The sequence below is a fragment of the Delphinapterus leucas genome, chromosome 9 (assembly GCF_059928025.1).
Source record: "Delphinapterus leucas isolate spDelLeu-1000000601 "Yukka" chromosome 9, BTC_Dleu_Yukka2, whole genome shotgun sequence".
Taxonomy (NCBI): domain Eukaryota; kingdom Metazoa; phylum Chordata; class Mammalia; order Artiodactyla; family Monodontidae; genus Delphinapterus; species Delphinapterus leucas.
In genome coordinates this window covers 57734074-58822151 of record NC_143137.1, presented here as the reverse complement: position 1 = coordinate 58822151, position 1088078 = coordinate 57734074, and the positions used below count along the sequence as shown (strand labels likewise).

Sequence of the window (1088078 nt, the reverse complement as noted above, 5' to 3'; positions counted from 1 at the left end):
GGTAGGGGATTAAGAGGTACAAACTATCATGTATAAAATAAGCTGCAAGGATATATTGTACAACACAGGGAATATAGCCAATATTTTATAACTGTAAATGGAGTATACCTTTAAAAATTGTGAATCACTATATTGCACACCTGTAACATACTATTGTGTAACCAAGCAGAACCGAATGGGGCCTTCCCAGGGACAGACCCCTCCCCCATATCCTCTGTTTTAGCTCCTCTGTGAAGTGCCTAGGTAACAGTATCAGATGCACATTTCCTGAGTTGTTTTACAGATGCTAAAACCCCCAGGTGGAAGACATTAACTAGTTAACTACTCAATGACCAAGAGCACGCAGCCCCCAGGCCTATTGGCGCCTAAGGACAACCTCAAAACCTAAGGTTAACCCCTGTGACACCGCCCTGTTACCTCACCATTAACCAATCAGAGAATTGTGCACGAGCTGATCAGGTACCCTGGGGCTCCCCTCCCTCACCTTGCCTTTAAAAATACTTTGCTGAAACCCATTGGGGATTTCCAGACTCCTCCTATTGTGCCTTATAATAAACGCTGACCTTTCTTTCCTTCACCACAACCGGCTGTCAGTAGGTTGGCTTTACTCTGCGCGGGCAAGCAGACCCAAGTTTGGTTCAGTAACGACTGTATACCAACTATACTTCAATTTTTTTAAAAAACACATATGAAAAAGAAAAAAAATTTTAATAAAAATCTGGGTAACCATTCTTGGACTCCCCCAAAGCTGCCATAACAGCCGAGTTTTAAGGCCCAGAAATGGATTGGGGGATTCTAATTGATGCAGGTTTGGCACCATTTTTAGGTAAGCTTTTCATCATGTTTCTTAGATATCTGTGGGGTCATTGTACACATTAGAATGAAAGTAGAGAGCAAGGACTATATCTCATTCACTGTAGTATCCCCAATATCTACAACAGTGTTTGATGCATAAACGGGTGCTCAATAATATTCATGAATTTATTTAATTGACAAGTACTACAGTATTTTCAAAATAAATATAGATCTGATTGTGAATACAATATCATACCTATCTATAAAATGGCCTTCCTTGTTCCAATTTTGCCTTGCTGACAAATTATTGCGAGCATAAGTATGGCTAAAAAAAGAGCGTTAAAATGTCTTTAGTTAGAAGGAATTCAAACTATTCCAGAAGAAAAATTCTATGAAACAAATACTTGCCACTGCCATGTATTAGATACTTAACATATGTCAAACTCTACAGATATTTTCCTTTAAAATTTTTCAGTAACACTATGTAACAGATACAGTGCCGTGCCCATAGAAAATGAATCTGAACCTCAAAGAAGTTAACTACCTTGCTTGAATTCCACAGCTACTGAGTGATTCACCTGAGATCAGAATCCGTGTCCACCTGACTTCACAGCTTATACATTCCCACTTGGTAATACTGTCTCTCCACTATGAGGGTTGACAAATGTCCACTACCTGCAAAGCATTGTGTTATCTTAGGAGTTTCAGATGGTCCAAAATTGAGGAGAATATAATCCCTTTTCACAAGTAAGGTTAAAATCCAGTTGAAGGTGGAAAAAGAGATAAAGACAACATATAATTAAAGACAAACCATAAGGAAATGGTCAAAGCCGTACAATGTGTTAAGAGTACTCAAATAAGAGCCCATCTGGTATGAGTGGGGGAGATTAGAATTATGAATATGGATAATATTTGAAATGGGTAGGTAAGGTTTTTAACAGTAGAAATGAAGAAGGGAGAACATTTTCAGGCATAAACAAAGCTCCAAAGAAGAGAAAGCACTATGTATACTTAGTAAATGTTGAGTGAGCCAGCTTTTTGGAGCATAACAGACTCATAGGGGAGCAGATTTGGGCCTTAAGGGATGCTGAAGAGCAGACAATCGAGTACCACAATTACAGATATTTGAGCAGGAAATGACGCTTGAGGAGAGTCATCTGAGGGTATCTAAGTATAGGGGACTGGAACAAGCAAAGGCTGAAGAGACCAATTGGAAGTTCATTGTAAAAATCCAGGCCAGGATTAAGAAGGTCTAAATTTGTAAATCGTATTCATCACGAACAGCTTGAAATACATGCCTGGCACAAATTAAACCCTCAGTAAAAAGCAGTTGTAATTATTTTTATTATGTACTCAGGCATAGTACAGATATTGGGTGTGGGACTGGAAATGAATAAGAAATAAATGGTCTCTATATTCCAGAGACTCAAAATCTAAACAAAAGACACCACTGGCTTTAATACCAAGCAGACTAAGAAAAGCAGAACAATTAAAAACATTTGCCATGAGAGATCGAGAAGGAGAAAATGCATTCCACTTGGGAATTTTTGTTATCTGGAAGGTCTTGTTGAAGAGGTTCTGGGTGTTTGTGTTTAGTTAGATGCAAATTTTGACATATGGTGATATGCACTTGAGAATGAGGTTAGAAAACAGGCACAAAAAGAGGTATAGACCTTCTGTTTATTGATCTTAATGTTTTAGAGCATTCTAGGTTTACAAAAAAATTGTGCAGAAAGTACAGAGAGTTCCCACATACCCCCGACAAATTATATACTGGTCATTGCAACTAACCTGTTTCACCTCTTAATCTAGCTATTGCTTCAAAGTTTGAAAGAAGGTCTTCAAGAACAGATTAAATGGCTACCAAAGAACATAATGGGCAAATTCCTAACTTGCTATAGCCATTAGGAGGTTGCTTTAGTGCCTCCAGAGAGACAGTGGTGTGGCTAAGCTCCCCAGTTCTGCAATTAGACTGTCTGGGTGTGAACTTGTCTACCACTTACTGCTTTTATATATTTGTACACGTTACTAGACTCCTCGAAGACCCACGTCTCCTAGAAGGAGAAAAGGGGCAATGAGTTAATCCATGTGAAGCACTTGACACAGTCCCTAGCATGTAATTATAAATGCTCAATAAATCTTAGCTATAGTTTGCCATAATTAATCTAGCCTGCATGAAAAGTACAAAAAGTAGAGCTTTGTACCCTCTAAATTCAGTGTCCAATCTTGGCATAACCAGACTTGAGGTCAGACCTTAGAGTCACTACTAGCCTTCAAGACAGATTCCTTTGCCTTTGTGCACCTGTCATTCATTAGTGCTGAATACAGGCACGGTCCCTCAGCTGGCTCCTTTGTCTGACTTACTCTCCTAGGGCCCCACTTCACACAGGTTCCAACAGAACTTTTGTACACCAGATGCCCTCACTTGTGCCAGAGAATCTCCTCTGGAAGTTATTCCTCAGTTAATTATATCTTGGTTGCAGGAGATAAACTGAAAATCCACCTCAGTGGTCCAAAGGCTCTAAAAACACAGAAAAGAAATGTGAGCCATCCGAATCAGCTATTAAAAATGAAGGGGTCCCAAAGAAGAAATAATGCTTGAAAATGTTCTCTAGTTAGGATAACATGTGCTCTACATCATGTTCAAAATAAAAACCTGTGAGGAAACTAAAGCACTGCCCAATGTCATACACAGTTTTGTATGGGATATATACCAGGTAGGATATATTTTATGTATTTTTCTATTATATGACTGAAGTTGGTCTGTTTGTGCCAAATCAAAACAATAATAGATGTCCCGAAACAGGTGCATTATTAGTGTTTGAAGATTTATTAGAAACTAAAGAGTGACTTATGGGGAAGTCAGTGATGCCAGTGTCTAAAGCAACTCCTGCTTTTTTGTCTTCTGGACACTTTTCATCAAGGGACATTGCTTATGTTTTTATATAGTAGGTGCAAAAACCCTGCAATAAATAAATACACACACAAAATTTGCCTTCAGTTTTGGAAGAATGAATTCAGAGGTGTCTGCTGTATAGCTTTAGATTTCTCTAAATGCTTTTTGAATAACTTCCAAGTACAACACCAATTCTACTATAATTACCTATATTTGTAATATAATTGTATTATAATCACCCATACTTCCACCACCTCCACTTTTGCCACCATGTGTCTTTGCCCCTCCCCTTCCTCCTTACATTTCCTTCCATCAGCTTTTCTTTTGAGGACGATGCTAAGCCAAAATGCATATGTTTTTAACAATCAATCATTAAATACAACCATGAAAATGTCTATACAGAAAAAATAGAAATCTTTGGATCTTAAAAAAATTGTTTTAAGCACTTATATGTATGGAGGAAAATCCAATGATTATAAAACATAAATTATTTATGTCATTTTAAATTCACATTCCATCAGTGTCTAAATATAAATCTTTATTTTTTCCAGCTGTGAAATCAGTATCTACATTCTTCATTGTGTTCTACCTCGTTACATGTTATTTCAAATTTCTATTTCTAGGAATCAAATAACCTACCTTGCCAAAAGAAATTAAACCACAATTTTGGTAAATTACATCTCTAGATTATTTCCTAGAAACATATTTTCATAGTTCTTGTAATTGCTCCTTGGAAAGATTGATCCTAATAGCTCTCCCAACGCTTTAAAAAAGTCATCTGTGTTTTTTAAAATAAATAATTACATATGTATAATAATTACAATGTATCAATATACATTGATACTATGTGCCTTTAACCAGAAAGTCTGAGCATTTTTTACGGTGCTTCATTATTTGTTATTTCTCATGTGCTAACTCTGAATATCAGGACCATTTGAGAAGTGAAATCTAAATATTTTATGTATTTTAGAATACAAATTTTGTATATTACGTTTCTCACTCCTCTTCCTTCATATGCTTACTTCATTATAGAGTTATACTTTAAGAGGGATTATAAAACACGCCTTATAAAATACAATTTTCTAGTATTAAAGGCATGTATAAATCAGATTACATTGAAGTCAAGAACATAGGCTCTGGAGTCAGGCATACCTGGGTTAAAACTAGTGCCTATGATTCACTAGCTGTGTGATTCTGTGCAAATTGCTTAAACCCTTTAAGCCTCAACGTCTTTACCTGTAAAACGGGCATAATAGGGCCCATCTCTTAAGATTTTAATAAGAACTGAATGAGATGATGCTTATAAAGAACTTGGTATAGTGATCAGCACCAAGTAAACACTAAATTAATGTTAGACATTGTTATTATTATGTGGATGCGCATAGAAAAAAGACTGAATGGTTACACAAAAAAATGTTAACAGTGGCTATTTTAGATGATAAGATTATGGACTTTTTTTCTTTGGAATTTATCCTTACTTTCTTAAATACTCTATAATGAATATGCATTATGTGTTCCAACAAGCCTGTTAGATACCAGGGATAGGCCAGTAACAGCATTAAGTCACTTAAAAGAATAGAGGTTCATATTATAACCTTCTTCCTTTTGAAATTCCCTAAAGGTACTTGAAATCTTATCATCTGGCAGTGGGTATGATATACAATTTAGACATTAGAAACAATAAGCTGTGGATACATGAAGTGCTAAAAAACGAGTCAGGATAAGGATGGAGCGAGGATGGATAGAGATGATTGTGCCCTCTCACTTCCTGGATAAATACCTACTATCACACACTTCTCTTCCTGCACACCACTTCTGGCACATACCACTTAGGTGGTTATTGTGACGCTCTGGTTCCATTGAGATGCAATGAGCCATGAAAGAATCCTTCCCAAGGGATCTTACAATGATATGCTACAGTCTTCTCTGGAACTGAAAATGTACACTGCCCTTGTCTATCCTCCAGGGAGGTATCCCACATGGTAGGGATGACAGGATAGAGCCATGTGGCCAGTGGGTGCCCTTGTGACCTCCAGATCCTTGCTCTCCTACATTTGCTAAGTATTCAGATTAAATTCTTTGTAGAGGGTATGTTGGAGGAGGTCATTGAGAGGACATGACTGCCTGTTGACACAAGAGCTGAAGCGAGGGAATCAGGCAATGGTAGGTTCCTCACCCCGTCCCTTGTCGTTGGAATGCATATTCTGCTCACTGTTCCCACAGTGGGAGCCATTTCAAGGACACAGCCTTGAGAGAGCAATGTATTGTTGAGGCCATCTGGACTGAATATGTGACTGAATCCAGTTAAGGGCTCTATATCAGCTTTTAAGATTCTGCCTGGTAGATGTGGAGATCTACTCATCTTGTGGCCGCCAGGACAAATGCCATATGTAAGTTCCCTTGCTTATTAAAACTGCCACCTGCCAATCTGGAGTGCCCTCTGTCTTCAGTCTCTCCTTGCGCTCTGTGTTTGAGGACTAGTTTGGAAACAAAAGGATAATACAATTCACATTATTGGCCAGACTATTTCTAAAAATATGGCCTAACTGTAAAATATGGGAAGGTAGTGAAAGAGATCATCTTCCACTTAATAAGTTTTTAGCATGAAAACCAATTAACACATTAGAAAACCCTTAATGTTTTAATATTCTCCTATAAGAACAAGATCTTAAGGTTCACTTGGAGCATTTCTTTGCCTCTTGGTTGTATCTACCATATTTTGAAAGATTTTCAAATTGATAGTTTGAAGCAAACTCGTTATTGTTGCAAATACACATGTATGTGTATTCAAATACTGAATAACAGTCTGAGGTTGATAAAGGATGATTCATAAATATTTTAAAAAGTTAGCTGTATGTCCATTTGTCATTGAGCCTTGGGGTCATCTTTTTGCTTTGCTTTTCTTACTTTGCATGAAACTATTTAACAACAGTAATGAATACATTTTTTCATAGTATTTTGAAAATTAGACTTCAACTTTTAATCTTTTGTTAGTGAAATTATATTTAACCGTCTCTTTTTAAAATATCTTTTCTTGTTAAGGTTTTCTTACCATATTGACTAAAAGTGATAGAAGATAAAATATCATAAACTGCCTAAAGCTATAGTATGTCTTTCATTACTTTGACATTCTTAATATTATATCATCATTTTTAAGTCAAACTTTCCCCCTCACCAAAGGCTCAGGTTGATGGAGATAAATTGCTGAACTGTTCAAATAGTTTCATAACATTCTAACTTGTCAAATAGGAGTAAGGCCATACAAGAGCATGCTAAATGGGATGATTAGCCATTGTTAATAAGAGTCTGAAAATCTTTCTATTTTTCTTTACAGTCAAAGAACTACAAATATAGATAAATATGTGTATTTTGAGAAAACTCTTTTGAAACATTTCAGGTCAACAAATAGGCATCCAAGTAATTTTCAACAAAGCCAACAAGTAAGATATTTCATGTTTCATTTCTATAGTGGAGTGTAAAAAAAGAGAGACAGAAGATTTCCCAGAAAAGTTGGAAATTTGACAGAGGTTCTAAAGTATCATAAATAAAGAAAACAAAAGAAAAAAAATAGAGACAGGGAGTCAGTAAACTTTGAGATTAGCTCTTGTGTAAGATAAAGTACACCGTCACTTATTATTTCAAACACTTTTGTACATTGGATAGATGTTAATTGGCTTACTAACAGTTTTTAAATGTTCCCATCTCCTTTGGGAAGCTTATGGTTTGCTTTTATTTTCAAACATCAAGATTCATCATTAAACATTTTCCAATGGAATTCCAGGAATTTTACCCATATGTGAAGAAATAACTTGGAGTTGACATATTCACAAAAATAAAAGTGTCCTGTTCAAGAGTTTACTAGATACATAGCCTCAGTGGCCCTTTGAATTTCACAGTTCTTTAGGTTTCCTTATTTTTTTTTTTTTCCTGTGTGAAATCCTACATAGACGTCTCATACCACAATGCCTAAGGTCAGAATCAGAACCAACATTTTGAGCCATTTTCTCCAAATCAGATATAGATTTTTTTTCTACAAATATTCTATCAGGCATCATTTATGGATGAACATTATTTAAGGCAGGAAAAAAATTGGGGAAATCAGTATTTTAACCACTATTCATAAATTGCCACCTATTCTTTAAACCTTTGGCTATCCTGTAAATGAGCATGCTACTTGTGGCAGAAGAAGGGAGAAAGGGAGACCATTTTTATTGGTTGAAACATAATCATCAAAGCAATATCAGTGTATTTTATGCTTTAGGGATATGATACATTCATAAACCTCAAGTGTTGGAGAAATGAGGCGGTTTTGAAAGAGCAAAAAGGCAGTCAGGCTTGGCTTTAATAAATCACAATTTTGCTCCTCTTGTCACTATGTGCTGTTCTATTATGGCAACTGACATTCAACAAATATTTTCCAAGCACCTACTATGCGCTAGGTTCTTTCCCATGTGTTAGATTTCATCATCATCATTCCCAGACTCAGTGAGGTTAAGTAACTTGTTCAAGCTCTCACAGCACGTAAAGAGTAAAGCCCGGACCCTAAATCGGGATGTTTGATATAAGAACCCAAGTGCTTCACTTGCAATATAGCCTCCGTGTATCTTACTTTGGGGTTTTATCAGGACTGCTATGACTGGATTTTGCACGCAGACTCCTTAAAATTAGAATTTGGGCCAGGGTGCCTAATCATATAAATATTCACTTGACCTTGGACAAGTTACTTACGTTCTCTGTGCCTCAGTTTCTTCGTTTGTCAAATAAGGATATTAACAGTACCTACTTCACTGGGCAGCCCTGAGAATTAAATGAGTTAGCATGTATGAAGCATTAGAAAAATGTCGCATACATAGTGAGCTTTATTATTAAATCTTCTGAACTATTTATGATTTCTAATTATGTTCTTAGAATTGTGTTCTTATAGAGTTTCATGTCTACATGGATATTTGGTTTTTGTCTTGTCTTGCTTCGTTTTAATTCTCTTTTTCTGATGTTGGGAGATGGTGAATAAGACAAAACAGTAGCAGCTGTTGAGCTGTTAGTGTTAAAGGAAGAAAGCTGCACAAAAAGGTGATGGGAAAACATAATTACTTCAAGAGATACCAAAAGGAAGGGGAAAAAAAAAGAATATCCCATGTCAGAAGGAGAGTGCCTAAAAACTACCCTAGAGTAACACACACATGCATGCACGTCCTCATAACTGTCTCTATAGAAATCAAAACTTGGGGAGTTGGTGGTACAAATCACATTAAATCCAAGACAATAAATATGAGGGGTCGCGTAGAATGAGCAGAATATGATAATACACTCGCATCCTCAGAGGCCTCCCCTGCACTCATTCGCAGCCATTTCCTCCCTGCCACCTGCTCCTGTCCCTGAGGCAGCCTGTTAGGGGCGGTGCTTAGCTGGGTCTCTGACCTCCCACTACCACATCTATATGCCGCCTGCAGTCACCCTCCCTCACCCGTCTAACTCCACCCCTTGCTGCACACTGGCCCTTTGAAGGTTTTAATCAGGCACCGATGCTGAAGTTTGTTATTCTTACCAATAGTGGTGATCAAAATCATGGGACGTACTCTGAATCCTAAACATGGTCAGCTTTGCAAACAATGTTTATGGACTCTTTTGTAGCACTGAGTGTTAAGGAAGAAAAACATACCAATCCTATTTGCAAATTGCATGAGACTGGTTATGAATGATTAACCACTGCAAAGACAATGGAGAACGTGCTCAGACTCTCTAGAGGCAGTGGAAATTAACCATTAAAAACGGCCTCTTAGCAGAGGGCTACTTTTAACTTCACTCTACGTTTATTTTTTCAGTTTTTATTTTTTCATTTGTGTGATGAGCTTTGACCTTTTTATGGAAAGTTTTGATCATTCTCTTTAAATTCCTAACTATGGGGGCCTTTCCTTTCCACGTGAGAGTGTGTGTGTTTGTGTGCACCTCCCCCACATGTACATGCCCTTGGTAGGGGCAGGTAGAAAGATAATGACACTCTGATACATATTATTGAGCAAATTTTTGAGATCTTGGTTAGGTCACTTCCTCACTGAAGGCAGTATATTTCTTTTTATCACTTTCAGAGCCAGTTTATATAATTTTAAAAAATATGAAGTATAGTTGATTTACAATGTTGTGTTAGTTTCTGGCACATAGCAAAGTGATTCAGATATATATATATATATTCTTTTCCACCATAGGTTATTACAAGATATTGAATACAGCCCCCTGTACTATACAGTAGGACCTTGTTGTTTCTCTATTTTATATATAGTAATGTGTATCTGTTAATCCCAAGCTTCTAATTTAATCCTGCCCAGGTTATATAATTTGATGGTTCTATGATCTGATAAGAGCTGTTCTCAAGATTCATAGAGGTGCTAAGCACCTCTACTCAGTTTCTGACTATAAAAAAATTTCAAGGTCTTTGTTAAACTGAAAAAAATACATAGTCAATCATTTAGGTTACTAATTTACAAAATAAAAAATCAGAGGAAAGTAAAATTCCCACCTGCCAAGTCACTCTACTTGGTGACTGTGTTATAAGCTTGGTCAAAGGCTGAGGCAGTAGAACCAAATGGTTCCAAAATACTGTGGTTTAAAGACAATGGAGGTATATTAATCTCACATTATATCTGTAGAGTGAGCACTCCAGGCTGGGGGGCTCTAGGTAGCTCTGGTCAAGATGCTTACTCAGAGACTTGAGTTCCTTGCACCCTGTTGCTTTGTCAGAGCAGGTCTTCATCAGCAGAGTGGAAGCTGAGTCACAGGTGAGGGGCCTATAGCTTGCAGGAAGTGAGAAAGTGACGTGCAAGCCCACTGTCTTAGGCTCAGATGTTGAAACAGCACAGGTCACATCTATACACACTTCACTGGCAAGAATTCAGTCACATGACCTCACCTAGCTAAAAGAGCAGCTAGAAAAAGTAGTCTCTAGTAGGGCCCACGGGAGGCCAGCCACAACTCTATTGTATAGAAAAGAGAGATTAGAGTTTGGGGGACAATCAGCTGTCTATGTCACATCCCCTTAGTTTCTAAAGCTAGAGTTTGGTAAATTTCTAGATATTATGAACCATATTTTTAAATATTCAAAAATAGAATCAAATAACTGTTTTGGAAAAAATAATAATACCAAGTGTAAGATGTAGTATGACAGGAGCTGTATAAACAGACAATCTCATATACTCTGAAGGGTAACAGCATGTTTTGTATCTTCTGTTGGATATCTGGCAATTATTCCAATACAACTTCCCTAATAGTGGAAGTAGAAGTGACACAGTCAGTTATTAAACAGCTGTGCTGCTTGGTTGTCAAACACACTCATAGGCTGAAAAGAAATGTTCTGTATTTCAGATTAAAGCTGTATCTTCCAACACCATATGAATCCAGAGGAGTACAGGAATTTGGAAGTGGCTCCTTTACTCTCTTCTATTTGTCCTCACAGCTACTTAGTATATTTATGATCTTTTACCTAGGCTGACAGGGCTATCCCATATGCCCGAGCCTTAATAATCCTTGGGGAAAACATCTCTCTTTCTATCCTCCTTCAGTCAGTGATTTGTAATTTTTACCTTTTTGACCCCTTTTCCCAGAATCTGGTTCCTTTAGCAAAGCAGACTGTCAATCATTCAGGTTCATCCAGATCCACTCTGGATGAGGTGAGGCTGAGTGAAGTACTGCAAATGGAGTACATGTGAAAAATCAATCAGTTTATACTGCCATATTGACCTCATCTTAGCGTAACTCTTTTTTTTTTAAATTAAATTAATTTTATTTTAGCGTAGCTCTTGTTCATGGTTTTGCTTTTTAAAAAGTTTCCTTCTCTTCCTCTGCGTTAGGCCTGACTCAAGGTTTAGAAATAGGTGAAGGAAGAGGGTGCAGAGTGACCTCCAGAGGCATACCCGGCTTATCCTAGGTCAGATTAGGTCTCGCTAGATTTCTTTCTACCCCTTACAGGGAGCTGTCCTTTGTCCTCTGCTTCAGAATCTGAACCACCAACCCATCTCCAACAGTGCCCCACCTTTTTCTTTGTGCTTTTCTCCATCACACTGATTAGGTCCAACAAGTCTAAATTTCAGCAGCTTGAAATTTAGATCCATGGAAGAGGCCTGGCCTCCTCTCCTCGCTGGGGTGATGGTTATATCATCCTTACCCAAGGTTGAGCGTTCATGGTCCCCACATCACTCTCACCTTGCTCCTTGATACCATTCCTCTTCTAACTTCTCCTCACAGAGGTGAGAGGGGCTCCTCTTTGGCCTCACCGAGAGCGTATCAATTCTGTTATGGATGTTGGTGTCAGCGTCCTGAAGCCAGGTATTTTCCCTCTCTATCAACACCCGCAGGGGTAAGAAGCATCTACATAACAGACTGCACTTCAACCTTTACTTGTTAACGTGGATTCTAATTAGTTTACTATTAGGGCTCTCTCCTAGCAGTCAGGTATGCCCACCTGAAATCTTGGCACTTTTCCTGGATGACCAGGTATTTGATTTTCAGTGTTATATAGTCCTATAGCAACCTCTTAGCCTCTTGGGGTTTTCTCTTAATTTAGTTATATACGAGAGTGAAATTATTATTTTGTTCCCTTGTCATAAACAGAGTTTAAAGGAAAGATGGTGCAACTTTAAGAAATTGAAAGGAAACTAGAGAAATAGCTGCTTAGTAGCATTGTTTTCATGAACTAGGAAATATATTTATGAGCTTGTCTTTTTTTTTTTCTGGATGAAGAGTTACTGTAGTTTTTTGGTCTTTGAGACTCTTTGGATGATGAAGGCTAAGCTTGACCCCGGGGTACAACCTTGGATATGTTGTCTGCTTTCCAGTGTTGCTGGAAGCCTGCTCATGATCTGAGCCAAGGTCCTTAACTTTCCTGTCAAATCTGTGAGCTACATAACAGAATTGTAATGTATATATTCCTTTTTTCTTCAGTTTAGCCAGAGTTCAGAGGTACAATCACCATGCATTTCCTAAGCACCCTGAGGTGATACTACTGAGAAAGTACCAGTGCTTTCCACAGCCCATTCACAAGGCATTCCAATACCTTCTAAAAACCCTCATTAGTGTTAATTTCTGCCATTCCCAGAGTAGGCTTCTGGCCTTTAGAGAAGATTTACCGTTTCCCCACTTGAAGACTCCACGACTTTCTGTCACCTTGAATCTTTTTGCTGGGCTCTTGGCCAGACTTCCCGTCTCATTTGGGATGACTGTCAAAGTTTTAGGTTACTGAGTTCACGGCAGCTGATAGATACTACAGTCTTCAGGATGCAAGTCTTTCCCATCCCAAATGGCAATAGAGAGAGTATCAGAGATTTGAGCCCAGCAGTGGAATGGAGCATCTACATTTCTGTTTTTCAACTTTGACCAATCATAAGACCAAAAAGTTCAGTTTCTTGAGCTGCTATCCATTGCTGTCTATTCATGCCCAATTTAGCACTCATAAGGACATTCACAGTGGTTTGATATACATCTATACTATAAAAGGTATCGCAATTCATATAAATCTTAAAAGTTGACTGCCGTATACTTCTTCACATCTAAGAATTTTAATTTATGAGGAGGTAGCAGATATAATTGTCAGGCTGGATCAACCTAGCTAATTCTTTGTTTTTTTCTATTTGAAGGTACTGCTGTTATAAGACCACTTCAAGACTTCTAAATTGGCATTGATGTGAAATATTGTTAGGGTTGAGAAAATTCAATATGTAATACAAATGCTCAGAATGGCTGCTCTCAGACCTCTTCCCACCTCTCTTGCTAAAGGATCCAGAGGCTCTCAATATTCTGAACTCAGAAATCTTCCCTGGCTCTGGGCTTGTCCCCAGCTGAGAAACAGTGGGTTCCTCATATGTCACAAAGTTGCAGCAGCAACTTTATCAAGATCAGTTCCAACCCTGCTCCTCCAAAGTCCTTCTGAGGACATCAGAAGTTTCACATAGTTTCTATCCCCTCCTTCTGATGAAAGGTTGCTGGGCCTTGGAAATACCTGAGTCACTCTCAAGACTGGAAAATTCTACCAGACATGATATCTCTCTTCTCATTATTCTCTGAATTCATGAGTATCTGACAATAAACTTATATAAAACCAAAGATCCCAGCCAGCCAGTCTGTTAAATAAAGTACAGTTTATTGGTTAAGCTTTTGTTCAGTTCACGATATCTACCAAATCCTAATTTCTCCAGAGTTCGTGCAAACCGTGATGATTAACACTAAAGATTTCAAGACGTGATTTTTCTATCTTTAATTAAGAATTTAAAGATACGATATCTTAAATCATCTATCTCAGGACGATTTTTCTAAGACGAATTTCCTATTGTGTTGCCCTGTTTTAAATTCCTATACTGTACATTTTCTCTTAGAGTGCAGGTTTAACTTTAATAATTTCCTGTATTCTTTGGGCCCCAAGGAATTACCAAGGACAAAAACATCTAAACTAATGTCTGAAGGTCCTTTACAGATTCCCCGCCTCTACGTACCTTCTATTTGACTATAAGCACTAGTACACAGAACAGGTTCTGAGATTATGCTAACAACCAAAATAGGCTAACACTGAATGACATGTGTCCCAGCCTGGCTTTACTAGAAGGCAGAGCCTGAGAAAAAGGCTTATATGCCAATACCTTATTGGAGAGTATGCCCCAGGGGGCAAGAATGAGAGACAATGGTAATAAAGCAGGAAGAACCAGAAAAAGAGATGCATCAGTGAGTTGGCTCTCCCCTATGTGTGACTGGTTGCTCAATCCCGTGGGATCACCTAAAATATTAAATGATAAATTTATTTTAATCTGATTCAATTTAAATGTTAAATTACTAGAGAATTTATCCTCTAGCCACAATGATACTAAATTAAAAATTAAAACAAAAACTGGAAACAACTCAGATATCCTTCAATGGGTGAATGGTGAACAAACTATAGTACACCCATGCATTGAACTACTACTTAGCAATGAAAAGAAACAAACCAGGGACTTCCCTGGTGGTGCAGTGGTTAAAGAATCTGCCTGCCAATGCAGGGGACACAGGTTTGATCCCTGGTCCGGGAAGATCCCACATGCCGTGGAGCAACTAAGCCTGTGCACCACAGCTACTGAGCCCACGCTCTAGAGTCTGCGAGCCACAACTACTGAGCCTGTGTGACACAACTACTGAAGCCCGCGTGCCTAGAGCCCATGCTCTGCAACAAGAAAAGCCACCTCAATGAGAAGCCCATGCACCGCAACGAAGAGTAGCACCTACTCACAGCAACTAGAGAAAGCCCGCATGCAGCAACGAAGGCCCCATGCAGCCAAAAATAAATTAATTAAATTTTAAAAAAGAAACAAACCATTGACACACAATGACTTGGATAAATCACTAGATAATTATGCTAAGTGAAAAAACAATTCCAAATTTTACAGACTGTATGATTCCATTGATATAACATTCTTGAAAAGACAAAATTGTAGAAATGGAGAACAGATTAGTGGCTGCCAGGAGATAAGGAGTCTGTGGGTGAGAGAGGGAAGTGGGTATGGCTGTAAGAGAGCAACATGAGGTATCCTTGTGGCAATGGAAATGTTCTGAGATTTGACTGTGACAATGTCAATATTTTGGCTCTTTTATAAGATATTACTATTGAGGGATAAAGTGTACATTGGATTTCTCTGTGTTTCTTACAACTTCATATGAATCTACATTGATCTCAAAATTAAAAACTCAATTTAAAGACATGACAAAAAAAAAGGCCTCTCCACAATTCATATGATTATCATTATTCCACTACCATTCAAGTGCTAAAACCAAAGTATCATCCCCCAAATCTTACTTTCCACCTGTAACTAACTCCATTAAATCACAGATGAGAACCTTAGTAATTAAAATGCCACTGGCTGCCGGAGGTTATCACCATGCCACATGGTGGCATACTGGTTCCCCAATATACAGAGTCTGAGACAAAGCTTAAATGCCAATACTTACTGGGGAGTGAGATCCAGGAAGCAAAGGTAAGAGATAGCGAGAGCAAAGCAGGTAAAGATAGAGAGCTAACACAAAGATGGATTATCAAGTTAGCCACCACAATGTGTGACTGGTTACATGGCAGTCAGAATTCTAAAGATGTTCCTCTGAACACCCACCCTCTGATTATTCAGCCAAACACTAATCTAGGTACCATTGTGAAAGGACTTTGCAGATGTAATTAAGACCAATCAGTTGCTTTAAAATAGGGAGGTTATATTGGATTATCCAGGTGGGCCCAATCTAATCACACATGCCCATAGGAGCAGAGAACTTTCCCTGGCTGGAGATGGACAGGAAGAGGTTAAAGAGGAGCTGAAAGGTCAAATCAGGGAGATTCCAAGTGTGAGAAGGGTTCAACGTGCTGTTACTGTTTCTGAGATGTAGGGGCCCCTATGCAAAGACTGGAAAGAGGCCACAGGAGGTAAGAGAATCCTTCAGCTGACAGACAGCAAGGAAATGGGAACCTCAGTCCTGCAACCACCAGGAACTGGATTCTTCCAGCAACTTGGATGAGTTTACATTCAGATTCTCTCCAGAACATACAGAAAGGAGTCTAAACTAGCTGATACCTTGATTTTGGTCTTGTGGAGCCCAGAAAAGAGAAACCCACCAAGCCAAACTGGACTTGTGACCTAAAGAACTCTCAAGACAAAAAAGTTGTGTTGTTTTAAGTCATTCAGTTTGTGGCAATTTGTTTCAACAGCAATAGAAAATGAATATAGTTTGCCGCCTAAAACGCAACTCAGGACTATCTGTCTGGGGAAAGAAAGAAACACTTATCCACTGACTCCCATCTCATAATAGTGAAGGTCACTTATGAGTTATACATGCATGAGGGTCCAGCAGTTTCCCACCACCTTCCTGCAGCACAGCATCAATAAAAAGCCCTTGAACAGGAAATGGTTAAGTTTGAGGGGCAGGCCTGAGGCAAGGTGCTGCCACGCTGCGCATGTAAGAAGTGGCCAGTATCAAAGTTGTTCTCATGCTCACTCCATAAAAATGAAGACCGAAGGGGAGAAAGAGGAGCTGCTTTCTTTTTCTGGGTGCCAAGTTTATCATATATCCAGCTGTGATTCTAATATACCCAAAAGCACTATATATGCTAGCAGCAGTCCCTCTTAGGTGGCATAAGGCAGGTTGGTGGGGTCAAGAAGGCAAAGGTTCAAGGTGCTCGAAGGGTCATTGTTATGGACTGAATGTCTGTGTCGCTCCAAAATTCATATGTTGAAATCTTAACCCTCAACATGATGGTATTAGGAGGTGGGGCCTTTGGCAAGTGATTAGGTTATGAGGGTGGAGTCTTCATGAGTGGAAGTAGTGCCCTTCAAAAGAGACCTCAGGAAGCTCTGTCACTCCTTCCACCACGAGAGGACATGGCAAGAAGAAGGCTGTCTGTGAACAAGGAAGCCAGCTCTCACCAGACACCGAATTTGTCGGCACCGTGTTTTTGACTTTTTAGCCTCTAGAACTGTGAGAAATAAATCTTTACTGTTTAAACCACCGGTCTATGATATTTTTGTTTTAGTAGCCTGAACGGACTATGATAGTCATCAAAATAGATACCAGAGTAATTAAGGTAGATAGTGGGACATGGATGAAGAGAAACCTGAGCCAAAGAGCGACACCGTTTGGGCCCTAGCATGGAGTAGAAGACAGGGATGTTGTGAAGGTGGTGTCCTTACTGAGGCTGGCTGCTGGTGCCTGGCGTGCATTGTACAGCAGCATCTATACCCTTTTTGAAGCACTGTGAGGTCAGGCAGACTTCCCTGGGCCCTCTGATGCGTTTTGTTTCTTGTTCTTCCGCTTTGAATCCCAAAAGAAAGGTTCTTACTTGCGCCTCTTCTTTGACACAAATGTGCACATCTATGTCCATACAATGGGCTAGGTCCTGAGACCTGGAAATCCCCAGCCTACAGGAACATCATCTTTGGAAGGTAGATTGTTCTCTCCTGTGTGGTGGTGGGAGCTACTTCATTGCTTCTCCTTTCCAGCCTTACCCTCATTTGTAGACTCAATGGGCTCCAACCCCCAAGTATTATGAACCTCCTTTTTCTTCTACTTACTATCCTAGGTCCATCATTTACTGGCTGGGAAATCATGGGTCAATCATCTGATCTTTCCTTGCTTCTGTTTCTTCATTTATAAAATGATGATAATAAAAACATAATTTATAGGGCTGTGGTTTGGCTTAAATGGGTTAATATAAGTAACGTGTTGAGAACAGTGCCAGACCTAGAGCGTCTGCTATAATGACAACAACAATAACAACAATATTGCTATTATTAGATGGCAAAAGACCAACTCCACCTAAAATATAGAGAATTTATTAAATAAATTATAATAGAGCCATAAAATGGAATATCATGTAGTTTTTTAAAAATTAACAAGATTTATAAGATATATTAATCTGGAGAAGTTACAGAAAAGCTTGTATAATACTGTGTAAAACAATATGGCAAAGTAATATATACTTACATTTGCTTGCATATGTGTAAAATTGCTTGGGGAAGATACACAAGAAGTTAATAGTAGTAGTTTTTTTGTTTGGGTCATAAAACCTTGGCAGACGGGTGACAGTGGTAGAAGAGAGATTTTTCAGTGTACATTTTTATACTTTTCAATTTAAGAACCATGTAAATGTATTATCTAGTCAAAAATACAGGCAATGCCTTAAGAATGAAAATATAAAAGAGAGAACTCAACTAATTCATTGGAGCTGGGGAACTCTAACCTATGTGTGAGAGTCATGATCCTGAAATCTAGGCTGCATAAAGGGCATGATCAGTCTTTTTTCTTCAAGAATTTCTGATCAGTTGCACTACTGAGAGATGAATTCTGAGAGCTCAAAAGACCTATCTGGTGGCAAGGGTGACACCTGCAGGACAGACTGAGAATTTGTCGAATTATTTATCTTTGCTGAGCAGAACATTACACCTGGGGCATGGCTTAAGGCGGCTGATCATGGATTTCTCATCGGAATTGCTAGACAAAGAAGTTTGCATAAGTACCAATGGAAATACTGCAAACAAAAGCATTTTTATATAGGGAATCTAGGAAAGTCACTTCCCACTCACTAGCTGTGTCTTTCAGCAAAGCCATTTAACAGCCTCAGAGATGTGGTTCCTTCAGGTGTAAAATATGGAGAATGAGGCCCATTTTAAAGAGTTGTATGGATTTGAAATAGGTATGTAAAGTTCATTGTTCAGCTCCTGGCACATTCTAAGTGTTCGGTAACTAGTATCTACTGGTATTGTTAATAGCCACTGTCCACTGGACTGATTCCTTCAGCCAAACACCCAGCTTGCTGCAAATCAGCCCCTCCACTACCTTCCAAATGAATCCAGTCACACTAAATACAACAAGAGTTTTGAGGTTATACTGCAGAGCCACAAACCAGATCACCTGGGCAGTGATAAGGATCCCATCCAGGGCCTTTCTCCCTTGTAGCACTTGGCCTCTGGAACTCCTGTGTCCTTGTTCCAAGATTTCCCCTGACACAGCAACTCCCAGTCTTTGCCGCCTTCTCTCCCTTCTTACTTATGCAGATCAATGTATCTCTCCTACTTTACACTTCTGTCAAATAAAAAGCAAATTTGGGGCTTCCCTGGTGGCGCAGTGGTTGAGAGTCCGCCTGCCGATGCAGGGGACACGTGTTCGTGCCCCGGTCCGGGAAGATCCCACATGCCGCAGAGCGGCTGGGCCTGTGAGCCATGGCCGCTGAGCCTGCGTGTCCGGAGCCTGTGCTCCGCAACGGGAGAGGCCACAACAGTGAGAGGCCCGCATACAGCAAAAAGACTACTGCAACAGTGAGAGGGAGACTTTGCAATAGGGAGAACAGAGCTCCTGACCCTAAGATCTATAAGCATCTCAGTGGTCAGGGAGAAAGATGTGTTTGTTTTATGGGGAGGCATAAACAAGGCCAGAAAGGACAGGAACTAAGGGAGTAGCTGAGCAGGTGGCATGATCAGACAGTTAAGCAGGTGATGTCGTTAAGGAGGAATTATTCCACATTCCAGTGCGTAACCACTGGGGCCAAATTTCAGGGCTCTGGGGAAGGACAGAAGCCTAACTAAAGTTTGGTTGAGGTAAGTTAGTGGGCATTTTGTTCAAATTGTTCAGTGGGGACAAACAGTTCAGCAAATCTTTTATGACAAAGAATGGGAATTTCGAGGGTTTGTGCCTGGCTTTGTCCTAAGTAAACAAGGCGGTGGTGGGGGGTCATCTTATTTAAGTCATATGGGGAAGGGTGTTCTTTGCAGTAAGTCTTTTCCCAGAACACGAGAGGATGAGAGGATTTCTTAATTTGCAGTTTTCCGGGAGCACAGAGATCAGGTAAAGTGCAATGTTATCATTTCCAAACTAGCAAGTCACATCTCACCTCCACTGCTGGCAATCTGGGGTCATTTACTCACCATTCTCTGTCTCTGTTTCTTCACCCATCTGTATTTTCTAGGAAAAAAGTAAATTATTAAATATCTATATCTGTACCTCCCTTTCTCTCTCTGACAGCAAGAGAAATTTATCTATAAATCATAGAAAGTCACATACATCATACACATTACCCTGAATACTTCAGGATGCCTTTCCTAAGAAAAACATTCTTCCATATAACCACAATAACACTAGTCCACCTAAAAATTAACATCAATTTTATAATATCTTCTAGTATCCAGTCCATATTCTCATTTTCCTAATTGTCTTCCAAATACTTTTATTACTCCCCCACCCAGACCTCTTGAAACAATATCCAACCTAGGTTCACAGGTAACGTTGGATTTAATGTCATTTTAGTTTCCTTGAACTTTGCTACTCAAAGCGTGATCCATGAGTCAGTATTATCAACATCACCTGGAAAGGAGTTTGAAATGCAAACTATCAGGCCCTGCCCAGACCTAATCAGAAGCAGCTTTTGAACCAGATCCCCAGGTGATTCAAATGTGCCTTAAGAACTGAGGAGCATTGCTCTCGAACAGTGTTTCCACTTTCCCCCCATGATACTGAATTTTTGAAAAGTCTAGATCAGTTGTTTGTTTTTTTCACTACCACTTTTATAGTCACTTATCTGAATATAAATTCACTTACATCCATTCTAGAAGGTTTGGAAAATGGTGGTTTTGTTTTGTTTTCTACTTCGTACTTTTCTGTGTCTGAGTGTGCTTTAGTATCTTAAAAGCATCTTTTTCCTTTTTTCTCCTTTCTTTGGATCATGTAAGCAATAAATGAATGAATTTTATGGTAAAACTTTACATGATTTAGACATCTACAAAGAAAAGTCTACATCCTCCTTTATATTTCCTATCAGTTTTATTCCCCTCCTCAGATGTAGCTACTATCAACTGATTTATATTTATCTGTATCATTCAGGGTTCAGTCATGGGAGCAGAACCATGATGCACATTTTGGAAAGAAGACATTTATTGCAGGAATTAGACCTTACAAAAATGCTGGAAGTGAGGAAGTGAAAGTCTGGAAGGGGAGTCAGAGATCAGGTGCCTGGAGCAGGGATGGGGAAGCCAAGCCCTGGAGCTTGTAAGGAAAGCTGTGAAGCCAGCCAGACATGTCCAACCTGCAGTGTGGGCTCAGGAGGGGACTATGGCAGGCTATTCCCTCTGTGTAACTCCTTCCCTGTGGATCCATAGCCAAGCATCTTCTGAACAGCTCAGAGTTGCTATTAGACATCAGGGCCAGAGATCAGAAATACCAGATGGACAAGGAGCTTTGACCCACAGTTCATCAACACATCTGACCACGGTGACCTTCTCAGAGTAATGGCTGCTGTTTTGCTTTTGCCTCCCAAATCTTATATAAGCTCCCTTATGGACAACTATAACCTGGGTTGGAAAAGAAGGCATAATCCAGCCCAGCATTCTACCCACCCTCTTTAAATAAGTATGTATGCATACTCATTCTTTGTAGAAATGGAATCACATGGTACATATTGTTTGCCACTTTCACTTCAGTCTTTCGAGGTCTGTCAGTACATATTGCACAGTACACCAAACCACTTCTTTTTAGTTTTTGCAACCCCTTGAGGCAGCTTTTTTTAAAACCACTGGTGGCATCGCTTAGTGGTTCATGGAATTAACTAGTGTGTCAAAGCACCATTAAAAAGTATGGGATGGAACAGAAAATATAAAAGTGCATCTCCCTCTGTAAAGATAACTACTGCTTTGTGAAACATTCGTTTCAGTTAAATACGTGTGTGTGCTGTGGGCACAGCCTGAAATATATAGCCTTCTGTGGGTAACAGTGGTTAAAAAAAACATTGCCTTGGGATTTTGCTTTTCTTTCTTTTTTTCCTCTTCCACCACCTCTCCATTTTTTTTTGTTTGATTATTTATTTTGACTAATAACCTTAGTTTGGAAAAAATAGGGTGATATCTGGGGCTAAGGGTTTTTGAAATAGAGGGAGTGAGACAAATTCACCTTAAAAAAAAAACCATGCTATGGTTATAAATAGCATCTTATCTATTCCCAGTACAAAGCTGCTAGCGAGCATTAGAAGAAGATTCCTCTTCAGTAACATGAATGAGAAAAGATTGATATGGTCAGAAAATCAAATGGTGTTGCCTCAAAAGTGCAAAAAACCTTCAGTTTGTGAACTTCCGCAACCAACAGTAAAACATATGCTCATTTGTTTGGTAACAGAGACCTCTAGAGAGCTCATATTAGAACTGCAGCAAACCCTTTTTAAAAAATTATTTATTTTTTATTTTAAGGCTGACTTTGGTTGATATCATAGATTTTTGGAACACAGAAAGAATTTAGAGATCATTTAATTCCATATACTTGGATGCTCCTAAGACTTATTACTTACCTTTTATATGCCAAGCACTTTTATAAATAATATCTAATTCGGTTTTCACAATTCTGTGAGGTAAATATTACCACTTTCAATTTGGTTTTTTAAATTTATCTTTAAGTTTATTTTTAATTTAATTTTTATTTTATTCTTATTGAGGTATGATTGACAAATAAAACTTGTGTATATTTAGATTGTACATTGTGATTTTTTTTTTACAGTGTATTGAAGTATAGTTGCCAAAGTTGTGGCACTTTCATTTCATAAATGAAGAAACAAAAGACTCAGGAAGTAAAGTGACATGTCTAAAAGCAGAAAGCTAGAAAGTGGCAGGGCCAAATCTAAAATTCAGGATTCTGGATTTTCAGGCCAGCAGTTTTTCTAATATACTACAATATCAAAATAGTATATACTTTTTAAGTGAAGAGGATTTAGCATTTAGTTCATTTTCTTCATTTCTAAATGGAATAAAAGAGACACAAAAAGAAGAGCAAATTGTCTGGGGTTACATAGCTAGTAAAGAGCAGAGCCAAGGTTAGTATGAAACAGATGGAGATTGAAGACCAGGAGACAGGCGTGCTAACCTGGTTTTCAATCTCCAGCTGTTTCACTTATACTACATGGACAAAATACATCCTACTTAATAATGTGGAAAGACCCATTTCTAGCAAAATGGCAGAATGGTTTAAAAAAATCACTTCTTAGAAATTATTTAGAGAGGGTAAATATATCCATATGCACTCAAGTGAAATTTTCTATAAATATGATTTTATTCATATGTAAAAGAAAATATATCTCAGAAACTGAAATGACAGAATAAAATAAGTGATTAAAGTGATGATATTGATGTGCATTGTTGATCAGTAATTTATTTGTTAAAATATACAAGTGCTTTGTACAATGTAAATTTGCCATTCAGCTTGAACACATACTATGGGCAAAAGTCAATGTACATGACTGGGAATGAAACTGAGAGAGGTGTGATTTTTGTCTCCCTGGACTTGCAGTCTTTGAGAGATATTTTTTTAAAAGCGCTCAAATAGCATTTAACTAATTGCAATTTTTGTAAATGCTATGAAGTAAAAGTGTAGGATACTATATAGTTCTATTTTTAAAAAATCACTTCTTAGGAAAATACTCTAAAAAATCTAGATAAAACATTAAAAAATAAATATTTAGTTCAGGAGAGTTAATTTCCTGAAGTTGAAAGCTGAAAATTTTTAAGTGAAGGCAGGAAAGTATCAGAAAATTTCAGAGAGCAAAAAGGAGTGGAGTGGGTAATTAATCAAAGAGGTGAGGAATTCAGAGGCTCCAGCCTGCTCAAAGGGCACCTCAGAATTACGGTGACCTCCAGCTTTCTGGCTGGTGGTCTCACAGGACATCAGAGCAGGAAGCAAACCTTCAGGACTCCCGAAGATGGAAATTCAGACAGGACCCCCACTGCATTAAGCTGAGACCCCAATGGGTAAATCCTCAGTTGGAAGGGTGAATTGAAAAATCAAAGTCACTCCACAGATGGAAATAATGAAATAGTTTGCCTTTTTCAAACTTGGGGCTGGGTTGGGGAACGGGAGGAATGCCTCTCAAGGGAATTTTGTGTGTGTACTTTTTTTTGCGGTACGCGGGCCTCTCACTGTTGTGGCCTCTCCCGTTGCGGAGCACAGGCTCCGGACGCGCAGGCTCAGCGGCCATGGCTCACATGACCAGCCGCTCCGCGGCATGTGGGATCTTCCCGGATCGGGGCATGAACTCATGTTCCCTGCATCGGCTGCCGGACTCTCAACCACTGCGCCACCAGGGAAGCCCCTGTGTGTGTACTTTTTTTAAAAGTCAGGTTTTTGGAGGCTTAATTTCTGTGAAGTAAAATTCACTATTTTTAGTATGTAGTTCTATGAACTTTGATAAATGCCTACACTCTTGTAACCACCACCTTAATAAAGATGGAGAACACGTCCATCACCCCCCAAATTCCCTTGTGTCACTTTCTAGTCCAACCTCCTCCCCTACCTCCAGCCTCTGCCACTACTGATTTTTCTGTCCCCACAGTTTTGTCTTTTCATGAATGTCATGTAAATGGAATCATGGAGTATTGTAGTTTTTGAGTTAGCTTCTTTCACTTAGCCTAACGCCTTAGAGGTACATCCACATCATTTTGTCAGGAGTTTGCTCATTTTCATTGCTATACGGCATCCTGCTGCATGGATGTAACATGGTTTGTGCAGTCACAACTGAAGGGTATTTGGGTTGCTTCCAGTTTTGGGTGATTATAAATAAATATTATAAACATTCATGATTAAGTTTTGTGTAAACATAGGGGTAGGACTGTTGGGTTATGTGATAAGGATGTTAAACCTTACAAGAAACCATTAAAATGTTTTCCAGAGTGGTTATGGCATTTTGCATTCTCACGACTAACGATGAGAGTTCAAATTGTTGTGCCTCCTCCTCAACACTTGACACGGTCATTTTTCAAACGTTAGCCATTCCGATATGCATGTAGTGATATCTCATTGTGCTTTTAATGAGTACTTCCCTCATGACTAATGATGTTGAACATCTTTTCATGTACCTTTTTCCCATCTGTGTATCTTTATGGATATGTATGTTCAAATCTTTTTACCATTTTTGATTGGGGAGTTGGTTCAATTATTATTGAGTTTTGAGAGTTATAATTATATATTCCTTTGCAGTTAAACTTTTATTTTGAGGTAATTGTGAATTCACATGCAGCTGTAAAAAGTTATAGAGCTCCTATGTGTCCTTTACTTAATTTCTCCCAATTAGAACATCTTGCAAAATGTTACTATATAATACGGTAGAGTAACCAAGACATTGACACTGATATACTCAAAATACAGAACATTTCCATCAACAAAAGGACCCCTTATATTGCCCTTTTACACCCACACTCACTTCCTCCTGCCTGCACCCCCTCCTTAGCCCCTTTTAACAGCTAATCTCCTCTTCTTTTCTAAAATTTTGTCATTTCAAGAATGTTTATATAAATGGAATTACACATTATGTAAACTTTTGGGATTAGGTTTTTTTCGCTTAGCATAATTCCCGGGAGATTTATCCAAATTGTTTTGTGTATTAGCAGTGCTACTTTTGTTTCATTTTCTCTATTGTTTTTCTGTTTCCAATTTTACTGATTTCTGCTCTTATCTTTATTATTTACCTTTCTCTGCTTCTTTATTTTTCTCTTTATTTCTGAGTTATTGAGGTGAGCTTAAATTTGATTTAAGTTTTTTCTTTTCTGATTTCTAATGTATGCATTTAGTGCTATAAATGAGGTTTGTTTGATGAGCCAGGACATTTGTATGTCTTCCATGTGCATTTAAAAAGAATGTGTATTCTTTTTTTGTTGTTTGGATTGTTCCTTAAACGTCCACTAGATCTTGTTGGTTGATGGTGTTGTTGAGTTCTATATCTTGCTGATTTTCTGTCTAGTTGTTCTATCAATTGTTGAGAGAAGTGTGTAACAGTCTTCAGCTATAATTGTGGGTTTGTCTAGTTCTCTTCTGAGTTCTTTCAGGTTTTGTTTCACATAATTTTCAGCTCTGTTGTTTGGTGCCTACCCATTAGGATTACTATCTCTTTTCGGTGGATTGACCCTTCTATTGTTATATAACCGCCCCTCTCTGTCTCTGGTTATGTTCTTTCAGAGGAAGTCTATCTTATCTGGTATTATAGAGTCATTCCTGTTTTCCTTTAACGTTTGCATAATATATCTTCTGTGTTTATTCTTTCAACCAGTCTGTATCTTTATATTTGAAGTGAGTTTTTTGTAGACAGATGATAGTGGGTTCTGTTTTATAATTCACTCTGTAAATTTTTATCTTTTAATTATATATTTAAACTATTTACTTTCAATGTAATTATTTGTATGTTAAAATTAAAATCAGCAGTTTACTCTTTTTTTCCCCCTTATTTCTGTTTTGTTTCTCTATTTTTTTTCCTGCCTTCTTGTGAATAAATGGAACAAATTTTAGAATTCTACTTTGAATTATTTATCATGTCTTTGAGTGCATCTCTTTTGGTGTACTTTTTAAAATGGTTATTCTAGATATTACATTATATGTATATAACCCATCATGGTCTACTGGCGTCATCGTTTTACCAGTTCAAATGAAATATAGAAACCTTACCTTCTTTTGTTTTCCCTTTTCCTCTCCCATTTATAATGTAATTTAAAAAATATATTTTCTGAACATAGAGGACATATCAGACAGTGTTATAATTTTTGCTTCAACCATCAAACAGTTTAGAAAACTCAGTGGAGAAGAAATACCTATTGTATTTACCCATATATTTGTTTACCATGGTTTTTTGTTGTTGTTGTCCCGCTTTCCTAATATCTGAAAGTTCTTTTTTATCATTTCCTTTCTATTTAGAGAGATTCCTGTAGCCATTCTTTTAGGGTAGGTTTGCGAGCGGCAAATTCTCTTAGTGTTCTTTCACCTGAGAATGTCTTGATTTCCTCACCATTTGAAGGATATTTTCACTTGGTATAAAATTCTGGGTTGGCAATTCTTTTCTTTCAGCACTTGAAATGTGTGGTGCCACCTCATTCTGGCTTCCATGGTTTTTGATGAAAAGTCCACTATCATTTGAATGTTTTCCTCCTGTAGGTATGGTGACATTATTCTCTGACTGCTTTCAACATTTTTTCTTTATCTTTAGTTTTTAGAAATTTATTTATGATGTATATTGGTGTGAATTTCTTTAGGCTTATCTTGTTTGGAGTTCACAGAACTTCATGAATCTACAGATATACGTTTATTGCCAAATTCAGGATTTTTTCAGCTATTGTTTCTTAAAGTACTTTTTCAACTCTACCCTCCTTATCCTCTCTATATATAACTCTGTTGGCACAAATGTTAGCTCTTCTTTTATAGTCCTACAGGTCCCTCTGACTTTACTTTTTAAGTCTATTTTTCTCTGTTGTTCAGTTGGAGTAATCTCAGTTGTTCAATTCACAGATCTTTCCTCTCTCCTCTCCACTCTAGTGTTGAGCTCATCCACTGAATGAATAAAAATCCACTGAATTTTAATTTGTTATTGTATTTTTCAGTTCTAATAATATAATTTGATTATGCTTATCAATTTGTATTTCTTTGCTGAGACTATCCATTTCCTTCCTGAAGCTTTATATGCTTTTAAAATTTACTTTAAGCAGTCTCATGATTGCTTGTTGAAGCATTTTATCATGGCTTTAAAATTTTTTTTTTCAGACAGTTTCAACATTGCTGTCATATTGATATTGACAACTATTTATTGTCTTCTTTACATTCAGTTTGAAGTCTTCCTGATCCTTGTCTGACAAGATTTTCTATTTATTTATTTAATTTAAATTAAAGTATAGTTGATTTACAATATTATGTTTGTTTCAGGTGCACTGCATAGTGATTCAGCATTTTTATAGATTATACACCATTTAAAGTTACTACAAAATAATGGCTGTAATTCTCTGTACTGTACCATATATCCTTGTTGCTTATCTATTTTTTAGATAGTAGTTTGTATTTCCAAATCCCATACCCCCTCTCTCGCCCCTTCCCACTTCCCTCTCCCCACTGGTATCCACTAGTTTGTTTTATATATCTGTAAGTCTGTCTCTATTTTGCTATATAATTTACTCATTTTACTTTTTAAACAACACATAGAAGTGATAACATACAGTATTTGTCCTTCTCTGTCTTACTTATTTCACTAAGCATAAAAAATACCCTTCAGGTTCATCCATGTTGTTGCAAATGACACAATTTCATTCTTTTTTATGGCAGAGTAATATTCCATTGAATACATATACTACATCTTCTTTATTTATTAATCTGTTGATGGACACTTGGGTTGCTTCCAAATCTTGACTAATGTAAATTGTGCTACTATGAACATTGGGGAGCATGATCTTTTCAAATTAGTATTTTTATTTTTTTTTCCAGATATTTACCAGGTGTCAAATTGCTGGGTCAAACTACTTCTATTTTTAGTTTTATGAGGAACCTCCATACTGTTTTCCATATGGATGCACCAATTTACATTCCCATAAACATTGTACAAGGGCTCCCTTTTCTCTACATCCTTGCCAACATTTGTTATTTGTTTTCTTTTTGATGATGGCCATTCTGACAGGTGTGAGGTTATACCTCATTGTGGTTTTGATTTGCATTTCTCTGATGATTAGTTATGTTGAGCATCTTTTCACTGTTGGCCATCTATATGTCTTCTTTGGAAAAATGTCTGTTCAGCTCTTCTCCCTATTTTTAATCAGGTTGTTTGTTTTTCTTTGAAACTGAGTTATATGAGCTATTTATATATTTTGGATATTAACCGCTTGTAGGTCATATCATTTGCAAATATTTCCTCCCATTCAGTAGGTTGTCTTTTCATTTTTTCATGGTTTTCTTTACTGTGCAAAAGCTTTAAGTTTAATTAGGTCCCATTTGTTTACTTTGCCTTTATTTCTTCTGCCTTAAGAGACAGATCAAAAAAAAATATTGCTACAATTTGTGAGTGTTCTGCCTATGTTCTCTTCTAGGAGTTTTATGGTTTCAGGTCTTACACTTAGGTCTTTAAATTATTGTTCATTTATTTTTGTATATGGTGTGAGGAAATATTGTAATCTCATTTGTTTACATGTACCTGTCCAGTTTTCCTAGCACAATTTATTGAAGAGACTGTCCTTTTTAAAATTACATATTCTTGCCTCCTTTGTCATAGATTAATTAACCATAGGTGTGTGGGTTTATTTCTGGACTCCCTATTCTGTTCAATTGATCTATGTGTCTGTTTGGGTGCCAGTACCATGTTATTTTGATTACTGTAACTTTTTAGTACAGTCTAAAGTCCAAGAGCACGATACCTCCAGCTTTGTTCTTTTTTCTCAAGAGTGCTTTGGCATCCCTGTCTTGTTCCTTTAGAGGAGAGGCTTTTAGCTTTTCACTGTTGAGTATGAAGTTAGCTTTGGATTTGTCATAAGTGGCCTTTTTTGTGTTGAGATATATTCCCTCTATACCAACTTTGATGAGTTTTTTTTTTTTATCATGAATGGATGTTGAATTTTGTCAAATGCTTTTTCAGCATTGATTGAGATAATCATGTAATTTTTTTTATCCTTCTTTGTTAATGTGGTGTATCACACTGATTAATTTTCAAATATTGAACCATCCTTGCACCCCTGGAATAATCCCACTTGATTATGGTGTATGAACCTTTTTATAAATTGTTGGATTTGGTTTGCTAATATTTTGTTGAAATTGAGAATTTTTTCATCTATATTCATCAAAGATATTGGCATATAATTTTCTTTCTTTTTTTACTGCCTTTATCAGGTTTTAGTATCAGGATAATGGTGGCCTTATAGAATGAATTTGGGAGTGTTCCCTCCTTTTAATTTTTTTGGAATAGTTTGAGAACAGGTTTAAGTTCTTCTTTTGTGTGTATGGTAGAATTCCTCAGTGAAGCTATCCGTTCCTGGACTTTTGTTTGCTAGGAGTATTTTTACTACAAATTCAGTTTCACTACTAGTGATCAGTTTGTTCAAATTGTCTGTTTATTCCTGATTCTTAGCATGCTGTATGTTTCTAAAAATTTGTCCACTTCTTCTAGTTTATCCAATTTGTTGGCATATGACTGTCGTAGTAGTCTCTTATGATTTTTTTGTATCTCTGTGGTATCAACTGTTATCTTCCTCTTTCATTTCTTATTTTGTTTATGTGTGTCCTCTTCTCTTTTTTTTAAATGATTCTTTTTTTAAACCATTTTTTTAAATTAATTTATTTATTTGGCTGCATTGGGTCTCAGTTGCGGCGTGCGGGCTTAATTGCCCTGTGGCATGTGGGATCTTAGTTCCCCGACCAGGGATCAAACCTGCGTCCCCTGCATTGGAAGGTGGATTCTTAACCACTGGACCACCAGGGAAGTCCCTCTCTTTCTTCCCTTCTTGATGAGCCTGGCTAAAGATTTATCAACTTTGTTTATCTTTTCAAAAAACCAGCTCTTGCTTTCATTGATCTTTCCTTTTTTTGTCTCTATTTTACTTCTTCTTACCTCTGATCTTTACTATTTTTGTAATTCTGCTGCCTTTGGGCTTCATTTGTTCTTCTTTTTCTAATCCCTTTAGATGGTAAGTTGTTTATTTGAGTTTTTCTTATTTCTTGAGGAAGGCCTGTATCACTATAAGCCTCCCTCTGAGAACTGCTTTTGCTGCATCCCATAGATTTTGGAAAGTTGTGTTTCCATTTACATTTGTCTTGAGGTATTTTCTGATTTCCTCTTTGATTTCTTCACTGACCCATTGGTTTTTTAGTAGCATGTTGTTTAGTCCCCATATGTTTGCACTTTTCCCATTTTTCTTTCTGTAATTGATTTCTGGTTTCATACCATTGTGGCTGGAAAAAATGCTTGATATAATTTCTAACCTCTTAAATTTCTTGAGACTTGTGTTGTGGCCTAGCATGTGATCTATCCTGGAGAAGATTTCATGTGCACTTGAAAAGAATGTGTGTTCTCTGCTATTGGTTGGAATATTCTTTATATATCTATTTGGTCAACTTGGTCTAAAGTATAGTTCAAGTCCAGTGTGTTCCTGTTGATTTTCCATCTGGATGATCTATCCATTGTTGAAAGTGGGGCACTGAATCCCTACTATTATTGTATTGTTGTCTCTTTCTCCCCTCAGATCTGTTAGTATTTGCTTAATATATTTAGGTGCTCCAATCTTGCATGTGTATATATTTACAATTGTTATATCTTTTTGATGAGTTGATCACTTTATCATTAAATAATGACCTTCTTTGTCTCTTCTTACCATTTTTAGCTTCAAGTGTAACTTTAAGTATAGCTTATATAGCTTATATAAGTATAGCTACCCACACTTTCTTTTGGTTCACAGTTGCATGGAATATCTTTTTCCATTCCTTCACTTTGAGCCTATATGTGTCCTTAAGGCTGAAGTGAGTATCTTGTAGGCAGCATATAGCTGGGTCTTGTTTTTTAATCCAGCCAGCCACTCTGTGCCTTTTGATTAGATAATTCAATCATTTACATTTAGAGTAATTATTAATATGTAATGACTTACTAATGTCATGTTGTTAATTGCTTTCTGGCCATTTTGTAGTTTCAGTGTTCCTTTTTTCCTCTCTTGCTGTCTACCTTTGTGAATTGGTGATTTTCCATGATAGTACACTCTAATTCTCTTCTCTTTATCTTTTGTGAATCTACTACAGGTTTTTGCTTTGTGGGTATCATGATGCTTACACAAAACATCTTATAGATTAACATTCCAGTTTATTCTGATAGCAACTTAACTTCAATTGTATATTAAAAACCACCCTTTTATTCCCTCCCCTTTTATATTTTTGACATCACAGCTTACCTCTTTTTATATTGTATATTTGTCACAAATTATAGTAGCTATAGTTGTTCTTAATACTCTTTTTCTTTAACCTTTATACTATAGTTAAGTGGTTAACACACCATCATATTACAGAATTAGAGTTTTCTAAGTATGGCTGTATATTTAAGAAAAAGAAGAGCAAATTAAATCTAAAATAAGTAGAAGAAAATAAGTTATTAAAGTTAGAGCAAAAATCAATACAATTGAAAACATAAAATTAATAGAGAAAATAAATTATACCAGAATCTGGCTCTTTCAAATGTTCAATAAAACTGATAGGCCTCTGGCCAGGCTTACTAAGAAAAAAGAAGAAAGGAAAGAAATTACTAATATCAGAAATGAAAGAGGAGACATAACTACAGAGTGTATTGATATTAAAAGAATAATAAAGGAATACTATAAACAACTTTATGCCCACAAATTTGATAACCTACATGAAATGGATAAATTCTTTGGAAGCTTCAATCTGCTAAAACTCACACAAGAATAGACAATACGAATAGGCCTGTTTCTATTTAATCAACAATTGATCACCTTCCAAAAAAGAAAGCACCAGGGACAGATGGGTTCACTGGTGAATTCTTTCAAACATTTAAGGAAGAAATTACACCAATACAATCTCTCTCAGAAGATAACAGCAGAGGGAATACTTCCTAACTCATTTTATGAGGCCAGTATTTCCTAATACCAAAATCAGACAAAGACATTACAAGAAAGGGAAACTACAGACCCATACCTCTCATGAACAGATGCAAAAATCTTCAGTAAACTTGAAGATAGATAAATAAGAATTACACAATCTGAAAAAGAGACAAAAAGGCAATTGAAAAAAACGAACAGAACCTTAGGGACTTACAGGACAATAACATAATGTATAACATTTGTATCATCAGAGTCCTAGTAAAAGGGAGGAAAACATGTTGCGATGAGAAATTTTTTAACCAAAATGGTGAAAAACTTCCCAAATCTGATGAAAGACATAAACTGCAGATTCAAGAAACTGAGTAAACCACAAACAAGATAAACCCAAAGAAGTTCATTTTAATACACATCATGATCAAACTTCTGAAAACTAAAACAAGGAAGAAAAAAATCTTAAAAGATCCAGAGAGAAACTACATATTTTAAATGACAATTCAAGTAACAGAGAAATTCTCATTAGAAACCATAGGGGTCACTGCTAATCCCTAACTCCCATTATAGCAGAGGCAAACTGTTATATATAGGCTGGATAAACAACAAGGTCATACTGCATAGCTCAGGGAACGATATTCAATATTCTGTGACAAACCATAATGGAAAAGAATATATATATAGTTATATATATAACTGAGTCACTTTGCTGTACACGAGAAATTAACATAACATTATAAATCAATTATACTTCAATAAAATTTAAAAATATGTAAATCAACTATACTTCAATAAAAAAAAAACCCCACAGGGGTCAGCAGGAAGTGGCAAAATATATTAAATTGCTAAAAGGAAACAACTATCAATCCCAAATTTTATATCTAGCAAAAATACCTTTCAAGAAAAAAAGGTGAAATAAAGACATTCTCAGACGGAAAAAAATAAAAGAATTTGTTGTCAGCAGACCTGATCTAAAAGAATTGCTGAAAGAAGTTGTTACAACAGAAAGAAAATAGTAATAGAAAAAGCCTGGAACATCAGTAATAAAGCAAGAACAATGAAATGGGTAAATATTACAGAATATCATTCTTCTTATGAGTCTTTAAAATTATTATTAAACAGTTGAAAGAAAAATTATAATGTTTTCTAATATGTAAATATCTACTTAAATAACACAGTAAGAAATTGGATAAAAACTATAACTAACTAAGCTATATGCTATTAACAGGAAATTCATTTTAAATATAATGATATAGTTAGGTTAAAAGTAAAATGATAGAAAAAGTATACCATTCAAATACTAATAAAAAATGGGAGTGGCTATATTAATATTAGATAAAGTAGACCTTTTAGATAAGGTAGACTTCTGAGCAAAGAAGAAAGAAGTGGTACATTACACAATAAGGAGGGTCAATCCACCAAAAAGACATCACAATTCTCAATGTGTTTTCACCAAACAACCAAGTTGCGAAATACACGGAGCAAAAACTGACAGAACTATAAAAGAGAAATAGATAAACTTACAAGTGGAGACTTCAACACTCCTCTCAGTAACTGGTATAACTAGTAGAGTGAAAATCAGCAAGGATATAGGAGAACTGAAAAATGCCATCAATCAATGGGATCTAATTGATATTTATAGAATACTCCACCCAACAACAGCAGAATACAAATTCTTTTCAATTGCACATGGAATATTCACCAAGGCCATACCCTTGGTCTTAAAACAAGTCTCAACAAACTTAAAAGTACTGGAATCATACAAAATATGTTCTGTGGCTATAATGAAATCAAACTAGAAATCTATTAGAAGGAAAAGAGAAATATCTTCAAACCCTTGTAAATTTAACCACATGCTTCAAAATCATCCTTGAGTTAAAGAAGAACTCTAAAGGGAAATAAAAAATTACATTGAACTAAATAAAAATAAAAATATCCAAATGAATGTGTGGAATGCAGCTAAAGAGTGCTGAGAAGGAAATTGTTAGCACTAAATGCTAATATTAAAAAAGAAAACAAAGTCTCAAATAATTTTAGCTTCCACTTCAGGAAGCTAGAACAGAAGAGCAAAATTAAAGCGAGCAGAAGAAAGAAAATAATTAAGACAATGGATATCAGTGGATTGAAAACAGAAAAACAGTAGAGAAAAATCAATCAAATAAAAATCTGGTTGCTTAAAAATATCAATGGAATTGATAAAGCTCTAACAGGACTGACAGAGAAAAAGGAGAGAGAAGACACAAATTACCAATATCAGGCATGAAAAAGGGAATATCACCACAAACCTTGCAGATATTAAAAGGATATTGGCTGTACCATTGGCTGTACACACATAAATTCAGCCATTTAATGAAGGGAATCAATTCCTGGAAAACCACAAGCTACAAGAACTCACCAAAGATGAAACAGACTATTTGAAGAGCCCCATAATTATCAAATAAATTAATTTGGTAATTAAAAATCTCCAGAAAAAAAATCTGCAGGCCAAGATGTTGTCTGTGGGCACTGCTCCCAAACATTTAAACAAGAATTAACACCAATTCTATACAATCTTTTCTAGAAAATAAAAAAAGAGAAATCATCTCCCAACTCATTTTATGAAGCTAGTATTACCCTCATAACAAAATTAGACAGACAGTACAAAACATGAAAACTACAAACACAAAAACCATAAAAAAATATTAGCAAATTATATCTAGTAATATATAAGAATTTTGTATCTTACGTACATAAGATATGTATATAAGCTATTTATAGCTTATGTGTATAAGAATTGTGTATTACAACTAAGTAAGATTCATTCCAGAAAAAAAAGGTTAGTTCAATACTTGAAAGTGAAAGTAATTCAATATATTAATAGGTAAAGAAGAAAACCCACACAATTATATAAACTGGTACAGAAAAGCATTGAAAAAATTTTCAACACCGATTCACAACAAAATTCTCAGAAAACTAGGAATAAAGAGGCATTTCTTCAACCTCATGAAGAGCATCAACAAAACCCTACAGCTAACATCATAGTTAACAGTGAAAAACCAAATGCTTTCCCTCTAAAATTGAGAATGAACAAAGCATGCTCACTCTTACTGCTCTTATTCAACATATTGCTGTAAGTCCTAAGCAGTGTAGCTAGGCAAGAAAAGGATATTAAAGGCATACAGATAATAAAAGAGGAAATAAAATTGTCTCTATTTGCACATTACATGATTGTCTATATCACATCATAACCTTGTCAGCAACCTTTTTCTGAAAGGGACTAGATAGTAAATATTTTCAGCTGTAAATAGGCATAATGGTCTCTGTCACAACTTTTCAACTTTGCTATTGTAGCATGAAAGCAACCATAGGCAAAACATAAACAAATTAGCATGTTTTAATGAAAGTTTATTTACAAAAACAGACAATGGGCTGAATTTGTCACACACGTATAGTCTTTAGAGACCTAGTCTACATTAAAAAACACCCTATAACTAATAAGTGAGTTTAGCAGGTTCAATGGATATAAGGTCAACACCCAAAACTCAATCATACTTCTATATATTAGTAATGAATAAATTGGAGACCAAAATTAAAAAAACAAAACCAATCAAAATCTCTCAAAAAATGAAATACGAGGCACAAGTCTAACAAAAGAGTTACAAGACTATATGCTACAAAGTACATAATGTTGATAATATAAGAGAAGCACCAATAAAATGAAGAGAAACACTATGTTCATAAATTGGAAGCCTCAATGTAGTAAAAATGTCAGTTATTCCTAAATTTATCTATTGATTTGGTGCAATTCACATACAATCTTTTTGTAGACATAGTCCAATCTTAACAAAAAATTCATATGGAATGGCAAATAAACTGGAGTTGGCTAAAATATTTTTGAAAAAGAAGAATAAAGTTAGAGAAATCAGAACACCTTGATTTAAGAGTTACTGTATGGCTGCAGTAATCAAGACAAGGTTTTAGAAGTATAAACACATAGATCGTAGACCAGAATAGAGAACATAGAAATATACCTACACAAGTATGGCCAACAGATTTTTGACGAAGGTGCAAAACCAATGCAATGAAGGAAGGACAGCATTTTTAACACATTGTGCTGGAACAATTGAACCCTCATAGAAAGAAAAATGAAGTTTGATGCAAACCTGTCACCTTATGCAAAAATTAACTCAAAATGGAACATAAGTCTACGTGTAAAAAGTAAAACTATAATATTTTTTAGAGGGAAACTTTCAGAAAAAAAGTCTTTGTGGCCTAAGGCAAGCAAAGAGTTCTTAGATATAATATCAAAAGCACAATCCATAAAAGCAAAATTGATAAAGTGGACTTCACCAAAATTAAAAACTTTTGCTCTGTGAAAAACCCTGTTAAGAGGTTAGAAAGATAAGCCACCGATTGGGAAAACATATTTGCAAATCACATATCTGACAAAGGTCTTGGATCCAAAAGATATAAAGAACTCCGTGAGTTTACCAGTAAAAACACAAACAATGCAGCTAGAAAAACAAAACAAAACCCACCAAATCCAGTTTGAAACAGACACGTAACCAAAGAGGGAATATGGGTGCATATAAGCATATGAAGAGATGTTCAATATCATTAACCATGCTGAGTGAAGAAAAGCCAATATCCAAGGGTTACATACCATATGATCCCATTTATACAATTTTGAAATGACAAAATTATAGAGATGGAGAACAGATCAGTGACTGTCAGAGGTTAGGAAGGGGGTATGATTATAGAAGTGTAGAACAATGGAGGGTCTTTTTGTGATGGAACAGTTCCATATGTTGACTGTGATAGCAGCTACCTGAGTCTATACAAGTGATAAAATTTCATGGAACTGCTGTATAACATTGTAAAGAAATTATACTCCAAAAAAGATGTTAAAAAAAATCTGGTAAAGCAAAAAAAAAAAAAAAACTTCATAGAACTATACCCACACAGAAAAAGATCAGTGCATGTAAAGAGTGATGCAGTCCAAGTAAGTTCTGTATCTAGTCAGTAGTATTGTGCCAATATCAGTTTCCCAGTTTTCACATTGTACAGTGTTACTATTGGGGGAAGTTGGGTGACGGGTATACAGGACCTTTTTGTACTATTTTCGCAACTTCTTGTGAGTTTATAATTTTTTCAAAAACTTATCAAAAAGGAACCACTGAGATGCCATGACTACTGCCACCTCAACAACAAAATTTTATGCCAGTGCATTTGAAAACCTAGATGAAATGGGCAAATTTCTAGAAAAATTTCCCACAATAAAAGCACTGAATAAATTCTACAAAACTTACAAGAATAAACTTTATTCAAGGGAATAAAAATGTGACATTTCACAACTCAATGTGAGTAATGTCATTAGTACCAATTTTGCCTCTCCAATAGAACTACATATACTGCTAAATTGATTTTGTTTTCTCCAATATCTTGTAATTTCTTAATTCTGTCTGTTCCAATGACGCATTCAGAGTTTGGTATTAAGGGATACTTCATGAATTCCAGTAAGGCAACTAGCTGGTGTTAGATCTCATTTTACCAAAACTCCTATTGATGTGGTTCTTCCAAACATTTTAAATCTTATCTTTTTCCTTTATGTATGTACTTGGCCATTTTTCCTGAAACTATTGATACCTGTGGTCACATATCTAGTAATCCTAACGTTTTCATTTTAACAGATTAAATAGAAAAACATTTTCTCTTTTTTTTTTCTTTCTTTTTTTTGCGGTATGCAGGCCTCTCACTGTTGTGGCCTCTCCCGTTGCGGAGCACAGGCTCCGGACGCGCAGGCTCAGCGGCCATGGCTCACGGGCCCAGCCGCTCCGCGGCATGTGGGATCTTCCCGAACCAGAGCACGAACCCGTGTCCCCTGCATCGGCAAGCGGACTCTCAACCACTGCGCCACCAGGGAAGTCTGAAAAACATTTTCTAATATGGGAAGATAAAACAATGCCAATTCTCTAGTTTGGAGCTCTAGGTTTGCTCTTTATCCTTGTTCTAAGCTTTTCCCTGGTCTCTTTGATTGTGATACTTCATTCCTTCTCTCTGGTTGTTGGAATGGCAGAGGCTCTTTGTTTTTGGGCTGCATGACAGCCATTTGTCCTTATGTGGTCTGTTATTCTGTCTCAGGGGTTGCCTGTCCATAAGATAGATATAATGCTTTTCACGTCCGTAATAAAGTCTGCAGTGGGTGTGTGTGGGGGTGTCTTTCTATTCTTTTCTTTTCTTGTTTTTTAATCTTTTCTTGTCTTGTCTTTTCTAATAGATTTCTTATATGCTTTTTTCCTTCTATTTCTCTAAGTCTACTCTGGTACGCAATAATCTCCACATCTTTCAGTAGTCTGTGTCCTAACTGTGCCTATCTCAACTGGGATATCATTACACCCCACCTGTACTTTTAGTTGCTCCCATAATTGTAATTATTTCCTGGGGAGATCCTGCCTTATAAATGTTCTGATCTTCATTTCATCTCTGCTTGTCTGAACAACAATTTATTTTGCATGTACTTTTTATGCCCAGGCTATCCTAGTTTTATCAGTATTGTTTTGCTTTTCTATAATATTTCTGCAGTTTAGCTCTTAAACTGTTGTTTGGGGTCACCTAATTTTCCATCCTGTAAATATCGATTTCAGTAATGACTGTCTCTGTGTAATGACTTTTATGGTGCCTGAATGTCAACCCTCACTTTGTTTTTAACTTCAGTAATATCAAGGAACACGATATCCATATATCCATATATTGCCATGTGGTTTATGATTCTCTAATTTGATGCCTGAATTCTTTAGCAATTTTTATCATTAATATCAATATAATATATTACTACTATATTTGCTGTATTATGTTTTCATTTTTCTGTGGTTGAGCCTCTTTTATGTCCACTACAGCATAGATTTTTCAGTAATCATGACTAGTCACTGTCTGTAATTCCTGTCATCTGGATTGTTGAAATGCCCCTTTAGAGCATCATTTGACCAGCCCAGAACCCCTTGGGTCATTAGCTTCATCACAATATTTATGATATGCAGCACCATCTGCTTGGAAACATGATTCTTTCTACCCTTGTTTTTTCTTAATTCTTTCTGGATCCTGCACTACTTCAATCATAATCATCACATCCTTTACTGTCTAGTTTTCTCTTCTCTAGTTGGTCTAAACATCATGGGAGCAGGGAATTACCCTCCTTCTATTTTAGGCTTAAACATAACTCTATATTTATTTTCTTTAAATAATCATTCCTGCCTAGTTTGTTACCCTAGTAAATATTTCTACTTACTGAATTACAAAACCTTTAAAATATATTCATAGTATAAAATTACTAATGAATTTCTCTCAGCTCTTGATCTCAGATTCTATTTTGCTTCAGCCTTACACACATATGAGAGCATATCACTCTAAAAATGTGGTGCTGTGCATATAGACATAAGGCCAACAGAGATTCCGAAGAACCTTTATACCCTGAAGGTGAGGAAAGGTCAGGCTCAAGTTTAATTATGGTCCCGAAGGAGAAAATGTCATTTTATTATGTGGATAAATACACGTTAGTGTCAGTTAGGTTAAAAAATGTTTGAACATAATTCGTAGTATTTTTCCAGAAAAATGAAACAGACACACCAAGAGTTTAAAAAAATGACCCCAAATCATGAGTGCAGTGAGAAGTGGGGAGATGAGGCCATGCAGGTTTGATATTAAGATTCAAGAAAGCTAAATTGTGCTTGGTGTGATGTGCTTGCTTATGGAAAGTTGAGAAAAGCTGAATATGCATCAAAGTGGGGAGTGCGTTGAAACAGGGTGAGTCTTATAGGGAGGTCAGCCTCGTGAGTGCAATGACAGTGAAGGATACATAAAGTACAAGAATACACTGGCTACTGGCTATGAGAACTATGTGCCGGGCTCCATATCCAGCACATTACATGTATTCTTTCTAATATTACTCTAACTGTGCAAACGGGCCAGGTTTGTGCATATGAAGAAACTAAATATGTGAAGAAACTAATGCTCAGAGAGGCTGCAGTTCATTTACCTAAGGTGACACAGAGAAAATAATAAGCCAAGTGTATGAGGCTCTGCAATCTGTATTTATCTCACTACTCTGCACTTCCTACCTGGTGTGACCTGTGTAAATATGTCTTTGGGATAATTTCGTCAGTCCTTATAAAAACTTTTCTGCTTAGCTCTTCCACTGGGGACTCAACATTCATTCCTTCCAAGCTTTCTCAGAGAAAAACTGAAATTGACAAACCAAAATTCTCAGTTTGTCCTGTAGGTGCCACCATAACCATAGAATCTCTTTCTTGCTCGTCAGCTCTTATTTCTCAGGGCTGCGATAGACCAGGAATTCTAGAAGACAGATGAAGCCAATTTACGTGGCTGATAGTTCATATTGGTAAGCCCACCCATGTGTTTAGAGTTCTGTAGCTCTAATATGCATTTTTCCTTGTTTTAAAAGACTTTTCTAATTTTTTGAAGAGAGAATATTTTACATGATACCAAGATCAGAAAGTATAAAAAGGTACATAATAATCTCCCTCCCACTGCCACCCGCATCTGTCCAGTTCTTATTCATGACCCCTCAAAGCAGGTAACCACAGTTATTAGCCTCCTGTATCATTCCAGAGAGTTTTAACACACACACACACACGCATACACACACATAAATTTATAATCTTGCTTCTTTTTATTACACAAAGGGTAGCATATTACACAGACTATTATATAGACTATTCTGTACTTTGGGTTTTTTTCCCACATAAACACATATATAGGAACTTTCTATAGCAGTGCATAAAGAGCTTCTTTACACTTTTTAAACAACTGTACAAATGTACAATTTAAACACTGTACAAATGTACAATTATTTATTGATGGGCATTTAGGTTGATTCCAGTTTTATTGTTTATTATCTTTTATTAACAATAATAAAAATAGCAATCTGTATTTGCTTTTTGAGGCTGCCATAACAAGTTACCATAAACTTAGTGACTTAACTCCATTTATTATCCACAGTTCTGTAGCTCAGAAGTCCAGGTGAATTTGACGGGGTTCTCTGCTCAAGGACCAACAAGAACAAAGTTAAATTGTTGGCCCAGTGGGGCTTTTACCTGGAGGCTCCGCTTCCAGTCTTACTTGGGTTGTTGGAAGAATTCAGTTTCTAGGGGTTGTGGAACTAAGGTTCTGGTTTCTTCCCGGGCTGTCAGCCAGGAGCCACTCTCCGATCCCACATGTAGCACAATTCCTTTCACATGGCCCCTCATATTCCAACCAGCAGGGGCATGGCATCAAGTCCTTCTCACTCTTGGAATCCCTTTGACTTCCCTTTCTGCTATCAGCAGGAGAAATCGTTCTCCTTTTAAGGAGTCATATGATTGGATCAGATCCACTCAGATAATCTATCTTTTAGAAATTCTTCTTACCACACTATCACTCATCTTGCACTTATAACATTTTTCTATGTGCTTTATTTATATCAGCTCACGTAATCCTCACCACAATCCATTAAGTTCAGTTGTTATTTCCATTATACAGATGAATAATCTGAGACAGAATGGATAAGTACTTGCCTTCGGTCACAAAACTGTGAGTGATGGAATCAGGACCCAAATGCAGGCATTCTGTGACCAAACCTGTCCTCTGCGTACTTCCCCTACTGCCTGTTGCAAATGGAGCCATAATGAATAATTCTTTGTTAGTCCTTGCATCAACCAGAGTCCGGCAGGAAACAGAGGATATGTTCAAAATTAACTACTGAGAGTGTAATGAAGCAATGATTTACAGAGGGACGGGAAAGATTAAGGGAATCTATAAGGGATGGTGAAGATCAGATATAAGCTAAAATCCACAGGAGGTTGTTTTACCATCCCTAAGCTTGACGTGAAAGAGAAGAAAACTGTGTTACTTGATGCTGGCAAGAGCTGGAGCTGGGGAAGGTGGCTCCTTGCCAGGAGCTGTGACCATAGAGGAACATAGGCATTTCCAAAATCACAGCTATGCAGGGAAGGAGTAGGGGAAGGCAAGGATAAGCCCTTCACCTCCCTCTCCTCCTGACTTCCAGTGTCCTTGCATTGGTCAACTCCAAGTGGAAGCCAGAGGGCAAGGAAGCCTTGGTGATGCACTTAAAGCTTAAGTGCCTGGGCTCAGAGTAGGGTATAGAAGAGTACAGAATGGTTATGACTCAGGGGATTGGATAACATAGCGTCTTGGTGTCCTTTGGTCAGAAATTCAGTTTCAACCAGGGACCAGTAGCAAGCCAGGAGTGTTTTTTAAATGGATAATAGATTGTGACCAAAGAGGCTTTCATTCAAAACCCTCCAGATCTGCCCTGTGATGTTAGGTCGTGAAGACCATTCATATAGCATCCCTATCTGTCACTGTCATGTACTAGTGGGTCTGCTGGATGGTAAGTCCCAAGAGCAAGGCAGTTACACCTTAGCCTTGATGTACGGTGTGCTGGATCTAGCTCATACTGGCTGGTGAGAACGAACATGTAAATTTTCAGGAATTTTGTGAGTTAGTTGATGTCACTTTGGTAGCTCAGAATTAGCCGTGATGGGAGTACTTACACCATAAAAGGTAGCAAATGCTACAAATCAGGCTTTTCTGTTTTTCTGGAAGCTGGTTATTAAACACTGACCAGTATGCCACTGGCCTTGGCCTTGACCATCTCTTGCTCTAGGCCCCAATAAAACTGATTGTCTTATGGGTTACCCAAAAAAGGGGTCTGGAGCAATGCAGCCAAACATGGAATATCTTGGCACTAAATTCCAAAGAAGCTCACTATATATATATATATATATTTGTGTGTGTGTGTGTGTGTGTGTGTGTGTGTGTGTGTGTGTCTGGTACGTGGGTCTCTCACTGTTGTGGCCTCTCCCGTTGTGGAGCATAGGCTCCGGACGCGCAGGCTCAGCGGCCATGGCTCACGGGCCCAGCCGTTCCGCGACATGTGGGATCTTCCCAGACCGGGGCATGAACCCATGTCCCCTGCATTGGCAGGCGGACTCTCAACCACTGTGCCACCAGGGAAGCCCAAAGCTCACTATATATTGTCCCTATTCATTTGCAGTGATGTTGCCAAGTGTAACAACTTGTATCTCACACAGATGTCCAGACCAGTTAATGCTGGAAACTTCATCCATAGAGCAGGCTTCTGTGCTTTCACGGGGTTTATCTCCTACTCTATGTTTTACTGTATGGCATCAGGTATCTTCTAAGGTACTTATAGTGCTTGCTACTTCCTGTTTACCAGCTCCAATTAGCCATGATATTTAATGGATCTATGAGTCAAAATATTCTGATTACCACCCAGACCCTGTGACTTATTAAAGCAATCACTCCCATTTAATCTCTGATGGTCAAGCAGAGCCACTTGGCATCTACCATCCCAGAATCTTCTTATTCCCATTGAAATCAGCACCAATTCTATAGATGCATATCTCATCATTATAACATGCCTACTAAATCTAGCTTTTTAAATAGTGCTTTTTGCTTTTGCACAGCAGAGGAAACCAATGAGAAAACAAAAAGACAACCTACTGAATGAAAGAAAATATTTGCAAATGATATGACCAATAAGAGGTTAATATCCAACATATATAAAAAGCTCATACAACTCAACATCAAAAAAATAAACAACCTGATTAAAAAATGGGCAGAAGAATTAAATAGACATTTTTCCAAAGAGGAAATGTAGATGGCCAACAGGCACATGAAAAGATGCTCAACATTGCTAATCATCAGGGAAATGCAAATCAAAACCACAATGAGATATCACCTTTCACCTGTCAGAATGGTTATCATGAAAAAGAACACAAATAACAAATGTTGGTGAGGATGTGGAGAAAAGGGAACCCTTGTACACTGTTGGTGGGAATGTAAATTAGTGCAGCCACTGTGGAAAACAGTATGGATGTTTCTCAAAAAACTAAAAATAGAACTACCATATGACCCAGCACTTTCCTTACTGGGTATATATCCAAAAAAACCACCAAAAATACTAATTCAAAAAAGATACATACGGGGCTTCCCTGGTGGTGCAGTGGTTGAGAGCCCACCTGCCGATGCAGGGGACACGGGTTCGTGCCCCAGTCCGGGAAGATCCCACATGCCGCGGAGCGGCTAGGCCCGTGAGCCATGGCCGCTGAGCCTGTGCGTCTGGAGCCTGTGCTCCACAACGGGAGAGGCCACAACAGTGAGAGGCCCGCATACCTCAAAATAAAAAAAATAAAAAAGATACATGCACCCCAATGTTCATGGCAGCATTATTTACAATTGTCAAGATATGGAAGCAACCTAAGTGTACATCAACAGGTGAATGGATAAAGATGTGGTATATGTACATATCACAAAGGAATAATACTCAGTATAAAAATAATGAAAATTTGCCATTTGCACCACATGGATGGACTTGGAGGGCATTATGCTAAGTGAGATAAGTCAGACTGAGAAAGACAGTATGACATCATATGTGGAATATGAAAATACAACAGTGAATATATAGTGAATATAACAAAAGAAGCAGACTCACAGATATAGAGAACAAACTAGTAGTTACTAGTGGGGAGAAGGAAGGAGGAGGGGCAATACAGGAGATTAAGAGGTACAAACTATTAGCTATAAAATAAGCTACAAGGATATACTGTACAACATGGAGAATATTGCCAATATTTTATAATAACTATAAATGGAGTATACCTTTAAAAATTGTGATCACTATATTGTACACCTGTAACATATAATATTATACAGCAACTATACTTCAATTAAAAAATAAATCAGTGTTGCTTTCTAAGATGCTGATGCTCCCTTCATCAAGGCATTCCTTAATGCTTCAGTAAATAAATGTCTTCTAGTTCTCTTGCTGCTTATTGAGGATGGGAGGTGGCTCTTCTACCTATGTATAAATACAATAGATCCACTTCAACATTCTCATCAACTTAACCTTTGAAGTCTGCCCTGTACATCTTGCTCAAAAATTCCAGCATCACAGCCTCATGGTAGGCGCATTGCCAAGGCTTCAGAGAACCACACTCAGGTGCTTGAGCCAACACACTAAACCACAAATCCTTTGTGAGGATTCATATCAAAACATTTGGCCTGAAACCTTATGTTTCATCTAACACACTCAGAAGCAATACCTGTGTTTGTTTCCTAGATTCCTGCTAATACAAATGGGCAAGTATACTTTATCTCCTCCTGCAGAAGACCTTACTCTTCTCTCTTTGGACTGTGCTGGCATTTAACTCTCACTATGGATCTGGAAGTAAATAAGGGATGGTGAGGATGGGTGGGGGAAGAGCTGGCTCCCCTTGTGAGGTGACTGTCCCAAGTTAAGCCAACAAAGGAAATTTATGAAAGGAAAGCCAAGCTTCCTTGGGAAAGAGCTGGGTTGCTTACTCAGACAAGGAAGATTTAAGGAGATTTCAGTGTTCCAAATTTTCAGCCTCATGTCTAGTTTTCCAAATATTCCTATTCTAGGTCTCAGAATCCCACCCACCCTCATTAACTACTGCCTTGGGATAACTTGAAGAGGCTGAACATTTAAATACTGCTATTTCTCTGTTACACATATGGTTAGTTTTTGGACCTAATTTTTGGTCATGTGTGCCCTGTAGAAAATAATCTTTTTTTTTTTTTTTTGCTGTACGTGGGCCTCTCACTGTTGCGGCCTCTCCCGCTGTGGAGCACAGGCTCCGGACGCACAGGCCCAGCGGCCACGGCCCACGGGCCCAGCCACTCCGCGGCACGCGGGATCCCCCCAGATCGGGGCACAAACCCGCGCCCCCTGCATCGGCAGGCGGACTCCCAACCACCGCGCCACCAGGGAAGCCCGAAAATAATCTTTTTAAGGCCAGCATTGAGGCTTTTTGATTTTCTTCTTGTTCTTCGACTTGAAGGTTCAAGTCTTTAGGCTTGGGACTTCCCTGGTGGCACAGTGGTTAAGAAGCCACCTGCCAATGCAGGAGACACGGGTTCGAGCCCTGGTCCGGGAAGATCCCACATGCTGCAGAGCAACTAAGCCTGTGCGCCACAACTACTGAGCCTGAGCTCTAGAGCCCACGAGCCACAACTACTGAGCCTGCATGCCACAACTACTGAAGCCCGCGTGCCTAGAGCCTGTGTTCCACAAGAGAAGCCAGGGCAATGAGAAGTCCATGCACTGCAACAAAGAGTAGTCCCCCGCTCGCCACAGCTATGGAAAGCCCACGTGGAGCAACAAAAACCCAACTCAGCCAAATAAATAAATAAATTTATGTATTAAAAAAAAGTCTTTAAGCTTAGATTTTTCCTCCTTTTTGTAAGCTCTCCAAGGCAGTCAGGAGCAGCCAGGCCACAAACTATAATCACCATCATTGCCAGAGCAATTAAGAGCCTTAGTCATTTGATCTTGCCTTGCCATCCACTTGTACTGCATCCTACAACAGTGCTATCTTGAGTAATCATGATAATGCTACATATCAGGGATTACTATTATCCTACTTTCCCCTGGGAGAGGATATCTGTGAGCTTATCAAAGATATGGGCAATGGAATCTCAGAATCCCATTTTGAGGGTTTGTTTCCTCGAGCCATTTTTTTAAAATGTATTCTTTTTTTGTTTGTTTGTTTGTTTTTTTGCGGTGCGGGCCTCTCACTGTTGTGGCCTCTCCCGTTGTGGAGCACGGGCTACTGACGCACAGGCTCAGCAGCCATGGCTCACGGGACTAACCGCTCCGTGGCATGTGGGATCTTCCGAGACTGGGGCACGAACCCGTGTCCGCTGCATCGGCAGGCGGACTCTCAACCACTGCGCCACCAGGGAAGCCCGTAAAATGTATTCTTTTTTTTTATTGAACTATAGTTGATGTACAGTATTATATAAGTTACAGGTGTACAAAAGTGATTCACAATGTTTAAAGGTTATACCCCATTTATAGTTATTATAAAATATTAGCTATATTCCCTGTGTTGCACAATATATCCTTCTTGTTTTTTTAAATTCAAGCATTATTCATTGCAGCACTATTTACAATAGCCAGGACATGGAAGCAACCTAAGTGTCCATTGACAGATGAATGGATAAAGAAGATGTGGCACATATATACAATGGAATATTACTCAGCCATAGAAAGAAATGAAATTGAGTTATTTGTAGTAAGGTTGGTGGACCTCTAGTCTGTCATACAGAGTGAAGTAAGTACGAAAGAGAAAAGCAAATACCATACGCTAACACATATATATGGAATCTAAAAAAAAAAAAAACAGGTTCTGAAGAACCTAGGGGCAGGACAGGAATAAAGACACAGATGTAGAGAATGGACTTGAGGACATGGGGAGAGGGAAGGGTAAGCTGGGACAAAGTGAGAGAGTGGCATGGACATATATACACTACCAAATGTAAAATAGCTAGTGGGAAGCAGCCGCATAGCACAGGGAGATCTGCTCGGTGCTTTGTGACCACCTAGAGGGGTGGGATAGGAAGGGTGGGAGGGAGACGCAAGAGGGAGGGGATATGGGGATAAATGTATACGTATAGCTGATTCACTTTGTTATACAGCAGCAACTAACGCAATAGCGTAAAGCAATTATACTCCAATAAAGATGTTAAAAAAAGAAAAGAAAAAAAATTCAAGCATTAAAAAATACAAACATGAATAGCTTAGAAATGTGAAAGTTCCCTCATAATCCAAACCTCTGCTGATAATCACTGACAGCCATTTAGTATTTTTCATCTTTGCTAGTCTAAAAGAGCTAAATAGTATCTTCAGTTTTCTTTAATTATCCTTGAACCATTTTTGATACCAATTACTGTATTAGTCAAGGCCCCCACAGGAAAGAAATAGCATACTTGAGGGGTTTAACTGAAGAGGATTTAATGACGGAGATATTTTAAGAGGGATGATGTATTAGTTAGGGTTCTCCAGAGAAAGAGAAATATATATATATATATATATATATATATATATATATATATATATATATATAAGAGAGAGAGAGAGATTTATTACAAGGAATTGGCTCACATGATTATGAAGCCTGGCAAATCCAAAATCTGTAGACCCAATATCCCAGTTTGAGTCTGAAGGTCAGGAGCTGCTGTAAAATGAGGAAGAGATGATCTTCTAGTTCGAAGACCTTTGGCAGGAGAATTCTCTCTTACCTGGGGTACAGGGTCAGCCTTTTATTCCATTCAGGCCTTCAGCTGGTTGGATAAGGCTCACCCACATTATAGAGGGAATCTGCTTCACTCAGTCTACTGATTAAACATTAATTTCATTCCAAAACACCTTCACAAAAAGAGCCAGTGTAGTGGTTAACCAAATATCTAGCCATTCTGTGGCCCAGTCAAGTTGAAGCACATTAACCATCACAGATGAGTAGAGTTAAGGGAACTGAAAAGAGATGGTGAATACCCAGAGATTAGCTGCAGCAGAAATGTGTTATCAGCATTTGGCCTGCAGGGACGATGAGGAAGAACTGATGTCATCAGACTCTGGTGATGGCCATAGCCATGGAAGAGGCCATTTGATATTAGCTGTGGTGACAGAGGAACAAAAGCTCTTCCAGAATCACTCTTGTCAAAACAGGAGTCAGTGGAATGCATACCTTGACCTCTCTCTTCTTTCCTTTCCAATCTCTTGTGGATAGTCCACCCATACATTAATCCAAGCTAGAAAGAAGTCAGAGGGTAGAAGAACCTGTGTGAAGCATTCAATAGAGGTCAACCTCTATTGAAAAAAAAAAAGAGTGAAAATGGAGATGAGGTGCAGAAGCAAACAAAGAATAACCAGAACATTGGTCTTTCTCTGGTACAAGTGTATGTTTACAATAAATTCATAGAAGTGGACTTACGGGGTCAAAGGGCAGAGGCATTTGTAATTTTTATAGATTTTCTAATCTCCCCACCACTTAGGGATTGTAGTAATTTACATTCCCTCTAGTCCTACATGTGAATGACTTTTATCACACAGCTTGTCCAACCATGTGCTATCAAAAGTTTGGATTTTTGACAATACAGTAGGCGAAAAGTGTTGTCTCTGTGTAGTTGTATTACGTATTTCTTTTCTAAATGAATGAATATATCATCTTTTCATATAAGTTAATAAGAACTCATTCAATTTCGAGTGGTAGAAAACTCAGCTTAATCTGGTTTAAGCAACAGAGAAGAAATGATTCACATAAAAGTCAGTGAGTATATCTACAGACATGCCTTGATCCAAAGACTCAAAGGATGTCATCAAACCTGACCTACCCCTCTCTGTCTCTGTCCCTCTGTATCTTTCTCTCTCAGTCTCTTTGTCTCTGTCTCTCTCTCTCTGCATTTTCCCTTTGCTTGGCTCTATTCTCAGACAGTCTCTCCTCTTGTAGTGGCCCCAGGCAGCACCAGGCTTTCATCCTCAAGCTCCAAACTCAGCACAAAGCCCTAGGTCTGACTTTCACTGAATTCAGTTGTATTATGTACCTGTCCTTGAGCTATCACTGTGGACAGAGGGATGTCCTGCTCCATTTGCCCAGGCCTGAGTCACAGGACCATACACCCTTCTATCCATGCATGCATCTCTAAAGACACCCATATCAAAATAATGCAGCTGGGCTTCCCTGGTGGCGCAGTGGTTGAGAGTCCGCCTGCCGATGCTAGGGGTGCCCCGGTCCGGGAAGATCCCACGTGCCGCGGAGCGGCTGGGCCCGTGAGCCATGGCCGCTGAGCCTGCGCGTCCGGAGCCTGTGCTCCGCAACGGCAGAGGCCACAACAGTGAGAGGCCCGCGTACCGCAGAAACAAAAACAAAATAACGCAGCTCTACTAATCACAGTAGAGACTGTACTCATCTTCATCCCAGAAGGAGGTGAGATAAACAACCTCACACTCATAAATAAACTAGTGATTGCTCTAACCCAGAATCTCTAGGCTATGAGTATTCTTCTCGGTCGGGTCCTAATATGGCTTTTTGTAGTCCAGCAAACTGTGATTAAATGAAAACCATAACTCACCATTATACACTTATAGGGAGAGATAATGACAATCGAAATAAAACCTTCCATTTGAAAAAGAGGAAAGTGGGAAACTGCCCATAGTGGTCTCTGACCTGGAGCACTTTCTAAGACCCCTGACCCTAGAGTGAAGTGAGCTCGTTCGTCATAATGTGGCCACTCCGGAAGGTTCTCTTTTCTCCTTATTTTCCTTGGCCCCATTTGAGGTGGTGACCTTAGGCAAGGATGCCCCTTCTATGGGTTGCATTTGTTTAGCATCTCATTTCCTGAAGGATTAGGTTCGAGGGCCTGGAATGACCTTGGAGACTGAACAATGGCAGGCTACTCTTTGTTGGGTTTAAGGTTTTTCTGGCTGTGAATCTCTCTTAAAACCTTATGAGGCAATAACCCCATAAGGTAAGTATTATTATTCTTATTTCATAAGTGTAAATTCTATTGCTCAGAAATGTGAAGTGGCTTTGCCCAAAGCCATACAGCTGGGGAGTGACAAAGCCAATATTTGTAGCCAGAAGAGTCTACCTTTATCCCTCTATTTCATACTGCTTCCCTGTGTACCTTATATTAAAATAGTTTTGTTTGCAATATCTCTATCATTATTAGCAAAACCTTCATATCTAGAAACTCTAGTGGGAAATTAATTCTCACTGCCCTTCCTCCATGCACTACTAAATTTCTGTCAGTCAGAAGAAAATAATGAAAAACAGAAGAAAAATGGAAAAATTCTCAGTTTGTCCTGTAGATGCCACCCTCATCATAGAACATCTGTTTCCAGCTTTGCAGCACAATTCTCAGAGCTGCAATAGACTCAGACATTCTAGAAGGATTCAAGAAGTTGCATCCAATTTATGCAGTTCAGTGCCAGCATCCATAACCTGTTTTTATTGTTTTGTATGTAGCTCCTGGGTTCTAGTTAGGACTTTTTCAATTTTTAATTCATTTAATTTTTGAACAGGTAATATATTTATAATGGCTCAAAAACAAATAAAAGTGTAAAAAGAATATAGTGGAAAAAACTTCCGTTTCATCAAGTCCATGCCAAAAGTTACCAGTTATTAGTTTATTTTGTACTTCCAGAGTATGTCTTATTCATATACAAGAAAACATATTTTAAAAAAACTACCTTGTTTTATTTTGCATGATAGCACACTATAACATTTTTTCTCCATCTTGATTATTCCATTAATACTATATCTTGGAAATCTTTTATATCAACACATAAAAATTTTTCTCTCTCTCTCTTTTTTTTATAGCTTCAGAGTATTCTCACTGTATGGATGCACCTAAATTTATCCACTCAGGTCTCTAGCGATGAGTATGTAAGTCAATTCTTTTGCCAGTAAAAATAATGCTAAAATAAGTAGCTTTGCATATAGTTCATTTTGCATGTGTGTGAATATATCTGAAAGTACTTGAGGATATATGCATTTGCAATGCTTACTGACTTTTCCAAATTGCCCTCCACAGGGCTCATACCAGTTTATGTACCTGCCAGCCATGTATGAAATTGTCTATTTCCCCACAGCTTGGCCAACACAGTGTGTTTTGGATTTTTGCCAATCAATCTGAGAGTGAAAAAAATGGTATCTCAGTTTTACTTTTTGTTTCTTTTATTATAAGTGAGTTTGAGCCTCTTTTGGTTTAAGAGCAATTTAAATGAGTTAGAATCCTTTTGATTGCAAGTGATAGGAAGCCCAACTTCCATGGCCTCGGCAAGAAGATGTTTGTTTTCTCATGACTAAAAAGTCTGGAGGTAGATGTAGAATTTCCAGTGGGCCTTAATCCAAAGGCATAAATGTTACTGAGGCCTGTGATTTCTCTCTCTCACTCTCTCTTTTTTTCTCTTTCTGTCTTGCTCACTCACTTGCTTCCTTTCCCTCTTCCTCTCCTGCTTCAGTTTCCTTCTGTCTTGACCCTCTCCTCAAACAGGCTCTGATTGCCCCATGCTCACAGACCTGCATTGGACAAGGGATGCAGTGCTCTGACTGGCCAGGCCTGAGTCATGTGACAGAGCCCAAATCCCCCCAAACTAGATGGATTGAGTTAGAGGTGGGAATTCTGGCTGTCCAGTGAAAGGTCAAAGTGGTGTTAGGTGGAGAAGAATCGATAGGCACTGGCTGGTGAACACTGCGGATTTGTGTGGTAATCCACTCCTCTGACAGCTCAACATCCACATACCCTTCTATTCACACACACACACACACACACACACACACACACCTTAAAAAACAGCCATGCTGTAATTGTGACGAAGCCATAATTGCATGCTGTGAAACTTCACTAACCCCCTTCCCAGAGGGAAACCGCACAGCAACTCATGTGGTTATTGCTCCAAGTTCAAGATTTCTGGGTGATGTGCAGTCTTCTTGGTCAGGTCCTGATGTGGCTCCTCCTGGCCCAGCAACCTGTGGTTCCTGTATAACCAAAAGGCACACATGAAAGGACAGAGAAAGAACAGAGTAATAACAACAAAACGCCCATTTAGTAAGGAGGAGAACGGGAAACAGCATAAAGTGGTCTCTGGTCCAGGATGCACAGGACAGGAAGAGCAAGGTGGCCCTGACCTGGAGGTAATGTGAGCTCCTTAGCTAACCTGACTGCTCTGGCCTGTTATCTGGATTCATCACCTTTGTCCTGTATTTCCACAGCCCCTATGAGTTGGAGACTATGGAGGAGGAAGTCCCTTCTGTGGGGTACATCTCATAAGCATCTCTCTCCCTGTTGGAATGGGCTTGGGGTGTTTAGGTTTGCCTTAAAGATTAAATAATCACAGGCTGTTGTTTGCCAGATTTTGAGTTCCTCTAGCAAGATATGTCTCCTAAAACACCGTGAGGCTCCTGGGCATATATTGGGAAAAAACTATAATTCAAAAAGATACATGCACTCCTATGTTCATAGCAACACTGTTTACAATAGCCAAGACATGGAAGCAACCTAAATGTCCATTGACAGATGAATGCATAAAGAAGATGTGGCACATATATACAATGGAATATTACTCAGCCATAAAAAGAATGAAATAATGCTATTTGTAGAAACATGGATGGACCTAGAGATTCTCATACTAAGTGAAGTAAGTCAGGAAGAGAAAGACAAATAACATATGATATCACTTATATGTGGAATCTAAAATAATGGTACAAATGAACTTATCTACAAAACAGAAATAGAGTCACAGATGTAGAGACCAGACTTGTGGTTGCCAAGGGGGAGGGGGGAGGGATGGATTGGGAGTTTGGGATTAGCAGATGCAAACTATTACATATAGAATGGATAAACAACGAGGTCCTACTGTATAGCACAGGGAATGATACACAATATTCTGTAATAAACCATAATGGAAAAGAATATGAAAAAGAATATATATATGTATAATGGAATCACTTTGCTGTGAAAAAATTAACACAATATTGTAAATCAACCGTACTTCAATAAAATAAATTTAAAAAACACCATGAGGCATTAACCTGCGATATATATAGCATATTTCTTGTTTTACAAGACTAAATACTATGGCTCAGAGATGTTAAGTGCTGTTACCAACAGCCATACAGCCGGGGAGGATCAAAGAGTGAGTGACAAACCCACTATCTGTAACCAGCTCTTAAGTCTAAGCTTTTAATATGCTTATATGACAAATTATGCTCACAATAACTAGCAACTCTGATGAGAAAAATCACCATTCCTGCCCTGTGCCCTGTTAAACTATTCTGATATTCTCCCACCCATCCCCTCCTCCTCCCAGAAAGCACAAAGAAACAAACTGAAATATTCTGTTTTTCCTGTAGGTGCCGCTACTAACCACAGGGTACTTCTTTCCAGCCCTGCAGCCTGATCTCTTAAGGCTGGAAAGAATCAGAAATTCTAGAAGATGGAGTCCAGTCTACATACAATTCAGTCTAAGGACCCCCACTCACGAGTTTAGAGTTCTATAGCTCCAACATATAAGTTAGGGTTCCCTTCTCCTGAAATTATATTTAGTTCATTTTTGAATAGCTTATACATTTATAGGTTTCAAAAATTTTAATGTACATAAAAATCTTATTTGAAAAAAATCTCCCTCTATCCCTGTCTCTTATCCACCAATTTCCTCTACATAGCATTTATGATGGTATTCTTTTTTTGTCTATTCTTCTAGAGATATTAATATGTATGCAACTATGAACATAGATTTCTTTCCCCTCCCTTTTTAATGCCACTTATTCACATTCTTCTGTTCCTTTTTTTTTTCTTTTCTTCTACATAGCTATATATTATGGAGAGATTTCCATTATCAATTCCTAAAGAAATTTATTCCTTTTAAGAGAGAGTCCTCCACTGTGTGGATGAAACTGATTCTTCCTTGAGGAACATTTAGTTTGATTCTTATTGTTTGAATTTCCAAACAATGCTGCACTGAATAACCTTGTCCATGCCTCATTTTGCAGGCGAGGATATATATCTGTGGGACAAAGTACACAACAGTGTAATTACTGGGTCAAAGATACATGTATTTGCAGTTTAACAAATAGATTTTTACCTTCTTTAGGGATGATTAAACACATTCTCACTAGTAAAATAAAATATTTCCTCACAGTTCAGCCAACGTAGTATGTGATCAATTTTAATTTAATTTTTGTCAATATAATTGGTGGAAAACGCTATCTCACTTTAAATTCATAGTTTTATTATGAGTGAGGTTGAGCAACTTTTAATATGCAGCATTAGAAATGATTAGGGGTCTTTCAATTACAAGCAAAACAAAAACAAAAACTCCTCAATCTGGCTTTAGAGAAAGGGATTTATTGTCTTTACAACTGAAAAATCAGGGATAAATTGAGAGTTTCCAGTATGCCTGGACACAAGGATTCAAACGGTGCCCTCACTTGCTTTCTCTCTCTTTCTCTCACTCTTCCCCTCTCAATCTCCCTGTCTCCAGTCTCCCTGCCTTTGCTGGCCAGGGAGGCTTGAGGACTGCATTCCCATAGCCTCTTCTGTGGGCTGTATTTATTTAGCATCTAACTTCCTGTTGATGCAGGTTCAGAGGCCTGGGGTTGCCTTAGGCATTGAGCAACCACAGGCCATTTGGAGGGCAGCACTGATATACCTTAGGTGACACAATTCACTTAAAATATTAGTAAGCAACAATATAACAAGGTCACAATCATCCACATTTTGCAAGTGAAGAAACTATGGCTTTTAAAAGATATAAGTGCCTTTGCCTAAAGCTATGCAGACAGTAAATGATAGGGACAGTATTTGTATCCATGTGTATCTGACAGTAAATATACAGTGATTAGCAAACTGCTTTTGTTCAGGAACTCCAAGGGAAGATCAATCACCACCTCCATTCATGCTCGACCACGAACTCTCAGAATAAAAAAAAAGAAAGAAAAAAACAAATGAAAGGTTCCGGATGTGTCCTGTAGGTGCCACCATTACCATGGGATATCTCTTTTCAGCTGTGTAGCACAGGTCTCTTTAAAGCTGAAATTCTAGAAGATGGAAGAAAACCTGCTCTTTCAATTTATGCGACTGACATTTCACGCTGGCACCTCACATATGATTTAGAATTCCGGAACTCTGCTGTGTTGTTATTGTACCTTTCTAAAAAATATGCATTGAAAACATTTGTGAAGAGTTTGTGTAGTTCCAAATTTTTTTTAATACAGTAAAATAAAAGGTATACAGTGATAAAATCTCCCTCCCAATCTTGTCTCCTAAATCCCATGTTCCACTGCCCCTTCCCCATGGATAACTACTCCTCTCAGTATTTTTTCTCTTTCCTGAGACATCCATACACATACAAGCAAATATGAAAAGACATTTCCTTTCTCCCGCCTGTTTATATATATTACACAAATGTCTGCACTTAAAATATTTTTCTTAACATATGTTGAAGATAAGTTTGTATTAGCCCAAAAAGAAATTCCTCATTCTTTTTTTTTTTTTTTTTTTGAAGTACGCAGGCTTCTCAGTGTTGTGGCCTCTCCCGTTGCGGAGCACAGGCTCCAGACGTGCAGGCCCAGCGGCCATGGCTCACGGGCCCAGCCGCTCCACGGCACGTGGGATCCTCCCCGACCGGGGCACGAACCCGTGTCCCCTGCATCGGCAGGCGGACTCTCAACCACTGCGCCACCAGCGAAGCCCCGGTCCAGAACTTTTTGCTAAACTTGGAGCTGTGAGGTTATAAGTATGAAACTGCCAGGGGTCACCACATGAAAGAAGCCTGTCTAAGACAGAGAGGAGCTAGGGCGGGGTAGGGCTGGGGGAGAGGGAGAGAGAGAGAGATCTCGAAATCCTAGAACATCCATGTCCAGTTATGTGAATAACGAATTTCTTCCTTTTGCTTCAGTTTCCATGAGCTGGGATTTCTAACCTTGCAAGTGAAAAACTCTCTACTAAATACACTGGGTCTTCAGTGTATTCAGTGGGAGGCCCGCGTACTGCAAAAAAAAAAAAAAGTTCTGGACAAGATCCACTTATTATTAAGTTGAATTGGATTATATGTTCATATTCTTGGGTGTAAAGATTACAGTGCTCTGATGGTCCAGGTCTGAGTCAATTTTTCTTTTTGAGCCAGAGATAGAGTCAACTTTACTCACACTATGTGGATTGAAGTTTAGGGTTAAGGTTCAGAGATTAGGATTATGCCTATCTTGAGGAAGATTGGAGTTGTACAACAAAAAGGAAAATGAATGAGTACTGAAATGGGTATGCAGCATGTCCATACTTATCCTTCTTCCCATATACACATCTTAAGAAATGCTCATATCTACAGAAAAATCTAAAACCACTCATCCCCCTGCTAGAGGAAGGCAACCTAATTTTCACATCTAGGATATCTAGGTCATATGCATTCTCGGTCGGATCTAGGCTTGGCTCCTCCCAAGAATTATAGTAATTTATAGTGAATAATAAATTATAGTAATTTATAGTGAATAATTATATTTACTGTACATAAAATATTATAGCAATTTATAGTAAATCATAACATCAATCACCCTCAAGAAATACCCAGACTATTCACTGACAGAGAAAGGACAATATAATTATGATTAAAAACTCCATTGTAAATGCAGAAAATGGGAAACACAATAGTGATAACTAGAATATTACCCAAATTATGTCTTAGAGTGCCTTAATGAGATCATCTGGCCATTCTGGTTCTTTATTCTAGAAAGCTTTTCTTTGTTTGATGTGGTCTTTGTTGAGCTCAGTTCCTGTTGGAGTGAGTTTGGGGGACCTGAGATTGTTTTAGGGGTTGGACATCACTGACCTGTAGCAGGTGCGAGCTTTAAAAAGCAACACATTTATAAAGAAGGTAATATTATCTACAAGCGAGGAAACTAAGGCTTGAAGAGGTTAGGGACTTTTGGCATGAGTGACCAGGAGAGCATCAGAATCCAGGTATATTTTCTTCTTCAGCACACTGCCATCTCCATCTGCTCTCTATAAAATGGCTTTGTTTGCAGTGCTTACATCAGTAATTATCAAAATTTTATTTCTAGCAACAGCAAAGAGAAACCCCAAGCATATGTTCTAAACTCTTCTCCCTTTAAAGGGGGAACAAAGTAACAAAAAATTCTCTGTTTGTCCTGTAGAGGCCATCTTAATCAAGGAATATTTCTTTTGGGCACTGCAGCCCTGATCTTTCAGAACTGCAATAGACCAGAAATTCTAGAAAGTGGAAGAAGCCTGATAGGACAATATATATCATCAACAGTTCACTGCCAGAATCTCTACACATATCCTTGTTCCGATGAATTAGTTAGGATGCTATTATTTTCTTTAAAAGGAAGTTACCAAAGTTTTGAATAAGTAATATATTTATATGGCTCCAAAATAAAAAGAATAAAGGAATATTCAGTAAAAAAAATTCTCCCTTCTAACCTTGTCCCCCATATGCTAAATTCCCATGCCTGCTTTTCAAATATGTAATGACTCATTAGCTTCATGCATATCCTTCCCGAGATTTACATATATATGAATATATATTCTTCCTTTTTTACAGAAGTGATAGCATAAAATTAATTGATCGGCAAAACAACATACCTTAGAAATATAACACGTCAAAATAAAAATTCTAGAATTTTTAAAAACATCTTTACAGTGTTCCACCATATGGATGTACCATACTTTAGGGCTGATTCATATTTCTCAAGAGGTTGATTCATATCTCTTATTGTTACAAACAATACTGTAATGAATATCTTCATCATATGATGTTTTTCAGATGTGAAAATATATTAATAGAATAAATGTCTAGAAGTGGACTTCCTGGGGCAAAAGTTCACACATTTTTAATTTTAACAAATAGTCCCACATTGCCCTTTGTAAACATTGCAAACACCTTATACTTCATCAGTAATGTATAAGGGTACCTACTTCCTCACAGCAGGTCCAACACAGCATGCTATCGAATGTCTGGATTTTTTAATCTTATAGTTGAAAAATGGCATGTCTTTCCATTTCAATTTGTTTCTCTTGTTTTGAGCAAGATTGAACAATCTTTTATAAGTTTTAGAGGCAACTGAAAAAGCCCTAGCTTTTTCGATTGAAAGTGTCAGAAAACCAAACCCATTTGGCTAAAAGAAAAAAATGATATTTTTGATAAGTCCACGTAGATATTTCATTTTACCTTTCAGATTTCTGAGGCCTTGCCTCTAGGTAAAGGAGACCTCTGGGAAGCATCTAGGTTCGGTCTACCCCTCAGCCCCTGTGCTAAAGGACAATGATGCCTTCTTGATCTGGGGTTGCTGTTCTCCCAGATATTGATGGTCACCACCAATGGTGTGACTCTGGGGCAAACAGCTTGCATGGAAGTTTGAGAATACATGACTTATTCCACGTAGGGGTGGATTTTTCTACCCTTTCCTCTGCTTCTCCTCAACCTGTAGAGGAAATTCCTTGCAGAGTGAATATACTCAGTCCCAGGCTCCAGTGCAAGATGGTTGCTGTAGTCACCTTGCCACCCCAAGATAAGGTTTTCTCTTTATCCTGAACTGAGCATAAGTAGAATCCACTGAAATTTTTTTATTTCATCTGTTCTCTTCCCCAGAATATGGTCTTCCTTTCTTTCTTTCTTTTTGGTCAACCATTTCTGCACTCATCTCTTCCCTCCATCCACATTGTCTTGCATTTCTTTTCAAAATCACCACAACATACATTTATCATCATGTATATGCTGTTGTATTTATTACACAGAACCATCTCCACTTGTTTGCTTTACTTATCTAGTTCCTATAGCTGCCTGTCCTGGTGACCTATAGTTCATCTTTTGTGTAATTTGAGGAAGCAAAGCACAAGAAAAGCCACACTTTCAAATTCCAAGTCCAAATGGAAAGAGGAGAAAACATTCCTGGAGTGTAAGGCTATGCCCACATTGATGCCAAATTAACTGTTTAAAAAGAAAACTGGTGTCCCTCCAAGAAATTTATTTCTTTTTTACCAAATTGGTTTAATTGACCAACTGTTTTGCTTTTAGATGAACACAACCTCAGAATGCTGTTTTATAAGCAAGTTAGTGGTCACAGACTTATTAGAAAAAACAGGAAATCCATGACAAGCTAGAAAATACTTCAAAGTACTAGAGGGGTTTGCTTTAAATGGCATATTTATTATAGTCTCTTCACAAATCATCTTTGTTTAGAAGTTGTACATGTTAGTGTGGGAAGAGCATGAGATCTGGAGCCAGCAAACCTGGCTCAAACATAGCCTTGGTCACATTTTTTTTTTTTTTCTGTGATGCTTGGTAAATTATCAAACTTCTCCAAGCCCATATATAAAATAATAGTCTTTTTCATCCCATAAATATTAATTGAGTCCACCACAATGTAAGCTCCATGACATTTAGAACATAGAAGGTAGGCAATAATATTTGTTGTAGAGTCAACTATACCCCAGACATTGTGTAAAAGCCTACATAAACAAGTGGCAATACAGACACAGTTCCTTGCATCCAGGGAAGTTTAGGAACTATTTGGTCAATCAGCTAAGAAAGCAGGACGTTTTAGTACAACTGGGGGGTAGGCACAGAATTTAGGAAACTACCAACAATCCCCTATACCTATAGAGTAGCATAAGGGTGGAAAGGAATAATGAGCCGTGAGTTCAGAGAGGTAAGGCAGGGGTATATCATGAAGGATCTGGAGGTCCGGGCAAAGACATTTGGCTTCCATCCCAAAGCAAAGGGATGGAACCCTTAGAACCCCTGAAGGGTTCTAAGCAAAGAGGTGTCATGATTGGGTGTGTGTTTTAAAATGTTCACTCCAGCTGCTTTGCAGAGAAGGATTGGAAGGGGGCAAGACTCCGTAGAGAAACCAGTATAGGCAAGAAATAATAGTAGCTTTAACCAGGAAATGGCAGTGGAGAGGGAAGAAGTGAATGAAGGTGAGAGACGTTAAAATGTAGAAATTAAGTGTTAACAATTGATTATATAGAGTCACTAAGAGAATGAGGGGAAGAGGGGAGGAAGCTGAAATTTCTAACTCATAACTATTCACACAGATAGTAAACACAGGAAGAGGAACAAGAATATTTAGGGGAGGGTGAAGAAATAATTAAAATTGCATACACTAATCATGAGTTGTCAATGGCATATCTATTGGAGCTGTCCAATTGGCTGTAACATATATGGGTCTGAAGTTCAAGAGAGAGGTCTAGAAGATATCAGTTTGAAAGTCATCAGTATGTAGATGCTTACTGAAACTAGGAGCAGATGAGATTGGTCTGGGTGAACGTGCAAAGCAGAAAATAAGAGTTTAGAGTCTACAATGGCCTTAGGCCCAGCAGTACTGAAGGCAGTGTCTGTGAACCATGGCTGCATGCTAGAGTCACTAGGAAGCTTATAAAGAATCGTGATGCCAGGACCCCACGCCACACCAATTAAATCAGAATCTCTGGCCTAGGCACCACATTCTTTCAAAACTTCCCAGGTGATTGCAATATACAGCCATGGTTGAGAGCTATGATTTAAGGAATAAATAGAGGCAGAGGAAAGTTTGGATAAAAACCCAGGTGATATGGTATCACGGAAGTCCAAAGGAGAGAGTGTTTGAAAGAAGAGGAGTGGTCAACAGTGTTATATGCCTCGAGGAGTAGCAAAAAATAATCACTTGAACACCATTAGGAAGGAAGGAGGATTTGCAGATTGCAGTAGAATATTAGTTAGGACTATGATGCTAAAACCCCCCAAGAGCATTGGCTTAAATAAGACAGAAGTATATTTTTCATTCAAGTCTAAGAAGTTGGGGATAGTTCAGTCCAGAATGGCTTCCATTGTTTCAATTCCCCAGAGCATTCTATCTTGTTCTCATGTCATGTATGTTTCCATTCCCAAATTTATCTCATGGTCTATGTCAGCTGCCAGTGTCTCAGCCATTTCATCCACATTCTATCAGCAGGAAGGAAGGGCAGGACAGGAATAAAGACGTAGACGTAGAGAATGGACTTGAGGACACAGGGAGGGGGAAGGATAAGCTGGGACGAACTGAGAGAGTGGCATGGACATATAATACACTACCAAATGTAAAATAGATAGCTAGTGGGAAGCAGCCACATGGCACAGGGAGATCAGCTCAGTGCTTTGTGACCACCTAGAGGGGTGGGATAGGGAGGGTGGGAGGGAGACGCAAGAGGGAGGAGATATGGGGATATATGTATATGTATAGCTGATTCACTTTATTATAAGGAAGAAACTAACACACCATTGTAAAGCAATTATACTCCAATAACGATGTCAAAAAAATCTAAAAAAAAAAATAAGAAAGGCATACTGTCTCTTTAGAACATTTCTCCAAAGATACACATATCACTTCCATTAGCATCCATCATTCAGAACCTAAAGTCATGGACACACAGAACTGCAAGAGAAGCTGGGGAAAATAGTCTTTAGGCAGTCAAGTGCCCAGCTAAATTGTGTAGTATAGAGATAAGTTCTCCCTTACTCTATATAATGCTTTCCAACTTTGCCATGCCTATACCTAATCCAAGGTGCTTGCTACAGACAGATTTTACCTACTTTCAGAGACTCCAGGTCAATAGATTTAAAGGCAAGGTCCATATATTTTTTAAGCATTCTAGATGATTCTGATGCAGTTGGTCCATAGACAACACTGAGAAATAATGTCCATCTAAGCCTGTTTGCAATTGACATCCCTGCTGCCTTTGCTATTCTACTTGGTATACCTGGAATTCCTCTTTTCACCAATCGTTGACTTAAAATCCCAGTTTAATACCAATTTTTCTAAGAATTCTTAGCTATCAAATTTACTCCATAATTAATGTACTTCTTCAGCATTTTGGTAGAGATGCCTACACAATTAAATGCACAGTGGTACCCTGTGCTTCCTCGTTATGTCATGTGAAATTACATTCCCCAGTCTCCCATCACCACTTTAGACTGCAATCTCCCTAAGCATAGGGACACGGACTCTGACCAGAGCACTCTTTGATGCTGGAAGGTGCCTAGTAACTGTATGTTAAATGAATAAACAAATAGATGAACAAATATGAAAATGTACAGAGACTCAAAAAACAGAAAAATTGATGGGGATATGGAAAACAAGCAGTGTAATGGAAAATAAAGATGTGAGAAACAGAATAAAGTAAAGAAAAAAACCAGGTTTAGCAGGAGGAGAATCATTAGAGCCTGGAAGCCATGTGGGTGATTTAATCATAAATAGTTTTAAGAAACATGGGAAAAGGAGTCTACCGGCGACGTGAAATAGACTCTTAAGTACCTGACAAACCTGAGAAAAATAGGTAGTGAGAAAATCAATGCATCGAAACCCAACAAAGTGTCAATGTACCGTCCCTTTTCAATCACTTGGAAGGAAAATTTTGTGTTTAGTACATCCTCTTTCTTCATATTTGGACTTTTAAATAGGGTATTTGGATTCACAGACTGTACTCAGCTCAGATCGTCTCTCCTTCCAGCACACTGCTGTACTTTTTAAATGACACCAGGCTTCCAAGCAAGATTGATTGTAAACCTGAAAAGGTTATATGTGATGTAATGAATACACATGCTACTCCCTCAAGTGCATCTCTGGAACGATACATATCCAGGATACTGTATGTTCTCATAGTGTAGACAAGATTGGGAAGAGATCTTGCAGGCAAGTACCAAAAGAAAATTTCCTATTATGCTCACTTAATATACTGCTCTATCTTAAATTCATTCACTCAATGAATACACAGTAATTAAAAACTGACTATTTTTGGCATTCCATAAATGTCTGTGGATGAATGGGTAGACGAATGGATATAATGTGCCAATCAAAGTTCAAGGTGCTATGAGAATAAAATAACTCAAACATGGGACCTGCTCTTAATAGAGACTGCAGTCGAGTAAGGGAATCAAGACATCAATAACCCCTTTTGAGAAAATGTGGTAAGTGCCACCCCAGAGGTATACATTTTACTATGAGAATACATAATACAAAGGGAGAAGAGATTGTTTCCAAGCGGAGTGCTAGCAAAGAACTTTTGCAAGAAGTTGTGTTTAAGCTGAACCTTGAAAAATCTAGATGTGCAGATTTTGGGAAAAGATATTCGGGGCAAAGAAAGAATATGAGATGGACTGTGTTGATGTGTGGAAGATGGAGAAGAGTTTAGTTTGGACAAGATCTGAAGTTTATGAAGGACAATATTGGGCAACAATGTTGAAAAAGTACATTGAGAGTCTGCATGGAGGTCTTTAAAGTTTTTGATGACTTAGCACAGGATAGTTAATTGCTAGTATTTATTGAATGCTTACTATAGGCCAGGCACATTGTAATTACATAAATTATCTTAATTAAGGTTCACAATTACCTCCTATGTAGGTTCATGAGGTCCTTCTTATCAAAATATAATTGATGCTGGGAAAAACCAGTTAAAAGATCTCAGTTGAAGTGGAATTTATGATTTCATGGCAAATTACAGGGGGGAAATGATTAGCATATTATCTTTAAAAATGATTAACATTATGACAAACGTTTAGCTATCTTTCATCAACAACACATATATATTATAACTAAGTTTGCACTAATTCTTAAAACTAAGAAAGAATAATTCAAATGGGTTTTTTGGGGGAAAGACATATTTTTCCAAGAAAACTACATGATTGCATAATACAATATTCTTCACTTTATATTTATATTTTCAGCATGATCGTAAAGAGGGTTGATTTTGCAAAATTATTTTAGTTTTTCATGAATTTCCCCAGAACTTTGATATCAAAATTATTCTTCTTTGAAATACCTATCATATTATTGTTCTGGTTAATTTTTTTTTCCCCCATGGAGTGTTAACATGTTTTTAACTCTGCCAATTATTTGTCTGTGGCTTTGTGTGTAATTCAAATATTTTTCCACTTTTATTGACATCATGACATCTTGCATCATTTGTACCATTTGCATTTTGATTTTACAGTCATTTGCATTATGATTCCTAATGGTTATTACCATTATCTGAAAGTGCAGACGTTTTGTACACTCAGTGAGGGTCTGACCTACATTGATGGGAAGGGTCAAAGTGCTTGAGTGGGAGGTCAGTTGAAGAGGTAACTCATTAGTCAATACTTTCATATTATGACACATTTTATTTTCCTATAAAATCTTGGATAATAAATACCAGGATGATGAGAGCTTCACATGTTTTATGATTCCTATTTTACAAATGAGAAAACTGAGGCCAATGGAAGTCAGTGTGCCCATAGCCACATAGCTCATAAATGATAGAACCAGAATTTGAAGGCAGTTTAACTTGAGTGTTTAACCATTGAGTAGTGTAGGTATGGGTCAAGTGCCTTTAGTTGTCAATTAGGGGTAAGTCACTACCACACATTTACAAAGAATGGAAAGCTCATCTTTCCTGTGTTGCCTGCTGACTTGTGTTTTTTTCCCTACCTTCTAAAATTATACAGACGGATCTTAATTTTCAGTCTTTTCCCCTTAATATATGCAATTAATGAGTTAAAAGACTGTGTTAGCCCCAACACACAAGTTTTGACATAACAGTCTCTTCATTGACCCATAAATTATTTAGAAGTACGTTTTAAAATTTCTAAACAGAGAAGGATGACTGTCTTTTGGCTATTTGTTTTTCATTTTACTGCACTGAGATTTAAAATATCTGCATGATGTAGAAATCTAGATCCACTGGTGTTTGTTAAGACTTGTTTCGAAACCATTATGTGGTCAATTTTTGTAAATGATGTATAAGTGTTTAAAAAGAATGTGTGTTCTTCTACTCGGCATATACCCAGAGAAAACCATAATTCAAAAAGACACATGCACCCCAATGTTCATTGCAGCACTACTTACAATAGCCAGGTCATGGAAGCAACCTAAATGCCCTTTGACAGACGAATGGATAAAGAAGATGTGGTACATATATACAATGGAATATTACTCAGCCATTAAAAGGAACGAAATTGGGTCATATGTAGAGACGTGGATGAATCTAGAGACTGTCATACAGAGTGAAGTAAGTCAGAAAGAGAAAAACAAATATCATATATTAACGCATATATGTGGAACCTAGAAAAATGGTACAGATGAACTGGTTTGCAGGGCAGAAACTGAGACACAGATGTAGAGGACAAACGTATGGACACCAAGGGGGGAAGTGGTGGGGGGTGGGGGTGGGGGTGTGATGAATTGGGCGATTGGGATTGACGTGTATACACTGATGTGTATAAAATTGATGACTAATAAGAACCTGCTGTATAAATAAAATAAAATTCAAAATTCCAAAAAAAAAAGAATGTGTGTTCTTTAACTGTTGGATATAGAATTCTATATAAGTATATTAGATGGAACTTGTTAAATTTCTTGAAACACATTCTAAATCTTTACAATTTTTTATTTGCTTGATTTATGAATTACAGAAATAATTGCATTAAAGTCTTACAATATGATTATGTATTTGTCAATTTTTTGTTGTAATTTTGTCAATTATTTTTATTATTTTAGGGTTATTTTTAAGTTTAGAATTTTTGTATCTTCTTGGTGTTTTTGTTCCTTATCACTATATAGTGTGCTTTTTCCCCTAATATATACATTTTAAATTTTACTTAAAAACTATTTTGTCAGATATGTTACAGTGATACCAGCTTTCTTTTGGTTAGCATTCTTCTAGAATGACTTTTCCCTTCTAATTTCAGCTTTTTTATGTCATATTTTAACTGCATCTCTTATAAGCAGTGGAGCTGATTTTTTAAAAACCCACTTTTTCTTTTAACAAGTGAATTTAATTTATTTACATTTATTATGATTATGGATATACATGGATTGATTTCTTCCACCATATGCATTCTATTTAGCATATTTTTTTGTTTCTTCTTATCCCTTTCAAGAGTCTACTTAATTGATAGTTTTCTTTTCACTGCCCCTGATTTAAAAGTTATACATTCTATTTCTCATCCTTTAGTGATATCTTTAAACTATTAACATGAATTATTTACATAGCAATATCTAAACTCAGTCAATATTTACTCCCTTCTGAAAATTAAAAGGGTCTTAGAATGCTTTAACTTCAAACTTGGGGGGGGGTTGCATTCTATAGTTTTCTAGTATTTCTGTTTTGCTTTGTTTTTATATCCTTAAATTTGTCACTATTGTCATTGCTGATGCTTAGATATATCCACATGTTTATGAATGTAATTTTCATTACTATATCTTTTATCCCACTCCTTCTGTATGAATTCAATTGATTTCTTTATAAAGTATATAATTTAGTAGTTCTTTTTAGCAAGGTCTTTAAGTGATAAAATTTTCTAGTTCTTTGCTTGAAATAGATTCTCAAATAACAATTTAGCTGAGTATACAAATATAGGTTGATAGTTACTTTCCCTTAACACTTTGAATGTATTATTCCACTGTTTTCTGATCTGTATTTTTGCTATTGACACACTTTTGTTTTTGTGTAATTTTTGTGCCTTTGTTGGTTAAGTGTCTCTTGTTTGTTGCTGCTTTTAAGATTTTAGGTTCTACAGCTACACTGTGATGTATTTAGGTGTAGATTTCTTTTTTATTTATTGTTTTTGGAAATCATGTGGTTCTTGATTCTATGGATTCATGTATTTCTTCATTTCTGGAAAATTCTCACAGCCTTTCAAGGGTGCTTCTTCCCCCTTTTTCCTATTCTGTCCTTCTGGAACTCCTAATAGGTGTATGGGGACCTTCTATTTCTACCTTCCATGTTTCTTAAATCTGAATCTGTTTCCTTTTCCATCTCATAATTTCCCAGTGCTACATTCTATTTGAGATCCTAGTTAGAGCTGCCAGTTCACCAGTCTTCAAACATCTAATCTACTGTTCACTCATCAGTTTTAAATAAAATTATCTATGTTTTTCTTTCTTATCCTTTTATCTAATGTATCTACTATTTTTTCATATTTTCTTGTTCCTTAGAGTTTCAATTCTTTCATGTCTTAATTATTTTAAACATAATTTATATTCTGCTTCAGATTACCATTCTATTATCTCAAGTTTGGGGGTGATAATTCTGCTGTTTTTGCTCACTCTCACTCATAGTGAATGTTTTCCTTGTGTGGCCTGTAATTTTTTTATCATGAGCTCTCTTCTTTAGCATGACTATTTTTTCCTATGAGAACTCCATATGACCTGTATTGTGGGAGTGTTTCTTTAGAGTGTTTGGTTTGGGGCAGGAACTTGGGGTACTTTTGGCCTAGGGCCAGTTTTATATTGATTCCTCAACCTGGGGTGAGAGTTTAACCTTCTTGCGTAGGCTAAGTTCAAACCCTAAATCTATTTGAGGCACAGGTTTGTGGTATTAAATTATCAGAGGTAACGCTTCTGTTTTGGTTTCTCTACCCAGAATCAAAGTGGAAACATATATGAATGTATCTATTGTCTCCCTCTGCTAGGGAACAAATATATTTCTTAGTCCACCCTTTCACTTATGATGCAGTCTTTTCAGGATATCAGCTTTATGTGGGAACTAGTTCCAATTTTCTTTCTTATTTGATCCCTGTATTAGTCTACTCAGGCTGCCATAGACTGGGGGGCTTAAACAGCAGAAATTTACTTTCTCAGAGTTGGGGAGATTGGAAGTACAAGATCAGGGTGTCAGCATGATGAGGTTCTGGTGAGAGTTCCTTTCCTGGCTTACAGATGGCTACCTTCTTGCTGTGTCCTCATATGGCAGAGTAGGAAGAGAGAGAGAGAGAGAGAGAGAGAGAGAGAGAGAGAGAGAGAGAGGCAGTGAGCTAGCTTCCTGATGTCTCTCCTTAAAAGGACACTAATCTGATCAAACTAAGGCCCTACCCTCCTGACCTCATCTAACCATAAATATCTCCAAATACCCCATCTCCAAATACCATCATATTGGGGGATAAGCCTTCAACATATGAATTTCAGGGGGACATAAACATTCAGCCTGAAACAGGCCCAATCCTTTGTCTACTGTCCTCTTGTGTATATTAAAGCCAGACTTCTAGTTTACCAAGAGCAAGGTCCTCACTCACCCCACACCCTGCTGCAGCATCAGCTCACAGCAGCAGCTTAGTGCTCTAGTCTTCTGTTTCCACTACATTTCTGGAACCTAGGGTCTTCATTTCTTTCTTTGAGTCAACTATCCAACATGTCTAGGATCTTTCAGGTCTTCTAGTGTTGTCTTATTGCCAGAAGCAGAAGTCCCTCACACCCAGCTTTTTCCTTTCATTTATGTGATCTAAACAAGTCATCTGAATTTCCATTCCTTTCCTATTAAAAAAGGATGATGTACACAAGCATAATTTTCATTCATCTCATACAGTAATTCTGAGAAAGAGCAATTAGAGATAGCAATATGTTGCCAATTAAAAATGTTAGATATAGCAAAAGCAAATAGAGATTCTCTAATAATGCATTTTAATTATAATGCATTGATATTAAACTTTTTATTTGAGGATATTAAAGTATATTATAACTACATTATAATTCCTTGAAGAGACCATGAATGTTTCCAACTCAGCAATCACAGAACAATGAAGGACCATTTGAGATTTGATTGTAAATTTAGTATCATTGGCTCCCTTTTTAAAGATTATAGGTACAATTTCTAGAATGTTATCCTATTGCTGCAGAGAAGGGCATTTTTATCAGGACATGAGTTGAACAATTATAGTGGTTTATTTCAAAGAGGGCTCCTACAGGGTGAACAGTTCTGGGAAAAGTGAGGAGTTAAATATAAAAATGATCTTGGTGGGAGGCAGTATAAACATTGGGAATCGAGGGCCTTGGAGTCTATTATCTTGCTATATCCCAATGGCTCTGGGACAGATCATATTCTCCTGTGTCTTCATTTTTTCCTCTAGAAATAAAGAAAAACAAGATTCATTGAAAAAATTATTTGTTATTAACCATGAGGTCAAACCGAGCATGGTTAGTACCTGGAGAGGAAGGAGAATGGGGAAACTGAGCTGGCCTTCTTCATGATTTACAAAGGCAGAGTCCGTCTGGGAGTTTAGATCCATGGTTAGGTTAATAAGAACAGGGCTAATATCATGGAATCAAACTGGCTTCTACGGTATCCTCCAGCACAGGAGTTAGTTCAAACGCAAGCCAGACCTTCCTTTGGAAACAAGTAAGGCTCAACATTAAGGACTGGTTCACAAAACTGTCTGGGAAAGGAGCTGATACTAAATAGTAGTTCCAGCTTATGAAATCCCTCAGGCTTTCTCCCTGCTGGTTTTTAAGGGAGAATGCTCCATTCTAAACACCTAGGGATGATATTCAGTCAATTATAAGGCCATATCAGTTGCTAAAGTATAGAGACTTCTACACTAGTTGGTAAAAAGCAACTGTCCTGAGTGTCCAGAGTTCCCTGGTCACTTAGGCCCATTTTAGTTTCCCCGCACCTTGTAACCCACATCTCTCTCTGCAATAGATTTGCTCCTGGCACAGCAGCCCCAGAGTCCTACGCAAGCACTAGAGCCAGAGTCTGCTCTGATAAGATGGTGCTGTATTGTTGATAAAATGTTTTGCCTGTTGTCCTAGCCAAAGCCTGTAGGCCTGAATTGCACCAGAGCCTCCAGGTTCCAACCTTTAGTGCTTCCAATGTACATATCTTAACAATCTGACTTTATGGGCATTCCAGATTTTTGGCTTAACAGGCCTGTTTGACTTCCTATCTTCCTGACCATTACTGTTACATGTTCTCAATACCAGTGGATCCTAGAGTTTTAGATTTGACACGTTAAATAAACAAATATCAATGTTTAAATATTTTGCAGACTGATATAATCTTATCCACTCTTTATTTTGCCAAGTAAAGACCATTAATTTTTTAAAAATCATCTTCTGCTACCATTATGCTGTGTAAGAGCAGAAGGACACAAATTCAGAATAAACCCCCCTAAAGAATTTATCCTATGAAAAACTCATTATATTGTCTTTCTCTTTCTCATGTTACCAAAGACTAGTGATAAATTAACCATGGGCGGGTAGTGATCAGTTATATCTGCAAACCTGCACTGTACTCCCTATACTAATGTTTCCAAGCTTAGCCCTAATGCAACTCACCTGATTCACTTGTTTTACTTGCTCCGGTCTGGTCTGGTGTTCCAGACCCTGGACTGCACCCTGATTCTAAAAACTGAAGTATAAAACGAAGACAGTCTTAGCATTGGTTAAGTCCAATCACTTCTTCCCACACTACTGGGGAAGAACAGGAGCCCTACAATTCTAACATTTAATCTGGTTCTCTGTCCTGAGGCTGGACAGAGTCCAATATTTTATAGCTTGTCCTTTTCTCCTTTCCATATAACACACTGGCATTGTATATTTATTTACATGTGTATTATCCAGTAATATTGGTGCTTTCCTGGCAACATGAATTACTTCATTAACATTATGCAAATTTGTAGTCAGGGCTTGATACCAGGCAAAATAGTCAATAACTATCCTATAGAAAATAGTTCTCTGGCTTTGAATAAAGAGTACCTCTAAGGACCTTTTATCTATATACCCAACAGCATCAAAGAATGAGTGCTTCAAATGCATATTATAAAACTACAGAAAAAGAGTTTTATCTGACACTTGATAATTTTACTAAACTATGTGTGGAGGAAAGAAAAGGCTTCAGTAGCAAAACAGAAAGACATAATTGATTACACTATTAGGAAGCTGTTACAACATGAAACAAACATCATAAGATCGTAAGAAGATTCAGCTAATAATGTATTTCTGACATCAATAAAATTAGTTGTTTTTCATCAGTGTTGTGAAATTTCTGATTTGTTTTAGCCTTGCGTATTATTCTATTATGGCATGATGATTCTCATTATGTTTCTCTAAGCCCTATCAACAGATAGAGTCTAGACTCTATATTTAGTCAAAATAGTCAGGCTTCATCTGTTTTCAGAACAGTTCATGTATTTGGCTTATTACTCTGAAAACACTGAGTACAATTTAGCTCCCTGAAAACGTATCCAGCATTAGCTTATGTAAGAAGCATTAAGGTCCACTGTGTGATGATTTCATTCTTTTCCTACGGCAGTGAGTCAGGAAATAATAGCTATTATTTTTGATCACTTATAATGTACCAGACACCGTGTTCACCTTTTATATGCATTATTCACTTAGTTCTCACAACAAATTATTATTCCCATTGTATACGTTTAGAAGCTCACCTAGAGTCATGCATTTAGGAAGTGGCAGATGCAGGACAGTCTGATTTCAAAGCCTGAAGTCTTAACCACCATATTATAAAAAGTACTTGATTCCATAGACTCAAACTTTATGTCTGATGTTTGTATAGACCACATACAGTTATGTCCTCAAAGAGATGGAACCTAGTGTTTCCAACCCTGACATAAGGCTACCTTGGACATGAAGATGGCATTCATTTTTATTTATTTCTCCAGGAGGGTTATTCCCGTGATCAACATCCTTGAATGAATCTTCACTGATCTTGGATAAAAATGCCAACATCTATGAGTTCCTGGACACTTGGACTCTCCTCCATTCCAGGCTCCTTTACTTACTTGGTTCAACTACTCTGGCCTTCCACGGTCCCTCCAACACTCCACACCATTTCCTTTCTCAGGGCTTTCTCCCATCTTCCCTCTGACTCAGACATTCTCTCTGCTCCTACTCATACCTCCAGCCTTAGTTAAATGTCATTTCCAAAGAAGCCCTTCTGGACTTTACAGCTTACATCAGGTTCTCCTGTACTGTTTTCCCATAAGACCCTTTGTAGTCATCATCACAGGTTATAAATGTATCCTTAATTTTGTGATTATTACTTTTTCATTATTTTTTTGTAGTTTTATTGAGATATAATTGGCACATATCACTGTATAAGTTTAAGGTGTACAACATAATGATGTGTCTTACATACATCATGAAATGATGACCACAATAGGTTTAACGAACATCCATCATCTCATAGCGATACGACATTAAAGAAACAGAAAAATATTTTTTCCTTATGATGAGAACTCTTAGGATTTACTCTCTTAACAGCTTTCACACATAACGTACAACAGTCCTAATTATGTTTATCATGTCGTACATTATATCCCTAGTACTTACTTATCTTATAACTGGAAGTTTGTACCTTTTGACTACCTTCATCTAATTTCCCCCTCTCCCACTAAAATGTAAGATTCAGTAATATCAGGGGCTGTGTTGGTCTTGCTCACCGTCATACAGCCCCTGAATCCTGCCCCCGTACTTGTTGCTAGGGATTATTGATTGAATAAATGAATTAATAAATGAGTGAAAGATTAGTGATGGATTTATGTACTTCCATTGTCTTTTTTTTTTTTTTGCGGTTCGCAGGCCTCTAACTGCGGTGGCCTCTCCCGCTGCGGAGCACAGGCTCCGGACGCGCAGGCCCAGCGGCCATGGCTCACCGGCCCAGCCGTTCCGCGGCATGTGGGATCCCCCCGGACCGGGGCACGAACCCATGTCTCCTGCATCGGCAGGCGGACTCTCAACCACTGCGCCACAAGGGAAGCCCTCCATTGTCTTTTTAAGCAGATACAAGCTAAGGTTAGTCTGTATCCATGGAACTGGGCAAAGCTGTATGATTCCATGTGCTTGAGTCTATGCTTTTTGCTCTGGCACTAGACTGAACATTTTAGTTCATTCCTGGGCCATTTCTCTGAAACTGCTTTGCAAGAAAACAAAAATAAGCAGAGGACTAACTATTCTCAGAAAGTTTCTGTAGTGCTACGAGCATGATGGAAGAGGAAAGAGAGGAGACTCTGCCTTACATTTTTAGAGATGGAAACCAGAAATGTCACATTTCTTCAATACTGATCACAATGGTTAAAGAAAACATATAAAAAGCTAATTGTTAAGATGGCGATGAAGAAGATATGTTTTTAAATTCTGAGACTAATTTCTTCATCATTGCAAATAGCCAAAATAAAATATGTATATGTAGGATTAAATAACTATATATAGGATTATAGAATCAACAGCAGTTTTAGAGAATCTGATAGGAACAAAAGGAAATTGGTGGCTTTGAGGTAATTCATTATTAATGCTGAAATCCATAAGCTTTGAACATTTTCTATGCCTATTAAACACTAACTGTTATTTTATAGGTATAACTGGGTTGAAAAGGGGCAGAACGAAGGGAGAGATGCTCTGTTCAAATCTATTTCATAATGCACACTCCCATCAAAAATTCGCTTTTTTTATTACAAAGATAATTCATCCTCATTATAGAAATTTTAGAAACACTGAAAAATATGAATAAATCATTCAAATCCCAACAATTTCAAGAAAATCTTAGGTAACATATGCTGTATTTCTGTTCAGTCTTTTTGCTGGGTATCTTTGTAACATAGCTGCAATAAATTTGCATCATACAAGATTGATTATAGTTTTTAAAGTTTACCTTTTATGATTTATAACAGGAAATATGCCTGCAATTATAAAATATTTTGGGAAAATAAATTAAAAAGTATTACCGCATATGGCACTACCCATAGACAACTACTAATAATATTTTGGCATATGTTCTTACAATCTTTTTCTAGGGTATTTTCTTAAGTTGTTATATCATATATATTGATTTATAACAGAGTTAACACAGATATTCATAGATCCTAGAATGCTGCAAAATAATTTCTAAGGGCTAATAATTTGCTGCCTATTTCATTTCACCTGAGTCTACTAACATGGCTCAATGAATAAAGCATTCTACGGCACCATGCATTTAATTTTATAACTCTTTTTATTGATTTTTTACTGATTTTATTGATATGAGTGGGCTAATACACAAGATCACGTTGTCAAATCAGACTCACTTGAAGAATGCTTATTCAGTAACAGACTTTACTAATAACTGCAGGATATGGGCAATCAAGAGGCATGGACAAAGCAGACAGAAGGCTGGGACATCAAAGGTGGCTCCGTGGGTCCTTTTACCCCACATCAGATGTGTTCTCTCTGACCCAGAATAATAGATGAAGTTTCAGATAAGGTTTTGCAGGTTTACCTCATACAGCATGAGGACTGCTTAAGTTATGAAATATCTTCATTTTATACTCCAGAGAGTTCTATATGTTATGTGAGATTCTTCAGGGAACCATGCATCCTAGATCTAGATTCTAGGTTTATTTACTAAGTAATCCTTAGCAAGGACATTGTGCTAAGGCTTTCTATGATAAGAACCCTTCCCTTTAGCAAATATTATTAGTGTATTTATCTGGAGTTCCAGTTGACGAAGAGATTAGACTGGATTAACCTGCCTTTTTCTTTCCCCTGGAGTTTCTCTCAACACCCTCAAAGAAAGTGAATGGATCCCTGACCAGATGTTAAAACTCTTTCATTATCATTAAGCAATAGGAAAAGAGAAAAACAGTCTCTACAATTTAGCTCCTCATTTTCCACCCCTAATTCGTGCACAGATGTAATTTTTAGTGGGCGCATAGTCAATGGTTCTATTCCTCCAGTACCTTTTTTCCCCACCTTCGTTTTTGAAAAACTCTTAGCCATTCCCCCCGCACCCCCAAATTGTCTCTAATCTGTTCTCTCTTTCCTATGCCAATTAAACTCCAATAAAAAGGATGTTAGAAACTCCCAGAAGATAACAGAAGAGAAAACCTAGATGACCTTGGGTTTGGTGATGTTCTTTTAGATACAACACCAAAGGTACAATCCATGACAGAGAGAATTGATAAGTTGGACTTCATTAAAATGAATGAAAAAGACACTTTTCTGCAAAAGACAATGTCAAGAAAATGAAAAGGCAATCCACAGTCTGGGAGAAAATATTTGCAAAACACATATCTGACTTATCCAAAATATATAAAGAACACTTAAAATTCAACACTTAGAAAACAACCTGATTTTAAAATGGCAAACAACCTGAACAGAAACTTCACCAAAGAAGATATTCAGATAGCAAATACATATATAAAAAGATGCTCCACAGCCTATGCCATGAGAGAATTGCAAATTAAAACCACAGTGAGATACTACTGCACACCTATTAGAATGGCCAAAATCCAAAACACAAAAAAAAGACCCCAAAATGCTGGCTAGGATGTGGAGCAATAGAAACCTCATTTATTGCTTGTGGGAATTGACAGACACTGGGAAGACAATTTGTCAGTTTCTTACAAAACTAAACATACTCTTACTATACGATCCAGCAATCATGCTTCTTAATATTCACCTAAATGAATTGAAAACTTACGTCCACACAAAAACCTGCACATGAATGTTTATAGCAGATTTATTTGTAATTGCCAAGACATGGAAGCAACTAAGATGTCCTTCAGTAGGTGAATGGATCAATACATGCTGATACATTCAGACAATGGAATATATTCAGCATCAAAAAGAAATGAGTTTTATGCTGTGAAAAGATATGGAAGAAACTTAAATGCATATTACTAAGTGAAAGAAGCCAATCTGTAAAGGCTCTGTACTATATAATTCCGACTATATGACATTCTGGAAAAGAAAAAAAACTATAGAGACAGTGAAAGGATCAGAGGTTACCAGGGGTTAGCAGGGAGGGAGAAATGAATAGGTATAGCACAGAGGAATTTTAGGGCAGTGAAACTACTCTGTATGATTCTATAATGGCGAATACATGTCATTATACATTTGTCAAAATCCATAGTTTACATTAGGGTCCACACCAAAAGTGACCCTAATGTAAACTATGAACTTTGAGTGATTATGTCCATAGTTCATGTTAGGACTCACCCTTCATGTCTTGCAGTTCTGTGAGTTCTGACAAGTGCATAATGTCATGTATTTTCCATTACAGTAGTACAGTAATAGTTTCACTGCCCCCATATCCCCTATGCTCCACCTATTTATCCCTCCTCCTCACTCCCCACCCTTGAGCCCCCGGCAATCACTGATTTTTTTACTGTCTCTACAACTTTGCCTTCTCCTAAATATCATATTTCAGACTTACTTCCTTCACTTTGCAATAAGCATTTAAAATTCTTTCATGTTTTTTCACTACATAAAACCTCATTTCTTTTTAACCTTGAATAATATTCCATTGTATGGAAGTACACATTTTATCTGTTCACCTACTGAAGGACATCTTGTTCACTTCCAAGTTTTGGCAATTATAGATAAAGCTGCTATAAACATTTGCATACAGGTTTTGTGTGGACATAAGTTTTCAACCCATTTAGGGAAATACCTAGGAGTGCAGTTGCTGGACTGTATGGTAAGACTATGTTTAGCTTTGTAAGAAACTGTCAAACTGTCTTCAAAGTGGCTGTATTATGTTGCATTCCCACCAGCAATATATGAGAGTTCCTGTTGTTCCACATCCTAGCCAGCCAGCATTTAGTATTGTTAGATTGGGATTTTGTCCATTCTAATAGGTATATAGTAGTATCTCATTGTTGTTTTAATTTGCAATTCCTTAATAACATATGGTGTTGAGCATCTTTTCATATGTTTATTTAGCACTTGTATATCTTCTTTGGTGAGGTTTCTATTCAGATCTTTTTAATTGTGTTGTTTGTAGTTGAGTTTTAAGAGTTTGTCCATTTAGTCGTTAATAATTGTTATTGCAATTTCTATTTCTAAAAGTTATATTTGATTCTTTTAAAAATCTGCTATGCTAATTATTTTAGTTTCCTATTCCCTGCAGGTATTTGCCAACTTTTCCTTTATTTATTTAAACTTCTACAACATAATTATTGTCAATTATTTCCTAATAATTCTCATTTGCTGTTTTAAGTCTCTGTTTCTGCTATTTTTTTCACTTTTTCTCATGGATAATAACTTGTTTTCTTATATGCTTTGTGATTTTAGACAGTGGGCTGCATATTATCTTTGAAACATTATTTGTGGAGAATCTTTGAGGTCTTGAATGAAGGTACCTTCTTTCAGAAAGCATTTTCATTTATACTTCTGTCAGGATCCCAGAGGCATTACTAGCCTAAGACCAATTTAGATTAAAATTAAACTAAATTCACAGCTTGATATTTTTTGAACTACTTAAATGATGTGAATGCAGACTGCAAATCGGCACAAGGACTACTTTGTAAACATAACTTCAAAGGGAAAGATTTTATTCCCCTCTGGCAGGTAGGTACCACCAATACAGACACTTGGGGTTATTTTGGGTGGTCATGGTACATGAGTTTACCTCTTGTCACCGTTTCTACAATGATCTGGCCCTTTGGAATCTCAGCTTAATGTGGGGAGGGATCCTATTTGATTCTCCCCATTGAGCAAGCCCTGGGACTTGATATCAAAAATCAAAGTTCAAGTTTGCAGAAACTGGCAAAGGCCCTGAAGGTAATGGCACTGAATCTCTGGGCCCCCATTTTCCTCACAGGCCTCATAATTCTTTATTTTATTTATTTTATTCTTTATTTTAAAATTCTTTATTATTTTAATGTCTTTAAGATTTTAAAAGATTATTATTGGATCCAGAATTTTCAGTTGTGGGAGTTCTTTATATTTGATATAGACCACTAGTTCAGTGAGGTATTAGTCCCAACAAATTGATCTGCCTTAGCCCCAGAAATGGAAGTCTCCCTCATGTCTTCTGTATCCTCTAGCTCTCCTTTCACCCTGCAAAGTTGTTATCATCCAGGTTTCCGTCTTTGGCATTCTTTTCTATTTGTATGTTTCCTCCCTTGGTTTGGTGACATCCACTGGTATGGGTTAAATTTTCTTCTCCCATGTTACATTCCTGACTTCCACTCTGAGTTAGACCTTTCCATGTGGATGTATTTGCCTGCACCTCTATCTTTTCTATTCTGAAAAGAAGTCAGAATCTTTTCTCAGGAACCAGGTCCTCCTTCTGCCATGGTCATCTGTGAAACAGCACTATTTTCCCATGCATCATTCTCAATATGCAAGATCACAGTTGATTTTTGTCCATCCTGTGTAATCAGAGCCTGACAGTTCTTTCACAGGATTGACATCTCCCAACTTAGTCGACTCTCATCTGAGCCATTACTACCTTTCTCCTGGACTCCCGCTCTGTGATCTTCCACCTCTGGTCCATTCTGGGCATTGCCTCCATTATTTAATGCCCTTTATAAGAATCCTTCCATGAGTTCACATTTCTCAATAGAAAAAGCCCAGCCTCCTTAACCAGTTGTGTGTAAGCCCCACATGAACTTACTCTAGGCTTTCTTTTCAGGCTTGTATCTCACTCTACACAGGCATCAGGCCAACTCAACAACTTGCCAGTCTCTGACACATTGTATACTTTTCTACTTCTATACTCTTGTACATCCCAGTTATGTTCTGGAACAGAGCCCTTACTGTACCTCTCTTGAAATCTAATAATGCCAAGCCAAATTCTAAATGTCACTATGTCCAAAAAAACTTCCCTCTTCACGCTAGCCATTTTTCCCTAATACTCATGTAATCTCTTATATATCAGATTGAACCATATGAGATTGAGGTTTTTATGGGTCAAAAGTGGTTGTATGTTGGCAATTTCATGTGAGTCAAACAAAAACCTAGTTCAGGGCTTTGCATAAAATTAGCATGTGTCTAATAAATATTCACTTAAATGAGTGAGTGAACATTTTGACAAAAATAAGCAATATAGTCAACAGTGAAAGAAGATAAGTCTAGCTGAGAGTAAGAAGAATTAAAAATTTTATGCTTTTAAATGTATGAAGAATTGTCAGTGTACATGCATACATACACACACACAGAGTAAATGAAATTTGTCAAAGAAATCAGAAGTTACTACAACTAGAATTCAGAGAAGAATAAGGATAATAAAAGTATCAGAGTTACCAATGTTTGCAGCTCATATTCATTTCATGAGGCTGGATGGAAACTGATAACCTAAGTATAACCAAATCCACTTTGAACTAATTGCATGCAAGGGACTCCTTAAGAATAAACTGTTATTATTGCAACTATACTATTGAAATCATCATGTGGTAATTGGAAAATAAAATCAGGAACTGCAATTTACCTTAAAAATTAAAGAAAATTCATTTAAGAGCTCTCTTGGCATTTCACTTCTTGTTGCTAAGAATCTACTTTTAAAAGCCAAATTAACCAGATTGTCCATTAACATTGATCACAGTAGCTAGATAATTGCCAAATCTCCATCTTACTTATGCTGTGTAAATGCAGTATAATGTGAAAGTAAGGACAATGTATCTTGATGCATAAAATACCCTTTCCACATAAACTTCTTTTACAATTTTAAAGCAACCCTCTCTGCCATGTCCCTAGCATTGGCACTGCTTTATATTACATAAGCATGGGGCATAGCCATTAGCAAAGACTTCGCTGACATCATAAAAGCAGTGCCTCTGCTTTGCCCTCTCATGTAAGGAAGGACAGAGTTCACAGATAAATATGAATGGGATTGCCTTAGTAGTACCTATAATAAAGACTCTAAACTGGAAGGCAAAATCCTCCTCCTTTCGCTGAATTGGCTACTTCAGCTGGCAGAACTGTCCTTAGGGCTGAGGTTTTTTTATCACTGGGGAAACGAAGAATGTACTTCGGGCTCAGTGCTAATCTTCTGCAACTCTCCCTCTTAAAATAAAAGGAGTACATTTTGTACCACTTGCAGAACAGGAGTAATTAAACAATAACTGAAACAGATGATAACAACTTTGATACTTTAGTCAATGAACTGATATATATCCAACTAGAAAATCAGGAATTTTACCTTTGACAGAATATTTTTAAAAATAATTATGGTAATGTTTTTATTTTTGTGTGATATTGTGTTTACTTTGCTTTTAATTTGCTCAGGATTGTACCATTGGTGGAGAAAGGCTATTTCAAATCAGAACTCTCTGATGTATAGTTAATGACCATCCAGAATGTTCACAGTGTTGTATAAACTTTTAGAGCATGTCTGCTGGGGAAATATAAAAACAGAAACACAGAATCAAAGGCCTGGGTTTGATTCACCATTACTACTAATGAGGTATATAATCTTGAGCAAGGTTTTTAACCTATTTTTTAAACTTATCTCCCTTTCTGTAAGATTAAAATGAGACCATGCTCTGCCCACTTTATTAAGAGGTGTTAGGGATTAAAGTATATTTCATAAAAAACTCTTTATAGGGTGTTATATAGCTTGCATACATAAAATACATATTACTGCTGTTAATTTCTCTCCTAGAAAGATAAAAATGTAATGAGAACAAAGAATAGCTTGGGAACTATCAGTGTTATGCATCACTTACTAACAGGTTAGTTTTATTTCCCAAATTACTTTCTTCTGTTGTTCTGCTACTACATTATTCAGACCATTAAGGGAAGATGGTACATCCTGTGAACAGAATTATGTATGGCCTATTCTGTAATGCAAGTGGGAGCTCTGTTCTCTGATTGCAGCATTATAATCTCCCATTATAGCAGGCGCTATGAATCATCCTGCAGACAGAAGACAGGGCTGGATCCTCAGGTAATCTGCGAACAGTGACACTCTTTTTAACAAGGTTACACCACTCTGTCCTAGGCATGACGGAGGTAGCTCCAGCATACATGGCACTACGTTTCCACTAGACAGTTAGATATAACGATCAATAAAAGGAGATCTATTTCTATTCCATGGAGCAGCTTTTAAAAGGGGTACAATGATGAAGATACACATTGAACAAAATATCAGACTGAGCACAGATGATACCAATCAAACTAACAATAAAATAATATCCAACACTTGTATGGCACTTTTTGATTAAAAAAAAGAGCCTTCCTGTGAATAATTTTATTTGATTTTCACAACAACCTCATGGGGTAGGTAAGCAAGTTAAATGTCCTGTCATTTTTACAGATATTTAGAGGGGTTAAGTGACTTGCTCAAGCTCACAGAAATTGCCTGATTCCTACTAGAGTTCTCTTTCTAATATTTCTGATTATGCAAAAGGCAGACAAAAAACATTCCACTGATTATGTTGCTTTATTAACATTTTGTGTCACTTTTTCAAATGGAGTTTTGTGACTAGGTGAAGGTAATGAGAAGTGAAAGGACAGACAAAGAAGAAAATGCTAAAATAGTGTTCTTCAAACTGTGTAACATTGTAATGCATTGTGTTCACACATTTGGTTTTGAAGAGTCATCTAAGATCAATGTGTGGTATGGACTGGATATTTTTCCTGTAATTAAAATTAATTTAATTTTGATAATTTTATTGTAACTTTTGTGTAGGCACCTTAAGAGACATTGAAATAAAAATGATCAATTGCTTGTTTTTAATGATTTCTCAATCTGGATACCTACTACCACTTTGCCATATATCTCTCCAGATATCAGATACTCATGCTACTTTCAATGCCACTCCCACCAAATAAATAAATGATAAATACTTGCATGCATGTGTTAAGAATTTACAATTGGTCAGATAATCTTCTAGGTTCTTTCACAAAAATTACCTCTTCCATGGCTTGAGGGAACCTTAGGTTTTTTGACAGAGAAGGGTCTCTTCATTCAGGGCCTGAACATTTTGGGAAACAGTGGTTTGAAAGTGTTGAATGGAGGAAAAGTCGATGAATGAAGATAATAAAATCCATAACTCTGGGACTTCTACAACTAGACTAGGGGGGTAGGTGTATGACAGTTTTTTCCTGAGTCTCTGCTCTCTAGACACCTGGCATGGGATAGGTGCTTGGTAATATTTGCTGAAGTTTGGTTAGATGGATAAATAAATTAAAGATGATACACTCCAGGTGTAAACTTCCAATAGAAACTGTATTTTAAATTTCTCTTGTACTTTTGAGCCCCAAAATGGGCCCTGCCAACCCTTCTTGGGCAAAATGATCAAAAATTAATATTGTTTTTCACTCACCGTTTATTTGCCTTCCTGTCTCTATGACCCACACAAAGCACTAAAGAACAAGTAGCATTTATTAATTTCAGTGCAGTTTTATATAATATCCTTAAGACATATGAAGGGCAGACTTTATAATCAATACCTTTTCAAAGACTTGTAAACTAATGCTCAGAGAAAGTAGTGCAGCCAAGAATTTGGTCCAAGTCATCTGAATACACACCCCGTATCTTTCCTATCAGATACTTCTTTGCTATCTCAGGATCCTAGAATCTGTCAGTTATCTATCAATTAACCCTCTACTAGTTATATGATAACTAACAATAGGTGTCCAGACTTATGCTTCCCAGAGACACTTAAAAATCTGGAAAATGGTAATGTTTTTAAAAATACTTCAGGATCCAAAGGAATGAAATTATAAAGGTCAAAGGACAAATTGGAGAGGTTGATATGTTTAGCCAGGAAATCCTACACAACGCTTTTGTTAAGTCACATTCTCAAAAGTACTTTATGATTAATTTTGTATTTATGCACATAGGGAGGAAGGGCAACAAAAGCAAAACAAAGCAAAATTTTATTTACCTCTTTTTTTTTTCTTTTTTTTTTTGCGGTACGCGGGCCTCTCACCGCCATGGCCTCTCCCGCCGTGGAGCACAGGCTCCGGATGCGCAGGCTCAGCGGCCATGGCTCACGGGCCCAGCTGCTCCGCAGCATGTGGGATCTTCCCGGACCAGGGCACGAACCCGTGTCCCCTGCATCAGCTGGCGGACTCTCAACCACTGAGCCACCAGGGAAGCCCCTATTTACCTCTTAATGTCACTTGCAGCTTCTAATCCTGACCCTACAGAATATCCTTCATAATATTCTCAATAAAACACGTAATTCAGAGGGACCTCATAAAACAAAATTATATTTCTTCAGTTAATCAGCTTGTTTGTAAGCATATTACAATTTGAACTAAGGTTTTGTCTGGAAAACATGATCTATTCCAAATTTCAGCATTTTCTGTGTCTTTTGAGTATTGCTCATAAAGGCCACTGGGAAAAGGTTTGAACTTATTTTTGTTTATTTTGTTTCTTGCCGACTAGCTCCTCCCTGTCATTACATTTTTCTTTACCTCAGTCAAGGCCACCTTGACTTTAAACTTGAATTTGGACTATGAAATCCTCAGGCAGCACTAGGTGTTGTACTAGTTAATAAATAAATATTTATTTAGTGCAGAAGTTGTTTGCATTAAAAAAGGAAAGAGGTAAGAAACTGGCAGATTTGAAAAGTGTGTTTCAACCAGTAATATCAGATACGTTTAGAGATCATTTCCTGGGTTTCCAGTCATCTCTTTTAACGGCTGATGTTGAATTTTTAACTGGGTGACGTAACTAGTTAGTTGACAAAAATGGCGTAACAAATTAGTTGAGAAAACCAAACATCTTAGCGGATATTAATATGTACTAAGTCTTTCCCAGAATCTCAGTTTCACAGAGATCAAGCAAAGCAGCCTGAGTATTTCCTATGGCTGTGCAAACCACTTTGTGAGTATGAACTAAATATCAAAGTTCAATCTAAAACACACACACACATACACAGAGCAATGTAGTGATGAGTTAAGATTTTCTTGAATCTTATTTGTAACAAAATAAATTTCTCTTCCTATTTCTCTTTCTTCTTCAAGGGTCTATGGATGTAAATCAGGGGTCCATGAACTTGGATGGGAAAAAAGCTATATTATTCTTTTCATTAACTTCTAACTGAAATTTAGCATTTTCATCAATTTTGAATGTAGGTAACAAATCTATTTCTTTTTCACCAATAGAAATCGCAGTTATTTTCATATTATATTAACTTTTGGCAGGTATCTTAAAATATTATTTGCATTCTTTTCTACCTCAAAACCACAGAAGTTATTAGAACTGTCACAAGATCTTGCTACTTAAAATACTTATTTAAAAAATACATACATTACTATACTACAAATGTGGTTTTTAATATTTTAATAGCAGTATTTTAATGTAGTTGGCTTTCTTTGTAATCCTATGTATCTTACTCTATGTTTTAAAATATATTTTCCTGATGTAGGAGCCTGTCGCACACTGCCAAAGGGTCCATAGTACAAAGTAGGTTAATAACTCTTGCTCCACATGCTGCAATATTATAGGTCAGACAGAAGATAACAGCTCCAAAACACACGTTTACAGAAATTTAGTAATGTAGACACAAAAGGGCCTCTTTGTTGTGGTGGTGAAATAAATTAATTTAAAGTAGAGGCAGAAGAGGAGATTGGTTCAAGGTGGTGGAATAGAAGGACGTGCGCTCACTCCCTCCTGCAAGAGCACCGGCACAACTAACTGCGGTACGACCATCGACAGGAAGACACTGGAACTCACCAAAAAAGGTGTCCCACATCCAAGGGCAAAGGAGAAACCAAAATGAGATGTATGAGGGGTGCAATCACAATAAAATCGAATCCCATAACTGCTGGGTGGGTGACTCACAAACTGGAGAACACTTACACCACAGAAGTCCACCCACTGGAGTGAAGGTTCTGAGGCCCACGTCAGGCTTCCCAACCTGGGGGTCTGGCAACAGAAGGAGGAATTCCCAGAGAATCAGACTTTGAGGGCTAGTGGGATTTGATTGCAGGACTTCAACAGCACTGGCGGAAGCAGAGACTCTGCTCTTCGAGGGCACACACAAAGTAGTATGCGCATTAGGAACCAGGGGAAGGAGCAGTGACCCCATAAGAGACTGAACCAGACCTACCAGCTAGTGTTGGAGGGTCTCCTGCAGAGGCGGGGGTGGCCATGGCTCACCACGGGGACAAGGACACTGGCAGCAGAAGTTCTGGGAAATACTTCTTGGCGTGAGATCTCCCAGAGCCCACCATTAGCCCCACCAAAGAGCCTGTAGACTGCAGTGTTGGGTTGCCTCAGGCCAAACAACCAACAGGGAGGGAACCCAGCCCCACCCATCAGCAGACAAGCAGATTAAAGTTTTACTGAGCTCTGCCCACCAGAGCAACACCCAGCTCTACCCACCACCAGTCCTTCCCATCAGGAAGCTTGCACAGGCCTCTTAGATAGCCTCATCCACCAGAGGGAAGACAGTACAAGCAAGAACTACCATCCTGCAGCCTGTGGAATGAAAAGATAAGATACACAAGATGAAAAGGCAGAGGGCTATGTACCAGATGAAGAAACAAGATAAAACGCCAGGAAAACAACTGAATGAAGTAGAGATAGGCAACCTTCCAGAAAAAGAATTCAGAATAATGATAGTGAAGATGATCCAGGACCTCAGAAAAAGAATGGAGGCAAATTTCGAAAATATGCAAGAAATGTTTAACAATGGCCTAGAAGAATTAAAGAACAAACACCTAGAAGAATTAAAGAACAAGCAAACAGTGATGAACAATACAATAACTGAAATGAAAAATATACTAGAAGGAATCAATAGCAGAATAACTGAGGCAGAGGAATGGATAAGTGACCTAGAAGACAGAATGGTGGAATTCACTGCCGCAGAACAGAATAAAGAATAAAGAATGAAAAGAAATGAAGACAGCCTAAGAGACCTCTGGGACAAAATTAAATGCACCAACGTTTGCATTATAGGGGTCCCAGAAGGAGAAGAGAGAGAGAAAGGACCTGAGAAAATATTTGAAGAGATGCTAGTTGAAAACTTCCCTAACATGGGAAAGCAAATAGCCAACAAAGTCAAGGAAGTGTAGAGAGTCCCAGGCAGAATAATCCCAAGGAGTAACGTGCTGAACCATGTAGTAATCAAACTGACAAAAATTAAAGAAAAAGAAAAATTATTAAAAGCAACAGGGGAAAAATGACAACATACAAGGGAACTCCCATAAGGTTAACAGCTGATTTCTCGGCAGAAACTCTACAAGCCAGAAGGGAGTGGCATGATATACTTAAAGTGGTGAAAGAGAAGAACCTACAACGAAGATTACTCTACCCTGCAAGGATCTCATTCACATTCGATGGAGAAATCAAAAGCTTTACAGACAAGCAAAAGCTAAGAGAATTCAGCACCACCAAACCAGCTCTACAACAAATGCTAAAGGAACTTCCCTAAGTGGGAAACACAAGAGAAGAAAAGGACCTACAAAAACAAACCCAAAACAATTAAGAAAATGGTAATAGGAACATACATATCAATAATTACCTTAAATGTGAATGGATAAAATGCTCCAACCAAAAGACACAGGCTCACTGAATGGATAGAAACACAAGACCCATATATACCCTGTCTAAAAGAGGCCCACTTCAGACCTAGGGACACATACAGACTGAAAGTGAGGGGATGGAAAAAGATATTCCATGCAAATGGAAATCAAAAGAAAGCTGGAGTAGCAATACTCATATCAGATAAAATAGACTTTAAAATAAAGAATGTTACAAAGAAGGACACTACATAATAATCAAGGGATCAATCCAAGAAGATATAACAGTTACAAATATATATGCACCAACATAGGAGCACCTCAACACATAAGGCAACTGCTAACAGCTATAAAAGAGGAAATCGACAGTAACACAATAATACTGGGGGACTTTAACACCTCACTTACACCAATGGACAGATCATCCAGACAGAAAATTAATAAGGAAACAGAAGCTTTAAATGACACAATAGACCAGATAGATTTAATTGATATTTATAGGACATTCCATCCAAAAACAGCAGATTGCACTTTCTTCTCAAGTGCACATGGAACATTCTCCAGGATAGATCACATCTTGGGTCACAAATCAAGCCTCAGTAAATTTAAGAAAACTGAAATCATATCAAGCATCTTTTCTGACCACAACATTATGAGATTAGAAATCAATTACAAGGAAAAGTATGTGAAACACACAAACACATGGAGGCCAAACAATACATTACTAAATAACCAAGAGATCACTGAAGAAATCAAAAGGGAATCAAAAAATACCTAGAGATAAATGACAACGAAAACATGATGATCCAAAACCTATGGGATGCAGCAAAAGAAGTTCTAAGAGGGAAGTTTATAGCATTACAATCCTACCTCAAGGAACAAGAAAAATATCAAAAAAAAAATCTAACCTTGCACCAAAAGGAACTAGAGAAAGAAGAACAAATAAAACCTAAAGTTAGCGGAAGGAAAAATATCATAAAGATCAGAGCAGAAATAAATGAAATAGAAACAAAGAAAAAAATAGCCAAGATCAGTAAAACTAAAAGCTGGTTGAGAAGATAAACAAAATTGATAAACCTTTAGCCAGACTCATCAGAAAAAGAGGGAGAGGACTCAAATCAATAAAACTAGAAATGAAAAGGGAGAAGTTACAGACACAGCAGAAATACAAAGCATCGTAAGAGATTACTATAAGCAACTCTATGCCAATAAAATGGACAACCTGGAAAAAATGGAGAAATTATTAGAAAGGTATAACCTTCCAAGACTGAACGAGGAAGAAATAGAAAACATGAACAGACCAATCACAAGTAATGAAATTGAAACTGTGATTAAAAATCTTCCAACAAACAAAAGTATAGAACCAGATGGCTTCACAGATGAATTCTATCAAACATTCAGAGAAGAGCTAACACTCATCCTTCTCAAACTCTTCCAAAAAATTGCAGAGGAAGGAACACTCCCAGACTCATTCTATGAGGCCACCATCACCCTGGTACCAAAACCAGACAAAGATACTACAAAAAAAGAAAATTACAGACCAATATCACTGATCAATATAGATGCAAAAATCCTCAACAAAATACTCGGAAAGAGAATCCAACAACATATTAAAAGGATCATACACCATGATCAAGTGGGATTCATCCCAGGGATGCAAGGATTCTTCAGTGTATGCAAATCAATCAATGTGTTACACCATATTAACAAACTGAAGAATAAAAACCATATGATCATCTCAATAGATGCAGAAAAAGCTTTTGAAAAAATTTAACACTGATTTATGAAAAAAACTCTCCAGAAAGTGGGCATAGAGGGAACCTACTTCAACATAAGGAAGGCCATATATGACAAACCCACAGCAAATATCCTTCTGAATGGTGAAAAACTGAAAGCATTTCCTCTAAGATCAGGAACAAGACAAGGATGTCCACTCTTGCCACTATTATTCAATATAGTTTTGGAAGTCCTAGCCAAGGCAATCAGAGAAGAAAAAGAAATAAAAGGAATACAAATTGGAAAAGAAGAAGTAAAATTGTCACTGTTTGCAGATGACGTGATCCTATACATAGAGAATCCTAAAGATGCCACCAGAAAACTACTAGAGCTAATCAATGCATTTGGTAAAGTTGCAGGATACAAAATTAATGCACAGAAATCTCTTGCATTCCTATACACTAATGATGAAAAATCTGAAAGAGAAATTAAGGAATCACTCCCATTTACCATTGCAACAAAAAGAATAAAATACCTAGGAATAAACCTACCTAGGGAGACAAAAGACCTGTATGCAGAAAACTATAAGACACTGATGAAAGAAATTAAAGATGATACAAACAGATGGAGAGATATACCATGTTCTTGGATTGGAAGAATCAACATTGTGAAAATAACTCTACTACCCAAAGCAATCTACAGATTCAATGCAATCCCTATCAAACTACCACTGGCATTTTTTACAGAACTAGAACAAAAAATCTTAAAATTTGTATGGAGACACAAAAGACCCCAAATAGCCAAAGCAATCTTGAGAGAAAAAAATGGAGCTGGAGGAGTCAGGCTCCCCAAATTCAGGCTATACTACAAAGCTACAGTAATCAAGACAATATGGTACTGGCACAAAAACAGAAATATAGATCAATGGAAGAGGATAGAAAGCCCAGAGATAAACCCACGCACCTATGGTCAACTAATCTATGACAAAGGAGGCAAGGATATACAATGGAAAAAGACAGTCTCTTCAATAACTGGTGCTGGGAAAACTGGACAGCTACATGTAAAAGAATGAAATTAGAACACTCCCTAACACCATACACAAAAATAAACTCAAAATGGATTAAACACCTAAATGTAAGACCGGACACTATAAAACTCTTAGAGGAAAACATAGGAAGAACACTCTTTGACATAAATCACAGAAAGATCTTTTTTGACCCACCTCCTAGAGTAATGAAAATGGAAACAAAAAACAAATGGGACCTAATGAAACTTAAAATCTTTTGCACTGCAAAGGAAATTATATACAAGACGAAAAAACAAACCTCAGAATGGGAGAAACTATTTGCAAACGAATCAATGGACAGAGGATTAATATCCAAAATATATAAACATCTCATGCAGCTCAATATTAAAAAAGCAAACAACCAAAAAATGGGAATAAGACCTAAATAGACATTTCTCCAAAGAAGACATACAGATGGCCAACAAACACATAAAAAGCTGCTCAACATCACTAATTATTAGAGAAATGCAAATCAAAACTACAATGAGGTATCACCTCACACTGGTTAGAATGGGCATCATCAGAAAATCTACACGCAACAAATGCTGGAGAGGGTGTGGAGAAAAGGGAACCCTCTTGCACTGTTGGTGGGAATGTAAATTGATACATCCACTATGGAGGACAGTATGGAGGTTCCTTAAAAACCTAAAAATAGAACTACCATATGACCCAGCAATCCCACTACTGGGCATATACCCAGGGAAAACCATAATTCAAAAAGACATATGCAATCCAGTGTTTACTGCAGCACTATTTACAATAGCCAGATCATGGAAGCAACCTAAATGCCCTTTGACAGATAAATGAATAAAGAAGATGTGGTGTATATATATATATATATATATATATATATATATATACACACACACAATGGAATATTACTGAGCCATACAAAGAACAAAATTGGGTCATTTGTAGAAATGTGGATCGACCTAGAGACTGTCATACAGAGTGAATTAAGTCAGAAAGAGAAAAATAAATATCGTGTATTAATGCCTATATGTGGAATCTAGAGAAATGGTACAGATGAACAGGTTTGCAAGGCAGAAATAGAGACACAGATGTAGAAAACAAACGTAAGGACACGAAGTGGGGAAAGCAGGGGTGGGGGTGGGAGTGGGGGTGGGATGAATTGGGAGACTGGGATTGACATATATTCACTAATATGTATAAAATAGATAACTAATAAGGACCTGCTGTATAAAAAAATAAATAATTTAAATTAAAAATATAGATACAGAAGAGATATAATGTATGTAAACTTAGTTTGTAAACTGTAAAAGGGTTATGTAGATAATGGTTCTATTCTTATCACTATTAACAATATTAATATTAAAGTGTGAATAGGGCTTCCCTGGTGGCGCAGTGGTTGAGAGTCCGCCTGCCGATGCAGGGGACATGGGTTCGTGCCCCAGTCTGGGAAGATCCCACATGCCGCGGAGCGGCTGGGCCCATGAGCCATGGCCTCTGAGCCTGCGCGTCCGGAGCCTGTGCTCCACAACGGGAGAGGCCACAGCAGTGAGAGGCCAGCGTACCGCAAAAAAAAAAAAAAGTGTGAATAATATTTACTACCTCTTGAAAATAATTCTTTTTGCCTAGCTTTATGAAGTTTCTAGAATTCCACTCCAGTAAAAAGAACATTTTAAAAGTTTATTTCATCTTCATCCAGAATTAAATTAAAAATTACATATATCCTTCTTTCTTACATAGGGCTTTTATTTCCCCCCAAAAAATAAAGGATTTGCATATATTAAATATGGTAATTTCCCTTTTGCAAATTCTGTGCTCCATATTCAGTCCCTAGGAAAAACTGAACATTAGAAAAATATTATGTAATAATATATCTAATTTAAAATATGAGATTTAAAAAACCATGTATTTCTCTATTCCTACAATTTTCTCCTCTATATAAATGTTTTACACGTTAAAATCACAGAACTTGATTTTTTTCTGCACTCATCCTAAAATATCTCAGGAAAGGGACTTCCCTGATGGTCCAGTGGGTAAGACTCCACGCTCCCGATGCAGGGGGCCTGGGTTTGATCCCTGGTCAGGGAAGTAGATCCTGCATGCTTGCCACAACTGAGTCCAAATGACATAATTAAGAAGTCTGCATGCTGCAACTAAAAAAAAAAAAGATCCTGCCACAACTAAAGATCCCGCATGCCACAACAAAGATCCCATGTGCTGCAACAAAAGACGTGGCACAGCCAAAAAAAAGAAAAAAATAATCTCAGGAAAGAAGACATAGATATCATTCTAGACAAGAATCATTTCATGGAAGAAAGAGCTGAGGGACTCCTTAAATTCATCTACAAATTCAATGCAATTTATAAGAATTCCACCTGGGTTCTTTGCAGAAACTGATAAGCTCATATTAAAATTCATATGAAATTCAAGGAACTTAAAATAGCCCAAACAACAGAAGAAGAAAGTTGGAGAGCTTACAATTCTTGATTTGAAAACTTACTATAAAGCAACAATAATCAACACAGTGTGGCACTGGCATAAGTACAGACATAAAGATCAATGGAATAGAATTAAGAATCCAGGAATAAACTCATTTATCTAGCCAACTGATTTTCCACTAGGATACCATAACCATTCAATGGGGAAAGAATTGTGTTTTCAACAAATGGTGCAGAGACACCTGTGTAGCCCATATGCAAATGAATGAACTTTGACACTTACCTCACACCATATAAAATATTCACTTAAAATGGATCAAAGACATAAGTGTAAGAGCCAAAACTACAAAACTCTTAGAAGAAAGTATAAATGTTAAGTGTGAATCTTTGTGACCTCGGGTTTGGCAATAGGTTCTTAGACATGACACCAAAAGCACAATCAAGAAAAGAAAAATAGCTAGTTGGACTTCAACAAAATTAAAACTTTTGTGCCTGAAAAGACCTCATCAAGAAAATGAAAAAACAACCACAGAATGGGAGAAAATATTTGCAAATCATATATCTGATAAATGACCCATGTCTAGAATATATAAAGAACACTTACAGCTCAGTAATAAACAGATAACCCAAATCAAAAATAAGCCCGGGTGTGGTGGACTGAAAAGAGAAGAACTTGTTGAAGGACTGCACGAGAAACAATTACACCCCCAGATTTGCTTCTGAAGCCTGAATTCCCTTGTCCCCAACCTGAGCAGGAGACCAGACACTTATACTTTGGTGAGAAAGACCAAAAGACTATGAATATGGAACTTCAGGTATAACTGAAGGCAAGAGTAAGGCTCTGAAACTGAAAAGAGGAGTTTTTCAGGGAAAGCTTGCTGGACTCCCAGAATAATGGCAATCATGTTTATACCCCCAAGCTGGAAATTAGATTTCTCCCTAGGAAAACTGACCAGCCCAAGAGAAAATCTGAGGTACTCTCTTAAGATACAGTCAAGTTTTTGCTTCATTGTCCTAAGTGGAGTCCCACTAGTCAGCAAGCTGTTCCCTTCATACAGAACTTCTAATCACCAATCAACTTTATAGTAACTTGTTCCTAAATGTATAAACACAGGATCATCAGATATTTGAGCGAAATCTCTGCTATGAACAATTATACACAAAACCCTTCACACTTACACTTCATACCTACACAATAACCCAACTATAACTGATAAGCTTAAAGATCTAAGAGAAAATATTAATCTATGAAATAAGAACAAGTTGCTATAAAAAGAAACACTAACCAAATAAGAAAGAACCCATGGAAGTTCAAAAAGATGAAGAGAAAAGACAGCTTTAAAAATTCAATAGAAGTCTTGGAGGATAAAGATGAGGAGGTCTCCTAGAAAGTTAAGTTTAAAAGATAAAGAAGTGGAAAATGGAGAGAAAAGAAAACTACAGGATTAGCTCACAAGGTCCAAACTTTAATTACTAGGAATTCTACAGGAGAACAGAGAAAAAGGAAAACAGAAGACACTATCAAAGAAATACTAGGAGAAAATTTCCAAATACTAAGGTCATGATTTAGCAGATTGAAAGGACACATCCTGCACAATGGATGAAAAAAGATATATATTCAGGCAAATCATTGTGAAATTTTAGAACATTGGTTAAAGAGAATAGTCTCCAAACCATCAGAGAGAAAATCAAAAATGAAGAAAACTTGAGACCCAGGAAACAGAATTGCATATGGGAGAAAGGTGAAAGGAAGTTTCAGGACAATAACTGTGCAGATGGCAACTGATCCATGTTGGAAGAGGAAAAGAAGAGCCTTCATTGGGACATCACCAAGAAAATAAAACAAACTTATAGAGCAGCTGACGTGTTTGCCATATTTAGAAGAGTTTTAAAGTTCTATCAGAGAAAATCGGTGGCTGAATTAATAACAGGTACATAGAAAATTAAGCACAATTTTTAAAAACACAATTATTAATCTTAGAGAAATGAAACAGGTCCCAAATGAGGAGGAATTTCATGGTGAATGGACTGATCCAGCTCCCAAGGTTACTGCTTCTCAACCTGAGGCTGCAGACAGTGTTGAAGGTTGCTCAGGAGCCCCCAGTGCCCATCCTGCAGCTCCCTGCTGAGGACCAAATGGGCCTCAGGCCTTTGATGGAGTCAGGGCTACAGCTCCCACTGCTCAGGCCTCTGAACGCTGTGTGGCTGACAGGGTCTTTGTGCTCCAACCGGGTGTCAGGCCCGTGCCTCTGAGGTGGGACAACTGAGTTCAGGACATTGCTTCACCAGAGACCTCCCGGCTCCACATAATATCAAACAGCGAAAGCTCTCCCAGAGATCTCCATCTCAACGCTAAGACCCATCTCCACTCAACGATCAGCAATCTACAATGCTGGACATCCTATGCCAAACATCTAGCAAGACAGGAACACAATCACACTCATTAGTAGAGAGGCTGCCTAAAATCATAATAAGGTCACAGACATCCCAAAACATACCACCGGACGTGGTCCTGCCCACCAAAGACAAGATCCAGCCTCATCCACCAGAACACAGGAACCAGTCCCTCCACCAGGAAGCCTACACAACCCACTGGACCAACCTTAGCCACTGGGGCCAGACACCAAAAACAACGGGAATTACTAACCTGCAGCCTGCAAAAAGGAGACCCCAAACACAGTAAGTTAAGCAAAATGAGAAGACAGAGAAATACGCAGCAGATGAAGGAGCAAGGTAAAAACCCACCAGACCAAACAAATGAAGAGGAAATAGGCAGTCTACCTGAAAAAGAACTCACAGTAATGATAGTAAAGATGATCCAGATTCTTTAAGATAGAGAACAGAGGAAGGAACCGAGATGGCAGAGTAGAAGGACGTGCTCTCACTCCCTCTTGTGAAAACGCCAGAGTCATGGCTAGCTGCTGGATAATCATTGACAGGACACTGGAGCTACCAGAAAGGGTACCCCACATCCAAAGACAAAGGAGAAGCCACAATGAGATGGTAGGAGGGGTACAATCACAGTAAAATCAAATCCCATAACTGCTGGGTGGGTGACTCAGACTGGAGAACACTTATACCACAGAAGTCCACCCACTGGAGTGAAGGTTCTGAGCCCCACGTCAGGCTTCCCAACCTGGGGGTCTGGAAATGGGAGGAGGAATTCCTACCGAATCAGACTTTGACGGCTAGTGGGATTTGCTTGCAGGACTTCGACAGGACTGGGGGAAACAGAGACTCCACTCTTGGAGGGCACACACAAAGTAGTGTGTACATAGGGACCCAGGGGAAGGAGCAATGACCCCAGGGGAGACTGAGCCAGACGAACATGCTAGTGTTGGAGGGTTTCCTGCGGAGGCGGGGGGTGGCTGTGGCTCACCGTGGGGATGAGGACACTGGCGGCGGAAGTTCAGGGGGTTGCTCTTTGTCATGAGCCCTCCCGGAGTCTGTCATTGGCCTCACCAAAGAGCCCAGGTAGGCTCCACTCTTGGGTTGCCTCAGGCCAACCACCAACAGGGAGGGAACCCAGCCCCACCCAACAGCAGTCAGAGGATTAAAGTTTTACTGAGCTCTGCCTGCCAGAGCAACAGTCAGTTCTACCTACCACCAGTCCCTCCCATCAGGAAACTTACACAAGCCTCTTAGATAGCCTCATCCACCAGAGGGCAGACAGCAGAAGCAAGAAGAACTACAATCCTGCAGCCTGTGGAACAAAAACCACATTCACAGAAAGACAGACAAGGCACAGGGCTATGTACCAGATGAAGGAACAAGTTAAAACCCCAGAAAAACAACTAAATGAAATGGAGATAGCCAACCTTCCAGAAAAAGAATTCAGAATAATGATAGTGAAGATGATACAGAACCTTGGGAAAAGAATGGAGGCAAAGATCAAGAAGATGCAAGAAATGTTTAACACAGACCTAGAAGAATTAAGGAACAAACAAAGAGATGAACAATACAATAACTGAAATTAAAACTACACTAGAAGGAATCAATAGCAGAATAACTGAGGCAGGAGAACGGATAAGTGACCTGGAAGACAGAATAGTGGAACTGACTGCTGCGGAACAGAATAAAGAAAAAAGAATGCAAAGAAATGAAGACAGCCTAAGAGACCTCTGGGACAACATTAAACGCAACAACATTGGCATTATAGGGCTACCAGAAGGAGAAGAGAGAGAGAAAGGACCAGAGAAAATATTTGAAGAGATTATAGTTGAAAACTTCCCTAACATGGGAAAGGAAATAGCCACCTAAGCCCAGGAATTTCAGCGAGTGCCATTCAGGATAAACCCAAGGAGAAACACGCTGAGACACATAGTAATCAAACTGGCAAAAATTAAAGACAAACAAAAAAATTATTGAAAGCAGCAAGGGAAAAAGGACAAATAACATACAAGGGAACTCCCATAAGGTTAACAGCTGATTTCTCAGCAGAAACTCTACAAACCAGAAGGGAGCGGCATGATATACTTAAAGTGGTGAAAGGGAAGAACCTACAATGAAGATTACTCTACCCAGCAAGAATCTCATTCAGATTCGATGGAGAAATCAAAAGCTTTACAGACAAGCAAAAGCTAAGAGAATTCAGCACCACCAAACCAGCTCTACAACAAATGCTAAAGGAACTTCTCTAAGTGGGAAACACAAGAGAAGAAAAGGAGCTACAAAAACAAACCCAAAACAATTAAGAAAATGGTCATAGGGACATACATATCGATAATTACCTTAAACGTGAATGGATTAAATGCTCCAACCAAAAGACACACGCTTGATGAATGGATAAAAAACAAGACCCGTATATATGCTGTCTACAACAGACCCACTTCAGACCTAGGGACACACACAGACTGAAAGTGAGGGGATGGAAAAAGATATTCCATGCAAATGGAAATCAAAAGAAAGCTGAAGTAGCTATACTTGTATCAAATAAAATAGACTTTAAAATAAAGAATGTTACAAGAGACAAGGAAGGAGACTATATAATGATCAAGGGATCAATCCAAGAAGAAGATATAACAATTATAAATATATATGCACCAACATAGGAGCACCTCAACACATAAGGCAACTGCTAACAGCTATAAAAGAGGAAATCGACAGTAACACAATAATACTGGGGGATGTTAGCACCACACTTACACCAATGGACAGATCATCCAAAATGAAAATAAATAAGGAAACAGAAGCTTTAAATGACACAATAGACCAGATAGATTTAATTTATATTTATAGGACATTCCATCCAAAAACAGCAGATTGCACTTTCTTCTCAAGTGCGCATGGAACATTTTCCAGGATAGATCACATCTTGGGTCACAAATCAAGCCTCAGTAAATTTAAGAAAATTGAAATCATATCAAGCATCTTTTCTGACCACAACGCTATGAGATTAGAAATGAATCACAGGGAAAAAATGTAAAAAACAAAACCACATGGAGGTTAAACAATACACTAAATAACCAAGAGATCACTGAAGAAGTCAAAGAGGAAATCAAAAAATACCTAGAGATAAATGACAATGAAAACACGACGATCCAAGACCTATGGGATGCAGCAAAAGCAGTTCTAAGAGGGAAGTTGATAGCTATAAAAGCCTACTTCAAGAAACAAGAAATATCTCAAATAAACAATCTAACCTTACACTTAAGGGAACAAGAGAAAGAAGAACAAACAAAACCCAAAGATAGCAGAAGGAAAGAAATCATAATGATCAGAGCAGAAATAAATGAAATAGTTGCAAAGAAAACAATAGCAAAGATCAATAAAACTAAAAGCTGGTTCTTTGAGAAGATAAACAAAATTGATAACCATTAGCTGGACTCATCAACAAAAAGAGGGAGAGGACTCAAATCAATAAAATTAGAAATCAAAACGGAGAAGTTACAACAGACACCGCTGAAATACAAAGCATCCTAAGAGACTATTACAAGCAACACTATGCCAATAAAATGGACAACCTGGAAGAAATGGACAAATTCTTAGAAAGGTATAACCTTCCAAGACAGAACAAGGAAGAAATAGAAAATATGAACAGACCCATCACAAGTAATGAAATTGAAACTGTGATTAAAAATCTTCCAACAAAAAAAAGTCCAGGATCAGACGGCGTCACAGGTGAATTCTGTCAAACATTTAGAGAAGAGCTAACACCCATCCTTCTCAAACTCTTCCAAAAAATTGCAGAGGAAGGAACACTCCCAAACTCATTTTATGAGGCTACCAGTACCGTGATACCAAAACCAGACAAAAATATCACAAAAAAAGAAAACTACAGACCAATATCACTGATGAATATAGATGCAAAAATCCTCAACAAAATACTAGCAAACAGAATCCAACAACACATTAAAAGGATCATACACCATGATCAAGTAGGATTTATCCCAGGGATGCAAGGATTCTTCAGTATACACAAATCAATCCATGTGATACACCATATTAACACATTGAAGAAAAAAACCCATATGATCATCTCAATAGATGCAGAAAAAGCTTTTGAAAAAATTCAACACCCATTTATCATAAAAACTCTCCAGAAAGTGGGCATAGAGGGAACCTACCTCAACATAATAAAGGCCATATACGACAAACCCACAGCAAACATCATTCTCAATAGTGAAAAACTGAAAGCATTTCCCCTAAGATCAGGAATAAGACAAGGATGTCTACTCTCACCATTATTATTCAACATAGTTTTGGAAGTCCTAGCCACAGCAATCAGAGAAGAAAAAGAAATAAAAGGAATACAAATTGGAAAAGAAGTTAAACTGTCACTGTTTGCAGATGACATGATACTATACATAGAGAATCCTAAAAATGCCACCAGAAAACTACTAGAGCTAATCAATGCATTTGGTAAAGTTGCAGGATACAAAATTAATGCACAGAAATTTCTTGCATTCGTATACACTAATGGTGAAAAATCTGAAAGAGAAATTAAGTAAACACTCCCATTTACCACTGCAACAAAAAGAATAAAATACCTAGGAATAAACCTACCCAGGGAGATGAAAGAAATTAAAGATGATACCAACAGATGCAGAGACATACCATGTTCTTGGATTGGAAGAATCAATATTGTGAAAATGACTATACTACCCAAAGAAATCTACAGATTCAATGCAATCCCTATCAAATTACCAATGGCGTTTTTCACAGAACTAGAACAAAAAATTTCACAATTCGTATGGAAACATAAAAGACCCCGAATAGCCAAAGCAATCTTGAGAATGAAAAACAGAGCAGGAGGAATCAGGCTCCCTGACTTCAGACTATACTACAAAGCTACAGTAATCAAGACAGTAGGGTACTGGCACAAAAACAGAAATATAGATCAATGGAACAGGTTAGAAAGCCCAGAGATAAACCCATGCATATATGGACACTTTTTTTTTTGCGGTACGCGGGCCTCTCACTGTTGTGGCCTCTCCCATTGCGGAGCACAGGCTCCGGATGCGCAGGCTCAGTGGTCATGGCTCACGGGCCCAGCCACTCCTCGGCACGTGGGATCTTCCCAGACTGGGGCACGAACCCGTGCCCCCTGCATCGGCAGGCGGACTCTCAACCACTGCGCCACCAGGAAAGCCCTGGACACCTTATTTTTGACAAAGGAGGCAAGAATATACAGTGAAGAAAAGATAGCCTCTTCAATAAGTGATGCTGGGAAAACTAGACAGCTACATGTAAAAGAATGAAATTAGATCCCTTTCTAACACCATACACAAAAATAAACTAAAAATGGATTAAAGACCTAAATGTAAGGCCAGAAACTATCAAACTCTTAGAGGAAAACATAGGTGGAACACTCTATGACATAAATCACAGCAAGATCCTTTTTGACCCACCTCCTAGAGAAATGGAAATAAAAACAAAAATAAACAAATGGGACCTAATGAAACTTAAAAGCTTTTGCACAGCAAAGGAAACCATAAACAAGACCAAAAGACAACCCTCAGAATGGGAGAAAATATTTGCAAGTGAAGCAACTGACAAAGGATTAATCTCCAAAATATACAAGCCGCTCATGCAGCGCAATATCAAAAAAACAAACAACCCAATCAAAAAATGGGCAGAAGACCTAAACAGACATTTCTCCAAAGAAGATATACAGATTGCCAACAAACACATGAAAGAATGCTCAACATCATTAATCATTAGAGAAATGCAAATCAAAACTACAATGAGATATCATCTCACACTGGTCAGAATGGCCATCATCAAGAAATCTAGAAACAATAAATGCTGGAGAGGGTGTGGAGAAAAGGGAACACCCTTGCACTGTTGGTGGGAATGTAAATTGATACAGCCACTATGGAGAACAGTATGGAGGTTCCTTAAAAAACTAAAAATAGAACTACCATATGACCCAGCAATCCCACTACTGGGCATATACCCTGAGAAAACCATAATTCAAAGAGTCATGTACCAAAATGTTCATTGCAGCTCTATTTATAATAGCCAGGACATGGAAGCAACCTAAGTGTCCATCAACAGATGAATGGATAAAGAAGGTGTGGCACATATATACAATGGAATATTACTCAGCCATAAAAAGAAATGAAATTGAGTTATTTGTAGTGAGGTGGATGGACCTAGAGTCTGTCATACAGAGTGAAGTAAGTCAGAAAGAGAAAAACAAATACCGTATGCTAACACATATATATGGAATCTAAGAAAAAAAAAAAAGGTCATGAAGAACCTAGGGGCAAGACGGGAATAAAGACACAGGTCTACTAGAGAATGGACTTGAGGATATGGGGAGGGGGAAGGGTAAGCTGTGACAAAGAGAGTGGCATGGACATATATACACTACCAAATGTAAAATAGATAGCTAGTGGGAAGCAGCTGCGTAGCACAGGGAGATCAGCTCGGTGCTTTGTGACCACCTAGAGGGGGGGATAGGGAGGGTGGGAGGGAGGGAGACGCAAGAGGGAAGAGATATGGGAACATATGTATATGTATAACTGATTCACTTTGTTATAAAGCAGAAACTAACACATCATTGTAAAGCAATTATACTCCAATAAAGATGTTAAAAAAAAAAAGAAAGAAAGAGAAAAAAGTGAGGCCAAGAACAGAAGCAAGTCCTCATCTTCCTTATCAGGAAGTCAATATGTAAGTCTACAACTGAAAAATAGAAAGTAGCAGTATAGGAGTGCTTTTTATAAATAGGCTATTTTGTAAGTGAGTGGAGGAATAAAATTGAGTAGTCATTTACAGAAAGATTTTTCTTTCAGTAAGAGGAATAAAGAATGGCTTCATGGAGGAGATGTTTTTGTTAAATTTCTTTTGGTTGCAAGAAACAGAATCTTGCCTGACTTGCCCAAGTAAAAAAAAAAGGGGTTGGGGCTTTTACTGTACAAGGATACAAGGGCAGTTCTTGGAACTTAAGTGTGGAAAGTACAGCTGAGCCTAATGAGAAACTGGAAGCAAGAATCTGTTGCCAAACAACAAAGGTTACTGTAACTAGCCCATCAGTCAATAAGGTCTACAATCTTTGCTTTTCTCTGTGCATCTATCTTCATTTCTATGTATGGAATGGCTACTCTACTTCTGAGCATGGTTGCTACAGAAAGACATCCTCAACCGTAAAGCCTACACCACCCAGGTCCAAGGCGGACCATTGGAGACTCACTAAAACTTCTGAATCCCAGTTCCAAACTCCAGAAGAGGGGATCTGAGTGTCTCAGCTTTGGTCAGGTGTCAGTCCTGGTCGTATTAGCAATGGTTAAGAGTAGAAGCATCATGTACAACAAGCAAAGCGGCAGGAGCCACTGCTGTGGTCAGAGGATGAAAGGAACTCAAAGAACGAGGGGCATAGGCTAGGCAGAAACCCTAACAGGTGAACATCATATATTTTTAGGATAGATATGTTTTGGGCAAAAGAGATGTGAGAATAAGTAGAGGGGAGGATTGAAGCAGAGCAAACAAGTGCAGGTCCTGTCTGGATACCAATACATGGCTCTGATTAGCCAGCAGGGAGAAAGTGAGGGAATGCAGTGTAAAATAAGTTTGGAAACATAGATTCTCTGACCTTCAGACCTAATGCCACTCCTCATCTTTGACCCCTGTTTGAAGGAGCCAGGGTTCTGTTTGTCCTTTTCTGATGGTTGCTGTGTTTTGTAGATTGCTTAGAGGATTTGAAAACCAACCTGTTCAGACCTGTCTGCAAAAGCTTATGGAGGTAAAGAAGTAAAAGGTTTGTATGAGCACCCAATTTGTCTCCTACTTAAGACTGTACAAGGGGACATTTAATATCCTAAATCCTCAATTAAACTGGTTTCTTAATTCCTTTTCCAAGTGGAGTTCTATCCAAATTTATACTTAAGAAGCATTTAAAGTACTTGTGAGAGAAAAAGTGATTTTTCAAGTGTCCAGTATAATATCAAATCCTGAATGCCATTGCTTGACAGAGGAAATAATTTTATAAGAGACTAGAAAAATTGCCTGGAAAAATATAAGGGTAAAAAATATATCAATATTCTTTAACATAACGAACAAAATGGGCAAAGATATCTGAAGATAAATTTTTGAAAAGGTGAAAAGACACTAATAAACAATATTAGGAATAAAATAATCTATGATCCTTCAAAGATTAAAAAATTAGTAAATAGGCTAAGAGCCTACTCTATGTGATGCATTTAAAAACTCAGATAAAATGGATAGACCTCTAGAAAAATATGACTTACCAAAATTTACTTAGGAAGAAATAGGAAATGTAAACAGTCATAACCACAAAGAAAATTGAATCAGAAGTTAAAAATCTTCCTACATAAAAACGTTGTCTAGTCAGTGGGGCCAGCAATTTCCAGTAAACAGTCAAAGAAGAAATAAGTCTGCAAACATTCAAGGAAAAAAATTTCAATCTCACACAAACTATCTCAGTGTATAGAAAATTGGGGATATCCCTAGCTCACTTTATTAGGTTACTATAACTTTGATACAAAATCCAGTGAAGCATGAGAACAAAATTGCAGCTCATGAGCACAGATACAAAAATCAGAATATTAATAACACAATCCAGAAGTGTGTGTGTGTATGTGTGTGAGTATTAAGACAATGCATGAGTTGGTTAATCCCAGGAGTGCAAGTTTGATTTTACATAAGAAATAAATTAATGTATATCACCATATTAACTAATGAGAGGAGAAATAATATAATCATCTCAATAGAAATCGAAAAAGCAGCTGATACAATTCCACATCCTTTTCTAAATTAAAAGAAAATAAATTAGAAATAAAAGAGAACATCCTTAAACTGACAAATGGTAGCTACAGAAAACCTACAGCTAGCATTGCATTTAATTACGAAATATTTAAAGCATTCCCTTTGAGCTTAAGAAAAAGACAAGGGTATCTGCTAACATTATTTGTATGATATTGTACTGGAGTGCTTAGCCAGTAATCAGACAAGAAAGAGTAATAAAAGGTATGAGAATTGGAAAGAAAGAAATGAAACTGTCATTTTTAATTTGTGGATATAATCTGTGTGTTAGAAACCCAAAAGAAACTACAGATAAATTACTAAAATTAATACGATAATTTAGCACAGTTACAAAATTTAAAACTCAATATGCAAAAATAAATTTCAACAAGCATAAATGAAAAATTTTAAATATATCTACATCAAAATTATAAAATATCTAGTAATAAATATAACAAAATTGTTCAAGAACTTTATGAAGAAAATTATAAAACTCTACTGAAAGACAAAGAAAACCTAAGTAAACATAGATATATACATCGTGTACATGGATGAAAAGACTTGATGCCATAGAAACACTAATTATTCTCAAACTGGTTGGTGATTTTGATGATATTCCTATTAAAATCCCAACAGGCATTTTGCGGTACTTGACAAGTCAATTTTAAAATTTATAGGGAAGAGCAAAGGGCCAAGAAGAAAAAGAAGAAGAAAAGGTACTTATTTTATCACATACTTAGAATTATTATAAAGCCATGATAATTAAGACAGAGGGTCTGATTATGGAACAGTCAAATGAAACAGAATAGAAAGTTTTAAACAGGTCTACTAGTATATGGATCTTTAATATATGACAGAAGGTGTGTAGCAGGTCATTAGAGAAAGAATGTACTTTTCAATAAATTATCTTGGCACACTTGGGTATCCACACGTGGAAAAATAAAATTCTATCCCTCTCGCACACTATATTCAAAAACCAGTTCCATTAAACTAATCTTAGATGAGAAAGGCAAAGCTAACAACAGAGGAGAGTGTTTTTATGACCTCCAAATGGGGAAGGATTTCTTAAAACACACAAACCATAAAGGAAAACTTAAATTCTATTGTTTTATTCAAAAGATATAAAAATAATTAAAAGAAAATACGCAAACTGGGAAAAATGATTCTTTGACACACAAAACCCACAAAAGATGAATCACCAAAATATGTTTTTTTAAAAATGTAAACCAAAAAACCTCTCTTACAAATCAATTAACAAGAAAGAGAACGATTCAAAAAAAAGGGCAACATTTTGAACAAGAACTCACAGATTAATAATCATAAATGGAAATAAACATGCGAAAAGATGCTCAACTTTATTAGAAATGACGAAGTGTAAATTCAAACTACAGTGAGATAAAACATCACACCCACAATGGAAATTAAAGTCTAGCAACATTACGCACTTGTGAGGATGTGGGAAAAAGATGGATTTTGTAGAGCTGATAGAAGTGCCAATAGCTGCTACATCCACTTTTGAACACAATCTATATTCTAATAAAATTGAAAGTGTGCATACCCCATGACCCAGGAATTCCACTCCTGGAAATCCATGCACATACGTGCCAAGAGAAATACCCTAAAATGTACCTGGTAGTACTATTTATTATTTCAACAAACTCTGAGCAACCCAAATGCCTATCAACAATAGAATAGATAAATAAGTTGTGTGTTATTGCAATGAATTACTATGGACTAGAAAGTTAATGGATTTCTGCTACATAAAACAACATGAATTTTTAAAAAATTTGATAAAAAATAAATATTGCATGGTTCCATTCATTTAAAGCCAATCTGTTGTTTAGAAATTCAAGGAAAAGGTAACGCTATTATGAAAAGAAATCAAATTATAAACATAAAATGCTGGGTCATCGTTATTTGAGAAAGGAAATGGGACACAGAAGAGAAAGGAACACACAGAAACTTCAACATTCTTGGTCATGTTCTGTTTCTTGCCTGGACAGTGGATAAGTGGATTTTCACCGTATTTGTTCTTTACACTTTACACATATTCCATAAATATTTTTGTATTTACGGAATATCTCAGTTTTAAAATTCTTAAAAATTGTTTAGTATATCAAGCACAATAACAACTGTTCAACACTCTACAGTAGCACTGTCCAAGAGAGTCAGTGCCCTGGTCCAAGGATTCAACCAGCCCAGGCCAGTGACAGCAAAGTTCCAAATGCAGAAATGGATGCATTGAACCATTGTAGGCTGTCACACCCAGTCACCTCAGCTAATTTCTCTTGTTCCAATTCTTATTTTGTTAATCCATATCCCAATTACAAATTTAATATCCCACATAGATTTGCCCACAGGAGAGAGGGTACTGATCAACAAACATGAGTCACCAGAGAGCTTGATAGCTCCATTCCTCACTGTAACTTAAAGTTGGCATTCTGGCTGATATTTCAAGTTCCGTAAACATCCTCAGGGACAATCTATGCCTGTCGAAAAGATGGAAAAATGAATCATTCCAAGGACAAGTGGAGGGGGAAGCTGAGAAGGAGGCAGAGAAACAGAAGGGAAGAAGGTGGTCATCTAAGCCATGTTTCAGATGCAATAACAAGAGACTTTATTATAGGGGCACTTAAACTGGTTGCAGGCTGAAATTTGAGTGTTTACAAAGCCAGTATATAACTTATAAGGTAGTAAGTGCTATTATGAAAGACAGCATCTTGTAGTGGAAAAAGCAAAGTTTTGAGAGTCAAATGTGACTCACATATTGGATTCCTCACTCATGGTGTGCCTAAGTCTCTATATATTCACCTGTAAACAGAGTTAATAATATTGGTGATGATTAAAGATAATATACTGCTCTTCTCAAAGGAAGGCAGCTTGGTAAAATGGAGGTGCTCTGGTTTTGATCCCAGACCCCACCCAGCCTGATTCCAGCTTCACCACCTTCTGGTTGTATGCTTTCCAAGACTCATTTTTCTCATTGATAAAATAGGGTAATGAGACCTACCTTGGGGATATCGTGAGACCTAGAGATAATAAGCCCAGTATTGACACTTCAGAAGTGTTCAACATAGCTTACATAATATTATTGTTACTGGATGTGGGTTTGCTTTTTTAAAAAGCAAAATCAGAGATGTCTAGAACAGAGAGAGAGCCAGAGGGACTCTGGCCACAAGGAGGAGGTGTAGTTACTACAGTGATAGGCCATTGCCATGAGCTGAGATAGCGACATGGGGCTGGCTATGGTAGCGTAAGGAGGAAGTGGGCATTAGTGACTCAGACATGGAGACTTCTACCCAAGGACAAATGTCGATTCACTGGAAAGAAGGGTGGGAAGAAGCAGTACTGCCAGTCAGTCCCAGAGAAAATTGAGTAGCAGATGGGTAATCAATATAAAAACTCTGATCCAGATGTAGCTGAGAGTCATATAATATGGGGACTTAGATGGTAGCATAAGTCAAAAAACTGTGGCATAAGTCAAAGCATTATTCACATATTCAAAGCTAGAGGCCACAAGATCAGCGTAAGGCTGATAGATGCAGAGCTGGCTTTGGCTTCTTAAATGTTCCAACCAGGCTAAAGTAATCATTTTCTCCTCTGTGAAAGGAATGCTCAGGAGCTCTGGGCTGACGTGGGGTACAATGTCTGGGGAATTCATGCTGGCAAGGGGATGGAGCACTGCTTAACCTGGGGCTACAGTACGTAGAGCAAAGGAAAAAGTTCTGTGTGGCAGCATACTGGACAAAACCTAGATGCTGGCCAGCCACACCATCCAGAATACCAGAACACCATCCAGGCAGAGTCTTAAGCATTAGGATGGAAAGCTGGTTTCAAAAACTGTGCTGGTAAAGGTTTCTACAAATGACATTTTATAGGATGTGGGGGCTTGAGAAACAACATGTGTATGGGAACAATCAAAGTCACAGAATTTGTTTGATGCCACTGTGCAAATGTCTACAAGTCCTAGTTATAAAGATGAAGGGGTTTCATCTGCAAGGAGCCAAGCACACCTCATTTTCGGAATGGCAGGAATTGGCAATAAGGGTCCACAGTGGAACTGAGGCCCATGGCATGCCCCAGTCCCAAACCCACACTCTTTAGCTTTAGTTCTCTGCTAGTTCTTAGGAAAGACAGAGCAAAATGTTATTCACAAAGATGTCCGCCCCTGAGTTCCTGGCTATGCTGGATGCAAGTTTGGTCTTTAAAGAATAAAGATCAATTTCCTGAAAGAACTGTATACAAAAGAGTGTGTCATTTCTAGGTACTGTGAAGAGTTCTATAAGTATTGTTGACTTGGAAAATCATTTTGAAGGGAATATAATTGTATTTCTTGAATGGGAAATTAATCCAATTTCAGAATAACTTTCAAGATCGTTTTTCTTCCCTACTTTCCTCTCACTGAGGACCTTAGAAACGTTCTAACATGGTAACGATTTGCTTTCAGCTGCTTAGGTTTACTCTAGAGCTTTAATTTCAACACATTCATTGTGGTTTGAGTTGCAGTTTACTTATTGGCTTAAACGTGATTCCCTACTCAGGGCACCAAAGAGTGCTTTGATTTTACGTTTGGTAGGACCGGTAGTTCTTTCCTCTACCATTTGTAATCGCTTTACTTAATCATCAGCATCGCCCACACCCCGCCCCCCCAAATATCACCTGGATGCTTTTGAGCATTAATAACAAAGGTCTGCTTTTTCCAAATGCCCTCGAACTTGAAATAAATCCCCTCAAATTCTACCTCCCACACCAGGGGGTTTATTCCATCTCCAGTTAGAGTGGGGTGCAAACTCTTGGGGCAATAACTAGATTTTCTAATCCCAGTGTGAAAAGTTTAATGTCTTAGTGTACAACTCAAGACTTTTAATTAATAATACTGCTTTGTGGTTCTTCTATTCACCCTTTCTTTTACCTGACTAAATATTCAATTCATTCTAAAATGTCTATTTATTTCACCAAATACGACATCTCTAAGCTGCAAGCTTTTTAAAAAATTAATTAATCTATTTATTTATTTATGGCTGCATTGGGTCTTTGTTGCTGCATGAGGGCTTTCTCTAGTTGTGGTGAGCGGTGGCTACTCTTGGTTGTGATGCACAGGCTTCTCATTGTGGTGGCTTCTCTTGTTGTGGAGCATGGGCTCTAAGTGCGTGGGCTTCAGTAGTTGTGGCATGCGGGCTCAGTAGTTGTGGCTCACGGGCTCTAGAGTGCAGGCTCAGTAGTTGTGGTGCACGGGCTTAGTTGCTCCGCAGCATGTGGGATCTTCCCAGACCAGGGCTCGAACCCATGTCCCCTGCACTGGCAGGCGGATTCTTAACCACTGTGCCAGGGAAGCCCCTAAGCCAAAAGATTTGTAAGTAAAGTTATCATAATTGTAAATTCTGGTGTTTGTTTCTCTCTAGTACCTTGGGGGGAAAATTCTTATGTCCTTGCTTTGGTCTGGCTTGGACATAAGTTTAAATATTAAACTTATGTTTTAAAAAACATAAGTTTTTTAAACTTATGTTAAACTTAAACTCTTCCATTAAAAAATCTATCTATAAAAAATAAAAAATCTACCTATCTATAAAAAATCTATCTAAAAAATCTAAGTTTAAACTTAAAGTTTAAACTTAAACTCTTCCATTAAAAAATCTATCTGCACCAGGCTCAGCCTCTGTGGCCATCCAAAGTCCTGACATTTCTCTGGAATACTCCTTGGGTTTCAAACTTAAACTAGCTCCAAGCCGAATTTAAAAAATTGGACTTTTGTTTATATATGAGAAAAACAAAATTGCCTTTTTTAAAAAAATTAAACACACTGGAGCTGTGTTCTGAATGAGTTGCAGGATTTACCGCTTTTATTTGGGAAGACTTGTTTCTGGGTCTTACTGTCATTCTGTTAAAAAACTGCTTGTGGGGCTTCCCTGGTGGCGCAGTGGTTGAGAGTCCGCCTGCCGATGCAGGGGACACGGGTTCGTGCCCCGGTCCGGGAAGATCCCACGTGCCGTGGAGCGGCTGGTCCCGTAAGCCATGGCCGCTGAGCCTGCGCATCCGGAGCCTGTGCTCCGCAACGGGACAGGCCAAAACAGTGAGAGGCCCGCGTACCGCAAAAAACAAACAAACAAACAAAAACTGCTCGTGGGCCACTCTGGAAGAAAGAAACTGAGAAAAAGCAGGAGCTAAACTGTGTTGCATTATAACATTACAGGGATTCTTGACTTGCCCTTGGCAACTAGAGGGGAAGGAAGTATTAGGAGCCCCAGGAAACATGAGGAAGTGGGAAGATGGAAAATTGCAGACCCCAGCAACCTGAGGCATTTGCGGCTAAAGAGAAAATGGCCCTGATAGACTCCCCTGTGTAGGGATTGGCCGAGTTCTTTAGGAAAAGTGAAGTCAGCCATTCAGTTAGCTTCTTCATCTGTGCTGGGATCCTTCTATTATCCCCAAATCTTTATTAAAATCCTGTGATAATAGCAGCTGTGTTGTAGAGCTGCCTTGAGGAATGAAGGAGAAGGTGGCTTATGCACATTTGGAGCAAAGATGAAGAAGGGAGACATCAGGCAGCAAGAGTGGTGACAAAACATGCATGGGTGGCTAAGGCAAGGCCAGAAGAAGGAATTCTGAGGGACAGATGACAACCAGCAGCCAGAAGAATATACACTTCTCCCACCCCAGGAGCCTCACGAGTATTAAAGAAGATGCTGAACTTCCCAAAGCTACATGGCAAGGGTATGTAGCTGAAATAAGACATGTACCCAGAATACTGGAAGACTCAGAGATCTATGAATTATGTATAACACACAAATTTCTTTTTTTCTCTTTTAAAAAGTCAATAGTGGGTTTCCCTGGTGGCGCAGTGGTTGAGAGTCCGCCTGCCGATGCAGGGGACACGGGTTCGTGCCCCGGTCCGGGAAGATCCCACATGCCGCGGAGCAGCTGGGCCCGTGAGCCATGGCCGCTGAGCCTGCGCGTCCGGAGCCTGCGCTCCGCAACGGGAGACGCCACAACAGTGAGAGGCCCGTGTACCGCAAAAAAAAAAAAGAAAAAAACAGGCCGTATCTTCAAATAAGGTCACATTCTGAAGTAATGGAGATGTCAGGACTTCCACAGATGAATTTAGGAGGACATAATTCAACCCGTAACAGTCAGATTCTCAAGTTGGGTAGAAGGAGCTCTTCCTAATTGTACACAGAGCCCTGAAAATTCTGATCTGCTCTTCACATATTTCTTAAAAATGGACACATTTCTTCCCCTGCCTGCCCCAGTCCCTAAGGGAGTATCCTGGCTTGGGAAGTCATGGTTACCAGTGAAAATGTGTGATATCTTTCAGGGGGTATTTGGGCAAAGCAGGAACCACTGGTCTTGGGGAATGTTTTAATAACCTAGACAATAAATATTTAATATGCTATTAAAATAAGATTTTTTTCTGTATATCAACTACATGTAGGTGAAAAGCTGAAAATAATTTTCCTTTTTTTTTTTTTTTTTTTGCGGTACGTGGGCCTCTCACTGCTGTGGCCTCTCCCGTTGCCAGGCTCCGGACGCGCAGGCTCAGCGGCCATGGCTCACGGGCCCAGCCGCTTCGTGGCATGCAGGATCCTCCCAGACCGGGGCACGAACCCGCGTCCCCTGCATCGGCAGGTGGACTCCCAACCACTGCACCACCAGGGAAGCCCTAATTTTCCTTTTATGGCTTCAGAACAAAGTGGAAAATTTACATGCAATGGCCATGGGATGGATTTATTTCCATAAAATGGCATTCTCTGCAGTTTCAATTTCATGCAAAGAATTCTAAGGGTTTAAAATGCTACTCAACAGATCCCTGCTTATTTGATGTGCAGTGAAGGAAACAGTTGTGAATTCTGGCTTAGTTTCCAATCTAAAAGGATTTAAGGAAAAGTGGTGTTTTCAGCTCTAAGGCTTAAAACTTAACCATATTCTAGAATTAGATCAAACAGAAGACAAATTAAGATTTTCTATAGATTATATGGAGCCAGATTCAAAAGTTGATGTTAATTAAGACCATTTCACAGAGATTCTAGTGTACATTTTTAATGATGTGGACATGAGTAATTATCTTATTAAGTAGTATTGGGACCTTTCACAAACAGCTCGGATGTCAGAAGGGGGCCTAAATGCCTGTGTTCATCTATGTTCTTCCCATATCAACCTAGTGGAAACCCAGGTTTGGAATTCAACCCCTTCCCAGATTTCCACAGGAATACCAATGACTTCAAGTATATATTTGGATATTGTACACACATTGAAGATCCAGGGATTACCAGGAGCTCTGAGCACAGCATTCTGCCAGTCCCTTTCCTCCTACTCTCTTTTCTGGCTTTCTCATTTTTATGTTTTCTCCACACACACACACCCCCCCCACCTCGTCCCCAAGCCACACCATCCCTTCATTAACAATGCCAATTCCTCCTCTCAGTTTATGCACAGCATGAATTACAGCATATCAAATTATTACCTCAAGTAAACACAGTGCTTTCCCTAAGAACAAATAGGAGAACAAACTTTTCTCTACTCCATTACACATTGACCATGGGTAACTTACTTAACCTCTCTAAATCTAACGGAATACAGTGAAAATCGCCCCATAAGATGAATTTGGCACATGACTGGCACTGACTTCAATCCTCTGATCAGCCCTTTCTTAATCAGGAAAAGCTAAAGTTTATTTGGGTGGGAAGAAAAAAATGAGTGACACCAGAAGAGGAAATAGTAAACAATCTCAAACCATTTGGGGAAAGCCGGGAAAGGAAAATAGATCTCTGAATCCCAAATATTCTCTTGGCCCAAACTGGCCAGTTAAATAGGAAACTTTAAAACACCAAACTTCAGCAGGCCCTGGGTAGTGTGGATTGCACACTTGGACCCTGGAACTTTCTGCATTTCATTAATCATGTAATAAAATGACTTTATATTTTTTTTTACACAACTGAATTTTTAGACCTCACTTATCATATTATGGTGGGGTTTTATATGAATATGGAATTTTTTTAGGCCTTATATATCTTATTAAACTCTCAAAATAACTACCCCACTTAACAGTAGAAAAGGAAAAAAAAAAAAAACAGACACTTCTGAAGAAAGTAAGGGACTTAATAAATTGGTAACAAGAGTTGGGACTCCTACCAGTTCTTCTGATGGCAACTAGACTAATTCTTCCTGGACAGCATGCTTTGTTCCCCAGGAGACTTCATCAAGACTAGATAACAGAAAATTATTTTTCCTCCAAAACACTCGTTTGGAATGATACTCAGTTAATTATCTCATATTTCACCTGGCCTGTGTCCATATGTTTTAGAAACTTTGTGGGTCCATGCCTTCCTATTGGTGGCATCCAATTGCAAGCTGGGTCTAAAGCAATCTGGCAATATGGTGAAGTCAATCAAACAAGCAGTCATTTCAGTTAAATAAATAGAATGGGTAATTCTATGTCAGAACCACCCCCCCCCAGTGAAATTTTCATTCCGTACTGGTATAAAGAATTTTGCAATAACATCAAAGTTGAAAGTGAGGAAAAACTGGTTCTGTAGTGATTTACAGGCTAAGATGTATAATAGTAATAATAATAGTGAGAAGAATAGCAAGAGATTCCATTTATTGAGTGCTTACTTTATTCCAGGTACTGTGCAAAACACATCGTAATTTAATCTTAATGAGAAACAATTTTATAAATCTATTTTTGTCTTTTTCACTAGACATGAAGAATTTTGCATTGATGATACAATAGCTAACATTTCCAAGAAAACTCTAGGCTTTGATGCCTACTCCCTGATCAAATAGGTAGATGTGAACAATTATGAGTAAAACTTCCAGTATTGCTGTCATATAGAAGAACAAGAACCACAAGAAATGACCATGATATCTGATTTAGTATTTGCTTCTTAAACAGATGCTGCAACATCTGTTTTCTCCATTCATCTACCCTGCAGGTGTAAGTTAATGTTTCTTACGTATTGGGTATTTCTCACATGCAGAAAATACTCATATACTTTATGGAAAAACCTCATTCAAAGCCAGGAGCAAGTTTCACCATGATACTCTAGTGTAATTTGCCTATGTTTATGGCATTGCTTTCTCCCTGCTCTCACAAATAACTTCAACCTGTCTTCTAGACAAGTAGAGATACTGGAGCAGTTTCAGTCTTAAAGTTCCTGTAGCATAATTCTTTAATGAGGACTTCTATATCTAACCCCGAAACCATGTAGTCTGTTGGTATGATCAGAAGAAGGATTTGGAAATCAGAACAAAAATACTGGCCATCAAGTGATAGACTACATGTTGGCATTTTGGTGATAGGCAGACTGGGTTTGAACCTGCCTTCTGCCGTTTATTAACTGTGTGACCTGAGATGTTTTACCTGTCTTCTCTAAGCTTTAATTTTTCATCTTTAAAATGAAGATAAGAACAGTGTCTGTCTCATAGGGTCAGTGTGAAGGTTCAGGGAGTTAAGGCACATAGATGTGTTAACATAGTGCCTGGCACATAATAAGAGCCTAGTAAACATTACTTATTATAATCACTCCTCTCTCTGCCACTTTGTGCAAATTTGGCCAAGTCATTCAACCTCTCTAACCTCTGATGCTATAAGGAAATAGATTAAACTAGATGTCTTCTAAAATCTTTTTCTGCTCTAATTTTCTATGAGTCGAAATCATTCTGCACATTCATAGGAAATATAGTTAGCACTCACCAAATACTCAATATGTTCCTCTACATTTCTCAGCATTGTACTTGAGTTGAGACCTCATAACCAGTTCTGGCCCATGGAAATATGAGCATAAATGATGCCCAAGGCTTCTCTGGGTTCAAGGCAGTTATGAGCATGTGTGAATTCTTGCATTCCTGTTGTTGCAATATGGAAGCAGCTGGATCTCTGAGATACCACTAAAGAAAATTTGCCTGGCCTGCACTTGACTGTGACAAGAGTAAGAAATAATTCTTTGTTGTGTTAAGTAAATGAGATTTTAAAGTTTGACTGTTAAAGCAGCTAGCAGGTACTTGCCCTGACTTATATAGTACTCAAAGGCCTCCACAACCTATATCTTAAAATTGTTATGTAGGTAAAACTTTTTAAAAATAAGGCACACTATTCCTGGGGAGAGGGTGGAGTGGGGGGGAGAAGAAAGGAAATGTAATTAAAGATCAACATGTGGCCTGAGAGACATGCACGAAAAACATAAAGAGGCCAAGAAGCTAACTAAATAGGGCATTGTTTTATGTGTAGCTCCAGGCTTTTTTGGCATTTACTAGATGCCGCCCTTTTTCCAATTAGCTTGGTTTATTTCAATTAGGTGTATTTCACTGTCCGCGTAGGATGGCTCTGACTCTTAAGTTAGAAACTCCTAAGTCTGTTTTTACAACACCTTAACATTTCTCCTGGTTTTCACTGGGCATTGCAAAATTCTTAAAGCATAATTAATTTTACTATAATAACACTAATTATAAGAAGAAAAACATTTCACACCAGAGGTAAAATGGAAAGGCACACAATATCTGGTGTCCCTGCCTCACAAGATTGTTGTGAAGACCAAAGTAGATACCAGAGGTTGAAAATTATTAAGTGTTACACAACAAAGTGAGGTGGGCGGTGTGATGATAGAATGAGAGGTATATTGCAAAGACACTAGAACTTATGAAGGAGGCTGGATATCTGATATGGGAAACCTATATTTTTAAAGAGAAGACACTGGTGAGAGTCAAAATAGGAAGCATGGTTAGAGATCTACACAGGAACTTTAATAAGAAGAGCCTAACTTCATGCTACAGAGTATACCTAATTTCACTAACTATTCTCTTCCTTTAAAGAGAAAGCTACTAAACTTAATATATATTTGAAAAAATAATAACACCTTCTTCAGAATAATCGAAATTATAAGAGCAGTGAGAATGGCCTTTCTGAGCAGCTACATATTTACACATCTCTGGATAGTTTAGGGAAACTGGGATTCTTTCTTAACAAAGAATATAGCATTGGTAGGCACACATCAATGTCATTTTATTAATATTGATTTAAATGTGAATTTCAAAAGTAAATAAATACCAGTGATTCAGCTCTCCATGTCATTTATCAAGATGGATTTATCCAAGCCATTTGTGATTTGGATGGAATGTTGGAACAGGGACCACTGCTCCATAACAAACAAGATAGATGAAAATCTCAGATGACTGTTGACCTAATACAAACAAAATATCTCCTAGTTGCATTGGTTGTTGCCAAGTCCCAGTGGAGTGCTAAGAATAAATACAGCACAAGTGCGGAAAGGGGTCTGCTTGACTTTGTTTGTGATTGTGCAAGTGGATGAGCGATAGGACTGTGTGCTGATCTCTGCCACTGCATGGAAGCCACTGGATCACTGACGTCAGTGCTCAGAACGCGGTGTGCTGTGAAAGCAGTAGTCCCTCACAACATAAAAGGGAAAAGTAAATAATATGACCTGAAGAAGAGAACGAAGCTTGAGGCAATACATCAGGTCATTGAGGCAGGAATAATACTTCACTGTACCATCCAGTGAGGCCCTGCTTGGACTCTGATAGAGTGGGTTTTCCCAAAAGGGAATTGGTGGATGGTCCGAAGAAGCACTTAGCAGCATCACATTCATTTTAGAAGAGCAATGATCCATGTATTCTCCAAGACTTTGAGCTAGGTACATTGTGTAATTTACAGGAGACTTGCTTCTCCAAAGTCTGGCCAACAGTGGCCGGTTCATCTCATATTCAAGCTGTGTATAAAGAGGCAAAAATTCAGGTTGAATCGTTGTCAGTGACTCTAGATTAGATGTAACTAATTGCCAAAATGGTCTCACCACATGGATATACTAAACAGCTTTTTTGCTCCTCACCCAGTGTCTAGCAATCAGTGAAGGGGTCACTGCCAATAAGGATAGAGAACAGGGAATGGGAGTGAGAAGAGTGAAGTGTAAGACCTGGAGAAGGGAGAGAGTGGGTGAAGAACCATGGGGGCAGCTCTGATCCCTGCATTTCAATAATTTGGTCTTCTGTGACCACAAATTCCCTGAGTGGAGACAGGGAAGACTTGTTAGCAAACTGGACATGCGTCTCCCTGAAACACACACACACACACACACACACACACACACACACACCCCTGAGGAACATGTTAAATATATCTCAGTTCCATCTTAAAAAATTCAATCTTTTCAAGCCAGAAAAAAAGATTCTCAATATAGCCTAAGACCCCAAATCTGTTCAATATCAAGTTTGCTCATATTGCCTGATACCTTGATATGAAATATAAGATGGTTGGATGGGGCTTGGTGACATTCTTATTTTATTCAGCACACGTACAATTTTGTTGTTTACTATTGCTTCTTGACTCCATAGATTTCTTCCAGGTTTAATTTCCTTCTTGCTGAATTAGATCAATCAGTAGTTCAAAAGCAAAGAGCTATGTGTAGTAAAAATTACTTTTTAGATGTCTGGGATGTTTCTATTTTGATTCTTCAATGGTAGGCTAAATAGTTAGAGTTTTAGGTAAAAGCTGATTTTTTTCTCAGCACTTGAAAGACGTTTCTTTGCTTTGTGACACCCACTGATACTGAACAGAATTGTTTTGTCAGTCTAAATATCATTCCTTTATAAGCAATATGATTTTTCTGTTGATCAGCGTTTGAGGTTTTCTTTTTGCCTATTCTGCAACTGCTCCTTCTCCATGAGCTCCTTCAGACTCGGGCTTTTGATCTATCTTAAGTCATGGAAACTACTTAGCCATGATCAATCTTTTTTAGTATCTTCTTTTCCTTTATTCTTTATATTCTCTTTCTGGCACTCCACTAAGATATATGACAGAGATTCTCAAACAATGTATCTCTTTCATGTTCTCTGTTTCTGTGTTGCATTCAGAGTGATTTTCTCAGGTCTGTCTTTCAATTCATTAATTTCTTCTTCAATGAGCGTAGTCTACAGTTAGTATATTATTAACTTTTTTTGTAGCAGGTTTATCAAAATATAATTCACATACCACACAATTCACTCATTTAAAGTGTACAATTCAATGGTTTTTAGTATATTCTCAGAGCTGTGTGAACAACAGCACAATAAATTTTAGAACATTTTCATCACTCCAAAAGAAACCATGTTCTCTTTAGGTATCACTTCCCAAACACTCCCAGCCCTAGATAACCACTGATTTACTTCTGTCTGTATGAATTTTTTCTGGACATTTCATATCAATCAAACAATATGTGGTCTTTTGTTTATGGCCTCTTTTGTTTAATATATTTTCAAGATTCATCTCTTTTGTAGCATGTGTCAGTACTTTATTCCTTTTTATTGCCAAATAATATTCCATTGTGTGGCTATACCACTTATTATTTATCCATTCATCAGCTGATGGGCATTTGGGTTATTTCTATTCTTTGGATATTATGAAGAATGCTGCTCTGATCTTTCATGGACAACATTTTTTGGTGGACATATGTTTTCTTGGGTGTAGGAATGGAGTTGCTGGGTCATAGGGTGACTATATGTTTACCTTTTGCGGAATTTCCAGGTTGTTTTCCAAAGCGTACAATTTTACATTCCTAACAGCAGCATATGGGGGTTCTAATTTCTCCATATTCTCTCCAATACTTACTCTTCATAAATTCGTGTCATCCTTGCACAGGGGCAATGCTAATCTTCTCTGTGTCATTCCAACTTTAGTATATGTGCCTCCCAAGCAAGAACTTACCCATATTTTTATTATATATATATATATGAAGTGGTATCCCATTATGTATGGTTTTGATTTACCATTTGTATATCTTTTTTAGAGACATGTCTATTCAGACCCTTTGTGATTTTTAAAATTAGATTATTTGTCTTTTTATTTTTGAGTTGTAAGAGTCCTTTATGTATTCTAGATGCAAGTCCCTTATTAGATTTACGATTTGCAAGTATTTTCTCCCATTCAGTGGGATGTCTTTTCACTTTTTTGATTATGTTTCTTGCAGCACAAAAGTTTTAGTTTTGATAAAGTCCAATTAGTCTATTTTTTCTTTTGTTCCTTGTACTTCTGTTTTTATATTTCAAAAACCATTGCCAAATCCAAGGTTACAGATCTATGCCCACATTTTCTTCTAAGAGTGTTATATTTTTAGCTCTTACATTTAGGTCTATGATGCACTTTTACTTAATTTTTGTATATGATGTGAAGTATAGGTCCAACTTCTTTTTTTTTTTTTTTTGCGTGCAGATATTCAGTTGCCCCAGTATCATTTACTGAAAAGACTATTCTTTCCCCCACTTAATTTTTTTTGGTACCTTTGTCAAAAGTCGATTGACTATAAATGGAGGGTTTATTTCTGGACCCTTAATTCTACTCTATTGATCTATATGTCTGTCCTTATGCCACTGCCACACTGTCTTGATTATTGTAGCTTTACAGTAAGTTTTGAAATTGGGAAGTGTAAGTCCTTCAACTTACAACTTTGTTCTTCTTTTCCAAGATTATTTTGACTCTTCTAGTTTTCTCAAATCTCCATATGAATTTTATGATCAGCTTGTCAATTTTTGCAGAGAAACCAAGTGTAAGTTTGATAAGGATTACATCGAATCTGTAGATCAATTGGGGGAGTACTGCCATTTTACCAACATTGTCTTCTGACACATGCACATAAAATGTCTTTCCATTTATTTTCATGTTCATTAATTATTTTTAACAATGCTTTACAGATAGCAGAGTATAAGTTTTACAGTTCTTTTGTAAAATTTATATTTTATTCTTTTTTAAGCTATTGTAAATAAATTTCTTCATGTCATTTTAAGATTATTCATTGCTTGTGTATAGAATTACAATTAATGCTTTTAAATGAGGTATAGTTGATTTATAATGTTATATTAGTTTCAGGTGTACAACATGGTGATTTAAAATTTTCATAGATTATACTCCATTTAAAGTTATTATAAAATATTGGCTATATTCCCTCTGCTGTACAATATATCTTTATAGTTTGTTTTATACATAGTAGTTTGTACCTATTAATCCCCTACCCCTATCTACAATTGATTTTTGTATATTAATATTATAACCTGTAATCTTTCTGAATTTATCACTTCTAATAGTTTTTAGTGGATTGCTTAGGATTTTCTAAATACAAGATGACGTTATCTGTGAATAGAAACAGTTTTACTTCTTCCTTTCCAATCCTGAAGCCTTTTAATTTCATTTTCTTGGTTAAATGCACTGGCTAGAATCCCCAGCACAATGTATACTAGAGGTGATGAGAGCAGACATCTTTGTCTTGTTCCTGACTTTAGGGGAAAAGTCTTCAGTCTTTCATCAACAAGTGTGATATTAGCTGTGGACTTTTCTCTGAAGCCCTTTATTGGATTGAGAAAGTTCCCTTCTATTTCTAATTTTTAAAGTGCCTTTATCATGAAAGGGTATTGGATTATGTCAAATGGGTTTGCTTCATCTATTAAGATGATCATGTGGTACTTTGTTCTTTATTAATATTACATATTACATTAATTAATTTTCAGATGTAAAAACCAACTTTGCATTAATCCCACTTGGTCAAGGTATATAATCCTTTTAATATGTTGTCAGATTTGGTTTGCTGTATCTTGTTGAGGACTTGCATCTATATTCAAAAGAGATATTAGTCCATAGTTTTCCTTTCTTCTGATGTCTTTTTCTGGATTTGGTATCAGCATAAAAGTGGTCTCATAAAATGAGTTGAACTTGTTCACTCCTCTTCTATTTTTTGGAAGAGTTTATAAAGAATTGGCATTAATTCTTTAAATGTTTGGTTAAATTCACCAGTAAAACTGTCTAGGCCTGGACTTTTCTTTGTGTATAGTTTTTTTGGTTACCAACTAAATTTATTTATTTATTTATCTTTTGTTACAGGTCTATTAAGATTTTGTATTTCTTACTGAGTCAGTTTTGGTAGTTTGTGCCTTTGTAGGAATTGGTCCATTTAATCTAACTTATCTAATTTATTGGCATATAATTGTCCATATTATTTCCTTTTAATCTTTTTTTGTTTCTGTAAAGTTGGTAGTGATGTCCCCACTTTCATTTCTGATTTTAATAAGTTGAGTCCTCTTTTTCCCTTGGTCAATCAAGGCTAATTTTTGACAATTTTGTTAATTTATCAAAGAACCAATTTTTTATTTCATTGATTTTTCTCTATTGTTTTCCCATTCTCTATTTCATTAATTTCTGCTGTAATCTTTATCACCAAATGAGAAGGAAAGCATAAGCTATCTTCCTTTTTTAACTTTTTATTTTATATTGGAGCATAGGTGATTAACAATGTTGTGTTAGTTTCAGGTATACAGCAAAATGATTCAGTTATACATATACATGTATCTATTCTTTTTCAAATTCTTTTCCCATTTAGGTTGTTACATAATATTGAACAGAGTTCCCTGTGCTATACAGTAGGTCCTTGTTGGTTATCCATTTTAGGGAGTTTGCGATTGACATGACAAGCTATCTTTTTTGTAATCCAGTCTTATTAATGAAAATAAGCAAAGCCCCGAACTTGCACTATAGGAAACTAATTATTGCTTCAAACCATCTCTAGACCTTCAAGCACCCGCTGCAGAGGTTGGTTTATGTGTATAGGAGTCTGGAATCCAAAGACTAGGAGGAGGAGAAAAAAAATGTCACCCTTTGACAGTGCTCCTCATCAAAATCGTCACATAATACAATAAGGCAGTCTTCTGCAGAGGTAGGACCTCCACTCTTCCTCTCTCTCTAAAGTAAGTTTGTAAATGCTTCACTAATCAGGCTAAATTTATTTCATCTGCTCCTACCCAGTGTCAGTGGAGTCTTTAAAAGATTTTGTCTACCAAATAAGCTTCATATACATTAAACAATAAACAGTTCTGCCAATATTATTACTATTTTTTGGTCAATGTTAATCCATTTTTCAAATGATTTATTAGCAGTAATATGATAGTATTATAAAATCACAAAAATTACTAAATCAGTGTGACCTGAGAAAGTTTTGTAACCTCTGGATTACCTATTTTCATTTTTCCCCCACAGTCTTATTAAGGATAACCGCATGGGTTTTATTAAACTTTCTGAAATATTAAAAAGAGCTCCAAGAACCTTTCTAACCTCATGAGCCTCAAATTGGTAACTGATTGATGAAGGTGTCTCTAAAATCACACCAATAGAATAAAACTGTATTTTATTGGTAAGTACATGCTCCATGGTGATACCCTTATGGTGATATAATACCTCCTGCTCTTGATCACATTTCCCAAAGATATTTTTCTAGAGGTAGAGAAAGAGCAAAAGGTGCGATTAACTTGTTGTGACACATTTGGGAACACTTCATTTATTCTACAAAAATTGATTGAGCATATACTGTGGCATATACTGTGTGCCAGACATGAGTGAACAAAACAAAGAAACCCTGACTAATATTCTAAAATCTAAATGCTTAATATAATATCAGATAATGGTAAGTGCCGAGAAGAAACATAAAAGAGGGGATTCACGGTGTCAGGGAGTGAGGTATGCTATTTTGAAAAGGATAGTCAGGAAAGGCCTTGGATATGAGAACAATTTAGTAGAGATCTGAATGAAGAGAGAGCCATATAAGTAATTGGAGAGAGTTCCAGGCAGAGGGTTCTAGCAGGTGTAAAGGCGAGAGCATGTATGGCATTCTAGATAGGAGTTTGCATCTTGTAAGTTTTAGTCTTTTGAATTTGACTCTCAGATAACAGTTAATTATAATATTAACTTTGTGAACTTACAAAGCCAAGAGCCACCTTCAGGCATGTGTCAGTGACTTGACCCAGATGCAGACACCCCATTAGGCCTAAGAGAAAAGCCTCCTATTACTTTAAAACAACATTTGTACTATACTAAGTTGCAAGATTGGATCTGAAGGACAGAATCAGATACTCTATTTTGTTAAGGTACTTTGGGAAAAACTTGTGATGTCATACCCGTTAGGAAATTTATAAGACATCATTTTTTTCTGAGTGATGAGGCCAAAAGTGAATTGTACTTTCTTCTTTGCATATATTCTATATTATTTACATTTTATTGAGCATTTTTTTAGTAATCAGGAAAAACATCAAAGTCTTTTTCATATTCATTTAAAAAATGAGTTATATAAATATACTATATGTAGCAAAATCCCACTTTACATAAAAATATAGAACGTGTATAACTGTGTGTTTCTACATTTATAAATGTTTTTTGTAGGTTTTTTTTTGGGGGGGGTGGGAGAAGATTGGCGTCTATGTAGATTTACTTGTATATAAAAAGAAAAAAATAGAAGAGCAGAGACCAAAATGTTAATAGCAGTTATACCTGAGTGGCTGAATTTTGGGTGATTTTTAAAAATCATCTTCAGTATCATATTTGAAACTTTTTATTGAAGCATAACATGCACAAAGAAACAGTGTAAAACAGAAATGTATATCAACTAATTATCACATATAACTACCACTCTAATCATCAACCAGGTAAAGTAATAAAACCTGCTAGCAACCCAAAAACCCCTCATGCCCCCTCATTCCATCCCTTATACCTTGACTTGCCGCATTAAAGTTTAATTTTAACTGGCTTTGATAGTGAGATAAACGGAGTCATATAATATGTACAGCCTGGGGTTTAGCCTCTTTCCCAGTGCCTCTTTTTGTCAATTAGTCTTTTGTGGGTTGATGCCAGCAGAATTGTCACAATTCTTTTCCATAATATTGGCACAAATTACTTTCAAATAACTTTACTTTTTGTCAAGCATTCACATAGATACACATTTCAGTGAATCTAAACAAGTATTCCTGAAACAAGTATTCCTGTCATCATTATCCTCATTTTTTGAGGTGAGAAAATAGAGATGAGGTAAGTTGCCTATAGTCTCACAGCAAATTGTGGGTGGAGATAGAGGCTCCTACCTCTGACTATAAACCCCTTACAACAGCTAGAGAAAAAACAGCCTAATTCTCTAAGGAATACTGTGACACCCAACAAATTCCCCTTTTAATTTAGAAAACATGATTTTCCGACATGGCTAAGGGGGAAAACATCTTGTGAAATCTTCCTTGATCTGTATTGAACAAAGAAGAGAAGAGTTTGGCTAACCTTAGCCTCTGGGTGAGCATGTTCCTAGCCTCTTCCTGCCCAAGGAGTGCAGTACACAGAACATCTCACAATCTCCTACCCTTGCTAACTTCCTGTCCTTCCTTCCTTCCCTCCCTCTCTCCTTTCTTTCTTCTTTCTTCCACCAAATGCTTATTGAAAGTCTACTATACACCATCCTTCTTGGTACTTATGATCCAGCAGGAAATAAAACAGACATGGTCCCAGCTTGCTTGAAATTTACAGACTAGCAAACTAGGGTCATTTGTAAACAAAAAAAATCCCAAGTGTGATAAGTATTAAACACTTGTGCAGTGAACCTGGCCCAAATTAAGAGATAAATATTTGATCAATGAATCAATGCTCGAATGAATGAACAAATGAAGAGATGAATTGACTGACCTTTAAGATGTTATTACTCTGAGATTCTTACTATAGCAGGATAATTATAATTTTTTCTGACTCCGATTTTCTATTCCTATATTGCTACAAGTGAAAAATGTTCAGGAAGAATTAAACTAAATCTGTCAGTCAAAAAACTTCATAACAAAATCAATTAACTAGCTCAAAATCATTTCTGTACTTTCAGAAAAAAAGAAAGCAGCTGCCTGATGATATTTTTAATTGAATTCAAAAGCTATTACCTATGAGAACCTTTAATTTATTCTTACTCAGTCAATCGAAAACAATTTAAGCAAAGCAGAATCTGTTTTCTTCTAAGTTGCAACTGAGCTGAGAGCTGTCATGCCAAGTTTCACCCAGTGTGAATTTCAGGAGCTGAATGATAAACACCAGTAAAAGAAACCCTTCCCTACAATGCCGGCAGGACTGCTTTGCTACTAGGCAACAATCTAAGAAAACCAATATTCTGTTGTAAATTACCCATCTAAAAGGCTAGAGAGGAAATTACAGAAAGAAGCAACCTTCCTAATAATTCTCCCATTACCCCATCCTGAATCATCTCTTACCCATGAAAGGGTGAATATAGTAAGTATTTTCAGAGAATCTCAATTCTCATTAAAGTGAGGATTAGACAGATTGCCCTCCTAAAGAAATGGGCTTAGCAATTCTATGCAAAGGCCTTACCCCCATAGAGTATTTACAAATGTAATGGGTGAAAGTGACAGAGGGAAGGCTCTGGAGGCTGAAGTCGTGGAAGCCACAAAACTCAAGTTGATGTCAATACTGTCAGCCACATTGCAGCCTAGTCTCTACTGGTTCATCCACTCATTCAACACATGTGAACAAGACAGAAAAGCTTAGAGTCTAATGTGGAAGTCAGATGAGAAATAGGCACACAAACAAACAAGATTGCCAAACATAATTGTGCCCTGAAAAATACTTCTAAGGTGATGTGATAGCGAGTAACTTGAGAAGACTTATTTAATAAGGTGGTTAAGAAAGGCCTTTCAGAGCATTCTTCTAAGAGTTTTACATATTACAAATGTTCTCTGTGTTATTTTTAAATAGGGCCTAACCATGCTCCTGTCACATTAGCTGATGTAGACTCCCAAGAACTGGAAGCTTACTGTCTTTTCCAGACAACTCATGATGAGTCTGTGGAAAGAAAGGGAACAGGGGAATGTCTTAACACAATGGCTGGAATTAGCCAATACAAGAATAGAAGGGGAAAACTCAATTCTTCCTTTACGACCATGGGGTAGGCAAAAAATTCCTTAGAATGGCTAAAAAAGCAAGAATATTAAAGAAAAAATTTAAAAGTTGGATTTTTTTCAAAATTTGAAGCTTTTGTTCTTAGAAAGACACCGTTTAAGAAATTAAAAAGCAGGCCACAAACTGGGAGAAAATATCTATCAAAAATATTATGAGTTTGTATATCCAATATATATGTGTATAAACACATTGTGCATGCATATATAAATGTAACATATAGGCCATATGTGTGTATCATGTGTCGTATAGAACATATAATGAACTCTTAAATACCAATAAAAAGACAAAAAACGCAGATTTTAAATGGACAAAAGATTTAAACAGGAACTTTGCAAAAGAGGATATGCAAATGGCCAACAGCACTCGAAAAGATGTTCAACACCATTAGTGATCAGAGAAGTACAAATTAAAACCACAATTAAAGGGACTTCCCTGGTGGTGCAGTGGTTAAGAATCCGCCTGCCAATGCAGGGGACATGGGTTCAATCCCTTGTCCAGGAAGATCCCACATGCCGCAGAGCAACTAAGCCTGTGCACCACAACTACTGAGCCTGTGCTCTAGAGCCCGTGCTCTGCAACAAGAGAAGCCACCGAAATAAGAAGCCTGCCCACCGCTTGCCACAACTAGAGAAAGCCCGCATGCAGCAACAAAGACCCAACGCAGCCAAAAATAAATAAATAAAATAAAACCACAATGTGATACTCCTTCTCACCTACTGGAATAGCTAAGATGAAAAAGAGCAACCATATCAAGTGTTGGTGACGATGTGGAAAAATGAACTCATACACTGCTGGAGTACACACAAACTTGTATACGACGTTCATAAAAGCTTTATTTCAAATAGCTAATAACTAGGGACAGTCCTACTGCCCATCACAGATGAATGGATAAACGAACTGTGTTGCATCCATACAGTGGAATACTACTCAGCAATAGAATGAACTACTAATACATACAATAACATGGATGACTCTGAAAAACATGCTGAGTAAAATAAGTCAGGCAGAGAAGTACACGCTGTATGATACCATTTATATGAGATTCTAGAAAAAAGGAAATTTAAGCTATAGCAATAAAGAGCAGATTAGTTGTTGCCTGGGGCCAGGGGTCAGAGCAGACTGACTGTAAAAGAGCATGAGGGAAATTTTGGGGGTGATGGAAATGCTCTATATCTTAATCGTGGTTGTGGTAAAAACTCTAAGAATGTACCCTTAAAAGGATCACATTTTATTGTATGTGAATAACAATAAAGTTGACTTTGACTCAATAAAGTTGATTTTTAAAATGGGTTCTTTCAAAAAGTGATCTTAGTGTTTGCTCATAGCACTGGTGGAGGCACATCATGCATTATATCAATTCACAAAGTTTGAGGTTGGAAACCTAGGCAGATATGGAGCCAGTATAACAACCATAGCCCCAAAATATCCACTGACATGGTTTTACCAAATTTACCGTAGCAGTCTTTTTTAAAATAAATTTATTTATTTATTTATGGCTGCGTTGGGTCTTCATTGCAGTGTGCGGGCTTCTCATTGCGGTGGCTTCTCTTGTTGCGGAGCATGGACTCTAGGCGCATGGGCTTCAGTAGCTGTGGCACACGGCCTCAGTAGTTGTGGCTCGTGGGCTCTAGAGCGCAGGCTCAGTAGTTGTGGCACACAGGCTTAGTTGCTCCGCAGCATGTGGGATCTTCCCCAACCAGGGATCAAACCCGTGTCCCCCGCATTGGCAGACAGATTCTTAACCACTGTGCCACCAGGGAATTCCTACCTTACCAGTCTTGAAAGATGCTCTGTGAAGAAGTCTCTGTAGTCCAGTAAATTGCAGAAAGGCTGAATATTCTATAGATTCACATTATAACAATACCATAAATATGGTTCTGAAAGTCCTAGAGTAAATAAGTATTTATTTATGCCAGCCCTTCTTATTTTATCAAGGAAGATCTACTGGAACACAGTTTGGGAAATGCTAAATCCATTGATCAATGTCAATCTGGAGGGAAATTTCTTGGAGATTTTAATCATCAATATGTATTTTAAGTCTCAAAAGAGCATTTTAGTATGTAGCATTTTCCACATGTATTTGAGTGTGGTACTCTATTTTCAGCTGCATCTTGCAAAATTGGTATTCTATTTTCTTCCAAAAACAGTTTTCTAGGGTTCTTCCAAAGAGCTTGGTCCTTGCCTCTATCTTCCTTATAAGCAACTTAGCCAAATGGCAAATACAGATTGTCAAATTTTCAGATGACACAAACTAGTTTTCTTTTTAAAGATAGCCAATACTGGGCTTCCCTGGTGGCGCAGTGGTTGAGAGTCCGCCTGCCAATGCAGGGGACGCGGGTTCGTGCCCCCGTCCTGGAGGATCCCACATGCCGCGGAGCGGCTGGGACCGTGACCATGGCCTCTGAGCCTGCATGTCCGGAGCCTGTGCTCCGCAATGGGAGAGGCCACAACAGTGAGAGGCCCGTGTATCGCAAAAAAAAAAAAAAAAAAGATAGTCAATACTACAGAATTTGAATTCACTGAGATCTGGACAGGCAAGATTGATGAAATTTTAAATAAAAACTGTCGAGTTTGAAAAATCAATTAAGTGTATACATGTTTTATGGGGGACAGAGGGAAGCAGACTTTGGAGTTTTAGTTGGCAATAAACTCAACCAAAAGTATAATGTTGTGTCATCAAATGCTAATTCAACCTTAGTCTACACAATTAAGAGAATGGTGTTAAGAATAAGAGAACCATTGTAGGTGAGTACCACTGTCGATCTACAAGATGGTAAAAGAACCAGGAATGTCAAAGAAAGAGTGTCCAAATTCTGGGGAAAAGAAAACACAGGCAGAATGGTATTTGCCTCCAAATACGGGGAGAAATTTCATGGAAAGTCACTCAAGCATCTTGATTGCCAGCTTCTAGACCTATTTTTAAAAGCTCTGATTGTACCTAACCAGGACTGTCTTAATCAGAATGGAAATGTGTCCACAAAATCCACAGGACATGGGAGGATCAGGTTCAGAAAAGATGGAGGGAGCTCTGGGATGGGGCAGCCAGAAGCCCCGCCGGGGTTACACCCAGAAGAAATCCGGTCCTCACACCTGTGCCCCTAGCAGTAATGATGGATGAGCAGGACCTGCCCCTGTGTTCTTGAAGATGCAGCCTCACTCAAGATTCAAAACCCCATTACAGAACATTCAATGAGCCGGACCAAAATCCTGTGCCTAGCCCTGGCTGGATTTATTTTGAGATATTCCAGAGAACAGAACTAGCAGCAATGAGATGGTTGTCGGTCCCAGACAATGTCAGAATGCCTCTGCTTAGAAAAGGAGTTTATACTAATTGAACACTTGCCAAAGATTTTTTTCTCAATGTGGGAAAGGCAGCAATTACTCAGACTCATTCAGTGAGAATTTTAAAAGTGATAATGGGCAAACAAGAGTGCAATGAACATTAGAGGTCATCTACAACAACTCTTGACCTTTACCAACATGGAAACTCATCTAGAGAGATCAAATGATTTTTTTGAGGGGCTCTTGGTGAGTATCAAAAGAAATGAACACAGGATCCCCATGACTTCAACCAACCCTTCTTTGTTATAAAATACTGCCTCCTTTTTCAACTGAACCATCTCAGTCAGTGACAGAATTGTAAAATGTACTGAGATCAAAATATTGTTGTGTCGAAATATCCACTCGTTGTTAACAGAATTAATGTGAACACAGGAAAGTGTGATCATGTGGGGAAGGGAGAGGAGGTTAAGGAGGGAGGTGGGGACAAGATGAAAAATTCATTCAAACCTAACTGAATTTATTTTTCTGATGTGACCTCTAATTTACCAACATGTTCTTGGTTTTGATGCTAACCTTTTCCAGTAATTAAAGTTTGACTGTTTAAGGAAGAACAATGCCTTTGACTACAAACAAGACTTTAGGAAAATGTCACTGTGAAGGCAAGTTACTTTTCATCTGCTTAGTAAACTTTTTGACTGATGAAAAGTCAGTACTTCACCAATTCTTCTTGCAGGTGTTGTTTGTCTGTTGTGTCTCCTATGTCATCTGGAAACAACAGTTTAAACACTACTTTAATGAGAAAAATCGCCCATGGCTGGTCTGGTTCTGCCTTAAATGGATTTGTAGCTGATCAGTGACTGATAAGATGTTTGCTTTAAACATTTTTTGATGGACAAATCCATTATTTGTTGCCAATTTTTCCAAGGTCCACTGAGAAATTAGCTTTAATTATTCCTTTGGTTGCAGGAACATAGCAAATCTTCTTTTCTTAAGAAAGAAGGGTAAACACTACTAGTCATTGGTTTTCAGCAATTCTTTCATAAATCAATATATTGAAACTAGTGAATTAAACCCTTAGGTTTCTCTGAAGGACAGAGTATATTATATTAATTCTTCCTCCCCAATACAGAAGCAGAAGAAAAGAGTTTCCTGAAATATTGTGTCAAAATATCAAGATAAAAAGTGGACACCTCAGTCATTCAGAGATTTCATGTATACATCTAGTAACACTGTGGCCTCCCACTTCCTTTCAAATTGATGTAGGGTATAGATTCTCTAACTGCTACCATCCTGAAACAGTGTCCACTAGCAGACAAGGAAGTAGCATAACCAGAAGCACTCATTTAAAAGAAACTCAAAAGAAAAATCAGAAAGAAGAAAAAAGGACATTAACAGGGAAAGAGGCCCCAAAACTGGAACGAACCCCTCATCACTATTCCTATTTTCTCCATACAATTTCTGGGTTTGCTCTCTAATAGCAACTTAACCGTCCTCTATTGTGTTACTCATCATCTCCAGTGGAGACACCCCTTCCTCTCAGAGTATGAATCCTATGATTTGGCTGATTCTAGACATGGTCAGTGACAGCCTGTGACCACCCCATAATACCACGGGTCAGAAGGACTATCATGGCTGTGTCTTACCCAGATTGGTTTTCTTAGAGTGGAGCTCACACTGGCAAGGTTCCATCCAGACTTGTAAGCAACCAATTTCTTTCTCATTCAAATTTATCATTAATTCACCTTAAGCTCTTGGTCATGACCTCCCTTTACATTTGTAATGTTTCAAGAGTAGATGTTCATACTGAACTAACTCTGGGAACCACGTGGGAGGAACACTGCACAGCGCTTTTCAAAATAATATCATGGCAGGCTTCCCAACTCACAGCCACAATATCCTGTGGAATCAACAAAACTATTTAAAACAACAACTGCTTCGAATCAGAACAATTCTGCGGAGGCTCAAGGCAGCAAAGCTTTTATTCCTAGACTCTAGAATACTGGTCTTCTTATATCATGACCCAGATAGATTGGAAACAAAAGTTTCGTCCCCCCACTATTTCTCTTATCACAAGCATGCTGTTTTTCTTTATTCGATTTCATTTTAATGCTGGTTATGACCCACTAAACTGATTTCACGACCCACTGATTGGTCATGACCCACAATCTAAAAAGCACTGCTCTAGAACGTGGAGAACTTCTCTCCCTATCTGGAGTCATTTCAAATGGCCATGTTTTTAAGATTCTAAAGCGATGCTGCACATTAGATATACTCTATAAAAATTAAGATGGCTGGGTACCCCAGCTAGAGATTCTGATTCAACTGGTACCAAGCATCAGTCATTTGTAAAAGCTCTCCGGGTGATTTTAATGTGTGGCCAGGATCAGGACCCATTGCTCTGGTCTAGAGCAGCTAATAAGAAAACCTGTAAGTTCCTTTATTGCAGTATACTTTTTAAAAGACTCTCTTCTTATAAAGTTATTTTACATAATATGAATTAGCCAGTCAGTAGGCTGTGTATCAGTTTGCCACATTTGGTACAGGATGGTCTTTAAAGCACTTTACAATCTCTATTTTTCCACTTGAGCAGCAGAATTCCTAAAGGCCAGGAGGCCTGAGCACTTGGCCTCTTGCCTTGGACACAGCATCACAGCAGGAGTGGGTTATTACAGAGCCGCCTCTGGTCTGTGTGACCTTTTCCCTACTGAGCTTTATTTCCCTGAACAGAAACTAGATGCCTGAGAATGACGCATGGAAAGTGACTGCAGCTCCACAGCGGTGACCCTTCACCTACTAAACTTCCTTTGTTGATTCCACTGCCAAGCGAGGGCAGCTCAGGCTGTGAGTGTGGGACCGACCTTTCACCCAGTTAGCCTGCCAGCAAGAGGCCCAGCATCGGCTTAGCTTCTCTAGGATGGGCTAGGTGCTTTCCTCCAAACACGATGCTGATGAAAACTGTGCATGGCAGAGTAACTTTATTTTTAAACAAGAAATGAATTTATAATTCATACCCTAGCAAAGGAAAATGATCCCTTTGCTCCAATACACAGTACATTTTGAGGTACCCATCTGTTGAAAGCAGAGGTGGGAGAACCCTACTGTGGAAGGGGTGAAAGAAAGAGCAAAGTGTCCTTTTTGGATTCAGCACTGACTACTGAAACACAGCGAGGCCCTTCATCGACCAAGAACATAACATAACCAGGTTGCTCAAACTCAGCATTGTCAAATTCTCAAGTTTATTTTCAAAAGGGAAGGACTGAAAGGGGAAAGGAGTATGTGTCTGTGTGATTACTGTTAAAGCTAAACATGGTCTAATTTCCTCTCTGGCAAAGTCTAACCTATACCCTACATATAAGAGGACACCAGAAAAAAAATCAGTGTCCTTGAAGAAACAAGCTGTTGAGTTTCCAGCATGTTTGGGGTTTTTTTCCCCCTCAAATTCAGTTTCACACAGTTGTCTGGTTTGGACCAAGAGAGCAAACAGGCATTCTTAGTTCTAAAAGGTCAGAAAGGCTCTTGTGAAAAAAATCTTAAAATTGCCAAGCCCCAGAATAGCATGGCAAAGATTTCCGTTTAAACTGAGATTTAGAAAACTCATATTTCCTACTATCTATGTGACTTAGGTGACTTAATGTCCCCTCTGCCTCAGTTTTTCCTCTGCAAGTGAAAGTGCAGGATTAAACGAATGCTTTTTGTATTTGTCTTTGACAGTCTAACTAAAGGACAGTCCTTCCAAATGGAAAGGGAAGGGTAGAGGCAGGGAGGCTGAAACATGGAGGCCGCTTGGATCCCTAGCCCAGGAATAACAAGGGGTTGTATCTCTCAAACCTGATTCACTGCTTCTCTGATCTCTGGAGTGCTGTGTTGGAAAGAATCCTGAGGCCAAACCAGACCAAATAGGAAAGAATGTTATGATCTATAATTGGTGGTGCCAGCTACAGTTGGAGAGGGAGGGACTAACCACTTGCACAATATGTACTTGCTTAAATTGGCATTTTCAAACAGAAAATTTTAGTATAACATCTGGGTATGTCTTTTTACTGCTAAGCACATAGCATTGCAATGCTATACTAATGCATTGCATATACTAATAGGCCAGTACACATGAATTGATTGAATTAATCAGGTAGTATGGAATTATTGTGTAAATGACAAAATTTTCCCATTTTTAAGTGGATATCCAGTGGGGTGTTTATACAGTGTTGACCATCCCCTACACTGGGATAAGCAAAGAAATGACAAAAGGAAGTGACCTCTAAAATTTGTCTTCCAGATGACCTGATGCCTGACTGTGTCCTTTTATTATCTGGAACACCACTAAAAGGTTGTCTAAGGCAGCCAGGCAGTGCTACACAAACCAAGGCTGGACCTTGGCAAAACTTGGAGTTTTCCAAGTAAGAGATTTCTTTCTATTTGGACTCTGTTAGGGGTAGGGGGAGGGGAAAAGAAATATCCTGTTTGGTGATAATCTCAGGAAATGTAGGCAATGATCAGCAATCAGAGAAAAGGAACAAGTCACAGAACCAGAAGCAAAGTTTCAGCTGACAGTAGCTCGATATCAGTCTACAGGTGACAAAGGGCAGGAAGGATAAGGGAGAGAAAGAGCTGAATTCGGGCTTCTCAGGTGTGGAGTCTCCAAGCCGCTTGGTATGCCCAAGGGGTTAGTAGAAGGCAGGAGAGCGATTAACCCAATTCCCTGTCATGATCCTGCCTTCCAATTTCGTCAAAAACCTATTTTAACAGATCTCTGCCAAATTCTTCTGCCTGTTCTTTTGCTACATATGTTTTTATTTCAACTTTCGAAATAACATAATTAAGAAGTAACACATGTTTCATTGTTTAACATTTGGAAAAGCACAAAAAAAGCAAACATAAATACTAATAATTGTACCACCCAAAAATAACCATTATGGACCTTCTGGGCTATTTTCTTTATACATATGTTTATGTATATGTTTGTGCATATAATATTCAAAATATTAACCATCTACGTTTTCCACCTACATTTCTTATTATCCCATGACCCCCTCCCTCATTTGGACAGCTCAACCATGACTCACAGAAGAAGCCCAAAATACTTAATACAAGTTTGGGAGATCTGAGAAATTGAGATATATGTTTTCTTTTTTCCTAAAAACCTATGTGTGGTTTTTATGATCCATCTACTAACTCCTTCTTAAGGTTCATTTGGGCTGTTGTCAAGTTTCCTTCAACTTTTATTTCCTTCAGTACTCCCCAAACCAGAGAATCTCTTCTAGTTTGAGAGGTAATAGTGGGAAACTTGATGTGATTTATTGCATATTCACTATGCTCTAGATCCCTTCAAGGCCTGGGCCTTTGAAACTCATTTTCTGCACCAAGACCCTAGGAACATAGCAGGAGTAGAAATGGCTGCATGGAATATTAGGCAGCCAGGCAAGAATCAGCCTTCTAGAGTTTCCTGTAGCCCCAAATGGTACAGTCACAACAGAGGGGCACTGAGGTAGATGGGGTATGAGACTAGGGTCCAGTATGTTTCAGGAACAGCAGGATAAAATGTTGCCCATGTAGCCAAGAGCAGAGACAGGCCAGAGAGAGAGAGAGAGAAAGAGAGAGAGAGAAACAGACTCAAATAGGTCTTTTAGATGGGAATGAGGGATGATATTGTAGCAGTTTACATGAACCAACAATCTAGAACCACATATAATGAGAAACATCTCACTGGAAGCTAGCATGGTTAGATGACACCAGGCACTATATCTCCACCTGCTCTGAGACCTCAGCCTATATGAGCTCCTGAGAACATAGATGCAGCCCTGGGGGAAAGAATGGTAAAATCTCCCACTAACCAAACAGACTTATTGATACTATGTATAAAATAGACAACTGATGGGAACACACTGTATAGCACAGGGAACTCTACCTAATGCACTGTGGTAACCTAAATGGGAGCAAAGTCCAAAAGGGAGGGGATATCTGTATGTGTATGGCTGATTCATATTTTGTTGTGCAGTTGAGGCTAACATAACATTGTAAAGCAACCATACCAATAAAAAAAACCAAACCAACCAATAAAAATTAAACCAACCAAACCAACCAAAAACCAAACCAACCAATAAAAATTAAAAACAAAACAAAAAATCCAAACAGCTTTGTAATTGACATTAAGCTGACTTACAGAAAATTTCAACACTTGCACATCTGACGTTTGTGGACTGAAATTTGTACCCACTCTATATATTTTAAATGGCTTAACTGGGGTTGGTTCACCTAGTAAGAGAGAGAGAAGAGTTTTCCCAAGTGCATAATTATGGTGTTGGACCACGGAGTACATATTGGATAAGAGGAGGAGAGATGATGTGAGATGACGTAAGAGGAAGGAAGGAAGGCAAAACTGGAGTCTCAGTGAGTTTGAGGTAATGTACATGAGCAGATGGCTGAGTCAAATACTCTAGGACTATGGGAAGTGGTATACAGGGAGTTTTTGATATTTTACATGTGGTAGTATTACTTGTGAGGATAAGTTCTAGGGTGTATTCATGGGAATGGGTAGCTGAAGTGGGATATAGATAAACACTGACAAGGCAAAGAGACTGATGCATTCAGACTGATGAATACTGAATCCTTTCAGTAAAAGGATAAATGGATCATTCACAGTAGTGTTGAAATCAACAAGAATGATAACAGGAATCATACTGGCAAGGAAGTAGCCATTTACTCCATAAAAGGCAGTGATAAAAAAGTAGTAGGTGGTATTAGCCGATGCCTTATCTTCAAAGGTCCTGTGATTTTAAAGGAGAGTAGAGGAGTAATGTTTTGAATGCAGAGAGGTAACAAACAAGGTGTGGAAAGAGGAGGACACTCATCTCACCTTCAGGTCAATATACTCTGAGTTAAGGAAAAAAGCCACCTACACTTAAGAGGTTGCATAAGACATGATGTCCTCAGGTTGTGGCAAGAATATAAAAATATTTAGAGAAGAAATTGGTGACATAGGAAGTTTGTAGACAAATGCTGAGTTCTAGAAGGCAAAAGGGAAGTATTTGGAAGAAGGGCAAAGAGTGTGACAGACTAGGTCAGACGGGGAGGTACAAAAAAAACAACCTGGAGAAGAAACTAGGCAAAGATGGATGAACTGAGGGGAAGAAATGTCAGGTGGTACCTGAGTTAAATCACGACTTGAGGCATGGCAGAACTGGTGCAGGTAGGCTCTGAGGTACAACAGTACAACACAGAGTCCAGGGAGTCATTTAGCCTAAACCATGTGGAACCAGATGGCCACGGCTCACTCCTGCACTGAGACGTGTTATGACAGGGGGTAGGATATAACCTGGAACACAAGACTTAGGGAAGGCCTGGGGGCTTACTATCTCCTACAGTGCTATGGTGTGGTAGACAGGGGAAAATCTCACAGATAAAATAAAGATGCCTTTTCCTCAGTTAAGAGATAGTAAGACAGAAGCAACAGAAGAACAAGAAAGGGATAAAGGTGAGAATGAATCAAGTAATGATGCAGGGCATCTAGGGTGTATAGGGAAGAAATGGAAAACAGAAGATGAATGACATACTGTTAGCAAAAGGGAAGGTGAAAACCTGAAGATCTTCATGAATGCCATGACATGAATGCCAGGATTAGAGAGAGCAAGGGAATAAGCCAAATGGAAAAAGAGGAGACAGTGGGTTGGGATCAGGGCCATTCATATTTTCAGAGGCAAGGTAGTCCTGACCAAAAATCAGATATATGAAGTGGTCATGGGAATAAGTAACAGAAATAGAGTAGGTGTGAAGGTCACTGGGATTAAAGAATTCAAGGAACTATGAGGACAGAGAGTTAGATAATTCATCCACATGACTTTTGAAGTTGCCTAGGATTATACTGCTTTCCAGAGCCCCAGTTCTACCTTTCAGATCAGTTGCTGTAGACCAATATACTCAGGGCTGGAGCATCACCACCCACTGCACAGCATTTATTTCTATAAATGCTCTCTCCACCTCACCCTCCCAATTTGTTGCACTCAGGCAAAACACAGTCACACAGGACCACTGGAATTGGCAGTAGCATAGTTAGAAATAGCAATGGTCTAGTTCCCAGCTGCTTCAATCCACTGTTGCTTCATCCCCAAATCCCGTAGGAGAAGAAAAATGTAAGGGCTAACAAGTGACAAGGAACAATCTTTCCCAGAGTGGTGTTATTTTATACACTGTTCATTTGGCCAAGAACTATCACTTTAGTGTATAAAGCACAAAGCCATGCATCGTGGAGAACATAATATGGAGTATAAAGGAAGAAGTGAGAGTTTCTCCTTCCACACACCCCCAATACCATGACTGTTTGGTGTTATTCCCTCCCAGACCCTTTACATGCATATAAGAAGCTATATTCAAATATTCAGTTTTTATTATTTTTTCTTTCTTTCTTAAATAAAAATTGGACCATACTATATACATATTAGTCTGAGACATGCTTTTTACAATTAGCCAAATATAGAGGACAATTTTCCAATATATAGACAATGTCAGTATAGGTCCTCTGGGACAAGAGTGCAAGAGGTTTTGGGTTTTTTTGTCTGTTTGTTTTTGTAGAAACAAAAACATACACTCACCAAATCTGTGACTATATAACATGTACCTGGGACCATATTAATCTGCTCTAGAAAAAGTACCACATCCAGCACAGCAGTTTCCATCAGGGATGCTACTCCATTGGTTTATAGTAGTCCATAACCATTCTCAAAGAACCATCCAGTTTCCACAGATGAATTCAGTGGAGATATGATGGAACCACCGCCCTTAAGATACTTATAAGAATGGAAGTAATCTCTGTCAATCCCACCAGGATACCATGTTGTTTCATATTTGTTTCAGAAGCTTATACTTGGCTTTCCCCCACTTTGACAGTTCTAACCCCATAGGCCAAGGACTTACTGTGGAATTTTCCAGATGCCAACTGCCAAGTATGTAAATCCCAGTTATACACTCAAGGACCAGAGAAATTATTCTATCCCTAGGACTCTCCTAATGGGAAATGTTTGCTCCAGCACCCCCAACTGGGCTGGCTGATGGGTAGCCTGTGAAAGGCTAAGGGGGAGGAAGCAGTACTGGGTAGGGAAAGTTTTTAGATTGTGGTGCATATATGGCACTTGTGAAAGAAAAGGGGACATGGGAAGCAGAACTGAGCAGGGACAGACTCAGACCATGATGCAAGTCTGACAAAACCATGGCCAACCCTGAGAGGTCCTCAGAGCAAAGGATTCCCATTAGCAAAGTCCCACATTGAGGAGAAATGGCCAGCCCTAGGTGCTTATCCGTCACAGGGGCTTACAGGGGAAAAGTGTAGCATTGATTCCTATGCTATGTGGATCCCAAAGGTGCTGCAGCTGAATGCTGTCAGCTAACTGCACACCTTGCAACTAATAGCAAGTATTTTAGTTCATGGGTGTTATTTATCCATTCCCCCATGAGTAGACAAGTTGATTTGTTTTCAAATTTTTGTTCTTACAGGTAAACTGCAATGAACAATCTTATACATTAATCTTTATGCTCTCTGTTAGTAAAACTGTAGGATAAGTTTCTAGAAGTGGAATGGCTGAAACAGGTAACTCTCCTTAAAATTTTTATAGATTCTGCCAATTGCCTTCCAAAAAATATTGCCAATTTTACACTTCCACAAATAGCACAGGAGAGCGTTCATTTCCTCAGGACTTGCCAACATCAGCATTTTTTGTTATTTGCCAGCCTGATGGTAGAACAATGATGTCTCATTATCTTATTACTTTTTTTTTTTTTTTTTTTTTGGTACGCGGGCCTCTCGCTGTTGTGGCCTCTCCCGTTGCGGGGCACAGGCTCCGGACGCGCAGGCTCAGCGGCCATGGCTCACGGGCCCAGCCGCTCCGCGGCATGTGGGATCTTCCCGGACCGGGGCGCGAACCCGTGTCCCCTGCATCGGCAGGCGGACTCTCAACCACTGCGCCACCAGGGAAGCCCTATCTTATGATTTTTTATTTTCCTACTCATTCATTAGTCTCAGAATGTTTCCACATGTCTGTTTTTTTTCTTTAGTTAATTTTTTATTTCCTTTGCTCACCTTCTCTTATTTTTTTGTAAATGCAAACATTAAACACAACTGAGAAATTTCTGGGGGGGAAATGAACTCTAAGCCTGTATTTGGAGCTGAGGCAAAATTCTTGTTTTCCAGTGTAAAGTCAAGATGTGTTAGCTTCAGGATTCACTTGCTTTTTTTCTGATAACACTGGAGCTACAGATGGAAAGAAAAAAAAAAGAATAATAAGAACACTTTTGCTTCGGTGTTGCTTTAGTTAAGGGAGGGATTTTGACCTTGATAAGTGTAGGGAGGCCAAGAATGAAACCAAGGGCTGCTCCAGAAGGAAATACTGTGCACAGAAAAAAGTGAGACATGGCTGTAGGCTAATAGTAGAGGGGAGCCCTGTGTAAAGAAAATGGGGAGAGGCTCTTACTCACCTACCTTCACTTCTCTGCAGTGGCTTAATAGCCTTTGAGTTCTCATCTTCCCTTCACCAGTAATTACAGCCGCGCTTGTGGTTTCTCATTAACTCAAAGTGTTCCCAAATTCATCATTTGTGTTCCCCCCTCACCCTTCTGACTTCTTGCTTCTATTGCTGAAATCACCCCCTCCCAGTAGCACAGGCTTAGAACATCAGAGAACGTTTTTTTCATTATTCCTTCTCAGATTTGACAGAGCCTAGAGATTTTACCAACAAATGGCCCTTTTCATTTCCTTTCTCCATTGCCCCAATATCTTTCCTCTTTACCTGTGGACTTCTATTTTACCTTTATAACTCAGATGTGTCACCTCTTCTAGGAAAGTCTTTGCTGACTGCTTGCTCTTCCCCCAACTCCAACACACACTTTATATGCATCAGGCTATTTTTTTCTTTAGATTCAGTAAGTCCCCTACATATGAATCTTCAAGTTGCAAACTTTCAAAGATGCAAATGTGCGTTCGCATGTCCAATCACGTCAGGTGTGAGTGAAACTGCAGCTTGCCCTCCGTCTCCTGTTGCTGACAATCCTTCAGCTCTACCATCTCCCACGTCCTCTCCCTCCTCCAGTCAGTAACTCTTCTTGCTTGTTCACTCGATGCCAGCCCCTGGATGCCAGCTGTTGTACTGCACTACTGTACTTTTCAAGGTACTGTGCTGTAAGATTAAAAATGTTTTCTTTATTTTTGTGTTTGCTTTTTATGTATTATTTGTGTGAAAAGTATTATAAACCTATTACAGTACAGTACTACATAGCCGATTGTGTTAGTTGGGTACCTAGGTAACTTTTTTGGACTTACCAACAGATTGGACTTACGAACATGCTCTTAGAACGGTACTCGTTCGTATGTAGGGGACTTACCGTATTTACATGTCTTTCTCTAATCCTTGAAGAAAGGAACTATGCCATTTTCATTTTTATGTCCCCAGCACCTATCATAGTGCCTGGTACATAATAGGTGGTCAGTGAAGTTTAGTTGCATTGAATTGTTTAGCTGCTAACAAATTTGTGCAGGGAGCTCATTGCTTGTTGCCTAAAAGACTTCAACAGTTCCATGTTGCCTACTCCAGGAATAGCAAAGTCCTCATACCAGCATTTAAGGCTTTCATGATATAACCCAATGTTGCATTTCCTCCCCACTTTGGTAAACTAGTCATTATTTCTCTACTATATCCCTAGCTTGTACATCTGTGCTTATTCTCTGGCTTAGACATCCTTCCACATTGTCTACCAGTAATTTGCCAAAAACTTCCTCATCCTTCTAAGGTTGTCTCAAAAGCCAACCCTCAGAGAAAGCATTCCCTGACCTCCAACATAGCTCTTCCTCCAAACACGCCTGAGCACTGTTAGCATCACCACCAACTTGACACATTGATCAAATCTCTTTTATGAACTGTTTTCTAGTGCATTGATTGTATTTTTTTTGCTTTGGGGATTAAACAGAAGTCCCATAAATTAAAAAAAAATTGACCATTGTTTTCTATCACCCACTATTAGTATGTGATACTTGAGAGAAAATGGTTTTGCACCCACCAATGCATCCAGTCCAACTCCTGATACCTAGTATCCTATAAAAGCACCAGTTATAAGAAACATCAGAGACCAAATACTGATTGAGGCCTTGCTTTCCTCAATCTCTTCACCAACATGCTTTCACCAATATTCCCTTCTCATGCCCCAATGGAAGGCTGCTCCATCGTTTATAATTGTTACTTTCTCAGAGAGACATTCCTTGCCCACAAATCTAAGGTAGTTACAGCCAATTATATTCTTCATATGAATTTTCTTCATAACCCTCATTGTCCATTTGCTTTTGTAATGCCTGTTTCCCCCACAAGTCTAAAACCTCCATGAGGGAACAGATCATGTCTATTTTGTTCTGTGTTGAAATAGCCATTTCTTAAAAAATCATTTGTCTGTTATATACTTTGAAAGTATTTTCTCCAAGTATGCTGTTCATTTTTTTAACTTTAAATATTCTGTAGTCAAATCTGTTCATCTTTCCATCATGGCTTCTGAAGTTCCTGTTATGTGTGTGTGTGTATATATATATGTATGTATATATATATATATATATATATATATATTTTTCTTTTGCAGTACGCGGGCCTCTCACTGCTGTGGCCTCTCCCGTTGCGGAGCACAGGCTCCGGATGCACAGGCTCAGCGGCCATGGCTCACGGGCCCAGCCGCTCCATGGCATGTGGGATCCTCCGGGACCGGGGCACGAACCCGTGTACCCCGCATCAGCAGGCGGACTCTCAACCACTGCGCCACCAGGGAAGCCCCCCGTTATGTATATTTTTAATTGCTTCCTTGGAATATGCTCCTAGAGGTGGAAAAGTTGAATGGGCTTCTCCTTAGGTCTTGATGCATTTTGTTCCATTGGGCATATGCCCAGTCCTTTGGCAAAAGTGTGACTTGCACTCTTGAAGCTCTACCCTTTACTCAAATGAATGTGTAGATCTGTCCATATCCATTGCTCCTAAGTAATTCCCTTTCCTTTACTTTTATAGCAACTGGATCACCTCCAAGTTCTGAGGTCAGCCTGAGAATAGAAATGAAACTCTCTTTCCAGGTCACATTCTAATCACGGTAATACACAGCACCTTAGCCAACTGGGTACACAACCTGATTTGTCTATCCCAGCCCAGTTACCATAACGGTTGCCAGTTCCTGTCATAGACATATGACAGAGAAGAATGTAACGTACTGTGAGAATAACCTGGTAAATATTGTTGGATGGGATGACATGCATACAAAAGTTTGGTGACCTCGGTTCACATTTAGCCCTTAGCCATCTCTATGAACGTCATATGACTTCACCTGATCTTTAATCACCCCACCACACATACGGGAGCACTGCGGGGGGGAAGTCAGGTCAAGTGATCAATGGGGCTTTCCTAAATTAAACCTGCTTATAATGCATCATTTCCATTGCCTTTCCTCTGCAGATTAAAGAGTAGAATTCTTTGTAATATATATTTTTGCCTATTCCAGATCCCACACGCAGGGTAAGAAAAGCAAATGAATGCTTTTCTTTTACTTCTGTTCTTAGGATATATTAAAGAAAAAGGAAGGGATTTTTTTACCTTAAATTGCTTCATCAGAGAGTTTTATTTAGTCTTTTGACTTCTTGAACATTTTTGTTGTTGTTTCATGGAGCTATGCACATATGTAAAAAAGGATTCAGAATACAAAGATATAAATCATAGTGGTATCAAAACCTATCTCCAAGTGGAGATGCAATTTGGAACTTTCCCCATGTTTCCACAACTAAGCTTGAGTAGCAACAAAGCAGAGTAGGAATCAGAAAGATGCATCAGACATGGTCCCAAACCTGATCTCTTTCAGGGGAGAGGTTCAGAAAGGGACAAAACAAGAACATAAATAGCTACAATATAATGTCATAAGTGACAAAATCCATATTTGTAAGAAGGCACAGGGAGAGGCAATCAGGAAAGATATCTTGCAGCACATAGTTTGTGGTGGACATTTACTGGTATAAAATAATGTCTTAAGCAAAGATTTGGATAAAGCACGTTTCATACAGGAGGACAGAGTGAGCAAATTCTCTGGAGAAAAAAAGTCAAACTGACAAATTAATCCCTTTTAAATCTTGTTTTTAATTAAAAGAGTTAAGCCTAATGGAGGGAATATATTACCGGAAGGAGACAAATGGATGGCTTTTTATCGCCACAAGAAAAAGTAAACGTACTTTGGGCTGCTCAAGTCCCCGCAAAAGGAACTTCCAGTTCCCGACTTGCGCTATTCACCGACGGAGAAAACGCTGTAAGAACTCTAGGCTGTTTATTATTTTCGCTGTCCAATGGCAGAGCAGCCCATACTTCTGCACGCAGCTGATTAGCTACTGTAAAAGCCCCGCTCCGAGCACGAACCAATGACATCTCCGAGCCAAGATTCTTGGAAACAGCTTCTGGCTTGGAATGCGTGACATTGAGACAGCCTCTCGCTTGTAAACAAGGTCGAGTCTGGGCTGGCCCCAGCCCACGCTGTCCGGGGTCCTGTCACAAAAGGCTGATCTTGAGCCCACGTACCTTCTGACGGCCGCTTTGGCTTCCTGCTGTCCCCTTACCCCTCACAGCTTCGGGTGCCAGGCCTCCGCGTCCTGGAGGCGGGGCCCAAAGTTCTTTATCTGAGCTGACGGGCGCGGCTCCAAGCTCCGGAAGCTCTCCAAGTTCCAGTGGCTCCTCCCGGTTGGAGCTTCGCGGGGCGGGGGATGCGGGGGGGCGGGGTGCAGGGAAACAAATAAAACCTCGGGAGGCGGCGGGTGGTGACAGGATGCGAACTTGAGTCTCAAGCTACCTACTGCTCCATCGACTCACTACCCAATTCCTCCACCGCGAAGCACCCCCGAACCTCAGCCCAGGCCGGAGAGCACGAGCCCGCCAGCCACCTGCTCTCCCCGTCCGAACGCGCCCCGCCCCTTCTAAGGCCCCAGGTCCTGCTCCCCGCAGCCTTCACGCCACACACCAGCCCCAGCTCGTGCCAGGACGTTGGGCATCAAGATGAAGGCGGCACGCTTCGTGATGCGCAGCGCCGGCTCCCTGGTACCCCGCGAGGTCGAGCATTTCTCGCGCTACAGCCCGTCCCCCCTGTCCATGAAGCAGCTGCTGGACTTCGGTGAGCGGGGACGTAGGGCCCGGGCGGGGACTGGGGAGCTGCCTTAACTTTCAGACCCGGTGTAGGGAGGGCTGGACTCATTACTTAAAACACCTGGGGTCCGCTTTCCTGCTGAACCCTGGAACCTCGAAGCCAGCACACCTTGCCTTTCTTAGATTTGCCTTCTCTCTGACAGTTTGTGCCTGCAGGTCAAGGCCACTTGCAGCCCCGCTGATGCTGGTTGGTTTGAGCTCATCTTTCCTATTCTTTCTGTCCAAAGTTTTCAGTCAAAATAGTTTTTGCTTTCAGTCACCATTTAACAATGAACTGGAAACTTCATCCCCTCCTTCACTGCATAGTACTTCTTGGAGAAGATTCCTAATATTATAAAGTAGCTTTGAATTAACCGAGATTTTATCCTTTAGCCACCCTCCACCCCTCCACAGGGTTCATCTCTCTGTATTCCTAACATTTGCTAACAAAGATTTGTCTCTTTAGCTTTAACGTTATCTATATATTTGCATTACTGCTGAAAATATTTACAAACTTTCTGCACAAATCTTATAAAGAAAATTTCAAGGATTTAAATGTGGTATTATTTATCACTAGTCTAGAAACATTAGGACTCCCACCCCTCCCCTTTTCCCTTCACTACAGTTTCATATCTAGAACTCTGCAAAGGATGTTGTCTCCCTGACATTGTGATTTGACTAAATCCTGCATTCTTTTATGAATACTAAGAGCCTTGGGATATTATGACTTCTTGGAAGTGAATCCTCATCAAAAAGAGAAAACAATAATTCTCATATTTGGTCACTTTTTAAAAAAGAAAGAAAGAAAAAGACAAAAGACAATAAAGAAGATGCTTACTCCTGAATTATCTACAAGCAGTTACCCAACTGAGAGTTAAATATAATTTTGTAATATATATGTGTGTTCAATATTGGAGAGTTAATGCTACTCAAATATATAATTTAGATATACTTTTTTCCAAAAACTAAATAGATGCTCTTTATTACAGGTTCAGAAAACGCATGTGAAAGAACCTCCTTTGTGTTTTTGAGACAAGAGTTGCCTGTGAGGCTAGCCAATATCCTGAAGGAAATTTATATCCTCCCTGATGGATTAGTAAATACCTCTTCAGTGCAACTAGTTAAAAGCTGGTAAGTGGTGAACCATTCTGAAACAATCTCTAGTTTTAAGAGAGTTATCTGAGTATGAATTCTTACAGTATATTAACATCGTAATTGGAAAACAGGTGGTCTGAAGCTTAAATACTTTGAAAGATGTATTTTCTATTAATTTAGGGTAAGTTATCATAAGGGCAGTTATAAAGCTATAAACAGACATTTTTACCCTGTAAGAGTAGATACTTTCACAATATAATTTTAGAAGGCAATATGAAAAATAATTGACAGTTACAATATTAGTTTGTGTTTAAAATAATAAAAGACAGTTTGATATTGCAAAAAGAATCCTGTCCTAGAAATAGATACAAATGACTATTATTTATAGAGGGCCTAATCTTTTTACTTACAAACCAATTAACAAAGCAGGCCCAGGATCAAATCATGCCTTTCTCTTTTCCTAGTTGTGGAATCCTTGCCTAGTGTCTTATCTCTAGGCCTCAATTCCCCCATCTATTATTGAGGAGAATAAAGTATATGTCTCAAAGGGATATCTGAGTGTAATTAAATGAGGTAATCCATTTTAAAAGCACTTAGAACAGTACCAGGCACACAGCCAGCACTCAGTGTCAGTAATTATCTCCTTCTGCAAATAAGGATACTGACTTAGAGAGGGTAGGTAAACCAAAGGAGCAGATTTTCAGAGAACAGAGCCAGGTTATGCACTGAGGCAGATATGCACCAGACCTTCACCCTAACCCACTGACTGTACAACTTTTTGTTTGTTGATTTAAGAAATATATGTATTATGCACCCATTAAACAATTGCAATCTGAAACATATTCAATCCATAGTATTTACTGCTGCTTTCAAGACTTCTATTCACCTATGAATGAATACAGGAGGAAAAAAATATGAAGCCTTTCTGTAAAAGTAATTTCTAAATGCTTTTGCTATAAAAATGAAGGCATTTGACAAACAAAACAGAAAACTGAATAGTGATCTAGGATAGTTAAACAGAAATTTTAAGTTAGCAAGTTGAGGGTTAAATTTGTAGCTTTCTTTTTTTAAGACATATGTTTTCCAAATGTCTTGGAGGAAAGTTTTAATTTTAAACATGATACGTTCTCTCTTCAAATCATTTGGAAAAAGCAATCTGTTTTCAGCCACTTGTAAGTGACTATTCAATTTTAAAACTTAAAGCCCACCTGTCGCTTTACAGGTATATCCAGAGCCTGATGGAGTTGGTGGAATTCCACGAGAAAAGCCCAAAGGACCAGAAAACATTATCAGAGTAAGTTTTATGCATTAGAATAAGTGTCTAAAACCTTGACTATTTCTAAACATCAGATTTTTTTCAGACCTCACTTAAAGGATAATTTATAATAGTACCCTGAATAATAAATAACTACCCCCTTACAAATGACAAGTTTTGGCTTGTTGGTTTTTTTAAAAGCAATAGAGAATTATGGCATTGGAAATGATGCTGAGGATGAAAAGTGTAGAGGACTTTTTAAAAGAAGGAAATCTATTTTTACTCTAAATTTAGTATGATGATTAGATTTGTAGAAGGATTTACTGTTACATAATATCAATGCACGTTGGTGTCATTGTAGAGTACACATTTTCTTTCAGAGTAATTGACAGTCTCTAGCTATAAGAATGAGAAATAAGACTCTTTTCTAAATCTTACAAGAAAGTTGAAGTTTTTTTCACAGTGGCATTCTAGAGCCATCTTAAATAGTACTTATTTTTTAAATTATTTTTTGAAAGAGAAAGCTTAGTGAACAACTGGAGTGAACCTACCACTCACAGAGCTGATATTTTACATGTAAGCTAGAAGCAAAATAAATCTGTTTGTGAAGCTATCTCCTCTACTGTAGTCAAAGAATCTGTAGTCAGAGTCTTCATAAAGCTTCATCCAAACGTTGTATGATTTGATTTGTTTGGATGGGTACTTGAGAAAGGCTTTACCTTCTTTGAAGTAATCTAAGAAATATAAATTAATGAAACTTATTTGAACTTCTACTAACCATAAATGTGTTTTGGCTTAGTTTTGTAGATACTCTCATCGAAGTTCGAAATAGACACCATAATGTAGTTCCTACAATGGCACAGGGAATCCTAGAGTATAAAGATGCCTGTACAGTTGACCCAGCCACCAATCAAAATCTTCAGTATTTCTTGGATCGATTTTACATGAACCGTATTTCTACCCGGATGCTGATGAACCAGCACAGTAAGTTAGTTCATCACGGTCATGATATATAGAGATGGGTGTAGAATACAAGCCATACTCTAAGTAGATATTTCACTACTTGGTGGATCACATTCTTTCTCAGAGGTAGTTCTAATCATTATTATCCTGATTTTTATAACAATATTCTTTGTTTTTATTTTTCAACAGTCCTTATATTTAGTGACTTACAGACAGCAAACCCAAGCCACATTGGAAGCATTGATCCAAACTGTGATGTGGCAGCAGTGGTCCAAGGTAATTTCTAGGTTTCTGCATTTCCCTTATTGAAAATGTACATTATCTGATTGACACATCTACTGTTGAGGTGACTCTGAATGAATTACTATTCAGAGTGCTCCATTTATGTCTTTATAAACTGTAATAAAGGTCCTTTGTTTTTGAGAGTCAAGTGCTTAAATATTCACTTATTATATTATAAAAAATCTAAACATCAATAGCTAATGTGCCATATTCTCATAGATTATATTTGATATCTGAAGTGCATATATTCCTATAGCAACAGCTATAACTTAAGCACTGTGTTCATTTTTTCTTCAATAAAATATTAAAAATTTATTTTTCCATACACATAAACTTGTACTCTAATGAATATTTTGGATTAAGGGTAGTGTATACACTGAAGATCACTTGAAAATTTTACTTGGCATAAATTCACTTAATCATTATGGAAAAAAACCCTTCCATTCCAGATGCCTTTGAGTGTTCCAAGATGCTTTGTAATCAGTATTATTTAACATCTCCAGAATTAAAGCTCACACAAGTGAATGGTAAGCTATAAATTAAATATATTTTTATCTATGTAAAATTCAGTGTTCTCCCAGTATGATTACTTCTTGTAAATACAAAGCAATGTCTGTGTTCCTTTTCTGCCTTCTGAACTTGCCTAGAATTTGTACACATTTTTTTTTTTTGAAGCCAAGGTTCTCTTTATCTCAACTGGAAAGTTCCAATTGAGTATATTCAGTTGCTAATGAAAATTCATAAAGAAGAATGGTTTGAACAGATAATTTAGGATTTAGAGTAGCAGCTAAGTTTCAATATCTTTGATCAAAGAAAGACTGCTTACTACAGAATACAGGAATAAGGAGGTCAGATTTGGAGGAACCACTTGGTAGTGGAGATATGCTCCTAAAGAGGTTACTTATCAGATCTGAAAACAAAAACACTTTAAATTGCACTATAAGAAAGAAGCCAGTCATAGAAGGACAAATACTTGTGATTGCACTTATATGAGGTATCAAAAATAGTCAAGCTCATAGAAGTGGAGAGTAGAATGGTGGTTGCCAGAGGCTGAAGGAAGCAGGGAGATGGGGAGTTGCTATTCAGTGGGTATAAAATTTCAGTTATGCAAGATGAGTAAGTTCTAGAGATCTGCTGTATAACACCATTCCTACAGTTAACAATATTGTACACTTAAATATTTAAGAAGGTAGATGTCATGTTAAATGTTCTTACCAATTTTTTGTTTTTAATTTTCACTATAAGTATATATCACTGTTTTGGAAGCAGAGCATACTTCAATAGCTTCAACTCTAGGGTACCTAAAAGGATAAGGTCTTCCCACACTGAATGAAGTAATTACAGGATGAATGCAAGGCACTATTTTTATCTTATCCCATAGTTGCTTCTCAAAGCAAGACAGTACACTGAAATTGGAATAACTTCCTTTCCACTCAAAGTAAACATCTTTTTCAAGTAATAGTTATACAGGAACAATGTTTGTTGGTGGTGAGAATTAAAATCAAGTTGCTCAAATTAAGAGTAGCTTAACTCATGGATTGGGGATAGGGAAATGTAATGGATTGCTAAACCAGAAGTAGGAGTACAAATAAAGACTGAAAAATATTTTTAAGCATTAGCAGCATTGTTGCATAATACTTGTAGATAAACTGCTTGAACTGTTTGATGAAATAAAGAGGGAACTGTGCCAGACCTTGTTTTCTGATTCAAACTTTGCCAAGGCCTGGAACACCAAAGAATAATACTTTTATTTTTCTTTTCAGAGTATTACGAGGTTTTTGTTTCTATTTTCTTTAGCCTCTTGGTGAAATTTAAGCTTATTTAGCCTATGGGATTTTATGTTTAGTTGATAAAAATCAAGAATAATCAGTAATAATCAAGAATAATCAGTTGTGTTTACTGTTTAAAGGGAAGCTTCTAAGGTAGGACTTTAGAGTGAGGAGGATGGGGAGTATTCCAATTCTGTTTAAATCTAAAATATTAATCAAATAGATATGAAAGTTTATTTTAATGAAATATTTGTTCAGCAGTTCTAAATTAGCTTAATTTTTTCTAGGAAAATTTCCAGGCCAACCAATTCATATTGTGTATGTTTCGTCTCACCTTCATCATATGCTCTTTGAACTATTCAAGGTAAAGACACTTCCCAATAATTGCAATTTTGTTTTTTTAAATGTTAACTGGTTACATTTTTATTCCCTTTATCTTTCCCTACTAAACGGGAGCCTCACTATCTTCTCCCAGGCATGCTTCTGTGTCCTAACAAAAAGAAGCTACAGTTAATGTTTGAAAGGGTACATGCAGTTCCTTGTAGCATCAACATGTATTTGAGAATGCACAATATGAGTCACTATATCTCAATGCTCCCTGTTCCCATTATTTTTTCAGGTGTCCAACAAAGCACTAGTCATTCATGCATTCATTAAGGGAGGTTGTGGGGTGAATGCTTCAGTGACTGAGGCCTTGTTATCTCCATCCCCATAGGCTGGTCCAACTCTAAATCCAGAGGTTCAGGTCCAGAATTACTGGACGTGGCAGGGTCCCAACCTATGACTAGAATATACTCAAAGGACAGTCAGTTCCTTCAGTGATCTACTTTAATGTGCATATGAATCACCTGGGGGTTTTGTTAAAATTCAGATTCTGATTCAATAGGTCTGGAATTGGGCCTGAGATGAGTATCTAATAAGCTAACAGGTGATGCTGCTGATCCATGGTCCACACCTTCCATAGCAAAACAGTAGGGTAGGGCTTCTTAAACGCTAGTGTGCATTAGAATCACCTAGAAAGCTTTTAAAACACAGATTCTTAAGCCTGTCCCAGAGATTTTGATACTCTTGACCTGAGAATCTGCATTTCTAACAAGCTCTTAGAGGATGTGGATGTTACTGGTCTGGTACAGCCAGGTACTAAGAATCAAATCCTGTCCCAGGTTCTAAGCCCAAACTGAAACACTATACCTGCACCAAAAGACAGAAAAACACTTGAAGCTTTGTGATGGTTCCTAAGAGTCCCCTGGACTGGAGAGGAGGAAGTCGTCAAAAAAAGTGAAATCCTCTTCTAATTCTGATGTAACTCTTCCCGGAACCTACTGTTTCCTAACTTATTCTAATGTTAATGCAATGAGGTATTGATTGTACTACAAACGTCTGATCTATTTTATTTCTCTTCAGCTAATGCTTAGAGCTTAACATTATTATATAGAAAGCAGAAAGCAGATAACCTATCAAAAGAAGGGTAGAGAGGAAAATGGGTAAAATAAACCAAAACTTTATCTGTATGAGATTCATCTACTTATCTGAAAACTTGTTTGAGCTTCTTCTCTGTTAAAGGACAAAAGATGCTTTTTTGTTGATTTACTTTTAAATTGAATGGTCCAACTCATACAGTTATTTTGCCATCATTGGTAAAAGTTAAGATGATAATCAAATGCAAATTGAAATTTAATTTAGAATTATTTACTATCCTTTTAAATAGTAACAACCTTTTCCCAGCAAATTTTATAAAAGCCAATAAATTGGTTCAATGATTCACTGTTATTTGTTATGTAATAGTCTTTGGTGCTTAGATGTAGAATGTAATGGAAAGTCAGAAAAGAGAAAGCCAGGAAATGGACTATAAAAAGCAATTTCTACATTTAAATTAAGCTTACAAATAAGAACTTGACAGCTAGCAGAATTGTTTTTCCATTAGACATTACTCCCAGTAGCTATATTACATGGTAAATGAATATTTTTCATTATACCTCCTGCATGACACAATCATAAATGGCTATTTACAGAGCTATTTTACTACTAACTTAAAAAAATAAAATAAGAACTTTGAATTACCCTCTGTGCTGCTTTCATTTTAAACATAAAAAACAGTTATTGTCCCTCATCCTCCTGCCATTGAATTCCTTACGGTTTTGTTTTCTTTAGAATGCAATGAGGGCCACAGTTGAACACCAGGAAAATTGGCCTTCCCTGACACCAATTGAGGTGATTGTTGTCTTGGGAAAAGAAGATCTTACAATTAAGGTAACCATTCTCTGTTTTTCTTTTGAGTCTTTCTTAAGAGAATTTTTTAAAGAGTCAATAATAATAAAGCTCTCTGCTTTGAACAATAGATCAAAGTCATGTACACCAGGTGACTTTTAAATGAAGGAAAGACATTTTTATATAAACAAATGCGTATTGTTTTTAATGTGTAGCTCTGATGACTGGTTTGTTTGTTTAAGATTTCAGATAGAGGAGGTGGTGTTCCCCTGAGGATCATTGACCGGCTCTTTAGTTACACATACTCCACTGCACCAACGCCTGTGATGGATAATTCCCGGAATGCTCCTTTGGTAAGACCAATTATATGGCTAAGTTCACCCCAGCCACCTACTTCTAAATGTAGAGCAAGGATTACAAGGAAGTATTTAGGCAAGTTAATCAATTTAGTTAAATTGGGCATGGGGGTTATGAGAAAGCATTTTGCATTCCTATGATCATGTTCACCACTTTGTCAATAACTGATCTTTCCCTTCTAGGCTGGTTTTGGTTATGGCTTGCCGATTTCTCGTCTCTATGCCAAGTACTTTCAAGGAGATCTAAATCTCTACTCTTTGCCAGGATATGGAACTGATGCTGTCATCTACTTAAAGGTATCCTTTAAATCCAATAAAAAAAAATCATATTTCTGAAAAGACTGCTTCTTTTACAGCCCTGAGTTCTACGGTCCACAGTGAATACCCAAACTGAGTTAGTGCAAATAATGACCACAAGTCATTGTATTTTCTATTTGGTATGTGTAGATATATTATTTAATATTTAATGTGGTAACGTATCAAAAAGGAAGTGGGCCAGGCTGCTTGCCTCAGTGAAGCAAAATTGTTTCCCAAGAAGTGCATTAGTTTCTGAGTGAGGAGATTCTCATTTGAATTTTTTAAGGCAAATCCTATCGGCATCTGTAAGAACAGCTATACTTTTGTTTTACTTGGAGTTGTGGGAAATACATATACGCTAGTAATATTTCAGCCTAGAAAACAACTGATATCAAGATACTCAAGACCTTAAGCTGAACTTGTTAGAAATCCAGGGAGAGGAAAGCTGACTGCTCAGAAGCTATCAGTGGGGTGCCTGGCATTTCCTGTTTATACTTTAAAATTTGGTACATGTTTTTTCCATTTCTGATAAAGCCTCAAATTATTTGTTAAGGTCACTGTCCTGATGCTGTTAATCATTTGCCAACTATTTCAAATGAAAATATATTCACAGTTATTAACAACTAAAACATTAAGCTTCTAGGCTCCCATTTTTGTGCAAGGGAAAATGGGACCATTTGCCACATGGTCTTAGAACACCTGAAATAGTTATTCATTTCTTAAATAGTAAAAATGTCTTCAAAGTATTGGAAAAGGTTAACATATTATAGATTTATAGTATCAGATTTTAATAGATCAATAGTATCAGGTTAGGACTCGCACTTTATCACACATACAAAGGTTTTGCCTGCAAAACCTATTTGCCTGTTGCTATTCAACTCTATGGCATCAGCAATATCCAGACAAGGGACATGTGTAACTATTGAACACAAATACTATTACCTGATTTATAACTGTATATATATTATTTCAGCCCCTATGGGGTGCAGATAATATTCATTTTTCTTTTATACAGTGCCTAGCATACCATGGACTCTGGTGTGCTCTTATTAGTAAATCAATTAAAAGAATGTATTTGAATGTTTGAATACTTACCTCTGAATTTATTTTGAATAATCACTTCACGTACAAATTATGCGATGAATAATTTCTTTGGTTTGATTTTTTCCTCCCCTTTCTTTCAGGCATTATCTTCTGAGTCTGTAGAGACACTCCCAGTCTTTAACAAATCAGCCTTCAAACATTATCAGACGAGCAGCGAGGCTGGTGACTGGTGTATCCCAAGCAAGGAACCAAAGAACCTGGCAAAGGAAAACGTGGCTGTGTGAGGAGGGACCCTCAGGACGCTTTAAGGGATCAAAGTGGGTCTCTGCCAGTGCTGCTTCCTGAATGTTTGCGTGTGAACTCTTGTTTTCTCAAAAACAAACAACAGCAACAAAAACTCCTTGGTCAGAACACTGATGTGAAGAGGAAGAAAGCTCCTTTCTGTGACCCAGGCGAGCACAGTGCAGGACTACAGGAGTTCATGGCTGGCCAGCTCTTTATTCTTTTAACTTAGAATAACGTATGAGTTTATATCAAATCCTGGAGAAGAAATAAGCCTCAGTTTTCCATCTCTTTATCAGCAAGAACGGGAAAGAGAAGTAAAGATGTAGGCTAGCAGTTTCAATGACTGATATTTTAGGCCACTGGTTGATGTTATAAGATACTGGTATTTATGGATTATCAAGTGTCAGTGTACCAGTACTTTCCTGTCACTCAAAGGACTAGGGCTTATTTTATACTATATGATTAGAAATGTATGTAAACATACATTTCATATATATCTATGCACTCTAGAGATGAAAAGCCAGTGACTGAAATAACATTTACTTTGAATGAGGAGGAATGAGCCAACACATTTTATTCTAAGTTGCAGCCAAGGCATGGGCCTATGTAAAAACTCAGAAGAAAGCCCCTTCTGATAAATGCAGTGCCTTTATTATGCTGCTTTTCCTGTTCACACCTCAAATAAGAAGTGAACACTTATTGCCAGGTGCCTTGTCTTGGTTGAATTTTAAAATATGCACTGATTTCAGGACGTTGGCGGTTGGAGGGAGAGAAGAATTACCAAAGTGATAGCAAAATCTCACCTTGCTTTGTTTATAAATGAAACAGAAGTAGATTGGAAAAACCAGTGTTAGGGAAAGAAATCATGCATTCAGAACCTAACTCAGTAGGAAGGGCTGTTCTCTACACTGCAGTGGTGGTAATCCAAAGGCATCTATTTTCTAGGCTTAAAAAGATGTATTTTTTTATATATTTAATTATATTCTCTACACTTCACCATTAACATGTCTGATAAAAATTTGTAATTAACAAATAGCTCAAGAACATTAGAATTTAAATACTTCTTAGAGTATTTTTAACAAATAGCCTGCAAGAGGTTTTCATGCTATCGATGCTGATGCTTTCATTTGTGAATCATTGTGAATGAGAGCTAATGCATGAAAGCTGGAATGCATATGGAACTTTGGGGGAGTTCAAGTATAATATGCAGGTTGATGGGGCAGTCTAGCACATTCCTCTTAGAGAAGAAATGAAAAAACAAAGGAAAGTAGGAAGGAAGGAAGGGAGGGAAGAAAGATGGGAAGGAAGGAGAGAGGGAAGCAGAAGGCAAGCATCTTGCTATATTCCCCACAAATTATTTCAAGAAATGACCCATATTATCATGGATAAATTATTTGCGAGAGAATGAATTGGTGTCTTTCAAAACAGTATGGCTTCTTTAAATGGTTCTCTCACTCTTGCAAGATAATAGGCTTTTATGAGATAATAAACTCTTGTGTGTCAAATTGATGTTTTAAACCGGGATATCGAAAAAAACTAGCACTTCCTGTTTTGTAAAATAATCAGCACTGTCTGTATGTTGAATTTAACATTTGTGTTTAATTTTCTCATGGCCTAGTGGTGTGGTGCTTCTGGTAGTGGCCATAAAAGCCTCAAACTATTTGTTGTGGATTTCAGGTGTTATCATCAGAAGTCCTGGAAGTGACTTTTCTTGATGGTGAGACTCTGGCTCATGCATTTATTGATTACACAGAACTATTTGCAATAGGTTATTTGACTTTTCAAAAATTTAAACACTTTTGCACGTAAATTCTTGTATTTACCAAAGATTAAAGCAGTTGATTAATAGTTAACTCAAACACTGTGAACTACCTTTAAAACACAAGAGAAAAAGAAATGTTGGTATCTCAATAACATCAACTGTGTAAATGGAGTTCTATAAAATAGAAATAGTCCACATTGGTATTTGTGAAATCTGTGGAAGAACTTTAGGATCCTAGTGGATGGAAACTGAATGTTCAGGCCCACTTAAATTATTAATGTATAAATTGTGTTTTTGTGTCTAGGTTATGTACAGAGAAATGTGACAATTTTTATAATAAATATTTTTTATTATAATGGTAGATGTAATCTTTTAAAGTTCTTTTCTCAAATTAATGGAAAGTACTAAGAAGAATTTGAGGTAAAGTTTTTCCTCACTTTACACCAAGTCTAATTTAGCTACATATGGGGTATAGCCTTTAAAAAACAAAACCTTAAAATCTTAATTTTTAAACAAAAGATACTTTATAGCATTCCAGAAATTTCTGGTTCTCCTTTGCTCTCTTGGTTATGCTCCAATAACACATAGTACAATGTGTGTTTATCTACATGAATAAATTCAAGAATTGTTTTTCCAATGCATGCACTCTCTACATTTTTTTTTTGTAAATTTACTTAAGAGTCTCACTTAGTGACTGTATTTACATAGCAAATACAGTGGAGTATCAAAATAATTACCTAGATAATTTAGGTTCCCAAACAATTTCTAGATTAAATATCTGAATAATAATAGGGTAGAAATAGGATAGGAAGTACTAAATTAACTGGTGACATGTTTTATCTTTGCTATCTTCACACTGTCTTTCTTTACTAATTTAATCCTACTTTATCATTAGACAACATTCTCTGCCTACCTCCATAATGCCCTTATTGCAAAGTTTTGCAAAAAAACAAATAAAAAAGGAATGGAGGGAGGAAGGAAGAAAGGAAGGGAAGGAGGGAGGGAGGGAAGAAAGAAAAGCAATTAGAATAAAATAAAATTAGTGGAATAAGTTTGTCATAACTAAATTCTAAAATCTTGTCAGAATAATCATATGTAAATAAAAAATGCCATCAACTATGGCATTAGACTCTAAAGAACCTATACTGAAGCCCTTCAGCCCTTCAGCAATGACATGCTTGTTCACTTGACTACCTTCATTTCTTCTTCTGTCAAGGAAGTACTGCACTGTCTAAAGGAAGCCCAAGAGCACACACATACCTACACACACGGATTAGCTATACAGTTCCCTTGAATTAAGCAATTTGGGAGGTAGGGGGTTAGCATGTGCCCCGGGAGGTAGGGGGTTAGCATGTGCCCCGGGCTCAGAACCTTCATCCCCATTTCCACAAAAACTGCAAGACTTCAAGTCCCACAATTCTCCATTTATGGACATGTACATCTTTTCGACTCAATGTGTATACCCCCAAAGGATACTAATTTTCAAGTTCAATGAAGTTGGCTGAATTTTCATTAAAACTGTCTTTACACCATTTCTCCCAAATTTCAAATTTGGCTCGAAATGGTAAGAGCATTTGATCTTAACTACAGTAACATGTGCAAAAAGATTATTGTGACCTAGTAGTTTAAGCATTGGCCTTATAATTTCTTTATTCTACTACTACGCTTTTAGGTACCGTACTTACACTTAGATGTGTAATAACACTGCAAATGTATATGAAATCTCCAGGTCACTTTGGTCTGTCTTGATCAAAGTATTGAGGAATTTTCATAATTTCACAGGAGCTTATGTAAGAGGTCCCCAACCCTCCACCATGAACACTTAGAGCAGTAGGCTTCTATCTCCATTAACATTCTATCCATACATCTTTTTGGGGATTTTTTCACTTTTTACCTTGCATCACAGTTACTTAGGCACTCAATAAACATCTCCTGGATGGATACATGAATAAACACATAAATAAACCTCTGCCTTTAGAACAGCATCCCTGCGTTTAAAAGCAGATTGGAACTCTGTGTTAAACAAACATACATCAAATTTTATAAGATTTTATGCTTTAAATGGTATTCAAAAAGTTTTACAACATTGCAGAAACTCTGGAATATTTTTCCAAGCCAGAAAAATTGCAACTGATCTTGTTTAAAGTAGCTCTACATTGGTGGCCTTTGGCCATTAAAAATTATCACATATTTCAAAAGAAATTAAATAATGGATAAAAGTTATAACTAACTAATGAAATTTCTTGAGCAGATGGGTTGCTATTTCAGATTTTATTAGTATTATTCCTTCTTGTTCACCTTGGACTCAGATGAAAAAAATATCACCATTCATATTTCATGGCCTCTTAATGGAAATGAGCAACTGTCTTTTAATGAGATTTTTCAGTTCCTACTAAAGTGCAAATAAACATAAAAAGCCACTCAAAATCAACAGAAATGTCAGTAGCCTTGAAAACATGTTGAATCTATTAAATGATGTGAAAATGATGTGAACTGTCTTAGTGATAAATACAGCAATGAAATAATAAAGTTTATCAGCAGATTAAAAGACATCATTCTCATGTTTACTGCTATTATTCAATGTAATGAAAATAACACAAACTGGTTGCTAGGAATTTTTTATGAGCATATTATTTTCCATAAATGTAAAAGGATGCTTTAACATATAAGACAAATAGCCTATTAAATGGCAAAGTCTTGAGTTTATTTTATCAATTCCATTAAAACTATGCCCTTTAATGTGTTTCTAGCCCCCAAAATACACTTCGGCATTTGGCAGAATTGCCCTTAACTCAGTATTTTTGTTTTAAATTCACTTTTAAGAATAACAAAATATGTTTGAAATTATAGCTTTGTGACCTGAAAATGAAATAAAAATTTGAAAACAAAAATGAAAAACTTATACCATATTCTTAGGCAATTCTCTTTACCTATTTGAGTCCCAGTTTTCTCTTCTACCTATGTGAAATAATTAAATGAATTCTAGTGCTTAAGGAAGACACTTTTAATTCTAAATTCTCTGAATCTATTCTCATAACAAGCAAAAACATTATTTCTTTAATTTTACATTTATATGAAATCATGTATGTTTACTAAACTTATTGTGGTAATTATTTCATGATGCATACAGGTCAAATCATTATGTTGTACACCTTAAACTTATGCAGTACTGTATGTCAATTATATCTCAATAAAACTGTAAGGGAAAAAATGAACTCTCACATAACTGAATGAACGAATGAATGAATAAATAAAGTTTTTTAAATACATTAACAGTGATGAACTTTATTTTTTAAATTTTAATTTTATATTGGAGTATAGTTGATTTGCAATGTTGTGTTAGTTTCAGGTGTACAGCAAAGTGATTCAGTTATACATATACATACATCTATTCTTTTTCAGGTTCTTTTCCCATATAGGTTATTACCGAGTATTAAGTAGAGTTCCCTGTGCTATACAGTAGGTCCTTGTTGATTATCTATTTTATATATAGTAGTATGTATATGTTAATCCCAACCTCCTAATTTATCCCTACCCCCTTCCCCTTTGGTAACAATAAGTTTGTTTCCTAAGTCTGTGAGTCTGTTTCTGTTTTGTAAATAAGTTCATTCGTATAATTTTTTAAATTCCACATATAAGTGATACCATATGATATTTGTCTTTGATTTACTTCACTTAGTATGATAATCTCTAGGTCCATCTATGAATGAATGAATGAATGAAGTTTTTGAATCTATATTTTCTAATAATTCTTTACTGAATACCCTGCCTCCAATTTCTCTGCAGTCCAAACTAGGCTTTGCATAGTATCACTGTCAAGCTCAGAATCTTTTGCTGCCTTCCCAGTGCCTAAGAATCTGATATTTATAGTTTTCTACAATCCAACCTACACAACCAACCTTACAACCTATACCTTCTGTTACTGAACTGTTTAGTATATTGTCTTCTAAATATGCAACCAACATTTTCCTTTTGATCATTGTAAATATGCCTGCCTGAAATGCCCTTCTTCTCTTCTCTGCCTTTTTCCTAAAAGCTGCTCAACCTTCTAAACCCAACTCAAATTCCCCCCTCCATGAACTGAGCATCCCAGTCCAAAGTGCCTTCTCTCCCAACTTCTTCCTCTAAGCTCTCACGTGGTCAGGACCATTTTAGTATTTAGCACGTAATTCTTAAGGTTGCTAGTTAAATGTTACAGAGAGGTATAAAATCCAGAAACCCAATTAGATTGTGTTTTCCCTGCAATCCAGGACCATAACCTATATGAAAACCATGATGTTAAGCCTGTCTCATGTATAGTAGACATCAAAAATATTTCTTGATTAATATATTTTTGATGAGTTGGGAAAACAGAGAAAAGCAGTGAAATAATTCCTGATTGAGAAGATTATTCTACTGATCTAAAACCAACGTCACCCATCATAACATCAAGGGCCCTCAGCACTTCTTCTCCGTCTGGGAAGGATCCATGTTTATTTCCAGATGGATCATGCCTATAATATATACATACAAACTAACTTAAACCTTTTATTTCAGGCTTAAAACTGGGTCTGTGTCCCCAAGGAGCTTAGAGTCCTGTTGAAGAGTTAAAGAGACACAAACGTGTGAGAAGTTAAATCATGACCAAAGATTTTACTAACAGTTCAAGTCAACAGTAGAGGAGATGCCATAATTCCTAATATACATAGCCAGGCATATTCACTAACATTAACTGCTATAGAAATTTAAAGAAGGAAAGGTGATTTCAAGCTAAAGTGACTAGGTAGAAAGAGGACAATTTAGGGGAAGTGGGGAAAAGACCATGAAGAAACTATCCAGGGAGAAGGTGGGAAAGGTATATTGGAGCTCAAATAAATATAGGCTAATGTCTAGATGTGGTATCTGGGGCATCAAAGAGCCATTTACTAGGATAGTAAAAGGATCAAAACATTTCTGTGGACTAAAATCTTAAGATCGTATGTCTCACTGCCAGTTTATTTACAAAATACAGTGCAGCAATCAGCACAATCTTCTTAAATGAGAGATTAATTTAGTATTTGAATAATTAAAGAGAGAATCCGTGGTATGTTGGCTGATGAGTGAAAACAGTGGGTTTTCACACAAGTGTCATACTGGTCAGACATGTAGGACTCTGGAGCCAGGCTGCCTATATTTCCATGCCAGTTCTGCCACTTAATAGCCATGGGAAGTTATATAACTTTTCTCTGCTTAAGTTTTCTGATCTGTGAAATGGGGATAATACTATAGCACCTTCCTTATAGGAATGCTGTGAAAATTCAAATGAGTTAATATATGTAAAGCATTTATAACATTCTTTGGCACATAATAAAATTTATATAGATATTTGCTATTTTATCAATAATGTTATTTAAGTATTAGATACTGGATCCTTCTATTAAGGAACTTCTATTAAGTTCCGATACAAATAAGTGGATAGCAATAAAAATAAAGTACTGTTCTTCAGGCATGAGGTCATACAGTGTGAGCATGAAATATCAATGATAGTAACAGATTTGCTCCAATATGCCCTACTGCCCGATTATGACGCTGGGATTAGATTTTTAGGTCAAAGTATGGTCTATTGACCTGAAACTGCTGAGTAAGGCTAAAACCTGTTCAGGAAGGGATCAAATGCAGACCTTGACCTCTTTGGTAATGCTGTCTAACCAGAAACTGGGTGGATGGTGATGCCATGTATTAGCTAATGAGATCCATTAACTCTTTTAGGTCCCTTTGAGAGCACTGCACAAGGCTGCACCTCCCAGAACACAGAGAAGAAGCTAGCTCACTGCACATTATAAACAAACATATAGCACTTTGCCCAAAGCACACTCTCAATAATTGTTTGTCGAATGGATGAAAAGAGACTTAAACCATAAAAATAACAATTAGGCTTCAGTTGTTCCCCAGGCAGCCTCCTTCCCCTTCTAAATATCATATTTCATCTTGTGAAAGCAGAGCTCCAAATGATAACAAAAGCAAGCACAAAACACGATTTTTAAAAAGGCTTTGAAAACAGTTCCCTGGCATATTGGAAAGTAGAATATGTTTTCTTTTTTTTTTTTTTCTTAGAATGTCTGACAATGGTTCTTTGTAACTGAAAATATATCCTGCATTCTGTTTAGAGTCAGATGTGATTCTTATCTTCACCTAGTCCAGGTAGTTCCACGCAGGATTTTACTTACCATGCACTAATTTGGGGGAAATTATTTTAGGGATAAAACTTGCCACTGAACTTGAAGAAACAATTTTTAACCACAGATAAACTATTGGTTATAATATTGACTTGATCTTTTTAAGCTATTATTTCCATTGGCAGAAAATATTTATTTCATGTATTAGAATAGAAATTGGTTTCACTATACTTCTTTCTTCTCTCTCTGACCCCTTTTGAATTGAACATTAAGTAGGCAAAAAAGAAAATTCTACAGAATTTATTATGTGACAGATATTTTTCTAAGGATTTTACATTAATTAATTCATTTTTCCCTCCCAACAACCATTATTAACTCTTTTGCATAAATGGACTTTTATCCTCACAACATCTGTATTATCCTACCCATTTTACAGATAGAAAACTGAGCCACAAAGCAGTCCAGTAAGTTGTCCCTATCAAGGGACAGAGCTGGGATTTGATTCAAGGCACTCTATACTTCAGAGCCTTTGCTCTGAAGAAACAGTCCTTCTTTGAGAAATTCAGGGAGGACAGCAACAAGTCAGAGTGATGCCTGAGGTCATGCAAATGTGTAACCCATAGCTAGTCTACAAGGCAGAGGGACACGGTCACTGACCTCATCACAAGGAGCCTAACCAACCAGTTGCAGGTCCCTGTATTTCTTCAGACAATATTTTCAGAAGTCCCTACCTACTTGCAGAGCCATCAGAAGCTTGGGTTGTTAGACCAGCTCATGCTTTCAACTGAATGACACTTAACCATTCTTCAGGCATTGAGGCAATTCACTTACTTATTCAACAAATCATCAGCAAAGATTTCTTAAGCACCACACGCTGCCACGCACTAGGAATACCATAAAGAATCACAACGATTCCTATGCTCAAGGACATTATAGTCTATTTGTGAACGTAGAAATTAGGTTTCTAAATATTGATATGTGTTAATATCGTGACTTATTCATATTATCCTGAGAGTTAGATACAAGATTTCTGGGACAGGGACAAACTATTTATACTTACTTAGAGTAAAAACTGCATCAGTTCCCCTGGCCCCAATCTCTCCCCCTTCTAAGGTGATTCAGTGAGAGCCAGACGTCACATTACACTTACTGGGGTCTGTACTATAGGTGAAGAACCCCCCCCAAAATATGAGAGTTTATCTGGAAGAGGAACAGCTGTCTCCCACTCCCTCCCTTTGTGAGACAGTGAGAAAAAACTTTGCTCCCTAATGTACACAAATTCTCCTTCAGGAAAGAAGGAGAATACCCTTTGGAATGTAAAGAAATATTTCCGGGGGGCCATATGACAAGTTTTGTCCTGGCAAAGCCCACTAACAATTCCTGGGAAATAAAAATAGAATCTGGATAATAAAATAAAGTCTGACCTTTTTTTCTTTTCCTTTGTGCTTTATCCAGTTTCACTTGTTCACATGGAGCCGCATGCAGAGGCCTTGCACCTGAGGTTGCACACGACACTTCAGTTCAAGATGGCAGGCAAGGGCTGTGTGCAAAGACACTGCACCTGGCACTGCAATGTGGAGCCACGCCCAACCTGCCAGAACTCCACCCCTCCCCCTGCTGTGAAGAACCCTATAACGCAGCTCCTCCTACAACCTGTCCGGGAAAGTGTGTGCTCTAGAGCGAGAGCTTGCACCTCTCTTTTCTTTGATCAAACAATAAAGCTTTCCTCTGCTTACGAACAGAATTCAGCCTTGTTCTATTAGTTCGGATGACACCAGGCAGCAGGACCGTCACTGGGGAAGTTTCTCTGGAAAGAATCCCGCGTAAGGGTCTTATTCCAAGACAACACTTGGAATGTCTCCAGGCTCAGCTTTGGTCAGGTGCCGTTTTCAGAATCAACCCATGTAAACATGGGGGTGAAATGTTCTAAGTGTCCAAGGCTTAATCATGTGCCTACCCACAGGGCTAGAGGAACGGGGTTGTGGTGATAATTGGTCCAATTTAAACCATATAGACTGAGAAGGATAACACAAAATGAGTAGAGATGTTTCCCCGAAGGAAAGGATGGTAGCAAACCAAGAGCATATGTCCGCTACAGCAGGAAAGTATGAGTCAGAGCACAGGTGGGGAGATTTTTACTAGGTAGGGGGAAAAACGTGTCCTCCATTATAATAAGAGGAAATCATGTGAGTTAGATCACGTTTTGGTTGTTAAAGCTTATCTGTAGAGAAGGGAAAGATGAAGTGATCAGAGGTTTGAGGACAGAAAATAGCTTTAAAATAATTGCAGAGAGTAGGAGGATAAGCTATGAGAGAACATATAGTTAGGTACAGTGGGGAGAGGAAAGAGGTTGTTGACTAACCTGCTCAGTTGTGTGATTTCTCCCTTAACCTACTCAAGAGTCTGGATTAGGCGTCAGCAAACTGTTTGTTTTTCCTGTCAAGGGTCAGATAGCAAATATTTTAGGCTTTGTGTACCACATGTTCTCTTTCACATATTTTTCTTGGCCTTTTAACAAATCTTTAGAAATGAAAAAACTTTTCTTAACTCCTTGACTGGGCTGTAGTTTTCTGGTTTCTATGAAGGCAGGGATAACATGGAGGGTTACGTACATCTATGGTTGTGAATTCGTCCAACAGGAAAACGAAAATAAAGAGACAATAAAGTTTAGAGTATTTGTGAACGAGTGAATGAAACTGAGTCCACTAGACATTGAAGTCACCAATCACTCATTATTTATAGATAAATTCAATTAACATTGCTTAGGTGTCTGTCGTGTGCCAGCCACAAAGCTATGTTCTAGGGATACAATGGTAAGCAACACAGGCATGATCTCTACCTTCATGGGGTTTAGAGCCTAGTGGGCAAAGACAGATTCATTTTAAGATAACAAATAAAAATGTATAATTATACCTGGATCAGTGTATAGTACATACAAATTATGCACCATAAAAAATTCAAGAAATATAACATTCTTCTATTCTTCCAAGTCAAATTTGACTTGCTTTGAGTCCCTATACTATGTCATACCCCCATCCCAAATCATTATATGAGTTTCTCTCCCTTCAGGGTTGTACAATGATTCAGGAGTCAATCCAAAACAGTCAACTATGGCCCTTTGGCCTTGGGATTATGCAGATAACTGCTGTTTTATCTGCTTTCCAAGCCTGACTGATGACTGTAAAGGAAAGAGAGGAGATGGAGGAGACCTGTGCCTGCAGTGCAAAGCTTGAACCTGGAGATCTTTACTAGCGATCTCCCGGCAATTTCCTGTGTACAAACGCCTAGGTTACTCAATTGCCACCTGGACTGTATCTGTCCAAGGAGTCAGCTATTTCTACCTCACAAAATTCAGTGTCTTGTTTCCAGCCTCCCCAACTCTTGTACAGTGCCACGTAAGCCCAATGACTAGTCAAATATTTCTTAAATAAAAAAAAAAAGAGGTGGGACAACACATGCCCACAAATTTTATTAGCTTAGATGAAACTGACCAATTCCTTGAAAGACAGAAATTACCAAAACTCAGACAAGGAGGAATAGATATCCATCCCTACATTCATTAAAGAAATTGAATTGCTAATTAATAACCTACCAAAAAAAAATGCACCAGTGTATATGATTTTACTAGTGCATTCCACCAAATGTTTAAGGAGGAAATAACATCAACTGTCAAACAACCTCTTCCAGCAGATAGAAGCAGAGGGAATACTATCTAATTCATTCTATGACAGCAATATTGCCCTATAACCAAAACCAGATAAAGACAGTGTAAAAAAAGAAAACATCAATATCTCTCATGAACATAAGTGTAAAAATTATCAATAAAATATTACCAAATGAATTCTATCATAAATAAAAAGAATTATACACCACAGCCAAGTGAGACACACTCCAGGTATGCAAAGCTGGTATAACATTTGAAAAATCAATCAATATAATCCACCGTACCAATAGGCTAAAGAAGAAATATCATATCATCACATTAATTGATTAAAGAAGAACAAAGTTGAAGGACTTATATTACTGGATTTCAAGACTTTGACGACTCTAAACCTACAATATAAACAATATAGTGTGGTATTGGCAAAAGCATAGACACATGTATCAATGGATCAGACGAGAGAGCCCCCAAAATAGTCCCAAACAAATACAGTTAACTGATTTTTGCAAATGTGCAAAAGCAATTCCATGGAGAAAGGATAGTCTTTTCAACAATTAATGCAGGAACGATTAGAATTCATTCTAATGAAAAAAAAAAGAAAGAAATTAAGACATGTCTTACATCTCGTACAAAAATTAATTCAAAGTGGATCACAGAACTAAATGTAAAACACAAAACTGTAAACCTTCTAAAAGAAAACATAAAAGAAAATCTAGGTGGCCTTGGGTTTGGTAGAGTTTTAAAATATACCAAAGCATAATCCATGAAACAAAAAAAATTGAACTTTGTTAAAATTAAAACCTCAGCTCTGTACAAGATATTGTTAAAAGAATAAAAAGACAAGCCACAGACTGGGAGTTTGCAAAACACATATTTGATAAAGCACTTTTATTCAAAATATACAAGAAACCCTTAAAACTCAATAATTAGAAAATAAACACATTTTAAAATGGGGAAAAAATCTGAATAGACACTTCACCAAAGACAAATGGCAAACAAGCATATGAAAAGACACTCAACATTATTTGTCTTTAGGAGAATGCAATTTAAAACAAGACACCACTGTAAACCTATTAGAATGGCTAAAATCCAGAATACTGACAATACTGTATGCTGGCAAAGATGTAGAGTAATAGGAACACATATGGAATTTGGAAGACAGATGCCAATTTCTTACAATGATAAACAGACTTACCATGTGTCCAGCAGTCGTGCTCCTAGGTAATAAACCAACTGATTTGAAAGCTATGTTTACACACAAACCTGCTTGCAAATGTTTATAGCAGCTTTACTGATGACTGCCAAAAACTGGAAGCAGACAAAATGTCCTTCAACAGGTGAATAGATAAACAAACTCTGGTGCATTCATAAGATGAAATACTATTCAGCCATTAAATGGAATGAGCTCTTAAGACATGAAGGAAAAGACATGGATGACTCAAATACATATCACTAAGTGAAAGAAGTCAGTTTGAAAAGTCAGCGTACTATCTGATTCTATTTATATGACATCTGGAAAAGGCAAAACCTTAGAAACAGTAAACAGATCAATGATTGCCAGGAATTTGGAGGTCGGGGCTGGGAGAGTTGAAAAAGTAAAGCACAGGATTTTTTAGAGCAGTGAAACTTCTTTGTATGAAACTACTTTGTATGTAATGGTGCCTACATGACAGAATGCCTCTGTCAAAGACCACAGAACTTTACAGCACACAGAGTGAATCTTAATGTATGCAAATTTTAAAAAAACATTTAGAAGGTCAGAGGAATTCCAGGATGGAGTGCAGAATATGATGCAGAAATCTAACTGTATTACTAATGTTAGTAATGAAACAACCTCACTGAAGAGGATAGAGGCTAAGGTCTGCTCTAAGTGACTTTGGAAATAGAGTCTGTAAGACTAAAGGCAAAAGGAATAGTACATAAGAACTGCACTCTAGTTGATAAAGGTTTAAATTCTGAAACCACTGTACATGTATCAACAACTGAGTAAAGGGATGACAGATGGTGGGAGGCAGATTTCTCACTGTTGGAGTGAGAAGTTACAGATAAGCAAGGGAAGAAAATTAGGATTAGAGTTAGAGATATAAACATAAACTCCTGATTAGTGTGATACAGAGGGATACATATTGGAAATATTCATATATATATACATGTGAGTATACACACATATATTTCTTTTCTCTGTCTGCTATGAGAGCCTAGAAGTAATGACACCCCAATAGCAATGAGCACACCTAGCACCCAGATCTTAGTTTCTAATTGGCCTTCAGTTAATAATAATGTACCAATATAACAATAATGTATCAATATTGGTTCAGTGGTGACAAATGTGCCATAAAAATGTAGCATATTAATAACTGGGAAACTGAGTGTGGGGTATATGGAGACTATGTACTACCTTCAAAACTTTTCTCCAGACTTAAAACATTCTAAAATAAAATGGTTATTTAAAAAATAAAATATGGGAAATCTCTGTACATTCCTCTTGATTTTGCTGTAAACATAAAACTGCTCTAAAAAAAATAAAGCCTATTTTTTTAACTTTTTATTTTATATTGGAGTATAGTTGATTAACAATGTTGTGTTAGTTTCAGGTGTACAGCAAAGAGATTCAGTTATATATACATACATGTATCTATTCTTTTTAAAATTCTTTTCCTATTTAGGTTGTTACATAATACTGAGCAGAGTTCCCTGTGCTATGCAGTAGGTCCAGTAGCACAGTAGGTCCTTGCTGGTTATCCATTTTAAGTATAGAGTGTGTACATGTAATCCCAAACTCCCTAACTATCCCTTCCCACCACCCTTTCCCCCCAGTAACCATAAATTCCTTCTCTAAGTCTGTGAGTCCATTTCTGTTTTGTAAATAAGTTCATTTGTATCATTTTTATATCATTCTTCTTTTTTAGATTCCTCATACCAAGCAAAGTAAGTCAGAGAAAGTGAAATATCAGATGATATAGCTTATATGTGGAATCTAAAAAATTAAAAAAACAAAAATAAAGCCTATTTTAAAAAATAAAATAAGACAAGAAGAAGCTTAAGTTCTCTAGCCTAGTAGCACTTCTTTTAATTCAGTAACATAAAAGTCCTTGAGCAAAAAAATCCTAAACCTTGACCATATGTTTCGTTGGGACAGGGTGAGAATTCCCTATAGACATAAGAGCACACAAAAATTATTTTTTCAGTATTTTTTTCTGCAAAAAAGGCTATAAAACAAAAAGTATACTTTAATCTTACATAAAAGAGTACCTAATCTGGTCATTGTCAGCTAGGAAAGCCTTCCCTAAGAAAGGATGAACAGAAGTTAACTAAGTAAAGTAGAGACTGGGGAAAGCGTTCCTGATTAAAGGAACAACATACACCTGAGGTAGAATTAAGACGACTCATGGTCCGTCAGTGATGACCAGTGTGGCCAAAATGCAGAGTGGGACAAGATGGAAGCCTGAGAAATTGTAAGCATAGGTCCATCACATGTGGCCCTGTTGACCAAATTAACAGCAACGGTCTTTATCAGAGATGCAGCAGGACTCTACCGATGAGTTTTTAGGAGGGAGAAGGACATGATCAAATTTAAGCTTTGAAGGTAGCTCTCTGGCTGCACCACAAAGAAGGAATCGGAGCTGGGCCAGAGTTGAGGCAGAATAAGCATTAAGAGATTAGCTTATACTGTTCCTGATGATGGAATATAGTGACTTGAAATAGGGTAGTAGTAATAAATATGGAGGAAAATGAAAGATTTAATGGCTATTGAGGAGTTAAAATTGAAAGGACTTAGGTCAGGAGGAAGGCTAGGATTTCTACTCTTACCACTACTATTTAATATTGTGCTGTATGTTCCTAGCCAGTGCAATGAATCACAAAAAGATATAAAGGACATACAAATTGGAAAGGAGGAAATCAAACTGTCTTTATTCACAGATGATACGATCATCAATATAGAAAACCCTATGGAATCTGCAAAACAAAAAATTCTACTAGAATAAGTGAATTTAACAATGTTGCAGGATATAAAATCAACATATAAAAATCAGTAGTATTTCTATATTCTAGAAATGAACAATCAGAAATTAAGATTTTAAAGAATACCATTTCAACAGCATCAAAAAACCACAAACTACTTCAGAATAAATTTGATAAAAGATGTACAGGATCTGCACACTGAAAAACTACAAAACATTGCTGAGATAAAATAAAGATGACCCAAATAAATGGAAATATATATCATGTTTATAGATCAAAAGATTCAGTATTTTAAAAATTTAATTCTCCCCAAATTGATATATACATGTAGATTCAATGCAATCATAACCAAAATCCCAGTAGGCTTTTCAATGAAAATTGACAAGTATAATTCATACAGAAATGCAAGGGTCCTAGCATAGCCAAAACAAATTTGAAAAAGGAGAACACAGTTGAAGGACTAACCAGTATCTGACTTTAAAACTTATTATAAAGCTATAGTAATCAAGACCGTGCGGTTTTGGCATAAAAACAGACAAAGCTGATGAGACAGGGAGTTTAGAAATAAACCCACACATATCTAGACAACTGATTTTTGACAAAAGTGCAAAGGCAATTTAATGGAGGGAGGGTAGTCTTTTAACAAATGAGCTGGTGCGACTGAATATCCATATGCAAAAAGCTAAATTTCAATCACAACATATCCCAAATTAACTCCAAACAGATACTGACTTAAATGTAAACCTAAAACTACAAAATATCTAGGAGAAAAATCCTTGTGTCTTTAGGTTAGAACAGATTTCTTAGAGATGCCACATAAGCATGACTCGTTTTAAAAATGAAAGATTGGACATGATCAAAGTGACAAACTTCTGCTCTTTGAAAGACACTATTGAAAGAATAAAGAGATAAGCCACAAACTGGAAGAAAATATTTGTATATTATATATCTGATGAAGGACTTATATCCAAAATGTATTAAAAGCTTTCAAAGCTCAATAATAACAAAATATATAATCCAGTAAAAAGGGGGGCGATTTTGATCAGACACTTCATCAAAGAACATTTGTGGTAGCAAATATTCTCAGGAAAAGATGCTCAACATCATTAGTCATTAGGAAGTGCAAATTAACAACATAAGACACAGCTATATACATAACAGAATGACTAAAATTGCAGAGTCTAACTATACTACTTGTTGGCAAGAATGGAAAACAACTGGAACTCTGGTGGAAATGCATAAGCATTTAGGAAAATGTTAAACATACATCTACCCCATGTTCCAGCCTTCCCACTCCTATCTATCCAAGAGAAAAAAAGCAATGAATTTATGTAAAGATTGTATGTGAATATTTACAGCAAGTTTTTCTCCCATAATCTCCCCAAACAGCAGTCCTATCCAAACAGAAATGCCAGTCAACTAGTGGATGGAACAAATTTTAGTACATCCATACAATGGAGTGCTACTCAACAACAAAGAGAAATGAAGAAATGATACACACAACGAGAGTAAATCGCAAAATAATTATTCTGAGTGAAGATAGCTCCCCCCCAAAAAAAGAGAAAGTATATATTTTATGATGCCATTAATATAAAACTCTAGAAAATGCAAACTAATCTTTAGTGAGAGAAAGCAGATCAGTGGTTGATGGGATGATGTGGGAGAAGGGGCAGAAGGGAGGAGATGACAGAAGAGTATGAGGGATAGTTGAGGATGATGTTAATATTCAACATCTTGATTGTAATGACAATATATACGTATATTTTACAGATCAAATTGTACACTCTAAATATGTACAACTTATTATATCTCAATTTTTTTTTTTATTTTTTATTTTTTTTGCGGTACGCAGGCCTCTCACTGTTGTGGCCTCTCCCGTTGTGGAGCACAGGCTCCAGACGCGCAGGCTCAGCGGCCATGGCTCACGGGCCCAGCCGCTCCGCGGCATGTGGGAGCTTCCCGGACCGGGGCACGAACCCGTGTCCCCTGCATCGGCAGGCGGACTCTCAACCACTGCGCCACCAGGGAAGCCCTATCTCAATTTTTTAAAGGTGTATGTTCTCCTCCAAAAATTTTTTAAGACGATAATATTAACGGAAAAACCCGAACGCACTTTTTGGCCAGGCCAACAGACTGACTATGCTTGGAGAAGAGAAAGTATCGAGACTGATTCCCAGGCTTCTGGCTTATACACCCAACTGAATGATGGCACTATTTCTGAGATAAGAAGGAACAGAATAGAACCACTGGAAGTTCTAGGAATGGGAATGAAGATTATGAGTCTTGTGTATAGCATGATGTTAGATTTATGGTGGAGAGGAATACAAGGAGCACGTTCCAGTATGACAGGGACAGAGGGAGGTTTCCCAGAGACTGATGGGAGAGAGTAAGATAGGGGGACAGCGGTATATAAGCTGCAAAGTTTTAGGGCTTTTTCATGAAAGCTTGGGGGAGCTGTGCCAAGGGGACATAAGAAAGGCATGAACCATGTACCCCTGCATTCTATCCCCCTTGTACCTGTGTCAGGAGACCTTCAGGAGAAGTGATTTGGAAGAAGTCAAGTTTGTATGAACGTAACAAAGTAAAGAAATGTTCAGTTAGCCAGTGTGTAGGGCTGAGTTCCAGAAGACACAACAAAAGAGTTTGGAAAAGAAATGATATTGTCAAAGGAGGTGAATACTATAAAGGTCAGAACACAGAAGATGATAAATTGAGGGTCTTGCCTCAAAGACTGACAAAGAACAATAGGGATTCTTCTCTTCTTGATCCACAGGGATGGTGATGGCTACAGTGGCTGCCAGTGGGCCGGATTGCCTTCATCTACCCAGGAGAAGGGAGTTGGTGGGCATTTTGCCAGGTAAGATTCCTCATATATGGGTGACCTGCATTGAGTCATTGCAGCTCTCTACAGAGAGATGGAAAGGGAGCTGTTGAAATTGATGTTTATTACGCTCCATCATGTGTCCAGGACTGTGAAAGATGCAAAGGAAGCTTAAAAAATTATAGCAGCCTGTATGTTCATAACAAAAATTAGAAAGCACTATGAAGTGGTATTTAACCAAGCACCAGAGAGCATAAATTTAAATAAGCAGCAGGAATAAGAAAATGGATGGACAATGTAGGTAAAGTTCATCAGAGGAGCTTCCTAGAAGGAAATGAAGCTTTTCAAGAAGTTTAGGATCTAGCTAGGAGGAAAAGATATAAGCAGACAGCAGAAAAGAGGAAAAGTGTAAGTAAAAGTCCCAGGCCAGAATATATACAGAGAGAGTGTGTGTGTGTGTGTGTGTGAGCATTTTGTGCATAAACCCATATGTGTTAGAGTTGACAGAGGGAGAGAAAGCCAATAAAACAAGGGAAATAAATTTTATGATGGGGTAATGTCAAATAAAATTTGGGATAAGTTGGGTACAGATTATCAAGGATCTTGAAAAGTGTACACATGATCTGAAAAACTGTAGGAAGCCATAATCAATTTGACCAAGGAGCTGTATGATCAAAGTAACACTTTATAAAAATTAGCACTGCATTTGTGTACAGGATAGTCTGGAGAGGAGACAGGCAGTTTTATAGTTCTGAAAAAGTGTCTTTTAAAGTCAAAACATTTTAAAATCTTTGTAGAGCTAAATTGAAGAACTCCCCAAAACATAATATTTTCTTTCTTTCTTCTCAAAGGAATGCTGACGTAGCATGCTAAATAGTTTCATCGTGTCTTTGTACTTTCTTTCTAAAAGGAATATTAAAGAATTGCTATACTCTTTTAATCTGAGGAGCTCCATATACAGGGACTTTAACTTCTATCTAGAAATTTTACTATGGGAAGATTTCCTCTCAACATGCACAGTACTTATTTTTACTTGATGCCTTAATAATTCATTTCCAGTTTGGTGATTTTTATGTTAACATGGAGAAATTGATGAGGGCTCCCTGCCTAAAAATTCAAATGACTAAAGGTTGAAAGCTAAAACCTTTAGGGTTAGAGGAACTATGGTTATTTAGCGAAGACTAGGGAATAACTTAAAACTTTTTCCCCCAGTGGACATAGATTTATCTTATTACATAGTTTTTAATCTCTTACTAAAGATAATGCAAGAACAAACACATTTGTTTTGAAATACGTTTTCAAGGAGAGCCCAGAAAGAATTTTCTTACAGTAAGTTATACACTGGAGCAGATAGTAAGGAGTGTTACAGATTTTCCTAGGAGAGTTTTGCTAAGGTTGTGGAGGTCCAATTTGAGTTTAGGCAAGACTCAAATGTGTTAAAGGCAGAAGTGGAAGAGGTCTAGGGAAATTAGGGTTAAAGAAATATTAAAATAAATACCCTTTGACTTTTACCTTTAAAAGAGACTCAAATTTCAGGGAATGACTGGTGGTCTAATGAGGTGGATATCATAAAAACATATTCTGCAGGGTGATATGGCAATAAACCAGTTAAGGAGTAAGGAAACTCAGTAAAAGAAAGATACGATTTTGAAATTTTGAGTATAGGATGTTTTTTGTCACTCATATTTGTTTTCTAGCTCAGTTCCCACCAAATATAGTTTTAAAAGATAAATGTTAAAAAATACTACAAATGCCTTGACTTTAACTTTTTTAAGCATTGGGTTCCATGCTGCACTGCTCTGGGACTCCTCTATCACAATGGTGAAGGTCCTCCCCCACTGTATGAGTTTCCAGGGACGGCTATAAGAAAGTACAGCAATCTGGGTGGCTTAAGCAATAAAAAGTGATTGTCTCACAGACCTGAAAGCTTGAAGTCAAAAATCAAGGTGTCAGAAAAGTTGGTTCTTTCTGAGGGATGCGAGGGGAAATTTGTTCCATGCCTCAATCCTAGCTTCTGGTAGCCTTGGGAGTTCCTTGGCTTGTAGATGGCATGATCTCTGTATCTTCACATTATCTTCCCTCTGTCTCTATGTTCACATTTCCCCTTTGTATAAGGACACAGTCATATTGGATCAAGACCCACCCTAATTACCTTATATTAAATTGATCATTGACAAAGACCTCATTTCCAAATAAGGGGGCACTCACAGATCATGGGGGCTAGGACATCAATATCTTTTGTGGGGACACAATTCAATCCATAACACCCACCATCACTGACCTCACCACTCACCCTAATGCAGCTTTGGCACCAAGAGAGTGCTAGTACTTCTGAGGTGGAACAAATGCCAAGTGTGGGAGAAGTGTAAGGTAGAACAGAAACAGAGGAATTGCTCGTAACAAATACAAATTTTTTAAAACATTAGGTGGATTAAAACCATTTGGTGGCTACCTAGGGACTCTCAAAGCTTATCAGTTTGAAAAGTCAGCAGCAAATTTTACCTAAAATCTACCAGACATAAAATACTTGGAATGCTAATTTGATACTTTTCTTTTAATGTTCCTGTTTTCCTTGCAAGACCTAGATGTGACTTTTTTAAATCCTTTATTTAAAATATATGAGGAAATTGGTCACGATTCACCATAAAATTTTGTTTACCTTGGAAAAGAAGGCTGTTACTTTAAAAGAAAACCTTATTAAAGCTCTACTTTTCTCTTTCATCCCCCAAAGAGAAAGAAAATCACTATATTCATCAAAAATATGCTACTGGGAAGATCCTGTAATTAAGCCTAACTTATGGGAAACAACGAACAACAAGGAAAACATCTGACTCTCTGGAAAGTTTTATGAAAACTCATATACTTACATAAAGAAAAACCTACAGAACCTAACCCATTTTCTTTTTCTTTCCTTTTGTTTTCTCTTTTTTTTTTTTTTGCCAGAAAAGGAAAGCACTGGGAGTTGACACTGACCTTGTAAACAGCAAAGCCAAAGTTTCTGTAAAGCAAGGCTGCAGTTTCTCACAGCTAAGAGGTGTAGAGGCCAATATCAGAATCCAGCTCTTGTAATCCTCTGTGTTGCCTCACTACATAGTGCCATGAGCCATATATTCCAAAACCTTTTGCACTTACAGAGCAATTCCCTGACTATAGTAAGCCCTCCTTATTTGTACCAGTTAGGAATACTTTCAGTAGCAAATAGCAACACAGTAGACTAACAAAATCTTAAGTAGATAGGGTTTGGAGGCAGGAGTGGTTTTTGCTTTGCTTTTTGCTTTGTTTTGTTTTTCCGTAACCCACACTCTGAAGTACAGTCCAGGACATGAGTGTTGATCCAATCTTGTCCTTAGGAATTGGGCTCTTTCTACGCTTCCTTTCCACCGTTCTCAGCAAATTGACTTTTTGTCCTTATTTTTAATCACTTCATGGTTTCAAATGACTCTCACAGCACCAGGCATCCTGTCTTTTAGGTTAAAAGAAGCAACACCAGGGACCAGTGAGCTACATTTTCATTTCTGTTGTTTTTTTAGGGAATAAAGACTTTCCCATAAACCTCCAACTTATCCCTTTTTGGTCAGATCTCAGTCACCCTTAGTTAAAATGAGGATGGGAAATTCAGTACATGGTAAAGGGACATAAGATCATCATGATTTGCTTAGACTAAGGCTAAAAACATCAAGACACTGAACCAAATTATGGTTCTGTAAGCAAGGAAGAACAGAGAAAATGCCTCTGGGTATGCCAAAACAACTTTGGGGGTATTTCAGAAGGCTTTTGAGAATCCTTAAACGATAACCCATCACTGGAGCCTGAAGGAACAACAAAAAAGATGATTAAAACAATTAGCTACAAGAACAAATAAGAAAAAATAGGGACTATTTCTCACTTTGGGAAGCTCAAGAAATACCATTGGATAAAAGCAGAGTTCCTTATGATAACAACAAAAATTGACTAAATTAATAATCCACAAAACAACAGCATCGATAGGGACACAAATAAGTATTTGCTGATCCTTAATGGACATTTGCCATAACATATTTAAATGCTAAATGGAATCATTTCAACAAGTGGCCTTATGAAAAATTTTACAATATCAAGAATGGGGCTTTGAAAACTCTAATGTGCTTACAAATCACATGGGAATATTGTTAAAATGTAGATTCTAATTCAGTAGGTCTGGATAGGGCCAGAGACTGAATTTCTAACAATTTCCCAGATGGTGCTAATGGTTCTGGTCCATAGGCGATACTTTGATTAGTAAGGATCTAGAAAACAATTCATATCTTTTAAATTATTTCAGCAAAGGGGCTTCCCTGGTGGCGTAGTGGTTAAGAATCTGCCAGCCAATGCAAGGGACACCAGTTCGATCCCTGGCCCGGGAAGATCCCACATGCCACAGAGCAACTAAGCCCGTGCGCCACAACTACTGAGCCTGAGCTCTAGAGCCCGCAAGCCACAACTACTGAGCCCACATGCCACAACTACTGAAGCCTGCATGCCTAGAGCCCGTGCTCCGCAACAAGAGAAGCCACGACAATGAGAAGCCTCCACTCACCACAACTAGAGAAAGCCTGCACTCAGCAATGAAGACCCAACACAGCCATAAATAAATAAATTAATTTAAAAAAAGAAATCAAAGAGGTCTAAAATAAATAAATAATTTCAGCATGATATGAAGTTTACCTTTGGTTGAGATTTTTGCAAAAAATCATCATTCTTGCTTAGGGTGAGAATGTTTTTGTGAGGAAAACATTCCCTGGAATGTTAATAAAAACCATTTTGAATAATTAGTTACTACAGAAGTCACTTTTGCTTCTTTCACATAGCTTCACTCTCAATCAAGTACTAGTCACAAGTGATTTTTCCTTTTAATATTATTGGGAAAAAAACCATTTTTTTTTTCCGTCACACCACGTGGCATGTGGGATCTTAGTTCCCCAACCAGGGATCGGACCTGTGCCCCCTGCAGTAAAAGCACAGAGTTTTAACCACTGGACTGCCAGGGAAGTCCCCATTTTTATTATAAACCCAAATGCCTTCTAAGGATAGAGAATCCTTAGAAATGGACTCAGAAACCCCCTTTGTTCTGTGAGCATTTTGATAGGTCTGGCTTCGAGGTTTTAGCCAGAAGCCCTTTAAATGCAGACCAATTATTTAATGCTTCTGGGTTTATTACCTTCAGCACACCTCTTAGATAAAGTATGAAATTAGGGTCAAGGTTTTTACTCATTTGTGTGCAGTTGCTTGAAAATGACCTTTTAGTCCCCGGCTAGGCAGGACCAGGGATGGGGAGAGGAGGTCACAATAAAACAAAGTAAGGGATCGAGGTCTACTAGAAGGACATCAGAGGTTATGCAGAGCACACAGGCTGAGGCAGTGACCTAATGTTTACCCCTCCCGAGTGTGCAGGGAAGACAGGAATTCCTCCTTGCATTACAACTCTACAGACACTGCATCTTTCCTTATCTTTGAACAATAAATTCCTTAACATGGTACACATTTTAAGGTTCTCTTAATGTTTGATGATGCCCAAGAAGTCAAATTCATTTAGGTACATTCAGGGTTCTGTGTGTCTTCGTGGGTATTAGCTATAAGAACATGTGCTAAAAGTGACTATCAGATTTAATGACTGTGGACCCTGAATGGCATTTTATCTAAGAGCCAGAATTGATCTCCCTCGTTTTCTGTCTGTGTGTAATGGATGGAATATTTGTGTCCCCGCTCCCAAATACACATGGTGAAGCTCTAACCATCAATGTGGTGGCATTTGGAGATGGGGCCTTTGAGAGGTAATTAGAGTTAATTGAGGTCATCAGGGTAGAGTCTTCATGATGGGACTAGTGGCCTTATAAGGAGAGGAAAGACTTCTCTGGCAAAGCTTTAAAAAAATATTGTAAGTGTGGCAATGGTCGTTTCCTCAGAATAGTATTCCCTCTAGCTGGTTTAAGCAAAAGAGGTTTTTGTTTTGTTTTAATAGAGCAGTAAAAGGCTTACAGATTAATTGAGAAACAGTCTTGAGGTTGAGAAATTTCCAAAGCCACACCACACAACTGGGCCACCTGGGAGCAGGGCCACGATAGGAAGTCCGATTATGGCTGCTGACTACACACCCAGCACCTGCTGCAACTGCGTCTTATGCCTCCCGCCCCATTTCCTTCAGTCCTGAATTCAAGTTTTTCACGAGTGCGTCTTTTTGGCACAACCTGAATCATAGCCAGAAAGCTGCTTTGGAGTCTGAAAAGTGTTACTTTTAGCTTTCCAGCCTCTGCAGTTTAGGAAGGAGGTTGAAAAGATTATTAAATAGTTAAAACCATAGTATCAGCCATAATAAGCAAAACAAAATGGGCAGAAGTCTCAAACTCACTTAAATCAACTTATGAAATTCTAGCTTTTGGCCCTTCAGGGAATGTCACCCTAATGACACACTAAATTACCCATTTGCCTAGGACCCATTCCCTCTAAACAGGCTTGGTTTTTCACCATCCGTTTTCATCCCTGTACCAGACCTACCTCCTAAGTCTCCTCACATCCTCGTGGCCTCATCTGTTCCCTACCTGAGTGCTGCTTGCCCTGATTCCTGATTAAGAGCAGGCCAGCAATGGCTGACTGGCTCATCCCATTCCAGTAGTTATAAAACCTTGAAGATTCACCATTTAACACTGGTTAACTCAGCCTCCACTGCAAATTCTGGGGAGAAAAGGCCAGGCTCTGATATGGCCTCCATCACTTTTATCATGGCAGAAACCACAGATGCTCCAGTAGCTGGTGGTCCAATTCTACCAGCTGTCCGGAGGGAAGATGGGAAAGTTAACACTGGCAAACCAGAGGTGAGAAAAAGGATACAGAAAGAAGTCTGTAGATAGCCTGTTCACCCTTCTTTCCATGGAGGCCTGTTCTGAGACGCTGGGAATTCATGAGTTCTCTCTGGAGGTGTTCTGTATAACTGAGCAACCATTTGAATGTCCTATAACTAGATCTCCCTAACATGATTTTTAAAATTTATTTCTAGCCTGCCTTTTTGCCTCATTCTTGCTCCCCTAGGACTGCACTCCACAAGAAAACATGTGCTCATGAGATGAACCTCAGACTCTTTTCTCAGGAACCCAGGCTAAGATAACACCTTTGCATATAGCAGTCTCTCAGTATAGAAAGACATTTTCTTTTTCATAACCACATCCAACTTCTTAAAATCTGGCTCAAAATATTCCCCTCTAGAGAAACCCATACTTCACTAATCATTTCATTACTTCCTTTTTTTTTTTTTTTTTTGCCGTACGCGGGCCTCTCACTGTTGTGGCCTCTCCCGTTGAGGAGCACAGGCTCCGGACGCACAGGCTCAGCGCCCATGGCTCACGAGCCCAGCCGCTCCGCGGCATGTGGGATCTTCCCGGACCGGGGCACGAACCCGTGTCCCCTGCATCAGCAGGCGGACTCTCAACCCCTGCGCCACCAGGGAAGCCCCAATTCGTTACTTCTTATCCAACTTCATTTACTCTTAATTTTTTCCTGAATGTTTCCTATGATTATATTAATTTGTGCATATCTTCGCTTCATTTGTATATACGGTCACCGGCAAAGCCCACTGGGGTCCCAGAAAAAAATAAGACAGAATCTCGGTGGTAAAGTCTAACCTCCTCTTTCACGCTTCGTCTAGTTTCACGTACAGAAGCCTCAAACTCGGCGCTTCATACCAGAGTTTCTCACGAGAAATGACCAGCGGACACCTCAGCTCCTGGGTCCTGTGCGGAAGCGCTGTGCAGCGCACTGCAATTTAAGATGGCGGCGGCAGGCCGCGTGCAGAGAAGCTGCGCCCAGCACTTGTGATCTCGCGCAGCGAGCACAGCTGCGCCCACCTCTGAGAACTCCGCCCCCTCCCCCGCTGACAAGATCCCTGTAAAGCAGACCCACCCACCGTGGCCTGTCCCGGGGGGCATGTGTTCTAGGGGCAAGCTTGCACCTCTTCTTTCTTTGATCGAAGAGTAAAAAGCTTTTCTTTGCTCCTGATCCAAATCGGGTCTCGTTCTGTTGGCCCCAATGACACAGAGCAGGAGGACGCCTGTTGGAGGCAGACTTGGGAGGGTCAATAACAGTATTAGGTCTGATTTTCTCTTTTCCTCAAGCTAAGAGCATGGACTGTCACTTTCTTAAGATACATTTTCTCAGTAATGCTTAATACAAGGGCTCTGCCACTAAGTGTGCCCAGTGTAAACGTGGTTTGAGGTTTAGAGTGGAGGTGTCCGTCCACCCTCTGGTGCTTCCCTGCCTGCATCAGCATTTCTTCTAAGCCCACTTTGTCTTCCTAAGGCAGCCCCAAGGCTTTCCAGGGCCAATCTGCTGCACCTCCCCTTGGGTCCGACCCTCCAATAGGAATTATCTTCCTCCTGCATGCAGTTCTCTGTCCACTGCTCAGCCTTGAAAAACAACAGACTTGGTCTGGGTCCCATTCTTGACTACTCGGCTGATTTATGCCAAGTCATTAATGACTAAAGGGAGGACACCTGAGGTGAATTCATGTCTTTAAGGATATACCGTAAACAGCTGCCTTAAATCGATGTGGACTTACTCTAAAAATGAAATTTAGACACTAAAGTAGCTTAATGAAGGAAAATTTTCTGAGCAAGATGATTTAAATTCAGTGATTGCAGTGTTGGATTGCAATATTCTAAAACTCCAGTATATCATGCTATTGATTGTTAAGAACCACTCTTTTAGTCGGTGATACCATTATTTCAGTAGTTAAAAAATCTGAAATCTGAATTATTTATGTCTTGAGAAGTACCTAGAGAGTTAAACCCAGCATTGAAAGGGAGGCTTTACGATTTCTCAAGGTGTCTGGGCTAGTGAGTGAAAAAGATCGGAAGTCTTAACACAGATTTTCCCAGATCAAATTCTTTCTAGTTCTACTTCTTGAAAGAAGCATTTTTAGAAATTATTTTTTAGCATTAACCTGAGTATATAAAGAAGGAGAGTCTCCCTAAAAGAGAATTATAAAGAACAAAGACTCAGTCTTACCCTCAAAATAGCTGCACTTCGAATGGGGTCAGGTTGATAGCAAAAACAGTCAGTGTTCAGTGGTGGAAACTCCTTATCTGTTTGATGGATTTGTTTTGTTTGTTTGAACAAAGGCTGTTTCATAGCAGAAATTAAGAACCAGGCAACTTGCAAATCGACCGCTGGGCCTTAGTAACAAAAACTACAGCTCACTGTCAATAAAAATATTGAAGTCTTCAATAAAAAATAAAAATTTCTAAAATATATTAGCACATAAAGATAAGATTACTTGTAGGTAAAAGATGAGAGAAAGAAATTTGGATTTAGTTTATATTCAATCTCTTAACTATTCCTCCAGCTAGTATAAAATATGAAAAATCATTCCTAGGGGCTAGAAAAATTTGCCCCAAAATAGGCTCACCATCAAAGATGTCACCATTGATACACATGGTTCTTAAGATCAGACCTGCAAAAAAAAATCAAATAATTTAATTCATTTTCAATTTTCAGGATTTATTTTTTCACTTTTTGTAATGTTAGTTTATTTGGTATAAGTACTTTTTTATTGCATTTCCCCTGCTATTAATTCAAATTAGAATGGTAATGTATGTTTAATATTTATATTTTTGAAATTTAAGTTTCATTTAATGTTATATGTTTATACATTTTATAGGTGACATCTGCCAAATATTTAGTTTCAATGATTTTTAAAAAATTTTCTGAATTCTGAACAGTTTTTAAATAAACAACAGGTATTAATACCAGGTTATCAATACATTATGAAAGAGACTTCCCTGGTGGTACAGTGGTGAAGACTTTGTTTGCCAATGCAGGGGCTGCAGGTTTGATCCCTGGTCAGGGAGCTAAGATCCCACATGCCTTGCGGGCAAAAAAAAAACCCAAAACATAAAACAGAAGCAATATTGTAACAAATTCAATAAAAGCTTTAAAAATTGTCCACATCAAAAAAAATCTTAAAAAATACATTATGAAATAAACATGAAATATCAGTATGTCATTCTGCTCCAATAGTGTCATCATGATTTTCTGTGGCTCTTCTTATTAATGCCACTTAAATGACCACCAGTTCTAGTCGGCTGAATGTACAAGTGAATGTTCAGTGTATTTTTTCTGATACTCCTCTCCCCAATGCCTCTCTCTCCTCTGAACAACTCATTATTTCTTCTTCCCAGGGGTGTCTTCTGACCCTGCAAACTCGGAAAGGGGAAAACAGTTATTTCTTGAGCATCAACTCTGTGCCTAGCACTGTGTTCCATGCTTTCCATAATCATCTCATTTAATCATCACAATTACTCAGTGTGTTCCTTGTCAAAATCTCCATTTTATAGCTGAGGAAATGGACGCTAAGTGGTGTTGAATAGCACATGAGCTGTCACATTTCTGAGAAGTTGTCTGGCTCCTCTGTGCTGAGCCCAGTGTCCTCTTCCTTTTGCTTCACTACATCAGGACTCTCGGTCTCCGCTTTGTGTACTAAGTCTGCAGAAATTGCTTTATTGCACACCTACACAAGACACTTTGTTTTTAAAAACTTGAAGTACTTTTTCAATAATTAAATAGTATTTTATCTTCAACTAAGTTGGAGGTGGGAATAGATGGCCTTTGTGGTCTTCTCATTCCCTGAGGGGGCCTATGAAATGACAAAGAAGGCAAATGCCTAAAATAGCAAAAGGAATGTGGTGAAACAATCCAGAAAACATCCTGAGAAAGCCTTCATGAGGAAAACAGAAACTTGAAGACATAATGAACATATTACACTTTCTCCTAAAGCAAAAATACAAATTGAGCATCTTACTTGCTCTTCGATATTGAAACATGTAGAGATTTTCTTCATATTTATTCTCTTTAGGTGATTAGGATTAATGATATCTTCCATTTGTGAAGCACTGACTGTTTGCTAAGCACTTCAAATTTGTCAGCAGTTTACTGAACATTGTGAACTCAGCAGGATTCAAACTCCATAGGGTTTTATTTTTCTTCAATCACTGCTTTAAAACATGCTCCATCCAATCTCCCCTTCCCAAGACTTTATGGCGTCTCCGGCAGATGCCAGTTTTCTGAACTTTTCAGGTTGTAAAAGATATACTCCAGTGCCATCCACTTCCAAGGAGAGGGGGCATCTCTTGATGATCTCCCCCCTTCCCCACCCCACACATCTTCTGAGCCCTTTGCTGTGTTGAAGACAGGGAGACAGAATTCTCAAAGGGAGCGGAAATGTTTTTACTTACCGGTTGCCACTCTGCTCTCTCCCAGGGCAACCATCCGAATCTGTACCTCTTGGGAGACACCTGATGATTCTCTGGAAGGCTCTTCTGCCGCCTCTTCACTGAGTTGCCACCTCTCACGGGAAATTAGCTCCAGTGGACCTTTTCCAATCTCCCCCAGCTCCCATCCCTATAAATCCATTCTACAAGCTTTTGCTGCTGGGGTCTCTTCTTAGTCACACGTTCTGGTGGGGTTCCAGTAATTCAAGATTTCCATGGTATCCGCTTGACCTAGAGAAGTCTCATGCATCTTTTTCCTGCCAGATAATGGAAGTATGCCCTATTCCCCTACTGCTCATTTTCTCTACCCGGAGTTTTTTCCCTAATTCTCTTTCCCGTTGCTTACGTAGGCACAAAGTGCAGTTTAGCAAGTCCATTCATTGCATAAGTAGGTATCCAACTGAAAAATGAGATTCCAGGCTCAACTTCTTGCCAGCACCCCTGTCCCCAATCTCTACAAATCATTCTCCTGGGGAAACCCGTTGGTTTATTTTAGAAGGAGCACCCTCCAAGGGTGGAAGGAAAAGACATGGAACTCTTTCTGAAGCTGGAGATTACAATTCAGTAGTTCCCTCAAGATTAGATTAGTGAGTAGAGAGTGATAACTGAGGCAGCAGAATGAATTTGCCTCTTAATAAATCTCAATCATCTCTTTGTCCTCTAATTATCATCTATTTTCCCCAAGTTTGGAGCCAAGATGCCAGTTCTGAGACAATAAGAAAAGTCCCACTCAGTACCTTATCACAAATGCAATGTATACGAACTCCACACAATTCTGAATGATAGGTATTATTATGACTTAGAGTGAAGCTCAAAAAATAATCAGTGTTATGCTGTGAGGGGAAGAGAATTTCCATCATCTCATACCATGCTTGGCACTAGGGCTCAATAAATACTTATTGAATAAATAAATAATGTGACTGAATAGCCAAGGTCATGCTTAGGAAGTGGAGAAATGACATTCAAACTCAGTTCTTTTTGACTATCAACATCTCCCTAAATAAAGTGTCATCCTCACACCAACACTGATCATAACCACAGTCCAGTGTTATAACATTTCCTTCTGTCTGACTCAGATGTATCTTTCAGAGAAATTATCTCATTTCTCTCCTCTTATTGGAATCTAGCCCCAGGAGGGTTCCATCTACATACATGTGAAACCAATTAGCAGGTCCTAAGAACAGAATGAGTTTATCCAGCCTGAGCTTGGCTTTCTACATTTTGCAGTTGCATATGGTTGGTGAAATCACTCCATGGCAGAATCTTTAACTTTCACACAGATCATTCTCCCCTGAGCTTTTCTGTTTTCAGTTGCTTAATAAGCAATAAGAACACACCATTGTAAAGCAATTATACCCCAATAAAGATGTTTAAAAAAAAAAAGCAATAAGGATCTGTGTGACATTTATCATCTCCTAATTACTGTAGGTTCTCAACTTCAGTGTCTTTATAAGGCTGGTGAGTTACTTATAGGGACTTTAAACTGAAAAAGTATTGGGTGGGTGAATGAGTGAATGGATGGATGGATGGATGAATTGGGTGAATGCCTACATTTCAGGTAGTTGACACCACGTAAATGTATCTGGATTAATCGGCATTCTGTAAACCAAAAAACAGCTGAATCTTAGAAACTTAGAGAACTATGCAAACAAGGAGCTATACCCTATACAAATATAGGAAATATATGAAAAACTCACTTTAAAATACTTACTCAAAAATTGACACTTGCCAATTATAGAGGAAAAAATAGTTTAAAATATTTGGTTATAGAGCTGAACCAAATGGAAACACTGAGGATTTGGCAAGAGTACCTCTGAAAGAAGATAAACGTTTTCTTATCACTTTACCAGCACTGGTTGAATTTCAAGTAATCTTTGTGTTCCTTGCCAAAGCTACAGCAGAGGGCTAGCTTGGGAGGGCAGCAACTCAAACCCTGCCTGTACCTGTATGAAATGGGACAGGTTGGTGGTTATTCTCCTCGGGCACTGCTTCTAAGGTCCAGGGCCCAAGGCTATGAGATGCAAAATGAATGAAAGTACAAGGAATGTATTTGCATTTGGCTTTGAATAGCATGATTACGGTGGCCCAAAGGTATGTAGTGGTCTCTAACAATCATTTAAAAAACAGCAGAAACTAACACAACATTGTAAAGAAATTATACTCCAAAAAAGATGTTAAAAAAGATTTAAAAACCTAACCAAGGTGTTGAGAAGTGCAGGGAAACAGTTTGTAGGCTTGGTTTGGAAGGCTAGAGGATCAGGGAGGGGTGGTGGCCACCCAGCACCACACACAGGATCCCCTTTTGAGAGGGGAGAGAAGCCTTGGTGTCTGTTCTTGGCATTGATCTGACTCTCTCATAAGTTTCTGGCAACCTCCCAGAGAGAACAGCGTGTTCCCTGCTGAGCGTATACAGCGCTTCAAAAACATGTTTGTGTGTGCAGCCCAGTAGGCAGGGCCTGGCTTAGTCACTCCTTGCCAACTACTGCCTCTCTGGACTGTCAGGAGGAAGACTTGGGCTCAGACCTGCTGTGCAAGTCCTGGTGTTTCTGAGATGCCCAAATAATCGTTGCAGAGATCAATTTTTAGGGAACCTGAATGTTCCTGTAGACCATGGTCCAATAAATATTCTGTTGCAAGGAGTAAATATAGACTGAGTTTCAGCTAACATCCTATTATGGTCACAAAGGCCTCCTTTGGATACTTGCACCTGTTTTCCAGGGTTAGATCTTCCCGCTCGGCATGATTACTCACCCTGTGGAGGCTAAGATAATGCAGATTAGCTCCATCCCTGGGTACTGCCAGCCTGAAGGGACTGACTCATTCCCTGCTCCTCACACGGCCTTTTCAGGAGAGTGAAATCTGAGCAGAAGAAGGGATTAGTCAGCCTGACCTAAGGGATCCCTGAGGGGGTGTTTGGGGTTTCCAGTAAACAGAAAAGGGGTTATCAGAATGACATTGGGCTCCTGGGCCCTGTGGGCAGACAACACAGGTCCACTTGTCTTGGACTCTTAACAGCAAACAGCAGCCAAAATATTGTGGAATATCTTAGGGACAAACTATTGCAGATCAAAAGACATCATTATTATAGACCTATTGTTTTGTTTTTTTTTTTCTTTTTGCGGTACGCGGGCCTGTCACTGCTGTGGCCTCTCCCGTTGAGGTGCACAGGCTCCGGACGCGCAGGCTCAGCGGCCATGGTTCACGGGCCCAGCCGTTCCGCGGCATGTAGGATCCTCCCGGACTGGGGCACGAACCCGTGTCCCCTGCATCGGCAGGCGGACTCTCAACCACTGCGCCACCAGGGAAGCCCTATAGACCTATTCTTGTAAACAAGGTAGGTCTATAAAAAAATGGGGGCCACCATAGAACTTTCTGAAATCAACTGCTGGAATTTCTTCATCTTTGAATATAGCCAGCACTTTCTTTAACTACTCCTAACACATCTTTCCTAGTATGGTCTTGCACTGTAGTTTACTGAACATCCAGTCTTACCACACTCCCCTCTCCCCCTTCCCCTGCCCCCACCTCCACCAGGAACTCTCTCCTAAGTGTCATGACTCTATTGGACTTCTCCATCCCGCTGTTTCATTAGCCCCTCAAATTCAACTTGTCCAAAATTATTCTTGTCGTAAGAAACAGTATAGTATAGTGGTTAGGAAGCAAAACAAATCATATAGGTATTGGTATGGGACCAGCTGAACTCAAATCCTACCTCTACCTCTTAATTAGCTATGTGATCTTAGGTAACTGCATAACCGCTCTGTACTGCAGTTTAACTGTCTAAAATAAACACAGCAGTACTTTTGTCACAGGGTTGTAGTGAGAATTAAATAAGTTAAAACAAGTAAAATGATTAGCACCATTAACTTTGCCATATTAGATTTGCCATAAGTAATAGTTAAAAGAATCAATGAAGTAACACATTCAATGGTGAGTCCAATATTTAAATGCTCAAGGTATTAATAACAAAAAAAAGTCAAAAAGTGAAATTACAGAATTTGAGAAGCCCAGAGTGGAGCAGCGATTTTGACAGTTAGTAACCAGGTAATCTTGGTTAAGTCACATAACTTTTCTGATCCCCAATTCCACACATATAAAATAGGGATGGTACTAGCAGCTGACAAATGCTGGCTGCTGACTATGTGTCAGGCATTACTGAAGCACTTTAGAAGCATTATAAATAACTAGACAAAGATTTAATAATCATTTCAGAATAATCACTGATGATAGAGAATGTAACATTCTTCTCTTCATTCATTCAATAGTTATGTTAACTCCTACTAAACGCTAGGAGTTGAGATTCAAAAGGAACAAATTGCAAAATATTGGAACAGGCAGTCCACCAAAGAAGATACACAGCCAGTAAGCACGTGAGAAGCTGTTTAACATGATTAGCTCTCAGAGAAATGCAAATTAAAACTGCAAATACATATCACTGCACACCCATTGAAATAGCTAAAATTAAAAAGGCTGACACCACTAAATGTTGACAAGAATGTGCAGCAACTAGAGCTCTCATATATTGCTGATGGGAGTGAAAAAAATGTCCATCACTTTGGAAAACCGTTTGGCACTTTCTTATAAAGTTAAATATATGCCCACTGACTGACCTTTCGATTCCACTCCTAGATATTTACCCAAGGGAAATGGAAACATGTCCACAAAAAAACTTGAGCAAGAATGTTTATAGTAAGTTTGTCTATTGAGTTAGTCAAGGTTCCCCAGAGACACAGAACCACTAGGCTGTGTGTATATATACAGAGAGAGAAAGATTTATTTTAAGGAATTGGCTCATGTGACTATAGGGACTCTCGAGTCTGAAATCTGCAGGGCAGGCTGGAGACCCAGAGAAGAGTTAATGTTTCAGTCCTGAATCTGAAGGCAGTCTGGAAGCAGGATCCCTTCTTCCTCTGAGGACCTCCGTCTTTTTCTTGTAGGCCTTCAACTGACTGGATGAGGCCCACACATATTATGGAGGGTAATCTGCCTCCATAATATGGAGTAAAATGAGTTTGAGTACACTCAAAGTCTGATTTAAATGTTAACCACTTCTAAAAAACACCTTCACAGCACCATCTAGATTGGTGTTTGACCAAATATCTAGGTACCATAGTCTAACCAAGTTGACGCATATAATTAACCATCATCCATCATTACCCCAAACTGGAAATAACCCAAATGTCTGTCAACAGGAGAATGGATAAACATATGGTGGTACGTTCATACAATGGAATTATTACTAAGCAATAAAGTACTTCTGTACTAATAAAGAGGTACAAACTATTGCTACATGGAAAAACATGGATGAATCTCCAAAATATTATGTTGAGAGAAAGAAGCCAGACCACAAAGAGCATGTACTATATAATTTTATTTCTATGAAGTTCAAAAGCATGTAAATCTAACCTCTGGTGATAGAAACAGCACAGTGTTGCTTTTGGGAGGTGAAGATTTACTGAAAAGAAGCAGAAAGGAACATTCTGGGGTAATACATGTGCTCTTTATCTTGATTAGAGTATTGATTACACAGGTAGATATGTTTATAAAAATTCATCCAGTTATATATTTAAAGATTATGCATTTTGCTATATGTAAATTTTACCTTAATCTTTTGAAAAACTGAAGAGATTACAGTTCTTTCCTTTAAGAAGGTTATAGCCTAGTTGGGGAGACAGTAGGCAGACTGATGGTACAACATGGCATGATGAATGAGGCACTTAACCTAATTAGCTTACTAAGGTTTTCAAAAGAGTCAGTGGGGAGTGAGCACAAGTATTTCTTAAAGTGCCCCATGAGGGCTTCCCTGGCGGCACAGTGGTTAAGAAACCACCTGCCAATGCAGGGGACACGGGTTCGAGCCCTGGTCTAGGAAGACCCCACATGCCGCAGAGCAACTAAGTCCATGCGCAACAACTACTGAGCCTGCGGTCTAGAGCCCACGAGCCACAACTACTGAAGCCCGCGCACCACAACTACTCAGCCTGCACTCTATAGCCTGCACGCCACAACTACTGAAGCCTGCACGCCACAACTACTGAAGCCTGCACGCCTAGAGCCCCACGCTCTGCAACAAGAGAAGCTACCGTGATGAGAACCAGTGCACAGCAATGAAGAGTAGCCTCCGCTCGCCGCAACTAGAGAAAGCCTGCGAGCAGCTACAAAGACCCAACGCAGCCAAAAATAAATAAATAAATAAGTTAAAAAAAAAAAATAATAATTAAAAAATAAAGTGCCCCATGAGGTCTGGGACTTTGACTACCATTATTCACCTTTGAATCTCCAGCACCTGGTACAGGATCCAGCTCAACAAATACTTGTTGAATAAATTCTATACTCACACACACACACACACACAAATACACGCACACACACACAAATACACGCACACAAATGAAAAAAACAAACACCTGTGCCAGTAATTATCACCTGCTTTCTACTTCTTCCAGGTTTTATTTACATAATGTATGACCATGAATCTGTGAGAACCTTGAGAATAGAACCCAGAGGTGACAAAAAGTTTCCCTTTGTCTATAAACTCAAAGCACTTGGCAGTGGCAGTCTACACACCATGTTGAGGAGGATTCAGAGGCTGAGTCTGGGTTAAACAGGAGAGAATAACTTGATTGGTTAGAATTTCCTGCCACAGATGTGAAAAGTGATATGCCACACTTTTGCCATCTCAAGAGAGCTCAGACTTAAGCACCATGTAATATCTAAATAAGAAAGGTAAACTACACATATAGAGGAAGAACATGTTCAGTGAATTAGCCCTGTCCCAAGGCAGAAAAAAAATGTAAGGACTACTGAAAACCAACTCAAATATCAACGCATTGCAAGAGGGCCTATCTTGATTTATTAAGTTGTGTCCTGTGTTTAGAAATGGGCAGATTTCCTCCTGTGGGCTGCAACCCATACTGATGGCATATTCTTGAATAGATATATTCATACATTCTATTCATTTCTGTTTGCTAGATGTGTGTGTGTGTGTGTGTGTGTGTGTGTAAACTTTTCCAGCATGTGTGGGGTCTGCGAGTTACTTATAAACATCTAGATTTCAGCTGGAAAAGGCAAGTAGGGTATGATTATAATAATAATCACCATTTCTTAAAAGTTAACTATGTGGGCTTCCCTGGTGGCACAGTGGTTAAGAATCCGCCTGCCGATGCTGGGGACACGGGTTCGAGCTCTGATGTGGGAAGATCCCACATTCCACGGAGCAACAACTACTGAGCCTGCGCTCTAGAGCCCACGAGCCACAACTACTGAGCCTGCGTGCTGCAACTACTAAAGCCCGCGTGCCTAGAGCCCGTGCTCCACAACAAGGGAAGCCACCGCAATGAGAAGCCTGTGCACTGCAACGAAGAGTAGCCCCCGCTCACTGCAACTAGAGAAAGCCTGCACACAGCAATGAAGACCCAACACAGCCAAAAGAAAAAAAAAAAAAAAAGTTAACCATGTGCCTGGCATTGTACTAAACATGCTCATTTTATTTACTTTCCCATCAACTCTACAATGAGGTAATTACTGCCCCTAGTTGCAAAGAGAGAAATTGTCTCAGAGGGAGTGGGTGGCAGAGAGGAATTCTAATCCAATGTGGATGACTTTGTTTGTTAGTCTGCGTGGCCAGCAATTCGGCTACATGATCTCCAGAAACAACTCCTGTGCTTTTCCAAAAGAGAGTATCTTGAGACCTCACTGGTAGAGTTGTCTGATACTGCAGCAATACGTGGGATGCTAGGAACCCAGATTGGGTGATCAGGCCCCCTCTCTGGCATTGCCAGGGCAGACGGACCAGAATTGTGCAGGTCTTGTTTTAGAAATTTTCTCATTACCTCTCTGGTAGTTTTTGCTTCTAGCTTGACCCTGATCTCTAACCTGTAATGTATTGTTAAAAAGAAAACAAATTCTTCCATAATTGTGGCTTTCAGACTGGGCACAAAAAATCAAAGAATGAGAGAGTGAGAAAGAAGTACAAATTGTCCGTTTCTGGATGACTTATGTGTCACTTTCATGCATCCAAAGCAAAGTTACAGAAGACACTGGTCTCATCAGTGGTTGACAGTCCCTAGGAAGACACTAGCATGGCCTCTGCATGGCTCACACTGAGATCCTGGCCAAGCAGAGGCAAAAAATACACTCAAAAATGAGGAAGACGGCTTCCCTGGTGGCGCAGTGGTTGAGAGTCCGCCTGCCGATGCAGGGGACACGGGTTCGTGCCCCGGTCCGGGAAGATCCCACGTGCCGCGGAGCGGCTGGGCCCGTGAGCCATGGCCGCTGAGCCTGCGCGTCCGGAGCCTGTGCTCCTCAACGGGAGAGGCCACAGCAGTGAGAGGCCCGCGTACCGCAAAAAAGAAAAAAAAAAAAAAAATGAGGAAGAGAGATAAGAAGGGAAGGGAGAAGAAGACAGGAAGGGAGAAAGAGAGAAAGGGAAGTAGGACAGAAAGAAATGAAATCAAATGAATGGAATTACTAATGAAACTGTCCGTTTCCTTGCTACACAGAGAGAAACTGCAATTTTATTTTTCTTCCAGGTTATGTAAACACAGGATAGAATCTGTGGTTCTAAGACCTCTTCCGGATTCCCAGGTCTCTCTCCTATGAAGGGCAGAGTAGGTTTGTTTGAAACTGTAACCAGGAGATTAATGAAAGTTGCCACAGACCTTTTTGTCTTCCTTGAGCTTTCCGGTTTAGTTTTCTTCAGAGCTGCATTTTTTTTAAATTTTACTTTTTTTTAATTGAAGTACAGTTGATTTATAATGTTGTGTTAGTTTCTGGTATAGAGGAAAGTGATTCAGTTATTCATATAAATATATTCTTTTTCAGATTCTTTTACATTATAGTTTATTGCAAGATATTGAATATAGTTCCCTGTGCTATACAGTAGGACCTCGTTGTTTATATATTTTATATATAGTAGTGTGTATCTGCTAATTCCAAACTCCTAATTTATCCCTCCTTACCTTTCCACTTTAGTAACCGTAAGTTCTTTTTCTATGTCTGTGAGTCCATTTCTGTTTTGTAAATATGTTCATTTGTAGCATTTTTTAAGATTCCACATATAAGTGATATCATGTGGTATTTGTCTTTTTCTGTCTGATTTACTTCACTTAGTATGGTAATCTCTAGGTCCATCCATGTTGCTGCAAATGGCATTATTTCATTCTTTTTCATGGCTGAGTAGTATTCCATTGTGTGTGTGTGTGTGTGTGTGTGTGTGTGTGTGTGTGTGTGTATACACCACATCTTCTTTATCCTGTCGACGGACACCTAGGTTGCTTCCATATCTTGGCTACTGTAAATAGTGCTGCTCTGAACATTGGTGTGCATGTATCTTTTCAAAATAGAGTTTTCTCTGGATATATGCCCACGAGTAGGATTGTTGGATAGTATGTTAACTCTATTTTTAGTTTTTTAAGGAAACTCCACACTGTTCTCCATAGTGGCTGCACCAATTTACATTCCCACCAACAGTGTAGGAAGGTTCCCTTTTCTCCACATCCGCTCCAGCATTTATTATTTGTAGTCTTTTTTTTTTTTTTTTTTTTTTTGCGGTACGCGGGCCTCTCACTGTTGCAGAGCACAGGCTCCGGACGCGCAGGCTCAGCCGCTCCGCGGCATGTGGGATCTTCCCGGACCGGGGCACGAACCCGTGTCCCCTGCATCGGCAGGCAGACTCTCAACCACTGCGCCACCAGGGAAGCCCTGTAGTCTTTTTGATGATGGCCATTCTGACTGGTGTGAAGTGATACCTCAACATAGTTTTGATTTGCATTTCTCTAATAATTAGCGACCCTGAGCATCTTTTCATGTGCCTGCTGGCCATCTGTATGTCTTCTTTGGAGAAATGTCTATTTAGGTCTTCTGTCCATTTTTTGATTTTTTTTTTTTTGATATCGAGCTGTTTGTATATTTTGGAAACTAATCCCTTGTTGGTTGCATCATTTATAAATATTTTCTCCCAGTCTGTAGGTTGTCTTTTTGTTTTGTTTATGGTTTCCTTTGCTGTACAAAAGTTTACAAGTTTGATTAGGTCCCATTTGTTTATTTTTGCTTTTATTTCTTTCATTTTGTGAGAGTGACCTAAGAACACATTGCTACAATTTACGTCAGAGAATATTTTGCCTATGTTCTCTCCTAGGAGTTTTATGGTGTCATGTCTTGTATTTAAGTCTTCAAGTCATTTTGAATTTATTTTTAGAATTGAGAGCTGCTGGTAGTTCCACTGCTCTGATTCATGGCAGGGAGAAAATTCTCCTACACTGCCTCCTTCAGGCCAAACTGCCAAGAGCAGAGGACCATTAACGAAGTCAGCCTGGAACAGTTTGCCTCAGAGAGTTGGTACCACAGGAAAAAAACATTGCAGTTAAAATGCAATAAAAAGCCCGTGGTCCGTGCCATGCATGTCTTAGAAACTCTATATGTCCTCAGATGTATTCCACCCAATGTGTCCCACCCAGAAGATGCATGTACCATCTGAGCATTTATTAAGGCTCAGCTATACACAAGACACTTTAGATGCTTTACATGCATCATTTCATTTAGTTCCCAAATCAGGTAGTTAATCACTACTATCCAAATAAAGAAATTGACACGTGGGTTAAGAAACTGGCCCAAGGTCACACAGTTATTAAGTGGCACAATCAAGATTAAAACCCAACTACTGAATTCCAAAATTCAGATTTCCCCCCCCCCGTGTCACACTGTATTGCTAATGCACAGGAGCAAAACTTTGCAGTTTCTTTGTATGTATCTTTATCACAGAACCAGCCAAAGTTACTTAGAAACAACGCTGCTGCCTAAGCTTTTCTCTGATGGATCATCCTAAGAAGAGGCCTTTCATTGTCCCTCTGACTTCAGCAATCCTGGGAGCTCTGGGGCTCCTGAAGGACTGTAATTATGTCAATGCTTCTGTAAACAATTTATCACTTGAACACTGCTGTGGCGAGAATTATAAACGGCGCTCGAACTCCAAATGTTGCCTCTGTCCCTTCATCCTCTTTTGCCCTGGAAGAAAGGTTTCCTCTTTTTTCTTTCATGCAATTAAAAAAATTCTTTAGCTTTTTGATATTAAAAAATGCAAGGCTATCATTCCTTTTTGCTCAAGTAAATTATTCCATTTGATTGGAGTGTTTTACATGGTAAGAAAAGGGATTATTCATCTTTTGTTTAGATTTTTTTCACATCTAAATCTTCAGAATTGTATATATATATTTTGCCATGGAAGGAGAGTTGAGGTTAATGGTAAAGGCAGTTATCTGCATTAAGCCTCATAAGATGCTCTGAAAATCATATCATATAAATGTTATGTAGTTGTATCATAATTATTATTACTATAAAAGTTATAGGGTTGCAAAAGAATAATTATGGTAATAATAATATTCCATTGGTTTCCCATGCTGCTTCCCCATGGCTCAAGATGTTTCATAATTTGATCCCACCCAGTCCTGCCAACCTTATTCTCTACTCTCTACAACAAATGTTCATCTTCTACTTGTGTCCAACTTGTCTACTCGGTGACAGTGAATGCTCATTGTATGTTATAGCGTTAACCCTTCACTGAGGCTACTCACCTTAAACTCCACCCCTTCCGCTGTGCTACTTTTACTCAAATTATTACCCAACCCCACCCTTCTTCAGTTCACAGCTCAAGTCCACCTGCCTGACCACTGGTCCACAGTGACCCCTCTCTTCCCTCAACACTGACAGCACTTACTATGACCACCAACTGAGCTCTCACTGACTTATCACAGTCTTATGTGTGTTTGTGCATTTGTCAAGATCCCTATAGGAAATAAACTGCTTACTCAATAGGGGTGATTGAAGAGAATTTCACCAAGGAATATTTATAGAAATGTAGATAGCAAGGAATGATGAAGCACCTGGGACAGAGGCAACAAGAGGAAGCCTTGACTACCCTAGGTCTGAAGGAAAAAAGTGGAGAACGGTAGCTTAGGAGAAGGGCTCATAACAGGAGCTGTGGCCTTGAGGAAGGAATTCAGCCACCATCAAGAGAAGGCTCAGCAGGGAAGGAGCCTGGAAGTGTCCCCATCTCTGTCTCCTTCTGCTCTTCAGTCTCCGGCTGGTTTTCCCACTGAACCCACCAAGAAGCCAGGGGAAAGGAGTTCGGCTCATGCAGCCCATGAAAGTCGTCCTGCCAGGACCCTGAACAGGGGAGAGAGAGAGTTTGCGTTTTGAAAGGCAGCTATGTGTTTTTGTCTTTCTTCCTGAATTAAATTGATTATAATCTCCATTTGTTCCCGCCTCTTCTCAATTAAACAGGTTCAGATTCCCTGAAATCTGATATGGGGCAGCGAATAAACGTCTTCCCTTGTGACTCTGGGCAATGTCTGGGCTCCTGGACCTTAGGAAGACCCCTGGTACCTAACTTCTACTTCAAAATCACCTTAAACGCCCCACGATGATAGTTCTGTTTTGTCAATTCTTCTGTGCTTGATTAAGCACTAAGAACGAATCCACTGGTGTCTTTAATTTAAAAAGCACAAGGTAGCATCATTATTACATTTCCTTGGCTGGATTAGCATATATTTGCATAGTTGTTATACAATATCATTGAGGCATACCTCTATCTGAGAAAACCAATTATTAAAGAAGAAATTTCAGCACACCTAATCTACTTAGTGTCACTAAAATTTAAAAGAAAGAAAAAGGAAAAAATAAGAAAAGAAAAAATAATCAACTGCCTCTTGAAGGATGTTTTTGCATATTTCATGCATTGATTCTCATCAGTGACAAGTGTGACCAAACATAGGAAGAAGGCAATTTATCAATGAAATATAAATTCTGAAAATCATTTCTAATCAACCATTTTATGGCAGGCTGACAGAAAAATAGCTCAGTTAGATAGCATCTAGTTTTAAAAACCCACTGTATACCTTTTTTTTAACATCTTTTTTGGAGTATGACTGCTTTACAATGTTGTGTTAGTTTCTGCTGTAAAACAAAGTGAATCAGCTATACATATACATATATCCCCATATCCCCTCCCTCTTGTGTCTCCCTACCACCCTCCCTAACCCACCCCTCTAGGTGGTCACAAAGCACCAAACTGATCTCCCTGTGCTATGCAGCTGCTTCCCACTAGCTATCTATTTTACATTTCATAGTGTATATATGTCCATGCCACTCTTTCACTTCGTCCCAGCTTACCCTTCTTCCTCCCTGTGTCCTCAAGTCCATTCTCTATGTCTGTGTCTTTATTCCTGTCTTGCCCCTAGGTTCTTCAGAACCATTTTTTTTTTTTTTTAGATTCCATACATATGTGTTAGCATATGGTATTTGTTTTTCTCTTTCTGACTTACTTCACTCTGTATGACAGACTCTAGGGTCCATCCACCTCACTACAAATAACTCAATTTCGTTTCTTTTTATGGCTGAGTAATATTCCATTGTATATATGTGCCACATCTTCTTTATCCATTCCTCTGTTGATGGACACTTAGGTTGCCTCCATGTCCTGGCTATTGTAAATAGAGCTGCAATGAACATTTTGGTACATGACTCTTTTTGAATTATGGTTTTCTCAGGGTATATGCCCAGTAGTGGGATTGCTGGGTCATATGGTAGTTCTATTTGTAGTTTTTTAAGGAACCTCCATACTGTTCTCCATAGTAGCTGTATAAATTTACATTCCCACCAACAGTGCAAGAGGGTTCCCTTCTCTCCACACCCTATCCAGCATTTATTGTTTCTAGATTTTTTTGATGATGGTCATTCTGACTGGTGTGAGGTGATACCTCATTGTAGTTTTGATTTGCATTTCTCTAATGATTAGTGATGTTGAGCATCCTTTCATGTGTTTGTTGGCAATCTATATATCTTCTTTGGAGAAATGTCTATTTAGCTCTTCTGCCCATTTTTGGGTTGGGTTGTTTGTGTTTTTGATATTGAGCTGCATGAGCTGCTTGTAAATTTTGGAGATTAATCCTTTGTCAGTTGCTTCATTTGCAAATATTTTCTCCCATTCTGAAGGTTGTCTTTTCATCTTGTTTATGGTTTCCTTTGCTGTGCAAAAGCTTTTACGTTTCATTAGGTCCCATTTGTTTATTTTTGTTTTTATTTCCATTTCTCTAGGAGGTGGGTCAAAAAGGATCTTGCTGTAACTTATGTCAAAGAGCGTTCTTCCTGTGTTTTCCACTGTATACCTTTTATTCTTACTACATAGTAAAAAACAAACAAGCGAACAAAAACTTTGAGCTACTGCAAGTGAATCTTGCAGTGAATTGGTACCAACACTCCCCTCTTCCTTCCACATTTTGCACAGAACCACACACATATTAGTACTGAATAAATTCTTGAAAGTGAAAGAATAATTAAATGAAATCCGCCAATCCTCCCTGTTCATTCATTCTGATATGCAGTAACCCTCACTGCTGGGAATCTCATTGCCAATCTATACTCCTCTGGCTACAAAGTTAACCTTCACCTACTCTTCCCTCCATGAAGATGGAAACAGCTGATCAACCCTCTTTATCCACAGGATACATTTTCAAGTGACTCCACAGCCTTCATTAAATAGTAAAAGGAGTGATTGCATCCTTGATAAACCCACTTACAAAAGGGCAAAGTTTCACAAATTAATCAATTTGCCTCTTTGCTAATCCTCCACATCAATGTTATTTCCGTCTCCATCCTCCACCTCAAAAAAGCCCAGGAAGGTCAGGGACCTGGCTTGCCTTGTTCCCCCTTTGATTCCCAGCAGCCAACAAAGCGCCTGGCACATAGAAGAAGCTCAAAAAGTATTTCCCAAAGTGAACAGAAATCTACCACACATCACCTTCAGCTGTAGCTTCACTCTAAGAAAATATTACTCACTGGTAGAAAGTTCTCCTTAAATAATAACGATTATGACAATAACAAAATTAAAACGCTAACTGAATGTCATGCTCTGTTCTGTGTGCTTTAATGTACTAACAATTTAACCCTCTGATGGGGCTCCAGACACACTGTTCCCATAGAAAGCACCTTGGCATAGTGTCTAATTTAAGCTGAAGGAGTTTAAGAAAACAGCAGAAGCAGGAAGATCACTCTGACCATCCCCTCCCCTTCTTCCCTGAAACAAATCATAAAACCCTCCTGTGGGAGGTGCCCTCCCTAAATCTGGAGGAAAGGAGCATCCTTATCTTCTAAGACAAAGGGACACCAAGAGGAATCCTAACGAACAGGTCCCGGTTTCCCCCAGTTTACCACACTGACCTCATCCTCCTTAACCTATCATATTGCTACACAACTGTCCACTCATCATCAAACCTCGCATAAAAATACTCAAGTCTGTTTCTTCAGGGTCTTCATTTCCTTATGAAGGCTCCCATGTCATGTGAAACTTACATTAAGTAAATTTGTATGCTTCCCTCCTGTTAATCTGTCTTTGACCCAGCCAAGGACCCTAAAAGAGTCAGGTTAAACTTTTTCCTCCCCTGCACCTCAAAACAATCATATAAAAGTTTTATGAAGTAGGTACCATTATCATTCCCAAAATGAGGAAATTGAGGCATGCAGCAAGCATGTCATTTTCTCTAGATAATGGGTCAAATAAGGATGAGAGTCAGGATATAAACCCGGATAGACAGGCACCAGAGCCAAAATTCTTAACATCTAACTGTAATGAATCTGTTTATACTCCAAAGGAAGTGACAATGAATTCCTTCCATATATTAGCTATGGTGTCTGTGTTTCAAAGAAAATAAGTGAGTAACTGGATTTTTCAAAAAAGTTTTGAAAGTGTGCCGTTCAAAATTTCAAGAGTTCTTCATAAACAATCAGATGTGTAACAAAAATATAAGGCTCAGCTGATTTTTCCAACATTGATAAGCCACTGCAAATGGTTTGTTACTTTTCTCATCCTTACAATCAGCTTTTTACTGCTGTGTTTTTTATTAGAAGCCGCTGGGTTCAGGATGGAAGGACAAAGTGACAATGTAACACTAGGTGATTAAAAAATAGAACTCAAGTGTGTCTACCTCCTGAAAAGGGAGAAAACTGGACGGGTGGTCTTTCCCTCATATCAAAGATTCTTCTTCCTATGTAATCTACAGTCATTAAGTGACTATTTACAAAAAGTAACAATGGTATCATCGGGATATAATTTCCTCTGTTTCTCCTGCCCATGGTTGCTTGAATGGTGAGAATGAAAAGAAATTAGAAACCCAGGAGGACAGAGATAGTGACAGATGGAAGAGTATGATTCAGTACAATTTATTATTATTAAAATACTCTTGTTCCTATAGCAATAGCCTGTGTTTTATTTGTGTTTACCCTTTACTTTCCTTTGAAAGTATTATTTATTTACAGGCACATTTCCTCATTCTCTTTTTCTTTCCCAATGTTGAATAAAGCAATGGATCATGTAGAGTTCTTCAGTCTAACTGCTGAAAAGTCAGCTAGGAAAACGTCTTATCGGCAAATAACTCACAAAGATGAAAGGAAAGAGAAGAGCTTTATTTAAGTCCTCTAAATGAAAGTTCAAAGATGAGGAGAAATAACTTTAAATCCACAAATAAACCATTCAAAGCAAGTAGTCCTGTATCATATGCTAGATTAACACAGAATGTTTAAGCACAGCAGGCCAACTGAGATATGCTACTTCCCCATGCAAGGAACATCCTCTCCCAGCACCTCTGACTGGCATTCTAGAATGTGTTCTAACACCACTTGCTGTAAGCAAACTGTTTTTTGAAGGATCATATTTTATATGAATTGTTCATACAAATACAGTATTCTATTCCATAATACAGATCTTATTTTAGTATAAAATATTTCTCCCAAAATATCTGAGTAGAACTGATACTTCAGAAAGATTATTGTTTCCACTTATGATTTTTCCTACATGGCACCAGGAATATGCAAATCCCAGTATGCGAAGCAGAGTCTAGGTGTCAGGCTAGTGGAATATTTGACATCATCTCTACTGCAAACTCAAGCATCTAAGGTTAAACAAGATGGAGAACCACAAAAAAACAACAACCACCACAAAAACAACAACAACAACAACCAAAAAAAAAACCCTGCTCATAACTGGCAAATAGATTTGTTTGTGCTTAATTACTTCTGCTGTAACCTCTAAAAGGCAATGCTAAGAGTCAATGAGCTTATCTAAAAGTGATTAGCAAGAACAAAAAGTGAAGCGAAGTTGGCCTCATAAACCATGAGGTCCAGAGGTTAATCATCTACGTTTCTCTTTCTGCAAACTGCTAACAAACCTGATTAACACACTAGTCTTTCCAAGTTTCTCAAACTTTTACCATTTTCAAAGTCTTTCCATGTGCTTTCTGCAGCTGGCCATCGCCAGCAAAGTGCCCCTTATCTTCTAGCTAAAATGCTCTGAAATGTCAGTCTGTTACATAAAAAGACCAAAGTAATCAACCTAAGTCTTTCCCTTCGCACGTTTCCTTGCACACATTTTCCTAAACTTCCTTGTCACACACACATGGGAGCCACTGAGTGTGCAATATTTCCCCCAGGGAGTCTGGGAAAGCACTATGCATGAAATCATCCTAAAATAAAAATAAGTACATGTGCCTGGAAACTTAAAGTGAATCCATTTACATTTACACTCATAGCAGCCGGAGATCTCTCTATTACACACAATCCCTTCACTCTTTATCATCATGCTTCAAAGAAAACCGCACTTCATGTCAGAAACATGACTTTGAAAGGCAAGCATTAAGAATGAATCTGCACCTCTACTCTTGCCTCTGACATTTGACACTGCAGTTCCCTGCTTATATGTCCGGATCCTCTGCTCAATGGTGAGATCCTGGAGGGCAGGAGTCCTCGCTTCGGACTCATCTTTGCATCTCCAGTCTTTGGTTCAATGAGAGTGTTCAAATGTCCATTTTGACTTTCAAGTGGACTGATCTTTGTTTTTCATTTCTAATTTGACTCAAAGATTTCTTTGTTTTGAGTATGCTCGTGCTTTCTTCACTAAAAGTAAGTTGAGGAGCTTAGTATATGGAAAGGAGTTTGCAAAACTAGCCATAGTAATTTCTGCTAAGTGGGAGTGGGTGGAGGACACCAAGATTAAGAGGCCCATCCTAAAGCCTAACATTTTGCCAACTGAACGGTAATGTAAACTTATTACTGATAAGGGAGAGGATGAAATTGGTTGTAAGAAAACCTGGGTCCCATTTCAAATGAGATAACATATGAAAAATCTTATAAAATTATATAAAATTATATAAAATTATAGCAGGCACCAAGTAAGAGCACTATACATATTATTATTGTTATGTCAGGGCCTTCTGGATACGCTCTTGTTTTTGAGACTACCTTAACTTTACCTCTTGTTTATTTCCCCTCACCGTGATACTCTAGGATTAATGACATAGTGTTTGTAAAGTGTTTTTAAATCCCTGAAGTGTTATAATCAACCCAAGTACCATTTTATTTATGCAAACTACTCAGCGAGTCCACTTAAACATCTAGGATTGGGATCTTCTGTCTCATAAGGCTTAATAAATGATTCCCTCTGGCTCTAAAAGCAAGTACTTTTTCAATGACAATGGGAGGGAAAGCAAAGGAATTACTCTGTGACATCTGCTGTGCAACGTTCTTCGAATGGCACATCTTGATAAATGCATGAGAGTCCTTGGAGAGTTACTGCACACAGTGAAGAGAGAGTGGTAAAAATCCCAGTATCTCTGAAAAGGAAGGCAACACATGTTAAAGTCAGAAAAGCCTCAGAGTTTATGTCAATAGAAATCAATAGTGATGTGTTTAGTCCCTACTTTATACATAATGGCAGCTTTCCACGGTCTCTGATGGGGAGGCAAAATTAAACATGAATAATGAAGCTGAGGCAGGTTAAGTAACTTTTTAAAGCTAAGATAGCTAATAAGTAGCAGAATAAGATTGCACCTAAGCCATTAGCCTCTAGGCCCAGTGAGCTTTGTAATCTGTGCCCAACATCTCTCCCGTGCTGGGGACAGCCTGTGACAGCTAAAACCAAGAACATGAGGCTAGGTGGAAGGGCTGGTTCACAAAGGCAGCAAAGTCCACATGCAGCATGAGGACTCAGCTTTGCCAATGGCTTTCTGCATGACTCATCACAAAGTTGTTGATACTCTGTTACCTGCCTATTACAGACTTCAGGTTATTTAAAAGTGAATGAAATAATCTATATAATTAATTAATCTATATAATTATTAATATTAATTAATCTATATAAATAATAATAGAGCAATTTTTTAAAGTGAGTGACATAATCTACACAAACAATTTAAACTTCTGATAAAAATGCTATATGAACAATCCTAAATATTCTTCTTCTTATTATTAAATTCATCTAAATTGATGGGAAGAAAGTAAAACTGTCACCTTTATATAACTGTTCAACTTGCCCTTAGATGGAGAAACTCCCAAGATGCTCCTAAGCACTACCTACTTATTTATTTATTTATTTATTTATTTATTTATTCTCACACCTGCATTTTATAACCCTTTGTCTTGCTGTATTTGTGTAGCATCCTCAAATTCTTAAAAGCATTCTCAAAACCCATTTTTTGAATTAGAATTTCCTGCACTCCCATTGCACTATGGAAGTACTTTAGAGCAAAACCCACAGGAAGTGAATTGATGCTTTACCTCCAAGTCATCATCAGGGATAGCTCTTTTCCACTTTACGTTCCACCTGATATGTTCATAGGCATTGACGACAACTTCGATTGCTTTGGGGCAAGAATGGCAAGCCTGTATCACCTGCAGAGACACCACAGAGTTTCATCTGTTCGATGCACATATATGATTCATCTTTTCCACGCACAGAGACATCAAGACTTCATGGGGCTTCCCTGGTGGCACAGTGGTTGGGAGTCTGCCTGCCAATGCAGGGGACGCGGGTTCGGGCCCTGGTCTGGGAGGATCCCGCGTGCCGCGGAGCGGCTGGGCCCGTGAGCCACGGCTGCTGAGCCTGCGCGTCTGGAGCCTGTGCTCCGCAACAAGAGAGGCCGCGATAGTGAGAGGCCCATGCACCGTGATGAAGAGTGGCCCCCGCTTGCCACAACTGGAGAAAGCCCTCGCGCAGAGACGAGGACCCAACACAGCCATAAATAAATAAATAAATAAAAGCCACAACCAAATTATTAAAAAAAAAAAAAAAAAAGACTTCATGGACCGATAAGCCTCTTTGGAGCCCTGAAATGCTTTTGAGAAGTCTCATGCCTTTAAGTATTCAAACACACTGTCAGCCCCCATTGTGGATGGGAGGATTAATAACATAAGACTAATTTCCTTCATCATCCAGGAGCAAGTGAAAAAGAGGTGCTAACAAAGAGGGTGGGGGCCTGACGAAATGCATCCCCTGCTCGTAAAAGCAATTTTGAGAGAGGCCGGTCCCAAAATACACTTCCAGCTGTCTAGGAAATTCTCCTAGTTCTACAGAAAATTTTATTAGCAAAAAGCTGAATGTTAGTAATCCAAGAACTCAAGCCTACTGGTGACTATGAGGTAAAACAAACTATAGAGTAACATGAAAGTTAACCAAAGCTGTCTTCCCAGTGCAGTGCTTGAAGAGGACTAATGTCACGTACCAAATCACCCTCACTGGTATTTTAGCCTTCATCAGCAATAAAAGATCACATGAAGATTAGTTATTTCATTAGCACACTCTGTTCAACAGTTGACCAACCAAATAAAACTGGAAAGCCGAGTCGAGGTGGCCAGCATTTCCATCAGGAGGCAGAAAGATTTAGCTTTAGGTTTTAGACTAAACTGGATATTTAGCCAACCTTTGATGTTACCATGAAATTTGGACATATCTGATTAATCAATCATGCAGCCTTTATTAAGTGACAATGGAGGAATATATGAGACATATCCCAAAGTAAAACACACTGGTTTCTGGTGAGAGGCTTACTGTAAGAATGAGAAGCAAAAACATGTAAATGAAACAAGAGAAGATCAATGGAGATGTATGGTTGGTTCACATACATAAGTGTTAGATTATAGGGTTTGAAAAAGAGGAATTATAGAAATTCCAAGAGAGAGAGCTGAGTGAGTTGCGCTAACCAGGAATGATTTCTTGGAGGAGATGAGTTCAACTGTAGATCCTAAATGGTAGAAAGGTGCATGCGTGTGTGTGTGTGTGTGTTGTGTGCCTGCCTGCATACACTTACAGGCCTGTCTACATGTGCAGTATCAGCAAATGTAACAGTCGTGTTGAAAGAGAGGTACTTCAAAGGGTAAAACAAAAACACAGCTTCATTATCGCTTTCTCCTGCTCACACAAACCCACTGCCTGGAACCCTTCTCCACTCCTGGCATGATACCTCAGGCAGGACTCACACCTGTTTCTACTTAATTTTTCTTCTTTCTTTTTCTTTTTTTTTTTGCTGTACTCGGGCCTCTCACTGTTGTGGCCTCTCCCATTGCGGAGCACAGGCTCCAGACGCGCAGGCTCAGCGGCCATGGCTCACGGGCCCAGCTGCTCCGCGGCATATGGGATCTTCCCGGACCGGGGCACGAACCCGTGTCCCCTGCATCGGCAGGCAGACTCTCAACCATTGCGCCACCAAGGAAGCCCTCTACTTAATTTTTAATAATAAAAAGTACTCCAGTCACTCTAGATAGGAGAAAAATGTCATTTCAGCAATAAAAATGTCCATTTTAGTTGAATAATTGAAACTCCAAATTTTATTTAAAAGTTTCTCCTCTCCCATAGCCTAGGCTTGTTTCAAGCTGCAGTTGGAAAGGAGGTATTTGTGGGTGTGGTATAATAAGAAATACATGTTTGGTCTTTGCCTCTGGTTCTTGACAAAGAGCTCCTTTCCACCATTTCAATTATGCTAATGAAGTGAGTCTTAATGGGGCTCCTAGAGAGCTTCATTAGGTGGACTGGTTACTGGAAAGACCAATCCTTCATTAGAGGATTGGAACTTTTACGCACCTTGTCTCCTACCTCCAGGGAAAGAGTTTGACTGAACTCAAACTCCAACATCCAGGGTGGTCTAGCATTGCATTTTTCAATGTGAGTGGTAAGTACCCAATGTCTTGGGACTTCAGGCAAAACTGAGACAGAAGGATGAGTATTTTAATACCCAGTTGTGTGTATGTGTGTGTGTGTGTACCAAGGTCACCTCAATGAAGGGCCCATGTCAGGAAAGAACTAAAGTTAAGAGCAGGTAAGATGGAGTCAGCTGACAGTACACCTGGAAGGCCAGTCTGAAGAGCTTGGGATTGACTTAATAGGCAATAGGAAGCTATTATGTATTCTTAATAAGAAAGGGTTATATTCAATCAATTCATTCCATTGGGAAACCTTTATTGAGCACTGTGTTTAGCACTGTGACAGTAATTCTGAGTTTATGCCCTGCTTCTGTCTTCAAGGAATTTACAACCCAGTTGAAGATAAAAGACATAGGTATTTCAGAGTTCAGAGCAATATAATTCAGTAAATAATAAGAGGCTAACTTAAAGATCATCAGTGTCCCTTGAGTACCATGAGCAAAAGCACAAAGGGAAAAACAAGGATATCAAGGGCAGGGAGCCCTGAGGAGGCTGAATGGGAGTGCACCAAACGGCTTCTCAGCTAGCTTCACCATTAGTCACGAGAACTGAAGCTGCGAGAAAGAATAAGTAGGGTTTAATGACTAATCAGATATAGGGAGTAAAGACTGCAACTCTGAAGCCTAAGATCAAGTACAAATAGGGGTACCACCGATGGAAGTGAGGAAATAGGAAGGGCATACTAATTTGAGGATGGTCAGATAATGAGCAGGAGGATATTTCCTATGTTATGTCCTAATGTCAGTTAAAAATGTGCATGATGGATGCTCTAATGAGAAGGTCAAGATGGAGAGGGAGATCTGTGCATCATCAAGGAATGTGCTGGTTAGGTCAATCATACGCTAAATGGATATAAACAGAAAAGGTAGAGAGCCATGGTCTGAAGCTTGATGCATCCTAATAGGCAGGAGAGAGGATGAAGGAAAAAAAGTACAGCTACCATTTTTTGAGGACTTATCATGTGCCAGGGCCTATGTTAAATCTTTGCATGTTTAGCTTGCTAAATCTTCAGACAACCTATGAGGTTAGTCCTATAATTATCTCCACTTTACAGATTTAAAATCAAAGGGTGAGAGAATTTAAACAAGGGTATTTAGCTAGTAAATGACAGAGATAGGATTCAAACTCAGGTCTGTGTGACTCCAAAAGTCAAAAACATGTTGAATAAAAATGGTGAGGGGCTTTCCTGGTGGCGCAGTGGTTAAGAAGCCACCTGCCAATGCAGGGGACACGGGTTCGAGCCCTGGTCCGGGAAGATCCCACATGCCGCGGAGCAACTAAGCCCATGCGCTACAACTACTGAGCCTGTGCTCTAGAGCCCACCAGCCACAACTACTGAAGCCCATGTGCCTAGCGCCCATGCTCCGCAACAAGAGAAGCCACCACAATGAGAAGCCCGCGCACCACAACAAAGAGTAGCCCCCGCTCGCCACAGCTAGAGAAAGCCCGCTCACAGCAACGAAGACCCAACACAGCCAAAAATAAATAAATAAATAAAATAAAATTTTAAAAAATGGTGAGAGTGGGCATCCTTCTCTTGTTCCTGATCTTATAGGAAATGCTTTCAGCTTTTTACTGTTGAGTATGATATTAGCTGTGGGCTTGCTGTATATGGCCTTTATTATGTTGTGGTATGTTCCCACTATGCCCTATTTCTGGAGAGTTTTTACCATAAATGGATGTTGAATTTTATCAAAGGGTTTTCCTGCATCTATTGAGATGATCATATGGCCTGGCCTCAGGAGGCATGGCCTCACCTGAGGACTGTGTCAGCCCCAACAAATAGAGCAACCAGAAGGGGCTCTACCGAATAGAGGTTTGAGTCAATGGTGTACTAGAAAATGTTCAACAACAGGCATTTTGTAAAACAAACAAACAAAAAAAGACTGTATGTATATATGTTTATAAGTTTATTATAAGTTTTGCTAATATAAAGAATGTGAAGCCCTCAATTTACAAATAATAAAATACCCAATATAATTTATTTCCTATTCCATATAGCCAGTTGGTACTCTAAGAATGCTATCACTGATTTTTATATCAATTTTGTATAGATATGAGTTGTACTCATAGCCAACCTGTGTCTGCAATTGAAGCGTGCATGTGGTTCCTATGTTTACATTGGTTGACATTTTTATTACATTAAGGAGTAACTGTTTCACAAATGTGAAACAATGAAGACATATATTGGAAGCTCACTCACTCATCAATGACATAAGCCACTTCTATGTGGAAGCGCTTAATAGTTTTTTGAATATTGGAAGCATATTTCTCAATTTTTTGTACTATTCACAATGTAATAGCTACAGACACCACACACTACAAATTTTTAAGTTTAATCTACATTCGTAACATTCTCTCCATCAATTTCTGAAGTCTAGACATCGACAAAGCAATAAGTTACGGTCTGATTGGTAGCATTTGCTGATTTCTGTGGTGTAAACAGTTGCATCATGGCCTATTTGAGGTCCCTGAATGTATGGTGGGGAAGATATGTATAGTAACATCATTATATAGTGTTTCCACCATATAGATCCAATATAGGCAAATAATATCAGGAGCATAGATATGTAGAGTAAAATAATTGGCAGGTAGTGTGTTTTGAATATTTATTACCTTTGCTTTTAGTATACTTTGTTGTAGGTTTTTTTTTTTTTTTGTGGTACTTGGGCCTCTCACTGTTGTGGCCTCTCCCGTTGCGGAGCACAGGCTCCGGACACACAGGCTCAGCGGCCATGGCTCATGGGCCCAGCCGCTCCACGGCATGTGGGATCTTCCCAGACCAGGGCACGAACCCATGTCCCCTGCATCGGCAGGCGGACTCTCAACCACTGCACCACCAGGGAAGCCCCATGTTGTAGGTTTATATGACTTAATTTTTAAAAATCGTTGCATTTAACAATCAGCTCACAAAATTCCTGATAATTTAACAATCAGCTCTCGTGAGCTACGGTGAGCCAAACTCTAGCACACAACTCTTTTTAATTGTCCCCGAATTTTAAAAGTGCAGTCATAAGCCATTGCAGACTAAATGTGTATATGGAAGCTCCAAACCAGTGAAGGCATCAGAACCATCCTGCCCAGTGGCTAGGCCCAAATGGGCACAACATAAATACTTGTTTAATGAGACGATCCATTCACATACATAGTCTGGGTACAGTGCACAAAGCTGACCTGCTGACAATGGCTTTTTCAGCCAGGTCTACTTAAATAAAGAGTAATCCCTAAGGGGATGAACAGGTGGGCTGGAGTTAGACATCCATTGCTGTGGGACCTCTGAAGAGTTAGAGTCAGCATTTCTGAGTATATGGAAAGTATAACTAGAAGGATTTCTCCATGGGTACAAGATGGTCAAGGTGGGCAGGTAATTTTTCTAGAACCTTGGTCTTGGGAAATTGAGGCAAATGGGGCTGCTCTTTTCTCTGCAGTTGGGATGAGGATGGCAGATATGTAGCTCTATGCAAAAGAGACAGACAAAACCTGAGGCTGACTAATTGCTTTGAACACTAGTTTATAAACTACCATAAGAGCATCATAGACTGTTAGAGTTGCAAAGGACCCTAGGAATTATCTAATCCCCCTAACTTGGAGATGAGGAAATTGAAACCCAAAGAGGCACACAGTAAGAAAAAGCATGGTTTTAGGTCTTCATCTGAGTTTAGTGCTCTTTCAAATATATTCTGATGATCTTATTTTAATCCTTAAGTAAGGACCAGTGAAATGAATGGTTTAAAGACACAGATCCTATTGTACAGGTATTTAGAACAAGAAACACTCTTTACGAAGATATACAGATTGCCAACAAACACATGAAAGAATGCTCAACATCATTAATCATTAGAGAAATGCAAATCAAAACTACATTGAGATATCATCTCACACTGGTCAGAATGGCCATCGTCAAAAAATCTAGAAACAGGGGCTTCCCTGGTGGTGCAGTGGTTGAGAGTCCGCCTGCTGATGCAGGGGACGCAGGTTCGTGCCCCGGTCTGGGAGGATCCCACGTGCCGCAGAGCGGCTGGGCCCGTGAGCCATGGCCGCTGAGCCTGCGCGTCCGGAGCCTGTGCTCCACAACGGGAGAGGCCACAACAGTGAGAGGCCCATGTACCAAAAAAAAAAAAAAAAAAATCTAGAAACAATAAATGCTGGAGAGGGTGTGGAGAAAAGGGAACACTCTTGCACTGTTGGTGGGAATGTAAATTGACACAGCCACTGTGGAGAACAGTATGGAGGTTCCTTAGAAAACTACAAATAGAACTACCATATGACCCAGCAATCCCACTACTGGGCGTATACCCTGAGAAAACCATAATTCAAAAAGAGTCATGTACCAAAATGTTCATTGCAGCACTATTTACAATAGCCAGGACATGGAAGCAACCTAACTGTCCATCAACAGATGAATGGATAAAGAAGATGTGGTACATATATACAATGAAATATTACTCAGCCATAAAAAGAAACGAAATTGAGTTATTTGTAGTGAGGTGGATGGACCTAGAGTCTGTCATACAGAGTGAAGTAAGTCAGAAAGAGAAAAACAAATACCGTATGCTAACACACATATATATGGAATCTAAGAAGAAAAAAAAAAAAGGTCATGAAGAACCTAGGGGTAAGACAGGAATAAAGACTCAGACCTACTAGAGCATGGACTTGAGGATATGGGGAGGGGGAAGGGTAAGCTGTGACAAAGTGAGAGAGTAGCATGGACATATATACACTACCAAACGTAAAATAGATAGCTAGTGGGAAGTAGCCACATAGCACAGGGAGATCAGCTAGGTGGTTTGTGACCACCTAGAGGGGTGTGATAGGGAGGGTGGGAGGGAGACGCAAGAGGGAAGAGATATGGGAACATATGTATATGTATAACTGATTCACTTTGTTATAAAGCAGAAACTAACACACCATTGTAAAGCAATTATACTCCAATAAAGATGTTAAAAAAAACCCACTCTTTACTATTATCATTATAGTAATTATAGGCTGGATTTTGTTGAAAGTTCGAAATAATTTCCTTTCTAATGCAAAGATGTTGCTAATTGTATGAAAATAGCATCCATCAGACCTCTATACACATCCTTCTCTAAGGACCTCCAGATATATTCTTTCTAGAAGGATGAGCCATGTTGAAAAGTATGCTGGAAATCAGATGAGTAATCCAAAATGAAGATTTAAATTTAAGAGTTACCAGGACAGAGATGACAGCTGAAATTAATCCAAGGCCTGAATCAAGAATATACTTGTACTGGAATTTTGAAAACAGAGAGCATGGGGAAGTCAGAAGCTTGTAATGAGGCTCTGCACATGGTTTAAGTGTCCACTCAGAAAACTGACCTGTGCTCTGCATTAATTCCCGGGCTACACTCACTCTTCATGGAAACCACACTGGTTATGTTTAGAGACACATTGCCCACTTACCCAATACAGGTAATCTGTCCCTAGGTATTCCTTACCTCCCCCTTCCTGCCAAAACCTTGTACACAGAGGAGGTGTGGCTAAAAGTTACTCTCCTCCTGTAACACATTATTTACTTCTCAACTAGGGTTTCCAGGTTTAGCAAATAATAATAATGTAGGTTACCAGGTAAATTCGAATTTCAGACAGACAACAAATAATTTTTCGTATAAATATGGCCCCAATATTGCATGGGACATATTTATACTAAAAATTACTTATTAGTGATGCATTTCAAATTTAATAGAGCATCCATATTTTGTTTGGCAACCCTATTCCCAGCCCCTATTCAGAAACAGTTCAAACCAAGTTATGTATACAGGAATATAATTCATTCATAGTTCAGGAGCCCAACTTCACACATCTAGTGCTTCAATTTGCACCTGGCACATTCCCATATATCACCTGGAGATAACCTTTCATTAGGATAAAAAAAATTGAGTAGTTCTTAACCTTCAGCCTTTAGATGCACGAAGTCCAAAGCTCCCACTGCCACATTAGGTTTTGCTGACACTGACTAGCAAATTTTCTGCTGACAGAAGACGGTTCTCACAGCAGGAAAGGCTCCTTTTAGCCTGACGCTCCCAGCTCTCTTAACCGACACGCCTAGCTTCCAGAACGAAGACAGCTGATCATGCCTTCTTCAGGCCTCAGCAATTATTTCACCAGGCAACAACAAAAAGAGACCCTTAAGAGAGAGCAAACTCTAAATAATCTCTCTTAAGAGAGAGCAAACTCTAAATAATCACTCTATGATGACTCCCAGGAACCTTGACCATCAAATGAGGAAGGACTGGTGGACCCAGAAGGCAGAAGCTTCTGCTTCTTCTTTGTAAACCTGGGAAACAGAAAAGGCTCAATGACCTTCGCCTTCTGTGCGTCTCTGGGGTCTCTATTCTTCCTTCCTAGAAGAACAATTGGACAAAAGGTAGTGGTGGCAACTGGAGAGACCTTAAGACCCTTCCCCTCATCATCTGACCCCTAAAAACATAAATTAGAAAACAGATTCAAGATAAATCTCCCTGCCACCCTTCCAGTACAAGTGCCACCTGTAAGCCACTTCACCAGAGAAAATCTAAAGCTACCTCTGCCCTTTTATATTGAGATATTTGTGTGCAGAAAGGTACTTAATGATCAAAGAGACTGCTTATACCTTGGGCTTCATATACAGAACTGTTCAACGGCAGAAATCATCTTTACCTCCCCCAGACTTTCACATACCTTTCCCTCCCCTAGAAAAGTGTCTTTCTTGCCCTACAAGAAAACCCAATCTTGGCTCCCTGGGGTGTCACTTCCTTCTGAATTATGCTGAGAGAAAAAAATAATAAAATGTCCTTTTGTACCTTGGAAAGCAATTGCAGACCCTATAATTCTTTTTTTCCCCTTATGTAATTTATACATCAGCTTTCAGTGAAATACACCCTCTACAAATTTGCTTTGTATTTGGAAGACAGCATCTTCAGCTCTGACTTTGTTCCTTGTAAATAAGGAAACTGAATTCCCCATCCACAAGAGAACAAATCACTTTACCTTCTGGATAAATGAGTCAGTCATTTACTTGTGTAAAGATGACTTTCTCATTGGAAAGTTGGGTTGTGAAGTAGCTGTTCTAAGTCACTTTATAGCATCTGCATAGTAAATTGAATAGTTTTTCTTTAGTTTTCCTTTGGAAGGAGGCCAGTTCTGTTATATAGTCTATTGTGTAGCAACAAAAATGTTTAAAGTACCAACCATCCACCAGTAGCCAACTGAATCTTAAATCTCTTTAGCATACAGCCAACCTAGAGGAGCTCAGAGGAGCAAAACAGAACTGAATAAGAAGATGGCAACTTTGGAGAGCGTGTTCCCTGGAACACGTAATTGTACACTATTCTACAGGAGAGTACAGCCACCAAAGTAAGGCTGGTAGGAAAGACTCCTACAATGGACCAAGAGTACATTTTGGGAGGAGGAGGAAAGGAAATGATTTTGTTGAGCACCTACTAGTCTCAGTGATTTACATGTCTTACTCACTCCTCAGACAATCCTGAAAAGTTGATATTTTTCTCTTCATTTTCTCTTGGATCTGAGAGATTAAGGGACTTCAAAATCACACAGCAAGTAAATGGCCAAGCTAGAATTCAGATCCATGGTTACTAAGCCCCCGTTCCTACCCCTCCTCGCTGTTATCTCTCAGACAACTGCCTTTGTGAACAGGACCTGGGACCTTCCTCACATTTGCAAGACTTCTTGCAGGAGAACAGAAAATCCATTTAAAGGCCTATTGCCCCTAGTCTGGCACTTCTTTAAAAGGCACTAACTTCACTTTCAATGCAGTTTTTCATCATAATTGTCCTACAAACCTCAAGAACTTGCATCTCCAGGGGAGGGGTGTTCTGCTGCCCAGAGCCACAGGGAGGCCAGAATAGCTACCAATCCTTTATGTACAGTAAGCTGCAGGGGTTCACGAAGGCAATGTCTCTAGTTCAGTGCTTTTATGCAGTTACATTCCCCAGCTCCACAGATAACATGGTGATAGGATTTCTTTCTAAAAGTAAAGTTTTCAAATGCTTGTGCTCTCCAATCCCAGAAGGAAGTGCTTTCATTCTATTATACCAGAGGTATAGCCAAGTAAGTTTGGCAAGGAAGTGAAAGAAATCTTTAGGAATCAGGCAGAGGGCATGTCTTTGAAGAAGCAATTGTTTGAGGTTGGGAACTTTAAAGATCCTTCCTGATTGGTGAAGACCACGTTGACTCTAAAATTGACGAGGAAGAAACGATGAACACCCTTGGGAACGTCTTCGGAAGGGGAGGCAGGTGTGCTCCTAGCTTGACCACTGCTGCTCTCCAGGTCAGCAGCCCCATGCGGAGCCTTGTAGGAGCCACTTCCCTTCACCTGTGAGCCAGGAGGAAGCAATCCTCCAGGACCAGGCTTACCCTCCACAGTCCAGAGTCACCTGTGGCTCCACCCCACCAGCACCACGCTCCTGGGGAAGATAGCAGCAGCCCAAACCCTTAAGTGGCTCTTACAGGGGAATGGGGAGAGGGTCTTTTACTTACTTTTGCAGAGACCTGTTTCATCCATAGTCAAGCACCAGGGGGTTTCAGAGTAAAACTCAACATTTAATCTCTGGGCATTCTCACACATTGTCTCTCCTGGTTGGAAAGGCCCCTGTGGGTAAACCAGGCCCAGGAGCACGGATTCTACTGCTCAACAGATATGTAATGATAACAGTTATAGTCATCTTTTGTTTAAAGGTTGCCATGACCAGAAATGATAAACACTTTCTTTTTTTTTTAAAGATTTTTTTGATGTGGACCATTTTTAAAGTCTTTATTGAATTTGTTACAATATTGCTTCTGTTTTATGTTTTGGTTTTTTGGCCGTGAGGCATGTGGGATCTTAGCTCCCCAACCACGGATTGAATCCGCACCCCCTGTATTGGAAGGTGAAGTCTTAACAACTGGACAGCCAGAGAAGTCATGGTAAACACTTCTTAAATATTATCTTGTTTCATTCTCAAAACAACCTTAGGAGAAGTATATTATTATCCATGCCCTCTGTCCGTCTCTATCCTCTTCCCTGGAAGGAAGATAGCCTTACAGCATAAATATACACAAAATTATGCATTATGAAGTGAGCTGTATTAGAAAGAGATCGATTGTTTGTCTCCTAGAAGTCCCACTATGAAGAATGACCCCTCTAGTGAGATGTGGGTAGAGAAAAAAGTGGGAGGTAGTCCAAGGAAGAGATATTTATAGATGCAGGACAAAGGCTGGGGTGAGGAATTGGGGGAGACACTTTGTGAGGACTGACAGTGACTCCAGAAAGAAAGAGTAAGAAAATGTTTGGCACCATCCCCTGGGCTCTGAGTATATTTGTGGTGTGCTATGAGTAATTAATTTCTTTCTAGTGAAGGATCTGGTCTGCATATTATTGCCAAGGCATAAGAGTATATCCATTTCACAGGGAAGGAAATTTAGGCTCAAGAAGCAAGTAATTTATTCAAAATCACACTCTTAGGTGAGTGGCAGGACCCAAATTTGTTTGACATCCCCCTCCAAATTCCATGCTTCTTTATTCTTGACATGCATAGCATGGCAAGTCTAGAATGAATGAGTTATGAGTGATAAAGCAGAGGTAAAATTTTTAAATAGGAACCATTTCATATGTAATTTATTTTTATTTTTTATTATTTTATTTTTTTTGTGGTACGTAGGCCTCTCACTGCCATGGCCTCTCCCGTTGCGGAGCACAGGTTCCGGACGTGCAGGCCCAGTGGCCATGGCTCACGGGCCCAGCCGCTCCACGGCATGTGGGATCCCCCCAGACCAGGGCACGAACCCGCGTCCCCTGCATCGGCAGGCGGACTCCCAACCACTGCACCACCAGGGAAGCCCTTCATATGTAATTTAAAATGCTGGGTTGTATACTCACTCTAGAGATTGTTAATATCTATTGTTTTAGCCAAATCTAGATACCAGTATGTATGATCCAGAAAATGGATGCAAACTAAGCAGTAGATATTCATAGCTAAAAGCTATGGATCACTGTACTTTAAATAAAAGTTGCTTAATTTTTCATAGAATATAACCATTTGATTTTATTTCTAAGGCTGAAATATGTATAACAGTTCAAGTAAGAAAATATTCCTTCGATCCAACCTTAGCATGAAAAAGTATTTTAAAATTCCAAAGCCTACTGATCAATGAGAAAATTGCAAGGAAGGTGAGAATTAACAACTGAGGTCAAACAACTACCTTCAACAGTAGATTTCATGAATATTTTTTCAGGCCATTTAGGTAGCAGTCTTTCCTCAAAATTTATAGAGAAAATATAAGGGTTAAGCGTTGTCCTAATTCTTGACCTTTTCAGGCATACCTTGACCAAGATCCAGAGGCAAAACAAGTAACAGCTAAAAACTTGGGAGAAATATAAAATTTGGTTTGGGAAAAAAGAGAAGCCTTAGGTACAAACTGATACAGAGATTTAAGGATTTAATAGGATGCATATGAGTTATTCCAGGTCAGGAATGAGAAGCAGAGGATTAGTTTCTAATATTTACCGAAAAGAAAAAAAAGTGGGAGGGACTCAGGGGTGGGAGGGGGCGGTGTTCCAAAATCAAAGAGACATCCAAGGAAGGGAGTGCTGTAGAATCTGCCTTCATGGAGATTTACAAATACAAGAGCACTATTTCTGCCTAGAGCCTTGAGAATTAAACAAAATGACCTCTTTAGGTCTTTTCTTGTGTTGTGATCCTTTAGGTTTAAATACATTTCCTGGGCAATGTCATAAAACACAACAGAAACTGCTAAATCTAAGGGCTTAGGTTCAGGAGTCAGACAGACCACATTCTGAATCAAACGTATGACTATTAACTTTTAATGGGCTTGAGCCACCCAGCAATCCTATTACATTTCCCAAGTCCATTTGCTCCCCAAGGTAAACATCTCACACCTTCACCTTTGCCCTTAAGTCTTCAAACCTCTTCTCCAACCACTTCTCATTCTTTACTGAGAAAATAGAAGCAATCATAAGAGTACTTATATAAACTCTTATTAACATATCTACCAACATCCCTGCATCTGGGCACACAGGCGCTGCCTTCCCTCCTGCTATGATGGATGAACTGCCTGTGTTACTAAGACCAACACCTCCATTTGTGCACCAGATCCCATCTTCAAGATGGTGCTCCAATAATTACCTGCAGCAAATTTTCTCCCCTTCCTAGAACACTCCCATCAGCCAACAAACATATCAGTCATCATTCCCTTCTAGCTACTCTTGCATTACAAGAAAATGCCTCAAACCCCTCACTGTTTTCACTTCCTTTTATCCCTTTTTCCTTTGAATCCACTTTAATTAACCTTTTCTCACCAGTGATCCACCAAAATAACTCTTGTTGAGGTCCCCAGTAAAATCCATGTTGTCTAGTCCAATGGCAACTTCTTAGCCCTCATCTTATTTGAAATGCCACCTATATTCAACCCAGCTGATTCCATATCTTCCTTCCTCATGTTCTACCTTGGATTCCAGGAAAACATTCCATCTTGATTCTCCTCCTAGCTCAAGGACTTTCTACAGTTTCCTTCACTGATTCTTTTTCATCTACCCAAACTCTAGTTGGAATGCCCCATAGCCCAGTCCTCTGGTCACTTCTCCTCTCTCTCTAGCCCCATGCTCTGGTTGACCTCATCTGTCCTCATGGGTTTATACATCATATTCACGATGAAGACTCCCAAATTTGTATCTCTGGCCAGGACCTCTCCCTGAACACCAGGGTTATGTATCAAACTGCCTACTTGACATCTCCACCTGGATGACTAATAGGCATCTGAAGCACAGCAGAACCCCTGATCTTCTCTTCAAAAGCAGCTCCACCTGCACAGTTACTTTCTCAAGAAATGGCTCCTGGGCTTCCCTGGTGGCGCAGTGGTTGAGAGTCTGTCTGCCGATGCAGGAGACTCGGGTTCGTGCCCCGGTCTAGGAAGATCCCACATGCCGCGGAGCGGCTGGGCCCGTGAGCCATGGCCGCTGAGCCTGCGCGTCCGGAGCCTGTGCTCCGCAACGGGAGAGGCCACAAAAGTGACAGGCCCGCGCACTGCAAAAAAAAAAAAAAAAAAAAAAAAAAGGCTCCTTTATTCTTTCTATTCCCTGGGCAGAAATCCTCGAAGTTATCCTTGATTCCTCTCTTCTTCTCACAGGTCACAAATAATCCATCAGGAAACCTATGGACTCCCTTTTCAGAGGTTACCCCAAATCTCACCACTTTTCACTACTTTCTCCACTGGGTCTAAGCCACCCTTATCTCTTATCTAGATAACTGTACTACCTTTGCCCCTCTCCCCCGTGGAGTTATTCTCCAAAAGGCGGTCAAAGGGAACTTTTTGGAACATAAATCAGACTTTTTTTCCCTCACTCAAAATCCTTCAGTGACTTACTCTCTCATTCAGAATAAAAAACCAAGGATATCAGCAGAGTCTACAGGGTCATATATATGGTCTGCAAATCACCCGCATGCTTCTCTGACTTCTCCTCCTTTCTCACCCCACTTCAGGCACTCTGGCTTCCTCAGACATGTTTAGTCCTCTCCTACCTCAGGACCTTTGCACCTGGTTTTCCTTATATCTAGAATGCTCCCCCCACCACCACCCCTGCCCACCCCCAGCTATTCACATGAGTTGCTCCTTCACATCCTCGTTTTCTCTAATCAGCCTTTGTAAAACAGCACATACATAAACACCAAAGAAAGCCCACATTCTATTATTATCTTTACCTTGCTTTACTTGTCTCCATAGCACTTAACATAGCAGAGTATATTTATTAGTTTGTTGTTTTGTTTTTTCTCCTGTCTCCCACTAGAAAGTGTCTTCCATGAAGGTCTTTGTTTGGTTCATTGCTCTATCTCCAACTCCTAGAACAGTTCCTGCACAAAGTAGTGCTCAGTGAATACTTGTTAAATAAATGAATGAATGAGCTTGACCACTTACTCTGTGTAACTTTAGGAAAATATCTGAATTCTATCACCTTTTAAATGAGGATAATGCCAGCGCCTACCTCAGAGATTATTATAAAATAAAATTAAATAATATGTATAAGCCTATTTAGAGCTCAACAAAGGACATTATTGTAACATTATTATTTGTTATCCTATTCCTAATCAACATAATCTTTTGAAATTTCCTATAAAATTAAAGTTCCAGGACATTATGAGTACTATATAAAATTTTAAGGAAGAAAATTACTTAATCTTCCATTAAAACACTGACAACCAAGAGAAAATTCCTTACTGAGATCACATAAATCATTGAACTCATCATGTCTACATTGGAACTTTCTGTGGGTTGTCTATCTGGAATTTTCTGAGTGCACTACCCTTAAATTCTTTAGTGGAACTTTTCTTTCAACTAAACTTCACACTGCAGGACTTCAGACAAGTCTCTGACATTTTACCAAGGTAGGAGGTAGAACTTGGCTGTGAATTTAGTAAAACTTCTATCAACTAGCTTTCTGTGACCCTACATTAGTTAGCTGGTTTATACATAAAACTCCTCTACTGCATGTTAATTAATTTTTTTTAAATGAGTGAAATCCTAGGTAAATTATCATTTGATTTCTTTATTTAAGGTGAAATGCATTTTGGTTTCCAAATTCATGACCGTCATCAACCTAATGCAAGGCTCTCTCTCTTCCGTGTGCCTAGAGAACCCTTTATTCCTCTACCTTGTCATTTACCACGGAATATTAAAGTTATCTCTTTATGTGTTTGTCTCTCTCACTAGATCCTAAGCTAATTGAGGATAGTTACCATGTCTTAGTCATGCCAGTATTGGTAATATCTGGTCCCTGCTAGCCCATTAGAGAGTATCATTAAATACTGTGTAAAATAAAGGCTGTGCAGTGTCATACCATAAAGCTAAACACTAGCACCAAATGAACCAAGGTTGAATACTGGCACTGCCTCTGTGTGAGGTCCGACAAATTACTTAACTACTCTCAGTTTCCTCCTCTATAGAATAGGGATGATGATATTATTTACCTTATCAGATTGTTCCAGAATTAAATAAATTAAATTAAGAAGTGTAAAATGCTTATAACAGTGTGCTTAATAAATAGAATTCATTATAATAAATATGACTATTAGTTCTTAATAAATGTTAGCTTTCATTAAACTAGAAAACCGAGTGGCCCTTTCATGTCTACAAACTAATCCCAGAGCAGGCTCAATCATCTTTAGAGCAGACATCCTGCTTAAGAGACGGCAAGAGGGTGCCTGTGTCCACACCATTCACCTCTCCTGCAGACGTAAAGTGGCCTTCTGATCTTTTTCACTCAGTCCCCCAGGAAGCCATTACCAGTTCACTGGTGTTCACACAAGACATGGAAAATTATCTACTATCTTGCTCTCCTTCTTTGCTCTCAGCCCCAGATTTCAAACAAATCTGGACTAGGACGAGATAGCTAGGGTTATATGTGTAAATGGAATGTCAGATTGTGGATCAGAGGCAGCCCAAAGACTCAAGCCTCAAACAAGCTTGAGTTACTTGGAGATTTCAGACCAAGCCACCCTTTGCGTCCCCATTACCCTGCTGACGACCCAGTTCTCCACTTGGCACCCTAGGACACAGCCTCACCTTGTGGAATTGTGGAGGGTATATTCGAGCCGCCCCATGGTTCAACAGCAGCTGGTAGCAGATCTCAGGCTGGGCGGCAGGTCGCACGGAGGTGACTTTCAGCACATACTGGATGGCAGCACAGCCATTGATATCCATGAGATTGGCTTCTGCGCCAGCTTCCAGCATCATGTGCATGAGCACGTGGTCACAGTTCCAGGCTGCCTTGTGGAGCGGAGTTTTAAAGTCGTCATCCCGGGCGTTGACCTCGGCTTTGTAGTCCAACAGCATGCGGCAGATGAGGTGATGCTCCCTGCTGAACTCCTGCTCTTTAAAGCGGAGGGCCCAGTAGGTTGCGATAGCCAGTGGGGTCTCCATGTGGGCGTTCACACTGTCCACTATGGCCCCGTGCTCCACGTAGAAGGCCACCAGCTCCGGGAGGCCGAAGTGGGCAGCCGTGTGCAAAGGCGTCTCCTCATCCTGGTTGTTGGTCTTCATGTTCACGTTCGCCCCTAGAAAGGGAGAATGAGGAAGACAATTATTTAAGCATATTTTATCATTTTCCACAAGGTTCATTAAACAGGCCTTTTCTCGCTGCTTCCCTTTCAACCTCTTCCGCTGTATACCACCCATTTTTCCAAGTTCCATTTCTAGACCCCATGGAAGCCACTGCTTTGAAACAACAGCGCCACCTCCTGGATAACCAGCAAATGTACTGAGGTGATGGGAGAATGGGCCTGAGAGCAAAAGATTTCGGCTGGGAGGCTGGAGCACTGTCAAGAGTTATAGTTCCTACCCCTAGGTGGATTTGGAAATACAAAGTGATTCCGATAACCAAGCAAATATCATTAAAAATGAAGGTTATATCACAATCTTTGAGGTTCATACATGTGGCTTTAAAAGTCTTCAGCCTCTTGATGAGATTTCTTCAAAATCATCTTTTTCTTTTCTTTCAAGGGAACTAAACCTAAATGTTTGGTCCAAGGGAACTTCAGTGGTATGGAAATTGCTCAGCCCTCTGACTGAACACTGACAATATTAAGCTGCCGAAGTCTGTGAGGCTCCTTTGGAATACAACTGGGGCAAAAACAAAAAACACAAAACACTTTGACCACCAAACTAGACTAAGGGTCATATTTTGAAAGGAAAGGGATAGAAGCTAGTAAAATAAAATACTCATTAAAAGAAAGACAATTAAAGACTGTATGTAACATGTCCAATTTATGGTTGACAAATGCTGTTTAGAAATACAGATTATTAGTGCTTGGAAATCTCCTTAGAAATTATTTAATCCAACCCACTTAACTAACAGACCAGGAAACTGAGTGAATTTTATTTTTTGATAGGGAAGTTAAGTACTAGAATGGTCAACTTGAGAAGCTGAAATTTTCCTTCTCAGCCCAGTTTAATTGGGGTGAGCTAAGTGACCCCAGGGGGCCTATTCTGTGATCAATTCTACTGGAAATTTTTATAGTTACTTCAAGTATAAATCTGGAAATACTTTTATTATTATCATTATTATTATTAGGCCAGCAACTAATATTTATTAAGCACTTGCCATGTACAACATTCTGAGCTAAATGCTTTTCACATATTGCCTCATGGAATCTTCCTAGCAACTCTTTGCAGGAGGTGCATTTTTTCCCTAATTTTACAGATGAAGAAATTTGTTTTTAGACTAATAACTATACCAAGCTAAGAAGCAATAGAATAGAGGTTTGAAAGCAGACAGCCTGGCTTCAAAATCTCTCACCACTGTGCTATTCGACGTCATTATTTTCCTAAAAAATTTTTTTCTGTACTTTGCTCTCTTTGGATATCTGAAAACTTGAAAGTAACAGAGAAATAATGTTGCATTTTGTTAATTTAAAAAATCTGTTCTCTGTGTGTTGCTCCTTTATGCCCTTTTTTATGGCACCCTCTGATCATATGGAACACATTTAAGAAAGGCAATACTCCTACAAGCTTACTTGGTGTCATAAAAAAGCCACCCCTCAGTGAGGTTTCTGAAAGCACATTGCTCTGTAAACTCAGAGCCTATCTCTGCTCCTAACTTTCAGAAAGCAGAATTATAAGTAAAAATCATCCCTCACAACAATCTGCCATCTGTGTTCATCAGTATTCCGCCCTGGAGAAGTTCTGGGTCACATCTCCCTTCAGGTCAGCACTTCTTTGCTCTGGAGTGAAATGCGATGAATAAGAATGTCTTCCCAGAAGCTAATGCAGGGTCACTTCAGATGCTGGAGAATTTCCAGTAAGAAAGGGAATCAAAGGGTCAGGATGAAAATTTTATAGGCCAACTTGGAAGTAACCACGTCCTTTACTTTTTAATGTACTTGGACATTTACAATGGATCCCTGACCTCTTGCTACAACTAGATATACTGCGTAGTTTCCTTTTCTGAATAGGAGAGCCTTATTTTTATATTTGAATTGTGGCTTTGAGTGTAACTTTTCCAGGGACTACATAAAGCAGGATGATTTGACTACTTTTCTATTTTAGATTTTGTGATTCATTCAAGAAATTAGAGCGCATAAACATAAGTTCTTGGGAACTTAAAAAAATATTTTTTTTAATGTGAAAATGCAGTGTATTAGTTTCCTAGAGCTGACGTAACAAAGTACTGCAAAGTAGTACCGCAAACAACAGGAATTTGTTCACGGTTCTAGAGATTGGTAGTGAAATTACAGTGTTGATGACAGTGGCTACTTCTGAGGGTTTTAAAGGAGAATCTGTCTCATGCCTGCCTCCTAGCTTCTGGTGATGTCCATCAATCCTTGGTGTTCCTTGGCTTGTAGATGTATCACTCCAAGGACTGCTTCTATCTTCACATGGTTCTCTCTGTGTCTCTGTGTCTTCACATGGCTGCCTTCTTATGACACCAATCATACTGCATTAGGGGCCCATCCTGCTCTACTCATCTTAACTAATTACAGCTGCAACAACCCTATATCCAAACAAGGTCACATGCTGAGTTGCAGGGGATTAGGACTTCAACATATCTTCTTTTGGGGGGAAGGGAGGCAATACAATTCAACCCATAATATATAACATGCATTACATAATATATAAAAATATATATGTGCAGTTTAGAAAATATTGTAAAGCTATCACTGATGTAATCACATCCCAGGTCCAGAAATCAAACACTCCCTGACCCGGAAAAGCCCTCTACTGTCCAATCTATCCTTCCACCTCACAACTCCACCATCCTGCTGGAGGTAATATTATTCTGACTTTTATGATAATCATGTCCTTGAATTTCTTTATAGTTTTACCACCCTTGTATACACCTCTAAACAAGATAGTTTAGTTTCACTTATTTTCCAACTTTATATAAATGTAATAATCAACACATATTCTTTCATGACTTGCTTCTTTCACTCAACACTGTTTGTGAAAATGATCTATGTTGTGATGTCTAGCTCTTGTTTGTTCATTTTATTGTGTTCTATCTCACAGTACAAGTAATACTACTAGTGACAGACATTTACAGTTTCAGACTATTCCAAACACTGCTGCCATGAGTATTCTTGTACATTCTTGTACCCTGGTGCTCATGGGCAGTGTTCACGGGGTTCTATACCTATGAGTGGAATTGCTGGGTCATCGGGTGTGCTTATCTTCAGCGTCATTAGATGGTATCAGATAGGTGTTGTACCAGTCTACACTCCCATAAGCCATGTGTGAGGGTTCTTATCAACATTTGGTATTTTCATTCTATTTAATTTTAGTCAGTCAGATGGGTGCAGAGTGATATCTCATTGTTTGAATATTTATTTCCCTAATTAACAATTAGGTTAGACATATTTTAATATTTTTATTAAACAAATATTGCTTTTTATTTACTATTATAAAGCATTTCCATATTGTTATATTATCATTTAAAATATCATTTAAAAATAATGACATAATATTCCATAGTGAGTTTACCCTCCTGATGGATGTGAAGACTTTTTTCCAAAGTTTTGATCTTATGACTAATGCTACAATTGATACATTTGTGTGTAAATCTTTGGATTATTTCCTTAGCATAAATTCCCCCAAAATAGAGTCATTAAGCTGAAATATCTGAGCTATTTTAAGGGTCTTTATCAATAATTGAGGAAAGTTATATTTATCTATATCTCTATATTTATATACATCTCTCATTGATGCATGAGTGCTATTTTACTCACCAGTATGTAGTTACACAATTTAAAAAATATGTTTGCTATTTGGAAGTAAAAAATGTTCTCTTTTTCTTTTCATTTGAATTGATTTGTTTATTAGAGTTTGAACACTTTGTAATTATTAACTAGTAGCATTTCTTCTTTAGTTATTGTCCAAATTTTTGTCCTTTTATACTCTGAAGCCTTTCTGCTTTGTTTACATTTATATGTGTCATTCATTAAAATAATATTTAAGCCTATGCTCTCATAATTGGTATACATTTTTTATCCAGTTTATTTTGATTTTTCTTTAATACAATAATGTAAACTTTATATGGTCAAATTCTCCCTTTGTTTTTGCTTTTGTTTTTGGTATTAGAATGTCCTACTCCTCTCAGAGGTTTCCTAACTTATCCAGATTGATTATAATTGGATTTTTAATAGATTTTTAAAAATGTTTAACATTTAATTCATGTGGAACTTATTGTGGTGTACTTACCGATTTAGGAAGAATTGATATTCCTATAGCATAGAGAGTCTTTTCATGTAGGAACACGGTCTGTTTCTCTAAAAAGTTTTCTTTACATTTCTGTAAACTATGCCCCCACAAAATTTGTAGCAATTTTCATTTTAGGGAAGATGGGTAAATTATTTCTGGGGTAAAGTAAATTTTAGTGAGAGAAGGCCCTTCATGAACCTTCTAATTTATGCAAGATGGACTCCAGAACTAGTCTGAAATGGTTGCAAATTAGATGGAGAAAAATTTTCATTTTCATTGCCTGATAAAGAACAAGAACTTTTCAGGTTTAATCTGTGGGCAAAGGAGACAGAGATTTGGTTGCACTGAGAATATGATGAAAAGGGGACACAGGATAAGAATTGCACAGAAAGAGTGGATGCTGGCCACAGAAATGGTACTGTGATACTCCTGAAGCCAGGAATATAGGGACACAGTGCCAGTCAACATTCAATTTTTTCTGTTCTTCTGTACTGTATGATAGTATCCATTCATTACCCTCCAACAGAGAGAATCAATTTCATGAATCCTAGTTATGAGACCTCATATTTCCTTACTTCTTTTCCCAAATAAAATTAAACTGCTTCCAAGTGCCCATTTGTTGGCTTGGCTGATCATCTGAGATCAGTCATCATGTGGCTCCCTCTGCTGGGCTTTGCTACTCCCTACAGTCTAAGAGTTGGCCCTCAGAGGCATCCTCTTCAAAGTATCCACATTCCCTCACAGTTCTGTCACCTCAAAAGCTACATGAGAGTGGGGGCAGGTCTCTGTAGAAACTGTCACCTCTCCATCTTCCCAGACTCAGGGAATCCACAACTTTACTTCATCCCTAAGCCCGCCCTGCCTCCCTCCCTGTCCTAATTAACTTGATTTCTCACAGAGCCTGTGTGTAAGTGGGGAGATCAGTGGGGAGATGGAGGACGAGCCCAGACCAGTGCTCTCAACCCTTTCAGGCATGCCTTTCCTATTCCGCAATGAAGTCGAGAAATAATATCATCTACCTTCATACATAATCTTTTAAAAATAAACCCAATGCCTAGCTAACATGTAAAGGCAGAATGAAAGTAGTTTCTAATAATTTTAGCTACATAGTTATGATTGCCACAAATAATATAAATTGCAATGATATAGTGTAAATTTTAATGTGTTATTGACTATACTAGATGACACAATGAAATGCTTATTTGCTTGAATCCATATGTAGACTCCTAGCAGCTACATCACTGAACTGACACAGGTGTTTTGTATTGTAATTCAAATACCACAGATGTCATTGCTGTAATGAATGGTATTCCAAAATGAGAAAATAAATCTTGGTCTGGTTTTGCCTTGATTTGTAGCATAGTTGCATTTCTGGAAATTTCCGTATTTATTTACAATTCAAAAGTATTTTGCGTTTATATGTAAAATGCAGTTAGGTTAGAAATCTACTGTGTTACTACATCTAAATATCTGTTATTACATCAGCACTAAATCTAAGATTTTTTACAAATTATGAAAGAATTAAAAAAATACAGAAAATCTCAGAAAATATAACAGACATCTATATACGAGTACCCATATTTGACAGATATTAATCTTTGACATATTCTCTTTGGTTTTCCAAGATAAAATTTTACAGGAAAAAACCAGCCCATTTCTCTTTTATTCCCTCCCTTTCTTTCTCCTCAGAGATAATTATTATTCTAAAGTTGACTCTGTCATTCCCTTTAAATTTTTGTTCTTTTATTACTCACTTATGCATCCATAAGTAACGTATATACCATTATTTTGTGTTCTTAAAAACCATGTAAGTTGTACTCACTTTTGCAACCTGTTTTTACCAGCCACATTATGTTTTTGAGCAGAGAGCTGATTTTTTCATTTCAACTGCTGAACAGAATTACATTGCATAATTAAACTACAGTTTAGCCATTCCTCTACTAAAGACAGTTAAGTTGTTTTAGCTTTTTCATAATAACAAATACCTTTCAAATCATGCAGGAGTTTCTTTAGAGAGAGAAACCGAATTAGTGGGTAGTAGTATACAAACATTTTCAATTATATTAAATTATACTCATCAGTGGTTGTGTCAATTCAAATGTCAATCGGTACAGTTTAAAGGTTCAGCATCATTTCCAACACTTTGTATTGTCACACTGTTTAATGTTTGCCAATTAGATGGTATGAAGTGATATTTTGATTTAATCTGCATTCCCCTGGTTATCAGTAGTGTTTTCTCATATGTCTATAGGGGCAACAAGATTTCCACTTGTATGAATTGACTATTCATAGCCTCTGCCAATTTTTCATTGAATTGTTTGTGTTTTCCATATTTATTTTTTAGGATATAAACAAGATCTTTATGGAGAAAATGATAAAAACTTTACTGAAGGCAAAGGACTTAAATGGAAAGTTCTGCTATGCTTATGGATAGAAAGATTCAATAGTATAAGGATGGAAATTCTTCCTGAATTAACCTATAAATACAATGTAATTCAAACATTTTTTACATAATTTTCAAAGAGTAAAGAACAAATCAATTTTGTAAAAAAAAAAAAAGTAAAAGAATGAGAAGGAAAGAAGAATGATGAAGAAGGTGTACTTATCTTACCGATATCCAAGCAAACTATAATTAACACCATTGGCGGGAATGTAAATTGGTTCAGACTTTATGGAAAACAGTATGGAGGTTCCTCAAAAAAGTAAAAATAGAACTACCATATGATCCAGTAATTCCACTCCTGGGTATATATCCAAAGAAAATGAAAACACTAATTTGAAAAGATACATGTGCTCCAATATTCATAGCAGCACTATTTACAATAGCCAGGACATGGAAACAACCTAAATGTCCAACAACAGATGAATGGATAAAGACGACGTGGTACATATATACAATGGAATATTACTCAGCCAAAAAAAGGAACAAAATTGGGTCATTTGTAGAGATGTGGATAGACCCAGCATCTGTCATACAGAGTGAAGTAAGCCAGAAAGAGAAAAACAAATATCGTATATTAATGCACATATGTGGAATCTAGAAAAATGGTACAGATGAACCTATTTGCAGGGCAGGAATAGAGATGTAGACGTAGAGAATGGACATATGGACACAGGGAGGGGGAAAGGGAGGGTGGGATGAATTGGGAGATTAGGATTGACATATATACACTACCATGTGTAAAATAGATAGCTAGTGGGAACCTGCTATAAAGCACAGGAAGCTTAGGTTGGTGCTCTGTGACGACCTAGATGGGTGGGATGGGATGGGGGAGGGAGGTCCAAGAGGGAGGGGATACAGGTATACAGACAGCTGATTGACTTCACTGTACAGCAGAAACTAACACAACATTTTAAAGCAATTATACTCCAATAAAAAAAAAAGTTTGAATTATTAGCCCTGAATGTTCAACTTTTGAATTGAGACTGACTTGTGAGACTTAAAGTGACTATGTAACTTTTTTGTACCTAAGAGTTACCAGAGAAGACACAGACCCACCTGAGTTTTCCTCCCACAGTAGGGGAGAAACTAGACCCTCTGAATAATTTAAAAAGACACTGGAAAACAAAAATAACATTGTTTTATGAATACATACCATGACCCAGTTAATAGTCATATGTCTAGTAAATTTTTTAGACAGGGCACGTTTTAGCATATTTTCTAAGAACTCAAATATTGGATACTATTTTTAATTGTCATCACACATTAAAAATAATATTCTTGGGTAATTTTCTCCAAAATATTCCATAAGTCTTTTTCTAATACTGAACATCATGGAGAAATGGGAGCCCACCAAGTTTTCTGTTCCTTTATAAGCAATCTACTTTTTGTTTGTTTTTGTTATAGTGTTAAGTGATAGTGTTAAGTGATAGTGTTAAGTTTCCTTCCTTCCTTTATTTATTGAGGTATAATTGACTTACTATATTAGTTTCAGGTGTACAACTGTGATTCGATATTTCCATAGATTACACACCATACAAAGTTATTATAAAATATTGACTATATTCCCTTTGGTAAACATTACATCTCTGTGACTTATTTATTTTATAACCGCTAGCTTGCACCTCTTAATCCCCTTCACCTATTTCACCCCTTCTCCCCTCCCTCCCCTGTGGTAACCGCAAGCTTGTTCTCTGTATCTGTGAGTCTGTTTCTATTTTGTTATATTTGTTTGTTTTGTTTTTTAGATTCCACATGTAAGTGAAAGCATACAGTATTTGTCCTTCTCTGTCTGACTTATTTCACTAAGCATCTCTCTCTCTCTCTCTCTCTCACACACACACACACACACACAATAGAATACTAGTCTGCCATAAAAATTAATGAAATCTTGCCATTTGTGAAACCATGAATGGACCTGGAGGGTATTATGCTTAGTAAAACAAGCAATCTACTTTATATTTATTCACCTATTTGTATACTTTTACTATTTTTATTGTTGAAAGTTGATGTCTTATTAAAGATATATCTAGGCTCAGTTTTTTTTTATTGATTTTACCAGGAACCAAACCTACCAATTTCATCTCCACATAATTATCTGTTTTCATACAAGAAATTTTTTCTTTATCCTGTTTTTAAGTTTTGGTCATATTCAAAAAGGAAACATTTCTTTATGTATTGAAAGCTATAAAATATTTTTTTGCTTAAAATTTTCATCACCCACTAACTATCAAGTTACAGTCATTGATAAGAAAGCCCCACCTCACAATTTTTTAAACCCCAATCCTCAAATGCATGAGTGAAAAAGTGGTAAATTACTCATGGCATTCTTTTTAACATTGCCTTTAAAAATTACACTTCTCAGGCTTCCCTGGTGGCGCTGTGGTTGGGAGTCCGCCTGTCGATGCAGGGGAACACGGGTTCGTGCCCCGGTCCAGGAAGATCCCACATGTCACGGAGCGACTGGGCCGGTGAGCCATGGCCACTGAGCCTGCGCGTCCGGAGCCTGTGCTCCGCAACGGGAGAGGCCACAGCAGGAAGAGGCCCGCGTACCGCAAAAAAAAAAAAAAAAAAAAAATTACACTTTTCTTAGAAAAAGTGCTAAAAAAGGGTGAACAGTAGTTAGTCTCACTGATTATAGTGGCCTGCAATATGCATGAGAACAGAAGGAAACTTGGAGAAAACATTATCATGGGTTATAATAGTAAGGATTTGAGAAGGAATTTTCTTCAGTTTCTTAACTTCAGGTAGAAATTTAGAATCCTCAGTAGCTACTTGTTTTGTCTGAAATTCCATCATCTCCATCAGCTTGAACTTCACCTGCCTCAGTTCAAAATCATGCTAAGGTTTGCACAGGCTTTTGTGCAGTAAAATCACAGTTGTTCAGTGTTCTTTTATGAAAATATTAATAATGCCTGCTATTTTTCAAGCACTCACTAGGAGTTTTACATATGTCTCACTTATGATTCAGTAAGCATTCTTTAGAAACATCTGTTATTCAAAGATGAGACTTCTTTTTTCATATTCAGGACTTTTTTTTCCTGCAAGTTCTGCAATTGTTTCTCGTCTGCTTCTTTGTCAAGGATGCAATTTTGTGCAGTGTCAAGTTTGTTATTAACTGTCACCAAAGTAGCCTGCTTTGTTCTAGTTTCAATTTTGCCCTTTCAATCTACAATCTTTGGCAAATATATTTTCCTGTATCTTTCACAGTCTTATCTTAAATGAAATCTTAAAGGAAACACCATTTCCCCTAAGGCTCCATCCCTATATACCCACATTCTCCAAGGTCTGGAGTTGAGGACTACCTTGTTCTAGATCAACAGCGGTGCTTCTGAACCATTACTCTCTTAGCCTTGTGTACAACTCCTCATCGGTTAAGGTTTATGTCACCCAATGAAGTTACTCTTTATCCCTTTTCATCTGCGATCTCACAAATTCCCAGTCACTCTTCCATTTTCAACAAAGACATAGGTATCAGTCTTTATCTCTGTCCTGACATCACCCTGCAATACCGTTGCAGATGACGCATTCAACACATTTGCACTCACAATTCCTAAATCTTCTGGGGCAGATTGCATTACCGTTACCAAATATCTTATTGGTCCTTCTTGCAGTGGCTTCCCTGTTGAAGGTTCATACACCTCTACCCTGTTGAACTCAGTTTGAAATACTGGTTCTTGTTGCCCAGTTGCATCTCTACCCTTCCCTTAGTGAAGTTTTTCAACTTTTTCTTGATTGCCAATATATTCTAAATTTTCCTTAGGCTAGGATTTAATCAGGATAGACTAAATTATGGTGTTGTAACAACACAGATCTCAGTGGCTGAACGCAATAAAAGTTTATTTCTCACTCTCACACTGTCTACTGTCGTTCCAGAACCAATGTCCTCTATCTGACCTCTCAGAATCCAAGCTCCCTTGATCTTCTGGCTTCACCATCTCTACCTGAGGTTTCCTCCAGTATCACAACATCATGGGGAGAAACAGGTTTTAAATATGCTATGTGGGCTTTACATTGCCTAAGCCCGGAAGTGGCTCATTTCTTCTGTTCACACTACATTAGGCAGAAAGGATATATGATCCTGCTGAACTGCAAGGGGACTAGACTAGAAAGTCTTCCATGAGCCCGGAGGGGAAGAAAACTAGATATTGATGGGCACTACTTATTTCTACCGCTGCTGAATCGAGTTTCCATGAGTAACAGTAAGACAAACAAACAACAGTTCTGACTGATTCAATAGCGACGTTTACCTTCTCCCTTTCACGTTAGGGAAGAGGGGTCTCTCCTCCAGTATAAGACAAATAACTCCATCTCTGCGACTGATCATCTTCCCAACAGTCAAATGTTGCTCCACAAATAATATCTCTTTACTCCATATCAAACAGCTCTCTCTCCACCAACTTTTTGTCCTCCTCTTATAAGCATACTTAAGTTTCTCCCAATCCTTTTCTCCTGTTTAACTACCTTCCAATTTCTTTTGATCTCTTTTTAGCCAGACTTCTTGAAAGTGTGGTCTCTGCTTCCTGCACCCACTTCCTTACCACCTATGATCCCCTCGGTCCATCACAACCTGCCTTCTGTCCTCACCACTACAGTGCTCTGACAAAGGTCACCAGTGGCTTCCAATTGATCATTCCCATCTACAGTTTTCAATCTTCATCTTACTACACTCCTTTGCTGCATCCAATGGTGCTGACAACTCACTTCTTAAATTCTATTTTTTCAACTTCCCTGGGATGCTTTCTCCTCCCTCTCTGGCTATTCCTTCATTATATTTCTATGATTTCTCTTCTCCTCAATTCCTAAATTGTGTTGTTTCACCTGGGTATCATTCAGTTTCTGCACTTCTTACTGTATGTAACTTCCTTGAGCAGTCATAACTACTCTTTTCACTTTATTTATGAACAGATGGCTCTCAAAATTATATGAACAATCATATATATAACGGAGTTGTATCTGGAATATATAACTTACACCTCAATAGTAAAAAGAGAAATAACCCAATTTAAAAATGGGCAAAGTATATACATAGTCATCTCTACAAAGAAGATATATAAATGGTCAATAACCACATGAAAAGATGCTCAGTGTCATTAGCCATCAGGGAAATGCAAATCAAAACCATAGTTTGGGGGCTTCCCTGGTGGCACAGTGGTTGAGAATCTGCCTGCTAATGCAGGGGACAGGGGTTCGAGCCCTGGTCTGGGAGGATCCCACATACCGCAGAGCAACTAGGCCCATGAGCCACAGCTACTGAGCCTGCGCATCTGGAGCCTGTGCTCTACAATAAGAGAGGCCGCGACAGTGAGAGGCCCGCGCACCGCGATGAAGAGCGGCCCCCGCTTGCCACAACTAGAGAAAGCCCTCGCACAGAAACAAAGACCAAACACAGCCCAAAATAAATAAATAAATTCTAAAATAAATAAATAAATACTCCTGTTCTCTGTTTAAAAAAACAAACAAACAAACAAAAAACCATAGTTTGATACCACCTTATGCCCACCAGGATGGCTATGATCAAAAAAACAGATAGTATAAGGGGGAGGGGCAATATAAGAGTAGGGGAGTAAGAGGTACAAACTATTAGGTGTAAAATAAGCTACGAGGATATACTGTACAGTATAGGGAATATAGCCAATATTTTATAATAACTATAAAAGAAGTATAACTTTAATAAACTGTGAATCACTATATTATACACCTGTAACATATAATATTGTATATCAACTATACATCAATGAAACAAGCAAAAAAGATAGTACCAAGTGTTTGCCAGGATGTGGAGAAATGGGAATTCTCATACACTGATGGTAGGAATGTAAAATGGTACAGCCACTTTGGAAAACAGTATGGCAGTTCCTCGAAAAGTGAAACACAGAGTTACCACATGACACTGCAATTGCATTCCTGGGTATTTACTCAAAGGAAATGAAAACATATGTTCACACAAACATTTGTATGTAACTGTTCATAGCAGCATTATTCATAATGACCAAAATATGGAAACAATCCACATGTCCAGCAACTGCTAAATGGATGAACAAAATGTGGTATATAAATACAATGTAATATCATTCAGCAATAAAAAGAAACAAAGTACTAATACATTGTTTCATTTCATCACTTCAAAAATCATTGAAAACACTACGCTAAGTGAAAGAAGCCAGATATAGAAGACCACATATTGCATGATTCCATTTATATGAAAAGTCTAGAATAGGCAAGTTCATAGAAACAGAAAGTAAATTAGTGGTTGCCTAGGACTGAGGTGGTGGGGAATGCGAGTTGAAGGAAAACGGAGGGTGATTGCTAATGTACAGTTTTCTTGTTGGGTGATGAAATGTTCTAAAACTGTGGTGGTGGTTGCATAATTCTGTGAAAATACTAAAAGCCACTGAATTGCACACTTTAAAATGGATAAATTTTATGTAAGCGAATTATACCACAATAAAGCTGCTAAAAAATATATGACCAGTCTTGGGCTGACCCCTGAGTTTCAGATCTATATCTACAACTGCATTCTGAACAAATTCAGTTGGAAGTCCATTGAGCGCTAAAACTTACCATGTCTTAAACTAAACTCTTTTCCTTCTTATTCCTGTTACTCATATAAGCTATATTTCAATAAATAGCAATGCTATGGCTCCAGCAAATCAAACTGAAAGTCAGAAATTCACCTTCCAACCCTCCTCCTTTCTCACTCCCCTGCCCCTTTTCATCAGTCACCAAGTGTTGACACGATAAATTCCTATCCTATTACTACTGCCTAGTTTGTACATTTGCATTTCCCCCATAGGCAACCACGTGCTCAGATTCATCTTCCATAATTCTGACAGTAATTTATTTATTTATTTTGACAGTAATGTATTTAAAATGCATACCTGACCATATTGCTCTATCTCTTAAAATCCTGTAATGGCTTTCCATTTTCTATATGATACAGTCTAAGCTTTTCGCCATGAGAGATAAAGCCATTCAAAATCCAGCTCCTACCTCTCCAGCCTTCTATCCTGCTGTCCTCTGTCTCACACTTTGCTTTAATTACTGAGCATCCTGTAGTTCTGTGCAAACACCTACGTGCCTTTGCTTATGTTGTTTCCTTGACCTGAAATGACTTGAATTTCTTCTTTGACTAATTAACTTTACTCCTCCTTCAAGGTCCTGTGCCATGTCTTCCAGAAAACCTTCCCTTACCCCCGGGCTGTGCTACTTGTCCCTCCTCTGTAAAAAATTTTATCTAGAGTGCTAAGGAACAACAGGTTTGGGTGTCTTGTTCCTCGATTTAAGATCCTTGAGAACTGATGCAATTTTTATTTGTCTTTGTGTTCCTAGAGCTTGGTACATTAATTCATTCAGCAAATATTTGTTGAGACACTACTATGTACCAGCTTCTGTTAGAGGCTCTGGGAAGGCCATAGTAAATAAGACAGTGTCCCTAACTTCATGTACTTTACATGCTAGCGAAGAAGATAGACAAAAAAGTTAACTCATATATATATATATATATATATATATATATATATGATAAAATTATACGTAGTGATATGTTGTGAAGAAATGTAAAGCTGGGTAAAGTGATGGAGGATGATGAGGGAAGAAGGTGAAGCTTTTCACGGAAAGGCTCTGACTTGCGCGCAGCAAAGAAGTAAGCCACCTGAAGATCATGAAGAAAAGCTTTCCCGGCAAAGGGAAAACAGCAAGGGAAAAGGCTCTGAGGTAGGTAACAACAACCTTGATTTGTTCAGAAAATGCAAAGACAAGCATCAAAAGAGGTGAGTAACAGACGGAGCGGTAGGAACTAGCATTGGTGAGGCAAGCAGGCACAGAAGGTCACAGGAAAGAGTTTAACTTACATTCTAAATGTGGGAGGAAGCACTGGGGGGTGAAATGATCTGATTCACCTTTTGTAAAGATTACTCAAGCAGGCTGTGCGGAGGGGGTAGACTATAAAAAAGGAAAATGTAAAAGCACGAAAATTACTGGAAGTCTGCTATTGTAGCCAAGAAGAAATAATGTGGCTTGGGTTAAGGTACTCCCATCGTGGGTGGTTTGAAGTGGAGACACCACTTCCAGTGGTCAGACCAGAGATACATTTTGATAGCATCAACAGGTCTTCTGGGATGTGAGGTGTGAGGGAAAGTGAGGCAACACAGGTCCCTTCTAGGTTTTTGGCTTGAGCAACTGACAGAACAGAGTTGCCATTTATTAAGACAGAGAGCATTAAGGTGGACTGGAAACACAGTTACAGTCTGGACATGGTCAGCTTGAGATGCTTATTCAATATCCAGTGGAGATGGATTATATATAGTCAGATAGGTGAGCTGACGTTCAGAGGAGCGGGTCAGGCTGGGAGATACAAACCTGGGAGTGAGCACCGTTTGAGGATATTTGAAGTTGTGAGACTAGATAAGATCACCAAGGCGAGTTTTGATGGGAAAAGCGTGTCTGACTGAGCCCTGGGGCCCCCCAGCTTTTTAAACGTGGAAAGGAGAAACAAATCCAGGAAACAAGACTGAAGAAAGGGCAATGAAGGAGTAGAAAAACAGCCTGACTTTATAAATGGTCATTAAACCAAGCTATTTATCACACAGTCTGTTCTCATAACCAGTTTCTTCTTCTTTAACAGCTACCTGTATTTTTTTTAAAACATACTGAAAACAGGAAGCAAATATCACAAACTATTTCCCTCTATCTCCTGAAGCGAATCTTTTTCATATCAAAGCTTATCAGCCAACTCCTCCGATTATTGCTTCTCATCCCTTGGGATGCAGACTTCTTTTCATAGAGCCCATGTTTATTTATTCTTCTGTTTATTTTTAATTTACTCAGCCTTAAGGAAAAGACACCTTTCTAGATGTGAACAATCCACATGCAGGCACTGAGCTCAGTCACCTTATTTTTGTTTTTTATCTTTTTGATTCCAAGAAAAACATTGATTAAAATTTAGCAAAGTAACCATAGATAAGACTGAATAACTCAGACTTTGGAAAACATACTATTATATTATTTTGCTCTCATCTTGTTGTGCTCATGAAATCAGACCATATCTTGTGATTGGGATAGTGTTTTCACCGAAGGAAATGAATGCTGCTATTGTCATTCAACTGACAAAGAGGTTAATCTTGGGGAAGACTGTTGAGCTTTTGCGGGTTTCTTTTTTTTTTTAAAAGGAGAAAGTGAACAATGACTTCTTCCTCTGTCCAAGGACAAAATTCTGTTTGCTCTGGCCTCAGAACAAGGGGAGGCCTGGATCAGCCTCAGGGGTGGAGGTGAATGGCCCTGGCTACATGGAGGCAGGACTGGAATGAGAAAGGGAGATGGTGATGTATTGATGGGAGTGGTACCCCCACTCCCGAGGCAGAATAAGGTTGGCGGGGGGGCAGCAAGTGGTGGGTTAGGTTAGCAGAAACCAACTGCATGAGAAAGAATTAGTCAAGAACAATGGGCCTTCCCTTTGCGGTGGCTGCAGGGCGACAAAGCACTGGTGATGAAGCCCTCTCTGGAGCAGCCAGCATACTGGACCATGAGAGAGGATTCCCTTAGTCCAGAGGGAACACCTTTCTACATCCAGTGGCTTACAGAAAGAACAATTGCTTGAACAGAGGTAAGTCACTGCTGGGGAGTCGTACCAGGAGAGGGTATTCAAGGGAGAGACTTCCTGCTAATACAGTCTCTAATGGATTAGAGTTGTTTTACCCTGGAGTACATATGTGTGATATCGTCTGTATCCAAGCTGGTGAAACTAGAGTTATGACTACATAAAGGTTTGGAACAGCCCCTGGGGTTGATGGATGGGGGAAATTATTGCCCCGAGCTCGCTTTGCATTTCTGTCTTTATCTCTGCTTAGGTTTCTTAGAGGCCATGTCCCCTTCAAACTTTGGATGGAATTAAGCAGAGGGCTTCAATCTTTCTGTTTCTTGCAGGAAAGCAGTTGCAGAATTATCTTTTCCTGAGTTGTCACGGTAACGTTCCTTCCCTGTGGGGCAGTGTATTTTTCAAAGACCCCCAGTTGGACTTCTTGTTACCATCTTCACACTTGAGAGCTCTGTAAGACAGGTAGTGACTAATCATCTGAGAATACAAGATCTTCTCTAATTCCTGGCATGTTACGTGCTGTGAGTTGTATTCTCAATGGACATAGACTGATGAAGAAGTTAAGGGGGGGAGGAATTTGTGAAGCCAGATAGTGAACATTAGAGTCAACTTCTTTCCCTAACTCTTGGGGGGCCACCTATCCTATTTTGTTTAAGAAGGTATACTATGTAGCATCTCCACAAAAATGTATATCCCAATCCAGTCCCTCTGATGATGTAATTAGTAGAAATTTCATTCATTCTTTGGTTTATAGTTTGCTGATATATTTAATTTACATAGCTGTGGCTAAATGGTTTTTTGTTGTTTGTTTGCTTTTCTGATAAAAATCTCGATTTATTTTACAATCATAGCCCATGAAAGGAAGGCAATAGATGTATTTTTCCTAACTCCAAGAGAATCTGAAGAGTCCTTTATACTTGTTGAATTAATTACAATAAGATCAGTTACAGTTTGATGAGTTAATTCAAATTGAACTTCCTGTAACAAACAATGAGGAAATAAAATTTCTCAAAGCAAACAAGTAAAGCAAGCAGCATTGTCTCAAAATTAAGGATAATATAACAATAAACTATTGTAGTTAAAAATCAAGATGTAACCGGTGGGGACTTCTCTGGTGGTCCAGTGGTTAAGACTTCACCTTCCAATGCAGGGGGTATGGGTTTGATCCCTGGTCGGGGAGCTAAGATTCCCACATGGCTCACGGCCAAAAAATCAAGACATTAAAAAAAAAAAAACAGAAGCAATATTGTAACAAATTCAGTAGAGACTTTAAAAATGGTCCACATCAAAAAGAAATCTTTAAAAAAATGATATAACTGGTGAACTTTTTTTTTAAACACCTTTATTGGAGTATAATTGCTTTACAATGGTGTGTTAGTTTCTTCTTTATAACAAAGTGAATCAGCTATACATATACATATGTTCCCATATCTCTTCCCTCTTGCATCTCCCTCCCACCCTCCCTATCCCACCCCTCTAGGTGGTCACAAAGCCCCGAGCTGATTTCCCTGTGCTATGCAGCTGCTTCCCACTAGCTATCTATTTTACATTTGGTAGTGTATATATGTCCATGCCACTCTCTGTTTTTTTTTTTAACTTTATATTTTTGTAGATAGTTACCAGTAAGCAGGGACTAGGTGTATTAGCTCAGGTGTGTGTTATCTCAGAAGAACCCTGCTGTGTCAAAGAAGTAATAACATTGGTGATACAGTAGTACCAGTCATCAACCAGGACGCCCAGGGAGAGGAGGGGAAAAAATGAAGTGAGGAGGGGTTGGGACATCTGGATTGAGAGAGGTGCAAGGACCTGGAGTCACTATGTCAATGAAGATCTGGTAAGGTGTAAGTGAGGGGGTGACGGCTGAAAAGATAGGAAGTGAAAATAATGGAGCAATGTCAAGAGCCAGGATGCAATAATGTGAGTGGATGGCTGAATCGGAATGGGATGAAGGTTGTTAGCGTTGAGGAGGTCCAGGAGCTGTGGCTGAGTTTGGGTTGGTAATCTATGTCAGAATTGGAATCCATCCCTGATGATGGAACTAGGGAAATGCACCAAAACTGCGGGACAGATGACCAAGTCCTCAATAGGAAATGACTAGCATTACAGTTGATGGCAATCCTTATAATGGGTAGAAGGTGAATGTATTAGTTCCTGATTGCTACAGTAACAAATTATCACAAATTTAGTGGCCTAAAACAACACAAATTTATTATCTATGGCTCTGTATGTCAGAAATCTAACATAGGTCTTAGTGGGTATGATGGTTAATTTTATGTGACAACTTGGTTGGGCCACAGTGCTCAGATATTTGATCAAACATTAGTCTGGATGTTTCTGTGAAGGTGTTTTTTGGGTGAGATTAACATGTAGATCAGTAGACTTTGAGTAAAGCAGGTTACTCTCCACAATGTAGGTGGGCCTCATCCAATCAGCAGAAGGCTTAAGAGAAAGGACTGCAATCCCTAAAGAAGGAATTCTGCTCCAGACTGTCTTTGTCTCAAACTGCAACTTTCCTGTACCTCTGCAATCTCATGAGCCAATTCCTTAAAACAAATCTCTCCTCTCCCTCTCTCTCTCTGTTGGTTCAGTTTTTTGGAAAACCAATAAAAGTGTGCAAAGATCAGGAGTCATTGTGATTCTCTGTAGGAGAATCTGTTTTCTTGGGTTTTCCAGCTTCTAGAGCCCACCCATCCTAGCAATGGTGGGTATAATCTTTTTCACATGAAATCTTTCTGACCTTCCTACCATAGTCACATTTCCTCGGACCACAGCCAAAAAAGATTCTCCAGTTTTAAGGAGTTGGGCTGACTCAGACAGTCCAATACCATCTCCCCATTTCAAGGTTTTTAATTTAATCACATCTTCAAAATCCCTTTTGCCATATAAGGTAACATATTCATAGATTCCAGGGATTAGCACGTGGACCTCTTTGGAGGGTCATTATTCTGCCTACTGTAGTGAAATAGAATTTGCCCTCAGATGGGAAACTAGAGGGAAGACTGATGTACACAAGGTTAAGTGCAATGCCTGATGCACCAAATGTGAGCTCCCCTTCTAGCTACAGACCCCAGTCTCATTCTTCTAAGCCATTATTTGCCAAAGCCTGTGCTGTGGCATATTAGTACTGTAATATTCATTAAAAATAAAAGCACTGTAGTTAAATAAATTTGTAAAATTTGTGTCCCTTGGTGTAGTCACAATTCACGTTAGCATATGAAGGATTCAAAAGTCCTATGGTGAGGAAATCTGTCTAATTTAACATGCATTTTCCCAAACTTATTTGACCTAGAATCAGCTTGGATTATTATCAATATCCCCATTTGGTAAATGAGGGCTGAGATTCAAAGAGGTTAAATCTTGCCCTCCCTCGCGTAGGTAGTGAATGGGGAAGGGGGTCAGAATTTGAACCCAGGTGATCTTACGCAAGAACCTACACTCTTAAGACTATACTTGAGTTCATATTTTCATATCAAGTCATATTTGAGCTCCTTGGCTTGAATACCACCTCTGGTCTAATGGGCTGTGGTGGGGAAGGATCCAGTGCTACAGAACTTAACAACTTAAGCCTTCCCTTCATCAGGGGCTGTGAACAAGGCAGTTCTAGAAGGAGCTGAGGAAGCAGCTGGTTTATTGACTGACATGTCCAGCCTACAGCGGAGACAGATTCACAGAACAGGGCAACTGGGCAGTCTCAAGATTAAGTTACATTATTGGCAGGATTCTGAGTAGCAAAGGAGAGGCAGCCCCACCTAGTGGAAAAAGCAGGTGCTCTGCATTGAGGTCAACCTGCATTCAAAACCTGGTCTTACCATTAAGCAACTTGCCTAAAGCTCAGTGCTTTAACCTGAAAATGGAAATAACAGTATTGCTCTCATAGGATAGTTGTGAGGATTAAATGAGAATATGATAAAATGCCAGGCATGCAACAGAAATGCCATATCCAGTTGTTGTTACTATTATTATTAAGCTCAAGCGGACCTTTCCCCAGGGCTCTTATTCAGTCTTTTCCTCCTGTCCCAACCCAGGTTAATTCAACTCTGCTTGCAAGAAGTGGATTTACTTCCTGCCTTTACCACTTGGTTCTTTGCTTGGCATGGCCCTCTTAACTGAAGAGAGTTTCAGAGGGCTGCCGGTACTTCTAAGGCACAAGGAACCAAGGCAAAGTATGCTCTAGGGGCCTCCCCACAAGTATTCAGCCCTCAGTGGCTCTCAGTGGGGGTTGGCTAATACCTCTTCTGACTGCCAGGGAGATGTTTTATCTCAGAAAAGAGGGGATCCACTTTATTCTCTTCCCATTAGCTTTCTAATTAGTAGAAACTTTTTCAGGAAGCTGGCGTATGCTAGAATCTTAGCCTCCAGTTCTGATGCTTTTGCCACTTCCTCTATTTGGGTGTTTTCTTCGTTAATTTAATAGAAAACTGAGATGGAAGCCCCAGGCTCTTGTTTGATTTAACCATTTTACCTCCAAATCGGCCCTGGGAGTCTCCTATTAAAATTGTTTAGATTATCTTCTATAAATTATTACTTATGGAGATTACAAAGAAAACACATTTCTGTTTATAAAGCTGATATCTTTTGCTAAATGGTGTTTAAACTGTTCAGAAGATGATAAGATCCAGCCTCCTCTAAGTAAGAACAAATTAGAGAAGTGATGATAGAAAAAAATAAAGCACTGCAAGCCCAAGGAAATTTCATCCTTCAATTCCTGGTTTCAGATGCTGCTAGTTATAAAACAAAGATAAAATATCCAGATGGAAAACTTACAACTCAGGTCACATATGGCCTTTGATAGGAGAATTTAAAGTAGAGAGAGCCAGTCGGAGAAGGAAACCTATAATACTAATGGGAGAGAGGGCTGGAATTAACACTTTCCTGCTGAAGAAACACTTGGGAATTGTCTGGGGCAGCAGTAAGCAGCCCAAATTTAAGAAAATAGACTTAGGATATTCATATAGTTGAGACCAAAACAATTAGTATTTGAATTAAAAGAAATGGCTAACAGCTAAGTTTAGGGACAGGGATATTCAGCTTGTACCCAGTTGTTTCCATATATTTTAAACCTTGCTATATTAGAAGCAGGAATTAGAAATTGATCAAATTAGAAATTGATCAAATTGCTGTATTAGAAGCAGGAATTAGAAATTTATCTTTTTAATGAAAGAATTTAATTTTAAGGAAAATGAATTAATGGATTTTTAATATATCTTTTTCTATCACTTATCTACACCTTTGTTGGAGCAAAGCCAGAAAACCCAAATAAAGGCATTATACTTAGAAGAAAAATATCAGCTTCTGTGTAAAGGATCTGCTTTGCAACTCTAGACCTTCTTTTTTTAATTTATTTTTTAGCATATATGGAAACATGTATATGTACATGTACCTATACTTGGAAATGGCGAGTTTTCTTCTTCACGTCTTTTTTTTTTTTTTTTTGGTACGCAGGCCTCTCACTGTTGTGGCCTCTCCCGTTGTGGAGCACAGGCTCCGGACGCGCAGGCTCAGCGGCCATGACTCACGGGCCCAGCCGCTCCACGGCATGTGGGATCGTCCCGGACCGGGGCACGAACCCGTGTCCCCTACATCAGCAGGCAGACTCTCAACCACTGCGCCACCAGGGAAGCCCTCTTCACATCTTTCAATTAAACACACGTTTAATATACCCAGCTATCTTCTCGGGGTTTTTCTTCCAAGAAGAGCCTTTAAAATCATCTTATGATGGTGAAATTTTTTAAGCTAATGGAATTCTAATACAGCATTTAAACTGCTCTTTTATATAGGTAGTATCACCTTAGCACAAATTTTTCTCCTAATTTTTCAATTAGCCAAAAGTCCCAGAAGAATAAGCAGTATGCAATTTTCAGCAAGACATTGTAGGACCACCCTGGAGCCCAATTGGTTAGAACGGAGCCTGGTTAAATTCTACCAATTGTGTTAGCTGGGGCCTTATTTAACTACTCTGAGCTTCCAATTCCTCATCTATAAAATGAAGAGAATAATATGAATAATAAGAACAATCTCACATGGTGGTTGTGAGGATTAAATGAGACACTTTATTTTGAAGTACCTGACATTCCACATCACAGACACTTATATGTTTCTTTCCTTTCCATTTTCCCCTTCATATGCATATATACCAGCAACATCAATTTCCTTTATATGTAAAGCCAATGCTGTTAACTTTATTAGGCTAGATTTTCCATTAAGCATTTATCCTTATTCATTAGCTAGGAGGACTGATGCACAAAGATATTAAATTATTTACTCAAGTTTAATGAATGAAATTTAAAACCTTTCTCCCCTGCTTAACATGAATGTGCCCTTTTCAGTATGCAGAGCTTTGTTGCGTTTATTCAGAAGCTATTGCTAAGTGCTTAGTTTGGAACACAGGATTAATGAGCCCAGAGACAGGGCGCTGGTCACCATGGCAACCAAACTAGCTTTGCCCTATTCCTAGCCGAAAGAAGTGATGCGGGATGCTTAACTCTGGCCTGCAGTATATAGCTGGGTATTCTTTTTTATATCTCTGACTCCCCATTGATGCTTCCAATTTTTCCCTAATTCTCTTGAAAAAAAGAAAAAAATAAAAAGAATATCACTGCTTCTTTGGGGCTGTTTTTTCATCGATACCACCTACCTTCCTTCCTGAATACATTTACCTCCCCATCAGTTTCTGAAGACTTCGGCACCTGACTCACATGATCCCTCTCCACACAAATTCTGGGTGGCTTTAACAATCACTCGGATGACCACTTACTGCCCTGTCTCTCAGTTTCTCAATCTCATTCTCTCCTGTGACTTTCTCCTCCTTTCTGATCTGGTGGCTCCCACCTATAGACATACCTGGACTGAGTCATTACCCTGAAACTGATCAGTCTCCAGAAATCACGAATTCCCAAATCCAATTCTCTGACCAAAACTGCCTATCTTTGTACCTTGGTTTCATTAGAACCCCTCTCTCTGATCTCTTTGTCCATTAGACGGTCCTTATACTCCTTCCCTCCCCTTCCTATCCAGCTGAGTTCCATTCTCCATCATTTCAATCACTCTTTTGCCAAAACTTTAAACTACCTCCAACTCTTCATAGCGCCTGCCTAGTGCTATGAATGAACTTAATCCTGAGTGAACCCAATTATCTACTGTCTCAGCACCTGCACCCAAGCAGCTGCGAGCTATATGGCAAAAATCACTACAGATGCAGTGCCACCTGTACAAGACCGGTACCACCATAAAGTCAAACATAAAAACTCCACTGGGTCCTTGAGACTGCTCAGCAAGCCAATGTTTCTCTACTCAACTTATTTCCCCACTCTCCACCATAGTAACTTAAAACCTTTTTAACTTCCTCAATCTTTTAACCCTTTTCCCTCTCTTTTCACTCTCAGATCTCCTCACCTCTACTTTACATAGAAAATACCTTTCAGAGGGAAACTTCCTTAAAGTCTGACTACCCAGTGTCAACTCCCATCCTCTCTCATTTTTTGCCTCCAGCTACAATAGAACAGGTGTTCTTCTCTCTAGAGTCAATCCCTCTGCCTCGTTCTAGATCTCATTTCCCAAACTTCTCAGAATCCTCACACCATAAACTATCTCTCCTCTACACTCTGTCCTCCATATCTGCCTCACTAGTGAATTCTGTCATCAGTTTCTTAAATGCTCAGGTTTCTGTTATCAAGAAGAAAACATTTCTCAGCACCTTTCCCTCTTCATCTGCCTTCTTGCCTCCTCTTCACAAACTCTTTAAAAGTCTTGTTCACACTCAGACTATCTCTTTTTCATTATCAGTCCCCTCTGTTCTGATTTCTGCATCTGCACTCAATTGATTGCTACAGTCTCCTTCCACGTCACTGAATCCAATGGAAAATTTTTAACTCTCAATGTACTAGATTTCTCAGTACTATTTGACACTTCTGACTTCTCCCTCCATCCCAGCTTGCTCTCTTCATATGGGAAAAGAATAACCCAGAGTTATTTTGACAGTAACAGTCATGGAATTGCCCTGGTTCAAGCACACTTGTCCTCCCTAGTTCTAGTACTTGTTCTTTATTGAACATTCAACAATCAACAACCAATATGTATTATGCATGGGCTATGCTGAGCAAAACTCTGTTCTTATGAAACAGAGTTTAGTGAGGGGTGTAGCACTAATAAAAGGATTAAGCAAATAAAATATAGGTGCCACAAAGGAAAATTACAATGTGCTATGAGAATACAGAATAACATAGGGACCTAACTTAGTTTAAGGGAATTCAGGAAGAATGATCTTTGGAACTGATATCTGAACTAAAGCCTTAAGTAGGAGTAGAAGTTAGCTCAGCCAGGCAGAGCATTCTAGAATGCATGTATACCACATTTGCATTCCAAGTCCTCTTCCCCACCTGGGAGCCTAGAATACTGGCAACCAGGCCTTGGCCCTCCAGAAAGAAGACAGGTAGAGATTTCTTTGGAGAATCTGACCAGCCTAAGAAAAAATATCTAAAGATACTATGTCACCAAGTCCTCAAATTACAGGTCCCATTAGATCCCCTAGAGTGAAGTCAACAGTCAACTAACCCCACTCATACACGTAGATTCCAAATCAGTGTTTAGTCACTCAATTTTAAATATCAGCAGACAGCCAAAGATTATAAAACATCTAAGGAAAGCCTTTAAGATGGTAGAGACAACATGAAACTAAGAAAAATAATCGGGAGTAAATCTCCTAGAAAGTAGAGCATTAAGATAAAGCAATGTAAAACAGGAGAGACAATATAAGACAATTAGAAGAACAGTCCAGATGGTACAATAACCAAATAATAGCAACTCAAGGAAGAGAGCATACAGGAAACAAAAGAAAAGAATTCAGGTAAGAAATAATTATGGAAGATTTCTCAAAACTGAGAGACATGCACGTTTTGGGGTTGAAAGAACCCAGTACAACAGGTGAAAATCAACCCATCAAGGCACATCATCATGGAATTTCAGAATGTCAAAAAACAAAAAGAAAATCCTAAACCTCTCAGAGAGGAAGATAAGTCACAAAGAAACCATGAGGAAATAAAATGGCCATGGAGAAATGCCTTCATCATTCTAAAGGAAAATGATTATCAATCTAGAATTCTGTGCCAAGTCAGGGTAAAATAAATGCATGAGCAGTTTCTTGCACCCTTTCTCAGAAATCAACTAACGGAGGCCCAAACAGGCAACAAACCAACACCTAGAAAGACCCAGGATCCAGGAACAGGAAATCTAACATAGGGAGAGGCAAAGGGACTCTCCAGGATGATGAGAGAATGGAGATTTCAGGATGACAGTGGTTGGAATAGATCTGAAGTCTCCAGAAGGGACTTTTTTCAAGAAAATAAAACTGATTAGATACCTGTTGAAATATTTTCAGAAAAGATTAAAACTATTGGCAAAAGTTTTGGGGTTAAGAGAGTGGTGATTCATTAAAAAAATAAGCAAATGAATAAAATAAGACAATTAGCTCCAGGGAACACAAAATGTTGTACAAAGAAGGAATGGTTATCCTAGTTTAGTACAAGCCTCACAGTTATAATGTCATTATATTGTGAGGATGGAGGATAGGAAAGATACTTGTATGGGGAGGGCAGGGAGGAAAAGGAGCCAGATCCTCATCTTCCATTATGATAAATCAATAGATTATCAGAAAACTGTTTATGTTGCTACTTATTCTTTTCAATTTTATGCATAAATAAATGGTATTTATTTAGCAATATGGAGATAAATGTCAAACTAATCAGCTAAAAGAAATGAATGTGGTTGCCTCTGAGGAGCAAGTAATCAAGAAACACATTTTTTGTAATAAACCTTGAATGTGGTATCCTCTTAATGTCTTTTAATCAAGTTTTATATTTCTTCCACCCTTTGCTGAATACATTTTCTAAGTCCCTTAAATTTCTTGTGGTTTGGTAAATACATCTTTTCTTATTATAATTTCTCACTGCTTCTTTCTGGTATATAAAAATACAATTGATTTTTGTATATTGATCTCAAATGCAGTACCTCTTCTGAATTCAGTTATGAATTCTAACCATTTGACCTTAAATTTTGTTTTTTTTTTCAGTCTAGACAAACATATAGTGTGAAATAATGGCTGTTTTGCTTCCTGTTTTCTAATCTTCTTACATCTTATTTATTTTTCTTTTCTCTTTGTGTCAGCTAGGACCTCCAGGACAAAGGTGTGAGATGTGAGAGCAGCAAACTTATTCCACTCCTGATTCTCAAGGGCAGGCTTCTAAAATTCACTACTAAATAGACCATCAACTTTACAAAGCCCTGCTTAAGGCAATGCCTTCCCAAGTGTGCTATGATTTTACATGGGACCTTCTTTACTGGGCTGGAGCACCTGCTGCTTGCCTGGACGTGAGAAATGACCTGCAAACAAATTTCAAGTTCATTCATTCAGAGCAGAGGAATTGAAGATAATGCTTCTAGAAAAAATAGCAACCAAAAGACGAGGATTTTTAAAGTCATTCTCTGCCATTTGAGAAAAGAAGGTCTCTGGGTTGACAGAGGTCAAGAATTTGATTGCCCATTATTTACTGTTACTATTACGTTCTATGTACAGCAAGGGATTTTGGCATATTTTTTATAGTGACAAATTAATTTTTATAGTGATATAGAAGTTCCTTTAAAATTAAATAACTAATGTCAATTTAAAGAAAATATTAAATTCTTATTGTACAGGTGTATGTCCCATACAGCATATGGGACAAAAATCCCCAAGGTTATTTGCAACTGACTAGGAGGGTCAGATTTGTGCTATTACAATATATAACCTAAGAGATGGAAAGACAGAAGGTGATGGACTGGTGGGAGAGGTGTCTGTCAAGCAGGCATATCTATTTCTTGGCTAAAGTGAAGTCCAATGACATCTTGCCTTACTGTGTTCACATCATTGAATAGGGAATTTCCTAACGTGCAGGTAACTCATGCCACTGTCACACCAAGTAGCAGGGGACAGTCTTTTAAAAAGGCACGGTCTCCTTTACATTGCCCTCATGCTACATTCTGCTAGGAAACATTTGAATTTTTATGGCTTTCCTGCAGTAACAAATTTTCCTCCAACTGTCAGGATTTGCTTCATGCAGAGAAAAGCAAGCAGCTTTCATTTTCCTCTTACGAAAGGGAATAGGTAGAAATAACATGCTGCTTTTCAGCCAGCTAAACCTGACCTGACTCTCTTTATTTGTAGGGAAATGCAGGATTCACAGAAAGGACATTTTCACTGAGGTAAATAAGCCTTCTCAACTGATGAACACTATTATACTAATACCAAAGGAAACAAAGGCCAGAAGATGGGGGGCATTAAGTAGAAAGGCAAACAAAAAAATAGCAGACAAAATCCAGCCTGAGGACAAAGCAGGCTCTGCAACATTGAAAAAATAGGGGAAAATCCTTTAAGAGAAAATTGCATGCAATTTTTTGGCCTCAATTAGCCTTTTCCACAAAGAGCACTTTTCCACAAAAAGCCCATTAAATAGCAAATGAAATTACATCGGTTTTCAGTTGCCATGGCATTGGTTTTCCTCTAATGGACTTCTCTGGTCCTGAGTTTAATGTTTAGCCTGACTTATTTTCCTTGTCTGTGTGCTGTCTCAATTCCCTCTGTCCAGCTACAAAGTGATGTATGTGACTTCTCAAAGTGCCTACCACATAATCCTGGAGAGAGAAAATTCATCCTTCAACTATCTCCCTAGAGACTGAGAGAGTAAAACTGACCAACAGCAGCATTTAATTAACTGTGAACATAACAGTTTCCATTTACTAGATGGCAGTAGTTCCCTTCCACGCACTCAAGGCTCCTGGAGCCATTCCCAGATCAGTCAGAGACCATTTATTGAGTACTTCCTATGTGCCAAGCACTGTCCAAGAAACTGAAGACATAAAAATGCAAAAGAAAGGCTGCAAGATGCTGACAGTCTTCTAGAATTTCCAGACTAGAAGATTACCCCCAAGCACTTCTCTTCTCCTTTCCTCCATTCATAAAATGGGTGAAATTTTACCCAATTACCTGATTTACAGTTTTATTTTGTTTTGAAAAATTTTCCAGGTACCACACTTAAAAAAAACATTTATTCTAAGAGTAAGGATCTGACATAACAAATTTGCTTTTTTCTGATATGCATAATCATATATAATTTTTAGAAAAATAAGTTTATGCAGTTCATACACTCCTATGAACTTACTTTTAAATCTTTCTATGTCAATAAACATTCTTTTACAATATCATTTTTAACGTCTGTATGGTATGGAGGTAACAGCTTAAATTTTTCTATTATATATAAAAATATTTTTAAGTATTTCAGTAATATAAATGACTCTCTGAGTGCAAAAAGAAATCAAGCAACATTTTTGAGACTCTAAGGACATTAAAAATTAAAAATGCCAATATATATCTTTTAAAATTGTGGTACATTTTAAATGTATTTCTTAACCAATCAAAGCTTTTATTGCAAAAATATAAAACAAAACACACTATAACTCCACTATTTTGAAGATTCTCATAGAATTAGGAGAAGTCTCAATTTCTAGTGTACTACAGATCACGTGACCAAGCAAAATTCTGTTACATGATAAATGTCTTTCTTTCTCATCAGTTATCTCTGACTCAGTGTATAACCTTGTTTAGAGATATATCCAAAGTCTGAATTTGAGGCCCTACATCAATGAGAACCCTGAGTCAAAAGGTGCTGAATTACTCCCTAATCCTAGAGGCAGAATTTCTGAGTTTAAAAAGGTTTTAAGCTTTTGATATTCCCCTCAATCATATGCATTTTCACTCCATTAAGCCTGTGTGAGAGCACTGCCCCACATGTTTGTCAACATATGTATTATCATCTTTGATATCTTCGTTAATGTAATAAACACAACAAAACATCTAATTCTTATTTTTAATTGACATTTTACTGATTACAATACAAGTGATCATTATGTTACCTTTATTTGTCGTTTATATGCTTGCCTGTTTTTTTTCTGAAATACCTATTCCTGTTCTTGGTCCCTTTGTGCTTTTTTTTTTTTCTCTTAGTTGTTACCCTCCTAACTTTAATTTTTAAAGTTTCTTTACATAGTAAGGATAGGAGCCCTTTGTCATATAGTCACAAATATTTTTCCCAGTTTTATGACTGCTTTTTAATTTTATAATCTGTTTGCCACACAGATGTTGAAACAAACATTTTTGTGTTCTCTAATTTATCTTTCTTGTTATGACTTCAGCCTTTGATGACATGGTGCTAAAGGGTCAGTTATCTTTAACAGACTTCCTTCTGCTCTTCCTCTTGGGTTATCAGTCCAATTCCTTGTGTCAGCCTACAGGGGGCGTTGCTCAGTCTCCTCCTACCTCTTTACTCCTCCCTCTCTAGGTAGGCCTCCCTCTGTTGGCAGGGATAAAGCACATGGGGAATAACTGTGTCCTCTGGGAAAGCTGTGTGGTAACACCTCTGAGGAAAGATGAGGTCGGGAGCTCACTGTTACTCCGTGGTTGATGAAAAGGTAGTGATATAAAAGATCAATAACTAAACAAATATATAATTTAACTTTCCAAAAATTTTGAAGATAAACAGCTTAAAAGTTTAAATTAATTAGTTAAAATGTAGATTAAAAAAACTAAATCTAAAAATAAATGTATAAGTAAATGTGAAAGGTGGTGATGGCCCCATGTGGGAAGGTAAAGTGGATAAGCTCCAATCGATGCCTGTCCTTCTCCAAGCATCTCTGCACTGGGCCCTTCCTCCCAGGGCAGGCAAGAAGGAGAATAAGCTGGGTTGATTTTTTTTCCCCTTTAGTTCTCACAGGTTGAGAAGACCATAGCATCTTCAAGCATGTCCTCCCATTCTTTCCCCATGACCTTTCCATATCTTCCGCTCTCTCATCCAATTTCCAGTCTTTCTGCTCTCATTTTGGCTGATGACTTTGTACCACATAGGGACTCCCTCATCTTACCACAACCAAATCTACAAGTGCTCTGGCATTAAAACCATCTTTTACTTTGGCTCACCTGCTGAAAAGGAGGATGTGTCTCAAGGTCTCTGGATTTCATCCCATCTCAACTTCTCTAAGATTTGGACCTTTCAGTTATCCTGTTTCATGCATCTTCAACTGTTTGCTTTCTATAGATCATTTCCTTCAGCGTACAAACATTTCCTTTTTTTTTTTTTGGTTGCATTGGGTCTTCGTTGCTGCGCAGGGGCCTTCTCTAGTTGCGGCAGGTGGGGGCTACTCTTCGTCGCGGTGCACAGGCTTCTCATTGCGGTGGCTTCTCTTGTTGCAGAGCACAGGCTCTAGGTGCGCGGGCTTCAGTAGTTGTGGCACACGGGCTCAGTAGTTGTGGCTTACGGGCTCTAGAGCGCAGGCTCAGTAGTTGTGGCGCACGGGCTTAGTTGCTTCGCGGCACATGGGATCTTCCTGGACCAGGGCTCGAACCCATGTTCCCTGCATTGGCAGGCGGATTCTTAACCACTGCGCCACCAGGGAAGTCCCCAAACATTTCCTTTTATCTTCAACTGTAGATAATAGTCTCCTGTGACAAACGCCCCTGCCCCAAACCCCCTTCAGCAATCATGCTACTCTTATGCTCACATTTGCAGCCAAATTTCTTTTACCAGTTGTCAGCATATGCCATCTCTAGTTTCTAACCTCCCATTCACATCTTCTGATCTGGCTTCTGCACCTACCATTTCACCAAAACTATTTTTGTCAGTGATAACTCTGTCACTTAATCTAATGAACATCTGATTAAACCTCTCAGTAGCTATCAATACAGCTGACCACTCCCCCATTCTTGAACCTGCCTTTTTCTTAGTTTCTCTGATGCCAAAAATGCTCTTGGATTTTCTCCAACTTCATTTATCAATCCATTTCACTCTTTCTTTTTTTTTTAGTGTGGAATATTTTAACACATTCTTAGAAATAAAGAATTATAGAGGAAAGTGGTTATCACAAGGAAGAGAAATCAAAACCATAGAATAATTTCACTCTCTTTTATTGCCTCCTCTCCATCCTGCTAAACTCGAAACATAAGAATTTGTCAGAGCTTGGTCCTAAGTTCTCTTTTATCTCTCTACACTGTTTATCCAGGTGAGTTCATTGATTTCCTTGGCTTCAAATACAATCTATAGGCCAATGGCTCCTAAACTTACTGCTTTAGTTCAGAGCTCTCTTCTGAAATATATACTTTTATATCAAGTGCATCCTTGACTTATTCACTTTGATGTCCCAAAGAGGTCTGAAACCTCTCATGATTAAAACTAACCTAGAAGGACTCACTCTATGTGCTTTTGAGACTTGATATAAAGCAACCAAGTCAGTGGAGGATTAGCAAAAAATAGATATATAGATCAATGGACCCATACATATTTGGCCAATTGACTTTTTTTTAAAGATTTTTTTTATGTAGACCATTTTAAAAGTATTTATTGAATTTGTTACAATACTGCTTCTGTTTTATGTTTTGGTTATTTGGCTGTGAGGCATGTGGGATCTTAGCTCCCCAACCAGGGATTGAACCTGCACCCTTGGAAGGTGAAGTCTCAACCACTGGACCACCAGGGAAGTCCCAGCCAATTGACTTTTGAGAAAAATATCAAAACAATTCAATGGTGAAAGAATAATCTTTTCAACAAATGATGTTGAAACAATTGGCCATCCATACACAAAAAAGATGGACTTCAACCCATACCTCACACCATATGCAAAAAATAACTCAAAATGAATCAAAGACATAAAAGTAAAACCTGAAATTATAAAACTTCTAGAAGAAAAATGTAGGAGAAAACCTTTGTTACTTGGGTTAATCAAACATTTCTTAGCTAGAACACAGAAAGCACAAACCATAAGAGGTAAAAATTGATAAACTGAATTTATCAAAATTAAATACTCCTGCTCTTTTAAAAACACCATTAGAAAAATGAAAATCCAAAGAATGAATTAAAATATTTGCAAAACACATATTTGACAAAGGGCTAGTATCCAAAATATATTAAGAACTCTCACAGATCAATAACAAGAAAACAAACAACCATTTAAAAACAAAAAAAAAAAGTGGGCTTCTCTGGTGGCACAGTGGTTGAGAGTCTGCCTGCCGATTCAGGGGACACGGGTTCGTGCCCCGGTCCGGGAAGATCCCACATACCGCAGAGCGGCTGGGCCCGTGAGCCATGGCTGCTGAGCCTGCACGTCCGGAGCCTGTGCTCCGCAACGGGAGAGGCCACAACAGTGAGAGGCCTGCGTACCGCAAAAAAAAAAAAAAAGCAGCAAAAGAAATGAACAGATATTTCACCAAAGTGAACACACAGCTGGCAGACAAATACATGAAAACAGACTCAATGTCTTTGGTCATTAGACGAATTCAAATTAAAAGCATAATGAGATGCTATTAATACTTATTATAATGGCTAAAACAATTTTTAAAAATCTGACATTACGAAGTTCTGACAAGGATGGAGGATAACAGGAACTCTTACACACTGCTGGAGGAAATGCAAAAGGGTACAAGCACTTTGGAAAACAGTTTGGCAGTTTCTTATAAACTTACCATACAACCCATCTTCCCACTCCTAGGTGTTTACCCAAGTGAAATGAAACATGTCCATACAAGAACGTGTATGCAAATGTTTATAGCAGCTTTTTTCTAAATTGTCAAAAACTAGAAGCAATCCAAATGCCCCACTACTAGGGAGTGAATAAACTGTGTTACATCTATACACGGAATACTATTCAGCAATAAAAAGGTCTGATTTACTGGTGAGTGCAGTCACATTGATGAATCTCAAATGCATTATGCTACACTGGAGAAACCAGCCTCAAAAGGTTACATATTGTATAATTTAATTAATATGACATTCTGAAAAGATGAAACTAAAGGGACAGAAAACAGATCAACAGTTGCCAGGGGTCGGGGGAGAGTGAGGGAATTAACTACCAAGGGCATCGGGGGATTTTTTGAGATAATTGTGGTGAATGGTTTCACGACTATCTATGACTCAAAAACAGTGAATTTACGGTATATAAATTATACCTCTGTAAACCCAACTTAAAAAAAATGGTATAACGATCTTCCCCACATACATGCTTCTTCCCCAAGTTTTCCCATCTTAAAAAATGGCATCACTATCCAGCCATTTTCTAAAGCCAGAAACCTGGCAATGATTCTTGAAACTTCCTTTTCTGTCACCCAGCCCCACCCCCACCTATATCAAATCCATCTCCAAGTCCCACCAATTCTGCTTCTAAAACATATTGCAAACCCATTTTCTAATTTTCCTATCCAAGCTTTCCCCTTAGTGCAAATCGTCATCCCCCCCACCTACACTATTGCAAGAGTTTCCCTGCTGGTCTCCCTGCTTCCATTCTTGGCCTTCTCCAACCCAGGTTATGAATGACCCCATATTGATGATCTTAAGTGAAAATTAAACCGTGTCATTGCCTTGCTTTAAACTTTTCAGTGGCTCCATTTCTAAACCCCACACTTGGCACCCATCAGGCCATATATGATCTGACACATCCAATGTCATCTGGCAGCACTACCCTCTACCCTCTTATCCCTCCCACCCCCCCCCCCATGATACTCTGGCCATACTGGCCTTCTTCCATGTGTTGGATATTCCAAGTTTTTTGCTCCCCTAGCAACTTTGCACATGCTATTCCCTATCCCTAGACTTTTCTTCTTTGCTCTTGTTTTTAATGGCCAGCTCCTTCTCATTATAAAGTTTCAGCTTAAATATTGTATCTTTAGAGAAGTTTTATACATTTTATAATAGTTTACTCCTGACGTTCTCTTTCATAGCACCTTATTTTGCTCCTTTCCCAATTTACAGTTATGTATTTATAATTTATTTCATCAATATTCATCTCCCCTACTAGAATATAAGCTCCTAGAAGTCAGAAACTATTTTCTCTTTTTACTTTCTTAGCACATTACCTGACATCATAGAAGCTAATAAATATTTGTTAAATAAATGTGTTAATTAACGAGACTCCTACAATTAAAACAGTAATAAGAATTCAATGTGATCATCACTGAATGACTGGGGCCAACATAACTATCTCTCTACATATTTTTAGGGCCCCCTGAATTAGGCTTAATGAATAGAGATATGTACTACATTGCCAGAGGTAAGTAAGGGTCACCAATTTTCAAAACCATGACTGGGCAAGTAGATGACAATGTCAGCCACCCAGAAAGGCTTACCTCTCCAAACCAATTGCTTGGCACAGAGGATGGAGCTTGGAGTTGTACAGAAGTGTAAAGCTGTGTGTCCACTTAAGGAGTAGCAATTGAGCTTTGCTCCACGGTCACAGAGAATCTTAACACAATCCAAGTTGGCCATTTCACAAGCCACATGAAGAGGGGTTTTCCCATTAGGTCTACAGTTGATTGTAGCATTGTGGTCCAATAGCACCAGAAGACATTCCACGTGACCAAACAAGACAGAGAGATGCAGGCCCGTGGCCCAGGAAGACTTTAATTTGTAACTAGGCAACCAATAACCTGAAAAAAGAAAGGGAGAGAAAGTTTAACTTCTTGGCCTAGGATTTCTCCCTGTGAGAATTAGTGAGGATTTTTACAAAGTATTTTACTTTCGTCACATTTATAAAATTGGGGGATGATTTGGAAGTTGTAAACTAGTGGCTGATGAATCCGCAAATGTTTAGCTTAGTAGTGTGTTTGGATTACTTAACTGGGACAGGGGCTTTCTACTACTCCCTATTATCTTGGTCCTTCATTTACTTTACCTTCCTGGCTGTCCAAGGCATTTGTGTTTGAGACCTTTATTTATGTGACTGCATGTTATTTTACGTGATGATTTACATGACATTCTTATTAAAGATGTTTTTTTAACTCCCAATCATTGTCTTGAATGATTCCAAAGCTGTTACTTACAAGCTTATAATTTTCATTCCATCACAGCTCTTTTTCCCTCTAGTTGTTGCTATTGTCAAGCTAAGGTATGAATGTATTTGATGTCTTTAGAAAATTTGTCACACCAAGATTTTATTTGCTTGTCTATCAGTTTATACAACACCTCTTTCCGAAGAAGAATTAAGAAGAATTTATAGCAGCTTGCAAATTTTACACAAGATTTTTATTTTAATGATCTAGAAAATAAGGGCAAAGGAAAAAATAAGGAAGGCAAAATAAGGAAGGAAAATAAAAAGAGGTCCAGGGTCAGATAGGTACCCAAAATATAAACTGTGTTGTATATATGCTAGAACCACACTGTAAATTTGCCTTTGAACTTCCCAGCAGCCAAAATAAACAGGAAAACATGATGTGTTGCACAATTAACTATGCCCACAAGCTATACACAAATTAATTGGTCAGGAGAAGCATAGTTGTTCCTAGAACTGAGATCTTAAATAAAAATTTCCCATTAGCTGTTGGAAATCTCTCTCTCTCTCTCCTCCCACCCTCCCTCCCTCTCACCCTCTCTCTCTCTTTCCTTTTTCCCTCTTACCTCTGACTTCTAAACACTGAACTAGTCCCTTTTTCCCAAGTGTCCAATGATTGCCATTTTGACAAGCTATAAAAAAGATAACTTTATAAATCTTTTTTTCAATGTCAATACCCAGAGCCACGGCATTAAGCTCACTATGAGTGGAGAATGGAAAATAGGTACAGAAAGATGAAATATTTAATGGCAAGATGAAGATGTAGATATAGCTCAACAGCTTAGAAGAGACTCTAGGGTGGAAGCAACAATATAAATTTTAATATGGATAAATCAGAAGTTTGTTTTTACAATAGGTTGTAAAAATTCCACTATGCGAGTACAAAGTAAGCAGATTATGAGTTTCTTTATTTTTCTTAGATTTTTTTGGGAAAGATCGTCTTTATTTATTTATTTAATATTTTGGCTGCACCGCGTGGGATATGGGATCTTCGTTCCCCAACCAGGTATTGAACACACGTCCCCTGCATTGGAAGTGCGGAGTCTTAACCACTGAACCACCGGGGAAGTCCCAGCAGATTATGATTTAATGGTAATTAATTTGAGGAAAAACCTAAGTATTTGAGTTGACAATAATCTAGAAATGAGCCAACAGTAAGATGAAGCCGCCCAAATGCTGATACAATCTTTAGCTACATTAATAGGGTACAGCACCCAGAACAAGAGAAGTACAAGTTGTATTCTTCACTGATTAGATGAGGTCAGAAAAATCTAAAATATTGTGAATACTTCTGGGCAACAAAAATGAGCATCTGGAGGGCACTCAGAGGATGATGACCACGTTAAAGGTGGGCCTGGTGATTAGGTATTAAAAGTCTCTCAATTAAGTGAAAAGAACTACCTATGCACGACTCCTGGGTATTTATCCTACAAGTACACTCACTCATGTGTGAAATGCCATATAAGGGCCACTGTATTACACAACTCCCAGGAACACTACTTGCATTGAACTCTTTATGAAGAGTATGAAGTTCCTGGGAGTTATAAATCCTGGTAACCTGGCCCAGGACAACAACATGCACTACACTACAGCATTGTTCTTAATGGTTAGTGATTGGAAACAACCTCAATCTTCATCAACAGGAGACTGCTTAAATAAAGTATGTACATCCGTACAGTGGAACACTATACAGCCATTACAAAGAAGGGGGCGGTTCTGTGTATACTGGTATGGAAAAAATCTCAAGATATATTATTGAATGAGAGAAGCAGGGAGCCAAAGAGTGTGCATAAAGGCTAACAGGTAAGAAAATATTTATAAACACCTAACACAAGAAACTGGTTGCACTGGTGGGGACTGGGGGACAAGAACATAGATTTACTTATCCTTCAATGGTCCCCTTGAGCTTTTAAATTTAGTACCTTGTGCGTGTATTACTATTTATAAAAATAAATAAAATTAAAATAAACTGTTGTGCTCCTGGCCAGGAGGAAAAATAATTTAGTTTAAAAAGGCCATTTAGGGCTACCCTGGTGGTGCAGTGGTTGAGAATGTGTCTGCCAGTGCAGGGGACACGGGTTCAAGCCCTGGTCCAGGAAGATGCCACATGCTGTGGAGCAACTAAGCCCGTGAGCCACAACTGCTGAACCTGCACTCTAGAGCCCATAAGCCGCAACTACTGAAGCCCACGCGTCTAGAGCCCGTGCTCCGCAACAAGATAAACCACTGCAATGAGAAACCCGTGCACTGCCAACGAAAAGTAGCCCCTGCTCGCCACAATTAGAGAAAGCCCATGCACAGCAATGAAGACCAAACGCAGCGAAAAATAAATAAATTTATATTTTTTAAAAAAGAGGTTATTTATAGGGTTATGCACAATGCTGATTAATCCTGAGGGAATGAATGCTCCCAACCAGAATTTTGTTTTTCTATGGCCCACCCTCCAACCTAGACAGACAGAAAGACAGACAGACAGACACACACACACACACACTTTAGTCTCTTTTCATCTCACTCAGAATTCTAGAGCCATTTTGCTTTCTCGTCCTCCCAACTCTCCCCTTATCCAAAGTTGTTCTTTAAAAAGAAATCCAAAGTTAATTTACACTAAGGTCTAATAGACTGAGGATTGTTTAAAGTGTGACCCTCTTAGGATTATCTGAATTTATGTAGGAATCTGTATTCATACAATAGAATTAAGTTCTAAGATACTAATTCCAGATTTCAAACACTGAAAGGTATTTGGTGATATGGATTTTCCCTGGTAGGGACAAATAGCTTCACAGACAGTCTGGACTGGGGAGGATCAACCCTGTGCCTGTGTGTGTGTGTGTGTGTGTGTAAATAGATATGCACACACAATACATTTGTATATATCCATATATACATTTCCATTTAGCTGTGCACATTGAATCTGTGTTCCAAGCATAGTTTTTAAGCTATATGGTATGCAACCTGCTTTTGATAAGGAAGGAATCACTTAGCACCAATACTTAGTCATCTTAATACTCAAGTTTCCTCTACAAGCAATTTGCAAAGACAGCCTCTTCTAACTCTCTTGCAAAGAAGCTGGTTCCAGATCTGAAAACTGGAGTGTGTTTTGCTTGCCAATTAACGGCAAAGATTAGGCAGCTCTATGCAACAACTGATTGGAAACTCAAGTCTGCTTCTGTAGTGGTAAGAAAAATGATCTCAGAAAGGAAGCAGCAGAGAGCTGATTAAGAAAACACCATTTTGATGTAAAATCAAAGAAACACAGAATGTTAGCGCTGGAGGGAAGATTATCCAGTCCAAACCTTTCATTTTCCAGATGAGAAAACTGCCACTTTTTCAGCCTGCTAGAGCCATAAGTCGTCTGCCTCAGTCCAAGCTAATGGACTCAGAATATCTGCAATGCAGGGTTTCCATCTGTCTTTGTCTTTGTGGAAGTAGAATAGGTTTAGCGCCAAGCCTGCTTCACAAATCATAAGGAAAGAAAGAAGATCCCGAATTCATCTATATGTCACATCTCTGATATGGAGATACATTTGTTGATTTTTTTTTTCTTCCTCCTAAATTCCCAGCAGAACTTAGAGAATCTATCCTGCCTGTTTATTACATGAATCGGTCATCCTTGACCTCTCAATCAGTTTCATCTCCGTGTCCTATAATCATAATCATTAACCAGTAAATTGGGCTCAGAGATGGCCAGGTGCTGGAATTCAGCTAACCTCATAAATGAAATTGTGCCTACAACTCACCTCTCCTAGAAAGGAATGTGGGTGGTAGGAACGTAGATGGGTGGGTGGCAGCAAGACCCCTTAGCTGGTGCCCCTAGGGAGCTGAGTGGAGAGATAGGAAGAGAGTAGATAGTCGGATACAGATCAGGGTCTGTTGCAATGTATCTTGAAGCTACATTGCAGAACTTTGGTGGGGGGTAGTGGGGAGGAGTTTCTGGATAATTCAAGCCCTTGCAAAGCAGGAAAGCCCACTGAAGAGACAGAAGCAGTCCACAGCAAACAGGCCACACACATACAGTCACCACCTTTTTTTTTTTTTTTTTTTTTTTTTGCTGTACGCGGGTCTCTCACTATTGTGGCCTCTCCTGTTGCGGAGCACAGGCTCCAGACACGCAGGCTCAGCGGCCATGGCTCACGGACCCAGCCACTCCGCGGCATGTGGGATCTTCCCGGACCAGGGCACAAACCTGAGTCCCCTGCATCGGCAGGCAGACTCTCAACCACTGCGCCACCAGGAAAGCCCCAGTCACAACCTTTAAATGACGATACGGTCACAGGTCACTGTGTACCAAGTGTGGAAACAAGCAGGAGTGTCGTTTCCACCACACCTACCCTCACTGAGGACCAAACCTGAGGTAATGCCATTGCCAAAAAACCACAGTGATGCAGCACCCATTAACACATTTGTGTCGAGGCTGGTATGTCAAGAGATCAAAATTTGTCCTGCAAAATGTAACCCCCAATGGTCACAGCATGACAGAAATACAGTTAACTAATCAGGCAGATTCATTTTGTACACTCTCCCTTCTTTCCACAGCAATATTGTCCCAGGGCTTCAGAACTCAAAATGTGATTTATTCTTCGCATTTGTCTTTCAAAGGGCCCCCCTCTGCTCACTTCTGCAGAGACCAGGATGCCCTTTGACTGTGTGCTCAGATTGCACAAAGGACTGTGAGGAGGGAGTAAAACCCAGGAACAAAGCCCCTGATGGGGCCAGAGGTGAGGAAGGCACTGCTTCCCCTAATGTAAACTACTTGGTTCTCACCCTGGGTCTGCAGTCTGTGGGCAGTGATGCCTTCTGCTTGAGCTCTGCTTGAGCAATGAGCTTAACTGAGAAGAAAATACAGATTTCCTAGGAAAACATCCCAGAGAGAACTCTCAAATATAGGCCACACCCATGTGGATTTATAGCATCTACCATTACTTTTTACCTTCCCCAGACCACGACACTTAATCTGTTTATATAATTTCCCCTTCGAAACACTGAAGATTATCAGCATGCAGGAGATCTAGAGGGGGTCTTGACAAAGCCTCCACTTTACAAATGAGGATAAATATCTTGTAGAGATTAAGTAGCAGGAAGTGCCCATGTTTGTATACCTAGTCTCCCCCAAATCTGAAAGCTACACGCAGTCCACCTCCAAACCAGTATCAATTCTCGGCAAAGTTCTAAAGGAATTTAGGAGTTATGCCCCTACAAAAATACACAGACCAATCCTTTGTGTGTGTGTGTGTGTGTGTGTGTGTGTGTGTGTGTGTGTTTAATTTAAATCTGAATCCAGAGATATGCCTGAGTCACTGAGTAGAAAACCCCCGGCTCAGGAAATACAGTAAGGAGCGAAGTGTTTGGGCCACCTTTTGGAAGAAGGGTTGATTCTGCTCCAGTGTTTGGGGGGATATACACATCTCTGGTAAATCTTCAGCTAAGCTCGGCTCTGCCACAGTTATCAGCTGTAATGTTATCTGAGTCCAAAGAACCCCCCACACAAGAAGCCTCTGTTATTACAGCCAAAGGTTACACACACTGCTCGTGGCTGGATAAGCAGACATTTGCTCTGCTGTGTCCACGTATTTACACAGTCCTGAAGGATTACAGGCTGGAGCACAATTCTTACCTATTTTTTAATAGCTAATATTTTCAAGATAAATCTCAGAGTTTCCCCAGGAGAGAAAAAAAACATAAGCTTGAAATGTAAAATTTAAAAGAAAAAAATCTGAACATCTAGGAAAGGAAAAGAACACTGGGATGGCAATAGGAAAGTAGGAGAGTGAATTTCTGGCAAAGAGGAAAATCAGGTGATAAGAAGATGACTCATTAAGAGAGTGAAAATAAGAGCTTTCAAGATATTTGGAAGGCAGTTGCTACTTAGTAAAGTAGATAGAGTACCTGCCAGAAAGTTTTCCAGTGAAATCATTCGTTGGTTATTTTAATTAAAAATATGACTATCAACCAAGGAACCTGCGGCTTTGGGCCATAAACGAAGTACTTAAAGTGCATTAAGCTGATTAATAAAAGGACTCTGATTAACCTTGCTGACTAGGGAATTCCATACCAAAGAGATAAGTATGATATTCTGCCTGTAACATTAATGAGCCAAGGCTCATGCATCTGAAGGAGAATCAAATGTGTGGTTGAAAAACCTTTGGAAACAGCTTTATGGATATTCACGTTTCCTGTATGGAGATGGCCTAGCGAGAACCAATATGAATAGCTTTGCGTTTTCTTAGAGACCCACTTTCACTATAAATACTGTGCGCTTGGCTCATAACAAACTTTATATCATTGACATCCCTTGACTATTCAACTGCTAATTGCATTTGGCAGTTAAAAGTTGTTCGTGTATTTAACTTTTCTTCACTTCATTCCCATTTTAAAGTGGTCAGCTGGTAGATGTAATTTTGCTTACTTGTTTTTACTTTTCAGACCCATGTATCTGCCATTCTCTAGGGGATAATGCAAATGCCAACCAGAATGCTTCTTTTTCTTAAAGAATGGCTTTTCTTAAAAATTTTATTTTATTATTATTTGGCTGCGTCGGGTCTTAGTTGCAGCACGTGGGCTTCTCTCTAGTTGTGGCTCGAGGGCTCTATAGTGCGCTGGTTTCGTTCCCCACGGCATGTGGGATCTTAGTTCCCCCACCAGGGACCATACCTGCGTCCCCTGCATTGGAAGGTGGATTCTTAACCACTGGACCACCAGGGAAGTCCCAACCAGAATGTTTTTAATGTTTGCTTTACAAAGTGTGAGAAATATTTTTAATTGATAAAACATAATTTTATCTGAAGATTTGATTATGAAGTTTAAAATAACTTGAAAAAATAGAATGAGATGTCTCAAACTTTAAGAATCATTATTAGGTGCTGGGGCTAGGCAGGGCTCACCATCTGAACCTGGATACTGGCTTCTAAATCTGTTCTCTGTCTCACAGGTGAGAGAAGTTACTCAATGAGACGGGGAAGCAGAAGTGAATTTCCAGACACTTTGTTCTACCTTCCTCACAAAGTCCATATTTTATATTTGCTTAGGAGGTCAACTTTTGATTATTAGTATACCATTTAGATTGTGGATTGGGAGGTGCAAGGTTTAGATTCCAAGCTGATTTCTTCACCAACAGACTTCTGAGTTGCCTTTACAAAAAGTATAAACTTGCATTCATACTGGCTTAAACATACCATAATTAGGGGAGAAAATGTGGTCACTTTTAAAAATCCTATGTCCTAAAAGAAACAAAAATTATTTGGGATTAAATGTACCACTGTTGATCTTCCACAGGACAATCAAATGATGAATACAGATTACATTACTAATTACACAAGCAAATTTAAAGGTACCATAGTATGTTCTAGATTTTACACATTGTCTTGCTTAGTAGGCCCCAAATTACTAAAACCTGAAGATTCCCACACTTTAAAAGTAAATAGGTAGGGCTTCCTTGGTGGCGCAGTGGTTGAGAATCTGCCTGCCAATGCAGGGGACATGGGTTCGAGCCCTGGTCTGGGATAGACCCCACATGCTGCGGAGCAACTGGGCCCTTGAACCACAATTACTGAGCCTGCACGTGCGATGAAGAGTGGCCCCCGCTTGCCACAACTAGAGAAAGCCCTTGCACAGAAACGAAAACCCAACACAGACATAAATAAATAAAAATTAAAAAAAAAAAAAAGTAAATAGGTAATGTTCTATTTCTTCTTCTGGATGCTGGTTGCATATGTTTGTTTATTTTGTGAAAATTAACCAAGCTTCACACTTATGAATTGTGCACTTTTCTGTTGTAGAGATTTTGAAAAGTGCTTAAAAAAATCAAAAACTAATGCATAGCAATTCAACAGCATTCAACATCCAAAAAGTCTGCTGTGATTTAATAAAGTCTCACAAAGTTTAATCTAGTCACATACCCTTCAAGGCCACAAAGCGTCTCATTCCTTAGAATTATTCAGAAAGGAACTAATTCTAACTACAAATGACCAGTGTAGCCTGCTCAGCTCTACACTAGTCCCTGGGAATTCCTCTGTGACTTAGAAACTGATATAACCACTTAGGTCTACTTTGCTTGGCTAGCAACTAAGATTCTATGCATCACTTCCATTCCTGACTAAAATAAAAAGTTTGATAATTAGGCTGGAAGCCATGTGAAAATATCTGAAGAAACTGAAGAAAATGAGGCTTCAATCTGGGATTAAGATTGAAGAGACAGATTATTATATCCATATTCATATTAAACAGAGAGTAAGTGTATTTCTTTCTATACGCACACGTGTATGTGCGCGTGCGCACACACACACACACACACACACACACACACACACACACACACACATGATTTCCTGCATAAACCCTGAAGATATGGCCACAAATCCTAACATTTCTTGCATTCATCCACCTGGCATGCATAAGAATGTTACTGTTCTCTTTTTTTTCCCCCCAAATCCAGAGAGTGTAATTTGCTTTCTCCCTAATTGAAAGTCCCATCCCACAGTCCTATGAAAACACCCATTTGCATGAATGAAAATTTAGCTCTATGAAGACCATAGGGAGTCGGCTCATATTGACAGAAAGATTTTAAAATGCATTTTTTTCTCGTTCAGGGATGATAGCACCATTGGAAGCAAGAGAAACAGCATCCTTCTTCTCCAGAAACTGCCACTAAAACTTCCTTTCTCACAACCTCTGAACCTTCGCATGATCTACGCAATTTGGCATGCTCAGATGAGAAAAGGCAGTCTTCACAGCTCAGGGTCAAATAAATTACCTGCTGACTTGGACATAAGTATTTTAAGCTAGGCACGAATATAAGTTTTAAAAAATACCTTAAAAATGTATTAAGCATTCAGGCAGTCTTTCACTGAACAAATCCATAAGATGAAAGTAATCTGATCATATAGTATACATTCTTTCTTCTTAACAGAATCTCCATCAACCACTTTTTAAAAAACAGACCTCTTCTTTATTTTCCAATCAAGATAGCAATGCCAATTTATAATAAAACCCTCAAGTAAAAATCATAAACACAGTAACTGGCCTCAACTATTCCATCCTTCCTTCAGAACTGATAGTAAATTAATGTAGAAATATATACCATTAAGTATTCATTTCTGAAAATTGATGGTGCTGATGATTTATATACAAATGGAAAGTATTTTAAACATAAGAATAGATCTCTCTTTCTCAATGCTGTACACAAGACCTTATCACCTATTTTGTTTAAACAGAAGTGATGTTGAACATGGTGTTTGTTTGCAGTCCGCTTACCAGATGGCCTCGCTACTCAAATTTCCCATTAACTAGCTGATTTGGGAAATCAGAATCTGCTCACTTCTAATTTATTTCTGACTTATTAAGCATGGGTTCCAGAAAATCCCGTGATAAAAAAAAAATTCAGTTCTAATTTTTGCTATCCTTAGTTCTTCATAAGGCAGATACTCCATGTTAGGTAGATCTACAATTTTGATCTATCACTGTAGTCATGGAAAAAAGTTAACTTTTTGGCTTTTCTGGTTTCAGCTTTTCTGCCTGAACTGAAAACTCATTAAAATGACAAGGATCATAAAGGTGTATCACGGTACAGCCTTACCCATTTATTAACCCTTCAAATAGGGGCAAAAATCCTCTTCTTCCTCCAGGTGGATGTAGAGATGATATATCTTTAAGTAGCCCTGTTAACAGAGGGCTGGCAGCCTGTTCCCAAGCCAGTCATACTGTCTGGATTAGATCTCAGCAATCTGTTTAGCCATAATCTAGAGACGGTTTCTTTATTCTATGTACTTATAAGAAGAAATAAAGTTAGAAATAGAGGAAAATTGCATTACTAAATATGATTATCCAGGATTTCAAATTCTAGGCACAGGATACAGAAAGAAAAGAGAAGGAAAGTAAAGAGAAGAAAAAATATATTTATATATATACCAGCTCATGATTTTGTCTAGTTTAAAAAGAAAGAAATGATTACATTAGAAATATTTTTTAAGTATATATTTAAAGAAATAGTAAGAGCTACCGGTTTAGATTGGGTGACTAATGCTGTGCATTAAAAAAACAAATCCATTTTCTATCGATTTTACAAATACACCTATAATTTTTACCTTGTTTATAAGATGCCAAAACCATATTCTCATCTTCAACTTCAAAAACTGTGTCCACATCTATTTGCCTTTGGATTAAAATGGCCTTCAATTTTCCGAAGTCATTTGACTTTACAGCGTCAAGGAAATTTCTCTTAACTAACTTGGCAGCTGCAGATTTAGTGACAGGGGCAGCCGTGCTGTCCATCCTTCCTCTCTCTCTGGAAGCTGTATTGTGATTTATCAGGAGAGCGGCACCAAGCTAACAGGCACATGCTAGAGAGCCCACAAACTGTCAGCTAATTTTATCCCAAAGTTATGCTGATCCGTTCTATTTATATAGGGACCATTTTAAACTTCAAAATATCCTTCTTGGCTGTCACTGCACTCTCAGGTCTTTTAAACTGGTTCTATACTAACTAATTCATTGAATAACATAGTGTATCAATATGAAGGAAAACCCTCACAATACATTTCAGAGAATGAAATGTCACTATTATTTCTTATACAATCAAAGTAATAATGTAAGATTTAAAAGCTCTTAACTTTTCTTTTTTTTTCCCCTCAGTAAAAACATCTGGTGCTCAACTGGAGATCCAGTGTCTTGCTCTGATTAACCAATAGCCACAAATGAAAATCTGTTACAGTTGCTGATACATGTGCTTCTGAAAACCTATAAAATTCTGTAATAAGAGCCTGCAAAATCAAGCATGGTCATACACATTTGAAAACAAACAGAAGGTTATCAAGTGGCTTAGACTTGAAAAATTTCAACATCATGAAAGAAAGCAGGGTAGGGTGATGGTGGTAGGGGATTATTTTAGGTAAAAAGAGACTAAAGAGACAAAACAGCTAAATGCAATGACTGAGTAAACTTTATTTAATCTTGTATTTTAAAAAATCAGTTAGAAAAGACTATATTGGTACAGTTGTGGAAATATGAATATGGACTAGATATTACTTGATAATATAGAGTTATTGTTAATTTCTTAAGGTGTGGTAAAAGTATTGTGGTTATATAGAATAATATTCTTATTCTTAAGGGGTAAACTGTCATGATGCCTAAAGCTTCTTTTCAAATAATTCAGAAATACAAAAGTAAATGTGTATATATATGTATACATATATACGTGTATAGATATGTGAGTGTGTGTGTATGTAAATAGAGACAGAGAGAGAAAGCAAATGTGCCAAAAAATTAAAAGTTGGCAAATCTAATGAGGGATTTATGGATGACCATGATATTATTTTTTCAGCTTTTCTGTAAGTTTGAAATTTTCCAAGAGAGAAAAATACTCAATTTTTAAATGTACAAATCATTACAAATTAGAAAAATTGTGATAGTAAATGTTAATTTGAACATAAAGAAATTATACTTTATGTATTTTCTGTGGGAGTCAAAACTGGTGCAAACTTTCTGCAGAATAATTAGCAACATGAATTTTAAAAAACTAAAAATGATAATAGTATTCAATTCTTAGAATTTACATAAGCATATAGACACTGATGCAAATTGTAACATAGTATTTTAACTTATTTCATTGATGTGTAACACAAATACAAGAAAGTAGAAAGTGACAAGTCATAAGTATACGGCTTGTCCAATTTTTACAAAGTGAACACACCCCTGTAACCAACCCCCAGGTCAAACCACAGAGTCGTTCAGGTACACTTGAAACTCCCTTTATGTCACTTTTCAATCCAAACACTCACCTGACCCCCAATGACAACGACTATCTTGACTTCTAATATGGTAGATTAACTTTTTTTAATGTTTAAGATTTTTGTTAATATTCTTAATTTTAAATCTTCAAGAAGATAACATTTCAAGCTTAACATAGTGTAAAGTATTTGTCCTGAAATAATGGATGGATAAATGAATAAAAATGTATATATAGATGATTATATTGTTCACAATAGTAAAAAACATGGAAGCAATCTAAGTGACTGACAGTAAAAAATTTGATAAACAAATTATGTCATATCCATGTGATGAAACACCCTTCAGTCATTATGACTAGGTAGATATATACTGATTTTAAAATATCTATGAGATAAGTAATTTATAAAATAGTATATGTAGCATAAATATTCTTTTAAAATATCTATACTTATATAATGTACAAATATATGTATATATTTACATAATTTGTCTCTATCTATATAATGTATAAATATGTGTACTAAATGCACACGTAGGAAGAGAACTCTGTACGCATGCATCAATTCCCAAATATCATCAGCTTTTATCTCCTAATGCTAAGATTACATCTGATTTCTTCTTTATCTCTTTCTTATTTTCTGAAGTCATCTACAATGAGCACAAATTACATTTGTGATAAAAATGTATTTCTGCACTGAACGTATTAATAACGATAACTTGGTAACGCAGCATAAGCACAGAATTGTAGATTCCATAAAGTAAGGAACTAAATCATTCTCCTGCCCTCAGTGCTCAGTATGAACGAATAAATGAATAATGAATGAATAAAGAATTATTGATTATTTACAACGTCCTTAGCACTATGCTTGGTTGAGAATAAGATACTGTTCCTTTTATGTCCACATGCGTGACTCAAGTATAGCAATTATTGATTGATATGTTTTGGTCCTTTTTGACAAACTTAAGAGAAAGAAAAGCATTCCCGGTAGAGGAAACAGAGACATAGAGTTTTACTTTATTGGAGGATAATTAGTCCTGGAAAAGATAACGAAAATTCACACTACCTAAAATTAAGACTGAATTTCACAGTTGGGGGGTGGGGGTGGGGTTCTCTTAATTCATCTTGAAAAAGAAAAGCAAAAATTATAGGGAACATATTTTCATCTAATATTTAACTTGTAGGCTGACAGTTACTTGTATAATTCATAGAACCACAAAATACAATGTTTACTATTTTCGGAGAAAGATATTTAATTCTTCTGATTCAATTTCATAATGACATGAAGCAATATACTTTACCTTTTGAATGGTTTTTGTCAAACTAATATATAAAAAGAATCATATTTACAAACGTACTCAAGAGCTTCAATAGATTTGCCAAGGGCCTTTCTTCATCCTTTGATATTCCAATGACATACAAACTCAATGGCTGGAGTTCCCTCTAAAACACCAATCAAATCCTCACGCTCTCAAACTTTTCTTATGCCATTATTAACAGAAATAACACTGACAAATTGCCATTAGTAAATGGTTTTGTATGTGATTTGGGCAGTTCTCCAACGTTTTCATCAACCTCATGAAATCTTAGCTGATTTACAAAATTTGCAATTTCACTTTGTGATGGACATCAGAAAACCCAAGTGAGATATAGACCCAACAGTCAAGGGTATGTTCTCATATTTGAGTTTGCCACCTTGTGACCCGAGGGACTAAGATAATGGGTGATCAGTTAATAGGCTCCATAATTCTTAACAGTAATAAAGTTTTTAATCTAACCTTACCATTCCAAATTTTACATTTTCTGCTTTCAAGGATAAACAATAAGTTGAGAGGGAGGGAGGCAAATACCAATGAATATTGAAAAGGAAATATCAGATAATACATAATTAAATCTCACATTGTGGTTCACAAAGCAATTCATTCCATTATTGGAAAGTTAAACTCAGAGCTTCTTTGTTATATTGAGTCAATATCTGCCTATTCATAATTTCTTCCCATTAAGTCTAATTATGAACATGCAATTATACATTTACAATTACACTCTTTCTAACATTTGAAAATAGCATTCTCTCTCATTAATCACTTTTTTCCTCAGGTAGTGTCAACTGTTTCTTTTTGGGGTGATTTCCAGAATTCTCTTATCCTGCCTGTTCTCTTCCGGATCCTCTTTAGTTGATTGATAAGTGCCCCTCTTAAATTTTGGTGCCTAACATGGAACATAATATTCCTAGAGGGAGCTGAAAACAAAGGATTCTGATGGATGACACCAGGGACACTCTGTTTTTGTTGAAATTGTATTGGGATTCTTAGAGGGCACTTTGCAAGCTTGCCTCGTGTTACAGTTGTAATTCCTTCAACAAATACCTACTCAGACCTTCAATATGCCAGACACTTATTCAGAGCACTGCAGTGGACAACAACAACAAAAATCCCTGCCCATGTGGAATTAAGCTAATGGGTTTAAGTAGTAATGAAGTCCCCAGATCTTTCCAATCACCTGTACACTAGAAACTGTCACAAAGTTGTAATTCACTGAATTTCATACAGAAATAATACAGTTTGTTTATATGCAATTAATTGATCTGGTCCCCCTTATGGGTTTTCTACATAACTTAGTGGCAAAGGGAAGGACAACTTAATTTTAGTCCAACCGGATATGCTTAGTCTGATCCAAATATTTAGCAGTCTCTTTAGGTAAATCCTCAGTCTCTTTGAATAAAAGTCTCTATCTTTGAGAATTTTGAATTTCCCCCTAATATGGTCATTTCTAATCTGGATTTCCCTCTGAAAATATGGGATATGTATAGGAGCAATACTAATTCAAAATACTAATTCAATATACTAATACTTAGCATCCAGAATCAATTAGAAGAGAATTTAGCCATAAATAACCAGTATGGCTAGACCAGTGTACACCAGGGGTAGGAATGCGGCTTATATGACCTCATGAGAGGAGAGGCAGTCCTAAGACGAACTCATTGTCCTCTAGACCCTCCCTGATCTTCATAGCAGAGTGGCTCCACTAAATTGGTCTTGTCTGGGTGTGTTCAGGTTTCTGGCGTCCACCACTGGAGAACGTGATCCTAGTCATTTGCCTCCAATCTTGATGTCCTCAAATACCACAGCCTCTGGCTATGTTAGTCCAATGTATGCTCTGAAACTCTGTGTCCTCTCTCCAGGCACACTGCCACTCTCTCACACTTCATACAGAGACCATGAAGAACCAGCAGCTTTCTATAGCCACCTTCTTGCCATCTTTTGGGGGCCAGAATGGACATGGACCTAAGCTGAGGGCTGGGGTTCTCCAGGGGGTCTACATTCTCCCTGATGCTGAGCCACTGCTCTCAGCGTCTTCAGACTTCCTCAGGCATATCTTGTTACCAAGTCCCCTCCCCTCTCCATGGCTCTACCAACGTTCAACTCTGAAACAAGTGTGTGACTAGGGATGAGAACGTGGCATCTAACCCCTCAGTCAACCTATATCTCTTCTCATAATCCCTCAAGACTTCCAGGCTTCCTGACTAAAAGGGTCCAGTTTTAGACTTCTTACTTCCTCTTTAACTTTTTCTTTGTCTCCCTAGGTCAGCAAGCTTGTTGACCGCCCTCCATAGGTGGAAGAGCTGTCATTGCATTGTGGAAGAAACTTTGGATCCTGAATCCTTTGAGCATGGTTCTTGATATACTAAAGAAGGAGATACAATGATTTAGAAAAAAATCCTCATTTTCTTAAAGCCTGATTTTCACAACTATTGTATTTCTAAAAGTCAGCATTGAGATTTAAACCTTATCAAAGGCCAATATATCCTAGGGTGTTCTCATACTTTCTTTCCTTGGGTTGATAAACATCAAGACTTGGCCCTGAAGGCTGAGGGCTACAAAGTACACGATTTAAGAATGAAAATTAAAAGCATTGATTTAATGTTTGTAAACAAATTTATAATTTTGACCTAAAGAAAGGACTTTAAGTTTTCCCACAGAAGCTATTTCGGTCCCATCTCATAACTATAAAAATAAATAAATGTAAATTCTCCAGAATATTTTGAGAAAACAAAGCAAATTTCCATGAAGAAATGCAGAAAATTGAGAAAGTCATCTGGATTATTGTGCTAAAAAAATCAATTATTGACCAATTTATCTGAGCGGCAGAGGATAAAACCAAGAGATTATTATTTGCGCTTAGAAAACAAATAGCAGCTTAATTAAAATGCCCCTCAAGGTCATTCTAATATATAGGAAGTAAAGTGACCAATGCTAATAAAACACATTTGAGAGCTTTCCACATTATCCAGACCACTGCTTCAAGCCACCATCTCTCTAGGCCTCAAGAGGCAAAATTACACAGAGACTATATTTCACTCTGTCTGTTCAGGCCCATCAGAAATTCCTGTCTCCTCTGATCTTAAAAATAAAAACTCCCCATCCTGTAAGAAGAGTTTTTTATTAGTGTTTCACAACATGCTCAGGACAGTGTCCTCTCCTCTCGGAGCAAAGTGAAGAACCTTCTAACAAGGTGATGATATTGTGCAAGGGGCCTGGAAGACCCTCTTGTACTCTCTGAGGACCTATAGGGGAGGCAGCAGGCACAGAAGCCCGGCTGCTTGTTTTCTTGATGTCTGTGTACAACATAATCTGACCACTTGGAGTATCTTCTCTGAAACACAAATAGCTCCTTGGTCCCTGAAGGCATTTAAACATGAATTTGATGCTACTAAGCCAGCAACTACCTATCAAAGGCAACCACAGAGAAGAAATCAGAAGCCAAGGCTTCTAAGATATACCTACAGAAACCAAAACTTCTGTGAAAACAGAACCCCTTGGGCCTCCCTGACTTTCCTAGGCAGATGAATTAGGATGTCCTTGCCATCAGCCCACAGAAATTGTTGATAAGGTGGTCTGATATCTTTTTCTTCTTAGCTGCTATACTTAAGTCTACCATGCAGCATCTTACTGATTACATGTCATCTTGTTTTGTTTGTTATTGTGTCATATATGTTAGTGTTAATGTTTTGTATAAAGATTGCTTTTGGTTATAGGTAACACCAACAACTGAAACTGACAAATAATAAAAAAGATTTATCGGTTTACAGAATGGACAATTCCAGTTAAAGCATGGGTTTCAGGAGAGCTCTGATCCAGGGATTTATAAAGTCATCAGGGCACTTTCAGGTTGCTGGTACTGCTGGTGGTGTAATTACAATTGTCATCATTATTTCTAGTTTACAGATTAGGAAAACTAAGAACGCAAAGACTGTAAGTGAATTATACAAGGTTAAATGACAAATAAATGACAGATCCAAGATTCAAGCCTACTCCTTGAGACTCCAAACCAATGTTGCTATTGGAGCAGAGGCTTTTTATAGAGTTTTGTGAGGCATTGTATTATGATCACTAAGTAACCTAGGAAAAAATCTGCTTAATTTACCTCTTCATTCAATAAACATTGATTAGGAACTTACTACGGGCCAGGAACTATATTAGTCATCTTTTGCTACATAACAAGTAACCCCAAAATGCATGACCTTAAAGCAATAATAATCACTTATTATCTCTCATGGTTTCTGTGGGTCAAGAATTCAGACAGGACACTATGGGAAAGGGAAAGGCTTGTCTCTGCTACATGATATTTGAGTCCTCTGCTGAAAGACTCAAAGGCTAGGTGTTAAAAGATCCCCTTTCAAAATGGTTTGGTCACTTAGCTAACAAGTTGGTGCACGCAGTTTGGTTCCTGTCCGTGTACTCCACGGGGCCGCTTCAATGTCCTCACGACATGGCAGCTGGCTTCCTCCAGAATGAAGAACCCGTGAGAGAAAGTTGGAAGCTGCAATGCCTTTTCTTACCTGACTGAGGAAGTTATACACCACCACTTCCACCATATTCTTTTGGCCATACTGAGCTGCCCTGATTTGATGTGAGATGAAGATAAAAGAAAGGCATGGGGGACTTCCCTGGTGGCCTACCGGTTAGGATTCGGGCTTTCACTTCAGGGGCCCAGGTTATATCCCTGGTCAGGGAAGATCCCACAAGCCACACAGTGTGGCCAAAAAAAGTAAAAGAGAAAGAAAAAGAAAGGCATGAATACCAGGAAATGAGAGTCATTGGGGGTTCATCTTAGCCACTGCTGGGGCTCTTCTTAAGCACTGTAAACACATGAAGAAAATCCCTACCTTTATGGAGCCTGTGTACTCGTGAAGGGATCATAGGGGAATCAGACAATTAAAAAAACATAGTTTGTCAGGTGGTAATACATGCCATAGAGAATAATAAACTAGGGAAAGTCTAGGATCCCAGCCAGCTCATAAGTCACCCATGTATAGATCAGAAAAATGTATGTTCCTTTGGGCCAATAAGTGAAAAAAAGCACCCTCCACTTCCAGGCTAGTCCTGGGAAGGTGTTATGGCCTTGGAAAGCACGGCAATTTCAAATATATGATCAGAGAAGTCCTCACTTTCCCTGAGCAAAAACCTGAAAGAAGTGTGAGAGCAAGGCATGCTGATATCTAGGGGAAGAGCTTTCTAGGTCACGGAAGCAGGAGATGCTAGTGCCCTGAGATAAGGAAAAGGAGGTGACCCTAAAAGGCCATCCTGATTCAGATACCTCTACCTCTTTTCAGGTATTTCTGAAGCTCAATAAAGCTTAACAGTGGAACTGATGTATGTCATTTATTTCATTTCTTATACTTCTTGAACCCAAGTCCAATTCTCTAAGTTAAACTTAGAACAGCATTTTTGTATTTGCTGTGTGTCTGGCCTGGTAGTTAAGTTCTCAAAAATGGCTTATCATTGATGATAGTTTTATATGTTCCATAAATAAGCAGAAAAGTACACACTTCATTTTATTTGTGGATATTCAGTATTGAAGTGGAGCAAACACAAAAATTTCTCAAACTATATTAGGGTTTCAATTCCCTGTTCTCCAAGGTCCCTGTATCACCCTTCATGTCGGGGCATGGCAGACGATTTATAACAGAGACCTCGCAAACTAGTACCATTACAGCTATACTTTTGTAACAATGCAGATCAAGTCTGTGTGCTAAGCATACTATTTCATAAGAACAATTTCCATGGTTGAAAGAATCAAACCAAACAATGTATATAAATGTGATTTGTACGTTGTAAAGCATTCCAGAAGCATTACAGGATTACTGTTGCTGCCGTTCATATCAGTGAGAGCTAACAGAACATCACAACTCTCCTGAGAAAGACAACTCTCCTGAGTAGCTCCTGGTGTTACTGTAAAAGAGCACTGGACTGGGAAACCTGGTTGTGTTCCCAGCTCTGGTGATAATTAGCTGTGTGTGTTTCAAATGATTCAAAATACCTCTCAATGACTCAGTTTCCTCTAAATCAAAATGAGACCTACTAGACCCACTCCTCAGCCTTTAGTTTTTCTTTTTATCTCTCATTGAATTCGGGGTCTCCTGGATATTGGCAAAGCTTGACAGTGTTTTACAAGGGCAGGCGTCAGTGCCCCATTCTCTGAATGGGCTGCCCATTGCCCTTGCCCGCAGACAGGGTCAGTTTCTGTCTTCAACCAGTTGGGGGCGCTGGAAGAACTCTTAATACCGTCTCAATTCTAAAGTTCTTGGTGGAATTACAAACTGGAAGCGTGTGTTTAGCATAAAATCTGTTTTTAAAAATCCCACAAATGACTGAAATGATTGCTTTGTAAGCAATAGGGCTCAAAATCCTTCTCAAGCACATCCTCACTTAGAACTCTATTTGTGGCCTGGCATCCTTCTCTTTGGAATGCTGAAGCCATTCTTTAGCCACTACTACACACTTGGAATTAATATCAGCGAACAAACCAGCTGTCTTCCATGTGAGAGTATTTAGACTGAATTTGTAGTGCATCACTCGGAGCTTTTCTAGAGCTTCTTGGTCGCTGGCACCATGTTACATTGTTCTCTTTCATTTGCTCCCTTAATGAGTGGTGGATGACAGAATGGCTGGATTGACACAAGCAATAACCAAGCTCTGGTCCACCTGAAATTTGACAGACTACATTTAATGTCATCGTTGACTGTGAAAGACAAGGTTTCTTGAGATAAAACATCCCTGCGCACACAGGGGGGCACTGACTCTGTGCTCCAGGTCTCCTAGCAACTGGCCTGCATTTACATGCCCTTCCAGCATGGTTCAAATGCCCAGCACAGCTTGTATTTCCATCCCCGACCCCGTTACACACATCACAAAATCAACTCGAGGGAATCATTTACCACAATTTTGTCTCATCAGAACATACACAGCATTTGCATCCGCTTTTTAATTTTGACAAATTTACAAAGCAAGAGGGAAGAAAACTGCCCTTCCCTTTCAGGTGTCAAAGACATCAGACTGTTCTGAGTTGTCTTTTCTAACATTCTGGAACGTCTGTTAAGACGTACAGCTCTGGGCTTCCCTGGTGGCGCAGTGGTTGAGAGTCCGTCTGCCGATACAGGGGACACGGGTTCATACCCCGGTCCGGGAAGATCCCACATGCCGCGGAGCGGCTGGGCCCGTGGGCCACGGCCGCTGAGCCTGTGCGTCCGGAGCCTCTGCTCCGCAACGGGAGAGGCCACAACAGTGAGAGGTCCGCGTACCGCAAAAAAAAAAAAAAACAACCTACAGCTCTCAGAAGCCAGTAAGCTTTTTACCAATTAGAAAGATTCCTCAACTTTATTTTATGTTTGTGGAGATACTAAGCTGTGAATGCCCACAAAATGCATGAAAGCTGTTTGTTCTGGCGCACTGCTGAACATAACACATAATCTCTGGGTTCTTACAGAGAAAATTTTGCATGAGAAAATTTTGCATGATGAGTCATGCAGACAAAGCTTCAGTTACAGGAAAACCATAGGAAAATAATCTACCTAAAGAAAAACAGCATTCTTGCTTTTTCAAGAACTTATTTACTTGTCAAGTAGAATCACAGAATTTTAAAGTAGAAAACAGTTTTGACTTAAGTGTATCAAACCTACTTATTTAAGGAAAAAAAGTACTGAGACCAGGTAGCTTGTGTGACTTACTCAAGATTCCACAGTTATTCAGTGGCAAAGTGGAGGCTCAGACTTAGGGTCAAGCTTCATACTTTAGTTTTTGATGCTGCCTCCCTACAGTTCTCAAAATAGGCAGCCACTTTAGTGCACACGAGAAAGTCATCCTACTCTCTTTAAAGTGGATAAATTTATGAAAACTTTACAAATTTGTAAAACAAGCAGTGTTCAATTATTATTTTATATATGTGATATTCTGTTGTGGTTGCTACGTATTCAGGGGATTCAAAAGCTGACACAGAGTTCATCCTTCGGCAGATATTTAAGAATGCTCTCTTAGAAAGAAATCCACAAATATAGCTTCTAACAACAAAGCACATTTAAAAGCTGCAAACATTTTTCTGGAGAGAATTAAAGCCATGCTGTTAGTTGTCATTTATGTGCTGTCTTTAACACACCAGGCCACATGATGGCAGTGTTCCTCGGTAAATGAACCTGGAAAAACAACTGCAGTATCCCCTGGAAAAAAAAAACCTACACCAATGCAGATAAAACTTGATCCAGATTAAATCATAAATATGGGTTAAAAATTTGGGGGTTTTATCCACTTAAACCATATCTTTTATGATCATATTTTCCTACAATGAATTTCTCTGTTCAGAATTTGCCATGGGTCTATGATGTTACAGAATGAATTTCAAGATGTGAGTGGTTAGCAAATACATAAATATAAGTTAAACGTTGTTTGGAGGGGGAGGGTGGTTGTCAGTCTACCGTTTGTTTTCACTGCGATGGTATTAAGAAGAGCACTTAAAATAATAAACTAAATATGTTTTGTACCGTGTGTCTTTAGATTCTTTCCAGACCGTTATTGTCTTATGAGTCTCTGTCTTTGGGTGTGGGAAAGCAAGGCAAGCTTGCTTCTCATGCTCAGAATTTTCCTCTTAGGCTGAAAATATTCCCTCTAAGACGAGAAGGAGATTTCCTGAGTCTCCTCTAAAAAGGCGTGAAGCCACAGATGGAGGTGAAAGCAGCAGCTACTGTCAGTCAAGGCCTCAGGCAAGACTGTGAAATCAAAGATTTGTTCCCGTTTCCCAGCCCCAGCCCTTTCTAGTGTCTCTTAGGCTGCCCCTTGACAGCGCCAGGGGGTAAAAGAGCTAGGCTTGTCCTCTAGATCTTTATTTCTTGATCCTTCCTAGGTGGATTTTGTATTTGAAACACGGGTTGTGAACTTGCTATAAATCTTACAAGAATGAATGTCAGTTACCTGCAAGGGAATATCTGGGGACAGGCATGCAATGTACACCCAACTCATACAGTGAACAGACTTGGCCGGAAGCTGTCAGAGGACTCTCTGGGCTTGCCTGGCAGTCCTGCCACCGCATACCACAATTCAACAACTATTGACAGAGTTATTATTTATGTGTCTGACACTGGTAGGAGTGGCAGCAGGATGAGTAGCAGGATGCAGCCCCTGATCTCAAGAACTTACAGTAGAATCAAAGAAATGAGAAATACAGACTACACAACAGGGCAGAACAGAATATACTGTGAGAGTATTATGGAAGGAAGAGCTCACACCTTCTGATTGAAGGCTCAAGAAAGATTTCATAGAGGAAATGATATTTTACATAGGATTTTGATAGAAACCGAAAAACATTAGGTGTTTGGTTACACTGTGGCACCGCCTAGGAATGCGCTCTCCCCAATATCACCACTCACTGAAGGCCCTTCCCAGTCTTAACCTATGTCAACTATCCCTCATGGCAGGGAGTGAGGGCATAGGGAGAGAATGGTAATCCAATTTTACTAAAATAAAAAGAATCTCGGGGCTTCCCTGGTGGTGCAATGGTTGAGAATCTGCCTGCCAATGCAAGGGACACGGGTTTGAGCCCTGGTCTGGGAAGATCCCACATGCCGCAGAGCAACTAGGCCCGTGAGCCACAACTACTGAGCCTGCGCGTCTGGAGCCTGTGCTCCACAACAAGAGAGACCAAGATAGTGAGAGGCCCGCGCACCGCGATGAAGAGTAGCCCCCGCTCGCCGCAACTAGAGAAAGCTCTCGCACAGAAACAAAGACCCAACACAGCCAAAAATAAAATAAATAGATAAATTTATAAAAAAAGAATCTCAACCGGAGAAATAGAAGATAACACTGGACACCTGATTTGGGTCTATAACCATAGGAGGCCTTGAATGCAAATAGAGCAGTTCATGTTAAACCCCACCAATAATGGGAATCACTGAGGAATGCCAGTACTCTGGGTTGTAATTTTACGTCCAAATTCTGTATCCAGCTGGGCATAGGGAGAACTATGTAAGTAAAGATAGTCATTAAATATAACTGATGACTTATTCTATTCTATTGGCAGCCTGAATTATGATAAGGGTTCTCAAACTTTAAGGTACTTCAGAATCATCTGGAAAGCTTGTTACATTGCAGACTGCTGGGCTCCAACTCTCAAAGTTCTGATTAAGTTTGGGTGAGACCTGAGAATTTGTTCAGTGCCAATGCTGCTGGTCTGGGGACCACACTTAAAGAACAATTAGTTTATGGGCTCTATAGAATATTTGTCAGGTTAGAGAAAGCTACCTCGTCCTAAGGATCATACCACAAAAAAACCTCCTAAGCCCTTCCCTGATTATGGTTTCTACATTTCAATGATTGGGAACATCAGATAATTTTTATCTTAACCACATGCCTGTTCTGAATTAAAAAAAAAAAATTTGCTGTTGAAAACATGGTATGCATATAATATAAAAATGAGTTTTTAGAATTTGTTTTATTTCCATCACAGACCTCATTGATTTGAAACTGTATGTTAAGTGATCATAATCAGCTATTGGGGGCTACAGTAACTTAGAATGTTGAAAGAAATATACAAAACCAAAGACCCAAGAAAAGAAATTTAAATGATAATGAGTGAGATGACTGACTATCCCATGTGATAACTTTTATTTCTTTAAAATATCAAAACATATAAGATATTATTAAGTGCTATAGTCTATGTATATCCTATTTTTATATTTTGGCCAAAAAAACAGAGAAAAATACAAATGGCCGTTTATATATATAAATGGCTGGGGTAATCATTCAATTGAATAGCCAAGAAAAGCTAATGGGCTACAGTTCAGGACACGTATGCTCTTGGGAGCTAACGTGAGGTCAGGAAACTGTATCAACCTGATCATGTGATGTACAGTCTGGGCCCTATCTGTTATAGGTGTGCCTCTGCTTTTAGCAAATACCACACATAAAAAGCCAGCTTTACAGAAAAGGTCAGGATTCATTGAAAAATCCTAGAAGAGTCTTTGAGATAATTTATGGCTTTATTTTACCGTTGCTGAAGGTGAAGTATAAAGAGGAAATGTGTCCAAAGCCACCCAGTTTCTTCTTTCCATCCCCCATCCCATTTAACCTGATAGTCAGTGAGTAAACACCTTCCCTTCTCTGATTTCCCACACCCTTCGCTTCCACCAGCCCTGAGTCTCTCACTATTGTTCCCCATCTGTTGGCTCTGTCTCTCCAACGATGATTGCAAATGCCTCAAAAACAGGAGCCGCTTCTTCACCCCTCTCCTGAATTCCCTATGGATACATTAAGGGGCTGATTATTCCATTTATTACAAAAAAAAAGAAGAAACCTCCAAATTACAAAAGCATTCACAATAGGATCTGTATTCTATAGGCTCTTTCAGGTTGCGAGAGCAATGGAGACCAATCGTGCTTCCCTCATTAATGGGGGTTTATTGTGAGGACAAACAGGACGCAGACTCAGCAGCTGCACACACAGCCGGCCCCACCAGGAACTCCTCGCTGCCTGTTATTGTCCTGGATGAACCTGTAGCTCCTACGGCCGAGGCCGCGCAGCTGCTCTCCTGACTTAACTGCTTGCCCTCTCTGTGCCTCGGGTCCTTCACCTTCAAAATGCACATCATCATAATACCTACCTCGTTGGCTTGTTGGGAGGATTAACTGGGTTGACATATGTAAAGCTCTTACAAGGGTATCTGGGGCATAGTAAATGCTAGAAGATGTTGGCCATCACTATTAATTCAGCCCCTCCCCAATATCTCTTTGAATATGAGGGTTCTGGCTCCTCTGAAAGATACAGGCACAAAATTCCCTTTTTGTCTTCTGTGAGAAGTTGGCTTCCCCCCCCCCCCCCACATAGTTTCTGCTCACTGGTATCATTACTGCCCTGGTGCAGAGGATCAGCTCACTGCCCTTCACTTCAGAAAAGGCCTCAGGAGCGACTGATTCCATGGAAACTCGCCACTGGTGAGCCATCATTTATTCTAGTGCCAGACTGCTGGAGGGTTGAGAGAGGAAATGGAGGATTTATCAGATTAGCTTCCTTGTACTGAGGCAGTTTGAATTTTCTCTACAAGTTCTGGCAAATCTTGACTTAACTATAGCATGGCTAAATTCTACAAACACTGTGAGGTGGGAAATAGAAATTTCCAGGAGGACCTGAGCTGAAATTGTACAGTTGGACCCGTGTGAGTCTGCAGGAGCACTGCTTGGGGCCGGCTGCAAATCTAGCTGAGGTGTTAATGTTTTATCATTCTGCAAAGAGGCTCTCTTGTAGTTAGCCCCGCTGTTGAATCTGGAGTCTGTCCTGAGCCTTTTTGCTCAAGGCTATGCACGTGGACCTAGGCAGAACATCCTTAAAGCCCCTATTAGTGAGAGCTGACTGCTTTCCCCTGTGAAGACAAGCATTACATTGCAGTAAAATGCAAATCCACTAACAGGCAACTGCAGATTTATAGCACTGCAGTTCCAGAGGAATCACAGGAAATAGAACCTTGTCTCTCCTGGTAAATCGGAGGTACAGACTTCTCCAGATTGCTCAGGACTCCACGCAGGAATGGCTACATAATTTGCAAGGCCCAGTGCAAAGTGAAAATATGGGATCTCCTGTTTAGAAATTACTACGACTTTCAAGATGGTGACAACAGAGGATTAACACAAGTGCTGGATCTTTCAGAGCACAGGGCTCTGGGCAACTGCCCAAGTCACACGCCTATGAAGCTAGATCTGATTCCAGGTGTCACTGAAAAGTGGCACTTACGGTTTCAACACATCATATGGCCTATGGGGAGAGAATATGAGTGCAGGGGTCAACCTTGTTTCCCCACCTCCTGCAGCCCTGGGGACAACCACCCCATCATTTGATTGACGGGGGTAGAATCAAAACGGACCGCATTGCTGAGCCCCGCCTAGTTTTACTACTGATATTGTGTCATGCTCCTACCACCACACACCACACATCACCCTTTGCTGTGAGTCTGAGGACACTCACACTCCCCCTCTGGTCCTTGTGGTTTCTGCTTTGCATTCAGTAAGAGATCGAGTAGCACAGTGCTTGAAAGTACAGACTGTACCATGGCTAGTTGTGCAACCTTGGGCAAGTTATTTAATCTTTCTGTGCCTCAGTTTCTTCATGTATAAAAATGTGGACAACAGTAGTAGCTGTCTAAGAAAGCAAACTATGTTAGCACACATAAAATACTTAGAATTGTCCTGGGTACACAGTAAATGCTCTACGGTATTAGCTGTTATTAACCTGCCACCTTTGTCCCAATTGAAATCTTCTGTTGCTACCATCACTGTCCTCTGGACTCCTGAAGTTCCTGTTGGGGGTTGGGGCATTCCTCCACTGAGGCAAGAGGGTACTGGGCCAGGACTTCAAATTCATTACAGGCCAAAAATTCAGACATTTGTTTATATTTCCAAATGAGGTTAGATACATATGTTTACAGAGATACACTAACAGCATTGGAGGGCCTCTGTTCCTCCTACAAAAGTAATTGCTAAGTGTAAATATTTTAAGTTCAGTACAACCCTACTTTGGCATGTCTTCATTTTTAAGTATACCGGAGGCTGTGGAAATAGAGGGGGCCTCCTCAGCGTGTCAAGGGTCCTTGACACGGCCACTCCTGACCTTCCTCCTCTTTCCAGTAGTTAGAAAAGCAGAAACTGGAATCCACATTGTTCTGCAAAGGAGGAAGCCCACAGGAAAGAGAAGGGAAAATAACATGGGCCCTGAAGCAGGAGCTCTGGGGATCAAAACTGACTCAAACTCCAGCCCCGTTTTCTGTGAGGCCAGCCACGTTCGTTGAAGGGAGCATCTGTTCCTCTGTAGAATGGATTAAATGTACCTTCTTCCCTAAGTCACAGGGCTGCTGGCATTCGGGCAGGATAGATACTTCAGAGAACACAGTAAGAATGGAGCCAAAGGGGAAAGGAAAAAAGGAGACATTTCAAAGAGGTCATCAAGAACCAAGTCACTCTGGTATCAATGATGGCTGAAAGTGGAAATATGGCATAAAATAGGAGTTGAATTTAAAGCTCTAGAAGAAAACAAACAAAAGGTTGAGCTTACTTTGTAAACAGGGTCATATACTATGAGTTATGTGTGAATTTCTTTCTCTTGTTTGGTGATAGATGAGAAAGGAATTTTAAATAAAACATAAATATCTTTCCTAATTGGGGGGGGGGCGGTAGAGAGGGAAGAAAACCCTACCTTTAGTTTCAAATGAATTAATGGATGGGGAAGTGCGAAAATTATCATCAGCCTTTCTTCTTACCGTCAGTCACCACAGCTGCAATGTCTGTCCACACAGCAAACAAGAAATGAGAAAGTAGCTGCTGATGCAGCCTCTGCAAGGCTTTACTGTCCTCCTGGCGGTGCAGGGGTAGACAGGGAATCTTGAGCAAATCTGTGTACTCTCTGCTTGATAGATAAAAAGAAAATTTTATTGCACAAGGTTTATAAATGTGGCCCTTGCTACATGTGTTTGTTCATTTTTTTAAATTTTAATGGAAAAACAGTATTTTATTTGCTTAGATCTATGCATTTTAAGAGTCTTAAAAATAAACGTAAAAGAGCTTTTACTGCAACATAAAGATCAAAGAGAGTCAATTTCCTCCCACAGCTATTTCTTCAGGTGTTTTTTATTCTGAAATGTTATCTTCTTCTTTTCAAAATCGTGCCCAGAATGAAAAAGCGATCTGTATTTAAATACCTGCATTATATTTCCTTCGCTTTTCAAGAAACTGTGTGCCCAGACATTTAATGGTCAGATTACACTTATAACGAAACTAGAACAAAAATTCAGAAATTGTATACCTGTAATTTGGGGGAATGTGTTTAAAATTAAAAACAAAAACCAAAAACTTTTTCCAAGAAGAAGCTCTGTGCACTGTATTAGGATGGGCTACTCTGATTCAGAATCTGTTGCCATGGTGACCAATCTGGGTGCCTTGTGGGCTCTGTAAGACAGGCTAGTGTGGTAATTATATAAGCTGAAGTGCTGCTGAATAACCCCGGGAAGGCAGGACTGCCTCAGTGCAATTTCTAGGAAACCACTATTTTAAAATTCATACATCATAATGCCTTCTCCTTTTATATGGAAATCTACCATTTGTATTTTTTGTATATAAATCTGATAAGACTGATAGAGTAGAAAATAAAATTTACTAACTTCTGAACATCAGAAATATGCCGAATTAACTGTATTTTATACTAATGAATTTATTTCCAACAATCCTATTTTTTTATGACTGGACAATGAACCAGCAATTAAACGGCCTACTGTTTGTCATAATATGCCACGTGTGACTTAGTTTTTTTTTTAAATATGTAATATATAATAATTATAAAAGTATAAGTAGGTAATTGATTAGAACAATAAATCAATGCCATTTTTAACCTAAATAGACAAGTTAAATTAGTTAAGTGTGAAGTGCAATTAATACATAGATTTCAATAATTTCAATGAAAAATATATTTAAGAAGAAGATACATACAGATCTTATCAATCTTTTTCATATTTTACATTCCACATTGTCACACGCGGTCATAGGCCATGCTTGTAAGAGATAGATCATTACTTGGCACACAGGAAATTGGTTTCTGATGATGATGTAATGTTATTCCTTCATTCAGCAAACAGTTACTTAATGAGAAAGCTAGATATTTCACCTTAAACAAGTCTTTTCACCTCCTCGGGTCTTCAGTTTCCTCATCTGTAAAGTAAAAGTTCGTATCCAGGGCCTTTCCAGATCAAAAATTCCACAGTTCTAGAACTCACAAGATAAAATAGTCTTCATTATCAGTTGTCTAGTACTTTTACTTTGAAGAAAACTACTATTTATTCAATACTGACCATATCTTGACACTGTGTTTGACATTTTACTTATATTACCTGTGGTACTATAAGGTAGGTACTGTAATCCCACTTAACAAATGAAGAAACAGGGTATATAATTTGAATCTAACTCAAATTTCATATACTTTGTATTACACCATGCACATTAGTGAAGGATCTTCAGCTATCTCTATGGATGGATGATATTTTTGTGATGATAAAAAAATGTAAAGTACGATTGTATAACATGTCAGAACTCTGAAAGCATTGATTTTTTTAATTATTAAAGAACTGTGAAATCAATGTGACAAAAGATTAAACTGAACTATCATGAAATAGGGACTTGCAGATTCTTCCAAAGGCAATGGGATGTAAGAAGTGGACACTACTTAGTGCAAGAACAATGCTAAAAATGGGACTTAGACATTCTCTTACTGTTTATTAGTACCCATTTTTGTCTAGTCATACTTAGGTGATTAATCATGGATCTAGGTCTGATGAATTGAATTTTATAAAAATTAAATGCTGGTAAAAATAACCATTGTAATGAGCACTTAAAATGACAGATATGACTTTCATTAACCTGAGTGTTTTTTCTACTACTCCTCAGAAAGCACTTTCTCTCCCCCTGTATTTGAAGATGAGGCTGATAATGAAGCGGCTATTCAGGTGTCCACATTTATTTGCAAAATCATCGTGTATTCCACAAACTCCCTCCATTACGTACATGGTCTTCTGTTCAGTAGTTTTACATACTTTTTACTGAATCAATACTGGCCCTTTCCTGTTCTGTCCAAAGAAGAGCCCCCCCCGCCCCAACCAAATGCTTTATAACTCAATGAATGCAGTTCTGGCTCTTTATCTTGGAGACTTTTTTGCCTCAAGTCCCAATGTTATACCCCATCTTGTTTTCTGTTGTGTGAAAGAGGGGTCTGATGACAGATTTCATTTCCCAGAATTTATTACCTATTGTGTATATTGCGGTTCAGTCACAATGACCCCATCTGCATTTAGGTTGAATGGGGGGCCCCCACCCTGACCCAATTTAATAAAAAAATAATGAGGCCACTCAAAGCTCATAGATGTGTCAGCACTATGAAAAGGGTCTATAATCAATGCAAATGTGATGTTTTCCTGCTTTGTGGAGCACAGAGGTTTGACACCCATCTCTTTTACTGGATCAAATCAGACTCCCTCTTTGCTTTGAGAATCTAATGAAAGGTATGGACTTTCTTCTCCCCTCAAAAAAAAAAAAATGCATGTGGCTGGATAATTTATTGAAATGTTAATTGGTGGGTTGTTTCATGCTCTATTTTTTCCTCCCTCCTGTTTCAGGAATGTGGTCAAGCCTCTTGAGATGCGAATTGTCCCCCTGAGGTTGTACAGAGCACAACCTGCCAATCCATTCATGGTAGGCCTCCCGGAAAGTTCAGGAAGCTTTGTATTGTCCAAGGATGGGCTGGAAGAGTATCAGTAATGACTGAGCTCGGATTTCCTGCCATCCAAGGCAGAATGGGGGCTTGAGGTCACGTTTAACTTGATTTAAAGTTTATTGCATAATATGATGTTTTTGCACACTTGTGTGTAGATATAGGTTCCCATCCTCTCTATAATTCTATGTACCCACACATAATTTTACACAATATTTCTGAGGGTTTGTGACCTCCATCCCCCAATTCATCCTACCCCACTCTCTGAGGTCAATAATAAGAATTTTAACGTTTATTAAGCGGTTACTATTGAGTTTTAACACAGAATAATTCATGTATTTTTAATGAAGAGGAGTAAGGGTTAAGAGGTTAAATAACTTTCTTAAGGTCACACAAGCCGTATTGATGGAGGCAGGATTTGAATCCAGACACACATGGGGTAGTAGTAAGCTATACTGTTGCACAAAAGCCATTGCTCTAGGATGCTATCCTCAGGACTGACTTTTATTTCTTTTATCTTCCTTAGTTTCCTAAAGACACCCTTTAGTAATCCACGCCCCTGAACCTGGTCATAATGTAACAAATCCCCATACAGAGATCAGTCACCATTCACACTCTGACATATTAAATGAGGCCCCTGCTATATGCCATTACCTGTTGGACCCAGGTCCCCACTATGCCATCCCCACATCTTAGAAGAACTCTGTGGCTTTGACTGGCTATTTCACCTCTCCAAACTTCAGGTTCCTTATCAACGAAATGGGGATGATAAAAATACCTATGACATGAGATTGTGTGAATTATATCAAAAGCAGGGCACATTAATTACTTGGCATAGGATAGGGCCTAGTACATAAGAGTTCAATAAACTGCAGCTCATTGTTATAATTAAACTGCATTATTCTAATCATGAAGAATTGCCCTCAGTTGATACTTCTTTGAAAGCAGACAAGGCCTGGGATCTGGAAGGTCTTCTGTGACTCCTTCAGGCTTATAAATTATTCCTTTGCACTACCATAGTATTATTAATTTTTTTTTTTTGCAGTACGCGGGCCTCTCACCATTGTGGCCTCTCCCATTGCGGAGCACAGGCTCCGGATGCGCAGGCTCAGCGGCCATGGCTCACGGGCCCAGCCGCTCCGCGGCATGTGGGATCTTCCCGGACCGGGGCACGAACCCGCGTCCCCTGCATCGGCAGGCGGACTCTCAACCACTGTGCCACCAGGGAAGCCCTACCATAGTATTTTGAACATACTTCATTGTTGCTTTTTGGATTCCATAAAAATTATGTTTTCACATATCTGTTTTCCATCACTGGACTGATAGCATCATATTGATTGTTGACATCTCAGTATCTAGCACAGGATCAAGCACTTAGGCTAGGAACTCCAGGAGTCCACCCCAGTTGTGCCTGGCTGTGACCTGGGTATGGCCAGAATAAAATATATCTATAATAATAATGATTTTGTATGTAGGAATACTAGGTATGAAATAATATTTGAAATGGAACAGAAAAGAATGAAGTACTATAGTTTCACATATTTTACCATTAGCATTTTCCCCCAGCTTTATTAGATATATAATTGACACATACATATTACTATTTTTCTTATTCTTCTCAGGGACTGTTTAATTTTTTTACTGTAACAGAAAACATAGAATATAGCAATATTTTAAAGGTAACACACATCCAGCCTTCAAGTGAACTAAAGATTTTGTTAGATGTTCTTTATAGAATTTAAGTTAGAATTTAATATTGGAAAAAATAACTTATCATTGACAATAAATATACAACTTCTTACCTTTCCCTAGTTTGTGTAAATTGAGATCATTTTAAGTCAAGATTGGTAGCATAAAATGTCTTCAAAGCTGGTGCACAGAACTCCTGTACCAGCCATTTAAATGAGTTCTCAAAGAGTTGAAAAGAATGCTGATTTCATTCGATTTACTACTGATGTGTCTCATGGAGAGAAAGGTTGACTATTAACAAAACAGTTAGACTTGAGGAAAGGTTTTGAAGAAAGAAAATGAAAAGCATTTAAAATTTAAAATGTAAATCAAGTTTCTAGCTTTAGAATAGAATATTAATTCAGGCCAGACTAATTTCAAATTTATGATAATTTCATTAGCTGCATTGAAGCTTTCCTTGATCCAATCTGTAAAAGAGTAGTTTGCTAATTAATAATTACAAAATATGGGAGATATTTAAGGCATTGTTTTCAAGCACTATTTGCATTTGTTGTTTTCAAGCACCATTTGCTCACAAGCTACTAATTATAATTTTAATTCATTTATTAACTTAGATCCAACAGAATCTTTGGTAATGTTTTACTATTCATTACTAATATTATTGTAATTACTTAAAAGTTATATAAATGCATTTATGTTCCAATAATATAATTCAGAATTTTTAAAGTAATTAAACTTCATTTTCTGGTATAGGTTACGTGTTAGCTTTTAATTTACTAAAAAAGACTTAATAGACAACCTCTAAATTAATACTTTCAACTATATAGTGAAGGACTGAACTGCTATGGAGAAGTAAATAAATAAAACATTCTTACAAGTATGGTGAAACCTGTCAATGTTTTTTTTTTTTAACTAAGCTACAAACTTTTTATCAATCTGTCTTAAACTCACACTAATCAGATAAAATAATTTGTATAAACTCTTTAATGCAATAGGGCATCTTTCCACTTTAATTAATATCCTTACATGCCTACAACGGTCATAGTTTACCTTTGTTTCTCAAACAGTCCATGTTAATTTCTGTGGTAAAATTGTAAGTAATAGTAATTATTATAATGGATGAGTAAGTTGAAGACAAATATCAATCCATGGTTCTTTTCAAAATGGTACTATTTTTTTTTCCATCTCAGTAGTTATATAGAGCTCACTGATCCTCCAGTCTTCCTCTTAAACCTGTGACAAATCTTTTTAGAAGTCCCCCTGAGACCCTTCTTCTTTCTCTTTTCTCTGGGTTTTACTTGGGATTCTCACCTAAGTTCTTTCTCTTCCCCCTTTGTATTCACCTTTCATCTCAACTGTTGCCATGGAGTCAACCATAGCAACGATTGCCCAATCAATAGCTGTCTGATTTCTCAAAAGCAGCTCAATCCAATTTGTCTCTGTGGTATTTCTTTATATATATAAAGCTAGAAAAAAAATCCCAGTTTTAATCATTTAAATGCTTTATTAATTGATGCATATATTTTTGCTGAAATTAGTATTTCTTTGCATGTAATTTTGTTATTCTCAATAAGCAGGATTTATTAAGAGAGTTTTAAATAATTTAAATTTTATATTTTATAAGCCCTTTACATAAAATAAATTCACAGAAACAAATGTTCTTTATACTCTTGTTCTAGAGGACAAACTGATCCCATGTGGAAGCTCTCCCTTCCATAGTGATTAACTAGAAATAACAGAAAAGATGTGTGATTTTAAAATCCACTACCACAGAGGGAAACATAAATGGGTAACTTCAGGGGAATCCTAGAAAAATTTTTAAAATGGAATTAAATATGAGGAAAAAAACCAAAGGGTGCTGCTCTGGAGACTGCTGGTTCCAGACAAAATGGTGTAAACACATTCCATTTTATTTCTCCCACTAATCACAGCAACAACAACCACAAAAATCTTGGGAAAAAAATGTAAGACACTTATAGAAGACTCTAAAGGGAGGATAAAATAAAGTGGAATGGCTAGGGACCTTGGAACTTGAGGAACAACCTGGCAGTAAATTCTCTGAGTTTTTTCTTGCCTCATAAATACCTCAGCCTGAATGCTAGAGAACCTAGAAACATCAACAGTCACAGACAGAAAACAGCCCCAAGAAAAGTCTGCTTTCTCTAGCCAGAGGACCAGGAAAAGGTGATCCAACAAGACACAAACTCCTTAACCATACCTGCCTGTTCTGGGTGGGGGTGAACATTAGGAAAAGCACCACTCCTCTCCCCTACCACACTGGGCACTGCAGTGGCAGACCAAGGGGGCAGAGCTCTGTTTTCCACTCTGCCCACTGTAGTAACAAGGAGATAACCCTCGCCACATGAGTCAGAGGGTGAAACCCTGTCTTCGAAACTTGCCATGAAACAAAGAGGTGGTACCCTTCCATATACCCAGACAGTGCTGAGAGATTGTGGGATGCAGTACAGTCATCTGCGTAACCGAAGCAGAGCAGATCAGAATAGCATGGCAGAGTCTTGATAAACTAAACTGATATTTGAACTATAGTACACCAAAAGAGTAACAGGATATGCATTCTGAACCTCAATAGGTTGCTAAAGAAGATGACTTAATAGGAACCAAAGTCTCATAACACAATACTCAAAATGTCCAGGGTACAGTACACAATTGTCATACCAAGAACCAGGAAAGTCTAAACCAAATGAGAAAAGACAATCAATAGATGACAACATCTACATAACACAGATGTTGGAATTGTCTGAGCAGGATTTGCAAAAAGCTGTCTAAAATGCTTTAACAAGCAATTGTGAACAATTTTGAAACAAATTTTAAAAAACAGAAAATATTGCAAAGAAATAGAAGATGTAAAGAAAAATTAAATGGAAATTCTAGAACTGAAAAATACAATAATCTAAATAAAAACCTCGCTGGACAGTCTCAATAACAGAATGGAGATACCAGATAAGAATCAGTGAACTTTAAGGTAGTTTAACAGAAATTATTTAATCAAAAATACATAGGGAAAATGTTTTTTGAATAACTGAGCCCTAGGGACCTATAGGATAATAACAAGAGATCTTAGATTCATGTTATCAAAGTCCCAGAAAGAAAGAAAAAAAATGCAGTATTGAAAACAATTCAAAGAAATAATGGCTAAAAACTTCACAACTTTGATGAAAGATATAAACCTACAGATTCAGGAAGCTGAGCAAATCACAAACAGAATAAACTCTCCAAAATCTATACCTAAATACATCACAGTCACAGACAAGAGAAAAACTTTTGAAAGCAGTTAGGTAAAAATCAACACATTACCTACAGAGGAACAATGATTCAAATAACAGCTGGTTACTCATTAAAAATCATGAAGGTCAGAAGAAGTGATACAAAATTTTTCAAGTGCTGAAAGAAAAGAACTGTCAACCCAGAATTATATATCCAGTAAAAATATGCTTCAGGAGTAAGAAGAATTAGAGGATAAAAAAAAATTAAGAGAAATTATCCCCAGCAAAATGAAAGAATAGCTAAAGCAAATTCTTCATACTGAAAGAAAATGATAACAGAAGGAAACAAAGAACATCAAAAATGAAGAAAGAACAACTTAAAGGATAAAATATATGGGCAAGTCCAATAGATTATTTTTCCTTGCAATTTAAAAAAGTCATGTTTAACAGTTATAACAGTGTCTGATATGGTTCTCAGTGTATGTAGAAGTAATATTTTAAGACAACTATATTATAAAGAGGGAGAATAAAGTGACCTAAATAATGGTGATGCATCCACATTACACTTGAAGTGGTAAAATACTGATGATAATAGACTACAATAAGCTGCATATACTTATTGTAACACCTAGAACAACCACTTAAAAAAACTGAATGAAGAGACAGACTCAAGAGATAATACTGTAGATAAATCAAAATGGAATACAAAAAAAAAAAAAATGCTCAAGCAACACCGAGAAAGACAAGAAAGGAAAAATCAGAAGAATGAAAAATAAAGAGAATAAACAAAGCACATAATAAATGGCAGACATGAATTCTGAAATATCAATAATTACCTTAAGTATAAATAGCCTAAAACACATGAAAAAGGGAGCTGCAAAGCACATGAAGCAAAAACTTACAGAAATGAAAGAAGAAATAGAGAAATCCATAATCACAGTTGGGGACTTCAATATCCCTTTGTTAAAAGTTAGTAGAAATAGTAGAAAAAAATGTTAGGAAGGATTTAAGAGAATTAAACAATACCCAGCCAAAGAAATCTAATTGATATTTATAAGAACATTCTACCCAACAGCAGCAGAACACACATTCTTTTTAAGTGTGCTTGGGACATCCACAAAAGACTATTTCTTAGATCATAAAATGAACCTTAAGAAATTAAAAGAATTAAGATCACATAAAGTATGTTCTCTGATCATAATGGAGTCAAACTAGAATTCAATAACAGAAAGAAAGGAAAAAAATCACTAAACACTTAGAAATCAAACAATCTACTTCTATATAATCCATGTGTCAAATAAGTAGTCCCAAGGAAAGACTTTTTAAATCAACTGAATTAAAATGAAAATACAGAACATCAGAACTGTAGAAAACCACAATGAGATATCTATCACTACATATTAACCAGAATGGCTAAAATAAAAAAAATAATAATAATGACAACACCATATCCTGGCGAGGATCTGGAGAAACTGGATTTTTTCATACATTTTTGGTAGGGATGTAAAATAGTACAGCTACTTCAAGAAGCAGTTTGGCAGTTTCTCAAAAAACTAAACATGCAACTATCACGTGACCCAGCAATTGCATTCCTGGGCATTTATCTTAGAGAAATGAAAACTTATGCTCACACAAAGACCTATAGATGAGTGTTCGTGGAAGCTTTTTTGTTATAATCAAAAACCGGAATCAGTCCAGATGTTCTTCAACAGGTGAATGGTTTAACAAACTTTTACACTGTTACAGTTACACTGACCATGGAAAACTACTCAGCAATTAATTTAAAATGAACTATTGATATATACAACAATTTGGATGAATCTCCAGGGAATTGTGCTAAAAAGCCAATCCCCCAAAATTGCATACTGTATGATTCCACTTATGTGACATTTTTGAAATTGCAAAATTTTAGAAAATGAAGACAGAATAGTGGTTGTGAGGAGGTGGGGAAAGGAAGGATGAGAAGGAGAGAGGTATGGCTGTAAAAGGGCAACATAAGGGACCCTTGTGGTGGTGGTAATGGAACTGCTCAGTGGTGGAGGATACATGAACCTACAAAGGTGATAAAATTGTATAGTACTTAATACACACACACATACAAATGAGTACAAGTAAAATTGGGGAAACCTGGATAAAATCAATGGGTTTCATCAATGTCAATAACCTAGTTGTGATATTATACTATAACTTTTCAAAATATTACCATTGAGGGAAACCGGGCAAGGTGTATGAGGGATCTCTCTGTATTATCTCTTACCACTGCATGTGAGTCTATAATTATCTCAATAAAAATTTCAATTAAAAAATCTGTGGTATGTAGCTCAAGCAGTGATACAGGGAAATGTATGGGAATAAAATGCTTAAACTTTAGCCTATGTTGCTAGTAATTTTTGCTCAGAAAGTCCTGATTATGCAGAAAGATGAAAATATTAGTTGCTTCTGGACAAATATATCACAGATTTAAATGTAAAATATAATACTATAAAACTTTTAGAAGAAAACATGAAGAAAATCTTTGTGACCTAGAGTTGGGTAAAGAGTTCTTAGATATGACTCCAAAGGCATGATTCATAAAAGAAATAATCACTGAATTGGAGCTCATCAAAATTTGAAATGCTTGCTCTGCAAAATACCCTATTAAGAATATAAAAACACAAAACAAAAACTGGGAGAAAATATTTGCAAATCATGTATTCAATGAAACATTCATATCCAGAACATGTAAAGAGTATTTTACCTCAACAGTAAAGCAAACAATCCAATTAGAAATGGGCAAAAGATTTGAACATACACTTTACCAAAGGGAATAGAAAATATGTACACTCAAAAATTTTCAATACCATTAATGTGGTAGGCAGAATAATGGCCTCCAAATGGTGTCCACCTTCTAATTTCTGGAACCTGTGAATATATGATCTTACTTGGTGGAAGGGACTTTGCAGATGTGATTAAAGTTAAGGGCCTTGGGACTGCCCTGGCAGTCCAATGGTTAAGACTTTGCCTTCCAGTGAACGGGGTTCAGGTGCAATCCCTGGTCGGGGAGGTAAGATCCCACATGCCTCGGGGCCAAAAAAACTAAAGCATGAAACAGAAGCAACATTGTAACAAACTCAATAAAGACTTTAAAAATTGTCCATGTCAAAAAAAAAAATCTAAAAAAAAAAAAGTTAAGGACCTTGAGATAGGGAGATTATCCTGGGTTATCCAGGTAGGCCCAGTTTTATCATATGAGTCCTTAAAAGGTGAAAATCTTTTCTGGCTATGGTCAGAGATACACAGCAACAGAAGGGTCAAAGATATGTGATATTGCTGGCTTTGAAGATGCAAGGAGGGCCAGGAGCCTCTGGTGGCCTCTAGAAGCTAGAAAAGTCAAGGAAATAAATCTTCCAAAAAGGAATGAAGCCCTGCCTACACCACAATTTTAGCCTCATGGGACCTGTGTCAGACTTATGAACTACAGAACTATAAAACAATAAACTTGTGCTGTTTTAAACTGCTAAAGTGGTGGTAAGTTGTTAGGGCAGCAATAGAAAACTAATACAATCAGTCATTACAGAAACGCAAATTAAAACCATGATGAGATACCAATACATGCCCATTAAAACAGCTAAAATAAAAATTACTGACAGTAGCAAACACTGGAGAGGATGTGGAGAAACTGAATCCTCATTAATTGCTAGTGGGAATGTAAAATGATACAGCTACTCTGGGAAGCAGTTTGGAATTTTCCTTAAAACATAAACATGCAACTATCACATGAGCCAGAAATTGTACTCCTGGACGTTTATCTTAGAGAAATGAAAACTAATGTTTACACAAAAACCTATAAAGTAATGTTCATAGAAGCTTTATTTGTAATAGCCCAAAACAGGAAACAATCCAAACGTCCTTCAATAGATGAATCAATAAACAAACAGTGATATACCCATACTATGAAATAATTCTCAGCAATAAATAGAAACAAACTACAGACACATGCAACAACTTGGATGGATCTCAAGAGTATTATCTGAGTGAAAAAAAAAGTCAGTCTCAAGGAGTTGAATACTGTATGATTCCATTTGCACAACATTCTCAAAGTGACAAACTACAGTGATGGAGAACAGGTCAGTGGTAGCCAGGGGTTAGGGCTGGGGAAAGTGTGTGACTATTAAGAGATAAAATGAAGGACTTTATCTGCAATGATGGAACATTGCTGTATCCTGGTTGTGATGATAGTTATCTGAATCTATGTCATAAAATTTTATAGAACTACCCCCCCAAAAAAACCCCACAGTATACAACAGCATCATTCATAAAACCCAGAGAGTGGAAACAACCCAAATGTCCAACAACTGATGAATGGATACACAAAATGTGGTACATCAATATAATGAAATGGTTTTTGGCAATAAAAAAGAATAAAGTACTGATACATGCTACAAAATGGATGAAAACATTAGGCAAATATACAGAGACAGAAGGTAAATTAGTGATTGCCTAGGACTGGAGGATAGAGAATCAAGAGTGACTGCTAATGGGTATGGGTTTTCTTTTTGGATGTAATGAAAATGTTCTAAAATTAGATTATATTGATGGTTTTACAACTCTGAATTTACGACAAATCAGTGAATTGTACACTTTAAATGGGTGAATTTGTGGTATATGAATTGTATGGCATATGGTATAAGAATCATAATTTCAGTAAAGCTGTTTTTTTAAAAAAAGGAGTGCATGTCAAAACTGATGAAATCTGAATGAGGCCTGCACCTGAGCTAATGGTATTGTGCCAAAATGAGTTTCTTGGCTTTGACAACGTATTACATACATTGTACTGAGTGAAGGGTACATGGGAATCCTCTGTACTATTTGGCAACTTCTTGTGAGTCATAAATTATTTCAAAATTAAAAAATTATTTTTAAGGAAAGTGTGCTGCTTCATGAACTTGGTTGAAAGACCTTTGAAGTAGGAGGGAGCCCTGGGGCAATGGACAGAAAGATGACAGGGTTACTACAGCGGGAGCAGTCAAGTATGTCAAGCACTCCATGGTTCTCCCTGTGTAAAGAAACAAGCAAGAGTGGTGCCACCTTCAGGCAGCAACAACACATGTAGAGGCCTCCACTGGAAAGGAAGGACTAGGATCTTGGAATAATGGTCACAAACAGGAGGAATGAAGAGTGTCCATCCCTCCTGTAGCTATAGGTACACCCCAATCAATAGTCTATTCTGCCTCTCCCACAAGTGACTGCAAGCAGTCTGCCAGTCCACTCCCAGCATCATTTCATGAATCTCCCCCATATGTAGGCTGGAGTAAATTGATGGAGCTTTCCCAGGATGGCCAAACAGGGCAACACAAATACAAAGATACACACACGACCACTTAACAGTTGAGATTAGCCAGCATCGTGAGAAAGAGGTACCATGCATGAAAGAATGCACACGTGAAGAAATAGTTAATAGAGCTGGCAGCACTGGACTTTAGACACCATCACTACTTTATTTAACACATATTTCCCGAGCTTCCCTGTTATGTACCAGGTACTTTAACTTCTGGAGATACCACAGTAAACACAACAGGCAAGGTTGCTACCATCATGGACATTTCAATTTTTACTGGTCGAGACAGACAACAAAAAATATAAACAAAAGAAAATATCAGAGCACAAAACGTGTTTTGGACAAAAATAAAGCAGGGTGGACCTTCCCTGGTGGTGCAGTTGTTAAGAATCTGCCTGCCAATGCAGGGGACATGGGTTCAAGCCCTGTTCCGGGAAGATCCCGCATGCCGCAGAGCAACTAAACCCGTGCACCACAACTACTGAGCCTGTGCTCTAGAGCCCGCGTACCACAACTACTGGGCCCACGTGCCACAACTACTGAAGCCCGCGCACCTAGAGCCCGTGCTCTGCAACAAGAGAAGCCACCGCAATGAGAAGCCTGTGCACTGCACGAAGAGTAGCCCCACTCACTGCAAATAGAGGAAGGCTGCACGCATCAACAAAGACCCAATGCAGCCAAAACTAAATAAATAAATTAATTAATTAAAAAAAAAAAGCAGAGTAAGAAAGGAGTAGGGGGGGAGAGAGAATATGTCTTTGAAGGTATTAGGTGCTGCTTTGGATAAGGTAGTCAGGGATTATCTCTCTGATGGGGAGGTAACCTTTGAGTGGAGATCTGAATAGTGGTGAGAGCAAGTCTTATAACGTCCGGCGGGGTGGAAATAGGGCTAGCAGGGGAGCGGAACAGGTATATGTGTGTGGAGGGTTTGAAATTTTGACAATAGCAGGGAAACCAAAGTGTTTGGAGTAGAATGGGCAAGGGGGGGGGAGAGTTCAGAGAATCCACAGGAGCCTGATCATCTAGGACAATCTAGGCCATTTTAAGGACTTGTAATTTTATTCTAAGCTTAATTGATACAGTATATTCCAAGAGTATTTTAACCAGCAATTCTTTAAAAAGAATCAGCCAGCAATCGTGTAAATTAAAGGCTTCATCTTTGAAATGAATCATTCAATAGATGAGTAGAATAGCAGATGGGACACACAAAAAGAGCAAATTAGTGAGCTGGAGGAAAAACCCAAATATTTTTTTTCCAGAATACAGGACACACACACAATAAAAAGATGTAAAGTAAGAAGAGGAAGACAGAATCTCAAACAATCCATCCAGAAGATCCAAATTTTACCTAATAGAAGTTTTGGAAGATACTATTAGAAAAGTCCTTTTAGGAAAAATGGAGAAGAGACAATGTTCAGAGCAATACAAATATAAATATATGCTTAAATAATACCATTAAGAAGTTTCAATTTATATGAAACAGAGCAAATTCTGCACCTAATAAAGACACAAATATTTATCCAAAATCCATGGATCATTACAAAATATGACCATATACTACACAACAAAAGAAGAAGACAGTTATTTTATAAGACTATTACAATCTCTAAATGTAAACAGGGCAAATCCTGCCCAAGAATAAAATTAGAGGTCAATTTCACTTAAGAACATAGAGGTAGAGTCCTAAATAAATATTAGCAAATCAAATCTGGCAGTGTATTTTTAAAAAATGATGAAGTAGAGTTCACTGTTTTTTAAAAAACTCTATATGTAATTTATTATGTTAACACATTAAAAGTTAAAGCAATATGATTATGTCAAATGACATAAGTAAAACTTTAGGTAGAGTTCAACATTCATTTAAACTTTAATTTTTATTTTTTCAGCTACAAGAGATTTATTAAAGAAAGGCTTCCTAGAGACATTCAGCGAATGGCAGAAGGACAGGGAAAGGGAAGAAGCCAAAAAAGGATGTGATTTCATGTGAAGTCCCAGCCTGATTCCAAGGTGAACTCTGGAGCATAAATTACTCCTTAGACCATGTCCTTCCTTGAAGCAAGGGAAGAGGGCTTGGTATTCTCTGCACTTCCTGCAACTGTGGTTTGGTGTCTGACATTAATTTGGGGTAAATCCTCAGTCATTATTACTTCAAATATTGCTTTTGTTCCTTTCTCTCTTTCTTCTCCTTCTGGTATTCCGATTATGCATGTTAGATCTCTTGTCGATGTCTCACAGTTTCTGGTTATTCTGTTGTTCTCTTCAGTCTTTTTTTTCTTTTTTTTTGCTTTGCTTCTCAGTTTTAGAAGTTTCCATTAAGATATCAAGTTCAGAGATTCTTCCCTGAGCTGTGTCTAGTCTACTAATGAGCCCATCAAAGCCATTCTTCATTTCTGTTATGGTGATTTTGATCACTAGCAATTCTTTTTGATTCTTTCTTAGGATTGCCATCCCTCTGCTTTACATTATCTGTCTGTTCATGCATGTTGTCTAGTTGTTCCATTAGATTCTTTAATATATTAGTCATAGTTGTTTTAAATTTCTGGTCTGATAATTCCAATACTCCTGCCATATCTGACTCTGGTTCTGATGCTTGTTCAGTCTCTTTAAACTGTGTTTTTGCCTTTTAGTATGCCTTCCAGCCTCTCTGGGAACCAGTGAAATGGCAGGAAAATTTGAACTGTAATCATTAAAGACTTGCTAGAGGATTAGTATGGACAAGTATGAAAGTTAAAAACTCCAAGGGGACCCAGTCATGGGGGGCTGTCCCACACTTGTGAATTTTATCACTAGGAGCTCCAATAGGTCCTCACAGTGAATATCAGAGAAAAATCCCTTTGTGCTTCTAGCAGCGAGAGGGGAAAAGTAACCTTTTTGAAATGTGTCATTGCATTCTATTCTTCTTAACAAAGGCTGCCCTTGGAATAAACTATTTTACCAGAGAGTAACCTGGGGAAGGGAAACACTCAACTCCAGACTCCTGTAGCCATCCTCTCCCAGCTAAGAGCGGGGAGTGGGGGGGGTACTTAGAAGCACTGGTGAGGTTCACAGTGCAGAGGCAGAGGCTCACCAAAAGACTGAGACCTAATCACAGGACTATAGAACACCTCCTTTCTTCCCACACCTCACTGCCACATCACTAAAGGCCTACTTACAACTGTTCCTTTTACTCAGTATACCTAAATTAGCGGATAAATACCAAGTTCACGGAGGGTAATATTTGCCATTTTAAAGATGTCAATTCTCCAAAAATGAATCTATAAATTCAGTATATCCCATATCTAAGGTCAATAGGATTTTTCATAAACTTTTACATGCTAACTATAAAATTTATATCTTTATTTTTGCTTTAAAAAGGTAACTGGGCTGGGGCAATAGAATTCATTCAATCTAATATGCAATCGTATTATAAATATATAGTGATTTATTAAATTTTTTTTAAATTAATTAATTTATTTTAGGCTGCATTGGGTCTTTGTTGCTGCACGCAGGCTTTCTCTAGTTGTGGCGAGCAGGGGCTGCTCTTTGTTGCGGTGTGTGGGCTTCTCATTGCGGTGGCTTCTCCTGTTGCAGAGCACAGGCTCTAGGCGCGCAGGCTTCAGTAGTTGTGGCACACGGGCTCAGTAGTTGTGGCTTGTGGGCTCTAGAGCTCAGGCTCAGTAGTTGTGGTGCACGGGCTTAGTTGCTCCGCAGCACGTGGGATCTTCCCGGAACAGGGCTCAAACCCGTGTCCCCTGCATTGGCAGGCGGATTCTTAACCACTGCGCCACCAGGGAAGCCCCTATAGTGATTTAAATAGCATTATTGGCACAATAAGAAAAAGAGATCAATTTTTTAAAGAATAAAAATTCTAGAAACAGACCCATGAATACATAAGAAAGTCAAATTGCAGAAGAATTACAAAGATAAATGAGTATCCAAAAAGATACTTGGTCTCACAAAGATTCAGAAGCATACAAATAAAAAGGAAAATGAAATACTTTTTTTTATGCAACAGTCAGGCAAAAAATAAAATGTCCAATAACATCAATTGATTGGTAAGGATTAGAGGGAAAGCTATTTTCATATTGCTATTGTGTTAACTTAGTATAGCCACTCTGGAGGACAATTAGGCAGTGTAGTAATTGATTAAAACTGAATAGATGCATACTCTAAGACTCAGAAAATCTATTTCTAGGCATTTACCCTATAGAAACACTTATACTTATGCACAAGAAATCACATGCAAGATTATTTATTGCATAATTATTTGTGATAGCAAAAAATCTGAATATCTATCAATTAGAGTCAGTTAAATAAACTAAAGCACATTCGTGCAGAGGAATATTATGTATCAAAGAATAAAGTACTCCTGTGAGAACTAGTAACATGGAAAATATACGTAGGTGACCTCAAGTTCAGAGATATAATTTAAATATTTATAAGAGTTTTATGGGGCCTAATGATAAGCAATATTGATAGACAGCATATGAAAAGAATTCAGGTAGGATTCATGTAAGCTCAAAGATCTTTAGAGTTAAATGGAACTGCATTTACTTATTTTAGCCTTAGGAATGCAAGCTTTAATCAAGTGATGTTGCCCCCTGTGTAGGATTTCACAGTCTAATCTGATTTAAATGATGAGTAATTAAAAGGTTAATTTTGTGTCAATTTGGCTGGCCCACAGTGCCCAAATATTTGGTCAAACATTATTCTGGATGTTTCTGTGAAGGTGCTTTTGTAGTTTTTTTTCTTTTCTTTAGTTAATTTTTATTGGAGTATAGTTGATTTACAATGCGTTAGTTTCTGCTGTACAGCAAAGTGAATCAGTTAAACATATACATATATCCACTCTTTTTTAGATTCTGTTCCCATATAGGTCATTATGGAGTATTGAGTAGAGTTCCCTGTGCTATACAGTAGGTTCTTATTAGTTATCTATTTTATATATAGTAGTATGTATATGTCAATCCCAATTTCTCAATTTATCCCTCGCCACCTTTCCCCCTTGGTAACCGTAAGTTTGTTTTCTACATCTGTGACTCCATTTCTGTTTTGTAAATAGGTTCATTTGTACTAATTTTTTAGATTCCACATATAAGCGATATCATATGATATTTGTCTTTCTCTGTCTGACTTAACTTCACTCAGTATGACAATCTCTAGGTCCAACCATGTCACTGCAAATGGCATTATTTCTGTGAAGGTGTTTTTGAAATGAAACTAACTTGGTGGACTTTGAGTAAAGAAGATTACTCTCCATAATGTAGGTGGGCCTCATCCTATTAGTTTGAGGCCTTAATAAAACAAAGACTGACATCCCCTGAGCAAGAAGGAATTCTGTCTGCAGACTGCCTTTGCACTCAAACTGCCCCTCTTTCCTGGGTCTCCAGCCTGCTGGCCCACTCTGCAGATTTTTGGACTTACCAAGCCTCCACAATCACATGGGCCATTTCCTTAAAATAAATCTCTCTCTATGTAACTATGTATAGCCTATTGGCTCTGTTTCTCTGGAGAACCCTGACTAATCCAGTAATGACAGGACTCAAATCCAGGCATGTAAGCTATGTCTGTGGCCAGCTTACTCTTGAAGTTTTGGAGTCATTGGCTTTACAGTTTTTCATATAAGTAAGGACCAATGCATATCATCATTGCCACAGTGATCCAATTATGCAAGTCTATAACCTCTGTTTGTTGCAAAACTCTATCAAGCAAAGAAAACAACCCCAAAATTATATAATAAAGTAACCCCCAAAAATCATGTGAAATAACATAATTTTTCTTTAGTAGTAAGCATCTTTCAACCCTAAGAAAATTTGAAGGTAAATATATAAATGTCAAGATAAACAAATCTGTGTTTTCAATAATTTAGTGTTCAGAATTTTGCATAATTTTATATTTCATATACCTGTAATATTCAAAATTTGGTCTGATAGAATAATAGCTTATTAGAACAGCAATCTTGTGATTCTAATTTAAAATGTATTATACAATTTATTTAGGCTTGTGATTTTAATTTAATGTCTGTGCTTCATAAATATTAATGGAACATTAAGAGAATTTAAGAATCATCTATTTATAAGTTTAATTTATTTCACATACGAGCTATTTAACTACTCGGGAAAATTTTGTTTGTTAAATCAGACAATGTAGAACTTTAAAAGGAAACAGAATATTAGTTTCATGAATACAGTTTGGATAAAGAAGTTTAAATACCTAACTCTATAAATTGGTCTTAATATTAATCAAAGACCTCTTAAAGGGATTGTTGAAATTTGCTATGAATAGAATAATAAGATTTGTAATCTCTTCTTCAAGCATAAGATATAGGTTTCATAATCTATAACTAATAAATTACCAATTTTTAAAAACAAACATCACCTCTGAAGAGTGTTTTCTGTGCTAAAAAAGTCATCCTCAAGGCACCAGAAAAACTAGTTGACAATATTGCTTCATGAACACACACTCACACAATAATACCATATGTTTCTATAGGTACATATATAAGAAAATAATAGACAAAGAAAAGAATACATATGAAACTAAGAAAAGTATTTTCCCATGGACAAAGGGTAGGGAGATTTTAATTTTATCAATAACATCTGAATATTCTGCAGTGTGAAAGCATACATGTGTTGCTTGTGTAAGAAAAAATAAATTAAAGAAAATCCTTTGTCAGATCATGTATACCCATTCCGGGTTCAATAATCAGGGGTCGATATACTTCTGACTCTCTATGTTGTCTCAAAACGAGTCTGTGTCAGGAGTTAACCTTGCTCCTTCCATACTAACACAAAGCCATTCTCCTAACACTACCATTTCCAACCACCTTCCTATTTGAGGGGCTTTATATAATGGGTAAAACTAAAAAATACATATAAGATTCTGAATGTAATTTTGGTACTAATGTTGAGAGTTTTGTTGGATTTGTCAGTATCACCATGGCAAGAGGTGAAACATAATAGTTTAGGGAATATCAATGAAAGTAGGAGGGCATGCTTGTAAAAAGGCTCTGGGGTGGGGAGCTCCTGACATACAAGACCATATTTTCCAAGTGTAGCCTGGAGAAGAAACTTGTTATTTTCAAAGAACTAAAGGTAGAATTCCTCTTGAGGTGCTAAGACTCTTGTTTATTTGCTAGAAAAGAACCTGCAGCCAGGCTGGATGTGAAATGACAGGCTTTGAGACATGGTCTGGAAGAGAAGGCAGAAGAGAGGGAAAGTGAAAATCCTTGGCATAAAGATTTCATTCTAGAGCAAAACTGGGAGAGCCCTAATATTGAAGTAGAGTGTACTTGGGTGAGTGTCCTTTTAATATTACTATGTATGATCCTTTCTTGAAGAACAAATAGGCAAAATAAAGTGGCATTACTGGAGCTTGTATACAAAGGTTTTTGAAAGATGAGATATTTAATTAAAATTGCTGCTATCCATTAAAAACTTGTTCTTAGAAAAGTTTACTAGGTTGCAAAATTATAGGGTTTTAAATTTTATTTATTATTATTTTTCTTAAGAAATAGGTCAGTAATGCATATTGTCTTTTCTGGCTAAAGCTCTAGTAATATCTGACATGACCATAAAACTCCTTGCTGAAATTATGTGTAAAAATTTGCTCAGCACAGGAGACAGTTCCACCCTGACCTAGAAACCAGAGCCGGGAGCTGAATGATCTGATCCAACCTTCCTTTGCTCCTACATGTTAAGCCTTAGAAGAGGGAAAGTCCCCAGCTATCCAGGTGAGCTGCATGACTCCTGGGCAGAACTCAACTCTGAACTCTGCAGGACCCCCAGGTAAGCAGTGGCTCTCCTCTGCCACCCTGCTGGAGGACAGTGTCTAGGAATGGTGGCAATAAAGATCATTCCTATACCCACATAGTCAGGATGTTAATCATCAAAAGACCAGTTGGGATTATTACAGAAAAACATCCTTCAGTGCTCTCCTGGAACAATAAGAACACAAGGAGAATTCTGGTTTTACCCTTGGAAACCTGAGAGGGAGAGAGATGCTTGAGAAATGGACTGATGGCCCAGCAAAATGGTGAGACAACTGGGTGGAAGGAAGAATGAGGACAAGAAAGAAATGTCCAGTGATGAAGGTGACTGGGAGTTAGAACAAGGAGAGGTAGAATAAGGCTACTTAATAATTACTTTTATACTGTTTATTTGGCTGTACTGTGAAGTGACTCTCCATCCCCCAGCTACCTGAATCTTCAGTGCCAAATGTATTAATTGTCTTAACGGTTCTTTGTAGATCATTAAAGGAAAGGGAAGGTAGCTGCATACTGCAGGGTGGAGGGAAGAGAAGAGACACAGGAAATAAGACACACAGCAAAGGTGGAGAATTTCAAGTAAGCAAGAAAGAAGGGTGATCCAAGCCCCTGAACTTCATGCCAAGGAATCTTTAGGGGGACTTAGAGCAACCCATTACATGAGATGGGGTTTGAGCAAGTTAAAAAACCTATTAAAGAGAAAGATAACTCCAAAGTTTGGAGGTGTGAGGACCACCCAGGAGGCTATCACATGTATTACACATCACTGACACCAGACAGGGAGAAATGAAGAGGTCAAAGACTGGTTCTATGTATTCCAGCGGACTCTGAGATTCATTATCTACTTCTTTGTCCATGCATCTATCCACCCATCTATCTGTCACTGATTTTATCTATCAAGTTGCTCACTCCCAGTTTTCCTCAATATCACTATTTCCTTTAAGCTTTGAATGGTTTCTTCAGTATTGAAGGGAATTTCTTTTCTAGTTAATAACAGGGGTAGAATTAGCAAGCACTAATGCAGTCTGTGGCCCCAACCTAAAATCAACAAAATACAAAGAAAAACACAAAGAAAAAAGTGCTTTTTCTTGCTATTTCCCTCTTTGGTGGCAAGAGGTTGCTTACTAAAGCTTTAGGAGATGGCCTAAGTGAGTTTCTCTGTAGCTCCCTGGGAGTGGAGGTGATGGGGACAACTTCCAGTCCTAGGTCAGCTCCACAGCTGCCCTTGGACTAGAGGAGTTCAGCTGTCAGCACGCATGGATGATCACCAGCCTGGAGTCTAGCACAGGCTGCTGCCCCACAAGCCCACTGTCCTCTTTCATCCCTTCCGCCTGTGTGCTCTTCACTGTTCAATTCTGTCCAATTTCCTCCACCAGGAATTTTCCCTTATTCCAGTGGCCTGGACAAATTCCTGTGATTTCTCATGACCTATGGGCCTCTATGCAGTGCCTCATGTTGCTAGAATTGGCTTCATTTTCCACTTTTAAGATATTCAAGTAACTTCAATTTCTTCTCACTTAGAATAGTCACACGACTTACTTTCTAAATTTTGGAATGTAGGAGAGGTTACTTGAAATGAAATACAAGGTTACAAAGAATACTGAGGACTTAATTTAGCATCCCCCCTCCATCTCTGTAATTTAATCATATTTCATGTAAACAGTCATTATGTTTTCAAGTCATAAAATATTAAGTAAACATGGATGATAACCACTATCTGTGTTTGAAATAAGAAAGAGCCCTGCCCCTAACTCCCACACCAGAAGTGAGCTCATCTTCCCCCAAGGCAGCCAGGCAAATTCAAGCTCCAGAGCTTCTGTGAAATATAAAATAATGAAAAGAAAATGCACAGGCTTAAAAGAAATAATGATAATAATAATAAAACACTGCTTGCAGGAAAAATAAATGAAAGGCAGAAAATGAAATAGGTCTCCAAAAGTAATTCCTTAAGACTCTTATGTCAATTCTCCTAAAATAAAACATATCAAATAAAATCTAAATTCCTCCTGCTTGCCTGTGCTGTACACACATAGTCCATTAGCAAAGGGGATGGGGTCCCTGGAAATGGAAGCATGAACCGAGTGAGCAGTGCCTTGGTCTTTCTAGCGTTGCCTCTAGGGAGAAAGTTCTTGACCTCTCCCACCACCCGTCACTGTCCCTTCTCTGACCCTAGAAATGGGTGCTTTCAACTTCCACTTGTTAAAATGCTGGCCTGTCTTCCCAAGCTGCAGTTAGGTTCATGATGTCCCCTACAATGTCAAGGGCTGGCCCCAGAATCTCAGTATCTGCTAATCTTTACTTCTGTTTCTCAGATGTCTCCTTGAATGGGCTTTGAGTCTCTCGCCTAAAACTGTGATGCTCTTCCTGTTTCCTGTGGCAGGCCCAGTTCTATCACTTGCACCCCTTTTTGTCAGCCTGCATGACAAAGCTGTTCACCAGAACAAAGAATAAATGGCAGGAAAAGGTACTCAAAGGAAGAAATCATGAATTTTTCAGAAAACTTACCAACTTGACGAAATTATCAAAATTGTTTTTCAGTAGTTCTTACTAGATACAAGTATATGGTAGCCCTCAGAACTTAGGAAAAACATATATACTTAGTATATATACATATATACTTATACATATATACTTATATACTTGTAGTCTACTACACTGGATTTATATATAGCTATTTCAGTGAAAAAGCACACTATAAAGAATCAGCACTATGCAAAGTGGAGTGTTTGGGGTGAAAGGCAACCATTTTTAAAAACAGTCAGATATCAAACAAGGTCAAAGAATTTTTCAAAAAGTGGAGTACCAGAAGGAATGAGCTAAAAGATAAAATGAGATCTTAAAAGTAAGATTTTAGAATTGTTGTGATTAGTGGTAATAGCAAAATCTTAAATTATAACCATAGAAGCAGGCAGCGAAGTAGCGTAGAGACAAGGTCACTGGAGGAAAGGCAATTGTGGAACTGAAAATGTAAGTGTGGAAAGGTTACACACAAGGATGTTAAAATCATCGAGCATTTTGGCAGTATAGTATAAAAGGGAGTGATTGTGAGCGGGGGCAGAACCATCAAGGACAGATGGGGAAGTATCCTGGGGTTGAGGGGTCAGTAGATAACACAGAAAGTTGAAAAGAGTATTTAGAGACGATGTTTCAGAACATAGGGGATTTTGTTAATGACTGACTATGGGTTTCAGAGGACACAACAAAAGTGTTTTGGAAGTTGGGGGTGGGGGAGGACAGGGAGATGGGAGAAAGTACCCTGCCATATGGGAAAAGGCTGCAGGATGAAGGCTGACTAGGAAGCCTGGGCTTCTCCACGTGACCACATAACATAGGGATAAAGGGCCTAATGAGATGAAACAGATATTGGAGGTGAGGAGGTGAGTTGTTCCAGGGCTCTCTTGTCACTCTTGTCCATGGAGGTACAGAGGCCAGGAGAGGGGCCGTATTATGCCAAGCATAGATAACTCTGGAGATTTCTTTCCAATCCTCTATCACCTCCACTGTCCACATTGTTCCCAGTCCGTATAAAGGGACAGATAGCAAATAGGTTGCATTCTCTATGGTCAGGGAAGGACTGCCTGGAGCACTGTGGTATAAAGAACTTCAAGGCCACATTCAGATTCAGGAGAAAAGGAAAATGATCACCTCTATGCCAGTATCTGCCTTCCCTAGCTTAAGGTGATCCCTAAAGCTCAGTTCAATGTCTAATTCTCCATCCTACTTCCTACTTTTCAACCTGCCTCCTAGCCACTCAGGACTTTTACATATGTCACTTTGCTTCAGGCTACAACCTCAACCCTTCCTGAAGATCCTCTACACAACTTGCTGTGCTCTCTGCTAACGAACCCCACGTTTCCATGTCCAGACAAGACCTCATTCCTAAGCACTAAAAACTTGTCCTGCAATCTTCTCCTGGGCTCGGAGCACATCAAAGGTGCTCATCAATCTTCCCCCGTCCATGCCACCCCAACCTGTTCCTCTCCCATCCCAGTTAGTGTATCCCCATTTACACATCTGAACAACCCAAGTCACCTTCAATTCCTCCTTCTCCCCCACGTCTTATCAGTCACCTATTTCCGCCCCTTCAATTTCTGAAATTCCTTAAATCTGCTCCTTGTGCTCCCTCCCCACAGCCTCAGCCTTGTTCACATCTTCTCTCAAGGAGACTTAGGAAGGAGACTCTACCCAACTCACCTTCCAACAGCCATCAGAGTGACCTCTGTGAAACACTGTTTCTCCCTTCCTTAAAAGGCTTTTGTAGTGTGCTCCAAAGACAAAGAAGAAGATAAACTCAAAGGGCCAATATTGCCAGAACAAAGAGTTACAGGACTCCTACCACTCTGTCACAATGTGACCACTGCAGTGTCCCAGGGCCCTCGCAAGCAGCATGCCCGGTCCCTTTCCCATCCCATTATAAGGAAAGACATTTGCCCCATTTTTCTCCCTCTCAGCACACTGAATGTATACATACTCTGCCCAGTCAGCTAATGACTTGCACATTCCCTGGCTATAAAAACAGACAAGCAATCCATGCTCATTGTCGACTTTCCCTGGCTACCAGGAAGTCAGCCCGCTATTCTTGCAGCAACCCTTCTCTTTAATAAACTCTGTCTTCCTTACATTCTGCCTTGTGTCTGGAAATTCTTTTCCAACCTGCGCTCCAACCATGACAGCTTTAGTGGCTTTGCAGCATATACAGGATAAAAATCAAAGTTCTTAGCCCTTGACAGATAACATTGTACATGTTTGTTCAGGTGCCTCCTCTCCCACTAGATTATGATCTCCACCAAGGCAGGAAGGTATGCCTCCTTTATTTTGAGTTCCCAGTAACTGCTTAGAGATGCAGAACATACTCAATAAATGTGAAGTGAAGTAGTGCAAGCAGGCAGAGGAAAAGTATAAAAAGTAACCCAATTTTAAAGATGCTCTTTCATGAGAGTTGACACGAGCACATTTTCTATAACTCTCGCTATAGCTAATTCACCTCTGCTTACCATAAATAGCAAAGGAATAAAAATCTTTTAATTTGACAATTAACAAAAAATATAACAGGGTGGAAATGAGGGGGTTTTTTTCTTTTGTGTTTTGGAAATGAGGTGTTTTTTGTTCATTTGTTTTTGTTTAACTTTTTATTTTATATTGGAATATAGCCAATTAACAATGTTGTGACAGCTTCAGATGCACAGCACAGCGACTCAGCCATACATACACACGTATCCATTCTCCTGCAGACTCCCCTCCCATCTAGCCTGCCGCATAACATTGAGCAGAGTTCCCTGTGCTATAAAGCAAGTCCTTGTTGGTTATAATTTTTATTATTGTTTTTATTTTTTAAAACATCTTTATTGGAGTATAACTGCTTTACATTGTTGTGTTAGTTGCTGCTGTATAAAAAAGTGAATCAGCTACACGTATACATATATCTCCGTATCCCCTCCCTCTTGCATATATCCCCGTATCCCCTCCCTCTTGCATCTCCCTCCCAATCTCCCTATCTCACCCCTCTAGGTGGTCACAAAGCACTGAGCTGATCTCCCTGTGCTATGCGGCTGCTTCCCACTAGCTATCTATTTTACATTTGGTAGTGTATATATGTCAATGCCACTCTCTCACTTCGTCTCGGCTTATCATTCCACCCCCGGGGCCCTCAACTCCATTCTCTACGTCTATGTTTTTATTCCTGTCCTGCCCCTAGGTTCTTCAGAAACTTTTTTTTTCTTTTTTTAGATTCCATATATATGTGTTAGCATATGGTATTTGTTTTCCTCTTTCTGACTTACTTCATTCTGTATGACAGACTCTAGGTCCATCCACCTCACTACAAATAACTCAATTTTGCTTCTTTTTATGGTTGAGTAATATTCCATTGTATATATGTGCCACATCTTCTTTATCCATTCATCTGTCGATGGACACTTAGGTTGCTTCCATGTCCTGCCTATTGTAAATAGTGCTGCAAATGAACATCGTGGTACATGACTCTTTTTGAATTATGGTTTACTCAGGGTATATGCCCAATAGTGGGACTGCTCGGTCATAGGGCAGTTCTATTTTTAGTTTTTTAAGGAACCTCCATACTGTTCTCCATAGTGGCTGTATCAATTTACATTCCTACCAACAGTGCAAGAGGGTTCCCTTTTCTCCACACCCTCTCCAGCATTTATTGTTTCTAGATTTTTTGATGATGGCTATTCTGACCGGTATGAGATGATATCTCATTGGAGTTTTGATTTGCATTTCTCTAATGATTAGCGATGTTGAACATCCTTTCATGTGTTTGTTGGCAATCTGTATATCTTCTTTGGAGAAATGTCTATTTAGGTCTTCTGCCCATTTTTGGATTGGGTTATTTGTGTTTTTGATATTGAACTGCATGAGCTGCTTGTATATTTTGGAGATTAATCCTTTGTCAGTAGCTTTGTTTGCAAATATTTTCTCCCATTCTGAGGGTTGTTTTTTCATCTTGTTTATGGTTTCCTTTGCTGTGCAAAAGCTTTTAAGTTTCATTAGGTCCCATTGGTTTACTTTTCTTTTTATTTCCATTTCTCTAGGAGGTTGGTCAAAAAGGATCTTGCTGTGATTTATGTCATAAAGTGTCTGCCTATGTTTTCCTCTAAGAGTTTTATAGTGTCTGGTCTTATATTAAGGTCTTTAATCCACTTTGAGTTTACTTTTGTGTATGGTGTTAGGGAGTGTTCTAATTTCATTCATTTGCATGTAGCTGTCCAGTTTTTCCAGCACCACTTATTGAAGAGGCTGTCTTTTCTCCATTGTATATTCTTGCCTCCTTTATCAAAGATAAGGTGACCATATGTACATGGGTTTATCTCTGGGCTTTCTATCCTGTTCCATTTACCTATATTTCTGTTTTTGTGCCAGTACTATACTGTCTTGATTACTGTAGCTTTGTAGTATAGTCTGAAGTCAGGGAGCCTGATTCCTCCAGCTTCATTTTTGTTTCTCAAGATTCCTTTGACTAAAATCTGGTTCTTTGAGAAGATAAACAAAATTGATAAACCATTAGCCAGATTCATCAAGAAAAAAAGGGAGAAGACTCAAATCAATAGAATTAGAAATGAAAAAGGAGAAGTAACAACTGACACTGCAGAAATACAAAAGATCATGAGAGATTACTACAAGCAACTCTATGCCAAGAAAATGGACAACCGGGAAGAAATGGACAAACTCTTAGAAATGCACAACCTGCCAAGACTGAATCAGGAAGAAATAGAAAATATGAACAGACCAATCACAAGCACTGAAATTGAAACTGTGATTAAAAATCTTCCAATAAACAAAAGCCCAGGACCAGATGGCTTCACAGGCGAATTCTATCAAACATTTAGAGAAGAGCTAATACCTATCCTTCTCAAACTCTTCCAAAATATAGCAGAGGGAGGAACACTCCCAAACTCTTCCTAAAAGGCCACCATCACCCTGATACCAAAACCAGACAAGGATGTCACAAAGAAAGAAAACTACAGGCCAATATCACTGATGAACACAGATGCAACAATCCTCAACAAAATACTAGCAAACAGAATCCAACAGCACATTAAAAGGATCATACACCATGATCAAGTGGGGTTTATTCCAGGAATGCAAGGATTCTTCAATATATGCAAATCAATCAACGTGATACACCATATTAACAAATTGAAGGAGGAAAACCATATGATCATCTCAATAGATGCAGAGAAAGCTTTTGACAAAATTCAACACCCATTTATGATAAAAACCCTGCAGAAAGTAGGCATAGAGGGAACTTTCCTCAACATAATAAAGGCCATATATGACAAACCCACAGCCAACATCGTCCTCAATGGTGACAAACTGACAGCATTTCCACCAAGATCAGGAACAAGACAAGGTTGCCCACTCTCACCACTCTTTTTTTTTTTTTTTTTTTTTCGGTACATAGGCCTCTCACCGTGGTGGCCTCTCCCGCTGCAGAGCACAGGCTCCAGATGCGCAGGCTCAGTGGCCATGTGTCACGGGCCCAGCTGCTCCGCGGCATGTGGGATCCTCCCAGACCGGGGCACGAACCCGTGTCCCCTGCATCAGCAGGCGGACTCTCAACCACCGCACCACGAGGGAAGCCCTCACCACTCTTATTCAACATAGTTTTGGAAGTTTTAGCCACAGCAACCAGAGAAGAAAAGGAAATAAAAGGAATCCAAATCGGAAAAGATGAAGTAAAGCTGTCACTATTTGCAGATGACATGATACTATACATAGAGAATCCTAAAGATGCTACCAGAAAACTACTAGAGCTAATCAATGAATTTGGTAAAGTAGCAGGATACAAAATTAATGCACAGAAATCTCTGGCATTCCTATACACTAATGATGAAAAATCTGAAAGTGAAATCAAGAAAACACTGCCATTTACCACTGCAATAAAAAGAATAAAATATCTAGGAATAAACCTACTTAAGGAGACAAAAGACCTGTATGCAGAAAATTAGAAGACACTGATGAAAGAAATTAAAGATGATACAAATAGATGGAGAGATATACCATGTTCTTGGATTGCAAGAATCAACATTGTGAAAATGACTCTACTACCCAAAGCAATCTACAGATTCAATGCAATCCCTATCAAACTACCACTGGCATTTTTCACAGAACTAGAACAAAAAAATGTCACAATTTGTATGGAAACACAAAATACCCCGAATAGCCAAAGCAATCTTGAGAACGAAAAGCAGAGCTGGAGGAATCAGGCTCCCTGACTTCAGACTACACTACAAAGCTACAGTAATCAAGAGAGTATGGTACTGGCAGAAAAACAGAAAGATAGATCAATGGGACAGGATAGAAAGCCCAGAGATAAACCCACGCACATATGGTCACCTTATCTTTGTTAAAGGAGGCAGGAATGTACAGTGGAGAAAGGACAGCCTCTTCAATAAGTGGTGCTGGGAAAGCTGGACAGGTACATGTAAAAGTATGAGATTAGATCACTCCCTAACACCATACACAAAAATAAGCTCAAAATGGATTGAAGACCTAAATGTAAGGTCAGAAACTATCAAATTCTTAGAGGAAAACATAGGCAGAACACTCTATGACATAAATCACAGTAAGATCCTTTTTGACACACCTCCTAGAGAAATGGAAATAAAAACAAATGGGACCTAATGAAAGTTCAAAGCTTTTGCACAGCAAATGAAACCATAAACAAGACCAAAAGACAACCCTCAGAATGGGAGAAAATATTTGCAAATGAAGCAACTGACAGAGGATTAATCTCCAAAATTTATAAGCAGCTCATGCAGCTCAATAACAAAAAAACAAACAACCCAATCCAGAAATGGACAGAAGACCTAAATAGACATTTCTCCAAAGAAGATATACAGACTGCCAACAAACACATGAAAGAATGCTCAACATCATTAATCATTAGAGAAATGCAAATCAAAACTACAATGACATATCATCTCACACTGGTCAGAATGGCCATCATCAAAAAATCTAGAAACAATAAATGCTGGAGAGGGTGTGGAGAAAAGGGAACACTCTTGCACTGCTGGTGCGAATGTGAATAGGTATAGCCACTATGGAGAACAGTATGGAGGTTCCTTAAAAAACTACACATAGAACTACCATATGACCCAGCAATCCCACTACTGGGCATATACCCTGAGAAAGCCATAATTCAAAAAGAGTCATGTACTAAAATGTTCATTGCAGCTCTATTTACAATAGCTAGAAGATGCAAACAACCTAAGTGTCCATCATCGGATGAATGGATAAAGAAGATGTGGCACATATATACAATGGAATATTACTCAGCCATAAAAAGAAACGAAATTGAGCTATTTGTAATGAGGTGGATGGACCTAGAGTCTGTCATACAGTGAAGTAAGTCAGAAAGAGAAAGACAAATACCGTATGCTAACACACATATATGGAATTTAAGAAAAAAAAATGTCATGAAGAACCTAGGAGTAAGACAGGAATAAAGACACAGACGTACTAGAGAATGGACTTGAGGATATGCGGAAGGGGAAGGGGAAGCTGTGACAAAGCAAGAAAGTGGTATGGACATACATACACTATCAAACGTAAAATAGATAGCTAGTGGGAAGCAGCCACATAGCACAGGGAGATCAGTTCGGTGCTTTGTGACCACCTAGAGGGGTGGGATAGGGAGGGTGGGAGGGAGGGAGATGCAAGAGGGAAGAGATATGGGAACATATGTATATGTATAACTGATTCACTTCGTTATAAAGCAGAAACTAACACACGATTGTAAAGCAATTATACTCCAATAAAGAGGTAAAAAAAAAAAGATTCCTTTGGCTATTCGGGGTCTTTTGTGTTTCCATACAAATTGTGAAATTTTTTGTTCTAGTTCTGTGAAAAATGCCATTGGTAGTTTGATAGGGATTGCATTGAATCTGTAGATTGCTTTGGGGAGTATAGTCATTTTCACAATGTTAATTCTTCCAATCCAAGAACATGGTATATCTCTCCATCTGTTTGTATCATCTTTAATTTCTTCCTCAGGGTCTTACGGTTTTCTGCATACAGGTCTTTTGTCTCCTTAGGTAAGTTTATCCCTAGGTATTTTATCCTTTTTTGCAATGGTAAATGGGAGTGTTCCCTTAATTCCTCTTTCAGATTTTCCATCATTAGCATATAGGAATGCAAGAGATTTCTGTGCATTAACTTTGTATCCTGCTACTTTACCAAATTCATTTATTTGGATGGAATAAATTCCATTTGCATGGAATATCTTTTTCTATCCCCTCACTTTCAGTCTGTATGTGTCCCTAGGTCTGAAGTGGGTCTGTTGTAGACAGCATATATATGGGTCTTGTTTTTGTATCCATTCAGCCAGGCTATGTCTTTTGGTTGGAGCATTTAATCCATTTACATTTAAGGTAATTATAGATATGTATGTTCCTATTACCATTTTCTTAATTGTTTTGGGTTTGTTAATGTAGGTCTTTTCCTTCTCTTGTGTTTCCTGCCTAGAGAAGTTCCTTTAGCGTTTGCTGAAAAGCTGGTTTTGTGGTGCTGAATTTTCTTAGCTTTTGCTTGTCTGTAAAGGTTTTAATTTCTCCATCGAATCTGAATGAGATCGTTGGTTGGTTGTAGGTTTTTCCCTTTCATCACTTTAAATATGTCCTGCCACTCCCTTCTGGCTTGTAGAGTTTCTGCTGAAAGATCTGCTGTTAACCTTATGGGGATTCCCTTGTATGTTATTTTTTGCTTTTCCTTTGCTGCTTTTAATATTTTTTCTTTGTATTTAATTTTTGATAGTTTGAGTTATATGTGTCTTGGCATGTTTCTCCTTGGATTTATCCTCTATGAGACTCTCTGTGCTTCCTGGACTTGACTGACTATTTCCTTTCCCATATTAGGGAAGTTTTCAACTATAATCTCTTCAAATAGTTTTTCAGTCCCTCTCTTTTTCTCTTCTTCTTCTGGGACCCCTATAGTTCGAATGTTGGTGCATTTAATGTCCCAGAGGTCTCTGAGACTGTCCTCAATTCTTTTCATTCTTTTTTCTTTATTCTGCTCTGCAGTAGTTATTTCCTCTATTTTATCTTCCAGGTCACTTATCCATTCTTCTGCTTCAGTTATTCTGCTGTTGATTCCTTCTAGAGAATTTTTAATTTCATTTATTGTGTTGTTCATCATTGTTTGCTTGCTCTTTAGTTCTTCTGGGTCCTTGTTAAACATTTCTTGTATTTTCTCCATTCTATTTCCACAATTTGGGATCATCTTTACTATCATTACTCTGAATTGTTTTTCAGGTGGACTGCCTATTTCCTCTTCATCTGTTTCACCTGGTGGGTTTTTACCTTGTTCCTTCATCTGCTGCGTATTTCTCTGTCTTCTCATTTTGCTTAACTTATTGTGTTTGGGGTCTCCTTTTTGCAGGCTGCAGGTTCGTAGTTCCTGTTTTTTTCTGTCTGCCTCCAGTGGGTAAGGTTGGTTCTGTAGGTTGTGTAGGCTTCCTGGTGGAGTGGACTGGTGCCTGTTTTCTGGTGGATGAGGCTGGATCTTGTCTTTCTGGTGGGCAGGACCGCATCCAGTGGTGTGTTTTAGTGTGTCTGTGAACTTAGTATGATTTTAGGCAGCCTCTCTGCTAATGGGTGGGGTTGTGTTCCTGTCTTGCTAGTTGTTTGGCATAGGATGTCCAACCCTGGAGCTTGCTGGTCGTGGAGTGGAGCTGGGTCTTAGCGTTAAGATGGAGATCTCTGGGAGAGCTCTCAATGATTGATATTATGTGGGGCTGGGAAATCTCTGGCAGACCAATGTCCTGAACTTGGCTCGCCCACCTATGAGACTCAAGCCTGACACACAGCTGGAGCACCAAGACCATTTCAGCCCCACGGTAGTGAATGTGGCAGTCTCCATTATGAAGTCAGATTATGAGGGTCTACAATAGCTGTTCAGCTAGAACAGGCTGACTTGGGAGCAATTTGTCTATGAGGCTGTCTCCAGCAGCTCGTGTCTGAAAGAGTAGGACTCCGCATGTGCTGCGAGAATCTTAAACGTTTATATAGAGGTCTTCATTGGGTTCAGTCTCGGATTCAGTACAGATGGTCTCTGAAGAACACCTTACTCTCTCAAGGTCGTGTGCTTGAAACAGCTCCTAAGCCTCAGGGTCTACAAGCTGCAGGAAGACGAGACTGCCCGGGGTGGCCTGCAAGCCATTCTTGCCACGAGCCCTGCTGCTGCTGTCGTGGAATCCGGCTTCCCCCACCACTCACCCTGTAGTGAGTTTTCAGTGAAGCTTTCTCTCTGTGCTAGTGAGATTCATGCTACTTGAGTTGCACAAAGCCACAGAGCGCGTAAATGTTGGGGTGGGGGTACAAACCCAGCAAATCTGGCCCCAAGGTCTGTGTTATGTCACCCAACGAGAGTGGGGAGGCCACACTCCTAAACACCTCACCCCCATGAGCCAGCTCCTCAAACCCACAACGCCACAGGTGGTTATCCTTTTTAAATATGGCAGCGTGTACATGTCAATCCCAAGCTCCCTAACTATCCCTTCCCTCCACCCTTCCCCCCACCCCGGTAACCATAAGTACATTTTCTAAGTCTATGAGTCCGTTTCTGTTTTGTAAGTACGTTCATTTGTATCATTTCTTTTTAGATTCCACACATAAGCGATATCAAACAATATTTCTCTTTCTCTGACTTACTTCACTCAGTATGACAATCTCTAGGTCCATCCATGTCACTGCAAATGGCATTATTTCTGTGAAGATTACTCTCCATAATGTGGGTGGGCCTCATCCTATTAGTTTGAAGCCCTTAATAAAACGAAGACTGATGTCCCCTGAGAAAGAAGGAATTTTTAATATGTATTTTTTTATATTGGATTCTGGTTCCACCATTTTCTAGGTGTGTAACCCTGGGCAAGATACTTAACCCCTGGCCTCAGTTTCATAACTCACAAATTGGAGATAATAACAGTAACTAATCCAAATGGTTGTTATAGGAATTAAATGAGGTAGTGTATGAAAAGCCTGTTGGAATGGGAAATGTTCAATAAGTAACAGCTGTGGTAGTTACTCTGAAAGAGGTTGCACATATGGTTTATTTATAGATAACTAGAAACATTATTGCTATTAGACAATGGAAAACATGCATGTATTTCCTAGAATGAACAGAACATATCTTAACTTTTTCCATAGAGTTCAGGCCATACTGAGTCAGCCTCTGAAGGAGATTGGGAGTTTTTGTTTCTGGTCTCCCCAGCTTTTCTCTCTCCCAACATTTTCTACCCTCTGACCTCTCCATCTGGGGTCCAACTGCTCCTGGAAGAGAGGCAGCAAATCTGACAGCCCTCTGTAGAAAGAGGCTTGGGTCTAGTGGACCATCTGGTTAACTTTCAACTTTAACTCAAAATTGTTTATTCATCTGTTCTAGAGATACATTGACACAATTGAAAAAACTCATTCTTTTTTTTTTTTTGCTTTTGAACTTACACACTGCTCTTTTCCTTTTAGCATCTTACCTTAAGAAAGTTTAAAGTTATCCAGTATCTCTGCTCTCTTCCCACACATACAAGAACATTAGGATGATTTAACACAGGTTCCACTTCCTCTTTTTTGTTCTTATCCAGAATTTTAAAAACTCATTCATTTTACTGGGCCACTCCTCCTGTAATAAACCAGGCATATTTTTTACAAAATGCATAATTATCTTGTGACTAGCACATAAAATTTTATTTTACGTTTGTGTGTTTTTGACCTCTAGAAACAGCAAGTTCATATTGTTCAACCTAATATTTGAAGAATGTTAATTTCTTGACTATAAATATTTAAAAATATATACAACAATTTTCTGTTTCTGTTATGGCATTTCTTCACTTTTTAGTATATTGGAATTCTCAGAAAATGACTTGGTGGTGGGGAAGTCTCCTTTACCCTCCAAGAAGCCCTAGTGTGAAGCCTCTACAAAGTAAATCTTTCTTTTACTGATAATAATTATCTTTTATAACACCTTTTCCATGTATTTTTGTGTTAAAAGATCTAAAGATATGACTCCTTAAAAAAAAAAAAAAGAGGTAAGGAGAGGAAGGAAAAAAAAAGGATGTGGAGGGACCAACACCCCATCATATATTATATAAAATGACAATAATCACAAGAAACCTATTTCACAAATTGCTGGGAATATTACACGTGATAATACACTGCGAAGAACTTTAAAGAGTTAAAAGTACAATCATGAAAGGCAGTCCACTTATGTGTTTGAAGAAACATTTTTGGTCTGTGAATGCTTTATTTCTGGTCCATGGTGACGTAAGTATGAAAATTTGAGAGTAAGCATTTAGAAAATGTTATACGAATTTGACAAAGTCATTTTACATCTGTTGAATCAATAATAAAAGATTTGGGCTTGTATTTTGTATGCCTGAATTTTTACTTCATTTTCTAGTAATTCACTTTCATTTTACTTTACAAAGGCAAAGAAACCCTGTCCTTCACCACACATAGTTTGAGAAGCATCGATAAAAGCTATTATTATTTCTGAAATTTTGCTTAACAACCATTAATTTCTAATTACAAACTAGTTATATGTCATTATTTGAGAAATACTCTCTCAAACCAAGTGTAAGGAGTTGCCAGCATACAAACAAGTTCCAAAACAAGTTTGTTTTGTATTGGGTAACATGGTTATTTGGGAGTCAGACACCATTTTTCCCATGAAATAACATTAGCCGAGGGTTAGGTTCTTGGTGTAGCCTATCAATCCCAGTTATCTCAAAAGATGGGTAAGCTATACAATAAAGTGTGATCACCCGTATATACTGTAAATTTTTTTTTTTCGCGGTACTTGGGCCTCTCACTGTTGTGGCCTCTCCCGTTGCGGAGCAACAGGCTCCGGACACACAGGCTCAGCGGCCATGGCTCACGGGCCCAGCAGCTCCGCGGCATGTGGGATCTTCACAGACCGGGGCACGAACCCGTGTTCCCTGCATCGGCAGGCGGACTCTCAACCACTGCGCCACCAGGGAAGCCCTATACTATAAAATTTAATGACCAGGCTTCTCCACCCTCTTACGATGAAGAAATTAGGCTACTGATTTCCAAATCAGAAAACATCCCTCTTCCCCACCCAGCCATGAGAAAAGGTGATTCTTAGCTCTGGCAGGGTGGTAGGGATAGGGATAAGGATGGGGTTACTTTTGCAGAAGTTGCTTCAAGAGCAACTCAGAAAGAGGAAGAGTAATGGAGCTATAGTACTCTTCACACAGAGAATGGAGGAATTAGGAGATCAAGTTTGAGGGAACTCACTGGTCGAGTTAATAAAATTAAACTGAGGATTCTCTAAGATTCTCTGAGAATGAGGTTTGGCAGGTTTTGCTGGACTTGAAAGCCTGGTTCTTTACCACAAATGCCTCTATCCTAAACCCCAGGGCATTGTGGTGGCCCAAGACGGTGAGTAGGCTTCATCCTGAATTGAAATCTGTTAGCAGCTACCTCAGAGATTTTAATTTTTCTTCTGTCGTTGTTTGAAAAGATGTGAGGACAAGTCTAGGCTTAGTGAGAAACACTGGTAGAATCAATTAGTGATGTCTGCCACGGGCAAGAAGGGAAAGTAAGCATAAAAGCTGTATTTCGCTACCCTGAGTATACCCTGAAAGAAACAGACCTTTGGCCCTTTAATTTCAGCTGAAACCAGGATGAATTATTAAGCACATGACTTTTTTAAAAGCCTGGGAATAGCAAAAGGGGAACAGCACACAACAAGGTAATCTTATTTACAATTTATGGTTTCCTCATTTTGTGATACATTTGAAAGACACAGGAGCCTAGCTCTTGACCCAGAGTCCAAGAGGAATAGTTTTATATACTAGTCACTAACCAGAAACCTTGGAACAAGACTCTCAGAACTAATACAGAAGCCCTGGCCACAGTCCCAGGCCTTCTTTAGGTCCTCATTCTAAATTCTGATTTCATATATGAGATTCTTCTCTGTCCCCAAAGACTGACATTAAAAACGTCCCTAGAGAAGAGATCCCACCCACACATGTCCAGTCATAGGGTAACTATGGTGAAATTCTTAACCAAAATGGTCCATGGATAGAATCTGGGGGCTTCATGACCTTGAATGAAGGGAAAAAAATCTTGATTTCTAAAGGAATTTAACATTTCCTTCAATTATGAAAGTAGAAAACCAATCAAATCTCAGAAGCATTAGCAATACTTGTGACTTTGTTACTAATGTAAATAAGAGTTATGTTCATTATTTCATTATAGTGCTGCAGACATCTTGAAATAACATTTATGCTCATCGCTATTTGAAAGAATGTTGCTAGATCTTGTTATTTAACGTGTTAATAATGTAGCACACATTACACTATTATATTACTATAGCACAAACTTTTAAAAGACTACTTTGATAATTGCATTTGAATGTAATTGGTCTCCTTTGCAATCTGCACCTTTTAAAAATAATTTTTTTAATTATTTATTTATTTATTTTTGGCTGCATTGGGTCTTCGTTGCTGCATGTGGTCTTTCTCTAGTTGCGGCAAGGGGGAGTTACTCTTTGTTGTGGTGCGTGGGCTTCTCATTGCGGTGGCTTCTCTTGCTGCAGAACGCGGACTCTAGGGCGCGTGGGCTTCAGTAGCTGCGGCTCGCGGGCTCTAGAGTGCAGGCTCAGTAATTGCGGCACAGGGGCTTAGTTGCTCCGCGGCATGTGGGATCTTCCTGGACTAGGGCTCAAACCCGTGTCCCCTGCACTGGCAGGCGGATTCTTAACCACTGCACCACTAGGGAAGCCCCACACCTTTTATTGTATGCATTTATGTTATTCTGCGAAGGTATCTATAATTTCACTACTGCCAGAGGGGTTCATGACTTAAAAAAAGGTAAGCCTCCAGGACTTTCAAAGTACAACTATGTTGCTATCTACCATGCAATATAACCTAATATCCTTTAGGACTGAATCAGAGACATACAGAAACTGAGGGGTCTCTTTTTTTTTCTTGGTGCAGAACAGGTGAGAAACTGGCATTTGCTTTTATTTACTGGTTGTTAATAAAACCGATGTTTGTTTAAAGTTGGCAATTGTGACCATTTCTGCCTACATACTACAGGGTGGCAATTAAGTACTGGCAACCATCAGAAGCTTGTTTCAGCCATACTCACTTATTATAACTGTCTCAATCTTAATGGGGAAGGTTCTCTTTTATACTTTTTTCTTTCTTTATTCACGTTATGATTGTTAAGTTTTAAAATGGGGTTTGTTTTTGGTGGGTTTTTTTTTTCTTGTCTTATTCCCATAAACTGAGTTTGGAGCAAAAATAGTGTCCAGGTGAACTTCCCTGGTGCTCCCAATGCAGGGGGCACGGGTTCAATCCCCGGTCGGGATTCCGCGTGCCGCAGGGCACTGACAAAAAAATAATAATAAAATAAAATAAATAAAATAGTGTCCAGGTTTTGAGGTCTCTAGTCTAGATGAAGCATTACGTAATAGAATGTTTCCTTCCTCCCATCTACATCCTGTTATAAAAAGTAGTGATTCCAACATGACGTATTTACAAGACATGGCCCAGTATCTTTTCCTGTAATTAAAAAATATATATATTTAAAACTGTCCTCCAGAAGTTTCTTACCGGACTAGGACGGAAGGAATGTCTTCGAAGATTAATCGAGAACTGAGAAAGGCCTGCAGCCTGCTTGAGATTCCCGAGGGGTTGTCTGTTAGTGAAGGGAGGTGAAGGAATTCAAAGTGTCACGCCCTTGGCCTAACCAGGGGCGGGATAGGACGGTTCCCACTGCCGGGAAGGTGTCTCAAGAGGCAGGTTTGCGGTGACAAAAGCCAAGGGCCGCGCCGAGGGCGGAGCCGCCGCGGCCTGTGAGCAGGAACCGGGCTCGCCGACCTCGGGGCGGAGCGCGGCCCGCACGCAAGAGCCGGACCGCGGGCACCGCCCACAGTGCTCCCGGGCCCGGCCGAGCTAGGCGGCGCGGCTTCCGCGCCATGGGACGGTTGCTGGCTCTGAGCTTGCTGGGGATAGCGCTGGCGCTCCTGGGCGAGAGGCTCCTGGCGCTCAGGTAGGTGGGGGCCTCTCGGGTCCCCAGGCTCAGGGTGGCAGGGGCTGCGCGCGAGCGGGGACCCCGGAGCCGGCGGCCACGTAGGACCTCTGCATCGCTCTGCTCCTCGGCCGGCGGAGCTCCTCCACCCCAACCCCCAGCCGCCACCAAAACCCGGCACAGTTTGGGCTGAATCGCGAGACTTCATAGCGAGTTTGTAAGCTTTTGCTGCGCACCCAGGTCTTTCTTACCAAAGTTGACAAGCGAGTGCTTTGCGATTTACCCAGGGGCGAGCCTAGTGCTTTAACTTGAAAACAAAACTATTACTCATTCACTGAAACTTTAATTATAAAGATTTATTTCAGGTCATTGGTGCTGTTTCTCTTTGTTGCCCGAACCAGCCTCCGTCTTTAATAAAGTTGTTTTCCGTCCCTTCCCTGCAGAGTTTGAGAACTCTTCCTCTGCTCTCTAATCTTGGCACGGTTGATCAAAGATACTTGAGATATTCAGCTATTGTTCTTACATCACTTCCTTATTTATCTCTTCATCTGGGAACACCGAAGCCAGAATGCCAAACAGGACACGCCTAGTCTATCTCATGTTTTAGTTATAAGGAAAAAACGTGGGTGATCAGACGTCGTAGTCTCTAAATTATCAACTCAAATTATGTTAAGCCTCACGCGAAAGAATTCCAGAAATGTTGAGCACCTTCTCTGTACGCTGTGCACTCTTAGCCTCCTGTAATAGAGTAAGGCACCGTCCTTACCTTTAAAGAGTTTACCCTATTAAAGGGAAGGAGAGAAATAAATCAAATAGATAAATTAGGATGTTCAGGACAGGTACAAACCAACCCCTGCTGGCTTAAGGAGGAGAAGTTACAACGCATGAAGGTGAAGTTCAGGAGGAAGAGACATCTGACACTAGCCTTGAGGGATGGGTGAAACACAAATGGGGATGAAGGAGGCAGTCCCAGATGGAGAGTGCAGCGTGAAGAAAGGGAATGGCGGGGGAAGTTTAGATTTGAGCGGAGCATAAAGTTAAGGGATGAGAACAGTAGGAGTAGGGTTTTGAGATGGTTAAACCTCCGTTGAAAAATTGGGGCCTGCATAGATAGGCCAAGGGGAACTAGCAATGTTTGTTGTATGTGTTTTATTTTTTTAAACAGGAACCTGTTTAAACCATCTAAAGCATAACCAGTTGGGCTGTGTAGAGATGTCCTGGGAGGCTGGATTGGAGTAGAGCAGTGGTTCTCAGTCCTGGCTGAGCCTTAGGGATCTACTGGAGGCCTGCTGTCTGGGCTGCACCCCCAGCAGTTCCAATTCTGTTGCTCTGGGTGGGGCCCAGGCATGAGTATTTTTTATTTTAAAAAATTCTCCTGATAATTCTAACATGCAGTTAGAGTTGACAAGTACCAGAATAGAGAGCAAATAGACCTGGGGAAACTAGTTAAAGTCTTGCAGTAGTTTGGCCCAAACTCTGGAACCCCAGGGATGAGGGGTAAGGCCAAGGTGATACTGTAGTTTCCAGCTCTGCTGTCTTAGCTGCAGCTTCATCTGCTCAAAAGGGATGCCAGGAGGAGGAACAGTGTCTATGCAACAGGAAGCATCAGAGTTGGAGGAGGAACATTTACTGGTAAGAAATGGACATGTTGAGCTTAATTTTCACATTATATAAATGACCATCCTGCTCTGCAGAACGTTATTGAGTTGGGTGATTTTGTATGATCTGTCCAGCTCTTGGTTTCAAAGGCAGGACCACTAAAGTTCTCAAGCTCATTAAATTATCCCTAAACTTCAAACCACCAGTGTTTCCATAAGTTGAAGTTTTCTCAATTAGTCAATTTTTTCTTCTTACTAATCTTAAGGTTTTAAATTTAAATTCCTTTAACTGATAAATGTAGATGCAAACCTAAGAAAAAGTAAATAAAGCTTATTTAATTTACATAGAACGCACCTGCTAGATGATTTAAATTTGAATGTATCTTTTCTTTATAAAGACTTGACTATAATAAACTTTACTGAGCAGTGACTTCATAGGGTTGTAACCTCATTGGACAGTTGAAGCCTTATAGTGGCTGATGTGAGAATGTTGGGGTGAATGATGGGTGGCTAGATCTAGCAAATAAAAATGTAGGACACCCAGTTAAATTTGTATGTCAGATAAACAACAAATCATTTTTTAGTATATGCCTATCCCATGCAATATTTGGGATATAATTAGACTAAAATAGTATTTGTTATTTATCTGAAATTCAAATTTAACTGGGCATCTTGCATTTTATCTGGCAACCCTATGAGTGCAGAACATCAAGTGCCTGCTACTTACAAAGTTCGGTGGAGTGCTTAAATGCATATTTCTCCTTTCAGACCCTTAGAGTATTTTGAAAAGCAGCATGTTCCCACCTCCACATAAAGAAAGGCTCTTCAAAAACAGGTTTTTGGTGCATATTTCTCCTTTCAGACCCTTAGAGTATTTTGAAAAGCAGCATGTTCCCACCTCCACATAAAGAAAGGCTCTTCAAAAACAGGTTTTTGGTTTGTTTTTTTCTCTCGTCTGCTGCCTTCTATTTCATTATTCTATTTTTAGAGATGGCACTTTGGCACTCAGGTTATTTCTCTCCCCCAGGGTGCCCACTTAAATTTCAACTTGGATTTCAGATAAACAGTGAATGATTTTTAGTATAAGTATGTCCTGCATGGATAAATGGAATCAAGGTCGTCTCTTTCCTTCTGAACTATAACTGGCTAAGGTTCCCAGGGGAGGATGGCATGTCATACCCAACTTTTCCAGTCCTCCCTCGAGGAGCAATAAAGGAAAAAGTAGAAATACAAACATGTCCCCAGGCAAGTGCTCCCTGTTGCAAAGCACACACCCTTGAATGAATCATGAGACTTGAGTATATCAGAGACCTATGCCTGAGCAGGAACTCCAAATACAAGCATCTGAACTTTTGCTTGTTGCTTGACACCTTTTATGACAGCTCCACCAAGAAGCTAGCTATCCAGTTAGCTTTTGAACACTTCTGAAGGGGCAGACTTGTTTTCAGCCACCATCCTCCTTATTTATTGTGTGACTACTGTGTGCTGGTCTTTGTATTGAAACTGTCAGCAGTTCATTATATTAAACTAAAACTTATATTTACTGAAATTTGGAAAGAAAGCCCTTTTACCTTCCTGCTTCTTCCAGTTTTCATATATGTCTTCCTTCCTATATTATACATAATATTAACTGAGGCTTGGAGAGGCTGCCTAGTTAGTTCAGAAGTTAGTGCCAAACCTGTGCTCTAAGCCAGGTCTTCTGTTTCCAAATACAGTTTGTCCCAGCTCCACCATGGCCTCCTCTCTTCTCTGCCATTGGAGCAAACTTTCCCCAGCTTTACAAGCCTAAGCACAAATTCTTAAGTAAGAGCATTACAGGGGACCAAGGGGTGAATTTCAAGGGGTTTTACAAGTCTGTTTGTGAAAGATAAAGCCCCAGTTTGTCTGAATATAAGTCTGTACGTAAAAGATAAAGCCCCATCAGTGGTTTGTAAGTTCAAAGGCACTGAGATATGGAACAAACCTGGTAGTAACACTGTGTTCCCAGTTTGCTCAAAGCATATTGGCACACCAAACTGGTGCATCCTTACTGCTACCACATGATGAGGCAAGATAATCAGTAACCGCCCGTGACCCATTCCACTTTGGATGGGTAATGCCTTTTCCTGAGTGAAGGAAATAGAGATTCATTTCATGGTAATGACTGTTGGTTAAGGGTTCATGCTTTGTGGCCAGGTCGCCTGAATTCTCCACTATTTACATGAGACCTTGGCTTTTATTTCACCTTTCTGTGCCTCAGTGTCTTAATCTGTAGGATGGGGATAATAGTACTATATGCTCCATATAGGGGCTGTAAAAAATAAATGAGTTCATTCTTGTAAAGTGCTAGAACAATGTCAGACATGTAGTAAGTGCTCAATAAAGTTACCTATGATGACAATGATGTTGGAGCAGGGGTTCTTAGATTTTTTTGTGCCATAGATCCCTTTGGTAGTTTGGTGAAGCTTTGACTCCTTCTCAGCAAGCATCATGTTTCTAAATGCCTAAAATAAAATACATAGGATTACAAACCAAACTGGAATACTATCTAAGTTACTACTAATTTAAATACTTAAATTCTATTGCCAAACTATTTAAAAGATCTAATGTAGGATATAATAACATGGCCTTCTTTATTAAAGCCTTAAGTAGATCTAGAAGTAGTTGAATACCTAACAGTAGATACTGTGAAGCAGAGATGAGTATAAATGGTATTTTGAGATCTCTACAACAACTAAAATGTGATGAAACAATGTAATTTCTGTTAGTGACAGAGTCACAGGTCCTGCTAGTAGAAAGCTCAGTGCTTTGTTGCCTACACTCATCATCAAAAGAAATACTCAGTTTCAGTCAAAGGTTTAACTAAAGATGTGTTTTTTCCCTCCATCAGAATTCAGAAACCCCTGAATTTTACCCATGGACTCTTTGAGGGTCACTGGACCCCAGATTAAGAATCATGATGTACATGTTTCTGATGGGGGTCATTGGAGGAATGATTACTGGCTCAGTTGAAGGAAGGCAGTATGCATTCTTTCCTGTATTATACCTATCATATACTCGTAACTAAAAGGAAAATAACCAAGTTCTAATGAAAAGGAAAAGGAAAGTGAGAAAAACAAAAGGAACCTAGAACAAAGAAAGCAAATAGCTTTCATCTAGAGTGTCCATTTTAATAGACTAGTAGTGGTGGCCTGGAACATTGTGTCTAAGCTGGAGCTGAGTTAAAGAGAAAGAGTGCTGTAATTGATTAGCAATGTCTGCATGACAACAGAGTGGCAACTGCCACACCATCTCTGATCTAGTACGTTCATAAGCATGCTGTAGACATAAAGTGGTAGGGAGCAAATAGGCTGCTGCAAAAATATGACTTATTTGTGTTTGTATCTCTTATTTATTTATCTGTTTTTGGCATTAATATATGTAGGCTTATTGATCTGCTAGTCCAAAGAGTTTGTATAGCTTTCATTTGTATATTCTCCAAACTTCTTAAATCTGTTATCATTTAGGAGTGCTTTCAGCTGCAAGTAGCATACATCAAATTAATGGTAGCTTATACGTATTGAAGCTTGCTTTTCTCACTTGATACAAACTCTGTGAGTCATTCATCCTAGAGCTTGTCCACTGAGTCAGTGATCACATCAAGAAATTAGGTTCTGATGTTTTTGTTCTTTGATCCTCCACTGTTGGCTTTGTGTCCTCATACTTGTGTTAAGGATGCTGAATGATTGCTGTAGTCCCAAGTACCACATATATGGTCAAATCATGAAGAATGGAGGAGTGTTGCCAGTTAGCTCTCTTCCTATGTCTGCCTTTTCTACCAGTAATAAATTTATCTTTCCCAAAAGCCTGCGTCATATGATTACCCCTAAAGTACAAAGGGGGCTGGAAGCAAATATTTGGCTTGCCTGCTTCTGCAGTGAGAAAGAGCAAGGAAGAAAGGGGTGTGAATGGCTTTAGGTTTGTTAGCTAATAGGATCTGCCACTCTGGAGTACAGAAGTCCACTAATGAGTAGGGAACTGATAGTTCTGCCAGGCAAAAAGCCTAGCAGTTTTCTACTGAAAGTCTTGATGGGCCACAAAGGATGGAAGCAAAATCCTCTCTCTTTAATCATAAAGGAAACACAAGAAAAAATGACTTGATTAACTAGCAACAGTCCTTGTGTTACTCTTCAGTTTTAATAGCGGGCAGTCTGCATATCTAGAGATAATATTGTACAACTAAACTAGCTGATGAAGATCGCCCTGTTAACAAAGTGTGATCATCAGTCATTGATGCAAACCTAAGTTGACTGAAAAATACCCCACACCAAAGTGTCCAAACACATATAAATTTTATTTTATCCATAGAATTTTTTGAGAAAGTTAGATGGTAATCAACATTACCCCATCTTTGTTTAGTCAAACGGGCATAAAAGTAAGTTGTATAAAATTGACACCCAGACCAGCACATGATACAGAAACTTGATGAAACTTCAGCTGTGACCTAATGACTTAAATTTACATCTGTTTCTGGAATCACACAATGTCAATAAACCTTGGAGGTCATTTAGTCTCATCCTTATTTTTATACATAAAGAAGACTAAGGCCTGCAGAGATTAATTGACCTGCCGAAGGTCATGCAGTCTTGCTGTTATGACAGAAACGTGGTCTCTTCTCCCCTTTCTGAGAAAAATACAACAGCAGATTAGAGCCTCTGGGTGGAACTTCCTGGCTGGGTGCTGAACTTCAGGGAAGTCATTTTCCTCATCTCTAAAATAGGGATAATGGTACCTACTTCTTCGGGTTGTTTTAAGAATTAAATGAATTCATTCAGGTAAATCACATAGAACAGTGGTAGGCTCAATACATGTTCTCCCTTCTTAGTATTTATTTCCTTTTACCACCCATGATTATCAGCAGCATCCTCCTCACTAGTATTACTGCCACAACTTATGTTAGACTAAGTGTACTTGTTCTCGCCTTTAAATCACTGCTGGGACTCGCAGACTTGAGATTTTTTTGTATTTTTTTTTTTTACTGCTTTATTTAAATTTTTTATATGTTATTTGCTTTATTTTTTCTATTACATTAATATATTTTATATCTTTTTTTTTTTTTTTTTCGGTACGCGGGCCTCTCTCTGTTGTGGCCTCTCCCATTGCGGAGCACAGGCTCCGGACACGCAGGCTCAGCGGCCATGGCTCACGGGCCCAGCCGCTCCGCGGCACATGGGATCTTCCCGGACCGGGGCACGAACCCGTGTTCCCCTGCATCGGCAGGCGGACTCTCAACCACTGCGCCACCAGGGAAGCCCTATATCTTTATTTTATTCATTTATTTTTATTTTATTGCTTTATTGCTATGTTGTTTCAAGAAGTTTAACAGTATTTGAGTTATATGATTCCAAATACATACTGATTAAAAGTTTAATTGGAAACTTTCATATATATATGGATATATATATATATGAATCGCCAAAATATATAGTTGCCACCACCTGTTGGTAATTCTGGGTTGTCCAGGCCTCGGCTTCTTCCATCTCGCCAAGAAACCAGTAGCCTTCCCCATTTTCGGCGTCTAGAAGTCCAAAGCTGGCAAGGATATGAATAGGAGAGAGACAACTGGCAAATTGTCATGTCTCTTAAACGTGTGGTACCTGTGAACCACTCTGAAACATGTAAGCTACTCTGCAGGCACGCTTGTCATTCTTTGTGGATGTGGAGAACAGAAAGAGAAGGTGAGCCAGTGAGAGGAGGGAAAGCCTTCAAACAATAGAGCCCAGATGTGTTTGCCCACCCTGCTTGGTGGCCCTGTACTCCAGGGTGGGAAGGAGGAGGGAACATGCTTTATTAGAATTCAACATTTTCTCTTTATTCCTTCACTTCCGTTTTTATGAAATTACAACAGCAAGTAGTTTGGCTACAGTAGTTGGTGCTCTCCAACCTCCTCACCCCAATAAACAGTCATGGGGATGGGACTTTCTCCACTTGTTTCTTAATAACTATTTATGAGGTGTCTTCTGTGAGCCAGGCTCTGAACAATGCCATTTTCTCTCGGCCTGCTTTCAGTCACTGTGTCATTTTGCAGAGGGTGTGGGCATTTTATAGCCCCTCTGGGTCCTCAGAAGGAAGACAGGGCTTCTGGTTCTACATCTGAAGCTCTTCCCACAACACAAGAGCTGTGAGAAATGGGACCTGGTGCCGTGTTTACATTTGCATAGGAACTTGCATTCCAAGTTGTATTTGTTGAATTATTGGCTTCCTTTTACGACCCATGTTCACATATAGAACTTTGTGATATGCATTTTTATTTTAACTTCATTTCTGGTGCTATTTTATGTTCCTACCCTTGTTTTCAGTCTTCTCTTTTATCTGCTTTAGATTTATGCTGTGTTTTATGTATTGCTGTAAGCCTCTTTAAACCCTTTCTGCTACAAAGCAGGGAATATGTAAACAGATAGATTTTTTTTTAACAGGAATCGACTTAAAGCCTCCCGAGAAGTAGAATCTGTAGACCTTCCAAACTGCCACCTGATTAAAGGAATCGGTAAGTCTGAGAAAATGCTTGTTACACAGCTTACATTCCTTGGCCCACAACACTAGAAAACTCATTAGCAGTATTTTGGCACATAATTACTGTTTATCAGAGGAAAAGTCACATTAAATCAGCAAAAACCTTTTCAGTCAATCTCTTTTGATCTCATGCACCCTGTATTTCTTCTTCTCTCTTACTCTCACTGTGATTTATTATTTGTACAATCCTATGTTTTAGACTTCTTGCTTGCTTAGTGACTTTGCTGAATTCGTTTTGTCATCTGTGTTCTGTATTTTGTCAAGTCTGTATTTTTGTCAAGTCTGGATTATGTGTGGCCACTGAATTCTGTGTACCATTAGCCCAGGAGTCAGCTGGTGAAGGTAAGTCAGAAGGAAGAGAAGTTATAAAACAGAAAATAAAAATCTCCCAACAGGGCTTCCCTGGTGGCGCAGTGGTTGAGAGTCTGCCTGCCGATGCAGGGGACACAGGTTCGTGCCCCAGTCCAGGAAGATCCCACATGCCGTGGAGCGGCTGGGCCCGTGAGCCATGGCTGCTGAGCCTGCACGTCCAGAGCCTGTGCTCCGCAACGGGAGAGGCCATAACAGTGAGAGGTCCGCGTACCACACACACACACACAAATCTCCCAACATAATCTCCATCCACCACAAATATTACTGAGCCATGAAAAAGAATGAAATAATGCCATTTACAGCAACATAGATGGACCTAGAGATTATCATACTAAGTGAAGTAAGCCGGACAGAGAAAGACAAATATCATATGATATCACTTATATGTGGAATCTAAAAAAATTATACAAGTGAACTTATGTACAAAACAGAAATAGACCCACAGATATAGAAAACAAACTTATGGTTACCAAAGGGGAAAGGGAGGGAGGGATAAATTAGGAGTTTGGGATTAACATATACACACTACTATATATAAAATAGATAGGGGCTTCCCTGGTGGCGCAGTGGTTAAGAATACGCCTGCCAATGCAGGGTACACGGGTTAGAGCCCTGGTCCAGGAAGATCCCACATGCCGCGGAACAACTAAGCCCATGCGTCACAACAGTTGAGCCTGCAAGCCACAACTACTGAAGCCCGCACATCTAGAGCCTGTGCTCTGCAATAAGAGAAGCCATGACAATGAAGAGCCTGCACATCACAATGAAGAGTAGCCCCCACTCGCCACATCTAGAGAAAGCCTGTGCGCAGCAATGAAGACCCAATACAGCCAAAAATAAATTAATTAGTTAAAATAAATTTTTAAAAAATAAACAACAAGGTCCTACTGTATAGCACAGGGAACTATAGTCAATATTTTATAATAACTTATAATGGAAAAGAATCTGGAAAAGAACACATATATAACTGAATCACTATGCTGTACACCTGAAACTAACACAACATTGTCAACTATACTTCAATAAAATATAAATAAATAAATAAATAAAAATCTCTACCTCCCACAAAAATAACCTCAGAGATAGAGTTTCTGTTTTATCCTTTCTGGTATTTCCAGTGCAAATGCAAACAAATATATGCATATACATTTATATCTATTGTTTTCACAAATGGCGTCTTAGTATAAGATTATATTCTGTAACTTGCTTTATTCTGAACACAGTGTGAACAGATTTCCACATCAGCACATGTAGATCTACCTCATTCTTTTTAATATTTGCACGTACCATGATTATTTACCCAGTTCCTTAATGCACATTTGAGTGGGTATAGTTTTTTGCAACTACAAGCAAGTCAGTGAGCTTCATTGTACATATAGCTCTTGCATTTGTTTGTCTGAAGGATAAATCTTTAATAGCAGGATTATTGTTCATTTAGCACATATGTTTAAAGTTTTGATAGTCTTTGCTAAATTGCTCTCGCGTTGGCAACGCTAATAAATTCAGTACCCCATGTTTATAACCACATTCACTCCAGACAGGATTCATAATGCTCTTTTATCAAAAACAAAGTAGTGAGCCTTTTCTGGATCACACAAAGAAGGCTTCCATTTCATGGAAGCTATTTGTTTTCAGAGAAGCCTTTTCTACTTCAGAGCTTCTTTCTGCCCACGGCGCCTCCTGTACACATCTGTTTCCTCTGTGCTCTTGTCCCCTTTTCCCATTGCTACTTCTGTACTTTTTCCCAGTCCTATCTCCCTTCACAAGACTCCTTGACTTCTTTCTCCTGGGGTTTCCCCTCTTTGTTTATTGCCCAAACACTTAGCAGGAGGATACAAACTCAGTGTCAAATACCAGATTGTCCAGATTGGAAAGGTCTGTGCTGGATAATGCAGAGCGTCCTAGAATTAAGGTTGTCTGGAGTCCCCAAAAAACCCAGCAACTGCATCCTGCCTTCTGGCCGCAATCACGAAGAGCCCCCTTGGAACTGGTCACTAAGCAGAAGCCAGATGGCGTCTGGGAGGGACGTTGTACAGGTTGGGAGGCTGAGTCAGTGATCTCGGAGGTTACTTTTGCTACTGAGTTAATAAATGTCAAATTATTAAACAGCCCTTGGCCCTGTGAAGTCCACCTTCTGCGAATTCAAGTCTCAGAGTAGACAATAGGGCACAGCCAGACACATTACTGGACAAACTGCCAAGTGTATTGCTGCTACAACTCACTGGAATGGAGGGCACCTCAGAGAAAAACAAGTCCAACAACATTTGTATTCTGAACAGGCATCTGTCTGTGTTTGTGACCTTTATGTTGTGATGTGTGTGAGCTGCTGTCTGGAATTGGGAAGAATGAGGAAATATGTCACCTATGGCCCCTCTTGTGGAGTGTTTAATGCCTCTGAGGCACTTCAAAAGGCAACAGAGCGAAGACGATGAGTGATTAGAAGCACATTTGGGATACAGTTTTAGATCTCATTAGAACTGTGCTTTTTCTCTCCCCCTTCTTTGCTTTTGCTCTGTGGTTAGCATACACTAACATTCGTTGAATGCTATGTCAGTGATGCATAATGGTTAATAATAGCTTGTGGTTATATGTTTTTAACAACAGTTGCTTATTCAGTGGTCTTTGACTACAAAGGAATAACAGGGCATACTTTCCCATAGGCAAAAGCAGTGTCTCTTGGTAGGCAGCAGGAGTAGAGGGGTTCTATTTTTTAGTTTCCACTTTGGAAACAGTAGCAGCCATGCAGTTGAGGCCAACTAATCCCTCCAAGAGGTAAGGGGACAGGTACATCCCCTGTCCCCCGAGTCCCCATCAATACAAACATATATACACACACACACACACACACACACACACACATAAAATAAGGCTACATTCACCATGACTAGAAATGAACTCTTTGCAATTCTTAGGTGCTTTATAAATATCATATCATCTCATGTCTTTCTGTTTTAATAAGTAATAATCACTACCACATATCATACAGGATGTGTGCCTTCAGGGGGTCAGAAAGTAAGCTCACTATTTATTCTATTTTTTTGTATTCCTTTCCAATGTATCTAACAGAAACTAACATTTGGTATAATATCGACATCTAAATAATAAAAATTATAATTAAAGAGCTATTTAACTCTATTTGAGGCTTAAAAGTTTAAAACATTTTAAAATGTCTTTGAAAATGCTGGCATTCAGAGTCCTGGACTAAAACAAAATTTTGAATGGATTATTTCTCTTGAGTTAATAAATGATTTTATACACTTGGCAGTCAAGATCTTTATAATAACTGCTGCTTGAGAAGTTTTTTTGTAAAAAGCATTAAAGTTTATAGCCCTTGTTGTCAAGTACTTTACAATCTACCTATGAAAAGGAAAACAGAAAAACCCACTATGTGAGATATAGACATATTTTTTCTTTTTATAGCAGATAAGAACCTAAGGCTCAGAGAGGTTAAATAACTTTTGCAATTTTTTTCCCAATGTAGTATTTTCTCCCAGAGTGATTAATACACACATCTGATTAATGAACCAAAAACGTGGAAAATAATAGGCTACATTACATTTTGGATACTCTGTTGGGTATGGCAACGGCTGATTTGCTGTTATAAAGTTACAATAAGTAACTTAGAGAAGAGAGAAATTGGTTCTCTTTTATGTGACAGTCCAAAGATAAGCAAATGACCTAGGGTGATTAGATGATTCTACTCCATGTGGTCATTCTGGAACAAAGGCTGATGAAGCAACACAGCTATCTTCAACATTGCTTCCATCTTGGTACAAGACTAGAGCTCCAGTCGTTGCCATTTCCCAGCAGGAAGGGGTAGAAAGAAAATTTACATGGATATTTTTATTTTATTTTACCCAGTAGTTGCAAGTAGTTTACCTTGTACTCTCATGTCCCATTAACCTGGCCACCTCTATCAGCAAGAAGGGGTAGAAAATGTCTGTAGCTATGTTGCCGTGTACCTGTAGCTGAAAAAAAAGAAGGGGAGTATGGATACCGGGGAGCAGCTGGCCATCTCTGACACAGATAGATAATTGCTAAAGGAATAAGAAGGGATCAAAATCAGATATGCTAAGTTAGAAGACTTTCCAGAGAAAGAGTGTTTGAAAGAAAAGTACAGGATATGAATTGATGAAGATCTTGGTGAAAGGCATGGAAGCAAACATTTTGGGGGAAAAGCCAACATATGTAATTGACCACAGTTGGATTTACAACGTAAAGTATCTTCAGAGAGGAACCAGGGGATGGTTCTGACAGAGAAATTTCATTAAATGCTAGGTTGTATTTTTTCTATGCATTTTTAAGTCAGAACAAAAGACTTGAATCCCAGCTTCCCAGTTTGTGACCTTGAACAATTTACTTAACCTTTCAACGGCTCCATATTCTCTAGTCTAAAATTAGAGATAATAATATTGCTTCTTAGAGTTACAAAAATTATATGAATTAACATATGTAAAGTACTTATAAGGAGCCTGGTTCTTGGTAAACACTTAATATATGTTAGTAGTTATTACTGTTACTACTCACACTACTACTATTTCTATTATTGAATTAGAGGAGGAAAAATTAGGTGTTATGAGATGATAAAAGCCTACTGTCATAACGGCTATAGAAATAAAGATCGGGGAGTAGATCTGGAAAATATTCTAAAGAAAGCTACAGATATGACTTTTTTTCCTTGGAATTAGGCAACGGGATTAAACAGAAAGAAGCAGCAATGTGGTTGACATGAATATATCTTTTAAAAAACATTGTTCTTTTCTTGCTTATTAAAAGAATATGATTATTTGTAGAAATTTTTAAGACAAAGAAAAGTATAAAGAAGAAAATCACTCATAATCCCACCACCCAAAAAAACATTGTTATTTTTTTCTACATATCTTTTCTTTGTCTATGTGTGTAAGCATGCGCACGTTGAAGTTAAATTGTCTTAAATGATTTTTCAGGAACAACAAATTTTAATTAACTGAGCTCCTACTCAATGGATCTAGAAAGCAGAACTTAGACTAGAATTCTGTGTGCAGGTGTGTGTGTGTGTTCGTGTGTTTGTGTATGTATACATGGTGAAGCGTTCCTTGGTCCTTGCTCTTTATCAGTTGAGAAACACCATGGCACTAGAATCTACAGGTTTTTAACTTTTGGGCGGTATCACAGACCCTTTTTTTGAATCTGCTGAAAGCCAAGAACCTTTTTCACAGAAAATGTCTTATCTGTACATACACAAGACATTTTGCATTGCACAGAATTTCAGAGGGCTCATAAACTCTTTGAAACCCATGTGTGGTTACTTAGGGATCCACAGACCTCAGGTTAAGAACTCAAGCATACAATACTTAAACTTTTATCTCTCTTCTTACTGAGAAGCAAGCATATGGGTCATCTTTATGAAGTGAAGTTTTGGGCTATTTTTTTGTTTTGTTTTGCTTTTCTCCACTATGATGGAGCCAGCAACACTGGAGGCGGCCAGCCAAATGCAAACTCAGGAATCAAAGTCCATATAGCTGGATAGATGCTGTTTGTTTTTGACAACCTAGAAATAATCGTGGAGAAATCCTTTGGAGAGGGCTTAAAGTGGAAGGTTGGATTTTGTGGACTCAGAGCATGTGTCATGATTTGGCTTAATCTAAGCCATTTTTATTCCTCTTTTCTTGTGTTTGGGTCTATTATCTGTCTGTGGAATTTACACAGTGAGACCACTGGCAAGGTCTTATGTCTAATTATTTGCTGTGCTGTGTGGAGTGTACTGCAGACAATCGATAAACAATCAATAGTAATTGTAGCCTGTTTCAGAGACACTGTTAGGAGTTTCACCTGGCTTAGGTGCATGGTATTTTTCATTAATCTTCTTTTGCTAGTTTTTTTCCTGTAATTTAAAGCCTAAATTCAAAGATTAAACAGAAAGCTTTCTTCGCTTATGAGAACAAGCAGGCATTGTTTTTTAAAGAGGGACTATATAATCCCAGGTGTTTTATCTCTGTTAATGAGAGAAAGTCTGTGTTTGCTTCCGATTGAGTGAGCCGAGAAAGGGACAAGAATATTTGCATGGTTAAATGAAGATGAGCCCTTCATTCTGAAAGTAATATTCCCCTGATGTCAATTACTTTTGTACAGACATCTGGATGTTTATCATAAGAGTGTACAGATGTCAACTTTTTCGGTATTATAGCTGGAAATGTGGTGATTACTTGACTTTGATTTGAGTAGACATAAAATCTCTAACATTTAAAGTCAGAAGTTCACTGCAGGAAAGGATTTAGACTGACGTTTATTAAAGAGAGTGGTTCCTTGGAAGAAAAAATCGGAACCATTCTGAAAGATACAGATACTGATAAAGTAAACAAAGCTCTACCTAACAAGTCACAGAATTCGAACATGACATTTATCTATTTCTTGAACTTAACAGAAGCCGGCTCTGAAGATATTGACATACTTCCCAATGGTCTGGCTTTCTTTAGCGTGGTAAGTATCTTCCTTCCCCAGTCTCAGTGGAGGAGGTACAAGGGAGTTTGATGAGGCCTTCAGAGCAGTAACTTGTTTTTAAAGTTCCTCAGTTTCAAAAAAAAAAAGACAGGTCAAACAGGATCTTGGAAATTTTCCTCCAGCTCCTCTGAATGTAGGGATGAAAAAGTCTTTGCCAATTGATTTATTGCTCTTTATGCTCCCACTGGCTTGCACTAAAATATTCCAATGCAATCTGTGTTCTAAAAGTTTGTTATTAAAAAGGATATTTGGGGCATTATTGTGGATATTTGATACTACATTATGCTATTTTAAATACAGCGTCTAACTTTCCATTAGATATTCAATTTGAAACTAGTATTCTTGCTGTTATTATTTATTTTCAAACAATATACCAACTTTCCTAGACAAAGGCCAGTGCTTTTGCTTTCTTTCTTTTTCCCCAAATAGCCTAACGTAAGTGGAATGTCATTGACTGAGCTTATTGATACCCTTCACTTTTGCCTTAATTTTTATAAGCTGAAAAATAACAACCTTTTCAGGCATACATTACAAAGACTTTAAAATTGATTGGCCTGAGTGATGCTAGGCTACGCCAATATGCATTCTAATTAGAAAATTGTATATGTGGGCCAAGGAGGAAGTTCTGACCACCTCTCTCTCCTCCCTGGCGTGGGCCAAGGTGAGGGACCTTGGCATCTTCATGGATTCAGTTTTTCTTGAGAAAGAAGTATCCAACTTTGAAGGCAGCCTGTAGTTATTCTGTTCCCTCTCAGCAGCCATTATTTTCAGGCACTGAGACTCAGGAAAGATGTGAAAAACTTGGAGATGCTTCAGAAGAGAGTCACAACACTAATAAAATAGTTGTCAGACTTATGAGAAAGGTGAGAGAACTCAGCTGAGATGAGAATGAGGGTTAGAACACTCTTCAGGTTCCTGATGGTTTTTATATGAAAGGCTGTGAGTGGCTGGTTATTTACCACAGAGGGAGAAAAGAAATACTGTAGACTTTAGCAGAAACATTGATATTTATATGGATTGGCCAAAAAGTTTGATCGAGTTTTCATCTCATCTTACGGGAGAACCCGAACGAACTTTTTGGCCAGCCCAATATTAAAACTATGGCTTTAAAAGTTTTAGTTAAGGGGCTTCCCTGGTGGCACAGTGGTTGAGAGTCCGCCTGCCGATACAGGGGACACGGGTTTGTGCCCCGGTCCGGGACGATCCCACATGCCGCAGAGCATCTGGGCCCGTGAGCAATGGCCGCTGAGCCTGCGCGTCCGGAGCCTGTGCTCCGCAGCGGGAGAGGTCACAGCAGTGAGAGGCCCGTGTAACGCAAAAAAAAAAAAAAAAAGTTTTAGTTAATTACCTACACACAATGAGTAAAATGACATTTCTAGGAGGACTCTGGGTTTGTGTAGGAGCACATGCTTGCACACATATCTTATATTCTTCGGAAAAAACACTGAGACTCCTAGTCAACATTATTCATAACTAAAATGCAAATATCCAGAGTAGAGTAGAAGGCAGTTGCTTTTTTTTTTTTTTTTTTTTTTTGCAAAGAAGCTGTTTTCAGAGATTTGCGTAATCCGGAAGTCACCTATTTCAAGATTTTCTCCCCACAGGAATAAATCTGAATTAGGAGGGGTGAGGTCTCCAAGCACAATACATCTACAGCCATTTTAGCTGAGAGGTTTAATATAGTCACAGTGATCTTGTAGCCAAGTCAACAGAATTTCTTCTGCTTGTTTTTCTCTTATCCTTCCTTGGTTATATGACTTTTCTTTTCTTTTCTTTTTTTCAAATTTAGAAACAATCTCATTTTACTGATTTTTTTTAAATTTACTCAGCATTGTCTCTAATATTTCCCAGAATGCACTCCTTTATAAATGAATAACTCCTACATCATAGCATTTGTTTATTCTTCCAAGCATTGTAGCCAATTAGCCCATCCTATTCCACAGTTACAGGCTTGAGGGGCATCTCAAAACTAACATCACACTGAATGAGGAATTAGATGACATAGAATAGAAAAAAGATTTAAATGACAGTGTGAATGTACTTAACACTACTGAACTGTACACTTAAAAATAGTGAAAATGGTAAATTCTCTTATGTATATTTTACCACAGGTGGAAATAAAATAAAATTTGAAAAAGAGAAAAAAGAGGTTAAAATGATAGGGAGTATTACAATAATTCTGGAGAGTTATTACATCCCTGGTAGAGCTTCCTGAGCATTGAAACCCTATCATTTATGGGACATTAATAAACAATAGAGATTATTAACCACTGAATTGGCACTGCCATGTAGCAATAGCATAATTGCAGTTTATTCTACTTGTTGGGCCTTGAAGTTGTGTAATTTTGATAGATATTTTTTAATTGGAGAAAATTTCTATTAAATACAATTTGTGCATAAAGTGAGATTTTTTGGGTACTCTTTTAAATTTGCATAAAGTATGACTTGAAAGATTTAAAAGAGAAAAGACCTCGATTATTTTAGTGAGGGCTGAAAAAGCATTAAATGAAATTCAACTCTCATTCCTGATTAAAAGCTCCAAAAAAACTAGAAGTAGAAGGAAACCTTCCAGAAACCTACAGCAAATACCATTCTTAGTGGTGCAACATTAACTGCCTTCTCATTAATGTTTAGAAAAGGAAGAAAATGCCCTAAAATACTGTAACCATCAGTAATCTACTAGAGTTCTTAATAACCCAAGAAAACAAGAAAAAGAAATTTGAGGTAGAAAAAAAGACAAAACTGACATTATTTTCAGATAGTGTGATTACCTGTTTTTTAAACAGTCTAAGAGATTCACCTAACATACTCTTAGACCTAATAGGAGAGTTGAGTGATAGGGTTGTATTCAAAATGAACATATAAAACTCAATGGCTTTCCCATGCACTAGGAAAAAACAAATAGAAAATGTAATACTACTACTACTACCAGTAATAATAAGGTTCCATTTGAACAGCAACTTAATTTCCGAAATTTATACAGAAAAATAAATGAGCAGAAATATTTAAGACTCTTTTGGAAAGGTAAAGCAATGTGGTGTGGGATGTGAGGACTTGCCATATATATATACATATTGTATCTTATAAATAAAGCTATAGTAATTAAAAAGTGGCATATTATCACAGGATTTAGACATGAGTCCAAACAGACCAATATGTAAACAGGGATCTAGTACATGATAAAAGCAACATTTGGAATCAGTAGGAAAAGGACAGACTGACTACACGCCAAGCACTGATCCAGGCCTTGGGGTCTAGCAGTGAACAAATGAGACAAAGTCCCACCTCATGTTACAATGGGGAGAGAATGAATGTGTGTCAGATAGTGGCTTATCCCCGCCCTCAACTCTGTGTTATCTCCCAGTCCACCAACCTTCTGGTTACCCTCTGAAGAGACTAAACCCTTAGTCTTCTGCCTCAACTCAGAAATATCAGTTATTGTTCAGCTTTCAGCCTCCCAGCTTCCAATTATTATTTTTTTATATTGTTTCCTCTCTGCTCTCTTTGTGTTTGCAGGTTTATGCCACCACCTTTAGCCAAAGTCTCTATCATTTATTTATAGTTGCCACTTCAGTCTGTAAAAATACTTAAGCCTTTATATTTAACTTTTTCCTCTGTTTTAAAAAGGGTCTAAAATGTCCAGGCCTCCACAGTTTTGCACCAGATAAGCCTGGAGGAATACTAATGATGGATCTAAAAGAAGAAAACCCAAGGGCACTGGAATTAAGAATCAGCCGTGGATTTAATTTGGCTTCATTTAATCCACATGGTATCAGCACTTTCATAGACAATGGTAAGAGCTGATGAGCTACCAACATTAAAAAAACTTACAATGGTTTGCAAATGACTGTGGAAAATATATTTGGATCATATCTGTAGTAAGAGAACAATTAACTCATGAATTACTTCTGTATTCTTCATACAAATAAGTCCATTATTTGCCTCTTCAGCTGGCAGTAAGTTATACTACATTTAGAAATTTCTAACGGTTAACACCTGAAAGAATGTTTAGATTTCATAACCTTTTCAAATATCTACTATCATTACATTGAAAAAGAGCTATATTTGTGAATTAAACTATTAACAGATTATTCATGAATTCTGTATATGGAGTGGGAAACACTCTTTCTTAAAGGTCAGGGGACCAATGATCAGAAATAACACCAGACAGACAGTGATGGGAAAGACGGGGAAGAAGAATGATCTGTTAGGTCGTCTAACAGCTTATACGTTCAACCTTTCCTTGCTCGTGGTATTTAAATGTCAGTGTCTGCCCAGAGGTCCTATGGTTATGTCTTGTAAATTAACTCTGTTCTTTCAATTCTTTAGATAACACAGTTTATCTCTTTGTTGTAAACCACCCAGAATTCAAGAATACAGTAGAAATTTTTAAATTTGAGGAGGAAGAAAATTCTCTTTTGCATCTAAAAACAATCAAACATGAGCTTCTTCCAAGGTAATTAGTCCTTTTGTTCATTCTCTGATTTATCTGTAGCATTTTCAGATATTCCCTATGATGGTCCTTTCACCTTTTGTAAGAGCTGAAATACACATATACACATAAACAAATATATGTATTTATATGTGTATGTGTGTATACATAGTTTCCTTGCAGAGCAGGGAAAGTCGATATCAGTGTTCTATGTGGGCTCCCTTGAGAAATAAGGAAATGCTGGACTACCGAGGATTTGCTCTTCAGGGACATCTTGAGAGTAGAAGACAAACCTCACCATTTTTCCTTCTGTCACCTCCCATTTCAGATGACTCATCATCCAAATAGTAATAACACCTGTCCTGCCAAGGAAGAGTAGTCTGCTTTATATGGAGTTTGTATGCTTAGTATGGGACTGACAAGAACTGTTTTCACAAGGTAGCTGTGGGCCAATGGTCCTGCAGAATTGGAAGTGGGTCACTGCTATTTCAAGAACATAGAGCTAGTTGATAATGTGACTGAAAAAGAATCATGTGCCCCTCCCCGGCTCAGCTGCATCTTTTAAGTTTGAACTTGATGAATATTTTTAATTTCTGTTACTTCCCTATCTAGGACTTAAGTGTGTAACTGCCAACCATTCTTCCAAAAATTCAATTCATAATAAACAGGAGCATAAGTACCATCCAGGCAGCCTTTGCGTTAGGGCGCTGTTTCAGAGAGGGGACCCACCTTCCCTGTAGCTCCGTTTTTCCTTTAACAAAGGAGAAAGCCGCTCTTTCAGACATTTTTGCATAGGGTAATTGGAATTTAAATTTAATAACACCCTTACCTAATTGGTTTTAAAAATGTAATTGTTTTTAGCCTATAAATCTCTCACCTGAAGCATTTCACTATGGCAATTTCATCATTCATCTCTCCGTAAGTGTTTATTGAGCGCCTGTTCGTTCTCGGCAGGTCGGCTTTGTGAGTCAGGTAGAAATTGAACAGTCAACCTTAGTTTGACTAATAACTAAGCAAAGGAACTCAGGAAAATCCAGCAACTGAGAACATGGAAGCTACGTAAATGTTATTGACAGCCCAATCAGCTCACCAGCCAATGAGGCTCCACCGAGCTCTCTCCCTTGGACAGCTCTGTCTTTTCGTATTGTTGTTAAACCCTACATTTCTTGCTGTCAAAAAACACACTCTGTTGGCACCAAGTTCTTTTTCCTTTTATAATAACCTGCCATAATTGCTAAATGACCTGTCTTCAAATTACCTGGTACCATAAAAAATTGTTCTCCAGCAAATGATATTGTAGTAGATTACATATGACTATAGCCATGTGATTTTAGCTGAGTTTTTCCTGGGAAACCTCTCACCAAAAATTTAAAGCACATATTATGTAAACCTTCTGGAGACTTAATCTTTAACACTGAGACCAACTGGCTTTTTATATTCTCTCACATGTTATTTTTCTCTTCCAGTGTGAATGATATCATAGCTGTTGGACCAGCACATTTCTATGCTACCAATGACCACTATTTCTCTGATCCTTTCTTAAAGTATTTGGAAACATATTTGAACTTACACTGGACAAATGTCGTTTACTACAGTCCAGATGAAGTTAAAGTGGTAGCGGAAGGATTTGATTCAGCAAATGGGATCAATATTTCACCTGATAAAAAGTATGGTCTCTTATAGAAGTATTTTCATTTCTTCTCAGTCATGGTGCTGGGCCAAATTCTTTACTTTGCTTTTTTTTTTTCAATGTAGAAATAGCTTACTTGATATTTTTGGTCTATGATAAATATACTATATATAATATTTACAAATATTACTATAATACTACAATATAGAATACATATATGTAATATATTATTAAATAGATAATGTTTTATATAAAATATATACATATATGTACTATATATTTACATGTAATATATAAATATATATTTATATACAGTATATAAATTTGGTATATATCCTTGTAGAGTTTAATTTTATAAATGTAAATTTTTATAAAATGGGTTCATATTTATATATACATATTAAAGTATTAGGTAGGTGTTTTCCTTTTAAATAAATATATCATTGTTTTATTGGCTGCATATTATTCCATTTTCAGGATGATTGTAAACTAATTTAACCAATTCTCTATAAATGGATATGTAGGGGTTTTTTTTTTCTGTATAAAAACCATTTTTTATTTCTCATTTACCACTGAAACTTATCCAAATATTTTTAAGGAAAAACCCCCCAAGGGAGAATTACATACAGCCTAGTGGTTAAATCTTCAGATTTTGGAGTCATATAGACCTAGGTTCAGATGCCCACTGGGCACTGGCTAAATGTGGGGCTATGAGCGCCTCCTCTTTGCACATTTGTGCAAGTGTTTCTGTAGAACAAACCCCTCAAAATAGAACTACTCACTTAAAGGGTGCTCCTTTTAAATGTTAACTTTAATAGATACTGCCAAATTGCCCCCCCAAATTATCTCACTATTTTTATATGTCCAACTGTAACCTATAGGAAGGATATTAAAGTCTTTATTAACTTTCCCTTTTACTACCTTAGCACACTGAACAATTTAAACTACTACAAATATAACATGAAATAAATCTGGCATTCTGTGACAACTAAATGTCTATTTTCATGACAATTTCTTCTTTCTTGTTGATTACAGAAAAATGAATAGAGAATCATTTAATTTAAATTGTCTATAACTGACCCAATCCAACCTCTCCCACCAAATCTGTTTTTCTCCTCAACTCTCATCTTTCAGTTATGACAGTCAAACTTTCCAGTCACCCAAGCTAAAAATAATAACAATAGGGCATCCAGCTTTAACTCCATCTCTCTCACCATTCCTATTCAGCCATTGAGCGGGTCACATTGGTTCTATCTGTGCTTCCGTCCCTGACCCTCACCCCCTCTTCCTTCCCATTGACACCTGCTTGGTTCAGGTTCTCACCCTCTCTGGCTGGAGTATTACACTTTCTTCCCACTTGTTTTCAGTCCACTTCCATTTTTCGCACTGTTGCCAACTTTGTCTTTTATATTCCCCTGCCCTTTCAAGATCTCCAAAAGAGGGACCTCTGTCTGCTTCATCTTTGTATCCTCATACTGAGCACAGCCAATCACAAAGCACATGGTTAGTAATTGTTGAACTGACCATTTGTTATCATGCCACTCTGTTATTCCAGAAATTCAGTGGACCCCAGTTGCTTATCAAATCAAGGCAGGCTAATGGGTTGGACTTTCTTTAATAAGCTAGTTCCAACCTCCCTCTTCTACTGTTTCCACACTTACTACGCTTTAGACAAGAACTCATTATTTTGCAAAACTGCCTCTCTTATTCTTGCCCCTGTGCCTTTGTTCACATGTTTTCTTTTGCCTAAAAGGTGCTTTGTCCTCATATCCTCAAATCCAGTCTCTCTTTCCAAGTCCACTGCAGATGCCCCCTTCCTTTGTAAGCCCTTCTGTTTTTTTAGGAGTTAGAGATTTCTTCAGTTTCTAGACCTGAAATATGTCTTATGGTACCAATCATGCTGTATTATTTGTTTAATATGTCTAAACCATCTGATCACCCCCAACACACTACAAACTCTTCAGGAGAAAAGGCTGTGTCTTCTTCATGTTTATATCTGTCACAACACTGAGTTCATGGCTTTACACACTATAATTGCTCAATAGAACAGTTGCCATGGAACAGGCAATTCAATGAGAAAAATTACCGTGAAGCAGTCCATTAATTCACCCTCCTTAGATACAGACAGACTGTTCTGAATAGATGCTTACTTCTAACTCTTACATTTCTCGATATGTTAATAAATATTTATTAAATATTAAGTATTAATATTCTAATAAAATGTGTTCTGTTTTATACCATATGTTTCTACATGTAAATGATCCCTTGAAATATCAAATTATATTGTAGGATGTAAAAGCTTTTTTTTGGAAACCAAATATTTGTTTTACTGTCCTTTCAGTGGCAAATACCACAGACTTTATATTTTAAATGATATCCTATATTATTTTTCCTTACAAACTTTTTGAAAAATAATTTAACAGTTCCATGATTGTTGTAGTGACACTGAATTGATTTTGAAAGCTTACTTTTTAAATAAAAATTGACCTTTATCAAGCATTCCTTGAGAGCCCATCATTGATTAACTTCTTGGCAGGTTATTAAGACTTATTCGTCATACTGTGTTAATGAAGCTTTATATTAGCCTGGGGCTCTAACCAGTATGTCCTTCCTGCAAAGGTACATCTATGTTGCTGATATATTGGCTCATGAAATTCACGTTTTGGAAAAACACCCTAATATGAATTTAACTCAATTGAAGGTAAAATATTTCTTTCTATATCTAAAGTAGACATTAATCTTGAAATTACATAGTTATACTATAACAATTCCTCACTTAGAACAGAATAGCCAGTGTTGCTATTCTGGGTTTTTCACTGCTTCCTCTCTGTAACTGGCCAAGTCTCTTGTTTCCCCACAATCACAAGAACTGACTGATTACAAGCAGCAGTGTGCTGGGAGGGATATTTGCCTCAGATTTAGAGCCCATTCCATGAAGTACTGACGGCACCTGATGAATTCCAATAAGAATTTTCACAACTGGAAAGACTAATAGATGAATTCTGAAATGAAGATTTATACAAGTTGTCAGTTCTTTCAATAATAAATGAAGGTAGAAATTGGGTTCCACACCATTATTATTTTCTTCCTGCTTGACAACACATATTTTAGATTGATTAAGAATTTCCTATTTTGCTTTGAATGAATTCCTTGAGCTAACTGATCACTGTGCATCTTTTAAGGGGAAAGGAATTCATTTTTTAGAGAGATTGATTATTGCCCCAGCTTTCTTAATTTTAGGAAAAATGAAAAGTGACTCTAAACCAGCGTATTAAATTTATTTTAAGCAATATTGGTGTTAAAGGGTGGGAGCAGGAGATGGGTGAAATTTCCCCATATGCATAGGGGCAAGAAAGTTTAGCCCTAAATTATTTAATCAAATTTCTCATGGCATTTAGATATTGACATTTTTTCATTTGGAAGGTACTCAAGTTGGATACACTGGTGGATAATTTATCTATTGATCCTTCCTCGGGGGACATCTTGGTAGGCTGTCATCCTAATGGCCAGAAGCTCTTCGTTTATGACCCGAACAATCCTCCCTCATCAGAGGTGTTTATATTTTTTAGTTTTTCAACCTTAATTATTCAAGTCCTTTTAAACTAATAATACCATAAACTTATGTGGTGGTTGGTTTTGTAATTGCTTTAAGCCAATAATTGGCAGAATTTCACATTGTTCAAATACTTTTAGAAAGGTAGTCTTTTGATGTATTAAATTATGGTGGAAACTAGTCAAAAGACCTTTTTATAAAGACATGTGCCCTCCTTGTGTGGTATCCTGGCAATTTTTTAAATACCTGGCTTATTGTCAGCTCTCCACATGTCACTACTTTTGTTCGTGCTAAAGCAGTGAGAAAGTAGGCACATTCGTGTGCAAGTATTTCTGTTAATGCTCAGTTACTATAATAACACTCAATCCTGTGTTGGCATGCAATAACTAGATGGTTTAAGAAAGTACTTTCTTTGAAGGTTTAACAAAGTAATTGAAACATTAAAAAAATTGGCAACTGCTATTTTCAACAGCATATCCTCTTAATCATTGGGTCTTTGTGGAAGATTATTGGTGACTGAGTGACTGGGTGGATGGTGGTTCTATATTAATCGTTTGTATCTCCTGAATAGGTTCTCCGCATCCAGAATATTCTATCTGAGAAGCCTACAGTGACTACAGTTTATGCCAACAACGGGTCTGTTCTCCAGGGAAGTTCTGTGGCCTCGGTGTATGATAGGAAGCTGCTTATAGGCACTTTATACCACAGAGCCCTGTATTGTCAACTCTAAATGGTCCTTTTGCTATGCAGGCATGCTATCTTCTCTTAACAATTTTCTATGAATTGCTAATTCTGGGGGAGTTTAACCAGCAACGTTGACCCAGAAATGTATGACATGTATAGTAAATTTATTTCAGTAATGAAAGCCCCCCTTCAGTTCACATAGCACTTTTAACGCAAAAGGAAAGTGAACAGTTTTTAAAATTGCCAAGTAAAGGTGAGAGAAGAGAGCTGCTTTCAGTAAAGTGAATACACTTTGCATAAAATAAGCCTGCTTTCCAACTGCCAGAGCATGAATTCCACTGAAACAGGGTAGATTATATTTCCTTAAAATGTAAGTGACCTCAGCTCCACCAGTGTGACCACTGTGACTCAGAACTACTGATAGGTAACATGTTTTGATGTTTTGTACTTACATCTTTGTTTACTATTAAAGAGTTGGAGTTATATTAAAGACTAACTAAAATCCATGTTTTGTCTGTGCTTAATTCTCAAGGCATATCCTCAGCGGGGGAATGAGAAAGTGGCCACTTCTTTGTGGGGTTACCTTGGGATGTGCAGGCATGGCAATACTAATTTTTCTCAGCTGAAAAACTAAACTATTTGAATAAAATAAAACAAAGAATAACTAAATATGGCAACTGGAATTCTCAATTAATATGGAGTATTCCATCAGCTCTATTTCTTAATGGGAGCCCAACTTGCATACAAAGAGGAGATAACAGGTTGGAGCTGGAAGGTCAATCATGCCACCTCCTTATTGAACACAGCCGTGAACTTCATCAGGTGAGATGAAGTCAACTATCCAGGCCCACATGGTTAATCCCAGCAATGTCAGGATCAGGGTCTGCCTCAAAGAGAAGCGTTCTTTCCACTCACTGTACCTCCTGTAAATTCATCTTAAACCCTGAAGAGAGACTTTCACATGTCTCTTTCCATTGTAACTTATCAAAGCACTTCACTTTTCATACTCTCCCCCATCTTTAGCATCATTATAATCAAAATATTTGTCAGTTACTTATAAAGTGAAAGACAATGCATTAAAAGTGGTACATTCATTATCTCATTTAATCCTAATTACAACCCTGAGGGAGTATGTACTGATATTATATCACTGTTAACATTTCACAGATGTTCCAGGTCACACCTGGTAAGGGGTGGCTCTCAATCTATTTCTGATGTCAGAGGCTGTACCATTATCCGCTGCATGATGCTTCTGCCATGGAACTAATGAGGATCTCGTTATTTACTCTTCTTCCTAATATATAGTTTCTTCTGTTTTTATAGTTATCAGCTTGAGTTCTGCTTTTCGATGGATCATTTAAAGACTTAAATGTAAATTGCATAAGTATTCTTAATCTTGGCCCCTGTCCATTTGGCCTATGTTCTTATTTACATTTTTAAATAGTCTGTTACTAATGTATATTGGATGTATTTCATGCTAAAATAATCATTTTCTCTGTTTGCATTATTCATGGAGAAAACATTAAGTCACAGGTGAATAAAGCAATATTAAATATTATTCATTAGGGATCCAAAACCAAGAAGCATATGTTTCAGATTTTAGACTATGAGCAATGCCGATCTAAAAAGCTACATTCACGAAAAGTACCAGAATACAGTAGGCATAAGATGGACTTTCTTCCATTGTATTTATTAGAAATTTTATTTGGACAAAAGTAAATAAAAGTTAATAGGCACATGTATTATTCATCTTAGAATTTAAAAAAAGTTAAAAAAAAATAAACTCTGGTTTTTGGCCTCTATGGGCCATGAGGGATTCATAAGTATATTGTGCACCTATTTATGGTGATCTTACTGGGATCATACACTGAGTAACAATTTGGTTGGTTATTAAGAGGTCAAATCATTCAAAAGGGCTGAAACTGCAATTGGGATAGGCCACCACTAGGTGGATTTAGGTCTCAGGTGGGGATGTGTGTGTATATTTTAATTCTTTTAAATCTGAGATCCTGTTAAGTGACAATAAGTATCTTTTTTTTTTTTAACAAAACCTCAGCTCTTTTACAACAGCTGAATGTGAACATGGATACCTAATACGGGGAGCAAGGAAAATTAAATATAAGCTATACTATTTCTTTTTCTCATTTTGTGTATGGATTAATTATTATTGACAACTAATCTAAGGCTGATCCTTTTTCTGGACCAGATTTGCTCAGTTTGAATGCTCTCTCGGAGACACAGCTTATCTAGGCTGATGAATATTTACTTGGCAAAACAATGAAGAATTAACAGCACCTACCAGCACACCACCCACATCCTCCTTTCTCTGGCCACCTGTAGTTTTCCTTACTCCCTCGGCTTTTTTTCAGTGCAAGCAAGATATCTTCTGGAATAACCTACATTTTGAATTTATTTCTTCCTGGAGTCCTTAATTCAGTAGCACTTTCCTGTAAATTAGAAGTTACTTGAGGCTTGATTAGATTCAGGTTAAACAATTTTGACAAGAATACGAATAAGTGACATGTACTTCACATTGCATTGCATCAGAATATAAACACAGGTTGTTCCACTCTTTGTGATGCTAAATCTGAGTAACTGATTAAGCTGGTGACCACCAGATCAACAGGGTTAATTTGTCCTTTCTTTTTATAGATCCAATCGAATATTCTGCTCCCTAAAACTTTTCATCTGTTTGGTTTTAGCACCCATTAATGATTCTTGCCCAATTATTATTATATTGGAGTTGCAAATGGTGATTTTACTTCTACTATTTCTAGCATTAATATCGATAGGCAGTATTCTATTTCTTAAAAAATTCTCTGTTATTGAACTCCCCTTCTCCCTCTTCTACATTCTCTCTCTTTTTCTGGAAATTATTTTCAGTTTATAGAGAACCATTCCTTACCTTTTTACAGATTTCTACCTTAATTTCTATCTCCAAAATCAGGATAATATTTATTTTGTAGGAAATTAGTACAATGATCTAATAAAACAGAAAGTCTCTATCCCATTTTCTTTCCCAGTGATTTAAAACTCTACATGGATAAATCCTCCAACTCATACCTTCTTAGTGCCTTGATTCTTCACTCCCAATACCCTTTTCTTCCACTACCTCAGCTATCCACCCCCATGGCCATATTCTGTATCAGAAACTTTCTCACTGTAAAACCTTTATTTCAAGTCTCAGACTCTCCAACAACCACCTCCTGCATTTCCAAGTCATTTGCTCGGGTAGCGCTATTGTTCTAAAATTTTTGAAATTGTTCCAACCTCAAATCCATTGACAACGCCTGCCTCAGAACTTTCTCCCCTTCCAACTGTCCCCACTCTGCATAACATCTCTCCTTGTCCAATCTAGCTCCCATCCTTTAATCACTTCCTTGAATATACTCTCAACTCCTTTGTACTTCTCTTCTAATGCCTTGTGGGGCAAAACTCAAACCATTCCTTTACTTCACATATGCACCTGAGCAGCTATATGTTATTTGGGAAAATCACAAAACAGCTGAATGCTTTCTCTTGCATGAATGTCAAAGCTCATATTCGGTACTCAAAATGTCAAGCAATCCTCAGTTTCTTTAGCAGATTAGCTTTTCTCCTTTTAAGTTAATAATTTTATACCTCCTCCTTTTCCTCAAACTTCCCACCATCCCTCATCTACACTTCGGCTTGAAGGCCTTGCCTTATAATTCACTGAGAAAATGGAAGCAACCAGACATGAGTCCCCTCACATTTCCCCACCAAATCTACACCTCTCTCTATAGCTACATCCATCTCCTCCTATCTCTACTGTTAAAGTGGAGAAGGTGTCCTCCAGCTGTCCTTAGGATTTCATTTTTTCTATTATCCCTTCTCTCTTCTGCTTCATCAAACTCTTTCCCTACTGATTCATCTTCATCTTTCCCTACTGATTTCATCAGCACAAAGACATACTAATTGCATCTCCCACTTTAAAAACAACACTCCCTTGACCCTACATTTCTAACCACCACATCATTTCTCTGAACTCCACTGTGGTGGCTTAAAATATGTCCACAGGGGCTTCCCTGGTGGCGCAGTGGTTGAGAGTCCGCCTGCCGATGCAGGGGACGCGGGTTCGTGCCCCGGTCCGGGAAGATCCCACATGCCGCGGAGCGGCTGGGCCCGTGAGCCATGGCCGCTGAGCCTGCGCATCCAGAGCCTGTGCTCCGCAACGGGAGAGGCCACAACAGTGAGAGGCCCGCGTACCGAAAAAAAAAAATATATATATATATATATTTATCGACAAGTTTGACATTCCTCCCCAAAAGAGGAGCCTAATACACTGCTCCTTAAGAGTAGGTTGGATTTAGTGGCTGACTTCTAATAAACAGAATAAGGCAGAAGTGACATGTGACTCAGTCATAAAAGGCAGAGGTTTCCTCCTTGCTCCCTCACTCAGGTCACTCACTCACTGGGGAAAGCCAGCTGCCTTATTGTGAGGACATTTCTCAGGCAGCCCTGTGGCAAGGTCCACGTGGCAAGGAACTAAATCCTGCCAACAGCCATGCAAGTGAGTCATGTTGGAAATGCCTTCAGATGACTGCAACCTCACGAGTGACCATGAGCCAGAAGCACTTCACTAAGCTGCTTCCAGTTTCTGACCTACAACAAGCTGAGATAATGTATTTTAAGCTACCTTGTTTGGGGATAGTTTAGTGCATCATAACACATAATTAATACAGCCATGATAAGTAAATTATTCGAGATACACACTGTCTCCTCTTACTCATTACCCATTCACTTCTCAACCAACTACAGTCTGGCTTCTGTTCTTGCCACACAGAAACTGCTCTCATCAAGATCATCAGAGATCTTTGTGTTGCCAAATCCAATTACATCTCTCTCCGCTCTCATCTCACTTGAGTTCTTAGCAGCATTTGGCATGTTTTCCTCTTCCTTCCTTCTTGAAACACGCTTCTGCCTTGGCTTTTGCAATACTATTCTCCTCTTTCTTCCCTCATTATCCCTTTTTTGACTCCTTTGCTGTTTCCTGTACCTCATCCAAATAGAAATGTAATGGTTCTTGAGGGCCAAAATTGGGTGCTTTCCTCTTTCCCTTTCATTCCAATGGGTTTACATACCGTCTGTATGTAAAGTAATTTGGATTACTACAAAATGAAGTGTATCTTTCAAATATTTTTATATAAATACAGGCAGATACAAATACATATTCTTGTTTTTCCCCTTTACTTCACAAAAGGTAGCAGACTATACACCGTTCTGCACATTTCTTTTTTTCAAATGTTCTAAAATCCATATTCTCTTTTTTCTGAAACAGCTTTATTGAGATATAACCACATTCTCTTTTGTGATTTGTTGCTCTCTCCCTCTATCACTCCTGGTCAAGATTCGCTAATATGAATGATCTTTTTAAATTAAAAATTGTATGATAATAAACACGATGAAAATACATGGTTTAAAATGTTCAGACATCATAAGCCTTACAAAACAAAAGCAAAGTCTCCTTCCATGATCACTGACCTCCCCAATCTCCATGACCCCAATCTCATGTATCGACTCTTCAGTTTGTGTCATAGACTGTTTCTATGCATATCATACACATGCAAAACATAAAATTCCTCTAATTTTTCCACCATAGGATGATATGTATGTACATTCTGCATCCCCCTGAATGGTACTTTGATTATCCATGATGTTGGATTAACTAGATTTATGTACTGCACTTATTGTTTAGACATACATGCTTCCATTCGGTCCTATTAGCTCTTTGAGGAGCCCCACTGCATACGTAAGAAAGGCCCAGAGGGAATAGGTGATTTCTAAAGACTAAAGAGTCACTTCCACACAGAACTGGGACTTGACCTCAGGACTTTTGAATTCATTTGTCCTGCTCTTTCAATGACAGTAAGTCCCTTTTTATGACACTGATGTACTCAGTGGTCTCTGCACCAAGCCAATTTGGCCTCTGGACAGGGTTTGAGTGACCATTACACTCAAAGATTAGCCTTCAAAGATTAGATATGGATGAGGGGCTACGGGTCCCTTTCCCCACAATCTCACTGCCAGGCAGTATATTTCAATAAACACAAAGCTCAAACTCAAATCTGTCACACACAAATGTTCATTACCAAGGAGGCATGAAAATCATCCTGTGATCCATTGTTCTGTAAAGTCAGTGAAGTCCCAGCTCTGTCCTGTGTATTTTAATAAGCACATGACAGAAAGTTTCAGTCTGAGACTAAGTTCTGAAGGGAGGATTCAGCTCACTTCCGATCAGAAAGCAGAATCTTCCTTGGTCAATAGTGTGGACACAGCATACAAGTGTTCCAGAGCTGGTGCTATGGTCTGAACATTTTGTCCCACCCCAGATTCATATGTTGAAATCCTAACCTCCAAGGTGATGGTATTAGGAGGTGGGACCTTCGGAGGTGATTAGCTTATGAGGGTGGAGCGCTCATGAGCGGCACTAGTGCCTTTTTAAAAAAAAAATTTATTTATTTATTATTTTTGGCTGTGTTGGGTCTTCGTTTCTGTGTGAGGGCTTTCTCTAGTTGCGGCGAGCGGGGGCCACTCTTCATCACGGTGTGCGGGCCTCTCACTATCGCAGCCTCTCCCGTTGCGGAGCACAGGCTCCAGACGTGCAGGCTCAGTAGCTGTGGCTCACGGGCCTAGTTGCTCCGTGGCATGTGGGATCCTCCCAGACAAGGGTTCGAACCCGTGTCCCCTGCATTGACAGGCAGATTCTCAACCACTGCGCCACCAGGGAAGCCCACTAGTGCCCTTTTAAGAGACCCTACAGAACTCCCTTGTTTCTTCCGCTATGTTAAGACACAGCAAAAAGACAGCAGTCTAGGAAGCAGTTTCTCACTTGACACTGAATCTGCCGGCAACTTGATCTTGGACTGCCCAGCCTCCAGAATGTGAGAAATAAATGTTTCTTGTTTCTAAACCACTCAGTTTATAGGTTTTTTGTTATAGCAGCCTGAATGGACTAAGACAGCCAAGAACCCACTTCACTGGTTTGAGTATGCTGGCTTCCTTGTTCTTGTTCTTACTCTAGGCAGAGCTGGAGCTGCTTAGATTGATACAATATGTCTTGCTAATCCACATATTTTGGACAAAACTAGCTTTACCTTGAATAATTATCTCTAATATCTCTTGAGCTAATGAGTGAACTCTCCAGGTGCAGATTTTGATGGTGACACATGATATGGTGATCTCCAAAGTTTGGACTTCTTTAATGCTAACTAACCAGGCTAGGGGTTTGAATCACTGATTATGGTATTCAGATGATAACTATCCACGTTTAAGGTTTAAAGTCAATACACACACACACACACACACACACACACACACACACACACACACACACTCCTCTGCCTAACGTGAAGAAATTTAAAACAAATTATAGATGACACAGCACCTGCAATCAATTGCCCAAGAATATATCTCTTTTCTTACCCTCTTCTTCATGCTATGCTGGGAGCAAGCAAACACAGCGAAATAGGAACAAGTACCCTAGGGTCAGTAGGTCTCAATCCAAATGGAATTTCTGACACTTCTTAGTTATGTAACCTTACGTAAGTTATCACGTAACCTCTCTAAGCCTCACTTTCCTTATCTGTAAAATGAGGATAATAAGAAGTAATATGATAAAGCATGCAAAATGCTTAGTACATAGGAACAATTACTACTATTTCATCATCCTTTCTTTTTATTCTCCCAAGTCCATATCTTGCATCCACCCATCTAATCAATTTTTAGAGGCTAACTATTAAGTGCAAAGTCCTGTGGCTGGCAGTGGAAGACCCAGTGATCAATGCGATGGGGGTCTCTCCCTACAATTAACCTACACTCTCAGGTGGAGGAGGTTCAGATTTAAATGATGGTTAATGCTTATTGGCTTCTTACAATGTACCAAGCACAGTGGTGAGCACTTTGCTCTCATCATAACATTTGATTTTAAGCCACGTATAAGGCAGACATTCTTTTACAAAATACGAATCTGCAGGGCAGGAAAGTTGAGCACCTTATCCAAGCTGGATATAACCCAGGTAGCCTGAGCCTTAAACTCTGGACGCACGCCTGCACCACGCCTCCTGGCCCCTCAGCTTTGGGAGCACTCCTCTCTTCTTCATATCTCTCCTCCTATGTCCTCATGAAAACAGCATTCAATTCCTCCTCTGCTTGAACTCTTTTAAAATTAATCTTAGAAATAACGATCTTACCAATACAACTCCAGATGTTACAGTGTTCCTCTAGTAGCCCTTCTTCCACAGCACAATTAAGGAAGGGCACAGGGTCTGGAGCCAGACTGCCTGACTCTGCCACTCTCCAGCTGTGTGACCTAGGGCAAATTACACAGCTACCCTGTGCCTTGGTTTTCTCACCTATAAAATTGGGATGTTACCTACCTCAGAGAAGTACCGAGAATCAAAAGTAGGCAAAGTTCTAAGCACAATCCAAGGCACATAGTGGGTGCTGCATAAATGGAAGGCTTTATTATCCTACAGTAATTATGTATTCAGACTATATTCATGTACCCCACAGGTCAGAAACCTCCTTTTCTTTCCTTAATATCTCCAGTTCTGTATTCTCTCAAACACGTTTACTCAGTTAAACTCAACAGATCTAGTACTATTTCTTTCTGTTGGTAAATAAGAACAGATCATGCTTGAAGATGCTACTTTGCTCTACCCAAACTCAAGTCTTCCTCACCTTCCGCCCCTCTCCCTCCAACCTGGTCGTCATCCTTCCGTTTATCACTGCTCCCTGTGTCGAGGGATCAATTCGCCGTCTCATATTACTCCTTGCCTTCCACAAACGCAAAGTTTCGAGCTCTGAACTCTAGCTCCCCGCGCTCCCCCGCCCCTCCAGTTTCCACTTCAGGCCACACGAGATGAGGTAGAACTCCGCAGCTTTGGGCAGCAAATCGCCTCCTCTATCGTCCCAGCAACCGGTGGGATCTTGCCGAAGCTGCCAAGAGAACACCAGACCTTAACCCAGGGCTACGGCTCCCGTCTCTGTATTTTGAGCCTTGAAGAATAAAAGAATCCCGCGAGTAAATGTTTCCTTGAACCTCGAGCATAAAGGTAGCTTTGATTCACGCGGATAAAGATGGCCTTGAACCTTTAGGGGCGGCGCGGCGGGGCGGGGCGGGGCGGGGCGGGACAACATGACCTTAGCCCAACGCCCGGGCAGCGCACCAGCCCGGGAGGAAACGACGGGCGGGGTGGGCACCACCAGGGGCGGGGCAGGCGCCAGCCCGCAGCGCCTCCCCAGCGCCTGCGCTCGCGTGTCGCGCCCCAAGACCATGGGGAAGCTGGTGGCGCTTACCCTGCTGGGCGCCGGCCTGGCCCTAATCGGGGAGAGGTTAATGACGCTTAGGTGAGTTAGCATCTTGATGGGAACATCCTCGGCTCCTATTCTCTTCTTCCAAGTTAGGTTAAGGGCTGCCCGGTGCCGCCTTCCTATAGCGGTAAGAATGAGCAGTTTGGGACCCCATTCCTCAATCCCACCTAGCAAACTGTCCCTTGAGAAGCGCACATTGCCTTTCCTAAGATGGTGGGGCAGAAATACCGCCCCGCACCCGCCCCTTTCCCAGGTCGCCCTTAGCATTCAGCTCCTGAACAAACTAACTCTTTTGGAAGCGCTGAACTTGGGGTAGGGAGCCAGGCTATAAGCTGGATGTTTTTTGGCCGACTCAGAGGTTGCCCAAGGCAAGTTCCACACTGAGGAGTACTGGGTTACCAACTCATCCCAGATTAAAAGAGCTAGGCGGACAGCAGGGAAATGAGCCAAAACCTGCAGGGGGAACCTGGCATTTTGTAGGTATCTGACCTTTTGAGGTGGAAGATCTCCTGGTGATAGCCATCCCAGAAATATCTCAGGAAAAGTTAATACTGGGCTGGTAAGAAGAAACGTTAGGTGATGATGTGCATTTCTGAGTGAATCTATTAGCCTCTACTTGCCTTCAATTGTCTTTGGGTTGTTTTTATTTATTTCTCTAAGTAGAAACTGGTCGTCTCCTCAGAGGTTCACGTCTAGAATCTACTGAGGAGCCTAATGCCTTTTTTTTTTCCTCTTAATTTACTTATTTATTTATTTATTTTTGGCTGTGTTGGGTCTTCGCGCTGCTGCGCGGGCTTTGTCTAGTTGCGGAGAGCGGGGACTACTGTTTGTTGCTGTGTGCAGGCTTCTCCTTGCGGTGGCTTCTCTTGTTGCAGAGCAACGGGCTCTAGGCACGCCAGCTTCAGTAGTTATGGCACGCAGCCTCAGTAGTTGTGGCTCACGGGCTCTAGAGCGCAGGCTCAGTAGTTGTGGTGCAGGGGCTTAGTTGCTCTGCGGCGTGTGGGACCTTCCCTGACCAGGGCTTGAACCCATGTGCCCTGCATTGGCAGGCGGATTCTTAACCACTGCGCCACCAGGGAATTCCCGAGCCTAATGCCTTTTGATAATACTTCCTAGTTCAGCTTGAAAGAGTTTATTGTTACATTTGCTCCCAATGCACCCAAGTGAGAGAATCATAAAAAAATAATAATAATTATAAAGCTGATCTAAGGAGTATTTTTCTTAAAGTGACAGTAGGATAAGTCTACGTGTAGAGTCTTCCTGAATACAACTTAATAAAAATGTAAAATTATTCCTGGTATTTAGAAGAATGTTTCACTGTGGAAACAAAAACACTATTCAGAAATAGTTTGGCCAATTGTTTAAATTGTGGTCAGTTTAATGAATTTAAATACTTGCAAAGTAAATTAGCGTAAAAATTTAAAAATAATAAAGTTAAAGCAAAAGTTACAGGGTTTAGCTATTAAAATACCCTGTTGAATTTGGGAAAGCAGTAGGGGGCACAGGGATCAAAAGGCAAAACTATAGGGGGTTAAGGGAACCAAAGTGCAGATTTATAATAGGCAATACTTTAGCGCATTAAATAATATTATTTTGTGCATTTAAATTAATATTTATTTACTATTAAATAAGTAATATAGGCACATTACCCAGATAATGTCCACATTATATAAATAAATAAAAGGAGATGTTTACTTATTTGTGATATCATCCATAAATGATGAGAAAGAGAGTTAATGAATATGAAGGTGATTAAAGACCATGTTTAGACATTGATTTTGGATGTTGTGCATTGACCTCCAGTGTTTTTATCTTCTGCAGAGAAAGAACTAATGCATATCGAGAAGTGGAGCCAGTAGAGCCCCAGAACTGCCACCTTATTGAGGGACTTGGTATGTATGTGACAGTACAATTTCTTGGTACCATCCACCTGACAGAGGCTGCCAGCTAATTTAATTTGCTGCTACTACTTAAACCCTCCTACTGAGCCTTCAGCCTCATCAGCTTTACCCAAGCTACCTCATCCCACATCTCCAAGACGTCTCCTAAATGTCAAAATCTGTGGCTTTTTCTCAGTCCTCTTTCTTACTGACATCTCTCAATCATTTGAAAAATGTTATTGATTACTCTTTGGTTGGTCCCTCGCTGAACTGTGCTCCTGTCCCTTCTGTGAAATTTCACTTCCTTCTCTGTCTTCTTCTGTTGCTTATCTTACTTCTTTTTTTTCTTCTCCCCTCTCCTTGATGATATTCCTAACTTCAAGTGTCACTTCCTTCAAAATTTATCTGCAAGTACTAAGAGGAATATGACTTAGCCCTTATTCTCAAGAACTTCACAACCGACTGAGTTGTTTTTTTTTTTTAATTAATTGAAAATCCATAGCTGGATCCCTAATCACTCAAACTGCAGGCCTTCTTTTCCCGTCTGAAATCTACTTTACCTTTCTGTCATTTCCTCCCTCATACCCCCACCTATAACCAGCTCTTCTTCTAGACTTCTCCTAAGCATGGTACCCGCATTGTCAAAGAGACTCAGTTCAAAATTTAGCAACGATTTGTTGTCCCCTCATCGCTCACTGTTTCACGTGAGATATGTTGGCCTCTCCTGGGCCACCACACAGAGCTGATCTCATTTACTCCTTACTGCCTCAACTGCTTATTCTGGCTCCAAGTCTTTCACTCTCCCTGACAATACTACTAGAAAAACAAAATTCTAGCTAGATTCTGTTCACCGTTCTGGCAATGTGTTCTTTCATTTTCTCACCTTTGCTCATGAAATTACCCCCAATGATTTCTTCATCTCTGCTGGCTGAAATCAGCTGGAAACTCCTCTCGTACCTCTGAACTCTCACAGCACTCTGAAACTCTGATTCACTGTGACACCTACCACATGCTTTATTTTAGAGCCAGCAGTGTTCTTTCTTTCTCTCACAATCAGACTGTAAACCTCCTAGGGTCAGGGACTGTGATTTATTTCAGTATGTGACAGGATGAAAGCATAGTTTATTGTGACATAAGAGATATATATATATTATATATTATATAGCTCTCCAAGATATGTTACTAATATATATATATATGTATATATTTTTTCTGATATACATATATTTCAGAAAAAATAAGAGCCCTTTTGATTTTAGTTTTCTGCCTTTTTTCCCTCTCAACTTCTAAAAAAAGAAGAGAAGTAGCCTGGTCCTTGTGCTCACTGGTCTTAGATGAGGTCTGTGCTGCCAGCTAGAAAGCAGAATGAACTGATGCCAAACTACTTCCTGAGTTTGGTTTTTAAAAACCTGAGCTCCTTCAAGGGATTCTGATGGAGATGGGAGAAGAATATGTGGGTTTTCTGAATAACAGGGACCTTTGCCCCATTCTGGGGGAAGATCAAGACCTAGGAAGGAATGGTTAGAAAGTATCTTTAGGGAGGCTGGATCCTTTATACCGTGTGTCACAGCCCGAGCAAAGGTTATATGCGTACACACGCAGGACGTGGAAGTGGCGAAATTGTCTAAGTTAAAGGGACCACATGGGCTTGGCAGTGAGTAATTCAGTGGTGACTAGCGTAGAATAAAGGCCAGATGGACTTTCCCAAATATTCAGCTTCGTTTTAAAATTCACCACCTATGGTATCTGCACAACCCTGGCAGAGAGACTCAGGTTGAATTTCCCTCCAGTTTAGTGGAACGTGGGCTCAGGGTCAGATTTAATTTGATTTTAAAAATAAGGAAATATAACATTTAATCATTTGTTCACTGTCTTGTGGAGTAATATTCATATTGACTACACATATATCTCTCAAAAGATAAGAGCCCTGCCAAGTAATTTAGAGGGGTAATTAGACTAGATCATTTCTAATATCTAGTCCAACTCTCAGATTGTATGATTCAAACAGACTTGAGAAGTTAAAACTAGAGCAGAAGAAAAAACTGTCATGTCACTTCTCATGTCTGTTGGCATGTGTACATTTTGTATTTGTAGAACTAAACAAGTGAGAATGATCATGGGTCATTTGTCAGTAGGACAATATTGCTATATATCTAAAAATAATAATACTGCCTTATCAAAGGCCTAGTGTCTATGAGCTTTCTGCTGAGTCCTTTGGAAACGTTTACATCATCCTCACAACCACCCTATAAGGTGAGTGCTACCATCTGTCTTTGTAGATTAGGAAACTGACACCCAGAAGAATGAAGTTACTTGCCCAGTGGTCCAGAACTAGAGGGTGACAGGCCTAGATTATGAGCCAGAGCAGTTTTCTTCTATGCCTTTGTACTCTCTGTTGTGTAACACTGCCTTTCTTATCTACTGACAGCACATTTTTATTATGAAGCTTCAGGGAAGTATGATAGCAGCAGAAAACAGAAAATCTGAGGTGCAAAAAGGTGAAATATTAATAAATAGAGCTGACCGAGACAAGGCAGGCTAGATATTGAAATAAAGCTCACTAATAAGATAATACTCGCAAGACCCAACTATTCCAGAGTGAAAAGCTTTATGAAACAATGGAAAACACTCAAGGATTGAAGGCAGGGTGTGGTAGGTAGGCAGTAACAGAGCTGGGGAAAAATTCTGATTTGTGTTTTCTTCAAGACCTAGAGTTTTGTGGTTAATTTTATTGGCGAACAAACTCTTCCTTTTTTTGTTTTCCTTCCCCAGTATTCTTTCTGGGAAGAAAGGTTGAAAGGTGAAATAATTTTAACCTCCAAAAACCATACCTCAAAGATCTTTTTGTGTTAACTTCATCCTTTTTCCAAGGCTTTGAGGCTCAAGGATTGTCTTAACTAGGGAGTCGTTTGGTTAATTAGAGCTGCACTTGAAATATGAATAGCTTTATCAGCTTGCCCTTGGCAGGATTATCAAGTAGACAGACAGCCATTGTATGTGGTGTCTTCCTATCTTCCCCTCCATCTCTTTTCCCTCCTGTAGCTTCCAGCTTCTCCAAGATATGTTTCTACTCCACGGTAGGTTCCATTTGTTTTCTTAGCTGGCTTTCAGAACCTTCTCTCCAAGATGTAAAATGAGGATAATATTACTTGATAGTAATTTGGTGTGACATTCTTTCAGGATGTCTGTAGAGAACTATTGGAGGCCAAAGAAATGAAGTTATGCCAACTAATAGGGTTGACAGATTAAAAAGCAGTAGATGCCTATTTGTAAGCCTTGTTTTAGACTTGGCAGTGGGGTTCTAAGGTTAGTTGTGCACAGGTTAACGAGTATGTGGAGGGGACTCAGGGGTGGGTTCCTGGGGACTCTTACTCCCACAGGTGCCACTGTTTCTGAGATGCATTGGGCCATCATGCAGATGCAGTGTAGGTGGGGGAGGAGGGCAAAGGAGGGTCAGGAGTAAAGTGCAGTCAGCTACTAATTCTTTTCCACATCTGAGTGCAAAGCACCAGCTTCCCTATCCTCTGGGTAGAGCAAGTAAAGACAAGCATAGTCCCTTTGGAAAATGCCCACTCCTATTGCAGGTGAATTACTGAAGTGGTTAATGCTATCATGGGAGATATGCGACATGGTGTATGGAAGATAAAAAGACCAAACCAGAGAGTATACAACTCAGGACATCTTCTACTCAGAAATTAACACACACTTGTCAATAATTTAACCTCAAGACAAGACAAAGTTCAAGAAACTAAAGCAGTGTATCTTTTTTAGTCAGCATACCAGCTTTTACTGAAAGCTTTTACAGTGAAAAGGCAGGTATTATATTGGGTGCAAGCATACCGTACTGAATAAAACCTGGTCCTTGTTTCCAGGAAGCTTACTTTCTAGTAGGACATTAACAAATGCAGGAGGTCGCAGCCCAAGTGTGGAAAATGTCATGGTGGATGCAGTCACAGGTGACTGTATTAGTACATAAAATGGATGCTGAAGCCAAGAGAGGTTGAAAAGGCCGAGAAGGTAGCATACAACTCATCTTTAAGAGCCCGTGATACTCAGCCAAGTGGAGGTGAGGGTGGTGTGGGAAAGGTGTGGGTTGCCAAGAAGCATGAAGCAGCATGTGCTCAGGCATGTAGGTGAATAAGTCTGGCACATTTTAGGAACTGCCGACAGAAGTACTGCAGCACACCTGGAATGGAGAGTGAAGAGTGGGAGCCACAAGAATTGAGACCAGAGCCTCAATTCTGTGGAGAATTTGGGATTTATACTGCCAGCCCTAGTGGACCATTGGTGGGTTTTAAGCAGGGGCATAACAAGGTCAACTTTGCAATTTAAAAAGATGACTGTCAACAGTGCAGAGAATGGTTGTAGGGGAGCAAAGCTGACCCATTTGGAAGCTATTATAGAAATCCAGGAGGGAGTTCTAGAACTTGAAAGACTTGTGATTAGTTAGATTTGGGGAGTAAGGAAAAGGAAAGCATCAAAGATAACTCCAAGGTTCCTACTTTGTGTACTTGGGGGATAGAAGTGTCCTCCACGGAAATTGAAATATAGAAAATGGAGCAGATTCAAGAGGGAAATTTCCAGGTCAGTTTGAGACATGTTGAGTATGAGAAATGAAAAGGCCAAGTAGAAATGTCTAATATACAGGTGAATACAGAGGCCTGGAAATTGGGCTTGATTTAGAGATTGGAGAATCAAGAGCATGTGAGTGGAAGCTGAAGCCATGGGCTAGAGTCAATGATGCAGGTAGGATGAGTACTCTGCCCCTAGAAACAGCCAAGGGCAGGTAGAGCCTGGGGAGTATCCACATCCAGGATGGAGGTGGGAAGGAGCTCGGGCAAAAGGAAACCAAGAAGTGATTGTTTAGAGAAAAAAAAGTGAGAGAAAAAAGTTTGTTCAAAAACTAACCCACCCATATTCAACATGATTTTTAAAATTGCTTTATTCATTTTGCTGGATTCTCCCAAAGTCTATTTTACTCCATGTAGAAAAAGCACTAAATCTTTCAGGCCATCAAAATACCATATATAGGTAAATCTTGATTAACTGGATTGCTTAGAAAATAGAAAGCTCTGATTAATGTAATTATTAGGTTACTGGTTGGGGATTAGTTTCAACCTTCCGCATAATCAATATGATTAAATCTCTGTCCTCCAATTTTCAGTGCCTATTGTTTATTATTCTGTTGATTCAAATTTGCATTTTCTTTGGCTTTGTTCCACTTTTCTTTCCCCTGTTCTCCTCTATCCTCTCTCAATTGCCTTTTGACACACTAATAACCCATTACCTTAGGTAACCATTTTCCCATGTATTCCATTTACTATAGCTGTGCAACAAACTACCCCAAAACTTAGGGACTTGAAAGGACAATAGGACTTCCCTGGTGGCACAGTGGTTAAGAATCTGCTTGCCAATGCAGGGGACATGGGTTCGATCCCTGGTCCGGGAAGATCCCACATGCTGCAGAGCAACTAAGCCTGTGCGCCACAACTACAGATCCTGCTCTCTAGAGCCAGCGTGCCACAACTACTGAGCCCACGTGCTGCAAGTACTGAAGCCCTCGTGCCTAGAGCCCGTGCTCTGCAACAAGAGAAGCCTCTGCAATGAGAAGCCCATGCACCACAACGAAGAGTAGCCCCCGCTAGCTGCAACTAGAGAAAGCCCATGCACAGCGACAAGACCCAACGCAGCCAAAATAAATAAATACCCTGCTTTTTTAAAAAATAAAAAGGCAATAGTTATTTTGCTTATGAGTTTGCAGTTTGGGCAGGGCTTAGTGGAGACAGCTCATCTCTGTTCCATTTGCGTCAGCTACGGTGACTGAAAGGCTGGGAACTGAAGTCATCTGAGACTCCTCCAGACCTCTCTCTGCACTGTGTGGTCTCTCCACAGTCTCTCTTCTGTAGCTTTAAAGTACCAGACTTCTTATTTTTAGGTTCAGGGGTCCCAAAGTACATGCCTTGAGAGAGAGAGAAAGCAGTGGCAGGTTTGGTTATGACTTTACCTTGTATGTCAGGTGGCATCACTTCCTCTTCAGTCTGTTTGTCAAAGCAGTTAGAAAGGTCCACCCAGGTTCAAGCAGAGACGATACAGATGTAGCCTCTTAATGGAAGAGTATGAACATCACATTTTAAGACGAGCATGTGGGGAGTGGTTCAAGATGGCAGAGTAGAAGGACGTGTGCGCACTCCCTCCTGCAAGAGCACTGGAATCACAACTAACTGCTGAGCAATCATCCACAGGAAGACACGGGAACTCACCAAAAAAGATACCCCACATCCAAACACAAAGGAGAAGCCGCAATGAGATGGTTGGAGGGGCGCAATCACAATAAAATCAAATCCCATAACTGATGGGTGGGTGACTCACAAACTGGAGAACACTTATACTACAGAAGTCCACCCACTGGAGTGAAGGTTCTAAGCCCCACATCAGGCTTCCCAACCTGGAGCTCCGGCAATGGGAGGAGGAATTCCCAGAGAATCAGACTTTGAAGGCTAGCAGGATTTGATTGAAGGACTTTGACAGGACTGGGGGAAACAGAGACTCCACTCTTAGAAGGCACACACAAAGCAGTGTGTGCATCAGAACCCAGGGGAAGGAACAGTGACCCCATAGGAGACTGAACCAGACTTACCTGCTAGTGTTGGAGGGTCTCCTACAGAGGTTGGGGTGGCTGTGGCTCACCACGGGGACAAGGACCCTGGCAGCAGAAGTTCTGGGAAGTACTCCTTGGTGTGAGGCCTCCCAGAGTCCACCATTAGCCCCACCAAAGAGCCTGTAGGCTCCACTGCTGGGTCACCTGAGGCCAAACAACCAACAGGGAGGGAACTCAGCCCCACCCATCAGCAGACAAGCAGGTTAAAGTTTTACTGAGCCCTGCCCACCAGAGCAACACCCAGCTCTACCCACCACCAGTCCCTCCCATCAGGAAACTTCCACAAGCCTCTTAGATAGCCTAATCCACCAGAGGGCAGACAGCAGAAGCAAGAACTACAATCCTACAACCTGTGGAACAAAAACCACATTCACAGAAAGAAAAAATGAAAAGGAGAGGACTATGTACCACATGAAGGAACAAGATAAAACCCCAGAAAAACAACTAAATGAAGTGGAGATAGGCAAATTTCCAGAAAAAGAATTCAGAATAATGATAGTGAACATTATCCAGGATCTCGGGGAAAGAATGGAGGCAAAGATCAAAAAGATACAAGAAATGTTTAACAAAGACCTAGAAGAATTAAAGAACAAACAAACAGAGATGAACAATACAATAACTGAAATGAAAAATACCCTAGAAGGAATCAATAGCAGAATAACTGAGGCAGAAGAACGGAGAAGTGACCTGGAAGACAGAATGGTGGAAATCACTGCTGCGAAACAAAGAAAAAAGAATGAAAAGAAAGGAAGACAGCCTAAGAGACCTCTGGAACAGCATTAAATGCACCAACATTCACATTATAGGGGTTCCAAAGGAGAAAGGACCCCAGAAAATATTTGAAGAGATTATAGTCCAAAACGTCCCTAACATGGGAAAGGAAATAGCCACCCAAGTCCAGGAAGTGCAGAGAGTCCCAGGCAGGATAAACCCAAGGAGAAACACACTGAGACACATAGTAATCAAACTGACAAAAATTAAAGACAAAGAAAAATTATTCAAAGCAACAAGGGAAAAATGACAAATAACATACAATGGAACTCCCATAACGTTAACAGCTGATTTCTCAGCAGAAACTTTACAAACCAGAAGGGTGTGGCATGATATATTTAAAGTGATGAAAGGGAAGAACCTGCAACCAAGATTACTCTACCTGGCAAGGATCTCATTCAGATTCAATGGAGAAATCAAAAGCTTTACAGACAAGCAAAAGTTAAGAGAATTCAGCACCACCTAAACCAGCTCTACAGCAGATGCTAAAGGAACTTCTCTAAGTGGGAAACACAAGAGAAGAAAAGGACCTACAAAAACAAACCCAAAACAATTAAGAGAATGGTAACAGGAACATACATATCAATCATTACCTTAAACAGGAATGGATTAAATGCTCCAACCAAAAGGCACAGGCTTGCTGAATGGGTAAAAAAAACAAGACCCATATATATGCTGTCTACAAGAGACCCACTTCAGACCTAGGGACACATACAGACTGAAAGTGAGGGGATGGAAAAAGATATTCCATGCACATGGAAATCAAAAGAAAGCTGGAGTAGCAATTCTCATATCAGAAAAAATAGACTTTAAAATAAAGACTGTTACAGGAGACAAAGAAGGACACTACATAATGATCAAGGGATCAATCCAAGAAGACAATATAACAATTGTAAATATTTATGCACCCAACATAGAAGCACCACAATACATAAGCCAAATGCTAACAGTTATAAAAGAGGAAATCGACAGTAACACAATAATAGTGGGGGACTTTTAACACCTCAGTTACACTAATGGACAGATCATCCAGACACAAAATTAAGGAAACACAAGCTTTAAATGACACAATAGACCAGATAGATTTAATTGATATTTATAGGACATTCCATCTGAAAACAGCAGATTACACTTTCTTCTCAAGTGCACATGGAACATTCTCCAGGATAGATCACATCTTGGGTCACAAATCAAGAGTTGGTAAATTTAAGAAAATGTAAACCATATCAAGCATCTTTTCCAACCACAATGCTTGAAAGATTAGAAATCAATTACAGGGGAAAAAAATGTAAAAAACACAAACACATGGAGGTTAAACACTACATTACTAAATAACCAAGAGATCACTGAAGAAATCAAAGAAGAAATCAAAAAATACCTACAGACAAATGACAATGAAAACACAACAATCCAAACCCTATGGGATGCAGCAAAAGCAGTTCTAAGAGGGAAGTTTATAGCAATACAATCCTACCTCAAGAAACAAGAAAAATCTCAAATAGACAATCTAACCTTACACCTAAAGGAACTAGAGAAAGAAGAACAAGCAAAACCCAAATAGTAGAAGGAAAGAAATCATACAGGTCAGAGCAGAAATAAATGAAATAGAAACAAACAAAACAATAGCAAAGATCAATAAAACTAAAAGCTGGTTCTTTGAGAAGATAAACAAAATTGATAAACCTTTAGCCAGACTCATCAAGAAAAAGAGGGAGAGGACTCAAATCAATAAAATTAGAAATGAAAAAGGAGAAGTTACAATGGACACTGCAGAAATACAAAGCATCATAAAAGACTACTACAAGCAACACTATGCCAATAAAATGAACAACCTGGAAGAAATGGACAAATTCTTAAAAAGGTATAACCTTCCAAGACTGAACCAGGAAGAAAAAGAAAATATGAACAGACCAGTCACAAGTAGTGAAATTGAAACTGTGATTAAAAATCGTCCAACAGGGCTTCCCTGGTGGCACAGTGGTTGAGAGTCCGTCTGCCGATGCAGGGGACACAGGTTCGTGCCCCGGCCTGGGAAGATCCCACATGCCACGGAGTGGCTGGGCCCGTGAGCCATGGCTGCTGAGCCTGCGTGTCCAGAGCCTGTGCTCCGCAACGGGAGAGGCCACAACAGTGAGAGGCCTGTGTACCGCAAAAAAAAAAAAAACCAAAACTTCCAACAAACAAAACTCCAGGACCAGATGTCTTCACAGGTGAATTCTGTCAAACATTTAGAGAATAGCTAATACCCATCTTTCTCAAACTCTTCCAGAAAACTGCAGAGGCAGAAACACTCCCAAACTCATTGTATGAGGCCACAATCACCCTGATACCAAAGTCAGACAAAGATACTACAAAAAAAGAAAATTACAGACCAATATCACTGATGAATATAGATGCAAAAATCCTCAACAAAATACTAGCAAACAGAATCGAACAACACATTAAAATGATCATACACCATGATTAAGTGGGATTTATCCCAGGGATGCAAGGATTCTTCAATATACTCAAATCAACCAGTGTGACACACCATATTAACAAATTAAAGAATAAAAACCATATGATCATCTCAATAGATGCAGAAAAAGCTTTTGAAAAAATTCACCACCTATTTATGATAAAAAACTCTCCAGAAAGTGCACATAGAGGGAACCTACCTTAACATAATCAAGGCCATATATGACAAACCCACAGCAAACATCATTCTCAATGGTGAAAAACTGAAAGCATTTCCTCTAAGATCAGGAACAAGACAAGAATATCCACTCTCACCACTATTATTCAACATAGTTTTGGAAGTCCTAGCCACAGCAAGCAGAGAAGAAAAAGAAATAAAAGGAATACAAATTGGAAAAGATGACACAAACAGATGGAGAGATATACCATGTTCTTGGATTGGAAGAATCAACATTGTGAAAATGACTATACTACACAAAGCAATCTACAGATTCAATGCAATCCCTATCAAATTACCAATGGCATTTTTTACAGAACTAGAACAAAAAATCTTAAAATTTGTATGAAGAAACAAAAGACCCCTAATAGCCAAAGCAATCTTGAGGGAAAAGAATGGAGCTGGAGGAATCAGACTCCCTGACTTCAGACTATACTACAAAGCTAAAGTAATCAAGACAATATGGTACTGGCACAAAAATAGAAATATAGATCAATGGAACAGGATAGAAGCCCAGAGATAAACCCACACACCTATGGTCAACTAATCTATGACAGGTTATACAATGGAGAAAAGACAGTCTCTTCAATAAGCAGTGCTGGGAAAACTGGTCAGCTACATGTAAAAGAATGAAATTAGAACACTCCCTAACACCATACACAAAAATAAACTCAAAATGGATTAAAGACCTAAATATAAGACCAGACACTATAAAACTCTTAGAGGAAAACATAGGAAGAACACTCTTTGACATAAATCACAGCAAGATCTTTTTCGACCCACTTCCTATAGTAATGGAAATAAAAACAAAAACAAACAAATGGGACCTAATGAAACAAAAGCTTTTGCAGAGCAAAGGAAACTATAAACAAGATGGAAAAACAACCCTCAGAATGGGAGAAAATATTTGCAAACGAATCAATGGACAAAGGATTACTCTCCAAAATATATAAACAGCTCATGCAACTCAATATTAAAAAAACAAGCAACCCGATCTAAAAATGGGCAGAAGACCTAAATAGACATTTCACCAAAAAAGACATACAGATGGCCAAGAGGCACATGAAAAGCTGCTCAACATCACTAATTATTAGAGAAATGCAAATCAAAACTACAATGAGGTATCACCTCACACTGGTTAGAATGGGCATCATCAGAAAATCTACAAACAACAAATGCTGAAGAGGGTATGGAGAAAAGGGAACCCTCTTGCACTATTGGTGAGAATGTAAATTGATACAGCCACTATGGAGAACAGTATGGAGCTTCCTTAAAAAACTAAAAATAGAATTACCTTATGACCCAGCAATCCCACTATTGGGCATATACCCAGAGAAAACCATAATTCAAAAAGACACATGCACCCCAATGTTCATTGCAGCACTGTTTACAGTAGCCAGGTCATGGAAGCAACCTAAATGCCCATCGACAGCCGAATGGATAAAGAAGATATGGTACATACGTACAAAGGAATATTACTCAGCCATAAAAAGGAATGAAACTGGGTCACTTGTAGAGACGTGGATGGACCTAGAGACTGTCATACAGAGTGAAGTAAGTCATATATCGTATATTAATGTGTATGTGTGGAATCTAGAAAAATGGTACAGATGAACAGGTTTGCAAGGCAGAAATAGAGACAAAGATGTAGAGAACAAACATTTGGACACCAAGGGGGTAAAGTGGGGTGGGGGGTGGTGGTGGTGGGATGAATTGGGAGGTTGGGATTGACATATATACACTAAGATGTATAAAATAGATATCTAATAAGAACCTGCTGTATAAAAATAAATAAAATAAAATTCAAATTAAAAAAAAAAAGAAGAGCATGTGGCTTTGATACATCCTGTTTCTACCATATTTGTAAATTACAGTTTACCACACTCAATAACCATTGCCTTCATTTCACCCTCAATGCTGCCTGCTTGGGTTCACATTATATGTGGGTCTATCTCTCTACTAGAAGCTACGAGAGCCCCTTTTTCATCCTGTTCTTAGTCATATCTTACTTATCATATGCCTCTTTCCATAGAAAAATGCACATGACCAGCTCTCAGTGAGAAAAAGATCTGACTAAAATCTTTCAAATTCAATTATTTCCAATAGTTCATCCTAAGATCTATTGGTTTTATAACAGAGAACAGTTACTCAGTAATTTCCCAATATGATAGGAGAAGGATAGATTTTTTCAGGCCTCAGCAAGTTGGAGAGGAGAAATACTTGGCAGAAAGGCCTTTAAGAGAGCTTCGCAGTGAGGACTTTCCAAATGTTATCACTTGGTCTGTAGATAAGTATTCTGTGGGGAATAAAGCTGAATCTCTTAGGACATACCCTGAGAGTTTTTATTTAAAGAATAAATCTAGGATATTAATTTATTTTATAGTTATTTGCTTTTTTTCTCCTGAAAATGGACTTCTAAAAAAAAAAAAGAATTTAGTATTTCAAGAGTCTGGCTCAGGTTTTAGTGGAGTGTATCATGCCTGTGGCAGTCCTGAAAGTTAATAGTTTCCCAAGTAAATAGTTTAAAAAGTTAAGGTAGTTTCCAGAAGAAGTTCAAAGTCTTGACTATGTGCATGATTTACTTTTTAAGGCTTTGTACATGCATCTTTCTGATCCTCTGCTTCTTTTGCAGAAAATGGCTCTGAAGATATTGACATACTTCCTAGGGGGCTGGCTTTTATCTCCAGTGTGAGTATTTTCCATGCCCCTCAGATGCTCGTGTCAATAGCTGCATGGACAGTACATTAATGTTGCCGACTACAGCTGCCAGATGGATCCCTACACATTCATCCCGCCCATGGGTAAACTAGTCAACTAAAAAAGCCAAAATGGGATTCCAGTAGGCTAATTAAGATACCACGAAAAAGAAAAAAAAAAAAAAAAAAAGATACCACGGAAATGCCAGGCTTGCCTAACCCTTGGAGGGCAGCTCCTTGTGGGCAGTTATATACCCAGTAGTGTCTCAATAAATGTATATTGAATTCCATTAGATTCCTAGATGAGGCACCAGATCTGCTCAGCTGTTGTTCATCCTCATCATCACCCTATTTGCTGGGCCTCAGCTTCTGGAAGTCATCTTCTCACTAATTAGTATTCCTCTCATCATGCCTTCCTATGTTTGGAGCTCAGTAAATGTTTGTGGATTGAATGTTAACCATGTTACTCAATTCAAAACCCTGAGCACTTTTCATCTTGGATACCTTGCCTTTCAAAGAGAAGCTCTTTCAAAGAAGAGTAGGGAAAAACCTGCATTTTATTCTCAATACCACCTTCACAGGTTTGGGATGATGAGAAAGCTATGTGAAGGACTGAATTTCAATAAATTAAAATGTATATGTTGTGAAGATGTTGAAAATTATCATGTACTTATTAAATCAGTTGCATTTGGAACGGGACCTAGGATTTTGAAAAAAGTAGGTTGACTACATTTCCAATGTGAATTCTGATTGCTGGAATTGCATGCTCTAATATTCCATTTTGGCCAATAAAATATTACCAAATAACATAAATTTTTAAAATCTATATGTTTTTGGCCAGAAACAGGGCACATAAAATATTCCTTAATAGCCCCAATTTCTAAATTCTTAAGTATAGTCAGGGTCTCATTTGGATTTTAAATCGCTGCTGCTGGTGGTACATGTGAGGGTGGAAGGGTGGGTGGGAGGGAATTTATTTCTTTAGTTTTCCTCCAAAACCAAAAATAAAACAAAGCTGTCTAGAAAAGCTTTTTCTTTGTTGACTTAAATTACCTATTGTCAATTTAGATTTTCAATGTTATGCCAAATAGACCTTTAAAAATAGTTACTTTACAGCTAGATTTCTTTGCTATTAGGAAATAATATTTGTAGTTCCTACTGTATGTTTCTTTTCTATTTTCACTAGAACTAAGTGTACTAAATTCTTGCTATTCAGAAAGTAGAGATTTTCATCACAAATAATTCCATGAGAAATGTTAGCTCTTTTTGCAAAATAACAAACAACTCATTCTTATAGGATAAGGATAATGTTCTTTGCTTATTTTTAATCTTTCTGTACTGCAGTAAATTCAAGTCCTTGTTCTTGGTTACCTCCTACTGCCCTTTCTTGCCATCCTAGAGCATGTTTGGAAGATGCTGATTTAGAGAGTAATTCTGTGCGATAGATATCTTTAGTGTATTTAGAGGTGCCAAGCAGGCTGTTGCTTCCTTACCTTGGGACTTGGCATGCTCTTTGCCTGCAAGATTACTCCCTTCTTCAATGTTATTGGCTAACTCCTAGTTCTCTGTGAGGGCTCATCGTGGTGGCACTTTAATTCCTCAGGAAAATCCCTAACACTCTCTTTCTGGGCAAGGTGACTCTTTGATGGTCCTACAGGTTCCTTGTGGTTAGGGTCTTAGATGCCACACCATATCTGATACACTTGCTCGGTGCTGCCTCCCAGGATTTCAATCCTTTTGAGACCAGGACTTTGGAATGTACATTGCCACACTAGCACCTAACATACTACCTGGCATACACAGGTGCTTGACTACTTACTGAATGTATGTACTGATGAATGAGGGCAGTGGAGGAGTTCCATGCCTGTCCACATGTACCTGTAGTCTGTTGGTGGAAATAAGATGCCTGCACATCCAGGTGATTTTCAGTGGTGAATGGTATCAAAAGAATTGCTTGCAATCACTTGCCACAGATTCTTAAACAGAATTTCTGCCTTAAACAGAAAACCAGGCAAGTGTGAAGCCATTTCTTAGAAGAGTTTCATTCATCATGACGCTTAATGTAGGCCACGTTTGTTTGCCATGCTCTACACTTATTCCCCAATCAAATCATTTCCATTTCCAGAGCACCCAGTCGTTCTACTGGCTGTCAGTGCCTTCACATTCCCCCAAGCTCCCACGGTACTTGCTATGGTGTTCCACCTTGAGCTGCCTTCCTGAGCAATATTCTCTACTGTCAAACCTTTCTTTATGGTGTGACAGAAAGAGGCTGTACAACTAATGATCTGAGTGATTTAGGCAATTCACTTCTCTGGGCTTAATTTTCCTTAGGTGAAAAAGGGAAGGATTAGATGTCTCTGACTTTTTTCCCCCAATGTTACTGGACTTAGTGACAAATTGACTATGGAGGGAAGGGGAGACTTGGAGACTCAATTTTCTGGCCTGATGTTGGGGAGAGCAGTGATTCCCTTAACAGAGAAGAAGAGATACAAATGAGATCAAGGATTCTAGGAGAGATGATTCTGGTTTTGACCATTTGATTTTGAGCTGCCTTTAGGAAGAAGTTGGGATGTAAGCTAGGGCTCCAAAGAGGGGTTCCAGGGAAATGTGCATGTTTGAAAATCACTGGTATAGAAGAAATACCTGTAACCTTATAAATAAGAGCTACAAGGGGAGAGTGTAGAATGAGAAGGAAAGACGGATGGATGAGGACAGAGGAGGAAAGGGCAGGAAGAGAATTTAGACTAGCCCTATACAGTATAAGAGCTAGAACAGGGCAAAGGGACTTGGCAAAGAATTTGATAAGGCAGCAGTAAGCAAAGAGAGAGGCTTCCTTAGAAGACGGGCTCTTGACTGATGATGGCAGATTCGAGCTCTGGAAGCAGAAGTTTGTGGCTAGGGACATGCCGATCTCTCCTCTAGGTGTGGTGACTTAAGGAGAGGGAATGATAGAGGGAATAGACCTTCCACTGATGGGCTTCAGTGGCCAGTATTGTCTGGGGAAAGCTAGATTTCCCATAAGATTTAAGCATAGGAGAACTGTTCTAAGAAAAGCTTGAAGATATAGGTGGGGTTGTTTGAAACTGAAGAGTTACTACCCCAGGGGTTGGGGGCGGGGAAGGGAGGGACAGTGGAAGGGCCAAGAATAGTATAACTGTAAGTAAGAGAGTGTGTGTGTGTGTGTAAGAAAGGAAGGGGAGAGGGAGAGCAAGGGAGAAGGTAGAGTAGGAAGAAGGAAGAAGGAGGGAGAGAGAGAAGGAAAGAATTTAAACTGATTATAAGTGGAAATGAGGGTACAAGAAAAGATACAATATTGTTGATGTTGATATACATCAGAGTGATGGGGGAAGGACACAGGGAGGAAGTGGGCTGAGTTTTGTAATTGGTATAGAATAAACCAACCCCAAGTTTTGACACAATGACCTGGGATGCAGCAAAGGCCCAATACATTCAGGATGCCTCTTATTGGTTGATAAACACCTGGTTTTTCCAGGAGAAAGAGCCATTGTTCAAGTTACTGGAATGAACTTTTTACAATATTTGGAGAAAAGGATTCACATCCAAATCTTTGGACATATCTGTAGGAACAAAATAGGTCAGAAATAGTAAACTGTATGAAACTGGTTCCCCTATGTTAATTCTTGGCTGATTATTCTCTTTGTCATTACATAATATAATGGATGTAGGATGGGAGCAGTGCAATAAACCCATACACCCCTCTCTCTGCTTTGAGGAGTGTTCATTATATATAGAATAGGACTAGAAAGAACCTTCACAATTAAATATTTTAATTTCCTCATTTTATAAATGAGAAACCTGTAGTACAGGCAGGTCAAGGGACTCAAACAAAGTAATACAGCTTAGTCTCTTGCATTATGCTTTTTGGTCTAATTCCTTCTCTATATATTAAAAATTGAACATAGGTTCTTCCCATATTCCCATTTGCAGTGGCTTAGATGACATTGGTAATCCCTCAGATCAGATAATGACAATACCTGACAGTGTGAAAAATCCCAGAAATCTAAAAGAAATTTAGAGCTTTGAACATTTTTGTTAGGCCTTGAGATTTTAGCTTCCATGTGAAAACGTTGCTTTGATATGTGTATATGTGCATACTTATTCTCTATATTTTAAAGGGATTAAAATATCCAGGCATGCCAAACTTTGCACCAGATGAGCCAGGACAAATCTTCTTGATGGATTTAAATGAGCAAAACCCAAGGGTCCAGGCACTAAACATCAGTGATGGTTTTGACAAAGCATCATTTAATCCACATGGGATCAGTACTTTCATCGACAAAGGTAAAGCTTGAATGCTTAAGAATAAGGGGAAAATGAAGGAAATACAAACCACTCATCCTCAACTATTCAACATGTATGTGAAAGGAGGGAAGATGCCATTTTACCATGAAGATGTATATTTATAAGATAATAAATATGTATCAAAACATTTTTTAACGTCATGTTAAAGAGGGGGAGACTAGACTGTGGTCACACCCTCTTTCTCCTACCCCCTTTTCTTCTCATCTGACCATCAAAACCATTTGGGATATTGTTCTCAGAAATCTAACATATAAACTAAAGGCCCTTTGAAAATAATCTCGTGACATTTATAAAGCAACATAAAATGAAACAATGGATGAATTAGACATTGTTAAAATTAAAAAATTCAAAAGACACCATCAAGGAAGTGAAAAAACAACCTAAAGCATAAGAGAAAAAGATTTGCAAATCAGATATCTGATGAGGCTTATATCCAGAATATATAATTTTTACATCTCAACAACAAAAAGACAAATACCCAGTTAAAAAATGGACAAAGGATCTCAGTATATCTTTCCAAAGAGATACACAAATGGCCAATAAACACATGAAAAGATACTCAGTATCCTTAGTCATTAGGGAAATGTAAATCAAAACCATAATGAGATACCACTTCACACCCATAGGGTGGCTATAATTAAAAAAAGACAGACAGTAACAAACATTGGCAAGGATGTAGGGAAACTGGCATCCTCACACTTTCTGGTGGGATTGAGGGCAGTCACTTTTGAATGCAGTTTGACAGTTCCCCAAAATGTTAAAGGTAGATCTACCATATGATGCAGAAACTCTACTCCTTGGCACATACCTAAGAGAACTGAAAACATAGGTCTATACAAAAACTTACACACATATATTCATAGCAACATTACTCCTAATACTAAAAAGGTGAAAATAATCGAAATTCCCATGAAATGCTGAATGCATAACCAAAAGGTGGTATGTTTATACAATGGAATATTATTCAGCAATAAAAAGAAATGAAGTATTGATGAATGCTACAACGTGGATGAACCTTGTAAACATTATCCTAAGTGAAAGAATTCAATGACTAAATGCCACATATTGTATGATTCCATTTATATTAAATGTGCAGAATAGGCAAATTTATAGAGACAAAAAGTAGATTAGTGGTTGGCAGGGACCTGGGGGGGGGATTGGGGAGTGACAGCCAATGGATATGGGGTTTCTTTTTAGGGTGATGAAAATATTCTGGAACTAGATAGTGGTTATGGTTGCACAACTCTGTGAGTACACTAAAAACCACTAAACTATACATTTTGAAAGTGTGAGTTTAATGGCAAGTGAATTATATCTCAAAAAAGCTATTGTAGAAAACAAAGCATAGTTATGAATACACTATATATGCTTTAAAACAATAATTTCCAATATTACTTTTTACTTTATAGTTTATAATTCCAGACTAACTTAATTTTTAGATATTTGTGGGTCCACAGATCATGTAGAAGATAAGAAGAATGAAACCTCACTAGTAGTAACTATTAATATGTGAAGGGAAGGCCAAATGGAAATGTTGCAAATCAAAATTTTAAAATAAGTGGTGTTTTAATTCTTCCAAATACATACTGAAGTTACAAGGCATTGTTAATTGTGAAGTTAAATTTGCTAGAGTGATTTAAATGAATAAAAATGACTAATAATTATCTCAATCCACTTATCCAACCAATCAATGTTTCATTCTTTCATCTGCACCAACAGACTTGTTCATTTTTAAACTAATGGGTACCTTTTAAAATGCTTGAATACTATTTTACTAAGTAGGTTAAATATTCCCCTGAAATCTAATATATGATGTTTACTTGCCTAGCAAGCCCTTCTTTAAAAGATAATTGTACCTAACAATTTTATATTGCTTTACAGTTTATAAAGCACTTTATATATATTTTATTCCTCAGAATAAAACCCTGGGCCCAACCTTGACTCTTCCCCTCTCCCTGTCGCATTCAGTCAACTAGTTACAAAGTTCTGTCCAATTTAACCCTCAAATATCTCTCCAAGCTGCTGACCTCTCCCTATCCTCACTGCACCATCCCAGTCCAAGTCTCCAACATGTCTATCCTAGATTCTGCAGTGGTCCCTGATTGCACTTTCCCTCTTATACCAACTCAAGCTGTTTTTATAAGCAAGCATTATATTTTATACAAATCTGATCATGTCACTCCCTTCTGAAAATTCACCATATTGTTCCTGTCACTCTGAAGATAAACCCCAAATCTCCAGAATGGTTTCCAGGCGCTACCCCTACATATTCTGGCAACTAGATGCTCTCTCCAGCCTCAGTGGACACCACTGTCTCCCTGACTCTCTGGGCTAGTCACACTGGATTTCCTTTAGTCCTGCAGAATGCTGCATGCCTCAGGGCCTTTGCATCTGTAATTCCCTCTGCCTGGAATGTCTTTCCATTGATTTCTGGCTTATTCTTTTTCATCATTCAGGCCTCAGCTTAAATGTCACCTTCTCAGGGAAGCCTTCCCATCATCTTATTTCAGCCTGTGAACCTTGCTATATTTCTTCTCAATGAACTTCCTCTTTTAGCACTCATCAAAATGGTAATTAATGCTTTTTATTAATGTTAAAAGATAACAACCTTCTTTCCCTCTCCCACTATTGCTCTATAGTGGCTCCTTCTCTATAGTGGGCTCCTTCTCATCTCTAGATCCAAGCTTAGCTGTCACTTTTCAAGTGGGTGCAACTGTATGAAGAAGGCATATCTCCCCACTCCCATATTCTTTTATTTACTAATTATTTCCTTCCTGTTTTCTTCTCTAGAATGTAACCATCATAAAAGCATATGTGACTTGTTCATTGCTGGATTCCCAGAGTCTAGAAAAGTGTCTGCAGCATGTTAGGTGCTCTGTGAACATGCGTTAAATGAATAAATGAATGAACCCTATGAGTCAGGCAGGGCGCAGATACTGATAGTTTTATAGATGGAGAAATGGAGTTTAGAGACATGCAGTAAAGTGTGACTTCACTTCTGTCATTAGTAAATGGCAATGCCAGAAGTAGAACCCAGATGGTCTTACTTCTAATCCTATGTCCTTAATTCAGGTGAAATTTGGGCTCCTGGCTCTATTTAAATAATTTGAGAGTCATCACTTTTTTGCCTGACACCCAACTAGACATATGATGCTTCATTGGAGAAGGTGTAATGAGTGATCAGATTAGCCTGGGATAGTGTTAGAGGTGGGTTTTTTGTAAGGGGGGGAAGGGGAGGTGAGGGTTGGTTTTGGTTTGTTTTTTCTTTTTTTTTTTTTTTTTAAGATGGGACCAGTTTACAGATTAATCCTCAGGCATATAATCAGGCTTTCAGAAGTTAAGTATGTTGTGATTGACAACTTATTTTGTTAGTGACCTCCCTTAATTATGTATTTAATTCATAAGGCCAAAACATTACACATAAATTGGCATGAATGAGAAGACAGAAAACAAAAGTCTTCTCACCAAGCATCTCTTGTATGAAAAGAGGCCTTAAGAAGGGGGTAAAGCCAGGGCAGCAATGTATTTTCCATGCTGTGTCCAGCAAGAGTGTCTTGTCGAAGGGCCACGTGAGGGCTAAATGCTACTCAGGTTCTGCTTGCCAAGTCCCTGGAACAGAGTTGCCATGCCCTGGAACAGAGTTGGGTCAGACCAAAAGAAAGATTCATCTGCGAGGGAGCACTTTTCCTTAATTCAGGTAAAGGTGCCCATGTGGTTCAGGGGCCCTGAGTATAAGCCCCACATCTCAGGGCTCTGGCTTGCCCCGCTGCATGATTGGAAACCCCATCAAGAAAGGAACTGGGGAGATGAACGCAGATCAAATCCTGAATGGGAGCATGGGCCCAGGCTCTTTCAAACTCCAGAGTGCATCTGACTTAGAACTCCTGATAAGTCAGAAAACAGTACTCTGAGAAGCTAGAGTACTGCCCCCAGTCCTGTTCACAGCAGTTCACATTCCGGTATGAGAACAGATAGGTGAACATTCCTGAGGTTGGTTATACCTAAAATTGGCTAATCTATTTTCTTCTACATTCGTATTTACATTCCACGTCTACTGGGTTCATGAATAACTAAATATCGTTACTGCAACCTCAGGTAGGTGACTTGTGTCAGGAGTTCATTCTCTACCTGGGAAATGTTCATTTTAAAATATTTACACAGGCCTGACACTTCTTGAACGTGTGTTGCAATGTAGGCAGTTCTCACAGAAAAGAATTCTCGGCAAAGCTTTGCTTGCTGTACCCACTTCTCTTGTTGAGGGGCCACCGTGGGAAACCGCATCCGTGTTTATGCACCACTGTAGTTCTTCATCTTCCTGTTAGAGAGGGTGTGCACGTGAGGCTGAAGGGAGCATTGCAGAAACATCTGGGCTTGGCTTTGCCACTGGGTGGTGATGAAATTGCTGACGAGTTATTAACCGTCTGAGTGTCAGTTTCTTCAATAAAATGAGGATTCTGGCATTTGTTTGACTTACCTGTCAGATGGGTTGTGAGGCTCAAATGCAAGATGTATAAGAAAAATCCTTGGACATGACCAAGTTCTACACTAGGTGTAATAATAGTTGCAATAGAAGCAAACTTTTTGGAAATTATGTCTTTTTTCCACTTTAGACCAAATTGTTTATCTTTATGTTGTGAATCATCCCCACATGGAGTCCACTGTGGAGATATTTAAATTTGAGGAACAACAACGTTCTTTGGTACACCTGAAAACTATAAAACATGAACTTCTCAAAAGGTATGGAATTAAAGTATTTAATTTGCGCCTCTGCTGTGTGCTTTGTTTTCTGTAGTTCACAGCCTTTGTTAAACTTTTGTTTTGAAGCTTTTTCTTCTAAAGCTTTCTAAAGGTTCTCATGGTGACACTGCCAAGCACCTCACTAGAAATTGCTGTATTCGGTATTGAATATCTTTATATTCTCCAACTTTTTGAAAGCATTTTAACCCTATAAAGTTGCTCTAATTCCATCCTCCATAACACAACAGCGCAGAACCTGCTATTGGGCTCTTTAAAACACCCACACCCTTTAGTTGTCCTGGTAGGTTGTATTCTGAAAGCCATACCCATTGGGTGTTATAACCAGCCTCCAGAAGGACCATTCCTTTGTTCAATCAAAGTTTTAAAGTAACATTTGAAAAAAGGCCTGTAGGCCTATATAAAAATTCACATTTATTAAGTATTGACTATGTGCCAGGCACTGTGCCAAAATCCCTAATTCCCTTTCACTCTCACAACTGCCTTTAGTAATAGGCATGGGTAAACAGAGACTTAGAGCAGTTTGGGGTAAGTTACTTACCCAAATTACATAATTTGTAAGTGGTAGAACTAGGGTGTAAACCTTGACCCATCTGAATTCAAAGCTGGGCTCTTAATCACTGTGGTGAACAGCTTTGAGAAAAATTGTAAGTTTTTTACTGGCTAGGTTGCCTGTTTCAAGCCTGTAACGAACAATGAAGAATCTTTTATAAAATGGATTCAACGCTGAAAGACTGGTTCTAAAACAGTAGAGGTTAATCTTTCCATGAGGTAGAAGAGTAGGGAAAGAAAAGGAAGGAAGTTCATCTTCTCTCCTTTGCTCTCTTTTTCAACAACACATTTGAATTTCTCCCCATAGAATTTGGGGGCAACAAAAGGAGAGGCAGAAGAAGTAAGAGAACTTGAAGTTGTTGACTTTTCCCATGATGCACTGTGCTGGGTTCTGAGGCTCAGTGGGGACCAGGACTGCCACTGCTGGGTGACTGAGAAACTGTGGACAAGTCACTCAACCTGTGCTTCAGTTTTCCTCAGCAAAATGGGGATTCCCTCAAAGGCCTGACTTACCTACCTGGTGATTGTGAGGGTCAAATGCAATAACATCCCCTTGTGGGAAGAGTGCTTCAGAAAGCACAGCCTGAGGGAAAACTCAAGACACAACTTCTTTGTTAGGGAGTGCCAGCCCAGGATGCAGAAGTCAGAGACCAGCCTGAGGCAGGGAAAGCAGAGTGTTATGGGTTGAATTGTGTCTCCTCAAAATGATAAGTTGAAAATTTAACCCCTGATACCCCAGAACATGACCTTATGTGGAAATAGGATCCTTACAGATGTAATTAGTTAAGATGAGGCTGTATTAGAGCTGAGTGCACCCTTAATCCAATATGATTGATGTCCTTATAAGAAGACAGACAGACACACAGGGAGAATGCGTGTGAAGATGGAAAGTGAGATTGGAGTGATGCATCTACAAGCCAAGGAATGCCTGAGGCTACCAGAAGCTAGAAGAGGCAAGGAAGGATCCACCAGTAGAAACTTCAGAGGGAGTATGGCTCTGTCAACAATTTGATTTCAGACTTCTGGCCTCCAGAACTATGAGACAGTAAATTTGTGTTGTCTTAAGCCACCCAGTTTGTGGTACTTTGTTACAGCAGCACCAGGAAACTCATATGGGAGAGAGTCTATAGCAAATGCATTGTTAAGCTAGCTACTGCTACGTGCAACTGACTGCTTGAAATCATGGGATTGCCCTCCAGCAAGCAACATAAACCTCATTTCAAGACAATCTGGCCAAGATAAGAAAGGAAGAGGAGTTTATCCACCCCCGCCCCCCATCTCTCAGTAGTCAGAGGTTTGCCTCAAGGGGTGTTAATTCCTGCACATACCTTTTTACCCATGTGCAAGGCAAGTCTGGTGATATCCTGTGCTTTGAATTTGACACGGACGCCTGGAAATGGGAGTAAGAGGCCTATAACAGACATGAGGTAAGGCGCTATAAAGGTACACTGTGGAAAGTGTGTCAGATCCTATGCAGAGCTGGTTGAAATAGTGCCAGCTGGAATAGGGCAGGCGTGGCTTTGAGGATCTAAAGAGGACCTTGAGAGGTAGATAAACACATACCCAAGCATTTCAAAGGGTAGAACAAAGTGCTATGGAACAAATTATGAGGGAATTTAACTTAATCTATGGTGATAATACTTTTTGGAAGAAGGACTGCGTAAGCTGAGACCTAAAAGACAAGTAGCCCAATAACATTGGGAGAGTCATTGTACAACAAAACCTCAAAGTATTTCCTGATTCATCCAAATTTTTCTTTCCTAAATTTAATGTAAACTTGTATGGATATAACTGAATCACTTTGCTGTACACCTGTAACTAACACATCATTGTTAACTATACTCTAATATAAAATAAAAATTTTTTTAAATCATAAATGCCACTAGAAAGGGTGGCACATTAACTTTATTGACAATATTGTGCATTTTACAAAGTTGCTGAGTAAAGAAGCTTCACACACACACACACACAGGTTCAATCTTTTATTTTTTTACTTTTTTTTCTAGTCATCATCTCTTTTTTTCTTTTCCAAAATAGAAATGATTTTGTTTTAATTGTTGTGAGAATGAGACTTGGTTCATTTAAAAATTTCAATGGTATTGAAGAACATAAATAAGAAAGAATAACACTCATAATCCCACCTATGCAGAGAAAATATAAAGGTCAGGATGAACTGGGTCTTGCTACAATAATAGAAAAGAAAAACCCTAGCATCTTTAATGGCTCAAACCCACAAAGTTTTGTCTTGTTTTCATACTCATGCTACATATCCAATGTAGGTGATTCAGGGAGTCAGTTTTATGGTGTCCTCATTTAGAACCTTAAGAGAGGACCACACTCTCATTTATCAGAAAAGTTGCTGGTTACTGTGGAAGAGTGAGGGAAGCATGGTGGATCTTGTACTGCCTCTTAAAGTCTCCCATCTCGGAAGCTACATAAATTACTTCATTTTTTTTAAACTCTTTTTTTTTTTAACATCTTTATTGGAGTATAATTGCTTTACAATGGTGTGTTAGTTTCTGCTTTATAACAAAGTGAATCAGCTATACATATACGTATATCCCCATATCTCCTCCCTGTTGCGTCTCCCTCCCACCCCTCTAGGAGGACACAAAGCACCGAGCTGATCTGCCTGACCAGCTCTTTATCGGCAACCTGCTGATGAGGTGGACAGATCAGAGCTTAAAGATTTTTTTCAAAATTAGGGGAATATGGTGGAGCTGCATATTAACAACAGTGGGAAATTACCTAATTTTGGGTTCGTTGTGTTTGATGATTCTGAGCCTGTTCAGAAGGTGCTTAGCAACAGGCCCATCATGTTCAGAGGTGAGGTCCAGCTGAATGTGGAAGAAAAGAAGATTCGAGCCGCCCAGGAAGGGGACCGCCGAGCTAACCACCTGCAGGGACCTGGAGGCCCTCGAGGTGGGCTGGGTGGTGGGATGAGAAGCCCACCCCGCGGAGGCATGGTGCAGAAACCAGGATTTGCAGTGGGAAGGGGCAGTGCTCCAAAGCAGTGAATTGCTCTTCGCCGATCTTCAGGCAGCAGTACAAACCCTAGCTCCCACAAAACGGTAAATTTCTTCAGCCAACCTTTGGTATCTTGGAATCTGATCCTAGTCTATCATAAACTGCTTAAGTTTGTACAATTTTACTTTTTGTGTTAATGGTGTGTGCTCCTTACCCACCCCACCCCCATTTTAGTCCTTCACTTCCAATTTTGTGGAATGATATTTTAGGAAAAATGGATTTTTAAAGAACAAAAAAAAAAAAGACTGCATTTCCCTGCTTTACTTGCATATACAGACTGGATTTTAACAGTTTCCCCAAAGGAATGTTTCTTGCTTATTACTGACATTTGGTATGTTTCATTCATTGGAATATTTCTTACTTATTTTCTACATGTTTCAAAATCCTGGGAGAATTACAGGATTTGATAAACATTTTGAAGGCAGGAAAAACCCAAATTGTCTCTTCTTTGAGAGTCAGGACTACCTTGTGGTGCAGAAAAATTGCCATTGGAAAAATTGACAATTTAGATTCTCTCTGGTATGGTTAAAAACTGAATAAAAGGTGTTAGTGGAGTTTTTCTTTGGATACGCGATCACCAAACAGTTCCAAAACCTACTGCTTTTACCACTGAAATTTAAATTGTGAGATAGATTTTAAGTGTCTAGAATGCAACTGATAAGCTTTTCTTGAACTGTTAGACTTTTTTTTGAAGTAGAGTTTTTTCATGTTTAATTTGTATTTGTAAAAAAAAGAAAACAAAAAAATTTTAAAAATCTGAATAACATAAAACCAGAGCAAAACTGTTGTGCCTTCTATTTATCGTTGATTCCAGTCTTGGCAATTGTTTAAAGAAAAATAATAATAATTAAAAAAAACCTAGATTTGTTCTATCAGGTTCAGAGTGTGTGGGGAATTACAGAATCCCTCTTTCACCTGAAAAAAAAAAAAAAAACAGTCGCAAGTCAACAGATATAGATTTGAGGTTTATTTGTATACTTGTCTGTTTTTGCTGATTTCTGTGGAAGGGAGGAGTGAGAAAATAACAAATGGCTAAAAGAAAATCCATCAGGGCAATGAAAAGTCATGTACTTTCTGTGGAATCCTTTAATCCATACTAGTTCATGTATACTTTTTCAAACTGATGAATTTATTGGTCTTTGAGATTTAGTGATTTTAAATAGCCCATGGTTTTTTTTCTTTTCCTCTCTCTGTCTCTTTCTTTTTTTTTTTTTCTTTTTCATTTTAGTGTGAATGACATTGTGGTTCTCGGAGCAGAACAGTTCTATGCCACCAGAGACCACTATTTTACCAACTTCTTCTTGGTACTATTAGAGATGGTCATGGATCTTCGCTGGACTTACATTCTTTTCTACAGTCCAAGAGAGGTTAAAGTGGTGGCCAAAGGATTTATTTCTGCCAATGGGATCACCATCTCACCAGACAAGAAGTAAGCTCTTTTATAAATTCCAACCCTTTACCCTTGACATTTTCATGGATTCCTTCCCTGAAGAAGTGCTTACTTCCTGAGGCTTAAGTAGTCAATACATGTGTGGAGGGATCCAGCGTGGCCAGGGTTCACAATAAATGTGTGATCTTAAGCCAACCATGCCCTCTTGCACTTTAGGGTCCCCCAACAAAATGAGGGATTTTGACTCAAGGATATGAGGTCCTTGTTCCAGACTCTTATGTGACTAGAAAAGAGTATAAATGCAGGATACCTCTGCCCCTTATGAAGCTAGAAGGTCTTTAATCCCTTATACTAAGTTCAGTTACCCAAAAGTTCTTATTGGAGAGGGAGACCCAACTTAGATTGGGCATTGGGATTGTATAAGTTTCAGACTTACTGTTACACTACAACAGAATTTTCTATGAGAAGACATTATTTTATGCAGCATAAAATTTTATGAGAAACTCTTTTAAAGTGTTTTTAAAATGGAAGGTTATTTAAAAAGAAGAGTACCATGAATATTAAATGTAAAGGTGACATAATAAATAGAGATGATCCCTGTGGAAAACAACACTAAGTATTCTTCCTGTTTTTAAAAATAATTGTGACTGAGTTTCATGATCATCTGCTACTTCTTTTCAAGCACGAGTTTCTGGAAGTATAGGCTCTATTGGACTTACGAGAGGTCCACTTACCTCCATTCAATTTAAAGAATAGAGTGTGATTCGTAACTGATGAGACTGAGCCTATATGTCATCTAGAAACACAATTCCATTACCTTACGGTCATATCTCATATTCAACGCGTACTTAAAGCACTTCAAGAGTATTAAAAATACCAGTCCATTATCTTTTACTGTAGTTTAGAAAGGCACTGTGGTGGCACTTTGAGCTACTGTGAATTTGTATACTTCTCCAAAATAAAAGTCAGTATCATCTCTCATTACTACTTGCTTAAATGTAAATGTTACTTACTTCAAAGGTATATCTATGTAGCTGATGTACTGGATAAGAACATTCATGTAATGAAAAAACATGACAACTGGGATTTAACTCAACTTAAGGTAAAAGTACCCTGTCTTCCCACACAACGTGTTCTATTACATTAGCTCCCAAGCTTGACCTGGGAATGCGCTCCTTGAATGAAGAAAATGAGACTGTTTTAGAAGAATGTTGGTGAGATTATGTTTGCACTTCTAAAATTCAGTAGCAAAAATCTAGTTTCAGGAGCCAGAAGGAGCTGGTGGGAGGGAGGAGGTAGGGAAGAAAGTCAAAACAATGTCTTCACTACTTCCTCTTTGTTGGAAGGTAATCCAGTTGGGCACCTTAGTGGATAACTTAACTGTTGATCCTGACACGGGAGATATTTTGGCAGGATGCCATCCTAATGCCATCAAGCTGCTGATGTATAATACTGAGGATCCTCCAGGGTCAGAAGTAAGTTCTTATACTTCTCTAAGCTCATGGGAAAAGCGGCAAGAACAATCAATTTGTTGAGGTGACTTGGGAGAATTTAGCAGGTCATATGTGATGTTCCAGGATTGAACAAATTCTGCATATGGGAAGAGTAAAGATTTGGGGCAGGTTGGGGAGATACAGCCCATTAACCGCTTCAAGTCACCTGGTGACTGTTTAACATCAGTGCTAAACAGCATATCCCATCCTTGCAAAGGCTGTACTTGCTATTGGGAATCATGGGAAAATATGAGCTTGATTATTCAAATTGACCCAGATTCCCATATCATAGTTCCAATCAGGATGTAGGCTCTGAGCAGGCCCTAAAGTTAGGCAAAGGGAGAGTCATATATGGAAACATCTTTCATACTGCCCAACAGGAAGCTCCCATGAAAGGGTTTAAACGACTGTAGTCTCATAACAAAATTAGATTTTGCCCGCAGGTTCTATTATATATGATAGTGTTGAAGAATGTCTCATTTTATAGATGTTATTTTAAGTCTCTTCTAAAATAATATCATATGCCATTGAATTTTATATGGCATTAGAAACAATAGCATAAAGCATTGCAATTTCTATAGCATTGAGCTTAAGAATAAAAAAATCTCTAGTGAATTTAACTACAGATATAAATTCTTGGCACACATACTAGGAGAGATTTTTTCACAAAAATTTACTGAGCACTTATAATGTACTAGTCTTTGTTCTAATGCTTAGAAAATAATCAGAAAACAAAACATACAAAGATCCCTGCTGTTAGGGAGGGAGAAAGACAATGAACAATAAGTATAAGAAATAAGTAAATTAGATAGTAAGTTTGCAAGTGGTAAGTTCTATGGGAAGAAAAAGCATAACAGTAAAAGGGATCAGGATTACTGTGAACAGAGGGATGGCAGGTCTTATTAAATATGGAGACTAGGCTATGCCTCATTGAGAAGGTAAAGTTTGAACAAAGAGGAGAATGTTTGAATCTAGGTTTGGGGAGTTGGGAAATTGAGACTCAAATCCCACCCTGGTAATTGGCCCAGTGGATAAAGTAGAACATATAGTTATTCTGCTTCCAATATTGCTATTCTTTAGTATAAACAAATATAAAAAAAGATTTGTTTCTTTTATTAACATACTAGTCACAACTTTTTTTGTTTTGTTTTTGGCTCTACCTCATGGCTTATGGGATCTTAGTTCCCTGACCAGGGATTGAACCCGTGCCCTTGCCAGTGAAAGCACGGAGTCCTAACCACTGGACTGCCAGAGAATTCCCTAGTCAACAATTTCTTGACAAAAACCAACAACAACCAAAAAAAAAAACAAAACAAAAAAACACCCCAAAACATCAAAAAATATAAAAAGAAACAAAAGTCCAGCCTGAGACTAGAGCCTGAAGAATTGTTACCCTAAGCTACCCTGGCCTCAGATATATGCCCCCCAAAGTGATACATATAACTTTTCTACAAATGCCCAACAACATCTGCTTTAAGAGAATGAAAATACGATCCATAGAATAAGAAAATTGTTTAGACTCTTTTTCATGTCTCCATTTTCAAGTTTAATCATTTGTTTATTTTAGATAAGACTTCTTTCTTCACAATCACTGACACCCTTTATTTTTGGTGGAGGCTAATGTTTTCTACATGAGCTCCAGCTTGAGTATTTCCATGTAACAAACCTGAGATAAAGTTGTAGGATCTTCCTCAAGATAAAACAAAAACAAAAAAAACTAAATTCTATTTTAATAAGAGATGTTGATATAGACTCATGATTCATGAAATCCTAATCCTCAATTAAATCCTAATTTAATTCACATCATGCCCTACTTGAGTGAACTTCATCCAGGCTATTTGGAAACCTGAGCACTTACGTATTTACTGATTAGCAAACTAAACTGTGTAAATCCTGTGGATCAATAACAGTACTAGGCAGTGATGTGTCAGATTGAATTCCAAAGTATGCATTCTTTATGCTTCCTTGAGGGAGGGGTCCAGCTGTGAAAACTACCATCTACTGTTCTGGGTTGGGTTGGCTGGCTAACTGGTTGTCCCTTCATTATCTTGTCCCGTGTTTCCCTCCTCATCCTGAATGCCCAGTCAAAGGCAAGAACCTTTCCACAGAGGGAGCAACACTGTTCACTGAAGATTAGATAAGAGCATTCACGGTTCTTACCTCTCTCTATAGAGAAGTCTGAACTATCAAAATTGTGTAAACCATCTGCTGAGGAATTTGGCTAATGTGAGATCACTAGTCCACTTGACTGACTAGATATCGTTAGGACACTGATACTTTCATCAGAAGAAGAAAAAGAAAAGATTGAAGATGTATGGATTTTAGCTTATTGATTTCTGAGAAACATATTACTCCTGGAGTATTTGGGAAGGAAAACATCTCTGATGGCTGTTTGTTCATAGTCTACTAATGAATGATCTTCCTTGACAGGTACTTCGCATCCAGAATGCTTTGTCTGAGAAGCCCAGGATAAGCACTGAGTATGCCAACGATGGCTCAGTGCTTCAGGGCAGCTCTGTGGCTTCTGTGTACCAGGAGAAGCTTCTCATAGGCACCGTATTTCACAAAGCTCTGTACTGTGTGCTCTAGAGTCCAGATATTCCAAAAAGTCTACATATTTGGTAAAAGTATACCCTTAATTATATAATGACTGGAACTGTAAGTAAATGACAATAAAAATAACTAAATAATAAATTTTTATTGGACACACCAATAAAAATGTGTCCGGGGGCTTCCCTGGTGGCGCAGTGGTTGAGAGTCCACCTGCCAATGCAGGGGACACGGGTTCATGCCCCGGTCTGGGAAGATCCCACATGCCGCGGAGTGGCTGGGCCCGTGAGCCATGGCCGCTGGGCCTGCGCGTCCGGAGCCTGTGCTTCACAGTGGGAGAGGCCACAGCAGTGGGAGGCCCTCGTACCACAAAAAAAAAAAAAAAAAAAAAAAATGTGTCCGCTTTTTCTCATGGATATAAGTAAAGAAGCAGAGAGATTACATAATATCCACCTAATTGCAAGTCAAGATAGTGACAGTCCAACAAGAAACTAAACCTCTTTTTTTAATCTACCACCCCCAATATTCTTTCTACAATAAGATGAGTGAGCTGTGGTAAGTGAGGTGTCCAGCTCACCTAGGGCTCCTTGGTAACTGTGGCAAAATTAACCCCCTGCAACTGTGATGTTCTGAGCCTCCTGCAGTCCAGACCAGGAGAAAAGCTAATGTTCAAATATTTATAATTCCCCCTCTCTTCCCTCAATTGCACAAGGCACAAACTACCAATCAAGTGCCCAGCCCATGGATAAAAGCAAGAATTGGCATCATGGGACTGCCCAAAGTCCTCCTTGAACTTGCATTCTCCCAATGTAGACACAGGAAATCAGATTCTGGAAAATCTGACAAAGACAGACCACACTGCCTACTTTAAGGCAGGGCAGGGCTAATCTGATCTTTGTAACAGGTCTTTATTTGTAGTGATATCTGTATCTGAAGTGTTGTAATCAGCTGGCTCTGACCCAGGAGATGGTGCCTCAGGACTGTTATCCTCAGCGGCTTTAAACGGTGCTCTTCTGGTTGATTCGATAAACACTTATTAAGCAACATTCCATACACCTGGCCCTAAAGAATCTGAAATAAATAACAGTATTGTATTGAAATCTTGTCTTAAGGACCAACTCAACCTTAGTTTGATGAGAATGAATAGAAGTGTCCCTTTCTTGGTCAAAAACCAGGACAACCTTTAGGAAATCATTAACAGGACTTAGTATACACAAGCACTCCACCCCCTTCCTTTTTTGTGACTTTTGCTGGGGAGTGGTTGGTTAATTTTTTTTTTTCTCTTCTGGGGATGGGGTGTTGGGGTGACCTTTTTATTTCCTAAGTCATTTTGCTCAGTTAGATGTAAGTTTTGTTGAAAAGTTTTGTAGCGGGGTAAATTTTTAGCCCAGGTAACCCTTTCTGATTTAGACAATAGGATTGCAGTTTCCATTGCTTTAGGGGATGAATGACTCAGCAAAATGTTATAGTCAGTTCTCAGATTTTAATTTTGAGAAGCCTGACCATTAGGGGGACACAGAGAAAAATAACTAGGAGCATGTATACAGCCAGTTTTGGAAAACATGTCTTATTTTCTGTCCTTAACCCTTACAACTACAAATTAGATAAAGTTTACCAGACTAGGGGGGACATGGAGATCCAGAGATGAGAAGAATAAGAGTATTTAGATGCTGGTGTGTTCCTAAGAATTTGCCCTGCCTTCTTCCCAGGCCAGTTTAGGAAAGGCTTCATGATAAAACTCCCAGAGAGATTTGGGGGATCTCATTGCCAGGGACCAATATGTCCTTTCACAGCAAGGGCCTAGAAAGTTACAAAGCTCTAGAGTTTCCCTTCTTGTAGGCACTTCCAATCTTTATGTGTTTATCTTGAGCCTCTTCCCTCAGTTGGCTTGGGAGGGAGAGGGATTGCCCCTCACAATAGATGCTGCATTTTGATGATTCCTTGTCTTTTCTTCCCCAGTCTTTCTGTTTAAATTGTCAGAGATGCAGGTAGGGATACTAGGGTGATCAAGAGGAGGTGGTTGAGCTCAGGAAAGAAAATAGTAAAGATAAACGCAAAAACCAATGTGGTAGACAGCTCCAAGATGGCGCCCAATGATCCTTAATTTCTGGTATTCATTCTCTTGCACAGTTCCCTTCTACATCAAATATGGCTGATCTGTGTAAGCAGTAGGATATTCTAGATGTGATGTGTGACTGTCGAGGCTAGGTTATACAAAAACACTTCCATTTCTATTTTGCTTACAAAAAACTGTGCATAGTGATAAAAGTTTCTGATTGTTTTAAGATGCTAATCTCTGGACTAATTTGTAATGATAGTCAAAAATGAAACAGAAAACCACAGATAATGCAGAGATTAAACAAAAGCCAAAAGTTCATTCTTTAAAAAGATTATTAAAAACTAATACACATCTGGTGAGACTTGCGAAGAAAAAGAATGACTCAGTTATCCAATGTCAGAAATGAAAATAACACATGTAGATGCTATAGAGCATACAGAGATAAAAAGAGGGGTGGATGAAACACTTTGTGCCAACAAATGTGAAATTTTTATGAAAAGAACAAACTCCTAAAAAAATATATAACACTCTATTAATTGGGGTGAGGCTGACCTACTGTAACATACAAAACAAAACATACAATGCCTTAAAAAAAAGGATGATCTATTTCTCTTTTATTTTGCAGTTTTCAGGAAAGTGATCGATGAGGCAGCTTCCCTTGACGGGGCCATCCAGAGAGATCACTGATCGGAATTTTGCAGGAAAGAGAAAGCACACTCAAACAGGGCTGTTGAGAGAAGTTCTTTTAGGGGACTATTGACACAATGGTGGGAATGTAGAAAAGAAGCTAACAAGAAAAAGTACAACACTCCATTGTTAGCAATGGAGTGAGAGAGATTGCGGGGTGTGGGGGGGGGTGGGGGCGGGAGTCCAGGGACTCTTTCCAACCCTAGGTTTGAAGGAACAAGGGGTGGAAGCAGTTACTAGAACCAGAAGAGAGTAAATAAAGTGGAGACTCTCCCAATAGATGCTCTGGTCATTGGTAGAAAGAGGCAGCTAACCTATGACAACTCAGCAGAGACAGCAGAGGGAATAAATGTCTTGACGGAACTCCCCTTCCACCCTCCCAACTAGAATCCAGAAGGCAGGGAGCTATTAATGGAGCCCAGAAAGCCTCCAGGACACAAAGCAATGGAGAGTTGCATAGAGAGTGTATCTTGAGCAAAAATAGCTTCATCTTATTGCTGCCCCATTGCCTAGGTTACTATAGTTATCTGCATGGTGGAAGGCAGGTCACCCCCATGTCTGTATTTCATCAAACTGGAAGGAGAAGGAGGTTGGTGGATGTCAGGGAGAAATACCCCATGTCTTAAGGCCTAGAACCAGGAATGGTAGTCATTATTTCTACTCCCTTACCAATGGTAAAAACTAATCACATGGCTGTACCTAACTAACTGCAAAGAAAAATGGATGATGTAATATGACTGGGGAGACATATGTTCAAGGAGGAAAAAAAGAATAAATTCTAGTGAACAATTAGTGGTCTGTGCCACAGTCCACCTTTTAGCCAACAAATATCCATCTGCACCCTTCTCTTACACATTAGTTCCCTCACCAAGAAATATAACCCCAAATTCCATCCAATTTCTGCATCCAGCTCAAAGCACAGGATCTCTGGGTGATGTTTGGACCTCTGCGTTAGGTCCAGATTTGGCTGCATGAGGCAGCCTTGAAAATAAAATGATTGTCTCCACAATACATCCAATTACAATGGTTGAGTATGAGCTGAATAACTATAATAAACACTCCTAGTTAAAAAAAGAAGAAGAGGAGGAGGAGGGGGAGGAGGGGGAGAAGGAGGAGGGGGGGAGGAGGAGGGGGGAGGAGGAGGGGGGGAGGAGGAGGGGGAGGAGGAGGAGGAGAAGAAGTATAGAATATACTCAGTAGTCACTGGTCCATAACAATGATATTATTCCACCAGGGAGGAAATGAGGTGGTTACTTGTCTTGGCAGCGGTGTATTTTCCCATGTCCTCTATGAATCCAAATTTTGCCCTTTCAGAATTCTTTCTGGTACATTATGCTATAAGGCCACATCTAAAGTGAGTCTTGGAAAGACTGTGTAATTTTAATAGCCTCCTTCTTATAGGTGTAGGTTTGAGAATCTGAGGACATTTCCAGGCCAGAGTTTTGGTTGCTTTTGAAATGTAAGTATCTTAGAAATCTGATAAGCTTCTGCATCTGTTTGTTTCCAGTAATTGCCATGTGCCAGCAACAACATTCAGATTTCTTTTTGGAGGTTAGCTTTTTAGCCTAGTTTACTTCCATGTCTACCCACTTCTCTCTCCCTCATTCAAATGCTGTCTCCTTTGAGGCCATCTGAAGGAACAGGTAAAAGGAAGCAATATAATCTCCCACAGGGCTGGCTCCCTTGGCTTTCCTAACTGGGAGGCATTTGGGAAATGCTATGAGCTGTAGCAATTTTACTTCCTGGCGTTGGGGCACAGAACCAAATTTCTAGACCTTCTCTATAGCCTCTGCTTTAGGCCTGCTAGTTCTTACCTGAGCACATAATTTTATTACAGTCCTCTACTAAAAACATTAAAGAACAACCAACCTTTACATATGAACATTCTGGTTGCTCTCTGGGGAAATGGCCAGCCTTTCAAGATACTGCAGGAAATGGTTTTATTAAATATTTTTGTGAGGAACATTACAAGGGTCTCCAGCTTTGTAGCCTGTGATGTTTCTTCAACTCTAACCACATATTTAAGGTTACTTTTAGAACCACTTCTAGGTTCAAATTCCTATATTTTTAAGGTCACGCTAAGCTGTTGTAACAAAGTGACCTCTTATTTAGTGGCTTAAAGAATATAGAATTACTAAAAGATAGTACATCATAGTGGGTGAGAGCACAGATTGCGGAGCCCAATTTTCTGGATTTGAATCCCAGTTCAGTTAACTTAATAACCGTGCAACTCTGGCCTTCTCTGAGTCTCAGTTTTCTCTTCTTCAAAACTGAGGTAGTAAGAGTAACTAACACTTAGGGTCAGTAAGAGGATTAAAATAGTGAGGATATGTAAAATTTAAAACAGTGCTTGTTATACGCCAGTGTTATATACACGCTTCCTAATTTTAAAAAGCATTTATAACCTCTTTCACGTCAGAGATCTCAGATGACTGTTCCTGAGACAGATAAATATGAAAACTCTGATCCTTGTGGTACTCCAGGGGTCTAGTAGTTTTCACGAAGGAGCATGTATTCTGCAGAGCATTAACATGTTCATGATCAATCATCATATTGGATTCCATTATATTGGATTCCATCCCATAGAAAAGGGAAAGAGAGGGTGAGGAGACAGGCCAAACATCTTCAGACCCAACCTGGAAATGGCACTCCTGCTGACATTCTATTAATAACACCATAGTCGTATGCTGACACCTAATTGGAAGGGAAGCTGGGAAATTTAGTTTAGCTGGGGAGCCTTATGCCCAGAGAGGATTTGGGTAGGTAGCCAGTGTCCTCTATCATAGTTCCTTAAACTGACTCAAGAAGAGTTTGTAAATCATTATAATTCTATTACCGTTAAAGAAATTGAATTTGTAATAAAAAATTTTAACACTAAAAGAAACTAAATACTAGAGATAATCAAGTGTTAATAAAGTTGAAACGGATAAACACATTGTAGTAAACTCATACAATGAAATAGTATACAGCAATGTATACCACAACTAGAGCTATTTGCAACAACATGGATGAATTTCACAAATGATGTTGAGCTAAAGAAAATCAAAATTAATACATGTGGGGTGATTTTATTTGGGTTGAATTCCGAAAAAGGCAAAATTAAACAATGTTGTTGGGGTATGCATGCTTAGGTGGTTACATTAGAGAGAAGAGGAAGATGATGGTTATCACAAAAGTTAGCGTAGTGGTTTCCTCTAGGGAAGGCGGGGGTTGTTTATGGTCAGGGTAAGATACATGGGGAAACTTCTGGAGTACTAGCACTGTTACGTTTCCTGACTTGGATGATGGTTTGCATTGATATTTCTTTATAATTATTCTATAACTGTGTATATATTTTTTATACACTCAGGTATATACAATGTATCTCACAATAGATTTTTCATGCATATGGAAAAGCTAAGAACAACTTCAGAAAATAAAAATGAAGGGCAGGGATAGACCTAATAATAAAAACAGTTTAGTATTTGTTCAAGAAAAAACCAAACAGACCAATGGAATAGAACAGAGATCTCAGAAACATATTTCTGTCTAGGGAATTCAAATAAGATAAAATTAGCAGCACCAATTAATAGGGTAAGGATGTTTGTTTAGGAAACGGAAGTGGGAGAACCGACTCGCACTATGGAAGGACATAAAATTATGTCCTACCTGACATCACTAGGTAACTACCAACCAAGGAGCAACTCTATAACCTTTAGAGTTAATAGGAGACAACATAGGAGAGTATCTTTATGACCTAAGGATAGGGAAGGACTTCTGAAACAAAGTTCCAAAAATATAAACCCTAAAACAAGAAAGTTGATTGAATGAATCATCGAAATTAAGGATTTCCATTCAGTGCAGGACACCATTGACAAAGATAATAGATGAATATCAGAATGAGAATTATTTGCAATGTTAAACTGACAAAATATTAATAAGTAGAATATATTAGGAACTCTGAAGAATAACAAAGTGGAGATAGTAACCCCAAGGAATAACAGGCAAATAGTGTGAAGAGGCAATCTGCAGAAGAAGGGAAAAAAATAAAGCACATGAAAAGCTCAGAATCTTTAGTTATCAGAGAAATGCCAATTAAAACAGCACTCTTAAATTACTTTATACCTATTAGGCCAGCAAAATTAAAAGGCTCAATATTGTCAAGTGTGGATGGGAAGTTAAGAATACAGGGTAACTTGTGCATCATAGGTAGGAGTGTAGATAATTTTGGCCACAATAAATAAGACCCAGAGCTCAAGGAATCATAAGAACTGTAGGATCCAGAGTCATGCCTGCAGCCAAACTAGCAGAGCAGATGCTTGCTATACTGCCTCTTTTTTCAAGGTTTCAAATTTACTCTTGCTCAAGCACTTCTGATTTGAGACACAAAATCACCTCCTGTACTATGGCTTCAAGAGTTGTGGAAGTTTAGGTTCTATTTTCCACCTCTTCAGGATAGGAAGGTGTATTAGAAGAGTGGTATCTGACCACTCCCACCCACCACCCACCCCCCACCCCGGCCAAAAACCCGCCCACGCCCCAGGTGAAGTTCAGGAACTGGTATTCTATAAAATCTCCCTACATGATCTATTATGTAGCCAGGATTTTAAAACACTGCACCCAAAGGGTGTTGGAAAAGTGGTGGATGGTGCTGAGTTGGTGTCTCCACCACACCATCACAGAAGACCTAGGTGCACATACAGTATTATTGATGTGCTTGTGTTCATATTGTTTGTCACAATACTGCAGGAAATTGTCTATAGAAAGAAAACAAATCAATTACTTTTTGCCAAAACTCATTTTTCCCATGCAATGTGGTTGTTCAGAAAGCAATTTACTGGAGATGTAAATGACCATAATTAGCACAGTACAGGGCAAGTCATTCAACTGAAAAAATCCAAGAGGAACATGCTTAAGTAGGAACAAAGAATGTAATGGAAACTTTTAACACACAATTTGATACTCTCTGCAACAGACAGAGCAGAAAAAGCTTGGTCCATCAGGGATGACTTTGGGAAATGGTGAAATGATTACTTACCACAAAATTGTGTTCATTGTGTTCAAAGCTCCAGACTTTGCCCACTAGAGGAGCCCTGTGGTTTCTAACAGCTAACTGGTATATCACATAAACCTGTAAAATGTCACTGATTCCATTAAGAAGTAAAACCTAAATGAAGTACTGATGGAGCATTCTGTGGACTGTTAGCAATTTTCACTACAGAAAAAATAGTGGCTTCTGTAGTGAATCTGAAGGCTGCCTGTGGGTAGAATGTAAGTTCAAGATCTTTGGAAAATAGATTATGAGTGGATTCTAGAGAAGCCCACTCGTGTTCAAAATAATCACATCATGTGCTAAAAGTCACACAAACACACATTCACAAACACCCATATACACCCACCCCATATATAATTAATGGAAACAATAAGGTCAGATGTGCCCTACCATTAATAGGTTTAAATATTTTGATCCTTTCCTTTTCTTTATCTTGCTACCCTCACTCCTTTCCAGAATTTTTCCTGATGAGCACTCTCTCAGTAAATCATGTGCTTCTGAAATCCTCTGCTTCTAGGGAACCAGGCACTGACCTTCACTATGATTCCCATTAGCCCAAGAGAAAAGCTAGATACTCACTTTCTCAACCTCTACAGTAGGTTGGATAACTTTTGGCCCAAATATCCTTGTTCTTTTCCATTAGGCAACAACAGAGTATAAATAAATTAACAAGTTGACTTTAGAAACAGTAAGTGATGAAAAAAAATGTGATAATATCAAAAGGTTGCTGGAGGTGGCATGTGCTACTTTTAGCCAGACAGAGCGAAGATAATCTGTTAGAGTCACAGTAAGTGGCTTGAGCTAGGTGTGTACATTTTGGAAACACCAGCATACTGATGGTATGTAAATCCACTGGAATTGATGGGATCACCTTGAGGGAGAATGTAGAAAGAGAAGATAGCTCAGAACTAGTCCTAGGGCTTCATCATTTTGAGGTCAGTGACAGGAGGACCCTGCAAAGAAGACCAAGAAAGTAGGAGAAAGACTGGGAGAGGGTGGAATCATGAATCCAAGAAAGTATTTAAAAAGAAGGAAGTGGTGATCTGTGCCCAATGTGGTTACAAGTTAAGTATGATTAGGGCAGAGAAGTAACCACTAGATTGGCTAACACGGATGTTATGAGTGGTTTAATAAGAGCCAATTCTGCAGCTGAGTCAAAGGAACACAAGCTATATTAGAATGGTTAAGTGGAGAATGAGAGATTAAAGATATTCCCTAAAATTAGTTACTGAACCAAACAATCATTTTCTTATGCTTATAAATGAGAAAAGAATTTGGGCAGGGCTCAGCAGGCATTCATAGAGACAGCACCAACTTCAGGGGAGGGATCTTGTGCCCCACTTTTCAATAGGAAGAGTGTCAAAGAATTTGTTTCCATCATTAATCTGTTACAAGAGGTGGTAAAATGGAAGCAGCAACTGTTGACATGTCTTTCAAAGAGATTTAAGTTTTTTACAGAAGGAGCAGAGAAAGAGAGCAGTAGGTAGTTAGAATGTGGGATCAAAGAGTATTTTCCCCAGAAAACTATGAGTGACCCTAAAGCATGCTGGTATCTAATGGCAATATTCCAGAAAAAAAAAGAAGAGGTGGATGTTGTAGTAGGGAGAAGTTGTAACTGGGACCAAAATCCTTGAGAAGGAAAGAAAAAAAGGGACCCAGAGCAAAGAGAAGAGCTGGCCTTTCATGAACAGGAAACACTTCATTCATGGTAACAGGAGAGAAGGCAGAGACAGGTGTACAGAGGCACCTTCTACTCTGCTTTGCTCAGAAGTCTCCTTGTCAGTGATGCCTCCCCTGACTCCCCTTTCTTAAATGGTACCTCCAGTACGCCCTATACCCTTCCCTGCTTTATTCTTCTCCATAGAATATGTGCATATCCATAGTGCATATTCGCATTATCCATAGCACTGCATATGCAAGAGTGATATATTTTACTGATTTCTGGCCCATAGCAGGGACTCAATAAATGTCAGCCAAGTGCCTGGAATGAATAAACACTGGAGAGATGTACTTGATGAGCTGTAAAGTCAGGAGTGGTGCGGAACGAGATGCTTGATACCCAGATGTCTGAAGGTGACACACGGTGGTAGACAGGTGAGAATAAAATTATATCTTAGGGGTTCCAATCACAGCCCTCCCTTCCTTCTGTACCTTTTCTGGCTGAGTCACGGCGGGTGATCAAGTTACTGAACCTGAGCCACAAAGATGAGGACCTTGTTAACACAAAGTGAGCGCTCCTCAAAGCCTGGCTCTCCTTTCCCACAGCTCTCCATTTCCTCCAGCCTGCTAGTTCTCCCCTTTTTGCCCGGTCTAGGCAGCTAGTTCTCGGTCTCCTCCCTTTAAAGCGCAAGGAGCGTGCAGCTCCAGGCCGCAGGCGCCGGGCCCAGCTCAGGCCGTCGGCGTCGGCGTACGGGGCGGGCCGCGTGAGCTGCGCCGCGGGGAGGGGTGGAGCCAATCCCTGGGCGGCCCGAGGCTGCGGGCTGACGGGCGTCTCCTGCCCGTCTCCTGTCCTTGCGTCCGTGTATCCTTCCGTCGTCTGTCCCAGGCCATGGCAAAGCTGACAGTGCTCACCCTCGAGACTGGGGCTGGCACTCTTCAGGGATCACCGCTCTTCTTATCTGTAAGTTGAGTTGTGCCGAGGGCTGCGGCCCACCCCGCTTCTTGTCCGTCCCACCCCTTGGCCAGGCCCTGGAGGCTCCCGCCACTCCCAAGCAGGTTCCGGGCTCTTAGAAGATCTGCAGGCGAGCGCTGGACGTACGTCCCACAGCGATTGCATCAATATCCAACTTTCCCCGGCCACCTGAAAACGTACCCTTGCTCATGGCCTGGGAGAGAGTTTAAGGAGAGTTGTTGTCGGTGTGAGTGGCCCAGCTGTTGGCACACACAAATTAATTTTTCATGAAAGCGGTGTATCTTGGCTACAGATTCACTTCCCAACTTTGCTTCAAATTAGATAACCAGATTGGAGGGAGGCCCTGATATTGTGTAAATTTAGGGAAGGAGCTCCCGCCTTGGCTGCCCGGCCGTGGCACAAACCTTCCCAGCTTGGAAGAGACAGAAAACTCGCGTGTGGAGCGGAGCAGGTGGGAAGGAATGGGCGCCGTGATGGCCCACCCGCTCCAGTGGGGGATGCGTGGGGCGTCAGGGGAGAGACCCTGGCACTGGCATTTGATGTCCTGGGCTCTTGCTGTGTCCCTTCCATTGTGGGATCTTGGGCAAATCACTTTACATTGCTAACATTAGCTGCTTCAGTAAGCCTCGTATAGGAAGCACTTAACAATGTGCCTGGGATATAGTAAGTATTAAATAAATGTTAGTGCCCTGCTTCCCTTAAAGTATTTTTATAAAGCTTTAAGTACTATACAAGGGGAAAAAGGTTTCTAAGAATGTATCGGTAGTTTTGTTAGTAACTTTTTTTTTTGGCTGCGTTGGGTCTTTGTTGCTGCGCGCGGGCTTTCTCTAGTTGCGGTGAGCGGGGGCTACTCTTCTTTGCGGTGCGCGGGCTTCTCATTGCAGTGGCTTCTCGTTGCGGAGCACGGGCTCTAGGTGCGCAGGCTTCAGTAGTTGCGGCATGTGGGCTCAGTAGTTGTGGCTCGCGGGCTCTAGAGCGCAGGCTCAGTAGTTGTGGCGCACGGGGCTTAGTTGCTCCGCGGCATGTGGGATCTTGCCGCACCAGGGCTTGAACCCGTGTCCCCTGCATTGGTAGGCAGATTCTTAACCACCGCGCCACCAGGGAAGTCCTAGTAACTTTTTAATAGGGGTTCAAAGTCTAAAGATCATCCTAATCCCTAAGGCTTAATCAATAAAATCTCATTATTTACTTTGAAGTACAACATCACTAAAAATCAAATTGAACATTTTGGATTTTTAGAAAAAAATCGTATGACCCTATGGACTGATTAGAAACATACATTCAGAATAGGTTTTTGTAACTATTGGGTTTTTCTTCTACTTGTTGGTTATTTTTGGAATCACAAACTGTTAGAAAAAAGTAAGAAACAGTGATTTGGGGTTTTTAATCATGTAAAAATTATGGTTTGTGGATTTTCATTAATCATGGTACTATTTGTTGCCAAAGGAGAATATATATAGTATGTATTACATTTATATGTTTATAAATACATTATATATGTATATTTGTGCGGTATTACACTGGTGTTACCCATTATGAAAATAAATGAGATGTAAATATCTGACACCCCTTCTAGGCTTTCTCCTTTTGATTCTCCATTTACATCTATCCCTGGGTTTGTTCTGCCCACACTCTTCAAATTGCCCCACACAATTTGAAGATAGGCCCTCACTCCTTCCTGGCAGATCTGTAATCTTCTAAAGGATTACAGATCTGCCAGGAAGGAGTGAGGGTCTATCTTTCTGGTTTACCTTCCTTAATTTACTCTAAGGGTGGAGACTGTAGGCATTTTGTATATGCTTTTGTGTAAAAGTATAGCTTTACCACTACCATCCTAAAAAGTTTCTCTATCAACATGAAGTCTTAGCTTATTTGATCCAACATTAATATTTCCCCAAATTTGTTCACAAGTCACAAGACATGCTCCATAAAAAATACGTTTCTTGGATAAATAAATTTGCGAAGTGTTGTCTACTGTAGACTTTTCCTAGAGATTGACAGTGTATTCTGGCATGTTGAAAGCTTTGAAAAGTCCTTCAGTAACAAAACAAACAAACAGAAAATGATTTTGCTTTGTCATTTCACAGACTTATTTGCCCACATCCTTCACTGCCTTTTTTGGTACCATCTATAAACATCCTGTATAACTCTCTGGGATACAGTTTGAGACAGACTATTGTACACCATTGATTTGCACCAAGACTTAAATTTCAACTGAAAAAGTTGAGGCCTGGCCTTGGGCAGCAGATGGACCTTGGCCTTGGTTTCTGGGCCCCAAGCCTGATTCTGATTTGTCTGAAGGGACCAACGCACACTATGGTCATAGCTGAACCTAATATCAGTCTCTGTGAGTCTCGCTGTTGGCCTTGCCTGTGGTTTCTTTTTGTGGATGGGGTGCCTGCTGGAGCTGCTTTGCCGTGGGGTTGCTGCAGTGGGATGACCTGGTCTAGTTAGAAGTAAGAACTTACTGTTTTACTTTCGGCACCTGGACCCAGCAAGTGGGGAGGGAGCCTCAGTCCTTGAACTTCTGGCTGTAATCAGATGGCTGAGAAGGGAAAAGGAAAGTGGAAGTGGGGTGGACCTCTGGTTGTTGAATAAAAAAGAAGGCTAGAGCAGCCACGGCAGAAGTAGGAGCAGGAATAGGAGCAATGGGCAGCTAGGAGGATGGGTGGTTATGAAGATGGAGGGCGGTTGCAGAGCCTTCGATTAGCCCAGATACGGGAGGAAGGGAAATTGCACTCACTGTTTGAAAAGCTCTAAAGCCTCACTACTCAAAAGGACTGTGGACCAGATGCATGAGCATCATCTGGAGTTCCCAGGACTTGCAGAATCTCGGGCCCCAGCCCACACTATTGAATCAGAATCAGCATTATTTCACAAGCTCCTCAGGGGATGTGTATGCATGTCTCTAAAGTGAGACAGGAGGGAAGGGGGCGGGCATAACCCTTGAAAGAATGACAGAGCCGTTGAGGACACAACAAAAACTGCTTAGCCGCATAGCACAGGGAGATCAGCTCGGTGCTTTGTGATAGCCTGGAGGGGTGGGATAGGGAGGGTGGGAGGGAGGGAGACGCAAGAGGGAAGAGATGTGGGAACATATGTATATATATAACTGATTCATTTTGTTGTAAAGCAGAAACTAACACACCATTGTAAAGCTATTATACTCCAGTAAAGATGTTAAAAAAAAAAAAGCTTAGAACAGATTAGGCCCGAGATGGCAGAAGATTCCACTCGCAGTAGAACTTGAGCCTCATTATGCACTCATTGTAATACATTACCATATGCCAAACGACACACCCACAGGCGCCATGACACTTCCCCGGCCAACCATAGAAGGCCAAAAAGTGGGCGGTGACCCAATTCCTGGAAATCCTCTCCCCTTTCTCGAAATAGCTGGAATAATCCCCCCACTTGTTAGCCTATGAAATTACCCAGCCCATAAAAAGTAACCACTTCTGCACCCCGGGCCTCTTGCCTTCTGAGCCGGCTGGCACTCTGTCTGTGGAGTGTATTTCTCCCAGAGCTGCTCTCCTTCTGAGACGCCCAAGTTCTGTCTCTGGAATGTGTATCTCTGCTTTCCCTTTACTCTGGCTCGCTCTTGAATTCTTTCCTGCCCAGAGCCAAGGACCCTCACTTGGCGGCCTGAGACCTGGGTCATGACCCTCCTCTCATGCTCCATTTTCCTGCAACCTCTTTACAAAGTCTGTTAATAAATCTACTTCTTACCTGTCACTTTGCCTCTCGCTGAAGTCCTTCTGCGCCGAGACATAAAGAACCTGAGCTTCGTTAAGTCCTGAGACTAGATGTGCGGTTGCAATCAGAAGACTGTGGGTTTCAGTCCCCTCTTAAGCCAGACATTGTGGATTCCAGCCCCACACGAGGGTCGTCTGTGTTCGCGTCCCACATGAGGTGTGACTGGATTCGAGTCCTATCTGAGGTGGTATCTGAGGTGCGTGGTTTCAAAAGGACATTCAAATCCTGCGTCACGCATCTGAGAACCAGATCAAGAGCTCCTGGAGGGTCAGTAAATTACCTTTATCCCCATTTGAGAGATAAGACCTCTGAATCTCAGAGAAAATCATTCATCTGCCCAAAGGAGTGAAGGGAAGAGATTATGTCCTGAGACCGGCAGCAGGGTCGAGGTGAATCCGCAGAGGCGATACATCTTTTTTTCCTCAGAGACGCGGTGTATGCGAGTGGGGCAGGTTCATAAGAAGTTATATAGTCCTGGGGCTGGAAGGAACTTGTGGAAGAATACTTGAGGGGTTCCCGGATGCTTCTGAGGTGATAGCAGCACAGAGCAAAGAAAGACGGGAGCTCCCCTGGATCAGTAGTCTTCCCTGCGCTTCTTTGTAGTTGGCTGCTGTGGCCTCGCGCGATGTGCACTGCGCAAGTCTCGGAAATGCCGAGGACTACGATATAAACAGCGCCCCCTGTAGTGTGGAATGTTGCAGCCCCGCGTCTCTGGGGCAACTTCCTCATTCCTAAATTGCCCACTGTAATGCATGAGACCCTTCATTAGAAGGAAACAGCAAAGCTAGCATTAATATTTCTGCCACCCCCATGCCCACTCTAGTGGGAAGCACGCTCTAGTAGGAAGAGGGCAGTGGGGGAATTCCAACAGACTTGGGTTGCATCTCAGTTCTGCAACTTTCAAGTCACTTTGTCACTGACCCAGATTCTTGGACTTTTGTTGTTGTTGTTGTTGTTTTTTTTTTGCGGTACGAGGGCCTCTCACTGTTGTGGCCTCTCCCGTTGCGGAGCACAGGCTCTGGACGCGCAGGCTCAGCGGCCATGGCTCATGGGCCCAGCTGCTCTGCGGCATGTGGGATCTTCCCGGACCTGGGCAAGAACCCGTGTCCCCTGCATCAGCAGGCAGACTCTCAACCACTGTACCACCAGGGAAGCCCTCTTGGACTTTTTTTTTTTTTTTGCGGTACGCGGGCCTCTCACTGTTGTGGCCTCTCCTGTTGTGGAGCACAGGATCCGGACGCGCAGGCTCAGCGGCCATGGCTCACGGGCCTAGCCGCTCCGCGGCATGTGGGATCTTCCCGGACCGGGGCACGAACCCGTGTCCCCTGCATTGGCAGGCAGACTCTCAACCACTGCGCCACCAGGGAAGCCCTCTCTTGGACTTTTTAATCAACAGAAATTGATAACAGGTCAGAAGAGAAATTTAGGCAAGTCTTTTTGGGGATCTGTGCTGCAGCACGGGGAGCGAAAACAAATAACGGGTTCCCTTGCTCGCTCCCTGAGGGAGGGCAATCTGGTCCTTTAAATGGGGTGTGGGTAGGGGCAGATCCAGCAGCTGGGCCAGAGGGGCGGCTTAGGTGGCCTGCCCACCCCCTTGGTGGAGCTGTGTGCAGGGATCATGTGCAGTACTCTGTTTTTGTTCCAGACACCTCATGAATGGCAGTTGGGTCTTTGGTTTTTTTGTATCATATTGTCCATAATTTGTCCCAATTGCACAAGCACGCAGTTATTTTTAGTCCCTTATAGTTTGTATTCTGTTGCTTGAGGAGATGTTTGTCCAAGTGCAAGCATTGTAGCAAAGGGTCCTGGGTCCCAGGTCCCAGCCTGTCTCAACTTTACCATTCTGAGCCTGTTTCTCCACCTAAATATTATGGGCTCATAATACATATCACATTAGGATATATATATATATAAAATCTGGCATATGAAAGATACTCCGTAAATGTTAGCTTTTATTATTGCCATATGCTATCTCAAAAATCTACCTATGAAGGTTGCAGGATACAAAATTAATGCACAGAAATCTCTGGCATTCCTATACACCAACAACAAAAAATCAGAAAGAGAAATTAAGGAAACACTCCCATTTACCATTGCAACAAAAAGAATAAAATACCTAGGAATAAACCTGTCTGAGGAGGCGAAAGACTTGTACTCAGAAAACTATAAAACACTGATGAAAGAAATCAAGGATGACATAAACAGATAGAGAAATAGACCGTGTTCTTGGATTGGAAGAATCAATATTGTGAAAATGACTATACTACACAAAGCAATCTACAAATTCAGTGTAATCCCTATCAAACTACCAATAGCATTCTTCACAGAATTACAACAAAAAATTTTACAATTCATATGGAAACACAAAAGACCCCGAAGAGCCAAAGCAATCTTGAGAAAGATAAGTGGAGTTGGAGGAGTCAGGCTCCCTGACTTCAAACTATACCACCAAGCTAAGTAATCAAGACAGTATGGTACTGGCACAAAACCAGAAAAATAGATCAATGGTACAGGATAGAATGCCCAGAGATAAACCCACGCACATAGGGGTACCTAATTTATGACAAAGGAGGCAAGAACATGCAATGGAGAAAAGACAGCCTCTTCAATAAGTGGTGCTGGGAAAACTGGACAGCTACTTGTAAAAGAATGAAATTAGGACACTCCCTAACACCATACACAAAAATAAACTTCAAATGGATTAAAGACTTAAATATAAGGCCAGACACTATAAAACTCTTAGAGGAAAACATAGGAAAAACACTCTTTGACATAAACCACTGCAAGATCTTTTTTTGACCACCTCCTAGAGTAATGGAAATTAAAAAAAAATAAACAAATGGGACTTAATTAAACTTAAAACCTTTTGCACAACAAAGGAAACCATAAACAAGACAAAAAGACAACCCTCAGAATGGGAGAAAATATTTGCAAATGAAACAACAGACAAAGGATTAATCTCCAAAATATACAAACAGCTCATGGAGCTCAATATCAAAAAAACAAACAATGCAGTTAAAAAATGGGTGGAAGACCTAAAGAGACATTTCACCAAGGAAGACATACAGATGGCCAAGAGGCACATGACTAGATGCTCAACATCACTAATTATTAGAGAAATGCAAATGAAAACTACAATGAGGGATACCTCATGCCAGTTAGAATGGCCATTATCAAAAAATCTAGAAACAATAAATGCTGGAAAGGGTGTGGAGAAAAGGGAACCCTCTTGCACTGTTGGTGGCAATGTAAATTGATACAACCACTATGGAAAACAGTATGGAGGTTCCTTAAAAAACTTAAAATAGAACTACCATATGACCCAGCAATCCCATTACTGGGCATATAGCCTGAGAAAACCGTAATTCAAAAAGAGTCATGTACCACAGTGTTCATTGCAGCACTATTTACAGTAGCCAGGACATGGAAGCAACCTAAGTGTCCATCAACAGATGAATGGATAAAGAAGATGTGGCACATATATACAATGGAATATTACTCAGCCATAAGAAGAAACGAAATTGAGTTATTTGTAGTGAGATTGGTGGACCTAGAGTCTGTCATACAGAGTGAAGTAAGTCAGAAAGAGAAAAACAAATACCGTATGCTAACGCATATATATGGAATCTAAAAAAAAAAAAAAAAGGTACTGGTGAACCTAGTTGCAGGTCAGGAATAAAGAGGTAGACATAGAGAATGGACTTGAGGACACGGGGTGGGAGGGGGAAGCTGGAGTGAAGTGAGAGTAGCATCGACATATACACACTACCAAATGTAAAATAGTTGGCTGGTGGGAAGCAGCGGCATAGCACAGGGAGATCAGCTCCGTGCTTTGCGATGACCTAGAGGGGTGGGATAGGGAGGACGGGAGGGTGGCTCAAGAGGGAGGGGATATGGGGACATGTATATGCATATGGCTGATTCGCTTTGTTGTGCAACAGAAACTAACACAGTATCATGAAGCAATTACACTCCAATAAAGATCTATTAAAAAAAATCTACCTATGAATGATCCACTTAATGAGCGGTACTTGAATATATATTGTGATAATACCTCACTGAGACCATAGGCTAAGGACGAGTAACTCACTGGCCCTCCTCTATCAATGCAACCAACATCATCTCCATCTGATGCACTAGCCTACTAATTCCACAAAACACTTCAGCAGACATCTACCAAGTACCTTCTTTTTTCCTCGAGTGCTGTATTCATGTGGGAAGTCACAGAGATGAATAGGATGCAGTATTCACTCACAGATTTCAGAGTTTACTGTGAGCAATGAGACCACAAACTGATTACTGTAAAACAATATAGTAAGAGCCTCTGTAGATGTATATGTGAAGGTTCATGAGGATAAATGAAGGAGTTACTAATCCTGTCACAGAGTATCAGTAGGAGCTGCAGACATCGTAAGTAAGAATCTTCCAGGTGGATTAGCAGGAAGGACTAGGTGGAGGGAAAACTTGCATAAGAAAGTGATGTAGAGAAAAGGGTCCTTGGTGTCATGGCACCTGATTTCAAATCCCAATTCCATCTTTTTAAGGATAGTAGGACCCAATAAGGAATATTGAATAATGAGGGGTGTGCAGTGGCAGAAGGTAGACCGGGCGAGGATGCATATGGTCCCAAGGAAAGTTCCAGAATGGATTTCTTAATGCATAGCTAAAGATCCTTGCTTTCTTTTGTAAGGAGCAGGCATGTATTTGCAAAGAATAATTCATAGCAGGGAGTATGTGATTTCTGGCCAGAGTTCAGCAGCTTATAAATCAGCGACCCATCTCAAACATTGAACTTTATCCTTTGGACCTGGAACATTTGGACTTAATTAAGCCCTTGACAAGATATTTCCTGATAATTGAAAATAAAATAGAAAAATATGAGCTGGCTTATAGTAACGCAAGCTGAATTGTCTTCTGGTACTTCCTTCAGCTTTTTGGAAGTGGTGATACCGGTAAATTTTGCTGGGCAGAGGACCAAATGTGATCTTTGCATTCATACTTCAGTTCTAATCCCAGCTCAGCCACTTCCTAATTTTGTAGCCTTGAAAAGCCACTTAATCTTAGTCATCTATAAAATAGGGAAAACAATACCTCAGGGAGAGATTTGAGGATTAAAGCAGAGTAATTACAGTACCTGAACTGTACTAGTAATGATTAGTCTGTTGAGATTTGACTTCTTTTGGCCACAAATTTGAACCCAGAGCAACTGAGTGCTCACTTAATGCCTCCTTACCTACTGTGGGCTCCCTTTAACTGTGATTATTCTGCCTTTTCCAGGTTAGAGATCAACTTCCATGAGAGAGAAGCCTAAGTTAGAATACAGGCTGATCAGTTCTGCTTTTCTCTGCCCTCTGTGAACACATCACATTTAATGAACCTTGCAAGCCAGGCTGCATACCTCTTCTTCCTGTATGATTTTGACTCTAAAAAAGCTAATTTGGCTATCCTTGGCATTTTTCCCAAGTCTTGACCCACTCACTGATTGCACGTTACTGACTCTCCCTCTTCTATGTCACTCTTTGTAATGTCCTTGATTATGACCTCCACTCTTAACATCTTGTACCTGTCCTTTGAGTTCCTTGGGGCACTCTGTGTATATTCACGGAGCTTTCTGTAGACCAGTGTTTTTCAAAATGGTGGATCACAAAATCAATTTAGTAAATTATGATCAACACTTACCTATTTATTTATTTTTATTTTATTATTATTATTATTTATTTTTTTTTTTTTGCGGTACGCAGGCCTCTCACTGTTGTGGCCTTTCCCGTTGCGGAGCAGAGGCTCCGAATGCGCAGGCTCAGCAGCCGTGGATCACGGGCCCAGCCGCTCCACGGCATGTGGGATCTTCCTGGACCGGGGCATGAACCTGCGTCCCCTGCATCGGCAGGTGGACTCTCAACCACTGCGCCACCAGGGAAGCCCTATTTTATTATTTTTAAAATTGAATTATAGTTGACTCACAATATATTATTTTCAGGTGTACAACATAGTGATTCAGTATTTTTATAGATTATACTCCATTTATAATTATTATAAAATATTGGCTATATTCTCTGTGCTGTACAATATATCCTTGTACCTTATTTATCTTATGCATAGTAGTTTGTACTTCTTATTCTCCTACCCTTATATTGCCCCTCCCCACTTCTCTCTTCCCATTGGTAACCACTAGTTTGTTCTCTATATCTGTGAGTCTGTTTCTCTTCTGTTATTTTCATTCATTTGTTTATTTCTTAGATCCCACATATAAGTGATAACATACAGTATTTGTCTTTCTATGCCTGACTTATTTCACTAAGCATAATACCTTCCAGGTCCATCCATGTTGTTGAAAATGGCAAATTTCATTATTTTTTGTGGCTGAGTAATATTCCATTGTGTGTGTACATATATATATACACGCACACACACACATCCTCACCAATATTTGTTATTTGTATGACCAGCATCTTTAAATAAATGAAATAGAATTGAGTAGAAAAGTTAAGAATTTATTAAATGTATTAGGGTGAGTATCACTTTGTGAACTTTGTTTCAGGGGTGTGTGTGTGTGTGTGTGTGTGTGTGTGTGATGTGTGTTTCTACCATGTAAAATGCTTTTCCTAACGTGGGTCTTAGTCTGAAAAGTTGGTAAGGCACTGCTCTAAACTTTCCCTTTTATTTCTTTATTGCAAACTTTTTTGATTATAATGTCAGATTTCTATTGTTGAAATATCTTTTTGTTTCTCAGGTCATGGGGGCAGATCCCAAGTTTCCTTTGAAGTCTGCTTTCTAAGTTTGTGTCCATCATTCAGGGACCCACCCTCTCCTTGCAGGCCAGGTCTTCGTCATCTATCCATTCACCTCTGGATCTCTAGCACCCAGGTTCTCTACTCTGTGCCTCAAGGTGAACTGTGGTGCTTTAACAAAGCTGATTACTAGACCCCACTGCTAACCTCTTAGCTCAGACCCTCGTAGAGGGTAGAATTGATAGCGAACGGCATGATAGTAGGAGCATGCTACATTTTTATCTGAATGAAAAGATGAAATAATCAGTCACCTCCAAATTCCTATTATTTTATACCATATTGTTAGAAATTTTATGCAAAGTGTCCAGTCACCCTTAGCCCATCTTCCTCCTTCTATGAGACTAAATTATCAGTAAGGCAAAGTGAAAACTTTCTCTGCCTGTCTGTCTTTAGTCAAATAAGATTTCTAGGAATTGTTGGATAATTGTTGCTGCTCACTCTGACTGTATTGTATCATTAGTTCTCAAAAAATGTTTATTGTTTAGCTCTCTTGGCTGTGCTAATGTTGTGGTCCATTTCTTTCAAATGCTGCGTCAATAGCTCTGTGCTGCGCAGGCAGCCTGCTGGTACTTCCTTCTCACATCTGTTCTTTTTTCCTTTGTCCTTCACTCAAATGTTCCCCGCAATGTTTATGCACTCAGATTTAGTAAGTCACTTTTGGGTGTGTGTATGTGCAATGGCTTTTTATATGTTGGCCTTGGGTATGATTTTCTGAAGTTATAAATCCTTTAAGCCCACCTGCATTTTTCAAGTAACACACCCGAAAGCAGATAGATGTCCAGTCCAGGCTTTGGGGCCACACTGGGCAGATGGGCAGGAGGCCCATCTGTCAGCAGCCCTAAAACATCAATGGAATAAATTGGAACCCTGTTGCTATTTAACCCAAATTTCCACCTAGGACTCCTGACACAGCTGATGAAATAGTTCCTGTTCTGCCAAAGCGCAGAGTCCTCAAGAGGACACTATGTATCTCCTTTGTGTATCTACCCACCTCTGCTAAATAAATACTGAATGTTGTGCCCAGGGACCCATGTGTCTGGCTCAGGTCTGGTCTGGTAGAATTGCTCAAGTTTCAGGGACCACTAACCCTGGGGTTGAAACCCAGGCAAAAAGTACAGTTAAGGAGAACTTTATTGGCTACTTACCTTTGCAACTTAATTATAATTTCTGGACAGTTTTATGCATAGTTGATTCCTTTTTTTCTCTCCCAGAACAAGAAAAAATGCTTCCCAAGAGTAAAATTGGTAGAACTTCCTAACTGTAAATTAGGAAAAGGAATAGGTAAGTATTTGAGAGGAGGCAGTATCTCGCTTGAAGTATTATCTTGCGAGTTATTTGATTAATATACTTGTTAAATTTTGTTCAAAAATAAAACTACGAATCAGGAGAGTATTATTAAGTCAGTAGGTAGTTATGAATACCAAATTACTTGACTTTTGACTTTACCAACCTACTGTCAATGTTTTTGACTGTTTTTTGATCATTTGTTTTTGTTTGGTCTGTTTAGCAAAAACAATAGACAGTGTTTGATTTTATGGTAATATAACCTGAGCAGATGGCAGAGGAGGGACAAAAGAGGAATAAAAAGCAATGAGTAAAGGATAAAATTTTTAAAAGACCTCACACACCTATGCAGTTACCACAGGGCTTCTCCTCATGCATCTCTCTTTTAATATCTGGGAAAACAGTTTTTCCCAGAAACTCTCAGCAGATCTTCCCTTAGATCTCATTAATCAGAGCTAGACAACAGGCTGGTGCCCTAGCTGCAAAGGAAGCTGGGAAGGTAATTATGGGCCTCCTTTGTGGAAGACTGACCCTTCAGCAAAGATAAAAGGGCCAGGGAATAGCAGCTGGTAGGCAACCAACAGGAGTGTTGGAGGACTCAAGTCCCCATCTGGCTTCAACCAACCAGCTTTGTTATTTGAGAACAACTTGTTTGACATTCATGCTTTTGTTATTTTTTTTTTTAATTTTTATTGGAGTATAGTCAATTTACAATTTGTGTTAGTTTTAGGTGTACAGCAAAGTGAATCAGTTATACATATACATATATCCACTTTTTTTAAAGATTCTTTTCCCATATAAGTCTTTACAGAGTATTGAGTAGAGTTCCCTGTGCTGTACAGCAAGTTCTTATTTGTTATCTATTTTATATATAGTAGTGTGTATATGTCAGTCCCAATCTGCTTTTGTTATGTTTTGAGGGGTTTTTTTAGAATTATTTATCTCAGTTGACTGAGGTTGGAAAGGCTAGACCACATGACTTAATGCAGTTAGCATCAGTAAGCTTGGTCAGATATCTTATAGTGTAATCTTTTTTTCTAGAAAACAAACATGATATTGATATTAAATATCACTGGATATTTGAAAAACAAACACCTCCACTAAAATTATTAATACCAAATAAAAAATCCCATATGTCTTGAGATTGATTGAAATCCAAAAAATTTACATGTACTTAAAGCATAACTAATTTGGTGATATTTTATTGATGTTTATATTAATAGTAAAAGCATATTTGGCATATGAAATGTATCCCCATTTTAACCAAAGCATTTGGAATTTGTTTATATTTCCAATAGGGTTTTCAAAGAGTTTATTTGGTTTGGAATTATTAAGTATCAACATATATTGGGAGTTTATGTCTTTCAAAAACAGCAGGCTATTTTCAAATTACTGTACCTTTTGTACATTTAGTGAATTTCCATGTACTTTAAGAGGTTTTGGGCTCTAAGGGAAAAAGTTCTAGCCCATCAATTTAAAACAAATATATTAAGTGTACATTTTAAATATACTTTATTTCAATATATGAATCGCTTTTAATTTTTAGATAATCACAGTAGTCAACTGGAATAAATAAATGAACCTATCAAAGAAGAGCTAAATATGTAGCCCTATTTTCAAGTTAAGAGTGATAAAGAAAAGGACCCTTAGCTTCCTGCAACAGTATGAAACAATCTGTGCTGTCTATTCTCTTTTCTGACAGAAACTGGCTCTGAAGATTTGGAGATACTTCGTAATGGACTGGCTTTCATTAGCTCCGTAAGTGTTTCCTTTCACTTACTGTGCTCTGAATCATTTTCTAGGACTGGCAGCTTGTCTTTTGTTTCAGCCTTTTTTATACCAATGCCCATCTTCAAGTAAAATGAGCAGTGATATGGTTCAAAAAACAAACCGTATATGCATTCATACTGATGTTATGATTTTGATAGTATATGTTCTATGTATATTTGTATTCCTGTGTGTACAGTGAACTCTTATATGCCCCTGTCTTCCATTGTGGCAATTTGTGAGTCCAGTGAGTTCAAGAATGGCTTCCCGTTCATCTGTCTATTCCTTGAAGCACTTAAGTGGTACATTCACATATTTGCTGAATTGAGTGTATATATGTGTGTACGTGTGTGTATATATATCCCCTCCCACATCATTTAGATTTTTATCTTTTTTTATACTTTTCAGAATAAGCCTTTTAATTTAAAATCGTTGATACTTTATTCCACAATTTCCAAACTTTGAAGAGAAAAGCCACCATGCTGTTGAACCTCTCCTGCGTATAGATCATTGCGGTTGGTGATATAGCTCAAAACAAAAGAAGTCAACAACCTAGTCTAGGAAAACAGAGTTGATAGGATACAGTATACAAGTCATCCAGCCATTGAAAACCCTTTGCTTCCTGTCGTAGTTCATTCAATCCAGTTTTCTCCTATGAAGATGGAAGACTAGTCATCCTCTGCAGAAGTGTCTTACAAACTCTTTTTTAAAGGAACAGAACGTATATTTCCAGCAAAATCTTATATGGGACCCAGATATGTAAAACAAATAGATATGTGTCGTTGTTCTACCTTCAGGCTAAGAAAGGAGCTGTTCCCTTTGCTTACTAGACTTCCCCTAAACCTCGTCTCTGAGATGCTTCCAATGAACCTGCTAGGGGACGGTTTAAAAACCATAACCAATGTTCTGTCCGTGTTCCTTGCTTATATTATTGAAGCCCATTCATAAATGTCTCTTTGGTCTGCTCTTCTTTTTTTTTTATCTTTGCCATGGGTTGGTAGCTTGATAGCTGTGATATTCGACACACACAGAAGGGTCTGTGCCTGTTGTGTGGGGTCACCTGGTGGAGCATGTGGCTCCCAGAGACCCCGTGGGCCTATTGCACAAGCCAACTAAGAGGCTTCCCATGTGGCCCTGTGGCCGGAACCAGACAGTGTGAACCCATGAGCCATCTACCACCTCCATCCACATTTGAAGTATTTATAAAGTGCCTGTGTTTTCTCCTCCATTATTCTATAAGGGATTAAAATATCCTGGAATAAAGAGCTTTGAACCCAATAAGCCTGGAAAAATACTTCTGACGGACATGAACAGCGGATCATGTCCACTGTTGAAGAGGATACAACAGTGTTGGAACTGAGGATCACTGGAAGTAACTTTGATTCGTCTTCATTTAACCCTCATGGGATTAGCACGTTCACAAATGAAGGTAACAATGTTTATTTAATGTTTATTAAAAATAAAGCCAAATTTAAAAAAAAACAGAAAAATGTTAATGAAAGAATATTTCTTTTCATCCAACTAAAGTATAATCATGAACAATGTTCTTACTCTGGGTTTTAAACTTACCCTCATGTTAATTAGATATAAAGTTATAACCACGTAAAGGCTTGAGTGCTAAAATATTTGAGATTTGCAAAACACCTAATTTTTAAAAATACCAACATTCACATTATCTCTGTAATTACTACAGTAATGATATTCAGCTCTAATCATTATGGGTTTTTCCAACTTAAAGAATTTTACAGATCCAGGCATTTACAGGCATAGATTTTTTCTAACGTAAGACACTTGCAACCTACAGATCCACTGACGGATGGTCACTTTCAATGCCTCCCTGCCCACTGGTGCCTCTAGTAGTCTTCAAACTGCTTCTCCACATTTTAACATGTTGCCCCATCCCTTATGCCTTCATCCCACTTCTTCCCTTCTTTTTGCAGCCATTTCCTTGGTCTCTACATTAACTCTCAATCCCGGTTGCACACACAAGCACCTGGAGAGCTTTAAAAAGCCTGATGTCCAGGTCCCAGCCCCAAATATTCTGATTCAGTTGGTCTGAGGGACGCTTGGGCGGTAGTGCTTGTTACAAGCTCTCCAGGAGATAAAAATGTGAGACCAGGGTTGAGAATCACCCTGTCGTCCATCTCCTCATCAGACAATCCCTTCTTTGGTCCCTGCAGACTTTTCCCATTTTGGCGGGCTAAAATTGCTGCCTTGAAAGTTATCAGCAAGGTCTCTCTCTCTCTTCCAACTCCCCTCCTCTGCTCCCTCCCTCCCCACTTCGTTCCTCCATATCCCATTTTACACTGATCAATCGCCCCTCCCTGATATTCCAGTACACTTATCTGTCCTCATTCTGATTCTGCTGCAGGTTGTCTCCCCTCTTTATTATTTTGTCCCTCATTCAGCCGTGTCACAGCTGTAGCTGTGCCGGCTCTCTAGGAGAACGCCCCCAAAGTGGACGACGATGATGATTTTAATCAACTCTTCAGTTCCCCCCCTTCAGCTTATTGGATACTTCTCTTTGGGTTCCTCTCCTACAGACACATTAAACTCAAAATGTCGAAAAGTCATTCTTTATCCTCTTACCTTCCATTCTTCATGTTTACCCCATATGACTTCCCTTCTTCCGTATATGTATATATGAAATATGTCCATATATCCATATGTCTGTCCCTTTCAATGACCTCTTCACCCATTTATCAACACTATATTTTATTTTCAAAATATTTTAAGTACAAAGAAATAGGGTGTTGGGTGTGTGCATGCTCTTTTAAATTAAGGTGGGAAAAGTAACCACATACATATTACACAAGTGCTCATATAAATTGCTTTTGTATGAAACACTACATCATGGATTCCTTTCTCTGACAGTGCATTTAGAGCTACTTTACAATGGCTCTTTAGAATTTTGTTGTGTGGGAGTACCATAATATAGTTCATCTGTTGATGGATATTAAACCTGTTCCCACCTTTATGCTCATTGAAAACAATGCCAAAATAAACATTCTTGTAATATGTCTTCTGTGAATACTTCCTTAGGATAAATTCCTAGAGGTGGAATCTGCTGTGCAAAATGTGAATCCGGGTTTTAGTCCTCACTTATGTTTGATTTCCGACTCCCTCATTCCTCAGCTATCACCAGGGACTTTTGATACTTCCTGTCAAATGCCTCTCTTGTCCTTTCTTGTCTTTTCCTATCAGTGCCATCTTCCTGGTCCAGTCCCTTAACTCCACGTGCCTGGATTACTGCCATACGCACAGGTCATGTTACTCCTTGGTTGAAAGCCCCCTATAAGTAAGCCCTGGATCCCTATCCTAAGCCTTGAAGACTGGCCTTGGCTTCTGCTTCTGTGGCTTCAGTATTCCCACTCTTTCACTCCCCCAGCCACAACCTCACCATTAAGTGTTCCAAGGAAACGGGTGCCTCAGGCCCTTTGCACACTCTCTTCCTTCAGCCTGGAGCACTCTTTCCCCAGATATTCACATAGTTCAGTTTCTCATTTCGTTAGATCTCTGCTTTGACATCATCTTCTCAGAACTTCCCTGACTCCTGTGAAGAAGACATCTCATTACTCTCCATCCCTTTATCTGGTTTTGTTTTCCCTTTGTAGCACTTAGCACCAATTAAAATAAACATTTGCTTGTCAAATGGACTAATGGGAAGCTTCATAGCTGGCTTTTGTGTTCAAATTTCTTCAATTCAACCTCCTGAACTTTACACTATTTTCCTTTAAACACCAATTCAGTCACGTCAAAGCTTTCCAAAGACTCACTGCTTCCAAAGGCAAAGACTATGGCCTAACTTCACTTGCTGGTTCTGATCAGACCTTCTTGACCACTTAAACTGGTCTCTTTCATGTCTCAGAGTTGCACTGACTCCCAGAATCTGCTTCCCTTTGATATTATCTCTCGCGTGCTCTTTTTATGGAATTGATCATCTCACACTGTGTAAATTACACCTGAGCACACCTTCTCTTATTGATATTCACATCTTTTATCTCTTTTATCTCAGTGCTGCATCTTGCTGAGACCATTTGCAGTAGAAAGCTTAATAAGCTCTTTGGAGTTTTAGTGTCAAGGGCTGCTCATTCTTAAGTTGAGGATTTTTTTTCCCCTTGTGGAGTCTGGAGTTTTTAGAGACTGTCACTGGGTCTTCCTTTAGCCATTTTTCTTTGGAGCAATCACAAATGCTTCTCTACAAAAGAGATGAAAATATTCCATCTGCCTGATACCCTAAGTACTGGTTGGAGGTGGGTTGAAATTGCTTTCTGGAGACAGGGCTGACAGCTGACAGCTCGATTAATGTTTCCATTTTTGTTTTTAATCTCTTCTCAGATAATACCGTGTACCTGCTGGTGGTGAACCATCCAGATTTTAAATCCACGGTTGAGTTGTTTAAATTTCAAGAAGAAGAAAAGTCACTTTTGCATCTGAAAACCATCAAACACAAACTTCTGCCTAAGTACTGAGATATGTCATATTTCTATTTTCCTTTAACACCAGTGGATGGTTAATCCACTTTTAGTGTTTCTTTTTGGCAGGGAGTGGGGGACGGGGTGGGGGGATAATGGCAACTCCCCTTTCTAATGATCACAAACTCCTCCAAGTGTTCTTCTGCAGAAACTTTTTTTTTAATAAAAATTTATTTATTTTATTTATTTATTTTTGGTTGTGTTGGGTCTTCGTTGCTGCGTGCAGGCTTTCTCTAGTTGCGGCAAGCGGGGGCTACTCTTCGTTGTGGTGCGTGGGCTTCTCATCGCAGTGGCTTCTCTTGTTGTGGAGCGTGGGCTCTAGGCGCACAGGCTCAGTAGTTGTGGCCCGTGAGCTCAGTAGTTGTGGCCCGTGAGCTCAGTAGTTGTGGCCCGTGGGCTCTAGAGCGCGGGCTCTAGAGCGCAGGCTCAGTAGTTGTGATGCATGGGCTTAGTTGCTCCGTGGCATGTGGGATCTTCCCGGACCAGGGATCGAACCCGTGTCCCCTGCATTGGCAGGCGGATTCTTAACCGCTGCGCCACCAGGAAAGTCCTCTGCAGAAACTTTTGAGGACTCAAGCCCCTCAGAGAAGACCCATCCCTCATTTCCGAGGTTGGCTGGATGCTGCTTTATGGCTCCTGGCCTCAGAGAATGTTCCTTTAATCTTTTAGCAAGAAAACACTCTGCTCTTCTCGAAAACCAGACTTAGTATTTCAAACCCAAGCCAGTTCCATAGACAATTTCACATTTTGAGCTTATTTGTTATTTATTTTTATATTAAAAGATGTAATATTACATGTTTCTGAGAACTAGAAATACATACCTAAGAGGAGATCTGAAATCTGGTGCCTCTAAGACCTCCCTGTGCTGCCTCTTCTGCTGTTTGTTTTGCACACGATTTTTGAAATAGCAGCTCTTTGGTGACACTGAGCTCCACCCCAGGCTCCTTGACAGTATGACATACAGAGAAAGAAAACACACATGGATCCCTGATCCCCAACAACCCAACACAGAGTCAACATCCTCGCTTGCCTTAGGGTTTGGTTTATGAGGTAGTGATGGATTTAGGAAAGTAATCTGACGCTATCTTCCCAAACAGTTTTTATCCTCTAATCATTATGATTTTCTAGAATCCTACCCTCTATTTGAATAATTTACCTGCAGAATTCAATTATCTCTGAATTTGTAAATCTAGATTTCTTTTAAACAGTGTGTTATGTACATGCAGGTGCCTAGCAGAGCACCTGGTAAGTGATGTGTGATCAGTGTTACCAGTGCTCCTTCCTCTCCTTTCTTACCTGGTGGATTTGGAGATGGAGGAAACCGAGATCGGCGAGAAATCGAGTTACTGGATGAAAGTCAATCAACCAATTAGTGGCCATTACAGACTACAGCCCAGGTCTTCATCTGCATGAAAGTTCAGACAACAGCTTTTGGTGGGAGAGTTTCTTCATACATTCATTCAACAAATATATTTTGGAAAGAGAATGAGGACACTGAGTGTCTGGAGAATGTGCTAAATCCCAAGATCTAAATTAGAAGAAAGTATGTAGACTAGAGAAGCTGGGCTAATGGTAATAACAATAGTGATAATAACAACTTAATGAGCTTCAACTATAAGTTGGGTGGTGCAATAACCAATTTAACAGATTATTTTATTAACTTTTTACAAATATTTTCTTTTTTTTAATTTTTATTTTTGGCTGTGTTGGGTCATCGTTGCTGTGCTCAGGCTTTCTCTAGTTGCAGCAAGCAGGGGCTACTCTTTGTTGTGGTGCGTGGGCTTCTCATTGTGGTGGCTTCTCTTGTTGCGGAGCACGGGCTCTAGAGCTCAGGCTCAGTAGTTGTGCACGGAGCATGGGCTTAGTTGTTCCGCAGAATGTGGGATCTTCCTGGACCAGCGATTGAACCCGGGTCCCCTGCATTGGCAGGCGGATTCTTAACCGTTGCGCCACCAGGGAAGTCCCACAAATATCTTCTTAATTAGGTTTTATTTCTATACCAGTTTGGATTAAAGAAAATGAGGCCTGGAGTATTTCACTTGCCTCAGGTGACACTGTCAATAAATGGTACAACTGGAAGTTTAACCCTGGTTGCTGGAGTCTGGAGCTTGTGCTCTGAGTCACTATGAAATAGTGAAAACTTATTTTATTTGTTTTACCATTTAATCTTGGAAATCTCAATTTTGTCCAATTTCCCAGGGTTAGAGTATTTTTTTCTGGGCAATTGCAAATATATTGATCTTTGGCAATATAGAACCAAACTATAGTTAGTGCCACAATTAACTAAAATTCTGCTCTCTCAACCCAAGGATAAGCCATGTATATTTTCTGCTTTGTGTTTGATGGTTGTTTATATGGTTGTCTACAACATTAATATTCCAATGACTATTATAATTTGAGCATGTTATTAATAATAATAACAACACAGTGGTCATTACTGGTCATTTACTGTATGCCAGGCATGGTGCTAGTGTCTTTGATTCATTACTTCATTTTATTCTTACCCCAACATTTCAAGGTATGGAGAGGCTCAGAGCTTAGGGACATGCTGTGGCCCCATGGATGATAGCAAGCAACTCCGGAATTCAAATGGAGTTCATCAGATTTCAAAGCTATTACTCTAAACCCTTCTGCTCTGCTCCTTTTTATGAAAAATAGCAAAGGATTATAAAGCAAACTAATTTCAGAAATCTACCTTTAAAAAGGAGAGGAAAAAACCCCAGCTTGCAGGCTTATGCCTGAAGCCTGTACAGACTAATCCTAAATTCCTAGACCCTTTTTCTCATGTAGTAACTGTGGCTACCATTGACGGAGGCTTTGTGATTGGTAGGCTCCCCGCAAAGTGTACAGCAGGCATCATCTCATTGTAATTCCCACTGCAGTGCCACAAATGAAGATTCTGACCCTTAGTCGTATACTAATGAGCTGTATGACTTTGGGAAAATCATTTAACCTCCCTTTACAGATGAGAAAACTGAGGCTCTGTACGCTTATCAAAGTCGCCCAGGAGCCCAGAGCTGCGTCAGAGCTGATGTGCTGGCCATGACGCCCTCCGCAGTGGAGCGGAGATAATTCTCTCCCAGATAATGGCCCCCGGGAACTTCTGTCACCTCAATCAGCGCGGCATGACTCACTTATGTGTTCGCTGTTGTACCTATTAAAGCAGAAAAATAGACTCATATATCTTAGATTTTCAGTAACACAGGGAGAATCAAAATCAGAACAGCACCAAAAAAGCCACAGCATCCTATTTCTGAGCATTCTTGCTCACAGACATTTCACTGCATTTAGAATTATGAAACTTCATGGCTGGATGTGATCCTGTAAGGCTGAAAGATAGACCAGTCCCTCTACTCCTTTTTTATAGATAAGGAAACTGAGGCCCTGGGACGTGAAATGATTGATTTTCCCTAGATCACACAGCTAATAGTAGCAGAGCTTTCACTAGAATGAAAGTCTCAAGATTGCCAGGGTTTTTTGCACTGCCTGATGCTGACTTGGACTGTTCTATATGAGCATCAAGAAATGTGTGGCCCTGATAATAATTCCTGGCCTAATTTAATGTCTGTGGAGTTTAGTCTGTCTAAACATACACACACACACACACACTTTTTTAAAGACACAGTTTATAGGGTTTTTATGTTCCATTGCTATTAATTAATAACCTTTTAGGGTTTCTTAGGGTAATTACTGTCTTTGAGGATTGTATAGGTTGGACTGATTTCACATAATTCTGGGCTGTAACAGCTATTGTGAAGTCTCCATTCCACTTTTTGATTTTATAAGTAGACATTAATGAATGCCAATGCATAATCCTGTAACGTACCATGGCTTCACCTGCATGTGTCATATGTGTGTGTTTGAATTGCAGTTTGAATGGCATTGTCGGTGTGGGACCTGAACACTTCTGTGCCATCAGTGATCACTATTTTGTTGACCCCTACCTGAGATCCTGGGAGTTGTATTTGGGTCTAGCGTGCTCATTTGTTGTTTACTGCAGTCCAAATGAAGTTCGAGTGGTGGCCAGCGGATTTGATTTTGCTGTGGAATCAACATCTCACCTGATGGCAAGTATGTGAACTCTTTAAAATGCCATGCATGTCCCCAGATTCTCCTTAGACATCTTTAGAGCATATTCCTTTTCTAAATGATGGGATGCATTTTAACATGTTATCCCAGTAAGAGGATTAGGGAAAATGTAAAATATCTTAATTTTTCAGGGGGTAACATATATCAAATCAGAATTTTCTGTTTTGTGAAGGCATACTCTTTTTAAATTGCTTTTTTGGGGAAAAAAGTGCATTTCAAGAGGGGGTACTGCAATAAACATTTAGTATTACTAAACAGCTTTGTTTTGAGGGAAGATTTTTGAGCGTATAACGAGATTAACAATTTGTAGGCATGTATATATCAGTAGTGCTGGTTTGTGACACGACAAAAAGCTTGTACCAAAATGTAAATCAAGGCACCACTTCCTTCATAAAGAAAGTGTTACCATGGGAAAAAAGTCAGCCTCACTAAGTAGTGTGCTTAGTGATGTAGCTGATTTACATTATTTTCTGGTGGTGACCGTGAAACAATTCACAGACCAGCCATGGTTTGGGGACCACACTTTGGGTAGCATTGGTGTGTATATAAAATCCTTCTCGTCTTGTATCATGAAGGATTTGTAACATACTTAGAAGGTTAGTAACATATTTAGAGGGTAGTAACATATGTAGAGAAAGCAGCACAGACAGCTTTCAATTATTCATATCATCTCCTGGTCTTCACAGATAGCAGATAATCGCGCAGTCATTTATCTCTTTGTCCTGGGATGCACTGTGCTTAGACTGGCCACAGATCGTTATGATGAATGTGACATTGCACTCAGGGTAGAGGGGAGGAAGTCTCCTCTCAGATACAGGCCAAGCACTTGTCTTCTCTTGTGCTTTCTCTGGCCTAAAACGAGGGGCTAAAATGCAGAACCTGGGGCTTGCCATTATGTTGACAAACCAAGAAAAGCACTGTCATGCTTTTGCTCCCAGATATTTGTGTTAGAGTTAAGTTCCTTCCCTACTAGTCAGTGCCAATTAGCTTCCCACCTTTAGAAATAACTTTTCAGAGATTAAAACTCCTCTGTGCGCTGTCAACTCATTGAGTTCCTTCAGAATTTGGTGTGCTTTGAGACAGGTTCCATTTTCCAGTCTCTAAGCAAAGTTCTTCCCTAGGAAGAGTTATTACAACTTCATGGTAACCTTCTGAATCACATTGCTTCACGAGCTTTGATGTAGCTCTTTCTTCTTTGAAGGTATGTCTATATATCTGAAGTGCTGGCTCATAAGATTCATGTGTATGAAAAGCACACTAATTGGACTTTAACTCCATTGAAGGTAAGATGTATTAATACTATAAGTTTGCAGAGTGATAATTAGATTCTAATTGATTTGTGAAATTAAAAGTGAGGAAAAAAGGATTGTCTAATTGGAGTGGGTGAGGACCAATTTTTCACTATTTTATTGAGTCATCAGCATCATATGGGTTTGTTGTTCACGTTTGCTTAGCTGCAGAGTGGGAAGCAGCAAACCACACACATCACACTGCCCACGGCATATGAAGCGCTGTCCCCAGGCCCCGTGTGACTGTGCCCGTCGGCGCATCTCAGTGACTGTCCTGAGGGGCTTCACTCTGAGAAAATTACCTTGAAGCAACATCAAATGTAACATCATGTTTGACATTAAAATCACTGGCAGGGCTAGTTTGGTATTAAGCTGAAGTAAAATGGAATTACTCATATTGGCTGGGGGAATAAAAACAAATTGTAGTTATAACTATAGGCACTTCTGCAAATTGAAAGTTAAAGGATTTTATAAGAATAAAACCCAATCCAGTATACATTCAACACAGAACCATAAAGGCACTGCTCTTGCCGAGGCAAGATGGAGCGCAAAGCTTATTTCAGGTTTGGCTCCCACTTCCGGCAGCAAATCATGCCTGTCTCCTGACACAACAATTCAGTTGAGACTCCCCCCTTCAAGTGTAATGTTATTCTTTCTTTTGAAGGATCATATTCATGAAGACCAGTTAATTGATACTTGGAGTGCCAAGAAATTTGATAAACTAGCTGGGATTGTTCTTAGAATTTGGGATGAGATGCAGATGGGTTTATGTCCTGTCAAAGTGTGGTATATACATACAATGAAATATTATTCAGCCTTAAAAAGGAATGAAGTACTAAATCATGCTGTAACACCTATGAACTTGAAGACATTATGCGAAGTGAAATAAGCTAGACACAAAAAGACAAATAGTGTATGATTCCAGGAACCTAGAAGAGGCAAATCCATAAACAGAAAGCAGAATAGAGGTTACCAGGGGATGGGAAAGGGAGGAATGGGGAGCTACTGGGTACAGTTTCTGTTTGGGATGAGGAAAGGTTCTGGAAATGGATCGTGGTGATGGATTCACAACATTTCGAATGTACTTGATGCCATTGAATTGTACACTGAAAAATGGTTAAAATGACAAATTTCAGGTTTTACATATTTTACCGCAATAAAAACGATCCCCTCCTCAAAAAAAAAAAAAAAAAATTCCAAGACACAGCCAATGAATAGTCTCACTTCAGTGAGTTCCAACTCTCTAAAAATTGGGATATTTGTTAAGAGGTTCCAGTTTTTCCCAAAGAGAATAATTTACTGTTTCCCTTACCAAGGAATGTAAACATTTCCACTGGACTTTGTGGAAGCATGAAACGTGGTCTGAGTGTGCATCGTGGTGAGTTAGTATTGCTAGGAATTACGGATTTGCAAGGGAAGAGTTCATTGCTGAGCCCAAGCTGGGCTCCCTGCTGGACTGTCAGCTCTTGCTCAGCAGGACCCAGGCCTGCCCCTTGCTCAGCAGGTGTGCAAGGCAGGAGCTCATTAATCATGCAGTGAATGAACGGGACCCCAGGTTTCTGTGTCCTTCTCCCACTCTCAGTCCCCACCCTCATCTTTGCAGCCTTTCATCTGCCATGGAATTCACCAGCTGGCCGTGACCCCTTCCAAAGATAATGGCAGAACGCTGCAACAAACATTTTCCTCACATAAAGAATTTAACGTTATCAGCCTAGAATGTCTGACACTGGGATAGATGGGGTTTGGGGATGGAGGAGACTTGGAGCTGATTTTGGCCAGAGGATGTTTGCTCAGCCGCCTCCTTTGGCCAAACTTGCCGGTTTCCAGGGTAGGAATGAGTGATGGCACTGCATGAAGGTCAAAAGGAGGCTCTGCCTCAATGCTTGAGCCCTCTCGTCCCTTCCCGGCCATGTGGAGAGAGCTCATTTTGAGTAGGAAGCACAGGTCAGCGTGGGCTCACCACAGCTGTCTGTCTGCCCACGCTCTGGCCTGTGCAATGAGTCACCGCCAATTATTACAGGGTCTCTGGGTGCTGAGGTAGGCTGGCCTCTGTTGGAGGTACACGGTAGATATTGTTTCTCCAACTGAGAGTTAGAGGTAAACAAATAGACGCGATTTCTCCCCAGTAGAAGGCAGCCGGGATGATGAATGATGGAATTAAGAATCGTTGGTATTATTTATGATCCCGGTACAAAGCCGTGACAGCAATCTGTGCAGTCATCACATGCTTGCCGCTTATATTTAGAAAATAAGCAGCAGAAGAACAGGGAGTTGAATAACATCAGGAAGCCAAGGAAGAAACTTTTCCTCAACTCCAAGGCACAAATTAGACCCCGGGTGATCATTTCTCCTCTGGCTGCAGAGCCTATGATTAGCCATTAAAGAAGAGCCTACATTTCATTGATGTTCTCATCAGAAATGAATCTACATGTCCTGGTTGTTTTCTGAATGCTTATAAAAATATCATTTGCACATGCCGTTTTAGAAGGAACTGTTTTAGGCTGCACTTAAAACTTTTTTTTTTCTTTCAGTTTTAATTTCATACACAGATGTTAGTCCAAATGCCTTCATCTAACTTTTAACAGTCTTCTTTGGTTTTCTGATCTTCCCCCTCCCTCGTGTGTCCCGGAAACCGGCAAAATACTAGCATAGATGGAAAGCTAGAGGAATTCCCTTGAGTGCTAGTGAAATGGGGCAGAATTGTCGTGTCCCCGGAGCCAGGAGTGTGGTGACCAAGGAAGGACAGAATGATAGTTTTCTCTGATGTATTGCTCCATCACCTCTCAAATTTTTTTCACTTTCTCTCCTTCCTTCTCTCCTTGGTTTTCATCTAGAAGCCTCTGTACTTTAACACACTTATGGATAATGTATCTGAGGATCCTGTGACAGGGGACCTTTGGGTTGGTCGCCACCCCAATGGCATGAAAATCTTCTTCTATGACCCAGAGAATCCTACTGGATCAGAGGTTAGTTTGCAAAATGAATCATGTCAGTGGTTGAAAATATAAATCTCAATTATATGTGCAGATAAAAGGGGGACATGGATAGATGACCCCAGAGATCAGATATAAAAGGGAATGGGACTCCGGGAGGCATTTGAATCAGAGTCCAGGCGGGAGACAGATGGTACGTGTAAACTGGGCGATTTGAGGGGACTTCATGAGGGCACTACGTACAGAGGTGTAGGCACAGGCAGTGAACAGGGATAACGCAGTACCCCAAGGCTAACAAGGAAGGCAGGGATGGTAACCGGAAGCCAGACGAGAAGGGAGCTGTATGTGGAGAAGGTGCTGGGAGGGGAACCTGACCTCTGGTTGAGGGATGTAGCCAACCAGCAAGGGCCTCACGGGGTTGGGGGGCTGAGGTCAGCACCCCACCTCCCTCTCGGCCCTCCCTCTCCCCACCGCTGCTGCTGCTCCTGCTCCTGCTCCGTGGTCAACCTCTACTGGAGGCTGGAGGGCAAGGGAGCCTTGAATGGGCTTCGTACAGGCTGAGCACAGTGGAGGGTGGGCCTGGAGGGCTGGGTTAGGATAGCAAGCACTGACTGGACTGGGGTCCATATCTTTATTTCAATAGTGAGTTTCTCCAACTTGGCAATTCACAAGAGTCTAAAAAAAATATACCATACCACATTGCTATGGTCTAATCATTTGTGTGTTACCTGCCTTCCTGTTCAACCCCCTTTTCCTGTGTGTCAGTACACACACAAGTTTGTGTTATGGACCAGTCCTAAAGCAGGGATGGCCATCCTCTCCAAACCTTCCTGGCAGAATGGAAACCTAAATCCCTTGCTGGAATGATCTGGGCTTAAAAGAACTTCTCTTCCATCTTAGTTTTAGTACCCAAAGACCCTACTGGTGTCCATGGTCTTTTTTTCAGAGGATTGTTTTGGCAGTGCAAACAAGAATTTGAAACTCACTTTGCCAGGGGCATCTGAACGTTTACTATGACTTACCTGGGGTTTTTGACTCGGAGTTTTCAGTAGGTACTAACTGTACTTGTTATTTACGTCAGATACACGGTATACTTTCTGACGTGGTTTACTGCTATGTATTCTTTTTAAAGCTCAGTTTTAAGAATCAGTCTCGGGCTTCCCTGGTGGCGCAGTGGTTGAGAGTCCGCCTGCCGATGCAGGGGACATGGGTTCGTGCCCCGGTCCGGGAAGATCCCACATGCCGCGGAGCAGCTGGGCCCGTGAGCCGTGGCCGCTAAGCCTGCGCTTCCGGAGCCTGTGCTCCGCGGCGGGAGAGGCCACAACAGTGAGAGGCCCGCGTACCGCAAAAAAAAAAAAAAAAAAAAAGCGTCAGTCTCATCCCACCCTCCACCCCTGAAAAAAAAAAATTTTTTTAAAAAGCCTACGTCTCTTGGATAAGAAACAAAAACCAGATACATATTTCCATTTGCCTGTTGGCCCTTCATGCCCTTTATCTCTGGGTTTACAGGACAATTGTGATTATGGTGAACGGCAATCCTCTGTGCCTTCTGTTAGTTCTTAGCTATTACGACTGCTGTATGGTATGCTGAATAGAATTGAAGAAATGTATGCTGTGGCGTGTTCACTGCTCAGAACTGGGCAGAATGTTAGATTCTAATTTGTTCTTGCTTGTTAGCTCATTTGGGGAACTTGGGCCATTTGCTACAGCATGGACTTAGTTTGCTGTTCTGGAAAAAAAATACTTCCTTTCTAATGATGCATCTGGTAAGGTATAGCAAAAAGTAATAACGATCCATTGTCTAATGCAGTGACCCACAGGAGAGTGATTTAGTTTTATTAGAAAGTGGTTTCCTGAAGCCAAGGTGCACCATCCACTATTTCCCAGTAACTAACTACGACATGTGAATGCTACAGCAATTTCCTAAGACATCTGTCGTTGGTCCAGCTGTTTTGGAGAGGTCCTTTTAAATGCTCACGTTGACCCTTTAATAAACAAGCACTAGCCTTCCTATTCTGCCATATTTGGTGTTTTTGTATATCGGTATCTGTTCTTCAAGTCACTGTACTTTATCCTAAAGCCTTCAGAAGAACACGAACTTAAAGTTGAAAGCGAATTTAGAGTTAATATGGTCCCACCCATCTCATTCTACAAATGAGAAACAAACAGTTAAGTGAAAGATCCAAAATACAACCCTGGGCTCCTGCCTTACAGTGTGCTCGGTATAGTAGGTGAATCATATGAAATTACCATTTTATGGGCCAAAATGGTCAAACATCGGCTATCATGTACAGCCATCTTAGATACTATCAATACTATACTGCTGCTAATGATACAATCATATTTCTGCTCAACTAAATGGAGGAAACCAAACTCATGAAATCTTACACATTTAGAGTTGGGACCCTAAGTTCAGAGGAATGATGAATGTGGTGGAGAGGTATGTTCTTTTTTGGGCAATGCTCTTTTTTGTGTTTGTTTTTATTGCCACATTTAAAAACCAGGAATTAAGTGTAAACATCCAAATTCCTAGCTTACCTGAAAATATACAAAAACTGGCCTGAATTCCAGCATGGCAATAATTTGACTATTACTGAGTAATACCCCCTCCTTCCCGCAATTTACCATAGTCCCTACTGCTCCTTTATGTCTCACACCCAGGCTGTACTACTGATTTATAGTTCTTGTCTCTATAGGTCTTTGAGTCTCTATGTCTGTTAAAGATCATCTGATCAGAATCTGTCATTTTGCCAAGGAGGAAACAGGTATGATATAGAGAGTAATTTTGGAACAAAATATGGTTTACCTAAAGGCTGCTTCTTATGGAGAAATGACCCCATATTTAAAGTTATGTCTTGAGTGACTTTAAAAAATATTAATCTAATGTTATTTTTCGATGGGTGCTCCAAATCCAGAAGATTTTAGAAGAACCCAAAGTTACAGTGGTTTAGGCAGAAAATGGTACAGTGTTACGAGGAAGGACGGTTGCCTCTGTATACAAAGGGAAACTGCTGATTGGTGCTGTGTCCGACAAAGCTCTTTATTGTGAGCTCTAACAGGCCGATTTGCACCCATGCCCTGACAACAGGGAGCTCCTCATTTCAACTGCTTGCCACATCTAAGGGGCCACAGTGATCTCATCTGAACAATGAATGCTGACCCTAAATTTGGACATCGCAAGAGATGAAAGTGTGAGTTTAGCTGGGAACAGATGTGATGCATAAGGCTTCTTTGAGAGTACAATATCAAATCAGTCTTGGGATATTTGACAACTTCCATTTACCAGTAAAAATCCTTTAAACGGAATTGCTAAAATCATTACGTCAGTTGTCAGGTCTTAAGTAACTTAACTATATGTGACCCAGAAAGTCCTTTCCCTAAAACACGTTTTCCCTGAGAGCACGTGAGCTTATTGCTGCCTTGCCTTGTCTTGTTCAAAAAGTAGGATGAACGCACATGTCATCAGAGCCCCAGCACCCAGAGCCTCCAGTTCACGTGCTGGACAACCAGACAGGCACTAAGAAGCTGTCCTCAGCTCCAGGCCTACCTCCTTAGCAAAGCCATTAGACATCCTGGCACACTCAGACCCATTCCCATTTCCCTTCTAAATATGGCTTTCCCAGTAAAGAGAAACCTAAATTACCCCACCTCTCCTTTTACTTTTGCTCATTTTTGCATCGCCAAAGGTTTAGTCACAGATAAATTACGGTTTGTGTGTGTGTGAGAGAGAAATTAATATCCCCCATCTGTTAACATTCAGTCTTCTGAACATTTAAGGCTTTAGGAATACAACTGTTGAAAGGATCCCCATACTCTGGGGTGGGCTGACTCTAGGCTTGCCCTATGCTGCGTGAGGCCAACTGCTTAATGGATTTGTCACAGACCTGCTCCTGGCTAATAGGTATCAGAAGCTGTGATGGTGAAGCCATGATGGGGACAGAAAGGTGGACGAGGGAGCATCTAGTGGGAGCTTTGATCTTTTAACTTTATGCCCAGTTCCATAATTGTGCTTTCAAATGTAATTCTAGCTGCCAATTTACACTTTACCAGGGCAATTTACACTTTACCAGGGCTGAAACTTATTTTTAGTGTCATTTTCATGGAAAATGTGCACTTTGCTCTTGATTGATAGATGTATTTTGACAGTTAATACAGGTTTACCCAGTCAAGGCTTGTTTTAGTTGAAAGTGAAAATGGAAGAGGGGGGAAAAAAAAATTACTTTGACAGATCTTGGTATTTCTCTTTTTATTGCATTCGTTGTCTAACAACAATAATACTCATTGGCAAGAAATTTATTTACACTAACAAATTAAATTTAATCAAGGAATTTTTAGATTGGTTAGAAAACAAAGGACCACTGTGATATTTTGCTTTGAATGCCTCTGAAAACCAAAGAGTACGAAATGGCGTTTGAAACAGAACAATCTAGAGAAGTACACATTAACCAAGCACAAGAGAACAATCCAGACGTGGCACTATTGTCTCTTCCATGCAAATGATCAGACACCAAAAGGTACAAATTAAAAGTTTCAGATAACATGCTATCCATACCTACTGAACTCAGAATGATTTCCAAACAACTGTTTTCCTTTAGTGATACATAAAGAAAGATGAAAATAAATCAACTCCTCTACGACGGGATAGAATTCATTCTCTCTCTTTTCTTCGTTTTCAGCCGGCCAGTTTTGTTAGTGATACGCAGCAGATGTACTAGTGGTTTAACTGCAACACCATTAAAAGGTACGAAAGCAGCAGTGATGATCACAAATAAGATTAAGGAAAACATGTACATACATATTTAAGGGTTTTCACTAAGCACTAACTCACTCTGATGTTGTTGGAGGTGTTATCTAGCTGGAGTGCCTCCTAATTTCCACTTATTTTGGCCAATTGTTCTTTCATGGGTGAAAGTTTAAATTCTTAACAGGAAACCTGGGTGTGTGAATAAGACAGCTGAAGGAAATAGAAGTGTACACCTTCCAACAACACACTCGCGCTCCTATCCACTTGTGTTATATTTGGTGATGAGCTAACTGTGGCATCACTCCACAAAAGATGGTGGAGGACCACAAATAAATGGTCCTGTGATAGCAACGCTGCCATCGGAGAGCCAGTAGTTAGTGACTTATGCATCACAGCGACCAAATATGTAATTTCAGAGCGTGAGCGAATGCACAAGAACACAGTGCAATTTTTAGCCAAGGAAACTGCGATCTGCAGCTGAAAATCCCCAAAGCTGTATAAACTTCTGAGCTTCAACTCAGCAATGTGCAATCTTGACATCAAAGCATTAACCAAACGTGTGAGGAAATTTCATCCTGCTAAAATACCAAGTATCTAATAAACCAGTTTTACCAAAATGTATAAACATGTAGAAGGATAAGTGCATTTAATAGAAATACATTAAAAAAATCTCTTAAAATCTCATGAGCCATTCAATGTACACACACAAAAAAAGTGGCAATAAGGCTATGATATGACATTACCAAGTTCCATATACAATATATATTTTGATGCCATGTGATTGCAGTATGTGCATGTATGTATGGTGGGAGATATATTCACACGTATGTAGTTCTGTATGTCTACACAAATGGCATGCACATTCTTGAGACGTTGCCTCTTGTTCTCTTATTCTTTACCTCATTCATTCTCGCGTCCCTAGCGATTTGGGGGGGGGGCTGGGGGGAGGGGCAAGGATTGGAAATCATCATGTTTCTTTCTTTCCCCACTCTGCAGGTCTGGAAGCGGGTCACGCGCCATGCTTGGTCCACCCACTCACACGTGTGAGCCTTCCAGTAACCACCATTCCCTCAGCGCATCCACACAGACACGCACACACAAGCACGTCAGGACCCTCTGTTTTGCATAAGGTAGAGCCTGATGTTTTCATTTTCCAGGGGAAGTTGCTTCTGTAGGCTTTTTCTTTGCCCTTTGATTTCTAGGTCGGGTCTATTCTGTGCCGCTACTTTAAATACTACTGCTGTACTGTCTGGTGTTATTTTTTTCCCCCAGTGTTTTGGACCAAGACTAAGTTTCCTGAGACTTTAAATGCCTAAGACAAATATAAAACAAGATCTGCCTGCATACACGGGCTGTTCTTCAGGAGTGAATTTCTGAAGCACGTTCGTATTTCTTACAACGCTGCTTCTTTTTGAGAACTTACTTCCCACCCCTATCATCATGACGAAAGCAATTCTAGTAGAAAATATGGACATTTTATTTCTGGACTTCTTCCTTAAATGCTTAGCTTCATAAAGTGTGCAGGTAGATCCTTGATTAAAGGTAAATTGGAAAAAGATATTTTAAAAACTGGGCTTTTCTTTTTACCTTTTCATTCAGAAAGCACTAAGGACTTGGCATTAAGCAGGTGACTTGAACCCTAGTGACTGCCGTCCACCAAGTTGAAATGCCCCTCATCTGCAGCTCTATTGGGACAGTAAATTTACTCAAATGGAAGTTGGTAATTCTGAAATATCTCCATGTAATGAAGGGGCTACATCACATCCCAAGCATAGACATTCGATTTAGAATTGCTGGGGTACCTCCTTTTGAAACTTCTTGAATAGTATGGCCAAACACTGGTTCTCCTCTCTTGCAGCTTGGTCTGTATAACCTCTAACACTTACAAATGAGTTAGAATAGCCATATAAATGTGAGTTTTCATTTACCTTTTACAATATAATTTTAAAGCACACATTTCCTATTACACAAAGAACCTAGCCGAGAATTCTTTGTCTTCAGCAGAAACCATAAAGGCTAATTAAAGTGCTAGATCAAACAACCTGGCTTGGGCCTGTAGCTTGGGCCTGGGATATCTCAAGATTTCAGGGTAGCGATGACTACAGGATAAAACAAGGGTTCATTTGGTTCCTCTCTTGGCCTCTTGCCCCTCTGTTTCCAACGACAACAAAGAAGCACAAGGTAGTTTTCCCATTTCACGCCCCGTTTAGAAGCGGAGGCACCCCTATCACACTGCAGTCATGAACTGTTTGGGTTAAAATGCTTACGGGATGTTGAGGGTGGGAAATCCATGTCAACCCCAGCTAAAGGAGGATAGTATAGAGTAGCTTTATTGTCATGAAATTAATGCTGGACTTCAGCAGTGTGTTAGAATGGGCAAAATTAGGTTTCTACCCTAACTTATCACTCTGCAGTAAACTTCTGATTCAGGCAAAGAAAGAAGGAGAAAACTACTACATAACCTGTGAGTTACTTTAAGGGAGACAGTCTTTAAATAAAGTAATCTAAGTCCTTTAGTGGAACACCCTGCCCCAGACACCCAGCTCATACAATGCTCTCTGTCTACCGCTTGGCCTCACCACAATCTCCTGTCCCCCAAAGCATTACCTGCACCCCCAAAACACTTTTGGCTTTTGTTAGAGTCATACTGAGCTGTTGTTTAAGGAATATAATTCCTAGTAACCAGATATTCCCTTTTTGTTCATTTTCTGATAAATAAAAAAACTACAAAGTCTGTAACGTTCATGAAGCAACAATTCTGGGCTAAACTGTAAGGATACTGAAAACCACTAGCGTTAAAGTTAGGATTGTGTAAGACACTGGAACCTCAATTAGGCATCATGCACCAGAGTCAATAAAGGAAATAACAGGAAAACAAAATGTTCACAAGATCTGAGGTCCTTCACTTTGTTTTCATATCCTTTTATCAATATGTTTACGCTTTATCCTTTGTTGGACAATCAAATCAATTTCAGCAGTTTTAATTAGTAATGTTAAAATAACTCATTAAGACCTAAAATTACTATAATTTAACTTAAAAGATCAAAACTGTTATACTACAAACTAAATGATTTGAGGAATAAGAATTTGATTTATAATATTGTCAGTTGGTTGTTGATCTAAACATTGGAAGTGTACAAATAAAGTTAAAATAAAGAACAGTACTTCTAAGACATCTAAAAATGCAATATAATAGATCATAAATTATGTGCAGAGACTGACTTATACACAGTTCCAGTATATACTTCCGTTTTCAAATATTACCAAAGTGTAAACATAACTTAACATAGATCATCCTTCTATTTCCACTCTTAAAATGAATACAGTGAAACTTCCAGTACGATCCAGATCACTTTTTTCCCCCAAAGATAAGCGAAAATGGCAAAAATTTACAATAGCAAGCAGTAGCATTACCGGATTTTGACTAATTTAGTCTTTTAGTATTGAAAAGATTTGCTGAATTTTGTAGTTCATTGATAGTGGTTCCTGGTTTCCCATGATATTAATAAATAGCAAAGCACCACCTATCTCAAAATATTAATAGAGATTCTAGTATGGAGTTTCATTACCATACCCCAAATGACGATAGAAAAAAATAGGTAGTGACTTTGATAATTGTAAAACACAATGTTACTTTATGCCAGTGTTTCTGAGGATCAAATGAATGATCTATACCTAGTGACAAGGGAACTGAAGCTTAACAGACAACACTGCCACTGAAAAGGAAACAAGCCTTAGGGAAGAACAAGATTATAAATTTCTAGTTTAGACAATTTCAGGTTTTGGATATTCAGACAAGCAAAAAAAAAAAAAAAAATCACAATGCTTCAAAACAGGAGATGGAGCTATACGGGAAGAAACCCCTTTACGTTATCTGTTACTTGTAACCTTCAAAAGCCTTCCCCTAAGCTCTGCGTATAGAGCATTTCCAGTGGAAGACAAGGACAGAGACCACCCCCCCCCCGCCCCCAAAAAAACGAAGTAAAGGAAGTAAAATACTTGTCCAAGGATTGGTCTGGCCTCAACTCTTATTTTGAAACTCGTCCTCTGGAAAGTGGATGACCTCATTTTTACAGCCAATGCAGCAAAGAGAACCAGATGCATGAGCATAAAAAGCAAAACAACAACAACAATGACAACAAAAAATCCATCATTTGAAATTTCTCAAGATGAGTTTATTTTCTCCTCCTTCTGCCCCACTCTCCTGCACTTGCATTAGTTTGATGAAACACTGAAATCCTTAATACTGGCTTTAAAATAGTATAACCGCCTGCACTGCCAGCCTGCATCATGTGTACCGTCTTAAATAAACTTTAACTGTAAAGTGGAGATCTCCAAAGAATGAAAGAGAATGGCTCAGAAAAACCATTCAAAACATCTCTAAAATATAACTGACAGCTCTTCTTTATGGGAACATTCTGTGTGCTCAATACAATTGCTTCTCTGGCCGAATGTTAGTCAAATCTAACTTTTCTCTAACTGGTATTTCTATTTTTCTCAAAAGTACATTTCTTAAAAGTCTAACTGAGCCCACTTGGGAAATCTTGAGTAGAAAATATGTGATGAGTTCCTGATTGTGTCATAGTCAGGCTGAAGACCAGCCAGAATGTTCCCCAGGAGAGGAAACCTGAAAATGTTGGTTTCCTTAAAAATCAATTTTCTGTTCAATTTGTTGGGGAGAAAAGGAACCGTGTTGTGTGTGTCGGTGCTGCTGAAATACTGAACACGCAGCAGTAGCAAAGTAAACAACAGATCCCAATATCCCATGGCTGCACTAATGTCTGAATTTTTCTTTGCTTGGCTAAATCTGGAGAATAAATGTTACCGTCAGAACCTCAAGGTAACGCCCACATCCGCATTCTTAAGGCTTTTGCTTCCTTCTGGGGTTAACAAATAAGTGTAATTCTTTTCTCTCTTCCCAGTGCCCAGCAGGCAGCACAGTTTGCTTGCTTTTTGCCACAGTAGGCAAAGAGCACCCACATTTCCACAGCGGGGTTGTCTCAGTGTCCAGGCACAGAAACGAGGGGGAACCCTTCCCACGCAACCGGGATAGATTCTGCAGCCCAGATCTCATGGCAGAGCGGTGTTCTCGGCCATGCAGATATGTGCCGTTGCTCAGTTTCAGGATCGCATATTGAAAATGCATGGCATTCCATGGACAGCGCCACGGTGTGTCATGCTCTTGTTGAGCAGGATCACGCTGGTTCTCCAAGTGACACCACCCACCCAACACAAGGAAGAGAGAAACACTGCTACTTTGCACCTCTCACAAATGAGATCCTTGGTTTGTTACTAAACCAAAGGTGGCTTGGGATGATTTCAGTAGGTTAAGAGCAAGTGTACTCTATTAATGCAGAAAATGCAGTTATTGAACACACAGTTCCCCAGTCTGCCTAGAGCACGTTACCCCTGTCATCAGTTTCTTCTTCATCCTCCGGAGGAGAGCAGGGCAGGAAGAGGTGGAAACTTCTCCGTGTGTGTCACTGCTCACCAGCACCCTCTGTGGCGGCTGCCATCTTCTCTGTCTTTTTAGACTTCCTCTGCATTTGCTCTTGTTCCTTCCTCCTCAGCTTTTCTCTTTGTTTTTCTATTTTCTCTTGGGCCTTCCGAGCCTTCTCTAGAGACACTTTCATTTCTTTGAGTTTTTTTTTGACCACTGCTCGGTCCTGGGATGATGTCATTCCAAGAGCCTAAGAAGGAAACACATAAACAAACTGAATCTGAAAACCAATGACTTCTCTGCTTATGATGAGGTTGATATCACAAGATGTTCAAACTCAAGAACTAACGTAAACATAATCAAAGAGGTAGAAAGAGCTGACTACATTTGCCAAAAATCTACATACTGTGGGGCGGAGCTTTATTTGTTCTTTTATACTTTGAAGTCCCTAGCACAGTACCTCCTAAACCTCAGCAAGTAAATGCTTTCTGAACTGGTAATTAATGGGTCAGTGAATGGAAAAAGGGCACAATTCTGCTTCTCCAACCTTTGGGCTGTAGACATTTACAGCCAAAAGTATTGCTAAACTCACTGATATTTTCAAAAGATAGGAGTGGGCACCTGCTGCCACGGAGGGTTCCAAGAAGGGCAGGAGGAATCGAAGTGGCTTCCTTTCTGCCAATGTATTCATTTACAATGGAGACCAAAAATGTCTCTGGGACCAGAAAGCTCATGTCAGCATGATTAGCCATTCTCTCCCTCTAGGCAGACCTATAAAGGAAGCCTGATCATAAATGAGGCTGCTCGATGAGCTTGGAATTCAGAATAAGGGGAGTTGGTTACGTACTTTAAATGTTTCATGACCTTCAGAATCAACAGCGGGATGCATCTGTCTCCCCAACAGGGACAGCCTTGTCAATGGGCCTTCATATTCACAGGCTACTGACTGATCTCTAACCTTTTCAAGACTGTCAGGAGCTACTCATCTGCCCGTCAGCCCAGCAGGGGCCGAGGTTGGGGGTGGCAGGCTGGCTGTGAGCTCCTTTTGCCCTTTTTCCGCAGGGGTAGGTGCCACCTCAGGCTCTAAAGGAGATGGACTGGACAGGTGAAAATGAGAGTGCCAGGGCAGGGGAGGGAAGACACGGCCTGCACTTGGTGGGGGAAGAAAGTTCTGGGGAGAACACAGTCCCATTTTTTGAGTGGTATGCAGGGAAGAGGGAGGGTGGGGGGAGCAATGAGTTAAAAAAAGGGAAGATTCACGGACCTGGGTTTTAACTCTAACGTTATGGGAGAGTCCACATCGGCCATTATGAAAACTCATACTACATAGGAAGTAAGTAGAGTTAATACATGGACCATGTGTTGCTTGGTGGAAGCAATGGAGTGAGCCTCTAGCTCTCCTGCTCGACAGCCTACTGTTTGATTCAGAACCCGACGACTTTCCGAAACTTCCTTTACCACTCAGAAATCATTCAAGGTCCTTTCTGCTAACTGTTGAGTGAGAAGTACCTCTCAGATACACAGGATGCTCTCATCTAACGGAAACATTTTAGGCGCTATGTGTAATACAAATTATACTTGGTAACCTAACACAAACATATAATTCTTTACCTTAAGTTTATTTCCATCCAACTGCAGGAGTTGCTCTCCAGTGATGTTTTGGGCACTGAATTCAGAGACATACTGCTCCAGATTTAGGCTCATTAGCCAGTGAGAAACCTGCTGCACGCTCCATTCATGAACGGCCCGACTCAGACACTGACTGTGTTTGGGAGACTGTCCGTCATCAAGAATCTGAGGTAGGAATGTTATGCAGGGTTGTTAAAGGACCAAGAAGCTGTAGCTCAGTATGGCATGTGATGCTATCAAAAGCCATTTCTTGCCTACTAGAGCCACACTCGTTTTTAAACCATAGAGTAAACGAATGGTTCTAGCTGTATGTGTAACATACACAAAGTTATTAACTCTACATTTTGTTTAGGTATTTGGAAATTTAAAAATTCCCCCAAACAAAGCATTTTAATGTAGGAAGTTTAAAACTGAAAAATACACTCCAGTGTTGCAAGTTTTTACATTAAAACCCTATGGAAAGATTATCAGATGCAGAAATCGAATACATCATTAATCTCTATATGTAATGCCTCACTGCACTGATCCTCTGCTAAGACATCAGAGATATGTAAAGACACATTTAAAAGTACTGAGGTATATCTTTTACTTAGAAGGAGAGAACATTAAGTCCTCAAACATACTTAGGGGAAATTTCACAGCCATTATTTCACTTGAGCAGCAAGCAAACCTATGAGGAAGGTAGGACAGGTAATTTCCATAACTACTTTTAATAAACGAGGCAAGTGAGGCCCAGAAAGTCTCCAGATCTGTCCAGTATCACACAGCTAGTGAGTGGTGGAGCTCAGCACTTACTGGTTTATTCCAAATCCCAGGCTCTGTCCAATGCAGGACGTTGCTATGAATAGTGCAAAGGGCAGCTGGGTTCCTAGAACCACTAAGCTGAGAGGAGATGAAGGCAATGATAAATCCGGGAGGAGAGACAGGCGTCACCTCAGTGACCATGCAGGGAACGCAGAGGAGGGGATGGGGGAAGCTGAGATGAAGGCAAAGGAGGTGAAACACAATGGGCTGTGTCAGGGTAATGGTGATGGGAGGCACAGCAAGGGAATCTGGAGATCCTCTTGAATGTCTTTTCAACTAAGATATAGACAAGGGCAGAGGGTGAAACTATTTAACACGAGGAAACCCTCCACTACAGAGGAAAGTTTCTTGTCTTGTTTGATTTTAAATCATTTGCAAAGAAAAGAAGTGTCAGACAATACCATGGAAGCCACCACACACAGCCCACTGAGAGCTCACCTCGTCATCTATCATATCCAGGCTCTGAGTGAGAGAGCAGCAAAGGAACCAAAAAGAAAAGTGTTACAGGAACAGGAGACACACATGTACAGTACAAAGTTTTAATACAATTAAAATCACGCCAAGCCTGAAGAATATAGGCAGAAGAATTTAAGGGAAAAAAAAAGTTTTACAAAGCAAAAATCACTTTAGAAAGAAATAACTAAGAGCAAATATTTTGGGTGAATATATCTTTACTTACAGCGCTTCTCCCCAGCCCCACCCCCGCCCCCAGTACTGGTATTTCTTCCTTCTACTTATCTCTTGGAGCACTAAGTCAATCACCAGTGTAATCTGCCCTCCTCTACACATTATATCTCCTGAGAATCCATTGCAATGCACACTTGACCCCGGCTTCTAAGTAAGTGGTTCTCCCCCAGTTTTCCTTCCTTATCGCAAGTGCACCTCTCCCCTGCGGTGATTCTCAATCAGGGGCCACTCCCCACTCAGAGGGAACATCAGGGATGGTGAAAAAGGTGAGGGAGGAGGGGGATGAATCGTCTGTTAACTCCCTCGAGATTTTTTTTTTTTTTTTTTTTTTGGCCGCACCTCGCAGCTTGCAGGATCTTAGTTCCCCAGCCAGGGATCGAACCCGGGCTCCCCTGCAGTGGAAGCACGGAGTCCTAAAGACTGGGCCTCCAGGGAATTCCCTCCCTTGGGATTTCTGGGCCGTTCCCTCTTGCTGCTCTCCAGTGCCCAGCCTCCCATTCCCAACCCTCTGTTGATAGTCATCCCATTTATATCAAAGAAAGGCTGAGGAGGTCCCTGGACAGCTTAAAGGGGCTCAGAAACAGTACTCTGCATCCATGTTGAGACAGAGAGGGAGCGAAATCATGAGGACTGATATGCAAAATCTGCCTAAAAACATTTTCCCCGGAGATAGTTCATCGGTAAAATGTATGATCTGAGAAAGCAGCTCTGTCGTCAGTGCCGTGCATGTACCTCATCTGATGAGAGCACCAAGGACTGAGAGAGCCCAGGTGTTTTGGGTTCTGCTCCCAGGCCGCTCAGGTCTGCTGAACTGGTACTGCTGGGGCTGAAGTCGTCACTGAAGGTAAAATTCTGAAAAAACAAATAAAGCTCACTGTTAAATGAGCATAGTGAGTGAACCAGAGGTAGGTATGTTTGCAAGTTCTGGAAAGGTTCTTTTTAAGTAATCTTAGAAGAGATTCATATTGGGTTTGGTGACCTTCACCCGGCAGTGGTTGAGAACACTGTGCCTTCTGCGCTGGACAGGGAATTCTGGGCGCTTTCTCCATCACATGAAAGGATAGATATCTTAGAGAAATGACTCTTCAGCCTCTCTTCAAGGGTACAGCATTCATTATCCTCTGCAACTGCTCAGAGGGGTAACATTAATAAGCCTATATTCTTTGACCCTAATCGTGATAAGCAACAGTGTAAGTAAAAATACAAGATGGTGTGGTGAGCCTGAGTTACTAGGAACAGATGGCAATCCATATTAGAAAGGTAGCTTGAGCACCCCCTGGGAAGGATCGCTTGCTGTTGGCCGTGATAAATACTGTGAGAGATGGCAGATCCTCTCCTGGATGTAACCTTCAAGATGATGAGTTCTGGGGTAGGTCACAGTCTGCCATTACACTAGTAGTCACATGCTAAAATACAACTCTTGCACAGCACCAACGGAGTACCAAAGAGGCTGCAGCACGGACAGAAACACATTTCCAAATAACCACCTGGGGGTTGGGGAGGTTGAGGGTGTGTATGTAAAACTTCCCCAGAATTTCATTAAAATGTTCAGTGGATATTAAAGTTAAATAAATTCACAATGACTACATAGCTGCATTTGTAAAAACATTTTAAACCAAATCTGGTGTCTCTCCAGTGCAAGATAATGGTAGAATCTATTCAAACAACGTTTAGATTTCTCAGATCCAAGACTGAAAATGTTTCAAGACCAAAGTGGCCTTCTGCTTCCAGAACTTCTTTTGCTAATAATTCTAGAAGGACTGGCTTTCCTGGAACTCTAAGCAGCTGACCAACACCATCTTGTTTCCTATTCCCCTTCCTTAGGAACTGGACTGTTAGTTTTCCATTAGGTTCCCTTGCATTGGGTTTAGCTGGTTGTCAAGAATAAATACCATGCCAGAGGCTAGAGAGTTCAGTACCAAACAAACGCCAAGTTTGCTAAAACTTCAGAAAAGGAGACGAAATCAGAGCACAAGGAGCTAGGCTAGTAAAACATTTAAGCAGGTGAGCATTTAACACAGCACATTACCATTTGACATTGTCATTGGAGATATGACCCCAAATTCTGTCAAAACCTTATGAGCTGTTGACCTCAAGAAAAGAATTAAATTCAAGTTAACATTAATCACAGGTTTCTGTTTGAGAGAGAAAAGTGAACATCGATAAAGGGAGACCAAACAACATGTGAAAGTTAGCCACCGTATGTGTTTCAATAAAATGTTAGGTAAGGTTTGCAGCGTCATGCTGGAAATAACCATCGTGCATTTAAAAACAAATAAGCATATAATTCCTCATTTTGCTAAAGTTAAAAAACTTTGGTGATAGAATTGTAACAGTTTATCAACATGGAAGTTTGATTTAAAAGAAGAAATAAGGGTGCTATGTCAGCATTGGTCTGTTTGAAAGAGTTTCATTTAGATATATTGAACACATATTCAGTCCCAAATTTATTTGTTTTCCAGTAAATCTTGAAGAGCACAGCAAAAATAGTTTTGTAATGTAATTTAAAGTGGAATACTTGGTAAACAGATCTATCATACTGTTCCATGATTCAAATGCATCTTTCCCAGCATGGCTTGACTGTCAAACTGAGATTAACTAGCAGTATGTGAAAAGACAGGCAAATCAAAGATTAACGTACAATCTAGAATGGAACAGTATTAAAGAAGGTGATGGTTAGATGAGGCTTTCTTCCTCCCCCACGCAAGAAATACCATGCATTGTTTACTGCAGTGTTATCACATTGGTTTCTCGGATCCAGAGTATACACACAAGTTGAGAATGCTTTCCAAAGATCGAAGAGGAGGAAGGATTGGGGGTTTTCTTGTTTGCTTTTTAAATCCATGTGTTTTCTACCTTAGACCCCTTTTTATCTGAAATTAGAGTTTCAGGAGAAGGCTGAAGGGGACTTGCAGATGCAGGCAGGTTCCTGAAGGAATAGGATCCTTTCCGGCTTTCGTTAAACCACGAGAAAGGCAGGCCCGCTGATGGCGTGGAGGCCTGAGCAGTGGAGGACAGCTTCGGTTTCCAGTGTTCCAGCCTGCCGCTGAAGATCCTGGGTTATGAAAAGAACGGGTATGTTAGACAAAGAAAAGGCAGATGTAAAACTTATTGAAATGAATTCTGAAGGGACTCTGAATAGAGTTTGAAGTCATAGTTTGAGAAATTATTCTACACAACGGATAGAGTAAAAATGTTGCCCTTTTGACTAGAACGTTAATCTTAATAGTTATCTTTTTTTTGTTAATTTTAATTTTTCTTTTCTTTTGGGCCACACCACGCAGCATGCGGTACTTCCCTGACCAGGGATCGAACCTGCGCCACCTGCAGTGGAAGCGCAGAATCTTAGCCACTAGACCACTAGGGAAGTCCAGTAGTTTATCTTTTTTGCATCTAATTGGATTCTATAACAATGATCAATATTTTGTTATCATTATTGCCACGATGAATTTTATGAAATGTGCCTAATACATGTATGTGGATAAATTAGTATCAGGCATGGTCTTTTAGGAATTGCTATTAAGTTAATCATCACAGCATTCCCTTTATTTGGGTCACATAACAGTGCCTCACACTAGTGACATGAGCTCATAACCAGCATTCTACCCTGGCCTCCTCTGAGCACAGGTTCTCAAGAGCCTGAGACTTTAGAAAATGATATATTTAAATACTTGGAAATTTCTGGGTTCATGATACTTTAAGCAGAACACACACACCTTATTGGTTTTTCATCATCATCTTAGTGCCTTATCACAGGAGGAACATCAGACCCAAGGTCCTAAAACAGTACACATTTCCTGTGTACATGGCCTTGGTCCTTCTCTCAGAGTCTATTTCCTCATCCATAAAAGGTGGATATTTTATATATATCATATGTGGTTGTTAAGAATTAAATTAGATAAGTGTGAAAGTGCTTTGAAAATGTAAAGGTATATAGGTCTATGCTTATTTACTACTTAAAGGACTCAAAGGCATTTGAAAAACACAGTTTGAAAACAGACTTTTGGGACTTCCCTGGTGGTGCAGTGTTTAAGAATCTACCCGCCAATGCAGGGGACACGGGTTTGAGCCCTGGTCCGGGAAGATCCCATGCACCGCAGAGCAACTAAGCCTATGAGCCACAACTACGGAGTCTGCAAGCCACAACTACTGAGCCCGAGTGCCACAATTACTGAAGCCTGTGCGCCTAGAGCCCATGCTCCACAAGAAGAGAAGCCACTGCAATGAGAAGCCTGTGCACCACAAGGAAGAGTAGCCCCACTCGCCGCAACTAGAAAAAGCCCGTGCGCAGCAATGAAGACCCAATGCAGCCAAAAATAAATTAATTAATTTAAAAAAAAAGAAAGAAAGAAACCAGACTTTTTTTTCTTAATGCAGTTACCTGCATATTTATATTTACCTTTTGGTTAAAAAAAATTATCAGGAGCTGAGGCAGGAATGGACAGTAGTTTCTATGCACTTGGAAGAAGTCACCCTCGATATGTCCAAGTGATCTCTGATATAATGTCTATTATTTGTTAGCTGTTGATGTCATGACAACAAAGAGATTCCCCTTCAATTAAAAGTGCCTCAACAGCATGGCTTACGGACAACTTTTGTCCCAGATGTATACTGAATTTCAACCGTCTCACATCTCATTTCTCATTACTTTGAAATATTTCAAATTTATATAGGTAATACAACTCCTAACAATTTCTGTTCCATTTCCAAAGATTATTGTGAGAATCAAATGGGACAATTAATGTAAAGGCATCTTGTAAACTGTAAAGCAATATATGTATAAGGGGATTATGAGAACGATAACTAAAGAGAATGCAGAAGTCAGCGAAGTTTTGGTAGCATACTGAAACCACAGGTTGGGTCAGTTAAAGTGTTTCTCACACTAAAGATTCCAGAAGATCTGATGATTTTAATGGTGTATTTATTTAAAAAAACAAAACAAACCCAAAGGGGTCTTCACAGATAATAAAGAACAACCAGAGATGTGTCAACCTTCAATTTTATCCTGACGTTGAAACTAAAAAAAATTTGTATCCTTAAATCCACTTACTATCAAAAAATGGGGGGATGTGGGTTTACAATAACTGAACTTAAGAAAGCATGCTAGCAGAGGCAGATCGGTCTTCTGTAAGAAGCACTTTTTATTCCTGGGTCTTGGACCAGTGCAGTGGTCCCCAAATAAGTCTGATAAGGATCATCTGAAGTAGCTATTCAAATACAAATTCTTGGGTACCTGGACTTACCAAGTTAGAATTTGGGGGAGAGGGAGGAGTTGACCTGGAATCTATATTTTTTAATAATACATGTCTGATCTCACTCTTAAAGTTTTTAATAACTGTATTTATTAATATTATCCTGAATATAAATGTGAGGTTTCTGGAGCAGCAACAGGTTATTCTTTACTTACAAAAGTTATTGCACTGGTTTCCCATGCCCTAATTTCCTCTTTCCAGGCTGCCACAATGGGAACAAGTTGTCATCGTATACTTGGTCTACATTATAGGTGAGGAATCTAAAAAATATGAATCTGGATGATTATATAGGAGAGGGACAGCTGTCTGCCTTCTTTCCTCTGAGAGAGAGAGAGATGTCTTATCTCCTTAATGTAAACAATTCAACTTGAGAAGGATCTTGGGTTCTTATGCTTTGGAAAGTAATATATGTCAGAGTAATATATGTAAGTAATATATGTCAGACTAGTGTCTCCAGCTTTACAGCCCCGGGAACGTCTCCATAGAGTTGGGTCTCAGCCCCCTCTCCATATCCCCACTTCCTGGAAAATGTAATCACATACCTCTGGGGAGGTAAATCTCTCTGCAGGTAAATCTATCTATCTAGTCATAATTTAACTTCTCAGGCTTATCGTTTAGCTCAGGTCCCACATTCCAGTAAAAGTGCTCACAAAGCTCTGACTGGGCAGAAACATAAAAATATTTCCCCTGTAGCCCCACACTCTTATAATTGGGGATATTTGAGATTAATTGGACCTGATGATTGTTTTCCTCCTCTTTGGTTATAAATTTCTGAATCAATTAATCAAAGTAACATGGGAATTTTTTAAAGAGTTCCATCCATAATTCAAATAAGACATGGTAGTGCTTAAATATATGGATACTGTTTTAAAGGTTATAAACAGGCCATAATGAATGACAGCATGAGTATCTTGTCTTACTCCCAAGTGAACTGCCTTTGTGGCAATGCTTTTAAAACAACCATCACTACCACATTAAAAAAATTTTTTTAAACATCTTTATTGGAGTATAATTGCTTTACATTGTTGTGTTAGTTGCTGCTGTATAACAAAGTGAATCAGCTACACGTACACATATATCCCCGTTATCTCCTTCCTCTTGCGTCTCCCTCCTACCCTCCCTATCGCACCCCTCTAGATGGTCACAAAGCACTGAGCTGATCTCCCTGTGCTATGCGGCTGCTTGCCACTAGCTATCTGTTTTACATTTGGTAGTGTATATATGTCCATGCCACTCTCTCACTTCATCCCAGCTTACCCTTCCCCCCTCCCCGTGTCCTCAAGTCCATTCTCTACATCTGCGTCTTTACTCCTGTCCTGCCCCTAGGTTCTTAGAACCATTAAAAATTTTTTTTTAGATTCCATATATATGTGTTAGCATACAGTATTTGTTTTTCTCTTTCTGACTTACTCTGTATGACAGACTCTAGGTCCATCCACCTCACTACAAATAACTCAATTTCGTTTCTTTTTATGGCTGAGTAATATTCCATTGTATATATGTGCCACATCTTTATCCATTGATCTGTCGATGGACACTTAGGTTGCTTCCATGTGTGGCTATTGTAAATAGAGCTGCAATGAACATTTTGGTATATGACTCTTTTTGAATTATGGTTTTCTCAGGGTATATGCCCAGTAGTGGGATTGCTGGGTCATATGGTAGTTCTATTTTTAGTTTTTTAAGGAACCTCCACACTGTTCTCCATAGTGGCTGTATCAATTTACATTCCCACCAACAGTGCAAGAGGGTTCCCTTTTCTCCACACCCTCTCCAGCATTTGTTGTTTCTAGATTTTTTGATGGTGGCCATTCTGACCAGTGTGAGGTGATACCTCACTGCAGTTTTGATTTGCATTTCTCTAATGATTAGTGATGTTGAGCATCCTTTCGTGTGTTTATTGGCAATCTGTGTATCTTCTTTGGAGAAATGCCTGTTTGGGTCTTCTGCCCATTTATGGATTGGGTTGTTTGTATTTTTGATATTGAGCTGTATGTATATTTTGTAGATTAATCCTTTGTCAGCTGCTTCATTTGCAAATATTTTCTCCCATTCTGAGGGTTGTCTTTTGTTCTTGTTTATGGTTTCCTTTTCTGTGCAAAAAATTTTAAGTTTCATTAGGTCCCATTTGATTTATTTTTGTTTTTATTTCCACTTCTCTAGGAGGTGGGTCAAAAAGGATCTTGCTGTGATCTATGTCATAGGGTGTTCTGCCTATGTTTTCCTCTAAGAGTTTTATAGTGTCTGGCCTTACATTTAGGTCTTTAATCCATTTGGAGTTTATTTTTGTGTATGGTGTTAGGGAGTGTTCTAATTTCATTCTTTTACAAGTAGCTGTCCAGTTTTCCCAGCACCACTTATTGAAGAGGCTGTCTTTTCTCCATTGTATATTCTTGTCTCCTTTATCAAAGATAAGGTGACCATATGTGCATAGATTTATCTCTGGGCTTTCTATCCTGTTCCATTGATCTATGTTTCTGTTTTTGTGCCAGTACCATACTGTGTTGATTACTGCACCTTTGTAGTACAGCCTGAAGTCAGGGAGTCTCATTCCTCCAGCTCCGTTTTTCTTCCTCAAGATGGCTTTGGCTATTCGGGGTCTTTTGTGTTTCCATACAAATTGTGAAATTTTTGATTCTAGTTCTGTGAAAAATGCCGTTGGTAGTTTGATAGGGATTGCATTAAGTCTGTAGATTGCTTTGGGTAGTACAGTCATTTTCATGATGTTGATTCTTCCAATCCAAGAACATGGTATATTTCTCCATCTGTTTGTATCATCTTTAATTTCTTTCCTCAGGGTCTTATAGTTTTCTGTGTACAGGTCTTTTGTCTCCTTAGGTAGGTTTATTCCTAGGTATTTTATTCTTTTTGTTGCAATGGTGAATGGGAGTGTTTCCTTAATCTCTCTTTCAGATTTTTCATCATTAGTGCATAGGAATGCAAGAGATTTCTGTGAATTAATTTTGTATCCTGCTACTTTACCAAATTCATTGATTAGCTCCAGTAGTTTTCTGGTAGCATCTTTAGGATTCTCTATGTATAGTATCATGTCATCCGCAAACAGTGACAGTTTTACTTCTTCTTTTCCGATTTGGATTCCTTTTATTTCTTTTTCATCTCTGACGGCTGTGGCTATAACTTCCAAAACTATGTTGAATAATAGTGGTGAGAGTGGGCAACCTTGTCTTGTTCCTGATCTTAGTGGAAATGGTTTCAGTTTTTCACCACTGAGAACGATGTAGGCTGTGGGTTTGTCATATATGGCCTTTATTATGTTGAGGTAAGTTCCCTCTATGCCTACTTTCTGGAGGGTTTTTAATCATAAATCGGTGTTGAATTTTGTTGAAAGCTTTTTCTGCATTGAGATTATCATATGGTTTTTCTCCTTCACTTTGTTAATATGGTGTATCACATTGATCAATTTGCGTATATTAAACAATCCTTGCGTTTCTGGGATAAACCCCACTTGCTCATGGTGTATGATCCTTTGAATGTGCTGCTGGATTCAGTTTGCTAGTATTCTGTTGAGGATTTTTGCACCGATGTTCATCAGTGATACTGTCCTGTAGTAGTTTTCTTTTTTTGTAACATCGTTGTCTGGTTTTGGTACCAGGCTGATGGTGGCCTCGCAGAATGAGTTTGGGAGTGTTCCTCCCTCTGGTATATTTTGGAAGAGCCTGAGAAGGATAGGTGTTAGCTCTTCTCTAAATGTTTAATAGAATTCACCTGTGAATCCATCTAGTCCTGGGCTTTTGTTTGTTGGAAGATTTTAAATCACAGTTTCAATTTCAGTGCTTGTGACTGGTCTGTTTATATTTTCTATTTCTTCCTGGTTCAGTCTTGGAAGGTCGTGTTTTTCTAAGAATCTGTCCATTTCTTCCAGGTTGTCCATTTTTTGGCATAGAGTTGCTTGTAGTAATCTCTCATGAACCTTTGTATTTCTGCAGGGTCAGCTGTTACTTCTCCTTTTTCATTTCTAATTCTGTTGATTTGAGTCTTTTCCCTTTTTTTCTTGATGAGTCTGGCTAATGGTTTATCATTTTGTTTATCTTCTCAAAGAACCAGCTTTTAGTTTTATTGATCTTTGCTATCGTTTCCTTCATTTCTTTTTCATTTACTTCTGATCTGATCTTTAGGATTTCTTTCCTTCTGCTAACTTTGGGGTATTTTTGTTTTTCTTCCTCTATTTGCTTAGGTGTAAGGTTAGGTTGTTCATTTGAGATTTTTCTTGTTTCTTGAGGTAGGATTGTATTGCTATAAACTTCCCTGTTAGAACTGCTTTTGCTGCATCCCATAGGTTTTGGGCCATTGTGTTTTCATTGTCATTTGTCTCTAGGTATTTTTTGATTTCCTCTTTGATTTCTTCAGTGATATCTTGGTTATTTAGTAGCGTATTGTTTAGCCTCCATGTGTTTGTATTTTTTACAGTTTTTTTTCCTGTAATTGATATCTAGTCTTATAGCATTGTGGTGGGAAAAGATACTTGAAATGATTTCAATTTTCTTAAATTTACCAAGGCTTGATTTGTGACCCAAGATATGATCTATCCTGGAGAATGTTCCATGAGCACTTGAGAAGAAAATGTATTCTGTTGTTTTTGGATGGAATGTCCTATAAATATCAATTAAGCCCATCTTGTTTAATGTATCATTTAAAGCTTGTGTTTCCTTATTTATTTTCATTTTGGTTGATCTGTCCATTGGTGAAAGTGGGGTGTTAAAGTCCCCTACTGTTACACTGTTACTGTCAATTTCCCCTTTTATGGCTGTTAGCATTCGCCTTATGTATTGAGGTGCTCCTATGTTGGGTGCATTAATATTTACAATTGTTATATCTTCTTCTTGGACTGATCCCTTGATCATTATGTAGTGTCCTTCTTTGTCTCTTGTAATAGTCTTTATTTTAAAGTCTACTTTGTCTGATACGAGAATTGCTACTCCAGCTTTCTTTTGATTTCCATTTGCATGGAGTATCTCTTTCCATCTCCTCACTCCTCTTCTGTATGTGCCCCTAGGTCTGAGGTGGGTCTCTTGTAGACAGCATATATATGTGTCTTGTTTTTGTATCCATTCAGCTAGTCTATGTCTTCTGGTTGGAGCATTTAATCTATTTGCGTTTAAGGTAATTATAGATATGTACGTTCCTATTACCATTTTCTTAATTGTTCTGGGTCTGTTACTGTAGGTCTTTTCCTTCTCTTGTGTTTCCTGCCTAGAGAAGTTCCTTTAGCATTTGTTGTCAAGCTGGTTTGGTGGTGCTGAATTCTCTTAGCTTTTGCATGTATGTAAAGGTTTTAATTTCTCCGTCAAATCTGAAAGAGATCCTTGCTGGGTAGAGTAATCTTGGTTGTAGGTTTTCCCTTTCATCACTTTAAATATGTCCTGCCACTCCCTTCTGGCTTGCAGAGTTTCTGCTGAAAGATCAGCTTTTAACCTTGTGGGGATCCCCTTGTATGTTATTTGTTGCTTTTCCCTTGCTGCTTTTAGTATCTTTTCTTTGTACTTAATTTTTGATAGTTTGATTAATATGTGTCTTGGCGTGTTTCTCCTCAGATTTATCCTGTATGGGACTCTCTGTGCTTCCTGGACATGACTGACTACTTCCTTTCCCATATTAGGGAGGTTTTCAACTATAATCTCTTCAAATATTTTCTCAGTCCCTTTCTTTTGCTCTTCTTCTTCTGGGACCCCTGTAATTCGAATGTTGGTTTGTTTAATGTTGTCCCAGAGGTCTCTGCGACTGTCCTCAATTCTTTCCATTCTTTTTTCTTTATTCTGCTCTGCAGTAGTTATTTAATACACTATCTTATCTTCCAGGTCACTTAACTGTTCTTCTGCATCAGTTATTCTGCTATTGATTCCTTCTAAAGAATTTTTAATTTCATTTATAGTGTTGTTTATCATTGTTTGTTTGCTCTTTAGTTCTTCTAGCTCCTTGTTAAACGTTTCTTGTATTTTTTCAATTCTCTTTCCAAGATTTTGGATCATCTTTACTATCATTAGTCTGAATTCTTTTTCAGGTAGACTGCTTATTTCCTCTTCACTTGTTAGGTGTGGTGGGTTTTTACCTTGCTCCTTCATCTGCTGCGTATTTCTCTGTCTTCTCGTTTTCCTTAACTTGCTGTGTTTGGGGTCTCCCTTTCGCCAGCTGCAGGTTCGTAGTTCCCACTGTTTTTGGTGTCTTCCCCCAGTGGGTAAGGTTGGTTCAGTGGGTTGTGTAGGCTTCCTGGCGGAGGGGACTGGTGCCTGTGTTCTGGTGGATGAGGCTGGAGCTTGTCTTTCTGATGGGCAGGACCACATCCAGTGGTTTGGGGTATCTATGAACTTAGTATGATTTTAGGCAGCCTCTCTGCTATTGGGTGGGGTTGTGTTCCTGTCTTGCTAGTTGTTTGGCATGGGGTGTCCAGCACTGGAGCTTGCTGGTCATTGAGTGGAGCTGGGTCTCAGTGTTGAGACAGAGATCTCTGGGAGAGCTCTTGCTGATTGATATTACGTGGGGCCGGGAAGTCTGTGGTGGTCCCATGTCCTGAACTCGGCTCTCCCACCTCAGAGGCTCAGGCCTGACAGCCAGCTGGAGCACCAAGACCCTGTCAGCCACACGGCCAAACTTTAAGCTTGATTTATTTGTTTAATTCGAGTGCCCATCCTTGACTCTGTTCCCATATGGAATGGATCTTGATCTTATATATCCTTTTCTTAATCCTCCTTGGAACCAGGAAAAAGAGAGTAATGTATCACTTCATTTCCAGCATAGAGTTCACTGTCCACTACCACTTTTAATAGGTAAGAAATAAGAATATTGTTGCCAAATTGTTGTCATTCTAATGCCCTATCTGAAAAGGACTTTTGGTAGTTCATATCCTGGCCAGGTAACGTTTCAAAGAAAACCTGCAGACCATGTCTCATTAAACCTTTTCATAAAATTCTCACTGCCAGGGAAATACTCAAGAGTAAAAATTCCATGTGGACTTGTACATCCAGCACTAAAGACAGGTCCAAAGGCCAACGTGATGAATGAGATCATAGAAGCTCAGCCTTGGATAATATCCAGAGGCTTTCTGCTCTAGCTTTCCACACCACGATAACAGAGGAACAAAGGAATAGTCACATAGAAAGCAAAGAAAGCCCGCTTCTAAGGAGACAACCACTGTCCTCACAGCTGCAAACCACTAGATCCTGGGATATTTTGAAGACTATTTTCGAGGTCTGGCTGTGCCCCTGCTGGGGTTGTATCCTGTCCCCCTCACTTCTTTGTGTATCCTTGACTCTAAAACTCCCTGAGCTGATGAAACCTCTGTGTGGTTCCTAGTATCCTTCAAAAAACTGAACAGTGATATGCTTCCATTTGCTTGGACCTAGAGTATAGAATATTCATTTAAAAGAGCAAACTCTTCACTACTTTAAAATTATAGACCTATCAGCTCACCAGCTTTCTAAAATAAATGCCAATTTCCTTTTGGATATACAACTCTCGGGCCTACAAAAGGAGCAGAAAGGGTTTGGTAACAGTTATTCTACTATTGACCACTCTTATAGTCTGTTTCACTTTGTGGAGAAATCTGTTAAGAATAACATAAAATTCTTCCTTCCCTCCTTCCCTCCCTCCCTTCTTAACTTTTTTGACTCTGAGGGCAGGTTATGGGCCAAGGGGCATAAACTCCATACAGATCCTTAGTAATTCCCTTGAAAAATCAAGATTGGTAGAAATGAATACTTAATAGATCTGAAAATAATTTCTAGAGGATCAAAACAGGTATGTGTTCTATACTTGCTTCATTTTCTTTTTTAGCTTATACACTAATGACTTACTATCATTTTTGGAAAAAACAGATTCACAAATCACTGCTATATCCCTGATTGTTTTATTGTTAGGAACTGGGAGAAAGCATGTCTTCAAATTAAGTCTCTATAATCCGAAAATGCCATATGCTGGGGGTGTGAGGTGGGGAGAGTAACTGCCTCCTGGCATTTAAATGGTTTATAATTAACAACTCTATAAACAATTAACTCATTTATATATCTTGAAACCAGTTTACCCTGATGCTAGCACCCCAAAATTAAGTTGCTCAGGTAAACATTCCATGGTGATTTTTTTTTTTTTTGGTTTGTTTTAATTTTGAATACAATTAAGTATTCAGAGTCTAATTGGATGTCATCAAAATATAATTAGGAGTTCAGGAACTTCCAGAACAGAAAAAGTATAAACAGAATATAGAATTCAAGCAGGTAGTTAAAGGAGGTTAATTGAAGAAAGTTAGGTGCAACCAGAGGAAGGATTGCAGACCTCCATTTACTCAAATCAGATGAAGTAATTCTGCAAGGTTGTAACATCCACCAAGGACACGGAGGTTGTAAAGCCAGCCCCTTCTGAAGGGGACTGAGAGACCTGAACAGGTAACAGCTATAACAAGCAGGTATCCATCTGCAGCCAGGCCAACAACCTTGAAATATCCTGCTTCTGGATCCTGAGTTATGGTCTAAATATCTGATCAATAACTAACAGCCCATTTGAGATGGTCAGTGTAGAGTGCTTAACCTATTACGATGGGGTTCAGGACACGCTACCCCCAGATAGGGCACACCTTGGCATAGTGAATATTTTAAGCTATGAATATTTTAAGGAATTTGAGAAATGGCAGGTGCAGGACCTTCCCCATCTCCCCTGAACCAGGTCATAAGACCCTCATGTAAGAGACATGCCCTCCCTATACCCAGAGGAAAGGAGCATCCTTAATTCCATAGATGGACAGACGCCAAGAGGAACCTGAGGAAATGAATGAACAGGCCTGGTTAAGTTTCCCCAGTTTACTACCCTTAGGCTCATACCTTTCTGTCCTATCACACTTCCCCACAACTTTCCATGCTTCATCAAACCTACGATAAAAATTCTCCAGGCTTAACTCCTTCTTTGGGTCTTTATTTCCTAATGAAGGCTCCTGTGTCTCATAAAACTTACATTAAATATATTTGTATGCTTTTCCCTTGTTAATCTGTCTTCTGTCAGTCTAATTTACAGGACTTCAGTTGAAGAACCTAGGAGTGTAGAGGGAAAAATATATTTTTTTCCTCCCGTACACTCACTTGAGATGGAGAAACTGTTCCCTTAATGAGTCTCCCCCATACTGGGAAGATATAAAATGAAACAGCAAGATGATCATGTGACTAAAATCCATATTATCAAAACAAAAATATTAGTTTAGGAATAATAAATATACTGGTTAGTTTTAAAGAAAATTTGTATTATTAGAAACTGAGAAAGAAACTTGTCTATTGAGTCTACCTTAATATATTTAACTGATTTCAGATTTAACTAATTAGGTGTAAAACTACCACACTGATAAAGAGTATTGGGATGTTTAAAGTCACTGTAGTTATTTTAATTTAGTGGATTTTCAAGAGTTTTTTTAAGTAGGGAAAGTGCTGATTTGTTAGGAATGTAAGTTTGTCAGGTTTTAGGCACTGGAAATTACTTAAAAGGAAAACTAAATAGATTAAATTTATAAATGCAGCTAAAAACAGGACAGACAATTATGGGGGAACAGGTCTACTCTCCTGAGGCTAAGCTAATATTGTTCGAAGGTTTTCACGAAAGTGAAACCTTTTTTATTTCATATAAAATTTTACTCGATGTGTAAAACGAAATGACGGGATTTCTAAGTTGAGCTAAACTCAAAAAAAGCTAGGTTTTAAAATTGGAGACTTTAACAAATTACTCTTAATTTATAACCCAAATAATCCTCTTTTTAGGAACAAAGCTACTACCTTTGGGCATTAAAAATATCAAGTGAAGGGGAGAGCCCACGTGAGCTACATGGCCAAGGTTAAGTTCTCCAGTGGTGAGTTTTTGCCATCACTGTTCCTGGCCACTAGTGGCTTGGTAATGTGCACCCTAAAACTTTTCAGGCTCAAATTATTCTGCCATTTTCTAATGGCCATTCTCCACCGGCATTTATAGCTACATTTTTGTTTCTTGTTTTTTAAAATGTTTTTTTGGAAGGAAAAAGCTGGCTCCTCTCTGGGGTGCCTCTGTGGACCGGGTTTAGGCAGAGAAAGGGGTTTCTCTCTCTGTGTACATGTGTTTATCCCACTCCTCAGCTCTTCTGAAAGGGTGTGTTTCAACTCCAGCTCAGGAGCAGAGGCTTGGCCCTTGCTCAGCAACAGGGCAGAACTGCCCTCCAGATACTTGTCATGCAGTATAATCTCAAACTCACTGTAGTACCATGATTTATCTAAAGTTTCTTTGAGAGAAACGGCATCTATGAAGGATTGCCTGAACTATAATCCACATAGTCCATTTATTCGTCAAGATATTACCAAAGTCACCCCTGCATGAATGAGACTGCCAGAAAAATATGTCCAGAAAATATTTAGTTTTATATCCCTGCAATAAGAATTACTTTAAGCGTTAATAGTGATGATAGCCATTTATATTTATTAAGGACTTAAAATGTGCTTAAATGTGATCTCAATCCCCTTAATGACCTGAAGAGGTAAATATATGTTTCCATCTTATTGATGAGAAAACTGAGGTACAGAGAGGTTAAGTAACTTGCTCAAGAGGACAAGTGGCAGAGCTGTGATTTGAACTCGGGCTCTTAATCGCCTTGACATTATGCTCTTGGCTTTTACTGGAGGTCACTGTTATATTTACTATGAAAGTACTGCTGAAGATGTTCTAAGTACCAACCTTACTTTTTGCTTTATCTTGTTTTACCCTATCTGATTTACTTTTAAAATAAATTATACTGTTGTACCATATATATTTTTGTATATAAACAAATAATATTTGGAACAAAGAGAAGTACATACAGATAAAAAAAGAATGAACAAACAAATGAATACATGCTAATTTACAGACCAACAAAATAAAGAGTCAGAAATCAAAAGAGTATGTTTTTCATAGAATCATATAGATCAACACTGTCCAACAGAAATATAATATGAAGCACATAAGTCAACTAAAATTTTCTAGTGGCCACATGGAAAAAAAGAGGTAAAATTAATTTTTATATTTTATCTCACCCAAAATATTCAAAATATTATTTCAACATGTAATCAGTATTATAAAATTATTAAGATACCAAGACACGTCACATTCTATTTTTTTCCATGCGAAGTCTTTGAAATCGAGCATGCTTTTTCTCCTACAACACATCTCGATATAGACAAGCTACATTTCAAGTGCTCAAGGGCCACATCTGACTAGAGATTACCATGCTGGATAGTGCAGGCAGAGATGGATAGGGAGTTACAGACCATGTAGTTTTAGTTGACCACACTTATTTTTTGGTAGGAAACCAAAGTCCAAGGAATTCAGACTTACCTATGGCAAAGTCAGGACGAATAACTGGATTCCAGCTCAGTGTTTTCTCCACTGTTCACACTTCTAAGGTGAAAGCAGATTTGCTTCCACAGAGGAGCGCCATCTCCCTTCCCCATAATTTCCCCATGCGCCACCCTCTAGCCTTGCTTTGAGATACACATATCTGCTCACAGGGCTTTCCATTCAGTGACTAAACTGGGAGCTTCTCCTACAGAGCTCCAAAAATAGACACTCCACTGACACCAGTGGCTCCTTACTCTAAGGAGAGTATTTTATCTTACTCTTTGGTATGTACTTTAAGGGATGAACAAGCTCTGACGATTACAAGTGTTTCCTGCTTTTGTTATCTGCTATGTTATCTGGTTAAATCAGAAAGTTCACTGAGCACGTGTTTGAAAAGGACAGAACCAAACCATATATGTCTGTAGGGTTTACTTCTTCTTATTTTAACCTCATCTACTTGTTTCATGTTGGTCATGTATTTGAATCACTTTGTCTCCACAAGGAATACAGTAAATTCTTTACTCTTTGGGAAGGGAAAAACTAAAACCAAGACCACATTTAGAGAATGTCTGGCCTCTTTCAAGGCCGGTAGCCTTAGGTTATCACTGATTGAATGACCTCATCAGATTTTTACAATCTTATAAGAACTGGATGAAAAGCCTAAAAGATAAGATTATTAACTCAATTTGTGAATCATTCCCTCCTTTTTCTGAGGAAACCTCACAGGAGTGATGAGTTTACCCCCAGTTCTTCTCCACAACTGCAGTGGGACCCTGCAGCTGATGGTGCTTGCCACCCACCTACCTTCAGGGGCCCTGTGAAACCAATTCAACTGCATTATGCTCCTACTGGGCAGTAACTGTACTTCCTGGAATATGTTCTGAATAAGGTTCTGGCCCATTATTCATCTACATAGGAGAATGGAGGCTGTCATCAGATTTGATTACTGTTAACCAATTACTGTGATACCTCAAAAATTTATTTTTTTGAAACTGAAAAAATCCTTCTTCTTCCCTGTCCTACTGTTTCAATTACATGAATTCCTTTCAGTCCTGTCAACCTTCTACTGTAATTACAAATAATTATGAAACTATGATTCTAACTGAAAACTACTTTGTAATGTACACGTGAATTGTTTGTGACTACTGGTGCAGAGAGACTGCAGAGTTAATGTTTTAAAATGTAGCTGACTAGGCAGCCTAGCTGGCTGCTGCTTCAAAAGCTGGTATCGGCTGCGGTTAAGCAGCACGATGATGACCACCCACCCTGGATTATGGTGGTTTTGCCTGGAGTAAGGTGAGTATTTGCCAAGAGAGTCAAGACCTGCTTGACTTTCACCTGCAATTTACACAAGGGCGTGAGAACTCTCTGGCTCCTACGACGAAATTCAGTCAAAGCTTCTCCCCTCCACTCTGTTGGATGCCTGCGCTTATGTCCCATTGAGGGTGGGGCCCCAAAGGTGAGAGGTAGTGGCTGCCTCAGGAGCCCAGGGACCGAAGGGAGCACAGTGTCACTTCAGAAGTGTTCAAGTTTCTCTCCCATGGTGCACTTGGGCATCTCTCTCTCTCCCTTAAACGGTTTCACTATCTGTTGTTGTTTTTTCCCCTGAGCATATTTGATAGTTTTCTATTCTTAATTCTAAGGCATAAAGTAGACTGTTTTATATTTCTCACTCTAAAACCACACAAAGTTAAAAGTGCTCTTGAGTTGCATTATGGCCTTATTTTTCCTGAGATTCCTGTCCTTAATATAAACAGAGCTTTCTTGCCTTTCTCCACTGCACAGCATAAAGGAAACCCAGACTAACAAAAATAATTAATTTTGGAATTCTCTCTTCTCATCCCTCACCCTCTCCCCCATTCTCCTGTAATCCCAGGGAGAAGGTACAATTTCTCACCAAGGTGTATGCCAGAAAAGAGAAAAAAGGAAACAGCTGGGGACAACCTATAAAATGGATAGGTGGTCCCCAAATAATTTTACATTCTTTTATTCTTAGCATTTTGTCTGTTTCTTCCTTAGTCTATACTATTGGGATGATTCCCAAAATTCATAAATAAATGTAAACATCATTAGATGCTTAAGTAACTAGGAGGTGACATGCAGTGTTGGAAAGACATCTGGACAGGAGGCCAAGCCCCAGCTAACTGACATTAATTGCTTGTTGCATAATCATGGGCTAATCAATTAAATTCTATGAAGGTGAAGTTCTTCATCAATAAAGTATGGTATTATTATCTGCCCTCCCAATCTTATTGTAAGGATCAAATGAAATGATAAATATAAAACTTCTTTGTAACTTGCAAATAATAAGAATTATAGCAGATTGCTATCATTATTATTATTATTGAATGCCTCCTATGTGCCAGGTACCATTTTAAATGCTTTACATGAAAACTCATTTAATCCTTACACTAATAGGTAGCTACTCTTATTATCCTCATTTCATATATGAGAAAACAAAGGCACAGAGGCTAAATAACTTGTCGAAGGTTTTAAAGGTAACTGGGAGAGCGCTGATTCAAGCCCAGGCAGTTGGACTTCAGAGAGAGCTCTGTGCTTTACTGTCTCCCTATATAAACCTAAGTTTACAATTATGTAATCTCAGCATAAAGTTGGGAAACCTTGACAATGTGCTATACAAAGCTCACTTCTCTATAGGAAAGTCTCTATTGAACAGTAAGCATAGTTGATGGCGCCAGCAAAAATCAACTTAATAGCTGAGTTCAGTGAGACACTGGTGGGTAAGACATTGGTCTTTCTTACCCACATGTGGACAGAACAGTCTTGAAAGCCAACAATATACTTAAATGCAAAATTACCCTTTCAGACTTATAACCAGAAGACACAAGAATTGTGGGTAGCCAGGCAAAAAAGCTGAAATATGTCTAACTGACACATCACATAGATACATTTATACTGTATTTAGATAAACATTTATTAAAACTCTTCATGTGACCATAATTCTGCAACTAAGCCAATGGATCTACCCGAGGCCAGGTGTAGGCTTCAATCGGAGTAAGACAAATACCAACTGCAATTTGTTTTCATCTCACCTCTAGCTGTATCACTTCAGCACAGAGATAACGACCGACCGCTAATTCCGGTTAACAATGGAAAGGGGCCAGAAAGTTTAGATGCAGAGATACATCTGTTCTTAATCACCCACCCGTACCTGCTACCTGGAGAAAACCTAATGGCTTCTTTCTCTTTTTCTTTCCATTTCTTTCCCTTGTTGGAATTCCTTCGCAAAGGCGCCCTATAATGACAGCACACAGTCAGAAAGGGGGATTTGACATTTTCTCCTTTAATCCTTCTCTTACAGAGGGCTTGCTTTTTAACTTCATGAAGAGCTTACCCCAGATCCACAAACTTCCGCTTAATTTTTCCTCCTCGCACCACCAACAAACTTGATGCCCTCAGTGATCTGGGACCTTTGGCACCATCTAGGATATACACATATGTGAAAAAAGCAATTATTATCATTTTTAAAAAGCTACTGTCAAAAGTCATTGCGTCTCTGAATCTACGGGGTTTGCATCAATTCCTAACAGTAAAAAGAAAATACTGGATGCCTTTATTAACATACAGGAAACATAGCTATGTTGAGGAACATTCAGTCAAACCAGGAGAGGTCCTGTTAGACAGAAGCCCAATACTTATCACAAAGAATTTTAGCTTCAAATAAACTGGAATGAAAAAAAATAAGCAAGAATAAACACTATCAAGTCATTCTTTACATTCAAAGCAGGGACCAAATGACTTTCCTTCTGTTCCTTCTCTGGCTCCAACTCTTTGCTTCAAATGTCTGGGCTCTGTCCTCCATGCCTTTCTTGCCTTTGGGTTTTAGCACCTTCTGACAGGACCCCAGCTCACTTCCCCCATATGTCCCAAGTCCAATAAAGAACGTCATCCCTGAGAGTCTGGGAGATTCGGGAGAAAGTGAGAGTCAAAGCTTTCCCTTCTCATCTGCCCCTTGCTAATGGCTTGTGGCCAGTCTTGGGATAGAGGAGACAGAACATGGGGGAGACTTCTCAAGCAGGAGCTCAGCTATAAAACATTTATATTTTTGAAAGGTCTTTTTTTAGAAGTTGGCTTTAAGCACAACTTGGCTGGCTTCCCATGATGTGGAAGACGCCAAAACCTCCCCAGTGCTTGCAGCTGAATGATCTCTGCCTCTCTCCGAGTTACGCTGGCACTCTAAAGCACAGCAGCTGCTGGGGGATGGGGACCCTTGAAATGATGCCAAAAACCAATCAGAGGAGACGCTTTGCCAATGGAATTCAATGTCAGTTGTAGGAACTAGATTCCACTGGTGGCACTTACTCTACCTTGGACAAGGTAGAAACTCCTAAGGGTCTACTTGGAGCTATTTAGCAAAGAATGCTGTTTGGCATTATATTTCAGCATATCCAGTCATCTGAGATCATTAACAAGGGGTGTCTTTGATGCATATCTGTGTATGAAACTGCTCTTTCCCAATTGTCTGTTGATGTCTTTCTCTTCTTAAAATTAAGAAGAAAATCCAGCAACCTTCTGGCATGGAGTGTAGTTCTCCTAAGAGAGTTTTCAATTAACCTTGCAGTTAATTTTGCTTATGCTTTTTGTCTAGTTCAGGAGAAACTTCTAAACACACATAACTTACAAGCCATGATGTGCACACAGTTCTCATTTAGGAGTCTATTTTCGAAGCTCTGAAGAAGCACAGGATGTTGAAAAATACTCTAAGGATTTTTAGCAAAGAGCTTTTCATAGTTTTAGTTAATGATACACAGATTATAATAATCAATTCCTTGAAATGTACATAATCAAATAGAAGAGTAAGAAATATGTCCATGTCAAAATCCACTTCTAACCTCAAATATTTATTATGGCTCTTTGCATCATTACTCTTTGGGTAACTGAATTAAATAGCCACAGATGTGACACAGGCACATAAAAAAATATACACACATGGCACAAACTCATTCTAAGGTGATTTTCCTAATGGACATTAAAAAAAAAAAAGCAGGATTTCAATTTTCTTAACAGAAGCTGAAGGAAAGAAAGTACCAGATTCTTCCAAATAAATTCTAGAGCAACTCTCAACAGCTAGGAATGTGCAAAGTTAAAAGGAGACTGCCTTATTAATTTCGGAAATAAAGGTGGCTGGGAGATATTTTAACGAGTGGTGCTAAGACCAGATGAAGCAATGTACGTGGCAACCCTCTGTAACCTATTAGTGTGGCAGTTATGTGGACATCTTGGGACTAAAAGCCTGATTCTGCCCATCAGAGACCCTGCTGCTAGGCAACCTCACATCATTATCTCACACATTTGCCAAAGTGTGTTCCAAGGAACACTTCAATGAATTCTTTCAAAAGGCCGAAGAGGCAAGATTAAGTAATAATACACTTTCCCACTTTAAATCAATCAAATCCATCGTTAATGTACCTCAGAACTTCTAGTCCGCATAAAAACCAACATTGGATTGGTATGATTTCAGGAAAAGAAAAAGAATTGTGACATTTTTGTTTGTTATTTAGCTGTATGTGGAATTTCCATTAGGCTTTTTGAAATCTCTCCAATACTACCTTGACGAGCAATTAGAAGTCCAAGTCCTCACGTTGGGTGACCCAGCTTTAATCTTTGGCAACCTGGTCTTCATTTTCAAAGGTAATGATTGATCTCCTGAGCTAAATACTAAGGCCTTTTCTGGGACTGCATTCTTCTTAGTCTCACTGCAACAAGACCCTTGACTACCTCTTCTTTTATTCTGGGGACTCTGAAATGAAATCTACCTCCCAGCCCTGGCTTCTCTCTTTTTTTTTTTTTTTTTTTTGCGGTACGCGGGCCTCTCACTGTTGTGGCCTCTCCCGTTGTGGAGCACAGGCTCAGCAGCCATGGCTCACGGGCCCAGCCACTCCGCGGCATGTGGGATCCTCCCGGACTGGGGCACGAACTCGTGTCCCCTGCATCGGCAGGCAGACTCTCAACCACTGCGCCACCAGGGAAGCCCCTGGCTTCTCTCTCGAGCTCAAGACCTCCTCTACTAAAAATGAGTTAATCACCTTTTCCTCATAATGCTTCTGATTTCCTACTTTCTATCAATGACAAGACCGTGTTTTCTGAGGCTAGAAACCCTGTGATCAGTTTTGACCTCCTCACTCTCTTCCCCCTGATCTCGTCAAGTTACATACATTTCAACAGTTCTCATATCATTCTTCCCTGTCATTGTCTATTGCTCCTCCACCTTTCAGGGTCTCTTAACTCATCTTCCTCATACCTAGTGTCTTTTCCTTTTTATTCCTCTGCTCAAGCATCTTGTGGTTTTCTAGTAATATGATAAGGTATCTAAGGTATTTAAATTCTAGAGCTATAGACCTAACCTACCTGTTCAATTTTACGAGCAATCACTCTAACCTGAATAAACAGACTGCTTCCAGCAGGCTGGGACAGCCCCACTCCTGTCATTTCATCTTACGTGTGCCTGTCTCTATCAATGCCATCTCCCTGCCTTATATGCCTTCCTTACCTATCTTTTCTGTTTTTTCAGTCCTTCAGTAGTTACTCTAATTGTATTTTCTTTGTCATGTCTCGCTTACCAATCTCAGCTAGGGTTAACCTCGCCGTCCTCCGAGCAATGATAAAATTTACTATTTCTATATGTATAAAGGCCTAATGCAACATAATAATAAGTGAATCCTGTAAAGATTTCTACTTGCAAGGACATTAATTCAACAAATATTTCTGAAGACATGTTCTGTGTTAGGCAATGTGCTAACAGCCACATATACACTTAGAATAATGAACAAATCACAAATAGAAAACTGATAGTACTTCATTTACTCAACCTTGTCTGAACAAAGGCCCACTGCTATGTAAGTCCAGAGACTAAAACTTTAGTATTAGGCTACTCAAAGAACAGACGGGGAAAATATTTTCATGCCCTTTATTGCTATATAACTTGCTTAACAAACCTCTAGGAATAATCTTTTACTTTCTCTAATTTTAACTGAAATGGGGTTAGATGTTTATCATTTAGCCAGTTGTAATGGGATTCTTTCTATCCTAGTTTCCACTGAGGTCCCACAAATATGACAACAGAATTATGACTTGTGAATGTGGTACTGGTGCAATTTAGAAAACACCCAACTTCAGTTAGGCGTTCAACTGAAGAACGGAGAATTTGCCCCAGGAATGTAATCAACTACAGCTGTAACTTAATTATTACCTTTGTGGTACCTTGTTAGATCAAAAGTAATGGTATATCACTTTAAAAAATCTTGATAAACAGCAACCAATGACTAAGACATTTTCAGAGTTTATCCAGCAATGTTGAGTGGAAGAAAATGTATGTCTAAACCAGGAGTCAGCAAACTTTCTGTAAAAGGCCAGAGAGTAAACATTTTAGGTTGTGGGCTACTGACTCTGCCACAGCTACTCAACTCTGCTACTGTAGTATGAAAACAGTATGTAACTGTTTGAGTGTGGCTGTGCTCCAATAAAACTTTACTTATAAAAACGGCTGGCAGGGGCTTCCCTGGTGGCACAGTGGATAAGAATCTGCCTGCCAATGCAGGGAACACAGGTTCAAGCCCTGGTCCAGGAAGATGCTGCAGAGCAACTAAACCCGTGCTCCATAACTATTGATCCCACGTGCCACAACTACTGAAGCCCACGTGCCTAGAGTCCGTGCTCTGCAACAAGAGAAGCCACCACAATGAGAAGCCTGCGCACCGCAACGAAGAGTAGCCCCCACTCGCCACAACTAGAGAAAGCCCACGTGAAGCAACGAAGACCCAGTGCAGTCAAAAATAAATAAATAAATAAATAAATAAAATAAATAAAAGCATTTATCTCATCGGAAAAAAAAAGGGGGGTGGCGGGACTTCTCTGGTGGTCCAGTGGTAAAGAATCCACCTTACAATCCTTACAATGCAGGGGACGTGGGTTCGATTCCTGGTCAGGGAACTAAGACCCCACATGCTGCGGGGCAACTAAGCCCATGTACCACAACTACTGAGCTCACGCGCCTCAACTAGAGCCCGCGTGCTGCAAACTACACAGCCCAGACGCCTTGGAGCCTGCGCACCACAACTAGAGAAGAGAAAACCCACACGCCACAACTAGAGAGAAGCCCATGCACCACAACGAAGAGCCCGCACACCGCAACAAAAAATCCCACATGCCTCAATGAAGATCCCGTGTGCTGCAACTAAGACCTGATGCAGCCAAAAACTAAATAAAATAAATAAATAAATAAATAAACCTTAAAAAAAAAACGGGTGGGGGCCAAATTTGGTTTGACGACCTCAGTTCTAGAAGACTTGTACTGATTATCTAGAGAGACATAACTTATTAATTTGTCCAAGAACCTTATTAATATCAATTATATGCATATACTTTACTAGGGGCCATGAATACAAAGATGAATCAGACAAGTGAGAAAACTCTGGCTCACACTTGACAACCTGATCAATTATCACACACAAAGTGACAGAAGCAGAAGTAACTGTGAAAATTTCTGTGGGATCAGAGAGAATAATTCACTTTGCCCGGGAATGGGGAGGGTGTGCAAAGGGTCCACTAAAGGAGGTGAGATTTAAGCTGAGCTTTGAAGAAGGACCAGAATTTCCTGGAGTGGCATGTTACGTATGAAGTTTGTACTTGTGAGTACAAATCCCATTCTAGTTCCTTTATTAAGGAGCCAGTGAATTGTAAGAACCACACACATATAAACACATACACACAGGTAAATCAGGCTAACCACACTTAACCTCTGTTGAGTCCTGCTCTGAATAGTCGATTCGTCTCACATGGCAAAGAACTCAAGGATTTCACAGAATGTAAAGAGTCTTGACTGATAGGTTTCTTTGCTATCTTTCAAGGTGCAACAGAGCCTGAGAGTGGAAGGCAGAAAGTACAGGGGCTTCCTGGTTATTGATGGTGGTGGTTGTGTGGTGTCAGAGAGACAGGGTCTGTCACCAAACAAACAAGCAAGCAATAAATCAAAGAGAGAGAGAGAAACAGAGACAGAGAGACAGACAAACAGACTCTAGTCTGCAAACTCCCTGCAGGAAAGGATGGAATATTATCATTGTATATTCAGCCTTTAGCACAATGCCGGACGCAGAGCAGGTGCACAATAACTATTTGTTGAATAAATACATGAATGAATGGATTAATACTAGTGAACATGGAAGGCACAGGAAGCTCTTCAAGGCTGGAAACTTTTATCAAGGGAAGGAAAGAATGTGAGGCACTGCTTTCATCTGGTCATAGTTAATGTCTAATAATGGTTATCATACTAGTAACTATTTATAAAGTTAATACTTTATAAAAGCTCAATTAATTGCTCCTTTCTAGTTACCCAGAAGCATGATCAATCCAGGAAAATTAAAAAATTAAAAAAAAAAAACTTAAGAGTTTGTCTCTGGAGAAGAAACTACCCACCCCCTATTTCTTGGTCCTGCTTACTACAGCTGGAAGCTTAATCCCAAAGAAGACGCAGTAGCAAGCAAAGGAGGTATTGGAGAAAAGATGGAATTCTCACATTTTAATGCTAATCACTGCTAACCACATTTTGCTCTATATTACTGCTAATGGACTGTGAAGCACAACTCACATCCACGTAATACTTCTCCAATTTGAGATGAAACATTTGCTTTTAGAAGGAAAAGGAAAAGAGAAATAATCTAGACAAGATGTAGCCACTTTAAAAAAATTTTAGTCAGATTTCATGTGTGAGGGATCCACTCTCTGACTATAAAGCACTTTCTTTCAGACAGCTAAGTTATGCCTTATAAACTCTAACAGTGGACTACAAAGTATTAACCTATATTTCCAAAATATATGCTCCTGCTCTTTTGCCTTCTTATGAACCAAGTAAGGTCTATACACATTTTTTTTTTTTTCTTGAGGAGATGACAGAGGGCTTTTCACACAAGTATATTTCTATAAAAGTGCCATTACAATCCACAATTTAGGTTAGTTAATGAGAGTTTCTGAAGCCTTCATTCTTTTGAAAGTAGGTCAAAATCACAGTGTAAGTCCTTCACCAACTTTACAACTGCTTTTGATGAATTAGCAGTCTTGGCATATTTTCTCTTGCCTCCGCTAGTATCTTGTACTCCCTAAGTACTTATTTTTTACCTTAAAACGTCTTCTGGAAGACTTGTGCTTAGGACCAGTCTGTGGAAGATAATTCCAGCAAATCAACAGGCTCAGGGAAGGAAACCAGGGAAAATATCAGGGATAAAGCTATGACACTAAGAGTTACAAAACAAGGTGAGCCTCCACCATCAACTGTATTTCTATGTTCAGGATGTATTTGTAGAAAGACTACAACTTTTGCTCTGGTAGAGATAAGTGCGCATGGACTTTTCAGTGCAGTGATGCACAATCATATCTGTAATGAATGAGTGTGTCCCACATCTTTGCTAGCACTGGTTGGTGGAAGTAATCTGATGGGTATCTAACTCAAATGACTATTTCTCTGGTCATTAATGAGGTTGATCACCTTTTCATATTTTATAAGTAACATGAATTTTCTCTTCAATAAACTGACGATTTATTACCTTAGCCTATGCTTGACTTAAAAAATTCTTCGAAGCTACTTGTATGTTAGACATATAGAGTCTATCAGTTAACTTTGTATATATATTATTGTCTACTGAAATCAAGAGTATTTTATAAAATAATTTTAGAGTTTAAAGGAAAAACAATAAAATAAACACCCATTTCACTTCTCACCCCACTCCCATGAAGTTTATACCTAGGAAGTCCCCAGTATATTCTCTTCCATTTTCGTTCCCTGACACTCCTCCCAAGTAATTAACTTTGTCATTCCATTTGTAACCTCAACATTTTGTTTGTGTCTCTAAATAATCTGCTAGTTTTGTGTGGCTTAAGATTCACTATTCAGTCTGATGTTTTGTCATTGCTCTCTGGTGAATAACTAATCTTATTTAGACGATTTTTTCCTAATACCTTCTTTACTTAACAAGTTTTTATAGGAAATGTCTGAAAAATTATATCAAATTCCTTTCAATGTCTATTAATATTATAACACTTCACTTTTCCTTTGTTGATATGATGATTCATACAGTTAGATTTTCTAATGTTAAACCATCCTTACATTTCCATAATCAACCCTACATGATTATGGAATATAAGTAATTTTCACTCCTGGATTTAATTTACGAGCATCATATTTAAAATGAATCTACATTTAGATTTTATATAAGATTTTCTTATATAATAAGAAATGAGATATATTTCTTAAGGTATAAGATTTTCTTCTTCCACATGATCTTTACTAGCTTTTAAGACTCTAGCTACATAAAATAAATGAAAAACATCTCCTGGAATAATTAACATAAAATAGATGCTCTATTTTATCTTTTCCTATCTATTTTTTTTATAGGTGAGTCAGAATTCAGTTATAAAACCACCTGGGCCCGGTACCTTTCTAAATGGAAGCTATAAAAATATATTTTATATTTCTGTACTTATTGGCTTATTCAGGTTTTCTTTTTCTTAGACCATTTTGAGTACTTTATATTTTGGTAGGAAATCCTCTATTTCCTCTAGATTTTCAAATCTGCCATAGAGTTGGCGTGCTATCTTAAAATTTTTTTTAACCTCTGTATCTCCTTTCTCATTTCAAACGCTGTGGGTGTTTTTGGTTTCTCTATTTTTTTTCTTAACCTGTCCTTCCAGGGGGCTATTCACTTTTACATAGCTTTGCTGCGTTTATTTTGTGGAGGTGTTAAGAGTAGGCTTTGCATGTTAATAAAAATTCATTAAACTCAGCTTTTCTCTTCATTATCCCCTCCTTTTTATTTTCTGTTTTTTGGTTGTTCTTTCCCTTTATTTTGAATATTTATTTTATTTATTTTCAGTATTTATTTTTTACAATAAAAGCATTTAAAGCCATACATTCTCCTCTGAGTACAATATACTCTGACTACCGATTCAACTTTTGGAAATTTATTCTACAGAAATGAAAGCATCAGCATACAAGAATGTAAAGCTTCAGAATGCTTATATCTTTTTCACAGTGGTAAGCAAACAAGCAAATAAACAACAACAACCTACCCCCACCTGGGATACAACTTAAATGTCCATCAATACTACAAGGGTTGCCTCAGTTATATTATCGGCTCACTATAGAAGATTATCTTGTCATTTAAATTTGTGTATATTGCCCCAGAGGGATGTCCATAAAATATTATCATGTGTATAACAAAACTGCAGAATGTCATTTGTAGAATTCACTTTTATAAAAAAAAGTATATAAAACAAAACACACACCACAAATTATTTTTGTTTATATATATATATATATATACACATTTGTTTAAAATATATGTGTATATATATACATACGGACACACATACACACTATATATATCTATGTGCATTTCAGATGTGAAAATAATATAACCAAATCTTCTTGGTTACTTTAAAGGAACACATCAGATGTGGTAGGAAGAGAATGAACCTATTCTTTATATATCTCTGCATCATTTCACTTGTTTAAACAGGAATTTATTACTTCTATAAATTAAAGCACACAATTAAAAGGACAACAATCTGTTGACACTGCTATGAAATTCTGATGCTAATTCTAGGAGCATATTTTCAAATTTATTGACTAATCTCCCTGCATTATCTTTATCATAGCTTTTCTATCACATTCTTTGCAATATAAATTACTGTGAAAATTTCTTCTAAATAAAAACCAATTAATGGGTTAAGACCTATATTGTTTTCACTTTCATATATACATATTTTTTTCTAAATGATTATGTTAGTAGTTATTGAAACTATGGGCTACTATTACACAAAATCTCTCGAAGGCCTCCTGAAGAATTTCCTTCAATAGTAAACTTGAAGAAAGCTGAAGAAGTGAAATACTAATCAGGTAGGAAAGGATTTAAAAAAAGTAAAATAAAGAGAGAAGGGTGTTCTCTTGTCCCATAATATAAAAGGAATGCAGTATTAATTATTAGTTATGAAAAGACACAGGCCTTTGTTTTTGTTGCTTTCTTTTTTTTGAAAAGAGCCATTTTTACATGGCACAAATTGAGGTGTTAGTGAAGTCAGACAAAACAGAAGCTAAACAACAACAAAATTAACGGTACCTTTTTCTTGTAGTATTTTCTTGGTGGTGGCTTGATGGTGGCAAGGAGATTCTTCCATATCATGATCAGATTTTGAAGGAGAGGAGAATGACGTGTCTCCCCCCGTAGAGGAGGAAGGCTCCGTTTCTGGGTGCAGGGGTCCCTCTTGAAATTCAGCTATGTGGTCAGACGAGAAGGGCACACTGCCAGCCACTGGAGTGAGGGATGAAGCACCAGAATCTGATTCTGGAGAAGTTCTCAAACCCTTGGGCAGAAGTGATTTGGTAATGTGCATGTGGTTATAGAAACTGTTTGAAGGCTGTTGGTATAAGAGATTATAAAGGAGGTTATGCCACTGAGCATCAGTCCCATGTGATACTTACTTTGAAATCAGATGGACCTTTTTTTAGTAAATCCCTATGAAAACCCATTTTTGTTGGTTTACAGATAAGGCTACATAGTTCACAACAATTCACCATATTACCTTTGTAGCTACCACAGATACCTAAGACATATAGAAACAATGACTTGTACACTCATTATTTACCATCAGATAAAACCAACAGCTGAATATCAAAAGCACCATCATGAAATATGACAATATGGACAATGCTCTTGGTTATTAGTTCATCAAATGAGTACAGAAAGAATTTGAATTACAACGATATATCGAGGTGAATAAGAATTTAGGAGACAAAGAAGTGAACTATTCCAGCTGTTTCCAACTAGAATACAGAATATGGCTGCAGGAAAATCATTATCTTCAATAAGCTGTAGGAACAAGGATACAGTCCAAACTCACAAGTCAGAAAGCGGTCAGGGGCACTCACCTTTCGCTCCAGACTGTCCTCGCCATCTGTTGAACTGACACTATCATAGAGTCTTGTCCTAGAGGGCCTCTGGCGTCTGTTCTTCACGGAAAGCTGGGCCCGGGTTTTCAGTGCTTTTGAATCCAGGCGTTCTGTCTCTGGGACTGCTTCATTAAAGTCTAAGAAAAGAATATTGCAAAATAATCTGTGAAAACTGTGGAGAGGACTGACAGAGACCACAGGCACTGATAACAAAATCTCAAGGTTATCAGTAATACCAGGCAGGAAACAGGTGACAACCATGGCGGCCTGTCTGGTAACAGGTAACAAAGAAATCAGTGAGATTTAGGAGAAATGTACAAAGCCTAAGGGAAGAAACGAACACTAAAGATGACCAAGTCGTCAACACAAATCTAACATCCAAAGACTATTAAAACCTTTCTACAACATAACTATTAAAAGCACACACTTGTATTTATTTATTTACAAGAATGCATGCTGGAGTGTTGAACAAATATACAAGAAGGTGTATCAAAGTTGGGAGATCTTAGAAATCAAGAAAAAAAACTAAAAAATTCAGGTGCCAGGTCAAGAGCAGATAACAAAAGGTGACCATCGGCATAAATTTTCTACAGCAAAAGTTACCAAGACTGTAACTGTAAGGACTGTACCATTTTGGTCTTAATATGTTTTTTTCCACCCAAAACAGAGTTTCTGAAAATTTAGCTTGTGCTTCTTTGAACTCTCTAGAAAGACCAGCAAAGAACTTACCTCAACAGCAAATTTAAGATAGCTGGGGAAATAAAACAAGGTCGGGCTATCCAAGCAAAACAAAAACAAAAAACAGGTAAACCACCACAAGTACTTAATTTACTAGTATTATGGATGAAGTATAATAAACTGACCATTGATGGATGGATGGATAAAGAAGATGTGGTGTGTGCGTGTGTGTGTGTGTGTACACAACAGACTATTACTCAGCCATAAAAAAAGAATGAAATCTTGCCATTTGTAACAACATGGATGGACCTAGAGGGTATTATGCCAAGTGAAGTAAGTCAGACAGAGAAACACAAATACTGTATGATTTCACTTATGTGTGGAATCTAAAAAAGAAAACAAATGAACAAACATAACAAAACAGAAACAGAGTCTTAGATACAGAGAACAAACAGGTGGTGGCCAGAAAGGAAGGGATATGGAAATGAGTGAAATAGGTGAGGGAGATTAAGCAGTACAAGCTTCCAGTTACAAAATAAATGAATCATGGGCATAAAATAGAGTGGGGAATATAGTCAACAATAGCATAATATCTTTGTATAGTAACAGATGGTAAACAGACTTACTGTGGTGATCACTTTGTAATGTATAAAAATATCGAATTGCTATGTTGTGCAACAGGAACTAACATAGTGTTGTAAGTCAATTATACTTCAAAAAAACCCCCCAACCAACCAACCAAACAAACTCACAGAAAAAAGAGATCAGATTTGTGGTTACCAGAGGTGGGGGTGGGAGAAGGGGGACTTAGATGAAGGTAGTTAAAGGTACAAACTTCAGCTATAAGATAAATAAGTACTAGGGATGTAATGTACAACATGATAGATATAATTAACACTGCTGTATGTTATATATGACAGTTAAGACAGTAAATCCTAAGAGTTCTCATCACAAGGAAAAAATATTTTTTTCTCTTTTTCTTTTACTTTGTATCTATGTGAGATGATGGACATTGACTAAACTTATTGTGATAATCATTTCATGATTTATGTAAGTCAAATTATTATACTGGGGCTTCCCTGGTGGCGCAGTGGTTGAGAGTCCGCCTGCCGATGCAGGGGACACGGGTTCGTGCCCCGGTCCGGGAAGATCCCACATGCCGCGGAGCGGCGGGGCCCGTGAGCCATGGCCACTGAGCCTGCGCGTCCGGAGCCTGTGCTCCGCAGCGAGAGAGGCCATAACAGTGAGAGGCCCGCGTACCGCAAAAAAAAAAAAAAAATTATTATGTTGTATGCCTTAAACGTATACAGTGCTGTGTCAATTATATCTCAATAAACCTGTAAGATAAAGTAAAAGAGCTGAAAAGTTAAAAGAAATACCGTCCCCCAATTTCCTTTTATTAACTTTTAAGTTTATATTCCAAGTTATGTGTATGCGTCTTTGTCTCATTTTGTTTTTCTTGGATATCTTCTCTCCCCACCAGAAACTACACTGATTTTTCAAAGGGAAGTGTTTAAGTCTTTAAATAAAAAGACTCAAAGAAAAAAAGAGTGAAGTGGAACACGCACAAAATGACCTGGTAAAGGCTAGAGGGAGAAACCACTGTAGTTCTCTTTAGTCTGCCTCTCCCCACCCTTAATGTTGCTGCCCAGAGTCGAAGTCAGGACTCAAAAGTTGCAATTCTGAAAGGGAAGAGGGTAGGTTACCCAAGAACACTGGCTGAATAGGCACTGGCTGAGGAAAAGTGTTCCCCTAGTTGAATTTATTTGGAATGCTACTGCTCCTTACATTTGCATATGTAGCCACTCCTTAGAAATAAAATGAAGTTTGGTCATTAACCCTATTTTACCTTTTCAGAGCGGCAGTCATTAAATGAAGTCATAATGTTCAAGAAATTAATGATCAAGTGCTTCTTGGATTTAAATTATTAAGAATAAAGCAAATAACTGAGCTGTAGAAAATATTAATATGTACTGATATTAATAGAGTAAAACAATTTCTCACAGTAGCATTACCCCCAGGAAATTCTTTTCACAGTATTAAATATTATGAAGTATTATGTTCTAAATATATTATATTATAAAAGCAAAACAAGGAAGCACCTCAGGTTGTACCTTTCTTATCTATGGAACTTAGCACTTGGCGTATGGTTCTAACAAATAAAATTAAATATATTTTTCCCTGAGAGATACATCCACTGAATAAAAATATGTACAGGCTTGCCTTTTCATTTCATTTGCCTTTCCTTTCTTGAAAGAAAAGTGGATATTCAGAAAAGTCAGACCATTCAAGTATATTTAAAGACAGCTAAATATTTTCTATCAGTAGTCCCTTTATTTTTTACATGTCAGTGAAGAAAAAATAATCTCCTTGATCACTTTAATTTCCTCTTTTCAATAAAATCTGAACTTGTAGCTGCCCATTAGGAGTTGTGATAATTGGGAGAGAATCAACTTCACCAGCTCTTGTTTACATATAAAAAGTGGAAATACCACATGGAGGAATGCAATAATATAATTAGATATACTGCCATATACACACATCTTACAACTTATCTATCTAATATTTAGACTGTACATTTTATAACACCAAGCACTGTCACATACATCATCTCATTTGTTCCTCACAACAGCCCCAAGAGACAGAGCAGCCAAGTATATTTTTTCCTCTCCTGAAGCTCAGAGAACTTGACTGTCTTGTCCTCATCCACATATCTAGTTTATGAGCTGCCGTGACTACGTATTCTAGTTTTCTGACTCCTAGGCCACTAGTCTGTACACACCAATTTAGCTAGTGTTCAACAAATTATTAGAATAAGATTTTAATGCAATTAGAGTTCAGTGTGTTCAGCTGTCAATTCACAAATGATGTGACTAATCTAGAAAATTCACTTCTCCAACATGTTACTATGAAATGTTATTAATCTTCCACATTCGTGGAAGAGCATAAAAAAGGAAGACGTTGAAAACTATAGAAAAACTATTTCTCGGATGATTTCTTCTTTGGTTTAGTAACAACTTTGGTTACCTGGTGACAAAAAGAACCAAGTAGGAAGCTCATTCTACTTTTGTAAACATGGTTCCTTTTGCAATAGAGACCTAACCCTGGAGGACCTAGCATAGTATATAACATCCAGGATTGCAGTAGCTACCTCATCACTAGGTGCTGAACAAGTAAAGTGAGGGAACGTGAGAACTGCTTATCAGCAGGGTTGAGAGCAGAGAGAATTATTCTGGGGCTTCTGCCCCATTACTGTTCAGTAATTTGCCTGGTCCTGGTGTTGGACAACCCCCAGATGGCAATCTTGTATGTTTGCTTTATCATCAGCTAGCACTGACTGGGTGCCCACCGCTGGAGCGCACACATGTAATGATACCTATTAAACATGAAGTTAGCTGGAGTCTGAGAAGCAGTGGTTTAAATCCATTATCCAAGTGGCCAACAACTCATCGCATCCAATTAACAATTTTTGAGGGCCTGAAAACAAAGATCTCAGGCCTCTTTATAGCAGTGATTAATGGGTTATAAATCAGTAATCTGTATTCCCATCCTGAGGAAAAGCATTTTTTTAAGATTTATAAAACTGGAATGGAGCTAAGGACTTTCACTTCAACAACTCTTATACCGGAAGGAAGTTGGAAGAAATGGCTGTCCAGAGGAAGCAACTACTAAAGACACTGCAAGTAACAACCCCCTCAGGAGTATTAGTGTGAGAGAGGAGGAAAATGTGTACAGGATTATGCTGCTGGGTAACTAGAAGGGTGATCTAATGACCACTAGAAGCTATATTTTTCTATCATGTCATATAAGAATCAGAATACTATAATTCAAACGAACCTTAGGGATTCTGGCCCAGCCTTTTTTCTCAGGTAGGCAAATCAAGGCTCCCAGGTCACTAACTTGTGTACTGACTTTATCACAGTTAATCTGTGGAAGACTGGATAGAGCTCAGTCCTCAGAAGCCTATCCTCTTTCTAGAAGGACACTCTCAAGTCTGAAAGTAAATTTCACAAGTCACCTTCCACCTTCTTCGAAACTTCTTTTTAGTCTTACTCTACGTTCCAAACAAAAATACATGTCAAGGGGTAACTTTGCACATTCCCAGAAGGATATAGCATCGGTAGAAAAAATAAAATGGAGGGATTTTATTTGACTTTGTATTTATCCAAGGAATAAAATTCTGACATAGAAAAATTAGCTGTCACTTTTGTGGATGATGATGTGGCAGGAGAAATCCAACTGGGTCAACATTTCTAAGTTATGAGCTGCTCAATGTAAGGGCTTCGGTGGCCATGTTCTCTCACTGTCATTCATCCTCTACAGAGATCTTAATCGACAGCATAGCATAACACTACTTTCATAAACGCAAGACCCTGGGTTCTTCCTCTACCCCTTGTCTCCAGTGTATCTTGTTCTGCTGTCCATTAGAATTAGAGGAAAACTTCCTTTTCCTCTCTCCTTTCTTCTCTGTTCTTTCTTTCAGACCCTCTAGACTCTGAAATAGCCTATCTCTGACCCAAATGCAGCTAGAAATACAAAAGAAGAGCAGATACAAGTGGATCAATAAATACAGACAGACAAATGCAGAAAAGGTATGAAGTAACTAATGATAATGCAGGTTTGAGTGGGTGGGACTCCACCTCAGTACACCTGCATTTTAAGTCTAGCTTCAATATTGCTTCACATTGGATCCTTTAAAAGAAGTTAATGGATTCGATCACAATTTTAGCAGCTGTTATGAAAAATGTTCTGTGAAATTAGGATGTTATAGATCATATCACACAGAGACCAGTTCTCTACAGTAATGCTCTGAGTCATTCAGTTTTTTCACTAGATTGACGTTATTTTTGACGTAAATGGAATGCTGCTCACAGATCAGACATAGGCTGAGAGGGAAGTAGGGGAATGGTGCAGCATAACAATGGGGTCTGCTCCGCATTCTTATGTTCATTATTCTCCTCAAAAACAGTCCCACACACCTTATACCATCACACTGCCTGGCTTGTGCTATTATCAACCGAAATGCCGAGCATAATGAGGCACTCGGTGGCATCTTTAAACTTGAACAGTATCTGCATATCGTTCAGTCACTGCAAGTTCACAAAAGATGGACCCATGGGGCTTTGGGTTGATACACACCGCATTCAGGGGTAGGCTAATGTACCTCAGAGAGGCGGTGTACAATAGTTGCCGTGCGAGGAGACCTGGAGTTAGTCTTCCTTGAACAGAATCCAAAACGGTGGCTCTGTCACTAAATTGGGCAATTTCTCTAATCTCTCTTTCCCTCAGAATCCTCAGCTGCTAAAATGGGCATGATAATAACAACATAATAATAACTGCATTGTCATGAAGACTAAATGCATTGATATACAAATGCTTGAAAGAGTACATTATAAGCACTCAACAAATGTCTTTATTTACTGACATAAAAAAATTAGCAAGATATTCTTAAGTGACTAAAGCAAGGTGCAGAACGTGTATATTCATCTTAAATATTAAAAAATCCCAGCAACATAAAATACATTTTTCCAACAGTAAATATATGCATATAATTGCATAGCAAGCGAGCTGAAAAGGTATACTTCATACTGATAATGGTGGTTACCTCCAAAGAAGATATTAGATTTGGAGGTGTTGGTCAACAGGTACTTTAGTCTTATTTGTAATGTTAAATTTGTGTTTTGTTTTTTTTTGCATTAGGTATTAAAAAAAGTCTATATATTACTTATGTAGTTAAAATTAATAAAAACGAAAAAACACATATTCAGTAAATTTACTTTTACAGACATCTTAATTCCATTCTAATCTGATAGTTCTAGTGTTCTAGGACTCAGGATTATCAGATGTTGGTATCAGCTCAGGATACTCTGTCAAAATCCCTGTGACTGTCAGCCTGCCCTATGTGAGATGGCTTTTCTTTCATCACATCTATGGAGGCTGTTTGCCTGCCTTGCTATTTCACTGCCAGGTGATTGGGACTAAATAAGGGCCCTATAGTTTAGCTTCCTTCCAGTTACTACTTTGTTTCAGTATTGTATGGGGAGGATGTACTGAATCAGACACGGTAATTTGAGACCAAGTTATACAACTTCAGCTCATCTTATGATAGCACTTTGGTTAGGAACCCATCCATGGGTAACTCTCACTCTGAACTCTATTAATAGTCGAATTCTTTATAACCACCCAAAACCTGATAAATTTTGTATCCCAAGTAGTATTTATGAAATTTTAGGAGGCTGATTTGATTTCTTACCATTTTAGAACCAGCAGAAGATTATTGCTGTTTCTTAATTTTTTAATTAGGTCTGAGTTTATTGTTGTATGAACTATATATTTCATTTGCTAATCTTTGAAAAACATTGAGGAATTCTTTTTTTACCTATTTATGAATAAATGCAATCTCAAAACTATCTGTATGGTTTTGAAACATAATTTGGTAATTTGTTTTAATGTAGTGCTTCTCCAGTGCAGTTTAACTTAGCCTTCTTCAGCTTACGGTCAACCTACACTCCTATTCTCAAAGGGGAGAGAGGTCCAAATTTTGCTGTCTATATCTCTTAAGACTATACTTTCAGGGATCATTTCTACAATTCATATCTCAGGAGTGACTCTTTAGTAATGCCACTAGGCTAGACTACCCATGGAAGAAGTGACTACAAGTCAGAAAAAAACTATATAAAAAACTAAATTCCATCATATATCATTTGAAATACTTGTAAGAGTTGCATGATTCTGAGAATTGAGATTTAGACAACAGGGCATTTAAATATCTTCGGACTCCTTCATTGTAAGCTGTCTTTAGACTCTGATAGAAAAGATTTGCATTACCCAAAATTTGAAGAAATGTAAAATCAAATCAAATGGGCAAACCGGCTGGGAATTGCAGACTTCTGTGAGTAGGACTATGAAGTCATGTCAGAGCTTGGGTCTAGGCAGGTGGTTTATGTGCATATCCTTTTCTTAACACTATAGTGTCTTTGCCATGACAACAATAAACAAGCTTCTGTATTCTCACTCAGGGTTGCTTATAGGAATCTAATCAGTTTTCCTGTCAATAATCTCTGGATATTAGTAATTCCAAGCATGCTAGTTAGGCAAGTCCCCAAATTATATACTGTGACATAACATCTTCCTTGATTAGTATGGGAAGAACTAAGATTTTACGTCTTTGGTAGAAAATAACCTAAGTTACCTGAGGTGATAATTGTTGGCTTCCAAAACTGTGCAATAAAAGATACTTGCACAGTATCTTTTGACTAGAGGAAGACTGAGTTGCATAATACAGCATTAGAAGATTTAAGAAAACTTTAAAGATCACAATACTTGTAAGTTTAATAGAACAGATGTATAAGAGCTTCTTAAGTACTTGCAAAGACTGTCAGTTGCTAACAATAGTACTTAAAAAGGAAATCAAATATAAAAAATTTATAAATGCAACTTTAAATGTTTGTACATGTTCAATTAGCTAAGTCTGTAAATAGGAACTAAATATTATTCAAAGATCACTTAGCAGTGATTTGCAAATCAAGTTTTAAAATGTAAAGAACTAGGTTTTTGATAATATAACTTGAATAAATCAAACATTAAAACCAAAATAAAAATAAGAATGACTTTTTGGTGCCCCAAACCCTTCTGTTTCATCAGAAAACTCACAAGCAACAGAGTTTTCAGTTTCAAATTTTCAAATACGTTCTAATTTTTCCTAACTTTCCTCATAAGTGGAATTTCCTATAGGTCTCAGAAATAATCAGGGCACAGCATTGAAGTAGAACATTACTTCACGTCCACCTAAGAGAATTCAGTTATAACCTGATGTCTGTGCCCCACATTAACAGAAAAAACCTTAAGGATCTCAGTACTATAACTACTGAACAATATGGTTGGCAGACTGTTCAGAACCATGCACACAAGAGAATTTTCTGGTCCTAATTCCAGAAATAGCTGTTCATCGTTCGAGTTTTAATTCTATAGATGCTGTGACCCCATGATTGATTGTGTTTCCCTCTTGGCTGGTAGACATCTTAAGAGAAATCTTAAATAATCTACAGGAACCCACTGCACATACTTCATATACAAACCACCCCGTGCAGCATCTTCTCCTTCCTACTTTTATATCCCTCCACCCTGATTTCCCAGCTAATTCGTTTAGTCAGCTTACCTTAGCATAATCATATGCTGTCTTCCAATCTATAAAATTAGGATCCACGGTGAACCAGAGCATATTTATAAGATATAAGAAACACTTCAAAACACAGCTATCTTGTGACATTTCCTTGAAAAGGAGCTATATTCCACATTTGGGTTAAAATTGTCTTGACTTCCAGAAGATCATAATCTACCTTTACAGTTCAATTGGCTTTTGAATAAAATTTTATTTTAATTGAATTTTATTCAAAAGCCAACATAAAATATGAAGTAGCTTACTTTTCCTAAAATGAACAGAAAATTACTTAGCTTCTGAAAAAATAACTTGCTTTCCATCAAAACAACTTTAGATCTCTTCTAGCACTAATACATATTCTCAGTATGACTGAAGGGTCTGGTGACTTCTGTGAATTTATGAAGATGCAGTGAGAAACATGAACCAAGGAGAGTTGCCGTTTTGCCACTAAATACCTCCTTTTGAATGCCTCATTGATTTGTCAACAAAAGTCTTAACGGCTTACACATAGACAGATGCAAAACTTGCACAAAACTAGACAGGCAATTTAGGTTGCTTTGCTTTTTGAGTAAGAGAACAGATTTTGCCTTTAATGATATGCCAGAAAACAATCAATAAGTATTGATTTCTCATTTATTTGGCTTGTTCATTAAAATTTTCCACAGTGATTTACTGGGAATGTTCAAACTTTAATTAGTGCAATTCAATAGTATTTCATGGTCAAAATTACTTATTGGGGATCAAGAGTTACTGAAGGGACTTCCCTGGTGGTGCAGTGGTTAAGAATCTGCCTGCCAATGCAGGGGACATGGGTTTGAGCCCTGGTCCGGGAAGATCCCACATGTCGCGGAGCAACTAAGTCCGTGCACCACAACTACTGAGCCTGCGCTCTAGAGCCCACGCACCGCTACTGAGTCCACGCGCTGCAACTACTAAAGCCCACACACCTAGAGGCTGTGCTCTGCAACAAGAGAAGTCACGGCAGTGAGAAGCCCGCGCACTGCAACAAAGAGTAGCCCCCGCTCGCCGCAACAGTGAAAACCCAACGCAGCCAAAAATAAACAAATAAATATTTTAAAAAATTACTGAAAATAATCTGTTCAGGAAAAATAAAAATTGTGAAAGTTTACAAAAAAATTATATCTATAGGCATGATAAAGAAAGCTTGAATCTAGTCAAGAATTCTCCCCTGCCCCAATTTAGAACTAAACAACATGACAGCATGGAATAATTACTTCACTGCTCTGTATCTCATTCTCTTGTATAAGACACTCCTGATGATGTAGTGTAAGCATTCACTTTCCTTTTAATAACTTTCCATTTCATGAATTCTGACTTTAATCATGTCTTTAACTTTCTTTTAAAATTCTGGGTTCCAGTGCTAAAAGTGAATGTTTAATGTACTCTCAGACCCTATCAGGAAATAAATCAGATGCGGTGGTAGGAGTCTGGCCTGGCCTCATATCTACAGGTAGCAGAAAAGAGCCACTAACCTTGAGGGCTCAGGGAAACACAAAGATAACACATAGTTACAGCCTCAGCAGAAAATAATTTCTTGGAGGAGTCCAAAGACCTCGTGAACTTCCTTATCAATGTAAATGTCTGGCTGGTGCTGGCTTTTTTTCTTACAAATCTTAAACTAATATTTTAAGCCTAAAAATCTTTTGTGGTTTTTCTCATTCTCATCTTTTAATTATGCTACTTAATTTTTTTTATTTTAAAATATTTTATTTATGCAAAGAAGTATACCATATATGTAAGTCATATAGAAATAGAAGGGGGAAAAAAAGACACCCATGTACCTACTATCAAGCCTAAGAAACAAAATTAGTACTTTTGAAGCCCTCTCTATGTCCCGTTCCTAGTTGTAACCCCTGTTTTTTTCTCCTAGTTATTCCACAAAAGTATCTCTAAAGAATATACTGATTAATTTTGCTTGCTTTTAAACTTTATACACATGGTAATGAACTGTACATAATATTCTTCAAATCATTTTTTTTGTTTGCTCAACATTATGTTGAAAGGTTTGACTAGAATTAATTAACTTTTTACTGTAGCTATTATGAATGATGCTGCTGTGCATTTCTGAACATGTCTCCTGGTACACAACAAGAATTTCTGGAGAGCATATATATACACAGGAGTGAACTTATTGGGCCATAGAATTTGTACATCTTCCATTTTACTAGATAATGTCAAATTGTTTTAACAAAATAGTTGTATGAGTTTTCTCTTTTTCCCCTACATGCTGGCTATCACATATTACTGTGAAACTTTATCTTTGCCAATCATTTTATTTTTATTAGTGAGGTTGAATGTTTATTTATGTTCACCAATCTTTGGGTTTCCTCTTTTGCGAACAGATTGCTTATGTGTTTTGTCCATTTTTCTATTATGTTAGTTGTATTTTCTTATGATTGGGATAAGTTTTAAGTATATTCTGGATAACGATAACAATCTTTTTTCTTAGTTACATGGGCTGTAAATATCTCCTCTCAATTTTTGGCTTCTCTTTCTATGTTTTTATAGTATCTTTTCACGATCAGATTTTCTTAATATTACTGTGGTCAAATTTATCAAACTTTTCTTATGATTTGGATTTTTTTGTGTTAAATAAGAGATCACATAAGCATTCTCCTACATTTTCTTCTAAAAGTTATAAATGTTGCCTTTCATATTTGAGACTACAATCCATATGAAATCTATTTCATGAATGAATTCTATTTCATGAGATCCAATTTCATTTTTTTCCATTTGAATCGTCAATTTTCCCAGACATTTGTTAGTCCATGCTTGCCCCACTAATCTGCAATGTCAGTTTTGTATCATTCTCAAACTAACATGAATGGATCAGTCTGTTTCTGGACTCTATTCTGTTGCACTGGTCTACTTGTCAATTGCTGAGATTATACTACACTGTCTTAATACTATTGCTTTACAATGAATCTCAGCATCTGAAAGAACAAGTTCCCTCACCTTGGTTTTCTTCAGGAGTATCTTGACTATTCTGGGTCAAGTTGTTCTTCCACCTACATTTTAGAAACAACTTGTATGTTCCAAAAAAAAAAAAACAAAAAAAAACCCTGTTCAAATTCTGATGGAAACTGTATGGCATACATAGATTAATTTGGCATAATATCATTTTTACAATATTGAGGCTTCCTATCTCTTTTGATTTATATGGGTCTTCTTGAATGTCTTTTCATGGGTCTTGAGCTTCTTTTGTTAAATTCATACTAGCTACCTTATATTTTTTGTTGCTATCATAAATGGTAGCTTGTAAAAAATTACGTTTTGGGGGACTTCTCTGGTGGTGCAGTGGTTAAGAATCCGCCTGCCAATGCAGGGCATATGGGTTCGAGCCCTGGTCCAGGAAGATCCCACATGCCACGGAGCAACTAAGCCCGTGCGCCAAAACTACTGAGCCTGCACTCTAGAGCCCACAAGCCACAAGTACTGAAGCCCGCGCGCCTAGAGCCTGTGCTCCGCAGCAAGAGAAGCCACTGCAATGAGAAGCCCAAGCACCGCAATGAAGAGTAGCCCCCGCTCACCGCAACTAGAGGAAAGCCCGCACGTAGCAATGAAGACCCAACACAGCCAAAAATAAATAAATTTATATTTTAAAAAGTTACGTTTTTTGTTTGTCAGAGTTGACTGATGTCTTATGATTCTAAGAGCCATCCACGCTGCTAAATTCTTAATTCTCATGACCTGTAGGCTCGAGTTTTTTTATGTATTCAATTTTATTATCTGTGAATAATGATAGTTTTGCCTCTTTTCACTCCTTATATTTTTTTATCTCTTTTGCTTGTCTACTACTTGCTAGGACCTCTAGGATAACATTGAATAGATGTGGTAATAAACATTTAGTGGGGGACTTCCCTGGTGGCACAGTGGTTAAGAATCCGCCTGCCAATGCAGGGGACACAGGTTCGAGCCCTGGTACGGGAACATCCCACATGATACGCAGCAACTAGGCCCGTGACCCACAACTGCTGAGCCTGCACTCTAGAGCCCGTGAGCCACAACTACTGAGCCCACGTGCCACAACTACTGAAGCCTGCGCACCTAGAGCCCGTGCTCCACAACAAGAGGAGCCACCACAATGAGAAGCCCGTGCACCACAACAAACAGTAGCCCCTGCTCACCGCAACTAGAGAAAGCCCGCATGCAGCAACAAAGACCCAATGCAGCCAAGAATAAATAAATAAATAAATTTATTAAAAAAAAATTTAGTGGTGAAATGTTAAAAATATTCTTAATTTTAAAGGAAATTCTTGATTTTAACATTTGACCACTAAATATGATGGTTGATAGAGACTTTTGTTAGCCTCACATAACAAGTTAAGAAAGTTCCTATGTATTTCTAGCTTAATAAACTTTTTACCATGAATAACTGTTCAACTTTATTGTTTGTCTTCATCTAATAAAATGATTATATACATTTTTCCTCTAGTTAATGTGTGAATTATATGAGTTTTAAAATGTTAAACCAACTTTGTGTTTCTTACATAGACACAGTTGGTCATGATAATATATATGTAGACTTTAAAATACATTTCTGGATTCAACATTTACCTTTGTGAACAAGTAGGTTTTTTTTTTTTTAAATAAAGAGAATTCTGGCCAGCCAGTGGGCGTTCACTCCGCTCATCTGAGAGTAGAGGAGTAACTCTATTCCAGAACACAATAATGTTAGTTTAAACCTCAGAAACCTGTATTATCCCCATATCCATCCTAACTGTTAAATATACAGATCTATACTACATTAGCTACACAGAAAACCATACTCAAGGCATTTGCCAGGGAGTATAACCTCTAACATACTGACAATTTATATTTATTAAAAGCTCACAAAGAAGTACAACACTTGTATAAAAAGAATGTTTTCTTGCTTTTTTGTTTTTAAGAAAAAACAAATCCCCAACGCTTTGAGGATTTTTATCAACTCTTTACTCAGTAATGCAGGTCACGCTCCAATTATGGAAGATATTTTTTTATGCTTAGTTGCAGTAAGGACTCATTCCCAAACAAAACAACTCGTGACTTCACATGGAACCAATAAATGGATTCTTTTTAATAAAAGGAAGACTGGCAAAAAAGCTTGCCCATTCAATTTCAAATATTGGTTATAAGGTATAGCCACTGATACTCTTTCATGTTTAGAAATTCTTTGTCATTATTCAAAAAATCTTGTGGTTTTTTTTGCAGTACACGGGCCTCTCACTGTTGTGGCCTCTCCCGTTGCGGAGCACAGGCTCTGGATGCGCAGGCTCAGTGATCATGGCTCACGGGTCCAGCTGCTCTGCGGCATGTGGGATCCTCCTGAACCGGGGCACGAACCCGTGTCCCCTGCATCGGCAGGTGGACTCTCAACCACTGCGCCACCAGGAAAGCCCCCCAAAATGTTTTTAATCATGCTAATAAACTTGTTTACAAACAAACAAACCCCCCACAACAGTTGAATGGGGACATCTTAATGAATAGTCAATCCATCCTCTCCAGCAAATATTCTAAATTTTATCTGTAGGTAACCACACAAAGAATAAAGTTAATATAGGAAAAAATAAATAAGAAAAGAAATCCCCACTTGATTAATCCAAAAGAAGGCAAGAAAGCAGATAAAAAGAACAAAGAAAGATTTTTTGTTAGATTAGAAACAAATAGTAAGATTTAAACTCAATATATCAGTAAATAAATTAAATAGCAATGTTCTAAATGCATCTTAAAAGATTGAGAAAATTTTTTAAAAGCAAGATTGAGACTGTAATAGAAATAAACAACTAGCCATTGCTTATAAAAGATATGGAAAATTTGCAGTAAGAGAATGGAAAAAGATACCACACAAACACTTACTAAAAGAAAGCTGATACAGCTCTTCAAATCTCAAACAAAATCAGTAACAAGGTGAATTACTAGAAATAAAGAGGGACATTTCCTAACGATCAGAGGTCAATCTACCAAGAAGATATAACGATTCTATATTGTATGTATCCATTAACATCACCTCAAACACATAAAGCAAAAACCGACATAACCAAAAGAAGAAACAGATAAATCTACAATTATAGTGTTATTTTTTGACGCATCTCCCTCAGTAACACATTCTAGAAGTTTTGAATATGGTTAACAAATTTGACCTGACATACATGACAGAGCACCTGAGCACCAACTTAGGTCAACAGAGAGCTAAGTACCATCATTTCTTGTACATCCTCTCCTCTCAGTAATTTAAATTGCTTTTACTGAACAGTACATTGTATATTTATGTGATGCCATTAGTCCACACTGAGGTTCACTGTGTGAAAATGCCCTAATACAATCATCAGTGGATCTACTGTGAGGATGTTATCAATATTAATATCACTGCTCCAAATCATGCATTATTGGTACCAATAGTTATACTTCTCTTGAGCAGATGGTTTGTCTTAATCTTATGAACACTGTGTAGAATGTAATGGACCAGGGTTTCCATCTCCTTCTGATGACTAGAAAGTTTACAGCCAAATTAAAGACTTAGCTTCAGAAATAATATAAATATGGTATATACACTTGTAGCATCATATCTGGTTCTACTCTGTCCTCATCCTCATTGTTCTCCTTTATCTTGCCACTTTCAATTCACTCTATCCTGTCATATAAAGGTGTCGCTCCAAGTTATTTCTAGACAGTGCATGATGAATGAAATATAAGAATTTAAAAACACACAGGTGGTGAAAAAGGCAAATACCCTTAATGGCAGTTGTTTACTTCCCCTTGCTCTTCCTGATAAAGACTTTATTTAAATATGAGTAAGTTACAAAAAAACGATTCAATTCAGGAAAATCAGATTCAGTGCAAACCAATAAGCTAACAAATGGGTCACAATAAGCAAATACCATACGATAGGGCCTACTGACCAAAGAATTAGCTGGCCTGAATATCTAAGCAGGCTCAGAGTTCTACTGATACGTCCACAAATCCCAGGTTTGGGACGATGCTTACTGGGTTCAGGATTCGAATGTGGACTACTATCTGAGATCTACTTTTAAGAAATCTGGGGCCTGAGACTTCCCTGGTGGTGCAGTGGTTAAGAATCTGCCTGCCAGTGCAGGTGACACAGGTTCGAGCCCTGGTCCAGGAAGATCCCACATGCCGCGGAGCAACTAGGCCTGTGTGCCACAACTACCGAGTCTGTACTCTAGAGCCCATGAGCCACAACTACTGAGCCGTGTGCCACAACTACTGAAGACCTCGCGCCTAGAGCCGGTGCTCCGCAACAAGAGAAGCCACCGCAATGAGAAGCCCGCACACCACTACGAAGAGTAGCCTCCACTCACCGCACCTAGAGAAAGCCCGTGGGCAGCAATGAAGACCCAATGCAGCCAAAATAAATAAATAAATAAAAATTAAAAAAAAAAAGAAACTGGGGTCTTATTGCAACAGCTGAACCATTCTGTGGAAAAAGAGTAAGGGAAAAGAGAAACAGCAAGAAGATATTATTTTCATTATCATTATGCTCCTTTCTCTAGGATATTCTTAAATTACCTAAAAAGTAGCTAAGAAATATTTTTATTTTTAAAGATACTGGGATTGGGACTTTCCTGGTTGTTCCGTGGTAAAGAATCTGCCTTCCAATGCAGGGGACGTGGGTTCGATCCCTGGTTAGGGAACTAAGATCCCACGTGCCGCGGGGCAACTAAGCCCGTGCGCCACAGCTACTGAGCTTGCGTCTCTCACTAGAGAGCCTGCATGCCACAAACTACAGAACCGAAGCACCCTGGAGCCTGCGCACCACAACTAGAGAAAAGAAAACCCGCACAATGCAACTAGAGAGAAGCCCGCAAGCCACAACGAAAGATCCTGCATGCCGTAACTAAGACCCGATGCAGCCAAACATAAATAAATAAATAAATAAATAACAAATCTTAAAAAAAAAAATATCAGGATTGACTAATTCCAGCCACAATTTATTATGAAAGTCTCGACTTTCCTATAATCCTCTATCTTGCAATTTAAGTCTTTTTTCTTCTTGCACAGTTCTCATTAGAGTTAAGAAATAGTAAGTAACTAAAAGAACTAAGGATAAAATGCTTTACATACCATCTTCCATGTTCATACTTTGGAGAAGATAACTTGCAGTGTTATCTAATCAGTGCCCCACTGGCTGAGTAGATGGGTGTGAAATAAAAGAAGCATTTGGTACTAATGCCAAAATTTCAAAGGGATCCTTGAATTACACTTACAAACCTAGCAGTGACCCAGTTCCTGTTATGCCTCAAAACTATTAACGGTATTGCTTTGGATTTCCTGACTTCCTATGATTTCAGCCTTTCCTGGGGGCAAAGAGTTCCTATCAGTTGTCTAGGAGAAGCAGCAGACTCCAGAAAACCAGTACAGTTCAGTTGAAGAGTTAAGAAAATGGGCTGTGGAGCTGGATGAGTCCAGCTCCTGGTTCTACCTCTTGCTCATTGAGTGACCTTGGACAGATGGTTTAATTTCTCCATCTGAAGTTTCCTGATCTGTAAAATGGGATGACAGCAATACTACTTCTTAGGGTTGTTGTGAGGATTAAATGAATTGCTGTAACTTAAAACACTGCCTGGCCCGTAGAAACACTACATCGGTTCCCAAGAATAATTTTTTTAAGTGAAGTATGGTTGATTTACAATATTGTGTTAAAGTATTGTTTGTTATCACTATTGCTGACTTTGCAAATGTTATCTTTTTCCATTAAAAGAGTTTTTAATTTCTGAGAAAAAACAAAACTGTTAATGGGTCACAATGCTTACAGAATTAAGTATAAGCTCTTCTTCCGGCATCCAAAGACTACTTTTACTCCAAGCACACCCTATGACACACTTTTAACATAAGGTCCCACTTTTAACATAAGGTCTATGAATCAGGAAGAAAATTATTCTAATTTTATTCACTTTTTTCTCTTCTTCAAACTCCCTCTCATCTCTTAAAATGTTTCTATCATCTATTTGTTTCATACCAAACCCTTCACCTGCCTCAGGAAGAGCATGGTATTTGAGTTTTTTAGAGAAGTTAATCAAACTATGACTACAACCCTTTTTCCTACCAAGATCTCTCTAACATGCCTGTTTTCTGCTCTTTTTCTAATCCTGACTTGAATATCTGAGTGGCCACAGACATTTCTAGTCACTTCGGGGCCTTTGGATACAAGGTAGAGAACTCTTATACAGACCAGCATTACTCAGACACTAAGAAATTATAAATATGAAACATGGCAGTGGGACAAAACTGTCATTTTTCACATCCTGGAACACATGTAAACTAATATCTGACCAGCATACTGGTGTAAACTAGAAGGGATTTAGAGTTTGTTTCATCTCTTGGTGAAAAAACATTGTTATAGTTGCTTTATGGATTTTAAGAAAAAAGTATCAGAATGTGTTAAATAATATATTTGTATATATAATCTGCCAACTTTTTTTTTTTTTTTTTTTTTGGCGACCAGGGATTGAACCTGGGGCCCTCAGCAGTGAGAGCGTAGAGTCCTAACCACTGGACCTCCATGGAATTCCCAATCTGTCAACATTTTAATGAGATACTTGAGTAGGCTTAGTTTATAGAAAGAACCATACATATGATGTTTGGATATAAATTTAACTGTGGCAAATTTTTGCATGGTTTGAAAAGTGGCTTTATCACTCTAAAAATGTACAATAATTTAATATCGAGAGTCACATAATTAATCCATCCCCAGTTGGGACTCTCATTCCTAGAAGAAGATGAGTTCTTGTGGAGAAGCAGCCGCTTACATGCTCTTCCTTTCCTCCTCTTACCTTTCTGCCTCCTTCACTCTCTCCTTCCTTTTCTTTCACATTTCATTCTAACATAGATTTTTCACTGACCTATAACTGATAATCCTTTTGCTTCACTGAGCTGCCTCAGACCCAAAAAGATGCTAAACCACTCATCCTATCAATAAAACACTCCAGTGCTTGGAAAACAAATCAGAACTGGACAGGCCACAGGAGGTGGGGAGGTAAAGCACTGCACCTCAAGGGCGCAGACTAGCAGAACTGACTTCAACCGCTGTACCCATCCTGTTGCAAAAAGGTGTGTGTTGGGGGGGAGGGTGATCATTAAATACCAAATGGCTTGCGTTTGGTCCGCTGCTTTACTTCCTTTTCTGAACCTCTAGGACTTCAGCGTTCCCTAGCAACAGAAGCAAAGGATCAATTTAGAAAAGTGCTTTCCAGAGCATTCCTATCTAGCTACTGACCAAGCCATTTTAGTTTATGTGATCAAGCAACTGAAATTCAAGGAGATTTATCACTGACTGTCCTCGGCAGCAAAACTGGAAGAGTACCGCTTGATATGTATGCTACTAATGTCTGAGATGACTGATTCTACCTCTACTGCACAAGCATGGATTGGTCTCAGGAAGAATTAGTAGTCTCTGCATCTCACCGTGAACCGACAGTGTTGCTAGGGAAACTGGTAATTATGTGGCAAAATGGAGGGTGTAGAAGAGAAGAAAAAGGGTTCAGAAGAAATGTAAGGTTTTAATCCAAATCAGCATGTTTATAGTATAGTTTGCTGATATTCTGTAGTCATATAATTTAATAAATACCATTAATTATATGTTTGACAAGATACAGATTTCTGAACTAAAAGAAATGAACAGAAATGAATTAGACTCTGGAAAGCTACTGGTTACTGATCATACTTTGTGTATGGCATAGCAGGAATATATATTTATTATAAACTATGACGAATTTGAAGAATTAAAATATTCAAAAAGGTGAAAAAAACACATTGATTTGATTTCTGACTTTTTTAAGAAAACAATCTTATCGAGTTCCAGATATAAAAATTGTAACTCCATAAAAGCTCTAATAAAATTTCTTTTTTTCACCTCAAACACCCTTTAGGGTGGAGAAGAAAGAAGTGTTGCCATTTTGATATTATACATAGTAAAAAACCAAGCCAGAGAAGTTGAATGACCTTCCTAAAGTCACATACCTCTTCAGTTAGTGGTAATGTTGGTGCTAAATACTCTCCTTTAACGGCCTGGGAGGCATTATTTACAGATTATGTCTTAGTAAGGGAAAACACAGCAAAAGGATATAAACTTAGTGAACAGATGCAAATCTCTAAATACCACTTTACTTTTAAATGAAAATTTCCAATACTTTTCACTTTCAACGGCTAAGAGTTTAGTTCTGAAAGTTAATGATATGATATAAACACTTGTTTATCAGGAAAATCTCATTGGAGACATTTTAATATGTGCGAAAGAGCATCAAAGAATTAAACAGCTCATTAGTGATCACAGTTTTACTGCATGTCAAACCACTGCCTGTGAGTTGTCAGTCCCTTCACGACAATGCTGCCACATGACATTCTTTTATTTTCACTTTTTCTAAGGTCTACTAGGTACCTATTTTAAAAGATGAAATTAAAAGTTTTATGTCCGCCTGTGCATTTATTGTTATAAATTCTTCTACATTCTCTAATTTATAAATACACTATACGTATTAAAACATTCATACACATTCTTATACACACAGTCTATGCACGGGCGCGTGTGAGGGAAGCAAATAAGTGATTTATTTATGGCTGGTGTATGAAAGAAGACAGCCATTCACAATACAAAATGCTTCTCGTGTTCTGGTCTGATTTGGTCTCTGACAGGAAAGAATGAGACATATACACAGGACATCGAGGTAAAAGCAGAAAACTACACAGAACTTCTTAGTGAATTCCAAGTGCTAGAAGTCAGCCTTCTGACGTTATGAAAAAGATCTTTCTAGGGACTTAAAAATCACTCATTTTAAGGCTTACTAATTAATACTTAAGTAGTATAACTCACCCTATATGGGACGAGCTATCAATTTAAGGCAGTTTATTAAGCTTATCAATTTTATGGTGGTTTAAAAATAATATCTGACTTGTCCGATTTGGAATTTTGTTAATTCTTTACATCAAAGATTTATTTTTGATAAGATGAGAGAAAAATTATAACTTCCTAATTTGATAAGCCTGTTTTTCTTTCCCACAGCAGGAAGACTTTTTCAACTTTTAAATCTCTGAGTTAAAAAAAGAAGAATGTAAGGCCAAATTTTACAGTCATTAAAAACATTTTTTATGGTTAGGTTAAACAAACCTTGACTTAGGCCATCTTGACAAGGTGTCTGCTTGACATCCAAGTTCTCCAAGGTATCTCCTTTAGAGACCTCACTAAGAGATGTTCTTCTCTCAAAGATGTTGTTGTTATTGTTAACTTGAGTCCCATTTTGCTTCAGTAGCCTGAACACCTCAGCTTCCAAATCTCTAATCTAAGAGAAAAAAAATATCCATTCATGAAACCCTAAATCAGCACTTCTCTCCAAGCACTAGGCAAAACTACCCTATTCTTTTTTTTAAAATTTTATTAAAATATAGTCGATTTACAACGTTGTGTTTAATTTCTGCTATTTAGCAAAGTGACTCAGTTATACATATATATACCCTTTTCAAATTCTTTTCCATTATGGTTTACCACAGGATACTGAACATAGTTCCCCGTGCTATACAGTAAGACCTTGCTGTTCATCCAACCTATATATAATAGTTTGCTTCTGCTAATCCCAAACCCCCAGTCCTTCCCTCCTCAACCCTCCCGCCTCTTTGGCAACCACAAGTCTATTCTCTATGTCTGTAAGTCTGTTTTTGTTTCATAGATATGTTCATTTGTGTTGTATTTTAGATTCCACATGTAAGTGATATCATATGGTATTTGTCTTTCTCTTTCTGACTTACTTCACTTAGTGTGATCATCTCTATTATTTCATTCTTTTTAATGGCTGAGTAATAGTCCATTGTACATATGTACCACATCTTCTTTATCCATTCATCTGTCAATGGACATTTAGGTTGTTTTCACATCTTGGCTATTGTAAATAGTGCTGCTATGAACATGGGGGTGCATGTATCTTTTCAAATTATACTTTTGTCTGGCTGCCCTATTACTCAGTGGCTTTGAGCATATAACTCACCCGTACTTGCAGGCCTTGAACTTCCACAAGATGAGCTTTTTCCAAATCTTCTATTTTCTTTCTTTCTGCTTCCTGTCTTTTGATGAAATCAAGTTCTCTTAAGAAGAAAATAATAGATCTCATTGCATCAAACACTCAATAAATGAGGAAACGTAAAAATTCTTATCAGAAGCAATGAACTGCACAGTGAAATAAATAACTAGACAGCTGTTTAAATAAACAAAACTCAATCACAGAGAAAAGGTATCTAGTAATGAAAGCAAATAAAATGTCTTAATGGGGGCTTCCCTGGTGGCACAGTGGTTGAGAGTCCGCCTGCCGATGCAGGGGACGCGGGTTCGTGCCCCGGTCCGGGAAGATCCCACATGCCGCGGAGCGGCTGGGCCCGTGAGTCATGGCCGCTGAGCCTGCGTGTCCGGAGCCTGTGCTCCGCAACAGGAGAGGCCACAACAGTGAGAGGCCCGCGTACCGCAAAAAAAAAAAAAAAAAAAAAAATGTTTTAATGGATTACAAAGTAAAGAAAAATGCTTTGATTCTGCTTACTAAGATTTTCATCTGTAGCTCCTGACTCTAGAGCACCCGTTCATATTTAGATAGAAGCTACTGAACTAATGACCCATGTTGGACAATTTAGTGGAGATAATTACATGTCAAGTAGATATAATTCCACATTTATAAAGTCATTTACCTAGTAAACTGATGGAACTGGATGGTAGGAGTTTTAAAAAGATAATTATAATAAGATTGCTTCCTATAAATGGCAGTAGAGGGGCTGTTGGGTCAGAAACACTGAGGGGGAGCTGTCACTACATACCTGAGGATAATATGGGGAGAAGGAGAAATACCTCCATTTGGAGAGTCTGGAATGCAATATGCAAATTTGGTAGAATTTATTATAAAATTATTACATGAAATAGAGTTAGGTATATTTTTGGTAAAAAGAGTTAAAACAGTGATGTACTGAATTCATGGTCATAAGAACAATTCCCCCCTTTCTAATACACTTTTTATAGCAATATCTTTTAAACATTACAAACATTATTTCCATGATAGGAAATAACAGTTAGGGTGACTCTTACATATATGCTTAGCTTTTAAAAATTTTTTTGCCGTACGCGGGCCTCTCACTGTTGTGGCCTCTCCCGTTGCAGAGTACAGGCTCCGGACGCGCAGGCTCAGCGGCCATGGCTCACGGGCCCAGCCGCTCCGCGGCATGTGGGATCTTCCCGGACCGGGGCACGAACCCGTGTCTCCTGCGTCGGCAGGCGGACCCTCAACCACTGCGCCACCAGGGAAGCCCTATGCTTAGCTTTTAAGGCTTGACATAGAAGGCCAGATGAGATACTGGTGCTACTTTCTATTATTCTAGCTAGCCAGAAGTAACTGTTGAAAAAAATCCGTAAAAATCTCCCTGGTCAGTCTCCCTGAAATTACACCAAGATTCAACAGATGGAAGCAAAGCAGCATTAGCTCAGAAATAGCAGTTGAAATTTAAAAGCAGAGTGTGGTGATGGTCTCTTACTGCAGTGAACCAAGGCCCTTTTGATTCTCTCAACAGCTGAAAGAAGGAAACTGGCAGGGCAGGAGGTCTTGCTAGTCAATATTTACACTATCTGTAGTGGGAAAATTCTGAAGTTAACTGATTCTAAGAATAGACATAGAAGCAGCCTCATCAAGGCCCCAGTTGCTGCTTTGTAAGTACTTTATCCAATAGTCATTCTGCATGACTTCAGCTGGGCTTCTTGCCTCTAAATCACAGATGTTTCAAAAAGGATAGAGGTTCAAATGGTTTAACAGTTACTATTAATGATTAACAACAACAACAAAACAGGAGGTTGCCAAAAAATTATAGAAGAAAAACTATAATCGCATATGAAAAATGATGCAAGAGATTTCTAAAACTTAATGTCTATTTATGCATTAACTATGCTCCTTAGGGGCATGACTCTCAGGTCACCTTTTCTTTTCCACTAGATATTATGAAATTACTGGATATAAACCTTCTTTAGATACACACAACTATTCTTTAGTCATTAGAAGCTGCTTACTTTTGTTGAAAATCCTTGATCAGTTTCTTTGCCTTGTTGTACTTCTTTTCCAAGGCTTGATACTGGCTTTGAGTCTCTTTGAGGTGCTCGTTCACCGTGTGGCATAACGTTTGAGCCTCAATCCAGTAGCTCTCCAACTTCAACATTCTTTCTTTATTCTCTTCTATATTCTGCTGGAGTTGGGTTTTTTCTAGTTCCCACCTCACTTTCTCATTTTCTGCTGCTTGTAGCTGGACAAAGCAAATATCAAAGCAAGCATTATCTGGGTACTTCTGTAGCAAAAATCCCTCATATTTTTATAGTGTATTTTAAATTCCATTGTTACATATACTCAAATCATCAAACACACTGAGATGAGAAGAGCAAGTATTATTTTCATTATTACACAGATTATAAAATGGAGGCCTTGAAAAGTGAAAATGTTTGTACAAGGTCACACATCTGATAAATGACAAAACATGGATCTGATTCCAACTCCCATGATCTTTCCATCACACTATGTGGTGTATGAAATTCTCTGAGCAGGAAAAAGTGTTTTAGAGTTTGATTCTATCCAATGAACTTCAACACACTTGCTTTTAGAGTTTTTCTTTTTTTTTTTTTTAACATATAATTATAAATAAAAAGTTAACTAAAAAGGGAGTGGGGAGAGGCAAGCTGGGAGGGAGAGAGGGGCAGAAGCACACAGTATGGCCTAATGGATAAGAGGGGGACCGTGGAGTCATACAGTTTAGATTTGAACTCCAGGCTCTGCCATTATTGGCCTTTAAACCTTGGACAAGTAACTGAAGTCCTCTAAGACTAAATTATGTTATCTTTAATCGGAACTGTGATATAACACATCAGCACGCTTGGAACAGCTCCTTGGGCATAATAATCTGATAAAAGTGATTTTTACTTTGTTTCTATCCCTTTTGATGATATTATCACATCTTTTATTTCAACTGACATGAACATAGCTTGTAGCTCATTATTTTGCTGACACTGTTCTGAGTTTCTAGAGCCTAATAAATCCTGATTTGAATAAAAGTATAAAAGACAGTGTGAGTAAAAATATAAATGATTGCTGAATTAATTTAAATCTCTCTGATGGGACAGAAAGGCAGCTTCTTGTGGTTTCTGCTTTCAGGGAAGCTTAGGAACAGATAACACACTGGTCCAAATCCCTCATTTCTGAAGAAATTCAAGACTGATCTCTCAGGTAAGGGGTCAAAGGTCATTTATTCACAATAACCAGCTAACCTTTAAACGAGTGCTTCATCTACTTCACATGCCTCTGTTAAAGTTCAAAAGGATGCAGAGTCATTATAAACTATCAATTTTCAAAATCTAAAACATTCTAAAACCATTCGGAAAGTGGAAATATATGTTTTTATGTATATTTTAAACTAAACACATTGGCAAAACAGGTTACAAAGTAAAAAGTAGTCAAAAACATTTCAAGATTAGGAATTCTATTATCAACTTGGATATAAAGAGTCATAGTAAAACAAGCTAATCTATGGCTATTATATGCCAATATAATATTGAGAAAAATATAAAATACTAATTTATAGAATTTTCTAGATTAAATATCTAACACATAAGCTTTGTTAAAGCACTTGCAATCCCAGGTGAATCTTTTTCCCTGATTGTACCTAACAACTAAAAAAAAATCTTCTATTCTTCCGTTCTATGACAAGAAACATGGCAATTTAAAACAGGACTGGGTATTTGCTGCATCTTTTATTAAGCAATGTTTCGTGTTTGAGTTGTTTATTTACCAACCACTACTAATTTAAAACTTATTATTCACAGAGCTTGGTTGAAACCATGAATGATGTATAGACATGTTTTGACTAAAGAGCTGCAGAGTTATTAGCTAAAAATACCATTTAACCAAAATAGCCTTGCTAATTCATCTCCATTTAAAACACATGGAAAAACCAAAACAAGTGTATCTAATGTGAACAGGGAAACGGACTGTTAGTAGTGTGAGAGCAATTATGTCTCAATTTTTAAAAGACCATAAAAAATAAAGATTATTGTGTTTTTAAAGTAACTCAAAAGATATTTTTAAATCTCTGAAATTATGTACTTGATAAAACTAAACACTGTTCAAGAAACTTACAAGTACCTTATAATTTACCAATTAAAAATGCCCTTCTGAATTATGTATTATTTCATATATAAACGAAAAACATATACTCCTTTAATCAAGACCTATATTTCCCCACAGATTTAAATAACATGAACTAAACTTGTCTAAAGGTTTCTGGTAGCACCTGGCACCTAAAATAAATTATTCATATATTAATTAAATTTCATAATATTTAATTACTAGAAATTGGAAGTTTTCTCTATGAAAGATAAGTAATGTGCTATGTTAAAATACATTATCTCTGATGAATAAGTTAAAAATAAATAATTAAACATTTAAGATAAGATAAAGAGATATAGTATAACGGCTTGTGCTTAAGGAATTAGTGGTCAAAATGTAATTTGGATTCTTGAACTATTATAAACATTTACTTTTTAATTTAATTTAATTTATTTTTTTAAATAGCAGGTTCTTATTATCCATTTTATACATATTAGCGTATGTATGTCAATCCCAATCTCCCAATTCATCACACCACCACATAAACATTTACTTTTTGAGGAAAGCTCAGAGGGAACGGGCCACATGTGTGCAAATATGTAATTTAAAAATACTGTGCTATTTTCACTGAGGGGTATGGTGGTGCTGACCCCCTAAGAGTATGCAGTGGCAGGATTTTCCGCTAACAGTGGAAATGAATCTCTCACATTTGTATTCTTTCAAATGCACAGAAACAAATTCCTTTAGTCCTCGGGTTGAATTTATTCATAGCATCTGAAGTTTAAAAAGTACAATTCAAACATCATGTATTGGTGCTTACCTTGGTCTTCAATTTTTGAATCTCTGCTTCTGTAACTGCATGTTTGATTTGCAACTGAAAATGGAAAAGGAAGAAAAAATCTGAACTAAGTGTATCTATATTTTTAAAGCTTCAGCAGCTAGCAGAATACCTTATTATATAGCTGAAGGCCTAGAAAAGTGCTGCAATGCAGCAGGTTGTAAATTAAAATGTCTAGTGTGTAAAATGACTCTAGGTGCAAACTAATTAAACATGGGGTTTATGGCTCACACTCCCTAACATCAGATTAGGTTACGAATTTAATTGCTCAGGGACCAAAGAGAAGGAAACACATTTTCTTGCCCTCTTTGCAGCTCTTCCTTTATGATTTGAGGGTCAAGGAATTGTTTCCTTGCAGTCTTGTGGATTGAACAAGCCTCGGCAGGCAAGTCAGCCCGTGGCCGCGGGAAGCTTCAATTCCAAATCTGGAAGAAAGGTGGCGCTCTGGTTCCGTGAGTCGCACGCATTTTAGGCTTAGCAGCTCTTACAGCTCAGGCTGCTGCAAAGCTGGAGAAGAGGATGATGCAGTTCCGCGGCGAAATCTGTAATTTTTTTTTTTTTAATTGCAGGAAAAGTACAGATCTAGTTTTCTGTCCTTTAAAAGATCTACTCCTATTGAGGACCTTAGACCCTCACCCCCAAAGCTTCAGCTACAGTTTATTCTCCTGAGAGCCACCATTTAGACTTGTTTTGCTTCTCCCCTCCCCCCCACTTTTTCTTCATAGGGAAGAAAAACGAAGGAAACGTTCATTCCTTAAGGGATAAATAAGTACACCAAAATTTACGGAAAACTTTTTATGTGTTGAAAATCACTTTTCTAAAATCCTTGGGGCCAGATGGTTTTGGAATTCCGAGTTCTTTCAATTTCAGAAACGCAGTAAAATGCATTTTTCCATAAATTGCTTATTGCCCACAGCAGGGTCTGTGGAGGCAACTCTGTAATCAGACACATGAATATGTTTGCCTCCAAACATGTGAATATTCTCACTAAGGGAGGTATCTAAAGACTGTTAAGACTGTAGCATCCTGTCAGTTTTGGTCAGATTTACTACCCAAGTGAGTGTTCCACAAAATTATTTTAAAAAACTGTCTCAGAGCATTTTGAATTTAGGATTGTACAGAGGGACTGTAAACTTCCCACATTACTGTAATCAAATAAGTCCAAGATTTTCTTATCAGAAAGACGGCTAATGAAAAGACAGAAATGTGAACCTTTGGAGATCACACCGCCTCATAACCCTCAGGTTTCTCTCTGGTTTGTAATCTGTACTTCCTTGGTTTTCACCTGGCCAGCAGGGGCGTATGGGAAGGATGACGAGGGAAAGAAGTTAGAATCAAGGACAGGGTTCATTCAACACCCTTAGATGCTGATGAATAAAAGCCCAGAAACTGAGAGGCCCCACGCTCCCTGCAAAATGCCCCCTCCGGGATGCTTTCAGGTTTCCTGTTGGGCTTAAAGCTCTGCGGGCTCTGCAGCTACAGCTCTGCTCCTGCTGAGGGGTGACCTTGAAACTTTCAGATGTGATTCTGCCCCACTCTCCTGCTTTCAGACCTGGTCACTCTTGCCTCTTCGGCTCTTGCTCCTTTCACCCTCACTGTTCCCAGGGCCTTCTGTGCTCTAACAGTCTCTAGAGAGGAAGTACTCTTTGTTAGCACAGTGTCTAGCATACTAGCATAGAGTAAGTCCTCTATAAAGTTAGCCAAGACTAAGAAAGAATGATTTGAAGAACTCAGATGTGATTACCCTAACTCTACTTCTCAGTTAAAAGTGCTAAATGCTGTAAAACGTTGCACCTGAAATAAAAGCCCTCTGGTTCTAAGCTGAAGAGTAGCAAGAAATCAAAAAGGCAGACTTTTTGATGAACACCGCAACTAGGAGGAACTGCCGTATCTTATTTTCTCGGTGGTTAATTCCCTGTAGGGTAATATATTGCAATACAACTTGCTGGGACTTTGGATTTTCTTTGTTCAAATCGCCATGTTCTCTAGCAAGCTACTTCTCTGGGCCCCGGTTTCCCATATGAAAAATGAGAGGGCTAGGTGGGAAGAACCCCAAGGCCCCTGTAAGTACTCCAGGTGTGACACTTACGAAATGAAGGGCCTGGAGATGGTTGTCAAGGCTGCAGAGTCTAGGAATTCTCGTTCCAAGCCAGCATTTTCATCCCTATGAATGCATACACTAGACTAATCCGCTGGTGTGTGGGACAAACTGACGTGAAACTGCGAAGCAGCCAAGGTGATTTTCAGTTATCCTGCCCCTCCCATCTTAGCGAAACAGATAACAGAAGACAGCTGAACTCGTAAGCGGTGAGGTGAGAACACTGATAAAAGCTTGAAGTGTTACTCAGTATAGCCCAGTCCTTTAGCTACAGGAAAGCAGAATGAGGTCTGTAAATTCAGACATTATTCAGAAGATGGACAAAAGTTTTAGTGTGGGGTTTCCCCCAGTACTCATAAGGCTGAAAATTATAGATATGTGATTATTTTAATCCTGCATGCACATGAAGAGAACTTCTACAAATCCACCACTATTAACAGGAAAAGCAATAAAAATAAACTAATCTAACACTTTCGTTTTATATAGGAAGAAACTGTGTTTCAGTAGTTTAAGCTGCAGAGCTAGTAAGTGTCAAAGCCAGGTTTTACGAATTCCAGTCCACAGTCCTCTCCTCTAATACTAAGTTTCTTACATTCGTAGGACCCTTTTTCCCTTTTTCATCATCTCCTTCCTCACTGCAAATGAATCTGTAAGGGAGGCAGGACAGGCACTGTTAACCTCGCTGTTCAGACAGGGAAAGAGGCTCAGAGAAGTTACATGGCTTCTTCAAGTTCCCAGCAGAAGCAGGTGGCGGAATGGAAATTATCCCAGGTCTGACTCCACCTACCTCTGTTCCTCCCTTCCTTATGCCCCTCATCTGAACCAGCTTTGGAACACATTTTTCATTTGATCATCACAGAAACCCTGAGGCATATGTGATCATTGTGACCTCTCAGATGAGAAACTAGGACTCCACCTGGAAACCACGGATCACTTCTGGTAGGCTGAGTATTCTGGCACTACATACAACATGGTGCTCAGTCAGCTGTTATGAGTCATGGAACTTAGAAAGAAATCTCTCCCTCATTATTCAACCAGCATTTACTGAATGAGACTGTGTGCCAGGTGCTGTGCTAGTTGTTGAGGATACACGAAAGCGACATAGAACCTAACTTCAAAACACTTACTACAGGGAAATTAATATATACCGCCTCCTGAGAGAAGTTCCCAGATGCCTCAGAAAAACTTGGAGAGAAACTTCAGGTGACCTGCGGCTTCGGCCTACGTGTCATATCTCCTACTATGGACCCTGCCTCCCAGGCAAAGTGGGCACGATGGGCCTGGGATACCTCCATTTCATGAGCAAGAGGAAACTGCTGTTCAAAGAGGTGAAGTGACTTGACAAAAGAAGCACAGTGCATACAAAGTTGAGTCTTCTTATTCTAGAGCAGTTCTCCTTTCACGTTTAATAGGCTTTCCAGAGTACAGCTGTAAGAGTTTGCAGACAACCCCCGAGACTGGTCAGGCTGACTGCAGGGGGCAGGGTCTACAGGGCCGGTTAATAGAAACAGAGCCTGAAATACCTGTTGGACCTTTTGGGCTTCAGAGAATCTAGGTTTGGTGAAAAGACTTGGGAAGGGAGGATACAAATAAAAAGAAAAGGTTAAGGACTGCAGGTCAGTGTCTCTCAACTTATAAGATCAATCTCTTTCATCTCTTCTGTCATCTTGAACATGAATGGCATCAATATCCACCACAGGATTACAGCACAAATAAACACACACACTCCTATGGAGAGCAGTAGCTCTCATATAACGTTCTGCAGGTGTACCTGCTGTGTTTATTTTCTGTTTATTTCTTTCAAAGATATGAATACAGCACATGTACTCACATCACTGAATCAATATAATCCAAATATAACTGCACTAGAAATAGAAACATCCTTACGCATAAACATTGTAAAACTGAACTTCTGCACTCTTTACTTACCCTGTGCAAGCATGAAAAACATTTTTCTTTAAAAAGGAAAAATGTTATCTTCGCAGGAAAGATTTTAAGGGCGCTCTAGTACTAGAGATTTTACGGATAAGAGCGACATTCTCTGTTTTCACTTTACAAGGGCAAAATAATAACTGATATTTGCATACAACTTTATGAAGTAGTTTCGGCATTGGAATCAGAATTTTTACAATGATCTCTGTGAAAATTTGACTGCAGTCTGTCTTACCCATGACAGTGTAAGTTCCACAAAAGAAGAAATAAGTGCTGTTTTTGCCTATACTTTGGTGCTGTTAAAATGAAACTATGCCATATTGCTTTATAATTTCTGCTCAAAGGTTTATATATGGTACCTACCTTTATATTAACAAAAGTGTTTTTCTCAGGAAACATTATGCAAAACTAGCTGAAATCAGCTGACTGAATGATATTGTAACCTAATGTGAATGGCAACACTAACTGCCGTATGTGCAGCACAGGGTCACTCTCTAAGGAGGTGCCATAAACTGGTTATTGATGGTGAAGGTGCTGGATGTAGGTGACAGCCTGTAATTACAGCTACTCTTTAAGTATCTCTTTCTTGTTAAGTACATAACATTTTTTACCTTCTCTACATATTAATGGGAAGTTCCATAAAGATTACTATCTAATGCATTAATAACTTCTTCTAGATTACTTTTCATAGATTCTCTATGACTTAAGTAAGCAAAATAACACAATTTTTTACACTCCATATTTTTTCCTCAAGACAAATGCAGAACTGTTTTTACTGGGAGCTGATATCTATGGCTCCCGAGAAGGAATGGTGGAGGGGAAGCACCACACAGTCCACTGAAATGGCACCTGGCCAGCAGTTTCCGATTCAGCCTCTTCCTACTTCCCACTAAATTTCCAGTGAAATCACATGACAAAAGAAAAACTCACAACCAAATTGACACTGAAACTAGAAACAACTGTTACTAGAATATGAAGGAGTCATGAAGTTGAATTAAGAAAAATCCATCCAAGCTTCACTCCCAAGACAGGGAGATGCTTTGTGTCTCTCTCACTGATTGCTTGAGATACCAGGTCTACGCAGTGAGGAAGATGGGCAACCTCTACTGTCCTTCCCAGGAGCTGTCCTCAAACCAGGTTCTCTAACTCTCCACCTTCCATATTCATTCAGAAAGCAACTGCTAGATGAGGAAAAGAATGCAGGAAGGGTGGCTGATAGTGGCACATTGCCTACTTTCACCTGCAGACCCCAAAGTGCAGCAATACGGACAGGGGCAGTCACAGTAAGTGCTTTGATAGCAAGGAATAACTTTTTTTTTTTCCCTTTAACTTCAAGAACTGAGTGGCGAGATTTGGATATCCCACCTTAGTACAGAGAACTGCTTTAGATGATAGGTTGCCAGAAAATAGCCACCAGGCTGGAAACTAGGCACATAGATATGTCCTCCTGATGTAGGTCTGGAAATGGAATTCGTAATTTTTAAAAGTGGCTAATTGCTGCTTGAATACAAAAAAAGGTTTTTGCCTCATTTCAAGATAAATAAATGAGAAAAAGGCAAAACTGAGCCTATTACTAAATACTTCAGATCAAGGAAAAGAGAGTATCAACTTGAAAATTCAAATAAGTAAACCTGTGAAAATTATGTATCCCATAAATAAAAAGACATTTTAAAGTAACTCTATGGAACACCAGGATGAAGAGAAAGGGAAGAAGCATGAGGAATAAGTGGAGAGTAAGGAAACTAAAAATGTAATTAAAAGTCATTTTAGAGGTGCTAAAGAGCATACCTGAACTTGAAGTTGAAAGCATATTTAATGCTACAGAAAACGGAATCATTGACATGAGAGGACACATTTGAGAACAATCTCAGAAATAGAAAAAAAACAGAAAAGAAACATAAAAAAGATAATACTGAAGACAGGGTTTCTAGAAAAGAAACAGAAACTGAAAAAAATTTAAAAATGAAGAAAATATTCATAGACTAAAATGAAAACATAAACACAAACATAAAACAAGGAAACCAGATTGGAAGAAAAAAATTAATGAAAGGAGGCCTACTTCAAGAAACTGTAAAGAAGATGTGGCACATATATACAGTGGAATATTACGAAGCCATAAAAAGAAACGAAATTGAGTTATTTGAGGTGAAGTGGATGGACCTAGAGTCTGTCATACAGAGTGAAGTAAGTCAGAAAGAGAAAAACAAATACCATATGCTAACACATATATATGGAACCTAAAAGAAAAAAAAAAAGGTTCTGAAGAACCTAGGGGCAGGATAGGAATAAAGACACAGACGTAGAGAATGGAGTTGAGGACACGGGGAGCGGGAAGGGTAAGCTGGGACAAAGTGAGAGAGTGGCATGGACATACATACACTACCTAATGTAAAATAGCTAGCTAGTGGGAAGCAGCCGCATAGCACAGGGAGATCAGCTCGGTGCTTTGTGACCACCTAGAGGGGTGGGATAGGGAGGGTGGGAGGGAGACACAAGAGGGAGGGGATATAGGGATATATGTATACATATAGCTGACTCACTTTGTTATACAGCAGAAACTAACAGAACATTGTAAAGCAATTATACTCCAATAAAGTTGTTTAAAAAAAAAAGAAATTGTGATAAAAAATTTAAAGTACAAGGTTAAAGTAATACAAGCATCCAAATATCTGTTGTCATTAGACTTTTCCTTTACAGTATGCAATGCTAGTTCAAAACAATGAAGCTTGCCCTACAACATTTTCAGGGGAAAAGGTTGTGAATCAAAGTATTAAAACCAGCTAATTATCATTCCTGTGTCACGATAATTAGAATGAGAGGAGAGGAGAGGTAGATAAACATATGCTATGGCTATCATTTTGTTAAACGGTAAAGACATAGCTGCTGATCTCCTTTCTATATTGCTGGGAGAAAATATCCTAAGACTGAGTCAAAGTTACTCAAGGGTAATCTCTAGAAGAGTAGAATAAAAATGTATAACTTTTAAGCTGCAGATGAAAATTTGATGTATCTAATGGCAAGTAGGTAAAAAGATCAAAACAAAACAAGAAGCATGGTAACTGTAATATATGAAATAAGGTGGTAGATGTAAGTTCTAATATTAAAATGATTAAATATAAATGGGGTAAACTCACCAATTAACTGACAAAGACTCCTAGAGTAGTATAAAGGATTTAGGAATAGGTTGACTGAAGGAAACACAATTGTGCAAAAGGATACAGAATGGCTGAAAACAAAGAGATGGAAGAAATAGATACTGTGAAGCAGATATGAAGCAAAAGGAAGCCAGTGTTGAATTTTTACTATCAGACAAAATAGAATTTGGAGTAAAATGCCTCATTAGAAACAAGGGAGGTGTTACAATAAATCGAAAAGCTGTAATAATCCTGAACATATAGGCAGCTAACAACAAAGATTTAAAATGTATAAAACTACAGTTGCTAGAATTATAGGAAGAAAGAAACAACTGTAGCTGGCAACTTTAACATATGCTTTTCAGAATTAGTACATCAAGCCAACAAAATCTAAGCCACACAGCAGAGAAGACATGTGTGTCTGTATTATTAATCTTATCTATATAAATTTAACTTATATAAATTTCATACCCAAGCACAGAATATGTGTGCTTTTTACATACATGAGAAATATTTAAATACAACTATTTATGAATTAAGTTACAAAAGATGTCTTGAAAATTAAGTTACAAAAGATGTGTTGAAAATTCTAAATAGCTAGGAATATGTTTTCTGAATAGTGTGATAAAATTAGAACCCAATAACAAAAGGATAGCAAAATAAAGTTGATATGTGTGGAAAGTAAAATATGCCACTACATAATTCTTGTGTTAAAGAGGAAATTGCAAAAGAAATTACATCTAAATGGCAGTGGCATTCTAAATGTAAAAAAAAAACTGTGACATGTAGCTAAAGCAATATTCAGAAAAAAATTACAGCTTTAAATACACTTATCAGACTGTAAGGGTTATCAGAAGTAAATGTACCAAGTGCAACTGATTAATGCCAAAAAATAAAAAAGGAGGAAAAATAAAGATATTGGTAGGAAATAATAAGTATTTTTTAATTTAAAAAGAAATGTAGGGCTTCCCTGGTGGCACAGTGGTTGAGAGTCCGCCTGCTGATGCAGGGGACACGGGTTCGTGCCCCGGTCCGGGAGGATCCCACATGCCGCGAAGTGGCTGGGCCCGTGAGCCATGGCCGCTGAGCCTGCGCGTCTGGAGCCTGTGCTCCGCAACAGGAGAGGCCACAACAGTGAGAGGCCCGCGTACCACAAAAAAAAAAAAAAAAAAAGAAAGAAAGAAAAAAAAAGAAATGTAAAGCTAACATGACAGATAAATTCTAGAAAAAAAACACTGAGAAAAAATTGAAAGTACTCAAATAAAGAAAAGAATAAAAAAAGGAACTAGTTATAGATACTAAAGATTTCAGTATTTTAAAGCTATATTATAAAAATATAAGTTAATAAATATGAATGCCTAGAGGAAATATATGAATTTCTTGAGAAATACAAAATACCAAAATTGGCCCAAGAAAAACTTGAAAACTTGAAAAGACTAATAGCTATTGTAAAAAAGTATTTCAAATCTTCCTCCACAAAGGCACAGATGGTTTTACAGCTGAGTAATAACAAACTTTCAGGGAACAGAAATTGCCATCTTATGCAAGTCATTAAGTGTCTCTTATAAAAGTCATTTCTGAAAATGAAAAATAAGGAAGACTTCTCAACTTATATTGGAGCTAATATAACCTTTGTGGCAGCTTTTGATTAATCCACTCTAGTTAAGATTTTCTTAGGTGACATTTATGTAATAGAGGGGACTATAAAATTTGAGAAAGGGTCAGAAAAAAAAGGCTTGAATTAAACAGATACATTCCATAAACTTGGATTAAAAGAGTCAATGTGATAAAAATGCCAGCTTTCTGCAAGTTAATTTACTATCTTAATGTAATTACAGTACGAAAATGCAAGGAAGTTTTTTCAAGGGAGTTAAAAAACTCCCTTGATTCAAGTGTTTTCTTGAATAAGTTGAAAAGTAATGGAATTTCTGAAGAGAAGAGTTAGATGGATCTGATTTATTCCATCAATGTTTTATATATATTCTAACAGTACGGCACCAAAAATTAATGAGAAAGTGGAACACAATATGAAGACCAAAAGCAGTCCAGAGCGTTAAGGCACAAATACTGTAGATAATAACGCTGGGCCTCCAACCAGAAGGAAATGGGTAAATGAGCATGTAATAAAAGTGCTAGCCCCCTTGTCAGCTATTTGGGAAAATTAAATTAGGGAGCTGTCTTGTTTATACAACAAATTCTAGTATATGCTTGATACCATTCATTCACCAAATATTTAACCACTAACTCTATGCCAAGAACCGTGCAAAGAATGTGGGTACAATATTCAGCAAAAACAGAGGAGCTTAGATCTAGTCTAGCAAGATACATAATGGGCTAAAAGTAGGAATGACTGAGAGAATGTTAGTCTAATTTGCTTTGCCCAAACAGTGTAACATATACTTTTGCTTGAAATAATGTGATTAAGAGAACTCTATGTAATATAAGACTTTCTACAGACTCCAACACAAAATGACTCTCCACCTCCACCCCAGGTTTTGTGTATAATCTTGTGAAAAATATCTAACACTGTACAGTATTTGGGCGTGTATGTTAATCACATAAAGAAATTTCAAACTGTGGTAGTGGCAGCGTACGAGATACAAATCCTGTGACAGAGGGCCACACAGTTGATACTGAGTAGCAATCTCCTGAAGAAATAAATATATTCATATGTTAAATATAAAACAAAAGAGAATAAAAGGATTAGAAGTGAAATGATGTGGTATTTGTCTGTTCTAGAGGTGGTGACAAACCTCCAATTCTTAAAAGCCAAAATTAAAACTACAGATTTGGTTACTCAGGCTAAAACTAAATCAGCCATGCTATATAGAATGGGTCCAGATCATGGAGCAGCCTACACCAACGCCAGCAGCCACTTTCTGTAAAAGTCCAAAGAATTTAGGATTTGGAGGCCATATGGTCTCTGTACAACTACTCAGCTTTACTGTTGTAGAATAAAAGCAACCACAAACAATAAATAAATGCACATCCATGGCTGTGTCTGAATAAAGCTTTATTTACAAAAAAAGGCAGCAGGCCCAATTTGGCCAATGGGCCATAGTTTGCCAGCCCCTGGTCCAGATCATGCAGCTGTCTGCACTATGGAGTCAACTTCAAACAATATTTATGGAGCACTGACTGAGTCCTTGGCTCAATTCAGAAAATGGAGGCTATAACCTTCCATATACTATTTCTGCTTTTTAGGCTCTTTAGCTTCCACTAAAAAAACGTGTACCCTATTTCCAGCTCAATTATCTAACAAAGAGTAGGGGTCATGCTTACCTGGCAACATGCAAGAGCTATATAATAGGTTTTTGCCAGGGTACACAACCTTGTCTTCACTGCCTCAAAGTTGGATTGAGAGTTACAACATTCAAAGAAGTTTTTTTTTTTTTTTTTTTTTAGATTCCACATATAAGTGAAACCACATGGTATTGTTCTTTTCTCTTTTTTTTTGATTGGAACAAGAATTTATTTGAACAGATTTATCAGAGGCTCACCAAAATCACAGCAGCATCAACCACAACTGCAACCACAAACACAAAACAAACAAAAATATAATACTTTAGAAGACCCTTGGAATCCCATGGGCAACTATCAAGGACATCTGTGAATGATCACAGCTCTTTATTCCTCTATTCCTTTCATTAGATGTATGTCAGAAGATGGGAAGGTGAGTGGACAATAACAAAGAGACAGACTAAATTGAGAGTGTTATATTAATTAGTGCAAAATATGTGAGGATTTCCCAAAGTGTAGCAAGAATGAGATGAGGAAAACAATACAAGCTACAATCAGTAAAATCAGGAATATAAGCAAGGCAGGGGCATCTACTGAATATGACTGAGTCCTCTTACATTTCCTAGAAGGTCCTAGGGTCTTTTTTTTTTTTTTTTTTAATACAGCAGGTTCTTATTAGTTACCTATTTTATACATATTAGTGTATACATGTCAATCCCTATCTCCCAGTTCATCCCACCACCACCACCCTCTTTTCCCCCCTGGTGTCCATACATTTGTTCTCTACATCTGCGTCTCTATTTCTGCCTTGAAAACCTATTCATCTGTACCATTTTTCTAGATTCCACATATATGCATTAATATACGATATTTTTCTTTTTCTGACTTACTTCACTCTGTATGACAGTCTCTAGGTCCATCCACATCTCTACAAATGACCCAATTCCATTCCTTTTTATGGCTGAGTAATATTCCATTGTACATATGTACCACATCTTCTTTATCCGTTCGTCTGTCTATGGGCATTTAGGTTGCTTCCATGACCTGGCTATTGTAAATACTGCTGTGATGAACACTGGGGTGCATGTGTCTTTTTAAATTATGGTTTTCTCTGGGTATATGCCCAGTAGTGGGATTGCTGGGTCATATGGTAATTCTATTTTTAGTTTTTTAAGGAACCTCCATACTGTTCTCCATAGTGGCTGTATCAATTTCCATTCCCACCAACAGTGCAAGAGGGTTCCCTTTTCTCCACACCCTCTCCAGCATTTGTTGTTTGTAGATTTTCTGATGATGCCCATTCTAACTGGTGTGAGGTGATACCTCATTGTAGTTTTGATTTGCACTTCTCTAATAATTAGTGATATTGAGCAGCTTTTCATGTGCTTCTTGGCCATCTGTATGTCTTCCTTGGAGAAATGTCTATTTAGGTCTTCTGCCCATTTTTTGATTGGGTTGTTTGTTTTCTTGTTATTGAGCTGTATAAGCTTTTTATATATTTTGGAGGTTAATCCTTTGCCCGTTGATTCGCTTGCAAATATTTTCTCCCATTCTGAGGGTTGTCTTTTCGTCTTGTTTATAGTTTCCTTTGCTGTGCAAAAGCTTTGAAGTTTCATTAGGTCCCATTTGTTTATTTTTGTTTTTATTTCCACTACTCTAGGAGGTGGGTCAAAAAGGATCTTGCTGTGATTTATGTCAAAGAGTGTTCTTCCTATGTTTTCATCTAAGAGTTTTATAGTGTCTGGTCTTACATTTAGGTCTTCAAACCATTTCGAGTTTATTTTTGTGTATGGTGTTAGGGAGTGTTCTAATTTCATTCTTTTACATGTAGCTGTCCAGTTTTCCCAGCAACGCTTATTGAAGAGACTGTCTTTTCTCAAGGAAGATTTCTTAAAGAACAAATAGTTCATCTACTCTTCAGATAATATGTATTATTGGGCCAATTCAGAGCCGAAGAGAAACAGATTATACCACTTCCTCCCACTCAGTCACTTCCTGCAGAAGAACTTTCTTTTTCTGCATTTTTCTTTGGTTTGAAGATATCAGTTAATCTAGAAAGACTTTATAAGAAATAGTCCTAAGATAGGCATTGCTACTTCTACTATAAGAGAATTCTAATCATTATATAATAGTGTACTTCATTGTCACTGAGACGTTTGTATCTGATTTAGAACTAGGAATAGTCATAAATCATCTGAAAAACCCATGTATTTTGCCTCAAGGACTCTGTGAACTATATAAATGGAAATGGTTCAACCTGACTAATAACAATATGTGGAAGAGAAATGGGCACTCGAAACCACTGGGTGACATCAATAAATTTCTATATTACCAAGAAAAGCCATTCTGGTGGCAACTTGGCATTAAGTACAAGTCCCCAGAATATTCATATTCTTTGATCTAATAATTCCGCTGTAAGAAATTATCCTAAGGATAATTTATTGCAATATTTATTGCAACATTACTTTTAATAATCTAAAAAGACCTGGAAACAAAGGATATGTTCCAAAACGAAGAATTAAGTAAATTATATAAGATCCATAAGATGAAACAGTAAATAAGCATCATTTATGGAAAGATATTTGATGACATGGGAAAATCCTAATAATACACTTTTAAGTATCAAGAGCAGGAATTTAACACAGTATACATCCTACAATCCCAAATACCACAACACTGGGATTAGGAATGATTTTTTGGCATTTATACAAATCTGTATTTTCTAAAACTCTATAGTGAACATAAGTTGCTTTATTTAATAAAAACTTACATTTGAAAAGTACATTCACTTTGGCACTGGTCTCACAACTATAAATTTGTCATAGGGAATTAAAACGGTGAGTCAATGTACTCGGTGTATTAGGCAAAACATGAGAACATATAAAATTGACCTGTTTATAATACATCAAAATTAGAAATTATAAATCTGCAATTATAATCCTTGTTTTTCATGAATAGCAGAATATATTTTCCAAGTGGTCAAGTCCCTAAGAGACTTGCAACCGCAAAACAATGGTTTTCAAGTCTCAGTGCTTCAGGGTTATTGTGGGCAGGCTGTAAATAATGACATACTTGTTTCCAACAACGGAGGATGTTCCACAAAGCAATGAAGAATAAAATGCTTGTGGACCCATTCATCACTGTTTCTGTTTTACAAGTTGGGGGTCTGAGAAGTTCATTTGGAAGAAGAGTTTTTGTGGTTATCTGCATTCGCCCCCTCAGGATCCATTCCTGGCCCTTTTCTGACAGCTCCTGCCTCAGGAGGCTAATCTCTTCAGATTTCAAGACTGAATCTCCCAGGCTCCCCTGCCTGGGTTAGGCTGATGGGAGGCATCAACAAGAGGACAGAAGGGTCTTGGTATATTATCACCCTTACCCCCAGGATGTAGTTTTTAGCAGTGGTTGCATCTTACAAAGCTGCAGGTGTTGAATGGCCCTCCTTCAAAAGAAGGTAATCTCTTTCCCTCTCTACCCATTAAGCCAAAAGATGGTAACAACCTCCCCTGTGGCCGGTCCCTCCACACTGCACCATCCCTTGGTAGTTCTGTTAACTCTACTCAAAGTTCATTCATTAAACTTTCTTCAGTTAAACCACTTGGGAATGTCATCTGATCCCTGTTGGAACCTTGTCTATTTAAGGAAAAGAAAAACAAAAACCTTTTTAGAAATCACTGCCTTCGAGGAAAGCCAGGTTCCAAAACTTTCATAAAGCTTTACAAATATAACCTTGACACGAAAACTGCCAATTTAAGCTATAGCTTGAAACTATGGAACAGACAAGTTAAAAACTGTCACTATGACAAATAACAAGCATTTAAATTAATGACGGTGGAATGAGATCTACTTAACTTTTGCCTTGAAATTCAATGAGATTCAGGACAATCTGTTATTGGAAGGCTTTCTTTAAAAAACTGATTATTCTTAATACACTTTTCAAACAAATATATATACTTAATAATGAAATGGACAGCTATAGAAAAATACTTTGCAGATCAGCAACTTACCTCTTTGAACTTGTGACTGAGCTTGCTTGTGTCCAGGTCTGATGGGGAAAACATGTCCTCATTCTCAGGCAGCTCGAAGACTTCAATGGCGATGTCACTGCCAGGAAGAACAGGTCCTACCTCATCCTCCTCTTCATCTGTGGCATATTCTCCTGTCTGAAAGGAAGGGGATTTCAGAAATCCAGCTGTCCTTACCCATGTGGAGGTGGGTTATTTTAAAATATTTTATAAAAGAGAAATAAAATATGTCACCAAATGGTAAAAGTGTAAGTAGGCTTTTGAGTCAAGCATGCCTCATTCAGCCAATGTTACAAACAAATGTTAGTTCAAAGATCCAAAGTGACATGTCTATGCCATTTATAAGTGCATTTCTAAAAATCTAAGAGCATCAGCAGTATCTTTAGTAAAGCAACAAAACCTTTATTTTAAATCAAAGTGTTTGATGTTTTTTACTAAATAAAATTATGTTGCTAAGGGAAATAAGTAATTCCTTTAAATTCCCAACACCTATAATGAATAAGTCACCCAATATTGACAGCAGGGAAGAAGGAAGGGGAGACCAAAAGATTCATCGAGTTGGAAAGGACCTTAATTAAGCCTTACGAAGGTTTAGTAGATTGATTCTCCTAAGTTTTAGAGCTTAATCAGCTCTGTTTCATTTGTTTGTCTAACTAACGTGGTGGTTAACTAGTGACCTAAAGAATTAACCAAAGGTTTCTAACTTACAGCCCACACAGGTGTATTGCTTTGCCTATACAGTACTACTTTAATAAATCTCAGCATTTTGGCAATGTTAAAAACTTTCACCTATTCTAGATTTCCAGTTTTTCTTGAGAAAGCCAAAGATCTGGCAATATAGGCGCCTTACGACATGATAACCACTGGCCAGAGTCAGCAGTCGTTGTCCCTTTACACAGGTACACTTTCTAATACACCATAACTTCCATAATTCATTATTCTAAGCTGTTAGCATCACTCCTTCGTGATACCCATGGGCCCCTGTAGGTATATGAGTTCATGACCCTTGGAATAAATATTCCTCCTCACGACTAAGTTCCTTAACATTATTAGAAAGTAGCTCCTCTCCTGGCAGCATCAGGCTATGAGACTCTAATTCAAAATAATTGTTTGAAATCTATACCGTCTGATATAATTTAAAGATAAATCACTGAGTCACAGTGTTGAAAAACAAAGTTCATTTAATTCACCCCTGTTCCTTCAGGTAGTATTACATTTAATACACAAAACAGCTAGGGATTCATACTGCCTTTAAAAAAAAATTTCATAGTGTACTGAGTGATCTATTCCTTTGATTAAAGAGGCTTAGCATCTTACTGTTATTTTTTCTTTTGGTTCTACACTATATTCTTCTTGCTAAACCTGAAACTGTATTTACTTGACTATGTTTGCACATGAAGGAAATCCAATCCTTAACCTCAACGTAATAATTCCTAATTTCTGGAAGACCATTAATGAATTGCCGTTCTGACTTCTCTCTTTCAAAGTAAAATAATTCTAGTTTCCTCGTAGGTCTCATTCTCTGTAATTGTCTTTGCGCCTGTACTCTGACTTCTCTCCAAGCTCTCGGTATTTTCTCTTAAATTGTGGTGTCCAGAAGTAGATACAATTTCTATTAAGGAATCTGGCGGGCATTGACCACGATGAACAAACAAAGGATGCCTCAGCATCCTCAGACTCTTTTTCCACACACAGAGACTATAAGCATGAAGACTTTGACTTTGGTGGCATTTGTGTATAGAAGTAAGGTTAGGATATTTCATACAGAGCAGTGATTTTGCAAACTGGTTACATGTTAGTTAGGAATCCCCTTCCCCCGCACAGCCCTAATATAATCAGCGATGCTTTGACTGAAAGGGAAAGAGGTGGATGGCCTCCATCTTTTTTTCTTTTAATTTTTTTTATTTTTGGCTGTGTTGCGTCCTTGTTGCTGTGTGCAGGCTTTCTCTAGTTGTGGTGAGTGGGGACTACTCTTCGTTGTGGTGCGCAGGCTTCTCATTGCGCAGGCTTCTCTTGTGGAGCACGGGCTCTAGGCGTGTGGGCTTCAGTAGTTGTGGCACATGGCGCTTCAGTAGTTGTGGCTCAGAGGCTCTAGAGCGCAGGCTCAGTAGTGGCGCACGGGCTTAGTTGCTCCGCATCACGTGGGATCTTCCCGTACCAGGGCTCGAACCCGTGTCCCCTGCATTGGCAGGCAGATTCTCAACCACCAGGAAAGTCCTGGCCTCCATCTTTATGCTATATAGCTCATCAGCACCTGGAACCCTAGGGGTCTGTAGAAACCAATCTGAAGGGAATTCCCTGGTGGAGCAGTGGTTAAGAATCTGCCTGCCAATGTAGGGGACACGGGTTGGATCTCTGGTCCGGGAAGATCCCACATGCCGCGGAGCAACTAAGCCCGTGTGCCACAACTACTGAGCCTGTGCTCTAGAGCCTCTGAGCCACAACTACTGAGCCCATGTGCCACAACTACTGAAGCCCTCACGCTCTAGGGCCCACGTGCTGCAACTACTGAGCCCACGTGCTGCAACTAGACCCAATGCAGCTAAAAATAAATAAAATTTTAAAAAAAGAAAGAAAGAAAGGTCTGAAGTCTTCTGCCAGTGTTCAGTAGGAGGGGCAGGACGGGAATAAAGACGCAGACCTACTAGAGAATGGACTTGAGGACATAGGGAGGGGGAAGGGTAAGCTGGGACGAAGTGAGGGAGTGGCATGGACTTATATGTACTACCAAATGTAAAATCGATAGCTAGTGGGAAGCAGCCGCATAGCACAGGGAGATCAGCTTGGTGCTTTGTGACCACCTAGAGGGGTGGGATAGGGAGGGTGGGAGGGAGGGAGACGCAAGAGGGAAGAGATGAGGATATATGTATATGTATAGCTGATTCACTTTGTTATAAAGCAGAAACTAACACACCATTGTAAAGCAATTATACTCCAATAAAGATGTTAAAAAAATAAATAAAATAATAAAAGAGAAAGAAAGAAACCAGTCTGAAAATGTCTAAACTGGAAATACCATTCTAAGTGTCTTTGGCACTGGCAGGGCAAGGTAGCTGAACAGTGGGGCTGGTTGGTTCCAGATAGCTTCCATTCGTGGTATGATTAGTTCCTATAAACCTTAAAAGGACTCTTAATTCCAGACTTGGTATTTTTTTTGTGTGATATTCTGTAAATTAATTCATCTCCTATTTATACATACTTTTAGAACTAATAGGTACTTTATGAATCCCAGTGATGTTATTAATAGAAAGGTAGCAAGGCTGGCAAAGTGCACAATCTCAAGATAACCTGATGAAAGTTTTGATTTAGAGATATAAAACTCTGTGCTGGTTTTTGACCCTATAGTTACAACTAGCAGCAAAGCCAGGTGTTTATTATGAAGGCCTAAGCCAGGTACATAAAATTCACTTCTATATCAAATCAATTTGATGACTATCATGAATGACTCAATAAAATCTTAAGTTAAATTTAAAGTCTGATGACAATGCAGCACATTTTAAACATAAGAGTTGAAATGAACAATTTGATTTCCCTTTGCCAGCTTGAAAATAGATACTTCTTCACCATATCTAAGGGAATGAACATAAGCATGCCTACGAGGGGGCCTAACCTATAACAGGATCTTAACAAACATTTTTAAAAGAATAAATCCAAGAACGCCAATTCATTTACTTGGTAATATCTATAACCTGCTAAGGAAGTTTTCAATAATATCCAGAAAATGCACTGTAAAGTCATTTGATGAGAAGGCAGCATTCTATCACATTTATTTTTTTAACGCTCCTTTTAGTGAATAACAGGATAAGCGTTGTACAATATATACAATTCTTACCTCTAACTATAATTCTGGCTTTGTTACCCATTTGAGTCATCAAAATTATCTCCATAAATGTAAGTTATTAATAATTCTTTTGATTCTTTTATTTTTTTTTACTCTACCGGTCTCTCTCCTCAACACCCAAATCACCTGCAATCTGCTAAAATTTTTTATCTCTCATTTCATCTTTCCATTTACTAATGTTTTCTGTTTCTAATTAGTCTCATAAGCATCCTGAGAACAAAATGTATATTTTACTGTCTTGATTCTACTTATTACGTACTAGAGACTCTGGATAGGGCGTTTAAAAACGTTATGTTGCCATTCTCTCTCTCGCAGATCATTTACCAGTCCCATCCTAAATAGGCTTTAGAATAAAGGGTGCATTTACTACAGAACCTCATAAACACCTGGAAGTTAAAAAGTTACATTTGGTAGACTTAGAATATGTGTTCTTCTGATTCTTTTATCTTTGTGGAAAATGGACATTATTTTTATGGTAATCTGCAAATAAAATAAATTACATGGAATGATATGTTAGCAGAATTTCATAAACCTCAAAATTAAATTGGACTGAATCTGACATTTACAGAGGAAGACAGACAACGTTGTACCCCCCAAAAGTTGCTACAACAAAGTATTTCCAGTGGTATCCAGGTCCTTCTCTTTATCTCTTTAGTCCGAAAAGATTCAGCATCTTTCAAGTAAACAGAGACTCTTGAAAGTTCTTCGTCCCAACCTGCAAATCCACTTTAAATGAGGCAAGAATAGTTCTTGCCTTTTCATCTTCTTGTCTACCTTCTTGATTAATATCTCATACTCTTTAATGGCTTCCCAAAAAGGGTCAAAAAAAGAATAGTGATTATTTTGTAACTTACTATGTGCCCACCACTGTACCTTCCTTAAAAAACTAACTGATATAGGTATTACTGTACCGTGTTAACTTGAGGAAACTGAGGTTCAGAGACTTTACCCAAGGTCAATTAGTTATGTTGCTGAAGCTACACATCTAACATATTCCAAAGCCCATGCTCTTTCTTCTATGCTATCCTGCTTACAGTCTACAGAACTAAAGCTTTGTAAAAAAAAAAAAGATGGAAATACATTCCTTTCATTTTTCTCCAACCAAAAACCCTGGTGCATAATCCTGTGGTGTTGAAATTCACCCTCCACATCTTTGAACATTATCATTCAGTTCACTTTGAAGACTTGCACCTGCCTGCAATGAGCTCCAAAGTTCCTGTCCTCTTCTTTTCTCTCATAATATGCTCACCCCGGGCAAGCGCATAGAAGTCCCCTTCAAAAGGTTTGGCTCACAGGTATGCTGACTGATGTTTCATGCACTTTTTCTTATATAAACCAGAACCAGAGCATATAATCTATAGAATTAATGCAGTGTCTTAAAATGGATGAAAAAGGGCTTCCCTGGTGGCGCAGTGATTGAGAGTCCGCCTGCCGATGCAAGGGACATGAGTTCGTGCCCCGGTCCGGGAAGATCCCACATGCCGCGGAGCGGCTGGGCCCGTGAGCCATGGCCACTGAGCCTGTGCGTCCGGAGCCTGTGCTCCGCAACGGGAGAGGTCACAACAGTGAGAGGCCCGTGTGCAGAAAAAAAAAAAAAGGATGAAAAAGATTCTTGCAGGGCAAAATGAGTGCTAAGGTCCTCTAGATTTTTATGGTTCTTCTATTTTACGTTTCCTTCTCACATCTAATTTTCTTGAGCTACCAGTCCTCACTGAATCTTTGCAAAGCATTGTATCTGCTTTCACAGACACAATTTCCTTTATACTCATATGCTATTGGGGGATTTAATATTTTACTAAAATACATAATTACAATGTTAAGTACAACTGACAGGTTCTGCCTCTTCTGGTGGTTCTGGTGGGACCAGAAGCATGTAGACATATTAGAGCCTTGAACACTCAGGAGGGCTGTAGATCTCAGTGTAGGTTTTACAGAAGGAACAGACAGTATCTGTTATAGTGGTGAGTTAAGTGGTGACCAATTAAAGCATCTTGGTTTTGAAGTCACGTAGGCCTGGGTTCAAGTCCCGGCTCTTGATATTGGTAAAGTTAGTTTTCAGATCTAAGTTTCAATTTCCTCATCTATAAAACGAGGATAAAAATAGTTCCTTAGTATAACAAGGTTGTCATGACATTAAGTTAGATGGTACCTATAGAGTGTTCAACACAAGGTCAGGAACATGGCAATGCTCAAAATAAGTGAGCACTGCTGCTGCTGCTGCTGCAGTACTTATACTACAACAGCAACAGGCTAAAGCCTTCATCAAATCTTGTAACCAGACATCTGCTAACTTTTGGTCTCATAAATATAATATCCTAGAAGACTTTGCCACATCAATCTTTTAAAAGCAAACTGGTCGGGCTTCCCTGGTGGCGCAGTGGTTGGGGGTCTGCCTGCCGATGCAGGGGACACGGGTTCGTGCCCCAGTCCAGGAGGATCCCGCGTGCTGCGTAGCAGCTGGGCCCGTGAGCCATGGCCGCTGGGCCTGCGCGTCCGGAGCCTGTGTTCTGCAGCGGGAGAGGCCGCGGCGGTGAGGCCCACATACCGCAAAAAAAAAAAAAAAAAAAAATTAAAAAATAAAAAAAGCAAACTGGTCATTTCTGAAGTAAAACTTCTCCTTTCCCTAAACCTGCTCCTCTTCTTGTATTCCCAGTTTTGGAGCAGGTACCAGCTTCTACCCAAGGCCAAGCAAACTTCCAGGCCTCTGTTCTCCTCACTGATCGACTCCCCTCCTGCCCCAGTGGTCCAAGATGAATATCCATCTACTTAGCACATCCCGTGAAGCTGCTGGCATAAGACTCTTCTAACTCACTCCTTTATGTTTCCATGGCATGCCTTCTGTCACTCAGGAAGCTTGGCTGTTTTTATATCTGCCTCCTCCCAACAACTTCTTTCAACTGTAGGTTCCCTGAGAATGCCAGGCATAATCTATCCCTGTGATCCCAGTGTGGCTAGCACACTGCTTGGCATACAGTAGGCACTGAACAAATGTTTGCTGAGTGAATTAATACAGTTTTAGTCACATCTGCACAGCACAGCAGAGCCCGATTTTCCTGTTAACTCTCAGCTTTCAAGTAAGAAATACAGTGAAGCACAGCTGCAGCTGGGGCCTAAATGACCCTTTTGGGGATTTTCTCTTGTTGTTAGGTTCAACCATTAGCAGTAATTTTTGCTGCAGCAATGTTTGTTCTGGTAAATTCAGGGAAACTAAATGGTGCTAATCATAAAAATAGCCTTAATTACGCAGTTTTTGTTGGAATTTGTTTACTGGAATTGAATTTGGTTATATATATTTTCAGACTCAGTTCTGTGGGAGAATAGAAGAGAGTTGCTTTTTCTCTGGAGGAGAAAGACCTCAAACTAACACTTTAATGTTTAAAATTCCTAAGTCTGTGCCAACCATCCAGATGGCTTTCAGCAAAAGCATCCCCTTCTCTGCAAAGGCATCTCTCTTTCCATTTTCTGTCAGTTGACTTCTGTGTGTCCTGATTTTGTAGTGTTGGGCTACTTAGTCTCTTTTCACATCACTGGGAATAACAGCACCTTCTTCATAAGGTGGTTGGGAGAATTTCTAGTAGTGATATATTCAAAGTATTGATCATAGTGCCTAGAATATGCTAAATGACAAGAAGACTTTATGACTACGATTATTTTCACTGTCCCTCGTTTCTCCAGGACAATGCCACAGAACAGTACAACAAAAAAAGAGCATGACTTGGGGGCTGGAGAGACCAGGGCCCCAAAAGAGAAAAAACAATGTCACAGCTGTATGATAGTGGGCAAGTCATTTAGCTTGTCTCTTCCGTGATGTCCTCTTCTATAAAATGGTTCAAAAGATACCAATCTCATAGGTATTGAGAGGATTCAAAGAAATAAAATATGTAAAACATCCAACATGATAGCCCAAGATATATATTCATTTCTCTCATTTATCAAGTCATTCAAAATTTTCTTGTCAGTCTTTGTTCTCAGAATGTTTTCTGACATTGCACTCCATTCTTACTGTCTAGTCGCCAAATCAAGAAACATCTAAAATCTCTATCTTGATTACTCATAAGGCCTCTTGTGTTCCCTGCCTTCAGATGCTCAGCGCCTCAGGTCACTGATAATACTGCTGGCAAATTATTCTTCCTAAAATTCTGACCAAATAGATATAAGATTTGCCTATAAAATCTTCTGTAACAATTCAAATGCACTTTTCCCTTCTTAAAATTGTTACAGCAATTGTGGTAGACCATTCAAAAATCAGAATTAGATGTTACGGAGTTTTAAAGTTTTTTTTTTAGTTTTTTTCTCCCTTCCTTTTCAAAAGTATACTCCTCAAAAGTAGGGACTCTCTTTACCACTCTGGTAGGAAAGCTCTAAAATGACCCCTAATGATCCCTTCTTCCTGGGCAATCATGCTCTTGTATAAACCTTTCCCTTGAATGTGGACTGGATCTACAGACTCACTTCTTTTTTTTAAATTAAATTATTTTTTAGTTTTGGCTGCATTGGATCTTTGTTGCTGCACGTGGGCTTTCTCTAGCTGCGGCGAGCTGGGACTACTCTTCGTTGCGGTGCGTGGTCTTCTCATTGTGGTGGCTTCTCTTGTTGCAGAGCACGGGCTCTAGGTGCATGGGCTTCAGTAGTTGTGGCACATGGGCTCAACAGTTGTGGCTCATGGGCTGTAGAGCGCAGGCTCAGTAGTTGTGGTGCACAGGCTTGGTTGCTCTGTGGCATGTGGGATCTTCCCAGACCAGGGCTTGAACCCGTGTCCCCTGCATTGGCAGGCAGATTCTTAACCACTGCGCCACCAGGGAAGTCCCTACAGACTCACTTCTAACAAGCACAATACAACAAAAGTGATGGGGTGTCACTTCTAAGATTAGTTTACAAAAAACTGTGACTGGCGTCTCTTTTGTCTTCTTGCTCTTCAAAAACAAGCCACCATGTTGTATGTGGCCCCATGGAGAGGTGCACATCACAAGGAACTGATGTTTCTGGCCAACAGCCAGCAAGGACCTGAGGCTTGCCAAAAGGCACATGAGGGAGCTTGGAAGTAGATCTCCTGCACTCTGCCAACATCTGTGAGTGAGCTTGGAAGCAGATCTTCCTCCAGTTGAGCGTGTATATGACTGCAGCTCTGGCTGAAACCTTATTTTTGGCCTTGCAAGAGATCTTGAGTCAGAGGTATCCAGGTAAACTGACCCACAGACACTGTAATATGTGAATACTTCTTATTTTAAGTTGCTGAGTTTTGGTGGTAATTTGTTATAGAGCAATAAAAAGGGGGTACTGCCATAACAAATATAGAAAAACAGGGAAGTCTGCAAACAGGCAGTGAATGAAGGCTGGCAGGAAGAATTTTTTTTTTTTTTTTTTGTGGCACGCGGGCCTCTCACTGCTGTGGCCTCTCCCGTTGCAGAACACAGGCTCCGGACGCGCAGGCCCAGTGGCCATGGCCCACTGGCCCAGCCGCTCCGCGGCATGTGGGATCCTCCCAGACCGGGGCACGAACCCATGTCCCCTGCATCGGCAGGCGGACTCTCAACCACTGCGCCACCAGGGAAGCCCTGGCAGGAAGAATTTTGAAGAGTATGTTAAAGCAGCCTAAATTGCCTTGAAAAGACTGTAAGTGGAGATCTGGAAGGGGGATCCTTGCTGTGTAGTGGCAGAAAGCTTTGCCACATTACCACCTTCTGTAAGGAAAATGTAGGAAATATCCCTACTGAACTGAGTGAGCCAGGGAAGTAGATTTCCAAACAAAGTGCTGAAGGCACTGCCTGATTTCTTCCTGCTGCTTCTACTAAAATATGACAAACAGAGATCAATTGAGAGGACTGTTGAACAGAAAGGAACCAAGACTTAATGGTTCTGAAAGTCTTGATTCTAAAATTAAGAAATGGCTTCCAAACAAAGTTCAAATCCAGGATACTGTCATGGTCTAAAAATGAAGCAGCAGCTGTGACCATAAAACTCTTTTGTTAAGAATTCTGAGCTTAGGAAACTCAAATTTTTTATAATAGGTGGTAAGCAAGTCTGTCACCTACCCTGAAGAGAGATACTATCTCTATTTTCCAAGGTTGTTCATTATACAAATATCATTGAAAAAATAATCTGAAACAAAGGCCAACATGCCTCTGCTCACAAGACATGCAGAGAAGTGAGAGAGCCATGGGGGAATTGTCTCCCAACAATATCCACCCTCATTTCTACACTATCTTGACAACTGGTGAATTTTTCCGTGAGTATGACATTCCCTTGACTACACTGATACGTGTGACCAAGACTGGCTAGGACCAAAACTGTTCAGTCTGTCTCACAGCATATAATTAAAACTACTATTAAAAGAACTCCAAACAGCAGAATGAGCCCAACTTGCAGTACTGAGATCAACCATACTCCCCAGGCTTCCAGACTCTACTGGCTAAACAAATCCCATAAACGATCAGGGGTTACCTTAGAAATCCAGGTAGCTTTCTCCTTAAGCTTCTTCACTGAGTTTTCCACTTGGTCTAAGGTATTAATCCAGGTACAGCAGGAGGTATCAGTGATTGCACAGACTAGGCACTGGACCACAGGAGGAAATCTAGGGTTCAGGGCGATTCTATCACCCACCACTGGCCAGTGAGTTGAGGTCAACCTGAATGCCTTCCAGGATAGAGGTGGTGTCATTGATAACATCACCTAAAGTTTGGAACAAATTTTGAACCACCTTATCTAATTAAATGACTCCAAACCTAAGAATAATTGCATATAAATAAAAAGTCAGCTATCCCCCAGGAAAGCAACCCCGATTAACTAAGAACAGCCTCACTTCGGAGGGATCTCTAATGTCATCTGAGGGCTACATGATCTGATAATTACAGTGTTTCTTTTAATACATGAAGGCCTCTTATGACTACCCCTAAGCTTCATGAAAAGTCTCAAGAGTGTGATCAATTGCCACAATTTGTTTCTATAGTTTGCCATCCTAAACTTTAATCTGTAATTTTCCAAGTGACAGACCAACAGGCTGTTGACAGCAGCTCAAAAACCAGTAAAAATATCACAAGGTTCATCAAGGGGAGTACTGGCCAGAGTTATAAGTATGACCTTGAATTCTGCCCAGTGAGCAAAGTGACCATGTTCATTTTGGGGTCTGCATAGCTAGTGCTGAGGTTGGAAAGCCAAGCAGGTGGAATTGGACAGCTTGGCTGAACCATTGGTGAAACAAGCCCAGGCATGTAAGGAAACCTCTATGAACCAAAGGCCTCATTGAGCTATAGAGGCCTTGTTTCAGGAGGATAGTTGCAGATAGTTCCCCCCAAATAAAAAGCTGCTACTCGTTCATGTAAATCTAAGATGCTGCTTGGCCAGGCTAGCAGCTTTCTTGAATCTATCATTTCCATTTGACAAGCAAAGTCTGTTGGGCCCTTCCAACCTTATTCATCAGTGAGGTCAAGTTGACCCACATCAAACTGAGAATATTAGGCCAGAGAGTGACAATGCCTCCATGGGTCGAGCATTCAGTTTCAGTTTCCATAAGAGCTTAGTAGGAGGTTAATAGCTACCCCATCTCCTCTTTCTTCGGTTGCTGCATCAGGCATGCAGTGTTGTGTTGAGAAATGGCCTGAGTATTCTGGCAGCCATTAAGTGTTTAAAATAAACTGCGATTTACCCTTCTCTTCCTGTGATTCTATATTGTTTCTACTGGACCACCTGGAATAAAACAGGGAGAGTCATCTACATATCCTATCACTTCTCTATATGTGGCAATCCTTGAGTGGGAGAATCACCACTGTCACTAATGGCACAAAAAACTGCAGGCATATAAGAAATCAATTCCATTGCAGATTTAGCAGTGGAAGAATAACAGCTTTACACTGCATCTGCCAAAAGGGTCCCATCCACCCTTTAAAGGCCTCTCCAGCTTTCCTTCTTGCTTTGGACTCTGCCCAAACCACATGAGTTGAATCTGGATATTCTTTCTCACTATGGGATCAGGTGAGATGCTGACTGGTGAGCCAGCAACCACAGAACCATAAAGTTTGAGTGCCTCCCCTCCCAGTTTCCCAGTATATTCAAGGGGTTCATATAGCATTGGATCTCTCTGGAGGACAAAGAGATCTACCTTAGCCTGACCCCTCATCATCTTTCTCCTAAAAGCAGCTGAGGTTAGGGTAGTAAGAGGGGACATCAAGGGGCATGGAGGCAGGGAGAAGCTCTGTGCCTGTAATAAGGTGCCGTAATAATTCATTTCCAATTATTCAGTTGATTTAATCACTCAATTTCATGTAATAAGTAATAGTGCATTTTCAGTTTTGAGCAGTGCAGTGGTTAATATGTTTTAACCAAACTTCCAATGTCTGTGGTCCACCTAAAACACTATGCAGGGTGAGTCATCATTACTGATAGAACCAATTTAGCTTCAGGGAGGTTTTGACTCAGAAGCCTTGCCATTGACTCCTACAACAGGGACTCTGTTATGGAGTCCATCTCAACCTGGAGTCCAGTCATTAAGTGTAGTGTGAACATAAGGGATGGGGACGTTTTTCAAGTGGTAATGCTGACTGCAAGAATTTATCCAGATTGTTTTGAACAAAATAGTGTCTCATTCTCTGGTGAGTTACTTTTATCAGCATTATAGACCAGTTAGGACCCAAATATTCATCCATGGTTTCCCACAGGAGTCTGTCAATTTGAAAGAAATCTCCCCGACAAGGCTAATCTTCCCTTACAGCAGTCAAGACCCACTGCAAAAAGCTTCACGACATTTTACTGTCTGAGTGAATCTAAAGTTGGCATGATAAACTGCAGGAGGGGTTGAGTCAAAAGGCAGCTCAACTGTTGCTATTTCTCCTTAACTAGCATTATGTTCCTTGTCCCATAATCTCCCCAGTGAACCAGCCAAAGTTTTAAGGATTTACCAGGCTTTTGACTATGACAATGACAAATTCCTTCCTTTCATGCTCAGTGTCAGTATGTATCCCTGTAACTGCTGTCTGAACAAGGTCAAGACCTTCTTCTAACCCAGAATGGGTCTTCATACTAGTTGATTTTTGTATCACGATTTTTGTGTTGGTATCTCAAGCCACAATTTCCAAAGAGTGGTAAGAGAGCCAGAGGATTCCTGAACATGCAGCCATGTCAGTAGAGACACCCAGACATGCCTGGTAACCTGCATCTTTCATAACAGGCAGTAAGTATTACTGTCCTTGCTCGAGAGGGAAAGTCTACCTGTATCTTCCAAGACTGTTATCTATATAAACATTTGAACAGATAGTCTAGAACAAAGGGCAGTCAATGCCTCAGAAATGTTAGAGCCTTGGAGAGAATTGTTTCCTGATTTTTTTTTTTTTACTTATCAGAGTCTTCTGGTGTTGACATTTTACCCGCTCAAATGAAGCACAGAAACCTTATTTCCCTTTACCCCAATTATTATTTAATGGAAAAAATGTCTAGAAAGTCAGCTGATTTTTAAAGTCCCTACAATATTATTCAGTTTACCTTTTCAAAGACTTTCCAACCATTATTCCTTTCTATATACTCAGCTCTGCAGGTAAACTGGTCTTTTTATTTCTTGAGCACACCTAATATTGGCCCAGCTTCTTAGTTACAGAAAACAAATAAACAATAACAAAAAACAACTTCTTGCAAATAAAAATTGAAACCACAAATCTCAAATTCATGCTTTTACTTTTGTATGTCCTTTGTTGTGATGATTCTTTTATACTATGGTTATCTGGCCTTTTGACAGATTGCCTTGAAAATGATTTAAATTCTTTACCATATATATTTATTGTTTCCACAGCAAAATAGCAAGCTTCTTGGGAGTATAAACTATATTTTTCTAAGACTCAATATTCCTAATTCAATTCCTCTTAATAAATGATAGCTACTTACTAAGACATGAATGCCATTGTCTTTAAATCTCTGATAAATATATTCTATATGAGGAGGGAACCAGTGATCCCTATTTTTCCCACTGAGATCCAGAACTAAACAGTCAATAGACCAAAGTAGACCTCTGTATTCAAATGTCACATTGCAATTTCAAATTGGCAGCCTTCCTTGAGTTTCATTTTACTTGCCAAGGAAACAATGAAGCACTTATTCTGATGCCAGCAGGACTGTGGGAAGAGACTAAGAGATTTGTATTTCCCTAAATCTTTAATCTGCAGAAGAGAACAACTGCACTGACCAAGTGGCACATGTTATTATTATCTTAATAATTCTTTAATCTTACAACGAACTGAATCTTGGAAAATATGGTGTATTCATATAAAAATTGACTCATATGATTGCAAAAATGCTGATTATCACATAGAACCAGAAGTTACAGCTACAGAATTTATAGTAAACAAAAAAGTAAAACCAACAAAAATATTATTGATGGTATTTCTATGGATTATCTACAGATTAATAATAAATATAATCTCAAACTTATAATTTCCTATGAGGGAGAATAATTTTACTCCTTTCCTCATTATGGCTATCTGGTGGTTTGTGGAAGCAATTTCTTCTTGAGAAGTGTCTGCAATACCAGGACTCAAAAGTCTTTACATCAGTTTTCCTGGCATCTTTAAACTGGACAACTCCAGCTCTGATTGCATCTAACCCTTCCCACAAACTCCCATTACCCTAGGCTATTTACAATGCATATTCTGTTCCAGCAGGTGTGAGGCTGAGTGGAGAAATCTGCAATCTTAAAGAAATACTATGAGAGTCCCACTTTAAGACACAGAGTCTCAAGTCATTTTATAGGTCCTTGGAGAGCAGGAATCATGTCATATTCACTTTATATCCACATAACTATTCAACATAAGCAATTGGACATGCCAGATTTTAGTTTTCTTCATTAAATATTGAGTTGACACAAAGAGTATTTATGAAATATACAAAAAGTATAATGAATAATGATGTAACCACCACCAATTAACTAACAACTTAAGAAAAGGAGCAGTACCACTACATTTCAATTATAATCCTCTCTGTGTGCCTCCCTGATTCTATTTTAGTCGCCTGCCCTTCGGAATAATTCTGCTGAATTTTATTATTCTTGTTGTTCCTTAGTTTTACTATATTTTTTTAATGACTAAACAATGTATCATTAATTTTTACATGATTTTAAACTTCATATAAATGGAATCATGTATTCTTCTGTGCCTTTCTCCTTTTAATGGTATGCTTCTGAAATTCCTCTGACTGTTGTGCACTGCAAAAACAACTTCTGTGTATCGTTCCACCGAATGAATATACTACAGTATATTTACCCATTCTCTTCTTCATAGAAATGTCAGTTGTATCCAATTCTTTTCTATTACAAGAATGATAATTATACATGTCTTACACCTCATGAATTTAAGAATTTTACTAAGGTGTTTAGTAAGAAATATAATTGTTGAGTCAACTTTACTAGATAATGCCAAATTGTTTTTCAAAGTGAATGGGCCTATTTATACTCCTATTGCAGAGAATAAGAGCTCCTTTTACTCCATATCCCCACCAAAACTTAAAATATCCGATTTAAATCAATTTAGTAGGTAGGAAATAGTATTTCATTTTGGTTTTTAACGTTTACATTTTGATTCCTAATATGTTTGGGCATCTTTTCATGTATTCGTTGGCCACTGAGATTTCTTCTGCTACGATATGACTATTCAAGCCAATAGCCCATAAGCAGTCTTTCCCACTGGCTCATGGAGGACTTTTTAGATAATTCTCTTTCAGTTATTTAGTTTTCAAATATTTTCTTCCAGCTTCTGGTATGTCTTTTTGCTTTCACAAAGGCATTCTTTTGATGAATAAAAGTTCTTAATCTTAATGTCAATTTTCTCAATTGTTTCCTTTATGGATTTGCTTTTCTTAAGTGTTCCTTAACGTAATGAACCATTTCTTACACTGAAGTCTTAAAGATATTCTTGTACAGTCTTCTAAATTTTTTAGTTTTGCTCTTCACATTTGAGTAGTTAATCTACCTGGAATGTAGCCCATGGGGCTCTAGCTTTACGATGGAGTTCTTCAATTAGAATTCCACTTTGGGTGGGCCGTGGGCTTTTTCTATTGTAACCCAAAGCAACACCAATTACAGTATAATCATAATATAGAGAACACTTAGGATAAGTATGACATTATGATAGAGATATGAAAGAAGCCAGACATTAAAAAGTATGTACTTTATGATTCCATTCAAATGACATTCTAGGATTGACAAAATTATAGTGTCAGAAAGCAGACTGAATGCTTTTTTGGGGCTGAGAGTGACTGCAAAGTTCTATAAGGGAACTATTTGAGGTGATGAAAATGTTCTGTATATTTATTGTGGTGGTGGTTATTCATCACACTGTTAACCTAAACACATTTGAAATGGGTGCATTTTATTGTATATAAATTATTCTTCATTAATGTTGATTTTAATATGTGAAATATGGATATATAGTAATAAAAATTATCAAATTACACACTTAAGATCTGCACATTTTGTTCTCTGTCAATAAAATAATTTTCAAAAACCCCTTTAAAAACCAGAATTTCAGAAGTCAATTAAGAGTTTTTACCACCACCCTTACTAGCATCAATATCAGTTTAAAGTAAATGGAGCCCTTATCAGACCAGGTAAACCTCCACAGTAAGGCATCTTTAGGACGTCAGTCCTTGGTCAGGTCACCATTTAGTTTTTCCTGCTGATGAAAATGTATTTCTATGATTGAAGCCTATTTCTAAGTTAATACAATGGGCAGGAGAAGATGGTTATCTATGCAGTATTGATCTTGGCATCATTTAGGCCATTTCAACTATTCTATTTCTACTACATGTTTATTCATTTATGACTAAAAAGTCATGTCAATGTGAGTCACCAGGTTGCCATTTCTAAGGTCCTAAAGGTTTTCAAGGAATGAAATAAGCATATTTATTTTTTTGGTTTTACATGCAGAAGATTTTGGTGCAGTGTGACAGAAATAGGGTCTTCTTGTAAATTCATGGTCTCTCAAAACAATTAAAATGTGGTAGCAAAAGCCCACAGAACGTTGCTAAACCCCAAAGTGCCAAAGACAAGTACAGCTTATTCCTTCAGCTCTTTCCCTATCTTCACTCTCTAGTCTAACTAGGTTTGACATTGACATTTCTTTTATCTCTGTATTGTATGCCATTCTTCCTTCACTATTTCATATTATGTTCCTAACTAAATTTCATTCTCCTCATTTAACTCTACTCTCCACTTTTCATCTTAATATCCTTTGGGTGATTCAAGTCAGTTCAATTTCTTGGCTTCCTCTAATCTGCCCAGTGCTGTGCTCACCCCTCTATGTATTAAAAATCAACCAGCTGGGCTTCCCTGGTGGCGCAGTGGTTAAGAGTCCGCCTGCTGATGCAGGGGACACGGGTTCGTGCCCCGGTCCGGGAAGATCCCACATGCTGCGGAGTGGCTGGGCCCGTGAGCCATGGCCGCTGAGCCTGTGCTCCGCAACGGGAGAGGCCATAACAGTGAGAGGCCCGCGTACCGCAAAAAAAAAAAAAAAAAAAATCAACCAGCTATCGAGACCTGTCATTGAAGACATTACAAGCTTATGGGTAAAAAATGATAGAGAGCGATACACAAGGTGCTACTGACTCAATTAAGAAAGGGCCCTCAGCCCAGCTGAGAGAACCCAGGAAAGCTTTTTGGAGGAGACAGATGAAATCTAAACAGAGACCTGAACGGTGAACAGCATTAGTGGGCACAAAAGAGCAACAAAGAGTGTATGGAATGACATTCAAGGTAAAGAAAACAGGAGGAGCAAAGGCATGGGAAACCACAGGATCCTTATGGCCCACTGGAAAGTTAGTCAGTTTCCCAAGCTAATAAGGCCCATCTCTCACTATGCATTTTAGCATTTTAGAGCTTTTTGGTAAAAAATTATATTCAATTTATCAATGCTTTTAAAGTTGGAAAAAATGCTGTCATTTGTGTTTGTTTCTGTGACATTTCTGTAACACTGCAAACTCTGTGGTTCATCACTGAATTGCTCTAGCATGGTTTCTAGAAAGTACAAAGTCTATAATCTCAGAGGAATTTAATGGCTTAGAAGTACTTGATAAAGTGTATCTGATATTTCATATTTGGCTCATGAATTAATATGACAATGTGGTAGTTAGAAAGGAAATAAGAAAACATATTCAAATCACTTGAATTATGATAAACAAAATAAAACTAAAAAAATGAGCTACAAAAAGATGGCATTATTTAGGCAAAGGTTTCTATTCTAACTTCTAATTTCCCTTTACAATGCACATCTTCCTGTCTCTGCTCCATGTTATAAATAATAATATTTCTATACACAAAGAATATTTCTAGAGAGGACCTTTCAAGTAGAGGAAGATGTCCGCCTCCTGGGGATAGTGCATTTATGTGGGTGTATATGTGCATGTGCACACATGCACGTGTACACTGCTTAGGTAAGACCAAGAATGGATACAGTCTTTAACTGAATGTCTTCCAAGCACCTTATGATTCTGGGTTTCAATTACAATGACCACTACTATAGATTTGGGGATCACAAACCAAAGGACATAATTAAATTAAATAATTTTAAAGGTCCAGTCAAACTGGAGTCTGTAAACAAGCTGTTTTTCTTGTTTTGTACTTCTTCTATTCTTCTGGCTCATCTGGCTCACCATAAAGCAATCTCCCTTTTAAATATACCTGACTTTCCATTTCTAAGTTATTCTGTCACTGTTACTGGCAGCTAAAGATAGTGAGAATTAGTTTATGATTTAAAGTGTAAAATCTTTTTACACATTTTAGTATGCCTACCATATAAATTGTGCAAACAAGTACTATTATAATTTAAATATATATACATTTAGTTTTTTGAAAAATTAAGAACTTTGTATCAAACGATCCTTTTCTAAAGAAATAATCACTGGATTTAAAGACAATATAAGTCACTGTGTATGTTATATTTTATGAACATCATACAGCTCTGTTGTTGGATATCTTTTTCTTCCCTTTAATATAAATCACAAAATATTTAAAATGTTAGGAGTTTAAAACGCCCATGGTTAAATATTAGGAAGTGAGCCCAAATTGCAGAAACTGTGCCTAAAATATGTGCTATGTTTCAGAGTTAATTATTTTTCAATTGGTTATTTTCAAACTATTATTCAACATACAAAACACATGGCTCTAGAGAAGTTCTTCCAAGCACAGAGCTAGTTAATAAGACACATAGAATATTTAACTTCACACATGAAAGCAGGAAGGTACAGATAAGCATTATTTTCCACCAAAAAACAAACCTTAAGGAAATAGTTGTTATTGTTATTGCAGTTGCCAGACACTCCTTGCAATTCAGCCACAGTGTTCTAAAATGGTTGACAACAAAAATTAAAAAAGGCTTTTTCCCCCACTAGAGAGAGCAGCCTAATGAGAGAAAAAACGCTGAAGTTCCAGTGCTTGCTGTAACATGAACTTTCAAGAACTAATACCCCTAACGCTTAGTTCCTTAGCCCTATACACACAGCATAAAGCCAGTTCACATTACTAAAAGGCCATCCATAATAACTGCAGTCTCTTGTTCACACGACACCAGCTGCTTCCAGACAGGGACAGCAAACAGCATGAGTCAAGTTTAATGTTATCTCTTTAATGCTTTTCACATAAAAATTACATTGTTGTAAACCTTTAACACATGCAAACCATAGCTTCCATTGTATTTCTGCCTCTAATTATTACATATTAACACAAGCAATAAAAATGCATATCCATGTAGGCAGTTGCTCTAAATGGTATTTAATACTTTAAAAGATTCTAAAAAAAAATGTTGTCATGATACAGTTGTTAATAATTTCTAGTAATAAAAACAAATTATGAAAGAAAGATTAAGTTATATTTTAAGAGAAGGAGGCTTGGTTTCTGGAGTGATGATTAATCTTGCTTTGAACTACAACACAAAGCGGCTTTGAAATGCCATATATACTCTAAGACTTTAAAGTGTAATAAATATTATATTTAAAGAAGCAAGACCAAAATAATCATATAATTTAAAAAGTGTATGTAAAATAATTCATTTTAATGTGAACGACCATTATATACTTTCTAATTTAAAGAAGTGGTACAGTACCAGTTCATACTTCATTTCCAGTCTGAGCCCACAGTGTTTCACATTGCATATTGCTCTTTGATAGAAACAGATACCCAAAATACACATACATGACCTATGCTACACAAAACATATACCAGAATTACGTCACCTCACCATTAAAAGGTAAACATTCGTAACTGTGGCGTATGAATGGAAATTAAACTTGTTATTGAAAATAAAATCTAGTTGAAAAATTTACCATACCCCCAGAATTTCGTGGGATAGTGCTGACTGTCTGAGGGGTTTACTGAAATCCTCCATGGTTACCTTTCAGATTGTTTTAAAAAAAAAAAAAAAAAGGAAAGAAAGAAAGAAAAAGAAATGAACAATAATTCTATAAATCCAGAAGTACAATCACCCAATCACAGATATATTCAGATCTACGTTTAAAATTTTTCAGTGGTTCAGATTTATACCTCCCTCTTCTTTATAGGATCCTCCCTTTTATTTTTCAGCCTTTAGGCAGAGCTATTTTAACTTTTTTAAAAAATCATAATGTTTAACAGAGAATGAACAGAAACAGGAATGCAATTCTAACTGAACTGGGTGTTTGCTTATTTTAAACTCTATTCTAGTTTAAATATTTGAAGGAAAAAAACCCAGAAAATTCAGAAATTTAAATGAAGTTTGGGTATTATCTATATATTTTAAATTCTACTGGAGTATGATTTATAATTTCTTAAAACATTAAAACAGATATATGTAAGCACACACAATACATAGTAAGGTATTCTTAATCCTAAATATGGCTCTGATAAGATGCCCACTGAACTTTTACAATTTCAGGATATATTTCTCACATTGCAATGTTTTCCCTGTAGGCAATTCAAGCAAGCAACTCCCCTCTGTCAATGTGACAGGTTCCAAGTTAGAATCAACCTTGGATTATTTGACCAAAACCAGAGCTATCTATTCTTCAGCAGACAAAGCTGATCTAAGTGCTGGCTCTGGAAATTAGTTGGATGAACATGGTTGTTCTGCATTTAATTACAGGTTTTCCTGGCTGGCCCAGGGAATGTCACAGGGGATATTATCAAATAAAAACGATTCTAACTTTGAAATCATAGGATGATTCTATAAATGATAAGAAAAGCAAGAAACCAAGTGATTGATTACACAACTCAGGGTTAACAAAGATATGTAAATCAATAAATTGTTCAATTACATATAAAATTAAATCAATTATTCAAGGACCATTTACTCACTGGATAACAAATATTGGTTCTTCTCATTTCCATTATGTCTCTTACTTTTCATTAACACAGAGAGAGAATAAATAAAAAATAAGGACATAACACTCAGATCAATCAATTTAACAATATCTGGTTAAATTGTAACCAGATAGTAAAAAATTAGTAAAAAATGAATTTCATCAAGTAAATAAATTAACATGTGTACACAAAAGTAGATTTTTACTATTTGCAGGGTGTTCATCTCTCCGATGCACAGAAAATTAATGGTAGGTTTTAGTTGGGCATGCTTTGGTAAGGCAGTGTGTAACACACAAGAAAGGGAAAAAGGTACATCAGAGAGGAACAGGAGAGAGAAAGAAACAATGGGAAAGGGTTCCTTGACCTTTTCAATAAAGTGAAGGTTACTTGGAGTAGCATAATAGCAAGCACCTGCTTTCTATTTCTACAACTTACAGAAGAAAAAGTTTAACCTAAAGCTAAACTCTGTTTTTTTTTGTAAAATAGTTGTATACTTAGCTATTCTTCCCTTTAAGCCCTATCTTCATAAGCTACTTCTGAATTAAGTATTTACCTATAGTAAAATAATTCTGCAAGTCTTCAATCCCCCTATTATTAGAAATATAGAACAAAGAATTACAGAACCTAAGTATTACAAGAAACTCCATAAGCCAAAACAGGAATCTTCCTTCCAGCATCTCTTGTTCCCCAGTTACTCTGTGTGTGCCTCAAAACAGACAGACCCATCAGTCTACTCCATTCAAAATCAGCAGTGTGTTGCAAAGAGTCCAGGCCTTGGAGCCAGGAAGACCCTGTTCCCATCCTAAATCTGGCAACTACTAGCTATACCACTAGAAAAAGCCTCAATTACTACGTTTTTAGAAAAAAAAAAAAAAAAAGATTCTTCTGCTTGCTTTAAAGATTACATGAAATCATGTAGGAAAGGCACCTGGCCTAGTGCCTGGCACTGAATATTTATTTACCCTCCTTGCCCCTGAGAATATCTGCTCAGGTGACAATCAACTAACTCTGCTTTCCTTATAAAAACAGGCAAACAAACAAACAAAATCCATATGATGTACTCCTAAGTATAAATGTTGAATGATAAATATTCCTTTTGCATTTAGTCAAATTTTTAAATTAGAGAAAATCTGATATTAAAAAAAAGCTTTAGCTGCTTAAGTTGAAAACCTTGGGGGATGAATGTGATCATTTCCTCAAAGTAACTGGAGGAAGTATGTAGTAAATGATCTAAAAATTTCAGTTGGGAAGCCTCAATTAAAGAACTATCTTATTTTCCCTCTGTCCTTGCTACACCTGATGCTTCATTTCACAGGCTCATGGAATATTAGAAACTGGAAGGAATTTAGAGATTTAGCCCAATACCTGTACTTTAAAGCAAAGACAGCTGAGGTCCACAGAGACTGAAAAATTTGGCTTCCTCACCTTCCACCACTTGATGTCACCCGTACTCCCCTGAACCTCAGATCCAAATTCTTTCTAACAGAGTGAGCAGGTAAAAGCCAAACCTGCCGAGAATGATTCTACAATCCTAATTCAGGCTTGAAGCCAAAGCAAATCAGTGTCTCTGATAAAACACAAAACTGAAAACTAGGGAAGATGAAAGTTCAAATATTTGAGGAAATCACTTTTTTAGTTTCGAAATCCCAGATAACATTTTCATATATAATATCTTAGTATAGTGAAAAAACAAAAACAAAAAAAAACTTGCCCTTTAAAGTGAATTCTGAAAGTGAAAAACTAAATCAACTAAATAGAATTCTAAGAAACTAATTCACTCAAGTGAAGAATTTCTAATGTTTACTCTTAGATTAACAATTAACTGAAGCACCATCTTAAAATTTTCTACTATAATAAAGAGAGAATACATCCTCACTATACTACAAACAGATAAAAAATTAAGATACATTTGGGTTAGAACACTCCAGACTAAAAATACATGAAAAATATTTGAATGTCTCTTTATTGGTCTTCACTAGGTCCTGGCTAGAAACCAAGAAAAGTTCTGGAAAAAGAATATATTCAGATGAGTAGAGGTTGAACATATGAAGTTACACTATCCTTATTTATATCAGCTGGTATGAAGAAGAGTATTTGTTTTACCTGAATATTTACTATGTTTATGAGGTATGAAATACTGCAACTAAATTGTTGATGGATCCTTTGACATGCCAATGTGAAACATATGCATGTTTAAACATGTTTATAATAAGGTATGTTGTCCCATTTTATCAATGTACATTTGGCATTTACATTAGAAATAGACCAGCATCTGTATTATATTACAACACACAAGGGTTCCATAGAGAAGTTTTCACTTGGGGGTTAGCTTCTATTCATTTGCTTGATCTCCTGCAGAGAGCAGGACGCAAAATTATTCCAGTATGTATCTACTCTACGGAATATGTGCTGGTGGAAAAGCTTTGTTCTGCATTATGTTAGCACAAATCATAGGGAGCAGATCCAAAGAACTTTCTCTTCCTGGGGGGGGTAAAAAAACCTGAAAACACTCGGCAATTTTCAGTACTTCTCTGTGTATGTTTGTGTATGTATATGTGCCTTTTCACTCAGAATGTTTACCGATTTAGAAAATTTAGAAAAAATTGAAAAAATATAAACCAGAGAGAGAAAATCACCTAATTCCAACAAAAAGATAGCTACTATTCACATTTTGGTATTCTTACTGTTTTTTGTTTCAGTGAATTTATCTTAATACTGTGGTAAAAGAGGACTTATTTGATCCAGAACTCTTCATACTGTAAATATGATACCATTACTTGATTGATAAGCTAATAACAAACGCAAGTAATATTTCCTTTCTGTGAGCTGAATGTTGACACGTCCTCCTTGAGAAACTGCAAAGACCTGTCATACTGTTATACGGTAAAGAGAGGTTTATCAAGTAGGGATGTAGTAAGAAGAAATGAAGGAAAAAGAACGTTTGCAAATGCAACTTACCTCATCATCGTCGGCATCATACTGGGCATAGTGCTGTTCAAGCAGCTCTCTCTGGCGCCTTTCTTGTTCCAGCGTTTGGCTTATCAACTGGGCAACCTCACTCACTTGTCCTGGTTTTTCTCGCCCAATAACAAATCTATACGAAGGTTAAAGAAAACTGATATAGTTAGACTCTCCAGCAAAAAGGAATGCTAAGAAAAGTAACCAAGCTTCATATTTCATCAGGGTACATCAAACCTCAAAAAAATAATACTACCTATATTTTTTGAAAGGTATGCCTGGGTAGAAGAAGAGGTTAGCTGAGCAATTAAAGTGATTTTTTCAGCCACAGCCCAAAGGAGAAGAAATGGGAAAAGTAAGGGATCATAAAAAATTATTACTTTAGGAGAAGACAAAACAGATGTAATCCATTCTACAGTACTTTACACATTTTTGATGCCCTGCAAAATGAAAGCAAGCTCATAATTTACTGTACCATTGAACTTCAGAATCATTTTCATAATTATGTCCTCTTTATAATGCAAAAACTACTTCAAAAATATTTTGAGGTATGGCATACCCTATGTGAGTAAATAAATAAAGAGGTACTGACCTGTTGCTAAGCAATTGTAACTCTGGAGATAAGAAAAAGAAGGGGAAACAAATGTAGTTTTTGTTTTTGTTTTTAAAATGAAAATCTAAAATAAGGAGAGGTGGCAAATTAGTTCATTTCTTTTGGAGAAAGATGCTGTGAGGAAGGATGTGGCCTCAAGAAATAAAGAGTCAAGGGGAAATATCTGTTGATACTAATTCCTATAAGTATAAAGAAAAAAACAGGAAAGCCGTTTACTTATTGCCAGCTAGTCACTTATGATACACCCTCATTGATACTATGGTTCTTCCCCAACAAATTAATATTCACTTTTTAACATCTTTTCACACTAATATATGGTTCTATTTTTCTAAAAATACAAATAATATGTCTCCATGATATAGTTTCCATATATTATTTAACTTCATTATTTTGGATACAACTGTTTAATCTTGCTTCTATGCTTAACTGATGATTTCCTCTGATTATAATATGTTGCTATTTTCAATTACAATTTTAAATGAAATACTCTACCATTCTCTGTACAAATTCACTAAAGGTCAAAATTTTTATACTTGGATGTTAGTAATTAAATGTCTTTTCAGAAATATTTTTATGTAGTTTCAAACAGGACTGTTGAAATTATGCTTGGGTATTCATTTATCATCTGAGTTATTTTCCTTTGGGAAATTACTAATTATTGAGTTGTAATAACTGTTTATATATTCTGGATATATATCCTTATCTATAAATGTTATAGATACATACACATACACAGATACATACATGTACACAAATCATATATGCATATGTTTGATTTATTACCTTCTCTCAATCTGTGGCTTGCTTTTTCATCTTCTTAATTGTGTCTTTCAAGGAAGTCCAATTTATCGCTTTTTAAAAGATTGTGCCTTGTGTTTCCTACCTAAGAAATCTTTTCCTGATTTAATATTGCTGAGATTTTTCTCGTTAAAGTTTTGATTTTTTATTAGGTATGCGAAATCTTTCAAACTAATTTTCATGCATGATGCTTGGTAAGGGGGGAGTTTCATTATTTTCCAAATGAGTAACCAGTTGTTTCCATACCATTTCTTAAAAAGACTATTCATTACCACCACTTGAATTACTCAGGGACATTTGTTGCAAATCAATTGACCATGTACTTGTGTGCTGATATTTGGACTTTCCAATCTGTTCCACTGATGTATTTATCCTTGTACCAATACCACACTGCCTTGATTACTATATAGTAAATCTTGAAACTAGGTGCTATGAGTTATCCAACTATGTATATCTTTTTCAAAATTATTTTGACTATTCTAAGTTATCTAAATTGCTATATAACTTTTACAACCAGCTTGCCAATTTCATTTAAAAAGCCCATTGATGTTTAATTTGGTATTGGTTTGAATCTATAGATTGTGGAGAACTGACATCTTAATAATATGGAATTGTCTGATCCATGAACATGGTATATCTCTGCATTTATTTTTCTTTATTTCTATTGAAATATAGTTGACATACAATATTATGTTAGTTACATGTGTATTCATAATGATTTGACACTTGTACACATTATGAAATGATCACCACAATAAGTCTAGTAACCATCTGTCCCCATATTATTACAATATTACTGACCATATTCCTTATGCTGTAATATTACAACACCTTGACTTACTTATCATACAGCTAGAGATTTGTATCTCTTAAAACTTTCACCTATTTGGCTCAGTCCCCACACACACCCCTCCCTCCAGGCAACAACCCATTTGCTGTCTATATCTGAGTCAGTTTTAATTTAAGTTTTTGTTTTGCTTTTCAGCTTCCAAATTTGAGATCCTGTATTATTTGTCTTTCCTTTCTGACACATTTCACTTAGTATAACACCCTGTAGACACATCTATGTTGTCACAAATGGCAAGATTTCATTTTTTATGGCTAATATTCCATTGTATAAATATCTCACTTTGTCTTTATCCCTTTGCCTAATGTTGGACACTTAAGTTGCTTCTGTTTCTTGGCTATTGTAAATAATGCAGCAATGGACATTTGAGTGCATATATTTTTTCAAATAAGGGTTTTTGTTTTCTTCAAATAAATACCCAGAAGTAAAATTACTAAATTATATTGCAGTTCTGTTTTTAATTTTTTGAGGAACTTCCATACTGCTTTCCATAGTGTCTGCACTGATTTACAATTCCAACAACAACACACAAGGGTTCCCTATTCTCCACATCCTCACCAACACTTATTTGTTGTCCTTTTGATAATAGCCATTCTGACAGGTGTGAGGTGATATCTCATTGTGATTTTGATTTGCATTTCCCTGGTGATTAGTGATATTGAGCATCTTTTCATGTGTCTGTGGCCAAATGTCTTCTTTGGAAAAATGTCTATTCGGGTCCCCTGGCCATTTTTAAATAGGGTTCTTTGCTATTTTGATGTTGAGTTATATGAGTTCTTTGTATATCTTGGATATAAGTCCCTTATCATTTTGCAAATACCTTCTCCTATTCAGTTGGCTGCCTTTTCATTTTGTTGATAGCTTCCTTCACTGTGCAGAGCTTTTCAGTTTAATGTAGTCCTATTTGTTTATTTTTGCTTTTGTTTCCCTTGCCTAAGAAGATGTATCCCAAAAAATTGTATTGCTAGGACTGACATCAAAGAGCATACAGCCTATATTTTTTTCTAGGAGTTTGATGGTTTCAGGTCTTACATTAAAGTCTTTAATCTAGTGTGAAAAAGTAGTCCAGTTTGGTTATTTTGCACGTAGCTGTCCAGTTATTCCAACACCATTTATTGAAAAGACTGTCTTTTCCCCATTTTGTATTCTTGCCTTCTTTGATTGACTATTTAAGTGTCATTTTATTTCTGAGATCTCTATTCTGTTCCATTGATTTATGTGTCTGTTTTTGTGCCAGTACCATACTATTTTGAATACTGTAACTTTGTAGTATAGTTTGAAATCAGAAGCATGATACCCCCAGCTTTGTTCTTTCTCAAGGCTATTTTGGCTATTTGAGGTCTTCTGTGATTCCATACAAATTTTAGAATTATTTGCTCTAGTTGTGTGAAAAATGCTTTTGGTATTTTGATAGGGATTGCACTGAATCTGTAGACTGCCTGAGGAGCATTTTAACAATATTAACTCTTCCAATCCATAAGCATGGAATATATTTCCATTTTTTAATTTCATCTTCAGTACCTTCCATCCATGTCTAATAGTTTTCTGAGTAAAAGTCTTTTACCTCCTTAGTTAGGTTTATTTCTAGATACTTTACTCTTTATGATACAATTGTAAATTGGGTTGTTTTCTTAATTTCTCTTTCTGATATTTTGTTGTCTGTACAGAATTACAGGAAATTTCTGTATATTAATTTTGTAATCTGCTACTTTACTGAATTCATTTATTAGTTCTAAGTTTTTTGGTGGTGTCTTTAGGATTTTCTATATATATAGTATCAGGTCATCTGCAAAGTGACAGTTTTAATTCTTCTTTTCCAATTTGGATTCCTTCTATTTCTTTTTCTTGTCTGATTGCTGTGGCTAGAACTTACAATACCGTATTGAATAAAAGTGGCAAAAATGCGCATCCTTGTCTTGATCCTGATCTTAGAGGAAATGCTTTCAACTTTTCACCATTGAGTATGTTCCCTCTATACCCATGTTGTTGAGAGCTTTTATCATAAATGCATGTTGAATTTTGTTAAAAGCTTTTTCTACATCTATTGAGATAATATAATTTTTATTTTTCAATTTGTTAATGTGGTTATCCCATTGATTTGTGGATACTGAACCATTCTTGCATCACTGGGATATAATCCTTTTAATGTATTGTTGAATTCAGTTTGTTAACATTTTGATGAGAATTTTTGCATCTAGGTTCATCAGTGACATTGGCCTGTGATTTTCTTTTTATGTGTGGTAATTTTGTCTGGTTTTGGTATCAGGATGATGCTGACCTCAGAACAAGTTTGGAAGCATTCCTTTCCCTTCAAATATTTGAAGAAGCTTGAGAGGGACAGATGTCAATTGTTCTTTAAATGTTTGGTAGAATTCATTAGTGAGGCCATTTGGTCCTGGACTTTTATTTTGTGGGGCATTTTAAAATTACTGATTCAATTTCATTACTGGTAATCAGTTTTTCTATTTCTTCCTGAATCAATCTTGGGAGTTGTACATTTCTAGGAATTTATTCATTTCTTCTAGGTTGTCTTCTATTGGTGTAAAACTGTGTAGTAATTTCCTGTGATTCTTTGCATTTCAGTGGTGTCAGTTGTAACTTCTCTTTCACTACTGACTTTATTTATTTGGGCTTTCTTTTTTTCTTGATGAGTCTGGCTAAAGTTTATCAATTTTGTTTATCTTTTCAAAGAACCAGCTCTTAGTTTCATTGATCTTTTCTATTTTTTTTTGTCTCTATTTCATTTACTTCTTCTCTGATCTTTATGATTTCTTTCCTTCTACTAATTTTGAGTTTTGTTTGTCCCTCTTTTTCTAGTTCCTTTAGGTGTAAGGTTAGATTGTTCGTTTGAGATTTTTGCTGTTTCCTGAGGTAATGCTGTATCACCATAAACCTTCCTCTTAGAACAGCTTTTGCTGTGTTCCATAGATTCTGGATCATCATGTTTCCATTTTCATTTGTCTCCAGGTATTTTTTAATTCCCTCTTTGACTTCTTCAGTGATCCACCGGTTGTTTAGTAGCATATTGTTTTGCCTCCATGTGTTTGTGTTTTTTGAAGTTTTTTTGTTTCTAGTAGTTGACTTCTAGTCTATTTAGCATTGTGGTAGGATAAGATACTTGATATGATTCCAGTCTTCTTAAATTTAATGAGACTTGTTTTGTGGCCTAGCTAGTAATCTGTCCTGGAAAATGTTTCATGTGCACTTGAAAAGAATGTATATCTTGCTGCTTTTGGATGGAATGTGTGTGTGTGTGTGTGTGTGTGTGTGTCTATATATATATATATATATATATATATATATATGTATATATATATTCTATGTGGTCTAATCTGTCATTTAAGACCAGTGTTTCCTTAATGATTTTCTGTCTTCATGATCTGCCTATTGATGTAAGTGGGGTGTTAAAGTCCCCTACTATTATTGTATTACTCTCAGTCTCTCCCTTTATGTTTGTTAATATTTGCTGTATGTACTTAGGTGCTCCTATGTTGGGTGTACACATATTTACAACTGTTAAATCTTCTTGTTGGATTGATTCCTTGATCATTATGTGATGTCCTTCTTTGTCTCTTGCTGCAGTCTTTGTTTTAAAGTCTATCTTGTCTGATAGAAGTATTGCTACCCCAGCTTTCTTTTTGTTTCCATTTGCATGGAATACCTCTTTTCATCCCCTTATTTTCAGTCTGTGTGTGTCTTTAGATCTGAAATGAGACTCTCCTGGGCAGCATACATATGGCTCTTGTTTTTTAATCCATTCAGCCTCTCTATGCATTTTGATTGGAGCATTTTAATCCATTTACATTAAAGTAATTATTGATAGGTATGTACTTATTGCCACTGTGTTTACTGTTTTGGGGTTTTGTAGTTTTGTTTTCTTCTTCTTCTTTTGCTCTCTTTCCTTGTGATTTGATGACTGTCTCCAGTGTTAAGTCTGGATTCCTTTCTCTTTTCTTGCATGTATGTATCTATTATAGGTTTTTGGCTAGTTGTTACCATGATGTTTATCTATAACAGCTATATATGTGATTATTATAAGTTGATGATCTCTTAAATTTGACTGCATTCTAACAACCCCACATTTTTACTCCTCCCAACCGCATTTAACTTTTTTGTTATCATATTTTACATCTTTTTGGTTTTTGTAGCCCTTAGTTATTGTGGATACTGATGGTTTTACTTTTGTCTTTTAACCCTCCTACTAGCTTTATAAGTGGCTGATCTACTACCTTTACTATATGTTTGCCTTTACCAACGAGACCTTTTCTTTTGTAATTTAAATGTTTCTAGTTGTGGTCTTCTTTCTTCTGCTTAGAGAAGTCCTTTTAACTTTTCTTGTAAAGCCAATTTAGTGGTTTGAAATCTTTTAGCTTTTACTTACCTATAAAACTCTTTATCTCTCCTTCAAATCTAAATGATAGCCTTGCTGAGTACAGTATTCTTAGTTGTAGATTTTTTTCCTTTCATCACTTTGAATATATGGTGCCACTAGCTTCTGGCCTGCAAAGTTTTTGCTGAAAAGTCAGCTGGAATTCCCTTGTAAGTAACTAGTTGGTTTTCTCTTGCTGCTTTTAAGATTCTGTATCTTTAATTTGTGCCCTTCTAATTATAATGTGTCTTGGTGTGAATCTCTTTGGGTTCATCTTGTTTGGGACCCTCTGTACTTCCTGGATCTGGATGTCTGTTTCCTTTCTCAGGTTATGGATATTTTCAGCTATTATTTCTTCAAATAAATTCTCTGCCTCTTTCTCTCTCTCTTCTCCTTCTGGGGCCCCTAGAATGTGAACATTAGTATGCTTGATGTTGTCCCAGAGGTCTCTTAGGCTAACCTCATTTTTAAAATTCTTTTTTCTGCTCAGCTTGGGTGATTTACACTACTCTGTCTTCCAGTTCACTGATCTCTCTGCATTTATTTGAAAGTTTTACATTGAACTACATATGTCTCTTCATTCAGGCAGCAAATTTGGGTAGCGTTATAGCTTCTAGTTAGACACGCTTTAAAGCCTTGTAATCTGGTATAATTTACAGTACAGATTTGCAATAAAAGTATGTCATCATGGTAAGTGTGGTCCAAAGGGAAAGCACACAGAAGTGGAACTGAACTATTCTCTATGCCTTATTTTCCTCATGTGAAAATTAGTACCTACCGCATATGTCTAAAGGAGTGACAGAAAAATAAAATGTGGTACAGACATGAAAGGACTTTAAGGCACTATTATTAAGATAAGACTAATAAAATCTCCCATTTGGAAAATGTGTAACATTCAAATTACCTGTCTATATATTCTAAATGTTTGGTCCATTTTTAAGCTGTCATTATAAGTGTGTCCTATTGTATGTGTATAATCTAGCATACATAGAAATGAGTGGCAAATATAAAATTTAAAGTAAGGTTATTATTTCAAGTATGGATTCAGAATATGGACATACTGTGATAGTATAATTTAGGAGTTAAAAGTGTATGTAAAAGAGAAAAATGGCTTTGACAGAACAAATCCATTGAAACATAAACATGACTTATTGGCTCTGTGACCTTGAATGTATTAAAATTCCTAATTCTTAGTTTCCAAATTTGTAAAATAAATATAATAACAATAACAAACAAATATATAATCCATATAAAAAGCTTAACTAAGTACCTGGCGCCTACAGAGTATTAGTACATGTTTACTGTTGCCTTTATCTAGAAAATATATTAATATCTACACAGGGTTGAGTGCATTTCAAAGTACTATATGTACACACTGTCCAAATTATTTATTTGCTCTCACTAGTTTTGAAAGAGAGAAGGTTTTTGTGAGTCAACCACGGGAAAAAGATAAAATACTTGCACTGAAATGTGCTCTAAAAAACCTTAATTTCAGTTGCATTTGAAATAGGAAAGTATGGATTATATAATCACTCCACATTGAATTTTAAAGATCATCAAAAATATAACAATTAAAGCCAGCAACAATCAGACCCTCTAAATATATGTGACCAAATTAACTGACATTTATGCACAATTATTATTTATATTTTAGACATTATCCCCAGCTGAAATGACAACACATGTAGTCAAATCATCCTGTTTATAAACTTAAAATTCCTTTAAGAGAAAAATACCTTTCTTGTTACTTTCTCTTTTTTTTCCTTGCTTCAGTAAGGAACAGTGTGATCTTTTGTATTTTAGCTATAAAGAATGAAGTAAAAAAAAAACCCCAAAAACGTAATGTACATTTAAATTAAACTTAGGTATTTTCTAAGCTTACAATTTATAAATAATGGCAATATTAAAAACAAAATCTATAACTAGGGTTTATGTTTTTACAGCATGGCTAGTTTCTAGTGTTTAAAACAATCATGCGTTTCAACATGAATTATTTTACAAAGAACTGTCTCCTCTCCCCCTCAGGCTGAGATAAAATAGGCAAAGGCAGATAAATCAGTTTTTCCTTTTCTTTTCAACGATTATAAGACAAAGCAATGTCCATGTACTGTCCTTTGGAGTTTAGATGACGTGATTATATGGAATTCATTTGATTAGTTTATTGAATTCTCTGGTGAGCTGTCAAACAAAAACAAACAAGTATAAAATCCCATTTACAATTTGCTGAATTGTAGTCATAAAGAATGATGTGAGAGGTTATGTTGAAAAATGATTTATGAGTGTCTGTTTTTCCGATATAAGCTATCCCAATAAAAGTGATACATTAGTCAAAAATGGCACTTATTATGACATCAAAAATTTTTAATTATAAATGTGGGATTAAGCTAATCTAGAAAAGGAAAAGCTAAATCAGGATATAGTTATTAGTTCTTATAAAATCAATTCTTTCATTCAAATATTCTATAAACAAATATTTATCATATGCACACAAAAAACCTTAATAATAAAAAGAAAACTAGATGCACAAGACCTATTATCATTTTACTTCAGCCTTGGATCACAAGATCACATGGTGCTTTTAAACATTTTGGTAAAAACTCATTTTTTTCTATATTCGATGACATCTTACGGTGTGAACTTGACAGCTTTTAAAATATTTAACTTAATTTTACTGAGCAATGGTGGCAAAAGTATATCCATCTCCCTTCACTAAAATTTGTTGATTGTATTCAGAGGCTGAAGTTCTGCACAACCAGGCTTTTCCCTCTTTCTTATACTTGAAGACTCTTACATATTTTTCCTTTCCATATTGGGATCTAGATTAATGTATTATATATTTAGCATTTAAAATTTTTTAAATTCATCTAAAAATGTTTGCTTTTAAAAGACAGATCTGAAATATTTAAACCTAATTGTAAGCCTTAGTTCCCGGAAATGAATTTTGTATCTAACCCAACTCTGATTATAAAGAACTTTTTTCTACACTATAGTTCAATGTAAAAAAAAAAAGTAGTTGAATTATTTAAAAAACACTGCCTAACTTACGCTATGTCAAGGACTATATATTTTCTAAAATGCTACATCCTTTCAAGAAATGACATTTCTCTATTTAATAGTTAGCTCTGATGTCTCAGGTTTAAACGTTTACACACAAAAATACTAAAAAGGATTTTTTGAGAATGTTAATCTGTACATAGTGACACCAGAAAACATCTCATTAAGCCAAAGTCCCCTTTAAGTAGTTTTCTGAAATCTCCACTGTCTTTAATCTTCTTCCTATCACTAGTTGTTGCTGACTATTCTCATATATATGAGAGTAAACTTTTATTATCCATGGTCCCAACTTTAGAGTGGCTGCTCCTCTTATCTGAGGGAAAGGGGATATAGTCTTAGGAGTAATGTAAGTACAAAATCCACAATGACTCATTATTTCCATGAACATGATAATACCCTCACCGCCCTCCATTATGTATGACACTCCATTAAACCCAACCACAAAACCAAGGCTCTGTTAAAAAGTGAAACTCTCAATTTCCCCTTGTGTTGTAATGGTGACAAAAATTCTTATTAAAATGATGTGAATGAAGTGAAAACATTTCAATATTCAATGCATTTCAATAGAGATCTCAAATACACCAATGACATTACATAAAGAAGAATATTTTAAAACTTCCATACTTAGAAATTACATGCCCAGGGGTGAATCCAAAATAAACATGAGCATAGCTATAAAAAAGTCACTTATCATTCACTTATATTTTCTTTTGAATATCATAACCTCTTCCAAAAAGGACAGAGGAATATTTAAGACCCTCACATTAATTTATTTTCTATTGTGTGTAACTATAGTTCCTATAAAATCCTGACCTCCAGAAGTGTTATATGACTTGATGTCAGAAAGTTGTTAAATACATTCATTGGGGATAAAAGCATGAGTGCTTAGTGATTGAGCACAAGTAGCAGGTACTTTTCAGAAAGGATTTAAAGCTTAATGTGAACGGCACTGAAGAGCAAACATAAAATTTATTAGAAATTTCTCATACTGAAGCACAATCTCTTCTATAGCATCACTTTCCTGTAACAGCTGCCTTTCAGTACTAGGAAGGCTGTCTGGAGTTAAAAACAACAACTCATCCTTGTTCCAGAGTTCACTCTTTCAAATGCTTGACAATTGTTACCATGTCTTTTAAAATTTTTCTATATTTTAGGCAAAAGTTTGTATAATCTTTTATGTATAGAAGGAAAAATGTTTAGATCTCTCACCATCCAAAGGTCAGTCTTTCTTAAATAGTCTCAAGGTTTTCAGGGTTCTTAAGATAAGGTAAGCAACGTTAAACATAAATTATATTATGGTATAACATTAATCTGTCTGCCTGTCTATCCATCTGTCCATCCATCCATCCAACTAGTTACTGATCACTACATAATAGGCAGCCTCTAAGATGGATTCAAGTAATCTCTGTATTCTTATATTTATGTCTTGTGTAATTCTCTCCCGTTGAGTGTGGGATGGACTTGTTGACTCACTTTTATCAAATAAAATACAGAACTGATGGAATGTCACTTCGGCTCTATGAAAAGATGGCAGATTGCATCTTGGCTACTCCCTTGCATCGCTCCCTCTGGGGAATCTAGTTTCCATGTTGTGAGGCATCCCTGTAGAGAGGCTCTCATGAGAAAGCGGGGAAGTGGATCACAGAAACTGAGATAAAAAAAGTTGCTGTTTCAAGTCGCTAAATTTGGGAGTAATATGTTATGCAACAATAGGTACACCAATTATGCCAGGCACATAGTAGTAAATAAGATAGGTAAGGTCCCACTTAAAGCTACAGACCCAAAAACATGAGTTCTTAAAAGTCACGTTGCAAGTCTATGTTTGAATAAGGAAAAGGGTCCATACATAATAAAGAATTTTATATAAATATATTTTTTCTGGTTAAAAACTCAGTAACAAAATATTAAAAAAATTAAAGTATACAGCACAATAAAATCTACATACTGTTAATGAAATTGTTTGACTACATCTGCCTTTCTTAAAGAAACATGATACTCCTTCCCAAATCACCATCACCTCAATATAATTAGTTAGCATAGCACTTTTTAAGTTAATTTTAACTATTATCACATATTTAAAGAATCAGTTTTACTGAGGTGAAGTTTATATACAACAAAATTTACCAAATTTAAATTGTATTATATGTTTTGACAAATATATATACAGTTGTATAACAAACACAATAAGCACAATATAGAATATTTTGTCACCCCAAAAATGTTCCCTCTTTCTTCTTTGCAGTTTAAATGGATTCAAGCAGTGTAAAGCCTTTTGTGTCTGGCTTCTTACTCAATATAATAGTTTTGAGAGTCATACATGGTGCTAAATATATTGGCAGCTCATTCCTTTGTATTGCTAAGAAATATTTCATGGTATGGAATATAATACAATTTGTAGATGCATTTATCAGTTAAAGGACATTTGAGTTGTTTCCAGTTTGGAGCTTTTTTGAATAAAGCTCCTATGAATATGCAAGTATGAGACTTTGGGTAGATACATGTTTTTATTGCTCTTGAGTAAATAGCTAAGAGTAGAACTGCTGGCTGGTATGATAAGTGTACGTTTAACTTTATAAGAACCTGTCAAACTGTTCTGCAAAGTGGCTGTGTTATTTTGCATTCCCACCAGCTCTACATCCTTGTCAATGCACAGTAGTATCAGTCTTTTAAATTTCAGCCATTCTAGTGGGTGTGTAGTTGTACCTCACTGTGGATTTAATTTCCATTTCTCCAATGATTAATGGTGTTGAGCAGCATTTCATGAGCTTAACTGTATATCTTCCTGAGTGAAGTCTCTCGTTAATTGATTTGCAGGTTTTCAACAGGGTTATGTACCTTCTTATTGAATTATAAAGAGTTCTTCATATCTTCTAAATAACAGTGCTTTATCAGATAATTGTTTTGCAAATATTAGTCAGTAGCTTGCTTTTTTATTTTAAGGGTATTTTTCAAACAAATGTTTTAAATTTTGATGGTTTAAGTTATCATTTCTTTTTCTTAAATTTCTTGCTTTTGTGTCCTAAAAGATCTTTGATTAACCCAAGATCATAAAATTTTTGCCTGTTTTCTAGAAATTTTATGGTTTCAGCTGTTGCACTAAGGTCTATGATCAATCTTGAGTTAACTTTTGTACACACTGTAGGATGAAGGTCAAGTTTTGTTTTTTTTTTAATGTGGTTTTCCAATTGTTCCACCACCTTTTGTTGAAAAGACTATAATTCCCCCCATTGAATTACCTTGGTGCATTGGTCAAAAATCAGTTGTTTATGTCTGTGCAGGCCTATATTAGAACTGTCTATTCTGTTCCATTAATCTATATTTTTATCCTTATGCTTAAACCAGACTGCTGTAACTAGTGTAGTTTTCGGACAGTGGAAGTCCTTCAACTTTGTTCTTTGTAAAAAAAATGTTACTTTCCCCAAAAAAGCCTGCTGAGATTTTCATTGTGATTGTGCTTTAATCTGCAGATTTGGGGGAAACTGAAATCTCAACACTATGAGAGTCCCGTACCACACAAAGACTTGGGCTTCTTGGTACCACGGCCATGCCCATGGTGGTTTAAAATCTGGAGATCAACAAGTCCTGTGAAACCCAGTGGAGGGATGATAACGAAGACTGTCTGATTCCTCCATGCCCACTCCTTCAATGCTTATCTTTCTCCTGCTGTTGTTGTGATATATCATTTCTGAGTATAAACTATTTGAGTCCTGTAAGTCCTTTCCCTAATCAATTACTTAAAGGAATTAACATGGTTAGCATAGTACTCACCAAGATCTCACTATGATTACTTAGTTTTAAATGATATCAGTAAAATTGAGGAAATAATAATGGTTTTCCAATGCTTTCAGCCAGGCCTGGGCTTCTAATGCCCCAGGAATATAGCCTGGTTTGAGCTGAACCACTTACTCACAGTGGACTAATATGCTTTAACTCATATAAAAGATGTAGGGTTGAAAAACACATATGCCCTTGGAAGTTATCATATTAAAATACTTGTCTTATAATTTCTCTGGTGTGTCAAAAATGGCACACCAAGGAGGTTTTCATTAGTACTATTAGTTCACAAATTCAGGTGTAACAATTCAAAGTTTAATAAAATGAAGCAGACTATGGTCAGATAAAAAGTGATTCTCTGTAAGTGTGGGTGAAGTCAAAAGAACTTCATTGTGTGATTTTGATTTATATCCAAATGCTGGCACCAATTTCATATGCATTTCCAGGAAATAAATTTAAAAATCTATCTCCAGTACTTAAAATATAATCATATCCAAATCTCAGCTTCGATTTCCTTAACACTATTCGTTTCTTATCTTTCCCCTTCCTGGCTCTTTAAAGCCATGAGTTTCATACATTCCTTCCAGATCTGTGCTTAGTAGTTAGAAAAATTCAAACTAAATTTAGTGATTTTTCACATATCCCTTTTAAAAAATAAATTTTAGTAAGCACTAAATGTGATAGCTAGCTCACCAATAAATAAAAAATATAGAACCATACATGTTTTAAACCCTCAGTTTAAAATGATTCATTAAAAATACGGGTCTAGTTTTTGGATCTTGTTTTTTTTTTTTTTTTGCAGTATGCAGGCTTCTCACTGCTGTGGCCTCTCCCGTTGCGGAGCACAGGCTCCGGACGCGCAGGCTCAGCGGCCATGGCTCACGGGCCCTCCGCTTCGCGGCATGTGGGATCCTCCCGGACCGGGGCACGAACCCGTGTCCCCTGCATCGGCAGGCAGACTCTCAACCACTGCGCCACCAGGGGAGCCCTAGGGTCCCATTTTGATATAAAGATTTTTGCAAAGTGAATGAGGAAATTAAATGTATGCCTTTAAAAAATTAAAGTGGAGTGTTCTGTAACCTCAAGGTCAAAAAAGTGGTATGAATGATGAATGTTACCAGGATGAAGAAATCACTAGGGGATAGGGAGATCAAGGAGGATTTCTTGAAGGGCAAAGGAGCTAAAATATGTTCCTCAAGATAAGTAGGTTGTAACCAGAAGACAGTATTTTAAACAGAAAGAATGACAGAAAGGCACAAAAACAATAATTCACAAGTCATGTTTGAAGGATGATGACTACATTAGTAAGACTGTACTAGCGCATGAATATAGGGAGAGGTACGAGATAAGACTGGGGATGAAAGACTTTTAATACCAGGATAAGAACTTAGATTCTGCACAGAATGGAGGGCCACTGAAGGTTTCTAAAGAAGAGAGGGACATAACGAATGCAGAATTATTATTTCCACCCACAGGTCTTAGTTCTACTACTAGAGTTATGTAGAATGAGTCGATTCCTTTTTCCATGATAGCCCTAAAAACTGCTATTATGTTCTTCCATTAGGGATAAGGATGAGAAGGACAGATTAAAGAAAGAGACTGAAATCATGAAACAGTTAAGCCATTCGCCATCTGTACAAGGCTTGAAATGAGCACAAAATTATGAAGAGAAAGAAAGGGATGGCTATGAGTTCATGTAACTACAAACTTTTTTCCAAATGTTCTTATAAGTTGAACATATTTCTTACTTTATTTCACTTTAAAATTCACTGCAGAGTGTAATGAGCAGCTTCAAAACCAAGTTCTTCACTGACACAGAGAAGTGCTGTCTCAAGAACAGACAGCAATTCTGCAGAGACAATCACATTTACTGAGGGGCTCACCCGTGCAGCTCTGAGAGTACATCAGACAGTTTTCCCTGCACTCTTTCCAATTATTTTACATACTTTTCTTAGGATGACGGGTATTCTTGAAGCATTAAAATAGCATCCACAGAAGTCATTTAGGTTGTATTCTTTAAACACTCCTTTCATTGTTAAAGGATGTTTTCCAATTGAAAAAGTCTAAATTATAAAACCTAAACCCATGCTTGTGCAACATAAAATATGCTGCAATAGGGCTTCCCTGGTGGCGCGGTGGTTGAGAGTCTACCTGACGATGCAGGGCACACGGGTTCATGCCCCGGTCCAGGAAGATCCCATGTGCCGTGGAGCGGCTAGGCCCGTGAGCCATGGCCTCTGAACCTGGGCATCCGGAGCCTGTGCTCCGCAAAGGGAGAGGCCACAGCAGTGAGAGGCCTGCGTACCGCAAAAAAAAAAAAAAAAAAAAAAAAAAAAAAAATATATATATATATATATGCTGCAATAAAATCTTAATGTTACTCTCTTTATAGCAATATTAACTAATCGATATTTTCAGAATATTTGGCAGTTTCATTTTGATGATGATAACACTAAAACACTTTCATAACTACACACAGTAAATAATGTCCTCTTATGTGTTCCTTTATAGGATTTATGGAAAAGTATAAGGCATAAGCAATACTATATTAAAAAATAAGTACCCTGTGACCAAATAAAATGGATTTCAAACCTTGACCTTAGTTGGCTCAGGACTACTTTATTTGTTTTCCAAGCTACAAATTTCAGGACCCCAGGGTTGGATATAAATTTAAGGTCCAAAATAATGTACCCTCTGTCCTATTAAGTTGGAAAAGTTATAGTTTACCAAAGATTAGTCCTTCCTGATTCTTTAAAACAATAAAGAGATTTGAAAATGCATTTATTAACCTTTTAAGGTTAATGATTTATCATTCAGCCTGCTTGTCTAGTAACATGTATCATTGGATATATGTATCATCATTTCAATTTCAATTTACTGTATAACTGGTTTTATTGAAAGGATTTGGAGTCTAAATTCATATTTATTGAGAAATTCTATCTTCCTAGAAATTACTGCTATGTTAGCAATAAGACAAACTAACATAGCTTGGTAATTAACCATATTGATTCACACTGTACACTTCATATCTTTGTGTCTTTCTAGAATACTATAATTTTTAGTTTTAAATTACATTTATGAACTAATTACAATAAAGAAGGAAAAATTTTAAACTAAAGGCAAGTTTTTAGTATTTAGATAAAATTCATCCTGTAATTATAGGTACAGTTAGAGAGAAAACTAAAATTCAACAAAATATCAAGTAACCCAATTGTACGTCTCAAGCCACATACCTGACATTGCCCTTGGTGTTTCTGAGAACTGTTGCTGCAAAATTCTGTGTGACACCCACCAAGCTGATTCCATCCACTTCCACAATCTGGTCATTGACTTGTATTCTTTGGGAAGAGGGAAAAAATTACCCACAATTAGTTTTTCTGATAATATATTACCATTCCCAATAAATGAGTTGACAAAATTGATTTTCAAGATACTCTTATTGATTCAAAATTTGTCTCCAAGTTCCAGATCTTAGTCAAAAGCTTAATGTTTTTTAAAAATTATTTTGAAAAACAGAAATAAGCAATAAGTGGAGAGATTCCGTTTATCCAACATCCATACTCCTATCACAAAGAATTGATAACTGCTAATGGATGACATATTTAAACCATATTTTAGCCCATAATAAATCACATAAAACATAACAGAGCCAACTGAAATACCCTTTGGGCCTCATACCTAACCCTCATCCCACCTCTCCTCCCCAAGGAAAAATATCACCAGGAATTGCAGGGAATCCTTCCAATTCAAGTTGTATACTTGAATTATGTAATGCTTGTTAAGTGTATGTGTAAGGCTCATAAGTGTATCTATATAGGTAGATAGATATACACATGTATATAAATGCACATATACACACACACACGCACATACATGAGTGTATGTGCGTGTGTATGTATATTTATTTATGTCTAGGAGCTATATATAGTATTATTGTAGTTTATCATATAATGCCTTTAAAGTTATATACATGTTTTATATATACCATTTTTTATTCCTCAAAATGAAGTATTTCAATCATGGAGAAATGCAGAGGGAATTAGATAATAAACACTCATGTACCCAACACCCAACTTTATCAAATCCCAGCACTGCAATATTTGAGTCAGACTTTTTTCTAAAAACAATATTACAAAAAAGCCAAAGCCCCTTTATTATTTGTCTTCAATTCTATTCCCTTCTCTGCTTCTACAGAAGTAACTATCATTAATTTTGATGCTTAGCCTTTCTACTGATGCTTTGAAATATAAATAATACATACACATGAAGAGGCACAATATGTGTACATCTGCAGTTTTCAAACGTTATGAAATATACCTCTCTTTCTACAATTTAGTTTTCTTCACTCAACATTATATATGAGATTTATCCATGGTTATAAATACAATTCTAGCTAGTTCATTTTATTTTACTTAATTTAATTAAATTAATTAATTTATTTTTTGGATTGGCAGTATTTTTATTCTCTGTTCTGGTAGGTCTAAATAGGAAGCCAACTTAATTCAGAAGTCGATAAGTGATAACCTAGCTAGTTCATTTTAACAAGCATATAGTATTATCTTTCATGAATATTCTAAAATATATTCATCCATTATTTTGCAGATGGGCACTGTATTGTTTTGAATTTTAGCTATTATGAATACTGATGTAATAACTAATTTCATATGTCTCCTTACGTACATGTGTGAGTTTCTCCAGGATATATAGCTAGAAACAGAATTTCTGAGTCAAAGAACACAGGCATTTTCAACTTTGGCAAACGGACACATTTCAGTTCAAAATGCTTATACCAGTGCAAATTCCCAACAGCACTGTAGAGAGGTTCTGAGTCTCTCCACACCCTCACCAATACTTGGTATATTCAGACCCTTTAAATACCACCAAACTTATAATTGTAAAAAGGTATCATGTGATTTTAATTGCATTTCCCCGATTATAGTGCGGTTCAATGTTTTTTCGTAAGTTTATGAGTCATAATGTCCCCTTCTGAAAACTGTTAGAACCTTTTACCAATTTTTGTTGAGTGTTTTTTCTCATAGATTTATATAAGATGTCTTTATCTTGTATACTAACACTTCCTTAATTAAATATGTTGCAAATATCTTTGGCCCAATCTGTAGGTCATCTTTTCACATTTTTGAGGGAAATGGTGGTTTTAAGAAGAACAGTTTTTAAAAATATAATCATATTTTTAATTTTGGCTTTATATTAGGTAGTTTTTGTGTTTTGTTTAAGGAATCCCTTTCTGCCTCAAGGTTATAAAAACATTCTATATTTTCTTTTAAAGGTCTTAGATTTTGCTTTTCTGCATTTTTAGTTATCCACCTGTAAATAATTTTTTATTATGATATGTGTTAACAATCTTCTTATTTTTTCCAAGTATATAAACAATTGGGTTAACAACATTTAATAGTCCACTTTTTACCCACTGAGTTGCAGTACTGCCCCGTCAGGTTTCAAATGTGCATCAATGTAGTTTCTACTTGACTGTCTATTTTTGCACACTTACATTGTTTCATAGGGTAATTCATAGGGTAATTCCCTTTACCTAGTTCATTGTCTTCAAAATTTTCTGAGCTCTTCTTGGGCTTTTTCTTTTCATAGTTTGTTTTGGATTTACTTGCCAAATTCTCTAAAAACATTTTTTGGAGTTTTAATAAAATTATACTGATTTCTAAGATTAGTTTGGGAAAAACTGAATCTTTATCATATTGATTCTTCCCATCAATAAAAATTAATTGCTACTATAATTATCTTGAGCAGATGTTGTATATATCACATGCTGTTGCTATGTATTAAGAAAAGTTATTTAAAGCTTGGAAATAAAAACCAAAGGAGAGGCAGTATGTTGTTTCAATGTCATGTACATACATTATTAAACAGGCCCAACCAAGGATAATTTGGGGGAATGTATTTTAATTGATCTACTGTTTTTAAAATTGATTAAAAGTCTTAGACATACTAAAGTAGAACGTTAATTTGTAGACTTTTGTCCTAAATAAAATCAGATACTTTTCTTCTGTTATTAAAGATAATCCCATAGGTCATGGTTTATTTCCCTGTAGAATATTAACTGGCTTTGTATCTATCTTAGCAATGTTATTCTAACATTACTTTATTAACTTGCATGTAAACACCTACTCCTAAAATGTTCTTTGAACCACACTTACCATCTCACTGGTTCTCTCATTAATTAGTGAGTTGTATAAAGTCTGATACATGTACGTTTTATATTTATGAAAGTCATCTGTTAAACTCTGAATATTAGCCTGTAATAGCTTTGGAGTTTCCATAAGAGGCCAGAGTGGATTCACAAAACTAATTCAATTGTGTTACCACAGAAATGCATTCACGGACTTTTGTTTTGTCCCCAGAGTTAGTCTAAAGCAGCAACAGAACTTTATCTTTGCTATCATGTTTTTTTCTAATTCAGTACTTTTGACTTTTTTTTTCTTGGTTCTTCGCCATGTTGGTTCTGGACCTAGTTTGTACTAGATAACAGCGACATCAACAACAACAACAACAATAAATAATTCCCCATTGGTAGAAGAAATGACTGGGAGTGTAATTTCATAATCTGACCATTTGAGACTTCTAATGGGATTATGGGGATCTGTTATCTCCCATGTAAGAGAAGATAAAGAATTTGAGTTGCTATCCTTTAATTTCTTTGTCTATTTGTGATCTCAAACTATTTCATTAAAAAAAATTCATGAACACTAGAAAGCAAAAAGCCCTTTGAATCTTGACTAGTGAGTTTTTTGTTTCTTGGATTACTTAACCTGTTTCTGAAGTTGCAGAACTGAGGCTACAAATTCTCTGTGCTGCTGTAATTGAGAGAACCCATGATCTCACTGTGTGCGTATGAAGTATGTTCCTAACTTAGAAGGGTATTAATAAACTAAATTATAAAGCCTCTTAAATTAAAGGAGCGATAATCTAATTGGTTCATAGAGAATAATAAGCACTTTCATAAATCTTATATTTTAGTATCTAATGAGAGTTTAAATGTGCTAGACGTTTAAGAAAAAAAATCCTTCTTGGAGATTCTGCTAGAAGCTCAGAAGTATTTTCATATAAGAGACCAAGTTCATGTAATAAAAGTGAGTCTTTGGACAAATAAGACTAACTAAATAATTTTGGTTTAAAATACCTATCTATGTTTTCTCCATGATTTTGTAAAGGTGTGGGTTTGTATTTTTCTGAAGAGACCAATTAATCTGAACTTCCTAAAATTCTGATACAAATACTGATCAGATAAATTAAGTACCCCTACATAAAGTTTAAAAAGCATAAAAAATATAAAATTGTGCTCAACTAAACTGAATCATAATAGTAACAAACTTTTATATCAATGGTAATTATGTTTTATAGAGTGTCAGCTTAAAACATGATTTCCAAGATTCTTAGTTATTTCCAAAACCTTGGTCATAAAGCTTTTAATATATACAACTCTCCTTATGTTAAAATGTTACAAAGTTAATATAACTTTGCATCATGTTAATGCACGTGTTTATTCCTGCACTTTAAGAATATGTAAAAATAGTACACGTGGCTGTAGAAAATTGTATTTGTTAGTCGCTAAATTGTGTATGATAGGTGATTATTATCAACTTCCTATCTATGAGTGAAGGTTGCTTCTAGAAGGTGGTTAGGCAGACTATGAGTTAAATTTAAAATGAGTAATTAAGACTATGCTAACAGCAATGCGATAGAAAAAAAAAATGAGTAGGTAAGGTAATGGAATGAATTTCTGTTTTTCAAGAGAATGAATAGCAATTTAGTCCAAAAGTATCAGCCTGTTTTAGAATATGAAAGAACATAATGAAGATCAAAACTTGAGTGTGCGGAGAAAGCTGAGGAAGGTTTAAAGAAGCGATTTTTATTTACCTTGGTTTATACCATGTGGGGCCAGAAAGATGCTATAAAATGTGCTGCATTTTGACAAACTTTTTTTTTTTTGGCGGTACGTGGGCCTCTCACTGTTGTGGCCTCTCTCGTTGTGGAGCACAGGCTCCGGACGCGCAGGCTCAGTGGCCATGGCTCACGGGCCCAGCCGCTCCGCGGCATGTGGGATCTTCCCGGACTGGGGCACAAACCCGTGTCCCCTGCATCGGCAGGCGGACTCTCAACCACTGCGCCACCAGGGAAGCCCAAAACTTACTGAGTTTTGAAGGACTTACTCAAAATATAATTTAGAAGAAAAGAGTGTAGTTCTTCTACTACCAGAGTTACATAGAACGAGTCAATTCCTTTCTCCATGATAGCCCTTCATATATTTGAGAACTGCTAATATGTTCCTCTATTAGGGGTAAAGGAAGAGAAGGACAGTGAAGAGAGAGACTGAAATCATGAGACAGTTAAGAAGCCATTTGCACAGTTTGAAATGATAACAGCACAAAATTACGAATGAGAGCTCCTTTTACTTCACATTCTCATCAGCGTTCATGTTGATAGCATTTTAGATTTTGGCCATTCTAATAGGTATCTAATGGTATTTATCATGGTTTTAATTTGCAGTAACTCATAGATTGGAAGAAAAATTTTAAGTATCATATATCTTATATGGGGCTGGTATGTAGAATATTATAAAGAACAGTTACAAACCAATAATAAAAAGACAAACAACCCAACTTAAAAATAAGTCAAAGAAAAATATTCAATACCATATGATCTCATTTGCATGTGGAATCTAAAAAACAAAACAAACAAACAAAACAAGAAAACCCACCAGCTCACAGATACAGAGAACAGATTGGTGGTTGCCAGAGAGTAGGGGATAGGGGATGGGCAGACTGGGTGATGGGGGTTAAATGATACAAACTTCCAGCTATAAAATAAATACGTCATGGGGATGTAATGTACAGAATTGTGACTATAGTTAATAATATTGTAGTGCCTATTTGAAAGCTGCCAAGAGAGTAGATCTTAAAAGTCCTCATCACAAGAAAAAAAAAGAAAAAAAATTTTGTAACTACATTTGGTGATGGAATGTTAACTAGACTTATTGTGGTGATCATTTCACAGTGTATACAAATATCAAATCATTATGTTGTACACCTGAAACTAATATAATGTTATATGTCAATTATACCTCAATTTCAAAAAGTGAGCAAAGGATCTGAATAGGTATTTCTCCAAAGAAGTTTCACAAAAGGCAAATAAGCATATGAAGAAGGTGCTCAACATCATTAGCCATCAGGGGAATATAAATCAAAACTAAAATAAGACCCCTCTTCACACCTACTAAGATGGTTATGATCAAAAGAAAGGTAGTACCTGAAACTAAACACAAAATTGTTAATCAACTATACTCCAGGGTAAAATAAAATTTTTTTAAAAAGACAGATTGTAACTTTAAATGGAGCATAACCTATAAAAATATTGATTCACTATGTTGTACACCTGAAATTACTATAATACTGTAAATCAACTATACTTCAATTAAAAAAAAAAGACAGATTACAAGTTTTCATGAGATGTGGAGAAACTGTAACCCACATAAATTACTGGTAGCAATATAACATGACGCAGTTGCTTTGGAAAACCATCCAGCAGTTCTCCAAAAGGTTAAACCTAGCGTTACCATACGACTCAGAAATTCCACTCCTAACTACATACTCAAGAGAAATGAAATCATGGCCACACAACATTTGTACGTGAATGCTCAAAGCAACATTATTCAAGATAGCCAAAAAGTAAAAACAATCCAAATATCCATCAACTGGTACCAGAATAAACAAAATGTGGCATACGCATTCAATGGAATATTATTTGGCAATAAGATGAAATGAAATTTGATAGGTGCTACAACATGAATGAACCTTGAAAATACTAGTGAAAAAAGTCATCACAAAAGATCACATGTTATATGATTACATTTACATTAAATGTCCAGAAGAAGCAAATCTCTACAGACAGAAAGTAGATTAGTGCCTAGGAGGGAGGAGGGCAGAGAGATATTTTTCAAACTTGCACAAAAGTACAGTATGAGCTAGCAGTGGCCATACCATGCTGGATAGGATAGTCTAGGGCACTAGTTCCCAAACTGCCTAACTGCAATGGAAGAATGGAGCAATTTTGAAAATTAAAGATTCCTCAAGTTGCACCTCCTCCAAAATTCTCGTTCAGAAGCTATGGAGTAAAGCACAGGATAGACATTTGTTTTTCAATTTTGTCTATTATGAATAAAGTTACCATTCACATATAAGTCTTTATGTAGGCATACATTTTTGTTTCTCGGAAAATACCAACAAGTAGAATTGCTGGCTTGAAAGGTTAAGTATACGTTAAACTTTAAAAGAACTGCCAAACTGTTTTCCTAAGTGGCTGTAAAATTTTATGTTCCCACAAGCTATGTAGGAGTGTTCCATTTCTCCACATCCTTGCTAACATTTTATATTGTCAGCATTCTTATCTTTAGCCATTCTAGTAGATGTGGTATCTCACTGCAGTTTTAATCTGTATTCTCTACTGACGAATGATGTTGACCATTTTTTCATATGCTATTGACCATTCATATATTTTTCTCTTCAAAATAACCATTCAAATCTTTCATCTGTATTTTTAAAATTGAGTTGTGGTTCTTTTTGTTATTCAGTTGTAAGTGTTTTTCATATTCTTGACACAAGTCCTCACATGAATGTTTAACAAATATTTTGTTCTTGTCTGTATAGCTTCCTTTTATCATTTCATAACTGTGCCTCTCAAAGAACAAAAGTTTTGACTTTAATAATGTTCAGTTTATCAGTTTTTTCTTTGATGGTCCATGCTTTGAGTCCTGTCTCAAAAATCTTTACTTAATGGTAGGACACAAAGATTTTCACCTATGTATTCTCTTAGAGATTTCATGGTTTGAACTCTTATGTCTAGACCTATGATTAATTTTGAGTTAATTTGTATATGGGGTGAGGTAAGGTTTGTAGTTCAGATTTTTTGTTTTTCCATATGGATATCTAATTCTTTTTTAATTTTTATTCTATATTGGAGTATAGTCGATTAACAATGTTGTGTTAGTTTCAGGTGTACAGTGAAGTGATTCAGTTATATACTGAATCTGTATCTATTCTTTTTCAAATTCTTTTCCCATTTAGGTTATTACAGAATATTGGATATCTAATTCTTGTATGACTATTTATTGATTGTACATTTTACCACTGAATTATCATGGCACTTTTTTTTTTTTGCGGTACGTGGGCCTCTCACTGCCGTGGCCTCTCCTGCCGCGGAGCACAGGCTCCAGACACACAGGCCCAGCGGCCATGGCCCACGGGCCCAGCCGCTCCGCGGCACGCGGGATCCTCCCGAACCGGGGCACGAACCCGCGTCCCCCGCATCGGCAGGCGGACTCCCAACCACTGCGCCACCAGGGAAGCCCTATCATGGCACTTTTATTGAAAATCACCTGACTATATCTGTCTCAATCCTTTCCTTACTTTCTATTCTACTTCACTGATCTCTGTTTCTATTTTTATACCAATATCACATGGCCTTGGTTACAGAAGTTTTGTAGTAAGTCTTGAGAAAGGTAAGGTTAGTCCTCTAACTTTATTCTTTTTCGGAATTGTTATTCTAGGTCCTTTGCATTTCCATATGCATTTTGGAACCAGCTAGTCAATTTCTACCAAAAAAAAGAAGTCTCCTGAGATTTTTATTGTATTTCTTTGAACCTACAGATAAATATGGGGACATCTGACTTCTTAACAATGTTAAGCCTTCTATTCTATAAACACTGTTAAGTCTCCCTTTATTTATCTAACCAAATATCACATTACCATCAATCCCTAATATCATCTCAACATTTTTCATATTTTATCCAACAACATCCTCACATAACTAAAAGCTCTAAGATAAGCCGTACCCTGAAAAGACTGTTCACATTTGTGCTTTTGTACCTTTTACAAATTATTTGCCAAAAATCCCTTCTCTACCCTCTCAAAAGCCTTCTCCTAAAGGCCCAGCTCTTCTCTTTGAGGAATTATCTGCTTATCCAAGCCTAACGATTTTTTAAATTCTTGAACCTCTTCTAGATCTTATATTTTACACCCCCACGTAATGTTGATGCTACCAGATATTGTTTGATACTCCTTTTTAAATTTTTTTGCATTTTTAAATTGAACTCTGGTTGATTTACAATACTGTGTTAGTTCCAGGTGTATAGCCAAGTGATTCAGTTATATATGTAGATAGATAGATAGATAGATAGATAGATTTAACAATGAATCCAGGGATACACCATACACATAACATGATGAAAAACAAACACAAATGCATGTGCTACAGTCTATTACATTTAAGGGTACAGAGGCCAAGAGTTCAGCTGGGCTCAACTAATGGCAGTTAAATGGTTTCATTGAGGAACTGGATACTAAGCTTAGCCTTGAAGTAGAAGGTAATAAAATGTTGAGAAAAATATGATTCTGGGTAGGGTGAAGAGGATGAAAGGAAATGTGGCAGTAAGAAAAAAAACGTGAACCTTGGAACGCTCAGATCTAAATTTCAATCCCAAAGCTTTCACTTACTGATAATCTAAAAGAAGTCCCGACTGCTGTTTCCTCATCTCTATGTTGTTAATATTGTTAAATTTGTGTGATGTAGAGAAACACAGAAAGGAATTACTGAAAGATAGAAAAAGAAAAGAAGGAGAAAGTAGATGGCAGACTGGGAGTGAAAGTTTCTGCAAAGGAGCCTTGGAAAGAGAGAAAGAAATCTGAGGTAAAGTAAACCCAGGCCTAGCCTCCTATCTTGCAAGCATAGTGAAAGTTAAGAATGAATAAGAGAGATGGATGGCTTGAGCTATAGAGTCCCAGACCTTGGTAGTAAACAACTCCAAATTTACAAAACCAGAAAAGCAATGAGTATTTGAAGAAAAGATGATGGGTTGGGGAAAAAATTGCCACTTAAAATGCACACCACTACCAATAAGGTAGAACAAACTTACAACCATTTTCCTGATGCTGGATGGGGGTTAGAAAGGGATATCCTATTTAAATGTATGTAGCATGCAAAATATTAAATGTAAATTAAGGATACTATACCTATTACAGCAAAATTTTAAAATGTGTAATTGATAGTCTCTTTCTTTACAATGCATTTTGATTGTTTTATTTCAGCAAAAGTTTATTTATATGCTTTCACTCATTTACCTCACACCACAGTTTTCTATAAAACCTTAATTTTCTTCAACTATGAATTCCTGAAACAATTAATCCTTAGTTTAGAGAAGGTCTACTATAACTACCACGTATGCTGGTTGTAAAGATCAGCAAAAATCATATGTAAGGGCTTCCCTGGTGGCGCAGTGGTCGAGAGTCCGCCTGCCGATGCAGGGGACGCGGGTTCGTGCCCCGGTCCGGGAAGATCCCACATGCCGCGGAGCGGAGGGCCCGTGAGCCGTGTGGCCGCTGAGCCTGCGCGTCCAGAGCCTGTGCTCCGCAATGGGAGAGGCCACAACAGTGAGAGGCCCGCGTACCGCCAAAAAAAAAAAAAAAAAAAAATCGTATGTAAAAGGATTAGTGCAGTAATTGACATATCATACAGCCTTAATATACTGTAGTTTTAGTAGTTATTGTTTTGACTCAGATGTGCAAGGAGGTTGGGGAAGGAAACTAACAAAGACAATAATGTACTTTTCCTGAGTAAAGTAGAGAGTAGGTACTTAAGAAATAACACTGGTATCCAATGTCAACAAGATCCTGGGTTATGACTGGCAAAAAATGTAGATCAACTATATGCTATTATTCAAAAGCGCTGCACAAACAGAGTGACAGTTGCAGAAGAATAATCTTGGGACCAGGATAAGGATAAAATGGGAAAGATCAGCTGAAAGAAGCCCATAGACGCAAGGAATAAGAGAAAGGCCTGGCCCAGAGATGTGGCCCAGAGAATGAACACAAAAGAATCTGAGGGACATTCCAAAGAAAAAAAATATACAATACAATAAAATATTAATGGGTAAAATAAATGAAAGAATAAAAGATGACTAGAAAGTTTACATCTAAAGTGATGAAAAACAAAATCAGCACAGAAAACACAGGTTGTTCATATCAAGGGAAAGAAAAAAGAAAAAGGGGAATTAAATTTCTTTTATGATGAATTTGAGATAAAAATAACATATACGTGAAATAAATGAATAGGTCTACACGCACTGAGACTGGGATACAAATTTGGGAGTAATTTATATAGTCATTTTAAAAAATCAGTTCATTGGCTGAATACAAAAATGAGGTCAAGAAGCTCAGCTTGGAAGAGAAGCATTCTTACAATGCAGGGTGAAAAACAGGAGTATCTATATAGAAGGAGAACCTGGGAAGCCTCTCTTTCTCTCTCGCTCTCTCTCTCTCACAAACATACACACACACATACACCAACAAAAACAAACAAAAAAATCAAGGAAAGGGACATGGATCTCGTTAGAAATAAATGACTATAATGACACTGAGAAGTTTAAGATTAGGTCTAAAAAACGGTTACTTAGATGTCTCAAAAAGTAGGTAAATAATTTTTAAAGCAATAAATGTGACAGAACATTAAGGCTCAAAACTAAATACAGAATTTTACTGTGTTAAGTTTAAAGTTTCACTTTAAATCTGTTTATTGGACTTGATCATTTTTGTTATCAGAGTGGGGGAGTAGAGGAGAAAGTTCCTTACAGTTAAGAAGTAAAGCTAGTTGGTATGGACCACTTATTTGTAAAGATTAGCACTAAAAGAACAAATGATAACACAGTTGTAAAAAAGGCAACAGGAAAAAAGCACACTGAAAATAATTTATAAAAAAAAGGAAGAAATACAAGCATCCAGTAAACATCTTAAAAGATGCAAAAACAAGAAATTATCAAACTATTCAAGATTTTATAACACAATATTCAATTTTGATCTTAAGGGTGCAGTAGATTACTGTTCGACACACTCCTGGGGAGTACAAATTGAACAACCTTTCTGAAGGGCAGTTTAGCAATGTGTTTCTAAAGCATTTAAAGTGTAATGCACTTTGACATAGTAATTCCGCTCCAAGGAAGTACTTTCAAAGAAATAATCAGAGATATTCACAATGATTTTTATATAAAAATGCTAACCTGATCAATACCTTGAAACAACATACTAGTATAACAATATGAACAATAAATGGTTCATATATATAATACTACAGCATAACATATCCTTATATATATTCTATTGTTACAAAAGTATTTAGTAATGTTTTATAGTATAACATATTATTTGAGCATAGGCTCTGGAATAAGATATCCTAAGCTCATAGCCAGGCTCTGCCACTTATTTGCTGTGACTATATAAGAGGAGCCACTGTTCCTTATATCTAAAACAGAAATAACAATAATTTTATGTATTTAGTCAGAGCTATTAGAGGGATTAAATAAGATACAAAATATAAAGAGCACAGCATATTGCCTGACATATAGTAAGCACTCAACAAATATTATCTTGATGAATAAAATGTACAAAACCCCATAAAGCTATATATTCACCGATTTTAATCTTTGTTAAGTAAGTAAACAAAGGCATATGCACAGAAAAAACTCTGGAAGAAAATTCAACAGCAGGATTTTAAGAGTGGTCAATTCTACATGGTGGGATTACATGAGATTTTTATTTTCTTCTTTACATTCTTCTACATTTTCCAAAATTTCAACCATGAACATGTATTACATTTATAACTCTAAAATGTTCTCTAAAATTAGCACATGCTTATTTGACAACTGATGATGGCATTTTACAGTGACTGTGGAAATAATCTAAAAAGTTTTCCTCTGACTGAGGCATTATAGTCCCTTGTTCTTTATTAAAGATGCATATGTGAATAACCATAAAATAACTAGACTAAAGGTTCTGGACTCAAAGATCTATAATTTCTAACCCAAAGCCAAAAAGACATTTTCTCAAAAAAGTAACGGATGGGAGAACTCATACAAATGGTTTTGGGCTTCTGTTTTTCAATAGAAATTTTACAATGCTTATCATTAACTTAAGCAGAAAATAAACAATATTGATATTTATATTATAGCACTTCCTAATTTTCTTAATTCATCTGTGTCAATGTCCTTATGTTCATGCACATCCATGAGCCTAAAATTAGAAAAAAAATCTGGGAAAAGTTCTAAATGGAAAAAAAAACCTGTCAACCTAGAATCCTATACAAAGAGAAAATATATTTTAAAAACTCAAAGGTGAAACAAAGACTTGTTCACATAAACAAAGCTGAAAGAATTCGTCACCAGCAGACCTGGTGATATAAAGGACGTCCCTCAGGGAGAAGAAAAGTGATGCTAGGTGGAAATACGGATTCCACAAAGGAATGAAGAACACTGGTACTGGGCTTCCCTGGTGGCGCAGTGGCTAAGAATCTGCCTGCCAATGCAGGGGACACAGCTTCGAGTCCTGGTACTGGAAGATCCCACATGCCGCGGAGCAACTAAGCCTATGCTCCACAACTTAGGAGCCTGCGCTCTAGAGCCGCAAGCCACAACTACTGAGCCTGCACGCCTAGAGCCAATGCTCTGCAACAAGAGAAGCCACTGCAATGAGAAGCCTACACACCACAATGAAGAGTAGCCCCCGCTCGCCTCATCACCTCAACTAGAGAAAGCCTGCACGCAGCAACAAAGAACCAACACAGCCAAAAAAAAAAAGGAACACTGGTACTGGTCACTGAGAAGACAAGACGATAGTCGAGCTTTAAAGCATTCCATGCAACAGGAAGAGTGGCAACAGACATTTGACTGAATTTGCTCTCTGCATTCAGAGCCCAGTGTAAGAAAGGAGCATCCCACAATTAAATTGCAGGTTTCTGATCCTACATAATTCTTCCTGCCTGCCTTAATACAGCAAGCATTAAGGGGATGAAAAAGAGCTCAATATTATTTGATTATTATTTTCATTAAAAGGGTATTAATTTTTAAAACATTTTTTCTCATTTCAAAGTGATACATTCATTAAAGAACGGATTTGAAAATCTGATACAAAATTAAAACAAGGAAATAAAAGCCACCTTTAAATTAGAAAAGAGGGAGGGAGGGAGGGAGGGAAGTTCTACAGAGTTTGCTATTTTATTTGAAGGGCATTTCAATTTACTTTTTAGAGGTAAGTTGTGTGGTGATTAATGCGGAGACAAACTCAAGAAACTGTAAAAGTGAGCAGAAGAAGGAGGAGACGTAGAAACGATTGGACAGGGGTGATAGGAGTAAATAATATCGGTTACAAAAAAGGGCACCTGTTCAGGGTTACTGCTACCATGGACTGACCCTACAAACCACAAGGTCATGAACCAGCAGGGTACTTACTACATAAGTGGTTATTACGGTAGGGAAAAGTTTTCTGGCATCTGATACCTACTTTGCTTCAATCTCTTACCCTGCGAGAAGGTAACTTTTAGATGCAATCTCACTAGTAGTAGTTGATAATACCTCTCAAATCTTGGTTCATAATCAGAAGCACAGAAAAGACAAAGGATGAGTCCTGGTGGTAAAAATTAAATGGACGGCTCTCTGCATTAGACCACCCCAGAGTAGAAAGAATACAGATAACAGACTTTCCAAACTTTTTCCAGAATAGCAGAGGAAATAGCCTGTTTTCCCCTGGAAACACTGTCTACTGGAATGGAATTTACAGGAAGGCAGCTGGCTAGTTTGTAAAAGGCATCTAGTCCTGGCCATTTCTTCAATGTTTCCATGTGCTCATAAGCACAAGTGTGCAATACAACTGCTTTTCGACCTCAGTCTGATATTTCTGAAATCCCTCAATTCTGAATCTAAAAACCAGAATCAGTGGGGGTAAGGCTAGTAAAAATATCTAAGTTGGAGTACTCTGGAGTTTGTTTAATGTTACTGGGCAGTTATTTATTGACATGATGTATCTGGGATGGGGAAACAGAAACAAAAATCCTACCTCACAGGGCTTATATCAACAAAGCAACCAAGGATGAATGAAAAGGAAACGAGCTGAAGCAACATTAATGAACACTGGACAACATAGAGTTTTCCCCAAAATGCTAGATAGCAAAGTTTTAAATGCATATGAAAATACATATCAGAGCAGTAATATCCCAAAACTCTCTAAGGGGTGAAGATGCTTAATTAGAAGAGTGACAAAAGAGTGTGTGTGCAGAGAGGAAACCATTGACTAAGGAATTAGGATATATGGACACATGAAAACAGAAGTTCCTATTCAGGGCTGTCCCAGGCTTGAGGATACCTCACGGGGACAGACAGGTCCTGCAAGGAGGGAGAGTTTGCTACAGGGTAAGCAGAAGAATAGGATTCTTCATCTGTTTTATATGTTAGTGTTACCAGAAAGATTGTTCAAAATGATTAAAATCATTTAAACCAACACGTGAATGAGGATAAACTACATTGCACCTTAAGTTCAAATTTGATTATCTTTTCCAAAAAACTGAAAAATAAACAGGACAGTGTTCTAAAATGACAGTGTTCTCAAGCAAAAGCTTGAGAAACAAACATAAGGAGCCAGAAACAAAACAGATTTTAAATGCATTTTCAATTTGCCTCTTTAGCCCAGCATTATTAATATCTTTTGTCAGTTACCATCCATATGATTTATTCTACTATCAGCGTTTTCAATTGTGTTATTATAAAATTCATTTTGCTTTATAGATTCATTAAAGACGACTGGAGAAATAATTAGTGTGTTAAAGTGTCCTGTGTACATTCATAAAATTATGGTAGCAAAAACTAATGGTTAATATATTTAGTATTATTTTAATAAAAATTTAGAACTAACACAGAAAGTGTAAATGGCTATCATGCCACTCAGCTAAATTACAAGATAAACTATAAGAGGCAAAGTAGCCCAAAAAAAAAGGAGGAGAAGAAAAGAACAGAAAAATGTTAGGTCCCAGTACTAAATGTCTTGAAAGAGATTAAAGCACAGGTATTCACTCATTCAACAAATATTTATTGAGCACCCCCTACATTTCAGGTGTCATATGAAAAGATACAGACAGATGTGAAGAGACATTTAGAATGTTAAGACATCATATCAAATAATAAGGAAGACTCAAAACTTTTTAACTATACTAGATGACTGGAGATAAATATCCATGGCAAATTTTTAGAAGTACTCAAAATGTGATGAGTTTATGAGACATTTGGAAGGGGTAAAAGCAACACAACAAAAATGGCTTCTTGTATTGTGGGTGGGACAGGCAGAGGAGGGAGAAAAGAATTTCTCTATATACCTGTTTATTTGACATACCTTGAAGGAAGTTTGCCCAAATCTGAGATTAAATTGAAATCATTTTCTTAAGTAGAGTTATTAAGAAGCTAGAAGCAAGCCAGAAAGCTATAATACAGACTCAATCTTTTAAAGCTAAAAGGAACATCTAACCCAGAACTTTAATTCTGTCCACAACTAAGGTCTGAAGAGTAACTTTCCCAAGGCCACATGGTGATAACTTTATTAATTTTAGTTGCAGGTTAAAATATATAAAATATTACATATTCTCTATACAAAATTAAATATTCCATATTAGATGAAATTTAAAAAGAAACACAGACTAGAGCCATTCAACACTTTGGTGTATATTAAATCCAGGTTTTCTGAGAGAGAGAAAGAGAAAAAAGAGAGAGACAGAGAGAGATGGGGGCGAGGTGGGGGGAGTGATGAAAAGAATACAAAACATATCCACATAAGAATGGCATTATACTAATCATACTGTTTTGTAAATTCTTAATACAATATCTTTCTATGTCAGTAAGTATACATAACAAAACTTTAAAAAATTATTGACTGGAGGCAGCAACCATTTGTAGTTTTTTAATACTGATACCTTTTAAATAGCAAACATTAAAATACTGTGCAAATGAGCATACCCATAATGGTCGTAATAATAGTGTAATAATTTATTGGGTTGGCCCAAAAGTTCATTCAGGTTTTTCCATAACATCTTACGGAAAACCCGAATGAACTTTTGGGCCAACCCAATAAAAGATGTGAACACTGCCATAGGTGTAATAATGTGACCACTTATTTTCAAATACACACACACTCAATTTTCATATAAAATGAAAGGTATGGAAAAGATCTCTAAAGTCCCTCTGACCACCAAAATCTTATGATTCTGAACCTATTTCATACATCTTTCTATAGTTTTTCATAAGACTTCCCATAATAACTATTTTTAATAAATTTCAAGCTTATGCCTACTTCAGTCAAGAACAGCTTCATACACAAACAGCACTGTGGAAGGTTTTTTATTTATACATGCTTATTTAATGCATACAAAAATCCTGCAATGTAGAAACCTGAAAATTAAGTAATTTGTTCAATATCCCTTAGCTGGTAAGTAGAGGGTATGAAATTAAGACTCCTGGTCACATGATCCCAAAGATTCTGCTCATTTCATTACATCAAGTTGTCTTCTTTAATATATTCACTGAGGCATTTATTAAGCATCTATTATAACAACAGCAGGATTACTGTACTAGGTAAACATTCATTTAGAAGGATTGAGGAAATGCACACTGGGACTGATAAAGCAAAGTTCTCATATCAGTGTAAATATTATAACTACACGGGAGAACAAATCAGTAAATAGGTTAATAGAAAACAAACCTAATTTAAAAAATGAGTGACAGAAAAACAAATAGTTCTGAGTTTAGAACAATGGGAATTGACTAACTGATGAATAGAAAATTCTCTACTTTTTTGCTTTTTAATCAATTTGTAGTTTGGCTTGGCTTTGTGGCTCATTTACTTGAGAGGTGATTTATAATAATTTAATATGTTTGAATATTAACAGTAAGAATTATTTCCTATCACTTTAGAATGACTTAAGTTCTTCACAAAGCATGAAGAGAAAAGATACAGATTTTACAAACAAATTTTAGCTCACTTGGAAGAAAGGCTCTAAATTAATAATAGGAAATATTTACTACTACCATTATATAATTCATTGAAGGGGCAAAGAGGTTATTTCCTTAACTACTTTGAAAAGGAGGAAGACTTAATAAATTACTTTTAAACACAAAATATTAATATCTCACTTTCTTAAGTGTGATGAACATTCACTCAGCTGAACATTCACTCAAAACATTCATTTCAGACCTTCTCTGTTCAAGTGTTATGGGAATACAAATAAGGCTACTGGCTAAGATGTGGTCCCTAACCACATAGAAAGAGATGGTACTGAAGGTGTGGCTTTCTATTTAAATAAATCAATTTAGTTCCTCTTGGGAAACATCTGTGTATACAAATATGTTTTTAAAATTATGAAACAAATAATACTACTATTGGTCTCATTGGAGGTTCACAAATGATTTTCAACATGGTTTATTATTTCTGGATAAGCTGGTTGAGTGATACATACTTAAAACTTAAAAAAAATCAAAGCCAGTTATTCAATGTTCCTAAAAAAAATAAGATGACATTTCTTTGAATTTGGCACTCATATTTTTGAGTCTACTTTTATTTCTGTTTCAGCCCCAACTTGATGCATCAGGAGCCTAGGGTCAGGATTAATCAAATCTTTAAAGATACTTGTAGCTTGAGATGATGAAAGCTAAGACATAAAACAATGCCCATCTGATGCTCTGGTGTGCATCCAAATTACCCAAGGTGGATGTTTAACCCTCTCCTAGAGATTTTAATTCCAGATTTAGGTGGCACTCAAGGACCTGTGTTTTTAGACAGAACACATTTTGAGAGACACTGATCTCCAGAATTACCATCATTGCAGAATTAGTTCCTATTTTCCCTCCTACCTCTGTCATTTTCAGAAGTGCCAGAACTATTATTATTTGTTTTGATACCTCTGAAGTGAAAACTATATGCTGATCTCCACATTACATATTCTTATATGATACACATCCATGATTCTGCTCACCTTCCACTGGCTAGATAGGTGAATGGATAGATACAAAGGTAGACAGATACAGATAACAGATCCATCTACCTATTTATCTAATATACATTAAAGGAATGTATTCTGCCTGCAAATCAGAAAGTAATTCAAGTGTTTTAACATTTTCCACATCTGAGACACACTCTGAAATTCTGTTCTAAAAAGTCAAAAGAAAGCTACCATTGAAAGAAATTCCCAGAAACATTTCCTAGGAGATTTGAGTTATTAACAACAGTAGTCGGCTTACCTGCCATCTCGCTGAGCAGCACCACCTTCCGTCACTGTCTTGACAAATATTCCCAGCTTTTCAAGTCCAGCATCTGCTCCAACACCCATTCCAATAATACTTATACCAAGTCCATCCTCATCTATGAAAAAGGAAAAAAAAATGAAACAACCTAAGTTTTACACTCGTCCACAATTAGCTGCTGAGATCTATTTGCTGCTTTTAATTTTGTTCTTTGTGAACTATATTGATATGCTTCCTCTGACAGAATTTTTATTCTATGCTGGGGAGCAAGGATGTCAAATTAGACCCCTCAAAAGGCTCATTAGTTTAGTCTCATTTTACTCCTGCCAGTGGCTCTTCCATTGTGATCCCTCAAAAAGGTAATAATTTGGTTACTGAGCAATCAATCTGCCTAACTAAATAATATTTTTAAGCACAGACCATACATCCTCAAACATATATATATATATATATTATTTAAATAAATGTGATCATAATATATCTGGAATTTCCCCTTTATTTATGCGGTCTTCTTTTCTTTTTTACTTGGTCCACATTCCCATTCATGTTAATAAGATGGTATGTGTCTCTCAGTACTTTCCTCTGTCCTACTATACAAGCATATAAACGTATCATCAGATACGATATATACGTTATATGCATATAATTAAATATACATATTATATATGGCTTAATTTTCCTTCTTATTTTCTTTACACAAACAGGATCATATTATACCTACTTCTCTCTGCAGCTTACTTTTCTAATCCAATGATACCACATGGATATCAATTTACATAGCCTTAAATCACTTATAATGCATATTTCATGGTGAGAAGCTGTCGTAACTTATCCAACCATTTCTCTACTAACAGGCATTCACTTTTGTTTCCATTTTACTGGCCCTTTGAACAATACTGACAAACATGTTTTTTAATTCACTTACAAATCCATATTTCCAATTCTCCTCTCTGTGAACACATATTTTAACATTAATTAAATAAAAGATACACTATGTGCATTCCACATTTTTTGGTTAACATTCAAAGTTATTTTCTGATAGTCTCAAAGTCTTTATAGTAATGGTGTATTAGCTGCATAAAAAATAGATGGTATTAGCTAGTCAGCAGTAGTGGAGTGTTAAAGGAAAACGGGCTCATGTGCTCAATAGAATACTTGATGTTTTTAAAAGCCTTTTTAGCAATAACCTTTAATTTGTTAAGTATTCTCAACTAGTAATTTTTTTTTTTTTTTTTTTTTTTTGCGGTATGCAGGCCTCTCACTGTTGTGGCCTCTCCCGTTGCGGAGCACAGGCTCCAGACGCGCAGGCTCAGCCGCCATGGCTCACGGGCCCAGCCGCTCCGCGGCATGTGGGATCTTCCGGGACCGGGGCACGAACCCGTGTCCCCTGCATCGGCAGGCAGGCTCTCGACCACTGCGCCACCAGGGAAGCCCTCAACTAGTAATTTTTTGAATAAGGTTCATCTCATTGATTATTAGTTACTGCCAGCTTCTGCTTTAAGTATTTCTAAGTACAACTCATAATCCTACATCTTTATTCTACATATGTTTAAAAGTATGTCATTTGGCAAAAGTGATGTGTTTGCTCAGCTGTGTGCTAAAGAAAGCTATGTAGAGTGCTCTCCCTGGAGGAAATGTTTGATGTGATCCCCAGCTGAAGGCACGTCCTCATTGATTCTAGGCACAGGTATCTAGTGTGAGAACTGCTGACTAAATGAGTGATCACTGGAGACTTTCCTTCCTTCCTTACATTTAGAATATTTGCACACGTCATTTCCCATATTTATTACATTCTAATCGTTTCCCCAGTATAGATATTCATGTTCATCAAGAGGCATTCCCCTGCTAAAAACTTTCCTACATTCATTACAGTTTTCGAGTTTCTCCCCAGAATGAGTTTTCTTACGCACATGAAGGTTAGATCTGTGCGAAGGCTCTTCCTCATTGGTCACATGCATAAAGTTTCCTCTCTCCCACATGAATTCTCTTATGTATATGAAGGTTAGCTGTATTGCTGAATTATTGCACATATTCATCATATTCATAGGGTTTCTCTAGAGTGTGAATTTGTTCATGTTGATAAAGGGATGAATGATGACCAAAAGCCTTCCCAGTGTTGACATTCAAAGAAGTTTTTTTTTCTTCCTCCAGTGTGTTTGCTCTTGTGTAGTTCAAGAGATGATCTCTGTAGACTTTTCCACATTGAAAAATGTCATAGGGTTTCTCTCCTGTATGAAATCTCTGGTGTGTATTAAGTGTTAGCTGAATTCTTATTCATATTCATTGTATTTATAGGACTTTTTCTTCATTATGAATTATCACATGTCAAGCCAATGTTGAGTTCCCATACTCAGTATATCGAAAGGGCTCCCCTCAAATGTTGATTCTCTATACTATCATGCCATTAAATATAATAGTTACTTCCTGCAAATAACCTGCATGAAAATTATATCTGAGTTTTTAAATCCATTTTCCCTGCCTGGACTCAGGCTTTAGTAAAATTATCTTCTTTCCTTCCATAGCTCCTCTTGATGCTCTAACTGGAAAATTACTCAGATTTGCAAAGCTGAAAACCCAACTGCTGGCAAAACTATTATATCAGCTTGAGCCATCCTCAATTCCATTGCCGACCACGTGAAAGACATGGTGATAACCGAAGGAAAATTAAAGAAAGAGTACAATCAACCCACAGAGACCAGGTGACTAATCTCATCTCTGTACAGCTTCGAGATGTCAAGCATGGGTGAAGTCCAAGCCACAACTTCAAGGCCCTGATTCTTGTGGTTGCACCATCAAGAACCCAGCAGCCATCCTGTCTTCCTCTGTATATACTCTCCTAGGAACAGGCAGAGCACTAAGCATGCAAAGCAGCCAGGACAAGATGGAAACAACTATAAGGCTGTGTTAGGAAGATGTTATCACCACCCTCTGGAGGTCAGGAAAAAAAATCTCATGTTAGTTCAGCATTCCCCTCATTACTAGTGAGATTTGAGCTTGTATTCATATGAACTTGGGCCATTAGATTTCCTCTGAAGTAAAGGGCCAATTTTTCTAATGAGTTTTGCTGACTCTTTTTTCCTCATCATTTCCGAAGACTCTTAGAATATTATAGCTATTAACTCCATGTCATCTATGATGAATATTTCCCCTTTCAAATGTATCACTTATCTCTTGGCTTTGTTTGACAATATTGCCTTTAAGAGTTTAAAATTTTGGATGAGTAAATTGGTCCATCTTTTCTTTTATAATTTCTGATTTTCCATTTTGGTTAAGCCCCTCCTCCCACAAGCCCAGATGATAAATGTAGACATAAATTTTCATCAAATATCTTTGTCATTTTTAATATTTTATTATTTAATTCACGTAGAGTTATTTTTATATATGATATAATGAAAATGATGTTTTCTAACTTAATACTCTTTCAGATAGATGCTTTATGCCAGAACAATTTGTAAAGCACCCTGTCACTTCTAAATTAGAGTATCTTATGTGTCATGTTATTAAATTCTCATGCACACTAACATCTTTCCCTGGACCTTGTATTTTGTTCCACTGATCAACTGCTATATGTATACAATTTGTTCTGATTATAGAGGCTTCACGTTACATTCAGATAGTTGGGAAGTTAAATCCTTTCACATTCTTTTCCATACTTCCTTTAGGTCTGTATTTTTCCATATAAAATTTAGTATTGTATTATGCAAACCCCTCTAACAATGAAACTCTGATGGCAGTTCTACTTGAACCGCATTAAATTTATTTATTCATTTATAGGTATAGAAGACAGAATAAGAGAGACTTTCCTATACTGAGTCTTCTCATCCAAGAATACAGAATATCTATTTGCTCAGATCTTGTATCTTTAATAGCTATAATACAACTTTTACAGCTTTAACAGCTACAAAATGACAATGATATATCACCTCACACTTGTTACAATGACTATCATCAAAAAGATAAGAGATAACAAGTGTTGGGAAGGATGGGGAGGAAAGAGAACTCTTGTGCACTCTTGGTGGGAATGTAAATTGCTGGAGACACTACGTAAGACAGTATGGAGATTCCTCAAAAAATTAAAAATAACTACTTCATTTAGTTCTCTTCTAGTTTAATTTTTCTAGTTTAACTTTTACTATGAAATGTAGCATACAAACAAAAGAGTTTATAAAAACATTTACCTACAAAACATTGCGTAAAACAAAAATAAAGCAAACATTCATGTACTAACAAAGACAGAAAACATTACAAATACTCCAAAAGCCCACTAATGTAAGCCTCCCTGAAATCATAACTCTTCCTTTGGTAACCATTATCCTAAACATGGTGCTACCATTCCTCCCTTTTCTTAATACTACTTTTTAAAGCTACTTATTTGTGTATTTCTAAGGAATATGCTGTTTAATTTTTCCTGGCTTTTAAATTTAAATAAATGGAATTGTACTGAATGGCTTCTTCTGTAATTTGCTTCCCACCCCGCCTCAATTTCATGTTTGTAAGAATCATAACACACTGCTACATGGAACTGTGGCTCCTTCGTTTTTACTGCTGAGTAATATTTTATGGAATAGATATGCTACAATTTATATACCTTTTCCTATCATTGATGATTACTCAGATTGCTCTCATTTTTGCTATTGTAAGCAATACAATGGCCCACAGCCAAATCCAGCTGTCTTTGTATGGGCCATAAGCTAAGGATGGTTTTTACATTTTTAAATGGATGAAAAGTGTAAGCTTCACTCTTACATTCTCTTTAACCTCAAATGAAAGTGTCTTTTATAGGAACAATTATTGGCCAGTGTTGTTTAGTGTAATAATTGGTATTCTTTATATATTTTTCATCCAAGCAATTTTATGCTTAATACTTACATAGTTTTCAACTCTCTTTCCCTAACATTTGCTGTGTTGAACAAGCTGTTCTTTGTTTCTTTTCCTCCTCGCTAATTGAGAATTATGAAGGAGATATGTTCTTTAAGTCCTTACATATAAGCAAATTTCTTTCTTTCATCAGGATAGGTAAATATTCTGGGATGGATAAAGGATTCTTGGATCATTATCCTTTTTCTTCTCAGTGGTGTGTGAAATCATACATACCTCCCCACTGCCAGTGTTACATATAAGAAGTCTGTTGCTAGTCTAATAACTACCTTTTTGCAAGTATCTTTGCTTCTTTGTTTGCTTTGATTTTGGCCTGGTATTTTGTAAGATTTTCACTTTATGTTTGAAGATTAGAATTTTCTCAGGCTGTGCCTGAGTATGGGAATTTTTTTTAAAGTCCTTTCACTTGCAACAAATTGGCTAGGACCTTTAAATTATGAGGTTCAGATATATTTTGAGCTCAGGAAAATTTCTTCTATTTTGTCTAATATGTCTCTTGTCCTGTACTGTCTTTTCCCCTTCTATTACAACTTAATATATTGGGTCTCCTTCATGATTTTTCTTGGATTTTTTGCTCTGTTTGAAAATTTGAAAATTACTTTGGGACATTTCTTATGTTTGACCTTCCAGATAACCAATTTGAGTCTCAACAATAACCTTTTCAATTCCTCTACTGAAATTTTTAATCTTAAAATAAATATTTTTGTTGTTGTTAATTTGCTTAATTAAGAATGTCTTTATATATATATATTTATTTATTTATTTTATTTATTTACTTTCGGCTGTGTTGGGTCTTTGCTGCTGCACGCGGGCTTTTCTCTAGTTGCGGCGAGCAGGGGCCAGTCTTCGTTGTGGTGTGCGGGCTTCTCATGGCAGTGGCTTCTCTTGTTGCTGAGCACGGGCTCTAGGCACGTGGGCTTCAGTAGTTGTGGCTTGCAGGCTCTAGAGAGCAGGTTCAGTAGTTGTGGCGCACGGTCTTAGCTGCTCCGCGGCATGTGGGATCTTCCCGGACCAGGGATCGAACCTGTGTCCCCTGCGTTGGTAGGCGGATTCGCAACCACTGCACCACCAAGAAAGCCCTAAGAATGTCTTTTTAAAGCCACACTTGAACATCTTTATTTGGTTTCTTTGGGTTTTTTTGTTATTCAAGTTGTCATCTGTTTGTTCTGCTTTTTTCCAAAGCTCTCTGAGATGTGTTATTTTTCTATTCATTAGGTCCTAGTTCAGTTCCCAGGTGATGATTTATGATGCTAAACACAGCAGGCTCTGGTCCCATAGGTCCCCAGATACTGTAGCAGGCAGTCTGCGATTCCAGGGAAAAATCAGGAGCAAGCCCCTCTGCTCCTGTCCTCCCTGCTTTCCTTTAGCTTTCTCCCCTCAGAGATGAAGAGGATTCCACTGCCTTCATTCCAAAAATCCACCATTTTCTAAAGGCCCAGCACTCCCCCTATCTACTACATTCAGAATCTAACCATGACCACTCTCCCTCCACCAAAAATCCCCAAAGCAACCACCTGCCCCAAGCTCTCACTTATGGCAGCTCTCTCTGGACTCCTCACCTGCACCAGCGCTTTGCAGGAGTACCAAGAAAACATCAGACCTCAATCACACCTCCCTACTCCTAGTCGCCAACTCAGCCAACTAAAGTAGATGGGTTTCAGTGGAGTGCGTAAGTGAGGAGTCTATACAGATCCACCATCTATACAGAATTCATATAAACTATTTTTGAAATTTAATAAATAAAACCCTCCATGAGAAATAAAGCTTTATCCAATCCTTCGGGGGGGAAAAAGGCTATACTTAGGGAAAATAAAGTCATTTCTACATTATTAACATAGCAATATAATATTATTAACATTGTAGAGCTCATATACCTTTCTCTAGTTCCACTGGGAAAAGTTCCAGCTTTTCTACACGCTTTTCAAGTTCATACTCGGCTGAAGCAGCCACAGGGTCAACTTCATCATTTCTCCTGTCATAGTCTTCATTGGAGTATGTGCTGAAGACCTGTAGTAAGATATCAACAAAAAGATGAAAATCTAGAAAAGACAGTTTTCTTGATTAAAAAAAAAATCTGCTACATATCCAAAGCTACGTAAGTTAAAAATTTTGTACGAAGAATTTCTTCTAAACAACTGTTTTGTCATAAAATCAACTGAGAAGAAAAGGAAAACTGAATCAGAATAAAAATAACTTACTAATTTAAAAAATGTACCACTTTTAATAATTTGAGAGACAACATTAGCCACAGAATACATTATATGGTTAGCAACATTTATCACTTTTTATAGAATCAGAGTATACCATATTAGCTGCAATAAAATTAAGGTAAAGCATCTTCAGGCTTTATTTACCGAAGCAAATACCCACACTGAACCCATTTCAAGCTATGACCTATACAAGCCCTGATGTTGCAGTGTGCTGGTTTTATTAGAATTATATTTCAAACATAGAATCATTGAAACTGACTTCTATTCTGTACTGGGCTGTGTTAAGCTCTCATTTGTCATCTCTCATTTTACTTCCATGTAGATATAAATTAAATCCTCATTGAACCTTTTAATGAAATGACTATCAAAATATTGCTCAAGAGCTGCAGAACAAACAGGATATTGGTAGCTCTTTATTTCTGACCTAAATCATTCAAAAGACTACTAAATGTGGTCTTCAGATGTAGCTGTACATCTTCTTTCTGCTGAAATATTTGTTTTATTTGAAAAGTAACTGGAAATAGGTATACAACCCCTCACTTAATACACTGAAGAATATTTTTTAAAAGAAATGTATAATTCATCAAGCCTAATTAATTTGCATGATAAAAACTGACATTTTCAATTAAATTCAACAATTATGAAGTATCTAGACTGTGCCTGACAAAACTTTGTCATGTCCTCCCAAATCTAGGAGTGAGTAGTTTTTAAAAATATATACTTTAAAAAGTGATAATAAAAACATCAATAGAAAGCAGAACAGAAGGTCAGAGATGAAAGAAATTAAGTCTATTGCCTATAAAGCTGGCCCTGCTAGTCCAGATGTGCTTTACATTCATATTATTGGAAAACTGGCAACTCTTACATGCTGTATATGGTAACCTATAAACCAGAAATATATACTGCGTACAAAGAAACAGATGTAGTGTGGTTCCTAATTCTACATACTTCTCAAAATCGTGTCATTTATAGGTTTTGTACCAGAATGAATAACTGTTTTTCTTCCTGACTTTCAACATGTTTTCATAGCCTTGTACCATTCACTTGGTCTCTACCACATTTCTCCAACACAATAAACATTTCTACATCAAAATGAACACTTCTAAACTATGGGGTTTGTACCTTTTAAATTAATCTTTTCATAAAATATGCTTCCTATGCCCCTTCCATAGAACCTTCCAATATTTTTCTTAAATTGTCAGGTTTATGACTTCCTCTTAGACAGCCTGTTTGATCTTTCACTTCCCTTATATGTTTTGGTAATCACTTATTTATTCATTCATCAAAAATTTACAAAGAATCAACTCTATGCCAGACATTGTGCTAGACACTGAAGAAGGTACAGTTTCAAGTAGCTCACAGCTCAGTAGGGACATAGAAATCAAAATAAACTAAAATATATGTGATAACTGATGTAACAAAGGAATATACCAAGTAATTTTTTTATTGTCATGAATTTCATGGAGGGGAAAATATTTGAGTTGAATCTTAAATAAACAAAGATTCACATATTCAAATGTAGAAGAGGTGGAATGTATATTTCAAATATAAGACACTAGAAAAAATCTATATCTGTATCTTTCGGAAAACATCGACAGTTGAGTGGACCACAGTGCAGCATGCCTAGGGGAACAAACTTTAACAACATACAAAAAAAGTTACTTGGATCTGGAACGTACATGTCCTGGAAACTATCGGCAGAGATGACCGGAAATTATTCCATTGATGTTTGCCACTTGTCTACTTCTGCTAATAGGTTCAAGTATATGATTGCTAAACAAGGATTCAAACGATATTCATACGGGAACATAACTCAATTTTGCTACCAACTTAATGTATGAATTAAAAAATGTGTGTATACATACACATGTATATATGTGTATATGTGTTTGTGTGTATACACACACATCTGCTATCAAATGTCCTTCCCCAATCAGTCTGGTTTATAAAGTCCATTTGGGGATAACCAGAAATTAAATAAAACAAACAGAAAACTAACTATATGACTACATATTGGAAAACAGTACTTTAAATAATGTTTGAGGCATGTAGCAATCAGATGACCATATCACCATTTAATTCTGTAGAGAAGAAATAATGTAATATACTTTTCATCTTCAGCTTGTTCATAGTCTGGTAAATTATGTGGGCACATAGGTAAAACCTATAAATACATGAAACAGAAAAGCCAAAATTCATTATTTGCAAATTAAGCTTTTGTTTACCTGGAGAATCCAAGAGGTTAAACAGAAAAACTGTTAGAATGAACAAGAGTTCAGTGAAAACAGAATTTCAAAACTACCAAAAAAGCCCATAATAGCTTTAGAAAATATAACAGAAAAGATCAGAAATTATAAAATACTCAAGAATTGCTGATTATAAATGTGCAAGGATAGCCTTTATCTATAAAACTTAACTGAAAAATTCAAAAAGCCTTGAATAAGTGTAATGCCATACTATGTTATTGGATTAAAATCCTTAATATTGTAAAAACCTCTATGATCCTAAATTACTGTAAGTGTCTCTTTGCCCCAATTTAATTTATGAATTCAGGGCAATCAAAATTAAAATCCCACTAACATTTTTCATGGAAACTAACAAGCTGCTAGCAAACAAGGAATAAGGATGGAAATAGACCCTATCAGATACCAAAACATACAATAAAACTTCGTTTATTAAGGCAGTGCAGTTTGCCCCAAGACAGATCTATTTTTGTACTCTATTCTGTTTCACTCCTCTACTTTTCTATTCAAATTAGCTTGGGTGGTCTATTCAATAAATAGTAGGGAAAGAACGAGATATCCATATGAAAAAAGATTCCTATTTCATATGATTAACAAAAAGTAAAACTTAACATTGGTTAAGAACAAAAATTATAAACTATTAAACTGCTAAAAGAAAATATGGGACAATGTTTAACAGGCTAGAGAGGACATTCCCAAAAAGCCGTAGATCCTAGAAATCCTAAAGAAAATGAGTAAACTATTTGATTAAAAATTAATGCTAAAAACTTCTAGGTAACAAAATATACCATAATGAAATTACAAAACAAGTCAAATATTAGGAGAATATATTGCCAAATATCAAAATGAAACATGAATATTCATGATATAAAAAGGGTTTTATCAACTTAAACAACTACATCTGTAAGTAGGGGAAAGGAAACTGAGAATTCAACAAAGACATATCAATAAATGATGTAAAGATGCTCAACTTCATTAAAAATTAAGCAAATTCAAGAAGTAAATACTATATATTCACCCATAGGATGATTTTTTTTTAAAAAAAGATTGCAACATCCAGTGTTTGTGAGGATATAGGAAAAAGAATACACTTGGAAAAGCAGGAAAAAGGTCGCAATTTGAGAATAGCTATCAAGATTTTAAATGTAAATGCCCTTGATCCAATAACGCTATACCTAAGTATTTATAGAGATACTTGCAGGTGTGCACAGATACCTGTGCAAGGAAGTTCATTACAGAACTATTTATAATAGCCTAAGATGGAAAATTACCTAAATGTCCAATGATAGAGAAAATGTCTTACTAAATTATAATATATACAAATATGTAATTTCATGCAATGATTTAAAAGATCTATCTCCGCTGACATGAAAGTCTCTGAAATACATATATTATTTAACCAAAAAAGCACATGGCAGATATATCTACTGATACATCCTTTTGTATCTATTTATATATTTCTATATATATATATAGGTATAAATATGTTCTCAATTGGTATGATCCTAACTTTAAATTATATACCTCCTAAATTCTCTAGCTATGTAGCTCTTGCCAAATTGTAAAACCACTCTAACCCTCAGTTTCATTATTCACAAAATGGCTATTATAATAATAATACCTACCACATAAAGTTGCTGTAAGAATGAAATGAGATAGTCCAAATAATTATGCTGGGTTCAATGTCAGGGGAGGGAAAGCTGTCCCAGGGTAATATGAGAGATAACAATATTGCCCCAGATACCTACACTCACCTCATATTCTCATTTATAAATAAGTTTTGAATATTTCATCCACTATGATGCTTAACGCCCTTGGAACAAAAATCTGCAAGACTAATTTAGTGTTATAATGTAGACTGGCCTGCCAAATTCCCTACCCGTGTCCAGAGCAATACAGTATCGTTACACAATGGCTCATCTGCCGCCAGGCTTTGTTTTGCCTTCATCAGGTAGAACCTCAGAGATGAAAGGAAAACTGACCTAGGTAAAGGCTTCCCCTTTCATCAATATGGTCATGACTCTTTCAGTATTCTTATAATAGTTCTATCATTTTTATTTATATTACCATAACTGCTCTACAAATATATATGAATAGTTAATTACACAAATAATAATCAGAGCTCCATCATGATACCACTGCAATGCAAAAATGCAAAAAACTAAAGGCCAATGGCATCCTGGGTCCTAATATTCAACGCCATTCAAGATATAAACATATATATTTAGTTCAGTCACCTTCACATTGTTCCTGCTTTATTTCACTGAGAAAAGCAAACAAAAGGATGTTTAAGTTAAGTTTAAGACTTCTTGTTTCAGAGCCAACGAGTGATATTCTATTCCTTGATCAAAGGAAACAAAACAAGACCATATCCCTTGCTTTGCAGCAGAGGCAGGCTTTTAGGGATAACAAGTTTACAAATACAGTTAGCAATGACATTTCTGACCCAGCAACCCAAGGCTATGGAAAACAAATAAAGTTAAAATTAGCTTATAAGATTTCAACTAGAATCATTCTTTTTCACATTTCTGGTAGTTTGAGCTCCAACACTTTTTCAAAACAACAGCAACATTTTTTTCAACAATAAGGAAAAAAAACCCTTATTTCCTTTACTTCCTTATGACACATCTTCTTTAGTCAATGCAGGTCAAAATGAATTCAGGATCAGTCCATATCTTAAAGTTTTAAAAACAAATCTGGCAATAAATCATCCTCAGAAAGGAGGATCCTGACAGCCTTAAAACTTCAGTTTCCTTTTTGTCCCTCACTGATTTATGATATAAGAATTATAGTTTCTTGACTGCCTACTGTGTGCCAGGGAGTATGTTAGCTTCTTGTTCTAAATTGACATAAGCCAAACTGAAGTGCACAATTATCAGGCATTTGGGGGTAAGCGTTGGCAATCTCCAAAGATTCTAAATAAGTGAGAGCTTTCTGCTGCATATAAACACATTGATCAGCAGGAGGATGGAAGAAAAAGACACACAGCTCTATCTTGCAAGCTCAGTAAAGTCTCAGATTTCTGTCCTTTAGTTACTCTGACAAGTAACCTGCATGGAGGTATACTTAAAGCAACTGTGACAATATTCTACAGTAGGATGTGTCTAATTTTCTAACTGGATCCCTCAATGGAATCCTACATTTCAGAAAACAGGACCAAATGAGAACTAGAGTTAGGTGTTACTCTAAAAGCTTAGCTTGCTTGACTCAAAGTCCATCTACATAAAATATTTCTAAAACCAATCCACATATGTTCAACATTATGCATTTCACCAATTATTTGTAACATCCCCAACACTAGTAAACCTTCCTATTTAAAGTATGCATCGCTGGAATGTAGACTTCTAATTAGGGACTTTCAAATACTAATCCTAGAGTGAAGATTCATGATTGTTATACCTAGAATGCTAACTAAAGGCTCCTAAAACAAAGTTATTACCATAAATATGGTGATATGTGTGCTGAAATAACTGGAAGTAAATTACAGACAATATAAAACATTACACAAGTAATCTTTAACTCTTGTACCAACTGATCCAGTAAGTAAGGCAGAAAAGAGGAAAGATTTGAAGCTCAGAGAACAATATACATGGTATATATGAGGATAACTACTAAAGACAAAGTCTATAAGGACAAAAGGTATATTTCACTAATTGTAAGCCTAGTGTTTTCATGAATAACTAAAGAACAGGAAGTGAAAAAATAAATATACATAATGGGAGGTAGACAGCAAGGCTAGTCAAAAGGAAACACAGGATTGAGGGGAAGATGGCGGAGGAGTAAGACGCGGAGATCACCTTCCTCCCCACAGATAAACCAGAAATACATCTACACGAGGAACAACTCCTACAGAACACCTACTGAACGCTGGCAGAAGACCTCACACACCCCAAAAGGCAAGAAACCCCCCATGTACCTGGGTACGGCAAAAAAAAAATGAATAAACAGAGACGAAAGGATACGGACGGGACCTGCACCAGTGGGAAGGAGCTGTGATGCAGGAAAGTTTTCCACACACTAGGAAGCTCCTTTGCGGGCGGAGACTGCGGGCGGCTGAGGGGGAAAGCTTCGGGGCCGCAGAGGAGAGCGTACCCACAGGCGTGCGGAGGACAAAGCGGAGAGATTCCCGCACAGACGATCGTTGCTGACCGGCACTCACCAGACTGAGAGGCTTGTCCGCTCACCCGCCGGGGCGGGCGGGGCTGGGAGCTGAGGCTTGGGCTTCGGTCGGAGCGCAGGGAGAGGACTGGCGGCGTGAGCACAGCCTGCAGGGGGTTAGTGCGCCACGGCTAGACGGGACGAAGTCCGGGGAAAAGTCTGGACCTGCCGAAGAGGCAAGAGACTTTTTCTTCCCTCTTTGTTTCCTGGTGCGCGAGGAGAGGGGATTAAGACCGCTGCTTAAAGGAGCTCCAGAGACGGGCGCGACCCGCGGCTAAAAGAGCGGACCCCAGACACGGGCATGAGACGCTAAGGCCGCTGCTGCCGCCACCAAGAAGCCTGTGTGCGAGCACAGGTCACTATCCACACCTCCCTTCCGGGGAGCCTGTGCAGCCCGCCGCTGCCAGGTTCCCGGGATCCAGGGACAACTTCCCCGGGAGAACGCACAGCGCGCCTCAGGCTGGTGCAACGTCACGCCGGCCTCTGCCGACGCAGGCCCGCCCCGCACTCCGTGCCCCTCCCTCCCCCCGGCCTGAGTGAGCCAGAGCCCCCGAATCAGCTGCTCCTTTAACCCCGTCCTGTCTGAGTGAAGAACAGGCGCCCTCAGGCGACCTACACGCTGAGGCGGGGCCAGATCCACAGCTGAGCCCCGGGGAGCTGTGCGAACAAAGGGAAAGGGAAATCTCTCCCAGCAGCCTCAGGAGCAGCAGATTAAAGCTCCACAATCAACTTGATATACCCTACATCTGTGCAATACATGAATAGACAACGAATCATCCCAAATTGAGGAGATGGCTTTGAGAGCAAGATTTATGATTTTTTCCCCTTTTCCTCTTTTTGTGAGTGTGTATGTGTATGCTTCTGTGTGAGATTTTGTCTCTATAGCTTTGCTTCCACCATTTGTCCTAGGGTTCTATCTGTCCGTTTTTTAAAATTTTTTTCCTAGTAAGTATTTATTATTTTTAAAATTTTATTATATTTTATTTTACTTTATCTTCTTTTTTTCCTTCCTTTCCTCCTTCCTTCCTTCATTCCTCCCTCCCTCCCTCCTTTCTTTCTTTCTACTTCTACTAATTCTTTCTTTCTTTCTACTTTTTCTCCCTTTTATTCTGAGCCTTGTGGATGAAAGGCTCTTGGTGCTGCAGCCAGGAGTCAGTGCTGTGCCTCTGAGGTGGGAGAGCCAACTTCAGGACACTGGTCCACAAGAGACCTCCCAGCGCCACATAATATCAAACGATGAAAATCTCCCAGAGATCTCCATCTCAACACCAGCATCCAGCTTCACTCAACGACCAGCAAGCTACAGTGCTGGACACCCTATGCCAAACAACTAGCAAGACAGGAACACAACCCCACCCATTAGCAGAGAGGCTGCCTAAAATCATAATAAGTCCACAGACAACCCCAAAACACACCACCAGACGTGGACCTGCCCACCAGAAAGACAAGATCCAGCCTCATCCACCAGAACACAGGCACTAGTCCCCTCCACCAGGAAGCCTTCACAACCCACTGAACCAACCTTAGCCACTGGGGTCAGACACCAAGAACAGCGGGAACTACGAACCTACAGCCTGCAAAGAGGAGACCCCAAACACAGTAAGATAAGCAAAATGAGAAGACAGAAAAACACACAGCAGTTGAAGGAGCAAGATAAAAACCCACCAGACCTAACAAATGAAGAGGCAATAGGCAGTCTACCTGAAAAAGAATTCAGAATAATGATAGTAAAGATGATCCAAAATCTTGGAAATAGAATAGACAAAATGCAAGAAACATTCAACAAGGACCTAGAAGAACTAAAGATGAAACAGGCAACGATGAACAACACAATAAATGAAATTAAAAATACTCTAGAAGGGATCAATAGCAGAATAACTGAGGCAGAAGAACGGATAAGTGACCTGGAAGATAAGATAGTGGAAATAACTACTGCAGAGCAGAATAAAGAAAAAAGAATGAAAGGAACTGAGGACAGTCTCAGAGACCTCTGGGACAACATTAAACGCACCAACATTCGAATTGTAGGAGTTCCAGAAGAAGAAGAGAAAAAGAAAGGGACTGAGAAAATATTTGAAGAGATTACAGTTGAAAACTTCCCTAATATGGGAAAGGAAATAGTTAATCAAGTCCAGGAAGCACAGAGAGTCCCATACTGGATAAACCCAAGGAGAAATACGGGAAGATACATATTAATCCAACTGTCAAAAATTAAATACAAAGAAAAGATACTAAAAGCAGCAAGGGAAAAACAAGAAATAACACACAAGGGAATCCCCATAAGGTTAACGGCTGATCTTTCAGCAGAAACTCTGCAAGCCAGAAGGGACTGGCAGGACATATTTAAAGTGATGAAGGCGAAAAACCTGCAACCAAGATTACTCTACCCAGCAATGATCTCATTCAGATTTGATGGAGAAATTAAAACCTTTACAGACAAGCAAATGCTGAGAGAGTTCAGCACCACCAAACCAGCTTTACAACAAATGCTAAAGGAACTTCTCTAGGCAAGAAACACAAGAGAAGGAAAAGACCTACAATAATGAACCCAAAACAATTAAGAAAATGGGAATAGGAACATACATATCAATAATTACCTTAAATGTAAATGGACTAAATGCTCCCACCAAAAGACACAGACTGGCTGAATGGATACGAAAACAAGACCCATATATATGCTGTCTACAAGAGACCCACTTCAGACCTAGAGACACATACAGTTGAAAGTGAGGGGGTGGAAAAGGATATTCCATGCAAATGGAAACCAAAAGAAAGCTGGAGTAGCAATTCTCATATCAGACAAAATAGACTTTAAAATAAAGACTATTAGAAGAGACAAAGAAGGAGCCTACATAATGATCAAGGGATCGATCCAAGAAGAAGATATAACAATTGTAAATATTTATGCACCCAACATAGGAGCACCTCAATACATAAGGCAAATACTAACAGCCATAAAAGGGGAAATCAACAGTAACACATTCATAGTAGGGGACTTCAACACCCGACTTTCACCAAGGGACAGATCATCCAAAATGAAAATAAATAAGGAAACACAAGCTTTAAATGATACATTAAACAAGATGGACTTAATTGATATTTATAGGACATTCCATCCAAAAACAACAGAATACATTTTTCTCAAGTGCTCATGGAACATTCTCCAGGATAGATCATATCTTGGGTCACAAATCAAGCCTTGCTAAATTTACGAAAATTGAAATCGTATCAAGTATCTTTTCCGACCACAATGCTATGAGACTAGATATCAATAACAGGCAAAGATCTGTAAAAAATACAAACACATGGAGCCTAAAAAATACACGACTTAATAACGAAGTGATCACTGAAGAAATCAAAGAGGAAATCAAAAAATACCTAGAAACAAATGACAATGGAGACACGATGACCCAAAACCTATGCGATGCAGCAAAAGCAGTTCTAACAGGGAAGTTTATAGCAATTCAATCCTACCTTAAGAAACAGGAAACATCTCGAATAAACAACCTAACCTTGCACCTAATGCAATTAGAGAAAGAAGAACAGAAAAACCCCAAAGTTATCAGAAGGAAAGAAATCATAAAGATCAGATCAGAAATAAATGAAAAAGAAATGAAGGAAACGATAGCAAAGATCAACAAAACTAAAAGCTGGTTCTTTGAGAAGATAAACAAAATTGATAAACCACTAGCCAGCCTCATCAAGAAACAAAGGGAGAAGACTCAAATCAATAGAATTAGAAATGAAAAAGGAGAAGTAACAACTGACACTGCAGAAATACAAAAGATCATGAGAGATTACTACCAGCAACTCTATGCCAATAAAATGGACAACCTGGAAGAAATGGACAAATTCTTAGAAATGCACAACCTGCCAAGACTGAATCAGGAAGAAATAGAAAATATGAACAGATTAATCTTAAGCACTGAAATTGAAACTGTGATTAAAAATCTTCCAAGAAACAAAAGCCCAGGACCAGATGGCTTCACAGGCAAATTCTATCAAACACTTAGAGAAGAGCTAATACCTATCCTTCTCCAACTCTTGCAAAATACAGCAGAGGGAGGAACACTCGCAAACTCATTTTACGAGGCCACCATCACCTTGATACCAACACCAGACAAGGATGTCACAAAGAAAGAAAACTACAGGCCAATATCACTGATGAACATAGATGCAAATATCCTCAACAAAATACTAGCAAACAGAATCCAACAGAACATTAAAAGGATCATACACCATGATCAAGTGGGGTTTATTCCAGGAATGCAAGGATTCTTCAATATATGCAAATCAATCAATGTGATAAACCATATTAACAAATTGAAGGAGAAAAACCATATGATCATCTCCATAGATGCAGAGAAAGCTTCCGACAAAATTCAACACCCATTTATCATAAAAACCCTTCAGAAAGTAGGCACAGAAGGAACTTTCCTCAACATAATAAAGGCCATATATGACAAACCCACAGCCAACATCATCCTCAATGGTGAAAAACTGAAAGCATTTCCACTAAGATCAGGAACAAGACAAGGTTGCCCACTCTCCCCACTTTTATTCAACATAGTTTTGGAAGTTTTAGCCATAGCAATCAGAGAAGAAAAGGAAATAAAAGGAATCCAAATCGGAAAAGAAGAAGTAAAGCTGTCACTGTTTGCAGATGACATGATACTATACATAGGGAATCCTAAAGATGCTACCAGAAAACTACTAGAGTTAATCAATGAATTTGGTAAAGTAGCAGGATACAAAATTAATGCACAGAAATCTCTGGCATTCCTATACCCTAAGGATGAAAAATCTGAAAGTGAAATAAAGAAAACATTCCCATTTACCATTGCAATAAAAAGAATAAAATATCTAGGAATAAACCTACCTAAGGAGACAACAGACCTGTATGCAGAAAATTATAAGACAGTGATGAAAGAAATTAAAGATGATACAAATAGATGGAGAGATATACCATGTTCTTGGACTGGAAGATCCAACATTATGAAAATGACTCTACTACCCAAAGCAATCTACAGATTCAATGCAATCCCTATCAAACTACCACTGGCATTTTTCACAGAACTAGAACAAAAAATTCCACAATTTGTATGGAAACACAAAAGACCCCAAATAGCCAAAGCAATCTTGAGAATGAAAAACGGAGCTGGAGGAATCAGGCTCCCTGACTTCAGACTCTACTATAAAGCTACAGTAATCAAGACAGTAATGGTATTGGCACAAAAACAGAAAGATAGATCAATGGAACAGGATAGAAAGCCCAGAGATAAACCCACACACATATGGTCACCTTATCTTTGATAAAGGAGGCAGGAATGTACAGTGGAGAAAGGACAGCCTCTTCAATAAGTGGTGCTGGGAAAACTGGACAGGTACATGTAAAAGTATGAGATTAGATCACTCCCTAACACCATACACAAAAATAAGCTCAAAATGGATTAAAGACCTAAATGTAAGGCCAGAAACTATCAAACTCTTAGAGGAAAACATAGGCAGAACACTCTATGACATAAATCACAGCAAGATCCTTTTTGACCCACCTCCTAGAGAAATGGAAAGAAAAACAAAAATAAACAAATGGGACCTAATGAAACTTCAAAGCTTTTGCACAGCAAAGGAAACCATAAACAAGACCAAAAGACAGCCCTCAGAATGGGAGAAAATATTTGCAAATGAAGCAACTGACAAAGGATTAGTTTCCAAAATTTATAAGCAGCTCATGCAGCTCAATAACAAAAAAACAAACAACCCAATCCAAAAATGGGCAGAAGACCTAAATAGACATTTCTCCAAAGAAGATATACAGACTGCCAACAAACACATGAAAGAATTCTCAACATCATTAATCATTAGAGAAATGCAAATCAAAACTACAATGAGATATCATCTCACACCAGTCAGAATGGCCATCATCAAAAAATCTAGAAACAATAAATGCTGGAGAGGGTGTGGAGAAAAGGGAACACTCTTGCAGTGCTAGTGAGAATGTGAATTGGTACAGCCACTGTGGAGAACAGTATGGAGGTTCCTTAAAAGACTACAAATAGAACTACCATATGACCCAGCAATCCCACTACTGGGCATATACCCTGAGAAAACCATAATTCAAAAAGAGTCATGTACCACAATGTTCATTGCAGCTCTATTTACAATAGCCAGGAGATGGAAACAACCTAAGTGTCCATCATCGGATGAATGGATAAAGAAGATGTGGCACATGTATACAATGGAATATTACTCAGCCATAAAAAGAAACGAAATTGAGCTATTTGTAATGAGGTGGATAGACCTAGAGTGTGTCATACAGAGTGAAGTAAGTCAGAAAGAGAAAGACAAATACCGTATGCTAACACATATAAATGGAATTTAAGAAAAAAAAAATGTCATGAAGAACCTAGGGGTAAGACAGGAATAAAGACACAGACCTACTACAGAATGGACTTGAGGATATGGGGAGGGGGAAGGGTAAGCTGTGACAAAGCGAGAGAGAGGCATGGACATATATACATTACCAAACGTAAAATAGATAGCTAGTGGGAAGCAGCCGCATAGCACAGGGAGATCAGCTCGGTGCTTTGTGACCGTCTGGAGGGGTGGGATAGGGAGGTTGGGAGGGAGGGAGACGCAAAAGGGAAGAGATATGGGAACATATGTGTATGTATAACTGATTCACTTTGTTATGAAGCAGAAACTAACACACCATTGTAAAGCAATTATACTCCAATAAAGATGTAAAAAAAAAAAAAAAAGGCGAAACACAACCAACAGGATGTGTGTGTATAAAATATTTAATACATACTATATTTGCATTTATATTAAACGATTCATTTTAAGGAATTGGCTCACGTGATCATAGAGGCTGACAAGTCCAAAATCTACAGAGTAGCAGGCTGGAGACCCAGGGAACAGTTGCTGTTGGAGTTCAAGTCCAAAGGATTCTCTCTGCTTCAGGGGAGGTCAGTCTTTTACTATTAAGGCCTTCAACTGGTTGGATGAGTCCCACCCACATTACAGAGGGCAATTTGCTTTATACTCAAAGTCTACCAATTTCAATGTTAAACTCACTCAAAAACACCCTCACAAAAACATCTAAAATACTGTGTGACCAAATATCTGGCCACCATTGCCTAGCCAAGTTGACACACAAAATTAACCATCACAAAGGCCTTAAAATAGAATATTCTCTGGCTCCAAAAACTAGTCTTTTGACATCTGATGAAGATAATCATATCTAGATAGTGTCTCTCTTACATCATTGGAGTGTTGTAAATTTTTTTATCCCCAGATATTCATAGAATGTACACAAAACCCATGATAAAATCCAACATACATTTTTGTATTATCAATGGCACCAATCACTTCATACTTGTAGATTATCAACAACCAAATATGAAGGATGCAAACTCTTCAAATTTAGAATAGCTGTGGTTGACTCTGTAGAAAGATAAATGCAAGGAAACTTTTTATGAAAGAACATTTTAAAATAAGTGGCGTTTTATCAAGGTAACATATACAGAAATTATCAATGAAATAAAAAGATGAGAAGGTCCTATATCTCTTCATTTTGACAAAATAGAATTCAATTATAATTAGCACATTTACCCGCAAATATATATAGTTTAAGTACTTGAAAAATCTTAAAATTAAGTTTAATATCTCCTTACAAAATCAGTTTATGTCTTTAACGTAATCAGGAAGAAATTCCGTCATAAATAGATATAAACTTAGCTCATTCGAAACTTGGACAAATTGTCCAAATTAGTGAGTTTTTCCACTAGACAGTTTAACCGAAAACTGGGCAATTCCACTGATGTTCATGTTTTTCACTGTATTTTTCAAATTATAATAAACAATTAAACATATCCATGAGAAACTAGCAATGTTCTCTTTCAGCTCAGCCAAACTTTTAGTTTAAACCAGAGACATATGCTTTACAAAACTGACAGCTGGTGGCCAGTATGAAATAAATTGGTGGCCTTGGTCCTGTTCCCACTGGACAGGTGTCTACATCACAGAAAAAAATGAACTAATTGGCACCTTTTTTGGGGGGACAGGGCAATCTCCTTAGAGGAATACCTGACTTCCCATTCACAGAAGTTAATACTCTTGTACATATACAACAGGATGAGTTATGAAGTCAGGGTCTGTTCTAGCATTTGTTTTAGCAGTTGGTATTCACTTCTTTTACAACCAGAGCCAGCACTGTGTTTCTAAAAGCCCATGGAGGGAGATTATTCTGAACTGTCTAAATAGGAAAACAGATGGGGGAGTACTATAGCATGTGTGGTTGAAGGGAAGAAAGGGGGCCAATGACCAAACCAAAGAGGCTGAGAAGGGAAAGACTTCCCTAGGGTATAGAAGTTGCTCAGGTATAGAAGTTTACACTCCCCCATGCAAAGCTCCCAAGGGTGACTGCGCCTCTGATGGGAGGGCTAAGGGGTATCATGAGGACTAAACTGTAAACTCTGAGGTTTTAGGAACCTTGGGTTTTAGGAACCCCAGGCCCAAAATTTTGCCTGGAAACAGAGTAAAAGAGCCTTGAAGGGAACTTGACCATCTGTTCAAGAATATCATCAGAAGTAACAGTGCAGGTTAAAAGGAGAAGGACTCCTAACATAAGGAATTCTGTAAAACTCTCAAAAATTGTGCACTTACCCAGGGTAATGGGAGAAAATGTGAAAACATGGATGGGACTAAATACCAGCAAACAAGTGGGTAAGGATCTCAAGAAGGTTAACTTTAGTACAGCAGAAGAAAGGAATGTGATGTAATGCATCCTAGTGGTAGGTGAACTAAAATTGATTCCTATCTTTAGATAATAAAATGGGCTGAAGACCAGGCTCCTTACACCTCCTGTGATGGCCTTTTGATATGCCAACTTGACTAGGCTACAGCCCCCAGTTATTTAATCAAACACTAATCTAGGTGTCACTGTAAGGTATTTTGTAGATGTGATTAAAGTCCAAAATCAGTTGACTTTAAGTAAGGGAGATTACCCTAGAAAATCTGGGTGAGCCTCATTCAATCAGTTGAAGGGCCTTAAGAGCAGAGTTGAGGCTTCCCAGAGGAAGTAGAAATTCTGCCTTTGGACAGCAGCTTCAGTCTGTTGCAGAGTTCTACCCTCCCTCTCATCTTGATGGCCTGCCCTACAGATTTCAGCCTTACATACCCAGCCCCTACATTTGTGTAAGCCAACTGCTTGCAATAAATCTCTTAATATGTATCTTCTACTGGTTCATATTCTCTGGTTGAACTCTGACGGATACACCAACACTCCAAGTATAGGACAAAGAACAGTTATTTGGAGCAGTGGTTTCCAAGTTGCTGACTGTGACCTATAAGGGTTGTAAAATCGATCTAGTAGGTCATGAACAGCATTGAGAAAAGTTAAATAGAGAAGAATAGAAAACATCAGTGTTCATTACAATTAGTAAGAGTATGTATTAAAACTTAAAACTTTCAGTTTGATTTAAACACACACATACACACATGCATGTACCATGTCTTGATGTAAAATGGTTATGATGTAGACGCTAAAAAAAAGTATGCTTAAGCAATAATTTTTAAAAAACTCTAACCCACAGAGAATTCCCATTTAATTTACATTCTATTCTAAAAGTCAAAACAGGCAATACAAGCTTCTCAAACTACTGAGCCTATGAATGATGACAGTAGGTACAGAAAAAATTACTCTTCACATTTCTTCTCCTTCCTGAGCCATTGATTCTTACTTCAATTTTTTATTGAGCGCCAGCTCAGTGGTTGGCACTGTGGTCAGTACTGGGAGCACCTAATCATCTCAGACCTATGACTGTAACCAGAATAAGAGCTGTAAAAGAGAGGAGGACAGCGCTATGGGAGCACACGGTGGAGGCATCTAAGCCTGCCCGAGAGAGAGGGAAGGAGAGGTGTAAGCAAGAAAGGATGAGAGATCTTAAAAGCACAGACTTCAGGGCTTCCCAGGTGGCGCAGGGGTTGAGAGTCCGCCTGCCGATGCAGGGGGCACGGGTTCGGGCCCCGGTCCGGGAAGATCCCACATGCCGCGGAGCGGCTGGGCCCGTGAGCCATGGCCTCTGAGCCTGCGCGTCCGGAGCCTGTGCTCCGCAACGGGAGAGGCCACAACAGTGAGAGGCCCGTGTACCGCAAAAAAAAAAGTACAGACTTCAGCCAGCTATGGTTACCATCAGCAAATAATAATAAGTGGGGAAGGGAAGGCATGTGGAAGGCATTCTGGGAGAACGAATAATATGTGCAAGGTAGGAATGAGAGAGAAGAACAGAATTATGGACCAAGAAATCTGGCCAAAGCTGGAGTGGTGAATGAACGGTAAGAGATGGGAAAAAGTATGTAGGGAGAACTTTGTGACACATGGTTTGTTGTGTGAATAAAATTCATATGCTCTAACCTTGAAAGATAATGGGAGTTTATGAAGAGGGTTAGGGGGGACCAGAATTGGAAAGGGAGATGAGCTAGAATCTCTAGGAATCCTATATCTTCACCCCTTTGGGGGGAATAAGTGGGAGCCTAAGTCCTCAAGGTACTAAAAGACTTTCCCCAAAGTGCCCCTGGTGGCGCGGCCAGTCGTTCACATGACAACAAAAGGCAGTCAGGGACATGGGCACGCTGCCCTTGCACAGGGACTGGGAAGCAAAAAGAGCAGAGGCATCATCAGTCTCAGAAGGACCATGAGTAAACCCAGGTACTGGGAGCTGAAGCTCCTCTCCAAGGTCAGCTAAAACAATAGAGGCACATGAGTGACAACAGCAACAAAAGACTATCTTTAATGCATTGTTAGGGTGAAATTATGTAGAAATCATGCAAGATAAAGGCCTATCTAACATCCTGCACTTCAGGAGTGTGCTGGTCTCTAGAAGATAGCATCTATACTTGAGGTTTAACACCTTTTACCAGAATCTATACTTGAAGTTTCACATTATTTTACCAGAGGTCAAATATTAAAAGCAAAGGCTGCACAATTTTCCAAAATCTCCGACAGGTTCAAATGCTGATAGAGCTAAAAAACAAAAACAAAAACAAACCAGTAAAACTGTTTTAGCAAGCATTTCTACCACCAGCTGAGACCTACAGAGCAAACTGAAAATTTTAATTTTTGTAAAGGTCATGAGTAAAATACGCTTAAGTTTTAAATTCTGCAAGCTGAGGCCAGACATCACATGGTGGAAAAAACTGAAAAACAAGGCCGAAGCACAAATAACCAATTGTTAGGGAATGCATATATACATGAGGACACTGATGCTATGTACAAGGCTGAACTTGTAACCTAAGCCTAGATGCGACAGGAACTGTACTACATTCGGCACAGCTGTGATCCAGTGTTAAAACTAATTACGTTACCCTACATAGCAGGAAAGACTGCTTTCTTATAAACAAGCTGTCCCTTCCATTTAGACTTCTCCAAGAACTATAGTCAAATGTAATTGACCGATTCGGGATCATCATTGAAAATGTCAACATAATGCTAAATCTACAAATGGTATCTGTCTCCTTCTTCCCTTATTTATTGGCAAAACCTAAAGGGCAGCCGTGCTTTACGGGAAACAAGACAATGGGCAATCTTTGTCAAAACATGTGGAGACAGTGCTGTCACATTAATTCTTGGTGTGTTTGAGGTGAAAGCTGCCATCACTTCCATTACCATAGGATTAATGGTCAAAGCTGCGGATCACTGACCCTTGAATCACAGTAACTTTGACCTCATATATCTTGTAATAGAAATGATGACTTTGTAAATACTGTGTTAACCACTGTGCTTCTTAAATCAATTGTTTCCACAACCTCAGAAACTGTCCATACAAAAAAAGATGCCAACAAAGCTAAGTGGTAATTTGTTAAAAATAGGTGACTGCTCTGCAAACAGAGAAGAGGGTGCAACAACCACTGCTACCTGGGCCCCTGATTTATGCATAGTCCACACTTCAGGGCCAGTTCAATGCCTTCATGACACCTCAAACTTAAAGGGGCCCAAGGCAAAACTGTAGTGTCTCCCATCCTCTACAACAAACTTGGGAGGCAGGGTTGGGGTGGGGAACAGAAGGAGAGAGAGTGATCTATGAGTGATTTTACATTTCTTCTGCACAGCTTTTCTGTGCCTTCCAATTCTGTATAATGACCAAGTATTACTTTCTTGGGGGTGGAGTGGGAAAGACATTCTAAAAAGCCTCCTAAGGTCCTCCTCTCCCACAGGAATAAAGTTGACATGTTTAGAAGGACATCAGAATTCTCCAAGATCTGACTCCAGCCTACCTTGCCAGCCTTTACCTAGCACTACTTCCTTTCACTCACCCTATGGTGCAAAACTTGTTACTACTTTGTTATATGTCTGCAAAACTTCTTTCACCTCTCTTGGGGTCTCTCCTACAGAATTTACCCCATGCTATATATTGTATTTATCTGTGGTCACATTTTCTATTCAAATAAAATGTCAGCTCCCTGGGGCTGGAGTAGGTCTTATTCATCTTTCTACTACCTGCTGGTTTTGTTTTTGTTTTTTGTTTTCCATCTTTATGGAGGTATGATTAACAAACAGAAATTGTAGCTTTTTAACAACATGATGTTTTGATGTAAGTATACCTTGTGAAATATTTACCACAATCAACATCACCTACTGTTAACAGTAAAATGTCTTAAAAGCAACAGGTCTTTTATCATTGTCAGTGATCTATATATGGATGGTATCTTAAGTCAGAACTGCTTCTGAACAAATGAAAAGTGACCTTCACAAGGCAAAAGGGAGCCTCAATCCTAAAATGCTTCAAGATAAAACTTACAACTTCAAAACAAAGACGTCTTCACATATGCACAGTTTGGGATGATCTTTAGTGGTCATCCATTAGTCAAATAAACCTGTGATAAAACCCAGTTAGCATAAACATTTGCAAGGCTGTATTCTAGAAGAGATGACTTAATAACCTAGTCTTAATGATTATTTGTGTCAGAGATCAAGTATTACCAAAGAATGGATATTTATTATTAAAATTAATTTTAAGTCCTATTGTAGATAATACCAAAAAAGGACCACTGCCCCCCTTTTTAAAAGGCCAGTTAGCTCCTAGTAAGAAATTTTATAATGTTCCCCTTTTGATCAGATTAGTATGACTGACAAGAGAAGTCAATTTGGTAGAACTGATTGTTTTTTAAATGTATTTTGAAATGCTAATATAAAAGTGTATTGGTACGAATAGGGCAGTCAAGGGTAATTAGCTCTCTGAAAGTGTAACATTTGAAGAGCTATAATAATATCTAATATTGGGTTCTCTGCTTGAAATGAAACACTGGCAGGAGGAATTTTAAAGTATTTCACTTGTGTTTAGACAGTGGATTTAAATATATAAATATATAAAAGTGGTTGGCTCCTTTTGTAGCCTTGAGTGCAGCATCACTTCCTAAGTGAGAGGGGTTCAGTTAAGGTCCTAATGTCTCACAACTGTGGCAGATTTGCTAATTAAATCCAGCAGTCACTCTTATAGTTTTGTGTTCTGGTCACGGTGGTCCATCCATGAGAAACTCCATCTGCTGGTACCTATCCTCTCTCAAGCCAAAAATTACAAACAGTGCAGTGCGTAAGAGCTAAGTCTACCAAAACCTGTTCCCATGTCATCTCCACCTGCCATACTGACATCAGGAGGGTAAATGTGTTTGTCATGTGCCTAAATTTGATGTCCTCAAATGCCCATCTGCCTTTTGCTAATCAACCTGACATAGAAGGTTTAGAAGAAAAGTTTAATACAAACGAGAATGTACCTCACCCTTTCACACTGGAAGAAGCAAAAGACACTGTCTGGAAATATAGGACTCAATTCCTTAAATATTTTGAAGCCTCATTTTGATAATATCCTCCAACACTCGATCACTTCCTTCTTTTCCAGAACTCCTTGAGTCCTCTGTCAATCACTTAGTGCTTATATCCTGCCTTTTATTTGTTAATAATATTTTATGTGTTTAAATCTTATTGTTATCTGGCATCTTCAACACAAGATTAAAGTCTTATTCCCCAGTGCATCTCCAACACTTGGCATCATGCTTGACACAAGGTGCCTACTCAACAGATGTCTGTTGACAGAAGTGCCTTATAAGGGAGGCTGTTGGATAAATTCATTTCTTTTGCAAATTCTGTAACTAAACTCTCTTGAATAGGTTCTCCATTCATTCAAATAGTTATTCAAGTTTTCCAGATAAGTTGTCAACATTAGCAAAGGAAATCTTCCTGTCTGGTCTGCCCGGCTAGCTTCCACTACAAGCTCTGGCATTCAGGGCACTGAGATTCTGGCAGCAGCTAAGAGCAGCATAAAAATGCAACACAGGGAGTCAGCCCTTAATAAAAAAGTAGTATCAGAAACGGGACAGAAAAAGCTGGTCCTCTCATAGTTAGGCCAGTCAGCCCTATCATCAGAATTGAGAAGATGATTTCAAGAGTGACCATTTGGTGGACAATGAGGAGAACCCACCCACGCTGTTTACAAGCAAACGTAAACGTGGATAGAGTTTTCCTTCAATTTTGTTTAAGAATATCTAAACAGAGAAATGACAGTAGGTGATCATGAGGAGATGAGGAAGGGGAAGATAACTGTAGCTATCACTGAGAGACTCTTCTGAGATAAGTGTTCCATAATGGTCCTATTTCACAGATCAGTGAATGTCAGGCTCAGAGATGACAGGTAGTTTGCCCCCCAAAGACACATGGAAAATACATGTGACAACTGAAATCTAACCCCAGGTCTGGCTGGATTAAAAGTTCATGCCCTTTCCCCCATGCCATACAGCTTTGGTAAAGGAAGCATGATTAAAAACACCAAAATTTAAAATAAGCACCCCATGTAGAATAAACAACACACACACGCATGCACGCACACACACACACACACACACACACACACACCCTACAACTGCAAAGGACCAATAAAATAAGGGGGGAAAATTCCAACTCACTAGAAACTAAAGAAATGCAAATTACATACGTCATTTTTTATTTACAAAGATTTAAAAACAGGCAAAGGGACAAACTATCACTCTAATACACTATGGATAAAGTAAACTGGTATAAGTTTCTGGAGAGCAATATGTTAAAAATCTTGAAAACTTTAGTATCAGTTGACCTAACAGGTTCTAAGGATTTAATCTAGTGAAATCATAGATTATATTTACCCAGAAATATATGTACACTGACATTAATCACAGTATTATTTACAAAAGGAGAAAAATTCAAAGTTAGCTAAATGTCAAAAAAGGAAGGATTAATAAATAATGGTATATCCATAAGATGGAACACACTGATTCTTACAGGTGTACCATAATCATCATGCTTTGTAAGATTATTTAATAACACAAAAAATGTTAAAATATAGGTATGTGAAAAGATAAGAAAACCACGTGTGTGTACACACACATAGAATATGAATGATCCCAATTATGCATATGCATACAGACATGATAATCCGGGGTACTAAAATTATAAATAACTTTATTTTCTTTATACTTTTCTGGCTTAAAAAAAATAGTGTTGGTAAATAAGTGAAAAATAAAAATGTTATTTTTAAAATACTCATTACCAAATCTTTAATGATCAACAAGCATAAGTCTTTCCATATACTGTAAAAGCAAGTTTATCTGGCTTTATATTAATTTAAAATATATTTTAATAGCACATCCAGCATTAATTTATATCGTGATAACTGATGTTTGCAATGATGAATCTAAGGAACAAAAATCTTCAATGCAGAATAAAATCATGTTTGGGTTTTTTTTAATATAATTTATGTGCCAAGCATTTATGTGCCAAGCAGTTAGAAACTATGCTTTAGAGTTAAGGTACTATTCACGAAAAAAAAAAAAAAAAATTGAGAGTTTTGACCTTAAATACTAAGACACTACAAAAGCCTTGATCCTCAATAACAAAGAAGATCTAGATCCCACTTCCTATGCAAGAGAGCTTAGTTACTGGAACACTCTGGTTTTAATTCTGAGCATATGCTATAGGAAAGTCAGCTGTACATTTTCTTCTTTCAGACATCTGGCTGAGGGTCTGCTCAGTGGAAAATCACTACTCATGCTGAGCAAAAAACTAATACTATGCTTTGGTTGAAGTTTTCTGGGCTGTTTGTGTGTTTATGTGGAATGATTTTTTTCATCATGTGAAAACAGAAGAACTGGTCCCCTGAGTTATATCTATAGATAAAAATGGCAAGCTGATCAGTGTGAAGAATATAACTTTATTTAAAACTCAGGTAAATCAACTATACTCCAATAAAATATAAAAAAATAAAATAAAACTCAGTGAAATTATAAATCGGTTTAATTCAGAAAAAAATTAGCTTCTAACGTATACAGCCACAGAATTTTACAAACAGATGGGATAGTGGCAATGCCTACATGGGGATACAAATAAACACCACCACACATGATACTCCCCCTCATTCTGTGGTGGATTAACCGGGTGAATAATGCTAGCTAAATTAAGCCATCTCCTAGCATCTTCAATGTAGTCCCTGTTAAGTGATCAAGTCGGGGGAAGGACAAAAGAAACAATTTGCCATATTTGGTCTAATCTCTCATTTTAGTTTCAGGGGAAGCCATCCAAGATCACCCAGTTAATCAAACCTGATGTTATAACAGTAATTTCAAGATGTTATAGAGTATTCTTGATACTGCCTTGTATTCCTTCAGAATGGTTCTCTATAAAAAGACAAGTAGCAAAATAAGTCCTTTCATATGAACCAAAATGGGCCCTCCTCAGAAAACGATTCCAATTTGGATGTCGCAGTTATGCTCCACATATAAGTTTTAAGCATTAAAAAGCTTTTGAAAAGAAAACATGTAAAACAAGGATAATAGTTGTTTTAAGGTAGCTGAATTATGAATTTGCTTTATTGTTTTTGTCATTTTCATATTTTTTGTTTTCTGCACAAAAATGGAAATGAAGAAATTCAGTTAATTTTTGGTTGAAAAAGCAATACATTAGCATTCCTCCTTATAAATAGATGTCTGCAGGGTGACTCAGAAGATCTGCTCTTCCACTTGTGTTATCTTAAGAAAGTTGACCTTTTTAGGTCCACATTTTCCTCATCTGTAAAAATGAGAGGAGTGAAGTAAATGGTCTCCAAGATCACTTCCATCTCTGAAATTCCAAAATTGTACCTACAATAATCTGCTATTTGAAAGTAGAATATTATCATTAATGGTTTCCAGTCTTAGCAGTGCCACTGATTGGGAGAAGAGGAACCACTTTTTCCCTGGCTTTATTTTTCATGGGAAGGAACATCAATTAGTATATGCCTCCAGACTCAGGTAAAAATGATCTACTTATCTGTCTGGTCCTTTAGGGATAAGAAACTAGGTCTGTGTGACTCTGCTCTTCTCTTTTGGAAGCAGGTACTCATATTCTGGTCTGCTCCTCAATGTTTTAATTTTTAGGGCTTTCTCTTGGCTGGAGAGACCTGTTATTTTCCATTGCCAGCAGGAACTGAGTGGTAAGTCTAATTTTGGAGTTCAGAATTTAGAAAGACTGACATTCCTACAAACCTAAGGTACACCTTCATACCCACTCTTTAACAGGGGAACTTTGATATCTATAGCTATAACTTTACCAAGTTATCTCACATGTGGTGCAGTTTTATCAGAGAAGAGGAATACTGTCCACTGGGATCCTCAAACTCTAAACCTCCAAAAAGGAAATTTTGTTCAGGAACACAGACCATTATGGGTGTAGTTCATCCTCTTTAATCTTTAAGGTTCTCCAACTGCACAGTGTTTTCTGAGTACTTACAAACTTCAGTAAAACTTCCATGTAATACAGAATGCTATGCTCTTTAAAAGAAAAAAAAAAAAGAAAGAGACTCTTGTAAGGGCACCACCATCCATTTAAGTCTCTTAAAGTAAAAATCAGAGTAATGAGTACAATATACTCCGCCTCCTTAAATAGTCTGAGTTCCTTTCTCTCTTCCACAGTGACAGAAGCTCTTCTCACTGATAAATTACACTGATTATTATACATCAATTCTCAGCTACTACTCAGGTACCACTCTAATCACCGCATATTGTCACTAGAGTACTCTTCTAAAAACCTGAATTTCATTAGGACTCTGCTCTGCTTAGGGAGACAAAAAAATTTTTTTTGGTTTCAAATTTAAAACCTTCAAAGGATTCTTATAAGCTACCAGACAAAGTTCCAACAATATAACAGATCTTACAAGGTTTTAAAATATTCTCACTTCTCATCCTCCCCCAATACACTCTTATCAGTATCTCCAACAATCTCAACATCTCTAACTACATAAAATAACCAGAATTCCCTTTCATGGTCCTGTTACCCATCTTACAAACACCTTAACCTTTAAGATTCCATGTAGACATTACTTCATTACCTTTCTTAACTAACAAAGCTGGAGTTAGGAGCTTCTTCTACTCAAGTTCTATACTCTCCTCTATTACAAACTGGTGACCTTGGTTCAGTTCCAGGAGATATTCATAGGTGTTGCCTTAAAAAGGATTTCCTGGCTACATACACCTGGGAGAAAATCAAACACTACATTCACGATGAGTATTATCCGATTATAGCCACAGAGAAGACCTGGAATTACAAAACAACAATGACGGTAACAACAAAAAAACGACAAAGCCCAGGATTTGCCAAACTTATTTGATCATTTTTTGGCAGCACACTTGTAACCATCCTAAAGAATAGTGTTGCACGGGAAACACAAATCCATTAGATCATCTACCCCTTTACTATATATATTTCATCATGTTTCACTTTTCCCATGAAACTGTGAGTCCTTCAAGCATTATAGATCATGATCTGGTAAAGAGACTGCCCGTATTAGGGATTCAATAGTACTGTGAATAAAGGAAATTTATTTTATTTGTAGTTTCAAATAAAACTAGAGTGAGGAGACAAATTTCTAATGAGCCATAATTAATGTTACATTTCAAAAAGTATTTATCTTTAAATAAACTATTGCGACCATATCTGATTAGAAAAAGAGAAATCCAAAATACATCACCAATTTCTCAATATGATAAAAGTAAACAAATACCTGGTGCTATACATTCACATCTGAATTGTGTTTACTTCTATGTCTTAAAGGGTGAGGAAATGAGAAGGCAGACTCACATTCTCAGCACAACTACAATAAGTGTGTTAGGCTTTACAGAATGGAATGACAATAATTTGATCAGCTTTATGCTTTTGTCCCTCTCGTATTCTAAACTCTTCTTCTGAAGTGAAATAGCATTTTCATGAATTTCAATGACTTCTTGTCTAAAGTATCAACTACTTTATAAGTTATGATCGCTATTTTCCTTGATATTATTTTTACACCTCTTGAGCTGAAGTTCAAATGTATTCTATATCCTTTTTTGAGTCTCCAAAGTTACAGAAGATGAACCTTTGCCCCTAATCCCATAGAAATGGAATAATGCTTGACAGTGAGGAATTGAAAGCAGCTCTTTTGCCCCTTTCCTGTTTGTCCATTTTTGTTCCCCTCTAACCTCAGAAGAACCCAATTAAGCAACCAGTGCATTTTTTCATCTGTAGAAGTTTAATTTGGATCTTTAATAACTTCTATGTCTCTATCTCATACTATTCAATCTTTCCTCTAGCATCTCAAACACACGGAACAGTCTAAAAAACTACTGTGATATACTTGTGTACTAATTCCAACATTTGTGTCATGTCAGCATCAAAAGATTGCTTTTTCTCCTCATTATGCTTTTTTCCCCCTGCTTCTTTATATCTTGGAAAATCCTAATTGAATGCCAGATACTGTGAATTTTACCTTCTTGGATTATGGATATTTTTGTGTTTCTACAAATACTCTTGAGCTTTTTTTCTGGGATATGGTTAAGTTACTTGGAAATGTCTCGCCCATTCAGGTCTTGATTTTAAGCTTTGTTAGGAAGGAATGAAGCCGCATTTAGTCTAGATTTAATTTTTTCACCACTAAGGAGGTGAGACCCTTCTTTGACACTCTAATCAATACCTATAGAATTATGAGGTTTTCTACTCTAGCTGCTGGGAATAAGCCCTCTTTAACACCAGATATGATATATGGGCACTGTTCCCTCTAATCCTTTCTGGTGTTTCATTCCCTGACCATGCGTACTTTTCTCACATGCATGCACGGATCAGTACTCATCTCAGTCTTTAAGAGGGGACCTCTGTAGATGTCTAGAGTGTTCCCTCTGTGCAGCTCTCCTCACTAATCTGCCCATGGACTCTAGCTGTCTTGGCTTCCTCAGACTCCCAACTCTGTCACTACATCTCAGTGATTGTTATGATAATCTCTGTCTGGGTTCTCCTTACTGCACAATGGTCTGGCAACTTCCTTCTGGTGAATCTGAGCAATTGCAGGATCACCATTTTTCCCGTCTCTCAGGGATCACTGTCTTGCACTGCCTGATATCCAATGTCTTCACTGTAATTATTTCATTCAGTTTGTCCATTTTTTTTTTGTTTCAAGGAGGAGGGTAAATCCAATCCTTGTTAGTACATCCTGAATGGAAGCAGAAGTTGAATTTACTCTTGAAATGAACTTGTGTAGACTGACTTTTATTCAACTTTATTATTATTTTAAATTTTTCTGCAGATAATGAACCCTATGTATAGCCTGTGCTTAAAGCACATCACTCCCACTGCCCTGCCCTTGGTGTGCCACTGATGCACATAAAAGCACTGAGAAACATGCATAGACTAATGAAAAATAACTACATTGCACTAACGAGCTTTCTCAGGAAAAATGTGTTTGTGCGTATTTGATAAAAAATACCAGTCAGCCAAGAGATTTATCAAAATGAAGATCTCAAGAATTGGAAATTGATAGTATGAAAAAACTGGTGCTGAACCTCAAATAATTTGTATAGAGCAGAGGTGAACAAAATACAGCTCACAGTCTGCTTTTGTACAGCCCACAATAATGGTTTGTACATTTTTAAAGGGTTGTAGAAAGAAAATAAAAATAATAAAATAAAAATTATATGAAAGAAACCATATGTGTTCCACAAGACCTAAAATATTTGCTCTCTGTCCCTTTAAAGAAAAACTTTCCTAACCCTTAATACACAGAATGAAGGCTAAACAACTCTGGAACTTACATAAATACATAAAATAAATATCATAAACATTTCCTGTGTAAAAGTAAGGTCAATAAAATTGCTTGTGTTCCAACAAAAACTATGCACCTTACATAGCATAACCTTCTGGGTTAAGGAAATCTAGTTCCATTGCTGTCTTTGAGCTACTTTTCAACTTTTGTAAATTATAGTTCACTGATAGATATGTAAATTCTGACCTGCCTGACAGTGTTTTGGCTTCCTACTCTCTGTAGAAAAACCAGTTTTGCTTTCACTTGTAAGCCATCTCAACATTTCTCTACCTCATATCAATCTATGCTGCTCTTTCTCTGAACCTGTTATAACATCTACTTGGTTCCCCCATATCATATGAGTAAATTAAATTCTTTAATGCATGTGCATTATTAAATCTGTATAAAAGACACGATTTTACATTTTTCTGAAAATTATCCTTTACACAGCAAATGAAAATCAAAAAGATGAGAAACAAGTCAAATAAAGGAAATGGACGTTGTAGGAGAGGAAGATTTTTTTCTCTACCCTCTTAGGTTCTGTAAATGGGGACAATAAATTAAACTGAGAAAAGACATATTAACAGGAGAAGGGGCATACAAATTTTACTGTTGTCTTTAAAATCCTAGGGGCTTCACAGAAAAGAAGTGAAAACCCAAAGAAGTGATTACACCTGGGGGCTTATCGACCATTTTACCAAAGGGCAATAATTTGTGAGAAGTGACTAAACAAAGAACAAAGGACTTTGGATTCCTAGAGGTGGTAAATAGCAGAAAGGTAACTAAGAAATGTAAGGTTTAAGCTGTTTAGAAAGGCTTGTTGTACAGACTCAAGTCATCTCCAGTGGTAAGAATCATTGCCCTCTTCTTGGTACAGGAAGGGAGGTGGGAAGGGGGCATGTTTACAAATGGATATTTATTTCACCTTTACAAAGGAAAATTTATGCCCTATTTTTAGGCAGAAAGAAGGCAGGCAAAGAGCTCCTTTTATATCTGCTGTTTCTCACTTGCCTTCAGTTCAAAGTAACTTATGCCAAAATGGCATATTTGGGGGCAGCATATTCTGATCCCCTTCAAAGTATACTAATAATCTTCATATTCAATAACAAGTTGGTAATTGTCTCTACTTGATTAAAAAGAATAAATTATATAACTGGAATTTTTAAAGATCACTACTAATGGTAATAACAAAAATATGAACCATAAAGCAAAAACCAGAAAACAAAGGAAGCACTGGAAACAAAAACTATAACAAAGTAAGTGGCTAAAATTAAGATCAAACATTTTTGTCATAACAATAATTGTTTACTGAGCAGTCAGCTATTTAAATGAATAAGAAATTTGAGACTGGATTAAAAACTAAAAGCCAACTGTATACTTACACAAAAGGCTCATTTAGAATAAACTCCCTCAAAAAAGTTGAAAGTAAAATGGCACTTTGGAAAGAATCATCCAGTGACATGAGAAAAGAAAAAGAAATAAAAAGTATAAACACTGGAATAATGGCATAAATATTGGAAGGGAAAAGACATGACTATAATTTGCAAGCAATATAACTAAAACAAAAAGCAACTGGAAAATATTAGAAACATTATATTGATAATTAAGTAAGGAGTCAGGTTATAAAACTAATATGTATAAACTGAAAGCTTTCTCGTATATATAAAATAATGACAGAAAATCTAATGAAAGAAAATATCTTTATGATTACCTTAGAAATTGTCCCACTGAATATTAAGATATTAAATTCCACTGAACTTATAAACTCAATGGAGTCTCACTTAACCTACAAATTTTGTGGGACTTTTATTTTGAAATATGACAAAGAAGTTTTCGTTCGCCGAAAAAAAAATACACACTGAAGAATGAACTAGAAATTTCGGGATAAAAATAATGTTGGGGAAGGGTAGCTAGAAATAAGAGAAATTTTAAAATATTACAAATAAACAATAATAAAGAATGCTTATTACTAGTATTGATAAAATAGTACACTGACAGGTTGATGAAACAAAATAGAGTACAGAAAGCTCCAACTCAAGTACATGTGTATATATATACACACATATATGTATATAAATATCTGCAACTTAAGTTTATGAGAAGTACAATATTTCAAAATAGTGAAGGGAAGATGGAATATTCAATAAATAGTATTTGTAAAATATTCTAACCATCTAAGAAAAAATATAAAGCTAGATCCTTACTTCATGTCTTATACCAAGGTAAATTGGCAATGGATCAAAGATTTAAAGGTAAAAATAAAATTATAAAAGCACTAAAGAAATAGATAAGTAAATCTTATCTTCTTATATTCATAAAGATGGTGATGATAGTCTGCTGATCTATACTTTCAATGGTTATTACCAAAGTCATGGTAGAATTTAAGAATATTTTTAGTCTCTTTAGCCTTTACCCTCCAAGTTACTGCTCTAATTCACCCTACTAAATAGGGTACTGTTCATATTCTGACACTCAAGTTGAGGAAAAATTTTATGGGAACATATAACTTTAGACTACACTTTAGAGACCTTTTAATCTTGTATTCATTTTTAAATGAAATTTCAACTGTTTCTTGTGCACGAGATACTGTTCAAACATAGAAAATGGCTGATATTAATTTTGAAGAATTCTGTCCTCTTCTTACTGGAAAAAAAACTCAGGTTTTGAAGTAAACCTGCCATTGAAACACACATACTAGAAATGTTCAAAGAAAGTCAAATCCAAATTTAATCCTGTGTTAGATTTTATATGTGCCTCTATCTTTACATGCAGCTATAACTAAAACAATATTAATTCATAATATAAACACTGAAACATCAAAACGATTAACTCTATACAACTCTTTATAACTCTATAACTCTTTTCTTTTTAATAAGACAAAAGTTGTGTGTATTACACAAATATTTTTACTGTAAAATGTAAATAAAAGATCAATATTCCCTAAAAAAAAAACCTAAACGGTGAAAGAGTTAGTGAATACGACATGGTTTTAACATGAATATTCGTATTTCTTTTATAATAAACTTAGTTAATAAAATCAATTTTCTTAAATTGAACATTAACATATGGTTCACCCACATAATGTAATAGTTTGCAGCAATTAAAATTATACTGCAGAATAATATTTAAAGAAATGGACTACTATTTGAAATATATTAAGGTAGGGAAAAGATGTTAAAAAGGTAGATAAAATATGATCCCTTAAAAAAATAAAAGTATTTGTATTCATAGCAAAATAGCCTGAAAATCTACTTTCACACTGTAATAGTAATTAACACTGGGTAACAGAGCTACAAAAAAATTATATTTCCTTCTGGCTTATATTATTTCTGTATTTTTTACAAATAATAGCTTTTAAAAATTTTTTTTAATTTTTAAATTTTTATTTTTTTAATTTTAATTTTTTTTACATCTTTATTGGCATATAATTGCTTATCAATGGTGTCTTAGTTTCTGCTTTATAACAGAGTGAATCAGTTATACATATACATATGTCCCCATATCTCTTCCCTCTTGCGTATCCCTCCCTGCTACCCTCCCTATCCCACCCCTCTAGGTGGTCACAAAGCCCTGAGCTGATCTCCCTGTGCTTTGCGGCTGCTTCCCACTAGCTATCTATTTTACATTTGGTAGTGTATATATGTCCATGACACTCTCTCACTTTGTCACAGCTTACTCTTCCCCCTCCCCATATCCTCAAGTTCATTCTCTAGTAGGTCTGTGCCTTTATTCCTGTCTTACCCCTAGGTTCTTCATGACATTTTGTTTTTCTTAAATTCCATATATATGTGTTAGCATACGGTATTTGTATTTCTCTTTCTTACTTCACTCTGTATGACAGACTCTAGGTCCATCCACCTCATTACAAATAGCTCAGTTTCGTTTCTTTTTATGGCTAATATTCCATTTTATATATGTGCCACATCTTCTTTATCCATTCATCCGATGATGGACACTTAGGTTGTTTCCACCTCCTGGCTATCGTAAATAGAGCTGAAATGAACATTTTGGTACATGACTCTTTTTGAATTATGGTTTTCTCAGGGTATATGCCCAGTAGTGAGATTGCTGGGTCATATGGTAGTTCTATTTGCAGTTTTTTAAGGAACCTCCATACTGTTCTCCATAGTGGCTGTACGAATTCACATTCCCACTAGCAGTGCAAGAGTGTTCCTTTTCTCCACACCCTCTCCAGCATTTATTGTTTCTAGATTTTTTGATGATGGCCATTCTGACTGGAGTGAGATGATATCTCATTGTAGTTTTGACTTGCATTTCTCTAATGATTAATGATGTTGAGAATTCTTTCATGTGTTTGTTGGCAGTCTGTATATCTTCTTTGGAGAAATGTCTATTTAGGTCTTCTGCCCATTACTGGATTGGGTTGTTTGTTTTATTGTTATTGAGCTGCATGAGCTGCTTGTAAATTTTGGAGATTAATCCTTTGTCAGTTGCTTCATTTGCAAATATTTTCTCCCATTCTGAGGGCTGTCTTTTGGTCTTGTTTATGGTTTCCTTTGCTGTGCAAAAGCTTTGAAGTTTCATTAGGTCCCATTTGTTTATTTTTGTTTTTCTTTCCACTTCTCTAGGAGGTGGGTCGGAAAGGATCTTGCTGTGATTTATGTCATAGAGTGTTCTGCCTATGTTTTCCTCTAAGAGTTTGATAGTTTCTGGCCTTACATTTAGGTCTTTAATCCATTTTGAGCTTATTTTTGTGTATGGTGTTAGGGAGCGATCTAATCTCCTACTTTTAAATGTACCTGTCCAGTTTTCCCAGCACCACTTATTGAAGAGGCTGTCCTTTCTCCACTGTACATTCCTGCCTCCTTTATCAAAGATAAGGTGTCCATATGTGCGTGGGTTTATCTCTGGGCTTTCTATCCTGTTCCATTGATCTATCTTTCTGTTTTTGTGCCAGTATCATACTGTCTTGATTACTGTAGCTCTGTAGTATACTCTGAAGTCAGGGAGCCTGATTCCTCCAGCTCCGTTTTTCGTTCTCAAGATTGCTTTGGCTATTCAGGGTCTTTTGTGTTTCCATACAAATTGCGAAATTTTTTGTTCTAGTTCTGTGAAAAATGCCAGTGGTAGTTTGATAGGGATTGCATTGAATCTATAGATTGCTTTGGGTAGTAGAGTCATTTTCAAAATGTTGATTCTTCCAATCCAAGAACATCGTATATCTCTCCATCTATTTATATCATCTTTATTTTTTTCATCAGTGTCATAATTTTCTGCATACAGGTCTTTTGCCTCCTAAGGTAGGTTTATTCCTAGATATTTTATTCTTCTTGTTGCAATGGTAAACGGGAGTGTTTTCTTGATTTCACTTCAGATTTTTCATCATTAGTGTATAGGAATGCCAGAAATTTCTGTGCATTAATTTTGTATCCTGCTACTTTACCAAATTCATTGATTAGCTCTAGTAGTTCTCTGGTAGCATCTTTAGGATTCTCTATGTATAGTATCATGTCATCTGCAAACAGTGACAGCTTTACTTCTTCTTTTCCGATTTGGATTCCTTTTATTTCTTTTTCTTCTCTGATTGCTGTGACTAAAACTTCCAAAAGTATGTTGAATAAGAGTGGTGAGAGTGGGCAACCTTGTCTTGTTCCTAATCTTAGTCGAAATGCTTTCAGTTTTTCACTACTGAGGACGATGTTGGCTGTGGCTTTGTCATATATGGCCTTTCTTATGCTGAGGAAAGCTCCCTCTATGCCTACTTTCTGCAGGGTTTTTATCATAAATGGGTGTTGAATTTTGTCAAAAGCTTTCTCTGCATCTATGGAGATGAGCATATGGTTTTTCTCCTTCAATTTGTTAATATGGTGTATCACATTGATTGATTTGCGTATACTGAAGAATCCCTGCATTCCTGGAATAAACCCCACTTGATCATGGTGTATGATCCTTTTAATGTGCTGTTGGATTCTGTTTGCTAGTATTTTGTTGAGGATTTTTGCATCTATGTTCATCAGTGATATTGGCCTGTAGTTTTCTTTGGGACATCCTGTCTGGTTTTGGTATCAGGGTGATGGTGGCCTCGTAGAATGAGTTTGGGCGTGTTGCTCCCTTTGCTGTATTTTGGAAGAGTTTGAAAGGATAGCTGTTAGCTTTTCTCTAAATGTTTGATAGAAGTTGCCTGTGAAGCCATCTGGTCCTGAGCTTTTGTTTGTTGGAAGATTTTTAATCACAGTTTCAATTTCAGTGCTTAAGATTAATCTGTTCATATTTTCTATTTCTTCCTGATTCAGTCTTGGCAGGTTGTGCATTTCTAAGAATTTGTCCATTTCTTCCAGGTTGTCCACTTTATTGGCATAGAGTTGCTTGTAGTAATCTCTCATGATCTTTTGTATTTCTGCAGTGTCAGTTGTTACTTCTCCTTTTTTATTTCTAATTCTATTGATTTGAGTCTTCTCCCTTTGTTTCTTGACGAGTCTGGCTAATGGTTTATCTATTTTGTTTATCTTCTCAAAGAACCAGCTTTTAGTTTTATTGATCTTTGCTATCGTTTCCTTCATTTCTTTTTCATTTATTTCTAATCTGATCTTTATGATTTCTTTCCTTCTGATAACTTTGGGTTTTTTTGTTCTTCTTTCTCTAATTGCATTAGGTGTAAGGTTAGGTTGTTTATTCGAGATGTTTCCTGTTTCTTAAGGTAGGATTGTATTGCTATAAACTTCCCTGTTAGAACTGCTTTTGCTGCATCGCATAGGTTTTGGGTCATCGTGTCTCCATTGTCATTTGTTTCTAGGTATTTTTTGATTTCCTCTTTGATTTCTTCAGTGATCACTTCGTTATTAAGTAGTGCATTGTTTAGCCTCCATGTGTTTGTATTTTTTACGGATCTCTTCCTGTAATTGATATCTAGTCTCATAGCGTTGTGGTTGGAAAAGATACTTGATACAATTTCAATTTTCTTAAATTTACCAAGGCTTGATTTGTGACCCAAGATATGATCTATCATGGAGAATGTTCATGAGCACTTGAGAAAAATGTGTATTCTGTTGTTTTTGGATGGAGTGTCCTATAAATATCAACTAAGTCCATCTTGTTTAATGTATCATTGAAAGCTTGTGTTTCCTTATTTATTTTCATTTTGGATGATCTGTCCATTGGTGAAAGTGGGGTGTTAAAGTCTCCTACTATGAATGTGTTACTGTCGATTTCCCCTTTTATGGCTGCTAGTATTTGACTTAAGTATTGAGGTGCTCCTATGTTGGGTGCATAAATATTTACAATTGTTATATCTTCTTCTTGGATCGATCCCTTGATCATTATGTAGTCTCCTTCTTTGTCTCTTCTAATAGTCTTTATTTTAAAGTCTATTTTGTATATGAGAATTGCTACTCCAGCTTTCTTTTGCCATTTGCATGGAATATCCTTTTCCACCCCCTCACTTTCAACTGTATGTGTCTCTAGGTCTGAAGTGGGTCTCTTGTAGACAGCATATATACATGTCTTGTTTTTGTATCCATTCAGCCAGTCTGTGTCTTTTGGTGGGAGCATTTAACCCATTTACAGTTAAGGTAATTATCGATATGTATGTTTCTATTCCCATTTTCTTAATTGTTTTGGGTTTGTTATTATAGGTCTTTTCCTTCTCTTGTGTTTCTTGCCTAGAGAAGTTCCTTTAGCATTTGTTGTAAAGCTGGTTTGGTGGTGCTGAACTCTCAGCTTTTGCTTGTCTGTAAAGGTTTTAATTTCTCCATCGAATCTGAATGAGATTCTTGCTGGGTAAAGTAATCTTGGTTGTAGGTTTTTCTCCTTCATCAGTTTAATTATGTCCTGCCAGTCCCTTCTGGCTTGCAGAGTTTCTGCTGAAAGATCAGCTGTTAACCTTATGGGGATTCCCTTGTGTGTAATTTGTTGTTTTTCCCTTACTGCTTTTAATATGTTTTCTTTGTATTTAATTTTTGTCAGTGTGATTAATATGTGTTTGCGTGTGTTTCTCCTTGGATTTATCCTGTATGGGACTCTCTGTGCTTCCTGGACTTGATTAACTATTTCCTTTCCCATATTAGGGAAGTTTTCAACTATAATCTCTTCAAATATTTTCTCAGTCCCTTTCTTTTACTCTTCTTCTTCTGGAACTCCTACAATTCGAATGTTGGTGCGTTTAATGTTGTCCCAGAGGTCTCTGAGACTGTCCTCAGTTCTTTTCAATCTTTTTTCTTTATTCTGCTCTGCAGTAGTTATTTCCACTATCTTATCTTCCAGATCACTTATCCGTTCTTCTGCCTCAGTTATTCTGCTATTGATCCCTTCTAGAGTATTTTTAATTTCATTTATTGTGTTGTTCATCGTTGCCTGTTTCATCTTTAGTTCTTCTAGGTCCTTGTTGAATGTTTCTTGCATTTTGTCTATTCTATTTCCAAGATTTTGGATCATCTTTACTATCATTATTCTGAATTCTTTTTCAGGTAGACTGCCTATTGCCTCTTCATTTGTTAGGTCTGGTGGGTTTTTATCTTGCTCCTTCAACTGCTGTGTGTTTTTCTGTCTTCTCATTTTGCTTATCTTACTGTGTTTGGGGTCTCCTCTTTGCAGGCTGTAGGTTCGTAGTTCCCGCTGTTCTTGGTGTCTGACCCCAGTGGCTAAGGTTGGTTCAGTGGGTTGTGAAGGCTTCCTGGTGGAGGGGACTAGTGCCTGTGTTCTGGTGGATGAGGCTGGATCTTGTCTTTCTGGTGGGCAGGTCCACGTCTGGTGGTGTGTTTTGGGGTTGTCTGTGGACTTATTATGATTTTAGGCAGCCTCTCTGCTAATGGGTGGGGTTGTGTTCCTGTCTTGCTAGTTGTTTGGCATAGGATGTCCAGCACTGTAGCTTGCTGGTCGTTGAGTGAAGCTGGGTGCTGGTGTTGAGATGGATATCTCTGGGAGATTTTTGCCATTTGATATTATGTGGAGCTGGGAGGTCTGTTGTGGACCAGTGTCCTGAAGTTGGCTCTCCCACCTCAGAGGCACAGCACTGACTCCTGGCTGCAGCACCAAGAACCTTTCATCCACATGGCTCAGAATAAAAGGGAGAAAAAGTAGAAAGAAAGAAAGAATGAAAGAAAGAAAAAGAAAGAAAAAGGATTAAAGAAAAGAAAATAAAGTAAGGTAAAATAAAATAAAGTTATTACAATAAAAAAATAATTATTAAGAAAAAAATTTTTTTAATTAAAAATTAAAAAAAGGACGGATAGAACCATAGGACAAATGGTGAAAGTAAAACAATACAGACAAAATCTCACATAGAAGCATACACATACACACTCACAAAAAGAGGAAAGGGGGAAAAATCATAAATCTTGCTCTCAAAGTCCACCTCCTCAATTTGGGATGATTTGTTGTCTATTCATGTATTGCACAGATGCAGGGTACGTCAAGTTGATTGTGGAGATTTAATCTGCTGCTCCTGAGGCTGCTGGGAGAGATTTCCCTTTCTCTTCTTTGTTCGCACAGCTCCCCGGGGTTCAGCTTTGGATTTGGCCCCGCCTCTGCGTGTAGGTCGTCAGAGGCGTCTGTTCTTCGCTCGGACAGGACGGGGTTAAAGGAGCAGCTGCTTCGGGGACTCTGGCTCACTCAGGCTGGGGGGAGGGAGGGACACGATGCGGGGCGAGCCTGCTCCGGCAGATGCCGGCGTGACGTTGCAAGAGCCTGAGGCGCCTCGTGCGTCCTCCCGGGGAAGTTGTCCCTGGACCCCGGGACCCTGGCAGTGGTGGGCTGCACAGGCTCCCCGGAAGGGAGGTGTGGAGAGTGACCAGTGACCTGCTCGCACACAGGCTTCTTGGTGGCGGCAGCAGCAGCCTTAGCGTCTCATGCCCGTCTTTGGGGTCCACGCTGTTAGCCGCGGCTCGTTCCCGTCTCTGGAGCTCCTTTAAGCAGCGCTCTTAATCCCCTCTCCTCGCGCACCAGGAAACAAAGAGGGAAGAAAAAGTCTCTTGCCTCTTCGGCAGGTCCAGACTTTTTCCCGGACTCCCTCCCGGGTAGCCGTGGTGCACTAACCCCTTCAGGCTGTGTTCACGCTGCGAGTCCTCTCTCTGCGCTCCGAACGATGCCCGAGCCTCAGTTCCCAGCCCAACCCGCCCCGGCGGGTGGGCAGACAAGCCACTCGAACTGGTGAGTGGTTGTCGGCACCGACCCTCTGTGCGGGAATCTCTCTGCTTTGCCCTCCGCACCCCTGTTGCTGCGCTCTCCTCCGTGGCTCTGAAGCTTCCCCCCTCCGCCACCCGCAGTCTTCACCCTCGAAGGGGCTTCTAGTGTGTGGAAACCTTTCCTCTTTCATGGCTCCCTCCCACTGGTGCAGGTGTCGTCCCTATTCTTTTGTCTCTGTTTTTTCTTTTGCCCTACCCAGGTACGTGGGGATTTTCTTGGGAGGTCCGTGGTCTTCTGCCAGCGTTCACTAGGTGTTCTGTAGGAGTTGTTCCACGTGTAGATGTATTTCTGATGTATCTGTGGGGAGGAAGGTGATCTCCGCATCTTACTCTTCTGCCATCTTCCCCTAGATCTTCACAAATAATAGCTTTTATAATAAACTATTTTCTTTTAATTTTAAAAATCCTGATCCTCAGCTATTTGAAAATCTTGACTATTGAAAATAATGGTCCTAGATAGCGAACATTTTTGTATGCTCTACACTTTGTGCTCACTTAAAATTAACAAAAGTAGAAGGTGAATTGAGCCAAGCTATTCACAATTCTGGTTTCGCCACACTCTATGAACTGCCACACAAAAGACGTTCAACTAGATGTTGTACCCAGGAAAAATAAAATTTAAAAACTCAAAAATTCTCAAACAAGGATCTGATACTGTTTACCTTTGCAAGGAACCCTGATAATAGATTTATCTGTATAATATGTCCCCAGTCTCACCCTCTTCCTCGTCTGCTAGTTTCTCCCACTATATTACAAATCCTTCTGTGCCATTGCTAACTCACAACAAAGAGGATGGGCTCAGGTAGTTATTCTCTAAATCCTAAAATCTCATCATTTTATAATTTGTTTGAATCACTAATATACTTGGAATTTGCTATAATGAGATATTGCTTGCTAATCCTACCAGATGCTGAGATAGTGTCAAATCATCTCTAAGTATGATCACTTAGTTGTATGAGCACTGGATATAAGTGAATCAAGTGAAAATCTTAATTTATAGTTACAATTGAAGGCAAGATTCCAGTTTGAAATGAATCATAAATAAATGTTCCTAGTACACTAATGAAAAGCTACTTTTTTTCTCTTGACATTCTAAAAAAAGTTTTCTCAAAAGTCTAATCCTTTCTGGGGTTTTTTTGGGTTTTTTTGTTTGTTTTTTGCCAATTACCATTATCCTGATCATCTGAAGACCTCCTCCAATTAAAAGTTTTAAAGTAGAAGCCACTGTTCACTAATATTCTCTCTTTTCATATGGGTAGAATTCAAATGATGATTTTATAACATTCTGAAAAGCACAAAGATATTAAATACCTCTAAGTAGAAATAGGTAATGACTGTAAGAAGAGCGGTGGGGGGGGTAGGGGAAGCATGACCTGACGAAATACTCCAAGGAATCACAGAAAGTATTATTCGTCACGATACCAAACTTATAATTTCTTAAGTACATGAACTCTGACAAAAGAGTCTTATTTCGTAAGCAAAAACAGCATCTTATACTTATCCACCAGAGATGAAAATGATTGAAATTTAAACTTTAGCATCAGCCAAGTGTGGTAATTTTTCTGCTTCTATGAGATACAAAACTGTTACAGTTCATTTCCTCTCTTTGACCACTGGTCTTCAGCAATTCCCTAAATTTGCTTTCACTGAATGGTTTCACAGTAAACTGTTACAAGGTCATGGTGGTCTATGTTTACTCAAGTAAATGCTTCAATATCTCTTCCTTGAGCTTACCTCCATTCAACAATATTATTTTCAAATATAATTAAACCCAAATCATTTCTAATTGACATAAAAAGTCCAGCAACTACATCCTTCCATGACATATAATGAAAGAAATAAGGTTTGCAAGGGTGTGAGGTTGACGTCTATGGTTTTTTACACACTGTGGAGTGATTTCTAGAAAATATCAGGTGCCACTGGAATGTTACATCAAGGTTAACAAAGAGGGCCGAGTAAGCCAATAGCTCAGGAAACCCTAGTGTAAGATGGGCTGGAAAAAGTTTCCTTTTGCAATAACGTAATACTTGCACCCACAAACAGCAGTCATCATATATTAAAAAAAAGGTACCTGAGGACAATAGGAAATGGAAAGGAATTATATGGTTCTAGCCTCAGAGGGTAAGAGACCATTTTATTGTGTGTTAACAACAGCATGTAATGAGATTTTCTGCACTGCCTGTAGAAAGTTGAAGGACCCCAGTGCCTAAGGTAAAAAGTAATGGTTAATTTTACTCTCTTCTCTTTTGGCTGTCTCTTGTCTGTCTGTTCACTCTGTCTCTGACAAGAGGATTTCCAGGGGCAAAAAAACCACAAAAAAACCCATACAAACCAAGGGGTTTCAAAGGCACAGCAGGCACCTAACAAGTATAGCTTTTAAGTGGAGAATCCTGGCTGCTACTATCTACATATGTCAACACTGAAAAGAAAGCAGGCTGACTGTTGAGCATATAATTATGGAACAATAAAAAGGCTGGGGCATATTACTTTTTATATATATATAAACTTTATATACATAACCTATATAATAAAATTGAGCCACCTGATGGAGAGTCTCCAAGGTGCCCTGAGTTTTCCTTTTCCCTCTCTCTCTCTCCCCCCACAAACTACAGTCGGCCTTATGTACGCAGAATCCATGGATACAGAGGGCCAGAGGCCCAGAGGGCTAACTGTAAGGGACTTGAGGATCCTCAGATTTTGGTATCCAAGGGGGACCCTGTAACCAATCCTTTGCAGATACCAAGGAACAACTGTACAGTTGACCCTTGAACAATGAGGGGGTTAGGGGTGCCCAACCCCTACGCACTCGAAAATCCACGTGTAACTTTACAGTCACCCTCCCTATCCGTGGTCCTGCATCCACAGATTCAACCAACTGTGGGTCGTGTAGTACTGTAATAATACACATGAATGGATCCACGCAGTTCAAACCCGCATTGCTCAAGGGATGACTGTACTTTAAAAACCCCATCCTGCAGTGGATGAACTTCCTCCTTCACTTTCTTTCCATTTTAACTGCCCCCCCCTTATGAATGTATTCTCTTAAATCTAAAATGTAGCTCTCCTTCCTTTACTAACATTAATATTTTTGCTAAAAGGATATAAGTATAAAAACTTTAAAGTCAAATAGTACTATTAGGTTTGGTTTATAACAAAGAGTAATCCTCTCCCCACTTCTGCACACTCTTGATTCCTGCCCCCTCCCACCTCCTTTTGGGCAGTCACACACACATCACTCTCCTCATATGTTAGGAAAAGTCAATATTCAGTATTTTCATTATTATTTAAAAGTTGTTTACACATAAGCTACTTTGTGTATATACTTACCTTTTTTTTTTGCAAAACTTTTTGTTAACTCTAAGGTTTATAATTGCCTTTGTTTTTTGGATAACTGTTTTGTGTACTTTTACTAATTCAGTTCAAGACATTCCAAAAGGAAAACAAAACTTCCCTTTACTCCAGTGCAACACCTCAGATAATATATCAGTTTCATGCCTGTTTGTTTGCCTTTCACATCCTCCTGGGGTCTTCTAATCTGGACTGTATCCTCTCTAGGCATTTAACCAACTATTTTCCTAAAACCTCACTATCACTCTGGGAATTCCCTTTATTTCTCTCTGCTGGACCCCACTCCCATATATTCCTTTCTCCATTAATTCCCTTAAGTTGTATGGTATACAACTCCAGTAGCTTCCTGAGAAAGGGTAAAGGAAAAATGTTTTTAAAACATTGCTTTTATTCTATTCACGTACATGATTGACCATCTTGGTGTAGAATTCTATGATGGAAATTATTTTCCCTCAAAATATTTAAGATACTCTCTGTTTCCAGTTTTCTTTGTTATAACTGAGAAATGTTGTGCCATCCAGATTTCCAAACCATTGATGTAACCTCTTTTTCTCCCCTGGAGGTTTTCTTAATTTTATCTCTGGTGCTTTAGAATTTCACAATTGATAGTGAAGTCTTTTTCTTTACTGAACATTTAATAAACCTTTCTATCTCAATAGTTACATGTTTTAATTCTAGGAAAATCTCCTTATATGATTTATTTGGTAATTTCTCCTTCCCTTTTCCTCTCTTCTCTAGTTTTCTGGACTCCTGTTAGTTGAACGTTGGACCTCTTTGGTTGATTATCTTCTACTATCTAATTTTTCTCTTCTATCTTCCATATCTACCTCATTGGGAGGTTTCCTCATCCCTATCTTCAAAACCATGTTGAATTTTTAAATGTCCACTACTCTTATTTTTAATGTCCAAAAGCTCCTTTTTGTCCTCTGAACATCAACTTCTTAGGACACCCAATATTTGTTTCATAGATGTACTTACTATCTTCTCTTACGTTACTTATAGTATTTTAAACTAAATTGCTTTCTTCTTCCTGCATTATCTCCACTCTCTTTAACTCCCATTTTTTGTTTGTTTGTTCGTTTGTCCATCCTTGATATTTGGCTCTGTGTACTTAATTACGAGCACATGTATTAGTTTGTTAAGGCTGCCATAACAAAGCGCTACAGACTAGGTGGCTTAAACAACAGAAATATATTTTCTCAAAGTTCTGGAGGCTGGAAATCCAAGGTGTTGGCAAGTTTGGTTTCTTCTAAGGCCTCTCTCCTTGACTTGCAGGTGGCCACCTTCTGGCTACATCCTCACTTGGTCTGTTCAAACAAATCTGTTTGATTTTCAAACAAATCTCCTGATCTTCTTCCTATTGCACATTCCAATTTTTAGAGGTACCTGGAGTGTCAACTTTTGATATTCTCAATGGTTCTTCATTTCTTTATGTGGGTCCAAGTTTCTGTCTGGTATCATATTCCTTGTGTTTGAAGAACTTCCTTTAACATTTCGTGTAGCACAGTTCTGCTGCTAATGAATTCTCTCCATTTTTTAGTTTTCTAAAAAAAGTGAGTTTTTTCACCTTTATTTTTGAAAGATATTTTTACTGAGTATAGAATTTTGGGTTGACAGGCTTTATTTTTCCCAGTACTTAAAAAAAATTCACTCCACTGTCTTATATTTTGAAAAGTTTCTGAAAAGAGTTCAGCTAAAACCCTTATCTTCATTGCTATGTCTGTCATTTATCTTTTTTTCCTGTCTTCAAGATTTTCATTTACTCTTTCATTTTGGACAATTTTAATATTAATGTGCCTAGGTGAGTTTTCTTAATACTTATCCTACTTGAGAATCTCTGAATTCCTCTAAACCATAATTTAATGTACTTTGTTAACTTTGGAAAATCTGGCTATTATCTCTTCAAATATTTCTTCTACTACATACTCTCTTCTTCTTCTACATTCCCATCACACAAACATTAGACTATTTAGTATTGTTCAAGAAATCTTTGAAACTTTACTCTCTATTTTCCTCACTCTCTTTTTCTCTTTATTTTTTGGTTTGGGTAGTTTTTATTGATCTACACTCAAGTTCACCGATTCTTTCCTCAACTGAGTCAAGTCTCCAAATTAGCCCATTGAAGGCATTCTTCATCTCTGTTACTGTACTTTTAAAAACATTTCTGGCATTGGTCATGAGTTAATGTTAATGAATCAACAATATTACATAAAGTGTCTTTAAACAGAAACACACAATATAAAACAAGTTTTATATATATATATATATTTTTTTTTTTTTCTTGTTGTTGTTGTTGTTGTGTTGGGTCTTCGTTGCTGCACATGGGCTTTCTCTAGTTGCAGCGAGTGGGTTATACACTGATTGGTTGATGAAAATGTTGTGACCAGAGGCTCACAGGAATCTAACACTATATTTTCCCTAGGAGCAAAGATTCAATATGCACTAATACAGTGTTTGCAGCAACTTTACAGAACATAACTACTGCAAATAATAGTAACAGACTGTACTTTAAAAGATAAAAGGAAAAATATTCTGCTGAATGTATACAGTTAAACAATTTAAGGTCCAAGTTAACTATTACCAAGATAAGTAGATCTCAAAGTCCTCCTTTTTATAATAAATTTTGTAATGCCCTCTTTACTGGGTTGAAATGAACTCACATGATAAAAACTACCCCACACATAATGACAAAATAATAAGTATTATGACCTAATTAAAATATGAAGGAAAATAATAATAATAATATGATAAACTAATATGCATGTCATTATAATTATAACTCAGACTCAACTAAACTAAAAGACAAATCTCCATAAATTTCCACAACTCTCGAAAATCACCATCCATTTATTCATTTGGCTCTACTGCAGTTTTAAGAAAACTGTGATTGTAGGGTACAGTGCAGGCCAAAGTAACATCTAATATGCAAACTCACCACATACAAAGTCTTATGCACACGTAAGGATCTGTGATACAGGTAAATGTACTTTTAACTGAGTAAGACACATATTACAGAGTGGTACAAGATTAGTTTGTGGAATGAAACCTTCTTAAAGTAAGTAATTGAATTGCTTTCTCTTTCATCAAAATACTCTATCAGTGACAGTTTTTCCAATCATCCCCTAGAGGCGTCTTAGGGTCACAGCTCACCAATTCTCTGCCAAGAAACCACATCCACACTGCTCAGCATAAAAGTTTCCATGGCTCAGATAAATGCTTTCGCTCTTTTTCAGATTAGACTTTCAACTCTGCTTCATCACAACGACACTCTATTTGACCAGTCAATTTGCAATGGAAGTTTATTTTAACAATATTTGCAAGACTGCAGCTGCAGCCCTGCCATCCCCCATCTGCCATCAAACACCCACAGCCACTCCCGCTACCAAGCAACACTCCCCCTTTCATAAAGGAGAAACACAGATATAAGTGCTCTCTGACAGCAAAGCCTGTTGTGGATAGTTTTCTTTAAAACATTTAGTGGCTCTGCTGGAAGTAAAAAGAAGGGTAAAGATATAGTTTTATAATCGTACTATGACAATCATAGCTGAACGGGAGAAAAATCACTCATCTATGAGCTGAGCTGCTTCCATCTGTAGGAGCAAGAAGGACGTGCAAAGAACATTTTCGGTTCTCTTTCACACCAACACATAGGGGCCTGGGGAAGCTGGGGTTTGCAATTCCCTTCTTATGCCCTCTCAAATGTTAATTGTCATGTGCTTTTCATAAAAACAAGGGTGAGAATTTGAATCTGAAGACACTGGTTTCTGAGTCTGTACAATAACAGACGAAGTGTGAGGCGGATTGCTCCACTCACCCTGAAAGGTCACCTAATTCATTCCCCTGACTCCAGGCACCTGTCAGCTGTGCAAAGGAGGATCTCTTCTATCTTCAAGATATACACAATTGCTCTTGTCAAAGAAAAATGAGAACCAAAACAATTTCCAGAGGATACAAGCTAATGAGACTCTCTTCAATTAAACTGCCTTGATGGTTTAATTTAAAAAGAATTTGGGCCCCTAGTATAGCATCTTCTCATGGTAATCCAGGTTTGTTCAAATCACTAAAGTATGTTAAGAAAATTCTGTATTCACTATCCTAGTATATCACTGTTTTTATTTTAAGAACACTAATTTACAAGCCATTTTCAGGTACAGTGCTCTGTATTAATAAAGCTTTGTTGTATTTTGGGTAACAGTGACATTACCCTGCATCATGTTGCTAATAGAGACAAAGCCACAGCTTATTAATGCCATTCAAAGAATGATGACAACTCATTTTTAAAGGCCTGTGGTTATTTTTTAAATTACTTTATCACATAAATGATAACATTCCAAACTTCAGTTATTACAATATCACTGAAGGAATTTTTGCCCAACTACTTAATTTTTTATAGATGCTACCTCACACATGTTTAAAACTTCCTATAGATTTCCACAGAGAACTTCCCATTGGTGACACTGCATTGAGCCTAGCACAAGCCCAGGAAGACAAGAAGGCCAGAAAATTCCAGGTGTTTTGTTTGTCCAGGTGTTTTCATTGTCGGGACGTAGGACTCCCTTTACAATGCAAATGATTTTTCTAAACTGCATGTTATAATAGGATTCTGTTGCAATAAATTTATATCTCGATATACATAATATATTTATTTATTTATTTATTTTTACATCTTTATTGGAGTATAATTGCTTTACAATGGTGTGTTAGTTTCTGCTTTATAACAAAGTGAATCAGTTATACATATACATATGTTCCCATATCTCTTCCCTCTTACGTCCTACATAATATATTTAAAGCTGAAGGTAAAGTTTCTGTCTGAGCTCCCCATCACCACTCCATACCCCGGCCACTGCTATTGGCTCCCAACTTTCCTGTGTCATCTGCCCCATAAACTAGGAGTATCTCTGGCCTAACCACTGTACATTCATAGTCTGAATTCCACTGGGATTAATGTAGTATTTATATTCACTAAGAGGCCTCATCTGGAGAACGTACAGTTAGGTGATGTATGTATGAGCTTGCTGCCACATGGTACAAGCTTATTATGTTAAAGCTGTATCTAAATTGGAATAATCTGACCCAATGAAGTTTGGATGGGGTAAAAGAGCTGCCTTTCTGAAGTTGCAAAACCACTCTTAGATGATGCCAGCATCTAAATCTAATTATAACTTGTGGTGACAGTTTGGGAGCTCTTGACCTTATCTCTTTAACTGTGGTACAGAACTGAGTGATTCCAGTACCTAATTTCTATAAACACCTGCTCTTAGTTTTCAGTACTACTTATGAAGGACCCTCTCATTGGGCACCGGTGATGGGGGCATGGCTTGGGTGACCATGGGTCATGGCCACTTCATCTTTCTTTTATATTTTATATATCTGGTCTTTATTAGTTAGTGTCCAAGTTCAATTCCTAACGTATACCTTAATCCCTCCACCATAATAAAGCCACTTTATATAAATCCCCAACTCTGCCCCACCTCCTTGCCAAACTGCATGGCTGCCTGGAACTCCCACTATCAGAGGTTCCCAGTGTGGGATATTCAGCCTACACAGACACTTATTTGCGCAGCAAGAACTCAGATCCTTGGACTGCAGTTTCTTAAGTAAGCCTGGACATATAGAAGCTGAGATTTAACCCAATTAGGCCTGAAGGCACTAAAGCACTTACAAAGCTAATGTTTTACACTCAGACTTGTGCCCTGTACTGTGTCAGAGATTCGAGGACAGTAGATTTTAGAGGATCATCAGTCTATATCCCGGATTTTCTCCATCTCCAGGACCGTTTCCAAAATGTCTGCTAGACCCTCCTCAGACTGTAGATTCTCCCACACCTTGACCCCTCCCAACATCACAGGCAAAACATCTGTCACACGTTTTTCAGAAACTCCTTGATGTTCCTATATCCCCTCTCACTCTTTCAGGACAAAAGCAAAAGGGCTAGAAGGCGGTCTGGATCAGGATCCAAGGTCTGGATCTCAATCTCAAAAGGACCCAGTACACACTCAGAATGAAGGAAACAAAATAAAATCCAAATTCAAGGCTGAGTGGTGGAGTTATTGAGCTGCAAACTTATTTTGTGGGGTTAATACATCACAGAAGTTTTTGTCCTTAAAGCCCACACTTAATGTACATAAAGTTCTGTCATGCTCAAGCTCACACAAAATGCCAACTGCTTACGTTCTAGAATTAACAGATATAGAAAGATGAAATAATAATATATTTAGGACTACCTTTAGTGCTCGGGACATAGTCTGTTTGGGGTTATGCTTGGGCAGTTTAATCATATGGTCATAGAGCAGACTGGCTCACAGCTCTCGGAATTCTGAGCTTATTAAGAACTTAGAGCCCCTTATTATTCTGTTATTCTCTTGTACTTTGGAGAGAGTGGGATTTTAATAAAGACTAAAAAGCTACTGTGATAGATTTCTCTGGGACTTTGTAAAAAGAAACACGAAAGGATAAACAAAAAACTAATCAGGATGGTTGTTTAAAAGGAGTGAGGGCTAGGCGTAGAAGAAGCCTGGGATGATTGTGAAAGTGAGTCTTAAATATACCTTTTTATAAATTTTTGATTATTTTTAACCATGCAATATCACCTATAAAAGTAAAGAAGAAAAAGAATGAAAAGTAATTAGGATGGTGCTTAGAAATTTAAAAAAACACAGAGATGATACATGAATAACTAAAGCTGGAAAAATACCTCTTTGATACGAGAACCTTCCACCCCACCCCTCACTGCCCCCCATCCCCTTCTCCTTTGGTAAAGCCTATTTTCTAGTCCTCATTTTACCTGACCTTTTATGGCAGCTTCAACACATTTGAATATTCCCTCCTTGCTGCCATGATACACCATCCCTGTCTTCCTCCCACTTTTCTAGCAGCTGCTTCACAGTCTCTTTCAGACCCTTTCCCCTTTAAACAAAGGCTAAAGTCAATATTCCTGAGGACTCCACACAGGCCCTCTTTTCTTCTCATTTTACATTCTCCCCTAGGAAGTCTTCTTTACTAGACTGTTTCCATCTCCAGCCCAAGTATATATATATCTTCTGATATATATATATTTTTTTTTTCTTTTTCTAGGAAAAACATCTTATAATTTTTTGTATTTTCTACCCTACCCAGCATAACACCTAACACCTAGTAATGAATCCATTAATAGTCCAATTAATTACTTTAATTTAGCCTAACCCATTCTTCTTTACTTAAAGATCAACTAAACAGTCCAACTAAAGATAATATTTTCTGGGGACTTCCCTGGTGGTGCAGTGGTTAAGAATCCACCTGCCAATGCAGGGGACACAGGTTCGATCCCTGGTCCGGGGAGATCCCACACGCTGCGGGGCAACTAAGCCTGTGCGCCACAACTACTGAGCCTGTGCTCTAGAGCCTGCGAGCCGCAGCTACTGAAGCCCACACGCCACAACTACTGACCCCACGTGCTTCAACCACTGAAGCCCACACACCTAGAGCCCATGTTCGCAACAAGAGAAGCCACCGCAATGAGAAGCCCGCACACTGCAACGAAGTGTAGCCCCCGCTTGCCACAGCTAGAGAAAGCCCGCAAGGAGCAATAAAGACCCAACGCAGCCAAAAAAAAACTTTCTGGAGGTAAATCTACACAGGAAAAAATGCTCTTTTTTTTTTCTTTTAAAACCAATTCTTGAAGTATCATTTAAGGTGACTAAAGAACAACACTGTTGTCCATTATTTCTAGCACTTATTCACAGGGCCACTTAGGGCTTACTACGTCAGAATCTCTAGGTCAAACTTGAAAATACATGTTTCCAATGTTCTCCATGAATCTCTAGTATTCAGACAGGTTTATAACCATTACTCTCTATATCTCCCTAATTGGCAAATATGGTCACCCCAATTATTCAGAACAAAGGCCTTTCCAAATCCTGACCTACTTCCCATAACTAAAGTTCTAAATGAGAAGAAAAGTAGATGATTAGAGAGGAGGTAAATGAAATAAATTTAAGATGAATTGTTCAATATAATTAATTTCTCTTCAATACTATACTGAAAAGGTACAGGAAGAAGGAATCAAATGGATTTTGTTACACAGAAAATTATTCCAAGTAGTAAATTGGGTAAGTGGAAGGGATAAAAAGGAGTAAGTAAAGAAGAGAGTTATTAACAAGTGAGCTCAGAAAGGATTAGAAAAAAATAAAACACAGGTTTTCCAAGTTTTAGAGGTTGTACAAGCTATCTGTATTTATTTCTTTAATGTATCTAAAATTCACCTTCCAGTTCCTTGTTGGGAAAAATGCCTCAAGTTCATGGAGGGAACCCATATTAAACCTCTCTACCATAACTGTAACTTCTTATAAACCACCCTAGAGACGTAGAATATTCCACATCTGCACTAAATGAGAAACAAACCACCAGTATTTGATGCTACATTAAAAGCAAGGTAGTTACTTACTAATCTATAGCATTTTGGCTGAATGGATTATTTCATTACTATGGAGACAGTTTAAATTTTCCCTGTTTTGTTTTCTTTTCAGTATTCTTTGCTTTTCACCATATTCAGAAAAAGATCAATTTCATACAACTACAGTTTGTGGCATATTTAAAACAGCTGTGGCTGAATGATGTAGTATTTGAAATCCCCTAAATTATGTGAGTGCAAAGACTGAATTTCTTGGGAACAGACGACAGTAGAAAAAAAGAAAAAGCTCAGCATGAAGGCCAAACACATTTCCTAATGAGGTTCTTGGTGAAGTCATAAATTCCTCCTTTTCTTCTCTAAGCGAAGTCTCCAAACAAATAACGTGTCACAAAGAGAGAGAACTAAATTCAACACTTAAGCAGTAAATCATATTGATAATTTGATCAACTTTATATGTAATCTGAAGTTGTCTCACAAATTCTAGCAATGGTGTGTCCGATTATTTTTAGAACTGCCCTGGCTGAATTACATAGCAAACAGCCACACATAAATATCTGACTTAGATTTTGGCCTTTTCAAGATTCAAGAGTGTAAAAATTCAATTTTTCTTAAGAGCTGCTGTTGAAGCAAATACCTGCAAAAATATACTAGTTAAAATATCTGTTTTAAACAGACCAGTGATAAGTTTCATAAGTTATATACAGCTGTAAATGCCATTAGTATTACTTCAGGCTAACCTGGCTATCATTAAGCAACTTCTGGGAATATGGTAATACAATGCATGCAGTATTCACAAACTGAAAAATGCAGCAAAATCATATGGCAGGGGAAAGAATCATATGGCAAGAAAAACCTGTATTTTGTAACATCATAAGCTCACTATGATTAATAAGAATGCAACACTTCATTAACCTCAAGACTACTGTGAGCTCCAGGGTTTGAAGTAACCAGTATTAAAAGAAAGAAAAAAAGAAACCCACTCTGCTGCTCTAAGTATTCCACTGTTGTACTGAAATTATCTTTGCATGACTATAACCCAGCGTGTTGGTCTGGGGGGTTGCAGAGGGTGAATACCCCATAAATCCATGGTTATAAACTTGTTCCTGGATAATGAATGATTACAAGGGAAGTAGCAAATTCACTGAACTTCTGTCATTCCAGTTTAATTGTTTAGATAAGAACTTCTTGGACCAGTAAAGTTCTTCAGCACACAAATTCGTTAAGTATCAAGTGTGCCCTACGATAAGAAAAGTCAGCCTTTAGGAAATATAAAACATATATGCAATTTTAACAAGTATAAGTGAGAACTTAATATCTCTAATATGTGCAAGTGAAGAAGTATGAGACATGGGTATTGCCTTCTGAAAGCATTTCAATTTTTTAGTATGAAATCACATTTATATACAACAGTTAAATAACACAAGTTAGCAAATAACTGCATTAATACCTTTTTGGGCTGCTTTGTGTTGATTTTTGTAATTATTAAGTAAAACATTTGGAATATTATTCCTGGCATATGGTAGGTACACAATAAACGGAAGCAAGAATAGGTACAATGTTTCGTAACACAAAACAAGTGCAAGAAGTTTTTTAAGTATGCTGAGATTAAATGTGGGTTGTATTGTCAGGAAAGGCTTCCTGGAGGATAAGGTACTTGAGTAGAAGGGCACTCAAGTGGGGCAAAACCACAGAAATAAGTGTATTAATAAGAATACAAGGAGATGGACACGAGGCAGAAATCAACTCCAGCTGACTGTAGAAAATCCCAAAGGCAAGTCTTAGAAATGTGGATGTTTTTAAATAGGCTACAGGGATCACTGAAGGTTACTGGAAAACATCTTTTAAGGAAGATTAACCTGCCTTTGGTGAGCCAGATGGGAAAAAGAAAAAGAACATGTTAAATATTATCATAGTAATCTAGGAAAAAGTGATGAGGCAGCACTAGAGTCAGGTGTTAAGTAGTGGCAATAAAAACTGAAAGTGGAGATGTTTCAAAGGAAGAATTAATAGAGCTTGGGGCGTGACTCCATGTCAAGAACAAAAGAGTGGGTAGAGTTAAGACTATTTCTAAGGTTTCCAGCCTGGAGGCCTCAATAGAAACTGGGAAGTTGGAAAACAGCAATATTTTAAGTGGGAGAGAAGTCGAACATGTATAGTAATGCCTTCTAATTATAAAAGCCCGCTAACATTTATTCCTTTCCCAAACATGTATCTTATAATGGTGACATGGGCAATGCAGATGTTACCTCCACTTACCAGATTTGAGGAACAGGGAGGGAAGAGCCGTCAGTGAAGGCCTAAGGTAATCCAAGAAAATAGTCCCTTCTGCCTCCTATACCAAAGTCCTCTTCCCCCAAATAAATTCTGTTTACAACCATGATAGATACAATTCATCAGAATGGATCATTTAAGCTGTAATTATTAACTTGCTTTTATTCATTCAACAAATATTTTTGAACCTTACATACCAGGCACTGTTCTAAGCACTGGAAGTATGGTAAGGAACAAGATAAACACCATCCCTGCTCTTTATTTTATGGGGAAAGACAGACAAATAAGTAATTAAATACACAAACACAAAATTTCAGATGGTGTAAAATGCCATGAAAAACAAAGGTTGGTGAGCTAGGAAACAGAAGGGCTCATTTAGATGGATGGACATAGATGGATGGATAGGGAAGTCCTGAGCAATGAAATGATATTTGTGCTAAGGCCTGAATAACAAGAAACTAGCCATGTGAGATCTGGCAAAGTGTTTCAGGCAGAGGAAGAGAAAGTATAAAGGCTCTAAGGCAAGTACAAACCTAGACTAGTCAAGGAAGAGAAGAAAGGCCAGTGTGGAAGATGAGGAAAAGTGGTAGATGAGGTGGGAAGGACAAGCAGGGACCAGGGAGCCAGGACCCATAGAGCCTCAGTGTTCAGGTAACTGTACATCCTAATTTGCCTAAGACAGAGCTAGGTATTCCTGTTCTTCAGGTGCAATTAGTAACAGCACTTCTCTCACTCTCAAGAGTTCTAACTTCAGCGATAAATTAAATGGTCACCGTAGTTCCAGGCAATGCGTGGAAAAGACTTAGAATTAAATCCCCAATACAATGGGAAGCCTCTGGAGGAAGCCATAGTGGATTAATGTAAAACGACCAATGTACCCATTTTAAAATGTCATGCTTCTGTACTAACCTAAGTTATTTATATAGGCTTATTGTAGCTGTTTTTAACATTCTCCTCCATCAGACATCTTTTTAGGTTAAATACAGTTTTGTGATTACACTCCAAATCTTTCCTATCTTCAGTATACCTAAATGAGTTGAACTATCTATGCTTCTAGGGAGCAGAGCACAGACCCATCATGTGATAGTGGATACACTTGTAACATCAGCTGACTGAAAGGACATATGATGACCAAAAAGCTACCATGAATTTGATAACTGTATAAATAAGTTCACATTCATTGAATAGGATTGCTTCTACATCCATTTGGAAAACAGCAATACATACGTGAGTCATATATTATGAATTCAACCTACAGTCGATACTGGGGTTTGCAGAACTCTTAAAATCACCCATCATACACACACAAGTTGGAAGTCCCTAGAAAAGCTTATCCCAGAGGTTTCCTTAAAAAGCAGAGTTAATGTAAAATAGGTTACTATACTAATATTTCTATTATTGTACCTGCATAATATTTGTTTATCTTTCACATCCAAGTTTCTCAAGTTAGCTCGGAGGAAAAAACTATCCTATTTATCTTAAAACCCTACCAAGTCACAAAATTTTTTGAATGAACACTTAAAATGATAAGTTAATGAATGGGTTATAATATAAGAAGACATAAAATAGATTTAACGGATGCTATTTTTTTTTTTTTTTTTTTGCGGCATGTGGGCCTCTCACTGTTGTGGCCTCTCCCGTTGCGGAGCACAGGCTCCGGACGCGCAGGCTCAGCGGCCATGGCTCACGGGCCCAGCCGCCCCGCAACACGCGGGATCCTCCCAGACCGGGGCACGAACCCACGTCCCCTGCATCGGCAGGCGGACTCCCAACCACTGTGCCACCAGGGAAGCCCCGGATGCTAACTATTAAGTAGGAAAATGCTCCTGAATTTTTATCATTTTAGTTAATGAAAATTTAACATCAATATTTGTACATTATGTTTTACATTAGACCTTTTTGTACTACCATTTAATATACATTTTGTTTTATGTAAAATTAGATGAGAAATTAAAAACATAATAAAGTCCTCTTATTCTATTTACAGCTGTTCCTTTTTAAAATAAATATTCAATCTGGAAAACTATAGTCTTATTTTAATTTAATCTTACAAATAAAACTGTAATCTAAGAAAAAACAGAAAATATTTATTAACCAGCATGGCTTTATACTTATATTTTGTATAAGTATGCATTTAGCATACAGCATACATTTTTTTAAGGAATCGTCAAACAACTTCTATATGGATTACTTCCAACTGCCAAGGCCTAAACAATATGTCCCTTTTAAATCTACACATACCACTATGCAAAAAGTTAAAGTGGTCCCCAATGAATCAGTATGCTGGCAAAAGTTACTGCAAATTCAAAAGGAAAACTGAAGGCAGCTAAAATAGCCTAGAGAGATTGGGAAAATTCTTCAAAATCTCCTTCTTCAGTTTCAGCAAAGGTATAGAGCCTGAGAGAAAGTGTACTCAGAATAGACTTTTCAAGCTCAACAAGAATGTCAACAAGGACACTCAACTATATTTACAACAAAGCAGTATCAGAAACATTCTTTACTGTGAATAAACAATCAGGTCATTCAAAACAGGCACAAAAAGATCCTGGAGAACTGAAGGGACTGTGGCTCAAGAAGAGAAATTTTAAAAAGAAAGGTTTACAGTTAGTTGGAAAAAGATAGTTAGAGACTATGTCATTGAAGACAAAGTATCAATACTGATGGCCCTCTGTAATTGACATGGTACACAACTAAAAAATGTACTATAAAACATTTGTTCTGAAAAACTTACTTAATAGTCACTACTGATACAAGTTATTCATCTATACTACAGAAGTAAAAAGGCCCTTAAAAATAATGCAAAAAGATGACATGTTGACTTTAATCTTGTGGCTGGAACAATTATAACTCCAGTGGAAGTAAACGTGATATAGCTCTCAGCTGCTGCCAACAATGGTGTGTGTTACACAGCACCTGGAGGGCTCTCCCTGGCCCCTCTCTGCTCTCCTGAATGACTCCATTGTTGAAATCAAGAAATCCAGGAGAGGGGCCAGCACCAAAACCAAGACATACAAAAAGCTTTCGATTACAAATGTCACAATACATTCAGCTGGGCGGTCACAGACGGCTGCAGGTCATTGTTTCTCTGAGAAGGAATGAGGAAAAAAGACTTGATCAACCAAGTTGGTTATAAACATTCAGAAATAATTTTGGAATTGCAGGGTCAAGAAGACCTGAATGTTTGCTTTCTTTTTTTTTTGGAGGATCAGTGGTATTTTATTTCTGGTCTAATTTAATCAAATATGATGGATTATTTAGAGACAAGCAGTTTCATACTGGTATGAAAAAGAAGGAGGTGAGAAGTCAGTAGCAAATAAAACAGCAGCTGATATCCCCGCAACTGGAATCCATGGCAGAGAATCCTCAGGACTCAATCCAACTATTACCCATGTAGGCCGCCATCTTTTCTCTTTAAAAAAGTATCCTCTTATTTTTTTTAAAGTATCCTCTTAGAAAATGTGCATATTAAGGAAAAATTTAAATATAACAGAAGAGAAAATGAAGTACATCATATGATGCTCCAAATTCCAATGGTATAAAATAGTAAGAGTCCAAAGGGTTATAGGGAATACAAGAGGTCATCAGGTCATCTGCTTTTAGGAAAAATATCTAAAACTTTCCTTTAGTAGCTTGTTTCTGTGTCTAATAACACCTTAATTCAGAAATTTAACTATTCTCTGTTGCCACAATTTAAGGCCATTTTCTCCATTTGACTTTTGGAGAGATACCAAGTATAGTATATGTCAATATAATAATACTTCATATGCTTGAAGGAGTTAGAGTTAGTCATCTTACCTGATTTTATAAGGACAAATAAAGTCCCAAGCCTTTTCAATTTTACTCTTAGGACTTATTTTCTGTTCTTTTCATTCTTGCTCTTTACTGAATCCACTCAAATTTTACCACATCCTTTTAAACCAAATCTATTCCTCTAATAAAAATTGGATCAAATTATACCAAGCACAAACAATGGAAAAAGATAGTTAATAACAACTTATTTATTGTACAGCCCTTTACAGTTTTCAAGCCATTTTGATATTTATTTTCCTCTTTTAGACCCATTAGAACCTTTCAAGTTAAAAAAAGAAAATGGATACTATATTTCTATCTTTCAAATACCATAGGGGCAAAATGCTCACATCTTTTTCTTTTAAACTTCAATTGCCTTCCTATGGGAGAGGAGAATTTCATACTGTGGAAAGAAAAAAAAGAAAAAAAGAGTACGAGTGATGAGGAAGAGCAACTGTTAAGGTGGAAGGAGAGGGAATCCACTTCAGGTGGCCTCAGTCTTGTCAATGAATAGGAGGTGAGAATGATGGATGAAGGGTGGCTTTCAAGACTTGAGAAGAGAGGAAGCAGGTTTAGAACAGCCCCTGGGAGACAGGGAGCCGATATTAACTACACACAACAACAACAACAAACAGTAACTGCCTCATTTCCTTCTCCCTTAGCCTAAGGCTTTGCTTGGTGTTTCTCCTTTCCAGTCAACTTCTGAAACACCGGAACCTCCAACGTGTTATTTTTCTTCTGAGATAAGTGGAATTTAAATCTTGGCCAAGCTAAAGAGTAAGCCACTAAATCTTACCTCTGAATTGCTTCAAAAGCTAAGAAAATTAGTGAAAAAGAGGCTTAGGTATCTAAGGACAGAACTAGGCAGAATTATTAAAGCAAAAAGTAGAATAAGGAGTAGCAAACAAATGGGTTGAGGCAGTCTGTAGGAGGTAGAAAGTTAAGTTCAAGTTTGGAAATGATGTTATAACAGTTTATTATTAGAGGAGTACATCACTCACAAGTTTTCCGTTCGTTTGTGCTGTATTTATGTATTAATATCCAAAGTATTTTAATTTTATAGAAAGTACAAGCAAGCATATTTATTTAGTGGTGTGGGTCTGTTTTTTCTCAGCACAATTATTCAAGGCAGAAGTAAGTCTTACCACTATGCCTGTATTATCCTAATGAGGCACCACTAAATACCTCAAAGCACACACATACCTCCAATAAAAGAGAACCCAAGGGGAATTTAAGTCTCTCCAGAATTTAATTTGAAATCTCATTCCCTTAAATGATGAAAATATCACAAAGGAATACAAGAATATAGTTTTAAAGAAAGTAAAGAAGAAAAGACTTAATTTAGCAGTCTCATTTTTTTATACATTTACTGTGACTTCACAGTAGCAAAATTTCCATGTCTCTAGCTATGAAAGGAAAACATTTTAAAAATATGGTTCTAAGTTAGAGAAATTGTACAGCAAATGGAATACCTAAAATCTGTCTTAATGGAACACTTTTCCAGCAAAAATTTATTTTATATGTATCAGAAATATAATAATTCCAAAATGAGAATTATCAGCTAAATGTCTAGGACTATTTGGAATTTATTTCAACATGTGGATGATGCTAAAAGCATTGTATTTTGGTAGCTTGATCTTCTCTTTGTCTTGATCATGAAAATAACATTAGACAATCTATTGACTAAATTCAACATCAATACGAAGTTTCTTTAGATCAAGACATCATGAGGTTCCCATAATATACTTCTTAGGAACAGGTACACTGTACAGGCAGAGATATTTAGAGATTGCATAATAAAGAAAACTGACATACCGCGAATGATCTAGAACTTAAATTAATCACAGTGTATGGTTCATTTTTCAAGGATTCATAAATGAAACAGGTTTTACCAAAATCTGATATTTTTATTTGGTGAAACTAAAAATGGTATAGATACCTTAACACAAAAAACAGGATCATAAAATAGCATTCTTAAATCCATTTGATGTAAAAAGTTTTCTATCTAAAGAGACATGCCCTCTGCCTCTTCTAATAGAGCATTTATCAGTTTCAAAAAGTAGTAGCACACACACACAAAAAAAGTAGTAGCACAAGTAGGGATTTCAGCAATTTAAGCCAAAATTTTAGAAAGAATTTTGCCATGATGCATCTGTAACATGGATTTCCTAAGCACTTTTTCTTCGTTCTTCACTCCTAATTTTACATCTTCTGAAAAGTCAATATTTATGGTATAATCCTACAAAGCCCAGAGATAAACCCACACACCTATGGTCACCTAATCTATGACAAAGGAGGCAAGAATATACAATGGAGAAAAGACAGTCTCTTCAATAAGCCGTGCTGGGAAAATTGGACAACTACATGTAAAAGAATGAAATTAAAACACTCCCTAGCACCATACAAAAAAATAAACTCAAAATGGATTAAAGACCTAAATGTAGGACTTCCCTGGTGGCACAGTGGTTAAGAATCTGCCTGCCGATTCAGGGGACATGGGTTCGAGCCCTGGCCCGGGAAGATCCCACATGCCGCGGGGCAACGAAGCCCATGCACCACAACTACTAAACCTGTGCTCTAGAGCCCACGAGCCACAATTACTGAGCCCACATGCCACAACTACTGAAGCCCACACACCTAGAGCCCGTGCTCCACAACAAAAGAAGCCACCGCAAGTGAGAAGCCCACGCATCGCAACAAAGACCCAATGCGGCCTAAATAAATAAATAAATAAATAGACCTAAACGTAAGGCCGGACACTATAAAACTCTTAGAGGAAAACATAGGCAGAACACTCTGACATAAATCGCAGCAAGATCTGTTTTGACCCACCTCCCAGAGTAATGGAAATAAAAACAAAAATAAACAAATGGGACCTAATTAAATTTAAAAGCTTTTGTACAGCAAAGGAAACCATATAAACAAGATAAAAAGACAACCCCTCAGAATGGGAGAAAATATTTGCAAATGAAGCAACTGACAAGGGATTAACCTCCAAAGTGTACAAACAGCTCATGCAGCTCAATATCAAAAAAACACACAACCCAATCCAAAAATGGGCAGAAGAACTAAATAGATATTTCTCCAAAGAAGACATACAGATGGCCAATAAACACATGAAAAGACACTCAACATTACTAATTATTAGAGAAATGCAAATCAAAACTACAATGAGGTATCACCTCACACCGGTCAGAATAGCCATCATCAAAAAATCTAAAAACAATAAATGCTGGAGAGGGTGTGGAGAAAAGAGAACCCTCTTACACTGTTGGTAGGAATGTAAATTGGTACAACCACTATGGAGAACAGTATGGAGGTTCCTTAAAAAACTAAAAATAGAACTACCATATGACCCAGCAATCCCACTCCTGGGCATACACCCAGAGAATCCCATAATTCCAAAAGATACATGCACCCCAATGTTCACTGCAGCACTATTTACAATAGCCAGGACATGGAAGCAACCTAAATGTCCATTGACAGAGGAATGGATAAAGAAGATGTGGTACATATATAAAATGGAATATTACTCAGCCATAAAAAGGATTGAAATTGTGCCATTTGCAGAGATGTGGATGGACGTAGAGACTGTCATACAGAGTGAAGTAAGTCAGAAAAAGAAAAACAAGTATCGTATAATATCACTTATATGTGGAATCTAGAAAAATGATACAGATGAACTTATTTGCAGGGCAGAAATAGAGACACAGATGTAGAGAACAAACGTATGGATACCATGGGTGGAAGGTGGGGTGGGATGAACAGGAGATTAGGACTGACATATATACACTACTATGTATGAAACAGATAACTAATGGGAACCTATTGTATAGCACAGGGAGCTCTACTCAGTGCTCTGTGGTGACCTAAATGGGAAGGAAATCCAAAAAAGAGGGGATATATGTATACATATAGCTGATTCACTTTGCTGTACAGCAGAAACTAACACAACATTGTAAAGCAACTATACTCCAATAAAAATTAATTTAAAAAACTACTTATGATATAATCCTCAAGTCAGATGCTTAGGCATAGGCATATTTCATGCACAACTAGACTGGGAACTCCCCAGGCAGTAAGAGGGCACCTGGCCACCTGCCCTCCCTAACAGCCACACCCACAGTTACCTACAGACTCTCCCACACCAAGGCCTGGAACCAGATGGGTATGAGGACCCTCTCCCACCTGTGAGTGAGGCCTAGGAATACTCTTCTGTTCCTAAGGATGAACTACATGGCGTGCCATGCATTTTGCCCTCTAACTACTATAAAAAGGTCCTATGTAAAGTGTTAAAGGTCCCATTTGCAACACCCTGTGTGAGTGGTCAGTCTCTCAGTCAGGGCCTCCCAGTCCAGGTGCTGGAAGTCTCACTGAAAACAGTTTAAAGAAATAATGAATTTTTAAATTGTCATAATAACTAAAACATAATATATAATATAATAACAAACTACAATTAATATTTTTGATGTGTCCTAAGTCACTTCAGAGTGATTAAGTACTCCTTAATGACATGACAATAAATAATTATCCCTATTCCAATAAAGCAAGAGGTTTTCAGTCACAAGAAATTGCAAATAAAAACATAATTAACCACAGGCTTTGTGAAAGGAACATTATCAGGTATACATTCAGATTTTAGGATGACAATGTAAATGTAAATAATATTTCAGGGAGGCTATAAAAAAGCAGCACAAAAATTCATAAGAAATGAAAATGCGTTATTCTTCTCAAATTTGCCAAATAAGCCTACACTCACATTGTTAAAGTGAAATATAACCACAAATAAAATAAAACTGAGCTGTCTGCAAGACTAAATTCTGCCAATGCAAGTTTCCAGAAACATGGTTAAAATCTTTTTTCTCCTGAGATTAAGAGCAGAAGGATTTTTCCTCCTGTTTTTCTGCATGACAGTCTTTGCAGATTATAAACAGACACAGAGGATCACTCCTAAAACTCTTGGAGAAGAAATCAGCATTTTGAGAATCATGTACTAACATGTGTCATGACCTCATATGCAGCTGGCCTCCATGTGCATTACTACCAAGATGACTTCAGTCATGCTTTTCTCTCCTGTTCCCATTCCCCAAAGTTCACATTCTTCAGTCCTAGCATTTCCCAAACTGTACTCTGCAAAACATAAGAGACCCAGGAGACATCAAATAGATGTTTCTGTCAAATAAGTTTGGAAAATAGTTCATGGGGTATCTCCCCCCACAAATCATAAAATACATTTTGGGGCAGAATATAAAGGTCCTTGAAAGACAGGCCTAAGAGGTAGATTTTATTCTGTAGGCAAAGTGAGAAGCATAAAAGAGTTTAAGCATGGGAGAGATATGATTAATCTGGTTCATGGAAAATGTATAGGATGCTGGAAAGATGCTATTGTGGAGAAGAATGAAGGGATCATCACAATAATCACGCAAGATAGGCAAGGGTTGAGGCAGTAACTGTAGAAATAAAGAGGAGAGAGCACATTAAACAATTTCTGCAGAGAATGCAGAGTGCCTTGTGAAAACTGGATGTGGCCTGAGGAAAAGGGTGGAAATGAAGATGGCTTACGCTCTCCGTTGTTACTATTTTCTCAATGAAATAGAAGGCAAGATAACCTGAGTGAGGGACAGATGAAAACTGAAAGAGGCATGAAGAAAATGATGAAGGTCAAGTTTTGGGTCAACTACTGCAAACAAAAGGAAAAGAAGTAAAATAACTGCTTAACACCATCATTCATAGAGCTGCTCCTGACCTGCCCAGTCAGTGCTATTTTTCTTCCCCTGAGTCCCCTATTACTCTTTTTTTGGTACCTCCCAGGGAAGAGTGGGTTATTAGGGCTTATTTAGCCTCATCACCTTTCATAAAACATGACACTTAGCAGGCATTTAAAACACCCTTGTTAAATTGAAAGTATAAATACATGTGCCTTTAATAAGTGTAACCTTGCTCAACATCCACCTTTCTTATCCTTGGTTCCTCCATAGTTAAGGTATTTTCCCCCTCTGGCTTATTTCAAGATTTTCTTTTTGCCTTTGGTTTTCAGCCATTTGAATACGATGTGCCTAGGTGTGGGTCGTTGGTCTTTGTTTTTCATTTGTTTGTTTGCTTGATTGTTTTGGTGTTGATGCTACCTGGTATTTTCTAAGCTTCCTGTGTCTGTGGTTTTCTGTCATAAATTTTGGAAAGTCTGGGCCATTACCAATTCACTTTTTTCTACTGTTTTCGCTCTTTATCCTCCTCTGGCATTCCAATTGTGGATCTGTAACACCTTTAAAAACTGTCCCACAGTTCTTGAATATTCTCTTTTTTTTCTTGTCTTTTGTCTTTGCATTTCAATTTGGGAAACTTCTATTGACCTATCTTCAAACTCACTGATTCTTTCCTTAGCCGTGTCAAGTCTACTGGTGAACCCATTAAAGGCATTCTTCATTTCTATTACAGTGTTTCTGATTCCTAGCGTTTTCTTTTGATTCTTTCTTAAGAGTTTCCATCTCCATTCTTATATAACTCATCCATTCTTGCATGTTGTCTACTTCTTTGATTATAGCCCTTTACGTATTAATCATAGTTGTTTTAAATTGCCTGTCTGATAATCTTCACAACTGTGTCATATCTGAGTCTGGTTCTGATAATTGCTTTGTCTCCTCAGACTGTTTTTTCTTGACTTTTGGCATGCTTTGTAATTTTTTGTTGAAAGCAGGCATGTTGTACTAGAAAAAAGAAACTGAAGTAAACAGACCTTCAGTGTGAGAATTTATGTTCATCTGGCATCGTGGGGTTGTGTTTAGTGTTTGCTGTAGCATAGATGCCAACAGCATCAAATTCCTCTCATGTCCTTGTTTTTGTCTTCTGTCTTCACTTTGGGCTTCCCTACAGACTCCTCCTCAGAGGGAGTCTGTGTCTTGCAGTTCTTTCAGCTGTAATTCACTGTTATTATACTGGAAACCTGTTGGTGTACTGGTAAAATGTGGGTGAGAGGTAGCATTCTATAATCTTCTGATTAAATTTCAACTTTTAGCAGGCCTGTCTCTGACCTTTGACTTTTACAAGTGTTTCTTCTTGAATAGCTTTTCCCCTACTTCCTTAGATGAGACAGGACGGCAATGGGAGGCTAGAGAGGAATGCCCTACTCCCATGGCTCTAGGACAAGGCTCTGATAAAGACTTTCACCCTAGAGAGTAGGCTTTCTATGGAGAAGGTTCTGGGTGTATTTTTGTGATGATTACTTGTCCACTCCTCCTGTCAGAGCCATGAAGGGATCTGTCTCAGATCTTCTGTGAGAACTTGATGGGGTTCCTGTAGGAAAGGCCCATGAACATGTGGACTAAAACTGCAGCCCCCAGGAGTTTCTAACCCTCACTAGTGCATGCTCAGCCTGTGGCAATTTATCAAAATTACCATTTAAATGTCACTGCTTCAGCAGCTTCTGCTCTGGGTAAGCAGATCTTGGCTAACACCATCTGGATGCACCCATCTCCCCAGATTTCAGGGTGGTAGTCTGCCCTGTATCCTCAGTTCTATGGTGGGAGACATGGATTTTTTAATTTGTCCAGCTTTTTCTTGCTGTAAGGATGAGAGTGACAACCTCCAAGATCTTTAAATGTCAGAGTTGAAATTGGAAGTCTCGACATCTACTTTTCACATTAATACAGCGTTAAAATACACACACACACACACACATTTTTTCAGATCCCTATTCTCAACAAGAGGTAAGGGAAGAAAATGCATGTACAGAGCATATTCAAAGATGCTAATAACTGATAACAGCTTAAGTATACTATATGGTGCAAACCTGATATTTTAGAGTCAGAAGCTCTGGACTTAATACTTTTCAGATGTAATACATCACATCTACCTTTAACTCTTTTAATATTAATTCAACCAGATAGATATGAAATCACTTTTTGGTCATAACATATGTGGGTGTTAATTATTATCATAACTCCAGGTAGCATTTTCATTTTAAAATAAGAAGATGAGAGGGACAATGCTTTATATTTATGAATGCAATTACTACTGAAAAAAATTCATAAAGTGAGGAAAATCAATATTCTTCCTTGTAGAATCTTTATCACTGTGGTTCAGTTTCTTTGTTTCATTGCTTCTGTTACTCTTCGCAAGCGTAAGAACCAATTTTTTAAGTTAATTATGAGCAAAGATTTACATTTATATTTTTTTAAATTTCTAGTTATGCAATTTTCAAACATGTTCAAAATTGAGAGAAATAATGGACCATTATGCACCCATAATGCAGTCTCAATAATCAACATTTTTGCCAATCTTCCGTCTCTCCCTCCCACTTTTTTTTCCAGAATATTGTAAAGCAAATCCCAGATAACATACAAATACTTCAGTATGCATATCCACTGGACAACAGCATCCATTCACTGGGTACAATGGCTTTATCCTAACCCCTTTTAGGGAGAAGTGAGCTCGATTCTTTGTAGGAGTGACGGCTGCACATTTTTGCTACTAGTGGTGTTGTTTGGAAACCTACACATGAGTAGAAGAGCATATGTGAGTTTTGAGAAATCAAAGGGGTAAACTAAGTTGGATATTTTTCACTGATTCTCTCATCTGCCCTTCTACCCTCCATCTTGATAGCTGGACAGGTCAATAAACTAAGAACATTTCTCTTGTACTCAGAATTCTGGATGAGAGAAAAATAAATACCGTATGCTAACGCATATATATGGAATCTAAAAAAATTTAAAAAATGGTTCTGAAGAACCTAGGGGCAGGACAGGAATACAGATGCAGATGTAGAGAATGGACTTGAGGACACGGGGAGGGGGAAGGGTAAGCTGGGACGAAGTGAGAGAGTAGCACGGACATATATACACTACCAAATGTAAAATAGATAGCTAGTGGGAAGCAGCCACATAGCACAGGGAGCTTTGTGACAGCTCGGTGCCTTGTGACAACCTAGAGGGGTGGGATAGGGACGGTGGGAGGGAGACGCAGGAGGGAGGAGATATGGGGATATATGTATATGTATAGCTGATTCACTTTGTTATAAAGCAGAAACTAACACACCATTGTAAAGCAATTATACTCCAATAAAGATGTTTAAAAAAAAAAAAGAATTCTGGATGAGAACTAGTTCTACAAATACAAGCAACTCATTTAAGATGATGAAAACAAAAGTGCAGCAGAGCCCATTTTCCTTTCGGCTGTTTCAACTGCAAACAAAGACAAGGAAATGTGAGATTTTCTACTATATATAAGCAGGGCTTGTAGTGGCACCTTCCAATTTTCTGGTGACAAGAGGCAACTGAGGCCACAGCAGCAGCAGTTTAATTCTTATTTCCTAATTACTGGATTGCAGCTATGGGAGTATGTTCTTAAACTCATAGCTCCAGCAACAGCCTCACATATAAGCAGCTCTTAGGTGGATCAGTTCTATACTCTCTGCAAGTCATTCCAGTAGGAACGACCTTTTGTAAGCACCTAAATCCCTTGCATTAAATATCTTCCTGTTTAAAACACATGTTGCTTCTATTTCCTGGACTAAATCCTGACATACACTGTTTGATAGATCTGTAAGTCTGTGGAAATGACACAAAATTTTCATGAATTAATACTTAACTTTATTGATATACTAATTTTTCTATTCTACTTGTCCCATTTAAAATTCCCTTAAATTTATATTCACTTTTAAATTTAAATTTCCATACTATTCTACACTATTCATTAAATAAAATGCTGATTACAATGCTTCAAATCTATTTCATGACCCACCAACAGGTTGCAAGCCTCAGTGTAAAAGACACTGCTTACACCACAGTCTAATGAAAAGAGCTACAAGTATATTGTAGAAAAATCACAACAGCATTTACTTATTTTTCTTTTATTTCATCCTAGCCTTCAAGGTAGACAATATGGAGTTTTTCCAGCTATCATTTTATTGACCTTTACCTAAGTAGGTGATAGCTCTCAGGCAAATCTCCACATAGCTAAGAAATATTTTAAAGAAACAGACAAAAGTGGAAAACAGAATAAGAAAAAAGTAGTACGACTGACATTTAAGATTGAGGAAAAACTGCTCTTGATTTAAAAGAAGGCAAGTTTTTCATAAAATCATTTTCTGAAAGGTTTCATTAACCACACTTGATTTTGTTATTAAAACATACCTCCAGAAACCATATGCAATGTTTGAATTTTTTTCCTCCATCTACTCATTTATTTCAAACAGAAATAAATCTAATGAGCACCAAAGGAACTTTTAAAAACTAAGCATCTTAAATCTTGTTATATGAATAGTGAACTATATTCAGTTTTTAGTTCTTGATTCCAAAACCAATAAAATCACAGTAAAATGTTCAATGAGTTCACAGATCTCAAAGGATTACAGATCATAAAACTCCCACAGATTTGGCAAGGTGGCAGTCACTGACAGAAGGAGAAAAGATATATAAATATAAGCAAAGTTCCACATTTTTCCATCCTAAAAAATTGAGCTTTCAATATTAAAAAAACAAACAACCCAATCCAAAAATGGGCAGAAGACCTAAATAGACATGTCGCCAAAGAAGAGATACAGATAGCCAAGAAGCACATGAAAAGCTGCTCAACATCACTAATTATCAGAGAAATGCAAACTAAAACTATAATGAGGTATTACCTCACACCAGTTAGAATGGGCATCATCAGAAAATCTACAAACAACAAATGTTAGAGAGGGTGTGGAGAAAAGGGAACTCTCTTGCACTGTTGGTGGGAATGTATATTGATACAGCCACTATGGAGAACAGTATGGAGGTTCCTTAAAAAACTAAAAATAGAATTACCATATGACCCAGCAATCCGACTACTGGGCATATACCTGGAGGAACCCATAATTCCAAAAGATACATGCACCCCAATGTTCATTGCAGCACACTGTTTACAATAGCCAGGACATGGAAGCAACCTAAATGTCCATCGACAGACGAATGGATAAAGATGTGGTACGTGTATACAATGGAATATTACTCAGCCATAAAAAGGAACGAAATTGTGCCATTTGCAGAGAGGTGGATGGACCTGGAGACTGTCATACAGATTGAAGTAAATCCGAAAGCAAAAGCCAAATATCGTATATTAACCCATATATGTGGAACCTAGAAAAATGGCACCGATGAACTGGTTTGCAGGGCAGAAATAGAGACACAGATGTAGAGAACAAACATATGAACGCCAAGGGGGAAAAGTGGCGGGGGGGCGGTGTGTGTGATGAATTGGAAGATTGGGATTGACATATATACACTAATACGTATAAAACAGATAACTAATAAAAACCTGTTTAAAAAAAAAATCAAAAATTCAAAAAAAATTGAGCTTTATGTGAAAAGTAGAGTTCTTAACTATAAAATATTTTTAACAAATAGCTAGCATTAATGAGTATTATATTTATGCATTATATTTTTCCCTTCTATAGGAAAGAGTGATTTGAATTAATTTCAATCATAAAGCTCAGCAGGCTTAAACTTTGATTTTAATGTTTTGAATGGAAATCTTCCAAAATGTATTATCTTCTTTCTTGCTTAGTGAAACAAAATAAAATGAATATTAACTAGTCTTTTGACGGTTTCGCATTATCATAATCAGGTTTCTCATTATCATAATCAATTACCATCCCATTCTGAAATACTGTGCTGCCCTCAGGAGCTACTTACAAAATGTTAAAAGTGAAAACATAGGATGTTGGTGTTAGACACAAACTGGTTTAGATCAAGGTACTCACAACTTTCTAGCCCTGTGTAAATGGGCAAACTAATTAACATCACCACATTTAAGTTTCGTCTGCTATAAACAAGGGCATAATGCTGTATTCATACGGTTGCTAGAAGGACTAAATAAGCATATATAAGAGAATATATTAATGCCATTAACAATATAAAATCAAACATTTGTTACTTCTCAAGTTAGAATATTTCCTAATTCTGAATAATTGATACAACTGTACAAACAACTGCTGGGTACTCAGGGCACTACTTTCTTTGTAGAATCAAATAGCATAAACTTTTAGAGTGGAAAGCACAAAAATAAGGTGGTAAATTTAAACCTTATGTTGAAATATATTTAGAATAAATGTTTTTGCACATTGTATCTTTTTAAATGTTATTTTGTTTGTTGCTGCTATATACAGACATACAACTAATTTTTATTTTAATTTTGTATACCAGAAACCTTGCTAAATAGGAATATTTACAAACATCCAAAAATAACTTTGTAAAATTTTTTGAGACATTTAACAAAACCTAGATAAATGAGGACATATAGCATTTATATGGCTTAAAGGATCAATTTATCCCAGATTGTTCCATGGATACAATGTAATCACAATCTAAAATTACAAAAGAGTCTGTGTGGAAATTGACCAGCTGATTCTAAAATTTATTTCGAAATGAAAAAGGGCAAGAATAAACAAGGCAATCTTGAAGAAGAACAAAGTGTGAGAACTCTATCAATTATGAAGAGTTATTATAAATAGTGATTTATTTATATATATCTCTAATACATATAAAATATATTTATATATAATTTTACATATATAAATTAATTTCTATTTATTTATAATAACAGTAGAGCACAGTATTGGTACAGCAACACAAAAACAAGTATAATTGGGACAGAACAGAGAACCCAGAAGCAGACCCATAATATATATATAATATATATATTGGAGTTGATTTAGAATAAAAATAGCACTTGATGGAAGTAGAAATATGAGCGTCTTTTTAATAAATAATGTTGGTACAATTAGCTATCCATATAGAAAAAATTTTTAATTGAATCTTTTCCTCACACTACCCAGAAAAAAACAAAAACAACAACAACAGCAACAAAAAAAACTTCAGGTGAATTTTCAGGCCTTAATGTGAAAGACAAAACTATAAAGCTTTTAGAATAGAGGAGAATATCTTCATGATCTTGGGGGAGGGAAAAATTTCTTAAACAGCATACTAAAAGCATTAACCATAAAGGAAATAATTGATAAACTTGACTAAATTAAAAATAATAACTATTGTTCAGCAAAAAACATAATAAAGAGTGAAAACAAATGGTATAGAGTAAAACAAGATACTGTCACCCATACAAGCAACAAATGGTTTCCAGTCAAACTCTAAGCAGAAATTCTGCAAATTGATAAGACAGCACCATAGAATGAAAAAATGAGCAAAGAACTTCAACATGTAGGCAAAAGTGAAGAGCAAAGTGGACCACTTAGGAATACATGTAAGAATTTTAAAATAATTTTATTCAAAAAGAAACAAAGTGCTTACCATGAAAGTCAGGGATAGTTGTTACCTCCAAAAATTAGAATGACTTCTGAGTTAAGGACAATATTCTACTTCTTCATGTGGGAGGTAGTTACATGGGTATTTATGTTATAATTATTCATAATTATACATACTATACAATTGTTTTATATACTTTTGTGTATATATTTTGTAATAAAAACATATTTTCTTAAGTGTGTTGAAAGAACTCAGTTTAGACCAGACAGTGACAATTTTCCAGATAACCCAGGCTATATAGCAAAAATAAAGATTCTCCTTAAAAACATAATTTCTAGATTCATATTTTCCCCATTTTGTTTTTCTAGAGTCAGACTGACCATTGTAGGTCATATTTTACTTTCTCCAGAGAAGGCTACATGGAAGATGTATCATATGGTCTGGGTCTTAAGGGATAGGAATTAGACATGGGTAGACTGAAGAAGGGATTCAATTAGTCGTACCAATCCTACTGTCAGTTTGTTGATGAGTAAATCCTCCTGAGTGAGTTTGCTTCCCTGGATTTCAGTTTTCTCATTAAATTAAAAAAAAAAAAGGATTATGCCATAATAAAAATTCAAGTATCAAGTTTTCTCCCCCTGGTGATATGCTTTCAAAATATGCATGTTTGACAAGAAGTCCATAGATGTGCCCCATCTATTAACTCTCACTGTGATCTTAAGCAGCCAGACTACAGAGGATACCTTTGGCTGGCTATGCAGGAAAAGTTACAAGCTGCATTTTTTACCCAACCAGTGTGAATAATGAAATTAGATAGATCAGGAACCAAGAAAAATTCTGGGCCTCAGTTACCCCAAGTTTCAAATAGACACAATAACTTCCATGTTACATATCTTGAAGGTCATGTATCTTAATTGTTGCTAAAGTGATCTGAAGAAGACAAACTAAAGACAGCCATTGCTTCTTAACACAAATAGGATACAGTAGAAATAACAGGAGACAGAACAGACGTTCTGGCTCAGGCATTAGGCATTTATTTACCAGCTGGGTGACTGACCATAGATGAGTTGGAACAAACTGGTTAAAATCATTTAAGGTTTTTTTCCCAACTCTATGATTATATGTAAATTAGCCCTTCCAAAACTATATACTATCCAGGGTTCTATTCTCTATTAATAATGCTTTTATAACAAACTTAATAAATAAAAATTCAATATTATAACTAAGATAAATTAAAATCATCACTTTCTGAAAGAACTTAAAATAAGATTTCTTTAAATAGCTTTCCTGGAGCATATATTTCCATTTATTAAAGCTAACACTTTACATATACCTTCCTAAAAACACAATTAATGTTATATTAAGTTATACCTACAACTAACACCTACAGTTGATTAAAGAAAATAAAAAGGATGAATGAGCTTCTGTAAAACAAAACTGAAAACCAGGTATAATGAATCCAGTTTTAGATACACACCTTTAGGTAAGCTAGAGGTTATATTCAATAGTTACATACAGGTTTCTGTACTACTTGGCCAAGAGTTGAGCTGCAGTTTAACAGAGGGCCCGAGTTCCACTTTCCCACACAAGCTGCCCAGTCCCCTCAGCCAGAACCCTTGCAAGGCCACCTGCCCTAACCTCCCCACAATTCCACAACTAAAGATCTAAGCCCTAGTAGAACAGGATGCCCCCAGTACACTGTTCTAGTCCCAACTCCCCGGTGCCTAGACCATACTGGTTGTCAAATATTTGGCACTCTTGGGTAAACTGGAAGTAAAATGTTTATTTTGCATTCTAAAGGAAAAATAAGAGGTTAAGTGGGTGTGACTTATCAAATTTTACTATTTCGTTGGTTGAAATTACTGATTACTGGCAGCTTTTTGTAGATAGACAGCCAGAGTCACTATTCACCCTCTTCTGGATTACCACATCTCTCACATTTGTTGTCATTACAATAACAAGAAGTTCAGAAATAAAACTTGGACAAGAAAACTCTGCTAGACTAAGTACAAGGTATTTGCCTCTAGGAAATCAGACAGCTAAAAGTATATGTCAGTTTCATTCTCTAATCTCAACCTGTGCAAAAAATATATATATACACATATGATTACAAAAACGGCTTTTAAGGAAACATATTAAAATATACAGATTTTTCTAACCACAGTCTCAGAGGAGCTTAATAGAATAGCGCCTACTGGCTATATAAAATACCACCAAATACAAAAAGGGTATCATTCAATTCAATTTACTGAGTTAAGATAACATTTGAATTTTTTTTCTTTTTTTTTTGCGGCACGCGGGCCTCTCACTGTTGTGGCCTCTCCCGTTGCAGAGCACAGGCTCCGGACGCACAGGCTCGACAGCCATGGCTCACAGGCCTAGCCGCTCTGCGGCATGTGGGATCTTCCCGGACCAGGGCACGAACCCGTGTCCCCTGCATCAGCAGGCGGACTCTCAACCACTGCACCACCAGGGAAGCCCAACATTTGAATATTTTAAAGAAGCTTTTTCTAAATATTATCTCATTTGAGCTGACCATTTATCTTGAGATATATGCTATTATCTCTGCTTTACAGATGAGGAAATTGACGCTCTGAGACATCTGCCCAATACTCATTTAGTAAGTAAGAGAGCTGGATTTGAATTCTGAAACACTGACATTTGGAAAAAGAGCACTAGCAAAGGACTAGGCACAGTGTACATCACAAAGAAGCCTAAAGTGTTCCCTAAAGAAACTTAAAATTCTAACTAAAGAACAAGCTCAGAGAGAGAACATAAAGTGAGAGTCTATGGGGCCTCTCTCTTGCACCGTCATTACCATATTCACCCTACTACTTATTCAGGCTCCTGAGAAGCAATGGAGGGAGCATGGCTCCTACTAGCCATGATGTTCAGGCCAGGGCTACTGTCACTTTAAGACTGTAACACAAAAACTACAGGACAAGCACCAATCATGTAATACACTAAACACCAACTAAAATGGTAACATATGTCAGTTCTGATTCAGTGAAGTATGCATCAGAAATCAAACACACGTCCAAATAATTTTCCAAGAAGCAAAAAACTAATGAATAAGATAGAAAAGACATGTTTCAAAACAGAATCTTCTTCCCTGAGAACTGTCAGATAAAACTTTTATTTAAAAATTAATTATAGGGCTTCCCTGGTGGCGCAGTGGTTGAGAGTCCGCCTGCCGATGCAGGGGACACGGGTTCGTGCCCCGGTCTGGGAAGATCCCACATGCCGTGGAGCGGCTGGGCCCGTGAGCCATGGCCAGTGAGCCTGCGCGTCCAGAGCCTGTGCTCCGCAACGGGAGAGGCCACAACAGTGAGAGGCCCGCGTACCGCAAAAAAAAAAAAAAAAAAAAAAATTAATTATAATAATTTTAGCAGTAGAGTGTTATAAATCTGCTATACCTAACAGTTCTTTAATGAGCTTACTAAGGAAAAAAAAAACTATTTCACTTTATATACATACACACATGGCTTCTTCTATAATTTCTTAAGTCTAAACAGGTCTTTTGGGCTCCCTTCAATCACCGATGACTGAACAGTTAATTATCATTTCAATATGCATTCTGTCAAGTTGCTCAGAATTTTAACATCATAAGTTATTGCCTGATATCAATTACCTCAATCACAATTTTCCTAATTTTTTTTCTAAATCAAAATCTGGCCTGCTTCCATGGGCTCTAAACCTGCTTGCATTTCCAGAATACGAGAAAGTTCCACTAATGTAGGACTCACTAAAAACAAATATAATAATAATAAATTTTAACTGATGTTTTCACACCACCTTTTAAAAACTGGCTTCACCATCCATGAAACACTTCCTCACCCTATGGAAAAGATTTGTGTCAGAGCAGTGTGAAAAAGGCAAGTATTTGGTGCAAGGAATACACAGAGCCTCTGTATATTAACATTTTATCAATGGTACAGTGTCTAGGATGTAGTCTAGAGCTTACCCTCCAAAAGGCAAAAAATATTAAATGAGGCTCTTCAAACAGAGAGGCTCAGCTGTGACATATGCACCAAAAACAGGGGCTCTATTTTCCTTGGCTTTTTAAAAATAACTTCTGAGAATGACTTCTGAGACCAGCCCACAGACAGACTGTTCACACTGACCTCCTTGTTTGTCCAAGCATGGCCTAAAGAGTGAAACCACAACGTTTGGTCAGTAAAGCTATCTTCCTGCTTCAGGCTCCACTCAAAGAAGGCTATTCTATCAATGCAGTCCTGGTACAAGCAACTTTTGTAAGTGTTTCATTTCTGTCACCAGGGAACATCTGTCTATGGAATTTGTATGTATTAAACAGGATGTTCTTTATGTAACAAGTATATTAAAGTAAAACTTAAAAGCATATATACTAAGAGCATTAAACTTCAAAAAGATTTTTTTCTTAACATTAAAAAAACACTTTTTCTTGATTCTCCACACCCGTGTTCCACATTCTGTTCAACCAAGTGAACACACATTCTTTCCCCTATCCCTAAGAAGGTTACCTAATACTCATCCCATTACATGATTTCTAATAAAAACTTACCTAGATTACTACATGTGGACATGTGCAATCGCATTAACGATATATTAATAAAATTTGTTGTGTTAATTTTTTTTTTTTTTTTTGCGGTACGCGGGCCTCTCACTGCTGTGGCCTCTCCCGCCGCAGAGCACAGGCTCCGGACGCGCAGGCTCAGCGGCCATGGCTCACGGGCCCAGCCGCTCCGCGGCACGTGGGATCCTCCCGGACCGGGGCACGAACCCGTGTCCCCTGCATCGGCAGGCAGACTCTCAACCACTGCGCCACCGGGGAAGCCTCTGTTGTGTTAATTTAAAGATTCCTCGAGCAAAGCATGAGATAGTTCTTCTAAATCATTCCAAATACACAGTAAGCAATATGAATTCATTTTTATGTAACAAAAATTCATTTTTCTTACATTTCACTTATACTCCTGATTATAAATACCAGCTAATCCAGACAAAGACTGGCTTTTCATCTTTGGATAGCTGTTTTCTAGTTGTCCAACTTTTCGTTACCAGATTGGTCTAAATTTATTCAAAATGTTCTCTGAAAGAATTAACATGAACTCTATGACTAAATATTCCTGATCTCATTACAGTGTTCTCTTGTGAGGTGATTCTGAATCCCAAAAGACCAACTTATCCACAATTACAATTACAGAATTTCAGTAATCGAAGAATCTTTGGTGGTTATCTGATACAACCCTAAATTTATAGTTGAGGAAAGTGAGGCCAGTTAAAAATTAAATTGCTTTTATGTTATCCCCAAACCTATGTGGGACCAAATGGACCTAAACAATATACAGGCAAATGATTCATGAGACTGCAATCAAAAATACATGAAGTAAATAAACATGCATCTCTTTTGTATAATAAAGCTCTGTTTAGTAAACTGAATATTCTAAAAAATGATAATAAAATATTTAATTTGAAATTGTCTTCCTTTTCCCATTTTATTGAGATTTAATCGACATACAATGACCCATATATATTTAAAATGTACAATTAGTTCTGACCTATATACATCCATGAAATTATTACTACAATCGAGATAACAAACATTTCTACCAGCCTCAAGAACTTCCTTTCAATCCTTTATAATCTATCCCTCGCTCCACCACTGTTGCCAGGCTAACACTGATCTGCTTTATGTCATTACAGATTCATTTGGGCTTTCCAGAACTGTATGTAAGTAGAATTATATAATATGTACTCTTTGTTTGGCTTCTTTAAATGTAATTATTTTGAGATTCATTCATAATGTTGCATGTAACAGCAATTTGTTCCTTTTTTACCAAGTCCACTGTATGGGTATGACATAGTTTATCTATTCACTTGTTGACTTTTGGGTTGTTTCCAGTTTTGACTATCACAAATAAAACCACTATAAAAAATTCATGTACAAATCTTCGTGTGGGCATATGTTTTCATTTCTCTTGTGTAAAGACTAGGATTAGAATGACTGGTTTATAGAGTTCGTGTACATTTAACTTTTTAAGAAAGTGCCAGACTGTCTACCAAAGCAGTTATACCATTTTACATTATGTTCATATGTTCAGCAACATATAGAAAGTTCCAGTTGCTCTACATGCTCACCATTCTAATGGGCGTGTAGCAGGATGAAACTGTGCTTCCTTTGCATTTCTCTGATGACAAATTATGCTAATCATCTTTTTATGTGCTTATCCTTCATTCATGTATTTTCTTTTGTGAAGCCTCTGTCCAAACATTTTTCCACTCTTTTTTAATTGAATTGCTTGTTATTATTAAACTAAAAGAGTACTTTGTAGATTCTGGACACAAGTCTTTTGTCTGATATATATTTTGTAAATATTTTCTCAAAATCTTGCCTTTTTTTACCTAATGGATTTTTAAGAGAAAAAGTTTATTATTTTGATAAAGTCCTATTAGTCAATATTTTCTTTTATGATATGACTTGCTGTGTCATATGCCAAGGTTGCAGAGTTTTAAGTTCTATGTTTTCTTTTTTCAGTAGTATAGTTTCAAGTTTTACATGTAGGTCCATGAGTCGTTTTAAGTTGATTTTTACATCTAGCATGAGGTAAGGGTTGATGTTCACTTTTTTCTGAATGTATATCCAGTTGCTCCTGTGCCATTTGCTGAAGAGACCTTCCTTCCCCTTTTTAATTCCCTCAGTACTATCAAGAACTATGAAAGGTCTGAATTTTACCTTACTTGCAAACTACAAGTTAGTGTGCCACAGTTTCCTTGATACTAGCAGAAGACTCAAGACTCCTGGGTCAGAGATAAAGCACTTTATTACCCTTGGCACATTAAGCAGCATGAGCTTCACGTTCACTTTGGCTCTCTTTGCCCTCAAGTCCCACAGGGGACATGCAGAGGTAAATTCAGGTGAAGGCTGCATACACAGTGGGTCTGGGTCACAGCTGAGGGACTATAACTTAGGAAACACCAACTCATATAAAGGGGCTGCTAGCAAACCTGCCCAGCCTTTGCCTGAGTGGAAGACATTATGTTTCTCTTTCTGGAAGAAAACAGATCCAGCCTCTGCCCCAGAGAAAGGCACTATCCCAATATCCCAAAGCTGTTTGCTATACAAACATCTATGCAAAGATAGTCTGGAACAAAGATGTCAATGCCTCTTGCTCAGAAGATGTGTAGAAATTTCAGAGAATCAAAGGAATTGTCTCACTAAAGGAGCTTCTATTAAAAATCAATTGATCAAATGGAACAGAATAGAGAGCCCAGAAATAAACCCACTCATATATGGTCAGTTAATACACAACAAAAGAGACATACAATGGGGAAAGCACAGCCTCCTCAATAAATGGTGCTGGGAAAAATGGACAGCCACGTGCAAAAGAATGAAACTGGACCCCTATATTACACCATACACAAAAATTAACTCAAAATGGATTAAAGACTTAAATTTAAGGCTTTTGTGAAACCATAAAACTCCTAGAAGAAAACATAGCCAGTAAGCTCCTTGACATTGGTCTTAGCGATGTTGCTTTGGATATGGCTCCAAAGGTGAGGGAAACAAAAGCAAAAATAAACAAATGGGACTACATCAGACTAAAAAGCTTCTCACAGCGAAGGAAACCACCAACAAGACGAAAAGGCCACGTACCGAATGGAAGAAGATATTTGCAATCATATATCTGATAAAGGGTTAATATCCAAAATATATAAAGAACTCAAACAATTCTACAACAACAAAAATCTGATTAAAAAATGGGCAGAGAATCTAAATAGACATTTTTCCAAAGAAGATATGAGGATGGCCAACAGGCACATGAAAATTTGCTCAACATCACTAATCATCAGGGAAATGCAAATCAAAACCACAATGAGATACTACCTTACAGCTGTCAGAATGGCTATTACCAAAAGATGAGAAATATCGTGTACTTACTGGTGAAGATGTGGAGAAAAGGGAACCCTTGTGCACTGTTGGTGGGAATTTAAATTGGTACAGTCACTATGGAAAAGAATATGGAGGTTTCTCAAAAAATTAAAAATAGATCTACCATACAATCCAGCTACTACAGTAGCTGTAATCCAGTTCCGCTACTGGGCATCTATCCAAAGAAAATAAAAACACTAATTTGAAAAGATATATGCACCTACATGTTCAATGCAGCACTATTTACAATAGCCAAGATATGGAAACAACCTAAGTGTCCACTGATAGATGAATGGATAAAGAAGATGTGGTATACACACCACACACCCACCCCCCCACACACACACACACAATGAACTACTACTCAGTCATTAAAAAAAAAACAACCAAAAAAACCACAATGAAATCTTGACATTTGTGACAACATTGTGGACTCTGAGGGTATTATGCTAAGTCCAAGAAGGCATACAGAGAAAGACAAATACCACATGATTTCATTTACATGTATTCAATAGAATCTGCAAACAAAACAAACACCCAGATTCAGAGCGAAAAAATACAAAATATTGCTAAAAAAAATGTAAAGAAGCTTAAACGAATGGAGGGATTAAACCACATGAAATGGGTGAAGGGGATCAGGAGATACAAACTTCCAGTTACATAATTAACTAATTAATTTAATTAAACATGGGGAATATCCTCAATAATACTATATTAACTTCATATGGTGACAGGTGGTAAGTAGACTTATTGCGGTGATCATTTCACAACGTATACAAATGTTAAATCACTAGACTGTAAACCTGAAATTAATATAATACTGTATGTCAATTATACCTCAATAAAAAAATCAACTGATCATTTATGAGTGGGTTTATTTCTGGATTTTCTGTTCTGTATAATTTCACCATACCAAATTATATTGATGACTGTAGCTTCATATAGTAAGGCTTCAAGTTAGGTAGGGTAAGTTATTCAACTTTGTTCTTCTCTTAAAACTGCTTTGGTTATTCTAGGGATTTTGAGCTTCCATATGAATTTTATAATCAGCTTGTCAGTTGCTATCCCCCCAAAAAAAGCCTGCTAGAATTTTGATTGGAATTATGTTAAATCTATAGAGCAATCTGAAGAGAATTCCCATCTTAACAATATCGTGTCTTTCAACCCATGAGCATAGTTTAATCTCTCCATTTACTTAGGCTTCCTTAGTTTCTTCAGCAATATTTTGTATTTTTCAGTGTAAAGTTGCAAAGTTGAACTCAATGCAAAGAGTAGAGTCTGACGTAGACTCCATGATTTGGGAGTCATCTAACTCATTCAAAATAAAAAGTGGAACAGAGTTAAAGAAAGAGCTCCCCTAAATGTCCAACAACAGATGAATGGATAAAGAAGATGTGGTACATATATACAATGGAACTTTACTCAGCCATAAAAAGGAATGAAATTCAGTCATTTGTAGAGATGTGGATGGACTTAGAGTCTGTCATACAGAGTGAAGTAAGCCAGAAAGAGAAAAACAAATTTCATATATTAACACATATATGTGGAATCTAGAAAAATGATACAGATGAACCAATTTGCAGGGCAGGATAGATACGCAGACATAGAAAATGGATGTGTGGACATGGAGGGAAAGGGGAGGTGGGATGAATTGGGAGATTAGGATTGACACATATACACTGCCATGTGTAAAATAGATAGCTAGTGGGAACGTGCTGTATAGCACAGGGAGCTCTGTTCGGTGCTCTGTAGTGACCTAGATGGATGGGATGGGGTTGGGGGAGGGAGGTCCAAGGTGGGGGGGGATATATGTATACATATAGTTGATTCACTTTGTTCTACAGCAGAAACTAACACACCATTGTAAAGCAACTGTACTTTGATAAAAAAAAAAAAAAAAAAGAGCTCTCTTTCCAAGCTGACACTGATTCATGTAGTCCATTCACTTTTAGAATCTTTAGCCATCCTGCTGTGAATTATTTTAACTGAACAGTTGCTCCCTTTAATAGAGTAGTTTTTAAATATCAGTCCTCATGATAATTCCTGACTAGTAGTAATTGTGTGATTAATAAACTTTAATTGAATAAAATTTTTAAAATTAAGGAATTAAAAGAAAAGGAATTATTTACAGAGAAAATAGAGATAAAAGGATAAGAACACATACACGGTGATGACTGTTGAAACATTACTGTAGGTTTTAACTTATTGCCCAGTTTTTTAAAACAACAAAAAATAAAATAGCATCTTTGCTTCCCCCTACAATCAGTAGTTCACAAAACAAAACCACAATCTGCCAGAATGCTCCTTTGAAAAAGACCAAGCTTGCCAAAATTTTTCAGATGCTTTTACTTGTAAGATAATCTAAAAATCAACCTCGAAAAAGAATATTCTAATTCCACATCTAAAAGTATAAAATTAATTTTATGTGCTTAATTCAGATATTAATAACTCTCATTTTAAATTTAACATAATATTTAGCATGAAGTATTTTGGATGTAATATGCTGATATGAAAAATATCTTTAGAGAAATGCTGAATTCTGAAAGGCAATATTGTTATCTTAAAAAAAATTCAGGCCAAGTGTAGCGTTCTATTCAAAGAGGAAAATTCTCTTCTCAGACTGCATTTCTGTTAGGCAGATCATCCAATGCATCATTTTTAATCTACTAGCTATGTGCAATACTGACATCAATGGAACTTATGTATTTTTATGGACAATAACATATAAAACTAAACACAAAACATCAATACAAGAATATTGTTCCATTAAATCCTATTTATGTTCAAATTTTGAAAATGTTATGTTATAGCAACAGAAGGCAGAAGCTCAGAATGAACTTCTTCAAATTTCCCCCAAAGTCTCTGAAATATATATACATATATATAGAATTTTTATCAATGAGAGTTATTTAAAATAAAATACTATGATCACTCTGCAATCTGATGAATTTCTTCCTGGATGAAATAGTTTTAACTGTTAAAAGAGCAGCATATAAAAATTTTTTTGAACTATGTATTTTGATTATATATTTTAAGGTAAACCAAAGGAGAAGACAAGAAAAAAACTATTCCAAGACTTACTAACTACAGAAAATATTCATCTGTGCTGCTCAGGATACACTGTCAATACTGAGTAGCTACACTAAAAAACAAATATTAACTTATATATTATATAACTTGACCCCCCTGCTGCTTGCTACAAATGCATTATGAGTGGAATTCAGTGACAGAAACCAAAAAAAGACAGAGTAAAATTAAAAGAACAAATTCCCTTCCATTTAAAAGCAGAGATAGTTATCAAACTTGCAAAGAAAAAATGGGAGAAGCTCAGAAATTAGATGGCACTTGGAGGAAGGTATGAAATTTAATATCTGTAAATAGTCTTTGATATTAACATTCTTGGAACTGTTATAGCACATACAGTACTAAAAATGCTAAATATGTTTTTTATAAGCTCTCTGGCATGGACAGTTTCTTAATAAAATATATCATTCATTAAACAAATGATTTAATACAAAGGTCTTCTGTTTTTCTTATAATCAAACAATTTTCTGCCCACCTGACCATGGCTATAAAATCTGAAGAGCCATTTGCCCTATCTGGCAAGGAGCACTACTTTCTTGCTAAGTCATTCTGCCCTCTACTGTCCTCTCTACCTAGCCAGGATACACCAGGGAGCTATATGCCATGTACACAATTCCAGCCTCTATACCTAAGTAACCAGAACTTTTCAAACTTCACCAATCTATGAATATATATATATATATATATATATTCATAGATATATATATCCCATTTCAATTGCCTCTTGATGATTCTAAGCTCCTAGCTGCTTGGCCAACAACTCTAAGCTCCATCTACTTGACTGCCAGAAGCCCGCCATTTGACAGGGTGGCACAACTTTCCAGTTTTCTCAGGAATCGAAAGGAGCACTTGCAAGAGTCCATGGATGGATTATTCTTGATTTCTACTTCCCATCACAGGTCATCCAGATCCAGCCCTGATAGAGAGGTGGTAATCAAAGCAGCACCCATAAATTCCCTAATACCTAGCCATTGGTAGCACTGGAAAACCACCACATCTTATTGTCAAGAGGTAAGAATTCCAGCATACCTGAATGCTAGAGAACAATGCTATAATTCTTGTCAAGATAGTAAGCAGCATCCGATTTCTTTGGGAAAAGAGTCTAAGCCGAAGCCAAATCCATTCTTCCTCAGTCTCCACAGGGGTAGTATGGCCATTACACCAAGTTCTCACCAAAGGAAGAACAATAGAATATGAGCAGAATTCATCTGTCCACTTCCAGATCATTGCTTTTAGGAGAGCACGGATGACTCTTCCACACTCTTATCTCCTCCACCATCTGGACAACAATGAAACTTACAATGGGCATGGTGACTCCATTAAACGGAAGGAGACTCAATTTCTGAATGAATGCCTGCCAACTTGAAGCAGCTAGGACTATTATGTAAGTAGGAAATAAACTTTACTGAACCAGCCATTAAATATTTGGGTTTGTTACTGCAGACTACCCTAACTGAAACAGGATCCCACAGTAAGGATGATACACTCTCAACCATCGTCCTTTCTTGCAATCTACTCTACAAAGAAATATATACAGAAATCTATAAGGAGTCTCTATAGTGCATATTAAAAGCTCATTTATAACATTTTTTAATATATAAATTTATTTACTTATTTATTTTTGGCTGCATTTGGGTCTTCGTTGCTGCATGCAGGCTTCCTCTAGTTGTGGCGAGCAGGGGCTACTCTTTGTTGTGATGCTCAGGCTTCTCATTGCGGTGGCTTCTCTTGTTGCGGAGCACGGGCTCTAGGCGCGCGGGCTTCAGTAGTCGTGGCTCGCGGGCTCAGTAGTTGTGGCTCGCGGGCTCTAGAGTGCAGGCTCAGTAGTTGTGACGCATGGGCTTAGTTGCTCCACGGCATGTGGGATCTTCCCAGACCATGGCTCAAACCCGTGTCCCCTGCATTGGCAGGCGGATTCTCAACCACTGTGCCGCCAGGGAAGCCCCAAAGCTCAAATGCCACCTCTGGGGAGATTTCAAGTAGGTTTTCTGCCCCCTAGCAATCCTTTATGTAAATCAGAGAATGCAAATAGTAAAGTAGAGGTAAGGGTACCATCAAACTACACCCACCAAAAGCATTTGACTTTTAGCTGGGCTTAGCCTATTATATTAATCGTTTAATTTGACCCTCTCAACAAAATTGTGAAATAGATATTATCCCCATTTTACAGAGAGGAAAAATTGGAACATAGTTTCCATAACTTTGTAACAGCCACAAATGGAAAACTAAGCATGGACTTTAAAACTGAGCTAAGAGATACCCAAAGGTAACTCTTTTATTTATAATATACTTGGATTATACTGTATTTCCCCTCCAAGTTTTTATGTATTTGTTGGTATACACCAGCTATAAAATAAACATTTCTACACAGTATAATCAGGCCTTGAAATAAAGTTACGATTTCAATTCAGTCAAAATTTATTGGGCTTTTTTTTTTTTTATGTATTATATATAATTAGAAGGGACACGTGTGTGGTTCTCAACCATACTTTTGCCCCCCACAGGACATTTGGCAATGTCTGCAGACATTTTCGGTTGTCAAAAATGGAGGGAGAAGGGCTTCCCTGGTGGCGCAGTGGTTGAGAGTCCGCCTGCCGATGCAGGGGACACGGGTTCGTGCCCCGGTCCAGGAAGATCCCACATGCCGCAGAGCGGCTGGGCCCGTGAGCCATGGCCGTTGAGCCTGCGTGTCTGGAGCCTATGCTCTGCAACGGAAGAGGCCACAACAGTGAGAGGCCCATATACCGGAAAAAAAAAAAAAATGGAGGGAGAAGATGCCACTGGCATTTAGTGGACAGAAGTCAGGAACACTGCTAAACATCCTACAATGCACAAGAAAGCCCCTCGGAACAAAGAATTATCCGGTTCAAATGTCATAGTACATAGGTTGAGAAACCTTCCCCTAGAGTAATTTACAATCTAGGGCAAAATTCTATGTTCCAATGAAGCACCTATAATTTAGGATGACCATTCAAATAAAAAAGATTGCTCCAAAAAGATGAAAGGGTAGACCATGTATTTAAAACACACACACACACGCGCACACACACACACACACACTTATTAGACCTTGAAACTGTGTATCTCAAAGGACAGCAGAAGGAGGCAGCGGTAAGATAACTAAATTGCTGGAGAAGCAAACCAACCCTGTCAGACCTCAGGCAGACCACATCAGAATTGAGAAGGGGAAGGGTTCTAGAAAATTACTCTTTAAAATCAAAATGTAGTCACTTTTATTTTTTTCTCAAAAGGCTACTAGAAGGCATTATCCTACTGAATGAATAGTGAATTTCTTGCATGGTAAAAATATTTTTAAACATCAGTTATAACAAGCTGTATACCTTATTCAGGGCCTTCTTTTCAAAAATCAAAAATGTTCTTAAGATCTCAATTTATTTTCTTCCTTATGTAAATTGCAAATTGGAACAAGTGGCTCAGATCTCAGCAAAATTAGCAAAAATTAACAAATAAGGCTAGTACAAAAATACTAAGGCACAGAAAGCTTAATTAAAAATTCCTCCATAAAAATACCACTAAGCTTTTTACAAAATTATAATCCATAATCAAGATGCTAAAAATAAGTCTAGATTATTTCTAACATCCTCTCCTTTTCTAAAACTGTATGATTCCGCACATCATCAATTTTTTGTATAACTTTAGGTGAGAATAATTTATTTCTAAGACCCTCTCCTTTTCTAAAACTGTATGATTCTGCACATCATCAATTTTTTGTATACCTTTAGGTGAGAATAATTTATGCCAGATAACAGAAAAAAGCTAATTAATTTTCCTATAAGCATCTGTTTGAGGTGGGTAAAAGAATTCACAAATATTGTGAGTTGGTAAGTTTACAGCACTTATTTATACAGGCCGCTATAAATACAGCCAGGACATTTTTCTAAATGATAGATCTTACAGAAATTCTGTATTAACTTTTCTCATAGATGTTGACCGTAACCAGGTGTTGGTGTATATCACATTTTACAATATATACGGTCCTAAAATGATCTGAAATTTGAGTTTTTGAAAATAAAATTAGGTTTAAACTTACTTAGATGAGTAATTTAGAACCATCCCTTAGAAAAATTTTTACACAATTAAGAGTTTTGAGATGTGAATAAACCAGTATGATTCTGAATGGAATTCTTTAATATATTTATACCTGTGATTACATGTGTTAGAATGTTTTAAAATCTTATTTAAACTCTTATAAAGGTTTACTGTAAGAGAAAGACTCAACACTAATGTTCAAGTCATTAGTTTTTTAACTGTTATTCTCTATAAAATTAATCCATAAATTATTCACAAACCATCAGTTTTACTAAGTGTCTTTAATATATTGTAAAAGATTACCATATTTAGCTCTGTGGAGAAAACTATAAGCAGATTACATCATATAATTACAAAGTGAAATAACAAGTAAGAAGAATGAAAAAGTTAAAAAGTAAATAAATGACTTCATCAAAATTTAAGACATTTAATTTTTACTGACGATACAATAGTGAACAAAACAGACAAAATCCCTGCCCAGATGCAGCTTAGAGGCTACTGGCCTAGAACCCAATCAACAGAATGCATATTCTAGCATACTTTACTAACAAAAGAGTGCATGTTTCCATAAAAATTACTTCCATCACCTCTGTTCTAGGATAATCAAAAATCTTTACCCAGTTGATTGACCAAAACAATAGACTTCTTCTTTTCCACCAGGAAACACCCATCAGATCTTTGCTAGGGTATATACTGTCATCAATGGGAAGGAATCATCATTTCTGATGTGTTCTGCCCTTCAACATGGCAGTATGCAACAGCAAATGTTGGATGAAATGAGTGTTTAACCAGTGACTACAGGGTTGCAATTTCTAACGGTTATACCAGTTAGACTACATACATACTCCTCTGGATTGGGGGGAAAAAAGTTAATTTAGGTATATAGTGTCCAGAATTGCTATTAACATGACAGATCCTTATTCTTCTTTTCAGTCTTTAAACAGTTCCATACACATGGAACTCATTCAATAGATATGTATTCACAAATCAGTTAATTTACAAGTGCACAATAAAGTTTATACCCAAAAAAATGCACAGAAAAGGGATAACGACAAAGTGAGCTTTCCTCAAAGATTTTAAACCCTTCTCAGATTTTTTAACAGAAGCACAATGTAATCCAAGTGTGTATCCTCTCTCTCCCTTCTCTCTCACTCTAATAGCTTTTTTTTTTTTACTTTCTTCCTGTTTTGAAATAAATTTCTGTACAAAATTACCAGTGCTTGCTCTGCCAAAGCTTAGCCAGAAAGCAAAAAGGAATGCTTTTAACTTCATTGGTTTGAAGTGATACACACAAATCTGTTCCATTCATATATTTTTCTGACAGATTGCCTGATACTCTTGGCACAGTAATTTTTTTCCTAAAATGCTAAAAAAGCAGGAGATGGTCAACTTTTTACTCAAAGTCAAGCAAAACCAGAGAAGCAAAAATAATCTATCATTCCTTCACTCCTGGCAAGAAATGCCACCACACTGCAACATTCAAGAACATTACTTCCAGTACTGCATAATAGCCCATGTGCCCTGCTACAGAGGATGCAAAATCCAGGCCTTCAGCTGCTCCCTTACCTTGATCCCTTAAAATAAGCACAGATGGGTAGCTAATGCTACAGGTCACCTTTTTCTTCCTCTTTCCCCCTCTGACTTTATATGAAGACAAAAGAAAGTTTAACTGAATGTTTCTAAGGCAGTGGTTCTCAACTCTGACTGCATGTTAGAATTACCTATGGAAAAAAGTATGGAGATTCCTAAAAAAAATTAAAAATAGAACTACCACATGATCCAGCAATTCCACTCCTGGCTATTTCACAAAGAAAACAAAAACACTAATTAGAAAATATATATGCACCCCTACGTTTATTGCAGCATTACTTACAATAGCCAAGCTATGGAAGCGACCTAAGCTCCCATCAATAGATGGATAAAGAAGATGTGTTTATACACACACACACACACACACACACACACACACACACACAATGGAATATTCCTCAGCTATAAAAAGAATGAAATTTTGCCACTTGCGACAACATGGATGGACCTCAAGGGTATTATGCTAAGTAAAATAAGTCAGAGAAAGACAATACCATATGATTTCACTTATATGTGAAATCTAAAAAACAAAATAAATGAACAAACATAACAAAACAGAAGCAAGTTATAGATACAGAGAACAAATAGGTGGTTGCCAGAGGGAAGTAAGGTGGGGATAGGAAAGAAATAGGTGAGGGAGATTAAAAGGTACAAACTTCCAGTTGCAAAATGACTGAATCAATAACTATGTAATATGGTGACATATTAGAACTAGACTTGCTGTGGTGATCATTTTGAAATGTATATAAAAAGAATCACTATGCTGTGTAACAGAAACTAACATAGTGCTGTAGGTCAGTTATACTTCAAAAACCAACAAACAAACAAACTCACAGAAAAAGAGATCAGATTTGTGGTTACCAGAGACAGGGGTGGAGAGGGAATTGGATGAAGGTGGTCAAAAGGTACAAACTTCCAGTTATAAGATAAATAAGAATTAGGGATGCAATGTACAACATTATATAAATATAATTAACACTGCTGTACATTATATATGAAAGAGAGTAAATTCTAAGAGTTCTCATCACAAGGGAAACTTTTTTTTCTATTTCTTTAATTTTGTATCTGTATGAGATGATGGATGTTGACTAAACTTATTGTGATAATCATTTCATGATGTACAAAAGTCAAATCATTATGTTGTACACTTAAACTTATACAGTGCTATATGTCAATTATATCTCAATAAAACTGGAAGAAAAACAAACAAAAAAAAGAATTACCTATGGAACTCAACCACCGCTGAGCCCCACACTAAACCAATAATAAATCAAAATCTCTCAGGGTGAGACCACATTGGTAATTTTAAAAAGCTCCCCAAGTGATTCTAAAGAGCAGCCAGGGTGGAAAACCAATGTTATAGGTCAAAAAAATAAGGAGACAGAGCTGCCTCTCCCTACTTTAAATTATTTCTGTAAAAATTTATACATAGATTACAACCAGGGTTCTCATCAAAAGAGAAATTTTATGGCTGAGTAATATTCCATTGTACATATGTGCCACATCTTTACCCATTCATCTGTCGATGGACACTTAGGTTGCTTCCATGTCCTGGCTATTGTAAATAGTGCTGCAATGAACATTGTTGTACATGTCTCTTTTTGAATTACAGTTTTCTCAGGGTATATGCCCAGTAGTGGGATTGCTGGGTTATATGGTAGTTCTATTTTTAGTTTTTTAAGGACCCTCCATACTATTCTCCACAGTGGCTATATCATACAGCGTGAAGTAAGTCAGAAAGAGAAAAAAATACCATATGCTAACACATATATACAGAATCTAAAAAAAAAAAAAATGGTTCTGATGAACCTAGGGGCAGGACAGGAATAAAGACACAGACATAGAGAATGGACTTGAGGACATTGGGAGGGGCAAGGGTAAGCTGGGATGAAGTGAGAGAGTGGCACTGACATATATACACTACCAAATGTAAAAGAGACAGCCAGTGGGAAGCAGCCTCATAGCAAAGGGAGATCAGCTCGGTACTGTGTGACCACCTAGAGGGGTGGGATAGGGAAGGTGGGAGGGAGACACAAGAGAGAGGGGATATATGTATACATATAGCTGATTCTCTTTGTTATACAGCAGAAACTAACACACTGTAAAGCAATTATACTCCAATAAAGATGTTAAAAGAAAAAAAAAAAGAGAAACTTTTTGTTTTGAGTATCAAGGGACGAAACAAATGTTATATTTTTGTTTCCTAATCAGAGAGTTTTAAGATTGAAGAAATATACCCTTTAAAAGTATCATGGTTTAGGGACTTCCCTGGTGGTCCAGTGGGTGAGACTCCGTGCTTCCTCTGAGTTCGATCCCTGGTCAGGGAACTAGATCCCACATGCACGGCACAACTAAAAAGAAGTCCACATGCCTCAACTAAGAGCCGGTGCAGCCAAAATAAATAAATATATTAAAAAATTTTTTTTTAAATAAAGTAACTAAAACAAAAGCCATGGTTTAACATTCAGATGGTAGACTTTAATTTCTAAATGATTTTGCTTGGAATCAATACTGAAGAATTCTTTCCGCAAAGTACAGGATAATAGCTGAGTACCCATGTTTTGTAACAACTAACAGAACCAGGAAATTGTATTGCCTTGATCATTTTAGAGACAGGCATGCACCTACACTTTATGCATGATTCTTCATATTAATTGAGACACAAAATAATTATTCATAAGTTTTTCATAGGAGGCTTGAATCTGACTACTGAAAACAGAAGAAAACAATTGTTATCTTTAGTCACTAAGAATAACACCTCACTAATATAATTATTAATGAATCCTAAGGAGAAAAATGAAATAATAACTCAACATTTTTAAAAGGCAATTTTCTGGAGATCTATTCTTACATACTTTTTTAAACACGTGTCCTTTACATGTATCTGGTGGGGCTTTTTTGTAAGCTACAATGACACCAGCATTCTCCAATCAGAAAGCCTCATGATCAGGTTCCCATAGACATATCCACTAGATAGTACTACAGTGTGGCTATTCAAGGAATTATGAGGCTGGCCTTCTCTTTTCTAGACATAGCTATTACTGCTATCACTGATGGAATGTAAATAAAGAGTAAATTCAAAAAAAAAAAAAAAGAGTAAATTCAGATGAACACTTTCATTACAGTGTAAGGACATCAGAAGAGCACAAACTATATACAGATAAGTTAGACACCTGTAATGCCATTCAGTTAGTGAATCTTATGTTGAAAACATACCTGATTTCTTTCTGTTTCTCTTCTCTTTTGCCTAGGAGATGATACTTCCTCTTTCACTTTTCCTTCCTGTTAGATCATTCTACTTCTGATCCTAGGCCACATAACTTTCAACTCTGTATATTTTCTCTTAACTCTGGGTTTCAAGCCCACAAATACATTCTCAGGTCTAAGCTATTCTCCTTGCCTTCACCTGAGTGTTCTTTCAGTGAAGATCCCTGCATTCTCCTAACAGGCATCCCCAACTAGACTTTCCTGTGTTTTTAGCCACCTAGCACCTTCCTCAGGTTCCCTAAGGCTAAGCTTACTCCCATCTTAACTTGCCTTACCTAGACACCCACCCCAGCTACCTCTCAGCTCTTCCCTTCCTTTGTTTCCTGGAACCTACAGGACTTGGATAGACTCCCAGGTGGCTCATAATCCTGACTTCTGCTTCGAAAACCTTCTTAAGTGGAATATTATTCACATCAACATATTAGACTTAGTGTATAAAGAAATCTTATTCTGTAATATTGTAATTTTTGTAATAATATTCATATACTTAAAATACCACACGCATATACTTTTAAACACATATTTTTGAACAGTTTGAAGCCTCCCCATAACCATTCCCCAATGGTTTCAGTATGAAAAGCAATTTTCACTTCCACAAAGTATTTTGAAGAGCTAGCTATTTCCTGTGTAATAGATCAACATCAGTATTTACCATAGGTGAAGCCACTTTAAAAGTTCTCCTTTCTAAAAAGCATGGCTTGTGAGGTTCACACGAATACTAGAACACTTCAAATAATTTTGTCAATGACTAACTTTTAGAGTAGACATACTTGAATAATGCCACTTAGAAAGAACACTAAAGTTTCATTTGTTAGTTTTCAAATGTGCCTCTAGAAAAGGAGAGAATAATATCAGATTTTAATGAATTTCTCTGTCTTTAATACATTTAGAAAACTTCTCATGTAGGTAGACTTCAGCTTTCAGAAGGCAGTAAAAATTAACTCCTTTTGAACTGATGATCAAAAATCACTAATCAAAAACATAAGGAATACAGAAATGAAAGATAATTAATTCTAAATAAATAAGGCTAACAAATCAAAATAAAATTTGTGTTTCAACTGATTAAAAATGTTGCAAAAATCCCTCAAAGCATCATTTTATTCTCCTCATACAAGGATTCTTCGTGGGAGTCACATGGCAATTAGATCTGTTAAGAATCTCAGAACATTTCTTTTCAATGTATTATATGACACAAAGGTTCTTATTCACTGAAAGATTTAATACCTTTTGACTTTCAACTTTTCTGCCTTTATATAAATGCCTATCACTGTAATGGTTATTCAGTATAACAGAGGAAAAGACCATTTTGAGAATCTGCCTGCCAATGCAGGGGACATGGGTTCTAGCCCTGGTCAGGGAAGATCCCACATGCCGTGGAGCAACTAAGCCTGTGCACCACAACTACTGAGCCTGTGCTCTAGAGCCCGCGCGTCACAACTACTGAAGCCTGTGCACCTAGAGCCCATGCTCCGCAACAATGAGAAGCCCGCGCGTGGCAACGAAGAGTAGCCCCTGCTTGCTGCAACTAGAGAAAGCCCGCGTGCAGCAATGAAGACCCAATGCAGCCAAAAATAAATAAATTCTTTTTTTAAAAAAAGAAGAGCTTCAAATTTTCTATCTCAAAAATAAAGATTTTTCTTTTAATAGTTCAAAGGAATAGGTACATAAAGATTCAAATTTTAATTATAATTCAGGCTAAGTCCTTGTTTACAACAGGCTTCCTGAATTCAAGTGCAAGTACACTTCCAGATCTAAACAATACGGGCCCCCTGAGACATGTGAATTCCAGACTAGCCTCCCATCAGTCAAAATTCTTATCTGTAAAACATCAAATTACCACAGCAACAATAACAGATCTGGAAATCATTTTCTCACCATCTGTTTATATCAGAAACAAATTATCAAACTGAGGATGTTAAGACACAAGGCCCTAGACAAGAGAATTATGATGACAAGATTAAACATATAAATATATATATATATATGATATAGATATATATCAAAATCACCCTTTGAAATTATATTGTCTCCACTGAGTACAATGTCATTTCCTTTAATCAAAATGGCAAGTCAGTTCTTATAAAAGTTAATTAAAGCAAATAGATTGTATCACTTTTTAAAACATAATATACAGATACAGTTTAGAATCAGCAAAAAGAAACTGGCCTCAGAGTTCTAACTGTGTAACTTTGACATGGTCAATTAATCTATCTGCATCACTTACTTTAGCTGGCTACCTACCTTACAGCGAAGTTGAGGCAGCAAACAAGATAACATGCATGAAAACCCTTCCTAAATTGCTCTTTTATAAACGTTAGTAATCAATCCAAAAGCTACAAGTTTTATTTCCAATAGGTGGTAAGTTTTCACATGGGTAAAGGAAAAAAAATCAAATAAATTCAACTTATTTAGGCTATAAGAAGAGTACACAGAAAAAGTATCAAATACTACATTAAAAATTTAAGACTTTTTAAAAATAAAAATTTCTAATCAATGTTAGAAAGGAATGGCTACTAAGACATATCACAAGTAGAGAGTAAAAATATGTGTATGTGAAGTGTATATGCAAAAATCCACATGAGATTATTACAGTCATGAAAAAATAGCTTTTTCAAGACCTGCTAGGCCTGTCCATGAGTGCAATGAAATGTGACAGAACAAACTTCTTGTCTCATTCCACAAACACTTCCTGAACACCTATCATGGGAAAAACACTATGATGGGTGCTGAGAAAGAGTAAGATGAGTCAGAGGAAATTCTCCTGCACTCCTCATGGAAAGGCTGTATCACCATGGCATGCCTAGCCTTAACATAAGAATAAGGTAACTTGACTGGTTTTGCCAAAGAGTAATCAAATTCTTCCTGTTCTGTAAAGTAGTACATTTCAAATAATAGTACAGCTCATCAACATTTTCTTTTGGGATAGGGTATTTGTTGGGTTTAGTTCATCTGTTCATTAGCAAATATTCATTGAGCCTCTAATAATTACAACGAATGTGTCTCAAAAGAAATCTTAACTCTAAAACTATACAACGTGGACATAATGCACAACTAAAGTATCTGGTGTTTTCTTTTGAGTTCCTTTTTCAGTAAGAAGAAGAAAATTAAAAAAAAATAGTGGCAACATTATTCTTCAATATTGAAATCTAGCTACAACTGGTAGACTGAAAAGAGTGAACTAATGCCACATCTATCCTGCCTGTCCATCTCTCATCCATCTATGGCGATTGTCCCATTTCTACACAATAGACCACACTAATAAAGCAGTGAGTGAACACAGGATGGCTTTCAGGATGAAATAACTGAAGCGTAAGCTCTTAGATTCTGATTGCAGACAGCCCCAGGTACACACAAAGCAGGTTTTTGCCAAGAAATACAGTGCAAGCTGTTGACACTCTGTTTCCTTCAATATGAAAACCTCCCCAACAACTCAAGGTCACAACCAATCACCTACTATTTAGAGTTCAAACTACAGCATTATTTAGAATATAGTCCAAGTAGGTTCCAGGAGATTAAATAACATAGCCACGATAAGAGAAGAGGAGCAAGGAATAAAATAAGGGTATGTAACCATCTTCATACAGAGTTCTTATAAAATGGATAAGCAGAAATCTATCATACAGAAACACTGAGAAAGCAGAATAAACCAAAGTGCTGGACTGGTTTTAAAACAAACTATTCTAAGACTGTTTAAACAGCTATAAGTTACAATATAGTCCATGTGAGCTCAATGCACTACACAAAGGTTAATAGGAAATGGAGTTCTCTAAGAATCTCATACTGAAACAGCTCAAAATCAAAGGGACCTTTTTTCTTTTTCTTTTTCTTTTTTTTTTTTCCCAATCAAGCTGACCTAAGCAGAATAAGACACTGAGTTTGGATATAAGAGGTCTTATTTCAAATGCCAGGAAGTCCATATGAGCAAGATAGTTTAAGACTCATTACTTTCGGACAAAACATTTGACCCTTCTAGAAGTTAGTTTCCTCATACGTAAAATGAGAAGGGTAAATAGTTCACTGGTCTTCAAATTTTATTTTCAGGAGTACCAGACTGCTTCAGGGTTAGGTGGAAACCAAGCCAGCTCCAAACCTCACTTAAATGAGAGCAGATGAAGTTTTAACTAGTTTCTATATTGGAGTCCTGTGTAGAATTTCATTTGGAAAAAAAGGGGGGAGAGTTCTGCTGCTGAAAAGAATTACTCAGAAAACAACAAAAATAAATAAACTCAGATCACATTTACTTAAAATCATGATTGCAATAAACACTTTTATTGAAAACAGAAAGTGTTCTACCCTTGCCATAATGCCCTCTCACCATAAACAACTAGAAAATTGGAAAAAAGATTTTTTTGGACACTAAAAAGATATTTTTTTGGAGACAGACAATAGGCAACCCAGGACTTATGACCCGTGAATGAAGAAAAACAGACAGTGAAACTCTTCTTCCAAGAGGCACTTTCCACAACAGAGTGCAGGGAGGGGAACCTCCTGAAAGGAGATCATGAAAGTCTCACTGAGTTGAAGAGACAGAAGTAAGATTTAGGGGAGACAAAAAAGGCTGGAGTTTGTGGAGCAGAAAATCAGAGTTGGGAGGTTGGCAGAGGAAAAGCTCCAGAACCTGCACAGAGGTCCTTTGAGTCTATGGCTGACTATTAAACTACGCTTATGTATGGAGAAAACTCCATGAGTTTTGGCAAACCATCTGGGAGCTGTAAGCTAAATAATTCCGAGTGGCCTCACTGGGCTGGGAGAACGAGTTCTGATGGACATGAGTGTAGAGAAACTGACAACCCCAGACACTGAGTGCAGAGGGTCATACCTTAGTAGGCCTAAAGCAGCCTACATAAAAGTGTCACTAGACCCACCCCAACAAAGTTTTGAAAAAAGTCTCAAAAAAAATCAAGCTGAAGCACAGTAACTTAGCCACCACCTGAAACAAATTTCAAAAAATTTAAAGGAACACAATAAAATCTAAACACTTAACAGCATAATAGTCATACTATCCAACACCCAATCAAAAAATTCTAGGTGTTAACGGTAAAAAGATAAAAGTGAGATCCATAAATGGGTGCAGAAAAAAAGAGAGAACAAAACAGACCCCAAGATGCAAAAAATAATAAACGAGGGAACTTTAAAACAGTTTATATGAATAGGCTCAAATGTTTAAAACAAAATATGATAAAAAGGAAAATGGAGGGACTTCCCTGGCGGCACAGTGGTTAAGAATCTGCCTGCCAATGCAGGGGACATGGGTTCAAGCCCCGGTCCAGGAAGATCCCACATGCCGTGGAGCAACTAAGCCCGTGCGCCACAACTACTGAGTCTGCGCTCTAGAGCCCATAAGCCACAACTACTGAGCCCGCGAACCACGACTATGAGCCCGCAAGCCACAACTACTGAAGCCTGTGCGCCTAGAGCCCATGCTCCACAAGACAAGCCACCACGATGAGAAGCCTGTGCACCGCAACAAAGCGTAGCCCCCACTCGCCACAACTAGAGAAAGCCCACACACAGCAACAAAGACTCAATGCAGCCAAAAATAAATAAATAGATAAATTTATTTTTTAAAAAAAAAGGAAAATGGAAGGGATAAAAATGGAACTTAGGGAGATGAAAAACACAATACCCAAAATGAAAAGCTCAGTAAATTTAAAAACACAGGAACTAACAAAAGTAGGAGAAATTTTTAAAGGACTGCAAAAATGAATAGATCCTAAGTAACCTGTGGGACAATATTAAACAGTCTGATATATGCACAACTAGAATCAAGAAGGAAAGAAAAAAGGTCAGAAAAAGAATCTGAGGAAATAATGGCCAATAATCTTCCAGATTTTTATAAAAATAATAAACTCACAGATAGTAGGAGCTCAGGTAGGATATATACAATGAAAACCACACCATATTATTTAAATCACATTACTGGAAATCGGTGATAAAGAGAAAATCTTAAAGCAGCTGTACTTTAAATAGTCTACATAAGAGTCTTTTATCAGATATTGTAGGGCAAATACTTCGTCCTAGCATGCCTACTCATTTTTTAACAGTGTCTTTTGATGAGAAGATTACAGTTTTTATCATGTCCAATTTATCAGTTTTTCTTTTACGTTTAGTGCTTTCTATGTCCTGTATAATAAATCATTTCCTACCTTCAGGCCATGAAAATATTCTCCTATGAGCTCCTATGATCTATCACAAATTAATGTTTATATATATCATGAACTAGAGCTCAAGGTACATTTGTTTCCCAAATATATACCCAGTTGTTCCAGCCAGACTGGAAAACACCATAATTTATGGGGCATTGCATAGAGTACTCAGAAGGGCCTTGCCTCACTAGTGAAGAATAATGAGCCATGGACTAAATGCTGCTCTTGCCCTGCCTAACAAATATTTAAAAGCAAGATCCAAAAGAATCAAATTGTTTCCAAGTAACTTAACTGCATCTTAGGAAAAAAGCTCAAAAATATTAGTAGGAATACAAAAATGTTTAGTACCCAATAATGTCTGGCATCCAATCAAAGATTCTAAGAAATTCAAAGAAGCAGGAAAACTTGAACCATGACATGGAGAAAAATCAATCAATTGAAGCTAACCTAGAACTGACACAAATTTTAGAAATGGTAGATAAGGACATGAAACCATCACTTTAACTGTACCGAATGGTCAAAAAGTTAAGTAGAAATATGAAATATTTAGGGATAAAGCTGGCAAACAAAAATGTGCAAGAATGTACACTGAAAACTACAAAACTGCTCAGAGCAATTAAAAAAGACCTATATAAATGGAGAGCTACATCTTGTTCATGAAAATTCAATACTGTTGTGATGTCAGTTCTCCCCAAACTGATATATAGATTCAAATCAAAATACCAGCAGGTTCTTTTGTAGAAATTGACAAGCTAATTCTAAAATTCATATGGAAATACAAAGTACCTAGAAGACCCAAACAACTTTGGAAAAGAAGAACATAATTGGAAGGCTAACTCATTCTGATTTTAAGACTTATTATAAAGCTACAGTGATCAACACAATGTGGTATTGGCAGTGTCCAGAAATAGACCCACACGTATGACAACTGATTTTTAGCAAAGGAAATTCAGTAGAAAAAGACAGTCTTTTCAACAAAAGGTACAGGAACCTCTAGATATCCATATGAAAAAAATAAAGAATACTGATCCATATCTCACAGCATATATAAAATTAACTCAAAATGTTATGCACTAAAAAGTAAAATCGAAAACTATAAAAATCTAGAAGGAAACATAGGAGAATATTTTTGGGGCCTTGCATTAACCAAAGACTTCTTAGATATGATACCAAAAGATGATTCATAAAAGAAAAAACTACAAAACTGGACTTCAAAGTTAAAAGATTCTTCTATCCAAAAGACATTGTTAAGAGAATAAAGGGACAAGCCAAACACTGGGAGAAAGTATTTGCAAATGCATGTATCTGACAAAGGCCTTGTATCTAGAATATATAACAAACTTTTAAAACTCAACAATAAGAAAATAAACAACTTAATTTTAAAAACTGGGAAAATATTTTATCAGAAATTCACAAAATAAGATATATGGATGGCAAAAAAATATCACAATAAAAGATGCTTGATATCACTAGTCATTAGGGAAATTCAAATTGAAACCAAAGTAACATTCTCCTACACACCTATTAGAATGACTAAAATTAAAGACTGAGCACATCAAGCCGATGCGGAAGCAAAGGAACCAGCACTCTCACACACTGTTAGTGGGAGTGTAAAGTGGTACAACCATTTTGGAAAACAGTTTGGCAGTTTCTTAAAAAGTTAAATGTACACCTACCATGTGATCTAATCAACCCACCCCTACATGTTTACCCAAAAGAAAAGTGTATGTTTATACAAAAACTTGTATACATACCTTTCACAGCAACCCTATTTGTAATATCTAAAATGTAAACAATCCCTATGTCCAACATCAGGTAAATGGATAAACAAATTGTGGTACAACATAAAATAGAAGCCTACTCAGCAATAAAAAGAAATGAAGAATTGATATGTGCACAGCATGAATAATTATACTGAACAAAAAGCCAGACGAAAAAAAAAGTACATACTGGATTATTCTATGTATACAAAATTCTAGAAGATGCAAACTAGGTAATAATGACAGAAAGTATCTCAGTAGTTGTCTGGAGTGGAAGGGGGGATTACAGAGGGACTCAAAGAAACTTTTGTATATGATGACATGTTCATTATCTTCATTGCTGTGATAATCTCGTAAGTGTATACACTATGTCCAAACTTACCAAACAGAATACTTTAAATATGTGCAGTTTATTGGACGTTGACTGTATCTCAATAAAGCTATTTTAAAAGAAGAAACCATAACCAATCAGGCTTTGAAAAGCAAAGGGGGAAACAAGAAAGCGAAATGGTGAACAACAGCAATTTAGCACACACTGAAAGTAAGATTTCCACCGTGCAACAGCCGAAGTATTATACGCTGTTAGTGCTTAGGAAGACCATGACTCTCATTTGGCTCTATCATCCCAATTTTGTATGAGAAAACAGTGGTCCAAATGCAAGCGCCTGTCATCACAAGAGCCTTGCTGCAGTTATCTTTATGTTCCCACCACCACTGTGAATTACAAATTCTATAACTTACTAGCTACAAAAGGGAAATGAACCATGCCTGACCTCCTAATATTAGTGCTCTTTACATTATACTGGTTGGCCTCTTAATATACTGGGTCCTTTTAAAAACTATGAGAGGACTTCCCTGGTGGCACAGTGGTTAAGAATCCGTCTGCCAATGCAGGGGACACAGGTTCGATCCCTGGTCCAGGAAGATCCCACATGCCGCGGAGCAACTAAGCCTGTGCACTACAACTACTGAACCTGAGCTCTAGAGCCTCCAAGCCACAACTACTGAGCCCACGCATCGCAACTACTGAGCCCACATGCTGTAACTACTGAAGCCCATGCACTCTAGGGACCCCGTGCCACAACTATTGAGCCCGCATGCTGCAACTACTGAAGTCCACGCACCTAGAGCCCGTGCTCTGCAACAAGAGAAGCCACGGCAATGAGAAGCTCGCACACTGAAGAGTAGCCCCTGCTCACCGCGACGAGAGAGAAAGCTCACATGCAGCGACAAAGACACAGTGAGGCCAAAAAAAAAACCAAAACACTACGAGAAACATTTTATCATGTGTACAAAGATTAAGATATACCCTAATAAAAGATCTTCAATTAAAATTTTTAATATTTTGATTAATCTGATGCTTTATGAAGCACATTTTTAAATGGATCAAACCAGAGCCTTTTTCTAATTATGTTCAAAAACTTCACAACTATTTTATTACCTAAATGCATATTAATTCCTCTACAGTCAATAGGTTAAATTTTTCAACTAATGGGAGCAACCTGACCTAGGTTTTTCGAATAATAAATTGGCTACATACACAATAATTTGTATGACGGCAGAAAACACGTGATTTAATAAAAACGTGTTATAGATGCAATAAATTCTTACCCTGTTAACATTAAAATTGCTTCTCAAACTTCAGAGTGCATCAGAATCACATGGATGCTTTGCTAAAAAGGAGATAACTACCTTTAAGAGCAAGTTCTACAGTAAATAACTGTAAGGAAACTGGGAATGAGAAAAAAGAAGACAGTGTGCTGCAGTGGGAAAATATGGACTTTGTAGTACACACCCTTCCTTGTTATCCGATGCTAGTCTTATCTTTGACCACTCAAAGTAAGCTGTAAATAACTGATTATCATAGATAACCAAGAGCAATGCAAATAATTCTCATCTATAGACAATCCATCCAGTGGAGGTTCAGTGAGTCCCTGAAATGGAAAAGGCCAATTTCCTGACCACTTATAAATTCATTTCAGTATTTCCTACACTGTACAAATTTGTATTTCTTTGACTCTACTTTGAACTGGTTACAACATATAGCTGGTTCCCTCGTTAATAATGATTTAAATAATGATTCATCATGTGTACAGTATTTATAAAACTCCTTGTATATCTCTGAGAGTGATGATTTTACCTTTTTTTTGAAACTTTAAGAATGAGTTGCAGAGTATACATGCTAAAGGAGTGGGGGTTTTTTTCAGTGTGGTCCCCATACGAGCAGCATCAGCATCACCTGAAAACTTATCAGAAATGCACGTTCTCAGGTCACATTCAGACCTGCTAAATGAAAAAATGTGGGGATAAGGGCCAGCAATCCTGTCTAACAAGCCTTCCAGGTGATTCTGATGCAATCTAAAATTTAAAACCTCTAGGCTAAAAGATTCCTTAAAATTGAGATAACCATTGTTTGGGGGCTAATTACATTTTCCTTGTGTTTTTTTCCCCCTTGTCAAAGGGACCACCATATTTAATCCTTAGTTTTATAAAGAAGTAAATAACCGAAAAGATGTAATGAGAACTTAAAAGTACTGAACAGCTAAGCACTGAAAAAATCTGGAGAAAGCAGGAGTTATGCAATGTAAGAAATACAGGTTAATACACCACCACCGCCACCTAAGGGGATGGAGGTGGAGAGGCAGGGGATCAATCACTCCAAAATGTTAGGATAAGGAAAAGTACATGGATTTGAGTTACAGGTATTCTACTTCACACCTAAAGAATGGTCTCCTCTCAACATATCTTTTGATTCATAATTTCTTATTTTCACTTTTAAAGACTTTTTTCTAAGACCAGTTTCAAGTTTACAACAAAACTGGGAGGAAGGTACAAAGATCTCCCATATACTCCCTGCCCCCGCACAAGCACAGACTCCCCAATTATCAACATCTTTCACCAAAACAGTACATGTTTTACGAAGGATGAACCTACATTGACACATAATGATCACTCAAAGTCCACAGTTTACCTTAGGGTTTACTCTTGCTGTACATTCTATAGATTAACACATATATCCATATAATATCATAGAGTATTTTCACTGCCCTAAAAATCCTCTGTGTTCTGCCTGTTCACCTCTCCCCTCTCCCCCTCATTTTTCATAAAGTACTGTAGTAGAAGTTTCTCATTTTACTTTTCCGCTGTTTTCAACAAAGGTTAAGAAAATGTAACAGAAATAATTACCTACATAATTCAAATAATCAAGTCCTGTTTTTATATTCAGTAGAAATTATTTAGCCTGGCTTTCTAATCTAATCAGATCTGCTGGAAATTGACTCATCTTTCCAATTCACTAATTACTTAAATACACAGTATTACCATTTGGAAACATTAAGAAAAAAAAGCTTACAAAACTGCTGTGCTGGCCTTTTATCCAGCAAATTTTTTAAAACTGGATAGGTCTGTTCTTAAATAGTTAAATTACAAATGTCTAAAATAAATAGTAGAATATGAGAAGCTATGAAAGTTCTATCATTAAATTATAAAGGTGTTTTAATATACTTGATTTTTTGTTTGTTTTAACTGAGCTATTTCCTCCAGAGTTGCATTTGGGTTATGTCTACATACTCCCAACATCTGCTGCTAACAAAATTTTCTAGTATTTTAGTTGTAATGAAGACCAAATATCAGAAGGTAAGAGTTTCCCATCTGGAAACACAGATGACAAATTCCTAGGCTTTTTGCCCACAAGTGTCCAGGGTAATGAACCTCTGACCCAATAGCAAGTATTCATTGTGTTACCTATTTTTTAAATCCAACAAACCAAAACTTATACACAGAAACATGTTTTTTCTCACTTTTGAGCTATGCTATTAAATCATTTAGAATACAAGAGAGCTGCACTTCAAATGACAATATTTTACAAGAATAAACCTAGAAATCTGAATAACAACATAAATGTATGTAATCGGATAAGGAGCAATTGGTAGAAAAGTAAGTTACCAAATAAGTCAGAAGGGAAAAAAAATTATCCTGAACATGTTGTCAAAAGGTAAGGGCATTTTTTGAGAATTAAAAAAATGGCTCATACATAAGTGGTACAAATTTAATTGTGTAAAACATTTTTACATGACCCCTGTTGCTATAATAATTCCATATATCCCTTTTAGTAAAAGATTGGGTACTATAGCATTCCAGGAAGATACCTAAAATTTTACACTTTAAGATAAGGATACACACACACATGAGTAAGGATATATATGTTCACTAGTATAAATAATGCTATAAAGAACATTTCCCTCCTTTTGGATTATTTATATAATATACAGTATGAGAAGTAGGCCTACTAACTCAAAGGATGTAACATGTCTTGACTGATTTTACTGGAGAAACTACCTCTTCTCCTACTGTCTCATACTTAATGCAAAAGGAGTATAACTTTTTCAATATCTAAGATACTGTTTTCTTAATAAGATTTAATTTCCAAATATTCACTTATTTTTATAGTTTCACTGAAACTACATTTTTTTCCATGCTTCCAATGCAGGGGGCATGGGTTTGATTCCTGTTTGGAATCAATCAATCAAAATCCCACATGCCATGCCACGTGGCCAAAAAAAAAAAAAAAAAAAAGAACCCAAAACACAAAAAGTTATTTTTATGTACACTGTCGTAGTAAAACATTCCATAGTTACAGGGCACCCTGGAGATCAGCTAGGCCAAGATCATGCACATAGCCAGTCATTAGACAGTAATGTGTTTTGAAATCAATTTAGTTCATGTACAATAGTTTTTTAATTAATTAGAATAGAAAAACATTCTAATGTACCACATGACGTAAAGGTAAGTATTATTTCATGAAACTTTTACATATATATCACATATTACATATTATAACTAATTATTAACACATACATGGACATACAAATATATGCACATAAATGTGTAGAACTGTACACTGGGTTAGAGTGTAGAATGAATTCTTACTATGAGTTATGCGTTAAATTTCTTGGAAAAACACTGATCTAGACAATTACACCAATGGTTCTTCACAAATATGAATTTTCAGATCTGGTATTGCAATCTGCAGAGGTAAATTCTAAAAGGTATTCCAAAGCCAAAAGATAATGATTTTTACATTGCCAACCAGTATGAGTTATACACAACTCTTTTCCTCCTCTTATTAGACAATTGAGAGCTATGTCTATATAACACCTAGCTAAAACTGGCTTCCACTACGTTTAATAACTGGCCATAGGATATAGAAGATAGCTGCATAGTTACCATTCAAAACAAAAACTGAGGAATGAGCCTTCTTCTTCCACCCAAGTCGCCGCAGAATTTGATATCTCCTCTGCGGAAAATTGAGAGGTAATAACTATACATGGTTCAATGAGTATTCAGAGATCTTCTGTGGTGTGACTTTGATAATAACAGATTACAAGTATCTGCAAGTCAACTGACAACAGCTTTCTAAAAAAAAATTTTTAAGTCCACATTTTCTAGAAGTAACCTAAAATTACTGTCAAACCTTTGCATCCATTTGCTAAACAGCATTTAACATTAGTGCTTATTATCTTCCATAAAAATATAAGGGCAATACACACAAACCACACATCCCATTGAGAGATCTCCAACCAATTTCACATAAGATAGCACTGATTCATGGCTGTACCGTCCTACAAAGACTCACTGATGGAGAGGTGGAATACGCCTGGCCATTATTAAACCGAAATTAATGCAAGTTATGACTGAAAAACTAAAAATTTGATCAGGAATTACAAATACATGACAGATCTGACTTACAAAACAGTAGGAGTTTGTTCCAACAATCAAATTTTAACAGCAAAAATTTCTAGAAACACAGAAAAGTTGAAACAGGTTTTAGAATACTTACACTGGGTCATGATTTCATTCTAAATAAGACTGGTGTTTATTTCAGAGAAAAGCACAAGACAAAAATCTGCTGAATGAAAATGAGTACAACCCCATAAAGAAAGACCAAGACAGAAAAAACAGTGAGGAATGACATGGCAATGTGGAATTTTTAGGCAACCTCTGAGAAAAAAAGTAAATGTATAGGAAAAATACTATTCACAGCTAAAATTATTTATCAGGCCTTCAGAAATTTATTTAAAGGAGAACCTGTAACATTTACTCATTTTTTTCAAGCATTTATTCTTTCAATAGCCATTTACATGTCATATAAAAATTTACTCTATTTTGTAATAATAACTCGATTAAAAACATAAGCTCTATATTTACTAGATAGCCATGGTTTGGCTTCTTAGTACAATTCGATCTCAGGTAAACTGCAGCGACTTACTTTCCTAGATTATTCCTTGGGAAAATGTTCTGTAAGAAACTATTGGCCAAAAATCAAGGCTGCAACCTAGAGCTCTAGGTGACCTTGGCCAGACACCCACCCTTTCCTATCCCTCCACTTTCACCGGCTTTGCATCACAATCCACTTTGAAGACTATTAGGGCTAAACACATCACGTCCCTCAGCCCACTTCCTGTCAGTCACAAGATGCCCAAGGAGCCCAAAAACCCTTCAATGCCTGCTCTCTAGTCCCCATAACACTCTCTATATCCAGATTTGGTCTTATCTCCCATCCTTCCTCACCTTCTGAAACGCTGCCACTGCGCCCTCTGGAACTCCCTGCTTGTCAACTGACTGTATACCTGGCTTTCATTTCTCTCCTTTAAATTCTCTCCTGAAATTGAGGCTTTTGTTTCCACCTCCCAAGAAAATGACTTGTCAGAAGTCAGCAATGTCCTCAATGTTGTTCAATCAATGGTCAATTCTCCTATTAGCTGAACTACAAACAACATTGAACAGAATTATCATTCCCTTTTTCTTGAAACACTTTTTTTTTTTTAACATCTTTATTGGAGTATAATTGCTTTACAATGGTGTGTTAGCTTCTGCTTTATAACAAAGTGAATCAGCTATATATATACATACATCCGACCCCTCTAGGTGGTCACAAAGAGGGTGGGAGGGAGACGCAAGAGGGAGGAGATATGGGGATATATGTATATGTATTTTTTTAATATTTTTTTTGACGTGGACTATTTTTAAAGTCTTTATTGAATTTGTTACAATATTGCTTCTGTTTTATGTTTTGGTTTTTTGGCCGCACGGCATGTGGGATCTTAGCACCCTGACCAGGGATCAAACCTGCACCCCCTGCCTTGGAAGGCAAAGTCTTAACCGCTGGACCACCGGGGAAGTCCCGAAACACTTTTTAACTTGGCACCAACCGTCTTGGTTCTTCCAGAAGTTCACTGCTCTTGTCTCCTTTGCCTGTTTGTTATCTCCCCAACCCCTCAATTTTGGAGTGCTCCAGGGCTAATACTTTGGACCTCTCCTTTTTATATATCCACTGTCTAGTAACAATTGACAAATTTCTATCTTCAACCCAGACTTCTTCCCTGAATTGCCTATTAAATATCTCAATTTAAATGCCTAACAGGTACCTCAAATTTAATACATAAAACCATATTCTTGACCCACCCCAGTGACTCCAAGCCCCCATCTCCTGCAGTCTTCCTCATACTAAGAAAAGGCAGTTACGTGCTTCTAACTACTTACGCCCAAATCTCCACTGATATCCTTGACTCTCATACACGACAGCCAATCTGTTAGCCAAGTGGGATCTACCTTCACAGTATATCCAGACACACTATATGCTTACTTACGCAGTTACTGTTATTCTCTGTACTCCCAACAAGAATATAAGCTACAAATGGGAAGGGACCTTGTCTGTTTTGGTCATCGTAGCATCCCCAATACTTAGACTAGAGCCTGACACGTAACAGACATTCAATAAATATATGTGGAATGAATAATTAAATGAATGAATGAGAGGTTCCAGATCCTCAATTCCACTCAAAACAATAGTAAATCTCATTAAGGTAAAACATTCCTTATGGTTGAACTTAAAACAGCCTTAATCATTCTTTCACAGCACTCCTTTCATTTAATGAATATATGTTCACCAACGATGACTAGTCAAAATGAAATATGGGAGCTTCCCTGGTGGCGCAGGGGTTGAGAGTACGCCTGCCGATGCAGGGGACACGGCTTCGTGCCCCGGTCCGGGAAGATCCCACATGCCGCGGAGCGGCTGGGCCCGTGAACCATGGCCGCTGAGCCTGCGCGTCCGGAGCCCGTGCTCCGCAACGAGAGAGGCCACAAGAGTGAGAGGCCCGCGTACCGCCAAAAACAAAAAAGAAATATGGATTAAGAACATAATATGTTAATTATAATAGAGATAATTTACTATGCACGGCTCACCAAAGTTCAAAGCATTAAGATGTAACAGGCAGTGTTATAATAATATTTCATATAATTTTATGTTGTTGATAATTTAGTAAGTATTTCAGTATTTTGCCCTGGACAACACCAATCATCACCATCCTTGCCAGATAACATATAATTTCCCAAATAAGCTTTACATCCTAAGCCCTCACCAGTCCCATTTAAGACAGAAAGTGATTAACCTTATTAATTGATGCTGGTTATGAAGTACAGGAGCACTAGACATTTTATAGCCAAATCTGTTGTTACAGGCAACCCCTGATTTATGAACGTGCACTTAATAATGGCCCACATTTGGGGAGGGAAGAGGAGAAAGGAGAGAAAGTAAAGAAAGAAGAGTGAGAAATGGAGGCCATCTTTCTGAAACAGGAATTACCTGGGGAGTGAATAACCTAGAAATGTTCCGTTATAATGGGGAGAAGATAGCTATTTACAAATGTACAAGTTAGTAAATTACTGGTTCCCAGCTTGACAGTGACACCTTCTGAGAAGACCCCTATCCCAGCTAAGCAAAGATAACCCATTTCTTTCAAACTGATTTGGGATATATTTTCCCACAGAAACAAAAATATCACCCTTAATGAAGTGAAACTGTACAGTTAAAATTTAGGGTACATTTTGGGTTAAAAAAAGATTTGTGAGCTGGCCTGGGAACATAGCCAATATTTTTTATACTGTTTCAGTAAGAGGGAAAAAAATGTGTTCTGAGTTCCAAACAGCTGCCTTACACATAAACTTTAGAAACACAACTGGCTATGCTGGAAACTATCTGTATACAGGTTAGGTTTCATGGGATTCAATTTGGCCTATGGCATTTCTGAATATGTTTAAGAATAAGTCACTTTATATTAGGTCTCTTCCACTCAGATGGTGCAGTTAGAAAGACCTCCAGCTTGTCCAGAGGTGAATAAGCTTGCTTAACATTTTATAAAATATACAGCAGAGCCAAAAGAAGGGCTTCAAGCTACCAGGCTACTTTTCTTCCTTTATGAATGGACTAAACTTCCTTTATCACAATGAGTCACATCAATCTGGGAGCTGAAGTAGAATGCCACTACTTATTTGATTTAGAGACCAGAGCAATTTATATATACCCAGACTCTTCTAAACAGTGCAACATAGTATTTGTTTTCCAAATTAAGAGAAATTAGAATTAATTTTTGAGAACTTCAAAATACTAGCTAAAATTATCTGCAGAGCTTTCTGGGAATCCTGAAAAATATGAATTAAGAATCACTTATAAATGGGGTTATCTCAGATACTATTAACATAATAATGATGCCAGTGCCTACATTGGAAGAGGTAAGTTATTGACATATCGTCACAGATTAGTGCTATAATTATTAACAGTGCTTTATTCGTTTATGAATTATTTCAATGTGCCTCAACTGAATAGCTCAAACAGCTGTCTACAGTGGCTGAGAAGCTATGTCAAGACCAGCTAGACTCCACCAAAGACATTTATGTACATTTCCCAAGAGTTGAGAAAATAAAACAGGAAATGTCAGTGTTCTTTTAGAAGGAAAATAAGAAAGCCGTGTTGAGATGACTTAAGAGATCCAGCAGTGCCTGGTGTTTCTGAGGTAAATTAATCAGAAAAAGGTCAAACTCTGCTCTTTGTCCAACACCCTTCTTCCTGATACATTATCCACTCTCACAGCCAGACAGATGTGCTCCATCCAATGCAAAGACCTATTTTGACAGGACAGCTCTTTCCACTTGGACGTCCTGCCATCAAACTCACCGTAGCCAATAAAGATCACACTCAGCTTGTCCAAAACCAAACTTACCATTTGCCTCACAGATTTACTCCCCTGATTTCCATTTCTTCATCTGTGATTATCCCAGTATGTTTGGCTGGAAACTTTTGTTTACTGCTTATTCAGAATTACCTAGAGTACCTTTGAAAAATGTAGATTTCTGTCCTTTCCCCATCCTTTCAAAATCAGAGCCTCAGAGGGTGTTATCTGGGAATCTCTTTACCAGCTCTTCAGGTGATTCTAATGCACATACAAGCTTAAGGACTTCTACCTTAGATTCATCCTTTACTCACTCAATTCATCTAATATCACATCCTTCCCCCACAAATCCTATTGCTACCAGAGTCCAAGACCCTAAAACCACAATCAATTTCCTAAATGATGTCAACAATTCCTCAAATTAAAATTTCTAAAAACATCATTTTTGTTTTCCTGCTCTGTAACTTGTCTTGACTTACATACCATAATTTTAAAAACTCATCTTGCTAATTTTTGAGACTCTCTACAACCTGATCCCAAGCTATCTCTCTTGTCCCCCATGAACCCTCTAGTCCAGTCACAAATCAAATCATTCAAATTCCTACTTCAGTTTGACTGTACTCTGTCTGACACACTCTACCACAGACAACTCACTCCCCCAAATCTATAGTGTCTGCTCCTCTCTTATCTATGTATCAGTCCCTCAGGGGAAAGCTTAAGTCCCAAACTCCCTTCTTGGCTCTTTACACATCACATTATTACGACTGCTTTCAGACATCATCTAGCCTTCCATTTGCTCCATATCTCTTAAACAACAATGCTACCAAAGCACTTTTTAAAACTCCTTCTCTTACTCAACAGTAGCCAGTACTGGTCTTTATTACCCCTTCAACGATGTCCAAATCCCAGGGCTAGCATACAAGGCCCCATCAACTATACTATATCTACTAACTCCAGCTGTCCCCAGAACTTGATTTTATTTGTACTCTTCTTATCTAGAAAGATCTTCTCCTTCCACCCTACCAATCCAAAATCTTTTCTTTCTTTCTGAGTATAAGACTCAGCATCAATTGATTAAAAAATATTTTGGTCCTTTCAACTGTAGGAATTTATAATCTAAGGTAGAAAATACCTTACTGAACAATAATAACTAAAATACACAAAGACATATATTATTTTTATGATGCCGTGGATGTATTTTTTACTTTACATTTTGTGGAGATCCCTTGCTTTCACAGCATTTAAGAAAAGGGACAAAAATCTCATAAAGCAAAAAAGTGAAGGAAGTAAAATCTCAGCATTCTTTTAAAGAACTGGAACATTCAAGAAATCTAGTAAGTCATTTCTACTTCTGTGGGGTTTCTTCTAATTATTCAGTCCAGAAAATGGTTATTTTCTCACCAATAAAAATCTATTCATTTCATTGGTCTTCGTATACTACAGTGGAATGAAAAGTGCATGGAATTTAGAGTCAGAAAGTGTATATTAAATCCAGCATGGGACAACTTTTGGGCAAGTGCCTCTGTCTCTCTAAGATTCAGTCTCTTAGTAATGGGGTAGCTACCTGTCTCCATGACTTGGCAAAAGTTTACATTTAGATCATCAAAAGCCTAAAGTATTCTATGTGCTCTCAACCTGTCTTCAGATTAATCTTCCTCAGGGCCAAGCCAGTACAAACCCATTACAAATCTATTTAACTGACCATTCATTTTCTTCTTACTCAGAAAGCCCAGTTCCTGAGAAGAAAAACCTAATCCAGGAAACACAGCTGGAACAAGTTAGTATCCTAGCCACTCTGCTAATGCTAGAAAAATCATAAATCTATTATTCATAAGATAATGCTTAGCTTCTTGTGACAAGTTGAAGGTTGAGAAAATATTTGCACAAAGAGCCACCATACCAGCTGAGTCAGGGCCAAGGTAGAGGTCACCGCCAGAGAATGAGCAGCCTGCCACATTTGTAGTGAAAAAAAAAGTCTGAACAGCATAAGTTAAGAATGCATTGCTTCATCTAAGAAAGGTTGTTTCCCTTCTCTCTGTTCTATGTTTCATTTGCGTCAGCGTAATAAATCATGAAAGCTGAGGTCAGTATGAATCTTTCCCACTTATAGATCTGGAACCAAAACTCAGAAGAGACAAACTGCCTAATTAAAATAACAAGACCCTGAAATAATACGAATAGTACAAAACCAAAGATGTATGAAAAAACAGATAACTGCATTCATGAATTAAAATTAACTGTTATCATTCATGTCCTGCAGTCACCTTTTGTGTGTGCCTCGGTCATCATGGCCAGGGCAGAAATATCTCCGTAATTTTATTTTAAATCAATCCATTAGGAGAATACAAACTAGGTAATAAATTACATATCAGTATTCAAGAAAATAAGATAAGGGGAGTTTTTAATGATGGAAGGCTTTCTTTAAAGGAAGCTTTAAATCAGGTTTTAAAGGAAATGATGGTTATAAAAGACAGGGAAGAATTTGGGAGGGGAAGAAAGAATTCTTATATCTTGATTAAAAAATCCTGGAAATTCCAATTTATGAACAAAGTTAATTGTATTTTTCGTTTTAATAGCACCAAAGAGTTTTTTTAATACTTCAACTAGATTTTTGATTCTACAAGTTAGAACAATTCTCAGCACACCTTTTTTGGTTGTTGTTTTGTTTGTTTCTCCAGTGACCCACAATCATTTACAAACACTCCTATGGGAACACCACCACGATTACTACAGATTACCACACAGAGAGGATTCCGAAGTTACATACCCTTCACCTGCTGGCTACAAAACGAATAGAAAACTGTGAATTCTCTCAAAAGCAAAAATCAACAAGTGGGACTACATCAAACTAAAAAGCTTCTGCACAGCAGAAGAAACAATCAACAGAATGAAAAGGCATCCCATGGAACGGGAGAAAACACTTGCAAACCATCTATCTAATAAGTGTTAACATCCAAAATATACAAAGAACTCGTACAACTCAATAACAAAAAAACAAACAACCCAATTTAAAAATGGGCAGAGGAACTGAATAGACATTTCTCTAAAGAAGTCATACAAATGGACAATGGGTACATGAAAAGATGCTCAATATCACTAATCATCAGGGAAATGCAAATCAAAACTACAATGAGACATCACTTCATACCTGTTAGGATGGCTTTCACCAAAAAGACAAGAGATAACAAGTGTTGGTGAGGATGTAGAGAAAAGGGAAGCCTCGTGCACTGTAGGTGGGAATGTAAATTGATGCAGCTACTATGGGAAATATTATGGAGGTTCCTCGAAAAATTAAAACTAGAACTACCATATGATCTAGTAATTCCACGTTTGGATATATACCCAAAGGAGTTGAAAACAGGATATCAAAGAGATATACACACTGCCATGTTTTTTGCAGCATTATTCACAATAACCAACATGTGGAAACCACCTACGTGTCCATCAATGGATGAATGGATAAAGAAGATATATATATATGTATATATATATGTGTGTGTGTGTGTTTGTATACACACACACACAAACACACACACTAGAATATGATACAGCCATGAGAAAGAAGGAAATGTTGCCATTTGTGACATGAATAGACCTTGAGGACATAATGCTAAGTGAGGTAAGTCAGACAGAGAAAGACAAGTAATGTATGCTATCACTTTTAAGTGGAATCTACAAAAGTCAAATTTAAAGAAAAAAGAGAGTAGATGGTGGTTACTAGGGACAGAGAGGTGAGAGATTATGGATATATTGGTCAAAAGGTACAAACTTCCAGTGAGAAGATGGATAACTGGAATACATCTGGAGAGCTACTGCACAGCATTGTGACTATAGTTAACAATGCTGTATTATATTCCTCAGAGTTGCTAAGAGACAAATCTTAAATGTTCTCACAACAAGAAAGAAATGGTAATTATGCAACACGATGAAGGTGTTAGCTAACACCACAGTGGTAATCATATTGTAATATATAAACATATCAAATCAACATGTTGTGCACCTTAAACTTTTACCATATTATACCTCAATAAAAAAGAAAGAGAGAGAGAGAGGAAGGAAGGAGGGAAGGAAAGAAGGAAAGAGGAAGGGAGGGAAGGAAAGGAGGAAAAAAGAGAAGAAGGGAGGGAGAAGTGGGTGAGTCCAAGAGCCTCAAAAGTAACCCCCCCCCCAAAAAAAAAGACTTTACCTGTCAGTTCTCATGGAAGTAAATTACCCTCCACATAGGTGGTGCTCAGCCACTGCACTGCAGTCTCTGAAGGGAGTTGCAGTCAAGACTCAGGCCTCACAATTACCATTTCACCCATTCCCAGGTTGAAGCTGGCCATACTTATACAGAGATCTACATTCCTAGCCCAAATAACTCCATTCTGAGGCTTTCACAACTAGAGACCCTCAGCCAAGGCCATTCCTACATTTCCTTGTGAGGAAATATGTAACTACTAAAAAATTAAATGATTATTCAACAAAGTTTAATTTCTTCTTAAGAAAAAGAAAACTGAATTTTCCCATGATGATCGCCAACAGTTTCGAAGGTGACTAAAATAGTTCAAGTAAGAGTTCAAGTGAGAGTTAAGAGTTATTTTAAGCTTAATCAGCTTGTTTTACATTCTTTTGCAATGAGAAAAATAACTATGAAGTCTGGCAATGAATAGTAAAAAAAAAAAAAAAGTGTTGCTGTTTTTTCTTGCTTGGTCAATTTCAACAATTCATTCACCCAAAATTTTAAGTGTGAAATAATCATCAAGTAGCTTCTGTTATAAAATGCCATTTACCCATTCATCCACTTGGCTGACTTCCTGACGGTTGCTTAAGCATCATTTCCACGAAGAGATTTCCCCAGACCTCCTTGCACCCACACCCACAGTGGGTGAGTTACCACCCCTCAGTGGTCCAGCAGCGTTCAGTGATTTCCACCCTCCTCTGGGCATGCACAACACTGGCTTCTAACTGTTGACTATGAGCTCTGCTTTTTCTGTCCCTCTCGCCACCTGCCTACTAGCCTCTAAGCTCCCCCGAAGACTCACTATCCCCAAATCCTTGCACAAATCTGTCAGAGTAGATACTTAACAGATGTTTGGTGAATGAGAAAACATACACACACACACACACACACACACACACACAGAAAGAGCTTAAAAGTTTAAATGGATCTTCCAATTCAACTCTTACTTGCCATATAAGGAATCAGAGGTACAAAAGGTTTAAATACTAGAGCCAGGATTAAAAATACACATTTCCACTACTCAAAGATGTTGCCTTATGTTAGTTCATTTATACAGAACATTATTTACTTTTAACAATGTAAAATTAATGTTTTCAATTACTAACTATACACTTCTAGATATACATCCAAAAGATACGAAAACCTATGTCCCTACAAAAACGTACATATGAATATTCATAACAGCCAAGAAGGGGAAAGAATCCTAAATGTCCATCAACTGATGAATGGATAAATAAATATGGTATATCCATATAATGGAATATTATTTGGCCATAAAAAGGAATAAAGTATTGACACATAGTACAACATGGATGAACCCTGTAAACACTTTGTTAAGTGAAAGAAGCCAGACACAAAAGACCATATACTGTATGATTCTGTTTATACAAAATGTGCAGAACAGGAAGAAATAAATTAGCTGTTGCCTAGGGCTGGGGTGAGAGAGGTATAGGGAATGACTTGGTACAGGGTTCCTTTTAGGGCTGATGAAAATATCTAAAAATGACTGTGGTGATGATTGAGTAACTCTGTGGATATACTGAAAACAATTTATGGTATATGAATTATAACCCAATAAAGCCATTATAAAAACTAGTAACTATAGTTGAAAACTGATTTATCTGGCATATTAGAATTCAGAAATTCTCATTCACAAACTTTCATTCCATGCTTCACCAATACAGGTTAAGTGCTGCTTAATTGGTAACCCAAAGTTCATTTTAAATGTCTAAAATGCCATGTTTAAGTCATAAAAAACACTACTTATATCCAAAGGAGTTTTGATATTAAATATAATTTTAATATTTTGAGAATTGGTTGTCCGTGTAAAGATTATGTGGTTACATAAAACTGAATGCTTGATTCTTCAAGCATCTTAATATAGAGAGATTTTTGCTGTATTTAAATAATTCCTATTTGGAATGTTAAATGCTGTGACTTCATGTATTCAAAAGTAAATTGTTTCACTGATTAAGCATATATGAAGAGGAAGCAAGTCCAGGAAAGGAAATTTATTTCTCTAAGAGCTACTACTTATTATCCTGTATTATTATTATCCTGTATTATTCTGTAGCAAGTCTTCTGCCTACACTGAAACCCACAGATACAGAAATTCAAAGGGACCTGTGTTAATAATACTAGCTTGATTACAGTGGGAATATACTTAGTCCTTTTGTGCTGAAGTCAATGACACTGTAGTAACTCAGACTTCCAAGATCAAGCCTAAAATTAAGGTGAGTTTCACTGCACTTAAGGTATATTTATTTTTTAGATTCCACACACATCATTTCAATGTATTTTCTAATGCAAGGTGATTTTGCTAGCTAGTTATCTGAACTGTCAACATGAGGTGATTTTTTTTTTTTACTTGAATACTATCCGCTTATAAATAGAACTCTAGATTTTCTCCTTACAAGGAATAAATTCTACATTTCTTTAAACAGAAAAGGTTTTCTTATGGGGAAGAGGTTAAAGTAATCTAATTTAGGGTCATATGTCATAACCCAATATAGGGGGGGAAAACTTTTGAGCATTTGTAAAAATATTCAGTAGAATTTTTTTAACCCACTAGTTTCAACTGACAACCAATATAATAATATCTCACAATCCTGCTTTATCAGGAAGTTCTTTAAAACTCTAAGAACACTTAAGCCACTAGAGTTGACAGTATATACTTTAAAAATTAATTAATAACTGATATCTGAGCAGTAGCACATTTTTATGGCTTACAAATTTTAGGAACAGTAAACTGCACAGAAATATAGCATGAGCTAATCTGAGAGTGAATTAGGCATTCACTAATATTTTTTAAAACCCATTCTTTATTAAAGGATGGATTCCCAGGTGGACTGCACCAAAAAAAATAAAATTAAATAAATTAAAAAATAAACTAACTGATTCTAGGAGAATGAGATCTGATACTCCTGATAGTTGATAAGATTTAAATTAGGACTAGAGGATTAGTCCATCTGCAGTGAATCCCAGGAAATTCATTTGAATCTAAAGTAAGTTTCCATCCAAAAGCCCACTGAAGATTCAAAAAGTAAATTCAATATATCTTTCACAAGATACAGACAAGTCATATAATGATCATTCAGATATTTCTATAATAATTGACAATATTCATAAATTAAGGCAAAATGAGCATCCTCTGACATACTGACCCTCAGGCTGTGTTCAAATACATTGGCTGTACCAATAAACATCTGTTCTAGGATATGTGCTCAAATCACAAGTAAAACAAGAGTGTGTTAAAGGACAAGAGGCAAACATTTTCCAAATGCTTTAACTCAAACTTTAAATAGTAATTTGCTGCCTAAGAGACATTTTACATCCAAATTTGGCACTATTTGCTACCACAGTGGGTACAGATATTTCCAAATAGTTTTTGCAAAGGGGGTACCAGTCATTTCTAAAATTAACCTTAACCTACATGCTCCAACTTCCTATAAATAACCATCTAGAATTCCTAAATCTATCTAATTTTATATTTACAAGGAACCTCATAGTCTTCCCTTTTGTTTAAAAAGATTATAGATTTTCTACTCTGAGTTAGCCTGAGGTAAGTGATTCAGGTTATTCATTTTCTTATTTACTTACTAAAGAAATAGGAATAATTCCTGTCCTATCCAACCCACGTGGCTATTAGAATAATATACTGATTGTTAGCCTTGATACCATTTTGAAAAGCATAAATATTTGATACAGCCAAAAGATACCCCAGTTATAGGAAAAAATGAACTACCTTGTAAGGTTCAAGTTTCCCTTTTAGATGTCAAGGAAAAAAGCTTTTCCTCTACTCTCTTAGGTTCAGTAATGGTGAGCCTTCAAATTACACTAACAAAAGATAGGTTAACAGGAGAAGAGCCATACATTTTTTATTAATATTTTAGGTGCATGGGAGGTCACAGAAAAGAAGTGAAACTCAAAGAAGTGGTTAGACTCAAGGGCTTATATACCGTTTTAACAAAAGAAAGGAGGTTTAGACTTCAAGGGACGATAAACTGTGGGTAAGTGACTTGGAAATATATGGGGGAACCAATGGAAGATCAGCTATTTTAATAAGATTTATTTATGCAGACTCATCTCGGTGCCGACTCTCCAAATCCAGTGATAAGAGTTGCTTTCCTCTTCCTGGTATAGGAGAGGGGATACCTTCACACGGGAAATTTATGCCCTGCTTTTACGCAGATAAGAGGAGGGCAGAGAACTCTTCCTACGTTTGTTGACTTTTATTTCCTTCAGCTCAAGATAATACTTATGCCAAAATGGCATATTTTGGGGTAGCTTATCCTGATCCCGTTCAAGGGCAAATGTGTCACTTTATTGGCCAGCTTTGTTTCCTTCCTATGAAGCAGAGGGAGGAGAACAGAACAAGCCAGAGTCGGGAAGGTAGTGAACTCGGGAGCTTCCCTTCCGGACTAGGAGCATCATATCATTATTCAGTTCTTCCCTTTACCTAATCAAGCTCATTTACATAGAGTAAATGAGTGGATGCCAGCTCCACAGAACTTGTTAGAACTTCCAACAAGTGAGTCTACAAAACCAATAGTGGTAATTTAGGAAATGCACTGAACTTTAGCTTTTCTACTAAATATATTAGCAGGGGAAATAGGCAAATGTGAGGAAGAAACATATTTTTTTAATGAACACATCTCCAATTTATTTTAATTTATCTCCTGCCATGACAGGCAAAGAGGTCTGGATATGAACAGATCTAGATTCAAATTCTGGCTCCATCACTTAACAGTTTTATGAACTCTAGAAAGTTTTTAACCTTGCTGACCCCCTATTTCTTTATCTATAAACAAAGACACTTTATGAGGAAATAATAATACTTGCCTGGCAGCTATATGGTTAAGAATGAAATGAATTTAAATCAGATAATATATGTAAAACACCTGGCACAGTGTAGGGCTTAGTGTTGTTTCCTTTATTGTCCCCTACTTTCTAAAAGGATTTGAGTTCTCTCTTCACTTTATGTTGACCCAAACTAAAAGGAACAGAGGCTATCATTTATAATATAAAGATAGCATAGGATTAGCATCAGTGTACCTTTTAAGAGTACTTTCTTTTTTTCACCCCTAGTAACAGGACATTTACAAACCCTTGAAGAAGGGTTAAGAGACTAACAAAGTTCACTGTTCACTTTTACTTAATATCAGTGGAATGACCTTGAAAGTTGTAACTGAACAAAGTCTTGAGAGAATGCCAGCATTCAATCAGATATTTTTAATATCAGTAAGATTTTTGTGCTCCAGCCAGGAAGAACATTGCAAAAAAATTCCACTAACTTCAAAAGTCGTTAAACTTTGGTGAAAAGACATTTAATTATTTAACGAGCCAAAGAAATACAAAGTCCAATCAGATACTACAGACAACATTGTATACATGACTAGAATAGGATTATGGGCATATGGTTAAGAAGGGAATAACTTAATACGTCCTTGTCATCTATAAATAAATTTTAATGTGTCTGTGACAAGAACCGACAAGAATCTGATAAGCATCCAGCTCAAATTCCTCATGCAGTGTCAAATGGTTGAGAAAATTGCTTGGAATGGTATAACCCTGAGGAGATTTAAATTAAATGTAAAAATATTTAGAAGAATCAAACACATATCATTACCATTTTATGATAAGTTCAAGTATATTTTAAGTATTTGTGACTTTTAAGATAACCTGACCTATTAGAGTGATAGGTCAGCCTTGTAATTCCAATTAAAATACAAAATTGAGTAACTGATTTAGACCAATGATTATAAGTAGGAACCTCACTAGCTTGATACATGGTGTTGACATATTATGGGAACTTTTAGAGTCACCATATTTATAAGTTTAATTTGTGAGATGTATAAGAATTATGTTGGTTTTCTGAAAAGCACTTAAATCAAATATAATAAATTTTATATGAATAGTTTTAAATGGTTTAAGGTGTTTAAGTTCGTAAATGTGACTAAATATCATTCAAAATTTTTACCAATTTGATATAATAAGAATAATATAATTTATATGCTAGACTTATAAAACAAAGGTAAAGCTAGGAATTTGAATCTGTAATTTTAAATATTAATTTTTAAAGTCAATATAATCCCTGGATAATTTTTTTCTGTACACAACTACTATGCTCAGGAGTATCATATCGAGTAAAGTAAATTTAATGACAGGCTCTAAAAGTGGCTACTTTTTCTACAGAATGTGAATTCACAGACTCCCTTAACTACATATAGGTGGTTACTAAATACTAAGGCATAAGTAAATACTTCTTTCCAAAAGTAAAATTAAATACTTACTATTCTTGTGTCTTTTGATTTATATCCAAACTAAATCTAGAGTGCCCTTTCACTATCATTTTAGATTTGATTTGGATATAAATGAAAACTTTTATTCTACTTTCTAGTAGTTGTTCATTAACTATTTTCATTAGCTTTGTCCTAGTCATTTATTAACTATTTTCCCAACTCTGTAATCTGTAAAAATATGTAACTATATTCATCCTTGGAATTTTAAGCCATACTGTTGTAAAAGCCCTAAAGGGAATTTGGGCAGCAATACACAAAATGTCTCTTTTGTTTGAAAATAACCAAGTCAATTGAAAAAAGAAATTGATTATATAATCTGGGATTTTAGCCAGTTGCAATTTTTGTGAATGGAAATAAATGTATAATCAATATAATAAGAAAGCAAATACAACAGCAAAGCTTAATTTAATATTGCTGATGACTTAATGAAACTACATTGACCTGAGAGCCCTAATTTGATATGGCCATTCATTATATTTTAGGGCTCCACTATGATTTATTCCCATAATAACTTACACAGTGCCATCATACCAAATAACAATGATCAAAAAAATCTGAATGAGAAAATGTACACATTCAGTTAGGGAACATTTTTGAGCACCTGTCTTATACCAGGTACTGGCCTAGTCCCTGGGGATAAAGAGGTGAATGAGAGAGACAATGTCTCTGCTTGTCCGGGGACAAAAATTCTAAAAGGAGAGAAATAACTGAAGAAGAAAACATCAGGTATTGATAAGTGCTATTGTGGAAACAAAAAGTGTGATATGATAGAGCCTAAGAGGCTAATTTAAACTGGAGAACACGGAAGACCTCTAAGGAGGTGACATTTAGGCACAGTGACCTGGATATCAAGAACCAGCCATGCTAATATCTGGAAGAAGGGACATTCAGCCCAGACACATGCCTAGTTCAAGGCCAGAAGCCAGTGCAAGCATGAAAGCCACAGTACCTGGAGCCAAATTCATAAACTCCTTATGGCACATCATTCACAAAATTTACCTAGTTTCTACTATGTTCCTGGCAAGGGCTAAATCTACTGAAACCAGCAACCACATCATAGGCTTTTTGCAAACAAAGTACACATTATGCCTTTCTTCAGGTGGGCACTTATAATTCACACTTGTCGCTGATTAACGATTAATAAAGAATAAGGGTCTAACAGCAACATCTCACCCGCTGAGCTACTTTCTAATCTAGAAGAGAATATTACCTACTTGTAAAATTTCTACCCAGAAATCATGACAACAGGCCTATCAAATCTACAGGTGCTTTTTCATAACTACTTGGTTAAACAGAGAGAGAAAAAATTATAATTGCTTTACTTAATATGGCTTACCTCCTACTATTACTGTTGTTCTATAAACAGAGGTGTGATGAGGGGTTTCAGCAAAGCAGGCTAAGTATGATATCCCAGGTGCCAATTTTTAACTGTTCCAAAGCTAATCACTACAGGCCTCTTTGAAAGCAACTATATTTTATGCTTCAGCTATGATGCAGTGCCAAGAATAAGTCCACTATTAACAGATAAAGTTTGCTGCAGTATAGATTTAAAACAAAAAAGAATATAAGAAACCAAATTTTCTATTTTTTCCAAAATAAGAGATAAAACTTAAGAACTTCGTGATTCCATAAGTCTCATATATGCTAAAAGAAATAAAGTGTATAACGATAATTAAATTCTGAAAGATATATTTAAACATGATACAAACCACATTGATGTTTATTTAACACCTTACTTGTGAAAAGGTGATCATGTATACCGATATCTGGATATAAAGAACTGCAGGAAAGTGGTTATCTTACAATCATCTACATCTTTGCAAATACTGACAAATGAAAATTCGGAATCTAAACTTTAATGCTAGCTTATCTGATTGACTTCTATTCAAACACTGATTGAAGCCCTGCTATGCACTGTGGGCAAGCATTGAGCCAGGACTGTGAAATAAAACAAGGTAAGATTTGCTTTCAGTGGGCTGACAATCTATATATCCATATACACTTTTTTACCTTAAGTAAAAAGTGGATATTCACCAAGAAAGTGAACGTAAGCGAAAGACATGTGGATTCAGAAGGAAAAAAAATTACTTAAAGATACCAGTTTGATGACATTTGAGAAAAGAAATCTAATGCATTTACCACTCTCATTTACCATAATATACTCCAAAGTATAGCTCACAGGGACAAAAATGCATGTTCTGGAAAAAACTTTTTACCACTGCTGTATCAATTTATAAAATTGCCACTGCTAAATTTTAACCAGTCCCACTACAGTGAAACTTGCACTAACTTACAAAAATTAATCACTGGGTAGCAACTAAAAATGAAAGAAATCAGGTAATATTTCAGTACTGTAAAAAATAATCCATTTGTTTAGTCAAGTTAAATATGAAAAAATAATATGAAATGCAAAATACAGAATGGGGCTTCCCTGGTGGCACAGTGGTTAAGAATCTGCCTGCCAATACAAAGGACACGGGTTCAAACCCTGGTCCGGGAAGATCCCACATGCCGCAGAGCAACTAAGCCCATGCACCACAACTACTGAGCCTGCGCTCTAAAGCCTGCAAGCCACAAATGCTGAGCCCCCATGCCACAACAACTGAAGCCCACGCGCCTGCAGCCCGTGCTTTGCAACAAGAGAAGCCACGACAATGAGAAGCCTGCACACCGCAACGAAGAATAGCCCCCACGCACCTCAACGAAGAGTAGCCCCCGCTCACCGCAACTAGAGTAAGCCTGCACACAGCAGTGAAGGCCCAACACAGCCAAAAACAAACAAACAAAAAACCCAAATAAATATATAAATAAATTTTTTTAAAAATAAAGAAAGAATGAAAGTAAGAAATCTATCTTTATATATAAAATAAGCAATTTAAAATTCTACTGTTATGGCACACAGGTGGTAGTTATATTTTTGTTTGAAAATAAACTAAAACCAGACAAAGAATATTAATATTAACACTCAATATGTTTTCAATAAAAAGGTTTCTTACTTGCAGCTAATTTTCTCCTGAAAGCTTGTGGAACAAACCAACTTTGTCCTTTCCTAAATGCCAACTGCTACATTAGAACAGTGGTTCAGATACCAACAAAATGGGCTGTCCTGGGAAATCAGACATGCCTACTGAAATGACGGGCTTCAAAGTTTATCCAGCAGCATTCACTAATGGAAGGAATCCAACCAACCTGTGGGCCAGCAGTAACTGGAGAACACAGCATCAGGCAACAGGATAGAGTGAGCAACGCTGTGACAGGTATAGGCTGGCAGGTAGGCAGGCAGGCCTGGCAGCAGATAGCGAGATCCTAGCTAAGGTTGCCAAGGTACCATGAAGGCAGATAACCAAACACGGAAAGCAAGACAGGGGCTCCCATCCTATAACAGGGGCACAGAAAATCTCATCTTCCCCACCTTGAAACAATACTGGCCCCAAAGCCTAAGTAAGTTAGGAAAGTGGGGCAAGCTTATGGGAGATTGATAGAATTAGAGACACTTAGTCATGCAGCTTATCACAATGTCCAAACTACAAAAACACAAATGAAGAAATTTTAAGTCCAATTTCTCCCTCAAATAAGCACTGATTTTTAAAACCATAAGAAACAACACACTTGCAATAAATGAGAACGTACTGATAACAGCTATTCCCTCCCCTTTTATGAGGAAATTCAGTGCCCAGACAATTAAACGAAGTAAAGAAAATTAACACAAGTCAAGTTAAGATATTTTTATAGACCAGCAATTAGAGCAAAAAAGAAAGTACTCTCCAGTGGGAATCAAAAGAAATAGGAGAACTATTTTTGGGCCAATTTTGTAATAGGAAAAAAGACTATGAATCTCCTACAAGTTATTCTTGATTATCCATGCCACAGAAAGAGTATAAGAGTATGGATAATACAAAGCAATAGCTGTTACAAAAATCATTACACTTTCATATACATTTTAAGAAGTAATATTTTTACACTAAATTTGTTTTACTACAATAGGAATCAGATAGTGTGCTATTTAAGGTTGCTTAAAAATAAGTGTAAAATTTCAGATAAAAAATATGAGAGGGCTAATACCAATAATCTGTTATTAAAGGAGGTACCCTTCAGGAAAAAGAAAACTAATCCAGAGGAAAATCTGGAATACATGAATAAACAATGAAAAAAGAAAATGAAAAACAGGTATATAAATCATATTAAATAAACAGTAATTGTGTTAATAATAATTGTCTAATTCAATAAGTTTTTAAAAAGACCTAAAATATGGACAATTTTGTAAACACAGGAAGAGTGGTAATAAAAGTTACTTTCTAGTTCAGGAACAGAGTAAAAATATTGAATAACTTTAGACTTTGCTAAGATATTACATATATATACACATACATACATATTATACACAGAAAAACATACAGTTGACCTTTGAATAACATGGGATTAATTCACATATAACTTATAGTCAGTCCTCCATATCCCGAGTTCCTGGCATTTGTGGATCCAAGCAACCATGGACCTTATAGTACTGTAGTATTTACTATCAAAAAATATCTGCATATACGTGGACCTGAGCAGTTCAAACCTGCTGTTGTTCAAGGGTCAACTATAGTTCTAGAATAACCAGTTAAAAAGGAGACTCTATATCTTCGAAACTAGTGGAGAGTACAAAACAAGCCAAAAGGAAAAACTCAAAAACTCACAAAAAAAGAGAAAAAAAGAGACAAACAGTAAAAGTGTGAATGCATATTAAAAAATGCTCAAAATAAACATAAATCTATTAGTAATCATAATAAATCTAAGTAGGCCAAGCCCTCTGTTTAAAGGAAAAGTCTGAGTTTTTAAAAATCCAATGCTATGTTTTTCATAAAAAATGCCTAAAAAGCATAAGGACAAAAAAAGTCTGCAAGTAAAAAGATAAAACAAGATTACTAGGTCTACAAAAGAAAGCTGATATAGCTATAAATTTATATCAGAGATAGAATACCTTAAGCAGAAATAACAAAATGACATATAATGATACATAAAGACTGATTTAAAAATTATAAAGTGTAATAACTCTGAACTTGTATATATTTAAAACTAGCTTCAAAATACGTAAACTAAAAAACTGTCAATGAGAAAACACAATTCTCTCATATTAATACATAGAGCTAACAAAACGCTTAGCAAAGATATATAATTCAACAACATAAGTATCAAACTTGAGTTAATGTGCATATATAGAAAACTTGTCATGAAATGGAGGCCTTTCAAGCACACAGGAAATGGCTACAAAAACTGATCATAACTCTTGAAGCCACTCTTAATTTAAAAAAAAAAAAATCTGTATCATATAGACCATACTGTATGATCATAACACAAGTTAAGTTCAAAATAAATAATAAAAACATAAGTGGAAGGCATGCATTAGGAAATTTCAAAACACACTTTTAAATAAATCGTAGATAAAAGAGTAATCACTATAGGAATCAGAAAATACTTTAAAATGAATAAGGAAAACATATGAATATAAAAATTTGTTAGATTTAGCTAAAGCAGTACACAAAGTAAAATTTAGTCTTAAAATCTTGTATTCGAAAGAAAGGCTGAAAATTAATGAGCTAAACATCAAACTAAGAATTTACAAAAAGACCACCCAAAAAAAGGAAAATGGAAGAAAAAAACTAGAAATTAATAAAACAAAAAGTTAACAGAATATCAACAGAAACAAAAGTTGGTTCTTTTAAAAAGATTAAAAATGGCATACTTCTGTAATAAATTAATAAGATATGTTAACAATATTAGGAACTATAGATAGAGCAGAAATGTAAAAAAAAGAGAGAGAATATTATAAACAACATTATGGTAGTAATTTTGAAAACTAGGACAAAATGGGCAATTCCCTAAAAAAATATAACCTACCAAAATTGACTCAAAAATGGCATTAAACATGAGTGCTATAATCTTTAAAGATACTGAATGAAAATTTTAAATCTTCTCACAAACAAAAGAAAATGCCTATATGGTCTTACAAAAAACTGAATCAAACACTGAAGGAAGAGATCAATCCAGCATTACACAAACCATTTCAGAAAACAGCAGAGGAACCACTCCCCAGGTCGTGTGTGAGACTGGTACACTCTTATTACCAAAACCGAGCAAGGGCAGTAGAAGGAAGGAAAATTATGAGTCCTATCTCACTCACACTGATGCAAACCTCCTGAATAAAATATTAGCAAATAAAATTAATCAGTGAATAAAAAATATAAAATACAACAAAGTTAAATTTATCCCAAATTTATCCCAGAGATTCAAGAGTGGTTTAACACCAAAAACACCTATTAATATAATAAAAGAAGTCCTATATGATCATGCAAACAGATACAGAAAAAAAGAAATCAATGAAATTCAATATCCATTCAAGATTTAAAAAGCAAAATGCCAAATAAATGGCAATTGAACAAAGCTTTCTTAACCTGATAAATGATATCAAAAAATTATAATAAACAGTATATGTAATAATAAAATATTAAAATAACTTCCATTAAAATCAGGAACAAGACAAAAAAGTCCACTACCACCACCTCTGGTCAATATTTGAAGCGGGTCCAAGTAAGACAAAAAAAGACAAAGGTATAGGCTTAGAAAAGAAGAAATAAACTATCATTATTAAGCTATTATATGATCATCTTTTTAGAAAACCCAAATAATCTATAAGCAAATTTTTATAATTAATAATAATTGAGAAGGTCACCAGACATTAAGAACAATACTAAAAAATCAACTGCCTTTCAATTTATAGACAAAAAAAATACCATTTACAATAGCAACAAAAAATTTTAAATGAAAGTCACACAATAACCTACAAAGATATTAAAGAAGACCCAAAGAAACAGAAAGGTATAGCCATATACCTTTCCCTAGCCACACTAGAAAATACAAAAATCTCCATAGACAGACTAGAAAATACAAAAATTCTCTCAAACCTGATGTACAGATTCAACAAAATTTCAATCAAAATGGAAAAAAGATTTTTGAGGAATTTCACAAGCTGCTTCTAAAATTATACAGACTAGCAAAGGGCTAAGATGAGCAAAGCCACTCTTAAGAAACAACAAGGTAGGGGAACTTGAATATCTGATATCAAAACGTACAGAATGTGACAAAATGAGTTTGTGATTGATGTAGAAATAAAGACAAATCAATCATTAGATCAGAAAAGAGACTCAGAAACAGAACTCTACTTACATAGAAATGAACATCAGAAAGCTGGCCTAGTCCATTATCCCTGGGTTGGCCATCCAGCTCTCTGAATACACTAAACTATATGAAATGTAAAACTTCCAATATCCACTATTCATGCTCCAAAAATGACAATAGAAACCTCACTCAGTCTATTTTCTTAAGTCAAATTTGATATATTTTTTAAAAGGTATAAATGATTGGAGATAAGTGAACAAAGGCAAAACAGTAGAGACAAATACTTTTCATAGAAACTTAATTCATTGTACAATAGATATGATCCACCCAGACAAAAACATTTTGGGGTTTTCAATAACTTTTGTGTAAAGAAGTCTTAACACCAAAATGTTTGAGAATTCCTGAATTTAAAAAAACGTGGGGGGGGGTGGGCACCTCTTAAAAGAATAGGAATTTTGACTGAGGAGAGGCAACACATGTCATTTTGAAGCATGAACCATAATAATCTCAGTAGAGAAGTACCCCAGTGGAGAGAGGAGCAAATGACCCCAAAATGATACCCAGTGGTTTACCTTGTTTCCCCCATCACCACCCCACCAGTCCCGAGATGAGGCTCCTGCCCTATTAGGAAACTACTTCTGTCATTATAGACATCAGCACACTTCAATGAATTCCCACCACTGTCTAAGCCACTAACTGGCCTAACAGACACCTCAAAGTCCCTAAAATAAGTCATAGTTACCTTTTATTTTGGGTAAATCCCATTCTCATTCTATTTGAGAGCCACAGCATTCACCGCTATTCTGAAGACCTTCCTTGAGCTAACCTGCAAGGTGTCCCATTCCCGGCTTCATACTTCCAACCAGAGTCAGAACTAGCAAGAATCTGAATACTACTACCCTTCTTAATATAACCACTGAACCAAATGGGCCTCATGAAATTCACCCTTTATTGCTCCCTGTCCTTCTTGTATCAGTGGGTGAATGGTGAAAGTTTGTGGCAGGGGTAGAAGCAAAAGAACAATTGAGAATTTCAGGAGAATTAGACACAAACTACCAAAGGTAAACGCTAGCCCTTGAATTTGTCCCATCTAAATTGAGCAAAGCTCTCAAACAGGCCCAAGCCCTTTGTGCTGGTTCTGCTCACTCTAATCAAAACTGGAAATAGATGGGTAAACCTTGTAATATGTTTCTCTCTTTTAAAAAATATTTTTTTACCATTCTCCCTTAGTATTTAAGGATTTAAGGCCAGTGTTTTCTAAGGATCATTAAGGTGTAAGTTACCCAGGGTATTCCCAGAGAGCTTTAGAGTGCTAGTTCTAGAGGGGAAAAGAAGCTTTCAGAACTTTGCTATAGTGCAGGTATCACTTTAGTTTGAGAAGAGTCTCAATACATCTTTTTCATGTGGAATTTTTAACTTTTTTAAGAATCTCTCTACCTTCTTAGCATCGTATTAGATTTCTGATGACTGCAAGTTCCCAGAATTAATGCTATGGAAGCCACTAATCTAGTAAAATAATTTAAAATTAAAATTCAGACTAATGAAACAAAATCCAAAAACTAAATTCTGTATTCATGCAAACCTCTTTGTCAACAAGTTCTTTCACTTCTATTTATACTGCTTTGTGCATGTCAAGCAGATTACTAAGAAAATATTTAACAGATGTAAACTGTTTTAACAAAACATATTTACATCTTTGCTAATTCTTTTCCTCCAACATTTCCAAATTTCAAAACATATGTTCATAAATTTTTTAGCCTATTTCAATTGATATACTTGAATAGAACGTAATCGTCTTCTCACTGTGACTAAACAGCAAGAGGATGTTTGTGAACTGGGCATAAATATGAAGTGACTAAAATGGCAGTTTTATGCCAATTTCATACAAAACAAAATAAAAAATTGGCAATTTATCAGTGAACAGGAACAAGTACAATGAATCAATTTAAATTTAGACACCCTCCCTGAAATATGTCCCTCCACCCCCTTAAAATTATCCAGATTACCCTCACTACGTTCATTTCACCTTAAGAATCCCTGCTTTTTATATATGTCATGAAAATAAGCCTCACAATCTCCACTTCAGAAGGTATAATCATCGTCATTTTGTAAGAGGAAAGAAAAGCACAAGAGGTTAAGTAACTTACAACAGGTTACTTAAGCTTGCAAAGAGCTGGGGGACCTGACCTAAACGCTTTTACTACCATCCTACTCTGATTTTTCAACATACATGTGTATCTTATGAAAGTGAAGACATCATAGACCATCCTCTAAAACCCACTGGGTGGAGAATCTAGACTTAGAATCCAAAATGTGATTCAGAATTTCAACTTTTTGACTCCTTGGAATCTAATTAGCCATACATCTGAAAAGCCTTATCCCCAATGCCCTGAAATAACAGAATTCAATTAAAATTCTACAGTTGCTCTCAAAATCCTCTTCAGATGTAACTAGAATACAAAATCCAGTCAATCTGCTGTTTTGAGAAAAAGAATCAGAGCCCAACAAAGTATACAAAAAAGTGGCGACTAAAGAAACTGCTCTGGAAAGGGATTGGGATTTCTACAAACGAACAAATCTATCAAAAAAATGTCTTTGATCACAAGGTCATCACTCTGGTTTTAGTCAAAGTTTAACTACAACTGCAAGTTTAGGAAACGGGGGGCCCTCTTCCCCCTTGAGTAAAAATTAGCTGATCTAAAGAACCATAAATCAACTCCAAGGAACAGTAGTAATAATCTTTTTTTTTTAATGGAGCACATTTCTACTATAGTCACAAACTACTTCACTAATTATATGTTAAATGTTTAGTAAGTGTGTAAAGGACACAATGTTGATAACACCCAACATTATTTCATTTAAACGTCAAAGAGAGATATAAAGGGGCAGGTGATCAAAGAGGGATATGTGTTGGGTGGGAGGGCAGGGAAGCCTGAACTGGTTTAATGAAGAAGTGTTGTTGGAAACAGACTTGGAATACAGGCCAGACACTCATAGAGATGACTGGATGGAGGTAAGCATTTTAGCAACAAAGGGAACAAACTCATAAATAAGCAAACTGACCACATTTAAGAAACAAATATTCCAGTTTTGCAAAAATACAAGTCACAATTTAGCCTTCCCTGATTCTGTAATAATCATATCCCACTGCAAGAGATCTGAATTCTCAACACATGACTCTAACCTCTTTTTTAAGCTGTCACTATCTACCATGCATACAAATGATGATAATTCATGGACCTATCTTTTAAAATGTCAATATGGACAAGGGCCTACCTTTGGGTCTAAAACATACTCGATATATTTTATCTCCACCCCACTTCTACTCCCTAGGGTCTACCACACTGCCTTGTACCATGACAGTTCAAAATACATTATTAGATAAAGCAGATACAGACAAAACCTTTACTTCCAAAAGCAGATGTCTAGATAATAGAAATAAAAATGCTTATGAAACTATTTTAATCAGCAGTTTATTAAGTTTAAGTAACCGGGAAACAAGTGTACAGATGTTTTGGGAAAAAACATGAATTATTAATAATAAAAACTACGGGACTTCCCTGGTGGTCCAGTGGTAAAGAATCCGCTTTACAATGCAGGGGACGTGGGTTCGATACCTGGTCACGAACTAAGATCTCACATGCCGCAGAGCAACTAAGCCCACATGCCACAACTACTGAGCTTGCGTGCCTCACTAGAGCCCACGTGCAGCAAAATACAAAGCCCATGTGCCCTGGAGCATGCGCGCCACAACTAGAGAAGAGAAAAACCGCACCCCACAATTACAGAAAAGCCTGCGCGCTACAAAGAAACATCCCGCATGCCTCAATGAAGATCCCGCATGCTACAACTAAGACCCCAAGAGGCCAAAAATAAATTTTAAAAATAAATAACAAGTAAATCTTTAAAAAATAATATTAATAAAAACTACATGTTCTACCCAAAACACCTAATTAGTCTAAGAATAGTGAAATAATGAGATCTATGAATTCTAGATGACATTTTAGTTCACCCAGACTCAGTGTAGCAAACTCTCAGAAGTTATGAGATCGTTTTTTTAATGAGAAAATTAACAGTTATTCAAACATGAATATTTCAAACAAAGTTTGTCAGGAAACATTCACCTAAAGAAACTATCACGGAGGTGCCCGCGAGCAGTTGGAGGAGATCTGGACCGCTGATGGGGCTTTGTGATCAACTTCCTGGGTGCTAAGGGACTGCTAGGCTGGGGCCAAGGTGGGCAGCAGCCCTCAGAGACGGCACACAGAGGTGCTTCTGCCAGGAAAAGGCTCCCATGGTGATGGAGGTAGCCGGGCCATGTGGCTGACAGGGTCTTGTGTTCCGGCCAGGTGTCAGGCCTGAGCCTCTGAGGTGGGAGAGCCAAGTTCAGGACATTGGTCCACCAGAGATCTGCTAGCCTCACACAATATCAATCAGTGAGAGCTCTCCCAGAGATCTCCATCTCAATGCAAAGACCCAGCTCCACTCCAGGACCAGCAAGCTCCAACGCTGGACACCCCACGCTAAACAACTAGCAAGACAGGAACACAACACCACCCATTAGCAGAGAGGGTGCCTAAAATCATACTAAGTTCACAGATACCCCAAAACACACCACCTGACGCAGTCCTGCCCGCCAGAAAGACAAGATCCAGCCTCATCCACCATAACACAGGCACCAGTCCCCTCCGCCAGGAAGCCTACACAACCCACTGAACCAAACTTGCCCACTGGGCACAGACACCAAAAACAACAGGAACTACGAACCGGTAGCCGGAGAAAAGGAGACCCCAAACATAGTAAGTTAAGAAAAATGAGAAGACAGAGAAATACACAGCAGATGAAGTAGCAAAGAAAAAGCCCACCAGACCAAACAAATAAAGAGGAAATAGGCAGTCTACCTCAAAAAGAATTCAGAGTAATGATAGTAAAGATGATCCAAAACCTTGGAAATAGAATGGAGAAAATACAAGCAACATTTAACAAGGACCTAGAAGAACTAAAGAGCAAACAAAAAATCATGAACAATGCAATAAATGAAATGAAAAATTCTCTAGAAGGAATCAATAGTACCCAGGGAGGAGAGGGAGAAGAATGGATAACTGACCAGTAAGATAAAATAGTGGAAATAACTACTGCAGAGCAGAATAAAGAAAAAACAATAAAATGAATTGAGGACAGTCTCAGAGACTTCTGGGACAATTAAATGCACCAACATTCGAATTATAGGGGTCCCAGAAGAAGAGGAGAAAAAAAAGGTCTGAGAAATTTTTGAAAAGATTATAGTTGAAAACTTCCCTAATATGGGAAAGGAAATCATCGATCAAGACCAGGAAGCACAGAGAGTCCCATACAGGATAAATCCAAGGAGAAACATGCCAAAACACATATTAATCAAACTATGAAAAATTAGATACAAAGAAAAAATATTAAAAGCAGCAAGGGAAAAGCAACAAATCACATACAAGGGGATCCCCATAAGGTTAACGCTGATCTTTCAGCAGAAACTCTGCAGACCAGAAGGGAGTGGCAGAACATATTTAAAGTGATGAAAGGGAAAAACCTACAACCAAGATTACTCTACCCAGCAAGGATCTCATTCAGATTCGACGGAGAAATTAAAGCCTTTACAGACAAGCAAAAGCTAAGAGAATTCAGCACCACCAAACCAGCTTTACAACAAATGCTAAAGGAACTTCTCTAGGCAGGAGACACAGAGAAGGAAAAGACCTACAGTAACAAACCCAGAACAATTAAGAAAATGGTAATAGGAACATAAATATCGATAATTACCTTAAACGTAAATGGATTAAATGCTCCAACCAAAACACATAGACTGGCTGAATGGATACAAAAACAAAACCCATATATACGCTGTCCACAAGAGACCCAACTCAGACCTAGGGACACAAACAGACTGAAAGTAAGGGGATAGAAAAAGATATTCCATGCAAATGGTTATCAAAAGAAAGCTGGAGTAGCAATTCTCATATCAGACAGGATAGACTTTAAAATAAAGACTATTACAAGAGACAAAGAAGGACACTACATAATGATCACTCCAAGAAGAAGATGTAACAATTGTGAATATTTATGCACCCAATGTAGCAGCACCTCAATACATAAGGCAAATGTTAACAGCCATAAAAGGGGAAATCGACAGTAACACAATCAGAGTAGGGGACTTTAACATCCCACTTTCACCAATGGACAGATCATCCAAAATGGAAATAAACAAGGAAATGCAAACTTCAAATGATACATTAAACAAGATGGACTTAATTGATATTTACAGGACATTCCATCCAAAAACAACAGAATACACTTTCTTCTCAACTGCTCATGGAACATTCCCCAGGATAGATCATATCTTGGGTCACAAATCAAGCCTTGCTAAATTTACGAAAATTGAAATCATATCAAGTATGTTTTCTGACCACAACGCTATGAGACTAGACATCAATTACAGAGAAAAAAACTGTAAAAAATACAAACACGTGGAGGCTTAACAATATGCTACTAAATAAGCAAAAGTTCACTGAAGAAATCAAACAGGAAACCAAAAAATACCTAGAAACAAATGACAATGAAAACACGATGACCCAAAATCTATGGGATGCAGCAACAGCAGTTCTAAGAGGGAAGTTTATAGCAATACAATCCTACCTCAAGAAACAAGAAACATCTCAAATAAATAACCTAACTTTATACCTAAACCAAGTAGAGAAAGAAGAACAAAAAAACCCTAAAGTTAGCAGAAGGGAAGAAATCATAAAGATCAGATCAGAAATAAACAAAAAAGAAATGAAGGAAACGACACCAAAGATCAATAAAACTAAAAGCTGGTTCTTTGAGAAGATAAACAAAATTGATAACCATTAGCCAGACTCATCAAGAAAAAAAGGGAGAAGACACCAATCAATAGAATTAGAAATGAAAATGGAGAAGTAACAACTGACACTACAGAAATACAAAGGATCATGAGAGATTACTACAAGCAACTATATGCCAATAAAATGGACAACCTGGGAGAAACGGACAAATTCTTAAAGAAGCACAACCTTCTGAAGCCAACCAGGAAGAAATAGAAAATATAAACAGACCAATCACAAGTACTGAAATTGAAACTGTGGTTAAAATCTTCCAACAAACAAATGCCCAGGACCAGACGGCTTCACAGGCGAATTCTATCAAACATTTAGAGAAGAGCTAACACCTATATTTCTCAAACTCTTCCAAAATATAGCAGAGGGAGGAACACTCCCAAACTCATTCTATGAGGCCACCATCACCCTGATACAAAAACCAAACAAAGATATCACAAAAAAAAGAAAACTACAGGCCAATATCACTGATGAACATAGACGCAAAAATCCTCAACAAAATACTAGCAAACAAAATCCAACAGCACATTAAAAGGATCATACACCATGATCAAGTGGGGTTTATCCCAGGAATGCAAGGATTCTTCAATATATGCAAATCAATCAATGTGATACACCATATTAACAACCTGAAGGACAAAAACCATATGATACTCTCAAAAGATGCAGAAAGAGACGTTGACAAAAGTCAACACCCATTTACGATAAAAACTCTCCAGAAAGTAGGCATAAAGGGAAGCTACATCAACGTCATAAAGGCCATATATGACAAACCCACAGCCAACATCATTCTCAATGGTGACAAACTGAAACCATTTCCTCTAAGATCAGGAACAAGACAAGGTTGCCCATTCTCATCACTAGCCACAGCAATCAGAGAAGAAAAAGAAATAAAAGGAATAGAAATTGGAACAGAAGAAGTAAAGCTGTCACTGTTTGCAGATGACATGATACTATACATAGAGAATACTAAAGATGCCACCAGAAAACTACTAGAGCTAATCAATGAATGTGGTAAAGTTTCAGGATACAAAATTAATGCCCAGAAATCTCTTGCATTCTTACACACTAATGATGAAAAATCTGAAAGAGAAATTAAGGAAACACTCCCATTTACCACTGCAACAAAAAGAATAAAATCCCTAGGAATAAACCTACCTAAGGAGACAAAAGACCTGTATGCAGAAAACTATAAGACACTGATGAAAGAAATTAAAGATGATACCAACAGATGGAGAGATATATCATGTTTTGGATTGGAAGAATCAATATTGTGAAAATGACTATACTACCCAAAGCAATCTAAAGATTCAATGAAATTCCTATCAAATTACCAATGGCATTTTTTAAGGAACTAGAACAAAAAATCTTAAAATTTGTATGGAAACACAAAAGACCTTGAATAGCCAAAGCAGTCTTGAGGGGAAAAAACGGAGCTGGAGGAATCAGGCTCCCTGACTTCAGACTATACTACAAAGCTACAGTAATCAAGACAATATGGTACGGGCACAAAAACAAAAACAAAACCAATGGAACAAGATAGAAAGCCCAGAGATAAACCCACACACCTATGGTCAACTAATCTATGACAAAGGAGGCAAGGATATACAATGGAGACAAGACAGTCTCTTCAATAAGTGGTGCTAGGAAAACTGGACAGCTACATGTAAAAGAATGAAATTAGAACACTCCTTAACACCATACACAAAAATAAACTCAAAATGGATTAGAGACCTAAATGTAAGACTGGATACTATAAAACTCTTAGAGGAAAACATAGGCAGAATACCCTTTGACATAAATCACAGCAAGATCTTTTTTGATCCACCTCCTAGAGTAATGGAAATAAAAACAAAAATAAACAAATGGGACCTAATGAAATTTCAAAGCTTTTGCACAGCAAAGGAAACCATAAACAAGACCAAAAAACAACCCTTAGAATGGGAGAAAATATTTGCAAGTGAAGCAACTGACAAACGATTAATCTCCAAAGTATACAAGCAGCTCATGCAGCTCAATATTATAAAAACAAAAAACCCAATTCAAAAATGGGCAGAAGACCTAAATAGACATTTCTCCAAAGAAGATATACAGATTGCCAACAAACACATGAAAGGATGCTCAACATCACTAATCATTAGAGAAATGCAAATCAAAACTACAATGAGGTATCACCTCACACCGGTAAGAATGGCCATCATCAAAAAATCCACAAACAATAAATGCTGGAGAGGTTGTGGAGAAAAAGGAACCCTCTTGCACTGTTGGTAGGAATGTAACTTGATACAGCCACTATGGAGAACAGTATGGAGGTTCCTTAAAAAACTAGAACTACCATATGACTCAGCAATCCCACTACTGGGCATATACCCTGAGAAAACCATAATTCAAAAAGAGTCATGTACCACAATGTTCACTGCAGCAGCATTTACAACAGCCAGGACATGGAAGCAACCTAAGCGTCCATCGACAGATGAATCAATATAGAAGATGTGGCACATACATACAATGGACTATTACTCAACCATAAAAAGAAGTGAAATTGAGTTATTTGTAGTGAGGTGGATGGACCTAGAGTCTGTCACACAGAGTGAAGTAAGTCAGAAAGAGAAAAACAAATACCGTATGCTAACACATATATATGGAATCTAAGAAAAAAAAAAACGGTTCTGAATAAACTAGGGACAGGACAGGAATAAAGACGCAGACATAGAGAATGGCCTTAGGACACGGGGAGGGGGAAGGGTAAGATGAGAGAAGTGAGAGAGTAGCGTTGACATATATACACTACCAAATGTCAAACAGATAGCTAGTGGGAAGCAGCCGCATAGCACAGGGAGATCAGCTTGGTGCTTTTTGACCACCTGGGGGGGGTAGGGAGGGTGGGAGGGAGATGCAAGAGGGAGGGCATATGGGGATATATGTATACGTATAGCTGATTCACTTCGTTATAGAGCAGCAACTAACACAACAATGTAAAGCAATTATACTCCAATGAAGATGTTAAAAAAAAAACTTAAAAAAAAAGAAGAAAGAAAGAAACTATCACAATCTTCTAAGACAGCGATTGGCAAATTTATTTTGGGAAAAAAAGCAGATAATAAATATTTTAGAGTTTGCTGGCTATACAATCTCTTTTGCAACTACTCATTCTGCCTTTAAAGTGTAAAAACGGTCATAGACAACACTTTAAAAAATAGGCGTGGCTGTGCTCTATAAAACTTTATTTATAAAAACAGAGGTCTAGATTTGGCCCAGGGGTCATAGTTCACCAGTCTCTGTTCTGAACTATTCAATTATGATGACTGCCTTCTAACTGAAATTGTTAACTTATTCCTAGATAGGTTCATACTCTTTTCGTGCTCCCACCCAAGTCAAGAAAGTGCCCGTTTCCTAATGTAGAATACAGAAGGAAAACTAATTTGAAGTTCAAATTAAACTCCTAGGGAAGTCTATAACCTAGGGAAAGTGACTTTTGTGCTATTATGGCTTCTGAGTGATTGGTTCAGGGATTAAGAATCAGAGAGAAATATTCTAGCTTACTGAAAAGAAGACAGAAGTGGGGAAAATAATATTTATTGAGTGAATCTATGTATCACACCCAAACTAGGCCATTTATATACATTTCATGTAACGTAGAAAGCCATATGAGGCAGAAATTATTCCTATTTTCAGGTGAGGAAACTGAGGATCAAAGAAAATAACTTCAGTCCAAGATCACAACAGGGATGTGAAAACTGAAACTTACATAACCAATTCGATGCTCTCTCCAATGAACTATACTGTCTTGCTAAAAAGTTCAATGATTTTGTTTTCTCATTTCCTTGACTACTTTAAAAATAAAGATAGCACCCCAACTTTTATCAAGATAATTTTAAAAAGATTTTAACGATGTATAGATATTAAAACTTAATTGTGCAAAAATCAAGATTTAAATCGAAAATTAGATTCCCACACCTGCCAGCCCACAAAACTTATCAGACCCCCCAAATACGAGTGGCTTTTAATTCCGGGAAGTTGGTCAGCCTAGGACAAAAAGGTGGGGGGGGGTAAGTTGCCAATTAACTGCGGCTTGACCATTAGGTATCAAATTGTATTTCTGGAACCTTCAGCTAAACTCCTTTCTGAAATATGCAAACACACTTCCATGCCGTCTTAAAAAGAGCGCACTGACGAGGTTCAAATTACCAATAAATCATACTGTCGCATATGCGGGGGTACAGACGCTACTTTCAAGGGCTAAAAATCCACATAAAGATAATTCCAATGTCCACATCTTCTCTAAGGTTTAGGTGACCTACACTGGCTCACACACACTCCGTCTCACTACCCACACACACTCTCATCACTGCCACCTGTTCATGGCAAAACCCATCTTTGCTTCGTCCCTTAGTTACTACCTCTAAGTGTCTGTCCCATCTGATCTCTGCAATAGCTTCTAAATGCCGCTGCCTTTTTTTTAAAACCTTTTACTTTCTCTACTTCCATTTTATTTTTGTCCTTATATGTTACTGCCTGTCCTGCTATCTCTCAATTTTTAAAAAATGTTGGTCTTTCACATAGACAACATCAAATCAAGTAGAAGATACTTATCTTTCATGCTTTCTGGCAAAATGAAGAACCACAGTGACAGTGTGCATAATGAATCTTCAATTTTTCAGTTCTCAGATTTCACTGCTGCTGGAAGAGGTATGTTCTTCATTGGGAAAGACTTTCTATGGCTTACAGAAAGATGGGAGCTGGGCAAGGTGCTCTGGGCAGAGTTAATACTCTAAAACTTCCAGTTTCCTAACTTATTTTTTTAAGTTTTCTTAAAAGATTTTCCCCAAACTAAAAAATAAAATAAGCCCATTTCCAATCTTCAAATTCTATGAATCTACCAAAAATCTTGTATATGATGATTCATTTTTTGATCTTGCATTCTGGTCATGAAAAGAAGCTGGTTTCAGTAGAGAAAGATAATAAAGTAGATGAAGACATTTGGATGGATTCAGACTGGACTTTTAATTATTTTCAAGAACTCTAGAGGCTAACAGAACTGGTTCATTTTACTTTATAACTTGAAGCTTTCCTCTTCCTTTATTACAAAGATAATATTAATCCCAATCTCATGTTTGTGAGCTATGATTAGCATCATCTTTGGCTCATGGACCAAGAGAGGGAGAGACTCTTCAGAGTAAGTAGGAATGAGTTAGAAGGGAATGGAAATAGTATTAAGGAGGATACTGCACATCTGGCTGAAATAAGCTAAGCTCAAGTTAACTCAGCAGAAGTGAGAAGAAAAGAAAAAGCAAAGGTTATGCTATACTTGATCCTCCTGAGTGGGAGAAAGGAAGAAATAGGAGATAGCTACAAGACATCAGGCAAATTATCTAACCCCTCTAAGATGCCAATCCTCCATACATAAAATGTGAACAGTAACAGTAGCCTCCTCAAGGTATAAGGAGAGGATGAAATGAGTTACTGCCTGTAAATCACTCAGCATTTACGTGACACATTGTAGGGTTTAATTAAGGTGAGCCACTGTGACGGTTATGGCTCAAGTTCTTTCCTGAACAAACACTGCCAAATCAGGACCTTCATCTAGTCATCACTCAACAATACTTACTGAGCAGCTGTTATGTCCTAGGCACCATATCAAGTACTTGTGGTACAGGAGTGAGTGACACACACCCCTGCACTTGTGGAGCTTGCAGTCAGCAACCAGGACAGGTCAAGGACCACATAAGGTAGGAAGTAAAGAGACAGAGTATATCTAGCAGGCTGTAGGGTTGGGTTAGCTCATCTTGTCCCTTCTGCAACACTATATAATTCCCTGGGATTGAACACATGATAGGCTCCAATCAATGTTTACCTAAATGATTAAATACTCAGTACATAGTGTATATTCAATAAATAGCTATTTCTTATGTAAACTGTTTAACAACATAAATAATTTGTATCCTCAATCTGTTTTGTTGACTGAAGTGCTGTATAGTCCAATGGAATATTGAGTAGTCCTTCATTATAATTATTATTAAAATCATATCTCTGCCAAATATCTGTGTTTTAGAAGGTAAATATTTCTTTTCTGGACTTGGAACATACAGAAGGAATAAAATAAAAATGGATAACCTAAATGTTTATGTTAAGAAGGAAACTGTTCCAGCTTAATTTTCCCCTGGCTCATTTATTTAGCAAGTATTTAATATACGCCCACTATCTACCAGCACTGCAGTAGATGCTGGCATAGTAACAGTCCAACTTATCAATGTAGATAAAATTTTTAAGTTTAGAAAGTGCTTTCACATATTCTCTTATTTAGTTCCCAAAACAACACTATGAAAAAGTATTATCCCTTTTCTAGATGAAGAAAGTGAGACTGGGAAGAGATGTACACAAAGTTACATGACTATCAAGTTCCAGAGCTGAATCCCAAACTTGATCTTCTCCCTCCAAATCCATCATCCTAGCTACTTTACCTCAAGGCTTTCTCAGTGATTCATCTACATCACACACAATGAATTCTGGCTTAGCATCCCTATACCGGCAAAAAAATAATAAAACATTTGCTCATATGGGCTTCCCTGGTGGCGCAGTGGTTAAGAATCCACCTGCCAATGCAGAAGACATGGGTTCGAGCCCTGGTCCAGGAAGATCCCACAAGCTGCGGAGCAGCTAAGCCCGTGCGCCACAACTACTGAGCTCTAGAGGCCGTGAGCCACAACTACTCAGCCCATGTGCCACAACTACAGAAGCCCGCACGCCTACAGCCCATGCTCCACAACAAGAGAAGCCACCGCAATGAGAAGCCTGCACACTGCAACGAAGAGTAGCTCTCGCTCGCCACAACTAGAGAAAGCCCACGTGCAGCAACGAAGACCCAACAGAGCCAAAAATAAATAAATATAATTTTTTTAAAAGTGTGTTTTTTAAATTTGCTCATAAAATTCATATACTTTTTTTCACAGTGTGGAGGGAAAATCACCATTTTTCTCTCCCTTAAAAAAAAGGGGGGGCTTAGTGTATTCACATCATGATACTTGTCTGAGGTTATACAAAAAAATACTGTCAGAACCTTTTTTTTTTTTTTTTTTGCGGTACGCAGGCCTCTCACTGCTGTGGCCTCTCCTGTTGCGGAGCACAGGCTGCGGACGCGGAGGCTCAGCAGCCATGGCTCACGGGCCTAGCAGCTCCGCGGCATGTGGGATCTTCCCGGACCGGGGCACGAACCCATGTTCCCTGCATCGGCAGGCGGACTCTCAACCACTGCGCCACCAGGAAAGCCCAGGTGCAAGCATTTTTAAAGAGGACATGTTGGGGAAGATCTGCCAGTACTGATAAACACTGTATTTGCAGGTTGGCACCCAAGCGTCACTGATTCAGGCACCACCATTATCACTTTCTTTTTCAATCCATCCCATTTATAATTTCTGGGATCAATTTCCAGCTCAACCACCAATATCTTAGAGAATTTTCCTTCCCTCTCTTTAAAAAAAATTAAGACATTTGCCTAATTCCTTGCTTCTGGCCCCACTCTCATGGATCATGTCTTCCTCCAAGGTCTGTCAGCAGGTTGTCCATCCCGTTTGCAAGCCAGAGACTGTTCTCCCTGGCAAGGAAGCCAGTGGCAGCTGGGAGAGGGATTGTGCCTCTTTTTTTTTTTTTTTTTTTCCCGGTACGCGGGCCTCTCAGTGTTGCGGCCTCTCCCGTTGCTGAGCACAGGCTGCGGACGCGCAGGCTCAGCGGCCATGGCTCACGGGCCCAGCCGCTCCGCGGCATGTGGGATCTTCCCGGACCGGGGCACAAACCCGCGTCCCCTGCATCGGCCGACGGACTCTCAACCACTGCGCCACCAGGGAAGCCCGTCAGAACTCTTTTAATCCCCAGAACTACATACAGCATGGCATATTTCACTTTTGGGCCCCCAAAAGAACTTACTTAGAGAAGAATCAACCAATTCTATCTCTACTAGTTTACACTCTTGAAACTAGTTTTACTGTTTATTCACAAACTGGTCTGATGAAACTTACAGATTAGTTTAAAAATGAGTTTGAATGTATAACATTCACTTTGCTGTATACCTGAAACTAACACAATGTTGTAAATTAACTATACTCTAATAAAAAAAATTTTTTTATGGTTTTAATCAAGAATGATGAGAACCAGGACCATTTCTGATATTTTGACAAATGTAATCTAACTCACTTGGAAACAGGACCAGTCAATGAAATTTTTCAAATAAACCTCATTAAGCAGGATGACAGAGAAGAAAGACATAATGGTAGTAAACGCCTGGTGATGACAGCAACACTACAGTCAACACATTCATACCAAGAAAAAACATTGGGGGAAGTACCGTATATGTCTGAACGGCCAAAAAAAAAAAAGACAGTAATTGTCTAAAATCTCTGATACGTCTCACACTTATAACAATCTTCTACTCTACCAGAGTATCCCAGGGTATTAAAAACTATGGTGGATGTGCTGTCGGGTCCGTTCCCCTGAAGGCTGGAAACTCTGAAGGTGCCTGGGAAGGGAACTAACATTTCCCTAGTGCCTATCATATCTAAGGCCCATGTTAGACATTTCACACTTAAGACCTCCTTTAATCCTTCCAACACCCTACCTTATTTTTTTATATCTATATATTTTGAATAAAAGGAATGTTTACTTCTTTTTGTACAAGCATCTTCAGGTCTTTCCAATTTTATAGTTTATATTCATACCTACAAGTCTAGATGATTAAGAAAGGAATCCATTTTTATAGGTTGAAGAGGTTACGCTATCTTAATACATAATACTATCTTCCTTTTACAGATGAGGAAACAGGGTCTCACAGAGATCAATAAACTTGCCCTAAGCAAATAACTATAGTGTGCCACAGAGAAGATGCTTGCAAACATCTGATGCCCAAACCTGTATTCTATTCACTCTACCACAATGCATATTACATAAGGCTTCTCATGCCTTGATTTCTAATTAGGAGAATTATCTCAAGAGACTTGTAAAACATTTCATTCTGTAAGAAACCACGCCTGTGTAACTGGGTCATGCCAAGCTTCTGAAACCTAAGTTGCAAAGAACAGGGGAGCTTCTCTTTATGATGATGGCTACATATATCAGGAGAGCTATGTTGTCATGACCCAAATGCAATGGAAAGAAATTACTGGAGAGTTAAAGAAGTCTGTAAGAGACACGTCAAGACTTTAAAATAAAGGAGTTGGATACTGATTTCGAGTTTCAAGTTAAGCTCAAATTTATTTTTAAATACTGTGTGCCCAGTGCTAGGGACACAACAATAAATAAATCACAACCTCTATCCGCTGAGAGTATCTAGTGAAGGGAACAGCCTCATACTTACAATAAAATATGGTCCAGCACTGTGCTAGAGGGATGCACAGGGAGCTTGAGGCACCTAGGAGAGATAGGCATAACCCAGATTGGAGGACAAGAAAGGACTCTGAGTAACACTACTTCTAGGAATCTGTCCCACAACAACGCTCACATGTGCACAAAATACATCAAGATGTTAACTGGGCATTACTCATAGAAGCAAAGAGAAAAACTGGAAATAATCAAATATCCATCAATAGGGGACAAAAAATAAATTATAACCTCTATACTAAGGAGCTATTAGAAATGATGATACACAGGCATGTAATGACATTATAACGGCTTTAACTATCATACTATTAATTGAAAAAAGAAACATGAAGACAAAAAAAATGTGGTCTTATGTTTACTTTTCTATGTATAAATTTATTCAGATAAGTCTAAGTATATATATGAACTGAGGAGTCTCAGAACTGGAGAAATGATTTTCCCAAAGTCAAGGAAGCAACTATGGGCTGGTCATTCATTAAACTGAACATATTAAAGAATTAATGTTTGGTGATATTTCCCCTCAGTAATTTTAGAATTCTTAATTATTTTGAGTTGCTAGGTTATCCTCTGAAATAAATAAATATATGTGTATGTATATATTTTTTCCATTCCCTTTGTACTTAGTTTATTATTTTATTAATATTAAACACTTTTAATATTATTTCAGGCTAAAGTACTTTCAAAGATTTTTTTTCATATGATCTTTGCTCAGGTTTCCCTGTTTATAAGCCTTCATAAATACGTCCTACACAAATAAGATGGTTCTATTCAAATCCACAGAAAAAAGAAGATAATGCATGAAATAAGATAGAAAATAATAGGATGAAAACAGAGTATCCTTTTTTCCTGGACCTCCAGTATTATTAGAAACAAAAAGTGTTATTGGTCTAAGACTGATATGGTATTAAAAGCTTTTCCAGGCAAAAAAAGGAATAAGAACTGAAATTTTTGTTTAGATATGGAATTAAAGGAAAATGAGTTTAGGAGCTGGAAGAGTCTTAAAAAGATCATCTAATAAGACTTCCATTTCCAGAAGAGGAAACTGAGGTTCTTAATAAAAAGATCACTCATAGCTAATGATTACCAATAGGAGAATATAGCCGGGAAAGTGTAAAAGTATCCTCACTCTAAGTCCATTGCCTTCTCTGGTACCCATACAGCAACACTTAAACCTAGTTATTGAAGAAAACTACTTTAATTTAGGCTCAATTATCTAAATGGTCTCACTCTAGGGGAAGAGATTACTACTCAAATCTCCTTTTCCAGATGTAAACAGAGCCTGAAGTATTTACTTCACTCTTTTCAACTATGTAAACAATAAGAAAACAGAATGTTTTTAATTTTCTTGTATTTTATGGCAATATAGTTATCATGAGACAGAAAATATAGCATGCTATAATCCAGACTGATTCAGTAATTAAAAGAAAATTTAAAATCCAAAATCCCTGGTTTCTAAAATGAAATAGCAACAAGCTTTACTGAAAATTGAAACTACTTCATCATAGCAGTACTTTCATTAATTGAAACCACTTTATGATAACCCAACATCCATTATTATTAAATTTCAGATTTCTGGGATAATCACTGGGGGAGTGCAATAAGAGCAACTGAACCTTTGAAATGCAATTTAAAAGAAAAATTCTGTTTTAAAAACTGTACAACAGGGACTTCCCTGGTGGCACAGTGGTTAAAAATCCTCCTGCCAATGCAGGGGACACGGGTTCGAGCCCTGGTCTGGGAAGATCCCACATGCCACGGAGCAACTAAGCCCGTGTGCCACAACTACTGAGCCTGTGCTCTAGAGTCCGCAAGCCACAACTACTGAGCCCACGTGCCACAACTACTGAAGCCCACGTGCCTAGAGCCCGTGCTCCGCAACAACAGAAGCCACTGCACTGAGAAGCCCACACACCGCAACGAAGAGCAGCCCCCACTCACCGCAACTAGAGAAAGCCTGCGTGCAGCAAGGAAGACCCAATGCAGCCAAAAATAAATAAATTTTTTTAAAAATAAAATAAAAACTGTACAACCATTTTTCCCAAAGTGTGTTCCACAGTCATGGAATGCTACATGATACCATGAAATGCTAAATGAAAAAGAATAAGATGTGAAGAGATTCTTTTCAAAAATGTGACAGTCTCCTTGAAGCCTTGAACAGGCGGATAGTCTTGTGATTCTCTAAGAAGGAACTACGATGTAAAGTTTTCCGAACATATTTAACCACAAAACCATTTTTTCGCCGTGCTCCCTAAAGAATTAATATCCAGTAACACACATCTTTGGGATATGCCACCACATCTTGTTATTGACCTCTAGACTGTACAAAGCCCTTGCTCACTAGTGTTCTAAGAAGGGCTATGGAAAGGAATAATGTAGCTCAGCCTTATCATCCTCTCATACCTTGGCAGAGAGAAGAGAACTGAAGATGACTAATTTCAGGCAATGAAAATGACCCTTCCATAATGTATGAAAACACAAAGTACATTATTTATGAGCATGCAGTCTACACGTCGTAAAGCTCAAACCACTGCATTTATTATTCTCACACTTTATTACATGATATTCTGTTCGAATTGCTGCTGACCCAAAAATTATATTCACTACTCCAAAACATAAACGTATTTTAGGTTGCAGGTATGGAGCTGAGATTTGTGACATGGTTCACCAATGTGCATCCTGGGGAATGCTAGTTTGACAAGCTGTTAATAGATGTTTGTCAAAACATAAACATATTTTAAAAAGATAACCTACAGAATAAAACACGGGCCCCCAAATGACAAAGTTTCAGAAAATAGGCTAAACAGAATACAAACGTACTGTGAACTGCTGGCTGTACTCATTTTGCAGTATTTTCTTAACCCTTCACTGAATCTGTTCTGAATTCACCGGCCAGATTTTTTTGACCAAAAAATAATACTAATTTATAAACATGAGAGGTAACACTCGGATGATAAAAATCAGGATAGATCTCAGCAGTTAATGCTGAGAAGCTCTCAAATTTATACCACTTGTTAGAGATCTTGAAAGGTCACATAAGAGGAGATTAAACAAAGGTCTATACGTTCAAAGCAAGTGTTTGATGTCTAAATTGTTAAGGGTGTGCTGCTGTGACTCAATTATACTTACAGAGCTGTCAGTAAGTCTGGTACAGGAAAGACACATGAATGATCGATGGTCTGATGCTCTACTCTGGACATAAAATGCACATCCAGTAAAAGGCCAAAATGTTGCTCAAACAGAATTCTACATCCAAATTACTCCTGGGTCATCTCTCAATTTACCTTGATCTTATGGACCTAACTCTGCCTCTGGTTCCCCATCTGTTAAATATGAACTTCTTCACAGAAATTTTTCAAAGACTAGTCAATAAATTAACAAAGAAAAACACAATGTTAGAGTTTTATTTGTCTCAAATTGAGAACCTGAATTTACTTTGATTATGCTATGCGATGGCAGTCAGTTCTAAACTCAGTTAAAAGCATTAATAGAAAAACTATTTTCCAAATAGGATTAAAAAATAGAAAGAAGGGGACTTCCCTGGTGGCACAGTGGTTAAGAATCCTCCTGCCAATGCAGGGAACACGGGTTCAAGCCCTGGTCTGGGAAGATCCCACATGCCAAGGAGCAACTAAGCCTGTGCGCCACAACTACTGAGCCCGTGCACCACAACTACTGAGCCTGAGTGCCACAGCTACTGAAGCCCACCTGCCTAGAGCCCGTGCTCTGCAACAAGAGAAGCCACCACAATGAGAAGCCCGCACACTGCAACGAAGAGTAGCCCCAGCTCGACGCAACTAGAGAAAGCATGCGCGGAGCAACGAAGACCCAACACAACCAAAAATAAATAAATAAATAAAATTGATTCTTTAAAAAAAAAAAAAGAAAGAAAGAAAGAAGACAGCTTATCATGAAGGGCCCATTCTAAAGGCCCTTCACTAGTAACGCGCATAGTCTCCAGGGCAAGACCACCTTGACCACTAGGCTCCATGCTCAAGCGTGCTGTTTCTGGGCTTCCACTGCTGTAAAGTGACTGGCTATCCTAAGGACTAAATGAATTAACACAGATAAAACCCTATAAGTAGTGCTTTTGCGTGGTAAATGTTAGGTATTTCTATTATCATCGTCATTATAGTGTCCCGTGTAAAAACTTTTTCTTTATAAACAAAAGTTTTGTTGCTTCTGAGGTTAAAAATGCTGCTAGTCCTTAATATCAGAAACATGTAACTGAGTATACCTCCTTTCCACTATGGTTTATAGGATGTTCAAGATCACATGTGAAGCACAAGCAGAGCAACCAATTCTGCTGATTTACAATCTCCACATTTGGGCTCCTCTTTGCTTTATTCCTGATTCTCTATTTTTATTCGGGTTTTTGTCTTCTTGTAAATCACTTGGAATCCTCTGCGTAATACCATGTACAAAGTTACCAAAAAAAAAAAAAAAAAGACTTCTAAAATACTTCTTTTTCAAGTAAGAAACCAATGTGTTTATGTAAGCAAAATAAAATGAAATGGAAAACAGCAGAAAATGTTACTAGAATAGGGATCTAATGAAAAAGAGTATAGACAGAAAACCCTAGAATTGAGGACAAAAAGTTTGCATATTAAGCGATGGCAATGTGGGGAATTCTATGAAGAGACTTATGGGTGAAAGCAGCCTTAACATGGCAATTTAATAACAAAATGACACATATCAACTAGGGAGTCTGAATCTCACAAAAATTATAACCAAATTACATCTGAAATAAAACCAGATTTAAATTTCTGTTGCTGAAACAGAATCACAAACTTAGTTATGTTAAAAGAAAAAATTATTTGATTGTATCAACTCCAACCATACGATGTTTATGCATAACAAAAGACAAAGACAGCAGATTCAAGGGCTCCAATTACTTTCTCACAGGGGAAAAATTACACCTTATAAAAGGAAAACGCTGAAAATATAAATGCATTGGGAAAAAAACAAATAAAAGTTACACATAAAATAGTTATGACGATATAAAATCTAAGCAATATATTTCACAATCAATACTTTAAATAAAAAGCATAATCCAGATGAATAAGAAATTTAAACACCACTTCTGTGCACACCCTGACTTCTACAAGGGTACAGTAAGAAGATGCTTGAAATTCAAAGCACCTCCTCCACTCGCTAACAAGTTACATACGCCGTTTAAACAAATAACACCTCAAATATCTGCTCCCCTCCCATAAGCACTGTCATCATTTTGCTGGGATAATGGCAAGGGAAGAACAAATCCCTCCGTGAGCATATGGAGAGATGTCTAAAATATCACCATGCCCAAAGCAAACACTCAACAAATAAGTATATGCAATATTACAACCTATAAAAGAAAACTAATTCTCAAAGTTACTGTAAATTAAACAAAGAAATGAGATGGCTTGGCAATCTATCCAAAATGCTATACCAATTTACAGGTAAGACAAATATCCATCATCAGGGCCACGTTACCCAATGGTCTGGTTGAGGAACCAGGCCATTAGATATCTTGAATATCTTCATCTCCTCAAAAGTCAGACAGAAAATGGGACTTCCCTGGTGGTACAGTGGATAAGACTCTGCACTCCCAATGCAGGGGGTGGCTTCGATCCCTCGTCAGGGAACTACATCCCACATGCATGCCACAACTAAGAGTTTGCATGCCACAACTAAGGAGCCCACAAGCCACAACTAAGAAGCCCACCTGCCACAACTAAGACCCAGCGCAAACAAATAAATTTTTTTTTAAAGTCAGGTAGATAAAAAGAAAAAAGAAGATATTGTTATTTCTCTAATTTTCTATAAAAAGCAGTTCATATGAGAGGCATATAGTTCTTTATGAAACCAAACCACTAACGCCATATACTTGTAATTCTAATTAATATCTAAGAACTCTGGAAATCATGACATATGTTCTTGGAACTAAATTATGGGAAGATGGCTATAAAGTTTCACTCATTCGAAATTAATGAACACCTAATTTGTACCATAGGCAGTGGGGACAAAAAGTTACAAAGACACAGAGCTACCCACCCTTAAGGAGTTCCTAGTCACATAGATTATTGGTTGAAGCACAGTAACAAAAGGATCTTTAAAAGAAGGTTGTGAGACGGAATACAAATGAATATCCTAGAGATTTAAGGGGTTAGGCTGAGCAAGCACTCAAACACTTGTTTGATTGTTGATCCACTGGTAATGCACAGCATACTTATACTCAAGAACCTACAGAGGCTAGGAATAAAAAATGTTTCCTCAAGTGGTAAGGAATATTCCTTCAATTATGAAGAAATCCCTAGGTGGTTACAGAATAGAGACAAAGTAATGAAACTAAATTTTACTCAGGTGACTTTACCTGGGGGCTGCGAGTACCCTAATCTCACTATACCTCACTGCTTTGCCCTATGATGCTACTCTTCAGCTCATCGGAGTTCCTCGGGGTAGAGGACCTGAGCACACTGATTTTCAAATATAAGCACACAGCATGAGCCACACTGGCACTGTGTGCAATACAGCTGAGAGAAGGGAGGAGAATGACTCCCACTTCACGTTCTATTCTGATCTCTCTGCCTGTCTACCTAAATTCAGTGATGACTTAAGCACTTTGATACTTTACATGCTTCAGCGGCATTTCTGCAAATGGTTCAGAATATTTTAACTTCACCTTGGAGCAGCCTGCAGTTAAAACCTGAACCATAATAAACTTCTCTCTGTTAATATCCTTGTCAATTTGCACATTTCCACAGTGTAATCATGGCAAACTATGTTCCCAGAGAATTTCTTTCAGTTTTGAAGTTTGATAATGTAACTATTCTTAATAATTAAAGCACTGAAATTTTCCTACATGATGACAGGACACTATATATGCTATATACATACATATGCATAGAGATGTGGATGTATGTATATAGCCAAAGACAATCTGTGTGTGTGTGTTTTATAGTCAAAGTTAATTCTTTCACGATTAATCATATAGTCACATATTCCGTCACTTAGTGCTATTCTATAGATGTATACTGCATTCCTGACCGTCTGTTTCACAGTTATGTGATACCAGTCACACAGGAGATCAAATCATAAAATGTATACGAATCAAAACCCTATTACAAAGCATATGTCCCAGGTAGATCAGAATCTCTGTCTCCATCTTTGTAAATGAATAGCAGCATAAAAAAAGATGTATCATAATTATCACTGGTAGAGTAGGTGGTTAATTTAATTCATGAACTGTCATGATGAGTCCTACCATCCCCCTTTCCCTTCCTCTCAAACACTCCTACCTATAATTCCAAGGTCAAATGCTATGAATACATATTCTGTCAATTTTAACATAGGACTAAATTTAACCTCTAGAATTAGCTCTACAAAACTCTGCCTCAGTTCTAATGAGCTTAATAAACACTAAATTCACACCTCAAAACAACATTTACCAAAGTAAAAGGTCTGACTATTTACATAGCAAATTAAGAATTATATAATAAAGGCTTGAAATTTTATAGCTACAAGGGACTTCTAGATATAAAGATCATCTAGTCCAGCATCTTCATTTCAGAGAATTCAAGTGTGGAGTTGGTACCAATCCAATCTTGTTGACATAACTTACAACGTCATAAGGCAAAAAGAACGATACAAAATCCAAAGCGCCTTTAGGCTGGTAAATACTGCTTTGTTTAAAAATAATCATAATCATAATCCATTCTTTCTAAAGAACGGCAAGTAGCGCTATCTCTAGCCACTCCTGAGATAGAAAGGCTCAAGCACAAGCATTTGCCAACTTATTTTATACAACAGCAAAGAAAACTAAACTTGTCCTTAAACCTGGCTATGCCCAGCCCAACACCCACCTCAAACGAAGTAAATGCCAAGAGCCAGGTCAGTGTAGGTTCAACAGCAAAAACTCCCTGAAGAAGAAACAGTCATGGAAACAGCCACTCCTATCCAAATACCTTAGGAGGCAAACATTCGTACACATAGAAGTGGTATTTTAAGAACCCACAGTCAGTCTAATTCATGCAGAAAAATCCCTTAAAAGGAACATTTATATTATTACGGTGTTGGTTAATATACCTAATATTTGCATAAACTTACATTGTGTGTTCTCTCTATTCATTTTCATGACTAATTTTAGTATTTTTATAAGGTGACATCTGTTTCCAGGAATAAAATCTCCTAAATCATTAGAATCACCTAAATCAGTAGAAATCACCTAAAACATTAGACCAACAGGAAAAAGATTTTAATTTACAATGACCTGTCAAAAGGTTATTCTTCAAATCAACTAGAGAATCAACTCTGGAGTATATTAGGAGTTACACCAGAATACCACCCGAACCTCACCATGCCTTCAGAAAAGAAAACAAACACAACATCTTACTGATGAGCACTTATTTTTGCAATGTAAATGAAGATTGAAAGAAATACTAATTCTGTCTACTGCTTAGAATGATATTCATGTACATTACTCTGGAGGCTTTGTTTGGGATCATTACAGATTCAATATACCAGAGGGCAAAATACTACAGCTAGAAAAATCTGCAAAGGAAAAAAAAAAAAACTTCCAGCTGAGCATGCAAAGTAATTCTACAGAAGGTAACAGCAGTCTGCATACTTGACTATCTTGGATAGATATATTAATAATCTAGGCTTAACTTGCAATATTCTGACAGCTAGGCATGGCACTGGTTCTTTTAGACCCTGAAATCTGATTCCAAATCTGCCACCAACCTTATACACAGCTGTGACTTACTATTACATATTTTAAATGGTACAATAATACTAACCTACTTTATCAGAAATAAATACTTGTCAATATCCTTACATTTCTGTACCTCTCTTACCTTCCCTGATTAGAAGAGCTCTGCCCCAGTCTCAATCCATAAATACCACCAGCTTTCCTCAGAATTACTCAGTTTGGTACTTCATCTACCAACCCACCAGGAAGGTTGTTAAACCTTTACACTTCTTAAAATCTTTCTAATCTCGTTGGAGATTTCTCCAAAGCACTATTTCTCAAACTCTCTTCCTCCAAAATGTGGGCTTGCCCCATCATGCTGCCTCCCACCACTCATCAGGTCTAACCCCTTATTCTTTTTTTTTTTTAATTTATTTTATTTGTTTATTTTTGGCTGCATTGGGTCTTTGTTGCTGCGTGCGCACTTTCTCTAGTTGTGGTGAACCGGGGCTACTCTTTGTTGCGGTGTGTGGGCTTCTCATTGCGGTGGCTTCTCTTGTTGCAGAACACATGCTCTAGGCATGCGGGCTCAGTAGTTGTGGCTTGCAGGCTCTAGAGGGCAGCCTCAGTAGTTGTGGCGCACGGGCTTAGTTGCTCCACAGCATGTGGGATCTTCCCAGACCAGGGCTTGAACCCATGTCCCCTGCATTGGCAGGCGGATTCTTAACCACTGTGCCACCAGGGAAGTCCCACCCCTTATTCTTATCTCTCCTCACAGTACCCCAATGATGTAGATATCTAGATCAAACCCTCAGATCCACAGCCTTTGCTCAAAGGACCCCATTAGTTCATCCACCCTATTTTGCAGCTGTTGGATCAAACATAATCAACTCCCTCTTGATGTCCAGCTAATTCCTTCACTATCTCTCATTTGCTGAGTACCTGCGTATAAACCAAGCACGAGGCAAGGGAAAGACAAGTAGATAGATGAGGGACTTCCCTGGTAGTCCAGTGGTAAAGAATCCGCCTTCCAATGCAGGGGACACGGGTTCGATCCCTGGTCCGGGAACTAAAATCCCGCATGCCGCGGGGCAACTCCAGCTTGCCCTTTGGCTGTCTTAACCCCTATCCTTACAAACACTCTTATCCCTGCTCGTGTGGACTCCTGCATACCCATCCCACCCCCATCTCCACACCTGCTCCTTCAATCCACCTTCCTTCCTCTATCAGAGTGGTCTTTCTAACATACAAATTCAACCTTCCATTGCAGGCTCAAAACCCCTTCCCGTGACTGGTGAGTTTTCAGAAAAGCATGCAGAGTCCTAAGTCCAGCAGCAGAAAGACCCCTTCCTGATCTGCCCCTGCCTTACCTTGTACCAACAATATTAAACTACTTTAAGATCCACAAAAAAGAGCATGCTTTTCTCTGTGTCTTCCTGCTACCTTGCACACCTGCACCTTTCTCTGCAAAACACTTACTAAACCTTCAAAACTTAGCTAGAGCTCATCTCCTCCTAGAATCTTCCCCTAACTAGCACCCAGAACCCAGGCACCCTTCCTCTACACCCAGAGTATCCTGTGCACACCTCTATCAAACTGCTTCTCTCACAACATCTCTCCCACTGGAATGCAGGCTCCTTGAGAGAGGACACTTTCTAATACATAATTTAGGTGATTAGCTTAGTCCCTAGCCAAGAGCAGACAGTCTCTACAAGAAGATGTGCTCTTAGCCAAAGCAAACTAGATTATGAATTTGTCAACTAATTGAAAAAGGCAGTTAAGTGGGAAATCATAAAAACTGATACATATTTTACCATGTCTATATTAATGTAAGATACCTAAAAGTGCATTCATTCACCAATCTCTGGATATCAGGCCAGGGCCTTCCCTTTGAGTTTAGGTCTGCAGATTAACCATCAGCATTATCTTTCTGCATAATGCACTGGCTATTGACGGCCAGTTTGGCTTTCTTAAAGTGTACCAAAAACTTAAAAACACGTGAAAAATAATTGGAGTAGTCAATCTTTTTAGATTATTTGTTCAGTTTTATTCATCCATATCGCCCTCATTTAATTCAACAGCAAGATTTTTAAGTGATCCCTTTATCAAATCTTTCCAAAGAATTCAATTTACATTTTTATTTTTATCATCTCACACCAGTCAGAATGGCCATCATCAAAAAATCTAGAAACAATATATGCTGGAGAGGGTGTGGAGAAAAGGGAACCCTCTTGCACTGTTGGTGGGAATGTAAATTGATACAGCCACTGTGGAGAACAGTATGGAGGTTCCTTAAAAAAACTACAAATAGAACTACATATGACCCAGCAATCCCACTACTGGGCATATACCCTGAGAAAACCATAATTCAAAAAGAGTCATGTACCAAAATGTTCATTGCAGCTCTATTTACAATAGCCTGGAGATGGAAACAACCTAAGTGTCCATCATCGGATGAATGGATAAAGAAGATGTGGCACATATATACAATGGAATATTACTCAGCCATAAAAAGAAACAAAATTGAGCTATTTGTAATGAGGTGGATAGACCTAGAGTCTGTCATACAGAGCGAAGTAAGTCAGAAAGAGAGAGACAAATACCGTATGCTAACACATATATATGGAATTTAAGAAAAAAGAAAATGTCATGAAGAGCCTAGGGGTAAAACAGGAATAAAGACACAGACCTACTAGAGAATGGACTTGAGGATATGGGGAGGGGGAAGGGTAAGCCGTGACAAAGCGAGAGAGAGGCATGGACATATATACACTACCAAACGTGAAATAGATAGCTAGTGGGAAGCAGCCGCATAGCACAGGGAGATCAGCTCGGTGCTTTGTGACCGCCTGGAGGGGTGGGATAGGGAGGATGGGAGGGAGGAAGACGCAAGAGGGAAGAGATATGGGAACATATGTATATATATAGCTGATTCATTTTGCTGTAAAGCAGAAACTAACACACCAAAAAAAATAAGAAGAAGAAGAACCAAGACAAAAAAAAAACTTTCTTTCACACTCATATTTCATCAATTTACATAATATTCAATTAAATACACATTTAGAAAGACAAGAAGTCAGCAAAAAAAACAGGTTTAGAAATGTACATAACCACTCACAGTTAGCCTACAACTCAATATGGCAGGATGATGGTGGAGGCATTCTAAAGAATAGTCTTTGAACCAGAATCACTCAGATGGTCATTAGTCAGCACAGTTTGTCCAGCAAATGGAAAACATCAGTTAGCCCAGAAAGTAGGTTAAATAGAAGTTGGCTGAAAGCTTCTTAGATAAATGTTTACTGAAAGAACATAAGGAATGAAAGAGAAAGCATGGAGAACCAATGAATTTCCTCCAACCTTCCATAACCACTCATGGGAGTGAAGCACTACAGCAAAATGATGAGGTCATCCATCCCTCAAAGTTCTTCAGTGACTCCCCATAGTTTGCATTTAATTTCCAACGCCTTAGTATACAAACACTACCTGCCCACAATCTTACCCTACACACACACACACACACACACACACACACACCCCTACTGTTCCTCCAGTTGTTCTGATTTATTTGCAGTTATCTCAAACATGCTTTTCCCTGGACTTAGGATGTCCCACTTCTCTACCTAATTCTTAGTCATCTTTAAAGTTTCACGTGTCACTTCCTCTAAAAATCTCTCCCTTATGATACCCCTCCTCCTAAAGAAGGTGGACACCGTTGCTCGGGAGCACCTCTGCACCCTGTTATATGTAGGTGACAATGTGAACTGGCTGCCTTGGGTCAGTCGTAGGTTATGCCTGTTGTCTCAGCATAAATATTGGCAGCACTCATTTCACTATTAAAAAGAGTCCCAGTCTGATAATAACAACTAAATGGGCACCCTAGACATTGTACAATACAAAGAAGATTAAGCAATGGTCTATGCTCTTATTTAAAAAAAACAAACAAACAAAACACATACACTCAGACTATCCCATTTCTCAAATATGTGTAATTATTATTCACGCCGTTTTTATCCTGAAAAGCGTCACATTTGGACAATAAATGATAAATGGTTGCCTTCTGTATACACCTATATACATTACAATACCATTCAATGTTTTCTTCTCTATCTCCTTCACAAGACTATAAATGTCTCGAGGAGCAAGGGCTTATTTCTCACAATATCCACACAGCAGAGCCCAAGCTCAGTACATATGAAGTATACTCATTAATGTTTGTTGACTGTTACCAATCAATTCAGAATGTAATCCTTCTCTAAGTAGCTGCAGCATAACCCGTTATTTATAAACAGCTGACTAAGTGATTTATTAACCTTGACTTATGCCCATACAGTAGTTATAGAATGTTACAATCATATTGTCTCAAAACAAAGAGTATCATCACCAGTAATAACATAACATTTGACATACTGACTCAATTCATTCACATAACATGATGAACTCTCATATTATCATATATTCTTAACAACATCACTAGCATTAAAAGGTAATTTTTACAGAACACTTTTTTGTGTCTCCAGAAATGCACATAAACCCTAAAAAGTAGTTATTGTATTTTTATTTAAAAAGAAAAATGCAGAAAACAGCTTAGCAATTCTCTTTCTTAGAGTGCCATTAAAAGCTACTTCTGCCTGGGGAAAATGATATACATTTTGTACGTAAACAAATTTACAAGAACAAGGAAAGCCATTCCATATTTTAGTCTAATAACAGCTGTTAGACATCTTCCACGTAACATAATTCATGGAGAAAACATACAAGCAACATACAGGCAAAAAATATGATTTGAAGACCTTGGATTATTTGTTCCCATGTAGTTTATTACTAATTACTTAAAAGCACCAAGAAAAATGGAAAACTGTTTTTCTGGATAAGTAAAAGTCATACTCAGCAAGAGCTTGATCAGAAAATGAGACAACTGGCTACCAAAATACGTATAAAATTATGACTTAGGTCTGGAATTAAAACCAAGGACATTTCTAAAATCAGTATCAAGGGGGTGGGGGTAGAAGTGATCCAAAAAGGTAATTCCTCTCTAATCACTGAAAAGAACAAAAGAAACCACATTTTAATAAACAGATCAGGAAATAAAAGGTGGGGAAGAGACTAAACTGTAAGAAATAATTCAACTGCCTTCTTTAATTAAATTTTCAATAATTTTCATGAAAGAATATAGATATATGCACAGACTCAAGTTACCAAAGACGTGGCAAATTACTGCAATTTCTAAATAAGTAGCTTTACAACTTTCATATGGAGCCCAATTTTTATATTATCTTGCAACTAATTACAAGCTTGGGCAACCACTCAAAGCAGAAATAAAGTTAAAGCAAAATGAATACTCTCCCTCTTCAACTTTCACAGCCATATCTCATGCAACCATACTTTAATAACTGTTTCTGGTTACTTAGAAACTGTCATTATCTTACCAGGCAATAGACTGAGATTTTCCAAATGAAAGAGAGCACAACAGCTTCAGCAAGCCAGAGCAGGGGCCAGAAAAGATGACAATCTGTAATGGAATCACTCAGCTTTCATTTATAACTGCTAACTTGAAGGGTTTTACCTATAAATAAATTATGCAATCATTATACATGTACAAATATTATCCCATCAACCCAACTTGGACCTTGAGATGTGGGGAGAGTGAACAGGAAAGGGGAAGGAGCATGGGTGACGGACATCAAAGATTACTAACACAATGGGCTTCCCTGGTGGCACAGTGGTTGAGAGCCCGCTTGCCAATGCAGGGGACACGGGTTCGAGCCCTGGTCCAGGCTTATCCCACATGTCGCGGAGCAACTAAGCCCGTGTGCCACAACTACTGAGCCTGCGCTCTAGAGCTCGCACGCCTAGAGCCTGTGCTCCACAACAAGAGAAGCCACCACAATGAGAAGCCTGCGCACCGCAGCGAAGAGTAGCCCCCGCTCGCCGCAACTAGAGAAAAGCCTGTGCACAGCAACAAAGACCCAACACAGCCATAAATTAATTAATTAATTTAAAAAAAGATTACTAACACTGATTATGTGCCAGGCAGTGTGACAGTCCTGGAGACACAACCATAAAACAAAGTCCCTGCCTTTAAAGTTTAAACAAACTTTGTTAAGAAGATCATATGTCAGCAGGATCTGAATCCAGGTCTGATTCCAAACCATGTGGTCTTTTTTCTACTACTACTCCTACTACTACTACATCCTGTCCCAAAAGAAAGAACCTGTTTGGCAGGTTTTCTAAGAATGACAGGGGCAGAACAACTCTTCCACTAAGGTGTGTGGGGAAATTGAGGGTTTTTTTCCCCTGAAACAGCTTCAGAGGGTACAACCAAATAACAAAACCTGATTGTGATAGATAATTTTATGTGTCAACTTGGCTGGGCCATGGTGCCCAGATACTTGGTCAAACATTATTCTGGATATTTCTGCAAGGATATATTTTTTAAATTATTTATTTATTTATTTATTTTTGGCTGCATTGGATCTTCGTTGCTGTGCACATGGGCTTTCTCTAGTTGCAGCAAGCGGGGGCTACTCTTCGTTGTGGTGCACGGGCTTCTCAATGCGGTGGCTTCTCTTGTTGCGGAGCATGGGCTCTAGGCATGTGAGCTTCAAGAGTTGTGGCACACAGGCTCAGTAGTTGTGGCTCACGGGCTCTAGAGCACAGGCTCAGTAGTTGTGGCACATGGGCTTAGTTGCTCTGTGGCACGTGGGATCTTCCCAGACCGGGGCTCGAACCCGTGTCCCCTGCATTGGCAGGCAGATTCTAAACCACTGCACCACCAGGGAAGTCCCTGCAAGGATATTTTTGATTGAGATTAACATTTAAACTGGTTGACTTTAAGTAAAGCAGCTTGCCCTCCATAATGTGGGTGGGCCTCATCCAATCAGTTGAAGGCCTGAATAGAACAAGACTGACTTCCCCTAAGCAAAAAGAAATTCTCCAGCAGACAGCGTCTGAACTTACACCCTGAGCCTCTAGCCTGGGTCCTTCCCTAGGTCTCCACTTTGATAGCTTTTAGACTTAAACTGCAACATCAGTTCTTCCCTGGGTCTCCAGCCCACCAGCCCACCCTGCAGATCTTGGACTTGCCAGCCTCCATAATCACGTGAGCCAAATCCTTAAACATCTCTATTTCTTTCTCTTTTTCTCTCTCTCCCTCTCTCTCTCGATATCTATCTATACACACACATACACAAATACACACATACACACATCGTATTGGTTCTGTTTCTCTGGAGAACACTGACTAATATATTACTTAAACATTAAATACATGACATGGAAAAAAGACAACTAAAAAAGTATTTTGTGTCAATATTTACAGCTTATTTCCACCATCCTCCAGTGACAGGGATCAACTACTCAGTCAATGATTCATTTCTAGATTAAGGGTAAGAATTTCACAAAACAATAAGTGCCAAACCCAAGTAACTTCAAACTAAAACTTCTAATTGCTACTTCTACAAGTGGAGCAATCTACTGAGAGCTCTCTAGTTCCTTAAATATATTACTCACAGAACTCATTATTCAGAGAAGGAACCAGCAACATAAAAATTCCACAAGCATCACAGTCCCCAATGGAAAAACACAAGTCTCATCTCAAACTTGGTTGAGTACCTAATAATGTTGCCCTCTTTCCTTTAAATACTACTTACAATTATGTATGTAGTACTTATCTAAGTAGTACTATTATAAATTCAGTATTCAATAAAGTACAAATAGAATTTATTAGCCATATCACAGTAAGGTTTAAGTATACTTAATGAAAAATGATAATGCAGCACCAGATTATATAGTAAGGCAGTTTAAAGGACTTCACCAGAACTTATAAAATGCTGGAATTGCTTGAAACTGTAAGATTTATCAGCTGATCTAATTAGGCCAAAAGCAACACTTTAACATTCTGATTTCAGAAAACTCTGCCACCCCAAAAAATATTTTTCTTATCATTTATATACTACCAAAACTTTTCATAGGTACAACACTATCCAGTGCATGAGGGTAACTGACCCTTTGATGCTAACTAAAAATATTATATACTACCATATACTCTAATCATATATCAAATCAATCTTTTCAGCTAAAACTTTTGTTAAGAATAACAACAGGAAACTACATATTGCCTGGTGTTTTAGAAAACATATTCAAAAGGATGCTGTGGAGACCTAGGACACAAAATCCCATTTTTAACTGAGTGCATGCAAGTGTTTTCATAGGATTACATACAGGCAAGATACTAAACTTGACATCTCTACTCTCAGCTTCTGAAAGACAAAGCCTGTTAAGGCTCAATAATTTAATAGACCCAAAAGAAAGATGTGATCTCACAAGGGAGAATTCTTAGGCTTTCTTTCAACAAATATGTATTATTTTGAGTAAGACTATGCATTAACATGTTTTTTACTTCAGATCCAGAATATATGCCCAGTTTTTAAAAGCACATTTTAAGTAACACGTTAGGATATCATACAGACAACAGCAATTCAAAGAAAATATCTAACACCTATGCAAGTATTATCATCATAATTTAAAATTCATTAGAAAGTCCTACCCCACATAATACTTACAAGCTTAGCCACAAATATGGGATCAATTTTACCAAGGATTAGAAAGTATGCGCTTAAGGAATTCAACTGTCAAAAGTCCACTCATTTTCTTAAACCAACACCTTCTTCAGTATTCCATAAATTTATACCCCAAAATTTTTCTCTGTGACCTCCAAAGAAAATTACATTAAAAATTAATTATTAGAATCACAGGCAGTATTTTTTTAAGTTTTTGTCAATTTTAGAGTTGTTAGGGACTTCCCTGGCGGTCCAGTGGTTAAGACTCTGCGCTTCCACTGCAGGGGACGTGGGTTTCATCCCTGGTCAGAGGAACTAAGATCCTGCATGCCACGTGGCACAGCCAAAAAATTAAAAATAAATAAAATAAACAAACAAAAAAATAGAGTTGGTATTGCTGATTGTTCCAAATGTGTCCCCCATTTCTTTTTCTTTATAATTAAAGTAATATATCATCATTGTAGAAAATTTAGTAAATCTAGAAAAATTAAAATAATTTTATAAACATCACCTTTATTCTCTGCATCCAGAAATTACCAGAGGTAACATTTTGCTATATGCACTTTCAGTCTTTGCTCAGTCTTTTAGTTTTAAAACTAAAATTGTGATAAAAATGCATACTAAATATTTAACCAGTCTTTTTATTCTATAGTATATTGCAAAATATTTCTCATATTTAAAAATTTTAGAAAACTTGATTTATAACAGCTTTATATTATTACACTATATGTATGTATATATATATCATAATGAATTTAACCATTCCCCTATTATTGAATATGTGAGTTCTTTTAACTTTCTACGGAGGCAAATAACACTTTGATATACTCCTTACTAACAATCATTGACAAAAAAAGGCAGTAAACACCACCCAAAATTCATATCCAAAAATTGCCTGTAAACACAAGAAAACATTCAACCTCACCAATAAATCAACATAATACACAGAAATTATGAGAAACCTAATAAGCTGAAAACTATAAAGCATATATATAATACCAAGTGCTAGTACAGGGATTGTGAGAAAACCATTCCAGTGCAATGCTAATTATAAACTGATAAAATCTGTTGGAATAATAATTCAGGCTATGTGTATCAAAGGCTTTAAAATATTTTAGGAATCTATTCTAAATAAATAATCATAGATAATTCTAGATGCTGACCAAGAAATATAGGGTTAATTCCCTTTCGACGTTAATTTAACATTGAAACAAAACATAATGTGTTTTGCACATGTATCAAAAATCAATGAAGGGCTTCCCTGGTGGCGCAGTGGTTGAAAGTCCGCCTGCCAATGCAGGGGACATGGGTTCGTGCCCCGGTCCGGGAAGATCCCACATGCCGCGGAGCGGCTGGGCCCGTGAGCCATGGCCGCTGAGCCTGCGCGTCTGGAGCCTGTGCTCCGCAGCGGGAGAGGCCACAACAGTGAAAGGCCCGCGTACCGCAAAAAAAAAAAAAAAAAAAAAAAAAGTCAATGAAGACCTGAACTATATATTAACATTCTTGTATTCTGCTTTCCCTATTGTATCACAGATTTTCATTTCTGGTTCAGCTTCTATGTTTCATAAGATTTGTGTGTTTGTTTGTTTGTTTGTTTTTCGGTACGCGGGCCTCACTGCCGTGGCCTCTCCCGTTGCGGAGCACAGGCTCCTCAGCGGCCATGGCTCACGGGCCCAGCCGCTCCGCGGCTTGTGGGATCTTCCCGGACCGGGGCACGAACCCGTGTCCCCTGCATTGACAGACGGACTCTCAACCACTGCGCCACCAGGGAAGCCCTGTGTGTTTGTTTTAATGTTCACTGCTCAGTCTTAAAATTTCTAAGAGGAAATGTATGCTTTGGGCATTCATATGTTAAAACCGATGCACTGGGAATTTCCTGGCGGTCCAGTGGTTAGAATTCCATGCTTCCACCGCAGGGGGCATGGGCTTGATCCCTGGTTGGGGAGCTAAGATCCTGCAAGCCGTGCAGCCCGGCCAAAAAATAATAATAATAATTACGTTTTACATATTGGTGCACAAGATGACAGTCAAACACCCTATAGTAAGTTTTGCCTTTCCTCTGAGGAATGGTTTCTTTTCTTTTAATTTTTTTATTGAAGTATAGTTCATTTACACTATTACATTAGTTTCACGTGTAAAACATAGTGATTCAATATTTTTATAGATTCTGCTCCATTTAAAGTTATTACAAAATAATGGCTATATTTCTCTGTGCTGTACAATGTAACTTCCTTCTTTACTTATTTTATACATAAATAAGTTTGTATCTCTAGGAATGGGTTCTTTAAAAAAAATACAATAGTTGATTCATAATGAAAAGTGTGAATTTATGTCTGTTTCTTTCTTACAAAACAACTTTGCACATCCATTTTATCTGAAACAAGTGCTTAGTAAAAAGAACCCATCAATACAGCACTGACTCACAAGTAGACCTTAAAAACCAACCAATAAACCTGTTTTTCTCCCTCCTCTATTGAGGTCGCTTACAGTGAAGGAAAACCCTTCAAAAGCCTGAATAGGCAACTTTCACTTTGAGTACTATTTAAAATCCTTGTATCAAGATTAGACAAATTTTGCAGTATGAATGTACCCTCCACGAAGCTCTATCCTGACATATGTTCTGACAGAAGAGAAGTAAAAAGCAACTTTTGGAGAAGAGATCTGAAGTGGAAGAAAGGGAAAGGTCCCCCTCACTGGACCGTGACAGACTCAAGGCACAAAGCCATACAGTTTCTCAGGATCACACCAGTCTAAAAGCATCAAGGGAGAAACACCAAATACCTACTCTCGAAGCCTCTCACCTGGACTCTCCCAGGTCACCATTCTGTTTATCTTTCTGACCCTTGTTAACCACTATGTGTCCCAACCTAGCCCACTGTATTTCATCTGGCACAGAAAATAATGTGGAAGATTAGCTTTCCCCAGAACAAAACTCATTCATTATCTGACTTAAAAAAAGAGAGAAAGAGGATAACATGTCTGTGAGCCGGTCCATTTAAAACCACTTTTCTTCACACATAAATATATATGGAATAGTTTGACTGTACAAACTCTTTTTTTAGTCCCTCTGAAATATATTAAATAAGCAACAAGACTTTGGTCCTCCTAAAATATAAAATTTCCAAATATCTTTATATACTCTGCCTATTTCATTGTCCTTTTTGTAAGGATAGGGGCCTGAGAAAGAGAGAGCAAGTTTGGCTAAAAAATTGGGAATCGTGCAAAAGGTTATCGATATCTCAATCATGTTGAACAGTGCTGTGAAGCTATTTCCAGAACAACAGTGAGTGAAGCAATTAATATGTCAGCAACTATATTACAAAACATTTCTTTCTTTATTCGTAGGTTCCTCAGCAAGGTATTTCAATATATAGTTCAAGCCACACTTTCAAAAGTCGAGTTGCTCTAAAAGCCACTTTATCAAAATGTACTCCGTTGGATTTAACCTTTTAATCATCTTAAAGTTTCTACTATAATCTATAGCATATATAACATTCCCAAGAGCAATTTAATATAACTTCTTCATTTTGAAATTTCAACAAAAGATGTTCAAATTTTTCCCTTTGAAATAACAGCACAAATATTTATGATAATGGTACTGTACAAATATGTTAAGAGATAATGAAGATAACAAGAGGTTAAAGCTCAGAAGAGGTCTTAGTGATAAACTAAAAGTAAGAGAGCCTCAATTACGAATAAGAAAACCAAAGCCTCAAGACGTAGATTTGTCCAAGTTTACAGAATATCAAGAAACTTTTGGTGTTACTTTCATTATCAATTAATAATATTTAACAGTGGTGTATATAATATACTTTAGTTGACAATGTGCAATAAATTAAATAAGTGCCTGCCCAAAATGACTTATCTCATACATGGTTATAGTACAGATAATAGCAAGTATGGCATATAAAATCTATATTGAAGTACTGAAGGAAGAGGAGAATTTTTAAAATAAAGAGTGAAGTCTGTCCATGAACAATTCCAATCAACGTAAAAGAATAATGAAAGCAAGAACTTAAGAGCAGTAGGATGGAAATAAGCATCAGGTCATTACAAAAGGGCAAGGGTCTCCGCATGCTAGAAAAGACCAATGTAAAGATGAAAATTGGCATTAGCGCTTTTGTGCCTTTAAAGATACACTATGCTGAAGCAATCACTTAGCTTCATCAACAGCAATTTCAGATTATGTGAAGAAAAGTGCAGTGTCCCAAGGTAGGGAGTGATTCTAACCATCCTCTTTGCCCCGTACACTAGTCTTCTTCAGTTAACAAATATGCTCATCCCTTTCTGGATCCTGCTGTTACTTCAGCTTCCTGTCTTCTTTCTCTCCATGAACTGCATTAACAGGCAGGCAGCATTTGTTGTCCCCACATTGCCACTTCATCTTAAGACCATGTCACCATCCCAAAATTCCTTTATCCTTGCTCTCTAGACCTTCCTAAGGTCTGCTGCCCTCATGGTATCTTAAATTTTAACATATCTCACGCCATACTCATTGCGTCTCCTACACTCCCTTTAAAAAGCATGCCCCGGATCCCATTTATATGAACTGTCCAGAAAAGGCAAATCCACAGAGACAGAAACTAGATTAGTGCTTGCCAGAAAACGTGGGAAGAAGGGGAATTAGGAGTGACTGCTAACAGGCACAGGGTTTCTTTCTAGGGTGATGGAAATATTCTAGAATTAGATAATAGTGCTGGTTGCACAACATAGTGAATATACTGAAAACCGCTGAATTGTACACTTGAAGATGGTGAATTTTATGTTACTTGAATTTTATCTTAATAGAAAATTGCAAATTAAAAACAAATAAAAAAAGAAAAAGAGAAAAAATAAAATTAAAAAATAAAAACAAATGAAAATAAACAAATATAAGAGCACGCACGCACATACACACACACACACACATGTCCCTACTTCTTTCCTTTTGCCTTGAAAAATAATAAACTCCCCATAAGTGGAATTATTCAAGCAGAAGCTGAATGATCATCTGTCAGCAATATGCTATTGAAGGGCTAACTGAAGTGAGTGGGGCAATTACACTAAATTACCCTTAAGTATTTTTCATCTTTAAGTTTCTATGTCACAAACCAAGAGGAAGAGATTAGAACCAGGGAAATTTTTTAAAGTGACCAGAAAGAAAAAATATGAAGCATTACTTGAAAAGTATTCTCCTATTCAAAATGAAAACTGTAGAATATAATGAAGCAAAAGAACAAAAATGAAATAGATCCAAAAAGGAAGAGCATAGGAAATTAAGAAAAAATAGTAAATAAATTAGATAACAGCACAAAAATCAATAAATGATATTCAGAGTTTAACATAACAATATTTGTTTTGTTTATACAGAATTTATCCTGTATATAAATGTGTTTTTCTATAGAAATTCTGAAGCCTTTTTCTTTTTGAGTGGTGAAGAAGATGTTAGAAAAAAGTCTAATGCAGACGAGATTTAAATCAAATTACTGCTGACCGGCATGTGACTGGATTAATAAAGTAAACAATGTATGGATGACATAATAGAAAGTTATTTTCCCCCAAATTCAGCCTCTTGTCTTTAAAGTCCATTACCCCAACACTAGCATCCTTTGTGAGGAAATTTAGAGGGGAATAAAAAATATTGTTGATGACACAAAAAGCAAGAAACTTTAAATCTTTCTACTACAAATAAATGCCGGCAAACATCTATAATAGTCTGCTGTAGAAAAGAATCTCTTTTAAATACTAAATGACCAATGTTCAGTGAAAAAAAAAAAAGAGGTAGACCCACGCGGCATTAGAAAAGGGGTCATTCAATAACTATTCATTATTTGATTTTACACAGTACATTAAAATATTTGACTTATTTACCTGGTTATAAACCATAATTTATAAACCGTCAAATTTTAAAAGGAAGTTCAATTTAAATGTTATCCAAATAAAAGCAAGCTATATAAGATGATGATGCTTATACTCTCTCTAGAAGTTTTTAAATTTAGGCTTCCAAAAGAATGAGAGAGATGGAATTTCTGAGGCTATCAAGAACTTCCTACTCCTGTCCTTTTATAAGTAAAAACTTAGACCACTGTGCTTCCCTGGTGTGCAGTGGATAAGAATCTGCCTGCTAATGCAGGGGACACAGGTTCAATCCCTGGTCCGGGAAGATCCCACGTGCCGCGGATCAACTAAGCCCATGCGCCACCACTACTGAGCCTGCGCTCTAGAGCTCACAAGCTACAACTACTAAGCCCCCATGCCACAACTACTGAAGTCCACGGACCTAGAGCCCGTGCTCCACAACAAGAGAAGCCACTGCAATGAGAGGCCCACGCACCGCAACGAAGAGTAGTCCCTGCCTGCCACAACTCGAGAAAAGCCCACGCAGCAATGAAGACCCAACGCAGTCAAAAATAAATAAATAAATAATTAATTAAAAAAAAAAAAAAACCACTTAGACCACACAAAGAGTCCAAGATATGACTTTTTAATGACCCAAACTCCTTATGAATTTAGGGCTCATAATCCACTTTGGTATCCAGAAACAGAGCGCTTCATGCACTTTACAAATTTACACCTGTTTCATCTTCAAAGAATATTATCCCATACAACCAGCTACAGCAGACCCATCTGTAAAGCAAATCTGTTAAGTGAGCTTCCCCAACATTTTGTTACAAGCCCCTTTCAGAAGCCAGAAGATTATACTTCAAAATCATACTCCAAATAGTGACCAGCAGCATCAGCACCAACTTGACAGCTTGTTAGAAATGCAAAATCTCACCCCAGACCTACTGTTTGAGAGTTTGCTATATTCCTTGAGAATATCAAATTCTGTTATAAAGGTCAAGAAAACAAATGGAATGGATGAAACTCTAAGAAGTGATAATCACTGATGGTAAGTGAGCTAATACTCAGAGACTCAGTTAAGTATAGATAATGAGAGCTTGTAAGGCCAAGACAAAAGTTACAAGATATGTTAAAAATACATAAGTTAGTAACCTGTAAGACATTCCAAAGTAGAAAATATTGTGGAACAAACAAGAGATTTACTTGTAGACAGAAAGGGCTGGAAAGACCAAGTCATTACCATATCATCTCTGGTCTGACAGGTATGCCATCTCCATATCGCCACCCAGTATGATCCTATTCTGGACCCACAGGTGCTCTAACCAAGAAATGCAAATAATGCCCATGGCTCATCAGCAGGCAAACTGGCAAAGCTACAGCTGTATCTAAGTGTACTTGTCCCCACTCTCTTCCATACAGCAAGTATGTATCCCAGGAAGTACGATGCTAAGGGCATCATGAGTCTGTGGAGTTCTTGCTCAAATATCAACTCTAGCCCTCATAACCACACCATCAATGGGAAAGGCTGATACAAAAGAGAGAGGGACAGGACACATGAATTTTGTGTACCCAGGACTCAGGTAGTGAGTCCAATCTCTTTTGCACCTTAAGTGTGTTAACTTACCCCCCACTGCTTTCCTCTTGCTTCTGGCTGTGTGTTTTAAACTAATTTGATAAATCGTGTGATTCAAGCATTTAAATTTGGTTGCTGAGCCTATCTATTCCATACCTCCAGGATAGCTGGGAGTGTACTTGGAGGCTAACCATTGCATCAAGGTAATTTCCTACAAAACAACTACTGAATAAGAAATATGCATTTTAAAAGGTCCCCAGGTGATTGATATGCAAATTCAAGTTTAGAAGCACTGAGCAGGACTGTTAGAAAGAGAACGCTGCACAAAGACAGAAATTTGGATTTCAGAACTATGCTCAGAACACCATCCTGAATAAAAGGCCTTGTGTACCCCCTGACAATAACTCAGAGCCCCAAAAGAGGGAGAGAATGCTAAGAAACCCATTTTCAACAACTATCATGTAAGTCTCAGAGAAGCATTGCTGCCCTTGGTGACTCTCCTTTGAACACCAGCTCTGTAAAGCTCGAGGCAACTTGAGAAAACACACAGAAGAGTATAGCATTAAGTATCCCAACATTAACCCAGCAATTTCATCTTGCTGGGAATTAGGAAAATAACCTTTTTCAGATATGCTATGTTTCAAGAACACCAATCCAAAGGACATAAGGCTACCAAAAACAGAAAAAGAGTCATGACTTCCTTAACAAGATTGCAGTGATGATCTTAGAAAGATCATCCAAGAACAGAGTTGAGCAGAATGACCGAAGAAGCGAACTTAATGGGCTGTACACCTCCCACTGACCACCGGTTCCTGACTTGATCAGCTCCAGTCATTTTATGTATTTATTACATTTGCATTGTTCCTGACACATAGTAAGGGCTCAATAAATGTTCTGAATTAATAGAAAAAATAATTTTAAATGTCACCCTTTCTATCTTTGATTTATCTAAGACAAATTTAATTCAATTCCTTGGTTCTGAGAAATTCCTGAGAATGAAGGTATAATTCCACATCTCAAATTAGCATCTTCCTAACACTCCCTCATTCCATATCTCGAAGTTGGATTTTACATTTTCTATTATTAATTCCATTCTAACTTTCCATGACACTATGAAACACATTAACCTATCCATTAAGAAACGATCTGACCATTTCTAAAAGTCACCAACAATTATACATAAGGGATATACTACACAGGAAAGATCAGCTATTATTTTGATATTTTTCTAGGTTCAGATTTAAGACATCTTAGGGAAATATCTATTTAAAACATCTATAGAAGAACTGAAATAGAAACTGAGGACATTGTCTCACACACACAAGATCTAAAACAAAAGACCAAAAGTGTTGAGAATGTTTAACTCTAGTGAAGAATAAGATGAGACTATCGGAAAAAGAATGTAAAAGTTCTAAAAATCATTTCTGTAAGGAATATGCTCCCTGTTACTTCTAAAATAGGGAATGTGTTTCAGTTTCAAAGGAAAAGATTTAAGTTGGAAATCATAACTTCCATTCCATAAATATATATTTATAAAAAGAATAAGGAAACACATATAGGGAATGGCTGAGTGTATTCCCTTCCAAATGATCTACCAAATCCTGTTCACTCCATGCATTTAGTATAGCCAAGAACAGTTAAAGTACTCATAGGACATTAGACATTTCAGCACAGGTTTTCACACTGTGTTTCATGGGTTTTAAATACCATGTGTTTAAGAATTGACTCTACAAGCTCACAGAGGAAAGAGGGAACCTTATAGATTTTTGTGTCCTCTGCAGCTAACAGCATGAGAATAGACATATGATAAGCCTTCAATAAACACTTACTGAATTTAATTATTACCACTCTCTGAGGCAAAAATCTTAACTGGAGAATAATCTGAACACTACCATCATCACCAGTAGAAAAGTAGCGCTCAAAATTTCCAAGTGAATCCACTTACATGTTAAACAATGGGAACAAGAAAGAGTGTCTTATTCATTACAAAGGGCTAAAAATGAATCTTCTGTTTGCAAACTTAATCCACTCCAACTAGTACTGTTAACTGCCCACTAAAACGCAGCACATTATCTTTCACAAATCTGATGCTTGATCCATATTCTTAATGAAATGTGTTGAACTTAAATGTATGTAATCTAGTTCATTCCTGGTTACGTGAAATACACAATCTATTACGTGAAAATTCAGAGACAAAATGCTTATTGTTATAAATGGCAGGAAAAAAAAAATCACTTCAATTTCAAAGTATCACACCCAAAACCTGGTTTGTTCACAAAAGAGCATCCAAATTTCAATGACAAATCCTTTAAAATCCATTAAACCTATTACTATGCATTTACATATTGTGCATCATAGGACCCAAATACAAGGCTGGTGCCCCATTTGGTTGCCAAATTTTCATAAACTGCTATCCCCCATTAGGGAGTCAGCCACTGGTTTTAACAAACTCCCTGAAGAGTTCATTTCAGTTATTCCTGCCTTGCTCAATGCGTAACAATTTAATCTTATTGCTTTCTTCCTCAGGGGTAAAAAGATGATGTTCCAAGGGGAGCACCTGCAAAGCGGATGTAAAAGATGAAATTTAGAAGCTGCTGGATAGGCCTGAGGGAAAGGCAACTCTAAAGAGAGTACCTACCATTGGGGGGTAGGGGAGAGAATGACAAAGGAAGGTGGGAAAGGGCAGCGGAGAAACTTAGCTTACTTAGAAACTAGATTCACAACTCCAGTAGTTATTTCAAACATAGTTTAATTTGACATGGCCCATTCTGACCCAGAACTTTTGCTTTACACTATGAAAGAAAACTTTGCCTGCTAACACCAGTAAATAATTTCATAGATTATTAGTTTATTTCATAGTTACAGAAAGGTCATATTTATCTTTGCTAGGTAAATTATGTATCTTAAAGCCTTATATGAAAGTTTCATAAGATGGAAATAACAATAGACAGTGACTTTAGATTTTGAGGAGAAAATTTAAGAAGATACCAGATCTAATTCCAAATCTATCATATATACACACTGTGTAAGCTAAAAGCCCCTAGAAAGTGGTTTCAAACTACATATTCTGCCACCACAAGCCCCCAGATTCCCCTAGGAGGGCATGCCAGCATCTTGGGGCTGAGCCGATGGACAAGTACACTTTGAAAAAGCACTCCAGGAGATTCTGATACTCAACCAAACACCTCCTGTCCCACTGCCATTATCAGCTAATAATGTTTCACCACCCGCTGCGGATGTACTTTGTGCTATTCTTCTATTCCAAATGTTAACTAAGTGAAGTCATTAGAATAGAGCGTCTGAATTCAATTGGCATTTATCCAGATTTTAAGAGGTAAAAATAAATCCATGAATGGCAAATCAATTTAACATCCTTTCACACAATTTCATTTTAAAGCCATATAACAAATTCTGAACTCAAAGCTATTTAGAGTCATAGCTTTCCAATTAAAGTATTTAAGTCCGCTAACATATTTCCACGAATCCAACATTCACTACCAAGTAGCAGTACAAAAAAAAAAGTTCCAACATTCCTCACAATCCACTTACACTTAAGTAAGGGATAACTCGGATTTTTTAAGCAAGTAAATAAAGAATATTATTTCAAGGTTATCATAACTCTCCCTTTGTACATTATACCTCATATCCTACAGTGTTTCGATTCAGATAATTTTATTATTCATGGGTAATTTCAAGTAAAACTAGTTAAAGAAGTAATTCTATTTCAAACTAACACTCCTGGTTTTCAGTGTTCATATTATTCATACACCCGTCCATTGGAATGTCTCTCAAAATCCCCAAACTTCTTCAACTTCAGTATTACTCAGTACTGGTTTATACAACTATAAAGCACATCAGGAAATAATATCTCTCAAACTCCAAACTTTTAAAATCACCTGATAACATGTGTATATCAACAACCTTGAATTCTTTATAGCTGTCAAAGCTAGTCTACATACAGTCAGGCCCAAATACTAAAAAACAAACAAACAAACAAACAAAAAACTTAGAAAAAACTTCAAAAACAAACTGAGAAAATATACTTACCTTAATTGGAGCACTACTAAACTTAATTTTCCTATTTGCCGGGATGTCTTCTTCTTCTGGCAACCCAACGATTTCTGAGTATTCCATATCAGGTTGATAGTAATTGTTTTCATCACTATCTTCCTGCTCATCCTGTTCAGTGCCTGTTTCTCCCCAGTCTGAATTATACCTGGATCTCACCCTATATATATTATAGTCACTGTGCATGTAAACATGGGAGCTCCCAAAATTATTTGAATCTTCGAATACTTCCCTTCCACAACTGAATCTAGACGCATCAGCAGAGGTAAAATCACCACCTGCAAGTTCTTTCTTCTGTTGCATTGCTGCCTCACTCCCAACCAAATGAGCTTCTGCGTCTTCGTTTTGTGGTGAAGGGATTTCAGGCTCTGTAACTGCCTTGTTTTCAGCACAAGGTTCTTCAGGAATGTCTCTGTCAATTCTGTCAGGAGTCTCTTGGTTAGATGTGGAGTCCTCGGCTTCCTTGCTCTGCTGTGCCTCTTCACTGGGCACTGAAGCTAGAGAGGTACTTTTCGAAGCCACTTCTAGTACTGGAGTTGTATTACTCTTCTGAGCATCCTCTGCATCGTCACTGTGTTTGCTTGGAGGAGACCAAGAATTAGAATCCTTAAGCTGCCCAAAGGTGTCAAGATTTGTAACAGTAACCGATGGTAAATTCAGGGGATAATGCCCAGTCACTGAGTATGCACTGTTCTCAGCCTTCTCAGAAATGATGGCACTGGGGGAATCGGTGTTCTCCAATACTGCACTCAGTTGACTCACAGTCGGGGAGACGGCCTCCGTCCGGGAGCTAAGGCTGTCCAAGGAATCAGTACTGCCTCTGTTGGACTTAGAACCACCCCATTCATCCTGAGGTTCACTCCCTCCAGTTTTCTCCTTCTTTGGGGAATAGCGGTTGTTCTGTCCTGATTCATGCACACTTCTCTCAAACATCTTGCGAGTTTCTGTGAACTTAGAATATGAAGGGCCATCGTACATTGTGTCAAATCTACTAATTCGTTCTGAAACAGAGGACTCCAACTTAACAACTGAGCCATCTGTTTTTTCCAGAAATTCTTTGGGCTTCATTCGCCTCTGAGGGGATGAAGATCCACCTTTCCCCCTTGTTTTGGCAATGACTGCAGCATTCTCACTGGGTTCCATACCCATCTGCATAAATAGATTTTTAATTCTGTTGACATTGGAGCCATATTTCCTTCCCCTGCTCTGCTGGGATCCCTCACCTTCTTTTGTTTTTTGTTCCCCATCTGACTTGGGTTTGTCAAAGGTACTTTTCAGTGCCTGGAACTCAGTTCTATATGCATTCCTGTGAGGAGAGGCACTTCTGAGAGTGGTACGTTCACCTGAAGACTCGGTTTTCAACATTTTTACTTCAGGGGTGAAAAGCCAATGTTCATAATGATCAGGAAAAAAAAACAAAAAAAACCACAAAACACCTCTCTTCTCTAATCACCAGTATCTGGTCAAGAAAAAGTACCTCTCAAATGGCATACTGTGTCAGTGATCCTCCCAACAGGTGTATTAGGAAATTATGCAGTCAAGAGTTACACAAAATGGCTTTTTCAAAGCAAGACTAGAGGTTCATCTGTAATAGAAAAGAACGAATTTCTGAATTCATTTACTTATCTGAATTTATGTTCAGTCAACTATTATACATTTTTTTTCCAAAGTGGCTTGGCCACATGTCAAATAAGAAGAAATTACATATTGAAATGGGAATTTCAAAGCCAAGAATTTAAAAGTTATAACTCTGATTGGTCTTTGGTAACAAAGCTGTTTCAAACATAACTTGAGACCCCTACCAAAATCACACACATACACACATACAAGTGACACATAAGTACACTTCAAAGCAATACTTTAGCCCAAGTTTTGGTTGGTTTTGTGAATGACCTTAAAAGAAACCAGCAGTTCCTAGATCTTTAAGAAATCATCAAACTGTCCAGAAAAATGAAATTCACTTGAGATTCTCCACATCAGGTAGAACTTATTCTTTCTATACAAGCACAATTGAAAGTTCAGAATCTATGTTTACAAACTCCAAAACGTGTCTACAGAGGCTTATTTCACTCCTTCTGGTCCAATATTCTCATCTACAGCATCCCCAAAACAACACTAGTGCAATTTCAGACCAAAACAAACAGAAGAAAGTTCTTAAATGGCAGTAAGTTTCACTGTAAGTTCAGAACCACATCAAATATTTGGAAGTTTCCTAAGAGTGAACATTATTAATTATACAGTGGGATACAGGATATCATGGGAATAAATGTATGAGAACGTGAGGATCAGAAAATTAAGGACCATGAAACCTCTTTTCATAGCCCTGATTTGTTTATTACACTTGCCTCTAACTTACTACAAGCTCAGAATACAACGCAATACGTGCTGGCTGGTCTCCTCTAGCCCACAGCTGTATTTCACATCAATATGCCAGCAAGCAAATACTTCAAGATCCGCTGAGGAGCAGATGTTGTAGTTCTAAAGATTTTTCATTTTGTTTTTGTTTTGTTTTTTAATGTTAGGCGGAGCCCTATCACCCTCACGCACCATCAGACGAGGAAGCACACACTTTCACTTAAACCGTCTCCAGACTCGGTTCCTGGCCCAGCACGCATGCATGGCCCATGCAGACAAACAAGAAAGGCTTCAGAGTGTGGTGCCTGTTTTTTTTGTCAAGCTTCGACAATCTCCTTCTACCCTGACATTTGTTTAAGCCATACACACCCTCCCCTCCCCCCAACACCCCCCCCACTCCCTCCCCCGCCAATTCGAACCCGAAGGGGCGGGGGGCGGGGGCGCTGGGGCCGCCGGGGTATTCAAAACCTGCCCTCACAAAAGACAAACATAAATAACACCAACTTGAGAGACAGCCGATTCCCGAGCCTGGTTCGGGACGCAATCCCTCGGCCCCGGGCAGGGGCAGGGCCGGGAGAGCAGGTGACGCCAAGCGCTATGGTAGGAGGTCGCTGTCTAGCTTTGTGCCAAGAAGCACCTGAAGTCCTAACACATTGGCTGCGGCTCCCGGCGGCTGCCAGGCGGATCCCAGTGTGGCATGGGGAGAGCCGAGCTCCCCGTCCACATTAAAAAAAGAAGAAGAAAAAAAATTACAGGGTAATACTAATAAATCCCTTTGTTTTTCCTCCCAGTGTGCCAGGAAACAATAGATCCCACCGATACTGCCTCCGATCCTCAACCTAACGCTCCCCAACCGCAGCCCACCCCCACCCTCAGCCTGCAACTCAGCCTTTGTACATCCCGATTTTTTCCTCCTCATCTCCACCCTCCCCAGCTCCTCGCCCCGCGCACATCCTCCCCCTTACCCGAGCGGGAGCCGCCGCCGGTGGGGAGGGTCGGGCGGCCGCGGCTCCCACCCCCGCCTCCGAGGCGCCCCCCGCCCCACGGTGGCCGCGGCTCGGCTCGGCGCCGACCCGCTCGCTGCCCCTCCACCCGCTCCTCCCGGCGCAGCGCGATGGGCGGCTGCGGCGGCCGCTTCCACGCGCGCCGCGGCCCCCCACGCGCGCCCGGCCCGCGGCGGGCGGCCCCGGGAGGCGCGCTGCGCTCCCTAACGCCATTGCGGGCGGGCGGCGGCCCGGGCCCCGACGCACTCGCACACTCGGGCCGACCTGGGGAGGGGGTCCCAGCCCGGGCAGGGGCTTCGCCCACGTGCGGCCGCCCGCGCCGGGCCGTTTGGCTGGCGGCGTAGCGGGGGTGTAACGGGGGAGAGGCCGCGGGGGTGAGGAAGGCCCGGGGTAACAGGTGCCTCACCTCGGCTGATGGGATTAACTCTAGGGCCGCAGAGAGAGGGAGCCCGGCAGCAAAATCCCAGGAGAGGGAGAGAGAGGGAGCCTCTGGCGGCCAACGGAGGGCGAAAAGCACCGGCCCGAGGCGAGGCCGCCCCACCCCCTCGGCCGTGGGCGAGGGGCCCCTCGGGCCTGGGGCAAATCCTGCCCTTCAGCTCGGGTCCTGGTTTCGCGAGAACTGGGTTCTTGGGCTGTCTGTTGCTAGGGCCCCACGAAGTCTGCAGTTAACTCCGTGACCCCAGGGCATCCAAAACCCTGGGCCACGCTCCTGGCAGGGAAGGCCGGCACCTAGGCCCAGATCCACAGTGGCTTCCACTCCTCCGCTTAGGCCACTGTGCTTCGCCTAATACCCACCTTAACCTTCCGCTGCTAAAAGGAAAGAGGTGAGGAAATCTTCTGACTTCCTTATCAGGAAAGAGCTTTTCAGACTCCCCTTTTATAAATGCTCAGTTACCCCCTCCTTTCCCCATCAAAAATTTCGGAAGTGTTACAGCCTTACTGCAAAATATAAAACCAATCATAACCGTCAATATAGACCTTTAAACCAACTCTCAAAAAAACTGTGGAGTAGAAACTTTTAAGGATAATTTTTCAAGAAGGTAAAAATATACTCTAACAGAAATGTAAAATGAAGCTGTGTCAAAAATGTTACTTGACTCATCAGTTAGGGAGGGAACACCAAAATATTGCAACCCATCCAAATGAGAATGTGAAGAGCAAAGCTTTATGGAAAATCAGAAAAGAGGCAAAACTGGTTAATAAGGCACTAAAATGTAATATTTTGAATTATCTCCTATACAGGGCAGTGATAACTGTATCTCTAAGGAACAAAATAATTTTGCATATGTATAGATATAGAATTTTGCATATGTATAGATAAGAACCATTTACAGTATTGTTAAGTTTCTAAGGCTTATAGAGTCCTAAAAAGTCAAAGGCAGGCAAAGGTGCAAACTACTGTAGAACCATGAAACTCCAGAGTCCTTTAGATAACATCCAGCATTCCACTGAAAGGACACTCAATAATCTTTTGCCCATTTCAAAGTCTTACAGAAGTTTTTCCAACAGAGCTATTATTATCTACATTTTACAGATGGGAAAACTGAGGTTTAGGTTTTGTAACTTACCTACAGCTTTATCGCTAGTAAATGATTATGGCTGCATATGAACTCCGGCAAGTCTATACACAGAATTTATACTCTGGAAGCAAAATCTTTTCTTGCTTAATTTCAAAAGAGTTTTGTAGCTGCTCAATTCTATGTATCTCTTACTTTGAACAGTGGAATTTTTTCTTCAAGCCTCACCAAATTCTGGGTGCTTTCCCAAGAAATTGGTATTCCCTGTCTACGACGTGGATGTCACTTCTATGAGCATAAACAGATGTAACAGGCAATGTGAGGGGGCTTGTGGTTCCAGTCTCCACTTTTGGAAAGAACATTTGTGTTGTCTGGGGTAATTAGGTGGAAAAGTTCCTGTCATTTATTTGCAGTATGGAAACCATGTTTTTTAGGAGAATAACCTAAATAAATGCAGGAACCTAATCACTACAGTTCTATCTGTAGAAGAGGGGGCAGAGTTGGCAACAAAACCAGTCTTACACCTCTTTACAAAAAGATGATTCATACAGAAAAGCAGCCTAAAGAATTTGGTTGGTTTAGGTCTCACTTTTTTTTTAATGTGAACCTTCTGGAAAAATTCATACTGAAGGGATGAATGACAGAGGTGTTTTTTTTAACTGTTTTTTTAAATTTATTTAATTTATTTTATTTTTGGCTGCATTGGGTCCTCATTGCTGCCCGCGGGCTTTCTCTAGTTGCTGTGAGCGGGAGCAACTCTTGGTTTTGGCTCGCGGACTTCTCATTGCGGTGGCTTCTCTTGTTGCGGAGCACGGGCTCTAGGCGCGCGGGCTTCAGTAGTTGCGGCACGCAGGCTTAGTGTTGTGGCTCGCGGGCTCTAGAGCACAGGCTCAGTAATTGAGGCGCACGGGCTTAGTTGCTCCGTGGCATGTGGGATCTTCCCGGTCCAGGGCTCGAACCCATGTCCCCTGCATTGGCAGGCAGATTCTTAACCACTGTGTCACCAGGGAAGTCCAATGACAGAGTTTTAAAAACATAATTTTTCATAATTTCAGATTCCTGGATTGTCCATAACCTACCTTCCATTTCTAACACTTACCTGAGTGTTTGAAGGGACTGCTAGACCAGTAGTAATTAACCCAATACATGTGGTTATTTAATTTTAACTCAAATACAATTTTAAATTAAGTTCCTTAGTCCCACTAGCCACATTCAAAAGACTCAGTAGCTACCTACTGAACAGTGTAGATACAGAATATTTTCATCACAGAAATTTCTATTGTCAGTGCTGTCTTAGACAACATTTGCACTTCCATAAATTAGGAAAGGTATTTTAACTTTATAAGGATCAAAACTTAGTTCAATAGATCATTAATGTACTGAGGATAAGAGGTCATAAATTTTGCCTGTTCTAATCAAAAAGGGACTGGGGCAGTGTTAGGTGAAGTTTAGTACTGACATGCAAGGCATCCAAAATGCAATGTATTATATTTGGGAAAGAGGGGGATTTTGATTTTCATATGTGATTTATTTTATAAATCATGTAAAATATTGTGGGCTGTTACTCTTATTTCCTTTGTAACCAAGAATGGACCATAAGATTAGTCAATAAAAAGTACAAAATGTATTCTACATTGTCTTAGGGGTTTTCTCAATATATTTTTTCAGTTTTCATAATGGATATTCTGAGTATCTATTCAAATAATTAAATTATTCATATGTGAAAGTGAAATGTTGGGTGTAGTTGTGAAATTAAGCCTAAATCAATCCCAAATAAAATTTTAAGACTAGAGAAAATTGACTAAGCTGAGCCTGAAAACTGCCTATCACTCCTTGATTTATAGCATGAAAGCACCTGGTTGATTGCATGTTAACAAGTTCATAAGGGGAGAGAAAAAAATAGAATGAACTTGGAGGTCTCTAGAATAATTTCTTTATGGAATAGGTGAAGTAATGGAAGATCAATTCCTATAGGTAGTTTTACCCATAACTTTAGCTTAAAAGGATATTTTACTCATACTACTGTTTCTGTACCAGTAGTAATAAGACAAGTGTGTTGACAGTAATGAGGCACTTGTTTACCAAAAGTTTAGTTATAACTGCTTATTTTACGTTTGTAAATATCAGAGTGCTTTGTCATCTTTAGATGTGAATGTTGATATTCTGGCATCTTAAAGGTCCATCTTTTAAAGTAACCATCCCTATTTAAGGGTAAAAAATTAAGTATGTATTTTTTAGTCTTACAATATTTCACACACACTTCATTGTAGAGGTAAAATATACTTCTGTAAAATAGTGATAGAGTCCTCAGGCTTACATTCAGAATACATCAGAGATATCTATGAACAGTCTGATTTTGTGATGCTAGTTATAAAATTAAGCTTAAATGGATTTTGTAATCTAGAAGGTATAATTTTTGCCTAAATAAATTGATAATGATTCAGCATGACTTTCTACCTACATTCATGGCTAGGGCGTGCCATTGAAAATTTATACCATCATTTTGGTTCATTTCGCATTCTACAATACAGCCAGTATCTTGGCTTTTCAGCCTGAAGTAGGTTCATGATAGGTTTGAATATTTACTTTTAGTTGCTACAAGTAATAAACTATAGAACTTCTTGGGATTTCTTAAAGTCATTTTTAAGTTATTATTAATACATTAGCTCTACAAATAAACCACAGTAGATTTACACAGCACATTTAGGCCAAGGTGATACATCTTCTCTCTTTTCTCTATTTTTACTTTATTTGGTTGCCCACACAAAATACAGAAAACCAAGAGTTTTATTGCACCGACCTGTGTGTGATGTTTTTATTACTGTCACTACTTCTCAGGTTGAAACAATACCTGCTATACCAATTCTTTTTGGTTTTCAGTTTTATAGTGGTGCAAATTGCATGTTGAAAAACAAGTGTTAGGTATTTATCTGTCTCTACAGAAACCCATTTTACTTTCAGCAGATTAGCCCCTCTGGCAGAAGGATTCTAGGAGTGGTACACAACCTGCCAATCCTCTACCCACAAGGTGCACCTGAACTCTGGCATCCTTGCAATTGGCAGGTTGTCTACTCTGCTTCAGAATAATTTATTATTTCAAGACTGAAACAAATAAGAGAGACACAGCGACCCTTCACTGAGAGAACAGTTAGCAAAGTGTCAAAATGAGATTCAAATCGAAAACCTTTTACTGAAATTCATATTCAGTACTTTTTTTACCGTAGAGATGCTAAGCCTAGTTATTGAGCTATATAATAGCGTAGCTCTCTTTTGCACACAGCTGTTGGGGGAAATAGTTGTCCAAAACAGTCTTAATTGTGAAAATATGGGGAAAAAAAAATCAAAGAATAACAAAGGTATCTCAGTAGCTCCTCCATTCCATGGCATTAGCCTTGCTGAATTAATTATTAAAGTAAGTAAATAAACATCCCTGTTTGTCTCCAATTAAACAGGAGGTTTCTGTGATTTTATGTCCATTTCCAGTCTAGTTCTAGTAATAAAACCTCCTTGAGGTCCATTACAGTCCCGCTTTACACAAAATTCAAATTATAACACACTGCATTTTAAGAAAGCTCTAGTATTTAATTTGTAGATGTGGTCATCTGCTTTTAGAAATAATAAAAAATTTGCTCTGAAGTTGTTAGTACATTTTCTATAGGTTCCTAGCCATAATCCTGATGTCCAGCATAGAATCTTGTCAATTACCATTAACACAATAGTTTCAAATAAAGTTTGAAAATATAGATGAATGACTTACATGTTTATACACTATTAAACTTTTGAATTGGGTGAATAATGAACAAGAACTTATCCTAATCAGCGGGCAGATCTTGAGCAACCAACCCTCTTGTTCTTGTCCTAGAACGGTTCCCAACGCTGTGATTGTATTTGGAGATGTTGCTGGCTTTAGAGCTAGTTTCTTCTTGATTAAGCCACTACAAAGTTCTTTACTTAACTAGCATCTTTGATTAGATTCTACATGTATATATGGATCACATACTTTCTCAGGGTTGTTTTTTTTTTGTATTGTTTTTAGAAGAAAAAAGCTTTAAAACTAAAATTATAAGGTGTTAGTTTTCTAAAAATGTATTTATATAAGCTGAAATAAAGCGACCAGTTAGTCTAGAAAATCTTGTGTCTGAATCCTGCTCTTGATTTTTGTTTAGTTGAGCAAAGCACTGTTAAATTCCACATTAATAATTATCTGGCCTACAAGCTAAGTTTTGTTCCTTCATATCATATTACTTTTAAAAGAAAGCCATGGGCACCAACATGGTACATGTCTATGGAAAAAATCAGAATACTACTTATCTCCTTATTGAAGTGTGACAAAACTTGAACAATAATCTAAGCCTCTTCTTTATTTTGTGAATACAGTAACAATAGAGTGAACAGTTGAAAATAGTTTAATACCTAGCTGGGTCCTCAAAGGAAATGGAATTCATATTTATGATTCTGAGAATAGAAACAAACACATTAATGAGAGATGAAATTGAGCTTTATTAATGAAAATTTTAGAAGGGAGTTAAATAGTATAGTTTCAAAAACGAAAACAAGATATTATCTTTGCTAGAAATGTAAATTTGACCTGACGTAGCTTTAAAGGGAAGGAAACTGAATTTTGTGGATTTTTAAAAAATTTTTGCTTTGTTCTAGAAGCTAACAATTTAGTCTGACATTATTTTGTGAAGCCTGAAAACTTTCTTATAATAAATTACATGTATTTGATTACAGTGTGCTATAATATTATTTATGCAAAGTGTATACATTTTGCAAATTCATAAGTTGAGCCCACCTCAAGAGCCTCAGAAAGTAAGCAAGACCAGCAACATAGAACCAAATGATAGACTACCACATACTCGGCCGAAGGAGAGTTGGCTCAAGGCCAAATGAAGCATTTAGATGCATAGTCATTTATTATGTGATGTAGTTTTACTTTCTGAAAAGCACATGCACCTTCAAAAGTCTAACACTAGGCATAAAACTGACACTGAGATACCCTCGCATGAGTGCCAACCCAGAAACTTACATATAGGCACATTTTCCAAAATATCTGTACATCATCATCACCTCATTAAAACTGTTTGATCACTTATGTGGGATTTTCGAATCACAAAGTCAATGTATACTATAATGATTTTAATTTTGCTTTAAATGAAATTGTCTCCAGCTATGGAAAATACAACTTCTCTGAAAGATCCTAGCCATATGTTTGGGTATATAAAACCTAAGAAATATAAGGAACAAAGAATTCATAACTGAGGAATTAATAAAAATACAAAATGTTTCTAATATATTACTATCTTGTAGGTTCGCCATGTAGAAATCAAATACACAATTGATTTTGAAAGAGTTATCGGTAGAATTTGACATTATAAAAAGGAAACTGACTTATATATTACTTAAGTTCAAAAGAAACCAATTATGGTGGCCTATGGAATCATTATTAAATAAGTTAAGACTCTGTGATGTTCCTTGCTCATAGAAAGTTTGATTTAATTCAAAATATTTCTCTTTGTTAGTATCATATCCACTGACTTCAAACCTTGTGTGAAAATGAGAGTCACCTAGAGTGTTCGATCAGATTCAAATTCCTGGGTTCTATGTCAGCCTTCCTGAATAGGAATCTCTGCGATGGAATCTAGTAAACTCCAAAATGTTCCAAAGGTGATTCTGTTGTACAGCTGGACAGTGGATGGATATTTGGGAAGCACTAACTAGATGATGTAATGGATACTAGAATCTAGTGAGTTGCTCATGTCTAGCATATACCTGAAGTTCTCACTCCTGAATCACCGTTTGGTGAACCCTGTATAGCAGGGTTGTCATATATGTGGGGAAGCTTCTGAGACCATGAATAGGAAGTATCAGAAACCATGATGGCCCCATCTTCCCTATTACATTTTTGGTTACGGAGGTCTACTCCTGGCTTTTTGGTTAAGATGATAGTGACAGCCATGGCTTTATAGTTGCTATCCTTATTAGCTCTCTACAATGATCCAAGTAGGCTAGAAAAACTTATAAATGTGGTACTCACATATCCACGAATTGAAAAGTCTTCTTGAGTTCTTCTGCTCAAAACTTTCCTGTAACTTCAAGACTATCCAGAAAAATACTCTCTTAGAATGTACTTAAATTTGACAGTACAGTGATATGTTAGCTACCTTTGTTGAGATTTCAGAAATTTCTCGACCAACTGGTGGATACTTCTCAGAGCCACTGAAATTCTAATTCCGCCAGAAAATGGAGAAGTTTTGGAGGCAGCCAAGTATCGAGCATGTTGTTAAAAGACCATTTTCCAAAAAGGCGAAATCATGACTCCCATACAGATTTAAAAATGAAAATGTGTTAATGATTTTATTTAATTCATTAATAACAAAACTAATAAGCTATTACAACCAGTTCAAGGGAGATTATTTTTTTAGACACATATTTATAGATAAGAAATATTGAAATTAATGTCTAAATGAAAGTAAAACTGGCCTCTTCCTCAGTTGGGGAGGGAAGGCGAGTAAACCTCCACCTGTCAGAATTTATTGGTCTATAGAGAGGAATTATTTTACTTTGCTATCAGCTGTCTACACATAGGGAGCTGTTCAAAGATGAAGGAAGACCAGAATCAGATAGCTGGAAGAATGTGATCTAAACAATGCACAGCTTTCCTTGAAGCATAATGTCCTTCTCACAATGCCAGACATCAGGACCTCCACAAGGGTTCTCTTCTTTATTTCCAAACACTTACATTAACAGTCTTTGACTATAAACAGGAATGTTCATACCAGCATTATTAATAATAGTTCAGATGGGAAAGCAACAAAAATATCCATCAAATGCTAAATAAATAAAGTGTAATGTACCAATACAGTGTAATATATTTGGCAATGAAAAGAAATGAAGTAGTGATACATGCTACAAAATGGATAAAGCTTGAAAACATAGTAAATGAAAGAGGTTAATCACAAAAGGCCACATATTGTATGATTCCATTTACACAAAATATCCAGAATACGCAAATCCATAGAGAGAGAAAGTAGACTGATGCTTACTTAAGGCTGGGTCTGGGGGGTTGATGCTGGGGAGTGACAGCTGATGGGTGTGGAGTATCTTTTTGAAGAACAGGAAAATGTTTTAGAGTTATATGGTGGTAGTGGTTGCACAACCCTGTGAATATACCAAAACACACTGAATTGTACTCTTTAAAGGGGTCGGCTGTATGACATGTGAATTATCTCAATAAAGCTGTAAAGAAAAAAAAAAACAACTTTGACTAATCTATAAAGAAGTCCACAGCCCCATAACCGGTTGCCTAGTCAAGTATGATTCTCATATTTTAAATCAAGTTAACTTCATTCATTAACCTGTAGTCTGTCACTGAATGGTCCTATATATACAGACCAATGGAACAAAATAGAGAACACAGAAATAAACCCTTACATATATGGCCAAATGATTGTCAACAAAGGTGCCAAAGATATACAAAGTGGAAAGGCTAATCTCTTGAACAAATGGTGCTGGAAAAACAGAATATAAAGCTGCAAAAGAATTAAGTTGGACCCTTATGTTACACCATATATAAAAATTAACTCACAATGGGTTAAAGACATGAAAATAAGACCCAAATCTATAAAACCCCTATAAGAACACATAGGAAGAGCTTCATGATGTTGGATTTGGCAATGATTTCTTGAATACGACACTAAAAGCACAGGCAACAAAAGCAAAAGTAGACAAATGGGACAATAGTAACTTAAAATGTCTGTGGAGCAAAGGAAACAATCAATAGGGTGAGAAAACCTACGGTATGGGAGAAAATACTTGCAAACCATATATCTGATAAGAGGTCAATATCCAGAATACATAAGGAACTCCTACAACTAAAAAAAGAAAAAAGTCCTATTTAAAAATGAGCTAAGAACTTGAGTAGACATACCTCCAAAGAAGATACACAAATGGCCAATATATGGCCAACAAGTATATGAAAAGATGCTCAATATCAGTAATCATCAGAGAAATGCACAATGAGATATTACCTCACACCCATTAGAATGGACACTATCAAAAAAACCAAAAAAAAAAACACAAGAAAATAATGATTATTAGTGAGAATGTAGAGAAATTGAAACTCTCGTGCACTGTTGGTGGGAATATAAAATGGTACAGCTGGTATTGAAAACAGTATGGAGTTTCCTCACACATTTAAACATAGAATTACTATACCCAGTAATCCCAAAAGAGTTGAAAATCAGATCTTGAAGAGTTATTTGCACATCCACATTCACTGCAACATTATTCACAATAGCCAAGATTTGGAAGCAACCTAATTGTCCATCAGCAGAAGAATGAACAAAGAAAATGTAGTATATGCATACAATGGAATATTGTTCAGTCTTTAAAAATGAAGAAAAACATGTCATATGCTACAACATAGATGAAGCTAGTCACCAAAAGACAAATACATCATATTTCCACTTATATGAAATATCTAAAACAGTCAGATTCTTAGAAACAGAAAATAGAATGCTGATTGCCAGGGGCAGGGGGAGGAGGGGGAAAAAGAGAAGTTGTTCAATAGATACGGAGTTTCAGTTTTGCAAGACAAAAAGTTCTAGAGATCTGTTGCACAATGTGTATACAGTTAATGCTACTATCTTAACTACTGTACACTTTTGAAAAGTCAGTAGCAAGTTTTATGTTATGTGTTTTTGACCACAATAGAAAAAAGTGTTTTTCGTTGCTGCAAGGTGAACCTATAACACAGAAAATCAATTTTACATGTGTAATAATCCCTGGAGAACCATCGAAATCAAGGTGAATTGGCAGGAGAAGGTAATCCATACACAAGTGTACTTTCCCAGGTTTCACATTTTTGACTTCACAGATGCCTCGGAAGGTATGAAAATTGCTTCCTTATTTTTCAGGCACTTTATTACTTAACTGTGTTATAAAATCCAAGTGCCATATACTTTGAAAGTAAATAAATGCTTAAGTTCTTTTAGACCTGACTCTTGTATTTGTAATGGCAGGTCTGACTTCTTACTTTACTGATGCACAACAAAAAGTCAGACAACCGTTTCCTCATGAATCCTGATGTCATCTTGGTTCTTCCCATCTGATAAGGAATGATTTTAGCTGTTCCAGACTAACTCAGATTCATCTTTATTCTGATTAATTGGGTGCTGTCAGTTCTCTGGGCCTTCTGCTATGAAGTTAATCCCCTGAACTTGAGCCAGAGAAGACTCCAATTGCTATTTGAACTCTGGAGTTCCCATATCATTAGGCCTCACCCTTCCCCACTTTGAATTCTCTCTCTCTCTCTCTCTCTCTCTCTCTCTCATCATTCTCACCAGCCAAGTGGAAGCTGTATACCTAGTTAGCCATGAACATCTATAAATAGCAAATACATTTTCATTTCACTTATTCCACTTTAGCCTAAGAAATCAAGTTGAATTTCTTGATTCACTTAAAAAGCAAATTAACAGTACATTTTATTGGTCTAATAAAAAATCAAGCAGCTTGGTTATTGGTCTGAAACTTTATATTTGGTTTCATTAAATGTTTGACAAATTTTAACATATTTATTGTAAATTAGGCTGAAATTCCAAACATGTTAAAACCTTTCCTATTGATTTAGATGTATACTAGTTTATAAAACAAGTGTAAGAAAACCAGTGGTGTGCTGATAAATGTTTAACATCTGGCTCTCCACAGGGATTAGGGAAGCCCTAATTTTCAGTATTTGCCAATTGCCATGGTATAATGACTCCAACCATGGCCAGTTTCAAACTACCAACATACAATTCCTGAAAATTTAATGGTCAGTTCTCATAGGCCAATAAGACCCAGCTCCAACTCACCACTGAAGAAAACCCACATATTATTAAAAAGAATACATTGACAGGTAATTAGTTACAATAAAATAATTATAGATTTTCTTTAAGAAAATGTTTTATAGTAAGTTTTTGAGCAAAAAATTATATATACAGTAAAATTTGATCAATATATTATTGCTCAAAGTAAAATATGAGATTAAAAGTGTTTGCTACTATATTTCTATTGTGTAAATTCATAAAAGGCACATTTTTTGACAATAGTGAGTTATGTCATTAGCAACAACTTCACATTTATCTAAAAAATACTTTTTTATTCTAAAATACTAAAACACAGTTGGCTGGCATAAGAGAAAAAGATTATCCAGTAAAAGCAAGTCACTGAGAGATTCAAATAGTTAGATTTGAGCCTTAGCTAAATTTTTAATGCTGGTCTGCTCCAAAGGTGTTTCTAATTGTAGGTTTCATTATTATTCAGGTTTGGTGAACCAAGACATCAGGAGATGATTTCTGTTGCAAAGATAGCTTGTTTCTCACAGTTCCCAGGAGGAGGGGCACACCACACCACGCAGGGCCGTGCAGGGAAGTACCACAGTCAGTCAGGAGGCGGAGGGAATGGAAGAAACATTTAAGAGCCTCTGTTGAGTTTTCTATTGGAAGAAACAGGTGAAGCAGGATAAGTGGGTTTATGATTGCCTAGTTTGAATAATTTCAACAGGCTCTGGGGTGTAAGGGCTGTTTCTAGTCTGGCACATGGCCCTTGGATGTTTAGGGCTAGGAAACAGTGACCCTGAGTGTGAGAATTCTGTGAGAGCCCAATAAAATGGAGGTTTCAGGGTATGGGCCCCCGGATTGGTGGGTTTGCATTTGAAAGGCACTCTCACAGGTGCCTAGGAATTAGCTAGCCTTGGGAGGGGCAGTTCCTCCAGGATCAGCAAGGCCCCAGATGTCAAAGCATCAAAACTACCGAAAATAAAAAAGCTTGATTAATACAAACGGAGAAATATACGTAAAATACTTCTATTAATCTTCTAATAATTTTTCCCCTACAGGGGTTATAAGAATTGAGCAATAAGCAATCTAGGACACACTCTTTGGTAGGAGTTTGGAATTAACATATGCTATTTTCCCAAATAAAGACAGATTGATATGCTCTGACAATCAACTAATTGTCAAAGTAGGAAGGTTCCTTCTTATAAAAATGAAGGCTGCCGAGGAGGCACATGTTTGGATAGAAAGCCAGACTGCTTCCAACAGAGATGAGCCAAGGGCCTATTTTTAGACAAAGCCAAGATTTTCTTCCAAAAGTAACTCTGTATCTTAGCATATAGATAAATGGATAAAGGAGACCTCAGTGTCCTACTTTATAGAGCGACAGTACGTTGCCATAATTATTTTTGCTTGGGGAGTATCTACAGGAGATGATGCATAAAAGAATTTGATAAAACACCCGTAAAATATCTAATTTTTAAAAATGTAATATTCTAGTAACCTTCCAAGATGCACTAGTTACAAAATACATCCCTAGGGATATTGACTTGATCTCTTATATAGGGTCATTAGATATAAGTTTATCAAATATTGGCAAATATCTGCCCAAAATAATAACTTACATTTCATACTGGTTGCTTAAGCCATTCTTTCTGGGAACGATTTGGGATAACAATTAGTTCATTAACAACAAAAATATTTTATCAGGACCTACAGTACTCACATTCATGTCCCATCAATCAAAAATTATTTACTGAACATTTACCATATGGGGGCACTGTGTGAAACACTGGGAACTGTTATCCATAAATTGTACCAAGTTATTCATCAATCTATTAATTAATTAATATCCTTCCTCTGACCTTTGTGATATATGTATTATCAACATACAAATTTTAATTTAGCTCTATTTTCTGGGAATTTATGTTTATTGCATAAAGCAAAGTATACCATAAATGAGTATAATAAACACATGTGACCAAATACACAAATATAAATACATATATGTATGTGCACAATTTTAGCTTTGGTTTTCTTGGTCGGTCAGTGCAGTAGCTTCTCAAGTTTAAGGATGGTCAGCAGAAGGGGTGGGAAGCAGCCAAAGGCCAGCCCAGATGGCAAACTGTATCTTGGATTCATCTGTGTAGAGTCTCTAGCCTCTCTGGACCCCATTGTTCCAGTCTGTCAAATGTGGAGGTTGGACTACCTTTGTGACTGACTTCAATGTATTCTGTCATTTACAATTAATTAGGTTCTTTTTGATAACTATGTGTAGCCACCAGTATTTAGAGGTAAAGTTTGGCACGACCTGGCTGTTAGGTGGGACGTATTACAATGAAGGAAATCTTAGACAAAATTCCATCACACATGCACACACATTAGCAAGCAGACACAAGCTGTTCTGTAAACTCAGAAAAGTCCCAATTATTTGTTCTGTTCTTTTTGGCACCCAAACAAGCTCTTTGTATGAAAGCTTCATTTGGGGATACTGTACAATATTATAGCAGCAGGATTCAGCTAACCTTCTTTTAGGAGTCAGAGGGCAAAATTTTAAGTTACAGAATTGAATATAGGGCCAGAAAAATATTGTCTAGAGTGCCATTTATTGCACTTCAAACTTTAATGTACACACAAATCTTGTTCAAGTACAGATCTCGTTAAAAACACAAATCTGGTTTAGTAAGGCTGGAATGGGGCCTGAGATTCTGCATTTGAAACAAAATCCTTCCTTCCTGTTACTGGTGCTGCTAGGCTAGAGCACACTTTGAATATCAAGGATATAGACCATTGATCTTGATAAATCCTAATACCCTGTTCATGCAGGGGCTGGAGGACCTATACAGTCTTCCCAGCCAACCACATATCTTAAAGAGCAATGAAAATTTTCTGACATTTCTTATGGTATTTTAAAACACACCTGGTGTTGATAACAGTAAGAATAGCCACCTCTCTGAAGCCTAGAGTATAGAATTGCTTAATCTTTCAAGTAGAAACAACCTACCCCGGGACTGTGCATTGCTTAATCTTTCAAGTAGAAACAACCTACCCCGGGACTGTGCATTGCTTAATCTTTCAAGTAGAAACAACCTACCCCCAGACTGTGCATTCAGGACTAGGATATTTGAACTGTTAACTCACTTCTATATTACAGTGCCTATGCTGGATCATTTGCAATAAACTAGCCTCTTTCCTGCTCTGAAACTCTAAACCCTATCCTCCACTTTCCCCTTCTCTCTTCTCTGTTTCAAATCTGAAAGTAAGTAAACCTGGGTAACTCCAAGAACAATTAAATGAGACTCTCTGGGAATGGATCTCCAAGTAGCCGTCTTTTGTACACCCTCCCTAGGTCATTCTAATATGCAGCCAGGGTTGAGAATCATGACTCTGGTACACTGATTCTTTTTTTTTTTGAATTTCATTTAATTTTTTTTTATACAGCAGGTCCTTATTAGTCATCAGTTTTATACACATCAGTGTATACATGTCAATCCCAATCGCCCAGTTCAGCACACCACCACCACCACCCCCTTGTAGTACACTGATTCTTAAATGTGTCTACATGCTGTAATCCTCTGGTGAGCTTTTGAAAAATGTTTGGGTCCCACCCCAACAGGTCCTGTCTTCATTGTTCTGGAGTGTGGCCTGTGATTCAGGATTTTTAAGAGCTCTCCAGGGAATACTAACATGTCTCAAAATAGAACCCAACTTGGTTCTGTTTATAACACCAACTTCCAGGACTGGTCAAAGTAAACTAGCAGGATGCCTAGCAATCTCTTTTACACTAGGGAAAAGGATTCCATTTACTTTTGTTACTGAAAGCTCGGCCTGTCTCTCTGTGCACTGGTGCCGAATCAAGTCCCGGAGACAGAGTTTTGGGTGAAGTAGAAAAGGATAGCTTTATCGCTTTGGCAGGCAAAGGGCTTCTGCCTCGAACCCCAGAGGATATGATGAAGGGTTCTTTTTGTTGTTTTTGTTTTTTGTTTTTGGCTGTGTTGGCTCTTTTTTGCTGTGTGGGCTTTCTCTAGTTGCAGAGAGCGCAGGAGCTACTCTTCCACGCGGTGCACGGGCTTCTCATTGCAGTGGCTTCTTTTGTGGCAGAGCACAGGCCCTAGGTGCGCAGGCTTCAGTAGTTGTGGCGCATGGGCTTAGTTGCTCCATGGCATGTGGACCAGGGCTCGAACCCGTGTCCCCTCCATTGGCAGGGGTATTCGTAACCACTGCGCCACCAAGGAAGTCCTGATGGAGGGTTTTATAATACTGGTTCCAGGGTGGGGTCTCTGACAAGATTAGGGTGTGAGCAGGGCTTGCCCTCCCTGAATCTCAGGTGGTCTTGATGAGCTTCTCTGGTCCCTTTAATCTGGCCTCAGGTGGTTTCTTGGCTGCTCCTCCTGTTGAGCAACTGTTGGAATCTACCCTTTGGAACTCAGGGAAGGTCATGGAGGCTGGAGTCTTGCCTATAAGAAGTGGTGGACAAAAGAACACTGTTGCTTGTTTCATTATATGTACACGCCAAAGGTACACTAGTGGAGTTCTCAATTTTTGAATCACATAACAGTCACCTGGAATGCTTGTTGACAATGCAGATCAAAATCTCCAGAGATAGGCTGGAAAGAGGACTTATCAGTCTGCATTTTTAAGAAGATCCACAGGGCTTCCCTGGTGGCTCAGTGGTTGAGAGTTCGCCTGCCAATGCAGGGGACACGGCTTCGTGCCCCGGTCCGGGAAGATCCCACATGCCACGGATGCGGCTGGGCCCGTGAGCGGTGGCCGCTGGGCCTGCGCGTCCGTAGTCTGTGCTCCGCAACGAGAGAGGCCACAGCAGTGAGAGGCCCGCGTACCGCAAAAAAAAAAAAAAAAAGATCCACAGTTGATACATTTATGAGATTATGGTGAGCATACCATGAAAGTAGATCTAAGTACACGCTTGGGTAGCCATCTAACTGTGTATATGGTTGTATGAGGTTGAAGAAGATCAGGATATGCCACCCCAAAATATGTCATTTTGACGGAAGGATTGTTTTGAGCTGAAGGCAATTGACAATCAGCAGATGTAGAAGAGTTCTCCAGCCTCCTCTTATCTGCCTAAAGGCTGGCATAAATTTCCCATTGTGAAGGTGTTTCTTCCCCTTCCTATTACCCCCTCCCCTACTCTCTACCAGGAAGCAACTCATCACCAGGGATGGAGAGTCTACACCCACCTAGATAAGTTTTCATAAACAAACCTTACTAAAATACACCTTATCTCCTGTTAGTTACCTAACTTATTTCCTAGTCACTTCTCTAGGATTTATCATCACTGGAAGCCCAAATCCTCATTCTTTTGTTAAAATGGTATATAAGCCCCCAGGTATAACCACTTCTTTGAGTTTCACTTCTTTTCTGTGAACTCCCATGCACGTAAATATTAATAAGAATTGTGTGCCTTTCCTCCTGTTAATCCGTCTTTTATTTTTTTAATTCACAGGCCCCTAGTACTGAACCTAAGATAATAGAGGAAAAGTTTTTCCTCCCTGACAAGGTTCACATGTAGGGCTACCCTATCCACCAATACCTCATTACTGGACTGGCTATGGTGATTATAATTTCTACTCTGGACTTATATAGTCAGGCCACTCAAGATGGTTGTCCTCTTACTGCTACACCTACACCGTACTCACGTGCTGCCCTTCCTAAAAACTTGCCCCAGGCCCCACCTAATGATTGTTCTAACTGTAAATGGGAACATCTCCACCTGATAGCTGATCAAAGGGGAGGTGAGGGGCGTGCCCTCTGCTATTTTCCCTGGTAACCAATGAGCCCACCTGACCTCAATTCCCCCTATAACTGCTAACCTGCCCCTCCCCCTGGGAGTGAAGACTGCCGCCCTGGTTCTTCCTGCCTTCTGCCTCAGACGGTGGGGTGTTGCTCCAGTATCTTGCTTCAGACCATGTATGCTCCCCCTGTCCATGAAACCATTGTCGTTGACTCCAGGCTCTTTCTTTGGTCTTGAAGCTGGGCAGGTCTAGGGCTTATAGGCCTGCGGGGTGCAGCCCAACAATTGGCAGAGCAGCCAGGAGACTCAAAAAACTCCCCTGAGCCCGGAGATGTCAGGAGGTAAGGACGGGTGAATGGAAGGTTGCAGGCGTCACCCACTAGCCTATGCGGCCCAAACGTTGCAGGGGTAATCCGGAAAGTCGCGGGGGTGATCCCAGGGTGGCTGCCCACTCGTATGTGGGGCCCTCTGGTGACTGTCCTGGGTTAACGGGGGCCGCCAGCAGAGTTCTGAGAACTCACAGACACCCCCAAGGCTGTTGCGGAGATACTGGCCGTCATTCCGGTGGGAAAAAAGTGTTAGAGACAATAAGGCGGTGGCCGCAGCTGTGGGCTGGCTGTTGCTTTTTATTTTAAGAAAGGCTGCAGAGGCTGAGCTAACAGCTGAGGTAAAGGTTACCTTGAATGCTGATTCCTGTTCCTCTGAAATTGAGGCATGCGAATGTGAGCGAATGATATGTATTATTGTTTATTACTGTTACTTCTTTAAACTGAATTAGCTATGTTGAAACGGAGAAAAAAATCCCTGAAAATGGCCAAGACGGGAATCTTTTGACATTCTAAAACTGGCTTTTGCATACGCCATCAGAGGAAGTTAGCTTTCTAGAAGGAATTGGTATTTCTGTTTTGGGGCTTTTGAGATGTAAATGATCTACTTGGACTCTCAGGATCTTTCATTTAATCCTACGTGGTCTCTAAGAGTGAAGGAAAAAAAAGAAGGTCTTTTCAAACTGTATAGGAATAATTATGTTTTGGGAATGTCTGTGTAAAACAGTCTCTCCGTATTATGGTAAACTAAGTTAAATGAAGAGAATTCATTGACTATCTGGATAGTCATTTCAAATAGGATAAAATACTGGAGCATTAATTGCTAGGCGGGTCTAAATTTATCTGCCTTGGCCTTCTTAGGAGAGGAAGACTCAAGCGTAGTTTTCCTGCTGGTATGACAAATAGTTCACAATCACTTGCTTCTTGCTACAGATTAAGGTTTTTAAGGGTTAAGATGATAATCAGTCATAATTCTAGGTATTGTAACCAAGTTTATCGATTACATCAGAATCAGGTGTTTAACTGTGCATTTTAGTCTTTTATCATTTATAGATAGGTATTGTACTCTGATTCTTTTGCAAAAGTGCTTCATCTTCAAGAAGATTCATAGGAAGGACTTTTTTTTTTTATTTATCTATTTTGCGGTACGCGGGCCTCTCACTGTTGTGGCCCCTCCCATTGCAGAGCACAGGCTGCGTGCAGGCTCAGCGGCCATGGCTCACGGGGCCCAGCCACTCTGCAGCATGTGGGATCTTCCCGGACCGGGGCACGAACCCGTGTCCCCTGCATTAGCAGGCAGACTCTCAACCACTGTGCCACCAGGGAAGCCCGGAAGGACTTTTTTTTAACTGAAGTATGGTTGATTTACAATGTTGTGTTAATTTCTGCTGTGCAGCAAAGTGATTCAGTTATACATATATATGTGTGTATATATATATATGTACATATATATATGCATTCTTTTTTATATTCTTTTTCATTATGGTTTATCACAGGATATTGAATATAGTTGCCTATGATATATAGTAGGACCTTGTTGTTTATCCATTCTATATATAATAGTTTGCATCTGCTAACCCCAAACTCCACTCCATCTCTCCTCCACACCCCTCATCCTTGGCAACCACAAGTCTGTTCTTTATGAGTCTGTTTCCGTTTTGCAGATAAATTTGTTTGTGTCATATTTTAGAATCCACATATAAGTGATATCATATGGTATTTGTCTTTTTCTTTCTGACTTCACTTAGTATAGTAATCTCTAGGTCCGTCCATGTGGCTGAAATTGGCATTATTTCATTCTTCTTTATGGCTGAGTAGTATTCCATTGTGTGTATTCCAAGTAGTAGTCACATCTTTATCCATTTATCTGTTGGGCATTTAGATTGTTTCCATGTCTTGGCTATTGTGGATAGTGCTGCTATGAACATAGGGGTTCATTTATCTTTTTGAATTAGAGTTTTCTCTGGATATATGCCCAGGAGTGGGATTGCTGGATCATATGGCAACTTCATTTTTAGTTTAGTTTTTTGTTTGTTTGTTTTTTTGTGGTACGCGGGCCTCTCACTGTTGTGGCCTCTCCCGTTGCCGAGCACAGGCTGCGGGCACGCAGGCTCAGTGGCCATGGCTCACGGGGCCCAGCCGCTCCGCGGCATGTGGGATCTTCCCGGACCGGGGCATGAACCCGTGTCGCCTGCATCGGCAGGCAGACTCTCAACCACTGCGCCACCAGGGAAGCCCATTTTTAGTTTTTTGAGAATCTCCTTACTGCTTTTTATAGTGGCTGCACCAATTTACATTCCCACCAACAGTGTAGGAGGGTTCCCTTTTCTGCACACCCTCTCCAGCATTTGTTATTTGTAGACTGTTTAATGATGGCCGTTCTGACTGGTGTGAAATGGTATCTCATTGTAGTTTTGATTTACATTTCTCTAATAATTAGAGATGTTGAGCATCTTTTCATGTGCCTTTTGGCCATCTGTATGTCTTTGGAGAAATGTCTATTAGGTCTTCTGCCCAATTTTCATTTGGGTTGTTTGTTTTGCTGTTGTTGAGTTGTGTGAGCTGTTTGTGTATTTTGGAAATTAAGCCCTTGTTGGGCACATTATTTGCAAATATTTTCTCCCAGTCCATAGGTTGTCTTTTCATTTTGTTTTCCTTTGCTGTGCAAAAGCTTATGAGTGTGATTAGGTTCCATTTGTTTATTTTTGCTTTTATTTCTATTGCCTTGGGAGACTGACCTAAGAAAGCATTGGTACGATTTATGTCAGAGAATGTTTTGCCTATGTTCTCTACCAGGAGTTTTAGGGTGTCATGTCTTATATTTAAGTCTTTAAGCCATTTTGAGGGTTTTTTTGTGTGTATGGTGTGAGGGTGTATTCTAACTTCATTGATTTGCATGTGGCTGTCCAAATTTCCCAACACCACTTGCTGAAGAGACTGTCTTTTTCCTGTTGTATATTCTTGTCTCTCTTCTTGTTAAAAATTAATTGACCATAGGTCAGTTTTAGCAGGAAGCCTTTCAGCTTTTTGCCATTGAGTATTATATTGGCTATGAGTTTGTCATAAATAGCTTTTATTAGGTTGAGATATGTTCCCTCTATACTCACTGTGGTAAGAGTTTTTATCATGAATTGATGTTGAATTTTATGAAAATGCTTTTTCCGCATCTGTGGAGATGATCATGTGGTTTTTGTCTATTGTTGATGTGGTGTATCACATTGATTGATTTGGGTATGTTGAACCATCTTTGTGAACTTGGGATAAATCCAACTTGGTCATGGTGTATGATCTTTTTAATATGTTGTTGGGTTTGGTTTGCTAACATTTTGTTGAGAATTTTTGCATCTATATTCATGAAATATCTTGGCCTGTAATTTTCTTTTTTAGTGACATCTTTGTCTGGTTTTGGTATCAGGGTGATGGTGGCTTCCTAGAATGTCTTTGGAGATAGGTAGGACTTTTGACAAATAAAGGTCTCTGATAAATTTCAGATGATGGTGCTGAACTGGGTAAGACAGTAAAGAATCCTAATGGAAAGCTTGATGGTTTTGTAAAAAGTTAACAAAAGGATTGGTTACTGAATGAACTGGTGAATAATTATGATTTTATTGTTTTTGTCTAGAATATTACTGGCTTTGATCTGTGTTTTACAGATATAGGGAAGCCTTTCTCAAGTTAGTTATGACTTACAGCAATTGAGTAAACTATACCTGTGGGTAGAATTGAAACGTTTCTCTTTTCTCTCTGCCTGGACTCTCCAGAAATTAAGAGACTTGGGTTCCCAGCAGCCTTATTAGGCAAGTGGGAAAAACTGTCTCCTGGCATGTGCAGGAATCTCGATATTTTGAGAACCTCTAGAAGAGAGAAATCCACTGAGGTGGAGTCTGATGGCTTTCCTGGCCTTGAGAGGCCTTTTTTGAATTCAGCCTGAGGCTTCATCTGAGGAGTTCCATGAGAGCCAGTTTGGAGTAACCTATGTGGTCAATTGACTAGACTTATTTTGTGAACAAATTAGTCTTGATTTAGCTGTGTTTCGTGGAGATGAGGGTAACTTTAGAGAGAAAAAATGTTATGTTTCAGTGGATAGTAACTTCTTGTTCTGCTGAGGTCTGTATTTGTGAAAGTGATTGTGTTAGCCATACTTTTGCCCTGAGATTCAGGATGGAAAGAGAATTCTCTCATGAAGTTGACAGAGAATTACTACTCTGAGATGATATATCATGAGATGATATATAACACTACTTACTTTAAGTCTATTCCTAAAAGCACATGTACAATATTTGTGTAACAATTGGGTATAATTGATAAAATGTATAGCCTCTAAAATGTTCCCCCACTGACATACCTCTGAGCTTGTGTGATCAGTTTTCTCCTTATGTGGATAACTAGGCAAATATGAAGAAGGCCTAGCACTGAGGCACATGATCTGGACATGATCTGGTCCCAGGACAAATACTTTGGTCTATCAAAAGATTTGCAATCAAAAGGGGAAACGATGGAAAAATTTTCACATGTGGAAGTCATTCTGGCTTATACATCATTTAACTTAAAGTTTACTGACCTCAGTGGCCTGTGGAACACGCATTGTGCATCTGCTTTGGCCGTTGTGGAGGGGAATGCATTTAAAAGTCAAAATGGGGTAGCTGTGGTTCAGACATCCAAGGTAAAATGAGGTGGCCATTGTAAATGGGATTTTGGACATGTTCCTGTGTGACTGAAAACTTGAGTTTTCTGAACTGTATTGCAGACCAGGACAGAAACCACAGGCAGGTGTGGTATTTTGCTTAATGGTCATGATCTCCCCTGTGTTGTGCCTGTTAAATGTCTTACATTTCTTCCTTAGCTTGAGCGGAGGAAACCTATTTGAGGTTTGAGCAGCAGCAATGGCCTCACTGCAAAATAAGTCTAATTGCTGGGTCTACAGCGAGATGCTCTTGTCGTCCTCCTCTGGACTTCCATGATAAATTGACCCAACTAATGTGACCATGTGGGGATGACTGACAATGGGGGAAAAATCTCTTACCATCTTCCTGTCCCACATATTAATATGTCAGAAGGAACCCTGTTGGTAAACGTTACTGTATAACATGTCATACACTTTGCCAGGGTGACTGCCCATCAGCCCCCCTGGGCTACATGGTGTGGAGTGGAATAGTCTGGCTTCTGGACATACAAGTCCAATTAGTGGGATTAACTGTCTTTTTTTGGATAAACCTAATAGGTTTACCCCTAATGGCACCCAACATAACATGGGGTGGACACCTAAAGGACAATGCAATCAGACTTTTAATGTAACTGCTGACTCCTGGCTAGGCCAGTAGAATGTCTCCTTTAAAGCCAGAGCCTTCCCCTCCCCATGGGACTCTCTGGGTTTGTGAAAACCAGGGGCGGCTTTACCTTTCTTATAACCGGACAGGGCATGGCCACCATTGACTCCCTCTCCATTAACCTGGTAAGTGCTTGGCTCCAAAAGTTGCCCACATCCTGGTGAATGACTGGTTTTAGCATACCTAGGTATCTTAACTCTTGATAACTTTGGCTGCTGGTGTCTGTATTGCATGTGTGGTATCTGGTTGCAGTGCCCCTCTCCATACCTGACCCCAGGGATATGGTAGAAGAGCAGTGGACCAAGATTGTAAGGGTTCTGCAGGGTATGTAGGGATGGAGCGTATGGTCCAGCCACTCAAGATGGCTGTTCTCTTGCTCTCTGTACATCCCCTGCCCGACCAGGGCCTGCTTCACCTACACCCTATGCACATGACTGACCTTCCTACATACTTGCCCCAGGCCCCAGCTAATGACTGTTCTAGCTTTAGATCAGAACTTTCCACTATGCTCATCAAAGGAGCAGTGAGGGGCACATCCCTCTGCTGGTTTCCCCTGGTAACCAATGAGCCAACCTGATGTCAGTTCCTCCTATACTGGTAAGCTCCCCTTCCCCGGGGAGAGAAGACTGACACCATGTTCTGCCCACCATCCACTGCACGTGGTGGGGTGTCACTCCAGGACCTTGCTTCAGATGTGTAAGCTCCCCCATCCATTAAACCATTCATGTCTCTGTCACTGACTCCAGTCTCTTTGATTTTGCAGCTGGGCAAGTACAGGCCTTGTAGGCCTGTGAGGTGCAGCTTAACAGGACTTACTGCTAAGATACGGGGTCTTTCTCCCAACAGGGAAAAAATGCCAGTATGTTACTTGGAAGTAAGGCATTGTCACTATTATTCACCACTGTCAGTTCTTGTATTCCCTATAAAACACATAGGATATGGAAATAAAGAAATGGAATCCAAATAAAAGATATATTTTGATAACAATAGAGTCAGGATGTTCTGAAAAAAATAGCACACAAACAGGAAGAGCAAGGCCAGGGATGGAAATACTGGACTCAGTCGGACAGCTGGGGAAAGGGATGGGTGTGGAGGTTACTGGGGTAGGAGAATGGGCAGAGAGGGAAGCACCTGTTCCAGTTTGGAGGAAAACGGTAAAAAGGATTTAGGAGGGAGTGAGGGCAGAAAGACACGCACATTCACCTATATCAATGTTTGGCCTCTTGCTAAATAGTAACAGCTTTTATTTATTAAGGGCAACGTGTATGCTAGGCACTGTACTAAGCCTGTTACATTGACTCTGATATCAGTTCCTGCAGTATCTCTATTAGGTATGCTCCCGGGAGGGGGCAACCCTCTAAAACTCGGGAACATTGCATAATCTCCCTAAAGCTATTAATAAAGACCAGGGTTGGAGTATGAACCAGCCTAGTACAATTCCAAAGCCCTCTCTCCTCCCTAATATCTTCCATTAAAAAGAAAAAGGCAAATTAAAGTTTTGTGGATGAAGAAGAAAAACTAGCAGAATCTAAGCTCCATTTGTTTTAACCGTGGTGATTGGATTAACTCATCAACATTTGCTGAGAATTCATGAATTGTTAATGGGTTTGTGGAAGTACTATCACCTTTGCTGTTGTCTGCTTCAATAGAGCTCCTTATTTAACTGCAGGGTATTTAAATTGTTTGGCTTCTCAGAAGCTTTTAATAGGCCTTGACCTGGAAATTGGCCAAGAGCTCTTGATAATAGAGTGGCCACTACGCCGAGAAAGCTTATTTCTTGTACTAGTGAGAAGCAGAGAAAAAGGGAAAACTGTCACCAATATTGCTTTATTGGTCCAGATTATGTGTCCTGTAGATTTTAATGGTGGGCACATATTACCATGAAAGTAGACAACAGCACAAAAATGTTCTCATTTGAGAAGTAAAGTAGCTTTTCAGACGGCACAAGACTATAGAAGTCAGGTGCTCCGACTTCTTCCTCTGTACTAGCCCTTTTTAAAAAACACTAATGGACCCAAACAGCTCAAGGGCATTATAAAAAAGCAAATGAGGCTCATACTCTAATTAGAAACAGTTTGAACCAAAGAATACACACGGTGGCCTAGACTGCTTCATGAAATTGAATAAAAACATAATGACTTGTACGTATAGGGACACATGAATACCTACCAGTGATACTGGTAAAGTAGGAATTATGCAAAGTTGCATTTTTAGTGTCCCAGAGAAAATATGAATGAATAAGAGAAAGAAGAGGAGAAAATATGAAAAGGAAGATCTGTTAACATTGAATACCCAGGGCAAAATAAGTTCATTGTGCCAAGCAGAGGACAAGAAGAGATCTTAATTATTATATTTAATTAGTTAATTATTTAATTTAATTATTTAGTTTAGTTAAAAAAGTAATCTCAAAGATGATGCATTAATCTTCCTCGGGTAATTATGCTAACTCACATGTAGTATTTCTTTTTCTTTGACAATCTATACTAACACCCAGAAAAACCAGCTGGAATTCTAATGGATTCCTAGGCTTTTGTAATCAGCATTTTAGATATTTAGATGACCTCACAGGTCATCTAGTCCAGTGTTTACTAGTAGAGTAGTCTAGAGACTACCTGAGTCAGAATTGGTCAGAACGATTAATAAAAATGCATATTCCCAGAAATCACACCAAACATACTAAATCAAAATCTCTCATAGAAAAGAGTCCTAGCAGCTTAGTAACTTTGCGTGTATACAACGTTTTCTTTATTTACAGATATCATGGGAGACTTAAAGAGGAATACCCAGGCCCTGCCTTCTCCCATCCTTTCCTCAATTTCAGAGGACTTGTTTAAAATACCTACTGTTAAGGACTGAATGCTGGTGTCCCCCCAGAATTCATGTATTGAAGCCCTAAGGAAATGTGATGGTGCTAGGAAGTGAGGTCTTTGGGAGGTAATTAGGTTTAGGTGAGGGCATGAGGGTGGAGTCATCATGATGGGATTTGTGTCATAAGAAGAGGAAGATAGACCAGAGCTTCCTGTTTCTGTCATCACCTGAGGATACAGCAAGAAGGTGGCCATCTATAAGGCAGGAAGAGGGCCTTCACCAAGAACAGAATCTGTTGGCACCTTGATCTCAGACTTCCCAGGTTGCAGAACTGTAAGTAGTAAATGTCTGTTGTCTGTTTAAGCCTCCCAGTCTACGGTATTTTATTAGGGCAGCCCCAGCTAATACCCTCATTCTGAGCTTGCCTTCTGTGTGATTTTCTGTAACTAGGACATAGTTTTGCCCTTCTTCTTATATCTGGCATCCATAAAATGATTATCATAAAATGAATTTTTGTTGCACCTATTCCTATTATCAGTGGGACGATGTCCGAATTATGTTGGAGTAAGACATGTAGGCATTTGGAATTTGTAAGTCCTGTGCCTGTCAGATTTTAAGTTTTATAAAGTTCATACATATGAAAGTTAATCGTGTGTGATCTTTTAAACCCGGCAAGGGGCACAGACAGAATTTAAACTCAGTTCTGGTTCAGTACTTCTTTTTCACCTGTATAATGCCGTTTTTAACAATTGTGAATCTATTATATAATGTATGCCAAATAAAGATAGTGTTAGGGTATTTGAATTAAGGGCCAACTGCTACTGTGAAGGTCCATTAAGCTGTTGTTGCTGTTTTTAATTCAAGTGAAAAAAATTATAAAAATGATTTGTTTCAACACTTCAATAGAGGATTACAGAAGGGAAAGGTTCTTAAACATAATAAAATATGGCCTCCTTATTTTACAGGTGAGGAGAAAGCAGATTAATAATCTGATGCTTAGTCATGAAAAGTGTTGACACCTTAGTTGCCATAAAAGACTAATGAAAAAGATGGGGGATGAATTATTATTTATTTTTGGCTAATAAAACATATCAAAAGGCTATTAATAAAAAAAAAACCCATTCCATTGTCAAAGATAAGTGTGACATCTATATAGAAAATACGTAATGTTTTTACAAAGAAGACCTAGATGTGTTGGAATAAAGAACATGATGCTTACTTGCAGAGGAAAACCACTGCATTGATGGCTGTAAGGAAAAAAAATTCATTAGTAGGTGGATTTGAGCACCATGTATTCCTTATTAACAAAGAGCAATGTTCACAAAAACTAGGTCTTCCTTCAGCAAGCATTTGTTTAATACCTACCATGAGTCAGAATGTGCAAGAACACTTGAAATTCAGATTGGAAAGAGATAGGTTCCTAGCCTCTAAAAACATGCCGGAAAAATGATAAACTAGAATCCCATGTAAATATTTCTTAAAGAAACTCAAGAGTGGGACAGTACTAATAATTAGTACCTATTAACTATGTTACCTTTCAAAGACCGTTTTTGTACGTTAGCTTGTTACTGCCCCCCCCCCGTGAGAAAAATACATCTTGAATTCCTTTTAACCGACAACAAGAAAAATGAGGCCAAGAAATTATGTGATTTACTTACAGCAACCAGGAGGATAAACTAGTGTTAAAAATTTTTTTATCCAAAACTTGAAAATGGGGCGTGGAGCATTATTACCTTCCAATGTAATAAAGGCCATTGGATCAAAGGCCAACCAAGGACTATTTAATTCTCTGAGAGAGTGTACTTGTGCTTGAGTTTGCTATTTTACTATTTGATTAGAGTACAGATACTGTAAATGGCATGTTAACTTATAGATTTTTATTTGGTAGAGATGATAACAACAAAGATTATTGTTTAATTGTCCTGTTGGAAATTAACTACTTTGTATTTAATATTCTCCCTCCTACTATTCCCAAAATGCCTGTAAGTAACCAGTTTCTCAGAGTGGTCTTTGAACAAGCTTTACCATCTTAATGGCTCCAACATTAATGACTTAATATATCTATGACAAATATTTATTCTGTATTTGTATGAGAGTCACTTTTGCTTTTTGATAATTATACTTTGACACTATACAAATGATTCAGAAATTTATTGAATTCCATAATTATGACAATTAAAAATGACATTATTACTCTGAATTTAAAAAATAAATTATTCTCTAGTTCAGCAACCAATAATTAAATATTTGTATTCTTATAGCATTGTCTGTGACCCTCATTGTATATTCAATATGGATCAGTGACTTTTTCTGTGTACAATTTCTCACCCTAACCAGATTTTAGACTATCCCTCTTGTTTGCATCCCTCAGGCCAGAGGGAAATATGTAACATTAATGTGCACAAGGCCAATATGTCCAAATTGGTATTTACAGTGGAAGTTTAGACAGTTCAAACAAAATAGAACTGGAACTGGCTGTTAGAAAGCTGAAAGAGAGAAATGGTAAGATTTACATGTTTCATATATCTTTAAGTCTATATGTCCAGACTAGTTTGAAGAATAATTTAAGATTACAAGGACCAAAAAAAAAAAAGCAAAAACAAAAACTTCCACCTATAGCAATGTAGCACATATTCAAAGCTGAGTAGAATAACAAAGAAAAGAAAGTGAGAACTTCAATCAAGATTGGAAAAACAGGCTCAGAATGACAGATATTGACAGATATAACCAGGGTTCCAAGTTAAAAACTGATCAGAGTAAAAGACTTCCTAGGTTTGCTGTGGCTATGTAGAGAAATAAGGGAAAAAAGGCAGCAGAACTAATGACTTCTTGACTTTCAATATCATTATATTGCTGTTAGAACATAAACAGTCTATTTAGCCTTTTTCTTTCCTCTGTCCTTCTAAGTCCTGTATTAGTATAAGCAGTATTATACAATCAAGATATATAGTTAAATTACCAAGTTTTTGCAATATCAGTCCAAAAAGTTCGTGGAGATCTCATTTTTTTCCTTTAAAATGGTTTAGAAGGATAGAGGTGACTGGAACATTTGGTAAATTGTCAAATAGTTCTGGCAATAAAATTAGTCACTCCAAAACAGTCAAAATTATCTTCCAAGCTTTATTTTCAGAATATGCAGTACAGAGCTCTCAGATATGAAACATTCTCAGCCCTAAGACATAGAAGATAACATGCAACCCAAGATATCAAGCATAGTTAATTAAACAGCCTTCATGAAAAATGCAAGTAAACAATTGTTTTAGAGCTAGCAAACAGCCTTGTATAGTTTTACTCATTTCACATTTGATTATTTCACAAAGACATGGTTTTTCTTGTGATTTGTTATAATGCCAGATTGCATGCTGGGAACACTCATAACAGTTTTCCAATTTAGCTAAATATTTGTACAGTTTTATTACAATGTTTATTTTTGTGAATTTATTGATTAAATATCTCCCCTGCAGCCTTTGCTTAGTTTCTCCTTTTATTTCACAAATGTAGTCAATTCACATTATCTACACTAATGCTAAAGAAAAATAACACTGATATCTTAGAACAAAGAGGATCCAGGAGTGACTAAGAGTATCATTTACTGTCATGTCAACCCCTAAACATACACATAGCATCCATCTTTACCCAGCCTTAAAGCTTTTCTGATTTTGCCTTATAGGACCATATGGAGGAAATGTCTGAGGAAATGGTGAAATGAAAGAGATAATTTGTGAACTTGGCTGAAAGGTAGGAGGACGATAGTGTGTATATGTGTGTTTGTATTCATATATATTAACAGTACACTTGCCTAGAACATGATGAACCAGGATTACATCATAGAGGGTACAAATGAATGTAGTGTTCTGGATTCTGGTTAGGGAAGTAAGATAAAAACAGGAAAAATTGAAAACCACTTGATTTAATCACTTGATTTGAATCCCACCAGGAACCCTAGAGAAATCTCCCTGCTGTTATAAGTATCTGCATTGATACCAGTGTTCTGTTATCAATGACCTCTTTTGTAAGCCCATTGCCCACAAAGTTTAAGTGAAGTTTTTATTATTCCAGTGTTTTGGCCACAGAGTAAGAAATCTTCAGTGTGTTCAGGAGCATGTCTCACTTAACCAGCTGAAATGACCTGCTGCCCAGGACCCTTTGATTTCATGGAAATATCCCATCTCCACTGTCTCACCCTGGTGACAGTCATTGTAGGGCTCCTGTTGGCTCTACTGTCCTCTGCTGGTGCAGCCCAACATTTTCTTGTCATGCCTTCTCTTAGGCATCCAGGTCATCCACAGTCCTTGGAAATTTATTTAAAAAATTTTTAATAAACATTGGTCTTTCACAGGCATTGATGCTAGCCACTAGCCACCTTAGATATCTTCAAGGGAAACTTCCAGGAGTTTTTAATCTGGCTGATGTTCTCAGCAATTCCAGCTTACCCTGCAATTCTAGCCTCAGGGTTCCAGATCTACTGGGAGGTGCTCCTTAGACTAACCCCTTGTTTTATAACTCAACCCAGTCTGCAAACACAGGACACTGTAGTGGGGTCACTATGACTCTGAACATCACTTACCTCTTACTCATTCTAAATCTTAGAATGATGTATAAATAATAGAAAAAGCAAAATCAAAAGCTTTTTTTGAAGAGAGCAATAAAATTTATAAAATACTATTCATAGTATCTGAAAAGAAAAAGAAGATAAAAATTGCCAACTATCTGTACATCCTATAGATACAGAAGGTAATAGGGGGATTTTATGAACAACTTTATACCAATACATTCAACAGCTTATATTAAAAGGGCAGGTTCCTCAAAAGACATAAAATGCCAAATCTGACTTGAGAAAAAAATAGAAAATCTGATTGCTTTTATCTTTTAAGTATAGTTGTCCCTTGAACAATGTCGGGGTTAGGGTTCCTAACCCCCCTCACATTAGAAAATTCACGTATAAATTTTGACTTCCTCAAAACTTAACTATCAATAGCCTACTGTTGACCAGAAGCCCTACCGATAACATGGTTGTTTAACACATATTTTGTGTGTTATATGTATTATATACTCCATTCTCACAATAAGCTAGAGAAAAGAAAATGTTATTAAGGAAAGCACTTTTATAGTACTGTACTGTATTTATTGACACCATTAAGTTTTTGTCTGCTTACAGGTTGTCTGTCAGTATCTACATCAATACTGCCTTATATGATACAAAACAATGTAGATGTTGTATGTATTACTAACATTTGACATCAAAAATGAAAAGATAATGTGAAAGAAATTCATATTTATTTGCAGCTATAATGATTCATGCATTGCTAACAAGCAGCAATATGATTGTTTTATGATAGCCTAGTGTAATTGATATGAATGCTTCATGGTAACCTAGCCTATATGCTAATGAATGTATCGTTATAAAATTTTATGGTATACAGTATTACAGTTATAGTCATAATAAAATATTGGAAACATTGTTAAATTTTTTTTAAAAAAGACTTATCTATGATGATAGGCTGATATGTAGTTTTTCCAATTACAAGAAAGAGGCATACTATACAGTAGTGTAATTCTTTAAAAGCAAACTTACAAAACAGTAAGAAAAGTCACACATTATTAACTTTATATTAAATATCACTTGCCCTGTGCCTACGCAAGGACAGACTGTTCACTTCAATACAAGTCTTGCACACGTCGTTCAACAAGACGAACACTCTAGTGACGTTGATGATGACACAAAAACCCCTTGCTGTCTCAGGGGTGGCAGAGGCAGAAGTGGTGGAGGAGATGGAAGGAGAGGCAGGCACACTGAGGGTAACTTTATGAAAATACACTGTAATTTCTCTAAAAATGCTTCTGATTTTTCATTTCTCTAAAAATGTTTTTATATGGTACCAAGGCTTCTTCCACTGTTTGCTTTAGTTTCAGTCCCCATATCATGTTGTAAAAGAAGTCAAAAGCAGTCTTGTATAATTGGAACCCTTCTGCCAGATTGTCTAATGTCAGTTTGTTTTCTGGCACTGTTTCTTCTGTATCTTCTTCCTCATCACGGAGCACTGGTTTGAAAACACTCATCTCCATCAGGTCGTCTTCTGCTAATTCATCTGGTGTGGTGTACATTAGTTCTTGAATTTCTCCACAATCTGTATCTTGAAACCCTTCATACAACCCCTCTCTTTTTTGCCATAACCACAATATCTTTCATGATTACCTGACTGGCTCTTTTGCAAATCTTCTGAAGTCACACACAACATCTGGACACAGTTTTCTCCAGCAGAAATTTATTGTTTTGGGCTTGATGGCTTTCATGGCTTTTTCTATAACAACGATGGGATCTTCAGTGGTGTAATCCTTCCAGACTTTTCATGATATTGTCTCTATCACGAAAGCGTTCTCTTCATCGCATTGACAAACTTTTTTACAGAGTACTGTGTATCATGAGACTTAAAGGTCCTTATGACCCGCTGATTTAGAAGCTCAGTTAAGGACACTGTGTTTGGATGCTAGTAGACTACTTCAGTGCCTTTGGTGTTGAACCCATGGGGTTCTGGGTGGCCAGGGGCATAGTCCAATATGGAAAGAACTTTAAAAGGCAGTCCCTTACTGGCAAGGTATTTCTTGACTTCAGGGACAAAGCAGCCATAAAACCAGTCCAGAAAATGGGTTCTTGTTGTCCAGGGCTGCTTGCTGTACAACGAAAAGACTGGCAGTTGGTGTTTAATCTTTTCCCTTCAGGGCTCAGGGGTTAACAGCTTTGTAGATAAGGGCAGTCCTGATCATAAACCGGATTGCATTTGCACAAATGATTAGAGTTAGCTTATCTTTTCCTGCCTTAAATCCTGGTACTTACTTCTCTGCTTTACTAATAAATGTCTTTCATGGCTCCCCCCCCCCCACGAATGGAACACCTTTTTCTGCATTAAAAACCTATTCAAGCAGATAACCTTTCTCCTCAGTGATTTTCCTAATGGTATCTAGGAACTTGTCTGCTGCCTCTTGATGGGGAGAAGTTGCTTCTCTTGTTATTTTGACATATTTTTAAGCCAAACCTTTTTGTAGAATTACCAGACTGTCCTTCGCTGGCATTAATTCTCCAGCTTTAGATTCTTCACCTTTCTTTTGCATTAAGTTGTCATATAATGACTTCACTTTTTCTCAAATCATATTAGAGTCTATAGGTATCTATAGGTATGCCTTTCTTATAGCAATCCTGCACCCACATAAATCTTCATTTTCAATATGAGATAAAAAAGATATTTTGCAAAAAGTGCAAGGTTTTCACACCTGCTGGCATAGCTGCAGCAGCAGCTTCACAAATTTCCTTTTCTCTTTCTTTCTTTCTTTTTTTTTTTTAAACAGTGTTCTTCACACTGGATTCATTTATCTTGAGATGGTGGACAACTGTAGCTGCAGACCTCAATCTATGGTACATATCAAGCAATTCAACTTTTTCTTATAATGTCATGATTTTTTGCTGCTTCCTGGGAGTACTTTCAGCATCATTAGTGGTGGTACTTCATATGGGTCTCATGGTGTCATTCAAGGTTTATGGTATTGCACCAAACACGATGAAAAATATAGGAAAATCATGAGAGCGGACTTTTTACTGTGATACACAATTTACTAGAGAGATGAACTGCTCACATGGAGATGGTTAGCCACACACTGTGTTTTAAGTGGATACTCACAACACTTGGCTCACCACAATAGCAACAGGAGGTAGCTACAAACTTACTACAGTAGTACAGTATGTACTATAGTTAATTTTATGAAGTTATGATTTAATACTATATATTTACATTTCTTTGTTTTTCTCAGTGGTGAATAGCTTGATATAGTTTTGTATAAGTTTTGATAAATTTTAACTTTTTATAACAGATTTATTTTTTTATAGTAATAAATGATAAAATAGATGAGTATGTACATATATTTTATGTATTCACCACATGCCTTTTTTTCTCAATTTTTTGTGATATTTCTAGGCTATGCAATTCTTCCTCAAGTTTTTTCAAATTGTCACAAATCTAAAAAAATAAATTCCAATATGTTCACTGGAAAGAATTCACATATAAGTGGACCATGCAGTTCAAACCTGTGTTATTCAAGGGTCAACTGTGTAAAGAAAACTCCAGGCTCAAAGTGGATCAACGGTAAGTTTAATAAACATTTAAGAGTAAAATAATCCTAATTCTATACATCTCTCAGAAAACAGAGGAGGAAACTTTCTTCAACTCATTTCATGAGGCTGTTACAAGAAAAGGAAACTATGGAACAGTATCCTTCATAAGCATAGCCACAAATGTCCTTAACAAATATTGAGCCCTCTTTTGGTTGGATGAGGTTATTTAAGTAGATTTGGCCAGTGATTATGAGAATATATGTATCTCACTTCTCTGTTGAAGCATTTATTGCTGATATGAAACTCTCCAAAACTATTTTGTTCCCTCTGCTACACTCCAGAAGCAACTTTTGAGATAGTAGTTGTTGGAGGACAGAGGAAATAAAAAGTACCCACTGAACTGAGAAAGGTATCTTGAGAACAGAAAGACAAGGCAGGCAGCTCCATGTAATCAATGCATCAGTTTGTTTTTTTTAACATCTTTATTGGAGTATAATTGCTTTACAATGGTGTGTTAGTTTCTGCTGTATAACAAAGTGAATCAGCTATACGTATACATATATCCCCATATCCCCTCCCTCTTGCATCTTCCTCCCACCCTCCCTATCCCACCCCTCTAGGTGGTCACAAAGCACCGAGCTGATCTCCCTGTGCTATGCGGCTGCTTCCCACTAGCTATCTATTTTACATTTGGTAATGTATACATGTCAGTGCCACTTTCTCACTTCATCCCAGCTTACCCTTCCCCCTACCCGTGTCCTCAAGTCCATTCTCTACGTCTGTGTCTTTATTCCTGTCCTGCCCCTCGGTTCATCAGAACCTTTTTATTTTTTTAGATTCCTTGTATATGTGTTAGCATATGGTATTTGTTTTTCTCTTTCTGACTGACTTTACTCTGTATGATAGACACCTCGCTACAAATAACTCAATTTCATTTCTTTTTATGGCTGAGTACTATTCCATTGTATATATGTGCCACAAACTAGTGGTTATCAGTGAGGAAAGGGAAGGTGGGGGCAAGATAGGGGTAGGAGATTGAGAGGTACAAACTACTATGTTTAACATAAGCTACAAGGATATATTGTACAACACAGGGAATATAGCCAAGATTTTATAATAACTATAAATTGATCATAACCTTTAAAAATTGTGAATTACTATGTTGTACACCTGAAATTTGCATAATGTACATCAAATATACCTCAATTAAAAATAAATAAAAGCAATTGGAAAGGAAAAAAAGAAAAGAAAACACTTAGAAGGGAGCAAAAGAGATGAGTTTAAGTTTTTAGTTGATTCTGGGAGACTATACAATCCATTTTACATCCTTATTATTTCTTTCAGTGATATCTCCTGTTCTTATTGCTCTGTGTAACCAATGCCCAAAGGTCCAGTTTTGCTTTATTATTCTTACTTTCATTTCTGCCTTGGTATTTTCTACATATTTCCTGCTATATCTACCTAGATAGCTTCCAAATCAATTACCCAATAAGGGACATTATTCCTAAATTTGAGAATTGAAGAAAGATGTATGGGTCTTACAGCCTCCTAGTTACACTCAGTCCTCGTTATTCATGGATTCCATATTTGCAAATTTGTCTACTCACTAAAATTTATTTGTGACCCCCAAATCAATACTTGCATCACTTCTGTGGTCATTCATGGACATGCATAGAGTGGTGAAAATTTTGAGTTGTCTGACATGAATTTTCCCAGATGAGGTCAAACAAGGTGTTGCTGTGCCCTCTTCTTTCAGCTCTTGTTTCTGCAGTCTATTTAATGCCACATCTTATGCTCTTTTGTGTGTGTGTGTAGGGGTGGGGAGGGGGCTTGGTGATTTTGCTGTTCTAAATGGCCCCTAAGCATAGTGCTGAAGTGTGGTCAACTGTTCCTAAGCAGAAGAAGGTTGTGATGTGCCTTATGAAGAATGTATATGTTCTAGATAAGTTTTGTTCAGGCATGAGTTATAGTGTTGTTGGCTGCAAGTTCAATGTTAATGAATCAACAACATATATTAAATAAGGTGTCTTTAAGCAGCAGTCTGCATAAAACAAGGTTATATATTGATCAGCTGACAAAAATACGACCAGATGTTAGCAGGAACCTAATCTTGTATTTCTCCTAGGAGCAATGGTTCAGTGTCTGCTAATGCAATGCTCATGAGGATTTTTTAGAACATTACCATGAATAAAGAGAAACAACTGTATTTCCTTCTGAGAATCCCCTTGTGTCTCACACAAAACATGCTCAAAAAAGCTCATATACTTCTCAACAAATAAAAATACTCCTCATTTTTTACATGTCACTTGTAATATATACTCAAAAATGTTCAAAAGTTCACTAATTTTAAAGGCAGAGTTAAATGATTTTTTAATATACGCATACACTTGAGAAACTACCAACTATAGCAAGATATAAAGTTCCCTCATATCCCTTCTCAGTCAGTGTCCCCAACCTGAGGTAAGCATTCTTCTAACATCTATTACCGTCTGTTTCATCTGTTTTTTGAATTGCATGTAAATGGAATCACACTGTATGTACACTTTTGTGTCCAGCATATTTTTTATCAACGTAAAGTCTATGTTAGCAGTTGTATTTATTAGTAATGCGTTCATTATGTATTACTGTGTAGTATTCCATTGTATGAATTAATCAAAATATATGTATCCATTCCCCAGTTGATAGACATTTGGGTTACTTCTAGTTTGAGGCTATGATGAACAAAATTGCTTTGAACATTCTTGTGCATGTATTTTGATGGATGTATGGACTTATTTTTCATAAATAGATACCTAGGACTGGAACTGTTGTATGTTCCTCCCTCATAAGATAGATGTAGGTTTAGCTTTACTAGACATTGATAGTTTTCTTAAATGGTTAAATAGTTTTCCTTCCATCAGCAACGTATGAGACTTCCAGTTACTCCACATTCACCAACATTTGCTCTACAGATTTTTTAAAGAACATTTTAACCATTACAATGAGTATGAGATATTCTCTCACTGTGGTTTTAATTTGCATTTCCCTGAAGACTAATAATAATATTGGTCACTTAATATTTATTAGTTTAATTAATTTACTGGGTTTTGTGTTCTGTTTAAGAAATATTGCTTATTCCGATGTCATGAAAGTATTCTGTGTTATATTCTGGAAGCATTACTGTTTTATCTTTTAAATTTAGGGCTTTCCAATATGGATATCCAATTGGTCCAGCACCATTTACAGGAGAGACAGTCTTTTCACTTTTGAAATTTAAATGAAATGAATCTATTTGTCTTAAATCAGTTGCTCATGTATGTATGGTGTGTTTCTGTACACTTTTCTATTCCATTTGATTCTTTGTGTATCCCTTTCATTAATATAACATTTCTTAATTGTTACAATTTTCTAGTAAGTCTTAAAATCTATTACTGTATGCCTTACATCTTTGTTGTTTTCAAAATTTTCTTGAGTATTCTAGATCTTTATGGGTTTCCATGCATTTTAAAATCAGCTTTTCAATTTCCTGTGGAAATTTTCTTCTGAAATATTTATTGGAATTATATTGAATTGAGTTCAATTGAATTGAATACTTAGATAATTTTGCTAATAACTAAGGTCTTAAAAATATTGTCTATAGATAGTAAGATATCTAAAAATTTTTATTTGAGTAGTATTGACAAAGCTATGGAGAACTTTTTTCTTTCTTTGTTTTCCTTTTCTTTCCTTTTTCTTTCTTTCTTTTTTTTATTTTATTTTATTTTTTAAATTTTTATTTATTTTTTTGCGTAGTTAGGGCTTTCTGAGGCAAAGAAAACTGAAACCTGGCTAAAATATAAGCCTTAGAAATGAAATGATAACCAAACAGATAGTGAGAACTTAAGAGATTTACTTTCACAGAGGTATGTTTTTATTTCAAGGGGATGCATCCTGGAGCCAGGGAGATTAAATCTTGATTATAAACTCAAAGATGCTTGTCTTATCTTCCCCTAAAGACATTTATTTACATTCTAAAATGTAATAGCCCAGAATCATTCCCTTTCTCCTCTCAAGGACTGTTTACAATAGGGAACTGTGTCTTCTCTACTCTCTCAGAAGGAAAGCTATCCCTCTCCTATTTAAACTTCCATATTCGTATTTTTATGGTTCTTTAGCCTACAGGACAGACTTCAGTACTGGTAGGGTGACATCTAATCTGTTTCTTTTCCAGAAGAGAAAAGAATTGGGGCAAATGGGAATTGATATGGTTAGTGCTATAGGTATATAATCTATTCCTGCCCTAGAAAGCTCATGCTTATTTTCAGACAATACAAATAAATATAGATACTAAAAACTTGTCAGTATTTCATACTTTTTAGTGAAGAAGCTTTTCATATCTTCAATAGGTTATATCTGAGTAGTTGGTGTTTTAAAAATCCTAATATAAGTGATATCTGCAAATTTCTTTTTTCCACTAATTTGTTGCTATTATATAGAAATCCAAAAGTTTGTCAGTAGCATATAGATATCCAGCTGATTTTTGTAGATTTGTATATATTTTGTATATGAATTGTATCCATCAGCCTTGCTAAATTCACTTATTCATTTAACAGTTTCTTGTAGAGTATTTGTTTTCATCTTTTTTCTCCCCTTGCCCCCGTCTTTTTTTTGGGGGGGTGGTTCTTGCAGTAGTGACTAATACCTCCATCACAATATTGAATAGAATTGTGCTTATATTCAGTTTGTCTCATTCTGGATTTTGGGGAAAAAGTATTCTCTGTATCTCCATTTAGTATAATGATAGAGATGGGTTTTTCTAGATACCCTTTTTCAGATTAAGGAAGTTCTGTTCCTACCTTCCTGAGAGGAATAATTATGACATGAATGGAAGTTTAATTTTTTTTAAGTTGTTTTTTCCATCTATTGAAATGGTGATGTGATTTTTAAAATTTATTTCGGTAATGTGGCAAATTATATTATTTACTTTTCAAATGTTAAACTAATGTTGCATTCCTGAAATAAAAATCAGTTGTAATGTAAAACAACTATATATGTATATATGTATATATATAGTGGTTATATATAATTCATATATATTCATACATATTCACTGCTAGACTTATTTGGTAATATTTTGCTCAGCATTTCAAAATTCATGTTCATGAGAGATATTGCCTATAGTATTACTTTCTTGTGATGCCCTTGTAAGAATTTGGTAATTTGCTATCAGAATTATGCTAGATTCATAGAAGAGATTGTGAAGTCTTTCATTTTCCTCCATTGTGTCAAAGAATGGGCATAAGATTCATAGTATTTTTTCCCTTAAATGTTTGGAATAATTTGCCTTTGAAATAATTTGCCTTTGAAATAATCTTGGCCTGGAGTTTTCACTGTGGGAAGGTTTCAGTTACATTAATAGGAAAACTAAGATTACTCAGATTTTCTATTTCCTTTTTTTAAAAATTTATTTATTTTATTTATTTATTTTTGGCTGTGTTGGGTCTTCGTTGCTGTGTGCGGGCTTTCTCTAGTTGCAACGAGCCGGGGCTACTCTTTGTTGCAGTGAGCGAGCTTCTCATTGCAGTGGCCTCTCCTGTCGCGGAGCACGGGCTCTAGGTGCGCAGGCTCAGTAGTTGTGGTGCACGGGCTTAGTTGCTCCATGGCATGTGCGATCTTCCTGGACCGGGGCTCGAACCCATGTCCCTGGCATTGGCAGGTGGATTTTTAACCACTGCGCCACCAGGGAAGCCCCTCTATTTCCTTTTATATTAGTTTTTTAAAGTTACATTTTAAAGGAATTTTTTTCATTTTATCTAATATGCTAAATTTACAATATCCTCTGATTTTAAAAAATGCATATAAAATATCTCCCTCCCTTTCAGTAGTGATATCACCCTTTCCATTCTTGATAGTGTAATTTGTGTCTTCTCATTTTTTAATAATTTCAGGATCAGTCTTCCAAGGGCTTATCAATTTTTAAAATATTTTCAAAAAACTAACTTTAATTTCTACTGATTATCCCTATTGTATGTCTGCTTTCTATTTAATTTTCTTATATTCTTTTATTACCTTTTAATATTTTTTGGTTTAATTTATTCTTCTCTTTCTACCTTCTTGAGATGCAAATTTCATTTTTCATTTTTCTAATATATGAATTTAAAGCAAGCAGTTTCTCTCTATGCCCTTAACTGTATTCCTCAAATATTTTCATATGTCATTATATTTAGTTCAAAATATTTTCTAATTTTCATTGTGATTTTCTTCTTACCTATTGAGATGTTTAGAAAGGTGTTAATACATACATTAGGGGATTTTCTGTTCCTATTTCTGCTGTCAATTTCAAATATGTTACTCCAAAATTTCAATCCTTTGTAATTTTTTGGAGACATACTTTATGGTCCAGTATGTGGTCTATTTTTGGTAAAGTTTCTTATGCACTTAAAAAGAATGTATTCTGCAATTCTAGTATGTAGTAATCCAAACATGTCATTTAGGTCAAATTGGTTAATAGTATTGTTCAGATTTTTCATATCCTTATGATGTTTTTGTCTGCTTGTTCTAACAATTGCTAAGAGAATTGTCTTAAGTATCTTCTACTCTGATTAAGGATTAGTCTGTTTGTCCACTTTGGTTTTGTCAATTTTTATTTTATATATCTTGTTACCATAATTAGATGGAAATAAAATTAGTATTTTTGTGTTTAGTGAATTGACTCTTTTATCATCAGATGTCCACCTTTAATGCTAGTAATACTACTTGTGTCAAAGTTTACTTTGTCCTATATAACATAGCCACATCAGCTTTCTCCTGGTTAACATTTCCATGGTACCTATTTTTTCATTCTTTTTCTTTTATTCTATCAATTTTCATATTTTTAAGTGTGTCTATTGTGAATAGAGTATATTGAGCCATTTAAAAAATCTGCCTCACTGTCTTCTCTTAATTTTAGTATTTCATCACTATTGCATTCAGTATAATTACTGGTATAGTTGGATTTAAGTCTGTCATCTTGCTATTTGTTTTCAGTTTTTGTTCCATTTATTTTTGCTCTAATTTGGTTCTTTTCGGTTTTGTTGTATTAAACAAGTATTTTAAAAATTATTCCATTTTATCTCTTCTAACATTTTAGATATACCCTTTGTGTTAATATTTAAGTGGTTATGTTGCCCGTTATAGGTCATCCTTGAACTTATTTCAGACTGTCATATTAGTAATTTTACCATTTTATGAATAATTCAGAAACCTTTCAATAGTTTAACTATATTTAACAATCTTCTGCCCTCATGTGATTACAAACATATATTTCACTTCTGTATTTGTTATAAATTCTGGAAGACATTGATGTTATTCATGATTTAAACAGATAATATTCTTTTGTATTCACCCAGATACTTACCTTTTCAGATACTTTTCATTCCTTTCTGAAGTTCTGTGCTTCCATCTGACATCAGTTTATTTCAGCCTGAATAATTTATTTTAGCATTTCTTGTACTGTGGTGTGTTGACAAGTATGTCAGCTTTTGTTGTCAATAAGCACGTTTATTTCACTTTCATTTTGAATGGTATTTTTGCTGAATATAAAATTGTAAATTATTAGGTTTTTTTTCTTTCAGCACTTCAGAGTTATCCGTTATCTTCTTCCAATATTTCTTTTGCAAAGTTATCTGTCGGCTTTATTTCTATTACTGCAATGCAAAAGGTCTTTTTCCCTGGCTGATTTTATGAGATTCTCCTCATTTTTGTTTTCAGCAGTTTCACTATAATGTGTGGTTTCCTTTTTTTATCCTGCTTGGAGTTTCCTGAGGTTCTTGTATCTGGTGTTTATATATTTCATTAGTTTATGAAAATTCCTGGATATCACTTCCAATATTGTTTCTGCCTCATTTTCCCTCTCCCTCTCTTTTCCATCTGGGTCCTCATTTACTTGTAATTAACTATTTGAGTCCTTTTTCACTTGGTTATTTATTTTTCAGATATTTCATTGTTCGTGTATAGAAACACAACTGATTTCTGTATGTTGATTTTGTATCCTACAACTTTACTGAATTCATTCATTAGTTCTAACAGTTTTTTGATTGTCTTTAGGATTTTCTATATATAAAATCCTATCATCTGCAAATAAAGAAAAATTTACTTCTTCCCTTCTGATCTGGATAATTTTTATTCTTTTATCTTATCTGATTTCTCAAGCTAAGACTTCTAGTACTTTGTTGAATAAGGATGGTGAGAGTGGGTACCCTTGTCTTATTCCTGATCTCAGAGGAAAAGCTTTCAAAATTTCACCATTGAGTATGAAGTGTGTGGCTTTTCCCATAGGGCTTTTATTATGTTGAGGTATGTTCCTTCCATACTCAATTTGTTGAGGGTTTTATCATGAAAGGATGCTGCGTTTTGTCAAATGCTTTTTCTGCATCTGTTGAGATGGTCATGTGATTTTTATCTTTCTTTCTTTTAATGTGGATATCATGTTTAATGTGGTTTATGTATGTCAAACCATCCTTTCATCCCAAGCATAAATCCCACTTGATCATGATGTATGATCCTTTTAATGTGCTGTTGAATTCAACTTGCTAATATTTTTTTTTCAAAGGAGACATACAGCTGGCCAACAGATACATAAAATGGTGTTCAATATCACTAATCATCACGGAAATGCAAATCAAAACCACAATGAGATATTACCTCACACTTGTTAGAATGACTGTCATCAAAAAGACAAGAGATAATAAGTGTTGGCAAAGATGTGGAGAAAAGAGAATACTTGTGTACTGTTGGTAAGAATGTAAATTGGTACAGCCACTATGGAAAACAGAATGGAGATTCCTTAAAAACATTAAAAGTAGAATTACCACATGATTCAGCAATCCTTCTGGGTATATATTGAAGGGAAATGAAAATAGGATATTGAAAAGATATCTGCGCTCCCGTGTTCATTGCAGCATTACTCACAACAGTCAAGATAAGGAAACAACTTGTCTGTCAATGGATGAATGGATATAGACATATATAATGGAATATTACTCAGCCATGAGAAAGAAGGAAATCCTGCCTTTTGAGTCAAGATGGATGGACCTTGAGGGCATTGTGCTAAGTGAGCTAAGTCAGAGAAAGACAAATACTATATGACTTATCTGTGTAGAATGGTGTTTAACAGGGACAGAGGAATTAGGGAGTTAATGGTCAAAGGGTACAAACTTCCAGGTAGAAGATGAATAAGTTTGGGAAATGTACTGTACAAAATTGTGATTATAGTCAACATTATTTTTATTCCTCGAAGTTGCTAAGAGACTAGATCTTAAATGTTCTCACAACAAAAGAGAAATGGTAATTATGTAATGGAGGCACTGGCTAATGCTACAGTGGCAATCATATTGCCATATATAGATTATCAAATCAACACATTGTACACCTTAAACTTACACAACATTATGTTAATTATATCTCAATAAAGCTGGGAAAAAATCGGATGTTCATCTTTAGGAGTTTAGAATCTAGTCAAAGTTACAGAACCCACACATTAATAACTGTCGGGCATACTTACAAAGCGACAACAAAATGGGTGCTAACTGGTGGAAAATGTTAAAGCAAATGAGAGATTGATTAAGCTGAGCAGAGCTCAATCCAGGAGATTTGGACCAGATAACTAGGTAGAGGAAGTCCTTGTAGTGGCAGCAGGAGTGAAGAAGTTATTTCAAATTGGAAGAAGAGCTTGAACTGACAGAGAAAATAGGAGGTAGATATAGTCTCATGTTGTGATTTAGAGGAACAAGCAGACATAGAAAGGTCATGCTGTTCTCCTGGGAAGCTATAGTCTCTGCACTCAACACTTATAAGTGCTCTCCATTTCATGAACAGCATGTCTTGGTCCTGGTTTGAAAAAAAAAATCATTACTATTATTCCTGCAAATTTAATTGCTGTTGTCAACTTCTACCCACCCACCTCACATTCTGTTGCTAATCAGTTTTACTTCAAGCTTTGCTTATGTGTTTTCTCTTTCAATTTAGTTATGGATGCTCTGCTTGCAGCCGCCTTAATTCTGTACAACATACAAACACCATTTAGTAATATTCCCCTCATTTGGTCTCACACATGTCCTGGCCAGCTGACTTCTGGTGCTGTGAATTCAGCTTTTCAGTGTGAGCAGACTGGCTGCGTTTCAAGACCCCAACGTAGTTCTTTTTTTTTTCTTTTAATTTTAATTAATTAATTTATTTATTTTTGGCTGCTGTTGGGTCTTTGTTGCTGTGCGCGGGCTTTCTCTAGTTGCAGCAAGCGGGGGCTACTCTTCATTGCGGTGTGCAGGCTTCTCATTGTGGTGGCTTCTCTTGTTGTGGAGCACAGGCTGTAGGCATGCTGGCTCAGTAGTTGTGGCTCGCGGGCTCTAGAGTGCAGGCTCAGTAGTTGTGGCACGTGGGCTCAGTAGTTGTGGCTCGTGGGCTCTAGAGCGCAGGCTCGGTAGTTGTGGCGCACGGGCTTAGTTGCTCCGCAGCATGTGGGATCTTCCCAGACCGGGGCTGGAACCCGTGTCCCCTGCATTGGCAGACGGATTCTTAACCACTGCGCCACCAGGGAAGCCCCCAATGTAGTTCTTGACAATGAAGATGAAGGACTTTGGGTGGGCTTCAGTCTAGGAGAAGACCACTTCAGCTGCATGGTTCTGCACTGACTCTACCTTTAGGACTCTGTGATGTAATGAATTTGTCTCTGTGTAACTTACTCAGCTGGGCTGGACTGGGTCTTCTTAACTTCATCTATTCCTAACTTGGCCTTATACCAACAGTGCAGCCACCAGCCAGCACCTCACAAGTTCTTCATAGAATGATCAGGAGAAATTGGTCTTACACAATTGTTTTATTTTTATTCTTAGTTATTGTGATTCATATGGTTTGAAAGCTGAGTGCTGGAAGCAAATCTAAAAGTCTATTTGTCTATTTTTGAATTTGTTTATGGGTTTTATATAAAACAATTTTTGAAATGTAAAGGTAAGCGCAACTGTAGGTGTTATTGGATACATTTTAGTCACGCTAATAAAAGCATGTGTACTAACACATTATGCAAATTAACAAATTTATTTAGCACAATAATTCTGAAGCACTGAGGCATTTTTTTTAAAAGCACAGCCCTTGCTAACAAAGCCTCAGAAGTCATGTAGCATCTTTCCTGGCACATTCTATTCATGGACAAAGGCTCCCCAGGGTCAGGTGGAGGAATCATAGCCTCTTCTTCATGGGAGAAGTCAAAGAATTAGTTTGTGTCAAAGAATTTTTGTAAATGTTTAAAAATCACCGTAATCACTGACTCTATCCAAAATCGAGGTATGATTTTGGTAAATTGCGTTATTTGTCCAATTCTTCACCTATCCCTTTAATAACAACCTGTCTCAGCTTGGGCTGCTGTAACAAAATACTAAAGACTGTGGTTTAAACAACAGACATTTATTTCTCACAATTCTGGAGGCTGGAAAGTCCAAGGTGCTAGCAGATTCGGTTCTTGTGAAGGCTCTCTTTCCGGCAGGAAGGAGGCTGCCTTTTTGCTGTGGTGGAGAGATGAAGCTTTGATGTCTCTTCCTCTTCTTATAAGGGCACAAATTCCATCATGGGATCTCCACCCTCATGATCATATCTAAATCTAATTCCCTCCCTAATCCCCACATCCTCATCCCCATGCCATTACATTGGGAGTTAGGGCTTCAACATAGGAATTTGGGGGTTGTGGGCACATCCAGTCCATAACACAACCTTTCCAAGTGACTTTGCAGTCCCTTCTTCTTCTCCATAGGAGAAGTACTTTTTCCTGCCCTTTGACTTTGGCCATGAACATGAAGACTTGCTTTGGCTAAAGGTACATTAGCAGAAGTAACATAAGCAGAATTAGAAATCCTCTTGAGTCATGAAACTGCCTTTACCACTAGTATTAGGAGAACATTATCCATCTGTTAGGGTCCAAACAGGAGGATAGAGATGTGTAGAGCGGATCCATCCCAGTTGCTACAACATAAAGTACCCTAGCCAGTCTGAAGAATTATAGGGAGAAGAAGAGCTGCCCAGGCAAGCTCCTCCCAGGCCAGCTAAACCCCAGCAAATCTACAAATAAGTAAATATTTTAAGCCACCTAGTTTTGGAGTGGTTTGTTATATAGCACCAGTCAACCAAGACAGTCATATTATTCAAGCATATCTTGTGTTCCACAGCGGAATTACAAAATATTTTTTATATGTGTCCTTTACATTTCCTTTCAAGTGTAGTCCTGAGTGTTTTTGCTTATGTGTTGTTACTTTGAATGGAATATTCACCATCACATTTTATTTTATTTATTTTTTATAAATTTGTTTATTTTTGGCTGCGTTGGGTCTTCGTTGCTGTGTGTGGGCTTTCTCTAGTTGCTGCGAGAAGGGGCTACTCTTCATCGTGGCGCACGGGCTTCTCATTGCAGTGGCTTCTCTTGCTGCGGAGCGTGGGCTCTAGGCGCACGGGCTTCAGTAGTTGTGGCACACGGGCTCAGTAGTTGAGGCGCACGGGCTTAGTTGCTCTGCGGCATGTGGGATCTTCCCGGACCAGGGCTCCAACCCGTGTCCGCTGCATTGGCAGGCAGATTCTTAACCACTGCACCACCAGGGAAGCCCAGCAGGTAGATTCTTAACCACTGTGCCATCGGGGAAGCCCCACCATTACATTTTAAAACTGTAAATAGCAAAACAATTAAGATTTAAATATTAATTTTGTGTCCAACTACCTTACTGAATTGTCTTATAATTACTAATACCTTTTCAACATTGATGATAAAAACTGCATTCTATTTTGTATAGAATCTAGTATAATCATCTGTACTAGGTGATTATATATAAATATATGTTTCACTGTATTCAAATCTAACACCACATTTTTTCGTTCACAATGTCTTACCTGTAAGTTTGTTATTTCAAGTTATCTTTTATGTAACTGTACTATATTCTCAATAAACTCTATGTAGGCATAATTTATATGCAATAAAATACACAAATTTTAAGTGTACAGTTTAATGAGTTTTGACAAATGTATACAACTGGGTAAACACCCCTATAATCAAGATGCAGAATGTTTCAATTACTCTAAAAGGATCCTTTGAGCTCTTTGAAGTCAAACTCTATCCTGAACCCCAAAGCATCCACTGATCTCTTTTTTGTCACTATAGATTAATTCTGTCTCTTCTAGAAATTAGTTAAATTGGAATCATACAGTGTGTGCTCTTTGGTATCAGGTTTCTTTTGTTCAACATAATATTTCTTCAATTCATCCATGTTGTTGCATATATTGGTAGAACTGGTATTATTATTTTTTAAACTGCCAAGTAGTATTCCAGTGTATGATTATATCACAGTTTACTCATTTACTAGTCAGTGGACATTTGGGATGTTTCCAGATTTGGGCTTGTATTATAATTATTTATGTATTTTTTACAAGTATTATTCTTATATATGTCTTTTTTTGGACATGTGTATTCTTTTAGCTACATACCTAACAATAAAACTGCTGGGTCATGGGGTAGGTGTATTTTTAATATTACTAGAAGTTGCCAAACACATTTACAAAATGAGTATACTATTATACACCCCCACCGGCAGTATATGAGTGTTCTGGTTGCTCCACATACTTGTCAACGTTTGGTAATATTAGTGCTTTCAACTTTAGCCTTTCTAATGGATATGTAGTAGTATCAAATTGTGGATTTAATTTACATGACTAAGGATGTTGAACATCTTTTCATATACTTAATGGCCATTCAGATATCTTTTGTGAAATATCTACTTAAATCTTTTGCTTATTTTTTAAATTGGGTTATTTGTATTTTTAATCAGTTAGCAGAAGTTATTTATATATTCTGTGTCACATATATGTGTTATAAATATTTTCTTGTCTGTGCCTTTCCTTTTTTCATGTACTTAAGAACAGTTTGGGGAGACACTTCTTCATAGGTTTCTCATGTTTATTGTGAGCAAGTTACTACTGAACTTTTTTCTGGACTATCTTTAATGGGTGTTTGTACAGCAAGTAGCTTTGGAAGAAAGAGATGATATCTCCTTCCAGAGCAAAAGGCAGGCATGTCAACTGTCCAGTACAATAAACATAATGTCTCCTCCTGGAGCAAAGGGCAGCCATTGCATACTGCACATCATAAAAGATTAGAGTTCCCTCCTCTATAATGCAACTAGCTGCATGTTCAAACATCCATCTGGGCCCATCTGCCTCACCCCTGTGAGATCTGAGGACAAAGAAAATTGGTGGAAATATGCTAATAGTCATGCTACTTGCTGTGCCATGAGTAATAAAGCTTTGACCCAGGAGTCTTGGATGACAGCATCTATGAAACTATGGCAGGCTAAAACTTTAGTCTGCAAGTTGGGTAAAATGTCAGATCCTTCACAGTTACTGGCAAGCAGACATACTGATATCAGTAATCTGAGTTATCTTTCTTTAGTTATTGTTCAGTTCAGCTAGCATTTTAACAATTTTATTACCCTTCAGAGAACATCTTTCTGTTTTATTAATTTTCTCTGTTTTTTGTTTTTTATTTTACTGATTTCTGCTCTTACTATTATCATTTTTAACCTACATTAGGTTTAATATTGCTCCTTTTTTTTTTTAATAGCTTCTTAATGGAGAATCCTGGATAATAGATTTTAGACTTTTCTTTTTTTCCTCATGTAAGGATTTAAAGCTATAAATTTTCCTCTAAATAATTGCTTTAGTTGCATCCCACAAATTTTATTATGTTCTCTTTTCATTTTCCTTAGTTCACATTTTTAATTTCCGTTGTGATTTTTTTGGACCCGTGTTTATTTCATCAATGTTTTCTAGTTTTCAGAATATAAATCTTTCACTTCCTTAGGTTTATTCCTAAGTATTTTATTTTTTGGTGCTATTGTAAATGATATTGTTTTCCTAATTTCCTTTTCAGATAGTTCATTGTTAGTGTATAGAAACACAACTGATTTTTGTAACGTTGATTTTTGTATTCTGCAACATTATTGAATTTATTCATTCTAACAGTGTTTTGATGAAGCCTTTGGATTTTCTACATATAAGATCATGTTGTCTGCAAACAAGGACAATTTTATTTCTGCCTTTCCAATTTTGATACCTTTTCTTCTTTCCTTCCTTCCTTCCTTCCTTCCCTCCTTCCTTCCCTCCTTCCTTCCTTCCCTCCTTCCTTCCTTCCTCTCTTTCTTTCTTTCTCTCTTTCTTGCTTTCTCTCTTTCTCTCTTTCTCTTTCTTTCTCCTTTCCTTCCTTCCTCCCTCCCTCTTTTTCTTTCTTTCTTTCTTTCCTTCTTTCCTTCTTTCTTTTTTTCTTTCCTTCTTTCCTCTTCCTTCCTTCCTAATTGCACTGACTAGGACTTCTGGTACTATGTTGAATAAAAGTAGCAAGAGTGGGCATCCTTGCCTTCTTCCTGTTATTAGAGGAAAAGCTTTAAATTTTTCACCATTGATTAAAATGTCAGCTGTGGGTTTTTCACATGTGCCTTTCTTTTGTTGATGTACTTCCCAAGTTTGTTGCGAGTTTTTATCATGAAAGGGCACAGGATTTTGTCAAATGCTTTTTCTGCATTTATTGAGATGGACATGTGATTTTACACTTTATTCTGTTCATGTAGCATATCACATTAATTGATTTTCATAAGTTGAATCATCCTTGCATCCCAGGGCTAAGCCTGCTTGATCATAGTGTATGGTGCTCTTAATGTGCTGTTAAATTTGGTTTGCTAGTATTTTGTTGAGGATTTTGGCATCTATATTCCTCAGGGGTTTTAACCTGTAGTTTTCTTTTCTTGCAGTATCTTTTTCTGGCTTTGGCATCAGGGTAATGCTAACCTCAAACAATGAGTATGGAAGTGTTCCCTCTCCTTTAATTTTTCAGAAGAGTTTGATAAGGATTGGTGTTAATTCTTTACATATTTGGTAGAATTCACCAGTGAAGCCATCTAGTCTCAAACTTTTCTTTGTTGGGAGGTTTTTAATTATTGATTCCATTTCCACAGTACTTATAGTCTCTTCAGACTAACTATTTTTTCATGATTCAATCTTGGTAGGTTGTATATTTCTAGGAAGTATCCATTTCTTCCAAGTTGTCCTGTTTGTTGGTATATCATTGGTGATACTAATCTCATGATTCTTTTTACTTCTGTGGCATCAGTTGTAATGTCTCTTCTTTCATTTCTGATTAAGTTTGCATAAGCTTCCTTTTAGTTCACATATTTAGTTTCTTTTTAAAATGATACTTCATTTGTTTGTAACTTCAATGAATTTTTGTTGAAACCATTGTATTTTATACATTGATGATGCAGATAAGAAAAGAATCAGATGAGATCTCTCCCTTTATGGATCTTGGAATTTATTGGTATGGTTATGCTAATGCTTATGTCTTCTGGAATAATATGAACCTATGTCAATGTTAAATATTTTTAAAATTTCTTTTTCAGTGCTAAATTAAATTCTCTTTATTTTCCTTGTTCAAATCCAAACTCATAAAGCCCAGATAAATTTCCTCTCCTTCCGTATTGCTTTCCTCCTCTGCCCAATGCGTATCTCCCTTCTTCTCAGATATTATATTATTATCTGTACCAATGTGCAGGCTTTATATCACACACTCTCAATTTAATTAATCAAAGTACTATCATAGCATATTTATTCTGTATTATATTGTCATTTTGGAATATATTTATTTTTCACGCTAGAATATTTTCTTTAGACCTATCAAAGATAAAGCCAAACATTAGTTAAAGTTGGTAAAAACAGAGTCTATTCAGTAACTACTAACAGTAGGCAAAGAGCTGAGCTCCATTCCAATTTGTGCAGAGGTGACTGAGTATTTTAAAGGGATAATGAGGGATTAGGGAAGGGGAGTGCTCAAGCAGTATCAAGGGAGTGGAAAATTAAGAAAAGTGGGTAAGAGGGTCAGTTGGTATACATGCAGTTAGGCCAGCTGTATCTCCTGGCTAGCAATGATTGAAGTTAGGATTATATCCTCCCACAGAGATTGGGAGACAGAGGTCCTATCCTTTCTAATGTTTACATTTTGAAGGAATGGCTTTCAGTCCTTGAGAAGGACACTCCATGGTGATAGGAGCTACACACGCATATATCTCAAAGAGATGGATGAAGGATTTATGATTGCAAACTTTCTTTTTTTGTTTTTTTTTTTTAGTAAATGTTCTAAGAAGGGGAGGTAACAGGGGCCTAATGTCGGGTGTTGGCTGGAACAAACATTGAATTCTTTTGAGAGCCTTGAACTGTTTTAGGTAGGAACTCAAAAGGAGGGCTGGGTAGTCCCAGGGAAGTGGCCTTAGGCTGCCAAAAGCCATGATTGGTTTGGTAAAGTCTCTTAGTGCAGAGGTTTGAAGGATTCATTAGTGCTGAGAGTTCTTTTGCAGTTCTTAGCTCCCATCTTTGTATTCCTTACACAGTCTTCATGGCACATAGTAGGTTCTTAAAATGTGGGACAAATTAGTTTAAATACTAGTAGTCCTTTATTTTTTTGTAGTCCTTTTAGATAATATTTATTTTGATAAATGCATAATATTTTAAATTTAACTTTAGAGGAAAGTTATGGTTATATGACATTGCATGGATCACAAAGAATAGGGTTGAAAACTAATCCTATTTCCCTAAAAAATAGTTTCTCAAAATTATTGTAGTTTTTAAAATTTTTTTAATTTTCATTTTACGTTGGAGTATAGTTGATTAACAATGTTGTGTGCAAAGTGATTCAGTTATACATATATAATACATGTATCTATTATTTTTCAAGTTCTTTTCCCATTTAGGTTATTAAAGAATATTGAGCAGTTCCCTGTTGGCTATCCATTTTAAATATAGCAGTGTGTATGTGTCAATCCCAAACTCCCAATCTCTCCCCTGCTCCCACCCCTTCCCCCCATGGTAACTATCAGTTTGTTCTCTAAGTCTGTGAGTCTGTTTCTCTTTTGTAAATAAGTTCATTTGTATCATTTTTTTTTAGATTCTGCATATAAGCGATATCATATGATATTTGTCCTTTAACGATAACAGTCCTTTAGGAATCAGATTCCAATTACTGTTTTCTGTTGGTATTGATTGGCCTGTTCTGCTCATCACTGCATACTCAAGATCCAAAGCAAGGGCTGTCTCATACAGTTGTGCAGTTTATATACTGCACAAATATGTCTGGATGAAGACGTGAGGGAGACCTTAAATCAAGCTTGTGTTTTACATGCTGTGAGTCCCAGCAGCAGCACTCATATCTTCTAAATCACACAAATATTCATGTGGGCTACTGGCTATCTTGCCAATTACAGTGCCTGGATCACAGGGTTCTAAATGATACCAGATGGACATGTTCTAACTTTTTGTTCTGAAGAGTTGAGGTAAAAGCAGTTTGACGCCAAAACTTTCAATAATTACCTTGATTTTTGCCTTTGCTTTGCAGCAAGAGAAGTTTCATTTGCTAAGGTTCAGGTGTCTGAACACTGGGAGCCCAAGTTAGTACATTATAAGAATCTGGTTTATTTAGATTCCACTGAAGATCTTCAGGAGAATGGATTTTTAGCCAGGGGCCTCTCAAATATAATCACTACCTTGGTAACTAGTGTCACAACCAAGAGAAACACAGATTCCTCTCTAGGGAGCTGACTGCCTTTTTGTTAATTTTGGTTTGGGATTGGGATAGATTTATCTGCTTTTATTATCTTTTTCTATACAAGTTTATGCAGAGATACTTTCAAGTAGGGTCATGATTTGTTCTTGAGTAATACCAATTTTCTTTTTTACATTCAGGGGGATTTTTTTAGACTTTGAAAGGTTGTACCTGTTTTTCAACTCAGTAGTTTGCAAGTGTTTCATTCCTTCACATACTGACTTATGCATTCCCATTAATCCATCCCAAATTTTACTCTACCGAGAAAAGCCCCAAAACATAAAAAATTAGAGACCGATTTTGATTTTTTGTAGTGTCACAACTTAGCATTTTATATGCCATAGGAAGTAATTAATTAAAAATCAACGAGAATGGAAAGTGATATATTTGCTTGGATTAAGAAAATTAGTTTTTAAAGATACACTGATGTGTATAAAATTGATGACTAATAAGAACCTGCTGTATAAAAAAAAATTTTAAATAAATAAATAATTTACCTTGAAGGGAAACATAAGCTGATCAAATTAATTATGTGCACAGATAGTAAAGCTTTCTGAACAATATGTCTTATATTAAAAAAAAGACAATTAGTTTTTAAAGTTCTTCATGGTAGTATAAGATATTTAATTTTTTTTGGAAAAAATATCACGGAAAGGCTAAAAGAGCTGGGATGTATATCAGTATCCTATACTGACCTCAACTTTACTGACATCTGCCTTTTAAACTTTGTGTAATTGACAGAACTGGCTTTTTTCCAGCTTTTGTCTCAAACCAAAATAGATTCCGGTGTCTCCCATTAAGCATCAGAGAAGTAAATTGCTGCCCACTTGTAGGAAGCAAAGATGCTTACTTGTCTGTTTCAAGACTTATCAGAGCGCATTCTTCAGTTACCATGGAAACTATCTCTAGCTAAATTTGAGAGGGTCTCTGGGCAGAACTGAAATGAACACTAATAGAAAGAACCATGTTTTAATTCTTTGCTTTTATTTGTTTATTTATTTTGCCTTATGTGAAGTGACAAAGTATTTAGTCAGACCACATTGACTTGACTTGGCTATTAATGATTCTGAAGATAATACTTAAGTGGGAAATTTTTTTTGATAGGAAAAGAAGAATTAGAGAGTTGGAAAACAAAAGCTGATAGAATTCACACTGACAAACAAATTTTTGGTTTTCAAAGTTGGGCATTTCAGTTATCTAGGTTTTACTATTGATTTCATCAGTCATACTCAAAAGTGAATGCTAGAATAATTCATGCTGGTCTGTATTTTTATGTTCTCAGATAATTAAGTGGCAGTCTGTGAGATTTTTTTTTAAGTTTTTCATAATCTTTAACATTTAATATAGTTACATTTTTTTGGTCAATATATCAAAAATACTGCAGGATGTCCAAGTTTAAGTGATATTTACAGTTTTGTCTTACTTGGCACCATTACAGGTATTGTTACAATAAATTGAACATTTTGCCTGTAACAAAAATTCATAGTTGGATTATAAAGGACATTTTAGCTTTTTAGATAAAGTGTAAAAGAAAAACTATTTTCTTTTTTTCCCCCATGGTAGAAATATCTATTTAAGTTTTAGATGCTTGTTTATGTTTTAATAAACATAAGAATTTTATTTGGAATTTATTTTTCATGATGGAAAAATTTAGAGAAGACAATGAATTATGAAACGGAAGAGGAAGAACTTAGGCATTTTCTAGAAGTCAGCCTAGCCCTCTGATTTTCCATTGGAGGAAAAAAGTCCCAGGTGATTTCCTAATTACATCATGTCACAACTGTAGTATGAACACTATTGGAACCTGAGGCTCTTAGTCCCTAATCTAGTGTGGTTAGCCTTTCCACTTGACTTATTTATGTCACCTTTGTATTTGAAGACTATCCAAATGGTAGTGCTATGTATGTCTATTAAAGTAGTTGAAAAACCCAAAAGCTTACTAGATTTCTTGGCTTTTTGGTCACAAGTATAATTTGAAGTACAGTACTTCAGTAAAAGAATAATACACCCTCAAGTTTTCTGAATATTTGTGTTTCAGAAACCCCAGTATGTGTGGCCCTAACTAAATATTTTGAACAGAAAATATGTGGGAAACAATTAGACGTTGACTACATGGTGTTTGTCATGAAACATGTAAATGTGAATGGATGTGGAAACACATTGACCTCTTTGCAGGTGGAACCGATCTCTATTTCAAGTGGTACACTAGTTATGATGTTTTCATTTTTTCATGCTAATGCTCTTTATTGGCATGGGTTATCAGAATTTACTATACATGCATACATCCTGTTCCTGTGGAGTGAAACCTTGAAAATATTGTTTCCCATGCTGAAATACAGAACAAGGTTTTAATAAACCCTGATTTGAAATAATGTAAAGTCAGAATGTACAGAATATGGATACTATCATCTTTTGGTGACAGCACTGGGTGTAGAGTTAAAAGTCTTACATTCAAATTCAACCACGCCACTTATTGGCTCTTGTAAATTACAGATTTAGTAAGAACCGTGACAAGTGACTATAAGCAGGAGAATCAAGGGCTTTTCACTCAGACAGGTTTTTGTACTTCTATGACCATTTATTTGTAAAATGCTGACTGTATTATATAAAGGTCTAACAATTGGGGCCTTTCTCATCATCAATTCTGGTTACACTAGCATGAATACTTTGCTGATATTTATTTTGTCCCAGAAGATACATACAGGAGTTTCAAGGATGACCGTCATTTTTAAAAAAATTTATTTTTTGGAGTATAGTTGATTTACAATGTAGTGTTAATTCCTACTGTACAGCAAAGTGATTCAGTTATACATATACATTCTTTTTCATATTCTTTTCCATTGTGTTTTATCACAGGATATTGAATATAGTTCCCTGTGCTATACAGTAGGACCTTGTTGTTTATCCATTCTATATATAATAGTTTGCCTCTGCTAATCCCAAACTCCCAATCCATCCCTCCCCCACCCCACCTCCCCCTTGTCAACCACAAGTCTGTTCTCTGTGTTTATGAATCTGTTTCTGTTTTGTAGATAAGTTCATTTGCGTCATATTTTAGATTCCACATGTAAGTGATATCATATGGTATTTCTCGTTCTCTTTCTGATTTACTTCACTTAGTGTGATAATCTCTAGGAAGGGCAACTGTCATTTTGTGGAGCTTTATTCATAGGCTGACTGAGTAACCAGATGATTTGTTGTTTATTAATTTGTCTACATGATTATTTAATGAAATTTAGCATAGTAGTTATTCCACCCTTGTTTTATGTATTTCAAGTATCTATGTAATGTACTTAGATCCTGTGGTGACTCTATCACAAAAGAGACAATTTATAAAATTGACTACTTAATAAATTATGTCTCCCTGGTAGAAAAGATAACAAATTGTTATTATAATGTTCATTGATTATATTGTTTCCCCTCATATAACCCACAGATTGAAATCTATTTTATTCCCTTGAGGATAATATTTAATGAGAGACGATTAAATATGATTGAATATTGATTTTCATTAATGAAGTAGCTTTTTTTTAAAAAAAAGTGTAAAGTGTTTAACAAAAGCATGTTCTGCAACTGATATCTGCTTAAGAGGTCTGCAAGCTTATGGTACATTCAACTCGTTCATCTATCACACAGTCAAACTGTTCAACTTTGCAAAAGTTAAGCCATCTATGTCCTGTCACCACTGATAGTAGCTCACAAATTCTGCCTTGAGCCACAGTCATAAATAGATGAGGACATATGTAACAGTAGGGAAGAGGTGAACACTAGTGGTAGTAATGTAGCCCTCAACCAACAAATTTATGCATAAGTCTTTCAGTGACCTGTTTTAGAGGGTTGAAAAATGTATGTGGAAGTTCTCACCTGGAAAAGTAAAAGTAAATAATTTGAATCATTTTATTATAGCATGCTTCATACAAATGTAGAATAAACATGTGTCAAAGATGTCTTTGACTTAATAAGGGTGCCAGTAGAATGGTTAAACTGGTTCAAAGAACATTTGAAATATACATGTATGTGTATATATGTATGTGTGTGTATATATACATACATATATGTATGTGTATATATATGGAGAGAGAGAGAGAGTAAGATTGATTTATAATAAGTTAGTCAGGAAAAAAGACTTGCTGAAATAAGTTTACTCAGTGAGAGATAAAACTGCTTAGGGCTTCCCTGGTGGCGCAGTGGTTGAGAGTCCACCTGCTGATGCAGGGGACACGGGTTCGTGCCCCAGTCCGGGAAGATCCCACATGCCGAGGAGCGGCTGGGCCCGTGAGCCATGGCCGCTGGGCCTGCGCGTCCGGAGCCTGTTCTCCGCAACGGGAGAGGCCACAACAGTGAGAGGCCCGCGTACAGCAAACAAACAAACAACAAAAAAAAAACTGCTTAATATCCTCCAGGGCAATAAAACTATAACCTTTTGTATTATCTTTTCTACCAGAGAGAAATCATTTGCACCTCTACTGGAAAAAAAAAATCCATACCATTGACATATAATTCACAGAATCTGGGTCTTAATCAAAGGTAACTAGTAAGTCAAACAACTGTTCATTCCCTAGAGAATTAGGTAATCCTTGGGTGGTCCCCTCAGACAATGTTCAGTAGGATATTGAAAGGACATACAGTCATACTTTTGTCCTGTTTCGAATAGGTATAATTTTCTTTAGCGGTACCAGTTTCTTTCCCCAATATCTAAAGGTGTTTTCTGTACTTGTAGCATCATCATGCTCTAGTAAAACCCCCCTAGTTTGAACTGAATTCTCCCCCTTAGCATCGCAGAATATGCAGTCTTGCACAAAGGGAAAAACAACTTTCTTTCTGGAATTTTTCTGGGGTTGTGCAGAATTTTAATATCAGGGAAGAGTCTTTGATCTTAATAAATATTCTCCAAAACAGAGGAAAAGGAATTGACTCTACATTTATATAAATATGGCAAATAGGCCCCCACATATATTCCTATGCTATATTGAGAAATCGTGAAAAAAGTGAAGACCTTCATTATTTGAATGTTCTTTCTAATATTTATAAATATTTTCAATTTATGATGTGCTTTGAGTTGTTTTTTAGATTTTGTTTTGCTTATTTATGTTCTTTTTGCCCTGGCTGCCATTATTTAGTCATTGTTGGAATAACCTGTGCAATCCTATACTTGAAGTTTCTCATTTCAGGGTCACTTTCAGCCCTCAAAATCCACAATTTTCACATATTGCACTGTATTTTGTTTATCTCACAAGGCACATTTTCCTTTTCAGAGCAAAAGTAATATACGTGAGATCCGTATTTTAAATGCAAGATTTATTTGAACCTACAACAGGAAGAACAAATGTCCTTCACTCAATAAAATTGAAAACCCAACTCCAACTCCACAATGTATTGTTTCTGAAAGGAATTTTTATTAAAAGAATATTGCAATAAGAGGTTACAGAATAGCATATTGAAGAGCATATAGGGAAGTTTTCGCCTGAGGGAGTGAAAGTAAATAACTTTGAATCACTTTATCAAAAGAATACGGTTAACATTGCAAACCAAGGAAAGAATAATAAATAATAACTCAATACAATTGACCTTTAGGCTGCTAAGAGTTTATATATACAATCCCAAACAAAGGGGACTTATTATACTTCAACATATACTTTAAAAAATATAAACATTATTTTTTAAGAACAGTTATAGATTTACAGAAAAAGTGAGGTGATAATACAGAGCTCCATTACACCTCACACTCAGTTCCCCTTATTGACATATCAGTATGATACATTTGTCACAATTAATGAACTCATATTATTATTATTTAAAGTCTATATATTATTCAGATTTCCTTAGTTTTAACCTGATGTCCTTCTCTTGCTGCAGGATTTCATCCAGGATACCATGTTACTTTTAGTCATCATGTCTCCTTACATTCCTCTTGCCTGTGATAGTTTCTCAGACTCCTAAGTTTTGATGGCCTTGACAGTTTTGGGGAGTACTTGTAGAAGTCTCTTCTATTGGGATTTGTCTGATATTTTTCTCATTGTTAGACTCGGGTTACAGATTTTTGGAAGGAAGACAGAGGTAGACTGCCATTTCCATCACTTTCCATCAAGTGTACATACTATTAACATGACTTATTGTTCATACTAACCTTGATCAACTGGCTGAGGTAGTGTTTGCCAGGTTCCTCCACTGTAAACTTACTTTCCCCGCTTCTTTCCATATTGTGTACTTTGGAAGCAAGTTACTGTGCACAGTCCACATTAAAGGAGTGGGGTTATGCCCCCATTTCTTGACAGCAGAGTACATACACAAATTATTTGGAACTCTGCACAAGAAATTTGTCTCTTCTGTTCTTTATTCAATCATTTTGTTCTATAAGTATAGACTGATAGATATTTATTTTATACTTTGTGTTATAACTTAACACTGCTTTTTTGTTGTTGTTGTAGTTAGTTTTTTTATTTTTTCTAGTTGCCCAAACTGTTGCAAGTTTGATCACTGGGAAATCTTCCAGTTTGCTTGCATCTCCGTTTGACATGTCCCCATCATATGGGTTTTTTTGTTTTTGTTTTTGCACTTTCACTCTTCAAGCACTATAAGATGCTCCAGGGTTATCTTATTTCCTGCCCCTGCACTACAGTCAGCCATTTCTCTACGGAGCCCTGGTTTCTTCTTGGAGAATGGTATTAGAAACCAAGATCTAGGTGTTAGGTATGCTCATTGCTACTGGGGTGTCACTGCTTCAAGCTCTCTCAGCTGACAGAGCAAGCAAGGAAATATATATGTGCTTACTAACCACTGAGTAAACAAACATACATATTTATATATATGTAACCATCTGTATTTTATTTTTTTATTTTAATTTTTTAACATCTTTATTAGAGTATAATTGCTTTACAACAGTGTGTTAGTTTCTGCTTTATAACAAAGTGAATCAGCTATACATATACATCTATCCTTACATCTCTTCCCTCTTGCATCTCCCTCTCTCCCACCCTCCCTATCCCACCCCTCTAGGTGGTCACATAGCACCAAGCTGATCTCCCTGTGCTATGTGGCTGCTTCCCACTAGCTATCAGTTTTACATTTGGTAGTGTATATACGTCATGCCACTCTTTCACATCATCCCAGCCTACCCTTCCTGCTCCCCGTGTCCTCAAGTCCATTCTCTAGCAGGTCTGCATCTTTATTCCCGTTCTGCCCCTAGGTTCTTCATAACCATTTTTTTTTAGATTCCATATATATGTGTTAGCATACGGTATTTGTTTTTCTCTTTCTGACCTACTTCACTCTGTATGACAGACTCTAGGTCCATCCACCTCACTACAAATAACTCAATTTTGTTTCTTTTTATGGCTGAGTAATATTCCATTGTATATATGTACCACATCTTCTTTATCCATTCATCTGTCGATGGACACTTAGGTTGCTTCCATGTCCTGGCTATTGTAAATAGAGCTGCAATGAACATTGTGGTACATGACTCTTTTTGAATTATGGTTTTCTCAGGGTATATGCTCAGTAGTGGGATTGCTGGGTTGTATGGTAGTTCTATTTTTAGTTTTTTAAGGAACTTCCATGCTGTTCTCCATAGTGGCTCTATCAAGTTACATTCCCACCAACAGTGCAAGAGGGTTCCCTTTTCTCCACAACCCCTCTAGCGTTTATTGTTTGTAAATTTTTTCATGATGGCAATTATGACTGGTGGGAGGTGATATCTCATTGTAGTTTTGATTTGCATTTCTCTAATGATTAATGATGTTGAGAATTCTTTCATGTATTTGTTGGCAATCTGTATATCTTCTTTGGAGAAATGTCTATTTATGTCTTCTGCCCATTTTTGGATTAGGTTGTTTGTATTTTTGATATTGAGCTGCATGAGCTGCTTGTAAATTTTGGAGATTCTTTGTCAGTTGCTTCATTTGCAAATACTTTCTCCCATTCTGAGGGTTGTCTTTTGGTCTTGTTTATGGTTTCCTTTGCTGTGCAAAAGCTTTGAAGTTTCATTAGGTCCCATTTGTTTATTTTTGTTTTTATCTCCATTTCTCTAGGAGGTGGGTCAGAAAGGATCTTGCTGTGATTTATGTCATAGAGTGTTCTGCCTATGTTCTCCTCTAAGAGTTTTGTAGTGTCTGGCCTTACATTTAGGTCTTTAATCCACTTGGAGTTTATTGTTGTGCATGGTGTTAGGGAGTGTTCTAATTTCATTCTTTTACATGTAGCTGTCCAGTTTTCCCAGCACCACTTATTGAAGAGGCTGTCTTTTCTCCATTGTATATTCTTGCCTCCTTTATCTAAGATAAGGTGACCATATGTGTGTGAGTTTATCTCTGGGCTTTCTAGCCTTTTCCATTGATCTGTATTTCTATTTTTATGCCAGTACCATATTGTCTTGATTACTATAGCCTTGTACTATAGTCTGAAGTCAGGGAGCCTGATTCCTCCACCTCCATTTTTCTTTCTCAAGATTGCTTTGGCTATTCAGGGTCTTTTGCGTTTCCATACAAATTGGGAAATTTTTTGTTGTAGTTCTGTGAAAAATGCCAGTGGTAGTTTGATAGGGATTGCATTGAACCTGTAGATTGCTTTGGCTAGTAGAGTCATTTTCACAAGGTTGGTTCTTCCAATCCAAGAACATGGTATATCTCTCCATCTATTTGTATTATCTTTAACTTCTTTCCTCAGTGTCTTATAGTTTTTTGCATACAGGTCTTTTGTCTCCTTAGGTAGGTTTATTCCTCGGTATTTTATTCTTTTTGTTGCAGTGGTAAATGGGAATGTTTCCTTAATTTCTCTTTCAGATTTTTCATCATTAGTGTATAAGAATGCAAGAGATTTCTGGGCATTAATTTTGTATCCTGCTACTTTACCAAAATCAGTGATTAGCTTTAGTAGTTTTCTGGTAGCATCTTTAGGATTCTGTATGTATAGTATCATGTCATCTGCAAACAGTGACAACTTTACTTCTTCTTTTCTGATTTGGATTCCTTTTATTTATTTTTCTTCTCTGATTTCTGTGACTAAAACTTCCAAAACTATGTAAAATAATAGTGGTGAGAGTGGACAACCTTGTCGTGTTCCTGATCTTAGAGGAAATGGTTTCAATTTTTCACCATTGAGAATGATGTTGGCTGTGGGTTTGTCATATATGGCCTTTATTTTGTTGAGGTAAGTTCCCTCTATGCCGTATTCTGGAGGGTTTTTATCATAAATGGGTGTTGAATTTTGTCAAAAGCTTTTTCTGCATCTATTGAGATGATCATATGGTTTTTATTCTTCAATTTGTTAATATGGTGTATCACATTGATTGATTTGTGTATATTGAAGAATCCTTGCATACCTGGCATAAACCCCACTTGATTGTGGTGTATGATCCTTTTAATGTGCTGTTGGATTCTGTTTGCTAGTATTTTCTTGAGGATTTTTTGGATTCTGTTTGCTAGTGTCTTCTTGAGGATTTTTGCATCTATGTTCCTCAGTGATATGGGCCTGCAGTTTTCCTTTTTTGTGACATCTTTGTCTGGTTTTGGTATCAGGGTGATGGTGGCCTCACAGAATGAGTTTGGGAGCGTTCCTCCCTCTGCTATATTTTGGAAGAGTTTGAGAAGGATAGGTGTTAGGTCTTCTCTAAATGTTTGATAGATTTCGCCTGTGAAGCCATCTGGTCCTGGGCTTTTGTTTGCTGGAAGATTTTTAATCACAGTCTCAATTTCAGTACTTGTGATTGGTCTGTTTATATTTTCTATTTCTTCCTAGTTCAGTGTCAGAAGGTTTGTGCTTTTCTAAGAATTTGTCTGTATCTTCCAGGTTGTCCATATTAGTAATTTAGTAATCTGTCATTTAGTAATCTGTCCTGATCCTTTGTATTTCTGCAGTGTCAGCTGTTACTTCCCCTTTTTCATTTTTAAATCTATAGATTTGAGTCTTCTCCCTTTTTCTTTCTTGATGAGTTTGGCTAATAGCTTATCAATTTTTTTTATCTTCTCAAAGACCCAGCTTTTAGTTTTATTGATCTTTGCTTTTGTTTCCTTCATTTCTTTTTCATTTATTTCTGATCTCATCTTTATGATTTCTTCTGCTAACTTTGGGTTTTGTTCTTCTTTCTCTAGTTCCTTTAGGTGTAAGTTTAGATTGTTTATTTGATATTTTTCTTGTTTCTTGAGGTAGGATTGTATTGCTATAAACTTCCGTCTTGGAACTCCTTTTGCTGCATCCCATAGGTTTTGGGTTGTCGTGTTTTCATTGTCATGTTTCTAGGTAATTTTTGAGTTCCTCTTTGATTTCTTCAGTGATCTCTTGGTTATTAAGTAGTGTATTGTTTAGCCTCCATGTGTTTGTATTTTTTACAGATTTTTTTCCTGTAATTAATATCTAGCCTCATAGCATTGTGGTCAGAAAAGGTACTTGATACGATTTCAATTTTCGTAAATTTAGCAAGGCTTGATTTGTGACCCAAGATATGATCTGCCCTGGAGAATATTCCATGAGCACTTAAGAAGAATGTGTATTTGTATTTATTTTAAACTAAACATGAGTTTATACTGAAATCTCTAACCATTACCACAACAAATACTTTTTGTGAAGAAGAGGAATTTTCTTTTTCATGTAATGGAGTTACTCAATTTGAACCATCTTTAAGTTACAATTTTGAGTTTGATTTTATTACCCTCTGTTTTACTTTTTAAAAAAATTATTAAAATCAACTCATTTAAACATATCTCTCTGATATTATTTGGTTGATTCAAGTTGAATACCTTTTATTCTTATAGGTATAAAATTTTATTACTTAGCAATATCTTGGTATAATCATCGAGTTGTGTCTTTCAGTTTGATTACTCAGGGAAAAGAGAAATTCCAAAGAGGTAGCTTGGCCTGATAATAAGTTCATTCTCTCATTAAGGCATTTATTAAAAAGTTTTTTGGTTAGTGAGAAATGAATATTGGAAAAATCATAGCAAACAAACAAACCAAACCAGATAGTCAGTGGGTTAATAGAAAAATCAGAAATATGCAAAATTAGAATGGGTTATATCAACAATATTTCCTTCCCTGGATTTTTACTAGTTTGAAGATCACTAACAAGTGATTTTGTTCAAGGGATTTAAGTATCAGATGGAAAGTGACATTAGACTTATGTAAGAGCTTAATTTAGAGATTCAGTGATTTTGTGATAGTAGGTCTTTATATGGCCATCCTAATCCAAAGAAATATATTATGTAAAAAGATCTATATCTTACTATAGTTTGAATAGTTTGAAATCAGGACGTGTGATGCCTCCAGCTTTGTTCATTTTTCTCAAGTTTGCTTTAGCTGTTCATGTCTTTTGTGGTTCTATACAAATTATTAGATTTTTTTCTCTTTATATAAAAAATGTCATTGGAATTTAGATGGGGATTGCATTGAATCTGTGGATCACTTTGGGTAGTATGGACATTTTAATTATATTAATTATCCCAATCCCTGATAATGGAATATCTTTCCATTTATTTGTATCTTCTTCAATTTCTTTCATTAATGTTAAGTTACAGTTTTCAGTGTATAGGTCTTTCACCTTCTTAGTTAAATTTATTCTTAAGCATTTTATTCTTTTTGATGCTATTTTAAATGGTACTTTTTTTCTTAATTCCTTTTTCTGGTAGTTTGTTGTTAGTGTACAGAAACACAGGTAATTTTTTGTGTAGTGATTTTCTATTCTGCAACTTTGTTGAATTCATTTTATAATTCTAAAGAGTTTTTGGTGAAGTCCTTTAGGGTTTTTGTTTTTTTTTTTTTTTTTGCGGTATGTGGGCCTCTCGCTGCTGCGGCCTCTGCCATTGTGGAGCACAGGCTCCGGATGCGCAGGCCCAGCGGCCATGGCCTACGGGCCCAGCCGCTCCGTAGCATGTGGGATCCTCCCGGACCGGAGTCCCCCTCATTGGCAGGCAGACTCTCAACCACTGCGCCACCAGGAAAGCCCCCTTTAGGGTTTTTATATGTAATATCATGTCATCTGCAAATATAGACAGCTTTACTTCTTCCTTTCCTGTTTTGATGCCTTTTATTTCTTTTTTTGCCTAACTGCTCTGGCTAGGATGTCTGATACTATGTTGAATAAAAGTGACAAGAGTGGACATTTTTGTCTTGTTCTCGATCTCAGAGGAAAAGCTTTCAGCTTGTCACCATGTGTGGGTTTGTCATATATGGGCTTTATTATGTTGAGGTACACCCACTTTGAGAGTTTTTATCATGAATGGATGTTGAGTTTTGTCAAGTGCTTTTCCTGCATCTGTTGAGGTGATCATATGATTTTTATCCATCATTTTGTTAACGTGGTGTATCACATTGATTTTTTGTGTATATTGAACCATTCTGGCAACTCTGGAACAAATCTCACTTGACCCATGGTGTATGCTGCTTTTAATTTTACTGTTGAATTCAGTTTGCTAATATTTTGTTGAGCATTTTTGCATCTACATTCATTAGGAATATTGGCCTGTAATTGTCTTTTCTTGTAGTGTCCTTGTCTGGCTTTGGTATCAGGGTAATGCTGGCCTCATAAAATGAGTTTGGAAGTGTTCCCTTTTCTATTTTTCAGAAGAGTTGTGGATTAATTCTTCTTTAAACGTTAGAATTTCCCAGTGGAACTGTCTCGTCAAGGATTTTTCTTTGCTGGGAGGTTTTTGATTACTGTTTCAATCTCCTTATTAGTAATTGGTCTGTTCAGATTTTCTATTTATGATTCAGTCTTGGTAGGTTTTATAGTTCGAGGAATTTATCCATTTCTTCTAGGTTGTCTAATTTGTTGCTGTATAATTATTCATAGTAGTCGTTTATGATCTTTTGTATTTGCTTTATATCCATTATGTCTCCTCTTTATAATTTTATTCATTTCAATTTTCTCACTTTTTTTCTTGGTAAGTCTAGCTGATGGTTTGTGTGTTTTATTTATGTTTTCAAAAACCCAGCTCTTAGTTTCATTGATTTTTTTTTCTATTGTCTTTTTAGTTTCTATTTCATTTATTTCCACTCTAATCTTTATTTCTTTCCCCCTACTGATTTTGGATTGCATTTGTTCTTCTTTTTTTAGTTCTGAGTTGTAAAGAAAAGCTATTTGAGATCTTTCTTATTTCTTAATATAGGAGCTTATCATTATAAACTACCTTTTTAGAATTGCTTTGCTTCATCCAGTAAGTTTTGGTGTGTTGTGTTTCCAGTTTCATTCATCTCAAGATATGTTTTGATTTCTCTTTTGATTTCTTCTTTGACCCATTGGTTGTTCAGTAACATGTTGTTAAATCTCCACTTATTTGTGAATTTTCCAGTTTTCTTTTTGTAATTGATTTCTAGTTTCATATCATTGTGGTCAGAAAAGATGCTTGATATGATTCCAATCTTCTTGAATTTATTAAGACGTTTTGTGGCTTAACATTTGATCTATCCTAGAGAATGTTCTATGTGCAGCTGAGAAGAATGTGTATTCTACTGCTGCTGTATGGAATGTTTTAGAAGTGTCTGTTAGGTGTATCTGATCTAATGTGTATTTTAAATACAATGTTTCCTTATTGATTTTCTGTCTTCATGATTGCAAGTGGAGTTTTGAAGTCCCCTAATATTATTATAATGTCTATTTCTCCGTTCAGCTCTGTTAGCATTTGCTTCATATATTTAGATATTTCTGTTTTGGATGTATAAATATTTACTAATATTACATCTTCTTGAGGAATTTACCCCTTCATCATTATAAAATGACCTTCTTTGTCTTTTGTTACAGTCTTTGGCTTAAGTTCAGTTTTGCCTGATATAAGTATAGCTACTCCTACTTTCTTTTGGTTTCCATTTGCATGGAATATCTTTTTCCACCCCTTCACTTTCAGTCTATGTGCATTCTTAAAGCTGAAATGAGTCTCTTGTAGGCAATATATAGATGGATCTTTTTTTTTTGATTTTGTGTTTTTTTTTAAATCCATTTAGCCACTCTTTGTCTTTTAATTGGAGAATTTATTCCTTTTATTTTTAAAATAATTACTGAGGAACTTCCCTGGTGGTCCAGTAGTTAAGACTTTGCCTTTTAATGCAAGGGGTGTGGGTTCGATCCCTGGTTGGGGAGCTAAGATCCCACATGCCTCATGGCCAAAAAACCAAAACATAAAACAGAAGCAATATTCTAACAAATTCAATAAAACCTTTTAAAAAATTAATTATTGAGAGGTATGGATTTATAATTGCCATTTTATTATTATTTTTGATTGTTTTTTAATCCCTTATTCCTTTGTCCCTCTTTGCTCTCTTCCTTTGTGATTTAATGATGTTCTCTAGTGGTATGCTTTGATTCCTTTCTCTTTATCTTTTGTGTATTTATTATAGGTTTTGCTGTATGGTTACCATGAGACTTGCATAAAACATCTTACATTTATAACAGTCTATTTTAAGTGGATAGCAATTTAGCTTTTTCTAAAACTTTTTATTTTATACTGGAGTACAGTTGATTAACAATGTTGTGTTAGTTTCGGATGTACAACAGAGTGATTCAGTTATACATATACATTTACCTATTGTTTTTCAAATTCTTTTCCCAATTAGTTTGAACTTAGCTTTGAATGCATGCAAAAGCTCTACATTTTCATTTGGAAAATTATTTTTATAGGATGTGGATTATATGTATGTATGCACTTGTCAAAACTTATCAATTGTAGACTTAGGTTTTGTGCAGCTAACTATAAGTTTTGCCTAAAATCAAATCTGTGAACAAAGGTCTTGTTAGAAGGCTTACTTTTCTCAGTAGTGTGAGTTAACAATTCTGAAACTTTTTGTGTACTCTAGACTTGTGCAAATAAATACAAATATTGAGGATAATGGGATCCAGATTTTTCACTGTTCAGGAACAGTGAAAGAGGGATAAAAATATGGAAAGAGGAGAATCAATAGGTGCCCTTTGTTATTGAATTGGAAATGAAACTCATAGTTATTAATTTAGATATAGAAATAAGTACAGATAAAATGTACAGATATAAATAGGCAGATAAAGATTATATCCTAGCTCTTTTTGCTGAATGGGACTAGAGGCGATGACACATCAATAGCAACGATCATACCTAGCATACAGATCTTAGTGTCTAATGCCATTCTTAACTAAAAACAACCAGGTTTCCTTAGAAGAATAAAAGTAAGAAAGTGTTCAAATAATCATGGAGATATGTCAAAAGAGTAAAGAGGGAGCTTGGTGGAAGCATGGACTGCAGTCCCTGGCCCCGCTGATGAGTAGAAAGGAGCACAGGCAGGGGTATTGGTTGGGAACAACTCCATAGGGAGCACAGTCTCCAACAAATACTGGCTCTTTGGCTTCCTCAACAGGCTCATTCATTATGACATTTAAGTAACAATTAAAAACCCCACCATGACAAGTGAAAACCACAGACCAAGGAAGAAAGAATCCCAGCATACATGCAAAGAGAGTTACAAGAATTCAAGACAAACAATGATAAAGCCACAGAGAATTTGTCTTCACAGATTTATAAAAGCAAGTCTGGACTCTTCTCTGTTTCTTATATATCTGGGACAAAAATCTTGGAGGAAATTACATCATCTTTGTTCATTGACAAACACATTGATGAACTCAAAGGGCAATCCTGTCAGCATTTAAAAAATGAAAGCATTGGATAAACAATAATATCCTACTGTATAGTACAGGGAATTATATTCACTATTCTGTGATAAACCATATTGGAAAAGAATAAAAATTTTTTAAAAGAACGTAAAAAAAAAAATGAAAGCATGGAGTATACAGAGAGTAAAGACCTACAAACTCATACAATGAATGAGGGTAAAATGGTTATAGAAAATCAAAAGTTTTGGTGGATGATATAGATTCATGGTCCAAACACTAAAGTAGTGTTATTAGAACATTAACAAATCCAATGAGGTCTTCCTCCCATATCATAACAAGAAGATAGTTATCCTAAAGGTAAAGACAACAAACACTTTTCCAAAAGCTACTGCATTAAAAACTAAAATGGTGAAAAACAAACAAGAGAAGATTAGTGTGTTTGACATCTGATAGCATGTTCTATTTTACCTGCAGATTATTTTCTTACCAACTCAAGGTTATTCTGATTGGAGACCTTTGCGTTAAAGGTTGAAATTTCATGAGGCAACTTCTATACATCACAATTTGATTTATGCCTGAGTATAAATGGAAGTAAATCTAAAAACAGGAAACAGTTAATAGAGCTAATGAAAAAGCAATATAATATGAAGGTTAAGAAAAAAAGGATAAGGAAGACAACTTCAGAGGACTCACACTGGGTAAATTTGGGATTAGTAGTATACCAAAATGTATATAGTAATGAATTATAACCAATTTAATAACATAAGAATTCATGAACGACAGAGATAAAGAATAAAAAGGAAAGAATAAATAGTTTTCCTTATAGCAAAATGTCAATAAATATGGAAAGAATGGTTGAGTTAAAAATCAGCAAGAGATGTTAAAATTAATGAATGAAACAGATCAGAACATTTTCGTAGTCTCAAACTATCTCTCCACGAATTACTTATTAATGACAAGGGAATAAATAATTACTCTAAAGTGAAGAAACCTGCAGACACCACCTTAACCAAGTGATCAAACTAACATCACATTTCTCCTTATACCATACACTGAGAATGACACAACATCACTTCTGTGATATTTCCACCAAAACACACAGCCTAAATCTTATAATGAGGAAAGATCAAAGTCATATTGAGGGACATTCTGCAAAATAACTGCAAACTCTTCAAAACTTCAAGATCAGGAAAGAATTCTTCCAGACTAAAAAAATCTAAAGAGATGTGATAACTAAAGCAATGTTATACTGTGAAGGACAATACTGAAGCATAGGTAAATTTGAATATGGACTATGGATTCAATGTTAGTGTATCAATGTCTGATTTCCTAATGCTGACAACTGTACTGTGGTTAAGTAAGAAAATATCCTTGTTCTCAGGAAATACACACTGAATATTTAGGGAAAAATAGGCATATCTTCAACTTACTCCCAAACGGCTCAGAAAAAAATAGTATAATATAGAATAGTGGTAGCAATGCATATATGATATACATTTTATATATAATATACACATATAAATAATATAGCAAATGGGGAAAATATAAACAATTGGTGAATTTAGGTAAGGGGCAGCTAGGTATTTCCTACCCTACTCATTCAACTTTTATGCAAGTTTGAAATTATATTAAAATAAAATTTTACCAAAGAAAGTTTTAAAAAGTGTTGATTTTAAAATAACCTCTACATAATCTAACAAAAAATAATAGAAAGTAAATACAAATAAACAAATTTAAGAATGAGAAAGCACATATCTGCACAGGCCAGAGGATACTAAAAGGTAAAAAGAAAATACTAGCACAACTCTACCAATAAATTTGAAAATAATTATCTGGAAAGTATAGATGGAATACTAAGTAGCAATAAAAATTATGCTGTTGAAGATACTAAATGGAATGAAAAAAGCTCATGATATACAAATTTTAAAATCTGGAGCAGTTTGCAAATAGACTCTAGTATTACAAAAACAGATATAAAATCAGAATTAGAATAATATATAATAATAAATTATTATTATAATTATATAAATAATCTAATAATAAGAAATCTGATGACAGAAATTCTCTCCATATAAATGGGTTATGGCTATTTTCTTCCTGGAGACTTTTCTGTATTTTCCAAATGTTAGGCAACATTATGTGTTACTTTTTCAATAGTTGTAAAAGAAAACACAAAATTTTAATGAAATATCTATGAAAACACACATTAGAAAACCATGCGCAAAGGCTCTGGAAACTAAGGATTAGAATTCATCATATATCAGAAACTTGGAAGGATTTATACTAATTACAAGCAGATGTTAAGGTTTAAGCAAGTCTAATCATAGCCAGTGAATGCTTGACCTTTTGCCCTAGAACAATGCAGTAGGGAATGGATGCAGTCCTCTGACAGGAAGAGGGTCAACAACCGGAAATTGGCTGGACACCACCTTCTCATTGTAGATACTTTCTGAGGGAGGAAATTCTTGTCCCCAGTCTCCCCTCCTCATTAGCTCTTTTTTTCTACATTCAGTTAGAATATCTAAGAGACCTTGGGAATTATCTGAGTGGATATTTTGCCTCCATAGCTCTACTTTGTGGCTCAGTCAGAGACCAGCAATCCCCAACATCAGAAAAAAACAGAATGATAGAAGGGAGAGATGGGGCACAGCAGTACAAAAATTATTTCATTTTGGCATACCATTGGAGAGAATTAGAGGTTTAAATATGGTTGATTACAGTAGAGCTATAGAGCTATATAATAGAATAAATTACTAAGGGAAACATAATTTTTAAAAGGTCAATGCAAGAAGCACACTGGAATGGAAACAAGGCTATAACAAAATATATAGATAAAACAAAATCAAACTGAACAATTGATTTGGTTAAATTCCCCCATGAAAAGATAGACTTCCAGATTGATTTAATAAAATCTAGCCATATACTGACTGCAAGAAACAAAGGATAAAAATAAAGGGATGGGGACTTCCCTGGTGGCGCAGTGGTTAAGAATCTGCCTGCCAATGCAGGGGACACAGGTTCGATCCCTGGTCTGGGAAGATCCCACATGCCATGGAGCAGCTAAGGCCGTGTGCCACAACTACTGAACCTGTGCTCTAGAGCCCGCGAGCCACAACTACTAAGCCCACATACCACAAGTACTGAAGCCGGCATGACTAGAGCCCGTGCTCTGCAACAAGAGAAGCCACCGTAATGAAAAGCCCGCGTGGCGCAACTAGAGAAAGCCCGCGCACAGTAACAGAGACCCAACTCAGCCAAAAATAAATAAATAAATAAGTAAATTTTAAAAAAATTAAAATAATAAAAAATAGGGATGGAGAAAGATATATTAGGCAAATAGAAATTTTAAAAATCAGAGGATGATATTACTAATATCAGATGTAGTAGAATTAAAAACTATTCAACAAAAGTGGGATATTTATAATGGTAAAAATACAATAAAAATTGATACAACAATCACTGATATTTATTTATCAAACAACTAAGAATATAGAGATTTTGAACAGAACAGTCACCAGCACACATATATATGTATATGGAATTTTGTATCTCTCTATCACTATATGTACTGTTATTTTATTACACTCACAGAACAATTGTAAAAAATTATCTGTAACTGGGCAGATAAAAAACTTGGAAAATTTTTAAATGTAGAAAGTTAGTATTACTCTTTCACTAAAATGTGAAAAAACTAAATAACAAAAAATATAAACTTAGTTGCTTCATAATTGAAAACACTCTTTAATATGATCCCAAGAAGAAATATGATTTTAAAATGAAATGTAAAATCACCAAGGGAGTAATGGAAAAGATAGCATTTTGGATAAAAACCTAAAAGAACGCAGCTAAACCTCTGCTTCAAGTAGAAGTCTTGATACTCAATTTGGTAAATGGAGAAAAAAACAACTAAAGTAACCAGGAGTCAACAAACTCCACCTACAGGCCAAATCTGGCTTGCTGCCTGTTTTGTAGTTTTATTGGAACATAGCCACATCTGTTTCTTCATGTATTGCCTATGGCTGCTTACATACAACACTGGCAGAACTGAGTAGCTGTGACAGAGACCTCAAGGACCACAAAGTCCACTACCTGTCCCTTTATGGAAGGAATTTCCTGATCCTGAAATAGACCACAAAAAAATAGCAAAATGATTATAGTTTTTAAAAACTGATGTACAGAAAATTAAATCAATTAGAGAATACCCAGAAGAGTAAGTTTTATATAGATTAGTCAGGGGAAGTGAGTCTGAGGAGATGCTGAGGTCTATAGGGTGAGACTGGTTGACTTGTAAAGAACTAGGGAGAAAGCACTCCTGGCAAAGATAACAATATGCAAGAAAGGCTTAGTGATCTTTGGGAATAAAAGGTAGGCTAGTGTGGTGGTATAGTAGAAAGCAAGGGCCAGAGTGAAATTGGTTTGGAAATAGGTAAGAACCAGATCCTACAGGGCATGGGAAGAAGTCTGGAATTTACTCAAAGAGCAATAGGATTTACACTAAAAAGGTAATTATAATTAGGTGATCTGTCAAGGTAATATTTACAATTACAAAAAGCAAAAATATGTGATATCAATCGATAATTTTTTAAAGCTTGGTAAAATTCATTAGCCTTTCCTGATTAAAACTCTAAGCCAAAAGGAACAGAAATTTCTTAAAGGCAGAAAAAGCTTTTGTTAGAAACTACCATCAACAACAAAAATAATACAAAAAAGAAAATTACTAAAGGCATTGACATTAAAACCAGAAAAAAAGACAGGAATATTGCCTATCACCACTATTATTCATTTTTTTCTGAAGAATCTAGCTAATATAAAAAGTATAAGAAATAAGTACAATTATGGAAAAAGAAAATTATTATTTATAGTTATTATGAATCTATACCAAGAAAATCCAAGAGGCTCAACTTTGAAAATTATGACAGCTAGTTCAAAATTTAATAAACAGCTAATAATAAATGTATAAAAATTAATTTTATATTAGAAATCACCAGATAGAAATCAAAATGGAAAAATTCCTGCATCTATAATAATGAAAAAATTACATGATATGTAGGAATGAATTTAACAAGAAAAATAAGATTTCGTGAAAAGAACTTTAGAAAATTATTAAGTACTGGAGACCTTCAAGTTGGCAGAAGAGTAAGACGTGGAGATCACCTTCCTCCCCACAAATACATCAGAAATACATCTACACGTGGAACAACTCCTACAGAACACCCACTCAACACTGGCAGAAGACCTCAGACTTCCCAAAAGGGTTTTGGTGCTCTGGCTGGGTGTCAGGCCTGTTCCTCTGAGGTGGGAGAGCCAAGTTCAGGACACTGGTCCACCAGAGACCTCCCAGCTCCACATTATATCAAATGGCAAAAACTCTCCCAGAGATCTCCATCTCAAGAAAAAATGATGATGAAGAACCTAGGGGCAGGACATGAATAAAGATGCAGACATAGAGAATGGACTTGAGGACACAGGGAGGGGGCAGGGTAAGCTGGGATGAAGTGAAAGAGTGGCATGGACTTATATATACTACCAAATGTAAAATACATAGCTAGTTGGAAGCAGCCGCATAGCACAGGGAGATCAGCTCGGTGCTTTACGTCCACCTAGAGGGGTCAGATAGGGAGGGCAGGAGGGAGACACAAGAGGGATGAGATATGGAGATATGTGTATATGTATAGCTGATTTACTTTGTTATAAAGCAGAAGCTAACTCACCATTGTAAAGCAATTATACTGCAATAAAGATTTAAAAAAAAATTACAGGGAAGTATCACCTCACACCAGTCAGAATGGCCATCATCAAAAAATCTACAAACAGTAAATACTGGAGAGTGTGTGGAGAAAAATATTCCCCTCTTGCTCTGTTGGTGGGAATGTAAGTTGTTACAGCCACTATTGAGAACAGTATGCAGGTTCCTTAAAAAACTAAAAATAGAACTACCATATGACCCAGGAATTCCACTACTGGGCATATACCCGGAGAAAACCATAATTCCAAAAGAGTCATGTACCACAACGTGCATTGCAGCTCTATTTACGATAGCCAGGACATGGAAGCAACCTAAGTGTCCATCAACAGATGAATGGATTAAGGAGATGTGGCACATGTATACAATGGAATATTACTCAGCCATAAAAAGAAATGAAATTGAGTTATTTGTAGTGAGGTGGATGGACCTACAGAATGTCATACAGAGTGAAGTGAGTCAGAAAGAGAAAAAAAAATCAGTATTTCCTGATTTCCTTTATTTCTTTGTCCATGGATTTCTTTAGCTCTTTGAGCACATGTACCCCCATTTATTAAGATCTTCATCTACCTAAGTACAATGTTTGTGTTTCCTCAGGGGCAGTCTGTGTTCATTTCTTTGTTTTTTTTCTGTGAAAGAGCCATATTTTTTTTCTTTGTATACCTCATAAATTTTTTTTTGTTCTTGAAAAATAGACATTTTGAATATAATGATGTGGTAAGTTTGGAAATTAATATTTCCCTCTCCAGGATTTGTTGTTTTTGCTTGCTGTGGGTTGTAGTTGTTTGTTTTAGTGACTTGTCTACAGTATTTTTGTAAAGACTGTATTCTTTGTCACGTGTGTCTTTGAAGTCTCTGTTCCAATAGTTTAGTTGTTTTAGTAAGTTTTAGTTAGTTTAAGATTTTCTGAAACTCCTGGAGAAGGAAGGAAGGAAGGATGGAAGGAGGGAAGGAAGGAAGGAGGGAAGGAAGGAGGGAGGGAGGGAAGGAGGGAGGGAGGGAGGGAGGGGAGAGCAAGGGAGGGAGGGGAGAGGAAGGAAGGAAGGAAGGAAGAGAAAGAAAAAAAAGAAAAGAGGGGAGGGAGGAAGGGAAGGAAGGAAGAGAAGGAAAGAAAGAAAGGAAGGAGGGAGGGAGGGGAGGGGAGGGGACAATACCCCCCAGGTCTTTGAAGACCAGCACTATGTTGAGGCACTCCTTCATTAATTAGCCAGTCTGTTTAACTCCCACTTAGACTTCACTTCCGGCTTTCACTGAACCTAAAGAATAGCCAGAAGTGAAAGGTTATGGTCTTCTCAGTTCTTTTCTGAGCAGGCATCCTGCCCTGGGCACATAAGTGGTTTCCTAGGTTCCCCATTACAGGCAAGAGCTATTCAGAGCCCATATTCCCCAAAGAGTCTCACTCTCCAAATTTTTATTCCTGGCTTTCTATGTGTCTATCCTTTGTCCCAACTGATAAATATATTTATTGCTCCACCTGGCAGAAGCTCATTCTCCTGACTTTCAGTGTTCAGAGAAACATCCTCCATGTAGCTGCTTCTCACCTTGAGAGGGTTCCAAGTGACGTGAAACAAAGGCAGGCCCCTGGCATCAGTCCTGAGGGAACCCAAGAACAGGCCAAAAGAAAAATAACACCATTTCCAGGCACGAAGTCTGCTTGGCTCACTCTGGAATCATGTTTCCACATCAGGAACACAGGTTACTATCTTCAAGACTGCTATTGTACTGCGGAGAGGGGCAATGCAAGGCTAAGTTAACTGTCACAAAATTCTCTTACCTTTTCTGTGGCCTTTCCTCTAGTTGCTGCAAATCTTTTTCTATCTTCCAGTCTTCATAAAAGGCTAATTCTGAAAGATTTTCCCAGATTTTTTTATGTTTCTTGGGAGAGCCGGGCACCTGGAGGTTTTTAGTCCACCATTTTCACTGACGTCCATGTGTCTTGAAATTCTTCTGTAATGGAAGGGTTGGAGAAACTTCTTTTTCCCTTTACAATACCAAAATGCAATAAAATTGCAGAAAAAATGTTAACTAACAGACCAATTTTATCGATTATGTCAAAAAATTTTTTGTGTTTCCATGGAGACTGTGCATCATCTGTATTATACCCTTCCAAGTCATCAGATTCTAGCCTTGTTCATTGTCTTTGAACTATCCTGCATTTCTGTTTATGTTTGGGTAGCTTATAAATATGTAAATAATGCCTTGTCTGGTAATGATTTTGATTTCCTCTCCTCTTTGGAAAAAACATTTTTGCCCCCATTTTGCAAATCCTCTCAACATTCCTTTACTCCATATAACTTTCTGGTTTTTTTTTTTTTTACATCTTTATTCGAATATAATTGCTTTACAATGGTGTGTTAGTTTCTGCTTTATAACAAAGTGAATCAGTTATACATATACATATGTTACCATAGCTCTTCCCTTTTGCATCTCCCTCCCTCCCACCCTCCCTATCCCACCCCTCTAGGTGGTCACAAAGCACCGAGCTGATCTCCCTGTGCTGTGCGGCTGCTTCCCACTAGCTATCTACCTTACGTTTGGTAGTGTATATATGTCCATGCCTCTCTCTCGCTTTGTCGCAGCTAACCCTTCCCCCTCCCCATATCCTCAAGTCCGTTCTCTAGTAGGTCTGTGACTTTATTCCTTTCTTACCCCTAGGTTCTTCATGATACTTTTTTTCCCTTAAATTCCATATACATGTGTTAGCATATGGTATTTGTCTTTCTCTTTCTGACTTACTTCACTCTCTATGACAGATTCTAGGTCCATCCACCTCATTACAAATAGCTCAATTTCGTTTCTTTTTATGGCTGAGTAATATTCCATTGTATATATGTGCCACATCTTCTTTATCCATTCATCTGATGATGGACACTTAGGTTTTTGGATTATGGTCTTCTCAGGGTATATGCCCAGTAGTGGGATTGCTGGGTCATATGGTAGTTCTATTTGTAGTTTTTTTTAAGGAACCTCCATACTGTTATCCATAGTGGCTGTACGTATTCACATTCCCACCAGCAGTGCAAGAGTGTTCCATTTTCTCCATACCCTCTCCAGCATTTATTCTTTCTAGATTTTTTGATGATGGCCCTTCTGACTGGTGTGAGATGATATCTCATTGTACTTTTGATTTGCATTTCTCTAATGATTAATGATGTTGAGCATTCTTTCATGTGTTTGTTGGCAGTCTGTATATCTTCTTTGGAGAAATGTCTATTTAGGTCTTCTGCCCATTTTTGGATTGGGTTGTTTGTTTTTTTGTTATTGAGCTACATGAGCTGCTTGTAAATTTTGGAGATTAATCCTTTGTCAGTTGCTTCATTTGCAAATATTTTCTCCCATTCTGAGGGTTGTCTTTTGGTCTTGTTTATGGTTTCCTTTGCTGTGCAAAAGCTTTGAAGTTTCATTAGGTCCCATTTGTTTATTTCTGTTTTTATTTCCATTTCTCTAGGAGGTGGGTCAAAAAGGATCTTGCTGTGATTTATGTCATAGAGTGTTCTGCCTATGTTTTCCTCTAAGAGTTTGATAGTTTCTGGCCTTACATTTAGGTCTTTAATCCATTTTGAGATTATTTCTGTGTATGGTGTTAGGGAGTGATCTAATCTCATACTTTTACATATACCTGTCCAGTTTTCCAAACACCACTTATTGAAGAGGCTGTCCTTTCTCCACTGTACATTCCTGCCTCCTTTATCAAAGATAAGGTGACCGTATGTGCGTGGGTTTATCTCTGGGCTTTCTATCCTGTTCCATTGATCTATATTTGTTTTTGTCCCAGTATCATACTGTGTTGATTACTGTAGCTTTGTAGTATAGTCTGAAGTCAGGGAGCCTGATTCTTCCAGGTCCATTTTTCGTTTTCAAGATTGCTTTGCCTATTCGGGGTCTTTTGTGTTTCCATACAAAATGTGAAATTTTCTGTTCTAGTTCTGTGAAAAATGCCATTGGTAGTTTGATAGGGATTGCATTGAATCTGTAGATTGCTTTGGGTAGTAGAGTCATTTTCACAGTGTTCATTCTTCCAATCCAAAACATGATATATCTCTCCATCTGTTGGTATCATCTTTAATTTCTTTCATCAGTGTCTTATAATTTTCTGCGTACAGGTCTTTTGTCTCCTTCGGTAGGTTTATTCCTAGATATTTTATTCTTTTTGTTGCAATGGTAAATGGGAGTGTTTTCTTGATTTCACTTTCAGATTCTTCATCCTTAGGGTATAGGAATGCCAGAGATTTCTGTGCATTAATTTTGTATCCTGCTACTTTACCAAATTCATTGATTAACTCTAGTAGTTTTCTGGTAGCATCTTTAGGATTCCCTATGTATAGTATCATGTCATCTGCAAACAGTGACAGCTTTACTTCTTCTTTTCCGATTTGGATTCCTTTTATTTCCTTTTCTTCTCTGATTGGTGTGGCTAAAACTTACAAAACTATGTTGAATAATAGTGGTGAGAATGGGCAACCTTGTCTTGTTCCTGATCTTAGTGGAAATGATTTCACTTTTTTACCATTGAGGACGATGTTGGCTGTGGGTTTGTCATATATGGCCTTTATTATGTTGAGGTAAGTTCCCTCTATGCCTACTTTCTGCAGGGTTTTTATCATAAATGAGTGTTGAATTTTGTCGAAAGCTTTCTCTGCATCTATTGAGATGATCATATGGTTTTCTTCCGTCAATTTGTTAATATGGTTTATCACTTTGATTGATTTGCATATATTGAGGAATCCCTGCATTCCTGGGATAAACCCCACTTGATCATGGTGTATGATCCTTTGAATGTTCTGTTGGATTCTGTTTGTTAGTATTTTGTTGAGGATTTTTGCATCTATGTTCATTAGTGATATTGGCCTGTAGTTTTCTTGTTTTGTGACATCTTTGTCTGGTTTTGGTATATGGGTGATGGTGGCCTTGTAGAATGAATTTGGGAGTGTTCCTCCCTCTGCTGTATTTTGGAAGAGTTTTAGAAGGATAGGTGTTAGCTCTTCTCTAAATGTTTGATAGCATTTGCCTGTGAAGCCATCTGGTCCTGGGCTTTTGTTTGTTGAAAGATTTTTAATCACAGTTTCAATTTCAGTGCTTGTGATTGGTCTGTTCATATTTTCTATTTCTTCGTGATTCAGTCTTGGCAGATAGTGCATTTCTAAGAGTTTGTCCATTTCTTCCAGGTTGTCCATTTTATTGGCATATACATGCTTGTAGTAATCTCTCATGATCTTTTGTATTTCTGCAGTGTCAGTTGTTACTTCTCCTTTTTCATTTCTAATTCTGTTGATTTGAGTCTTCTCCCTTCTTGATGAGTCTGGCTAATGGTTTATCTATTTTGTTTATCTTCTCAAAGAAACAGCTTTTAGGTTTATTGATCTTTGCTATCGTTTCCTTCATTTCTTTTTCATTTATTTCTGATCAGATCTTTATGATTTCTTTCCTTCTGCTAACTTTGGGTTTTTTTGTTCTTCTTTCTCTAATTGCTTTAGGTGCAAGTTTAGGTTGTTTATTCGAGATGTTTCCTGTTTCTTAACGTAGGACTGTATTGCTATAAACTTCCCTCATAGAACTGCTTTTGCTGTAGCCCATAGGTTTTGGGTCATCGTGTCTCCATTGTCATTTGTTTCAAGTATTTTTTGATTTCCTCTTTGATTTCTTCAGTGATCACTTCGTTATTGAGTAGTGTATTGTTTAGCCTCCATGTGTTTGTATTTTTTACAGAGCTTTTCCTGTAATTGATATCTAATCTCATAGTGTTGTGGTCGGAAAAGATACTTGATACAATTTCAATTTTCGTAAATTTAGCAAGGCTTGATTTGTGACCCAAGATATGATCTATCTTGGAGAATGTTCCATGAGCACTTGAGAAAAATGTGTACTCTGTTGTTTTTGGATGGAATGTCCTATAAATATCAATTAAGTCCATCTTGTTTAATGTATCATTTAAAGCTTGTGTTTCCTTATTTATTTTCATTTTGGATGATCTGTCCATTGGTGAAAGTGGGGTGTTAAAAGTCCCCTACTATGAATGTGTTACTGTTGATTTCCTCTTTTATGGCTGTTAGTATTTGCCTTATGTATTGAGGTGCTCCTATGTTGGGTGCATAAATATTTACAATTGTTATATCTTCTTCTTGGATCAATCCCTTGATCATTATGTAGTGTCCTTCTTTGTCTCTTCTAATAGTCTTTATTTTAAAGTCTATTTTGTCTGATATGAGAATTGCTACTCCAGCTTTCTTTTGGTTTCCATTTGCATGGAATATCTTTTTCCATCCCCTCACTTTCAGTCTTTATGTGTCTCTAGGTCTGAAGTGGGTCTCTTGTAGACAGCATATATATGGGTCTTGTTTTTGTATCCATTCAGCCAGTCTGTGTCTTTTGGTGGGAGCACTGAATCCATTTACATTTAAGGTAATTATTGATGTGTATGTTTCTATTCCCATTTTCTTAATTGTTTTGGGTTTGTTATTATAGGTCTTTTCCTTCTCTTGTGTTTCTTGCCTAGAGAAGATCCTTTAGCAGTTGTTGTAAAGCTGGTTTGGTGGTACTGAACTCTCTCAGGTTTTGCTTGTCTATAAATGTTTTAATTTCTCCATCAAATCTGAATGAGATCCTTGTTGGGTAGAGTAAACTTGGTTGTAGGTTTTTCTCCTTCATCACTTTAAATGTGTCCTGCCAGTCCCTTCTCGCTTGTAGAATTTCTGCTGAGAGATCAGCTGTTAACCTTATGGGAATTCCCTTGTGTGTTATTTGTTGTTTTTCCCTTGCTGCTTTTAATATGTTTTCTTTGTATTTAATTTTTGACAATTTGATTAATATGTGTCTTGGCATGTTTCTCCTTGGATTTATTGTGTATGGGACTTTCTGTGCTTCCTGGACTTAATTAACTATTTCCTTTCCCATATTAGGGAAGTTTTCTACTATAATCTCTTCACATATTTTCTCAGTCCCTTTCTTTTTCTCTTCTTCTTCTGGAACCCCTATAATTCGAATGTTGGTGCGTTTAATGTTGTCCCAGAGGTCTCTGAGATTGTCCTCAGTTCTTTTCATTCTTTTTTCTTTATTCTGCTCTGCAGTAGTTATTTCCACTATTTTATCTTCCAGGTCATTTATCCGTCCTTCTGCCTCAATTATTCTGCTACTGATCCCTTCTAGAGTATTTTTAATTTCATTTATTGTGTTGTTCATCATTGCTTATTTCATCTTTAGTTCTTCTAGATCCTTGTCAAATGTTTCTTGCATTTTCTCTATTCTGTTTCCAAGATTTTGGATCATCTTTACTGTCATTATTCTGAATTCTTTTTCAGGTAGACTGCCTATTTCCTCTTCATTTGTTAGGTCTGGTGGGTTTTTATCTTGCCTCTTCATCTGCTGTGTGTTTTTCTGTCTTCTCATTTTGCTTTCTTACTGTGTTTGGGGTCTCCTTTTTGCAGGCTGCAGGTTCGTAGTTCCCGTTGTTTTTGGTGTCCGTCCCCAGTGGCTAGAGTTGGTTCAGTGGGTTGTGTATGCTTCCTGGTGGAGGGAACTAGTGCCTGTGTTCTGGTGGATGAGGCTGGATCTTGTCTTTCTGGTGGGCAGGTCCATGTCTGGTGGTGTGTTTTGGATTGTCTGTGGACTTATTATGATTTTAGGCAGCCTCTCTGCTAATGGGTGGGTTTGTGTTCCTGTCTTGCTAGTTGTTTGGCATAGGGTGTCCAGCACTGTAGCTTGCTGGTCATTGAGTGAAGCTGGGTGTTGGTGTTGAGATGGAGATCTCTGGGAGATTTTTGCCATTTGATATTACGTGGAGCTGGGAGGTCTCTGGTGGACCAGTGTCCTAAAGTTGGCTCTCCCACCTCAGAGGCACAGCAGTGACTCCTGGGTGCAGCACCAAAAGCCTTTCATCCACACGGCTCAGAATAAAAGGGAGAAAAAGTAGAAAGAAAGAGGGTAAAAGAAAAGAAAATAAAGTAAGGTAAAATAAAATAAAGTTATTAAAATAAAAAAATAATTATTAAGGAAAAAAATTTTTTAAAAAAAACAACGGATGGTTAGAACCCTAGGACAAATGGTGAAAGCAAAGCTATAGAGACAAAATCTCACACAGAAGCATACACATACACATTCACATAAATAGGAAAAGGGGAAAAAATAATAAATCTTGCTCTCAAAGTCCACCTCCTCAATTTGGGATGATTCCTTGTCTATTCAGGTATTCCACAGATGCTGGGTACATCAAGTTGATTGTGGAGATTTAATCCGCTGCTTCTGAGGCTGCTGGGAGAGATTTCCCTTTCTCTTCTTTGTTCTCACAGCTCCCGGGGTTAAGCTTTGGATTTGGCTCCGCCTCTGCGTGTAGGTCACCGGAGGGCGTCTTTTCTTCACTCAGACAGGACAGGGTTAAAGGAGCCGCTGATTCGGAGGCTCTGGCTCGCTCAGGCCGGGGGTAGGGAGGGATACGGAGTGCGGGGCGAGCCTGCGGCGGCAGAGGCCGGCGTGACGTTGGAGCAGCCTGAGGCACGCCATGCGTTCTCCCGGGGAAGTTGTCCCTGGATCACAGGACCCTGGCAGTGGCGGGCTGCACAGGCTCCCCGGAAGGGAGGTGTGGATAGTGACCTGTGCTCGCACACAGGCTTCTTGGTGGCGGCAGCAGCAGCCTTAGCGTCTCATGCCCGTCTCTGGGGTCCGCGCTGTTAGCTGCGGCTCGTGCCCGTCTCTGGAGCTCCTTTTTTTCTAACTTTGTGTTTTAACTTTTCCTGTGAACTAGTGATAACATCTGTTTGGTTTTCTCATATGATAGGAATAAAATAAATTATTTAATATGTGTTTAGTTTTATATTTGTATAAATGTCCCTTTTGCTGAAAATTATTTGTTAGTAATTATAAATGCTATTATTCTCTATAGAAATATATGCAATTAGAATTTAGCACCACAATATCATATCCCTTCCCAGGAATGCAAGGTTGATTCAATATTAGCAGAGCTATTAGTGCATATTATCATATTACAATATTTAAGGGAAAAAAGTATATGATGCTTAAGAGCTCAAATTTTTAATGGTTAAAGTATAATTTTCAAAAAGTAAAATCATGTCTCTCAGGAAAATATCAAATGAACACATGTCGGAGATTTTATTCAACTTATCAATCAATGAGGGAACCGATAAGATGTTAAAACTAGTCCAGAGAGTATTTGAGGAGCCAGGAATCTAAATTTTAATCTAACAAAAGAATATCACTATTAGATTTCTGAGGTATATACTAAGCTGTATCATATCTTACAGGACAATAAATGATACAGCATAGAAGTTATCTACATCTCTACTGACCAAAAATTCTGCACGTTAACCCCTGTCCCTTCAGAGTTATAAAGTAGTGCAGGCAGTAGGAAGTTAAAGCTGCAAGCACAGCACTGTGTGGAACGAATACCCAATACTTGCTTTTGCCGATTTCTAGTTTTGGGATAATTTTTCTGTAACGTTGATGGTGATATTATGTTATCTTTCCTGCAGGGCTGGATAGTATTTCACTGACTGTGTCTTTGGTAGAGTGAGACAAAATGGCATTTTCACTCAGATGTGTTGACCTTGCAATTGGGGATCCAGTAGCATCATCTTTACCTTGGCTCCAGGTGTGATTGATGGTACTCAGGAACTTTGATAGCTGGAAACCGAAATTTTTCAAATGGGAAAATTCTGAGTGCAGATGTGGAGATAAACAAAGACAACCCAAGTGAGAATAAACAGAGGTTATTTATTCAGAGTTTGCTATAGCAAGGCAGTCAGTCTCCATTCCTTGCATTTGATAGGGACTCAAAGGCACACAGGGGAATGCAAAAGCTTTATAGAGGAAACAAGAGGCTAACTAGAAATGGGGCATCCTATGCAATTAGTTTGGTAGAGATGACTTAGCTTCCTCTGTTTCCTCCTGAGTTGGAAGCTAGGGCAAAAATTAGGAAAGCTCGCAGTCATTGGCCAATTTTTGATCCTTCTGGGCCGATGGCAGCAGAAATTGTGGGTCAGAGTGGGATTGCATATATGATCTGGCCATTGTCCACTTGTATATTTGGTCTCTCAGTCCCTTCCTCCCCACACTTTGGTCATTCTATCACTTGTGAGAGGTTGACCAATTTAGGGAAGGCTAGAGATCCAGATCTTCACCAATTGGGGATTGTTCAGTTATCTCCATAGTCAACTGTACTGCAAGATCTTCAATTCATAGAGAAGTGTTACAAACTCAAAAAGATTTGGCACCCGATATCTGCAATACACAATTAAATTAGGAACTCTCTCAATTGTCATTTTATAAGGAGTGTAGGATAAGTTTGGATGTCTTTAGTCTAATTGAGAGAGAGTGTTTTTCTCTTTTTATTAGGTCATGCCCTAAATAATGAGTGGTGTTTTGGAAAAATTGTAATATCTTTGGAAACGTGATGTCTTTTTTTCTGCTCTGACTGTAAATGGCATCTTTTTTACAGGCTTCCTTGTTCTCTGAACAAAGTATGACATCATCTATGTATTGTGTCAGAACTGAATCACAGGAGAAATTTAGCTCTTTTAAATCTTGATTGAGGAACTGTTCCTATAGTTTCATCTTTTTTCTGTTTGTATAATTCAATTACGGTCCAAACAATTTTTATTGGAAATGTTTCAGTTATGGCTTTTAGGATACCTTGGTCCCCTTTTTGAGCTTCTTTCTGACCCTTGGGTTTACTGTCGGGAGAGAGATCTTGTAGGTTCCTTTCTGAGTTGGTTCAATCAACTTTTGCTGTCTAAGATTTATCATCTGAAGTTCTGAACACCATGTGTACAAGTTGATCGAGGCCAGGTAACCCTGGGTCATATGCATTCAAAAGAATTCTAAATTCATCTGTGAATAGTTGTTGGTCTCGTCTGGGTTTACGGAAATCCTTAATTACAGCTTTTAATTCACCTCTGTTCAAAGGTTTAAATTCTATAGTTGTCTGCGTACCTGGCTCATGGGAGGCATGGATTTTAGAAGCAAGTGGTATTTCAGGGTCTTTGGAGAGTCATTGTTAGGAGGAAGAGGATCTGGACCAGGGAAGACGAAGAAGGAGATCAGAGGATGGGGGCTGGGGGCTGGGAAGGGATATAAGGAGGCAACTGGAGAACCTACTAGGGAAATGAGACTAGTTTGCTTTTGTTTGAGTTCTTTAAATTCTCATTGTTTTTGGCTAAAGACTCTTAGTGAAGCAATTTTTGATTCAGAATTTCATTTAGAGGTCTCTGCGTGCCAGTCGAGAACTGCTGCCCATTAGGCCCGAGAAATCATATACCTTTTCTTTTCTAAGGCACCTCTCAAGTGAACAATTTCATTCAAGTTAAATATTCCCCAGAGTGCCCCTGAAGGCCCAGATCATCCCTGGTGAAGTTGTGCCATTTAGAGGGAGAGGCTCAAGAAAAAGGATTGTAATGAGAGTACACAGAGGAAAGATTCTTTCCCGAGGAGAGGATTTAGGCTTCAGTGATGCCATGAGAGCTGGCAATGGTCAGTAGTAATGTGATGCTTGTGCGCCTCACGTTTTGGGCCCCTAACGTGAAGGTTGGCTGGCTACCTCCAAATGCAGACCCAATAATCTTCATTCCCCCCCCCACAACTCTTCACCCCACAGGCAGAAAACCAGAGTGAACACTCTATCTGGATCAAAGCCAAGCTCTCAAGATAAAAAGTCAAGATGGAAGGAAAAACTCATCAGGTTTTTGGTGACCCTCAGCAGAATTCGTCCAAATGGACACCTGAGTAAGAAGAGCAAATCCACCGGTCTGTGAGGTAAGCTGGAACAGGCTTTTTGGGCCCAGACCTGTGTTTTAACCTGCAATTCTCTTATAACAAACAACACTTGTAGACAGCACAACACAAAACAGAAAGCACACAACCTTGCAAAAAAGATGAAAAGGAATGACCTGATTCCACCAAGGATGCCAAACAAATGGGAACCAGTAACAAAGCGTGCCTAATAAACTGAGGATAAATAGCGGAGGAACTCTGCAAAGATAGCAGAGTTCAGACCTGGTGCTGACTCACCACACCAGCGTGCCCTCCACAGGCCATGAGTAGCAAGACAACTGGGCCTCCCTCCTTGGGTCCTGCGTCTGGTCAAAGGCTGGGGTCTGGGGCCACAGGCAGAGCAGACAGTATCTATGTTGCGTCTCCAGCAGAACTTTGGAAATAAATGAGGACTACCCAAATTAGAATTTTAGAAGGCGATGTATTCAGAGCTTGCTACAGCTCTGAATTGCAGTCAGCCCCAATCACTTGCTTTTAGCAGAGAGTCCAAGACAGGCAAGGATGCTTGATAGTGAAGAAAAAAAAATGGATAGGCCTCCAGTGTGCTGATTGGAGGCTGTCAGCATGGGGAAGCCAGAGTGAGCTAATGAGAAGTGGGTCGTCCTACATGACTGATTTGGGAATCTTATATGGCTTTCTCTGGTTGGTCCTGAGCAACAAACAAGGGCCCAAAATGAGAGGAAGGTAGCAGTCGTTGACCGTGTCCTGATCGTTCGGGCTGATTGCTGTAGAGGCATGGGGCCAAGCTCTACGTGATACATGTTCTGGCATTATCTGTCTGTATTTTCAGCCTCTCCATGAAGTCAGTGGTTTTTGTTGTTGTTGTTGTTAATTTATTTATTTTATTTATTTATTTTTGGCTATGTTGGGTCTTCGTTGCTGCACGCGGGCTTTCTCTAGTTGCGGCGAGCGGGGGCTGCTCTTCGTTGTGGTGCACGAGCTTCTCATTGCGGTGGCTTCTCTTGTTTCGGAGCACGGGCTCTAAGTGCACGGGCTTCAGTAGTTGTGGCACATGGGCTCAGTAGTTGTGGTGCACGGGCTTAGGTGCTCTGCGGCATGTGGGATCTTCCTGGACCAGGGCTTGAACCCGTGTCCCCTGCATTGGCAGGTGGATTCTTAACCACTGCGCCACCAGGGAAGCTGTGTTGTTTTTTTTTTTTAATCTAAAAAGTCTTTGTTGAACTGATAGTTGGACCAAGTCCTGTGGTTAGTAAGAGGTATAATTTTGGATGGGTTTCTCCAGTCCCTGCTTGACATGTTCCATTAGACCACTGGTCTGAGGATTTCTTTGGAGACAATTTCATTTTTATAGCCTACTTGTCCTCATTTCCTTTCCTCTCATCCTGCTGTGTGACTCAGAGCCCTGAAGCGACATATGGCTGCAGCATGTCGCCCTGGGCTTGCCTGCCCAGAAGTGTTCTATATTCCAAAAAGGCTGTTAGAAACTCTTTGAAGTCCAAGCCTTTTTCTTTTGTTACCTTTTAGATTGTCAATAATACTAACACAGTCATCTACCCACAGAGGGTGATCAATAAGTGATTCTGACTCATTTAAAAATGTGCCTCAGATTCACCAAAGCCCAGAGCTTCCTTAGAGAGAAACTGGCTCATTAAAATGGTATCACACCAGGTCATCCTTATTACCTTCCCCCCAAATTATTAAATGTACATGTTACTGAGCAGGGTGCTTTGCAGACTACTTAAAAGAAAAGAAAATCTATCTTTGATTGTGAAAAAATCTTTGAGAACTGGAGACAAACTGCTTTTGCACCTGAGCAGAATTATAAGTTACTCAGTTCCGGAGAGGAAGAGAGAATTAAGCTGCTCATTATCAAGGCTCCTGGTAGCCTCGGCGCCCCACAGGCTCAGGATGACCCGAGAACTCGCAAACTGCCTGCTGGTGAGGCAATTAATGAATAAATAACTGAGGAAAGGCTCTGAGGTTAAAAATTATCAAGAAGGGTTCGATATAATTTAAATAGGAAAACGAATACTCTGCATCTCCCTTTTTAGCCGTGGTTTGCTGCAGTCGTTGAGTTTAGTTCTGTTTCTGTTCTGCAGAATACCTAACTTGCTCACACTGTCGGTGGCAGTTAACAACTACTCAGTAGCGGCTGCAACCCAGCTCTCATTCTCTTCTTTATGTTCGGTATTATTTCCTGTGTGAAAGTGAGGGTTTTTTTTTTTTTTGATGCCCTCAAGGACAGCTTTTATGTGTAGAAAAGACCATTTAGAGGTTTACTTAGGTTTCTTTATAAGTGAATATTTTATTTACTTGATTTTGTCTTAAGCTTTTAATGTACCTTTATAGTCTTTGAATTCTTTTTAAAAGTGTAGCAAATTTTTACAATCGCTTTTAAGGGAGATTTCAGCACCTTATTAAATTCCCTTAGACATCTTAGTTTATTAAATTTCCTTTTACGTTTAACATTTTACATTAAAATGTTCAATTTTCTTTTCAGCAAAACCATTGTCTAACTTAAATACAGTCTTCCTGGCTACTTAACTCTTCTTAATCTCATAAATTAAACTTATAAATACCTCAAGTTATCTTGAATTTTTAAAGAATGTACATAAATTTAGTAAGAATTGAATTTAATACCACACGCCTAAATCAATTACACAAGTACACTTTAGAAAATGGAATTACAAGGGTATTAAGACAGGTAAATAAGAAAGTATAGTGGCAAATATGCAAGATTCCTTAATGCAAAATATTGACACTATGGATTTTATTATCTGAAGATTTTTATACATACTCCTAATTCTCCCTGGGCGAAAAGATACTTAATCAGTAAAGAGACATTTATGTCATACCAAAAATGTTTAGAAGTGACTTCTGCATAAGGTGAGCTTCTAGAATGATTCTTTTTTCCCCCTCTTTTTTTCTTTTTTACTGGTGTAAAAAATGCATAACATAAAATTTACCATCTTTACCATTTGTACCACAAGTGTACACTTCAGTAATGTTGAGTATATTAACACTGTTGGGCAACCAATCTCTAGAACTTTTTTACCTGGAAAAAGTTGAAACTCTATATCCATTAAAAAAACAACTCCCCATTTCTCCCTTCCCCACAGACTCTGGCAACCACCCTTCTACTTTTTCTTTCCATGAATTTGGCCACTCAAGATACCTCATATAAAGAGCATCATACAGTGTTTGTCTTTTTGTTCCTTACTTATCTCACTTAGCCTAATGCTCTCAGGGTTTATCCTTGTAGTGTGTCAGAGTTTCCTTCCTATTTAAGGCAAAATTCTAGAATGATTCTTAATGACAACAGTGAGGGAGCTCAAACTAAGTCTTAGTTATAATCACTATACCTTTCAAAAGGGGATGGAGAAGAGTTTCACATAGTTCATGTCCACGAATTTAAGCCTCAAATAAGTCACAGTTTTTCTAATATAGGCATAAACTGCTGATTCTCTCCACAGTTATGGTTTTCCCACTAGGATGCCTCTTGGATCTTAATACTCCTAACTTCATAAAACATTTATCTCTCAAAACAATATTTTAGGCTGGGGCTTATATGGGAACAAATGTATATTTATATCCCCAAAGCTCAATGCAATTTTTTTTTATCAAAATGATGAGAGGGAAAAGCTTTGAGTTGTGATCCAAATACAACTGACAGAATGACAGAATCAGTGTAGAAGCCTTGACAAGCATACCATAACATGAATAAAAACTCTTTTTATTGTGACTCTTATGATGTCCGTAGGGTAAAGAGAAGTATGGAAGCACTACTGCACACAATACAATATTTAATTACAGTAATTTCACACCCTAATGTTAGAGTCTGTTACTCAAATGCAATTGTTTTCTGTATTTTAAGAAATTGGTTGGAGGCATTGAGTTGATGGTTAACGTATTAAAAGTGTTCCTGTTTAAAATAATTGGACATAGGCTTCTGTTAACAATTTTGTGCATAACTGCAGATTGTCAGGAATAGTTTACTGACATTAATCAGGAAATGCCTGCATTTGTCTTCTAAAAGGACTGTGTGGCCCCCACTAAGATTGTTGCCACTTGCTTCATCATCTCATTTGGCTTTTCACTTCGTGTCCTAAAATACTTAAACAGCTTTCTATCTTGAAAAACCTCTGGACTTGACCATATCTTGCATTCTTTTCATCTTTCTATCTTCTAGGATTCTAATTATTTTACATATTAGAAGATATCTAATTAACTTCCAGACATCCTCATAGCTTTGTTTTCTTTTGCACTCTTGACTTTTAAAATCTTTCAACACTTGGACACACAATGTGATCATGTTCTTTATGTATCTGTGTTGCCTGTCGGTGTCTGCCTCTTAATCTGCCTTGTCAAATTAAAAAGCTCTTTTGGATGGGTTATAGAAATGTTTCTAATATTTAGCGAGTCCAATTTAGGTTTTAATTCTCTGTTTTAATAAATGAAAGCAGTAAATATGTATTTCAGGCTCCCATTCAAGCTGCTTCACTTCGTTAAAAGGACAAAAAACATTTTTGCTCTAATCCAAATAATGAAACAGTCACATTACAAAGTGACCAGAGTGATTTTGTCATCTGTAATCTTATCTTCTATTTTACCGGTCGTGTTAGAATGAAAATGTCCAACTTGTTTGCTTTACAAAAGGGTCATAAGATCAAACTGTTAATTTTTCTCAACCTAGATTTTTATGGCAATACCTGCAAAATATTAAAGTCAGAAGAAATTGTTACTAGCTTTAGAAGTTTGATGAATTTTTGCTGTCTATGAATGGGAGCAGATTAAGGAAGGATAGACCAGTGTATCCACAGAAGCTGGAAAGAATCTGAGATCCAAACCCTGGCAAAACCTCTTTTAACTCTAATCTGTTAACAGCTAGTACCCCATTTGCAAGAAAATGCGGAAAAGAAACATTTCCAGACCAATGAAAGGATAATACCATTCTAAAGAAAGGGTATATTCTGAGGAAACAGAAGAAAAGTATTCCTCTGAAAGATATTTACTAATTTTTATGGGAAATCATCTGAAAGCAATGATACTTTCCAGGTATACCACTGGGCAAGCCATAGCAGAGGTCACAGAACAGAAAGGTTCTGAGACCTCAGACCACCTGTGCCATCACAACACAACTGTTTGTTCTAGAGAACTCTGGCCCAAGGAGATAAGACTATAAATCAGTAAATTTAAGTATTTGTTCAGGGAACTTCTACAAGCCAATTTTGTCCAGGTAAATACTTTGCTCATTTGGATAAACAGTTCTCCTATTGAGACAATACTTGCTAGCTGGCTTGGGCAAACAGCTTCTTAATCCTTCAGCAGTTTACTCATCAAAACACCTTGCTGCCTCCACAATCCTAAAGTATTGTGTCCAAACTGTCACAATAATGAACTGCCATGAAAGACGCTCTAAACCTTGTACGCCCAGCTCCTTAAACCCTACAAATACTACTTCTTGAAATCTCCCTTCTGATATACTACGAAGACTATCATGGGGGTGCTCCCCCTTGTGACAGTAACTCTAATAAACTTAGCTTTGCTTGATCAGTAGGTTTCTCTGATGTTCTTTTGTGGAATTGACACTGACAACCCTGAAGACACAAGAAGATCTGATTGAGACCCGCTGGCTGACACAGCCCAAGGCCCTCAGCTCTGAAGCCACATGGACCCTTGAGGCTTCTTGAACCTCATGTTCAGGGACCTCTCCCACTGCAGTGGTCAAATAGGTCCTGCATTGGTGCTCAGGCCCAACAGATTTATGTGAAGCTCACTAAAACTGAGTTTATTTTGTGTCCTGGGAATGAGAGGATTCCTCCTGGGAATCTTTGTCTATCTGGTCAGATTTGAAAACTCACATTTGGAGGGAAACCTAGCTTGTTATTTATAACACAATGTTTGGGTTCTTTTTCTGTTCTTGTCACTTTTTGCTGTGAGGCTATAAGAGAAAAGTCAGAGGGGAAAGGATTAGCATAGGTTTAATAGTTTGTTTCTCAATCCATCCCTGAGTACTGACAAGTTCAAAATGCCTCATCAGACCCACATCCTTAAAGGACCAATTTTGCCTTGGGCCACCTATCCAAAGCTAATAAAACTGTTCCTTCGTCTTGCTTGTGTTTCTTTGATAGTCACTTAATTTTGTTTCTTTTGCTTGGAGCTGGAAGTCTGAAGCCTGTGAGACTTGGTGATTGGCCAGATTCTCACCAAGTGTTGCAGTTCTCATGAGGTCTTCTTTGACACTCTGGGGCCCACATGTGCTGCCTTCATGCTTTCATTCGTGTGAATATTTCTCTCATCAGCCTATTTCACCAAGGAGGTTTTAGAATTACTGTGGCCATTTCAGGGAATTTCTGACTTGAACAAGATGCAAATGGGAAGAAAACCTTGGGAGGAGATTCTCTGATTTGTGTGTCCAAACAAGAGGTTACTTTTAAAAAAATTGAATTACAATTGTTTTACAATATTATATTAGTTTCAAATGTACAACATAGTGATTTGATAATTTTATAGTTTATACTCCATTTACAGTTATAAAATATTGGCTATATTCCCCATGTACATCCTTGTATCTTATTTATTACATCCTTGTATCTTATTTATTTTATACCTAGTAGTTTCTACCTCTTAATTACCTTCCTCTATCTTGCCTCTCCCCCCAACCCCTTTCCCCACTGGTATCCACTAGTTTGTTCTCAGTATCTCTGAGTCTGTTTCTGTTTTATTATATTCATTTGTTTGTTTTAGTTTTTAGATTCCACATGTAAGTGAAATGTCAATACCCATGATATTTTTCACAGAACTAGAACAAATAATACTACCACAAATACTAGAACAAATAATGCAACCACAAAAGACCTCAAATAACCAAAGCAATCTTGAAGAAAAAGAACAAAGCCAGAGGTATCAATCTCCCTGACTTCAGAATACACTACAAAGCCACACTAATCAAAACAGCCTGGTATTGACACAAAAACAGACACATAGATCAATGGAATGGAATAGAGATTCCAGAAATAAACCCACACACATATGGTCAATTCGTCTATGACAAAGGAGGCAAGAATATATGATGGATAAAAGACAGTCTCTACGTGGTTTGGGGAAAACTGGACAGCTACATGTGAAAGAGGTTACTTTTGAACTTAAGAGATCCACCCCTCAAGTTTTCCTACTTTGGTGATTACTGAGTACCAGCTTTTTAATCATAAGTTTTGATGGAATGGTTAAAGGCCCTAGTTATTGTTTAAATAAAGTGTAGTGCTTTTTTCTCTTGTGTGTATATCTGTAAAAATAGGGTTTCTTTCATCTGACCCCTTTCCCTTGCTTGCAGAGCTTAGATAATTAGCCTTTTATTGATAATTTTTTATCCATCTTAAGCTGGCTTCCTCTTGTTTCTTCTTTCCCTTTCTTTTTCCCTTCTCTTTGGAATTTTAGAAGTTAATTTGTTCATGAACATTGCTCTGTAATGATGTGTAAATTCTAGAATATCTAGTGTAGATATAAAGTTTCCAAAATTAAAAAAAGGGGAAATATTAGATTGTTTGTGCTGCTTTGTATGACTTTCCTCACCAAGAGTGAAACTCAGCAGAAAAGTTAGCTGTGATTTTAAGTAATGGATGTGGCTCCCAACTAGAAAGAAAAACTCAACACTGAGAATTTTTGGCCAAATTTCACAGTCTTTAAATTCTTTTTTATTTTTCTGGAAGTTTAAAAAAAAATCTTTATTTCAAATACAACAAAATAGCATAATAGTTAAGAGCACAATCTATGGTTCCAGAATCCCTGAGTTCAGACTCTGGCTCTGCCACCCATGGGCTATATTACCTTGGTGTAAACCTGCATACCTCGGTAAAATTCTTGATATTATTACAGAGACTTATTTATATGTGAAAAATCAGGGAGGTATTCTTCTTAGACAGACAATTCTTTGGACAAATTAGAGTAATTTAACTGTAGCTTTTAAATCAACATAATGTCTTACTAATTTTATCAACATGTAAAAATGTTTAGCAAAATATTTTAGTTAGTATGAGTTTAATTTTTCATGATTTAAATGTTTAAGATTTCCTACATCATTTCCATGGATCCAGTAAATTATCTTTGTTTCCACAAGTTTTTTTAGGATTAAAAAAATAATGAAGTGTGTTTAAATGAAAATGTAATGAGAGATGTCTTTTCAAAGAGTTTAATCTTTTAAATTCTTGTTATGTGGCCTAAAATGTCAACAAAGCCAAAGTGAAGAAACTTTGTTTTAAACCAAAATTATGAATCCAGTTGGAATTGTCCAAGATTTCACCTTGATAATGTAGATTTGCTTCTGAAGTAAGCTTCTTTAGAAGTGTTTTTTTTTTTTTTTTTCTGCGGGACGCGGGTCTCTCACTGCTGCGGCCTCTCCCATTGTGGAGCACCCGCTCCAGACGCGCAGGCTCAGCGGCCATGGCTCACGGGGCCCAGCCGGTCCACGGCATGTGGGATCTTCCCAGACCGGGGCACGAACCCGTGTCCCCTGCATCGGCAGGCAGACTCTCAGCCACTGCGCCACCAGGGAAAACCAAAATAAAATTTTTAGGATGTCTTTTTCATTTTTTTTTTATTGTGGTAAAATACATGTAATATAAAGTTTACCATCGTAACCATTTTTAACTGTACAGTTCTATGGCATCAAGTACAAAAAGTTACTCCACAATATTGTGCACCCATCACCACCATCCATTGCCAGAACTTTTTCATCTTCCCCAACTGAAACTCCATACCCATTAAACAATATCCCCCCATTCCTCCTTCCCTCCAGCCCCTGGCAACCATCATTCTACTTTCTGTCTCTGTGAATTTGACTGCCATAAGTAGTTAATGGAATCATATAGTAGTTGTCCTACTGTGACTGGTTTATCTCACTTAGAATATCTTCAAGTTTCACTGTGTTGTGTCATGTGTCAGAATTTTCTTCCTTTTTAAGGTTCAGTAATATTCCAATGTACGTATATAATACATTTTGTTTATTCACTCATCCTTCATTGGACACTTGGATTGCTTTCACCTTTTGGCTATTGTGAATAATACTGCTACGAACATGGGTGTACAAATATCTCTCTGAGATCCTGCTTTTAAGTCTGTGGGGTATATACCCAGAAATGGAATTGCTGGATTAAATGGTAATTTTATGTTTAATTTTTTTCTAGGAACTGTTATACCAATTTCCATAGTGGCCACACCATTTTATATTCACACCAGCAATGCCAAGGGTTATAGTTTCTCCACATGCTTGTCGACACTTATATTCTGGTTTTTGATAATAGCTATCCCAATGGTTATGAAATGATATGTCATTGTGGTTTTGATTTGCATTTCTCTGATGATTAGTGATTTCAATATTTTTTTCATTTGCTTATTGGCTATTTGTATATCTTCTTTGGAGAATTGTCTATTCAATTCCTTTGTCCATGTTTAAATCTAGTTGTTTATTTCTTTTGTTGTTAAATAGTAGGAGTTCTTTATATATTCTAGATGTTACCCCCTAATTAGATATATGATTTGCAAATATTTTCTCCTATTCCATGGGTTTCCCTTTCACTCTTTTGATAGTGTTATTTGAATACACAAATGTTTTAAATTTTGATGTAGTCCAATTTATCCATTTTTTCTTCTTTTGCCTGTGCTTTTGGTGTTATATCCAAGAAATCATTGCCAAATTCAAACTCATGAAGCTTTTCCCATATGTTTTCTCCCAAATTTTTTTTTTTTTTTGGCTGCGTAGGGCCTTCGTTGCTGCACGTGGGCTTTCTCTAGTTGCGGCGAGCGGGGGCTACTGTTCATTGCGGTGTGTGGGCGTCTCATTGTGGTGGCTTCTTTTGTTGCGGAGCACGGGCTCTAGGCGCACAGGCTTCAGTAGTTGTGGTGCGTGGGCTTCCGTAGTTGTGGCGCACGAGCTTAGTTGCTCTATGGCATCCTGGATCCAGGGATCTTCCTGGACCAGGGATTGAACCTGTGTCCCCACCTGCACTGGCAGGTGGATTCTCAACCACTGCGCCACCAGGGAAGTCCAGTATTAGCTCTTATGTTTAGGTCTTTGATTCACTTTAAGTTAATCTTTTGTATATGGTGTAAGGTAAGAATTCAGCTTCATTCTTTTGCATGTGAATATTCAGTTTTCCTGGCACCATTTGCTGAAAAAATATGGAACACTTTACAAATTTCCATGTCATACTTGTGCAGGGGCCATGCTAATCTTCTCTATATCATTCCAATTTTAGTTTATGAGTTGCCAAAATGAGCATTAGATGTCTTTCAAAATTAAAATTATATTTGAGATTTCTCAAAGAGCCCCTGGAAAATCACAGTGATTTACACATTTATCTTATAAAAAGAGAGATGCCAGAAATATTTTAGGTTACTTTGATATACTTTATATTCCTGAACTAGCTCATTACTATATAAGGAATTCATGAGAATTATCAAATGAAAAGATAATTTTGTACAGAGTAAATGTTATTCATATAAAATATTATGAGATTGTGCACAATAAATTGAGAGTCAAGAGATTTGTTGATGCCTTCGTTGTCCATGATGTAATCTAATCCAAGGAAATATATTAATAAAATTCTTATCTATTATACCATAATGGAAAAGTTTACTCTTTTCAATTTTGATACTGTTAGTCACTGTCATAAGTCAATCTCATCAATTTAGTTATCCTATGAAGCAGGCAGTTCTGCTTCCTCAGTGGTTATAATACAAAACTATTCTTAACCAAATCCAGGAGCTATAGCACTCAAATAGTTCTTCAAGAGAAGGACTTCAAAAACTTATGTTAAAATGAGAAAACATAATGTGTAAGCCATGTGTTGTAAAATTACTATAAACTACTATACCCCCAAGGCAATTATTTTATTTTGGAAAGATCTTCAGAAATAGCCTGAAAACACTGCTTTGGCTTTTTCAATTAAAAAAAAAAATTAACAAATCAATTTTGTTTTTGAAGACTATGTTAAAACTGCAGTCATTTTTGCTTTTTTTGATGTATAACGTTTAATTATACTTTAATATATTTCAAAACATATATTCAGTCCCAAATAAAGCCTATTTCATTTTAAATATAATTTTTGGCATAGTAGGCTTTGTCTTTAATTAATTAAAGGAAATTAAGCACCTTTGTGTTTTACTCTTTCCAATAGGAAAGAGTATAAATTTATGCTTATATATTTTAAAAATGACCAAATATTAAAATTTTAAATATTTTTAAATATTAAAATTATTACTTTAAATGAATATTGTATTGTGTTCTTTGTTGATGTGCAAAATAAAAAATATATATAAATTATTAAATTTACTTTTTTATTGTATACCATACAAAAATGGATAAAATGTTTTTTTAAAAACTTGGGGAGTTCATAAGTAAAACATTAGAAAATTTTAGGCTATCTACTTTATAGAAAATTTTCTTAATAAAAACTAATATTACATCTATGTTAGTGAAAAAAGTAACCCACAATTTTATAAAAAAATAATTCTCAATGAAGAGGGAAATGTTTCTAATCGATAATATACATAAATCCTAATTGTGTCTAGGCATTCATAAGATTTATATCAGCGGTAAAGTACCATTTAAAAAATGTTGGGCTTCCCTGGTGGCACAGTGGTTGAGAGTCCGCTTGCTGATGCAGGGGACACGGGTTCGTGCCCCAGTCCGGGAATATCCCACATGCCGCGGAGCGGCTGGGCTCGTGAGCCATGGCCACTGAGCCTGCGCGTCCGGAGCCTGTGCTCCGCAATGGGAGAGGCTACAGCAGTGAGAGGCCCGCGTACCGCAAAAAAAAAAAAAAAAAAAAAAAAAATATGTTGTAGCTGCTTGTATAGTGAAGCCACTCAAGATGGCTGTTTGTTTTTTGGCCACACCTGGGGGCTTGCAGGATCTCAGTTCCCAGACCAGGGATTGAACCCAGGGCCACACAGTGCAACCATTACACTGGACCTCCAGGGAACTCCCAAGATAGCTGTTCTCTGGCTCTCTGTACATCCCCTGCTCGACCAAGTGCCTGCTTCACCTACACCCTATTCACATGACTGACCTTCCTACGAACTTGCCCCCCCCCCCCCGCCCCAGCTACTGACTTCTAGCTTTAATTAGAACTCTCCACTATGCTTCTCAGAGGGAAGGTTTGGGGTGTACCCCTCTGCTTGTTTCCCTGGTAACCTATGAGCCCACCTGATGTCAATTACCCCTGTGATGGGTATCCTCCCCCTGCCTCTGGGAGCGAAGACTGGCACCGCGTTCTCCTGCCTCACACGGTGGGGTGTTGCTCCAGGACCTTGCTTCAGACATGTGAGATCCCCTTGTCCGGTAAATCATTGATGTCTCTGTCACTCTGTTTCTGTCCCTGCCTCTGGGCTTATTCTTTGGTCCTGAGGCTCGGCAAGGCGTTGTAGGCCTGCGCAGTGCAGCCCAAGAATTGGCAGAGCAGTCAGGTGACCCAGGAAACTCCCCGCGAACACTGAGATGTCCGGAAATAAGGATGGGGGATGGGAGGTTTCAGGGGCTGTCCACTAGCACGTGGTGCCCGAAAGTTGCAGCTGTGATCCCGGGGTGGCCGCCCACTCGTATGTGGGGCCCTCTGGTGACTGTCCTTGATGAATGGGGGCCACCGAGAGAGTACTGAGAACTCACAGACACCCCCAAGGCTGTTGCGGAGATATTAGCTGCCATTCTGGTGGGGAAAAAAGAAGTTAGAGACAATAAGGCGGTGGCCGCAGCTGTGGGCCGGCAGTCGCTTTTTGTATTAAGAAAGGCCACAGAGGCTGAGCTACCAAGTGAGGTGAAGGTTAACTTGAAAGCTGATTCCTGTTCCTCTGAAAGTGAGGCATGTGAATGTGAGTGAATGACATTGATATGTATTATTGTTTATTACTGTTATTTCTTTCAACTGAATTGGCTTATTTAGAAACTGGAAAAAAAATCCCTGAAACTGGCCAAGATGGGAATCTTTTGACATTCTAAAACTGGTTTTTGCATACGCCATTAGAGGAAGTTAGCTTTCTAGAAGGAATTGGTATTTCTGTGCTTGTGCTTTTGAGATGTAAATGATCTACTTGGGCTCTCAGGAACTTTAACCATATGTGATCCTTAAGAGTGAAGGGAAAAAAAAGGAGGCCTTTTAAAACTGTTGAGGGCTTCCCTGGTGCACAGTGGTTGGGAGTCCGCCTGCCGATGAGGGGGACGCGGGTTCATGCCCCGGTCCGGGAAGATCCCACAGGCCGCGGAGCCGCTGGGCCCGTGAGCCATGGCCGCCGAGCCTGCGCGTCCGGAGCCTGTGCTCCGCAATGGGAGAAGCCACAAAAAAAAAAAAAAAAAAAAACTGTTTAGAACCAATTATGTTTTGGGAATGTCTATGTAAAACAGTCTCTCCAGAGTTTGGTAACTTGCAGCTCAACTAAGTTAAATGAAGAGAATTCATTGATTATCTGGATAGTCATTTCAAATAGGGTAAAATACTGTAACATTAATTGCTGGGCGGGTCTAAGTTTACCTACTTTTGCCTTCTTAGGAGAGGAAGAATAAAGCCTAAGTTTTCCTGCTGGTATGACAAACAATTCACAGTTACTTGCTTGTTGCTTTTTGCCAGAGATTAAGGGTTTTGTTGTTGTTGCTGTTGTTTTTCCAGCTTTACTGAGATATAATTGATATATAATATTGTATACATTTAAGGTGAACGTGTTTATTTGATGCATTTATATATTGAAAATGATTACCGCCATAGCTAACACCCCCATCATGTCACATAATTACCAATTTCTTTTTGTGGTGTGTACATTTAAGATCTACTCTCTTAGCAACTTTAGGTATATAATACGGTATTATTAACTATAATCACTGTGCTGTACACTGGATACCAGAACTTACTAGTCTTAGAACCGAAAGTTTGTAACTTTTAGTGGCTATATATTTTTAAAAATTTATTGTTTTGAAGCATAGTTAACTTACAATGTTGTGCTAATTTCTGCTGCAGAGCAAAGTGATTCAATTATACATATGTACATTCTTTTTCATATTCTTTTCCATTATAGTTTTTTACAGGATATTGAATATAGTTCATTATGCTATACAATAGGACCTTGTTGTTTATCCATTCTAGCTATAACAGTTTGCATCTGCTAATCCCAAACTCCCAATACTTCCCTCCCCGGATCCCCTCCCCTTTGGCAACCACAAGTCTGTTCTCTATATCTGTGAGTCTGTTTCTGTTTCATGGACAGGTTCATCTGTGTCATATTTTAGATTTCACATAGAAGTGATATCATACAGTATTTGTCTTTCTCTTTCTGATTTACTTCACTTAGTATGATAATCTCTAGGTCCATCTGTGTTGCTGCAAATGGAATTATTTCATTCTTTTTTATGGCTGAGTAGTATTCCATTGTGTGTGTGTGTGTGTGTGTGTGTGTGTATATATATACCACATCTTTATCCATTCAACTGTCGATGGACATTTAGGTTGTTTCTGTGTCCTGGCTATTGTAAATAGTGCTGCTATGAACATAGGAGTGCATGTATAATTTCAAATTATAATTTTGTCCGGATATATGCCCAGGAGTGGGATTGCTGGTTCATATGGCAACTCCTTTTAGTTTTGTGAGGAACCTTCATACTGTTCTCCTTAGTGGCTGCACCAATTTACATTCCTACCAACAGTGTAGGGGGGTTCCTTTTTCTCCACACCCTCTCCATTGTTTGTTATTTGTAGACTTCTCAGTGATGGCCATTCTGACCAGTGTGAGGTGTTACCTCATTGTAGTTTTGATTTGCATTTCTCTAATAATTAGCGATGCTGAGCTTATTTTCATGTGCCTTTTGGCCATCTGTATGTCTTCTTTAGAGAAGAATTTAGGTATTCTGCCCATTTTTCGATCGGGTTGTTTGTTTTCTTGTTATTGAGTTATATCAGCTGTTTGTATATTTTGGAAATTAATCCCTTGTCTGTCACATTATTTGCAAATATTTTCTCCCAGTACATAGGTTGTCTTTTCATTTTGTTTATGGTTTCCTTTGCTGTGCAAAAGCTTATAAGTTTGATTAGGTTCCATTTGTTTATTTTTGCTTTTATTTCTGTTGCCTTGGGAGACTGACCTGACCTAAGAAGACATTGGTACAATTTATGTCAGAGGATGTTTTGCCTATGTTCTCTTCTAGGAGTTTTATGGTGTCATGTCTTGTTTTTAAGTCTTTAAGCTATTTTCAGTTTATTTTTGTATATGATATGAGGGTGTGTTCTAACTTCATTGATTTTCATGTGACTGTTCAAATTTCCCAATATCACTTGCTGAAGAGACTGTCTTTTCCCCATTGTTTATTCTTGCATGCTTTGTCAAAGATTAATTGACCATAGGTGTGTGGGTTTATTTCTGTGTTCTCTATGCTGTTCCATTGATCCATATGTCTGTTTTTGTGTCAATACCATGCTGTTTTGTTTACTGTAGCTTTGTGCTATTGTCTGAAGTCTGGGAGGGTTATGCCTCCAGCTTTGTTCTTTTTCCTCAAGATTTCTTTGGCAATTCTGGGTCTTTTATGGTTCCATATAAATTTTAGGATTATTTGTTCCAGTTCTGTGAAAAATGTCATGAGTAGTTTAAAGGAATAGCATTAAATCTGTAGATTGCTTTGGGTAGTATGGCCATTTTAGCAATATTAATTCTTCCAATTAAAAAACATGGGATATCTTTCCATTTCTTTAAATCATCTTCAGTTTTCTTTATTAAAGTCTTATAGTTCTCAACATATGTCTTTCACCTCCTTGGTCAGGTTTATTCCTAAATATTTTATTTTATTATTATTATCTTTTTTATTTTTTATTTTTTTTTGCGATACGTGGGCCTCTCACTGTTGTGGCCTCTCCTTTTCACTGTTGAGTATTATATTGGCTGTGGGTTTGTGAAAACCAGGGATGACCTTACCTTCCTTATAACACTGCTGCCATTAACTTCCTCTCCATCGATCCAGTAAGCGCTTGGCTCCAAAATTTGCCCACATCCTGGCGAATGACTGGTTTTAGCATACTAAGTATCTTTTTTTTTTTGTGTGGTACGCGGGCCTCTCACTGCTGTGGCCTCTCCCACCGCGGAGCACAGGCCCTGGATGTGCAGGCCCAGCGGCCACGGCTCACGGGCCCAGCCGCTCCGTGGCATGCGGGATCCTCCCAGACCGGGGCAGAAACCCACGCCCCCCGCATCAGCAGGCGGACCCCCAACCAATGCGCCACCAGGGAAGCCCAGTATCTTACTCTTGATACTTTGGCTGCTGGTGTCTGTATTGCATGTGTGGTGTCTTGTTTCAGTGCCCCCTACGTGCCTGACCCCAGGGATGTCATAGAAGAGCGGCAGACCAAGATTATAAGGATTGGGCAGGGTATGTAGGGGTGGAGTATATGGTCAGGCCACTCAAGATGGCTGTTTTCTTGCTCTCTGTACATCCCCTGCTTGACCAGTGCCTGCCTCACCTATACCATACCTACATACCTGCCCTGGGCCCCAGCTACTGATTTCTAGCTTTATTTTATTTTATTTTATTTATGGCCTCACTGCGCAGCATGCGAGATTCCCCAACCAGGGATCGAACCTGCGTCCCCTGTAGTGGAAGCACAGAGGCTTAACCACTGGACTGCCAGGGAAGTCCCATTGTGTCTAGCTTTAGATCAGAACTCTCCACTATGCTTATCAAATGGGAGGTAAAGGGTGTGCCCCTTTGCTTGTTTCCCTGTGCTGATTTTCATAACTGATGAACCTATAACTAATAACCTACATCTACCCCATGTCCTGCCTGCCATTGGCCACACACCGTGGGCTGTCACTCCAGGACCTTGCTGCAGACATATAAGATCTCCCTGTCCATTAAGCCAGTGATGTCTCTGTCACTGACTCTGGGCTGTTTCTTTGGACTTGAAGCTGGGCAAGTACAGGCCTTGTTGGCCTGCAGGGTGCAGGCCAAAACTGCTGAATTTTTAAGTTTTACTGAACTTTAGAATTCTTTGTTTTAGAAGAGTATTTTGACATCTTATCCATTTTATAAGGCATCTAGATTAAAGAGGGCTTCTTAGCAATGTTTACATAGTAAGAGTTTGGTAGCTGAGAACAGAAATATATATAGCCTTTGTAGTTTCAACTTATGGATAAATCCCCTTTCTTTTTTTCTGCAGCCTCTGGTCCTCATAAGTTCAAATATTTTGCTAATAGCAAATTCACTATGCCTGGGACTTTCAAGACTGTTAAAGCCTCCTATTCTTCATGACACATAGGAAAGTACTGGGATGGCTTCTGAGCCTTTCAAAGAGTATTATTTTTATCGTTTTGTGTGTGTAAAGAAACTACAGGAAACAGGGTTGTTTGAGGATACTTTCAGTATCATCTAAGGTAATTGTTGAGCATCCCTCCAGCTTCAGAACTTATTTGTGGAAACCTCTTTATCTACCTGCCCCTACATGTGACTTCTAGATTCCCGACCGTGTTTTGAGGTGTCATCCTGAGGGTCAAGGATTTACAGAGAGTATTTTTTCAGCCTTAAATTAGTATATTCAGATTACGTGTGTGAATTCTGGGCTACAGTTTATGCTGTTTATGTTGTCACAAGAATATGAAAGACATTTTCATACTAAAGTTGGCACCAATCAGAAGAAATACTTGGGGAAAAACAAGAACAACAACAGAACAATTTTGGGAAAAGGATATTTTTGTGGAGTATTTTTTAGAGGAAGAAGAGCTTAAAGCATTTAATATTCTGAATAGAAAAGGAAATTTTACAGGTTGATTATTCCCCCTTCTCCATCCCCTGTGACCAGCAGTCAAATGCTTTTCTATTATCAAGCCTAAAAAAATAGGAAACAGCTGAATGGATTACTGTCAATTTGAATATCCAATAGTACAAGCTCTAGGTGATAAAATATATTGCAATTAAAGCCTTCAGTAACCTCAGCTATGTTAAAAAATACTTAAGAAAAAAATACTGGAAGAACATAAATCAATTACTTACTTAAAATTGAGTCAGGAGAACGAGTTTATGGGTTTTTTCACCTTCATAACATTTTACTCTGCTCTCCAAATTTTGTGTAATAAATCAGTTCAGGGCTTAACTAAAAATAAAAGAAACTGAAACCTACAAAACCCTCCAGGATGCCCTTTTGAAACTTTAGGCTGAAGAGAAGGGAAAGATGTAGACACATAAGGTAATATAAATCAAGTTTTAATTTATTTTTTTTCACTAACCACCATACTGCTATGTCAAAATAACAAACATTTTCCTATGTCATTAATACAGAAAATATTGTTCCTATATTGGGAATACACTTGTAGAAGAGTTATGGAGCACCTGGCAAAAAATGTAGCCAACTTTATGATAGAAAGTTCTGTATTCCCCTGGTAAATGCATGTTTGTTATTCCAGCTTTGGCAATAGCAACTAAGCACTTCTGTTAAAGTTACCAAGTTACATACTCCCCGGTTTCCATGGTGACCATTTTTTTTAGGGGGGGATTAATATATGTAGAAATCACAAAATGAAGAGTAGAGTTTTTCCAGAAGTAAGTTCCACAGCACAAGGCTGAGAGGTGTGTGGTCTGTGTTGATGGACTTTAAAATGAATTGACACTTCTGGTCCCTTTGTAATGATCATAATGTATTGTTGTTCAACCAAACTAAAGGAAGATGTGGAAATGAGAAGAAACAATCAATATCAGATTTAATTTCAAAAACAGGAAAAATACTGCTTAAAACTGAGCATGCTAATTGACTAGAACAGAAGAGCTGTGAAAGTAATTCCCTCACAATGTTTCTTTTGTCTGCCCCTAGAAAGGAATGCATAGGTTACACACATAGAATCCCTTTACTATGGTAACAGCAACTTTCCCCAGGGCAACAGGAAATAGGAAGGGAAAGTTTTTCTGCAGGTCTGCTGTGGAGTTAAATAGGTGAACTTTTTGGTAAACAATTAGTCTTCACCAGGCTTTGACTCTCCCTTCGCCAAGGACCCCTTCTTACTTTTCCTCCCTTCTTCTATCGAATAAGGTCATTATGTTATATATTATAGATCATTATGTTAGATATTTACTCACGATAAGGAATATGCTCATAACCACAAGGAATTATGCTCTAAGGGTGGCATTTAAAGCATAAAGAGAGGTTAGAGAAAAGAGAATCCTTTACTACTACTGTGAGTCCTGGGAAATCCCTAACCTTTTTAGTTCTTTTGTATCACTGTTGGCAATACAATACTACTCCTGTAGCTGCCTTCTTTTAAGGCCATAAAGTTAGTCCTATTCAGAAAGATTTATATATTTTTTTCTATCTTTAATTGTGGTAAATAACAAAAATTACCATATTAACTCTTTTTTAGTTGTACAACAATGTGTATACTTATATTGCTGTTCAACATATCTTCACAACTTTTTCATGCTGCAAAACTGGAACTCTATACCCATTAAATAACAATTCCCTATTTCTCCCTCCACCCCAGCCCCTGGCAACAACTATTCTACTGTTCAATAAAAATTTGGCTACTTTAGGTAACTCATATAAGTGTTATAATACAGTGTCTGACTTTTTGTGACAGGCTTATTTCACTTAGCATAATGTCCTCAAGATTCATCTATGTTGTAGCATGTGACATGATTTCCTTCCTTTTTAAGGCTGAATCATATTCCAAAGTATGTATGTACCACATACTTTTGGACTGATTCCAACTCTTGGTTACAGTCAATAATGCTACTATAAACATGGGTGTGCAAATATCTCTTCAAAATTCTGCTTTCAATTCTTTTGCATATATACCCAGAAGTGGGTTTGCTAATTGCATTTTTAATATTTTGAGGATTAAAGTACTGTTTTCCATTGCATATACACCATTTTGCATTTCACCAACAGGGTACCAGATTTCCAATTTCTGCACATCCTTGCCAATGCTTATTATTTTCTGTTTTTGGCTTTTTTTTTTTTTTTTGCTGGTCATTTTAACAAGTGTGAAATAATATCTCATGGTGGTTTTGAAGACTTTTTTTTTTTTTTTTTGCGGTACGCGGGCCTCTCACTGTTGAGGCCTCTCCCGTTGCGGAGCACAGGCTCCAGACACGCAGGATCAGCGGCCATGGCTCACGGGCTCAGCCGCTCTGCGGCATGTGGGATCTTCCCGGACCAGGGCACGAACCCGTGTCCCCTGCATCGGCAGGCGGACTCTCAACCACTGCGCCACCAGGGAAGCCCCTTGAAGACATTTTTTGATACTACTTTTTTTTTGCATTAGACCATCCAATTTATAAATGTTACCTATATCTTCTCTAAATTAATATATCATATAGCTGCAAATATTACAGTACTTGGCATTGTATTGCCAACAGTGATACAAAAGAACTAAAAAGGTTAGGGATTTCCCAGGACTCACAGGAAATTAGTGATAAATTTGGAGTTCTCAGAGGAAATTAGTGATAAATTGGGAATTGAATTGGTAGCTATGGATCCCCCAGCTATTTACTTAATTCTTGGAAGCACACCTAAACTCCTAGCTTCCATGTTCTGTTACTATTTCTATGTGCAAAAATATGTATTTTTTTATTACCTAATATATTTATTTATTTATTTTTGGCTGCACTGGGTCCTCGTTGCTGCGCGCGGGCTTTCTCTAGTTGTGGCGAGTGGGAGCTACTCTCCATTGCGGTGTTCAGGCCTTTCATTGCAGTGGCCTCTGCCGTGGCGGAACATGGGCTCTAGGAGCAAGGCTTCAGTAGTTGCAACACTTTGGGCTCAATAGTTGTGGTACGCGGGCTCCGGAGCACAGGCTCAGCAGTTGTGGTGCACTCAGTTAGTGGCTCCATGGCATGTGGGATCTTCCCGGACCAGGGCTCGAACCCGAGTCCCCTGCATTGGCAGGCGGATTCTTAACCACTGTGCCACCAGGGAAGCCCCTATTACCTAATATAGATGCCACCAAATTTTTATGAAGAACCATGTTGTATATTTCCACGTTAACATAAAAAGGACTCTTTACAAGCTACTTAAGTGATAACAAGGAGGAAATTAATTCTGATTAATGATAATCATCATATAAAACAAGTCAGTAAACAGTTAAGGGATACACAAAACAATTAGACGTAAACTAATTATATCAAAAACAGTAATCATGAGGGGAGGAGGCTACAAATGCAGGATTTTAAAAATGCATTTGAAGTTAAGAGATCAGCAACTTAAAGCAATCATATATATATAGAGACTGCTGTAAAAAAAAAAACCTCATGGTAACCACAAACCAAAAATCTATAATAGGTATACACACAAAAAAGAAAAAGGAATCCAAACATAACACTAAAGATAGTCATCAAATCACAAGAGAACAAAAGAAGAAGAAAGGAAAAAAAAGAACCTACAAAAAACAAACCCAAAATAATTTACAAAATGGCAATAAGAATATACATATTGATAATTAAATGGACTAAATGCTCCAACCAAAAGACACAGAGTGGCTGAATGGATACAAAACTAAGACCAGTATATATACTGCCTACAAGAGACTCATTTCAGATCTAAAGACACACACAGACTGAAAGTGAGGGGATGGAAAAAGGTATTCAATGCAAAGGGAAATCAAAAGAAAGCTGTTGTAGCAAAACTTGATAAAGCTTAAGAAAATGTAAAAGCACATAAATCTGAGGCAAGGAAAGGAAGTCTGTTGAAATAACATAAGATATTAAAAAGTAGTTTAATGTTTCACAAAATATGTAATTTTTAATTTAAAAGATGTTATCTTGATGGTTTGTGTACAAAACTTGATTAAAATTATATAATAAAGTCCAGAAGAGCACCAAAATTCATTTATTCATATCTATTAATGTATATAATTTTACAATAATATTTCATGTTATCTTTTTCACTGTATAGAAATTATTTCCATCTTTATTCAACTAAAGTCTTGCTAAAAGATAAACTGAGGCATATTAAATTTTTTTAAGTTTATTTGAGCAAAGATCAATTCAAATTGGGCAGTGTGAAACAGGAAGTGGTTAGAAGTGCTCAGCTGACAGGAGCCAAGAAAGGAAATTATTTGACTGACTATATCTTAAAGCCTAGTTGGCTGTTCATGATTGGTTGTCCTTAGGATTCAATTTTCTAAGTACAAAGCATTTACAGGCTTAGGTTTTGGTTTCTTACACAGACTATCAATGCATTAGAGCCACCTCAGTCTGATGGTCTCCTTGCTTAATTAACAGTCTATAAATTAATGACTGAAAACTTTAATTGATAGTGTACAGCAGGTCTAAGTAAGCACCTTCTTCTATGTTAGCAATTCTGTAATTGTAGTCCCTGGATCAGGAGCATCTGCATCACGTGGGAACTTATTAGAAATGAAATTTCTCAGCCCCCCATGCCAAATCTAGAGAATCAGAAACTCTGGGTGGGGCACAACAATCTGTAATTTAATAAGTCCTTTGGATGATTCTGATGCACCCTGAAGTTTGGGAACCAGTTCCCTAGATAATCCTTGTGTAACTGTCAGCACAGTATGACATGGTGCATGGTACCCAACTTTTCACCTCACTTTCAACTTTTGCTTATTTTTTCATAACAAATAAAAATACGCTTAATTTTTCCCAGATTTTGAAAATGCCTCCCAAGGTCAATTCCACATTTAGAGCCAACTTCTGTCTCTTACTCCTCTGGCACTTTTATAGGATGAGTCCCAAATATTAAATAAAGAGAAATGCTAATGTTATAATACTTAAATAATCTATGGGCATATAATTTCATGTACTCTGTAGAGAAATTTGAGAGATGTGGGTTAGCCAAATTATAATGGAGCCTACAAAGCTCTATATTTGCCAGGTTAGACCTTAGAAGAGATTTCATCTTCTATTGCTAGTAAGCATTATTTCTTCTGCATAATAAATGTTATTGTTAAATGAATAGTTAACATTGACTCTTTTGTTACACATTCCTAACAAAATTATAGTTCTTTTAAGGTGTGCTGACAGAATTAATTTCTAATCTCAGTTTTTATAACTTTGTTATTCCTTTATACAATACTGCCAAACAGTACTAAGCAGTCTAAGGAGGAAAAAACCTCCAGCAGTAACACATTCTATTTCACACTGATTCTCATGAGTCATTTCAATAATATGTTGTTTTGAAGGTCAGCAGCTGGCAGGAAAAAGTAGAGAAGAAATAATGCATGAAGTTTTAAACTTCATAGTACACCAAAAAACTCTCTGCAGTCAGAATATATGTCTGTTTATGCTTTTAGATTTTCCATAACTTAAATTTACTGCTCAAAAAGGTAATTACTTTTTAATGTAGCTATGGGCATGGTATAACAGTAATTTAGTGCAATAGTTGGGACAGTCCCAACTTGAAAGTTCTCTAGCCTACAGCTAAATCCAGTTAGAAGAGTTAAATAACGTGAAAGTTCTGACTCATGGAAAATGAAAATCCACCATGACCTCCTGGGCTGGAGTAAGATAAAAATGTAAAATCTGACCCTCAAATGGACATGAATGGACATGAAGAAAACAGCGAAGGATATGTATCTTCAGGTTGAAATTAATTAAACCATAGTGATCCTTTCCTTATTTCACCATTTCAGGAAGGTTAGTAGGTTGTCTCTCTACCTTTTACCTATGGGCCCTTTAGAAAAGATGCCCTTTAGTCCCTGACAAGAAGCATTTTTAAGCTTTTAAGCTTTTCCCCATCACATTTATGGAAGTTAATGCTTCTTTTTTGCGGGTGTAGGGGGAGAGCAAGTTCTCAATAGGAAAGAAAACTTGAAAATGACCAAGGAACTCCATGACACCTAAACTGGTGAACCAAGTCCTTCATTTATAAATATGGATATGAAAAAATAATTTGCCAGGCATTTTGAGGAAAACAAATAGCTAGAAAGAGAGACCCCATAATGAACACACAAAAATAGAGAAAAAGTTAACCTTCTAAAAATTTACAATTCATACCTTCAAATAGATTTGAATGATTACTGCATCCAAAACATGAAATTATTAGAATAAGAGAATTCTTGGGAATTAAAAACATGATACTATGATATTTTTGAAAAAGAACTCAATTATAAGACTAAACAGCAACAAAATATATGTAGATGACCTAATGACTTGAAGATAAACTAGAAAGAAATTCACTGTTTTAGGCACTAAGCAAAGAGGTGGGATATATGAGAAAATATTGTTAAGAAAATATGTAGTAGACATTTGTCATTCTACCTGCTCAGCAGTTTAGAACATCTTTCCAATATTTGAGGAATTTCCCACCTATGAACATCACTAAGGTGGAAGCCAGACCCTTTCTTTCCCAGCCTCCCTTGTTAGTTGAAGGCAAAATTTGATTAGTTAAAAGTAAATATTGCAAGGTTTGGAATAATCTCTACTAAATTATTTTTTAGAAATATAATTTGCTAAAAGATGAGATAGATGGAATCACAAAATGTTCACCTGAACCACATAAAGCAGAAAAAGGTGAAGGAAAATGAACAAAAGAAAAAACCCAAGCATAATGAATAGAAACAGTTATAAACCATGAAGGTATTAATTAATCGATAATCATTTTAAATATGAATAGTCTAAATATGCCAATTAGAAGACAGAGATCGTCAAAGTGAATAAAAAATCAAACCCAACTATATGTTGTTTACAAAAAACCCACTTTAAATATAAAGACACAGATAGATTAAAAATAAAGGGATAAAGAAAGATATACTATGCCAACATTAATAAAAAATGAAAGCAAAACTATATTAATTTCAGAAAAATCAGACTTCAGAAAAAATTATTAAAGATAAAGACATGCATCCCATTAAGGTAAAGGTGTCAGTTCTCCAAGAATACCCAACAATCAATGTATGTATACCTAACAACAGACCTTCAAAGTACATGAGGCAGAACAGATAAAACTGTAAGGAGAAATACTTCAACACTCCTCTGTAGGTAATGCATAGATCAAACAGGCAGAAAATCAATAAGTATAATTGATGGAAATAGCACTATCAATCAACTTGATGTAATTAACATTTATAGAATATACAATAACAGCTGAATACACATTCTTCTCAAGCCTACATGGAACATTCATGAAAGTAGATTACAATCTGGGACATAAAATACACCTTTAAAAATGTTAAAGAGTAGAAATCATACAAAGTATGCTCTAGGACCACAATGGAATTAAACTAGATCAATAAAATTCTAGATCTGAAAGAATTCCCAAATATTTGGAAATTAAAGAGCATACATCTAAATAACACATGGGTCAACAAAGAAGCCTCAAAAATTATAAAAATTTTGAATTAAATAAAAATGAAAATACAACTTATCAGAATGTGTGGAATGCAGGAAAAACAGTGCTTAGTAGGAAATTAATAGCATTAAATGTCCATATTAGACATGAAGAAAATCTAAAATCAATAATCTAGGGACTTCCCTGGTGGTCCAGTGGTTAAGACTCTGCACTTTCAGTGCAGGGGGCGTGGGTTCAATCCCTGGTCAGGGAACTAAGATCCCACATGCCACGTGGCACAGCCAAAAAAAGTCTAGTTTAGGAAACTAAATAAAAGCAATTTATACCTAAAGGAAGCAGAAGAAAAGAAATAATAAAAATGAAAGCAGAGGTTAATAATATTGAAAAGAAGAAAACAGTAGGGAAAATTAGCAAAACCAAAAGCTGGCTTAAAAAAATAATCAGTAAAATTGATAAACCTATGGTCAGGCTAACTAAGCAAAAAGAGAAAAGACCCAAATTATCAACAGCAGAAATAAAAGAGATGTCATCGCTACAGATCCTATGGACATTAAAGGGGGGAGGGAAAAATTAGATATTTGGGATTAACATATACACACTACTAGATATAAAATAGATAACCAACAAGGACCTACTGTATAGCACAGATATCTATCTCTCTATATATATCTATATATCTATCTACCCATATCTATATCTATATATATCTGAATCACTTTTCTGTATACCTGACACCAACACAACATTGTAAATCAACTATACTTCAATTAAAGAAAACTGCAAAAAATATAAAAAATAAATAATATGAACAACTCTGCCCACAAATTTGATAATCTAGATTAAATGGACCAATTCCTTGAAACATTCAATTTGCCAAATCTCACACAGGAAGAAATAGGCAATCTTTATATCTATTAAAGAAATTGAATCAGTCATTAATAACTTCCAGAACAGAAAGTGCCAGGCCCCATTGTGTTTGCTGGTGAATTCTACCAAACATTTAAAAAAGAAATTATACCAATACTCTACAACCTCTTTCAGAGGACAGAAGCAAAGGGAATAATTTCTAAGTCATTTTTTGAGGCCAGCATTACCTTAATACCAAATCCAAACAAAGACATTACAAAAATGAAACTTATAGACGAATGTCTCTCATGGACATAGGAGCAAAAAGTTTTAACAAAATTTATAAAAAGAATTATACAGCACAACCAAGAGGGATTTATCCCAGGTATGCAAGGCTGCTTCAGCATTTGAAAATCAATTAATCTGTCATATCAACAGGCTAAAAAAGAAAAATCACATGATCATACCAATAAACATAGAAAAAGCATATGATAAAATACAGCACAGATTCATTGCAAAAAAACCCCAGCGAACTAGGGTAGAAGGGAACTTCTTCAACTTGATAAAGAATATCTACAACAACTTTACAGTTAACATTGTACTTAATGGTGGGAAGCTTGAAGTTTTCCCACAAAGATCAGAAACACTGCAAGGATATCCCCTCTCACCACTCTTTTTCAACATTCTACTGGCTATCCTAGCTAATGCAGTAAGACATGAAAAGGAAATAAAATGTATACAGATTGGGAAGGAAGAATTAAAACTGTCTTTGTTTGTAGATGGCATGATTGTCTATGTAGAAAATTAGAAAGAACTGACAAAAAGACTCCTGGCACTAATAAGCAATTATAGAAAAGTTTTAAGACACAAGGTTAATTTAAAAGGTTATAGCTTTCCAATATACCAGCAATAAACAAGTGGAATTTTACTATTCATACTTTGAAAACTGAGCCAATTATACCAAGTGGTTATATAAGATTTGAACTTATTTGAGATAAGACTAAGCACAAAAATACACTTTAAAGTGCCAGAGATCATGTGAGCTTTAAGGTGACACAATTATTGTAGGTGCAAGGCATGAATGACACATAATAGAGTTAGGAATCTTAAGGGAGAACACAAGGAAGATAAGGAACATCATAAGCAAGCTGGTGTGAAAATAAAGGTTGAGTTTAGTCCTGGGATATGCGGTGGACTGGTGGAAAGATATTTCCTTTGTGAAATTATTCATCTTGAGTTAATGAAGGCAGACAAAATTTATTAGAACAATAAATGCATTTGAAAGATCCAGAATCTTTGAATTCTATCTCCCATTATGGACACTCCCAAGAAAAATATGGATGAATATGTTAGAAGAGAAATGTCAAGGCTCTTCCCATCAGTGCTGTCTGTCCTCTTGGTAGAAAAGAAAGGGGGTCAACCTCAGAAGCAGGTAAAAAAAATGTAAAAGCTCAACTGGGACAGTCAAAAAAGAACACATAACAACAGGGGGGAAAAATAAAGAAAGAAAAGGACCACTACAAGTGTATCTCACCTGCTGGTTCAAAGGGATGTTATAATAAGTTATCTCTGATGCCATCAAAGTAAGAACAGTGATTCCAGGCCCAGAAAGGCTAGAGTTAGAATAATGAATAGCAGAGGGCAGATTAGAATGCTCCTTATTGAACCCCTGAAGATAGGCTTTGGAGGTATCAACAGCAGCTGAAGTTCAGAGCTCTGCTGAGTTTGATTCTCCAGTTGGCTGCATGTGAGGCAAGGAAGAAACTATCCCAGAACCAAATTCAAAGGTCTAAAGATTTTCAGGATAATGGGAGAAGAACCAAAAATGCCTTGGGAAATTGGCAGGAAATGAAGAAATACAGATAGAGAGTAAGAGATTTGGAGAGTGGGGAAAGCAATGGGATTAACTTTATTTAAATAATATCTTGATACAGATATGGGGAAATATGCTGAAAAGAGGGCATGGAGCAATATCATGATAGGCAATCTTCTTGAGAACGAGTTCAGGGTAGTGTTTGTAAAGATGATCAAATAACTAGAGAAAAATGCACAGAGTGAGAAGTTAGAAGTTTTTAACAAAGAGAAAATGTAAAGAACAACCAAACAGACGTGAAGAATACAATATTGAAATGAAAAATACAGTAGACGGAATTAACAGTAGACTAAACGATACAGAGAAACAGATCAGCGAGCTGAAAGACAGAGTAATTGAAATCACTGATGCTAAAGAGAAAAAAGAATGAAAAGAAATGAAGATAGTTTAAGAGACCTCTGGGACAACATCAAGCACACTAATATTTGCATTTGCACTAATACTTGCACACTAATATTTGCTTTTATTTCCTTTGATTTAGGAGACAGATCCAAAAAAATACTGCTATGATTTATGTCAAAGAGTGTTCTGGCTCTGTTTTCTTCTAGGAGTTTTATGTTTTCCAGTCTTAAATTTAGGACTTTAGTCCATTTTTAGTTTATTTTGGTACATGGTGTTAGAGAATGTTCTAACTTCATTCTTTTACAGGTAGCTGTTCAGTTTTCCCAGTACAACTTATTGAAGAGAAAGTCTTTTCTCCATTGTGTATTCTTGCCTCCTTTGTCATAGATGAATTGACCATATATGCATGGGTTTATTTCTGGGCTCTCTATTCTGTTCCATCAATCGGTCTGTTTTTGTGCCCATACCATACTGTTTTGATTGCTGTAGCTTTGTAGTATACTCTTAAGTCAGGGAGTGTGATTCATTCTTTATTTCTTCCTTTCTTTTTCCCTTCCTCCCTCCTTCCCTCCCTCCCTCCCTCCCTTCCTTCCTTCCTTCCTTCCTTCCTTTTTCTTTCTTTCTCAAGAATGTTTTGGCTATTCAGGGTCTTTTGTGTTTCCATACAAATTTTTAAATGATTTGTTCTAGTTCTGTGAAAAATGCCATTGGTATTTTGATAGGGATTGCACTGAATCTGTAGATTGCCTTGTAGTATGGTCATTTTAACAATATGAATTCTTCCAATCCATGAATATGTTACACCTTTCCATCTGTTTGTGTCATCTACAATTTCCGTCATCAGTGTCTTACAGTTTTCTGAGTATAGGTATTTTACCTCCTTAGATAAGTTTATTCCTAGGTATTTTATTCCTTTTGAGGTGACTGTAAATGAGATTGTTTCCTTAACTTCTCTTTCTGATAGTTTGTTGTTATCATATAGAAATGCAATCAATTTTGTTTTTTAAGATTATTTATTTATTTTTTGGCTGCATCGGGTCTTAGTTGTGGCACGCAGTATCTTTTGTCACAGCACGCAGGCTTCTCTCTAGTTGTGGCGTACAGGGTCCAAAGTGCGTGGGCTTTGTAGTTTGTGGCATGCAGGCTCTAGTTGAGGCGTGTGAGCTCAATAGTTATGGTGTGCGGGATTGGTTGCCCCATGGCATATGGGATCCTAGTTCCCTGACCAGTGATCGAACCCGTGTCCCCTGCAGTGTAAGGTGGATTATTTACCACTGGACCACCAGGGAAGTCCCTGCAATAGATTTTTGTATATTAATTTGTATCCTGCAACTTTACCAGATTCGTTGATGAACTCTAGTAGTTTTTTGGTGGTGTCTTTAGGATTTTCTATGTATAGTGTCATATCATCTGCAAACAGTGACAGTTTTACTTTTTCCTTTCCAATTTGGATTTCTTTTTCTTGCCTGATGGCTGTGGCTAGGACTTTCAATACTGTGTTGAATAAAAGTGGTTGAGAGTGGACATCCTTTTCTTTTTCCTGATCTAGAGGAAATGTTTTCAGCTTTTTACCTTTGAGTATGATGTTAGCTATGGACTTGTCCTATATGGCCTTTATTATGATGAGGTATGTTCCCTCTATGCTCGCTTTCTGGGAGAGTTTATCATAAATGGATATTGAATTTTGTCAAAAGCTTTTAGTGCATCTATTGAGATATCATAAGATTTTTTATCCTTCATTTTGTTAATGTGGTGTATCACATTGATTGATTTGCAGATGTTGAAAAATGCTTGCATCCCTGAAATAAAGCCCACTTGATTATAGTGTATGATCCTTTTAATGTATTGTTGAAGCCAGTGTACTAATATTTTGTTGAGGATTTTTGCATCTATGATTGTCAGGGATGTTGTCCTGTAGTTTTCTTTCCTTGTAGTGTCCTTACCTAGTTTTGGTATGCGTAATGCTGTTCTCCTAAAATGAATTCAGAAATGTTCCCACCTCTTATGTTTTTTAGAAGATTTTGAGATTTTTGGTATGAATTCTTCTTTAAATATTTGGTAGAATTCATCTGTGAAGCCATATGGTCCTGAAATTTTTTTTTAATGCTAATAATATATTTTATTTCATGCAGTATAAAAAAACTATTGTAATTGTAACATGTAATCAATAAAGATTATTAATATATTTTACTTAAAAAAGTCAAGTCTTCAACATCACATGTACATTTTAGACTTAGAGCACATCTCAATTTACATTTCAAATAGGGATAGCCACATTTCAAATGCTCATTCACCACATGTGGCTAGTGGCTACCACGCTGAAGAGTGAAGATTTATACAACTCCTCCATGACTAATAAGAAATTCTGAATGTTTATAAAGACCATAGAACAAATATGTTTCTTGGTAAAGGCTAACTCATCCTTCAAGTCTTACCTCAAAGTCATCTCTTCTGTAGGACTTTCACTGAGCATCCTGGCCATAGCATCCCATACATATTTTCCTAGCATATGTTATAATGTTATATAATTATTGCATTATATAATATTTGATTTTTTCTTATACAAAGTATTGATCTTAATGGCAAGAGCTGTCTGCATATCTACAGTCATAGTACCTTGCCTGTACTTTATCAATTAAACAAATATTTATTGAGTGCATACTGTCAAGCTCTGTTCTTTGTGCTTTAGATATATCTTTGTAGAATAAGATCACTGCCCTATTAGGGCTTACAGTTTTGGAAAATCTGTGCTCAGTAAAATATATTGTTGAAGTAAGTGAAATTCAGGTGTTAACATTTTGGTAGTAGTCTGTAAACAATGGGTTAAACTTAAGAAAGTGATATTTAACAGGTATACATATAAAGTCTTGCAATTTGATTTAAAACAAAAACTTTCTACAGAGTTTTAGGTTAGGGAAAAAACTGTCTTAATGGTAGTTTACATGACTGAGTGGTTTTTTTTATTGTAATTATATATGATATTATGTAAATTTCAGGTGTACAACAGAATGATTCATGCTTTTAAAGGTTATATTCCATTTATATTTATTATAAAATATTGGCTATATTCCCTGTGTTGTTCAATATATCCTTGTAGTTTATTTATTTTATATATAGTAGTTTGTATCTCTTAATCCCCTACTCCTGTCTTGACCCTTCCCCCTTCCCTCTTCCCACTGGTAACCACGAGTTTGTTCTTTATATCTGTGAGTTTTTTCTTTTTTGTTATAGTCACTAGTTTATTTTACTTTTTACATTCCACATATAAGTGACATTATACAGTATTTGTCTTTCTCTGTCTGACTTATTTCACTTAGCATTATACCCTGCAAGTCCATCTGTGTTATTACAAATGGCAAAATTTCATTCTATTTAATAGCTGAGTAATATTCCATTGTGTGTGCGTGTGTGTGTGTGTGTATATATATATATATGCCATATCTCCTTTATCTGTTCATCTGTTGATGGACACTTTGGCTACTTCCATATCTTGGCAATTGTAAATAATGCTTCTATGAACATTGGGGTGCATGTATCTTTTCAAATAAGTGTTTTTTTTTTTTAAGATATATACCCAGGAGTGGAATTGCTGAGTCTATGGCAGCTCTATTTTGAGTTTTTTGAGAAACCTCCGTACTGTTTTCCACAGTGGCTTTACCAATTTACATTTGCACAATAGTGTACAAGGGTTCCCTTTTCTCCACATGCTTGCCAATATATGTTATTTGTGGAATGTACCTCAACATAATAAAGGCCATATGCGACAAGCCCACAGCTTACATCATACTCAAAGCTGAAAGCTTTTTCTTCAAAATTGGGAACAAGACAAGGCTGCCCACTCTCACCACTTTTATTCAACATAGTATTGGAAGTTTTAGCTTGAGCAGTTAGGCAAGGAAAAGAAATAAAAGTCCTTCAAATAGCAAAAGAAGAAGTAAATCTGTCTATTTGAAGGTGACATGATATTATATATAGAAAACCCTAAATATTCCACACAAAAGCTGTTATACTAATAAGTGAATTCAGCAAAGCTGTACGGTACATAATCAATAAACAAATATCAGTTGCATTTCTATACACCAATAACAAACTATCAGAAAGAGAAATTAAGAAAACAGTCCCATTTACAATTGCATCAAAAAGAATGATATACCTAGGAATATTTTAACCAAGGAGGCCAAAGACCTGTCAACTGAAAGCTAAGATACAGATGAAAGTAATAGATCATATAAATAAATGAAAAGGTATTCCATACTCATGAATTGGAAGAATTACTGTTGTTAAAATGTCCATACTGCCCAAAGCAATCTATAGATTCAATACAATCTCTATCAAAATTTCAATGGCACTTTTCACAGAAATAGATTAAACAATCCTAAAATTAGTATGGAACCACAAAAGATCATGAATAGCCAAAGCAACCTTGAGAAAGAAGAACAAAGCTAGAGGCATCTTGCTTCCTGATTTCAAACTATATTACTAAGCTATAGCAATCAAAACAGTATGGTATTGCCATGAAAACAGACACACAAATCAATGAAACAGAATAGAGAGCAAAGAAATAAACCCACATATGTATGGTCAATTAATATATGTCAAAGGAGCCAAGAATATACAATGGGGAAAGGATGGTTTCTTCAATAAATGATACTGAGAAAACAGGACCGCTATCTTACACTGTACCCAAAAATCAACTTAAATGGGTTAAAGACTTGAACGTCAGACCTGAAACCATAAAGCTCCTAGAAGAAAATAGGTGGTAAGCTCCTTGATCTCAGTCTTGGCAATGATTTTTTGCATTTGACACCAAAAGCAAAGGCAACAAAGGCAAAAATAAATAAGTGGGACTAAATCAAACTAAAATACTTCTGCACAGCAAAGGAAACTGTGAAGAAAATGAATAGGCCCACCAAATGTGAGAAAATATTTGCAAATCATCTATCTGATAAGGGGTTAATATCCAAAATATATAAAGAACTCATACAACTCAACAACAGAAAAACAATCTGATATAAAAACGTGCAGAAGATCTGAATAGACATTTTTTCACAGAAAACATACAGGTAGCCATCAGGTACAAGAAAAGATACTTAAAATCAGTAATCATCAGGGAAATACAAATCAAAACCACAATGAGGTATCATATCACCTCACACCTATTGAAATGGCTATCATCAAAAAGGCAAGAGGGGGGCTTCCCTGGTGGTGCAGTGGTTGAGAGTCCGCCTGCTGATGCAGGGGACACGGGTTCGTGCCCCGGTCCGGGAGGATCCCACATGCCGCGGAGCGGCTGGGCCCGTGAGCCATGGCCGCTGAGCCTGCGCGTCCACAGCCTGTGCTCCGCAACGGGAGAGGCCACAGCAGTGAGAGGCCCGCGTACAGAAAAAAAAAAAAAAAAAGGCAAGAGGGGCTTCCCTGGTAGCGCAGTGGTTAAGAGTCCACCTGCCAATGCAGTGGACATGGGTTCAATCCCTGGTCTGGGAAGATCCCATATGCAGCTGAGCAACTAAGCCCATGCACCACAACTACTGAGCCTGTACTCTAGAGCCTGTAAGCCACAACTACAGAGCCCGTGTGCCACAACTACTGAAGCCTGTGCGCCTAGAGCCTGTGCTGTGCAACAAGAGAAGCCACCACAGTGAGAAGTCCACACGCTGCAACGAACAGTAACTCCTGCTCGCCGCAACTAGAGAAAGCCTGCGCGCGGCAACGAAGACCCAACACAGCCAAAAATAAATAAATGAAATAAATTTATTTTTTTAAAAAAGATGGCCTCTCAATTAAAAAAAAAGGGCAAGAAATAACAAGAATTGGAAAGATGTGGCTAAAAGGGAATCCTTGTGCACTGTTGGTGGGAATGTAAATTGGAGCAGCCACTGTGGCAACAGTTTGGAGGTTCTTCAGAAAGTTAAAACACAACTACCATATGATCTACTTCTGGACATTTATGCAAAGTAAATGACAGCATTAACTCAAAAAGATATCTGCACCCCCAGGTTTATTGCAGCATTATTTACAATAGCCAAGAAAGAAACACCCTAGTGTCCATTGATAGATGAATGGGTAATATATATATATATATACACACACACACACACACACACACACACACAATGGAATATTATTCAGTCATAAAAGTATGAAATCTTGCCAGTTATGACAACACGGATGGACCTTGAAGGTATTATGCTAAGCGAAATAAGTCAGACAAAGAAAGACAAATACCATATGATCTCGCTAACTTGTGGAATCTAAAGAAAATCATATATACAGATTGGTGGTTACTAGAGGTGGGGGATGGAGGGTGTGTGAATGGGTGAGGGTTGTCAAAAGGTACTAACTTCCAGTTATTAAAAAATAGTCCTGTGGATATAATGATAGCATGGTGTCTATCGTTAATAATAGTGCATTACATATTTGAAAGTCGCTAAGGGAGTAATTTTAAAAATTCTTCACCACAAGAAAGAAAAAAATGTGTGGCAATGGACGTTAACTGAACTTATTGTGCTGGCCATTTCACAATCTATACATGTATTGAATGGTTATGTTGTACACCTGCAATTAATATAATGTGTCAATTAAATCTCCATAAAAATTAATCCAAAAAATTTTTAAAAGAAGCACTTTAATCCACATCTAACTTCCTGTGTTCATTCTCAAGCAGGTTCAAAAGAGGAGAGTGGTAATCAGTGAACACTCTCCCCAACCCCAGCTTTGATTTTGGTGAGTTTTAGCACCTAGTAACAAGGCTTAAACCTAGTTCTTAGAATTGGGCATTATTTCAGTGTTGTACTGACACAAAATTGGTAATTTGATATACAGATTTTGTGGCCCTAAAGCTAATAAAACGCCATTACCTTACTTGCGATTAATCTTAAGAATTGCAGGCAGTGATGAAACTTGGGGTGGTACTCAGGTGTTCATTTCAAAGTTACAGAAATGAACAATATATAGTCTTGAAGTCAATTTAGGTTTAGAAGGTAGGATGCTGTGTTTTTTATTAGGCTTATTCTAACATCAGGTTCTTTCAATAATGTTGAAACCTTTTAGAATAGATAAAATGTTTTTTGTTATTTTTTAAAAGAATTTAATCTATAATGAATTTTCATGATTGGCTGTCTCTGCCTATAACTTTCACCTATTCCTTCCTTGGTTTATGACATGGACTGCTTGAAAAGAAGTAGCCAGTGATACAAAGTTATATAACTGATCATTTTAATGCAGCTACTTTCTTATGTTAGGACTATAAGGCCTGATATAAAACAGTAATTAATGATCTTTCAGAGTAATTAATAATCATTATTGTCCTGGATCAAAATGTTATTCTGTAAATTAACCTGAGTTTACAGGGAGCAAGATTTCTGATGTACATGTGTCATCTATCTCTAGTGATTATCTGAAAATAGAATTAGGGAGGTTTATTGTACGCTAAAAGGGTTTCTTTTATTTATTTATTATTTGGCTGCGTTGGGTGTTTGTTGCTGCACGTAGGCTTTCTTTAGTTGCGGCGAGCAGTGGCTACTCTTCATTGTGGTGCGCAGGCTTCTCTTGCTGTGGAGCATGGGCTCTAGGCGCACGGGCTTCAGTAGTTGCGGCATGTGGGCTTCAGTAGCTCTGGCTCGCGGGCTCTAGACCTCAGGCTCAGTAGTTGTGGCACACGAGTTTATTTGCTCTGCGGCATGTGAGATCTGCCCAAGGCTCGAACCTATGTCCCCTGCATGGGCAGGTGGATTATTAACCACTGCGCCACCAGGGAAGACCTAAAAGCGTTTCTTGGAAGGTTAATTTGGGAGGAGAGGGTCATCTAGCCTCCCTTTCTCTTGTTGATCCTTTCTAATTCTAATTTAAACACTAATAAAAACAAACACTTGAGAAATTTAGTGTATTCTAGAAAAATTCTCAAATGCCAAACATTAAGAAAGATTCTTTGTCTGCACTAAATGATGATTAAATTGTGCCTGGTCACAAATAACTTGGGTAACAATGGTGCCTAAGAAAGTTGGGGTACCCTGGCAGGAGAATCTTTGGGTACTCATCCTTTAATTGCATTTGGTATCTCAGTGCACGGTCTGTGCATTGTGTCCCCCAAACCTGGTCTAGTGTCTGGCACATTAAAAGAAATCAATAATTATTGAACACACACATATATTTATTTAAATATTTATTATTTATCCCCCTAGATTCTTCTCTATATATATTCAAAGAAGCCAGAACACACACACGCACACACACATACACACTTTTTTAAAAAACATTTTTATTGGAGTATAATTGCTTTACAATGGTGTGTTAGTTTCAGCTTTATAATAAAGTGAATCAGTTATACATATGTATATCCCCATATCTCTTCCCTCTTGCGCCTCCCCTCTTCCCACCCTCCCTATCCCACCCTTCTAGCTGGTCACAAAGCACCAAGCTAATCTCCCTGTGTTATGCGACTGCTTCCCACTAGCTATCTATTTTACATTTGGTAGTGTATATATGTCCATATATACACTACCACTCTCTCACTTTGTCCCAGCTTACGCTTCCCCCTCCCCGTGTCCTCAAGTCCATTCTCTAGTAGGTCTGCATCTTTATTTCCGTTTTGCCCCTAGGTTCTTCATGACCTTTTCTTTCTTTCTTTTTTTTTTTTTTTAAGATTCCATATATATGTGTTAGCATACGGTATTTGTTTTTCTCTTTCTGACTTACTTCACTCTGTATGACAGACTCTAGGTCCATCCACCTCACTACAAATAACTCAGTTTCGTTTCTTTTTATGGCTGAGTAATATTCAATTGTATATATGTGCCGTGTCTTCTTTATCCATTCATCTGTCGTTGGACACTTAGGTTGCTTCCATGTCCTGGCTATTGTAAATAGAGCTGCAATGAACATTGTGGTACATGACTCTTTCTGAATTATGGTTTGCTCCGGGTATATGCCCAGTAGTGGGATTGCTGGGTCGTATGGTAGTTCTATTTTTAGTTTTTCAAGGCACCTCCATGCTGTTCTCCATAGTGGCTGTATCAATTTACGTTCCCACCAACAGTGTATAAGGGTTCCCTTTTCTCCACAGCCTCTCCAGCATTTATTGTTTCTAGATTTTTTGATGATGGCCATTCTGACTGGTGTGAGATGATATCTCATTGTGGTTCTGATTTGCATTTCTCTAATGATTAATGATGTTGAGCATTCTTTCATGTGTTTGTTGGCAATCTGTATATCTTCTTTGGAGAAATGTCTATTTAGGTCTTCTGCCCGTTTTTGGATTGGGTTTTTTGTTTTTTTGATATTGAGCTGCATGAACTGCTTGTAAATTTTGGAGATTAATCCTTTATCAGTTGCTTCATTTGCAAATATTTTCTCCCATTCTGAGGGTTGTCTTTTCATCTTGCTTATGGTTTCCTTTGCTGTGCAAAAGCTTTGAAGTTTCATTAGGTCCGATTTGTTTATTTTTGTTTTTATTTCCAATTCTCTAGGAGCTGGATCAAAAAGGATCTTGCTGTGATTTATGTCATAGAGTGTTCTGCCTATGCTTTCCTGTAAGAGTTTGATAGTGTCTGCTCTTACATTTAGGTCTTCAAACCATTTCGAGTTTATTTTTGTGTATGGTGTTAGGGAGTGTTCTAATTTCATTCTTTTACCTGTAGCTGTCCAGTTTTCCCAGCACCACTTATTGAAGAGGCTGTCTTTTCTCCATTGTATATTCTTTTTTTTTTTTGAGGTACGCAGGCCTCTCACTTTTGTGGCCTCTCCCATTGTGGAGCACAGCCTCCGGATGCGCAGGCTCAGTGGCCATGGCTCACAGGCCTAGCCGCTCCACGGCACGTGGGATCTTCCTGGACCGGGGCACGAACTCCATGTCTCCTGCATCGGCAGGTGGACTCTCAACCACTGCACCACCAGGGAAGCCCTCCATTGTATATTCTTGCCTCCTTTATCAAAGGTAAGGTGACTATATGTGCGTGGGTTTATCTCTGGCCTTTCTTTCCTGTTCCATTGATCTATATTTCTGTTTTCGTGCCAGTACCATACTTTCTTGATTACTGTAGCCTTGTAGTATAGTCTGAAGTCAGGGAGCCTGATTCCTCCAGCTCCGTTTTTTCTTTCTCAAGATTGCTTTGGCTATTCAGGGTCTTTTGTTTTTTTCCATGCAAATTGTTAAGTTTTTTGTTCTAGTTCTGTGAAAATGCCAGTGTTAGTTTGATAGGGATTGCAGTGAATCTGTAGATTGCTTTGGGTAGTATAGTCATTTTCACAATGTTGATTCTTCCAACCCAAGAATATGGTATATATCTCCATCTGTTTGTATCATCTTTAACTTCTTTCCTCAGTGTCTTATAGTTTTTTGCATACAGGTCTTTTGTCTCCTTAGGTAGGTTTATTCCTAGGTATTTTATTCTTTTTGTTGCAATGGTAAATGAGAGTGTTTTCTTAATTTCACTTTAAGATTTTTCATCATTAGTGTATAGGAATGCCAGAGATTTCTGTGCATTAATTTTGTATCCTTCTACTTTACCAAATTCATTGATTAGCTCTAGTAGTTTTCTGGTAGCATCTTTAGGATTCTCTATGTATAGTATCATGTCATCTGCGAACAGTGACAGCTTTACTTCTTCTTTTCCGATTTGGATTCCTTTATTTCTTTTTCTTCTCTGATTGCTGTGGCTAAAACTTCCAAAACTATGTTGAACAATAGTGGTGAGAGTGGGCAACCTTGTCTTGTTCCTGATCTTAGTGGAAGTGATTTCAGTTTTTCACCATTGAGGACAATGTTGGCTGTGGGTTTGTCATATATGGCCTTTATTATGTTGAGGTAGGTTCCCTCTATGCCTACTTTCTGGAGGGTTTTTATCATGAATGGGTGTTGAATTTTGTCGAAAGCTTTCTCTGCATCTATTGAGATGGTCATATGGTTTTTCTCCTTCAATTTGTTAATATGGTGTATCACATTGATTGATTTGCATATATTGAAGAATCCTTGCATTCCTGGGATAAACCCCACTTGATCATGGTGTATGATCCTTTGAATGTTCTGTTGGATTCTGTTTGCTAGTATTTTGTTGAGGATTTTTGCATCTATGTTCATCAGTAATATTGTTCTGTAGTTTTCTTGTTTTGTGACATCTTTGTCTGGTTTTGGTATATGGGTGATGGTGGCCTCGTAGAATGAGTTTGGGAGTGTTCCTCCCTCTGCTATATTTTGGAAAACTTTGAGAAGGATAGGTGTTAGGTCTTCTCTAAATGTTTCATAGAATTCACCTGTGAAGCCATCTGGTCCCGGGCTTTTGTTTGTTGGAAGATTTTTAATCACAGTTTCAATATCAGTGCTTGTGTTTGGTCTGTATCCTGGTTTAGTCTTGGAAGATTTTGCATATCTGAGAATTTGTTTATTTCTTCCAGGTTGTCCATTTAATAAGGCATACAGTTGCTTGTAGTAATCTCTCATGATCCTTTGTATTTCCATAGTGTCATTTGTTACTTCAGCTTTTTCATTTCTAATTCTATTGTTTTGAGTCTTCTCCCTTTTTTTCTTGAGGAGTCTGGCCAATGGTTTATCAATTTTGATTTTCTTCTCAAAGAACCAGCTTTTAGTTTTATTGATCTTTGCTATCATTTCCTTCATTTCTTTTTCATTTATTTCTGATCTGATCTTTATGATTTCTTTCCTTCTGCTAACTTTGGCGTTTTTTGTTCTTTCTCTAATTGCTTTAGGTGTAAGGTTAGGTTGTTTATTTGAGATGTTTCTTGTTTCTTAAGGTAGGATTGTATTGCTATAAACTTCCCTCTTAGAACTGCTTTTCCTGCAATCCATAGGTTTTAGGTTGTCGTGTCTCCATTGTCATTTGTTTCTAGGTATTTTTTGATTTCTTCAGTGATCTCTTGATTATTAAGTAGTGTGTTGTTTAGCTTCCATGTGTTTGTATTTTTTACAGATTTTTTCTGTAATTGATATCTAGTCTCATAGCATTGTGGTCAGAAAAGATACTTGATATGATTTCAATTTTCTTAAATTTACCAAGGCTTGATTTGTGACTCAAGATATGATCTTTCCTGGAGAATGTTCCATGAGCACTTGAGAAGAAAGTGTATTCTGTTGTTTGGGATGGGATGGCCTATAAATATCAATTAAGTCCATCTTGTTTAATGTATCATTTAAAGTTTGTATTTCCTTATTTATTTTCATTTTGGATGATCAGTCCATTTGTGAAAGTGGGGTGTTAAAGTCCCCTACTATGATTGTGTTACTGTCGATTTCCCCTTTTATGGCTGTTAGTACTTGCCTTACGTATTGAGGTGCTGCTACGTTGGGTGCATAAATATTTGCAATTGTTATATCTTCTTCTTGGATTGATCCCTTGATCATTATGTACTGTCCTTCTTTGTCTCTTGTAATAGACTTTGCTTTAAAGTGTATTTTTTCTGATATGAGAATTGCTACTCCAGCTTTCTTTTGGTTTCCATTTGCATGGAATATCTTTTTCCGTCCCCTTACTTTCAGTCTATATGTGTCCCTAGGTCTGCAGTGGGTCTCTTGTAGACAGCATATATACGGGTCTTGTTTTTTTATCCATTCAGTCAGTCTGTGTCTTTTGGTTGGAGTTTTTAATCCATTTACATTTAAGGTAATTATAGATATGTATGTTCCTATTACCATTTTCTTAATTGTTTTGGGTTTGTTATTGTAGGTCTTTTCCTTTTCTTATGTTTCCTGCCTAGATAATTTCCTTTAGCATTTGTTGCAAAGTTGTTTTGGTTGTGCTGAATTCTCTTAGCTTTTGCTTGTCTGTAAAGGTTTTAATTTCTCCGTCAAATCTGAATGAGATCCTTGCTGGGTAGAGTAATCTTTGTTGTAGGGTTTCCCTTTCATCACTTTAAATATATCCTGCCACTCCCTTCTGGTTTGCAGAGTTTCTGCTGAAAGATCAGCTGTTAACCTTATGGGGATTCCCTTCTATGTTATTTGTTGTTTTTCCCTTGCTGCTTTTAATATTTTTTCTTTGTATTTAATTTTTGATAGTTTGATTAATATGTGTCTTGGCGTGTTTCTCCTTGGATTTATCTTGTATGGGACTCTCTGTGCTTCCTGGACTTGATTAACTATTTCCTTTCCCATATTAGGGAAGTTTTCAACTATAATCTCTTCAAATAGTTTCTCAGTCCCTTTCTTTTTCTCTTCTTCTTCTGGGACCCCTATTATTCGAATACTGGTGCATTGAATATTGTCCCGGAGGTGTCTGAGAATGTCCTGAATTTTTTTCATTCTTTTTTCTTTATTCCGCTCTGCAGTAGTTACTTCCACTATTTTATCTTCCAGGTCACTTATCCGTTCTTCTGCCTCAGTTATTCTGCTATTGATCCCTTCTAGAGAATTTTTAATTTCATTTATTGTGTTGTTCATGATTGTTTGTTTCATCCTTAGTTCTAGATCCTTGTTAAATGTTTCTTGCATTTTGTCTATTCTATTTCCAAGATTTTGGATCATCTTTACTATCATTATTCTGAATTCTTTTTTAGGTAGACTGACTATTTTCTCTTCGTTTGTTAGGCCTGGTGGGTTTTTGCCTTGCTCCTTCATCTGCTGTGTGTTTCTCTGTCTTCTCATTTTGCTTAACTTACTATGTTTGGGGTCTCCTTTTCGCAGGCTGCAGGTTCGTAGTTCCTGTTGTTTTTGGTGTCTGTCCCCAGTGGCCAAGGTTGGTTCAGTGGGTTGTGTAGGCTTCCTGGTGGAGGGGACTAGTGCCTGTGTTCTGGTGGATGAGGCTGGATCTTGCCTTTCACGTGGGAGGTCCATGACTGGTGGTGTGTTTTGGGGTGTCTGTGACCTTATTATGATTTTATGTAGCCTCTCTGCTAACAGGCGGGGTTGTGTTCCTGTCTTGCTAGTTGTTTGGCATAGCGTGTCTAGCACTGTAGCTTGCTAGTCATTGAGTGGAGCTGGGTCTTGGCGTGGAGGTGGAGATCTCTGGGAGATTTTTGCTGTTTGCTATTACATGGAGCTGGAAGTTCTCAGGTGGACCAGTGTCCTGAACTTGGCTCTCCCACCTCAGAGGCACAGCCCTGATTCCTGGCTGGAGCACCAAGAGCCTGTCATCCACATGGCTCAGAATAAAAGGGAGAACAAAAGATAGAAAGAAAGAAAAAGGTAAAATAAAATAGAAGTTATTAAAATGAAAAGCAAGAAATAATTATTTCAAAAAATTTTTTTAAGTTATTATAAAAAAGGAAAGAAAGAACAATCAAACCAGAAAACAAATCCACCAATGATAACAAGCCCTGAAAACTATACTTAAAAACAAAACAAATGGGCTTCGCTGGTGGCGCAGTGGTTGAGAGTCCACCTGCTGATGCAGGGGACACGGGTTCGTGCCCCGGTCTGGGAAGATCCCAAATGCCGTGGAGCATGTAGGCCCGTGAGCCATGGCCGCTGAGCCTGCGCGTCTGGAGCCTGTGCTTCGCAACAGGAGAGGGCACAACAGTGAGAGGCCCGCGTACCACAAAAACAAAACAAAAAAAAACGGGCAGAGAGAACCCTAGGACAAATGGTAAAAGCAAAGCTATACATAGAAAATCACACACAGAAGCATACACTCTCACAAAAAGAGAAAAAGGGAAAAATATATAAATGTCGTTGCTCCCAAAGTCCACTTCCTCAATTTGGGATGATTCATTGTCTCTTCAGGTATTCCACAGATGCGGGGTGCATCAAGTTGACTGGAGATTTAATCCGCTTGCTCCTGAGGCTGCTGGGAGAGCTTTCCCTTTCTCTTCTTTGTTCACACAGCTCCCGGGGTTCAGCTTTGGATTTGGACCCGCCTCTTCGTGTACCTCGCCTGTTCTTCGCTCAGACAGGACGGGGTTAAAGGAGCAGCTGCTTTGGCGGCTCTGTCTCACTCAGGCTGGGGGGAGGGAGGGTTACGGATGCGGGATGAGCCTGCGGCAGCCGAGGCCCGCGTGACGTTGCACCAGCCTGAGGCGCGCCGTGCATTCTCCCGGGGAAATTGTCCCTGGATCACGGGACCCTGGCAGTAGTGGGCTGCACAGGGTCCCGGGAGGGGAGGTGTGGACAGTGACCTGTGCTTGCTTCTTGGTGGCAGGAGCAGCAGCCTTAGCGTCTTATGCCCGTCTCTGGGGTCCGTGTTGATAGCCGCAGCTCGCACCGGTCTCTGGAGCTCCTTTAAGCAGCGCTCTTAATCCCGTCTCCTCGTGCACCATGAAACAAAGAGGCAAGAAAAAAAATCTGTTGCCTCTTCGGCAGCTCCAGACTTCTCCCGGACTCCCTCCCGGCTAGCCGTGGTGCACTAGCCCCTTCAGGCTGTGTTTACGCTGCCAACCCCAGTCCTCTCCCTGGGATCTAAGCTCCGAAGCCCGAGCCTCAGTTCCCAGCCCCTGCTCATCCCGGCAGGTGAGCAGACAAGCCTCTCGGGCTGGTGAGTGCTGGTCGGCACCGACCCTCTGTGCGGGGATCTCTTTGCTTTGCCCTCTGCACCCCTGTGGCTGCGCTCTCCTCTGCGGCCCCGAAGCTTTCCCCCTCTGCCACCCAAAGTCTCCGCCTGCGAAGGGGCTTCCTAGTGTGTGGAAACCTTTCCTCCTTCACAGCTCCCTCCCACTGGTGCATGTCCTGTCCCTATCCTTTTGTCTCTGTTTATTCTTTTTTCTTTTGCCCTACCCAGGTATGTGGGGAGTTTCTTGCCTTTTGGGAGGTGTGAGGTCTTCTGTCAATGTTCAGTAGGTGTTCTGTAGGAGTTGTTCCACATGTAGACGTGTTTCTGATGTATTTGTGGGGAGGAAGGTGATCTTCACGTCTTACTCCTCCGCTATCTTGAAGCTCCTCTCCACACTTATTTATTATTTACTATTTATCCATCTAGATTCTTCTCTACGTATATTGAAGAAAGCCAGGAGACACACACATTTATTTATTTACTTATTTATTATTTATCCATGTAGATTGTTCTCTACATATATTCAAGGAAGCCAGAACACACACACACACACAGCTTTATTATTTATTTATCCATCTAGATTCTTTATATATTTTTTAAAAAGCCAGAAAATGAGTAAAGGGTGGGGGTTGGGTATTTAATTTCTCCAGGAAAATATTAGATGCTTGGGTAATATGTTAGTTATCACATATTTTATAGGTGTGTACCATATATTTTTTCATTATGTTATGCAGTTCTTTATGAATTCAAAACCGCTGGTCTTAGTTTTGATTGCGATTATGATTCCATGAGTAATTTTGTTTACCCTCTTCTGCCATTAACTTCTTCCTTTTTGTAGTTCTTGATTTATCTGGAATCCATTAGTGTATTTTTTGAGGTATGGATCAAAAGCAGTTCTTCTCCACATATGTTTAATTGCTTTTATATGTTTTTATAATCTGTGTGTTTTCCCTTAAGTTCTGTTTAATCATGTGGTTTAGGAAGAGGGATGGGGGTCAGAAGGGGGAGGAGTGTAGGTGTAACAAAACAGGGATGTATAGGGTACTTCAGTTTCCTTTCAAAGTGGTTTGGTTAATAGCTCTAACACCATATTGTCTACGTTATAAGTAACCCCCACCCCCCAAAGCAAGCATTTGTGTCCCACTACCAATTGTGCCAGTTCCACCCACCACCCAGCGCACCTTGGAGACCTTGTGAACTCTGGGCTGGATGTGTAACTATTCAGGATAGTGTATTTCCAAAGTGAGAGTTTTTAGGTTGTGTGTCCATCATTACCCCAGATCATTCCATTTAGTCATCGTCTCCCATGTGTAATTCCCAATAAACGACTGTGTTTATGTCATCACCATGTCACATGAACCCAGTAACTCTTCAAAATTGGCACATCATCGAGTCCCTTTTTCAGGTTTTCTTTTTCTAAGGAGGGGGGAGGCTGGCAATCTGTTGGTGTTTTTCTTCCAGTTTTATTGAGATATAACTGACATAAGTTTAAGGTATGCAGTATAATGGTTTGACTTATATTGTGAAATGATTACCATTATACATTTAGTTCAGGTTTTATATATGCAGCCTATTATTCTACAACTCTAATGTTATTATGTTTTGAAATTTGGTAGGTTGAGTGCCTCATGAACCTCATTTGTCACTTTTCCTTAGATAACTTTCATGATCACTCTGATATTGTTTTACTGTTACTTGGCATTAAAAACATCTGTATCCTAATTTCTCTGCACGTCATACCTGATTATATTTGGTATTTTTTTATCCTCACTAAAGTTTTAATAATTTTCTATTAATAAACCTCAAATATTCCAAGTAAAATTTATATAAAAATAGTTTTATATATTATGTCAGTAGAATCTCTATTAATTGTGTGGCTTTAATTTATATGTTAAAGTTTTGAAGCTTAAAAAGTTTTTTTATTATGTCCATAGAGTCACTGTTAATTGTGTGGCTTTATTTTATACATTTGCAGCAGGAATGATTTCGTTGATTTCCTGGAGTATTCTGGGTAAATAATGGATACTGGGTTGCTTGATTGATGTATTCATTATATTACCCCCACCACTTCCCCCCTTCCCCCCCAACCCCATCCTCTAGACCCCCTACCCTCCTAACTCCTCCTTCTTCCTTCACCCTCCCTTGTCCTCTCTCTCTCCACCCCTCCTTCCTCCTTCCCCCTCTCCCCCCTTCCTCCCCCCTCCTTCCTTTCCTCTTTCCCCCTCTTCCCGCTTCTTCCCTCCTTCCCCCTCTCCCTCTCCCCCTTTCCTGTCCTCCCCCCACCCTGTTCACTTTATGCCAGCGTATGCTGAAATGATTGAGACACAGTTTGCACTTAACCACTAAATCTTTATTGAATTTTTACTCTAACATCAATACAATATTAGTAAATAGAAATACAGAGTAAAGAGAAAACAGCAATAAAATGGGGAAGGGCAGGGAGGTGGGGCAGGGATAGGTAGGAGGTGTAGAGTTAGGGAAAAGGGGCAGAGGTGAGGAGGAGGGCTACTGACAGGGGCATAAGCAATGGTTCTTATTCATCACTTTCCTGTAACTTCCATGAATCTTATCCATCATTATCAATTTCACTCCAGCAACAACTTCTCAAAGGGCATCTATCTATCCTAGCTCTCTAAAGGCTTTGCTTACAATCTCAATCCCTGGAGTGAATACGCAGGGCCGAGTGGCTCTATTAAATTATTTATCCAGTCATCTTTGAACTTTCTCCCGCTAGGTTTTTATCCATGTTCAATAGCCCTAAAAAGATTGATCTCCCTGCAGTTCCCTCTGAATTTATTTGAAATCTTTAGGGGTAGCAATCATAGGGTAAGGGATCACAAGTAAGTACACATGTCCACTTACAGAGATATCTAACACATTATATCATGCTTTTTAACTAATCCCACCCACTTAAGATTACTTAATAGTCCCTCCCACTCTAAAATACTTATGATTATATATATATCCCCAATTACTTATACTGATTACATAAAGATATAGAAACAATGCAGTTTTCCACAGACCAATTTGATAGCATTCTACAATCTGAAACAACAAAGAACTTTCAGTCCCAACCGATGTGCATTCTTTCTTTAAGATGAAAACACAGCATGGTTCCCATCAGGCTCTTCATCTCTGCATGTGGTCCTTTATCTCTGCCCAGGTCTTTCTAGCAGAGTGTTCTCTGTTGCCAGTCTTGGAATTCTATCTGATGTTAGACATCTGTGGTGGATGATGACTGGATCAATTCAGGAGTCCAAGAGGTACCTGCAAACTTAAACAGAAATCCAGACTGCACTACGTAGATGTGCCCCTCTTATTTTGTGCACCTGCAAGTTCACTGGTGCTAGCTCACGATTTATTCCAACTAATTCCAGTATCTAATACAAATACCTCATTGCTCAAACTAAATTGACCCTTCAGAAATGTTTGTAAACTTCCTCCGTTTCAACAACCTAACATGGTGACCTTAGCTAGTTCTCTCCACGTCCGCCTAACAATGGGAGCTTATACCTTCTTCCTTGATTTTTTTAATTAACACTGAAAATTTGGGCCAAAAGTCAATCAATTTTGCCAATTTGTTTCAAAAGGTAGACTGTTGGCTTTTCTTAATAATTTTGATGTTTTAATTTATTTATCTCCTTTGTTTCTATATTGCTCCCTTTCCACCTTCTTTAGAGATTTAATTCTTTGCTTTCCCCTTTCTGTTGAATAAGGCATTTTGTTGGGAAATGCCAAAAAGATTGTATTCAGTTAAAATAGTTGATCAACAGCAATGAAATAAATCACATGAGCGAAAGGAAACTTAATTCTGATTCTACAGAATAAATTTGAGGTTACTTATCCTTAACACCTACACTTCTAGATGGCATATATAGCTATAGAGCATAGTACACACTGCCAAACAGGTTTTCACAAGCTTTACGAAACAGCCAAAAGCGTGTCAGGGACTTCATCCGTGGGTTGTTCACCCACACCACCATGCTCTCCCTGACAGTTGTTGTTGCCACATTTCCAGACTTCTGCTTGCAGTGATGGCAAACGTCCATGTGCACATGCCGGGGCTGCAGACAATAGCCCATTTCTAGGCCCTCTGCAGCTTGAAGATCAAGTGACAACTGTAAATGTGACACAGAACAACTTAAATTCAAATGTATGGAGGATGGATTGGTATCTGAGGTAAACTGAAGTGACGCTTCAAAAAGTCCAGAAGCACAAATGCACCATTTAAAAAGTAATTACTCTAAAATACGAGTGACTGACAAGCTTTCTGCTTCCATTGGGGAGGAAAAAAAAAAAGGAAAAGTTGTTTTGAATTAAATAGCCAATTAGGTATCTTCCTTGAATTTGTATATCATTTTGTGTGGGTTTTTAAAGGCCCAATAAAAAAAAAATTGAAATTATGGATGATGTTAAAACAGAAGTTTAAAGATTAACAGGATGAACTATTATACAGGTACTCCAGTTCTGAGGAGCCTCTCATTCACAGTGTTGTAAGAGTTCACAGTAAAGAAATATTTTACACTACCTTACTTATCCATTTTAATTAATTTAACAATAAGACTTGGATAGTACTTTGTAATTCAATGGAAATCACTTTTGAAAGCAGAGTCACCACTTTAAAACACTGTTAAAAGGACACTATCAACCTACAGCTAAAACTTTTAAGTATTTAAACATGCAAGGATAAGGGTGGGTGATCATGAATATGTGAAAGATGATGTTGATGAAAAGTGAAACTTCACCATTAGACTCCTCTTCATGACAGGCAATTTGAAATATACACCATGTTGTTTTCCTACTCAAACTGTTGGAGACTGTGTGTTGAAACACATGCTCTGAGAAGCCTGCCTCTTTCTTCTCCATGCATGGCAGCAAAATAGAGTCTCAGCAGCCAGGCAGGAAGGATGACACAAATCCTGCAGCAGGGCTAGTGGCAGTAGTAAATAGAAAGAGAGAGGTTAGACAAACAGTTTAAGGTAGTAGCAAGGGACCAGGCTAAAGGAAGTCAGGCAGTGCCAGGTTAGCACAAAGCGTCCAGGAGACACCAGCTGATGTTACTGGATTGAAGACAACTCTTGTGTTGTCTGTTGCTTTGAGTTGCTTTCGCAGGCCTTTCATTCCTTGGCAGCTTATCGGCTCCAACCCCTAGAGGGTGCTAAAATCATTCCCCTTCCCTAAGCATCCTAGTGCTACAGTCTAGTGAGGGGACTGATGATGAAACGCCCAGATGCATATGGCGGCAGAGACATGGATAGATGCTCCCAAGACTTCAGGTGATGCTCTTCCAGCCAATTAACAACGCTCTTGAAAATTCTTTCTGAAGTTCCAGGTCAAGGTGGTAACATTAACTCTGAGTCTCCCCTTTAAGAGTTGGGTAAGGGGATTTAGGAGTCCTTTTGATTTGCTACTCGTTAGCCCTCATACATGACTGAGAGGTGATCACATTTCACAAACATCTAACACACCTGGAGCCACCAATAGTCTCTGGTTACCAGGTTTAAGGTTTTGTGGAAGCCACTGCTGGCATGGTGATGGTGAGGTGTTGTGACAAAGCCAGAGTTATTGGGTACATGTGATTTGCACCAGGATGTGAAGGCACACTCAAACATGCCAACGTCCATCTAAGAGTACTTCCTTCCGAGGCCTGAGGTGTTTCTGTTGCAGGGGTTTTGCCTGCTCCTGGGGGAACCAGTTGAGTTGCTACTCCTTGCATCATGAAAGTGGAGTTTGAAGATGGTGAAGTTTCAAAGGGTGCAGCAAAAAGATCATGGAAGCCGTTTCACACTGCACCAGTAATTGTGGCTTCCTTAATAAGGCCTCGGTCCTCCAAAGATGTAAAGAGAGTACCGAAACTGCAAGAAAAGTCATGTCCTCCTCCTCCTTGTCTCCCCCTCCATAAAGAAAACAGCATTTCCTGTGTTTGCATCAGCTTCTCAGTAACTATTAAATGAGGAACCTGGCAGCCAATAATTCATATGGTGACAGAGGTTTCAGCAGGTAAAACCCAGGCTTCCAGGGTTTGCTGGGAAGTAAACTTATTACGAATTTTAATTAGATTGGCAGTTAAGGTGGAAAACAGAGATGATTCGTTGGTAAATATTTTGTCACTTCCACCAAACAGTGGAGGTCTGTTGGTGCTTTAGGATGTGCCCCACTCCGGGGTGGCCCTGATCTTCTGTAGCCGTTTCAGAGAAAACCTGTGCCTCAGGTTGGTCTGAAGGTGCAACAGCCCAATTTAGCACGCAGTCACTGATTGAGAAGCTGAACAGGAGTTCATTTCGAGGGCAGAGATCCTGAAGGACATGATGCGTATTTACATGGTGCTGTAAGACGGCGGCGGGGGCGGCGGCGGCGGCGGCGGCGGCGGCTGTGGCGGTGGGTACTGGGGCACCGGTGGCTGGCGGTACCAGTGCGGATTCCAGGTGATCATCACGGGGACATAGAGCGATCGCCCCTGTCCATCTCGCCCCACGGGGTACCAGGCGAATCCTACCGGGTAGGTCGGGTACGTGGCATATGCAGGGTAGGTCGGATATCCTGGTATTTGAGGTACGTATTCAGTGTACGTCGCCAGGTGAGCTTGGTCTTCTAAATTTGGAATAGAGAGTCGAGGATACTGATTCTGGATGGTGAAATTGTTGGGAGCTCGGCAGTCGTAAGAAACTTGCAGTTTCCACCCCCTTTTCACTTGGAGAACTTGGGCTCCGTTGGGTGCGACGGTGGGAGTAATGAGCCCATCTTTCACGTTTCGGGCCACGAAATCTCGCAGAGCTGCCATTTCGGGTTCCGACAGTGAGTACACGTGTCCGCTGGGAATGCTGTGTGCTCCAGGGATCATTTCTATGTTAGGGTCAACCAGACGGTGGTCTGGGTAGACGTTTTCATCTACTGGAGCGTACACATTCTGGACGTAGTAATACCTCACGGGTTGGTAAACTCTGTATCCTTCCACCGGGTAATAGAATGACGGTTGTGCTGGTGGTGGGAGCGTGGGTGGTATCGCAGAGTACATCCGGCAATGGTATCGGCAATATTCAGAGTCGAAGACGATCGATCGGGTGCTCCACGTGATGTTGGGATCGTGTGTGCTCAGCCAGCGCACCCCTAGGACGATGGGGAAGAACGGAGACTGAGTCACATCGAATGACAGCACCTCACGGTGATCTCCCAAGTCGACGATCAGGTCGTGCGTTTCATGGACAACTGGGCCCGATGCTATGGGACGTCCATCAATCGCTTCTACAAGTATTGGCCAGTCCTTGACTCTCAGAGGAATGCCATTCTGGGCGACGTATTCGTGATCAATGAAGTTGCCGGAAGCACCAGAATCAATCATGGCTCGGACAAACAGGGTGTGTCTGCCCGGAAGATGAATCTGGAGCATCACTTGCAAGTGTGGCGATGAAGCAGCATCATCTTGTGGGGACCTTATTAATTCCGGCCCGGTCGCTGAAGGTCCCTCTACAGCGGGGCCGGGGAGTTTCCCGCCGGCGAAGCCTTCGAGGCCTTGGCAGGACAGTTGTCGGCGTAGTGACCTCCATTCCCACAGTAGAGGCACAGGTTCAGCTTTCGGCGTCTTTCTTTTTCTTCCTGGGTCAGGCGCATGCGGGCACCTCCCACGGGCTCGGTCGGATCTATCTGGTGGTGGCTGTTGACGTGAGGCATCACCAGCGCACGTGGCGGGGAGCGCGGCTTGCGGGCGGCAGCTGCCCGGGCCAGCCTTCTCTCGATGTGGATGCACTGGCCGATCAGTGCGGACAGCGACTTGGCGACTTCGAGGCGCGACAGCTCCGCCTGAATGTGGTCGCTGAGGCCCTCGTGGTACTGGTCAATCAAGGCAGGCTCGTTCCAATCCAGGTCCTGTGCGATCATCTGGAAAGTGTTGGAATAGTCGACGACTGACCCCATGCCTTGGCGCAGACGTCTGATCTTGCGTTTGGCAGCCTCGCGCCGCTGAGGGTCTTCAAACACATGCTTCATTTCGGTCATGAAGGCTGGGTAGTTGTGCATCAGGTAGTGGGATCGCTCTAGCTTGGCGGAGGCCCAGCGGGCAGCACGGCCGGTCATCATGCTTGTCACGAAGCAGACGCGCACGCGATCAACGGAGAAATCTCTGGTGCTCTTTTCCATGAAGAGCTGGCACTGGGCCATGAAAGGCACCAGCATGTCTGGGTTGCCGTCAAACTTCTCGGGAAGGTCTTCTGGGCTCTCTTCCTCCATCGGAGTGGCTGGGGCAGCAGCGGCTGCAGCTCCGCAGAGCTCAATGTCATCTTCCTCCTCCTCAGGGGCGGGCTCCACCTGCTCGCGGAGGGAGGTGTTCTCCTCTGTGAGCTTCTGTACCTGGTTCTGCAGGTTGTTGTTCTCCTCGGACTGCTTCATGACCTTCTCTCTGAGGTTGTTGATCTCTTCAGAGAGATCCTCCCGCCTTCGTTCGGCCAGGTTGGGGTTGTACTGGCCCCTTTGGCCGCTGCAGGGGGAGCTGGAGGGGGAGGCAGGATCGTTGGGGGGAGGCGGAGGAGGAGGAGGTGGGCAGTCGGGCCCCAGGGTGAGAGGTGGGGTGGGAGGAGACCTCCCAAGTGCAGCTTCACTCCGGTGGGGAGAGAGGCCTGGATCCTGGCCTCCTCTTCCACCCTTTCGCCTTTTGGTTTTCAGAAGCTTTTTGTTTCTGTAAGTGAAAATAAAAGCATACATTCAACATATGCATTTAAAGCACCACAATACAAAGAAGATTTTATCATTTAAAGTATCTACTAAAGTACGCTAAACACATGAGTATTTAAAGCATCTCTTTGTTCTGCTTGCTCACATCAATAGTTCATAAACAGACAAAAGCCCTGCAAAAAAGATATTAATCAGTAGGACAGTAGCTAATGAAAAGCATCCTACTTTTTGATGTCCAAATGACTTTTTCCTCCTCAAGAATCACCTGTTCATCATGATTCAACAATACACAACTGTATCAACAGCACTATGACCTTTACTGACTAATAAAGAATGAGGAGACACTCCAAACAAGAAGTTTTATAAGGAGAGAGCAGAGCAAGAAACTTTCAAGCAAAGATTGATAGTGGAAAAGTTACACAAAATAAAGTCAAAATTATAACTTTATTATTAGAGAAGTTACCCGAAAAGTTGCTACTATTCCAGCCAATAGAAAACCAAGAAAAAGAAGGGGGAGGGTGAGTTAAAAATCACAGTGCCTGTATTCATCAACCTGGGGGGAGAGGGGCACTCTGGCCCACTGTCTCGACCCTGATCCACCTCTACAGAGAAGGCAACTAGTCATCAAAACAAACAACAACTGCCACCAAACCAGTTCGGATTGTCTGAATTACTTTTCGGACCATAATTTGATTTCCCAAAGAGAACTCCCTTTGGGACAGAAATGGCAATGAGCAGCAACCTGTGTATATCAGTTTCCCTCCTTATTATGCAGTCAATCAACAAATATTAATTGACGTCTCCTAGGAGTAGCTGGGCTATAAAATGGGACATTCAAAGAAGCCCAATAATAGTATACCTCAAACTTATAATAAGGATTTAATTAAATAATGCAGGTAAAGCACATAGTGAGTATTCAATAACTGTTAGCTGATATTAATGAAGTTATTAATAAAGAACAGAAACTTTAAATTTCTGTATAATGAGGCTGCGATTAAAACAGGGAGGGGCTGCAACTATGGCAACCTGGGTATGCACATCCCACTAAAGATACTAATTTTTTTTTTTTTTTTAAATACTGTGTTGGTCAGACAAATCCAGGGCCTCTTTAGGCTTGTGGGTCACCAGTGTGCAATCCCAGGTTTTTAAACAAGGTTTGTCAATACAGCCCCACCCAAAAGTTTGTAACTGAGAGTGGGATGGGTCACTCCTAGCGGGGTGAGTGACTGTGTGTGTGGGGGGGGAGGGGACAGGGGGGTTAAATGTCCTAATTATGGGTAGGGTGACAATAAATCATACATATAATAAATCAGCACACAGGGCCTGTGTACTTCCTGGAAATAGGGTTAAATTCATTTCGAGTAATTATTTTAACACTTTGATGATTTTTTTAACAGGCATCAAATTCTCATATTTGGAAAACTCTAGGAAAGCGCTCAAAAGTTTAAAAATATAATATGTAAAGCAGGCAGACTGCCTATTCACTACATTTTAACTTGGCAGTCCTGGTCACCTGTTCCTCTCTGACCCATCAAGGTAAAAAATGGACACCAAATTAATTATGTAAAATAAAGCCACAAAGATAAACGTGTTATTCAGAGAAGTTAGGTGAAAAATAGCTAATATTTCAACCAATAGTGTACAAGGGAAAAAAAAAAGGTGATGGTAATCAAACATGATGCCTGGCTGTAGAGAAATACCCCTTCCTCCTTCCTTCCTAAGACCCCTCCTCATTCTTTAGGCCCCTCCCCTGCCCCAGCCCTGCCATCCACAGCCATTTTCTCTATGCCCTGGACTGTGGGTATGGCCTCTTCAAGGAGTGGCTATACAGCAAGTAGAGTCCTTAAGGGACAGAATTACTGTGCCATTTTAATAGTTTTAAATGCTACTTAATTACTTTAGTAGCTTAGGCTATGGAAACAGCTAATAGTTGACATGCAAGATAAAATCTTCAAGTTTAGAAAAAAAAATCAGAAGATGTAATTAACACATCATAGCCTGTGACATTGTTTCATTTCCAGCTGCTTAAAGACAATTATATTGGTGACATTCAGAAAATGAGGTCACAAAATAATGCAATTTTTATTAATTAAACTTAAGAGTTTTAATGTCCCATTAAAAAGCAACTAATAAGCACAGGTCAGGTGACTCAGGTGTCACTTCTGTCATCAAGACACTAATACTTAAAAACTTAGAGACAAGACTTCTGAAAAGGCATTCACAGCATGGCCTGGAGCATCGGGACCCAGGTCAGGAAGGTTAACAACCTATATGTCAATCACAGTCACTGGGGTGGGCTTTAATGAGGCCCAGGTCTGATGGTTTTCACATCTGCAAAACACGATAGGAGAGAAATAACAACACATTAGGAAATCAGCAAACAATCACTGTATTGTTTTTGGAAACAGAAGATTAATAAGAGTTTAAAATTCAAATGCTTTTGGTGACAGGAAGGTAATATAAAGGTGAGAAGAGACTGGAGATAGGAAAACAGGAAGGGGCTGCAACTATTTAACTTGGGGATGCATACCCCACCCCCCCCATCTTTTAATTCTTGTAAAAATTTTAAATACAGTGCTGGTCAAACAAATTCAGGGCCTTTTTTTTACCTTCGAGGTCACCGGTTTGAGGCCCTTAACTTTTACCAATATCAGGCCTAAGGCCTACACTCCCGGGGTTTGTAATTTGGGGTGGGACTCTAAGTCCTAAAGGAGTTAACTGCCCAGAACAGAGTCGTTTAACCATTAAAAGTGATAGGGCAGTGGGCAGGCAAGTCAACAGTATAAGTAAAGTTTACAAATGTTTAAACAGCAATTGGAGCACCAGTTAACATGGGAACAGGAGAACGGTAACTTGTCTTGAATATAGGACTATGGCTCCTTAAACACCCCCTTAGTAGGGGCTGGACTGGGAAGGTGGGTCAAGGGGCCCCGTGCCTAAAACCTGGAAGGACACACAGCATAAAGCTAAGCTCCCTGGGACAGATGCCACCTTTACACATGAAAAAGAGTTCAGTATTACTCTATTTAAGAAGTAAAGACATTTGCTTCATCTTTGACTCTTCACAATGACTTTTGAAACTTTCTATCCCCCGCACCCCCCCTACAAACACACCAAGGTGCAAAAGCAGCCAAAACCCGCCATACATTAAACATCGCGCTAGTAAATGACACTTCATTAAACAGTGCTTAATTGTTTTACATTTGCAAACGTCCACATTTCTTTTTGAGAGCTATGAGTACTATTTGCGAAATGCAAATTCTAATAATATGCACATTTTTCAAACCATTGTTTTGAACCTCTTTAAAATGCAGACACAAATTCTAAAGAGAAGAGGGGTCAGGGTGGCAAGGTGGGTAAAAGGGGCCTGGGGACTTACTGAAAAGTGTAATTATGATTAGCACACGTTATCCATAGATTGTATACTTGTTGGGGGCTGGGGGGAGGGGTGATTGGTGGGGTGTGACAGGTTTTTGGGAGCCAGTGCTTCTAAAAGCCCCTGTAACAGTCCTGGCTCATGGTTTCTAATATATGGAACCAGGTTTTAAAATTTCTTCATTTAGTTAGAAACATAAATAGCGATTGGCAGTTAGCTATAAATTTGTTTTATATAGATATTTTTGAATGCCAGCTAAAACCTTCAATCTATATTTTCTCATGTAACCACTTTGTTACATTACACAAATTTTAAATGACAATTATGTACCATTAAATAATCCACTTGCCCCAAATTTAAATAATTAGCTTTTGCTTTTTAGTTTATAAAAAAGATAATTATTTTCAGTGTTTTGAATTAATTTAGTTTCTTTGAATTATAATTACTGCTTACATTATTGGAGCTTAAAAATGCTTTTTTTTTTTTTTAAAGATCCTGTTGAATAAGAGGGAGATAAGGCAAGCAATGTCTTGGACAACCCAGGACAGCAAAACACCATAGGAAATAGCCAGGAGCAAAAAACCAGAAGACAACTGCAGACACCAAGGAAGACACTGAATAAACCAGTTTACTCTGGTCATTTAACACTTATTTGTGCCTACAATGTGTCAGGCACAATTATGTAGGCAAGTTAGCCAGGGCTAATCCCCTAAAATTCCAAGAAAAAAATCCAGATAAACACCTCATCCTTGCTCAGAGGCCAAGCCAGTAGCACCAACAAAGTCACTTAAAACTCCTGTGAAACAAAGTTCAAGTTGTTCTTTATTTTGTAGCCACCAAAGCGTCTGATTCCGGTAGGTCCCACCACAAAGGTCCACTAGTGTGTCAAAAAGAACTTGAGTTTTTTAGTTTTAAAAAATTAAATTTTTAATTTTAATTTTTTAAGGTTTAAAAAATCTTAAAATTTAATGATGTTAAAAGCATTTAAAATATTTTTTCATTTGCAGTAAAAACGTTTAGCTAGATTGCCTTTAGAGGCGCCAGCCACGTCAGCTTGGAAGCACCCTTCATAAGCCACTATCAGGAGTTTAAATTGTGGGATTATGTTGTTTAACATATGCAAAGTTCTTATTAATGCCATGTATAATTACTATTGTTGTTAATTCTTATTTATTTTTCTTATATTTATTAGACACTGGTGGATAAAAAGCAAAACCGGCGCAGAAGAGAAACCGCAGCAGCGAAACCGCAGGAGAGCTGGGCTGTGCAGCCAGGCGCAGGCAGCGAAGACGCAGGCGCAAAGGAGGGGTACCTGATGGGAGGGGTACCTGATGGGAGGGGTGGGGGCCCACACTGCGCAGGCGCAGGTGGGCCCTGGGGAGGTGGGGCCATAGGCCAGCCCAGAAGAGGCTGGTTCAGGGCGGGGCCAAGTTTTGAGAGGTGCGGTCTGGAGGAGCCACTCCAGAGAAGGGGGGCTCAGAGGGAGGAGGGGTCTAGAGGAACCGCCTCAGAGGAGGCGGGCTCGGGGAGACGCGGGGTCTGGGGAGGCAGGGTCTAGAAGGCGCGCTCTGGGAAGGCGCGCCGCAGAGGAGGCGCGCTCTGAGTAGGTGCTGGGAGGTGCTAAGCCTGTTCCTAGGAGATACTGCAGAGAAGGCGCGCTAGGATGGGCGGGGCAGGTCTGAGACTGGCTGCATGCCTCTCCCAGGATTCCCCCCTCCCCAAGCACCTCCCACCAGCCTCCAACAGGCAGATTCATTTCATGCAACAAGAGCAATCACCCCCAGATCCAATCCCCCCACCACCACCCCGCGCCTTCCAAGACTAAGCAAACCAGTTTCCACAAACTGTTGCTGGACGCCAATTCGCGCCACCACTACAACTATACCACCACTTCAATCAAGCGCAACTAGGCAAGGCAGCCCGCTCTGCCACCACCAAAAGATTTTTTACGCTCAAGTCAGCGCCCTTCTACTCCACTGCCATAGCAGGAATGGTGTGGGCAGAATGTTAAACACTAATTTTTGCCCAGGGCTCCATTTTGTCTAACAGCACCATCATGCAGAGAACCGTCCTGTAGAAAAACATAGTGGGAGCCATTCCAAAAGGTGTGTAAGAGACAAAGGGTGGGGTTCCTCCAAGAAGACAGAGTAATCTTACTCTTCAGTTCATGTGCACTTCAGCTGGTTTCTTTGTAGCGCAAAACAGTGCAGCTTGTGTACCTCTGCAGCTGTTATTACTTTGTAGCGCATTTTAGGTGTAAATTGTTCCGCAGCTCATGTACCTCTGCGGTTCCTGTCTTGGAGCGCAATGAAGCGCTGTTGTGCTAATCGTTATCATTTTTGTAGAGCTGATCTTCTACAGCTCAGATTTTGTAGCGCATTTACAGCGCAAATCAGTCATCAGTCTGCGGCTCACATATCGTTGCAGTTCATACTGGTTCTAGCGCAAAGAAGCATCCATCAGTCTGTAGCGCATTGAAGCGCCCATCCGTCCGTAGCGCATTTGAAGCGCTCATCAGTTTGTAGCGCATTTGAAGCGCCAATTAGTTTGTAGTGCATATCACTTTGCAGCGCATTTGCAAATTGGTCTGTAGCTCATGTCCGTCTACAGCTCACGTTTGTCCGCAGCTCATATGTGTCTACAGTCCGTATCTGGACTTAGGTTCTGGAAATCAAAGCCCTGAAGGCTTGGTTTCTCCATGCAGTTTTGGGGCACAGCCAGTGAAGGCGTGACAAGGTGTGCGTGGAGACATTCCAGGCGCTACTCCATCTCCCGCAGCTTCTGATAAGAAGGGGGAATGAATGTGATCTTAAAAAAAAAAAAGAAACATCCTCACCGCATACTCACCACGCGAGGACTCCTCTGCGAAGACACTAAGGATGGGGTCCCACACCTGTGCCAGGCGTGGGCTCCGCTGGGTGCTCGGCAGCCCGGAGTGGCTCCGGACGCGAGCCCGCTCAGCGGACCTTTCGCGAGGCTCGGTGGTCCCTCTCCGCTGGTCTCCTCAGGTCGTAGTCAGGTTTCTTCGACACACACCAACCGAAGTTGAAGCGCGTGTACCGAGAGCGACGACTGGGAGCCTTATATAGGCTGAACGGAGGAGGGGGGCGCCAAATCCCAGCGTGCTTCGCGGGTTAGGGGGGCGGAGGGGGGAGCGGGGGCGGAGGGGATGGGGGATGGTGGATGGGGGGGTGGGGGAGATGGGGGTGGGGGCGATGGCCACGCTACACTGGCCCGCCGCTAGAGGGAGCACGGGATTAAGGAGGGGGTGCAGGATGCTGATGCTGAACTGGCCAAGCTGAGAGGAAAGAAGAAAGGGAGGGGAGTGGAGAATCGAGGACGGCCGGCCTAGGCAGGCCAAGAATGCAATTGCCCTGGTGGTGGGAGCTGGGAGACCCTTGTGCTTGGACGGGACAGTGTCGGGGGACACGCAGGATGAGCCCCGCAACCACTGGCACCTTCTTGCTGACAGGTTAGTGGCCCGCGCGCGACGGGAGGTCCTGGGGCCAACAGGCCGCCGCTTCCCCATCCCCCGCCCGGGTTTTGGGTACCCGGGTGCATTTTCTGGGCATCAGCCCCTCTTGCTGCGGAATCCCCGGTGCACCCCTCCTCCAGGACGCCCCGCACCCCACTTCCCGGGCCCTGTACGTCCCCTACCAGGCTTGACCCCTGGCCTTTTTTCTCCGCGCCCCCTACGGGCCCCTCCCTGCCCAGAGGCGCCGAAATTCCATCTCCAATTTCCATTCCCATTGCTCCCCCACCCCACCCCCAGCAGTCCTGGTGGTGAACCTCTCCCGATCCCTGCCTGAAAGAGCTGGGGGTCGTTGACCATTTGGGGGGGGGTTGTGGCTTACCCCGCGAATGGGGCTCTGCGGCCCAGAGGCGCGCTGTAGGAAATGGGTGTCAAGCTGCGCCCCCCCTCTACACAAACGCATCTTTTTTTCCTTTTCTTGAATCCGATCTGGAGAGAACACAAAAATGTGCATTTGAAACGCCTAATTCTCCCCTCTTTCTAAGAGAATTTCTCGGCGACGAAAATCTCATTTTTCTTAGGTTTTGCGGAGCAGGGAAAAGGAATCATGAAACGCTAGGAACCAAACAGGGTGTTGAGGTCAGGGTTAACCTCGGCTGGGGGCCAGAGATGCTGCAAACAGAACGGTTTGCCCCACCAAGTGCACTATTTCGAGAAAGCAAAAACAATTAGAAACAGCTGTGGATGCCTCCAGTGTAGTTGGCGGGCTTCGGAGGCTCCCAGCTACGGCCTTGTGGTGGTGATTACGAGGTTTACGCAGAGACCTAGATCTCTCTGCAACATTACATTTTTCTAAATCTTGTAGGGTGAATGAATACATTTAGTCACGGTTACCGCACGTTTAATCCTTTGAAGCGTGTTGCCGAGATTCGGCCGCAAATATTTGTGTATATTTATACGTATAAACATATATATTTTACGTTAGAGAAAATCGCAGTGAGTTACAAGACTTTAAAATACTGGAAGGAAGGATGCTGGAAAAAAAGCCTTAACGTGGGTTTCCGTTTAAGTGCCTCAGAGTGTTACGCACTGAGGAAAGGGACAATCTGTTGATAATCTTAGTAAAAGAAGTTTAAAATGAAAAACCAATTGCCTACAACTGAGTGAGGTTCCTGAAACACAGATGAGACACATTTGTATATAAAGGCTAAAACTGAGCATATTTCAGTAACATTGCTACAGATTATTTTATACATAGAGGATAGATAAGAATTTGACCCATTGTAGGAGGATAGATAAGAATTTGACCCATTGTAGATGATACGATGGCAGAGATCTCACTTAAAGCGAGCCTTTCTAGGAGTAAACAGAACTGTAGCACATTTATTGAGATTCTACTTTTTAATCAGAAATAAAATGTTGACTATCAGATATGTGAATGAATGAAGTGCAGATTTCCAACACTGAAAGATATTTTTCTAGGAAGTTGGGTGAACATAATTATACTGTTTAGAAGTGCCTAGTGCCTTTTAATGTTTAGGATGTTCACTCTTTTCTGCAATGTAGAATTTCAGGATTTCTTATGTATGCTAGAGTACTGTTCTGGTGACCACCGGACTGTCAAATTCTTAGCATTTTTAATCCAGGAAAGTTACTTCATCTACTTGTTTGTTAACTGATAGACATTCTTTTTTCTAAAAAATGAAATTAAAAAATAGTATAGGTGATAGAGAAAATTCAGGTTTAAAAATCTATCCCAAGACTTTTAAAGTTTGAACAAGTTTGAACCTATTTGAATTTTTATTTCAAAATGTTAGCCAGGATTTTTTTTGGTGGGGGGGGGTGTGTGGAAAAAAAACAGCTTTAGTATTATCCTTATCATAATAAAAGTAATTCCTATTCATTGTACAAAATTTAGGGAAGAAAAACTCCAGAAACTGGGGGGAAAAAATCAAGAAGAAAATCAAGATCACCTGTAATCTCTTCATCCTGCGATAACCCCAGTAAACATTATGGGCTCTACTTTATCTGTGCATATATATGTGCCTAAATAATATACATTTTTCACAGAGTTGCACGTGTATAATTTCTAAAAATTGAAAATGGGATCAAATTAATTTCCTCCATTTTTTTCTCTTCAAGGAGCCTTAACTATCTAAATAACATTAAATTTGCAGAGTTTTTTTTAAAAGGAAATAGTATTAATTACTTTTTCTAATTAAAATTTTAAATGAACAACATTGGTACGGAAATATTTAAAACCAAAGAATAGAGAGTTTCCTCTGATCTCACTATTCTAACATACACATAGTAATCATGTTATATTTCCTTGTGTTTTTTATTCTTCTACATATGAAATAATTTTTGCTCAGAAATAGATTTTTCTAAGGAAAAAACAACATCAGTAGATAAGTAGTTTTGATAAAACTTTTTAATCTAAAGCAGCAAAACAATGTTAAACATAAAAACAAAAATACAATGTTAATAGATAAATACTTGAGATAACATGTTACCTAAAACAACAAAACTACATTTAAAACCACCCCCCAACTTAATAGACAGGAATTTAAAACACTTTCTTGACATTTGATATCATGAGTGAATTTTGGATTTTCTCAGATATTTGTTCCCATTATTGTTTGTTTCTTAACCCGTTTTGCACAAGATTACACGCAAAGCAAAAAGAGGTGCTGATGTGCATTATATACTTTATCAAATAATAACTAGGCATTGTATCTAAACATTTTAATCCATTTTTATGAGAATTTCCTGTGGATCTATGAAGCTGTTGATTTACCACCTGTATTTTAACTTCTAGTGTAGTGGGAAAATTGTATTTAAAAACAAAGTGGGATTTTCACTTGTCAAATAATAGCTAGAGTTTCTAATTGGACGTTTTATTTATTTAAGACAATTTGCCATGTATCTGTGAAGCTGTTGATTTGCCTTATATGTTCAGCTTAATTTCTTGGGTGGTGGGAAAATTGTATTCCAAAACAATAAAGTTGAATTTTCACTTGTCAAATAATAACTGGACTTTCTAGTCGGACATTTTATCTATTTTAGATGGCAGTTTGCTGTGGCTCTATGAATCTGCTGATTTACCACATGCATTTGACTTACCTTTTAGTATATTAGGAAAAATTTATTTCTAAGCAAAGTAAAATTTTCAGCTGTCAAATATTAACTGGACTTAGTACTTCATCATTTTATCCATTTATTATAAGAGTTTGCCATAAATCCAAAAACTGTTGCTTTACCTCATATATTTAGTTTAAATTCTAGTATGGTGGACAAATTGTTTTTCTAAGCAAAGTGGAATTTTCACTTGTCTCTCAGACATTGAAAATTAGCAAGGGACAGTGAGAAAACCGATGAGAGAGAAAAGTAACACGTATCCAGTTTCTAGCACTGGTTTTCACTGATAAAAACCATGCTCCAAACAAAGTGTTGAAGCATTGAAGAAACCCTGACATGTTAAAAAATTCTCAATCAGATATACAGATTGGTTGGGATTGTAATAAGTGCAGTATTTATGGATCACATTTTCTCCAAAATAACTAGCTACTTTGTTTCTTTTTCTTTTTTACTAACTGTCCACACTTACTCTATCTGATCCCTTTTCTTAAAACTTACCGTTAAGTCAGTTCTAAACACCGAAGTGTAAATTCCATTGTTGGTCTTATTTCCTACTCTTAGTGTAAAAAGGACTGTAAGTGAATAGATGACATGGGTTTATGTGTCCGTTAGAGATTCTTGGTCTGGAGCTCTGTTTAAGTCCAGAGCTTCACAGAAATATTAACATTGTGATTTTTTTCTTTCTATCCTTTCCAATCCCTCCATCAGAGACAGAGAGACAGGCATGATAGAAAGACAGATACACATGGGTAGGCAGATAGACGGACAAACATGGACAGATAGACAGACACTTGGGCACACACACATGCATGACATCCAGGCTTTTTCTAAACTTTAGGATCCAGTTCTCCAGTTTGCTATCTCCCTGATTTCTAAAAATATTAAGCCAAAAGCATCAGTGCATAATTCAGAAAAGGAAGCTGGTGTTCCTAAAGATCAACAAGTATTTTTCAGGTTGGTAGAATCAGATAGAGTCTCAATGCTCTTAAAGTTGTTCCACGTGAACTGCTTCCGAACTGCTAACAAGCAAAATTCTGTCTAAGCAAAATTCAGTTTTTTTAAACAATGTAACTATAGTAAAGACAGTATTGAATAAAAAACAATCTCCACCATCTGACACTAGAAGAAACATTTCCATTGATGTTCCTTCCCTTCTAGTCTTTGTTCCATGTGCATATATATTTTTACATGACTATAATTTTAATATGTGTAGATTTTTTACACTTTGAAAGATAAGTGAATCTTGCTTTCAGCTAAGCATTTGTCAAGGCTTCAGGATGCTCTTGTGTGTGAGATGCTGTGTTAGACTAGCAGGATTGCTTTGTGAGCATGAGGCAGGCTGAGCCAGTACCCACCAGGTGTGGGGTTTACTGGGTTTGGGTCTGGGAGCAGTCCCTCGTGAAGGATCACAAGTCTTTGCCCTAGGTCTTCGCTTTTTCAACATTTTTATGGATAACTGTGATGAAGATCTAAGATGCTTGCTTTAAAACCCATGGTTGACTTGAAAAAAGGTTAACTGTTACAAATAGATAACAGAATTTAGAGCTAACAAGGTTTAAGTAGGCTGTAGTGCTATTCAAAAATGTATTTTATAGCAGTAAATGCATCATAATTCATTGGTGTGTAAGGAAGGAGGTGACTTTACATGGTGGCAGTTTTTGAGGAAAAGGACAGTTAGTATGAACTGGTGGCATAACATGGCTACAAAAATATCAAATTTAGATTCCGATAATAGTGTAGTGTCCATATGTCACAAAAATTAACAGTACCCTGCTCTAATTAACCACATCTGTAGTATTGTGTCCATTTCTGGCTGTCACGTTTAAAGAGAGACATTGACAAAGTAGACAACTTCCAGAACAGTCTGTGGGGATGGTGAGGGGTCTGGCAATCCTGTCATAGGAGGTATCCTCCAAGGGTCTGGAAATGTTTAGCTTGAAGACTAAAAGTAGACGTAAACTCCCTTCTGTCTGCTTCAGAAAGCACATCTAGCTGCAGTGGGTGAAAGGCAGAGATGGATTTCAACTTGAGACCTTTCTAACAGTGCAGCTCAGGAAGGGAATCAACTTAACACCTTTACTTGGTCTCTTGTAAAATAAAAGTATCAGAAATATTTACCTTTCTTGTAATGAATATTTAATTTGAAGGCCATAATAACATTTTAGTGTAGGATAGCAAAGATACTTGTGATGGAAACATTTTATTTTTTCTGATCAACTATCTAAAAAGAATAGTCCTATGTGTTGCAGGTTGATTTCTTACAACTTGAAAATAGCTGCAACAGGACATTTTAACACATTCTTTCCTCCCTTCTCATTTCATTTCAAACATGAAAAGCTGTAGAAGTAAAGTTGTTTCCCCCCCTGCAAATTATCCTGGCTTTAACTTGCTTCCTAGAGTTGTTCCTTTCGTAGTGTTTCTTGCTTGCTGAGAAGGGGCTTCTCAGGCAGAGTGGCTGCAGATGCCTTGGGGGGCGCCCTGGGTTAAGGGGGAGTGGACCGCTGCTGGGCTGCTGAGGCCTCAGCTGCTGGAGCCTCTTACTCAGGGGAAATGTGGAGCCATTCTCCCTTCTGCAGTCCCCGCGCCCCCCTTATATGTCCTTGCAATACTTAACAGTTACAATTTTTAGCTTTTCAATAGAAAATAAAACCTTTCAATGAAAAGGAGCTGCTGCCCCTGTGCTCTTTTAACTTCTCTTCCTTTCAAGTTAGCCTCGTTTCTGACTGCCAGTCTTAGCGTTTCAAACACGTCTCGGGACAGATTTTTCTTTCCTCTTCATCTGCCTATTGATTGTTTATTTTGATTATCATCTCTAACTTTGAAAATGTGATTGCTCAAAATTAACTTGTAGAGTATGCACACAGGACCCCACTTCTAAGAACTGATAACCTGTAACACATCTGACTCCATAGCAACGATTTTTATGCCCCTGACCCTTGAAAACTAAGACTCCGATGAGAAATGTGAAGAAAGAAGAGAACATTCTTCGGTCATCTTTTTAAACCAACTTTTTCCTGCCTCTTTTACTCCTGCCTATTCTCCCCACACCCAGAACTTTCTCCTCCACTCAAATTGTTAGGTCAGATATATGGGCAAGCTAACCTTGACTATGTGAAGTGTATTTTTAATGTTGAACAAGTTTCTCCTCTTCTTATTTTCTCTATCTTTTATAAAAGTGTCGTGCACTTTTGTGGGATAGTAGTAATACACCGGGCAACTTGTGATGGCTGGGTTCCCAGTTGTTGAAGATGCCACAGGCGTTCCTGAGCTAAGCTCATATTTCTGAGAGAGAAATGCTCAGCGATGAGCGTCTGGCTTGTCAGCGCTCACGCACCTGATCTGCGGGCGGCTACTTGCAATTCCTTGAATGCAATACTCGCTCCTCTGCTCCTGGGTTTGGGAAGCAAATGATCTCCAACGTTTAAAATTTAAAACTTCAAGAAGTTATCTTAGGAAATAAACAGGTAGCCTTGAAACATGAGTTGCTGTGCTTATTAATGTTCTGTTCTTGCAAAAATCAACATATTAGTAAAGCTGAAGTGCTGTTTTCTTCTTGGGTCGCTTTGGTAAAATTCTTATTTTTCGTGTCTTCATCTAAGAATTTCTATGCACTCTTTATGCGATCGCGGTTTAAATGTGTCTTATCACTTAAAAAGCGCTCGTCTTTAGCACGTCTCATTTTCTACTTAATTGCCTTGGACTAATCAGATTTTTTAGACCAGCTCTTTGGCATTCTGTACCACGGGAATCGACACGGCATCTGTTGTGACACGGAAGGCAGACTTTTTCTCTTCTGACAAATGAAGCCGCTCATTTCAAAAATGTTTAGGAGTTAGGCAGCTCCAGTGTAAATTCTTTCCCATTCTTTAGCTTTTCACTCATTCATCTGGTCACCACTTTGATTATTATGGAGATTTGGGGTTCACTGTGAATTTGAAAGAAGAGATCGCAGTTAATTTTCCTATAGCAGTTAAAGTGAAATATTTTAGTTCCTGATTTCTTCAGCAATAGACATAGAAGTAAAGTTGATTTTTTTCCTTTGGAATGCAGAAGAAGAAAAAATTAGCCCCATGGTTTTTCTTTTTTTTTTTTTTCTCCTTAGCAAATTGGTGTTTTCTCACTGTGCCGTAAAATGTCTGTGGCTCTTCTGTCCTATGAAAGAGTTAAATCAGTGTAGCACCTTTAACATCTTTCATTTTTTTGTAGTTATAGAATTGATTCTAATCAAAGGCCAGTACTGCAGAAGTGGAAACAGAACAGGTTGCTACATGTGCTTATCAAAATTTGAAATGTATGTTATTTTTTGTCTAGCCGTTTAAATTCTAGTTTAGTTTACAAATATACTCCTTTAAGTGATGAAAAATAAAAATATAAGGACGTTTATTGTAGGATTGATAGTAATAATGAAAAACTAGAAAAAAAATTGGGTCATCTTACTAACTAATACTTTTTTCATTCATTTGTTTTTTGAGTATTGACTGGTTTTGAGACTGTGTTAGATGCTGGGGAATACACTTTCCCAGCCGTTAGGGAAGTTTTACATTAGCGGGGTTGACAAAGATTAATCAATTAATCACACATATAAATGTGCCCTCAGAACTATGATAAGTGCTACAAACACTAGTAGAATTTCTAAGCAGGGGATTTGGCCAGACGGGGGGGATTAAGGAAGGCTTCTCTGAGTAGGTACTCAGATCTGAAGGATGAGTAAACGTTGAGAGAGGTGAAGAGGAAAGGTATATTTGAGGTCAAAGGAAGAGCTCTGTAGAGGCCCTGGGGCAGGTTGCCCTGGCAAATAGAAGGTGTTGGAAAAAGTCCAGTGATGTTGGAGCCGGGAGGGAAGGGGAACTACAATATGAAAGGAGGCTAGATAGGGGGTCAGGGAGCAAATTTTGCCGGGTCTGTTAGACTACCTTAAAGAGTGTAATCTTCATCCTAAAACCAACGGGAAGTCTCTGGAGGGGTTTAAGCAGGACTTGATCAAATTTGCATTTCAAAAAGAGCACTTTGGCGGCATTGTGATGAAAGGATTGGAGGGGTCAGAATAGAAGCGGTAGTTCGAAGGCTACTTTACTAACCCAGAATAGAGATGATGACCTCCAGGCTAGGGTGGTGATGGGGAAATGAAGATAGGAGGGATATCTTGAGGGGTAAACAGCAATCGGAGTGGGTTGTGGATTGAATTTGGGGTGGAGAGTGACAGGAAATATCAAGCGTGATTTCTAGATTTCTGTTGTATTCATGAGAATGAATGGTGATACCATGCTCCTGATGAAGAATGCCAGAAGAGGACCAAACTTTAAGGGAAAGATCAGGAGTCCTAGTTTGGACAGGCTGAGTTTGAGGTGATGATAAATAAATTATCATTGAGCCACACAGCATGAAGCTTTGCAGTCTTAAAATGTGATATCATGTAAACACGTTCAAGATATATGCTAAGGGAGGAAGTGTGATCACATTATGTAAAGAAAAGCATGGCGTATGTGTGTGTTTATATGTGTATGTGTATAAACGTACGTTTGCATATGCATAGAATATGGAAAGATACAGGGATTAAGAGTGGGTACCCTCTGCAGTGGCATTAGGAGGATGGCATTGGAGGGGACTTTTATATTTTATACCCTCCTGGTTATACTCTTTGAATGTATTACAATGAAAATGTGTGGCTTCTATAATAAAGAAAAATAATGACTGTTTCAAGTAAAGACCCATTAGTATATTATTGTTATATTTTTTATTTTGAGCAGAATTTTTTCCTACCGTTTTGCTTCCCTAACCCAGTAGCTCTTAACCACTTTGCCTTTTAATCCTTTCCCACTAGATTGCACTATTAGGCTAGATTTCACCGTCTGCATAGTATTTTGTATTCTAACTTTCGCTAATTTTATTAATTTCCAAAAAGTCCAACATTTTGCAGATGAGGACATTAAATTGTAATGGTGCGTGTAACTCCTGCATATATTATGTATCCCATTTTCAAGGGTCCCACTGGTGCTCCTTACGCATCTAGTGTTTCTCAGATAGAATATAGATAGTACCATTTCCGGGCAGTGAAAACCCAGTACGTGCCTTGGTTGGGCTGTTTGAGCAAAGGTGTAAAACTCCGAAGAGAAGTGGATAACCCTCCCTTCTCCATGAACTATTCTATCAAACCAACACTTTTTTTATCAGACATTTAATTTTTCATCCAGTTTTGATATATGTAATGCAAAGTCGAATCTTGTGTCTGTGCAGTTTTTGCTTTTGTTGCATTATTTCCTCAGAATAAATACCTAAGAGTTTGTGAGAGTCAGAGAGTACAGATATCAATATAACTTGCTTCTTTTTATTTTTTAACATCTTTATTGGAGTATACCTGCTTTACAATGGTGTGTTAGTTTCTGTTTTATAACAAAGTGAATCAGCTATACATATACATATGTTCCCAGATCTCCTCCCTCTTGCGTCTCCCTCCCTCCCACCCTCCCTACCCCACCCCTCTAGGTGGTCACAAAGCACTGAGCTGATCTCCCTGTGCTATGCGGCTGCTCCCCACTAGCTAACTATTTTACGTTTGGTAGTGTATATATGTCCATGCCACTCTCTCACTTCGTCCCAGCTTACCCTTCCCCCGCCCCCCCCCCCCGTATCCTCAATTATAACTTGCTTCTTATCACACCAGGCTTTTGCAGCTCTCAACCAGTCTGCCTTGGCCGGTACTGGGAATGAAGACTTGCTAAGATGCCGTCTTCTTAGCCCTGTGAAGTTTGGGGTGGTTGGAGCCCCTGGGCTTCTCCTTCCGCTGGTGAGCAGCCTCTAGTATTTACTCCACTCTGCCATACACATATCATTTTTCATGTGTCTCATGACCGTGGAGAAAAAAAAAAAAGAGTGCTATATTCTATAATGCCAACTGTAGTGACAATAGTTTTTCCATTTGAACATCTATTTTTTTTAAAAAAACACATTTAAAGAAATCTAAAATTTCCTTCATATCAAGTGAAGAGTAAATGTAATAATAGCTTATATTTTTTGAGAACATCACTGTGTGCTAAGCACTCTTCTAAGGGTTTTAAGTGTATTATCTCATTTAATATCCACAATGCCTCTATGAAGTGGGCACTGTTCTGGCCCTACCAGATGAGTAAACTGAGGTACAGAGACATTGAATAACTCGCCCAGTGGAGAAAAACTGGGATTTTGCACCCAGGCACTGTGTCTCCAGAGATGCTGATTTAAACCCTACCTTTCTGTGCTCACAATTTTTATTTCACTCTAAAGTCTAAAATCTTACCTAGCTTGTGCTAAAATTATAAAATTCTAATAACTTTAAATTAATTACTTACGTTCTGCCCCGCCAGGCTCTTCTGTTTTAACAAAGTTTAGAGGCTTCTCATTCTGGCATTTTCAGTTTGAAGTCTTGCTATTACACTTCTCTTAGGAATATTTTTTTCTGACTCCCTTTGAGGTTGGGGTGGACAGTTCTCAGCAAAGCCATTTTTTTCTCCATAGATTCCAACTAACCTTTTAGCTTTCCTCTTTTAATGAATTGTGTGTGTGTGTACATACGTACATAACACATAGGATTAATTCTCATGGGTATTGCCTCCTTGCTAGCTGTTTCTTATCCAGCAGTCAGGGAAAACTTATTTTTTTCTAGAAAGAAAAGTAAGATGAAGAGGACCTACTAGTAATAATAATAATATCTCAAATTACTTAAGAAATATACAGTTCACAGAGTGCTTTCCCATTTAACCATTTGGGGATCGTATTGATGAGTAGATAACGGGGACTTTGAAGTCAATCAAGAAATGGGTTCAAAATCCAACTCTGCTACTTACTAAGCATAATGACCTGGGATAAGCTACATAATTTCCTAAGACTTCTTATCCTCATTGTAAAATGGAAGTAATAATACCTGTTTCACATAGTGATGATGTAAGGATTAGAATAGTTATGTATAAAACCTTTAGTGCCTTGTACTTAGCACTCAAAACTTGGTAGCTAATGATAATGTCAGCTAACATTTTTTAGAGAGAAAAATATAAAAACAAGATTTCAGCATAAGAGACAATTTTAAAAGTATTAAGGATAGTTGCATAGAAAAGGGAAGAGAAAATGTAGAGGGCAAGGGAGAGCCATAATGACATGGGGAATGATAAGAAAAGGGAAGAGAAAATGTAGAGGGCAAGGGAGAGCCATAATGACATGGGGAATGATAAGAGAAGGGAAGAGGTGTAGGCAACATGAGCTGTCTGTCCTATTTATGAAAACAAAGTCTTTGTCCCCTTTGAGTGAAATAGGAAAAGAGACAGATGAAACAGAGGACAGAGAAAGACTTGACAGTTTGGTTCTAAGGTGAGTGTGTCAATCAGATTATATTTCATCTGGCATATTCTGCTACTTACTTGGACAGTGATGTCAGACTAAATTATTATTTATTATTTCTATCCCTTGACATTTTGATTAGCTCATCAGCAATCAGTCACTATTCACAGCTCTTCAATTGCTTTTATTAAATAGCAAACCCTTCCTCACTAAGTCAGCAAATTATTCAGGTTTGGGAGAGTCATGTCTCTTCAGAGAGTGTTTGCCCCAGGCCAGATGAGATGCAGTCATGCTGCTACAAGACTCCGCATGAATCATGGAACCTTAAGACAAACTTTAAGGATTGAATGGTTTCTAGGGAATTTAAGGGCATGCCAGTCACCATTGGATTAATTCAGGCTTTGATGAGTTTTGAGAGGGAGCATTGAGGAATTGGTTAAATTGTATACCATGCTATGCTAGCTAATTGTGTGACTGTCTTCTTAGTCTGGGCTCTGTAAACACAAGATTCATATTATTCTTTGCTTTTGTGTTTATGAATTAGAGCAAAACTCATATCCAGGTACAAATGTAGCATAGATTATCATGAACCCAATGAGTGCAGTGGAGTTCTTTCAGGATTTCTGAGGATGGTCCATTATCTTTGGAAGGAGTCCAAGAATCAGTCTATACAGGCTGACTTTATTTTTTTACATACTAGATTTAATCTTGAAAAGTAATGTATAGAGTAAATAGTTTCAAAAATTGAGTCATGTTTTCCCATCCTAAGGAAATTTGTTCTCATAGAAAAAAAATGGTGTGCTCCTTTTCTAATGAAAATTAAACTTATTAAAATACTACCTTTTTTTCCCCAGTGAGTATTCTGCATTTGTCAATGTACAGATTACAATAATTTTCTTTACAAGAAGTTAGCTAAGTGGATCCATGATCTTGGACACACAGTGAAAAATAGATATTTCAGTGTTACTGAGATTTCTCCCTCAAGGTGTGGGACTTGAATGTTTAAGCAGACACATTATCCGTGGTGTTGTGTCTTGCCTTTATTGACATTGTCTGGTGAGTAGAGCAGTAAAAAGTTGTCTTTTTATTTAGATTTATTGGACTGTGGTCTCCTGTGGTCTAAGTAGGACTTTAGAGGGATCAATATAAACTTAAAAAAATTGAATATGCTCAAAGCAATGCCAGCCTTAAAACAGAGCTATATCTGTGAGATGTGTTTAAACTATTTTACCCTGCCTCTATTTTTTAACAACTGAGGCACCAATCACATTTGTCTTTTGAATTTTGAAATTCTTGTCTGTAAAAGCCAAGTAGGCTGCACTTACACAGGACCTGGAAAGCATGAGCAATGATACGTTGGTTCACCCGGCAAGGATGTGCAGTGACATTAAATCTTATGGGTTAGTGAGGTTCTAAAAGCCAGAGTATAAGGCAAAAAATTCCGTAGACTTAAGTTACCCTAGTAAATCCTTTAAATTACCTATGAAGTACATTATGTGTAGTTTTGTGTGTATAACTGAACAATAATTCTTATGCACAGCATGGTCTGAGAACCACTGGGCTAGAATAAAGGAAGGAACAAAAGGGGTGCTGTCTGGACACCCAAGCCCTTCTTTCTTTATGGTAACTCCCCAATCCATGGAAAAGTGGAGGATTCTGAAGCGTGCCTGCTTGCCTGCAGGGTTTACTCCATTCTGCTGTTCGATGAAGCCTCTATAACCTTCAGACATGTTAACAGATCTCTTGGTTTTGTATGGATTGAACTAGACAGTCTACATGAAAGCACCTTGCTCACGACCAGGTGATGTGATGGATTTAAATGTTGCTTGTCAGGTCCATATATATACATTGTTTTTTGAAGAGTTGTAGAGAAGAATTTGGCCACTTGCTTCCTGTCTTTCTAGGTTGAGATTTCCCGCTGTACAGCAGTGACTTTCATGTTCTTGCAAATTGGCTGCACCTGTGGGCCAGTTGGGGATAAGAGAGAGTAAAGTTTTCAGTTATAAGGTTAGCCCTACGTTTGTCGCATTTGGTGTGACTTGGCTGAATACCCTATATGCCCTTGGGTTCTGTAGGTCTTCTGTTGGTCTTCTAGAGTTCGCGTTTGTGTGTGAGAATCACCTGATGAAACTGTGTAACCCACCTACCTAGATTCTCCATGGTGGAGTCATGAATATGTGTTCTAAATTTTTTTATTTTGTAGTTTTTGGGGTGTGTGAGAATATGTATTTTTAGAGAGCTGCCCAGGTGATTCTTATGTAACTAGCATGTTGCCTTTGGAACCCAGCAATTAGGAAAACCCTTGGAGGTGGGATATTTTGCCACAAGAGGCCATGAACATTTCTGATCCATTTTAGCTTAAATTATTTAGGAAATGACTACTGTATTCTTCATCTAGATTTAAAAGGACATAACTTCAGTTCTTAGGTGAATCAACCATTTATTAGGTGAATCAGCCATAAGATTGGTCTTTTAGTAGATATAAAATTAGTATACTTAGGTTTACATAATTTAAAAATTCAATACCAACCAACTCATTTATTCACTTGTGGTGCTAAGGCCTTTGATTTCCACTCCCAGGTATCACTGAAATGATCACCTGAGGTTTTGTTCGATTGTTTATTTTTAGTAACTTGGGTTTTGAGTTGTATCCTTTTTTTCATTTTGGAAGGGGACTTGGTATTTCTCATAATTTAGTTTAAGTTTAGAATTTTACTCAGAATTCAGTTTGAGAAGGAAATAACCATTTCACCTCTGATTTACTAGGGTGAGGAGCTCTTTCAACATTAGGTGTCCTGTACCCCAACAAATGTTTCTCTCTTCACTTGTCCTTACTCTCTGATTCATGAAGTATTTTCTTTATATGCTTGTATAAAGCATATATGCTTTGTATATGCTGTACAATATACAAATACATGTATATTGTATGTTTCTGCTTGGCCCCACCCATTCTAGTTTTTCTGGGATTGTGTCTCATCATTTATGTTCCTTTTCATTACACCTAGTCTCTTTCTCTCTCCTTATGTGTTTTCCTCAGCTTATAAACAAAATTTGTTTCCCTACACTAAAATAAACAATCTTTGTCTCTACCTTGCTGCTCCTCAGTCTGCCATATCATCTTATCTCTTTGCTTCCCTATTCTGGCCAGTGTTCTTAAAAGATTAACTCTGTTTGTTGCATCTACGTCTTGGCCTTTTGCTGTCTGGCTTCTACTCTTACCACTTTATTGGAACTCCACTTTCAAGGAGTCACCAATAACTTCTCCCCTTTCACATCTAGCAATCTTTTCTAAGCTCTCATCCTCTTTGACCTTTTTGCAGTAAGTGAGGATGTTGATCACACTCTCCTTTTTGACAACTCTTCCGTTGACATATGTATATGACACTTCAGGCTCAGTTGTCCAACCTCTCTGACCGCCTTGTCTCTTATTTCTTTGCTGAATTATCCTCTGTTTTTTGCTATGTAAATGTATTTATTAACATGTTCTTCTGCCTTTGTTGTCCCTCCCACTTTTCGTGCCTTCCTTCTTGCTATATATTTCAACCCCAGAAGTTAGGACAAAACTACGGGGTACACCCTGGGGGATTTGGGAACTGAGCTGAACTCAAAGGGAACATATCTGAGATGGCTAGAGGAAGGGAGAATGAGATGGTGACCCAATGTTGTAGTTAGGAAAATGGTACCCAAATATCAAGTCTGGAAGATAAGGATGAAAAATGGGAGAGTAAGCAGTAAGATTGGTAGTTTGGATGATTGGAAATAGTATAGGCAAATAGGTCAAGAACGTGAATGTGTATCTTCTCCAGATCATTTTGTACCTGACAGTCTAATGCGTGTTACCTGAGAGCATGATCTCTTTAAGGAATTGCACTGGGGCTTTGGCTTCAATAATCATTTCTCTGGTGATGAACTTCAAATCTGCATCCAAAGCTTGCCTTTGATTCTCCTGTGAACCAGAGCTCTATTTCCATCTTCTTCTTAGGTGGTTTCACCTGGATATCCAACTGGTACCCTCACATTTAACATATCCCCAAATACATTTGTCATCTTTCTACTGAAATGGACTCTTTTTTGGCATTCCTAATATATCACTGTTCTGCGTCATCCTGGATCAAAACTTCAAAGCCATTATTCTTTTTTAGCCCACATCCAGCAATTTGAGAAGTACTGTCAATATTCTCTCCCATGATGTCTTGTAACTGGCCCCACCTTTACTCTTCCTTTCTTCAACCCCTGATTATGGGCTGACTGCTACTCTACACTCCAGAGATAACCCCCTATTTAGTATCCACTGACCCTGATTCTGTTCATTGCTGCCAGTGTAATGTTTCCAAAACTCAACTGTAAATTTCAAAGACGTTTTAAACTTATCACAACATTCCTAGCCAGGGAAAATTGCTTCCCCTCTCAGTGCTATTGTAGCAGCTATGCTTTCTACCACTGTGTGTATATGTGTAATTGCTATGCGTATACACTATATTATAATATTACATATACATTTTGGTACATGAATTATCAATCCCTATAGATTGTAAGCTCCTTGGAGGGCAGGAACTGTGTCTTTACTTTGTATCCCCATATATTCCTTGTATTGACATGCAACAGATATTTATTGAATGGAATTAAACAGCTCACTGGGGCTGGAAGGAATCTGATACCAGTTAATATGTAGTAGGTGATTTGTGATAGTCATTTTAATTTGACATTAATTTCATTTTTTGTGCATTTGTTTTATTCTGAAAAGCTTTTTTACTAAGCTGTGCTGATGGCATAAGTGGAACAGTTAACTGGAAGACCAAACAGGCCAACAATTTTATTATCAGCAGAAAAATGACTGCTGGGAAGAAAGATGGTGAGTTTAGGTTGTAAATCTAAATCCTTTTGGGGAGTCAATTAAATGTCCGCTTCCAATAGTCCTTTTGCTTTTTTAGTCATGTGTGGACTTTTTTTTTTTTTGATAAGTCAGTCTGAAAAAAATCAAATTTTGTTTTCCTAATCTTCTAAAGCTTCTGATCCTCTGTGTTCTTAATCCATTATTCTCCAGGTTTTTTTCCTTTGCTGTAGTTTTCCCTTTTTTTTAACCAAAAATAATTCTTGTTTTTAACCTATTGTTGCCCCTTATCCGGTCACTAGCTTGCCACTTATGAAAATTGTCCCAGTGTGGTTATTATAACAATTTACTTATAACATTGAAAAACATTAAGAAGTACATTTAACATAAATCATTTAAAAACAGTATTTACATAACCTTAGAAAAATGGTCATAAAATATTTTGGCTAGTTGTGGATGATTTTTTGAATGATTTTTGTTGCAAAACCAGATTGGTATGTTTGCTATTAACTAATTAGATGGCATTTGTTTTCTATGGAAAAGATAGCCTGACCCTTGAATGATTGATTGTCCTTCTAAATTTTTCTTCCCTATCTTTAATGTGTTCATTAGCAATATGTCAGGACCTTTGAAATAATGCATTTCATCAGGGAGAAAAAGACTTACTTAATAACCAAAAGATTAGTTGTTTTAAAAATATCAATTATCAGTATGAGCTTTCACTTAATATTTCTGGATTACTTGTCTTTATAATCCCTCTTAACCGTACCCTCCCCCCCACCCCTACACACAATTTGGGCTATATGTGGTCATGAACAGAACAGTAGCAGAACAGTAGCCTAGTCTCCATAACTTTGGGGTAACCAGAATATCTATTAAAAAAAACAACAGTTTTAAAATATTTTGAAAAGAGCAGTAATTTTATGTGATAAAATGGCCTTACTGCCATATAAAACTTTCTAGGTATCTTGTAGGAGTGATTCCTGGCTTACCTCATTTTCTTCTTACATTTCTGAGTTGGGGGTCACTGACTTTTTTCCAGCTAGCATCAAATTATTCCTCAGCTAGAATCTTCTACTCCCAGATCTGTTTCACAGTAGGACCAAGGCTCCCAGCATCTCTTCTACTCTGCTGTCTTTGAAACAAACCCACAAACACCTTTGCATTGTTAAGGAATTTTCATCTCTAATATAAAAGAAAAGAGTTTTATAACAGTAAACTCTCATGAAAAGTTCACAAAAAGTTGTTTTCAAAAGCACTAGACTCACTTGTTCTAGGATCTAAGCGCATCATCCCACAGTCCTTTCCCCACACCCTCCTTGGATATTCTCAAGGGATTTTCTCTGTTTCCTTCAAGGGAATCACCCCCGACTACCTTATCTGGGCTGCTCCTTAATCAGGCTGAGGGCCTTCAGCTTCTTCGGCACATCCACTATTCCTGTTTTCTTTTTATTTTATTTTATTTATTTTTGGTTGCGTTGGGTCTTCGTTGCTGCGCACGGGCTCTCTCTAGTTGCGGCGAGCGGGGCTACTCTTCATTGCAGCGCAAGGGCTTCTCATTGTGGTGGCTTCTCTTGTTGCTGAGCCCGGGCTCTAGGCACATGGGCTTCAGTAGCCGTGGCATGCGGCCTCAGTAGTTGTGGCTCGCAGGCTCTAGAGCGCAGGCTCAGTAGTTGTGGCCACGGGCTTAGTTGCTCCATGGCATGTGGTATCTTCCCGGACCAGGGCTCAAACCCGTGTCCCCTGCACTGGCAGGCGGATTCTTAACCACTGCACCACCAGGGAAGCCCCTTCCCGTTTTCTAATCTTACCAATTATGGCCCCAGATGGCCCTCAGTATTGCCATCTGCAGTTTACTTCTGTCATCTCCCAGGGATTTGGGACCTGCCGTGATTCCTGCTGCCTCACACGAGATCACTAAAGACCCTTCCTCTGGACTTCACACTATTTTGCACTAAATTGCAGTCTTTCCCTTTTCTTCAGTTTCTTCTTTTGAACGTTGATCCCTAGAATTTCTGTCCTCTTTAAGCGTGTCCCTCCATTCCTATTTGATTTTGCATAAAGGTACTCTCTAACCGGCTGTCAGGCGCAGCTATGGTGCTCTTCTTAGTGAAATGTATTCCAAGGTCTTTACCATAGCATTCTCTAGAATCTCCATCTCTTCCTTTTTCAAATTTCATGCTCCCTCTGGACCTCAAACTGATTTTCTCCTTGGAACCTGAGCCATAACTGTAGTTCTCAAAATCGAAATGATCAATATATCTTGAGGTAACCAGTTCAGATTATCGCATTCTCTTATTTCCTCAGTTTCTCTTGAACTCATTCTTTTGCTTCTACCTTCCTGGTCTCCTCCTCTAATTTAAATCCTATCATTATAGTTCTGCATTATTAAAATATCTTACACAGAGAGTAATGAGTTTACTTTAGTGGGTTGTAGTAATGTAATGGACAGCCACCAAATGTATTACCTCATGTTAGCAAATCAACAAAATACGTAACTACCCTGGGTTCAAGTCCTGGCTCTTCCTCTTCCTAGTCCTGTAAGCTTGAACCTGTCATTCAGCCTCTCTGGGTTCAGTTTTGTTAACTATAAAATGAAGGACTGAACTTGATTTTTTGCATGCAAACTCCGATTGATGTTATCTGTCAGGAATCCTGGATTGAGTAGAATGCTGAGGCCATATCCAAGCAGGAAGTAATGCAATGATTTGTCTCTTAGTAGAGAAAGTTATTTGGCACGCCCTGCCAGGATGACATCTAAAGCCCCTTTCAACTGCAGTGTTCTATGAGACCAAGTTTATTGATTACCAATTGAAAATGGTTTGCAACCACTTTCCAGCCGACATTTAAGAAAAAAACAACAAAACAAAACAAACACATGATCATTCTATGGAAAAATCAGGATATTTAACTCTAGTATAGAAAAATGGTTTTCGTAAGTGGCTTTGGTTGGGGGGAGGGGAATCTCACAAAGTAACCTTTCTGCTTCTTGTAGAAAAAGATCCAAGTAGTGGTTTCTTTTCTACCTCATGTAGAGAAAAGTGGCCTCTTAGAGGAGTGAAGTTTTAAAAGGCAATTTAATACCTTCCCCATGATGAGCTCTACAGCCCAGGTGTGGACTATCTGTGACTGAAATAAAACAATAGCTGACCACTGCCCAATGAATGGCCTTCAGTACTTTGATGTTGAGTAAACTTAAGGGGTGAAGGGTAGACTGCCGAGAAAAGCTTTTGACTCTAAGCCAAGATTTATAAAGCTGGATTGATAAAACACAGGGTACATTTTAAAGAGGAAAAAACAAAAACAAAACAGGTTGTGTACCTGGCTGCATATTGATGCCTTTCAAACTATTTTTCTACAGACATTATCTGGTCTAGTAATTAAATTTCAATTAGACTATAGAAATAACACATTGAAAAATAAATTAGGAAGGAAACCATAAATATATCAAGCTCTGAAAACCCTGAAATGAGTTCTCTTGGTGCAGATATCAAGTGGAATTCATCTCTTATAATCAATTCCCATTAATTGGTAGCAGCTTCTTGGAGTGCTGTGTATACAGGGGCCCTGAGCGTCATAAAGAGCTTTTAGCTGTTAAAACTATAAAAGAGAAGTCAAGTCTTATTTTTTTCTGTCCGTACTTACAGTTTCTAATTATCAGAGATGATCATATAGTAAAATAAGTTTTCAGCAATTGTATTTTTGTGTAACTTTCTTTTTAATAATACTCCAATTCTTTAGCAGAGACGTGGTGTCTCTTCTGTAAATAGGATTTTAAGGAATTGGGATACCTAGTTGCTTAGGCAAAAGTTTATTTTAAAAGCTGTACCGGATAAGTGGCTATTCAGTATTATCTTTGTATTTTAAACATATTTAAAAGTCTTCTTCATCATTCTTATCCAAATTTTTTTCAAATAATACTTACTATTAAGGCAATACTATGAACAGTTGGAAAATATGCACTGTCTTATTTAACTAATTTGCACTCAGTTAAAGCACCCTTGTCATGTTTCCCAATGAGTAGCTTACGTCTTAAAACTCTCTGAACACGAGAGACAGATTAACAAAATTGAAATGCTTTTGGAAATGGGCTTCAGCTTCTTATTAATAAATTACTTATTTTAGTGTGTTATGTTCTTAGGCTGATTTAGCTATTGCTAAGGTTAATAGATCACTTAATCAATAGATCTCTTCGTTTAAATTATGCAGTATATTTCCCACACATCAAATATGTAAGAAATTATTTTATACAGCACATTAAATCCCCTCCTTTTGATTTGGCAGTTTGTTTACGTAACATATGGGTTGAATTAAGACTTTCTGTGGTACACTTATTTATTTCTGAATGCATTTAATACATAGAGTTTATGTTGCCACCTCCTCAAGTAATGGCTGTCTCCCAGTTATAGTAAGACTTTCAGAAGTATACTGTGTCAACTAAGAATCAGGAACTACACCACAAAAGGGTCTCTGGGTAGCAAAAATAGATGCAGCAAACGCAGGCTCCTGTTTTTCACACCTGGCAGAGCCCTGCGTGCGTTAAGACAGTACAAATTTGTTCTTACTTTAACATGCAGTCCCACCTCACTTGGTAGCCTGGTTTCTAAACCTGCAGCGGATTAATAGCAGCAAATTAGAAGGGATAGAGGAGCTGTTACAGGAAACATGGATAACAATGAGAAGTGACGGCTGACAACGTGTCTACAGATGAGAAAACAGAAAATCTGTAAAACACACAACCATAAAAAGCATTAGCAGACGGTGACCCGCTAGTGCTACTGGGATCGGTAAATGACAAGGCAACCAAACAGTTCATAAGGGCATGACTGTATTATAGAGGGAAGTGCAATAATTGATATGCCAAATGATGATCTTATGCCATAATGAAGAAGGATCAACCGCTGAGTACTTTAGAAAACTCAGCTCTCTAAAATGTTTCCTTCGTTGGGGTTCCTGCTAAACTGAGATTTTACTGTATTCTCTCAAACTGCAAAAATTAGAAAATGATGATGTAAGTGGACCTTTTAAAGTGATTAATTTGTTGATAAAGCATCTGTGAGAGAGAGATCACCTTGACGTGAATACTGAATCCTTTATGACTTCAGAGGAGAGACTTTAAGACTTAAATCTAGCTGAGACTTGTAGGGTGTCACACTCAGCAGCCAGTTTAGAGTCATGTCCTTGTTCTTGATGCAGAAAAAGGGCTGATGGTTCTCCGGACTCTTTTTGTAGAGAGTGGACTTTGTATGTGCTTGTGCACGTGCATATGCCATTAAAAAAATCATTGTGATAAGTGTGAAGTGTTATGCTCTAGATTCGTTAGCAATGCACCACCAAACCCTTTCAAAATTTGATGTTTACTAAACACGTACAGATTTGCTTTTGTTTTTAAGTAATTGTAAGTAAGCACACAAATGTGCACCCTCATATTTTCATCTCAGTGTTGCTCCCATAGGGAGAGAATTCCAAATGGACTATTAATAAAGGAAGACAGGATGCTATTTAGCTAGCATGAGGTCCCACTTTATTGCTACCGCCATCACCGTCTGTTACTTGGTTCTTGGCTCTCTGCTGTCCCATAAGATACATTTTCGAAAATGGTTTGTAGTTTCTATGCCTTATGATTAAAACATACAGGGAACAGTTTTACAGAAAGATTTTGGTAGCATGTTAACAAGGAATATTGGACCTGCATTTAGGGAGGGTGAAATATAACCCCGCCACTTGCCCACATATCCTTTTGCTCTTTTCAACTCAGATATGTAATTTTTCCTGTAAAAAATGCCGTTATTTATGACTACCTGTCTTCAGTTTTTAATCTTTGCAAATCTAGCTACCCTTGTGGTTTGAAGATGATGTTTTTGACCCCCCCCCCGTGGGTTGGACTTTTGGTTTAATTGTTTTGCCCATTAATGGTGATGGATTTGCACGGATTTAGCCACAGACTGGTTTCTAGTTTCATTTGTATCCAGTGGCATGTGTTTGCAGAGGTAATGGATTTGCAGCCCTACACGATTGGAGAGCCATGCAATACACAGAGCAGCCAGACCCTGTGACCTCAGCTTGATTAGCAAGGCACTGTATGCTTGTATATTTCAGAGACTGTTCAGAGGTTTTTTTTCAGAGATGTGTATTTCAGAGATTGTTAAAGTGTTTCAATTTCATTTTCAAGACTTTCTTTTAGGGAAAACAATATGCCTCAAGCTTGCTGTTTGTGAGTACTACCTAGACATACGTGAGTGCAACATGTGTTCACTGTTAAGTAACAGACTTTTTTGGTGTTAGTGCAAACCCTATCAGTATTGTTTATATCGCTCATGTTTAGAACAAGAGCCCATAAGTCTGAATTCTCTGTGTCACTTTGTTGCTTTTGAAAGGAAGCTAGGTGTAAATACTGCCCAAATAGCCTCTGTTGAAGAGCTATTTGTTTTTGCAAGTAACAAATGGGAAAGGTAAGGTAAAGGGCACTTCTCTAAAATGTTCTGTGGGTGCCCATAATTTAAACTGATGCTACAGAAAGGAAGTTTTATTTTCACAAACAAAACATAGTGGCTTAGTCATTTTCCATTTCTAGATGATGAGTGTGTCATACATCTGTATCATGTTTTTCTCAAAGTGAATGGCATACTATACTTACAGTGAAGCAGGCTTTACTGCAGAGTTGCCAAGGTAACTGACCAGCAAGTATGCAGTTCAGCAGATTGCAGAAAGGCAGTTTTACACATGAATAAAGAAATGTGCATGTAATCTTAAAACCCAGGGGGGCCATGGTAGATTGTGGTTTGGCTCTGTAGATTGTAGAAATGTTGTTTGTTGTTTTTTTTGTTTGTTTTGTTTTATGAAAGCAGAAAGTGAGATGTTCTACACTAGTCCTTGAAGTGAGGTAATAAACAGTGACAAGTACCCTTTTATGGTTCTATTTTAGGCCCTGCCATGGGCCATATAGAAAATAGGACCATTTCAATATTATTAATATGAACAACTTTTCTTTTTGATTTATAAGCTAGCTTTTACCACCTTATGTCAGCAAAAACTACGGGAGACTGTTAGTAGTTTATAATGTAAATGGAGGATGGTAACCCATAAACTGCTACACACATATGAGAATTAATTTAGGTTACAAAACTGAAAATGAAGTTAAGTATTATATATATTTAGAACACAAACGTAAGAACTGTGTTTCCCTCTACAGTGCTTTGTATTAGAATGTATTCATCCATTTATAAAATTATTCAGGTATGCCAGACACCTTCTAGGTGCCGAGAAAATAACAAAGGTAAATAAAGTTCAGTGCTGGACTTCAAGGTGTTTTTAATCTCTAGAAAGAATAAATTGGATAAGCTCCAAAGAGATTCCTTTGAATTATGCAAAACATTCCTGTGCCTTGGATGTAGGATTGTGATCTAGAATTTAAACACCTTTCTGTATAGAATGAAATAACTTCTCACCAGGAGTTCACAGCTCTCCATAATTTGACTCATCTTCCCAGTTTTCCTCCCCCCACCAGGATCTAGCGTTACTGGCTTAATTCCATTTCTTGAAAGGGCCCTGCAGTATCCCACTTTTGTGTCTTGCACATTTCAACGCTGAAATTGCCCATCTCTGAGTTTCGGAATCTTGCTAGCACTTTAAAAGCCATATTGAATTCTACTTCTTATATAAACCTTTCCCAGGTCTTTCCAGCTTCCATTGCTCTTCACCATCTTTCCAGGTCTTGCCAGAGCAGTTTGTCTCTCTGGGGTCATACCTAGTTAGGGGAGTGTTGGTCTCCCAAACCAGATGGTGAGCTCGTGAAAGGCAGGGACTGGGTCTCCTTCATCTTCACATTCTCCACAGCACCAAGCATTCAGCGGATGCCATGGAATCCAGCTGGTGAAAAATCTCTAATTCTCATCCTTACTATTTTTCTGTGATTCACTTATTCTTGTTTTTTTGGAACGGGACCATTTTCACAGGTGAGTAAATTGCTCTTGGGTAGAGAATGGGTATTCTAAATGCCATGGGAATGCTTACCAGTGCTAGTACAAAACAAGTCAGGAAAGAACGAGTCTCCCTATTACCTAATTTAAACCTAACTTGCCGCTTCCTTCCTTCTGTTACCACAGCCTTTGAAGTTGTGTTTTTAGTAGTAAAGCTATGGATACATGAAGCTACAAGCCAAATATTTTAGTTCAGTTCCCCATTTTTGGCAGTCATCCACAGAACTGTAGGGGCAAGTTTTCACAGATAAAGAAACATTTTTGTGGGAGTTCCTATTTTTATGCTCAAAAATTCACTGTCAGTGATTTTGCCATCCAAGGGCTTTTAGTTAGTTGTGAGCCCGGGAGTGAGCAGCCTTGAGTTCTTAAGGTTAATTACTACATTTACAAATCCATCAGTGACTAAGAGAAAGAACTTGCCTGATAGGGTTTATCTGTTTAAAAATTGCAGCCAGTAGCCAAACAGGAAGATAGAAAATCAAAAGAGATTGTAGAGGTGACAAGGGTAATGGCAGTATTGTGTTGGTGGAGATGATGATATCAGAGGAAAAAAAGGATAAGTTGAAACTAATCAAACCAATTTGGTCATTTTAATGTACTCACATCATGTATCTTAAGTAACCAGTAAATCATGAAATCTGCCCCATTTCACTTAAAGAAATGATTTGCACTGAATTTTGTGATGTAATTGTTATTGCTTATTTAGGAGGTAGCATAATAGACTAGATTCTGTGTGTGAATTATTAAATCGAGATAATTAAGTCGAGATCAGGTAAAGAGGAATAAATCATTTCCAGGAAAGATGGGGGAATAATACTCAAAGAAAGAGTATCCAATGCATTTTTATAAGTATCAATATGTATGAAAGTCACCTTACATATATCAATGGTATTATGTAGTCCGATATGCTCTGTCTGGCAAACAGTTAATACGGTGGAGATTGTTACCATTTAAAAAAAATGACTCTTTATACTTTGCTTTGAAAAAAGAAAAAATATACTGTAGCAATTATATAGCTGATCAGTTCTCATGATGTATTTTGTTGGTAATAATCTCCATAAAAATTACAAAAGGGATTTCATGGATGTCTTTATTATTTAATAATAATTTAAAATATTAAATATGCCTAATTCTGCTTACATAATATTTGAAAAGTCTATAAACACAGCAAGTTGAGAGTTATTCCATGCTTTGTCCTAAAACCACTCCCCTTTAAAACAAACTTCTTAACAATCTTGCATGTTGCTTCAGTTTTCTCAGAAATTTCTACATAGTGAAACCCTTCTTTACAGTGTAAGTGAATTTTCAAAAGCAGAGCTCATTATTTGTCTTTCTGTCTCTTATCTTCCCTCTGTTTTCAGTGTACACTATTTTCTCCAAGGTGCACTCTGATCGGAATGTCTACCCATCTGCAGGTGTCCTCTTTGTACATGTTTTGGAAAGAGAGTATTTTAAGGGGGAATTTCCACCTTACCCAAAACCTGGTATGTTCTGGCGGGAAAAAAAGTGGTTAATTTACTAAATTTTTCTTTTTGTTCAGTGTGCATAATCTAGATGATATATGATCAAATATTACTGACATTGCTTGACATGGTCTGGATATGTGATAAATTGATTGTTATAGAATATTTCCCATTTTAAGATTAGAAATTTAATTACCGAAGGAAGTAACTCATTTTTGAAATTTAAAGAAAGTGTATTTCTGATTTCCTAGTCTTGAGTTTTGTGCTTCTGACAGATGATCTACCTATATTCTCAGAGAAATAATTATAGATTTACAATTTTACACATTAAGACTTAAGAATCTTACAGAGTACATTGATTTTTGGAAAACTATACATATGTTGTAGAAGAGATTGAAATATGATATTAAGAAAGAGTTCTCAAAAAAACTTTTACAGTATGAGATAATTTTATATAACTTCATAATCATATAATGGAGATTAATTTTTCTTCAAAGTAATACCAGTTACGAAGTCCTATTTAATTTACTATCGGTTTAAATTATGTTATGTTGGATTGTCACAAATGCCATCAAATTAACAAAGAAAGAATAGCAAGAGAAAATACATTGTTATTATGACTCTTACTTAACAAATAAAAATGAATTTCTGAAAATTCCAGCATTAGAATTAATATAAATATTATTTTTGTGGATTATATGATGAATAGCATACCTGAAAACACTCGTAAAATATAGTTAAGCATGTTCTCACCAGCATTCAAGAAACAAGGCAGTCTTTTCATCAATTACTTAAAAAATGTGTTCTCGTGAGGGGCATTTTCTTTTTGCAGAACTATATAGCTAAACCTTGTGAGCAGCAGCTTCAACATTGGAGAAGAAAATGTAGTTAAGAGCATATTTCTGGAGTCAGCCAAGATTAAATTCTAGTTTCAGGGGCTTCCCTGGTGGCGCAGTGGTTGAGAGTCCGCCTGCCGATGCAGGGGACACGGGTTCGTGCCCCGGTCCGGGAAGATCCCACATGCCGCAGAGCGGCTGGGCCGGTGAGCCATGGCCGCTGAGCCTGCGCGTCCGGAGCCTGTGCTCCGCAACGGGAGAGGCCACAACAGTGAGAGGCCCGCGTACTGCAAGAAAAAAAAAAAAATTCTAGTTTCACCACTTAATATGACCATGAAGAATTAACATGGAAAATTACGTATTTCATCAATAAAATTAGGGCTAATAAGCGTACTACTTTCATTGGTATGTTTGAAAATCAGATGAAATAGTGCCTGTAGAGGCCAGGCACATGCTAATAAAATGACACCATTATTATTTATTATTAATAAATGTCATGTTATTGCAGTTCTTTTGGACTTGGATTTTTTCAACTCATCCTCCACTGTTTTTAAATTACATTATTTTTGTTTTGATGACACTTTTATAATTTTGAGATATCCCTTAAGATGAGTTTGATAGTGCTCAGAGTTTCATGAAAGGAAGGTTTCTCAGAAGAATGAATACATCAACATGATTAGGGGATTTTCCTGAAAGATAGTTGTCTCATTGGTAGAACTTTTCCACTGCTATGTGACCTCCTCCCCCCAAAAAAGAAAAGGAAATGTACCCCCAAATTGTATGAATATGCTTTCTTTGTTGAATCAGATTTCTAGACTAACTAAACAACCAAAAGGATATTTTTCTTACATGAGGCCCTAATCTAAATTCCCAGATGGATTTTTTTTGGGTGTGTATTTAATTTGCTACAAATGTTAAGAAAAAAAATTTTAGACAGACATATATTTATTGAAACAATCAAAGCAACATGTGAAAATAACTGTCTTATATCTTACTTCTGTGTTTCTTACCTAGGCGAGATTAGTAATGATCCCATAACATTTAACACAAATTTAATGGGTTACCCAGACCGGCCTGGATGGCTTCGGTATATCCAAAGGACACCATATAGTGATGGAGTCCTATATGGGTCTCCAACGGCTGAAAATGTGGGGAAACCAACAGTCATTGAGGTAATTTACTTAGAAAGAGCAAAATTATATTCTTGATTTTTTTGTAATTTGAATTTCAAATGTTGTGATTAAAATTACATGGCAGTGGTTTTCAGTATTTTATGCATGAAAACACACTAGATAACATTTGGAAGTGTACCATTCCTTTCTGTTCATCTACAGAGTTTCTTGTTTCAGCTTTTATGTAAAAAAGCGTCGTCTAAATTAGTGAAAAAAATTAAAAGGTATTTAAAAGAAATAAATTACTGTGAATTCTATTTAATAAAATGAACAAAAACTTAAAACACTTATTTTCTCCAAATTTTAATTTCAGATTTCATGTTCATTCAGTCATTAAGGAGACGTCTTTTGAGCCCCTACCATGTGCTGAACATGATAGGTGTCGGTGGTAGAAAGATGAATAGTAGCTGTGCTCTGCCGTGTCTTACAGTTCAGGGGTTGAAGCACTGAATGGAAACCCAAACTTAGCCAGCACTGACATAACTGTTATAATAAGAAGGGGCTGTTTGATGCAGAGTTATAAGAGGGTAAATAGAAATTCACTAAGTAGAAGGAAGGCTATTTTAGGCAGAAGATGCAGCACATCAAAATCTTGGAGGCATAAACATAACCACATGGTCTTAGAGAACTTACAAGTGTGGCTAGAGGACAGGATGCACTCCAGAGGGCAAATGATGGGAACGGAGGTGTTGATGTTGGTAGGAGCAGATCTTTGAGGGCTCTGTAAGCCATGCGGATATGTTTGACCTTTACTTTGGGAGTGATGATGGTGCTATAATTAATCAGATTTTTACCAGTACCTAATATCATACCTGGAAGATATTAGAAATTGAAACAAAAACAATGACATCAAACCTTTAATGGGAATTAATTTTTTTTTCATGAATGGATGTAAAAGCTAAAGGTGTTTCACTCTTTACTATACCTAACAAAATCAGAATTATAATGGCCATTAACGGCAGGAGAGGCCTACTATAGTTTTATGCCTAGATGCCTCTAGGATCTTAAACTGGAATTTAACTCTTCAATTCCATAAAAGCTTACTGGTAGTGACCAGGGCACCAGCATAGGAACTGCTAGTGGAATTGCCAGGAGTTTGCATATGTCCTGCGTGGCATGTTTTCTACCACCAGAAATTTCTGTAGATTCTCAGGAGATTACATGCTTTGAGGTTTTCTCCAAAGTTTTAATCAGCCGTGGACTCTGGATATGAGCTTCCATGCTGGCTGAGAGAAGGTGTTTCTTCATTTGAACTGAAGTTTGTATTAACATGACATTTCAGTGATTTCTATCTATAAATCTGCTTTCTTAAGGCAACGTTGATATAAGATAGAAATATATGTAGATGTAAGAAAGAAAGTTATTTGGAGTTATTGTCAAAATAATTTTTAAAATATTCAGTAAAGTTACAAAAGAAATATATAAATGTAAGTCACCACCTTGCTAGATTAAAAAAGAAAAACACAATCACCTTGAAGATTCAGAGAAAGCATTTAATAAAATTCAACACCTATTCTTGATAAGAAAAAAATAACTCTTAGCAAACTAGGAATATAAGTGAACTTCCTTAACCTAATAGGTTATTTATCAAAAATAATAGCAAACATAATTTTTTAATGGGAAAACACTAGAGGAATGCCATTTAAATTCAGGAACAAAACAAGAATGACCCCCTGTATCACATCTATTACAGAATATATTAGAAGTCCTATCCAGTGCAGTAAAGAAAGAAAAAGGAATTTATAACTATTTGAAAGGAAGAAATGGAATAGTCAATGATATAAAGAGTCTATGGGCTATTAAAATCTTCAGAAAGCCTAGCAGTAAGCTATGGGATCAATATAAAAAATTTAGTTATATTTATTCATTAAGTACAAGTACTGAGAAAAATACATGTTTTTAAAAGATACCATTTTTTTTAGTAGCAGCAATATTATAATGTACTTGGAATAAATCTAACAGAAGGTATGCAAGTTCTGTATGGGAAAAATTATAAAACTTTGTTGATATTAAAGAATGCGTATATAAATGAAAAGATAGTTCATTCAGGGATAGGAGGACTGAAAATCATGAAAGCATCACTTTCCCCCTAATTGATCTATAGATTCAATGCAGTTCCAATAAAAAAATCTCAGTAGGTTATTTCACGGAACTTGGCAACTAATTCTAAAATTTATAAAGAAGATAATAAAGCAAAATCAAGACATGCTTAAAGAAGAATAAAAAGGGGAAAGATTTCTTTCCTTTCCAGATAGCAAGATTTATTGTAAATATGTAGTAATCAATCATAAGTTTGTATTGATACAGGGATAGACAAATTAACCAATGAATAAAATAGGGAGCCCAGAGACAGATCCATCTACATAAAGAACAATGATATATGTCTAAAGAGATGCTGCCAGAGATCACAGATTAGGGAAAAGGAGGTCAATTTATTGACTGGTGCTCAGCATATGGCAAACATAAAATTAGATTCTTACTTCACAGGAAATACAAAACTCATGTCTAGGTAGATTAAGGATTTAGCAAAAGTTTAAACTATTATATAAAACTGTCGAGGAGTATCTTTCTGAGTTTGGGGGAGGGAAAGATATCTTAAATAACACCCAAATTTTTTTATTTAAGAGAAAAGATTGATAAATTTTACCATATTAAACTTGTGAACTTCTGTTCATCAAAAGAAAACATTAAAGAAAAGACAACCCACAAGCTGGAAGATGATATTTTAAATATATATAGCTGACTAATGAGATAAGTATGTAAAATATAAAAAAGGACTCCTACAATTTCAATAAGAAAAAGACATGAACAGACATTTCACCAAAGAGGAGACATCAATGCCATTTAAGTAAAGAAACTTACTCTCCTCAGTAAGGAGGAATATTCAGTTTAGAACCTCAGTGAGAATTTTATCCTCAGTAAAGGTCATTGCAGTGGATATGGGCTGGAAAACGGAATATTTCACATAGCTGAGTATCACTATACCCTATGATCTAGCAGTCCCACTTCCAGATATGCACTTAAACAATTGCAGGGAATTCCCTTACGGTCCAGTGGTTAAGACTTGGTGCTTTCACTGCTGTGGCCTGGGTTCAGTCTCTGGTCGGGGAACTAGGATCCTGCAAGCCACACAGCATGGCCAAAAAAAAAGAAAAAGAAAAAAAAAAGAAACACTTGCAAATGTCCACCCAAAGGCATGCACAGTCATATTCACTGAGCAATGTGTGTATAGGAAAACACTGGAAACCCACAAACCAGTTGAGATCCAGAAGTCCAGCAGCAAGAGAATAGATAAATTGTGGGGTATTCGCAGAGTGAACATTTATAGCAGCAATGAACTTAAGCTTGCCTGGCAACATGAATGAATGTTTTTAACGTAATGTTGAAAAAAACCAAACAAACCCCAGAAGACTGCATACAGTTTACTATTTTTATAGGCGCTCAAAACCCAGAAAAATGGACAATATATTTTAAGCATACATGCATGGATAATAAAACTATATTTAAAATGGATGGGATGATAAAATCCAAAATGTTTACTCTGGTTGGAGAGAGGCAAGAGGCTAGGGTAGGAGAGAAACACGTGTTGAACCAGGATTCACAGTGGTGCATTATACCTTACTACCAACATACAATGTTATGAATATGTATCAAATAATATCTAAAAAGATGATGAGGGCTTCCCTGATGGCACAGTGGTTGAGAATCTGCCTGCCAGTGCAGGGGACACGGGTTCGAGCCCTGGTCCAGGAAGATCCCACATGCCGCGGAGCAACTAAGCCTGTGCACCACAACTACTGAGCCCAAGCTCTAGAGTCCACGGCCACAACTACTGAAGCCCATGCACCTAGAGCCCGTGCTCCACAACAAGAGAAGCCACCGCAATGAGAAGCCCACGCACTGCAACGAAGAGTAGCCCCCGCTCGCCACAACTAGAGAAAGCCTAAGCGCAGCAACAAAGACCCAACGCAGCCAATTAATTAATTAATTAATTAAATTTTTAAAAAGATTATGAAAACTTAGCGTATCTTTCATTTAACACAGTATTGATTTATCTGTAAATAACTCATTTCTACATCCGTATATAATAACATTTTCAGTGTTTAAAAATATTCTATTAATAATATAGTCAAAAGATTTTGCATATCTTAAACTAATATTTAATCATATACATCCACTAATTAATTTATTCAGTAGCTACTTATTAAGCATCTAAAATAGATCAGCCACTATTTTAGAAATAGGGGATCAGAAAGTGCACAAACATGCATGCCTCTTTGCTATGAAGGGCTTCACATCATCATGATAAGTAGAATTCGACTGAGGATATTACAGTATTTAAATATCTCGTTAGAAGTCATAGAAGAATTGCATTCTGTTACAGCTGTTAAAATTAAGCATTAAATATAAATTCAGGTAATAAAATTCTTCCTCCGGATTCATGAAAGGTTCTTCACTCTCTTGTGTAGCCTCTGATTTAAAAACACTTATTTGAATTTATGAAATTTACAATAATGAAATTTGTGATAATTATGGGAAGGCTAGCCAGAAAAATATTGCCATTAATCTGAAAATGTTTAATCTTTTTTTCTAGCATTAGCTTTGAGATATTATAACAAATAGTATCTAGTATTTTTTTTCCACTGAGAATATTATTAAATTTTTTGCAGGGTAAACTTTTAAAATCATGAGGATTCCCAAATGTTTTTGCATTTCTTCATTTGCTTGTGAACAATAATGCCTCATTAATTTTAATGACTACTCTTAATTTTAGTGTTCAGTGTGAACCTAATTGATCATGTGTCCCAATAGAGAGCAGCAAAGAAATCATTAAATCCAAAAGAAATTTGACAGATTGTGGAGAGATAAGTGCTTTTATCTTTGTGGAATAAGACACATTTCAGAATATGTACTTTGAAATATTGTTAAAGGTTTGGAATTTTTTATTCCAAACTTCTGATTTTCACTGTTCTCTCAAATAATATTTCTGATGAGTGTAATGTATTTTATTTAAAGCTCATATGTGATGCTATTAAAATCTTTGATACTTGTTTTTAAATATGCAAGATATTTCTTTTCAGTTTGCGTCAGTTTTGTCTTTCTTGTCTCAGTGTCAACTACAGCTGCAGTTACTGCCAGAAGGCTAGTGCTGGGATGCTAAGACTTTTACACAATCATTTGGGGTTTTTTTGAGGTACTGCAGGCCTGTCTGAGTGATTTAATATCTGTTATAAAGTTAATTATTCCTTGATTTTTGAAGCCATATCCTGTTGTTGGCCTTTGCTTTGTTTGTTGTTTGCAGTGGCTGTTTCTGAATTGACTTTGATGTAAGTTCATTGGCTCTGCAAACATTTACTAATATTTGACTCTGTGAAGGGATTGATTTGTGTTTTTGAGCATTTGCCATCAGCTTCTTAGACTGTGATCCTTACTGCTCTACTCCCATTGTGAGATATGATTTCCAAAGGGTTCGTGACATTTCTTGACTGGTTGGTGTGCAGTTTAGTACTGAATGCAAACAACACAGAGATGTGCTTGTTTTAAAGTGTACTTTCTGGTATGATCCTTAAGCTCCATTTAAAAGTACACCAATATATTGTTTTGGCTTTTTTGAAATTTTAGAACAGCTCTGGTAAGTAATTCGTAATGGTTAATCCATTTACTAATGATGCATCTGCATTGCTACTGGCACTTAACAGTCTTCTATAAAAGGGTTTTTCTGATTTTAACTTGTTTTAGCATGTTAAATATACCTAATTATCTATTTTCCCACAATATTGCTAAAAGCTCTGGATTCTTGTCCAGAGAAGGAATATTTTGTAAGTATATAAACAAATAATGAAAATGGAAAGAACGACAATTTGTTTTCATTTTGTCCTTAATGAATTTCGTTTTCCAAATAACATTTTACTTCTTTAATATGACTTTCTTTTTATAATAGATAACTGCCTACAATAGGCGTACCTTTGAGACTGCAAGGCATAATTTGATAATTAATATAATGTCAGCAGAAGGTAGGTATGGAAAAATATGTTGCTGATTGTTTCCTTATTTGCAAGAAGTATTTCATTATATTTTATATGTATGTAAGACATAGTTAAGGATTTTAAAGGACCACATACCTACTATAACTAATGAAATAGTAAAATGTAGAAAACTAAACAATATTTAATTCATTATAAAATATCACGATGTGTTTTGGTGCTGAAAACCTCAGGGTAGGGAACCAAATGTAGAGGCCACTTATTTTCTCCAGGCCTTGGTTAAATCATCTGTAAAGTGAGACTAAGAATACTATTTCTCTCATAAGTCTGAGGTAAGGATGCCATCATTTAAGTCTCAAAATGTGCTTGACATAGGGCTGATCATAGAATGCATGATTGGTATTATTTTACTTTCAAACCTATCATCGGTGGTAGTTTGGTTGTATGTGATGATAAAGAGTTGTTGATGGACAGAAATAAACCATAATTTGGGTCACAGTCTCCTTTCTAAATAGCTAATCATGCCTCTGTAATTGCTGGAGTCCAACAACAATTTATTGTTACACATGCTTGAATTGTAAGTGATGCCTAAGGATTTAGAAGGTTAGGGACACAGGAGAGATTCCAAGAATTACACTCTCAAATATTCTGATCCTGTTTTGGCATTCAATGGGAAAAATACATACCACTAAACACTTTGTGGTTAAAGTTTATAAATCATGGGATACTATACCAGATATCATTTATGAGGGTGACAGGAGAAGAACTGATACAGCATTTTTCCCCCCAAAACAGTAAAACAGTTGTGCATCCTGGGTAGGAAAATTCTTACTTCTATTTACTAGTATGATCGAAAACAAATAAGCAAACACAACACATTTTATCAGAGCCTACTAATTTGGAATTCATAATAATTCAGTAAAGGCTGAGTTAAAAATTACCTTTACAGTATATGAAAGAAAGCAATTTCGATAGAATTGATAATGCAGTACATAATTGGGGAGAAGATTGCTGGAAGTTTTTGAAACCCTTAGCATGAGTTTTTTTCCCAGGCATTTTAGCTGTAATAATTGCAGACAACAAATGTGCTAGTTTAAAATTTAAAATGACCTTCATACATGAAAAGAAAGTCCAAGTACCAGTTCCTTTGGCCTGGACAGAAGACTCTTTACCCACTTTTCTACTTCCCAAGGGCTTTTGGAAGGTATTCGTGTTTGGATCAAGGAGATTTTTATTCTTGACTCCAATTGTAATTGGATACTTGTATCCAGTCCAAGCTGTCCTTGTAGAATTTGGAATACCTTTAATGAGCAGAATGGTTGCGAAGTTCCCTTTCTCCTTGGGAATCCATCAGTTTAGTTATATACTTCCATTGCAGTGGGCTTGGACCACTAACCTCACTATTATGCTCTCAGAGGGACTCAAAACCCTTTGTCAGGTATGGGAGCCCCTACAAACTGAAAGATAGCCTGGTCTACAGTTTTGAATCTCCTCCTTCTCAAGTCTGGTCTCAGTCCTGTCAATACAGAGTACACAGGCATCTGTCAATACAGAGTACATGGGTCCACACACATGTACTCAATACATAGTACACATGTGGGGACCCATGTTCAAGCAGATACTAATGTAAGACTGTTAGATGACTGAAGGATTGAAAGTTGGCATTAGGGGCTACTTATTTAAATCAGGGTTGAGGGAGCACGAGTACGTGTGTTTTGAAAGCCTCCTTTTACATAAGGGTCAGTGGCCCAAACTCTGAAAATCAGTGCACCAAATGGCAGGCATTTTTCCTTGCTTGTCTCGATGGAATGCATGTGGACACTAGGACGTACATCTTTGAGCATGGCCTGTACACATGCCGTTTCTCCCGGATAAGGTTAGGAAAGAAGTAACAAGGGTTGAATATCCAGATAACCATGCTCGGTGCAACTCCCTGCCCAGCAGTCTCCTGCTCCGGGAGACCTAATGGGAAATTAGTCATGTAGAATCATACAGCATGGAGCTCAAGGAGAGTACATAGAGTGATTCTCTAAATTGGGTTTAGTGCCTCAGAGGCCTGCCACCAATCTGTTGGCTACTGTTCCCTTGGCCTCTGTGATATCCAAATATAGCAGGCACGGGATTTCCCCAAAGTTAGAAAGCTACTGTGACTCATCTCTGGGAGGCCTGGCAGCAGCACTTGGCCGGGTAGACGGCAGGCAGCTGCACAGCCTGGAGCCTCGGAGGGCGTGGCGGCCGCAAGTCTCAGAAAGGAGCCACGGAGGGTCACATGGATTAGGGAAAGCCAAGTAACAGTTCTCCAAGGAGTAGCACTGATAATAAGGAAAAAGTTTTGCACGCTTTTTTAGAAAAATTTCACTGAATGAAATTAATAGATGATAGACTTCTAGCATACCCAAAAACTATACTTGGTATTATTTATAAATATTATTTATTGCCAAGAAACTGTTCTTCATGACATTTTTCTGCATGACTGTTTCTCAGTATGGGGAAAAATGTAGCATGATTAAGCTCCTGTTTATCTGTATAAAACAGGAAACGTATCAGTATAAAACAGGAAGCTTATCTACATAAAAGAGAATAAACATAGCATATTTTAGAAGATTGCAGATGGGCTATACATCAAACATATCTAACAAAATCATAAGCAGAATAAATTACAGGGTAGGGGATGAGTAAAGAGCCTTCTGTGATTAGGGCTTTGAAAGACTTATTCTTTAGGGAGAGACACCACACTCCAGAAAACTCTCCTGAAAACTCGAAAGCCAGAATATCTCCTTGATTTCATCTCTGGCATCAAATGTCCTTTAATATTAAAGAGGCTTGATAATAAATGAAGTCATCAAGGTTTCAGTTATTTGTCGTATAATTTTAGTTTTAGTTTATTAAATAAGAATGGAATAGTACATGAGATAAAAATAGTATAAGAAATAAGAACATATAGTACATGAGTTTTAATGAAATAAGTCAGAGGATATACATAATATAATTATTGTTGGGGACTTTAAATCCGTGTATAGTCCAGACGTATTTTTTTTCCTTTTAAGTAAAGTGCAGAATCCAAGTAATTGTGCATATTATTGTAAGAATTGCTAAAGTTTACCATTTTCTCAGTTCTTACTCTATATTGGGAGCTCCATTGAGCACTTTATATATATACAGTCTCTTTTAGCTTAGATGAAAATCATATGAGGTAAATTCAAATGATCGAAAGATCAGCTTCTCTTTCTGAACCTATGGAGAAAAATACAAGTACCTGCTTACCTTCTGCTTGTGAGAGTTAAATACGGTAATTCACCTCTTTCCCTTAGCTTGGCCTGCCTCGTAGTAAGTATTAAAAAAAAAGTAGCCTTTATTCTTACAGAAATATTACTAAACAAAAAGAAAGCTATCCTTTGTCTTAACAGAACAACCAGAACACAGGAAATGATAGTTTGTAATTGAAGAGTAACATTTGAGAAGCTGAAATAAATTATATTTATTTAAAGTTTCTTATATTGAGAGTCTGAATGGGACATTGGGTGGGTTTAAAATATTCATTTTGGCATCTTTAGAGGGAAATTACTGATGAGACATTGGGGACGGAAAAAGCGAACTCAATCTCTAACAATGTGAGGTATGGAATTTCATGAGAAATTTAAAATATTATTTCTCTAGAATATTTAATTATGGAGTGATCCAAAAAATGAAATAGCTATGATTTCAAAGTTCTTGTTGAAAATACAGTCAATATTTATTTTAGTAAAATGTGATGTTTTAGCATGCTCTAAAAAGATCAGTAACACTGCAAATTAAAAATATGGCTTTCCATATCATATATAAGCAACGCACAAGCAAGTATAGATATTTTGCCATGTCTTCTCTATTTAGAAAGGATGGTGCTGTGTTCAGCCTCCTCCTTTGTTCAAATGGGAAATAGCACTACCTAGGATTGTAACGATTAAATTAAACAATGTATTTGAAGATCTGTCAGCTTGAAAACACTACAAGTACAAAATACTTTTCTAAGTTCTGGAAATGCTCCTTCTACCTGAGTACATTGACAGGACAAGGAGGCCGGCAGGTCGCTGGCAAGTTAGTGACAGATTTGAGATTTGACATTTTTTTCTTGTCCTTTTTATTTTTTTTCTCTAATTGTGAATTGCCCTGCTGTCCCTTAGATTTGAGTGCATTGTAGATAAAGTTCTGGGTCTAATGTACGTCGTGTTTTTAGATATATCCTCTGTTATATAGAAAGCCTTTAAAGTCAGTAATAATATCGTTCCCAGAAGCCAGGATTGTGACAGAAATCAACAAATCTCAAATGGTTCTTTGTTTCCCTTTCAAAAGACTACTTCATTAAAGATATGCATACCCTTCTTCACCAAAATTAGACTTCCCGTTACCGTATCAAGCAGAATTCTTCATTAAAAATATGAACGTAGAAGAAATGTTGGCCAGCGAGGTTCTCGGAGACTTTCTTGGGGCCGTGAAAAATGTGTGGCAGCCAGAGCGTCTGAACGCCATAAACATCACGTCAGCTCTAGACAGGGGCGGCAGGGTTCCGCTTCCCATCAATGACATGAAGGAGGGGTAAGCAGACTTACCTTAAGTATGGATTTTTAAATATGGTGATCTTATCCAACTTATTATAGATGGAAGATGGCCTATTGCATTTTTCTTTTTAATAAGAAATAGTTATTGTAAAGATATGAAAAAACTAGCAGTTTTCTGTATTGACAAAGAGATTTTATATCTGATGTTCCAGGTCCTGTGAAATCTAATCATAGATGAGGATCCACATCATAAATTACAGCACTAAGTCTTTTGTACCTTCCGTAGAGAAGCTGTTTATTTAGGGTCCTGAATTTCAAAGGAAGTTGATGCCCCGGTTATCAGCTGCAGAAGGATGTACAGACTGCTGTAACTTTATTCTAGGAAACTATTTCTTCGCCTTTAACATTCTTTCCACCATGTGTTGGTGATTGATGGCTGGGCTGGATTTGAAACCCATTCCTAAAGCCTGGCCTTGTCACTCACAAGCTGGGTGACACTGGGCAAACTGCTGCACTCCTCTGGGCTTCAACTTCCTCATCTGCTCCAATGGGGACTATACTCTCTCCCTCAGGGTTGTTGTAACGATTAAACGAGACAATGCATTTGAAAGGGACTTGTCTATTCTCAAGCCTTACAGATTCAGAGTATGACTTACATTCTTATAGAGGTTATGAAACACTCCTTATGCCTGGGTACATTGACAGATCGAATCTCAGTGTCACATGAAATTTTGCTGTTTAATTTCTGTTCCGTAAGTTGAGGCAGATCTGCCTTTTTAAAAACCAATCCTATAAATATGCGAGATATGGAATAAATCACATTTTATGTAGCATGTCCTTTTCCAACTCCTCCTTTATCCATATTCTTGGTAACATTTATACAGATGATATCTGGAATTAACTGGAATATCTGGGTTAATAAGAATCAAATTTAAGGGAAACTTTAAAGGAGAACTTTGTTGGAGATAAGGGAAAAGATCACAATAGATGAGGTATGAGCGAGTAGTCTGAAGGGGGATAAAGGATAAGCAATGAGCTGCAAAGTCTAAGTTACAAATTTCAGAATTCAATTGTACCTTGTATGGTACAATAATGGATTTTGAAGTCAGTCAAGCACACATAGAAGTGCTTGGAGGAAAATAGTTGCTTTATCGCTTGCCTATCATCTGCTGGTTGGCTTTCTCTATGAAAACATAATTCTGGAGCTTAAAATTTTACTTGAGAGGTACAACATGGATCTCTTTCCCAATGAGTAATTGAAGGAGGACCATAGAAGGAGATGAACAGGGGTATCTCCCCTGAAGACATTCTCCAAATGTGGAATCTTTTCAACAGGTTTTTAAGGTAATGTGTTCCACAGTGATTGTTAAAACAATGACCAAAGATGTTGGAGGAAACAACATGAAAACCAGGTATTGGTAGAGTTTTCCATAGTTGTGCTTTCTTCTGGGCTCACCGCTTCTCTAACCAGTAGTGTAGACCCCACCCGTAGAGGCACTTTAAGAAACAACTAGGCTAAATTGAACTAACAGCTCTCTAAACTAAACTCTGACCTAAAACAGGGCTGCACAGCTATGTCTAGCCTGAGAATTGCCAGTAGAGCTTTATGAAGAATATACCTAGGTTCCTGGCCTCTGATTCCCCCTAGAGATTCCGGATCTTTGAGTCTAGGGCTGGGCCTGAGCATGTGACTCTAAATTAAGAACAGAATTTTTTGTCCTACAAGTACTTGTTGGAGAATTCAGTCATTAGCTGACTGACCCCCAACACCTGCTAGCGGGAGGCATGTGCTGTCAGTCCCGTGGCATTTATTTGGACCCTGTTGTCTCAGATCCTTTCCCAACTTGAAATGCTTTCCATGAGTTTTAATTTAATGTTAAGCCGCAACCTTTACAGAGTATTCATATAATAAGTCTTTTAAAATAGATTTTCTATAAATTATACCCAGTGCCAACTCTGTTACTCCAGTGTCCCTATATGTGCACCAATGAAATAAGATCCTACTGGAGTATAATTGCAAGAGAAAAATTTGTCCCTGGGAATGATTTTGCATATTTTCTTTGGTTATTACATAATGTCAAGGTAACAAAAATAGGGTTTTTTTTTTTACGCTGTTGCCTTCAATTTAGAAATAAATCCAGTGCTTAACTCATCTCTTGTGCTTTCCTTTCTTTGTAATGGTGTATGTTATGATTCTTGATTCACTTACAAAACTTTTTGCCTCTGTACTTTGTTTTGAAAATAACATGGACTATAAATCTCTTTAAAAATGAAATATTGAGGGCTTCCCTGGTGGCGTAGTGGTTGAGAGTCTGCCTGCCGATGCAGGGGACACGGGTTTGTGCCCTGGTCCGGGAAGATCCCACATGCCGCGGAGCGGCTGGGCCCGTGAGCCATGGCCGCTGAGCCTGCGCATCCGGAGCCTGTGCTCCGCAGCGGGAAAAGCCACAACGGTGAGAGGCCTGCATACCACAAAAAAAAAAAAAAAAAAAAAAAATTGAAAAGATTGAGGGTGGGATCAGAGGTGCAAAGGAATTGCATCCCTTTATTTTCTAAAATTTTATTTAAAAATATATTTAGAAGTGTTAATTAAACACCTAATAACCGTGTTCTGCTTAATATTTTGCATAAGTCTCAGTCTCTGATTAAAAAAAGAAAAAACTCCTCGAAAGTATTTCCTATTACGCACGGCAGCCACAATTTACTAACTGCAAACTTTTCCATGTTACTCAAACCAACAGCAGAAGACAAAGAGGAGCTCTCAGTAGTAGACCCTCAGAGTAAACCAACAGCCCTTCCACGGCCCAGAGTGCCCTTAAGTGTCAGTCGTCAAGAACCCCCTCTACAGCATCCCAGCTCCTCATCCTTCTTGATGTGCATTTTTTTCATCTCTGTCGACCTCACTGACAGCCTTTAAACTTCTTCTAAATCTAACAGAAAACAATTATAAAGATTTCCTTCAGAGTGAGTAAGCTCCTGCAAAGGAACCCTAAACCTCCTGAAAAGATTCCCTTTCACTTTCCAGACCCATAACCTCAGGGCAACTGTGCTCTCTCTGGGTGTGGTCTCAGGGCTGCTTTGCTCTTGACACTGAGCCAGAGGCTAAGGACTCATGGATGCATTTAGCCTGGGATAAAGCTGGTGGGAAGAGGAGCAGGTTCATGTTTCATTCTGGGCATGGCAGAGCTGCCAACTTAGGGTGAGTGATGCGGTGTAAATGGTGGTTAGGAAGGGAATGACGGGGTGTGAGGATTAAAGAATATACTCACTTTTCATAAGAGATTGTCAAAGCTACCACTGTTTCCTCTGGTTACCAAAGCCTGTGGATCTATCCTCAATCAACAACAGAGGATCCTAGTTTATTCTCTAGACAATCTCACAAAGTACTCCCTCTAATTAATTGTCTGTGTTTTGCCCTGTAAAGGGCTCAGGGAGAAGTTACACGTGAAGAAGAGAATGTAAGTCAAAGGCTGCCAAAGACTGCTGTGATGTGAGGTCATGGTCCTAGGCCAGTCTGTAGTGCTCTGCTGAATCTGTCCCCATGTTTGGTGATTTACAAGATAGTCTTTAATTCTTTTTTTTTTTTTTTTTTTTTTTTTTAGCGGTACGCGAGCCTGTCACTGTCGTGGCCTCTCCCGTTGCGGAGCACAGGCTCCGGACGCGCAGGCTCAGCGGCCATGGCTCACGGGCCCAGCCGCTTCGCGGCATGTGGGGTCTTCCCGGACTGGAGCACGAACCCGTGTCCCCTGCATTGGCAGACGGACTCTCAACCACTGCACCACCAGGGAAGCCCAGTCTTTAATTCTTAAACAACGTGCCTCCTGTGTTTTTGATGCAACTATTCTTTCTTTTAGGGAATGATGGTGATATGAGATTGGAATTTTTTTAAAAAAGGCTTAATAAAGTAAAAATTGGAAGCCAATATTAGTCGATTTTTATAAGTATAAAAATAAATAACTTTTAAAAGTCAATGCAGCTATATGTCTAAACTATATGTCTATAACTATATTTCTTTAATATCTGTTCTTCTAAGTTCTAGGCATAGATTCACTTTTTTTCTTTCATAGTTTAGCATTTATTAAGTATTTTTTATGGGGGAATAATGTATTAGTCTCTAGGGTACAGTGATTTTAAAGAATGCAGTCTATGCTCACATCTATTAGGGACCAGGCAAGTAATCAGATAATTAGAAAGCAGTGTTGTACCTATCACAGTTGAGGTATTCACAGAGACGGCTCCTCTCCCACTTCTGGTCCATGTCAAAGCGTTCATAGAGGAGATGAAACCTGATCTGAGTTTAAAATATGAGTACAAATTAGCCAGCTCAAAAAATGAGAAAGCGAGAGTCTAGGCAGAGGAACAGCTTGGGCAAAATCCATTAGGTAGGAGGAAGCCTGGTCAATTTGGAAACCTACTTTGTGTGGAAATGGGGGACAGGGATCCAGAAATGATAATGACCAAAGAGGCAAAGACCAGACCATGTAAGGCCTTGTACACCTGGAAGAATTGTTTGGGTTTTTATCTTGAAGCACTAGGGACGTTTGAAGAAAATGGTTTGTATTAAAATTTTCATTTTAGCAAGTAGGCCTGCTAAGCCCTACCACATGGCTGAAAGAATAGACCAAACCTAAATGCCTCCTTTCTGCAAGCAGGAAAATCCTCCCACAAAAAACTCCAGAAAGGTCTGAGCCTTGTGTGCCAGTTCCCTCTTTTGTTAAGATAATTCATCCCTTCTCCAGTAAAGATGAGTAACAAGCAGTGGAACTAGAGTCCAGAAGTGACCTTATTCTTTGTTTTATTTCTTATTCTGAATTAGATTCTTTATTTAGTTTTGTTTCTTCTTTATTTTTCATCTTAGTTTTTGATTGACTGATATGCACAGAACAAAGAAGTGGGGTGGAGCAGAGAGGCAGGAATCATGATGCATTTTCTTTCAAGAGCTCAAGAGTTCCCAGGCAACATGTAGCATATGCGGACACTTTCTTCTCTAAACTGTCCCTTGTCTCCTATATACATAAAATAAGGAATAAAATACATTCATTACTTGGACAATTAGGTAAAAAAATACAATCACTGGATCTGTTTATCCGAATGTTGCTGACAAAAACCAGAGTTTTGACTTAATTTTTGTTTTATAAATTTATTTTATTTTATTTATTTTTATTTTTGGCTGTGTTGGGTCTTCTTTGCTATGCGCAGGCTTTCTCTAGTTGCGGCGAGCGGGGGCTCCTCTTCGTTGCGGTGCGTGGGCTTCTCATTGCTGTGGCTTCTCTTGGGAGCATGTGCTCTAGGCACGCAGGCTTCAGTAGTTGTGGCTTGCGGGCTCTGGAGCGCAGGCTCAGTAGTTGTGGCGCACGGGCTTAGTTGCTCCGTAGCATGTGAGATGGGATCTTCCCGGACCAGGGCTCAAACCCGTGTCCCCTGCACTGGCAGGCGGATGCATAACCACTGCGCCACCAGGGAAGCCCCTGACTTAAACTTTTTACCTGTAACGCGGTTCTCCACGTTGTATGTGTGAAGGACTCAGTAAATGCTTTTTACCTCAAGGGAAATTGAGTTGTTCAAATTGGAAGAAAAAATCCTTCGTAAGGAACAAATTTTATTCAGAGTACCCAGTGCCTAAGATTGTGAGTCACCATGTTTTGTTAACGTTGCTTGAGAGCCTTGAACTTGATAATATGCTCCCATCCCATCTGTTTACATATATTTGAAAGTTTGAAAACATATGGCTATGGTCATGAAGGTAAAAATCATCCTCCTTTCACTTCATAAAAATTTTAAATTTCTGCCTATCAAAAAGCTAGCCTATCAAAATAGCTGCAAATCAAAACAAGCTGCGTGTCAAAGATCTGGGAAAACAGCAGATTAGGAAAGATGTATGTTAGCACGTATAGCATAGAATTATAATTGTTATACATGGCCTCGTACAAAATTATTTTTTTAAAAAGCCAACATGTTGAAACTTGCTCTATAAAAGAAGCAATAAATACATGTTTTTTTGACTTACAAGGCAAATCCAGTATCTGCTTCTCTTGAGTAGTGTGTTTGCATTTTATTTATTAACTTATTTTTCCAGTGTTATTGTGATATAATTGACGATATAACATTGGATAAGTTTAAGGTGTACAGCATCAAGATTTGATATAAGTATATATTGCAAAATGATCACCACAGTAACTTTAGTTAACATCCATCACCTCACATAGATACAATTTTTTTTTCTTGTGATGAGAACTTTTAAGAACTACTCTCTTAGCAACTTTCAAATATACAGTTGCTTCTGTTTGTAAACTGGTATCATTCATTCTGCAGATAGGCTCCCTGAGAACAGTGAGAGAGACTGGGTTCAAGGAGGACAATCAAGGGGCTGTTGGCTTCACTCCCTGTGGAAAGTGACAGTGACTAGAACTGGGGTGGTAGCAGTGGGATGGAACAAAGTGGACAGGTGTGTACGAGAGTTCTTTCAGGGTAAATGTCAGAGACTGATGATAGATTGAATATGTAGGGAAAAGGACAGGCGTCAAAGATGATGGTGCTTGAGCATCTGGCCATGCCAATCACCAAGAGAGAAGATGATGGAAGGAGCAACAGGTGGAGGTGGGGTGGGGTGATGATGAGCTCAGTTCGGAACATATTAAGTTTGTGAAGCTTCTGGATCATCCAAGTAGAGAAGAAAGTAGTCTGGCAGTATGTGTCAACTGTCATAAAAATGTTTCCACTTCTGGGCATCTCTTTTAAGATAGTAACATTAAAGAATATGCACAGAGATAGTCTTTACAATATTATTTATAACATCAAAAAATGAGAAGCAACTTACGTGTCCAACTCTGAAATAATTACTGAATAAATCATGTACACTTAAAAATTATACTTCTATAAAAATATAATTACAAAGACTGTACAATATGGTAAATGCTTATGACGCATTAAGTGAAAAAGCAGGATACAAAATTATATTTTAGAGATTGATTGCAATTAGGCTAAAATATATGCACTTGAAAAGTATTCTGCAAGGTACATTGGAAAATGAAAATCGTGATCTTGGTAATAGAAGTTAATTGTTTTTATATCCCACGTTTTATGTAATGTTTTTATATTGCTTTTATAATTTGAGGAAAAAAATAAAACATTTCAAAGCACCCAAAACGTATGCTTATGCCTATTTATGTTATCTTGAAGTGAATTAATTTGAAATCTTACTAATTATAAATGCAAATCAATGTTATGTAAAAGCAAGAGAACTTCTAACGGTTTTTAAAATATTTATTTTATTTCTGTATTTACAAATATATTTCACAGTTATCAAGGAAAAATATGGTCTTTGCTAAGCAGTTAATAAGGGGATAGAAATTGGCTTTATATGAAGTTTAAAAGTTAACAAATTGTTGTAAATGGAATATATTTCTTTTTTTTAAATTTTTATTGTAGTGTAGTTGATTTACAGTGTTGTGTTAGTTTCTGCTGTACAGCAAAGTGAATCAGGTATACATAGACATATATCCACTCTTTTTTAGATTCGTTTCCCACATAGGTCATTACAGAGTATTGAGAAGAGTTCCCTGCGCTATACAGTAGGCCCTTATTAGTTATCTATTTTTTATATACTAGTGTATATATGTCAATACCAATCTCCCAGTTTATCCCTTCCCCCCCCACCCCATCCCTTTCCCCCTTGGTAACCATAAGCTTGTATTCTACATCTGTGACTCTTTTTCTGTTTTGTAAATAAATTCATTTGTACCATTTTTAAAGATCCCACATATAAGCAATATCATATGATATTTGTCTTTCTCTGTATGACTTACTTCACTCAGTATGACAATCTCTAGGTCCATCCATGTTGCTGCAAATAGCATTATTTTGTTCTTTTTTTTTTTTTTTTTTTTTGTGGTATGCGGGTCTCTCACTGTTGTGGCCTCTCCCGTTGCGGAGCACAGGCTCCAGACGCGCAGGCTCAGTGGCCATGGCTCACGGGCCTAACCGCTCCGTGGCATGTTGAATCTTCCCGGACCAGGGCACGAATCCTTGTCCCCTGCATCGGCAGGCGGACTCTCAACCAGTTGCGCCACCAGGGAAGCCCTATTTTGTTCTTTTTTATGGCTGAGTAATGTTCCTGTAAATGGAATGTGTTTCTATTCACTAATCATCAAAATTCTTTACCAGTGGTTTTTTTTTTTTTTTTTGCAGTACGCAGGCCTATCACTGTTGTGGCCTCTCCCATTGCGGAGCACAGGCTCCGGATGCGCAGGCTCAGCGGCCATGGCTCACGGGCCTAGCCGCTCTGCGGCATGTGGGATCCTCCCGGACCAGGGCACGAACCTGTGTCCCCTGCATCAGCAGGCAGACTTTCAACTCCTGCGCCACCAGGGAAGCCCCACCAGTGGTTTCTTATATCTACTTTTTCTGAACTTATAAATGTTTAACTTGATTTTAAATTTCAATCCATTATATACTATTTGTCTCCCAAAGACACCATAGTTTTTAAAAAGTCTTTCAAATTAAGTCCAAATATAAAATTCACATAAAGAGCAACCAAATGAATCTGTGTAATGGTACTCTGGGGCACAGTTGTCAATTAAGGGTGTGACTTCATACTTACATACTTTTGAATTTTTGTGCCATACTTTTATTTCATTTTTTTTTAAAAAAACAGCTTTTTTATTGAGGTATACTTTACATACTATACAATTCACCTATTTAAAGTATATATAACTCAGTGGATTTAGTTTATTGACAAAGTTGTACAGTCATTACCACAGTCAATTTTAGAGCATTTTTATCCTCCCAACAGTCCCCTCTCACACCCATTAACAGTCACCACCACCACAATCCCCAGCCCTAGGCAACCACAATTTATTTACTTGCTGTCTATAAATTTGCATATTCTGGACATTTCATATCAATGGAGTCATACAATATGTGGTCTTTTGTGACCAACTTCTGTCACTTAGCATATTGTTTTCAAGGTTCATCCATGTTGTTTCATGTACAGTACTTCATTCCATTTTATGGCTGGGTAAAGTATGGATATTTTACTTTGTATCCATTCATTAGTTGATGAGCATTTGGGTTGTTTCCACTTTTTGACTATTAAGAAGAATGTTGCTGTGAACATTTATGTACAAGCTTTTTGGTAGGCATATATTTAAGTTTCTCTTAGGGTATATACTTAGGAGTGGAATTGGTGAGATATATGGTAACTCTGTATTTAACCTCTTGAACTGCGAGGCTGTCTTCCAAGCACTTGCACCATTTTCCATTCCCACCAGCAGAGTAGGAGAGTTCCAGTTTCTCCCCATCCTCGCTAGCACTTCCTACTGTCTGTCTTTTTCATTGTAGCCATTCTAATGGGTGTGAAGTGGTATCTCATTGTGGTTTTGATTTCTATTTTGCTGATGGCTAATGATGTTGAGCATCTTTTCACGCACTTATTGGACATTTGTATATCTTCTTTAGAGAAATATCAGTTCAGATCCTTTGTCATTCTGAAATTGTATTATTTGTCTCTTTGTTATAGAATTGTTAGAGGCTTTCATATGTTATAGGTATAAGTCCCTTATTAGACATATGACTTGTAAAGATTTTCTTTTGTTCTGTGGGTTGCCTTTTCACTTTCTTGATGATGTCCTTTGAAGCACAAAGTTTTAAAATTTGATAGAATCCCATTTATCTATTTTTTCCTGTTATTGCTGGAACTTTTGGTGTCATATCTAAGAAACTGTTGCTTAATTCAAGGTCATTAAAATTTGTGTCTGCTTTCTTCTCAGAGTTTAATAGTTTTAGCTCTTACATTTAAGTCTTTGATTTTTTTTTGAGTAAATTTTTATATGGTGTGAGATGGGGGTCCACCTTCTTTTTTTTGCATGTGGATATCCAGTTGTTCTGGTACCATTTGTTGTAAAGACTATTCTTTCCCCCATTGAATTGTCTTGGCACCTGTGACAAAATCAGTTTACTAAAGATTTTATTTTTGGACTCTGAATTCTGTTCCACTGATCTACATGCCAAGCCTTAACGATAATACCACACTGTCTTCATTACTATTGCTTTGTAGTAAGTTTTGAAGTTGGTAATTGTGAGTCTTCCAACTTTGTTTTTCTTTTTCAAGAATTTTGTGTGTGGGTGGGTCCCTTGAATTTCCATATGAGTTTTAAGATCAGTTTGTCAATTTCTGCAAAGAAGACAGCTGGAATTTTGATGGGTCTATTCCATTTTGTAAGTAGTTATAGCATTGTCAATAGGAAAAGAAATAATATTTATTTAGAGTAATTTCCTGGTTTTCCCTTTTCTTTCGGAAAAAACCTATGAAATTCCTACCCTCTTAAGCTGCTCCAAGATTATTTAAATGCTATTATCACTATCTTCACTTTTATTGTGAAACTCTTACTGGCAAATTGAATAGAGTTCTTTTCCCCTAGTTGCCAAGATACACATCAAGAAAATACATTTTGTTTGCCTAATTTGTATTTACCAAACTATAGTTTTTCTTTTATATTAGCTTCTTAAAGATTGAAGGACCTTATAATGAGGAACCTAACAGTAGGGGTCTCTGCAGTAGGAAAGCTGATGGATAAAACTCTTAGGTAGAATGGAGAAGTCTGCCTACAGCTCCACACCTCCAGGATGTAATATCACAATCTTATTAAAAATGAAATCAGATGAAGATTTATTACTGATAATTATTTTAGTGATAATATTATTTTCTAAACAATTTACTTTAAGAATATTTTTGAATGTAGTCTACCAAATATTGTAATTGAAATATGATACATGATTATTTTGAATTAAATAGGGTGAAAAAATTTTTAGAAATTAACAGGGAATCAAGAGAGTGTCTCGTACACCAAAGCACCCAGTAAATATTGGTTGAATAAAGGAAAGAATGAAAAGAAGCCCCTACATGAATCACTGCTTTTAAAGCCCAGGCCCCTACCTTAGGGATGATTGTAGATAATCCCTCAATTCAAAAGGATAAATCCTGCTTTCAGGGTAGATTGTTTTTCAGTGTTTCCAATTTTCTTAAAGGATAACCTGAGTGTTTCACATTTTTGCAGCGTTTATGTCATGGTTGGTGCCGACGTTCCATTTTCTTCTTGTTTACGAGAAGTTGAAAATCCTCAGAATCAATTGAGATGCAGTCAAGAAATGGAGCCTGTAATAACGTGTGATAAAAAATTTCGTACTCAATTTTACATCGACTGGTGCAAAATTTCGTTGGTGAGTTTTTATTTTGTTTTTGCAAATGTAATTAGAAGTGATGTGGCTGGAGATAGCATTTGACTAAAACCTGAACTGCTTTTAGGAACAAATCCTGGGTTTACTTTGTTAACTGTCGTTGACTTCCCTTGACTTTAAGGATTTGGCAAGTCCGCTGAAAGTGCATCCATTTAAGAAATAGTACCTCCACTTTTGTACTCAGTCTACTCTTGATTAGTTGTGGGGGCCAGATTAGCTTGGCAGGTGGTCCAAGTGTTCCCCCTGGACATCCAGGTGGCTGCTAAGTCAAGATAGATTTTGGAGTCAGTGTGACATGTGCAGGAAGCCTCACATATGCTGCCACTGTCCCACTTGGGAAGGGGAGACCAGAATTCAATCACAAATCTGAAATAAAGCAATATTGTGCTATGATTCAATGTCCTAGAAACGCAGATTGCAGGGAGAGACCAAGGAATAAAAGGAAAAGCAGAGGAAAGTTAGACTCTTACCCCCAGCCCCGTAAATATTAAGTATTTCTTTCTAAATCACTTTTTTATTAGCATGCTCAAAGACTTAGGAACATATGGGTAAGATTTCCTGTGTGTGAAAGGTATATATGATATTTTATATATAATTTGTATTAAATTTTTTGATCCTCCTTTCTGGAAGATAGGAAAGTTGTTTCACTTCTTTAGCGACCTTTAGATTTAACTTCTCTCAACTCTTGATGATTGGTGGTGAGTGAATTAGGTCTAAGTTTAAAGTTGACATTTGAACAAATATCAACACATAAACACAACTGTCACTTCATGTCTTAGAGAACCAGCGGCAGGCACTTTTCCCAGATCCAGGGTGGGAGAACATACTGCTCACACTGTGGCACTTACCACCTGTGACCCTTGGCCCCAGGCTCCTCTTTCCATGTCGCTGTGTCTTAGGAAAATAATGCTCTTTCCCTGTCTTCTCAAATCAAGTAAAATTATTCAGATGCTGTGGTTTATGTGTATTATTTACAAAGCTCAATATTTCAGTCATCATGCTAACCATACAAGGGTGCTAAAGACTGAGTGGCTGCAGTCACAACTTAAATAGATGCCTCTCACCGGAGCCAGTAGACAGCGGGCCCTGACAACACCATTTTATTTGTGCTTGTGCTGTACAGTGTTCATATTTAGGAAAATTATCTAATTTCTAAAGGTTTAAAAATGACTTCTGCTTTGAAGGTTTTAATTTCTGTGGTAAGACTTCATAAGAGAAAGGTTGGGAATTTTCGGTTTTTTCTTTTACTTGTATTTATTTATAGGTCACATCTTACCACAGAAGATTTCAGGAGGTTTAAATTAAAGGGTCAGACAATAAACATAATATATAAAATATAAAAGAACTGGAAAATCAGGACCTAAACTTGACCAAAACATAAGCCTAAGGTCAGGTTTGACAATAAGCCTCCTAATGTTCCAGATTAAATGAGGAAATTCATCTGTTATTTGGTTCTCATTCTTAAAGGAGGCAGAGCATCAATTCCTTGGCAGAAGATAAAGTTTTTACTAGCACTGTATCATTAACAAAATTCTTCCAGTGGAGTTTTATGGGAGAGGATACTGAGAAATGCCACAGATAATTCTCCCCAACATTCTTTTAAGCCGCGAGCAAATGTAGTAACAAGTTTCACATGGCTATTTTTGTAGTGCCCTTCAGTAAAAACCGTAGCATAATTAAATGCAACATAGTGAAAGCAGCTCAATTACTGTGGAGGTAAATTAATATAGTCCAACTGTTGTACATTTTTTGAGCCTGGAATAGAATTTATTGAAACTGTAGCATTGGATGGGTTACCTGTTCCTTAAACTATCTTTCCTAAAAACTACTTCTGTCAGCTGGATGGCAGAAAGATCAAGGTTGTAGTCACGTAGAAATTGTCTCTCTCTCTCTTTTTTTTTTCTCTTTTACTAACCTTAGAAACCATACTCACATACTGTGAGTATGAACTGGCTGTGAACTCAGCCAGTTCACAGTTTGTAACATCTGCACTAGAGATTTGTCACTAGGAAACAAGAAATATACAGAGTGGTGTGAAGGACTTCTGCTTTGGAGGAAGTAAACTGAAAAAGAACAACTGTACACACACACACCTACACATGCACACATATTTGTTATATTTGTATACACTTATGTATGTATATATGTTGTGGGAAGGACCTAGAAAGTAGGCCAATATACACCCTTTAATTTATTACTTTTATGCATTACTTCTTCCTAGTTTCCATAAATAATTACAAGTTCAAGGTGATAAAGTAATTGGAAAAGATTGCTTTTTAGAAATTAGTCAAAGACTGTCTTGATATGTCTAGATCTTAAACTCATAATGTTTGCAACTATTAATTCGATGTGTAATTGTCTTCTTTTGTGTCAGGTTGATAAAACAAAGCAAGTGTCCACCTATCACGAAGTGATTCGTGGAGAAGGGATCTTACCTGATGGTGGAGAATACAAACCCCCTTCCGATTCTTTGAAAAGCAGAGACTATTACACGGATTTCCTAATTACACTGGCTGTGCCCTCGGCAGTAGCATTGGTCCTTTTTCTAATACTTGCTTATATCATGTGCTGCCGACGGGAAGGAGTGTGAGTACTTTAAAGCACTAATAAAAAATTATAGAGCTACTAAGATAACATATAAGATCCCATTAAAAGCCAAGTTTCATTTAGTGCGTAAAACACTTTATAAATGAATTGAAATTGTGTTCAAGTCAAACTACAGTACTTTATTCCTTTAAAATGAAGTAAAATAGTTTTGAGTCTAGTAAATTAAATTAGAGGTTATAATTACTTTATTCAAAAATTATTAAGGCTAGATGTAAATTCTTGCAGGCAAAACAGTCCCAAGAATAACTGAGGCTAGATATTTTGGTTATACAAGCCATCCTGTGTAAGCAGAGACTGCGGAATCTATTGACATGGTAATAGCACTTTAAATAAATAAATTGTCTCAGTCAGTTTGATCAGAAATGATGGTCAGAATTTTTCTTGAAATTGTTCTGCTATCAAACAGGGCGATACCACCTAAATATTTAAAGGTATATATAGATATATAAAAACTTAGGAGTAAATTAATGAAAAAAAGATGATAATTTGAGTAATGAGTCTTCACTTCATGAATAGTTAGTTACTTTCTGGACATCTGTGTCAATTAAAATAATCTCCCGAGATTATCTGGAAGTCAGGGTAACAAAACAAAGGATAAAAAATTAATAAAGCAGCAAGTAACAAATTCTTCCATTTTTACATGTAGCCTGATTTCATTATGTCATGGAACTTATTTCCAAGAGCTTGATTCTTAATCTCCATTTTTTTTTTCATTTTTTCCTGTGCGTTTCTCACCAGTATTCCATCTCTGTATGTGTACTCATCCAAGTAACGTCATAAACCTGGTGGCAAATGCTGCCTGGTTGCGTTTAATAGTAACAGTGTCAGCATTTCCACCTCGTGCAAGATCCATGAGCATATAGTCTTAATGTTCCAAATATCAATGCTATTATTTAATTCATAAATTTTGTTTTGTTTCTAGGGAAAAGAGAAACATGCAAACACCAGAGTAAGTGTCTTCTTCCTGTTATTTTCTTTTTCATTTCTCAGTTGCTTCTCATGCTCCATACATGTGTGTCATGCTTTTTTTTTTTCCATTCATCATCTTTCATAGTTTATTTCATAAATGTGAAAGCTGCTTTCTAAATAGAGATATTTAGGAGGGGTGAGACTAAAAATAAAAAGTGTGTGAAAACTAAGATTATATAGATAAAAATTAAAACTAAAATATTTCAGATTCAGAATATTAACTTGCCATTTATATTATGTGATTTCCCAATCTGCATTTCTATAAACCAGAGAACAGATGAAAAGACCTTTCATACACGTTTTCCTGAATCTACAGTAATAACGTACCATAAAATGAAACTTCTGTGAGTATTTATAAATGCCCCATCAGAAGCAACAATATAAAAGCTATGGTAGTTTTATCTTAATCGTAGAAATTAAATAGAATAGTAGTTTGCTACCTAGGGCTGTAATAGTAACACAGTGCTTTATAGCTCACTTTAATGAGAGATGCATTTATTTAAAAATTAGTTTCTAATTTTCAGTTTTGTTATGTTAAAAGTATATGAAATGTATCTTTTTCTGAAATAACTTGTAGAATGCCCAGAGTTAAATGATGTCTTCTTATTTTAAAAAGAAAAAATGATTTTGTAACTTTTTCAAACTGATGACCTGTGGGGCTAGTATGTGATTTTAAATATATGTGGTTTTATTTCTTTTTGACCTAGCATCCAACTGGTCCATCATAGTGCTATTCAGAAATCTACCAAAGAACTTCGTGACATGTCCAAGAATAGAGAGATAGCATGGCCCCTGTCAACACTTCCTGTGTTTCACCCTGTGACTGGGGAAATCATACCTCCTCTACACACAGACAATTATGAGAGCACTAATATGCCGTTGATGCAAACACAGCAGTAAGTATCCACTTGGAACCGTAATTATTATTATTTTAAAAATTTTTTTATTTATTTATTTTTGGCTGCGTTGGGTCTTCGTTGCTGCGCGTAGCATTTCTCTAGTTGTGGCAAGCTGGGGCTACTCTTCATTATGGTGTGCGGGCTTATTGCAGTGACTTCTCTTGTTGCGGAGCATGGGCTCTAGGCATGCGGGCTTCAGTAGTTGTGGCACGTGGGCTCAGTAGTTGTGGCCCGTGGGCTCTAGAGCGTGGGCTCTAGAGCGCAGGCTCAGTAGTTGTGGTGCATGGGCTTAGTTGCTCCGCGGCATGTGGGATCTTCCCGGACCAGGGCTCGAACCTGTGTCCCCTGCATTGGCATGCAGATTCTTGACCACTGCACCACCAGGGAAGCCCCTGGAACCGTAATTATTAATGCATGAATATATCTACTTAATGTCTTTGAAGACCGGACGTCTTCATTGTTGTTGCATTTATTTGTTTATAACTGGAGGAGAAAATAGCAAAATACTGATAGTGTAGATCCCAACCCCATGGTGCTAACCCAAATAAATAGAATTACCTTCAGGAAATGCTTTTTTTCCTTCACTAATCCAAACAAGATGACATTCCTCTTAATATTTAAGAAACTGGCACTGCTAATAAACTAATATATGCTTGCTCAAAGATGAGTTAATTGTGAAAGAGAGGCATGTCCTAAAGCATAGCAAATGGATTACTTTTTAGAACTATTAGAATTGTTTGGTTCTGTTAACCTATTGTTTTTTATGTTATTACCACAGATCTATTTAATCTAAATTTTTTGCCTCAGGGTTTTCAGCGTTTTTTTGTTTGTTTTTTGTCATTTGCTTATATATCAAAATGAGTAGTTCCAATTTTGGCTCAAAACACAATTTATTAGTACAGACCTTCTCTGTAGTGCTAGAAGGACTATGGTTAGAAAGCCTGGGAAGAGGCCTTTGTAAGGGATAGGTGTGGAGGAGATTGGTTGAGGAGACTGGCCAGTTGCTCTTGAGAACCCATGTTATATGTCTAGAAGCTCTGTTTTGGTATAAGGGAATTGTAGGTAAAAGTGTCATTTATTTCTAAGAACATGGCTGTTCTTTTCTTTTTTAACCGTATGTTAAAATGCGTTAAATTCAGTTTCTCCAAGGAAGTCACGGTTTGCTTTTGAGATCCTCCTTTTCAGTTTACTTTTGTAAATACAATGGATATACAAAAAAATCTGGCTCTCTCACCTCTCTCTCACACACACACACACACACACACACACACACACAAACGTTAGGATATGATATAAAAGTAACCTCTTACTGATTAAAGATTTATTTGGGAACCATATTGGGTATATTTTTCCATTGCAAATGCTTATTTTGCAACCGTGTAAAGAGCATGTGGTAATTTGAAGATTAAACAGTAATTAATATGAGTATTATAGACAGTCAGACTATAAGTTTGTCCAAAATAGTTTGGCAATCTAAAAATATTGTGAAAGCGCGCCCAGCTAGCTCGGTAGAGAATGAGACTCTTAAAAGTATTATGAATATTTTCCTGAAGTCCTCTAACAACACATACTTACTGTTGGACAGACCAAGGTATGTGTTTGTGTGCATGTATGTGTATGTGTGTTTGTGTGTAACTGATTCAAGTTCCATTAGCAGTAGGGAAAATTGCATACATTTAAAATTTTGAGTTTTGGAAACAATATTCTGTCAGGGATGTAGATATTAAAGTCTCACAAAATTGAGTTGTACTGAATGGAACTGATGGATTTCTATGTCCTCTGATGGTTAGAGGGTCATCATGAAACCTACTTTACCAGGATTATTAGATACTGATGAGAAAAATTAGGAAAATTTCAAGAATATTGTAATAGTTCACAATTTAGCAATCTCTCCTGTCTTTTTTTAGATGAAAATTATGAGCAGCCTTATCATTCATTTTCAAAATGAAAATAATTAAAGAATTCTTTAAGGCTTCCATTTCTTATGTTCTTTACCCAAGAATGCTAGTGAAATGTCGATATTTATTCTTCAAAGGTTGATATATATTTTCAAACATGAAATGGTCAAATACATTTGAGAAACAGGGTATTTTGTTTTTTGTGTTTAAACTACAAGAGTTCTCAGAGCCTTTAGTGTGTTGATACGCTTTGTGAAAAGCACGGAAAAGATCGGAAGAGGTAACTCTATTTAAAGAACACAGTTTGGGAAATCTTCTATTGACAAAATAACAATGCTATCAAATTTTAGAGGAGAGAAATATTCATTATAATGAATAGGGGAAATTGAATATGTTTTTAAGTCAGTAAAACTTTAAGGGAGGAAAAAAAGCCTGGGTCACTTTTTAGATAACGCTTTCAGACCATATTTGTTGGGAATAAGGATAACTCTTTAAATTTTATTTTGATTCTATGTTCCTAGGACTTTGCAATTTTGCTACTAATATACAAGCAAAAGAAAACTTCCTACCTAGTTTATAACTAAATGCATCTTCCTGGTCCTTCCATAACCCCATCAAGACTGTCCTTATGTTGATCAAATCTCTCTGTTTGCAAATGCAATAGGTTATTTTATTGAACTTACAACAATTTGACCATACATGTATTTTTAAGTCCAGAAAACCTTTATATTATTCAGATTTCTGCTAATGGAAAAAGTCCGTTAACTAGCACTTCTATATAAATAGGGTACATAGATAATTGATGATGTTCACAATGATTATTCTGAGGCACTGCAAGATCATCAAGTGTGTCTGACTCATCAGAGGAAAATTAAATTACATTCAATATAGTTTCAGTGTTGAGTTTATATTATCTTTCTTTTATTCTTGGAAATGGATAATATGTGCACGGTCTCTATGGTAACTCCCTATAAGCCAGAATATGTGATTAACCTCATTTTCCAACCATGCCAGATAATAGAGAATTTATTGTTTCAGATTCATCACAACTGTCCATTACGCAAATTCAGCTTTTACTCCTTCCCTGTTTTTGAAGGTTTATTTCAGCCCAAGTACACACATACATAAATATTTTGGTCATTTGGATCGAACTGAATTCTCAATGTTAAAATGAGATATTCGATGAGGTATCACAATACTTGATAACCAGGTATATCCTTGGATAATGCTGCCTGTTATTTATCAATTAACCCTCTCTAAAAGGGCATGCATCTTCACATATTCATACTAATTGTACTGAATTTATCATTCATAAATAATGTGGCTAGCTACATTATTTTGTGTTTATTCTTCAGACTTGACAGCAGAAATATTCAGGCATAATAGGGCTGAAAGTTTATGTTGGCTTCTAAGTAAGACTCAAGAACATTCAAAGCTTTCCTTAAGAGCTGCATAGAAACTTGTTTGGGTCTTTGAAACAAGTCAGTCCACGAGGTATAGCGAACCTCGTAACAGCGAGGTCTACAGAACTCGCAGCAGTTGTGTAACGGGAGGCTGCCACAGTTATTTATCAATTACACAGTAATCTTTTCTTTTTGGTAGAATGCTTCATAGGACTCCAGACTGGCACCTTAAATTAGACAGTGAAAAAATGTTTAATCCTTTGCAGATGATAAAATCGAGATATGGATAAGAGACCTAAATTAGGTCAAAACTGAGATTAGGTTATTTACCAATCTTGATATCAAGTCAGGGATAGATAATGTGGTCATTGACCTCGAAGGATTTCTGATTCAGGTTATGGGCAAGGTGATTGAACAGATAGTGGAAAGGGAAACTGGATCAGGCCCAGGAGACGGGACACCTGCTAGAAAGGGGGGATTTCATTTTGTACAGTGTTCCTTCTACTTTTCAGATCAGAGAGACAATATAGACAGACTTTTAAAATTATCACATAATATAAAAATATAAGGCAAATTAATTTTGATCTTTGCTAACGTATTTATTGTTTCATAAACTTTTTTAAAATAAATTTATTTATTTATTTTTAATTTTGGCTGTGTTGGGTCTTCGTTGCTGTGCGTGGGCTTTCTCTAGTTGCAGCAAGCGGGGGCTGCTCTTCGTTGTGGTGCATGGGCTTCTCATTGCAATGGCTTCTCGTTGTGGAGCATGGGCTCTAGGCGCGTGGGCTTCAGTAGTTGTGGAACATGGGCTCAGTAGTTGTGGCTGTGGGCTCTAGAGCGCAGGCTCAGCAGTTGTGGCGCACGGGCTTAGTTGCTCCGCGGCATGTAGGATCTTCCCGGACGAGGGCTCGAACCCGTGTTCCCTGCATTGGCAGGAGGATTCTTAACCACTGCGCCACCAGGGAAGCCCTCATAAACTTTTTAATTTTGGAATGATTTTCAAGCTACAGAAAAGTTACAAAGATAATACAGGGTTCCCAGAGATTCCCCCACCCCATTTCTCCCATCGTTAACATCGTACAGTCCCTTAGTTTGTCACAACTAAGAAACCAACATTGGTGCTTTACTATCAACCAGACTTCAGATTTTTTTTTTTTTTTCAGATTTCACTAGTTTTCCCCCCAGTGTGCTTCTTCTGCTCCAAGATTCTGTCTAGGACACAATAATTGGCATAACTCTTTAGTCTCTTCTGCTCTAGGCAGTTTCTTAGACCGTCCTTGCTTCCCATGACCTTGACAGTCTTGAGGAGCACTAGCCGTGTCTTCTGTAGAGTGTACCCCATCCCACGGTATAGTCAGGCTGCCTGCATCTGTACTTAATCTGTTATCTTTGTAGCTCAGTGAATATGTGTTACCATTAATAGGAAGAAGAATTTTTGCCTCTATAGGCAGTCCCCTGACTTAGTACAATTCATTGCTAGAAATCACATTCTAAAGTAATTCTTAAAAGTAAATTTGCTTTGCCCGAAGAATCATTGTTGTGATTAGAGGTTACGTTTTTGACCAAAGATGTAACATCAAAAATATAATACAGATTTGACTGATGTACTTCAAAGATAAGCTTTTGTAATGATTTAAATTAAGAAAGTCAAATTCCAAGGCATAGAATTTTAGGTCCTAAAAGGAATGTTGAGAGATAGTAGTCTAGCCTGGTTATTCCCAAACCAAGTTGCATGTTACACTCTCCTGTGAGGCTTTTGCAATACAGATCCCAGGGCCCTACTTCTGGGAGTTTGGAAGCTGGTGGACATATGTATTATGGTGGAGCAGGAAAAAAACACTGGGAATCCCAGCTTTAAATACTTAAAGAACCTACGTTTTAGGATTCAGTATTTCTAGTATTTCTGTTGTGGAGGGAGTGGGGGGAAGTTTTAAAGGGGGAACGGTTTCTCCTAATTCCCCCTGAGGGGTCTGTGCAAAAGAAAATGTGAAAAGGGACAGTCCAGAGTGTTGGGCTTTGTGCCTCTAGATTTTCACACTTCCTTAAACTGCCGAGGAGGATGGTGTGGAGAAGTGAGAGATTAGTGCTGATTAGAAAATGATATCCGAATGGGACCGAGAAACGGTAAACCTTGAAAAGATAAAAACCACCTGGAAACTGTGCTCATTTTGCGATTTCATGTGAAGTATTGACTGGAGGATCCCAAATATTCAATTTCTAAAAAATAATTTATTCTTTAATTTGTAGTGTATTATGTGGTCTTTTAGGGGGTAGATCTGCCTCTTCATTATTGTTTTTTTAATCCCAACATCAGTATCAATTGATTTTTCCTGAGTGGGAGGCCTCGTCAATGAGGAATTTATATAAGGAATAATAGGGGAAAGTACCCAAACATTTTCTAGGAAGATTTTTAATTGGCTATACAAAACTCTTCCTTGTTTATTATACTAAACATAACACTTAATCCAGGGCGATTGGGTCTCCCTCAAGACAGGAAGTAGGTTGTGTTTAATCTTTTGCAAATTAACAAGTATAAAAGTAAAGTCTTCTAATTATAGATATTTAGTAACTAATCATTTTAGCTTTTATCGAAAGTATTTTTCCATTTGTCTTCCCTTGGGTAATAGTGAGAACCAGCTTCATGGTAAAATTCCATAAATAAAAAATTAGGTTTCAATGAAAGTTAATATCAGTTGAAGAGACTGTTTCGGGGGATCAAGATAATGATTTCCTGTTGACAAGAAGTGTCGAGCAGCCAAGGATATTTCAGAGCCATTGACTTTTTAAAAAAATTCAGCGAGTATTTGCTAAAAGTGATAGATATAGTATCTCTCTGATGGATTTTGGTTCTAGAGATTTGGACTTCTTCAGTTTAAAGCTGTGGTAGGCTTGCTTTCAGCTTTATAAAAGTAGGGAAAAGAACCTAAAATAAATGAATTTCTCCTTTCTTCTTTATATTCCACGTATATTCTACATTGATTTTAATTAAAATTAGATCTTGAAATTTAAAATTGTGGTGATGTTTCCAATTTCTTTGTGTCCTTCCTTCCTTCTTTGAGCAAAATAATGGCCTGGTTCCTTAGTAAAAGTAGTCATAGGGTCCACATCAGCATTTTTGTAGAAAAAATTTTGTAGAAAATTCAAGGTTTGGGTAATGTCAATTTTGCTGATAATTGAGAAGTTGCAAAAAGATAATACTATTTCTTATTTTTAAATGAATACATACTAATTCAAAAGAAGTGTTTTGTGTTCCACATAACTAAACTAATGTCATTTGTTTTCAACTCTGGCATGGATTCTGTGGCTTTATACAAATCCCTCAGCCTTTCTTTGCTTTTGAGTCTTCAAGCAAGTAGGAACATAATGTGTTGATAATCATCAACCTTACTCATAGAATTACTCTACAGGATATCCAAGAATGTCAAATTACTTTAAAATGGTCGCACAAATAATAAATAATTGTGTACTCCCCCAAATCACTTATTTATTAATTTGCAAGTTATTACCTTTGCTTTCTTAAAGGATAGAGTTTGTGCAATAGCCAATTTACATAATTTTCTATTTAAATGCCTGTAGTTAATGGTAGTAAAAATAGAAAAAAATTAATGCTAATAATTTAGAGAATTACAGTTTTTGTAAATCTTTTTTCTACATAATTCAGTTTACACATAATAATCTTTCCACCAGTCCACTAACAGCTTAATTATTCTAAATAGTTTGATGACTTTATAAAGGTCCTTTCTTTGAAGGATCATAGGACTTCTGTTTGAAGTCAACCCCGACTTTTCCTGTCTAATTGCCATTAGCAGCCTGCTTTCACCAAAGATAGAAGCGTTTCCATTTTCTTACTGCATTCTCTGCTCAACTATAGCAAAGTCAGTCGTGGGCATTTTTCTAGTATGCTTGAAGCAGCACTCTTATGAGTTACCTCCCTTCAACCTTTAAATGGAATACATACTTCAAATATGCCCATCATAGGTATATTAACACTCACAGGCTTACTTGTGGCCACAAGTTTGGTCAACCGCAAAATCAGTCATGTGTGCGCACCTTGGAGACTCTGGGGATGTGGAATCTCCACATATTTTTTTGTTGAGCACCTTGTTGCACACACTGTACTTGTATGTAACTCATCTGAGTTTCAGTTGAAGTTGTGAGGAGCACATGTACATTGTTCAAACTTAACAAACTTAATTGGGATGCTCACTGCAGATACTTCTAAATCCCTAAACCAGTGTAATACACACAGTTGCTCATACTTCCCCTCCAGATTTCTTACTCATTTGTGTGGCACTTTCTGAACTAACCATTTCTCTTCAAACCTAACCAAGGCCATTGCTGTTTAGAAAGTTGTAGCAAAAGAGGAAAAAAAACCCCGAAGGCTAGAGAAGAAATGACAGGGTGTAGATTGACTTTGATCCGTGGTTTTAAAACTGTGTTCCACAGAAGGGTCAGGTGGGTTGGCCAGTGAGAGAGTGGGGTCCAGCTACTTCATTCACAGATTGATTTTGAATTTGCTTATCCTGATCTAGGGCTTTTGAAAGGCTTTCTTTTTCCTCTTTGGTATCTTTATTTTGTCAAAATGTATTGATTTAATCCATTAATAGGCCAGGTAGAGCTAGAGATGATAGGAAATGAGGACGTGTGTGTGTGTGTGTGTGTGTGTGTGCATGCTTGTGCACGCAAGGTGTGCTGTATTCATTTCTAATGTAGAATAGACCCAAAGTAGTTGTACCTGAGAAGTTAAAAGAAAACTCATATCCCCCTCCCAAATGTCCATGAAATTGCATTTTGACTTTGGTAGTAAAGATGTTTGTTTACCCGTCTTTAAATCTGTAACTTAATTTCCTTTCTGTGGTTTGTAAATTAATCTTTTTACTTTTGTGATCAAAAGCACTATAAATACATTGTGTGAAATACTGAAAGAATAAACAAACCAAGGAAAATACTCTCGGAGACCACACAAGGATAAATAGGGCTGATAGGGAATAGCAAAAAAAGAATGTAATTATTGAGAGGAATTATTAAGTAACTTCCTCAAATTGAATTAGAACTGATTTTATTTCCTTAACCATATATTTTAAAAAGAACTGAAACTTTTAAAAAAATCACTTGAAGTCATTACCATTCCTATGGATTAGTTAAAGTTTGAACAGTATTTAGTATGTACTGTTTTTGAGTTTAGATCACTGTATTTGGAGCATAATATTTGCCTGGCTGAAAGGATTCAGATCAACGCTTTTCAAACTTTGTTTCTTACCAATGCCTTAGGGTCCAGCATGTGAGGCAAAGGAAACAAAGCAGGCGGGATTCCTGGCTCCCTTGTTTCAACCCGGGCAACCTCACATTTATCTCTTTTGTACATCAAGAGTTCTGCTTAGGATTTCAATTAAAAGGAATTCCATTGCTGAAGAGAAACAAAAAACCTTGAAAATCCCTGGCTTGGATCAAGCCCTACTCTGTTGCAAGGGGCTGACTCCTAGAATTCCTTCCACACAGAATCTAAATTGTACATTTTTGTAAACTAATTTTCATATCAAAATCTGAAAATGCATGGGTGAATATGAGTGTTGATAAACATGTGTATTATGTGCATCTTTGTAAGTATCTTCATTTTTGCATGTATTCATCCAAACATAATTTATTGCATGCTTACTGCTAGGGATACTAAACAAAATAGGAAGGTTCTTACTGTTAAGGCTCTTTGGGGCAGTTAAACATTATGTGAGGAGAAATACAATGACAGCTTGTGTATGGAAGCCTGCTCAGTGGTAACCTAGTTGGGGAAGGGGTGCTTAGAGAGTGAGGAGGCATAGAAGAGGTGGTACTTGAGATGTTACTTTTTAAATTAAAAATGATAAGTTAAATATTTTAATTAACGTTCCTGTGGGATATTTTTAAATTATAGGAGTAATGTGAGTCCACTGTAACAAATTTTGGGTTGAGTTTGGAAGGATAAATGGGAGCTGGTTGGGGGCAACAGATGATAGTGGCCATGGTGGCGGTGATTCTGCTTCAGGAAGTTCAGGGAGGACTCCACGTAGGAACCAGATACATTGATGGCCTTCCAGATCACACTAAGAAACTTGAAACTTAATTGGCAGTAGGTATAAGGAAATAATGAAATGTGTTCGTTTGAATGACATAATCAGATTTGTGTCTCAGAAGATCATCTGACAGCAATGTGCACAGTGGATTATAAGGGAGCAAGAATGGGAATGAGGAAATAATTCAGATCAGTTGCCGAGATCCAAATGAGAAATGATGATGGCTTCAACCAAGGTAGCAGTAGAGATGGGGAAGACGCAAACAGATCCAAAGGAGATTGAGGAGAATCATGAAGGGTCCCCAAGGGATTCATTGTAGAAACTGAACGAGAGGGAAGAGTCAATGATGACTTCCATATTTTGACTGGTGCAGTTGGGTGGATAGCCAGTGTCATTCCCTGGGATTTGGATGGAGGAGCACAGGTTTGGCACAGTGAATGAAGATGGTAATATATGTTGTTCTGTGAGTGTGTATATGTGTTCTAGACCTGGATCTGAAAGTGTACAGGTTACAGACACAAGCCCTGGAGTCCTATGTTCTCATCTTTATCCACCACTTCCTGGCTACGTAGCCTTGGACTTCCAAGCCTATTTCCTCATCTGTAAATTGAGAAAAATAATACCTACCTCCTATGTTGTTGTGAGGTAGAGTATAACATGTAGTAGAAACTCCATGAATATTATCAAATATTGCTATTATTCATCTTCCTCAGACCTCAGTTTCCTCATCCATAAACTTATGAGAGGTGGGGGGCTGTGTTTGTGCTGGATTAGATGATTTCTGGGGTCTTTCCAGCTATATAAGTTTTTCATGCTAATGTGTCTGCTCTCTGTTAGCATGTGTGTGGACAAATACAGTTTTACTAAAAGATGTTAATCATTTCTAGGAACTTGCCACATCAGACTCAGATTCCCCAACAGCAGACTACGGGTGAGTACGAAAAGTAATAAGTTCATGTTTATGAACGAAGCTAATAGATCAAAAGATAACTATACTACTAGATAATTTATGAAGCTTTAGCTTCACCAAGTGAGGCAAAACAGTTGTGTCATTCCTTAATCAGAGTTAGAACCTCTGAATAATAGCTTAGATCATTGCGTAGATTGGCATAAGAGTGATAAACACAGGGTAAATGATCTTACAGCAAAAGCATCCATGGAGGTCCTGTCTAATTAAGGAAGACTGAATAAAATCCCCTTCCTTCAGTGAAGCTCCCTATTCTTCCCCTTGGTATGAAAAATTCTTAGCTTGGATGCTTCCAGGATTTGTCTCAGTAAGTGAGCAGCTTGAAACTGACTCTTACAAAAGGAAACCATTGTGACTAATCACTGAGGCTTCAGGGGGATAAATGAGAAATGGTTGGTCTGGTTTTAATGCCGTTTAAAAAGCTCTTATAACATGACCAGTGACAACAAGATGGCGGGCAATTCTCCCTGGACTATTCTATTTCCCTAAGACTTGCTTTCTTTAAGTTTATTTCTTTCAAGTGTCCCTAAAAAATTTCCACAGCCAATTATTTCATTCATCTCTGTACCAAGTAGATAACTTATTCATGATTGTTTTCTAATTAGTGGTTGATTCCTAGTTCTAATTGCTGAGCAACCCAGTAATGCCTTTGTAGCTCTTTTGGAAAAGCCAGAGAAGTTTTAAAAATGTAAGTTGGATGTGGAGTTCTGAGTATGAATAGTGGTATTGTGGTAGGGAAGCTATTAAGTAAGTCTCATAAAAACTTTAGGCACATATAGAAAATTATTGCTTGTTTTCATTCAAAAAATTATCTTCTCTATTACTGCTTTCGGGAATTTAAGGAGATTTTCGTTTGACAACTTTTCAAAGATTTGAGGCAAGTATAATGAAGTTGTTCATCAGATTTTAATTATGAAATAACGTTTATAAGAATTTCCCCCACAATTCTGATTGCTTGTTTTAATTAAATGCTAACATGTTTCAACAAGACTGTTCAGTATATTAATGCAGTGGTGCTACTGTGTGAGCATTCAGGAGATTAATAAAGGAACAAACTGCTGTAATTGTGTGTTGTCTAAAGAGCAAAGAAATAAATGAATCCCTACTACCACTAATTTCATGACTTTTTTTAAAAGACGTATAATTTTAAAAGAATATTTCTTCAATGGAAATGCTAGAACTTCTTCCTCATTAACCTCCTAGACTTCCGTCTCTCCTAAGATGTCATACCTCTGATTCTTAATTATTTCGGACAAGGAGTGAAGGAAGACAATATCTAGAAAAATAGTGAATAGTTCTTTCGAATACTTAAAAAATCTAGATTTGACTTCTCCCCCCCTCCCATTGGGAGAAATAAGGAAACCTAAGTAGATGATGTTAGGGAGATTTACCTAATAGTTGTATAAATTTTTAGCAAGTAGACTTGTTAGCTTGCTACGTTTTAGTAATAGGCACCGTTTCCAAATACAAAGATAATTTATGCCTGAGCAAATGTTATAAGAGCCAAAGAATTTCCCTAGGGGGATTTTAGGTTGTTCAACATAATTTTCTAAGTTATTTTTCTAAGACAGGTTTTGGGGAACAAGCATTTTGCTTGAGTCAGGAAAGCTTTCATCTCCTTTTTAGTTAACACTTATAGCCTATTACCTTCTTGCTTTCTTATATTTTTCTGTAATTTTCTGTATTATTGCCTAAAGTACACCATATCTTCTTGGTTGTTTTCTTCTTGTTCTTGTTTTTGATGAGTCCCCAAAGTACCTAAGTGCTAAAGGGAGAGAGACCAGCCTGGCATCTTTTATAATTATGATATTAGATTTTTGTGTTTCTGCCTCTGATAAATGTAACACCAAATAGTCGTACCTCCTGAAGAGAAGAGCTAAATGGGCAAGTTACATTCCTTATTCCCATTCTGTTCATGTGAATGAAAAAATGAAGTTTGTTTCTCAATTTATAAGTTATTCCATTCTGTCTGCACATGCATGGATTCAGTGCTATGTATGTATTTTCATGTGCACAACAGCTTTGCTGTCCCTCTATCCTGGTTATCCTGGTATCGCAAAGAGGCAACAACATTAGTGCAGGATTTTCATAATTTGTTTTTTCCAACTACCTCAAAGCACTATGCTAATGTCACAGTTTTCTTTATGAAGGTAATTTAAGCACAGGGTTTGTCCCATGGATATCAAGTCATTTTGTTTGCAGCTTGCTGTATGGAATTTGTCAAGGGAGGGTATATTTTGAAGTTTGTTTTCTTTAGTTAGTTGTTTTCTTTTAAAAGATCATCAGAAGTTTAAGAAATGAACTAGCTGCTGGGGTTGTAATCCTGGACTTAAGCACTAGCTGAGATAATAGAGCAGTTAAGAGCTGACAATAGCACTACCGTTTGGACCAGGCCCAAGCCATTAGTTTTGATGCCCCTTCAGGTTTTCTCATTTTCTCTGCCCTTCCAAACCACATGATATTTTCTAAAGAGCCACGATTAAAAGGTACAGTCATACGTCCTGCAGTCAAACTCATTCTTTTTGTTTATTGTGGGAGGAATTTTCAGGCCGTGCCTTTTGAGAAATACAGAACATTGTAGCTTTGACCCAAGAAGGAGATGACTAATTTAGAATTTCCTTTTTTTTGAAAACCAAATGCAGAGAAATAATGCAACATAATTATTTTAAATTATGTTAAGAAGATAGAACATTACGCCTTGCAGTAATTCGTTTTGCTCCAAATCTAAAAGTGTCCATGCTTAACTCATGCCCATATTCATTCTTACACATTGCAGGTAAATGGTATCCCTGAAGAAAGAAAACTAACCGAAGCAATGAATTTGTAATCAGACAATATAGCACTTATATCTTATTTTTGCTCTCTTCCAATAATGCATGAGCTTTTCTGACATATGGTATGCATGTTGACAGTATCAAGTATATACCAAATAATACAATATAACATTCATTTTACTAATGTATTTTTTTTGGTACTTAAAGCATTTTTGACAATTTGTAAAACATTGATGACTTTATATTTGTTACAATAAAAAGTGATCTTTAAAATAAATAATGAAGCCTGAAGTCTGGCAAAATTTACTTCAGAAAGTGTTTGATTGCCTCCTCTGTAGTAGGAATCTTCCATTGCTAGGAACAGGTTCACGTGTTGATCCTTTCTTTAATGAGATTTTTATTAAGCACTTCCTATAATGTATAAAATGTCTATGCTTCTGTGTTCCAAGTGAGCTACCCATTTACTTAATACTTTTATCCTTGTGGCCTGTAAAGCTTGTTGTTTTAGGGTAAACGTGGCCCTTTGGATTGTGGATCTGATGATCCCCAGTTCATGAAGGGCAGCCCAGACTGCATACTTAACCTGACTCTATAATCAGATATTTGGTTTTAGAAGCGTGCCAGGAGTTGTTACTCAAAAAGAGAATAGTTACCTGCTGATGGTGACATGAATTAGCTCCAGAACCCCAGGCTTCCCTGTGGTAACACTACTTTCAGGGCTTAGCAGAGTTTGCTTATACCATGTTGGTATATACATGCTTCATGCATCTCGGACACTACTGGATCAATGTGGTCATCAGGCCAACTAGCAGGCCGCTTTTGTTGCAGACCAGAAAACCTTCTCTTAATCTGATCAGGGCAGATTTCTGTGTTGCCTGTTAATTGGTCAGAGGATACACACATGCTATCTAGATCTGATTCCAGAATCCAAGAAGGTTCCCTGTTAGTGTTGTGTGCAACTTGTCTTCCACTTAGGGGAAATAGTCTACCATGTCCTTGGCATTGAAACTCCCCCTCCCAGCCACACCTTCCTGGGACTTAACAGACATTGAAACTCCCCCTCCCAGCCACACCTTCCTGGGACTTAACAGAGGATGTGGGATCTTTGGTTTTTTAAAGATTTACCTCATATTCCTTTCCAAGACATCTAGGGTATTGCCACTCGCTATTCTCCTGGATTGATCAGCTTGAGGTTCTAAAAGTATTGGGTCAGGGCCATGTGCTAGGAGAAAGGAAATGTTGCCACAACTCCCGGCAACTAGACTGTGGCACAGGGTGGAGAGTTAACAAACTGTTGCTCCTGCCAGGTGAAATCAAACTACTCCTGGTAGTCCAAATGAGCAGGAACAAAGTAATACAGGATCCGCAAATCAGGAACTGCAGATCAGGAGTCAGGAACTTTATTCATCTGTTCTAGGAAAGAGACTACTGTGGGGATTGGAAAATGCAGTTGGAGTTAGCATCAGTTTTCACACTGACCATATGGAGGAATTGAATGGGGATAAGAATCATTGGCCAGCATCTCACAAATCTTTGATAATTGCCTTAATCTCTGCAATTCCCTATAAACCAGTGATTTTGCCTCTGACTTAATATTTCGATAGGGAAGAAGATCCACGTAGCTTTCCCAGTGGTTGTTGCTACCTTAGTAGCCCTTACTTTATGGGTAAAAAAATGTGGGGATTCTGCCCCATGCTGAGGATTTCTGTCCCAACTAAGCACCCTCATAGAGGGCAAATGAGTACATGGTGAGTTTGGGGTCCCAATGGTGAACTTAAATTAGAACACCTTTTTTCAGTAAGCTGTTGCCCTAAAAAACCAGTTGCAATGGTTGTCTGCACTTTCAGGAACTCATGAAAACTCAGCTCTAGATGCCAAATATCCCCTAAAAGTTTGTGACTTTTCTTTTTTCCATGGCCACTCCATAAATGATGACCTTCTCTTTGGGGAAGTTCACGTCTATAGGTCTACACCAATGATAGAAGAGAGCATTAGGTAAAAATGTTAAGGCTAAATTTGAGGCTAAGAGAGTACTTACAGAATAATTAAGTAGAAAACAACATCAAGGCTGGAGCCTCCGAGTACAGATATAGCATGTAGATGGGGTGTGTGACCTCTGGGTTCAGTGGTCCAAGATTTGAGCTCTTGCTTCCCATGTCCTGACTATACCCAATTGAGGGGATGGATCAAAACTTTCACGCAAACCATTCTAAGATGGAGCAGCCTCACAAATTTGCATTTTGGAATTTCTTATGGAACACTCTTCTAGCTGCTTATCTGTTGTACACCCAATATGTTAATATGAGTCAAGTCATGTTCTGAGGACACTGTGGTGGACAAAACGAAACACAGGCTCTGCCTCCATGCAGTTTACATTGTAGTAGGAAAGACAGACATTCATCGAGTTGTCATACAAATAAATGTCAAATTGCAACTGTGATAAATACTATGAGGGAAAGCCATTGGTGCTATAAAAGCTTATCACAGGGGGATGTGACCTGGTCATCAGGGTCACAAAAGATTTCCTAAGGAAGTTTGCTCTGCTAGCAAAAGGATGAGTAGAAATTGATAAGATGAAGTGGAGTAAAAAACAGTATTTGAGGCAGAGAGAAGAGCATTGCTAAGTCCTTTGGGGAGAAGAGTTCCTGATGAGTGTAGGAGTTTACCGGAAAGTTCAGTGCAGCCAGAGTATGGAGTATAGGGAGGAGGTGTTGGGAAAGTGAGACCCAAGATAACGGGTAGGACCAAACCATGCATGACTTTAAAGGCAAAAGCATTTTAAGAACGAAGGATGGTGATGTGGTCATACTTTGCATTTTTGTACAATCAATCCAGCTGTAATATAGAGAAGAGATAGAGGAGGTGGGCAGAGTGTGAGTGGATAGACCAGCTAGGAGGCTATTGCAGATATAACTGGAGAAATAACTTTGGTGGTAGAAGAGATGGAGAGAAATGGAGAGATTCAAGAGCTATTTAGAAACATAGGCAGAACACTCCATGACATAAATCATAGCAAGATCCTTTTTGACCCACGTCCTAGAGAAATGGAAATAAAAGCAAACAAACAGAAGAGCTATTTAGGAGGTGAAAAACAGCAGTTGTTGGTACATTGGATACTTTGGAAATGGTGTTAAGGAAAAGAAAGGGGCTAATTCTGATGGGGCCGTGTCAAATGGTAGTGCTGTCCGTTGTTATAAGAGGTACTGGATAAGAACCAGGATTGAGGAAAACAGTATGAGTTCAGTTGTACATAAGGTGAACTTGAAGTGCCCTTGAGAAAACCGAGAGACATGCGCTGTTGGATACATGAATTTGAAGCTCAAAGTAGAGGCCTGGGCTGGTGATATGATTGGTAAGTCATCTGGGTATACATAGTCATTGACGCCGTGAAAGTTGATGAGGAATCTGGTCCTTGGTATGTCACCTGAACACTCGTGGATCAGCTACATTTTGTGTTACAGTTATTCCTCCAATGGCTAGCAAAAGAGTAGGGTACATAAAGTTGAGTGTTTGCCAGAATCTAATGGACAGAGAAAGGCAGGGATGGTATTTTATTCACATTTCACAAAATTAAAATGTAATATCACTTAGGTTTTTATTGAAACCATACTATGTTATTAATAAATCTGAAGTTTTAAAAGGTTGTACATGGGCTGCAAGGGTTTCTGTGGTGAGATCATCTCACTTTACATTCCATTAATAGGCTGCAGTTCATCTTAGGTAATTTATCATGTAGTTTTCATATTGGTGCTTATATTTTTTTAAACTGTGACAGCCATGGCAGCGTGCTGCTTAGATCTTCTTTCAGGAAAGAATTTGCCATTCAGCTGCAAGGAGAGCAGTTAACTGACAGCTTCCAGTCGTTAGCACTTTCAGGACCTGCCTTTGGCCTCTGAACAGAGAAACTTCCTGGGCAGGCACCCTTCAGCCATGACTGAGCATGGTCTGAGCCCTAGGGTCTGGGACTCCTCTGATGGGAAATCTTTTCTCTGGACCTTTCTATTGGGTTGGCTGTGACTTTGTCAGATGTGCACTGTGGTCGGATGACCTCTTTGCTCAATCCAGCTTCCCCTCCCACCCCTTTCCTTTCAGAGGTGTCAGATCGCCATCATGGGTTGAAGATTTTCCTCGCTCAATTCTGCTTCCATCCCCTCTTATCTTTCACAGCTTTGGCCCCAATAAACCTTTGCACTTGCAATTCCATTTCAGCATCTACTTTCCAGAGGCTCCAGTGGATCTCTATAGTATTGCTTTACATTCCCAATCACAAATGTGGATCAGTGGTTCAAAAATGGTTCACTGAAGAAGAAAACTGACAACAATAAGCACACTATACCAATATGTACATGTACTATAATTCAAAATAATGCCATGAACATATGGAATGATTAGGGCTCCGACTGCAAATATAGAATATATGTCTCTATGTACGAGAATACATGATTTGGGGTGAGGATTTTACATAAAAGAAGCCCAAACAGAAAAGTGCTCATCTTAAAAAAGTGGATTTTATTGGATCAGAAATCTGTTCCCTAGTACCTCAGTAACTAGTTTGCTGTCTGTTTTTGCATCATTTTCAAACAATATGTAATTCCTTTTTTAATAAAAACAATTGGGAATGAAATTGATTGCTTTTATAGATAAATTCATGAAAGGTAGCAGTACCACAGAAGTATTGAATTAGTTTGGGTCCCCCCCAGAATAGCTCGTTCATTTGGGAAGTAATCCCAGGAAGCCAGAGTATAGAAGCAGAAAGAGTGAGGCGGTCAGAAGGAAAGACAGTGAAGGTTATGTCATGCATCTGGCTGTTATTCTGGAAAGCAGAACTTGGTCCTACTGCGGATTCTGTAATGAACTATGGAGCATAAACCTCAGAATTTTCCCTCCACGTAACAGAAGGTTTAGTCTTTCATTCACTGACTCACATACTTGTGGGCTCTGGCTGTGAGTAGGCTGGGTGAGATCTTGGTGCTCTGGAGAAAAACCTGGGGCAGAGAAGCTCAGAGATGCTATGGACACTTGAGACGAGAAAGAAAGAAAAAGAAAGAAAGCTGAATAAGCTATTAGCAAAATGTCTTGATCAAGGGGCAGTGCTGGATTTTGCATAGTATTATTGACATACAATGTTTAAAGGCAATTACTATCACTTTGTATTTATTAGCCGACATTTCAGTCTGCAGTGAGATGAAATCATTGATGTACAGCATACAAGTCGACTTGTAATATACATGAGATTCATCTATCAGGGAGAATGGCTTGATGACTTTTTTGCTCCATCATTGGAGTCTCATGCGGTGAGAGGACTGATTTTCATTTAGGGAAAAATTATGTTGTGAGCTGTGTTGATGCGACAAATGTATCCCTGAAATCACAGTGGCTTCACACAGTGAAAGTTTACTGCTCACTAATATCACAGTACAGTGCGACTATGTCAGCCTTCCTCCATTTTGTATGCTATATGATTTGGAACACATGATATCCAGGATTTCTATGGAAAAGGAAATTAAAGCTGAAAGGTCATGTTGGTTGTTTTGTTTTGTTTTTAAATTAATTAATTTATTTTTGGCTGCGTTGGGTCTTTGTTGCTGCGTGTGGGCTTTCTCTAATTGTGTTCTCTAGTTGCTGCGAGCAGGGGCTACTCTTCGTTGCAGTGCACGGGCTTCTCATTGCAGTGGCTTCTCTTGTTGCGAAGCACGGTCTCTAGGCGTGTGGGCTTCAGTAGTTGTGGCTTGCAGGCTCTGGAGTGCAGGCTCAGTAGTTGTGGCGCATGGGCTTAGTTGCTCCGCAGCATGTGAGATTTTCCCAGACAAGGGCTCGAACCCATGTCCCCCGCATTGGCAGGCGGTTTCTCAACCACTGCGCCACCAGGGAAGCCCATGTTGGTTGTTTTTAAGAGATGGGCTTCGAAATGGCATCTCTCACTCTTATCTACGCTCTGGTGGTTGGTAATGTCTTGTTACCCAGACATAATTGCCATGGATGCTAGGAAATGTAGTTTTCCTGTGTACTCAGGAAGAAAAAGTGGTGAACACAAGCATTGTCCCACAGATGTGGACTGGACAAAACATGTGATTGGTGCTTGTGGATTAATAGCTGTATGTGAAAATGAAGGACATAATTATGCAGATAAGTAGTTCTGTCATCCTCAATGACCTAATTTATCAGATAGAATTTTTAATTCAGTGGAATTAAAAACAGAAAATGCCTAGATATAATAATTGAGCTAAATAAACACATTTTGGAGAAATGCTGCATTGAATTCTTTTAGAAAAATATATGATTTTAAGTTTACAGTCCCTTGTCTGCTATTTCCAAATCCAAGGATCTCAGTTTTTTTCACAGCTTCATAGAAAATCCATTTAATGATAGAACTTGACCTGAACAAAAATGAGGATACTTATATTATCTTTCTTAATCCTACTTGGTATGATTTTTTTAAATTTATTTATTTATTTATTTATTTTTGCCTGTGTTGGGTCTTCGTTTCTGTGCGCAGGCTTTCTCTAGCTGCGGCGAGCGGGGGCTACTCTTCATCACGGTGCGCGTGCTTCTCATTGTCGTGGCTTCTCTTGTTGTGGAGCACAGGCTCTACACGCGCAGGCTCAGTAGTTGTGGCTCACGGGCTTAGTTGCTCCGCGGCATGTGGGATCTTCCCAGACCAGGGCTCGAACCTGTGTCCCCTGCATTGGTAGGCAGATTCTTAACCACTGCGCCACCACGGAAGCCCTGGTATGATTTTTTGCTATAGAAAGTTTAACATTTAAGGGATACTGCCCTTACCTTATTGAATATGTTATATAAGGAACATACCTTATATTAATTGCACTTACAGAATCTTAAAACAATTGAATATTAAAATATACCTGTTCTCAAGAGTTTTCAGTAATGTACTGTGGACTTATGTTAGTAATTTTATAAATAATATATTTAATGATTTTTATATGACAAGCTTCTTTTTATTACCTAAATTTGGGCGTCCATGTGTGTGCCTAAAGCAAATTAAGTGCTAAAACAATGAGGTAAGATTGAGATAAATTGGTCTAACAGAATAATATATCCCTGTTCCTTTTTTTTTCCCCAAACCATCTCAAAATTTCTAATTGGATTTAGTATCAGGTCATTTTATTCATTCATGCAGTGAATATTTATTTAGAACCTGTTATGTTCTAGGCATTGAATTACCTTTGGTAAATAAAACAGACATAATGTGTTATGAAAGACAATAAACAAAGTCTAGTACAATGTCTGGCACTAGTTGGCGCTAAATAAATATTTGTTGAAGGAATTAATCTAATGTCAATAAGTAAAGGCTGTGAAGGTTAAAGGAGTGTTGTAATAGGGACTGGAGAAGGGAGCTGCTTAGATTAAATGATCAGAATAGGTCTATCTTAAGAGAAAACACTTAAGATAAAATTGGAAAGATGATCACTTGTCAGTCACCCTTAGCAATTTTGTCAGATGGAATAGCATGAGCGTGGACCCAGAACACCTTCTTGTGCCAGAAAATTTTTAAATGTCCAAAGAATAATGGAGGTTTACAAAAGAATTCAGGAGCCAGCTAGAAGGGGCTCACACTGGCCAAATATAAGACAATTTGGGTAACAAAATAAGTATAGTAATGTATTATAAACTGTAGATAAGAGTCCCTGAATCTGTACTGATATAAATGAATGAAATGCTTCCTTACAGTAGAATATCAACTAATGTAGAAGATATGATGGAATTAGCAAATCACCATTTTGCAACCACCACGGAGAAAACTGTTTAACACAAGAATCATAAATAGATAATTAAGTAGAAACTAAGATCTGGGTACTAGATATCCTACAGTGTCATTGCTTCTAAGTCCTCCCAATAAACAGAGCTAGAAAATATATAGATGTATATATGTACACACACACATCTTCTATCTCTACAGTAATATAGGATATTTACATAGACTCAAAATTATCTCTGTACAGTGTAATGATTAATTACTGTTTTAGTTTCCTAAAGCTGCTATAATAAAATATCATAATCTGGGTGGCTTAAAACAACAGAATTTACCGTCTCACAGTTCTGGAAGCTAGCAGTCTGAAATCAACATGTCAGCAGGGCCCTGCTTTCTCTACAACCTTAGAGGAGAATCCTTCCTTGTCTTTTCCTAGTTTCTGGGGGTTTGCTGGCCATCTTGGCATTCCTTCGCTTGCAGTGGCAGCCCTTCTATCTCTGTCATCACATGGCCTTCTCTCCCTGTGTGTCTGTGTCTCTGTATCTCTTCTATTCTTCTCATAAGGATACCAACCAAATTGGATTAAGGGCTGACTCTGTTTCAGTGTGACTTCTTAACTATTACAACAACCTTATTTCCAAATAAATTAACTTCTGAGGTACTGGGAGTTAGGACTTCAACATATCCTTTTATTTCCCCATGTTTAATGTATTTATATTGCCAAAATGCTTTCAAAGAAGGTAATGTTTTCAATTTACATCCTAACCTATGCAAAGACAGGTTGTCAAAGATGACAAAAGTAATAATATTCATCGCTGGTACTGGTGTTTCTATTTAATACTTCCTTATCACTAAAGATGAACATTTTTTACATAGTGTTCTGGCCATCCTGTTCTTTCTTCTTACTGTGGTAACAAAAACCACACATAACATCTAATTTACCATCTTAACCATTTTTAAGTGTACAGTTCAGTAATGTTAACTGTATTCACGTTGTTGTGCAACAGATCTCTAGAACTTTGTCATCTTGCAAAATTGAAACTGTATGCTTGTTAAACACTGATTTCTCTTTCCCCTTGTCTCAGTCCTTGGCAACTACCTTTCTACTTTCTGTTTCTATGATTTTTGACTACTTCAGCTACTTTTTGACTACTTCACTACTGTGAGTGGAATCATATAGTATCTGTCCTTTTATAACCGGCTTATTTCAATTAGCATAATGTCCTTGAAGTTCATCCATGTGGTATTATATGACAGGATTTCCTTCTCTTTTTAAGGTGGCGTAATATTTCATTGTATATCTATATCACATTCCTTTATTCATTCATCTATTGATAGACATTTGGTTTGCTTCTACCTCTTGGCTATTGTAAATAATGAAGCGGTGAACATGGGTGTGTAAATATCTCTTCAACATGCTGCTTTGATCAACATATCTTAACAATTACCTTGGCGAAAAACAGTAACTTTACTGTAAAGAAACCTGGAAAACACTACTTTAACCAAGCAATCAAAGGTACCATCAGTAATGGGACAAGTTTATGCTACATGCCTCCTGTTATAATGCATCAAAAGAACCACCATTTCTGTGATATTTCTGCCAAAAATGCATATCCTAAATCAAACAAGAAGAAACATTTGATAATACCAAACTGAGAGACATTCTACAAAATAACTGGCCTTATTTTTGAAAAGCATCAAGCTCATGGAGCTATAGACTGAGGAACTACAGATTAAAAGAAACTAGAGACATTACAACCAAATGCAATGTGTGATCTTGAGCTGGAATTCTCAGCTCTTTTAGAAATAAATTGTATACATAGAGAGAGAGATAGAAGTAAAAAAGTCAAGTGTGATAAAATATTAACATTTGATAACTTTAAGTATATGGTACTAGTTGTAGTATACTTAAAACGTTTTGCAAGTCTGACATTATGTGAAAATAAAAATTCTAAAAAATAGCACTCTAACAAAATATTAAGAATGGATAAAAGGGCAAGGAGTTAATGCAGAGGAAAGAAGAGCAACTTTTGAGAAATAGGATGAGGAAGAAAAAACGGATAGAACTGTTTGTCTTCGAGAAATATTTTGTATATAAAATTGATAGGATTTGTTGATGGCTTGGAAATGTGGGGAAAGGAGGAATGAAAATAATTTCCAGAGTTATGACCTTAGTTCCTGGGTATATTTTTGATCTATTTACTGAGTTTGAGAAGGCTGAGCAAAGAATATACATCAAGCATAAAACCAAGAGTTCAGTTCTGAACTTTTTTTTCCTAGTTACAAAGGCCAACTGTTACTAGGGCAAAGAGCAAGGTAGACGTGCAATCTGAGAAATTTTCTATGCCATTTGCCAAATTTTCGTGTATATAAGTTTGTGGTAAGCCTCTGAAACAAATTTTATTGGCTCCAACAGACAGTATTAGTAAAACATTAACCGGACATGTATACTAATGCGTGGTAATGTCTGTATCAGTGCAGAGTGTTCAAAGGTTCTGTCATGGATACAGATAATGAAGTCCAGGGTTCTTGTTTCAGGTGAATGTGTAACACAGGGCTATCTTAGACAAACCTAAAGGAGAACAAACACATTTCAAAATAGAGTTATGGCCTAACTTATCTGTGGTGATTCCTCCTCTCTGAAAATTATTGAAAAATTGAAATGAATAATTAAAATTGCTTCCTCCTGTGTTCAGGGATCAGAATGTTGAGATTGTGAACTCCCAGGCCAAGCCAAATAGTCAGGGTCATTGAGATAGAAGAATTCTTTATTGACTGCACATGGAATTTCTAGTGAGACATAACAGTGTCATTGGTGCTACATCTTTATAGTCGATAATCATGGATTAGACATGTGAGGTCTTTCTTAAAATAGCTTGGATCTATTATGTTGACACATTCTGCATCAGAGTGACTCACAAGCCTACTTGGTGAGAAATATTCTATTTTGTGAGAAATGCCAAGTGCCTAAAAAATTTTAAATTGGATGGAAGATGTATCCTTCAACTAGATTATGCTAAGCAGCTTATGTCTTGATGTGTCATTTATCTACTGCTACAGTTCTGCTGTGTAACAAATTACCCCCAAAATAATAAGCATTCTTTAGCTCACGTTGGGTCAACCATTTAAGCTGGGTTTTATTAGAAGTTTCTTTCAGTCTCAGTTAAATTTCCTCATGTGTCGTGGAGTTGACTAACTATTGATCTAGGGTGGCCTCAACTGGTATGGTGGGAAAACGTGGTTTCCTCCACGGTTATTTCATTTAATTGGGCTGGCATGGGCATGTTCTCATAGCATGGCAGAAACACAAAAGAGTTATCAGAAAATGTGCATCTTCTTTCAAGCCACTCTTTGTGACACAGTTGCTAATATGTCATTGATCAAAGCAAGTAAACTGACTGAGCCCTAAATCAGAGTAGGAGAAGAATATAAGATTACAGGTATACTAAATGTGGGGCAGCTATTAACTGGGGCCATTAATTCAATCAATCTACCATAATCTGCACACTGGCCCTGATTGTTTATGTTCCTTCCACATGCAAAATACACTAAACCCCTTTTAAGACTCCAAATTCTCATCCAAACACAGCAACAGACTTAAAGTACAAGATTTTATGATCTGAATCAGGTTCAGATGCTTCTATTTGTGTGTGGTCTCTCTTGATATGGAGACATATACTAAACTATGAGTAATTTGCGTCATTCCCACAATTCCACATAAAATGATGAGATAGGTACTTGTTAAATAAATAGATACTTTTTAAAAGAGGGAAGCATTGGAGATGTATAACAGTCATTGATTTGTTTTCAATTGCTATATAGAAATCATCACAAACTTAACAGCTTAGAACAACACAGATGTGTTATCTCACAGTTTCCATGGGGCAAGTGGCTGGGTATGCATCAGGTGAGTCCTCTGTGCAGGGTCTCACCAGGCTGAAGTCAAGGTGTTGGCCTGAGCCATTATCTCATTTGAGACTCAGGGCGCTATTCCAAGCTCACTGGTTGTTGGAAGAATTCAGTTCCTTGTGGTTATAGTACTGAAGTCCCTGCTCTCTTGGTGGCTATAGGCTGGAGACAATTCTTACTTCCTAGACGTTGCTCTCAGTTCGTTGCCGCGTAGCCTCTTGCATAGTTCACAGCGTGGTATCTCCTTTTTCAAAGTCAGCAGGAGAATCTCTCTCATTTTGAATCTCTCCCTTTAGGAATGGCTCAGTCACTCTTTTAAGGGTTCACTTAATTAGGCCAGACTTGGGGACAATCTCTTTTTAATGAACTTGAAGTCAACTGATGAATAACCTAATCACCCCCTTTTCTTAGTCCCTTCTATACTCAATGAGAGGGGGTTATACAGGGTATAATTATACCACAAGTTTGAATAGTGGAAGCTATCTTAGAATTCTGCCTATCACAGTCCTTCCTCTGATTCCCAAAGATTCATGTCCTTTCCAAACATTTGCCCCTTTCCTAGGGGCAATGTTCTCAGGAGTATCATCCTATTATGGCATCTGCTCAAAGTAAAAAAATCTCATCATCTAAGTTTGAATTTCATGATATTATCGGCGCAAAGTCCAAAACCTCATTGTCAAACATTATTTAAATCAGATGCAGATAAGGCTCCTGGGTGTCATCTGTTAAGTGAAGTTCTTGAAGTCTGATTTCTCTTAACCTGTGAACCTGTGATACTAAAGAAACAAGTTTTTCCCCCCAGCGTACCTTGGCTACAGTGGTGAGAGAAATGTAGGATAATAGTTATAAGCATTCTGGTTCAAAAGGGGGAGAAAATGGTAGATAAAAACGAAACATTGATCCATAACAGCTCTGAAATCCAGTTGGGCAACTGTTTTTTCCTAGATTAGGTTTCAAGGCTTGGGAATAATCTTATGTGACTCTTGGTTCCATCCTCTGAGTCATTCTTTCTTTTTCATGAAAGGTAGCATGTATTATCATCCTGCTTCCTGCCAGTAGATTTTGGGGGTGGGTGAGAGGTATTAAACAACGTCCTTTAATTTGTACGTTTGCCGTCATTTTCAGTCCCAGCTGGCAGAGTTTCCACTGGAATGATTTTCTCAAGAACTTTATGGGCTTTCTATGGATCTCACTGAGATCAACTTCAGTAGACAAAAGCCATCCCTAGATTTTTTGGAGATAATTCCTTCTCTGTCTTTGCCTCCTGCTGAGATGGCAGAGGGACAGCACCTTTATGTTTCTTAGAGGCCCTCTGGTTTGATTGGGAAGATCTGGGAGGCACACCCTTAATCTCTTGCCATGGTCATTTATGTGACTGAATAAATTAAAATTTTAAAATTTTAATTAATTATTTATTTATTTTAGGATCGCAAAGGGAGGCGGTGTACCATGTAGGAGAGCACAAGACTTGGAAGTAGACACATGAGTTTAACTCTTTTTGTTTTTGGCCTGCCTCGTCACTAGCTGTGTGAGCTTCTATGAAATAGGCTGTGGGTCTCTGTGTCCTCAGCTGTAAAAGGGGCAGGATGAGCATCCTCTAGGGTGAAGAGGGAGGATCATTTCATGTGGTGGTTAAGAGTATAGACACTGGAGCCTGGTTCTCTGAGTTCATATCCCAGCTCAGCCACCTATTAGCCATGTGACCTCAGTTTTCTTACCTGAAGGGACAAGTTCCAACGAACAAAAGCCCAGGACCAGATGGCTTCACAGGCGAATTCTATCAAACATTTAGAGAAGATCTAACACCTATCCTTCTCAAACTCTTCCAAATTATAGCAGAGGGAGGAACACTCCCATTCTATGAGGCCACCATCACCCATATACCAAAACCAGACAAAGATGTCACAAAACGAGAAAACTACAGGCCAATATCACTGATGAACATAGATGTAAAAATCCTCAAGAAAATACTAGCAAACAGAATCCAACAGCACATTAAAAGGATCATACACCATGATCAAGTGGGGTTTATCCCAGGAATGCAAGGATTCTTCAATATACGCAAATCAATCAATGTGATACACCACATTAACAAACTGAAGGAGAAAAACCATATGATCATCTCAATAGAAGCAGAGAAAGCTTTTGACAAAATTCAACACCCATTTATGATAAAAACTGTCCAGAAAGTAGGCGTAGAGGGAACTTACCTCAACATGATAAAGGCCATATATGACAAACCCACAGCCAACATTGTTCTCAATGGTGAAAAATTGAAACAATTTCCTCTAAAATCAGTAACAAGACAAGGTTGTCCACTCTCACCACTCTTATTCAACATAGTTCTGGAAGTTTTAGCCACAGCAGTCAGAGAAGAAAAAGAAATAAAAGGAATCCAAACCGGAAAAGAAGTAAAGCTGTCACTGTGTGCAGATGACATGATACTATACATAGAGAATCCTAAAGATGCTACCAGAAAACTACTAGAGCTAATCAATGAATTTGGTAAAGTAGCAGGATACAAAATTAATGCACAGAAATCTCTTGCATTCCTATACACTAATGATGAAAAATCTGAAAGTGAAATTAAGGAAACACTCCCATTTATCATTGCGACAAAAAGAATAAAATACCTAGGAATAAACCTACCTAAGGAGACAAAAGACCTGTATGCAGAAAGCCATAAGACACTGAGGAAACAAATTAAAGGTGATACAAACAGATGGAGAGATATACCATGTTCTTGGATTGGAAGAATCAACATTGTGAAAATGTCTCTACTACCCAAAGCAATCTACACATTCACTGCAATCCCTATCAAACTACCAATGGCATTTTTCACAGAACTACAACAAAAAATTTCACAATTTGTATGGAAACAAAAAAGACCCTGAATAGCCAAAGCAACCTTGTGAAAGAAAAACAGAGCTGGAGGAATCAGGCTCCCTGACTTCAGACTATCCTACAGACTACAGTAATCAAGACAGTATGGTACCAGCACAAAAACAGAAATATAGATCAATGGGACAGGATAGAAAGCCCAGAGATAAACTCATGCACATATGGTTACCTTATCTTTGATAAAAGAGACAAGAATATACAATGGAGAAAAGACAGCCTCTTCAGTAAGTGGTGCTGGGAAAACTGGACAGCTACATATAAAAGAATGAAATTAGAACACTTCCTAACACCATGCACAAAAATAAACTCCAACTGGATTAAAGACCTAAATGTAAGGGCAGACACTATAAAACTCTTAGAGGAAAACATAGGCAGAACACTCTGACATAAATCACAGCAAGATCCTTTTTGATCCACCTGCTAGAGAATTGGAAATAAAAACAAAAATAAACAAATGGGACCTAATGAAACTTAAAATCTTTTGCACAGCAAAGGAAACCATAAGCAAGATGAAAAGACAACCCTCAGAATGGGAGAAAATATTTGCAAACGAAGCAACTGCCAAAGAATTAATGTCCAAAATATACAAGCAGCTCAAACAGCTCAATACCAAAACCACAAACAACACAATCCAAAAAGTCAGAAGATCTAAATAGACATTTCTCCAAAGAAGATATACAGGTTGCCAACAAACACATGAAAGGATGCTCAACATTAGAGAAATGCAAATGAAAACTACAATGAGGTATCACCTCACACTGGTCAGAATGGCCATCATCAAAAACTCTACAAACGATAAATGCTGGAGAGGGTGTGGAGAAAAGGGAACCCTCTTGCACTGTTGGCAGGAACGTGAATTGGTACAGCCACTATGGAGAACAGTATGGAGGTTCCTTAAAAAACTAAAAATAGAACTACCATATGACCCAGCAACCCCATTACTGGGCATATACCCTGAGAAAACCATAATTCAGAAAGAGTCATGTAATGCAATGCTCATTGCAGCTCTATTTACAATAGCCAGGACACGGAAGCGACCTAGGTGTCCATCAACAGATCAATGGATTAAGAAGGTGTGGCACATATATACAATGGAATATTACTCAGCCATAAAAAGAAATGAAATTGAGTTATTTGTAGTGAGGTGTATGGACCTAGAGCCTGTCATACAGAGTGAAGTAAGTCAGAAAGAGAAAAACGAATACCGTGTGCTAACACATATATATGGAATCTTAAAAGAAAAAATATTTTTTAAAAGGGTCTGATGAACCTAGGGGCAGCACAGGAATAAAGACGCAGACGTAGAGAATGGACTTGAGGACATGGGGAGGGGGAAGGGTAAGCTGGGACGAAGCGAGAGAGTGGCATGGACTTTTATATACACTGCCAAATGTAACATAGTTAGCTAGTGGGAAGCAGCCGCATAGCACAGGGAGATCAGCTCGGTGCTTTGTGACCACCTAGAGGGGTGGGATAGGGAGGGTGGGAGGGAGACACAAGAGGGAGGGGATATGGGGATATAAGTATACGTATAGCTGATTCAGTTTGTTATACAGCAGAAACGAATACAACATTATAAAGCAATTATACTGCAATAAAAATGTTAAAAAAATAAAAATCCAGAAGTCATAAAGGAAAAGACTGACAAAATCTTATATGTATATAAAACATCTACAAAGCAAAAACACCATAAGGAAAGCAAGAGACAGACTTAGAAAAAGTATCTGTATATTATAGAAAAGGGCTACTCTCCCAAACGTGTAAAGAATTCCTTGAAGTTGATAAGAAAAGGACCAACAATAGATAAATGAGCAAACAGTATAGGCAAAGTATTCACAGAAATGGAATTAGTAACTGCTTTTAAATATATGACAGGATGCAATTTGATAACACTCCATCGGGGCTGTGGGCTGTAGGAGACAAGCACTGATGCGTTGTTGGTTGGAAGTATAAATTGCTAGGATCCCTAAGGAAAGCAATCTTGCTGTAAATATGAAAATTAAAAATGCATATACCCTATGACCCAGTAATCCCACATCTGGGAACTTATATATAGATTCATACTGGTTGGAAATGACCTTATAAATAAGTCTTTTCACTGTAGTATTATTTGTAATAGCAATTGGTTGGAACAAATTAATAAGAGAATGGTGGATCGATATGGGAATCAATAAAGTAATGGTAGATTGCTGTTGCCATATAACCCTATGCAGGCATAATAAACAGTGGGAGACTACACACTGATAGGGAAAGATCTCCAAGGAATATGGCTAAGTTTAAAAAAAAGTACAGAAACCTGGACAGGATAGTATATTTTACGTTAAAGAAATGGGAATATATATTTCTTTGTGCTGTATAAAGGGACTTTGTAAGAATACATGAAAAGCTAGTGAAAGTGGCTACATGTCCTGGGGGAGTAGCAGTCATGAGAATTAGGCAGATGACGGACTGTGGAGGAAAAATAAAACTTTTCTTTTAATATTTTTTGAACCATCTAAATATATTCCCTGTTCAAAAATAAATACATGAAAATAAATAATGAACGAAGTTGACCTTGAGAGAAGATGCTAGAGGACATGGCTGGCACCAGTATACATTCCTATTTCTGTTATCTCCACATATCTCCCCTGGTATTTTAAAGACGAGCAGAATGCTGAGAGAGAGGCTTACCAATCCTCTGGTGTCCTCTGGTATCTTCTTTCTGATCTCTCCTTATAACTCCATTGGTATTTTCAAAGCTAGCACCTTGCCAAAAATGAAGTGTACACATGCTTCATGCGGGAAGTGATGGGCAATTTTAATTTTTGTTCCAATAATATGCCTGTTCCTTTTACATGTCCCCACTCAGATAAAATTAGAACTCTGAGGAAAGAAAGATAACCACGGGTCTGGTAAAAGCAGGATATCAAAGGTTTAAATCTGTAGAAAAGAAAAAAAATTGGACGACTGCAATATGTTAGAAAAGAAAAATCAATCACAACAATAAAGAGTAATAATATAAAACAGGATAGAAGCAGTAAGACTAAAATTACAGTTAGCAGAATAAATAGGAAAGTGTAAAACCCCTCTGGCAATATCTGGCGTACAGCTATTCTGTCTGGTTGATTCAGAGTGCAAATTTAAATAGTAACTGGCAGGGGACAGTGGGTTAAGGGAAACATTCTCTCTCCATCTTGAAAACCAGAAGAACCATGGTCGTGCCGCACCAGGATGAGTGGTGTGTGAGGGGTAGAGACCAGCCAAGATGCTCCTCAGGAACAAACTTGGAATTTGCTCTTAATCACAAACAGATGGGCCATTGAGGACCCAAGTTTCTGCTCCATATAGCACAGACTCAATAATTTTATTCTGTAGAATGTTTAAGGAAGGCGTAACCAAAAGCCCACTGTGGCACGTTGGAAAAAAAAAAAAAGGAAAAACTCAATAAAGCTCTCATAGAATGACCTGCTTTGAGCACTGTTGCTTCCTGATGTACCCTCCAAGTTAAACTATTTATGTAATGTAGCCAAAGTAACGGAATGTAGTGATGTGCCACATGAAATCATAAACTACAAACCAGCCATCAGTTGGAGAAGATCTTGCTTTAAAAAAATAAAATTGTAGAAGTTTTTTATATAAGAATATTAAAAACAGGTCTACTCATTTTTAAAATATTTTTTTCAATTTGCCTTTTAATTTATTTATGGCATTTCTTTTGACCAAGAGAAATACTTCTTTTTTATAAATGAGTTTCCCAATCCTGTGCATTTTGTTTTCTTCTTTTGGGTGTATGTTTAAGCTATTCTTTCTGTATCAGAGATTAGATTAAAATTAAGTTGTATTTTTTTCCCCTCCTTTCCTTGCTAATTTAAAATTCTGTGTTCACTATATTATGAATTGTCCTGTATGTAAGACTCTATTCCCAACTTTTTCTTCTGCTCCTTTGATGTAGCACGTGAATTTAGTTGTAATTTTCTGGGCTTCTTTATTCCTGTTGAGTACAACTACTTCCCTCATTATTCTTTGGGGTGACCACGGAGGTGTGCTGCTCAGATCTCCCCTCAAAACACATGAACCAGCATGTAAGAAGAGGAGTCACCATTTTGGAAGGGACAAAGGGTCCTAATCAACAATAGGAGGTGGGACTGCTTTTACACAATGGTGGATGGAAAGAATGTGTGCAGAACCCAGCCTGATAAGAGTAGGATTACCGAGAACGCAGACCCTTCCAGAAGGAGAGTTTGGATCACAACTCCAGGTAAGCCACGGAGAGCTGCATGGCTGGGGGCAAAAGGGATTTAGAATTGGCAGCGGAGGAGGGAGATGTGAGCATCAGTTGTGGCCCGAAGGCTAACTGCAGATGCAAGGACTGTATTTTGTCCTACTCACCTCTCTTTTGAAAATTTACCTTTAGAAAAAGTGGTGGAAATCATGTGGGACAAATTTCCTGGAAATGTGTGGATACGGATTCATGTCCAACACCAGGGCTGAACTGTGATGGCTGTGGAGGTGCCCTGTTCACATCGCCCTTCAAGAGAGCCCGATGTGAAGAAGGCCATAGTGGACAGTCTGCAGATACAGCACCTTTGCAGCTGCCTCATTGTTCAGGCTGAGGGCTCCATCTCCCTGGGCTGCCCCCAGCCAACAGCAAGCATGGTGGGTGTCCATTAGCGGAGCTATTCCCCTCTGACACAGGACTCCTCTGAATGGGTGATCCTTGCTCCAGGTCTCCTCAACAGCCTGCCTGAGACTTCTCAGGGTTTCATGCACTCTGCAGCTCCTTACCCAAATTTCTATCCTTTCCCCTTTCCTTTCACAGGTATCACAAATGCATCATGGTTTGAGGGAAAGTGATGAATAAAAATGACATGAATTTTGAGCTTGAACATTTTTATGTAAAAAATTATAATCAGTCAAAATAGAAGATGAATGGCAACCAGGGAAAGTATTTGCAAAACTAGACAAAGGGTTGTCATCCTATTATACAATGAATGCTTACAGATTACCGAAAGGCAAGCTTTTAGTTCCATATGGATAAAGGAAATGAATAGGCACTTTATTAAGAAAAAAATTGAAAACTGAAAATAAATAATTATGACTTGATTCTCTTATCGGCACAACCATCAAAAAAAAAAAGGAAAACCCAACAAAAACACCTTCCCTCAAAGAATTCTTTAGCTATATATGAGTTTACCAGAGCTTAAATATGATCTTCTCAGAGAGGCCTTTTCTGACCTTTGCATGGAAGAGGCCTCTTTAACACTGACCCCTTTTAAAAAATATGGAAAAGGTAATAAGGAGGGAAGTAGTGTAACCTCCTATCGTGAATGGTCTACTCAACACCTCCTCCAAGTGCCAGGTTCTTCTTCCTCCTCTCTTCTCTGCCAAGGGTCACTCCTCACTTTGACACAGACTACAGATTGGGAATTCATGGGTTAGAGTCCCTCTAAAGATAATACTGCTATTTCTCTCAAGGCCCCTGTGTGTAGGGTGGGGATTGAGCATGGGGCAGACCTTACTCTCCTTTCAGTCAACATCATATCAGGTCGTTAGGGTGTCTTAAATTTTTCTGAAGGGCCACGAAAATTAAAGCCACAAGAAACAGAGGAATCTTCCTGAATCCTCCAGCATCCTCTGGGATACAGGAAAAAGGGGGCAGTTGAGACTACATTCTAGTGGGGAGACAGCATCTGATTTATGGATTAAAATGAAGTCACTTGGCCGGGGCCAGATGCTGTCAGAGCAGTAGCATAACGATGTTACAGTGAGAAGCAAGTATCCACAGAAGAGGTCACTGCCCTTTCCTGAGGGCACATGTGTACCAACATCTTGAGGCTGTGGCCTGGCATCTGGTCCTCAGAGCAGTAACCTCCAGAAGGGAAACAGAGCTGGGAGTTAGGAAAGGAACCAGCACAGGTACCACTAGAATTTTTGGTAATTAAAAAAAAAAACAGTATTGGCTGAGAAGGAAGAAATAAGGTAGAGGGAACAGGAGGAGAACTCTCAGCCTTGTTTTTATGAAGAGTTAGATGGAGAACTGTGAACGCTTTGTGGAACATTTTATGAGCTACACTGGGTATGCCTCTATTGCTATTCTGGGTGGTATGGTCTGAAGACAGTTATGACCACCACACTGCCTTGTTCGAAGAAAGGACATAAGATGGCTTACAGGGCTGGGCAAAAGTATAGTCAGATAACGTCATTTGAAGTAGATGAGAGGGAAAAGGGGCCAGGAATGAGGCTAATATAAATAACAGAGACCAAAGTGCCCTGTATTCTGGGATGGAGCACAAATTTAGCTCTAGTTTTTTATCAGCATATTTGAAAAGCCAACTCACAGTGTCCATAAGATAGTAGCAAATGAACTAACTGTTCAGGAGAAGCACAAATATCCAGTGCTAAGGCCAGAACGAAATAACTCTTGAGAGTCCATATAAAGAGGCCATTGTGTAACATAATCAACAACATTCTTACAGTGACATGATGATAAATTTCATGTAATGGTTTTGTAGAGTGTCCTGCAATGCTGACCAAGGGTTTCAAACCAAAGGCAAATCCTGGGGGTACAGAAGGAAGATACTGCACCGGTGGTCTTTTCTGGGTGCTTGCCTGACTTAATTCTGAGGTACATTTTAAAGGATCTGAGGAAATGGTAAAAACCAAATCTTTAATATTCCTTTACACACTTGGCCCAAGCCAAACCCATAGCTGATAGATAGCTGAAAGTTCAAAACTGGATATCCTACACCTGGAGTTCTACTATTCCAGAGATCTAGGGAAAAAGTAGTAGCACAATAGGACATCGAGTAAGTGTAGGAGCGACACCTTTTGGGATAATTTAGGAGTCTAAGAATCAGGAGTTTCTGAGGGAGTACTCTAAAGCTTGGCCAAGATTCTCTTTAGAAAAAAAGAATGGAATATGTACTCTCAGACAGATGGGCCATTTAGGTTCCAAATTTCTGCTCAATATAACCTAGTCTTAATTAATATTAGTCTGCAAAATGTGTAAGAAAGGCAAACTAAATATAGTGGCCATTAAAATTAATCCTCCCCTCCCTCAACTCCCAAAAAACATTCATAGAAAGCCTAGCTTTGAGTACTGTGATTTCCTGATGTTCTTCCAAGTTAAATTATTTGCGTAATGTGCATCAAGGTATCTGAATGAAGTGACCTTCTGTCTAGAATTAATCAGGAACCAACTGAAATTTGGAAAATATCTTGGTTTTTCAAAACTTTAAGAGCTCTATATATACACAGGACATTAAATTTTTGTCAAATACTCATGTTCTAAAATTTTCTGGCTTGTATTTTTTCTATTAATATCTTTTGGAATATTGGTTTTAAATTTTTATGTCATGGGATGTAACAATTCTGTTTTATCTTTTCCTTCATTCTTAGTAGATCTTTTCTCATCTTGAAATATTTACTTGTAATAGGGAAGAAACTTTGTATTCTATTGCAAGTGAATCACTAAAGGGATGTTGCCTATAAGCTTAAATTATACATAAAGGCCCATATCTGGGAACCCTGCCTCCCAGGTAATACGCATTTAGCTAAAATACCTTTGTTTAGCTACAAGGAAACATCCTTACCAGGCCCACCTGTGAACAGCCGCAGGAGGAATAAATTAACACGCCCTCTGGGTTCTGGCTGGAACCAGGACTTTAACCCCTCCCCTTTCAGTATAAAAGAAGCCTGAATGCTGACTTGGGGAAGATGGTTCTTTGGGACGCTAGCCCGCCATGTTCTCTGTCTGCTGGCTTTCCAAAAAATTCGCTATTCCTTGCCTCAAGAGCTCATCTCTTGACTTATTGGCTGGTCGTGCAGTGAGCAGTACAAGCTTGAACTTAGTTAACAAATTTTGACAAAGCTAGCCAGGAGCCTTGTGGCTGGTGGGCAGCCATCCCCAGTTGGGGAATTTTCAGGTAAGGCCCTAGCAGCTGCCAGGACCACTTGTCCTGAGGGTCTTCCCTTCAAAATTCCCCGAAATGGAACTGGCTGACCCAGGGCTTGGCAGTTGGAGCAAGGAATCGACATCTGGAAGCTGATGGGCTCAATACAGTAGGGTAAGTCACTCTGGTTTGTACAGCCAGAAACTCTTTTTCCTCTATTTGGGGCTTTTTCCTCTGGAATGAGCCAATTTGTTTTGTATTTGAGTGAAGTACCCTGTTGGAGAGAGAAAATAGTTCTTGGACTTTTACCCGATTTGTGAACAAGTTTGTTTGTTTCTTTGAATGCTAGCATCTGTGTGCACCATTTGTGTTTTGTTTGTCTTGTATTTCTGTCTTTAAAAAATGGGGAGGGGCTTCCCTGGCGGCACAGTGGTTGAGAGTCCGCCTGCCGATGCAGGGGACACGGGTTCGTGCCCCGGTCCGGGAAGATCCCACATGCCGCGGAGCCGCTGGGCCTGTGAGCCATGGCCACTGGGCCTGCGCGTCCGGAGCCTGTGCTCCGCAATGGGAGGGGCCCCAGCGCTGAGAGGCCCGCGTACCACAAAAAAAAAAAAAAAAAAAAAAAAAGGGGAATGTTTCGACTATTCCTAAAACAAAATCTCTGAAGCACATTTTGGTTAAGTGATGTGATTACAGCTATGAACCCATGACTGAGAGGAAGATTTTTTTATTGTAACGATGTGTGGCCACAGTACCTGTTAGGATCTCCACAAGGGGTTTAGGATAGGTTACCTTGGGACCCTGTGCACCATGTACTGTCACCCTTGTTGTGTCAAGTACATTGTCTGCGGTCTCCTGTGTTGTTGGTCTGGATCCAACAGCTCTCCAAGGAGTCACATTGCCTTGGGGTTAAGTTGATGTTTCTTGTGATATGTAAAACCCTGAGACCAAACTTGAGGGTTTGTTGAGGGTTGTCTGTTTGTTCTTCGGGTTTTTCATTTCATTTTGTCTTGGTACCGTTTCTCCGCTTACAGACTGATGTCAATGGAGGAAAGGAACAACAAGAACAAAAAACCTGTCTGTCTGAAAGCGGGATATTCTCAGGGAGAAAAAGTTTCCACTGGGTTCCTAAAATCACCAAAATCACCATTCCAAAATTCAGCCTGGTTGGCTAATGTCAAGGGAAGAACGCATCCTTTTAACGGCTAGAGATGATCAATTGCTATTTATGGTTTTACGGTGGACTTTGAATGGCTCTGTAGCTATTCTGTGAAGGAGCGGGGAAGAATGATGATCCTCTGTGTGCAGCACTTGTGCTATTACATCAGGGTGAGGAAAAGTCAGACAGTCGTCACCTTTATGGTAAAAGAAACCAAGGGAAAATCTGTCATACAAGACGAAAAGAAAGGGAATGAGGGTGAGGATATGTTGCTCCAACCTCTGGTGGAGCTGACTGTCCCAGCTGCTCCAGCCATTATACTAATATATCCACCCCTTCCACTGCCTCCTGTTCTGACCCAGCCCCAATTCCTGGTGCTGGGGATCAGGAAGTGGTCAGACTGCCCCACCTTCTGACAGGGGCAACTAGAAAATCCTGTGTTAGTTCCTTGGGCGCAGGGAGCTAGTCTGGTATTCCCATCTAAGACCTCCAAAAGGCACTCAGTTTGAACCAGGAGCCACTTCTGGAGCAGGGCAATTTCCCTTGTGCTGATATCCTCTAGGAGGCCTTAATGCAAATGGAAACCAGCTGGGTTTCCATGGATCCATATTCCTTTCTCCACCTCAGGCTTGTTTAATTGGAAAGATCGCAACCCTCCTTAGAGGGAGGATATGCTTACAGGAGATGAACGAAGAATGGTCATTGGTAAGGCCAGGGAAGAAGAGTACCATCTCTACCTAATAGACTCAAATGATACACCTGAAGCCCACTTGGCAGTACCCACAGCTGAGCCAAATTGGGACCCCAGTGAGTGAGGAATGCCCTTATATGAGCTCTACCATAAGTGCATCTTGGCAGGGCTTTGAAAAGGGGTACCAAAGCAAGAGTTTGAACAAAACTCAAGAAATTCAGCAAAAACCAAATGAAGACTCCTCTTTTTTTTTTTTTTGAGAAAAGCCAGCATAAAAGCACTTTTATTGCAATAATAAAATTTGAAACATATGTAATGCAGGGGGTGGGGATAAGGGTGGAGGAATAGGCATCAATTTCTCTCACCAAATCACCACACAGGACAGCAAAGGTGAGAGAGGGAGGAAGCTGAGCATTAAAAACCAGGAGATGCTGAAGCTGTGATGGCCAACATCACTTTCTTAAGACGATGGGATTTGTCATGATGGCTGGGCTTTCATGGGTGGTAAGTGTCTACAAACAGCACCCTCAATTTAACTTTCAATTACAGTTTTTAAATTTTGGGAAGTGGAGCTTGTATAGCTGTGAGATTACAAGAGTCCTGAATAGCCATTAGAAAAATCACAGATGGGGGGAAAAAAAAAAGCCAGGCCATGAAGGTTTCAGAGGTCCCTGATGGCCTGGGGACAGATACCTGTAGTGTCCACCATCTCAGTGAAAACGATCTGCTGTCAAAAGGCACAGGATTTAAGGGGAGGGCAGGGGTGGGGCAGTGGAGGCACTGGGCATCCCATTTTAGTTTTGGGTAGGGCTTCTAATTCAACCCAAGGACATCTCTCAACTTGGAGAATAATTTGGCGCTAAAAAGCGCCTCAAATCTGGCATGGCTTTGCAGCGCAGCAGCAGCAAGAATGTTTAATATATAATAGATGAAACTTTCATCCCCCAAAATAAAATAGATTCTTGAACACACTCCACCCCACCCCCGTGCACCAATTCCTATTCTAAAGTTAATCTATAACTTGTGCTGTTAATACTTGACTAATACTTAAGTGGAAACCTAGATCCAAACGACTGAAACTCAATCTTCACCCCAAAACGAAAACAAACTAAAATGAGTAACTTGAGGTTTATGGCGTATAGTTCAGGTCAACGTACATACGAGGAGAAAGGGGAAGAGCAAAGCCGGTGACAGAACACATTCAGTCAGGGAAGATGTTTATACAAAGAGTGTAGTGGAACATCAGGAAAAGCTCCCTGCAGACTCACTGTGTGCATCTGGAGGCACCAGATCCTTCCATGGCACATCCAAAGATGGGGAGCCATTCCTGTCATCCCAGTTTTAGAAGCTCCACGGGCACCGTAGGCATAGTCTGGGGAGATAGCTTGGCTCTGTGACCCACACTCAACTGGGCAACCCCTTCTTCCCAGGCTCAGACCACCTCCTGCTTGCCCAGCACAAACTTAAAGGGCTTGTTTAAAGGAGGAATAGAATTTCTTTCCATCTTCAAGCATCCCCGTGTCGTGCACCATGCAGGTCTGCCTGCACTTCAGGAGGGTGTGCCGGACCCTGGGGGAGATGGTCTCCACCTGCACCCCCATGGCAGCGGGTGGCCGGCGCCACGGGCTGTGTGGACCGAGAGTGGGCTGGCAGCGGTTCCACTGGTCTGCCTCTCTGAATTTTTGGAAAGGATTTATCAGGCCTATGGACGTTAAACTGATGCAGATCCCAAGGCCCCTGAAAATATGAGAATGGTAAATTTGATCTTTTTTGGGGCAAGATGCCTCAGATATCAGGAGAAATTTGCAAAAATTAAATGGTGCATTTGGAGTGAACAGTTCTCAATTGGTAGATGTTGCTTTTAAAGTGTTCAGCAACAGGGAACAATGACAGGAAAAGGAAATTGCAAAGCAAAATGCCACTTTTTATTTTTTTCTGTTACTTTTTAATATTGAAGTATAGTTGATTTACAGTGTTGTAAATGTTTTCAGGTGTACAGCAGTGATTCAGTTATACTTCTATATATCTATTCTTTTTCAGACTCTTTTCCCTTGTAGGTTATTACAAAATATTAAGTATAGCTCCCTGTGCTATACAGTAGGTCCTTGTTGGTTATCTGTTATATATAGTAGTGTGTATATGTTAATTCCATCCTCCTAATTTATCCCTCCCCCTCCCCTTTCCCTTTGGTAACCATAAGTTTGTTTTCTATGTCTGTGGGTCTATTTCTGTGTTGTGTATAACTTCATTTGCATATTTTTTTTCCGATTCTACATATAAGTGATATCATATGATATTTGTCTTTCTCTGTTTTATATCATGTAGTATGATAATCTCTAGGTCCTTCCGTGTTGCCGCACATGGCATTATTTCATTGGTTTTTTATGGCTGAGTAATAGTCCATTGTGTATATATATCACAACTTCTTTATCCATTCATCTGTCGATGGGCATTTAGGTTGCTTCCATGTCCTGGCTATTGTAAATAGTGTTGCAGTGAACACTGGGGTGCATGTATCTATTCGAATTATAGTTTTCTCAGGATATATGCCCAGGAGTGGGATTGCAGAATCATATGGTAATTCTATTTTTAGTTTTTTAAGGAACCTCCATACTGTTCTCTACAGTGGCTATACCAATTTGCATTCCCACCAACAGAGGTAGGAGGGTTCTTTTTTTCTCCACACCCTCTCCAGCATTTATTATTTGTAGACTTTTCAGTGATGCCCATTCTGACCAGTGTGAGGTGATGCCTCATTTTATATATATATATATATATATTTTTTTTTTTTTTTTAACATCTTTATTGGGGTATAATTGCTTTACAATGGTGTGTTAGTTTCTGCTTTATAACAAAGTGAATCAGTTATACATATACATATGTTCCCATATCTCTTCCCTCTTGCATCCTCCTCCCTCCCACCCTCCCTATCCCACCCCTCCAAGCGGTCACAAAGCACCGAGCTGATATCCCTGTGCTGTGCGGCTGCTTCCCACTAGCTATCTACCTTACGTTTGGTAGTGTATATATGTCCATGCCTCTCTCTCGCTTTGTCACAGCTAACCCTTCCCCTCCCCATATCCTCAAGTCCGTTCTCCAGTAGGTCTGTGTCTTTATTCCTGTCTTACCCCTAGGTTCTTCATGACATTTTTTTTTCTTAAATTCCATATATATGTGTTAGCATACGGTATTTCTCTTTCTCTTTCTGACTTACTTCACTCTGTATGACAGACTCTAGGTCTATCCACCTCATTACAAATAGCTCAATTTCGTTTCTTTTTATGGCTGAGTAATATTCCATTGTATATATGTGCCACATCTTCTTTATCCATTCATCCGATGATGGGCATTTAGGTTGTTTCCATCTCCGGGCTATTGTAAATAGAGCTGCAATGAACATTTTGGTACATGACTCTTTTTGAATTATGGTTTTCTCAGGGTATATGCCCAGTAGTGGGATTGCTGGGTCATATGGTAGTTCCATTTGTAGTTTTTTAAGGAACCTCCATACTGTTCTCCATAGTGGCTGTACCAATTCACGTTCCCACCAGCAGTGCAGGAGTGTTCCCTTTTCTCCACACCCTCTTCAGCATTTATTGTTTCTAGATTTTTTGAGGATGGCCATTCTGACTGGTGTGAGATGATATCTCATTGTAGTTTTGATTTGCATTTCCCTAATGATTAATGATGTTAAGCATTCTTTCATGTGTTTGTTGGCAGTCTGTATATCTTCTTTGGAGAAATGTCTATTTAGGTCTTCTGCCCATTTTTGGATTGAGTTGTTTGTTTTTTTGTTATTGAGCTGCATGAGCTGCTTGTAAATTGTGGAAATTAATCCCTTGTCAGTTGCTTCATTTGCAAATATTTTCTCCCATTCTGAGGGTTGTCTTTTGGTCTTGTTTATGGTTTCCTTTGCTGTGCAAAAGCTTTGAAGTTTCATTAGGTCCCATTTGTTTATTTTTATTTCCCTTTCTCTAGGAGGTGGGTCAAAAAGGATCTTGCTGGAATTTATGTCATAGAGTGTTCTGCCTATGTTTTCCTCTAAGAGTTTGATAGTTTCTGACCTTACATTTAGGTCTTTAATCCATTTTGAGCTTATTTTTGTATATGGTGTTAGGGAGTGATCTAATCTCATACTTTTACATGTACCTGTCCAGTTTTCCCAGCACCACTTATTGAAGAGGCTGTCCTTTCTCCACTGTACATTCCTGCCTCCTTTATCAAAGATAAGGTGACCATATGTGCGTGGGTTTATCTCTGGGCTTTCTATCCTGTTCCATTGATCTGTCTTTCTGTTTTTGTGCCAGTACCATACTATCTTGATTACTGGAGCTTTGTACTATAGTCTGAAGTCAGGGAGCCTGATTCCTCCAGCTATGTTTTTCGTTCTGAAGATTGCTTTGGCTATTCAGGGTCTTTTGTGTTTCCATACAAATTGTGAAATTTTTTGTTCTAGTTCTGTGAAAAATGCCAGTGGTAGTTTGATAGGGATTGCATTGAATCTGTAGATTGTTTTGGGTAGTAGAGTCATTTTCACAATGTTGATTCTTCCAATCCAAGAACATGGTATATCGCTCCATCTATTTATATCATCTTTATTTTTTTGATCAGTGACATAATTTTCTGCGTACAGGTCTTTTGTCTCCTTAGGTAGGCTTATTCCTAGATATTTTATTCTTTTTGTTGCAATGGTAAATGGGAGTGTTTTCTTGATTTCACTTTCAGAATTTTCTTCATTAGGGTATAGGAATGCAAGAGATTTCTGTGCATTAATTTTGTATCCTGCTACTTTACCAAATTCATTGATTAGCTCTAGTAGTTTTCTGGTAGCATCTTTAGGATTCTCTATGTATAGTATCATGTCATCTGCAAACAGTGACAGCTTTACTTCTTCTTTTCCGATTTGGATTCCTTTTATTTCCTTTTCTTCTCTGATTGCTGTGGCTAAAACTTCCAAAACTATATTGAATAAGAGTGGTGAGAGTGGGCAACCTTGTCTTGTTCCTGATCTTAGTGGAAATGCTTTCAGTTTTTCACCATTGAGGATGATGTTGGCTGTGGGTTTGTCATATACGGTCTTTATTATGTTGAGGAAAGTTCCCTCTATGCCTACTTTCAGCAGGGTTTTTATCATAAATCGCTGTTGAATTTTGTCAAAAGCTTTCTCTGCATCTATTGAGATGATCATATGGGTTTTCTCCTTCAATTTGTTAACATGGTGTATCACGTTGATTGATTTGCGTATATTGAAGAATCCTTGCATTCCTGGAATAAACCCCACTTGATCATGGTGTATGATCCTTTTAATGTGCTGTTGGATTCTGTTTGCTAGTATTTTCTTGAGGATTTTTGCATCTATGTTCATCAGTGATATTGGCCTGTAGTTTTCTTTCTTTGTGACATCCTTGTCTGGTTTTGCTATCAGGGTGATGGTGGCCTCTTAGAAGGAATTTGGGAGTGTTCCTCCCTCTGCTATACTTTGGAAGAGTTTGAGAAGGATAGATGTTAGGTCTTCTCTAAATGTTTGATAGAATTCGCCTGTGAAGCCATCTGGTCCTGGGCTTTTGTTTATTGGAAGATTTTTAATCACAGTTTCAATTTCAGTGCTTGTGATTGGTCTGTTCATATTTTCTATTTCTTCCTGATTCAGTCTTGGCAGGTTGTGCCTTTCTAAGAGTTTGTCCATTTCTTCCAGGTTGTCCATTTTATTGGCATAGAGTTGCTTGTACTAATCTCTCATGATCTTTTGTATTTCTGCAGTGTCAGTTGCTACTTCTCCTTTTTCATTTCTAATTCTATTGATTTGAGTCTTCTCCCTTTTTTTCTTGATGAGTCTGGCTAATGGTTTATCTATTTTGTTTATCTTCTCAAAGAACCAGCTTTTAGTTTTACTGATCTTTGCTATTGTTTCCTTCATTTCTTTTTCATTTATTTCTGATCTGATTTTTATGATTTCTTTCCTTCTGCTAACTTTGGGTTTTTTTTGGTTCTTCTTTCTCTGATTGCTTTAGGTGCAAGGTTAGGTTGATTATTTGAGATGTTTCCTGTTTCTTAAGGTGGGCTTGTATTGCTATAAACTTCTCTCTTAGAACTGCTTTTGCTGCATCCCATAGGTTTTTGGTCGTCGTGCCTCCATTGTCATCTGTTTCTAGGTATTTTTTGATTTCCTCTTTGATTTCTTCAGTGATCACTTCGTTATTAAGTAGTGTATTGTTTAGCCTCCACGTGTTTGTATTTTTTACAGATCTTTTCCTGTAATTGATATCTAGTCTTATGGCGTTATGGTCAGAAAAGATACTTGATACAATTTCAATTTTCTTAAATTTGCCAAGGCTTGATTTGTGACCCAAGATATGATCTATCCTGCAGAATGTTCCATGAGCACTTGAGAAAAATGTGTATTCTGTTGTTTTTGGATGGAGTGTCCTATAAATATCAATTAAGTCCATCTTGTTTAATGTTATCATTTAAAGCTTGTGTTTCCTTATTTATTTTCATTTTGGATGATCTGTCCGTTGGTGAAAGTGGGGTGTTAAAGTCCCCTACTATGAGTGTATTACTGTCGATTTCCCCTTTTATGGCTGTTAGTATTTGCCTTATATATTAAGGTGCTCCTATGCTGGGTGCATAAACATTTACAATGGTTATATCTTCTTCTTGGATCGATCCCTTGATCATTATGTAGTGTCCTTCTTTGTCTCTTCTAATAGTCTTTATTTTAAAGTCTATTTTGTCTGATATGAGAATTGCTACTCCAGCTTTCTTTTGGTTTCCATTTGCATGGAATATCTTTTTCCATCCCCTTACTTTCAGTCTGTATGTGTCTCTAGGTCTGAAGTGGGTCTCTTGTAGACAGCATATATATGGGTCTTGTTGTTGTATCCATTCAGCCAATCTGTGTCTTTTGGTGGGAGCATTTAGTCCATTTACATTTAAGGTAATTATCGATATGTATGTTCGTATTCCCATTTTCTAAATTGTTTTGAGTTCGTTATTGTAGGTCTTTTCCTTCTGTTGTGTTTCTTGCCTAGAGAAGTTCCTTTAGCATTTGTTGTAAAGCTGGTTTGGTGGTGCTGAACTCTCAGCTTTTGCTTGTCTGTAAAGGTTTTAATTTCTCCATCAAATCTGAATGAGATCCTTCCTGGGTAGAGTAATCTTGGTTGCAGGTTTTTCTCTTTCATCACTTTCAGTATGTCCTGCCACTCCCTTCTGGCTTGCAGAGTTTCTGCTGAGAGATCAGCTGTTAACCTTATGGGGATTCCCTTGTGTGTTATTTGTTGTTTTTCCCTTGCTGCTTTTAATATGCTTTCTTTGTATTTAATTTTTGACACTTTGATTAATATGTGTCTTGGTGTATTTCTCCTTAGATTTATCCTGTATGGGACTCTCTGTGCTTCCTGCACTTAATTAACTATTTCCTTTCCCATATTAGGGAATTTTTCAACTATAATCTTTTCAAATATTTTCTCAGTCCCTTTCTTTTTCTCTTCTAATTCTGGAAGCCCTATAATTCGAATGTTGGTTCGTTCAATGTTGTCCCAGAAGTCTCTGAGATTGTCCTCAGTTCTTTTCATTCTTTTTTCTTTATTCTGCTCTGCAGTAGTTATTTCCACTATTTTATCTTCCAGGTCACTTATCCGTTCTTCTGCCTCAGTTATTCTGCTATTGATCCCTTCTAGAGAATTTTTAATTTCATTTATTGTGTTGTTCATCGTTGCTTGTTTCCTCTTTAGTTCTTCTAGGTCCTTGTTAAATGTTTCTTGCATTTTGTCTATTCTATTTCCAAGATTTTGGATCATATTTACTATCATTATTCTGATTTCTTTTTCAGGTAGACTGCCTATTTCCTCTTCATTTGTTAGGTCTGGTGGGTTTTTATCTTGCTCCTTCATCTGCTGTGTGTTTTTCTGTCTTCTCATTTTGCTTATCTTACTGTGTTTGGGGTCTCCTTTTTGCAGGCTGCAGGTTTGTTGTTCCCGTTGTTTTTGGTGTCTGTCCCCAGTGGCTAAGGTTGGTTCAGTGGGTTGTGTAGAGTTCCTGGTGGAGGGGACTAGTGCCTGTGTTCTGGTGGATGAGGCTGGATCTTGTCTCTCTCCTGGGAAGGTCCACGTCTGGTGGTGTGTTTTGGGGTGTCTGTGGACTTATTATGATTTTAGGCAGCCTCTCTGCTAATGGGTGGGGTTGTATTCCTGTCTTGCTAGTTGTTTGGCATAGGGTGTCCAGCACTGTAGCTTGCTGGTCGTTGAGTGAAGCTGGGTGCTGGTGATGAGATGGAGATTTCTGGGAGATTTTCGCCTTTTGATATTATGTGGAGCTGGGAGGTCTCTTTTTGACCAGTGTTGTGAAGTTGTCTCTCCCACCTCAGAGGCACAGCACCGACTCCTGGCTGCAGCACCAAGAGCCTTTCCTGCACATGGCTCAGAATAAAAGGGAGAAAAAGTAGAGAGAAAGAATTAGTAGAGGTAGGAAGAAAGAAAGAAAGGAGGGAAGGAAGGAAGAAAGGAAGGGGGGAAGGAAGGAAGAAAGGAAGGAGGATGGAAAGAAGGAAAGAAAGGAGGGAGGGAGGGATGGTGGAAGGAAGGAAGGAGGGAAGGAAGGAAAAAGAAAGAAGATAAAGTAAAATAAAATAGTTATTAAATTAAAAATATTAATAAAAAAATTAAAAAAAAAACAAACGGACGGATAGAACCTTAGGACAAATGGTGGAAGCAAAGCTATACAGACAAAATCTCACAGAGAAGCATACACATACACACAAAAAGAGGAAAAGGGGAAAAAATCATAAATCTTGCTTTCAGTGTCTACCTCCTCAATTTGGGATGATTCGTTGTCTATTCAGGTATTCCACAGATGCAGGGTACATCAAGTTGATTGTGGAGCTTTAATCCACTGCTTCTGAGGCTGTTGGGAGAGATTTCCCTTTCTCTTCTTTGTTCTCACAGCTCCCAGGGCCTCAGGTTTGGATTTGGCCTCGCCTCTGCGTGTAGGTCTCTGGAGGGCGTCTGTTTTTTGCTCAGACAGGATGGGGTTAAAGGAGCCGCTGATTCGGGGGCTCTGGCTCACTCAGGCCAGGGGGAGGGAGGGGCGCGGAGCGCGGGGCGAGCCTGGGGCTGCAGAGGCCAGCATGACGTTGCACCAGCCTGAGGCCTGCCATGCTTTCTCCCAGGGAAGTTGTCCCTGGGACCCGGGAACCTGGCAGTGGCGGGCTGCACAGGCTCCCGGGAAGAGGGGTGTGGTTAGTGACCTGTGCTCGCACACAGGCTTCTTGGTGGCGGCAGCAGCAGTCTTAGCGTCTCCCGCCTGTCTCTGGGGTCTGCGCTTTTAGCCGCGGCTCGCGCCCGTCTCTGGGGTTCGTGCTTTTAGCCACGGCTCGCGCCCGTCTCTGGCATTCCTTTAAGCAGCGCTCTTAATCCCCTCTTCTCGCGCACCATTAAACAAAGAGGGAAGAAAAAGTCTCTTGCCTCTTCGGCAGCTCCAGACCTTTCCCGGACTCCCTCCCGGCTAGCCGTGGTACACTAACCCCTTCAGGCTGTGTTCACGCCGTCAACCCCAGTCCTCTCCCTGCGCTCTGACCAAAGCCCGAGCCTCAGCTCGTAGCCCCGCCCGCCCCGGCGGGTGAGCAGACAAGCCTCTCGGGCTGGTGAGTGCTGGTCAGCACCAATCCTCTGTGCAGGAATCTCCCCGCTTTGCCCTCTGCACCCCTGTTGCTGTGCTCTCCTCCACGGCTCCCAAGTTGCCCCCTCCGCCACCCCCAGTCTCCACCGCGAAGGGTCTTCCTAGTGTGCGGAAACCTTTCCTCCTTCACAGCTTCCTCCCACTGGTGCAGGTCCCGTCCCTATTCTTTTGTCTGTTTTTTCTTTTTATCTTTTGCCCTACCCAGGTACATGGGGAGTTTCTTGCCTTTTGGGAGGTCTGAGGTCTTCTGCCAGCATTCAGTATGTGTTCTGTAGGAGATGTTCCACGTGTAGGTGTTATTTCTGGTGTATCTGTGGGGAGGAAGGTGATCTCCGCGTCTTACTCTTCCGCCATCTTCAGAACCCCCTCATTATAGTTTTGATTTGCATTTCTCTAATATTTAGCGAATTTGAGCATCTTTTCATGTGCCTCTTGGCCATCTGTATGTCTTCTTTGGCAAATGTCTTTTTAGGTCTTCTGCCCATTTTTTGATTGGGTTTTCTTGTTTAGTTTTATGAGCTGCTTGTGTGTTTTGGAAAGATATCATTTGCAGATATTTTCTCCCAGTCCATAGGTTGTCTTTTAGTTTTGTTTGTAGTTTCTTTTGCTGTGTAAAAGCTTATAAGCTTGATTAGGTCCCATTTGTTTATTTTTACTTTTATATCTATTGCCTTTGGAGACTGACTGACCTAAGAAAACATTCATATGATTTATGTCATAATGTTTTGCCTATGTTCTCTTCTAGGAGTTTGATGGTGTCATGTCTTATATTTAAGTCTTTAAGCCATTTTGAGTTTATTTTTGTATATGGTGTGACAGTGTGTTCTAACTTCATTGATTTACATGTGTCTGTGCAGCTTTTCCAACACTTGCTGAAGAGACCCTGTTTTCTCCATTGTCTATTCTTGCCACCTTTGTTGAAGATTAGTTGATTGTAAGTGTGTTGGTTTATTTCTGGGCTCTCTATTCTGTTCCATTGATCCATATGTCTGTTTTTGTCCAATACAACACTGTTTTGATTACTGTAGCTTTGTGCTATTGTCTGAAGTCTGAGAGGGTTATGCCTCCTGCTTTGTTCTTTTTCCTCAAGATTGCTTTGGTAGTTCTGGGTCTTTTATGCTTCCATGTAAATTTTAGTATCCTAGTTCTGTGAAAAACGTCATGGGTAATTTGCTAGAGCTCACATTAAATCTGTAGATTGCTTTGGGTAGTATGGCCAATTTAACAATATTAATTCTTCCAATCCAAAAGCATGGGATATCTTTCCATTTCTTGGAATCATCTTTAATTTCCTTACTGTTTTACAGTTCTCAGCATATAAATCTTTCACCTCCTTGCTCAGGTTTATTCCTAAGTATTTTATTTTTTTTGACGTGATTTTAAAAGGGATTTTGTTTGTTTGTTTTACTTTCCCTTTCTGATATTTCATTGTTAGTATAAAGAAATGCAACCGATTTCTGTATGTTAATCTTGTATCCTGCTACCTTGCTGAATTTGTTTATCAGTTCTAGTAGTTTTTGTGTGGAGTCATTAGGGTTTTCTATATATAATATCATGTCATCTGCATATAATGACAATTTTACCTCTTCTCTTCCAGTTTGGATATGTTTTTATTTCTTGTCTGTTTGCTGTGACTAGGACTTCCAATACTGTGTTGAATAGAAGTGATGAGAGTGGGCATCCTTGTCTTGTTCCAGATTTTAGCAAGAAGGCTTTCAGCTTTCCACCATTGAGTATTATGTTGGCTGTGGGTTTGTTATAAATGGCCTTTATTATGTTGAGATATGTTCCCTCTATAAGGAGGGAAGAGTTTTTTTTTTAATCATAAACGGATGTTGAGTTTTATCAAATGCTTTTTCTGCATCTATTGAGATAATCATGTGCTTTTTGGTCTTTTGTTGATGTGGGGTAGCACATTGATTTATGTTGAACCATCCTTGTGGCGCTGGGATGAATCCAACTTTACTGTGGTGTATGATTTTTATGTGTTGTTGGATTTGGTTTCCTAATATTTTGTTGAGAATTTTTGCATCTATATTCATCAAAGATATTGGCTTGTAATTTTCTTTTTTTGGTATTGTCTGTCTGGTTTTTGTATCAGGGTGATGGTGGCTTCATAGAATGACTTTGGGAGTGTTCCCTCTTCAATCTTTAGGAAGAGTTCGAGAAGGCTCAGAAGAAGTTCTTTGTATGTTAAGTAGAATTCCCCAGTGAAGCCATCTGGTCCTGGACTTTTGTTTATAGGGAGTTTTTTTTTTTTTTAAATTACAGATTGTATTTCACTTCTAGTGATTGATCTGTTCAAATTATCTATTTCTTTTTGATTCAGTTTTGATGAGCTGTGTGTTTCTAGAAACTTATCCATTTATCCTAGACTGTCCAACTTCTTGGCATATAATTTTTCAAAATTTTTCATAGTATTCTGTTATTTTTTATTTTTTTTGTATTTCTATTGTATCGGTTATTTATCCTCTTTCATTTCTTACTTTGTTTATTTGGGTCCTCTTTTCTTCTTGATGAGTCTGGCCAGAGGTTTGTCGATTTTTGTTTACCCTTTCAAGGAACTAGCTCTTGGTTTTATGGATTTTTTTTTCTTTTTTTAAATCTCTATTTTATTTCCTCTCTGACCTTTATTCCCTTCCTTTTGTTTACTTTAGAAAAAGAGTGACAAAACCTAATTCTTTTAGGTGGTAGGTTAGGTTGTATATTTGAGATTTTTCTTGTTTTTTGAAGAATGCCTGCATTGCTATTAAATTCTCTCTTAGGACTGCTTTTGCTGCATCCCATAGATTTTGTATTGTTGTGTTTTCATTGTAATTTGTCTAAAGGTATTTTTAAATTTCCTCTTTGATTTCATCATTGAGCCATTGGTTTTTTCAGGAGCATGTTGTTTGGTTTCCATGTAATTATTTTTTCCCTCATTTCTCTTTCTGTGGTTGATTTCTAGTTTCATGCCATTGTGTTCAGAAAAGATGCTTGAAATACTTTCTAAAATTTGTTGAGGCTTGTTTTGTGTTCTAGTATGTGGTCAATCCTAGAGAATGTTTCATATGCATTTGAAAAGAATGTGTATATATCCAAAAAAAATCTGAAATGTCTTAATTGATATTTTTAGGTCTAACTATTCTACTGTGTAACTTAATATCTTTGTTGCCTTATGGGTTTTCTGTCTGGAAGATCTGTCCATTGATGTGAGTAGGGTGTTAAAGTCTCCTATATTACTGTATTCCTGTCAACTTCTCCCTTTTATCTTTGTTAATCTTGCTGGGTAGAGTATTAATAAATATTATCATTTAGAATAGAAAGTGAGAATTTCTCAGACAAGCAAGAACTAAAAGAATACAGCAATACTAAACATATCCTAAAGGAAATAGTGAAAGGTCTTCTCTAAATAGAAAAGAAGCAAGAATCTATAGGAAAGGGAAAATAACAATTGGAAAGTAAATCACTTAAATAAGCCAGTATACAGATTTAAAAAGAAAACCAAAAAAGTTTTTGTGGAAGCAATGATAACTACAATGAAGAGCAAAAGGAAAACATGAAAATGTAAAAGAGGACAGCAAAATCATAACATGTGGGGGAGGAGAATAAGAAGATGTACTTTTTTTTTTTTTAGAATGTGTTTGAGCCTATAGGACTACCAGTCTAAAGCAAATAGATATAGTAATGGGTTAACATACTTGAAAAGCAGAGATACCACAAATCAAAAACATACAATAGATTCACAAAAACCGAAAAGAAAACACAAGCATAATACAAAAGAAAACCATCAAACCACAAAAGGGAAAACAAAAAAAGGAACAAAGAAGAAATACAAAATCAACTGGAAAACAAGATATATATTTGCCATTTTAAATCTATCAATAATTACTTTAAATGTCAATGGACTAAATGCTCCAATCAAGAGTGGCAGATTTGATTAAAAAACATAAAACAGAAGACTACAATATGCTGCTTATAAGAGACTCACTTCAGGGCAAAGGACACACATAGATTGAAAGTGAGGGGGTAGAAAAAGATATTTCAGGTAAACAAATGACAAGAAAGCAGGGGTAGCGGCACTCGTATCAGACAAAATAGACTTTAAAACAAAGGCCATAAAGAAAGATAAAGAAGGACACTAATGATAAAAGGATCAATACAAGAAGAGGATATTACATTCATTAACATATGCACGCAACATAGGAGCACCTAAATACATAAAACAAATATTAACAGAAATGCCACCCTTCTGGTAGTGGCACTGGATTCCTGGGAGGCGAGTAACCTGAAGAGAGGTAAGCCACCACTGGGGAAGGAACAATGCGCTTACTGTAAGGAGGAAGGACATTGGATTGCCATAAGCTAAAACATAAGAACAATAAAAGACGGGAGCCTCTCATATGGTAGAAACAGAGGGGCACTCTGATGAATGAAGAGGCCCAGGGGCTCCCTTGGACTTGAGGCACCTAATTCCCATTTCCCGATAGGAGTCCTGGGGAATGAGCTGATTGACTTTCTGATAGATACGGGTGCAACGTAGTCTGTGGTAGACATCAAAGTGGCACAGAAAACATCTCAATCCGTCCTGGTCACGGGAGTATCTGGAGGAGTATGAAATCATTCATTCTTACAATCTCTAGAATGCCAACTAGGAGACCTCACCCCCAAACAAAAATTCTTATATATGTCAGAGTTTCCAATCCCTCTTTTGGGCCAAGATCTCCTTTGTAGAAAAGGGCAAAGAGGGGGCCAAAGAATGGGGTTTCACTCTTGATCACACCTTGCTTGGCTGGAAATGTAGTGCACAAGGAATTGTTTTGATCCCTGAGACACTCTTGGACACTGTGGTGCAGCACATTCATAATAGTACCCATTATGAGAGATGCCACCTTACAATGGACTAAAAAGTATGTGATGGGGTCTAATCTACACAAGATAATCCAGCAAGCCACTCAGAATTGCATGATTTGTGCTTAAAAATAACCTGAAGACTGCTGTCAGACCTCCCCAGACGGGGACTCAACACAAAGGAACCTGCGTCACCGAGGACTGGCAAATAGACTTTACTCAAATGCCTTGAGCTGCAGGAAATTTCAGATACCTGCTAGTGTTTGGATACTTTTTCAGCATGGGTGGAGGTATATCCCACCCAGACAGAAAAAGCCTCCGAAGTGATTAAAGTCCTCCTTATGGAAATTATTCCCTGATTTAGATTCCCTAACACCCTTCAAAGTGACAATAGGACTGCTTTTGCCTCCAGTATAATCAAACAGGTATCTAAAGCATTGCAAATTAATTGGAAACTATGTTCATCCTGGAGACCACAATCAATAGGAAAAACCGAGAAAATGAATCATCCATTAAAAAAGAGCATTGCTAAAATGTCAAGAGACTAATTTAACTTAGGATAAGGCCTTGACAGTTGCCCTGATATGAATCAGAGTGGCTCCCAGAAGCAAGCTTAAATTAAGCCCCTTTGAAATATTGTATGGTAGACCATTCCAGGTGTCTGCTGGGTGGGAGAATCTATAAATGCTCTAAAGACCTAGCAGTTGTCTATTATGTTAAAACTTCGGGCACTATACTAACCCCTGTTCATGAATTTGCCTCCAACCGGTCTGCCTATCCAACGGAAGTAGCCTTACATCCTTTCCGACCTGGAGACTGAGTCCTCCTTAAAACCTGGAGAGAACAATGGCCTGAACATCAGCTGACTGCAAGGTGGACAGGACCACACGTGGTATTACTTACCACACATTCATCTGTCAAGTTAGCTGGAGAAAAACCATGGATTCATCACACTCAGATAAAAGCAGCACCACTATCATCTGAAAATGACCCTACTTCTGAGAGGCCTGGAGAGCAACGGGTTTGTGAGCTCTTAGAAGATTTAAGGTTGCTCTTTAAAAAAAGAAGTATTGATTATAATTTCATTGTTGCTAGGGAAGGGTCAGCCCATTTAATTTTGTCCAAATAAATAGCACAGGAATTTATACGTATTGGGAACAGGAACCAAAACCCCAAATTCAATTAAATTAGACAGTAAAGTGCTAAGGGGTTTAATCAGTTTCAAATAATTGTAGATAAAAAAGGAAGGAGGATTGTACTACTGACTAAAAGACTCTAAGGAATATTTCCCGTTCAAGGTTCATCAGTTCCATTTTGTAATCACCTCTTCGTCACCCCTGTTCAACAGCAATTAGAGAGGTCTTCATCCCTTTTCCCCCAAGATTGGGGAATGGATCATTGACAGTGGGAAATTGTAATAGGGAAGAACCTTTGTATTCTATTACAAGTTAATCACTAGAGGGATGTTGCCTATAAGCTTAAATTACACATAATGGCCTATCTCTGGGAACCCTGCCTCCCAGGTAATGAGCATTAAACTAATATACCTTTGTTTAGCTTACAGGAAACATCCTGACTAGGCCTACCTGCAAACAGCTGCAGGAAGGAAGGAATTAACACATCCCTTCCAGAGTCTGGCCAGAACCAGGATTTTACCCCCTCCCCCCCACCTTTTAGTACTGATATAAAAGAAGCCTGAATTCTAACTCAGAGAAGATGGTTCTTTGGGACATTAGTCCATCATCTTCTCAGTCTTTCTGAATAAAGTCACTGTTCCTTGCCCTAACAGCTCATCTCTCAATGAGTCACCCTGTTGTGCAGTGAGTAGTATGAGCTTGGACTTGGTAACATACAAGTTCTTATTTCTAATTCTTATTTTGAATGTCTTTAAACCCTTTAATCATCTTAAATATCTTTTAGTATATGGAGTAAGAAAGGGAATTTACTGCCCCCACTCCCATAATTAAGCAATTGTCGGAGGACCATTTAAAGACTATGTCTATCTTTCCTTAGTAATGTGAAATCAAATATTACCTTACTCTAATTGTTGGAATTTAAATGTTTTTGTTTCATATTCTGTCAATCTATATATTCTTGCATCTATCCCACACTGATAACTGTAGCTTAATGTGTCTATACATCTAATTGTACAAGTCCTACCCCTTTCATTACTCTATATAAATTCTTTTTTGGATAGCCGTGCCCATGTATTACTTCTCTATAGTTTCCATTTTTAATTTTGTAGTCTGTAAGTGCTCCAGCTCTGTGTCCCTTGTGTACAAATGTGTTTTGAAAGTGCTGGACCCCTTGGCCTTCAACTAAATGTTTTTCCATCATTTTTTTCTCTCTTAGTGATAGTGTTCCTAGGTGGGGGTGAGATGGAAGGAGATGAGGTAAGGAAAATGTGGGTTCTTAGTTCTAGTTTACTCTCTCTATACCAGAGATGGCTGTCACTATTTTTCTCCTGAATTACTTAGTTAAAACTAATCTTGCCACTCCAAACATTAATATCTAATCTAGTCTCATAGAGGAGAGTCTAATCCTTTTATTAGCAGCACCTTGACCCTATGACTTATCAGGCAAAACAAAACAAAACATACCTAGTTATGAAAAAGCTATGGTCAAAAGTCAAGAACTTTGACTAGATAGAAAGTAGAATAAAGAAGGTTAAGAATTAAAACAAAAAAAACAAAACACAACTGCCAGATAGAGAATCAAACCTTTTTATTTTTAATGTATGAGGGTGTAAGCCTTCAATATAACATAAACATTTATAATACCGGAGATATTTTAAATTAGAAAATGGAAAATTTTTTCTTTCTTGGTTTACCTTGAATTTGGAAAAAGAATCTTGGGTACCATTCTTTACTAAGATATAAAGTGTCAGATATTTCCATTATGATGCTCAGTAAAATTTTATCTTTGAATCCTTTAAAGACAAAGTATTTCATTTTATCCTGTTTCATAGTCCCCAAAATTCTTCATAATGGATAAAATACCTGTATAATAGCTTTTATATTTTAGAACAACTATTCCTAGTATTACATAGAATTCAGGTATTCCAAAATTTTGTCATATTTAGATTCTGGTACCATATTGAATGGCAGCCATATAAATTCCACTTTTTTCTCATATCTCATTTTTACTATCACTATTAACATGAAAAGGTAAAACATATAGCGCTTTTACATTTTATAAGATTTAAAACCAGAAAAAGTTTTCTAGAATTTATTTCTAGAAATAAATTTCTAGAAATAAATTTCTAGAATTAATTCGTCAACCCTATAATTTTGGGAATGTAGTTGCCAATCGTTCCTTCTCTGGAAACCATTTTTAGCATAAGAAAATGAACCAGAATAAACGTTGCCAAATACATTTCCCCAAATCACAATTATCCTGAGAATGAACAAATTGAGTCATATATTCAATCAGTTTTGAATGTCTTTGCAGAAAAATATTCAAACTGGTAAGACAGATTGAACTGCCAGTCAAAATTGGCCATCTTTATTTCAGTCTTTGAAATTAGGCTAATGGTCATTTTCTCTTAAATTATGTAAAAAATTTAATCTCTTTCAATAGTTCTAAAGATCTCTAAGTACAATGCCATCTAACCTCCTGTCATATAGCAGGCTCCCATATGGTACATCCAATCTATCAAACAAAACACTGACCTGTCTATAAGATAACCCACAAAACACTTCCAGTTTATGATATCAATGGCTATATCCAGAATGTATTCTATTTTTAAAATTTAGCATAAAGCCATTCCCAGGAAATGAAATGAGTGGACTTAAGTTCCATGTCCTTGCAAAACATCATTAATTTCAGTCTTATTTTGTAAGTCCACGGATCATCACAATAGCACTTTCTGTTATCATACTAATTAACTTTATTAATATTAGCCTATATCAAACTTTAAAATCTCCTCAATCAAATCAGTAAATCATTTTCTTATAATGAACATGACATAGGTATGTTTCTGAGTCCGTTACGTTAGAATTCTCAGTGTAAGCAAAATATAATTAACTAGGTGGTTTGCTGATATCTGTGCTCTCAACACAATAGAAATAGACAATTTCTCTCAACACAATGTGCAATAGAAAATGTCACAAATTACACTTTTCATAAACTTTCTCTGTAAGTTCTCAGCCATATCTTGATATACCAAGGGAGATAAGTTTTCCTAGTTAGCCTTCTATTTTCAAAAGCTTATTTTTTTGGCATGTAATTTCTGCTATATTCAATGGATATGCTTTTAAAACTTACCATCTGTTAAATGTTCTGGTGCAATTTTTTCACTTAATATACATCTGAATTTCACAGCATTATCATTTTAAAATTTTTCATTAAAGTCCTGTTGAAATTTCAGGTTTCCATTTAATTAATCTGATTTTACTTATACTGGCACTCATATATACATTTCTAGGTACTGGCAATAGTTTTTAATATAGTTTATTTCATAACAGTTTAAGTAGTATTTTTAAGTAGTATTTTATGACATAGTCACATTTTATCTGAACACAGAAGAATATTTTTGACTTCCACAAAAAGCACAATCTTTTTTAAAAATACATGGCTTTCTTAGTTTATCTTTTCATTTTCCACTTTGGATAGAGATAGGATTCCAAAGAAATAATTCTCTCTACTATAACAAATATAATAGTATAAGTACAATGACAAATTGCAGTTGACATTTTCCCCCAGCATAAAGCAAAAAAATGAAGAACGGTAGGACTCACAGCGAGTGAAAGCTTATGTTCTACCTGGTATGGCAAGCACTCAGGTCTGCAAGTAGTTTGCATCCAGGACAGAAAGACTCTTACCCTGCTGTGGAGTCACAGGTTATGTGCCATGTGACTATTTAAACTCACTCTTTACCTGGCTGCATAAGTGGGTTACATTTTTTATAACATTATTCAAATCAACATGCTAACAGCCAAATAAAGTTTATCCTTAGCCTCCTGTCCAAATCACTAAGAAGGCAGTTGGGAAAATAATTTTCCTTTTCATCATTTGCAGGGCTGCCCACCTGCCTTGTATGGGGTTAGTACTTGATAGTTTCTGGAGCATTTATTTATTAGTTCATTCAGCAAGTAATTGAGAGGTATTGTTCTAGGAGCTGCGGATACCATAGAGAGTAAAACAGAAAAATCCCTGTCCTCAGAAAGACTACATTCTAATGGGGGGAGATGGAAGATTAAAAAAATAGGAAAATAAAAAGTGTTAAGTATGTTGGAACTACAGAGAAAAATGAAACTGACTAGTACCATAATCCAGGAAAGAGCTGGTGGACTTCTGGAACAAGGTGATCACATAGGGGATGATGAAAAGTGGTTGAATTATTGAATTATGGATATATTTTGAAGATGAAGCTGACAAGTTTTACTAAAATATAAGACAAAAAGTATGAGTCAAAATTTTTTTATTTGAGCACCTGAAGAATGTAGTTGCCATTTACTGAGAAAAAGACTGTGGGTGTTTTTGTTTGTGGCCAGTAGTGGGGAAGCTTAGTTTTGTTTTAGAATTGTTAAGTTTGAGATGTCTTTTAGATATTCAAATGGAGATGTTAAAGTACGCAGGTAGGTATCTGGATTTGAATTTTCGGGAAGAAGTTCAGACTAAAGACAAAAATTTGGTAGACATCAAAATATAGATAATGTTTAAGGCTATGTGACTATTCATACTCACTCCTTAAGTAATATCACCTAAAGTTCTGAGAACTGACCTCTGGGAAATTATTTAGAGACTGAGGGTGTGAAGAGGATCCAGTATCCAGGACTGTGAAGGAATGGCTACTGAGGTAAGGAGAAAATGGGAAATGGTGATGTCCTGGAAGCATAATGAAGGAGATGGTTGAAAGGGGAGGCATTAAATCAACTGCGTCAAATACTGCCCATAGGTCAAGTAGGGTGAAAACTCAGAACTCATCAATGGATTTAGCAGTATGGAAGCTCTTGCTGATCTTGACAAGAACAGTTCAGGTCTGGAGGAGAAGATAAACAAAGCAGTAGCTTTGGGAATGCTAGAGATAGAGGAATTTTGTTTCTAAGATGGGAGAAAATAAAGCCAGAATCCTTTAGCTGATGGTCAAGCCTCTCTATACCTACTTTGTGTATAACACATTACTATATCCATCTTGACTCTGGAGTTACAGTCTTACTGAAGGAATGGAAGAAATGACAACATAATGGCACCAGGTAACTAATGCTAGAATAGTTTAAAAGATAAAGTATTGGTGTCACAGAAAAGGCGGAGTTTAAATTCTATGTTAAAGAAGTTGGATCTAGGTAGGTGAAGAGTGGGAACAAAGGAATAGTATATTTGGGGAACAGTAAGATTGGTCTGGCTGGAATTCATATTAAAAAGACATAAACATGGAGAACTTTTACCACGTGCTAAATTCTAGTTTATTATTTTAGGAGTGGCGATTAAAAGAAATAATCCATCTGTGGTAGCTATAGAATTTTTAAAAATTTGTTAAGTTTTATGATCCTTTTAAGTGATTTTCATTATTAAAAAATTCTCTCAAATGTCTTCTATATAATAGGACCACTAGGTATTAGTGAAGTAAATGCTAATACAATCAGCTGAATTTAAATATCATAAAAGTTACTTTTAAGGATGAAGATTTTGCCTGCACATGACAAACACTTCTAGGTAAGCATAAATTTCCTTTTAAAATGTTGATCTACCCCCTTTTTATGCTTTGGAATGGTATTTTTAAAAGTATTTTGTAAATAATTGTGTACAGTATCACGTCATCTGCAAACAGTGAGTTTTACTTCTTTTTAAATTTGGATCCCTTTTGTTTCTTCTTCTCTGATTGCCGTGGCTAGAACTTCCAGAACTATGTTGAATAAAAGTGACAAGAGTGAACATCCTTGTCTTGTTCCTGATCTTGCAGGGAACGCTTTCAGCTTTTCACCGAGTATGATGTTAGCTGTGGGTTTGTCATATATGGCCTTTATTATATTGAGGTAGGTTCCCTTCATGCCCACTTTCTGGAGTTTTTCTCATAAATGGGTGTTGAATTTTCTCAAAAGCTTTTTCTGCATATATTGAGATGATCATATGGCGTTTATTCTTCAATTTGTTAATGTGGTGTATCACAGTGATTGATTTGCATATACTGAAGAATCCTTGCATGCCTGGGGTAAATCCCACTTGATCCTGGTTTATGATCCCTTTACAATGTTCTTGGATTCGGTTTGCTAGTATTTTGTTGAGGATTTTTGTTTTTATGTTCATCAGTGATACTGGCCTGTAATTTTTTTTTGTGGTGTGTTTGTCTGGTTTTGGTATCAGGGTGATGGTGGCCTCGTAGAATGAGCTTGGGAGTGTTCCTTCCCGTGCAATTTCCGGGAAGTTTCAGGATAGGTGTTAACTCTTCTCTAAATGTTTACTAGAATTCGCCTGTGAAGCCATCTGGTCCTGGACTTTTTGTTTGTCGGAAGTTTTTTAATCACAGAAATTTAAGTCTTATTTCTTAATGTTAGATGTATTATAGCTCATAATATATTCAACTCTACTTTTGGAAAATAAGTCTCGTTTATACTACCTTACGGATCTTTTACGGAAGTTTTATAATTCTAATTCATATAATACAAGATGCTAGGAGGGATTTCATTAAAAGACCAATACAGATTTAAACGTGCTTTTCAAGCATGAGTATCTTATTATTTAGAATTTTTGAAGTTGTCAAGATCAATTCTGCAGGAAACTACCCAAGTTGTTGTTGATGCTTTAATCAAGGGAAACTGTTAGGTTGAGCCCTGTGAAACTGCCATTTTTGTAGGTCAAAATGATAGCATATTAGTGATTTAATATTGTTCAACATAAAAATTCCAACTTGGCTCTCAAGTTTACTAGACCGCCTCTTCCCCTCTTATCAATCTAAAGGGGGAGAGGCATTCTCGTAGAAATTGCATGTTCTTTGACAAACTATTCTTACTGAGTCTGTTTTATGAAGGTTCTGCCCTAGGTCCTATGGTTTATTTGTTTAGGCTTAATAGTTTATATACTTTTTTTTTTTTTTTTTTGCGGTATGCGGGCCTCGCACTGTTGTGGCCTCTCCCGTTGTGGAGCACAGGCTCCGGACACGCAGGCTCAGCGGCCATGGCTCACAGGCCCAGCCGCTCCGCGGCATGTGGGATCTTCCCGGACCGCGGCACGAACCCGTGTCCCCTGCATCGGCAGGCGGACTCTCAACCACTGCGCCACCAGGGAAGCCCTATATACATATTTTTACAAGGTAGTAAAAAATATACATATTCAAACACAGACATGCTTATCATTAAAGTTAATTTTACCAAGCTTAAAAGCTTACTGTGCTAACATTTGAAATAATATTCACCCATCTTTAAAATTTTAACTGGTTAACTTATCTTACAATGGAATGGTAGGATATAAATGTTATCTTATACCAGCACCTGAAACAAATAATAAGATCCAGTTCATAGGTACAGAGAATGGTTTTAGGTGAAGGCTCTGAATTTTTAATGCTATGTTGGCTATCCATAAAAATGGGACCGTTTCACAAGGGAAACGGGGAAGGATTGGGTTAGAGTGAGTCAAGCAAGTACCTTTTGGGGCCAGACGATAGATTTTTCAACATGATTTATATTATAGAAAATTTGAGTTTTAGAGAATCTGTGGTTTTATCTAAATTTTAGCATATCTAAATATTCTGTTAAACATCTTTCTGAACAATGGTATGATTAATGCAAATAATCACTATGTGAGTCAATGCAGAAAAAATATTAAAACATACCATAGATGCTATCATTGTGGTAACTAATACCACAATAACCTCTTATCCATAAAGACTCATTAAGAAAATCACATATAAAGTATTTTAATGACATGCATATTTTGATTTTAATTTTTATGTGCCACTGTTTTATTTTATACATATAAATTAAATGAGAACACGTGATGAAGAAATAGGGCTTACCAGTTCCAAGTTTTAGGAAAAAACTTTTTACTTGGCTATCACTATTAGAAGACATAAGTACTTTAAAAAACAAATAATGGTCATCTTTCTTTTTCAATTGTTTCATCAGGAGGAATCTTTCTCAGATGATAAAACTTACAAGCTAAATTAAAATGCACTCTACTCATTGGCAAGCCACACCGGCAAGAATAATGTGATCACAGTACTTGGAAGTTTTTGATTTATAACTATACTATTCTCTACTTATAAGTCTGCAGTCTAGGAGGCAGAGCAATGAATCATTACAATTGTCTATCTGGGAAATGTCAAAAGATTAAGGGCAGAAGAAGAGAGGAAAAAGAAAGACCACACATCTGTTTGAGAAATATTCCTCAATTAATGGAAATATATCACTAGCACATAAATCCAGTGCTAAAGAAATACATTTTAAAAATCTTTAACATGGGGGGCTTCCCTGGTGGCGCAGTGGTTGAGAGTCCGCCTGCCGATGCTGGGCACACGGGGGTTCGTGCCCTGGTCTGGGAGGATCCCACATGCCACGGAGCAGCTGGGCCGGTGAGCCATGGCCGCTGAGCCTGCGCGTTCGGAGTCTGTGCTCCGCAACGGGAGAGGCCATGACAGTGAGAGGCCCGCGTACCGCAAAAAAAAAAAACAAAACGTTAACATTACTAATAAAACAATGTTTTAACTCATGGGCAGAAAGGCAGATTATCCTCTGAAGCACTGATAACTAAATTATTCTTTAACTGTCACAGTGACTTACCCATATATGCTAAGAGATTGAAAAAGTAAATTTAAGTTGAGGAAATGAATTAGACATTTGAACCAATCATTAATGGATCCAGCTTTTAAAAAAAACAGTTTAATTGATACTTTACAATACAAAAATAAGCATCCACAGAATGTTTATTTACTGTTTAAATTACTCCATATTTTCATATACCGTGAACAAAAAATATTTTACCCCATACACAGTAACAGCAAACAAGTGCCATCTTTCAAACATTAAAATTTATAATCAAATCTGTACAACAGATAAATAAATTTATACCTCTAACAGTTAGCTTGTAACAAAACCAAAAACATACATTGCCCAAGGTCACCGGTTTACTTAAAATTCTACTCATGGTTATACATCTCACACATAACTTGAATCTTTACTACACTGCACAAGTTTAGGTTGATAAATATTTTTTTAAAAATAGGAGGGAGTAATAGGAAATACCAAAATGGTTATAAAGAGCTTCCAAACATTGGAAATAATATACAAAATTAGATGGGGGAAAGCATATTCAACAGATCCACAGGGTAACTGGTATTACACTGGTATAGCTTAAAGAAAGGAAACAGGTGAATGTTTGGACTAGAAAGAAAAAAATGGCCTTTTTATAAAAAGCTACAACACTATCAATGACAAAACCCTGTCATGGAGCCTAGAACAACTTTGAGACAAAGTGTACAAAGATTTTAGGCTTATATACCTGAAAACCATAGTTAGGAAGAAAACTCATGTCAGGAAACATAACAATCAGAACATGAACACAGAAGACATACTGTTTGTCATTCCACATCATTGCACATATAAGAAAACAATATTTCAGTCTTTCTTGAGTAAGAAAGTTTTCAACGAAATAGGAAGTTCCATGATGAATATAGGTGCATACAATTTTATTACCACAAATTTAGTAAATATCAAAACACTCAGTGGTGTCACTAAGCTAATTATCTGTATTTTTTTACTGGAAAGGTAATTATTTCCCTGCCTTCATAGGTTAACTTAAAATCACTTATAAAAGGAAATACAGATCCAGTAGAAAAGACTTTTCACATGCAGTCCTATACAATGCACTCTGCTTCAATTTTCTTCAGTATTTCACATCATATATGTACATTTCCAAAATATACAACCACATATGTTGAACAGATGTCACTGAGCTATCTTCTTGTCACACAAATTTTTATTTACATATACATTTGTATCTTCAGATAGATGCTGTTCTCCTCCAGGTAGACACAAAGTTAATCTGAAGAGTTTAAGGTTTTAGTATCCTAATGTCTTGATTTATCTTGAACAGATGATAAGATGAGGAGTCCACAAAAAAATGCAGCTATACATGCCAATCTTTTCAACAGAGATGAGTTATCTTTAGGAATAATAATCTGTGCAAGATCATTAGTGATCTGAGAAATTTCATGTGCCACACAAACAAATATGAAAGTGCTGACAATGATGTTGAGCATAGGGTTTCCAGGTATGAGTACCAAGATACCCCTTGTGTCTGCTGCCAGCCATATGTGATACTGACAAATAAATAGCTGAAAGGAAAAATATGTCAAGTCAGATATGTTCAGAGGGTCCATGAATATATTACAGATTTTCCTAATTTAAACATGATAGCATAATTACGTCAGAAGGCTTTTCCAAAACCATTTAATTATGTTTCATTGTTGGCCTTGAAAAGTCTAGTGTCCAGAACTCCTAATTGCTGAAGCACTGCTTCAAAGTCCCCAAGAAATGAACCACCAGGAACCTTATAACTTTAAAAACATTTGTCAGCTGTCTTCTACATCATGCAATGATATATGGACTTTTGTATTCAGACGCCAAATAAAGAATTACTGTGTGTGTGTGTGTGTGTGTACACGTCTGTACTACATGTATATGTGTGAATATACTTATGTATATGTGTATATGAATGGGAAGTGGCATGTTTTTTAAGATGTCCTCGTGTTTGTTCTGCACCAGACAAATGTCTTGAATTGCATTTGAATGTTTCAAAAGTGTATTTCAACTTCTATGTGAGTATACATATTAGAGGACACAATTACTACTTTTGATTGTGATTACAAATGTGGTTCTACCATCTCATTGCTTCAAAATATCAAAGATTAGGAAAATGCTTAAGCTACTTCAACAAATATCAACATGCTGAAGAATGCTAAATTCTATACAATCTTTCTTTTAAAGGAGACTTAAAAAATAGGACATTCAGAGACAAGATGGCAGAGCAGAAGGACCTTGCTCTCAGGAGAACATCAAAAAATTAAAAAGACTGGAATCTTCCAAAACAAGATATTCTATTTCCAAAGACATAAAGAAGAAACCATGAGATAGTAGGAGGGGCACTCTCATGATATAATCAAATCCCATACCACCTGGGTGGGAGGACCACAAACTGGAGAATAATTGTATCACAGAAATTTTCCCACAGGAGTGAGAGCTCTGAGCTCCACACCATGCCTAGGCGTGCGTTCAGCATTGGGAGGAGGAGCCAACTGGCTTTGAAGGCCAGTGGGGCTCAACTGCAGGAGCTCTACAGGGTTGGGGGAAACAGAGACTTCACTCTTGGAGGATGCACACCAAGACCCAGGGCAAAAGCAGAGACTCCACAGGAGCCTGGGCCAGAATTACCTGCTGGTCTTGGAAGGTCTCCTGGGGAGGTGGCAGGCATAGCAGGGACCTACGTGAACTTTGGCTAGAGGCAGACATCTTGGGTCCTTTGACTAAGACCTGGTTGCACCCAACTGCCTATAAGCTCCAGGGCTGGAACACCTCAGGCCAAAACCCAAAAGGGCAGGAACACAGCCCCACCCACCAGCAGCCAGGCTGCCTAAAGACTTCTTGAGCCCACAACCACCTCTAGACACGCCCCTTGACATGGCCCTGCCCACAAGAGGGCCAAGACCTGGCTCCACCCACCAAAGGAAGGCACTGGCCTTGCCCCCCCCCCAGGAAGCCTGCACAAGCGTCTAGACTGGACTAACCCACCAGAGGGGAGACACCAGAAGCAAGAAAACTATGATCCAGCAGCCTGTGGAACTGAGTCCGAAAACAGGTCAGAACTACCCTGGGACCAGCTGGTCCCTGGCCCTTGGGTGACGAGAGGGGAGTGTAGTGCTGGGACATACAGGACATCCCCTATAGAGGGCCACTTCTCCAAGGTCAAGAAACATAACTAAACTACAACATATATAAAAACACAAATAGGAAATTAAAACGAGATGGCAAAGGAATATGTTCCAGATGAAGGAACAAGATAAAAATAACAACTAAGTGAAGTAGCAATAACCAGTCTACCCAAGAAAGAGTTCAGAGTAATAATGGTAAAGACGATCCAATAACTTGGGAAAAGAATGATGTACAGAGTGAGAAGTTACAAGAAGTTTTTGGCAAAGAGTTAGAAAGTATAAAGAACAACCAAACAGAATCGAAGAATACAATAACTGCAATGAAAAATACACTAGAAGGAATCAATAGTACAATAAATGAGGCAGAGGAATGAATCAGTGAGCTGGAAGACAGAGTGGTGGAAATTATTGCCATGGAACAAAAGAAGAAAGAATAAAATGAGTACAGTTTAAGAAACCTCTGGGACAATGTCAAACACACCAACGTTTGCATTAGAGGGGTCCCAGAAGGAGAAGAGGGAGAGAAAGGACCTGAGATAATACTTGAAGAGATAATAGCTGAAAAATTCCCAAACATGGGAAAGGAAACAATCACCCAAGTCCAGGAAATTCACAGACCCATACAGGATTAACCCAAGGAGGAACATGGTGAGACAACAGTAATCAAATTGACAAAAATTAAATATAATGAAAAAATATTTTAAAAAAAAGGAAAAAGCAACAAATAACATACAAGGGAATCCCTGCAGGAGTATCAGCTGATTTTTCAGCAGAAACTCTAGGCCAGAAGGGAGTGGCACAATATAAAGTGATGAAAGGGAAAAACATACAATGAAAATTACTCTACCAAGCAAGGCCCTCGGTTCAAATTAGATGGAGAAATCAAAAGCTCCACAGACAAGCAAAAGTAAAAGAATTCAGCACCACCAAACCGGCTTTACAACAAATGCTAAAGGAACTTCTCTCGGCAGAAAAGGCCACAACTAAAACAAGAACATTATGAAATGGGAAAGCTCAGCAGTAAAGGCAAACATACAGGAAACACAGGAAATCATCTACACACGAACATGATATCTAAACCAGTAACTGTGAGAGAAGGAAACTACAGAAAAGTAATGCAGGATATTTGAAATGTATTTGATATTACGATATCAGAAACTTAATCATGAAACAATCATGTATAGACATGTATAGACAGGTATATCAAAACCTCATGGTAACCACAAACCAAAAAGCCATAATAGATATACACACAAAGAAATCCAAACATAACACTATAAAAGTAGTCATCAAATCACAAGAGAACAAAAGAGGAAAGGAAGAAAAAAGACCTACAAAAACAAATCCAAAACAACAAACATAATGGCAATAAGGACATACATACTGATAATTACCTTAAATGTAAGCAGAGTAATTGCTCTAAACAAAGACATAGATTGGCTGAATGGATGCAAACACAAGACCAGTATATATGCTGTCTACAAGAGACCCATGTCAGACCTAGAGACACATACAACTGAAAGTGAAGGGATGGAAAAAGGTATTCCATACAAATGGGAATCAATAGCAATACTCATATCAGACAAAACAGACTTTAAAATACTGTTACAAGAGACAAAGAAGGACACTACAGAATGATCAAGGGATCAATCCAGGAAGAAGACAGAACAACTGTAATATGCACCCAACACAGGAGCACCTCAATGTACAAGGCAAAACGTTAATAGACATAAAAGGAGAAATTGACAGTAACACAAAAACAGTGGGAGACTTTAACACCCCACTTACATCAATGGACAGGTCATCCAGACAGAAAATCAATAAGGAAACACAGGCCTTAAATGACACATTAGCCCAGAAGGACTTAAATGCTATTTATAGGGTGTGCCAATCAAAAGAGCAGTAGGATACACATTCTTTTCAAGTGCACATGGAACATTCTCCAGCATAGATCACATGCTGGACCACAAAGCAAGCCTGGGTAAATTTACAAAAACTGAAATCATATCAAGCATCTTTACTGACCACAACACTATGAGATTAGAAAATCAATTACAGGAAAAAAGCTGTAAAAAACACAAACATGTGGAGGCTAAACAATATGGTACTAAACAACCAATGGATCACTGAAGAAATCAAAGAGGAAATAAATACCTAGAGGCAAATAAAAAATGAAAACACAACAATCCAAAACCTGTGGGAGGCAGACAAAGCAGTTCTAAGAGGGAAGTTTATAGGAATACAATCTTACCTCAGGAAACAAGAAAAATCTCAAACAACCTAACTTTACACTTGAAGCAACTAGAGAAAGAACAAAACAAAACCCAAAGTTAGAAGAAAGAAATCATAAAGATCAGAGCAGAAATAAATGAAATAGAGATGAAGAAAACAATAGAAAAAAATCAATGACATAGAAGGTGGTTCTTTAAAAAGATAAACAAAATTGATAAAACTTTAGCTAGACTCACCAAGAAAAAAGGGAGGGCTCAAATCAATAAAATTAGAAATGAGAAAGGAGAAGTTACAATGGACATCACAGAAATACAAAAGATCAGAAGAGACTACTACAAATAACTATATGCCAATAAAATGGACCACCTAGAAGAAATGGAGAAATTCTTAGAAAGGTACAATTTCCTAAAACTGAACCAGGAAAATATGAACAGACAAATCACAAGCACTGAAATTGAAACTGTGATTTAAAAATTCTCAACAAACAGAAGTCCAGGACCAGGTGGCTTCACAGAATTCTAGCAAACATTTAACACCTATCCTTCTGAAACTATTCCAAAAAATTGCAGAGGAAGGAACACTTCCAAACTCATTCTATGAGGCTACCATCACCCTGATACCAAAACCAGACAAAGACACCACAAAAAAAGAAAATTACAGGCCAACACAAGTGATGAACAAAGACAAAAAAATACTCAAAATACTACCAAATCAAATCCAGCAATACATTAAAAGGATCACAGAATCATGATCAGGTTGGGATTTATATCAGGGAGGCGAGGAGTCTTTGATATCTGTAAATCAATCAGTGTGATATACCACATTAACAAATTGCAAAATAAAAACCATATGATCATCTCAGTAGGTGCAGAAACAGCTTTTGATAAAATTCACCATCCATTTATAATTAAAAAACTCTCCAGAAAGGGGGCATAGAGGAAATCTACCTCAACATAATAAAAGCCATATATGACAAACCCACAGCTAACCTCATTTGCAAAGGTGAAAAGCTGAAAGTATTTCCTGTAAGATCAGAAACAAGAAAAGGATGTCCACTATCAGCACTTTTATTCAACATAGTTTTGGACGTTCTAGCCATGGCAATGAGAAGAAAAAGAAATAAAGGGATCCAAATTGGTAAAGAAGAAGTAAAGCTGTCCCTGTTTGGGGAGGACATGAGATATACATAGAAAATCCTAAAGATGCTACCAGAAAACTACTAGAGCTCATCCATGAATTCAGTAAAGTTGCAGGATACAAAATTAATACACAGAAATCTCTTGCATTCCTATGCTCTAACAACAAAAGATCAGAAAGAGAAATTAAGGAAATTATCCCATTTACTACTGCAACAAAAAGAATAAAATAGCTAGGAATAAACCAACCTAGGGAGGCAAAACATCTGTATTTTGAAAACTATAAGATGCTGATGAAAGAAATCGAAGATGACACACACAGAAAGATATACTGTGTTCTTGGATTAGAAGAATCAATATTGTTAAAATGCCTATACTACCCAAGGTAATCTACATATTCGATGCAATACCTATCAAGTTACCAATGGCATGTTTTGCAGATCTAGGACAAAAAAATGTTAAAATTTGTATGGAAACACAAAGGACCCCAAATAGCCAAAGCAATCTTGAGAAGGAAAATGGAGCTGGAGGAATCAGGATCCCTGACTTCAGACTATACTATAATGCTACAGTCATAAAAACAGTATGGTACTGGCACAAAAACAGAAATACAGATCAATGGAACAGGATAAAAATCCCAGAAATAAACCCACACGCCTATGGTAAATTAATCTACAACAAAGGAGGCAAGAATATACATGGAGAAAAGACAGTCTCTTCAGTAAGTGGTGCTGGGAAAACTGGACAGCTACATGTAAAAGAATGAAATTAAAACATTCTCTAACATCATGTACAAAAGCAAACCCAAAATGGATTAAAGACCTAAATGTAAGACCGTATACTATAAAACTCTTAGTGGAAAATATAGGCAGGACACTGTTTGACATATATCACAGCAAGATCTTTTTGGATCTGTCTCCTAGAGTAATGGAAATAAAAATAAACAAATGGGACTGAATTAAATAAATGCTTTTACACAGCAAAGGAAACCATACACCAAATGAAAAGACAACCTGCAGAATTGGAGAAAATATTTGCAAACAATGTGACTGACAAGTGATTAATCTCCAAAATATACAGCTAGCTCATACAGCTCAATATCAAAAAACAAAGAATGACTTCTCTAACATGGGAAACAGTCACCCAAGTCCAGGAAGCGCAGAGAGACCTGTACAGGATAAACCCAAGGGGGAACACTCCAAGACAAATATTAATCAAACTAACAAATATTAAATACAAAGAAAAAATATTAAAAGCAACAAAGGAAAAGCAATAAATAATATACAAAGGCATCCCTATAAGGTTATCAGCTGATTTTTTGGCAGAAACTCTGCAGGCCAGAAGGGAGTGGCATGATATATTTAACATGATGAAAGGGAAACATCTACAACCAAGAATACTCTACCTAGCAAGGCCCTCATTCAGATTTGACAGAGAAATCGAAAGCTTTACAGACAAACAAAAGCTAAGAGAATTCAGCATCACCAGACCAGCTTTACAACAAATGCTAAAGGAGCTTCTCAAGGCAGAAAACATAAGAGAAAAAATGAGGAAGGGAAGAAAAAAGACCAATTAAAACAAACCCAAAACAATTAAGAAAATGGAAATAGGAATGTACATATCATTATCAATAATTACCTTAAATGTAAAATAATTAAATCAATTATTACCTCAAATGTAAATGGATTAAATGCTCCAACCAAAAGACATAGAGTGGTGGAATGCATACAAAAACAAGACCCATACATATGCTACCTACAAGAGACCCACTTCAGACCTAAGAACACATACAGACTGAAAGTAAGGGGATGGAAAAAGATATGCAAATGGAAATCAAAAGAAAGCTGGAGTAGCAATACTCATATCAAAGTAGACTTTAAAGACAGTTACAAGAGACAAGGAAGGACACTACATAATGATCAAGGGATCAAGCCAAGAAGAAGATAGAACAATTCTAAATATATATGTACCCAGTATAGGACCCCTCAATATGTAAGGCAAATGCTATCAGCCATAAAAGGGGAAAATGACAGTAACACAATAATAGTGGGGGACTTTAACACCCCACTTACACCAATGGACAGATTATCCAAACAGAAAATTAATAAGGAAACACGAACCTTAAATGACACATTAGACCAGATAAATGTAATTGATATTTATAGAACATTCCATTCGAAAGCAGCAGAATACACTTCCTTCTCAAGTGCGCACGGAACATTCTCCAGGACAGATCATATCTTGGTTCACAAATCAAGCCTTGGTAAATTTAAGAAAACTGAAGTCATATCAAGCACCTTTTCTGACCACAATGCTATGAAATTAGAAATCAATTATAGGAAAAAAACTGTAAAAAACACAAACACATGGAGGCTAAAGAATGTTACTAAATAACCAATGGATCACTGAAGAAACCAAAGAGGAAATCAAAAAATACCTAAAGACAAATGAGAACGGAAAAAGACGATCCAAAACCTATGGGATGCAGCAGTTCTAAGAGGGACGTTTAAAGCAATAGTCTTACCTCAAGAATCAAGAAAAATTTCAAACGACCTAACTTACACCTAAAGCAATTAGAGAAAGAAGAACAAACAAAACCCAAAGTTAGCAGAAGGAAAGAAATCATAAAGATCAGAGCAGAAATAAGTGAAATAGAGACAAAGAAAACAATAGCAAAAATCAATGAAAGTAAAAGCTGGTTCTTTGAGAAGATAAACAAAATTGATAAACTTTTAGCCAGACTCATCAAGAAAAAACAGGAGAGTACTCAAATCAGTAAAATTGGAAATGAAAAAGAAGAAATGACAACAGACACCACAGAAATACAAAGGTTCATAAGAGACTACTAAAAGCAACTATACGTCAATAAAATGGACAACCTAGAAGAAATGGAAAAATTATTAGAAAGGTACAACCTTCCAAGACTGAACCAGGAAGAAATAGAAAATATGAACAGACCAATCACACTGAAAATGTAACTGTGATAAAAAATCTTCCAACAAACAGAAGTCCAGGACCAGATGGCTTCACAGAATTCTAGCAAACATTTAGAGAAGACTTAATATCTATCCTTCTAAAACTCTTCCAAAAAATCACAGAGGAAGGTACACTCCCAAGCTCATTCTATGAGGCCACCATCACCCTGATACCAAAACCAGAAAAAGATATAACAAAAAGAGAAAATTACAGACCAATATCGCTGATGAACGTAGACACAAAAATCCTCAATAAAATACTAGCAAACAGAATGCAACAACACATTAAAAGAAACATACCATGATCAAGTAGGATTTATCCCAGGGATGCAAAGACTTTTCAATATCTGCAAATCACTGTGATACACCACATCAACAAACTTAGGAATAAAAACTATATGATCATCTCAATAGATACAGAAAAAGCTTCTGACAAAATTTAACACTGATTTATGATAAAAAACTCTACAGAAAGTCAGCATAGAGGGAACCTACCTCAACATAATAAAGGCCATATATGACAAACCCAAAGCAAACACCATTCTCAATGGTGAAAAACTGAAAGAATTTCCTCTAAGATCAGGAATAAGACAAGGATGTCCACTCTCACCACTATTACTCAACATAGTTTTGGAAGTCCCTAGCCATGGCAATCAGAGAAGAAAAAGAAATAAAAGGAATGCAAATTGGAAAAGAAGTAAAACTGTCACTGTTTGCAGATGACATGATACTAATACTATACATAGAAAAACCTAAAGATGCTACCAGAAAACTACTAGAGATCATCAATAAATCTGGTAAAGTTGCAGGATGCAAAATTAATACACAGAAATCTGCTGCATTCTGATACACTAACAATGGAAGATCATAAAGAGAAATCAAGGAAACAATCCCATTTACCACTGCATCAAAAAGAATAAAGTAGGGCTTCCCTGGTGGCGCAGTGGTTGAGAGTCCGCCTGCCGATGCAGGGGATGCGGGTTCGTGCCCCAGTCTGGGAAGATCCCACATGCCACGGAGTGGCTGGGCCCGTGAGCCATGGCCGCCGAGCCTGCACGTCCAGAGCCTGTGCTCCGCAATGGGAGAGGCCACAACAGTGAGAGGCCCATGTACCGCAAAAAAAAAAAAAGAATAAAATATCTAGAAACAAACCTACCCAAGGAGGTAAAAGATCTGCACTTCGAAAACTCTAAGATACTGATGAAAGAAATCAAAGATGACACAAACAGATGGAGAGATATACCATATTCTTGGATTGGAAGAACAGATATTGTGAAAATGACTGTACTACCCAAAGGAATCTACAGATTCAATGCAATCCCTATCAAATCACCAATGGCATTTTTCACAGAATTAGAACAAATGTTACAATTTGTATGGAAACACAAAAGAACCCAAATAGCGAAAGCAATCTTGAAAAAGAAAAATGGAACTGGAGGAATCAGGCTCTGTGACTTAAAACTATACTAGAAAGCTACAGTAATCAAAACGGTATGATAGGGCTTCCCTGGTGGCGCAGTGGTTAAGAATCCACCTGCCAATGCAGGGGACGTGGGTTTGAGCCCTGGTCCAGGAAGATCCCACATGCTGCAGAGCAACTAAGCCTGCGTGCCACAACTACTGAGCCTGCGTGCCACAACTATTGAAGCCTGTGTGCCTAGAGCCTGTGCTCCACAACAAGAGAAGACACTGCAACAAGAAACTGATGCACCGCAACAGAGTGGCCCCCGCTCGCCACAACTAGAGAAAGCCCATGCATAGCAACAAAAAAAAACCCAGTATGACAGTGGCACAAAAATAGAAATATAGATCAATGGAACAGGATCGACAGTCCAGAGATGAACCCACATACCTATGGTCACCTAATCTATGACAAAGGAGGCAAGAATATACAATGGAGAAAAGAGAGCCTCTTCAATAAGTGGTGCTGAGAAAACTGAACGGCTACATGTAAAAGAATGAAATTAGAACACTCCCTAACACCATACACAAAAATAAACTCAAGATGGATTAAAGACCTAAATGTAAGACCACATACTATAAAACTCTTAGAGGAAAACATAGGGAGAACACTCTTTGACATAAATTGCAGCAAGATCTTTTTGACCCACCTCCTAGAGTAATTAAAATAACACCAAAAATAAACAAATGGGACCTAATGAAACTTAAAAGCTTTTGCACAGCAAAGGAAACCATAAACAAAATAAAAAGACTATCAACAGAATGGGAGAAAATATTTGCAAATGAAGCAACCAACAAGGGATTAATCTCCAAAATATACCAACATCTCATGGAGCTCAATATCAGAAAAACAAACAATCCAATCAAAATATGGGCAGAAGATCTAAATACACATTTCTCCAAAAAAGACATACAGATGGCTAAAAAGCACATGAAAAGATGCTCAACATCATTCATTATTAAAGACCATCATCAAACAATCTATAAACAATAAATGCTTGGAAAGGGTGTGGAGAAAAGGTAACCCTCCTACTCTGTTGGTGGGAATGTAAACTGGTACAGCCACTATGGAGAACAGTATGAAGGTTCCTTAAAAAACTAAAAGTAGGGCTACCATATGATCCAGCAATCCCACTCCTGGGCATATATCTGCAGAAAACCATAATTCAAAAAGATACATGCACCCCAAGGTTCACTGCAGCACTATTTAGAACAGGCAGGACATGGAAGCAACCTAAATGCCCATCAACAGAGGAATGGATAAAGAAGATGTGGTACATATATACAATGGAATATTACTCAGCCATGAAAAAGAATGAAATAATGCCACTTGCTGCAACATGGATGGACCTAGAGACTGTCATACAGAGTGAAGTAAGTCAGACAAAGACAAATATATGATATCGCTTATATGTGGAATCTAAAAAAAAGGGTACAAATGAACTTAATCTACAAAACGGAAATAGAGTTACAGATGTAGAAAACAAACTTATAGTTACCAGGGGCAAGGGAGGCATAGGGATAAATTGGAAGATTGGTGTTGACATACACACACTACTATATATAAAATAGATAACTGATAAGGACCTACTGTATAGCACAGGGAACTCTACTCAATACACTCTGTAATGGCCTGTATAGAAAAAGAATCTAAAAAAGAGTGGATATATGTATAACTGATTGACTTTGCTGTACCCCTGAAACTAACAAAACATTGTAAATCAAATATACTCCAATAAAAAAAAACAAAACCCATAAATGACCCAATGAAAAAATGGGAAGAAGATCTAAATAGATGTTTCTCCAAAGAAGACTTACAGATGGCCAAAAAGCATATGAAAAGATGCTTAACATCACAATTAGAGAAATGCAAATCAAAACTGCAATGAGGTAGACCTGGGGAGAGGACTGGGGTTGGCTGCACGGAGACAGCCTGAAGGGGCTGGAGTGTGGTATGGCTGCAGTAGTGGGTGTTCGAGGAAGATGCTTGGGCCTGCCATAGAAACAAAGGGCTATTGTTAAGTGGTGCGTGAAGGATGGGGCCACCATAGCAGCTCATGTGCTGGCCCCTGCCTCACCTTATTGGCCTCCAGGAGAGCGTGCCTCAGCCGCCACTGCCTTGGCAGGCTCCCACACCAACCGCCACCTTGGCAGGCCCTGGGAGGAGATGTCATTGTGTTGCCCACAAGCAGAGGTGGGGCTGAAACCACAGCTGAGCCCCAGGGGCCATGCAACTCAGAAAGCAGGGCTGAAATCTCTCCCCATGGCTGTGTGAGCCATGGATTAACACCTCTGCCGCTGGCTTTGTAAATTCAGTGCCTGCAGGACATCTGAACAGATAACAGGTGCCCTGTGGCTGGGAGGTATCTGGCCTTAGCAGCTGTGGGCTTTGTGGGTGTGTGTGCGTGAGGGCTTGGCCAGGCCAGGGTGTGAACTGCCTCCATAGCTCCCACAGTGGATTCATATGTGCGAGTACTGTGGTCCTGGGACCTAACTTCAGTCAATCTGCACTGGTGGCCTTGTGAAAACAACACCTGTGGGACACCAGGGCTGATTGCTCGTATTCCCAGCATTGAGGAGGGGCCAAGGGCAGCACCAACAACAGTTTACTCTGTGAGCCCGTACAGTAGGTGAAAGGTAACACAACAGAGCACATTCACTGGTGAACAGCTCCAGCAGCCGTGGAGGAAAACTCAGTGGCTCCTGTCCCAGTGGGAGTGCTCCAATCCTGACTATCTTGCACTGTAGCTCAGAAATGCAGGTCAGAAAAGGATCTGGGAGCTTCTACTCCCAACAACTAGGGCGTAGACCTTGTCCCAAACAGGGCTGTAGCAACCACAGAGCAAAGAGGAGGCCCACTGAATATCCAGTGCAGGCTCTGGTCACCACAACATCAGTCACACCTCCTGTCAAAGGGATAATGGCCAGCATACACTGAGGAAAGAGACAGCAGGCATCCACACTGAAAAGAGCCCTTGTACCAAAAAATATTAAACCCATGCAGGCTACAAAGGGATGTTCCCACATAAAAACAGCCCTCCAAGACCACAGCATATAATTGTTTCTCCTAAACTCATAGAGCAAGAGAAATATATGTAAAATGAAGAAGCAGAGGAACCACTCCCAATTAAAAGATCAAGAGAATTCCCTTGAAAGAACAAGCAATAAAATAGACCTCTTCATTTAAACACACTCTGAGTTCAAAAAGGAGATAATGAAAATACTGAAGGAATTAAGAAAGGCTACCAACAGAAATGCAGAGTACTGTAAAAAGGAATTAGAAACTAAAAGGAGGAGACAAGACAAATTAGAAAATTCATTTGCAGAGACAAAAGCTGAGCTAAAGACAATGAAGAGCAGAATGAGTAATGCAGAAGACAGAATAAGTGATCTGGAAGACAGAATAATGGAAATCACCCAATTAGAACAGCAGACAGAAAGCCAAATGAAAAAAAATGAAAGCAATATAAGAGACCTACGGGATAATATAAAGCATGCCAATCCACACATAACAGGGATCCCAGAAGGAGAAGAAAGAGAAAAGGGGATTGGAAATGTATTTGTATTGAATGTATTCTGAAAATTTTCAGAAATTATGGCTGAAAATTTCCCAAACGTAAAGAAGGAAGCAGATATCCAGGCACAAGAACACAAACAGTCCCGAACAAGATAAACCCAAACAAACCGACACCAAGACATATAATTAAAACGGCAAAAGTTAAAGAGAGGATTCTAAAGGCAGTAAGAGAAAAACAAAGAGTTAATTACAAGGGAACACCCAAAAGGCTATCAGCTGATTTCTCTGTAGAAATGTTGCAGGCCAGAAGGGAGTGGCAAGGTATATTGAAAGTCCTGAAAGGGAAAAATCTGCAACCTAGGATATTCTACCCAGCAAGATCATCATTTAGAATAAAAGGAGAGATAAAGAATTTCTCAGACAAGCAAAAACTAAAAGAATACAGCAATACTATACCTATCCTAAAGGAAATATTGAAAGGTCTTCTCTAAATGGAAAAGAAGTAAGAATCTATAGGAAAGAAATAATCACAATTGGAAAGTAAATCTCTTAAATAAGCCTGTACACAGATTTAAAAAAAAATTTTTAAATTTCTGAGAAAGCGATGATAACCACAATGAGCAGCAAAAGGATGAACATGAAGATGTAAGAGAGAACATCAAAATCATAAAATGTGGTGGAGAACAGTAAGAAAATGTAGACTTTTTTTTTTAATAATGTGTTTGAGCCTATATGGCTACCTGTCTAAAGCATGTAGATACAGGAAGGGGTTAACATACTTGAGAAACAGCACAATAGCAAATCAAAAACATACAACAGATTCAGAAAAAACAAAAAGAAGAGAACATAAGTATACAAAAGAAAACCATCAAACCACAAAAGGAAAAACAAAAAGAAAAAGAAAGGGACAAAGAAGAAATGTAAAACCAACAAGAAAACAAAGTTTAAAATGGCAATAAATATGTATCTATCAATAATTACCTTAAATGTTCTAATGACTAAATGCTCTAATCAAGACACAGAGTGGCAGATTGGATAAAAAAAGAAGAGCCTACAATATGCTGTCTACAAGAGACCCACTCTTGGGCAAAGGACACTCATAGATTGAAAGTGAGGGGATGGAAAAAGATATTTCATGCAAACAGAAATGAGAAGAGAGCAGGGGTTGCAATACTCATATGAGACAAAATAGGCTTTAAAACAAAGGACATAAAGATAAAGAAGGACAGGATATAATGATAAAAGGATCAAGGAGAGGATATTACACTTGTCATATATGCACCCAATATAGGAGCACTCAAATACATAAAACAAATACTAACAGACATAAAGGGAGAAATCGAAGGGAATACAATAATAGTAGGAGACTTTAACACCCCACGCATGTCAATGGACAGATCTTCGAGACAAAAAATCAATAAGGCAACAGAGATCCTAAGTGATACAATAGAACAGTTAGACTTAATTGATATTTTCAGGACATTACATCCCCAAAAAGCAGACTACACATTCTTTTCAAGGGCCCATATGATCCTGCAATCCCACTCCTCAGCCTATATCTGCAGAAAACCAGAGAAGATACACCCACCCCAAAGTTCACTGCAGCACTGTTTACAATAGCCAAGACATGGAAGCAACCTAAATGTCCGTCAACAGGTGAATGGATAAGAAGGTGCAGTGTGTGTGTGTGTGTGTGTATGTGTATAGTGGAATATTAGTCATAAAAAAGGATGAAATAATGCCGTATGCAGCAACATGGATGGACCTAGAGATTATTATACTAAGTGAAGTAAGCCAGACAGAGAAAGACAAGCATCATATATCACTTATATGTGGAATCTTAAAAAAAAAAAAAAAAAGAACTTATTTTCAAAACAGAAAGAGACTCACAGATATAGAAAACAAACTTATGGTTACCAAAGGGGAAAGGGGGTCGAGTGATAAATTAGGAGGTTGGGATTAGGATTAACACACTACTATATATAAAACAGATAACCAACAAGGACCTACTAAATAGCAAAAGGAGCTATACTAAATATTTTGTAATAACCTATAAGGGAAGAAAATCTGAAAAAGAATGTGTGTGTGTGTGTGTATAACAATCGCAGAGAAATTTTCCCAATTTTAAAGACAACTTAATAAATATTGTAACTCTAAAATGTATCTTTTATGATTACAGTATGAATTCTTCTGTTTTAAAATGTTCTGTTTCAAATAATAAAACTCAGAATACTCAGAATGTATTTCATAACCTACTTTAAACGGATTCTGTAGATAATTTCGTATTAGGTATTGCACACAAAATAATGAGTTTAAAAATTTTCCCCAAACTTCCAATCGTAAGAGTGAATTTTTTTTATAAGCATCAATAAACTAAATTCCAGTACTATAATATTTAATTATGAATGAACAAATCAAAATCCTCTCAACTTGATTTCATTTATGTCTATTTACAAATTTCATTTGTATCTATTTCATTTTTTTCTTTTCTGATCTCAGCATCTTGTTGTACTTGAAAGCTTAAGACAATGTAAAGAATATTTGAAAGTCATCTGTGTCTAGCCATTTAAATAAGGCTTTAAATAATGTAATGTCTAGCCATTACATTCTATAATACTGCTGTTGAAGTTCTAAATTTCTTTCCTATAATTTCATAAATAACATAACTTTGATTAAAAAAAATGTCAGACTTACACACCTATATACTCATTCACATACACACCTGCATATAACACTTGGTTGTGTAAGACAGACCAAAATATTAATGTACCAACCTCTAATGAAATTTTTCCAAACCAAGCAAAAAATGAACTGTAAACTGAACGGGCATATCCAGGGATATTCCTTATTAGGATGAAGGCTAAAATCTAAAGAAAAAACACAGAGGCAAATATTAATAATCCGCTTATTAAAATAATTTTGCTTTCTTTCAAGTAATAACTTTATTATTTGTTATTGAACTTGATACATTGACACAATGGTTTTCTTCAACAGGTAAATGTTTTTTTTCAAGTTATTATTTTTTTTTGCGGTACGTGGGCCTCTCACTGTTGGGGCCCCTCCCGTTGAGGAGCACAGGCTCCGGACGCGCAGGCTCAGTGGCCATGGCTCACGGGCCCAGCCTCTCCGCGGCACGTGGGATCCCCCCCGGACTGGGGCACGAACCCGTGTCCCCTGCATCGGCAGGCGGACTCTCAACCACTGCGCCACCGGGGAAGCCCCTCAAGTTATTTTTGATCCAGAGTCTACTCTAACTGGATTTCTCAGCATGTGGTCTGTATACTGCAAACAAGTGCAGGTTTTACATAGTACATGGCTGAACAGTTTTATTTTATGTATATTAGAAAAAACATAAACTCATCTTGAAGCCCTTTGTGTAGAAAGAAATGATGTATTTATGTAGCAAAACTTAATAAAATTCCATAATACAATTTTGTACTAATGTACTAATCCATAAAGTATTTGCTTTTTTAGGAGCCGCCCACCCCCATCTTTTTGCTCTCTTCAAAAGTCTCCTTCTACTGGCAGCAATGTAAACGTGGGAAAAAAATAACTAAGGAAAGATGAGCATGTGAAGTGGAGTGACTAGCAGAAAAGGTGGTAAGGCTCAGGAGTGCTTGTGTTAGTGTTATTCTATGTGCAGTCACTCTCTTCCTTAGCTCCCCTTATATTGTTCGGTATTAGTGCACTGTTAGTGGAACAACCCCCTTCCTTTCATGTCATTACAAAAATGACATCAGATATGATATACAAAGTGTTATAACTGGTTGTCTGCAGAAGTCATGAAAATGTTATATGAATATAGTACAATGTTTAAAATGTCATTACCAATTGTGTTTGGAAAGTCTGTCATATGCTTGGTTCTACTGACTATATAGAGGTTTAAGAGGGATAAAATAGTTTCTTCATTGAAGAGAACTTAAAACCTAAAACAAGATCCTCCAGAAATCCTCCCTGTTTCTCTTTGTTGAACTACTCATTTTTTAGGCCTCGGCTTAGACATACTTTCTCCAAGAACCCTGCTCTGGTATCAAGATGGGTTAGGAAGAAATCCCATGTGTTTCCAAAGTATCCTGTACTTGACCATCACTACACTAATCACAATACCCTATGATTACCTGCAACCAGAGGTATCTCTGTAAAAGGTAAATCTGATTTGGGTTGCCCCTAGCCTCTGCCCACCTCCCAGGCACTGTGACATACTTCTCTCGACCCTGGGTCTCTGAGCTCTAGCCCCAATGGCCTTCATTAAGTTCCTTGAATGTGAATATGCTCTTTTCTACCACAGGGCCTAAGTTCTCACTGCCTGCCTTCATTCCTCCATTCTCAGCTTAATTTTATAAGGGAAATCATCTCTGAACCCTAACTACGTTCACTCCAACTCCAACTAGGTCATATCCTGTATTATATTCCCTTGTAGCATCATGTACTTCTATTTATAATTACATGGTGATTATATGATTACTATCTCTAACAGAAGAATATAGGCTCTGTGAGAGTAGGGACCATGTCTGATTTGGTCACCACTATATCCCCCAGCATAATATCTAGCACATAGTAAGTATCAAATATTTGTTAAATGAATTTTAAAAATTGTTAAATGGGGCTTCCCTGGTGGCGCAGTGGTTGAGAGTCCGCCTGCCGATGCAGGGGACACGAGTTCGTGCCCCGTCTGGGAAGATCCCACATGCCGTGGAGCGGCTGGGCCCGTGAGCCATGGCCGCGGAGCCTGCGTGTCTGGAGCCTGTGCTCCGCAACGGGAGAGGCCACAACAGTGAGAGGCCCACGTAATGAAAAAAAAAAAAAAAAAAAAATTGAATGAATGAATGAATGTTTACTGATCCATATCTCTATTAGACTGTAAGTTCTGTGAGGGCAGGAGCTACATGTACTTTTTACATGTAGCATGGTTCTTTTTTTTTGCGGTACACGGGTCTCTCACTGTTGTGGCCTCTCCCGTTGCGGAGCACAGGCTCCAGACGCGCAGGCTCAGTGGCCATGGCTCACAGGCCCAGCCGCTTCCCGGACCGGGTCACGAACCCGTGTCCCTTGCATCGGCAGGCGGACTCTCAACCACTGCGCCACCAGGGAAGCCCAGTAGCATGGTTCTTAACACATAGTCTCATAGTTTTTAATGATCTTCTAAGTAAAAAAGTAAATGAAGAAATTTGAATAAATAAATGATGAAAAAGAAAACAGGAGAAAAGAATTAACATTTTCTGAGTGCTTATTAAGCAACAGACACTGATCATTTCCATACATTTAATAACCACCCTTTAAAAGAGATTTTAATATCTCTGTTACAGTAGAGGAAGGTAGGCCTTAGGAAGATTAAGTAATATACCTACATTTAATACAGTTTAATCTCAAATCTCGCTGCCTCTAAAGACTGTTCTTATCAAAAATTAAGAAGAAAAATTTCTCTAAATAAAGATAATTACCTGTACCACAGAAACAGATGGGTGGAGTTCATTGCACTCTGCTTTGTTTTTACAACTGCTAGCCCAGATGGAATAGGTCTAAAATAAAAAATATATGCATCAGTTCACAAAAATATATATGCCTTAAAGAGGCAGCACTCAACTTTAAAAATAGTTTTATTTATAACATTATACTTCATTATGCTATCAAAAAAGCTTCAGTAAAAACTGTCCACAGGTTTGCTCATCACTCTTTTTGGTGTGCTCAAATATCAGAAAGTAGAAAGAGGGGAACATAAGTCTGTGATTTTCTGGAAGTAGTGATCATAAGGCAGTGATGGCTCTTCCTGTCAAACACCTTATGTTATATTTTTTCCCAAACTTATTACAACTTTTAAAATTCTATTTCACTGAGATCTCAGTTATTCTTCATATTTAACATATATATATTTATATTCTCTTTAGAATTTATGTTCAATTAAAAAATAAGGAGAAAAAGAATTTCAAAAGTAAAGATTTTATTTACTAAAAACAAATGATTAAACTCCTATCTCTTAGAAGTTAATTTTCTGTACCGTGGATTTTGGAAATTTAGAAAATTACATTTTGAAACTTACCAAGAAAGAAACTACTGAAATAAATAATAGAAAATTTGAAACTTTGTTTGAAAAAAGAGGTTCACCCTTTCCTTCAGAAAGTACTTGGCGCTTCTGTAAAGCCAGATAAATGAAAGCAAACAACATTCCATGAAAGACTACCTAAAAAATAAGGAGAGAAAACCTGTTTTAAACAGCTACTTTTCAATAAATAGCAAATGTAATTGGTAAAGGAGAACAGTATGTATAAAAGTATGTAGGTAAAAAGCTTAAAGGTCCAAAGTTTCTATGAAGAACTTAAACTTCAAGAAATGAAGTCAATGATTGTTGGAAACAATTTGCAATAGACAAGCAAACATCTCTTGCAATGACACAGATAAGCTGGTTTACTCCAAGCAGTCTCAGCAGCAAGTGAAGAAATAAAGACAATTTATATATCCGGAGAAAACCATAATTCGAAAAGATACATGCACCCCAACGTTCATTGCAGCATTATTTACAATAGCCAGGACATGGAAGCAACCATCAACGGGTGAATGGATAATGAAGACGTGGTACATATATACTGTGGAATATTACCCAGCCATAAAAAAAGAACAAAATAATGCCACTTGCAGCAACATAGATGGACCTAGAGATTGTCATACTGAGTGAACTAAGTCAGACAGAGAAAGACAAATATCATATGATATCACTTATACATGGAATCTAAAAAAATGGTACAAATGAACTTATTTACAAAACAGAAAGAGTCACAGATATAGAAAACAAATTTATGGTTACCATGGGGGAAGCGGGGGAGGGAAAAATTGGGAGATTGGGATTGACATATATACACTACCATATATAAAATAGATATCTGGGACTTCCCTGGTGGTGCAGTGGTTAAGAAGCCACCTGCCAATGCAGGGGACACGGGTTCGAGCCCTAGTCCGGGAAGATCCCACATGCCATGGAGCAACTAAGCCTGTGCACCACAACTACTGAGCTTGTGCTCTAGAGCCTGTGAGCCACAACTACTGAAGCCCACGTGCCTAGAGCCCATGCTCCGCAGCAAGAGAAGCCACTGCAATGAGAAGCCTGCGTACCGCAACGAAGAGTAGCCCCCACTCGCTGCAACTAGAGAAAGCCCACGTGCAGCAATGAAGACCCAACGCGGCCAAAAATAAAATAAATAAATTAAAAAAAAAATAAAATAAAATAGATAAATAATAAGAACCTACTGCATAGCACAGGGAGCTCTACCCAATACTCTGTAATGACCTATATGGGAAAAAAAATCTAAAAAAGAGTGATATATGTATATGTATAACTGATTCACTTTGCTGTACAGCAGAAACTAACACAACATTGTAAACCAACTATACTTCAATAAAAATGAAAAAATAAAAATGATAAAAACTATTCTGAAGACACATGATAAAATTCAAATGTACTCAACCAAGATAAAATATATTTTATATTGGTACTTTCAAGCAAATAAAACAGTAACATTACCAAGAGCATACTTTGAAAAAGCAGTATATGCACATAAGAATGAAAAAATGGTGGATCAGAAAGCACAATAGCTTTCTTTTCTTTTTAAAAAAATTTATTTATTTATTTATTTTTGGCCACGTTGGGTCTTCACTGCAATGCGCAGGCTTTCTCTAATTGCGGCGAGCGGGGGCTACTCTTCATTGTGGTGCATGGGCTTCTCATTGTGGTGGCTTCTCTTGTTGCGGAGCATGGGTTCTAGGCACACAGGCTTCAGTAGTTGTGGCGCACAGGCCTGTGTGGCATGTGGGATCCCGTGGCATGTGGGATCTGCCCAGACCAGGGATGGAACCCATGTCCCCTGCACTGGCAGGCAGATTCTTAACCACTGCACCATTAGGGAAGTTCCAGCTTTCTTTTTTAAATAAACACTTAACATGAGCTATCATAGTAGACTGCCCTAATGAGAAAGTTGAGAATTAAAAATTATTTTATGGCAAGGCTTTAACATAGCTTTTTATTCACATATGGTTTTGAAATGCAATGTACGATTAGAAAAATAAAAAGAATTTAAAAAGTAAATATTTTATTTATTAAGAATAACTGGAAAGTGCATAGGTATTAGAAACCAGGAATAGCACAGAAAAGGCACTAAGAAAATATTTGTTGAATGAAAAAAGGGAAGAGTAAAAAATGGAAGTTAAAGGGAAAGAGTGAAGAGGGGTAATTAATATTTATTCAGTGCCTATTATTTTCCAAATGCTGTGCTAGATGTTTCATATTTTCTTGGCCAATTAAGTCCTAACCAGCCTTCAAGATAAAATTCATGGAATAATCCATGACATTGCTCTCTTTTCTTTGCACACTTCTATTACAAAATCCATACTGCAGAGTTTAGCACTAATTATAAGCAGTAATCCAGAGTTTTTGGGTTTTTTTTTTTTTTTTTAGTAATCCAGAGTTTTAAACTAGATTATAAGGTTTAGAAGCCTGGTGGTATGTCTTCTTTCTCTAAAATATATCCCTCATAACACCAACATCTAGAGCATATATTGGAGCTTAATAAGTATTGTGTTGAATGGCTGAAGCATATATATGAGATAATCTCTAAGTCAAAATTATGACTCAAATAAAGGTCACTTTATAGAAAACATTTTTATAGTATTTTCCTACTGATATATGTACACATGCATACCCTTTCTCCACTATAAAAACAGGGGAGGGCTGGACTGCTTTGATTTACCAAATCAACATGTTTCCTTATTCCAAAACTAAATAGATTAAAATTTTCCAAAAAATTTTTAAAAGCATAATTTGAAATAGCAAAAGATCACAAGGTAAATACATACGTAACGATCTAACCTCCATCTGAACCACCATTCATATACATTGCCTTTCAGTTCGAAACACTTGGACAATGGCCAAAGAGAAAAGATCTTCTCAAATGCACCCTGAGAAGAGGAATCCAGAAAATAAATTAAGATGGTACAAGTGAATACTTGCCTTGCAATTCTATTATAAACTGTCATTTTCTAAAGTTAAAATTATATAAGGGTCATTCACAATTTTAAAATTCTAGTTAAATATTTCATTTGAAAATGTCATTTCATTTGAAAATAAATATATTCTACTAAAGGCTATTAAAGATGATTTAAAACATTTTTGTTAACTTACTTTCACTGCATATGAAAAGCTACTGAGACTGAAAAATAAAACAAACAAACAACCAAGCTGGTAATTGGAAAATTATTCCATTTAAGGTTTTTAATCTAGTATACAAAAGAGTTAATATTTACTGATCAAAACACAAAAATACAAAATACTTCAGCCAACACAGTATCAATAACCTAAAGGATGATGGTTAAAGTTATAGTTTTTCTTTATCTAAATGTCCTTAATAATCTATAATTAACCATTTGAGTTAAAAGAATCCTCTGAATTAGTCACCTTACTCAATCAACCATACCCAAATTCCATTACTAGCCTTTGAAACAAAGTTTACAATTTTACTCTGGTCGAGTTAGTGAATGTACCCCCTTATTAATCTGACAGCCTGGAAAATCTGGGAATGAAGGGGCAGAAGTCTTGGGTACATTCCTGCACATTAATGAAGTCTTTCAAAAAAGAGAACAAAAACCTCAATCTCCAGACTAAAGAATGAAGACAAACTCTATTAAGGAAACTCCATTATTAGACATAATGCCACAACATAAAAAAATGTTTAACATCACAATTTTTAAAAAGGCTAATAAAAATCAAAGCAAAATATGAAAATAGTATATTTTAGGTAATACCAAATCTTTAGGTCAGAAGAACTTTATTAATAAAATGCAATATTCTCCATTTAACCACAGAATTTAAAATGCTAACAACTTATAAAAATAGGTTCTATTAAAGCTTTTGCCTCAGAAAATAAACGATGATTATTACCAAGACTTGCAATGTAAGGTATATACCTATTATATCATATTTTTATATTTTATCTATATATATTAGAGATACATGGCCCTGTAGATCATATATCACATAATGATGTATTTATAATTTAAAAATTTCTCATTAAAAATTATTTTTTATAATTAATAATCAAGTATTTAATGAGCACCCATTTTGTGAAAGACACTGGGCTATGTACTGTTTTTTCTTGTCCAGTGGTCAATACTGATCCTAAGCTGGGGAAATCTTCTTAATTCTTTCTATTGAACTGTTGGTCCGTGTTCCTTTCTCTCCCTCAGATGAACCAGGGAGTGTTGGTAATTTTAATGAATAATTATCAAGTAATGTGGCAGTTACCTGGCTATTTCTTTATACATTTGCCTATTGCTTATTATTTTATATATTTCCTGCAAAAAACCTTGGAAGTCAGACAGAAATAAATATGCTTTATTTCTAAGTATAAAAATAAGTAGGAAAGCCTATAAAACAAACAAAAAAAAACAGCTTTATAGGACTACACACACACACACACACGCTTATATGGCATTTTTACCTGGCACAGCCAGACACAAGACAGAGTGTTGGAGATGGGAGTAAACTACAGAGTATGTCACAACTATAGGCATTCAAATTACAATATTTTGTTATAAATATCATGCTGACCAAATAATATGTCTGTCTGATGGACTGACCAGCAGGTAGCAATTTGCCATCCTGCTAAAATAGCTGAGAAAAACCTCAACCATCATAATAGGGGGACAAAAGTTTAGAGATAAGAAAATGACCAAAAGTTTTATTAAGTTAAACATACTACATATATACAAACCCTTCACTCTGAAGCTGGTTTTATTAACAGCCAAAATTTTACTCTATGCAGTTATGGAAAAATCAAGTTAAATTTTGGTGCCATGAATAATGCACAAACAAAGTTGCAAATTCTCTCAAGAGAATTTTGATCTTCACTTAGTGTCTTATAAGAGGCATTCAATAAAAGTTTGATTGATCAAAGTCAACTAAAATGGATTTTGAACAATTGCCAGAGGAAGAGCTTTAAATTGCTCTTACAACAAAAACAGTGGTAACAAAAGTAGATAGGTCTCAAAAGGACCACACTGAGTAGTCAGCTACAGAGTGACACTTTTATTACAGTCATTAAAAAATGAGGCTTAAAAAAAGCTCTGACTTGTCTCTCATACTTTAATAGATTTGAACTTTACAATAAAATACAACAAAATATAAACCAAAAGGACTATACAAACCTGAGAATATGCCAAAAAACATATACATAACAGCAAGAAGGCTAGTTTCAACAGTAAGCCAAAATGCCAGAAACAATTTCCTAAGAGAGAAAATGTTTAATTTACTAAGAAATGTAAGCTTACATTAGAAAACACATTAAATATCTCTATTTAACATATTAATACCCTGCATAGCTCTTGAAAATAATTTAAGGCTGCCTACAGGATACAAAAAATATATCTAAGTAGTATAAATTACAAGTAGGACACGAAGAAAAGGTGGAGGGTCCTTACTAGGAATGAGGCTACAACATTAACCTGATACCCCATATACCTGCTATTTATCCACTATTTTCAATATATTTGAAAATACCTCCTAGATTCAATTATACTATTCATTATTGAAAGTTACAACAAAATTTGGAACAATAGGTTCAATGGAACTCTAACAAACACTCACGTTTAATATAACTTAGATAATACTGCTTCAACATTAAAGTTCTAAGGAGAGAGCTTAAGAACTCCCTAGTGGACTAATTTAACCATAAGATGTATTTTAACATATGCATATTTTAAATTATGTGTTTACAGTTTATACATACTGATTATCATTTTATTAATATGCTGGGTTTGTGTTGAGGAATGAAACTACAGAGCCTGTCCAAAGACACAAATGGACTTTATTGAACCCTTTCCTGAAGAATTATTTGATATTATAATAAAGTCAACAGAAAATGTTTTTTGATATACAATATTTGATTGAAAGAGTTAAGTTAAATACATTATTAAAGATAAAAAATTTTCTTTTTCCAAAAAAGGGAGGCTTTTATTTTAATGACATGATCTTGAGGGGAAAAAGCATTAAGATAAACGACTGTGACCTCACTTTGAACATTATCAGACCTGGCTATGTGAAATTTGAAGATGACACCTTCTGGGCACTTAGGTTTCCTTAAACAAAAAACAGGTTTATAATAACTGCTTAAAGGGTTGTCTAGAATATAAACTATATTAGTGATTTTTAAGCTTGTTTGACATAATGTTTACTCAAAATCTCAATATATATATAAGAAATCAAATAAAGCAGAACTGCCAAGATTGAAGCAGGATGTATGGCCCTGGAGCCCTGTTTGGCTTTCCTCTCTTCTGGCTCTCTCCATTCTGACTCCATACAAGGTAGTTTGAAAACGGCTACACTAGTAGATATGTAAAATGGCTTTGAAAATTTAACTTTAAAAAAAACACATACAATATAAATGCAAACTATTGTTCTGCACTGTTATACTACTTGAACTACTTAACTGTAAAATTTTAAAAACATAATTTAAGAACAAAATTTCAAAATGTCAATGCTACACATAAATTTAACCTGTCAACATGTCTCAATAAAAATAATAGCCTTTAGCAACTGAAAAGGAACTTACATTGAAAGAATATATTTATTAACATTAGTAAGAGAGTATATTTACCGTTTGCTTTTTTTTGGATTATCTGTGGCCATAGTGCTAAAGTAACATATATGACCATGAACCATACAGTGACCAAGGGGACAAAGTAATAGAATTGATAAGGCCGATCCATTACTATACATAACACCACTACCAGGAAATTGAGACGAAATAAGACCTATTAAAAAGGAGAAGAAAATGGTTTTCATTCCAGGTATGCATGAAAAGCAGACAGATTCTGACAGAGTATAAATGTTTATTTAAGACTAAAATAATAACTGTACAAGTATGTTTTACTAATCCCTAAAATCACATTTGTTTTAAAACCATTGTAAAGAGTTGAATATAAAATATTTATGCATCATTATATTAACTGAATCCCAGCAAAGCACCAACCTGAGCTGTCCTCTGGCTACAACTGCCATCTTGTTAAATGCAGCAAAAAGAATTATAAACCTCCTTCCTAGAGCTACAGTTCATAAACAGAGATTAGATTACCTCAACAAAAGGGTGTCCATTTCATCTCTGTTTGATGTTGATTTACCTCATTTAGTATTAAATTGAACATTTCAATAGGTACAAAATAATATTACTCAAATTAAAAATTGTCTTTGAAAAACAAAAGTATCTTTGGGACTTTTGTAACAGTCATTTCAGACAGTGTGATGTCAAAGAACACAGAATTTGAGCAGATGAATATTAGAGCTCTATCACTTACAGTGTGACCTTAGGCAAATTATTTAACCTCTCTGAGCCTCAGTGTCTTTGTCTGTAAACATAAAGATCACAACTCAGGGTTGTAATGAAGGGTAAATAAAATAATGTTTACAAACTTCCTAGCACAAGGTAGAAACAAAAAATATTAATCCTCTTCTTGGAGAAAACATAGCATGTTTTAACAATCCTATGTAACTGTACATTTCTACAAAATTAAAGTGAATCAGCAATGTTCTCCCTTTTGCTTTTATTATACATTCATCTAAATTCTTTTTTCATCCCTCAGTAATGGAAATAACAAAACTTTAAAGTGCTATTTCATAAATTCAAATTATCCATGGCCTTAAAATGGACATATTTATAGTTTCTCCACAGTTAGGCACAAAAGCATGTTGAAATGAAAGAAAACAAATAACCGTGCATTCCTACCTGACATACTCTATGGATTCCAAAGTCTCCTTTGATCCAAAAGTATGAGAAATGCCCATACCCTGTCTGAAATAGATACGCAGCAACCAGAACCCGAATGTGCATGTACACAGGCAAAAACTGTTGACAAAAATAAACAGGTGAAATACATGCTGACACTAACTATACCTAAATTACCATAACCAGTAAATTTAACCAAGATAATGGAGCATCATTATTACTCAGCATTGGCGCAATGAAAAGATTTATTCTCGAAAAATTAAAATTCTTGTAGCAGGGGTTAAAAAAAGTAGACTTTGGAATTAGAGACCTAGATTCAAATTCTGGTTCTGCCACTCATTAGCTATGTGACTTTAAACTTAAGTTTGAGTTTCTAAACTGCAAAATGAGACTATCTTCTCCTTCCTCAAAGGGTCTTGTGAGGAATGAATGAGTTAATAAATGTGAGGCGCTTTGTACATTTCATCCAATTTGAATTAAATATATTATATCCATAATTATTAATCACCATATATATGCTGAATACAAGGTCACTCTGGAGTTCACATTTTCTCAAGAAGATAAAAAACAAAACAAAGGGCTTCCCTGGTGGCGCAGTGGTTAAGAATCCGCCTGCCAATGCAGGGGACGTGGGTTCAAGCCCTGGTCCGGGAAGATCCCACATGCCGCAGAGCAACTAAGCCTGTGCACCACAACTACTGAGCCTACACTCTAGAGCCCACAAGCCATAACTACTGGGCCCGCGAGCCACAACTATTGAAGTCCTCACGCCTAGAGCCCATGCTCTGCAACAAGAGAAGCCACCACAATGAAAAGCCCGCACACCACAACGAAGAGTAGCCCCCGCTCGCCACAACTAGAGAAAGCCTGTGTGCAGCAACAAAGACCCAGTGCAGCCAAAAATAAATTTTAAAAAAAATCCTAAAGAATTAAAAAAAACAAAAAACCCCAAAATCCTACATTCTTGGCCCCACTAAATATACAGAATTTAGACTTGTAAATAAAATCGTCACGACTACTTAAAATATTTGATTATTCAGCAAAAATTACATTTAAAAAACATATGCAAACTTAATTCAGAAATATTTCCCTTCTAATCTTATTTTATAAAACAATTTTATTTTACACTCCTGCATGTGTTTCATCTTCACCATGAGTTTTCAGAGCATCACATCTTCACTTCTATCTAGGCTGAAAGAAATATATTTCTAATCTATATTTTATGGGAGTCACTGGAAATATTATTTACAAGTCCTAACTCTCTTAACCTTAGAACACTGTCATGTGTTCTCCCCACCACCTATTAGTCCTTTAGGTGTATAGTCACGATCTCTACAACACAGGCAGTGTACTGCTTTTTAAAATGATCTTTAACAGGCTTGTTTAGTGACATCCAACCTTTGTAATTATAAGGCCATTCTTTTAGGAATAATTACTAAATTTATGTAAACATTTTTTTGGCTTCTATTTTATAGACTCATCTGATCACCTCTGTAATTATCCAGCATTAACACTGGTTATGGCCATTTTAGTTTAACATGTCTTCCCTAAGTGATACTTTGTAGGATAAAATAATTGAGCAGACGCCTTAAACTGATTTTATAAGGCCTCGAACATATGCATCTTTTGTATATATCCTCGAATGCATTCTTGAACACATCTTTTTCTTTTCTGAGGGATAACATTTTTTTCTGGAAGGAAAACCCCCTGAATTATAATGTCATAAATTCTTCAACATAGTCTCCACTCTAGCCAAGCTGTTAGGTTCTCTGTCTCCTAAACTGGTCTTTCTTGTACTTTCCTGTCACCTCTCCTTTGTTTATCTGTTCTTTATACCCTGGAATGTTCTCCTAACCACATTTTGTTTATACAAATACTATCCTTCTTTAGAGCCCTGGTCAAATTTTCCATTCTTTTACTCTCAGATGAAAGTCATTTCTCCTTTTGAGTTCCTTTAAGCACGAACAATCTATATATGAGTTTATATTTATTGCTTTTCATCATTAGTTCTTTTTAAATGTCTTATCTCATCATTAGATCAGAAATTTTCAATGAAGGTGTAACATATTAGAATCACTGGGATGAAAGTGGGAATACAGTATTGAAATAGCCTCAAATCTTATCTAACCTAAACCTGTATCTTTACCTCATTCTTGAATGCACTCTAAAATATTCCCTTCAAGGGCTTCGCTGGTGGCACAGTGGTTGAGAGTCTGCCTGCCGATGCAGGGGACACGGGTTCGTGCAGCAGTCCAGGAAGATCCCACATGCAGCGGAGTGGCTGGGCTCGTGAGCCATGGCCGCTGGGCCTGTGCGCCCGGAGCCTGTGCTCCGCAAGGGGAGCAACGGGAGAGGCCACAACAGTGAGAGGCCCGCGTACCATTAAAAAAAACAAAACAAAAATTCCCTTCAAGTATTTGAGCACTTTTTAATAGCAGAAAACACACAAATTCCCAAGGCAATCCATACCATTTTCAGATGGTCATTAATTGCTATAAAGTTTCTTTTCATGAAAAGTTGAAATCAAACTCTATGTAAAAGCTACCAAATTAAGCTGTCTAGGGCAGTGCTGTGTGATGAAAATAACATGTGAGCCACATGGTAAATTTTTAATGTGGCTGCCAGACATTTAAACAGTTAAAAGAAATAAGTGACTGCCAGGTTGCTGGGATCCAGGGACAACTTCCCCGGGAGAACGCACAGCGAGCCTCAGGCTGGTGCAACGTCACGCTGGCCCCTGCCGCGGCAGGCTCGCCCCACACTCTGCGCCCCTCCCTCCCCCTGGCCTGAGTGAGCCAGAGCCCCCGAATCAGCTGCTCCTTTATCCCTGTCCTGTTTGAGCAAAAAACAGATGCCCTCCAGCGACCTACATGCAGAGGTGGGGCCAAATCCAAAGCTGAGCCCCTGGGAGCTGTGAGAACAAAGAAGAGAAAGGGAAATCTCTCCCAGCAGCCTCAGAAGCAGCGGATTAAAGCTCCACAATCAACTTGATGTCTGTGGAATACATGAATAGACAATGAATCATCCCAAATTGAGGAGGTGGACTTTGAGAGCAAGATTTATGATTTTTTCCCCTTTTCCTCTTTTTGTGACTGTGTATGTGTATGCTTCTGTGTGAGATTTTGTCTGTATAGCTTTGGTTCCACCATTTGTCCTAGAACACCATTTGTTCTATCGTCCTTTTTTTTCTTTCTTAATAATTTTAATAACTTTATTTTATTTTACTTTATCTTCTTTCTTTCTTTCCTTCCTTCCCCCCTTTAGACAACGAATCATCCCAAATTGAGGAGGTGGACTTTGAGAGCAAGATTTATTCCCCTTTTCCTCTTCTTGTGAGTGTGTATGTGTATGCTTCTGTGTGAGATTTTGTCTGTATAGCTTTGCTTCCACCATTTGTCCTAAGATTCTATCCGTCTTTTTTTTTAAAATTTTTTTCTTAATAATTATTTCTTAAGTTAATAACTTTATTTTATTTTACTTTATCTTACTTTATCTTCTTTCTTTCTTTTTTCCTTCCTTCCCTCCTTCCTTCCTCCCACCGTCCCTCCCTCCCTCCTTTCTTTCTTTCTTTCCTTCTCTTTTCTTTCTTTCCTTCTTTATTTCTTCCTTTCCTTCTTTCTTTCTTTCTTCCTTCCTTCCTTCCCACCTTTCTTTCTTTCTTTCTTCCTACTTCTACTAATTCTTTCTACTTTTTCTCCCTTTTATTCTGAGCCGTGTGCAGGAAAGGCTCTTGGTGCTGCAGCCAGGAGTCAGTGCTGTGCCTCTGAGGTAGGAGAGCCAACTTCAGGACACTGGTCCACAAGAGACCTCCCAGCTCCACATAACATCAAACGGCAAAAATCTCCCAGATATCTCCATCTCAACACCAGCACCCAGCTTCACTCAACGACCAGCAAGCTACAGTGCTGGACACCCTATGCCAAACAACTAGCAAGACAGGAACACAACCCCACCCATTAGCAGAGAGGCTGCCTAAAATCATAGTAAGTCCACAGACACCCCAAAACACACCACCAGACGTGGACCGGCCCACCAGAAAGACAAGATCCAGCCTCATCCACCAGAACACAGGCACTAGTCCCCTCCACCAGGAAGCCTACACAACCCAATGAACCAACCTTAGCCACTGGGGACAGACACCAAAAACAACGGGAACTACGAACCTGCAGCCTGCAAAAAGGAGACCCCAAACACAGTAAGATAAGCAAAATGAGAAGACAGAAAAACACACAGCAGATGAAGGAGCAAGATAAAAATGCACCAGACCTAACAAATGAAGAAGAAATAGGCAGTCTACCTGAAAAAGAATTCAGAATAATGATAGTAAAGATGATCCAAAATCCTGGAAATAGAATAGACAAAATGCAAGAAACACTTAACAAGGAACTAGAAGAACTAAAGATGAAACAAACAATGATGAACAACACAATAAATGAAATTAAAAATTCTCTAGAAGGGATCAATAGCAGAATAACTGAGGCAGAAGAACGGATAAGTGACCTGGAAGATAAAATAGTGGAAATAACTACTGCAGAGCAGAATAAAGAAAAAAGAATGAAAAGAACTGTGGACAGTCTCAGAGACCTCTGGGACAACATTAAATGCACCAACATTCGAATTATAGGGGTTCCAGAAGAAGAAGAGAAAAAGAAAGGGACTGAGAAGATGTTTGAAGAGATTATAGTTGAAAACTTCCCTAATATGGGAAAGGAAATAGTTAATCAAGTCCAGGAAGCACAGAGAGTCCCATACAGGATAAATCCAAGGAGAAATACGCCAAGACACATATTAATCAAAGTGTCAAAAATTAAATACAAAGAAAGCATATTAAAAGCAGCAAGGGAAAAACAACAAATAACACACAAGGGAATCCCCATAAGGTTAACAGCTGATCTTTCAGCAAAAACTCTGCAAGCCAGAAGGGACTGGCAGGACATATTTAAAGTGATGAAAGGGAAAAACCTGCCACCAAGATTACTCTACCCAACAAGGATCTCATTCGGATTTGATGGAGAAATTAAAACCTTTGCAGACAAGCAAAAGCTGAGAGAGTTCAGCACCACCAAACCAGCTCTACAACAAATGCTAAAGGAACTTCTCTAGGCAAGAAACACAGCAGAAGGAAAAGACCTACAATAACGAACCCAAAACAATTTAGAAAATGGGAATAGGAACATACATATCGATAATTACCTTAAATGTAAATGGACTAAATGCTCCCACCAAAAGACAGAGATTGGCTGAATGGATACAAAAACAAAACCCATATATATGCTGTCTACAAGAGACCCACTTCAGACCTAGAGACACATACAGACTGAAAGTAAGGGAATGGAAAAAGATATTCCATGCAAAAGAAAACCAAAAGAAAGCTGGAGTAGCAATTCTCACATCACACAAAACAGACTTTAAAATAAAGACTATTAGACAAAGAAGGACACTACATAATGATCAACGGATCGACCAAGAAGAAGATATAACCATTGTAAATATTTATGCACCCAACATAGGAGCACCTCAATATATAAGGCAAATACTAACAGCCATAAAAGGGGAAATTCACAGTAACACATTCATAGTAGGCGACTTTTAACACTGCACTTTCACCAGTGGACAGATCATCCAAAATGAAAATAAATAAGGAAACAAAAGCTTTAAATGATACATTAAACAAGATGGACTTAATTGATATTTATAGGACACTCCATCCAAAAACAACAGAATACACATTTTTCTCAAGTGCTCATGGAACATTCTGCAGGATAGATCATATCTTGGGTCACAAATCAAGCCTTGGCAAATTTAAGAAAATTGAAGTTGTATCAAGTTTCTTTTCTGACCACAACGCCATAAGACTAGATATCAATTACAGGAAAAGATCTGTAAAAAATACAAACACATGGAGGCTAAACAATACACTACTTAATAACGAAGTGATCACTGAAGAAATCAAAGAGGAAATAAAAAAATACCTAGAAACAGATGACAATGGACGCACGACAACCCAAAACCTATGGGATGCAGCAAAAGCAGTTCTAAGAGGGAAGTTTATAGCAATACAAGCCCACCTTAAGAAACAGGAAACGTCTCTAATAAACAACCTAACCTTGCACCTAAAGCAATTAGAGAAAGAAGAACAAAAAAACCCCTAAGTTAGCAGAAGGAAAAAAATCATAAAAATCAGATCAGAAATAAATGAAAAAGAAATGAAGGAAACAATAGCAAAGATCAATAAAACTAAAAGCTGGTTCTTTGAGAAGATAAACAAAACTGATAAACCATTAGCCAGACTCATCAAGAAAAAAAGGGAGGAGACTCAAATCAATAGAATTAGAAATGAAACAGGAGAAGTAACAACTGACACTGCAGAAATACAAAAGATCATGAGAGATTACTACAAGCAACTCTATGCCAATAAAATGGACAACCTGGAGGAAATGGACAAATTCTTAGAAATGCCCAACCTGCCAAGACTGAATCAGGAAGAAATAGAAAATATGAACAGATCAATCACAAGCACTGAAATTGAAACTGTGATTAAAAATCTTCCAACAAACAAAAGCCCAGGACCAGATGGCTTCACAGGCGAATTCTATCAAACATTTAGAGAAGAGCTAATACCTATCCTTCTCCAACTCTTTCAAAATACAGCAGAGGGAGGAACACTCCCAAACTCATTCTACGAGGCCACCATCACCTTGATACCAAAACCAGACAAGGATGTCACAAAGAAAGAAAACTACAGGCCAATATCACTGATGAACATAGATGCAAAAATTCTCAAGAAAATACTAGCAAACAGAATCCAACAGCACATTAAAAGGATCGTACACCATGATCAAGTGGGGTTTATTCCAGGAATGCAAGGATTCTTCAATATATGCAAATCAATCAATGTGATAAACCATATTAAGAAATTGAAGGAGAAAAACCATATGATCATCTCAATAGATGCAGAGAAAGCTTTCAACAAAATTCAACACCCATTTATGATAAAAATCCTGCAGATAGTAGGCATAGAGGGAACTTACCTCAACATAATAAAGGCCGTATATGACAAACCCACAGCCAACATCATCCTCAATGGTGAAAAACTGAAATCATTTCCACTAAGATCAGGAACAAGACAAGGCTGCCCACTCTCACCACTTTTATTCAACATAGTTTTGGAAGTTTTAGCCACCGCAATCAGAGGAGAAAAGGAAATAAAAGGAATCCAAATCAGAAAAGAAGAAGTAAAGCTGTCACTGTTTGCAGATGACATGATACTATACATAGAGAATCCTAAAGATGCTACCAGAAAACTACTAGAGCTAATCGCTGAATTTGGTAAAGTAGCAGGATACAAAATTAATGCACAGAAATCTCTGGCATTCCTATACACTAATGATGTAAAATCTAAAGTGAAATCAAGAAAACACTCCCATTTACCACTGCAACAAAGAGAATAAAATATGTAGGAATAAACGTACCTAAGAAGACAAAAGACCTGTATGCAGAAAAGTATAAGACAATGATGAAAGAAATTAAAGATGATACAAATAGATGGAGAGATATACCATGCTCTTGGACTGGAAGATCCAACATTATGAAAATTACTACCGAAAGCAATCTACAGATTCAATACAATCCCTATCAAACTACCACTGGCATTTTTCACAGAACTAGAACAAAAAATTTCACAATTTGTATGGAAACACAAAAGACCCCGAACAGCCAAAGCAATCTTGAGAACGAAAAACGGAGCTGGAGGAATCAGGCTCCCTGACTTCAGACTATACTACAAAGCCACAGGAATCAAGACAGTATGGTACTGGCACAAAAACAGAAAGATAGATGAATGGAACAGGATAGAAAGCCCAGAGATAAACCCACACACATATGGTCACCTTGTCTTTGATAAAGGAGGCAGGAATGTACAGTGGAGAAAGGACAGCCTCTTCAATAATTGGTGATGGGAAAACTGGACAGGTACATGTAAAAGTATGAGATTAGATCACTCCCTAACACCATACACAAAAATAAGCTCAGAATGGATTAAAGACCTAAATGTAAGGCCAGACACTATCAAACTCTTAGAGGAAAACATAGGCAGAACACTCTATGACATAAATCACAGCAAGATCCTTTTTGACCCACCTCCTAGAGAAATGGAAATAAAAACAAAAATAAACAAATGGGACCTAATGAAACTTCAAAGCTTTTGCACAGCAAAGGAAACCATAAACAAGACCAAAAGACAACCCTCAGAATGGGAGAAAATATTTGCAAATGAAGCAACTGACAAAGGATTAATCTCCAAAATTTACAAGCAGATCATGCAGCTCAATAACAAAAAAACAAACAACTCAATCCAAAAATGGGCAGAAGACCTAAATAGACATTTCTCCAAAGATGATGTACAGACTGCCAACAAACACGTGAAAGAATGCTCAACATCATTAATCATTAGGGAAATGCAAATCAAAACTACAATGAGATATCATCTCACACCAGTCAGAATGGCCATCCTCAAAAAATCTAGAAACAATAAATGCTGGAGAGAGTGTGGAGAAAAGGGAACACTTCTGCACTGCTGGTGGGAACGTGAATTGGTACAGCCACTATGGAGAACAATATGGAGGTTCCTTAAAAAACTACAAATAGAACTACCATATGACCCAGCAATCCCACTACTGGGCATATACCCTGAGAAAACGAAAATTCAAAAAGAGTCATGTACCAAAATGTTCATTGCACCTCTATTTACAATAGCCTGGAGATGGAAATAACCTAAGTGCCCATCATCGGATGAATATATAAAGAAGATGTGGCACATATATACAATGGAATATTACTCAGCCATAAAAAGAAACGAAATTGAGCTCTTTGTAATGAGGTGGATAGACCTAGAGTGTGTCATACAGAGTGAAGTAAGTCAGAAAGAGAAAGACAAATACCGTATGCTAACACATATATATGGAATTTAAGAAAAAAAAATGTCATGAAGAACCTAGGGGTAAGACAGGAATAAAGACACAGACCTACTGCAGAACGGACTTGAGGATATGGGGAGGGGGAAGGGTGAGCTGTGACAAAGCGAGGGAGAGGCATGGACACATATACACTACCAAACGTAAAACAGATAGCTAGTGGGAAGCAGCCACATAGCACAGGGAGATCAGCTCGGTGCTTTGTGACCGCCTGGAGGGGTGGGATAGGGAGGGTGGGAGGGAGAGAGATGCAAGAGGGAAGAGAGATGGGAACATATGTATATGTATAACTGATTCACTTTGTTATAAAGCAGAAAGTAACACACCACTGTAAAGTAATTATACCCCAATAAAGATGTTAAAAAAATAAAATAAAATGCCTATATGAAAAAAAAGAAGTGAAATTAATTTTAATAAACACATTTTATTTAATTCAATATATCCAAAATATTATCATTCTGACATATACCATGATATTTCATATTTTTTCATACTAAGCTTTTGAACTTTGTATGCATTTACCATAATTAATCATACTTAATCTCATATATATTTCACATTTACAGCACATCTCAATTCCGACTAGCTACATTTCAAGTGCTCAATGGCCACATGTGGCTAGTGGCCACCAAAATGGATAGTCTAACTCTAGAGCCATATGCACACACTTAATCACTTTTACATCTGATAGTTCTATGAATAGTTGAAAACAGATGTCAACCGAGGCTAACCATTCCCAATTACTTGAACCACTCTCCATAACGCATGCTTTCGAGCCCCTTCAAGACTGAGTCTGGGCCTACAATGTTGAGACTTGGTTATATTTAAACAGTAAATACAACCATTTAAATTGAATTTAACACTATCAGAACAATTTGCCAAGTTTCTACCAATGTTGGATTATTACAAATTTCATGTAATACTTCTCCCAAGTTTTTAAGATATTTTTAAACCAACAGAAAAGTTGCAAGAATAGTACAACGAACAACTATTTACCATGCTGAACTATTTAAAAGTATTTGCAGACCATCTGTCTGCAAATTTAGACCATCATCCCTAAATATCTTAGCAAGTATCACCTAAGAAGAAAGAATAGTTTCTTGTATAGTTCTTATATTATCATTATAATACCCATGAAATTAAATATAATAGTATGTACTGTATAATCCATATATGAATTTCCTTGATTGTCCCAGTGATATCCTTTATGATTAAAAAAATTTTTTTTTGATTTAGGAACCTTGAACCAAGAATCACACATTGCATTTAGTTTTCATTCCGCTTTAGTCTCCTTTAATTCGAATTGTTTTCCTTTTTGTCTTTCAGGAGTCAAGTATTACTTACAACAAAATTTTAGTATTAAAAGTGTATTGAGAATCCAATTTCATTAGAATTAATAGGCTGACTGCTGGTTCTCTTCTTTTTCTAGCCCCACATATTTTCCCTTAAGACATTTTACTTAGGTCCCTTCATGGAAGTTACTTACAAACTCTCAAAGGAGAAAAACCCACAATGGAACACAAAATCATCTACTGTATATACCTAACTTGCTGCACTCTCTGTATTTAATTCACAATATTTTATCCATATCTGATATGTTATGTTTAAAAGAATGTTTACACCAACAATTGCAATCTGCCAGACCATCTGGATTATTTTAATAATTCTCTGTAATTTTTGACATAGTTTCTATTTTGCTATAAAAACATGGCACAACTAAAGTCTGACATATTTTACTCAAAATAAAAAAGCATTAAGATTAGGTAATTAAAATAATCATGACCATTAAAAAGTTTTTAGTGAGGGTAATCCCACAAATATCCAAGAATCAAGTCCTCAAATACATTATAACCCATGCTAATAATGCTTTGCCAGTGTAGATACAGGTAATTTTTAACCACAAAATTCTATATAAACGAACAGGGATATGTTAATTAATCATAACTGTTAATCTGTTAATGAAAAGTAATGTCCTTCCAGGATACAGATGTTTTTAAACTGTAACTTAGAATGTATTGGGATATAGTCTAAGATGTATTAGAATGCTAGCTTGAGAAATAATTATAATAGAATGCCAAATTGCTTTCATCCTTTTATGATCCAAATCTTTTCTGGAATCAATGAGTTAAAGAACTGAATGTGTCATTAATTCTTTCTATCTGATTTTTTTTTTTTTTACACAGTACTATTACCCTTTATATGTCAGCAATTAATTATGTCTTAAGTGGCATTCTCTCAAAACCCTCTCCCCACCTCCCTTCAAATTAAACTAATCTTTTTTCATATGTCAAAGATATTTCTATGATTCAATATTCATCTTTTTAGAAAATCTGCTAAATTTATCCTACAAATTCTGAACTGGGCTTATGAACTAATTCTTACTATCTTCATCTCTCCTTGCTTTGGATCTCTTTTATTGTCTTGGTTCTTCCACAGTTACCTGAATTCACTAGGTCCCCTTCAGCTGCAGTGTCACAGGAGTTTTACTATTGTCACAAATATACATATCATAGCCATACAATTTCAGTAAAAATTATACCTCTTCCTCTGCCTTTTGCCCTTCAAACGAGCCATCCATGAAATCACCAGTAATTTTTGAAAATAATAAAGAGACTTAATGAAGAATAATGTTAGTATTTTCTAATTGTTAGAGATATCTGAAAAACCCTAGTATTATTCATCTTCTTAACTGCTGCAATGGAAATTTCAAAATACTCCTTTCTGGGCAACACTCCCCTATTATCTCAACATTGACTCAATGTTAAATGGAATCACTGATTCTATGTTAAGTTACTGTTTACAGATGTGTGCTTTATATAAGCAAACAAAGCAATAAAAACCAGTTCAGTAGTTCCCAAATTATGAAAGAACTTGTTAAACTTTTAAAACATATTTTATAGAAATCAGTTTGTACCTTCCCTATAAAAACTTGTGTGAAAGTGGTTATTAGATACCTAGGTTTACTCTTAAAAGCTTGTTTTAAATGTATGTAGCTGTATGTTACAATTCTGAACACATTTTTTCTACCCCTACCAAATCCAAGATGTCCCCAAATCATGAGAATCCAAAGTCTAAAAGACATAAAAAGACACCTACGGCTAAGGGAAAAATGATTTTGTCCAGGTACAGAGGGCACTAGGTGAGCAAAGGAAGGGTCCTCCATCTCATGGAAGTGGTAATACTTATGAAGTATGGCACATAATACATGGTCAACAACAGCAGACCATGGGTATCTGAGTACTCTGAATACTGGGGCAAGAGAGTTCTAAGTTTTTAAAGTTTAAAAATATAAAAATGGTTGGTCAAACTTCCTAACATACAGTGAAGGATAGAATATAAAATATAATCATCTAATTTGATTTCTTTTAATAGTAACTTGCCTATTCTAAATCCTTTGCAATTAAGTATCATCTAGAAAGTTTCTTGATAACTTTAGTTGTTCAGAAGGACATGAAACAATACCCTTAGATTATTAGCTGTTCCTACTACCTTAAAATTAAGGCAAAGTAAATATAAATTATTGCTTTATCTTTTAAAAAATAATTATTTTGCTTTTAAGACTATACATTCTCAAAGAGTCAGATGGTAGGAGAAAAATGGGAAGACAGAAAAATTGGGTGGGAAATAAGAATGGTCTCCAAATGGTAGAGAATATAAAACACAAAAGAATTGGTGCCCTTAAGGAAACATTAAAGTGACATTATTTCCTATATTTTCAGAACTTAAATTCAAAATACTTACTGTACTTGCTCCAGAGATATGATAAATCAAAATCACAAGTTGCATCCAGCCTTTCCATTCATCTGTTTGTTCTCTATTTAACACTTTAGTCTGTGTAAAAGAATCAAAATTTGCTTTAAAATTCATCATGAAGCTATTATTTGGACAGTATACATTAAATATGTTAACATTTTTCTCATAGGATATAAAGCTAATGCTTCTTTCAAAAGAACGTTGGGGGAAAATCAGTTAAAGATTGTCATTTTATTTCTTGATAAAAGAGATAATAAAACTATTTAAAGTATAATATGAATCTGAAAATGAATATAAAAGAGACTTTAAATATTTAAGTTGATACTTATGGTTTTATATTAAGATTACTTTTAAACTATGACAGATATGTTTGTAAATCTAAAAAAATGGCATTTAATAATTTTCTTTAAGAGAATCTTAGAATTTCAGTTAGAAAAGATCTTACAGTTCTTTTATACTTTATTGTGGAAAAAAAGCTCCTTTATTATACTTTATTTTCTCTAGAATATTCCCACTGGAAATGAAGAACTGATTAATCATCCTCATATGAAAGTTATGTCTTACAATAGAATTTATTAATTCAAATAAATGACTTATAAAGGAGTTATATTAATATTCTGAGCAATTACAGTAATACTAAAATAGGAATTCAGAATATTGTGAACAGTGCCCACATTATTATATAAGTTCTAATTTGTGTGTACATGTCTGACTATATAAACATATAAATATAAAAAGTGTTTATTAGTATAATTATATGTTTTTAACTTATAAATGATAATAGTATCTCATGTTTGAAGACCATTACAAAATTGGGAGCACCTCAACTTTCTCCATCCTCAAGCAGGCAAAATGACACCAAGTCATGATATCTTTTTCACAGGTCATTATTTTCCAACTTTTCAACAATCTTTATGAAACTATGAACTTTCTCCAAACTGTTTCAAAAAAGCAACAGTTGAGTCCACTAAGTGAAGTACAGCTGCAATATTCCTTCATCCTCTTCTATATATGTAAAGATTTGTATATTATGGCATGATATTATTTCATTAATCTACACTTTGTAATGAGATGAAAAGGATAAGATGAACTAAAAAGAAAATGACTCTTACCTCCTTAGTATTTTCATTGTAAAATACTCCCAAAACCAAGATGTAGATAATTGGAATAAAGAAAGTTGAATGTGTATAAAATTTGTTTTCCTTCATAAATAGATTTGCACGGTCACACATATAGAAATAAGCCATGATCAGGCCAAGTTTGCAGAAAGACTGTAAAAGTATTCCTAATGGAGACACAGGCGGATTGATAATATTTTTCTTTTCTTCTCCACTTTCCAAATCAGTACAAGGCTTATTCTTCCGATGAGCGTTATGATGAATTATATAAAAAATTAAATATCCAATAATAGATAAAGTGAAAAAACAAGCAGCTAGCTTCTGTAGGAGAGTAAGAGGAGGCCGAGGTTGACAACAGGAACCATCTACAGGCTTCAAAATCCTATTGCAATACACGTTCATAAGAATCATTGCACTCTGTGAAAAAATCAAGTTATTTCATTATTATCTTGTCAGTAATGTATTTCCCATTAGATTTTCTCCTGTGAATACTACCGTTTCAGCACTGAAACCAAAATGCTTTTGTACTTTTTGCTACCATTTCCCAAACACTGATGTAAATAATGGTATTCCTTCAATCTGTAAATAGCTAGTTCAGGGTTTTTCCAACTTCTTGGGTTATTAACCGTAATGAAAAATTCATTTTATAATGTGACTCAGAACACATATATGGGAAACAATACCTATCCTTACTACTTGGAATGCATCTGACTTTTTTCCATTCTATTCTTTAAAAAAAGAAAAAAAATGCTGATTTCATGGCTGTTAATGGGCTGTGACCTTTGGTTACAAAAATACTGACAGATGTCAAGGACCAAAGAAATTTAATTAGCAGATTTTCAATACAAAAGATACCAAGATACTTAAGATAGAGTCCCAAGAATATAAAATAACAGCCACCAAAAATAATTAATTCTTAGCTAACAGTATTTATAATATGCCCTTCATTTGGTTTACAGTTTATGGACCACTTAGGATTCAACAGTTTTAAGATTTCTAATTTTAAATGAGGTGTAGAATCTTCAACATGGTTTCATTATAATAAAAATATTCTAGGCAAGCTGTTAAGTATTTCTAGTTGAAGGTTCAGTCAAATCTAGTTTATGAAAACTGTATAGTTTAGGTACCCCTAGAACTCTTAAGATGATTATATTATTTAAGCCTAAAACATTCAAAGTACTCAGTTATTTAGAAAATCTCATTCTCTTAGCTCTGAGACTTCAGGAGACTCTGAGCCTGGAACTCTTGCAGATACTAGCCTACAAACTCCATCCCAAGGTTCTTAACCAGTTCCAGGGAGTCCACAAAGCCCTGAAAAAATATGGAGAACCGTGTGTGTGTGTGTGTGTGTATGCAGACATGCATTTTTCTTCAGGAGAGGAATACAACCATTACTTTTAATCAGATACAGGGTTATGTGATCCTCAAAAAGGTTAAGAACAACTGCTTTATAAGAAAACAATAACTCTAAGTAACATCTATTGTACTATGTGTGAAAATTTATAATTATGCAGCTCTCTTTTGTACTTAACCTAAAATCCTTTTCCACCCATCAATCTGGATTTGTTCAGTATCTACTTTGTACATTGAATCATGTTTAGGGTATCAGAACTAGAAGGAAATAATAAAAATCATTCTACATATTAAAAAAATGTGCTCTTCACAGAAGTTTTTTTTTTTTTACGGTACGCGGGCCTCTCACTGTTGTGGCCTCTCCCGTTGCGGAGCACAGGCTCCGGACGCGCAGGCTCAGCGGCCATGGCTCACAGGCCCAGCCGCTCTGCGACATGTGGGATCTTCCCAGAATGGGGCACGAACCCGTGTCCCCTGCATCGGCAGGCGGACTCTCAACCACTGCGCCACCAGGGAAGCCCTTCACAGAAGTTTAATCTTGTAAATTTAAGGTTCAAGGCTAAGAGAATATAAAGCAGTAGTTTTCAAACATGAGTGTGCTGAGAACTTATAAGCTTTATATGAAACAAGGGATATTAAGAGTAACTAGCACTCACTAAATGAAGTCGCATTTCCTCCCTTCCGTAACTTTCTCCCTTAGAGTATACTAAAACTCTCACTTATATATTCAGCTAAGTGATGGAAAGCAAAATTATTTCTAGATCTATGTTTAGATAGAATAACTGCAACTAATTAAGACTGCAATTAAATTAATTATTTGTTACATTATAGTGACATATAGCTATAACCAATTAGATATTACAGTCTGTATGACAGATACAAGAATTCTTACAGTTTCTCTGCTTGATTCAGGAAGATGTAAGCCATCCAAAGACTCCATGATGGTTTCTTGAGCAATTAATTTGGAAACACTGAACATCTTAACATTCGATTTAGAATTTCTGATGCTGCTATTCAAAATACTGATTGCAGCTTCATTGTAGGCATCTATCTTCTCATTAGTGATCATTTTCCTATTTTCACTTAATAGATCTTCATAAACAGGATCTGCACATGAAACATATTTTTTAAAATACCCTTAAAAATCCCTACTGGTAGAAATTTTAATCATTCAAGTTAGTTAACTGCATTTCATATTTTGTTGTTAAAGTTCAGAGAATTCCAAGCACTTAATAATTCATTTTAAAATAAAGTTGGCCAAGGTTTGCAATAGATTTCCTATCTTGTATTCAATTTTTGAATCAATCCATAACCCTCTTAAAGTTAAAGAACTTTTATACCTTTTCTCTCTTAGGTACATAGCTTTCAGGAAACATTTTTATGTTCTAGCATGTCTTAAGAGTTTAAAAATTTTGGATGCTGGGTTATAGCAGGTAACTGGAGTTTAAAACTGGATTATGGAAGATGGCCTAATTAAGAATAGCAGCCAATCTTTTTTTCCTCCTGTTGCTGATTCATTTTGCAAACTTTGTTCACACAATTAGGAGGTAATATTATTAAGGATCGAGGTCTTTTATCACTTACCATAAATCATTTAAATTTAACTTTTTCCTCACTTTAGTAATAGAAAGGTTAACAATGAGTCTGTAAATGAAATAGGGATTTTGGAAGAGATTATCACCACCGTGTTGTTTCTCTCAGCTTGACATTAAACTTGGAAACAATCATAAGAGTTTCTGACAAACAACTTGAATTGCTAAAATACCCAAGGCATTTCATATTGTGCTAGGCATTAAATAATGGACATTCAATAAACTCCTGAAATGACGTGATCTAATGTCAACTTTCTCTTAAAGAATTTCATTACCAAGTATAAACTAGCTGGTTTGAATTTAAATATATTGTCGATTCCAAAGAATATTTACTTCCAATGAACCTAATATTATGAACCAGACAATTTTTTCTCTAATTCCCAATCACAGTAAGTATACTTGGTAAGAAATTAAAAAGTCAGAGGCAAACATCTTATTTGCCTTTAGGACTTATTCTCTTTGTTATACTCTGCAGCTGTTCTACCTGCTAAGGTTCCTTGGAAAATCTCTTTATTTATTATTAAGTTTTTTTTTACTTATTATATTTATTAGTCTGTCTATTCCTTAAGTTCAAAACAGGAAAGCAAATAGCTCAAATTTATTCTAATTTTTCAAATCTTATTTCAAAATTTATTCTCATAAAGTAGTAATTCTGCTTCTTGAAATAGAAAATAGAAACCTACACCTCAAAATATATACAAAATGTCATTTTTTCATTACTTATCCCTTACCTTGTAAGACCCAATACACATCACTAGTCTTTGCCAATTTTTCTAAAAGTGGTGCTATGGAGGTAATGTTCATTTTATATTGGGAAAGTGCTTCGTTGCTGCCATTGTGAATTTTAATAGACCACTAAGAGGAAGTAAAAATTAAACATTAATTATTTGTCACAGAAAAATTAAAGTATATCATTTCCTCTGTTGTAACAAAGGTTATTTTAAGATAATTCCCATTCTTATTCAATATTAGAATAAAGTATGGTCAAATTATTTCATGAAATATATGAAGGCAGTTATAAAAAGCTGATATAAAATTAGACTTTCAATGTATAACGTTCAAGAAGAATGTAATTTTAGATATAAAATAATATTGACATTTACCATCAAATTTCCTAAGTTCATTCAGATCTTTTAAAAAAATTATCCATCTAATTAATAGAAATAGGAATTAAAATATAAGTATAATCAAGAATTCTATATAACATAAGTTAATTTTTTCTTAGCATGTTCTTAAGTATGAAACAAAAATCATTATGTAAGAATACAGATAATAACTTACTGTGGCAGCTCCTGCTACAACCACATGGGGCTTTGCAACAGAATCCTGAAGAAAGAAAAATCTTTATAATAGTGTTATATTCAGTTCAGGAAATTAACGCAAGTAATATCCCTTAATTTTTTCCCTTAAATTTAAGTTCTTCTTCCATTTAAATGCATTTTAATTTTCTAGGGTTCCTTATCAGATTCTTGTTACAACAAGATGGACACCCCATGCCTAAAACCTTACATGGTTATATGACTATACAGGATGGCATGAGGCTTGTATGGCTAATTCTTTGGTGTTCTTTAAAACAAAAACAAAGACAAAAAAACACTACTGAAATCTAACACAGTCTGAATTCTGAGTAAACTGTGTAAAGCTCTAGTATATTATGTCATCCAATTAAAAAGTATTCTTGGAAGCCTAAAGGGTATACAGTTTAAGTGTTAAATAAAATGCAGTGCTCTAAAGAAACATGATCTTTTGGGAAAGCCAATCTAGTATGTATTTAACAGTAAACTGATAATTATTATAGACCATAATGTGGAAAAAAATGAGAAATTTGGTAGAGATCCTCGCCTAGTACAAATTATACTATTAATAATACTATCAGTTACATAGTACTTAGTAATTTACTAAGTATTTCTCTTAAATTAGCTCATTTTAATATAGATTCTTGCCACTTGTTAGATAGGCAGGAAGATATTATACATATCTTATAAAAAAAAAGGCGATAGACTCAGAAAGGTTTATAGCTATTGCTGAGGACTGGCAGGAACAAAGCCAGAACTTAAGTCTTCCAACTACTGGGTTCAATGCATCTTCCACAACATAGAAGATCTGATAATACAATCACACAATCAAACAATGCACAATTGTTTCTTGTGCACAAGAAACAATTAAAAACAAGAAATCAGAAAAAGTCCAACCCATATATAAAAATAGAAATGACAGTTACTGTCTCATTATGAAGGTAAAACATGCTCAGTGGAGAAAACTATGAAAGCAGAGAAAATAACAAAATTAATCTATTTCTCGTCAGAGATATTCCAGTTTCCAGTCTAGCATGCTCCATTTTACATTGCTACTTTAGTGAAACTTTCCTCATCTGTAGGTGGCTCCCTTTCTCACTCTTCACAGTGGTTATCCCAAATCATTTTTTCCTTACACAGGTCCCTCCTGTCCTCCTCACTTTTGGCATAAAGCCTAATTCTCAAACTTCACAGAGAAAACAGAATTCATCTGGCTTGTGTGCTCTTGCCTTCCTTCCTCCATTCTTACAACTTTGTCCATATGCTCACCCAGTCTACCTTCCTCTGACAGGAGAGTAAACAAAATATGTTCCTATTCTGCTTAATGGCTAACCCATTGCTCTGCATTTATATCTCCTCCCTTTTTACTTCTGGAGCTATATCCATAAGTTATCTCCTCAGACTCCTGAATTATCCATTTCATCCTTCTCTACTTTCTTCCTTCAATCCACAAAATGTTAAATCATCTTTATCCGCAAAAAATGCTCCTTCAATCTCGTCTCACTCTCAAATTCTTGCCGTTCACACTCTTGACCAACAGATTACTTGGAAGAGCATTCCGCTTTCACTATGCTAATTTCTATATCTCTCATTTATGCCTCAACTTACCATGTTTTGATTTTGAATTAACCATCCATTAAAACTGCCCTCAGAGCCCATTAATGAACTCTGAATTGCCAAGTCCTGTAGTTTCATTCTACCCTATATAGTTCCTAAAGTGACACTATCCACTTTTTAAAACTCTTTCCTTCTCTGTGTGTGATATTAGTTATTCTTCTTCTGCTTTTCCTCTTACCCCTTTTACTACCTCCTCTAATAATCTTTTTATAGTTCCATTTCTACACTCTCTTCTTTAATCTATACTTGCTGCCTATTCAATTATTTCTATTCAAGTCACCTCAAATATCAACTCACTCCACACCAAGACTCCCCAAATCCATCTAAGTAGCTCAGACTTAATGACTACTGTTCACCTGCAGAATTAAATCTAAATTGCTGGTTTCCTTAATTACCTATATCTGCCACTCACCTAGCTCTTTGAGGAGAGGAACTCTGTTATGTTAACCAGGGTATCAACGGTGTTTAGCCTGGTGCCTAAAATATGGCAGCTGATTTATAAATATCTGTTGGATAACAGTAGAGTTGTTTAAATTCAACTTTGCTTTTATGCCTATAAGTCTATTTCAGTTCATAAGTATATCTTTCTAATCCACTGTTCTTCTAGAAATATTATCTCCTCTGTAAAGCTTTCTTAGATCTTCACTACTCTAAACCACCCTCATCCTAAGTGCCTCTATCCATGGTGCTTTCATAGTTCTTTGTGCTCAGTTCTATTGTTACCCTTCATATTATCATACCTTTATTCATAAGAAAGTCACTATCTACTAGATTGCACATTCCTCAAGGCCTGAGACTGGGGCTAATTCCCAGTCACATTCCTAATACTTAGAACAAAGCTAGTAATAGTACATACATAATAAAAATATACAACTTTGTATTCTCAGGATCTAGCAGCTTATTATGGAAATATTAAAAAATAAATATATAAATACATGCATACATACATACATACTCTTTGATTGAAACCAATGAACTAATCAATCTCAGGTAACTACATGGCCATCTATCCAAATAAGTTGAATCTTTCCTCTCCCCCAAAAATCATAAGGAGTTTTACAACAGAATCTAAAGCTCCAAAAACTAGTGTTAGTAAATTATAAGAACAGAAGATCTGAATATGCAATATATCTCCAGGTTAGTAAATAACAAAGGCTTTTTGTGATCTTGCCTGACTTATAAATTATATTACACTGATGTTTGTTTAACTGTGAATTTCTACTACTTTAATGGATATACTTTCAGGTCCAGCACAAAGGTAAAACACATGTTTAAATCATCTGAAATATACTCATAACATTATACTTCTGGACATTTAAAAACACATCAATAAAAACAAAATTATGTGAGATCCCAATTTTCCAGAAAGTTGAATTCTAGAAGTTGTCTGCATGTTTGTTTTTTGAAAACTTAAACATTTTCTTAAAGAAACAAAGTTAAAAATGTTGACTAGGTTCTCACTGGATCCTACCAAAGTCTATTTGGTTGCCATACTAAACACTTATTGGGAAAAGAAGCAAAGAAAAATATCATTGCAACACAAGTAATTAAGCAAAACAAGGTCAACAAAATTGAATATTGTTTTATCCATCCCAAATGCAAATACCTCTGGAAAAGAATACAGGTTTAAATAAAGGACTGATAAGGAGCTATACGGAGAGACTGTGGAAGTTCTAAAGTGGATTTGTGAGAAGTTAGGGGTTTTCTGAGGTTAACAGCATATTTGCCTTATATCTAATTTAACTCCAAACATTACGAGCCAAAACAAATTAGGCTCGACTTTTAGGTCACAAATATAATGATAAAAGGGAAGAAAACAGGATATTAAAAAAAAAAAGTTTCCTGAAGTTATCAGGACATGAGTTTGCAGAACAAAGTGGACAAATGCTCAAGAGAATGTATATAGTGCTAGAAAGATGATCTGAGTTTGAATTAACTGAGCTACAACAGTAACAGAAAGTTTTAAATCAGTAAAGTGTGGTATAAGCATAATCACCATAGGATTAGAATGGTGATAACAGAGGCATTGGATCAAAACTTTGTTCTCTCAGTAAAGTGATAATCAACCCAGCATGGTCGAAATCAAAAAGGCTGGTATAAAGTACAGGAGAGTGGGACAGGTGAGTATGCGAGAATGAGTTTTCAAAATGTGATTGCTCAAAACCAGCAAGGCCTATATTTTCAAATACAGACCTCAGTCCACACTTTGATACACTGTTTCATAGAACCATTAACCTCTGGATGCCACAGAAAATCCTAAAAGAGAAATGTAAGAAAAGAAGTCAAAGAAAATATTGTATGCACCATTCAAAATAAACTTTAACATATCTCTTATAGAGTACTTAAAAGTAAAACACTACCTTATCTACAATATCTTCATCTCTCATCCCATTTTGGTAAGAGTCTCACAATAGTTCTCCTTATGTCCACTTTTGCTTTTCTCTAAAATATTCCCCACATTTTAGTCAGAGTAATGTTTTAAAATTTTAAATCTGATCTTGCCACACCCTTGCTTAAGTATTCAAGGACTTTCAATCAGATGCCCTGAGAATAAATTCCAAAGTCCTTAAAATTCCTAAGAAGTTGCAGGATCTGGCCTCTGCCTAGACATTCTGTCTTTTCTCCTGCCATTTTCCCCCTTGCTAAGTGTCCTTTTGGTTCTCATTCAGCTCCTGCAATGCTCTATGTGCTCCTTTTTCTCCAGGGCTTTGTTCCTGTTCCTTCTGCCTATAATGCTCATAAATTCTCCCCCTAAGCCTAACTAGCTTGAGGCCTCAGTTAAAACATTATTTCCTCAAGGAGAAAAACTACTTTTAATAATTCCTTGTTCTATACATTTCTAATGCCCCACTTTTTCCTTTTTGCTATCCTTATCCCATGTTTAATTGCACGTAGAAAACTATAATGACTCATACACTCCATTAGATCTAGGACATTGTTGTCTTGATCCCCATCTGTATTCTCAGTATCTAGAAGTCACCTGTGACTGGGAATTCAAGAAATTAATATATGTTCTTTTATGAACTTTGATCCTAAATACATACTGGTTTCAAATTAACGTACAAGATTATTTTTTCCTGGATAAAAATCTGAGAGACCAAATTTTCTATGTTATTACACAAAATAGTGTACACATTTATGAAATTATCTTAATCTACTTATCTACTCCCAATACACTGAAACACATTTAGCATGTTCAAAGCATTAGCTGATCTGCAAATAAATTAACCAATGAATAGTTTCAACATTATAACATTTAGCTTACTGTTATATGAACTTACCACTTTAACTGATGCAGTCTTGTCTTCAAAAGGAATGTTTTCATGCTGCCATAAAAAAGGGGGAGAGTCAACAGAGCAATATTAATGTGTAGATTAACTGTATGTAAATAATTCCTCCTTTAGCTGCTTTTGTTGACTCATTTATACACCATATCCCAATTAACTGCATTCAACCTGAAGGGGAAAAGACCTGCATAGACTGCCAAAAAATAAGTGATATTAAACTGTTTATATGTGATCTTCAACATCTAAGATGTAAAGATAAAACTCCAACTATGAATAAGCAGGTATGTGAACATGCCTATGTAAATTATCTTTTTGCCAAGCTTCCCATGATTCAAATTTAATCCTAGTATTATTATCTATGGTAGAGACCGACTGCTGCCAATGTAATATGGCTAGATGTAATATGGGTCATTTCCAGGCTGAAGTTTGCAGGGCAATTCTAGTCTCTGCCTTAACCTGATACAGAGACTGATGAGGTTGAATGTCCCAAATGGTACAACTAGAAAATAGTAAAAATTCCAATAGCAAAAATCGCTGAATGACTGCATGGAGCAAAGCCCCTTGCCAAACCACCTAGGACAAGCAGTGCTAAGTATTAAGACTGTAGCATGGTTTGCTGCTGCAGCAACATCTAGTCTATTCTCACCAATATACTAGTACAGGCCCTGTCTAAACAGGAATGGACATATATGACTCTAGTTTATTGTAGATTTCACTTAGAAGACAGTAAATAGTCCAGTTGTAGAAAAAAATTAAAATCCAGAGACTACAACTTCTTGTAACTAAGTGTTCCATAAAAAGAATAAAAATCCTTTCATAGTTAAATATCCAGGATGGAACAGGGGTGGTTAATAAGAAGCTAATTCTCTTCCTAAAACCAAGGTTGAAATGTTTTCATTAATTTAACCAGTTATTTGCTTTTATAATGAAATAAAGTTTGCTTTTATCAACAAGCTAAATTTTAAAATTCTTATTAGTTCTGCTTAAGCATCTTTTCCCAAAATGACTTTTTAAAAAAAAAAATTTTATTGGAGTATAGTTGATTTACAATGTTGTGTTAGTTTCAGGTGTACAGCAGTGAATCAGTTATACATATATCCATTCTTTTCCCACGTGGGTCATTACAGAGTACTGAGTAGAGTTCCCTGTGCTATACAGCAGGTCGTTATTAGTTATCTATTTTATATATAGTAGTGTGTATATGTCAATCCCAATCTCCCAATTTATCCCTCCCCACCCTATCCCCTGGTAACCATAAGTTTGTTTTCTATATCCGTGACTCTACTTCTGTTTTGTAAATAAGTTCATTTGTACCGTTTTTCCCCAAAAGGACTCTTGAGGCCATTAATTCAACAGAACTTTAAGGTATGATATATGAAAAGAGCTTTCTTGGTCAAATAAGTCTGGGAAATACTGGGACAGAGAAAAATCATATAGGTGTTCTCCTCCTACTCCATTCTAACCTTTAACAAATTCTTAGAGAAATAGTGTGTCATGAAATTTCTTTTTCCTTTTTGCATAGCACAGTTAATTCAATCAATTCAATCTTTGTTTCCTTTATTATTTTGATATAACATTTGCTATATACAAAATAATATATCACATATATGTAAGTCACAAGGCACAGTAAAAATAAATAAGCACTTGTGAATCCATGGCACAAATCAGAATGCTACCAACACATGGAATGACCTATATGGCCCTCTCCCTCTCGAATTCCGTGCTTTGCCCAAAGAGAACAACCATCTTGAATTTTATTTTGCTTTCTTTTTTATTATACAGTTTTGTCACATGTATACGCATCTTCAAATGATATACTGTTCCGTTGTGTTGGCTTTCACTTCAACTTTTAATTTTGAAAAATTTCAGACTTCTTATAGCAAAGTTAATACCCTTTACCAATAGTTAATATTTTCTACATTAGCTTCACGTGTCTCTACGCACCACATGTATTGGGTGGGCCAAAAGGTTAGTTCAGTTTTTTCCGCTAGGTGGCTCTAGCAGCACTTAGTTGTCTTTAACTTCATTCGAAACAATTGTTAGATTCTATGTGACAGCTATCATATCAGCGTGCATTTAAAAAAAGATATCTAAATTGGTGAATTTTTCTGTAGCCATTTTTTTTTTTTTTTTTTGCGGTACTCGGGCCTCTCACTGTTGTGGCCACTCCCATTGCGGAGCACAGGCTCTGGACGCACAGGCTCAGCGGCCATGGCTCAAGGGCCCAGCCGCTCGGCGGCATGTGGGATCTTCCTGGCCCGGGGCACGAACCCGTGTCCCCTGCATCAGCAGGAGGACTCTCAACCACTGCGCCACCAGGGAAGCCCCTTGTGTAGCCATTTTAACACTGAAGATGAAGAAAAAAAGCGACGTTTTTGGCATATTATGCTTCATTATTTCAAAAAGTGAAATGCAAAAAAAGATTTGTGCAGCGTATGGAGAAGGTGTTGTGACTGATCAAACATGTTAAAAGTGGTTTGTGAAGTTTCATGCTGGAGATTTCTTGCTGGACGATGCTCCATGGTCAGGTAGACGAGTTGAAGTTGATAGCAATCAAATCAAAACAGTAATTGAGAACAATCAGTGTTATACCACACAGGAGATAGCTGACATACTCAAAATATCCAAATCAAGCTTTGGAAATCATTTGCACCAGCCTGGTTATATGAATCACTTTGATGTTTAGGTTCCACGTAAGTTAAGAGAAAAAGACCTTCTTTACCATATCTCCGCATGCAATTCTCTACTGAAATGTAATGAAAATGTTCTGTTTTTAAAACAAATTGTGACGGGCGATGAAAAGTGGATACGGTACAAAATGTGGAATGGAAGAGATCGTGCAGCAAGCGAAATGAACCACCACCAACCACACCAAAGGCCGGTCTTCATCCAAAGAAGGGGATATTGTGTATATGGTGGGATTGGAAGGGAGTTCTCTATGATGAGCTCCTTCGGGAAAACCAAATGATTAATTCCAACAAGTACTGCTGCCAATTAGACCAACTAAAAGTGGCACTTGACGAAAAGTGTCCAGAATTAGTCAACAGAAAAATGCATAATCTTCCATCAGGATAACACAAGATCACGTTTCTTTGATGACCTGGCAAAAACTGTTACAGCTTGGCTAGGAAGTTCTGATTCATCTGCCGTATTCACCAGACATTGCACCTTTGGATTTCCATTTATTTAGGTCTTTACAAATTCTCTTAATGGAAAAAAATTCAATTCCCGAGAAGCCTGTAAAAGGCACCTGGAACAGTTCTTTGCTCAAAAAGATAAAAAGTTTTGGGAAGATGGAATTATGAAGTTGCCTGAAAAATCGCAGAAGGTAGTGGAACAAAAGAGTGAACACACTGTTCAATAACATTCTTGGTGAAAATGAAAAATGTGTCTTTTATTTTTACTTAAAAAACCAAAGGCAGTTTTTGGCCCACTCTATACATAGTTTTTCTCCTTTGCTGAACCATATGAAAGTAAACTGCAGACATAATAACAATTTCACCCTTAAATACACATCTCCAAAGAATATGTACATTCTCTTACATAACTGCAATACTACAGTCCCACCTAAGAATTTGACATTGATATTATCTAATTTAATATACAGTGCATGTTCAACTTTCCCTAATTGCCCAATAATGTCTTCTCTATAGTTCTTATATTTTAATCTAGAATTCAATTAAAACCAGGTATTGTGTACCCGATTGGAAACAAGATGGTGGAGAAAAGGGACCTTGATCCCACCTCCTCTCACAAGAACATCAAAATCACAACTAACTGCTGAACAACCATGGATTAAAAAAAGACTGGAACCTACCAAAAAAGATATTCTACACCCAAAAACATAAAGAAGAAACCCAACAAGACAGTAGGAGAGGCACAGTCATGATATAATCAGATTCCATATCCTGGGTGGGTGACCCACAAGGAGAATAATTATATCACAGAAGTTCTCCCACAGGAATGAGAGTTCTGAGCTCCATGTCAGGCCCCCAGCCTGGGGGTCCAGCATCGAGAGGAGGAACCCCCAGAGCATTTAGCTTTGAAGGCCAGCGGGGCTTGACTGCAGTAGCTCCACAGGAATGGGGGAAACAGGGCACACACAAGGTCTTGTGAGGGCATACTTAGAGGGCACACATAAGGTCTTGTGAGCACCAGGACCCAGGGCAAAAACAGTGACTTCATAAGAGACTGGACTGGACCTACCTGCTGGTCTTGGAGGGTCTCCTGGGAGGCTTGGGCATCTGTAGCTCTCTCTGGGGTCATAAAAGCTGGTGGTATAATATTGGGGAGTGTTCCTCTACTTGAACTCTTGCTGGAGACAGACATCTTTCTTGGGTAATTAGCATCAAGACCAGGTCCCACCTAACAGCCTGTAGGCTCCAAGACTGGAACACCTTAGGCCAAACAATCAACAGGCTGGGAACACAGCCCCACTCATCAGCAGACAGGCTGCCTAAAGACTTCCTAAGCCCATAGCCACCTCTAGACATGCCCCTTGACATAGCCTGCCCACCAGAGGGCCAAGACCCAGCTCCATTTACCAGTGGGCAAGCACCAGCCTCTCCCACCAGAAGTCTGCACAAACATCTAGACCAGATTAACCCACCATAAGGCAGACACCAGAAGCAAGAAAACTACGATCTGGCAGCCTGTGGAACCAAGTCTGCAAACGCAGGTCAGAACCTACCCTGAGACCAGCTGGTCACTGGACCTTGGGTAATGAGAGGGAAAGAGTACTGCTGGGACACATAGGACATCCCCTATAGGGGGCCACTTCTCCAAGGTCGAGAAACATAACTAAACTTCCCCACACATAAAAATACAAATAGAAATTTAGACAAAACGTGATGGCAGAGGAATATGTTCCAGATGAAAGAAAAAGAAAAAAACCCAGAAGAACTAAGTGATGCAAAGATAGGCAATCTACCTGAGAAAGAGTTAAGAGTAATGATTGTAAAGATCATCCAAGAAATCAGAAAAAGCATGGATATACAGAGCAAGAAGGTACAAGAAGTTTATAGCAAAGAGGCAGAAAAATATAAAGAGCAACCAAACAGAGATGAAGAATACAGTAATTGAAATGAAAAATACACTAGAAAGAATCAACAGCAGAATAAATGAGGCAGAAGAATGGATAATTAGGTAAGTGAGCTGGAAACAGAGTGCTGGAAATCACTGCTGTGGAAAAGAAAAAAGAATGAAAAAAAAAAAAACAAGGACAATTTAAGAGACCTCTGGGACAATGTCAAATGCACCAACATTCACATGATAGGGGTCCCAGAAGGAGAAGAGAGAGAAAGGTCCTGAGAAAATATTTGAAGAGATAACAGCTGAAAATTTCCCTTAACATGGGAAAGGAAACAGTCACCCAAGTCCAGGAAGCACAGAGAGTCCCATATAAGATTAACCCAAGGAGGAACATGCCCAGAAACACAGTAATCAAACTGACAGAAATTAAAAACAAAGAGAAAATATTAAAAGCAACAAGGGAAAAACAACAAATAACATACAAGGGAATCCCCATAAGACTATCGGCTGATTTTTCAGCAGAAACTGTACAGGCCAGAAGGGAATGGCATGATATATTTAAAGTGATGAAAGGGAAACACCTGCAATGAAGAACACTCTACCCAGCAAAGCTCTCATTCAGATTTGATGGAGAAATCAAAAACTTTACAGACAAGCAAAAACTAAAAGAATTCAGCACCACCCAACCAGCTTTACAACAAATGCTAAAGGAATTTCTTTAGATGGAAAGAAAAGGCAACAATTAGAATAAAATTATGAAATGGGAAAACTCACCAGTTAAGGCAAACATAGAGTAAAGGTAGCAAAACACCCACATACAAATATAACACCAAAACCAGTAACTGTGAGAGAAGGAAAGTACAAATACAGGATATTTGAAATGCATTTGAAATTAAGATATCAGCAACTTAAAACAATCATGTATATATATAGACTGCTATCAAAACCTCATGATAACCACAAACCAAAAAACTGTAATAGATACACATACAAAAAAGAAAAAGGAATCCAAGCACAACACTAAGGATAGTCATCAAATCAGAAAAGGAGAGAACAAAAGAGGGAAGGAAGAAAATAGACCTATAAACACAAATCCAAAACAATGGCAATAAGAACATACATATCGATAATTACCTTAAATGTAAACGGAGTAACTGCTCCAACCAAAAGACGCAGACTGGTTGAATGGATACAAAAAATAAGACCCGTATATAGGCTGTCTGAAAGAGACCCACTTCAGATGTAGAGACACACACAGAAGGAAAGCGAGGGGATGGAAAAAGGTATTCCAAACAAATGGAAATTAAAAGAAAGCTGGAGTAGCAATACTCATATCAAAGAAAATAGACTTTAAAATAAAGAATGTTACAAGAGACAAAGAAGGACACTACAGAATGATCAAGGGATCAATCCAGGAAGAAAAGATAATAATTGTAAATATATATGCACCCAACACAGGAGCACCTCAATATACAAGGCAAATGCTGACATAAAGGGAGAAATTGACAGTAACACAGTAATGGGGGGACTTTTAACACCCCACGTATGTCAATGGAAAAATCATCCAGACAGAAAATTAATAAGGAAACACAGGCCTTAAATGACACACAGACCATTGGATTTAATTGATATTTATAGAGCATCCCATCTGAAAGCAGAAGAATGCACATTCATTTCAAGCGAACATGGAACATTCTCCAGGAGAGGTCACATACTGGGCCACAAATCAAGCCTGGGTAAATGTAAGAAAACTGAAATCATAACAAGCATCTTTTCCAACCACAATGCTATGAGATTAGAAATCAACTAACAAGAAAAAAGGTATAAAAAACACAAACACATGGAGGCTAAACAATATGCTACGAAACAACCAATGGATCACTGAAGAAAACAAAGCGGAAATCAAAAAATACCTAGAGACAAATGAAAATGAAACCACGACGATCCAAAACCTATGGGATGCAGCAAATGCAGTTCTAAGAGGGAAGTTTACAGCAATACAAGCTTACCTCAGGAAACAAGAAAGATCTCAAATGAACAACCTAACCTTATACCTAAAGCAACTAGAGAAAGAAGAATAAACAAAACACAAAGTTAGCAGAAGGAAAGAAATCATAAAGATCAGATCAGAAATAAATGAAATAGAGATGAAAACAATAGAAAAGATCAATGAAACTAAAAGCTGGTTCTTTGAAAAGATAAACAAAATTGATAAATCTTTAGTCAGGCTCATCAAGAAAAAAAGGGAGAGGGCTCAACTCGATAAAATTAGAAATGAAAAAGGATAAGTTACAATGGACACCACAGAAATACAAAGGATCATAAAAGACTACTGAAAGCAACTATATGCCAATAAAACGGACAATCTAGAAGAAATGGACAAATTCTTAGAAAGGTACAATTTCCCAAAGCTGAACCAGGAAGAAATGGAAAATATGAACAGACCAATCACAAGCACTGAAACTGAAACTGTGACTAAAAACTCCCAACAAAATCCAGGACCAGATGGCTTCACAGGTGAATTCTATCAAACATTTAGAGAAGAGTTAACACCTATTCTTCTGCAACTCTTCCAAAAATTGCAGAGGAAGGAACACTCCCAAAATCATTCTATGAGACCACGATCACCCTGACACCAAAACCAAAGATACCACAAAAAAAGAAAATTACAGGCCAATATCACTGATGAACATAGACGCAAAAATACTTAACAAAATGCTAGCAAACTGAATCCAACAATACATTAAAAGGATCATACACCATGATCAAGTGATATTTATCCCAGGGATGCATGGACTGTCCAATATCTGCAAATCAATCAGTGTGACACACCACATCAACAAATTTAGGAATAAAAACCATATGGTCATCTCAAGAGATGCATAAAAAGCTTTTGATAAAATTCAACACCCATTTATGATAAAAACTCTACCGAAAATAGGCATAGACAGAACCTACCTCAACGTAATAAAGGCCTTATATGACTAACACACAGCTAACATCATACTCAATGGTGAAAAGCTGAAAGCATTTCCTCTAAGATCAGCAAACAAGACAAGGATGTCCACTCTTGCCACTTTTATTCAACATAGCTCTGGAAGTCCTAGCCACGGCAATCAGAGAAGAAAAAGAAACAAAAGGGATCCAAAATTTTTAAAAAGGCAGTAAAACTGACACCGTTTGCAAATGATGTGATACTACACATAGAAAATCCTAAAGATGCTACCAGAAAACTACTAGAGCTCATCCATGAATTTGGTAAAGTTGCAGGATACAAAATTAATACACAGAAATCTCTTGCATTCCTATGCACTAACAACAAAAGATCTGAAAAAGAAATTAAGGAAACAATCCCATTTACCATCACATCAGAAAGAATAAACCTACCTAAGGAGGCAAAAGATCTGTACTTCGAAAACTGTAAGATGCTGATGAAAGAAATCGAAGATGACACAAACAGATGGAAAGATATATTGTACCATGCTCTGGGATGGGAAGAATCAACATCTTCAAAATGACTATAATACCCAAGGTAATCTACAGATTCAATGCAACCCCTATGAAATTACCATAGGCATTTTTTGCAGATCTAGAACAAAAAAATCTTAAAATTTGTATGGAAACACAAAAGACCCCGAATAGACAAAGCAATCTTGTGAAAGAAAAATGGAGTGGGAGGAATCAGGCTCCCTGATTTCAGACTATACAACAAAACTACAGTTATCAAAACAGCATGGTACTGCCACAAAACAGAAATACAGATCAATGGAACAGGCTGGAAAGCCCAGAAATAAATGCAGCATCCATGGTCAATTAATCTACGACAAAGGAGGCAAGGATATACGATAGAAAAAAGACAGTCTCTTCAGTAACTGCTGCTAGGAAAACTGGACAGCTACATGTTAAAGAATGAAATTAGCACATTCTCTAACACCAAACACAAAAGTAAACTTAAAGTGGATTAAAGAACTAAACGTAAGACCGGATACTAATAGGTCTTAGAGGAAAACATAGGCAGAACACTCTTTGACATAAAGTGCAGCAATATCTTTTGGATTTACCTCCTAGAGTAATGAAAACAAAAATAAACAAATGGGACCTAATTAAACTTAAACGCTTTTGCACAGCAAAGGAAACCATAAACAAAATAAAAAGACAACACACAGAATGGGAGAAAATATTTGCAAATGATGCAACGGACAAGGAATTAACCTCCAAAATATACAAACAGCTCATGCACCTCAATATAAAAAAAAAAATAACCCAATCAAAAAATGGGCAGAAGATCTAAATAGACATTTCTCCAAAGATATATGGATGGCCAAAAAGCACATGAAAAGATGCTCAACATTGCTAATTGTTAGAGAAGTGCAAATCAAAACTACAATGAGGTATCACCTCACACCCGTCAGAATGGCCATCATCAAAAACTTTACAAACAATAAATGCTGGAGAATGTGTGGAGAAAATGGAACCCTCTTATACTGTTGGTGGGAATGTAATTTGGTACAGCCACTATGGAGAACAGTATGGAGGTTCCTTAAAAAACTAAAAATAGAGCTACCATATGATCCAGCAATCCCACTCCTGGGCATATATCCGGAGAAAACCATAATTTGTAAAGATACATGCACCCAGTGTTCATTGTAGCACTATTTACAATAGCCAAGACATGGAAGCAACCTAAATGTCCACTGACAAAGCAGTAGATAAAGAAGATGTGGTACATATATTCAATAGAATATTACTCAGCCATAAAAAACAATGAAATAATGCCATTTGCAGCGACATGGATAGACCTAGAGATTAGTATTCTAAGTGATGTGAACCAAAGACAAATATCATACGATATCACTTATATGTGGAATTAAAAAAGTGATACAAATGAACTTATATACAAAACAGAAATAGACCCACAGGCATAGAAAACAGACTTAATGTTACCAAAGGAAAAAGTGGGGGGAGGGATAAATTAGGAGTTTGGGATTAACATATACACAGTACTATATATAAAATAGATAACCAACAAGAACCTACTGTATAGCACAGAGAACTATACGCAGTATTGTTTAATAACCTATAATGTAAAAGAATTCTGAAAAAGAATATATATATTCACTTTGCTATACACCTGAAATTTACACAACATTTTAAATCAACTATACTTCAATAAAAAAGAAAAGAAAAAACAACAGGTATTGCATTTAGTTGTCATGTGTCTTTAGTTTCATTTTATATATCAATTTATCAATACACATCAAATATTATATTCGTTATTTTTTTAGAATCTAGGTTAATTGATACAATGCACCAAATCTAGATTATAAACAGCACTGATAGTTACCCTGTTGAACATCTCTTTACATGAGTCACTTTCTGTAATAGTTCTAAATGTTCATAGACTATACAAATGTTCACCTCACATAATAACGCAAATTATTTTTTGAAGTGTTTGTAACAATGTACCCTCACTAGTGGTTTGAGACACAGCCTCTCTAATACATCTTGTTAGGCTTTATATTTTTTGCCATTGTCAAACTTAATTTTGCCACTAAAGTAGGTATAAAATGCTATCTCACTATGGTCTTAATTTGCATTTCCCCTATTACTAATGAGGTTAAACATCTTTTAGATTTACACTGGGATTTATATTTCCTCTTCTGTGAAATGCCTGATCATGCCTTTCCTCTTTTTATTCTACTGGGTTGTCTTTTTTATTAATTGGTTCCTTTTATCTCTTGGATATATGCAACAAATATCGTCTCCCAGTTTATAGTTGTCTTTTTCCTTTAAGGTATCTTTTTTTTTTTTTTTTTTTGCAGTACGCAGGCCTCTCACTGTTGTGGTCTCTCCCGTTGCGGAGCACAGGTTCTGGACGCGCAGGCTCAGTGGCCATGGCTCACGGGCCCAGCCGCTCCGCGGCATGTGGGATCTTCCCAGACTGGGGCACGAACCCGTGTCCCCCGCATCGGCAGGCGGACTCTCAACCACTGCGCCACCAGGGAAGCCCTAAGGTATCTTTTGATGAACACATAAAGAACGTGAATCCCGCATTCATCTTTTATTTTACGGTTAGCATTTTTTGTTTCTTATGTATGAAACTTATCCCTACCTGAGGTACCAAAGATATTCTATATTTTTTTCTAAAGGTTCCAAAGTTTTGACTTTCACATTTAAGTCTAAATTCACCTAGAAATGATTATACTTGATGGTGTGAGGTAAGGGTCCAATTTCACTTTTTTCCATTATATAACCAATTGACTCAGCATCATTAATTGAAAGACTTTCCTATCCCTATGGATCTTCAATGGCATATCTGTTAAGTTTTTTTTGTATATGATTGTGTCTATTTTAGAGTTGTATATTCTGCTCCATTGATTTCTTTGTTTAGCTCTCCCAATACCACATTTTCTTAATTAAAAGATGTCTAGTTAAAATAGGTCTTGATATTGGAGAAGTCCTTTCTACCTTGTTCTTTAGATCTCTTGCAGTTATTTTTGGTCCAGTGCCCTCCATATAAAATTTGGAATGAACTGGTGAAGTTCTACAACAAATCCTGTTAGAATTTTTTGAATCTATAGATTAATTGGAGAATAACTGACATGTTTACAATATTGAGTCTTCCCATTCCAGAATACAGTACATAACTTCCATTTAATTATATTTAAATTGCCTTTTAATAAAATTTCATGAGTTTTCTGCATATACACCTTCCTTAGTTACTATGTTTATTCCTATGTACTATGTGCTTTTTGTTATTATTGCACACAGTATATTTTAAATAACATTTTTGAACTCTATATTCCTGACAAGTAGATATGCAATTAATTTTTAACAGCTTTATTGAATTACAATTAATTTTCATAAATTTACCTTATAATCAGCTATATTATTAAAATTTTTATTACATCTAGTAAATTTTCTATAGATTCTTTGGGATTTTCTGTGTAGATAACTGTATTATAAAATATCAAGTTTATTTCTTTCTAATCCTTACAACTTTATCTTTCTTTGGCTAAGGATCTCTAATACAATATTGAACTGAAGCAGCAATAATGGACTTCCTTGTTTTCTTCCTGAGTTTAATGGAAATGTGTCTAGCATTTTACCATTGAAACATTTACTGTAGGATTCTAGAATTTTTATCAGAATAAGTTAGAATACAAAGGAACTTACCTAACAGAGAGAGAATGATACCAATTCTCTGATATTGTCAGGACTTGGTTAATGGCCCAATATGTGATCAAAAAGATTTCATGTGTGCTTTGAAAAAATATATTCTCTGATATCTTAGTGTATATCTTAAGTATTGAACTATAAGTTCGTAAAATCAGCATATTAAGTCTACTCTATGTTTACTTATTTGCTTGCACTATTATTAATTGCATGAGCAGTGAGTAATTCTCCCACTGTGGTAGAGAATCTGTCAACTTCTCACTGTAATCATATTAACTTTTGCTTTATATATTTTAGGGCTAATTTATTAAATGCCTACAATTCAAAATCTTCCTAGTGATTTGAATCTTTTGTCACTAAAAAGTATCCCCAATAATGCTTTTGCCTCTTAATCTATTTTGTCTTATATTAATACAACTTATCTTTTTAATAAATATTTGTCTGGTAAATCTCTTCTCATTTTAAATTAAATCCTTCCTATGTCCTTTTGTTTTAGGTATCTTTTTAAGCAGCAGAAAATTCTTTTTAAAATCAATCTGAAAATCTGTGTTTAGCTGACAAGTTTAGACTACTTACATTTATTTTGATTATAAATGTTTCTATTATCTTACTTTTTGATTTCTAGCTCCCTAACACATACACATATTTTTACATACATATGAAATGTAAACACTGATTTTTACATGTACATATAAATGTTCATATATATATGTATGTGTGTGTATCGGAGTATATATATGCATGTGTGCATGTGTATGTACATGTGTGCATTATATTTGGTATTAGATGAGTTTGGTTTTAATTTTTTCCTTCTTCTGGTTTGGAATTACCCACCTTAATTCTATCCTTTTAGTCCTTGCCCTTGGACTAAAGGGCATCATTAACTTAAGTTCTAAAGTAAGATAATACCTGGGGACTTCCCTGGTGGTCCAGTGGTAAAGAATCTATCTTCCAATGCAGGGGATGCGGGTTGGACCCCTGGTCAGGGAACTAAGATCCCACATGCCATAGGGCAAGTAAGCCTGCGTGCCACAACTACTGAGCCCATACGCTCTGGAGACCGTGCGCCACAACTAGAGAGAAGCCCGCGCACCACAACTAGAGAAAAGCCCATGTGTTACAAGGAAGAGCCCGTGCACCACAAGGAAGAGCCCATGCACCACAAAAAAAGATCCTGTGTTCTGCAATGAAGATCCCACACGCCACAACGAAGACCTGATGCAGCCAAAAATAAAAAAATAAAATAAAACATTAAAGTGTATTGTGTAGTTTGTTGATGAATTAAAAAAAAAGTAAAATAATACCTTAAATAGTAAAGAGGACATTAGAACACTTTAATTGTGGTCATCTCTCTCTGATTTATATGCTATTGTACTGTCTTTTTGTAAAGTGTAAAAAGACATTATTATTTTACACAGACACTGTTTAGATTTATATACAAGTTTACTATTTTCTTTAACCATTGTTTCAGATCATTTTTCTTCTGAATTATTTCTCTCCTTCTTGAAGTTTATTCTTTAGAAAACCCTTTAATATAAGTTTAATGTGGCAGCAAACCCTCATAGTTTTTGTTTATCTGAAAAATGTCCTATATTTCAAGAACAGAGGAATCTGTATGCTAGGGATACAATTCTAGGTTGAAACTTACATTCTATCAGAACTTTAAAGTTATTAGTCTACTGTCCTCTGGCTCCCAATATTACTATTGATAAATATGCTGGCTCAAAGCTTAGTTTTCTACATATAGGGTATTGCAGCCACTGGCATCTGTCTTTAGGGCAACCTGAATCTCTATTGCACGCCTACTGTTATTGTTCCCATCTCTGGTTTTGCCTCACAGTTTGTTCCTTTTTGGGGGTGTGTCTCCCATTTAGAAATACATCAACAAGTATTTTTTTAATCTAGGATCTAGTTGGTTTGAAGTGGAAGAGGCCCCCAGAGTATCTACCTTGCCCTCTGGCTGGAAGTAACACAAACAGGTTTCTTTACAGCAAGACTTTTCAAGTTTTTAATATCCTAGCCTAAATTAAAACCATCTAAGAGGGGGATATGATATCTGGCTCTGCCCAAACGTATTTGACCAGAACTTCATACAGAACTAGTCTTTCACAAAATATAATTTGAAAAAAGAAAATCCTGCTCTACAGCTTCCTTTTTAAAAAATTTGCCCCAATACAGAAAAGAAATAAATTCAAAAAAATATTATCTTCAATACTCCTATTCCACCTAAAGAATCCCATTACCAAGGCTAAAAAAAAAAAAAAAATTAACTTCACAACATGCCAGGCACAAGAAACATATTCAAAAAATAATGATGATACACAATCTCTGTCCTCAAGGTGTTCAGAGACAAGAGAATAAGTAAAATACAATTTGGCAAATGTTCCACTATCAGTTTAATCTAAATAGTTTCACAATAACTGTCTCTTTAAGACTGTGACAAACTGTCTTTGTTTCTTTTTAAAATGCATATAAAATAACATGTATCTTGTCTGATAATTGTGGGATAACTAGAAACCGCTAAAAAATAAAAATTGGAAACATAGAGCTCAGAAACAATGTACCATATTGTACCTACTTTTGGCTATAGACTAAACCATTACAGATTTTTTTCAACTAACTGTTGCCAAATACATTATTCCAATTTTCAAGAGTCACACTATTCTAGGCCTAGAAATACTAAAAATGTTTTTTTAAATCAGACACCTGTTTTTTAAATGTTTACTAAGTTTTTTACTTTAAACTGTAAGAATCTCAGGTCATTAAATAGTTTCAACTCTTCTGTATAATTTTGTATGTATAAATACAAGTGGAAAATACATTTATAGATACCAAATAAAATGAAAGGTTGACTTTGTTATTTTCTATTATTCAGCTTTAAAATCTATACTAGCTTTTCCTGGTAGACAAAATCTCTAATAGCCTATAGACTCTTCTCACAAGGAGTAGTTCCTAAAGACTTAGTATCCATTACCATCATCACTGTGAAACTAGCTACTTAAGCTGTTAAGTCCCTGATTTTTCAACTCCTTGCCGCTAGGCAAGTTGATGTGTACAGATAGATTTTCATCATAAATTCATGAGATATTACCCCTACAATTCTGAACTTTTTGTACTTTACTTTTTTCTTCTTGCCATTACCCACTCCCAACCACATGCAACTGAAGGCAGGGATTAGAACCTTAGCTCACTTAAAAATGTACAAACAGAAAGATATGATGAGATAATTCCCCCAAAATTAACTAATTAACAAATTGATTAACAGAAAGATGTTCATCCTTGTTAGCTTTTAAAAAAAGACATATTTTTAAAATGAGAAATTAAGAAGAGCAGAAATTTGTTACACTGTCATTTTAACTATATAGCATGAATGCCTAGTGCTAGAAAGGTTACAGAAAATTAGGTCCCAATGTACATTGCTACTTACAGTATAGATTGAAACAGTTTAACAATATAATCAATAATTTTAAAAGCATTTATATTCTTTAAACTAGTATTTGCATTGTAAAGATTCCGTCCTAAGGAAATAATTTAAAAAGCAAAGTTTTCACACAAAAATGTAATAAAAATGTCCATTTTTAAATTGTAAAATAAAAAAAATTAGAAAACTACAAAAAGTTAAGAAAAGGGAAGATTATATAAAATCACATTATATCCATTCAATAATATGTTGCCATTATGAAGATGTGTACATTGATTGTATAATATGGTAAACTGTGATAAGTGCTGGGGATAGAAGCAAGATATAAAATTGTACATGCTAAACTATTACAATTTTGTTTCCAAAAGAGTCTGAAAAGAAATATGTCAAAATATTAAAAGGGGGATAAGGGATATTTCTTCTTTGTTCTTTCTACAATTTTTTGAAAAGGTTTCCATGGAAAGAATTTTAATATTTCTGAAAATGAAAAGTTTAAGTCAATGAAAAGCTTGCCAATACCTTACCCACCACTTCTTTTTCTTATGTTCCCCATTATGGCAAATTGTCCCTGTTTTCCCCCTCCACCTTTCCTAAAACCAAAGTAAAATTTTATAGTTCCTTTTGTTAATGTGAAAGGGCACATTCCTCCTATAACTATTCAGTTGGCTAACTTCTAAAACAATACGCTAATGAAATGAATAGACAAAATTTACCTTATTTCCTTCTTCTTTAAATTGGGGATTAATTATTTTTACAAAAGAGTAAAACAACTGACGAATTCTGGAATCTCCAATAAATGCAATATGTTTATCTACAAGGCAGTTCTTCGCTTCACTGAAATCAACAAAGACATCAATTAGAATAAGGAAAATCAGCATACTGGCACTTTTCAAAGCACATAATTTGTGAAGAAAGTAGTACAGCATTATTACATACACAGTTATGTTTCTTTAGAAATAGGTGGCCAGGTTTAACCTACCAGTCCGTGTATGATCGACTAACTCTCAATAATAACAGCCCTCATCTAGTAAGTGTTTCAGATGTACTCTAACCATAGTAAGTGCTTTATATCCGTTGTCTCAGAATAACTCCATGAGGTAGCTATACAAGTCCCAAAGCAAGAGTCCTTCATTCACGGGCAATTGCCCTGGGCCTGGTTATCTCTCACCTGAGAAAAAGCAGATTGGTCCAAAGCTTTCCCTAATGCTTTAGAGCGAGAATATTCCTTTGGACTCACCCCTAACTCCTACCCTGTCAGCAATTCTCTACCATCACATAGAGAGGTACCATCTATCACTTTCCCTGATTCACCAACACTTTTCTAGCAGATATTAAGACCCATCTTAGAAAAGAAAACAAACAACAAAATGAAGAAACTACCTGATTTTGTACTTATGCATCATACAGCTGTGAGGTTGCCAAACTTTCTCTCCAAGAAATCTGCCACTTGAGAGAAGGTATTCACATGAATCATTTCCTATAGTAATTAAACACAATAATGTTGTAAACAATAGTTAAATTCTTATATGTTGGTTATTTGACCCCATTTAAGCCTTTGAGATGAGGGAGTACAGTTTTCTATACTTCACTATACCCTCTAGGTACATATCACTCATCCATGAGAAGCAAATATTAATATATTATTCAAGAGGATAAGAGCCACTAATGACAGATACTTTACCTAGAAAATACTTCATCCCCAAAGCTACATTCACTGCTTTGGTAGTTCCTTCTGCTTCAGGTTTTCCTTCCAAGGACATCACCTTGCCTCAAACTAGCCTTTATATCTGTTTATCACTCCTACTTCTAGTTGGGAAAGAAAAGTTTAAGGGATAAAAGAGAAGACTTTGGAAATGACTTCCTATTCGACTATTATAGTACTCAGTGCATTAGCATATCTGGAAACCTAGTAAATACTGAAGTATTTTATAAATCTACTCCCTAATTTTCACAGCTTCCCTGGAAGTAGGGTATCCCTATTCTGTAAATGTGCAAAGGAAGACTTATGCAAGAACTTCGGAAAAAGCTCAATAAAATTTCATCCTTTTGCAATCTCACAAAGATAAGACTTAAAACTATGTTAGTCAAATGGTGGCTGAAGATACACATGATCAGTACCAGTAATGAATGCTGTTGTTAATATTTAGCCCCTCCACTTCTCTCGATTGTCTCTTGCCTCCGTTAGGATGACCAACCAACTCCTCCCAGTGTGGTTGGGACTGCCACAGTTTTAAACAGAAAATTCCACATCTGCAAAACCCCTCAGTCCTGTGTAAACTGGGACAGATGGCTACCCTGCTTCCTTTGGCCATTTTACCGTACATTAGCTTAATGTACATGGTCAATGTACGTGGTTAAAAAGGGGATTGGAGACATTAAAAAAGTTCAAATATGTCAAATGGATGAGGGAAAAACGAGATGTGTACATTAACTGTGGGGTTATGATAAAATACATGTGTTTTTAAATTTGATCTCTAGTTCTTTATTAACAGTCAACAGCGATCTCTATTTGTTTTACAAATAGTTAAGGTCAGGATAGGGCATCTGGTAAAAATACTACAGAACAAAATGGTGGGGATAGGGAAGACCCAAAGATTTTTAAAGTAGAAGAACACATCTCTTTTCTCAATCCAGTTATCCATTTATCTGGTCAACATACAGATAACGGTGATACAAATACAAGACAGGTATGCATAAATAATGAAAGTGTTGATACCACAGTGTCATAAATTCTAAAACAGAACAGGAAGGAAAAGTGAAAATACTGCATTATTCTGTTGGTGAAAAACTGGATAAGGAAGTAGAATACCAATTATTACATTTTTGCAGTTACATATGTAGCCTGAGCTGTTTTTCCTGTATTTGAAAGATTTTTTAATAACATCTAAGGAAACTATAAATAATCAGTTAATTCTTTCCAATTCTTAAAAACTAATTCTAGTTCTAAAAAATTACGCTATATAATAAAGGAGGAGTAAAAAAAAAAAGGACTAAAGGAACACACAATTATTTCCTAAAAACAGCACTCCTGCTGCATTCTTTTATAATGGCCATATAATAAAATCCTATTAAAAATCTAGTAAATATTTAAAATTAGGATGAAAATTCCATATTTATAGCACTTCTACCTCTTTAAATACATCTATTAAACTAAGTGAAAAGTTAGTAACCCATCTATTTTCTAAAAAAGTTATATGAAGTTGTAAATAACTGGTATTAATTCTGTGAAGTTTTTCTTCCTTTTCTTTCTTCTTTATCCCTTCTTTTTTTTTTTTTTTTTTTTGGTGGTGTTGTTACTTGATTTTTGTTTTTTAATAGAAGCCTAAACAGGAACACACCTTGATCAGTCTTCAGTGTGTGGGACTACACTCTTTGTTAACCATGTCTATGGGTTATGAATATGATTTTGTGGAGACTGAAGTACCATACCAACATCTTAAAATAACCAATTTTCTCCACCAGAAAATGTGTTTTAAAATGCCAAACTCTTCTTCCTCTCTTCAATATTAATACTCAGACATTATTTTTCAGTAGTTCAGCTAGTAGAAAACAAAAGCTCTAATCTCAAGAACCCACATTAGAAAAACCTGATAGCAAAACAGATTTGCAGTTGTCACTAACCAAAAGACACTATAAACACAGTACTGTAGAGACTACTAGTCTTTCCAGGGAAGAAGTTCTTAACCTGGTAATGAATGCTAGTTAATGGTGACTCTTCATATTTTATACTGCAAATTAAAAAAAAAATAATCCTTGTATCTGAAATTAATATTCTCTGTATCACATCAGTTAAGGTCCATTCAAAAGACAGAAACTAAACCAGCTATTTTAATAGAGAGAATGTAATATGACGAACTGTTAGGAAAGTAAAAGAATTGCTAATTAGATAACTGACAAGGCAAGAGGAGACTGGCTTTTATATATTTGTCAGCAAAATAATGAAAGTAGCAGTAATAATACTATTATTATCTGATTTTTAAAAATTAACCGGATCTAAAAAAAGAAAACTCCACAAAATTCCATACTCTAAAACTAGTTCTCTTTTCCTGGGAAGGAAATATTTTTAAAATCAAATCACTAAATGTAAATCTAAATGTTAAAATAAGTTAATGTGCCACATTTTTATTATGTATACTAACTACATGTAAACATCTGCTAGCACATTATTTTCCTTTCAAAATTTACCCAGAAGCACCCCAAACAAAAGAAAAAAAAAACAAAATGCAGTCATTATTTTCAATTGCTTCATATAATTTTGATAGCTACTTTAATACAACCAGCGTGAAATGAAAGTTGCCAAGTGCTCAGATAAATCAAGCTAAGAACACAATTAAAAAAAAAAAAAAGCAACTAAAGGGATAGAATTATCTACTTCAGCTATCTCCAATACAAAGATTATCTAGATGAATAGCTGTCTTCCTCTTCATTCTGTTATCTTAAGCATAAGCATTCTGGTTTGTCAACCTAAAGTCTCAGGTTTTCATGCATGATTTTTCTATAATAGAAAAATACTAAGAGCAAACAAAATAAAAAGACAAACAAGTTTTAAAAAAACTGAAAAACAAAATAGAACTAAAGAAAACATCTGATGTGCTAAATAAACCGTAGCTTTTATTTTCCTTTGAATAGAATACCTCTGGCACGTTGAAACTTTAGACTTAATCATCCTGCCAAGGCTGAGCATTTCTTACTATCCACCATGAAAATACCAGATCATAGAGTTTACAATATGATCTGCAGAATATTTTATTTGCCTAAAATTCAGCAAGTTATACTTTCGTCTGTGCTGAAAAATCACAATTTACATTTTTCTTTAGATAAGCTAGGAGTGCCTCATTACAAGTTGTGTCATGTAGATCAGGATCTTTCTAGCAGTCAAAGAAAGAAAAGGCTGAGACCTAGAGCTACTTCTTTCTTGCTTTAACTTCTGAAGTTTTGAACTGATTTTTCTCCAAAACATGCAATAATATTTAACATTTAACATTTAATATCCCTAGTGGTAGAAAGGAATTAGATTAGAATTAGATTTCAACAAAATTAAGACGTTTGAAGCAAGTTAACTCTATTAAAAAATTCAAATTCATCTAGGTTGGAACTACCCTTAAGGCTACAGATACTGGCTTCTTGTCACAGAAATGATGTTTTTAGTCTGTAATCACAATATTAATGGACATTTTGTGATTCAGTAATGTTAAAATTTAGAAAAAATAAAATTAAAAGAATCTTTTTTAAAAGGTCATTCTATTTTGTGAAAATAATATTAAGAATGCAACCCGCCCCACAAAACTCTACCTTCTAAAGTTGAGATCAGAACATGCTATTAGAACACGAAATTAAATTAAAACCAAAAGAACGAAATGCAAGGAGGAAAAGAGAAGGAAATAAGGACTTTGAAAATCTATTTATTCAATAAGTGTTTATGGAGTTCCTACCTTAAGCTCTGATAATTTAAAAGATGAATAAAATACCCTTGGAAGCTCAAAGTTTGTGTGGGGCTGTCAGATACAAATTATTATAATACAAAATGATAAGGGTGTACTAGTTACTGTAGAAACACTGAATTCCTAATTCCTACTTCTGTGCTGGTAACATCCGAACCAGGACTTGAAAGAAAAATCTGTACTTTCTTTCAAGGAGAGAGACAGGTCATTGCAGGCAGAGAAAATCAGATATCTATGAGATATGCAAAAGGGCAAAGCATATTTGGACTGTGAGCCTGGAGTTCTGGAAGAAGGAGAAAAGATAAACATAGGTAATAAAAAGTAAGCTTTACACACGCAACTTTTAGAAAATCACCATTTACTGGAAAAAGGATAAGAAAACTCTTGTCTGGCACTGTGAGGCTGAATTGGTATTTTTAAATGGTTTAACCCATGTCCCGCTGGAAAATGCTTTCTCACTCCACCTTTTATACATCACCACTGTCTAAGAGGCTCTGAGAAAGGCAGAATATAACATAATGACATGAGGCAGACTAACTGGGTTTTAAATCCTAGCTCAGTCAGACTAACTGTATCTTTAGGCAACTTAACCTCTCATGCCTCATTTTTAAAATGTAAAAAAAAAAAAAAAAGGTTAAAATGTAAATAATACTGTAATTAGCTGAATCTAAGACCACTGATTATAAAATACACCATTATTTTAGATAACAGTAGGAAAAAATGTTATCAATTAAACTTTGACATGCAATCAAAGTTTTAAAAACTCATCTTGATTACAGAGATACTAAAAAAGGTGGGGGAAAGAAGAGGGGAGGATGAAATCTGGTAATTGTATCTACCTCATTGACTGGTTGTAAAGACAAAATGAGTTAAAAGATGTAAAACCTTTAGTAGAAGAGCACCCGGCATATAATAAGTGCTCAATGATAGCATGTAGTTTTGCCAAGCCTTACTTCCTGTAGTGTGTAATGTTTTACTTTCTGCAGTTCGTAAAGCAAGAGATACTGAATATGTGTATTCCAACTGCATTCAGTCTACCTTGCCTGAGGCAAACTCATAAGCATGCATTGAAGATTTTAATATATAGCCTAAACCTCTATATCTAATACAAGGTCCTTTCTTATTCTAAAGATTTATGATACTATGATTCAAGCGTATGGTTATCCTTGTGTGAAAGGCACTGCATCTGACTCAGTTTCACACTGCCAAAGCATGAGGTTGGCTAAAAAGTGCCTGGTAAGATCGTTATTTTTCCCAAACTGTCTCTGGCTCAAGTTCTTGACATTCAGTATGGGCATGTACACACACCAGGTGTACTGCTTCACACTCAAGACACTAAAGCACCTACGAAAGCTGATGACTAGCTTCTGGAGGAGGCTTTATAAACAATCCCAGATTGCTACACTGACTCATAAGTTTCCATCTGACATTCTATTTTCCCTGCTAATGAGAGAACTTGAAAGGATGAAATAATTAGGGTCCAAGCTTATCAAAAGATAAAAGCACAGTTTTAAAAAGGGAGGTGAGGGGCACTAGATGTTTACATTTAGGACCATAGCATCCCAGTTATAAAATTTATCTCCACTACCACATACATAAAATTGAGTTAGATTACTGTCGTCTTATACCAAAATAGCATAAAATGATAGCAGTCAGAAAATTTTCTTTATAATTACCACAAATTAATGCATCAAATTGCTAGTTTTATTTTGTGTATATAAGTGTTGGACTTGTTACAGCAACTGCAGATGAAACAAAGTCTTACCAGGTCATGTGGCGGTGATCTATAGGAGGCTGGAGGAGAAAGGCCAAAAGGGTATAAATATCTTTTTCAATCGATTTAGTGTATTTATATAAAGGGCTATTCATCCACTATGGTACTAGAGTATAAGAATTTTAATTCTCAAGCATTGCAGAAACAAAACAGCAGAATTGATCAAAATGTCCTTCACTTTGAAAGACTCCCTAAAATGAGAAGAGTTCAGATTCCAGTGGCCTCTTTACTGGATATTTTGCCAAAGTAGGTGTGAAGTTAAACTGGAAATGCGTTAAATGCGCACCTGTTACACATTACATCTTGACCAATTAATCTCACAATCACCAAGAGCTGTCCAGATAATGGCTTCGATAATACTAAGAGCCACAAATAAAAGATCCTATCGTTATTAATTTCCCTCAGCCTGTCAAACTCTAACCTAGTAGCATTTTTACAGAGAAAATGAAGAAAAAAATCAATCAACAAGGACAAGTAAATGCCCCTTATGACTGAAGAATAATTCGTTCTGAAACAAGGAGGTCGTATTTCCTTTTCCTCTTTACACCAGTCTCAAAACCCACACCGAAGACCTCCTCTCAAACTGCTTCCAACTTGTTTTCATAGCCCAACTCAACTCCTGTCAACCTGTAACTTCTTTTCAAATATCTGCCCCAGTGGCTTTACTTTGTAAAAAGTGTGCAACCAGAACGCTTTAAACGCTTCTGAATCACAAAGCCTGGGTGACACCTCCTCCACTTGGCCAAGAGCATCTTTTGCCAGCTGTCACCCGGCGGCAAAGGAAAATGGGGCGGCCCATACCGCTGTCAAACAGCTTGGCCCCGCTGTTCCAGGGCAGAGGCCGAATAAAACAAAAGCTAAAAAGCTGATCCCCTAGGATGCAGAATGGGTGACCCTACTTGGGGCGGAGGTGCCCCATTGCAGGGCGGCCTTGGCCTTCACGCGCCCGGGGGTGGCCCCGGAGGGCCGCCTGCACGCCTCCTGCACGCGAGCCCCGGGCCTGGCGCGTCTCCCCCGGCGCAGCCCGCGCAGGAGCCGGGACCCCAGCAGCCACTGGGCCAGGCCCGGGTAAGCGCCCCCGTCCGCAGCGCAGACTACTCGTGGGGCGCAGGACCATGGGCTCTCTACCCGTGGCCGCCTGTACTGGGGTCCGCTCGGTCGGTCGGGGACGCCTGGCCCGCCGCCCGGGCCACCTGGGGGCACCTCCTCCCCCGCGGGCTGGGCGCGCCGGCGGGCGGCCGCATGAGCGTGGGCGTGTGTCGGGCGAGGGGGGCTGCCTCCAGCCTCCGCGTCGCCTCCTCCCCCAGCCGGCCCGGGCAGGGGGAGGGCCCGCTCACCTCGGTAGCGGCGGGAGGCGAGGTGGCACAGTGCGAGCAGCAGCACGGCCACCAGCGCCAGCACCTTGGCGCTCCTCACGCTGAAGTAGTGGTTGATCTCCCGCTTGCCCAGGTTGTAGGCCAGAGCCGCCATCTTGGTTCCTCCATGACAACAGCGCGCGGCGGAGCGGGGAAGGGGCGCCGCACAGGGGCAGCACTGGAGCTGCCGCCGCCGCAGCAGCCAGGCGAGGAGCGGCCGCCAGTCCCCGCGGCCGCCACCCGCGCCGCCCGCCGGGGAGCCTGACCCCGCGGTGCCCCCGGCCTCTACCTGCCCCTCCTCGGCCGCGACCGCTTCAGCGGCCTCCCCCCAGCCCCGCCGCCGCTGCTCCGCCGTGCCGTTTCCCCAGGCGCCCTGGACGCCTGTCTCCTCCCCTTCCTCCTCCTCCCCTTTAGCCTCCTGTCTTAATAGCGGCTGCGCCTGCGAGGGGGGGTCCGGATGCCGGGTGCTCCGGGGTCACGGGCCCCAGACGGACCTCCGGGGTCACCGGGTCACGGGCGGCGGCAGTGGCGGCAGAGAGATGGGGATGTAAGGAGAGGGGAGCAGTGTTCCACCCCGACCCGAGCGCGAGCCTGGGGCTTAAATTAGCTTACTGGCCGCTACCTGAGCCCAGGTGGGGGCAATATAAGTACTGTTCCGGAAGACAAGTACACATCACTCCACTGCCTCCTTCCGTAACGCACCTTTTCATGAGCTTTCTACTTCCCGAACCTGCCCAGCAGGATGCGAAGGCCACCCCAGTGTCACCGGGGCTTATCGTCAGGCTATCTGGTCAGTCTGGCTGCCCCCCAGGCTTGCCAAGTGTAGAGACTGCTGGTAGCCTTAGCACCCAACCCACGGGTAAGACCAGTCTTAACTCGTTGCTTTGAAGCCCATTTCTCTTGCAACTTGAAAAAAGTCCTCGGTTTGCCCAGTTCCAGTGGGTGAAACTCTACCAAAGTACAGAGTAGAAGGTACAAAGAGTACAGAGTAGAAGCTTAGCTTAGTGTAGGTGTTGGTGAGAAAAGAACCCCACTCTTAATTTTTGTTTACACAAGGGTTGGCTAGGATGGGCCAAACATGAAAAAGCGTCTCAGGATAGTCATTCCTGCTCCCGGAGTTGGTTAATGTTCCGTGGTTATCAAAACAGGCAGCATACCTTTGCCTTGGTTAAGAGCTTGTTATTCCCTCATGTTTTCTTTTCTCCTTTTGGTTTCGCCTTTGCTGCCTTCCAGGTGGGAATGGTTATTTACATCGCTTCCCTTTCTGCTTGTTTAGAGTGAGTTATTGATTAGTTAGGGTGTTTTCAGGTGTTCTTTGCAACTTTCCCATTTAGCCATTCCTGAACTTGTGTTTATAGGCCCCTCTTAAAATGATAGAATGTTAGATATGAAGGGACTGTACAGATCTTGTCATCCCAATTTTTTCATCTAAGGACTCTTTTATTATGTTTTTATCCGTGGACCCCATATCTTGAAAGATTTTGTCACTTAAATGAAATCACATACATCACTGTCATGGATGTAATGCTGATAAGCAATAAAGCTAAATAAGTGTACAAACACTAGGCACTGTTCCCTGGAAATGGTCGCTTAATTTTCGCTGTCATTCTTCTGATCCAAGGTTCCACATGCTGGAAGAATTAAATCTGATATTGTAAAAAACAGATAAATAACTCTGCTAACAGTATATGGTCTACCAATCACATCCTAGAAATTTCTATGATGTCATCAACAGCAAATTAGAATTTCTGATCAGCGTACGATAACCAATGTTAGCCTGCAGGGTTGATTTAATGCCTGCCAAAAGTAAAGAAACTTGACATTTTATTTAATTGCAATTTCCAGAAGGCTTTCTGAAATGTTGTAAATAGCTTGTGGACCTCCTTCCTTCCCACTAGTTTAAAGCTAATCCCTCTCCTCTGCTCTCAATCTCTTTCTGTCCCCCTTTCTTGGGGGTGTTGATGACTCCATCAGTTATCCCTATGTCAATCATCCTCTCTGTCTTCTTTAAACTTTCCTTTCTCTTGGATGTTTCCCTTCCACCAATAATTTTATCTTGTTAGTGAAGCTCATCCATGGACTGTGTTTCTGTGTGTTTACCTCTCCATCTCTTTCCTTCTCTGACAAGTTCTAGAAAGAATAGTGTTGTCTTTTCAGCCTTCACTTGTTCCACTTCCATTCTCCCTTCTAAATAACTCTCAAATCTGTTGCCTCCTCTCCATTCCCTGGTTGTTGCCTTGGTGAAGGCATGATTTCTTGCCTGCATTTTTTATCCCTTAAAATCATCTTCCTCATGTTTGGCTCAAAAATTCAATCTTACAGCTCCCTGCCATTCTCTAACCAGACGGAACGTTCTTAAACTCAAATCTGATGATGCTAAAAACTAGTTAGTGGCTCCATGTTTATTTGTCTATCCCTAAACCGTCCAGAATGTTAACTAATGCTCAGCAGGTTACTTCAACCCTAATAATCTGAGAAAAAGAGAAACCATTTTATAGGAAGTCTTTCAACCATGCATTACTTAAAACAAAGCAAAACAAAAACAGACAAAACAAACAAAAAAACCTGACTACACTTTATTCCTTCCCTTCTTCTTTTTTTTTTATTAACCAAACATCTATTTCCTATTGTACCACAGGAGGTCATGGGGATAAAGAAG

The 1088078-nt window shown here is 37.8% G+C and overlaps 9 protein-coding genes, 1 non-coding gene and 1 pseudogene across 14 annotated transcripts; 5 read left to right on the top strand and 6 right to left on the bottom strand.

Annotated features, from left to right (window-relative positions):
• Positions 1-117813: 117813 nt before the first annotated feature.
• On the bottom strand, positions 117814-117914 carry LOC115801764 (U6 spliceosomal RNA; annotated as a pseudogene).
• Positions 117915-142975: 25061 nt separating this feature from the next.
• PDK4 (pyruvate dehydrogenase kinase 4) lies at positions 142976-155364 on the top strand. Its single transcript, XM_022586552.3, has 11 exons — positions 142976-143385; positions 144386-144527; positions 145714-145785; positions 146546-146730; positions 146899-146985; positions 147441-147518; positions 149048-149124; positions 150912-151010; positions 151211-151321; positions 151508-151621; positions 152806-155364. The coding sequence occupies exons 1-11, from the start codon at positions 143271-143273 to the stop codon at positions 152947-152949; spliced, it is 1224 nt and encodes a 407-aa protein (XP_022442260.1). The 5' UTR covers positions 142976-143270; the 3' UTR covers positions 152950-155364.
• Positions 155365-192126: 36762 nt separating this feature from the next.
• ASB4 (ankyrin repeat and SOCS box containing 4) lies at positions 192127-295743 on the bottom strand. 2 transcript variants are annotated; one of them, XM_089917648.1, is made up of 6 exons: positions 283394-295743; positions 281997-282139; positions 254010-254309; positions 219156-219646; positions 202164-202277; positions 192127-201220 (listed from the first exon to the last, which is right to left on the bottom strand). In XM_089917648.1, the coding sequence occupies exons 1-6, from the start codon at positions 283435-283437 to the stop codon at positions 201032-201034; spliced, it is 1281 nt and encodes a 426-aa protein (XP_089773774.1). In that variant the 5' UTR covers positions 283438-295743; the 3' UTR covers positions 192127-201031. The 2 variants fall into 2 exon arrangements, with proteins under 2 accessions (XP_089773774.1, XP_089773775.1); XM_089917649.1 differs by lacking the exons at positions 281997-282139; positions 283394-295743 and adding an exon at positions 264790-265166.
• A 25627-nt stretch (positions 295744-321370) lies between these two features.
• On the top strand, positions 321371-347264 carry LOC111181316 (serum paraoxonase/arylesterase 2). 2 transcript variants are annotated; one of them, XM_022586567.3, is made up of 9 exons: positions 321371-321499; positions 329511-329581; positions 336383-336438; positions 340087-340252; positions 340825-340915; positions 342358-342558; positions 345141-345222; positions 345945-346073; positions 346646-347264. In XM_022586567.3, the coding sequence occupies exons 1-9, from the start codon at positions 321426-321428 to the stop codon at positions 346802-346804; spliced, it is 1029 nt and encodes a 342-aa protein (XP_022442275.1). In that variant the 5' UTR covers positions 321371-321425; the 3' UTR covers positions 346805-347264. The 2 variants fall into 2 exon arrangements, with proteins under 2 accessions (XP_022442275.1, XP_022442269.1); XM_022586561.3 differs by having other exon boundaries at positions 340789-340915.
• Positions 347265-355984: 8720 nt separating this feature from the next.
• On the top strand, positions 355985-392683 carry PON3 (paraoxonase 3). Its single transcript, XM_022586420.3, has 9 exons — positions 355985-356127; positions 357913-357983; positions 370707-370762; positions 374907-375072; positions 379704-379830; positions 384656-384856; positions 385838-385919; positions 386164-386292; positions 388741-392683. The coding sequence occupies exons 1-9, from the start codon at positions 356054-356056 to the stop codon at positions 388897-388899; spliced, it is 1065 nt and encodes a 354-aa protein (XP_022442128.1). The 5' UTR covers positions 355985-356053; the 3' UTR covers positions 388900-392683.
• Positions 392684-407903: 15220 nt separating this feature from the next.
• Positions 407904-430327, top strand: LOC111181203 (serum paraoxonase/arylesterase 1). The gene is given in 10 exon segments (XM_089917087.1): positions 407904-407978; positions 411002-411095; positions 412801-412856; positions 414106-414195; positions 414198-414294; positions 417204-417330; positions 421212-421381; positions 421384-421411; positions 422631-422712; positions 425553-430327. Coding segments are annotated over 10 exon segments (993 nt in total). The 3' UTR covers positions 425727-430327.
• Positions 430328-434364: 4037 nt separating this feature from the next.
• Positions 434365-748227, bottom strand: PPP1R9A (protein phosphatase 1 regulatory subunit 9A). The gene is made up of 18 exons (XM_089917647.1): positions 746561-748227; positions 577144-577276; positions 570389-570509; positions 551499-551603; positions 534811-534946; positions 510695-510850; positions 496269-496322; positions 493369-493598; positions 491321-491417; positions 490450-490621; positions 469469-469626; positions 468660-468957; positions 458888-458975; positions 458705-458788; positions 441812-442010; positions 439688-439807; positions 437447-437629; positions 434365-436085 (listed from the first exon to the last, which is right to left on the bottom strand). The coding sequence occupies exons 1-18, from the start codon at positions 747944-747946 to the stop codon at positions 435876-435878; spliced, it is 3930 nt and encodes a 1309-aa protein (XP_089773773.1). The 5' UTR covers positions 747947-748227; the 3' UTR covers positions 434365-435875.
• Positions 748228-845407: 97180 nt separating this feature from the next.
• On the bottom strand, positions 845408-845514 carry LOC115801756 (U6 spliceosomal RNA). Its single transcript, XR_004022094.1, has one exon. It is a non-coding gene; the product is annotated as a U6 spliceosomal RNA (small nuclear RNA).
• Positions 845515-881300: 35786 nt separating this feature from the next.
• Positions 881301-887869, bottom strand: PEG10 (paternally expressed 10). The gene is given in 2 exon segments (XM_089917646.1): positions 881301-886479; positions 886482-887869. Coding segments are annotated over 2 exon segments (2376 nt in total). The 5' UTR covers positions 887683-887869; the 3' UTR covers positions 881301-885304.
• A 6353-nt stretch (positions 887870-894222) lies between these two features.
• SGCE (sarcoglycan epsilon) lies at positions 894223-961817 on the top strand. Its single transcript, XM_022586256.3, has 11 exons — positions 894223-894500; positions 920117-920239; positions 922069-922226; positions 928168-928240; positions 932584-932782; positions 943800-943962; positions 946355-946566; positions 947510-947536; positions 948264-948452; positions 958691-958734; positions 961547-961817. Exons 1-11 carry the CDS (start codon positions 894392-894394, stop codon positions 961561-961563), a joined length of 1314 nt encoding a protein of 437 aa, XP_022441964.1. The 5' UTR covers positions 894223-894391; the 3' UTR covers positions 961564-961817.
• Positions 961818-1010084: 48267 nt separating this feature from the next.
• On the bottom strand, positions 1010085-1085750 carry CASD1 (CAS1 domain sialic acid O acetyltransferase 1). Of its 3 annotated transcripts, XM_089917644.1 has the most exons (19): positions 1085402-1085750; positions 1078230-1078326; positions 1077563-1077683; positions 1061216-1061260; positions 1060128-1060190; positions 1056304-1056348; positions 1055754-1055877; positions 1054323-1054537; positions 1052072-1052494; positions 1050948-1051037; positions 1038235-1038354; positions 1037110-1037266; positions 1035662-1035741; positions 1034000-1034080; positions 1033316-1033417; positions 1030512-1030652; positions 1029916-1029993; positions 1027249-1027341; positions 1010085-1011560 (listed from the first exon to the last, which is right to left on the bottom strand). In XM_089917644.1, exons 1-19 carry the CDS (start codon positions 1085532-1085534, stop codon positions 1011294-1011296), a joined length of 2475 nt encoding a protein of 824 aa, XP_089773770.1. In that variant the 5' UTR covers positions 1085535-1085750; the 3' UTR covers positions 1010085-1011293. The 3 variants fall into 3 exon arrangements, with proteins under 3 accessions (XP_089773770.1, XP_022441884.1, XP_022441876.1); XM_022586176.3 differs by lacking the exon at positions 1034000-1034080 and having other exon boundaries at positions 1085402-1085745; XM_022586168.2 differs by lacking the exons at positions 1030512-1030652; positions 1034000-1034080 and having other exon boundaries at positions 1085402-1085653.
• Positions 1085751-1088078: the final 2328 nt, after the last annotated feature.

Bases quoted from the DNA above. Each gene is read 5' to 3' on its own strand.
- PON3 (XM_022586420.3), top strand. From the start codon at position 356,054: ATGGGGAAGCTGGTGGCGCTTACCCTGCTGGGCGCCGGCCTGGCCCTA. The intron at 385,920-386,163 runs GTAAAAGTACCC...CTTTGTTGGAAG, and splicing joins GGGATTTAACTCAACTTAAG to GTAATCCAGTTGGGCACCTT. The intron at 386,293-388,740 runs GTAAGTTCTTAT...CTTCCTTGACAG, and splicing joins AGGATCCTCCAGGGTCAGAA to GTACTTCGCATCCAGAATGC.
- PPP1R9A (XM_089917647.1), bottom strand. From the start codon at position 747,946: ATGTTGAAAACCGAGTCTTCAGGTGAACGTACCACTCTCAGAAGTGCC. The intron at 534,947-551,498 runs GTATGTGGCTTG...ACCTTCGTATAG, and splicing joins AACACCAAGGGCAATGTCAG to ATTTGTTATTGGGCGAGAAA. The intron at 496,323-510,694 runs GTAAGTTGCTGA...TTCCATTTTCAG, and splicing joins TCAGTCACAAGTTCAAAGAG to TTGCAAATCAAACATGCAGT.
- LOC111181316 (XM_022586561.3), top strand. From the start codon at position 321,426: ATGGGACGGTTGCTGGCTCTGAGCTTGCTGGGGATAGCGCTGGCGCTC. The intron at 321,500-329,510 runs GTAGGTGGGGGC...TTTTTTTAACAG, and splicing joins GAGAGGCTCCTGGCGCTCAG to GAATCGACTTAAAGCCTCCC. The intron at 342,559-345,140 runs GTATGGTCTCTT...CTTCCTGCAAAG, and splicing joins AATATTTCACCTGATAAAAA to GTACATCTATGTTGCTGATA.
- PDK4 (XM_022586552.3), top strand. From the start codon at position 143,271: ATGAAGGCGGCACGCTTCGTGATGCGCAGCGCCGGCTCCCTGGTACCC. The intron at 147,519-149,047 runs GTAAGCTATAAA...AATTTTTTCTAG, and splicing joins AAAGCTCACACAAGTGAATG to GAAAATTTCCAGGCCAACCA. The intron at 151,322-151,507 runs GTAAGACCAATT...TTTCCCTTCTAG, and splicing joins ATTCCCGGAATGCTCCTTTG to GCTGGTTTTGGTTATGGCTT.
- ASB4 (XM_089917648.1), bottom strand. From the start codon at position 283,437: ATGAGGAAACTGAAGACCCGAGGAGGTGAAAAGACTTGTTTAAG. The intron at 254,310-281,996 runs GTAAGAAGAAAG...TTCTTTTTTCAG, and splicing joins TGCAGCTGTGGTGACTGACG to GTTATTGGTTGCCTAGTTAC. The intron at 219,647-254,009 runs GTAAGCCTTTCT...CTCCCTTTCTAG, and splicing joins CAAGCAATTGGTTTGGAGAG to GGGCGAACGTGAACATGAAG.
- SGCE (XM_022586256.3), top strand. From the start codon at position 894,392: ATGCAATTGCCCTGGTGGTGGGAGCTGGGAGACCCTTGTGCTTGGACG. The intron at 920,240-922,068 runs GTATGTTCTGGC...TTTCTTACCTAG, and splicing joins TCCACCTTACCCAAAACCTG to GCGAGATTAGTAATGATCCC. The intron at 947,537-948,263 runs GTAAGTGTCTTC...TTTTTGACCTAG, and splicing joins AGAAACATGCAAACACCAGA to CATCCAACTGGTCCATCATA.
- CASD1 (XM_089917644.1), bottom strand. From the start codon at position 1,085,534: ATGGCGGCTCTGGCCTACAACCTGGGCAAGCGGGAGATCAACCACTAC. The intron at 1,061,261-1,077,562 runs GTAAATTTTGTC...TTTTTATGGCAG, and splicing joins TTAAAGAAGAAGGAAATAAG to CATGAAAACATTCCTTTTGA. The intron at 1,029,994-1,030,511 runs GTAAGTTTCAAA...TTTTTATTTTAG, and splicing joins TTTCAGTAGTTTCTTTCTTG to ACCTATTCCATCTGGGCTAG.